Below are 1,153,433 nucleotides of genomic sequence, written 5' to 3'. Positions count from 1 at the left end.
ACAGCCTTGGTCTAACAGGGGAGACTTCCTTCAGGCTATGGAAAATGTGGGAGCTCCTTCAGAAGAGCCAGGAATCAATTATAAGCACCAGCACCGATGATAATGTCATACCCATCTGTGAACACTCAAAAGAATATTATATAGTATTCCAGTTGATAACATTCAATAAACTAAACCTTTTTAATGACAAGAGATTCTTCCAGTTAGATGAAGAAGTACCACACTGGAGTAAGTATGCTATGTAGTTTCTAACACTTATAGATGACAACAGCAGTAACTTTCATTAGGAACAGCAGCTCATAAGCCCATAGGATACAGAATCAAAAGCTAAATATTGAATATAATAATTGCTGCCAGTCCATAAACAACGTTATTGTTCAGATCCTTCTGCTGACTGGTATGGCTGCTTCATGATAAAAAATAAATTGTGAAATAATTCAGATAAGGTAAAGTTTTAAGGAAATTGTTTCATTCCTAACTTTATTTTGAAAGGAAAATCATTAGGAAGCAGTTGAGGATTGTTAAGCTAAGGATATTTCCCTGAGGAACTCTTGCGTTGATATTCAGGAAGTGCAACGTGAGGCTTCCAGCAACTCACATCTTCCTTTCTCTCTGTTGGCAGGTTCAATTGAGGCGTTGGATGATTTTTAAATGGGAGCAACATGCACAGTTACTGGGAATAGGCAAGAGATTGCCACTCAGTTAAACTGCTTCCAGAACCAGTCAGATATGATGGCTGAAATGCTTGCTCTATACTATAATAATTCTGTGATTCTATAATTTCCTCAAGCACTGACAACATTTCTTACTTAACCCCTTTGATCACAGTTTCACTAAACCACCTTGATATTACTTGATTAAATGTTCAGGACATCTGATTTAACATCTTAGTGGCCAACATCTGTCTCAGGCCTGTGGCAATACTCCAGATAAGCTGAACACAAGCTGGAAGAACAGAACCTCATTTTCTATTTGGGTACCCAGCAGCCTCCAAGACTCAATGTCGAGTTCAATAATCTTAGGGCCTGAGCACCTTCTCCCATGTCCTTAGCCCAACCCATACACTCCGGGCTACTTTCAGCAGAGCTAATGCATTCTCATCTCCTACAGTCCCCATCAGCAGCTCAACCTCCTCCATGGTTTACCATTATCCAGCCCTTTGTCTGCCTATCTTTCTCTCCCTTTGGTCTCCATCTCCACCTATCCCCTTACTCCTTTTTCCCCATTCCCTACCTTTGGCATATATACCACCTCTTTCTAACTACTATTAGTTCTGCAGAAAGGTCACTGTTTCTGAAATGCTAACTCAATTTTCTGCCCACAGATGCTGAGCTTCTCGAGTAATTTCTGATTTTGTTTTAATCTCACACCTGACCTGGCATTATGCTCTTGTTTGTGGAGCTGATCTATAGATAAAGACTAATCATTCATCAAATTTGACTTATTCCCTCTTTTGTAAATAGAGTATACCAAAGCACAATGTTACTAAGAGAAGAAAGTTAGTCAGTGGGGGAACATCAAAAGACCATAAGACATAAGAGTTAAAGTAGGACATTCAGCCCATTGAGCCTGCTCCACCATTCATTTAGATCATGGATGATCTGATAATTTAACATACCCTTACTGATTAAAATTCTAACTTAGCCTTTAATGTACTTAATGACCAAACCTCTACAACCCTCTGCAATAACAAATTCCACAGATTAACTAACATCTGAGAGAAGAGAATCTTCCCTCTCTCTGTCTTAAATATGCAACTCCTTAATTCTGAGACTCTACCCTTTGGTTCTAGACTCTCCCACAAGGGCAAATAACTTTTCTGCATCTAATCTGTCAAGTGTCATACTGACCTAGGAACTGGAAAATGCATGAAATGGTGTATCTTTTAAATATTTTTGTGAATTGTGGGCTTCGCTGTCTTGGCTAACATTTATTACCCATCCCTAATGTGTCTGTGACTGAGGTAGCTGCCACCCAAGGGGAGTCCCGAACATCCTCCTCTTCTCAACTCCACATTCAGCTAAGGACTGTTCATTTAACATACCCTTTGAGTGGTGGCCTTCAGCAGTTTCTGGAAGGGCCCCTGGTTTGGAAGCTGTATATTGGAGAAAATAAGTACTGTTTTCACGAACAATACTGTTGTCAATCACCAAATAATCCCACAATAGTGTCAGAACAGGAGTTATATTCCATTAAAACAGCATTCTGCCAATATTGGATATCTGAAATTGAAATAGTAAGTGCAAGAAATATTGAAAAGATCCAATGAGAGAAAATGTTTATTGCCAAAGACCAGGTCAATAATTAGGTACTGCATTTGGCTTCAACAGCAACTTCAGAACCAACAGCCTCTACTCATCAAATGCATGAGAACACCAACATCAACAAGTTTCTCTCCAAGGTCACACACCATTCTGGTTTGAAATGTCAGCACCATTCCTTCACTATCACTAGTTTAAAATCCTGGAACACTTTCTTGAACAGTCCTGTGCTGTACCTACAACAATGGACTGCAGAAATTCAGGAGGTCAGCTAACCATCCACTTCTCAAGGGCAATTAGGCCTAAAGCAGAAGTGTTGACCTTGCTAGTGAGACTCACACTCCCAAGATCCCAAGAATAAATAAATGAAAGCAAAAGTGCTCATGAATTTTATTCATTTTGAAAATTGGTTTGAATATTACAGCAATTTAATGGTTCTGGAACTGGACTCACATCATGGTAATTTTGAATTTGAACCTGTACATGAAAAGTTATGAAATGAATTCAATAAATCTATAGACTGACACAAGAAAATACAAACGTTTTAAAAATTGCTGTATTGTCTTAACAATTCAGTAGGCTTAATAATGCTCTCCAAGCTTCACTCATCCCTGTCTTCTTGACCTCCTGTAGTTCTCTTTGCTAGTTTTTGTTCTCTGATCCACTGACCCTTAATGAATCTCTTCCTCTGCTCCATCTTCATCAGTAAAGCCTTCTGCTGTCGATACCCTATGCTCAAACTCTCATCCTGACCCCCTCCCACAACTGTTCAACTCTTCATCAAAAGTTATTGACCAAGCTTTCATTCATCTATCCTAGCTCATATCCATTTCTGTTATCTGCACAGCTTTGAGTATTTTGCAATATGTATTAAGTTAAACAAACTGTGCTGTAGAAGTTTCACAGGTTTTCTCTAATTGCACACTGTAGTTCAGGTCTGGTGCAATGCCTGTAAACTAGGAAATATTTCTCCAGGTTCACAAAAAGCTGGCCTCCAAGTTCAACAGATAAAGCAGAGGTCAAATGGAAAGTTGACCTTTATTTCAAAGAGAATGAAGTATGAAAATAGTCTTGCTGAAACTACACAAAGCATTAGTCAGACCACCCCTGAGTAGTGTGAAGAGTTATGGTCCCCTGATAGGGAAAGGTATACTGACATTGTAGATAGTCAGAGAAGGTACACTAAGCTGATCAGGTGACAAAATAGCTCAGTGGTTAGCACTGCTGCCTCACAGCGCCAGGGACCTGGGTTTGATTCCAACCTCGGGCGACTGTCTGTATGGAGTGTGCACATTCTCCCTGTATCTGTGTGGGTTTCCTCCAGGTGCTCTGGTTTCCTCGCCAAATCCAAAGATGTGCAGGTTAGGTGAATTGGCCATGCTAAATTGTCCGTAGTGTTCAGGGATGTGTAGGTTAGGCGCATTAGACAGGGTACGTGTAGAGTAATAGGATATGGGTTTGGGTCTGGATGGGTTACTCTTCAGAGGGTCAGTGTGGACTTTTTGGGTTGAACGGCCTGTTTCCACACTGTAGGGATTCTATGATCTTGGCTTTGGAGGGACTGTCTTATGAAGAGATGCTGAGTAGATTGGGCCTGTACTCATTAGAATTTAGCAGAATAAGAGGTTACCTCATTCTAACATACAAGATTCTAAGGGGACTTGACAGAGTAGATGTGGAAAAGTTGGATCCCCCCCACTGTGGGAGAGTCTAGATCTAAAGGGTATAACGTCCGGGGGGTGGCTGTTTTAAGACAGAAATTAGGAGAATCTTTTCTCTCTCAAATGGCAATGAAGCTAGAGAATTCTTTATCACATAGGCTGAAGAAACTGGTTCCTTCAATAAGTTCAAGGCTGAAATCAAGCAATTTTCAATCAGCAAGAAATCAAGAGTGGAATAGATGAGTTGGACCGAAGGGTTTGTTTCAATGCTGTATGACTCTGTAGGTTATGGGGAGAGGGCAGGAAAGTGGAGTTGAGAATTATCTCATGATCTCATCAAATGCTGGTGCAGAGGTGAAGGGCTAAATGGTCTACTTCCTAGGTCTTATTTTCTGTCTATCTTTGCCATTGTTGGGGGATGATTGAGAGAAGTTGCAAATAAATTATTGGTGAACATGAATGCAATTTGTTGCTGTGCTGATGATACAGAATCATCTCATCAAGGTATTCTAGCTATCAGTATATTTTATCTTGTTGTAAAGTTGGTTTATTATAAATATCCACTAGTGCAGCACCACAGATGACATGATAACACTTATCATGCATTAAAATTGTGTCAGTAAACAGGATTATTTTTTCATTGAGAAGTTTTTTTATTGGCTTATCTTAATTTTCTTTTTTTTGGTTAATTACATTTTATGATATGCACTTGATTTAAATGCAAAAAGAATTTGCATGAATATTCAGCTCTGATGGATAATAATATTTTCAGTACAGTAAATAAAAGTATAAACCAGAGGGAAAAATATTCAAGTAAATTTAGATAACAAATTTGTGAGGTGAAGCCAGTTTTAGCATTAAAATTGATAAATTACTGTGATCAAGATGATGTTGAAGAACTGGATCAAGGCCTTTGATTGTCTTGGTGAATGATAGTCTGTGATGATATCCGTTAACCTTCAACAAACTTCAAATGTATTGAATGCCAATGAGAAATGGTTACTTAATTGGGATATTCACTGGTAGCAAACCTCTAACAGATTTTACTGAAATCCTGGAGATAGTATAAAATTTGCCAATAATGATACAATGTATTGCTATTCAAGAATACTGAAGGCAAAGCTTCTGACTGCTTTAATAGCTTGGGTAAACCTACAGGACAAACAATTCCGATACAAGCGTGTCTAGAGATTCCATGTCTGCCTCTCTTAATCATTTTCCTCTTGCGAATATGAATTGGAATAATGAGTCAATTAACTTGCTAAAATGGCAAAGATATGCAAAATAGCCTGCAAGTCAGGAGTTCCGATGTCTGGATTTTAACAAGTGCCCCATACTGTGCATGACTGATTATTTTTCAGTGCTGTAAACATGCCACATCATGTCCCTTTTTATCTCAGCGCAAAGCGAAAGGTTTAATTGCATAGGGCAATTTCATAATGAATTCCATGTAACGTACAAAGTCCTTAAAGATTATTTTCTGCAAGAGAGCTCCTACCCTTTGACTGTGCTTGACTTCCTTAGTAGACGAGTCTGTCTGTAGGTCAATAATCAAACCTTTTTGTAGTCGGATACAGATTAAATAAATTTTGGTTCCTAAAAACTCTGGGTTTTTTACATTTACAAAGAACCGGATGAAATTATCACTTAAGTATTAAGTGTACAGTTTGTTAACCTTGACAGAACAATTACACACAAAAATAATAAAAAGGACAAATCTGTATCGCTTTAATTTCTAAAGGCCTAACATTTAAACACATCCACATCTGGAACTGGAAATATTACAGTTAGGAATTTATAACCTTCCCATATCTTGAAAGGAGTGCTTTTATTAGAGCAAACCCAAGAAGATCTGATTCACCTCAAGAAGTGAATCCCATTCAGATACATACTTCCTCAAAAGCTATTTCTCCAAATAATGTATGAGAAGTAGTCTTTTATCCCAAGCATTGCATTTTGTTTTCACTTGGAGAGGCCAGGGCAGGAAAGTCCAGGCGGTGCTGCTAATAATCGAAGAACACTTCAAAGTTTTTAACTTTTTCCAGGGAAATAACACCAAGGTTAGTAAATTTCAAAGTGAGATTGGTAAGGTGCAGACACTTAATGGAAGGCAATGTTGTGAGTTCATTGGAAGGCCTATCATCACTTGACTTGTGCAGGTTCACCAATTATTTGAGTTATTTTCAGATCAATTCAAGAAATGGTAGCTCAGCAAATTAGCCCCTTATATGGTGTAAGGGATTGGATGCAAATAGAGAAAAAGGACTTGCATTTATTTTGCTCCCTTCATAATCTTGGCATGTCCAGTATACAAAATAGGCAATGTAGGAAATTAGGTTTGTCAATCATGGAAAATTAGGTGGGGCGAACTGCATATTTGCTTTGCATCATATGTGTCTTTATATGTTGCACCAAGCAATCCTTTATACATAGTTGGCCTAATTTGCCCCAGTGTCACTGCATCAATGAATAACATTGAGGGGGTCTTTCGTGGATATGTAAGTAAATACTAATCCTAACAGGTAAGGGAAGTTCTAAGTTTATTCTGGGCCAGTGGTGAGCGAATTGATCTTCGTTATGGGATTTCATAAACATCATACAACATCATTATGAGGCTCTGATGGCACAGTTGTAATGTCCCTATCTCTAGACCAGGAGGTCTGTGTTCAATTCCACCTGCCCTGCAAATGATTGGTTGATTAAAATTACTCTATCAAAATGAGTGCAGAGGCAAAATTAGGAAAGGTCTTTGTGCCAATCACTGTGCAATGGGCCCCAGCTGGAAAATGTACATATGTTTGGTGAGTACGGGATAGGTTCCGGTAAAACTCATAGGCATTAGATTGCTTGGCCTCACACATGAAAAATGATTATGTTGTCTGAAACAGCCTATATTGAAAGTATGCAGGTTTGCACAGACAGATGAAAAATAAAACAGCTCTGTGTTTCTTACAAAATGGTTTGGGAGACTGGGACATGAAATTTAATGGTGCAGGAAGTTGGTCTGCTCTTAAGCTTTATGATCTGACTTGTAGTGTGTGAAGGAGACCTTCATTCAGAGAACAAGGATTGCTTCCTTCTCAGAGAAATAAATGTTATAAATGCATGTTACATTTGCAAAACAATGACAAACACATTGGGATCTGACAAAGCAATATTCCTTGACCTCATTCATTCTAGCAGACAATAAGCCCAATGGTTTTAAGGCAGGTCTCCTGATCCCATAACTGAAGACGATTGTATCGTATTTTAAACATTTAAAAAAACAAACCTCTATATTGGAGCTTTTGATGGGTCATTTTATTGTTACTACTGCTGTAATTATTGGCAGCATGAGATGAATAGAAAAGTGATTGAAACACAAAGTGATTTCAAAGTTCAATCACTTCCAAAGTGATTGAAATCCTCCACTAGCCAGGATTTCCTGTGAGAATTCTGACATGACTCCAACCTAAGTATGGTGTTCACTACTTTTGTGCTAAGTAAAATCAGGAATAACTCAATTTTGATATTCAGCCCTGGTTATGTATCAGAGAAATGTCACAGTGTGGAAAGAGGACATTAGGCTCACCATATCTGTGCTGATCCTCTAAATGACTATGATGACTTAGACTTACCTTTTCCCCATAGCATATTTTTCCCAGTTAAATAATCATCATTTGCTCTTGAAAGCCCCGATTCAATCTGCCTCCACTACACATAATGCATTCCAAACCCTAATCATTTGCCTTGTAGAAAGCTTTTTCTCACCTCACATTTGCTTATTTTGCAAATTATGTATGCTCTCATTCTCAATCCTTTTATGAGAGGGGACAGGTTCTCCGTAACAATTCTGCCCAGCCCGCTCATTATAATTTCTATCAAATCTACTATTAGTCTTCTCCTTTCTCAGGAAAACCCAATTTCTCCCCCCAGTTTTGTAACTGAAGTGTCTCAGTCCCAGAACCATTCTCACAAACATCTTCTTTATTCTCTCTAAAGCTCTCCAAATATCTTTTCTGAAGTGTGGTGCCAAGAGCTGCACATGACGTTCTGCCTGATATCTAACTAATGTCATGAATAAAGCCTAGAATACTGTATGCTATATTAACTGCAGGATAGCTCCCTATCCTGCCACCTTTATGGACTTGAGCAAATATGCACTCAGATCTCTTTGCTGCTGTGTACCATTTAAGGTAGTACCCTTTATTTAATATTGTATCTTCACCTTCTCCTCTAAATTCACCTGCTACTTACCAATCCATGCCTCCAACTTATCAGGGTCCTTTTGTAGTTTAATACATACTTTACAATACTTCCAAGTTTTGTATCATTCGCAAATGGAATTTTTCCATGTTTTGAAAGATTACTTAACATACGCATAAGGAAAAGCAAGGACCCGGCAAATGAGTACTGGGGGCCTCCTTTACAAATGTTCCTGCAGCCTGAAAAGTAACCATTACTCTTTGTTTCCTATTTCTCAGCCAGTTTTGATTCCATGTTGCTACTGTTACTTTTATTCTATAACTTTTTTTCAAATCTGTTGCGTGGCTGTGCATCAAATGCCTTTTGGAAGTCCAAGTACACCACACCATCAACATTGCTCTCATCAGCCCTCACTGTTATCTCTTCAAACCAAATATTAATTGAACATGATTTTCCCTAAAGAAATTCATGCCGGTTCTTCCTAATTAACCCACATTTACCATGTTATTAATAATTCTATCGCAAATAACTGTTACAAGAAGTTTCTCCACTACTGAAGTTAAACTGACTGGGCTGTAATCACTGAGCTTACATTTACAATTTTGGTTGAGCTAGTGTGTAATGTTTGCATTTCTCCCGTCCTCTTGCACCATCCTTGTGGTTGGGGAAGCTAGTGCTTTTGTATTAGCCACTCTTACTTCCTCCAATATAGAGTCATAGAGATGTACAGCATGGAGACAAAATGTGTGCTGTTCACTCCTGGGATCTTATCAATTTGAAGTATTAACAGCTGTTACAATATGGCCGGCTTTAAATTCTGAATCCTTCCTGTGGCCGAATTTCCTCCATGGCCTGAGGAGTAGCCCTTTCCTTAAAAAAGGCATCTACGAAAAAATTCATCTCAATCTTCAGCCATACCTCTTACCTTCATTTGTAAATCTCCTTTTAGGCCCCAAATCAACCCACTCCTCTTCTTACCATCCCTTTTACAATTTATGTGCCTACTGAAGAGTCTGAGATTTCCCTTTATGTCAGCTATCAATCTTTTATCTTAATCGTTCTTTGCTACTCTTATTTACCCTTCCACCTCCCTTCGGAACCCTCTCAATACATTGTTTATGAATTTCCTTGATAATTTGTACCACTTTTGAGACATGAACAGAAGACACATAAACAGGAGTAGGCCATTTGGCCCCTCAAACCTTCTCCATCATTTAATAAGATCAGGGATTATCTGCCTTGGGTTCCAATTCCTCTTTCCTGCTGGTTCATCATAGCCCTCAATTCCTCGATATTTTAAAAAAATCAATATAACTCCTCTTTTAATACTTTCAGTGATCTAGCTTTCAAATTAGTGGGCGGCACAGTGGCACAGTGGTTAGCACTGCTGCCTCACAGTGCCTGAGACCCGGGTTCAATTCCCAACTCAGGCGACTGACTGTGTGGAGTTTGCACGTTCTCCCCGTGTCTGCATGGGTTTCCTCCAGGTGCTCCGGTTTCCTCCCACAGTCCAAAGATGTGCGGGTCAGGTGAATTGGGCGCTTCGGCGGGTCGGTGTGGACTTGTTGGACCGAAGGGCCTGTTTCCACACTGTAAGTAATCTAATCTAATCTAAACACTCCCTGTGGCCAGGAATTCCAGACATTCACCATCCTCTGAGAGAAGAAATTCATTCACATCTCACTTTTAATGAGCATTCACTTATCTGTAACTTTGTCCCCTACTTCAGGATTCCACCAGAAGTGGAAACATCTTCTCAGCATCTACTCTGTCAAGCCCTTTTTGAATCTCGTAAGTTTCAACCAGATTGCTCACATTCTTCCAGACTCAATGAATATCTTTAGCTGCTCTTGATGAGTTAACTGCATCATCCCAGGCATCAGACTAGTGAATCGCTTTTGAACTGCCTCCAATGCTAGTATATCCTTTATTAGACATAGGGACCACAATCATGCACTATATTCCAGGTCTACGCACCCTCTCATTTTTCCTACCACTATGCAGATCTTCGAAGCCCATGCATGGCAGCAGCTCCTAGAACCAGAACTCAATGAATCCACACACCAAATGACATGTGCAGCCAGATTTAAACTCATCAAGACCCCATACAATTGTGTTTTTACATTTCATTGCCTTATCAGTAAAGGCTAAAATCCCATTTACCTTGGTAGTAACTTGCTGGACCTGTTTACTACCTTTTTCAGTATCATGCATGGCAACACCCAGATGTACTGCACTTTTTAAGACTCTCTCCATTTAAATAATAGTCTGCCTTTTGATTCTTCCTATCAAAGTGCATGACTTCACATACTTCTACATTAAACTCCATCTGCCAAGATTTTTGCTCACTCAAACTAACTGTATCTCCTTGGAAATACCTTATATCCTCATCATAACATGCCTTCCCATCAATTTTCATATCAACAGGAAATTTGGATACTATAAATAATTGAGGTCCTGCCTGATCCTTGTGGCACTTTACCAATTTGTGTTTGATTGTTTTAAACTTCTGTTCAATATTGACCCTCCCCTCCCCTCACCACCACTGCTACTAATGAGCTTAAAGTCTTCTCTACTACCCTAGTTATATGATTCAGCAAAATACTGGTCCAGTATCATTCAAATTAAACCTGTGCGAAAATAACAGCTCCTTCTTTCCCCAGTATTGGTGCCAGTGTCCCATCAATTAAAACCCATTTCTCCCACATCAATCTTTAAGCAATGAAGTCCTACACTACACTTATTTACCCTACACTAAGTTGAACATAGAGATTATTATCTTTGTGCTTCTCCTGCTTCTTAATTTAGATCTCAACTGCTTGCAATTCCTTATTAGAACTTCTTTCCTAGTCTTACCTACATCATTGGTAAATGGGCCTTGACAATCAGGCAAGGTTCTCCTTCAAGGGAGAAGTGATCTCCTTAACCTTGATACCTTGAAGGCATACAACTTTAAGGGCTCTCTGTCTTTGCTGTAGGGAATAGTTTCTATTCCCCTAATTACACTATCCCTTATTTCTATACATTTATCTTTTCTCCCCTCTACTTGAATGGTTCTCTGAACTGTGGTCTGAGTCAGCTTGCTCATCCTCCCTGCAACATATGCTGTCATCCACACTGGGAGCAAGAAATGCTGATTGAAGAAGAACATTTGCTGGGGCACATGCAAAGCTAAATTCTGTATCCCTATACTTGTCTCACTCGTGGTGACACCCTCCTGCCCCTGACTATGGGCCAAATTTGCTGTAATTTATCTAAGAGATGTGACTGGCTCTTGAAGCACTGTGGTAAATAGACACTTCCTCTTGTGTCACAGTGTCCACAGCTCAGACTCCAGCTCACTAAATGTGAGCCAAAGTCCTCCGACACTTGCTGCAGATGTAGTCACCATGAATTGCACTGGCTTCCACCAACCCCCACATACTAGATCTGCAACACATCATATAACTAGACATCTCTGTTAAACGTCTACTAAACGGACTTGCTGCTTCTTTACATTGTTCCGTGAGTCTTTCTGCAACTCAAAATGGAGCAACAATATTGCTGTGACATCATAAAATGTTCTATTGCACAATCCACACAGCCAGGAATTATGATTTTCGCAAGAAATAAAAGTATATTTTTAACTAGTTGTACAACATGGGTTCTCTTTATTTTCGGAGAGGAAAACATTATGTGAAAATAAACATTAATACTTTTATTGCATGATAGTATGTAATGCAACCGTATTCTTAGTTATTTAATGATTCAAAAATTCAAGCAGATAAACTCTGCAGAAAATGCCATGTCATTTCTCTTCAGTGAGTCTGGAGCAAAAATAAATTATATGCTGATTTTAGTGTAAGTGCAATCCAGAAAATTTGAGGCTATTGATTAATTTGGGGTGATTTTCAATACTTGCAGAACGGTAAAGAGGGGGTTAGCAATTTTCTGAACTGCTTGATTTTCTTTTCCCCAAGAGGAACATTGAAATATGTGCAAGACAGGTGCCAACTCACTATATCCTATTTTACTTTACATGCATCATCAATCATCTATACAGCATGGATTATAACCATTGGTTGTGTTGACAATCACAATTATGAGGTATTAGTGCTGTTTACCTCCTCATTTTCCCTTCAAACATGTCAACGTTTACTTTAGTTTACAGGGTTGCTGGACTTTATTTGACCAGAACATGGTGTCAAGAGTCCACTCACAATCCTGGAGATGCGCCGCTCCTCAGTGCAGCTGGTAGTGTACTAGAGTGTAGAATATTGCTGTCCTTAGACCCTTCATTGTGACCGGAGATTGCAAATTACTCCAAGGCATTGAAAAGGAAGACACACACACTAATAGCAGCTTCTTTATAGACCACAACACAACATGTGGAGATAACATACAATGAAACTAACCTCTATACTTACGTACTAAAGCCCTTATTTAAAAATCAGAAACTAAAACAGAAATTGCTGGAAAAACTCAGCAGGCCTAGGCAGCATCTACCGAGAGGAAGTAGAGTTCTCTCCAGTCCGGTGACCCTTCTTCAGAACAGCTCTGTTTCCATCTGTTCTAATTTATCTCTCTGTCAAAGTGGTCTCTGAAGTCTAGGTTGGTGAGGGGAAAATCAATCAAGGTTTTCACCCCTAATTCCAATCTGACTGAAAATGTATGTTCATGAGTCTGAGTGTGGTCACTAACCTAATACAGAAGCTAATGCATTTGTGATGTCTAATGGGTGCCATAGGCTATTTACATATTTTTTTTTACAAATACATCATTTCTATTTCTAAATACAAATAGTGACCCTGATGAGTGATAAACACAAATAGTGACCCTGAATAGTGACTCTTCATTCCAGATGAAGAGCTTATGCCCGAAACGTTGAATTTCCTGTTCCTTGGATGCAGCCTGACCTGCTGCGCTTTAACCACCAACACATTTTCAGCAGTGACCCTGAAGAGCTAGAGAACAACTGATATTCTCAGGGTGAATGAGCACAATATAAAATTCCAAAGGGCAAACACGCAATTTCTTTCTGGAAGGATTCAGAAGTTTATGAACTGCGTTATGTAAAGACACCTTTTTACTTTTTATTCTGAACTATGCATTATACAAGAGTAACTATGCTTTGTTGTAGCAAATATTAAAACACACATAATCTTATGTATGCAGACTTCTTCAAATCTTTGCACTCATAATACCCTTTTCAGCGAGAGGATTGCACTGAAAGGCAGCTCTGTCTGATATATTTGTCAGAAAAGTGTATGTGTGACACAAGAGGAGATTTTTCAATGATCCACTTTCTTTTTGCTTCCTCAACTAATCTATTCAAGACTAGAAAATACAACAACCCATCATTTGGTCTCTGACATGCTAGAATGATATGGCAAATAGTGGCCTAGTTTTTAATTGAGTAACATCAGAAATGGTTACAGATTGTGTCTATTCTGTGCAAATTTGCTTTTTAAAAAATTAAAGACGATGACTATTTGTGAAATTATTCCCAAATGCCTTGCCAGTTAACAGTTCATAATTTCCATTTAACAGAAATAGCCTGATATGTTGGCTTCTATTAGTGTGAGCTCCTATCTGCTTACCAATGCATACAATTTGAAAAATGCCAAAGACAATCCAGTTTGAAAAAGCAGTCCATGACATTGCTGAAGAAGTGGTTGAATATTCAATCTTTTTATAACCATCACAGAAAATGCGCTAATAGCTTATTTCAATAGCCTTTGAACTTTTCAGAGCAAGAAGGGAAGAGTGAGTAGTACAATGATGTGCAAATGTCTGATTGCAGCTGATAGACACAAATTGCTTTATCTTTGCTGTGCCAGACTTCAAAAATAGAGAAGCAGTTCAGCACGTCTTTTTGGAAAGTCAATGGTTGGTTGATTGGTCAACATTCCAATATTCTAACACTTCTCTAAAATTGAAACTATTCATACTCAAATGGTTCTCAACTATTGCAAGGAAAATGAACTCCAACTGTTGGAATTATGAATAATATAGGTGTTTAATCTCTTGGGAAACACATTATGGAATCCATAGGGTTGCCAGTTACAGGCCTAATATGTATCTGAATAATTAATGTAACTTTAATTTTTTTCTTTTTCAAGTCTTGTATACCATGAATCCGTTTAATGTGAAATCCTGTCCCCCATGATCAAATACATTATAGTATCACTGGGATATTTTCTGTATCTTGCAATTGAAAGTAAATGCTATTCCTGATGCCATGTGTAAGACTGATGTTGTGGATTAGCCATTTGTTAAAAACATATCTGATTTACATTTCTCCTGGGTGACTACAATAAAAGTAAATACCAGGAGTTCTAAAATTGACTGCTGACTTGTTATCACCCAATTTGCACAATAATGCAAAGTCATGACCCACCCCTAAGAGTTCATTCTGTAGGTTAGACTTAGCTTTATTGATTGAAATAACTGCAATGAGGCCAGGATCCCATCACCTTTTATTTACTTGTGCACAGTACACAGCAGTGGCCAGCCAACTCGAAGTCAGTCGCCTGAACTGAGGAGATTCTAAATCCCCATATTATACTGGTCAGCCAGGGCTTCCTGACTGGTCCAGGTTACCCCCAATTGAGGACCTCGTAGTCAACAAGGTCCACATGGTTCCATTCACTACCCTGACATACATTTAATCAATCCTGGTCCCATTGCACCTCTCACATGTCTTCATACCCACTTAACAGGGACATATTGGCTTCAAGCAACAACAAAGACAGAAATTGCTGCAAAAACCCAGCAGGCCTAGTAGCATCAGTGGGCGGCACGGTGGCACAGTGGTTAGCACTGCTGCCTCACAGCGCCTGAGACCCGGGTTCAATTCCTGACTCAGGCGACTGACTGTGTGGAGTTTGCACATTCTCCCCGTGTCTGCGTGGGTTTCCTTCGGGTGCTCCGGTTTCCTCCCACAGCCCAATGATGTGCAGGTCAGGTGAATTGGCCATGCTAAATTGCCCATAGTGTTAGGTAAAGGGGTAAATGTAGGGGTATGGGTGGGTTGCGCTTCGGCGGGTCGGTGTGGACTTGTTGGGCCGAAGGGCCTGTTTCCACACTGTATGTAATCTAATCTGTGGAGAGAAAGGAGAGTTAAAGTTTCAGATCCAGCAGTGCTTCAAGTGACCTGCACCTGAAGAGACCAACAGCAAGGACAGAAGTCACATGAAACCAGCAGTCCAGCTGATATACTAGGTATACCCAGTATACTGGATACAACTGCATTTCTCCAAACATCCCTCTTTAAATAAGAAACAAAAAGTAGTTATGTGCACATTCATTTGTAGCTACAAATCACTCAAATTGCCTAATATGTATGGTTACTTTGAAAATTAACATTCATTAACTGTATTCACTTTAATCAGTTCCACAATTATCAGTGTCTCCACATGCATTGCATACATTGATGCTAAATTATGCAGGTTTCCTTTGGTATGGATACATGTTTTTGGTGGTTGTTTATCTGGCATCTGCTCATTTCTAGGATGATGTTCCTTCTCCAAGATGTGCTGTTCCATGACAATGAATTCATAATATATTCTGTGCAGGAAATGTGATCACATCTTCCTGATCAGCTACCTGCAATGAAGGATCAGCTTTATGAGTTGTATGTAGATGTCCACAGTTGCACTGATGTATCTGATGATTTATCTTCGCTACATGTGCTCGAGATGACAGCCACACAACAGAGGTCCATGTTGCCACAGAGGCAGATTTATGTTGAGAGCATTGAATCTTGCAATTCTGACTGCCTTAATAGTACCCAGATCTGGCAACATTTTGGTGGTTTTGTTAAGGCAAAGTTTGACTCTCTGTCATTTCACCTTGATTATGTCACTCATGCCTTTTGGCTTCAATAGTTTTTTTCACTATTGGGAAAGTAGTTTCTTTGGACTGAACTCCATTCCATACTTTCAGTTGGTGTAATTCTCTGCCTGAGGATTGCTTTGTACAAGTCTGTGCTGGAATTGTTCCATTTGGTCATGATTCTTTCCGTGGGTTTCACTGGTGCCTCAGCCTTTCTATTTAAATGGGAATAGTGTGGAGATGATACATGGTCTTAATTTTCCCAATCCTTTATGATGTAGCAGAATCCTTCACTCATGAATTAGGGACCCTTGTCTCTTCTTTACATTTCTGGTATTCTGTAGGCCTGACATTGTCACTCTACTGTCTCACTAACTACCAGTACTCAGAATAGTAGTTGACAGTGACAAAATCACCATTTTCTTTGAGAGTGAAGAAGTCTATGCAAAGTTTTATCCATGTTCTGTGTGAAATGTCATGGCCTTAACTGACTCTTTAGTTTGCTTAACTTGGTATTCATCACAAGCACTGAACTGGTCGATGTAGTCCTTTATCTTATTGCTCATGTTTGGCATGCTCTTTGCCTTCCAGAAATTAAGCTCAATTCATTGATGACTTGCATGGATGTGTTGTAACATCCCTTTCCTCATCTCCGTAGGCATTGGCTGATTACTTTAGGTGCCATCTTGGGCAATCACCAGGTGTCTGTATGCCCAATACTCTCTTATAACAACGAAGGAGTCTTTGCTGTTTTCAGGCCATCACTTCATCACTTCTTCCTGTAGCATTTGGTGAATGCATCGTTTGCTTGATTTGAGCACGATGATTCTCTTTCAGATTCAAAGCTTCTGCTTGGGAATGACTTCCAGAGGATTTTGAGCTGTTACCTCTCATTGAATCTGGAAGATTTCACAATCATTCTCAGCATCATTAACTTTCTTCATATGGAGTGCTGCTGTTCTTAGCATATCAACAATGCCCATCTGTTTGTCTTTCTTATACGTCATGTCCTGATGATATCTTCACAAATCAACCAACATTCTTTCCAATGTTTTGAAGTCAATAAAAATTATTTGAGGAAGATGCTTTGAAGTTTTTTTTGTCACTTTGTCTTTCACAAATAGACACTCACAAGCAAATACAACAACAAGCCTCTTTTTCCCATTCTGAGCATGTTCAGTTAGCATTAGTGTCTTGAATACAAACACAATGGTTGCTCCAGGACCTGTCCTCCAGGCATCATGCTGAAAGGTGACAGTTTCATATCCCTGGACTGGCATCATCACTTCTTTTTATTCTCACAAAACCTACATCTCATTCTATGTTCCAATACGACTTCACATCCTTTGCAGTGAGATTGCTTGAGTTTCACACTTTGATGGCAAATTAGGCAAGACGTTTGCTCATTAGCCCACAAACAAAAAAAAATGCATTATTTTCAAATCTGTTGGTCATTGCATCTCTGCTACAGCTTTCAACCTATCAGCATCTGGATTAAGTCCTTTTATCTTCAGCAACTTACCTATGTAGATGACACAGGCATCTACAATTGCATCTTTTTCTTATTCAGCTTTAGATTCATCTGGAAAAATTTCTCTGACAGTCGGCTGGATTCTGATCATGGTCTATGATTACCCCTTTTATTTTGCCTCCACATCCATAAACTTACAGATCACCAACAATAGCTTCCATTCAGGAAAGTCATTGACCATTGTACACTGTTTGCATTGACACTCTTCCAGAGCAGTGGAAATACCAATCATCATACATAGCCATGTATAATTCTCTAATGGTGTCCAGAAGGTGGTTAGAAAAACATTGCTTTCATCCAGTGTCACTTGCCAGTAACTATTTTCTTTAAATCTAGAATATAGAAAACATTTCTGTCTTGGCAAATTGTAGCAAAATTTCTTCAATGTTTCACATGGGGTAGAGATATCACATAAAAGCTTCATTGAGAACCTTTTGGATTCCATTATTAGATTAGATTTCCTACAGTGTGGAAACAGGCGCTTCAGCCCAATAAGCCCACACCAACCGCTCTAAAGATTAACCCACCCAGCCCCATTCCCCTACCCTGTACTGACACTATGGACAGTTTAGTATGGCAAATTCACCTGACTTGCACATCTTTGGATTGTGGGAGGAAACCGGACCACCCAGAGGTAACCCACACAGACATGGGGAAAATGTGCAAACTCTGCACAGATAGTCACCCAAGGTGGGAATTGAACCCAAGTCCCTGATGCTGTGAGGCAGCAGTGCTAACCACTGAGCCATCGTGCCACCCCAACTTTATCTCGTGACTTTATCTAAATCCCCTTGAAATCTATGTTTTTTTTCAGTAAAAGGTCCGTCAGTATAAGACTATCACAGTAAATAAGAGTGGAGTCATTTATAAGGGTCTGAATAATGTGAGCTATAGTGAGATGTATAACAGAATCAGACAAGAAGCCTGACTGAACATAGAGATCATCTCACTCCATCTTTTATGTTTTTCACAAGGAAAACTGTGAGAATCTCACCAGACACCAATGAGATGCCAATTGATGGGGATTAATGCTTGTTAAATTCTTTGTTAATGGTACAACTCACCTCAGTAATACTCAGATTGCTACCTTACCAAACTCACAAAGGAATTTAGACTTTGGGAAAATTCTCCAGGGAAACCAGGGTGTGTACTTGGAAGATTCAGCTTGTTGCTTGCTGTGAATAATCTGTTTATTGGAAACCAGACAATAACATCTCAGGGCATGCTGCATGGGCATCAGCCACTCAAAATCCACATTCATAGACTTGGCATTCAACATGTGCCAGTATCCAAGCATCATTGTATCTCTAATCTGTTTAGAGGACATTTCTATAATACAGTGCTACATCTTGGGTGGCATCAACAGCTATCATTGTATTGCTACAGCAGGGAGACTTTGGGCTCAAGGACATACCCCCAGCTCATGGACTGCATCAGGCTGCATCTCCCACTTGGTCACTTCCTGGCATGTCACTCATCAACTCTGAGCCTATTTGCATCACCATAGCATCCCTTCCTTGCCTGGCCTTTTGCACTTCTCCTCCTCAGCCGGAGATATCAGGCACAGGTTACTGCTGATCTGCCTCGCTGTGTGGACAAAATCAAAGCTAGGATGCTTGTCATGGTTGTCAGCAGGCCTCAGGCAGATCAAGAGGATAGCCTTTGCTGAGGAGTGACTGGCACAGTAAGTCAAGGGTAGCCCCCAGGTCCTGCTTGGGGCAGTCAGAGTCAGGATCCTCTGCTTGTAATAGTAAGGTGTTGAATGATGGGAAAACAACACCTGTCTTGATGCTTACTGTGGTTTTTTTGCCCTCCTGGACTAAAAGAGAGAGGCAGATATTGTGGAGGGTGAAAATGGGTGGCAAAGCTGCTATGTTTGGGGCAGGTGGGTGAGTAGGCAGCATAGAGGGCAGACAGGTTAGAGTCATCAGGCATGGGTTGGGTACAGTAAGTCAGGGAAAAACGTGCAGGAAATAGTAAGAATTGTAGAGCATGAGCCTTGATGGGAGATGGGTACAGTAGCAGAGATAGTGTGAATGTGAGGTATTGAAGACAAAATGGTGCCACTTACGCTGGTGGAGTGCTGAAGGAAATTCCAACATGGCTGGGCATTCCCCGAGACAACTGAGACTGCCTTAACCCAGCTGGCAAACTTAGACCACTCTGGTGTTGTGGCTTTCACTTCTGGTCCGTGTAGTGGAAGAATTCCTGCAAAAACACCACCTCATCAAGCAGGAATTCTGGGACACTTCCCATAAAGTTAGGCACTCATTTTCCCCAGTATGCCATGTCTGGAGCAAATGTCAGCAACTGCACAGGGCTGCTCCAGACTGACAGTGCTTGTTCAGTGCGCACCGGCCTTTAATGATGCACACGCACAAGGTGAAGGTTAAGTTATTCCGGGAAGGTGCATGGTAAGATGGAGTGAAAATTGGACATGAGAAACACCAGAGGATCAGGGAAGGTAGTTACTGAAATGAGTCTGATAAGACAGGGTGAAAAGACTCACCAGGTTTGTAGTGTAAAACTCTCCAAAATTCTGAAGCAAGTTGAACAAATGGTTGCAAGATTCAGCCCTAAAGACTTGTATTCATACTGATAACATATTCTAAAAGGTTTTTGTAATAGCTTAGTGCCAGTGGTTCCAGTAGCTGTGCATTTGTGCTGTATGTGGCACAGACTCATATGTAATATTACGTATTAGATGCATATTTTAGAGTGTGTAAACCTACTGAAGTATCCTCTTTCAGAGGTGACTATTACTTAGGGTTTGTAGGGACAGAAAGCTCCTAAGTGCAGATGACAAAGTTTGGTAAATGCTTTCTTTTTGTAGATAATAGCCTATATTATAGTGTTGCTCAGGCATCACTTTCTTTTTATCGTGATAGAATGAAGTCCTGAAATTTTCCAATCAGATCTATAGAACATGCAACTTTCAAAGCCTGATCATCTCAAGGAGTTACTGAGAAGGCCAAAATATAGTTGTATCGCTGGTGATGGTAAACTGGGTGACAAAGAGCCAAGGACATGGATGCACCCCACTTTTGGAGTCTCCGTCTTTTTCTACCATCTTAAAGCCTGCACTATTCTGAAGATATGACTGGAGCCTTGGAAGTACAGATGTCAAGTTAAATTCTGGCCTTTCTGGCACAAAGCCACCAGTTTTATGGCCCCTTTAAGTTTTAACTATTAATATTTAATACAAATTGTGTAAAGTATTTACCTTGGCTAATTTCAAGATTAACATGAATTAACCAAGTGCCTGACACACTGGCACCATTTGGTGTGTACGTTAATTATTCTGACAGAAGCTCTAACAGCAGCTTTCCAATGTATTTCAGAGATTTGCATGAGAAAGTGGTGGGGGGCGTGGGGGGGGGGGTAGGGGGAATATGTTATCAGCACTTTGCATAATGCTGTTTATACGCAGATACCACATGCAGGAGAAAACATTTTTTCAAACCCTGTTCTCTTTAACTAGAAGTACTTGATCTAAGCTTATGGGAGCATCAATGAGATTAAGGCTGTCCTTCAAGCGACAAACCTTTGTGCATTAATAGACCATTACTGCTTGCACAATGGCACTGGATCCACGGCAGCTGTTGAGTCAATGTTTCATGCTTTGAGACACATCTGCTCCAAATGAGTGTTAATATTGCAACTGCATACACTCAGGATTGGCTCTGTCAGATTTGCTGAGTGTCATTCCATTCCCAGTGACACCAGAATAGCAACTCACTTCACAGTGGCACACTCAGTCTTTCCTCCCACTACCTACCAGCCCCCATACACACAAATTTCCAGTTCCCCCTCACCCCACACTAAGTAGCAATTCTCAAGGAGAAAAAATGCATTTATTTCCTGCACCCTGTCCAGGAATGTCAGATAACAGTTTATTCATTCTTGGCCCGGGATGACTTTGAAGCATATCAACAGTGACAAAAGTATATTGAATAATTATCTTGAAATTAATACATTATACCAAACTTAAATAAATGTCATCTGATCAATATATCTTCAAATGAAAAGGAAAGAGATGTGAAGGGCATTGCTTCATTATTCATTAATTTTAGAGTAATGTAGGCAGATGAAATGGTTATTTCAGCCTGGTGCTATTACACTCACTAGTATTTTAAATAATGTCTAGTTTTTACAGTATATTCCTCCTCTCAAAAGGACAGACAATGGGTCGGTTGATTAATTCTATGAGCTGTCCACTAGAATTTGAGGAAATACTTTTGGCTGGTACAATTTTAAATAATTAGAATTGTACAGGTTCTGTGCATTTTACTCCTTCCTTGCTACTTGCATGACTATCCGATGGATTCTGTTTTCTTTGGTTTTGTACGTGATATGCTAATGAAAAGATTTCTTTTTAAATTCGTACATTGTTTGGTCTTATTTGTTGTTGCTTAAACATACATCCCTAGTTTATCAATGTTAGTGAAGATCCCCATCATTTGAATTTTATGGCATGAACTGTCTTCATATGTGATAATCAACTTAAGAAAGTTTTGGAAAATACAGTAGTTTAATTTTCTGGCTTTTCATGTACATATTTTTTTTTAGGGAATTGGGGAGCTTGGCTAGGTGAACAATCTGCATATTTGATAGACATGAATATCCTCTACCACAGCAAGCTAAATATTCCACAAATCAGTTAGAATGCCCCTCATCACTTGGTAAAGTATAATAGAGATATTGCTGCTTTAGAAATCATGTGCACTCAGATCCATGAATATTGGCACTCAACACATACTGGCCTCTCAGCACAGTTATGGCAAATCTCCACCCCACGAACAGTATGGTTCTGTGATTGTAATGCTGCAATTTGGAGTGCACCAGCACTCTCATCGCAATGCTGCTGCCAAGACACTTTGCATGCAGGGACGGATAGCCAGCTCATAAAGTGGCCTGGACAGTATCTCCGAGCAGTTCACTTGCTCTCCTGCTGCTCACTCACCTTGCACCTACTTGGTTACTTGCACCATCTCTATCTTGCCGTGCTTTGTCTTTTGGTGCAGACACAAAGCAAGCTGCTTGTGATGGCTGTCAGCATTCACCAGACACACACACACACACACACACACACACACCTTCAACCAAAAAAAGCTTTGCCTTGAAGTCAAAGAACAATAGTGTTCAGTCACGTCAAGGTCAACACCCTTCAGTCAAGGGATCTCGATATTATAAGTCAAGGGCAGCCTCTGATATCAATCCAGGAGCTGAGCTCAGTCAAGTGACTACTTGAGTCAGTCAGGGTCATAGGGTCTTGGCTCTACCTGCTGTTTTCTACCGAACGGGAGAAAGGGAGTGATTGTGTGGGATGAAAGTGAGTGACATAGCTGTTAGTACTGGTGCTGGTGGGGGAAGGTGGTGAGGATTCCATAATGAGTGAGTAGGCTTCACAGGAGACAAACAGGATTTATTTGTGTGGGGAGGTGGAATGGGTGAAAGAAATGCAATGATGAAAGTGGTAGAGCACGTGCCTTAGTGGCATGTAGGTGCAGTAGAAGAGATAGAGTGCAATGTAGCAGAGAGACAATGGTGGCATGTATCTGGCAGAGGGGAGAAAATCAATCATTTTCTCCTTGATCTGCTCACCGATTCCCACATTTGTAAATATATCCTCTCTTTTACCAACTTCTGTAGGTATGAGTCTCTGTCTAGCTGCAACTGCAACATTGTAGGTACAGAGCCCACCAATCCTTATCGTTACACAATGTTTCCTTGTCCAAGACTTGTAGCGAGCAGTTTCTACAGCAAGGGCAAGTAACAGGTAAACCAGATGTTATTACTACTTTGGCAACCGGGCTCCAGTCTTCCAGATAGATAATCATTGTTATTGCATGACAGGCATTCATGGGTTTCACTTGTTATCATGGTCGGGGTCCTTGGGACAAGGAGTTGATCCAAAGACAGGAGGCTAATGCTTAAGGCTCACAAGGAATGTAGCGCTCAGAGATGTGATTCAGCTTCAGTGTATAGGAGTCTGTGTAATGGTGTTGCCTTTTTAAGTGTCTCAAATTCCCTGAACTTGAAGCCATTGTCCCCTGCCGACTGCAGAATGAAGCATTTAACCTGCCTACTCCAGGGGAGTTCACAGCCATTATCATCCAGATTGTGCATTTCATTACAGAACTATGAAAGGCAACAGCAGCCATTCCTCAGACTGGTTGCACTGGCAGTACAGGATTGACTGCAATCCACTCCTGGACTGAAGGGGTACACATCGACTGACTTTAAATTCTCCAACTGTCCAAACAACCATACCTAGACTCCTGGACCAAATTTAGCATGCGTTCCCTTTACAACAAATTGGGAAAATAGATTGTTGGCAGAGGTAGAAAAAAACTGGAAATTCAATTCAGTGATTTTTGCATCCCAGTTCCAATGTTAAGAAGATCCTACTTTGGTTAACTAGGCCTTTGGTGTCTTTCTCCGGAAGTTTCTGCCTATTTGTAAAAGGTAAAGAGTGATGCATTCTGTGCTGAAAATGTGTTGCTGGTTAAAGCACAGCAGGTTAGGCAGCATTTTCTGGCGATGGAGGAGTCCAAGGACCTGCATGTCTTTGGTGGAGTGGGAGGGAGAGTTAAAGTGTTGAGCCACGGGGTGGTTGGGTTGGTTGGTCCGGGCATCCCAGAGGTGTTCCCTGAAGCGTTCTGCAAGTAGGCGGCCTGTCTCCCCAATATAGAGAAGGCCACATCGGGTGCAGCGGATGCAACAGATGATGTGTGTGGAGGTGCAGGTGAATTTGTGGCGGATATGGAAGGATCCCTTGGGGCCTTGGAGAGAAGTAAGGGAGGAGGTGTGGGCGCAAGTTTTGCATTTCCTGCGGTTGCAGGGGAAGGTGGCGGGAGTGGAGGTTGGGTTGGTGGAGGGTGTGGACCTGACGAGGGAGTCACGAAGGGAGTGGTCTTTGCGGAACGCTGATAGGGGAGGGGAGGGAAATATATCCCTGGTGGTGGGGTCCGTTTGGAGGTGGCGGAAATGACGGCGGATGATATGCTGTATACGGAAAGAATGATGCATTCACTTGGGAAATGTCTCTGAATTATTGGATCAGAAGTAACATTTCACAGCAACTGCAGCAGGAAATGTGTTTAAAATGTTTTCTTTTAACTGCCTGTCCTCTGTTTGGAAATAGAACAGGACCCCTTTCTGTCTCAATCTCTCTCTCTCAATTATGACTTTGTCTCTGTAACTTGTTTCCATTTCCTACACTCAGTTAGCTGATTAACAATCAGCTTCTTTTGTGAACAACTCCTCAACTCCTCTTTGTCTGGATGTTGTAGGAACCATAGTCATAAAATTAGAGTTCACAATAATATTAAATCCCTTGCTGTGAAGTTATGCAGCCATCCTGGTAAATTCCTGCTTTTAAAACAGTTCTTTCTCATCGCAGTGCACAGTTTTTAAAGGAGCAAGTACAAGGTTCTTACAGTTACAACAGAAAAGAAAGTAAAATCAATACCTGTCAAAACGATCTCTTTGTATCAAACTATTTGTCAAATGATACGAGACCTAATCCTACCAAAATTGAAAACGTACCTATACCAAAAGATACAAATGTGTTTTAGTTTGTTCAAGATTTTATTCACTATCAGAAAATTTTCTTTATCAAATGCAGATGTACCTACTAGTGGAGTAAGTCATCACCTTCTGTTGGGAAATAAGACAGGGCAAGTGAAAGAACTGTCAGTTGTGGAGTACTTTGGGACCAGTGATCATAATTCCATTTGTTTTAAAATAGTTATAGAAAAGGATAGGACTTGTATAAAAAGTTAAAGTTCCTAATTGAAGTAGGGCAAATATTGACAGGAACTTTCAAGAGCTGGTGGGAGTAGACTGTCTGCAGGCAAAAGGATGACTGGCAAATGGGAAATTTTCAAAAGAGAGATAACATGAGTTTATAAACATAATGTTCCCTTTACAGGAAAGGGTAAGGATGAAGAAGATTAGAGAAAAATGGATAAATGAAGATATGAGGCTCTGGTCAAGAACAAGAAAGAGTTATAGATTAGGTATAGACAATTGGGATCAAGTGAACCTCAGATTTAGATTTAGGTTTTATTATATAAGAGGTAAAGGGTCATCTTGAGAGGGAAATCAGGACAGCAAAAAGGGGGATATGAGATAACCTTTCCAAATAAATTTAAGGTTAATCCAAAGAAATTTTACAAGTGTATTAAGAACAAAAGAGCAACTAGTGAGAGAACAGGGCACTTTAAAAATCAACAAGAACATCTATGCACCACAGGAAATGGGAGAGATACTAAACAAATGTTTTTCAGCAGTTTTTATTGTGGGAAAAAAAAAGCAGGAGGCTAAGGAACTCAGGGAAATAAATATTGATGTCTTGAAAACAGTATTACAGAAGAGGAAGTGCTGGAGGTCTTAATAAACATAGAGGTGGATAAATCTCCAGGATCTGATTAAGTGTATCTCAGGATGTTGTTGGAAGTTAGAAAAGAAATTGCAGGGCTCTGAGCAGAGATATTTACATCAACTACAGCCATGGTGAGGTGCCGGACGTCTGGAGGGAGCTAATGTTGTGCCTTTATTTTGAAAAGACTGTAAGTAGAAGCCTGGAAACCATAGACCGGTGACCACCGACATCAGCGTTTGGTAAGTTGTTGGAGAGGATTCTGAGACATAGGATTTGCAAGCATTTGAAGAAGCAGTGACTGACTAAGAAAGTCAGCATGGCTTTATGCCTGGGAAATAGTGCCTCACAAACTTATTTCAGTTTTTGAGGACGTAACTAAAAATATTGATGAGAGCAGAACGGTTGTCTACATGGACTTTAGTAAAACCTTTGACAGGGTTCCATATGGTAGACTGATGAGTAAAGTTAGATCACATCGGATTCAGGGTGAGCTTGCCAATTAGATACAAAATTGTCTTGACAGTTAGAGATAGAGGATGGTGGTGGAGGGTTGCTTTTCAGAGAGGACGCCTATGACTTGCAGTATTTCACAGCGATCAGCATTGAGTCCTTTTTTTTGTCATTAAAAAAAAGTGATTTGGATAATAATTTGGGAGGCATGGTTAGTAAGTTTGCGGATGACTCCAAAATTGGTGACATAGTCGACAATGAACAAAGTTATCTTGATCATATGGGCCAATGTCTAAGATGTGGCAGATGGAGTTTAGTTTGGATTAATACAACATATTGCATTTTGATAAAATTTACAAGGGCAGCATTTATACAGTTAAAGGTAGGGTCCTGGGTTGTATTATAAGACAGAGACTGAGGGGTTTCAATACATAATTCTTTAAAAGTTGCATCATAGGTATACATGGTGGTTAGCATACTTGCCTTCATTGCTCAGTCCATTGAGTATAGGAGTTGGGACATAATTTTGAAGTTGTATAAGAGATTGGATGAGGCCACTTTTGGAGTACTGGATTCAATGGTGGTCGTCCTTCTACAAGAAGGATATTATTAAATCGGGGAGGGTTCAGAAAATATTTACCAGGATGTTGCCCAGAATGGAGGGTTTGAGTTATACAGGTAGGTTGGATACGCTGGGACATTTTTCACTGGAGTGCCGGAGGTTGAGGGGTGACCTTACTGAGGTTTATAAAATCTTGAGGGGCAAACATAAGATGAAGGTCCTTTCCCTAGTGTGGGTGAGTTCAAAACTAGGGGGTAAATTTTAAGGTTAAGAGAGCAGAAAGATTTAAAAGGGACCTGAGGGGCAACTTTTACACACAGACGTTGGTTCATGTGTAGAATGAACTGACAGACGAAGGTATAGTTATGATATTTAAAAGATATTTAGACAGGTACATGAATAGGAAAGATTTAAAGAGACATAGGCCAAATGCAGGCAAGTGGGACTAGTTTAGTTTGAGATACTTGGTCATCATGGTTAAGTTGGACTGAACGGTCTGTTTCTCTGCTGTATGACTCTATGACTTTGAGATTAATATATGATGAAAGTCTCTTCTCTTTGAGGCATTATATATGTAATAGGTAGATCAACAACACATCTTTTAACCTCTTGAAAAATATTTTATCATCCAGCAAGTGTATTCTTGATGTGACAATACCTCCAAGCTCACCACATTGGAAGTAAATGCACCTAGAAAAAACTCAGAGCATGTTTATTAAAGGATGATAATAATTTTGCATTTGATTCGATAGTCCTAACGAAAGCTTCAGTAAACTATTCCAACATAGAAAAGGAATTCTAGTTTTCAGAATTCAACGGCTCCTTATGCACTTTTTTGACATTTGTCATTCCAAACGTAAGTGATTAAGAATAAATTGCTGTAAACCATGCATGCCCACAATGTCAGCAGCTCTTTGTGAAGACCCAAGAGTATATGATGTACATCAAGTGCCCAAGTGACTATTTCTGATGATCTTCATCAACTTCCAAATCCTACTAAGAACAAGAAAGTGGGCATTTCTAGTAAGGCAAGACATTATTGCCCATCCCTAATTGCCCAGACCAGTTAAGGATGGCAGATTTCCTTCCCTAAAGGATATAAATAAACCAGATGCATTGTAATGCCAATCAACAGTGATTACATGGTTGCCATTAGTCCGGCTTTTAATTCCAGATTTTTATTGAATTCAGATTTTACATCTTGCCCACGGTGGGATTTGAATATTGTCCAGGATTGTATATCTTGTATATCCGCCCTTGTAAGTGGATATCGTTGAACCTGAGTTAGAAGATAGTCTCAACATCAATTTCTTCTATTTCAGTCACAGCCAAGCAGAACAGATTGAACAATGATGATCAGTTTCAATATTCTTTCTAGCCATTTAAAGATGAACGTTCTCCAGAATGTGATTTTCAAAGGTAAACAAGTGATAATTCAATAAGTTGTGCATCAAGACATGTTAGACCATGTACATGTAGGTCACATGGACACAGAAGTAAACAAGGATTTGGCATGTGAATCCACCTGTAAAACTAATAGACTAAAGACTTTGATCAATGATCAAGTTGTGTGAAAAATCAATTTTATAACCTGTGGGAACCTTTCACTTGACATGAGATTTCTTCTAAGCTGTAGTGCAAAATTATCACTGATATTTTCCATATTCATGTACATAATTACATCTTGGTGACTGATTATTTCATTAAGGTCCCTGTTATTTAATAAATCAAAGACACTGCTGATGCAGTAAGCATCGATGGGTAGCCCGCCATGTTCAGAATGTGCAATATTCCTCAACAAATTGTGTCCAATGTGCACTAATGCACCCTTGCAAGATGTGCAGGAAATGGGATGTCCAGCATCTTAATTCTTCTCCTCACTACCCTGAGTTTAATGGTCTTGCAGAGTGCACTGTTTGCACTGTAGAATCCATGATAGCTGTGTTAAATCTACATGCTACGCCTCACTGGCAGTTATCATGTTTGAAAAACTCGATTCACGCAGTTTCTTCCTTCCACACAACCTCTTATTCATGACATATTTTTAAAAACAAGGAAGAAAATGGAATAAGAAAATGATTGAATGGCATGCAAAGTATTAATCTAACTTGAACCAGGACCAATCATTGGATTTTGAGATTTTCATACAAACTCATTGGTTCATGAAAAGATATTATGTTTTGCGACACTGTAATGAGCAGTGGTCAAATCCTGCAAGGGAATAAGCAATATCTTCAAACTGCATGTAACCAACACATGATGACTCATATTAGAGATTATATATCCATTATTAGCCTGTACATGTTTACTGAAAAAGGGTGCCCATTCTTTAAAGGACAAAGGAGGATGCATTGCATTATTGCATAAATTCCAGACCAAGCATGTAGTGTATCTTTAAGACAATTACAACAAGTGATGTTCCAATGTAAAAGTCCTCATTTCACATCCACTTCTCTGTTGAAACCATCTGTGATGTCTTGGGCAGATCCACAGCACCAATCCTTTTTCTGGTAATGGTCTAAACTATTAATACTGTGTGTCGGGGTGGGGCGAGATGTCCGCACAAACCCTTTGTCAATGATTGGCTCAATCTTGCTGAACAGTAAATGGGCTTAATACAGGTTACTTAGGAGCAACTTACATTATGTCGAAGATACATGATTGACCCTTGTGAGATTATCATATTTAACATAAGATTAAGGACATAATATTAATGTGTCAACTCGATGCTTTCAGCACTAAGGATACCAAATTATAAGGGGTATAGATAGGAAGGAATATTTCCCCTCACTACAGGGGTCAATAACCAAGAGACGCAGTTTTAAGGTAAGGAACAGGAGGTTTAGAGCAGATTTGAGAAAATTGTGTTTTACCTAAAGGGCGGTGGATATCTCAATTTCACATCCTGAAAGAACGGTAGAGGTGGGAACCTTAAAGACAATGAAGAAGTATTTAGATGTACAATTAAAATGCCTTGGCATAAACAGCTACAGGAGAAAGTGAGGTCTGCAGATGCTGGAGATCAGAGCTGAAAATGTGTTGCTGGAAAAGCACAGCAGGTCAGGCAGCATGCAAGGAGCAGGAGATTCGACGTTTCGGGCATGAGCCCTTCTTCAGGAATCCTTCTTCATTCCTGAAGAAGGGCTTATGCCGAAACGTCGAATCTCCTGTTCCTTGGATGCTGCCTGACCTGCTGCGCTTTTCCAGCAACACATAAACAGCTACAGGCTAAGTGCTTGAATGAGACGAGAATTGATAGATACTTGATGGCAATGCAGACATAAAGGACTGAAAGGCCTTTTACTGGGCTGTAATAAACTCTATGACCCTGTGTGACTCTATGACCATAGCCAGTACGTACAGCACAACTGAATCAGTACAGTGTGTATTTGGTCATTCTGTTTGCCATCTGCAGTGTTACAGTCATGTAATGTAACCTTAACATCAGTAAATACAGAACCCAAACAGTGTCGAAGTCTGAGATCTATAAAAGTATAGATATTATTAATAGACTTCAAGATATCTTTCTGAATGAAGACTCAGACTTCATAGAATATGTTACATGGATTTACACATTGGGAACACTCAGACTATGTCATACTGACAGTGGTGCTTGACCCAAGAAACCACTTCTTTTATCAGACAGTTTATTATGCTTCAATGATTGTTCTTGGTATTAACTGCATGTAGTTAAAGTGTATTTAATCTTATGTTGAACGTGATAGTCTGACAACAGATGATCATGTATTTCAAATGTAATGTAACTAGCTACTAAGTAATAGTATATAGTTCTGGGTATGAACTTTAGGAAGCATGTGACTTCATAGAGACAGTCAAGGTCAGATTCTCTACAACAATCCCAAGTCTGTGAAATTTCAGCTCTGTGGATTTGTTGGAGAACCTGGTACCATTCTTCTTAGAGAAGAGAATCATAGGTCCCTACAGTGCAGAAAGAGGCCATCCAGCCTATCAACTCTGCAATGACCTTACAAAGAGTATTTCACCCAGATTCAACATTCCACCCTTCCCCCATAACCAACGTTTCCCCGGTTAACCCACCTAGCCTTCACATCCCGAGACACTATGGGCAATTTAGCATAGCCAATCCACATAACCTGAACATCATCAGACTGTAGGAGGAAACCAGACCTTCTGCCCATCAAGCAAATGAGCAAAGTGATATAGGAGCTTCAGGCCTCTGTGATACCAGATACTCTAATCCTCAACAACTGATGGATCCTATCAACAGCATCTCCCTTTGGCTGTCCACAAATGCAGGCCACTTACAAATTTAACCCGCCCATACTTAAAAAACACAGAACACAGTGTCCAACATTGGATGTGATTCTGTGATTAGCTATACTTACAGAACAATCCTGAGTATGCTATGAATTATAGTGACAAACAATTAAACAAAATCTTGGGAGGACAATTGCTTCCTGGTGCATTCCCCATGGTAATGCCCTGAGTTGACCTGCACCTTTTTTGAATTTAACCAATAGCTTGGGGGACAATGGCTCCCTTGTGCATTCTCCACTTGCCAACCTATCAACATACCATTTCTTATGCAGCATAAATCATGATTCAGTTTGAAACTAGGCACTCTTGCATTTGTCCTAAGTGCAAGACAAAAAGCTTTGATGGCAGGTCACTTTTTACAGCAATACCCAAGGTACACTTTCTTGAGAGCAATATTCACTGCAGGCTGTTCAATGTATGTGACTATATTGTTGAAAATCTGCTTAAGTCAAAATCTCACTGGCTATGAAAAGTTTGCTCAATTTCAAGAAATGTTGTTTTAAAACACGGAACCACATATGTTGCTGGTGGACTGGAGTGATATAAATGAGCAGACAGTACAAACCTTTTATGCTTTTTGTATCAGAAGCAGAAGGCTGGTTTCATTGGATGTTGTACTGTCCCACATCTGTTTTCCGACTTCACAAACCTTCCAGCAGCAGAGGTAACACCAGGAAATATACATTAGATTTGAATCGTGCATAGTGAGTGAAATAAAGTGAAGGAAATAAAGATGAGGTTAAGATTTTATAAAGAGTCCAAAAATATCTGACAATAATTCCAGAAGGATTGTGTCTGTATAATTGTAAAGCATGATATTCAGTCCCAGGTTAGTTATCAGAGTAATTATGATGTATTGCGCCATTAAAACTTACTCTGTGTGTACACCATCCCAAAATGTTTTCTGTTGTGCTCAGTATATGTAGCAACCTTGCATATTTCTATAATGCCAAATCTACCAGCAAGGTATTGCTCTTGCACGACATGTGTGATTGCAGGGTCACCAAGAGTAACCTTCAATTTCTGTGTTTAGTTTCACTGATGCAGATTTTGTATGTCTTTTTCTGATTTACTCCAAAGCCTTACCGAAGTCTAGGTCAAGTTTTGTGCCAGCACAAATTGTGGCAATGTTTTCCCAAGTGTTGTTTATGTTCTAAGTTCAATTTCAGTTGGATTGTCAGTTACCTTTTTAAATTATCAAGCTATTCCCCACCAATTTTTTGTAATGTTGACAAGAATGCTGAGCAGTACTGAGACCAATACTGGAAACTTGGCATGGAGCATGAAGATCACCTTGTTTAATGTTACCAGAGCATGGCCGGCTCATGGTTTCTTACAGCAAATGGATTAATTACAGGCTTCCACACTGCAGTTCGGAATAGGGATTACTATAGGCCAAAGGTTTAAAGGGAAAAAAGATTCATGTGATTCACCAAAGGAGAGTACTGAATGACTGTAGCTCAAATGTAAAAGTATAGAACTGAATGGATCTGATTTCAGAGATTGCAAGTATAAGCTATCATTTTAACCTGGCTTGGTCAGTAGGAAACAAATGTGAACAGATCAGCTCGTTTTTTTATTGCTCCTACAACTGAAAGGAAACAACAGTTAGACAACACCTGAACTGTGCAGCCAATCTGATTATGTCTGCTTCAATAAGGGCAAACTGACCAAGGATTGGAGTAGACAGACTTGAATTTTCTCATTGCCACGTATGTGCAGCAGGCATAATCCTTTCAGAAAACCTCTATCCCTGCCAATGCAGTTACTTGCAAATTTCTTGGGTAAGCTCTTCTGCAGGAGAGATCCTACCAGCACCTCAAAGAAGCCTTCAACCTCCGTCAGATCCAGACGCCAACATCAAACTGCACCCAGTCACCATCCTCCCTATCACTCTCCCACATCTCTCTTAATCATGGCTCTCTCTCTGCTCCCAGAAACTGGGGTCCCCTTTAAAGCTGCATTCTCTCAATATTACATATTTACTCCTTCTGTTTAGTGTAACATCTCATTTAATTGTGCAACAGGAGTAGCTCATTTTCTACCAGCATAAACAAAAGTTATATTCAGTGCCACATTCCCCAATCATGATTGCAGCATGTTCAAAAATAAGTATTTGTTCACGGAAAGAATGAAAACTAGCTTCCTAATGGAAGGTGTGCAGTCATCCTGACATTATGAGCAGCTGCCTAAAAGAGTTGACTGACACAGAGTAGATGTTCAGACTCCAACAGGGAGAGGCGGGGAGAGAGGAGGAGCGAGAGGTTTCAGGGGAACAAGCCAACATCTTCTTGGGAGAAGATAAGGCATTCCCTTCCATTAGCCCAAGGACAGAACAAAGACATCACTTCAAAACTACTGCCCCTGCTCCTCCACTCTCCAGGAGAAAGTGGGTACTGCAGATGCTGGAGATTAGAGTCAAGATTAGTGCAGTGCTGGAAAAGCACAGCCCGTCAGGCAGCATCCGAGGAGCAGGAAAATCAATGTTGTGGGCCAAAGCCCTTCATCAGCAATCCTGATGAGGGACTTTGGCCCAAAATGTCGATTTTCCAGCTCCTTGGATGCTGCCTGACCTGCTGTGCTTTTCCAGTACCACTCTAAACTCTGCTCTACGGGACAGTTTCAGGATCAGTGCAACATTCTCATCTCTCATAGCTGAGTACTTTCTTTGTTTAAGTAACTATCTTATTGTACCTAAACTGCTGCTTATGGAAAAACTCAATCGACTAGCAGAAAATTGCTCTAAGTTGTCAGCTGCCTATTTTAGGTAACTATAATCATGAACCTACCCAAGATCAACACATCTCCTGATTGGCTATCTTCTCTACAAATTACAATTCTGCGTCTCCCTATCAGTCTGGATTATCCCACTTGCCCAACTGCTGATCCTTCCTCCATGTGTGTTTTGCCATCCTGCCATCTGTCTGATTGTTCATACCCTTCCAAACCTGATGTTAATGTGATGCTACTGCTCAAACTGACAGGAGCTAAGCCATTTTCAGACTTATCCCACCCTCCCACCACTCCTGAAAAATTGGAACCAAGGTTTTAAGTCAACGATCATTCATCAGACTGCAAGCTTTTAGAAATGAACAACTTTTAAGGGAGGTCTTGTGGAACCATGGTGGTTTCTCTATCTTTGATCAGACACTCTAGTTTGAGGTCCCTGCTATGATGCGTTGGCTATTGGAGAGGTGTTTATAGGTGTTCAACAGGTTGCTCAACCTGCAAATCCCCTCCATCACTTTCCCAGCAATAGTCCAAAGGGGAAATGTATGTGCAGATACTTAGAGGTGAATTACTTTTAACTAAATATTTCAATGCTTTTAGTATAACAAAAACTATTGCCCAAGTAACTAAAGAAAAGATGCAGCAAATGAAGAGGCCATTCATTCCATCATGTTTATACTTGCTGAATAGACTTTAGAAATAGGTACATAACCAGCAGAAATGAGTTGAACTAACAGAAACAAATGCAGTGGGATAACATTCTCAGAAAACGATCACAATGGGGCTCTTTCTGTCCTGTACAGTTAAATATTTTTTCAATATTATGAATTGTGAAATATACAGCTAAGCAGTCTTACTGGACAGGATCAGATGTTACCTGGTTCTCTCTCATCCATTTACTTTTGATCTACTCAAACAGAGCAAAATGTCAGTGGTGTTGGATCTTAAAATATACAAGCTCATAAATGATTTAACATTAATGGTTTTGGAACTAATTCAATCTCCTCAGATTAAAAGCTGCTTTCTCAAAATAGAGCATTTTCTCTGCAAGTTCCATTTCTCTTCCATGTGAGCTAAATTGTCCAATTTTTGGTTGTGTTCTTGATGAGTGAGATTTACGGAGTTTGGTCCAGCACAGCCCATAATGACTTTTCTTTCACAATCTTCAGTCTCCTACATTTCATCTCATTAAGTACACAGCCAGCCACATTGGACCTAGCTAACACAATTGTGCAGCAGAAGAGATGGAAAAGTTTGCTACTGCTAGAACTTTATAGCATTCACACCAGTGACACTATAATTAAACACCAGCTTTGTACCACTTCAGACACTGGAAACCAGGAACAACAGTTCATGCTGTTTTCCTGAGCTATTGACCCAAAGGAAATGGTACAGAAAGGGAGGTTAGTCCTTCAGTTTTCCATCCACCTGATACAGGCTAATTCCTGCAGAAAGGGGGCCTAGAGTCAGCCAACCACAGATCAGCTCAATGTAAAATCACGGGTGAAACACAATGTATGGGAGTATGGGAGGAATGTCTGCTATGTTCTATCGGGATAAGTGCCATCTTCTCTGCTATCTCATGCTCACAAAGTCACTATTCACTCTAACTTTGCACTGCATACACCATTCTCACCAGGCCTCTTGAACTACGACTCTCACTGTTGCATATATCATGTCAACTAAATAGTTCTCATCCCCCAAAACTTCTAAGCTTTCTGGCCTTCAGTGCTTCTTATTCACTGGGGAAATCTCACTACCTTCCCTGCTCTTCAATCCACTGGAATAATACTCGTTATTATCCTTTCCCCTCCTGTTCTACATGAATCCATTCATAGAATGTAGCAGAATCTCCTGACTGACTGTAGTTCCCCTTTGATCCTATTTTAGGCAAACACTAATCTTGGCACATTGATACTGTGCTGGTCAGGAAAAACTGGCATCATGATGAGACCTTGTTGATTATCATAGTTGTCAGGTGCATATTCAGAGCGACTATATTTGGGCCAGTCCACTCACATGTGATAACCGAGATAATGTTTCACACAGTCTGCACGTGAAGGAATTTTCAGAGGGTGGTGTCTGACCCGTAGAAAGTGAGCTAAGTAATCCAAGCCAGGTGCCGATACAGATACCTGAATAATGTAATCTAGTTAGTTACATAAAGAGCAGAGATGTATCCAGTAATGTGGTAGAAGTGAAGCAAAATCAAAGCCAATAGCTTGTGTTGGGAAAGGATAGACTATACCTTAAATGACAAACAAACAAGATTTAGAATGCAAATAATGATAATTATCAGTCTTGCTGAGAATGTTAGATGGTAATATACTTCAATTTCCATTCTGAACATAGAAGGCTTGAGAGTTGTACAAAGCTCATTCATTCAATCTATACTGTTCACTTTACAGAAGTAGGCTGTGCCTAGCAGGTAGGGGCACCTCAGACCAGGGAGCATCACGTACTGAACATATCCCCCTTGATCACTTTCAGGAGGCTACAATGGAAATCAAGAACTGTGTGAGAGTTAATGGCCTAAATGAGAAACAAGCTGAGGAGGGATAAGTTCCACAATGTAATCAAACTTAACCAAGCTTTGCTATGGCTTCTTTTAAATTCATTCTTGGGCTGTGGACATCTCAGCCTAGGGCAGCATTTATTGCCAATTCCTAATTGCCCTTGAGAAAGTGGTGATGACTTATCTTCTTGGCTTGTTGCAGTCCATAAGAGATAGGTTTGCACCATAAGGGAGCTCCAGAATCTTGACCTAGGGACTATAAGGAACAGTGACGCAGTTTCCCACCAGGAGAGTGTGTGGATTGGAAAGGAACTCCAAAGTCACCGCTCTTGTCCTTCTAGGTGGTACAGGTTGTGGATCTGGAAGATGCTGCCTATGGATTGTTGTTGAGTTGCTACTGTGCATCATGTCCATGGCTACACTGCTGCCACGTTGATGGTGAATGAAGCTTTTCGTGAATGGGATGCCTGTTTTCAAACAGCCTGTCTTGTCCTAGAGGCTGTCAAGCTTCACGAGTTTTGTATGAGCTGCATCTATCCAGGCATGTGGAGTCTATTCCATTATATTGCTGACTTGGGTCATGTAAATGGTAGTGTAAAAAATGAGGTCTGCAAATGCTGGAGATCACAGCTGCAAATGTGTTGCTGGTCAAAGCACAGCAGGTCAGGCAGCATCCCAGGAATAGAGAATTCGACGTTTCGAGCATAAGCCCTTCATCAGGAATAAGATTCCTGATGAAGGGCTTATGCTCGAAACGTCGAATTCTCTATTCCTGGGATGCTGCCTGACCTGCTGTGCTTTGACCAGCAACACATTTGCATCATGTAAATGGTAGACAAACTTTGGGAAGGATATTTATAAGGCCGGTCTAGTTCAATTCATGGACAATAGTAACCACCAGGATATTAATAATTGGAAACTCAGTGATGATAATTTCATTGGATCTCATGGGCGATAGTAATTGCTCAGTACTTTTATGGTCCAAATGTTACTTGATGTTTTTCATCCGGACATAGACTCCTTTAGTATCTGAGAAGTTGGAGATGATCATAGAATCATAGAATCTGTACAGAGTGGAAACAGGCTATTTGCCCCAACTAACCCACACCGACCCTCCAAAGAGTAACCCAACCAGACCCATTCCCCTACCCTATTACTCTACATTTACCCCTGACTAATGCACCTAACCTACACATCCCTGAACACTATGGGCAATTTAGCATGGCCAATTCACCTAACCTGCACATCTTTGGATTCAGGGAGTAAACTGGAGCACCCGGAGGCAACTCACACAGGAACAGGGAGAATGCAAAAACTCCATGCAGTCTCCTGATGTTGGAATTGAACCCAGTTTCCTGGCACAGTGAGGCAGCAGTGCTAACTACTGAGCCACTGTGCTGCCTGATGTTGAACATTGTGCGAACATCAGTGAACACTTCCAATTTTAACCTTATGATAGAAGGAAGTTGAAGCAGTTGAAGAAGATTGAGTCCCAGACACCAAGGCACTCTTGTAGAGATATTCCAAGTCACAATGACTATTCCCAGGAACCGTTCAGTTTCCAGGTGAAAAAGGAACAGGGAGCAGATACCTAATGCCTTAGATGTTGACCCTATGACATTGCCCTAAGATTTCTAGAGTTTCCATTGGAGTTAAGCAAATGGACCACATATTGGAAGATTGTACACTCAATTACCTTTACTTGCATATATGACTCTAGTTTGAACCTGTTTCCATATTAGATGTGCTTCATACAAAATGCAATGATTGTACATACATACATGAATAATTATTTCTATTATCTGGCAGTCAAAACGTGAGGTTTTCAACAGTCAAAATGATTCAATGTGTTGTTGAATTAACTATGTTGAAGCATATTGACGGATAATCAAGGGGAGCAGGAGCAAAATGGTGATGTCACTTGGCTAGTAATCCAGACCCCAGGTTGATATCCGAGGGATATTGGTTTGATTCCTCCCATGATAGATGGCAAATTCAAGAAAAATCTGGAATTTAAAAACTGACCTAGTGGTGATGATACAACTGCTACTGAATATCTCAAAAAAAACACCTATTTGGTTCATTCCTGCCTTTTGAGCAATCAATTTCACCATCCTTACCTGATCTGGCCTGCATGTGCCATGAGAACCTCAGGAGAGTGGTTGACTCTGAACTATCTTCTGAAATAGCTTAGGAAATATTCAACTCAAGGTCAGTTAAGGATAGGCAATAAATGTTGACATTACCCATGATACTCACTTACCATGAGCAAAAAAAGAAATTCAGTTTGACAGCTTGAAGAAAATCAAGTGTTTAAATCTCTCGGTCACATCTGAAAAAGGTTCATTTCATGGCTTTAAAGTACACTTAGTGCTAATATGTGGAAAACATGGTAGCCATTTTTGAACACAACAGGATCTCCCAAAAGAATATTGTGATCTGCTGGTCTAATTTTGATTGTTGAGAGTTGAATGTTGGATGGCACAAACCTCTGCTCAACTGATAATAATGCAACTGGATTGATAGTGTGAACCATTCCCACTCACCCCTCAAAAACAAAAAATGGGGAACAGACTAGGAAGTTAACTCACACACATACACGCGCACGTATATACACACACACACACACACACACGATACCTGAGCTTAGATCATGACTGCTAGAACACAGCACTGTGCCTGAGGAATGCACACTCTCTGATGTAATGAAAAGGAGAGGGGGCAGAGGCCCCTCTCACCTGAAAACTTTGCCCCAAGATTTACTGTGTGTAACTGTGTCTACAATAGATGAAGCCAAGCCAGAAGAGAGGACATGATTCTGAACCTGACACCTTGATTTTACTGCATTAAAGCACTTTAGTATTGTCCTCTGGCCAGATTGTGGAACAATCCAACCATCAGAATCATTGTTTGAGCAGCCCAACTGATATTTTTTAGATTAGATCCCATACAGCATGGAAACAGGTCCTTCAACCCAACAAGTCCACACTGACCCTCCAAAGAGCTACTCACCCAGATCCATTCCTGTACATTTTGCCCTGACTAATGCACCTAACACTACAGGCAATTTAGCATGGCCAATTCACCTAACCCGCACATCTTTGGAGTGTGGGAGGACACCGGAGCACCCAGAGGAAACCCACGCAGACAGGTGGAGAATGTGCAAACCCCACACAGACAGTTGCCCGAGGTGGGAATTGAACCTGGGTCCTTGGCGCTGTGAGGCAGCAGTGCTAACCACTGAGCCACCGTGCCGCCCGGCCATTACATATCTCTGTAATGTTTCCACTTCTCAGAGGTACCCATGATATGCCTTGCAGAGCATGTGCTCTCATGTTGGCTTTAAAGTATATTTTTGGTGGGCTGTTCCAGACATTTTCTTGAGGGGGTATTTTTTGATATTCAGGGGCTCATTTACCATTCTCAGTGACTCATTTACTAAGTAACACAGTCATTTACATTTGGCAACTAGGACGGCAAATGCAATGATAGCATTCATAGTCATGACTAGAATACAAGGGCAGGGAAGTGCTGCTAAGGTTATACAAGGCTCTGCTCAGAGCACAGTTCAAATATTGTGAGCACTTTTGGGCCCTAGGAAAGGATGCGCTGGTCTTGGAGGGAGATCCAGAAGAGTTTTGCAAGAAAGATCCCGGAATGAAAAGTTGTCATATCAGGAGCGATTGAGGGCTCTGGGTCTGTTGTCACTGAGTTTAGGAGGATGAGGGGGATCTCATTTGAAACATACAGAATACTAGGAGGCCTGGATAGAGAGGATGTGGAGAAAATGTTTCCAACAGAAGGAGAGACCAGAACATAACAGTGGGGCCTCAGGGAACCTCAAGAGATTCCTCACGATGCAACTTTGATGTTATTATCTTCACAGGCACACAGTTCATCACTTGTGTTCCCGGTCGTGATGCCTTCATTTTATGCCAGTTCATTTACATTTGGCCAAGTGTATACAATCAGCTCCTTAGAGACCAGGAGGGTGCTGTCTGCAACTGTGGGGCAAAGCAGCTAAGCAGGGTTTATGCAAACACATAGATAGTGAGGCTCAGATATTGACAAAAGCACACATGGCTATGGTGAAGGAGAGATCAATGTGTTGTCCCAGATGAAGAGGAAGAGTGGCAGGGGTGAGGATTTAAAGTCACAAGGAGCATTTTCTGTGCATTTCTGTTTGCTGCGTGGGAGGCAGAGAGTGGGCAATAAACCAAACAGTGCCCAAAAATGGAGGACTCTCAAATAGACGCAAAAGACCAAGGAGGCAAAGGATGGTGCTGCTAACTTTACATTTACCAGCCTTTGTCTGATCAAAGGGATTCTTTTTTAAAATAAGCATGCTATCCGGACCTTATAGGCCACAGTAAATGGCACAGCTTGATAACTGAAGATTAGAGAGTGAAAGATGGTCTCACAGTCACCTCCAGGAGGTTATGCTAATGCCAGGTAATACAAGCCCTGTGCCACATGATTGGTGGAGACCACATACCTGAACTTCCAAAACACTTGCCTTGTCTCTCTTGCCTGGAGCACCTTCTCACACCCTCAGACTGGTATTCAGAGTCCCAAAGAATTGGCCACACTCAAAATGGTAACGGCTGGAATTGTGCTGTTCCAAGTTCTGTAAGAGAGTTGAGGTGCAACAACAGGTTTTCAACGCTACGTTCAGCTTGGTCAATCAAAACCAATAACTAACACAAAACATAAATCAGTCAACGTACTATAAAGTAATAAAGTTCTATAGCAAATGGCATGGCAACACATGCAGCAAATAGGGACTTGTGCTGTAAAAGGCAATGGAGTAATGATCAATGGTATAGTAGCAATAATGAACACAATTTGGGCTTTGATCTAAATGGCCATTTATGTAAACAGTTCTACCAGGATTGGAAGTTGAAAGCAAAAGGACCTGATTTCATGAATCTTAGATGGGGAGGGGCTACTCACGTGAACACCAATTAACAATTTGATCTCATTATTTGAAGAGGTATTACTTGATACCCTACATCTTAAAAACTTACATCTTTCACAATTTGTACAATGGTCCTGTGTCTCAAAGTTTTATGCTATGATGAGAATGAACCATTCCTGTTCCATTGTTCAGTCTGTAATTTACCATCTTACAGTTGCCTCTCAATTTCCTCTATTCAAGGTTGAAAAGTCAAGGCTTTTAAAATACAACATATGCAAAGACAAACATCATTACATGGGATTCAGGCAAGGAATAAGATTAAAGGCCACCTAATCGACATGCATGCATGTTCATTACTGAACTGCTTGAAATGATATAACTGATCCTGGAACACAGCATAAATATCAGACAAAATTCTATTTCTTTACAAAAAGACAACGTCATTGTGAAACAAATTCCTCAAATATATGTGAGTGTCACAACAATCAGGACTAAGTTCATCTCATATTTCACATATAAAGTCACTGAAACAAGATATAAAGTGCACCAGTCCTGAAACCCAGTTCTGTCGGAGAACTTTAAATTTAATTTGTGGTAAAATATCATTTGATAGACACTGTTTTTTAATTAATCTTCAAATTAATCAGATTGAAACTGTAATGTAACACATTTTTGTTCCTTTTTTTAATTTAAAAGATTTAATTACCTCCAGGCTTACATGAGCCAATACGTTTCTCTGGTTGTGGTCTCTCTAATGATGAGTGAAGATCAACTCTGCATGCAAGAATGAAGGAAGGAGATAATGAAGTGACTTCAGACTCTACCAGGTATAATAATTTAACCTGAGGATGCATGCCTTTGAACTATCACTAACGTTCCATTATATGATACAGGTCTGTGGAGAGAAGTGGAAGCATTTCTTGCTCAACATATTTCACTTTGGGGGTGCAGAGGGTGGGAGAGAGTGGTGGTGAAGGAAATCGGTGACTTAAATGCAATTTTTTCTACCTGCCATATTCTAAATGCAGTGATTATGGTTCTTATTTTCCATAAGTGGTAACAGACTTTGCAAAGGAGACTTTTTCTTCACGTGAATTTATAACTAAGGTATGGAATTGTCCCCAGAGTCCTAAATGGCCTTCAACAGACAAGTCCTAATGAAGTAGAGTTAAAATCTGTGATAAATTAATGAGAATGTTCCTTTTAGTGGCAATCATCCATTCACTTACTGTTATAGCACCTTTAATTATTGTTACTAATGATAGAGTTTTTGGGTCACTGCTTTCAGGAGGAAGCAGGAAACTTCTTTCTGCTGAAGAGGCACTGTGCAGACACTTCTACATACTGTAACTAGCAACTGATATTTATGCCTCCCCCACCAGTTTCCCTTTATTTTACCTTATTCATGCATCATATTTAACTACTTCATTCCTGAGATACAACGTTGGATAGTAACACTAGCAACATTGAGTTTTAAATGTTCACAGCATTAATTTCTAGCATGTGTTTATTTTTATTGATGTTTAATTCTCTGATTAATTTCTATTAAGATATGCAGTATTTAGTATCAAATTTTATAAAAGCACGCAGTCTACCAAGATACTTTGCAAAGGTGACCTGGCAATGTAAATCACATCCAAAAAAGCCAAAAGAAAACTAAAGATTGATGATCAATGCTTTAAAAGATTATTAATTTAGTCAGCCAAGCCCGATTGTTGAAAACTTAAGTACGCATAAAACCTAATTTTGGTAAGGTTTGAAATGAGTGTATCTATTTCCATAGTTCAAAGGGTTAGAGAGGGATGGGAAGAATGCTGTAACTGACTTTACAGCTAAAAGGTGACTGGTAAAAATAAAATAAAACTAGTTGTTTTTGCCTGTCACTTTACAAATTCATTTACTTGCTTAAGTATCCATATATATATATATATATATATATATATAAAATATATATATAAGTCTTTTTTTGCCAGTGCCAGTACAACAAAGAGTTGAACGTTTCTACTGAAATATTCTATGTTATATGTGTCTGGCATAACCGTAAAATACCATTGTAATCTCAATCCACTAACATTACTGCAATGTGACAGAATAAAAACCTACGATTTCAATCATTTAGAATGACCAGTTAGGCTGAAAAATATATTTTAGTCAAAACCAGCTCCAAAATTTGAAATTGACTCAGGCTGCTGTCACTTTTAAATGCAAAGTGTGACCTGCATTTGATTTGAGAATCAAGTGTTATACTAAGTATTGCATGTTTGGCTAAGGCCAGATTTTAAAAATACTTTTTCATGCATTCATAATACAAAATTGAATGTTGTAACATTAAAGAAATGGTACACTTTTGGGAATATTATCAAAACATTTGCAGCTGCTTAAGAGAATTTTTTGTTACGGAAACAATATACAAACAGATTAATAATGACAGAACCATGAATTACAATTTCCTGTTGGATTTTAAAGCTTACAGAAAAATAGAACATTACGCTAAGTGAAACCTCTTAATGCAGACATACACAAATATGTGACAGCAAATAATTTGGACTGTTCAACTTTAGTCAAAAATTGTGTGATGCATATAAAATTAGAATATTGGCACAAACAGAAAATATTTTTAACAATGCTATAAAACAATAGAAGACATTAGTAATAATTCTACCACACATTAACACAGTATGTAGAGTAGTCTTCTTGTCCTGGAAGATCAAAATCCAATATTCATCCACAGAAAGGCATCTTGCTCATGCTTATCTCTGCCTACCACTGCGAAATCTGCCTGGAGGGGGCACTGGTGAGTAACTGATTTGATAACTTCAATCAAATGCACCCTTTTCAATTAGCAGTGGGACTTCATACCTGGAGATTGAAAGAGGTAGATGGAGCAGACAGTTAATTATAGCTTTAGCTCCAAACTGCGAGTTAATGAATTTTAAAGTGAATCAATTAATAGCTAATTGGGTTACATGCATGGATCTTGAATCAGAATCTTAAAGGGAAGAAGCTTTATAAAAGATAGGGGCTGCTTCCTTTTAATGATTCATTTCATCTTTTTGATAAAAGAGTAAAAAACCTCACAGTATTGTTATTAAACAACTGCTGCAGCTTATAATATTTTAATTTTAAAGTCTATTACCAATTCATATTTGATCAATACTTTTATCTAATGAAGTTTTCAATTTAACTTATTCTGGAAAATGTTCTCCATTAAAACAACCATTTTAATTCATATGATGCTTCTTAGGTACATCACTAAAATAATTTTTGCAAACTTTTAACAAGGATGGAAAATTAATTACTTTACAGTCTTCACCAATTTATTAAAATATAACAGGATGGAATTTGTCTTGATGTAATTACGTTATAGCTATTTTACATTCAGCCTAAATTTCCTTTCAGACACCAGTGAGATATGTAAAAATATCTTTTATGTTGAGGGGCAACACAGCAAAACACTTGTATAAGAGATAGGGCATAGTCAGTGTGGAATGTGAATAAAAGTTGTTTTTGAGGATGTTACTAACAGAATCAATAAAAGGGAGTTGGTGGATGTAGTAAACTGAGATTTTCAGAAGGCATGTGATAATGTCCCTCACAGGAGATTGATCAGCAAAGTTGAAACATGTGAGGTAGGAGGTAGTGTATTTTTTTTGTATGGATTAAAGATTGACCAACAAGCAAAATAGCGAGATTCAGCATAAACAAGTGATTCTCATGTTGGCAGGCTGTGACTAGTGGGATACCACAAGGATCAGTTCCTGGGCCCCAATTGTTTTCAATAAATATCAATGATTTCGATGTGGGGACCAAATGTAATATTTCCAGGTTCAAGGATGGAACAAAGCTGTGTTGGAAGGTGTGTTGTGAGGACCATGTAAAGTGGCTCCAAAATGATTTGGTCAGATTTAGAGAGTGGGCATTAGCATGCCAGTTGGAATATAATATGGAAAGCTACAAGACTATCAGCTTTGGTAGGAAGAAGTGACGTGTAGAGCATTTCCTAAATGGAAAAAGATTATAAAGTGTAAATGTACAGATGGTACTTCATTGTCCTCCACAATAAGTCACTGGAGACTAAGATGAAGGTGCAACAAGAATTAGGAAGACTAACAGTACGTTAGACTTTATCGCAAGAGGATTTGAGTGCAATGGTAGCAAAGTCTTGATTCAGTCATACAGAAGCTTAGTTAGACCACATCTGGAGTACAGTGTGCAGTTTTGGTTGTCATTACAGTAGAAAGGATATTTTTGCCATTGAAGGACTGCAACAATAGTTCTCCAGACCTATGTCTCGAAAAAGAGATTGAGAAAGCTGGGCCAGTTTTCTCTGGAATAAGAATGAAAGGCAATCTCATTGAGACCTATGAAATATTTAAAGGGATATGTAGGATATAAATGATCTCCCCTGGCTGGAGAATCTAGAACTTGAGGGACACAACTTCAAAATAAGGAGGAAGCCTTTAACATCTTAACATCAAATGCAGTCCACGAAAGTAAAAGCTGAAATGACCAACTATATCATTGATGACCAAGCAATCAAGGGTACTTCCCAAAACAGTGATCATTGCAAGATCTGGACATCTCACCAAATTACTGAGATGTTATCAAGACTTACAAGATTAGATTAAGTAGCTGAATTTCATTTTGTAAAGGTGGGACATAAAGTTGGTACACCTTGCCATTAAGAGCATTCACCATGAAGGACTCCACCTGCTGAGTGTATACAATGTTGGCACTTGGCCTGTCAGCTAGACTGTTTTGGGTTTGCAAGCTGTACATAAAAATCAGTTGGCTTCGTGTAGTGTCTGCTTCATAGTTTACAATGTGTCTTACTGTTTTAAGTAAACTGAGCTATTCCATTAATCAAACTTTGATGAACAATTGACTATTAGACCATTATCATTAAAGTCATCAGGATGGTGGGTGGAGGTTCGAAAATAATGTGAATGTAATTCTTCTGTTTTAAACTTTATGTTTTGGACATTGGGCTGGGGATTATAAGGATTCCACAGATTTGTATGCAATGGAAGAAAATTCCCTCACTGATGAGCATTAAGCTTGTAACTATTACTAATTATAATTATAAGCTGGTGGCTACTGGCTGTAAGATCACTGGGACATTTAATCATCTCCAAACATATTTGTTCACTTGATACGCGACTGTGCACCTGGTACTGAGAAGAATTAATTATTTCTAATAAGCGAAAACTATGGGTGAGAAAAATATCCATCCAATTCTTGTAAGCAATATTTACATGAGTGCTTTAAATTGGGATTCATTTGAAATTGACTAGCGAATATTTTCAACAAGTATGTGGAGGAAACATTAATTTAAAAATTCTGCAATTGTTTTGCTGAAGCCTTAGGAATCATACAGTTTTATTTGTAAACAATATAACCGTGACTCAGTTTAAGCAACATAAGGTTATTATCTAACTTGCAAGTTACTGGAATAGTATGTGTCAATTTCAATTGCACAAAACATCTTCCTTTTTCATAATGAAGAAAATCAAAGAAATCATCTACATAACACTTTGTATGAATCTTCATTGGTAAGCTAAAGTATGATTCTCAGGTCCTGATTGTTTAGCTATTGACCAAAACTATCATGAAGATCCTTTGCTACTCCAGATGTCACAATTCACTTCAACAGTTCATAGGTCATCTGGTTGTGAAAATGTGCTCAGTTGTGAACTGATTTGTGGCAGGAATTAAGGATAAAGCAATTGTTCCTAAGCAGTGTTTATGCTGACAGTAATGTCCTTAAATATCAAGAGATAGTTCACTCCATCACAAATTTACCTGGCCACATTGTACCTGATGGGTATGGAGAACATATTGCCCTGACGTCTTTCATTCATTCAATCTACTTGTTATAAAGGCATTATACATTCAATTTAGCAGTTTTGAAGGGGTTCTTTGCCTTAAGCTTTTTATAGCAGTCTTTACAAGTACTGTAATATATAATGAAGACATGTTAATTATGAAATAAAATCAATAACAAGGCTGATTGTGCATGTGTGTGTATATAATATAATATATATATATATATACTGAATGAAGAGAGTATAAAATATTAAAATTAAAGATGCAAATACTGGGAATTTGAAGTGAAGTGAAATTACAAAATCATACACAGACATAATGATTTCTCAGCATTTATAAATAGTAAACAAAAATTAGTTAAAGCTTCCAGCTCTGACAAAAGAGTCTCAATTTTTACCAAGCTTTCACTTTGTAAGTATTGATAGATTCCAGGAGGGAAGGGTTGCACTCAATGGTTTGGTGACTATGGCAGAAGTAGTCATGATTTGGAGATGCTGGTGTTGGACTGGGGTGTACAAAGTTAAAAATCTCACAATACCAGGTTATAGTCCAACAGGTTTAATTGGAAGCACAAGCTTTCGGAGTGGTGCTCCTTCATCAGGTGGCAGAAGTAGATGTAGTCATAGAGCCCAGTCGCAGTTTTCAATGATGAGAAATCAAATCATATTTTCTGCTCAATACCAGGAGCATTGTAGTGTTTCAAGTGAACAAATATGCGATTGAATGTCAGAGTGATTCTCCAGCCAGTAGCCATTAGCCTATAATCATAATTAACAGCAGTGCTGAGGCTAACGCTCAACTAGTAAAAGAACTTGGACAATCTTCATATCCATGACCCCGACATCCAAAATACTGACATTTAATTGAAACCTGAGGACGTTATCTTATAGAAGTGGGAGCAACGTGGTTGCTAAAGAGAAGGCTGGTAAAATCGGCTGAACATGCAGAGAGGCCCATCTCAATGTCATAATCACCTTGCTTCATCTTTTACAAATGGTCTGGCATGATTCTTGCAGGGCAGCATCAAGATGATAACTGATGGTCATTACTGATTGTTAAACAACATGTTCATAGAGTTGTAGAGTCATAGAGATGTATAGCATGGAAACAGACCCCTCGGTCCAACCCATCCATGCCAGCCAGATATCCTAACCTCACCTAGTCCCATTTGCTAGCATTTGGTCCACATCCTTCCAAAGTCTTCCTATTCATATACCCATCCAGATGCCTTTTAAATGTTGTAATTGTACCAGCCTCCACCACTTCCTCTGCAGCTCATTCCAGACACACACCACCCTCTGTGTGAAAAAGTTGCCCCTTAGGCCTCTTTCAAATTTTTCCCCTCGCACCCTAAAACTATGTCCTCTAATTTTGGACTTCAAAAAAGAAATTAGAATTAATTATTTCTAATAAGTGAAAACTATTGGGGAGAAGACCTTGCTTACATATCCTATCCATTCCCCACATTATTTTAGAAACCTCTATAAGGTCATCCATTAGCCTGTGACACTCCAGGGAAAACAGCCCCAGGGTGGCACAGTGGCCCAGTGGTTAGCACTGCTGCCTCATAACATCAGGCAGGCTGTCTGTGTAGAGTTTGCACATTCTCTCCATGTCTGCGTGGGTTTCCTCCCACAGTCCAAAGACGTGCAGGTCAGGTGGATTGGCTGTGCTAAATTGCCCATAGTGTTAGGTGCATTAGTCAGAGTTATGGGTCTATGTCGGAGGGTTGGTGTGGACTTGTTGGGTGAAGGGCCTGTTTCCACACTGTAGGTAATCTAATCTATTCAGCCTCTCCCTGTAGCTCAAATCCTCCAACCCTGGCAACATCCTTGTAAATCTTTTCTGAACCCTTTCAAGTTTTACAACATCTTTCCAATAGGAAGGAGACCAGAATTGCACACAATATTCCACCAGTGGCCTAACTAAGGGGCAGTGGTTAGATTGTCTTGCCTTGGTCATTGCCTGGCACTTCTGTGTCATGAATTTACTTGCCAATTGTCAGGCCAAACCTAGATATTGTCCAGATCTTGTTGCATTTGAACATGGACTGTTATAGTATCTGAGGAGTTGCAAATAATGCTGAACATTATGCAATCATCAACAAGCATCCCCAATGACCTTATGGTTGAGGCAAGGTCATTGATGAAGCAGCTGAAGATGGTTGGGCCCTGAGGAACTCCTGCAGAGATGTTCTGAAGCTGAGATGACTGACCCTCCAACATCTTCCCATGTGCCAATTATGACTCTAAAGAGGCGTTTTCCCCTGATTCACATTGATTCTAGTTTAGTTCAGGCTCCCGGATGCCACACTTGATCGAGTTCAGTCTTAATATCAGGGTCTATCACTCTCACCTCATCTCTGAGGATTGGGGCAATACTATGGAGAAGCAGACCCTATGACACAATGCCCAATTTTATAGTTCAGCAGGAGGGATAGCTATCCAAATGATGAATATACAATTTTATCCACTGTGCACTTTCGACATTCTCTAATTTAATTAACAAGGGATTTAAATCTACACACACTACTGTTAATGAAGAACATACCAACCGATGCAAAGTTTGTGAATTCTGTTTAACTTTGCAGTTAGCAGTGCATTTCTCCATTACAATTTGCAAATTAAAAGTAATCAAGATTGCATAAAATTGCATTTTGATTGAATTAACAGCAAGAATAATATATTCTGTAGAAATAGTAATTTACTGGGTAAATAAAAATCTATTATTGTCAGTTAGGAATGAAGTGCAACGGAACAAAGAAGCTGCTCATTTTGGATTTGCAAAAGGTTACTATTTTTATGTTTGTTATGCTTTAATGTTACATTTTTATGTTTTAAATGAAAATATAACGCTGGTAACCGGGAGATGCTGGTCTTGGCGCCACTTCAAATTATGCTGAGAAAGGGTTTGGAATCAGAGCAGAAATTCTACAGACGGGAGGATAGGAGATTAAAGGTGGAGGTAGGTATGGGCATTCAAATTTCTAGCCTGCCCTTCATTTGTATGAGCATTGCTGCTCCAGTAAGCCTCTCACTACTATATACCGCTCCCTCCGTGACTACCTGGTCAGGTCCATGCCCCCCTACAACCCACCCTCCCATCCTGGCACCTTCCCCTGCCACCGCAGGAACTGTAAAACCTGTGCCCACACCTCCTCCCTCACCTCCATCCAAGGCCCTAAAGGAGCTTTCCACATCCATCAAAGTTTTACCTGCACATCCACCAATATCATTTATTGTATCCGTTGCTCCCGATGCGGTCTCCTCTACATTGGGGAGACTGGACGCCTCCTAGCAGAGTGCTTTAGGGAACATCTCCGGGACACCCGCACCAATCAACCACACCATCCCGTGGCCCAACATTTCAACTCCCCCTCCCACTCTGCCGAGGACATAGAGGTCCTGGGCCTCCTTCACCACCGCTCCCTCACCACCGGACGCCTGGAGGAAGAACGCCTCATCTTCCGCCTCGGAACACTTCAACCCCAGGGCATCAATGTGGACTTCAACAGTTTCCTCATTTCCCCTTCCCCCACCTCACCCTAGTTCCAAATTTCCAGCCCAGCGCTGTCCCCATGACTTGTCCTACCTGCCTATCTTCTTTTCCACCTATCCACTCCACCCTCCTCTCTGACCTATCACCTTCATCCCCTCCCTCAATCACCCATTGTACTCTGTGCTACTTTCTCCCCACCCCCACCCTCCTCTAGCTTATCTCTCCACGCTTCAGGTTCTCTGCCTTTATTCCTGATGAAGGGCTTTTGCCTGAAACGTCGATTTCTCTGCTCCTCGGATGCTGCCTGAACTGCTGTGCTCTTCCAGCACCACTGATCCAAACTCTCACTATTATATTCCAACTGGAGTAAACTTTTATAGTTAGGACCCAAATTATCTTATTCCTTGTCAACACCACCTCAGTTACAAAATATGGGCAGTACATGTTGGAAGCGGACAATTTTCAATGTTATTCGTGAGTTCTTCCCCACTCACACTTAAAATGCTACAAAGTTTCTAGGGCCTTTCACTGGTTGCATGCTGTTTTTTGTAGTTTACATTAGGCTAACATTCACATTCGGAAAGCGTGTCTGCTCTAGCAATGCATGTATGGGTAAACACAGCTCAACATTTCTTGAAAGCTGCCATATTGCTTTTATATCGTGTCAAATCTGTGTTAATTTTCAGTGGAAGGCTGCTGTGTACATTTTTTAAAAATTTATTCTTTGTAATCTCCAGGAGATCAATGAGGACACACAACCACATTCTAAAGTAACACACAATTATCCCCAATCTCCAAGACACAGCTGATGTCCTGGCATTGGGATGAACACTGCTTCTCCCGGCCTCAACGTGGACTCGAACGCCAAGCCTAGGCGTGGACTTGAACACACAGCCTCAGTGAGGATGTGAACTCCCAGTCTCAGTGTGGACTTGAACTCACTGCCCCAGTGTAGACTCGAACTCCCAGCCTCAGTGTGGACTCGAACGCTTGGCCTCAGCGTGGACTCGAACGCCCGGCCTCAGCGTGGACTTGAACTCCCAACCTCAGTGTGGACTCGAACGCCTGGCCTCAGCGTGGACTCGAACGCCCGGCCTCAGCATGGACCTGAACTCCCTGCCCAGTGTAGACTCGAACTCCCAGCCTCAGTGTGGACTTGAACTCCCAGCCTTGGCATGGATGCAAACTCCCGGCCTTGGCGTGGACTCAAATTCCCGGCCTCAGCATGGACTCAGAACTCCCGGTCTTGGCATGGACGCAAACTCCCAGCCTTGGCGTGGACTCAAACTCCAGGCCTCAGTGTGGACTTAAACACTTGGCCTCAGCATGGACTCAAACTCCTAGCCTCAGCGTGGAATTGAACTCCCGGCCTCAGCATGGACTTGAACTCCCGGCCTCGGCTTAGACTTGAACTCCCGGCCTCAGCGTAGACGTGAACTCATAGTCTTGGCATGGACTTAACTCCCAGCCTCAGTGCGGACTCGAACTCCAGCCTCAGCAGGGATTCCAACTGCTGGCCTCAAGATGAAGCCTGACACTCAATTCTGGTCTCCTTCCTATCGGAAAGGTGTTGTGAAACTTGAAAGGGTTCAGAAAAGATTTACAAGGATTGTTGCCAGGGTTGGAGGATTTGAGCTATAGGGAGAGGCTGAGCAGGTTAGGGCTGTTTTCCTTGGAGCGTCGGAAGCTGAGGGGTGACCTTATAGAGGTTTACAAGATTATGAGGGGCATGGATAGGGTAAATAGTCAAAGTCTTTTCCCTGGGGTCAAGGAGTCCAGAAGTGGAGGGCATAGGTTTAGGGTGAGAGGGGAAAGACATAAAAGAGACCTAAGGGGTAACGTTTTCACACAAAGGATGGTATGTGTATGGAATGAGCTGCCAGAGGAAGTGGTGAGGGCTGGTACAATTGCAACATTTATGAGGCATTTGGATGGGTATATGAATAGGAAGGGTTTGGAGGGATATGGGCCGGGTGCTGGCAGGTGAGAATAGATTGGGTTGGGATATTTGGTCGGCATGGACGGATTGGACCAAAGGGTCTGTTTCCATGCTGTACATCTCTATGACTCTATAACTGCTATTCTGAACCATTATTTCTTTAATTTTCTAATTTATTGCTGGACTTTTTATTTCTTTATTTTCTTAATTTTTTGCCTTAAGAATGTGTCCTTAAGATTCTGTACCTAGCTTCCTTGTGAAACCTTGTAAACTTTTCATTGCACTCACATGAGTACATGTGACAATAAACCTAATTCTAATTCTAATTCAAGTGCCAGCATGTGACATTGGGTGACTCAGTGAGTATCAAGGAAGCAGAGGTAAGTAATGATGGAAATCATGGCTGGGGAATGGTAGTTACGTAGGGGGCAATGAACTCCTTCCCATTACTGCACACTCCCTCAAAGCTGTGATGACATGCAGCCATATAGCAACCAGAAACGTACCACAAAGTGTAATAAAATGACCACACAAAACCAAAGTTCACTCTAAGATGCAGTGCAGCAACCATCGTGAATCGAATGCACTGTACAAGAAGTAAACTGTTCACAACAAAGAAAAATGAGAGTGAATAATGTAACTGCCTGTGTGAGTCAGCTGGAAAACCTTCAAATATGCCAAAGGCAGGTGGTGAGAGCAGGTAGTGGCCAATCAGAACCGAGTGGTATCCGCTGATAAACAGGTCAACGCCTCCCCATGTAAACTCTCACCATAGAATCTGTGACATGCATCCTCCTTAGCCTGAGAGGTTACCAAGAAGAGGAGGACGGGATTTGATTCATCAGTCCCACTGCTCTGGGGTTTCACAACCTGCCCATGACAGAGGTGCTGCTGGAGCCTTGCGCCTACAAGGCCTTCTTAATAAATAGCTGAAAATGTGTTGCTGGAAAAATGCAGCAGGTCAGGCAGCATCCAAGGAACACGAAATTCAACGTTTCGGGCATAAGCCCTCATTTCTCCTCCCCCCACCTTGTCTCAGTCGAATCAGCACCGCCCTCCTAACCTGCAATCTTCTTCCTGACCTCTCCGCCCCCACCCCACTCCGGCCTATCACCCTCACCTTGACCTCCTTCCACCTATCACATCTCCATCGCCCCTCCCCCAAGTCCCTCCTCCTTACCTTTTATCTTAGCCTGCTGGACACACTTTCCTCACTCCTGATGAAGGGCTTATGCCCAAAATGTCGAATTTCCTGTTGCTTGGATGCTGCCTGACCTGCTGCGCTTTTCCAGCAACACATTTTCAGCTCTGATACTCCAGCATCTGCAGAACTCACTTTCTCCTTGTTAATAAATACGCCTCCACATGACAAATACTGTTTAAAGGCTGTGCATCACCAGAGTCATGATTTGGAGATGCCAGTGTTGGACTGGAGTGTACAGAGTTAAAAATCACACACCAGGTTATAGTCCAACAGGTTTAATTGCAAGCACACTAGCTTTCAGAGCGATGCTCCTTCATCAGGTGGTAGTGCAACCAACAGGGTATCCTTTGTTGTTCAGCATTTCCCAGGAGCTGAAAAATTACACCATGTTCTTCGTGACCTGCAACGCATTATCAGTGAGGATGAGCACCTCACCAAGACCTTCCCCACACCTCCACTACTTGCCTTTAAACAACCGCCAAACCTCAAACAGATCGTTGATCGTAGCAAACTGCCTGGCTCTCAGGACAACTCCATACAACCCTGTCATGGTAGGCACTGCAAGACGTGTCAGATTGTGGACATAGATACCACTATTACGCGTGGGGACACCTCCCACCTTGTACATGGCAGGTACTCATGTGACTCAGCCAACGTTGTCTATCTTATACATTGCAGGCAATGATGCCCGGAGGCATGGTACATTGGGGAAACCGAGCAAAGGCTACGACAACAGATGAATGGGCACCGCACAACAATCAACAGACAGGAGGGTTCCCTCCCAGCTGAGGAACACTTCAGTAGTCCAGGATATTCAGCCTCGGACCTTCAGGTGACCATCCTCCAAGGTGGACTTCGGGACAGGCAGCAGAGAAAAGTGGCTGAGCAGAGACTGATAGCTGAGTTCGGTACCCATAGAGAGGGCCTCAACTGGGACTTTGGGTTCATGTCACATTACAGGTGACCACCATTGCATTGCACCACACACACACACACACACACACACACACACACACACACACACACACACACACACACACACACACACACACACACACACACACACGCCCCCTCACAGACTTAAGACACTCTGCACTCACTACACACACATACACTTTCTCACACTCACAACCCCCAACCCAGACAGACAAAGACCCACATGCACACATATATTTTGTGGGGTGAATTGTACTTTGCTCAAAAACTGCATGCATTCATGTAGAACTCGGAGCTCAAAAACTGCATGAATTTATGTAATACTTGATTATCCAATTTTTTAGATTAGAATCAGTCTAAACATCATAGCATACACACAGGGGGCCAATACCTTCAACATATTGTCTAGCTATACCATTGATAACAGCTAACCTGAGAATGCAACTTTTAAAAAAAAGTTTTGTGATTTACACATGAAAGAGGTGAAACTACCATTGTATTCTAACAGATGAAAGGCTTAACAATCAATTTTTCAATGTATAATTTCAGTTACATCACACTGTAAATTTTTGTTATAAATTCTGTGTTAAAATCGAGCCCTCCACTACCACCTGATGAAGGAGCGTTGCTCCGAAAGCTAGTGCGTTTCCAATTAAACCTGTTGGACTATAACCTGGTGTTGTGTGATTTTTAGCTCTATCACCAGAGTACCATTGTGATGTGTCAGAACCTCAGACAGAGTTAGCCCTGGATTCCTCCACACCTTTCAAAATGCTGTGTATACAGATTTTTCTGGTGCACCAAAAGCATTTTTTCTTCAAAGGCTGAAGTCTGCACCTCTCTCCTCTTCAGTGGAACTTGGAAGCAAACTGGCTTACCTATCAGCAATTTCCTCACCTGTCCTTCCCATCCTTACCTATTCCTGCTTACTTGGTGCTTGGTGAATCACCCAGTATAAACCTACTCACTAACTACCCAGTCATAGAGTCATAGAGGTGTACAGCATGGAAACAGACCCTTCAGTCCAACCCGTCCATGCCGACCAGATCTCCCAACCCACCTACCAGCACACAGCCATATCCTGCCAAACCCTTCCTATTCATATACCCATCCAAATGCCTCTTAAATGTTGCAATTGTACCAGCCTCCACCACTTCCTCTAGCAGCTCATTCCATACACGTACCACCCGCTTTGTGAAAAAGGTGCCCGTTAGGTCTCTTTTATATCTTTCCCCTCTCACCCTAAACCTATGCCCTCTAGATCTAGACTCCCTGACCCCAGGGAAAAGACTTTACCTATTTACCCTCTCCATGCCCCTCATAATTTTGGAAAACCTCTATAAGGTCACCCAACTAATTCTCATGCTCGCATTTCGAGAAAGAACAAGAGACATTGCGTCAAAGGGAGGATTGTAGCCTCTCTGCCACTGCAGTGCCTAAATCGTTCAAAGGACTAAGGAAAAGATCAGAACATTGATTAATACATTCTGAGAAATGTGGCCTATAGTAGATCAGTGGCAACATGGTATAATTGACAAATTCAGCAATTTCAGATTGTAACCTCTGCTGCCAGTTGTTTTTTTTTATTCCTTTGCTAATTTGTTTTCCCTTGTTTTTCTTTTATTTGTTTTCAGACAGCAACTATTCATCATGTCACTTACACATCCTCGAGACACAGCATTTCTTCTTGTCCTATTGACACTCTTTCTGGCCTTGCATTATCAACTCTTTTATCATTAATCTAATTTACTCTCTGCTCTATTGGATATCTTCCCTATCATTCTCACCTCCCGCTTCGCCACCTCCCCTGATTTTTAAAAACGTGTTCCATCTTTTTTGTTGACAGGCTTTTGACATGAGACGTTGACTCTGTTACTCAATCCAAAGATGTTACCTGACCAGATGAGTATATCCACTAATTTCTTTTATTGTGCATAGCCTGAAGCTTTTCAAGTGTGGAGAACGCTACAACCAAGTTATATCCTGTAGTTATCCAAATGAAGAGTGGGCTTGTGTGTGAGGATATGAGTGTGAGAGCTGTTTGGAATGAGAAAAGCTAAGCAAGATATCCAAACATTTATCTGCACTCTCTCTGATTCTTTTTTTTCTCTCTCTCTTTCTATCTGTGCCAAAGATCTGGTGCACCAGCGTCTACTGCGTTAGCATGAGATCTGCTGAACACTTTTGAACACATTTAGAACAACAGGATGATGTAATAAGTGTGTCCAAAAGTGGGCAGCATAGTAGGAGGTGTTCGGTGTCTGAATGAAAACAGAATGAAATACATTGAGAAGTGGAGGGCAAAAGCTGAAGTTGTTAGGTGTGGTGTCACAGCTGAGATGTGAAGATATGCTATACCTTGGTAGCTCTGCTGAGGTGATTAAATATCTCCCTGCACTGCCTCAATGTCCTTAGACCAATGGTGCCACTGTTGATCTGCTTAGTCACCTGTTCAATACTGCTGACTAATTTGCTGGATCACCAATTTCTTATTGGCAGAGGAGTAGGTGTGTTTCTTGTTGATTGTTCACACTGTGAGTACATTCACAGGCACCTCACTGAATCGGTCCAGGACAACATGCTTTGAAGCCATACTGACCTCATCTGAATTTCCATGTTCCTTCCTGGCGAGCTGCCTCCAACAAATGCAATTAGTGCTGGCCTCTTGCCTATTCAATTTAAATGAGACCTGGCCATGAAAATTGACTGGGCTCCTGGCCAGCTCTATTGGGCGGGGAGAACAGATGCCATGCCCATTGCCCATCCAATATATACCCAAATTACCCATTTTGGAGGTCTTTTTTAAAAATCATTACCACTACACTTTTGCTGGGAAGATATCTGTCTGTGTTCAGCAATGACCAAAGCTTGGCAGCTCCTTCATTCCTCACTAATATTTTCAATTTCATTCTGCAGCAGCTAAAAGGTTCATGTCATATATAAAACACAACTCGTTTGATATAATGTTTCTTAATGCTGGTAATGTTACACTTCACTCATGTTTAGTACAAGTATGCAGTTGTGACTATACAAGATGGCAGTTCTTTAATTTTTAGATTTGGAAGATTTGAAGGAGAAATTATGTCAAGTGCAAAATAGGTAGTACCAGATCTACCACCTATTATACTCAGCGGCTGCTACTTGATTTCATTGACTGTAATTAAACTGAATATCAGATGCTGTGCATAACATGCAGCCAATCTGATAATGTCTGTTTTGCGCCACAGCCTGAGACAAATTTCTCCCTTGTAAACCATCATAAGAAGTACATGTGCGCATGTCTGACTGCATCAATCTTTCTCATGACAACAATCATTCTTTCATACCAATGGAAAGGCCAATGATTCCAGCTAAACATTGAAAGGGGCTTACTTTCAACTTCAAAATTTCACTTGTTACTTTGTTTCAGCCAGTTCTCTCTACTCTCCAACTCTACCTAAAACACCAGCTGTGTCTTACCTCAATGAACACGGAACAGTAATAATGACAACTTATAGCTTGGCTAAGCTTCAGCACCACTACTGAAATGGAAAATGGGGTAGAATTCACTGAACTGCTCCTTGTTGTCTCTTGGGGATTAGAAGCTTCTGCTAGCTCTTGACACCAGAACAAAATCTTTTAAAACCTTAGTCTTAGGGCACTTTTGAGTGATGCATCCAAGCACTAGTGAATAAACGACAAATTATTTCAAAATAAATAGCCTTACAACTTCCTGATGCCAAAAATTACAGTATTTACTTTTATTTGCTTTCCAGAAAAATTGGGACAATTTGAAGGGTATCGTTTATTCCTGAATATCACAAGAACCTTGCTGTTTTTGTTGCAGCACATCTTAAACATGTATTTCCCCTACAGCTGTCATTTTTATACAATGAGCTGCATGTTACTTACTAGATGTAGGTGTTGGACAGAGAGCTGATAAAATTGAAATGTTCATGAATCTTAGAGTGAGCAAAATAGTTGAGTTTGAATGTGTGTGTGTGTGTGTGTGTGTTACATGTATAAAAACACACCAATTATTCTATAATAATAAATATATAACATTGAGAATGTGCATAATTCTAATTATTACAGGTAGAATTATTGGAAATTTCCTCTGCATATATGCTAAATGAAATATTGATTCTTCTTACTATTAATAATTCCAAAAACATCAAATGCAAATTAGTTAACTTTTTGCTTGGTTAAATGATTACAACATATGTAGTTAATGAGCAAATTAATGAGTGGTGAATAATTGTGAACCTAAAATTCTAAAATGGGATTTCAAATGTTGATTCTAAATAATACAAGACAGTTTAAATTTGCAGTCATTATTGACAAGCGTAAGTAATCATTGCATTTAATATGTGCTTTTGAAGTCTTAATGAATTCTTGTACCTTTCTTCCTTTTGGGTCATCCTGTCATTATCTGTGGAAAGATGATCAGGAAATTATGTAACATGGATACACAAGAATTAGATTGACACACACAAGGGATTCTCAGCAAGCAATTCTCTGTGTTATTTTCCTGCAGATACTCACCTTTCTTCAAAATATGATTTGAATATGAGAGGATGACTGAAGTTAATTCTAAAAGATAAATTTTATGAAGGTGATCAGGTGACACAAAGCCTTATTTCTGGTGAGTACAAAGTATGAAATCAAGCTATGTTTTGTAGCAGTCAATACTTATTAGTATTGAGTATTTAACTAAAATATTCAGAATAATTTTGAATTCCATGTTCCAGCTGAAACTCCACCCATTGACTATCTGAGCAGCACAGTGGCTCAGTGGTTAGCACTGCTGCCTCACAGCATCAGGGACCCGGGTTCGATTCTACCCTTGGGTAACTGTCTGTGTGGGGTTTGTGCATTCTCCTCATGCTTGTGTGAGGTTTCCGCTGATGCTGTGAGGTTTCCTCCCACAGTCCAAAGATGTGCAATTAGGCAGATTAGCCATGCTAAATTGCCCATAGTGTTCAGGGGTGTGCAGACTAGGTGGTTTAGCCATGAAATGCAAGGGGATGGGTCTGGATGGGATGCTGTTTGGTCTGGACCCATTGGGGCCAAATGGCCTGTTTCTACATTATCAGGATTCTATGATTCTAAATGTGGTTGTTGGAGAGACTGCAGCCAAGTTAGATGAAGTATGCTTCTGAAAGAAGAATTACTGGCCCTAAAAGTCTACAGACCGCTATCCTGGATGATTGTGACAGGGGTAATGTCAGTTGGCAACTTTTTAATGTAACTCACTCCACCAAAGAATTATATGCATAGAAGTTCCCGAACTTGTGTTCACATTGACTGACCTGACAAGAAGTGTGCAACAAGCAGGGAACATATTAACCTTTACTTCAAAACTCATACTAACAAACTCATTTTTGGTTATAGTTAGTTACAAATGACCCCAGTTTCTACAACCTGATCTTCAACATAAACCACCCCCCCCCCCCTCCACCTCCCCACCACCACCACCATAATTGAAAGTCTTCTGCATCTCTTCAAAGATCCTCACATCTTTCCTGAAGTGTGGGAACCAGAACTGGCTGTCATACTCTACTTGTGATTTAACCAGAGCTTTCTAAAGGCTCAATTGCAATGTTTTTGTGTTCCATGCTTGTATTTATGAAGCCCAATATCCTATATATGTTTTGCCAGCCACCCTCTCAAAATACCCTGCTGCCATTGAATATTTATACACATGAATCAACATGCATATACATATTCACTCTTTAGAACTATGCCATTAATATTTATATATATTGTCTTTATATTGCATCACCTCTGATTCTCATTGATTTTGTTTGCCAGGTTCTGTCTTGATGTTAACAGCAGGCACTCTCATAGAACATAGAACATAGAAAGATACAGCGCAGTACAGGCCCTTCGGCCCTCGATGTTGCGCCGACCGAATCCTACCTAACCTACACGAGCCCAATAACTTCCAAATGCCTATCCAATGCCCGCTTAAATGACCATAAAGAAGGAGAGTTCACCACTGCTACTGGCAGGGCATTCCATGAACTCACAACCCGCTGTGTAAAGAATCTACCCCTAACATCTGTCCTATACCTACCACCCCTTAATTTAAAGCTGTGTCCCCGAGTAACACCTGACTCCATTAGCGGCAAAAGGTTCTCAGTGTCGACCCTATCTAAACCCCTAATCATCTTATACACCTCTATCAAATCTCCCCTAAACCTTCTCTTCTCCAATGAGAACAGCCCCAAGTGCCTCAGCCTTTCCTCATAAGATTTTCCTACCATTCCAGGCAACATCCTGGTAAACCTCCTCTGCACTCGTTCCAATGCCTCCACATCCTTCCTATAGTATGGCGACCAAAACTGCACACAATACTCCAGATGAGGCCGCACCAGAGTCTTATACAGTTGCAACATGACCTCAGGACTCCGGAACTCAATTCCTCTACCAATAAAGCCCAGTACACCATATGCCTTCCTCACAGCACTATTTACCTGGGTGGCAACTTTCAGAGATCTGTGTACATGGACACCAAGATCCCTCTGCTCATCCACACTACCAAGTAGCCTACCATTAGCCCAGTAATCCATCTTCTTGTTACTCCTACCAAAGTGAATGACTTCACACTTAGCTACATTGAACTCCATTTGCCACATTTCTGCCCAGCTCTGCAACTTATCTATATCCCGCTGTAACCTACCACTTCCTTCCTCACTATCCACAACTCCACCGACTTTTGTGTCATCCGCAAACTTGCTTACCCAGCTTTCAAGCCCTTCCTCTAGATCATTTATAAAGATAACAAAAAGCAATGGTCCCAAAACAGATCCTTGTGGTACACCGCTAGTAACTGCACTCCAAGATGAACATAGTCCATCAACTACTACCCTCTGTCTCCTTCCAGCCAGCCAATTCCTAATCCAAACCTCTAATGTATCCTCAATGCCATACCTCCGTAGTTTTAGCATTAGCCTACCATGGGGAACCTTATCGAACGCCTTACTAAAATCCATATACACAACATCTACTGCTTTACCCTCGTCCACTTCCTTAGTCACCTTCTCAAAGAACTCAATAAGGTTTGTGAGGCATGACCTGCCCTTCACAAAACCATGCTGGCTATCCTTGATCATGTTATTCCTATCCAGATGTTCATAAATCTTATCCCTTACCATTCTCTCTAAGACTTTGCCCACCACTGAAGTCAGACTCACTGGCCTATAGTTACTAGGGCTATCCCTACTCCCTTTCTTGAACAAGGGGACCACATTCGCTATCCTCCAGTCCTCTGGTACTATTCCCGTTGACAATGACGACATAAAAATCCAGGCCAATGGCTCTGCTATCTCCTCCCTAGCTTCCCATAGGATCCTAGGGTAAATGCCATCAGGCCCAGGAGACTTATCTATTTTCATCCTCTCCAATATTCCCAGAACCTCTTCCCTGCATATTTCCAGGCCATCCATTCTAATCATTTGTGACTCCATATTCACATCAGCAACAGTGTCCTGTTCCTGAGTGAATACTGATGAAAAGTATTGATTTAGTGTCTCTCCAATCTCCTCCGCCTCCACACACAACTTCCCACTACTATCTCATCTCATCTCTGGAGTTCAGCTGTCTTGCCTATACTTGAATCAAGTTTGTGATTACATCAGGAGCTGAGTTGAACTGGCAGAATCCAAACTGAGCATCAGTTCTGCCGAACTCATGGGACATGGGCAGTCCACTTGATCTTTGGGAGCTCAAGGCTTGTGAAAGTACAGGGCCAAATACACATTGAGGTAGTGCCTTAGATGAGATCTGTGCTGCTTGTACTGAGGCATTTCTTTTGACAAAAGCAAAAAGGCATATTTAGAAACTGCCATTTTCTTGACTTAGAAGAGGCAAAAGATTCATAATAACTTGTGATTGTTCTCAAGGTCTATATAAGAGCCTTTAAACAAGATCAAAAGCAGTAATCTAAAAGGAAATGCTACAAAGGTGAAAAGAATAATCTCAGCGCTGCATTCACTCTGTTTTTGTGTTTGAAGTCTAAAAGGTTCTAGCTGAGTGAAGAGAAAGCAATCTTTATCTCGCTCTGTTCAAGAAATGGCCCACACACCGAGTGTGACAACTCTCCATTCTGCTCTTGAAATGGTGCCTTAGTTGCTCATTTTTAGCCAGTGAAACATCATTGCTCTGAGCAATTAATTTTCACTGATGGGTAAGCTTCGTGCATTCCATACTTGTTCTCATGAGAGGTTAGCGATGAAAAAAACAGACCGTTCCCATCAGGTTCAGTTTCTACCATCCTGATCATCACAGGGACTAATGCTAATACTGACTAGCTTCAGCAATCAATATCTATGAAGTAGTTGACAACAGATCCAGGAATGGTATGGAGAAAACTCCAGGGTTGAAGAGCTATGGAAACCATGGCCCGAGCTCAGAGTGACGGAGCCGAAAAGCCAGGGTCAGTCGTTCCTCAGGTATCCGTAGAATGTCCATCACATTTTAAGACAATCTGGCAACCAATTAGTTTCCACTGTGGCTCCTTTTAAAGGATGAGGGGCCTCCCCCAGAATCTGCCAGTCATTGGGTAGGTTAGCAATTATTCAATCTCAATGCAGTTACTGAGCACGGTAGCCACAGCTGAGGGAGAAAGCTCCATTTTGGAGGATCCTGTGCCTGTCAGAAGTTGTTTCCCATTTCCGTCTCTCACAGGTATTCTCCTCTCCTGTCTATCCTGGTTCACCAGGCAAAAGCGAGGACTGCAGATGCTAGAGATCAGAGTCTAGATTAGAGTGGTGCTGGAAAATCCTGCTCCTCGGATGCTGCCTGACCTGCCATGCTTTTCCAACACCACACTAATCTCGACTCTATCCTGGTTCACCATCCCGCTCAGCTGGGCCTGCCTCCCTTGTTCCTGCGAAACACCAAACTAAAATTCTTGAATATTGTTTTTAGTTTGTTTAGGAGGCCCTCTATAGTCACATGAGAGAATTTGATGTTAAACTGCCTCTTGAACCTCTGCAGTCCTTGGGATGTTGTGGCATCCACAGTATTATTTGGAAGGGAGTTCCAGCATTTTCAGCCAGCAACAGTGAAGGAATGCTGACATATTTCCAAGTCAGAGTTGTTGTGGTTTGGCGGGAAACTGTCAAGTGGTGGTGTTATCTTGTATCCACTACCTTTATCCTCCAAGGTGAGAGAGCCTACATGTTTGAAAGGCACTGACAAAGAAATCTTGATGCATTATTGTCGTGCATTGTGTAGATGGTACACGCTGCTGCCAATGTATGTCAATTGTGAAGAGCATAAATGTAGAATGTGGAGGGTGGGATATCAATCATATGGGCTGTGTTGTCCTGAACGGTGTCAAGCTTCTTCAGTGTAGTTGGAGCTGCACTCATCCAGGCAAGTGGTGAGTATTGCATCACATGCTGACTCCTCTTTATACATGGTGGATGGGCTTCAGGGAGACAGGAGGTAAGGTGCTTTCTGTGACGTTCATAACTTCTGACCTGCTCTTGCAGCCACACTATTTATATGGCTGGCCAGATCAGTTTTCATTAAAATGGTAACCTCCAGGATATTGATGTGGAGGATTCAACACCGTTGAATGTCAAGGAGATATGGTTTGATTCTCTCTTATCCAAAACTGCCATGGCCCAACGCTTAATTGGCAAGTAACATTCCCACCATACATCAGCTCAAGCCTGGATGCTGTCCAAGCCATGCTGTGTATGGGCACAAAAGGCTTCTTCATCCGAGGAGTTGTGATTGGTGTTGAACATTGTTCACTGGTCACCGCAGATCCCTTTTCCAAACTCATACTGATGGGAAGGTCACTGCTGAGACTGCTGAAGATATTTATGCTGAAGAGATATCCCCGAGGTATTCGTACAGTGATGTCCTGGAGCTGAGATGATTGACTTCCAACAATGATAACCAGATCCCTTTGTGCTAGAAATGAGTCCACCCAGCAGAGAGCTTTTCCTCTGATTCTAGCTGAATCTGTTTGGGCTCCTTGATGCCAATCCTTCTGTCTTGATGGTAAGCGCAGGCACTTTCATCTCGCCTCTGGAGTTCAGCTGTTTTGTCTGCATTTGGATCAAGCCTGTGATGACATCAGGAGCTGAGTTGAACTGCCAGAATCCAAACTGAGTGTCAGTGAGCAGGCTATTCATCTGCAGGTACTACTTGTCAGCACTGCCAATGACACTCTCCATCATGTCACTGATGATTAAGAAAAGACTGATTGATAACTGGCTGCGTTGGTTTTGTCCTACATGTTGTGCAGAGGATGTACCTGGACAATTTTCCAATTGTCAGATAGATGCCAGTGTTGTAGGTGTATTAGAACAGGAGTATGGCAAGTTCTGGAGCACATGTCTATTACTAGACTGTTGTCAGGGCCCATTGCCTTTGCAGTATCAAGTACCTTCCATCATTTCATACCATCACTGGAGTGAGCCAAATTAGTTGAACACTGACATGCGCTGTGCTTCCCTATTATCGAGAATGGGGACATTGAATTGTCCACCACCATTCACAACTGGATGTGGCAGGACTGAAGAGGCTCAGCAGAAATGCATCCCAATGAAGAAGAAATATTCTACAGGGAGGATAAGGTGAGGAGAAAGTGAGGACTGCAGATGCTGGAGATCAGAGCTGAAAATGTGTTGCTGGAAAAGCGCAGCAGGTCAGGCAGCATCCAAAGAGCAGGAGAATCGATGTTTTGGGCATAAGCCCTTTTTCAGGTTTCCTGAAGAAGGGCTCATGCCCGAAACGTCGATTCTCCTGCTCTTTGAATGCTGCCTGACCTGCTGCGCTTTTCCAGCAGGAGTATAAGGTGACCATGGCTGACAAGGGAAGTCAGAGACAACATAAAAGCAAAAGAAAATCCTTACAATTTGGTAATGATTAATGGGAAGCCAGATGATTTCGAAGATTTGGTAGGTAAGTTAGAGAAAGGAGAGCCAGTGGATGAGATCTCTTTAGACTTCCAGAATGTCTTTGACAAGATGTGCACAGGAGGCTGTGAAATAAGACAAGAACCCACAGTGTTAGGGGCAACTTACTGGCATGGACAGATGATTGGTTAACTGGCAGAAGGCAGAGAGTGGGGATAAAGGCATGTCCTTCAGGATTGCAGCCAATGACGAGTGGAGTTCATCAAGGTCAGTGTATAAACTGAAGTCTATCAAACTGAGGTCCTGAAATGAGGGCTGGGAGTGAGGAGCACCATGTGACAAGGAGTCAGCATCAGCAAAAGGAGCAAGCAAGTCTAGAACCCCATGGAAGGTGATCTGAGATAGAGCTAAATATATTATAGCTGATTAGAATTGGTTCTTGTTCTACTACTGAGAAAGGAGCTAGCTGTTTGGTGAGTCTCTAGTAAGAGGTCAAGGTCTTCTGTATTCTTAAATTTTTAACATCGGACAATTAGACATTGGAGCAAAAGTAAGTTATTCAGCTCATCTAGTCTGTTCCACCACTTAATGAAACCCATGGCAAGTCGATAATCCTCAACCTTCTTGTCTTTTTCCTATAAGCCTTGATTCCCTTACTGAGTAAAAGTTGGGTTGCCACAGCGTTGAATATATTTAATGACCCAACATTAATGACAGCCCTCTGTCATAAAGAATTCCACAGATTCACTATTCTCTGAGCGAAGAAATTTCTTCATGTCTCTGTCATAACTGGGTGATCCCTCATTCTGAGATTATGCTGTCTAATCCTAGACTCTCCCACAAGGGGAAACAACCTTTCCACATCAACCCTGTCAAAACAGCTAAGAAACCTTCAGATTTCAATAAGTTTGACTGTCATTCCTCTATATTCCAGTGAGTACAAGCATAACATACTGAACCTCTCCTCATAAGACTTTTTTTATATGTGTCCCCAATCTAGTGAACCTTCTCTGTACTGCCTTCTATGCTGATATATTTTGGATAAGGGGACAAAAACTGTTCACTGTATTCCAGCTGTGGTCTAACTCAGGCCTTGAATAGTTGTAGCAAGACATTCCTATTTCTTTACTCCATTTTCTCTGAAATAATGGCCAACGTTCCATTGGCTTCCCTATTACTCACTGAGCTTGGATCCTAGCTTTTTGTGATTAATGTGTAAGGATTCCCAAATCCCATTGTGCTGTAGCTTTCTGAAATTTTACTTCATTTAAGTAATATTCAGCTGCTCTATTCTTCCTGCCAAAATGCATAACCTCAAATTTTCCCACAACATCTGCCACATTTTAACTCATCAATAACCTGTCTAGGTCTCTCTGTCGACTCTGCACCATCCTAATCACTTTGTACATATTTTTGTGTTATTCACAAACTTGGCATAGTTATTCATTTCCCCATCAAAGTCATTAAGATATATTGTAAATAATTGCAATTCTCACACACATCTCTTTACCACAATGCTAGTTATCGGTTACCAAATTATCCCAACCCTGTCATCTATTATTTAGCCAATCCTCTATCATTGCTTGCTCCAAAACTCTGATGCCTTATTTTATCATGTTGTCTATCATGCAGAGCTTTAACAAATACTTTCTTATCATCCAAATATGTTGCAGTCCCTGCCTCCCCTTCATTTATCCTGTTTGCTTCCTCATCAATAAATTCTAGTAAATGTGTTAGGTATAATTTTCCCTCTCTGAAGTCACGTTGACACACTTGGTTATGTAACGCATTGCTAAATGTTCTGCTACTATGCCAAGAAGAAAAAGCTCCAACATAACATAGAAATTAATGTGAACTTAATTCAATGTAAAAAAGGCAACCTAAGTAAGTAAATAACACAATTAAATAATTAATAGCCTCTGAGAAAAGAAGTTCAACTGATGTATCAAGGCTGCAGTAGGTGGAGCTCCTAGATGCTGTTGTGATCCAGGGTGAACATGTCTGCAGTAAGTGTTTGATGTTCAGGCAGCTTTGTCTTGTTTTATGTGCTGCTTCAGGAAGGGAGAAAAGATACCTGAATTCTTTTTGCCAGAAGGCCCATTTGGAACATAGTCTTCTGATTTGGTCAGTGTTCTGGGAGCAGGGATTTGATGACAAATAAGGCACTTAAGAGAACACAGCTTCCTATTCTTTCATTCTTATCGATCATTTGCAAATCATATCTAATCATCCACCTGCTCCTGCACATGACCTTTCGTGTTCCATAAGAATCAATCTGTCCCTCCCTTTATTTCTCATCCATATCCTGTGTGACATCATCTAACAAGACAGGATTAGCTTGCACGTACATTCTGGCAACATCCATCTTCTCCTCACGACACCTCTCTCAACTCTTCCACTGTAGCTGAACGTTCAGAATGCTGATCGGACACCTCGTATAAATGAACAGAAATTTTAAATGGGAGAGAACAGAAGCCATTCTTAAGGTGCCACTCCAAACTCCTTTTCCTGACTATTGATTCCATCGCTCTCCCTGACAACAGTCTGAAATGAAGCAAGTCTATTCAAAAACTTGTTACAGCATTTGAACTTGAGATGAGGTTCTGATCTCATTTCTGCTAACCCAATAATCTCCTTTGTGGCTCAGTGCCTTTGTTTTACAGTGTTCCCTTGAAGGGTCAGGGATATTACATGAGGTTAATGTTGCTGTACAAATGCAAGATGTTGTTGGTGCCATTGATCAAACCTCAAACCAGATTGGTGGACCCTGGCAATCAAGCTCTTACAATATGCCAGCAGCATTGTTAGTGTGGGGCACTGCTGCCAGGTAGTCCCTCTATGGTTGTGCCTGCAAAGGAGGGACCCATCCCATAAACCCACTGGGAAGTGACAAAGGTGTATCAGGCAGTCTGCCCATACACAGGTCTCCCAAGTTCATTTGTGGTTCAGTTACCCTCCAGGCACCTGGTTGCAACCTTCCCCTCCCGTGGCAATATGAAACCCCGCTATAATAGATTCAGCTTTATAGGTAGTGTGCTGGGAACAACACAACATCTCAAAGAAAGACAGTAACACCAACTCAGAGATAAAAGAGAATTCTGATGTATAAATTGCCATGTCCAATCTCATGAAATCAAGGTTGGTGATCCTGTCTAGTGAGGAATAATGAGCATGAAAATCAAGCGCTGCATCAAAAGCAGCTACCTACCCCATGACTCCCAGATCTTATCTCACTGTAACTGCTGAAAGAAGTCTCCATCAAATGATCAAATACGTCTCATTTTTCATGAAGGTCATAACACAATGTGAATCTCAGCACAGCATAAGAACTGAACACAATATTGATGATAGTCGTTCTGAACTATTGACATAATTATTCATACCCAGGAGCAAAGCCCAGCTTCATGACTTGTCCCAGCAAGAAGCCCAACATTACTGAAGCATACCATTATTTAGAAATTTGTTCACTATCTTGGCATAAGATTGAAAAGACACACTAAGTGGATGCAGTGTAACAGGTCTGTGGGAAAGTCTGATGTTAATCCTCAGTTTTGGAGCTAACTGAAGAATACTATGATTTAGATAGACCTGTAGGAATTAAATTGGTGGATTAGGAAATGTTACTGACTGGAATAACTACTGTAGATAGGCAATGGCAAACATTCCAAGAGCAAATGGATGTAGTATAAAGATTGGTTATTTCTGAATGGTGTAAGAGTGCAAAGAGAACAGAGACCAAAGCATGGCTCACGGGGGAAGTTGAAGATGCAAATAACAAGCATACAAATCAGCAAGGAAAGTTATTGGACCTGAGGCCTGGGATCAATTTAGAAGTCAGCAAGGACAAGCATGGAATTAAGAAGGAAAAAATGGAGTATGAGATTAAGCTTGTGAGGAACATAAAAACTGACTGTAAAAGTTTCTTTAGGCATGTAAAGAGAAAAGGTTGGGTGAAAGTTATTGTCAGAATGCAGGAATTTCTAATGGGAATAAATAGCTAACAAAGAAAATTTGTATTTTGCTCCTGTCTTCACAAAGGACAGTATGAACAATGTGCCAGAAATGATGGGAAACACAGGGTTTAGAGAACAGGAGAAACTGAAGCAAATCTGTATTAGTGAAGAAATTGTGTTGGAGACACTGGGGGGGGATTCGAGACTGATAAATCCCCAGGGACTGATGATCTACATCCCAGAGTACTTAGTAAAGTGACCTGAGAAATAAAGGATGTACTGCCAGTCAACTTCCAAGATTCTTTACAGTCTGGACCAGTTTCTACAGATTGGAGTGAAGCTGATGTAACCCCACTATTTAAAAAAGAGAGGTGGAGAGAAAACAGGGAAGTATAGACCAGTAAGTCTGATGTCAGTAATGGGAATGATGCTGGATTCCATTATCAAGGATTTATAGCTGAGCATTTAGAAAACAATGGTCAAATCAGATACAGTCAACATTTACAAAAGGGGAATCAGTCTTAACAAATCTGTTGAGGAGTTATTTGAGGATATGACTAGTAGAATCAATCAGGAAAGCCAGTGGATGTGATTTATTTTGGGCTTTCAGAAGGGCTTCGACAAAGTGCCATATAAGAGATTAATGTACAAAATGAAAGTGTGTGGGATTGGGTATAGTCTGTGGAGGTGCATAGAAAATTAGTTAGCAGACATGAAACAAATGTAGGTCTTTTTCTGAATGGCAGACACTGACTAGTGAGGTATTGAAAACATATGTTAGTGACTTAGATGACAAACTAAATGTAATGTATCAAAATGTACAGATAACACAAAGCAGGGTGCAAGGGTAAGATGTGAGGAGGATGCAGAGATGTTGCAGTGTGGACAGAAAGTGTGAGTGGGCAAATGCATGACTGATCCAGAATAATGTGGATAAATGTGAGGTTATCCACTCTGGTAGCAAAAATAGGAAGGCATATTCTTATTTGAATGCCTGCAATTTGAGAGAGGGGAATGTTCAATGAAACCTGGGTGTCCTCATGCACCAATCATTGAAAGTAAGCTTGCAGGTGCAACAGGCAGTAAAGAAGACAATCTAGACGTTATTTAAAAATCACACAACACTAGGATATAGTCCAACAGGTTTAATTGGAAGCACACTAGCTTTCGGAGCGATGCTCCTTCATCAGGTGATAGTGTCCTGATGAAGGAGCGTCGCTCCGAAAGCTCGTGTGCTTCCAATCAAACCTGTTGGACTATAACCTGGTGTTGTGTGATTTTTAACTTTGTACACCCCAGTCCAACACCGGCATCTCCAAATCAATCTAAACGTTGGGCCTTTATAGTGCAATGATTCGAGTACAAGAACAAGGATGTCTTGCTGATTCTAAACAGGACATTGGTGAGGTCACACCCAGAATATGGTGTGCAGTGTTGGTCTCCTTATCTGAAGGATGTTTTTGCTACAGAGGGAATGCAGCAAAGGTTTATCAACCTAATTCCTGGGATGCCAGGATTGATGTACGAGGAGGGATTGAGTCCATTAAGATTGTATTCACTGCAGTTTGGAAAAATGAGGGAGGATCTCATAGAAACTCACAAAATTCTAACAGGACTAGACAGGTTAGAGACAAGGAAAAATGTTCTCGATGGTGGGGGATTCCAGAACCAGGGCTAATAGCTTCAGGATAAACTTTTAGGACATTATAGGACTGAGATGAGGAGAAATTTGTTCACCAAGAGAGTGGTGACCCTGTAGAATTCTCTGCCACAGAAAGTGTTGAAACCAAAACATTATGTTTTCAAGTAGGAAGTAGATAAAACTCTTGTGGCTAAAGGGAACAAGGAAAATGGAGAGAACGCATGCTTGGGGTATTGAGCAGGATCCTAATGAATGCAGGAATGGCCTCAAGGAGTAGAAGGGTCTCCCCCAGTCCTACTTTCTATGTAAAACACAAACCTATAAGTTTACCACTGTAGAAATGACTAACAGCAGTTTTCTCTAGAGTACACTGGTGGATACACAACAGATCATTTCAGGATAACTCAGGTGCTGAGTAAGAGAATGCAATGCTTCTCAAATGAATCAGGATAGGTACTGACAGAGAAAGTTCAGAGGGTGAAGTATGTACCACACAGGGAGGAGAAGACGACCATTTGCCATCCTCTTAGCTCATGATGTTGCGCTTCTCCCATTCTTCCCCCAGGCCAATAGAGACCCTGAGCTAGGGTTGGGCCATTGCAGTCTTTCTCCTGATGACTCCCGTAACATCACCAATAAGGTAAACATGAACTCCTGGGAGAACTTTTTAAAAAGTTGCTTAAGTCTTTCATAAAAAAGCTGAAAAGAAATCCCTAGATGTTTATCAAAAGCCAGACATAAAAATGAGCAGTAGGACAAGGTCAGTCAGCCCCTCAATAATACACCTTCCTTTGATAAGATGATGACTCATCTGATTGTGACCTCGATGTTATTTTCTTGCCCCCTTCTACAATTGTCAATGAATCTATCAAACCCAGCCTTCAACATATTCAGTTACTCTTCCTGCACTGCTGTCTCTGGAAGAAAATTTCACATATCAATGATTTTAAACAGGAGGCTCTGTATTTTTAAACTGTATCCTCAGATTCTCAGAAGGGGAACATCATCTCAGCATCCTCCCCATCAGATCCCTTCAGGATCTTAAATGTTTCAGTAAGATCATCTCTCTTCCTCTAAATAAAGGGCCAATCTATCCAACATTTTCTCATAAGATGACCCTTTCATCCCAGGGGTCATTCAAGTGAACCTTCGTCTTTAAACCCGGTCCATCCCCAAGAGCAAGTGACGTTGAAAGTTAAACAATGCTTCAAGTTGAGCTAGAAATCTTTATTGAAATCTTTGGTGATGACTTATTTGTTGCAAACTGCAAACTGAAATGCTCACCATCAGTTTGTGAGCATGCAGTGTCTTTCACATGCACAAGAAAGCAACTCAGCCATAAGCCAGAGCTTCACAATTCTCCAGGATGCTGTTCCTAAAGCAGAATATTTGCAATGTTTGGGCAATGGTGAGAAATGTGGGAGAATATAGCAAGGATGGAAAAGTTCTCATTCTGTACATCAGGGAAGAAAAACCTAATATTCACCTTCAGGTTTGAACAGGCAGATGAAATTCTCACTGGTAAGCAACAAGCACCTTATGTCGATTTATTTTCATCTCATTATAAGCTAATCCTGCCCAATTTCCATGCAGTTTGTGATTCTCTCATTCACTAGTGACACAAAGTCAGAAATCACAGTTTATAGTCCAACAGCTTTCGGAGCACTTGTTGACGCCATTAGTTGAAGTCACTCTGAAAGTTTATGATTTAAAATAAACCTGTCGGATTATAACCTGGTGTCATGTGACTTCTGACTTTATCCACCTCAGTCCAACACCGGCAATTCAGTCGTGACTACCGTCGACACTAGTGAGGAAACAGAGTGTGCCAATTCCCACCTTGAAAGTCAGCAGGGTTACCAGGTGAATGCAACCCAGCAGTTGCCTCTCCAGATCTCCATGTTCAGATCCGTTCAGCAACATACCCTTACGTGCTCTATGGGCAATGATTGTCTTCACTTTCCATTCATGGATGTCACCATGAACAAAATCCAGCCTCAACACATCATCGTGGCCTATCTGAATGAACTCACCATATATTTCAGTACTTCACAATTGCATTCTGGAGCTCACCAACATCGTACAATACAATGCCAGGTCATTGCACACACAAAGACTCATACCCATCTCATGCATCAGCACAGGATGCAGCTCAAGGCTCTGGGTTTGTTTTCATAGTGCTTCGTCATTTTGCACTCAATAAGTCACTTTAAGCATCTCGGCCTAGCTTTGCCTTTTTGCGCATTGCTACTTCATTCAGAACTTAAGGTCATGACATCTCTCGCTCACCTTGCTCTTAGCACAGATGGAAAACCAGACAGATTGTCATGATGTCAGCACTGAACACTCGAAGGCATTTACTGTGTGGCACCGTCCAATACCAGTGTCACAGCTACAGCATGCACCAGCAGTTTGTGTGACAAACACATTGTGTGTGCTTCAACCAAATGTGTCTGAAAGTCAAAGGGGCATAGTCCCTCATGGAGTGAAGGAGAACCAAGTTCAGTTGGGGTGGCCACCTATTAAGGGCATTGTCCAATCGCCATTAACTGTGTTTGCCATCTTTAATCGGGTGCTTGAGCTTTGGGAGAAGGGTAATCCGGATGAAGGGCGAATGCCCAAAACATCAATTCTCCTGCTGTGCTTTTCCAGAAGCACACTCTCGACTCTTGAGCAATTGGGATCATAGGATCCATACCTGTCCAGTCTGGGAATTAGATCCCAGTCAGTTCTGCAGATCTCAACCAGTCCATGGATTACAGCAGAGTGAGTAAGACAGCCATCAGTCAGGAGCTGGCCCATGCATTGTTTAGGCTGTGCACACGAGTCAGTTCAAAGTATGGGCCATGGACTGTCCTGGGTATTTGTGCAGTAAAGTGAAGATGGAATAATATGGAGCAGGGCGAAAATAGGTATTGCAGATGCTGGAGATTAGTCAAGATTAAAGTCAAACTTGATGAAGGGTTTTTGCCCAAAATGTTGATTTTCCTGCTCCTTGGATGCTGCCTGACCTGCTGTGCTTTTCCAGCGCCACTCTAGTATGGAGCAGTCCACGCTGTGTTGGGCAAAATTGGGAACTCACAATAGTGACTGGAAGCATTATGCTGAGATGCAGAGGGGATGATAATTGAGAAGGGGGCAACCCAATATAGAAGCATGGGAGAGAATAGAGCATGGAAGAGGCATGATCAACATTAACATCAACCCAGCTTCAATGGGGGATAGTGCATTGCTATGTTAGTATGCCTCAGCTGTATCCCTGGGATTACAGAGATATGCAGGTTAATACGAGAGTGAGTTGGGATATGGGGTAAGATCAAATGAGGATGACAGGAGGGGGGAAAGACAGAAAGGACCATGAAAGTTGCTTGGCCATAGGTCATCTGGAGCCTGCTTTTCCATTCAATCAAATCACTACTGATCGGATTTCTCCACACTCCTACTACATCCAATAACCTTCTGCCTGCCTTCTTAAGGAGCTATTCAATATCACTTCTTTTGAGGAACGGTATTCCAAAGTCTCATAAAAGCTTGAGAAATCATTTCTACTTATCTCAGTCTTAAATGGGAAATCTTTTGTTTAAACAGCAAACTTGTGTTTTAGATTCCCCACAAGAGGAAACATTCTATCCACATCCACCCTGTCCAGTCCCCACAGGATTTAATATGTTTCAAACATGACCCCTTACTCTTCCAAATGCCTACAGAGACAAGTCTAGGCTGTCTACGTTTTCCGAAGGCAACATGTCCATTCCAGGTATTAATTCAGTAAACCTTCACCAAACTGTTTTTAAATATTTTTTAACCTCCTTCCTTAAGTAAAGAAACTAATACTATACACAGTACTCTGGATATGGTCCCACCAGTATTTGTATAACTGATGCATAATCTTTTCGCTTTAGTATTCAATTCCCTTCACAATAAACTCGATCACAACAGCTTTCCTAATTGCATGTCACAACGAGTTGCTTACCTTTTGTAGTTCATGCACTCGTGCATCCAGATCGATCTGCAGTTGGAATCTCTCACCAGATCTTTTTTTACATTCATCCTACCAAAATTGCGAATTTCACATTTTTCCACATTATACCCCATTTGTCAAATCCATATGCACTCTCTTAGCGTATCTATATCCCTTGGTAGTTTCCTTATCTCCTCTTTACAACTTACTTGCCTACCTTTGTGTTTTCAGCATAGTTTCTGTTCCTTTATCTGAATACTTTCGATAAATTGCAAAAGTTGAGGCTCCTAAACTGATCCTGTGCTAAGCTAGTTGTTTCTTCTTGCCAAGCAGAAAATGACCTATTCATGGCTACTCGGTTTCCTGTTAGTTACCAATCTTCTATCCATGTCAATTTGTTAACCTTTTCACTGAGAGATTTTGTTCCTTTTTAACAATAACTTTGATTTCACACTTTATTAAATGTCATCTGGAAATCTAAGTACAGTACATGCACTAGCTCCCCTTTATCTACAGCATGTTAATTCCTTAAAATACTCAAATAATTTGGTTACCATACATCAAGAACATTTCTGAACTGACAGCCAGACTACTGTGACCACTAGGACTCATAACAGCACGCAAACCAACAGCCACTCTCAGACAACAACTCACCAGGACAAAGGACCCAATACCCAGCATGAGCAAAACCAACGTAGTGTACAAAATCCCATGCAAGGACTACACAAAACACTACATAGGACAAACAGGAAGACAGCTAATGATCCATATCCATGAACACCAACTAGCCACGAAACGACACGACCAGCTATCCTTAGTAGCCACACACGCAGATGACAAGCAACGTGAGTTCGACTGGAACAACACTACTATTATAGGACAAGCCAAACAGAGAACAGCCAGGGAATTCCTAGAGGCATGGCACTCATCCACAGATTCTATCAACAAACACATCAACCTGGACTCAACATACCGGCCACTGCAACGGACAGCTGGAACTGACAACCGGAAGCGGCAGAGACAAACCACTATAAATGCCAGAGGAAACATCACAGAAACGCTTCACAGGAGGCTCCCAAGCACTGAGGATGTCACCTAGACAGGGGACAAAATGTCTGCAACACAAATTCCCAGCTCGGCGAACAGAACCACAACAACGAGCACCCGAGCTACAAATCTTCTCACAAACTTTGAATTTGGTTAAATGCCATTTTATTTTCACAAAAACCTTGTTAACTCTATTGGATTACCCTCAACATTTTATAAATTCAGCAGGGGGACAACCATGTGATAAAAAAGATTTAGTGCACTTACAGATAATTGGTAAAGCTCAGCAATTCATCCAAACTTCATAGTATAAGCATTCCACAAACTGCAGTTAATGCATTCACTTCCATTTGATAACAGACCAAACAAAAACAAAATGATCAATTTGGCATCAGGTATTGGTAAACCTTTCATTGATACATCAGATGTACTGATTGTAATTGAGAATTTAATTAACTGTTTCTGCTCACATCAGTGTTAGCAGAAGAAATCAACGATCACATCTAGTCCTATACGGCCATTAATTCGTACTGCAGTATTTTAGAATGTAGTTATCTGAACATACCATTACCGTGTCCATATTTAGTTTAATTTTGAATATGGTGTTTCAGCTTTTATTGCAGAAATGAATGTCCTGTACGGAGACTAAGATTAATGTTTTTATGTGCCAGACACAGAGACCTGGTTAATGTACATTGTTCTAAGCCTCCTGTACCTTTTCCTCCTTTGTAATGGATGGACTATATCTTTCACCATTTAATTTAAAAACCTATGACATGTACTTTCCTTATACCGATGTATTGTTCCATATGTATTCTAAAGGCTTAAAAATGCAATTTCCTTTTAATCTCCCAAGTGGATTCCTTCTTCATTTTTAACAACAGAGGAATTATGTTTATGCTAATTTGGGGAACAGGAATTGCAAGTCAGTGTAGTACACGTGTTGGACATGTAACTAAATTAGTGCGTCTGATCTTATCTATATCATGCCTTCTACAGCAGTCTATACATTTTCGAATAGATGCTTCACTGCCGAAGGTCCAAACCACTTCTATTTAAACATTTAGTAGTTACATTTTTCTAAAAGAACTCTGTGTCTTCTAAGAATCAGAACTTTTTTTTTAGATGTTTCATGTTACCTTTGACTGCCTTATTAAAGTAGCTACGTGGTTGCTCTTGCCAATGGCCTTATTTAATTTAGACCTAAATTGAGAGCAAATATAACAGATGCCTCACCTTGCTGTCCCATTCAGTAAGGATCAAGGGACCAAAATCCCAGCAGCTCCAAGTTGTAGTTATAAGCAAACAGCTTGGGCCCATCAGCAAATTGTATTGGCATATGGTATAGGTTTATGATCAATCCTGCACGTGCTTCGCAATGGGAGTGATCATCCTTCAGAATGGGACAGCAAGGTGAGGCATCTGTTATATTTGCTCTCAATTTAGGTCTAAATTAAATAAGGCCATTGGCAAGAGCAACCACGTAGCTACTTTAATAAGGCAGTCAAAGGTAACATGAAACATCTAAAAAAAAGTGTAATTGTGTTAACTAGCTTTGTAACTGGCATTGAGCAGACTGTTAATTCAGTTCAGGTTTAAAAATCCAGCTTCAGCATTTGTTCCTGATGATATTGTACCAACTTTTAAAAATACATTTTGCATTAATGATTCACTTGCACCTCATTCATCATCGACTACTTCATAATTTCAGTTCATCGTTATAAAAATGGACAGTTTACAAAACCGGGACATACCGTCAGCGCTTCACTGGAGACTCTCACTGATAATGTTACCTAGTTATGGTGACGAAACATCTGAAAACAAACCTCCCAGCTCAGTCAGCTAACTTACATACTTATATTTAGATGTTATCTGAAAATTTGGATATGCTTAGATCTCATTTTACAGCTGGTGTGCATAAATACTGAAAGACCAGTGACTGACGTATAAACACGGCTAGGATATCACATATTTGCACAAGCTCACTGGTAATCAACTCCCACTCCACATACCATTGCATAGTAAGGTACTTTTGTTTCCCTTGTTGCAAGCAAAAACTATTGAGGTGAGACTGGTTGCTTTGAGCACAATGGGTAGTTAAGTCTAGGATTGTAGGGTACCAAACGGGTGCATGAAAATCATGGCAATAAATGATGGTGTGGCCAGCAATACCCTCATCCCTCGAGTGAATATAAAATAAGAGGAATGTTTGAACTTTTGACCTTAACTACTGTCACCATCTTGGAGTCTATTTGAAAAATCCTCACAAAATGGTCACTTTCTTTCCCATCAAAGAAATCAATGAGATCATATATTTATTTACATGTGAAACATGTTCATTAACAAAAAGAAGTCTCATGCAATTTTTTTTGGAGGCAATCTAATGAATATCTCAAAATGAGGTCCAGAACTTTCAATGTTTATTGCATTTTATGAAATCAGCATAAATCACCATGGTGGAGATAAGTTAATGTACTGGACCCAAAAACACTTTTCCTTTCCCATCACTACATATTAAATGTTTGAATACATACCCAGGTGAGAGCCAAATTAAGAAAGGGTCATTAAATGAGTTTGACTGATTATTGACGGGACAAGAAATCTAATTTTAGATTTGAGAGTCAAATGCCCATGGGATAAAAACGTTTGTGGAAAAATAACATGTTTCAAGGATTACCTACCTATATTAGTAATTTTCCAAAATAGTTGATACAGATTGATAATACTGGTTTTTAAACCAGGATTAAATTAAGGATTCTAATTCTGAATTTAACATGTTGTGTTTGTCATTATCAAATGGGCAGCATCAGTGACAGTTGTGGCAACAGAATAACAGGTATACAGAGGCGAGTGTTTGAAAACTCCACTGCCATAAGCTACACAGGTGCAAGAAAAGCTTGAAACATCAACCTTGCAGGATTAACTCATTTATAATGAGAGTTCCTATCAATTCATGGCTACTTGAAATTCTGCTTCATAAACATGCTGTAATTAGTTTTTTTCCAAAATTATGAGTCCAAACTTTTGTCATCCTGACTTTTCTTTCCCCTCAAGCTATAAAGAAAAAGTGTGCTAATGTATACCCTATGTTTCCTATTCTATTTGCAGCATTGAAGAAGTTCTTCCATAACTCATAGCTAAACCTGTGTGCTCAATCTTAGTATTTTATCTCAGGTTCGATTCCAAACGTGGGCGACTGTCTGTTTGGAGTTTGCACATTCTCCCCGTGTCTGCGTGGGTTTCCTCCGGGTGCTCCAGTTTCCACCCACAGTCTAAAGATGTGCAGGTCAGGTGAATTGGCCATGCTGAATTGTCCATAGCTGTTAGATGCATTAGTCAGAGGGAAAATTAGTCTGGGTGGGTTACTCTTCGGAGGGTCAGTGTGGGCTTGTTGAGCCGAAGTACCTGTTTCCACACTGTAGGGAATCTAACCTAATCTAATCATCTCAAAGGTAGTCTTAGAGAGGCAAAAATATAAGGAATTATTTTAGAAATTAAACTATGGCATATTAGTTATAATACTTTACAAAGATATGGAAGTTAGGGCAGAACTTTTCTTCAATAGCAGCCCCTTATTTTGTTGAGAGATATAGGATTAAAATCTGCAGCTGGAATCTAGAGTGGGAAGAATGCAAAAAGATGAAATGATTCTTGGTCCAGGTATGTCAAGAGCACAAGACCACATTTTTACTCAAGAACCAAGTCACTGTTCAGCTGTTCCTCCACGTCCAATTTTCCATTTACATTTCCAGTGTGTCCAATGACTATCAAATTAGAGATGGGAACACAGAAAAAAGTACAGGCAATTAAATCCCTTGGAAGACATTGCTGAGACAGCCACTATATCATGGCTTTATGTTTTCTTCCACAGTCATATTTCTTTAAAAAAATGCATCATTGCATCTTCCTGATTCAGGCAAAACAAAAGCAACACTCCCTTCACTCAGAAACACTACGACACTATTTTCTCTGGTAAAAGGACTTTTGCCAGACTTCTGCTGAAATAAAAATAAAATGAAAGATTTTTTTGAATTTATTCTTTTAAGTGCTTGAACTGTCACTTCCTGATAACCACATAAAAATGCAATCATCCTTCCAAATGAAAATGCATACATCAGTCAGGTTGCTGTGTAAATACTTACAGTATCCAAAGGGGTAAATTATGCATGTGTAATTTTGCAAGTAATCTCCACATAAAACGAGTCCAGTACAGTTATTTAAAAAAATACTAAATTTCACTCTCCATATATCTTGGTTAGCTATTTTTACCCCTCTTGGTTTGGCCAAGATTCCTGTAGGAACATTGGACCTTAGATCTGTTCTATTGGATCATTTTGTTAAACTATTTGAATAAATCTACAAATGCATTCTTGGTACTTAATGATAATGTTTTTAAGTTAACAGGGCAAATACTGAACACTTTACTCCGAGATGAATATTGATGTTTAGGTTTCAGAATTTCACATTCTAAGGAGTGAAGAATTCCTTTTGGTCAAAGACCCCCAACATGCACAAACGCAACCTCAACTGAACAACTTCTATGAAGGCAAGCGACAAAAAAAAGACAGACGTAGCTCGTGGCTCTATTACTATACGATTGATCTACCATGGCTTTTCCGCCGTGAGCTAAGTTGGATCAAAAAAAGGCTGGAGATATTGTCAGATTGGACAAATGCCCTGCTTGTGACAAGGCAGAATTGTTACATACTTAAAAGGTGCTGAGGAAAGAGAGTACTACTCTGCGTTAAGTTATGTCTACATACGTATTAGAAGAAATTTGCTTCTTTGGTTATCTACCTGGCTGCATTACGCACTGCACTCTAAATGTGAATTACCAATGAAGCTACTTCAGATTTTTAGTTTGTTTTAACAAATTGCGAGAAAGGTAATAAGATTAGACTGTATTGCAAACCTGTATTGGGTTTTTAAGTGCCTCTGCTACTTCAATACATTAAACAGAGTAGCAAAACTCATGACTTTGTAAATTATATAACTGGAATATCTAAGGGGATGCTGACAGCAAGAATTATATATTGTGTAGTGTAAGGGAGAAGACATTTATAATCACTTAAGATAAATTAAGTGGATAGTCAACGAATGATTAAAATATTTAGCACTATCAGGTCACCTTTAGTTTAAAAATTTATAAATGTAGTTTAGATATTTAGAAGCATAAAAACTTTTAGTTTTAAATCAGATGTTTTGAGGAGTGAAGAATAAAGACAATAGAGACCACTTAGTTGCTGGATTTATGTTCAGAGAGTCAACTGACTTCAAATAATATTTGTGGGGTGTTTGACTACAGATGAAGTAATTGTATGTTACCATGCAGATATACAAACACACATAAGCAGAAGTGATTTAAAACTACAATGATTCATATTTTTCTTCTTTTGTATTTACATTAGTGAATAAAGAAAAAATGTGGACTTTACTAATTCTATGACGATCCTAGGCAAAGAATTGCAGGTAATACAAGGAAAGAAGAAATTTTGTTCTCTATATCTTTGATCTGGACTAATTTGTTATTACCAATATCAGCTTAATTTTTTTTTTGCAAGAAGAAATGGGCTTTTAATATGTTCTGTAGCATATGAAGTGATGTCCTGGAGTGAATATTTACAACTGTAACAAGAAAATGTACCATAAAAATGTTAAAATTACAATTTAATGCAAGAATCATTGTTTTCTAAACAAAAATGTTTTTTTTAACTACAAGTACACAGATTACATAGATTTCTGTTGTTGCTATTTAAAAGAGCAAATACAAACTACTAAAATAAAGTGAGCATGATTTAAGTAGAATATTAAAAGTGTAATCAATGCAGAGAAATTATGTGACATAAACTTAGCATGTGGAAGCCAAGAAATTTATATCAATCACTCTGATCACTTGTTGATGAAGACTTTATCTCATATTTTCATGATTAGCACCTTCATTACAACAGGGCACAAACGAATCTGATCATCTTATGTCTGTTATTCCCAGACCAATAATTTCAAACTGATAAATAAAAGAAAAACATCATTTTGCTTTGTCGGGCTGTATTAGAAGTCTGAAGAATTTAGAGAGAAAAAATTATTAACACATTGTATCAAAATATTGACAAAATTATTTTCCTTGTTATTCCATTTAAGGATCAATTTTCTGTGTACTGGTACAGAGAGAGTAATCACACTGGGGGAGTTTCTGATATTGTAGAATAGATTTAGTCATGGATGACCAATAATGTTGCACAAAAATTACAATTCAATGTTGCATTTAGTGAAAACAAGACTGAAAAATGCCATTTTGATTTTTGCATCAGTTTCTCCTCATCTGTTTATTTAACGATTAAAACAAATGACCAGAACAGTGAGATTTTTAATGAAGCTGAGATCCACTGTTTTCAGCTATATTATTTGAAACTTTGTTTTAAAAGAGAAAGGAAGCTTATTAAATTCTTGGTTTGGGTTTTAATGTTATTGTTACCTAAAATAATTGAGTCATCTTCTTAAAAATAATGATCACAGAAATTTCTCACAAACCGATTGAAATGTTTTATTCAATTCAGTTTCCACTTAATAAACTAATTATTTAAGGGGATTTTAATTTTGTTGCAGAAAACTTTTGGACTGAAAACAAAATCCCTATTGCATTATTGCAATTCCCACACAAATCAGCTCTAAATTCAAGGTAATTTCTCTTGAAAGTTGACACTGTGTAGTATTAGTAATTGAAATGTTTATGAAACCCTTGTATGACAGTTAACAAAGGTGCTAATCAATTTAAAATGAAAATCTAATGAGTTTATAGAAGGGGATGAATTTCATTCAAATCATATTCATTTTAATTTTAACAATGCCAAATTTAAACCTTTAATGTACAGAAAGTAATTTATTTTCTCTGCTTGTACTTATAAATAAGGACAACAGTATTGGTTAAAATAAACTAATAGTTCTGTACTTTTATTTGCTTATTAAAAACACCACAATGCAAAGAATTATTTCTTTGTAATACTCCAGCAAGGTTCAGTGTATGCTCAGTAAAATAATTTGTATGTATTGATCATCACGTCGCAATGAATCTCTGTATCTCGCACTGTCACATAATCAGAATTCTAATTAAGGTCTTTGGAAATTTCTTCAGAAAGCTTATCAATTTAGATTAACTTTTCACGAAATCTCTTGAAGGCATCTGAGTGAAGCAAAACACACTTGGATTCAGACTGCCATCATAGTAGATGAACTATGCCCTTCATACTTATATGCTGCAAGCCTAAGTTTGTTTACTGAAGACATCTGAATGAATTGAAAAATAGCATTTTATACAAACCGACAGCATTCTATATTTGGCTTATGTGGTGCTTTCCTTCTACACTTTACTCTAAAAACCCAATTGGATGGAAGGTACAGTTTTTGCATGCATGCACCTGTAAAGTAAAATGAGCTATATAGATTGTGGATTGCAACAGAACTTTTGCTTGATATCGGTGTACAAAACATCCAAGTTATTTTAAACTTGCTATTGGAAGTGCTGGTTACATGTGCAGTACATAAACCAAATTAAATAACATTCTGCCCATGCTACAAAATTAAAGAGAAAAACTATGAGGAAACATTTAAAACACATCTTGCACGTTATAACGTTGGTTCAATTTCACAGACCTGTTTAATCTGATGCCAAGTGTCTGTAAATTTACTTTTTATCTGCAAATAAGTCACAACTAAAATATACATTCAATTTTATTGTCACACTGATTTATCTTGTTAACAAAGGAAAGTGGAATTAAGTATTCACCTTAACAAATAAAGACAAACAGAAATTCTTGCATAACTGAACTCTACATCAATTGCATGTGCTTTTTTTTTAAAAAATGTGAAAGTTAGGTAACTGTGCACTTTTTAAATTCATAGCAATATGACAGCATATAAAAGCTACTAAATTTGTGAATTTATTATCTCTGTATATTTTCAACTGCTTTTCTGCTTTAAATACTTTTGTGTGTTTGGGTTTTCAGTCACATGTGGCTTTTACAGTCATTCAGTCCAGTGAGGTTTCTATGGTTGCAAATTATCCTGCCTGATATATTAGAGAATTTTTTTTTCATTCACTATTGCTACTGTCTTATATTTTTCTAAAGAAAGAAATTATCAGCCAAGGTCTTTGGAGAGATGGTTAGCAGTGAATTAATCAGTGTGTCATTTTGTATAATAAATCCATTTTACTTTGTTTTAAGTGTCCTTAGGTACATTATGTGTTATTATTCCATATGTGGGTGTATGCACAAAGTCTTGAATAATATGTTAAACATGATTGAATGTGCATTATGCAGATCTGTTACAAAAGATTACGAGAATAAATATGGATAATCTGCATTGATTTTGCAAAAGTCCAAATTCTGTATTTGCACTATGCACTATGGTGATCTCCAGCAAGCACATAGGCTTTACTGGAGACTATAAATACTGGAGATAGTTTGTTTTAATTATTTTTAGAAGAAAATTAACATTTAAGTATGTTAAGAAAATTATCGGAACAAATTTCTTATGATAACACAAGTCTGTGCAACATTAAACTAGTCAAATTTGTTCAAAATTGGTGTAAATTCAAATGTGCACAAAGTTTTGGCTAGATGGAGACGGTTCTTAAGTAAAAGGGGGGACTTTGGAAAACGGGTAAATTCCTTAATTAAAAATATGTATACCAAACCCAATTCTACGGATTCTGAAAATCCCCAATTTTATTTCAATCCTCTGATAAAAATCAGACAGATTCAAAAATCCTTGCAAAATTTATTTTGTGACATATTGATAGGTAGTACTTACAATTTTGCCATGACCTGAAACAATAATGAGCAAAAGATTAAGCAAGTGGTTATACACAGAGCTTCTTTTGGCAACATCATAAATTTTGCATGTAAACCAAGGGAAACATCCATGTCCCATGTGATTTTGATGAACAGCTCAAAAGCATAATTAGACCAGGACTTTTCACTATCGCTCTTCCCATCTCGCGCACTTGCATGCCCACCAAATGTGAAATGTTCGCCTGTTCTCTCAAATGTGATGGTTGTTGAACTTATTTTTAGTGTCATTTGATAAGCTTCTGTGCTCGCAGAGAGACATCCCACTGACCCAGCCACTGGTCATTGTCTATACCAGTTCACATCAAAGCAGGCGCACTTTGTCAGGTTTCGACTCGAATATCCATTTTGCATTTCATGTACAGTATCGAAAGTGACTGCATCATTCGAGCTTTTTCTCAGCTGCTGCTTTCTTCTCCCCCACAGTGTTTCTGCTCATACTGACATCATTTGGGATTGTCGTCTTGACAAGACGGTTGGGGAAAAAAAAATGAAATATATTTTTTCCCAATATTTTGGAAAGAGGCTGCAGCAGGAAGATATACCTTCATTGTTCGGTTACAAACAAGGGTACCTCTTTATTTCCCTTTCGAACGAAACCAGTGCAAAGTATATTTTAAAAATTCAAGCAAAGCTTAAATAGTAATAGGTCATTCAATGTCAAAAAGCATAAAAAAGATGAGCAAAATCTTCACAGGCTGCTGCTTGCTGTTGCCTTTAATTATATTAATTAAACTTTGAAATTCTCATGCAAAGAGAGTTGCTGGCTTGTGACACTGTAAAGCCCTTGGAGATTTGAAGAATGGGGGGATAGCAGCCCGTACAGCCTTGGATTGTAAAAGGGATATTCTATTTTGTCTTATTTATTTGTTTTACAGAAATATGCAGATCAATGCAACTGCTTCAATAGGATGACAGGTTATGAGCGATTGAACACAGGATTACAGCAATGGCAAAGCACTGGCCACTATGCCTGGCCTCAAAGCACCAATGTCTCAATTTCTGCGGAAGATCTTTGGTTACAGGCAGTGCTGCTGTAAGATAACGCTCTATTAATTTCCTTTCCCAGCACATAATGAAAGAAAGGTGTCTTCAAAAACTAAAGGGCAAAATCTAGCTGATTCCCATACCTTGGGGCATCCTGCCTACATTTTGTCATGCGTGTGCACTTTTCAGTGGAAAATGACAAGATTTTCAGTCAGACGGCTCCCGTAAGGCATTGTAAAGTGGTGAAGTTGGAAAGATCTTGTAATGTGACATAGCTGAAAGGCAATGAACTTATGCACCGGGTAGGCCTGGTGGGATTGTCGCTCCGCCTGTGGGTATTAGGCTCCTTTCTGACAATACACTCTGTCTATAAAATGTGATGACCCAAAACAGCACATTACAGTCAGACTACATTCAGACTGGAAAAAAGTTCAAAGTGACTTCAAGTGCCAAGAATCAATGTATTTTTCTTTTAGGGGGTGATGAGTGTTAATGTTTACTTTTTGCCATTGCTGCATGCCATTACTCTGGGCTGAAGATCAGGAGAGAAGCAACACATCCGTCAAGAAATCGCCATAAAGTTCTTGGTGGGTTAAAGGGAAATCTGTATTGCTGTTGCTGCAGTTTTGTGATGAGTTAACAAAAAAGCATCACCAAGACGGTGTTTCGCCCATCTTTAGAGAAGATTACTGATGTCGGTTGGAAGTAGAGAATCCTTTATCTTTCTTCAGTAGGTAGTAAAGAAATAAAACAGCTCTGACTTCTTCAATTTTACTGTGTCTGGACTCGACTGAAGTTTATGCAGCGGCCCTGCAAATCAAAGGGAAAATAGCAAAACATTATATAAAGTAACAATGTTCTGTGAATATACAATTCAACTACCATTAGCATATAAGTGGGAAGATGAGAATTGTTAGCAGCATTTAAATACATTAACTACCCTATTTTTTTTCCTCACCTTTTTTTATTATGTAAACCTGCCATTGTAATAATTAAGCCACAGCAAGTAAAATCCTTAATAGTTTCACAATATGGACAGAAATCCCAGCAGCTAATATTATTTGCTTTTTGGGTTTGATTGAGTTTACTGGAGTAGAGTACTTCCACGGGTTAAACATAATTAGACGATCATGTCCTGCATTGTCCCTGTCACTTCTGCAGAAAGCTACAATTAACATTCCATCCATACCTCCATATAAACAATAAAAGTAAACACAAAATAGCATACAAGTGACAGTAACAGATAGTAGTGAAGGATCTTTTTTAAGACTGTGCAATGACGCACTGATCTTCCACCTCAGATGTCTAGCTTCAGATCCAGTTTGGACTAGACTGAAAGTCTCAAGATGTTGCAAAATCTATGGGCTCTGTCAACATCCCAGACTGAAGGTCAGAATATGCCACATCCCTAGCCAAGCTGTTCCAGTACTACTACAACACAGGCATCCGACAATGTGAGAAATGCCCAGGCATGTTCTTGACACAAAAAGAAGAAATCTTACCCAGCCAATTACCACCCTATCAGTCTAATATTGATAATCAAAGTGGTTGAAGGTATTATCAACAGTGCCAGCAAACAGTACTTACATTTGCTCAATGACACTTAGTTTAGTTCTGCCAGGGCTACTCAGCTCCTGACCTTATTACAGCCTTCATTCAAATATGGACAAAACACTGAATTGCAGAGGTGAGGGGACAGTGAATGCACTTGATATTGAGACCATGTTTGAACATATGTGGCATCAACTAACCCTCGTAAAACTGGAGTCAATGGGAATCAGGGAGACAATTCTCTGCTGTTCAATGAAATCATACCTGATACAAACACCGAAGAGATCCAAGTCCAAATGCAATAATATCTGGATGATATCAGGTTTGGGCTGACAAGTAGCAAGTAACATTCATGTACCAGGCAATGACTATATCGAATAATAGACAATTTAATTGTGATCCCTTGACATTCAATGGCATTACCATTACCGAATCCCTATCAACATCCTAGAGGTTACCATTGGCCAGAAACTGAATCATGGCTGCTAGAGCAGGTCAGAGTCTAGGAATCTTGCAACGAGTAATTCACTGCCTGACACCCCAAAGCCTGTCCACGAACTACTAAGTACACATCATGAGTGTGATGGAATACTCTGAAACTTGACGCCATCTGGGATGAAGCAGCTCACTGATTGGCACCATATCCTCAAACATCCAGACCCTCCACCACTGACACTCAGCAGCAGCAACAGCAACAGCAGTGTAGCATCTACACCATGCACTGCAAAAATTCATCAAAGCACCTTCCAAACCCTAGACCACGATCATCTTGGACGACAAGGGTAGCAGACATATGGGAACAAAATCACATGAAAGTTCCCCTCCAAGCCACTGACCTGGAAATCTATCTCTGCTCCTTCAGTGATGTGTATTGGCCAAATTTACAGCATCAGTTTAAAAGAACACCGGAAACAGCAACATGGAGAGGATGAAGGTACTATAATGAAGCAGAATTAGAAGCTTTTCTTCAATGTCTGAACAGTTCAAATTCAGCAATTGGAGCTTATCTAATCCATGACACAATGAACAGGAGAGTTTCCCAACTGATCCGAAACTAACTGCTCCCTAAATCTCTCCAACCAGAGGAGTGTGAGGAAGAAGGAGGATATCAAGGAGGTGTGATGATGTGACCCAGCTACTTGATCTGTAACACACTGTTCTGTTCTTCAGAAACTCTATCCTGAAGAAGAATCACTGGATCAGAGACATTAACTCTAATTTCTCTCCACAGATGGTGCAAGACCTGCTGAGATTTTCCAATAATTTCTGTGTTTGGACAGAATTGATGAGGAGGTACTCCTCCAATCACAGTGAGCTTAGCACCAGCAACACAGCACTGAAACAACCTATGATTGGAGAAGCCGTGAGCAATTAGGAAAGGAAACGGTGGCTATGGGAATCTTTAGCCAGGTGCCCATTAGCCGTGTTTTTTGCCAGGGGCTATGCCCTTTGTCTTTCTCAGAGGCCTTGCCCTATGTCTTTTGCAGAGGGCCTTGCACTTTGCCTTTTCTCAGGTACTGGGGACATGTCTTTTGCAGGAGACCAGAGCAGGGGGCCATCTAACATGAAGAAGAGGGAAGATAGGAGAAGGGAACTAAATAGGAGAGGGTTGAAGGAGAGGAAGACTTCAGGAGGTATTGGAGAGAAAGGGAGATGGCAACAGAAGAGTGGAAAAGGAAGTCTCATATAAGAAAGAACAGTTTTAAAGCTGTCAACAAATAAGTATGCAGCTAACTGGGAGGGAGAAAAACTTGAAATCACAGAGGTAATGAATTCCTTGCAAATGAATGTCGAATGCTTAGCTTACGGCTGCATAAATTCATAAGCTACTTAAATGGATAAACGCAGTGAACACTATTGTATTGGACTTTATATGTTAATTGTTCAGTTTAAATCTGATATTGAAATCTGAAATGTGATGAAAAGTGAAGCAACCATCTGGTTCAAATGTTCTGGTTGTGTGCATATGCAATATAAATTCATTAGTTATGACCTCACTAGTTTGAAGCTATGTCTGGGGTGATGGCTTTTTTTGTGCAGAAGTGTACCGTCAAATTTTTATAAGTAGTTTTTCTTAACTTCTGCCTGTTGTCTTATGCCAATTGAAATATTGTGATGGTTAAGAAATGAACGCTGGCTGTTTAAGTATTGTGGCTTTAAGTTTAATGGAGGGTTGAAAATTATTGATAATATTTATGAATTATTTAATTCTACTTGCTTACATGATTCAAATATTTCATGTGGTAACATTTCTCTCAATCTTATATTGTGCAGTTTTTATTTTGAGATGTGGAACCTAACTCAATGCCATCTGAAAATACAAATACACTACACCTACCTGTTCCATTTCCTCTAAATGCTATGTCCTCAAAGAATTCGTGAAATTTTGTCAAACATGATGTCCCTTCACAAAACCATATGAACTCTGCTTGTGCTAAGCCTTCTGTAAATGTCTTGTTTTTTTTTTCCTTTATAATGTCCTCTTGCCTTCATAGTAATATTTACACACTACTTTTGAACTTTTAAAAAAATCATTTGCCTTCTAGCCCTACCACCAGGGTCTTTGAGAATGAGGAGATAATGTCAGCATTTGTTGCTTTTGAGAAGGTAGTGCTGAGCTGCCTTCTTGAACTACTGTAGTTCTTCTGCTGCAGGTATTCCCACACACTGTCAGGAATAGGGTTCCAGGATTTTAGTCCAGTGACAGTGAGTAAGTGGTGATATAGTTCCAGTTCATGATGGTGTATTGCTGAGCAGAAAGCCTGCTTGTGGTGTTCCATCCATCTGTTGAATAATTCTTCTGCAGAGACGCAATTCTGCTTGTATTTGGTGAAACTTTTAAATTTAGCAGGGATTGCTCACCTGTTGTACACCTCTACTGATTTTCTTTTCCATCAAAGGGTTCAACATTTTAAATGCACCTTCTGGGATCTCTTTCCTCATCGGGTGTTTCCAATTCTGAGTCTTGATCCAATTGCTTTTCCTAATTATTATTAAAGTACTGCCCTACCAGTAAGAGAAATTCAACAGCCTTATGTGCTCTACTAATATCTAATTCAACATATCAGACATTGTAGATGTGCAAAATCAAAATCTACCAGCAATTATGGTAAAGACCATCAACATTATCTCCTCATTCTCAAAGACCCTGGCAGGAGGGCTAGAAGGCAAATGAGTTTTTAAAAAGTTCAAAACTAGTGCGTAAATATTACAACAAAGTTGTAGTAAGGTTAAAGGTAAAGGTCAAAATTCCACAGTCCCAGAGGAGATTAGAAAGAGATTAGTGGTGATGAGTTAAACCTGTATGTCACCATTTTTCAGGTGAGGGGAGAGGTTAAGAAGGCGGAGACCTTCATCGACATACTTAAACATCATGCAATATTTCAGCTGCAAACATAACAACTAAACAAAGTCACTAATGACATGGAGAAATATTAACGGGTCATAGAAGGAAACAGATTGGGACGTTGGACGTGGGAATGTCATGATTGGAAATATATAATTATTGCATGCTATAAAAGACAGAATGTCAAATTGGAAAGAATTTCCTGGCAAATCACTTTCCCAGAACCTTGCCACATATATCTTAAAAGGAAAAGTTGCCACATAATACAAGGATTATATGCGACTGGGAAATTAATAAATAATTGCAACTTTTACATGCGTTTGACAATGCAAAGAGTTCTCATGCAACGACACCATTATGTACACAAGTCAAAGGGAGAAAAGCAACTCACGTAGACACTACTTCAGATTCAGGGTGTAGATTAGTGTGGTTTGAGACAGAGATTTGGTAGCTTTGCTTTCAAACAAAGGTTGTTAGAGTATCATAATATACTCAGTGCTTATGCATGTCCTCAGTTATGATATTGTAAGATGGGGAATTCACAGTGCAAAGGAGTTTCACACTCTCATATACTGTAGCTGAGTGATGTTTATTCCGTATACAGAATTCTCTACAGATCATGTGGACACTAAGTGGTACCTGCACTAGACAGCAACTTAAGAGGGATCTGTTCCTAATGCTGTCATGCTGATTTTGGGGTCCGTGATACAGTCACATCCAACTTCAACTACGGATGTGATACTAAAATATTTATTTATGATAATTGATTGGTAAACTGATTTTGTTTAAAACACATTACAGGAACAATACATTTGGTTTTCTGATTGTCATGGAGAAAGCTAAGTGAACACTTATCATGCTCATAATCTGCAGCTCAGCCATTGGGAAGGCAGGGCAGGAAATTCAGAGAGGCTTGAAAGATCCTGTCCCTCTGAAAAACTCTGTAGAATGTTATAACACAGAGCTGCTATGGGCTGGAAACTGTTTGTGACACAAAGTTCAATGTTTCTCTGATGGTGCTTTTGAGATATTGCTAAAAGACATGACCAGAAGGAGAGAACTGTTGCTCCTCACAGATGGACATAGAGTGCTCTGCCAGACAGCACAACAGTGGGTAAAGGTAACACAGCACATGAATGCCAGGAGGCTTATATCACATCGCAGTGATGTTAAGAAGAAATTCAATGACTTGACCAGAGCTACTAAGTATGGCTTCCATTAAGGGCTTTAAAAGCAGTCAGATTCTGATCTAATGATCTACGTGAAAGAAAGTAGAAATTAATGACTGCCACAGAGTGAAGGGATCATAATAACGTCAAGACAACAGGCTCCAATTTCCATATAGTTGAACATCAGCTGCACATTCATGTAGAAGTCTATTCATTTCATGTATACTTCTGCATTTTGGGCTATGTGCATGTGAAATGGATAATCTGAGAAAGGCTGCCATCCCACAGCCTTATGTTCCTGTCTTCTTTATGTTCCTGTTTGGTCCTGAAACAAGAATAGGGTGACCATTTACACAGCTTGATGGATGGTCAGTGATTGCCAGCAGGAACCAATAAGAGGTCCAAAAGATCTTGGAAGACTTTCTGACATAACTGAAGGTTACAATCTATTTCTCAGGCTCCTAATGTCCTATGTATCCACCAGTAAATTAGTGGACACAAGTTGAAAAACTTTCTCCTTAAATCCTGAAGTGCCCTAACAAGAGATTCAGTTGATGCAAAAGAATCACTAAAGACCTTCTAAAGCAACTGGGACTGGACAATTAATACAGGCACGAATCATCCGTAAGCCAGAAATAATTATTTTAAAATTGACTTTGTTTCAAGTAGAGCAGGGATGAATTGTGAAAGCTCAAACCCGTGCACAGTTCTGCATGGATTACTCAAGAAAACAACCAATGCAACTACTTCAACTAAACAGCCAGTTACCAGAGACCTCGTGCATAATTGTAATTGGGGGATTTATGAAACAAAAGGAAAACCAACCAGAACAATGTCGATCCTGGGCCTCCTCAGCAGGTTTTGGAGAAGGTTAAATAGATTGTGGACAGGGCAGAACTTCAGGCCACCTACGTAGATTCCCTGATCACTTCAGAAATCCTGGAATTAGGCTTTTTGAAATGATGTGGTCAAGTCCCTCACTCCCCCACTAATCCATGCTATTTTTAGTGCAATTGGAGTTTAAAACAATTTCAAACAGATCACACTGTGATACAGCTACTTGTTTGAGAAAGACCACAGTAAAGTTTTGGAATTGTTAAATGAGAGATTAAAGCTTTCTGGCTATTTGTTGTTACTAGCACACTGGAAAATCAATCTGCTGGTCAAACATCAAGCAAACTTACATTCAACAGGCAGGATACAACTGAATAGCAAATTACGGGAGGGGTTACAACAATTCAGCAAGGCAGCTTACCAACATCATCTCAGGGATGGGGAACAAACAGTGGTCTTGCCAATGATGTGCACTTCCCATGAGAACTTAAAAAAACAAACTGACTTAGTTCTTCATTATACTGGTGACACATCTCAATCAGAGTCTCCATAATGTGCTTCAGGCTCTAATCTGCCATTGTACCAGGATCCTTCACTTTCTAACATTAAGGCCCACTCCTACATGTGACATTTCTGTGGTTCATAATCTCCTTTATAAATGTCATATTCATTTTGACATGTTTTGCTATGATTAGTAAAAGAAAGAAAATATAATCCCATGTTTAATTCCCAAGTCTAATTCTTGTCTTTGGTCACAATTATGGCCATATTCTTGGTCGCAAATCTACAGCATGAATTGTTTTGGTTGCTTCTCACAAATGCTTGCCTTTCTCATTTTAACAGCAGATCTGGAATTCAACATTCATGTACTCATGTACAACTGTGGGATAAACGCTGTTTTAATGATACTTAGCCGGTTCTCTTAGACAAATTTATTGCAGATTTTTGGGGCTGTAATTAATGAGGCAGATAACGGGAAATGAGTAGATGTAGTATACTTCAATTTCCAAAAGACATTTAGTAAAGAGCCACACAAGAGGTTGGGAGTAGACAAGGGCTCATGCAGAATTGATTAATGAGCAGGAAACAGACAGTAAGCATGAATATGGCATTTTCAAGTTGGTAGGTGGATCAGAGCTATTCACACTGTGACAGAATAATGCATCCAGATCTGTAAAGAATACAAACTTACATAGGAATGCAAGGTAGGAGGTTATAAAAGATGCTGAGAAGAGATGTAGAAAAGTTAGTGAGTGGGCAACAAGGTGACAGATGTTCTAAGATGTGCAGAAGTTTAAGGTTTTTCATTAGGAATAGAAAGCAAAATATTTTTAAAAGCGATAAAACTTATCAATGCATGCGTTGACTTGAGACTTGGGTGTACAAGGAACACAAAAACCTATGTGCAGGTGCAGCAAACATTGAAGAATATACATGATACATTGGTCTTTCAAAGGAATTGGAGTATAGGTAGACAGAAGTCTTCTGACAATTATACACAGCTTTGATGTGACCAATGTGAGTAATTTTGGCCCCAGGTTTAAGGGAGGTTGAAAGAAGACTGAACAATGTACAAGTGAAGGTTCACAGTACGGGTTCCTTGGAAAGAGGCAGAATTGTCCTTTGAAGAGGTGATCTCACCGAAATGTTGAAGATTATAAATAGGCTTGAGACACTGGATGCTGAGAGATTGTTTCCTCTGCTTGAGGAGTCTAGACTAAGGGGACACAATCTCAAGGTAAGGGGCTGATAATTTAGGTCTGAGATAAGGAAAAAATTCTTCACTCAAAGCATTGTGAATCTTTGGAATTCTCTACCCCATGAGTCCAATGGTTGTATCAGTGAACAAACTGAAGCTGGAGACAGAGTTCTTGGCCTCCCACGCAATCAAAATTATATAGGGAGTGGGTGGGAAAGTGAAGTATTATGATACTGAATAACAAAGCAGGCATGACTGGGCCTTATAGTCTACTTCTACATAAAACATAGAACAGTACATCACAGAATGGGTCCTTGCACCCACAATATTGTGCTGAACATGATGCCAAATTAAACCAATCCCTTCTGCCTGCCTTGGGTCCATACCCCTTCAATCTTGCATATTCATGTGCTTATCTAAAAGTTCCTGTCATATCTGCCTCTACCACCACCTCTGGCAGTGTGCTTCAGACTGTGTAAACAAAACCCTGCCCCTTACATCTCCTTTGAACTTGCCCCTTTCACTTTAAATGTGTGTCCCCCAGTATTAGACATTTCAACTCCGAGAAAAAGATTTTCACAGTCAACCCCATCTACGCATCTCATAATTCTATAGATTCCTATCAAGTCTCCCCTCAGCCCCTGCCGCTCCAGAGAAAACACCAGAGTTTTTTTAGCCTATATTTATAATTCATACTCTCTAACCCAGCAGCATACTGGTAAACCTCTTCTGCACCCTCTCCAAAGCCTCTACATCCTTCTTGTAATGTGGTGACCAGCAATGAACATAATACTCTAGGTGTGGCCTAACCAATACCTTATAAAGTTGCAACATTCTCCCATTCTTATTCTCCATGTCCTTATACGAAATGTAATTACAAAGCCATTCTACATATTATTTATCTTCTAGTTAATTGGTTTTATGTTGTAGCCGAGGGCATGATCATAAGGTAGTGGTCACATAGTATGTGTTAAGCATCAACTGCCAAGAAAATGTGGCAGAAGTGATTGCCTGATCAGTATGTTGCACACTGACATTACTGATACAAAGGTGTTCCATTTCCACACTGACATTATGATTCCACTATCATTCATGTAAAAATCAATGTACAGTATTCTTTTCATGAAGGGTGTATATTAGATTAGATTAAATTACTTACAGTGTGGAAACAGGCCCTTCGGCCCAACAAATGCACACCGACCCGCCGAAGCACAACCCACCCAACCCCCTACATTTGCCCCTTACCTAACACTATGGGCAATTTAGCATGGCCAATTCACCTGACCTGCACATCTTTTAATTGGACTGTGGGAGGAAACTGGAGCACCCAGAGGAAATCCACGCAGACACGGGGAGAACATGCAAACTCCACACAGTCAGTCGCCTGAGGCAGGAACTGAACCCGGGTCTCTGGTGCTGTGAGGCAGCAGTGCTAACCACTGTGCCACCGTGCCGTCCACCTAAAACGGAGCAAGTTATTCAACTGAGTTCTTTGAATTTAATATCTGAACAAATTACTTTAATTACGAAATGATCAAATCCACTTTTAGCAGTCATTTTATTTTTGTGAATTTTATGCAATGTGATGATTTCAAGTAAAATCAAGACAGGAAATTTAATCAGGGAAATATGGTAAACAATTTTTTAAAAAACGAACAAAGCCTTGTGTTGGGTGGGTGGCTGTGACAGAAGTTTGTCAGTGCAGCTGCACGGGAAGACAGGATGTGGCTTTTAATTGAATCGGCACTAGCCCTACCAGGGGAAGCTTATTAACCTTTTCTTCTCTGCTACTGGGATTCACAATAAACCTTCTTTAAAATTATTGGCACGATTCATCTCTGTATTCTAAAGGGTTCATTTTATAAGGACTCCTGTTATAATGCAGAACAAAATGCAAAATAATCAGCTTGGTAGCAATGTAAAAGTACCCCTTTATCTGACAGTAGAAAACTCAAAGATGATGGGTGTGGATGTTTCTCTTTTGATAGATTACTGCAATACTTTACTGCTCCTCCTTGATTTCATCAAAGTGAATGTATGTTGCTGCCATTCTAACAGCTCTGTGTGCAGGCCCTTGCTGTTTGAAACCTATTTTCAGAAAGCAACCAGTAGATTAGCCATGGCTATGTCACAGACAGTACAGCAGGCACAGATGGCACTAATGCATGGATGCAGTTGAGGCAGATTTTCAGCATAGGGCGTCTAGATCCAACATGTACCAGATGATTGCAGTAGACTCTCTCTTTTCAAGGATTACCAAGGTTATAAAAGTTACAAATCTCACATTTTGTCTAAGTTGGGGCAGGGGCTCAGGAGTGGTACAATATGTGAATTCATTGCTGAAATTTTTTTCAGCATAGAAAAGATGGCATTTAGTATTCAAATCAAGAACCATGTTCCAAGTTGTGACTGTTCGGGTGTGGAATCCAGATGTGACCTTATGCTGCAAGAATGCAGTTTCTTATAGGCAGTGCTCATTCTGAGTGGCTATGTATTGAAAGGATCTGATCACCAGTCTACATCATGAGCTTTAAAGCACTCAACTTACATTTTGTACCTTGCAAATAAGTTCCTTTTGCAATCATGTAAGGATTAACATTTTATCTTTGCAGTGTTATCCTCCATTTTCCTAAATTCTCCAGGAGTATTCCTCACAAGACTTGCTCTTTATTATCTGTGTGTGTGTATAGATTAAGAATGATCTGGGCCCATGAATACAACATTATTTATCTAAAGTTGCAGATGAAAATAAGAGGATGGGAGGAGTAAGTTGCAATAGGGCAGAGATAGAATAAATGAGTTACCAGGAGTTCAGTGTAGTTAAATAAGGTCATCTATTGACATGAGTATTGGAGCTATGGGAGAACAAAGAGATTTAAGGTTCCCTGCATGCCCAAATTATAAGAAATTAGTGCAGACCGACTAAAAATTATCAAACTACTGGTGAAATCAGGAAGGATCATTTCACACAAGAGATTGTGAAAAGCTGGAACTCGCTCGCCCAAAAAAGCTGTAAACACTGGGTCAATTAAAATTTTCAAGACAGCCTATCACCAGAGGGTTGTTAGGTAATAATATAAAGGGGGAAGGATGATCAACTGTTGGCAAATTAAGTTGAGACGCAGATCATCTATGATTAAATTGAATAACACTAAAAGTTCGAGAGACTGAACTCCGAATCACATGAGATCACGTGGAGAGCATTACATGGTTTATTAAATAATGACATGGAAAGAATATTTGCTGCGCTGTTGTCTTTAGTGAGTCACATGCTGATTGAAGATGTGCTAGCCTATCTTCCCACATTATCCATAAATTCCAGATTGCATTCTCGAGAACCACAGCCTGTGTTTACAAGGATCCCAGATCTGTTCAGAACATCATAAAATACGACCAAATATTCCTGGTATTTAGACATTCAAAATCAATTCAGGGTGACTTTAATTTTTTTTCAAAAAGATTGCTGATGGTATTTTTACAAATCTTTATCTGAGTCAAATTAATTGTGATATGAACAATAATTTTGTTTAGATTTTCCCTTATGACGGTATCACAGCATCCCTATAGTGTTAAAGCAGGCTATTTGGCCCATCAAGTGCACATCGACCCTCTGAAGAGTATCTCACCCAGGCCCATCCCCTTCCCTACCCCTGTAATCCTGTATTTCCCATGGCTAATTCACATCACCTACACATCCCTGAACGCAATGGGAAATTTAGTACACGTAATTTAATATGGCCTATCCACCTAACCTGCACATCTTTGGACTGTGAGGAAACAAGAGCACTTGAAGGAAACCAATGTAGACATGAGAAGAATGTGTAAACTCCACACAGACAGTTGTCTGAGGGTGGAATTGAACCCAGGTTCCTTGAGCGGTGAGGTGCTAACCACTGAGCCACTGTGCTGTATCTCCTCCAGATTTAATCAAAACTATACAATGCTCACATCAATTTAAAAAAGCATGGAATCATTTTGAAATTGTTTGGCAAAAATTTGATTTAAGAAAGATGTAAGTAAGATAAGCTCAATATTAACTGCAGGAGACCAGAAGATTTAATTCACTCAACGAACATGTGGAACTAACCAGACGGGTTAATAATGTCTCAAATTCTCAAATCACTTTTTGACTTAATTTTTAAAACAGTGATTTTGACAACTTCAAAGGGCTTTCATTGGGTAAAGAGGTTCATTTTCCTTAATCAGCTTAAACCACATTTCATTAAGTTTTCTATTGCCCTGAGACAACTTATAAATCCTTTTAACAACAACCAGACACTGTAAGGTTAACTTGCAAATCCTGAACTATCATTTTGGAATATGATCTACCAATACTGCAAGTTGGAAATCCTTTCAACAATAGCAAAAGATACATAAAACATGGTGGGAGTAAGCCATTTGGCCCATTGAACCTATTCCAACATTCCCCTGGATCTTGGCTGATACCCAATGCCATACTCTCATGTTCTTCCCCTATCCTTTGGCTGCTTTAGCTTCTAGAAAACTAATCCTTTCTTAATGATGTTTAGTGACTTGGCCTCCGCAGCCTTCTGTGGTACAGGACTTCATAGGTTCACCAGCCTAAGTGAAGAAATTTCTTCTCATCTCTGCCCAAAATGGCCAACCCATATAGAGTCACAGAAAAACAGCACAGACCCTGCTGAATGGGAAAGATACAAAAACCAGCAAAGGGCCACAAAGCTGCTTTATAAGAGCTATTAAAAGAGATTATGCTCGGAAACATGCTGCCAAAATCATTAAGAAGAAATGTTATAGTTACATAAAAGAAAAGAGGGTGTTCAGGAGTAATTTCCAGCTTCAACATCCATTGACTCTGGCTTCCAGTATCTGTAGTCCTCGCTGTATCCTGTTCAGCAGTAGTGTTGGACCACTACAGACTACTAAGTGAGGATATCCCCAATAAGTGGGGATATTGTCAATGACTGTGGGAAAATGGCAGGTATGTTGAATAATTGCTTTGCCTCAGTATTTATGGTAGAAAAGAAAGATAGCTTGCTGAATGTCCAGAGAAAATTAATAGTGGAATAGGGACAGAATAAATTTAACTTAAGTAAAATATTGGTAACAAGGAAATGAACAGAATTAAAGAAGGACAAATCCCAAGGACCTCTCAGTTTTTAAGTAGTAGGGAGAGCACATTATTGAAAGTTTACATTTAAAACGTAAGAGTTCCCTAGATACACGAGTTGTTTCTCTAGACTGGAAAATTCAGCATATCATTCTATTTTTTAAGGGGAGCAAAAGAAGAAATCAGGGAGTTTACAGCAGTTAGCCTAACATCTGCGGTGGAGAAATTGGGAAGTCTACAATCAAGAATGGAGTAACTGAACACCTTGAAAACTTTCAATTAATCAGTGACAGCCCACATAGATTCGGAACAGATGGGTTGTACTTCACAAACCTCATTGAATTAGTTCAAGAGGTGTTTAAAGTAGGGGAAAGGGCAATGTCTCTAGATGTTGTTTATCTGAATACCCAGAAGGTATTTGAAAAACCCCCACAGAATAGACTATTAACTAAGGCAGAAACACCTGGAACTGAGGGCAAAGTACTGGCTTTGGAGGTAGTATAATATAGAGTTACAAGAATGATATCTGGACTTCAGTGGTTAAAGTATAAGGAGCGATTACATAAATTAGGCCTGACTTCTATAGTATTTAGAAGGTTAAGGGGTGATCTGATTGAAAGACTTTAAAATATAAACAGAAGAAAGGTGAGATAAAGGTAAATGATTCCCACCGATACTAGAACTACAGCATGTTGGTCTGAGAAATAGAGCCACACCTCTCAGGAGAGATGTTTGCAAGGACTTCTATACACAAAGGGTGGTAGATGTTTGGAACTCTCTTCCACAGATGGTAGTTGATGCTGGATTAGTTTAATTTTAAATCAAAGATAATACATTTGCTTAACAAAAATGTACTTAAGAGAAACGGTCAAAGGCAGGTGCATGGAGTTAGGCCACAAATCAGCCATGATCTTATTGAATGGTGGAACAGAGTCAAAGGTCTGAATGACCGATTCCTTGTCCCTACGTTTCTAATTGCCTGGGAGTTGAGCACCCAGTTTCATGTTCGGATGCTTACTGTTTTACGTACTTTTTGAAAATTTATTTTTTAAAATAGTGGAGGATTTAAATAATAAAAAAATAACTTTTTATTAAAGTTATGTACCTTTCACTGCAGCCTATTGCTCCCCTGAAACTGGAAGGTTTCTCCTGGGCCTTACAGGGCCTACCCAATCAGGGTCCCTGTTCAATCTCCAAACTAATTAAGGGCCATCCTGGTCAAATTTCCAACCACTGCCTGCTGCCTCCTGATTGTCCAATCAGAGTGCTCGAAATGGTTCAGACTCTTGTTTTCAGTCTTTGTTCTTAACAATAACAAAGTCTCATATTTACATTGTAATTTTAATGTGCAAAAATACAACCAAGCATTTCAGAATGGTCAAGAGAATCTGCTAAAGTCTTAGTCAAAGAGGTGGAGAACAAGGAAGTTTTCAAGGGATATGGAGGTGAAGGAACATTGGAACTTTGAGCTTTGGAGCTGGATTTTCATTGAGTCAGATCTACATTGTTAAAATCATGACCACCAGTAAGATGAGACAAATTCAGAGTAATCTCGAGTCAGGGGAATTGAGAATTTTTCAGTTGAATTCTGGCCCGAAAGAATTTAGAGTGATTGGACAGAATTCAGTTACGTAGATATTTAAACAGAAGGGTAAGAGTTTTAAACTTGAGTTTTAGAAAAGTGTGAGTCAATGCAAGCCAGTGGAGATGGACTAATAAGCAGAACTTGATGCCGGGCAGTCTGTGAGGGTCAGAGCTTGAGCGAGCTGAAATTTGTTGAGAATGAAGCTAATTAGATTAGATAGATTCCCTAATCAAATGAGAATTAGATTAATTCAATCTGAAATTGCCAATGATGCTGTTTGAGTTGACAGAGATGCAGAGGCAGGTGTTTTCAAGGTGGAAGATGATCTTTGTGATAGAATTTGGAAGCTCAGCTGATAGTAAAGTTGCAAAATATTTGATCTAACCCAAGACAGCAGCCAACAAGAGGAATGGCTTATTTGGCAAGGACGGAGTAAACCATCATTCATTGTACAGTTAAACAAAATATGGAAATGCAGACACTCATCGCCATTTGTTTATTTTAGAAGGAACTTTACCTTAGGAAGTGGCTGATACTTCAGAAATGCAGTTGCTCCCTGAATTACCTTGAAAAGGCTGTCTTTTGAAATTCTGCCTTGCAATATCGCTTACATATTTGTTAGCATTGTCGAGGACAGGTTAGATCAATTGGAGAGATTACTAGCGATGGTTCAGAGTAACAGCAACAGTCTGGGTTTCATTTCCATTCCAGCGGAGGGAAACTGGATCTGCTTCCTCACCGTGTCTTTGACAGCGGAAGGTAATAATAAACCAACACTGAAGACAAACTGCCAAGGAAACAGCTCAGGATGCAGCATCAGGCGATAATGAGCCATGGATGTCAGTTCAGGAAGAGCATTCATGAATGAATGACTTTGTTGCTGTTTCTGTGTGAAATCCTTTTGTTTACTATTTTATATAAGTCATTAATATAAATGCATTTAAAACAAATAGCCTAACAGATGAAAAGGTTGCAAACTGATCAAGAACAATTATAGATATCACAAAGCATAATTTCAAATCTCGAGATGTGTACGTGTCCGAACAAGACTTAAAGGTATTTACCTCTTGCAGCCATTCATTTTCCTAAGAAAATCGGATTCACCTGAACTCTCACTAGAAGCTCACGAAGTGAAGGTCCTTTGGTATCTTGTTTTCAGAGTGAAAACTCTCTTGTAACAAATAGAAGGCACTTAAAACAATTAAAGCTAAACTCATTGCATTTTTAGTGATAACAAAGGGAAATAAATCATTACACAGCTAAATCTCTTATTTATGTGTTGCCATGTCTCAACATTGATGAATAATGTGGCACCATCTCACAGAGGTATCAGTTCGAGCCATGGATACCAGTGACGTTAAACACAGTGAAAAATGTATTCAATGTTTGATATATATCTGAAGTCTGTACCACTGCTGTTTCAGTTTGGAAGCTATCTATCAATTGCTTTCTACTGGGGATGCACCATATTATTGATAAAGAGATGTGGCAAGATCCCAACCAATGGATTCCAACTGGCAACAGCTCTGCTTAACAGAATCTATTATTTCTCTCTTTGCTCTATACATCAGAATAAAAGACATATTCAGTAATTTTAGTTATAACACCATTTTGACTTTTGGATGAATGCTCACAATGGTGAGGCACGTTAGTGGTATGGAATAAAATATTTCACATTTCCTTTTCTCCAATGGCAGAATCGTGCCATTTTTGGTAATGTATACTTCCTACTGAAAATATTCCTGAATCTTAATATAAAATATCCCTTCCATTTTTCACATATGCTGTACTGAATGAATCTAGGAATAGAGGACTTGAGTTATGAAAATCGACTGGAATTGCTGAGACATTTTTCACTGGAGCATCGGAGTTTGAGGAGATTTTATAAACATTATAGAGGTTTATAAAATCATGACAGACATAGATAAGGTGAATGACAAGGGCCTTTTCCTTAGGGTGGGGGAGTTCAAAACTAAGGGGCATATTTTTAAGGTGAGAGGAGCAAGATTTAAAAAAGACAAAAAGGGCAACTTTTCTTTTTTACACAGAGTGATTCATGTTTGGAATGAATTGCCAGAGAAATGGTAGCTGCAAGTACAGTTACAATGTTTAAAAGACAATTGGATAAAATGAATAATAAATGTTTGGAGGGATATGGGCCAAGCGCAGGCAGGTGAGAATGGTTTAGTTTGGGAACATTGCTGACATGGACTGGTTGTACTGAAGGATCTGTATCCGTGATCTATGACTCTATGACTGTTCTGTATTCAGTGACCATCATATTTCAGCATGATAGTACTTTTAAAAAAATCTTTCTATTCAGCCCTTTCGCATTCATCAGAGAAAGAGGTTTTTCAGTCAGAGTTCTGGACTGGCTTCTACCCAGATATGAGAGGAAAGGGTTATGGGGTAAAACTTGCTCACACAAGCAGGACATTATCAGAGCTATAGCAGATTTCATATTTGACCCTTTTTTCCCCTTAGATCCAAATATAGATTATTTGGAAAAGAATGTATTCATTTTATGCTGCAAAGTTCATGGATAGTGCATCAGTTAGTTCATTAGATCAATTATTTTCCATTTTGAGTTTCCCCGACTCCACTGTTTCACATTCTTATTAATCATTTGGCACATTGCTTCAGCTCACATCATCCTACTCAGTCAAAGGAGTGGTTTCTCCTGAGATCCTATGAATATAAGTCTAAAATTAGTCAGCCAGTGTGTTCTGTAGAACATTTTAATGATTCTAGTATTATATTCCCTTTCAATTCAACAGCACAATCAAGAAAGAATTCCATTACCACATGATGCCACAGACATCTTTTTATATTATTCTCCTTGGAAAAAGAAAATTCTTTTCAATGAAGCAATGTGGTATACATCCTAAAAATTTACATCCTTATCAATCAATGTGAGCGTATTTTAAAATTAGCACTCTCAAATACTTTAATTTATATCAAGTCCTTATTTGAAAGATAATCAGCCAATTTTTACATATGGGTGAAAACCAGTTCGAAACAATCAAAAGCTAGTGATAATCTGGCTAAGAGTGCAATTAACAAAGATCATCTATTTGGATAGTTATGTACAACTGCTTGTGCAGGTTTTAATGGATATTCCAAGTGAGAGGGTGTGAAATGGTGTGCAAGTGAAACTTAAAGGCACGTGGACAATTAAAGATACGCAGCAAATAGGGCCACAATAATAATTAAAATGCACTGGAAAGGTTCAAAAAGTATCTCAACACACAAGAAGCTTTTGAAGATGATGGAGTTTTTACAAATGTGGAAAGACAGACAATGAAGGCAATTATGGAGATGACAGCCCCTTCTACTCTACAGCAGCAGTGACATTTGCCATCAATGTCACATTGCTACTTTAAGGCAAAGAAAGACTGGGCAGATATACTCCCTGGTCTTACCCTGTTTGGATGTTCAGTCTGTTTCTGACTCTTACCAAGACCCAGAACCTTTGAAGATATTTCCCCATGGACATTCTCATGTTGGCATGACAATACTTACAGATGTAGCTGCTGTTAACTTGGCAAGCAAGACAATCAAGCTGGGGTGGGGATGAATCACACTGGTAAAAGCTTCCCTTATGCAGTAACATTGAAAGCAAGATATATTGAAACTGATATTTGTCCAAGGAAGTATTCTGAATGTGCTCTGCCAGGAATTAATCTGTCTTAATGATATTTGAGAAGATTTGTAGCTCAGGTCGATAATATAGATGAAAGTTAGTTCACAGAGCTGGAAGGTTTGTTTTCAGACGTTTCACCACCATAACATCATCAGTGAGGGAGTCTCCGGTGAAATGCTGGAGGTATGTCCTGCCTCTCTATTTATAGGTCTTGGTTTCTTAAGGTGGGTGGTGTCATTTCACACGTACAGAAAAATAAAGACACCACATTGACTGGGAAAACACCCATATCCTAGGACAGGCTAAACAAAAATATGCACAATAATTCCTAGAGGCTTGGCATTCTAACAGGAACTCTCATCAACTTAGATCCTATCTACCTTCCTTTGAAAGAAAAACCGGAAATGACAGCACCCACCTTAAGAAACCACGACCTATAAATAGAGAGGTAGGACACATCACCAGCACTTCACTGGAGATTCTCACTGATGATGTTACCTAGTCATGGTGACAAAGCATCTGAAAACAAACCTCCCAGCTCCATATTAATCTGTCTTATTTATCCTTTGTCAGTTATATGCTCCACTGTGTGGAAATGAGAGTAGGAAAAACACAGCAGGCCAGGCAGCATCTGAGGAGCAGGAAAATTGACTTTTCGGGCATAAGCCCTTCTTCAGGAATCAACATTCCTGAAGAAGGGCTTATGCCCGAAACGTCGATTCTCCTGCTCCTCGGATGCTGCCTGGCCTGTTGTGTTTTTCCAGCACCACATTTTTCAACTCTGGTACTCCAGGATCTGCAGTCCCCACTTTCTCCTGGAAATGAGAGTAGTATAATACAAGCAGCTGGTCAAAGAATATTTCTGGTGCATCCTGAACCATCTGGTATTCCACCAACAATGGCTATCTGCTTCTTCCAAAAGCTGAAATGGAAAATTCCTACCAGGGAATCCTTGGAAGAAAAGTGCATGTAGTGCAACTACTTTCAAGCCTTCTTATTAGCTTGTTGATAAATAGCCTGAAAAACCATCCATTCAATCTTCCTTGCATCCCTTTATGCCCATCACATTTTGTTTTGGGTGGGGGGGGGTGGGTCTGGTGGTGTACCATGATGATGGCTGAAAAATGAGGCAGGAGGCATTAATCATGACACATTAATGGCATTTGAACATTTTTATCCAGAGGCAGCTTGCTGAGGCCACTGGACAAGCACTGTGTATCTCCACTGCTTCCCCAACATCCCCCCCCCCCCCCCACCCCCCCACCCCACCCCACCTCAACATCTCTACACTTCAAATTAATGCACACAAGACCTAGCAGACAGGGACATCTATTTTGGTGCAGCAGCAGATCATAAAAGAAACAACGCTGTAAGATTAGGTTAAGTATAAAAATGTTGATATTTGAATCCTAATCCTAATTAGGTCAATAAACCGCCAAAATAATATCATTTGTTACTAGTTAGCTTAAAAATATGTTAACTATGCCAACATAACCAGAAATATTTCACATTTTCTGTATTTTGATGAGATTGGTCTGTAAATTGCAGTATTCTGGCATGTTTCACTATTTTAAGTGCTGGTCCATTTCTATAAACCACTACTTAAATAAAAATTACATATCTTAAAGCAAGCTTATTTATTTAAACATAAGCAATGTCAGAAAATGCATTCCTAACCCATGAGTTTTGTCCTCAATATGTAACAAAATCATGAAATACATCTTTATTTATAAGCCAAAGTCTAAACAAAATGCAATGCTCAAGACACAAAAGCCATTAACAGTGACAAGCAATTAGAGATGAAGGAGTTACAGAAAGACAGAGGGTTTATTTATTTTCTTTCATCAATTGATTATTCTGGCACTCAACCTATGTATCTCATGGAAAGATAAAATGTATTTGAAAATACATATTTCACACTAATACAATGAAATACATCTATGTAATTGTTCTTGGATATTTATGTGCTACATTATTGTTTTCACTACACTTCAAACTCTGAAAATGTTTGAGTTTGAGTGGAAAGAGCAATCATTTGGTCCACATATGAAAGGTGACAATTATACACATGCTTGCAATTATAACAGTCTTAGCACACGCTCTGAAGCAACTCTTGCAGCACGTGTTGAAGACCTGAATCTGTTGTGATAAAGATGGCACCTCTCGTTGTTATTTATGTGGAAATGGTATGACAACTTCAGGGAGTGCAGCAAATCCTCCATTAAGTGCTAGAGTTGCTAACTGATTTGTGCCACTCCATTGGTAGGTCTGGAAAAAATGATATTCCAGTCTGCCTCCCTTTGCATAGATATTGAATGCCAGGAAATTAACACAATGGAGTATCACATCCAAAATAAACTTGCCACATATTCTGGACAATTAACTCATAGCAAAAACAAAATACTTTTTAAGTGGTACAATTTTTTTCCAAAACAGCTTCAGGTAACTGAAAATTAACCAAGACTTAGTCCACCAGGTTTTAAATATCTTGCAGATATTTAAAGAAAGAAAGTCAAATTTGTAAAACGAACAATTCCTACTTTCACTTGGTCTTTTTTAAAATCATCTCTCAATTTTTCCTTCTCACTGTCTACTTTTTCCTTCTACACATAAACAGCATGGATTCAATACAAGGTTATTTTACCATTCCTCTCAGTCAAGCCTATGTTACATATTCTGATGTTGAAAGGATGGTGTAGCTATCAGCAATTCTGGTCACCCCTGCTACAGGAAAGGATACAAGAAGATTTATAAGGATGTTACCAAGACCCAAAGTGTTTGAGTTATAAGGAGAGGCTGGATAGGCTGGGACTTGCTTTTCCCTGAAACGTAGAAGGCCGAGGGATAGACCCTAGTATAGAGGTTTATAAAATGATGAGGGCCACAGGTGGGGTGAATAGCCAAGGTGTTTTCCCTAGGGTAGAAGAGTTGGAAGCTAGAGAGCATAGGTTGAAGATGAGAAAGGAAAGATTTGAAAGGGACTTGAGGAGCAACTTTCTCACACAGAGGGTGATATATATATGGAACAAGCTGCCAGAGGAAGTGGTGGAGGCAAGGACAATCACAAACATATGTGAACAGGTATGTGGATAGGAAAGGTTTTGAAGCATATGGGCAAATAGGACTGATTCAGTTTGGGAAACGTGGTTGGCATGAACGAGTTGGGCAGAAGGGTCTGTTTCCGTGCTGTTTGACTCCGTAACTCAAATCACAGAGTAGTAAATTAGACAGCCATTTGCAGTGACCGGACAGGTCTAATTTACTACTTAATAAGTGATTGGAGTCATAGAGTCAAACAGCACAGAAACAGTCCCTTCTGCCCTTCTGCAAAATCAGGATATTACTGTGAAAACTGAACTTCTCCTCCAGAAGCTGTGCAATATCAGCACTTAGTGAAGTTATTTGGCATAGAAACCCATGGAATACCACGACATTGCAGCACTTGCCTGATATATTCCTATTAAACTGATCCCTCATTATCAACATCGTAGGGGTTACCATTGACCAGAAACTCAACTTGACTCCCCACATAAACACAGTGGCTACAAGTACAGGTTAGAGGTTAAGAGTACTGCAGTGAGTACTCATCTCCTGAGACGCCAATACCTGTCCATCATCTACAGAGCACAAGTAGGAGTGCAATAGAATATCCCCGCTTGCCTGAATGAGTGCAGCTCCAACAACATTCAAAAACCATCCAGGACAAGGCTGCCTATTGCAGCTTCATTGGCACTACATACACCAATATCGACTCCCTCCACCACCAACCTTCAGTAGCAGCAGTGTGAACTATCCACAAAATCCACTGCAGAAGTTCACTAAAGATACTCAGACAAGACCTTCCAAACCCACAACAACCTTCATCTACAAGATCAAGTGAATCAAATGCATGGAAACATCACCTGCAAGTTCTTCACCATCCTGACTTGGATATATATTGCTGCTCCTTCACGAATGCAGCTCAAAATCCTGGAATCCCCTCCCTAAGAATTGTATGGTCTTAGAGCTTACTTACACAACATTGACTGCAGCGGTTCAAGATGGCAGCTCATCACCACCTTCTCAAGGGCAACTAGGGACGGGCAATAAATGCTGACCAGCCGGCGACGCTGATTTTTACCCTTAGAGAGGATCATAGAGAAAGAGGAAAGAAGCAGTGCCATACATTTAGACACATGGAAAGTCAAGCCTTCACACAGTGAAACAACAAAGAGTCAAAACCGGATATTCTGATTGAGGTTGTTAACCATTCCTGTCAAGACAGGAGAATAAAAATAATTTAAGTTATTGTTGTTTGCACATTCCAATATTGCTTTTTTTTAAAATGGAGGACTATGTCTTAATTACTGCCAACAACCCCTCTAGCATGGAAAAATGATTTTCTAAGAATGTAGGTTCTCATTCCTTCAGATGTTAGTTATCACTGGATGTTTTTAAAAAAGTAATTACATTTTATTAATACCATATTTATTTATCTCTCCTCACTTTGCTTTCTGCACCTGATTTGACAATAAGTTAATATTTCTGAATTATGCTTCCTGGTTCAGACTCTGGAGAATTCTTGGAGAGGCTGGTAATCCAATTGGTGAGGAAAATGTTTAAGTTGCTCATCTTATTCACACAGGTTCCAGATCTCCTGTAGAGGGCACTGCGCCAAGCAGATTGTTCAATCACTGTGGAGTTTAGTTCAAAATCCCATAGAATGTCTGTGGACGAGTGTAAATATAGTGAACGGCTAGCACTGCTCCTTCACTGCTAACAACAAACTCTGGGTTAGCCTGTGCTCACAACTTTTCTCACTGCAGTATCATCATTTCACGCTTTCAGCAATTTTGTGGGTCAAATGTTGTGACGTGAAAGGACAGGGGCACCTCTAATGAATGGCAGTCACTGTGAAAGCACACCCTGCCACACTAAAATCTGCTCTATCGTGCCATATTTTCCAAGCTGATCCGTGTACAAGTTAAAGGGCATCTTTCATTCAAACAGCAAAGTAATTAACATTTCCTTTTTGTTGTCAAATAATTTCAAAGCCAGTGTGAAGAAAATACTCCGGGGTTGGGGGAGGAAAGCAACTGATTTTTACCCTTAGACAAAATCATAGAGGAAGAGGAATGAAGCAGTCCCATACATTTTGACACTTGGAAAGTCAAACCTTCATACAGTGAAACAACAGACTCAAAATCGGATACCCTGATTGAGGTTGTCAACCATTCCTGTCAACAGGGCAGGAAATGTAATGGAAGGATACTCAGGATAAATTTAACTTCCCAACACATACACTGTAATCTGAATTTATAAGCTTGTCACATGACACACCAACCAGAGTGGAATTAGGCCACCTTATCGTGTAAAATAACATGCAAGCCACCAATTGACTGAAAAATCTCTCTGTAAAACTCCTCAAATACAGCTAAATCTGAGAGAAGATTAAAAGTGCTGTTTGTCAGAGGCAAAGTGGCATTGATACAGCAAGGGTGAAAAGTGGACAACGCTGAAGTGTCTGTTGACCATTCTTGAGCACATGGTTTGTAACAGTTCGACAAGCAGGGCTTCCTTCCAGCAGGGGAGAGAATAAAAATGGCTGCCTCAACGGATGTTAACAAAGCTTTGTTCCTGTGGTTCAAGGTAGCTTCAGAAGAGAATGTTCCCATCTCCAGTTCAATCCTACTGGGATAGTGAGTTACTGTGGAGAAGAAGCTAAACCACAAGGAGTTTGGGGATATTTGGTTGGAATGGACGGGTTTGATCAAAGGATCTGTTTCCGTGCTGTACATCTCTAGGACTCTATTGGGTGGCTAGACCAATCCAAGACAGGGTACCGTATGGGGCTTCTCCCAGACAGTAAACAACAAGGGTTCACTGGATACTTCATCAATGAAGGATAATTGGCTGCAAAATGATTTCACTCAAGTCCTGAATGAGTATGGGCCATGGAGCATTTTAAAATTATGGCTGAAACTGGACTGTTCTACTGTTTTATTTACCGATGTATCTTTAATGAATAAAGAAATAATGGTGGAAAGCGAAGCAAGGAGTGTGTCAATGTTATGGTCTGCGCCAACATGGACAGTACTGAAAAGGTACAGCTTCTGTGACAGAACAGCCCAAGAAGCCATGTTGCTTTGTGAATATGAAGGCACTCCACATGCTGTAGGAGGCTACCAAAACCATCTGCATGATGTCCAGCATTTTTGAGGTTGTAGCAGTAAAGTGGAAGAAATTGTCATTCTGGATGACTGCCCCACAGCCCATCTTCAAGGGTCAAGCTGACGTTCTTACACACTCCAACAATATCATGGCCAGGTTCCAACTCAGGGTTTGGAATTATTTTGAAACTAAAGCAGCTATGGCCAGCATTGGTGAGAAGCTGGAGCACAACCCAACTGTTCTATAGCTCACACTTACACTAAGGAGGCATGGAAAATGTTGGCAGAAGTAACAATGGCTAACTGCTTCTGACATATTGGGTTCCAAAGGCAGTGACCACTCGAGACACTGAGAAAGAGGAGGAGTAAAGTGTGGCCAATGAGCTTGATGATGAGGCTCTTTTCACCCACCAGACGGAGGTGTGCAGGAACACCCACAGAAATATGCATTATGCGGCTGCCTCAGCAATTGTACAGTGTGCAATTACTGATGTGATACATTCTTTAACTGAGGAACCCAAGGACACCAATGACCCTCAAATATCTGATGAATACGTAACCACTCACCTGCTTGTCTCCTAGCTGAAGCCAGTAAAACCCCAGAGGTATTTCCGGGGTTTCACTGCAGCATGAAAACATGGAAGAAATGCTTTGACATTTTTCAGAGCCAACTCCAACATTTTCTACGTCTTTTTCAGTCAGAGGTCAGGTCATTATAAAATGTGAATAAAGTGAAAAATAACCACTCTTTTACTTTTTGCAATGTATTTTTTTTGAAGGAGTGCATATTTGTTGACAATACCAGGTTACACAGGGACCTTTTTAAACAGGCTCCTTGCAATTCCACATATTCATAAAATAAATTTTAAATCATTACAGCATTGTCTATTTTGCTGATACTCAAAATGTAAAAGCAACACATCTTCTTATAAACAAATGGAAACAAATGACTGCAGGGCTCCTCTCTCCCTCTATCTAATTAGCATGGATGTAGGAAAGACTAAAGTCTGCACTTCCACACATTTAGCCTGACCTTTTGCTGTAACAATCACAGATATCTTGAGAAGAAAGTTCAAACAGAAATCCGTACTATTTTAAACTTCTGGTGGGAAGATTTGGCAGGAAATGGGCCGACAGATATTCAGGATCCAATTTTTACTTTTCATGTGTAAGTCTGACACTTGCTTCACATATTTCTGGACAAAATCCTTAAGCAGACCGTTTTTTCTACCCTCCACCCACCCCCAACCCCCGCCAACACACGTTGTGCTGCATCATCCTTGTCCCACCAACAACCTTAGTAATCCTCACTGGAATAAAGATCTCTGAAGAGCCATAAACAATAGGAATAAATTTATTACAAACGGTACATCTAACATTCCTTCCCTGTTCGTCACCACACTGAATGAGGAGAATTTCAACCCCTCAGCAGGGTAAATCTGAAAAGTACAAACATGTGACTGCACCTGATTCACCCAACCACAATGTACCAGTGTACGAACATGAATGGGCACTCCATCAGCAAAATTCTTGGATGTTCTGCCTGTCCTAGAGACTCCAACTACATTGAAACGAGTGAATTTATGTATTTTTCCATTTTGCAATCTTTCACAATTACGGATATCCCTCCGCTGGTCAAACATTCACTTTACGCCAATTCGCTTTTATGAAAGATCTACTTTTGTTCCTGTTTTCGCTAACCGAAAGAGGATTTTCACTTTTATGAGAAAGCATGTGCAGCGAGGGTGGCGCCACCAAGTGCCTTTCCTGGGCACTACATCCAGCATCTCAGCATCAAGTCGCCATTGTCTTGAACTGTGTCTATGAACATCATGCTTTATCTCGATTTATTTTCTGCATCCGTTAGCAAGATGTGTCCTAAATGATCAGAAAAGCCTAAGAGAACTCACAAGTCTTATGCTTAGATTCAAACTGGACGTAATTATGCATTTCGATTGTGGTCAACGAAATAAAGACATTGTGCACGCGTGGAACTTGCCTATTTCATACTATTTACATGCAGAGAGAAAGAATCTTGAAGGCTGCTGAGGTTATTATTGGCTTTGCTAGTAGCAAAGTGGTCTCCTTTCGTCAGCATCCAGTAATGGATAAAATGGAAAATCTATCGCTTGACTGGATTGATGGGCGAACAAAGAGTGGTTTTCTGTTAAGTTATCTTATACTTGAGGAGAAACCAGTCAGTCTTTTTTATAACCTGAACCAGAAAGCGCTGGACAATAGTGATGTAAGTGTAGCACAAGTGGAATTTGAAGGTAGTCATGGGTTTGATCAGTTTTTGAGGCGAGGGCAGCTTCCTAGGTTAAAGATTACTGGAGAGAATGCTTCGGCTGATACTGAAGCTGCCAAAAAGTTCCAAGAACTGAAGAAATTGTGCTACTCATCAACCTGGCATTGCCAAGTAAGGCAGTAACATTCTTACCACCGAATACAGCGTCGTTGCTGCAACAGTGTGACAAAGGCAGAGTAGCCACAATTAAAGCATACTATATGCAAAATGTGATGTGTTATTGTAAGTGCCATTGACAGACAGGGCAACTCCGAAGCATCTTTGAGAGAGATTCTTTGAGAGAATTGTACTGGAAACAGTACAATTTAGAATTGGCAATTGGCAAACTTGGAGATGCACTCGATAGACTAACAGTCTCAATGAGAAATAGCGTCTGGAGAAAACGGTGTCCCGAATCAGTGAACAATTTTAAAGGCTTTGAACCAACAATAAATATGACAATGGTGACTCTGGCTAAGGAGGCTGCGTTTGTGGAAGGTGACGAAGATGATGTTGAAGAGATATTGCCATCCCATGACCAAGAACCGACAGATGAAGAGCTGGTACAATTGTATGCGGAAACAAAACAAATCGAATACGATCACAATAGCAAACGGGTCCAAAAGTGAAGTCATTCGGGAACAGAATGTGAAGCACTCGCATGAGATTTTCGCTACGATTGACAGGGCTACAATGTTTGCAGAAAAGTCTGACTTTAATTTTGTAAGGGCACGTAGGCGCAGGGCAGGTTTTCAGGATGGTTCGAGTGCCTACAAAGAACGGTATGATACAAAAATGCGTGAAGCTCAGCTGTCAAGAATACTGTTGCATTTCAAGCCTTCCACATCAGCTACAGCAGACGATGAAACCCGACCTTCAACATTGAGGCAGGCAGAAATAGAAGAAAGTGTAGACGTTCCTGACCTGCCTGGCCTGATAGATTAAGGCAACGATGCGATGTTAATAATGACCCTCTTCCTCTCTCTCCTGCACCCAGTCTGCTGTACCTACAACCACCCCAACCCCTGACAGCCTTTACTATATGTTAGTGCTGGTTTGGGTTTTATATGTTATTTGATATGATTTGGTTGGTTTTGTTTTGAGTCTGGGAACACTCACAAATTTTCCCATGATAAATTAATGGCAATTGCTTCTTCGTTTTACACCATTTTGGCTTATGAAAAGCTTTCTTGGGAACGCTCTATTTTCAAATACTAGGGGACATGTATAAATGTGCTCACTCAAAGCTGCTTTTGTCTCCTTGAAACTATCTACAATATATCAATGTGGATTTGACACTGGCCTAAAAGCTTCAAGTTTCAAAAATATCAACAAGTACAAACTTGCAATTTTAATGGTAAAAAAATCAGTTTGCACATGGGATCATATACTAATGATCTTAAATGTATTTATTAATACTTCTACCACCACTTTAATACCTCATAAAAATGTAAAGCAGAATAAATGTGAAAACTGTACTTGAAAATGTATATTGGCTATTTTACCAATGCACCACCCCTCATTAAGTGAAGAGAAACATCAATGAGGCATAAAATGTGATTCAACTTCATTGATATGGCTACAGATTTAAAAAAAATAAACATTTTATCATGAAAACTAATGACATAAATGTTGAACGCAAATAACAATGGAAATTCAATTCCGAAAATCTGCAGCTGAGGTGAAAAGAAAGATGACATTAATTTTCTCTGGGTATACTGTCAGATGAAACAAGGGTCAAAGGAAAAAAAATTTAAGATGAAACTAGATTCAACTCCAATCTAAGGGCCTAGATAACAATGTCAGTCTCATTTCCTCTTGGAGATGAAGCTAATTAAGAGCTGCCAGTGGCAACACAGTAGCATAACTTTCAGAGTGTTACTGCAATGTGAAAATGTTAAAATTATCATATTATTTCAATGCATACATGGTAAATAAATGCATGTACAATATGACAACTAGTACCCCAATAATATAATACACACAGAGGTAATAACAAGTTCATTTCCTGGGAGAAGCCTAATAAAATACACACAAAATCATTTGGATATTCTACTATTCACCAGTGTGCACTCAGTTTAGATAATACATATGGGGATAAGTGTGCACGTGTTTGGGTGGGGGAGGGGGAAGGGGGGGCAGAGACTTTATAGAGTAATCACGCACATTCATTAAAAGGGAAACATCAGGCTATCTGCCAAAGAGCAGCTATCCAGTTGTGCAGCTGCCTTACAGCATACATTTTGTTTTGAAACAGTCGAGTTTTGTTGATAGGTCATTGGCAATGGAGCAAAACCCACTCTATTCAGCTCCAGAAGACAAAACCTATTCTGAATTCATGTTTGCAAGTGGATTTGTAGTTCACTTCCCTCTACAGTGTCATCTTTTCACTTCTCCTGATAGGAGACGGAAGTTCACCCTGGGCTGTCAAGCAGGGGTTCATTAAACACATTCTCTAAGGCTGATGGCTGGTGTCCAATAATTGGGATGCCCTCCTCATCATCAATGTCCTCATCATCATTACAAGACATCTTAAAACAAAGCACAGACTGCCATAGTGCAGCATATATTTCATGTTGCATTAACTTTTCCTTTACTGACTTCACTTTCAGAACATAATATTCGTCAACAGAATACTATATATATATATATATATATAAATGCAGCAATAAACTCAACACAGTTCGCAGGGTAAAACTTGAAATAAGATTAAAACCATGAATTTCACACTAAATTCATTCAGATTGAAGAAAAATAAAATTACTGTCTGTTAACAAGCAAACACTTATGTCTATACTTATCCAGATTAAAGGCTGAAACCAGAACAAGGCTCTGACTCTAAAACTATCCAGTGCAATAAACTATTCTGCAGTGGAGATTTCTGTCAAGCTAAAATATAATTAGGATTTTGTTTAAGAAAAGACATATCTGCTTGAGATTGGGGGAAAACAATTGCTCAGCTATGAATTCAACAACATAAATGAACACAAGGAAAGTAAGAAATGTTTCCCAATTTGGAAATAAACAACAATCATGTCATTTCTAAACACTAACGATTAAACAAAGTGGTGCAATATTCCTTGAAGAATCCGACAAATCTTTCCAATAACAGATGTAAAAAGTCATTTGCTTCAAATGTTCCAGAAGCAGTCAGAAGTCACTGTGGTAAACTGAGGACAGCATCAATTAGATGAATCTATAGTGTGAGGAGCTGTGAAAAAAAATCTCTGTAAATGGCATGAGTAGAACGTGCCATAGCAGAAGCAGAGATATGATCTCACTGAAGCTGCAACGACCCCAGCAACTTTTGTTATATTTTCATGCAATGACTCATTTGCACTGCTGACAATGATACAGTATAAATGTCAATGTTTCCTGCTTTTATTAGCTACATAAAAATAATTTACACAGTACAGTGTGTTAAAAATATAACCACTTTTACCCTCTTCCATTCACTTTAGTGTACAGATAGATGGAAATTGGTGGTCATCAGTTTTGGAGTGAAGAATAGTTGGCATACACTGAGCATGTCCCAGAAACTGAAGCTCAACGTTCATCCAAAATTGGGTGCCAGATGTCATTTTTATAATTGAAGAAATCTGCAAGCACTCAAATGGAATTATGGATAGAGGTTAAAGGACTCAATCACGGGAGGTTGTTTGTCATTTTTGCTCTGATTTCAGATACTGTTTGTTACTTTATAGACAATGTGCAGAATATTATGGGGGGGGGGAGGGGGAGCAATTTATGGGATGATTTGGCCTGATCCCCCACTGGCCAAAAGATTGGTGGTGCACCCACCTATAGTTGCTGATGGCTGTCCCTGTCAATGTAAGATTGGGAACAGCGGTAATTTGTTTGAGGTGGAATGTCTGCCCCCATCTCAATATGATGTCCCACCACTGAGAGCTGCCAGCCAATCAGATAGCCAGCAGCTCTTCAGTTCTAGCAACCCCCGCCCGGGAGCAGTGACCACTGTGGGGCTACAACCAGCCTGAGGAAGAGGTAGATCCAGGTTGTTGCTGCAGCCAGTCTCATACGGAAACAGAGAGAGCGTGAGAATGCAAGTGTGCGCCTCTCTCTCTCTGATAGGCCCAGGGGATCCATAAAGAAGGATCCCAGTGACACCACACGCTTCCCAACACCCGATTGGGGGTAAAGCTTCAGGTTTCTGACATGGCATGAGTCTCCCCCACTGCACGTCACATACCAGCAGGTATATCTTTAAGCTCTGAAGTCGCCATGAATGGTAGGCCACCCAAGGGCATCTCCATCACCTGTAAAATTTCAGTCATAATGGAGAGTATGTGCCAGAATGACCACACAGCGTGTATTACAACCCTTCCACCTTTAAATCCAGCAGGGGGATATCCAGTTGTGTTGAATATCTTCTGGTTTGCAGAGTTTCCTCTCAGGTTTCACACAAAGACTCGAAAGCAATGTTTCCAAAGCATTCCACCTCTGTAATTCTTCACGCAATTTTGTTATCCCAAGGTGTTAAGGTATGTGGAGAAAGTGAAGACTGCAGATCAGACTCGAGAGTATGGCACTGGAAAATCACACCAGGCCACGCAGCATCCGAAGAGCAGTAGAATCGACGTTTCAAGCATAAGTCCTTCATCAGGAATGACGGCTTAATTCGGATACTGCCTGGCCTGCTGTGCTTTTCCAACACCCCACACTCAACTGCTAAGGTATGTGGCAAAGTTGGATGCGTGGAGTTTGGTTACAGATTAGTCATGATCTCACTGAAGGGTGGGATAGGCTCAAAAGGCTAATTGGCCTTTTGTTGTTCCTACATTTGCTAGTTTACTTTAAGACCACAAACCTTTCTTTATAATCCAGGCAGGGAAATTGGTAAAGCAATTGAGTCCTATCAGGAAAGACCAGCATTGTATTCAAATTGTGTTCTTCAATAATCATGTCTAATTTACAAGGATGTTGCCAGGGTTGGAGGGTTTGATCTATAGGGAGAGGCTGAACAGGCTGGGGCTGTTTTCCCTGGAGCATTGGAGGCTGAGGGGTGACCTTATAGTGATTTATAAAATCATGAAGGGCCTAGATAGGGTTAATAGATAAGGTCTTTTTTCTGGAGTGTGGGAGTCCAGAACTGGTGGGCATAGGTTTAGGGTGAGAGGAGAAAGATTTAAAAGGGACCAAAGGGGCAACATTTTCATGCAGAGTGTGGTGTGTATATGGAAACGTGCTGTCAGAGGAAGTGGTGGAGGCTAGTACAATTACAACATTTAAAAGGCATCTGGATGGGTATATGAAAAGGAAGGGTTTAGAGGGATGTGGGCCAAGTGCTGGCAAATAGGACTAGATTAACTTAGGATAGCTGGTTGGCATGGTAGAATAGGACTGAAGGGTTTGTTTCTGTGCTGTGCATCTCTATGACTCTAATTAAGAGTTACAAGTTAAATTTTGATTTTCTTGTATTGCACAACATCAAAGTAAGCATTGGAGCAGCTACACAAAGTTTTGCACTGGCAGATTTAGGATTAGGAGGAAGAGAGTAGCATTTCTGTTCGGGGCAGATATAAATTGTATTTGAAGCGGAGTTTTGGAATCAGTAAATTAAAACTGTACTGAGAGCTTACAATATTATCTGAAGTTTGGAAGTTAATTCAATTTATATAGTTCTACTGTAAAATAACTTGGTAACTTAAAGATACAATCATTGTGATTGCTGGGTGACTTTACTACAGTAAAATACAAGTGTACGAAAATAAAACTCCATGTAAGAACATCATTACCATTCATTTTTTATATTAATTCCTTAATTTCAGAAAATGGCATCTGTATGCTTACAATTCCAAGAAAATGTCTCTTTTCCCTAATTTATCAGTGAAGTCTGTGTATACCAGTCATAAAAGCACTTTGTTTTTAACAGTTCTTTCTCATTTTGACATAATGAAACAATTTCAGATGGTTCATTCAACAATGATGAGATTCAGACACAGGTTGGCTGCGGTACAAGAAATGGGAACAAAGCAACTATCTGACCAAATGTTCCAATATTACATGTCTGCATTAGGGAACTGTCTTAGAATTAGTGAAATACCCAGCTTTTTTTGTTACAGTCTGGAAGCTTCATTCTGAATACCATCTCAATGCATTCTACGTTAGGTACTTGACAAAAACCCACCATGAAATTTGCAGAACTGCTTGTAAAATGGAAACTGTTGCTGACCCCTTTGTCAAATGATCTGTATCATTGATAAAAGATACATTTTGTATTGAGATTAACACGGATTTTAGATTTACAATCACCACATATCAGTCCTTCACGTTTGCACAGATTTCGCAGTGAGCAAAAATATTAAAAAGCTATAAATGCTCAAAATATAAATTGGCATAAAATAATGTTATACGTATAAATTTGGGGGAAAGTCAAAACAAGCCTACCTCATTGGAGTCCAAGGTATTGTGAATTTAGTCATTAGACAAGCTAATGTGTCACTGGTCAATCCTCAATTAATAATGACATAACAGAATTTCCAATTGCAAAGTTAAGGAGGAATGGAACCTTCTCTCAGTCTGCCACAGTTATTATTGACATACATATCTCATGATCTGAACATCATTAAAAGTCAATACATGAGCACTGAAGATTTAATTTATAACACTGCTGAGGTTGGAATTTTGGAAAATTCAAACTTGAACCATTTGTCGGTAATCACACAATATTTCAGTGGAGATGAGTGATCTGGCCGTTATCAGTGCTAATTACAGGCTGACACTTTGAGATGTATAGACTCTCAGCAGTCAATCTTTAAAGGAATCACAAAACACACAGGAAATAAAATTTACAGTTGAAATCCAATCAGATGGCTTCATTCTCAATCTTTCTAAATAATCCCTAATGTTTCCAGGATAAATGTCTGAGAAACAGTGAACTGACAAACTATTAAAAAAAACTTAGATATTTTAATCACCTCCTAACTCTTCACTTCAATTAAATGCAACTGATATTACTCATGAATATTATAATCATGTAAATGCACTATAAAAGCATCAGTAATATTTAATGGAGCATAATTATGACAAATTATCATACCTTGTAATGTGTGTTTCCCATGTGAAAATTAGCAGCATTGTTACGTTAGAGAGAAGGCCAATTGAAAGAAAACACTTTACATGCCATGCTAAGTGTTTTAGATGATGTGACAGAAATCATGAGATTGCAAAATTACATCTGCAAATTCATTTAAATTGGGTATATGGTTACTATTTCAATATAGTTTCTTTCATATTTGCACTAATGATATACCATATGCCTTTTTCTCAATGAATGTGTTAACACCTCTTGCATTTTATTTTGATAAATTTGCAATTATTTGCTCAAGGTACTCTGATCAAATTGTGCTACGTACTATGCGTAAGATGATAAGTGGTGATCAAATATTTTATAATATCAATAAGGTAGTAGATGATACGATGAGGTTTCAGTTGAAATTGACAATCTGATTTTCACAAATTCAGGAAACATTTGGAATGGTGCATGGGACCCAGTTCTGGGAGAGCAGCAACAATTCCAATAATTGTCGCCAGCATGGGATGATATCTGGGTTGAGAGTTGCAGCTTGTTTCCTAACCTCAGTTCCATGCAGGATGAAATATTTCTCAACCCTCCCTGCAATTGTTCTGGAGTTCAGCCAGCTTCTCAATGTCACATGGCTCATAGCGTCTCAGAGGTGCCATAAATGTCCAGGCGTCTGAACTCAGAATCCTTTTTAAAGGTATCTTTAAAAGTTCTTAGAGTTGCACCTTCCATTTCCACTGTGCTTCTTTCATTACCTCAGTGTGCCCTCTCCGTCAACTCTATCCTCCATGCCCACCTTACCTGGCTGTTGCAGGTTCCAGGGTTTAAATGTCTTAGTAGGGTCAGAGGTGGGGGTAAAAGAGGGGGAGGTGTGGCATTGCTTGTCAAGGATAGTATTACAGCGGTGGAAAGGACGATGGAGGAAGACTTGCCATCTGAGGTAGTTTGGGCTGAGGTTAGGAATAGGAAAGGTGAGGTCACCCTGTTAGGAGTTTTCTACTGGCCTCCTAATAGTCCGAGAGAAGTTGAGGAAAGTATTGCAAGGATGATTCAGGAGAAGAGTGAAAGTAGTAGGGTGGTTGTTATGGGGGACTTTAACTTCCCAGATATTGACTGGGAAAGCTATAGCTCGAGTTCGTTAGATGGGTCGGTGTTTGTCCAATGTGTGCAGGAGGGTTTCCTGACACAATATGTAGACAGGCCAACAAGAGGTGAGGCTATACTGGATTTGGTTCTAGGTAATGAACCAGGCCAGGTGTTAGACTTGGAGGTAGGTGAGCCCTTCGGGGACAGTGACCACAACTCGGTGACTTTTACTCTAATGATGGAGAGGGATAAGTGTGCACTGCAGGACAAGAGTTATAGCTGGGGGCAGGGAAATTATGATGCGGCGAGGCATGACTTAGGATGCGTGGATTGGAAAAATAGGCTTCAAGGGAAGGACACAAATGATATGTGGAGCTTGTTCAAGGAGCAGCTATTGGGTGTCCTTGATAAGTATGTACCAGTCAGGCAGGGAGTAAAGGGTCTTGTGAGGGAGCCGTGGTTTAATAAGGAATTGGAATCCCTTGTGAAAAGGAAGAGGGCGGCCTACGTAAAGATGAGGCGTGAAGGTTCAGTTGGGGCAATTGAGAGTTATAAGGTAGCCAGGAAGGATCTAAAGAGAGAGCTAAGAGCAGCGAGAAGGAGACATGAAAAGTCCTTAGTTGGTAGGATTAGGGAAAACCCAAAGGCTTTCTATAGGTATGTCAGGAATAAAAGGATGACTAGGGTAGGTATCGGTCCAGTCAAGGATAGCAGTGGGAAGTTGTGCGTGGAGGCGGAGGAGATTGGAGAGACACTAAATCAATACTTTTCGTCAGTACTCACTCAGGAACAGGACATTGTTGCTGATGTGAATATTGAGTCACAAGTGATTAGAATGGATGGCTTTGAGGTATGTAGGGAAGAGGTCTGGGAAATACTGGAAAGGGTGAAAATAGATAAGTCCCCTGGGCCTGATGGCATTTATCCTAGGATCCTCTGGGAAGCTAGGGAGGAGATAGCGGAGCCATTGGCCTTGATTTTTATGTCATCGTTGTCTACAGGAATAGTGCCAGAAGACTGGAGGATAGCGAATGTGGTCCCCTTGTTCAAGAAGGGGAGTAGGGATAGCCCTAGTAACTATAGGCCAGTGAGTCTCACTTCTGTTGTGGGCAAAGTCTTAAAAAGAATTGTAAGGGATAGGATTTATGAACATCTGGATAGGAATAATGTGATCAAGGATAGTCAGCATGGTTTTGTGAAGGGCAGGTCGTGCCTCACAAACCTTATTGAGTTCTTTGAGAAGGTGACCAAGGAAGTGGACGAGGGTAAAGCAGTAGATGTAGTTTATATGGATTTTAGCAAGGCGTTCGATAAGGTACCCCATGGTAGGCTGCTGCAAAGATTACGGAGGTATGGCATTGAGGGTGCATTAGAGGTTTGGATTAGGAATTGGCTGGCTGGAAGGAGACAGAGGGTAGTAGTTGATGGTATAGGTTCATCTTGGAGTGCAGTTACTAGCGGTATTCCACAAGGATCTGTTTTGGGACCATTGCTGTTTGTCATTTTTATAAATGACCTGGAGGAGGGGCTTGAAGGCTGGGTGAGCAAGTTTGCAGATGATACGAAAGTTGGTGGAGTTGTGGACAGCAAAGAAGGATGTGGCAGGTTACAGCTGGATATATATAAGTTGCAGAGCTGGGCAGAAAGGTGGCAAATAGAGTTCAATGTAGCTAAGTGTGAAGTCATTCACTTTGGTAAGAGTAACAAGAAGATGGATTACTGGGCTAATGGTAGGCTACTTGGTAGTGTGGATGAGCAGAGGGATCTTGGTGTCCATGTACACAGATCTCTGAAAGTTGCCACCCAGGTAAATAGTGCTGTGAAGTAGGCATATGGCGTACTGAGCTTTATTGGTAGAGGAATTGAGTTCCGGAGTCCTGAGGTCATATTGCAGTTGTATAAGACTCTGGTGCGGCCTCATCTGGAGTATTGTGTGCAGTTTTGGTCGCCATACTATAGGAAGGATGTGGAGGCATTGGAATGGGTGCAGAGGAAGTTTACCAGGATGTTGCCTGGTATGGTAGGAAGATCGTATGAGGAAAGGCTGAGGCACTTGGAGCTCATATAGGACAGATGTTAGGGGTAGATTCTTTACTCAGCGAGTTGAGAGATCATGGAATGCCCTGCCAGTAGCAGTGGTGGACTCTCCCTCTTTATGGTCATTTAAGCAGGCATTGGATAAGCATATGGAGGTTATTGGGCTAGTGTAGGTTAGGTAGGCTTCGGTCGGCGCAACATCGAGGGCCGAAGGGCCTGTACTGCACTGTATTTTTCTATGTTCCACGTTCTATGTTCTATAAATATGCAATATAGAATCAATTGTCTATATATTCAGTGGACAGAGACATTGGTTTTGTGCTAATGTAAATGGATTGGTTATCCATGGACTCCAGATAACATTCCAGGGGCATGGATTGAAATTGCACCACTACAGCTCATGAAATTTGAATCCAATTAATAAACATGGAATTGAAAGCCAGTCTCAGCAATAATAATTATGCAACTATTATCAACTGTTGTAAAAATTCAACTGATTCTCTAAAGTTCTTTAGTGACTTCAGATCCTCAGCAATGAGGTTAACTTCTAATTGCCCCCTGAAATGGTTGGCTTTGCCACTCAGTTCAGGGTCAATAAGGGATGGGCAACTAATCCTTGCCTTGCCAGTGACACCCCCATCGAATGAAAGAATGAAAAAAAAGGCATGTCCTGAAATGCACTTAAGAAAATACACATTGAAAAATCTGCCCTAAAATAACTGTGTCTCTTATGTCCCGGACAGTATCAATAAATGAAACTAACCTCACCTCACATTTCTTAACTTTATCCAAATAAACGTACAAACACGGAAACAAATAGGTAGATTAAAGAATAAAGAAACCTTCCTCAACCATGGATTCCTCATGACCATAGCTGCCAAGGCCCTCAGCCAGGTCTGACCCATCTCCCGCATTTTGGTCCTCACCCCCTCTCTTCCCACCCACAGCAATGATAGGGGCTCCCTTGTCTTCAGCTGCAAATGTGTTGCTGGTCAAAGCACAGCAGGTTAGGCAGCATCTCAGGAATAGAGAATTCGACGTTTCGAGCATAAGCCCTATTCCTGATGAAGGGCTTATGCTCGAAACGTCGAATTCTCTATTCCTGAGATGCTGCCTAACCTGCTGTGCTTTGACCAGCAACACATTTGCAGCTGTGATCTCCAGCATCTGCAGACCTCATTTTTTACCCGCTCCCTTGTCTTCACGCCATCCCCCCAGCACCCATACCCAGAGCATTATTAGCTGTCATTTCCACCACCTCCAGTGAGATGCCACCACCAGACACAAATTCCCTACCCGTATAAGACTTCTCCAAGGACCATTCCCTCTTGGACACCCTGATCCCTCCTCCTTCACTCCCAACATTCCCACAGCCGCACAGCACCTTCCCCTACGATTGCAGAAGGTGAAACACCGCCCATTTACTTCCTCCCTCCTCAGTATCCAAGGACCCAAACACACCTTCTAGGTGAAGTAACACTTTACCTGCACTTCACTCAATCTAGTCAACTGCATTTGCTGCTCACAATGTGATCTCCTCTGCATTGGGGAAATGAAGCGCAAAATGGGTGACCACTTTTAAGAATAGCTACGTACAATCTGCAAAAAAGACCCTGAGCTTTCAGGTGCTTGGCACTCTAACACACCGCCCTGTTCCCTGGCCAACATCTCTGTCTCAGGCTTGCTGCAGTGCTCCAGGAAAGCTTGGAGCGAGCTGGAAGAACAGCACCTCATTTTCTGCCTCGGGACACTGCAGTCTTCTGGACTAAATATCAAGTTCAACAGCTTTAGTGCTTGAGCAACTTTCCCCATGCTTTCCCTAACCCCACACACTAGGCCTTGCCATCATATGGGCTGCTACCACACACTGCCCATTGTCAGCTAGTCCTCATTAGCAGCCAGGCTGAACTTTAACCCCTCCTTTGTCTATCCAACTGTGTTTCTCTCTCTTTGGCTTATCATTAACTCTCCTTCCTTTTATCTTCTGTATAAAAAACTATCCTATTCCTAATTACTATCAGTTTTGAAGAAGGGTCACTGGACCTGAAATGTTAACTCTGATTTCTCTTCACTGATGCTGCCAGACCTACTGAGATTTTCCAACAATTTCTGTTTTTGTTTCAAATAAAGAGTAACCTATTGTATCTTCAAAGATGTCAATCAAATTAGACATCCAACTTCTGCCCATGAAAGCAGAATGTTGTTGAGCTAATTTAAGCTTAGCCAAACATTCATCATGACCGTTTGAACTATACAAACAGAAATGGTTGACCAAACAATCATTTTTCCACTTTTCCAAGTATATGTAGGTTCTTATTAGATTAGATTAGATTACTTACAGTGTGGAAACAGGCCCTTCAGCCCAACAAGTCCACACCGACCCGCCGAAGCGCAACCCACCCATACCCCTACATATACCCCTTACCTAACACTACGGGCAATTTAGCATGGCCAATTCACCTGACCCGCACATCTTTGGACTGTGGGAGGAAACCGGAGCACCCGGAGGAAACCCACGCAGACACGGGGAGAACGTGCAAACTCCACACAGTCAGTCGCCTGAGGTGGGAATTGAACCCAGGTCCCTGGCGCTGTGAGGCAGCAGTGCTAACCACTGTGCCACCGTGCCACCATGTAGTATTGTATTGTTCTGTAGTATTGTAACACATTACTCAACATGACTAACATACAAATTCCCTACTTCCTATTTTCAACTAAAACCATTCTTGCAAGGCTGTGGTTGCACTGAATTTGTATTTAAATACCTGCATTTGGCTCCATTAAGAACAGAACCAGAGGACTCAGAATGAGATTACAGTTGGCAACTGAGTATCTCAACATGGAACCTCAAGTTGCAGTTTGGGCATAGAGAGACCTACAAAGAGTTACGATGTGGTGTGCAAGTATTACATTCAAACAGTAGAGAAGGAGATAGCTATGTATGCATTTAAGGTTCCCCTTTTTAATGTTGTTTCACTTTAAGGTCATTATGTTGTTTGGGGCCAGAATATCATTGAGTGTTGCGAGTTAGGTTTTCACATTGTTTACTGAACTACCCCAGAGGGGGGAAAAAAATAAGAGAACAGGTAACACTTGCAAATGAATGTACTAGTCATGAATATTCTGGTACCTGACTTCTCTCTCTCTCTCTCTCTCTGACTTGAAGCCAGCCTTAAGTTTTCGACCTCTCACCAAGACCCAATGCTCCCAGAGACCTGTACCAGGGAGCTTCGGTACACCACGAACAAGATTGCCTGCTGAAGCTGCTGCCTTTGTCCCACCACAGACACTGCCTAGCAGCATCATCTGAGAGGGTGCCATCGCTCCTAACACCAGCCCAAACATAATACAGCTTCTCTTCCTGGCTGGCTGCAGGAACATGGCTCCACATTTTGCAAGGTACTGGCCGTGACCAAGCTCAGCAGACTCCTCTCCACTCTGAGGTGACAGCCAAAACTGCAAGGTGTTCACGGCACATCATGGCTCACAGCCACTGGAATGACACAGGTCAACCATCAATTGCCATTGGACTCTAATGGCTTGGTTTTCTGTACCTAGCATTGTCTAGATTCTCTCTCATCTGACCATCATTCTCTGCAACAGCTCTTCTATTTCAGAGTCTGTTGCATGAGCATTACATTGTCTCCCTGTTCTTGTCAAACTTCCACCTGTTTTCTAGTAAAGGGGTATTTTTACACCTTTATGCCATGATATGGCTGTTTCACCTAGCAATCAGTCTTTTCATTAAACCATGTACCATTCCTCCAGCACTTCCTCCAATTTCACCTTCAGAACACCCAAGCTGAAGATCAGTAAGTCCACAATACCTACAATGCAAATTAACATGGGCACTAGGTAATGGCTTACCATCCCAAATTGCTAACTTGATGGGAGAGAGGAAGTCAAAAATGTATTATAATGGATAAAATTTAAAATAAGAGATATTCCTCCACAGAAATGTTCATTTTGGCAATTAAAGACTAATGTTACCTCAAAATTCCAAAATGCTAAGCAAACTTTGTTTTGTACTGGACTAAACAATTTAGAATAGAGAACTATTATTTGCTTTTCAGAATATATCAGCAGAAATAGTCTCTGTTCTATTGCCTGCTGATGCAATTCATATCACATTGTTAGCTGCTGACATGAATTGGAACAAAGAAGGGAAAATTATTTACTTTTATACAAAAGCTTTTCAGTTATTTGCATCTTATATGTTGCTCCACCAATATTATGTATTATTACACCGTATTACAATTTAAAAATATAAAAAACCTGAGAAATCTGTAAACTACATCAGTTTCTGAATTGCAAAAAATTTACAACCTTCTTCAAAATTTGATTTTCAATCTACATGCTGTCAAAGTCATTAAACACAACTGTGTCAAGGTACCCAAAGACAACTTGTGCATCTGTATTAAGGCACTGAAAATGTAATTCACTTCCATCCAAACATTTAAGTAAGGGTAGCCACTTCATTTTTTTTGCTCTCCCTTTCTAAAACCATTATCTTCCATTAAGTAATTTTCCTTTCTCATACTGAGTATGATGTCACAGTCAGTAACCACAAGAGTGAAGATTTGTGTTCCGTTTGCCACAGCCAATAAATCTTTAGTGTCCTCACTGATTCAAATCACTCCATTTCATTTTAAGATGCAGTGTTCTCGATCTCCCTCTAACATCCCCTTTCTCTTTCCAAGGTCACTCTCTGCTGGTTTTTTATATATATATATATTCCCTAGAATTTCTTTAAATGGAATAATTAATATCAAATGCAGACATTTTATAACAGTAATTAGAGCTTGCAATAGAAAGCGCAGTGGCACTTTCTGAATGAACAGTTCAAATCACATAGGGGCACTTTCAACTTACTTAGAGGCTTGGTGCACAGACATGGTCAGAAAGTCACTGGCATTACACATATAAACCACGACGATTAATTTGACTCAATTTTAGCTGCAGAAAACCTAAGGTTACAACCAGTTTAGGCATAATCACAGTTGACCCACTTTAATTGCATATTTCTAAGGATGAGTGAACAGCCTCAAATTAGTGTCTCAATTAGATTTGATCCAAACTGAGCCAAACCTTGTCAAATATAAAACCAAATGAAAATTATTGCTTTTACATCAGACTAGCCCGAGTGTGTACTTAGGTCACTGGATGGAAAATGTAAAACTAATCTGAATCAACAAAATCTGAATCTGGCCGTTGCCACATTGGATTAGCTAAATTCAGGTCGGTTCTGATACAACATTAACTGCCTTATTTGTGTTATTTCCACCCATAATTGTTATACTAAAAATGCTGCTTGTTATTTGTGATATATGACAACAATAGGTTATAAAGAATTAACTCCTTCACATAAATAAAAATTGGTCTGTGATAGTCCATCATTGTTTCACACAATCGCTGACATTCAGGACAACTGCTTGAAAAAGCTTTGTTGCAGTCTTCTAAAGTACCAATTTGGCAATTCACAGATCACTAAAATGGCTTTGTAATTCAATAATGATATAAAACTGAAATGAATATTCAACAAGAACCTGACAAATTGCAAAATGTTGCACATCATAACAATCAGAATAATTCAATAAATATGTTTTCATATGTTTTATGAACATTATAAACTGAATTCTTATTCACAATATTTACCAAACACAGGTTATTATACAAAAATCCCCTTTCCTGAATTGTATTAATGCAGGTCTGAAGTATTGCTGTATTTTAATCCGAAAATATGTTTTGAGATAGGATAAGTGAGATGATCCATTTGTTATATTAGAGAAATTAAAAGAAAACTCATATTTTTATGGAAGTTGTTACACATTGATACTTAGATCCTTAACCAGAAGTTCTACTAATATACCACAACCTCTTGCCAACATTTTAATATTATGTACAGAATGGGTAATTTTCTGGCTTTGTGCTTCCTTGGCTCTCAGAATGCAGATCATAAATTCCATGTACACCACACGTGATTTCCGACCATTAATTTAAATGGCTGGAAAATTGTGCACAGCCTGTGCCCAAAAATATGATACATGCTCCCAGTGGGTGAGACGTCCTATTGGGAGCACAAAGCCGGAAAATTGACCGTATAGCTTCCGTGGTCCATGCATCATCCATCCTTAAAAGGGTGCACAGGTGTGTTGCTCCCAGGCCTGAGTTAAAGCCATACTTTAGCCAGCTTCTAGAATACAAGATAGGTGTATGATGAATTGGTTCTTTCAGTTGTGTTATTACACATGCAAATGACTTGATTTTCACTCAGCACTTACTGCAGATAGTACCACCAACATTTCAATATTCAGGTTAATTTAATTTTTTTTTAAATTACTGGGCAAAGAATGGGTGATAGCGAATCAGAAGCAATTAAATCGGGTGAGGTGTGAAATGAACTACTGCTAATTCAGTATTATCTATACTTTTTGCCTAGCAATAACGTTAAGATTAATCCTACAAAATCACAAGCAAGAAATTACCACTTTCTACCCTATCATGTTACATATTTAGATATCAATGCAATATCTATTATTTTTTGATAATATGGAGTTTATGTTAAATCACGTCCATGTTCCTCTCTGGACAAGAAACTCAGCTGGTCCCACTCCCCGATAGCCTTGCAAGTTCAGTCTCTCTCTCTCTCTCTCTCTCTGGTAATTATCCAAATCATTCGAATTGCTCAAATTTTATCAAGTTTTCATTTAATTTTAATGTGCAAAACACTTGTGATATAACTGATTGCAGTTCACAAATAATTCAAACCCATTTTTTTTCTGTCAATATCAATAAATAATCAATGGTACAGATTCCAAATGAGAAGTAATTCAAGGCGAGTAATTCTGTACTGGTGCAAAGTTGAAGAAGCCTGTCACTGACTCAGACTGGGAAAGTTCTGTTAAACAAAGGCTGACTAGGAGTCATTATTTTAATGAAATACATCCTAGACCAAACAAGGGCAGTAAGATTGAGGTGTCAATACTCATCATTAATGCTGATAAAAAGTGGTTTCAGCTCTGACAGCTATCTCACTCCCAGGTGGGGCAGCCTGAATCTGTCTTGAAGATACTAATGTGCAAGGGTTAAGTCACAGATTGTAGATGGAAAATACAATCTGCACCCTACTATGGTGTGGCATGATAAGAAAAAGGAAAAGGAACATTATATGAATTTTCTGTCACAAATTCTACATGCCAGCTATAGTTAGGTATTTCATTTATGGAATTATTTTTCTTGTGAACTGCTGTCAAAATGGCATGAAGTATTCATGCACAGCGTTTTCCAGATTTTGTTTTTGCAGAAGTGTGTGCAATGAACCTTTATTTACTAGCTTTTCAATCTTCCCAAAGCATCTTTAATTAGTTTAAAAAACTGCATAGTATTTTAATATATTAATTACTGTTAATATTTTACAGTTCAGTCAAGTGGCATATGCTGGAACCAATGCCATTTAATATTTTTATAAAGAAAAAATGGACTTGCATTTAAATAGAGTCTTTCAGCACCACAGGATATCCCAATACACTAAGCAAAAGTGTTTAACTACAACAGATAAAGTGTTTGCTCTGTTCCATTCAATTATAGTCTGTAATGTTTAAATTTTTAAAAATCAACAAATTGAAATCGGAGGCAAATTTCAGCTCCAGAAAACAAATTAATGTTGACTTATGGATACATTTATTTTTATTTATTATTGCTTATATCTCACGCATTTTTTTTGTTTTAAATATGCCAGATTTTCCAATCAATAGTGTTCATGAAAAAAGGGGGAATAATTACATTCATTTTTTAATGATGATACAAAACCTTTTTCATATTACATGACTGAATGATCAGACTGGAGAGCTCATTACCTGTAATTCTATTAATAAGGTCTTTAAATGGCACTTTTCTTGGCTCTACAGAACTTCTTTGAGTTGTCATTGGTTCACAATTAGCCATCCCCTGGCCCGACTGCCAAGTTTACCAGTGGGCCTTTTCAGCCTGCCATATGAAATTTACTTCTCTACCTGGTTGGACTGGTAGCAACAGCTCAATGTGATTATTTATCATACATACTCAAGTAATAGTCAAACTTTTTGACTACTTCTTAAGGTTAAATTTATGGGGTTGACTATTACATGGACACAACTTTTGAGTGGCTAAACGTTCTGCCCATCAAAATTCATACCATCATTAGCAGAAGCCCAAGTGATCTCTAAATGAACGAAGCAAAAAAACACTACAATGGATTATGGCAATTCTGAAAACCCGGAGCAAAGTACCACAGGTGGTGACAGGAAGCCCCAGAACAGAGGAGGATGACAGGCTGATTGGAAACCTGGATGGGAGCACAATGACACACTGACTCATAAATGTTGATCCGTTATCTGTGAAGAGCCAGGGTCGACTTTTACATGAGACATATGGAAAATTCCAGCTATTTTGGCCAAAAACAGGGTGTCGACTTTTACATGAGATCAACTATTACTCAAATATATATGGTAGGTGAGGTACATGGCCAACTTAGTGCACCCATCAGGCCTCAAACTTCAGACCCAAGGATCATTCCCAACACCAATTTAGCACTTGGAAACTGGTACTGAAAATCAATGGCAGTGACAGAACAATTGAGGAAATGCTAGACCCATCAGAGGTATGAAGTTAGCCCAAAAAATAACAACTTGCAAAAATAATCTTGGCATGAAGATGTCAAGTTACTAAAAGAAGTATGTTGCATCATACATTTTCCACTCGTACAGTTACTTTACCACCATGGAAAACCACCTCAATAAAATGTTCTGAACTGGTCATCAAAAAACAAAAATGTTGTTTAAATATTGAAGATTCTATCTTACAATATGTAGGAGACAACTTTTACAGTGAAATGTTGTCCTGCCTTATATACACACAAGCACGGTTTTCTCGAAATAATCTAATATTCAATTCACCATAATATAAATAATTATTGATTCAAATGAATGTTAAAGAATACCTAAGTATTTTAATTATTATATCTGTGACAATACTGTATGAATTGGATGAATAATCATACATTTCTCTGCAAACTGCTAATTGATGGTACATCTGATGACTTTCTGTCGATCTGCATTACATCATGGCATTCTTTACATTGGTAGCTTAATTCAGTGGACAATCATTGGCTGTGACAAAAATGCAGCAGGTTGCATTACAGCTAAATGTCCTTTTCACAATAAATTATTTTCACTGATAAAAACATGGTGAAGAAATCATGGAAAAACCAATGTTTCTCCATTCTGAACATTAATGTCACATCAGAACAGTATCTTTACCCACAGCAAACCAGCCAACACATGATTTTCACACTAAGTCATCAACAAATATTTTAAAAACTAAGCTTTAATCCGTTCCTTTAGAAATTCCTATTTGCATCAGAAGTGATAAAAATCATAACGGGTTGTACACGTTCCTCCAGCTATTTCAAAATGGGCTATAGCTATTTATTTTAAACTCACAAACACCTCTGACAAACACCTTCTTCACTACCTGCTGTACCTGCATGCTTACCTTCATTGACTGGTGTACAAGAACACCCAGATCTCTTTGTACTGCCCCTTTACCTAACTTGACTCCATTTAGGTAGGAATCTACCTTCCTGTTCTTGCCACCAAAGTGGATAACCATACGTTTATCCACATTAAACTGCATCTGCCATGCATCTGTCCACTCACCTAACCTGTCCAGGTCACCCTGTAATCTCCTAACATCCTCCTCACATTTCACCCTGCCACCCAACTTTGTATCATCAGCAAATTTGCTAATGTTACTATTAATACCATCTTCTATATCAGTAATATAGATTGTAAAACGCTGCGGTCCCAGCACTGATCCCTGCGGTACCCCACTGGTCACCGCCTGCCATTCCAAAAGGGAGCTGTTTATCACTACTCTTTGTTTCCTGTCAGCCAACCAATTTTCAATCCAAGTCAGTACTTTGCCCCCAGTACCATGCACCCTAATTTTGCTCACTAACCTCCTATGTGAGACTTTATCAAAGACTTTCTGAAAGTCCAGATACACTACATCTACTGGATCTCTCTTGTCCATCTTCAGAGTTACATCCTGAAAAAATTCCTGAAGATTAGTCAAGCATGATTTCCCCTTCATAAATCCATGCTGACTCTGACCTATCTTGTTACTACTATCCAGATGTGTTGTAATTTCATCCTTTATAATTGACTCCGGCATCTTTCCCACCACTGAGGTCAGACTAACTGGTCTATAATTTCCTGCTTTCTCTCTCACTCCTTTCTTAAAAAGTGGTCCAACTTTAGCCACCCTCCGATCTGCAGGAATTGATCCTGAATCTATCGAACTCAATTCTAAATAAATAATCACTAACGCATCCATGATTTCCCGAGCCACCTCCTTCAGTACCCTGGGATGTAGACCATCAGGCCCCGGGGACTTATCAGCCTTCAGACCTAACAGTCTCTCCAACACCAATTCCTGGCAAATATAAATTCCCTTAAGTGCAGGTCCTTCAGCTACTGTTACCTCAGGGAGATTGCTTGTGTCTTCCCCAGTGAACACAGATCTGAAGTACCAATTCAACTCTTCTGCCATTTCTTTGTTCCCCATAATATATTCCCCTGTTTCTGTCTTCAAGGGCCCAATTTTAGTGTTAACCATTTTTTTCCCTTTCACATACCTAAAAAAGCTTTTACTATCCTCCTTTATATTTTTGGCCAGTTTACCTTCGTACCTTCATGGGCGGCACGGTGGCACGGTGGTTAGCACTGCTGCCTCACAGCGCCAGAGACCCGGGTTCAATTCCCGCCTCAGGCGACTGACTGTGTGGAGTTTGCACGTTCTCCCCGTGTCTGCGTGGGTTTCCTCCGGGTGCTCCGGTTTCTTCCAAAGATGTGTGGGTCAGGTGAATTGGCCATGCTAAATTCTCCGTAGTGTTAGGTAGGGGGTAATATGTATGGGTATGGGTGGGTTGCGCTTCGGCGGGTCGGTGTGGACTTGTTGGCCCGAAGGGCCTGTTTCCACACTGTAAGTAATCTAATCTAATCTAAAAAAAACTCATTTTTTTTTCTCCGTGTATTTCCTTCTTAGTAATCCTCTGTTGTTCTTTAAAAGCTTCCCATTCCTCTGTTTTCCCAATCACTTTTGTTGTGTTATACTTTTTCTCTTTTAACTTTATATGTTTCTTAACTTCCCTCATCAGCCACGGCCACCCCTGCCTCCTCATAGGATTTTTCTTCCTTTTTAGAATGAACTGATCCTGCATCTTCTGCATTATACCCAGAGATATCTGCCATTGTTCCTCCCTGTCATCCCTGCTAAGGTATTGCACCATTGAACTTTGGCCAGCTCCTCCCTCATAGCTCCATAGTTCCCTTTATTGTCACTACCGATTGTACCCTCTCCCTCTCAAATTGCAGATTGAAGCTTATTATATTTGGTCACTACCTCCTAATGGCTCTTTCACTTTGAGGTCCCTGATCAATTCTGGTTTGTTGCACAATACCAGATCCAGAATTGCCTTCTCCCTGGTAGGCTCCAGCACCAGCTGTTCTAAGAATCCATCTCGGAGGCACTCCCCAAAGTCTCCTTCTTGAGGTCCAATACCATCCTGATTCTCCCAGTCTACTTGCTGTTGAAATCCCTCATAACAACTGTAGTAACATCTTTGCCACAGGCCACTTTCAGCTCCTGATTCAACTTACACCCTACATCCATACTACTGTTTGGGGGCCTGTAGATAACTCCCAAGAGGGTCTTTCTACCCGATAAGGCCAAATAGGATTCTCTTGCAGGCAATAAATGAACAGACTTACAATTTTTATATGTAATGCATGAGATGCATAAAAGTTATATTGTATGAGTTTTGTAAATGTTTTATGCAAATTTTATAACCTAACAGTAGACACGTTATTTGCAAGAGCCAATGTTATGGTTTGTTAATTTCAATATTCCATTATTTATATTTTGTGAATTACTGAGCATAAAGTGAAAGATCAAACCATGTTTTCAGTTTCACAAAAAAATAATTAATTGGATCAACCTTATGAACCTTTTCTGAACTGCCTCTAATGCCAGTATCTCTTTCTTTAGATAAGGGTAACAAAATTGTCTACTACGGTGTGGATGTGGTGCATTGCATAATTTTCGCAACACATCCCTACTTTTATACTCCATTTCCTTTTAACATCACATTTTCAAAGCTAAAAATTATAAGCTTCATCGGTTAAAACAAGAAGGAGAAATATGTGGTTCAGTATTTCAACACAAGATGAAACTTTGGGGCAAAAATGATGAAATACTCTGATGAGCACACATTTGCAATGCTGCATCCTAAAAAAAATACTATTTAATCTGTCTGGAACTGAAGAAATAAAACATTTTATTATATGCGACAATGCATGGAAGAAGGGGACTTAAGTACCAGCTTAGATCAACTTCCACTCAGTTTCCAAGCGACAGCCAATGAAGAGATTGTTACAATCATTTGGTGGTCAAGTGAAAGCATTGAAAAATCAAATGGAAGGATTATCACCAATTGTTAGAATGTAGGTTTCAACAGGAAGAAATGATTAGAAATTCAACTTGAAAGACACAGTATTAAACATTGCCAAAAAGAAGCAAGTAAACCCTCATTCAGAGATTGGGAGCCACAAAACTATATCGGTTCAATAACGTTTCATGCTAGCTTACAGCTACATCTTCCTTGTCCCAAGGTCAGTTTTAAGTCATTGCATACACTTCCACTTCATTTACAACAATAATTTGGTGCAGCAGAATTCTAATTTCCATAGTTTCTGTTGTTTCCGACTATAAATGCTGATCCTTCCTTCCACACATACAAACGAGAGGTAACCGTCGCTTTATATCAAATTGTTAATGTCTGCTTTTGGAGTTTTCCAGAAACACTATACAAACTTGGATTAGGCTTTCAAAAATTCTTGGGGTAGATATTCTTCAGCCAGCACTATAGAGGGAAACACATTTGCAGCTGTGATCTCCAGCATCTGCAGACCTCATTTTTTACTATAGAGGGAAACACTTCCTACACTGTGGCTGCAAGTTTCAACAACCCCTGAAAATAATGGGTACAAGGGATCTTCGTTCCCAATGCAGGTAGCAAAAATCAAAATGAGTGGACAATATGACAGCTGCTTGGTCGAGGTGAAAGATAGAGAGGTGGAAAGGTGGGATCTGCCAGGGGTGCCTTCTAGATAAACACTGAGAAAGTAATTAAACCAGGCAGCCATGCCATTCAATAGCAGTTGTCTGATTGAGGGGGAGGGAGCTGACTGCAGTAGCTCAAAAGGTGTAATGATCTCATGAGATTTCAGGATCAACAAATATATTTTCAAATACCATATCTCATCAAAAATCTTACTTCTGTCAATAATGTCACCTTTCACTCTTCTAAACTCCAACCTCTCCTTATAATCCAGTCTATCCATACCCAGGATCGAGCTCGTGAACTTTTTCTGAACTGCCTCTAATGCCAGTATCTCTTTCTTTAGATAAGGGTAACAAAATTGTCTACAATGGTGTGGGTGTGGTGCATTGCATAGTTTTCGCAACACATCCCTACTTTTATACTCCATTTCCTTTAATATAAAAGCCTACATTCAAATTCCCTTCTCTATTGTCCAGGAATGGAACCCTCAAATCCTTCAGTTCCATAGCTTTCTGTAGTCTCTCACTAGTTAAACAATATACAGCTTTCTGTTGTTTCTGCCAAAGTCAATTACCTCACATCATCCCATATTATATTTCATCTGTTAAGTTTTTGCCCACTTACTTAACACTGTATATATCTCTCTGAAAATTGTGGGTCATCTTCACACCCCGCCTTCCAACCTATTTTTATGCCATTTGCAAATTTGGCACTCTGCTCCTGAAAGAAATCAAACACCACTTCGGCCCTTTAACACTTTGGGGCTCAGGAACACTGCTTTTTCCATGCTTCTACCAGGTGGTTTTATGCACAGAGACACACAGGCATCTCTTACAGCTACACGGGTTGTTTTTGTGCACACTGAATACATGCTTCTTATGGCTCTCTGAACAATAAGAAATCAAGCTCTCACTTCACCAATTGAATAGAAGCTGCCAGGTAGGATAATCAAGGTGCTGCTGAGAATGCATCTGGGTGTTGGGCCAATGTTTCCAGCATTGAGATAAAAGGTCTGAGTATGGAGGAAATGGACGGAAGAGCAGGAGAGATTGTAAAACATTTCCAATGAGTGAGCAGGAAGTGTGGAGGGCAGGAATGGTTAGCAGGGAGAGGATGAGATAGGTAAAGCTGTTGAGTGGACATGATATGTAAAATATTGAGGGTTGTAGTCCATTCGCTTGGATGAGATATATATGCAGTGGCAGAGTTACTGTGAGCATTGGCAATGTTACAGTTAAGTATGAGAAAGGAGATAGCTTTACGGAGTTATAAGGTCATTGATCTTCTTCCTACAGTGCTAGGAGTCTTGCTTTAGTCAAGTCACAGCATTGATCTGGGTCGCTATTTTATCACCCCATTCACTATCACCTGAGGCAGGGAAAAGGATTTGCATTCTTCTAGGCCATGTGTTGACTGTTGAGGCTTGAACAGCGCAACATGAGGAGTACTGCAGAGTCTGAAGGGGTGTGCAGTTGACAGCAGAGGTGTGAAAGATAGTTCTGCAGTGGTAAGCCCCTCCCCAACTGCATGATTCCCCAAGGAAGGTGCACAAGTGCCCAGCTGCATAACTAAGGAATCGAAGAACAGAAGCAATGAGAACATACATTGTGATGCAAGGTGAATAAGGCACCATGAATCTCACTCAACAAAACGCTCATGGAAAATGGGAAAATTCCATCCAGATCCAGTCACTGGCTCCATACTGAATTGCTCACCATATAAATTTCACCAATAAGATTGCTTAATTGTAATAATTTCACACTGTCTGTTGTAACTAAACATCTCACAATGAGGGCTGTGAAATGGGTTATTATTCCTCAGCTTCATCACTGTTGCAACACAAGTTACTGAAAGTGATACCCACAACAACATGACAAGATCGCCATGGTATTCGGAAACGTGGTGCATGATGGGACCAACAATTTCACTGCTTCACACAGTGAGATTCAAACTTTCTAAAAGAAACAGAGCCAGAAAAGAATAGAATAGAATAGAAAAAGTCAAACTAGATCCAGAAAGCAAAACAGAGTGAAAATAGAAAACAGATACGGCGAGAAGGAGAGTGAATTAAGGTCAGAAAATGTTTCATGTTAAAATCCAAGAAAAAAACGTGGGAATTAATTTCACTTTTCTCTCACCGAATCACTAAGCTTGACTAGCTTATCTTGTGAAACAGTAACCCTGAATTTCTACAGTCAGTTTAAATTATACACTTGCCACAAACTCAGCATTTGTTCGTACTCTGTACGGCTGAGGACAAGTTATTGCTTTTCAGTTGGAAATGAGGGAGCAATGTAAGTTTTCCAACAAATTGTGGTGATTAGTAAATCACAGAATGATTCTTTCCCACCACAAATTGCTGTTTTTCTTAAAGAAAAACCTCTAAAGGCATGCACCATGGACCTACACCACAAATCCTTGACATAATAATAATGGTAAACAAAACTGCATGAGATTTCTTTCAGCCAGCACACATATTACTGCTCCTATGGATGATTCCCTGCACGATTATTTGGGTAAGAATGCTGATCAGTCATCCACCTGGAATTTTGTCTTTTTAAATTCTACTTGCAGCTGCTGCAATGTGCTGCTTACAATTATAGGCAGATGGTGTGCTCCATGTGTCAAAGACTTGGATTATCGTTTTGCACAAGCTAAAGGAAAGGGTGGTGGTGGCTTTTTTTGCCATTTGATTCAGTCACCGACCTGTAACAATATTTTCACTGTGTATCATAGCAGAGACGTGTACAAATGCCTGTTGCGTGTCTCCATGTTCAGGAAACCTAGGTATGTGTTTTTGATTATGTCATAATGGCAATTAATTTCAAACAAATAGTATTAATATTTGATATCCCTGTGTCATATCTCATGTGAATTCTTAAGCCGCAGTATGAAATTTGGTTGTCTTTGTCTAACACAGCTCCTGCTGTGGCAGTAAATCAGTGAAAACTGACTGGCTCCCCTCCCTGAGCTACTTGCATTCATTATATGCTGTTTGCATCATTCCAAAAGAAAACGTCAAATAACATCAATGACTTCATTCTTTAACATTTGTTTCCCAACTAGACAGTTCTGCAACCTTATAACATATTGCCTCAAACCCTGCACCTTAATTAAAGTACATTACACCATAGCTGCTTCAATAATGTTTTACATTGATTAATGGAGTGGACCTTGTTCTATGTAAGCACAGAATAAATAGAACAATTCACCATAAATTATAAGTAGTTGTAGTCTGTAATGTTTCACAGATTTTGTTGAAAAAACAAAGAAGTAGAGTCAATTAATCGAATATTAAATGGTAAACGTGTGTGTTGCAGGAAGGAAGGCAAAATAAAGTGAGAATAGAAAGGGGATTCAGAAAGCATGAAGTGATCTCACTGACGTCTTTCAGATTTTAGACAGGATCAATAGGTTCTCCTGCAAAGTGATCCTCGAGGACAAGAAATGCAGCAAAGGACAAATGTGTTGCTAAATGGCAACAATTTCAATGATGAATATAGGAAATCAGGGTAAGTTTGTTGTTTGGAAAAAAAAGCTTTAGAAAGTTGAGTAATTTTAAACATGGTAGAATATTCAATGTGAAGAAGAGGGTACACGCTTGCACCATTTTTTAAAAAAGTAATTAATTTCTTTTTAAAATTAATGCAACACATCAAGGAGAGAGATTGGTATTGATTGCATTCCCCACCCTCCAGTTCTTGTTAGCAGTCATAGATTTTCCACAATTCACACTGACCGTTAACACCAATTCCGTATCTGTATCATTCTTCTCCTGTCTTTAGCCCTGGGCATCTACACCATCTCCTTCCCCTTATGTCAACAGCATAAGAACCATCATTATCCAGCTCCCTAAAGTTCTGAAGAACAGTTACATTGAACTTTTTTTCTCTCTCCACAAAGGTTGCAAGATCTGCTTAGTTTCCCTGATACTTTTTGTTTTTAAGTTAAAAAGAGCGATTCACTTGGTTTTAAACCCCAAGAAAATTATAGTCATGTGCTTGTGCAGTTTTTTCTCAATTTCTGTTTTAATTCTGAACACTAAAGGGAATGCCTGAATTGGTATTCCTTCCACGAGGACATCAGTTCAGACTGATCTCCATATTGACAAATAATGGTGAGGTTAGCTGGAAAAAATTCGATCAATAAATAGACTGCAATAATTGACACTATGAGTCTGTAGATTGGTAATTTGTAGACATAGAATTAGAAGTTAGCCAGGCAATGACCATAACTAACAAAAGAGAATGAACATTCCCCCTCTGTCATTACCATTGCTGAATGCTGTGGAGAAGGTTGCTACAGTTGACCAGAGACCAAGGGGTTATGTATACACAAAGAGAGATTTAGCCATCAGTAAGTAACTGTAGAGTGGTGACCAATTTTTATTAACAAAGGCTCTCTGCCAATAATTGTGTGACTCATTCTTAGGCTTCTGATCAGCTCCTGTATGAATAGAAGCCTCTGGATTTCCAAAAAGGACAATTTTGTCTTACTCTTTGCATGGAAGTCTACCTAAAGCCTGAAGAAAGCCAGTTTATTTTCTTCACCAGTTGCTGTACAATCTAGCTTTTAGCCAATAGGTCAGAGACCTTGTAATTTGTGAACCAGTCACTTTGCCTCCTGCAAGGAAGTGGAAAACATCTGGAGAAGATGGAGACTGATGATCAGCAACTACAGACAAGCACAACAATCATCACTGTGGACATGAGCAAATAAATTGCCTTCCCAGTCTTTCTGGGACATAACACAATTTTTTTTAAGTCTGCATGTGCTTAAGAGTTTTATTAGGAAATAAAGTTTTAACTTCTAGAGTTATATATCAATGGTTTATATCTATTTACCTTCAGCTAAAATTTATTTCTCACAAAAAGTAGTTATTGTTAAGTCAGAAATGCCATCCATGCTTTCTTTCAAACTGAGACTAAAAGATAGATAAATTGGGGAATTTTGAACACCTATCAAATCTTCAACTTCTGCAATCACTCTGGGAGTAGTGGAACTTGATCCAGCACACTACTCCAGTGAGGTGTGAAAACTGTGGAGTAATCAATGATTAGTTTCAGGATTATGTTAATATCCTAACAATTATTATTTAAGCATGGTGTGTCTGTGTCTGTGTCTGTGTGTGCAGGACTTCATTAATTCCCACAAGTGGTGTGAGATGGAATTTAACCCTGTTTGATGTTCAATCCATAGCTGGGTAAAGTAGATGAGTATGTACAGCTAGATGATCTATACTGCATGTCCTTCACAGAAATAACATTCACTGCCATAATTTCAGCATCACTGGTGTTCACTAGCACAGTATGAAACAAGTGAATTAAAGTGCTGGTCACAGAGATACAGTAACCATTCAAGGCAAATTCTCATTCTCATAAATTCGCATTCAAGGGTCTCTTACTGTGATTTAATTAATAGAAAATTAAATTAGTTCTACTTTTCCTTATGTTAATGAAGCTTTAATTCACAAACCTAATGCAAGCATCAATAAAGCAAACACGTGAACTTGTTTTCAATTTGTTTTGGTTTGACTCATCTCAAACTATTATACTACGTGTCAGTTATTTACATCTACAAAGCTGAGTGAGAATGATCAATGTTATCAACTGAGTTCAGTGGGTAAAAATTTTCATTAGAAAACTTATTTAAGTCAGAGTGAGTGAAAATACTTATGGGTCTGATAACTAATGTCTATTAGAATTAATTTAGTCATTAAACCAAGTTTAACTCATACATTTAAACATCAGCTATACTCTTTATACAGCAAACTCTAAGTCTGTTTTCTTGTTTATTATTTGAAAATCATTTAAGTGCATAATTAATCAAAATCTTCATGCACAACATATGGTTATAAATATGGTGGGGGTAAAGTTAGCCATTTCAGCAGATCTTGTGGCACAGTGGTAGCACCCCTTTCTCTGGGCCAGAAACTCCAGGTTCAAGTCACACTTGATGGCCATGGAGAGAGTGTGCTATATCACCAAACAGGTTCAATATCAATCTGAAAATCCTTTCAACATGCCGATGACAACCAGTCAGAGCAGATGAGTTTCCCGTCAGCCAGCATCATGTAGTCTCTTAACATAAGTCACCCCACGTTAAAATACTCCCTATGCTAGTTCTTGCTATGAGCAAACATCATCCTCATTGTGAGGATCTATCCCAATCACAGACACACACAAACATTAGAGAGTCAGTGGTAGTGTAAAGCATGTGCAAATTGGCACTCCATGGTGCATCTGACCGATAATTGACTAGGCCACTCATTCCTTCTCATCTGTTCTGCACAAGTTCTGAAGATTAATGTCACTGCAACCTGTACTTTTGGCAGTCATGTGTACCTTAGGTTTTCTCCAGGACACATTTTAGTCATAAAGATGAACTAAAAATTGAAGTTACTCAATTTTCAGATAGGCTGAATTATGAAAAAAAACTGTCTCATAATTTTTCATATTGTCTAACCCAATCTAATTTCCCATCAGGAATATTTTGGAAGACATTTCTGGCAGATTTGACCAAGATCAGCTCTTCCTCTGTGACTTTTAAAGTTATTTAATGATAAGTATTTTTACAAAACATGTAATGTTGCTCACATCATAAATGGATAATATGAATTCATTGACATATAAGTTTAACAGGGAGTGACCAACCATAGCACACTATAATTTAGATTAATTCATATGGAACAAAAAAATGATCTGTATTTACATTGTGTATGATAATTAATTCACATTAACTTCGTCTGATACCAACCCGAACTGACAATGATGGTTGCCTAAGTACCTGAGCACAATTATTTATATCGTCAAAGTGCAGAAAGAATACTAATAAAAGAGTGGAGTATTATGGGATGTCATGAAAGTCTGAATGAAATAGCAGAAGTGTTGTTGTGTTTTCATCTTACAACTCACATCATTAAGATGAACATATATTGATGTGGAAGTGGCTAAAAATGTTCTCTTGTCATCTAGCCAGCACAGGTAGCATTGTTTATTTTTTCATGGCAGGTCAGCGTCATGAGTATGCCCAGCACTTTCCCGAATTGTCTTTACGAGGGTGGCTCATGGTCCACAAATATCTTGAGCCTTGTTCCAATTTGAGATGAAACACAGGAGGACAGGATACAAAGACTGCAAAATTACACTGTAGAATGGATGCATCAGTTTCCTCCCTCTGCCATTTTCCCCAGAGTGGAGAGAGTTGGGAAGCAGGCATTAACACCAATTCACTCCTAAGGTTCTAGATGATGATGATGATAATGATGATGATGATGGTGATGGTGATGATGATGACATCATATCATTTTTGGTGGGGAAATTGTGAGAGGAGCTCTGGATTGTGAAGGAAATTGATATGCATTTGTTGCCTATTAATCTAAGTAACAATGCCTAAATAGTTAAATTACATGCAATTTCTATCATGTAGTTTATTAAGACAAGAGCTTCTTCTTGTTAGGACTCACTAGTTATTGTTCCTTTATGACTGCGAACTATGTCGGCTCTTTAATCCTGTCCAGGAAACAGGATTGGTCACAGCATCGTTCTATCCATGAATACTATTTCTTATTATCTGCTTTGGCTCTTAAACCCTCAATTCCTGCTATTAAATAAGATCAGAGCTACAATTTCCAAATAAAGTACAATCAAATATGACTAAAAATCAAATCAATATGAATCATGGCTTGCTACAGATTTAATGAATGTTTCATATCTTGTTGCATTGTCCAAATTAATTAATTTTGCATCCCCTACATTTTAAATCTATTTTTGTTGTGTTTTATATAAACAAACATAATATTGGTGAGCAGCAATCTGAATCACTTTGGATTCCAAGATACTATTAGCTTTGTGATACTGAAATGTAAAGTATACATCACATATGGAATGAAAACTTAATGCAGGATGACACAGAATTAAACAACTCTGCTCCACATAGACAGCCTTGATAAAACTGAAACAAGCTTTAATTCAGTGTCATTCCCAATTAAATCTTGTTGTTTAAATGGGGTGATAGAGCAAGAACCAAAATTATGAATTTTCTGTCTTTACCAGACACATGCACCATCGATGTCAATGTGTGTTTGACCCATTTTTCTTTAAAATTAAAGTAAGAATTTCAAAATGTTTTGCAGCTTGATGTGTGACACAACAATGTGGTTGCCAATGTGCACACTACAATTGCATTTAGCAATTCCTCACAGAGGATTGAGGCATTATTTCGGAGCACAACAAATCCAGCAGTTGTATTGAAAAATCAATATTTCCCTCGTATTTTAATCATAGTAACTAACAACAACAGGCTTATTATTGTACTAAACACTTTCCAAAGCACTTATTGAAAGCAATTAATTGAAATATTACTGAACTATTAGGAATTGACAATTTACAATTTCATATTCAGTTACAAGTTAAAGATGAAATGTCATCGATGTTATTAATCAGCTGCTGCTAATGTGTAACACGTTCAATGATTTTATGGTTTTCGACCACTTGTTTAACAAATTGATAAATTATGTTATTGCTTTGTTAGAAACATAACTAGTGTCTAATGACAACAATAACCATATATACAGTCGCACAACGGCCTTTCTGTGGTTCCAGTAAGACTTAAACTGATTGTTTGTATGTTTTTATTCCCCCAAAACTTAACATATTGGGTGAAATTTAATGCCCACCACCCTCTGAACATTGGTTAGAAAATGGAGGGACATGGGGAAAATATCATTGGGCTAAAGTGAGAGAGGATGGAGCCCTTCTGTCTTCCAGCTTCAACTCAACAGCGGAGCAGGAATGAGAATGGGTGGTCTTCGCACCTGATGCGAATAAGGACTGTGAATGCCCACATTAGAGCTTCACGTTGTCTCACTCATATTCAACAAGTAACAGGTTAAGGAGTCTTCACACAGAGTTTGCTTTTCAGCCTTCCAGTGAGGTATACCGGTGGGTCTTTAGTGAGGCTTCTTTTTAAAGTTTACTCATGGAATGTGGTCAAGGCCAGCATCAATTGCCTGTTTCTAGCGGTGAAGTGGAAGTTCTCAGACAAACTGTGCCCAATCAAGGAACCAGATGTCAAGAAGGACAGTGATCGCTGAAGGCTACCCTCCTTCCTTTGTCTCAAATCCCTCTTTCGCATACCTCCTCTCAATGCCCCACCACAATCTCCATCCTACCCTCACTTACAGTCTTTTGTTGGCTCTGGATTTCTGGTGGGTGCATTACCAGCAGCAACCACTGCTTGTGATGGCGCTGATGGGAAATCTGACTGGCCGGAGCTCTCGTTGGGTGTAGAATTTCCACCCTCTCGGAATACTTAAGGGGCACTTACTACTTATGTCAGAGGGTCACATGGGAGCTCCTGCTAATTCTTTGGCTAGCAGGCAGAGCACATGTCACCAACATTCTATTCTACATTTTATGTTTTCTCTTCTTTTTCATTATAACAACAATCGAAGGACAGCATAACAATATAGCAATTTGTCAAGCTGGAATATCTAAACATGACATGGTGCCTTGAGAACAATTTGTTAAGAAAAAGAGACACCTATTCAATGAATGCTGCATGCCTTGCTGTAGGACTGTTGGATTTACAGTATGGAATCACCTTTTGCTTTTGATCACAAAATAGTTTCCCGTTTTGTTTGGCCTCTTGAGTCACAGACCAACTGTACCAAAGTGTAGGTGGAAAAGCTTCCGATTTATGGGGCTTTTTAACTCAACCCAATGATCGTAATTTCTCTGTGCTTAGTTGGCTTGCTTCTACATCACAACAAAGAGACAGTCAATTGATTAAAATGCTTTGGAACATCCTCAGACTTCCAAGGCATTATATAAGTGCATGTTCCCTCTCCACAGCATCATGCTGAGATATTGGGAACTGAGTGTTCCTTGTGGGGCAGGGTCCACGGTCACAAGTGCACAGTCGTACATTAATACTTCAATGTGTTCAAATAATTTCTATTCAACAGCCTCAGGGATTAAAAAAAAGTCACTTTTGTGAGGCCTGAATGGAGGCACGAAACTGCCCTGTGCCAGTGTTAATATGTTGGCCAACAGCCAATGCATTTTGTCTGCATCAGTAAAATTCAGCTAGATTAATAAAAACAAAACATTCAGAATTACAACATGCTCTGAATCTAAAGCAGTGTATTTAAACATTAAAATTTGTATTCCTGCTTAACATGAGCTTAATCTTTATTATGATGTCATCAGTCAAATGTCAAAACACATTTAAAGATTAAACTATTACAGCATCATTTGCTAAGTAACAAAATATGACCAATTAGATTAATATTTGCATTCCAATAGAGAATGACCTACCATGACATAAAATAATAAAAAGGAATTATTGAGTGAGAGTGCTTGTTTGCACAGCATTGAAGCATCATTAAAATGGCCTGGGATGAGCTTTTTATATTTTAGGTTCGTCATATTAACATTGGAAGAAAAATAAGCTCTTATTACTATGAACAGAGCTGGATCTAATGTGATAGTAGCAACATCTATATTATTTCCAAAGTATAAGACCAGAAGAGACAGGAGGAGGCCATGCGTCCCCTCATAACTACTCCACCATTCAATCAAATCATAGCTAATTTATCACTTCTCACAGTCACTTTTCTGCTCTTTCCCCATAACCCTTAATTCTTCTACTGATCAAGAATTGATCTATCTCAGTCTCACATACACACAGGGACTCTGCCCCCACAGCTCTCTGTGACAAGGACTTCTAAAGGCTCTCAAACATCTCCTCAGCTCAGTTTTAAACTGGCACCATTTAATTCTGAGACTTTAATTCTTGTTCTAGGCTCTCCCTTTAAGAGAAACATCCTTCTCACGCTTAACGTGCCAATCCCTGAAGAAATCCAATAAGTTCCAATGAGAGCACCTTTCATTCTTCTAAATTCTAGGGAGTAGAATCCCAACCTGTTTAACCTCTATTCATAAGACAATCCTTCCAAACTGGGGATCATTCTAGTGACCTTTCTCTGAACTGTCTCCAATGAAATGATATTTTTCCTTCAAGGGAACCAAACTATTCACAGGACTCCCAATGTGCTGTATCAGTATCCTGTTCAACTGCAGTAAGGTTTGCCTATACTTATATTCTAACCCATTCCAAGTAAGGGTCAATATTCCATTAAACTTTCTGATTACCTGCTGCACCTATACAGTAACTTTGTGTTTCCTGCACGAGTCCTCCCAAGTCCCTTTGTCAATAAAATAAAGTTCTCAAGCAAGCAGTTGTACTGAGTGACAGCCAAAGGAAACCTGTATTACAAAATTCCAACTGTTGCCATCATTGAAAGTTGGTTGAATTTGTAACAGAGTATAAAGGAGAATTTAACTGAGGACTTTAAATATGTCCAATTTGCTTTGAGCCGCCCAGTGTATCCACACGTTTACTTCAAATGATACATGCATTACTAAAGTACAACAAATTATTTCACTGGTCTCTGCAATAATGTATCATCCAAAAGAAGTTTTCAACATCTAGAAACTTAAAAGAGGCCTGTGAATAGAATGTTTATGCTTCCACTTTGTTCACAGAAATAGCTTCTCAGACACGCATTGGCCTTATGTTGCCATAAATGGGCAAGATTGTGGAGCAGATATTAAATGATAGCCGTTCACAAATGTTGTATCAGGCAAAGAGGCAGCTCCAAAGTCAAGTTGGTATTGGAAGGAAAACAAAGCACACCATGCCTAAAAAGAGAAGTAAAATCTGGTAGGAATGCTCCACCATTTTTGTGAATTCACTAAAAACAATTGGCATATTTTAATTGATTTTCTTTTGTCTGGACAGAACTGCTCAAGTTGGGCCTTCCTCAGTGCTAATTTGTTTCAGTTGTGGGAAATTACCTGGTGGGACCTAATGGAGTCACTCCAATGCAAGCAGCTGAGGCACAAAAACCAAAATTAAAAATGACTGTTGAACTCCAGGAAGGCTTCTGGCCTATGCCACCTCACACCATCAATGCTTCCCTCATTTGCATTGCAGTAAATCCAAGGTATTGCTTATAAACTGAGATGAGCAGTATGCCTCAGCAGGAAGTGCTATCAAGATAATTTAGCCAATTTGAGTGAGTGGGCAAATGCACAGCAGATGCAATGTAACATTGATAATTGTGAATCTGACCACTTCAATAGGAAATGTAGAATGATTATTTAAATGGTGACAGATTGGGGGAAAAGGCGCTCTTTTTACACAGGTCACTGAAAACCCAGTTGCAGGTTCAGCAAGCAGTTCGGAAGGCAAATGGTATGTTGGCCTTCATTACAAGAGGGTTTGAGTACGTGAGCAAGATATCTTATTGCAAACTGACAGGGTCTTTTGTGAGACCGCTTCTGAAGAACTGTATGCAGCTTTCATCTCTGTACTGAGGAAAGGAGATATTTGCCACAGAGGGAGTGCAGCAAAAGTTCACCAGAACTGGCTCCGGGGCCACATTCTCTCCAAGCTTTCCGGCTGCCTGTGCGTACAGTTGCTCCAATTTTCCATGCACAGTGATCAGAGTTGGCACATGACATTGACCTCCGGTTCTCGCAACAAATAAGAAAATTAAAGGGAATTCTGTTCATGGGATAGCAGGTTTGTGTTATGAGAGAGGTTGGATCATCTCGACCTATATTCACTGGACTTCAGAAAAATACAACGGGCTGTCATTGAAACCAATAAACTTCTGAAAGGGCTGGACAGACTGAATGCAACCAAGTGTACCCTTGATGGAATGATCCAGAACAAGGAGTCACAGGCACAAGATACAGGTAGGTCATTTTGAACTGAAATTAGGAGACATTTCTCCACTTTAAGGGTTGTGAAATGGTGGAGCTATCTAACTCTGAAGGTTGCATGGTGAATTGGGCTTGATTGGTCCTATGGACTATCCTTGCTCCTGTCTCGATGTTTCCAGGTTTCTGAAACTCACAATTCCATTTGCTTTTCCATTAAAATAAAAGGGAAACAAGCAGACTTCTAGCAACAAATAAACACATATTTGGAAATGCATGGACTGATTTTGGGCAGACAGCATGGCTTTGGGCGGGGGAGGTCTTGTCTCACATCTGATTGATTTCTTTGGAGGAAGTGACAAAGATGGCTGATGAGTGTAGGGCAGTGATGTTGTCCACGTAGACTTTAGCGAGGCTGGTCGGGCAATTAAATCACATGAGATCCATGGTTTCCGCAAGGATCAGTGCTGGGATTTCTGAAGTTTTTAATATATATATAAATTATTTAGATGCAAATGTAGGTGATCCGATTTGTAAGTTTGCAACTGACATGAAAATTGGTGTGTTGTGGATCACGAGAAACATTATCAAAGGATACAGCAAGATACAGAGCAATTGGAAAGTTGGGCTGAGAAATGGCAGATGGAGTTTAATCTAGCCAAACGTGAATAAGTTTAGAAGAGATGTGTGAGGCAAACCTTTTTTTATGCAGAGGGTGGTAGGTGCCTGTGAAAGGTATAAGCAGATATGACAGAAACATTGAAGAGGCATTTAGACAGCTACATGTACAGAATATGTACTATGTGCAGGCTGATCAGATTCATTTAGAATGGCATTGTGGTTGGCACAGACATGGTTAGCCGAATGGCCTGTTCCTGTGCTCTACTGTTCTATCTTCTATGTAACCAATACTCCTGGAGGGTGGATAGGTTATATAGAACTGTCAAGTTGTTAAGTTATTTAAACCATCAACTGTTTTAAAATGAAAAAAAGCTCGCTGTGTCCAATGAGCTAAAAAAATGAAACTTTGAAGTTTTTAAAAAATGATTAGTTCTTTCAAAATGTAAAAAGATGCTTTCAGTTTCAATTTATTTCAAAACATAACCCTAAATTCTACTTCTGCAGCATCACTGTTGGGCTGCTTTGTCCAATTACAGTTATTACAATGGGAGGGGTGGTTGGGGGAGGTGGGGGGGAGGTTTGGAGGAGGAATAATGGAGGTTCTAACTACACAGTTTGATTGACCCTTCCCCACCCCCCCCGCCCCACTGCCCCCTGTTCAAGTGGGTACAGAAAGTAAACAATTCCCAAATCTTAATACCTGACACCAGGACAAAAACACAAGCCAACTGTTTTTATAGCTATTGTTAGTTTTAGAAAGTTATAATACTGGTGGTTATTATGCTGTCTGTAAATATCGTGACAGTGAGCAGATATTCATTCCAAGTGCGATTTTTTACCTGAGAGGTGGGATTTCCTCAACTAATTTCCAAGCTTGATTCAGTTGTCTCAGTGTAATACATTTTTTTCAAACAAAACTATAACCATTGTATGGGAAAGTAAACATGACCAAGGCATAATTAAGCCTCTCCGCTAATTTAGTTTGTCATCTCTTCTGGTGACTAGTTTACTCCATTTGGCTTTTTCGTTTCAAAGGAAATGACAGAATTAATATGAATAACAGCATCCAATTAAATTCTAAACAAAATAGTCTGGTTAAAGCAGAATAGCGCTCATGTATGTTCAGGTTAATTTGCAGATGGCAGTATGTGGACACACAAATGTTCAGTTAACTGAAGACAAAATGATTGATTCTGATACATAATTCAGAAGCTAGCTATAATTGGTCAATAAAAAAGTGGTTAAATATCCTGACTCACAGTGCATAGGCTAACAATGTTCGAGAAAGATTAAACCACAAATTAAGAATAAAAAAGAAACATTTTTTTGAATTTATTTGACATTTCTGAAGTAATGTTTTTAACTTCAATCATTGTTTTAAGTAATACTTAAATAAATGGTTAAATCATCTACTGGATGAATGCACTTTATCTTTCAGTGACTAATGATTGCTTATAATACTTATAATTTATTTCACTGTAATGCTTACAGCTACACTGATATTTTCCTCATTATCAAAAATGTGCAGTTGCTTAAGTTTAATAGATCACCCCAAAATATGCTATATATTCATTCTGGTCATCTCTAGTATTGATACATAATTTATAGAAATAGTATGATGCAAAATGGTGACAAACATTGTCAAAGCCAACAAAGAGATAATGGCTAATGTACAAAGGGTTAATTTAAAATTATGATCATATTTATGCATCTCATTAACTACTGCCATAACATCAAAGAAAGGCTGCACCTTTTCCAATTTCTGCAACTGTTACATTTTATTAGAATTTCTGGATAATTTATGCATTATTTATCACATATTAAAGCATTTAATAGCCTGAGCTCAAAACATTTAATGCACAACCCTTAATAATGAAAAATAATGCAAGCAAATAGCAAAGATAAATGCACCATATTAAATGGGCATTCATGCAATGATATCATGAAAGATTTTTTTTCAGTTTGATAGGAATGTTTGTATATCAACCTCTACATATAGAGGTATACACACAAAAGTGGCTATTCCACATGTCAGGTGCAATATACATCCAGCTAAACCAGAGTATAAGAATAATAAGGTGAAGTTCTAGTTTACTTTTCATTTTAGAAAAACAAAAGTCTAATGCAATTAAAACAGCTTTTTTCCTTATACAAAAAACTTCTGAGGCCCACATGTGTAGAACAGTGATAGCAGCACCTTAATTAATAACATTGATGAAAACCTCTTGGCAATCAATTAACATCAGTGGCAAAAGTCAATCTCCCCACCCCCTATCCCGCCCTGTGACTGATAGGGTTCCTAAACTTAATCCTGTTATCTTTTGCCTTCTATGCCTGAAAAAGCCTGCAGATTAACGTGGCAGACATTATCAAATTTACAACCTGCCATTCAGACATCTGCCCTACTTTTACCAGGGAGTTAATGTAAAAGGAACTAATCTGTTTAAGAGCAATGGGGGCATTTCATAAATTTGAGTGCAAAGGACAGTTAAGGCTGTCATATCCCTTTCAGAGAGCACCAGCTGAATAAAAGTGTCAGGCTTCCACTCACCGCTCAGCCTGGCGCTTGTTATGAGTAGGCAGCCTTTCCATCTTCCAGGCTCCTGCTTTAATGAGACTGCAACACGAATAATGAAACAGTAGGGAGAACAGCATAATATAGGAAATTGTATAATCAGTCTTCCTTTAAAAGCTACATCTCGTGCGCACGCACAAAATATTTTTTGTGTTCAATTTGTCAAATTCAGGTCACTTTCATGGCTCTAAGATGAACACTAATGATCTGCATACTTGGCCCTGACTCAAACCCTGGACCAACAGGAATTATACACACAAACTAAATGCCTCAAAACAGAAAAATAAGTATGCTAGGAAGATACTACTGATGTTTAATCAAGGACATATAATTCTGTGTTGTGTTCATATCGTAAAATTGTGTAAAATATTATAAAATAGATTCTCCAAATTATTAACTAAATCTACTTGTTTTTCCTTTCTGTATTACATCCACCACTTTTGAGATTCCAACAATCTTTTAACTTGTAACCTAGGAAACTTATAGTGTTTTAGCAATAGTTAATTACTTTTTAACTACAAGCTTTCTGTTCATTGTAAATGCATAACATGATACTGAGAGATAGTGAGGACTGCAGATGCTGGAGAAGTCAGAGCTGATAAAGTGTGGCTCTCGAAAAAGCACAGTGGGTTAGGCAGCATCTGAGGAGCAAGAGAGTCGACATTTTGGGCTGATGAAGGGTGAAGCCCGCAACATCGACTCTCTTGCTTCTAGGATGCTGCCTGACCTGCTGTGCTTTTTCCAATGCCACACTTTATCGATGCTGGAATGATACTGTGTGAAACATTAGCAGCAAGGTACCACCAAGTCAGGCTACAACCTTGACCTTTATCCTTGGACAGTGTCTTGACTAATATGGGATGCTGTGTTCAGTGTTGTTTGCCTCACGTTCAGGCGAAAGAAATTTTGGAAGTGGTACACAGGAGAATAAAACAGATTAAATCCTAGCTGAATTTATATTAGCTATCAAGATAGGTACAAAGGAGGTGGACTCTACATTTAGAAACATGCAGACAGTTTGATTAGAGGGCAGTTTATAAGATGATTAAAAACAGAAGTTATGTTTTTGTAGATAGTTAGGATCAAGTTTTTAAGTATGTCTGGGATCCTGGTCAGAAGCAGAAAGTCTGGCAGGCAACCAACTGTTTTGAATTACAGGCCGAGTAAAGCCCAATCCAGCACCAACTGGAATTGTCAGTTGACAATGTGGATGATACCAGATCATATAAGGAGCAATCCACATAGCACTAAACCAAGTGAACCATAATGGCGGCTGGGTCACAACAATGGCTGCTGGTCAGTCCCCCCCAGAAGGGTTACCTCTTCAGGGTCTTGGTCAGGGCAACTATGACTTTTTAACACAGGGTGTTAAAAACCTAATTCCACATAGTCTCCATCCCCAGACTGACATCTCCCAGCTCAGTGGTGAGGCTGGCGATCGCAGAGTACTGGGGCCTCCTCCCAGCCCTCCAGCATCAGAGGGCTGTCTGCTGCCCCTGGTCAGCTAGTGAAACCCCTCTCAGGCTTTTAATTAAATGCACCTTTTGAAAATTCCCCGCAAGTGAGCTGTGTGGGGTCAGGAGCCTATGCCAGTCTCCAAAAACTGATTAAAAATCCAGATCACTTTCAAATAACTTAGGGTAGGGCCAGATCAACATTGAAGGGGGTTGGAACTCAGTTAGATGTTATGAAGTACTTCTTTTCCCAGCCAACAGAGGATCTCTAGAACAGATGGTCTACTCCTCATTTGGATGGATATTTACTGAATCCTTCCTGCTAGGATAAAGATTAATGAATATGAAAGACATTAATCAGAATCAGCATGATCTCCTGACTAGTCTTGCTTGACTAAGTGAGTTGGAAAAGAATATTCCAAATTGGGTTTCTCAAATTGGCTTCACTTTTTGTCGAGTTTGATGATTCTCCTGGAAGAATGAAAGTGCTTTGAGTAGGATGGAGATTGTAATGAGGAAAAGGTTGTGTGGAATGAGATAGATGGATAACAGGTTCTTCTCCTTTCCAACACTGTCCATATTTGATTGCTATGTTGTACAATACATGGTTTAAAAAAGTTTAGGCTTCCATAAAATGCAAATATGAAATATTATAGATATTCATTTAATTTCTGACAATGAACTCTATTCTGTGAGTTGTTGGAAGAAGTGGTAGAAGTAATTACAACATTTAAAAGACAGACAGATACATGTATAGGAAAGGTTTAGAGGGATATGGGGAAAGTGAGCACCGCAGATGCTGGAGATCGGAGTCGAGAGTGTGGTACTGGAAAAGCACAGCAGATCAGGCAGCATCTGAGGAGCAGGAGAATCGACATTTCGGGCAAAAATCCTTCATCAAGAAGGGCTTCAGCCTGTCCTGATGAAGGGCTTTTGCCCGAAACGTCGATTCTTCTGCTCCTCGGATGCTGCCTAATCTGCTGTGCTTTTCCAGCACCACATTCGCGACTTAGAGGGATATAGGTCAAACTCAGGAAAATGGGACTAGTTCAGTTTAGGATACCTGGTCAGCACAGATAAGTTGGACTGAAGGGCCTGTTTCCATGCTGCATGACTCTATGATTAGCTCATCTTGACTCATTTTACTACACATATATGGTCAATATGTAATACGTATAAACAAAGTTACCATGGCAAAATACATAGGAGTCACAATCAAGGTATCATTTATCGGTGAGGCAGGTTTTAAAGGCAAATTACATTTAGACTAGGAAAGTATAGAAATACTTTACTTGTCATTTCAAAGTCATTTACTTTGCATTTATTCATGTTCCTATTATTCTGAAATAAAGTTGCTGAATGGGAAAATAATCTGGAAATGAATTTTAACATAGATAAAGGCATGGAAGGCATGGCAGTTATATATAATTTAGAAAATAAGATTGGGGTTAAAGAATACCAGGGCTTGGAAATACACATATATAAAATCAATGCAGGTTGTTAAGGCTAGAAGGAAAACAAACCAAGCAAAGGGATTCATAATGAGAAAAGTAAATAAGTTATGCAAAGCTTTCATTAAACTTTAATGGCACATTTGCAGTACTGTTTACTGTTCTGGTAGTCATACTGCAAAAAGGAAATGGAGTACTCCAAAAGATGATAAAATGATTTACAAGAATCGTCCCAATCTGCAAAATTACAGGTTGAGATCTTTTCATAATTTTAAAGGTTCTAGTACAGTCGACAGAAACTTTTAAATTATTCCAAGAATGGGAGTTGCCTGAGCCCAGGTGCCCTTGAGAAGTTGGTAATGAACTGCCTTTATCAACTATTGCACTCTGTTTAATGTAGTACCAATAAGGAGGGAATTCCAGGATTTTGGTGCAGAGACATTGAAGGAACAATGATAAAGTTTCAAGTCAGGATGGTGAGTGGCTTAGATATAGTGGTTTTCCCTTGTATCTCCTATTCTTGTTCTTTGGTACAGTAGTGGCCATGTGTTTGGAAGATAGTGCTGTCTAAAGAGCTTGAATGAATTTCTACTGTATCTTGGGAGTTGTACACACCGCTGTTGCTGTGCATTGGTGTTAAAGGAAGTATGTCTGTAGATATGGTGTTAATCAAGTGCTTCTTTGTCCTGAATGGTGTCAAGCTTCTTGAGTTTTGTTGAAGCTATTCATTCAGGCAAGTGGGGAATATTCCATCGCAGCCCTGACTTGTGCTAAGCAGATGGTAGACAGGCTTGGAGAATCAGGAAGTGCATTACTCACTACAAGTTTCCTAGACTCTGATGTGCGCTTTTGCCACAATATTTCTATGGCTAGTCCAGTTCAGTTTCTGGTCAAATGGTAACCTCCAGAATACTTATAGTGGGGGTAGAGGAAATCAGTGTTCATAATGCCATTGAATATCAAGGGACGATAGTTAGATTCTCTCTAACTCGACACAGCAATTGCCTGACAGTTGTTTAATGAAAATGTTAGGTGCCAATTTTTACCCTAAGCCTGGACATTGTTCAAGTTTTGCTTCATTTGAACAAGGCCTGCCTCAGCATCTGACGAGTCATGGATCATTCTGAACAATACACGCTCAGCAGTGAACATTCCCACTTCTAACCTTATGATGGAGGGAAGGTCATTGATGAAGCAGCTGAAGCTGGTTAGGCCAAAGACACTCTCCTGAAGAGTTTTGAGAAGATTTGTAGCTCAGGTTGAGGTTTTGGGTGTAAGTTTGCTCGCTGAGCTGCGGGATTTATTTCCAGACGCTTTTGTTACCTTACTAGGTAACATCTTCAGTGGGCCTCAGGCGAAGCAATGTTTAAAAGTCCTGCTTTCTATTTATAGAAATAATAGATCATAATATAGATTATAAATAGCTGGAATTTTCTGCATTGCTTCGCCTGAGGCCCACTGAAGATGTGACCTAGTACGGTAACAAAACATCTGGAAATAAACCTTGCAGCTCAGCGAACAAACCTACATCCAAAACTCTCCTGAGGAACTGCAGCAGAGCTGAGATAACTGTGCAAGGTATGTTTCAATCAGCAGAGAGCTTTCTCCCCAATTCCTACTGAAATGGCTGCAAACTGGCATCTGAGATGATATGGGATACCCAGAGAGGAAGTGATGAAAGCAGCAAAACCAGGAATGATAAATATAAATAGACACATAGAAATTAAATAGGTGATTTTAAAAAAAACTTTTTTAACTAAAGAAAATGCGGAACCATCTATCATAGGATTGTTATAGGTAAATAGTATACATACATTTAAAGAGAAGCTAGAAATGCATATGAGGGAGTTGAGAATTAGAGGATTATGTTAATTCAGTTTGATGAGGAATGATAGAAGAAGTTCAAAGTAGGGTATAAACACTGGCATGGAGCAGTTGTGGTGAATGGCTTGTTTCTGCGCTGTTTACTGTGTGTTAATATATTGTAATTGCAGAGTCGGAGTTGAGAATCCAGAGTTGAGAAAGTACTGCACTGTCAAGTTGACATTTTTCAAATGAAAGTTTAAACCAAACCTCTGGTTACCCTCTCAAATGGATATAAACATCCCATACTAAAGAAGAGTAGGGAATCTCCCTGGTGTCTTGACCAATATTTAGTTACAAACAAAAATTACCAAAAACCATCTGGTCCCTTTCACATTGCAGTCTCTGAGAGTTTGCTGTGCACCAATTAATGGTCACATTCCCTGCACTGTAGAAGTGCCTATACATTAAACTACCCTCTTTGTCATGATCTCTTTGTCATGATCTTAAAAGTCACCTAATAAATATAAGTCCCTCTAATTTTTAAAAAATATTTTTAATAAAAAGGATGATGCAAACATGTCACGTTGCAATTATACTTGTATTCCAGTGGTAGAGGATAATGCGTTGTGGAAGAAGTTTGGAATAAGTGAATGCTAACCTAAGACTTTAAATGTGCATAAAACAGATATAAAAGCAGAGTTCACAGGTCATCTGACAGAGAATTGGAGTTTACAGTTTTGCAAGCATGCATCTTCATCTCTCACATACAGACCTGATGGCTATGATTATAACTTTCATTCATCCATAGAAATATTTTCATTGATGCTAGCCCATCACTTTCAGTTACAAAACTAATTGGCAGGTCACCAATGTCATATAACCTACATACATCTGGCCTGTATTAAATAAAGTTCAAGAAACAGCTTGTCGCTCCCTGTTTTCAATATAGTTTTTTTTTCCAAACACACAGCATTAAATGCTAATATTTTGGTCTCTTGCAATATCCAAAGATTTAAAAATGCCATGGTGGGGTAAAGATTATCAAAAAAATGTAATTCCTTTCAAATACAGTGCTAATCTATCAAAAAGGCAGGCTGCCCAATATCTGTGGGATTCAGTGTCACTGACTGCACCTACAACATCAAGACAGCAGGCTACTCCACCTGCTCCAGGGTTGGAGTTATTATGATCTTGAGCAAGAAATATAGAACTGAAGAAAATGAATTAACTTATACACTTATCCCTACCAGTGTCTCTGTCACATGGGGTACGCGGATGAAAGATTTTTTGGTCTGTGGTTTAAACTGAAGTCATTGACTTTGAACCTCCTTCCAAATCTTAGTAATGATCCAATTTATCCAGAGAATACCAATATATCTGCTGTTACTTAGGAGTTCTCTCTCAAATAAATAAAGATACCTAAAGCATCCATCAAAATAATTTGAAATAGACAACAACATTTAACCATGCCAAAAATGCTATACTATAAATCACTTACCAAGCTTGTATATTAAGTTACTAAGTAAGTCAAGTCACCATAACCCCAGAGGCTCATACAGCTGGTCTCTCTAACGATAGGGACAACTGGTGGTGAATGTAACCAGAAGATCACCAGAGTTCACAAGAGGTTCAGAAGGCAGGACCTTCATAGTGTCCTCAGCCAGTGTGGGGACTGAATTTTTGGCATCACTTTGCATTACAGACAATTAAGCTAACCGACTCCCTTTAATGTTCAGCACTTCAGGAAAAAAAGAACTACCTTTATATATATTTCTGTGAAAGGTATCACAAATTAATAGCAGTCTTTGGCTTCATAGGAGCATTCCCATTTCTGAGATGGATTTGACCTCCTAGAAAATACCAGCAAGTAGTGGCCAGAAATTAGGATCTGCCTGCTGAGTTAACATACAGCAAGTCCAGTGGATAGCCTTCCCCATTATCCTATGGATAGGGGAGCCCATAAAATTCACCCTGCTGGATGGTATAGTGAGGCATGGTCAGAAATAAACATTGCCTTGCGTCTTTGCTAATCATCCTTCCTCTAATATTCAGTTCCCTGCATGGAGAGCAGGCAGCTAGCGACTCGCAAGGGCTACCCGCCCCATTTAAAATGAGGTTTGCAAATCAGTGTACATACCACCCATCTGTTTTTGCAATCCTTTGCGAGGTGTACAAGGGGTTTTAAATGTTCAGGTCTAAAAGGGAGAAGTGATTGTCTCACATGCTCCATCTATTTGGTCCATGTGGTGAAAAGCCTAACAAACATTCATAAAAGAGCATGACGTTTTGTGGGACAGAAAATAAAAAGACAGAGTTTTATTTCCCTTCAAGACAGGAAGCTATCTGATTACTCTACTGAATTCTTCCCACTGCACCAACAAACTGACTAGCCCTTTCAATTCAGCTAAACCCCTCCCCACAACCCCCAATGTGATCACCGTACCACCCCTGTGATCTAAGTACCTATTCCACCTCAGGCACCCAACTGCCTACCCACCTTATCTATTCAGCCACTCACAAACTCACTCCCATTCATTAAAAACCATGAGATCTTTAAAAACTTACTTGAGTATGGCAGCTGCTGTTGCGAAAAGGGAGTCATTGTCTTTTTTTTCCCATCACCTCTCCTAATCTACTTCAGCTCTGCAGAGTGTGCTGCCCGCTTGTAGAGCATTCGGAATGCTGAAATGACAGCTCGAGATCTGCACTCAGCCAATGAGGCTGGACACAGATTGGGATCACTGCAGCAAATCAGAGTAAGCTAGGAAAAGGATTCGGTAGTTGGGTAGCGGGTTAAAGACACAGGCCAGCATGTGTCATCTGTCAGGCAGAACTTTGGGCAAATCCAACCTGGTAAGTATTAAAAATTAATCATGGAGTTGCTGTGACATTAGTCTAGAGACAACCGTTAGGTGGCTTAACCTGGACCACAGACAGTCATTTTGAAACTTCAAGACACTGAAGGACGCTCAAGCACACGTTGCTAGAGGATTCAGACAATTTTATGGGTCAGTTCCGTATTTGCATGTACCTCTTTACCCATTAGGTGCAAAATTGTACTTCATTAAAACTGTGTGTAGTCGACAGATCAAGGAAAAATTGAGAGCCAAAATGATGATGAATATTTGAAGCAATTGATATTTCTAAGTTTACAAAACCATTGAGTTCTGATTTGTTGCCTATATTTCTATTATTCATTGAGTGGCTTGACTGGTTCAATTTCTCTTTTTTATGTTTGATCTTCTTCCTTATTTGTGTTTTCCTAACTGCTCAAATTCATAGGCATATGATTTATAGTTCTAGAAATATAACACTTCCTAAAAATCAGATATAAATATATCAGAATTTTCAGTCAAAAACATGTGTCAATTACTTTAATTCAAATACTGAATAGGCAAACTCATTACTTAAACAATTTGACCATTCAGCTATGTTTATAAACATCCTTTTTAAAAACTTAATATAGAAGTATTTTGATTTTGAAGCACTGTTGATTTGATATAAATGCAAAACTATGAAACAATCAAATGCATGCCAGAATCCCGCTTCAGAATAACAGTTCCAGATTTAACACATGCAGAGCGACAATAGTACAAATCAGGTCCTACAGAAGTTAGATTCGTCAAAACTTTGATGTCTTATAATGAAGTGGATGTACACGACAGACAAAAACAAAGGAACTGGATCAAATCCAATCTCGACAGATGGCCTGTCGGTCCATCTGTAATAACAACTAAACGTTTTATATAAAATGAACTTAGTAGTGCAGCTTCAACAGCCACCAGAAAAAGTATCCTTAATATTGTTAATAATTAACCTCAACAAATTTCAGTTGAAGGGCCATATAGAAGATGAACGATATGCTTTCTGGTTTTAATCAATAAGAAATTTAATGTACAGTTCGTTCAAATGATAGAATTGAATACTTGGTATATTATTTGTGATACGCTTGCAACAAAAAAATCAAGTCCCCTTCACATTATCAACTGAAATGAATTCCATAGCTCAGCTTTGCAAAATTGTTTTTTTTTTAAATTGCACTGACTCCATTTCTGTCTGAGGCCAAGCACCTTTCGATTATATAGGCAAAAGTGAGGACTGCAGATGCTGGAAACTAGAGTTTTAACCTTGGAGAAGTTCTCCTCCTCTCTCCACAAGAATCTCAGTGAGTCTCTCTCTCACTGCAACCCTCAGGTACTCTTTGCTACCTTCCCCCACTCTCCTCTCTGACCTATCACCTCCATCCCCACCCCCATTCATCTATTGTACTTTTTGCTATCTTTTCCCCAGCCCCTCCCCCCATTTATCTCTCCACTCAGGAGGCTTCCTGCCTCTATTCCCGATGAAGGGCTTTTGCCCAAAACGTTGATTTTCGTGCTCCTCAGATGCTGCCTGACCTGCTGTGCTTTTTTCAGCTCCACTCTGATCTAAACCCCACCTTTCGATTATATGTCAACACTGTTCTCCCAGCTGCCTGTCATAATTGCAGCCTAAGATCCACTGCAAATGTGGAGAAATGCATCATTCACCAGCAATTCTGCAGATTTTAAACCAAAGTTACAGCAAACATTTGGGAGAACACTGATGGAAACTTAAAACTTTTATTGATCAAAGTCATCAATCAATATATCCCTAGCCAAAAGTGAAAATCTACTTAGTGGGTCAAGAATCCTTTACTTGTAATCTTTTCATGCTCAACATTGTAAAACTCAATCAATATTATACTGGAAAACTACAACAATTATATCATTAACATAGATTTTGTTCAGTAACTTTGAGTAGAGTAGCTCCTGGTCAAGATCAATAGCATGTGTAACAATGATTATATGAATGAAGAAGATGCTCTTCAGTGCCTTGCACACAATAGAGTGGAGCGTAACTATTAGTCAATATTCCAATAGATATAAGAATTTTGATGTTCAACTTATAAAAAGCCAATGAAATAGTCCATTTTGGCAGAAAGTAAGTAAAAGGAGCATATAGTCTGATTGGAGAGAGGTTGCAGAGCTCTGAGATGCAGAGAGTTCTGAATGACCTAGTGCAGAAGATTAAAATGCATGTACAGCAAGTAATCAGGAAAGCTAAAAGAATTCATGCTTTGTTGCAAAGGAAACTGAATGCCGTTATGCTTTACGGCATGGGCGGCACGATGGCACAGTGGTTAGCACTGTTGCCTCACAGCGCCAGAGACCCGGGTTCAATTCCTGCCTCAGGCGATTGACTGTGTGGAGTTTGCACGTTCTCCCTGTGTCTGCGTGGATTTCTCCGGGTGCTCCGGTTTCCTCCCACAATCCAAAGATGTGCGGGTCAGGTGAATTGGTCACGATAAATTGCCCGTAGTGTTAGGTAAGGGGTAAATGTAGGGGTATGGGTGGGTTGCGCTTCGGCGGGTCGGTGTGGACTTGTTGGGCCGAAGGGCCTGTTTCCAAACTGTAAGTAATCTAATCTAATCTTATGGCATTGTTGAGACTGCACCTAAAGTGATGTGTACAGTATTGGTCATTGTACATACAAAATAATATTAATGCACATGAAGCAGTTATAAAAAGCTAACACCTATACTGAGCAGACTGCCTTCTAAGGAAAGGCTTTACAGGTTTGTAAAGAGTCAGAAGTGACTTATTTGAAACACAGACGATCTTGAGGGGACCTAATCGAGTAAATACGGGAAGAACATTTCCTCTTGTGGTAGAATCTAGAAATGGTTTTAAATAAGGGGTCACCCAATGAAAACAGAGATGACAAAAACTTTCTATCCTCAGGGCATTGACTGTTTTTGGCATTCGTTTCCTCAAAAGACAGTGGATGCAGAATCTTTAAATATTTTTAAGACAGAGGTAGATAGATTCTGAATTACTAAGGGGATGGAAGATTATCAGGGAGACGCAGGAACGTAGGGTTTAGGTTAAAGTCAGATTAGTTTATTAAGTATTGGAGCAGGCTTGAATGGTTGAGTGGCCTACACTCATTACTTGTCTGAATGTTTGTAACACAGATAGGTTTCAGTGTTTATATTGGATTTGTATCTTTCTGGTTTCTAAAAGACTTAAAATTTTGTTCAGAATTTTGAAACACAATGATGTTTGAATCTTTATGAACAAGTTATAATTGTCTACTTCAAATGAATTGTTAATAGGGGGTCACAACACATACGGATGTTTAATAAAGATTGAGGAATATTCTCCTAGGTTTCAAGATGTTAATCACATTTATAATCAAATTCTACTGAACAGTCTAATAAATTAATACCTCTATAGTCCTTGGAAATGATTGTATTTTGGTCTTGATGCTTTCAAATTTATTTGTGTTTTGACTTGATTTCAAGCATCTGTTGAAGAAATTTCTCTAACCATTCTAACGTTCAGTTTATTTCAAATGTACAATGTGCAATTCTTCCAATTCCCTCAGGATGAAAACTTCTGAAAATACCAGATTCAATTCGTGATCTTTTTTAGGAACCATAAATATTCACACATAGAAAGTTTTATGCACAAGAACAAATAGTTTTACAATCAAGACCAACTTATAATAAACTTCATTTCGTACAGAATATTGTTCACCAATATAAATAGGGTTTTAATTATTCTTGTCCAGTAATATTGCCTTGAATGGGAAGAAATTTTGTGAATCTACCTAACAACTGCAGTGCAGATCAGGGAGGATCATTGCTAATTTTTAATATTTAAATTGACCAATAATGATTTAATCTGGAGAGTAGACTTGCTGACTGACATTACACTTAGACAATTAGTAAACATTAATTTGAGCTTCAATCCTGCATCAAAAGGCTAGTTCAAGTTCCCTTTGGGCAACTGCATTCCGTGCGTTGACATTAATAAAGAACAACCTCACTTAAGTTTTCAGATTGACTTTTAAACTTTTTTTTGACAAGTGTTAACAGACTCTCTGGGCTAGCTCTGCACAAAGCCTTTCCAAGCAGTCTGAAGGTGGGTCCTGGGAGGCCCTCAGTGCACACACAGTAAAGACAATGGGGATAGATAGGTAGCAAGAGAGGTCAATTAGCAGACTCTGGCCTTGCGAATCTCGCTGCAGTACCAGCATAACATCAATGACTTCACAAGAGCAGTCAAGGGCAGTGAATGCATTTGCAAATGACATTCCTCGCCCCCATATCATCAATCTACAAGAACATCTGCAGTCTGCCATGTGTAAGCCAGCAATCGGAAATAATGATGCCACATGCACTGAGGTCACTTTGAGTGGAAGCAAAAACACATGTAAGACAGACATGCAAGTAAGAGAATGCACAAGTGTGAATAGTTCAATTCACGATGTGTTACTGGAAGTGTTGTTATAGAGTCCTTCAGATTTTTGGCAGTAGCTTCATTTCAGGAGTTTGGCCAAGAGATGAATTGAAAGGAAATTGAGGAGCAATAATGATGTGAAGTAGCGATCACAGGGGGAATTCATTCCCAGATAGGCCACTCAGAACCCTGAGGATTTGGATGGTCCCTATGCACATATTATTTAGGAGCAGAAGGAAGTCACACAGTCATATAGCACAGAAACGAACCCTTCAGTCCAACCAGTCCATGCCAAAGAATAATCCCAATCTAAATGAATCCCACCTGCCTGCTTCTGGCCCATACCACTCCAAAGCTTTTCTGTTCATGTACTTATTGAAATGTATTATAAAAGTTGCAACTGATCACAATCCACCACTTCCTCAGGGAGTTCATCCCACACGGGAACCACCCTGTGTGTAAAAACAATGCCTCTCATGTCTTTTTTTAAAATCTCTCTCTCCTCATCTTAAAAGTGTGCCCCATAGTCTTGAAATCCCCCATTCTAGGGAAAGACAGCTATCATTAACCCTATTTACACCCCTCATGATTTTATAAACTTCTGTATGGTTACTTCTCAAATTCCTATGCTCCTGTGAAAAAGGTCCCAGCTTTTCCAGACTTCCATTATAACTGAAACCTTCCATTCCTGGCAACATCAGAATAAATCTCTTCTGAATTCGCTCCAGGGTCGACCAGAACTGGACACAGTATTCCTGAAGAGGCCTCACCAATGTCCTGTACAACCTCATTAGACCCTTCAAGCCTGTGCCTTTCAGTAAGATCATGGCTGAGCTGTTTATGTTGTGAATTCCACATTCCCATCTAGCCAAAACAACCTCTGATTACCCTGACTAACAAGAGTCTACCTACACCCAACTCAAAAATATTCATTGACCTGCTTCAATTGCATTCTGAGGCACAATCCAAAGTTGCATAACCCGCAGCGAGAGAAAAAAAATTAATCTCCTCATCTCTGTCTAGCACCTACGGTAACTTTGAAGGAAAGTGGAAGACTGCCCCTCCCTCTTTTGCATCTTCCTTTGGAGGTGCCAAGTGGTAAGGGCTGTGCTTTATTCAAAAGAAGGAGCCAGATATTGCAGCAGCCAACCCAAATTTGCAGGCCCACTTCTAATTTCCAGGGCCATCTGTTGGTCAGTTCCTGCCCCATTTTCTCAGGTGTTTTGTATCAGAATATCTTGCCTTTATTAATTTATTACTGTAATAAACTCTGAGCACAATTTGAGTGCATTTTGTTGTATCGGATGCCTGGTTAGAATACCCTCTTTCATTTTCAATCAAGTTTATTGCACACAATAAAACATTCGGCAAACTAGTCTCTGCAGCCAATTGGCCAGAACTACCCATGTTGAATCCAGGCCATCAGCAACACCCTTTATAATAAAGGGTTTTCTGCATGTGGCCGTTTCACATTTAGCCTGTACAGTGTTCTGCAAGATGGGCGTAGGGCTTCCCAGAACTTTTGCACAATATGTAACTAAATAGAATGCTCAAGCTATTCCATAACAGAGTTCTTCAGATTCCTTCTCCATTGCTTCACAGTTTTTTTTAACCTTTTCACTCTCAGCAAATTCCAGCCCTTTTTTGGCACATTTCTGGAAGCTGTTTCCATCAATCAGACAAAAGTAAGATACGACATTGATCTGCAGGTCATTAAGTACAGCACCATACACACTTCAACAGGAATCTTTGAACAAAGGTGAAAGATGCAACCTCTTCTTTGTTTATTTAGTCATTTACTTTTAAGCTAGATGTGTGTAGCATTGTTTTTACTGGGATGTGAGAGAGTAGGATCAGAGCCACAAGGTTCTGTCATTTTCAGGAGCTATGATCAGGGTGCAAGTGAAGGACAGAATCGGTTATCAATTTCTGGCAGGTTTGGCTGTAGCTATGAGAAACCCAATTAAAAGCTACTCTTATCAGACAAATGACAAGATTCCTCCCTTGAAAATTTTGCTTATATCACAAGAAAAAAGATTCTTGTACATTTTCTTCATTATTTTCTCGATATTGTATAATTATTCCTGAAATTGCACATTCAGCAAAATGACAACATAATTCCCTGCCATTGTAGAATAGCTGGTGGTGCGTGAAAGAACCTTTACGTAAATACTTTTAAATCAAAACATGAGAAATTGCAACAGTGATCATGTATCACTGTCCCAGAGGGGCAGTGGGAACTAGAAAATATAGTTCAGCAAACTGTTGTCAAAGTTTTTCCATAAAAAACGTGTGAAGCATGTTTAAGTCAGGGTAAGAATAGAAAATCAAAGCTTAAATAATAGCTGGAACAAAAGTGTAAACAAGACTTCATTTAAAACGGTATCTCCTGAAGTTGCTCCATTTTCTTTCTCAAAGAAAATGTGTAAAATATCATTTACAGACTATATTGCTCCTATAATCAGAAAACATTAGCTCAACAACAAAACAGAATCCTGCTGTGTACATCAACAAGACACAAGTCTTTAGAAGAATGCATGACTAAACAAAGACTATTTACTCAGGGACTACCTTAGCTACCTGCTCTCCCCAGCCGCTCCCCTTGAAACTTTGTGGCAGATGTTGCTGCGCTAAGTTAGCTCTGAAGTGGCCCGACTTCCCATAGCTCCCCTCACAACAGAGTCAAAATGTATTAGATCTCTTTATTTGTGCCTGGGGCCAGTTCAGGAGCACAGCTGTGTCCTACCCTGCTCTACCTTTGGTGTTTAAGCCCCTCAGGCAGCTTATGTGAGACCAAAACTGTTCTGCCACAGTCAACTGCATCTGCTGACACTCTAGCATCCTTGCTGCAGGCTGCTGAGTACCACTGCCTCCCGTCCTAACAGATGTCTGCAACAACCTGCGTACTTACACCTGTACTGGCACTTGTAACCTTACAGACCATTTGCTGAAAAATTCATGACTTGTTACCCTCTCCGAGGATTTACTTCTAGAATCAAAGCTTCTGCATTCACTCTGTGTGCGCCCAAAGTGGTTCCACCATGCATTAGTTGTTGGCATTGAAAAGCTTTTCTTGCTTTGATACATCATGCCTAAACTTCAATTACAACATCAAAGAGTGAATCCTATCGTGAATACTTCTTAAAATCAGAAACACTGGCCCTCTGAGTACGACAAGAGCATTTTTGAAACCAGCTGCTCCATGTGACAGGAGTCTTTTTTGCTTACGAGGATTCAGATCACAACTGAAACAAAACAGTTTTCCTAGTATTACTTATTCTCATATCTAAAGACACCAATCCCACATACAGATTTATGCAATATGCATTGATCCTCGGAAATAACAAACAAACACACTGTACCTTACAGCTCTTAAAATAAATATACTTGCTAGTCTGTTGAATCAAGCAATTAGAATTGTGAAAATTCTATTGGAACAACTAAACTCAATGATTAAATGATTCTCAAGAGATGTGCGTGCACTGGCTGCTGAGTTAAAAGGTCTTGTTGCCTTTCCATTTTGAAACAGAATCCAGTGTCACTTCGGAATAAGAGAAGTGCAGTGGCTATTATTCTTAGGTTGATCAGAAGGAAACTTTAAATACCAGTACTTTTCTCATGGCATAGCAACTTAGAACGTCATACCTGAACTATTTTGTTTTCAGATAAAGATGACCTTTTGATAATTTGTGATTATAATTTATTCCTCCAAAGTAGAAAGGACTCTCTTGCCCTTGACACCAACAATTTTCAAAAACTTCCTGATTCTACTAACATTGTGACATAAATGCACAAAAAAACTAAACATTATATTACTGTAGCCATTTGAGAAAATGTGGAGAAAATATCAATAAGACTCACGTCATTATCTTGTCTTGATAGAGCCTCTTAATTCTTTGCTAGCTCCTTAAAAGCCTCAGAACTGAAATGGTTAAAACTGGGAAATTTTAATAATATTTACTACCCAATCTCATAAATTACTGGGGGGATGAAAATATGCTAATAGGAGATCTTTTATTAAAAGGAATACTGGTCACGCAATAAAATATCCCTTCAGGTCCTATGTCACTATCATCTTTATTGCCCATTCTCCTATGTCATTTAGAATCAACAACAGCACTTGGAGAGATGCTTTACCTAACATGCACAAGGGGTAAAAAAGCAAGTGCAATTTCTTACATTCATTTTCAATAGGATCCTACGTTATCCAACCAATCAATAGCGAGCTTAACCTGTCCCCAATATGATATAAAAAGGTATGTTATAGTTCTTCAGGCTTACTAGTCAAAAGTGAAATTGCATTTTTCCATTAAATTCATGTTTGCCAGCACTCTTATGACACTTTGTTTTTACTTCCAACAGTGTTGTGGCATAAATGACTCCAACAGAAAACACTACAATCTGGCAAGCAGATTTTCCACAGACAATATGGAGCAATGTAAGGCACAACCCAATTATCATTTGAAAAAAAAGGGAGAAAATTTAATATAACTGGGCTGGTCATGTGCAAATACTAGCAGTCAATAAGTATTATTGCTATGAATGGGACCGATAGGAAGAGTTTATTTTGTAGTAACAGTAGTGAAGAATTATTCTTTAGATAGATATAACTGGATGATCCATGAAAATCATCAGGTTGATAAGTTATATTTTCATTTTTAAAATAATTTAAGAATATGATTAAACTTGAAAACATTAGGCTGGTTTTACTCACTCATGTCACCATGATACTAACAAAACTTGTATCACTAAACAGAAACAATGCCAAGCTTACTGCAGACCTTTTTAAATTTAGGCCAAATGCCAAAATTAAACGTCTCAGGAAATGACCCAATTCACGTAGCTCGAATGTTTAAGGCAGAAAGTCTCTGGCACAGTTAGTATTTAAGCTTTCCTACAGATAAAAACATAATTTTAAAAAAAATCACCCCATGTACTATTTTTAAAACAAAACAGAAAAGATTATTTTAAGTTAGGAAGATGCAATCTCTGAAGACATTTTTTTGTATTCAATATATGCTTCAGTCAATTTAATCTTTTACTTTAATACAATATGAGAAACTTAAAATAAATGAAGTGGTAGAGAAATATTTCTCCCTTCTGTGCTCTTGACAAGTCTTTCCCTAAAATTCAACAATGTCAGCCCCTTACTACTGATGTTTAAACAAGGAATAAACTTGTTTTATAAATTATCAGACCATCTGTGCTATATCCAGTACTGGAAATTCTTCCAATTAAAGACTAGGAAGACTGAAACTATTGCTTATAGTCCCCACTCCAACCTCACCTCTCTATCTGGAGATCAAACCAATCTTTTGCAACAAAAAACAGAAATCACTGAAGAAGCTCAAAAGATCTGGCAGCATCTGTGGCAAGAAAGCAGAGACCCTTTCTCAGAACAGAACTCGAAATGATAACTCTGCTTTCTCTCCACAGAGGCTGCCAGACCTACTGAGTTTCACCAGAGATTTTGGTTTTTGTTCCAGATTTCCAACACCTGTAGTTTGTTGTATTATTCCAGTCTGTCGCAACTTTGGTGTCACATTTTACAGTTTCACATTATTTTACAAGATGAGTTTCTGATTTTGTTTTCAGCCATTGTCAGGACTAGTTGCTTCTATTTACGTAACATCAACGAAGTTGACCCTGTGTCAGCTCATCTGTTACTGAGACCATCATTCGCGCTCCTGTTAGCTTGAGATTTAACTATTGCAATATAATGCTGGCTTGCCTAAGAACTCCATGCTTTATACACAGAGGTCATCCGAACGTCTGCTGCCTTCGTTTTAAGTTGCACCAAATGCTACACCTCCATCCCTCTACACTTCCATCCGCCATGACCAAGGCCTCCAAGCCCTCCGTTTTTTCCTCTCCAGACGTCCCCAACAGTACCCTTCCACCAACACTCTCATTCGTTTGGCCGAACTGGTCCTCACCCTTAACAATTTCTCCTACAAATCCTCCAACTTCCTCCAGACCAAAGGGGTAGCCATGGGCACACGTATGGGCCCCATACGTCTCTTTGTTGGCTATGTAGAACAATTGATCTTCCGTAATTACACCGGCACCACTCCCCACCTTTTCCTCCGCTACACTGACAACTGCATTGGCACCACCTCATGCTCCCGCGAGGAGGTTGAGCAATTCATCAACTTCACCAACACATTCCACCCTGACCTTAAATTTACCTGGACCATCTCTGACACCTCCCTCCCCTTCCTGGACCTCTCCATCTCCATTAATGACGACCGAATTGACACTGACATTTTTTACAAATCCACCGACTTCCACAGCTACCTGGATTACACCTCTTCCCACCCTACCTCTTGCAAAAATGCCATCCCGTATTCCCAATTCCACCATATCTGCTCCCAGGAGGACCAGTTCCACCACAGAACAAACCAGATGGCGTCCTTCTTTAGAGACCGCAATTTCCCTTCCCACGTGGTTAAAGATGCCCTCCAACACATCTCGTCCACATCCCGCACCTCCGCCCTCAGACCCCACCCCTCCAACCATAACAAGGACAGAACGCCCCTGGTGCTCACCTTCCACCCTAATGACCTTCGTATAAACCAAATCATCCGCCGACATTTCCGCCAAAAAGACCCCACCACCAGGGATATACTTCCCTCCCCACCCCTCTCCGCCTTCCGCAAAGACCGCTCCCTCCATGACTACCTGGTCAGGTCCATGCCCCCCCCACAACCCACCCTCCCATCCTGGCACCTTCCCCTGCCACCGCAGGAACTGTAAAACCTGTGCCCACACCTCCTCCTCCACCTCTATCCAAGGCCCTAAGGGAGCTTTCCACATCCATCAAAGTTTTACCTGCACATCCACTAATATCATTTATTTGTATCCATTGCTCCCAATGTGATCTCCTCTACATTGGGGAGAGTGGGCACCTCCTAGCAGAGCGCTTTAGGGAACACCTCTGGGACACCCACACCAATCAACCACACCGCCCTGTGGCCCAACATTTCAACTCCCCCTCCCACTCTGCCGAGGACACTGGGCCTCCTTCACTGCCACTCCCTCACCACCAGACGCCTGGAGGAAGAATGCCTCATCTTCCACCTCAGAACACTTCAACCCCAGGGCATCAATGTGGACTTCAACAGTTTCCTCATTTCCCCTTCCCCCACCTCTCCCTAGTTCCAAACTTCCAGCTCAGCACTGTCCTCATGACTTGTCCAGACTTGCCCTACCTTCCCAGCTCCTTTTCCAGCTATCCACTCCACTCTCTCCTCCCTGACCTATCACCTTCAGCCCCTCCCTCACTCACCTATTGTACTCTGTGCTACTTTCTCCCCACCCCCACCCTCCTCTAGCTTATCTCTCCACGCTTCAGGCTCTCTGCCTTTATTCCTGATGAAGGGCTTTTCCTGAAACGTCGATTTCGTTGCTCCTTGGATGCTGCCTGAACTGCTGTGCTCTTCCAGCACCACTAATCCAGAATCTGGCTTCCAGCATCTGCAGTCATTGTTTTTACCCAGTTCCTCTATCAACCCTGCGCTCTCCGACCCACAGTCAAACAATGCCATGATTTTAACATTGGTTTCAAAACCCTTCATTGCCTCATCCCACCCAATCTCTGTAATCTTCCAAAATATCTTCACCCTCCAATTTTGGCCTCATGGGTATTTGTGATTTGTTTTCCTGCACCAATGGCTGTGCCTTCAGTTGACAGTCCCTTCACTCTGGAATTCTCTCGTTACTCTGGATTAGTGGTGCTGGAAGAGCACAGCAGTTCAGGCAGCATCCAAGGAGCACCTATCCAACTCTCCAGATCACTTTCCCACTTGAAAGTGTTCCTTAAAACCGACTTCAAGTGTTTGGACATCTTGCCAGATTTGGCTTAGTGCCACAATGTTCTGTCCTAGAACGTTCCAGAGAAGTATCTAGGGATATTCTATTAGGTTAGATGCTATTTAAATGAGAGTTGCTGTAGTTTATGCTACAAAACTATCTCTAGAACTCGGAAGAAATTGGAGATGTTGAGGGAAAGAAATTGCCCAGCAGAATTTTCCATTTCCCAGTCAATTCCTTCGGAGCCTGTTCCAATGGGGATTCCACAAACCCCTGATATGTAACTTCCACCTATACCTGAATAACAACAATCAAACCATCAGAAAATCAGCACCAATGTTGATTTTCCTTTCAGCAAAAAGTTTAACATTATAAAAAACAATTCATTGACAGTGAGGGCTGTTCAGAAACTAGCTGACTCTGAAAAATTCAGTAAGATCAAGGTTGATCTGATTATTCCATATTCTCATTAGTTATGGACTAGACCAAACCCCCTAAAATATAGAAGATAGTGTAGACACTAAGGTTTCCTTATTTTAAAGGTAAGTGTAAGGTGCTGCGTACCAGATGCAATCTAATTGGTCAAATTACTCAACTTTAAACAGAACACACCTTAATTTTACATGACAGTTAAAATGCAGACAAAATAAAAAGAATTGGCTTAACAGTAACTCTATTGAAATGCTTAACAAAAGTGTACATATATTAACTACTACTAATTAACTGTTCCAATTTAGTAACATCCAATAAACACATCCTTGGCAAAGGCAAATTCAGTAAAACAGATTGCCTCACATGCAATTCTAGCAGCAGGAAGAGAACCCCAGCTTTTAGCTGTAACAGAGAGATGATTAAGACCTTCCACATCCAGCTTCAAGACCCCAGCAAATGCTGAAAGCTAAAACTAAAAACCCTAATTCTGTGAGACTTTGACGCCACCTGTTCAGCCTGCTTCTGTTATTCCATCTTTAAAAACAAAACTGCAAGGCCTCATAAGCTGTTTACTGCAAATTGTTCAATACCGGTGTCTCAACTTAGCTTCAATACATAAACAAGACAAAATATACTACTTAAAACGATAGTATTGTTACAGTCATCTAGCCCTGAAAATCTTTCAACTCCTTGCTTATTATGAATCTCACTACCTCTGCCTTAAATATTCAAAACTTTACTTACATTGAGGCAGCGTTCCAAAGATTCTCAATCTCTTGTGAACAGAATTCTCATTATCTAGTCATCTTCTCCATCCTTACCACAAATGCATGTCAAGACCCCTTGTATGCTTCAATTAAGTCATTTTTTATTCTTCTATACTCCATCAGTCTAGCCTGTTCAATCTTTCCTCATAAGCCAAACCTCCCAATCCAAGTATTAGTATACCAACCCTTCTGTGAAGTACCTCCATTGCATTTTAATCCTTCCTTAAATAAGGTTACGAATATTGTCCACATATTCCAAATATAGTCTTACCAGTGTCCCATATAAATTAACTATGACTCCACGCTTTTGGATTTAATTCCCCTCACAATAAATGATGACATTCTTTCAGCTTTCCTAAATATGCACTATAATACTTACAAACCTTTTTATGATTCAGGTCGGAGGATGCCCAGATCCATCTGCATCACAAAGCTCTGTAATCTCTCACCAGTTGGATAATATGCTTCATTTTTATTCTTGCAGGCAAAATGGCCAATTCCACACCCCACATTCTACTCCACTGCTAGATTTTTGCCCACCTATATAATTCAAAAACCTCCTCATATCCTCTTCAAAACCCATATTCTGATCTATCTCTGTACCATCAGCAAATCTAGCAACCACAGCTGTGTCCCTTCCTCAAATCATTACTATAAATTATAAACTGAGCCTTGTGCCACAACACTCATTACAACTCACCAACCCGAGAAAGACCCATGTACACCTACTTTCTGCTTCCTGTTGGTCAGCCAGTCTTTGATGCATGCCAATCTGCTAGCCTCAACAACATAACTTCTATTTTCCACAATAGACTTTCATGTGGTATCTTATCAAATGCTGTCTGGAAATCCAAGTAGATTGCATCCACATGACATATGCTACATCCTCAAAGGACTCCAATAGATTGGTCAAACATGTTTTTTTTCTCATTGTGCCTGATTACCTTAAATTTGTCTAAGTGCCCTATTATAACTTTTTTAATAAGAGATTCTGAAACGTTCCCTATGCCTGAGGATAAGCTAACTGGTCTGCAGTTTTCTAATTTATGTCTCCCTCTCTTTTTGGATAAGTGAATTTGCTGAATGTCCAACAGGATCTTCCTTGAATCAAAAGTGTTTTGGAAGTTAAAAAAGAAGCATCAACAATCTCACTAACCACTTCTTTTAAGACCGAATAATGAAGTTCACCAGGACCTGAGTATTTGTCAGCCTGCATCTCCAACAATTTACTCTCTACGACTTCTTTGGTGGTTGCAGTTTTCCTGATTTCCTCCCATCTTTCCATTTCTTGATTTATTACTGTTTCTAGAATGTTAATTGTATCCTTGACAATGAAAACTGATGCAAAATATCTGTTCAATTCTTCTGACAGTTGTTATTTTTCATTTTTAATTCTTTCACTTTCCATCAGACTAATGCTCACTTTGTTAACATTTTCCCGTAATTATTTATAGAAACTCTTACTTATCTGCTTTCATATTTCTGCCCAGCTTTCTCAATTAACTCTCATTTTTCCGTGCTTATAAATTTCCGGTCTTTCTTTGTTATCTGTTCTATTCTGTCCATGTTTCTGTCCTGTCACCCACCTTTGTACAGCTATAATTTTTTTTGTTTAACTTAATACTACCTTTAACAATTCTAGTTATCCAACTATACTGGGTCCACCCTTTAGAATGTTTCTTGCTCAATCTGTATATTTTGAAATAAACTATTGCATCTCTATTGACCTATATTTTATATTAAGTTGCCAATGAATTACATGGGTGACCAGTGTATCCCAAACTGCCCAATACTGTGTCGACAGAAGGTAGCTGAAATACGAGCAGGTGATAACCATGACAGTTTGCCTTGACATTAAACCCCATAAGATTCATCCTGACTTCCACACATTTTAATTGGAGCTCCATGAACTGCAATAGAATCAGTCCATCCTTCTAGAGAGCCCAGAATAGCTTGAAATGGCTTCTACTAACAGGATTTTCAGGAAAACATCTCCTCACAAGTTGTTCATTTGACTTGTTTATGTCTTCTATTCACGCAGTTTCAATTAAAACAAAGTTAAAAATCACACAACACCTCCTGTACCTCCAAATAAACCTGTTGGACTACAACCTGATCACAGAATCAGAGATGTACAGCACAGAAAAAAATCCATGCCCTTTAGTTCTGGACTCCGTGTGATTTTTAACTTTCTCCACCCCAGTCCAACACTGGCTCCTCCAAATCAATTAAAACATTTATATTTAACATGTGATTTCAAGCAACCTACTTACAAGCAAAGTGATTTGAATGAGCACAAGAAATCTAAAATGAATCACTGTTCTGCAGTTAATGTATAATTATAAGTATATTCTAAACATTTCTTATCTCCCACTTTTCCAACACATAACAGCAAAGATATTTCAAGGCAGCTGCAACACAATGGAGCAGTTAGGATCACCAAAATAGCAATAGGCCATTTAGATCCTTGAACCTGTTCCATTATTCAATGAGACTATGATCCATATTTTGTCTCTTTAATGTATAAAAACCAATCAATCTTAATTTTAACATTTGCAAAACGGCTCTCATATCAACTGCAGTTCCAAACTTCTATTATCCAGGTGAAAAAAATGTTCTTCTTTATTTCACTCCTGAGAGGTTTGACTCAAAGCTGTGGATAACTCCCCTGATCCTAAACTCATGGTCAGCCAGTAGTAGTTTCTCACAAACAACCCTATCAGTTCTCCATTACATGTCGAAACTTTCAATTCATCGTTTAAAGTTTTTGAATTCCAATTCATAATTTAAGTCTTAGAGCCCCAGTAATATTCTTGTGATCCACACTGCAATTCCTCGAAAGCTAGTGTTTGGTTTCTAAAGTAAAAACAGATATTGCTAGAGATACTCAGCCAGTCTGGCAGCATCTTTGGAGATAAAGCAGAATCACCATTTTGAGTTTAGTGACTCGTCGTCAGATGCAAAGGTTTGATGGTCAGGACTGTTTACACTACAGGTAAAAGTTGGCATTCCAACAGCCTTTTATTTTATGTACCTGTTAATGGCATATTAATGACATGTACCTGGAACCCCAAGTCTCTTTGAATCTTCACTGCTTCTCCCTTTGCATCATGTTCTTTCTGCTTTAGTGCAAATGGATGAAATCACAGTTGCCCACATATAAATCCCTTGGCCACGGTTCATTAACCACAGTCTTGCCCACTCACTGAAATAACATTTGCACAGTCTTTCTAAATGAAATTTATTCAGACATCAACCTCAGAAATGGTTTAAACAATACCTCATCACCAGACTGGGGTCGCATCAGGGATACTCGGTCATACTGTCTCCGCAACAGTGCCCACAGTGCATCAAGCCTGCCCTGCAATTTAAAAAGAAAAGCCACTTAAGAGAACACTGAAAAGTATATAAGGTTTAGATGATCTTTGCCGCTGAGAAACAGAAGTTAGGAGTTAACGATCCCCCAGCTAAGTTGTTGGGAAGGGAAGGTTATAGAGAAGCCCAGCTGCCCCACAATGATTTGATGTACAATTGGCCACGCACTGACCGAACGTGGCAATTCCAATATCCCCGCCCAGGAAAGCAAGTCCCTCTCCAACAGATGCCACCAAATCAGAACGCAGGTAGCTCTGTTACCCTTCCAGACAGTGGTGTGTGGCTTTGGATTGGGCTTGGAGTTGGAATAGGGATTGAGAAGCCAAGGGAAAGCAAGGAAACCCTGGAGGGTGAGCTCTACGAGAAGCCTTAAAGGGTCTGTAAAGGAGCAACTCCCTCAGCCTTTCCCACCCCTCACACCAGCTTGCAAACAAATCTGTCTGGAGAGGGTCACTCCGGCCGCCACATGCTGGGTGGATGAAGCCCTTGAGTTGGAGCTAATTATCCACTTAAGCAGCTAAATTGGCCCACTGGCAAGTTAGAATACCAATGCCATCCTTGCCACTGGGATAAATGTGGTAGGACGGCAGTTATCTGTGTCTGCTCCCACATCCACCCCAGCATTCAATCTCTCCAGCAGAGTGAGTAAAATCTAACTCTAAAACACCACAGGCTTCCAATTTGTTCTAATACTCCTCTTTGTCCTCCTGATGCAGGTCATGAATCGTATCAAGAAAACTGGTTCTCATTTTTTTTTGTCATTCTCACTCATTTTTTATGTCCTGTCTTTCTTTTCAAAAAGTCTTTCTCTGGGCAATATTAACGGTAAAGAAAATCATCAACATTTCTTAATACATAATCAAAATTGATGTCAATACACCTCTAGCACCATACTGTTAAATCTTTAAGTAGTTTCATATGCATCATGGCGGCCCTGCTGAAACACAATACTTTCTTATTGAACGGAATAAATCTCAGTAGGTGGTGATAAATTACCTTAATAGGATCATACCACTGTGGTCTAGGAGGGTGATTCGAAGCTGGAGGTTTAGGTGGCTTTGGAGCAAGAGGTTCCTCTTCCATTTCTGGAACTTTTACAACAGCATTTTTGGCCTTTTCTAGCCTTGCCCCTTCATCAGTGGATCCTTTATCTCCCCACCGGACCTTACAGAAAAAAAAACAATGTTGTTTGAGGAAAAGTACACTGATATATTAGTCATGATCTAATGACAGTTCCTGTTCAAAATGTTAATGCATTACATCCACAACCCACGGACTTAAAATAACTGGGAGAAAGTGAAGATTGTAAATGCTAGACACATTTATAGGAATGTATCTAACAGACTAGAAATACTAAGAAAGGAGAATATAACGAGATCTGTTGTTCAGAGAGTTCTATAGTCTGTCTCCATTACAATAATATGTTGCTTTTCCTTTCTTCTTCTTTTTTCAAGTTCACAATGTCTCACCTTGTATTCCGAGTGACAACATTTTATTCATCCACATGAACTATTTATATCCATTTATACATTCTTTATATCCTCTTAATACTTTAATTTTGACCTATCATCAGCAAATCTCCGCCTCCCATTTTATCTAAGTTATAAATGCAGACCATAAATAGTTCAGGTCGCAATACTGACCTCTGTGGCACTCTGATTTCCACCTGTCAATACAAGAGTGATCTGTTTATCCTGACTCTCCACTGCTTGTTAGATTGGATTAGATTACTTACAGTGTGGAAACAGGCCCAACAAGTCTACATCAACCCGCCGAAGCGCACCCACCCAGACCCATCCCCCTACACCTAACACTACAGGCAATTTAGCATAGCCAATTCACCTAACCTGCACATTTTTGGACTGTGGGAGGAAACCGGAGCACCCGGAGGAAACATGGGGAGAAGTGCAAACTCCACACAGTCAATCGCCTGAGGTGGGAATTGAACCCGGGTCTCTGGCACTGTGAGGCAGCAGTGCTAACCACTGTGCCACCGTGCCATCCAAATTCTCCATTCATGCTAATATGTTAACTACCAAGGCATGAGCTCACTCTTATTTTGTACAGTAACCTTTGATGTGGCTCCTTATCAAATGTCTTTCATAGATTTCTCTTTATCCAATTTGATTGTCACTTCCTCATAGAATTCTAATAAATGCGTCAAATGTGATTTTCCTTCCATGATCTGCTGGATTGTATTACAATTTTCTGAAAGTGCTGTTATTATCTCTTTCATAATGAATTCTAATTTTCCCAAATGACAAATGTTAGGCTACCTAACCTATACTTTTCTGCTTTCTGTCTACATATCTTGAAAGAAGGTGTCTCATTTTCAATTTTCCAATCCATTAGGGCCTTTCCAGAATCTAGGGAATTTTTGAACTTCACAACTGACACATCTACTATTTCTTTGGCCACTTATTTTAATATCTTAGGGTGCAGGCTATCAGGTCCAGGGCTTATTAGCCTTTAGTTCTCATACAATTTCCTGTACCTTACCCCTTGTGATTGTTTTCATTTCCTCTAACTTCATTTTTTATTGTGTTTTTCATTGTAAAGACAGGACTTTATCAACATGTAGTCCAATTCCTTGTTTTTAATTTTCAATTCCTCAGTCATATCCTTTAAAACACCCAATGCTCAATTTAGTTCCATTTTTTTGGAAAAATACTGTTGTATTTCACTACCGTAACTTGCATTATTTATTTCTAAGTAAGTTTCTCTAATACTGTAATTTCTCTATCATTACTTTTTGCCATTTTCCAAAACCTGTCCAACTTTCTGGTCAGCCAACTATCATCGCAGTACTGTTGGTTTGCTTTTTTGATTTGTTATGGTCTTTTATTTCCTTAGTTGGTTATGGATAGTGCAACCTTCTCATTGAGTCTTTCCATCTTAATGGAATATATCTTTACAGACAGGTATGAAATATTTCTTTAATTGCCTACCACTGATCATCTCCTGTCCCTTTTTAATCTACTTTCCCAAACATTTCAGACACTTTGGTTGTGAAGACGTTAATCTTGTAGCCACAATTCTCACCCTCAACTGAATGTCATGATCCCTATTACCGAGGTACTCCTTTATTATTCGATCATTAATTAACCTGTTTCATTGCATAATATCAAGTAAAGACACCAATTTCCTTGCTCCTATTCCTCTAGATCACAGAAAGGAAATTGTGACAAACTATGATGTCCAAATATTAGATTGGCCAAAATAATTAATGATGAGGTTTTTCTCTTTAAAATCTTAACCATGTCAATGATGGTTTAACTTGGTATCAAGACGAGTCATGACATCCTCAAAGATCTCAAGAGCTGGAAATTCCCAGAACTAGGGGCAAAAGCCTAAGGACACAGTAAGCCACTTAGCATCGAAATGAGAACCTGCTTCATCCAGAGAGTGGTAAAGCTGACAGATTTCTCTGCTACAGAAGCAGTTTAGACCAAAATATCAAATGTTTTCGCAAAGAGTCAGATATAGTTCTTACGGCTAGAAGAAGAAAATATTACATTGGATGATCAGCCATGATCAGAATGAATTATGAACAGGCTTGAAGGGCCTGCTCCTGCCCCTATTTTTCTGTGTTTCGATGTTTGACACCTGGTTATAAGAAAAATATTATATACAGAAATCGAAAAAAGATTTTTTTAAAAATCAAAATACAAGAGAATACATAAAAAAATTATCAAATTAACACCATTAGAGCCAAACCATGTTTATTATTAGAAGTTTTTGATGACAGTTTACAGCACATTTCATGACTATTTTATTGCTCCCTAAAAATTAAGCTGTTGATTTCCATCTCTAAATTTGCAACTTTCTTTCCCAAATGGTACTAAGTGCTAATTTAATTTACAGATTTAAATTGGAGCAAGATAAATTATAGTAAGCAAGCACATCAAGGGATATGGGCCCAAGGTATATGGAGTTAGGTCACAAATCAGCCATGACTTCGTAGAATGGTGGAACAGACTTAAGGGGCTGAATGGCCCACTTCTGTCCCTCTATTCCTTTAGGAACCACAGGACTAAACTCATGATTTTCCTTACAAGGATGCAAGATTTATCAGGATGAGAAAGTGAGATCTGCAGATGCTGGAGATCAGAGCTGAAAATGTGTTGCTGGAAAGGCGCAGCAGGTCAGGCAGCATCCAAGGAACAGGAGATTCGACGTTTCGGGCATAAGCCCTTCCTCATTATCATACAACATGTCACAGAGATTATTTAAGGATTTTCTTTAATCACCTTTACACACAAAGATGCTTTATACACCTCTGAAGTAGATGAGACTTGAACCCAGGCCAGACGACCGAGAGGTAGGGACGCTACCACTGCACCACCTCATATACTGTACCTATCTATGCTATTTTCTGAAAATGATTTTATAGGCCATATTAATTGAGGTTGTCCAATCATAATCGACCAATAATAGTCCCTTCACTTTTAAAGGGTTACTATAGGTATTATAATCGAGAACATCCTGTTAGACATTTTTGTTATTTTTAAAATATTTATAATTTCACAAATCCATCACTTGAAATCCCAAAAAAGGAACATGTATGTCTTATTCAGATGGAGTGGAATAGTATTAAGAACACATCTGTGAAAAGTGGAGCCCAAAAACTAACACTATAGACTTCAAGACAAATCCTACAAGTTCTTAAAAGGCACATCAACATATTTACAGGGGATACTCTAGCGTTTTGTTTAGTTCACATTTATTTACTATCCTCAACCATTTTGTTAAGCTGTAAAATATTGAGGTTTTGGGGATTTAAGATATTCTGAATGGTGGAAGTTTCAGTCTAATGTGTCTCCATATGCACCAAGGTCTTCACTAGGAATTTTGCCTCACTAATAGCAAGTTAAACATTCAGCTACATTCAGAGTTAAGTCTAATTTCTTCAACTCAATCAAACAGTAATGAGAAATTAATTTCATAATATACCTCCATTCTTTTGATGCCACCAACACCTCTACCGCCATAGTATGAAGCATCAACTGTCGGCCACTTCTTCTTTGGCACGGGGTCTGGGATAGGTTCCTGTATATTAAAAACATTCAGACAACAAAATGTTCTTAACTTGCAAAATAAGAGCGTACATGAATCTATGAACACGTGTTTTTGGCTTTACTAAACATCAACACAATTTTCTTTGTGATTGCATGAGAAGGTACAGCAAGATTAGGGAGATTTAAACAATCTTTAGATGAGCACATGGATGATTTTGGGATAGTGTAAGGGGGATGAGCTGAGAATAGTTCACCGGTCGGCACAACACCAAGGGCCAAAGGGCCTGTTCTGCACTGTATTGTTCTATGTTCTATGTGTGGAAGTGTAGGAATAATGGGAAGGAACAGTCCATGCGAATACTGATGGTGGAGGGGAGGGGAAAATGGATTTGATGGAGATACCCTGCTGGGAGCGGCAGAAATGATGGAAGATGACCCTCTGAATGAGGAGACTCTGAGTGGAAAGTGAGGATAAGGAGGATCCTTTTTTTTCCCGTTCTGGGAAGAAAGGCAAACATTCAGCACAAAACCACAGGAAATGGATCAGACCTGACTTAAAGTCTTGTCAACCAGAGTGGGGGAATCCTTGGCTGAAGAAAAAGGAAGACATGTCAGTGGCACTGTATTGGAAGGTGGCAACATCAGACCTGATACGATTGAAATGGAGCAAGAGGGAGAATGGAATAGAGTTCTTGCAAAAGAAAACAGGGTGTGAGGCGGTGTACATTATGTAACTGTAATATGCTAGATACTTTAATGAAACTGTAACTGAATTAGGGATCCGGGTTGAACAAAATGAGCATAAGCAGAATTACAACAATGAAAAATTCATGGAACTAAAGAGAGACAAATCCCTATAACAAAATGGTTTTAAAGGAATCAGGCAAGAACAGTGTAGATGCTCTAATTATAACTTCATTCTAAGCAGGAATGAGTAATTTAGATTAGAAAACTGAACAAGTAATTTCACAATTTAAGGCAAGTACCAGGAAAACAAGGACATTAATGTAATATCCACTGTGGAGAGGAAGAGAGAGAGAGAGAGTGAGAGAGATTTAGCACGAGAAAGAGAGATAGAGATAGAGAGAGAGAGAAAGAGAGAGAGAGAGAGAGAGAGGGAAAGAGTTGGGAGATACAGCTGGGTGTCTTCAGCATACATACGAAAATTAACGCCATATTTCTGGATGATGTTGCTGAGGGGCTGCCCGTAGATGTGAAATAGAAGGGAGTCAAGAATCGAACCTGTAGGGTCACCAGAGAGAACAGAACCAGATGGCAGTGGTCCCACCCAGTTGGATGGCAAGCACTGGACAAAGATGCTACATCACTGTGTCGAAAGGCTGCAGACTGATCCATATAGATGAAGAACAATAGGTTTATGTTGCTTTGTCACAGACATATAGTATGACATTTGTGACTTCAGCAAGAACAGTTTTGGTACTGAGGCAGGATCAGAAACCTGATTGCAAGGTGACAAACATATACTTAGAGGAAAGATGGGCATGGAGTTTGGGTGTGCCAACACTCTCAAGGTGTATTTTCCCGCTAAAAGGGAAGTTAGAGATTGGGCATTAGTTTCCAAGCACAGCGTGGCTAAGAGATGGCTTACTGGGGAGAGGGGGGAATGGCAGCACATTTACGGAAGAGATGGACATCATGCTCAATTTTATTGAATGACAGAAGGAAATCAAATGGCCCCTATGTTCTTGAGTTTTATCTTTATAATATTCCAACACATATCTGCTTTGGTCTTTGCACATATGAGGCTAACCAGTAAGAGTTATTAGAAGACTTTCAGATCATAAGACTGGAAACGAATGTTACTTCTTTGGTATTTGCATTATTCTTTATCAACACTTTCACCTATTGGGATCATTCACATACCTCCTTTGGAGGGGGTGGAGGAGGTGGAGGATCTTTTATGACCTGAAAGCAAATAAAAAACAAAAATTATTTGTGTATCAGCAATGACACAAATGAAGGATTCTACTTCTACTATTTGTTGCCAACTGCAGTGCCTTTTCCTTTTCATCTATGAGAGCCAACTGGTGTATATTTTCCTGTGACTATTAATTAATAAGACTATGTGCAAGTTAGTACCCGGTCACTCATGTCAAATCAAAGAAACCTATTAGCAGGTTGACTTCAATATATCTATTTATGTGAAAATTAATTGAACAAGTGTTACTACTTCAGAAGGACCCTGTTCACAAGAACTTCAGCTGTTCGTTTAGGAGCGTCAGATGGACTACAGATAACTCCTATGCAATAGTAATAATTTTTGAATATCTTTGACAGATATGGAATATATATGGAGAATCAGGACTTAGAGTACACACCAGCCACAAGGATTATTGTGTCCTCAATTTGCAGGCCTACAAACTTCAAACCTATCAACTTACATAATTCAGCTGAATAAGCTTTCCTGGAAATGTATAAAACTTGTAATGCTTATGAATAAACTTTTAAATGTTTTCTACTGTTCCCTTTTCTAAAATGTACCCTCTATGTTCACCACTATGCTTCATCTCCAATACTCGTCCCTTTGAGGAACAACTGTCACTCCCAGGTCCACGCTCATTGTTGATCCTCTGGGACTTTGACAACATTCACTTCCACTTTCACACTCACCTAGTTTGGAACTGCAGATACTCTCTTACTGAAAGCATTACACGTAGTCAATGCTTTCATTATGACTCTAATTGCAGTGCTACATCCCTGCCTGAACCATTTGGAGACCTTAGTATCACTGACCACTATCACCCACTAACGTCACCCGCCTCGGCTACCTTTGCTTGATTCCACTGTTACAGACGCAATCAAAGCCCAAGGATCTCCAGCAACCATTTCTTTTCAAATTAAATCTTAAAACGTTCTCTTCACAACTTCTCTTTGCTCTTGTCCCTCTTCTCATCTCCATTAATTTCCTCATATGAAACCAAAATCAGCGTCTTCAGCTCACACCACAAACTGAACAGAAAGCTAACAAAACCCTTAGTCCTGCAGGTTTCCATCAGGGGTTCCCAACCTCTTGTTCGTGATGGAGTTGCAACCTCAAAGTTTCGGAGAAGATTTGTAGCTCGGGCGCTCGTTGATGTGGTTCTGTTCGCTGAGTTGGGAATTTGTGTTGCAGACGTTTCGTCCCCCATCTAGGTGACATCCTCAGTGCTTGGGAGCCTCCTGTGAAGCGCTTCAGGCTGCACCAGGCAGCGAAGCTGAGGCCCAGGTCACCTCCTTCCCTAACCTTGCCCTGTTCACCCCCTCTGTCTGTCTTCTGGGCCTGGGCTAGTAGACCCGTCAGAACTCACCCCCCAACCCCCTAGCACTGCAGGCAACCTGCGCCATGACACCAACCATCCCAAAGTCCTCCACTTGCACTTCTGCAGCTTCCAGCCAGGTTCCATGAACTGGAACAACTCAGGTGAAGAAATGGACTTTACATAAAATAATGACATTTTAATGCAGTATTCAAAAACATATAATAAAACAGACAATGGTAGATAACATATAAAGTGGGAAAATGTGAAGTTATTGGTTTTAAAAAAGAATAATTGGGAAAACAGAACATATTTTCAACAGTTGAAATGATTAAATGTTGCTGTTGATGTGAATTTGTGTTTCTTTATTGAAGACACGCAAAATGTTATCACAGCGGTTACAGCAAGCAATTACGAAAGCAAATAATATATTAACTTTAATTGTCAGAGATGGGTTTACAAGAGTAAGGGATGTTGATGGTACACAGTTTTGGCGAGATCATATCTGGAGTATTAAAAATAGGAATAGTGTTAAGGTCAAGCATGCATTGTGATTTTATTAAATGGTGAAGTATGCTCAAGGGGTTTTATGGCGTACTTCTGCTCCAAATAACTATTTGTGAAATGTTTTTATTTAGAAAAAAATTTCTCCTTCATTCCCAAGTTGAACGTCTGAACCCATATCTTCTCTCTCACAAAGACAACCATGTCCTCTACACCATTGCTTCTTTTGGGACTATCTCTGGATGAAATCTTCAGCTGAGTCTTTGTCACTTTCAGGCTTGATTATTCCAGTATTGCAATAAGTAGGTTTCCGTTCTCCACAGCTCATCCAAAACTCTACTGTCTGTATCATGTCCCTTCCTTGAACTTCCGCGTTCCCATTCTGCTATCTTTCTTGACTTAAACTGGTTCACTCAACAAAGGGATTTAAAATCTTCCATCATTGTGTTTAAAGCCTCGCGTGGCCTGTTTTCTTTTTCTAATTCTCTTACCTCCTCCTGCTCTGAAAATCTCCACTGCAACATTCTTTACGTGTCTGAATCAACTTATCCAATTTTCTGATTTTGTGCTCTAAATTCTATACTTCTTCATGCTCTTCTCTTACTTTAAGAATAATCCTGAGGAAGCAATGCGTTTAACTCAAAATATTAACTTAGTTTCTCCACAAGGGCTGACAGGCGTGATGAGTATTTATATTTTATTTCTCTGTTATCATGCAGTACTGACTGGTGTAAATGATGGGATAAAGAAAACCGAAGTTGAATATCAGGCTGTGGTGACAGTGAAGGAAGCTCTGTTACTAAAAGTGTTTGAAGTTGGAAAGGAAGAAGTGTTGGGTAGACTGCTAGCACTCAAAGTTGAGAAGGCACTAGAACTGGACGATATGTATCCAAGGACAATGAAGGAAATAATGCAAATTTCAGCGCCATAATCTTTCAGTATTCCCTGAACTCAAGGGAGGTGCCAGAAGACTGGAGAATTACAAACATCAGTTTAACTTCAGGGGTCGAATGAATTAGTCAATGTGGCAGGACAGTAGAGAGAATTGTTAATATAACATGATGTTGTGGGTTTTACTAATAGGAAGAAGACAGGGTTATTCGGCGCCTCAAGCCTGTTCCACCATTCAGTGAGATTAGATTACTTACAGTGTGGAAACAGGCCCTTCGGCCCAACAAGTCCACACCGACCCGACGAAGCGCAACCCACCCATACCCTTACATTTACCCCTTACCTAACATTACGGGCAATTTAGCATGGCCAATTCACCTGACCTGCACATCTTTGGACTGTGGGAGGAAACCGGAGCACCCGGAGGAAACCCACGCAGACACGGGGAGAACGTGCAAACTCCACACAGTCGCCTGAGGTTGGGAATTGAACCCGGGTCTCAGGCGCTGTGAGGCAGCAGTGCTAACCACTGTGCCACCGTGCCACCCAAATGACTGATTTGCAGCCGAACTCCATTTACCTGCCTTTGACCCACAGCTCTCAATACTTTTTGCTTCACAAAAAAAAAGATTTATTTCAGACTTAAGATTAACAACCGGTCAAGTATCACTGTCATTTGTGAAGAGAATTCCAAACATTTAGCACCTTGCATGAGTAGAAATGCTTCCTAACATCTCTCCTGAACAGTCTAGCCCTAAATCCCAGACAATGCCATCCAATTCGAGAATCCCCAACCACTGGAAATAGTTTAGCTTTATCTACCCGGTCTTTTCTTGTTAATATCTTGAAGGCTTCAAATCAGATCACCCCTTCTAAATTCTAGAGAAAGCATAACCTCACAATGTAACTCCTGAAGTCCAGGTAACATTCTTATAAATTTACATTGTAATCCTTCCAAAACTAATATATTTTTCCGAAGGTGCAGTGCTCAGATCTATTCTCAGTACTCCAAGTTTTGCATAACGGCAGTATAACTTCTGCATCCTTACACTTCAGTCCTCTGGATATAAAGGCCAGCAGTCCATTATTTATTTATTATTATTTTCTATGCCTGTTTGTGTCATTTTAAAAATCTATGTATCTGAATAATAAAGGCAAAGAAGATATACTGTTCTATACAAGAGAGGAGGTAATGACCTCGTGGTATTATTACTGTACTGTTAATCCAGAGATCCAGGTAACGTTCTGGGGAACCATGTTTGAATCCTGTCACAGTAGATGGCTGATTTGAATTCAAATTTTTAAAATCTGGAATTAAGAGTCTAGTGATGACCATGAATCCATTGTCAACTGTCCAGAAAACCCCATTTGGTTCACGTATGTCCTTTAGGAAAGGAAACTGCTATACTTACCTGGTCCAGACTACATGGAATTCCAGATACACAGCAATGTGGCTGACACATAACAGGCCTCTGGATAATAAGTGTTGGGCAATAACTCATCCCGTGAACAAATTTAAAGAAAAGGAAAACAAACCAATACACGTGGGGTACGGAGTTCTGGGCACTGCCACATTGGGAAGATTAGAACACATGATCAGTTTTGAGGATAAGTTGCAGAGATTCCGATGTGGGATGTGAGTATCGCTGACTAGGCCAGTATTTATTGCCCATTCCTAATTGCCCAGAGAGGGATTTAAGAGTTAACCACATTGCTGTGTGTCTGGAGTCACGGTTAGGCCAGCCTGGGTAAGCACAGAGTTTCTTTTCCTAAAGGACATTCGGACTGTTATCCTCGCAGAGAAGAGGCGACCAGGAGATTTGTTAGAAGTTTTCAAAATCAAGACTGTTCTGAGCAGAATAGACAGAGAGAAATTGCTCCCACTCATAAAAGTTTTGAGAACAAGAGGGCACAAATTTCAAGTGACTTGCAAAAGTACTTAATGTGATCTAAAGGAAATCCTTTCCAGTTACAAGTGGTTTGGGTTGAAATGTACTGCTCGAATAGTGTGATGGAGGCAGATTCGGTTGAAAGGGCATTCGAGATTATTTGAATAGAAACAAGATGCAAGCTACAGGGAAAAGGCAGGAGAATGGCACTAAGTCATACTGCTTATTTGGACACTTTCTGTGATTCTGTGAATACCTCAGAAACCACTTTGCAGCAAGTTGTCTTTGGATCTACATGTTACATGCAATAGTGATCATAATCATCTTTCCTCTAAAGATGTGCTAAGTTTCACTCAACACGTTGTGTTTTGTGCTCTGACAGACAGGAAGCCCTGCTGTACAGAAGCTTTGATTAAAAAAATGAATTCATTGCAGTGAATTCACTTAAACAGAAAATAATTTTTTTAAAAATCTGCATAAAGCTTTTATTTTTCATTTCAATGCCCTTATGATAGGAGGTAAATCTTGCACAAGAAATAAATTTCTGGGCAAAATACAATCGCAGGGCTGAATCTTCCCTCCAGGGAAAGATTATTCCCACAGCCTGAACCCATCCCAAGGCATATCAGTCACTCTGGGATTTTCGTGAAGGCACATCCTTCATTGACATGGAGACAGGTTCCTTGTCCAATGAAGTGTGGCAGTCAGATTCTTAAAGGACAACCTATCAGAAGATTCACATCTGTTTACCTTCAATGGTTGAATGAATTAGTTAATGTGGCAAAACAGTAGAAAGTATTGTTAATAAAAATATAATCATGTGGGTTTTACTAATAGGAAGAAGAGTGGGCTATTCGACGCCTCAAGCCTGTTCCACCATTCAACGAGATCATGACTGATTTGCGGCCTAACTCCATTTATCTGCCTTTGGCCCACAGCTCTCAATACTTTTGCTTAACAAAAAAAAAGGATCTATTTCAGATTTAAGATTAACGGTCATACACATCTTTCATCTTGCTGTTTCTCACAGTATCTATGGATTGCAGCCTCTGTTTGCTCTATCTTTCATCCTTGTGGGAATTAACCTGGACTGCACCACAATCACCACATCTTAAAGGTACAGTCTTGCCTTTTAATCTTTCATTCAAATTTACCTTGATTGTTTCTCAGCCACCAAAATTGGCCCTCTTCAAATTAATTTTTTAACTCTTGACTGATCTTAGTCCATTTCCATGGCGATCTTAAATCTTACACCACGATGTTCACAAATACACCTTTAGATATTTTATCCACTTGAATGCTTTGACCCAAATACAGCAATACCACTTTCCTGATCAATCAATAAATGTGCTTGTCGACAAAATTCTCCTGAATGGATTTCGGAAAAATCTTCTTATTCTCTATCATTATTATTATCCCAGGCTATATTAGAACTACTGAACATGCCCATTATCACTTGTCTATAGTTTTTCCATCTCTTGCAGTTACTTTGCAAATTTGCTCTTCTTTGTTTAATCATCACTCCACCCCAAAGAAGTTATTAAGAACAACCATCATATTACGACATAGAGTAGGCCATTCATCACATTGTAGTGATCCTTTAAAAATGCTGTTGAATTACAAAGAATTGACAGGATTGCTGTTGGCGGTTCACCCTATTGAATTACGCATCCTCCTGCCGCTTCATTAACCCTTTCACCATATATTTCCCTTCCTTTCTTCCTCACATACTGATCTCTGAGCCCTATGAATGCATCGGTATTATTCAATGATATAATGATGCAATAAATCATCCCACTACACTGCTTTTTCTGCTCGCCCTTGTATTGCTTTCTCTCTTTTCCAAATGCCGATCCAACTCTCTTTTGGAAGTTACTGCTGAAACTGCTTCTTTCCCTCCTTCAGTACGGCGTTTTAAAGATTAAATGCCATGATTAAAATTCAACGGGCTCTGGCTGAGAATTTCTTTATGTTACACATTGGCAAACTGACTCAATTCTTTTACATCTGAATAACTATGAAGTTGTGCATCGCCATTCTTTTCTGGCATTTAAATTTCTAGGGCAGTTCCCAAGCTAACTTCTATCCATTATGGAGATTAAGCATAAAACAACAGAATCTGAAGGAAAGTAGAGGAAGGGAACTGCAGCGTATTAGATATTGAGTATTACATACTTGCAGAAGAATAACATTCTATCAACAATGAAGTAGAATTGCACGCAGTTCAGAATTGGTTTTGACTACAACTGGTACAATATGAAGCTAGCACAAGAGTTACACCATTTGTTTGGTTGAACTTTTTCAGCTTTGATTCATCTGTTTTGTTTTTATTCATTCACAGGATGAGGACACCACTGGCTCGGCCAGCATTCATTGCCTACCCTGATTACCCAGAGGGCAGTTAAGAGCCAACCACATTGCTGTGGGTCTGGAGTCATATGTAGGCCAGACCAGGGAAGAATGGCAGTTTCCTTCCCTAAAGGACATTAATGAACCAGATGCAGTTTTCCCATAATCAACAATGATCATCATTAGACTCTTCATACAGATTATTTAAAAGTATCATTATTATTTTATTATCTGCCATGGTGGAATTTCAACATGGGTCCCCAAAACATGACCCTGGGTCTCTGGATTAACTGTTCAGCAAAAACACCACTAGGCAATCACCTCCCTCTGTATGTATCATATGTAAAAATCTAGTGTAGATTGGATGCTCAATTCAATCCACTTCACACTTTTGAGTGCTCAGTGAAAGTCAAATGAGTTCTAAAATTTACACAACATCTCAAAGGGAATTTACTGATACTCACCACCATGCAACATAGAGGCCAGAACCACCACATCAATGCTAGTCCAATTAGCAGAAGAATGGTGAATATGGCAATGATTACAGCTGTCCCATCGGACTGAAAAGGAAGCAGAAGTTAGTAGGTTTCATTTTAATGCAATTTAAGTATCACATACATTGCAAATATGTTTGGTGCATTGGTCACTTTAAGTTGTTGCAGGGAAAAAGAAACAGAAGAACTTGACTGAAAAGAAAAGATTCCTAAAATGGTGCTACAGACTTAACATTTAGGAAAGCAAACTTGAGAAAAATGAAAAATGCAAAGAGTGAGGGAAGGACAAGGGGTCTTTTATAAAAATCACAATGGTTATGGTGAGTTTGCTTCAATTATTTTTTCCCCCAATGCTTCAGTGAAGCAGAACTTGCTGTCTGTCAGAGCACAAAATAGAACATGCTGAACAAAACTTCTCTCACCTTTGAAGGAAAGATGATTATAGTCGCTCCAACAATTAGCAGTGGGGTGCAGACAACTGTCTGTGAGAATGGTTTCTGAGACAGTCACAGAGTTATAGAGATGTTTATGGGGCAAAAGGAAGCCATTCGGTCCACCATATCTGCACAGTCTCTCTTTGTATTTTAATGTAGCGCCAATCTCCTGCCTTTCCCCGTAATTCTGATTAGTCTTTCTATCCAAAAAAAATCATCCAAAGCCACACTGAAGGCAGTGAATTCCAGACCCTAACTGCTTGCTGTGAGAGAAAACAAATTCTCACTTTGCAGTTACTTCTCTTGCACAACAGTTCAAAATCAAAGAGAATGGCTGGGAAAGAAAGACTTGCATTTAAATAACATCTAAGCCAATGAAGTGCTTCTGAAATGTAGTAATATTTTAAATCGAGGAAACGCAACTGCCTGAATGCAGAAATGTCTTCACAGTGTCCAAGTTAGCAAACAGAAAAACCCCAAAGAACTGCAGGGGTTGGAAATGAGAAGAAACAATGACAGAAATTGCTGGAAAAACTCAGTGGGTCTGGCAGCGTCAGTTCTGAAGAAGGGGCACTGGATCTGAAATGTTAACTCTGCTTTCTCTCCATGGATGCTGAAGACCTACCGTGTTTTTCCAACAACTTCTGTTTTTGTTTCTAAGTTAGCAGGCACCTGTAGCTAATGAGCCCCAAAAGCTGTGAAGTACACGCCAACCATGTTAGCTGTTCCTGGCACATGCAGCTTCATCCTTTACATTTGTCTGTCATGTCTTAAACCTTTACCCTTCAGTCTTGATAAAGAGTGCAAATGAACTGAGATGCTTTTCAATATAAGGAACTTCAGTCAAACCTTCAAGCAAATTACAATGTGTCTCTTGTCAATGGACAAGCTATTCTTTACATTTGCAAACTATTACAATGGATGCTCCTTTTTTAGTGAAAATTCTGACAGAAATTTGACTATAAATCAGGTAAAATTCAATGGAAATACCGTTACGTACTCTTTTGAAAGGAAAATACAGTCAATGTCCAGTACAGTGGTGAAGGGTGCATTGTGAATTTGGATACAAGGCAGAGGTCTCAAATTGTTGAAAAAAATGTGAATAAGAAGACATTTAATTGAAAGACATAACGTGTGCCATGATCATGAGATTAATGAGGTGTTATAAACCCATCTAGCCATTATCACCTCAACTCAGCAGTGTTCATGGTAATTATCACAAAATTAATGATAATTAGCCTTAGATGTTTGTACAAACACATCTGGAGAAGGAAAGTTGTTCTGCAGTATTGAAATGATGGGTAAGAGTGATTTGTTACAAGATTGATGTAAAGTTGGGATGAATACAAACAATGTGGCAATTGCAAGCCAAGATCTGACATGACTCTGGTGTATAAGACTCTAAGAATGACTCAAGGACAATGGCAAGCTGAGGTTGTTTACATGCATTCTCAGTGACACTGAAGAAATAGCTGGAAAGACAGTGGATGCGATCAGTGATCGCAAACTAGATTCAAACGGGGAGAAGTGGTTTGTAAGATAGCAGGCTGAAGGAACACCCATGACAGAACCTGTTGTGAGGAGATGGGAGAAAAATTCAATGGACTGAATGGACAGAGTTTCTGGCTAGTAATGGCTGGCCCAACAGATTCAAGAGATCCTACAATTCAAGATGACTGCAGAGATAACGTCTACAGATGAAGCTGCAGCTAATATCTATGCCCTAGCATGAAAGCTTGCTTGGAGGAAGTGAATAATATACCTGAGATAGAATTGTTTTATACAATTTGGCCTGATCCCACCCCTGGCAGCCAAGTCTTGAGGATTTAAGCAACACAGGTATCGAGTGATCCTCCTGTCAGCCTATAAGGCGGCAGTAAACCACAAGCTAATTCTGTTGGTGACTGAGAGGTCCAGGAAACCTGGACTTGATCTTGTGAGTAAGAACTCCCTACCAAAGACTGTAGAAGAGCAATAATAAGGCATGGACGATAAGGGTGATATTCAAGGGCTTGTTTTACCAAATGTTTTCTGGATCAGGAGGCATTGAGTTCAAAAAAGATGCAGGTGGAAAACTGTCCATCTAATCCCCCACCCCCACAACCAATCCTGAGATCCTGAGGACAAGTGGTGAAAACATAGAGGTCCAATCGGGCAAAGGAATACCACTCATAAAATCCAGCCTCTGGACCAAGGCATCATGAATTTCAAGGAGAATTTCAGAGCAGATAGCTTCTCCAGGAAAGTGCATCACCCCCCAAATTTACCACTTACAATCATTTGAACCTTTTTACATTGAAGGATAATATGCACCTTGTCAAAACAAGCTGAAGTCAAGAGCCAAACCCTTCTCAGCTCCAACCAAGGCCGGTGAGGAAGAGGATGATGAAGAATTTCTTGGCTTTGGTGAAGCAGAGGTGGAGGTCCCTTCAGGACCAGTTGGGTAAACAGCTCACACACCTGAATAGGTCATCAGTGTGGAATGAGATGGAAGTAACACTGCTCACAGATGAGGAACTCCCACATCAAGCACGGAGAATGAGAAGATGGGTCTGATCTAGAGCCCAAAGAGAACATGGGTACAGTGTTATGACTTTGTTTTCCGACTGCCTGGCCTAGTTGGCAGCCCAGGACACGACAAAACTCATTCAGATACTCAACCCAGGGAAATAATACAAGCTGACATCAAGAAGGAAAAAAAACACATGATCAGGTATAGAAGAAATTAACTTACATTTTAAATACGAATTGAAACTGGATTATAGTGTAATGTATTGTTCATTTTTAGATAATTTATTGGAAATACTGTATGAGTTTAACTATCATTTAAGTTATAGGTGTATTTTAGAGATAAATTATATTTAAAATATTGCAGTCAATTATTATTTTAAAACAAAACTCATGTTTTTTTTTACTAAAAACCAAAAAAACTGCAGATGCTGAAAATCAGAGATGAAAATAGAAATTGTTCATAAAGCTCAGCAGGTCTGGCAGCAGCTGTGGAGAGAAATCAGAGGTAACTTTTCAGGTCTGCGACCCTTCTGAGATGCTGGCAATTTCTATTTTTGTCTCTGATTTACAGCATCTGCAGTTCTTTCAATTAAACACCGATCTCAAAGTCTAATAGATTGCATTACACAACAGTGGATTTGTGGGCAGATGATCCCATACAAAAAAAATGAGAATTAGGAAACACGAGACAACATTTGGAATTACTGAAAAAGCTCAGCAGGTCTGGCAGCATCTCAGAAGGGTTTAGACCTGAAAAGTTACCTCTGATTTCTCTCCACAGATGCTGCCAGACCTGCTGAGCTTTTCCAGTAATTCCAAATGTTGTCTCGATTCTTACTTCTCATTTTTCTGAATGGGATCATCTGCCTATACATCAACTATTGTGTAGTGCAATCTATTAGATCCTGAGATCTGCATTATAACTGAATTAATTGTCCTACACGATCCATAACGGGAGGAGTGCCAAAGTTATATTTCGTGGGCTACGACTGACACACAAGACACCCTTATTCAGGCTGAATAGGCTGACTGTCCTTGTTCACTGGGGAAAAGAAAGAAATTGAGCAGGAAGCTGTATTTCCGACTCTGATTTTAATGCCCAATCCTTTAAAACGGGACGGATCTTAACAATCACGTAATGCCAACATTTGAATTTCATTAGGATTGAAGGCTTTTAAATTAGATGTGTGAATTGAACAATTGTCTCTCTTCTGTTGAGGACGATCAGTGGTGACTGGATTCCTGAGTTTCTGGTGAATTTGTTGTAATGCTATCTCAACAGACTGGGTGTTTTATGCTGACTCCAACCGACTCACCCAAGTAAAGGAAGTAAAGATATTATGATGTATTTGCTTGTACAGTGACTGCAGAAAATTACCTACAGAACTTCCTTAATGTGACAGCATTTCTTATTCATGAATGTTACTCATTTCAGGTCTTAAAACATTAGTCCCTGTTCTCTGTGTTCTGCAGCCACAACTGCTCACCACTATGACTTCAAACATAGTGATGTGCATTTCAAGAGTAATAGTGAATTTCATATACTGATGGCATCATTGGAAAAACCCACCTCATGACTCATAAGCAGCTGTGCTGTAAGATTATACTACTCAAAAATTGTAGAAAGCAAACCATGGTGGGAAGTATGGTAAGCACCCAGAAAAGATACAAGTAGATACATTAAGAAAGGTAGTCAGTTTAGAGATTCTCTTTAACAGCTCTGTTCAATTAAGGATGGAGGGCAGCTTTCAAATATGGGAGGTCCAATCAGTGGAGCCCATGCCTGGCCATGTTCAAAATGTGGGTGAGAGACCAGTAGAAGTATCAGGAGTAAACTGGAGCTACCTTTGATAGGAGGGGAGTGGCTGTCGTTGTATCAGGGACATCTGCAGTAGAAGCATCAGTCTCGACTAATGTTAAGCATGAGAATTGGGAATGACTGACAGGAAGTGATTAAAATCCTTAATTATGGTGCAACGTGAATTTCTTGCAGTAAGTTACCATGTTCCTCAAATGCTGTTGACCTGTGTAATGCACAAAAATATACCTCCCTCAATGAAAACGGTCTTTTATTAAGGCTTTGACTGCTTTTTGGAAGAGCATAGACCATTGTCATCCAAGTCAGCCTCCTACAAATCTGCCCAAAGCCCAGCCAAAATGCTGCCTCTAGATTTCCAGATACCCGACCTCCAAAATTGTTTCCACAAGACTGGGAAAATCTCATCCAATGTGTCCATGTTTAAGGACCAATCTTTTGCATATATCATCCTCTCAAAAGACATCTGCTAGCCAGGATATTTTCTTCTGAACTGAATCCCCTCTGGTCCTTCTTCTTCCAAATATCAAAGCTCAACCTAATAACCTCTTCAGCAATAAGCTTACCAGATAGCTTCACCACTCATTTAGGTTGTCACATGATTTCTCGGAAATGCTATTTTAACTCTCCTGCTAAATAGATGAGATTCTGATACTTCAAAACTCATCTGCCTGAACGTTAGAACTCAAGTTCCCAAATAATCAGGTATTCTAACATTTCATCATGCTGTGAGAATGTGAGGGTCACCACAAACTCGCATAACACTATATAATCCAGTGGCTCAGTCAGGGAACAGTGCTGATATGCAATTTTTTTAGGAGTTACAAAGTGGGAACCAACTGTTCTTGGATCAGAAAAGGAAAGATGCTATCAATTTACAGAACATCTAAATGTCTCCACGTCCTTGCCTTCATTGTTAAGATTACAGAACCCACAAACCTACTCAAGAGAAGAATAATGAACACACAATTAACTTGGAACAAAGAATCGATTGAGAGGGAAGCAACTTTTTTAGTCACATGGTATCCTTGTCCTTGAAATCACAATATGATATTACCAAAGAACAGTCCAAGGGCAAAATTACTGAATTAAGGAAGGGACTTCAAGAATGATTTTCTTATTTCTCAAACCGGGGAGGATAGTTTATAGCTTTCATAACCATATTTTCTTGTTAATATGCATGACGACCAGTGCAACAACAAATAGCAAGCTGTGGTGTGACACTGTAGAAGGATACCTTTTCTAATATTGCTGTTACAGATCCAAGCAAAATATGGTACCAAGTTATGCCAACCCAACAGTCTCATCATGAAGTGTCAGAAAGTGTGGCACTGGAAAAGCACAGCAGGTTGGGCAGCATCCGAGCAGCAGGCAGAATCGATGTTTTGGGTAGATGCTCTTCATCAGGAATGAGGAGGGGGAAGGTAGCTGAGAGATAAATAGGAGGGTGGGGGTAGGGCAGGGGGGAAAAGCAATTGGTGGATATAGGTGTGGGGGTAATTGTGATAGGTCAGTGGGAGGGAGGAGCGGATAGGTGGGAAGAAAGTTAGACAGATAGGACAGGTCAAGAGGACGGTGCGGAGTTGGAAGGTTGGATCTGGGATGAGGTAGAGGGCAGGGGAGATTTGGAAACTAATTAAGTCGATGTTGATCCTGTGCGGTTGAAGGGTCCCCATGGTGAAAGATGAGGCTTTCTTCCTCCAGGTGGCAGGTAGCTTTGATTTGGCAGTGGACCTGCATGTCGTTGGCAGCATGGCAGAGGGGAGTTGAAGTGGTTAGCCATGGGGCAGTGGGTTTGTTTGGTGTGTGTGTCCCAGAGATATTCCCTGAAACGCTCCATGAGTTGGCGTCCTGTCTCCCCGAAGTAGAGGAGACCACATTGAGAGCAACAGACACAGTAAATGAGGTAGGTGGACGTTCAGGAAAATCTCAGATGATGTGAAAAGATCCTTTGGGGCCTTGGACAGAGGTAAAGGGGAGGCATGGGCACAGGTTTTACATCTTTCGCGGTGGGAAGGGAAGGTGTTGGATGTGGAGGGTGGATTGGTGGGGGGGGCGGGAGTCATGGACAGAATGGTCTCTGCAGAATGCACATAGGGGTGGGGAGGGAAATCTATCTTTGATGGTGGGGTCTGACTGCAAGTGGTGGAAATGGCAGAGAATAATGCGCTGTATCCGGAGATTAGTGAGATGGAAGGTGAGGACCAGGGGGTTCTACTCTTGTTGTGGTTGGAGGGATGGAGTACGAGGGCAGAGGTGCAGGAAGTGGTGCATCATGAAGAACTGTTTGAGAGCATGTACAAGATCAATCAAACGTCATGACTATTAGCAAGTCTAAATAACATTCTCAACTTTGTGACATGAATCAGAATCAGGCAATCAAAATAGCCAAAGCCCAGTCACTTGCTGCAAATGGTGTCAGATATAAAGAAACAATAGCTGCAGCAGTAAGTATCTTTCATAACCTCAGGACCTCCCAGATCATTTCACTGAGTAATTAAATACTCTTAAAGTGTAATCACATTGACAACATAGAGAATATCTATGCAGGTACAACTATGTTTTATTTTTATCTATTTGAATATGTTTTGCTGAATGGGACTGATAACCAAGCACCACTGTATCAGGCACATATTATAAAATGTGTGAGACTCGCCCACCTATGCAAAAGGGATGTCTGTTTCCCTTTAAAATAACAAAGTCCAACAGTTTTGGAAAGTGTTAGTCAGCTTCAGAAGTGTCCCGCTTCTTTCTGGTTCTGCTGAAAAACATGACAACCAGAATAAAGCATCTGGATATGCTCCAGATAATAGTTTCTTGATCATCTCAGTGAATTCTTGTGGCTTTGATGAAGAAAATTGGAGAAAGTGCTAAGTTATGAAAAAGGGGGTTTAATATCATGCCCTACATAGTGCGTGGATTTGGCTGCTAAATACAGCTGTGCCCAATTGAGTTCAGAAAGTTTACAGTGTAAAATAAATAGGCGCTCAGATCATTGTGAATTTAATTACTTAGTGAAGGAACCACTCCCACTAAACAGGATTGTTACATAACTTTATGTACACTATAGGTTCAAAAACTGATTATAATGATTACATCCCACTTGTGCAAAATCTTCAGGACGTTTTTGAAACTAGACTTTAATCATGAAATAAAACAAATTTTTGGAGATTACAGATTAAAAACGAAAGATATGGCCACCACAAGGTCTAGCCTGTCTGAAAATGGACATATTCAGGAAGCATTTGTATTAAATACTGTTTTTAATTAACTAATTATTTTAAACAAAAATACAATATGAGGTAACAATTAATTTTCAATTCCTACTCAGGCTGCAAGTCAGAAAGTATGAAGAAATATTTGGGTTTTTCTCTTCAGTAATAGAGGCTTAATCATACTTACAAATATGATGGATTACAAAATGTTTGCCGTCCCCAGCTAACTCCACCTAAAGTTGTTCAATTTGCCAACAGGCTCAGTTTTCACACTGCAAAAGTTTACACTGCTGATCCAAGTGTAGAAGATGGTGCAACTTCAATGAACTACTGTTCCAAATGCACGATCAGCAGAAAAGGTGCTCATCAATGAAGTTCAAAAACATCTTTTTACAAAAAGATTCAGCAGTGTGGATTTTGCCACATTCCCGTGTTAGTTACAAGGGATTGTCAGTAACAGCAATATTATCAAACAGATTAATTAGCCAATAACAATGAGGAAATCCCATACACATCAAACCAGGTTAGAACAAGTACTGAATCTCCCTCGCAGAGTCATTCCTACTTGCTGTGATATGGCTTACAGCTATCTCTATGAACCTGCAAATCAAATTTGGTTCTCATTCTAAAGTATACTTTCTGAAGGAGGGAATCAAAAGTTGTAAGTGTTTCTCCTTCCTCTACAATTGTGTTCCCTCACTCAAGATTCCCCCACTGGTGGAAATGTGTCTCAACATCTACCCAGTGACTCCCCCTCAGAGGGTTGGGCAGCATCTGTAGAGAGAAATCAGAGTCACCCTTTCGGGTCCAGTGGCCCTTCCTCAGATGGCATTGGAGGCAATTCAAAAGCGATTCACTAGGTTGACTCATGGGATGAAGGGATTGCCTCATTAAGAACACAAAACAGGTTCAACCTTTATTTGTTAGAGATCTTATTACTGAAAAGGTTCTGAGAAAAGTCATTGAGTGGAGGGTCGGTGCACCTGACGGTCAGGGAGTGATGGAGTCAGTGCACTGGAGGGTCAAAGAGTGGGTGGCACGGTGGTTAGCACTGCTACCTCACAGCATCAGAGACCCAGGTTCAATTCCCGCCTCAGGCAATTGTCTGTGTGGAGTTTGCACATTCTCCCCATGTCTGTGTACCTGTGTACCTGGATTTTACCTGTGTAGGTTTCCTCCCACAGTCCGAAAATATGCAGGTTAGGTGAATTGGCCATGCTAAATTGCCCGTAGTGTTAGGTGAAGGGGTAAATGTAGGGGGGTGGGTTGCTCTTTGGAGGGTCGGTGTGGACTTGTTGGGCCGAACTAGCTTCAGTCCGAAATACCATCTGGACAATCCATCTCAGCCTCCTGCTCAGGTTCCCAGAAACATGAAAACTGGACTTCAGCCAATAATCCACATGATATCCAGAATCAGCTGATAGAATGAGAGGAAATGGGTTCCAATAACATTTTCGCTGTTCCACAAAATACTTGTGCTCAGAACTGGACAAGTTCCTAGCCAAACTGTGCCAGTACAACACAGACATGCAACTACTGATATGTTCTGTCCACACAAAGCAGAGAAAATCTAAATTGGATTACTTCCATCCCATCTGTTTAATTATCACTGACAGTACTGCCAAGCATCAAGTCAGCATTTGACTGAGTATGGCATCAATGAGCCGAGCAATATTGGAGTCAGTGAGAAGTGGGAGTGGTGAGTTGGGAAGAGGGGGAGAAAGAGAGATACTGTCCATGTATAGGTTGTAAATTTCCCTTTTTAAGCTACATAGTGTCTTCATTTTAAATCTAAGTCGATACAGTGGTTATTCTGATGTCAAGTTACAGATCTCTTGGTCAGATATTGTGTTCTCAGACAGCTTCTTTATTCATCGTCTTTATCATGTATGACAAAGTGAGAAAGCAATGGATTGGCAGGAAATGTGCACTACGTATGTTGGGGAGTAAAATCCAACTATTGTAAGGGTGGAAAATGTACAACAATGTATGTGATTTTAGAAGGTAGCCAATGCATTATTGTCACTTTAAGCATTTGTCATAGTTTTATTTTACCCTCAGATTTACATGAACAATGCTATGAAATATTATCAATGTTGAGCTGGATAAAAACTTTACATTATTCTGATCCACTAACCAATTCAAATTTAGCAGGGAAGAGAAGCCCATTTAATCTCAACATTGACGTGATTTAATTCAAAAGGCCAATGATAAAAGAGAGTTCAGGATTCTGATGGAAGATCATCGAACTGAAACATGATTGGTGATTTTAACCCTGTGTAAGTGAATTGGTTTTGATCTAATTAAAATGTTGTTCCCTTTTTCTCCCTTCACTGACTTATAAAGTCATACAGTACAGAACACACAAAGGGAAACAGCGAACATAATCCCAAACTAGTACCATCTGCCTGCTCCTAGCCCCATATTCCTCCAAAACTTTCCTATTCATGTATCTATCCAAATGTCTTGTAAACTTTGTAATTGTACCCACTTCCACCACCTTCTCAGGAAGTTCACGCCACATGCAAAATACCTGTGTAAAAAAAACTTGCCTTCTGTGTCTTCTTTTAAATCTCTGTCCTCGCATCTTAAAAAATGCCCCCTACTCTTGAAATTCCCCATCCTAGGGAAAAGCCAACTACCATTAGTTCCTATCTATACCCCTCATTATTTTATAAACTTCTATCTGGTCGCCTCTCAACCTTCTGTGCTCTAGTGAAAAACATCCCAGCCTATCCAGCCTTTCGTTACAACTCAAACCTTCCAAAACTGGAAACATTGTGGTAATCTCTTCTGAATTCTCTCCAGCTTGATAATATCCTTCCAATAACTGGGTAACCAGAACTGGACACACTATCCCAATATTCTGTACAACCTCAAAGGCCTGAGCAACGAAGGCAAGTGTGCCAAATGCCTTTTTTAACTATCCTGTCTATATGTGACGCAAACCTCGAAAAATTATGTATCTGAACCCCTTGGTCCATCTATCCTAGAACAATACCCAAGTCCTGAGCATTAATTGTGTAAGCCTTATCCTTGTTTGATGTACCAAAATGCAATATCTTGCATTTATCCAGATTGAACGCCATCTGCCATTTTTCAGACCATTGACCCATTTGATCAAGATCCTTTTGCAATCGAAGAAAACCTTCTACACAGTCGACTATGCCAACAATTTTGGTGTCGTCTACAAATGTATTATCCATGCCTTCTGTATTCATATCCAAATCATTTATATAAATGACAAAAAAAAGGGGACCCAGAATTGATCCCTGCGGAACACCACTGGTCACAGGCCTCTTAAAAGCAATCCTCCACTATTACTCTCTGTCTCCTGCCATTAAGCCAATTACGTATAATTGGCAAGCTCATCCAGAATCCCATGTGATCTAACTTTACTAATTAGTCTATCACGTGAAACATTGCTGAAGGCTTTACCAAAATCCAATAAACAGTATCTACTGCACTGCCATCATTAGCTTTTTTGGTAACCTCCTCAAAAAAACTCAAGTTTGTGAGACATGGTAATCCTCAGACAAAACCATGATGACTATCCCAAATCAATTTTTCCTTCTCTAAACATCCATAAATCCTAAATTTTATAACCATCTCCAACAATTTACCCAAACCGAAGTCAGACTCATCAGGTCTATGGTTGCCTGGTTTCTCCTTTCAACCTTTCTTAAGCAAAGGCACAACATTAGTCACCCTCCAGTCATCAGGCACCTCACCTGTAGTTATAGGTGATGCAAATATTTCTGCAAGGGGTCTTCCAATTTCTTCCCTTACTTCCCACAATGTTCTGGGGTACATTAGATCAGGTCCCGGAGATTTATCCACCTTTACATTCTTTATACCTCCTGAACTTCCTCTTCTCTAATGTGAACGGTTTTAAAAATATCAAAGTTCATTCCTCTGCATTCTCTAGACTTCATTTCTTTGTCCACAGTAAAAACAGACAGGAAATATTCATTTAGTATCTCTTCCAACTACTGGGGATCAACTCAAAGATGAACTCCTTGACCTGTAACAGACCTTAATCTCTCTCTAGTTAACGTATTTGCAGAATCTCTTTGGATTATTCAAAAATTATCGGCCAATGCTATCTCATATCTCCTCTTCGCCTTCCTGATTTCTTTCCTAAGAATGCCCCTACACTCTATATTGATTAGGAGATTCAACTGAACCAAATTGTGTATATCTAAAATAAGGCTCTCTTTTTTCACTCGACTTCTTGTGCATTTCCAACATTATCTTCTTCAACTTTCAACAGTATTTTGATTTTAAGTTAAGGTTCTGTTGAAGGCTTCATACATAACCAATGACTAGTCTGTCCTCTTTATATTAATAGATCTGTCACACACGTCCTACATCTTATCCATATTAAAACAAAAACTGATTTGAATCCAATTTGATTCAGTCTAAATTCTCATCAGCCAACTATTTTCAAACTGGTCAGTTATGCATTAGTTAAATAACAATCAGTAGCACCAAAATGACAGTTAAATGTGAAGGAGAAAATTATTGCAGATGCTGGAATCTGTACAGAAAATATAAAATCCTGGAAACCATAGTGGGTTAGGCAACAAGCAGGCAGGGAGAGCAAGCTAACATATGGAGTCTACATGACTCTTCACCAGAGCTCTGATGATTATCTGAAGCGCTCTAGATGCATGACAAATTTAACAATCTATCCTGTTCCATGAAGGTACTGAGTAAAATGTGGGTAAGATTGATTTCATTGTCTGGCTTTTATAAATTTAGTACACGTGCAATTCTATCCCTCAAAAAGTAAAAGATTATTATACAATGTCATACGTGTGTCACATCACTCGCATGCGTTAAGAGCTTACAAACCTATGATTAGCATTTTGTTAGGAGCTAAAATTGGTCCAAGTAATTTTTACATTTATTATTTATTATGCTAATACAACATCCGATTGTAATGTACATTTTAACAGATAAAGACAAGCAGCAAATAGTATTCATTTGAGAATTATACTGATGTTGAGCTGTATTGCCACATTGTGAAATTAAACAGCTAAGCTGTGATAATGTTTTGAATGTGAACTTTTGAAGTTGTCTTTTATTTCACGCATACAGTGTTGATTTCTGCTTGAATGGCCTGAATAAATAAATTTCTTTACTTACACAAGTTGTGGCAGTGATGGTGACTGAACTGGAGATGAATGACTGCCCACTATTCAAACTCACTGATACAGCCATTGATCTGCAAAAGAAAATTATGCACATAATCAAAAGAAATGAATTATTTCTAGTATTTTCATAATCTAGCAAGGTACATAACTAATATATCAGTTAGCAAGCTTTAGATATTACAAATATTGCTAAATAAATACATATTGTTCATTATTTCTGTATGTTTTCTGTCATAGAATATAATTATCATATAAAGATCTCATCCAAATAATGCATCATCCATATTCTCATATACCTGTTAGGACCATTTCACAGATGATACAGTAAACCTTGATGTATGGAGGATGCACCTTCAGAGGTTTGTCAGTTATTTAGATTTCATAATGGACTGTGATTTCTTTTTTGTTTTCCATTACGGATAAGTGATAATAGTATCATAGGTTCTATCCAGCACCATTAAGCACATAGTATTGCATTGACAAGGTAAAATACATTGAGCTAGAAGCCCATTGCAGGGATCACAATTTCCAACCTGCCCATTCGAACCGTAATGCAGGTAGTCTACAAATACATTTCAGTTCCTCAATGGTAACATTGAGGTGAACAGGGCCTATGCTACTGCCTGTCTGAATGCAGAGTACAGAGGTGAAGAGCAGACACTGAGGGAATGTGGTGCAGACTGACTTCTCTTCTTAAAGGCAGGCAGTCCAAAGGGAAGGGGCACTGAATTATAGAAGGCTGCTGACTGCTGCTGCTAATCTGGGCAAGAGAACTGGAGCCATCAGGGCTAAAAGGAGATCAGACTCAATCAAGTGAGATGGGTGGATGGAACTTGTATTCTTCTCACTTCTATTTTAAGAGGGAATGTGGACAGGTCACAAATCCCACTGCCAAAAACTAGGCTGACCAATCTCATAGAACGTAGAACGTTATAGCGCAGCATAGGCCCTTCCGTCCTCAATGTTGCGCCGACCTGTGGAACCAATCTGATCACTATCCGCAACTCCACCGACCTTAGTGTCATCCGCAAACTTACTAACCCATCCTTCTATGGCCTCATCTAGGTCATTTATAAAAATAACAAACAGCAGTGGCCCATCTCGGCATTCAAATTTCTTATTACATTGCCATTAAAAAGATTAATATTTTTTAAAGGAAACAACTAGGTTGACTTGACAATGTGTGGAGAAAGAAGATTAAGTTTTGGGCAGTTGGGGCCATTCAGCACGGATTTGTACAACTTAATTCAATTATTTAAAGATGCCACAGGCTGGATTTTTGCCAAGTTGGACCATCTTGGAACTGCTTTAAAAATCCAGTTCTGGGGTTCCCAACCCCTTGCCTGTTTCCAGTCATTCCTGCCAGGACAGGCTTATTGTGAAAGGAGTGAGCTTGCATGCAGCACACCTGGCCTTGCCAGCTTCATCCTGGTTGTGGGCAGTTCGATATCTCCTGACAATTTTATTGGAATTGGGCCTTTCTGCAATTACATGTGGTTCATGGCCTCTCAGGGAAGTTCTTACGTGGGTGAGAAACAGGCAGTGAGAAACCTCTTCAAAGAAAAAGCAGGTTATTAGATGGCAATATAATCAAGTGAAAGTGTTTTGACAACATCATGCCCTTTATACTCATGAATGCTAATAACTCAAACTCTCACCCCTACATAACATCCTCAGGACACCCCATGCTCCATCATATCTCATGTCTCAGCGTATTACGCCATTTGCTACATTTTTATTTTCAATGATCAGCGATTTGGAGATGAACACAAGATTATCAATGCTTGCAGATAACAATAAGAAAGTACACAAAGCCAATTTGAGAAAGAACCCAAAAGGCTGCAGCTGGTTAGAATAGAGGAGCCAGCGAGAATGCAGACCAAAAGCAAACAAAACATGTGAGTATTTGCAAAGGAAGAATAGAAAATTGTAGTGAGAACGGAGTGAGATTTGAAGGATAGCTCCAGTTACAGCGTTCAAAACTATTCCTTCATTCTTAAAATTCAAAACCAAATTCCTGTCACAGGCATGAGAAGGCTCGCTCTCTGAGCTGCTGTCCTGGCTTCTGAAAATGTGATGTGAGGTCAGAGTATACATTTACACACACATTATATGATCCTTACCAACACACACATTATATGATCCTGAACCCACTTAATTGGTGGAAGCTATTGAAGTGTCATGCCCAGCAATGTATCTATCACTTTATATTCATACCTATTTGCAAAGTAAGTTTTGCAGCTGAGAGAAAATTTCAATATCAGTGTTAAGATGCAACGTGATGGTGTTGCACTTTTAACATTAATACAAGAATTAAACAAGGGAAACGTATACCAGTAACAATATTTGATGTACAGCCTGCACCTAAAACTAGAAACATATTCCAGGCTTACAAGGGGTTGACAAGAGTAAAGAATGGAAAATTCCTCCGAGTTGTGCAGGAAAAGTGACCCTGCTTGAAAACACTTTGCAAAATGTAGGAGGGTCACTCCACAACTAGAGTTAATTGCTCTTCCTTCTTGTTCTTAAGCATTAAAATACCAAACAGTTACATCAATGGTAAGTGATTTGGAAATTACAGATCATTTGATTTTGTTGTGTAGTACGAGTAAGTTGAGGCATGCCATATGGGAGTGCCGTAGATGTAACATGCACAGGAGGTGGGGGAGCAAAAAAACTTTGAAACCAAGATTTCCAAAGCTTCCCGGTAATTTGTTTTTTGATGGGGCAATTTCTGCCCTCGATCAATTGTTATTATTAGTAAACTACTCCAAACTTTGCACCCATGAGACTACCACAACAGTAGAAAGCAAATCAAATGGACCCTGGCATGAATTCTGAGGGCAGGGATGCGCAGGGAGGTCCACACTGCTGGTACCCTTTCACCCTCATCCTTACCCAGAAAAACAACTTGGGGTTGGGAGGTGGTGGCCATAATAATCATGTGCACCTTGCAACCTTAAAAAGTCAAAAGGTCGGACCTTGCCTCATCCGTCAAATAGAGGAGAATTGGAAACAGTCAGATTGGTCAAAAGCTCGAGCAGTCAAAGCAGTGTCAGACCTGAGCACTGGCCACTGCTGGGACTGCAGGAGGCCCACGGAGATCAGAACCTTTAAGTGGGAAAACCTAGAGAGGGTAAGAGAATTCAATTCAAGGTCGGTTTTGGCGGTAGGGCATGCAGTGACAAACGGACGTTAAGACCTCTGGTTAGTGGAGGAAGGCAGGATATGTCAACTTAATGCTCACAGCCCTCCCTGAAGGAGGGACCAATCATTTCTCCTCCCCTCCTCTGAGTCCATCGGTTTAACACCATTCGCACGCACCTACCCATACAAACCAAATTACAGTATAAGGGCCAATTGGCCTGCTAAGCAAATTCAGTTGTTCATTTTGTTTTTTTTTAAATTGGGTGGATTTGTCCACTTATTTTACCCATTCCACTGAAGACATGCCCAGAAAGAATGATAAAATCCAACTTTTTTCTTGTCCAACAATTGCTATATATTTTATACTATATTAAGAATATATCAATACGTGATCAATTCGAAAATTTGTACTTTTTTGATTAATGAAAAACTGCTAATTCTAAAATGTGACCATGTTTCCATTTTAATTTGTAACACATGTATTCTGCACATGTAATCTCTCTCTACTTGAAATGGTGAGGTTATGAACTTATTCAGGACCCATTCAATTATGGGGAGTTATAATTGGATCTAATTTTTTTTTCCTGAACTTTAAGTTTATTTGAGTACATTTTCCAAAGGAAGACCATGAACTAATATTAAGTTAGTGTCAAGTGGTCTATAGTCAAGAAACTCACGGAGAGGAATAACAGGAGCATAACTTTGAGTTGAGGTTCAAACATATTGACACTGAAATACGGAAACAATCGTGCATTCTGTCTCTCAAATAAGAATTCGCTGAAAATGGAAAATCATTTTAAATTACAATTTCCTGTGTTTTCTGTTTGAAATAACAATATCTTAATCATTTAGACTACAATTAAAAAGATGAATTTAGTTCTGTACTATTTATTTATGTTGTCAAGTGAAACAATTCTCCAAGTCTTTATTGCAGATGTAAGCTCTATCAATTTTAACAATAAAATGTGTTATCTGTAGAAACTTGTTACATGAAAAGTCAATATTTTAATACAAGCATTTCCAACTAGTCTAGGTTAAGTAAATACATGGGACACTGTGGAATGGATCTGATAGGTGCTCTATCCATCGGCTGGAGAGAGCCAGTGAAAGTTTCATATTGATTCTCTTCAGGAAATCCCAATGATTTAAACTGCAATCCGTTTCCTTTTGTACTTCAGCACAAATGTCCCCACAGTTCCAAAGACCCAGCACTCGAATTGTATGCATTATGCAATGAAAATTACCTCACCTATCCTTCATCACCATCAGTGCAGAGTTGAACTGTCAATGGGGGATGGGGATTGAGTATGGACAAGGGGTTATATCACCAAGAAATAGTAGCATTTCAGAAATCTGTCAAGATCCTGCTCCCTTCAGTTTCTAAAACACTATGTTTGAAGGTACGCAGCAAGTCCCAGTGAAGACATCAAGAATATCATTTGATTACACAAAGAGGAAATTGGACCTGAAATTTAACCCAGTTTTCTAACTTCTATATCCAGCATATGGGTTTCTGCAGCTGTATGAAACTTGCTAGGGTCAACAAAGCAGGATTACTGCCAGCAGAACTGGTGGCCCTCTGAAATGGACAGACTGGAAAGCCCTTAAACATAAACTGTGCAGCTGCTTCTTATCTAGGTGAAAGGCGTTAGGTAATAAGGCTTGTTCTGACTGTGAGAGTTCTTTGCTTTACTGGGGATTTCCAGCATGAAATAAATAATCTTTGCTCCCTCAACTCTTTTCACATTGACTTCCACTTCCCTATAGCATGCAAACAACTTATGCATTGACTTCAGATGAGTAACATCTTGTCATTGAGGACTCTGGATCTGTACTTGATGGAGTTTAGAAGGATGAGGGAGGAACTCTTTGAAACTTGTAGAATACTAAGAGGTCTAGAAGGAGTTCCTCTACATGCCACACATTTCCAAACCAGAATAGTAGGCCCAAAATCCTTCCCGAACAGCACTATGGATTTATTCTCTACCCCCAATCACTGCAATGGTTCAAGAAGACAGTCTAACACCACCAGGTGCTTGCAGTGGTAGGAGGGACTAGGAGCTGAGGGCAGAGCCTCAAGGTGAAGGGACGATCATTATGAACAGACACGAAGAGGGATTTCGTCAACCAGATGGTGGTGAATCTGTGGAAGGCTGTGGAAGCCAGGTCATTGATGGTATTTAAGACAGAGACAGATAGGTTGCTGATTTGGTAAGAAGATCAAAGGTTATGGGAGAAAACAGGAGAAGGGCTCAAGTTTCCACAGCAGATTATTGCTAATATCTGGAACAGGACATCCTTTCCATTGAATTACTGGGCCACTGACCATTCATGCCATCATGGTCACTGTTGCCCCCAACTCATTCCAGGATTTCACAATCTCTCAGATCCAAGGGGATCTAAGGTGTATATCTCAGCAGATCAGTTTGCCACTGCAGCTGATTATATCCGTTTTGTTGTTGATGAGGTCAGTCAGAGCCACAAGCCTCTCAGGTTTGCTGTCATGCCTGGATTCTCACAGAAACAGGATATCTCAGACTGCACATACGCAGTAACCAAGGTAACTCCAGATCAAACAACAGGATTTGTCAGCTGGAATGGGATTCCATGGCAGCAGCATTCAGCTGTTGTGTGTCCCCTAGATGGTTATCTGTATGTCCATATCAATATCCTGGAAGGTGAATGATGGTTTCATTTTGAACCAGTAACATCCCTCACAGGATTTTGCAGCCTCAAGCAGAGCAAACACAGAACTAGTTGAAGACATAGCTGACCCTCTAAGCATATGACACCAGGTATTAGTGCTACCACTGACCACTATGAAAGGAGCTCGAGTCATTGGGTATAAAAGTCATAGGATGCCACTTTTTGAATTAAGCTTGGAGTAAGATGTGATTTATGTACTTGGATAGATCGGGCTTATGCATTAGCTAGGATCCAGAATGGCCGTACTCTCCTTGCTTTCTACAACACTGTGCTACAGAGAGGACTGAAGGAACGTGGCAATTGTTCTACAGGAAGATAAAAAGTGGAGGCACAGAAGATGAGAAAGACTCCTGAATGTGGCCAGGGTGCCAGCAGATGACCTGGCCAAAGAACACACAATGGACAACAGAGCTCAGAGAAATTGGGTATGAAGTCTTATACCACGACAATGCTGAACCTACTACCATTGCCAGGCCAAACCCAACATAAAGCCCTGTACCAGGCACAAATCTACACCCTAACCCAACTTCACTCATCTTCCACTTGGCTCATCTTCCACACTGGTCATACTATATATCATGTCCATTAAGCAAGTGGGAGACAACAATAGAGCTGACTGAATTGTAGTGGCTTCAAATTTGGAATAAAAATTCTTTCATGAAATGTGAGTGTCAGTGTCTTAGCCAGCATTGATTGGCCATCCCTTGAGAAGGTGGTGTTAGGCTATCTTCTTGAACCATTGCAGTGCTTGGGGGTAGAGAATAAATCCATAGTGCTGTTCAGAAGGGATTCTGGGCCTACCCCAAAGAGGACACAGCTATACACTATTTTGATTTGGAAATGTGCGGCATGCAGAGGAACCTACAGCTGCAAGTTGCAATGTTCCCATGTATGTGCTACCTTTGTCCCTCTGAGTGTTAGAGACCACAATGTGGAAGATGCTGGCAAGCAGCATTGGTGAGTTGCTGCAGTATTTTGTACACACTGCTGCCGCTGTGTACAACTGGCAGAGGGAGAGGATGCTTAACCTGGCTGCTGTGGTGCTGATTAAGCTGGCTGCTTTTCTCTGGATGGTGTCAAGCTTCTTTAACGTTGCTCAAGCTGCATTTTTCCAGGACAGTGGAAAACATTCCATCACACTCTTGAGTTGTGCCTTGTATATTCAGGTCAGGCTCTGGGGAGTCAGAAGCTGAGGTACTCGCCTCAGAATTCCCAGCCCCTGACCCACACTGTAGCCACAGTACTTATATGCCATATTTATATATGGTTCTGCTTCTGATCAATACTAGCACCAAGCTATTGGTATTGGGAGGTACAGCTAAGTTAACATCAAGGGAATTAGCTAGGTTCTCTAGATTCCTGAAGAAGGGCTTATGCCTGAAACGTCGATTCTCCTGCTCCTTGGATGCTGCTTGACCTGCTGCACTTTTCCAGCAACACATTTTTCAGCTCTGATCTCCAGCATCTGCAGTCCTCACTTTCTCCTAGTAGATTCTCTAGTAAGGCAATTACATTGTTATAAACATCCAAAGTGAATCCCCTTGTGTTTCTAAAGCGTTTCTTTTTCCATTACTCCAAATTATGCTACCCTTGATTCATTTTATTTCAAAAATATATTTTATTCATAAAAGTTTGTACATACATATACATAAAGATTTATAGATTTAAAGATATACATTGTCACAAATGTAGTTCAATTCTGCACACAGCCTTTACAAATGGAGAACAAACAAACAAACCCAAGGCATTTCTTAGGTGTACAAGACAATATTTGCATATCCAGGGGAGTCCAAAACCTGAACAGACCTCTAGTTAACTTCAGCAGAAGGATGTCAGACTGTGCTCTTTCTCCACTGTGCCTTGGCAGCAGCTGCCCCAAGATTTTGCACATCCCTCAGGACATAGTCCTGGACTTGGCCAGTCTGTAACACTGAGTCAAAATCATTGCCTTGTTCTGAAGACCAACAAGTTTCAGGCAGACTAATGAGCACCTTTCATCGAGTTGATGGTTCACCAGGTGCAGTCCATGTTTGTCTCGGTATGTGACCCAGGGAACAGGCCGTAGAGCTCAGAGTCCTGCATCACCAAACTGCATGAGACAACCTCGACAAAACCCATTGCATCTTTCTCCAGGCTTCCTTTGCAAAGGCACCTTCCAGAAGATGGGTGACAGTCTCTGTCACCCACAGCTGCTCTGAGGGCAGAATGTGGTGGTGCAGACTGGCTGGGTGAATATGAAGGATCTCAGAGGCTGTGCCCTTCTCACCACCAGCCAAGCAAAGTCTTAGCGCTTGGTGGAAAGTTCTGGATGAGGCATTTTGCCAAGTGACTTTTACAATCTGCTCAGGGAACAACATGACAGGATCCACTCTCCTTTCCCCACAGCATCTCAAGGACGCTACATGCTGATCATTTCCTGATGGACTTGTGATTAAAGGTATTTTTCTTTGCAAACGTTTCCCCAAAGGACAGGTGACAGGGAACAGTCCAACTGTTTGTAGTATTCAGCAGCAGCAAGGCCAGTCCCATCCTTCGCCATATCGGGGACAGGTAGAACTTCAGTAGGGAGTGACACTTGGTGTTTGTGTTTCTTGATTAGGGGCTTATGCCCAAAATGTTGATTCTCCTGCTCCTTGGATACTGCCTGACCAGCTGTGCTTTTCCAGCATCACACTCTTAACTCTGATCTCCAGCATCTGCTTTCTTCACTTTCTCTTCCTTGGCATTTGCGAACTAAGGGTCCATGTATACCTTGATGCAGCTGCACACGAAGATGACCGTCAGGATGATGGCAGCATTGGGTACGTTCTCTCCCACCCCATTAATAGAGTGTTGTACACGGTGTCCCTGTGGACACAGGCATTTTGGACTGCCAGATGAAGTGGAAGATAGTCTGGGTTGTTGCAAAAGCACAGGTTCAGGAAATGGGCCAGACCTGCGTCACATACAGCAACAGAGAGAGTGCCTCACACCTGATGACCAGGTTTTTACCTGCAATGCTCCCAAAAGCCCAGTTTCTGCTTCTCCTTGGCAACATGCTACTTCCAAGCTTTTGCGCCCCTCCTTGTGCCATCAGAGGAACGAGAGGCAGCGGAGAAGATAGAATGTCATGATTCGTGGAGAGTCAGGGTGTGGACGAGGATTCAGTAAGGTGGGAGTGAATGTCAGTATTGGCTGCTCTGATGTGAGGTGGAGCTAGAAATAGAGGAATGTGAAGAGCTGCAGGATGTGTCAGTGCTGTGTACCAGAATGGTGCGGAAGTCTGACTGGGGTTCAGCACCTGAACCCAATACCCACCTTTCCTACCATTGAGATCTTTGAACATCTTGTGACACTGAATTCCAAAGTGAGAGGGAGCCCATTTCTCCTGGATCAGACACCTCCACGTGTGCCTGTTTGGTCTGAACGGCTAGATTTTTGTCACAATCCATAGCAGGATCTCCAGGGAAAAGTCAGAAAATCAGAAAGTGATCTTGACACACTTTGAAAGCTTCAGGAAACAATCTTTAATGGAGCCATTCTGACCACTGCCAGGATTCCTTAAAATAGAAACCTTTCCACAGACAGATGCAAGTATATCATCACTCCCATACTCTGTAATAGATCAAGCAAACCAAAATAAAAGGATTCCAATACCACGGTTGAATTAAACAGCCACACAAAGCCAGCTCCAGTAACAATTAGGTACCTGAACCACAGCTATCCACACATCAACCATACTTCAGTGTGCAAATATGCACTCAAACGCTTTCATTAAATGCATCCAGTTTGATATCTCTCTCCTCACCTTCTAAAATCTCCTTTACATGTTTACTTTGTTATTTCATCATGCCTGCACTGGCTCTTTTACAGAGCTAGGCAGAAGTGGGTGCTGCAGATGCTGGAGATTATAGTCAAGATTAGAGTGGTGCTGGAATAGCACAGCAGGTCAGGCAGCATCCGAGGAGCAGGAAAATCGATGTTTCGGGGCAAAAGCCCTTCATCAGGAATGCCTGATCTACTTTTCCAGCACCACTCTAATCTTGACTTTTTTACAGAACTATCTAATTAGTGCCACTCTCCTACTCTTTTCCTGTCCTGCAAACCATGCAACTTTAAATATATATCCAGTTCCCCTTTGTAAGTTCCTATTGAATCTGGCTTAACTACCCATACAGGCATTGTGATTCAGATCACAGATTCTAATTGCATGAAAACAATTCTCATCTAAGACATTTTCCTGGTTCTTTTATCAATTATCTTATTTCAGCACATTTTAGTTAATGGCCCTCATGTCATTAGAAAAAATAGCCCTTATTATTCGAGCAAAACCCTTTATAAATTTTGAATGCCTTTACTAAATCTCCAATAACTTCCCTTTTGCAAGGGAAACAACTTGCTATTCTGATTTCTCTTTTGGTTCTGGGAAAATTTAAATTTTTGAATCCCTCAATACTCAAAAGGTTAAGACTTGTGTATGCAACATTGCAACGAAAACCAATTGCATGGTTTCTTCTTTAAGTAACTGAAGAGCATAAAGAGTGTCATACTGTAGAGTTAAATATTAAACAAGATGTATTTATTAATTCTGTCTTTAAAGTTCAAAGTCTCAAGAGCCAAAATACACAGAATGAAATCTGGGCGACATCAGTGAAAAGATTTTATGTTCCATTACGCTGTCAAAATGTCAAAGTTAATATCTAATACTTAAAACTGTACATCAATATTGGAAAGAGGGCTCATTTAAAAAACAATAAATACTATTTTGCATGGAAAATATAGTCTATCCTTTTTCCAATTTGGAATTAAACAGCAGTAAGAGTACACAAGGATAAGGCAGTTGGACAATAAATGGACATTTTCCAAAATATGACAATATTTATACAGGGGCAAAGATGTACTCTGCACAAAATGGAAAATTGCACAAAACTACTCTAAAATGAAAAAACCAAGAAACTAAAGTAGGTTTAAAGAGAAAAGGAAAATTTCTAATACATGCAGAAAACAGAGACCATTGTGACAAGTGTAAGAACAGAAAGAAGTAAAAGGTAGATAAGGCCAGAAATGCGATGGAAGAATGTGAATGGGTCTTAGTTGCAGATTGATAACACACTACCAATTTCCCCCAATACTAAACAGAAAAGCAATTTAGGAAATAAGCTAAGGCATTATGCAGCTTGTTGGCACTGAAAACAAGAGTAGGTTAAAAAAAAAGCCAAGCAACTACAACGTCTAGGTTTTGCCAAGACAAAGGTTACAATAGGGTCAATGTCAGCCATGTGTGATCTAGAATTTTAGTATTGTGACAATTGGATGTTTCAGGTAATCTATATGCCAATGCAATGAGAGAAGTAAGGGTAGAGCATTGTGAAGCACTAACAGTCATTTTCATGCAGTCAATAAAGCTCCAACAGACTATAAACAAAAAAAAAGTTCCTCCTGTACCTAATAATAAAGAGTTATTAGCCAGAATGCAAGGCCTGGATGACTAATGGAGTAAACAGTCAAAAGAAGAATGTGGATTGTGGGTGTAAAACTGGCCTAGTGAAAGGCTATAATCACAGCCCCAGAAGGGACCAATCTTGCTTGGCCAGCCTCATAGAATTTAACTTTTCAGGAGGTGACAGGACAGACTGATAAGAGTGTGGTATGAGGGTGGAGGACAGGTATGACAGCACAGCCAAATTTACAAAGGTTTTTGCTGAAGCACTGATCCTGTGAGCTTCAAGGACTGTTGAAAGATGCTTCATAGCTATAAATCAGTATCTATCTATGAGGTATGACTGTCACATTATGAGTGAGAGGATGAAATTGTAGGGTATGGTGTGAGGTGGTTGAGCTGTACATGCTTTCCCACCTCTAGCCCCTCAAACACCAGCACCTCCCACCCCCCAACCCCAGCCAATCCTGAGAATTTTGGTGTCTAAATCCAACTACAAAAACAGTGATTTGTCATAAGACTGAGGTTACAGTGTTTATAAAATAAACTGGAGAGAGAGAGAAAGGGGAGGCAGCTAGAATGATCAATGCTTAACATGGACAAGTCCAAGATAGAATATACATTAGAAGTAACACATGAATCACATGTTACTTTGGAAAAACAGAGCTAGCAAAGGTCAAGTTGAGTGACACCTATGATGCAACATGTACGAATAATGTGAAGTGGATGTGCTTAATTATACTGCCAGATCAGTTAAATTCAAATTATAGAGCCAAGTTAAAAGCTGCAGAATGCTTGGGCATTAAAAGCAAGGAAGAAACTGCAATTATGCAAGGGTCACTCAGGCTCTGTAGTAGTACAAAGGAGGAGAAGAATGACCTGTTTAATGCTAAGAATCAACAATGAGGAATGACAGGACAAACTATGCCTCTTTGGCCTAGAAGGCCAACTTAGAAACAACCTTCCAAAAGTACATTATTCCTATTAATGTCAAGTAAGACGGAAGCAAAAAATATTGAAAGGGAACATAGAAATATGAAGAAAAATTGGCTTTGGAATATGAAAAGAATGAACAAACATTACTTTTCTCAACCCAGTGATCCAATTTAATAGCTAAGGATGGGTGATGTTTTGTGTCATTATAGCATTGTTCTACCTGACTGCATGACAAAAGAGGATTTCAGTAATTTATGCAGTTGCTATGCATGCAAGTCATAATAATGTTAAATTACATTCAAGTTTCCTTATACTTTATTGCTGTTCACTCATTCACATCAACAATTTTCATAACTATAACTGAGTCGCTGTTAAAAGGAGTCAGTGAGCAATGTTGATTTTCGAATTAAGAATACAAGTAAAATCACAAGAAAACCGAATTTTTTTTTATAATTTTGTGTATCTTATATAGTTATAGGACTTTACATCAGAAGATGAAAACAAAACTGAAAGCTATTGGGCGTCAGACTAAATGGCAAATCTCTAGATGAGGTTCAGAATATTTTGAATACGTTCACCAGTTCCTTCAAGGGGATTGCAGCGAAAAGAAATAACTAACAGAACCTAGAGAACAAAATTTTGAGTTCAAGAACAGCTCAAAGCAAAAGAACTGCCAGGTTCAAACAAATAACTGTTGTCATGAGTTCTGGTCCATTGAGTGAAAAGTATTGCAATACTTGCATTTGTCATTTTGGTGAACTCATATGGTACAAGTTAACAGTTTCTCAGTTATGGCTATGAAAATTGTTGATGTGAACAAGTGAAGTGCAATAAAGTATAAGTGAACTTGAATGTAATTTGATGTTATTGTGTTTAACCACTGGATAAAGCGCAAACTGACAAATCTCCCAAAACACTGAGCAGCAGCACAGGCAATTGTCAGCAGTTTAGAAACAAACAATGCCCATTAGGATATTGAAATAAACACACTTTGGACTGAATCTCCTAATGTTTTGATGCCTGGTGTCCAACAGAAGTTGTTTGGAGCAAGTGTGAACTGAAGGTGCAAGATTCACGTCCTGATTCCATATTGAGATTTCTTGTTCGTACAGTATGTTTGGTAAGATGGAATGCTGAATATTCAGCGAGATGAGCTGTGCCTTTAATAAGGCTTTTGAGAAGCAATAATTTCCCTTTGTTGGTAACACCACCATGTGAGAAACTCCCCACGTGGTAGCCTGTGCAGGGAGGTGCTGACAGGTCAGAAAGCCTCCTCATGGGTCTGCTCCTGGACAGGGCCAAACCGGCCATGAACTAATCCAGACAGTGAGCCGTGGAGAGGGTCATGGTACCTGACTGTCTGCCCCTCTTTCACAGTTCTTTTTGTGCTTGGCTGTTCACGGAGATGGTGCATGCAGTGTTCACTGGCACAATAATGGAAGTTAGGGACTGCAGTCTCAAGTCTTAGCTGCATGTGAATTTAAAAGCTGGGGGTTAGAAACAGAAATGTGTGAACAAAGGTGGGATTTCGCATCTAAAAGGCCTTTTCAGCATTTCTTGTGGGCCTAGAGGAAGTATTCCCCCCACCTTTGACTCAAGTTAACCTGCTAGGAGAAAGTGAGGACTGCAGATGCTGGAGACCTGAGTTGAAAAGTGTGGTGCTGAAAAAGCGCAGCAGGCCAGGCAGCATCTGAGGAGCAGGAGAATCGATGTTTCAGGCATAAACCCTTCTTCAGGAATGAGGCTGGTGTGCCAAGCGGGCTGTGAAAAAAGATGGGGGGGGGGGAATATTGGGGGAGGGACGCTGGGAACATGATAGGTGGAAGGAGGTGAGGGTGAAGATGATAGGCCGGAGAGGAGGTGGGGGCGGAGGCGGAGCGGTTGGGAAGAAGATTGCAGGTCAAGAGGGCGGTGCTGAATCCGGGGGTTGGGACTGAGATAAGGTGGGGGAGGGGAAATGAGGAAGCTGGAGAAATCTACATTCATCCCATGTCGTTGGAGGGTTCCTAGGCGGAAAATTAGCGAGTCTGTTTCAGGACATGGCTGAAGAGCTTCAGGGCAGAGGAGATGACCTGGGGGGTGCAGTGAGAGAGGGACTCACTGAGATCCTCGTAGAGGGAGGTGGAGAGCTTCTTCAAGGTAGGCATCCTTGCAAGAGGATTCGCAGTAGGTAGTCTGTTTCAGGATGTGGCTGAAGAGCTTGACCTGGCAGAGGAGATGACCTGGGGGGTGCAGTGGATGGCTAGATCTGAGACAGAGGGCTAGTGGGAAAAAATAGTCCTGGAAAAGAAGTGAGATCAGGAAGCTGCAAGGTCAAGAGAAGTTGAAGTCACTTTTGATGCTTACTTACAAAGTGGGGAATATTATGAAAGCACATTCTTGGCAAGTGGGCCATGCTTCTCCTTAACTAATACGTAATTGGAAAATTTAAACCACAGGCTGATTTAGGATGAGTGGTGCAGTAAAAGCTACAAAACTTTTTTCAAATTGTGAATTAGGCAAAATTAAAAGATATGGGCAATCTGTCATAGCAACATAATGTTAATCTAGGTAACACAGGATGATAAAGATCTAGACACCCATGCAGAACGAATCTGATCACACATGTTAAAAGAGAAAAAAAGTAAACTGTTCCATAATCCCGTACACGTACAAAATAAAACCAAATATTATATATTTAAGAACATGTACTTTTAAAAGACTGTACTTTTTCCAAATCTATAAAATTAAAATTCAATATACCTTTGTTTTTATATAAATACAAGAGTGAAGCAAACTCTGAATGCCTAATGCTTTGTTTTTATACAAATTGTCATGTTCTGACATCATGTACAAGTAAGCAACATCACATTAACCCTACATCATCAATAACAATATACAGCTTTTGTAGACTGGCATGTTAGATACTGTAAATAAGCAGAAAAAACCCTTTGTAAACTAAACTGGCTTCTTTGAGATTTAACTAAAATATTTTAGCTAATGCATGACAATGATCCTTTGAAGTTAGTTGAGAAACAGATAAAAGGCTGTAATTTATAAACCGAGCTAAACAGGAAGTGGAAGTGAAAATGTTCCTCACTGCTGATAAGATCAAGAATGAAACATGTCTAAGTGCAATTTGTTCAACAAAAAAAAACAGACCAAAGCCTTGCTCTGCATCTCAAAACTTTGTTGGAGTTTATTCACTTATTTCACTAAGAAGTTTGCAGGGTTTTTTTTTTAAATCAAGGATAACTCTGAGAACAAAATGCTAATCTGAATGAACAGATTAAAAGTCATTAACATCTATGGTGAACATATCCAGTGGTTAAAGCACTGAGCATCTGGTGGGGTAAAAGCCTGGAGGGTGTGTTGGAGAAAGCCTTTAGCTACATTCCCTGAGGTCTGGGGATGCATTTGGGAAAGCCTAGAGCATCATTTGAAGAGGCCTGAAGTGGCTGTTTGGGGAAGTTACAAACATCTGTCAAATGAAATCTGGAGTTAGAAGCAAACAGTCATCAGAGAAAATTCTCTCAACAATTCTTACTCCAGGCACTACAGTTAAAAGTAGGAAAGCTGTCAATTTTATTATTTATCTTCATTTGTGTCTTGCAAGGATCTGAGGTTTTGGCCAGTATCATAAATCACAATATGATTTATCTCAAATTGGGCAAAATTGCACTTTGAGATGTTACGTATGAATGTACCAAAATGTTTTTGCCTACATATGACCAAGACGTTAACATGATTTACAAAAGGAAATGAAGTATAATTTTAACCTCAAACTATTTAATTGGATATCAGGATGTCAATAGTTTGCAGATTGGAAATACTCCTGGGATTTTAGGGCTTGAAGGACATATCTTCATGATATATTTCTAAGGATCGAATCTTCTTGAAGTCTGAATGATGTGAGCTACAGTAACATCTTACTCAGAATTAGAGAGAAGTCTAACGAGGCCAATCTCAACTTCAAGAGCATTTTGCTCCATCTCTTATGCTTTTCAGAAGTGCTGAGACAAGTTTTTCACTGCCCAATGGCGAGTTATCAATTGATGGTAATTTTAGCTTGTTAAACACCTTGTTAATACCATAATTTGCCTCCCCAATACTCAGCTTTCTATCTTACTCAAACTCACCAAACAATATTCCGTGGGTTGCAATGGTAACCATCAGCACAAAGCTGCAGCAGTGACACTGTGTGCTCAGGAATAACCCAGCTCAGGGACTGTCCTGGACTGCAACTCCAGGCTCTCTGCTCACAGTTACAGCTTACACCCTCTCTGAGGCTCACAGGATCACTTACAGCTTGCCTTGCCTTTCTGCACTTTGTCCCCTCAGCCTGAGATACCAAGCTCATATTCGTTCTGACTTGTCGGGCTATTTAGCACAAATACAAAAGGAAGGAAACTTGTTATGATTGTCTGCAGGCCTCAGTCAAGGAGAATAGCTTTCAGTTAGGGAGTCACAATGCAATACGTTACAGACAGCTTCCAATACCGGTTGAGGATCTTAAACACAGTAAGTCAGCTACTGAAGACAGTCAAAGTTATCTGTGAAAGAATATGAAAGCAGGAGGGACAGTGTTACTTTTGGTGCAGATGGGGTGGTGTCCCAATTGAATAATTATGTGGCCCAGAGCACATGCAGGGTTCCTGCTGTCAGGCATTGGCGTGGGTGACAGTGACTGAAAGAAGGTGTTGCAGGGATTCGTGAGAAGGGTACAGCATGAGCCTTGGAGGAAAGTTTGTACAGTAGTGAACCTAAGGTATCAGAGACAAAATGGTGGCCCTTGTGCTGGTAAAGTGAAGAAGGTCATTGACCTTTTCCTATGATGCTGTGCATTCCTTCAGATGACTGAGACTGCGTAGATTCTGGAGGCATCCTCACAACATGGTCTGCTGTCATGGCTTCCATTGTTGGTCCTTGGGGAAGAGGAAGTTGAAGTTCTACGCCACCCCATTCACCAGGAGCTCAATGTCTCTGCTTGCACAGCTCGGTGCCCATTTCCCCATGTCTGCTGTGCCCTTGGCAAAGCTCCGGAACCATACAGAGCAGCTGTGAACCGATGGCACTTGCCTGTCACAAGTGTTACATGTAAACAGATAAATTCCATGGCAGCAGTGGCTCAGCAATAGACAATCAAGAATCTCAAGCTAATATTCTTGGGGACACACAGATTTATACCCCACCACAGCAGGTAGTTGCATATGAATTCAATAAAACTCTGCCATGTGAAACTAGCCATCATGTGATCACATAGTGACTATTGATTATTGTAAACACACTTTTAGTTTATTAATTTCTTTTAGGGGAGAAATTAGATGCTGGCCCAGCCAGCCTTAGCCACGTCATATGAAACAATTTTGCAGTCTCTCAGTATGACGTGCGTTGCAGTTTTCAGTTTATCCAAGTCACTGAGCCACTTCAGGAATTCCATCATGAACTAATTCCTTTGTTCCTGATTGGACTTCATCAACTTTAAAAACCCACTTCAAATCCATTCATGTTTACTGTTTGGATTCTTGGTTCTGAAAGATGCATATATTTTCAGAGATTTCTTTGACTTTGTGTTGCAGCCTGGTAGTCAACTGCCCTTTAAATTTCAATGTGATCCCTCCTGGACTTTGGAAATGGAGTGATGATGACTGTCAAATTACTTAATTCAGTAACTGCTACTCATTGGAAAATATTGAGTTTGCTGCTCCCACATTGAGTTTCAAATCTGTAAGGTGTCCACCAACTTGGTGTTAGTGCACTTGCATTTGCTTTTAATTCCTGGATTTCCCCAGTAAGGTTTACATTTCTGTCTTCTGGTTCTTCCATTTCTTGAATGCAGCTTTCCTTCTGCTCACTGAATAATCCTTTCTAGAATGTTATCCTGATTCATAATGACCTGCCTAGCCACAGGAGGAGCTGCATGCAGTTCAAGTGGGACACACTTCACAGGGGGAGTATTGTAAAACAGAGAATACTCTTCCCTTATCCCTTCCATGGATTCTGTCTCAATGTGCATAGCATGAGAGATTGTGACCAATTCCACTTTGGCTCAAAGAATAGCCAAATCCTGCTCTTAAGTACAGTGTTTCTATGTTCCTACTGTATTAATATTTATTCAGGAGATGTAGGCATTGCTGACAAGACCAGCATTTATTGTCTGACCCCAGCTGACGTTGAGAATTTGGTGCTGACCTGTCGCAATCCATTTGCAGTAGGTTGACCCACAATGCTGTTAGAAAGGAAGTTCCAGGATTTTGACACAGTGAGTGGCAATTTATTTCCAAGATAGGATGGAAAGATGGGAACTTGCTTTTGGTGATGTTCCCATGTATCTGCTGTTCTTGTCCTTCGAGATGGTAATGGTCATGGGTTTGGGAGGTGCTGCCAAAGGGTGAATTTCTGCAGTGCATCTTGTAGATGGTACACACTGCTGCTAATAATTGTAGTTGTGCAGTACGTGGATGCTTGTAGATGTCAAACCAATAAAGCTGGTTGTTTTATTCTGGATGGTGTCTAGCTTCTCGAATGTTGATGGAGGTGCATCCATCCAGCCAAATGGGAAGTATTCCATCACATTCCTGACTTGTGCCTTGTAGATGGTGGACAGGGCTTTGGGGAGTCAGGTAGTGAGTTATTCACTGCAAGATTCCTAGGCTGTATTCCACATGTTCAATTGGTTACCGATGCAGTAAGATGGAATCCATTTCCATTTACTGTGAGAACATTTCATCCAGTACTGCTTTCCTCTTTTCTATAATTACCGGGTAATATTTTCTCAAGCTTTTCCGCAACTTGCTTTAAGTTGTATCCTTCAGGCCCTTGGCCACTGTTCCTAAATGCTGCTGGGTTCTGCACCACATTTTGTTGTCTCCTTGAGGATGTTTGGGATGCACTTTTCTACAATAGAATTGCGGTTCACATCTGATGACTGAGCTTGAGTTCTGAGCTGTCGCTCCTTCTTCTAATGTCTCTCTACCATCAGGTGATCCTGACATCATAATGGACATGTTTCTAAGTACATGTTCAATAGTTAACCATTTATTCTACTCTTTGCACCCCTTCTCAAAACACACCTCTTCACCCTCAATCTGGTGTGAATTGCAAGCTGTAGAGGTACTTTCCAATTCATTGTACTTCTGCTCAAAGATACCCAAAGTAGACAAGTAGGAGGCTGGAAGAACACAGCAAGCAAGGTAGCATCGCTAAGTGAAGAAGTCAACATTTTAGGTATAACCCAAAGTTACCAAGAATTGCCATCTGGTCAGCCAACACGTTCCCTGAGCTTTGCCTGCATTAATTTAGTGTAGTGAAAATCACATTAGTCAAACACAACCTGCCTTTTACAACTCTGAGCCAGCTCTCCTTAAATAACTCCAATTTCTCCAAGTGCCTGGTGACCACAGCCCTACCCCTCCTCCCTCCACCCAACCCCACACCCCCACCCTCCCCTACCCCTCCCTTGCCTACAATCCTCACCAGTTTTGTTAAAATGACTGATCAATAGTAGTAGTCACCCTGCGGCCTTTCTTGAATAAAACACTACCATATTCCTACACCCCCCCTTCAATCGCAGACCAGGCAACTTTTGCTTTCTTTCCCACCCGTCATCCATAATTTGGGTTCCCAGCCAACTATACCATCAACTTAACCATTCTAAATATAACCAGCCTTGCAGTATATTCTACCAATCACCTCTACCACTGCTATCTCATTGATAATTTGGTAGCACCCTCTTCCTTAGTAAGGATCACTCTGTCCTATTTGCAGCAGGACCAGGTGCGGAATACCCTTTGCAACCACCTGTGTACCTGGTAGAATTTAACTACACCACCCAGATGAATGGTCATTTTCACCTCAAAGGATTGGTAAAAGTACCACTCTACCTCTTATTACTAGCTTACTATTTACATGCTTACATCAAAGGGCGGCAGCAATTCAGCCTCATCACCAGTTAGGTATCACTAAGATCAACAAGGGATGGACAACAAATGCTGGCACAACCAGTGATGTCCACATCCTATGAACAAAAGGTTGGTAGATGTCTGGGTTCCCTTTTAATAGAAAGTGAGGACTGGAGATGCTGGAGATCAGAGCTTAAAAATGTGTTGCTGGAAAAGCGCAGCAGGTCAGGCAGCATCCAAGGAGTAAGAGAATCAACATTTTGGGCATAAGCCCTTCTTCAGGTTCCCTTTTACCCTAACCATGATTTTATTCTCATATTCCCTCTGCCAGTCTTACTCGCCTCTTCACAGCCCCTCTCAAAGATCAATTCAAAGAAACCACTTCATACCTCTCTCACATTCTGGGAGCTTGCCAGAATCAGTCACAAGGAATCCTTCAACAACTTTGCATACATCTCAAAGGCAGTTGGTTGGCTTAGTTAACTAGCTGGCTAGCATGTTGTTCAGAACATTGCCAACAGCGCAGGACCAGCTCTCGTTCTGACTGAAGATGATCATGGACCCACCCCCTCATTTCATAGCCGAGTGTGGAAAGTAATGGCAGACCATCATTAACCAAAACTGCTGAGATGAACAAGATTGCTGATCCTCACTTTGGTTAACCATCAAATGTAGAATAAATCCTGCTCATGCTGATACAAGACAAAGTAGTGAGCAACAATGAAACTGGAAGTAGGGTAGAATGATTCAATAATATTCCATCAAATGTTCAACTATGTTGAATTTTAGATGTATATGAATGGAGTACTTACTGGCCTGCTTCCTGTAGCACAGGCGCTGGACACAGCAGATAATTATCCGTTACCATGTTACTTGGTTTCTCAGCTGGAAAATGAATCATTGCATGAGTTCCTTATACCGAGCCGATTAATGAACAAATTTAATTCCAAAAGTATAAGCTAAGCATTTCTGGTACAAAGAAAATGTTAAACTTTGCAGCAAGAATAGCACATTTGTATGAAACCAATATAAGTATTCTACAAAACTAACTTCAAAATTCAAGTAGAACAAAATGGACTAAATTCGATCACTCAAAAGGTAGAGAAAGAAACTGCATATTCCATGGCTTCACTCAGTGAAAATAATTCTCAGAAATTGTCTCTGCATTTTCATAAACATGAGAATACTATGGGCTGGATTTAATGCAGCCTGTACAGTGGGATACATGGTGACTGGGAATACTTAAATGTAGTTTGGGGATCCATGTATTCTTCTGGCAGTGGTAACCTTCCCACAATGAAATGGAAAGACAAGAGGATGACGCAGGATTCTCAGCTTCTTAATGAGCCATTTGACATCCAGTTTGGCAATTCAGTGGTGGCCCACGCGTCTATCACAGACAGGCAGGGTCTCCTGTCAACAGACACCATGCCCCCAGTTGATGGTTCCAATATCATGCAAGGTGAGGTTACCTAAATCCAGTAAGTGACTTTCCATCACATTAGCCAACTGTAAAAATATACAAGCTATCAGTCTAGATTTTATTCTGGGATCGGCCTTGTCCAGCATTACTATCAGTTTGTCTATCCCATGCTGCTTCTACTATTTGGCACAGAAGTTCTCCTGTGTTGTAGCTTCACCAGGCTAACATTTTTAGCTATGCCTGGTGTTGCACTTGGCATGCACTACTGCACTCTTCATTGATCAGAGTTGTTCTACTGGCTTGATGCTAATGGTAGACTGGGGTACATTCCATGACGTTATGTTTCAGATTGATTTCAGGTTGAACACAATTCTCCTGCTGCTTATGGCTCATGGATGCCCAGTCTTCAGCTGCATCAAAATTTGTCCCTTTTAGCACAACATGGTGAAGGGTATCGTAAATGTAGATATGGGATTTTATATTCACAAAGACTATGCAGGGGTCACCTTAATTGACACTGAGGTGTACACCTGTGGCAGGTAGACTAATGATGTCAAAGGCAAGCCTGGTTTTCCCTCTTGTAGGTTCCCTCACCGGCTGCGGGCAGTTCAATCTGGCAGCAATGCCCTTCGGGGCTCAGCTAGCTCGGTTAATAGTGGTGCTATTCAACCAGTCTTGGTGATCGATGTTGAAGATTCCCAGCTGAAAGTACATTCTGGATCCCTGCATTCTTCAACACTTCTTCCAAGTTGTACTCAACATAAGACCATAAGACATCAGAGCAGAAATTAGGACATTTGGCCCATTGAGTCTGCTCTGCTATTCAATCATGGCTGATAGGTTTTCAACTAGGAGAAAGTGAGGACTGCAGATGCTGGAGATCAGAGCTGAAAAATGTGTTGCTGGAAAATTAAGGCTTATGCCCGAACCATCGATTCTCCTGCTCCTTGGATGCTGCCTGACCTGCTGCACTTTTCCAGCAACACATTTTCAGCTCTGATAGGCTTTCAATCCCATTTTCCCACTTTCTCCCTATAACCTTTGATCCCCATTGACAATCAAGAACGTATCCATCTCTTAGCGAGTTTTGAAAAGATTTGTAGCTCATGTTGCGGTTTTGGATGTAGGTTTGCTCGTTGAGCTGGAAGGTTTAATTCCCCTTTCGTCACCCTACTAGGTAACATCTTCAGTGGGCCTCAAGCAAACCACTGCTGAAAATTCCTGCTTTCTATTTATATGTTTGGGCTTCTTTGGGTTGGTGATGTCATTTCCTGTGGTGGTCACTTCCTGTTCCTTTTCTCAGGGGGGTGGGAGATGGGGTCTGAAAATGTTACCTAGTAGGGTGATGAAACAACTGAAATGAACCTTGCAGCTTATCCATCTCTACTTTAAATGTACTCGTTGATCTGGCTTCCACAGCCTTCTGTGGCAATGACTTCCATGGAACTGTAATGATTCGTCAATGAAGGTAGAGGTGGATATGGATGGGGTGTTAGATGTTAATCAGCAGGAGGTATGTTTGCCCTGATGCTGTAAGATTCCATGTGGAGCAGCCTTAGCAACTCCTTCTCAACTACATACAATTGAGTTGCCACCTCTGGTAGGTCTGACCTGTCAGGGGGACAGGACATACCCAACATGGACATGAAGGCATTAGGGACACAGTTATACTCATGGAATTATTCCTCACAATCAAAGTCATGCTGTGAGACAGTTTTGCCAAGTACATGGTTCTCTGAATTATCATAACCAGAGAAAACCTTGCAAGAATTTAACCAAACTGTCATCTGATCCAAAAGAATAAACTTGTATGTCCTTAAATTACAAACACTTCCTTGCTATAGCTTTCATGTCCATTATTGTGAATATTGAAAAATGAAATTAGTCTATAAAATTAAGTGATTATCAGTAACAATATTTTAAAATTAACACAGATGTGTAGACATACTTACTTATAATGGTTGAATCATTTATGTAGTATCTACATACAATCAGATCTGTGCCTCTTCCTGCTGTGAATCCATTTCCTCTTAGCACAACTTTAAATTCTTCTGTAAGTGCAGAAATACCAGATCATAGTGAGGTAAATTTCATTATACTGAACATGCGCAAGATAGTATCAATACCTTATTTAGCTCTGTGCAAGAAACACTGCAATTTAGTGAGCCAACAAATAGTGCAACTTGTCTAATTCCTGATTGTTGTCAACGGAGAATAAATGTTCTAATTAAGGTAGTGCTCAACTACCCCGTATCCTGATCCTGCTCGATACTCCTTAATCTCGAAAATAAAATCATTGCATTTCCTTCAGTTAAGGTCAAACCAGGGAGGAAGAAAAATCTTCTGAGAACTGATCTTTCATTTATAATGTATCAATCCAAAATTGTACATTTTCGAAGGACTGCTTTTTCACAAAATTGGTATTTACCCATTGCTTATTGTGCTTATGGTAATTTTAAATATTGTTTTTAATATTATTTGCGAAATTCTTTTTGTGCATTGGTAAATAGTTTGTACAATCTGAGTTTTACCATTCGAATGATTCACAGAGAATTGTATCGTATCAAGCTTAGTTTGTGCCCAAATAATACCCTGTCTTTTGGTCAGGAAGGACACAATATAAAGGCATAATTTCTGGTTCACAAACAGTTAGCTCTGATACTGTAAATCGATAAATTACTCAATTGGGTGATTTGATCATGAGGAAATCACAGAAAAGCAACAAAACAGAATAATAGAATGCCAGAATATTTCTCCAACATTTTCGGTTTTATTTCTAAACTGCTAGAACATAAAATACCAAACAATCAAACATACTTCAAAGTTCCATAAGACCTCCAATCGACTATCATTACAGAGGTGAATCGGACAGGTTTTGATCACAATCTCTATCTTACAGCTGGAAGGAGTCGGCTACATGTCACAAAAGGTACTTTTATCTTCAAGAAATCACAGACCAACCAGTCATTATATATTTCTCCCGATTATCAATGAAAATGAAAATTGGGAAAAATGTTTAACACAGTTGAGAGTGTATGCTGGAAAAGTACAATCTGTCAGGCAGTATCCCCAGCAGCAGAATCGGTGTTTCAGGCATAAGCCCTTCTTCAAGAAAGGCTTATGCCTGAGAAAAGGCTTATGCCTGCAACATCGCTTCTCCTGCTCCTCGGATGCTGCCTGACCTGCTATGCTTTTCCAGTGCCACTCTCTTAACTCTGACCCCGGCATCTGCAAAAATGTATAACAGACAGTTGGAATATTGACAGTTAGAAAAAATCAACCAATATCAAAATTATTTGTACCTTGTTTTAGCATTGAGCAAGAAGGGACTTACAGATGTTCAAAGGTCCCTAATCCTAAACAAATAGAACAGCGCACCACAAGAAAAGGCCTTTAAGCCACCATTTCTGTGCCAATCACGATGCCATTTCTGTGCCAATCCTATCTGTCTGTACATGATCTGTAACCTTCAATTCCCTGCCTGTTCATGTGTCTGTCTAAACGCCTCTTAAACTTCACTAATGTATGTGCTTCTATTACCTCCTCTGGCAATGAGTTCCAGGTGCCTCTCACCCCTTATGTAAAAAACATCCCTCTCACATCTCCTTTAAACTTTCCCTCCATCTCACCTTCAACCTATGCCTCCTTGTATTTGACATTTCCACTCTGAGAAAAATACTCCAACTATCCACACCTATCACAAAGTCACATATTGTACTTCTGTCAGGTCACCTCCAATGCTCCAGCTAAAACAGTCCTAGTTTGTCCAACCTTTCCTTATAACTAATACACAATTCTGGTAAATCTCTTTTGCACCCTCTCCAAAGTCTCCACATCCTTCCTACAGTGTGGCGATCAGAAATGAAAACAATAAATGCTTAACATTTTGGAAAGCCCATCACGAAAAATATATGAACAGCCCTGACTATTCCAATAACTTTTGAAAGCAATTTGAACCACAGCTATATTCGGCTACAGTCAGTCTGAAGGAAGGAATCAACTTGCTCTAAGAGTAAGTTAGATTATTAGCAATCTTACACTGTACAGCAAAGGCACTTGCATGCACATGGAGAAGATAGAGAGGCTTAAAATCAGTCATTGGCTAGAGACAAAATAACTGCAGATTCTGGAATCCCAGGTAGACCAGCAGGAGGCTGGAGAACGCAGCAAGCCAGGCAGCACCAGGAGGTGGAGTAGTCAACATTTTGGGTGCAACCCTTTGAAATCACTCATTTCTATTGATAAATTTTCAGTTTTTCCACATTGGAAGTTCAATTGAAAACTTTCTTCCCCCAACCCCATTATGAAAAACAAGTTTAATTTTCCTTGTCAGCCGAGCAATGCAATATTCTATTGCATCGTTATATAACCTTTTTGTCTACATTCAATTGCACACTATTCATTTTGCATTAACACCTGTACTTGGTGACAGAATAAGCTTGTTTTATTTATTACCCCATGCAAAGCTCAGAAATACAGCTGCAGGCTAGGTCTTGAAGGATTCCTTTTGTACTTGGACTCATTTTACCAGATAGAATTAGGATGAATCATGCTGCAGGATTCAGATTATTGTAATGTTAGCAGTAACCTGTAAGACATTTGCAGTGAAAACAACACTCTTATTGCATCAGCACTTAATTAAAGAACTGGCCCAAGGCATTCCACCTCTCTATGCAACAATCACTCTATTAGTTTTATCCATCTCATATCAACCCGATCCACACTTTTTCAAACCATTACTGTTTCCGAGTCCAACCCTCCCTAGACATCCAAAGTCCATTCCATACATTCCATATACTCAACCTCACCTACAAAACAAACAAAGATACTTCATATGTGTTGTAAAATAAAGTATGACTCCAAGCTACAACAGTAGATATTAGATCAGATGACCAAAAGCTAGTCAAAGAGGTAGCTTTTAAGAATGTCTTAAAGGAGTAAAATCAGGTAGAGAGGCAATAAGAGAGGGGTAGGGAAGGTATTCCATTACTTAAGACATTGACAAATAATGGTGCAGCCAATAAAGGAGAGTTATTCATATCAGGGATGCATGAAAGGCCAGAAATAAAAGGAGCAGAGATGTTTCAAAAGGTTGCTGAGTGACAGAAAAATACAGAGATAGAGAGGGACAAGACGACAAAAGAACTTGTAAACAAGGAGGGGAATTTTAAATTCACAACATTGTTCGAACTGGACTCAATGTCATTAAAGGGTATTTGGGATGTTTGGGATATGGGACTTTATCTGATGCATCAGAGTTTTGGATCACATCAAATTTACACAGGGTGGGATGTGGGACACCAGTCAGGAATTGGTATGGTGAAATCTAAAAGGTAACAATAGCATCAAGGAGGGTTTCAGCAGTTGGATCAGCCGGGGCAGTGGCAAAGTAAGATGGTGTTATGGAGGTGGAAATAAACAGCCTCAGTGTTGGTACAAATAGGAGCTCATCTCAGCATCAAATAAAACATGAAAGTTGCAAGCCCACAGGGCCAATGTCAGACTGCTATCAGAATGCAGGGTAAGGCTGTGATTTTTTAAAAATACTATCAACATGTACTGAGATACAGTGAAGTGTTGTTGTACATGCTCTACAGGAAGGTTGAACCATACAAAGTGCATCAGGATACCAAACCAGAGTGCAGAATACAATGTTACAGCCACAGAGATGACACAGAGAGAGAGATCAGAATTAACATTTGAAAGGTCCATTCAAAAGTCTAATAACAGCAGCGAAGAAGCCGTTCATGAATCTGTTCATACATGTATTCAAACCTTTATATCTTCTGCCTGATGGAACAGGGTTGGGGGGGGGGGTGCAGTTGCCAAATCATGATGTCATGCATGCAAATAGGATGCTTTCTATGGTGCATCAATAAAAATTGACTGGGTTTTGTGAACATGCTGAATTTCCTCACCCCCCTGAGGAAGTAGAGCTTTTGTTGCACTTTCTTGATCACCACACTGACGTGGGGCGGGACCAGAGCAGATTGTTGGTGATTGTCAATTCCAGGAAGTTGACACTCTCAACCATCTTCACCTCAACATCATTGATGCAGACAAGGATGTGTCCTCTACTCCATTTCCTGACATCAATAACCAGCTTCTTCATTCTGCTATGTTGATGGAGAGATTGTCGTCTTTACACCATGCTGCTAAGCACTCAACCTCTTTCCTGTATTCTATCTCGCTATTAGTTGAGATTCAACTCACTATGGTGGTGTCATCATCAAACTTATAAAGGGAGTTGGTGCAGAATTTGGCCATAAAGTCATGAGTATATAAAAAGACTATACTAAGGAACTGAATATGCAGCTTTGCAGTACATCAGTGTTGAGGATTTTGGTTCTTCCGAATCGCAGTCTATAGGGCAGGAAGTCAAGGATCCAGTTACAGGAAGGGGAGCCAAGACCTAGGTCTCAGAGTTTGGAGATGATTTTGTATGGAATTATGGTGTTAAAGGCGGAGCTATAGTCAATACGTAGGATGCTGACGTAGGTGTCCTTGTTATCTAGATGTTCCAGGGATGAGTACAGGACTAGGGAGGTAGAATTTGCTTTGGACCTGTTGCACAGGTAGGCGAATTGCAAAGGATCAAGGCCATTTGGTAGTTTGGAAGTGATGTGAGCCATTACTAAACTCTCGAAGCACTTCATAATTATTGAGGTCAGAGCCACTGGCAAGTAGTAATTGAGTCATACTGTATGATTTTTCTTTGGAATGGGACGATGGTGGTTTTATTGAAGCAGGTGGGGACTTCAGATTGTAGTAAGGAGAAGTTAAAGGTGTCAGCAAATTCACCCGACAGCTGGTCCACACAGGATCTAACTCAAGGCCAGAGATTCCAGCCAGGGCAATTGCTATCCATGGGTTCACTCTCAAGAAAGCCAACCTAACTGTACCTGCAGTGGTGACCATGGGTACAAGCACATCAGAAGCTGATGGGACAGGTGACATAATTTCACTGACTTTCTGTTCAAAGTGAGCGTAGAATGCGTTGAGCTCATCAGGTAGGAACATATTATTGCCCACAATTCTGTTCAACTTCACTCTGTAAGCCATCATATCATGTAAGCCTTGCCACAAGTGACAGGTGTCTGTGTGGTTAGTCTGGGCCTCAAACTTAGTTTGGCATTGCCTCTTGGCATCTCTGATAGTTTTGTAAAGGTTTTACCTGGATTTCTTGTATAGGTCAGGGTCACCTGGCATTAACATCTCTGACCTGGACTTCAGTAGAGATTTGGCATCATATTTTGGGGATTCAAAAACAATAGCTTCAGTATTACCAAAAATGTAATTCTGGATAATTTTTGATCATCATGAGAAAGTCAGATAAAGAGTCTGATAATTTAAGAGAGTTAAGAGATGTTCACATAAGGGCAAAACAATTTGGTTAGTTCACTAATAACACTGCGATGTAAGACATTTAATTTGACATAATTATTAATATCATTTATTTTCAAATTTGGATTTTATACAAGTGGCATGTGGGTTTTGGTCCGTGTGTATAAGATGGTTTAATGATTAACCTGTTAGTATTTCTGCAACTTTTTTTAACCAAAACAGTATGACAGAGAGACTTCCTGGAGTACTAACTGAAGTTTGTCAGTACTGGGTGAATTTGAGGAATTAGGATGCAAAATTTAAACATGGAGTTTCAGAAATAATATTCTGTGCATGTTGCCTGAACCATGTGACAAGTGACATAGTATCAAACAGATAAAAGAACGAAATGGACGTGTCAAAGATTGCCATGGGAAAAAGGGACTTTGAATCAAGGATATTGGTAGTTGTACTGGAAAACCAGGGAGCTAATCTGTAAGACTCAGCATCCCAGAACATCAAAGTCAAGATCAGAGTAGTGCTGGAAAAGCACAGCAGGTCAGGCAGCAACCAAGGAGCAGGAAAATTGACGTTTCGGGCAAAAGCCCTTCATCAGGAATGATATTGTTTGAACTATCTTTGAACAAAAATAAGTCAACTAAAGGGAGATTTCAAAATCTAAAGAGAGAAATTGAGACAACATAGCACTGTATTAAGTTAGTTAAAGATGAACAAAGTGGGACATGAAGGGACAGAGTTTAATGATAACTGCATCAGCAAATAAGATCCACACAGAGAATGATTTAAAATAAAACTTAAGAATCTTTATCTTAACGTTCATAACAAGATAGATTAAACAATTGCCACAAATACAGATAAATCAGTTCATGGAATTGCCATTACAGTGACACGATTACAAAGGAAACTAATGTTGGAAAATAGTTATTTTTAAAGTTCATTCACAAGAGGAGGATATCGCTAGGCAGTCCATCACCCTAATCACCAGTTTCCTTCCCTACAAGTCTTTTTCAACAATCCACAATGGACTCATGGTCTTCATTAGACTCTGAATTCAAATTCACCATCTGCAATAGCAGGGTTTGAACCTGGGTCTCTGGTTGACAGTAAAGCAACAATGTCACAAGGTTATTGCCTTCTCTTATTCCAGGATATTCAGTATTTTTAAGAGAGACAGGATTGAAATGGAGAAGTGGCCCTAATCATAGGTGATGACACAAGATCAGTAGTAAGAAAGGATCTTGTCAGAAAAGATTGGGAGGTGGAATCAGTATGAGTAGAGATTAAGAAAAATCAAAAATGCTTCTGGGTGATGTCTATAGGTCCTTTAAAAGTAGCTAAACTATTGAAAAGATCATGTAGTAAGAAATAAATAGAACTTGTAGCAAAGCAATGTTGCAAATTACCCTGGAAGGATAGGATAGCTCAGAAATTTGAGCAACAGATGAAGCGTGCTGTTCTATATTGCTACTATATAGTATAGGCTGAAAGCCTCAATGATTTACGGATGATATTGAACAGCATGACCCTTTGACCATTTGCAATAAGCACTGCACTTGACCATACTCAACCAGCCTATGTTTGCAAAACTCAGAACAAATTGTTTAATGCTTAATGTGTTCGAACAACTGGATAGCACTTGCCAATAATCCCAAGTGTGCCAACTAATTTAATATTATCAGTCAGCCTTGCAAACTAGGACACTTACATTACCACGTAAAGAACCATTGCAGGCCAAGCAACAAGCATAGACATTGCATCATTTTTGCATTAAACAAAAGCATGGGGAACAATTGTTCCATGGTACATTCTTAATGGCAACACCTCAATCAACCAGAATCAACTTATCAACCCATCAACATCTCCTTTCTTGTGCAGGGATATATAATCAGCACTGAGGCTTTAATGCTCATATAATAGGAACAAGATCAAAATGAGAAGATGAGTTTATAGAATCATAGAACATAACAGCGCAGTACAGGCTCTTCAGCCCTCGATATTGTGCAGACCTGTGGAATCAATCTGAAGCCCATCTAATGTCCACTGTTCCATTCTCAACCATATGTCTATCCAATGACCATTTAAATGCCCTTAAAAGCTGAAGAGTCTACTAATGTTCCATGCCCCTACTACTCTGTGAGTAAAGAAACTACCTTTGACATTTGTCCTTTATCCATCACCACTCAATTTAAAGCTATGTCCCCTCATGTTAGCCATCACCACCCAAGGGTAAAAAGTGAGGTCTGCAGATGCTCAAGATCACAGCTGAAAATGTGTTGCTGGTTAAAGCACAGCAGGCCAGGCAGCATCCAAGGAACAGGAAATTCGACGTTTCAGGCCAGGGCTCTGGCCCGAAACGTCGAATTTCCTGTTCCTTGGATGCTGCCTGGCCTGCTGTGCTTTAACCAGCAACACATTTTCAGCTATCACCACCCAAGGGAAAAGGGTCTCACTGTCCACCGCATCTAAAACTCTGATTATCGATATGTCTCAATTAAGTCACCTCCCAACTTTCTTCTCTCTAATGAAAACACCTCAAGTCCCTCAGCCTTTCCTCATAACAACTTCCCTCCATACCAGGCAACATCGTCTTCTGAACCCTTTCCAAAGCTTCCACATCCTTCCTATAATGTGGTGACCTGAACTGTACGCAATACTCAAAGAATGGCCACACCAGAGTTTTGTACAGCTGCAGCATGACCTCATGGATCTGAAACTCAATCTCTCTACCAGTAAAAGCTAACACACCTTTTGCCATCTTAACAACCCTATCAACCTGGGTGGCAACTTTGAGGAATCTATGTAGATAGACACAGAGATCTCTCTGCTCATCTACACTACCAAAAATCTTAGCATTAACCCAGTATTCTGCATTCCTGTTACTCCTTCGAAAGTGAATCCCCTCACAGTTTTCAGCATTAAACTCTATTTGCCACCTCTCAGCCCAGCTCTGCAGCTTATCCATGTCCTTCTTTAACCTATACTTCGTCACTATCCAGAACTCTACCAACCTTAGTGTCATCTGCAAATTTACTAACTCATCCTTTTAAGCCCTCATCCAGGTCCTTTATAGAAATGACAAACAGCAGTGGACCTAAAACAGATCCTTGCAGGACACCACTATTACCTGAACTCCAGGATGAACATTTCCCATCAACCATCACCCTCTGTCTTTCTTTCAGCTAGCCAATTTCTGATCCAAACTGCCAAATCACCTTCAATCCCATGCTTCCATATTTTGCGCAATAGCCTATCATGGGGAACCTTATTAAAACGCCCAACTGAAATCCATATACACCACATCAACTGCTTCACTCTCATCCACCTGTTTGGTCACCTTCTCAAAGAATTCAGTAAGGTTTGTGAGGCACAACCTACCCCTCACAAATCCTTCATGACAGCTTCCTAAAACAATCAATGATAAAACCAACAAGGGATAAAACAATTCCAGCACTGTTTTAATGAAGATGGGTTATTAAGTAAAGCCACAGTGGATGATCAAATGGACAAAAACAAAAATCATATGCAATCGAACCAAAGTGTGAGTGATATAGGACCCTCAGGATCTCAAGCTATCCAAGAGCTGAATTAGCCTTGAATCCAATAGCAGTAACTGTAGCAGGTAGGAGTTAATGCAGGAAATGAAACTCTCACCTGAGAACGAGTGTACTGATTATAACACATACTTTCTGAGTAATTGTGTCCTGGTTAATGATATAAGATCAGTGTTTTACTTTAAGATTGTCTGGACACTGTATAGTCATTTAAGAACTACAATAATCTGGTACCGTGAGCAGGGTGATCAAGCACCTTCAAACAGAGTTGAGGGGCTGAGATAAGGTTAATCTCCTCCTTTGCAACAGTGACTGACCAAGGAACCAGGAATTGGGAGTCCACAAAGCCTAAAGTATCTCAACAAGCAACACCAGGATGTGCAGGAAGGCATTGCAAGTAATGGAATCCTTGTGAGCTGATTGTTCAAAAGCGTTGATAGAAGCAGGGAGACAAAGGTTCCCTCCACATGAGAGATTCACGCAGGAGCTATACAATATCAGAGAAAGAAAACTTATGATACCAGGGAAAGACAGACAATTAGACAACCTCATGGATAAGTAGATCATTTTCTGTTTGAATAAAAGGGTAATTCCACAGCCAAAAGATATTAAACATTGCAGAGATGAGTAGAAGCAAGCTGCCTTATTGTGATAGCTGGTGCTCCTGGAGTGGAAGACATCGAATGGAAAACATTTGTACCTCTCACTCCCACTAAAAGTAAAGGATAAGTAATAAAGATTAAAATCCAAGACTGGAAGAAATTATTGAGAAGGCAAAAAGATGAGCAACTTGCCCTCATGTTTTATTGAAGTAATAATTCTCTGTTTGAATGAGAGTGTCTCAAATGTCTCCAGTCACTGAACTAAATATTAACCCGCTGTGGTCGGGTATTTGTATTTGCATTATAGGTGAGATTTTAAACAGTTTAAACTATAACTTGTTTTTCTTTACTCCTGGTGATCAAGATGCAAGGATATGTTTTGTGCTTTGAGCTTCAAACTTTTCGGAGCCCACATCTTAAGGATGATGCATGAAAATATAAAATCGTGAAGGTCACTGGAATGTGCGCGAAACTGGTTGGTATTAGTCAGCAAACCTTCAAAGAGGATCCAGCAGGCAGGACTAGGATAATTTACAGTCAAAATCCTGAAGCTAGGGCTGGCCTGGCACCTTCTGGTCAACTCAAAAGTTAGGCACTTAGCACAATTAAAAGGTGGAGCTACAATGTCACGTGATTAGGAAAAGTATGTAAACCTTCGTAAAACTATGTTAGGAGAGCATTCATTATTCCAGGTGAGTGTCTCCCAGTTAATTGTAATAAAGCTGCGTTTTACTTTAAAGCTATCCAGATTCCTCGTGGGCATTTTGGAACTGTGGAAAAAAAAAGTGACAAACTCCAGTCCAAACAAGATTCTCAAACTTAAATTCTGCAGTTATGAGGTGAAAACTGACAAAGGTTGATTGGATGAATAAGGAAACACAGCAGTAAATTACCAGCAAGAAACAAATCCAAAATGTGTTATCTGCTGCCCATCATTTTCAGAGGTTTCCAAAAAGGGTCAGAAGTTATCAGCAATTTCTTTTCTGTCAAAGACAGCCTACAACCAGTCTCTTTTTAAATATCCCCAAGTCACCGAAAAATATGTATTAAGGATTATATTATGATAATTCATCTAAGGCAGCTTTTTTTCTCTCAGCAACAATACTCCCAACATTCAATATTTGAATAATAAACCTTTCTAAAGACATGGACATGCAAACCATAAACCTACATTAAAATTAAGTTAATAGTTTCAAGACTGTTTGGAAGGGTGGGAGGGACAAAAGTGTCAGATTATAGAATCCTTACAGTGTAGAAGGAGACCATTAGGCCTATCAAGTCTATACCAACCCTCCAAAAAGCATCCCACCCAGAATCAGCCCCTTACCCTAGCCCTGTAACCCTACTTTTATCATGGCTAAACCACCTAAACTGCACACCTTTGGGATAGGGGAGGAAACAGGAGCATCCAGAGGAAACCCACACTAACATGGGGAGAATGTGCAAACTCCACACACACAGTGACCCGTGACTGGAATTGAACCTGGCCCCTGGTGCTGAGGCAGCAGTGCTAACCACCATGCCATTCCTTTCAGATCCTGACTGTCAAGACTACAAATTAGCTGATAACCCATTAAATAGGGTAGGTCACCTGGCTAAGTAACTTTGTCATCTGCCCACCGCCCTTGCCATCTACCTCCCGAGGCAGTGCACACAATTTCACCTAGCTGGCCTCTCCCTGGAACAACAATAATGTGGGGATGCCTCCTTAACAAAGATAAGGAAAGAACGTCATTGACCTATGCTCCCTTTTCCTTCATAAAGTCGTGGCTTAAATTCATCAAGTCCCACTATTTGACAGGAGACCCAAAACAGACATTAGCTACTTTAATTTATATTTGAGGTCTAAAGTCTGATTTAAGTGGCTATCAGCAATCCCTCAGCAGTGCCCTGTTCCAATACTGGCTTTTGGTGTTTTGTGGCTGTGGAACTTGAAAGTGGTCACCATTCAACCGCCCAGTCTAATCTACTCCAATGCATCACAAGCAGATTTACTTACGTCCAGCACATACAGAAGATGGTTCCACATGCAAAACCTCAGTACATGACTTCTTTAAAATCTAAAATTGAAATTTAAGAAAGAGTGAGTCAATACACATAAAATAAATCATTGAAGGTTAACATTACTGTCATTTATTTCAAGATACATGCATTTCATTGTTTAACCTTATTGTGGGATAATAATTTAAGAGCACGTATGCAGCAATGTCTTTTACTTTCACACTTTCCTTCTTTGAAATGAGCCTTAAAAGACATCTGACAATCAATTTAATTTCTCTTTACGGGCCTCAGTGGCAAACTTCTGTTGAAAATGCCTTAAGTTGTACGAATACATTAGAGATACTGTGAATTGCAAGTAATTATTGTTAAAAGAACCAAATTGTCAAGACAGATGGAAGGACAAAGACAGAAGATAAAGTACAACTGACTTCACAATGAAGCCTATACTGTTACAATTACACAGTAAATCATGTTCCATGCCTATGATAGTATTTATTGGGGTGAAGAGAATCTCACATGCCAGTCAGAGTCCATACCACCTCTGTTAAGGAAGACCTACAAGCCATAGGGAAATGCTCAGTCAGACAGTAAGAAATAACTTTGGCTTCTTGCCAGTGCTCCCCCTACTGCCCAGACCCGCATTCCAGACCAACAGTTAAATTGTACCCATCAGAGACTCACTGTTATATTTAGCTATACCCATAAAGATTATCAGACACTGAATTGACTGAGCTATTTTAGAAATAGGTTAACCATTTCACTTTTCACTGGCCCTCTGTGCCAAAATCTTCAAACTTCTCTCAAGTCTGACAAAATGGAATCTATGATCTTGTTGCATAAATTGGGAAGCAAGATGAAATTCAGTAATGACAAAAAGTATTCTTGTTCTATAATACTAAATGTTTACCTGTACAGTGATAATTTCTGAATCCCAAAGCAAAACCAACATTTAAATTTAAAGCACAGGAGCTTCTGGACTTATTCACTGCCAGAGTGGTGTAATCATTTTCAGTTTGAGGGCCTGACGAACCAATGATCAGCCTAGTCATGACTCTTTAACTCAATCATGGAATTAGCTAACTGTTTGGACATGACCAACCAATCAGGGAGACCATACCAAATGTCACATCCATTCTGGTGAAGGGAGGATTTCTAATCGAAGGAACTATACTGTGGGTTACCAAGGGCTGCCAGCTCATGAGTTCTTGAGGGCCACAGCAATTGTATGAATGAAGAGAAGACTGGACTCTAGGTCTCTCACTCTTACCTGGATATCCTGCTACAAGATTTAAGGGGCTACGGTGAGGTAACTATTCAGAAGGTGAGGAGTAGGATGGCAACTTTTCCAGGCAAGCAGGCATACATGGTACTGACGGAGAGTAGCAGCACTGGAATTCTGGTCCTTTCAAGCTGTGGATAATGCACCAAGGACGCAGGACCTCAGGGGCATGAGGAAGGTGAGTGCCATTATGCTTTCAGTTGTCACATGTCACTTTCTGTCTTCCCCCAACATCCTGTTGCACAGATCTCTCTGGGCCAACACATCTCACAGCTCCATGTACTTCTCTCCAGCTACATGACTCACTCATCCACGCAGGAAACATATCCATCAACACTCATCATGTAACCCATTTACAACCAGCCATTTTACACAAATGTTGTCATTTCATTCTCCTATTTACACAAATCACTGCAAATGGTCATAACTCTTGTCTCCCTTTGCAGGAGAAGCAAGAACATAACTTTGGGAAGAGGCAGTTGAGGGAGCCAGTCAAAAACTGGCAACTTTACGGCAAAGGACAATGTGTGTTCATCTGCTCCTCCAGGAAGGGGCTCAGTTGTAGACGTCAGCAATGAGCTGCCCTGTGAACCTGAACCTTCAGAGGCACTGTTCAGCACAAAAACATGCAGCACGTCCTCAACAGAGCTGGTCTTCGGGCTGTAAGGTCTGTCCTGGGGGCAGGACTGGGGGTCTTGTCACCTCTGCCAAGTCAGTGATAGGTTGGGAACAAGTTGTCAGGCTGCAGAATTCCAAAAATGAAAGTAAAAACAATTAAAACAAAATAAAACAGTCCTCCAGTAGCTTTATATTCCTCACTTGACAGATCAAAGAGCCCGCCCGCTCCAAATCTATGTTTCTATTTTCTAAGTTTTATCTTCAGCTGGACCCCACACAAACCCAGATGACTTAGGGATCTTGACTTAACAGTTTCAGGAGGTTTAAATCCACATAAGCCCACAATCTTGTTTTTTCCTTTTCCCATAAGAAAATCCCACAAAGCTTTTTAATTTAATCCTTCAGTGCACACACTGTTTTGGTAGCAGTTCATATCTCGCCACTTTAATTCACTTAAAACTTTCCCCTAAAGCTGGAAGCCCCTAATGGCGTCTGTGCTGACATGATTGGGCAGGGATCAGGGCAAATTCTTATTTGCTGAAGTTGCCTGCTTCCTGTCCCAGCTAGTACAGCAGTTGAAATCTCTGATAGACCAACAGAACACACTGAAGAAATTCAGCAGCACTGGAAACAGCTGTTGCAAGAAAAACAAAGTGAATATGACTCTCCTTTGACTCTGAAATCTCTGGTTGAAAACCTTTTACATTTCCCTGCAGGCTATATACATTTATGCAATGCATGTCTATTTAAAACCTCATTATTATTGCAAATCCGCTCCAGAATGCTGCTTGTAATAGGAAATCCTTCTCATTTCCTGCTTTCATCAGTCACACTTGCAGTCCACTAACCTCAGCAATTGCAAATAGCTGTTAACAGTGATCAAATGGATGGCACCATGGCTCAGTGTTTAGCACTGCTGCCCACTGCCAGGATCTGGGTTCAATTCCATCCTTGCGACTGTCTGTGTGGAGTTTCCATATTCTCCTCATGTCTGTATGGGTTTACTCCGGTTTCCTCCAGCAATCTGAAGATGTGCAGATGTTGATTGGTTATGCTAAATTGCCCATAGTGTCCAGGGATACACAGGCTAGGTGGAATTAGCCTTGGGAAATGCTGGATCATAGAGATAGGGTGGGGGGGTGGGTCTGGTTGGGATATTATTTGGAGGGTTGATATGGACTCAATCGGCTGAATGGCCTGCTTCCACGCTGTCGGGATTGTACGAAATGTTGGAATGCATTTACCAGCAGCATTAGCAACTCTTCCAACGGTGTCACCCTTGGAAGGTCTGCAATGTGTGTTCTTTTCAGTGGGTGAAGCATGATTTTCCACTCCGTGAGATGGCGAGAGTGATACTGAGGAATGCTGAGAACAAGGTGGTCACACATGACGATGAGAAGGAATTTCCTCTCTTGGAAGGTCGTGAATCTGTGGAATTCTTTCTCACAGCAGACGGTTAAGGCTGAAACATTAACTATGTTCGATACTGAAATAAACATTTTTAATCAGTAAGGGAATCGAGGATTGGAGGTGAGGAGGTAAATGCAGGAAATTGGAGTAGATCTTGATCAGATCCACCATGATCTCGTTGAGTGATGGTGCAGATTCACTGGGCTCCATGACTTGGGTGACAAGCCAATAATCAAACTCTTTCTTTCCTTTCATGGCAAGATCACTTTATCAACATAGAGTAGTGAGAAGCCTAGATGCATATATTTGCATCTCATTCATTACCTTGCTCACCAGAATTAACTTCCAGAAGCCAAAAAGACCACAAGATCTTCATATTACATAAACTAAGCGCACACCCTGGTGATGTTAGCCTCAGCCTCAGGCCTGGTGGGAACACAGCTTTCACTATCTTTATTGATATGTTTGCAATGTTCCTTCTGTTCAGGTTCAATGGAGCCACTGCAACAACAGTGGGCACCTCCCTAAATTATGATGGACTATTGCTCCATCCAACTGGGCAATGACAATGCACCAACATCAGCTTTACAGGTGGCACTTCAGCTCAGAAAGCAAGGCAAGCTGCTTACATCTAAAGGGAAGCATAAACAGAGAAGACAAGGCAGGAGCATATGGCTGCAAATGAGAAAGGTAGGACACATGCTGCTGTGCGGCACACTACATCAGAGGCAGTGCATGTGACAGCAGTTTTCATTGTAGATCACACTGCATGGGTTTAGAAAGCATAGCAATGTGTATAGGGGGGCATGGTTAGTGGGTTAAGGTTGGATTCCAGTCATTCCGAGGGCTTGTGAAAGGTAGTCTGAGGATTGGGCCATTTCTAGTCTGGAGGTGATGGCACAATCTGTCAGTCAGGCAGTTAGTGCAACACTGTATGTATCTGCATCTCTTTAGTCTGGGGAATGAGGCACAGTCAATCCAGCAGTCAAGCAAAATCAGTCAGAGTCATCACATAAATTCAGTCTGGAGGAACAGTGTTGGACCCTGGTCAGACAGGCTGTTCTATAAAGTTTCTCCAGGGGTCAGGTCACATTCGGTCAGGAATTGGGTCATCCATAATCCAGGATCAGATCATTGCGCTGTCAAGGCTGCATGCGGTTGAAGACTGGGGATCAATCATATTGTACTTGGTAGTTGACTGAATGATAGTCTTCATGAGGCAATCAAATATCATAGGCTGGGGTCTAATAGGAGAAGACTGAGGATTGGATGGTCTCAAATAGGGATCAAGTTAAATCATGGTTACATTGTCTTGGTATTAGTGGGGAGCAGGGCATCAGTAACTTGAAAGACCAGCGTTTTGGGTATAAAATGGTAACATTTACAGTCACTTAATTGATTCAACTGAAACAAGGGAGAGGGGCACATGGAGCTCTATACATGAGGGGACAAGAAGAATATAAGTTATTTCAAGAGGCACAGAAAGAGCCCGCAGGTCACTGCTGTGAACCCGTGGCTAAACTTCATTGTCAATTTCAAAAATCAGCTACACAAATAACCTTTGATATCAACAAAGCAGCATCCAAAGTGGGTGGGATCCTCAGTAACACGTGTTTTACAAGAGGGGTCAGCATTCAAGGCTGGAATGCGAGATCACCTAAAGGACTACTCCAGTAATCAGGAGAGTTTTTTTAGTTTGCAGGCAAATCTTTCATTTCCACACTGCTGCCTCCAAATTAAGCTGTGGAGTTTGCTTTGATCGGTAGTATAAAATTGATTAATAACAGCCTTATCTTGCAGTTTTCTGATCTGTCAACTTCTTGTGAAAACAATTCTTTGTTGAGCAGAGAATTACTTATTATCCTTTCAGTATTAATACTGGTCAAATGTAGGAGAATCAGTGCCACTAATTGTTTGGGGAGGGGGGTGAAAAAGGGTCTCTGTGATGTCCACGATATTAAACATACCTAAGGCGATATGCATTTCAATATCTGAGCCGCATTTAAAAAGATTGTCTTGAGTTGAGTGATGACACATTGTTATACACCTGCCTTCAATTCACAGTTTAACAGAATCACACAATTGCTAATTCCACCCAATTCTGATCTCACACTGAATGAGAGTACAGTGTGCCCTGACTGACATCTTGCAGTCTCTGACGTCAACAAGAGTCAATGGAGCAAGACACAATCACTAAATACCCCATTAGCCTAGGCACACAGTCTTAAACACTGCAAGCCATCATATTACATCTACCATACCCTTTCACACAACAGGACAGGATGACTGAGCTCATTTACTAGGGTTGAGGGGTTTTGCAGATGGCCTCTTTGCAAGTGTTTCATTTCAAATCCACATGAACACATTATTGTACTCTCTTATATGAGTTCAGGATTCTTGAAGTGCATGGGAAGGGCTCCTGTCAGGCATGAAGGTAATCCTGCAGCACTACGTGCTTCAAGCTCCTGTGAGGTTGGTGACAAGGAGCGTTCCTCCCAACAAATGCAGCAAGGCAGAATCCAATGGAGTGCACTCTGTGTGAACCTTGGCAAGGTATAACACTGCTGTCTGTAAGAACGTAACCTGAAGCTTGAGGAGGCTGTTAGGGATGAAGCATCCCTTTCTGAGGCTCTGCACTTTCACTCACTGTTTTCACAGTTCTGTAGCAAGTTCAGGGAGCACGGCAGAGATCAAGCCAATAATTCTTCGTGTGGTCCTAATACTGCAAAGGAGATGGTACAAAAGAGAGCAGAGACAACCCTATCTGCTACAACAATGTAAAAAGCTGTCACCAACTGGCACTCCGTTTCCAGACGGTAAGCCCATAGGGTGAGAACCGTCACACAGGAGGGGGAGAGCTCAGCATGGAATCGAGTGTTCAGGCTATCTGCAAATGAGTGAGAGAGAGCAGGGCATTTCCCCAGTCATCAAGTCATGCCTATGCCAACTGCTTCTGCCACAAGGACTGGATAGCATTCCCATTCCAGTAAACCTGAAAGTGAAAGTAATCCTTGAGTTTTTTGCCAGTGGATCATTTCGGGGAGTAGCTGGAGCTCTGGTACTTTACTGTCCTCAGCTTAAAAGCGCATCTTGGAAATCACTGGTGTTTGCCTCACAAAAGCCCACCAATTCATCTCGTTCTCTCTTGATGCAGGGCATCAGGAATATTAGGCTTTGCTCTGATAATTGGTTTCCCACTGGTTCAAGGTGCAAATTAATTGCACAGAGATAGCCAATGAGATCACTTTATAATGAACCTGATGTCTATGTCAATGGGAAAGAATTCTACTCCTTTAATGTCACAAAGACCACATAAAGCACGTTCATATACTGTAAGAGTCACAGGTCCTTGCAGTCCTCTGCCCATACAACAGTGGTTGTCTGGTGACAACGGGTGCCCTCACCACACTTGACCAATAACACCCGTAGGAAATTCTGAGACTTCCACCAGGAGTCACAACGCTGCCCATACTTCACTCAGAGGCATTATAGAACAGATCCTAGACCTCCTCAAGGTGACATTCCAATGCCTGAACCAGTCAGGAGGTACCTGGCAGTATATCCAAGGAAGTATGCCTGTGTCAGAGTGATGTGCTATGCCCTCCACCATCTCAGTCACCAAAGGGTGGTTTTTTTGGCTGAGGAAGAGATGCTGGTTTGAGAGAAACACTGAGTAGGAAGATGAAGGTGAGGATCCTGAGATGGGCCAGGAAGACAGTCAAAGAGAAGAGAAGGGCGATTGTTCCCCAAGCCCTAAAGTCCAGAGAAAACTTTGCAGCCACATACTTCCAGGATGGCTGCACTATTTGAGAAATTTTCGGTTCCTGGAATTATTTAATTTGCGTGGTGGGTTGTCAGCCCTCTGCTTGCTTTATTCCAAAGTCCCCAATGATTGACTTGTCTATCTATTTGATTTGCCAATGTAATAAAATGTGCTTTTTTTTCCCCCTTTCTTATGTCTTCCCCTCTATTAAAGCTAAAGAGAGTGAGCAAGCCTTGCCATGGTCCAATATTTAGCACTACACCAGCTATGATACAGTGATACACCGCCTCATGTTCCTGGCAGAGTCAAAATGGTTTTGTGAAAAAGAAATCATGTTTGACTGATCTATTGGAGTTCTTTGAAGAAGTAATCCGCAACACAGATAAAGTGGAAACAAGTTAATATATTGTTGCACCATTTCCAGAAGGTAGTTGACAATGTGACAAATCAAAGATTACAATGCAAAATTAGAGTTCAAGGTGTTGGCAGTAACATATTAGTATCAATAGAGAATTGGTTGGTTAATAGTAAACAGAGGTGGGTGTAAATAGGTCATTTTCTGATTAGCAGGATGTGACAAATGATGTGTCGCAGGGATCAGTATGTGGGTGTCAATAACTTATCATCTGGAACAATTACTTGTAAAGAGGAACTAAACGTATGGTTGTGAAATTTGCTTATGATGCAAAACTAGATAGGAAAGTATGTTGTGAAGGGGACTTAATCTATCTATATTGCTTTGCAGTTTCCTTAAGTGAGTGGACAAAATTTGGCAAATACAGTATGATGTGCAAAAATGGGAACTTTTTTTCTGCTAAAGGAGACGTGAAAAAAGTTACACTCTATTGAAATGGAGTGAGTTGAAGAGCTCTGAGGTATAGGGGGATTTGGATGTACTTGTACATGAATCACAAAAGTTAATCTGCAGGTAATGCAAAGTGATATGAAAGGGAACTGGAATGCTGTAATTGATTGCGAGAGGAATGAAACATAAAAGCAGGAATGTTTTGCTGCATTTGTATAAAGCATTGGTGAGGCAACATCTTTAGTTGTGTGTGCAGTTTTGGTCACTTTATTTCAGACATGATGTTAATATTGTTATGGCTCTGTTCACCAAGCTGGAAATTTGTGTTGCAGATGTTTCATCCCCTGTCTAGGTGACATCCTCAGTGCTTGGGGGCCTCCTGTGATGTACTTCCGTGATCTTTCCTCAGGCATTTGTAGTGGTTTGAATCTGCCGCTTCTGGTTGTCAGTTCCAGCTGTCCGTTGCTTCCAGTTGTAGCTCAAACCACTACAAATGCCGGAGGAAAGATCACAGAAGCGCTTCACAGGAGGCTCCCAAGGACTGAGGATGTCACATAGACAGGGGACGAAACGTCGGCAACACAAATTCTCAGCTCGGCGAACAGAACCACAACAACGAGCACCCGAGCTACAAATCTTCTCACAAACTATGATGTTAATATGTTAGAAGTGGTTCAGAGAGGGCTCACTCAACTGATATCTGGCATTGGGAAGATTATCTAATGAGGAAAGGTTTGACATGATGCACCTGTATCCATTGAAGTTTTGAAGAATGAGATGTGATCTTATTGAAACGTACAATACCTTGAAATGACCTCTCTCTGAAAATGTTTTCACTTCTTTTCAGGAGAGGGTAGTGGAATATCCTGAGTATAAAATGACAACAGGGGTTTGTATCCACTGTTTCGGAGATATGGGATTTAATTTTCAGTTTTCCCAACTCTTCGGACAATTTCAGGAGTGAAATTCTGAATCATTGCCTTGCTGTTTGTCATTAACTTCTTCAACTTTAAAAACTTAATTTAAAATTTATACGTGGCCCTCCACTTCATAACAAGCATTCTTGGTTCGGAGTGATGTTTGTGACTGTCTTTATGTTTCAATCTTGCAATCGGCTGCCCTTTAAACATCCATTTGATCCCTCCTGCCTCATGGATTTGAACCAATGGTAACCACAGGGTTGTTTGATTCAATTATTCCTCTCATTGGAAAGAATTGTGTTTCCTGTTCCTGTGTGGATATTAAAATTATTAGTGCCAATTGATCCCTATGTTAACACTCCAGAAGCTGTTTCCTTCCTTGATTTTGCCAAGAAAGTGACTTGTCTACTTTCTTGTTTCTCTTTCAAGGGTTTCCCCCTCTGTTTGCGGTTTAAAAACACATGGAAATGATGCACCATTTTTAAATGACAGTCTGCAGTTCAGACAGAACACTTTGCCCCAGTGTACTTTCTGCCTGCTGCAAGCTGGATGCTGTAAAATGGGCATTCAGTACACTGTCTTCAACTTCCCTGGTTTCTGTCTGAATGCACTTTTGGTTTTGCACCCCAAACAAAAAAAAGCTTCAAATATTGTTCCCCATGGGATTTTTCTGTCTCAAAACTCAATACTGTGTTCTTATCTCACCCTATGTGGCCAGCTGTACAGCCTTAATCCTCATTATGTCTGCCTTCGACTGTAGTGAGTCCAAAAGGGGTTCTTCCAAAACACCCAAACTACTATTCCGTGCAAGATAAAACTGTTCTTTTAACATTCTGTAATCACAATTGTCTGCCAATTGGTAAAGGTCATTTAATAGCCAAGTCTATGCTTTATGCCACACATGTTTCCTTTGATTAAATTTTGCTTGTTGAATTGTAATGTTGCATTCAGCACGAAAATATGAGTCAGTAGTTCTGGTTCCATTCTTGTAAGAGGCAGTGTGTTCATTCACCCCTTGCCTTGCCAGCACATCATCCACAATACGACCAGCTGTGTCTAGTACTTGGCCTGCTCTTTGTTCGGCATTCATGACCAAACCGGAAACATTTCTCCAACAAGAAAAGTGATATTTGCCATTTTTCTGCTGCATGGATTTGGAAGTGGCAAACTGGGAATGCATTGCAAGCCCTGATTGGAGACTTTGTTCCCATGCTGTGTTTTTGTTAGTTGCTTTGTTTGTCAAAGGTTTCTGTCTGCTCTCTCTGATCACGAGAGTTGTCCTCATTGGTTTCACCCACTGCTCGGACTTGCTGCTGGGTGTAGCTTCAGGATCTTTCCCGCTGTTCAGAATTCTCCTGGATCCCTTCAGCATTGCCACCATGTGTTATCATCACGTGGTGTCTTACAGGATTTGAGCAAAGTACTTCTCCATGATAGACAAGGTTTTTAGACCCTTGGAGCTGAAAATGTGTTGCTGGAAAAGCGCAGCAGGTCAGGCAGCATCCAAGGAACAGGAAATTCGATGTTTCGGGCATAAGCCCTTCATCAGGAATGAGGAGAGTGTGCCAGGCAGGCTAAGATAAAAGGTAGGGAGGAGGGACTTGGGGGAGGGGTGATGGAGATGTGATAGGTGGAAGGAGGTCAAGGTGAGGGTTGTAGGCCAGAGTGGGGTAGGGGTGGAGAGGTCAGGAAGAAGATTGCAGGTTAGGAGGGCGGTGCTGAGTTTGAGGGATTCAACTGAGACAGGGTGGGGGGAGGGGAAATGAGGAAACTGGAGAAATCTGAGTTGAACTCAGATTTCTCCAGTTTCCTCTTTTACATCCCCCACCCCCCACCACCACCACCTTGTCTCAGTTGAATCCCTCGAACTCAGCACCGCCCTCCTAACCTGCAATCTTCTTCCTGACCTCTCCGCCCCCACCCCACTCCGGCCTATCACCCTCACCTTGACCTCCTTCCACCTACCACATCTCCATCGCCCCTCCCCCAAGTCCCTCCTCCCTACCTTTTATCTTAGCCTGCTGGACACACTTTCCTCATTCCAAATGAAGGGCTTATGCCCGAAACGTCGATTTTCCTGCTCCTTGGATGCTGCCTGACCAGCTGTGCTTTTCCAGCACCACTCTAATCTAGACTCTGATTTCCAGCATCTGCAGTCCTCACTTTTGCCTTTAGACCCTTGCAGCCTTCTAGCTTCTTCTCTACACTACCCTCATGAATTTTAGATACAATACCCAGGCACGGAATCTTTCAGCCAATGGAAATTGCACAAGGAGAAATCATGGCAAAGTTGGCTCATCACAGGCAGAGGACAATGTTAGCGGGTGTTTTCCAGTTACTAAATAGAAATTCTAATCTGAGTCATACCACTCAGCTGTGGAGCACTGTTACCAAGATTCACCTCTTGCTCTGTAGACTTGATGGCAAAATCTAGACTGACAAATCAATGCAGTACTAAAGCTGCACTGTTGGAAGTGCCACCTTTTGGATTACATACTGACTAGAGGCCACAGCCTATCAGAGAGCTGAGGCATTCTCCTCAGGGCCCTGGCCAGTATTTATCCTTCACTCGCCTGAACTAAACCGATTATCTGATGATGTATCTCATTCCTGTTTGAGAAAGTTTATTGTGTGCAAATCGTCTGTCACATTTCCTGTATTTCAACATTGACTGTACTTAAATTATTTTATGAAAAGTTAACTGCTCTGTGAAGTCCTGTAGTCGTAAAAGACTTGATGGAATTGCAAGTCTGCATTTTTGCAAACGCAATTGAGGGTTGACAATTCTGTAAAACAGAGATAGAAAAGCAGTGGAAATCAACCTCGAGTGCACCCAAGCAACGGCTAGAGGTATACAGAAAATCTCTAGAAGTAATCAACACAAATAACATTTCGTGTTGTTGCTCTCACCCTTGTGTTGTAGGCTGAGCATTCTGAGACTTTTCATCTCCAAAATGTATCACCCATTTTAACAAACTTACTAGTGATACAACTCATCTGCAACAACTACTTTAATTTGCATACAGACTATTTTGCAAACCAGCCCTTTCCAATCCATTACTTTCACACAAGGGATTGTTCTATAGCACACACCTACTTATACTATATAAACTCTCTCTTGGAATTTATTAACCAGGCTGCTGGAGTTTATATAATGAAAATTTCCACTGTTAGATTTCAGACACCAATGAAATATCTGAGACATAAAGCTGTCAGTTTGACCAAATGCAGTGCTGATCAAGATAATATACTTGTTTTAGAATAACACAATGCATTTTTTAACTCTGCTAGAGCAGCTTAGACCATCAAACCTATAGTGCATTATATTAAGCCATCTGACAAATTTTGTGATGCTTCACAAGCTTTATGTTGATCGAATTCCTTTAAATACAAATTCATTGCCTCATTTTACCAGGACGTTACTTTAATCAAAAGTAACTACATTTTAATTCATCTCACTCTCAGCAAAGAAATTGCACATCTCAAAATAGACATGACCAGAGAGCTAACCAGGCTGGCACGGCTTAAAAAAAACCCACAAAATAAATCCATACAAACTCCAGATTTATTTTAGTGAAAATCAACTGCCAAATACATTACATATTTATAGAAACAAGTCTCCAAAATGAGAAGCACTTTAGTTGGCTTCGGCACATTGTTCCACTGTTGAGGTGAAACCTCAAGTCAGATTAGTTTATTAAACTGAGTTAAAAGGCTCCAAATGCTCTAAATATTCAGCAGACTAAGGAGACAGGATCAGAGTTAACAGCAGAATTTTCCCAGATAAGTGGAGCCAGGTATCGGTGTGTGCAGACTGGTAAAAATCCCCGAACATGTCAGGTGTGGATCAGAACTTCATCCCTTTTTCAAGAATCCCCAGAGCAGGTTCCAGTTCCAGTTCTCGTTTCAGTTTCAGGGTCAATGTCAGCTGGATGCTCAGACTTTGAAGTGGCACATAGTTGAAGTAGGCATTTGCAAACTCCAGCTACTTAGTTTGCAATCATTTCATCATCCGTTTGTAATACAGTTGCAGTAAACATGAATAAAGTTCAAATTCTAGTGAAAGGCAATCTGCATCATGCCATTGATCCTTACAAATTGAAAATCGCCATTTCAATGATATTGAGATTAGTTGCAATGATTTAAATAGAAGTCATTGCTAACAAAAGATAATCCAATATTGATGCAATTTTCAAGGATGCTATTAGGAACCAGAGACCATTGCTGCATCATCGGTATTATAAGTGGCATCGTCACTGGTATAAAGTTATCAAGTTAACGATGGTGTGTCTTGAATTCAATGAAAAGTTGAATGATTACTCCGAGTCTGACTCTGGATAGCTCAGATATTAGTATTTTTTTGACACTGACTCCATTTCCTGAGGATAAGCAAGATGCAGTTCAGTGCAGGCCCTGAGGAATACAGGATTGGTAGACCATCCTCTCCCAGAGGTGACATCTGTTCTGAGCTTCTATGTTACTGATTCCCTCCAGGGAGTGGCAGGTGCCCTTTTTGGGAATCTCTCTGTTGTGCACCAACACATGCATCAGGACAGTGATGATGCCATTTGAGTAAGATTCAACTCCACATGAGGAGCTCAATGCTGAAGGCTGGGCAATAGGATTCAGGAAAGTAGCTGGCTTGCTGTAAGTACAGGGTGCCATCAACTGCTCACACATAGCCCTCAGAGGGCCATAGTACAACACTGCAGTGCTCATCAATAAGAAAGGCTTCCATTCCATTAGTGTTCAGGTGATCTGTGCATCCCACCCCATGACCACTTCCTGGAGGTGTGTACCCCCTACCCTGGCAGTTGCCATGACCCCTACATCCTGGTTCAATCTCATGTACTTGGTGTGTTTGAGGGTACAGATGCCTCATGAGGCTTGTTCTGGGGATCAGGAATACCACTGTGTCACACCGATGTGTGACTGATGTGGGAGGTCGATACGATTCTGCCCATACTGTAACCACCAGGGCCATGGGAGTACAGCAATGGTAGGGCCGGTGAAGATGTGGTTCTGTTGCTATGAGCCGTCAGATACAGAACCCTCCAAAATAATCCAGACGGGGTGTGCTTTCCTGGTGACTGTGCGCTACACAATTTGAGTAGGGAGCAAGATGACACCAAACAACAAAAGCAGGTGGCCTCTCAGAAGGAGACAAGGATATTGTTCATGACAGAACTCTGCTCTATTGAGCACTACAAGCCAATCAGGACCAGCTTCTTACCCAGTCCCAGTTAATGGGAGCTGGGTGCAGCAGACCATCATGGACTGTTAAATAGTTGTTGTTCATAATACCATATATGGTTTGCAATGTGGGGGTAAATGGTAGCCTTTGCTGACTTGGTTGCATTCACTTTTGCAGTCTGTACATAAAAGCCCATGTTTCGGATTGTCTGATTGTTTGTATTTCTCCAACTAGAAAATGACAAGCTACGGATATCTAGTCAGCACTGGAGACAGAGCAGCCTTGATGTGGAGACAATGTTTAGATAAGATGTAGCTAAGGTGAGAAACTGTGTGTTGTGTGGACATTAAGCTGTGTCAAAGAATGAGAGAATGGAATTGTATGTATGTACTAAGGTGTTGTCAGCCATGAGCTATATGCCATGGGCACAATGGCTTGTAGCTGCTGGGTCATGATGTTGCCAAAAAGGATCAACTTCAGATTACCAGTGTTTACCTGGATGCACAGCAGCCTTCCAAAATTGGCACAGCCACAAGGGTTTCTGGTTTTCTGGGAGATATTCTAAGTGGTAAGTAGTTCTGGCAACAGCACGTGGTAAGATGAGGATGTAATCAGACATGATGGATGCCACGGGGTGGAGTAAGACATTTCAAAGATGAGTTGGTAAGAAGTGGCAGACATAAAGTTCCTCTTTCAAAATGAGAAAAAATTCTGAACTTGGCTGGAGAGCATGGACTGACTTGTGGGAGCCTGGAGCCCTCCGTGGGTAAGCAATGCAGTGAGCTTCATTACGCTGCACTGCTCTCTCATTGCCAACCACACTCTCACATTCTTAACCTGCACAAGGTCATGCCCTTCTGACGTAACTCTCTTCCCTTATTCAGACTCCAGCAGCAACTAGTTAAGCTCCACACCAAAGAGCCCAGCCCTAGAGACCCTAGGTCTTACCTTCACCTCTAACAGCCATGGTATTGGCCGTTACAGATTTTGTCCAAATGCACAGACACAGGAACAGAAGGAAGGCACGTCAGGGGAGGTCAGTCAACTGGGTAAAAGAATGGAAGAGTCCATCACCATTATCAGCACCACACTGGTGAGTAACACTTCTGTCAAATTCCATGGCTACTACCTGGAGACCCAGGTCCAATACATTTAGTATCTGCCAGTTTCTTGCACTCGATGACTCATGCCATCGGGGCTCAGCAAAAATGGCAAGACAAGAGGAGATTCATGTCCCTATGTTGGGTGTTCCTTCCTCTCAGGGGAAGAGGCACTCACAGGGAACAAGAGCCATTCAGAAAGTGGATCCCTAGAAACTTCTTCTCGGGATACTGCAGGAGTTTTTTGGCCCTCCACCTCCCTCCTCCCTATGCTGCCTAAGAAGGTCAAGCTGAGGTCGATGAGCCTGCATCTGACCAGGACACCCAGCAGGTCCAGGGTCCCAAGGCCCAAATGGCCTTAGGAGCAAATAGTCAGGGTTTTAATCAGTCCTACAAGACTAAGAATCAACTCAAAACATCAATTCCAACGATAACATCCAGTGCAACAACTCCAATATTCAACTACCTTCTCTTCACAAACAATTCAGAGACAGGTCACTTTTTAAATATATTTTGTTTTTTTGCACTCAGCTCATCATTCATTCTCTATGCATGTGCATTGCATTACCATTTCTTTGCACATCTAATAATGTACAAACTCTCCCTTTGTTAATGCAGGAAAGCTGGATAAAATGCTCCTTTTAAAATGTAAACTCATTTGTAACAAACCGCAGAGAATGCTGGAGAAACTCAGTCTGGCAGCATCTGTGAAGAGAGAGGCAGAGTTAATGTTTCAAGTCTGATATGACTTCTCTTCAGACTCAAAGTGCTAACACTTTGTCTCTACAGATTTTGCCAGACCTGCCATGCTCTGTCAGCATTCCAACATCTGCAGTCTTTTGTCTTGACTCGTAAATACATTTGTGCCTTGGAGAGAGGTATCCATAAGTGAAGGGATCCTTTTTAAAACTAACCTTGTTGTGGCCAACTGAGGGTGAATGACCAAGGGAAAGCCAATTCACTCTCTCCCACCTGGGAGCTTAAACATTTGAGGTAATCCACCCAGGCTCTCGCCCAGGGACTGGTCACAATGGGAGAAGTTTGCAAATGCCAGCTCAGGGAGGTGAAGGGTGGAGAAGGACAGTGTTGATGGAGCTTTCAGGGATGTTTTGATGAAGACAGTTTTGGACGAAGGCCTGGAGGAGAAAACAGCAAGCTGCTGCTGCCAGGTAACTGCTTGCACTTGCACATCAGGAGTTGGTGCCTCCAGTTTCTTGGAAAAGGAGAGACAATTTGGAAATATCATATAGATGAAGTGAGTTGAGATGGCAAAGAAATGCATATGCATATGCATGAAAAGAAGATAATTGGCACTTAACATTGAGATTCTGAAGTGACGGTTTAAACTTTTGAGGCTTGAAGTGTGAGATGCAGGAAGAGCACAGCCGGTCAGCCAGCATCTGAATTCCTGAAGAGCTTATGCTCGAAGCGTCAACTCTCCTGTTCCTCTCCTATGCATTTCCAGCACCACATTCTTGACTGTGATCTCCAGCATCTGCAGTCCTCACTTTCTCCCATTTTGAGGCTTGCAAACTGTCATGACCTCTGTATGACAGTGAGAGTAGGAGTACAGTGGTTATCACTCTGTCAGAATTCCATAGCAGCCTTTGCTTGTCACCCTAAACCCTCAGCCTGTGATCCCCGCCCCCTTCAAACTTGGCATCACAACGTTAGAGATGCCCTGCCTTATGGAAAAATTTGGGAAGTATTTTTCAGGACATGATTCCGACTTCTTCACTTCTGACTACATTTTCCCAGCTGACTCAGCACTCTCCCTATCACGTAAGTGAAAGGAAATTTCTACACCAATTATTTTAGTAAGACAGAACTATCCAAATCATCAGTGAGTTTTCAGGTTTCTATCAGAAAGAAGCAGGTCATTCAGAGAGAAATGCATTTAATAATAGCAGTGCAAATGAGCAGTTTCCAAGATAGTCAGTTACAGAAGAGGTTCTCAGTAACTTAGGTCAGTAACTGACAAGATGCAGAATCAGTGTACTATGGACAAAAAGGAATACATGTTAAGAAGTAAGTGGACTGTGTTAGCTTAAAGATCTCAGGAAGAAGCATTAACTAAAGAAATAGCATCAAGTGAATGCCATAAGGGAACCATTAAGAAACCAACTGCTGAAGTCACTAAACAAGGAACTTTACAATGGAAACACAAATGTTTTGAGTAACTTCAAACTTTTTTTTTTGAGGGTAAAAGGGTCAAACCTTTATGTCTTATATTTGTAGTCAGTCTGTTTCAATTAGTTCTTACATAGTAATTTAATTTGTTTTTTTTCCCCTTGTTTCCACAATAAACTTTTACGTTCTTGTGTTGAAAATACATCGATAGTGTCGTATGAATATGTTCAGTGACCTCCATGATAAACAAATTTCAAAAATAAAATGATGGTCTATCAAGCCAGGTTTCACTCTGCAATCTAACTTCTTGAGAATTGCCATCAGGAATCACATTTTTTAAACAATATTTATTACACCATTTTGGTGAGTAACACCAACTCTCCGAAGAACACCCACCCAAAGTACCCCCCGTAACCCTGCATCTTCCAAGACCAATCCACCTAACCTGCACATTTTTGGACTGCAGGAGGAAATTGGAGCACCTGGAGGAAACCCACACAGAGACAGAGAATGTGCAAACTCCACAGACAGTGATCTGTGCAAGAATCAAACCCAGATCCTTGGCGCTGTGAGGCAGCAGTGCTAACCACTGAGCCACTCTGCAACGGAATCCTACAAAAATGGGAGTATAACCAAAGCGTGAGACAACGTGTTACAAACTCTACACAATACAGGATTAATACTGAATGAAAAGTATACATTTTTGAAGTAAATGATAACATTCTTATGGTATGATGTCAAAGTAGTAGCCATTACAGTCAACCCACAGAAGGTGAAGGTCATAAAACAATTCCATCACACAGGAACATCACTGAGCTACAGCATTTCATGGGACTAGTCAACCAAGTGTGCAATCTATTTTAGAAGAATGAACCTTTCAGGCAACTTCTAACGTAAGATCAGATTGGTCCTAAACTGAACGTCACCAATAATCCTTTGAAACAGTAAAGCATTGTTATTATCCTCACAGTTTTGAGTACATTATGATCAGAAACTACCAACCACTGTAGCAGCTGATATACATCATCAACAAGACTGAAGCAGTCTTATTTCAATATTAAAGAGATGGAAAAACAAGGCCAGGTCACAATGCACAAAGATTCCTAACAGAAACTAAAAAACTATACAGTTTTATTCAAAAACAAGTATTTATAGCTATTTGGGTACACAAACAATTTTCTATCTATGTTTTAGGATCAGAGCACAAAATTGGAATTAATTCCTAAGCTACTAATAATCTTGCTAAATACAAAATAAATCATGAAAATGCTATCTTGGATGCAAAGTTTTAGATTTAGGCTAATATAATGTGATGCCACTGCTGAGAATATACAGGGGGAGTTTCAGTAGTTGCTGCTGCACTGTTGAGAATAGCTACTAATTATCCAGAGCAGGAAGATAAGAACTTCATCAAAGGAATAGAGGTTGTTAGAATTCTAACCATGAAACACTGCCTTACACAACTAAGAAAACAAGAATCAAAATTCACTTGGAAAGATTCAAACTTTCCACTTCAGGGAATAAGGAAGGAAGATGATCAAGGTCAGAGGTTAACTAAATCTAGAAGATGCAGATTCTCAAGAACCTCAAATTTGATTCGACAAATTAGTAAAATCACAGCAGAGGTTATTGGTGTTAAAGGCAGAGAGCTCAGAAGGATATGTATAAAGATACAAATGCAGATATGTAAATATGGAGGCAAAGACCGGGGTAGATGTAGAGTACAGGGTTGACTGTTGAGCATATATGCAAGGTAGTCACATCAATCAAGAAATAAAAGTGTGGAATATAAAAGTAGAAGGTTTTGCTAAAATTGTACAAGGCACTAGTCAGACTACAGCTTGAATATTGAGAACAGTTCTGGGCCCTTTTATATACACTGACATTGGATGCAGTTCAAAGAAGGCTCACTAGGCTGATTTAATATTAAAAAGATTGTCTAATGAAGAGAGACTGAATATGTTGGGTTTGCACACACTGGAGTTTAGAGAATAAGAGATGACTTTATGAAACATACAAGATTCTTAGGGGACTTGACAGAGTAGATATGGAAAGGTTGTTTCCCACTGCGAGAGAGTCGAGGACCAGGGAATCATCTCAGAATAATCTCAGAATAAGGGGTGTACATTTAAAATGGAGATTAGTAAACATTTCTTCTCTCAGAGGCTTGTGAACCTGTGGGTCCCTTTACTGTGAAGTGCTATTGAGAGTCGTTAAGTTTTTTCAAACCTGAGATTGATACTCAAAGATTAAAGGGAAAATGCAAGAAAGTTGAGTTGAGGATTATTAGATCAGCAATAATGTCATTGAATGACGGAGCACACTCAGTGGGCCCACTACTGCTCAACATGTTTTGATTGTATGTTGTGATTGCCTGAGAAGCAACAGCAACTCAGACATCCTGTTTAGTGAGAAAGTCTACAATTAACAGAATGTAAATTAAGATTTACTTTAAAAAGTCCATAGAGTTTGGCCAGACTTCCTTTATAAAGAGGTAACATTTTCTAAGACAACACAAACCAACAGAAGCATCAGCGTGGAAAGTGAGTTTAAATGTTCAAGCAGACATTGTATTGTTTATTATTTGTTTTCTGCCCACTTATTCCACAGATACCACCTAATGCCACTTACTGTTCTGACACGCACAACAAGGTGATGAATGTTTCTGCTATTGAAATTCTATTTCTTTTCCACCTAGTGCTAAACCAAAACGCTTGCACTAGAGATTATACAAATCTTACTTCTGCTTTTACAATTCCTTGTTCATTTTATATAAAGTATGTATAGCCTGGACATGTGCAGTCACTATATACTTAAACCCTAATCATAAAAATGGCCTGTTCTGATCTAGAAAGACAAAATACTGCAGATACTGGAAATTCGAAACAAACAGAGAATGCTGGAGAAACTTAGCAGATCTGTAAGCATTTGTGGAGACAGACAGTGTTAATGTTTCAAGTCCAGTATGACTCTTACAGTCAGTTCTGAAGAAGTCATATGGGACTCAAAATGTTAATTTTGTTTAACCCTCCACAGACTTGCTAAATTTCTCCAACATTCTCGATGCTTTGTTCTGATCCATAAGTGACCTGTTCCTGGAAAACATCAAACCGACAGAAAACGCAAAACTCCATTAAAATCTAAGGTAGAATACAAACTTTCAAGCTGGTAAAAGCTCTTCCACATGAAACAGTTCAAATCATATTATCAAAGATTAAAGAAAGACCATGATCAAACAATATAGCATTAATAGTAAACACATTAACTTCCTCTTAGTATCAAAAATCAAGCTCAATTTGATCTATTGATAACCACTGTAAGAGCTGTAAAAGACTTTACAAGTTAAGACAAGTGTTTAATGCATTTATATCCTCATCAATATTTTAATGTAGATACTAATATATTTAAGTGAAACAGATTAACATCTGTATTACACAATATTATACAGACATTTTAAGCATTCATCTGCCAAAATCAAACTAATCTCCAGTTGTTGGAATAACACACAGAAAAGGGACATCATAAATCTACATACACTTCACTGGTGAATCACCAGCAACACAATCAGAGTTTTTCCCACAATGACTAATTACAAGAATACAGTTCAATTTTCTTCCCCAGACAGCTGTTAAATGTGGCCCTAGATGAGAAATGTTGTTTTGTGGCACCCCATGCACAACTATGTCATCCTCAACCACAGCAATACTTGGTTTCTATATTTTATCGTGACAAATAAATTTGGCTCAAGGCATTCATTTCCTCTTTCATTAACAGTCCATCTTTCCGGCCTTTAAGTCAGATTGCCAAGCCAGTGTAAAATTTATGGTAAGGTATAAGTAATTGTGTTTCACGGACCTACGTCCAGATAAAACAGCACAGAAGCTTGCCAAGCAAGGTCTGGATTTTGACCCTAGCCAGCAAGAAAAACCAAGCAGGTTAGTTGCCTATGCAAAACTCCTTCTTGCCTGCCATTTTTCAGTCCAAACCCCACAGTTAAGTTTATGCAGACTGGGATTCCATTAAGTCAATGGGATCTTGATTGCATTTTGGCTGTTGGTTGAGTGGGGAAGCCACTGTAGCTTTGTCACTAGCCTGAAGTGGGTTCGTAACTGGTGAGAAAGACAAAAAGAGAAGCCAGAAGGAGGAAAGTGCCCCATTAAGAAAATCATCGCCATAGAACCAGCACCCCACATCCCCCAAGCAGCTCAACCTCTGACCTCTTTTCTTCCGAAATAAGGCTGAATTAAAGTGGCCTCATTATTTTTGGAAGGCATTAACTATCATCCTAATTGACAAATAACTACACTGAAATAATATATTTGTAGTCTTAAAATGTCAAATTTTGACTTTTATAAAAGAATAATAGCTTAGACCATAGGCATGAAAACAGGAAAACTAACTTCAAGATAGAAGGTACTGCCATACAATGAGTCATGACCTGGAGAGTTCTGCGAAACTTCAGATCTATAGCGAAAGCAGCCATAAATTGTGTGCAGATGATGGAAGAAAGTTAAAAGAATTCTCAGCCTTGATGTTATAAATTTTTAAATGTTCTTTTGGCAACTAAGTTGATTCAGCAATGTGTTTTTATGCTTTTAATTCAAACATTAAAACTTTAATGATCTACGAATGCATTCAGGGAAACTTCTACTGTTATGAAAGTCTTTTGACATCTTTAAAAAAAATGAGACCTTCATTTCCAATGGAATTCAATGTACCTTCATTTGTCCTAATTTCTAGGTAAAATTCTGACACTGAAGTTCAGAATTATGAGAAAAATATCATCTCCCTTAATAGGCTTCAGTTAATGTAATCAAGAAAGTGTCTGAGAAGATGACATTGTAAACTTTTTACTGTACTTATGTTTTTCTATACTCTAGTACATGTGACAATAAAATCTAATTCTAATGGGTTGATTCTGCGTTCACGCAAGACATTTTCTCCATTAAATTTTCAAAACATGTCACTGACAGCATCACAAGGACATAAATATACACAAAATCCAGTTGTAATGTACTGCAAAGTTTATTAAATATTTGTATCTTTAATGGATTCCAGTGGGACGCAATGCACAAAGTGTTAATCTCATAACAACAGCAAAGCATTTCATGCATTTGCTAACTATGGTCATGTTTTATGCTGGAGCCAAATATAATCCAGCTCTCAACAAGTTCCTTCTCCAGTGCACATGTTATCTGAAACTGTACCACCCGCTTCAACAAAGGCAGATCAACTAATTCACTCCCTTATTGCAAGCATGGTGTCACAGCAACTCGCAAGGGTTGCCTAGATGGAGGACGGAGTCAGAGATACCACTGCAGTAGACAGATTATGGAGTATTGGTGATGGTGACACTGGTATCATATTCAGTTGGGTCTGTGCCTTTTTCCTCTTCCTCAAACAAGCTGGTAATGTGTAAAGCTGCTAGTCATAGAATCACAGAATCCCTACAGTGTGAAAACAAGCCATTCAGCCCATCGAGTCCACACTGACCCCCTAAGAGATTCCAACCCAGACCCAACATCCCCCAACCCTATCCCTGTAACCCTGCATTTACCATGGCTATCCACCTAGCCTGCAAATCACAGGGCAGTTTGGCATGGCCATTCCACCTAATCTCCACATCTTAGCGAGAAAACTTGAGCACCCAGAGGAAACCCATGCAAACACAGTGAGAATGTGCAAATTCCACATTCAGTCACCCGATCCTGGAATCAAACCTGAGTCCATGCCACTGTGAGGCAGTAATGCAAACCGCTGAGCCACCCAGTTAGCTGCTTCCACTAATCTGTTCGAAACTTTGCTGATTCTTGCTCCTTTGCCATTCTCCAAAGCCCATCTGAAGATCTGGATTCCGCGAAGCATGGCAGAGATTCACTCCCAAACCCAAGCACAAACATGGACAGGCCAGTGGGGAAACAGAGTCTGACACAGTGAATCAGAGAACATGAGTGAGGAACAGCAGCGATAAATAGACAGACAAGCAGAGAACAAATTTAACATTCTGTTCGACTGAAGAGGGTCAGGGTTACTAACATTTGAAGCCCTGCCAGGAAACAAAAACTGTTCTCCATACTTAAATTGTCCTCACACTCGAAACTGTCTGAGGTTTTGTGAAGCTGCCTGATGGCACTTGACCATTCTGTGCTGTGTAATTCTATGACTCTATGATGTCTGAGCATTGATTGAACAGCAGAATGGTGTGCTTGATGCTGCCCCTTGTGCAGTGGTTCTCAATGAGGGTTTCTGTTGGTCTACCATTGCTTACCAAGCTGTATCAGTAGCATGGGTAGGCGACATAGACATCAGCAACCTAACATTACGATCACTATACAGTATTAATAATTAAGATGAGAATGTAATTGCTAACAGTACCATTTCAACAGGTTTCTTTGATAAAAACATTTTCAACCACTGCCACAATAGTCTCACGGCTATAGTTTTAACTCAATTTAGAAAACAAATGTGGGTTCTTTACAAAATCTCAGAAGCTATGTATAAAGGGAATAAACCTCATTGCTAAGAAGCAAGCCTCTGAATCATTCAACTCAATCAAACAGCAGGGGAAAGGAAGCTCGCCCAGTATATCGGCAGCATTATAACTGACAGGAGAGTAGACAGAGATCTGCACAATGTGGTTGTGGTAATTACAGTGTGAATATTAAGGGAGTGAGACACGACTGCTTTTGAAGGTTGCTGACTCATGGAGCAGTGTTTCCAATAGCTACATGAGATGTCAATGACAATGTTGTGCCTGGAAGTCTATCCTTATTTGTTCCCAGTATCTTGACAATGTTGGCATGAAGCCCAGAAATGGATTGATGGACATTCTCCTTGAACTGTTGCAATACTTGCAGTAATAGATATGTGATGAAGTGACCTGCAGAACGCTGGACCAACTGGCAAAAAGAAACGGCTGTATATGTCTTTTATCTGTGCAAACGGAGTTGGATATTGTAAAATAATCCAGCGACAGGAAGACTACTGGGGAAGTAAACATGTAAGGATAGCAGTACATTAAAAATAGAAAAAAAACTTTTCCAATAATCAGTCAGGACTACCTTTTATCATGGAATCGTATGGCATAAATTGAGGCCATTCAGTCCACTGAAGCTACAGCATCTTTTTTTCAAAGAGTAATCCATCAGATCCTTGCTTCTGCTCTTTCCCCAATGTCCCTGCACCATTTTCTCCTACAAGTATTGATCTATTCACCTTTGAAGGTGGATAGTGAATCTGTATCCACCACCGAGTCAGCCAATGTATTCCTAACTACCTGTTACGGAGTGGGTATTTTACAGTCAGATTGCCACAACTCCCAAACTAATAGTCAGGCGTAGCCAATCAGAAACCCAGCTGCCCCACAAAGACATTCCATGGTGGGTAGCTGTGATTGATTGGATAGGAATTTCAACCTTCACAGATGGGAGGGCCTGACCTAGACAGCTGTTAGTCAATATAATTTCTCAGCAGTTCTATAGTTCCTTCAGAATACAGTGGAGAATACTGTTGGCACTATCACCAGTGCACAAAGACGACAAGTTGTCTCCCAGACTTGAGTACAGGGAGTTTGGCTAAGCCTGGCTAGGAGACCCCATTGAGCTGAAAGGCAGTTGGGGTCAGTTTAGAGAGACCCAGAGAGAGGAGGAGGAGGGGACAGTAGAGTGGAGTTGGGGAGAGTGAAGGTACGAATTTGGTGAGGGTTACTCTGATGGACATTGGGGACTCATGCCCACTACCTCAGCATCTCCTGCAGGTGGACCTACCTCCCACACAGCAGCAGCTCACACAATGGAAGTTTCCAGGTAGCTTGCCTTCAGCCCACCTTCTCTAAACAGATCATTACAGTGGGGTGGCAGAGGGGAATGAGGTCTTTAAGCAGCTACTCATTGTCAACAGGGTTAATGCCTGGATGGCTGCCTGATACTTTACCTTCCTGTAAAGTGGAGGACAGGTTTGGAGGTGAAAGGTTAGCCATCCACTTTATTTTACAAGCTCCACGACACCAATACATCAATGGGTAGTGCCAAGAATTTACCTTCTAAAAAGCTTTTTTTCTCATGTCTTTTGTCAATCCCCATAAATCTGCACTATCTGGTTATTGGCTCTTCATTGAATGAAAACATTTTTTTGCAACTTATCTAATCCTCCATGACTTTCAGAACTTTACCAAATCTCTTCTTAATCTTCTCTGCTTTTCATTCTTCTGACCTTTTCTGTGGTTGGGAGAGGGAATAGTGGAATCTTCCAGTCCCTCAGCATCACACCTGGAGCAAAGGAGGACTTGATAACTGTGGTCAGCACTTCTGCAGTTTCGATAACCAAGAATGAATACCCTCCAGAGAATGGAATAGATACTACCAAATCCAAACTTTACAAAGGAAGATGGACATACTCTCCATGGAAAGGAAAACACAGGCAGATCGTTGTGGTATCAGTTTCTTCCAATTCATTTGGCCATACAGTAATGCTTGGAAAATGCTGAAAGCTGAGTGCCTAATTCTGAAATGAATTAATACCACTGAGGGTTCCTGCGGCAAGAGTAACCTCTGGGAATTAACATCTAATCCCAACACTTGGAGTGAATGATAGAAATTTGGCTGATAAGGTTAGAAGGGCGGAGTTGTGCTTTAAATTCTTTTCAAGATTTCCAGCCAGGGGTTGGTATGTCTGCAATGTCAGTCACTTGGGAAAGCCTATAGCTGAAGAACACAACATAGCAGCAGATAGATCGAGTACCAAGAGGGTCGGTGGGGGATGGAGATCATAGGGTAGAGCATGGATAGAGATGCGATATGATGGTCACAAGGGGGTCAACCATGATTAGTGGGGAGCTTTATTGCAAGTTATGGAAATCCAAAAAGCATGGGGTCAAACAGCATACTGACCAAGCAACAATGAAGAAACAGAAATATATCTGCATTAAGTAGGCATAAGAAATTCAGTCTTTAGAAAGATCACTAACAAAAATATTGCTGCAATAAAATGGAGAAGTAGTAGTATGGTTGGTGGTGAGAAGGCTGGCTTCCAGGGTGGCTAGTTTGGTTGACAGTCACATTTCCTTCCTCTTTCTCGCTCACAACAGTGCTGAAAGGGTAATCTTTTAGTTTCTTTCACCGGTCAGGTTTCTTAACCTGAGGAAAACCTCAATAAATATTTCAAAGTTTAACGTTCCATCTTGCCCAAAGCTGCCCGTTTGCAAGATTAAAATTACCTCCTTATATTTAATCTGTATCCTACCCTGCTAATAATGAACCAATATGGTCAGGTAATCTCATTCATGTTGGAAAAATCTGCACATAAGTTGCTTTTGTTCCCAGGGTACATCCATTCTGCTCCTGTTTACAGCATTTCACACTGGATGCCAAAAGAGGATGATAATAACTACTTTGCATGATTCCAAATTTGTTTTCTGTCAAAGTTATATGCATTTAAATTAAACTGGATTTTTTTAACCAGCACACAATCAGCATGTTTTGTGGTTTGTGGTCTTGCTCTGTTGAACTTTTCTCTGTATTTGTGCATTTTATCTGTTTGTGGTGGACTACTCTGGGTGTCTCTCATTTTGTTGTTTTCAATACTTGTCCCTTTGTGACTACCCGTGGTTCTTTCTGGTGGCCAGACTTAACGATTTCTTCTCTTACCCTATTTTCTATCACTGGGACTGTTACCACATGTTTGTCTGCCTGCCCTGATTTAGTCAATGATTTTCTTTTCGTGGCACGCCCAACAGGCAACAGAGAATCGGAAGGTATATTTGAGTGTGCAGCAGAAGTTCCAGATGTAATGCAGCATCATCATTAATAAAGCAACACAGTGTGTGAAATAGCTGGGATAAGTTGAGTGATATGCATAATGTCGGTCCAAATGACCAAAAATAGCAAATGAGTAGAGTTCGCTGGCACATTCCAACCCCCCACCTCACCCCAGTGGCAACGAATTGCAGCCACCTCCAGCAGCATTAATCCCAACTCAAAAAACAACAAGTCACTACCTCAATGAGAATAAGTAAAGCCCAATCATACCACTATACATCCTTGTTGAGGAAGAATTGAAAGTCCAACCCTCTGCTCATCACAAGACAGATTGTGGGCAAAAGGTTCTATCTTCTTGCATTCTCCCCTTTCCTCCCATTCATCACTGCTCCTTGTTCCATCCACATTAATCACACTCCCCCGACTCCTCACACTCCCCCTGACTCCTTCATCTAATTCAGCAATGAACTCATTGAATTATGAAGTAGACTTGATGAGCTGAATGGCCTACTTCTACTTTTGTATCTTATGATCTTAATTTGAGCATTCTCCTGCCACCAAATCCTACTTCAAATGAATATTACACGTGATCTTAACTAGGTGCCTGCAATGTCAACAGTGTATGAACTGATTAAGTCGGACTGATAACTATGAAAAGTTGATGTTATCTGTAAGCATGCAAACATTGGATATATGGTTCACTGCATCCCAAAAATAAAGACTTAACAGTTTCAGAGGATTTAAAAATTTTCTTCACAAGAAAATCTGTGCCCATATCATTTCAACTGCAAACACAAAGAGGTGAATTTTATGGCCACAAAATAGGCACACTACCCGTGACCCGTGTAAAGTGCAGCTAGACGATATCAGGTCTCCAGCCCAATGTCATCACGCTAATTTCTGATATTGCACAAACTGAAAAATGGCAGGCAGGCCGTCAATTTCCATAACTGTAAAACAAGTAACTCTGAATGTCTCAAGCATTAGGACTAAAATGTTGGGAAGTCTTTCATGCCGGCTGTAATGAGGCAAAACAACGGTGACAGATAAGGCCTGACACTAGGATTGTACTTTGAATGTTCCTGCAGATTTTAGTGTACAAAGTGGTGGTGGCTGTACAATCTCAAGTAACATTCTTTTTGTACGTTTCCTGTCTTCAAAATAGTTAGAAGGTGCGAGCAGAGGGACGTTACACTTGTAGCCATGACCCCTCCTCCTTCCCCCCGCCATATGACATCATCAGTTGAACTGTTGATTCTCAGAATTCTCACATCAAGGTTTTACTTACAACCACCATCTCACCTCTCTGCCCATAATGTGAATGAGGTTGCAGCAAAATATTCAGAACATTATTTACTATGCTAGCTCAGGTCCACAACATCTTTTTATGATGTGGCATTTAAAAAGAAAACAGGCCTCAGAAACTGGTCCCGACCCTAACTACAAGCTTTGAAGGGGGAGTAAGGAAAGGATTTCTGAAGTACCATACCTACGCAGCTATCATTGAGTGGCTTCCTGCATAGCACAAATAGGTTGCAACTTGCTTTAGTCAGCAGGTATAGAAGACAGAGTCAGCCAACAACACACACCCAGCTGCTCTCCAGCACGTTGTCAAGCAACATAAAATTCACCCCAAATTTCTTCTATTGCACTCAGCTGATGTCAAACCAAAAAAAAGAGCCAATGCTATTATCTCAAGCTTGTAAAACCAAATCCTAATCCACACATGTTTTGTGATGAACTATTTTCCACTGCCATTAAAAGTTAAAAGTTGACCCTTCATACATCTTGTCTTTCCTCTTCCTCAGACTGGAAACAAGGTCAAAGCAGAAGGAAGACGCCTGTTTGGATCCTATATTTTCTCACGGCAGTAATACCATAGAACTTTCAGCTTGAGAGGCCTTTTGTTTCAAATCCATCTGTCAGTTGAGACCATTAACTTAACATCCTATCTGGCCTGTCAGGAAGCTGTAAAATTCTCTGTGGCACAACTTCCAAAAAAGAGAGGAGAAACTCCCCACAGTACCCTGGCCAATATTTATCCCTCAAACAGACATCACTAACAGAAATGACCAAGCCACTTTCGCATTGTATTTTGCCAGCACTTCTTGTTTCTCTATTTGCTGCTACTTTTCTGTCAATTCAATGTCCCCAATTCAAAACATTCATTGTTCTATTTCAAGCACAGCTTTCACACCACTGCTGAGGTTAGTTCTCCATAAAGCTTCTTCAATTAACGATGTAACGACTTCATCTTCAATTCTATCTCATTTGTCGGCTTCAATCCAAACATAGCAAAGGCCCTTGTTCACCAACACTGAACTTAAAGCGCTATTAGTCATTGTTCTAAAATCTATACTTATTTATTAATCTTTTGGTAGTTATATTTATGTATTGACAGGACCTTCAAGATGGCATTTTTCCCACAATAACAATGATATTGAGACTTCTGTACAGAGTCATGAACAAAACAACATGTAACACACCGCATTTCAAATGTGCTTTCACCCTTACAATCAAGATACAGAAACGAAATTATTATTAAAGTCAGTGCACTAACAATAAAAAAAAATACTTACCAAATCAATTATTCCTCTCAAAGCATGAAATCCTCCATTAACAGGGAAAACGTGATTTGGTGAATCTGCAACTTTTTCCAGCTTTAAAAAACAAACATATTTAATTTTAAAAAGTGGTCAAGAACACTTCTAAATGTAATAATTGCCTTTGCCCTTTTAATATTATAAGATCATTCGTCTATCTACTGCTGAAAGAAAATTCAAAGTAGTATAGAGTTTAAATCCCTCAATTGCCTGTCAAGATTTGTAAAAGCCAATCCAGTTCATTAGTATCCTTTAGGGAAGAAAAATCTGCCATCCTTACCTGGTTTGGCCTACACGTGACTGCAGAAACACAACAATGTAGTTGACTTTGAACTGCCCTTGGGGCAATTAGGAATGGGCAATAAATGCTGATCCAATCAACAATGCCCTTTCTTTATTCAGTCTTGGGATAAGGGCATCACAAGCTAGGCCAGCATTTATTGTCCATCCCCAATTAGGAGTCAACCACATTGTTGTTGGTCTGAAGTCACATGTAGGCCAGATCACATAAGGGCAATGGTTCCCTTCCATAAAGGAGATCAGTAAATCAGATGGGCTTTTCCCCCCACTGATCAACAAGTTTCATTATCATCATTAGTCCATTAATTCCAGATTTGATTCATTGAATTCAAATGGCACCATCTGCCATGACGGGATTTGATTTCAGGTCCCCAGAAAGTTGCCTGAGTCTCTGGATTCAAAGGCTAGTTATAATACCATTAGACTATTGCCTCTTTCTGAATCCCCCACATCCCATGAATATTTTTTTTAAAAATGCATATAATATCAAGCATGTCCATGAGGTGAAGAAAACACAGCCTCCCCAAATAAATATCTCAGTTCCACACCTTGATTATGTTACACAATATTTGAAATTAAAGTTGAACAATTCTCATGATATGCAATTTATTATAGATGTCCAAAGCACAATATTCAGAGAAAGACTGGTATTTTGTTCGGAGGCTGAGACAACAAATTTAAGTTTGTTATTATGTAAATGTCAGGCAAGGCTTTTAATGGTTGTGAAAATCAAGTGAGATACTGATAAGCAATATACAGAATTGCACTTCTACTTTTCAAGTTGTTAAAATAATCACAACATATTCCTCAAGCAATGTATTCTCTAAACACTACGGTGAACCTTTCCTGAAATGAAAATGGAATCCAAATCCAAGTCGCAGTGATGAAGACCTGCATTGCAAATCATTGTTAGTTGAAAAATAGACTACGCTTCATGATTTTCAAAAACACACTTAATTTGACTTTGATTCTAAACACTGTTCCTTTATGTGTCAAACAACGACCATAGTAGGTCAATTACTAGGAACTATGCACAGCTCAGCTTAATGTGCTGACTGGTTGATCCCTGATTCCGTCAGCAATTCCTGGATTGGAAGCAAACTTCATCTTACAGATGCCTAATGCATCTCGCCAGCTATTTCCTCTTGACTTCAATTGGTCTTCATTACACTGCTGCGGCTTGAGTCTCAATATTATCTTTTCAGGCTATTTTCCTCCTGCTCCACTCTTCAGCATCTCCTTTCCACTGATATTTTCTGTCATGTTTAGGTAACTAAGCTTCCTTCTGTAGTATTCTGTCTCATGCACCATTTTTCCTTCACTGTGGACCTGGGTCACTGCTATCGAATGTCTCAGAGCAGAGCCCAGATTGTCTAATCCTCAACTCTCTGCAACTTGAAATGTTCTTCCAGACTCAATTCCTCTAACTTCGTCAAATCAATTCCTGCAATTTAATCACACTAGCAGATTTATAACCTCTATTCCTCCACTTTTGTTCTTTCCCAAATGTTTTACACTCTCAAAAAAAGCTCCAGATGATTCATGATCTCCTATCTGATGATGCTATCAATAGCAATGTGCTTGTTCACTTGCACATAACACCATCCTCTCTACCGGTACCTACCTTTCTGGTCATGCTATGCACCGCTTTTGCACTTTACTTACCATACCCATAATGCAATCTCCCTTAGCAAAGCATAGTTTGGGCTCTCATCTTACTCTAACTCCACAATCTCTTCCATCAAACTCACTCTTTTTCATCCTAACCACCTCATACAGATCCAGACTGCTAAAGCTGAAAGTTCCAACTCATAGAACTGAAAGAGATCATTCAACCCATTGTCCCTCTCTGAAATAGGAGCTCCACAGCAACATTCTGCTTCCATCTGCATCTCCTTTAAACTCATACTTTACCATTATCCCAGATTTAATGCTTTTTTTCTCAATATTTTGTCATTCTTTTTTGACTTTGCACCATGAATATTGATTGTTAGTAAGTTCAGTTGATATTTCCAACTCTCTCCTAAGCCTACGCACCTCACTGGCAATATTCATTTTTTCTCAATCTTAACCCATTTCCACTCATACATTTTCTTCACTTTATTGTATCATCACTCTGAGAAGTCAACTGCTCTCTTTTCCTGATCTATATGATCCTGCTGTCCTTAGTGTCCAGAGACTTTAATTAGTTTATGACAATAATTATGTTAACCAACTGTTAACCAGCCTGATTGGACATGTAAAGGTATATTTCAAGGGCTTTAATTCAGACCGCCTGGCCAAGAGGTAAGGACCCTACAATACAGCTACCTACCTTTTAGCTTCCAATTAAATGCTGATAACACTCACCTCTAGCTCTTCGTTACCTCCTTTATGTCCTCAAATACAAGTTTACTTTCAGACGGCAAATGCCTTCTGGAAATCTAAGCGCAGTACATCCATGCATTCCATTTTAAAGACAATGCATTTTAATTCCTCAAAAAACTTGAATGAATGGTGTAACATGATTTTCTTTTCACAAAGCCTCTTTACAATGACCTTGAACTTATCCAAGTACACTTCCATAATTTCTTCTATAATTACTTTAATATTTTCCCTATGCCAAATGTTAAGCTAACTGGCTTTTGTTTCCTGTTTTCTGGCTACCTTCTTTCTGAACAAAGGAGTTATCTTTGCTACCTTCCAATCCAGTAGGACCTGCCCAAAATCAAGGGAGTTCTGGAAAATTAAATCCAACACATGGACTACCCCACTAACCACTTCTTTCAAACCTTAGAATGAAGTCAATTACATTTTGTGTACTTGTCAGCACACAGATCCAACAGTTTTCTCAGTTCCACTTCACTGGTGCTTGTGAATTTCCTGAGATCCCCCCTCCCTTCCATTTCCTGATTAATAGCTGCTCCTGGGATGTTACTCGTCTCCTCCATATTGAAGGCAGATGCAAAATAGCTGCTCAGTTCAATTGCCATCTCTTTATTTCCATTCTTAATTCTCCAATTTTCCACACTTACATTTTATAAGACCAACACTTACTTTGTTAATTCTTTTCATTTTAAAATATTTATATAAACTCTAACTATCTGCTTTTATTTCCGGGCAATTGTTCCCTACTTATTAATTTGTGGTCATTCTTTACTTTTTTTTAAATATTCTGTTTAATCTTCTAACCTGTCACTGCCCTTTGCACAATTATATTTTTAGTTCAATACCTATTCAATACCAATATTACTAATGAACCATAGTTGGTGGGTCTATCCCTTGGAATTTTCCTTCCCCACTGAAATACGTTTTTTCCTGTGTATTCTGAAATTTCCCTTTAAATGTCTGCCACTGTAAGTCTGTTGACCTAATATTTAACCTTATTAACTAGCTCCGTTTTCATAGTTACCTTTATACAAATTTCTAAAAATTTCTTCCATATCTCCTCCTCTCTCAAAATGAAAGTAAAATTGAATCGTATTATACCAACTGCTGTCTAGGGGCACCTTTACGATAGGATCATGAATTAATCCTCATTGCACAATACCCAGGTCAGGTACAGCCTGCTCTCTGGTCAGCTCTAAAATGTGCTGTTCTCAGAAACAATCCCGAACACATTTTATGAACTCCTCATCCAGTCTACATTTGATTTCCAGTCTGTATGGAGACTAAATTCTCCCATTATATCATCTTGCATTTCTGACTTGCTATCATTATTTCTTCCTTTATTTTCCTTCTATGTGGTTACTGTTTGGAGGCCTGTAATTACTCCCCATAAGTGATGTGTTACTTTTAACATTTCTCATCTCTACCCAAATCATTGTACAGCTTGGTTTCCTAAACTTAGGTCATCTCTCTCTCTCTACTATGCTAAAGCCATCACTAACTAATAGATCCACACCTCAACATTTCCATGACTTCCCATTCTTCCTGAATATCCTGTACCTTTCAAGAAGTAGGTCCCAACCCAAGTCATCCATGCTCTAGCCATGTCACTATAATAGCCATCTGATCATACCAAAGGACATGATAATTAATTAGTAGCACGGAAGACCTCAATTACAGGAGGATATAGATGGATTGATCGGATGGGCAGATTATTGGACGTTGGAATTTAAAACAAAAATCAAAATTGCTGGAAAAGCTCAGGAGGTTTGGCAGCATCTGTGGAGAGAAATCAGAGTTAATGTTTCAGGATGAGTGACCCTCCCTCAGAACTCAGATGAAATTTAACCCTGAAAAGTATGAGGTGATGCACTTTGGAAGAAATAATGAGACAAGGGAGTACTCAATGAATGGCAGGACACTAGGAAGCATGGAGGTACAGAGGGACCTTGGGATGCTTGTCCACAGATCCCTGAAGGTAGTTAATAAGAAAGCACGAGACACTTGTCTTTATCAGTCATGGCTTGGATTATAAGAGCAGGATGGACAAGAAGTGTCAATTTATGAACAAGGCGAGACTATAAACAGTGCATTGAGTAAGCTAGGAGAGAGATATAATAAAAGGATGCTGAAGGACAGGATAGAGTGGACAGCGAAACTTAAAATTCTTTTATAAAAATGCACAGAATGTCAAGAACAAATTAAATAAACGGCAGGCACAGATTTCGACTAAAAGCAATGATATAGTAGCCATTACGGAGTCATGGCTGCAGGATCGTCACTGGGAACTAAACATACCAAGGTATAAGGTTTACGGGATGGATAGAAAATACAGCAGAAGCGATGGAGTAGCATTATTGATTAGAAATAAAATCACTTCTATGGCAAGAGAGAATAAGGGCAAGGCACATAATGGGGACCTTATGGGTGGAACCGAGAAAGCGTAAAGGAACTAAAACCACAATGGGTAGCATTTACAGACCACTTGGTAGCAGCTCATAAGTACTAGATGGTCTAAATGCTGAAATTAAGATTTATACTCTCTATCTCTTCCTGTCACAGACTGATTATTATTTTCTATATTAATCCCATACGGGTACCTTTCTCTTTTGGCCATGCCAAAATTGATTTCTTGTCCCTATGATTTTGTTTAAAATTCTCTCGATTTGCCCAGTTAGTTATGCAGCTGGCAGGAAAACCAGTGCCAGAAAAACTAGGTGAGTATTATCCCATCAGTACAAAATCCAATTGCACCCAGGATTGGTGCCAATGTCCCATGAGCTCATTCCTCCCACATCAATCTTTGATCCACACACCATCTCTCAAATCTGATTTGTCTATGCTGATTTCCATGTGGCTCAGGCAAAAATGCAAAGTTGAGGTTCTGCTTCTTAATTCCTCATACTGACTATGCAGAACCTCCTTCTTTGCAATGCTTGTCTCATTGGGTTCCTAACTGAACCACAACCACTGGATCCTCCCTCTTCCACTGCAAGTTCCTATCCAGCACTGAGCAGATGTCCCAAACCCTGGCAATTAGCCAGGTAACACAGCTTCTGGACTCATACTCTTTGCTGGAGAGAACAGTATCGAACTTCCTGATTATAATCTCCACCACCATTACTCCATCCCTTTCTTCAATCTGCAACTTGAGTGGCTTTCTGTACCATGGTGTTATGATCAATTAATTCATCCACCCTGCAGCCTTTCCCCTGATCCTGACAAGTTAAATGAACCTCAAATGTGTTTGACAATTGCAAGACTAAGGTTCCTGCGTTCCTGCCCTCCTGACCTGCCTCACTTGCAGGCCCATTCTCCTGTTCCTGACCACTCACTGAATCAGAGTGAAAAATGTTCTTTCTCAGTCTGAATCAATCTGGAACATAGGCATAACCTTATTCATGAGCACACTTTAAAACGCCACACCTGGAATATCACTAAGATTGCTTACTGTCATCTCTACAAAGTTGATCCCTTCACTTTGGACTTGAATGTACTACTGACTTTTGAACTCCTATTCCTTTTTATCCATAAATTTCAAATCATCCAAATGATTTATCCAGTCTTTTATTTCACACAAAGGCAAACACTCTGACCTCAATGACATTTCATCACCTCATATTATTATGATTATAATTCTTTCCCTGTTGACAAATCCAATCATACTATTTCAAGTGCTTTCTGAGTTTAGTTTTTGTGATGAATACACCCAAAGAAAAATCCAAATACTTCCCCTGTGGTTTGCCAAAGAACATTGACTGCAGCTTTAAATAACTTTAAAATATACATCTGAACTTGTTTCCCTTTTAGTTTTGGTAATTCTTCTAAAAGAAACCGAGATTGCCAGGTGCAAAATCCACAATCATGTGTCTTCCTAATGCAGAACTTACAGCCTTCAACGTGGCAACCATCACTTAAGCAGCCAGCATAATAGTCACCTTTTATTTCAATGTAAGCAAGAGGCCAAGTTTTACCACATTTCAATTTACACTTGGTAAATGGAATCTATTCAAGAAGAATTCAATTAATAATCTAATGATTAAACTTATAATTATTGGAATATAGAACATTCCCACTAAGAAACTGTACAATAATGTTCTCTTGAAGAGAGTAAGATACTGTGAGAAATGCATCTCATGAAAAACTTCAGACTCATTTCTCATATAAAATAGGCATGGATCCAGACCATTTAATTCCCTTGATAGAAGTCAAATGCCAGCATAATTTACCAGCTAATTCTAACTTTGCCACCTGGCAAACTCTTCTATCATTTTCTGAATTAGACTTATACTTTAGCTGACTATTTGGAAGCATCTGGAAGCTAAATTTAGGACTGAACAAATTCTTCAGTTTGTATTATGTCCTTACTTTGACCAAGGTGTTCCATACATCATCCAATGTCATTGGCTTCCAAAGCACATTTTCTGTTTCCAAAAAATTCAGCTGTGCAACTTCATAATATCATTTGTTAAAGGCATCTGTATTATAAAATTTGTTAATTTCTCTATGAATTTTCATCAGTGTGAGAGTAAGCTGCTTCAGTCTTCAAAATTAAATTATGTTTTACGCCTTCTCATAGACTCCTTTGATCAAATCTTTTAAGGCCAAAAAGTGTGCAATGCAGCAACATGTAAAATTGCCCTTTCAAATCTGAGAAATAAGAAAGGGATGATCACCTTATTGGGATTTATTGTAGATCCTCTAATAGTCAGAGGGAAATTGAGAAACAAACTTGTAAGGAGATCTCAGCTATCTGTAGGGGATTTTAACTTTCCAAATATAGACTGGGACTGCCATAGTGTTTAGGGTTTAGATGGAGAGGAATTTGTTAAGTGTGTACAAGACAATTTTCTGATTCAGTATGTGGTTGTACCCACTAAAGAAGGTGCAAAACTTGACCTACTCTTACGAAATAAGGCAGGGAAGGTGAGTGAGGTGTCAGTGGGGGAGCACTTTGGAGCCAGCGACCATAATTCTATTGGATTTAAAATAGTGATGGAAAAGGATAGACTAGATCTAAAAGTTGGAAGTTCTAAACTGGAGAAAGAAAATTTTGATGGTATTAGGCAAGAACTTTCAAAAGCTGATTGGAGGCAGATGTTTGCAGGTAAAGGGACGGATGGAAAATGGGAAGCCTTCAGAAATGAGATAACAAGAATCCAGGGAAAGCATATTCCTGTCAGAGTGAAAGGAAAGGCTGGTAGGTATAGGGAATGCTGGATGACTAAAGAAATTGAGGGTTTGGTTGAGAAAAAGAAGGACACGTATGTCTGTTATAGACAGGGATAGATCAAGTGAATCCTTAGAAGAATATAAAGGAAGTAGGAGTATACTTAAGAGGGAAATAAGGAGGGCAAAAAAGGGACATGAGATAGCTTTGGCAAATAGAATTAAGGAGAATCCAAAGGGTTTTTACAAATACATTAAGGACAAAAGGGTAACTAGGGACAGAATAGAGCCCCTCAAAGATCAATAAGGCAACCTTTGTGTGGAGCCGCAGAAAATGGGGGAGAAAATGGAAAATGTGGGCGGCACGGTGGCACAGTGGTTAGCACTGCTGCCTCACAGCGCCTGAAGACCCAGGTTCAATTCCCGACTCAGGCGACTAACTGTGTGGAGTTTGCACGTTCTCCCCGTGTCTGCGTGGGTTTCCTCCGGGTGCTCCGGTTTCCTCCCACAGTCCAAAGATGTGCGGGTCAGGTGAATTGGCCATGCTAAATTGCCCGTAGTGTTAGGTAAGGGGTAATGTAGGGGTATGGGTGGGTTTCGCTTCGGCGGGTCGGTGTGGACTTGTTGGGCCGAAGGGCCTGTTTCCACACTGTAAGTCTAATCTAATCTAATCTAATACTAAACGAGTATTTGCATTAGTATTTAAAGTGGAAAAGGATATGAAAGATACACAATGTAGGGAAATAGATGGTTACACCTTGCAAAATGTCCAGATTACAGAGGAGGAATTGCTGGATGTCTTGAAATGGTTAAAGGTGGATAAATCCATAGGAGCTGATCAGGTATACCCTAGAACTCTGTGGGAAGCTAGAGAAGTGATTACTGGGCCCCTTGCTGAGATAATTGTATCATCGATAGTTACAGGTGAGGCGCCGGAAGACCGGTGCCACTGTTTAAGTAGGGTGGAAAGGATAAGCCAGGGAACTATAGACCGGTGAGCCTGACCTTGATGGTGGGCAAGTTGTAGGAGGGAATCCTGAGGGACAGGATGTACATGTGTTTGGAAAGGCAAGGACTGATTAAGGATAGTCAAAATGGTTTTGTGCGTGGGAAATCATGTCTCACAAATTTGATTGAGTTTTTTGAGGAAGTAACAAAAAGGATTGATGAGGGCAGAGCGTTAGATATGATCTATATGAACTTCAGGAAGCGTTTGACAAGTTTCCCAATGGGAGACAGATTAGCAAGGTTAGATCTCACGGAATAAAGGGAGAACTAGCCATTTGCATACAGAACTGGCTCAAAGGTAGGAGACAGAGGGTGGTGGTGGAGGGTTGTTTTTCAGACTGGAGGCCTGTGACCAGTGGAGTGCCACAAGGATCGGTGCTGGGTCCTCTACTTTTTGTCATTTACATAAATGATTTGGATATGAACATAAGAGGTAAAGTTAGTAAGTTTGCAGATGACACCAAAATTGGAGGTGTAGTGGACAGCGAAGAGGGATACCTCAGATTACAACAGGATCTGGACCAGATGGGCCAATGGGTTGAGAAGTGGCTGATGGAGTTTAACTCAGATAAATGTGAGGGACTGCATTTTGGGAAAGCAAATCTTAGCAGGACTTATATACTTAATGGTAAGGTCCTAGGGAGTGTTGCTGAATAAAGAGACTTTGGAGTGCAGGTTCATAGCTCCTTGAAAGTGGAGTCGCAAGTAGATTGGATAGTGAAGGCGGCATTTCGTATGCTTTCTTTTATTGGTCAGAGTACTGAGTACAGGAATTGGGAGGTCATGTTGCAGCTGTAAAGAACATTGGTTAGGCCATTGTTGGAATATTGCATGCAATTCTGGTCTCCTTCCTATCGGAAAGATGTTGCAAAACTTGAAAGGGTTCAGAAAAGATTTACAAGGATGTTGCCAGGGTTGGAGGATTTGAGCTATAGGGAGAGGTGGGAGAGGTTGAACAGGATGGGCCTTTTTCCCTGGAGCATCAGAGGCTGAGGGGTGACCTTATAGAGGTCTACAAAATTATGAGGGGCATGGATAGGGTAAATAGACAAAGTCTTTTCCCTGGGGTGGGGGAGTCCAGAACTAGAGGGCATAGGTTTAGGGTGAGAAGGGAAAGATATAAAAAAAGAGACCTAAGGGGCAACTTTTTCACACAGAGGGTGGTACGTGTATGGAATGAGCTGTCAGAGGATGTGGTGGAGGCTGGTACAATTGCAACATTGAAAAGGCATTTGGATGGGTATATGAATAGGAAGGGTTTGGAGGGATATGGGTCGGGTGCTGGCAGGTGGGATTGATTGGGTTGGGATATTTGGTCGGCATGGACGGGTTGGAGCGAAGGGTCTGTTTCCATGCTGTACATCTCTATGACTCTATCTCACAAGGGACATAACCTGATAACTCGTGACTGACAGGTTATGAGTGAGTTATATCTAGCACTGCAATCAAGAGATAAAGATGTCATGTGGCTCCTTATTATGTATTCAATTTCTACCAAATTCTTCTTCTCCATGTAGCATCCTCAACTATTTAAGGGTTGCCAAACCATGGAGTAGTCTGTGATTTGCTGCTACTGGACAAGGCAAGGAGTTAGGTTCCAAGTCCATTTTCGATATAATAAGGATTAAACTCCATGCTACTGGTGTTTTTCTGAACCACAAACCAGCTATACAGCTCACTGAGCTAAATGACACCTCTTACGTAGCACTAGGTATTGAAAATTCATGCAATTAGATATATAAAAAAAAATTTACCCACATATTAATAATTTGTTTCAGTTAATTCACAGTGTAAACTGTTTCATTCCATAGCCAACATGGATTTGTCATTTAAATATCAACACCATGCAATATAAAATAGAGGGTGATATTTTCCAGTCCTTCTTGTGGACTGAGTGGTATGAAAAGAAAGGTGAGAAAATGCAATAAGAATTTTAATAAGGCAGGATTTCAATATTGAGAATAATTTTCTCCATTTTCTCCTCAGGGCATACTTGCTCATTTCAGAATCGCACCATCAAGCAGAAACTAACCTATTTCCATGCCTTATAGCCCCAACTCACCTTATTTCTACGGTAGTTACAAAACTCCTCTCCTTCACAAAGAAACTCGATGGTGCAAATTCCTGACATGTAAATTAGAGCGGGTAGCTGATGACTGAATTTCACTGAATGCCATCATCCAATTGCTCCTTCAAAACAACATGGCTGAGTGCTCCATGGCCATCAACCTCCTAGATCCTTCATTCATCTAAGTCAGCATCGGCAAACCACCATTCTCACCACATCATCCTGCTTACTCTCAGAAAAAGTCAGACACCACTTTAGTCCTTCAGAACTTTACTTTGGAGCTCAGGAACATTTATGAATTGTATACATCTGTCAGATCACTTTGCATGCAGGAGCACACATACATTTTACTCTCCTATAACAGGATGATTTTTGCTGGGATGGACATATGCAACTAATGGCTCTTTGCATGTTTTCTTACTGCACAATCACTCACTTGGAGGTTGTCAGCCTCTGTCTAATTTATATTGCTTTCCTAGCAGACACTCACTGACTTCAGCACTGAGTTATGAGCTGCTAATCCCTGAATGGCTCACATTGTTTTCTTAAAGCACAGAGCCATTAGTGCTCCATTACAGACTGCCAGCCTCAGACAGAGGGGCAGGCATCTTGTGAGAGTGAGGAGCATTCGAATCAGTCAGATAGGGGTGGACACTGTGCTACAATATCAGGCTTGCAGCAAGTCCCATTATCTATATCGAAGTTACACAGCAATTCTACTGTAAGTGCTTCCAACAAATGGCTATATGTGAAAGTCAAAAGTGTAGCAGTCCTTAGTGGGATGAAGCAGGACTACAGTCAGGAAGTAGGTACTGCCACAGGCATTCAGGATACTTGGCCTAGTTCAGTCGCAGGATTGGGCCATAGTTAGTTCTATGAATCAAGTGCAAAACTCAGGGGATTAATAGTAGGTCAGTCGAGTTGTTATGGAGATACTAATCTTGAGAGTGAGCCATGGGCAACTATAGCTGTCCTGCCAAGTCAGTCCAGGTGGTGGTTAGTCATGGAACTCTAATCAATAATAGTCAAGGGGCTTATCAGGCAGCAATCCACACAGTACAGGGAAAACATGTATCTCAAGTCTGGAGATGGCATTGAGTGTTTTGGATTCTGACAGGATGATGATCCTGATAAAGGGAAATTATACAGTAGGCTGGGACCTTATATTAAATAGGAAGGGGCTGGGAGGTCCAGATGAGAGGATTCAAACAGATCACAGTAGCAATGGCTTAATGTGAAGGAACTGTAGCACTAAAAGGTCATGGGAATTTTCAGAGCTCTCTGGGGAGAAGTGGGCACATTACAATTTATGTAAAGGGGCTTAATGGTAACATAGATACTAAAAGGTCATGGGGTCACAAAGACGGCAAAGAAATGGGAATATGAAGGATGTGGGACATTTGTCCATCACAGACAAACACTTGTAAGCCACTGATACTGAAACCAAGCCGAGACATTTCCATGTTGGATCTGAACTTAACTTCACAAAAATGACACAAAATGGTTACCACCATAGCCAAAATGGATGCTGTAAGTTACCTTTTTTCCCTTTGGAAACAGTGTAAAATCTTTGGAATTAGAGAGATCTTTATAGAAGCAGTTGCAGTAATCATGCCTCAATTAATTCAACAATGCTGGTCTTCTGGCTTCAATCTGCACTTCAATGGGTAGGTCATCCTTTGTCAAGAATGCAATGGAACATTCTGGCCTCAAACAATCACAAACAAGTATATACTGTGTGCACTAATTGCTTTCTTGTCATGACAACTTAGAACTGTAGTGAGAATAAGCAGAATCTGAATTCCAACTTCACATCCCATTCCATAGCAATCATTGGAAGCAATGCTTGGCAGATGTTAGAATTGTACACTGAACCTATCTGTTTGCCAGGACATGGTCTGGAATCCAGGAGGATGCCATCTCTTCGGAAGGATGGGAAAATCATTATCATGACAGTTTACTGGCAGAACTCTATTCCAAATTTATTGTAAAAACTTTGGCTAGTTATGCAATGCACATTTGGATAAATCTAAGTTCTTAGAAATCCTTGTGATGGCATGACAATGGCAGGGAATTCTCCATGGAATTCTTTATGACACGCTGTGTGAGGACATAACATGAGGCTGGCATCATCGTTATGGATGTGAGGGGCTCAGAAGTTCCTTCAATAAAACTTTTATAATCTTTCTGATATTTCCCACGAATACCTGTTCACAGATCTCACATACAGAATTCCAAGAGCAGTTTCAAGGTGGAACCGTAAGGACAATATAAAAGGAGACATAGATGGAGACAGCAATTGGTACTTTGAAGGCAAGTCCTGCAGGAACAGCAACCTCCAATTGCTGCTTTGAACTTTATTTAATTGTTTAACGTTCTATTTGTAATATGATAGGCAGCTGCTGCTTCGTACAAAAGAGCCGTGCCCCATGTTACTTGTACATTTTATGTTGCTGAATAAATGTTATATTATCCATATGATTGTACATTTGATATCTTCAGATGATCCCACTTACAAATATTTACATACATGTCCTAACAATTGAGGGAAAGAGCAACTGTCAATGAAAGTGTACTAACATTGTACAGTGCTAAGTTTAGTTTGCAATTGAGGCACTCATTAGGATATTGTATCTGACATTATGTTGTCAAATCCATCACTATTCAGGAATCTCGTTTTGACCCATCAGGTGGTAACCCTTCAATGTTTCAGAGTGTGCACAGACTGCCAGGTTGTGCGGAAATGCTCGATTGTCCTTTCGGCCTGTGTACACAGCCTGCAAGAGCAGTGTTGTGTGCAGCTTTGTTTTGCACTTGATCAAGAGTGGACCTGTGAGCTGCCCATTATATATCTTCTAACCTTGAATGGCAGAGCGTTCCCTTGAAAGGCTCATGCATAAAATGCATCTTTCTCTGCACAGAGGTGTGGAATCATCACTAATTCTGTACTCTCACTCCAAAGGATGCACACAAGCCAGGTCCCTACTCAAAGCCTCAACACGGTTTACAGCTTCAGTGTTGTCCACATTAAAGTGTAAAGCCTTGGCTGCAGTCCTCAACATTAAGGTTCAAGAATCCATGATGTCGAATGCTACCTGCTGTCTCGGAGCCAGTTACTTGAGTGAGACCAGCAATGCTAGACCACTGCAACTTTTCTCAACCTTAGGATATTGCACGTGGTTGCGACTTAACCAAGTCCAACAGTGTCAATTATATGACAGCAGATATTTCAACAATGCAAATTAAGACATAATTGTAATAGTGAAAGATTATCTGCAATGATATATTACCATGTCACCTTTGTGCCCTCATTAAGTTTCGCTCTTCCTGTTCCTCCCACGAGATGTAAGTGCAGCCCCAACTTCCCCAGCTGGTATGAGGCAGGCTGCTCTATCAGAATTCCAGAGAACTGCACAATCAGATGCTACTGTTCCTTTCTGATCAGGAGCAGATGGCTTATCAAGAACACCTCCATGTTCTCTTCCAAGTCCTCCACAATCTTGATCTGGATCTTTATTGATATTCCTTCATTGATAATTGGTCAAAACTCTGGACTACATCTTTCCTTAAACCAATGCTTTCACTACACCAGTTCGCAAGACATTTCATCACCAGATTCTGATGATCTGGGGATTAATAATAAATAATTGCTTTACCTGCAATGTCCTGATTTAAATCTGATTCCTGAAGTAAAAATACTCATCTGTGACACCTCCCTGCCCTTCCTGGAGCTCTCCATCTCCATCTTCACTAATCGACTGAGCACCAACATCCACTTCAAACCCACCAATTCCCACAGCTACCTCAACTACACCTCCTCTCACCTCCCACCCCTCCGGAAAAAGTGCTGTCGCATACTCCCAATTCCTCTGACGCTGCCGCATCTGCTTCCAGGATGAGGGATACCACTCTGGCACATCCCAGATGTCCTCCTTCTTCAAACACTGTAGTTTCCCCTCTCCCACGATTAACAACACCTTCAATTGCATCGCCTCCATTTTACACACCTCTGCCCTCAATACCTCTCCCCCCCACCCCAAACCACAATAAGGATAGAGTCCCCCTGATTCTCACATATCATCCCACCAATCTGAATCCAATGTATCATCCTCCACTATTTCACCACTTGCAGTCAGACCCATACCCCTCTCTGCTTTCCATATGGACCAATTTCATCCGCAATGCCAACATCAGCTCCACAATCCCTTCCAAACCTTCCTCAACATCTGGCACCTTTCACTGCAACCACAGAAAGTACAACACTTGTTCCTGTACTTCCCCTCTCACCTCCATCCAAGGCCTGAAAAATCATTACAAATCTGACAAAGATTCTACCTGCACTTCTTCTAAACTGGTCTATTGTATCCGTTGCTCCCAATGCAGTTACCTCTGCATTAGAGGGACAAAGCACAGACTCGGGGACTGGTTTGCGGAGGGTCTGTGCTCGATATGTTCCAGTTAACCCCACCTTCCAGTTGACAGCCATTTCAACTTCGCTGGTGACATGAACATCCTGGGCCTCCTCCACTGCTAAATTAAGGCCACACAGGAGGAACATCATCTCATATTTCAACCTGGAAACTTAAAGCCCAATGGCCCAAGCATAGAGTTCACCAGCTTCAAAATCTCCCCACCTATTACCGCCCGCCTCCAACCTCATACCGTGTCCGGCCTTCCCTTTTCACCCAGCCTCCTTAACCTAACCTGCCCATCTTCCTTCTCCATCTATCCACTCCACTCTTCCCACTGATCAATCACAATAACCCCTACCTGCATTCAACTAAGCTATCCCACCTACCATTCCTCCAGCTCCATTCCCTCCCTCTATTTTTTATTTCTCAGCTTCCTTCCCCCTCCCCAGTCCTGATTAAAGGTCCTGCCCAAAATGTCGACTCTCCTGCTCCTCCGATACTGCCTGACCTGCTGTACATTACCAGCTCCACATTTTATCCTCTAGGTCATACTGTACGCTGGCTCAAGGTGGCAAAACGGGAGATATACGATTTCTGTCAAGTCGAGGAGATCATGCATGGAGTCTCACATGGAGCACTTAATTGCATTGTTTGTGTGAATGAACTGACTTTGTCTTCTGGGCCAACTTGCCCAACTTTTGCTCCTTCTTGCCACCTCCCTCCACACACCAAGGGAAGAAATAATCACACTCAGAGATGCCTGATTCTCACGTGTACTGATACTGAATGAATGTTAGGCTTCCTGCAACACAATGGTAAGTGAATTAAACCACTCTGATGAAGTGTCTGGGCCCAGCCTCCTGATAAAGTGTATTGAATCATTCACTAGATACACCTGATAGTCAATCAATGGAATTATGTTTTAGAGACCTACCTGTGTTTCTTTAAAGTCTTTCACACCAACACAATAAATAATTGCCCCTAGTTTTCTTGCATCATCAGCCTATAAAGAAATTCAATATAGATTAGCTTCAATCAAAGAAAAAACACGCAGTTCATTCAATAGTAATTTTGAAATGTGGTGCTTACCTCATTAATTGTGTAGGGCAACACATTCTCTATTAATTCACCATCGGTCAGAACAATAATTGCACTTGCAGTCTTAATCCCTTTCTGTTGCTTTATTTGTTTCGAAGCCTGATAAATGGAAATTTTATACATTGATTAGGCTCAATACTTTAAAAAAACCTGCTAGATACTTATTACTTATGGATGGACAAATTTTCCCAAGGAATTTAAAAATTGAACATATTGTTTTGGAAGATGAAAGAGAAAATTTCTATTTTATCAAACTTTATTTTCTCTACCTCTTCTTTCTGAAATCTTGGTATATTATAAACAATTCCTGATAAAACAAGTACCGAGTGCTTCACTTGCATTGTTCTACCGACACCACATTGAAATCAGCCGTTGGAGAGCATCAAGCTCAATTCATCTTCCAGTGTTTATTACATTTGAAAGTAGTCAGCCTCTGTGCTGCACCTCTTCAAAATGTCACAATGTCAGTGGAAAAACAAAACATGAACTCACTTTCTACAAATGCATGGCACGCTGCAAATTTGATCACACGCAATAGAGCAAGGAACTGTATTTATATTCATGCAAAGTGATATTTCCCAGGTTCACTACTTTAAGAAAGAAACAATGCACAATATTTCAAGTGCCATCAACCAAGTAAAATAGAACAAAGAAAAGTTATAGCCCAGGAACAGGCCCTTCGGCCCTCCAAGCCTGAGCCAGAAACACGAGCACAGACTGCTTGGTTGCGGTATGATGCCATGGGCCTTTCGATTGGGAGGCGAATGTGATATCCACTACACCAGGAGAACTCAGCATGGATACTGACACTATACAGGGTCAGTGCTATCCCACATCACAGAATGGTTTGGAGGAAATGCTTATGTTTTATTGCATTCAACTTCAACACAGCTCACCCCTGCCAAACTTTGCCTTAATAACCAGTCAGCACAAGTGGCATAGGTAGGATACAAAACCACACCACCTTAGAGGCTGGAAGTTAACTTCGGGCCTTAGACAGTGCGGCCACACTACCAAACAACTTAAGATAGCTTAAATACATGTTAATTATGTATGCATAACTTAAAACATATAATTTACAGGCCTCATCTTTCAGCCCTGTCAATTCTCCTCCACCTTCTCCATGGTCAAATTTTCTCTTCACCCCCTATTCTTCTGGGATTTGGATCCAGTTCCATAAATAGCTATTCCTCATGAGCAAATCTCAGTTGCAGACATCACCAAGCCATGCAGACCATGGGAGAACCACAACCAGACAAGACCCTGTCCTTATCCATTACAAGACTCTGTCCTTATCCTTTAGAAATACACATTCATTTCCAGCAAAGTATCAGAAAAAAGGGCTACTGGAGAGTGAAGAAAGCCCAAGTTATCTAAGCTTTATCTTCCAACTGGCAGTTGCTGTGAATGTTTGGTACCAAACGTTGCCATAAATACAATAAAGTAGCACTGACATTTGAAAATAGTAAGAAAGAATAAAGGAAATCTATCAAAATATTGGTTGACAATTTATCTGCTATGTTTGTGATTTTGTGGTATGCATTATTTGTTATTCCTGTCGGGGTTGTAGACATTGCTGATTGGGCCAGCATTGACTGACCCATCCCCAGTTACCCTTCAGAAGGTGGTGGTGAGCTGGCACCTTGAATCCCTGCAGTCCATTTCATGTAGATCCAGAATGCCATTAGGAAGGGAGAGACAGGATTTTGACCCAATGACAGCAAAAGAACAGTAGCTTATTCCCAAATCAGGATGGTGAGTCGTTTAGAGGGGAACTGTACTGTATAACAACAAAAATAAATGATTTAGGGTCAGAGTATGAGAAGTAAAGGTGCAGTAGAAGACTTCAGATCTTGTGTCACACAGCGTACTGTGGGTGGGAAGTGTCAGATGTTCCTGGTAGTCTGGATGACCACAGTTTGGCCACCTTGAGTGCTGGGTTTCACAGCCTGAGTGCCAGCTGTAGGCACATCAGTACATTCACAAATCTCAGAGTAATGTGAAAATGTGTAGTTAGATGTGGTCACTATGTAGCTTAAGAGGGATGAGGCTCTGCAGGAAGAGTTCAGGGAGCGAGGTAAAGGACTAAAAAGCAGACCTCAAAAGGTTGTGATCCTGCCTCACAGTACTAGAGGTCTGGGTTCAATTCCTCCCTCAGACGTACTGTCTTGTGGAGTTTACGCATTCTCTCTGTATGCCCCGGTTTCCTGCCAATGTCCAAAGAAGTGCAGGTTAAGCGGATTGGCCAGGCTAAATTGCTCATACAATCCAGGGATGTGTGACTAGATGGGAAATGCAGGGTTACAGCGATAGGATAAAGGGGTAAGTCTCAGCAGGATGCTCATTGAAGAGTCAGTGTCAACTTGATGGATTGAAAGGCCTGCTTCCGCACGGCAGGGATTCTATAATCGGTCAGTTACCCTTGTACTTCCATGTGGTAGACATCATAGATTTGGAAAGTGCTGCTGAAGAAGCCTTAGTGAGTTAATTGCATAGATAGTACATATTATTTTCACAGCATGCCAATGGTGAAGACATTGAATAATTAAAATTATACACGCACTGCTGATCATAGAAATGACTTTCTCCTGAATGATGTTGAACTTCTTGAGTGTTGTTGGGACCACAATCATCCAGGCAAGTAGAGGGTATTCCATCAGTATCCTGAATTCTGGATCATGGGCAGAATTTGGGGAGTCAGAAGCTAGTTGCTTGAGATAGAGTTCCCACTTTAGACTTTCTCCTGTGGCTACAGTATTCAAATAGCTTGTTAGTTTAAGTCTCGGGTCAATGGTACGCCACAGATATCGATGATGGTGTTTCCAGTAAGGGTAATATCATTGAATGTCAAGGTGACGTGGTTAAGTTCTTTCCTGTTGGAGATGCTCATTGCCTGGTAATTCTGTATCATAAATGTCAAGCCTGAATATTGCCCAGGACTTGCCGAATATGAGCATGGACTGCATCAGTTGCTGAGGAGTTGCAAATGGCAAACATTCCCTCTTCTGACCATATGATGGAGGGGAGATCATTCATGAGCAGCTGATGAATTGGACCACCATCAGGAATTCTTGCCATTGCCCCCTGAGATAAAATTAATGGCCAACAATCACAACTACGCCTTCTTCCTTTCTGCTCAGTATGACCTCAACCAATGGACAGTTTTTCCCACTGACTTTGGTTTTGCTAGGGTCTCTTAATGCAATACTCTATCAAAAGCTAGCTTGATATCAAGGACAGTCGCTCTTGCCTCCTCTCTTGATTCTGCTAAGTGCTGCAAAATGCAACGAACTAACTATGAAAAACTGATCAAGTTAAAGAGGTTGGGTTAACTGGTAATGATATTATCTTTACATAAACACCATTCTAATAGAGTTTGAGTTATTAGGGGAGTCTGAATAGGCTGGGACTTGTTTTACTGGAGCATAGAAGTTTGAGGGTTGACTTTATAGAGGTTTATAAAATCATGAGGGATATAGATAAGATGAATAGCAAAGTGTTTGTTCATAGTGTAGGCAAGTTGAAAACCAGAGAGTGCAATTTTAAGGTGAAAGGAGAAAGATTTAAATGGGACCTGAGAAGCAACTTTTTCACACACAGGCTGGTTCATACGTTGAATGAACAGCAAGAGGAAGAGGTGGATGCAGGTACAGTTGTAACATTGAAAAGACATTTGGATAGGTACATGAATAGGAAAGGTTTAGAAAGATATGGGCCAAGGACAGGCAAGAGGGACTAGTTTAGTTTAAGAACCTTGGTCAGCATGGATGAGTTGAATCAAAGATTCTTTTTCCAAGCTATGTGACTCTATAATGATATTTTATTCCTCATGTCTTAGCTTAGAGGTAGAAAAACTGACTGAGTGGATGTGAGCGCAAGATCTCAGCTAATTTCTTGTGCAGCACTAAGGCTCTGCTGCACTGTCAGAGGTGACACCATTTAGATAAGATATTAAAACCAAACGCTATCTATCCTCCCAGATGCTGTAAAAGATCCCATGGCATTACATTCTGGAGTCCTGGCTGATAATAATCCAACAACCAACATGATTCACAACTGATTATCACATTGAAGGTTATGGCATCTTGTCGTGTACAAATGAACCACCACATTTGCAACATAAGGACAATTTCAAAAGCATTTCATTGACTGCAAAGCACTTTGGAGCACATTATATAGCATCAAGTTATTTACTTTCTCATATAAAAAGATTTAATCCATCAACCTTACACTTCCCAGCAGCACAGATTGGATAATTCACGAATGCTATGACTTTAGCACAATTTCAAACTCTGGGATAAAATTTAGACCACGTCAAGTCTTGCCAATCTAGTGATAGGAGGCTTCCTAGTTAATAGAGAACCAACTTGCTGGGATATCACAAGTAAATAGGTGACACTTGTCACTTCCTGCATAATTTCTCAGGGCCACGCTTTGATCAATCACGGACAACCTGTCTGGTATAAAATTTAGACAAAGCTTGGATGTTAACTTTCAGTCATCATTTCATGGTGCACTCTCCATGCTACCTATTAACCAGCACTTGCCAAACAACCAGCAATCTCCTATCATACATTGTTTTCCCTTCAACTTGGCATTCTTACAAATTATCCTGATTAGTACAAAGCTTCCTGACAACAGGCTTTGACCAAGTGCAACTTCTTTAAGCAATACCAAAGTTCGAAATGACTGAGATCCCATTTGATTTGTTTTGAATAGAATATTTAGTGCACATTACATTTCAAGAAGAAATAGGTTTTCACAACTCCAAATACTACCAAATAAAGAAAAAAAAAACAAAAGCTTACCTCTTGTATACCCAGATGCATATAAGTATCACCTGCTGGAATTACATTTTTGAGGGCAAGAAGACCAGCATTGATTTGATTCCTATAACAATAAAGGATAAACATTCCAAGTGTCAATGCTTGGCTATCAGAAACAATTTACTTCGGTTACAGGAAAAATAATTAACATAGTCTCAGCTGAGTAATTAAAAATATTTAAACAAAATCACAGGACTTCTAGAAATGAGAATCACTGGAGAAGTTAGATTTACATCATGTTGAAACGGGTTGGGTGAAAGAGTTCCTTTTGGAGTCAGCTGCACAGCCTATTTAAAACTAGGTTATTTTCACTATGTCAAGAAGTTCCTACTGCCTTTGTTAACTCACATTGCAAAATTATCCATCATCCAATGCGAACAAGTAAATAATTTACAATTTCACTCTGAAACTGCACAAATGTCAGCTGTGGGAAATTCATAATAACGTCAGGCAATACTGAGGCCGGGATAAAGATACATTGTTAAAGAGTAGGGAAATCCTTGAAGTATGTCTAAAATTCTTGTGTATAACCTGGGATGTCCTGATGTTGAGCCTGAGCACATTTCACTTCTTAGCAATGGCATCCTTTTCATTAACAAAGTACCAAACAAACATTTAATCCTGGCTCCAAACTCTAAACATTTTAAAGTTGTGAAACGGAATACACTAAACCACCACACTGATCTTGCAACCCTTGAATATCTTATGCCCATTCCTGAAATAGAATAGAAAATTAATCCTATACTTCACATTTTTGTGCGATTTCCCCATGCACTAGTGTATGATCTTTTTTGTGTAACGACACGCATATACTAGTGCCTTGCAAGATATAAAAGTAAATACTAATTTAGTTAATTGTTCTGCTCTGCCAATTTCTGTAGCTGATTAATTAAAGTACATTGAGTGAATTATATTGCTGCCACCACAAAATGCTGTTGTCAAGCAGTACATCACCAACCAAGATGAATCACTGCACAATGTTTTCGTTTATTCATATAAAAATTATGTAATCAGACAAGCACATACTTTATTATGTTTTGTTTTCATTAGTGTTCAAATAGACTGATATAGCCCAAATAAATTGGGGTAAAGTAATTTGTGATGTTTAGTAACCAAATCTGTTCACTGTGCCTTTTGGTATACCTTTGAGATTTAAGATACAAGAATAATCTAGTACTAGATTCAGAATAACTGAACTCCAAATCACATGTAACATAGAATCATAGACTCATATAAACATAGAAACAGACCCTTTGGTCCAATCAGTCCATGCTGAACATAATCACAAACTAAACTAATCCCACCTGCCTGCTGCTAGTCCATGTCCCTCCAAACCCCTTCCTATTCATGTACTTAGCCAAATGTCTTTTAAAAATTGTAATTGTGGGGGATCCAAGATGGCAGTGTCCTGATAGGATCGCGTTTGCTGGGCTCCGCACTGCAACACCGACCCGACAGTAAAGTGTTTGGGATGGGTCCTGGCCCCGTGAGCAAAAACACACTAAAGGAGCTAGAACCCTGAAAAAATCTACTCCCTTTGTCCTTGCAGCTGGAGAATGCCGAAGAAAGGAGGAAGGTCACTGGGACCAGGGTCATGACCCAGCCCTCTGAAGCAGCAGGCTTGCTGACTCACCAGACCCTGGTTGAGGAACTGACCAAATCTCAAGGTCCTGGGGAGGCAGATCCAGGAGAAAAACCAAGGAGAAGCTGGTTCCTGTATCTGCTATGCTGCAAACCCTGGGGAAAAGGACAGATGAGCGCGGGCTGCAGGTGTAGAAGCAGAGACTGACTCCTCTAAGAGCCAGAATGAAGCCCTGGAAACACAGGTCCGTGGTCTGTTGGATCTACTAGACGATCTTGAAAATAGGGCAGAAGAAAGAACCTGTGTTTTGTTGGCATACTGGAGGGGACAGAAGGTGAGCGGTTGGTGGAATTCTTCAAAAAGTGGTTCCCGGAGTTCCTTGGTTTGGGGGTTGAGAAGGGAAGGATAACAATTGAAAGAGCCCACTGGATCACAGCACAAAAGCCCTGTCCGAGTGAAGTTCCATTATAATAAAGACAAGCAGAGGGTCATGGAAGCCTCTAGAGCCCAGGGGAGGGATTCGATGGCGTTGTTATGTGGAGGCTCCAGGGTCTTTTTATTTAAAAGACTTCTTGGCAGCAGTGGTCCAGAGAGGAAGTCCTACGATGGCATCAAGTGAAGATTGAGAAAGCTTGGGATCCTGTAATCTTTTAGACATCCAGCAGTGCTTTGGATCAATCATAATGGATTCATACATTTGTTCAACTCGCCAGAGAAAACAAAGAACTTTGCGGACACATTGACTTTAAGTAGAACAGCCGAATAGGTATAGAGGACAGAGCTGTTCAGATTTGCTCTTCTTTTAAACGTACTTGATGGTAATAAGTTTTCTGGTAATAAGTTTCGTGAAATGGAGTCTTTAATCTCTAAGTTATGTTAAGGTATGGGTAACATATTTACTTTTAGTTTACTTGTTGAGAGTACTAACCTTACTTTTGGATTATAAAATCAATTTTGCGAAGCCAGAGGCCGAGCCCATGGGTGGTTTTCCGAGACTGTCTGATCCTGAGGGCGGATCTCGGTTCCCTTTTAGATGGTCGCAGGAGGGCTTTCTCTACTTCGGTACATTTATTTCTCCTTTTTTTTCAGCTATTTAAAACCAATTTTGCCCATTATTCAACAGAATCAAACAGGACCTTCATAGATGGAAGGCGCTGCCAATCTCTTGGTTAGGGCGGATAGCCCTCATTAAAATGAACATTCTGCCTTGCCTGTTGTATCCTATGTGAATGCTTCCTCTGCTTTTTACTCAGCAAATATTTAGAAGACCGAGTGGCTGGTTTAGCTCTTTTATCTGGTATCACAAGCTGCCTCTAACTAAACTGACTAAATTGCAGTTCCCTTACAGACTGGGAGGACTGGGCCTCCCAGGTATCAAAAAACTATCAATCAGTTAAGTTCATTGATTTCTTACATGAATGATTGGGCCAAGGGGGACCCTCACTCACTTTGGTTGGATATCGAAGCATCTCAGGCAAGATGCCCCCTTATTAGCCTGCTGATCTTAGACAACAAGAGAACAGTTAAGGAATACTGCTATAGCCCAACAGTCATCAATACTGTCAAGGCGTGGACAGCAATTCATCAGGGTGAGGGCAATATTGCCAAAACATCATTTTTGACACGCATACTTGGTATGCCAGGCTTTCAGCCGGGGATGATGGACTCTGGGATTAAACAATGTGCAGCTCAGGTTTGAAGGGGACATATTGATGTCCTTTGACCAGTTGGGTCAGAAATATGAATTGCTTAGTAGGGATCTCTTTCAGTTCTTTCAAATTAGAAACCTCATACAAAAAGAGAGCACACTTCTAACTGCTCCTATTGATCCAACATGGAGAAGAGGGTGTTGAGTGCTGAGGATACATTATCTGTTAGCAACGCTCATTATCTATTGGGAGAAGGTCCCTCGGACAAGACCAAATGGCTCTGTAAGGTATGAGATACTGAGATCGCTTCTGAAATATGGGAAGGTATCTGGGAAAATGCAAGAAGGATCTCGATTTGCAACAGGACCCACGCCTTGCAATTGAAGCTTCTCTACAGGGTCCACCTGGCCCCAGACCACCTCACTAAAATTAAGGTGGAAACACCTCCAATGTGTCCTAAAGGTAAAATGTGCATGGGCATGGTTAATCATCTTCTTTGGTCCTGCCACAAACTGCAGGCATATTGGAGAGCTGTAGTAGGTGAAATAGAGAAGGCCTTGGGCAGAGGTGGAGATGGACCCGGTATCTCTTCTTCGTGGCTTTGTTAATGCACTTTTATTAGATGCACACACAAAAAAGCTTTTCAGTATCCTCACTTTTTGTGCCAGAAAGAACATTCTATTAGGGTGGGTGTCAGAAAATTCTCCAGGGCTGGCATAAGCTAGTCATGGAGCACATCCCCTTGGACTCTCTTATGAATATGGTGCACCATAAAACTGAAAATTTCTATAAGATGTGGCAGCCCTTTCTGAACTACCTTTTTGGGTACAGATTTGTCCACCAGACTAATAAGAGCATTTATATAGCCTTGGCAATTCTATGTAATGAGCCTGGTATCGAGAGGAGAGGAACTACAAACATATGAATACATATAAACGTATGCACTCAATGATAGAGGGCTATTGCTTTGTTTTGCTGAGCTGTGTTATGGTTATTATCATTATTATTATTGCTAAGACTTTCTTCTTTAGCTTAGTTATTAGTTGATATTTATTGATGTAATTAGCAAGTTTGTTTTAATATTAGTTTGAATTGTTTGGTTTTGTATTTGTTGTAATATTCAAAAGGAAAAAACATCCTTTTATTTTAAATAAAAGTATATTTTTTTAAAAAGTTGTAATTGCACCCACATCCATCACTTCCTCAGAAGTTCATTCCACACAGGAACCACCTTTTGTGTAAAAATGTGCCCCTTATATCATTTTTAAATTGCACTTCTTTCACCTTAAAAATGTGTCCCCTCGTCTTAAAATCCCCCAACCCAGGGAAAACACAAACACCGTTAACCCTATCTGTATCATTCATGATTTCATAAATTTCTATCAGATCACCTATCAACCTTCTATGCTCCAGTGAAAAAAGTCTCAGCCTATTCAGCCTTTCTTTATAACTCAAATCTTCTATACTTCTTTAAAGTTCAAAACAATCTCCCAATTATAATTCAGCAATGCTAAACTACTCCTTACCAATGAATATAGTATCATCATGCAACTCATATTTGAGGTTGGTAAGTTATGTGGAGGTAAAAACGAGGACTGCAGATGCTGGAAACCAGAGTCTGGATCAGAGTGGTGCTGGAAAAGCACAGCAAGTCAGGCAGCATCCGAGGAGCAGGAAAATCGACGTTTCAGGCAAAAGCTCTTCATCAGGAATAGAGGCAGGGAGCCTGCAGGGTGAAGAGATAAATGAGAGGGGGATGGTGGTGGGGAGAAAGTATCATAGAGTACAATAGGGAATGGGGGTGGGGATGGAGGTGATAGGTCAGAGAGGAGTGTGGAGTGGATAGGTGGAAAGGAAGATAGGCAGTAGGACAAGTTGTGGGGACGGTGCTGAGCTGGAAGGTTGGAACTGGGGTAAGGTGGGGAGGGGGGAAATGAGGAAACTGGTGAAGTCCTCATTGATGCCCTGGAGTTGAAGTGTTCCGAGGCAGTGGAGAAGGCCCAGGACCTGTGTGTCTTCAGCAGAGTGGGAGGGGGAAGTTGAAATGTTGGGCCACAGGGCGGTGTGGTTGATTGGTGCGGATGTCCCGGCAATGTTCCCTAAAGCGCTCTGCTAGGAAGCATCCAGTCTCCCCAATGTACAGGAGGCCGCATCAGGAGCAACGGATACAATAAATGATATTGGTGGATGTGCAGGTAAAACTTTCATGGATGTGGAAGGCTCCTTTAGGGCCTTGGATGGAGGTGAGGGAGGAGGTGTGGGCGCAGGTTTTGCAATTCCTGTGGTGGCAGGGGAAGATGCCAGGACGGGAGGATGTGTTGTTGGGGGACGTGGACCTAACCAGGTGGTCATGGAGGTTACGGGGAGGCAATGGCCTACTGGTGTTATCAACAGACCTGTTAATCCAGAAACCTAGATAATAATCTGTGGTCCTCTCTTCAATCCCACCATGGCAGATGGTGGAATTTGCATTCAGTAATTTCTGGAATTAAGAATCTAATGATGACCATGAATCCACTGTTGATTGGTGGAAAAACCCATCTAGTTCACTAATGTCCTTTAGGAAAGGAAACTGTCATCCTTATCCAGTCTGGTCTATAAGTGACCCCAAACCCACAGCAAATTTGGTTGACTCTTAACTGCCCTCTGGGAATTTAGGGACTGGCAATAAATGCTAGCTGAGCCAGTGATGCCCACATCCTGTGAATGAATTAAAAAATAAATTTAACACTGAGCAATTAGTGACATAACAATGTTTGACATCCAGACCCTGCTACAAAACTCCCAGCAAGTAAACCTACAAAAATATCCAGTATTATTTTCAAGACTACAAATTTGTGTTTCATGGTTCCCACAGTCTCTTCTATTGGGTACAGCAACTTGCCTAATACTATTAACGGTGCCAAGTGAATATCCACCAATTAACTTATGGGTCAAAAATTAACACAATTTCTGGCACTGGCCAGTGTCTAAATGTTCAGGACATCCAACTACAGACTCCCACAGCACTCAAATGTCCTGTTTTTCTCAAGAAATTTGTGAATAGCTAATACAAGTCATTCATCCTTGGCAAATAATTTCCAACAGCGCAGCTGGGAGAAATCATTCTCCAAAAGATCCTTCCCACCCAGAAGGAACTGAACACCATAATAGATAAACTATAGAGTCATATAGTACGGAAACAGGCCCTTCGGTCCAACCAGTCCATGCCTCGTCCCAAACCGTCCAGCATAATCCCAAAATAAACTGGTCCCAACTGCCTGCACCAATATCCCTCCAAACATTTTTTTAGATTAGATTACTTACAGTGTGGAAACAGGCCCTTCGGCCCAACAAGTCCACACCGACTCGCCGAAGCGCAACCCACCCATACCCCTACATTTACCCCTTACCTAACACTACGGGCAAATTTAGCATGGCCAATTCACCTGACCCACACATCTTTGGACTGTGGGAGGAAACCGGAGCACCCAGAGGAAACCCACGCAGACACGGGGAGAACATGCAAACTCCACACAGTCAGTCGCCTGAGTCAGGAATTGAACCTGGGTCTCAGGCGCTGTGAGGCAGCAGTGCTAACCACTGTGCCACCGTGCCGCCCACGGTGTAAGTACATTTCTTATTCATGTACTTATCAGAATGTCTTTTAAAAGTTGTAATTGTACCTACATCCACTACTTCCCCACAAAAGTTCTTTACACATGCAAACCACACTCTAAAAAAAATTGTCCCTTATGTCTTTTTTAAAATCTTTCTCCTCTCACCTTAAAAATATGCCCCCTAGTCTTGAAATTCCACATCCTAGGGAATTGACAACTAACCTTAACTCTATCTATGCCTCTCATTATTTTAAACTTCTATCAGCTCACCTCTCAACCTCTTACACTCCTGTGAAAAATGTCCCAGCCTATCCAGCCTTTCTTTATAACTCAAGCCTTCCATATCTGGCAATATCCTGATAGATCTTTTCTGAGCCCTATCCAGCTTGATAATATCCTTCTATAACGGGGCGAGCAGAACTGGACACAATATTCCAGAAGGGGCCTCATAAATATCCTGTACAACTGTGACATGCCTTCCCAACTCCAATGCTCAAAGGACTGAGCAATAAAGGCAAGCATGCCAAATGCCTTTTTGACCAGCCTGTCTACATTATAAAGAATTATAAACCTGCACCCCTAGTTCCCTCTGTTCTGCAACATTACCCACAGGCCCTAACATTAATTAGATAAGCCATATCCTTGATTGTTGTAGCAAAATGCAATTCCTCACATTTATCCAGATTAAACTTCATCTGCCATTTTTCAGCCCATTGATCAAGATCCCTTTATAATCAGAGAAAACCTTCTTCACTGTCCACTATTCTGGGATGGTCACAAACTTACTAACCATGCCTTCTAAATTCTCATCCAGTTTCTACCAGTCGTGCTGCAGGATTTTATAGTGAGGGGTATCTTTAATGTTCAACATTTAATCTCTGGAGAGGTGAACTTATTGAAATGAAATGTTTCTGAAGGGATTTGACAGGCTAGTCACTGAGAGGCAGGCGAACATAGAACATGAAGGCACAGTCTCTGTGATAAAGGGCCAATCCTCTAGATCTGAAAGGAAAAGAAATTCAGGGGGTTGTAAAACTTTGGAATTCTCTAACTGAAGAGATTGTGAAAGCTCCATTGTTGAATATATTTAAGGCCGATTTTGGGTCACTCGAAGAACTAAGGGATATAGAAGGTAGGCAGGAAAGTGGAGTTGATGCTCAAGAAGAAGCATGATCAGAATGAATGATGCAACAATAGGCATGCAGTCTCCTCCTGCTCCTACTCGTGGTAATCAATAACTACCCATGGAAGGCAATTCCTTAGCAGTCAAATCGGTGCTCACTCATAATATTCAATTCCCAGTCATTTTAGGGATATACCCCTATTCACATCTAGTCTTCGGTTACTGCTGAAAAGAATCAATGCCATGTTGTCTGATCTTCATTCAGGGGTTACCAAGACAATTCTATTAGTTCATTTCCACGCATACAGCAAAAAAAAAATGCTTTGATTTGCACCCTTTTGTTTGAAGAACTTTCGTCCATTCCAAGGATTTTTCACATAAGGATTTCAGCAGAATGCATTTTATTTATTCAATTTTACAGTTGAAAAGTATAAATGACATAACATAAATCTGATAAATTGACCAATAATTTATATTTCTAAAATTAATAGCTTCAAAGCTAAGTCAGTTTTCTCCATTATCCCTCAGGCCATCTCAAATGCAAAGCTTCTCAAACACAATGGAGTCATGTTTTTAAACTATATTGTCAAACTGAGCATTGGTAGTGCTGAACAAGCCATCTCAATTAGTATAAAACTCTCTTAAATCAAATGCAGCATGGTTACTTGTAGGATAAAGCTCGTTATATTGTGCCAAGTAATGTTTCAATCCAAAGCATGGAAAACCTGCCCTTCCTTTTCCCACGCCAGCATTCCTGTGGCCATTTGCTGACGCTGTGAACTTAATGCCAGCTATTACTGAAGTGGAGACCATTTACTTTTTTCTTCCTATGGACTTGTGTCCACTTGAAACTTAATTTGGAACAGTTGCTTAATATACTCTACAATTAATATCCTTTACAGTTAGGGAAGCATTTACAAACAGCTCACTTCAACTTTTCAATTACAAACAAACTCATTAAAATTTTCAACATTCCTTGGAGCCACAGATGACCAGTTTCATAATGATGCTTAAATAAGCTGCTTAAATCAGCTCCTTTAATAAACACTGACTCTTGAAAGCATCAGAGAAACACCTTTCAAAGAAATAAGAGGGAATAATTGTAACCTCCCCAATTGCTTGGATACTGGCAGATAAGTTTTGCAGCCTGCCTAATTTTACACTCCATGTAAGCAAGGAGAGTGACTTGTGTGCCAGTCAGTCCCACCAGCTTTCTTCCAATGAGAAATTACCCCAAACAATATACAGATTAATCGAAAACTAACACAGGAGAGCTTCAAGAAATGTAATGTGCTGGTTTGATATCAGGTAAACCGTTGTGTGCAAAGGAGAAGGAACAATAAACAAATAGGAGAAAATCAAGAAAAACATTAAGAAGTGGAATTTAGTGTCCTGTTTTTGCCAAAGTTTCATGTATTCTGTTGTTTACAAGTGAATTCAGTCTGTGTACCTCATTCCACATATGCACTTAAAACCAGCTGCAACAGCTGACTGCAAACGATATCTTTGAAAAGAATTGTGTACAGAACTTGGTTATCTTGACTAATGGACTCCTCCTTCGATACTGAACTCACTTGAAGTCTTACTTGGCAGATTCAAATCATACAGATTATTGAATGAGTTGCATAATAAAAGAAATCTGTAATGAACTTCTGAATCAGAGAATTTCGTAACACACAATGAGATCCTAAGCCCGCAGCACAGAGAAGATAACCTTAACAATGACAGACTTTAAATTTAACCTTGATGGTCTTAAACAGAGCAGCCACTATTATACTCAATGCAAGCGATACGCTGATCATGCATCGACATTATGTGATCATTTCTGTATCTATAACTAAAACTATTCATTTCTATTAAATCTCCAAAGATGGTACTAATTGTGTTACATATAAAATAACTTCAATTAAATGTACTGATGTGTCTATACCTGGCAAATACGAGTTAAATTACGCTTTACAGCTGCTCATGATCTCACTCGATGAATTTGCGGTATGATTTAAACTTGTGTATGTTGAATGCTGTAAGAGCAAGTTAGTTTGGGAATTACATATGAAACCCTAAACAGTAAATTCAATCCAGTTTTCAGCTGTGCATTGTCAAAACTGAGGTACCATTGGGAAAGAAGAGTATTCTGGCACGCTAACAAATACAAGTCATAGTGGAATTTCCAATACAATACTTTGTATACATCATGTAGGATTCAAGTATCAGAGCAATGCTACGCATTCCCATTGCAGGAAGGATATTAGAACGATTAGAAAGAGCTTGATGAAAAACTGACGAGAATAAAAATACTAGAAATGACAGACTATATTATGAAAGGAGGCTCAACAAATTGGGGACTTATTCTGACAGATACTTTTAAAATAGTGGAATGTTCAGATTCAGTAAATAGTAAATCATTGTTGTGCCTGCCCCCACCCCCGCGCCCCACAACTCCATTCAAACACACACACTCACAGACTCAGACACATAAGCTTGGGGTTCTTCATCAGATGGTTGTTAAGACAGAGGTTAATATAATTTACTTATATCATAATAAATATTGCTAACAGTTATTTTATTAAATAGTGGAATTCCTAGAATAAGGACGGAGAGCAGATGAAGAGCAATTGGTTTCAGATGCAAAATGGGAATCATGCCTAAAACATGATGGTCACTAGGGCCTGAAATATGCCAACTCCTTGCCCCACCCCAATCCCACATCCATAATTGAATAAGGGTGTAGGTTTGCTCACTGAGCTGTAGGTTTGATATCCAGACGTTTCATTACCTGGCTAGGTAACATCATCAGTGGCGACCTCCAAGTGAGGCGAAGCTGTTGTCTCCTGCTTTCTATTTATATCTTTCTCCTGGACGGGGTTCCTGGGGTTTGTGGTGGTGACAAGGGGAATGAGACTCTCTAATTATCTTGATGCCAAAAACTTACTAAACATTTGGTAAATTAACTGTGTTATTTTCTTGGCCAATCGAGTTTAAGCCAGATTAATCAAACTGAATCTGTTCCAACATTGCACAATCTCAAATGGTACTCCTATTGGGATGTATTAAAAATAAACTGTCTTAACAAAAAGAACACAACTGCTTTGAGTTAAATCTGGATGTTAAATTAATCATTTATTAGCATCAAGTGTTCATACATTATAAACAGTATTCACAAATTTTTGATTTCCTCAATTTTTTTCTCAACTTAAGTAAGTTGTAGACTCTATCAAGCTGTAAGATTTTGTTTTAACTTTATAGCTGGAATCTAGTGCCTCAATCTGAATTGGTACAATATGAGTTGAGAAACTTAACGTATTATTTTTCGAGTGACACTTTGATGTGATACCTCAATGTAGGCTCCAAATCAGACTAAAACCTAATAAAGGATTTCAATACTTCATTTTTTGTTCAAGTTCTGCCGATGTGAGGTTTGTTTCCTTACATTTTATTTAACTTCTAAGTTTCTTAAGAAACCTTTAAAGAAACTAATTTTCCATTCCAAGCAGTTATAAGCTTCATAGGACCATTTTGCTCATGATACTCAAATGCACACACACATAATAATCATATTTTATATGCTGTGTCATGTAGCATTTCGTTTCAAACAACATTAAATGGCACAAAGGGCTACACTGAACTATAATATTTTATCTCTCTTAGCTGCAATGTCACAGACTTTCATATCTGTTAATGATTAGGAGATGCCGGTGTTGGACTGGGGTGTACAAAGTTAAAAATCACACAACACCAGATTATAGTCCAACAGGTTTAATTGGAAGCACACTAGCTTTCGGAGCGACGCTCCTTCATTGGGACACAATCATCTGATGAAGGAGCGTCGCTCCGAAAGCTAGTGTGATTCCAATTAAACCTGTTGGACTATAACCTGGTGTTGTGTGATTTTTAACATAGAACATAGAACATAGAAAAATACAGCGCAGTACAGGCCCTTCGGCCCTCGATGTTGCGCCGACCAAAGCCTACCTAACCTACACTAGCCCAATAACCTCCATATGCTTATCCAATGCCCGCTTAAATGACCATAAAGAGGGAGAGTCCACCACTGCTACTGGCAGGGCATTCCATGAACTCACAGCCCGCTGAGTAAAGAATCTACCCCTAACATCTGTCCTATACCTACCACCCCTTAATTTAAAGCTGTGTCCCCTAGTAACAGCTGACTCCATACGCGGAAAAAGGTTCTCACTGTCAACCCTATCTAAACCCCTAATCATCTTGTACACCTCTATCAAATCTCCCCTAAACCTTCTTTTCTCCAATGAGAACAGCCCCAAGTGCCTCAGCCTTTCCTCATACGATCTTCCTACCATGCCAGGCAACATCCTGGTAAACCTCCTCTGCACTCGTTCCAATGCCTCCACATCCTTCCTATAGTATGGCGACCAAAACTGCACACAATACTCCAGATGAGGCCACACCAGAGTCTTATACAACTGCAACATGACCTCAGGACTCCGGAACTCAATTCCTCTACCAATAAAGCCCAGTACACCATATGCCTTCCTCACAGCACTATTTACCTGGGTGGCAACTTTCAGAGATCTGTGTACATGGACACCAAGATCCCTCTGCTCATCCACACTACTAAGTAGCCTATCATTAGCCCAGTAATCCATCTTCTTGTTACTCCTACCAAAGTGAATGACTTCACACTTAGCTACATTGAACTCCATTTGCCACCTTTCTGCCCAGCTCTGCAACTTATCTATATCCCGCTGTAACCTGCCAAATCCTTCTTCGCTGTCCACAACTCCACCGACTTTCGTGTCATCTGCAAACTTGCTCACCCAGCTTTCCAGCCCTTCCTCTAGGTCATTTATAAAAATGACAAACAGCAATGGTCCCAAAACAGATCCTTGTGGAACACCGCTAGTAACTGCACTCCAAGATGAACCTATACCATCAACTACTACCCTCTGTCTCCTTCCAGCCAGCCAATTCCTAATCCAAACCTCTAATGCACCCTCAATGCCATACCTCCGTAGTTTTTGCATTAGCCTACCACGGGGTACCTTATCGAACGCCTTGCTAAAATCCATATACACCACATCTACTGCTTTACCCTCGTCCACTTCCTTAGTCACCTTCTCAAAGAACTCAATAAGGTTTGTGAGGCACGACCTGCCCTTCACAAAACCATGCTGACTATCCTTGATCACAGTATTCCTATCCAGATGTTCATAAATCCTATCCCTTACAATTCTCTCTAAGACTTTGCCCACAACAGAAGTGAGACTCACTGGCCTATAGTTACTAGGACTATCCCTACTCCCCTTCTTGAGCAAGGGGACCACATTCGCTATCCTCCAGTCTTCTGGCACTATTCCTGTGGACAATGATGACATAAAAATCAAGGCCAATGGCTCCGCTATCTCCTCCCTAGTTTCCCAGAGGATCCTAGGATAAATGCCATCAGGCCCAGGGGACTTATCTATTTTCATCCTTTCCAGTATTCCCAGATGGGCGGCACGGTGGCACAGTGGTTAGCACTGCTGCCTCACAGCGCCTGAGACCCGGGTTCAATTCCCGCCTCAGGCAACTGACTGTGTGGAGTTTGCACGTTCTCCCCGTGTCTGCGTGGGTTTCCTCCGGGTGCTCCGGTTTCCTCCCACAGTCCAAAAGATGTGCGGGTCAGGTGAATTGGCTATGCTAAATTGCCCGTAGTGTTAGGTAAGGGGTAAATGTAGGGTTATGGGTGGGTTTCGCTTCGGCGGGTCGGTGTGGACTTGTTGGGCCGAAGGGCCTGTTTCCCCACTGTAGGTCTAATCTAATCTAATCTAACCTCTTCCCTACATACCTCAAGGCCATCCATTCTAATCACTTGTGACTCAATATTCACATCAGCAACAGTGTCCTGTTCCTGAGTGAATACTGACAAAAAGTATCGATTTAGTGTCTCTCCAATCTCCTCCGCCTCCACGCACAACTTCCCACTACTATCCTTGACTGGACCGATACCTACCCTAGTCATCCTTTTATTCCTGACATACCTATAGAAAGCCTTTGGGTTTTCCCTAATCCTACCACTTAAGGACTTTTCATGTCCCCTTCTTGCTGCTTTTAGCTCTCTCTTTAGATCCTTCCTGGCTACCTTATAACTCTCAATCGCCCCAATTGAACCTTCACGCCTCATCTTTACATAGGCCGCCCTCTTCCCTTTCACAAGGGATTCCATTTCCTTATTAAACCACGGCTCCCTCACAAGACCCTTTACTCCCTGCCTGACTGGTACATACTTATCAAGGACACCCAATAGCTGCTCCTTGAACAATCTCCACATATCATTTGTGTTCTTCCCTTGAAGCCTATTTTTCCAATCCACGCATCCTAAGTCATGCCTCACCGCATCATAATTTCCCTGCCCCCAGCTATAACTCTTGCCCTGTAGTGTATACTTATTCCTCTCCATCACTAGAGTAAAAGTCACCGAGTTGTGGTCACTGTCCCCGAAGTGCTCACCTACCTCCAAGTCTAACACCTGGCCTGGTTCATTACCTAGAACCAAATCCAGTATAGCCTCACCTCTTGTTGGCCTGTCTACATATTGTGTCAGGAAACCCTCCTGCACACATTGGACAAACACCGACCCATCTAACGAACTCGAGCTATAGCTTTCCCAGTCAATATCTGGGAAGTTAAAGTCCCCCATAACAACCACCCTGCTACTTTCACTCTTCTCCTGAATCATCCTCGCAATACTTTCCTCTACTTCTCTCGGACTATTAGGAGGCCGGTAGAAAACACCTAACAGGGTGACCTCACCTTTCCTATTTCTAACCTCAGCCCAAACTACCTCAGATGGCAAGTCTTCCTCCATCGTCCTTTCCACCGCTGTAATACTATCCTTGACAAGCAATGCCACACCTCCCCCTCTTTTACCCCCACCTCTGACCCTACTAAAACATTTAAAACCTGGAACCTGCAACAGCCATTCCTGTCCCTGTTCTACCCATGTCTCTGTAACGGCCACAACATCGAAGTCCCAGGTACAAACCCACGCTGCAAGTTCACCTACCTTATTTCTTATACTTCTGGCATTGAAATGTACACACTTCAAGCCACCTTCCTGTTTACAGGCACCCTCCTTCGAAATCGATGCCATGTTCCTAACCTCCCTACACTCAAGGTCCTGTACCCTAAAGCTACAGTCCAGGTTCCCATGCCCCTGCATTTATACCTTTTAATGTTCTGGTTAGAGGTAATAAAGGAGCATATATTTTGATCCAAATTCCCTCCTGGTTCAAAATTACAATAAAACAGTGCTGTAGAGACTGCAAAGATAGATGAGGGTGAGACAATGAACAAGACCTGAACTCAAGGAGGAGAGCTTTCTGAGTTTCCTGGGGAACCAAGATGGAATGACTAATGGACTGGGTGAATTTTGTCTGTAATCCATTTTGTGCTGTACAACAAAAGCAACCTATAAACACTGTAATATTCAGGGAGCTGGCAATTCCAATGAGGTTGCTGCATCTGATTGTTCCAAAACATTAATTACATTAAATATGGTCTAGAAACAAGGGTAAGATTTGTTCAAAGAATTTAAGTACGTCTCTCCAAACATTTCAAGGGATACTGAGCAGTCAACTTTAAGCAACTTGATACAGCAATCAGAGGAAGGGCTGTTACCTCAAGGTTGTTAATACATCAGATGCTTATGAGCAGGGAGCAGTCACAATTGGAAGTCAACAATGGGAACTTATGCAATCATTGAGTCAGCCCATAAGGTTTTTGAGGGAGTTTGGAGCTAGGTCTTCAGAAATGAAGAACTGAAGTCCCTTATAAGGTTTTAGTGAGAGTTGACTCAGCGTCATAGTTAATGCTAAGAAATCCGGGGATGTGTCTTGATCACATTTACGACTAAATGTGCTTTGCAGGACTCATTGCAGTTTGTTCAAAATCATTCACTCAATCTTATGACTTTATTCCCTTGGTAAGTACCTTAGGAATTTTTTAAAGAAATTCCTCGTCCCGAGCCAGGTCACAACATAAATGTGGCATTTTGCTCTGGGATCACAGCATAATGTGGGCTTTCATTTTAATTCATTCACAATTCCTGGGTGTCACTGGTTTGGCCAGCATTTACTGCCCATCTCGAATTGCCCCTGAGGAAGTGGCAGTGAGTCGCCATCTTGAGTCCCTGCAGTCCGTGAGGTGTAAGAACATCTGTAGAAGGATTAGGGATGGAGTTCTATGAGTTTGAACTTGGGACAATTAGGGAATAATGGTAAAGCTCTCATTCAGAAAGATGTGTGCTTGCCTGAGAAAATTCCTGCCATTCAAAAAGCTTTGGAGGTCTTTCCAGTGGCAGGAAAATTGGAAGGGGCATAGTCATGGGCTGTCTTAGTATCTGAGGACTCAGCCGCAAATTGTACTGAAAAACATGTAATCATTTGCAAAATGTCTATCCCAAAACTTATAGTGGAGGAAAGACCCCTGATGAGCACTTGCAAATAGTTGGGCCTAGGATATTTCCCTAAGGAACTCCTGGAGTGATGATCTGTGACTGAGATGATTGATCTCTAACAATTAAAACCATGTTTTGTTGGGCTAGGTAGAAATGAGAGATTTCCCCTTGATTCCCACTGACTCCAGGTTGTCTTGGGCTCTTTGATGCCTTATTCAGCCAAATGCTTCCTTGAGGTGAAGGGCAGTCTCTCTCACTTTCCCATTTGAATTCAACTGTTTTGTCCATGGTTACACCGAGGTTGTACTCGGGTCAGGAGCCCAATGGCCTTTACAGGACCCAAAATGATCACCTTTGAACAGATTATTTTTGAGTAAGTGTCACTTAATATCATTTGCAACACCTCCTAATACATTTCAGATGGAAGCCCTTGTAATGTATTCATGGGATTTTCTGTCACGCAGTGTCACTAATATCTAGAGTTTGCTGAGAAATCCGTAGCAACTGTCTGACTGCATTTGCTATTTCATATGCATTATAGGGTCCTATCTGTTCCTCTACTAACATCAAACTAATTCTAATTAAATGTCAGAATATACGTCAAATAATACATATTGTATTGCAGTTCAAACTTTCTACAGGAAGGTTTATTTATGCCTGTTCAAGACTATGAAATCTTGTGGCTTTAGTTGCCTAGTAAGCATCCAGAAACTCACACTTAGTCAACTCTAGTCACTTGTTTAAAAAAATGCAATAATGTTTTTTCCAATTCTAACTCCCTCTGTGACAACTGGCTGATGCTTTGAAAACTCAGCTCCCCATTAATTCCAGGCTGAACTTCTGATGCCATAGCATATAAGGATACAGGCCAAATAGTGGAAAATGGGATTAGGATAAGTGAATGTTTGATGGCCAGTACAGACACAATGGGTCAAAGGGTCTCTTTCTGTGCACTCTCTCCATGGCAAGGGAACAGAGGGTTTTTGCAGGATTTCTAAGATAACTACTTCAGTTTTTACAATGTTGAATTGGACTAATCATAATAATAAAAGACTGATTATTGGCCAAGCAAGCAAACAATACAAAGGCAGAACTGGTAAAGAAGCAGAGCTGAGTATGGTCATGTAAAAAAAAACATAATTCATGAAATTTATGTAACCCAACTTACTTAAGGATTTCATTGGAGGCAAAAGAAAGATGATTCCTGGTAAGGAAGAATTGTCTTATGAGCAATGGATGGACAAGTTGTGACTGTATTCATTGAAATTTAGAAGAATGTGTCGCGATCTCATTGAAACATATAGGATTCTTAAGGGGCTTGACAGGATAAATGTGGAGGTTGTTTCCCCTCTTGGGAGAATCTAAGGCCAGAGGGCGCAGCCTCAGATTAAAGAGGTGCAATTTAAAACTGACCTGAGGAGAGAGATGAGGAGTGACACAGTCATGGGGGCAGAGTCCGTGGGTCCGTGGGTATAGATAAATGCCCAGTAGGGGAATGAAGGAACATGGGGAAAATGCAAGAAAGATGAATGAGAGAAATGTCAAATTGGCAATTATCCTATTGAATGGCATAGCAGGCTCAAGGGGCTGAATGGTCTCCCCTTAATCGGACTTCTTATGGTCCTATGGTCGTAGCCCATGCTAGGATTCAGTAATGCTGTTCCCATTTTACAGGCACAAAACAGACACTCAAATGCATTCAAATATACAGGAGTCGGTCCTTATTCTGAGCTGCAAGGGCATCATCCATTGTACAGACAAAGGCACAAACAGCTGTTCACCCTTTAACAGAACAAAAAATAGGGATCTAATATATGTTTGATGCCTCCTTTATCGAAGTGTTTTGTCCTGAACACCAGCTATTAGGCAACTTTTATAATGCAGTAGGACAGATGTGTGCAAAGGTGTGGAATTTGGAGCCGTGTGGGCATGGATTTGGGAAGCAGCAACATGTTCAGGAAGAAAAGGAGGTCAGAGGAGGGCTGTAGATTGAGGATCAATCCTGGACAGTTAGATCATATCACATGTTGCTGGAACTCCCTGCCTAACAGCACTGTGGGTGTTTCCCTTACACCCCAGGGACCAACAGTTCCAGGCTTACCAGAATGAGAAAAGGGGCCTGCTGACAGCAGCATTACTCCAATGTTTTCTGTTAGAGCAAACCAAACAAAATAATGTGCACAAACCTGTCACCAGTTAGTTGCATCTTCACATCAGCACGGGATGAAAACACAATGAAAGACAATCTCATTTGGGGGCTAGAAGATTTAAAAAAAACACACCAGATTAAAACGTCTTCTCCCATTCCCAGCAATGCAACAGAAGTTAGTCTTCCCCAATGTTACCTCCTATCCTCCAAATTGTACACTTAGATAATGAAAAGTTTGCCCAGTTAGCATTACCCCTTACTTCCCCCATGCGGTGAAACAAAAACAAGTCAAAGCAAAACTTTCCTCGCAAACTCCTCACCAACAAAGTTGCCGAGGCTTGTTTGTGGAATTAGATTACCTGACAAAACGCTTGACCAGAGCTTCCACAAAGCCATAGATTTCGCCCCAGTTGTTCGCCACACTCCCGGATCTGGAAAACAATTGTGTTCAGTTACAAAACCAAAGTTCACGAAACGAGCTGTGTCCCGCTCTCACCCGACAGCCCTCACCTTGTCCTGTTCAATGACCAGAAAACCGTTATCAATGAAAGTTTATTTAAAGGCACAGTGAACATTCTGCAGTCACATATCAGCCTCACTTATTACATCTCCATCAATTTTCACAATCCATGAAGTTGCTTTGACTGGCAAATAAAGATTTGAAACAAAAGTCAAGGAAACTGATTCTCACCTGTCCAGCACAAGATAAAGATCAAACGCTCCGTGACATGATTTCTCGTCACTCTGAACAGCTACCGGGCCGTTTAAGATCAGAAACACTGATACAAAGAGCTTGAGCCCGGGCCAAAGGCTGTTAGAAACAACAAGAGCTGGCCACAGCCTCATTATGGTCTAATTAAATAAGTTGCACAGTCCCAGAGTACAGATCCGACAACGAGGAGAAAAAAAATCTTCAAACGTTAAAAGAGTCACCATAAAAACCACCAGGTTACATCAGACAGCCACTAACAAACAAGGCGAGTTGTGTAAAAGTGCATGTTCGAGCAGTACATCAGGTCGCTCGGTCGCTGCTGTAAACTCGCTCGCTCAGTTCAAGCGTTCACTTCCCAAAGGAAAACAAGCGTTTCGGCTGGGCCGGAATTACACAAACATCAGCTATCCACCAGCTCTGGGTTTGTACAGAACATCACGCACCGGATCAAACGGAACTTTGCAGTAACTTCATGCTGCCTGGGAAGGGGTGGGAAAGAACTGCGCTGGGTGTGTCTGTAAGGCTCGTCAGTGAGACAGTGAAAGCAGTGAGCAGCAAGAAGGATCTTGCTGTAGAATGACAGATGGACTGCGATTTGGAAACAGTGGCAATGATATCACTTCCTGTGTTCGGAGCAATATTAACATTGATATTAATCATCACAAATCCTGTGTAAAAGTTCTGCCCCGTTAACATGGTCAGGAAGTTATGGTAAAATCAGTCTTAGAAGATCAGAAAGATTGAATTTCCGTCTTAAGATGCATAAAACTGTCTTATCATCATACTTTTTCACTAAGAACAGATTCTTTCTTTACTAAAACTTGCATTGACTGGTCACACTGACCGCACAGTTTCAGGTTATAAAATTAGAGAAAAAAAACTAAGTGTAAGATCACAGCCAGCACAGCTGCAGTGTGCCTGCTTTACATGCATTGAAGACTTTTGAGCGTGAACGCTGTTAAAGGAACAAGGGAAACCCCAGGAGCTAATTTGTGCATTTTCCGCTCCCAAAAACTGATAAGGATCCTTTATTTTGCAATAAATGTTACGCAGTGACACCACCCTTATTGTGCTTCTGTAGGGTCTTGTACACCCAGCCGACAGCAGTGACTCAGGTTTTGATGTCTGATCTGAAAGGTCCAAAACTCCCTCAGTCCTTAACCACAATATCAGCATGCATATTCCCGGTACACAAGTTTTTGAAGTGGGACTTGAATCCATAACATATGATGCAAGGGTAAAAGTTTCATAACTGACAGCTGACGTCCATTACGATGATACATAATAACATGATGGGAGGGAAGTGAGCACTGAATAAACTTGGTGTAAAATTTACAATCCATATACTTGTCTACAAACGACAAATTGAACTTCTGGTAATGAGAACTGGAGGATGCAGGAGATCCGAATCAAAAAGTGTGACGCTGGAAGAGGCATCTTTTCAATCCAGTCACTGGACTCTCATCCTTAAATCTGTTTTCTGTCCACAGATGCTGCCAGACCTGCTGAGTTTTCCCAGAAATTTCTGTTTTGTGTTTTAATTTTCAGTTTCTTCCCCTGCCACTGTTAGCGTGCAAAAAAATGTAATGAAACATACTCATCAGTCAGTACAAGGAGAAGGAAAACAGATTGTTTTGGAAACATCAGGCACATCTGTTGTAATCTTCAAAGACTCTGCCTAATCCTCTGAGTAGTTTGACCACTTTTATTTCAGATTTTTAACAGCAGTTTTGATCCAATGCAAAGTGCTATTTGTTTTAGTTTACTGGCTTAAATGTATCTGGAGAAGTAATAAATATGACCAGCATTAAACTGCAGATACAAAGCTTGTCAAAGGGAGCTCTTAAAGTAAGAATAATAAATAGACGTGCAAACCAACCTTGCATTAATAGTGTGGAGGAGGAGTCCTTCAAATGTAGTTTTCTAGATGAGTATGTGAAGAAACCAATGATGAAATATGTCATTTTGAGTTAGATATTGTGTAACAGGAAAGGATTAAAGAACAATCTTGTATTAAGGGACATAGAGGTGTATAGCACAGAAACAGACCCTTCTGTCCAGCCTGTCCATGCCAACCTGATATCCTAAATTAATCTAGTCCCATTTTCCAGCAATTGGTTCATATCCCTCTAAACCCTCCCAGTTCAAATACCCATCCAGCTGTTTTTTAAAATGTTTTAATTGTACTAGTCTCCACCACTTCGTCTGGCAGCTCATTCCTTACATGCACCAGCCTCTGCATGAAAACATTGCTCCTCAGATCCCTTTCATACCTTTTCCCTTTCACCCTAGCCTTCTGTCCTCTAGTTTTGGACTCCTGTCCCAAAGTTGGTGTCATCTGCAAACTGACTAACCATACCTCCTATATTCACATCCAAATCATTGACATCAATGACAAAAAGCTATTGAGCCATCACCAATCCTCTGTGGCACACCACAGGTCACAGGCCTCCAGTCTGAAAAACCATCCTCCACCACCACCTTCTCTCTCCTATCTTTGAATCAATTTTGTATTCAAATAGCTAGCTGTCTGTGTATTCCATGTGGAGAATGTGAGGACTGCAGATGCTGGAGATCAGAGTCAAAAGGTGTGCTGCTGGAAAAGCACATCAGGTCAGGCAGCATTCGAGGAGCAGGAGATTCGATATCTTGGGTATAAGTCCTTCGTCAGGAATGTGGTCTGTCATCTGGATAATATCAGTATAGCCTATCAAGAGACAAATATATGATCATAAACCTTCCAATGATATGCAAATAAGAAGAGATTAGTGAAACTAAACATCCACACTGTTGTGGTTCTGTTCGCCGAGCTGGGAATTTGTGTTGCAGACATTTCGTCCCCTGTCTAGGTGACATCCTCAGTGCTTAGGAGCTTCCTGTGAAGCGCTTCTGTGATCTTTCCTCCTGCATTTGTAGTGGTTTGAATTCCGGTTGTCAGTTCCAGCTGTCCATTGCCGTGGTCGGTATATTGGGTCCAGGTCGATGTGCTTATTCATTGAATCTGTGAATGAGTGCCGTGCCTCTAGGAATTCCCTGGCTGTTCTCTGTTTGGCTTGTCCTATGATAGCAGTGTTGTCCCAGTCGAATTAATGTTGCTTGTCATCTGCATGTATGGCTACTAAGGATAGTTGGTCGTGTCGTTTCGTGGCTAGTTGGTGTTCATGGATGCCCCCTCTCCCTTTCGATCATAGGTGATATATTTCTCAATTCCATTTTCCTGCTTTCTCCCCAAACCTCTTGATCTCCTCACCAATCAAGAACCCAACTATCTCAGTCTTAAACAAACCCAATGACTTGGGCTCTATAGCCTTCTGTGGCAATGAGAGCCACAGATTCACCACTGTGACTGAATAAATTCTCCTCATCTCAGTTCTAAAAGGTCATCCCTTCACTCTGAGGTTCTTCCCTTGGGTTCTAGTCTGTCCGAATGGTGGAAACATCTTCTCCACATTCACTCTATCTAGACCTCTCAGTAAGCAAACGTACATCCAGAAGTCTCTCAGTATTCAATGAGAACCTCCCCCACCACCCTCCCGCCCCCCCCCCCCCCCCCCCCCCACACCCCACCACCACTCTTTTAAACTCCAAAGAGTACAGGCCCAGTGTCCTCAACCACTCCTGATATAACAAGCCCTTCATCTCTGGGATAATTGGTGTGAATCTCCTCTGGACCACCTCCAAGCCTAATACATCCTTTCATAGATACAGGGCCAAAAGCTGCTCACAATATGCCAAATGTGGTCTGAGCAAAGCCTTGTACAGCCTCAGCAGTACATTCCTTCTCTTGTATTCTAGCTGTCTTGAAATGCATGCTGACATTGCATTTGCCTTCATAATTGTTAACTGAACCTGCATGGTAACCTTTAAAGAATCCTGAATTAGGATTCTCCTACCTCAACCTTATATCAGTCTTCCTCTTTGCACTATACTTGAATTTCATTGCTATCTGGCCCTTACTATCACTGACAATCACTTTGAACATTTTTCCATTTCTGAGTTTGGATCATTAGGTAGATGTCATAGATCACTGTAACTGCTTTCAGTTCAGACGCTTGTTGCTGCATCTGGTTCCATCAGTCTGGCCAATGTTGTTTTCCACCATATAACAATGTAAGGTTTACACCCTTTTGGGTGAACAATAATGGAATTCTTGAACATAACTCTCCCAGTGAAAACATCTTACTTGGTCTTCATAGACCCCAGTTCCATGTGAGTAATGTCGCTTAAACGTAGTCCCCATTTGCACATACTCATTAATTTTACACATCTATAAACATCAGTCTCAAAAGAACAGCTGCAAGGTGAGTCAGTCCATTTACAACAAATGCAATTGGATACCTCAAATATCTCAAAGCAATGAACAAGTTAGAACAAATCTAAATACAATTCTGGATGAAGAAAAATGCAAAGTTAAACAGGACCTTAGTGATGAGAGACTCCATAGTTAAGGAGATAAACAAAAAATTCTGAGACTGCAAATGGGAATCCAGAATGGTGTGTTGCTTCCTGGATGCCAGGGTCCAGGATGTCTCTAAGCAGCTGCAGAATGTTCTCAAGGGGGAGGGGGAGCCAGCAGAAGTCATTGTGCACATTGGCACAAATGTCATAGGTAGAAATAGGAATGAGGTCCTGCAGAGTGATTATAGAGAGCTAACAGGAAAGTTAAAACCAGAACGCTATAGGCACGTACTAGTGAGGGTGAGAACAGGAGGATATAGCAGATGAATGTGTGGCTAAAGAGTTGGTCTAGGAGGCAGGATTCAGATTTCTAGATCATTGGGATCTTTTCTTGGATAGAGGTGACCTGTTCAAGAGGGACAGGTTACATTTGAACTTGAATGGGACCAATAGCTTGGGCAGCCAGGTTTGCTAGCGCTACAATGGAGGGTTTAAACTAGATTGTCAGGAAAGAGGGATCCTCAACAGCAGGGAGGCAAGTGCGAGGCTGGAAGGAGATACAGTCATCAGAAATAGTAAAGTGGAGAGACCAGTCAGGCTGGAGCATGACAGGGAACAAGGAATGTCGGTTGGATTTAGTTGTAACAATTTCAATGCAAGGGAGCTGATAGGTAAGGCCAATGAACTCAGGGCGTGGATAGGTACGTGGGGCTGGGATATTATAGCCATTACAGGAACATGGCTAAGGGAGAGACAGGACTGGCAGCTTAATGTACCATGGTACAGGTGGGACAGAGATGGTGGAAAGAAAGGAGGGAGTGTTGCATTTTTGATTAAGCGAGTAAAACAGCAGTTGTCAGAGATGAAATAACTGAAGAATCATCCTGTAAGGTTTCGTGGATGGAGCTAAGAAATAAGAAGGGAATGGTGAGGTTATTGGGGTTGTACCATAGGCCCCCAAATAATCAACAGGAGTTAGAGGATCAACTATCAGGATGACAGAGGACACTTGCAGGAGCAATAAGGTTGTCATAGTAGGGCATTTTAATTTTCCTAACACAGACTGGAACTACCATAACATTAAGGGCTAAGATGGGTTGGAATTTATTAAGTGCATTCAGGAAAGTTTCCTCAAACAGTATATACAGGGTCCTACATGGGAAGGGGCAAAACTCAACTTTTGGGAAATAGGGCAGGACAGGGAAGGAGGTGACAGTTGGGGAGCATTTTGGGATCAGTGACCATAGTTCTATTAATTTTAAATTAGTTATGGAGAGGGACAAAACTGGTCCACAGGTTCAAGATCTAATCTGGGGCAAGGCGAATTTTGATGGAATTAGACAGGGACTTTCAGATGTGATTGAAGTAGTTCGATTGCAGGCAAAGGGACCTCTCGCAAGTGGGAGGCCTTTAAAAGTGAGATAGCTAGAGCTCAAGGTCTATATGTTCCTGTGAGGGTGAAAGGCAACGTTGACAAGAATAGGGAACCCTGGTTGACAAGAGATATTGAGGCTTTGACCAAAAAAAGGAGATATGGCTCAGGTACAGGCAGCTGGGATCAAGGGAATCGCTGGAGCTATATAGAAGATACATGAGTTTACTGAAGAAAGAAATCACGAGGGTGAAAATGGGGCACGAGATAGTCTTGGCTATTAGGGTGAATCCAAAGAGGTTCTTTAAATATATTAAAAAAGAAAGAAAAACTAGAGAGATAATAGGATCCCTCAAGAATCAATGTGCACATATGTGTGTAGAACCACAGGAGATGGTGAGGTCCTCAATGAATATTTCTCATCTGTGTTTATGTGGAGAAAAACATGCAGACTTGAGAACTTTGGGAAGTCAATGGGAACTTGGGGAGAGTCCATATCACAGTAGAGGAGATGTTGGATGCATTAGAATATATGAAGGTGGAAAATTCCCTGGTCCTGACCAGATATATCCAAGAACACTGCAAGAGGCTAGAGAAGAAATTGCGAGGGCCATGGCTGATATTTTTGTGTCATCATTAGCCACGGGTGAGGTCCAGGAAGAGTGGAGGGTAGCGAATGTTGTGCCATTATTCAAGAAAGGCTGCCAAGAAAATAGGATCTCTCAACCATCTGTGGTAGGCAAATTACTTGAGGAGATTCTGAGACATAAGATATATATGCATTTAGAAAAACAGGGTTAGATTAGGAATAGTCAGCATGGCTTTGTGTGTGGGAGATCATGCCTCACAAATTTGTTAGAGTTCTTTGATGAAATGACCAGGAAAGTTGATGAGGACAGAGCAGCAGTCATAGTCTACATAGATTTCAGTAAGACCTTTGATAAGGTTCCACATGGTAGGCTGCTCTGACAGGTTAGATTGCATGGAATCCAGGGGGAACTGGTAAATTGGATATACAGTTGGCTTGATGGTAGGAAGAAGAGGCTAACAATGGAAGAATTCTTGTTAGATTGGATGCATGTGACTAGTGGAGTGCCTCAGGAGTCAATGCTGGACCAATTGTCATTTGTTATCTATATCAATGATTTGGATGAGAATGTACAAGATATGATTAGTAAGTTTGCAGATAACACTTAGATAGGAGGTATCATGGACAGTGACGAAGGTCATCAGCAATTGCAGCAGGACCTTGATCATCTGGGAAAATGGGCTGAGAAATGGCAAATGGAGTTTATTATAGATAAGTGTGAGGTCTTGTATTTTGGAAAGTCAAATCAAGGTAGGAGTTTCATGGTGAATAGTAGAGCTTTAGGAGTGTAGAGGAACAGAGAGACCTTGGATCTCAGGTTTATGGTTCTCTAAAAATGGAGTCACAGGTAGACAGGACAGTGAAGAAGGCTTTTGGTACATTGGTCTTCATCAGTCAGGTTATTGAGTATAGAAGTTGGGAAGTTATGCTGCAGTTATACGGGATGTTGGTGAGGCTACACTTGGAGTATTGTGTTCCGTTTTTGGTCACCTTGCTATAGGAAGGATGTAATTGAACTGAAAAGAGTGCAGAAGAAATTTACAAGAACGATCTGAGTTATAGGGAGAGGTTGAACAAGCTCGAACCTTTTTCTTTTGAACATAAGAGACTGCGAGGAGAATCTTATAGAAGTATAAAAGATCATGACAGGCATGGAGAAGATGAATGCACTCAGTCTTTTTCCTAGGGTTGGGAAATTAAGACTAGAGGGCATCAGTTTAAGGCTAGAGAGGAAAGAATAAAAAGGAACCTAAGGGGCAACTTTATTACACAGAGGGTGGTACGCATGTGGAATGAGCTGCCAGCAGAAATGATTGAGGCGGATACATTAACATCATTTAAAAGGCATCTGGACAAACACATGGATAGGAAAGGTTTAGAAGGATATGGGCTAATTGCTGGGAAATGGGGTTAGCATGATGGACATTTTGGTTTGTATGGACCAATTTCATCCAAAAGGCCTGTCTCCGTGTGTAGGACTCTATGACTCTATAAAGCTGACATCACATTCATGGTTAGAAAATTAAAAATTACACAATGCAAGGTTATAGTCCAACAGGTTTATTTAGAAGCACTAGCTTTCGGAGTGCTGCTCCTTCATCAAGGGCTTGTGGAGTATAAGATCATAGGACACAGAATTTATAGCAAAAGTTTACAGTGTGATGTAACTGAAATTATATATTGAGAAAGACTTGGATTGTTTGTTAGTCTCTCATCTTTTAGAATGGGAATGTTGGTTTCAGTTCTTTCATATCTAAATTTCAGAACTTTCTTAAAGTTACGTTCTCAAGTGAACTTTAACAATAGGTGCCATGTTGGCCCAGAGAATGCATTGAAGGTGTGAGGTGCCCTGTGTGTGGCTGTCTGTGCCTCAATGTTCAGACTGATTCTAATTTAAAAAAGGGATTTACAGTATCTCACATGGATTCATGCAGTTTTTGAGCAAAATAAAATGTAATTCTGCAAGTACAAAGTCACCCCACAAATGTATATGTGTGTGCATGTGGGTGTGTGTGTGCAGTGTGTGTGTGTGGGGGGGGTGGTACGAGTGTTTGTGAGAGAGTGTGTGTATGTGTATGCGTGTGATGTGAGTGTAAATGGTGTAACTTTGAGAAAGTTCTGGAATTTGCATATAAAAGAACTGAAACCAACATGCCCATTCTAAAAGATGAGAGACTTAACAAACTGTCCAGGTCTTTTTCAATATATAATTTTAGCTGTATCACACTGTAAACTTTTGCTATAAATTCTGTGCCCTTCGGTCTCATACTCCACAACCACCTGAAGAAGGAGCGGCGCTCCGAAAGCTAGTGCTTCAAAATAAACCTGTTGGACTATAAAGTGGTGTGTGTGATTTTTAACTCTGTACACTCCAATCCAACACCGGCCCCTCCAAATCTTGGTTAGAAAAGTATTTTCCAAATATTACACAGCCTCATTTGACATAGGGAAGATGCATTTCCAATAGAAAGGTATGAAACTGGACAAATTGATCAGTTTTAGCTCACATTCCTGATGAAGAGCGTTTGCTCAAAACATCGACTCTCCTGCTCCTCGGATGCTGCCTGATGGCTGTGCTTTTCCAGCACCACACTTTTCAACTCTGATCTCCAGCATCTACAATCTTCACTTTCTCCCAATTTTAGCTCTTGCCTTTTCTCCTGTTACATTAATGTTAACTCAAAAGTTAAGCATTAACCAAATAGTGAGACCTAATTTGTAAACAAACCCTCTGCTGAATGAAACATTTTAGCTAAAACATTTATACAACCATTGTGTCAAAATCTGGACTTTAGCCAGTAACTGAGCAAGAAAGAAACAGAGTCAAGGTCATAATTAACCTAACTGAATGTTGCCTTTTTTCTAAAAGGTTGATCACAAGAGAAGCAAGGACTAGTCCAGCAATAGATGAAATATAAAAGTAAACCATGGGTATAAGCAAGAACTCAATTAGAACTAGACTATAGTGACAGCATTGGGCTGAAGTTAACAAAAAGAGCCCAATTAAATGCTATAAGAATTAATAGTTTAAAAATAATTGAAATGGATAAAACTCACGTTTGTTGCAAAAAGACTAGAATTGGAGCAAGGGAATTCCAGAGATAAACAAAAGGAGTCCAGTTCTATTTAACTTTATAAAAACAATAACATATTTATAAATAATCTCCAATATCGTAAAAATCACGTTATTTTGCAAGTGAATTTTAAAATCAGAATGAGAAAGCCAGCAACCTATAAAAGCAAATAGCCAAAACCTTGGATAAGAAATGGGTTTTAAGGAATGCCTTGAAGAAAGAAAGAGTTTTTTGTTGGTGAGGGGTGTGAAAATTCCAGAACTTTTGGCTTCAGGTAAGTGGGATTTAATGCAAGTATATGCATTGTCAGCAGAGTTTTAGGTGTCCTCAAGTTCATGGTGCGCAGTATGTATGAGTCCAGCCAGTGATCTGTTAGAATTAACAAGTCTTGAGAGAACAACGTTCTGAATGAGGTTTTCATTAGCAGATTGGCTGAGGTAAAGGTAGCATCAGGCAATGTTACAGTGTTAGAAATAGGCAGTGATGGTACATAAACATGCCTGGAAGCTAACCTTGGGTTACAAATGACACAGAAGTTATGAACTATTTGCCTCAACCCAAAGACATCCACAATTTATATATTGGGAATTTTAATTGCTGTTACTGCTCACCCGAATAAATGGAGAAGAGGATAAAGTTCTATTCCTCTTCCTCTTTAAACCCTAAGATTTAGCCCTGGGTACGAGCAGTCGGATGTGGTCAGCAAAGCTAACATGGCACGTATGAGTGACCACAACAGAGGTGTGATAAACTCAATGCGAGAGTTGACACTATAGCTGACCATGCATGAAATGAAGCAATTGAAAGAGGAGGATCATCTGATTTCTGTGATAGGTTACACTGAATATATTGTGCTAATGGGGAAATAATTTGTTGAAGGATGTCGTAGAATTTACCGAACATTTTCATGGTAATCCCCTACCTGAAAGGCAAGATAAGGTTGGTCTCTATTTTGGGAGAAGTGCTTTGAGTTACGTGATCTAAAAGGCTAAAAACATTTGGGGATCAGTAGGGAGGTAGTAGAAAGTAAGGACTGCAGATGCTGGAGATCAGAGTTGAAGAGTGTGGTGCTGGAAAAGCACAGCCGGTTGGGCAGCATCCGAGGAGCAGGAGAATCACCATTTCAGGCATCAGCCTTTCATTGGGAATGAGGCTTGTGGGCCAAGGGCACTGTGAGACAAATGGGATGGGGGGAAGGTAGCTGGGAATGCGATAGGTAGATGAAGGTGAGGGTGAAAATGGTAGGTCAGAGAGGAGGGTGGAGCAGATAGGTGGGAAGGAAGATGGACAAGTCGGACCATTCAAGAGGGCAATGCTGAGTTGGAAGGTTGGGACTGGGATAAGGTGAGGGGAGGGGAAATGAGAAAACTGGTGAAATCCACATTGATCCCACGTTACTGGAGGGTCCGAAGATGGAGAATGAGTGTTTTCCTCCAGGCATCAGGTGGTTAGAGTTTGGTGGTGGAGGAAGCCCAGGACTTGTATGTTATCTACTGTATCCCTTGTACCCAATGTAGTCTCCTCTACATTGTGGAGACAGGACGCCAATTTGTAAATCACTTCATAGACCATCTCTGGGACACCCACACTGACCAAACCCACCACCCTGTGGCCAAACACTTTAACTCCCCCTCCCACTCCACCAAGGACATGCATGTCCTGAGCCTCCTCCATCGCCAAACACTAACCACCTGCATCTGGAAGAAGAATATCTCATCTTCTACCTTGAGACCCTCCAACCACATGGGATCAATGTGGATTTCACCAGTTTTTTCATTTCCACCACCCCCACCTTTATCCCAGTCCCAACTTTCCAATTTGGCATTGCCCTCTTGAACGGTCCTACCTCTCCATCTTCCTTCTCACCTATATGCTCCACCCTCCTCTCCGGCCTATCACTTTCACCCTCACCTTCATCTACCCATCATATTCCCAGTTACCTTCCCCCCATCCTCACCCCCCCCTCCCATTTATCTCTCAGCCCCCTTGACCCACAAGTGTCATTCCTGATGAAGAGCTTATGCCTGAAACATCGAGTCTCCTGCTCCACGGATGCTGCCTAACCGGCTGTGCTTTTCCAGCATCACACTCTTTGCCGGGAAGCAGTAGTCAGTGGACAAGTGTCTCAAGATATCAGAAAATGGCTTTTAACTCAAACTGGTATCTACTATACAATTTATCTGTTCCCCTTCTGATCAAGGCTATGATTTCACACTCTATTTAACAACTCCACTTAAAACTGGGAACCAGTAATACATTCAAACACTCCAAACCAAAAAGGTTTCATCCATAACCAAAACATTTGTTAGTTATAGCTACAGGAAAGATCAAACCTGTTGAAACTAGGGTTCAAATACCTGAGGCCAAGGATGCCAGAGGGATAAGAATGATAGCCCATCAAAGAACAATTATTCTGAATGCTCTCCACAAATTTTATTCGCCTTCAATGGTCTACACAGTATCAGAATCAATGTTAGCCATTTATTTGAAGCCAATCCCAGTCATTAGAATAACACCTTAAAAACTGATGGATGAGAAATACAAATAGAATGAAAAATAAACCAAGATGTCTGTTGCAACAATACCACAGTATAATACAAATTTAGAATAATTCCATTACACACAAGAGTGTCTGGCTAAATCCAGATAATGCTACCCTGGTGGAGAATGCCGTTTGATGAGGTTTATGTGTGAAAGTGGTCTTAATAACAGAGCAGGTAGATTCTATAACCAGCTTATGTTGCTGTTGTATGGATAATCCTGTTCACTGTGTTGTAAGACTGCTGTTCATGATGAATATGGCCTTCTTTGGAGCCATAGAGTCATATGATGTACAGCACGGAAACTGATCCTTTGGTCCAACTCGTCCATGCTGACCAGATATCCTCAACTAAGCTAGTTCCATTTGCCAGCATTTGACCCATATCCCTCTAAACTCTTCCTCTTCATATACCCACCCAGATGACTTTGAAATGTCATAGAGGAGCCGGTATTGGACTGGGGTGGACAAAGTTAAAAATCACAAAACACAGGTTTTGCACAATAGGTTTATTTGGAAGCACTAGCTTTCAGAGTGCTGCTCCTTCATCAGGTGGTTGCAAAATAGGAGCATATGACACAGAATTTCGAGCAAAAGATTACAGTGTCACGCATGTAAAATATTTCCTTCACAAACTTGGATTGTTGGTAAGGCTTTCATCTTTTAGAATGAGTTACAGGTTTTGGTTCATATTAACTATCCCTTCATCTAAAGGAAGAAAGCCAATTAAGTGTGTAACTTTCTTTCTGATCATATAATGTACAATTATTGTTACACAAGATCGTACATTTCCAGATATAATAATTGTTTAGCTGAAACTCCTCAGAAAATATTTCCTTACCAGAGGGAATGAGATGTGTTGACTGAGATTTTAATATGGAAGATTAGACGAGACAATGAAATTTTAAGTAAAGTCATAAACTTAACATTATTTTAAAAAGCATGCAATTTTGGCAGTTATGCAAAGAGTATAAATTGCAAAACTAATTAATATCCTGAAAAGAAGAGGTAACTAATTTTTATTTCCACAAGAGAGTCAACAATGTAACCTTATGAATATAAGACTTTAATGGAAAGCAAGGATACCATCAAACATCAAACTATATACAGTTGTAACTAATACTATTGATTATTCCTATAGCGAGTATCCGAATTTCGGATTTACAAATACAACCTCAAGGTCCCAATGCTTGGGTAAACTATGTTATCCGAACATTCAATTTTCCAAACAAAAGACTCCACGCCCGTGTCATTCGGATAATCGAGATTGCCCTGTAATGACCTGGAACCCTGAGAATGGGACCCAGTAGGCTTCAGAACGAATGTGAAGTGATGGCAACTGGTGTTAATAACTCTCCATAAGATATAGGAGCGGAAGTAAGCCATTCAGCCTACTGAGTCTCCTCCACTATTCAGTGAGATCACAGTTGATCTGATAATCCTCAATTCCACTTTCTTAATCTTTCCACACAACCCTCAATTCCCTTACTGCTTAAAACTCTGTCTATCTCAGACCTGAATATACGTAATGACCCGACCTCTACAGCCCTCTTCGATAAAGAATTCCACAAATTCCGAACCTTCTGAGAGAATAAGTTCCTCTTAACCTCTGTCTAAAATGTGTGATTCCCTTATTCTGAGATTATGTCCCTGGTCTTCGATTCTCCCGAGAGGGGAAGCAACCTTTCCACATCTACCCTGTCAAACTCCTTAGAAACTTGTATGCCTCAATAAGATCACCTCTCATTATTCTAAATCCAATGAGTACAGACCCAATCTACTCACCCTTTCCTCATAAGAGAGTTCCTCCATGTCGGCTATCAATCTAGTAAACTTTCTTTGGTCTGCCTCCACTGCCAATGTATCGTTTATTAGATAAGGGCTCAAAGCTGTTCAAGGTGTTCTGACTGTGGTATTACTGGTATCTTGCACAGTTTTAGCAAAACTTCCCTAGTTTTATATTCCATTCTATTTGAAATAAAGGCCAACATTCCCTATTACCTGCTGAATTTGGATGCAAACTTTTTTATTGTGATTTATGGACAAGGGCTCCCAAATCCCTATGTGCTGTAGTTTTCTTCAATCTTACTCCATTTAAATGATATCCAACTCCTCTATTCTTCCTCCAAAAATGCATAATCTCACATTTCCCAACATCATATTTCATCTGCCAAGTTTTTTTGCCAATGCGCTTAACCTGCCCATTTGCCTCTTATGTGTTATCCTCACCACTTCCCTTCCCATCCGTTTGTGTCTCTTCCACAAGCTTGGCGATAGTACATTCACTTTCTTCATCAATGTCATTAATATATATTATAAATAATTGTGGTTCTAGCCAAGGGATGCTGGTCTTTTTGTTGATATCCAATGAGTGGTAGCTTGTTCCAGGAAAAGTGTACAGAAAAATGGGGTGACAATTGGACATGAGGGACACGATAGAGGTGGAATAATTCCTCAGTCAGTTTGGTAAGTTAGAGTGAGAAATCTTGCTGATCTTCACAGTGAGAAACCCTCTAAAACATTTGTTGCAACTCTCACAGATCCAAAAGAATGCAAGATTTACTCAACCATCTCACATTCACTCTCATACTTAGAAAAAATAGATGCAGACGAAGATAATAATGGAGGAGAAAGTGAGGACTGCAGATGCTGGAGACCAGAGTCAAAGAGTGTGGTGCTGGAAAAGCACAGCCAGTCAGGCAACATCCGAGGAGCAGGAGAATCGACATTTTGGGCATAAGCCCTCATTCCTGATAAATGGCTGAACCCGAAACGTCAATTCTCCTGCTCCTCAGATGCTGCCTAATTGAAGTCACTTTTGTTATAGGCTTGTGGTTTCTTTGATTAAAGAGATGCTTTAAAGATGAAGTGGAGGTCTGGTAAATTGAAGATTCTCAATAACCTATATGATGCCTTCTAGTCAAATTTCTAAGGGATCAATTTTCATAGTAACCTGAAGTTAGAACAATTTCTGATAAATCCTTCTCTCTATTAGAATTACCCATTCTCAAGGCCATTGCAGGAAAATTATAGCTGATTGATGACTAGTTGTTCTTAGAGAGAGTGCTTAAATCGTGGAAACTAAAAATGCAAGTTTAAAATATTTTATTTTGAGTTGACAAAGTCTATCCTATTGTAAAGTTTTATTAATATGGTAATTAAAGAATGCAGAGGATCTAAATACATTTTTAAAAGGATGATATCTATTTAAGTAAATTAATTAAATGACTATTAATTAAAATACATTAAGGACAGCAGGATTGCTGATGTTTTGTGACTCAGAATGTGGGACCTTTTGAATGCCAGTGTAATCCAGGACAAACACATCTGCAGCAGATGTCTGCACCTTGTGGAGCTTCATCCCTGAGTCATTGAGTTGGAAGTTAAGTCACAATCACTGTGATACATCAGGGAGTGTGAAAATGACTTGTACGCTTAGTTGCAGGAGGCATGCACATTATTAGCTTGGGGTTTTCATAGTTGACCAGTGGTCGGGGAATAGAGAGTGTGACAGCAAGTGCGGTAGTTAAGGGGAATCAGAAACCATAACCATACACAATGCCTTATAACTTTGAGGCTCTTTCAACGTACTGAGTAGGGCTTGCAGGGTGAATGAGCTAACTGACCAAAGCACCATGTTGTGGGAAGCTGAGGGAATAAGTAGAAGCATAATTGTATAACATTGTCAAGGGGATAGATGCACTTCTTTGTAGCTGAAAGTAACAGACCAAATAGCTGTTGCCTGCCCAGTTCTGAAAATCTGCTCTCGGCTGTTTAGTAACTTGTAGTTGAGGGGGAGGATGCAGATGTTGTGGTCCACAGAGGTATCATTGACATAGATAGAACCAGGAAAGAGGGTATGCTGAGGGAATATGAGTAGCTTGGGGTTAAATTTGGGCGGCACAGTTACTCAGTGGTTAGCACTGCTGCCTCACAGCAATAGGGTCCCAGGTTTGATTCCAGCCTCAGGCGGCTGTCCGTGTGGAATTTGCACATTGTCCCCTTGTCTGCATCGGTTTCCTTCGGGTACTCCGGTTTCCTCCCACAATCCAAAGATGTACAGGTCAGGTAAATTGGCCATGCTAAATTGCCCATTGTGTTAGGTGCATTAGTCAGAGGGAAATGGGTCTGGGTGGGTTACTCTTTGGAGGATCGGTGTGGACTGGTTGGGTTGAAGGGCCTGTTTCCACACTGTAGGGAATCTAGTCTAATCTAAAATTAGAAAGTACGGCCTCAAAGGTAATAATCTCTGGATTGTAAGCTAAGAAATAAGGTAAATATGATTTAGAGACAAGAATCTCTAAATCTGTATGGGCTTAAAGATTGGTTGGAAGAAATGGGTTTCAGTTCATAGGCACTGGCACCACAACTAAGGAAAGTAAACAGCTGTACCGTTGAGATAGCCTTCACCTGAACCATGGTGGGACCAATGTTGTGGGTTCTGGTGTATTGTATATCTCGTAGGTTAGAGAGGTCATTAAACTAAATAAGAGGGAAAAGGAGTCAAACAAGGGAGATAGGAAATGTACAGAGTAAAAAGGAGTAGGGTAGAGCAGCAATCTGTGTATTGATTACCAATATATAATGGGGAGGGGAAGAACATGCCAACATAACTGTAAACCAGCAAATAAGACCAGAGATTGTACATAATTCTTTTAGAAAAAAACAAACTTTAAAGCATTGTGTTTGAATGTATGCAAAAAGAAATGAATTGTTCGCACAGAAAGAGACATGATCTATCGAGCATTGCAGAAACAATAACAAAGGGTAATCAAACACAGCAACATAGAAAACATCTGCAGGAAAAAGCCATTCAGTCCTTCAAGCCTGCACCACTGTTCAATATGATCATGGCTGATCATGCAGCTTCAGTCTGCTACTTCTCCTTTCTTTCCACACCCCTTGATCCCTTATCCACAAGGGTCCCACCGCGTTCCCTCTTGAATGTATCTAATGAACTGGCCCCGACAGCTTTCTGTGGCAGACAACACCACAGGTTCACAACTGACTGGGTGAAGAAATTCTTCCTCAGCTCAGTCCTGAATAGCTTACCCGTATTCTTAGACTGTGATACCTAGTTCAGGATGTCCTCAACATCCAGAACATTCTTCTCACATCTGGCCTAGCGAGCCCCATCAGGATATTATATGTTTCTATAGGAATCCTCCCTCATTCATCTAAATTCCAGTGAGTACAGCATAGTCGATCCAGTCCTTCTTCATATGTCAGTCCTGCCATTCCAAGAATGCAGGAACCTGAATGCAAAAGATTATTCGACAATCAGAATGACATGAAACTATGAGAAAGTGGAGGCGTAACTCCGGTAATTAATTAATTACTGAGCAATCGCCTGAAATTGAAAAAATAAAGATGTAAAAACATTTTGGTAAAAGATATGAAATGGTAACACTAAGAGATAACTTATAGAAATAATTGATTGACCCCCTAATAGCGGTTACACCATGGAACAGAGCAAATATGAAGAAATAAATTGAGCAATGTTACAAACATGCCACGATAATCATGGATTGATTTTAATCTACATGCAGATTCAGAGAATAGATTAGCAAAGGGACCCTGAAAAATCAATTGATGGAGTGTATTTTCATGACAATTTTTCAATGCAGTATATTCTGGAGCCAAAGAAGAAGCAGGCTATCCCAGACTGGGTTACATGCAAATAAGAACTAAAAGAAAGAGTGCAGAAAAACGGCAGTGGATCTGATAGCATCTTAGAGAGAAAACACAATAAAGATTTTGAGTCCAGCAACCTCTCTGCAGATGCTGCCAGACATGTTTTGTTTGTCCCGCACACTCTACTTTTATTTCAGGTTTCCAGCATCCGCAATTCGTTGTGTTTATTTTAATGCACAAGGAGACAAGATTAATCAATAAACTCATGGTAAAAATGCCTTTAAGTGACAGTGATCATAACCTGATAGAATGTCATGTTCAGTTTGAAAGAGATGCGTACATTCATGACAAATGTTTTGAAATTGTGCAGAGGAAATGAATGAAGTTAAAGGCTAATAAATCACTAGGGCCTGATAATCTCGGTCCCAGAGTACGAAAGGAAGATGTCCTGAAAATATTGGATGCATTGGTGATCATCTTCGAAAATTCTATAGATTCTTGAGCAGTTCATACAGATCGGAACGTGACAAATGTAACTCCTCTGTTTAAAAAGGAAGGGACAGACAAACACAGAATTACAGATCAGTTGGCCTAACATCGATAGTAGAGAAAATGCTGGCTTCTATTACAATGGACATGTTAAAAGAACATTTGGAAAGCATTACCAGCATTGGCCAAAGGCAGCATGGGTTTCTGAAAGGCAAATCATTTTTAACAAATCTACTGGAGTTTTTTGAGTAACTGATAGAATAGATCAGGAGAACTAAATGATGCGGTGCATTTGGATTTTCAAAAGATGTTGTTAATTTTTTTCAGGAGAGGCTAGTAAGCAAAGGGAAAGCATATGGGACAGGGATGTGTCGGCTAGGTGGATTAACCATGGGAAATGCAGAGGTAAGGGAGGGATAGTCTTCGGAGGGTCGATGTGGACTCGATGGGTCAAATAGCCTGCTTCCACATTGTAGGGATTCCATGATTTGGAACTGCAGCAAAGCTGATGTTCTTGAATTGAAATAGATTATTTCTTCTGTATATCTGCAAAAGTTAGTGGTAGATTAAAGGATTGGACAACCTTTAAAAACCAAAGAAGAATGACTAAAATATAATAACGAGGAGAAAATAAAATATGAGGAAAAATAAACTAGTTCTATAAAACAGATGAATTTTCTAGTCGTGTTTACTAGTATTTGAAAAGGCAAAGAGTAATTAATGCTAGCATTGATTCTCTGGAGGGAGACTGGGGAATTAATAAGGAAAAACAAAAAAATGGCAGAGGGATTCTGTGGCTGCCTTCATAGTAATATACCTTATAAAATCCTAAAAATAATTGAAAATCATAAGTTAAAAAGAGGGATGAACTTAAAGAAATTATCTTCACAAGGGTAAAGGTGCTAGGAAACCTATTGGGGCAAAAGGCTAACAATGCTACATGACTGCCTGGCCTGCATCCTCAGGTCTTTAAATGGCCATGATACAGAAAATATATTCATTAGCACAATCTTCCAAAATTCCTTATGTTGTGGAAGGTCCAAGATATTAAAAGATAGCAAAGGTAACATCATTGCTCTAGAATGGAGGGAGGTCAAAAATGTAAGCCAGTTGGCCTAACTTCTACCAGGAAGAAAGTATTAGAATCTATAATTGAGGAGTTTACTGCCAGATATTTAGAAAATCATGATTTGATCAAGCAAGGCCAACATGGCTGTGTGTTAGGGAATCATGAAGTTGAATTTCCAAAGCTTGTCTGGGTAATGTACTGTACAAGGTAAGATCACATGGTGCAGGGGGTAAGATGTTAGCACAGGTTAAGGATTGGCTAGCTAACAGGAAGCAGATAGAAGAGTTACATAAGTATGTTTTGGGATGCCAAGGGGTCACTATTGAATTGCCACAGGGATAACTGGTAGGTCTTGACCTATTTACCGCCTATATCAATCAATTAGATGAGGGCACTGAATGCATGTTAGATAAATATGCAGATGACTCAAAGATTGTATGGAAAGTATGTTGTCAAGATGAGGTACAGAGTTGCTGAACAGTTCTAGACACTTTAAGCAGGTCATTTATTGCAGAAGGATTGGAATATAAAAATAGAGAAGTTTTACTGTAGCTGCAAAGGGCATTGGTGAGACCACAATTGCAGTGAAATGTCCCAACTTAGTGTACAGTTTTGGACCCCTCATTTGAAAAGGATATAATTGATTTTGAAGCAGTCCAGAGAAGGTTAATTTGACTCATTGTTTGGATAAAGGCATTATCTTATGAAAAAAGATGGAGCAGGTTGAGTCTATATCTTTTAGCATTTAAAAGAAATCATATTAACACTGCAAGGTTGACGTCAATGTTGGAACTAGACTGGGACATCTTGACATGGGTCACAGCCAGAATGCTGTCAAGTTGCAGAGCATTTGTTTTCATTCAGTGCCTTTATCCATCTCTAGATATCATGTGGGTGAACTGAATTGGTTGAAGACTGGAATCTGTGATGCTTGAATTCTTCAGAAGAGGTTCAGATGCACCATCTACTTGGCACTGTTGGCTGATGTTGTGGTTCTGTTCGCCGAGCTGGAAGTTTTTGCTGCAAACGTTTCGTTCCCTGGCTAGGGAACATCATCAGTGCTATTGGAGCCTTATCGAGCTACAAATCTTCAACCAGACTTTAAACTGTTGGCTGAAATTGGATGCAAATGCAACAGCATTCGCCTTTGCACTAACGTGCTGGGCTCCCCCGTTGTTGACGATGCGAGTATTTGTAGACCCTCCTCCTACTGTTCATTTTTTAATTGTATGGCAGAACTGCAGAGCTTAGATCTGTTGGCTATGGGAATGCTAAGCTCTATTTATTGTCTGCTGCTTCTGCTGTTTGACTTGGCAGCTTCAGAAGGTTGACACTGCATTTTTAGATATGCATAGAGCTACTGCTGGAATGCCTTTCTGCACTCTTCAGTGAACCATTATTGATTTCCTGGTTGAATGGCGAAAGTAGGATGGGATATGCAGTTCCATGAAGCTAGATCTGCTCAAAGTCTATTCGATTTTTCATGGTGATAGTGCCACAAAGCTTTATGGAGAGCATATGTAACGTGGAGATGAGGCTGAATGACTCTGTGATGGTCAATCCTACCAATACTGTCATGTACAGAGGCATCCGCAACAGGCAGGTTGGTGAGAATAAGGTCAAGTATGTTTCTCGCTGTTGTTGGATACATCACCACTTATTGAAAACCTTTGAGCTTTAAGCTTCAGTCAGCTTACACAGTAAGCCTTTCAACAGAGCCTTTCAACAGAGTACATTCAACACACTTGTCACACTCATTGTTTTCTCATAGAAGTGCACTGATTCAAGAGCTGAGGGAGGAGTGTGTTAGTTGGTAATCTGCAGGAACTGTATTTTCCCATGTTTGACCTGTTGCCATGAGACTTCACTGGGGCCAAAAGCAAAGTTAAGGACTCCTAGGACAATTCCCTGCTGACAGTATACCATTGTGCTGTCACCTCTGCTGATATGTCGTATCGAGAGATGGTGATGTTGGTAACTGGGATAAGGTATGATCCCACGAGTAGAGCTAGTCTAGCCCCTCATCATCAGACCAGTGACATTACCACCATATCACTGTCTCCCACTGCACGGCAACATTGTGAAACAAAATTTGTCCAATCTTACTTTCAGCCCATTTAAATACAACACACAAGCAAATGAATAAAATGCATGTAAAATTGAGGTAACAAAGCTTCAAGAGGGAGGTTGTTCGGTATTGAGAGCAAGATTTATTACATGGGACACATTTTCAAACTCTGACCCTGATGAATCAAATGGCCCTAATTGGCCAGCAGGTGGAAGCTTACTGCTGACCTCTACTGGTTAACTGCAAGGTTACAGCTGGTTCAACCCCAGCATTGCGCTACATCAGCTCAATTTAGAGGTCACTCTTCAAATGCCTTCCATTGCATGGTGTCACACTTTAAAACAAACTGAAAACATACATTTTCTTAAAAGGACTGTTAAGTGAAATTTGAATGTGCAGGAGAATCTCTGCTGAATGTGGAAGAATCCTTTGGGGCCTCGGATGGAGGTGAGGGAGAAGGTGTGGGTGCAGGTTTTACATCTCTTGCAATATGAAAGGAAGGTGCTGGGAGTGGAGGGTGGGTTGGTGGGGGCTGCGTGGACCTAATGAGGGGGAATTACAGAGGGAATAGTCTCTGCAGAATGCCGATAAGGGTGGAGAGGGATAAATATTTCTGATGGTGGGGTCTGACTGTTAGTAGTGGAAATGGTGGAGGATAATGGGCTATACCTGGAGATTACTGGAGTGGAAGGTGAGGACCAAGGGTGTTCTAGTTGTGGTTAGGTGGGTGGGGTTCAAGTGTCTTCGAAACTGCAGTCCTTAAAATAGGAGGCACCTGGGATGTTCTGGAGTAGAACTGTTCCTTTGTTGTGGTTCTGCTCGCCGAGCTGGAAGTTTTTGCTGCAAACGTTTTGTTCCCTGGCTAGGGAACATCATCAGTGCTGTTGGAGCCTCGTGTGAAGTGCTGCTTTGATGTTTCTTCCGGTATTTATATTGGTTTGTTCTTGCCGCTTCCGGGTGTCAGTTTCAGCTGTAGTGATTTGTATGTGGGGTCCAGGTCGATGTGTCTGTTGATGGTCCATCAACAGACACATTGACCTGGACACCATATACAAACCACTACAGCTGAAACTGACACCCGGAAACGGCAAGAACATCCATCAACAGACACATTGACCTGGACACCATATACAAACCACTACAGCTGAAACTGACACTCGGAAACGGCAAGAACATCCATCAACAGACACATTGACCTGGACACCATATACAAACCACTACAGCTGAAACTGACACCCGGAAACGGCAAGAACATCCATCAACAGACACATTGACCTGGACACCATATACAAACCACTACAGCTGAAACTGACACCCGGAAACGGCAAGAACATCCATCAACAGACACATCGACCTGGACCCCACATACAAATCACTACAGCTGAAACTGACACCCGGAAGCGGCAAGAACAAACCAATATAAATACCGGAAGAAACATCAAAGCAGCGCTTCACAGGAGGCTCCAACAGCACTGATGATGTTCCCTAGCCAGGGAACAAAACGTTTGCAGCAAAAACTTCCAGCTCGGCGAGCAGAACCACAACAACGGATACCCGAGCTACAAATCTTCAATCAGATTTTAAAAGAACTGTTCCTCCTGGGAGCAGGTATGGCGGAGGGAGAGGAATTGGGAGTAAGTTCATGAATATCTTCAACCTGGACCTCAAGTTCACCAGGACCATTTCAGACACCACCCTCCCCTTCCTGGAGACCTCTCCAATGACTGACTCAACACAGACATCCACTTCAAACCTATCAAATCCCACAGCTACTTGTACTATACTTCCTCCCACACCCTTCCTGTAACAACGCTATCTCGTATTCCCAATTCCTCCACGTCCTGTAACTGATCCCAGAAGCAGCAATTGCAGTCCAGGACATCCCAGATGGCCTCCTCTTTCATGGACCGCAATTTCCCCTCCCATGTGATCAACAATGCCCTCCAGTGCATCTCCTCCACTTTCTGCACCTCTGCCCTTGAACCCCACCCCTCCAACCACAACAAGGATAGATCCCCACCCGGTCCTCACCTTCCACCCCACTAATCTCCAGATACAGCGCATTATTCTCCACCATTTCCACCACCTACAGTCAGACCCCACCACCAGACGTACATTTCCCTCCCACCCTTATCAGCATTCGGCAGAGACATTCCCTCCACAACACCCTCATTAGGTTCATGCCCCCCCATAATCCACTCTCCACTCCTGCCACCTTCCCTAGCCACCACAAGAGATGTAAAACCCACACCTTCCCCGTCATCTCCATCCAAGACCCCAAAGGATCTTTCCACATTCAATAGAGATTTTCTTGCACAGGCAAACACCTTATCAACTGTGTCCATGATATGTCCACTGAGGCACATCTGCCAACTACTGAAGCACAACTACAAAAAATCTCTCCCGTCTAATGCATCTTGTACTTAGACTGGGAGATTGGATGCATAGCTGCTTTTTGAGGTCAATTTTATATCTAGTCCCCTCCTTACTAAATGGACGATATCATCCATCCTGGATTCCCCCTCTTATACTAACCAGCATCTACCTCTCTTACTATTGTATCCTCTCTCACAGACATGAGAAAGTGCTACTAGAATGAACATCACCTAATCCAACTACTCAAAACATATTACAAAGTAAACAAACATTGTTAAATTCTAAGTGCATGATGTTACTAGTCACATCAGTTAAATAAGAAATCTTTGGAAAGATATCTGGAAACATCCTTAAACTTTTATTTGTTTTGACCCAAAATAGGCAGTTACTAAAATCCCACAGCAACTTTCCATGGTTCTTCCCAATCATATTAGTATAACCCATGCCATTCCGATGTGCTAATCACTTCTAAGCTCAGACAGGATTGAGAGATCAGCTTCTAATTAGGTGCTGGCCCAAAATCACTTTCCTTCTAACTCAAAAAATGAAATCCCTTATAAGAGTAAACTCAGTGTATTTAAAATTACGTTAGGCTGTAATTAACTTCAGATGTGTAATTTTCAGCACATATTGATTTTTACCAAAGGTTGACAAATGACATAATGTTTGAGTTGAGTAAGATATCTTATAGGTATTTCTTACTTGTTTTAAGTGATAGCAGTTATTCTATCATTGCTAATATGTTTTGCCCACAAACTATTTGGTGTCATATATGCGCAATAGCATGAGTACATTTTATGATTAAGCCATAATATCTACAATCCAGTACTTTCCTAACTCATTCAAAATGTGGAATGTTTTTCTGTACCATGATCTCATACAACTAAACAAAGCTGTTAATTTATCTTTGAGCAAAGCCACAGATTTAATCAAGCATGGGGTTTGGCTGTCTCATACAGGTTCTCTCAGTTAGCCCAAAATATTGAATTTGTCAGCTTCAGCATTTTATTTAAAACTGTTTCCTCAAGTTGGAAACACAAGTTGATAAGGATCCATAAATATTGGGCTGATCTTTCCCAGTCCCGGTATGACATGGACTTACTGTATACACTCAAGTAATAGTTGATCTCGTGTAAAAGTTGACCCCCTATTTTTTTGCCAAATAACCTAGAATTTTCCATAAGTCTTGTGTAAAAGTCAACCCTAGTTCTTCACAGATAACAGATCAACATTTATGAGTCAGTGTGCCAGCCGTCACGTCCCACTCCAACTTTCCAGTTTGCTGGTTGTTCCACTCTGCTCCTGGTCTTCCAGTTCGTTGGCTGTTGAGTTCCGCTCCAGGGTTTCAGAATTACCATAATTCTTATTACTCTTTATCATTTAGAGATCAATTGGGCTTCTGCTAATGATATGGTGTGGATTTTATGGACATGAATTTCAGCCCCTCAAAAGTAGAAACCATGTCAACCCCATAAATTTAACCTTAAAAAGCAGTCAAAGAAATTTGACTATTACTTGAGTGTATACAGTATATGAGTCAATTGGGAAAGTATGGTGAGACCAGAAAAATTAGATGTCTAATTTCAAAGAATAAGAAGTCCAATTTTTTGCAGCTAAAATTTTAATGGTGAGAGAAGAATCTCACTAGTGAGAGATGGCATGCCTACTCATATGTATTTACATCTCATTTATCACTTTATTTATATTAAATTATCTAGATTCCCAATCAGGTGGAAAGAAAGGAGATGGTGATGATTCTCAACATGAAAGTCAGAGCAGGTAGCAGGGAGCACCAACGCATTGCTTAGTCCACTGGGCCTTCACCTTGGCCAGCTGTCCTTAGTATCCGAGGGCATGGTCCATGAGTAGCAATTGCCTGCATCCTTCCTACACATCGGTTGGCATCAGGCCCGTGCCATTATCATCATTGCTCATCTTCAACCCATTTATAATAAAATCATCCATTTAGGGTGCCCTTTGGAGTGCACCAATACCTTAATTATAATTGCTGTTGCCAAGATACTTTGTACATAGGAATAGGCAAGCACCTCATGGATTGGAGCAGCATGCATCTCAGTTTGTTCTCTTTGCGCTCACTTGCTTCTCGTCAACTTGGAAACTCACAGCATCTCTGCATTGCCTTTTTATACTTTGCTGCCTAACCCAGAAATTACAAGCTCAGAGCATTTCTACCTTGTCTTCATTCTTGTGCAGAAATTAAGATGGACATACCGTCATGGTTATCTGCAGTAATTAGTCAAGGGCATGGATATGTCGCTGTACGGTACTGTGATGCATCAATTTTTTGCCAAGTAACACACCATGTTCCAGTCACTTACCCAGCAATCTACTGTGTATGCTTCAACCAAATGACCATGTCTCAAAGTATGACCATAAATCCATAAGAAACAGAAACACCAGTAGGCCATTTGGAACATTGAACCTATTCCACCATTCCATGCAATTATGGCTGATCCAACATTCATTACATCTATTTTCCTGCCCTTTCCATGTAACCCTGGGTTCCCCTACTGATCAGGAATTTACCTACCTTAGCTTTACATATGCACAAGGACTCTGTCCCCATGTCTCTCTATGGCAAGGAGTTCCAAAGACTCATAACTCTGTGAGAGAAGGAATTCCTCCACACCTCTTATATTGGGACCCTTTTGTGACATCCTCTGATCCTAGACTCCCCCAAGAGAGGAAATATCCTTTCAGCATTTACCCTGTCAAGCCCCTTAAGGAATCTGAATGTTTCTATGAGATCACCTCTCTTTCTTCTAAGCTCCAATAAATAATGGCCTTTGTTCATGAGACAATCCCTCCATACCAGGGGTCATCCTTGTGAACATTCTCTGAACTGCCTCAAATGAAATAATATCTTGCCTTCAATAAGGCAACAAAAACGTTTCACAACAGTTCAGATGTGGTCACACCAGCACCTTGCACAGCCGCAGTAAGACTACCTTACACTTATTCTCCAACCCTCTTGAAATAAGGGCCAACATTTCAGCCTTCCTGATTACCTGTTGCACCCCTGTGATAGCTTTCTGTGCTTTGTGCACAAGTATACCCACGTGCTTTGTGTTGCAGCATTCTGCAACCTTTCTCTATTTAAATAATACCCTTTTCTTTTGTTCTCCTTACCAAAATGAACAACTTTACATGTTTCCACATTACACTCCATTTGTTAAGTTTTTGCCACTTACTTATTGATATCGCTCTATAAACTGTTTGTTTCCACAACACCCACCCCCCCACCCCTCACTCCCTCACAACCTGCTATTCCATCTACTTTTGCGTCATCTGCAAATTTGCCTGCAGCACATTCGCTTCCTTCTTCTAAGACATTTATATATATATATAAATATATATATATATATATATAAAATATAAACCATAATAGTCCTGTGGAACCCCACTGGTCATGGTTGCCAATCTAACAAAGAACCTATTATCCCCACTCGCTATTTCCTGCCCATGACTTAATTCTCTATCTATGCTGATACATTACCTCCAGCACCATGTGCTTTTATATTATGACTTAGTCTTTTGTGAGGTTCCTTGTCAAATACCATCTGGAAGACCAAATACGACACATTTACTGGTTCCCCTCTATCTAATCTAGTTGAGACTTCCTCAAAAACCTAATAAATTAGTCAAACATGATTTCTCTTTCATGATTTTGTTTGATTAGATTATGATTTTCCAAATGTTCTGCTGTTACCTCCTTAGTAATTGATTCCAGTCTTTTTCCAACAATAGGTGTTAGGCTAATAGACCTATAAGTATTCATTTTTATTCCATCCCACCATTTTTGAATAGGGGTGTCACATTGGGAGTTTTCCAGTCATCTGATTCTTCTCCAGACTTCAATGATTTTTGGAAATTACACCAATGCATCCACTATGGTGTCTCAGTGGTTACCGCTACTGTCTCATTGCGCCAGGGACCCAGGTATGATTCCACCCTTAGGCGACTGTCTATGTGGAGTTTGTTCATTCCCCCTATGTATGTGTGGGTTTCCTCCGGGTGTTCTGGTTCTCTTCCACAGTCCAAAGATATGCAGGTTATGTGGATTGGCCGTGCTAAATTGCCATATTCCGGGGATTTATAGGCTAGCTGGGTTAGCTATGAGAAATGCAGGGTTACAGAAATGGGGTGATTTTGGATGGGATGCTCTTTGAAGGGATTGCTGCACAACCCAATGGGCTGAATGGCCTGCTTCCACACTGTAGGGACTCTATGATCTCTGTAGGTACTTCTCTTGGGTTGCAAATCATCAGAACCAGGGATTTATTTAAGTTTAGACTCGTTAGTTTGTCTAATACTATTTCTTCAGTGATGGTCATAGAATCATAGGATCCCTACAGTGTGGAATCAGGCCCTTTGGCCCAACAAATCCACACCAACCCTCCGATGAGTAACCTACCCAGATCCATTCCCTTACCCTATTATTCTACATTGACACCAGACTAATGCACCTAACCTACACATGCCTGAACACTATGAGCAATTTAGCATGGCCAAGTCACCAAACCTCCACATTTTTGGATTGTGGGAAAAAAGCCAGAGCACTCACATAGTCGCAGGGAGAATGTGCAAACTCCACACAGTCACCTAAGGCTGGAATTGAACCCAGGTCCCTGGTGCTGTGAGATAACAGTGATAACTACTGTGCCACCATGCAACACCAAATGGTAATGGTACTTAATTTTCCCCCATATTCTTTATGGTCAAGTATCTTCACCATTAAGACTGATGCAAAATTTAAATCCTCTACCATTTTCCTGTTCGCTAGACATGTCTCCTCAGCTCATTTTCTAAGGGACCTATATTCACTTTGACTTTTCTCTTCCTTTACATATATTTAAAGAAGCTCTTATTGTCAACTTCTATATTCCTCACTAGTTTGCCCTCGTGGGTTATTTTCTCTGAATTTATTGTCTTTTTAATCATCCTTTGCTGGTTTCTGAATTTATACCAATTTTTGGGGCTATCAGTGACTGTGGTTTCTTTTTATAACTTTTCTTTGAACTAAATACTTTCCTTAACATATTTGGTTTGTCATGGTTAGCATCTTTCTCTCTTACTGGATGTAGTTTTGCTGAGAGTCATGAATCAATTCCTTAAATATCTTCCACTGCTTCCTTACCACTTTTCTTGCTAATTTATTTACCCAGTTCACTTTAGCTAACTCTATCCTCATTTCATATTAATTCACTTTATTTAAGTTAAATACAATTATTTCAACCCATGTTTCTCAATGTTGATCTGAATATTAAATTCTATCATGTTATGGTCTCTACTTCCTAGGGGATCTTTTACTCTAAGGTCATTTATTAAGCCTGTCTCATTATCCATTACCAGATTCATGATAGCCAACTCCCTGGTTATCTCCATGCTCTAGGAGATTATCACTAATGCACTCTATGAATTTGTTATTGTAGATGCCCATTTCAGGTTGATTAACCAAATCAACATGAAGATTAAAGTCACCTCTAATGTTTGCTCTGTTGTTTTTACATGTTCCAATTATTTGTTGATTTATTGCCTTTCCCACAATGTGGCTACTGTTTGTTGATCTGTACACGACTCCTACAAATGTCGTCTTTCCATTGCTTTTTTTAAACCTCAGCCCAAATGGATTTACATCATCTGAGAAGCGATCATCTCTCAAAACTTTTCCATTTCTTGTTAACAGTGCTATGACACCATTATGTTTCCGTCTCTTCTGTCTCTCCAAAATGTCAAATATCCTTGAATGTTAAGTTCCTAGTTTTGATCTCTTGTAACCATGTTTCTGTAATGGCTATGTGATCATTTTCATTCACCTCAATTTGCACGGTCAGTTCATCCAATGTATTCTGAACTTTTTGAGAATTAAGGTACAAAGCCTTTAAGGTTGCTCTATTATAGAATTTTCCAACATGTTTATAGTTCTTTGGTGCAATATGAATTCACTCATTCTGTCCCTTCCTTTTTACTTCTAAGGCAAGTAGAAGTAATTCTCAGGAAATGTCTAAGGGAAGTAGCCTTTAGTCAAGTCAAGTCAAAGGAAACTATCTTCAGTCAGGAGTACCAGAATAGTCAATCAAAGGCATCATCCAACATCAGGCCAGGGCTTGAAAACAGTCAGTCATACTTTTGATGAAGTTCTGTAGCTCTATAGTTTGAGAAGTAGCCCATGGTCAGTCTTGCAGGTCCAGTGCAACTATTGCAGGGATTTGTGGTAAGAGAGTCAGGGGCTCAGGGGGTAAAATGTGGAGATGAGCAGTTAAATAGAAAAAGTTGAATATGAACATGGGGATGATCATAGCTGATGGGATTGATAGGAAGTATAATACAGAAAAGAGCATGATGATATGGGAGTTGTCTTGACTGAGAGGCTGAGCCTGTACCTCACTCTGTGAAGTGTTCCACCCAAATTGCAAATATTCAAATTGGAACATAGCTGACACTCCATCCAGATTGGGCAGAGGAGCTGATTCATTTTTTTTTCTCTGTGGGAGTTTAATGTGATGTTTAATAGTATTAAGCAGACACTCAGAGTACAGATTAATGATGTGTTTCATCATATAGTTCTGTAAATGGACCTCATGCATTGACATATTTGGCGACTAAAGATCCTGGCCACAAGCAAACATGACCACATCATTCAAACATATAAATCCATCCTCCTAAGGGCTGTGACTGTCATGTGAGATTGCAAAGTCGCCATTACCTTCCAAGATTCTATAGCCTGCATAAGGTGAAGGAGCTGCTCAGTTGACACCTTGGCATATAAATATCCACACCATTACCCTATATGCAATGCTGCCTGTCTTGGGTACTTTGGGGTTATAGTGTGGGTGTTGGCGAGGGGTGGGGTGGGGGTGGTAGTAGGAGATTCACATTACTTCTACCACATTCACAATCTCCGACTGTATATGTACCAAAACGTTTGAGCAGTTTACATCTGAACCAGGTCCACAATATGCAAGGTCCATGTAAGGGTATTGCATTGCTCTTCATATCAGTGGCCTCCAGGATCCAGTATTTGGAGGATACTATTCAAATAGTATTTGTGTATGCTGTGGCTGCCGAATGATGACCTTATTGAGGTGATGCTTTGTTTCTGATATTGCACATATAGGAACCATCCCCAGTGGATCCAGGCACAGAAGGTGTGGTCATCTTTGTGGCCGCTGTATGTGAATGGCTGAAAGAAGAAGGCCAGCACTAGCATCAACCTCCAGTAGATATCAAACAACCTCCTAATGCAGAGTTTCCAGCCAATAGTGCCTGTTAGCCCGTCTGAGGTTGCACAGTGGCTTATCTTCTATCTCATCTCTGCATCAGGTTACCAAGAGAGTCCTGTCTGGAGGTTTATTCCAGAACATTGCAGGCACAAGACATTACTCAATCCTTGGATTCTCTGTTCAAGCCAACTGGAGGATGCAGCGAGGTCACAAAAGCTGGGGAGAGTTCATGAGAAGTGCAATACTGTGCTGAGTGAGGACATGAAGATGTTCCTCAGAAGGAAGGTGACCATTAGTATCCTACAGCAGCATTGGCCAAAACCACATCGACATGTCAACCTTATTCAATGGAGCGCGGTTGTGTAAAATCATCTTTCACTGATTGTAAAGGTTTTGATGCTGCAGAGGACATATGCTCTGCGCAATCACAACTGTAAGTACATCTGATCTGTAAATGTTTTTTGTGATTTTAATAATAGTTAAGATTACAAACTGTTGAAAGCCTACTACAACAACTGACACAAGTACATTTAATTATAATAACGTTGCTTGCTCATTTAGGTACTGTGGCAAAGGTGGCTGTCATTCAGTCAGTGTTGAAACATCATGGGACTGTAAGGATGGTTAACTTCTGTAATTTAATTCTTGTAGTTGCAGCTCAAATGGCATTTGCTCGCACCATTATTGGTGAAAAATGAACATATATTTACAAATGTGGCAGTGTATTTACAAATGTGGCAGTGTATTTGCAAAGAAGAGACATCCAGAATGCTTTTTGGTTCCTTTTCCTTCCATTATAGTTGGGTGCAGTCCCAACAGCCATTGCTGAAGTGGAGGGGCATGCCTTGTATTGGACCCTGTTGGGTTTGGAGTTTTCGTTGCCAACTTCAGGAATATTTGTGGCTATAGGGCCCAATATATCTTTCCTAAGGTTGGTGCCTAGATCTGCCGACTTGTACTCTGAGTCTGACCAAGACTTTGTATAACTGCAACATCATGTCTGTTTTCTCGCACTCTAAATGTCATAAATAGCTTTTGAAAATAGTCAAGAAAGCTCATGGAATACTGATGTTTATATCTAGAGTATTTGCACCTGGTGGCACAGTGGTTAGCACTGCTCCCTCACAGCGCCTGTAGACCTGGGTTCAATTCCCGACTCAGGCGACTGACTGTGTGGAGTTTGCACGTTCTCCCTGTGTCTGCGTGGGTTTCCCCCGGGTGCTCCGGTTTCCTCCCACAGTCCAAAGATGTGCGGGTCAGGTGAATTGGCCAAGCTAAATTGCCCGTAGTGTTAGGTAAGGGGTAAATGTAGGGGTATGGATGGGTTGCGCTTCGGCGGGTCGGTGTGGACTTGTTGGGCCGAAGGGCCTGTTTCCACACTGTAAGTCTAATCTAAAAAAAAACTCCAAATACTCTTGCAATATCCACCTGAATATCCATTTAGAAAATATCCTAGATAACTTCACATTGAACTCCATCTGCCACAGGTTTGCCCATGCATTTAGTCTATCAATATCACTTTGTAATTTTAAGCTAGCATCTACACTGTCTATGATGCTGCTTAACTTTGAGCCATCAACAAATTTGGGTTTATGACTCTCTATGCCATTATCCTAGTCATTAATAAATAAGGTCAATAATTGAGGCTCTAACACAGATTCATTGTGTGACACCACTGGCCATGCCCTACCATTTTGAGTCCCTACACATTATTCCTGTTTTCTGTCATCCACCACTCAACCAATATCTCAACCATGTCTGCAATTTGCTCTCAGTTCCATGGGGTTCAACGTTAATTAATATGTTCCTATGTGGAACTTTATCAATGCCTTCTGAAGGTCCAAAAAGACAATATCCATAGAGATTCCCCTGTCTACTATTTTGGTCATCTCTTCAAAAAATCCAATGTGAATTGTCAGGCATGACCTTCCTGTAATGAATCCATGCTGGTTTTCCCTAATCAACTGAAAATGTTCAAGGTGGTCAGTAATCCCATCCTTGATTAAAGACTCCAACAATTTCTCCACCACAGATGTTGGGCTAAATGTTCTGTGATTCCCTGCTTTTCATCTTTCACTCTTCTTAAAAAGCAGAGTGAAATGTGCTTTTTTCACATTCCCAACTCGTGAATGTGTCCTGATCAACCCAAGACACATGGAATTGGATTCACTATTAGCGATCAACTCATCAACTGACTCTGGGAGCTCCCTGTTAGCAACAACGATCACCTCATGGCTCTCTGTCTGCAACTTGCCAAGTACCATCAGGCAATGGTCATGACTGCCTATGCTCCAGCTCTTGATGCTACAGATAACTCTAAAGAAGGTTTCTACTCCACCCCAGACATCATATTCACCACATTCCAAAGGAAGACAAAATTATCCACCTTGAAGACTTCAAAGTCAGGGTTGGAAAGAAATCCCAACTTTGGAAAGGAACCATCGATTTGGAACGATTTGGGAATCCAAATACCAAATACCAATTCTCCTTCTCCCCAAATGTGTGGAACACTAGCTGATCATTGCCAACACAGTCTACCCCTAAAGACACAAGTTCAAGCCTTCTTGGGGGCATCCACAATCAAATGACTGGCACTGGATCGATAATCGGCAATGGCCAGTGAGGAGATGACTGCTGGACAGATCACCAGCTCATCTTCTCCTCAATGTTCATCAAATGTAACTATGAGCAGCTGAAGATGAAGTAACAGTTCAGAGAAAAGCTCAATGTTGAGTGGCTTCAAGCAGACTAGCAAACATCGAACAATGTCTTCACCAAAATCTCCATAAAGAGTTCATTTTAATGGAGGAGAGGAAATTTGGAAAGAGCTGAAGATAGCCATCATCTCATGCTCTGAAGGAACTATTCGCTACAAGGCCAGGAAAGACCAAGACTAGTTCAATGAGAATGACCACATGATCCAATACCTTATCAACAAGAAGAGGAAAGCTCTCTGCACCTGACAAAACAACATCCCCAGTGAGGTAAAGGGGAGAACTTATCAACCAGCAAAGGTGGAATTACAAAGAACAACTGGGGAAATCAAGAACGAATAGTGGACTGAGAAAACTCAGGAACTATAACTCCTTGTCAGCAAGTGTGACACCCAGGGTTTCCTCAGTGCCAGAAAGACAATGCATAGACCAAACATCTTTGGCCTCAATCTGGTACTGAATAAGAATGGCTTCCATTTGAGAGACAGAGAAGAATCAGCTTCTGATGGAGAGAACACTTCAAAGAACTCCTAAACCCCTGCACTATAATCTTTGATGAGGTCATTTGAGAAAATGTCCCCAGCTCTCCATCAAAGATGATCCAACCTAGTGTGGCAGAGGTTGAGGCCTCCATTAGACACATGAAGAATAGTAAAGCTGCAGGAATTTCCTACTTGGAGGATCAGTGTTTATTCATCATCTCCATCAACTGCTCATGAAAATCTGGGACAAAGAAGAAATTCCTGCTGATCTCAGGATGCTGCCATTACAGCTATCTTCAAAAAAGGAGAAAACATGGACTGCAGGAACTACTGAGGAGTCTTCCTATTCTCCATCAGTGGGAAGATCATCACCCAAATCCTCACTACACATCTTCCTGCAGTCTCTAAGCAAATCATTTACGAAAGCCAGTGTGACTTTGGGCCAAACTACGGGACTATTGACATGATTTTCACTGCTCTTTAACTCCAAGAGTAACGCCAGGAACAACACCAACTATTCCACATGGCCATCATTGACCTGACCAAGGTTTTTGATTTGGTCGATCAGGGTGTGCTCTGGAAGACCCTATCAAAGATGAGCTGTCCCGTGAAATTCATTAACATTCTCCATCTTCTCCATAACAAACTGCCAGCAACAGTCCTCACTGATGATGTTATGTCAAAATCTTTTGAGGTCAAGACAGTGATCAAATAGGAAAGTGTCATCAGACAACATTCCATCCTCAACCAGTTGAAATGCAAAAAGAAAACAACAACTGGCCTTACTTGCAGAACTTCAGTATGGTGACCATGTCTCAGAAGAGAATCTTCAAGTGTAATTTAATACCTTTGCAGAAGCAATCCGAAGAATTGATCTAAGCCTCAACTACAACCTCAAGAAGACTCAAATTCTTTACCTATCTATCTCGGGTCAAGCTCCAGTCCATTTCTCCATTAAGATCAATGAAGAAATCATCCCAGATGTGGAACATTTCCCTTACCTGGGAAGCTACCTCTCATCTAAAGCTGACACCAACATGGAGATTCAACATCGGATCCAATCTGCGAGTGCTGTCTTCAGACAAGTGTCTTTGATGACCATGTTATCCATGTTGATACCATGATCTCGTGTATAAAGAAGTCATCCTTCTGAATTTTCCATATGACTCTAAAACTTGGACTACATATAGACATCACCTCAAGGTCTTTGAGATGTACCATCAATGTTGTTTGAGGTGGATTCCCCAAATCAGCTGGAAAGACAGGCATTCTAACATCAGTGTCCTTGAAGCACCAACATCGAGGCCATTATCAAAGGAAAAGCTCTGCTGGGCTGGTCATGTGCTTAGGATACCTGAGTTGTGACTACCAAAGCAAATCGCCTTCACCCAGGCAGGCATGCAAACAAGAGGAGGACAAAGGAAGCATTCCGAAGACTCCACGAAGGCTTCACTCAAGATGTGCTACTCAGATGTCAATGCAAGAGAGACTTTTGCTCAGTAGAAACCTATTTGCAGGAAACTCCTGTATGACGGGACACAATTCTTTGAGGACACACAGTGGCAAGAGGAAGCACAGAAAAGGCTAATGACCAACTCCACCTCCCAAAAACGCTTGCCAAACGTGTGGTCAGAAATATGGTTGTAGGATCAGGTTCATCAACATTGTAAGGACCCAGAAAGCCCATGACCAGTGACACAGAATTTTCTAGGTGGATAATCATGCTCATTTGTGACTGACTGCTAATGATGATGATGTAATTATCAAATTTCTTCCTATTGATTTTGATGTCTCTGGAAATTTTTCTTTTGTAATCCCTTTTCGTAGCTCTTATTAGTTGCTTTATGACCTTTTGCTTGCCCTTTTATCTTTCAAATTCAGCAGCATTGGTGCTGTCTTCCTGCATTTTTATAAGCTATTTCTTTTAGCTTTGGGCAGTGTGGTGGCTCAGTGGTTAGCATTGCTGCGTCACAGCAGCAGGGGCCTAGGTTCGATTCCAGCCTTGGGCGCCTGTCTGTGTGGAGTTTGTACATTCTCCCCATGTCTGCATGGGTTTCCTTCAGGTGCTCCAGTTTCCTCCCACAGCCACAAAGATGTGCAGGTCAGGTGAATTGGCCATGCTAAACTACCCATAGAGTTAGGTACGTTAGTCAGAGGGAAATAGGTGGGTTACTCTTCGGAGGGTAGGTGTGAACTGGTTGGGCCGAAGGGCCTGTTTCCAACTGTAGGGAATCTAATTTCTGCTGTCCTATATCTCTTTAGTCATCCATGACTTGATTTTTCTGTGAAGTGGTCTTTTCTCTCTCAGGGATATAAACTCATTTTGTGTGTTGTGTTTAACGTTTTTTGAGATATCCTCCACTGTTCTTCAGGTTTGAAGGCAGTTATAACTATCACAGGTTTGGGTATTTCAGGCAGGGTGGAGATGGAGATGCCTGGCATCTTTAGGGTGTTCTCAGGTGAGACTTCCGTATGTCTGTACATGTCCTGTATGTGTTGTTCTTCTGGTTGTGTGCCTCCTGCCACCATTGCGTCTCCTTGTGAGAAAGGGCACCTGGAACGAGCTCCAGGTACCTTGTCCCTCTGTCTCCTTGCTATAGGTTCTGGGGAGCATTTAGGTTCAGGCGCTAGATTAGTTTGGATATGAGTTGAGTCAGGTAAGGGGTGGGCATGTCAGGTTCTCCAGTAGTGCTGAACACCAAGCTGTTTAAGATTTCCTTCTCTGAAGGACCTTAGTAAACCAGATGGAGTTTTCTGACAATTAATGGTTTTATGGTCATCAGAAGATTCATAATATCAGACAGTTTTTCATTGAATTAAAGCTCCACCATCTGATTTGAACTCGGGTCCCCAGAGCACTGCCAGAGTCTGGGTAAAATAGTCCAGCAATAATACCATTAGGTCATCACTTCCTCACATTCCTGTGCCATCACTATTTTAGGTTCCCTTTGAGAAAAATTTGAGAGATATATCACCAATCATTGTTTGGTGGGATAGAACTTCAGTATTACTGGAAGAAAGAGACATGAAGTTCAAGCTTATTGCCTTGCACTCATCAGCACCAACTCACAAGAATAACAAATTTTGAAAGCAGCAACAATTTATACAGCAAGAGAAAAGGTGTTTTATAGTTTGGCAAGTGAACTCAGATTTAATGTGGCATTGCTAGAATGAATGTACCAGGGAACTGTTGGCTCCAAAGCTTTTGTTTCAATGAAAAAAGGCTCAAGCTTGTATTTTCCATTTGGAAAGGATAGGGTCCTGCATATGAATGTATCTGTCACCAGGCATTAACATGATGATTAAAAATTATTAATTTGAATACCTTCAAACTGGACTAAGGGCTTAAGCATCCTGGTGTTCAACACCATTGGAAGGTAATGACAATAGTATGTACCACCCAAAAGATGCACTACAGCAACTCACCAAAGCTCCCTCAACAGTATCTTCAAAACTCACAATGTCTAAACACCTATAGCAAGACAATAAGGTAATAAGGTCACAGGAATAAGTAACACAGCCCCACCATGTCTTCTGAGCATTCAATATCATGCTTGCTGATCTTCGGTTTCAACGCCACTTCTCTGCTCAATTCCCTTTATCCCTTGATTTCCTGAAAGACTTTGATCATAATTTTAAAAATCACACTTCACCAGGTTACAGTCCAACAGGTTTATTTGGAAGCACTAGCTTTCAGAGAGCTGCTCCTTCAACAGACAACCAGCTGATGAAGGAGAAGCGCTCCAAAAGCTAGTTCTTCCAAATAAACCTATTGGATTATAACCTGGTGTTGTGGGAGTTTTTGCACACTCCAGCCCAACAGTGGCACCTCCAAATCATTGATCATAATAAGTCTTTCTAATTGCATGGTTAAGATTTTTATAATAACAGATTTGAGCATTTTCTAATGACTGATAGCTGGCTAACTGCTCTACAGATTCCTATTTCATCTTTCCTTCATTTCTTGATTTGCGGTGTTTTATTTGCTAATTCCCAATCACCTGTAATCATCCTAGAATGTGGGGAATTTTGGGAAATCATAACTAGCATAGCCACCACCTCTGCAGCTATAGCTTTTTGAATTCCAGAATATAGGCTAGCAGACCCTTTCAGCAGATATAAAATATTTGTTCAATGTCTTTACCATTTCCTCAAACTGCACCCTTATTTCTCCAGTCTTTGGCTCTATATTTCTGGCTAATTTATTCTGATATTCAAACTTTATCCCTTTATTATCAACACTTTACTGGCACTTTTCTGGTTTCCAAACCAGTTCCAATTTGCCAGCTTACAATTGTCGTTACAACAACGTATGTCTATTCTTCTATTAGAAATTCTTCCTTCATATCCTCAGTAAGGCACAGATGGATGAGTCCTGCTGATACTTTTGTGTTTACGTGGAATATATTTTTGTTGAATATGACCTTTTCAAACCTAATACAGAATTCAACAATGTTATGATCATTATTTCCTAACAGCTCTTTTCATTTCACAAGTGCTTGGAAGCATACCACTTTGTACTTTTCCACCCAAAACATACATTATCAAGATGTGGAATTGCATTGCTCTTCCTTTTCTGCTCCTGGTAAAAATGCTGAAATACTCTCCCTAACAACACCATAGGTGCCTATACAGCACAAATACTACAGTGGTTCAAAAGGCAGGTCACCACCACTTATTCAAAGATAATTAAATTTGAGATGCACAATAAATGCTGACCTTACTAGCAATAACCAACATTGAGTCATAGTCAGAGAGATGTCCAGCATGGAAACAAATCCTTCAGTCCAACTCAACCATGCCGACCATTTATCCCAATCTAATCTGTCCTATTTGCCAGCACTTGGCCCATATCCCTCTAAACCCTTTCTATTCAAATACACATCCAGATGCCTTTTAAATGTTGCAATTGTAACAGTCTCCACAACTTCCTCTGGCAGCTCATTCCATATACACACCACCATCTGTGTGAAAAAAATGCCCTTAGGTCCCTTTTATATCTTTCCCCTCTCACCCTAAACCTATGCCCTCTAGTTCTGGACTCCCCCACCCCAGAGAAAAGACCTTACCTATTTATCCTATCCGTGCCCCTTATGATTTTATAAATCTCTATGAGGTCACCCCTCAGCCTCTGGCAATCCAGGAAAAGTAACCCTAGCCTATTCAGCCTTTCCCTATAGCTCAAATCCTCCAATCCTGGCAACATCCTTGTAAATCTTTTCTGAACACATTCAAGTTTCACAACATCCATTCGATAGCAAGGAGACCTAATATTCCACGTAATATTCCAAATGTGGCCTAACCAATGTCCTGTGTAGTCGCAACATGATCTCCCAACTCCTGTAATTCTGCTCTAACCAATAACGAAAAGCATATCAAATGCCTTCTTCACTATCCTATCTACCCGCGACTCTACTTTCAAGGAACTGTGAATCTGCATTCCAAAGTCTCTTTGTTCAACAACACTCCCCAAGACCTTACCATTAAGTGGATAAGTTCTGCTCTGATTTGCTTTTCCAAAATGCAGCACCTCACATTTATCTAAATTAATCTCCATCTGCCACTCCTCAGCCTATTGGTCCATCTGATTAAGATCCCATTGTAATCCGAGGTAACTTCTTCGCTGTCCACTATACCTCCAATTTTGATGTCATCTGCAAAGTTACTAACCATAGGAAGCTATGTTCACATCCAAAACATTTATATAAATCAATCCTTGTGGCACACCACTGGTCATAGGCCTCCACTCTGAAAAGAAACCCTCCACTAGAACTCTCTGTCTTCTACCTTCAGCCAGTTCTGCATCCAAAAGGCTAATTCTCCGTGTATTCCATGTGATCTAAACTTGCTAACCAGACTCTCATGAGGAACCTTGTCGAAAGCCTTGCTGATGTCCATATAGATTATGTTTACCACTCTGCCTTCATCAATCCTCTTTGTTACTTCTTCAAAAAACTCAGTCAAGTTTGTAAGACATGATTTTTCCATGCACAAAGCCATGCTGACAATCCCTAATCAGTCCTCATCTTTCCAAATACGTGTAAATCCTGTCCCTCAGGATTCCCTCCAACAGCTTGCCCACCACCAATGTCAGGCTCGCTGGTCAATATTCCCTGGCTTTTCCTTACCATCTTTCTTAAATAGTGGCACCACATTAGAAAACCTCCAATCTTCCGTCATCTCACCTGTGACTATCAATGATACAAATATCTCAGTAAGAGGCCCAGCAATCATTTCCCTCGCTTCCTACAGAGTTCTAGGGTACACTTGATCAGGTACTGGGGATTTATCCACTTTTATGTGTTTCAAGACATCCATCCTCCTCGCTTGTAATAAGGACATTTTTCAAGATGTCACCATCTATTTCCCTACATTCTATATCTCATGAATAAAAAGCTAATATATACAGCACTGTACCTTCAGTGGTTATGAAACAAGTCATTTCAGTGATTCAGTGCATTCTTAGAAACACATGGTATATATTAAACAAAAGTTTGCCAGTCTAGGCCTCTTCACTTTTGGAATAATGAAGGAAGAAGGATGGTGTGATGGAAGTATCTGTAATTGGAAAGGTTTTTGATGGTGTAGCTATAGAGGAAAGGTTTCTGCTTGTACAGAATACCCCAACTAGAGGTCATGAATATAACATTGTCACCAAATTATCCAATAAGAGATTTAAGCAAATTTACACAAAGACTGGAGTGAATGTGAAAATGCTAGCACAGAGAATATCAAAATCAATAGCATAGACATATAGGGGAAAGTAGAGAAGCATTTGGTTTAGAATAGAATATGGGATGATAATGTATGGTGTAATTGAGGAAACATGGAAGAAGTGTTGAATAGAGCACTGGTTAGCACTGCTGCCTCTCATAGCCAGGGACCCAGGTTTGATTCCACCCTTGGGTGACTGTCTGTGTGGAGTTTGTACATTTTCCCTGTGTCAGCATGGTTTTTCTGCTGGATGCTCTGGTTTCCTCCCTCAGTCCAAAGCTGTGCAAGTTAGGTGTATTGGCCATGCTAAATTATCCATAGTGTTCAGCGATTGTGTAGGGAGGGTGCGTTAGCCATAGGAAATGCTGGGTCTGGGAATGGGTCTGGGTGGGATGCTATTCAGAGGGTCAGTGGGACGAATGGCCTTTTTCCACACTGTATGGATTCTATTTTTTAAAAACTATGCACATGGGATGGTTGGAACAAAAAGCCCATTTCTGTGCAATCTATCCTAAATAATTGAAGATAATCATGTTTGTGCATTTGGTTATTTTGCCGTCCATTTTTGCTCCTGGCTACCAATAAACTGAAATGAATTTTCACCTTTTCTAAGATTCAAAAGAAATTGCTTCTCTTTTCTGTCACTTTAAAACAGTTGCACTCCAAAACTTAAAGGAACAAGGGCAATTAAATGTACATACCACTTCTGCTTTTAATGTGGTCTCTGTACTTATCCAAGTTTTAATCTGGAGCTGCAAATATGTATAGAAATAACCTGATCCTATAACTTTAAACATCAGGTACATGGAACAATTTTGATGAAATTTGCATCAGTTCTTAATATTAGGATTGGATTTTCTCAATAACATTAGTTCATGAGAGCTAAATATATTTACAATTGTTTGTCTGAAGTTCATATCAAAGTTCTTCAAAAATATTTCCTTTTGCCAAAGAATAAACATTAATTTCCCAACAGCATAGAAAGCACATTACCATTGTCACTATTGGCTCGTTGTTTTTTATTTAATGCCTTAAGTTACATAAAATTGATAAAAATTAAATCATTTTATTTAACACAGTAGCTTGATGTTATCACACACACACACACACACACACACACACACACACACACACACACACACACACACACACACACACACACAGATATCTGTTGGCTTTAACTTTCTGAAATCATTGTTACAAAGCAGAATTAATAGTTCGAAGGTTATGAAGAATGATACAGGACTTGAAACATTAACTCTGCTGTCTCTCCGCAGATGCTGCCAGACCTGCTGAGATTTTCCACAAATTTCTGATTTTGATTCCGATCTTCAACATCCCGAATTCTTTGTTTTATTATTATAAAGGCAATGTTTGCATCTAAATGTGATCAGTCCACTGACTGCTCCATTAGGATCAATGACTGGCCTGCTGCCATTTACAATGGAGCGAACTGTTATGACCAACGTGTTTCAGGTGAAAATCCCTTTTTGTGTTAATTGTGTCCCTTTCACATATAGAAGACTTAAGTTTATTTTAGTTCCTAACTAACTGAAATCTACATCATGCTGTTTTTGACCTCTTTCACTGAAATTAACAATCCCAAATGAGATATGTTTAAGTTATTTCTTGGGCCCTGGAAAAGTTCCTCTAAGACCTTTACTCCTGTTCCCTCTCTCAGGATTTACCTTGCTGTCAGTTGACAGAATCCTGGGTGGCCTCGTATAAGTCTGATGATTTGCCTGAATGCCATCCACAGCTCACACGTTCAATTCAAACAAAGCTGAGACTTCAAAATGGTTCCCACCTCTTTGTCCCTACATTGACTGCCAATACGTTTCACTGATTAATGCCTCAAATATTCCAATCCACCCCAATGGCTTTACACAACCCAAAACATCTCTGGCACTTTATACCAGACTCTCATGTGATCTAGGCTCTGTTCTGTATTGTAGGTATTGTTACCTAGAAGTGTTATAATAGCTACAATTTTCATGCTGCAACTTCAAACTCGCACAGAGAATGTGAGGGGAATAAATATGCTTTTCCTTTGACATTTGAAAAAAAAATTCCCCTTTTTCATTTCAGGAATGATTTTGATCAAGTTTGAACTGATACACCAGTAACACAACACTTTATGACAAACTTGTGCTTTCTTTTTTATTTTACTTTCTCCAATACTAAGCAGTAAGCAGAACAGCTAGTGAACAATAACAGGAGGAAAGTGGTATTTTGGTGAAAACTGCTAAAGTAAGATGGTACTATGAAGAATTAACCGAAATTGAGTCATTATATGATCAAGATCTATGTGAAAATGTTTCTACAAACTGAAGACATCTAATACAGAACTAAAAAGAGTTAAGTACTTGAAGCAACCAAACAAAGACTGTTTTCAGATCAGTTAAAAGGATAATGTATAAGAGGATTATGGACAATTGTGTAAGTAAATGGGAAAATATGTGGCTAGTTGGGAGTTGTCAAAAACTATATTGGGCCAGTCAGAATAGTGTTACAACCAGGTAAAGAGGGGTGCATCAGCTTCATTCTTTTTAATCCCCTCTACCACTAGCTTGGTTGGCTACAACAAAGATTTGCAAATCGTTTTAGCAGGAAACTATATCACTGTTCAATTGAAACAGAGCTTGTTAAAATCAAAAAGCCAATAACAACATATGGTTGAGAGAAAGGAGAAATTTTATTACTCACTAACCCCCTAAAAATATCCTACACAATCAAACATACAGGTATAAAGTTTAAAAAGGGAGAATGTCTAGTAGAAAAAAAGGAAAACTGAGAATAAGCAGCTTACTAAAAGTCCTTAAGATCTTTGAAATGTTCGGTTCTAACCTGATGTGATGATTATTTACTTGATGATTTGCGTCCTCAGCAGTGGTAAAACTTAAAAATATTCTTAAGTTCTGGGAAAATAAACATTATTCCAAGTTGCTTATTACCAAGCACAGCTTTTCAAGAAAATGAAAGTAAAATGAACAGTGGTAAAGTCTTCATTTCTACTATTATGAATCTATTTTCTTCTCTCTCTCTCTCTCTGCCTAAAAGTCATTGACTGAAAAGCGATTAGTTTAATCCTGTGTATGGTTGCACTTCTTATTTTAAAAAGCTGGATAGTCTGCAGGTGACTTTCATTGGTGAAACCACCAGAGAAATATGATTCAAACAAGAATTGTTAGTCATTTTGATAATATTTTAGCTTCGGTTTCAGACTAGGTCTTGTTTATTGATGATTTCCTGAGCTTGACTCTACCAAGTCAGGCAATCATTGTAACATTAAATCTGTGTTTTTCCTTGATTAAAATACTTTTATTTCATGAAGGGTTGTACATATTAAAGTCAGACAGACGATGGAAGTCAAAAATTGACAGTCCATTTTTTAATTGATATCATAACAATAGTCAAGGGCAGGTTATGAAAATGATCCACAACTTAAAATTTAATAATGATGTTAATAATAATATTTGTCATTTTACTATAATTTTTAATTGCTAGTAACACAGTACAATATAAACATAATTTTTGAGACAATATTCAGAAATTGACCTTTTTTTGGCTTAGACATGAAGCCTCTCTACATTTCTGGTGTGGGTAGTAATATATTGAACTGGATTGAAAATGAGCTGAGAGGGGGTCAGCAGGACATAGTCAGAGATAGTTCAATAGTGTTTCAAAGGGATAGGAGTTAGGACCATTGATTGATGCTTTCTGTTTATGATCAAGATGTAAATGTTGAATAAGAACCTGAATATTTGCAGTTGATGCTAAGATTAGAGTAATACTCAATAGCTTCATGTAGATCTTGATTTATTAGGGGTACCAGGCCTATGAGAGGCAAATTATGTTTAACACAAAGTGCAATGTAATGCATATGGGTAGGGAGAATACTTAACATACTTATATTCTTCAGGGGAAAGCTTAAAAGAAAATGGTGAAAGAAAGAGATCTGAGCATTCTCATGCATGGATCCTTAATGGTCATGACAAATTCTGCGAAGTGATAACTAGAGCAATTATGGTATTGGTGCTATGGATAATTAACTATAAGGAATAGCAGACTGTTTTTCCTTGGACAAAACCTTCATCAGGCCTCACGTGAAATACTTGATAAGATCTTAGCTCACTCAAAATCCATTTGCTTCAACAGAATTAAGATCGAGGCCATTACATCCATTTGGTTTCTTCACACAGAGAGTAAAGCTTTGGAAAGAGTGCAGAGGAAGGCCAGTAAACTATTTCATCGATACTGGAAAGTTAGTAAAAAAAAAATCTGCTGAACATAGTTTGCAGAATTGACAACAGCTTTGGAAAGGAACCAGTTATCATTTTAGGTCAGTAACCTTTCATCAAAACTGCACTAGTCTAATTCATCTTTGCTTACCAAGGCGAGCTAAAAGCCTGAGACTCCATAAGTTAAGGTTAGAGAATCACAGACTTAGAGAGTGACACAATCAGTATTTATTATTCATTCATGGGATATGGACAATGCTGGCTTGACCAACATTTTTTGCCCATCCTTTGTTGTCCTTGAGAATATGAATATAAGATGATGAAGGGATTAAATTCTATTTGAGTTGACAGTTTGCTTTAATAATATGGGTTAGGGAGGACCAGTGCTCACAAATGTAATTTGTATAAAACCAAATCTAGGTGGTTCTTTTCCTGGAAAGCAATGGGCCTTTGGAATAGATTCCCAGCTCAGGTGATGAGTACTGATTTGTTGAATATTTTCAAATGGCGGTTCAGTCAGCGGGATGGCTGGTTTGCAATGAAGAGTGACAGCAACAGTGTGAATTCAATTCCCACTCATGCTGAGGTTACCATGAAAGGCTCTGCCTCTCACTCACTGCTCTCGCCTAAAGACTGTGGCCCATAGGATAAACATTGGTCTCAAGGTTTCAGAAAATGAAACCCTTCCACTTTACTCCATTTCCTCAGACATACATTCATCTGCTCTATCTCCCTATTCACATACTGTGTGACAAGCTGAGATTACTACCTTTAAATCCGGTCTGTTAATCTCCTTTTCAGCTCCCTATTGCTCGCCTGAAGGAACTCATTCCTCCTTCTACCTATAATTTTGACACCTATATGAATCAAAGCTACTGACACTTTGTCAATCCAAACTAGAGCTCTCCGTAGACATTCAGTCACAAGCGTGACCCTGGTACCATTCAGGAATCAAATCTATAGCTCCAAAAATACCCGTTTGTGCTTCTAAGTACAAAGTTCCCTTCCCAGTTTCATGTCAAATCTTTCTTTTCTCCATCTTTACAGCTGAAATACTCCAAGTGCCAAGGACTTGGTTCTGGACACACACCCCAGAAGAACTATTCACCTGTTAGTCAGCATTCCCCTGTTTACTTTTCAGGTACAAAATAAACATTTTTAGAAATGTGCCCTTGACATACGTTTAAGGTAGGGTTGCCCAGTCTACCACCTATGGGGCACGTGTAGCCCATCATAGCATTGTGTATGGCCAAACATCTGCTTTACTGGTAGACAGGTTGGTAATTAATAATTATTTAACTTTACCCAAAATGATCACAGATCATGAAAAAATATGATATAAAGTGAAAGTTTATTGTTTCTATTTTTAAAAATTCTATTTATGTTTTATTTGAAGCCAGAGTTTCAAATACGGGTATTATAGAAGTGGAAGATTTTAAAAGGAGCTGCTCTTCCTATCAGAGCTCCTTTCACTCCTATGTCTGCAGCTGCAAACTTACTGGTGAGGTTATCTACAGGAAATTTAAAAGGGAGCCACTCTGAGATTGAAGGAGCAGACAGCAGCCCAAGACCTGCACTGTGGCAGTGTGTCTGGTGACCAAGAGTGGGAATAGACTGTTTTCAGGGTGATTCAAGCTTGGGCAGAAGGGGAAGGAGCTGACAGTGGAGGTGAAGGAAGAAACACCGAGGTTCGGTAAGTGGAGGCGAACTGTGACAATGAAGGGAGGCCGCTAATCAATTTTCCTGTCATTTTATATTTTTTTTAAAAGAAATTGGCTTTTACCATGTCTCATTCAAGAATCTCATGGGAAATTAAAATCTTGGCCACTTTCATTTCAACATAATTTTGCTTTGCTGATGTGGAAATAGTGCTGGTGGAAATGTTTGGAGGACAAGGCTCCAGTGATTATTTTCTTGCAGCTAAAATAGCAGAGTAAGACAGAGTAAGTGGGGTATGGAGAGAGGAAGAATGGTATAGAGAGGAGGAAGAGATGAGAAAAGAGAAAAAAATGTGAGATGGAAAGGGTACGAGGAGAGGAGAAAAGGGAAAGGGGGAAAGCAGGCTTTGAGGGGAGGAAACCCAGGCCAAATACTCACTTCTGTTCTCCACTTTCATTTGAGTTCTGTCAGGGACAGCTCAGTGTGTGTCCCATCAGAGGTAACCCGAGGGTGGTGTTAGTTAATCCGCACTCAGCCCAGTCACCACTTAGTTCCCTGGAGACCAAGAGTTGGGCTGATTATTTTTCTTCTCTGGCTCAGTCTCTTCACCCAAAGGCAAAACATTGCTTTATTGTTAGGTTTTGCTGCACTTTTAAATTATCATTTCTATTAATTACTTATTGAAATTGTTAACTTTTTGCTTTTGAAGTTTTTTTTATGATGGTCATATTTCTTGGTAGGACAGTCTTGGTAGGACATGCATTCTATGATACTGAGGTGCCCTGACTCTTCTCTTCTATTAAACTATCAACTTAAGAGAAATAAGGTAAAATTTAAACAAATTCTCACAGCTACTCACCAATCAGCTACAGGTAGTATCACATTGAAAGCAATGATGTACAATTAGATTAGATTAGATTACTTACAGTGTGGAAACAGGCCCTTCGGCCCAACAAGTCCACACCGACCCGCCGAAGCGCAACCCACCCATACCCCTACATTTATCCCTTACCTAACACTATGGGCAATTTAGCATGGCCAATTCACCTGACCCGCACATCTTTGGACTGTGGGAGGAAACTGGAGCACCCGGAAGAAACCCACGCAAATGTTGCAATAATTATTGTTAGGGCGGGAGACTTAGATTTGTTTGAAACAAGTAAAGGATGACCAACAAAAATAAAGTGGGAGAAACTGGAGAATGAAAAAAGCAAAGGAATATAAAATGGAAAAGTGTCATGAGTCGAGTCTTGGTTCATTAAAGTGTGAGACTGAGGAATTGATAATGTGAGCAAAGAATTGTGTGACATGTTGCAGCTGTCTTCATTGTGAAAACACAAAAACACCCCAAGAATAAAAGAAAATCAAGGGACAAGGGGGAAGAGAGGAACTACGAACAGTCACAATGATTAGAAAAACATACCATGAAAACTAATGCAATAAAAAGCTGACAACATCCCTGACATGATGGCCTGCAAACTAGGTTAGCGATAGTAGATGCCTAGTTTTAAGTCAAACTCAAATCTTTGTTTGTTTTCTTCATATGCTACCATGCAGAACTGAACTGTTTTAGTGATTTTGTATATTTTTTAATGAATAAATTATATTTTTGAAATTAAAGAAAGATTCATAATTTTAAGTCTATCAGGAAGTGGTCAACATGTAGAGACTTCTAGACACTGTGGGGAAAAAAAGAGGGTGAATCTTGTCAGGTTGTTTGCAATCAGACTGTCAAAGTCATTTGGCAGAATGCATTATAACAGGAACTTTCCAATAAGCACCAACACATTGATTGACTGGTAGTGAGAAAGACATTATCTGTGAGATCCTTCTGTATGCCCAGTATCTGTGCACTATTGCACAATGCCTTCAAAGCAGCTGCAAGGGGGTAGATACTGTCACACATCTCCTTCTGGAATGTGCCTTTGCAAAGGATGTCTGGAGAAAGATGCTGTGGCTTTTGTCAAGATTCATCCCAAGCAGCTCTGTGACACAGGACTCTTGTATTCTATGGTCTATTTCCAGGGATGCACACCGAGCCAAACACTGACTGTGTCTGGAGGACCATCAACTCAGTCAAAAATGCTCTTTGATCTGCCTGAAACTTGTTGGTCTTCCAGAGCTAGGAGTTGACCTTGAACGAGTGTTGCAGACTGGCAGTTTCCAAGGTCCAGAATGATGTGCTGAGGGACTCACTAAAGCTTGGGACAGTTGCCTCCAAGGTGCAATGGGAAAGACCACTGTCTAAAGTCTTTCTACTGAAGTTAAATGGGGACCCGTTCAGTTCTAAGGTCCGCACCCCCTTCATCACCCCCACCCCACTTCAAATATATGTAAATATAGTTTTGTACAAGTGAGGAACGCTTGTGATTTGTTTGTTGGATATACTCAAACTTCAATGTTTATTTGTTTCTTCGTAGGCCACTGTACGGAACCAAATTGCTTCAGAGACTAAGTATGCATATAAAGATAATTTTTATGAATTAAGTACATTTTAAAATTAAAAAATGCATAGTTTTAACCTTCCAAAATTGCTAGGTCCTGAAAGAGCCATGGAAAGCTGCAACATCACTGAAGAAAGGATATTGACAGAAAACCAAAAAAAATGCATTTTCTGGATTAGTGGTGCTGGAAGAGCACAGCAGTTCAGGCAGCATCCCAGGAGCAGTAAAATCGATGTTTCAGGCAAAAGCCCTTCATTAGGAATAAAGGCAGAGAGTCTGAAGTGTGGAGAGATAAGCTAGAGGAGGGTGGGGTGGGGAGAAAGTAGCATAGAGTACAATAAGTGAGTGGGGGAGGGGATGAAGGTGATAGGTCAGAGGGAGAGGGATAGGTAGAAAAGAAGATAGGCAGGTAGGACAAGTCATGGGGACAGTGCTGAGCCGGAAGTTTGGAACTAGGGTGAGGTGGGGGAAGGGGACATGAGGAAACTGTTGAAGTCCACATTGATGCCCTGGGGTTGAAGTGTTCCGAGCCGGACGATGAGGCGTTCTTCCTCCAGGCATCTGGTGGTGAGGGAGCGGCGGTGAAGGAGGCCCAGGACCTCCATGTCCTCGGCAGAGTGCAAGGGGGAGTTGAAATGTTGGGCCACAGGGTGGTGTGGTTGATTGGTGCGGGTGTCAAGATGTTCCCTAAAGCCCTCTGTTAGGAGACATCCAGTCTGGCTAATGTAGAGGAGACTGCATTGGGAGCAATGGATACAATAAATGATATTAGTGGATGTACAGGTAAAACTTTGATAGATGTGGAACGCTCCTTTAGGGCCTTGGATAGGAGGTGAGGGAGGAGCTATGGGCACAGGTTTTACGGTTCCTGTGGTGGCAGGGGAAAGTGCCAGGATGGGAGGATGGGTTGTAGGGGGGCGTGGACCTGACCAGGTAGTCACGGAGGGAACGGTCTTTGCAGAAGGCAGAAAGGGGTGGGGAGGGAAATATATCCCTGGTGATGGGGTCTTTTTGGAGTGGCGGAAATGTTGGCAGATGATTTGGTTTATGCGAAGGTTTGGGGTGGAAGGTGAGCACCAGAGGCGTTCTGTCCTTGTTACGGTTGGAGGGGTGGGGTCTGAAGGCGGAGGTGGACGAGATGTGTTGGATGGCATCTTTAACCACGGGGGAAGGGAAATTATGGTCTCTAAAGAAGGAGGCCATCTGGTGTGTTCTGTGGTGGAACTGGTCCTCCTGGGAGCAGATACAGTGGAGGCGGAGGAATTGGGAATACGGGATGGCATTTTTGCAAGAGGTAGGGTGGGCAGAGGTGTAATCCAGGTAGCTGTGGGAGTCGGTGGGTTTGTAAAAAATGTCAGTGTCAAGTCGGTTGTCATTAATGGAGATGGAGAGGTCCAGGAAGGGGAGGGAGGTGTCAGAGATGGTCCAGGTAAATTTAAGGACAGGGTGGAATGTGTTGGTGAAGTTGATGAATTGCTCAACCTCTTCGCGGGAGCACGAGGTGGCACCAATGCAGTCATCAATGTAGCGGAGGAAGAGGTGGGGAGTGGTGCCGGTGTAATTACAGAAGATCAACTGTTTTACATAGCCAACAAAGAGACAGGCATAGCTGGGACCAAGGCTGGAGGAAATAGGAGGATTTAAAGGAGTAATTGTTAAGGGTGAGGACCAGTTTGGCCAAATGAATGAGAGTGTCGGTGGAAGGGTACTGTTGGGGACATCGGGAGAGGAAAAAACGGAGGGCTTGGAAACCCTGGTCATGGTGGATGGAGGTGTAGAGGGATTGGATATCCTTGGTGATGATGAGGCATTGGGGGCCAGGGAAACGGAAGTCTTGGAGGAGGTTGAGGGTGTGGGTGGTGTCTCGAACATATGTGGGGAGTTCCTGGACTAGGGGGGCTAGGACAATGTCGAGGCAGGTAGAGATGAGTTCAGTGGGGCAGGAGCAGGCTGAGACAATGGGTCAGCCAGGGTGGTCAGGCTTGTGGATCTTGGGAAGGGGGTAGAGCTGGGCAGTGCGGGGTTCCCGGACTATGAGGTTGGAAGCTATGGGTGGGAGAACTCCTGAGGTGATGAGGTTCTGTATGGTCTGGGAGATGATGGTTTGGTGATGGGGGGTGTGGGGGTGGGGTCATGGTCGAGTGGGCGGTAGGAAGAGGTGTCCTCGAATTGGCGTTTGGCTTCAGTGGTGTAGAGGTCCGTGTGCCAGACCACCACTGCACCCCCTTTTATCTGCTGGCTTGATGGTGAGGTCGGGATTGGAGCAGAGGGATTGGAGGGCTGCACGTTGTGAGGGTGAGAGGTTGGAGTGGGGGAGGGGTGTAGACAGGTTGAGGCAGTTAATGTCCCGGCGGCAGTTGGAAATGAAGAGGTCGAGGGCAGGTGATAGGTCAGCGCGGGGTGTCCAGGTGGATGCAGTGTGTTGGAGGTGGGCAAAGGGGGCCTTGGGATGTGGACAGGAATCCTGATTGTGAAAGTAAGCTCGGAGGCGGAGGCGGTGGAAGAACTGTTTGACGTCACGGCATGTATTAAATTCATTGATGCGTGGGCGGAGGGGGATGAAGGTGAGTCCTTTGCTGAAGATTATCGTTCGTCCTCAGTGAGGGGGAGGTCTGGAGGGATGGTAAAAATTCGGCAGGGCTGAGAGCTGGGATCTGGTGCGGGTGTGGAGTTGGGAGTGGGGGCGGAGCCAGTAACTGGAGTGGGTGTGATAGTGGGGGGAATGGGGGTGGAGTCATGAGCAGGGGTGGTGTTCCCCTCAGGGTACTGGGGCCAGGAATGGTGACAGTGGGATCTGTGGAAGGCGTGTCAGCAGAATGCAGGTGAGTGGCGCTGGTGGGGGCGGAAGTGATGGCAAACATGGCAGTAGGAGTGGTGGAAGTCACTGAGCTTGTGACATCAGCGATGATGTGAGGGGCTGAAGTGATGTCACTTGCGATGCATGAGGAATTGTGAGGGGCAGAAGTGATTGTGGAAGTGGCCATGATGGGGGCGGACGTGACATCATCAATCAGCGTGGGGGTGGCAGCTACACCAGCTGCATGGCTAATGGCATCCAAGCAGTTCCTGAGGCAGGGGGAATCTTCTGGAATGTTTGAGGAGCGCTGGTTATGGAGGTGGGTAGATAAAAGTTTGTTGTACTTACAGTTTTTGATGTTTGAGATGGAATTGAAATACTGTTTGTAGAGAGTATGAATTCTCCTGAGGAGGTAGGACAGAGTGGGTCCTTTGCAATTCTGAAAGAGCGTGGCCCTCAGCTGAGGTAGGGCTGACTGTAGAGAGGTTAGGTGCCGGCGCATTGCTGCGAGGGTGGAGTGGAGGATCTTGAAGGAGAACTGTTGCTGGTGTTTTTGAATCTGTAGTCTGTACTGTTTGTCCTGTTCGGGTACGAACTCTGCTGGTTTAAAGGTGGTCCAGAGTCTGTGTGGGATGAGTTGGTTACGGAGGCAGGCACTGAGGAAGCAAATGTGGCTGTGGTAGCGAGGTTTGTTTCACGACATGGCTAAAGTGTTTCAGGGCAGAGGAAATGACCTGGGAGTTGCAGTGGGAGAGGGACTCCCTGAGATTCTTGTAGAGAGAGGAGGAAAACTTCTTCAAGGCATGCATCCTTGCAAGAGGATTTGCAGTAGGGTTAAAATCAACTCGGTAAAAACAATGACTACAGATGCTGGAAACCAGATTCTGGATTAGTGTGCTGGAAGAGCACAGCAGTTCAGGCAGCATCTGAGGACCAGTAAAATTGACGTTTTGGGCAAAAGCCCTTCATCAGGAATAAAGACAGAGAGTCTGAAGCACGGAGAGATAAGCTAGAGGAGGGTGGGGGTGGGGAGAAAGTAGCATAGAGTACAATAGGTGAGTGGGGGAGGGGATGAAGGTGATAGGTCAGGGAGGAGGGTGGAGTGGATAGGTGAAAAAGAAGATAGGCAGATAGGACAAGTCATGGGGACAGTGCTGAGCTGGAAGTTTGGAACTAGGGTGAGGTGGGGGAAGGGGAAATGAGGGCGCCTGGAGGAAGAATGCCTCATCTTCTGCCTTGGAACACTTCAACCCCAGGGCATCAATGTGGACTTCAACAGTTTCCTCATTTCCCCTTCCCCCACCTCACCCTAGTTCCAAACTTCCAGCTCAGCACTGTCCCCATGACTTGTCCTACCTGCCTATCTTCTTTTCACCTATCCACTCCACCCTCTCCCCCCGACCTATCACCTTCATCCCCTCCCCCACTCACCTATTGTACTCTATGCTTCTTTCTCCCCACCCCCACCCTCCTCTAGCTTATCCCTCCACACTTCAGGCTCTCTGCCTGTATTCCTGATGAAGGGTTAGTTTAACATTTGTCATTGGGCAAAGGCTAGAATCCATTATTAAGGAGTAAGTGACAAGACATTTAGAACATATCAATAGATAGCATTGTGAAGTTTGACAATTTTATTACAATCTTTAGAGAATGTGTTAAACAGCTTAGATAAAGAGGAGCCAATAGATGTAACGTATTTGGATTTCTGAAAGGCATTTGATTAGATGCAAATTGTAGGTTATGATATATAATAAGATGTCATGGTGTTTGGGGTTATATATATTAGCATGCTAGACAATTAACTAATTTATAGTCAGGATAAATGGGTAATATTTAACTTGCCTTACTACTTGTGAACTGTGACAGGTCTTAGTGTTGGAGTCTTGCCTATGTTTGACTTGAATGAAGAGATTGGGTATATTGTAGCCAAAATTGTTGTTAATACAATGATTGCAAAGCAAAATAAAAGAAACTTGATTTTTGTAGCACATGTAATGCAGATACAAAATGTCTGCAAAAGAATATAGATATGTTAAGTGGGTGGCCAACACTCTAGTATAATGGGGTATAACGAGAGAAAATGTGAGGTTTCCATTTTGGCGAGAACATTAGAAAAATGAGATGTTATTTACATGGAAAGGGCCAGCAATGTACTGCAGTTCAAAGTGACCTTCTATCAAGTCAGTAAACACCGTAAAGTTATCTAGCCAGGCAACCTACCGCTTATTTATCTAAATGGCATGACTTCCTGTAAAATGCTTTTTGAACTCACTCTGCAAAATAACTTTCTGAATTAAAACAAAGCAAATCTTTTCAAAACTGAAAACGGAAATACATTTTTCTGGAGTTTCTGTCCACGCCCCCCCCCCCCCCCCACCACCACCACCACCTTACTCAACCTTAATTACAATTGATCGGAATGGTGAACATATTATTAGTTGACCTTTTTCCCCGTTTCCAAATGAAGAAAAGGGTCCTTTTATTTTCAAACTGCCCAAAGGTAATAAAATTGAATGGCCCTTCCTACACATCGTTTCTTTCGTATTAAAATGAAGCCTTACGTGGAAATGTGCGAATTATGAAGAATTTTCTTTAAATACGCTTCTATTATCTTATTGATCTCCAACATCTTAACGCATTTCCCAAAGGTAATCCACGTTCATTGAAATGTTCTGTGTGTTTAACTCCCATCTAGGAAGAAAACATTGGTAGCTCTCCAGCGTGCAGACTTACCACAATTGCCGCGGCGCCAGCTAATCTGAAAGATGGTGCATATGGCATTAAAAAAAGACCCATATGCCAGCCAGGATATTTGCTGGTTGCGTTCTTTGTGTTTTCTTTTTGCATTTTGCAGCAAATAACAAATCTGTCTTTCCTTCGCACATCTGAAAGGAAAATAATTTCATCACACCATTCCCTGCGTGTCTACATGATAATGTACAGTGGCCTACTGATGCAATCTATTGCAGTAGAATAATGGAACAGTAGAATCCCTAGTTAGCTGATGGCAAGTCACTGTAGACAGGTCTCCTAGCGCGGTAAAGAATATTGTAAGAGGGATACTTGCAAATTGTAATTGTTTTTCATTTTTATACCTGTCCCATTGAGTTAGACATAGTTACATTCACATTGGGTTGGGCGGGGGTTACTAATGATCTGGGGTTTGTGGCAAATCCTTGGGGTTTTTTTGCCGCAATTGCATCCTCCACTTACCAATCGAACCAGAAATCTAATAAGTGGTGACTTAAAATATAGACCGCACATGTAAATTGAGTAGGTGTCATTAACTTGTAACTAAAGCTTTGCTGACTGTACCACTGGTACAGAAACGGAGCTCCAACATATTGATGTTCTTCACTTATTCTTTCAACTCTTCTGCCCTCCACTGGAATTTCAACAAAACAATTTCCAATAAGGAATTCCGCACTACCAAGACTTTTTTGATGTTCTCAAATGCAATGTACGTTTTTCTGAATATTGACACAATTAAGTTCTCCACTAATGTTTACTGCTTGGAATGTTATAAAAACATAGTTTAGTGATTCGTTGTGAATACGTCAAATCTTTGAATCTGGGGTAGACAATTTATTCCAAATTCAGCGCATTTTGAATAATTTTTAACTTGTTTGCTTCCATTGTGAAGTACGGTTTGAGTTCTGAGTTCCAAGTATCAACAGATGCAGATCTTCAATATGTGACCAGCAAAGTAGATCAATTTAATGTACAATCGTGTCTTTATGACTGTGTGATTTTGCAACTAGGCTATTTATTGTTACCTCCCCGCGGGGAGAAAGCGAGAGCAGCAACATCACTGTCTTCCCTATTATAGAGAAAAGAAAAAAGAAAATGCTAATTGCATGTTTGACTCTGTGTGGTCGATAACCCAAGGAGATGTCAAGATCTCAGCGCCATTGGGAATGACATTGGCTGGCTCAATGTCTAGCTGGTGGACCATGATAACTTGCCTTTATGGGTTAACGTTTTCAGTTCCTCCCCTAAATACCTACACGTTGAACCTTTGCTGCAGTCTCCAATTCATCGAACCGAAATGAGCTAAACTAGAGTTTGGAAACTAATCTTCCCGCCCACGCGCGTGCATCAGCCGCGCGAGTTCCCTCAATCGAGGTAACTTTGCATTTGCTATTTTTAGTTCCTGGTGAGTATTGAACTTCCAATTGCACTCGTCCAGGTATTGTCTTCAGCTAAAGGGTTGGCATGCTGGATACCTTTATTACTTTCATACTCTAAGGAACCGAACAACTGATTTATCATTGCAGCACAAACGATCTCGCGTCATTTGGCTGTTTATGGTTAGTGGGTAAGTCGAGTTCTACATATCCACCATAGATTTGTATTAAACAGTCATGTTTATGTTAAATTGACATTAAGATACATAAGAAGTAATTGAAAGCACAAAAACTTAGAACAGATAAATGCAAACTTCTGACAAGTAAACAGGTTACTACTACTTCCGAGTTTGTTTTTATGTAAACTTAGCAATAGCATGCTGCTATATACAAACTTTGTTTTTACTGGTTTTGATCTAATACAAGCAATATTACTGGTGTTTTTGTTTATAATAATTGGCAACGTTACATTTCAACTGTCCTTCTGGTGCACAGTATTTGTTGCTTGGTGGTTAGCAGTTTCTAGAGTTAAAGAAAGTGCGTGCAATATGGAATATTCATTGGAAGTTATCTTTGTTGGCGAGTACGATATGCTTTATTTACCAGGTGTTTACTATGGGATCCTGTCGTGATATAAGTACGCGTTTTTGAAGTCTTTTGCCACTCTGATTACTTTTGCAACACTGGATTTAAACGATTTCCAAAGAATGCTATGGTAACACATTTAGTTATAGCACTAAGTCGAAAGTCGTAATATCACACAAACTCCAAACAGTTTTAAAAGAAAATAACTTCTGCATCTATACATGTAGCACATTTCTGCTTATTAGAGTTATTAAGAGACAGTTTTTTTGTTTCTGATTAAAGATCATGCGGGGTACAAACTGTGAAGAAAATAGTTTTGTTTTGCTTTATTGAGCGGAGTACGTGTAATTTGAATTCTAACAGTCACATTATTCAGCAGATTGGTTGCCTCGAAACGACTGATACAAGCAGACGCGGTTAATTACATCGCAACTGGAGAGAGGACAAAAGCCTCAACTGAGCACTTCAGAAAGAACAGCCTCCACACTTCTTGCAAACTACTGTGGTGGCTTGGAAATATTGAACACTTGATCAAATATATATAAAAAAGGTAAGTTGGGTTATTTTCAGGTTTTTTAAAATTTTATTCCACGCTTTATATAAACTAACATTTTAATTGTTGCTCCTTCACGTAAAAACATATTAATGCAATGACTTATGCAAGTGAGCCGTCAAAAGTGATTTCTGACTTGGCAACATAGCATCGTCCAGTTGTATTGATGGTAGACATACTGTGATCTACAACAAGAAAGTAAAAGTCCAGAAGAATTCATCAATTAGCCAGTTTTAAAGAATATTGGAAAGAAAATGTAAGATGGACTGTCTGAAATATATTTAACATTTAATGAATAGACAGTGCATTATACTGTACGTCAGTATGAGCATATCAGGATGAGCACTAAAATGCCGGGACATAGGAAGCTGTGGACGAAGTACAGGTAAATGAGATGAGTGTAGTTGTTTTTTTTTGTTGTTGGTCGGCGTAGGCATGGCGGGTCGAAGTATCTGTTTCTACGCTGTGTGAAGAAAGAAAGATCACAAACTTATGCTCAAAAAGACCATAATTGTTCGGCTTGGTGTAGAATTCGCCGAGCCATATACCCATTCATGGTTAATGGAGACGATTAAGATTGGTGCTCAAATTGTATGTTACTTAGATCAGAAATCTGAGAGAAGTTTGCAGTCTATAATTAGAACCTGGAACATTATGGCACAACATATACGCAACGCGATACTTTGTTTCCAAAACTGAAACCCCCAGACTCCTTTTGTCCACGAACCTGTGAAGTACGGTGCAACCCTAATGGCCAGGTAAAAGTGAACTGAACAGCAGTAAAAGGAAAACAGCAGTGAATTTGTACATATTTAGCGATATCATATTATCTGCTGCTCATTCCTTTCTCGTGTGAAAGAAGGTAATGAGCCCGTTATGGAAGACGCGGAAAGTTCAGTTGTTGGTACTTATTAAAAGCAACCATTTGGACGAGACCGTAGGCATCTTTGTCACATGCACACACACATTTGGACAATTAAATAAGCTGGATAGACCTCTTTTCAATGTCAAAATAAGCATCGCAATGCACAGCTATTCGCTTTATTCGCTTTTCATTTGCATTGTAGAATTTTCTACATAATTAACTTTCATAATCGAAACGCCTATATATCACATATCATACAAGTGTGTTCTTACCGCGTCTAAATCAGAAAGGAGTGGAACACAGCTGTAATACTGCCAATGAATGACTTTCATTTTTGACTGTTGCATCCATTGCATTTTTTTTATTTTAAGGGTAAGAGTAACTCCATTATTTTGCGAAATGAGTAGCTATGATCAGTGTTCAAGAAAATATACTGACATCGCTACTGCTCTGCGGGATATTCTTCCCACTGCCGAAAACATGGCATTTTTGTTTCACTTATGAAAGCACTTACATGCTGTTAAAAACAGCGGATGAAATAAAATTATTTGACTGTTAGTCAACTATTACGGCTACTACTATTGACAAAAACGATCGTCCGGTATTTTATGATGAGCAATTAGATAACACTTGACAATACTAATTACCTATTAAATTTCTCCACCCACCATTCAATAGTATTCCTCTCTCATTAGGCACATTTCTATGAGATGACAGTAATTTCTTTAAAATAAGAACTCTAAATTATAAAGCATTGAATTAATTCATCACCGCCAAGAAAAGTACATCTGATCTGAAGGAGTGCAATATGAAGTATGCCACTTTACCTATAGAACTATGTGCTTGGTTCATACATGCAGGGATTGCTAGTGTGGAATACTGTAATTGATCCGATTAACAGAGCGCCATTCTGGTCGGTATTAATAATGGAGATTAAGCATCGGTTAGAGTTGCGTATTGCACAGTAAAGCCCACGGAGATGATGCAGAATTTAGAAGAATTAAAGTACCGAATTTTCTTTCGAGTTGTTTATACAGAGATGAGTAAACACAATCAGCGTAGAGTTTGGCGTGTCTTTGAAGATACTGCTCTCAATATGTGCGCTGTTTTGTCCACACGAAATTCTAGAATAAATTTATTGCCAGATTAAATGCATTTTTTTTTGTTAAAAACGTAGCCTTAAGTTATGTACACAACTTACTGTGAAAATCCTAAAACAATCGCACTTCATTTTTCTATGACGGAAGCCACTGTGTGAAGGGAAAAGTTTTGTGCAATCAATCTTAGCCCGTTTTACTGTGAGCTGCGCTGGAGCCCTCACAGCAGCTTGAACTGACACACTGCAGCTACGGTCGCAAGATCACCGCGGTGGTAAGATGCACAGGAACAAAACACGCCACCAGTTGGGTACCTGCCGTGGAGTATTCCTCCCGAGTTGAATAAATCAATTTACCAATGTTGCCATTATATTACTTGTTAATTTATTATATGTTCCTTAGCATTAGGATTACTGGTCAAAACATCCAAGTCAGACTCTAACTTTTATCCACATTCTATAAAACCTTCATTTTCATTTTGATAGCGCGTCCCCAGTTGTTTTTTTTTAACCAAATCTCATGACCACCGATCGAACCTAGTAAAATTCCTGACTTCTCTCACAATTTGCTCTGATAACTAATTACGTGTTGGCAGTGCAGGACTTCATGTGGAGGGCGTGGGTCGCCGCGACGATAACGCTAAATCTCAATAAATAGGCAGGTACCATTCAAAACAGTTTTCAGCTGTTGCATTTAATCAACCCATCTCGTCAAAGTGATGGGCCAGCATTTAGAGTATGTATACATGAAAAAAATATATTTAAAGTTTGTTTTATACGAGTCGGCCTTGCTTACGATAACGCTCATGGTCCATACAGTTGAAATTCTTTAAACGGGGACTACGCTAGGTACTGGTTTGCAGCCAGCTTCGGTCCTGTCAACCTGTTTAGTGCACGGTTGTGACTCTGCACTAGCAGCCATCCTTCGTCACACACGTTGCTATTATAGTGGAGGCAGATGGCTACTGATTGGGCGAGCTTTGCGGTTTTAATACTGAATACTTTATGGAAAAGGGTTTCAGCATGCATCGTTGGTCAGAGGCACAATCTGGGTTGGGGAGGAGGGAGGAAGAGTGGAGAGGGAGATTTATGATAATAGTCTTTGAAACGTTTTGTTTGTTTTCTCCCAGCGATATTGCAAAAGAAGAAAAAAAAAGCATCCGCCTTTTCTATATTATTGTCTATTTTATGTTGTTTTTATTTCTCTCCAATTATTTAATCGAAAGGCTCTAAGGTTTTTGTGTTTATACTTGAGTGTTGCAATTCGAAACTGATCAAAGTAACCATGCTTGTCAAAGCGGCTATCGGCTGTTTACTTTTGCTAATTTTAAGTTTTTATAGCAAAACATACTCTTTGATCATAGCAAAATGAATACCAGAGATAGACATGAATTGCAAACAGCCTGCCGCTGCTGCTAGTATGTGTGCCTATGCGTTTTTCATTGGGCACTGCAGGGTGAGTTTATTTATTGCTTCTGCAACCCATAATCATAAGCACAATAAATTAAAATCAATATTTTCATATTTTTATCCCTACGTGATGTCGATGGTTTGGCATACAAGCCCCTATTAGTTACAGTTTGATGCCCCACTTGAAGCCGCATATTATTCATTATGCTCTAATTCAGCGTAGAGTTTTGGTAATTCTGAAAATACAGCAGCGACAAAATAATACTTTGAGTGACAGCTTCCAGATTTCACACTTGATTCAGAAAATGCATCATTGAAGAGATAATGTAGCCACTGAATTGTTTATATAGCAACATCCCAAGCGTAATACTGCTGGTGTTCATTATAGTGAACTCATGTAGTTCGTGATATACAATAAACTACTATAGTGAATAGTGTATAAACCACACAGGCTTGCGGAAAATGTGTGTTGTTTTCTGAGTGGAAATCTACATGAAGATGTAAAAGATAGTATAATTACAGTTGTTCTGATTAAATATTCATGAAAGGAGTGTGAATATGTGTGTAGATATGTAGTAATGAGGAATGTTCAGATGTGTTCACTGGTATTATGCATGTGTAGATGCATATACAGGTATTTATATACCTCCATATGTGCATGAATTTTTTTATTGATGCTACACGTGGGGACGTCTGCGCATTCAGTTGAGGCATTCAAGAAGGTATTGAATAACTACTTGAATAGAAATAATGTGCAGGGACATGGAGAAACGTAGGAAATTGGTACCAGCTAATGATGCACGTTTGAATGTACAATGGGCCGAATGGAGGACTGCGCTGTGTATCTGCATATACCTAATATGTACAAAGCGTTCCATCATTCTATAGGGTGGCGTACGTTCAAATTTTTATTTCATATGTTTAAACTGCTGACATCCAGGTTATTGAGTAATCGGAATAGAGTTAGATAGTAAAATCTGAGTTCCATTTTTTTTGGCCAGAAAGTAGGTCGTTGGTGCGTAGCCTGCCAGTGTTTGGTCCCGAGTCAGATTTATTAGCAGTTGCTGTTACCGGGTATTTGCAATTGCCTTCCATTCTCAGCGAAGGCTAAATTCACCTCAGCCAGACCGGGAAGCGAACTCGTGGAGAACCACACGCGAGCCATCTCACCAATAAGAGAATCAGCCTCCCAACATTCAAATTAGATGGAAGAATTTAAAGCTCAATGGTTCTCTCGGTACTTCCAATAATGCAAGCCCTGTTAGCATCTGATGCAGTAATGACTTTTTAACTTCTGTTATGGAGCCTCTGATCATCTTGAGCTGCTAAGATAAAAGTTATTCGCGATATTTGCAACCTTAGCCCACGGACCGGTGTGAAATATTCAGTAGAAGTCGATAATCAAGAAAGGCGACAACTCTGCCAAAATCACCAATCCCGAATCTCTTTCTGCCTATTGGCATTGGCGCTTTTACAATACGTGTAATTACAGATTACGTCCGACTGATAGAAAATTAATTTTATTAATTACCATATTATTCTGCAGTTAATTATAAGATCTGGCAGCCATTAGAAATGGCAGAAACAGTGCATTGGGAACTGCGTTTTCTAAAATCTTACGATATCAGTTTCGTTTATTTACTGTATGGATCTCCATTATTCTAATGACGTTTTTAAAAACAAGTAATTTATGGAGAACCCATTAATGCAAGTTACTTTATCATTCGGGGAGGGCTAGCATTGTATATTTGGGCAGCACAGTGGCCCATTGGGTAGTACTGCTGCCTCATTGCGCCAGGGTTCGGTTGTGTGGAGTTTCTACATCCTCCCCGTGTCTGCGTGGGGTTCCTCCGGGTGCTCCGGTTTCCCCCCACGGTCCAAAGATGTGCAAGTTAATTGAATTGGTCATGCTAAATTGCCCGTAGTGTGTAGGTTAGATGCATTAGTCAGGGTAAAAATGTACAACAATAGGGTAAAGGAATGGGTCTGGGTGGGTTACTCTTTGGAGGGTGGGTGTGGACTTGTTGGGCCGAAGGGCCTGCAGGGATACACTTGAGTTGCACATGTATCACTCATATTTTCCAAAGAGGTTCTGATTCCAACCGGAAGGAAATTCACTTCGCTGTTTCGCACATGAAAAAGTTAGGCAGTACCTAGTAAATCCCGAGCTCTTTATTTCCTACAACACAAGGAAAGTTTTGCAGCAACGGTCAGGATCAGTCATCCCGAGTCACTTTTGGAGTAAATGTTTCAGACAAAACAAAAACAATTGTGCCCAATGAGAGTTGATGGTCCATTAATGTTATCTGCATCTGTGTTAAATAAGAAGTGGTAGCACCCCTCCTCCCCCTCCCCCCCCAACCAACCTCCGCCCCAAAACTGTGTGTGTGTGTGTGTGTGTGTATGGCTGTTGTCGCCTCTCTTTTGGATGATACATATTTTATGCCCTCAAATGGTCAAATTATGCTCATTATTGGTGTAATAATGGGTGCGGTAGGGTGGTGGGGGTGGAGTGATGGCCAAGACCTCCCGCTCTTTACTCAGCTTCCTCTCAGCTCCTGGACCCAGGGAAGGGGGGGGGGGGTGGACAGGGGGTGGATTAGGCAGAAGCATCCTCCTGCAGCCCATCACCTCCCGCCCATCCCGCGCGCTACCCCAGTTTGTGCGCCGGCAGTGACGGGGCGAGCACCCAATCGGACCCGGAGCCTGCACCGCGAGCGAGCTTCCGCCTTGTGTGTGTGTGTGTGTGTGCGCGCGTGTGCGTGTAGATGCGCGCGTGCGCGGACGCGCGGCAGGTGCGGAGGGGCACGAGCCGCCACCAAGAAGCCGAGCGGGTCCCCGCTGGCCAATGGGGAGCAGCAGGAGCGGGTGGTTGGCTCGTGGGGGGAGGAGGGGGGGGGGGGCGCTGGAGTGTCACGCGCCATTGGACAGATGATCTCCACCAAAGTGTCTGCCACTTACGCTCGGGCCCATATGTAACTCTGCACGGCTCCCTCTCTCTCTCTCTCTGTTTGCAGCCGAACCGCAACGTCCCTGTCACTTTCACCGACGATGCCACAGCACTGACAGCACAGAGAGAGCGAGACGGCGCTGCATCTTCCAGCTGCTGCTCCTGCCTCCTCCTGTACACATCCCTTCCCAAATAAAGAGCACAGAAAGAGATCTTTTAAACAAAACACGTCGTTCTTGTTTTCTGTCTCTCTCTCTGGTGAGTCTCTACTTTTTATTTGTGTGGTGTTGTTGTTGCTGCTGTTCTTCGCCCTAAACGCTGATTTGCTCTGCTGAGGACTGAAAGCAATGCATATTCATTAAGGCGTTTATATTTATTTATTTTCGGGACCCCCGCCCCTCAAGCGACGCGCAACCTCATTCACAATAAAACATTGGTGAAATGAGTTTGCATTTTTATTCTCTCGCAAACAAAGGTATATGGGGAGGCCGAGAGCAACACGGAGGAGAGTTTTTTCTTTCAGCAGGTAAGGAATATACTGTACAGTATCACTTTCTGAGTAGTATCGCGGCAGGTTTTGGTAAGAAGGTTCGATGCGGCGCTCAAACGTTGTTCGCGGACTCTTCAAGTTCAGCAAAAGACCATTTGTCCTTTTGGCTCGGTTCATATCGTGTTCATGATTTCAGTGTACATGTAGAGTGAAAGGCTGCACTGGGTGAATGCTAATTGATTAGAATCGATGGTTACTCATTCACCAGCAATATTTTGGAAGTAAAAAGGACCTTATTTATATTTGAGGCTTATAAGTGGACTGTCTTTGTCTTCAACTTTAAAAAAAACATTCAGATGTAGACGCATAAACTGCTGATTAGTCGGACTACGGCCAAAGCATATGTTACATGTTCACCGTCGACATTTTGCCTATTTTTAATTTTTTTTTAAACCCCCAGATTGAGGGCTATGTCTAAATGGTCAAAGTAGAATCTTGGATTGACGAGGACATTATACAATGCCATCGAATTCTACTTGATCCAATGGCCGAGGTTTCGGGCTTTGACAGAAGCCCTGACTCCGGAATGAGTCCGGCAATTGGTGCTGAGCTCATTCAAACCTTGTGGTGAACAGCAGCGATGCAAAATTCCCTCTGTTTCCCACCCCGTCCAATTCAGATTTCACAAGCCACATTTGACCGAATCTCTCCCTGTGTAGAACAAGGTAACTGGGATTCATTCTCATCATAAATAACCGTGTCGAGGTAAAATAATTAACTCTGCTTGCTGCTTTTAATTAAAGTCTCAGAGGGAAAGGGTTGTATTATGGTAATGAGATGCGCGGACGAAGAAGACATACGTTCTTTCTTGTAGAAAAGATCTAAACGTTATCCGACATCAAATCACTGAAAATGACAGGACCCTCTCAGTCCATTTCACTTGCACCTCCAAACATGGGAGTCGTGTCATTTGGTGCTTGTTGAGAAATGGTTTCCTCTGCGTTCAACCAAAATAATAGCTCGCACTGGGAAACAAGGCAGGTCCTGCTGCCACTTTGGCAATGTTGTGTTAATCATTTATCGAAACGCAACCAGTTATTACAAAATCTGCGCGAACAGTAGTGAACGTAGGTGACAGAAACAAACAAGTCTTACTGGGCTCTCAATTTTCGCAGTTAAACTTTAGATTTGAGAAAAGGGCTGCGTGTCGTTCACTCTCCCGACGATGCTGAGCAGACACATCTCCGCTTGTACTGATTTCATGAGACCCAGGTTTGATCCAGGAGTCTCGCAATTAAGATCTGAATTTATAATTAGACCGGCCGTTATTGTCGATGTCTTGTCTTCAGGCTGAAGCGTTTTGACTCTTTTCGTGTCTTTCAGCACTGAGGTGACCTTTTTATATCCTTTCCTCCCAGAACAAGCCTTGATGATGGAAGATCCAAGTGCTCACAAGGGCTTTTGGGAGAGTGATGCCAGCAGAGCTGTCCAGCAATGTCTGACCAACATTTTCACCAGCGTGTATACAACCTGTGACATTCCAGAAAATGCCATCTTCGGACCGTGCGTGCTCAGCCACACATCCCTCTACGACAGCATCGCTTTCATTGCTCTGAAATCAGCCGACAAAAGAACCGTGCCCTATATTTTTCGGGTAGGCTCAGTTTCAATTCTCTCTTTTCCTCCGTCTTTTGGACAATATTCGATTTCCTCTTTTACAAATATCGCTACTTTTTTTCTCGGCTACTGACCTCGCGTTGCATTTTCTCTCCTTTTTTTTCATCTAAGCTTTTCTTTTCCCCTCTTTGGTTTACTTCCTTTCCATCACGTTCCCTTTCCCCTAGTTCTCTGGCATCTAGCTGAGTCCTTCCTTTACTCTCTCCCACGAGCATAGAAACGGCGCTAAAACACACACTTAGCCAAATCCGGGCAGCAGTAGGTCATGGCTAGTGCGGTAGTGCCTGTCAACAGAAAGAGGAAATTACACTGAAGGCCTGCCTGTTATTTTGGGCACTGAACTTTCCGTCCTGTGATCGATTGATTGAGAGTTATAAATCCCTGGGATATGTCAATCTAGCTGATAGAAGGTTTCCTTCACCTTGTGCTCTCCACCCCCACAACATTTTGAATAATGTTTTCCCGGAGATATTTACCGTACAAAATCACTTCGTAGTTTAACGACATATGTAAGAAATACAAAAGAGTAAGCACGGTGTACTCGTAAAGTTTATGGATCTTGAAATCTGACCGCGATTTATTGCGGAATGCTTACAAGTACTGGCTCAAACGTTCAGGAGAGGCAGTATCAAGTAAATCATCACCTCATTTACTTTCATGATATTCAGCAATAGCGCACATTATCCTGCTAAACAGGACGACAGACCTTGAGGTTCCTTATTGTTAAATGATTCTGCATAATGCCTGGGAATCTGCAGTGAGACCCCAAGTTAATTTATGTGATGCGAGAGGCCGTCTGCAGCGAGAGACAGCACACATCGGATCATTGGTAATTGGCCTATATCCATCATGCATGTGGCTCATAGTCTGCGTTTGCACTTCACTGTAGGTGGATACTTCAGCAGCGAACAGCTCCTCCGAAGGCTTAATGTGGCTCAGGCTGGTCCAGTCGGCCAGGGAGAAAGAAGAACAAAATCTGGAGGCGTATGTGAAAAACGGCCAGTTGTTTTATCGATCTCTGAGGCGGATTGACAAAGATGAAGAATTACTTGTGTGGTATGGGAAAGAACTGTTGGAGCTGCTGCTTCTCAGCAACGTCCGGGCGCAGGCCAAAATAAACGGTGAGCTGCGATTTATAATGTCTCAGAATGCAGCTGAAATGTACCCTTCTCCTTCCAATGGTATTCTCGCATTGAGGTAGACAACACAACCTAACCATATCAGCGAGATAATTGCACTACCCTGTAGTCAGTTTGTACTTTTGAGTTAATTATGTACAGATTATGTAGTATTGTACAGATTTATCACAAGATTACTTATGCAATAAATAGTTGGATAAATACATTAGTTTCAATTGTTTAAATTAATGAAACAATTTAGTCAAAGGGGCGGTGTGATGATGGATAGATAGATGGATGGATAGATGGATGGAAAGATGAATGGATAGTTGGATGGAAAGATGGATGGAAAGATAGATGGAAAGATAGATGGATAGATAGATGGATAGATGGATAGATAGATAGATAGACAGATAGATAGATAGATAGATAGATAAGGTGTGTAGATGTGTTGGAGCTGTCGACAGGTTAAAATACGGACAGTTAGACGGGAGAATTTCATGTGGTTAAATATATAGACAAGCATAACAGAGAATAAAGAGTTACTAAAAGAGAATCAAAGTGGCAGGAAAGCAAAATGTTGAGGGCGCTGCAAATCTGCGTTAAAGCAGCAAATGCTGCCAAAGCCCAGCTGGTCTGGCAGCATCTGTGGAGAGGGAAAGGTCAGGTGACCTTTCGCCGGGAATAAAATCATCCGGTTGGTACCAGTGAATTATTGAAGAAGAAAGAAAAGGTCAATGCAATTATTATAATGACCATGAATTATTTATCCCGTAAATGAAATATTTTCAACATTTAATACGTGTGCCTTTAACCTTATGATTTATAGCCGGCTGTTAAATTATTGAACGCTGGAAGACAGTTGACTTGCAGGAGTGTGCAATCTCATTTTAATGTACTTGATTTTCCGCAGGATCCGCGCCATATACATGCCTGGACTGCAGCCAGCGATTTCAGTGTGAATACCCCTTCCTAGCACATTTGCGATTCCGCTGTCAGAAAAGGCTGGGTTGCATTGCCACGGACGAGAACATCAAGAACAGCGGAGACCGGGAGCACCAAACTGTTGTCGGCTCCAGCGTGAAGTTCAGCCGGTCCGAGCGACTGTCTGCCTTTGCCAATGTCGAAAATACCAAAACCATCACAGATTTTCACAATCTCGCCAGAGATATGGAAAATCCAAGAGAGAATGCGAGGAACCGTCGAGAAACGGAAAGCATAAATGAAAATAAGAGAAAGTACGACGAGGCGGAAGAAAAGGGCGACAATATACTGCACGCTGCAAAACTATCCGAGAGAACACTGACTATCCCAAGAGAAAATCTTCTCTGTCCTTCCCAGCAGCTCAGAGGAGGCTACTTCAACCTGAGGGAAAATGGGAGGTTATTGGGACCATCCAGCCCGGACGCTGCAGACACCAAGCGAAGCGCCTTCCTTGAGGTGAAACGAACTTCCCTGAACCTTAAACAGATCCCGAAAGATAGTGTCACCGACATAGACGGTAAGAGTGGTGCAGCGCCCATCAGCAGCTCTCCCGAGAAGCCGCTGGACGCCAAGTCTGTCCTGACTGAAACACAAGTCCCTTCCTGCCTGGACAACATTGCCATGGGCAGTGCGTTTCGCAGCGTCTCCCAGCTGTGTGGCGGCGAGGAGAGGAAGAGTGCATTCTCGCAGCCAGCCAGGTCCTTTACCCAGCTCTCTCCACTCTTGGTGTCCCAGAAGGTGATTCCTGGCTTGGAATGTCACCCTGCCGTCGGTGACTCTGCGAGGCTTTATCCGGCCAATGCTTTACCGGCAAAGCTCCAGAGCGCGGAGGTGAACGGCAATTGTACCATGCAAGGGGGCCTAGCCAAACAAAGCCCTTTCGTCTATGCCACCGCCTTCTGGCCGAAGGCGTCAGGGCCCATTCAGCTGCAAGTCCCATCCGCTCTCACCCTCCTTCCTCCTTCATTCACATCCTTTTGTTTACCCGCGCAGAACTGGTGTGCCAAATGCAACGCTTCTTTTAGAATGACATCCGATTTAGTGTACCACATGAGATCGCACCACAAAAAGGAGTACGCCATGGAGCCGCTGGTGAAAAGGCGAAGGGAGGAAAAGCTTAAATGTCCGATTTGCAATGAATCCTTTAGGGAACGTCACCACCTCTCCCGGCACATGACCTCTCATAACTGAACTGCAAGTGTATGGCAGCTTATCATGTCAACTCGAGGCAACTCGAGAACAAACGAAGGGAAGAGGAGATTGTGATGCACACATTATCACTTTACATTGAACATTTTGTACTTCCCACAAAACAAAATATACAAAATGCATTTTGTCATAACTTTATTTCCATTTAAATACGTTTCGCGCTTATGAAAGTTTGGCAGAGCAATATATGATATTATCATATTTAAGGACAGAATTTTATTTTGGATATAAGAAAAGTGAGAGAATGGATTTCAGTTTATTGACCTCATTGATACATTCCAATGACATTAAGATAATGAAGGCTGTACAAGCGGGAACTGCCAGGGCGGAAGACTGGAAAAGTGCATGTCAGAATGGTAGATACCAACACCAAATACAGGCGGGAAAGTACCGAATCTACATTTTTTCTTTTGTAAATATTTTCGTTTTAAAGATCAAATGTACTATTTTGTGCCAGTGATAAGAAGTCTCAACAGTTATGTGTTTCTCACTCTTGGCGAAATTTACGAATCTTGATAGTTTATCTGGTCATTTTGGCTGGCTTCAACAATAAATAGCTTTATTTTTACTTGATCAAATGTATCCGTGTATGTAATTATTTAAATTAGTCGCTAAATCATTTTTACTGAAGAAATCGCCATAATTTTCTGAAAATGAATAAAAAAGCAATGGGTTCGCTGAGTGGCTCTTGCAGAAAGTTGGCACAGGTAAGACTGGGCCTCCCCTGGTGTGACCATTTCAGGATGCCATGATTCCAACTATCTCGTACAGTTTCTGCTTGTGGGATCACTAAGATTTGAAAATTCAAGTCGCGCTGTGCCACTGTCCAGTGTAGACTCTTGAAATACATTAGCTTCACCTTGGGAATTAGAATAAGGTCCCATGTGGTAAGTACTGTCTGCAGGACAGCAACTAAATATTGTTTCAAATTGAGCGTTCAAACAACTTCACAGCTGGAAGATGAACAGTTGTTTAAAAATCCCCTTCTCTTAATCGAGCTCGTTTTAGGTATAACCAAAGATTAACATTCAGTGATAAATATTAGAGGTCGCGAATAAACTGGCCCTTAGCAATGTTCAGCGAAACCCAGAACAAGGAGTTGAGAGCTCCCCTCTCAGCTCTCTATAGTTACTTAAGTAAGCTTCCATTTACCGAGATTAATGTGAAACAGTGACGACACAAAAAGGGTGAAGTGAAGCCGAACTCTGTCTACCCAGGGTTGACTGAAAGTATATTATCATCTCAATACAACCAAAAGTGATAAAACAACGAACTCGCGGAAAATGGGAGGACTGTCCAGTAGATGCCCATGATGTGTGTCAGCATTTGCCACAATATAGGAGTAAAATGATATCAAAGCCACTAACCATACCGTGGCGCACTGACAGTGTATGGAAGGTCATCTAAAGTAATGGCCTTAGTTAGTTCTGGAGGCAAACCTGTAGTCCACCCAGCAATGCTAAACCGAACCGCAGCATCCTAATGTTCCTAGTTAGCTGGTTTGTTCACTTTTCATTTCTATAATTGGAAATCTATGTTAATCAATTCATTTCCAGTTTATTTTTGTTGTCAATTATCTCAGTTGCTTGAATTTCTAGTTAACATTTCAGCAATGGTCGCTTAATGGGAGGCTTGAAATTATGCACCAATTGTGAATTTAATCTCTAAATGCTTGGCAAACTGAAATTATATTTCTAGAAAATGCTACAAATACACAAGACTGTATGTCTGCAAAGAGAAAACAAGAAAGTTAGGTTAGTACTGGATTTGTTCAGAATGGGAGGATCAACAGTGAAAAGCAGGTTGTTGTCAATGGTATATTTGCAGATCACAACTCCATGTTCATGGAGGTAATATATGCAGAAAGAAGCGCGGGTTTGACAGACCGCCTGGGGGACTCCGGGAATGTTAGGCGGTCGTCGAAGGGTGTTTTTTTTCAGGGAGTATTTATGCTTGGCATTAGAACAAACACCAAACTGTTCTAGGCTAAAACTGGAATATAAATCAAGGCCATGGCCCACGATAATTCCGAAAAGAAGCAGAATGAGAGATCCATCCCCACGTTGTTTCCGTTCACATAATCCAGGTGGCAGGCTAACTTCAGCTCGGGAGCTCAAGCAGCGTTTGCATTAGAAAACTTGATGGCCGTGCCACACCCGTGATGTGAATGCCCCATTTACTGGCTGCTAAATTCATTCGTTTTTGTTTGAGATAATGGGAGGTGGCATATCTGGACCCATCGCCTGGACCAACCATGTTCTCCTTCCCTCACTGCCTTTATATGGCCTTTCAGAGTGCACTTGGATGTTAGCGCTATGTCAGGATGGAGCGAACATTTCAAAATGTTTAAGGCCTTCCTGCTTGTTCGTCCCGATTCTGGAAAGTCCCCTTTTCACAGCAGGTCACAGCATTGGAAGAGTTGTAGCTGCAGCGCTAATACAGAAACGCCATTTGTCTTCCAGAGAACGTCTGCAGGTGACATTTTAAATTGTTATGCACATTTGGTTCCCATTTCATAAGACGTGTCAATTGTTTTGGCGCAGATTTCAAGTTTCAAATTGTATATGTATTCTCTACTCATGTCAAATTAGTCACAAACATGCTGGGACTCATGTTTATCGAAGTTTATAGAAGCCATCTAATCTCCTTCGCCTTTGTTTTTTCTTAATGTAATCATTTACAACACACACCCAGCCAAGCCTGAACACAAGGATGCCATGCTGATGTTCAAAACGCTGCACACCACTCTATACTTCATAAACATCAAACCATTCACATATTGTATCTCATCAATCCTCCCTGGCTCTTCAATGTGCACGATCTCTTACGTCTGCATACAAATATATTTGAATTCGGTTTGAGGACTTTACTATGTGAAGCGAAGCCGCAAGTTGTTTCTACTGAAAACGGCATGAGCAGGTATTAATGTCACAATAATATCAGGAACTGGAGATCTGAAACAAGCATAACCAGAAATTGCTGGAGAAACTCAGCAGATCCGGCAGCATCTCCGGAGAGAGAAACAGGGTTAATGCTTCGAGTCCTGCGAATGTCACAAACTGGAATGAAATTGGGGATAGAGGTGAGATGCAGGGCACCTTCATACTGTAAAGTTCGTTTCTCTTCACAAGTGTTCGTTAGTTACTGATATTACACTGGAGTGGAAAGTGGAAGGTCCAGATCTGATATAGAGTGAGAGTGACACTCCTGTAAGGATTAGGTGTGAGAGCTGAGCTCTCATCCTGCAGCTTGACATTGTAAATGTGATTAGACTAATACAAAACCACATTTGGCTTCATTTAAATTATTGGCATCAGAAACTTAGCCTTCGTAACTCTAATATTTGTACATTCGAACGTCAGGACCGGTCTGCGCAAAATTCTCTCTTAAATAGAGCAGTTCTTACTCCAGTCAAACAACTAACGCGGGCGATATATTGCCATCCAGGAACCTAAAGCGGAGGTTCAAAGGCATTTACAGATTCTGAATAATATATAATGTGTATCATCATTTGAGTAATTAAATCACAAATAATTTATGGCACTCTAGTGAAAATTAAAACCTTATTACACATAAAGACATCCGATACCCAGTGTACATTTTACCGAACATAATTTATGAGGTGTCTTTTCGTAAGGGGGTGGGGGCGGGGGTTGGCAGCGAGATTTTAGAACTGAAATAAAGTGCCTCATGAAACCGCCGAACCAATCATTATAGTATGGTTGCTAAAACATCAGAATAGTTACAAGTCCAGAGGCCGAGTTCAGTTGGCCCCATGCAGCTTCGCTTCGAGTTTGGGTCCAATCCCATTCAGCTCTCTCAGAGTGCTCCCTTCCCAACACCACCACTTCTGGGTTCACTGGTTCCACTCTCAGCACCTTGGCTTTCGCGATGTATTTTACTATTTCCAGTAGTCCTGCAAATTGGGAGTTGAGCTGTTATTATAATTTTTTTTTAAAAAAGAAAGCACTTTCAGGGATTCTACTGAAAAGTGTATGGAATTAAAGTGCGGTTTCTGAGGAAAAATTAAAGCGATTTAGTCACATTTTTAAAAAAAATCCGAAAAGATTTGCGCACCTGTGGTGTAAGACTTACCCGTGGCTGAAACAGGATTCTTTAATTCTGTGATTGAAACATCCCAACCCACTGCTTGTGGCGACATTAGAAAGTTATGACTGAGCGTCAGTTGTCATTTTTTGTGGTCATTGCAAATCGCGCTTATGATGAAGGTATTTACTTTTAATCTGTATTAATTACCTCAGAGTCCAGTCTGCTTTCTCTACATTTCCGAAAATAATTCTCTACATTTCCGCAAGCCCAAGAGAATATTAAATAAGGACTGTGAATCCATAATGGGAGCCCATCGTTTCCTAATGCTCCCTCAAGGGCTTTTGTGGCGCAGAGGTGTGTCAAAACAATGCTGCACAAGATGATAAAAAAAATTTACCTCAGTGCATTATGAGCATGGTACTTCTGCTAAACTTTACTCGATGAACTCTATCCACTAGTTTCAAGTCCGTGAATTAAATAGATCCATGTGCTAGCTCCTGGTGAACATCGTTTATAAAGACCTGAAGTGATAATGAAGTCAGTTTGTTCATCCAGGATGGCCCTAATACTGAACCGTAGTGTTAATGGGGAAACTAAACGGTGCTGCCCGAGGACAAGGCCAGGCATCTCAAAGCTGAACTCACTCCCACACTCACAACTCCTAATGCACACAGATATCTAATCACAGAAGAAAATAAACCTTCACAATATCCAAAACAAGGGACAAGATGATTGAACCTGGCACATGACACTTTTAAAAAAACAATCCAGCAGGACCATTCCCCCTCCCGCCAGAGGGAACGGAGCGCAACCCGGGGTTCGCGCATAAAGTGAAACATTAATCAGGGAGTGGGCACAGGAGGAGAGGGAGTTAATCGCCAGGCCACAACTGTATTCCACATTATAAATCTGCCCGTCACCCCGGAATGCTCCGAACGACCAGGTCAGGCCACGCAAGGGAACCTTGGCAGAAAGGGGCTGTCGGTAGCTGCCGATCGCAGGTAATACTTGTTTAATAGATTACATGTGTATAACTTCAGTTACCAGGCAGTGCGGAAGTGCCCATTTTTTATCTTGACTTACCGTCCTTCAGTTTCTCTTTCTCTTTGCATCACCCAGCAGCTTCATTCCCAGTTTGGACCTTCTCAACACAGATATTTCCCCTATTCAAGTACATGTCAGGGTTACCTCGCCGACTGAGAAATAACCTGAGTAACCAACTTCCCAATTCTAGTGTAGACTACAGTTTGCTGCCAAGATACCTGTGCGGTCTTATGTAAACATAAATTATCTTGTCTACAACTGAATGAAAGAATTCATTCACAGAAATCATAATTAGAACTCTACTGACAGACTAGACTTGTTGTGGAGACCTTTTGATATAAAAAGGAGGAATTGTCTTAACAAATAAAAATATACAATTAATAACATTGCCACTTTGTGAAGCGGTTTTATTAAACCGTGTGCGTCACATGTTGCCAATATAACATGTTGCTTGATTCGGTGAGGAATTAAACACATGTCGCTGCTTAAATGAAAACTAAGTGCAACGTGGTGAACACTGAAGGGAAAGTCGAGGGCCACATCATGTGAATGACGAGTCGTCACAACTGCGACCGATTCAAAATTTTCTGAAAGATGGACATGGGGATCTCTCGGAAGAATGCAGGTTGGTATCCTTGGTAGCATTTCACACCACTAATGGACGTTCTCAGGCGAAGTAGTCCATCCCATTCAGCACCTTAAATTTCCAACCCCACTCTACGCACCCAGCAGTCTGTACCATGTACAGGATACAATGTAACAACTCACCAAAGGTCTCCTTCAACAATTCAAGGGCAGCAGATACTACTCCAACCCACCCAGCATCCTGCCTTTGAAACCGTATCTCTGTTCCTCCACAGGAGTAAAATCCCGGATCGACCTCCTTCCACCATGAGATGCAGCGGTTCAAGGTTCAACACGTCCTTCTCAAAGGTAGTCAGCGATGGGGAATGAATACCGGTCTCACCTGTGACGCTTACACCCCAGGAACAATCACACAAACATGTGTTTTACAAATATTCCCGTCAGGAAATCTACTTCAAATACTGAAGACACACATGTTTTCCAAATGTAATGAAGCTGACGAATACAACTTTCTAATTCAGAATTTCACAGGTTTCAAAGACGAATCTTGAAGTCTCCCCGACTGTTTACTGGTAAACAGAAATATTAATAATAAAACTCTAACATTTTAAATATGCCAGCATAATGAAACATCAACAATCGTGGTGTACAGCTAACCGCCATTGCAGAAGTTGTCATTTCTCAACCATTCCCTTCTATGGCCAGATGTCTAGGCCTGGTTAATATATCCTGAAGTTTGTGCACAGTTTTATTATTACAAGTTTCAGGATGAGAGTAGGTAGTGGATTATTCCGTATTATGGCCATGTGACCATCAATTCCAAAAATAACCAGCAGGGGAAGTTATTTTCGAGGCGGGGTTTGGACCTGTGAGATTTGGAGGTGGTCAATGTAATTTTTGCAGTTATGTGGTCCCTTTGGCCCAGCTTGGATTGATGACTATGTAACGTTACCTCTAAGCAGATCGCAGTACCTGTTCGCTTTATTCTAATGCATTTCTACATTCTTCCAACTTCCCCTTTTCCTAATTTACTTGCCGGTCACTTTCGCAATCGGACAATGCACGTGTAAAGATGCAAACATTATATTAACGCACCAAAATAATAAGGAATTTTCGAATTAAGTTATGTAACATTCGTTTTCTTTCATGCAACACTACATTTCCAGTGGTGGCTTTGTACTTAATCAAAACACGACAAAGGCATTATTCAAAACTTATTCTGGTGCAAACTAAACGTTCCGCAAAGTAATTCCGTTTTATAGGCACAGAACATCTATCTCAGATCAGCTAGAAGTGCTACAGATCAAAAATAGCCAAACAGCGATCCCATGCGGACAAAAGCGTGTAGCTCACCTCCAAGTCTTGTTATCTTTCTGAGAAGCGCAGTGTCATCACACCCCCAGTCTTAGTTCTAATACGCAGTTTCACGATTACAATTATTTTCAATTCAGCGAAATTATTTTCAGCAATAGCCTGAAATAGCTGCAAAAGACGTTACTGACATTCAAGGACAAAAAATATTCGTTCAGACAAATAGCAGACAGAACACAGCGGTGGGACAATAAATGCGGGTGTGTGAAGGTATTCTCCAAGAGATAAGTTGGTTGCAGCTTTTTGCAGGGGAAAAGGCTTCAGGGGGACGTTTATTTATTTAAGGGCAGCACAGTTTCAGATTATATGGCAAAGAAATGAAAGGGCGATAGATTTAGGAAGGAGACTCGGCCATACTTCAGACCTGGAGAAGGCTGTAGTGGTAAGAGCAGAAAAGGCATGAAGGCGTTTTCAACAAAGGACAAGAATCGTGAATTCTAATGCAAGGTCTGGAACTGAAACGGTAACTCGGTATCTCTCTGTACAGATGCTGTATGGCTTTGAGTACTTCCAGTACTTTGTTTTTATTTCATATTTTGCATCCCGAATGTTTTGTTTTTTGTGTTACAATATTCAAATCATTGTCAAAATTATCTGAAATATGTACTCTGTAGTCAATCAAACTCTACATACTTTAATTCTAGTTTTACACCGAAAGAACCGAAAATTGGCCCAAGCAGAAGGTATACCTCACAAAAACAAATACATTTTGTCAACTTTAGAAACTTGTTTCACACCAGGGATATGTAAAAGGATGTCACGAGGACAGATGTAAGTCACACAATAATGGAAATGAAGGATTTTATTTTTAAATATAGAGAAATGTATTTTGATCAGTCTGTTGGAAAAATTTACAAGCTGATGCTGAATCAATTGGCCTTGACCTGCTTGATGTCCTTGCTATTCCAGTTAATTGAGCACAAAATCATATCCCAATATGATATGAAAGGAGTGTTTCACAGTCAGAGAACAATGAGGCAGGTATGGCCTCATCTTTCCTTTTGGGTTAGCATAAGAGAGCTCCATGCCTGTATTTCAAAGATGTGCACAAGTTACTTTTAGTGTTCTGACCAAGAAAGGAGATCATCTGGTTATTATCCACCCTTGTTTGTGGGGACTTGCTTTGTGCAATTTGCCTGCTGACTGCACCGAGTAGTACATTATTGACTGTAACATGCGTTGGGCAGTCATGAAGCTGGGCGGGAGTGGGAAAGTGATGGTGTCTCCACTCTACAGTCTCCTCGTGCCCCGTTATATAGATCGCCTCTTGCCATCTCCAAGCCAACCTCTGAGGCAGACATTAAATGCCATCCATTGTTTCATAGAATCTTACAAAAGAGGAGGTAAGGCCATTGGATCTGGGGTAGTGTTGTGAGGATGTTCCATGATTTTCACTATTTTAGCATACATATCCCTAAATGGTCTGCCATTGTATAGTGTGGCCTGTTCTCTGAAAAATAATATTTAATTGATGGAAGACTTTGAAAAGTAATCAGTGACCAGGAGAAAGAGACACCTATAGTACTTTTATTGGATTCAGTTATTTGCTTAATGAACCTGAAATACCCATTTTGCTTCCTAATTTCTAACAGATTTTGAAGAAGTATCTCTGTATTTTAGTTAGAAGTTGTTGGGCGGTGCATTCTCAACAGCTTATGCTAATAATTTCCAATGTTTGCTGTCACTTCCCAAAATAAGTAATTTTCCTAAGAAGTACATCTGGAATCTTGTGATTCAGAACACCAGAGGAACTGACTTGTACTTTATGTTTGAATAATTGGATTGTACTCAATGATAGAGTTTTGACATCAAATCCAATTTGATTTCTATCTTGCATGATGCATGTTCCAAGTCCTTTTGGAGATGAAGTGACCCTGAAGACCATCTCTTTTCTTTGATCCTCATATCGTAGAACACATCTCTTTATGTAGGTACAGAGGAGGCAGGTTGGATTGGGGCATTCATGAGCATATTGTATGTTTATTTGGATTTTTAAAAAGCGTAGGTATGTGGAAAGAGCAAGCGAATGGCTCTGGATATAGAGTTGGTGCAGGTATGAAGGGCTGAATGATCTCCTTCACTGCTATAACACTCTAATGCTGTGATTATGAAAATGCATAGTTAAGTAACTCAAACATGGACTAATGGTCCTCCAGCCACACAAATGGAATATCCTTTCACAGAGTGATTCTGCTCTATTAGGGCCCTTAAAGATCAATGTGGCTGTCTACATGTGGAACCACATGAGATGGGTGAGATATGAAACAAGTATTTTGCATTAAGTATTTACTGTGGAGAAGGACATGGAAGATAGGGATCTTGGGGAAATAAATAGTGTTGTCTTGAAAAGTGTCCAAATTACAGAAGAGAAGATGCTGGAGGTCTTAAAATGTATTGTTCTAAAGTCGAAAGTGTGTACTGTACCTTAAAGAGAAAGAGAAAATGCTATTCCGAACTGAGAGATTACAAACACTATGTATATGATTAGATGGCAGTCCCGGAGTATACAGGAAAATTGAAAATATGTTACATTTGGCTGAAAAATGGATGCCTGAGTTTCGGTTGCTGTTTTGACAACAATTTGAATTTAACCTATCAGTTTAAATTATGCCCCAGGATACTAAACCCAATTGAGGTTGAATTTATTGTTTTGCTAACATTGAACCAATGAGATGATCCAACGTTGGTGGTGTAAGAGTGCGGACATGTTGAAAATTGGTCAGAGAGCAACTACCATAGAGCCAGAGAGCTAACTACCATCTATCAAACATAACTTTTCACATAAAGCATACTCACAGTAAAAAGAAAGAAGACAACCCAAGGAGATCAACAACCAGAAGAGTGAAGACACAGAAGAAGACAGACTGTGTTGTTTTGAAATTAAGTTGATGTAATTTTAATAACTGTCTTATTGGAACAGCATATTTTATAGAGATGAAGGTAGATAGTAAGCAGTTAAGAGAAAAGGAGCTTAGATTTGTGAATAGTTTTTGTTTAATAAACACTTTTAGAGTTAGAAAATAAATTTATGTCATTTTCTTTAAATACAGGGGAACCTCGATTATCCGAACGCGATGAGCAGGCACTATTTCATCGGATAATCGATTATTCAGTTAATCAATTAAATGCCTTTCCTCTGGGGCTTGGAGTTTTAAAAGTGCTCCCTGGTCAGGAGACTGCAGAAGCACACAGTGCGTGAGGCCCCACCCCTGACACCATCTGACACCACCCCTCTGCCCCCAACCCCGTGCAAAATCTCCCCCTGTCCCCAACACCACTCCCCTGCCTCCAACCCCACTCCCCTGCCCCCAACCCCATGCAATACCTCCCCTCACACCCAACCCCATGCAACACCTCCCCCAACCCCGTGCAACACCGCCTCCCCCCCCCCCAACCCCGTGCAACACCTCTCCCCCCACCCCGAACCCTGTCCAAAACTGCCCCCTCTCCGGGACAGCTGGACCGTACACCAACAAGACTGCTGCTGTAGCCTATGTAGGGTAAGTCTCCAAATAGCACACACACAGACAGCCACATACACACAGCCACAGCCACACACACAACGTTTTGCTGCAACTATTTGACATGTTCCACATTTGCCCTGTACAGGTGATTGTTGGAGAGATTACCTGAGGAGGAGAGGTTAGGGTACACCCCTCTGCAGAACTCTAGGGAAAGTGTGGGTAGAGAGAGAGCGCGGGCAGTCAGTCATTTGGAGATGGTGCCTGTTTAATCACTGTAAACAAAAGATGTGATCTCTGTTAGAAACACGTCTTTGATGTAATGTTTCCATCAGAACCTCGAGATCTCCTTCGGATAAACCGATTTTTGGATAATTAGTATTCGGATAATCGAGGTTCCCCTGTCGTGGAATTTGGGAGTTCTCTGTCACTCATATTTTAACAGATTACAAGGCAGGGAGAGCTTTTCTGGGTGTTTGGTTTATTTAACAGAGGGGTTCACCTCTGTGTAGTAACAATATAAATGAAAATAAAATTGCCAGGACCTGATTAGGTGTTTCCCAGAACTTTGGGGAAAGCTAGGGAAGAGATTGCTGGGCCCCTTGCTGAGATATTTGTGTCATCAACAGCACAAGTGAGGTGCCAGAAGTGTGCAGGATGGCTAACATGATGTCATTGTTTAAGAAAGGCTGTAAGGAAAAGCCAGGGATCTATAGACAGGTGAGCCTTACGCCAGTAATGGGTAAGTTGTTGGAGGGGATTATGAGTGGCAGGATCTACAAGTATTTAGAAAGTCAAGGACTGATTAGGGATAATCATCATGGCTTTATGCATGGGAAATCACGTCTCACTCACTTGATCGAGTTTTTTTGTGAGGTAACAAAGAGGATGGATGAAGGCAGAGCAGTAGATGTCATTTACATGGACTTCAGCGGGGCATTTGACAATGTTCCACATGGTAGATTGGTTAGCAAAGTTAGACCACATGGGACCCAGGGAAGGTTGGCCAAACGGATACAAAATTGGCTTGAAGGTAGGAGACAGAAGATTGTGATGGAGAGTTGTTTTTCAGACTGGAGACCTGTGACTAGCAGTGTGCTACAAGGATTCAGAGTGGGTCCACTGTATTTTTGTCATTTGTATAAATGATTTGAAATGTGAATATAAGAGATATAATTAGTAAGTTTGTAGATGACACCAAAATAGGTGGTAAAGTGAATGGTGAAAAAGATTAACTCAGAGTACAACAGGATCTTGGTCAGATAGACCAATAGGCCGAGGAGTGGTAGATGGAGTTTAATTTAAATAAATGTGAGGTGTTTCATTTTGGTAAGCCAAATCAGGGCAGGACTGATATAGTTAAAGGTAGGGCCCTGGGGAGTGTTGCTGAGCAAAGAGACCAAGTGGTGCAGTTTCATTGTTCCTTGAAAGTCATGCTTGCCTTCATTGGTCAAAACATTGAGTATAGGAGTTATTTTGCAGCTGTGCAGGATATTAATGAGGCCACTTTTAGAACATTCCATATAATTCTGGTTTCTCTCTGGGTGTCATTGTTAAACTTGAGAGTGTGCAAAAAAAATAGTTCACAAGGATGTTGTCAGGATTGGAGGGTTTGAAGTATGGGAGAGGATGAATAGATTGGGTTTTTTTCCTCAGAGTGTTGGAAGCATGACCTTATAGAGTTTATCGGATCATGAGGGGGACAATAAGGTGAATAGCCAAGATCTTTTTGCTGGGAAGCGGGAGTCCAAAACTAGAGGGCATAAGGTTTAAAGTGAGAGGGGAAGAATTTTAAAAAGGAGCTAAGGGGTACCTTTTTTACGCAGAGGATGGTGCATGTATGGAATGAGCTGCAAAAGGAAGTGTTGGAGGCTGATATAATTACAATGTTTAAAAGGCATCTGCTTTGGTATATAAATAGAATGGATTTTGAAGAATATGGGTCAAATGCTGGCAAATGGGACTAGATCAGATTGGGATGTCTGGACAGTGTGGACGAGTTGGACGGAAGGGTTTATTATGGTGCTGTATGACTCTATAACTATAAATCTAGGTGTATATGTATGATGCTAAGAAGTTGAAGAATTTGAGATATCATTGCAAGTCCTCTCTATGCTGAAGAGTAGGCACTATTATACATTTTCAGATTTACCTTGTTCAGGACAGATTGTCGAAATAAACAGAAAAAAAATTAATCAGAGCTACATTCACCTGACATTTCTTGCTACAGAAGAGGAGTCCTTCATGACAATCTTTGGAGGTAACAATTAAAATGCTCTAATTGGAGCTGATGGCTCACATACAACAGCTAGAGGTAATTAATCCATTTATCAGTAGGTGCCAAGACAAATGCAAGGACATCATCTTATAATCTTCTATTTCTTTCCCCTTCATATTTACGTCTACCTTCTCTATGATACTATCAACTTTCAACCCTCTGTTGCGGCAAGTCCTAAGTTCTCGCCACTCTTCAGGGAAGGTAATTTCTTCTGAACATATATAGAATACGTATCAGTGAGCATGGGAATAGGCCCTTCAGCCCACAATGTCTGTGCTGACCATGATGCCATTCTAAACTATCCCATCTGCCTGCAATATCCCTCCAAATTCTATATTGAATTTCTTCATGGCTGTTTTATGCTGATTGTCTGGGCTTCCCAATAACTAATAAGGGCCTGCAATCTTACCATCCACTTCTCATTACAGTTTTCACCATTGAAACTACATCTGCAGACTTGGTTTCAGGCATATCCCTGACCATGTGAAACCCAGTCCCTTCAACACAACAAGTCAATGGATTGAAGAATTCTAAGCAAAACTCAGGCAGACTGAATTTCCATAATGTCCTATTCTGATTAGAGAGACTGTAAAATTTAAGGTTGTAATTTAAACACCAATCCCAATATTTATTTAGTGTTTATTTAAGACTCTACCTCCTATTTCCTAGTTGGATTGTCTGGTGTTTTAATCATGAAATTTTAGCTATAAAATAATATTCATCAAAGCAAGGCTGCAGCATTTTGGGTGTTCCTCAGTTTTTGTTTCTCATTTCAGACACTTGGTCTCTGGTCTCTCCCAACACTTCTGTGGTCTTCTGCTTCCAACTGGCCTGCAAGCTTTGCAAACTTCAGTTTGAAACTTGGTGTGCATTCCTTGGTTACTGAAAGCTGCTGCTTGTGTACCTTGATCTGATAATCCTCAACTCCTGCCTTTTTCCCTGAAACTCTTAATTTCCTGGTTAGAAATCTATCTATCTCAGCCTCGAATAAATTCAATGATTCAACATTGACAGCCCTGTGCTTTAATGTAAAGATTTTCAGTTTCATTACCCTCAGGGAAGAAATTCCTTCTCACCTGTTTTAAATGTGCAAACCCTTGATCTGAGAACATACCCTCTGCTCCTACACTTGCGCAAAAGGAGAAACAACCTTTCCACATCTAACCTGTCAAGTGCCCTAAAAATCTTGCATGTTTCAATAGGATTGCCTGTCTTTCTTCTAAACTCCAATGGCTACAGGACCAACACACTCAACTTCTCCTCCTGAGATAGTCCTTCCATATTCAGGATCATCCTATTGAATCTTCTTCAGCCTCTGCCACCAATGCTCCAGTATCTTGCCCTTAATAAGAGAACCAAAACTGTTCACAGGTGCCACATGACTGGAGCTTTGTATTGTTTAAGTAAAATCTCCCTATTTTTCTACTCCACTCGCTTTGAAATTAGGGCTAACATTTTATTTGCCTTTCCTATTAATTCCTGAACTTTGATGCTTGCATTTTGTCTTTTATAGATGAGGACTTAGGCAATGATCATTTCTAACTGGTTCACAAACTGCATATCAATTTGCGATTGGTCCTTGAAGTATTGTCATTGAATGATGTGGCTTCCTCTGATTAATCCTCTAATTTATACCTTAAATACCAATTTTTCAGGACCATTCTTCTGATTACAATTAATCTGTTGCTATATGATTCTCTGCTATGGTAAAAGATATTTTATAATAGCTTCCTCGTCCCTTTGTTTAGGCTATATGCTGTTATGTCCTTATGATTGAAAGCTTGATCTCATCGTCTGAATTGTGCTTAACTGGTGCAAGTTCCTGATAACACCCATCAATGACTAGTTTTTAGAGATCATTTGTTAGGTGATGGTTGTCCCCTCAGTCTTGGGTGCTTGGAACAAGTTCCTTTCCTTTTAAAAGAAGGACATAATGAAAAAGTTGGTTGTAACTTTAAATGAATGTAAAACTAATACAGAGAGTCACAAATTACCACAACAAATAAATGACCAAGTATGAGCACTTTAGAAAATTTACATCTAGTCTGTATAAAGTACAAATGCTTCACAATCCATCTGTAAGAGGTCTAGCAATGAGATACTGTTATACTTACAGTCACTAAATAGTTTTTAATGACAAAGCTCTAAAGGATAATACAATGACAAACATAAATACAAAGAAGTGCCGTTAGCTAAAAGCAATTACTTCTCTTCTGAAACACAATGACATAAAAAGAAGGCTGGAGAGGATGCAGAAAAAGTTCTACAAAGGTACTGGAGGGTTTAAGTCATGAGGAGAGGCTAGGTAGGCTGGGGCCTTTTTCATTGTAATGTAGGTTAAGGGGTGACATTAATGCTTATAAAATTATGAGAGGCATAGATGAGTAGCAAAGGTCTTTTCCCTAGGGTAGGGATTTCAAAGCTAGAGGCATAATTTTAAGGTGAGAGGAGAATGATTTAAAATGACTTGAAGGGCAACTTATTCCACACAGAGGGTGGTTCATATCTGAAATGAACTGCAAGAGGAAGTGGTAGATGCAGCTACAGTTACAACATTTAAAAGATATTTGGACCAAATGCAAGAAAACAGGGTGAGTTCAATTTGGGAAATATAGTCAGCATGGTCGAGTTGGACAGAGAGGTTTGATTCTGTGCTGTATGACTCTATTATTCGTATTTCGGAAACTGAACTGCCTGACAGGTAATAGAGCTAGTTGTAGCTTTAACAATGAATGAAGCCTTCAATTAAAGCTTTTCTTAAAAGGAAAAAAAAGTCACAATACTAAAAGACTGCAAACAGAAGTCTGAAAATATAAAGTCATTGTAACTGGAAAACACTTCCTAGCATAGTGCTGATATGGTAACATACCAGGACTGATTTGGTAACGCCAGAACTTAGCTGACAAGCAAGGTGACTAGCAAATACAGTGGTCTGTACCTATGGCAAAGCTGTCCTACATTTCAAGAGTTTTGCAACAAAATTGTTATTAGAGAACATTGGACTCACCAATTCAGGAAATCTAGTTCTGGAAATGCAACCAAAGATTACAATGAAATAAGACCACACGACAATAATGTGTAGTATAATAAAAAAGGGTGCATAAGAGACCTACATCAACACAAGCACATACTCAAGGTTAGCAGCAAGACCATGCAGGATGAATATTTACAGTGAAGAAATCTTCAACCAGAAACCAAACAGAAATTATGAATGCGACATGATATATGGATGAAGTCAAAGAACTAGATGTTTTTGCTACAATTAGCATCGTATGACTAGTGAAAAGTGACAAATGCACACTCACAGTCAAAGTTGATAAAGGGACAAGTCCAAACATTTAGCCAGTCAGAATCCTGAAGGATAGGTAACTAGGTCACTTAAAATCAATGTTAAAACCAATGACAGCAAATTTAGCTGCATAATTAGTCACCTGTTCCTTGCATTAGTATATTGAAAGTGAAATGCAGCTACACTAAGTCAGCATGAAAACCAAAATGATTCAAACTGGTGGACAGGAGGGAACCAGAATTTGCAAAGTTACTGCAATGTATGGGACCAATGTTGTGACCAGTTATCAGTGTTAGTAGACAAGGCCAAAAATAATCAGAATGTGCCAGCCTGACTTACAACAGAAATACTGTGACTCAGCAGAGACTTCAGAGATGATGCTGTACTGCAGGTCTGAGATCTCACCCCATTGATTGACCTTTCTAGGAAATGAATATAGGAGAAGCTTAAGAGTGAACTGGATGACATAGAATATACAGCATTATATGAAATAACTCCACAGAGGTCAGTATCCCATCACCAAGTCACCCTTTATTGGAAAATCCTTGACACTAATCCAGAGTGTCAGGATGTCTGACATTCCTGTTCTTATGTGTCAGCCAAGGATCCCTGATTGGGGCCGTTAATCTGGGCCAGTCCAGCAACTCATATTTTACGAGGTCCACCTGGCTGGCTTTGCGACAACCATTACATTATTCATTATGTGCAGCTCATGCAGCTATATAGCCCAATGCAGATATGCTTGGACCCAAGCAATAGACCTTTTAGGCATCTGACCTTGCTCCACCATTCAATATGATCATGGCTGATCCTATAACTTTATGACAATTTCCCGCTTTCTCCCCTTGTCCCTTGTTACTTGTCTTTTACAAACATTCTGGCCTTATAGCACATTTGTAACCTCTCTACTCCAATTCGATGATTCAGCAATGTAGCTGCATTTTAGAAATCTCTCTTCCCTTATCTTTTGTTTGTAGTCCAGGTTTTGCACACTCACCCCATAGTGTTAAATTTCTGCTTCACATGAATTTTGTCGTGTGCAGGAAATGCATCAAACATGTCTCAATAGCCATGCAGCTTTTCTGGCCAATTCAACATAAGCTACACTGTGGGATGCTCAACTTACTTGTGGCTCATATTCACCACTGATCTGACTATCCCACAACATACGATCCTGGATGTTCTGTAAAGGACTATGCATTCTAGGATTTCAAATATTACCTGTTGTCTTTAAACTCACAATGCTATGTACTATACTTGGATTTTCACAAGGCATTTGACAAGATACCATATAAAAGGTCATTGCACAAAGCAGAATGTACATGGTATAGAGAGAACATTTGGCATAGTTAGAAGATTAGCTGACTGGCAGAAAATAGTACACTTAAATGTATAATTTTTCTAATTGGCAGGATCTAATAAGCAGGGTCCCACAGCAGCCTGTGCCAGGTCCTGAATTTCTTATAATTTATATCATTTTTATCATGGTTACTAAATTTGCAGATGATACAAAGATGGGTAGAAAAGTATAATGGGGAGAAGACTAAAGGAGGTTTCAGATCAATATCAAAAAGATGAGTGAATTGGCAAAATTATGACAGAATATAATGTATGAACATGTGAAATTGTTCATTACAGTGGGAACAATAAAAAAAAGTAGAGTACTACTGAAATGGAGAATGACTGAAAATTTCCAAGGTGCAGCGGGATCTAGGTGTTCTGGTGCATGAGTCACAAAAGGTTAGTATGCAAGTACAGCAAGTATCTCAGAAACTCAAGGGAATTTTACTTTTTTATTGCAAAGTAATCAAATATAAACAAAAGGATATTATATTTCATATATACAGGGCATTGTGGTGGGACCACATCTTGTGTGTAGCTTTGGCCTCCTTATGTAAAGGAGGATGTAAATGTGATGGTTGCAATTCAGATTGGGTTTACTAGATTGACACCTGGAAATAGCAAGTTGTTCTTATGAGGAAAACCTAGATATACTGAACTGTTGTTCAGTGCATTTTAAGACTGAGGGTGAGTTCATTGAAATATATAAGATCCCAAATGGTCTGGACAAGGTGACCATGGATATGGTGTTTCCTATTGTAAGTCAATTCAGCACTAGGGCATTGTTTTGAAGTTAAGAGTCACCCTTTTAGGACAGAGGTGATGATAATATGTTTCTCTCAGAAGACTGCAAGTCATTTCTTTATTCTTTTACAGGACTTGGCATCACCGGCTATGCCAATATTTATTGCCCATCTTTAATTATTCACAGGGCAGTGAAGAAGAAAAAAAATTAAGGAACAATCACATTGCTGTGGGTCTGAAGTCACGCATTGGCCAGATAAGGTAGGGATTGCAGATTTCCTTCTCTTTAGAACATCAATGAACCAAATTTTTTTTACAACATTGACAATGTTGACATGGTTGAAATTAGATTAACTTTTTCTAAAACTCTAGGTTTTCATTAAATTCATCTGTCACCATCTGTTGTGGTGGGGTTCAAATCCAGGTCTCAGAACATTAATCTGGGGTTATGGACTACCAGTCAATCTATATCATCCTGCTACCACTGCCCCTTTTGACTTAGAGAATCTCTGCCTCAGAATATGGTGGAGGTGAGGTCATTTAATATTTTAAAGGCAGAGAATAATAGATGTTTCTTAAGCAAGATAATCAGAAATATATGGGAATGTGGAATTCAAAACACAAATAGATTAGTCATCTGGCTTAATGAGTTGAATTGTTTGTATGTTTGTATGCTGAAAATGTGTTGCTGGAAAAGCGCAGCAGGTCAGGCAGCATCCAAGGAACAGGAGATTCGATGATTCGGGCATAAGCCCTTCCTCAGGAATGCTCATAACACCCTGCTGCATCTCTGGTTCTTTCATGAAAATGCACGAATCTCACACCCAGGATGGGTAAACTAAGTAAATTTAATTTATTTGAAGACTCCAATATGTACATATTATAGGATGGTTCAAAAAGGAAGCAGCAACCATTGCTCACAGCAACAGCCACAACTCCTATAATGCTAACTGGTTGCTGGTCACATTGTGATTTACAACTTATTGTTCAATTATTTACATATTTTCTTGACATGATTTTGCAAAGCCATTATAGAGATGTGACTGCAAAATCATCAAGATTGGGAATTGAATATTTGATGGTTTTCACCTTTGAGAAGGGTTAGAAGAGTGGAAAGTTTATAAATCTCCCAACCGTAGCCACAGTATAGGAGGGACTGCATATCGAGTGTATAAAAAAGAACTGCAATTATATTATCATGACTTTTCTAATTTTTGCATTTAATTTGACTAATCAAATTGGCAAAGTTCACTGAATTTCATATGCAGTTTGTGAATGAGATATGTGCCTCAGAAACTAGCAGCTTAAATGTAAAACAACGAGAATAAGAAATGTATGAAAATATATGGAGATGGGCTGAACAAAAAGGTTAAAAGATGGTAAAGAAGCAGTTCAAGGTGTGATTTCACAGCTCTCAACAAATGTATATACCACTAAGAAAGGAAGCCTCTACAGGAAGAATGCAACACCTCTGGTTAAGTAAGGAAGTGAGGGGGTGGTTAGAAGTTTAGGATTAAGAGGGAGAACAAGCAAATTGGAATTAAGGCCACAATCAGATCAACCATGTTCTTATAGATTAATGGAGCAGGTTCTAAGGGCTAAATGGCCTATCTATACTCCTATTTCACATATTTTTATGTTTTCATCTTTACTTCTGGAACTAAAACAAAATGCTGGGGATGTTGGGAATCTGAAATAAAAGTAAAAATGCTGGAACTCAAGAGGTTTTGCTGCAGCTGTGAAGAGGGAAACAAAGTTATCATTTCAGTTCTGTGGCAAAGCTGAGGAAAGCCAGATGTTTTGTAGTTTCTGAGCAAGTGAAATGTGATAGGTTTGGATGAACAAGGGAAAATCCCATGCTAGAGGACACTGATGACTATTTTGCTGGCATTTCCTGGTCCCACCCAGAAAATGGAAAATTTATTTAACTTTGTTTTCAATTTCTACCATTTCCTCCCTTCACATGTTCTACCAGTGACTCCTCTATACTTTCAGTTATCTGCTTCCATTCCTGTCAGAAACTATCATTCAATGTTTGATTCCCAAAGCTATATTGATTAGATTGAGTTACACCCATTTCCTGCAAGGACTCTATACTAGTTCCATAATTTCTCCGTCTCGGTTTCATCAATTTAGAAAATAAAACTTCTTGTGGTAATAGTTGATTCTCTTCATTCTGGTATTACTGTAACATATTGCTGTGTTAATCTTCAAATCCTTTGTATCTTTTGTTTCTTATTCCCTTTGAAGAAGACTTTTGTTTATTGTCCTGTGCCATTTTTATAAATCTTCCAGTTCATTTGGTCTGTGCTGTTATTTTTATACTATTCCATGACTTTCCCTTTAGTTTTCACTTATTTCTTAATCTTTTATTAATTATGGCAGTTTTACCTGGCAATTAGAGCTGTGCCCCTAAAGAGTTTAACATACTAATGTTTTAAATAGTAATTTAAAATAATTATTAAATACTTCCCACTGTTAATCTGTACCCAGTGACATTTGTGACAAATCTTCTGCCTTCTGTTTCTGTCTCATTCCACTAAAGTTACTTTACCAGATTGTCAATAATTAATAGCTGTGTTAATTTTATTCTTTTCAAACCCAAGATTTAATTTGATTATAGTATGATTGCTATTAGATAAATGTTGCCTTGCAGTTAGATCATTAACAATTCTGGTTCACCACTCATTACTAAAGCTTTCATGGCCTGAAATCCTGTTGGTTAAAGAACCTATTGCTTAAGAAACAATATTAAATACACTGAGGAAATTCAGTAATAATCTGAGGAAAGCAAAAAGAGAACAACATGGATACAGCTACATTGTTCCTGTACTTATGTTCTTCACTCTGACATGACCATACCAAAGGTCACACTAAAGGAAAACAGATTGCAAATATTAAAAGAGGCAAAAACCAAATCAGAAATTGGGCGATTGTTTTAATTGGTACATTCTGTATTCAATAGTCAAAATGTCTGGTGCTGGAAAAACACAGCCGATCAGGCAGCATCCGAGGAGCAGGAGAGTCGACGTTTTGAGCGTAAGCTCTTCATTGGGAATGTCCCGCTCCTTGGATGCTGCCTGACCGGTTCTGCTTTTCTAGCACCGCACTCCAGCTCTAATCTCCAGTATCTGCAATTCTCACTTTCTCCATCTGTATTTAATAGTCCAAGTGATTTTCTTTTCATTATAGCTTGTTTTACTTGCTGAGTAACAATGTGTTGCTTTAAAACCTGTATTGTGTTAGGTTGTTGAGCATTTTGCCATTTGCTACTACTTATATGTCTCAATTTACCTTAATAGTTATTTCCCTTTTATAACTTCCGTTGCCACCCATTTTAAAATTGGTCAGTAAAATATAAATAGTTACAAACAACAATCCCTAGGTCAAGGCAAAGTTGGCTCAGAGATTTCATTTAGAGCTGAGACAATTCAATAACATGACTCAGGTTAATAAGAGATAGCACACAATAGAAATAAATAGGAAAAGTCTTTCGACTCAAATTAGGCCATTCTTCCAGAGTTTCTTAAACATTTGCAGAACATCATTTAACTATTTCCTGAATCTAAAGTTTTACTTCCATTATCCTATCCACAACAACATTTCCAGCCTTAGAACATACAACATAGAATAGGCCCTTCAGCCCACCATTTCTGTGCCAACCGTGATGCCATTCTAAACTAATCCCATCTGTTTTCAAATGATCAATATCCCTTTATTCTCCACTTGTTTATGTCTGTCTAAGTGCCTCTTAAATGTTGCTATTCTACCTGCTTTTATCACCTTCCTGGCTACGCGTTGCAGTCACCTCCCACCCTCTGTGTGAAAATATTTCCTTGCACATCTCCTTTAAACTTTGTTCCTCCCACCTTAAAGCTAGTTCCCCGGCTTTTGACATTTCTACCAGCAAAAAGGACTCTAACTGTGCATCTTGTTCATGCCTCTTATAATTTTGAATACTTCTATCAAGCCTTTGATGCTTTAGTGAAAACAATCCAGTTTGTTTAAACTCACCTTGTAGTTAATATAGTCCAATCTAGGCAAAATCCTTGTTAACTTATTTTGCATCCACTCCAAAGTCTTCACATCCTTCCTGTAGGGTGACAACCAGATCTGCACTGAATAATCCAAATGTGTCCTAACTAAATGCCCCGACCGATGAAGGCAAACATGCCTTATTTAATACCTTATCCACTTGTGTTGACACTTCAGAGAGCTATGTTCTCACACTCCAAGATCTCTCTGCACATCAATGCACCTAGGGCCCTTCCATTTACTATGTATTTTTCTCTTGCATTTAACCTTTCAAAAAGTGATGGCTGACCTGTGTGAGATCTCTTACTCATGCATCTACAAATGCATCAGAAGAGTGACTGATGCTATCTGTGTAAGGTTGCAGTGGAGTATTTTATTTCCTCATATTGAGGTCAGTGCTTCATCCCAGGCAGTGTGATTTGGAAATATAGTTGTGTTCCCCCAAGTGGAAGATATCTTCAATTATGCACATGTCGCATTGAGAGGGCCATATTACAACATTGTGGGATTCATCAACATTCTGAGTAATCTCCAAGTCATCTGTGATCACTGTTAACACTTCGTGGAGGTGTGTGCCAGCAACCTTGGCATCTACCGTGACTCCTAATCCCGGAGCATGCATATGTACCTGCTGTGTTTGAGAGTACAGGTGTCTTACAAGGTGGTTACTGAGGGAAATTATTGTGACCATTGAGGAATAAAGAGTACAAGACCAGTCTTCTAATTAGGCAGTGTCCTCCTCTTATTCAACAGTGCTCCCTCAAACTCAGCCTCATCCTCAATGAACTCAGCAGCGCCCTCCTTCTAACTTAGAAAAGTTGCTATCGCTTTCAGAGTCCTGAGCTCCTAAGGGTGAAACTGCCAACAGTAACCATCACACTCCAGTACAATTCCTGTGAAAACTGTATCTTGCTGACATGCCAGGAAACCACCTGGAAAACAACAATGGCAGTCCTGTAGGAGTGTGGCTTATTTAAAGGAGGTTTCCAGGATGGCACTGCTTATCCACGCTTGACCAAGTGCTCTGTATTTAAACACAGTGTGAAGCCTGTGGAAAACCCAACCCTTTACTATCACCATTGCTTATCAGCAAAATGAACCACTCAGACCAAAGAAAGCCACTGAGTCTCCTCAGACAGTATCATCCTAACCCATCACCAACACCATTTAGAAGGAATAGTCTATGACCCTAAAGCATAATTTGAGAATAAAAGGCCATATTTAAGGTGGAGATGATGAGGAATTTCTTCTCTCAGAGGATAGTGAATATGTGGAAACCCTGTGTAGTCAATTATATTCAAGGCTGAGCTAGACAAGTTTTACTATCTACAAAGTGAGGAATTCAAGGATTATAAGAAAAAAGCAGGATAGTAGAGTTGAGGATTACCAGATCAGTCATGATCTCAATAAATGGCAGAGTAGCCCTATGGTTCAGTGGTCAGCACTGCTGCCTCATGGCGCCAGGGACCCAGGTCTGATGCCAGCCTCGAATTGACTGTCTGTGTGGAGTTTGCACATTCTCTGTGTGTCTGAGTGGGTTTCCTCCAGGTACTCCGGTTTCCTCCCACAGTCCAAAGATGTGCAGATTAGGTAAATTGGCCATACTAAATTGCCCACAGTTTTCAGGGATGTGTAGGTTAGGTGCATTATTCAGGCATAAATATAGGATAATGGATCTGGGTGGGTTACTCTTCGGAGGGTATGGTGGACTTGTTGGGCCGAAGGGCCTGTTTCCACACTGTAGGGATTCTATGATTCAATGGGCAGAATGACCTACTTTTGCTTGTACATCTTGTAGTTTCATGATTTTATTGAGTTTGCTAGCCTTACTTATGTTTTTGTGCTGTGTTTTGGGCACAGCAATCATGTGACATATGATAGTGAAAATTGATTGCTTGGTCATCAATGCTGTCATAAATACAGAAGCATCCGTTCATGTCATGACCTGCTAAATGTTCAAGAAATTTCAGCAATTGTCCATTCTCAACAAACCAGGCATTAGTTAAAATATTTTCTAGATTTGTGAATTGCCAGTTTAATTTAAAGACATTGGAGTGAATACTGTATCCTATATTCTAACTTTAGAATGTAATACACATATTAATTTCTGTAAAGCAAGAGACCGGAACGTGACTGCAGTCAGTGAAGTGATTCCTATATGTTGGAGAGAGATTTTAAAGAGGAGTCTTAGTCGAATGTTCAACTGCAAAAATCAATCTTTATTTGGAGCTGAAAGAGGTCACTGGAGACAGACAGGAGTTACCTGTAACTGTGGTAAACAGTTAGTATCAGTCAATGTTTACTGTCTCAACAAACCACAATGTTAAAGTTTTGGGATCTTCTCAAGATGTATGAACCACCTTGAAGGACGTGGATTGAGGTTTGAATTGATTTTTCAGATTTCCTACTGCTGAACATCCACTTGGTTTTACTGACATCTACCATAGATTCCCACTCACACAGATAGTAATGTCTACTTCAATGAAAGTAATTATCCAAAATCCTAGCCGGATTTTTGCTTTATGTGGAGTCTATCCAATAGTGAGAAATGGCAATGAACTCTGGTTCAACAGCAATGTGTTCAGTAAATTTGCCAACTATCTGAGTTTCATTCATTGAAACTACACACCCCCTTGGCCAAGAGCTCCTGGAGAGATTTGTGCAGACGTGATACAAAAGTGATATGGCATGGCTGAGAGGAAGTCAGGAAGTAAGTGTTATGTTGCTTTCTTCATAATTACCTCAACTGCTGGAAAACCTCCAGCCACACTCATTTTTGCACAGTTATCTTCTTAGAATTCATAGAATGTATCCAATGCAGTTTTTTTTAGGATGGAACAACTGAATCAGAGCAGGTTAGATTAGATCTGGTAATGTGTAATCAGACTAATTAATTAATTGCCTCATACCAAACAAATAATCTCCAAGCAAGAGTATTTATAACATTACAGGATTTCATATTCGGCTTAAGATTAAGAAACATGGTTCTAATACTAGTGTTTTGAACTTAAATAAAGGTAAGAGTATAAAGGCATGAATGTGAAAACAGAGCTGACTAAAGTGGACAGGGTTCATGATGTTGGAGGAGATTACATTATTGCAGATAAAGGATTCACTAACAACCAGGTAAGGAAATTGGGCCCAAATAATTTACAACTTACGTTAATAACCTGAATTCAAGGACACGTTAAATTGTAGGTAAATTTTCTGAATGTACAGTTTGTAAGGTAAGTGATGGTGGAATGAGAAGAGTCTGCAAAAGGGTATATGATGTTATGTGAGTGGGCAAAACCTGGCAGATGGAACAGAATGAGGGAAGTTATGAAGATATCCATTTCACCAGGAAATAAAAACAGGAAAATATTTCTTCTTATCAGGAGAGAGGCTGCAGCATGCAACAATACAGGGGGATCTGGTTACCCTCACACATGAACCATAAACACATAACATGCTGTACAGCAAGTAAATAGGAAGACAAAGTAATTAGAGTGTTGGCTTTATCACAAGGGAATAGAGTACAAGAGTAGGGAAGTCTCACTGCAACTTTACAGCTTGTTGTGTGCCTAGAGTAGTAAGTTCGGTATTAGTCACCTTACTTAAGGAGGGATATACTTGCATCATAATGATTCAAATAAGGTGCACTGTGCTCATTCCTGTGATGAAGGAGCTGTCTTATCCAGAAAAGTTGTACAGTTTGGACTTATACTCTTTGGAATTTAGAAGAATGAAACAAAGAAGATTCAGAGGTGACTTGACTGGGTAGATGTTGAGAGGATGTTTCCCCTCATGGGAGAACCTAGAACTGGGGGCAGTTTAAAAATAAAAGATTTCTACCATGACTGTCAGTATCTTGCAGATTTAATGCTGACCCTCTAGCATTCTAATTTACCCTCCAGTGTAGACACTGCCCTGCTGTCACTGCCACCATTTCCTTACCTGCTCTGGTGAATTCTGTAAATTACCATGGAACATGCCACCTAACTGTCTCCACTGAAGTCCTCCTGAATATACTGAGACATTCCCATGTGAAAATGCGAGGTGACTTCTGTTGTACATCCAATGACGTTGATGCAGACAAGATTTCAGTGGCAAAACATGGAATTAAAATAATACTGAGGCATTCGTGTTGATATTGAAAATTCTCATGTTCCCCAGCATTCATGTTTTCTGCCTGCTATCTATGAGCTCCATTGAAATTCTGTCTCCAGAATCATGAGGGCTCTATCATGCGTTTCCAGAAAAACAGTGAAAGCAAAATCCATTTAAGCTGATAAAAATAGAATTGGATAAATATTTGATGAAAAAACTGAAATGCTATGAGGGAAAAGGGAAGAAGTATTACATAGGCTGAAGCCATTGTTAGGTGAAATGGCCATGCCTAAATTGCCCAGTGTTCAGGGATGTGTAGGTTAGGTGCATTAGTCAGGGGTAAATGTAGAGTAATAGGGTAGGGGAATGGGTCTGGGTGAGTTATTCTTCAGAGGGTCGGTGTGGACTTTTTGGGTCAAATGGCCTGTTTCTACACTGTCAGGATTCTCTGAATTTCTATGAACTACAGATTCCTAGAAGGAGCAAAACTTCAAAAGGGATCAGATAACCATGGTTAACAAAAGCAAGTTAAGGATTGCATAAGACCAAAAGAAAAGATTTATAAAGTGACCAGCGGTAATTATTCATCTGAGGATTAGGATGTTTATAGGAAACAGGAAATGAGGAATTAAGAACTTGATAGGGAAACTACATACACAATCTAGCACAAACTTAAAAATGGACTGTAAAAGCCTCCAGTTACCTAAAACAAATTGGCTAAGATGAATGTAGATCCATTAAAAACAAATTCAGGAGAATACATAAAAGGGGATACAAAGTGGCAGAGAGCTAAATTTTTGTTTTGTATCTGTTTTCAGAGGAAAATGCAAGAAATCTCCCAGAATTGGAGATATAAGTGACTTGGGAGAATGAATAGTTGAAGAAAATTAATAAGAAGGTTGTACTACAGAAATTAATACATCTGAAATTTTTAAAGGCTATAGCTTAAAGGTTTGAAGAAAGTGGCCCTAGAGCTAGTCAAAGCATTCATAATTGCCATTCAAAATTGCATTGCTTATAGAAATGATTTCCTGTAGATTGGTAGTTTGCAAATGTCACCCCACTGTTTAAGAAAGGAGCTAGGGATATAACCAGGGAACTAATGACCTCAGGAAGCAGTGCACCTTTCATCAGTAGAAGAGAAAATACTAAAATCTATTATAAAGGAAATAATAAAGACACTTCGATAAAAATGTTCTGATTGGGCATAGTCAATATGGATTTGAGAGTGGAAAATCTTATTTGACAAACTGATTGGAGATTTCTGAGGATATTATTAACAAAATTGATAAAAGGGGAGTCAATGGATAAAAGATAATTGGATACTCAGTAGGTTTTTAAAAAGGTCCCCCCACAAGAAGCAAAAGCATATCACAAAGGAGGCAATATCCTGGTATAGATTAATGATTGCCCATCAGAAATCACAGAGTAGGAATAAATGGAGCTTTTTCATGTTAGCAAGCTGTGACATGAGAGGTTCTGAATTTGTTAATAAAGATTTAACCTATTTTTCTAATCTCCCTATTCAGAGAGGTTATTATAAATCTCTGGAGCAACTGAGGCTTGAAGCTGAGCCTCCCAGTCCAGGGGGTAGGAATATTACCATTCTACTGTGAGAGGGCCCCCACTACTGGGGTTCGACTGGTTTTGGTATATGGGCCCCAATTGTTCACAATCTATATCAACGACTTGAATGTGGGACCAAATATTCTACATTTGCAGAATTCGCAGTTAAGCAGGAGTGTCTGGTGTGGGGAAGATGTAAACATTTTCAGAAGAATTTGGACAGCCTCAGTGATTGAGTAAGAATATGCAATGGAATATAATGGGAAAAAATTGGTCAGAGTATTTCTTAAATGGCGACAGGTTGCAGACTGCAGGTGTAAAAGGCTTTTAGGTATCCTTGTTAATAAATCACTGAAGACTTACATGCAGGTGCAGGTTATTAGGAGCGTGAATGGTTATTGGAAGGTTAGCCCTTATTACATGAGGCTTTCAGGAGTAGTGAAATCTTGCTTCAGTTGTACTGAAGCTTGGTTAAACCACCTGTGGAGTACTGTGTACAGTTTTTGCCTCTTTTCTGAAAAGACTATTGCCATGGTGAGAATGCAACAAAGGTTCACCTGTCCTTGGGGGGTCAGGACTGTCCTCCAAAGAGAAATTGGGCAAACTGGGCCTGTATTCTCTCGCATTTTGAAGAATGAAAACTGAACTCAAAAATCAAATAATGAGATGATCTCAAAAAATGTTTGAAAGGATAGACACAGATAGGATATTTCCCTTAGTTTGGGAATCTAGAACCAGGGATACAACTTCAAAATAAAGGTGGATGCCATTAAAGACCAAGATGAAGAGAAACTGTCTTAGGAACATAGAACATCACAGCGTAGTACAGCCCCTTACGCTCTTGATGTTGCATCGACATGTGGAATCAATCTGAAGCCAATCTAACCTACACTATTCCATTCTTGTCCATATGCCTACCTAATGACCATTTAAATGCCCTTAAAATTGGTGAGTATACTACTGTTGCAGGCAGTGATTCCATGCCCCTACTACTCTGAGTAAAGAAACAACCTCTGACATGTGTCCTGTATTTATTACCCTTCAATTTAAAGCTATGTCCCCTCATGCTGGCCATCACCATCAGAGGAAAAAGGCTTTTACTGTCCAACCTATTTAACCCTCTGATTATCTTATATGTCTCAATTAAGTCGTCTCTTAACCTTCTTCTCTTGAACGAGAACAGCCTCAAGTCCTTCAGTCTTTCTTCATAGCACCTTCCGTCCATAACCAGGCAACATCCTAGTAAATATTCTCTGAACCCTTTCCAAAGCTTCTACATCCTTCCTATAATGCTGTATCCAGAACTGTGTGCACTACTCCAAATGTGGCCACATCAGAGTTTTGTACAGCTGCAGCATGATCTTATGGTTCGGAAACTCAATCCCTCTACCAATAAAAGCTATCACAATGTGTGCCTGCTTAACAACCCTGTCAACCTGGGTGGCAACATTCAAGGATCTAAATACCTGGACACCAAGGTCTCTCTGCTCATCTACACTACCAAGACTCTTACCATTAGCCCAGTACTCTGCATTCCTGTTACTACATCACCTCACACTTTTCCACATTAATCTCCTTTTGCCACCTCTCAGCCCAGCTCTGCAGCTTATCTTTGTCTCTCTGTAACCTGCAACATCCTTCATCACTATTCACAACTCTACTGACCTTAGTGTCATCCACAAATTTACTTACCCATCCTTCTATGCCCTCACCCAGGTCATTCATATAAACTACCAACAACAGTGGACCCTAAACAGATCCTTGCGGTACCCCACTAGTAACTGAACTCCAGGATGAATATTTCCCATCAATCAACACTCTCTGTCTTCTTTCAGCTCGTCAATTTTGGACCCAAACTGCTAAATCACCCTCAATCCTGTGCCTCTGTGTTTTGTGCAATATCCTATCATGGGGAATCTTATCAAGCACCTTACTGAAATCCATATACACCACATAAACTGCTTTACCCTCATCAACCTGTTTGGTCACCTTCTCAAAGAACCCAATAAACGTTTGTGAGGCACAAGCTACCCTTCACAAAACAGTGTTGACTATCCCTAATCAACATTAATCTCTAATTGGTTATAAATCCTCTTTCTTATAACCCTTTCCAACATATCACCCACAACTGAAGGAAGGCTCACAGGTTTATAATTTCCAGGGTTGCCTCTACTCCCCTTCTTGAACAAGGGAACAACATTTGCTATCCTCCAGTCTTCTGGAACCATTCCTGTAGATATGACCACATGAAGATCAAAGCCAAAGCCTCAGTAATCTCCTCCCTGGCCTTCCAGAGAATCCTAGGATAAATCCCATCCAGCCCATGGGAATTGGCTATTTTTACACGTTCCAGAATTGCTAACATCTCCTCCTTATGCACCTCAATCCCATCTAGTCTAGTAGTCTGTACCTCAGTATTCTCCTCAACAACATTGTCTTTTTCTAGTGTGAATACTGATGAAAAGCATTTATTTAGCGCTTCTATTTCCTCTGACTCCACGTACAATGTCCCACCATAATGCTTGATTGGCCCTAATCTTATTCTAGTAGTTGTCAGGATGGCCGAGTGTTCTGAGGCACCAGACTCAAGGATGCAGCCCTACCCATTGCGCGGTGGATGTTCTAGTCTCTGACTGGAGGCATGGGTTCAAATCCCACTTCTGACATTGATTTAAACTGCATTTATTTCAATGCAAGGGGCCTACCAGGGAAGGCAGATAAACTCTAATTCTTTTATTCCTGATATAGCTAGAAAGCCTTAGGGTTTTCCTTGATCCTAACCACCAATGACTTCTCATGACCCCTCCTGGCTCTTCTTAGCTCTTTCTTTAGGTCTTTCCTGGCTAACTTGTAACTCTCAAGCGTCCTAACTGAGCCTTCACATCTCATCCTATCATAAGCCTTCTTCTTCCCCTTGACAAGAGACTCAACTTCTTTAATAAACCATGGCTTCCACACATGACAACTTCTCCCCTGCCTGACCAGTACATTCTTAAAGGACCTGCTTGAGCGGTTCCTTGAATAATTTCCACATTTAAATTGTGCCCATCCCCTGCAGTTTCCTTCCCCATCCTATGCATCCTAAATCTTGCCTAATTGCATCGTAATTACCTTACCCCCAGCTTTAACTGTTGCACTGCATTATATACCCATCCCTTTCCATCACTAAAGTAAACATAACCAAAGTGCTAACATCAAAGTGCTCACCTACCTCCAAATTTAACACTTGGCCAGATTCATTACCAAATCTAATGTGGCCTCGCCTCTTGTTGGCCATAGTATTATGTAAATACTATGTCAGGAACCCTACTGTACACATTGGACAAAAACTGACCCATCTAAAGTACTTGAACTATAGCATTCCCAGTCAATATTTGAAAGTTAAAGTCCCCCATAACAACTACCCTGTCACTCTCACTCCTATCGAGGATCAACTTTGCTATCCTATCCTCTATATCTCTGGAACTATTTGGAGGCCTATAGAAAACTCCCAACAGGGTAACCTCTCCTTTCCAGTTTCTAATCTCAGCTCATACTACCTCAGTAGATGAGTCCTCAAACATCCTTTCTGCAACAGTAATACTGTCCTTGACTAACAGTGCCACACCACCCCCTCTTTTACCATTTTCTCTGTTCTTACTGAAACATCTAAATCCCGGAACCTGCAATAACCATTCTTGTCCCTGTTCTACCCATGTCTCTGAAATGACCACAACCTCGAAATCCCAGGTACTGACCCATACTGCATGTTCACCCACCTTATTGCAGATGCTCCTGGCATTGAAGTAGATGCACAGTTCAAACCAAGTTTTTGCCTGCCAATACCTTCTTGTGATCTTGAAATTTTAGTTCTGACTTCATTACTCTCATCCTCCCATATACTTGAACTACAATTTCGGTTCCCATCCCCCTCCTGCATTAGTTTAAACCCATCGAAGAGCATTAGTAAATTTCGCACCACCACCACCCCCCCCCCCCCCCCCCCCCCCCCCCCCCCACACCCACACACACACACACCAGGATATTGGTACACCTCTGGTTCAAGTGATGACCATCCTGTTTGTAGAGGTCCCGCCTACCCCAGAAAGAGCCCCAATTATCCATGAATTCAAAACCCTTCCTCCTGCCCCATTCCTGTAGCCACATGTTCAACTCCTCTCTCTCTCCCTATTCCTCGCTTCGCTAGCATGTGGCACGGGCAATAAACCATCGATAACAACTCTGTTTGTTTTAGCTCTAAGCTTCCACCCTAGCTCCCGAAATTTCTGCTTTAAATCCACATTTCTCTTCCTACCTATGTTGTTGGAGCCTATTTGGACCACGACTTGGGCAGCTCCCTCTCCCCTGCAAGGATCCCGAAAACACGATCAGAGACATCACGAACCCTGGCACCTGGGAAGCAACACACCAATTGTGAAGCTCTCTCGTTCGCATGGAACCTCCTATCGGACCCCTAACTATGGGGTCCCCAATGACTAATGCTCTGCTCCTCTTCCCCCTTCCCTTCGGAGCAACAGGAACAGACTCTGTTGTATACATCTTGTTGAGGGGGATGGCCACGGGGGATTCCTGCACTGCCTGCCGGTTCCCTTTCCATTCCCTCATGGTAACCTACCTACCTTCTTCTTGTACCTGAAGTGTGACTACCTCCCTGTAACTCCTCTCAATAATCCCCTCCCCCTCCCGAATGATCTGAAGTTCATCCAGCTCCAGTTCCCAAACGTGACTTTTGAGGATCTGGAATTTGGTGCATTTCCCACAGATGCAGTCAGCAGGGACACTAGTGGTGAACCTTACCTCCCACATTTGCAGGAGGAACATTCAACTGCCTTAACCTCCATTCCCACTATTCCGAATTCCTAAAAAAACCCACTGAAAAACAAAAAAAATACAGAAACCAGTCACCTTACCAACTGGCGCACAGAACCTTTTTTAATGTTCGAGGAGGAGGACAGATGGGAGACACTACCAGAGTAGTCTTTGGGGTAAAGCAACCACCCACATATTAAGGCTCACTTACCCAGCAGTCCCGTGTCTGCTCCTGCTCAGTGTGTGCTCCGCCTATACACAAGGTAAACCTTTATATCTTTTAAAATTTATCTTCCCGTCAGTCTTCGGGCCCTTGCTGTCGCTCCTCCTGCTCCAACAGCTGCTGAAAAAAAGTGATGAACGTTTTGTCAGAAGCTGGTTAATCTTTGGAATTCTTTACAACAGAGGGCTGTGTCAGCCTTTAAGTATATTTAAAATAGTGTCAATAAATACTTGATTATCAATGATATAAACAATTATGGAGGAAAAAGCATTGAAGTTTTTGGTCAGCTATGATCGTATAAATGGCAGATCAGTCTCAACACGCTGAATGGCTCAAACCTCTTCCTAGGAGGATAGAGAAAATTTGAATTCAATGAATAACTTTTACAGAGACTCAGCAAAAGTACAATAGTAAAATAGCCTCTTTCTGTGCTACAAAATTCTATGATTCTATCTTTTTTATTTTAAAGCTGTAAGAATTGCTTTCAATTATACCTTCTGACTACACATTAATCAATATATAAGTACAGTTTAAATTTAAACTACTTAAGTACTCTCTGATCCTACAGAAACTTTCTGACTAATGAACTATCCACACATTTTCACTATTACTTCTGGTTCGATGTTCTCTACACACATTGTTCCATATGTTTAGATTAGAGTGGTGCCTGAAAAGCACAGCAGGTCAGGCTGCAGTGGAGTCGAAAAATCGACGTTGCGGGCAATAGCCTTTCATCAGGACATTGTTCCAAATGCCTACATCAGCTTAATTTATTTATCTCAATTTATTTATTTCCATCCTGATAATTATTTAGCTCCTTTGTGAGGGAATTAATTGATTTAGTCTTAACTGCTCTATTAATTGGTGATAGGGAGAGGGACATGAAAGAAAACTGAGATAAGACTTATTTCAATTTGCCAGGAAAGATTACTTTAACTTTAGAGCCACATTGTGAGATTTCAGACAATGTCACATTGGGGTAACCTTGGATTTATACATGTTAAAAATATGACTATTCAGCTAGTTAGATCTCAAGTTCCTCTACAGTAGTAAGACAGCAAGGTTGGCACATATATTTAGATTTGAAAGAGGCCTGATCATAACCCATTCAAAGCTAAAAATCACACAACCTCAGGTTAAAGACCAACAGGTTTATTTGGAAGCGGGTAGTGAAGGAGCAGTGCTCCGAAATCTAATGCTTCCAAATAAACCTGTTGGACTATAAACTGGTGTTGTGTGATTTTCAATTTGGTACACCTCAGTCCAACACTGGCATCTCAAAACCATTCATCAGCAGCCACCTACACAATTAAAATCAGGCTCATGCGTGCTGAAACAGTTTGCTAAAGGCAGTGAAAATTAGCATGTCAATTCAATAATCAATCTCACATGCTGTTGTGGTATCAATTTCATTCATTTGAATTCAGTAAAGGTTGTTGTAGCCTTCGGCTGGTCAGTATAGTTTTTTTTTGCACGAATAATGTGCTGTTGTAACTAATGACCCCTTCCCAAAGCAAAACACTCCCAACTTCACAATGGTTATAAGAAGTTAGTAAATGTAAGGGTTTATTTCAGATTGCATTTAGAATGGTTTCCAGTACTAAAACAAAGTAGAGATATTGCTTTGCTTTCCTCTAAAAAGTTCAGGAAGTCAATGTTTCTCCATTTGTACTTTAGTATTTTCTTTAGTTCTGATCTTGAATTAATTTACATTGATGACAAGTTTGAAATTAAGACTCATCTATAGATGTTTGACTTTGTGCACTTAAATTCTGAAGTACGCGATAAGCCTTTGGAGCAGTTTCATAAGTTAGTGGACAAGGAAAGGTCATCAGACCCGAAATGTTAATTTTGATTTCTCTTCACAGATGCTGCTGAGCTTTTCCAGCAACTTTGTTTTTATTCATAACAGTTGGGTTTGATTTTGCACAGTGAAATACAACTTTAGCCTATTAAAATACTAGTCTGTAACCTGCCCTTTCCTCCTTATTATCTAAATAATACCACTCAGATCCAGGCAAATTGCAAATGAACAGTTTGCCATATCTACTCTTTGCTTCTCAGTACTGAGAACATCATATGCAATGTAAAACTGGAATTATTTTGTGAAGTAATTTCTTGTCCACAGTTCATGATTATTTACATAATCAATATTTATACATCAAAAATAATTCAAGAATTAGGAACTAGTACTCTAGGTCAACACTTTCTGATATGCCAGGAGAACAAGATTAGATGAAACACATTTAGGAAACATTTCTTTATGCAGAGGTTGTCAGCTCCTGGAACTATTTGAAGAAGAGGAGCTGGATTGATTATGAAATAGTCACTTTTTTAGAAAAATCAAACTTTGCCTTAGCTATAACATATTGGATGTGCCTATAATGTAGAAATAGGAAAATCAGTATGTCATTTAAAAATTAGTTTCACATTATGTTTTATAATAAACAAATACCTACCACTGATTTAAAAGCTGTAACTGAATGGGGGAAAGGCGTACTTGCTGGCATTTATAATACCATTCAATTTACATACTTGAATAACTAAAGCAAAACTCAAGTCTGTCAACAAAATATATACATACACTTACACACATATATATTCTTACTTTGGTTCTGAAGGTGAGATGTTATTCTGGCAAATATGTACTTACTACCAGTACTTAAACATCATGAATTATAGACAAAATGTCTGCTTTGTTGTTCAAGTACATGTCAGACTTGACAGCATCTGATAGAATTCTAACAGCTGCACTGCCTATTCGATTAAACAGTCTGGGCTGGGTGGTATTCAGAGTCACTAATTTGGATTAAAATAAGTATTGCTGAAGTAAAAAAATTCAGGCTCTTGTTGAATTAACATAAAGTGTGATAATTTATATTACTTTAAGCTCTGCTGCATTCTGTTTAATTTCCATCCATATCACACAACTGCATCCAGACATATTTCTCATCCAGCTTCATTAAAATAGCACAGTGAAAAGAAAATAACTTTTGTTATTCACGTGATAAGAAATCTGGTTGGTTTCAGAAAACTCATGCATCTGCTTTATTAAACTTTTGAGCAGAGGCCAGCACTCAAAATTAAGCATTTGTTACCTGACACAGATTGACTCCAGAGTGACAAAACATGGCACACTCTATGGCTTCGAAGTGCTTACATGTATCTCCTCTTTGTAGATGCTTGATGACACCACCTGGTCTCTCTAAGAGAAAGAGCAACTGGATAGAAGTCAAGTTCCCTCACACTCTCAAGCCTTGTCATTCATATTTAGCTGAATGAATCCACAGCTACAACATTGATGTGCAGGACTTTAAACGTGCCAAGTATGCTGCAATTGGCTGTTCAAGGTGATTGCCAACATGTCCACAGAAGTATTCTTAGACTACACCATTTTCAATCTTATTTCGTGTGTTCCTCTGACAAATCTGCATGATGGTTTGCTGCCTCTCTCTGCAGTTTGACAAAGAAATTAATGACTGAGAACAAAGGAATTTCTTTCCCTGGGACTTTCCCAGTCTCCAGCAGTCCACTCTCTATCTGACACCAGGGGTGTATTTACCTTGACCAACTGCAGACGTGTGCCTGTGATGTACTCACCAGATTGTGCAAATAATGTCTAATCTGGGAAACTGAGGTGAAAGGCTCTCTGATGATGAAGGGTGCAAGCAAACATCTTGGGAGTACATACTCGGAGGCTTCTCTGGCCTCTGTTTCAGAGATGGAGGTTCTTCAGTGTTGGCTTTTGGCAGAACTTTGCTGGATGCTTCTTGTACCTGCAAAGGAGAGGAGAGGGAATTAGTTATAGTTGATAAATAAATGTTTGTGGAAATTTAGAATGCATTATCACTGGCTGTAATGGGAGCCCAACTCAGAATAAGGAAACCTACTGGGCTGGTTGCCTTTTGGAATCTCCCCATAACCACAAGAATGATTGTGCTCTTCTTCAGCCAAATCAGGATTTTTTTCCTTGTAACTTTGTTTGTAACCCTGCTCATCTTAGACTTTGCAGCTGCAATGTCTGTGACCAAGATTCATCATTACCTTTATAGCTATTGTCCAGTCAATACATTCAGAGCTGTTAGTACACATCTCTGAGCAGGCGGTACTTGCACCCAGGCCACCTAGCTCACAGGTAGGGATGTAGACTGCACCCCTTGTAAAATCTATTATATCATGACAATAATAATTATTATTTGCAAACTTGGTTTCTTAAGTAGTCAGAACCATATAAAAATTTGTATTTCTGTCCTGCGAAGGTTAAGAAGGGAAGGATATAATTTTAATACAATTTTTGAATTCTGAGTGAAGCAGAGCCTTGTGGAAATTTGTTTACATGCTCTTAAAATAAGGTTGAAGAAATGTTTTTGAGGTGAATATTTTTTTCAATTTTTTTTCGAAAACATGAGTAAAAAAGAGTGAACAAATTTCAACTGTTGCCTCGCACTAAGGTATCTTATAATACAGGAAGGTAGGCACAGAAACAAATTTCTTTTAAATAAATTTAACCAATCATCCAAATGGTAAATGAGTGTTCAGGTTGTAGTCAGAGAGCACAGTCCTCTGGCAGCAAATCGTTATTGCTAATATCTGTAATAAGACAATTTCAAATATTTATTAGATAGTGTAAAATTGTTTTGTTTTTCTCTATTGTGTGTCATAAACTCTGATGTTATTTTGGTAAAAGTACATTGGCAGTCTTGTGAAAATGTTCAGTGACTGACCACCATGATAAGCAATTTACAAAACCAAACGTTATTGTCTGTAACTAGGGTTACACTCTGGAATTTGAATTGTCCTGTTTTCTTCAGCTATGATCATAACATGACAAAAAGGGAGGGGTTGAGCATCAGGGAAGTGCATGCACGATCAGTTAGTGGTCTTAAATTAACAGGACAGGTGTTAGGGTGCCACAGTGAATGGGTAGGAAGTTCAGAGGGCTATAATGGTTAGTAACTTGGGACGATGATGTAGTGAGAACCTTTGATGGGAATGATACATAGGACATAAAGGCTGTAGTACATAAATCTTGGGAGGTGGGTATGGAGTAGTAGAGTGAGTATTGGCAGTATCAGTGTGAAGTATGTACCATTGTGGAGCATGGGAGATCACTGACCTTCTTTCTACACGTTGCACATCCGGGGTATGGTGATGTGGCATTTTTGATGGTCAACACATCAAAGTATTGATTTCTTTCCACCAACACAACACCTCTATATCTCTACCCTGAAATGAGGAGCAAGCTTTGCTACTTTTTGGAACATCGCCTGATTGATTAAATTCAAAACTACAATATGAGAGGTAGTTCTTGATTTGCTGGATGAGTGATGTACAGTGGGCTTTAAATGTCGTGCCAAAGGTTTGTAAACTGAGAAATGTGCTCAACAGCTCATTAGCATAAATAATTTGGTGAGATGCAGAAAATTGCAGAGCCACTCACATGTCTAACTTCAAATTATACCATTTAGCTCAATCCCATTGACCTGTTCTTTTAATCTCAAAATCCTGTATCTTAATTGTTTTAAGTTCATGGTAAGCCAGCATTTAATGCCCATCCCTAACTGCCCAAAGGGCAGTTCTGGGTCACATTATTGTGGATCTGAAGTCACATCTAGGCTAGACCGGGTAAGGATGGCGGATTTCCTTCCCTAAATGACATTAGTGAACCAGATGTTTTTGCCTTAACTATCAGCAATGGCTTCATGATCATCGGATTTTCAATTGCAGATTTTTATTGAAGCCAAGTTCCACCATCTGCCATACCAGGATTTGAACTTGAATTCCCAGATTATTACCTGGATCTCTGGATTAATAAACTAGCAATCGACTCATGAGGCCATCACCTCTCCTCATTAACCAATATTTATGTATTTTGTTTGAGATTTAAAGGAAGCAATGGTTTATGTTTCAACCACTTTACATAGTAACTTCTTCTAAAATCACTCCATGCTGTCAGTAATAATTTTAAATGAATGCTCCTCATCAGTGACTCTCAAGCGGACAAGATGGATCAAAGCAAACAACCCCTTCAAACTGTTTATACCTGCCAGAGCTGAAATCTGATATCTCAGTAAAACTAATAGGAGATTGGTGGGTATTCCTTCCCTGTCCTTTTTAATTGGCTAAGTGCCTTAAATGAGGAGGTGTTATTACAGATGAAGAGGGTAGTTAGAAAATTCACAGTCCAAGCACATTATTTAAACTGTATCAATATTGCTGTGCAGGTAATGCATTGCAGCTATAGTGTGTTATAGATTCTAGACACTGGTGCAATTCATGGTGACCACATCTGCAGCATATGTTGGCTGCTTAGGGCACAGGGTTGATGAGCTGGAGCCGGAGCTGCAGACATTGTGACACATCAGGGAGGGAGAAAGGTACCTGGACATTGTGTTTCAAGAGACAGTCATATCCCATAGATTAAATACACCAAATATGGCCTGAGGTCAGGGACAGGAGGATGTGGTAAGCATTAGAATCCAGGCGTTAGTTTTTGAGGAGCCATAGCCAATGTCCTCTTTCAATAGAGATGATGTTTTTATTCCCAGTATGGAGGAGTTGAGCTTGCAGGGAGGATGAGTGGGCTGACCACAGCACTGCAGGACAGAGTGCCATTCAAGTTGGGACAGAAAAGAGAAATGTTGTACTAATAGGGGTTTGTTAGGGGATTGGTTACTGTTCATGGCAGCAAAGCAGAGGAAACAAATAGATTTTGCTGTGGGATTACAACAGCTCAAAGCTGAATTGTAAAGCAGAACAACGAAGGTAATAATCTTTGGATTACTGCCTGAGCCACATGCACATTGATGCAGGGTAAATAACATTTCTGAGGTGAATACATGGCTTAAAGATTGGTGTAAGAGAAATAAGTTCCAATTCATGGGGAAAAAGGCACCAGTACTGGGGAATGAGGGAACTGTTCTGTTGGGATACGCTTCAGTTGAATGATGTGGAGTCTGTGTCCTGCTGAATCATAAAACTATGTTTGTAGATGGGACTTTAGAGTCGTAGAGTCCCAAAGCATGGAGACAGGCCCTTTGGCCCAAATTGGTGCAAATCGACCAAAATGTCCATTTATGCTAACCCCACTTCCCTGCACTTGGTCCATATCCTTCTAAACCTTTCCTATCCATGTATTTGTCCAAATGCCTTTTAAATGTTGTTAATGTACCCTCCTCAACCACTTCTGCTAGCAGCTTATTCCATATGCATACCACTCTCTGTGTAAAAAAAGTTACCCCTCAGGTTTCTTTTTTAGATTAGATTACTTAGTGTGGTAAGTGCAACCCACCTATACCCCTACGTTTGCCCCTTACCTAACACTACAGGCAATTTAGCATGGCCAATTCACCTGACCCGCACATCTTTGGACTGTGGGAGGAAACCAGAGCACGCGGTGGAAACCCACACAGATACGGGGAGAATGTGCAAACGCCACACAGTCAGTCGCCTGAGGCAGGAATTGAACCCGGGTCTCTGGCGCTGTGAGGCAGCAGTGCTAACCACTGTGCCACCATGCCGCCCACTTATCCATTTATTCTTTCCCCCTTACCTTAAATTGATACCCTCCAGTCCTCAATTCCCCAACCCTTGGACAAAGACTGAGTGCATTCACCTTATCCATGCCTCTCATGATCTTATACATTTCTATAAATCCCCCCCTCAGTCTTATGGGATTTAACCTAATTGGTGGGGAGGGAAGGTTCAATTAAAGGGAAAATTAAAAAAGTCAAAACTGACAGAGCAGAGATGCAGGGATGTGAAGGTGTGTATGGTAATCAAAGTGTGACAGAAAGGGGCAGAACGTACAAGCAGCAGAGTATGGCAGAAATCAGAACTAGAAAAAGTAATAGCAGTAAAAAGTCAAAGCTTGAGGCTCTCTATTTGAATGCAGACAGCATCTGTAACAAGTTATATGAGTTAATGGCACATATGGAAATAAATTAACATGTCTTGATAGTTATTACTGAGATGAGGTTGCAAGGTGACCAGGGCTGGGAACTCAATATTCAGAGGTATTTGACATTCTGGAAAGAATAAGCAGAGAGGAAAAGGAGGAAAGGGAGAATCGTTAATAAAGAAGGTATCAGTGTGGTCTCATCCTAGTGCGTTTAACGATATGGATCTGAATTTACCTTGAGGTTTTGGCCCCCAGTATGAGGACAAATGCTTACCAGTAGTGTAGCACTGGGCTGTAGAGAATGACTTCTCTGCCTGTGGCCCCTTCTGTGGACTGTGGAGCCACAAGTTCCAATGACTTCTTTCACTATTTGAGTGCCTCATGAAAGCTGCTTTCATGGAGCTGATGGTTTCTTCCTATGAGCTGGGGCTGTCCCACTATGACTGAAATAAGTTCTTTAATTACATATATCGACTGCCACAGTAAATAGTTGGTCCACTTGTCAGCCTGCCACTGCGACAATTCTCTGGTGGCAATGTTGCTTTGGGGAGCCATGTCACTGCAGCTCCTTGCTGTTCTATTAAAGACCCTTCACTATCCCCAGCCCCTCAACACACCAGGGGAGGTAACATTCTGTCATAGACTCTATGGCTTTAAAGAGCTTCTTATCATACAGAACCTAAAACTACATAATGTTGTCCAATGTATTTTTATGCAAATGTAATATTGCATTATTACATATGTTTTGTGTACCTTTTTATAAATCAAGATTCTTTGGCCTTTGGTTCACACTTCATCTTCGTTCAGTCATACTTAAAGTAAATATGTATTTGCAAGTAAGTGTGCATTTCAGTCACTATGTCAATCATATCATTTATTGTCTTCCCATTGCGTGTATACTCCCATTCTTGCCTTTCCACTTACTAAAAGAGAGTTAGGGTTAGGATGGGTTTGGAAATGATTCGAGTACAAAGGCAGAGAAATGATTGAAATCAAATAACCCAAACTGAAAGCAAATCAAAAAAAGTAAAATGTTTCAATTGCATGTGTTGCCTTACAACTAAAGACCTTGAGTATATTTGTGAAGGTTTTCTCATGTTTACTTGAAAACATTGTGAAAAATCTGAAACTTCTGGACAAAAACCAAGGTAGATTTGGCAGGAAATGATTGACTTTGGCATGACATTGTCACAGACTTGCAGAACCGCCAAGTGTGAAGCCTAGAAAGTTGAAAATATAATTACCAATTGGATGCCCAATTGTTTGAATTTAGGAAGACAGAGCATGCATGAACCGAAAATGCTTCAATACTTCAAACTCCAGCATAGCGCCCAATGTTTCAAATCTACATTTCATACAGCCAGTGACAAATAAAATATCGATGCATAACTTATTTGAAAACTATAGAGAGAACGATAAGTGTGGAGAAGAGAAGTTGTGTGGCAAGAAAAAGACACAAGTGAACAGCGAGAGAAAGGCTGAGAAAAAAATTGAACATAAAAAGAAAGACAAGTACAAGAACAACTTCCAGAGTTTTTCAGAATGTTGAAGATGAGCAAAAAGACAGAAGCCCTGAAACATTTGAGTTCATATTCACTTGGTATGGGTCTAGCAGACTGGAATGCTCATCTGCACAAAGACATTGACCATTCTCAAATTGCAACAAGGAGGCAGGCCATTTACAGGCGAGGTGCACTCTGCCTGCAAACACTTCAGCGTCACTCACCCGGTGTTGTCAACTGGACTGCTGGTACAGCAATATCATTCATTAACAGGAAGAAACCGCAGAAGGACCTGATGAAATGCTTTGTTTTGAAATAGTCTACTCCTAATGGAGCAATCTGACTTCTCACAAAAAGAAGGCTTTCCCCCTCCGGTATCAATTACAAAACAAGAGAAAGAGCATCAGTGAGTTGAAATCACACCGTGCAGTGTGAGCAAAGAATGTATTCGTGTATTGAATGAGACCTCACTATCTCTTTAAAGAGAGTAATCAAAGAAATGTGACACTGATATGCAAAGTGCATTTATGACCAGCACCTTGCAATAATTTCAAATGATGTACCTACAAATCGCTGTCATGCCAAATGATTGTATGCTACTCAAGTTTATGTTTGGAATATTAACCCACAATTGAACGTCAATAAAGATTAACAACACATTGCCTTAAAATAGTTATGACAAGTGCATGCAAGCTGGTTGTAAAGTATTACATATTGAATGTAGTGAGTAACAGAACAAAGCTCATCCACCTGCAATGTCAGACACTCCAGTTATTTCCTCCCTGATGAAACACTAATCACTTCCACCTGCTGCTGTTGTCCTGGCAACTGCTGGGCAGCTCCTGAAGTATCAAAGGCAGCAACTTGCAAAGCAACACAACTAAAACACTAAAACGCAACTCTTGATTGTATTTCTAAAAGTTTACTTTACATTGCAAACTGCATGTAATAGATTTGCTTCTACTGGTGGAGAGAAACAAGGGAAAACTCACAGTTATAGGCAAAGCAATATACTATATTGGTTTCAGCAGTAACCTTCCATTAAGAAACCTAGTCACCTTAGCACATCTAAATCACCGAGGTGTTAATTGTGCACCTTATGCTGCTAGACCTGAATTACTCCAACTTTGTGAATGAACTTACTCATATTTCTAATAATGATGAGAAGCAAAAGCTGTCAGGAAATATCAAATCAGAAGTAGATTTTGCAGAAAGTGAAGTTGAAATGGTGGTGAGCAAAGTACGAAAGTGTTGCTATTTTGGGTCTCAAAATGAAAACGGCTTCAAACACGCCTGTACATTTTGTACCCAAGGCTAAAATACACAATGCCTTTAGTACAGTGTCCAGAAATAAAAGATTGAAATGACTGCAGGATGTTAAAATGTTTGTCAATGACAAAATTGGCATCAATAGTCAATCCAGAAGATAAATATGAAAGTTGATCACAGCCTTAAAACTTTGACCTCTGTAGAGGAGAAGGATGCATCTTGTTTTCAATGGGAGCCACTGAAAGGGTAAATGGGTGCTATATTAGTATACAAAGCTGTGTGGATTATTCAGATTGTTGTAAATCCTTACGGTAATATCAGTTATACAATGTAACCTCAAATGGTCAAGTATATTTTGAGAAACATGTGGATTTTATCATCGCTGAAATAAACGGACACATTGAATTTGGAAATATCCAGTGCTATAAACTGTTGATATTAGCAGTAATTTTTATACTCCATGTAACATCAATAGAACAGCAAAAACAGCAAAGGGTGGGATTTGGGCCTCATTGGCAGAATTCCTTTGCTGCAGCATGTTCAGTGCAGCTATGGGCACACTGGCTTCAAGAGCCAAGCAGACTAGTGAACTCACAGAAATGTCTTCACCAAATCTCCAAAGTGTTAATTTTAATGGAGCGGAGGAAATTTGGAAAGAGCTGAAGGTAACCATCATCTCAGGTTGTGAAGAATCCATTGGCTGCAAGGCCAGGAAATGACCACATCATCCAAGAACTCCTCAACAAGAAGAGGAAAGCTCTCCGTGCCTGGCAAAACAACATCCCCGGTGAGTCAAAGAGGAGAACTCATTAACCAGCAAAGTCAGAGTTACAAAGAAAAACTAGGTAAATCAAGAACTAATGGTGGACTGAGAAAGCTAAGGAACTACAATTCCTTGCTGGCAAACGTGACCCCCAGGGTTTCCTCAGTGTCACCAAGGCAATGCACAGACCCAACAGCTTTGGCCTCAAACTGATCCAGAGGAAGGATGGCACCCTTTTGAGAGACAGAGCAAACTCAGCCTCTGATGGAGAGAACATTCTTCGATACAGTCTTCAATGAGGTCGTGTTTGAGTAAACCCCACCAAGTCCCTATAAAGATGATCTTAGACTCTCACCCAATGAGGCAGAAGTTGAATTGATCATTAGACACCAGGAAGAATAGAAAAGCTGCAGGAATAAACAGGGACTTTTTCACTGGAGCATAGAAGGTTTTGGGTGATCTTATAGAATCTTATAAAATCATGAGAAGTATAGATAAGGTGAATGGCAGGTGTCTTTTCCTGAGAGAAAGAGATTTCAAGACTAAGGGCATATTTTTAAGGTGAGAGGAGAAAGAATTAAAAAAAAGACATGGGGACATCTTTTTGACACAAAGAGTGATTCGTATGTGGATTGAACATCCAGAGGAAGTGGTGAATTTGGGTACAGTTACATTGTTTAAAAGATGGTTGGCTAAATACATGAATAAGAAATATTTAGAAGGATATGCGCCAAGCGTAGGCAGGTAGGGGTATTCCAGTTAGGATTATGGGCTGCATGGATGGGTTGGACTCTATGATTCTAAACAAGATTCCACCAGAGATTTCCAAGCTTGAGGAGTATTAATCACTTGTCATCTCAATAATTTTTCCTGAAAATCTGGGACTAAAAAGAAATACTTCCCAATCTCAGCAGGCTGCCATCATCACCAGTTTCAAGAAAGGAGGCAAGGTGGATTGTGGGAACTATCAATGAATTTCACTACTCTCCATCACTGGGAAGGTCAATGCCAGAATCCTCGCGAGGCGCCTTCCCACAACCTTTGAATAAATCCTTCACGAAAGCCACTGTAGCTTCTAACCAAACCATGGCACTTAGGGACATGATTTTTACTGCTTGATAACTCCAGAAACAATACAAAATCAGAGCACCAGAGTCCAGGTTCAACCTTCAGGCAGCTGTCTGTGGGGAGTTTGCACATTCTCCCAGTGTCTGAATGGGTTTTCACCAGGTGCTCCAGTTTCCTTTCATCGTCCAAAAATGTGCAGTTTCGGTGAATTGGCCTTGCTAAATTGCCCATAGTGTCCATGGGTGTGCAAGTTAGGTGGAAAATGCAGGAGGAATGTTCTTCAGAGAGTTGGTGAGGACTTGATGAGCCAAAAAGCCTGCTTCCACACTGTATAGAGAATTCTATGATTCTGTGATTGCTGACAATGATACTGGGAGGATTGGAGAGGCAGGGGCAGCAACGAATGTATAGATAAGGCAATGTGGAAAATTGCACTAACAGAGGAAAAACATTTTTCTAATCTTCCAGGTGCCAATATACACCCTTCAAAAATAATTCATTCTTCTCATTTTTGGATCAGCTGCCTGTACTCTGTATAGGAATCACTGGTTAGTCTGCTGACCACCAGGTCCAAGTGTGCAGCGTGCACTTTGCAATTGATCTCTGGTAACTGGTATTTAGGACCGTGATTTGTATATGTGAAAACCTTTCTGCCTGTTTTGGAGGTGTGAATTGTGTACCTATAGACAGGACCAGATGAAAATTACAGTATGTGATTCTTGGTTGCCCAAGAAAGTGAGAAGTTCTTCGCCTGATTTTCCATCGCTACCTTTCTGATTTAAGGGCAAGACATAGGCTGGTGGCAGTTGGATCTTGTTACTAATTATAAAGATTACAATAAATAAATGCAGCAAGGTGCCAACAATTTATCAGCCTTCACTGTTTAATCAATATGAGCAATTTATCATCAGAAAATTTGCAGTGTCAATGAATTCTACCATTCTATAAGAAATTGCTGGAGAAACTCAGCAGGCCTGGCAGCATGTGTGGAGAGAAGGCAGTCAACATTTTGAAGAAGGGTCATTTACCTTAATAAGTCTAGCAATACTTTTAATCATCTTATACTCTATACTCAAGTGAGTACATGAAACCTGTGTTGCCAGTTCTCATAATTTAACCCTTTGATGGCTTAAAATGGTTGAATTAAATGTGCCACTTTAATTATGCCCCACCCTCTAATACCACCTCATCGAAAAACTACACTTGGTCTCAGGCTCCACATGCAACACTAGGGGAAATATCACATGGTATATGCTTTCATTGGGCTTCTATTGTTGTGTTGTGGAAATGAAAGTATGTTTACATTATGTTGAAAGTATGTCCTTCCTCTGACAAACTGATCTGTTGCTCTCTAATGACGGGATGTTGTAATTTCATGTATTAACAAGCAATTTTCAAAATGTGATGCTATTCGTAAAAACATAAAAGAAATAAAGCAGAAAACAAACCAAAAAAAAATCCTAAGGTCTCCAATCTGAGAATGCATATTGGATTCTTGACTTTGGGATGCTGTTCATTAATAATTGGAAAATCATGGGTTATTCACCTGATTTTTAAATGCAAGGTCATGACAGGCAGAATTGAAAATAATCCTCTGATACAGTTACTCCACTCCTATGGCTTTAATTAGTTGGACAGCACATTTCCCTGAGTGAAAATAGGTGAAGAAGTCAATTCCATTCAACATTTTGCATTGTTATTTGTCTCTTCTCAAGGCAATAGTATCAATGTTATCATAAGACTCAGTTCCTTTGATCTACAGATAACAAAATTCCTCAAATGTTGTGCCCTTGATTTGTATCAAGTAATTCCTGCTAGATTTCTGTGTTATGTGTGTGTGTGTATGTGTTGGCTAAGTATAGGATCAGCATGAGTTAGGTAACACTCCACTCCCACACCAACTCCCCCCAACACCACCCTCCCCCCCACCCCCAAAAGTATAATAGCCAGCCCACATTTATTAGTTAGGCCTTCAGATGAAGAAGGCTGAATGTTATAGCATGTGTCAGACCACACTTGTAACAGAGCACTTTCTATTCAAAAGGGACAAAAAGACAAGAATGCAAGAATAAATATGCTGTTGTCTACACAGCAAAAATATTTATCTAATCTAGCTGGAAAAAGAAACCAAACCACCCGCTAAATGTGATCAGCTAAATATACACCTGGGTTCCTGGAATGGAGGATTTTCAAATAATTAAATTAAATTCTGTAATATGGTATCAGGTCATCTGCTGTTCTCTTGCTAAGCTATGATATGTATGTTTAGAGGAGAGAAGGGAGAAGTACTTTAAAGAGTGTAATTTTAAATCTTCTGGAGAAATCTATTATTTATTGGAGAAATAGTTAAATGTGAATTCAGTGAGAATTGTAAAGCTCTTATGAAGATTTCCTTCTAAGGCAAAACAGAGGTCATACACTAGAGGTCACTCTTGCTGCTTAAAACAAATTTTCAAGAGCTGGAAATGCAGCAATTATTGTAATCAGTTAATCAATAAATTAATTAAGGTCAACAAAATCAGCTCACCCGAGGTTGTCACATAAGCATCCTGCTTTCAGATCTTGGTAAATTTGATTGCCTAAATATCAAATAGTTACTATCCCTAACAGTTTAAGGATCATAGTGGGGATAGGGGGTGAGGGGTAGCAAGGAAAAGGTTGGCCAACCAGCTGTTCTTAAAGAGTATTGCTTACCCCTAAAAGGGATCCAGAGAAAGGTACAATAAAAGCAAAATACTGCGGATGTTGGAAATCTGAAACAAACAAGGAGAATTCTGGAGAAACTGAGCAGTTCTGTAGAGAGAGAAACAGTGTGAATGTTTCAAATCCAGTACGATTCTCCTTCAGAACTGTGTTCTGGAAATAGGACTGAAGTTTGTATTGAATGATGTACAGCAGATGAACAAGTATGGAAAACAGACTGACTCCTGTTTCAATAAATAGACAACAATGTATACTGTTTAATTTTCTTCTCATAGCTGTCAAGTTTTCCTCTCAAAAATTGATGTTGATCAATATTTTTTCTGTCTTATATCATTAGTAGGAACTGGAAGAAATGTGGTAGTTGTGTTTTTTAATGAATGATGAATTAAGACTTTGGATAAGATTGTGCAGATTATACATTAATTCTGATATGTTTGGGCTTTAATCCATGAGAAACTAAAGTTGGGTTTTACATGCAATATATGAAAATGTACAACTTTCTAAGCCAAAAACCATGGGTTGACTTTTAGATGGGATTGACTTTTACATGGGTATATCATGTATCAGTCCCCAAACAACACTAAGTCTTTCTACTTTTTATCCAAATTCTTACCTACGTATACCTTTTGATACAATGCCCTCATCTTTCAGTTTTAGTGACATTTCGAGTGGACCTTACTCAAATACCTTTTGGTAAACTAAATCTATCACATTGCACGCTTGCCACATTCTCTAAGAAATCAAACAATGTCTTTTCCTTTTAACGGTATATATAATTTTATATGTATGGTACCATTTACTTGATTGTCTTTTGGGTAGTTAACTAGATTAATCTCAATAATCAATTCAATAATTTGATGAAGAACTGAATAAAACTCACAGGTTTGTTGTTGCCTGTTCTGTTCTGTCAATCTTTCTGAACAAAAACAGCAGATTAGCATCTTGCAATCTACTTATCCCTTTTAATGATCATTGCTACAAAAATCTGTTTCCTAGTTTCTCTCAGCACAAGGATAAATACCATTGTACCCTGGAGACTTAGTTAGTACTATCCACGTTAACTTGTCTCAGATGTCCGGCTCATGTAGATCAATGTGCAGAACATTGTCCTGAAAACGTTTCTTCAAAAAGGAATATGTGTTACCATAGAACTAATGTTTTGTTGTTGATACTTGGTACAGTGATCATTCAAAATAGTTTTACTCTTCAGTTGTAAGCTAATTTTCATCTTTTTAATATTCTCACCTTTTGTCTAACAGTCCTAATACTATCTAGTCCTAGTGTAGTGAAATAACTTTTTACTACTGTGTTTGTCCTAGCTTAGTTTTATGTCTTGTTTGATGGCTTATTTTGTCCATCTCATCTCCTTTAATATATTTCTGTGTGATCTCATAAGCTTCCCAAAAATACCAATGTTTCTCTTTTCCTCTGTCTTTTTCCTCTCCATTTCCTTGTTTATTTTCTTAACCAGTTGAAATGACATTTGTTCAGTCTGAGCTTTTGGATCTGTAGTTGTACACTTGTCCTACATGATCAACCTTATTGATTTAAAGATGATCAATATATCTTAATTCCTATTTACAAATCTGGGCTGAATTTTCCCTCTAGGGGCATGAAGCAAAAGTGGGGAATATGTTTCTAAGTACTGGATCTGTTGGGCAGGACAATGGGGAATGGTGTCAGCAAGATATTCACTCATTGTGATTTTCACAGGACCAAACTTCAACTGGCATGGGTGGGGGAGGGAGGTGGGGGGATTCTCTGTCTAATTAGCATGGTGGGCTTGTGAGGCTGGAATAGCAATTACAGTGCTTCCAACTTGACTGACTGCAATAGAACGGAAATAACAGAGGATGCTTCACAATGAAGGTGCCTTCTCATTACTTTATAAAATCTTAGATTTTAAAATAACAGCTTTTGTAACTTTGCCACCTTTAAATAAGATTGTGGTGGTGATAGGGGAAGAGGATGGTTTGTCCCTCTACAAAGTAGCCTGGGATTGTTTCAGAACTCAAGTAAGCAATACCTCTCAGTTTGCTCGGAGCACTGGTTTGTCACTGGTGTTTGTCTCCAGACATCTAAACTAGTACCATCGACCACAGGACAGGACCATTCCTGTCATCTTTCTGTATTTGGTTGCAAAAATGATCCAGAGGTGGAATGGAGCCAAGAAAACAGCTTGTAGAGATATTTTTAGCACCTGCTTGCCTCTCTGCTACCAGCCTTTTTGATCATTCTGACAGTTTTTATCCTTTGCTGAGCTCTTTGAATTTTGTGTTTTAAAGTTATAAATCATCTTTTTGTGAACTATGGTTGAATTGGATTGCAGAATTGTTTATTCTGTGGCCAATATCCTGAGAGATCATAGAATCCTTACAGTCATGAAAGCAGGCCGTTCCGCCCATCAAGTCCACATCAACCCTCCGAAGAGAATACTACCCTATGCCTGTAATCCTGCATTTTGTACAATCAGTACACCTAACTCTCACATCTTCGGACTATGGGAGGAAACTGGAGCAACCAGCGGAAATGTGTGCAAACACCAGGAGAATGTGCAAACTCCACATAGACAGCACAACTTCAATTCCCACTACATTGTCTAAGTCATCTATAAGTATCAGGTCATGGTAAACGCTGACCTTCTGGCTTGCTTTAAGGGCTAACCAATTAGACATTACATCTGGCTCCAGACCATTTGTATAACTCTAATTTAGGATATTTATATGCAACAGTGCATAATTTCTGCAAGCCCCCTCTGTATCCAGTAATCTGCTTCTTGTGCTCTCTACCCAAAGATGTGTCATTGGTGATCATTTGCCAAACCATAGCAAAGTTTCATGATCTTCTCCATTATGGACAGAACGAAAAGAAAGGCCACGAGTCTGCAGGAATGGGGATCAAATCCATGTTGACATTAATCTGCTCCACTTGCTAGCTGTCTAACCAACTGAGCTAGCCAAGTAAACACATATTAAAGTACTGAAGCATCTTCTTATTACAATTGTCACAAGTTGCATGCTGAAATGACTAAATTTTTATTCTTTTAAATAACTTATCCATCTTTAGGTCAACAAAAATTACAACTAATTGATTGCACTTTAATTTTTTTGTTTTATTTCACCCAAGATTAACAACTCTTGTCAGAATCCTTAAAGATCTAATCATACTTTTGGAACATTGTGTACAATTCTGGTCTCCCTCCTATTGGAAGGATGTTGTGAAACTTGAAAGGGTTCAGAAAAGATTTACAAGGATGTTGCCAGAATTGGACGATTTGAGCTATAGGGAAAAGTTGAATAGTGTGGGGCTATTTTCCCTGGAGCATTGGAGGCTGAGGGGTGACCTTTTAGAGGTTTATAAAATCATGACAGGCATGGATAGTGTAAATAGAAAAGGTCTTTTCACTGGGTTGGGTGAGTCCAGAACTAGAGTGCATAGGTTTAGGGTAGATGAGAAAGCTCTAAAAGGGACCTAAGGGGCAACTTTTTCACACAGACGGTAGTGCATGTACGGAATGAGCTGCCAGAGGAAGTGGAGGAGGCTGGTACAATTACAGCATTTAAGAGGCATCTAGATTGGTATATGAATAGGAAGGATTTAGAGGGATATGGGCCAAATGCTGGCAAATGGGACTAGATTAGGTTAGGATATCTGGTCAGCATAGACGAGTTAGACCGAAGGGTCTGTTTCTGTGTTGTACATCTCTATGACTCTTTGATTATGACCTGAATCTTCTATCAATCATTAAAAGGCAAACCTATTAGAATGAATCATTCTCAGTCCCTTAATTTTCAACATACCATTGGGATAATTACAAAGAAACACACAGATATTTATGTCTGAATCAAAAATCCACATGCTGTCATCTGCATAGTGCTGCCACAACACTCAACCATTTTATTTTAGATTGCTTAATTGGTAGTGCTGTCGTTTTGCTTAATATGTATCATCAGGTGGAATGAAGCTACAAAAGGTGCACACTAAAGTATCAAGCTTTATTCAACTAGCTTTCTTTTCTCTGCCTCCTTGACCAATACTCCTCAGCCAATTTGTGCCTCATCGCTTCATAATTTCCCTTATTCATATTAAATAAGGTATTTAAAACACAAGATTTATTAATTACCTCCTTTTCATTACATAATACCAGATCTGAATCAGCATGTTCTCTAGTTGGCTACCTAACATACTGCTCTGGAAAACTGTCCTAATAACTCCAGAGACTTGGTCTCCACAGTTTTAGTGCTTATTTGGTTTACACAGTCTATAAACAGATTGAAATCATTGTGTGTGATTACTGTGTTGCCCATGTTGCATGCTTCTCAGATCTCCTGATTAATGCCATACCCCAGACTTCCGCTCCTATTTGGTGGCTTATAAATAATTCCAATCAATATCTGCTGCCCTTTGCTATTTCTCATCCCTACTCAAACATATTCCACAAATTGTTCTTCTGATCTGAGATCTTTCCTTGCTAATATATTGACCTCATATCATCTTATCAGTGCAACTCCATTCCTTTTCCTTTTGTCTGTCTTTCCTAAACATCCTTGGATATTCAGTAAAAGAAAAACAAAGTACTGCTGATGCTGGGAATCTTAAACACAAACAGAATGTTCTGGAGAACTCATCAGGCCTGGCAGCATCTGTAGAGAGAAAGGCAGAGTTAACATTTCTAGTCCAGTGACCCAGTGAGAATGGATATAAAGCTATGCATTTCTGATGAAGCATCTTCCATACACATGACCACGTACTTCTCGTAGGACAAGGGCAGCACAGGAACATCACCACCTGCAAGTTCCTTTCCAAGTCACCCACCACCACGACTTGAAAACATATCACCATTCCTTCACTTGTTGCTGGGTCAAAATCCTGGAATTCCCTCCCTAATGGCATTGTTCCTCAACCCAGAGCTCATGGACTGCAACAGTTTAAAAAGGGAGCTCACTACCACCACCTTCTCAAGGGCAACTAGGAATGGGCAATAAATGCTGGCCAACCAGCAGCACCCACATCCCACGAATGTAATAAAAAATAATCCCAGAGCGTTAAAGGAAGTGGCTACAGAGATATTCAATGCATTGGTGATTATCATCCCAAATTCTATAGATTCTGTAATGACTCCTGCAGACTGTAAGCTAGCAAAGACCACCTCATGAAATAAGAAGGAAGTGAAAGAGTAAACAGGGAACTATGGACTTGTTATAAGCAGTAATGAAAATGCTAGAATCTATTATGAAGGATGTGATACAACAACATTTGGATAATAATGATCTGATTGAGCATAGTCACTGGCGGTTTGTGAATGGAAACTCATATTTGATAAACTTGCTGGATTCTTTGAAGAATTTATGAACACAATTGATAAAGAGGAATTAACAGATGTAGTAAACTTGGATTTTCAGAAGGCATGCAGAGTATGTTGATTAGCAAAATTAAAGCACATGGGATTGGAAATGATTAACTAGCATTGATGTGGGGATCAAATATAATTGATCAGATTTTTCGACCAACTTCAATCTCATGCAGATTCCCATTCTGTCCCATTTTTACAAAAGAAGGGAACTCCCCATTCCTGAGAGATTTCCTCAGAAAAAACAGAACCGGAATTTGATTCTGTTGGAATCAAATTAGCCTTTAATGACTCATTGCTAAGCATGCGTCTACACAACGGTTAGCATTACTCCTTCACAGGGACCCGAGGTTGATTCCAGTATTGGGTGACTGTCATTCTCCCCATGTCTACATGGGTTTCCTCTGGGTGTTCTGGTTTCCTACCACAGTCTAAAGATGTGCAGGTTAGGTGGACGAGCCATCGTAAAAAACCCATGTATGATTATGGGGAGGAGAGTGCTTGGTCTGAGTTAGATGCTCTTCGGAGGGTCGGAGGGGATTCAATGGGCTGAATGGCCTCTTTCTGAGTCTATGATTCTATGATCTACACTTTCCAAACTCCTACCATTTAAGAAATAGTTTGCATATCTGTTTCTCCTAACAAACTGGATAACATTATATTCATTATTGACAATTCACTCAGCACATCCAAATCCACCTGCAGTTGCTTTATAGATTCCTGACAAAGCACATGCCTACATGGCTTTGTATCATCTACAAATTTGGAAATGTAGATCCAGATTTTCCACTGGCCAGATAGTTGTTATGCCAGCAAACATGGGGGGGGTTGCTAATGGAGACCCTGCAGAATCCCCATCATAGCATACAGGAATGAATTGTCAAGGAAACCATATTGCATCAACATCAACGTCATTAGTTTCTAAATCTCCCCTCCCCTCCCCCCACCCATCCCCCCACCATCCCAGATCCAACTCTATACTGGGCACCGCCCTCTTGACCTGCCCTACCTGTCCATCTTCCTTCCCACCTATCCACTTCACCCTCCCCACCAACCTACTGCAATTACTGCCACCTATACCCACCTATCGCTTTCCCAAATACCTTGCCCCCTGCCCAACCCCCACCCCCACATTTATCGTCAGCACCCTGCCTCCTGCTCCACATTCCTGATGAAGGGCTTATGCCCGAAATGTTGACTCTCCTGCTCCCTGGATGCTGCATGACCTGCTGTGCTTTTCCAGCACCACGCTTTTCAAACATTGGAAAACTTTGATACTCATGGGGAAATTTGGTACGGAACTGTCCAGGTCAGTTGTGACTTAATGTGTATCATTCTCCTCTGCAAGGCAGAAGTTTGAGGATTCAAGTTCCACCTCACAGCATCGACGCTAAAAATCTAGATTACTATTTCTTTGCAGCACTGAGTGAGGACTGCACTGGTGGTGAATGCTGTCCTTTGGATGAGATATTCAACTTCCCTCTTAGATGGATGTGAAAGGTCTTCTCTCACAACTTTGAAGAGAAGTTATCCCTGGTAAATGTTACTCAATTAGAATCACTCATAAAAGATTATCATATGGCTGTTTCTGGGAGTTTATTATGTACAAACTGGCTGGCACATTTCTTGCATTGCAATAGTGACTGTACATCACTTGTTGTAAATGCTGAGCTTTTGAAAGATCCAATCTAATGCCAGACCCATTTTTATTTTTGATTACCTGAAAATGATTATAACTATGAATACTCAAATGCCGGTATGGCATTCCTCTGTTCATATTACGATGGAACCATTATCCTGTTCTTTTCACTTCTTGAAGGCTTCACTAAAATAGTAGAGGAAGTGAAGTTGTATGAAAAATTGATTATCAATGACAGCCATTTTAAGATTGCAAGCTTTAATATCAGTGCAGTTAATGACATTATCAGTTAGTCATGTACATGATAGGCTATCCAAATGCATTTGATACTATTCCATTCAATGTAGGATTTCTTTTCTAAGAATTCATTTCCATTTAAAACTGAAACTGTGCTTCTGCTAGCTACAGAGGCATTTACAGCCACTGAAATAATCTATAGAGAATTTGGACAGCCGTTGTGACGACATCTTTCTCTATTCATCTAGAAGGGTAAAACCTTACTGCCAGTCTGTTTTGGAGAACTGTCAATACAATTACTTGCACAGCAGTCTCTGTAAGTCTATATTCCTTTGCAAATCATAACAATAGCAGTGTCAGATGATTGATTAATGCATCAGCAATGCCTGCTACTTCATTAATTTTTATTGTCCCGCCTCATCTCCTCTATTAACTCAATCCACAATTATCACTGGGCAGCCCATAACCTTATGCAAAGATAAAAGATGAACCATTTTCTTCAAAAAAAGCTTTTTTTTTCTGAAGGGAGAATAAAAGCAAAACAAGTGAAAACTGAATCCAGGTTATTCATTTGGTGTGCTTCTATTGTAGTAAATGCAGTGAGGCTATCACTGATCACCACTATTGAGCAGTAAATCAAACAGCAACTCAGTGCATGTACATGCGTGTGATTAGTAAGTTACCTCCCAAGAATTCCTGCTCCCTCAGCAGCTGCCCAATGTCATTGATCTTACCTAGGAACCCAGAATTGAAACACAGTGATTGGTGTGAAGCTGTGTTACTTGAGTAATGTACACCTTTTAAACTCATGAGAAAATTCCGGGATTTGTCCATTCCAGTATAAGTGCACTTTGAATGCTATAGCACCATCAAAACAATCTGAAAAAGCACGAGAAATGTCAGATGGAGTCTTGATCTGAATCTTCACTGCATTTTATTTTATAAATTAGAATGAGTATAATACATTACCTTTTTGTCTTTTATTTCCCTTATCACTTTGTTTTGTGTCTGTTTTAAAGTTGAATTCAATATTCTAGCTGGTGCTTCATGCTTCGAATGTTCCTGTCATTAATGATTCTTGAAATTGGTTTGGGTTAGGGTATTTGGTTGACCTGTTCACACATGTCTGAGTAACATTACGGAGGGCACTGTATCAATTTGGTTTTCTAATTTTCACTAAGTTCTGGTGGAAACACCCACAGAGTCTCTGTGGACAAGGGGAAGTGTAATGGATGGCTAGTGCTATTCATTCAACATTGATATCAAAAACAGACACACTGGAATTAGAAACAATAACAGAAGTAGCCCTCTTGTATTCACCACCAATCCCCCTGGCCTGGCCTGGCATACTTATCATTACTCATTAGGTTGGATTTTGCAAGGCTTGAGAATAGACAGTAATTTGTCAATCTTAACCTTTAATATCACACTGAAACTATTGTCACATATAGACAATGGACAGTAGACAATAGGTGCAGGAGTAGGCCATTCAGCCCTTCGAGCCTGCACCGCCATTCAATATGATCATGGCTGATCATTCCTAATCAGTATATGCTTCCTGCCTTATCTCCATAATCCTTGATTCCACTATCTTTGAGAGCTCTATCCAACTCTTTCTTAAATGAATCCAGAGACTGGGCCTCCACTGCCCTCTGGGACAGAGCATTCCACACAGCCACCACTCTCTGGGTGAAGAAGTTTCTCCTCATCTCTGTCCTAAATGGTCTACCATTTTTAAGCTGTGTCCTCTGGTTCGGCACTCACCCATCAGCGGAAACATATTTCCTGCTGCCAGAGTATCCAATCTTTTCATAATCTTATATGTCTCAATCAGATCCCTTCTCAGTCTTCTAAGCTCAAGGGTATACAAGCCCAGTCACTTCAGTCTTTCAGTGTAAGGTAATCCCTCCATTCCAGGAATTGACCTCGTGACCTATGCTGCACTCCCTCAATAGCCAGAATGTCTTTCCTCAAATTTGGAGACCAGAACTGCACACAGTACTCCAGGTGTGGTTTCACCAGGGCCCTGTACAGCTGCAGAAGCACCTCTTTGCTTCTATACTCAATTCCTCTTGTTATGAAGGCCAGCATGCTATTAGCCTTCTTCACTACCTGCTGTACCTGCATGATTGCCTTCATTGACTTGTGTACAAGAACACCCAGATCTCTCTGTACTGCCCCTTTACCTAAATTAATTCCATTGAGGTAGTAATCTGCCTTCCTGTTCTTGCCACCAAAGTGGATAACCATATATTTATCCACATTAAACTGCATCTGCCATGCATCTGCCCACTCACCTTACTTGTCCAGGTCACCCTGTAATCTCCTAACATCCTATCACATTTCACCCTGCCACCCAGCTTTGTATCATCAGCAAATTTGCTAATGTTATTGCTGATACCATCTTCTGTATTATTAACATATATTGTAAAAAGCTGCGGTCCCAGCACGGATCCCTGCGGTACCCCACTGGCCACTGCCTGCCATTCCGAAATGGAGCCGTTTATCACTACCCTTTGTTTCCTATCAGCCAACCAATTTTAAATCCAATCTAGTACTTTGCCCCCAATACCATGCGCCCTAAGTTTACTCACTAACCTCCTGTGTGGAACTTTATCAAAAGCTTTCTGAAAGTCCAGGTACACTACGTCTACTGGATCTCCCTCATCCATCTTCAGAGTTACATCCTCAAAAAATTCCAGAAGATTAGTTAAGCATGATTTCCCCTTCATAAATCCATGCTGACTCTGTCCTATCCTGTTACTACTATCCAGATGTGCCATAATGTCATCCTTTATAATAGACTCCAGCATCTTTCCCACCACTGAGGTCAGACTAACTGATCTATAATTTCCTGCTTTCTCTCTCCCACCTTTCTTAAAAAGTGGTATAACATTAGCCACCTTCCAATCCTCAGGAACTGACCCCAAATCTATCAAACTCTGGAAAATAATCACCAACGCATCCACGATTTCCCGAGCCACCTCCTTCAGTACCCTGGGATGTAGACCATCAAGCCCCAGAGACTTATCAACCTTCAGACCTAACAGTCTCTCCAACACCAAATCCTGGCAAATATAGATTCCCTTAAGTTCCGGTCCTTCAGCCACTGTTACCTCAGGGAGATTGCTTGTGTCTTCCCCAGTGAACATAGATCTGAAGTTACAATTCAATTCTTCTGTCATTTCTTTGTTCCTTGTAAAATATTCCCCTGTTTCTGTCTTCAAGGGCCCAATTTTACTCCTAACCATTTTTTTGCCTTGCACATACTTAAAATAGCTTTTACTATCCTCCTTTATATTATTGGCCAGTTTACCTTCATACCTCATTCTTCCTCTATGTATTTCCTTCTTAGTAATCTTCTGTTGTTCTTTAAAAGCTTCCCAGTTCCCACTTATCTTTGCTATGTTATACTTTTTCTCTTTTAACTTTATATGTTTCTTAACTTCCCTCATCAGCCACGGCTGCCCATGCCTCCTCCTGGGAACTTTCTTCCTTTTAGGAATGAATTGATCCTGCAACTTCTGCATTATACACAGAAATATCCGCCATTGTTCCTCCACAGTCATCCCTGCTAAGGTATTGCACCATTGAACTTTGGCCAGTTTCTCCCTCATAGCTCCATAGTTCCCTTTATTCAACAGAAGTACTGTCACTTCCGACTGTAACCTCTCCCTCTCAAGTTGCAGCTTGAAGCTTGATGTATTATGGTCACTACTTCCCAATGGCTCCTTCACTTCGAGGTCTCTGACCAATTCTTGTTCATTACACAATACCAGATCCAGAATTGCCTTCTCCCTGATCGGCTCCAGCACCAGCTGCTCTAAGAATCCATCTCTGAGGCACTCCACAAAGTCCCTTTCTTGAGGTCCAATACCATCCTGATACTCCCAGTCTACCTGCATGTTAAAATCCCCCATAACAACTGTAGTAACATCTTTACCACAGGCCAATTTCAGCTCCTGATTCAACTTACATCTGACATCCAGACTACTGTTTGGGGGCCTGTAGATGGCTCCCAAGAGGGTCTTTTTACCCTTTGTATTTCGCAGCTCTATCCACACTGACTCTACATCCCCTGACTCTAGGTCCCCCCGCGCAAGGGACTGAATATCCTCTCTTACCAACAAGGCCACCCCACCCCCTCTGCCCATCAGTCTGTCCTTACGATAGCACGTGTACCCTTGAATATTCATTTCCCAGGCTCTGTCCACTTGAAACCACATCTCAGTTATCCCCACAATATCATATCTGCCAATTTCCAATTTAGCCTCAAGCTCATCCATCTTATGTCTAATGCTTCGTGCATTCATATACAGTATTTTTAATTTGTTACTGCTCTCACCCTTCCCATCAACCCCTATTTCACTCAACCTTACAGCATGATCCCATTCCGAGTTTTCTGCCTCATTGATACAGTTGTCTTTCTTGACTTCTCTTGTTCTAACTTTCCCTTCAATTTCCATTTTAAACATCCAGTTTGTCCCCTCCCCCCCCCCCCGCTACTTATTTTAAATGTAGCTGTGTTGCAGTAGAAAACCTGCCTGCCAGAATGCTGGTCCCTAACCTATTAAGGTGCAAACCGTCTCTCTTGTAGAATTTATGCTTACCACAAAATATACCCCAGTGATTTAAGAACTTAAATCCTTGCTTCCTGCACCAGTTCCCCAACCACACATTCAAGTCCATTATCTCCCTGTTTCTGGCCTCACCAGCCCGAGGAACTGGAAGCAAACCGGAGATAACCACCTTGGACGTCCTGCTTTTCAGCCTTCTTCCTAGTTCTCCAAAGTCCCGCTTTAGTATGTTCCTCCTCTTCTTCCCGACATCATTTGTGCCGACATATACCACCATCTCTGGCTCTTCACCCTCGTCCTTGAAGATTTCCTGCACTCTGTCCACGATATCTTTCACCCTGGCACCAGGAAGGCAACACACCATCCTAATATGTAGATTACAGCAGAAATCTTAAAGTTACAAGCTGTCATTTAAAGGTTGTGTCACAGGTTGTGCATTAGTCTTCACAGTCTGCCAAAACCTGTAACTACTGAAATCAGTGAGAACTTCAAAGTCTCTGCTCCATAAAACATTTGAGAGCACTTAAAATTGTACCTTGTTCAATGAGCGAGTGTTTAACTTACTATCTGATGAACAAGATTTAAAGAAGTGAATTTGCCCTGAAAAATATTTTAATGGCAAATAATTCAATAATTCAATGTTAAACCATTAATTAATAAATTATTTTAAATTAAATATTTTTAATGCTTAGAAATTTTGTTTCAGAATTTTGGTTTCTGTCTGCATCCTACATGTAAGTCCCAATCTGGAATATGCTCTACACAAAATGTTTGTTTATAAGTGATTTTAATTTTTTTTTTGTCCCTGATTATGTATGTGAGAAAGTCCTTTAATTTGATTGCCTGTGTGGACACCTTGAACCATTCCAGATCCACCTTAAAAATAGTCAGTACTACAACCAATTACAATGCTCTGCATTGCTGTGTGGTGATGCACAGAAATTCTTACTACAGAGATTGTTTGATCTCCAGTCAAGATTTGCTTTTCATCAGTAATACGCAGCCTTGCTTCACTGCTGACTGCAAAATCTAGCCTTTTGTTTTCCTGCTCTTTAACCAGAGTCTTAACCAAACATTGATGGCACTTTCCACAGCCTTTTCATTTGTCATTTCCTCAAATAATTTGCGCAGGTTAGTTATGCAGCTGTTAACTGAGTTATTATTCTGCAGATAATCTTCACTTTTGTTTTTAAAATATCAATTCTACTTTATTAAGATGAAACTAATTGGTCAACAGTTGTGTACATCTGTTTTGCCACCTTTTGTAATAGTCATAGAGGTATAGAGTAGCACAGCACGGAAACAGACCCTGCCGTCCAATGTCGAGCAGGTATCCTAAATTAATTTAGTCCCATTTGCCAGCACTTGGCCCATATCCCTTGAAACCCTTCCTATTCATATACCCATCCAGATGCCTTTTAAATGTTGTAATTATACCACATGCAGTTCATTCCATACATGCACCAGTCTCTGCATGTTACCCCTTAGGTCTCTTGTAAATCTTTCCCCACTCACCTTAAACCTATGCCCTCTAGGCTTGAACTCCCTCACTCAGGGGCAAAGGCCTTGGCAATTCACTCTATCCATGCCCCTCACAATTTTATAAACCTCAGCCTCCAATGATGCAGGGAAAATAGCCCCACACTTTTCAGCTTCACCCTATAGCTCAAACCTCTTCTCTGGCAACATCCTTGTAAATGTTTTCTGAATGCTTTCAAGTTTCACAACATCCTTCCTATAGCAGGGACACCAGAGTTGCATGGAGTTTTCCAATAGTGGCCTAAACAATGTCCTGTACAGCTGCAACATAACCGCCAAACTCCGATACTCAATGCACTGACCAGTAAAGACAATCATACCAAATGGCTTCTTCGCTATCCTATCTACCTAAGACTTCACTTGCAAGGGACTATAAACTTGCACTCCAAGGTCTCTTTCTTTAGCAGCACCCCCCAGAACCTTACGTGTATAAGTTCTGCCCTGATTTGCCTTTCCAAAATGCAGCACCTCACATTTATCTAAATTAAACTTCATCTGCTACTCCGTCGGCTTATTCACCCATCTGATCAAAATCCTGTTGTGCTCTCAGCTAACCTTCTTCACTGTCCATTACACCTCCAATATTGGTGTCATCTGCAAACTTATTCACCATACCTCCTATGATCACACTGAAGTCATTCATATAATGACGAAAAATAGTGAATCCAGCACTGATCCTTGTGGCACGCCACTGGTCACAGTCTGAAAAGCAACCCTCCATCACCACCCCCTGTCTTCTACCTCGAGCCATTTCTGTATCCAAGTATCTAGTTCTCCCTCTATTCCATGTGATTTAACCTTGCTAACCAGTCTTGCTGACCAGTCTTATTGAAGTTCATGTAGATCATGTCCATTGCTCTGCCCTCATCAATCCTCTTAAAACTCAATCAAGTTATTGAGACATGATTTCCGATGCACAAAGCCTATCTCTAATCAGTCCTTGCCTGTTCAAATACATACAAATTCTGTCTGTTGAGGTTCCTTCCAATAACTTGCCCATTGATATCAGGCTCACCGGTCTATAGTTCTCTGGCTTCTCCTTACCACTTTTCTTAAATAGTAGCACCATTTTAACCAACCTCCAGTCTTCTGGCACCTCATCTGTGGCTATTGATGGTACAAATATCTCAGCAAGGGGCCCAGCAATCTCTTCCCAAGCTTCCCACAGCATTTGACGGTACACCTGATTAGGTCCTGGGAATTTATCTGCCTTTATGCATTTAAAGATGTCCAGCACCTCCCCTTCTGGAGTAGAGACATTTTTCAAGATGTCACTATTTAATTCCCCAAGTTCTCTATCTTTCATATCTTTCTCCACAGTAAATATTAGCGCAAAATACTTGTTTAGTATCTCCCTTATCTCCTGCAGTTCCACACATAAGTGGCATTGCTGATCATTAGGGAATCATTATGGGCGGCACGGTGGTTAGCACTGCTGCCTCACAGCACCAGAGACCTGAGTTCAGTTCCCACCTCAGACGACTCTCTGTGTGGAGTTTGCACATTCTCCCCGTATCTGCGTGGGTTTCCTCCGGAGCACCGGGTGCTCCAGTTTCCTCCCACAATCCAAAAATGTGCAGGTTAGCTAAATTGCCTGTAGTGTTAGGTGAAGGGGTAAATGTAGGGGAGTGGGTCTGGGTGGGTTGCGGGTTGGTGTGGACTTGTTGGGCCGAAGGGCCTGTTTCCACACTGTAAGTAATCTAATCTATACTCTTCCTAGTTACACTTTTTTCTTTAATGTACTTGTAAAATCCCTTTGGATTCTCTTAACCCTATTGGCCAAAGTTATCTTATGCCCCGTTTTTGCCTTCCTGAGTTACCTCTTAAGCATAATCCTACTGCCTCTTTACTCTTCTAGGGATTCACTTGATCCCTGCTGTCTATACCTGGCATATGTTTCCTCCTAATACTTGACCAAAACCTCAATTTCTATTGTGCCCTTCAACCTAACAGGAACATACTGTCTCTGTACTCTTGTTATCTTATTTTTGAAAGCTTCCCATTTTCCAGTTGCCCTTTTACCTGCGAACATTTGCCCCCAATCAACTTTTGAAAGTTCTTGCCTAATACCGTCAAAGTTGGCCTTCCTCCAATTAAGAACTTTAATTTCAGATCCAGTCTATCCTTCTCCATCACTATTTTAAAACTAATATAGTTATGGTCTCTGGCCCCAAAGTGCTCCAACCAACACCTCAGTCACCTGTCCAACCTTATTTCCCAAGGGTAGGTCAAGTTTTGCACCTTCTCTAGTAGGTACATCCACATACGGACTCAGAAAAGTTTCTGGTACACACTTAAGAAATTCCTTTCCATCCAAGCCCTTAACACTATGGCAGTACCAGTCTAAGGTTGGAAAGTTAAAATCTCCTGCCATAACCACCTTATTAGTCTTACTGATCATTGAGAGCTCCTCACAAATTTGTTTCTCAATTTCCACTGACTGTTTGGAAGTCTATAGTACAACCCAGTAAGATGATCATCTCTTTATTATTGCTCTGTTCCAGCCAAGTAACTTCCCTAGATATATTACCAGGAATTTGTATCCACCCTAAGTACAGCCGTAATGTTATCCCTAATAAAAATATCACTCCCCATCCTTTCTTACCCCCCTTCCTATCCTGAACATTAAGCTGCCAGTCCTGTCCATTCCTAAACCATGTCTCTGTAATTGTTATGATATCGCAGTCCCATGTTCCCAACCTGAGTTCACCTGCCTTACCTGTTAGCTCTCTTGCATTGAAATAAATGCAGTTTAATTTGTCAGTCCTACCTCATTCTCTGCTTTGTTCCTGTCTGCCCTGACTGTTTGACTCACTTCCTTTTCCCAGTGCTCCAGTCTCAGAGTGATCTCTTTTCTCACTGTCTCCCTGGGTCTTTCTCACTGTTCCTGGGTCCCACCCACCCCCAACCCCTTACTAGTTTAAATCCTCCTGACCAGCCTAAGCAAATCTCTCCGCCAGTATATTAATCCTCTTCTAATTCAGATGCAATCAGTCCTTCTTATAGAGGTCAGTTCTATCCCAGAAAAGATTCCAATGATCCAAAAGTGTGAATCTTTCTCCCCTGTGCCTTTGCCACACATTCATCTGCTCTATCCTCCTAGTTGTACCCTTAGTAGTTCGTGGCATCAGGAGCATTTCAGATACTACTACCCTCAGATACTACTTTTTAAATTCATGCCTAGCTTTCTATATTCTCTCCTCAGAATCTCATCCTTTTCTCTTCCTATGTCATTAGTTCCAATGTGTATAACAACCCCCCACTCCTGCTGGTCCCTCTCCCCTTTGAGAACATTCTTCACTCTCTCTGTGATATCCTTGATCCTGGCACCAAAAATACACTCGATCTGATGCCTATACTTGTTTGAGCTGGGAATAGCCACAGGAGACTCCTGCCTACCCCTCCTATGTTTCCTGGAGGTAACCCATCTACCCGACTGTATCTGCAGTTTTTAATCCCTTCCTGCAACTGCCATCCATCACCCTCCCCAGTTCCTGTAAATTCCTCATTGCCTCTAACTGCTGCTCCAACCAATCCATTCAATCCAATAGGACTCACAATCAAACACACTTACTGCAGGCATAATCATCAATAACATGGATCTCCCACATCTGACAGGAAGAGCACATCACTGTTCTCAAGGCTATCATTGCACTTTCACAATCTACAGACCCAGAAAATAGCCCAGTCTTACTGCTCTAAAAAACACTGCTCCTGGCTAAGTTAGTACCTATGGTTCATATTTTTAGAATTTAATCAAGAGGCAGATCTCAATAAAAACATATAATTGATAAAGAATCCACTCCACTCACTATTGTAGATTTACAAATAAAAAGTAAGGTTATACTTTGAAAACTAGCCACATAGCTGCTCCCCAACTGTGAGCTCCCTCACACAGTTTTTCCAAGGTCACCTATGAATTTCACTGTGAGTTTATTTTTCTTAGATGAACTCCAATGTTCAGAGACACTTGAAACCAAACAGGAGAGGCAGTCAGCTGTGTAGGTCACTGCTGGGTCAGACAGCTGTGCGGGTTTATTTCTCCCTTTGATTCATTTCCCACATGGTCACAACCTTTGTCGCTTGTCCTCCTTTTTAAAGTGCCGTTGTTTTAATCTCTTTTTTTTCCCCAAAGTTGCAAAACAACGCAGCAGATTGTAAAACAGTAATTACTGCTCCTAGTATTCGAGGAAATCAGCTCCAATACTGAAAATACCTTTAAAAAAAAGTTTGTGTTTCTAATCTATTGATATTTCCTCATGATAGTTGTCAGTAGCGTACAAATTTTCCTAAAATCTCTCTTCAGGACTTTGGGATAGGTACCATCCATCTTTGTGGATTCATTTTTGAATCCATTTAGATTGCTTGGTACATGCATATTGTTGATAAGAGTACTTGAAGGAAGCGCTGATTTAGAATATTTAGTATCTTGTGCATATTGTCAGTTTAATGCTAATTGGCATTTTTAAGGTTTTCCTTTTTTGACTGCTTCTTTACTATGCTGATGATGAAAAGATTGTTTTCACTGTTACACTTAGCAGCAGTTGTTGTGCTTTTTTATCAGGTCTCCCTTTTGCCTCGCTGACACCCTTTTTAATATACCTTTGAATGTTCTTTCATTCACTCCAAAGTAAAATTTTTCTTATAGGGTTTGTTTAAAAAAGTATTCCTCTTTATTTTGTGTTTAATTTTCCTGCTAACTCATTTAAAGTCATAATTGCTTAAAGTAATTTTGTTGTTTTGAGAAATATATTTATATCATACATTCAACATTAGAGCTTTGAAGATATTACACTTATTTTCAATTTAATTATAACCTTTTACAATTTATCTCTGTAAATTGTTCCTTACTTCCACCAAACTGAACCATTCAAATGGTCCTAGATATTTCTGACTGCAAGAACATATTATACTTGATAATTCTTGGTTGCAATCCTTAAGATGTTTTGATGATTTCTACCTCTGACAGAATTGCATTCAATCATTTATATTTGCCATAATGTTAGCATCAATTTCTACTGGTGTTGAGTTACTTAACCAGTCATCCTTGGAGACTGATGGAGAACACTCTCAAAATGGTCACAGATATGTGTAACTTGTGCATTGGTGAGATCAACCCTCAAAGGAGTTCCAGGCTTACTCGTACACCATGCCAGATTTACCTATGTACCTCCTGTTTTTCTCTAGCTATTGGCTAGCTCCTCAAAGGAACCAACAAAACTCTTGCTTTCCTCTCCCTGAAAGCTGACTCAAAGCACTAGTTTGACACCTACTGTTGGTGGGCTGCAAATGAGACCCCATCCTCAAACTGGTCCAGGTCTCCTGCTGATAAGAAACAAAAACAGATATTACTGGAAAAACTCAGCAGGACTGGCAGCATTGGTGGAAAGAAATCAGAGGTAACGTTTTGGGTCCAGTGATCTTTCTTCAGAACTTTTTCATTCAGAAGACTGTGAATCTTTGGAATTGTCTACTCAAGTGTGTTCTGAAAGCTCCATTGCTGAATGGATTTAAGGCTGAGATAGGCAGAATAATCTCTCAGGGAATTAAGGGATATGGAGAGCAGCAGAAAAAAATGGAGCTGAATTAGAAGATCAGCCATGATTGTATCAAATGGCAGAACAGACTGAAGGGACCAAATACCCAATCCTGCCCCTTATTTGTTTGCTTGCATATTTTCATGTACAAGTTATCTACAATCTATCAAATATAAGGGTCCCAAAGCATTCTTCTTGGTGAAAGAGGAAGATTATGAGTGTGGCACACTATAAGAAGATTGAATGATGCATGTTAGATAAATTCCCCAAGTGAAAACTGGACAAAATACAATAGGTTGGTTGCTGAAATGAATAGAAAAATAATATTGACAAGCGACAATATGAGAATAGAATTGCCAGTAACATAAAAGAGAATATAGAAAGAATGAGTAAGCAGCTGGAGTAAGTTGTATCAGTGAGGCTTAGGAGAAAGATTGAATTCTTACTGTATCTATTTTTGCAAAGGAAGAGGAATCTCACAAAACAACAGAGCCGCAAATAAAGCAGAAGTAATGGATTGTATAAAAACTGAGAGTGAGAAGGTTCTTGAAAGGCTGGCTGGATAGATAAGTCACCTGAGCTGGGGACAGCTTGCATCCCATTCCTTAGTCAAAGAAATAGCCTTGAGGTAGTGGAAATATTTGCCACAATATTTCAATTTTTCTCTTGTTATGACAGAGACACTAAAAACTCTTAAAATGTTAAAAAAAAACCCTAATTCATGAAATCATGTAAGAAAATTATCATAAGTACAGGATGTTAGTTTAACACCACTGCTGGGTGAAGTTTTAGTCAGCATAATCAACTAGTACTTGAAGATGTTTTGGTTAATTAAGGACAGCCCAACATGAAGTTGTAAAGGCACGCTGTGTATTACAAATCTAAATGAGTTCTTGCTGAAGAAACAGAGAAGGTTGATGAAAGAAATGTGGTGACTGTTGTCTGTCTGATTTTTTATTTTATAAGCATAGTATTCCTAAAAGTCTGATTAATAAAAATAAGCTTCATGGAATTGTAGCGTCAGTGTCCAATTGGGCAAGCAATTGTCTTAATAACAGAAAATAGCAAGTTTTGGGACTTTACTATTTTTCAGACTGGAGGATTGCAAATAGTCCTGTTTCGGAAGGGTCATGTACATATATAAATGACTTGGATCTTGTAATACAACAGACAATTTCAAAACATGTTGATGATACCAAACCTCTTTCATAATCAAGTATCTTTTGCCAAGTAATTCTAGAATTGTAAATCATGTTACAAACTGTCCAATGCATTAATTTCCCTTGTGAATCATTTCCATACCTGCATTAGCTTGAGGTAGGAGCCAGAGAATTAAATTTATCCCTCTTTATGATAAGATTGTTGGTGTCAAAATGTTGAAGAGAAGAAATAAATACTCGAACAGCCAGCTACATTTGCGTATGTTTATGATCATCAGGTACAAATGAATCCAGATACCAAGGAACTGCATTAAAATAAAAGCAAAGTACTACTGCAAAAAGTACAGGAAACAGAAAGTGCTGGAGAAACTCAGCAGCTCTGACAACATCTATGTAGAGAGAAAAGAGTTAACATTTCAAATCTGGCTTGGAATTCCAAGATTCATTCAGATTTCTTTCCTATCATTAAAAAAAAGTAACAGAGTGGCACTCTGACTGTAATTGCCTCACTTGGAAAATCCAGCCAAATGATGTTTTTCTCTCCACAGATGCTGCTGGACCTGCTGAATTTCCTTAACACTTAGTTGCAGATATGGAGTTTCTTAAAGAGATCATGGATCGTTCTGGGTACACTGAGCTTTGCACATTGATATGCATGGCAATTATTCACCCCTAATAAAAGCCAAGTACTCTGGATGCTGAAAATCTGAAGGAAACACAGGGGATGTTGGAGAAAGTTAACAGGCCTGGCAGCATTTGTAAATGGAGAGACAGAGTTAACATTTTAAGTCCGGTGTGAATTTTCATCAGAATCTTTTTAATGGAAGTACAGGTAAAAGGCCAGAGGAAGGAGTCCAAGTTGAGGAAGAGTATTGGAAAGCAGCGAAAATGTCTGTGTAATTGGAAGAGGACTCTTTGTCCAAAGAAATGGGCACAGAGAAAAAAACAATAGAAGAAGAGTTCAACATTATGCCTTAAATTCATTGAAGTGAGTGTGTGACAGGAAAAGGCTAGGTACTTTGCTAAGCACAGATCATGCAGCATCAGAGAGAGTCAGGTCAGACAGTATAGTGAATATACAACTTGAAGTGGGATAAGATGAAGGGATGGAGTCAGAGGGAATGGGAAAAGAAGAAGAATCCAGAGGGATGTCAGCACCCTTTTTGGAGCTTGTGGTTTTTTAATGAATACCTGATAGGAAGAGAAACTTCTCTTATTAAAGAGTCAAATGAGACATAAAATGAAATTGAACAGGGGACTGTGACAGCTTCAAGGTAGCATGAAGCAGTGTTAATGGGGAAAGAGGTATAGAATGTGCATGGCACTGAGCATGGATCTCAGGATGTGGTGGGAACAGTTGTCTGAGACAACTGAATCCTGGGTGGGTTCGAAACAAGAAGGATGGAACCTAGCAAGAATCCATGCAGTCACTGAGATGTGGCTGTGAAAGCAACATTATTGTCAAATACTCAATCAAACACCAAATTGGGAGATATAAAGCAATGAAGGAGAACAAGCTGAAAGATTAAAATGGAAATCATACCAGAGAGAAGAGTAGAACTTCTCTAAGGAGGGCACACCTAGAAGAGAAATGGCAAAGAATTAAATACTCAAATAAAAGCAAAATATTGTGGATGCTTGGAGATCTGAAGCAATCATAGAGAATGCTGGAGAAACTCAGCAGCTCTGGCAGAGAGAAACAGAGTTAAGGTTTATAGTTGAGTTTGTTGCACACTCCTGACCTAGTCTTCACTGTGTAGACTAAAAAAACCACAATGCTGTTAGGTAGAGAGTTCCAGGATATTGGGGTCAAGAGAGTGGTGCTGGAAAAGCACAGCAGGTCAGGCAGCATCCGAGGAGCAGGAAAATCGACATTTTGGGCATAAGCCCTTCATCAGGAATCAGGATATTAATTCAGTGACATTGAAGGAACAGCAATATATTCCAAGTCAGAATGGTTAAGTGGCTTTGAGGGGAACATCCAAGTGGATATGTTGTCCTGTATCTGTTACCTTTGTCCTTGTCAGGACAGAGGCCACAGATTTGATCGGCGCTATCAAGGGAGCCTTTGTGATTTTGTGCAGTGCATCTTATAGGTGGTAACATTGATGCCATTTTTTTCATTGGCTTTGGAGATGGTGAATGTTGATGGTGGTGGATACCAATAAAGGGGGCCAATTTATCTTTGATGATGGCAAGCTTCTGAAGAGTGTTGGATCCGCATTCATCCAGGCAAGTGGGGAGTATTCCTTCACTTTTGAATTGTGACTTGTAGATGGTGAACAAGCTTCTGGGAGTCAGGAGGTGAGTTACCTGCTGCATAATTCATTGCATCTGACTTGATCTTATAGTACACTACTTACATGTCTATCGCATTTCAGGTTCTCATCAACTCTAACCTGAAAGGATGTTGACAGTGGGAATTCAATGATGATAATGCCATTGAATGACAAGGGGGAATGTTTAGATCCACTCATGTTGGACATGGTCATTGCCTGACATTTGTTTGGCATGAGTTGTACTTGTCACTTGCCAGCCCAAAACCTGGATTCTGTCCAGGTCTTGCTACAGTTCAACATAGAATACTTCAGCAGCTGTTTCAATAAGTTTGCCTTGCGTTCTTCTAAATTCCGATGAGTACCAGCCTAACCTACTGAACTACTCCTCACATGACAGTTCTTCCATACCTGGAAACAACCTCGTGAACCTTCTCCAGATTGTCTCCAATGCATATATATCTCTTCTTTGATAAGGGAATCAAAACTGTTCACAATATTCCAACAGCTCTCATCTGACTAATACCTTGTACAGTTGGACAAAGCCTCCCTAGTTTTATACTCCTTTCCCTTTACAATAGATGTCAACTTTTGATTTGCTTTCCCTATTATCTGCTGAACTTGGATGCTTTTTTTCCCTGATTTATGCAGAAGGATTCCCAAATCTTTCTTTGCTGTAGCTTTCTGCAGTCTTTCTCCATTTAAGTAATATCTGGCTTCTTCACTCTTCCTTCTAAAGTGCATTACCTCTCATGTTCTCACATTATATTCCATACCTTATGTGTGTGTGTGGGGTGGAGGGGGAGACAGTGGTAAAGTCACTGGATCTCAGCACCAGGGTTTGAAACCTGGCATGGCATATGGTGGAATTTGGATTCAATTAAAAATCTGGAATTTAAGAGTCTAATCCTGACCACGAAACCATTGTTGATGGTTGTGGGGAAAAAACTCCATCTGGTGCGCTAATGTTCTTGAGGGAAGGAAACTGTCATCCTTACTTGGTCTGGCTTACATATGATTCTGGACCCATAGCAATGTGGTTGACTCTTAACCACTTCCTGGGGAATCCTGGCCTAGCCAGAAACGCCCACATCCGTAAATGAATTTTAAAAAATAGACATGTTCTTGTAACCACACGTTTTACTTTCTTGTGGATCCATTTCTTCATCATAGAAGTAAGACCCTAGTTTTGCCAGATCTCACGCCCGGTCTTTCCTTGCTTAACGGGTAACTTTTTGCATAACTCCAGCTGCCTCATCCCTGGAGTGTAGAGAACACAGAATATTAACCTGTCCTCTCCATTTGCAGCCATCAGATGTGAATATATATGTGTGTGTGTGTGTTGTGATGGGCTGTGCACCTGCTCTGCGCCCTCTCCCTGACTGCCTGGATATCCCCATAGCTGTCTGTTCGTGTGGGGCTGGCTGTGTGTGTGTGTTATTCGCCTTCAGGATGATTCCGGGGGGATTTTACAGCTTTTAACATCTGAACAGATCTTGTGATAATATACGAGGCCGATGAAATTCTAGTCTACAAAGGGTAATCCGAATCTGAGGCATGCCCGATTTATCCTCAAAACTCGACAAGTTAATTCTCACAGATTTATACCTCCTCAAACCGCTGGCACCTGTCGCCTGCCTTTTAAGAAGTGAAGCTGACATGGTCTCGTCTTGAGCCATTGCCTGAAAATATCCGCATATCTCGGCGCGCTTCCATCCGTGCAGGAATGTGGAAGTGTTTATTCAGCTTACCGTGGTCTACATTTTCAAACAAGGAAAATACATTTATCTGCGGGCTCGGGGGTCAGGCGATGCACGGGATAATCAAAAAAGACCAGGTTCTGCCTTGTTAAAGAGGGCCAGGGAAGAATGGACCAGGTACACATTGGGTGCCAGTCTGTGTGGGGAGGCTCCAGTTCTGCTTCAGTTGGGAGGTAGACAGGACTATTTTAGCAGACCGCAGCGATGTTCCTTCGAACCAGAACATAAACAAGTCCTAATTCCCACTCTTTTACATTTGTTGGTTTAAATGCAACTCCGCATCGGTTTAAGGTGTATTTGTGTAGCATTGCCAGTTTGCAACAAACACAGCACGAGTTATACAGGGCAGATCTTCATATTGAAAGGGTCGAAATCGAACGGGCTCTGACTCCCTGACCTTCCCAACCCTCCCGTCCGACTCATCTCTCGGTGTTGAGTCCAAGGGACTCTTTATATCCAAGCGCAAGTCAAAAAGAAAGTGCCTGTTATCACTGAAGATGATTTCAGGCTGGAGCTCTTTTCAAACATGTTGCAAGGTATCCTCTGCTTTCGAACCCCCTTGTAACCAGTCCAGTGTATTGGAAAGCTACACTCTCAACCCCACCCGGCTTGGTGGTAACATTGAAAAGCTGAACATTGGTATAATCTGCCCAGCACAGAGAGACCGTTTTAAATGTAGGTACTACATTGGATTTAAGTTCTACTGTAGAGTCTGATGATCTTGAAGATACGGCCTTTTCGCTTGAATGTGCTCTGATACTAAGTTGGGGTGCTGCCGCCTGTATTACACAGTTCGACATGGTATGGTATAATTCCAGTTCAAGAATTTAACAAGAATAGTTCATTTATTTAACAAACAGACAGAGCTTTGTTGCTCAGAACTTTCCAGCGGTTCAATCTTACCACAGGGGAACATGATTAAATCAGTTATGTAACATCACACCAGACTCCAGGAGGTTTCTGGATTCTGGTGTCATAGAATTCTACACTAGAAAACCAAGGCTAGACAATCCGAACACTTACATCATAACACCTATAACAATCATTATCTATATAGATCCAATCAGAAAACCTTGCCCTCCATAGTTCATAAAGTATTGATATCAGAGTTTGAAATAAATGAGTTGCAACTCAATATTCAGATCAGAGCTGAACAGTGGCATTTTTTTTCATGAAAGCTTGTGCTACGTTTTGACAAAAACCTGATAGCAAGTCATGTCACTATTCATACACTAATTGGTAGTGGGTGTTGGAAATGGATAGATACCCCATGAACTGTCACAAATTACAGCTTGATTTACACCATACACCATTAGCTTAAGAAAATGACATTTTATACTTCGTCATCTTCAACTTCAATGGAGTTGTTATGCTTGCAAATTAATTTCCCATTAAACGCATCTCCAGAAAGTTAAATTCAGGAGTTAATAGCATAAGTATCCCTTTAAGAACATTAATGATAACCAATCAGCCTCTCTTAATCAGAAAGTGTGCAAATGTAAGTATGGAGTCTCGTTTCTTCAAGCTGTGAATTGTTTTTGGAGATTTTAAAAATGTTTACTTTTAAAATTTAAATTTCTCCCCTTTTTGCTCTCTCTTTCTATTTCTTTTTTTTGCAGGTAGTAATTTCTCCATTAGGCTCGTATAATCTCTGTCAACTGGCAGACTGCATTTCCAAACTAATGGATTTACCCCTTACAGATTATCTCTCCAATAAATCTACTATGATCTCTCACTGATGGTTCAAAATTATGTGCTATCATTGCTGGTGTAGTCCTCCCGAGAGCCATTTTTTTCCCAACGAGCAATCTAGTCACTCAGTGATCATGACAATACTAATTAAAATAAGTGTGAAGTGAATACGTGGAGTTTGATTTTGGCCAAGAATTTTGTGCTTGGTTCATGCTAACATTTCCTACATTAAGTAACTAGACACAAAAGAAAGGCATTTGCGGGAAAACCATCATGAGTGAACATTATGGACCCTCAAAGTATCCAGGGACAAGATATTTGCAATAACTGATCAGGGTTGAGTGAGACCTGGAAAAGAGGATGTCTGTGCTTGCAGTTGATGACATTCTCTGAGGGAATTCTTCCTCATATTATCCAGATTGTGCTGCTCATAGCAAAGTAAGAGAATTCTCAAGATATGAAGATTGCAAAAGAGAAAAGTGGATAACAATTGATAGGACAAATGCAGTGATTTGTGGTTCAAAGGTGCAGGAAACCTGAGTTACCGCAGAAATAGATTTATAATTATGGGCAATTCTGAGATGGACAGTGACTTAACACTGACCCCAATAATAATGTGAAAGTATGGAGGGAGAGAGCAGAGAAGAGTGTTTACAGGATGTAACCCCATGGATCGCAGAAATACAAACACTCAGCCAAATATAGCAGCAATTATAGCACAATGTTTTTCTCCATTTGCCACCCAATTGCTGGCCAGACCAATGACCTGACTGGCAGGTGGGAGGGAAAGCCAATGCCAGAATGGTGCAAATGGGGACTATTGAGGAGAACTAGTTCTAAGGCAGAGTACATTGGACCCAACAGTAGCTCTGTTTCCACAAGTACTGCCAATCAGCTGAGATTCTCTAGCACTTTCTGAAAGAGATGAACTTTTTGGTGGGAAATCAATGAGTGATTAAAAGGAAGGAGGGATCAAGAGATATCATTGGATTTGATAGGGATATGGAAGGGAGAATAAGCTGATCATAGCCATTGGTTTGCATGAGGGGCTGGAGGTGACACTCCTGCTCTACCATACAGCAAGTATTACTATAAAAGACTTCAGCTATTTCTGTTTTGTGACTCAACTTTCTCAGTCCAGGGAAACCTGCTCAATGCAAGAGACTAATTTAAATACTGTAATGAAATTTCCAGTGCTAGGCACAGACGCATTAATGCAATCAGAAAATGTACAAAAGGCACATAAAATTACAGTTAAGCTGTATTAAGCCCATATTCTGGATAAAGTTCCCCAATTTGTTCCAGTTCCAGATGGAATACCCTAAGTTGTTAAGCCCCCAGGAGAGGAGGAATAATTTGGCGCCCCTTCTTTATTCACCTGTCCCTTGGTTAATTACAACAAGATTAATTTAAAAAATGGATCCCTTTCTTTTACCAGATCCAAATGAGCTTATGTTTTAAAAGGAGCCAGTTTAATCAGGCTTTCCTGGATTAACAATGAATGCATTTATTAGTTGTTAAAAAGATTTAGTAATATAGCACACATATACACAGTTAGGAATAAGATACAGGTCTAAAAAGGTAAAAGTTAAAACAAAAGTTATACACATCATTGAAGTGAAGTTTTTGAAGAGTGGACAGTTGAATGTTTTGACAATGAAGGTAATAAGTAGTTTTGAAGTTAGTAACTGAACAGTCAATTTCAAGATTTTTAGTTTTTGAAGGCTTGCTGAAATTCTGTTGCTCTGATTTCTTTGAACAGTTATGAAATTCCAGTGTTTGGGAAAAAAGTGAATCCTTTTGTTGTCCTTTTTCCTTTTGTCTGGCTTGCTTACCCACTGGCTATTAGCATTCAGAGTGAGGGAATCCTTTCACCAACAATACAGGGCGACTATGGCCTATCCCTTTGACTGTCACCTGCACAGTTTGCTAAATCCCGAACCTAAATGGGAATGAATGGATACCTTAACCCACTTAGTTCCACAAGCACATTCCAGTAGAATTGTAAATAAACTCTATCCTTGATTTTCTTTAAAAGGGAAAAAATATTTCTGCCATTTGAAACATAATTCATAGGGTGTGCCTTTCTATTGAGCATAGGGTCATCAGCACTTTGTGATCTTTGTATTCGCAAGAGATCCCAACTCAAACGGTTTTGACTTGGCCATTTAATATCCTAAAGAGGTTGTTTAAGAATAGAGCATAAAGTTAAACTAAAACAAAATAAACCTTTAGTAACCTTCATATACTATATAAAGAAAATGATTAGAGCTGCACAAAGGGAATGAAAGTAAAATTATACAAGAGTCATCAAGGTCAACATCAAAGGGTTTTTTCAAAAAAATTAAGAGTAAGAGAATTGTTCTGTGTAATATGTGCCTCTTAATGACAAGGCAATGACCTTGGGATTGAAATTTAGGAAATGGCAAAATCAATTAATATTTACCTTGAATCAGTCTTTACAGTAAAGTCTAGTAATAAAGGAGGAATTGAGGGTAATTAAAAAATAAATCAATGGAGGAACAAGATACAATATAAGAAGGGAAAAATCTAATGGGAAAACAATTAAATTAAATATACAATAATCTCCAGGGGCTCTTAGGTTCTTTGCCATGATATTAAAAGAAACTGGTGAAGATGTCGTTCATTTGCTAGTTAAGATCTTTCAAAATCTATCCATTACTTAAGATGATTGGTAAAACTAAACTGAGAATTGATAAACCTATTACTTAACCATCAGTGATGGCGAAGTGATTGGAATTGTAGCATGGACAGTAAATTATAAACTTGAAAGCTGAGTTCTTTTATACACAAGGGTCATGATTTGTGACCAGCCCATGCAGGTTTAAAGCAAGGTGGACAGCACATGAAATTATACAGGTGTATATAGAGTGGTCCTGAGTAATATCCAAGCTGAGTTGATCTCTCTGGCACTGTCGGTAGCCTTTGATAACTGCAAGAGACTAAATACCATTCAGCACTAACCTCACAGTCTGAGGAGCCTTCCTTTTTTTTAAAGGCACTAGTTCCTACAAATGGGAAGTTTCAAAAGGGTGCTGCTGGATAATCAGTTTGAGTATAAAGGAACAATGAGGATGTTGGAGCGGCTTCCTGTTTCAGTGATGCTAAGTCTGGAGATACTAGACAGGCAGTTGAAAACCTGTAACAAGAATGAATTTCTATTATGCAGTGGTTGGGGTGCTGGGGAGACAGGAAGTCCATGCAAAAGTGTCGGAAGGGAATGAAAATGGCCAGGGTAGTCAATGTCCAGTGGTTGTACCCTGAACATAGTAGCAATACTGAAAGAAGTTTAATAATCTCACTAAGGTGTAAAAGGTGGGTGAATGCAACTGGATATCACAATTCTAAACAACTAGTGAATAGCTTGGAACTGGGGACAAGTCACAAACAGAGAGAGGGAACTAAATGTGCTGATCTTCTCCCAACTCAGAAGCTTCTGTTCTCTGCAGCAAAAAACTCACTTTAAAACCTGAAAAAAAAATTACTTCTTTATGCACCAGTTGCTGTAAACTTTGATTATTGAATTGATAAAACAGAAATATTTTACAAGTGAATCATCAATGGTTTATGACTTTGCCTGTAGTTATAGCCTAATAATTTTAATAATTCATCATTGCTGGTTAGCACAGAAACCTAGACTATGCTTTCTATGAATCTTGGTCTGGAAGTCAGGTATTGACTTCCTACCTGAAAGGTAGTGACTTCCTACCCAAGTGATGCCTCACTATAACATCCTTTTATTGTTCAATTGCACATGATGAATACTATCCCATCATACCCTTCTCCTCTTCTTTCCCCTCCACTTCCCTCCCCTTCCCAAAGTGGTCTCTGAATTGCAGCAGATGAAGCTAGACACTCAGGATTATGAGATTATGAAGAATGTAACAAACCACTGCAGACATGAACACTTTCTCCAGCGTTTATTTCGGAGGACCCTATGAGCAAACTGAGCAGTGAAATCATTGCAGGATGTTGATGGCTTGCTCCATAGTAGTACAGGTGATAGAATAGCTTTCATTGAATGTCTCTAACGTCTTGTGGTGTAATAGCTGAAAAAAAAGCAAAGACAAATACGGGTCCCTCCAGGCATAGACAGGAGAGATTATAACAGAAAGTAGGGAAATAACAGAGAAGTGAAACAAGTTGTTTGTGTCTGTCTTTGAAGAGGATGGTACAAAAAACTCCTGAAATAATTCAAATCCAACAGTCTAGTCACAGTGTGGAACTAAAATAAGGAAAATTCAGAGCATTTTAGAAGCGCAATCATTAAGTAAATTCAAAACAGAGATCGTAGATTTCTATTTACTAAAGACTTCAAAGGATAATACATGTCTACAGAGTCAACTTGAATCATCAAGCATGATCTAGAATAACAGAGCAAGCTTGAGGTTGAATGGTCTACACCAGCTCCTATGTTTCTAAGAAAGTGACAAAATGAGATGGTGAATCAATTGGTTTTGGCCAAATTCTGAAAGCTCATCATTCAAGATAAAAATTTGTAAACATTGAGATGTTCTTGGGCGTAGGGAAAAATGTATTGACGTCAAGTTTTGTTCAACAAACAAAACAGTAATTTGAAGAAGTGGCCAATTGGATAAATGAAAGGAATACAGAATATGAAGAGATGCCTGAACAAACTGGCAATTGCTAACTTCCTTTTCTAGACCCCCAATGTTTGTGATAATAGATCCCTTTTCTCAGATACTGGCATCTTTTTCTTTAATTTGTCATCAATAATACTAGCCTCTAAAAAAAATCAATCCTTGACTTATCTGTCTATCCAATTTACTGTCCCACTACCATCCTCACTTTTTTCTCCAATGTCACTGAGTGTGTGGTCTCATTTCAAATTTGAGCCCATTGTTCGCTCAACTCCCTACTTGAGCACCTTTAGTCTGACTCTACACTGGAAATAAAAGGTCCCTATCAAAGTCATAAACAACATCAAACATAACATAGAGAGTTTAATGATTAACTTATAGATATTTCTATAGCTATGATAATTTATTTTTTTAAAGTACTAGAAAGAAACCTCCTGGAAAATAATGGGGAAATAAAATCTGAGAATTTATGACCAAATGTAATACATTTGTACTAGGCATCCAGTTAGATGATTTTGGGATTGTTTTTAGGGCTTAGTGGAAACACCCAAAGCTTGTACAGTAACTACTTTAATTTCAGTTTGGGACAGGTTGCACAATCTTTGACTGAAGTGAGATGTGTAGCACAATTACTTCTAAAGAAAGAAGGTAGTTTAGGGCTATTAAGAAAGGTTTTGATGAGTCTAGTTTGAATGTTTCAGGCCAGAAATCTTTGGTTAAAACCCAGAAGAGGCTACATAAAGCTGAGAAAATCTAAGTTCCATTTAAGACAAAGAAGAAGGTAATAGATTCTCAAATTGAGGAACTTCAGCCACAGTTAAAATAAGCATCTCAAAGGACAGGGAGAAGTAGCTGAGGGCATTGTGAGCAACCCAGGACTGTAAGACAGAGGAGGAGAATTAGGCCATTCAGCCTATCAAGTCAGTTCTGCCACTTAATGAGATCATAGCTGATACATTCGTCTTCAACTCCATTTTCCTGCCTTTTCTCATTACCTCTATTCCTGATTAAAAGCCTGTCTATCTCAGCCATAATATACTTAACAACTCATTGTTAAGCACAGTCCTCTATGGTAAATAATTCCACCGATTTACTACTACCTGAGAGAATAAATTCCTCCCCATCTCTGTTGTAAATATATAGCCCCTATTGTGCACTTTGGGCCTAGACTCTCCCACAAGGAGAAACAATCATTTGTACCATATCATATCTCCTAACAATCTTTCATGTTTCAGTATGATCACCTGTCACCAAGGCAAACTTGGAATCCAGAAGAAAACAGAACTAGAGAAATCCAGGTTATGCAGCTGGAGAAGAAAGAGTCCAGGCCATTGAGGGGCTTGTGAATGAGGAGAAGAATTTTACAATCATGGCATTGTCATTAACGAGCCACTGAGTCTGGGCTTACAAGATAATGGATAAAGGGAGCTTGATGTGAGTTAGGAACAACAGAGGTTTGAATGGACTCAAATTTATGGATGCTGTAAATTGACAAGGCAGTTCAGATATCATTGAATTAGTCAAGTCTAGAACTGAGCAAGTATAATGAGGGGTCCAGCAACCAATAAGCTGATACAAGGATGTAAAAGGGGCATTGTTAGAGGGGTATACATAGACAGCCTTGGTAATGGAATGTTTAAAGATATAAAGGCTCAGCTCAGGTTAAAGTAGCACATCAAGATTGCCTGGTTCCGCCTCAGACAGGAGATGGAGATAGACTAAATGAATAGGAACAGAGTTAATGGTGAGGATCGAAGACAATTGATTGTTCTCCCTAATACTTAATTGAAGGAAATGACTACTTATACTTTACGTTGGAAAGGCTGTGTAACAAATCAGAAACAAGTAGAGGGACCAAGACATAAAGGTCGATCAAGAGGATGGTGAGGTAGAGCCTGATCTTCTCAGTGTAAACATTCACATTCACTGTCACTGAGAGGTAGCATATATCTCAGAAGTAGTAATGGAAAAAGGTTGGATTTTGGCACTCCAGAAATAATAGTGCAGGAGTCTAATTCCCTGAGTCTTCATTATCTTAAGAAAAGCTTCAGTAAAACCATTAAACTTAGTACAATCTTGCATTGTGTAAAGAATGTAAACTGAAGTGTTTTTATACAATGTTCAACAAAGTTTCCAATAAAGTCTGATCTTAAGATGCATAACATTAACTAAACTCAACTGTTCATTGACATGTTTTTTAATGTGAAGGTAGTTTTAACTATTTTTTGAGAATGTTAGTGCTTTGCATTTAAAGAAGTCAAAGATTTTCATAGACTATTTCTACATTTTAGAAAAAGGCTGTTTATTGTTAAGAGGACAACATCTCACTACTTTGCATATTATATTCTATCTTATCATAAGATTATTTTAAAAGGTGGGTTGAGTGTAATCAATGAGACTTGATTAACTGTTGTAATTTTTTTTACATTTAAGTGACAGTTTTTAAGCTTAATACAAACATATTTCAATATGTAAGGACTATAATCATATTCAATAATATTTATCTATGGAAGAAGACATATGGAGCAAAAATCAACTTGTTGAAAGTCTTGTACCAGCTGTTGAAGCATCTGGATAAAGGCAAAGCCTGTTTAGATTTAGATTTCTGTGAAATTTTAGATACAGTATTGCAAATTTTATTTGCCCATGTAGGAAACCATGGATTAGGTAACAAAGGAAACAGGGTTTGGGTTGTATGGCATCTTTTGACAATTTTTCCAAAATGTGTTATGTTTTAGTGGTTTGTTTTGTATTAAAGTTGGATGAGACAGGCTCAAAATTTCCTTTCATCCTTATGTTGCAGCCGTTATGAAAAAATATTCATGTTAATGAGCCAAGAATTAAAGATACATTCCATAAAAATAGAGGGCAGATGGTTTTTGATTATCTAATTTCATACTTCATCCAAATATCTCCATCTCCCATTCTCAAGACAATGCTAACCATATTAAGTAAAGTATGGTTGAAGGATTCATGTGAAGGGAGATCTTCAAAGTTCAAGTGAAAAGATGAGTAAATCACGCAATGTGCAAAACAGATAATTATAATTAAAGTGATAGTTTAGAATCTTCCTCAACCTTAATTGTCATGAGCGTGGTGAGAACATTGGGAAAACAGAGTGCGAGCGACAGTAATGAGATTCTTAACAATGGAAGCAAAAGATTTAATTCTCCAATCAAGTATTGAATGGTGAGATAGAATCTCGCAAGTGAGTGGCAGGAAAACTATTCACATCCATTTGCATCCATTAGCATTTCATTAATATGTAAACTTGTCTTCTACACACGCAGTCTGCCAATGGCAGACACAAAACTGTCTGTGAACCATGTGCATTGACCTACCTGTGAAATGCAAATGCTGCCCTCAACCAGACTTGACCACCTTATGCAGCATCAGGAATAAATCCAACAAATGACTGTGCTGCAATGTATTGCAGCCTGGAACAATTGAAACTAAGTGCCAAATAAGCACTCAACTTCCAAGTTCCCACAGTCTGCTCACTTCACACCAGTGATGATAAAATCTCATGTAACACCAAGGATGGCAAGGCTTTGTGCCATAATTCTTGCAGCTGCAGCTAAATGAAAATACACCATCATATCTGGTCACCTATATACCCTCAGAATGCCGTCTTCTTCTTCCATTCTCTCCAAATACATCTCTAGTAAAGCTGTTGGCTTTGGACCTTTGAACAGACAAATGCAGGAGCGTTTGTGTTTCATGAACCCAGATATTTTTGCCCAGATATTGTACACCCTCCTTGGCTTAAACTACCACATGCCTTAGGGTGGAAATAGAAGGCCCGGCCACCTCTCAGGTGTCCTAAGAGAAGACCTCTCGGACCCGCAATGTGGTAGCTCCTCCAGCAGGTTGCCAAGTGACATCATCCTGTTTCCTTGAGAGGAGAGGGCTCCTGCAGTGAGGTCAGTATTCCTCATTCTTCTGATACTTCTTTTGATGCTAAGCCACTTGAAAGGCTCTGGCCCGGAAACGTCGATTTTCTTGCTCCTTGGATACTGCCTGACCTGCTGTGCTTTTCCAGCAACACACTTCAGCATCTGCACACCTCATTGTATCCATGGAGGCAGCCTTACACCCACTTGCCAGAGGCAACATGGAGCAAACAGCATTAATGGAACACCAATCTTTGAGTCAATTTACTCAGTGTTGCTGACAAAGCTGCATGTTGTTTCTGTGTCTGCTTGTACATCTCAATGAAGCGGTTAATTGTCAATGCCATCTGGCCATTTTCTGGATGGGGATGGGCTCTGAGAGTCATCTGAATGCAGTGACCTGGGATGTTTCTTGCTGAAGAAGCTGCAAAGACAACTACTCCTGACTAATCCAGCAAAAATACTCACCAAGTTTTCAGTATCTGAACTGTTGTGGGGTGCAGGAGGCAGACTTGCAGAAATACCCTCCAAGGAATTCGTAGCATGCCAACTCATCCCTACTCATAGCACCTTGTGCCACATCATGCCTCAATGACTCTTCAGCTGGTCTCCACTATGAGAATACATCCAGAGATGTGGAGAGATGAAAAAAATTCTAACAATCTAAAAGATTGGTGACGGGATACTGGCCTTTGTGCAGCTGTTTCAATGTCAGTCATACGGGTCAGAAGCCCAAACTAAGCAGGGCCAATCGAATTTAGTGCTGAGTTGAAACAGACCCCATTTTTGCTGTTTCAAGGGCCTTAACTCACAGTGTGAGAGTTCATGAATTTATTTGAAGGAGTCGAATATTACAAGCAGACACAAAAACAACACGCAGCTTTGTCAGCAGCACTGAGTAAATATATATTTATTCTTTTTTCTCTTTCTTCTTATCTATTTATTTCCTACACGAACCGCTGCCTGGACCTGCCTGGACCTGCGTTGTACATCCGATATTGAAAACCAAAATTCCATTACTGATGGCCATTCAAACGTTTAAAATCCCTTCAAAAGTTAAATATGATATAAAAACAATAACAATACATATTCCTTTAAGAGCATCTTTAAACTATCAATCGAGTGTGACCGTACTGTCCAGCTGTCCATCATTGAGATACATGCTTTGAAACCTTTGAAACTCAACCAAGCATTCATTATGGCCTTAGCTCTTGGGAGATGTCATTAAGATCTCTTGAAACTGCAGAAACAGTTGGCCTTTTTTTCCTAATCTTCAGCAGAGAGTTTGTCAACCGAAGCATTTCAGCAGAGGGTGTTTCTTTTAAAATTCAAACTTAACAGCTTCAGTCTTTTTCTTAGCTTTTATTGGCAAAGGATTTAGAAAGATATCAAATCATGATAATTAAAGAGACTTTACCCACCCGTCGCAGGTATTAACTTCGACTCCTTCAAATAAATTCATGAACTCCCACACTGTGAGTTAAGGCCCTTGGAACAGCAAAAATGGGGTCTGTTTCAACTCAGCACTAAATTCGATTGGCCCTGCTTAGTTTGGGCTTCTGACCCGTATGATTGACATTGAAACAGCTGCACAAAGGCCAGTATCCCGTCACCACTACACCCTTTATTTACTTGTGCACGGTACACTGGCTGTAGCCAGTCAGCTTGAATTCAGTCCCCTGAACTGAGGAGATTCTAAATCACCTGGTTATATATATTTATTCTTTTTCTCTTTTCTCTTATCTATTTATTTCCTACACGAACTGCTGCATGGACCTGTTTCTGGCCAGTTTGGCCTGGCCCAGGAGCACACCCACGAAGGGATCCTCTGACCTGACCTACCCTTCCACACCAGATGCCCAAAGATCAGGAGCGTAGGACTGAAATGTAACCAAAAACATAAAAGATCTTTAAGAAAAGCAAAAAGGGAGTGTAGATGCCCACACCCCATATATACATGGTTCACGGACTCCACAGCACCACAGGACAAGCAGTTGGGCTGGAAGTCTGTGAAACACCACAATCCGCTGCATGCACCCTCCACCCCAGATCCCCAAGCGTAAGGGGGAGGACTCCCACGTAGAGAGCCCTCCACTGGGGATTCCCACCGCCCGATGGTAAGTGGGCACGGCATGGCATGTCCGGGCGGTGGATAAAGGAGAAGAGGTGTCTCCTGGTTATATTGGTCAGCCAGAGCTTTCCTGATTGGCCCACATTAATGACCCCAATCAAGGATCTCATAGTCAACAAGATCCAGGGAGTTCCAATCACTGCACATCGTTTCCACTTCTCCCACTGACAAAAATGCAAGCTGCCAGAAATGGGGGCAGAATCTCCACAACAGGGTTTCACTCACCATTGTTAAAGAGCTCTGGAATCAGTCCAAAGGAGATGCTATGGGATATCAATAGGTTTTAGTGAATGAGAAACACGTTAGCTGATAACCTGCGAAAATGTGAGGGCAGGAGGAAGTGAGGACTGCAGATGCTGGAGATTAGAGTCGAAAAGTGTGATGCTGGAATAGCACAGCAGGTCAGGCAGCATCCGAGGGGTAGGAGAGTCGATGTTTTAAGCATGAGCTTGATGAAGAGTTTCCTGATGAAGAGCTCATGCTCAAAATGTTGACTCTCCTGCTCCTTGGATGCTGCCTGACCGGCTGTGCTTTTCCAGCCATCACATGTGCTGGAAAATATGAAGTTGTGAACTTAGGCAGGAAGAATAGTAAAGCAAAATATTATTTAAACTAGAAGAAATTACAGAATGGTGCAGTACAAATAGATCTGAATGTCACTGTGCATGGATCACAAAACGTTAACACACAAGCACAGCAAGTAATTACAAGGGCATGTGGAATGTTGATCTTTATTGCAAGGTCAATGGAGCTTAAAAAAAATAGTGCAGGGCTTTCGCAAACCTGTACCAAGATTGCTGGGAACAGTTTGGTCTCCACACTTAAGGAAGGATTTACTTGTATTGGAAGCAATTCAAAAAAAGTTTCACGAGGCTCATCACTGTGATTAATGATGTGGAGGTGCCAGTGCCGGACTGGGGTGGACAAAGATAAAAATCACATGCCACCAGGTTATCGTCCAACAAGTTTAGTTGGAAGCATTAGCTTCCAGAGCGCTGCTCCTTCATCATGTAGAGATGAAGGCATTGCCCTTTGAGGAAGGTTGAGCAGGTTGAAAAATGCTTGGAACTATAAACTATTACCCTACAGGATACTGAGCAGAAAAAAAACATTTTAGTTTTCTGGTGGACAGGTTACTGCCAGTTTACCTGCCTGTATGTCATTACATTGTGGTAAATGCACCAAAATGAACCTTGAATTGGAGAGCTCTGGAAAGAAAAGCAAAATATATAAAGCACATTTGGGACAGTAAGGTGGCTCAGTGGTTGCGCTGCTGCCTCACGTTGCCAGGAACCCAGGTTTGATTCCAGGCTGTCTGTGTGGAGTTTGCATGTCTTCCCCCTGTCCATGTGGGTTTCCTCTGAGTGCTCTGGTTTCCTCCCACAATCCAAAGAGGTGCAGGCTAGGTGAATTGGCCATGCTAAATTGCCCACTGTTTTCAAGGATGTGTAGGTTAGGGGTAAATGTTGAGGAATGGGTTTGGGTGAGATACTTCTCACAGGGTCAGTGTGGTCTTGTAGGGCTGAAGGGCCTGTTTCCACACTGCAGGGATTCTGTGACTAAGATGGAGAAACATGGACCCCAAGCAGGACATTCACTTATTTTCACCAAGAAAGGAGATTTTAGTTTCAAGAAGGATATTGTGGTACTGAAAATGCCTGAAGCCTAGGGGCTAAATTTTACTCTCCTTGGTTTTAACTGGTCAGAAGGTAGTTCAAAATATAGACAGTAAATTATATGCTGTGATCCTGCTGTTTTCATGTTGAATTTGAATTTTAACCATTGTTTTTCAACAGGCTACTGGCCATCTGCCTGAAGCCTTTGGAGTTATGCTTTAACTTTACACATTGTGTCACCATCATGCCATCAGGGCTCAACTTCAATTTTAGCCTGAGGCCGAAGTGAGGGAGCAGTCATATAATTTCTACCAAACCAAACCTGCTCGGGCTTCAAGCAGGGGCAGTAAATTGTTTTCAAGTTTAAGTTTCTTTCTGGGCCAGGATGGAGAGGACTGTTTTCCTGAAACTGTGCAGTAAACCTTGGGTCTCCTATGCGCCAGTCCTCCCCCTTCTTCATATCCTAAATTCTGATAGAATCATAGAGTACAGAGGATGTCCTTTAGCCCATTGAGTCTGCACTGACAGAAACCTATTCTAAATCTGCCAACTTTCCAGCACTTAGCTCATAGCCATTCATTTTAAAGGCTGTGAGATTTTCTGCCTCACCTACCCTCCGAGGCGGTGCATTGAAAATTCTTAGCTCCCTGTAAACCTTCCATCTTTCACATGAAAATTAAATTCCCCGTGTTATTGACCCTTCAACTAAGGGGAAAAGCTGCTTTCATTCATGGTCTCCATTCCCTAATAACCTAATACCTCAAGTCCTACCTCAACCTTCCATGACTGAAAGAAAACAACCTGAGCTTATCCATCCTCTCTTTTTATCTAAAATGCTTTATCCCAGGCAATGTCCTGGTGAATTTCCTCTGCACAAACAGTGCAATCAAATCCTTCTGATAGTGCAGTGACCATAAATGCACACAGTACTCCAGCTATGTCCTAACCAAAGTCCTGTATAGCTCTAACAAAGCCTTCCGACCTATAATCTATTCCACAACTAATAAGGACAGTAACTACCCTTATTTATGTTGCCATCTTCAGTGATCTGTGGACAAGCACTTCATGATCTCTCTGTTCCTGTGAGTTTCTTAGTGACCTGCCATTCATTGAGTATCCCCTTATTTTGTTGCTTCTTCCAAAGTCCATCACCTCACACTTGTCAGGGTTAAACTCCATTTGCTGCTGATCTGCCTATCTGACCAATCTGTCTACATTCTCCTGTAACCTAAGAATTGTCTTCCTCACTGCCACCACCCAGACAAACTTTGTGCCAAAGACATATCCTTAGTGATAGACAACCATTCACACAGAGATCAGCTAGTCCGTATCAGAGAATTGAACCCTGATCTCCCACATGGCAGGTGGGATACTAACCACAATACTAAGGTGGAGCTTCTCAGCTTATCAATTACCTATCATATCAATCACCTATTTCTCCACTTCCAACACACACTATGGCCAACACACCTCTAACCTTGATCAAATTGAATGGAGTCTCAGCTGATAATAGCTTGAGTTTAAGACTAGTTTGAAGATGACCAGTTTCAGCAATTAAAAGTAAAATGATGAGATCCACATTAGGGAATGTTCGATTGCATAGCCATACATTAGCATATAGATGAATCTCCTTAGGTTGTTTCAACTTTGATATTGTAACAACAGAGGATGGGGTGTGAAGAGCCCAGCCTCAGCATAAAATCTAGCCCCACGTGTTCAGTTTCACAAGCCTGGATGCTCTGGGGAATCTAATAACCAGCAGACTAGGACATTTTTTACTCGAAGATTTTAACCTACTGCGAATCCTCTTACAAGGATGCCTTCCTTGAAGAAGCTCTCTTCCTCCCTCTACAAGGATTTCAGTGAGTCTCTCTCTCACTGCACCCCCCAGGTCATCTGATTATTGATTAGATTAGACTTACAGTGTGGAAACAGGCCCTTCGGCCCAACAAGTCCACACCGACCCGCCGAAGCGCAACCCACCCATACCCCTACATTTACCCCTTACCTAACACTACGGGCAATTTAGCTTGGCCAATTCACCTAACCTGCACATCTTTGTGACTGTGGGAGGAAACCGGAGCACCCGGAGGAAACCCACGCAGACACGGGGAGAACGTGCAAACTCCACACAGTCAGTCGCCTGAGTCGGGAATTGAACCCAGGTCTACAGGCGCTGTGAGGCAGCAGTGCTAACCACTGTGCCACCGTGCCGCCGTGCCACCGTGCCACCGTGCTCCTCTGCACAGAAACTCTTCAGCCACGTTCTCAAACAGACTACCTCTCCGCCCCCACCCCACTCCGGCCTATCACCCTCACCTTGACCTCCTTCCACCTATCCCACCTCCATCGCCCCTCCCCCTAGTCCCTCCTCCCTACCTTTTATCTTAGCCTGCTTGGCTCTCTCTTTTATTCCTGATGAAGGGCTTATGCTCGAAACGTCGAATTCTCTATTCCTGAGATGCTGCCTGGCCTGCTGTGCTTTGACCAGCAACACATTTGCAGCTGTGATCTCCAGCATCTGCAGACCTCATTTTTTACTCACATCTACTCCCTGTCATGTTAACCAGCTAATGGAATACCATTGGCAGGAAATGTCCAGCTTTTGGGTTGTCCTCCTACTCGCCATGTGAATCAGAAGGATGCGACTATGTTTATGGATGGCAGATGTTCCACTCAAAGAATTCTTGACACTTGCATTGAAGGTGGGGTCTCTGCTACACTCCTGCTGAAATTACAATGAGAGGGCTGCAGCTCTCAGGAACTCATATCCATTGTACCTTGTCTGATTTCCCTCTCGTTTATGTCAGATCAACAGTTAAATGAGAAATTTTGTAACTTCTGTGTGAGAGCACTTTATACCAGCCAGATGGGGTGGATGGAAATTGATGCACATTGTAAATCGATTAGGCACACAATGAAATTTCCCCACCCTGACTCATCCATCACACAAATCAATGATGTAGTTCCAAGACTATTATGGCCTGGTGGGATCATTCAAATGTTGTTTAGGTTGTGTGTCTCTCTCTACAGATGCACTATATTCATGTAATTTTATGTTCTCAACTAGAAGATTTGAAATCTGACCTCAGTAATAATAAATGTAAAGTGGTGTGATTAATTTTACTTTCATGTGACTTCCCTGTTCAAAAATCCCAGTTGTGTACTAACAATTTGTAAATATAGTTGCTAATGGAAAAAAAAACTCCTTACAATTATGTTTTGTTTCCATTTGATCAAGGAGTTGAATTCATTCAGTAGAGGTCTACTTCCTGATTCTTCCTAACAGACACAAGACACCAGATCAAACATTTAGCGTCTCATTAGCACATCAAGTGGAAGCTAATTTTAGAATTTCTAAGTACCTGGTTATTAGTGCTCCTCCATTGCATTTCACATGTAAATTAATGTATCGTTTTTATATACCTTCAGATCTACCTAAGTGTGTGCTTTCTTGTATCATAAACTAAAGAGTACAAATAAACAGTTAAACAAAATTCTATACAAATCATAAAATGAAGACAAACGTACTCTGTACTTTGTTGCTAATCCAGTGAAATAGAACATGAAAAGATCTTCAGACTACACTTTCCCAAAAGAGAAACTCCAGCTGTTACGACACTTTATCCGATATCACTGCATGAAGCAAGAATAATCTCACAATAGAGCTTTGAGTTGACATGTCTTCTGTTTATGTGAATTCCTGAGAAGAGGGGAGATAATCCTGGAGAATGTTAAAAATGGAGGAAATGAACTGTTAATAGAAAAAGGAAACAACAGTCCTGTCGAGGATAAACTGACTTTTCCTGCAGTAATTTGAGGCAAATTTAGTCTTTAGTCCTACTTTAGGTATCCACAGGTAGATGGAAATAAGATGACCGAAGTGTTACAGAGTCCTATTCAGCTAAAAAGCTATTACAGATGGTCTTACTAAAGACTTAAAGGAATAGAGCAATTAAATTGTCAAAATGTTGTCCTCTACACAGTGACAAACACAGACAAAAATGCATTGGAAAGCCTCAACCTCAACATTAAGCCAAAAAACGAGGAAGAGAATTAAATGCAAATGTCAAATTCACAGGAACTGCCTCAACTCATTATGTATTTTATGATTAATGTTACAGTGACAAATATCATGACATTTGAGTATCCAACTCTAGAGAAGCAAGGCTAATAGCTACATATTTAAATTAGACGATTGTAATGAAATTGGGGGCCCAAGTTAAAATTATCTGGTGTTGTACAGATTTCCCAGGTATTAGGTAGGAGTGCAGCAACAACATTTCTTTGGTTTCATGATATGATTAAAGCCAGATTTTAACTAAGGTGTAGTATGCACTGAAGTGGGTTTTGCTTCCAGCAAGTTTTGCTTCCAGCAATGTATTCTACTTGATGCAACAACACTTACGTTATCCCTCATAACATCCAAAAGTAGATGTGGAAAATATGATATTGAAGAATCTAACAGACATTTATTACAGCTAACAATTATATATAAACATTAAATTGTTCAGGCACAGATATCTGAGTTGACAATTTGTTGTAAGTCATACAGAGCTGCATATTTCTTGTGGCATGTCATGCTTCAGGTGATGAGGCCACATGCCATGATACAGTAATGACATCATGAGCATATATCTTAAAGATCTACTGACATTCTGGCAATCACATAGAACACAACATGCACAAGCCCTTTCTCAGCCTATTCTGGGATACAGTTCAGTGAAAATATTTCAGTGTAAGAGAATCACAAGAATATTTGGAAGCATTTGCATCGAAGTATGATAGATGGTGCCTTGTTGTTCTCAATGTCACTGAAGACATGCAGAAAAATGAGGATCATCAGCAGAAAAGGCCTGTTGTGGGGGAGCTGGTGATCAGCAGGGAAGACAGCAACTGAGGGGATAAGCTTACTAAACTAATCACACAGCAGACAATGGGTTTCATTGACCTGTCGGAGGAGCAGTGCTTCTGAAACTTCAGGTTGTTACATTAGGTGAACAAAGACAACTATAGTCTGTGACAGGGAGACCTGCTACTTAATAAGGTAAAAGCAATGACTGCAGATGATGGAAACCAGATTCTGGATTAGTGGTGTTGGAAGAGCACAGCAGTTCAGGCAGCATCCAAAGTACAGTGAAATCGACGTTTCAGGCAAAAGCCCTTCATCAGGAATAAAGGCAGTGAGCCTGAAACGTGGAGAGATAAGTTGGAGGAGGGTGGGGGTGGGGAGAAAGTAGCATTGAGTACAATGGGTGAGTGGGGGAGGGGATGAAGGTGATAAGTCAGGGAGGAGAGGGTGGAGTGGATAGGTGGAAAAGGAGATAGGCAGGTAGGACAAGTCCAGACAAGTCATGGGGACAGTGCTGAGCTGGAAGTTTGGAACTGGGGTGAGGTAGGGGAAGGGGAAATGAGGAAACTGTTGAAGTCCACATTGATGCCCTGGGATTGAAGTGTTCCGAGGCGGAAGATGAGGTGTTCTTCCTCCAGGTGTCTGGTGGTGAGGGAGCGGCGGTGAAGGAGGCCTAGGACCTCCATGTCCTCGGTAAAGTGGGAGGGGGAGTTGAAATGTTGGGCCACGGGGCGGTGTGGTTGATTGGTGCGGGTGTCCCGGAGATGTTTCCTAAAGCGTTTTGCTAGAGGCGCCCAGTCTCCCCAATGTAGAGGAGACCGCATCGGGAGCAACTGATACAATAAATGATATTAGTGCATGTGCAGGTAAAACTTTGATGGATGTGGAAGGCTCCTTTAGGGCCTTGGATAGAGGTGAGCGAGTAGGTATGGGCGCAGGTTTTACAGTTCCTGCGGTGGCAGGGGAAAGTGCCAGGATGGGAGGGTGGGTTGTGGGGGGGGCGTGGGCCTGACCAGGTAGTCATGGAGGGAACGGTCTTTGCAGAAGGCGGAAAGGGGTGGGGAGGGAAGTATATCCCTGGTGATGGGGTCTTTTTGGAGGTGGTGGAAATGTTGGCGGATGATTTGGTTTATGCGAAGGTTTGTAGGGTAGAAGGTGAGCACTAGGGGCTTGGAGGGGTGGGGTCTGAGGGTGGAGGTGTGGGATGTGGACGAGATGCGTTGGAGGGCATCTTTAACCACGAGGGAATCTGTATGTTAATGATGGCTTTGAAAGTAACTACTGCCCTCTGGCATCTTCTAGGCCACCATCGGGTTCATCACAAACATTCGAGTCAGCTCATGGTAAGTGATGGACAGATTATATGCCCAGATCTATGAGGTATATAAATGTCAGAACCAGAAAGCGAAGGCATTGAAATTTACAACACTGCCACCCTCCACCTCAGTACAGGAGCCACCAATTGCACACATTTAGTAATCCAAGAATCCGTTGACCAGTCAGGGGTACTCTTCAAATGCAAGGGATTTAATTCCATTAATAAGCAGTTAGTCAGCAACAACAGGAAAGGGCTCATGCAACCTTATGGCCGAGATCCTGGAAACTACCTTTATGCCTCCATTCGGTAGTACTGCGAATGCACTGCTTTCTGTACAATTTTGCTAAGTTTTCCTGACCTGATAGTGCTATTAAAATCTGATTCCAGGTTGTCGTGCTAATGTCACCTTCAACTTCTTTGTGGAGGTAACAGGTTTCTTTATCCCAGGAACTTTCTCGAGGTTTCACTGAATCCTGCAGAACAGGTCATGACAATTTGCTGACATAATGATTTGGAAGTACTCAAGGATGCCCTCACAAGAACGGGTACGATGCTCAACTCATCAACCGCCAGTTCCGACGTGCCACAGCAAGGAACCGTAATGACTTCCTCAGGAAACAGACACGTGCTGCAACTGACAGGGTACCCTTCGTTGTTCAGTACTTCCCAGGGGCTGAAAAATTACGCCATGTTCTTCATGACCTGCAACACATTATCAATGAGGATGAGCACCTCACCAAGACCTTCCCCACACCTCCACTACTTGCCTTTAAACAACCGCCGAACCTCAAACAGATCGTTGTTCATAGCAAGCTGCCCGGCTCTCAGGACAACTCCATACAATCCTGTCACGGTGGACACTGCAAGACGTGTCAGAGTGTGGACATAGGTACCACCATTATGCGTGGGAACACCTCCCAACTTGTACATGGCAGGTACTCATATGACTCAGCCAACGTTGTCTATCTTATACGTTGCAGGCAAGGATACCGAGAGGCATGGTACATTGGGGAAACTGAGCAAAGGCTATGACAACAGATGAATGGGCACCGCACAACAAATCAACAGACAGGAGGGTTCCCTCCCAGTTGGGGAACACTTCAGTGGTCCAGGACATTCAGCCTCAGACCTTCGGGTGACCATCCTCCAAGGTGGACTTCAGGACAGGCAGCAGAGAAAAGTGGCCGAGCAGAGGCTGATAGCTAAGTTTGGTACCCATAGGGAGGGCCTCAACTGGGACTTTGGGTTCATGTCACATTACAGGTGATCACCATTGCACTACACACACACACACAGATATTCCTACACACACACACACTCACACACACACACACACACACACACACACACACAAAGACCCACATGCACACATATCTTTTGTGTGGTGAATTTGTACATCCAGAGAGTTACATTGCATTTTGCTCAAAAACTGCATGAATTTATGTAAAACTCTGTTATCTCACTTTTTAGATTAGAATCAATCTAAACATCAGGTCATAGACAGAGAACACGGGGGCTAACACCTTCAACATATTGTCTAGCTATCACCATTGTTAACAGCTAACCCGAGAATGTAACTTTTAAAAAAGGTTTTGTGATTTACACATGAAAGAAGTGAAACTATCACTGTATTCTAACAGATGAAAGGCTTAACAGACAATCAATTTTTCGATGTATAATTTCAGTTACATCACACTGCAAATTTTTGCTATAAATTCTATATTACGATCGAGCCCTCCACTATCACCTGATGAAGGAGCATCGCTCCGAAAGATAGTGTGCTTCCAATTAAACCTGTTGGACTATAACCTGATGTTGTGTGATTTTTAACTGCTGACATAATGACAGACTGTAATTTTTCAGACCTGTCACTCACTGTTATGCTTCAAACCCACAATTACAATCTCCAAAACTGCTCATCCATTGTACTTCTGAGCTATGTTTTTAAATAGTTGAAGTGAATTTGCAGCAAGCAGCTGGGCATTTCATCTGTTTGGGCACAGAATGATAATGAGACCTCCATGTTAGAATCAGCCATTCTTACCTTCCTTGCAATCTTACATGTTTATCATTGTAACCAGCCCCCAGCCTGCACCAACCCTAATCTTCACACTATTATCCCAAGTTTCAACTATTCATATCAATCTCATTTAAGGTTGTTGAATATAAATTACTTTAAATTTTTACAGAAATGCTATATTAAAGGCTTGTTGATGTGTTCACTTTCATTCTGCTCTAATGCTGACTGAGCTTAGATTTATGCATTATTTTCATGGAGCAATTCCAACCAGTTTGTTTATTCACTTAATAGGTATGTTCTGCTTCATACTCCAGCAACTTTACAGATATTTCTAATTCAGCCGTTCCAATCCAGGCACCAAAGCAAGTATTTTTAACAGTCAAAATAGGCAGGAACCCTAAAATAAAATCAGAAACTGCTGAAAATATATGGAGGAGCAGCCTCCATCTGATAAATGGGCTTACATTTTGGATGACCCATTTATCTTTGAACACCAATGACGACATCATTTGAATGTCACTTTCTCCTCCAAACAGTAATGTTAATTTTAAAATTCTGCTTCATGAGTTGCATGACTTCCTGAGTAGAAATGGCTTCTAAATGCAATATTGTGGAAATATGACTCCATTAAAAATGCTAAATTATATTCAGCAAAAACCTCTTGGGATCAGGAAATTAGCACATTATTATCAAATCAATGGTTACGTTGTCACTGCTATTAGCTTGGGACAAGGGTTGCCATGAATATTACAATGCTGACTTGAAAAGGAATTGATTGGACAAATGTTTTAATGGTTACAGTCAGAAATAAATGATTTAGTTAAAAATTGATACAGCCACAATTGCTTCACTTACCTGGTTTGTTAATGAAAAAGTCATCCTCACCCAATGTGAAGTTATCTCTCTCATTGCAGCTTGTTAATAAAGCTAGTAACTTTGCGAGAGCCCTCTCTTTGACTGCCTTTTCAACAGGAACATTTATCTACTTAACCTCTGAGACTTGAACCTAGGACCCATGAGTGATTTTAGTGTTTGTGCTGTGTGGTATGTTAAGGGAATGGAATGAAGATTTATCTGCTTGCCATTTGTAAGAATACAGCTTGAATTTTTCATTATGTGCTGATGTGTCAAAAGAATGCTAATGCTTCCAATGATAATGTATATAAATAGGATGCCTGTTTAAAGAGGAACATGCTTTACCAAGTCTGCAACTAAAGAACAGACAAAACAAGATCAGGGACATAGATTGGAAAAGATGACTTTGTGGCAATTGTCTTTTATTTGATCACTTAAAAAATGTAAATATCTTTAATATCAGTGCTTGAATATTGTAAAAAAAATTAACTAAAAGCTTCTGCTTTCAAACCAAATTTTTGATCTTCAACAAATGATTTTCTTTGCACTGGATTTTGAGACATCTGATGTTCCTGTCTCAAATAGGTAGTTCTATTCCTACCATTTTAAATTAGCCTCAAATGGAATGCTCAGGAGCCTAATTTAAAAATAATTCATACATCACTGATTTAAGAAGCTCCCCTGGTAAAACAGAGGTAATTACTGTTGCTTCCTTTGTTAAAGGCCTTTTCAGTGCTCCTTGCAAGGCAGATGAATAGGAATGCTTTCCTAGTCCCTCAAGGAAATGTACAACATTCTCCAGAGTCCAGTCAACAATTTCCCAACCCAATCCTTCAAGATTCTCCCTCCTCACAATTGCAAGATGAAGCTTTCTCTCTTCACCTCAAGTGCTGGGGTCTGTTTCCATGTGTCCCTGGCTGTGGTCTCCCAGCACTACTATTCCCTCACATCCTCTGGGAAGGCTGTATAGGAGGTTGAGTATATAATATGCAGCTCTTTAGATCAGCAGGGGCTTTCCAGCCCTGGAGATGTCCTGTCCTATGGTCATTTTTGGCTAAATGCTACCAGCCTCCCTTCAAATATCCAGACATCAGACATAAATTAGACACTGTTGTTATCTAGTCTCTAGTTTAAATGTTTTTGATCTGACTGTTCTAAAAATAGCCAACTAGATGCAATTATGCAGCAGCAGTACTTTAGAATACATTACATGATTGTGAATGTTTGCAAGTTAGTTACATGCATAACTTTATTTTGTATGGAAGCTCGAGGTAGAAATTTCAGAATTAGTGTATTAAGTAAGGCTACAAGATGGAAAAAGTAGGGAGACTAGAAACATAATTGAAATAACATCTAAAAAGAAAGTAAGCACATGTGAGCTTGTTTTATGCACTGAGTGTTTCCTCAGCACCATACTAGTGAGGCATTGTTACAGAACTCCTGTCTATTGATATTACATATGTTAGTATGGTTTGTACACCATGTGACATTATAATCATTATTGAAATTATTAACCTCTGCTGACTGAAATTCAACAATGAAGATGCTTAGTCCTCCTACCAAAATTGTAAGATGTTCTGTTGTAATAGTTATTCTATAAAGATTTATACTGTCAGAAAGGTTCCTCTACCTTACTGGAAATTAATTAGATGACAACGTAAGAGATTGTTAATGTCAGGACAATGGCTTGGATAATGCAATATAATAACTGAAAAACTGTCAGCGTTATTACTCCTCTAAAGTTGACGGCCACTCTGGAGTCTGCACATATGCAGCTAAGCATGTAAATTCAGAAGCTGCTATCAATAATTCTATGTTTATCCAAATCTTGTTCTGTTGAGGGCCCCCACAATGTGTCAATTGGAAACCACTGAAGTTAGGATGTTAGTTTCTACTCTCTGTCTCAATTCCTTAAAAGTTACACTCTGTTGAATGAAGGGTTTTTAATGGCATACTAAATTCACGATTAGTTAAACATGCTTAGTGGCCCTAAAACAGTAATTTTATGTTTGTCAAATGTTTCCATTATATAAGAAATTCCAAAGAGTTTTATAATTTATTTTTAAAGATTGTTTGTGATATTTCATATTTTACCTTTAGCCTATCTGTATGCCCCAATCACTTATTTTGCTATCTATTAAATATTAAAATTAATAGTGAGGGGATTCACTTCATGGTTGGTGTCTGTGAGAGAACTTCAATGTGAGTGACTGCTTCCCTTGCCTGATGACTTCCCTGTTCTAAACCTCCAAACGTCATCTTGCCTTAATACAAAACAAACTGATGTTGGGAAAGGAGGAGATGATGCTGTTTCGTTCTTTCAATCTTTTGCCACAGTTTTTGTAAGAAGGTTAGTGGTGAACTCTGGTGCCTTGGCTTTCTCACAAAACCCAGTCTGATGTCATTCTTCCGAGCAGGCTATTTGCATTCAGGAGACAAACCAATACAATGAACAGTGACAAAAGTGCAGAACAGACAGACAATTATCCCAATACTTGCAGAGGAAGGAGAAAAGGGCAGAGTAAGTGATCGCAACATTGGGTAAACACAACACAGATGAGACTAAACAACACGAAACTGTAAGTAATAGTTGCCTGAAACTGATATACAAAATTTATTGCCGAGTAGTTGTTAGACAATACTTACAACATTCCAGGCAGAATTTAATAAAGATGGTGATGGGGACCTGATGTTGGCCACCAAAACTGTTTGTACTCTTGCTAACCTGATTTTGTAAGACATGAGGAAATAAAATCTTCTAAAGTGGGTTTCACCACTTGGATGGCTGACAAGCAGAAGGTCCCAGCTGTCAATCTTTCTGTTGGTGGGAAGCTTCAGCTTAATTAAGACCTGGGTCCTCATTTCTGTGCAACGGGTGAGCTATATGCCCTTAATGGTTCTTTCATCAACTTTGGACTCGTGCAACCTGGGCACTGTACTAGCAAGCAGAAAAGTTCCAGGGAAGGGAGATTGCAAAACAGAGGAGGGTGGATGGGGGAAATGAAAAGGAAATAATGGACTAGCGAATGCATTCCTCCTAGTTCTACAAAACTATAATTTTCAAGGACGCCATTTTTGAAAGGGCTAACAATGTTCCATTTAAGAATATTGAGGATACTCAATCCCAGAAGATGTAGCTAGTCTGTACCCATGTACAAAGTACCTTTAGCAACCTAGAAGCTGCAGGGACTTTTGATACCTATGGGAAGATTGCTTTACAAATGGCAGCAACTGTTACATTGGAATTAACAGGTCAGTAAATATTCTGATTCCATTTGAAATCCATTACTGTTCCATGAACACCAATTGCCATTAGTTAGACTTGACTCCAATATTTCAGTAGAAAACAGTGAATAATTTATCAATTCAAGTGTGCTTTACACAGTGAAATAACCACAGCAACAGGAAGGTCCCTCATATACAAATATTGACTATTGCCATACAATGCAAGAGTAAGGGTGTTAAGATATTATAAATTACTTCACAATACACCAGCTAGAATTTTGTGTCCAATTATAGGTGTCACATTTCAGATAGGAAGTTAAAGCCTTTGAGAGAATTCAAAAATAATTTATATAGAGAAACATCACCAATACCTGATGGGAAATAATTGATGGACTATGGAGAAATAGTAAGAGAATTATTAATTTGATAGTTATTTCAAAGATCTGACAAAGGTATAATTGCTGAACGGTCTGTTCATAAAATCCAATTAGGTTTCTTGATCCATGATCAGTGCTGGCAACTTGTTCCACATAATTAGTTATCCTTTCAATAAATAAATTATTCCTGTACTTCTTGTTTTCTTTAATTTGTAAATATGATCCTTGTGTTTAAATTGTCACACAGTAGAAATAAAAATGAGGGAAACTGTAATCCCCCAAAAATAATGGATTTGTGTCAGATAGGATGTAAATTCAAACTGGAGCCCAATCATTCTTAAAACAGCTCACTGCTAGTTTTAACAGAGTCAGGATGGGCGTGGGGAATTCAATTTGTCCCTGGAAGCAGATTGATCATTAAACACTTTAATGAGGATGAGTAACTCAGGTTTCATTTCCATCCTGTGCAATAGGTTTCCAGGGCATCAGGAAACATAACCAAATAGAGACTTCAACATCATCAACATCCACTGTAACTAAAATTCCATCCTGGAATTACTGACCCCTCCATACACCATTTCAACCCTACATCCTCCCATCTCACACATGCACTCAAGACTTATGACCATTTCAAACAAATGACCACTTTCAATTCTTACTGCACTCTAAATAAGGATTTCATCTGCAATTCTATAGTTGTTCATCTGTAGTTCCTAAAATGGTATCTAGTAGCACCTTGCAAGTAGGCAGAGCAGAATTCCTGATGACAGTGATGCATGAGCTCCAAGTACAACAGATAAGAAGATCTTTGTTTAGGAGACTATAGATGTTTGTGATCACCTTGCCTGACATCTTCAGCCTAAAAAAGTCCTTCTGTGCTGTGAAGGAAACTGAGCTTACATCTGCAACAACTGTAACATTGGTAATGCCTCCTGTGACCTCCATCCCTTTCCTCTGCAGCTTTCTCTTGTTCAACTGTTTCTATACACCGCCTTCCTGTGTGTGTGCCAGTCTCATCACATTATATCATTATGGCAAGGACATTGATGGCCCTCCAATTTTGTAGTGTTATCTAACATCTCCCAACTTGAACTAGATAGGTAACTAATCTTTACCTAAGCCTTTTTGCTGCTCTTGGCATGCTCTCCCAACCTCCTTACAGTCATAGAGTCATAGAGATGTACAGCATGGAAACAGATCCTTCAGTCCAACCCGTCCATGCCAACCTGATATCCCAACCCAATATAGTCCCATCTGCCAGCACCTGACCCATATCCCATGTGCATGGGAAATCATGTCTCACAAACTTGATTGAGTTTTTTTGAAGAAGTAACAAAGAAGATTAATGAGGGCAGAGCGGCAGATGTGATCTATATGGACTTCAGTAAGGCATTCAACAAGATTCCCTGTGGGAGATGATTAGCAAGGTTAGACCTCATGGAATAAAGGGAAAACTAGCCATTTGGATACAGAACTGGCTCAAAGGTAGAAGACAGATGTTGGTGGTGGAGGGTGGTTTTTCAGACTGGAGGCCTGTGACCAGTGGAGTGCCACAAGGATCGGTGCTGGGTCCTCTACTTTGTGTCATTTACATAAATGATTTGGATGCGAGCATAAGAGGTACAGTTGGTAAGTTTGCAGATGACGCCAAAATTTGAGGTGTAGTAGACAGTGAAGAGGGTTACCTCAGATTACAACAGGATCTGGACCAAATGGGCCAATGGGCTGAGAAGTGGCAGATGGAGTTTAATTCAGATAAATGCAAGGTGCTGCATTTTGGGAAAGTAAATCTTAGCAGGACTTATACACTTAATGGTAAGGTCCTAGGGAGTGTTGCTGAACAAAGAGACCTTGGAGTGCAGGTTCATAGCTCCTTGAAAGTGGAGTCGCAGGTAGATAGGATAGTGAAGAAGGCATTTGGTATGCTTTCTTTATTGATCAGAGTTTGGGTACAGGAGTTGGAAGGTCATGTTGCGACTGTACAGGACACCGGTTAGGCCACTGTTGGAATATTGCATGCAATTCTGGTCTCCTTCCTATCGGAAAGATGTGAAAATTGAAATGGTTCAGAAAAGATGTACAAGGATGTTTCCAGAGTTGGAGGATTTGAGCTACAGGGAGAGGCTGAACAGACTGGGGCTGTTTTCCCTGGAGTGTCGGAGGCTGAGGGATGAGGTTTACAAAATTATGAGGGGCATGGATAGGATAAATAGACAAAGTCTTTTCCCTGGGGTCGGGGAGTCCAGAATTAGAGGGCATAGGTTTAGAGTGAGAGGGGAAAGATATAAAAGAGACCTAAGGGGCAACTTTTTCACGCAGAGGGTGGTACGTGTATGGAATGAGTTGCCAGAGGATGTGGTGGAGGCTGGTACAATTGCAACATTTCAGAGGCATTTGGATATGTATATGAATAGGAAGGGTTTGGAGGGATATGGTCCGGCTGCTAGCAGGTGGGACTAGATTGGGTTGGGATATTTGGTCGGCGTGGACAGGTTGGACCAAAGGATCTGTTTCCATGCTGTACATCTCTATGACTTTATGTTAACTCTGTCTCTCTGAAGATGTTGCCCCAGCCTGTTTGTGTATACAGCATTTCCTGTTTATTCCATACATGACTTTGTAAGGTGCTGCCAATATCACACATTGATTAAAACATTCCAAACAACACATTGAATGAACCTTATGATAGCCGGAGTAAACTAATTGCAATATGCATCGCCAGTAACTCACTTGCCAAAAGGTTATCTTAATACTCTTACATTTCTTAGAATAAGACGCAGGTTTTCAATCCTTTCCTGATGCCCCATCAAAAACCATACGGTCACTTCTATTTCCTTTCTAATGTTAAAAAAGCTTATTCGATATAAGTGTTTTCATTTATTTGATGACACCGAGAAATATATTTTTGGGATTGAGATACTTGAACAACAGAGTCATTATGCAAATTAAAATGGAAAAGTGCTGAATGGGGTGGATTCATATGTAATTGCGTGTGTGAAGCCATTACACAATTGACAAATTATCACAACAAATCAAAAGTAGAGGGAAAAAATAATTTTCCACTTAGATATTTATATGAAAATTATGACTTTCTCAATTTTACAGTATATACAGGAGAGAAAAGAAAAATGTAAAAAAAAAATTAGGAAGAGCAGAAAAACAGAAACACAAATTTTAAAATATCCTCCAAAGGACAGACAACATCTCTGGAAAGAGAAAATTGCTACCTTTTTAGCTCTTTTATCCTTCACCAGAACTGCGAGATATTAAAGCTAAAAGCGAGAGCGAAGAATGCCTTATATATAAGGAGAGGAAAATATGAAATGTGTCAAAACCAATTTTTCTGTACTTTAGATTGTGGATTGAAATGGGAGAAGGACTGGTTCAAGAGGCAGAGTAGCTGATTGATCTGTGTAATGGTGACTACTTATCAATGAAAAATGCTCCTATGTAATTGACTCCAGGAGACTGAACATCTTGAGACGTTGTAATGGACTAGACCAAACCCCCCTCAAACAAGGAGTTAGCCTCGACCCTAATTTTGATGTTATTTAAAGGCAAGTATTCCAGGTGGAAGCTTCAAAACCCCAAAAGTTACTGAAAACTAAAATAAAACTCTGATTCTGTAGGAGGCTGACTCCACCCATTTATGCTTCTTCTACTGTTCCAACTTTGAAAAAAAATTGCAAGGCCTCACAAACTGTTTATGTTAATTGCTTGGAAGAGACAGCTGTCACCTCTGTCTCAACTTCTCTTTATAAAAAAAGGATAAAATATATCTCTTAAAGCCATACTATCATCACAATGTGCATGTTTGGATCAGAAGCCTTCAGACCTTTGAGAATATCCTTCCCACGCTTATCCTGTCTACTCTCGTTAGAATTTTACAGGTTTCTATGAGGTACCTCCCTCGTTCTTCTAAACTCCAGCAAATGTAGTCCTAACTGATTCAGTCTGCCTTCATAATTCTGTAACATTCATGATTTGATGTGACAGGAATGAAGAATTTTGATCTGATTGGCTAATTTTGCCTCTAGCACTCTGTATCTACTGTTTGCAAGTATTTGAGATATATAATTTCACTAGATGGGTAACTAATCTTTACTTAAGCCTGTTTGCTGCTTTGGCATGCTCTCACAGCCTCCTTAGAGTCATAGAGTCATAGAGATGTACAGCACGGAAACAGACCCTTTGGTCCAACCCGTCCATGCCGACCAGATATCCCAACCCAATCTAGTCCGACCTGCCAGCACCCGGCCCATATCCCTCCAAACCCGTCCTATTTATATACCCATCCAAATGCCTCTTAAATGCTGCAATTGTACCAGCCTCCACCACATCCTCTGGCAGCTCATTCCATACACGTACCACCCTCTGCGTGAAAAAATTGTCCCTTGGGTCTTTTTTATATCTTTCCCCTCTCACCCTAAACCTATGCCCTCTAATTCTGGACGCCCCAACCCCAGGGAAAAGACTTTGTCTATTTATCCTATCCATGCCCCTCATAATTTTGTAAACCTCTATAAAGTCATCCCTCAGCCTCCGACGCTCCAGGGAAAACAGCCCCAGTCTGTTCAGCCTCTCCCTGTAGCTCAAATCCTCCAACTCTGGAAACATCCTTGTAAATCTTTTCTGAACCCTTTTAATTTTCACAACATCTTTCCAATAGGAAGGAGACCAGAATTGCATGTAATATTCGAACAGTGGCCTAACCAATGTCCTGTACAGTCGCAACATGACCTCCCAACTCAATACTCTGACCAATAAAGGAAAGCATACCAAATGCCTTCGTCACTATCCTATCTACCTGTGACTCCACTTTCATGGAGCTATGAACCTGCACTCCAAGGTCTGTTTGTTCAGCAACACTCCCTAGGACCTTACCATTAAGTGTATAAGTCCTGCTAAGATTTGCTTTCCCAAAATGCAGCAACTTGCATTTATCTGAATTAAACTCCATCTGCCACTTCTCAGCCCATTGGCCCATCTGGTCCAGATCCTGTTGTAATCTGAAGTAACCCTCTTCGCTGTCCACTACACCTCAAATTTTGGCGTCATCTGCAAACTGTGTCTCTTATGCTTGCATCCAAATCATTTATGTAAATGACAAAAAGTAGAGGTCCCGACCCCATTCCTGTGGCACTCCACTAGTCACAGGCCTCCAGTCTGAAAAGCAACCCTCCACCACCACCCTTTGTCTTCTACCTATGAGCCAGTTCTGTATCCAAATGGCTAGTTCTCCCTGTATTCCATGAGATCTAACCTTGTTAATCAGTCTCCCATGTTGAATGCCTTACTGAAGTCAATATAGATCACATCTACTGCTCTGCTTTCATCAATCTTCTTTGTAACTTCTTCAAAAAACTCAATCAAGTTTGTGAGACATGATTTCCCACGCACAAATCCATATTGACTATCCCGAATCAGTCCTTGCCTTTCTAAATACATGTACATCCTGTCCCTCAGGATTCCCTCCAAAAACTTTCCCACCACTGAGGTCATGCTCACCGGTCTATAGTTCCCTGGCTTGTCTTTACTGCCCTTCTTTAACAGTGGCACCCCCTTAGCTAACCTCCACTCCTCCAGTACCTCACCTGTGACTATCGATGATACAAATATCTCAGCAAGAGGCCCAGCAATCACTTTTCTAGCTTCCCACAGAGTCCTCAGGTACACCTGATCAGGTCCTGGGGATTTATCCACCTTTAACTGTTTCAAGACATCCAGCACTTCTTCCTCTGTAATCTGGACATTTTGCAAGATGTCACCATCTATTTCCCACCAGTCTATATCTTCTATATCCTTTTCCACAGTAAATACTGATGCAAAATATTCATTTAGTATCTCCCCCATTTTCTGTGGCTCCACACAAAGGGTGCCTTGCTGATCTTTGAGGGGCCCTATTCTCTCCCTAGTTACCCTTTTGTCCTTAATATATTCGTAAAACCCTTTGGATTCTTGTTAATTCTATTTGCTAAAGCTATCTCATGTCCCTGTTTTGCCCTCCTGATTTTCCTCTTAAGTATATTCCTACTTCCTTTATACTCTTCTAAGGATTCACTCGATCTGTCCTGTTTATACCTGACAGATGCTTCCTTCTTTTTCTGAACCAAACCCTCAATTTCTTTTAGGAGAAAGTGAGGACTGCAGATGCTGGAGATCAGAGCTGAAAATGTGTTGCTGGAAAAGCGCAGCAGGTCAGGCAGCATCCAAGGAGCAGGAGAATCGACGTTTCGGGCATAAGCCCTTCTTCAGGAGCCCATTCCTGAAGAAGGGCTCATGCCTGAAACGTCGATTCTCCTGCTCCTTGGATGCTGCCTGACCTGCTGCGCTTTTCCAGCAACACATTTTCACCTCAATTTCTTTAGTCATCCAGCATTCCCTATACCTACCAGCCTTCCCTTTCACCCTGATAGGAATATACTTTCTCTGGATTCTTGTTTTCTCATTTCTGAAGGCTTCCCATTTTCCAGTCATCCCTTTACCTGCAAACATCTGCCTCCAATCAGCTTTCGAACGTTCTTGCCTAATACCGTCAAAATTGGCCTTTCTCCAATTTAGAACTTCAACATTTAGATCTGGTCTACCCTTTTCCATCATGATTTTAAAATGAATAGAATTATGGTCGCTGGCCCCAAAGTGCCCCCCCATTGACACCTCAGTCACCTGCCCTGCCTTATTTCCTAAGAGTAGGGCAAGTTTTGCACCTTCTCTAGTAGGTACATCCACATACTGAATCAGAAAATTGTCTTGTACGCACTTAAGAAATTCCTCTCCATCTAAACCTTTAACGCTATGGCAGTCCCAGTCAATGTTTGGAAAGTTAAAAATCCCCTACCATCCCCTATCCTATTATTCTTACAGATTGTTGAAATCTCCTTCCAAGTTTGTTTCTCAATTTCCTTCTGACTATTAGGGGGTCTATCATACAATCACAATCAGGTGATCATCCCTTTCTTATTTCTCAGTTCCACCCAAATAACTTCCCTGGATGTATTTCTGAGAATATCCTCCCTCTTAATTGTGCATCCCTGAGCCACCTTCTTTGTTGGGTCTGCTATGTTGGTAGGAGAGGATATTCCCACTGAAGATGATGGGGAATTTGCAAAATTGACTATAAAGCAAATTCTAGGAGCATGAAAATGTCAGGCTGTTTCTTGACCAATTTTGGAAGAGTTGTCCCAATTTTAGCACAGGTCCCTTATCAAAAATGCCACTCCCCTCTCCTCTCTTGCCTCCCTTTCTATCTTTCCCGTAGCATTTGTATCCTGGAACATTAAGCTGCCAGTCCGGCCCATTCCTGAGCCATGTTTCTGTAATTGCTATGATATCCCAGTCCCATATTCCTAACCATGCCCTGAGTTAATCTGCCTTCCCTGTTAGGCCCCTTGCATTGAAATAAATGCAGTTTACTTTATTAGTCCTACCTTGTCCCTGCTTGCCCTGACTGTTTGACTCACTTCTGTTCTCAGCTGTACCCGTCTCAGATCGATCTCTTTCTTCACTGTCTCCCTGGGTTCCACTCCCCCATCTTACTCATTTAAATCCTCTCAAGCAGTTCTAGCAAATTTCCCTGCCGTGTATTATTGAACCAAGGCTGCTTCCTTAGCTGCAAGATAAAATCAAAGAATTATTATGGTGGAATAAAATTATGGAAAATAATTTTATTGCTGCTCGTGGTGCAGACACCTTATGGTTTCCTGCCCTTAAGATTCGACAGCTATTTTGAATCTATTCCATTTAGCATGGAGGTAGTGCTAAATAATATAATGGAGAATGTCCTCAGTGTGAAGACAAAACTTTGTCCCTACAATGTTTGTGTGGAGGTCTCTTTGACTAATGCTGTCACAGACGGATGCAGCTATAACAGCTAGATTTGTAAGGATAAGGTCAACGTAGTCCCTTATGTTGACTCTCTCACTTCCACCTCCCATGCCAGTCCTGTAAATACTTCTTTTAGAATTGGTCAGTCACGGTGCTACTGAATTATTCTTTGTAACATAGATTGGAGATCCTTAGCCAAACTAAATTCTATATTCTCAGAGCATCTTCAAAGTTGTATTCAATATAGTGAAATACTTATTCAATATTTGAGGAAGGGTGATGGGTGATAACCAATGGGAGGTTTCCTTGTCAATATTTGATATGCTGCCATGGAACTTAACAGGGACAGAAGTTGTTGTTGTAGACACTGAGCGGCTCTCCCTCTTAATTGTGCATCCCTGAGTCACCACCTTTGTTGGGTCTGCTATGTTGGTAGGAGAGGATATTCCCACTGAAGATGATGGGGAATTTGCAAAATTGAATATAAAGCAAATTCTAGGAGCATGAAAATGTCAGGCTGTTTCTTGACCAACCTTTGGAAGAGTTCTCCCAATTTTAGCACAGGTCTTGAGATGATATAGAATAGAATCATTTGGCCCAAAAAGTCCACACTGACCCTCCAAAGAGTATCCCATCCAGACCCATTCCCTTACCCTATTACTGAACACTTCCCCTGACTTGTGCACCTAGCCTATGTTAGTGAGGAGAAGTTTGCAGAATTTTATGGGGTAGATGTTAAGTTAGAATTTGACTGACAAACATCAAGACTTCTTATGAAATTCATGTTGATGTCAAGAATAAAGTTCATAACTAGTACAAGGGAAGTTGGTTGTTATTGCTCAAAACCATCACCTTGACTCCAGGATATCATTGCAGGACTTCCAAGCATCTTCAGCTCATTAAACATGAGGTCAAAAGTGTGTTATGTGCTGATAACTACACAATGTGTTGTTGCATTCATAACTTCTCATATAATTACCAGTCAACGTTCAGATGCAGCAGGGCCAGGGCACATTCAGGATGGGTTGATTCGTGGCAAGTCACAATTGTGCCATATGATTGCCAAGCAATCACCATCTCCAGCAAGATAAAATTTAACTATCTCACCTTGACTTTCAAATGTGTTACTATTGCTGAATTCACCCACCATCAACATCTGGCAGTAACTATTCACTAGACCCTTAATTGGATCAGCTGTATAAATACTGCAGCTACAACAGCAGGTCAGAGGCTGGGATTCTGCAGGAAATAACATACCTAATGACTCTCCAGAGCTCATGCATCAATAACAAGACACAAGTCAGTTAAGTATGTTCAGGACTGAGATAGACAGATGCGTAATCAGCAAGGAAATCAAGGATTTTGGGGATAAGGCAGGAAGATAGAGTTGAGGATTATCAAATTAGCCATGATCTATTTGAATATCTGAGGAAATTCGATGGACCGAATTGCCGATTTCTGCTCCCATGTCCTATGATGTAAGTCAAGAGGGCAAAGGAATTCTCTCCACTTGCCTAAATGAGTGCAATTCCATCAACACTTAAGACACTCGACACCATCTAAATAATATTAGTCTATTTAATTGATAATCCACTTTCCACCTTAAACATTCACTCAATCCACCACTATGCACAGTAGCAGAATGCATGCCATCAACATGATGCAGTGTAGTAACTTGTCAAGTCTCCCTATAGCACCTTCCAAACTTGAGACCTCTGCTACTAAGAAGGAAAAGGGCAGCAGATGCAGGGGAACAACACCACCTGCAATGTTGTTACCCCAGTCACACAACATCCTGAATTGAAAATTTATCACCCTTTCCTTAATCACTGGATCCAGATCATGAAACACCATAACAGCATGATATGTACATCTCTACTACAAGGACTGCAATGGTTCAAGAATGTGGCTAATCATCAATCTCTTAAGAACACTTAGAGATAGTCGTATATCCTGATCATAGATACATGCATTCTTTGAACTAATATAATGTGCTTGTGCTGGAATACTGCCTACCCAAAATTCCTAATAATAAAGTTTCCTCTAACACCCTGCATAATCCATTCAGGAAATAGCATGACTAATGATAATGCTCAGATAACTTGTGACCTTGCCATATGTTAATGACGTTTGTCTCACATCATTGTTCACTAACTTGGCCTTCAAGCAATATAATCAAACTTCCACAAAAAATGTGATATGCAATTGGTGAGAATAATATGATGTAATTACACTTCTACATTTAAAAAAAAATGTGGTATGTAATTTATGAGAATAACAAAATTGAAATTCACAGGCTTTTATTAATTAAAGTAAATGGTTTATGGTTTCTAGCGTATAGGATAGGAACATACCAAAAAGAGAATGAAAGGTCGCTATCTGATAATAAGTTCAGAAAATAAACACAGAATATTCAGGTTTCACCCTAAAGATTTATTCTGATTTCAACTCTTTCATTGGATTGTTGTTAAATTATACCACATAAAACATTATTTTTCCCACATTATTAACTCAATATGATGCAGAAATAGCATCAAACTGAAATATGATTTACTCCACTTAATGTTATCTAAGTCAATTCATATCATTTTTATTTTCATGACTAATATCAGTACTGGACAGTGTGACAAAATCATTATTATTTTTCACATAAATCAGTCTTCCATTTTTCAATGTAAAACATTTTACATAAAACAATGTAGCCTTGGAATAAGTTAAGGCAATGATAGAGAAATGTCATTTAGCAAGTCTGACTCATATGATTTTTATAAATATGGACAGTCAGTCATCTATTAACAGATGTTCTTTTAGCATCTGTCAATGCAAAGACCCTTGGGTTTGCCTGTGGACATTTTGTTTCAAAAGTCAATACTATGCCATCCATATGTCATTATCGCCAAGCAGGTGTCTGATCATTCAAATTACCGATAAGGAATCCTTTGAGATTTGTGTATTGACAGCTTTTTGTGGCCAGTCAATATTTCGATTGACAGGTGCATGTCAATAATCGAGCAACAGGTGCAGTTTATTTAGACTGTCAATAGCTTTAGGCAACCGACTGTAAAGTATTTGAAAATGTGAAATGTTTTGAAAACACAAATAGGGAATCGGATTTTGAGTTATAAACAGAGAAATGTGCACAAACAATTGGAAAAATGTTTGAAGAATAGAAAAGCAAACAGATATATTTGACAGAAAAATAAATATGTATAAATCATCATGCAAAATTAGAATTTTTCTGGATATGCTTGAGGTTTATAAGAGTATAAATCATATTTTCCAAAAATGAAATACTATTTGGAGAGTCTTCATTTTGAACAAAGATAAATGTTTACAGCATTTGCAGGCAGTAATTCACTGTGCAATGGGGCATTATAGGATATAGGATTGCCTAGATTTGAAACAACCACTGATTTCTGCAGTTTTGTTATCATCTTCTGCTTAATCTGAATAGCCACTGTTCGCTGATATGACTGTTACATATTGAGTGTGGATAACTTCACCATCCAGTTTCACGGAGCTGAAAATAAATACTGGCCTGGTTTAAGGTGGAGATGTGGAGTTCAATTATTTTGCCACTTTTACAAAGTATTTGGCTGAAAAGCAATGCAAACGTCTCAGAGTAAATTGGAAATGTAGCTCAATCTGATTGTACAATGCAATTAAACAAGTGGATGAGATCCTTATGGATTTTGTTTCATTTTATCTCAATTTGACACATATGGTGTGAATGTCCAGTGCAGTATGAAGCTGGATTTCAAAAGTACTTTACTGTAAACATGTACACACAAATGTTTCTCCTAGTGCGTAGAATGTAATTCACTGTCTACAATATAGCACTGGCTTTGCTACCTGCAATTTTTACTCCACGACTATAACTTCTACATTAAACCATTAACTTCATGTTATTAGTACTTAATTAGTGGTAAGGTGCCTTTGTAGGCCTGTGGTTATAAAAGTAGCTATATAAATGCCAGTTCTTTCATCTAATAATTCAAAAACTCAAGAATCCTGAAAATAAGAAGCACTAATGATTGTGCTTAAATATTGCAATGTATTGAGTATCTGACAATTCTCCACAGGAAATCCTCTTCCACTTCTTATTATGGAAACGTTAGAACATTAAATGAAAGACAATGATAACCATTCTTTCATATGTCTTTCCATTTTATTACATGTTAGAAGTGAAATCTAAGCCATTGGAGGATTATAGAGCGTTTTCTTCAGAAAGTCCATCCTTATTTTCAAATAATTGTCACCAATGTCAGAGTTCAAACGTGATGAAGTAGGAGATAAGAAAGCTGGCAAAATAACAAGGGAACGTGGAGAGGCGTTCACTGCCTTCCTATCACTGCTCCATTTTGCCAGGATATATAACAGATGAGCCACTGACTTGGAGTTCAGCTTAGCCACTTTAAATGGCTGACAAAATGGCTATTTTTGCCTCTGTTGAAATTTTGGCTGTACATGGATGAACTCACAGACAGACTTCTAGTTAAAGATAGGTGGACTCTGACTGAGACAGCCCTCATTTTTGGGCTCTCCACAATCCACAGCATGGCCCTTTCCTGGCAGCAATGACAGTGACCCTTGCAGAAATGGCACCAACTGTCTTTGGTGACCAGTCACCCCTTCTCAGGGCTCACCTACCAATGCCTAGAATAAGATTTTGGGATACATTGGTCATTAATTTGTTTCCGTTTTCTATGTTGTGCTTCAGCAATGGCCATCAGTTGTGGAGGTACACTGGAGACTGTTGAACTGCTGGTCCTCTGATTGCACTAGGAGTTCTTAGGGACAGGCAGCCGTCACTAACTGGATAACCTTCCAGCTACATCCATTTAACTACCTGCCATCAATAAAATACTTTTCAGGGTCTCATCCAAAATCAAAGCAAAGTTATATTCTGTTGTCATCCTCAGGAGATATCACCATCATTAAATTCTGTGCAATTAAGTATTTTCAAGATCTGTCATGCCGCTAGACCACACCGTTTTCTCTGTGCTGCAAGATTTCTGATTTTGTGTCCAACTTAATGTGTCCTGCTTCTGATTATATGATTTTTCCTAACAAATTTTCTACTTTAATGAAAGCAACTTACAGTCATTTTCTCCAACAGTAATTGGCTCATTTGTGTTCAGGCCATGTCATCGCCATTCAAATGGTATGGCATTTGCAGGTCAAATTTTAGAGAAATCAATACGTACTAACTCTCGAAATACATGTAACTTCCAATGGTCACTTCCTGAACGTGAACTTATGAACCGGTCATCGGTGTTGCTAACTTACATTACTCCCCAATCAGATACATTTTGTAATGCATGTGCTTTTTTAGATTTCCCATCCCCATTCCCGATAGCGTAACATTGTCAGTCTAAACCTAACTGCGCCCTTCCTTGTGTATTTGCTTGTCATGTTATTATCAGATTGAAATGACTTCAATTGATTTTGACGGAAAACAACGGACTTTGAGCAATCAGTTCAGCTTGCATTGGGCACTCGGGTCCTAAATGTGTTAAATGTGTAAGAACACTAATGCCACTCGTTGGATCAAGCTGTTCCACTCCAGAACATTAAAATACACAGCGCCCAATATAAAGAAATGACAGATTACACCATAATTGCAAACTATATAAAATGGTTTGTCAAACAAAATCCTTTAATGGAAAAGTTGCATTTGGCTGATCCAAATGTATTTCATTCAATAAAACATTTCCCAACGTTGCCTTAAATTTCCTTTCGCTAACTTTGCTCCGACGTTTAAGTGTTTCGCATAACTTGCAGAGAAATAGGAACATTTACTTCATAAGAGACCTTGTATAACTCCCTAAATCATTTTCTCGAATCCGTCATGCGTGTGAATTTTCAAAATGCTACGGGAACCCATGTCAATATGTTTCAAAGCAGTTTTGTCAATACAGCTTTATTGTAGCCTTAAATGGCATATTCAGCGTTTCTTTTAACTGAAAACGCGTACGTATCAGATTCAACTCCACAATCAGTGGACCGTGACATTAGTACATTTACTTTTTCCAAGTCGTTTCATTATGGTTTCTCATGAAATATTAATTAGGACCGACTTTTAACTGAGAGTTTTTAAAACATAATCAGGCGGACAGCGTACAAGGTGACGCTGAAAGAACACGAACCGCCAGCTGCAAATCTTGCTTTCTCGGGTGCCTTGACGGTGAATGCAACATTTCATGTCATTAATCTTTTTTTTTAGTTCAAATGTTAAACCGCGACCGATGTAAGCAAAATCCTCAAGTTACAGTTCTGAAGGGCGGTCATTTTTATTAAAATTGATGGGTCCAAACATTTACGATCAGGTCAAAACCATTCAATAAAACAGAACTCTAGGCAGAGGGAAACTTATTTGGTGCCTTTGCGAAGTATTTTTTCCTTTCCGTGTATATGGGAAGATTCCTGCAGCAGATTCGATGGGCATCGTGTTGTTCCCAAAGGACAGTAAGTTACTGAACTTCGGCAAATGTGGTTCGAAAGTATTTTAAAAATTAGTTTTTTTTAAAAAAATGATAACTTGGATATGTAACCTACCTTCCTTATACTCACAATGTTATACGCACACATACTGTATCTGACTTGCCTTCCGGCACGAGAATTCGTACACCCTAACACACCGATTTGTTTTCTCTTGTCGTACAACTGCAGGTATTCCACTTTTTTTGTGCAAATGTCCTCACCCCCCCCCCCCCCACACACACACACCTACAGGACAAATTTCTGGACCTACAATTCAATGCGATACAATGCCGAGTCCCAGACTCGATTTTAGTTTTCTGCCTACGTTTAAAATGTTATTTTCAAAACCTACTTTAATAGTTGCGCACTGAAGGCTGTGGATGTTTCATGTTGACTGATTTGAATGAATCTCGTCCATTGGTCGTCAGTACATATGAAACGCTTTTGAGTTTTTTTCTCGGTCCCAAGCCTTGGTGGCCGGTGAAGAAGGCTTGCACTGTCACCCTGTAGCGCACTATGCTGGTGTTGTTAGCCGCTGTGTTAATATTCCAAATGTTATTGATGTTTCCCCACCACACTCAAACCTGGCTGAAACCTCACGTCCGTCCAGATCTGTTATAGTAAACTTCCGACCGAATGCAAGCATGCTACTTTACATCGTCATGAATAGACAATAAATGAGCCCCAGATCATTGAAGCTGACAGTTCACTTGTCTCCTAAGCGCTAAAGGTCGAATTTGAATTTATGTGCATCTTCTTGACGAGTTTTGCTACATTTAGACTATTTGCCGCTGCTCATAATTCCCGTCTTAGTTGCCTGTCGTGTGGATAACTTGGCGGCATTGATCTGTCGAGTAAAGTTGCCTTTTTATTTTCATACGGCTCTCTGTGACCGTTTATGTGTTTATTTCAAATCTCCAGAGAGGCGCAAGGTCATGAGAGATCATTTTGGTTCTTGGTTAAGAACCATTAGTTTACGGCAGCCTCGAGTTTCGACATGAAATGACTCATTCGTTGTCCCAGTGGGATCCATTTCTATTTGTTATGAATTATTTGTTCACTTCCCCCACTATTAAAATTAGCTTTGTCGTGCGTGAAGTCTGCGCAGATGGCGTCGTAAGCATTTTGTGCGTGTGTGTGTGTGTGTGTTTGGTTAACAGCACCTCTTTCCTCACCAATTCTCTTTCCTTTTCATATATTGGAATCAACCATGCCCATTCTTCTGGCGACTGCAGGATGAGACCTTGCCGTTCAAATCACAGGCATGCATCTCGCAATGAGATCATTTGTGTTATAAATATCACCGTGCCAGCAGTAGCCTTTGCATGGATATGCCTGGCGGAGACACCACACGCCGTGGTTGGTGCAAGGAGCAAAGGATCAGCAAAATGCGGGCATTGTCCTAGCAGGGAGCACCCCGGAGAGACCCGCTGGAAGAATGCGCTTCCACTACCTCGTCCTCCTCTTTCTGAATCACACTGTCCGCTTCTCTCCAGGCTACAGTGAGCAGGTACCGTCCGCAGAACTACTTCGAGGTACAACAAATGAGAACTCCACTCTGTTGCAGAACCGTAAATCGCTGAGGAACATGTACCAATGGAATAGACCTGGGCCCCGCACTGGGAGACTTTATTGCAGAGTTGGAATTGGTTTTCATTTGCAGATCCAGCCTGATGGCAAAGTCAGTGGCTCGCATGAAGCCAACCTATTCAGTGAGTATTTATTCGAAATAGGTTCAAATGACAGTGATAGTCTCAACAGCAAAAACATAAATTACACGAAATTGCCTCTGACAGTATTTTTATGAAGGTATTGTTCCTGTACTTGTCTGCAGCGTATCCAAAGATAACTTTGAGCTGCCATTCCAGCCAACCTTTACATTTACCTGACTGCTTTGATTACGAGCGTCTTGGTTTGACGAGCAAAAAACCGAGCTGTTTAAGTTGTTACAATAGGAGACCATCTATGTCAAGAAATACAGTCTATTCTAACAAAAGTAATGGCGAGTTGGATCATGTGCGTCTGCGCATAGGGATTTTCCAGATATTGGCTTTGCGGTCGAGGTCCGAGATATTGACATTGGTCGAATGTTTTATTTTAGATATTTGAAAGACAATTAAAACACAAAACAGTTATTGACCGAATCTATAACGTTCTGCAGTGCGATGTCAGTATATCATCCCCGTGGACCTAATTTCACATAACTGGAAACGGTGTTTGTTTGCAAAGTTTTTTTTTGCGGCAAAGATCGATTTTGCGATGAGTCTTTCCGGGGTCAGGTTGTCTGGCGTGTGTATTGTGCGGTCATGTTAAACTATGAAGCATGTCGCTAACAGGTGCAGGCTGGAGGGAACTGAGTGCTTGACAGTTATTGGGTTAGTGAATGGGGTGGTTATTACCTCCTAACATGTCACAGCAATACATGGATTGACAGTTATATTCATTAGCGGGAATAAATAAAATGTTTTCTTAAGTTTGGAAGCGGCCACGAATCAGAAATCTTAGACTACCTTTACTGATATGGAAGTTACCTATGGACGATGCCAGTAGTTTTATTTTATATGTATAGCATATACAAATAATCTTCGGTTGAAGACAATATGTGTCAGATTCTCCAATCTGTAATTCTCGTCCGTCACTAACATGGGGACATGCTCTGTAACAAAACAATCAGAACAAATGCCCAAGGCATTTCATACTTAGCAAATTAATAGCATATTTTACAACTTCAAATATTTACAGGCCGACTAACTTGATGGGGCCTCCCATTATTAAAGGGAATTGTTTTATAAAGAGCTCTCTGAAGCTAGTAATCGCAGCGTGTGCGAGCATAATTTTAAAATCTGACAGCAAGAATCTTATTGTGAAATCTCACTTGCAGGTATTTTGGAAATATTCGCCGTGTCTCAGGGGATAGTGGGAATTCGAGGAATTTTTAGCAACCGATTTCTAGCAATGAATAAAAAGGGGAAACTTCACGCAACTGTGAGTATTATCTGAGGTCAGTGGTACTATTCAGAAATAACAATGTACTGCGCAGAAGAAAACAAAGTTAATGTGAATGCAAAGTCATATCAAAGTCTATTGCCCAATGAATGGGTCAGAATGAGTTTCACCTTTTCGAAGATGGGTTTGACTCACTAGGCGTGGTCAACGCGGCCTCTATCTGGAGGCATTGTTCATAAAGTTCAACGCGCCGTCATAAATCAAGCAAGAAGCATCCAGATGTAAGACTTACATTCGGTACTTTTTTTTTCCCTGAAGCGGAATATCAAATCACTTGCTATCATGATCTTTCTCTGCAATAAGTAAACATTTGTTAAATACCGTAACGGAGATTTGTCCGAATACTCCTTGACCTTACAGTACACTCAAAGCCTCCAAAGCATGTATTTTTACAGATGTCTTGTCTGCAAGGGAAAACAAGCCTTTTTAATTTGGTACTAACAAGTAAAATGTACAGCAATTGTGAAATAAACTCACCATCCCACTGTCTTTCAAAATGTGTCGTGAAGATTGTTCAAACCCTGTTCCTTCTGCAAAGCTATATAAAAAAATCACTAAAAATAAAACATATATACGTATATTTATAAAGAAAACATCGAATGCCCGGATTCAGTGGTTGCTCTAACGTTGATGATATATTAATATTGTATTAATAATTTGTAATATTAGTTTCAGATATTTTACCAGCTATTAAATGCCGTGTTCAGTGTGGAAACTAGCGGATGTCCCAGGCCGACTAGGCTTTTCACTTAAATAATAGCCGAACATCGCCATGGATCTCCTCGGAGAAATATCAACTAAATAATAATCCAATGTGCTTAAAATTGGTGGTGCTGGTGGGGTGCGTGGTGCTTGGATAAGACTAACACAACCAACAAAATGGAATGATTGAATATTATGCAGAATTCTAAATATACAAATTGACATTTGGCATAACCTCTGCTTCTACTAAAATTAATGCAGTTGATTCAAAATGGCATGTGAGTGCGTGCTCGTCACGGCCGGGTGAATTTCTGTGATTGCTTAATAAGTTTAAAAAGTGCCGAGAGAATCCTGTCGCCTGTCAGTAAATGTGGCGCGTTGATAGAATTCAATCTGTCCCTACTTGTTTCTGAGATGAGATGAAAAGTCAATTGTATGAATAATTCTGCAATCCTGCCAAATCAATTCGTATATGAGTTTGTAACACTGCTCCAGTCTTTTTCTCTTATCTTGACTAGTCGTCTGACATCAGTCTCTTTTTTCTCCCCAAAATACAGATGGCAACATAATTAAATCAGGGACTGAGTTTGAAGAATATTGTATTCCAGCATTTTATACGGACTAGCAATTATCAACCGCTGCCCAGAGGAGATTGTTCTTTAATTCCTCAGGAGGATTTGGCATATTTTGAAATATTGCATTTTTAAAGTTCAGGTTAATCACTAATTTGAGTGCACTGAGTGTGGAAATCAGACATGCCACACACCAATGATTTCGTACAGAGTTTAAGGGAATAGCTCTCTCATTTTGACCCACAATGGTGAAAACACATTATTGCCGAATTTAATCTAAATTCCAAAACCATAATTGGCATATTTCTAAAGGCAATGCCATAAGTAGGAAATAACAGAATACAGTTTTCACTAATTTGTCTGTCTTGCTGTGTTTTTATGAACAAGAAAGCTTAGAAAGACGCCTGAGACAGGTGCATGGGGAGGTTATATAGATACAATTTCTGAAAGTTGTCAAAATGTTCTAAGATGACAGAAGAGACCACTTCGCTGCTACAGAGAAGGTCTTCTATGGTCATTTTCAGATTAACACTGAAAGGTCCAGTTTTACAGCATCTAATCAAACTCACTCCATTCCAAAAATGATTTTTAAAGAATTACCTCAGCTGAAAACGCCTAAGTGAACTTGTCCCAGCTGTTTCACTGTTGGTTTATGAAGAGCTGTAGGCGCGATTTAGCTACCACATGTCAAGTTATTTTTCTCCCATGGTTTCCTGTTTCAACTTTCTATAACTCAACAATCTACCTTGAACTCAAAGCAACCGAGTGTCCTCGAGTAAAAACTGTCACATTTATGACATTTATCTGGAATTGAGGCTTTTGCACAACAGGACACAAAGCTGTGCTTTCCATACAAGATAACCATTGCAAAACACTGGATGTACAGTGAACGAGAATGTGCAATCATATCAAATGGATTTCAAAGCGTGCCTTTAAATAAAAACATTTGGATAGCTTAAGATAGCCGTCAACACATGGAAAATAGAGTCATACAGCATGGAAACAGACACTTTGGTTCAACATATCCATTCGACCAAACATCCCCAATTGAACCTCATTCCACTTGCAGCATTTAGCCCATATCTTGCTAAATCCTTTCTGTTAATATACCCATCTAGATGCCTTCTAAATGCTGTAATTATACCTGCCTCCACCACTTCCTCTGGCAGCTTGTTCTGTACACACACTACCTGCAACAAGAAAAAGTTACCCCTCAGGTCCTTTTTAAAACCTTCCCCTCTTGGATTAAACCAACGTCCTCTAGTTCTGGACTCCCCTACTGTAGGAAAAAGACATTGACTATTCACCTATTTATGCTCCTCCTGATTTTATAAGCCTCGAAAAAGTCACCCCCTCAGTTTCTGATGCTCCTGGGGAAAATAGCCCCAGCCTATTCAGCCTCTCCGTATAGCTCAAACCCTCCAGTCTCAACAACATGCTTGTCAATCTCTTTTTGCACTCTCAAGTTTAACATCCTTTCTATAGAAGGGCAACCAGAATGTACACAGTATTCCAAAAGTGGCCTCACAAATCTCTTGTTTGGCACAACATGGTATCCTAATCTTATACTCAATATTATGACCAATGAAGGCAAGCATAGCAAAACCTTCTTCCCCAGCCTTTCTACTTGTGATCCAATTTTCAAGGGACTATGCACCTACACCACTAGGTCTCTTTGTTCAGCAACATTTCCCTGGTTTCTACCATAACTGTATAAGTTCTGCCCTGGTTTGCCTTACCAAAATGCAGTACCTTACATTTATGTAAATTAAACTCCATCTGCTACTCCTCAGCCCAACTGATCAAGTTCCTGTTATAGTCCAAGATAATCTTCTTCATTGTCCACTACCCCACCTATTTTGGTGTCATCTACAAGCTTACAAACCATACCAAACCAAACCAAACCAAATGACAGAAAGCAGTGGACTCAGCACTGACCCTTGAGGCACACTATTGGTAAAAAATGAGGTCTGCAGATGCTGGAGATCACAGCTGAAAATGTGTTGCTGGTTAAAGCACAGCAGGTTAGGCAGCATCTCAGGAATAGGGAATTCGACGTTTCGAGCATAAGCCCTTCATCAGGAATGAGAGAGAGTAGCCAAGCAGGCTAAGATAAAAGGTAGGGAGGAGGGACTTGGGGGAGGGGCGATGGAGGTGGGATAGGTGGAAGGAGGTCAAGGTGAGGGTGATAGGCCGGAGTGGGGTGGGGGCGGAGAGGTCAGTAAGGAGATTGCAGGTTAGGAGGGCGGTGCTGAGTTGAGGGAACCGACTGAGACAAGGTGGGGGGAGGGGAAATGAGGAAACTGGAGAAATCTGAATTCATACCTTGTGGTTGGAGGGTTCCCAGGCGGAAGATGAGGCGCTCCTCCTCCAGCCGTCGTGTTGTTATGTTCTGCCGGTGGAGGAGTCCAAGGACCTGCATGTCCTCAGTGGAGTGGGAGGGAGAGTTAAAGTGTTGAGCCACGGGGTGGTTGGGTTGGTTGGTCCGGGCGGCCCAGAGGTGTTCTCTGAAGCGTTCCGCAAGTAAGCGGCCTGTCTCCCCAATATAGAGGAGGCCACATCGGGTGCAGCGGATGCAATAGATGATGTGTGTGGAGGTACAGGTGAACTTGTGGCGGATATGGAAGGATCCCTTGGGGCCTTGGAGGGAAGTGAGTGTGGAGGTGTGGGCGCAAGTTTTACATTTCCTGCGGTTGCAGGGGAAGGTGCCGGGGGTGGAGGTTGGGTTGGTGGGGGGTGTGGATCTGACGAGGGAGTCACGAAGGGAGTGGTCCTTGCGGAACGCTGATAGGGGAGGGGAGGGAAATATATCCTTGGTGGTGGGGTCCGTTTGGAGGTGGCGGAAATGACGGCGGATGATACGTTGTATGCGGAGGTTGGTGGGGTGGTAGGTGAGAACCAGTGGGGTTCTGTCTTGGTGGCGGTTGGAGGAGCGGGGCTCAAGGGCGGAGGAGCGGGAAGTGGAGGAGATGCGGTGGAGGGCATCGTCGATCACGTCTGGGGGGAATCTGCGGTCCTTGAAGAAGGAAACACTATTGGTCACAGCCTCCAGTCCGAAAACAATCCTCCAGTACCACCCTATATCTCCCATCTTCAAGTAAATTTTGAATCCAATTGGCTAGGTCCCCTGGACCTCATGTCACTTAACCTTAATGATCAGTCTACCGTGCAGAACCTTGTCAAACTCTTTGCTGAAATTCATATAGACAATGCTTTGCCTTCATCAATCATCTTTGTCACCTCTTCAAAAAGCATGATTTCCCAAGTACAAAGCCATTTTGACTATCTCTACTGAGTACTTGCCCTTCTAAATACATGTAAATTCTGTCCCTCAGAATCCCTTCCAGCAACTTACTCAGCGCTGATGTAAGGCTCACCAGTCTACAGTTCCCTGGCTTTTCCTTACAGCCTTTCTTAAATAATGGCACCACATTAACCAGCTTCCAGTCTTCTGCCATCTCATCTCTGGCTATTAATGATACAAACAGCAGGGGGCCTAGTACTCTCTTCCCTAGCTTCCCACAATATTCTGGGAAACATTTGATCAGGTCACAGGAATTTATCTACTTGTATGTGTCTTAAGTCCTCTAGCACCTCCTCATCTGTAATATGAACTTGAAGTATTCATTATTGGTGTCAGTCTATAACCACCAGGGATCTCCTGTTGCATAGTGACAGGGTAAAAAATGAGGTCTGCAGATGCTGGAGATCACAGCTGCAAATGTGTTGCTGGTCAAAGCACAGCAGGTTAGGCAGCATCTAGATGCTGCCTAACCTGCTGTGCTTTGACCAGCAACACATTTGCAGCATAGTGACAGGGTCCCTTTCTCTGAGACAAAATGCTTGGATTCAAGTCCCATCTGCTGCAGAAGTGTGTAAATTCATCTTTGAATAAGTTAATTAAAAATATCTAACATCATTCAGCAGTTTTCCATAAGATTTTCTTTGTCGCCACTTTTCATCAACCTCTTCTGAAATGGAGTGTGTTATTGTGCTACTATGGTCATGTTTCTACCTCTGGACAAGAAGGCACATGTTCTATCTGCTCCAGAGTTGTGTCACAACATGCCTGAATAGGTTAATTAAACATACGTGTATTGTGCATATATAGATATATTGAGTGGATTTGATGGTCATGGCATCTCCTGTAAGCATGCTCATATTTTTCCGGTAGTTTTCTACCAAGAAATGGTTTCTACTGAAACAAGTCTTTCCAAAATAATAGACTAATGGATTGCCAAATTATAAATCTAACATTCTACGCTAGAATCCACTCTTGAATTCATACATTCAGTTTGTTACATTTTCTTTCAGAGATTAACTCTCCAAAATGTTCTGCTAAGGGACTTTTAAATATAGAAACATAGAGTCATAGGATTTTATAGAATGAAAATAGGTCATTTGGCACATCAGGTCAATACTAGTCATCAAGCACCTATCTACTCCCCTTTTTCCAGCATTTAGCTCACAACTTTGTAGGCCATTGCACTTCAAGTTATAATTTAAAAATTCTTCAGTGTTGTGATGGTTCCCATCTTGAAAAATTTTCAGGCAGTGAATTCCAAATACCCACCACCCTTTGGGCTGAACAGGAATTAATAGTCTATTGATGACCATAAAACCATTGCTGATTGTTGGACAAAACCCATCTGGGTCACTAATGTCCCATAAGGAAGGAAACTGCCATCATCACCTGGTCTGGCCTACACATGACTCCAGAGCCACAGCAATGTGGTTGACTCTTAATTGCCCCTGGGCAATTATAGGTGGGCAATAAATGCTCGCTTAGCTAGAGATGCACATGTTCCATGAGTGAATAAAAAAGGAATTTAATCCTGTAAAGTTTGAGGTGATGTATTTTGCAGAGACTAACATGCATGTACATATTGATTAGGAGGACACTAGGAAATACAGAATTTCAGAGGAACCTTGGTGTAGTTGTCATTAGTTCCTTGATGGCAACAAGGCATCTAGTTAAGGTGGTTAAGAAGACATATGGGATACCTGTTTTTATTAGTCCAAACATTGTATACAAGAGCATGGTGGTTATGGTGAGACGGTATAAAATGTTAGTTAAGCCACAGCTGGAGCACTATGTGCAGTTGCAGTTGCCACACTATTAGGAGAATGTGATTGCATTAGAGGATGCAGATGAGATTCTTGAAGATATACCCTCCGCTGCAGCATTTCAGCTATAAAGAGAATTGACTAGTTGGGGTTGTTTTCCTTACAGCTGAAAAATCTGTTGAGGGACCTGATTGAGATGAGCAAAGTAATGAGGAGAGTAGACAGGGACAAAATATTTCCCTTAGTAGAGGGGTTGTTAACCAAGGGGCAGTTTCCAAATAAATATCATTAGAATGGATTTGAGGATTTTTTTTCACTCAGGGACACTGGATATCTGGAACTCTCTGCCAAAAAGGATGGTAGAACCAAGAACCCTGAAGGCATGTAACAAGTATTTTGAGGAGCACTTGAAAAGCCATAACAATTGCTGGAAAATGCTTGATAACTTGTGTGGGCACAATGCGCAAAACGGCCTGATGCTGTGCTAGTAAGACTTTATGACTCTGAAATGTTCTTCCTTAAATCTCCTCAAAGCCTCCTGCGCTTTACCATATATCTCAGCCCCTGCATTACTAGAGCCTCCATTAAGGGGAAAAGTTTTTTTCAATCGATATATATGCCTTATAATCTTGTACACCTCAATCAGGTCTCCCCTCAACGTTCTTCACTCTAAAAAAAAGAAGCCTAACTAATCCCTCTTCATAGCTGAAATGGTCCAGGCCAGGCAGCATCCTGATGAATCTCTTCTGCACCCCCTCGACTGCTAGCACATCCTTCCCATAGTGTGGTGATCAGAAATGCACGCAGTACTCCAGCTATTGCTTAACTAATGTCTTATGCAGCTCCGTCATAATCTCTTTGCTCTTCTATTCAATGTCTCAACAAATACAGAGACGTATATCTTTTAACCACCTTGTCCACCTCTCCTGCTGTCTTTAAGGATCTACTGACACTCCCACCAAGGTCCCACTGAGCCGCTAGGGTCCTACCATTCACCATGGGCTCCCTTACCTTGTTTGTCTTCCCAACGTGCATCATTTTAAGATTTTCAGATTAAATTTCATTTGCCGTTGTTCTGCCCATCCGATCAGCCTGTACTCGAAAGCTGGAGTCTAAATGCGTGTTAAAGTCAATGTGCAGTGAAGTCAATGTGCACTTGTTTCATTTTGTTGAGCGAGTGCTTGTGTTCCTATTGTAGCATCGCTATATGCTCACATAGTCTGGTATATCCATATATGGATGTGGCCAGCACGGTGGCTGCGTCCCTACCTTTGGGCCAGGAGACTTGTGTTCAGGTTCCTCCTGCGCCGGCGATGGGTAAAAGTATCCAGAACAGGTTTATTCGAAAAATATAAAGCACAGTCCAGCCTTACGTCTTATAAGTCACTACATCATAGGCCATGCGTAAAATCCATGGAACATTTATTGAATTCTGAGAACATGAAACAAACTAATGTCCATAAGAAAACCCAAGCACTGCAGCTGCTGGAAATCTGAATTAAAACACAGGAAATGCCGTTGGAAAACTCCAGTACCCTCATCACCTGGTGCGCGTAAAAACTCCATTTATGACAAACGCACGAAAGAGAAAGGAATAAAATGAGATGCTGGTAGGATTGGAGGGAGACTTCGATGAAGCCTAAACAGTGATAGGGAGGATTCGGGCCAATGGCTTGTTTCTGTCTTTGCTCAGTGATTCTATGTAAACCGTACCACTATATTCTAAACGTCTGAGTAAAAGGAAATATATTTTATTTGTTTTCTGATTTTGCTTTCTCTTATAGACCAAGTTTACAAATGAATGCATTTTCAAGGAGAGATATCAAGAAAACAGTTACAACACTTACGCCTCGGCCACTTACAAAAGCGAAAACAATAGCCGAGAGTGGTACGTGGCTTTAAATAAACGCGGGAAAGTGAAAATGGGGAACAGCCCTCGAGTGAAACCTCAACACATTTCGACACATTTCCTTCCACGGTTCAAACAGTCTGAGAAAGAAAAAACGTTCAAAATTACTCGGAAAGTCCCAGATAAAAAAACGCCACCCAAATCTCCAAAACCACCTCCTGCAACAATTATCCGCAGGAAGAGTACAAGTGTTATCAGATATAGGCCCAAATTTCGTTTTGGATAGCAAATTGATTGAATTCGTCTTATTTGGTTCGGGGGACAGTGACTTTGTTGGAAAACAACTCTGGTGTACCGGGGATGCACAGGGAGGCAAGAGTGACTCCTTCCGCCAAAGGGAGACACCAGCCATCGCCCTCCCCCTGACCCCTGCGCGCCGTACCGGCAGTGTGGACCAGGAGAGGTATGACAGTATTGTCAGGATGCTATATCAGCATTAGGAATGAGAAACTACGGGTATAACACAAAAAACCAGACTGTTTGTGAGCAGAACATAAAAATCGTTCATTTTCATTGGAAAATTTATGTTGGGCTCTGAGGGAAAGATGCGATTATTGAACATAAAATCACGTTTGGTAAAGGAAGCAAATAACATTTTGCCCCAGTAGAAATGTTGAAAATGGTTTCAAAAACGTTGAATCCTTCTTTATTTTCATAGCCCTTTTCCAGAGATTAAAAAGAAAACTTTTTTTCTAAGCACAAACAGGAAAATATGTTCATTTGTTTTCTCTCGGTAACATAGGGAGACCTCACCACTACGCGATAATGTCGGTTCATTTCTGCTTGGAAAGCGCATGCAACAATATATTTTTTGGAGTGGTCATACTTTGGTGGTGCACGACCTTTGAACCCACCTTTCTTTGACGGAACAGCTGGAAGGATGGATTACAGGCCGTCGATCAAACTATCACGTCGGAGTTCAGATGTTTAAAATATCCCTGCCATCATCCTAGCATTCCACTTCTTAACGACCCGCAGGGAAGGGACTGCATTGCGGGGAAGAAAACACACACACATACTTGTGGGAGCCAACTTCTGTCTATAGGTGTATCAAGTGGCAGATAGCAGCGTCATGGGCCATTATCGCACACTGTCATCAGAAACGCTCTATTAGCAAAACCCTCTCCTGGGACTCAAGTCGGGAAGGTAACGATTCCAGTGATGGCCACTGCGTTAAAACAAACAAACGGATTGTGTACAAGGACAAGTTGGTTTGAGAGTTTACACGCTTGAGTTGCGCCAGGGTATCTGCATTTGCAGATAACAAGCACTGAGATAACGTTTATCAATTATGCATACATTCTTAATTAAAAACAAACTTTTGAAGCAATATTCTGCAATATATTATTCATATTCTACACACGTATTCCTATCGTTTGTTTATATTCACGACATTCGATTGTCGGTGTGACCGTCTATTTACAAAGGTTGTCTCGTTTCCCATTAGTATGTCAACGTACCTTGTGTATTTTTTCATAGCTTTTTTGGTCTTCTGCGCTTCGCAATACAAAGCATGAGTAACAACGCCGCGAAAAATGTTTAATTAAGGTTATTTTTTAAAACACAAATCTTTCAGTCATGTTTTATTTTCATTAAATGAAATCAATCTTATGGAGTATCTTTTTCTGATTTGTGTGCAGTGTACATTGGATTCTCGATGGTTCAGTAATAGGTTGCACACCTCTCACAATGCCTGAAAACAAACATAAGTTAAAAATCCCACAACACCAGGTTATAGTCCAACAGGTTTAATTGGAAGCACACCAGCTTTCGGAGCGCTGCTCCTTCATCAGGTGATTGTCAGGCAGCAAAGTGCACAGTAGCATTCCAAGTTGCACTGAATGGGAGCACTATCCATGCGAGCGGTTACACTGCCAGACTTGCATGTTTCACAATCGCGGCTTCACTTGATTTCAAAACATTTATTGATTGCTAAGAAAAAAACACTTTGGTAGTCTGGCTGATCCGCTGTTCAAGTGCAAGTTATGTGAGTGACTGGTTAGTGAGTTTATACATCGTGATGAGCGATACAATTAATGATATTTAAGAAAACCTTCTACACAAGGATGGTTACTGACCAGTAAACTTGTATGGAACAATCATTACGTGCTATTAATTTTCAATAAAAAAAATTAACCAGTCTAATGGGAAATAAAGCTTGCCCAGCGATATGACATGAAATAGATATTCCTAATCAACTTCTTCAGAGACCACCTCTGAAGCAGGTTGGACTTGAACCCAGCCCTCCTGGCTGAAAGGTGGGGGAGCTACACCGTACTACAAGAGATCCTGAATGTGACCTGCTCTATACAGATTCTGGAAATGTGATTCGATTAATTGGTACTAATTTAGGAGTTAGATTATACTGCTGAGGACTTAATGACAGTAAGATAAATCTTGTTTTAACATCTTGTAGAATATTAAATATAGTTAGGTGTCAAGTTATTTATTTCAACTTAGTTTTAATTCAGTCAAGAGCCAATTAATCTGACTTTAAAAGCTTGACACATGAAATGAATTTATGCAAAACAGTTCTACATTGTAGGGAGGTCATCCTGAGAGGGAGTGTTAGGAGAGAATGGAAATGGTTAGATAATGATTCCCATCAATCAGGACTAAAACCTGTCCTGTTATTTAGGGATCACCATTGCCTTTAAGCTCACAAGTTATAGGTAATTTATTGTTCTCTGATTACATTTTGTCAGAAAAATTAGCTATTTGTGACCTGGAACTAGCTTCTATATGCTGGAGAAATTATCCTGCCTTTCCGAAGAGATGTTGCTGTATGTCATGGGTTCTGTCTGCTGCAGTTCATAGGGACTCATAAAATAAAAGCTGTTTGTTGAATAAAGACTGTTACGGATCCTGACATATGTTGTTGATATGCAAATCATAAACACTCCAATCGCAGATAGGGCTGCAATCCCCATCACCCAATCCACACGCCATCGGAGCATGGGATTGATTATATGTTCTGATGCTTTTTTCAATCACATTCAAAAGAAGTTTCAGAAATAAAAGCAATTTCAGTTCAATTACCATAAAACTCTAAAATCTGCAGGTATAAAATAAATTTTCAAAAAGATTTGACAGCCTCATTATAGATTATAAAAGATAGGAATATATGCAAATTCCTGTCACTGCAGTTTTTAAAAGTTTATCTCTGTGCAGTTCTGTATAAAACAGGTTAATAGAGATGTACGAATGCAATTTTAAGACGTTCACTTGGTAATGCTAAATTGCCATATAATTGTACATTACACTTTGACTTTTTAAATTTATTGTTTTGAACTTTGGACAGAGGATCTACTTTTTCAGTGACTTGCCCACCTTGAACAGCAAGATGTTTGATGTGAGCACATTACACTGTCGCTGCAAGCATGGTTTCGAGAGGAAACCTGATGTAGGGCTTTTGCCCGAAACGTCGATTCTCCTGATCCTCAGATGCTGCCTGACCCGCTGCGCTTTTCCAGTACCACACTCTTGACTCTAATCTCCAGCATCTGCAGTCATCACTTTCGCCTAGCTATTACGGGTACTGGAGCTTGATTTATAGTTGACATTGGGAAGAGACGGCTGCAGTTAATTGCACTCAAACGTTTTGCAAACATTACATCTCAACCTATTACAGAGTTTAATATATCTGTCGTCTGTATCAAATAGCTTAATGCATTTTTATTTTATAGGAGTCACTGAGCCAATATGGCACAGAAGGAGGGCATTCACCCCGTCCAGCTATATTGTTTTTCTGTATGTTTTTGATCAATTGCCCATTAAATTTTCCTTTGAAACCATCATCTCTACATCCATTGCTGTCATCGATGTTGAGCTCCAAGCTACTACCACTTGTAGAATAAAATTCTGCCTCATATCCTTACTGCACATCTGGCCCAAAATTATATTTGTGTGCCTTAATTGGCAGAGGAACAAAAAGCAGAACCAGAGGGGCTTCCTGCCATTGTTTTAATTCGGCTGGAAACATGAAGATAACAGATTTCCCACTGGCAATTCCTGCTCCCAATTGAATGTCTTACTCCACAAAACCTGCATCAAAGGCAGATTATTTCATCCTAATGCAGGTTTAGAATGATTTTGTGCCATTGTATCAAGGCCTACCTACTTTTATACTCCATCTCCTTTGTTAACTCCATTTGCCTTCCTAATTACTGGCTGTATCTACTTACTAACTCTTTGTGATTCATGTATGAGAGCACTAAGATCCCATTACACCTCAACATTGTGCAGTCTCTCTCCACTTATTCTTCTTGTCAGTTTGCACAACTACACATCTTCCCCCATTATACTCCAACTGTCAAACGTTTACCCACTCAGTAAACATACCTACATCTCTGCAGAATCCTCAGATGCTGCCTGACTGGCTGTGCTTTTCCAGCACCACACTCTTTGACTGTGATCTCCAGCATCTGCAGTCCTCACTTTCTCCCTACAATGTAACTGGTGCCATCATCCATATAATTAATTAAGATTTTAAATCATCAAATTGTTAGTGACTCCTGTTGCACAGCATTAGTTACAGCCTACCAATCTGAAAATGTCCAACCCAGACCAACACCAGCACCTCAATATCAAATCTGAAAATAATCTATTTGTCCTGGCTTTCTATTTCCTGTTAGTGAGCCACTCTCTACTCATTATGAGATTTCATGTCCAAGACCATGAGCTTTAATCTTCTATTGTCATCTTTCATGTCAGAACATATCCAATGGATTCTGGAAACCTAAATACAATTCATCTACTGATTCCCCCCTTATCCACTCTATTTGTAAAATCCTCCAGGAACTCAAATAAAGTTGTTCAACATGATTTCTCATTCACAAAAGCATACTGACACTGCTTGATACTATTATGATTTTCTAAACATCCCGTTACTACCTTCTTCATAATGCATTCTACCATTTTCTAAATTACAGATGCTTGGCTAACTGACCTTTAATTTCTTGCTTTCAGCATCTCTCCTTTCTTGGATAGAAGTGTTACATTTACAGTTTTTAAATCCTCGAGGGTGTTTTCAAAAACAGGGAAGCTGTTCACTCTTCACTATCTCTGCAAGAACTTCCTTTAAGACCTTAGCATGCAGACCATCAGGTCCACAGTACATGTCAGTCTTTAGTCTCCGGAATATAATATCAAAAAATGTAGAGCAATTGCCAGAAAGAAAAGAGGAGCTTAATATGATTTGAACAGAGAAAGACTGCACAAAGCAACAGAAACAGAGGAATATGGGAGTCTTGATGCACACAGCACAAAAAGTTAGCATAGAAGTTCAGTAGTTAATAGGGCAGGCAAGTAGAATGATGGCCTTTATTTGAACAGGAATTGACAATAAAAGTATGCAGGTTTTGCGACAACTATGCAAGGCACTATCAGAAGATTGTTGGAATACTGTGAACAGTTTTGGGCCTGTTATCTAAATAAATATACATTGTGATTGATGCAGTCCAGACAAGGTTCACTAGCTTGATTTTAGACATGGTGGGGTTGTATTATGAAGAAAAAGTAGATTGAGCTTGTATTCATTGGAATTTAGCAGAATGAGAGAAAATCATATTGAATGATATAAAAATCTTACAGGACTTGACAGGGTAGATGCAGATAGGTTGTTTCCCCTTGAGAGTCTAGAACCAGAAGGTATAATCTCAGAATAACTGGTTTGATTTATTTATTTATTGTCACATGTATCAAAGTACAATGAAAAGCTTTGCTTATGGGCAGTTCTGGCAGGTCATTGTAAGTAAGGATGTACAGATCAAAAAGACATAGAGGCAGACAGGTTACATCACACAGTGTGTGTGCTAGGTGAGATCAATGTTAGCAAGATCAGCAATATTTGAAGCTCGTGAGTCCGTTCATCAGTCTAATAATGGCAGGGAAGAAGCTGTTCCTGAACCTGCTGGTGCTTCTGTTCAGGCTTCTGCATCTTCTGCTTTACAGAAGAGGTTGTAGGAGATCATTACCGGGGGTGGGATGGGTCTTTGTTGATGTTGGCAGACTTTCTACGGCAACAAGCTGTGCAAATGCAGTCCATGAATGGAAGGGATGGCTTTCGTGATGGTCTGGGCTGTGCACACCACCTTCTGTAGTTTTTTACAGTCCTGGGCAGAGAAGTTGCCATACCAAGCTGTTATGCACCTGGACAGTATGCTTTCAATGGTGCATCCATCAAAGTTGGTGAGAGCCCTTATAGACATGCCAAATTTCCTGAGCTGCCTGAGGAGAAGAGGCATTGTTGTGCCTTCTTGACCATCGCATCTACGTTGGAAGTCCAGGACAGGTTGTTGATTACTGTCACTCTGAGGAACTTGACAGTCTCCACCCTCTCAACCTCAGTACCATTGGTGGTACAATGGGATACGCCCCATTGTAGTTTGGGGCGTATCCTCCTTTCTTCTGAAGTCAGTTCTTTCATTTTGCTGACATTGAGAGAGAGGGTATTCTTATTGCACCACGTCACCAAGCCCTCTATCTTTCTTCTGTATATTGACTTGTAGTGATGTTGTCAGCAAACTTGGAGATGACATTCATTTGGAATTTGGCAATACAGTCATTGGTATACAGGGAATACAGTTGGGGGCTGAGGATGCATCCTTGGGGAGCTCCAGTGTTAAGGTGTTATTGTGTAGAAGGTGAGGTTTCCTACCAACACTGATTGTGACCTGTGGGTCAGAAAGCTGAGAATGCAGGTGTAGAGGGTGGAGCTGAGACCAAGTCCGCAGAATTTTGAGATCAGTCTGGAGAAGATAATGGTGTTATAGGCAGAGCTATAGTCAATCAGCAGGAGTCTGCTATAGGTGTCCTTGTTATCCAGATGTTCCAGGGCTGAGTGCAGGACTAGGGACATGGCATCCACTGTGGACCTATTATGTTGGTAGGCAAACTGCAAGGGATCGGGAAAGGCTGGGAGACTAGGGTTGATGTAGATCATAACCAGCCTCTTGAAGCACTTCATGATTTTTGAGGTCAGAGCCACTGGGCAGTAGTCATTAAGGCACATTGCTTGTGCTTCCGTAGGTATGGGGATGATGGTGGTCTTCTTGAAGCAGGTGAGGGTTTCAGCTTGTAGGAGGGAGACATTGAAGATGTTGGTGAATACCTCTGTCAGTTGGTCCACACAGTCAACTTTCCTTGGGTTGACTCCTAGGTCTGATATCTGCAGTGGTGATGAGGGAATAGGTGTGACTGAGGTTGTGGGGGCAGGCTTCACCGCACTGTTGGCATTCTGCTCAAACTGAGCACTGCAAGCATTCAGCACATCAGGGAGGGATATGTCTTTGTCTACTATCTTGATCTGCTTCATTTTGTATCCCTTAATGTTGTTTAGGTCTTGTCATAAGTAACAGGAGTCTGTTTGGTCCGGTACTGCCTCTTGGCATCCCTGATGGCTTTGCGGAGGTCATATCTGGACTTATTGTATTGTCTTGGTCATCTGTCTTGAATGTTTCCCATTTGGTTTTCAGTAAAGAGTGGATTTTCTGGTTCATCCAAGGTTTACGGTTGGGGGACATTCAGATTGACTTCTTTGGTACACAGGTCTCCATGCATTTGCTAATGAAGTCCATGACAGTGGTGGATGGCGTACTCGTCTTGGTTTTCTGCTGAGTACTTGAACATGGTCCAGTCCACCAATTCCAAGCAGTCCCAGAGAAGGTCTTCCAGAGTCTCGGAACAGCATTGTATTTGCTTTTGTGAAGAGTCCTTCTATTTCAGCTTCTGCTTGTAAGCTGGGAGGAGGAACACATCACTGTGATCTGATGTTCTGAAGTGTCAGTGGGAGATGGAGCAGTATACATCTTTGATTGTTTTTTGGCAGTGGTCCAGAATGTTTGGTCCTTTGGTGGGGCAGGATATGTGTTGGTGGTACATTGGCAGCACTCTCTTGAAGTTGTCTTGGTTGAAGTCGCGGACTACAATGAATAGGTTGTTGGGGAATTTCATCTCTCAAATGTGAGTGGCAGTGTCAATAACGTCTAGGGCATTCTTCACATCTGCATGTGTTGGTACATAGACTGTTGTCACGATGGCAGAGGTGAACTCCCGCAATAGGTCATGGGATGACTTTTACTGTAAGGTATTCTGGGACCAGAGAGCAATGGCTTGCCAGGGTCACTATGTCCAAGCAACAGCAAATGTTGATCAGGAAGCATACCCTACTGCCATTCACCTTACCTGAGGATGCCGTGCGATGTTGCAACATTTAAGATAGAAATGAAGAGGAATTTCTTCTCTCAGATGGTTGTGAATCTGCGGAATGTTTTACCATAGAGAGTGTTGAGGTTGGGTCATTAAGTACATTCAAGGCAAAGATTGACACATTTTTAATTATTAAGGGAATCAAGGGTTTTGAGGAACAGACAGCAAAAGTCGATTTGCGGATTATTGGTTCAGCAATGATCTCATTGAATGGCAGACAGATTTGATAGGCTGATGGTCTACTTCTGCTTCTATGTCTTATGGTCTTGTTAGTCTCCATAATTTTTCTACAGTGGTCATGCTTCTTTTAAGTTTCTCGTTTCCTTTTGCCTTTCGATTTATTACAATTCTTATGGTGCAAAAAGAAATACAAAATACTTGTCTAGTGTACATGTCATTTTCTTGCGTTCATTGGTAATTTTCCAGTCACACCCTCTGAAGGACTAAGACTAACTTTAACTCATCTGTTTTATATACATTTAGAGGCTTTATTTCAGTGTTTGTATTTTACTTGTCTTGCCAGTTTATTCTCATATTCCAATTTCTTACTGTTTATTTTTTATTTTAGTCATCATTCACTGGTTTCTAAAAATCTTTCCAATCTTCTAGGATACTATTAATATTTGCAACATTGTTCATTTTCATTTTAAATTTATATCACTGTGATAACAGATGTTGCATACTTTTTATAATGTTCTTCTTTCTTAGTGATTTTCTCCTTAGTACAAACTTATTTTCCCATCCCATTTTAGCCAACTCTGTCTTCATACTCTTGTAATCACCTGAATTTAATTTTAAGACATTAGTTTTACAATCATATTTCTCAGCTGAAATCTGAATGTGAAATTCTGAATGTGATGACAACCTACAGAATCATTTATCATGAGTTCATTACTTAATCCGGCCTGACAACACATTATTATCTCTAGAAGAATATGGTTGGTTGAAGAACATAAAGTTCTAAGAAACACTTGAATACACTTTATAAAATCATCCTTTGGGGTACCTTCACCAATTTAGCTAGTCTGAACTATGTGAAGATTAAATCTCCCATGATTGTTACAACGCTTCCTTATATGTCTACTTTTGATCTCTTAGATGTTGTTAGAGCGACCAACTGGTCCGTGGTCTTCTTTTCCTTCTGAGTTTCCTTTTCGGATTCAGTCTTACGAGCTCCAAAATGTCTTATGTCTTCCCTGTCAACATTCAGCATTCTGAAAAATGTGCCCAGTCTTATTACAATGGACACCAACTGGCTCTGTTTTCACCTCCATCCTCAGTCCTACCATTTTGATCGGAGGAGGAGACCTAGGAGCAGTAATCCATTCCTTACTTCCTTACATGCCTTCCTTTCAGAGTAACATAAAAAATAGGAGCACGAATATTCCATTCAGCTTTTTCAGCTTGTTCCACCATTACATATGGCTAATCATCCAACTCAGTCGCCTACTCCTGCTTTCTCCCCTTACCATTTAATATTTTAGGTCACACAGGACTCAGGCTGAGCTTTTCAATTGGGTACATAATTGGCTGAACAGCAGGAGACTGAGAGTGATGGTGGAGGGCTGCTTTTCCGATAGGAGACCTGTGACCAATAGTGTTCCACAGGGTCTGGAACCTCTTTTGTTTGTCATTTATATGAATGATTTGAATGAGAATATAGAAGACATGGTTAGGAAGTTTGTGGATGACATCAAAATTGGTGGCATAGCAGACAATGAAGAAAGTGTGTTTTCATAGAATACCTACAGTGTGGAAACAGGCCCTTCAGCTCGACAAGTCTATACTGATCTGCCGACGAGTAACTCACCCAGACCCGTTCCTCTATGTTTACTCCTGAGTAATGCACCTAACCTAGACATCCCTGAATATTATGGGCAATTTAGCATGGTCAATTCACCTAACCTGCCCATATTTGGATTGTGGGAGGAAAACAGAGCACCAAGAGGAAACCCATGCAGACATGGCGAGAATGTGCAAACTCCACACAGACAGTTACCTGAGGGTGGAATTGAATCCAGGTCCCTGGCGCTGTGAGGCAGCAGTGCCAAACACTGAGCCACCGTGCTGCCCTGATAAATCCTTTTCTAGGATTACAAAAGGATCTTGATCAAATGGATCAATGGGCTGAAAAATGACAGATGGAGTTCAGTCTGGATAAATGCGAGGTATTGCATTTTGGTACAACAAATATACAACAAATACAATTAATGATAAGGCCTTGGATAGTATTGTGGGACAAAGGGATCTAGGGGTTTAAGTATATAATTCTTTGAAGTTTGCATCACACAGAGTGGTTAAAAAGGCTTTTGGCATGATTGTTTTCATTGCTCAGTCTGTTGAGTATTGGAGTTGTTAACTCATGTTGAGTTGTACAGGACATTGGTGAGGCCTCTTCTGGAATACTGTGTCCGATTCTGGTCATCCGGTTACAGGAAGGATATTATTAAACTGGAGAGGATTCAGAAGAGAGTTACCAGGATGTTGTCAGGAATGGAAGGTTTGAATACTAAAGAGAGGCTGGATAGGCTGGGACTTTTTTTTAACTCGAGTGTAGGAGGTTGAAGGGTGACCTTGTAGACGTTTATAAAATTATGAGGGATATAGAAAAGGCAAATAGCAGATGTATTTTCCCTGGGGTTGGGGATTTGAAGACTATGGGACTTATTTCAAGGTGAGAGGAGAGAGTTTTAAAAAAGTCATGAGGGTGTAAAATTTATAAACAGAAGGTGGTTAGCCTGTGGAAAGAACTTCCTGAGGAAGTGGTGGATTTGAATACTAGTATAACGTTAAAAAGATATTCAGATAAGTACATGATTAGGAAAGACCTGGGCAGATACGGATCAGGAACAGGCAGGTGAGACTAGTTCACTTGGGATTACGTTCAGCATGGACTGGTTGGCCTATTTCCGTGCTGTGTGTGACTCTATTACTCTAAACACCCACTTTGCAACATTTCTCTTTAATATCAATAACATCATATTGTTTATATCTATTTGAGCTCTCAATTCATCTAGCTTTGTACAAGTGCTCAAAGTATTCAATGAAAGAGTCTTTAATTTTGTCTTTTTATCAATTTTCCCTACACCAACCTCATTTACTGGTGCAGTTACACGTTTGTATGCCTGTCCTGTCCTGTCACATTCTAGTTACCATTACCTCTATTGTTACCTTACACTGTGCCTTATCAATCCTCTTCAACATTCGTGGGCGGCACAGTGGTTAGCACAGCTGCCAGAGACCCGGATTCAATTCCTGCCTCAGGCGACTCACTGTGTGGAGTTTGCACATTCTCCCCATGTCTACATGGGTTTCCTCCGGGTGCTCCGGTTTCCTCCCACAGTCACAAAGATGTGCAGGTCAGGTGAATTGGCTATGACAAATTGCCCGTAGTGTTAGGTGAAGGGGTAGGTGTATGGGTGGGTTGCGCTTTGGCGGGTCAGTGTGGACTTGTTGGGCCGAAGGGCCTGTTTCCACACAGTAAGTAATCTGTAATCTAACATTCCAAGTCCCCCTTCATGTGAGTCCTCCCTCATACACCATTTTTTACATTATAATAATCATCTCTAAAGTCTAGTTAGGCAACTCACTAATACACTGGTTTCTACGTTGATCAAGTGAAGACCATTCCTTGGGTAAAGCTCGCTCCTTTTCCAGTTCAGCCTCACCTGATGAATGTAATGACACTTTACCCAAGAGCAAATAACATACACTTTCAATCAACTGATTCATCCTCTCTGTGAACATGGGGGCAGATTCCCTGCTTATCATGAACTTTAATGTTTAGAACATTATCACTTGAAACAGCATCCCTTGTCTGGACACTGCAATGGTCTTGATTTTCAATTTTCAGCATTCAGGTTTCATGTTCCCCTGCTTGTGACAAGAATAAGTATGTCAGTTGCTTTGAACTAAACTTGTCCTCTGAATTTTCACTTTTATTAACCCAACAAGAGCCGTCTCTGATGAAGACTCATCTAGACATGGATGTGCCCCCCCCATCGTGATTTCTAGCATTTTTTGTTTTCAGTCAAGAGCTTGTGCCTTTATGTCTTCCCTCTTTTTCACCAAGGCCTCACTTCTTATAACTGACATTCCATTCATTACAGTTTTGAGAGTGTGGTGCTGGAAAAGCACAGCAGGACAGGCAGCATTGAAAAAATTCAGAACTAAAAAAATTGACTTACATGGAGAGAAATTAGTAACTGAGGAAAAAGTTAAGGAAAGACATGTGAAAAGAGAAGAAAAATGCAGCATTTAATTAAGCTGTTATTTGAAAGGGAAGGGAACCATTTTTTGTAACCTGGAACATTCTACAAAGATCTGGCCCATTCACTTCCTCAAATTTCTAGGAACTTGGCATTTATTCATTAAAGTTGAGTACAGTAATCTTTAATTCCTCATATCATATGAATACTCTGCTGAAAATGATGAATCCAGTTTCAAAGTGTTCCCTAACAAAGCAACTATGTGAACATAGCCCACATTCCTTTGGCCAATTCAAATTTGTGCCAGTCTTCTTGAGGAAACGATGAATTCTCCATCCCTCTTCATAAATGTGGGTGCTCAGCAAAAATTGTTCATAAAACATAATTACCTGTTTTCTCTGAGCCAACCTCATTTCTCATTGACTCAAGCAATCAAAATTGAAAATCCATACAGTTGCAGAGTTCTTACAGCGTACAAGATTATTTGGCCCATCTTGTCAGTACCAACTGCCAGTGGCACAGTGGTTAGCACTGCTGCCTCACAGCGCCTGAGACCCGGGTTCAATTCCCGACTCAGGCGGCTGACTGTGTGGAGTTTGCACGTTCTCCCCGTGTCTGCGTGGGTTTCCTCCGGGTGCTCCGGTTTCCTCCCACAGTCACAAAGATGTGCGGGTCAGGTGAATTGGCCATGCTAAATTGCCCGTAGTGTTAGGTAAGGGGTAAATGTAGGGGTATGGGTGGGTTGCGCTTCGGCGGGTTGGTGTGGACTTGTTGGACCGAAGGGCCTGTTTCCACACTGTAAGTAATCTAATCTAAGCTCTCCAACTTCATTTAGTGCCATTCTCTTATCTTTTCCCTGAAATCCCACACACACTTCCCTTTCAAATAACAGTTTAATTAAATGGTGCATTTTGACATGTGTCATTTCTTGCAATCTTTTTCTTCTCTTTTCACATCTTTCCTAACTTTTTCCTCAGTTACTAATTTTGCTCCATGTAAGTCATTTTTTCAATTCTGGTCAGTTGTACTCATTCACTTCCTCAAGCCCTAGTTATAGAGTCATACAGGACAAAACATATCCTTTGGTCTAACTGGTCCATGCCAATGAGGTTACCCAAACAAAACCAGTCCCATTTGCCTGACTTTTGCCCATGTCCCTCTAAACATTTCCTATTCATTCCACTTATGAACCACTGTGTGTGTGAAAAGGTTGCCCCTCAGGTCCCTTTTAAATCTTTCCCGTCTCCCCTTAAAATTATTCTCTCTAGTTTTGAATTTCCCTACCCTAGGAAAAAAACCTTTGTTATTCATCTTATCTATACCCTTCAGGACTTAAAAAATCTCTGTAAGGTCACCCTCCAACCTCCTACACTCCAGGGAAAAAATGTCCCTGTCTCTCTTTCAATGCTCCCATCCCCCTTAATTCCTGATCTTACATTATTCCCTATATGTTATAATACAGCCGGTAAATAATTTTTGCTCAACTGTTTCAATTCTTTGAAAGTTAGATCCTTGCCTTAAATAAAACTTGAGCCTTAGAGATACTCATATTGATCTTCTCATAAAATCCAATAAAAGAAAACATGGAATTTTCTTAATGGTGGAATGTACCAGTGAACATTTTCAATCTCTGCGTTCATTGAGTCTCCAGTGGTGTTATACTCCCCTTGGGGCAACTTTAAACCAAAATGCACTGACATCCAAATGCAAAAAATTGCCAGCCACATTTCACTTCTACTTAAAGACAAATTAAAACCAACACAAAGTTAAACAAGAATTAACAGTCAAATTGTACTTCAAATAAAGGCTAATAGCATTCTAGCTGTAATTATGTCTTACACAACCACAAGATAAGGCTGAAACATTTGCAGAAACCTTCAGCTAGAAGTGCCATGTGGATGATCCATCATGGCCTCGTCTAGTGGTCTCCAGCATCAGAGATACCAGCCTTCAGTAAATTTGACTTACTCCATGTGATATCAAGAAACTACTGGGGGCAATGGCTTTGGGCCCTGACAACATTCTGGCAATAGAATTGAAGACCAGTGCTTCAGAACTTGCCACTCCCACAGATAAGCTCTTACAGTTCAGTTACAACACTGGCACCTCCCCCCACCTCCCCCTGCCTAGGTATGTCCTGCACATTAAAAAGTAGGACAAATCCAACCCAGACAATTAGAGCTCCTATCAGTCAACTCTCAATCATTAGTGAAGTGATGGAAGGCATCATCAATAGTGCTATCAAAAGTAATAACCTGCTGAAAGGCATCAATTTAGGTTCTGTTCAGCTCTTGACCTCATTACAGACTTGTCTCAAGTGTGGGCAATATAGCTGAATTCTAGAGGCGAGATGAGAGTGACAGCCCTTGAAATCAAGACCACATTTGACTGAGTGGGGCATCAAAGAGCCCTAGCAAAACTGGAATCAATGGATATCAGGGTATAAAGTTTCTCTTGGTTGGATTTGTACCTGGCACGTAGAGAGACAGTTGTTGTTGTTGGAGGTCAGTTCAGCTCAGCTCCAGGCAAGCTCTGCAGGAGTTGGTCAGGGTAGAGTCCTAGGCCCTACCATCTTCAGCTGCTTCATCAATGACCTTCCCTCTTTCATAATATCAGAAGTGAGGATATTCACTGATGATTGCACAATGTTCAGCACCATTCGAAGCTCATCAGATACTGAAGCAGTCCATGTTCGAATGCAACAAGATCTGAAAATAGCCAAGCTTGTTCTGACAAGTGGCAAGTAACATTCATGCCACACAAATGCCAGGCAATGACCATCACCAATAATAGACAATCTAACCACTACCCCTTGAGATTCAATGGAGTTACCATCACTGAATCCCCAACTATCAACATCCTTGAGTTTATCGTTGACCTGAAACTCATCTGGACTCACCACATAAATACACTGGCTTCAAGAACAGGGCAGATGCTAGGAATATTATGCTGAGGCATATTACTAGGAACAATTACTAGGAATAACTAATCACTGGAGTCTTCAAAGCCTCTCCATCATCTACAAGACACAAGCCAGGAATGTGATGAAATACTTGGCACATGTCTGAATGGTTGATACTCTAACAACACTCAAGAAGCTTGACACCATCAAGGACAAAGCAGCCTGCTTGACTGGCACCACATTGGCTCCCCCTACCATCGACACTCCGTAGCATCAGTGTGCACCATCTACAGGAAGCACTGGAGAAATTCACCAAAGATTGTGAGACAGAACCTTTCAAATACACGACTACTTCCAATTGGAAGGAAGGTCAACAGAGATATGGAACACCATCATCTTCAAGTTCCCCTCCAAACCACTCATTATCTTGACCTGGAAATATATTGTTGTTCCTTCAGGCTGGGACAAAATCCTGGAATTTCCAAAGGGCCTTGTGGGTCAATTGACAGCATGTAGATTGCAACAGCTTAAGATGGCAGCCCATCAGACCTCCTCAAAGGCAACTTGGACAGGCAATAAACGCTGGCCAGCCGGCAATGCCCTCATCCCACAAATGAAAAAGAAAACCTATGCACTACCCACAAATATGTTGAACAATGGCAAATTCATAGACTTGTTGGCTCATTTTATAGTAGGGCACATCTCTAACATTATTTCCAAGCTATTTAGCTGCTCCATGCTGGCAGGAGTTCATTCGATGGTTGGATAGGGTAACATTAAAAGGCATAAGTTTATAAACTTGGGTCAGGTTAGTCCTGATGTTGTGCGTTTTCAGTGTTCCTTTATCAGTCAACCAACCAGCAATAAATAATTCACAATCTGGACCTCTGATACATACGCTCAGTTATTTTACATGTCAAAATCATTCACACCACTTATTTTTATTCATTCAAAGGTGTAGACATCACTGCCTAGGTCAGCATTTATTGCCCATTCCTAACTGCCCTAGATAAAGGTAGTGGTGGTGAACCTGCTTCTTAAACTACTGCAGTCCTTACTGCCTAATGCTGCTAGGAATAGAGTTCCAGCATCTTGATTCATTGACAGCAAAATATCAAAGATATTGTTCCATGTTCGGATGACGAGAGACTTGGAGGGAAACTTACAGGTGGATGGTGTTCTCTTGCACCTCTTAGATGGTAAAGTTTATAGGTTTGGAAGGTGATGTCAAAGAAATCTTGCTGAGTTGCTGCTGTGTATGTTCTATTTGGTACACATTATTGCTGAGGCTGTGCACTGGTGGTGAACGGTGTTTATTTTGAAGGTGGCAAATTGTCAGCTTATGAAGTAGGTTGTTTTGATGTGCATGGTATTAAAACTATTCAATATTGTTGAAAGAGCAACCGTTCAGGAAAATGGAAAATATTCCATCACCTTTCTAACATTTGCCTTGTGAATAGTTAGTGGAGAGTCAGTAGGTGAGTTACTTGCTGCAGGATTCCTTAATTTGGAATTGCTGTTGTTGCCACAGGATTTATATAATCAGACCAGGTCAGATTTCTGGTTAACAATAACCTTCAAGTTGTTAATAATGGGACATTCAGTGATGATAAGGCTACTGAATGTCAAGGGCAATGGTTAGATTGTGTTTGAGATAGTCATTGTCTAGTACTTAGAAGGTATTAATATTACAATCCACTTATCAACTTAATCCTAGATGTTGTTCAGGTCTTGCTGTGTATAGATATGGATTGCTTCAGTATATGAAGATTGTCAATTGTATTTAATGCTGTACAATCATGAGTGACAATCCAACTTTGATCTTATGATGAGGGAAGGCAAATTATGAAACAACTATAGATGGTTTCACCTAGAACACTCTTCTGAAAAAACCCTGCAATGCTATCCTGTGGCTGAGATAGTTGATTTCTGACAACCACAACCATCTTCTGTGCCAGGTATGACTCCAACCAATGGAGAGTTTTCACTTGATTCACATTAACTGCAGTTTTGCTGAGGCACTTTGATGCTACAGTTGGAAAGAGTGGTGATGGAAAAGCACAGCAGGTCAGGCAGCATCCGAGAAGCAGGAGAGTTGAGACTTTGGGCATAAGCCCTTCATCAGGAATGGGGCGGAGTAGGGAGTCTAGAGTTGGTAAGTCAGATAAGGGGGAACCAAATACAATGGTAGGGACCTCTCCTGGCATATAAGGAAACCAAGAAAGAATATAAGATATGAATGTTCTTTAACCTAATTTTGTCCAACTTCTGTTTGCCTCCGAGATTCACTGTGTGACTGATACAAACAAGTTTGTGTTGGAGTCCAGAATGTGCAGCATCCGAGAAGCAGGAGAGTTGACAATTTGGGCATAAGCCCTTCATCAGGAATGTCTTTCCTGATGAAGGGCTTATGCCCAAAACGTTGACTCTCCTGCTCTTAGGATGTTGTCTGACCTGCTGTGCTTTTCCAGTGTCACCTTTGTCAACTCTTTCTCCTTAATGCTACACTTGCTCATATATTGCCTTAATTACCCACTATTGAACAATTGATCAAGTCCTTCCCCAGCTGCCTCTAGCAAGTATTTTTACACTATTAAAAACCTAGCTGTGAATTGCAGTAAGCAGGAATAGTAAGGGAAACATAAGTTTGGCTTCTTGAACAATTAGTTAGGTTAAAGTCGGCTCTTTCATTTTTAATATACACATTAAATCAGGCAGAAAGAGACAATGTTTAAACTATGGTAACACAACATTTATTTTTACTCTTGGATTTTAATTTGGATAATTTTATTCTTGCTTGTTTACCCTTACATATAAATTATGTAATAGATTTATTAACATAATTCAATAAAGAGCAAATGCTGTTGAACTGTAAATAACAAATTAGAGTCAAATGTTCATCTCTTTGTGCTAATCCTGCATTCTAAAGATAAGAGAAGCTGCAAACCTGGAGATAAATCAACACTCACAAATTATATTAAAGGCATTTTGCTTTATAGTTCTGTTTGGGATAGATTATTTTCTTTTCCAACAAACACACTTTTATTGACCAATTGAAAGGAGGAAGAGGTGTCATAATAATGAAATAGGGATGTCAAATGTCTGGATCCATTTGCTTAAAGTTCAATCACAGCTGTAAGTAATAGATGTGACACAAGGCAAATGCTGTCTTGTATCTTTTTTCAGAAGAAAATCTGAGTGCTGCAGATCATTGGCAACAACTAAATCAGAATGAACTCTGCAAAAAAATCTATTTCCATTTACAGAACTAATTGTTTACGTTTGTAAATGCAAACTGAAAGTCCCATTCCTTTTGGAACTAATCAATATGTTTTCTATTCGTTGTCACAAGATAACATTCATTTTTGAATTTCCATTTGTAGATTCTGGTCCCTGACTTGCTGCAACTTTAAAGTACATTCTTTAAAACTGATGAAGAAATGGTCTTATTTGTGTGTAACTGCCCAAGCACAACATTCATTTTGAATTCAAATTGATACTTAGACATAATTTTGCAGCATCTAACTAGATGATTTCAGGTTGTTTGCATGATTATTGACATATGATTGTGTCAATTGCCATGGCTTTCTATGCAGGGTATAACTCTTTAAATTTGCCACCTTTCTGTTTTCCCAAAATTAATTGATGGAAGCCAGTGAGAATCACAACGTGCTCCCAGATCTCTATTAACATTAATTAGTAGGCAGCGCATACTTAAAAGAATTGATAAGATTAAGAAGAATGCAATGGAATGATAACCAGGGTGCAATAGCAACAGATGAAGTATACAAACATAATAGTGCACTAGCATAGTCGCAGTAAGCAGAAATGGTAAAATGCCAGATTTGTATGCCATTCATAACTAGATCTTCGAACTAATCGTGAAAATTGAAATAATGAGTATGAGATAATAGCCATTATAGAGACATGGTTACAAGGTAACCAAGGCTGGGATTTGAATGTTGAAAGGCACTTTATATTTTGGAAGCGAAGGGAAGGAAAGAATTGTGGGGTAGTTTTGTTACTGAAGGATGAGATCAGTATAAAATTGAAAAAAAAAGATTTTGATTCAAAAAATCAAAGTAACAAATAAAAGCCAAAAGAACTGTGGATGCTGTAAATCAGAAACAAAAACAGAAGTTGGTGGAAAAGCTCAGTAGGTTTGGCAGCATGTGTGAAGACATATCAAAGTTAATATTTTGGGTCCAGTCACCTTTCCTCAGAACTGATGGTAGCTAGGAAAATATTGGTTTATGTCACAGAGTCAGAGAGATGTACAGCACGGAAACAGATCTTTCAGTCCAACTCGTCCATGCCAAACAGATATTCCAATCCAATCTAGTCCCACTTGCCAGCCCTAGGCCCATAACCCTCCCTAACCTTCCTATTCATAGACCCATTCAGATGCCTTTTAAATGTTGCAATCATACTAGCACCCACACTTCCTCTGGCAGGTCATTCCATACACATACTACTCTCTGCGTGAAAAAGTTGCCCCTTAGGTCTCCTTTAGATCTTTCCCCTCTCACCCTAAACCTATGCCCTCTAGTTCTGGACTCCTCCAACCCAGGGAAAAGACTTTGTCTACTTACCCTATCCATGTGCCTCATGATTTTAAGTTCGCCCATCAGCCTCCGATGCTCCAGGGAAAACAGCTCTAGCCTACTCAACCTCTCTCTATAGCACAAATCTTCCAACCCCAGCAACATCCTTGTAAATCTTTTCTGAACCCTTTCTTGTTTCGCAACAACCTTCCGATAGGAAGGAGTCCAGAATTGCACGCAATATTTCAAAAGTGGTCTAACCAATGTCCTGTACAGCTGCAACAGGACAACTCCTATACTCAAAACTCTGACCAACAACAGAAAGCATACCAAACACCTTCTTCACTATTCTATCTACCTGCAACTCCACTTTCAAGAAGCTCTGAACCTGCACTCCAAGGTCTCTTTGTTCAGCAGTACTCCATAGGACCTTACCATTAAGTGTATAAGTTCTGCTAAGGTTTGCTTTCCCAAAATGCAGCACCTTGCATTTATCTAAACTCCAACTGCCACATCTCAACCCATTGGCCCATCTGATCAAGATTCTGAGGTAACCTTCTTCGCTGTTCCACTACACCTCCAATTTTGGTGTCATTTGCAAACTTACTAACTGTACCTCTTATGCTCACATCCAAATCATTTATATGAATGACGAAAAGTAGTGGACCCAGCACTGATCCTTGTGACACTCCACTGGTCACAGGCCTTCAGTCTGAAAAACAACCCTCCTCCACCACCCTCCGTCTTCTACCTTTGAGCCAGTTCTATATCCAAATGGCTAGTTCTCCCTGTATTGAATGAAATCTAACCTTGCTAACTAGTCTCCCATGGGGAACCTTGTCGAACACCTTGCTGAAGTCCATATACATCATGTCCACCGCTCTGCCCTCAATTCTCTTTGTTACTTCTTCAAAAAAATCAATCAAATTTGTGAGACATGATTTCTCATGCACAAAGCCATGTTGACTATCTGTAATCTGTCCTTGCCTTTCCAAATACATGTACATCCTGTCCCCCAGGATTCCCTCCAAATACTTGCCCACCACCGAGGTCAGGCTCACTGGTCTACAGTTCCCTGGTTTGTCTTTACCACCCTTCTTAAACAGTGGCACCATGTTAACCAATCTCCAGTCTTCCGGCATCTCACTTGTGACCATTGCTGATACAAATATCTCTGCAAGGTGCCCATCAATCATTTCCCTAGCTTCCCACAGAGTTCTTGGGTACACCTAATCAGGTCATGGAGATTTATCCACGTTTACACATTTCAAGACTTCCAGCACTTCCTCCTCTGTAATATGGACACTGTTCATGATGTCCCCATCTATTTCCCTACATTCTATACCTTCCGTGTCATTTTCCACAGTGAACACAGATGCAAAATATCATTTAGTATCTCTCCCATCTCCTGCAGTTCCACACAAAGGCCACCTTGCTGATCTTTGAGGGGCCCTATTCTCTCCCTAGTTACCTTTTGTCCTTAACGTATTATAAAAACCCTTTGGATTCTCCTTAACTCTATTTGCCCCAAAGCTATCACATGTCCCCTTTTTGCCCTCCTGATTTCCCTCTTAAGTATACCCCTACTGCCTTTATATTCTTCTCAGGATTCATTCCACCTGTCTTGCCTAAACCTGACATATGTTTCCTTATTTTTGTTAACCAAACCCTCAATTTCTTTAATCATCCAGCATTCCCTATACCTACCAGCCTTTCCTTTCACCCTAACTTTCTCTGGATTCTTGTTATCTCATTTCTGAAGGCTTCCCGTTTTCCAGTCATCCCTTTACCTGCAAACATCTGCCCCCAATCAACTTTCGAAACTTCTTGCCTAATACCGTCAAAATCGGTCTTTCTCCAATTTAGAACTTCAACTTTTAGATCTGGACTATCCTTCTCCATCACTATTTTAAAACTAATAGAATTATGGTCACTGGCCCCAAAGCGCTCTCCCACTGACACGTCAGTCACCTGCCCTGCCTTATTTCCAAGAGTAAGTCAAGTTTTGCATCCACATATTGAGTCAGAAAATTTTCTTGTACACACTTAACAAATTCCTCTCCATCTAAACCCTTAACACTATGGCAGTCAGTCTATGTTTGGAAAGTTAAAATCCCCTACCATACCCACCCATTTATTCTTTCAGATAACTGAGATCTCTTTATAGATCTCATTCTCAATTTCTCTCTGACTATTGGGAGGGGGGGGGGGGGTCTATAATACAATCCCAATAAGGTGATCATCCCTTTAGCTGTACTGCTATCCTTTATCAAAAACACCACACCCCCTCTTCTCTTTAGATTACTAGATTAGATTAAATACAGTTGTTTCTGCTTTGTTCCTGCCTGTCCTGACTGTTTGACTCGCTTCTTTTCTCAACTGTACCAGTCTCAGATTGATCTCTTTCCTCACTATCTCCTTGGGTCCCACCACCCCACCTTAAGAGTTTAAATCCTCCTGAACAGCTCCAGCAAATCTTTCTACCAGTATATTAGTCCCCTTCCAATACAGGTGCAATCCGTCCTTCTTGTACAGGTCACTTCTACCGCAAAACAGCTTCTAATGATCCAAATATGTGAATGCTTCTCCCATACCCCTGCTCCTCAGCCATGCATTCATCTGCTCCATCGTCCTATTCCTACCCTCACTAGCTCACAGCATCGGGAATAATCCAGATATTACTACTCTTGAGGATCTTCTTTTTAAATTCCTGCCTAACTCTCAATATTCTCCTTTCAGAATCTCATCTTTTTCCCTTCCTATGTCATTGGTTCCAATGTGTACAATGATCTCATGCTGGTCTCTTTCCCCCTTGAGAACATTCTGCACTCTCTCTGAGACATCCTTGATTCTGGCACCAGGGAGACAATACACCATTCTGACTTTTCACTGCTAGCCACAGAAACATCTATCTGTGCCTCAGCCTAGAGAGTCCCCCAACATAATTGATCCCTTGGAACCCGATGTACCCCTCATTGCATTAGAGCCAGTCTCGAAACCAAAAACTTGGCTGTTCTTGCTCCATTCCCATGAGAATCCATCAGTCTGTACATTTTCCAACACAGCATACTTGTTTGAAATGGGGGATGGGGCAAGAGTTAAGGAGTAAATAATAGGTGTGGATAGAGCCTAAAGAAAGAGAAGAACAGTTGGACAGATAAAGGAGTGGATAACGATCTGGCTTCGAGGGTGAATAGCTGTTGATGGAGACTGTTAGTGGCTAAAAATATATATTCTGTCATGGCAGACAAGGTGATAACAAGGTTTGTTGTGTGGGGTAGTGGGTTAGGACATGGGGGAGTTCAGGCCCTAAACTTATTGAACTCAATATTGAGTCCGGAGGAAGCAGGGTCCCCAAGTGGAAAATTTCATGTTGTTCTTCCAGCTTGTGTTAAGCTTCGCTGGAACACTATAGCAAGACTGAGATGGAAATGTTGGCCAGGGAAAAGTGTGGTGTGTTAAAGTCACAGGAAACTGAAAGCTCAGGGGTTTTCTGTGGGCAGAACATAGATATTCTGCGAAGCGGTCACATGTTTGATTTCCCCAATGTAGAGGAGACCACATTGTGAGCAGCAAATGCAGTAGACTAGATTGTGAGAGGTGTAGATAAAGTGCTGATTCACCTTGAAAATATGTTTAGGCCCTTGGATATAGATATAAAATAAGTTTCATTGGTGGTAAAAAATAGTAAAGGGAAGAAATCACTGATGGAGGAGATCGTAGTTACACAGTATAACAGAGCTTATTTCAAGAAATGACTGCACTGCAAGAAAGGTACTGCAATTATTTGAGTGCTTTCAATCTGCATACCAGTTAGACAAATCAAGTTGCCAAACATAGCCTTGAGAAAGTATGATGTAGCATATTTGAAATCGTTTCTTTGAAGAGTCCATTCTGGAATCTAGCAGGGAACAGGCTCTTTTGAATCTGGTAATGTGTAATGAGATAGAATTTATGAAAAATCTCATAGTAAAGCATCACCTGGCAAAAGTAATCATACAACGATAGATTTTTACGTTTAGTTTGAGAAATATGTATCCATAACTAATGCTTTGAGGTTAGATCAAGCAATTACTAGAGTATGAAGACAGGGTTGACCAGCTGGACTGGGTTGACAGGTTAAAAGGGAAATGATAGACAAGCAGTTACAGACATTTAAGGAGACATAATTCTCAACAATGACATATTTCATTGAATAACAAAGACTTTACAAGAAGGATGAATGATAGATGGCTAACTAACAAAGTTAATAATAATACTACTTTCAGTGACTGGTGTGCAAGGATGCCCAGGTTTTGTTGCATCCTCTCCCTTTCCGAATTTATCGCTGTTCAAACAATAACCTGTTTTCGTGTCATGATTTGGAGATGCCGGTGTTGGACTGGGGTGTATAAAGTTAAAAATCACACAACACCAGGTTATAGTCCAAAAGGGTCACTCCTTCATCAGGTGATAGTGCACCTGATGAAGGAGAGATGCTCCGAAAGCTAGTGTGCTTCCAATTAAATCTGTTGGACTATAACCTGGTGTTGTGTGATTTTTAACTCTATCTTTCTGTGTTTGCTACTAAAGTGGGTAACCTCACATTTATTGATATGATACTTTACCTGCCATGCCTTTGCTCATTAACATATATTACCCAAATCACATTGAAATATCTCCACATCCTCCTCACAGTTCACCCAGCTTTGTGTCGTTTGCAAATCTGGAGAGATTACATTTAGTTCCTTTCTCTAAATCATTAATGTATTGTGAATAGCTGGAGTCCAAACACTGATTCCTGTGGTACCCCATCATTCAATGCCTGTCACTCAGAAAAAGACCTGTTTATTGCAACTCTTTGTTTCCTGTTTGCCAACCAGCTATCTATCCATGTCGGCACATTTCTCCAATTCCACGCATTTTAATTTTAAATGCTAATTTTTGTGACCTTACCAAAATGCAGTGTGAAAAAGAAAACTTGCAGTGAGTTTCCAGTTAAAGTCTGGAATGTAGTGGAGGCAAGTTCAATTGAAGCATTCAAGAGGTTATTGATATTTTCCAATCAACCTGTTCAGAGATGTTATTACAAACTTCTGGAACAGGGGGGACTTTAACCCTTGCTTCCTGGTTCCACTGTGCCACAAAAGCTCTCTTCTTTTTAGAAGTGGCAGGTGAAAAAAGTGGTTACCAAGAAAATGCAGTGGCATGGATGATGATTGTTGATATTTTCAATCAACTTTTTCAGGGATGTTTTACACACTTCTGCAACAGGTAGATAGTTTCTATATTAACCTGTTCAGAGATATTATGCACTTCTGGAGAGGGTGGGACCTTTACACAGGCCTTCTGGCTCGGAGGTCAGGACATTACCACTGTACCACAAGAACCCTTGGCAGCAGGTGATTCTTGAACCCAGGCCTCCTGTCCAGAGATAGGGTCACTACTACTACTACTATGCCACAAGAGCCTTCAAGAGGTTGTCAGACAATTATTTTAAAAGAAATCATGTGCAGGGGCTATGGGAAAAGGCAGGAGATTGACACTAAATCGAAGTATTTAGGGAGCTGGTGCAGACATAATGAGGTTGTTGATAATTGGGAGATGATGGCTCCCAGATGACTGTCCCTCTAATACGACCCCATCTCTGATCACCAAACCATAATCTCCAAGACTATCAACAACCTCATCACTTCAGGAGATCTCTCGAATACAGCCTCCAACCTGATAGAAACTGGTTGTGCGGGGTTCAGGAACTATCTCCTACCATAAATCTGAGCCTTGGTCAACCCATTACCTCTCCCTGCTCCTGCCCCACTGAGATAATCTCTTCCTACCTCAACTCCATTCTTTCCCGTTTGGTCCAGGAACTCACTACCAACATTTGAGACAAAACCCATGCCCTCCACCTCTTCCAAAACTATCAATTCCCTGGCCCCCAACACTCATCCTTACTTTCATCATACAGGCCCTTTACATCTGTCTTCCTCACACTATTAGGTTCTTTTCCCCAGGTTTCACACGAGATGTAATTCACGCACACCAACTTTTGCAAACAGTTAAAGTTTATTAAAGCCTGTGCAAGCTAGGTGACCCCCTTTGACCCTTCTCTCAGGCGTGTGAAGTCGAGTCAAAAGAGGGCCCAATAACAGAAACACATCCCCTTTATGCAGGTCAGTTGGTAATGCTCATAGGTATTCCAGCCACTCCCTCCCCACCCCACCCCACCCCACCCCCATAACCACATATTACCCAGGTACAATGGTAGGATGAGGTCATCCTCTGAGATAATGTAAATGTAAATGTCCTAATCCTGGGGAATAGTTATGCTAACGACTTCCTGACTCTGATTTCCCAATACAATGCAGATGTGATATGCTTCAGTATTGGAGGATGATTATACAAACGAATGTGATTGGCTGGGGATGGCTATGAAAGCATTTCTGAATGGAAAGGACTGAATAAGAGTTTAATTTGATAATAGCATTAGAATAGTAGTAAATGGCTGCTCAAATAAAGTGTGAATTACAATGGATAGTCATCTGCATTCCTGCATGCTATCTGTGAGACAGAATGTTGCCCACACCCAATTCCACTTCCAGAATGTTCAGCTTTTTGGAGGAAGACAGTACAATTTAACCCCTTAACATTAATGTAATGTCCAGAGAGACAGTACAAATTAATCTTTTAACATTACAACATTCCTGTAGGCCCAACCAGTCCCCTTCACTGATAACCTCATTCATCTGGCAGGACTAGTCCTCACCCTCAACAATTTTTCATTTGATTCATCTCACTTCCTACAAACCAAAAGGGTAGCCATGGGCACCCTTGTGGGCCCAAGATATGCCTCCCTCTTTGTAGGATTTGTAGAGCAGTCCCTCTTCCACAACTACACCAGCACCATCCCTCAGCTGTTCCTTGACTGTATTGATGACTGCATTGGTGCTGCCTTGTGCTCCCACGAGGAGCTCAAGTAGTTCATCAACTTCACTAAAACCTTCACCCCATCCTCAAATTCACCTGAACCATTTTTGACACTTCCCTCCCCTTCCTGGACCTTTCTGTCTCCTTCTCCAGAAACTGGCTCACCAATGATATTCATTTCAAACCCAATGATTCCCACAACTACCTCAACTACACTTCCTCTCATCTATCCGCCTGCAAAAATGCTATCCCACACTCCCAAATCCTCCACCGCATCTGCTCCCAGGATGCGGTGTTCCACTCCAGGACGTCCCAGATATCCTCCTTCTTTAGATACCAGAGTTTCCCCTTCCTCAATAATTACAGATGCTGTCAACTGTATCTCCTCCATCTCTCACACTTTTGCCCTCAAAACCCCTCTCCCCCCCCAAAACAATAAGAGTCCCCTTAGTGCTCACAAACTATCCCACCAACCTCTGAATTCAATGCATCATCCTTCGACACTTCTGTCATCTACAATCAGACCCCACCAAAAAGATATTTCCTTTTCCACCTCTGTCTGCTTTCCACAGGGACTGTTCATTCTGCAACTCCCTCAACTCTACGTCCATCACCAACACACCCAGTAACCTTTCCTGCAACCATAAGAGGTGAAACACCTGACCCCACACATTCCCTCTCACCTCTGTCCATAGACCTAAACAATCTTTCCAGATCCTACAGAGATTCACCTGGACCTCACGCTCACGATGTGGTATCCTCAACAGAGAAGATACCAAATGCAGACTCTGGGACTGGTTCACAGAGAATCTGCACTCTGCATGCATCAACCAAACTGAACTTCCAGTTGCAATCCTTTTTAATTCCCACTCCCACTCTACAACAACCTGTCCATTCTTAGCCTCCTTCACTATCAGTGAGGCCAAACTGAAACTGGAGGAACAATATCTTATATTTCACCTGGGAAACTTACAGCCCAATTGCCTCAACATTGATTTCACCTGCTTCAAAATCCCTCCTCCCCCACCCTTATCCCATGTCTAGCCCCACTAGGTTTTGACTTGAAACGTTGACTTTTCTGCTCCTTGGATGCTGCCCAATCTGCTTTTATAACTTTGCGTCTATTGACTCTGGCTTCTAGCATCTGCAGTTCTTACTGTCTCCATGTGATAACAAAACCTGGTATGTGGGAATGTGGTAGGAGCATGGGAGAAGATGCCTCAACCCCTAAAATTGTTGAAGTTGATATTGTGTCCAAAAGGAAACAACTTTTTCCTGGCTACCAATTTTGAGGAAGGGTCACCGAACCTGAAAATGTTAATCGATTTCTCTCTGCAAATGCTGCCAGACTTATTGAACATTTTCAGCAATTTCTGTCATTGTTTCTGATTTCCAGCATCTACAGTTCTTTTGGCTTTACAGGAGAAAACCTGTTGGGTTAAGAGCCACGGCTACAATGTGCATAAATGATAAATCCTTCACCAATGGACTTTATGGAATGTAATAACAACTTTTGTGGTGAGATATTAATAGTGGCTCAGTGGTTAGCACTGCTGCCTCATAATGCCAGGCGCCTGGGTTTGATTCCAGCCTTGGGTAATCGTGTGCGGAGTTTACACATTTCCCTGTGTCAGTGTGGTGCATCTCTGGGTGCACAAGTTCCCCTCCCCATCCGAAGACGTGCAGGTTTGATGGATTGGCCGTGCAAAATTGTCCATAGTGTCAAGGGATGTACAGGCTAAGTGCATGAGCCATGGGAAATACAAGTTTATAGGGATTAGGTGTGGGGGTGGTGGGTGGAAGTATTGTCTGGATGGGCTGCTCTTAGGGTCAGTGTGGACTCGATGGGCCGAATGGCCTGTTCCACGCTGTAGGGATTCTACAAAGTAATCGTGTAGAAGCAGAAAGCTTTGAACCTCAAGAGACCATTCCGTCCATCGGATGTATGCTCATTTTTGCGCAAATAACTCAATATTAATCCGCCAGCTGCTACCTTCTTCCCCCTGTTTACTTCTACCTGCCTTTATTTTGAAAGTATCTCCAATTCCCAGAAAAAGGGAAACTTCACTCCCACAGCTGGGCCAAAGAGGAAACGCCACCTGGGACACGTGACCCTGCGCCGGAAACGCTGGTTGCTGCGGAGACGGCGATAACAACATGGAGGATGAGCATGGAGGCGCGTCGGTCGACAACATCGTCAACGAGTTCGAGACGTACGAGAGTTTCTTGGACTCGCAAGTCACCTCCCTCGACCTGTACTACCTGGAGGTAAGAGCCCTGCTCGCCAGCGACCCTGTTGCCCATTTCCTGGAGGTGGGGGGACGGTGCGGCCATAAGGGCATCTCTGCTCCCGCCACTGCTCGTGAGCTAGCTCGAGCCCCAAGCTCGCTGCCCACTGCCGGACTTTCACAGGCTCGTGCTCTTTCACAGCAACGTTTCCTCCATAAAAATAGCCTATCTACTTATTTAAACCGTTGCGACAGTTGAGATATCAACGGTAACTTAATCTACAGTCGTTGTAATGAACAAACTATAATCCATGAGTTATAGTTACGGTGGGTGATTCAGAGGCTGTTATTATTGGTCTTTAAATCCCAATTCCAGCCATTGATCTCATCACTTTAATGCTAACCTGAAGCGCAAATCAGAATCTTAATCCTGAATCCTACAATTGAAAATACCAACTCATTGGTACTCGCCATAAAATTAGTGACTGCTTGTGATTTAAAAAAAGTTGTAATTATGTGACTGTCAAAGGAATTAATTTACTGCAACACAATGTTTTGAAATCTGCTGAAGCAGATTGCACATTATCTTTTGATTATTTATTATTTATAAGAAAAGAATTTGAACATTTTTTCTTCTTTAGGGTGTTGACCAAGCTGTCATCTTGAATTTATGCAGTCTGAGATGCAGGTGTACCCACAGTGCTGCCAGGAAAAGAATTACGTGATTTTTGGTTCTTTCACAGAATCAAATATGTTTCCAAGTCAAGATGTTGTGTGGCTTGGAGGGGCATTTTCAAATGGTGCTCCCTTGCAACGGCTGCTTATCTTCAAGGTAGCCATGATGTGGAGGTTGGTGTTGGATTGGGGTTGACAATGTTTGAAAAATCACACAACACCAAGTTGTAGTCCAGTAGGTTGATTTGAAAGTACAAGCTAGCTACCTGATGAGGGAGCAGTGCTCCAAAAGCTTGTACTTTCAAATAAACCTGTTAGACTATCACCTGGTGTTTAATTTTTAATTATCTTCAAGGTGATAGAGGTTACAGAATTTCGACTGTGCTAGCAAAGAATTGCAGGCAAACCATTTAAAGTGCATCTTAGATATTAAAAGCTACTGCCATGATGTGCTAGTGTGAACATTTAAATTGGTTGAAATGCTGGCTATGATGCTGGTAAAGCACAGCCTGTCAGGTAGCATCCAAGGAGCAGGAGAGTTGACATTTCACACATAAGCCCTTCATCAGGAATGAGCCATATTCCTGATGAAGAGTTTTTACTCAAACTGTCGACTCTCCTGCACCTTGGATGCTGCCTGACTGGCTGGCTGTGCTTTTCCAGCACCACACTCTTCAACTCTGATTTACAGCATCAGCAGTCCTCACTTTCTCCTGGGATGCTGGTTGTAGTTGGTTCCAAATGGTGTCAAGCTGTTAGCATTACAACTCCTCAGATAAGTATTCTGTTACACTCTCTTGATCTGTGCCTTTGTAGATGGTAGGTAGGATTTGGAAGATCAGGAAATGAATTACCAGAATTCCTAGTTTCTGACCTTCTCTTGTGAACATTATTTATATAGCTGGTTCAATTTCTGGCCAAAGGTAACTGCCATGCTGTTGACATTTGGAGATTCAACTATGATAAAATCCTTTAGAGGAAATTGATGAATTCTATTCAGGAGATGGTCATTACATGGTGTATATGTAGCGTGCATGCTACTTGTGTTGTGGAGAAAATATAGAGAATCACCAGGAGACACAGAGAATTCCTCAAGAAGTAGGTCTTTTATTTGCGAACAAAAAACCGTGACACCGAGAAAGCAGATTCTCGAATGCCCACGAACCTCAGGATCTGTGGATTTTTATATCTTGTTTCTGTTAGCTTATCAGTATGTCCAACTATATTAATCAAAGTACCTCAATCTAGCAACACAATAGGCAGCATGGTGGTTCAATGTTCTCCCACTGTCTGCGTGGGGGGGGGGGGGGGGGGGGGTGCGGGGTGCGCATGTGGGTTACTCTTCGGAGGGTCGGTGTGGACTTGTTGGGCCAAAGGGCCTGCTTCCACACTGTAGGGAATCTAATCTAAACCAATAAGCTAGTGATGTTAGTTCCCATTGACTCTTTAGTTGTACATTCTGCTTATGTTATTCTAATGTCATGGTTAGAAATTTACTGCTAACTCTGCTACAGTGATCTTCCATCCCAGACTAATCTGTCATGATAGATATTTAGCTATTCCATTACTACAATAGTCTCCTGTCTCAAGCAGACTCTACTAACTATTAATTAGATATTTTAATGTCATGTCCCAAATATTTATGGTCCCAATCCTGTCATAATAACACTTAACAAAGAAACTCGCTTTATTACTTGTGTTTTCTCATCTCGCCATAGTGACCTTTCAGCCTTAACCATACTCTGCTAATTGGTGTAAGAGCATTCCACTATTCTTATCTCATCCTGCCTTCCACAGACAACAGATTGCCAATGGTCTTCTTGCTTTAACCCTTCCCATGCTTTCATGTTCTTTATTTTCCATACTTGCCACTTAACAATCAAGCCTGAATATTGTCTACATATTGCTTCACATGGACACACTGCTTCAATCTCCACTGTAAATGCTACTGAACTCTGTGCATTCATCAGGGAATGCCCCTACTTGATTTCTAAGCAGAAGTAATTGATGAAAGAGCTGAAAATCTCTTGGTCCAGGATATTATCTGCAGTGATGTCCTGGCAATGAGCTGATTGACCTTGCAAAAATCATAACCATCTTCTTTTTTGCGAGGTAGGATTCTGACCAGCAGAGTGGTTTCTCTTTGATTCTCATCATCTACAGTTTTATGGAGTTTCTTAATGATGATACGTTGCCTTACAGTCAAGAACAACTTCTCTCTTCATCTCATGAGCTGTTTTGTTCATTCTAAGGATGAACATTACCTATCTGGATATTGTACAGGTTTTACTTTCTTTGACCATGTAATGCTAAGAATGAGTTGCCAATGGTGTTAAATTGTGCAATATTCAGCAAATGTCTCCACTTCTGATACTAAGATGTGGAGAAGATCTTTGAAGTAGCTGCAGCTGGTTGGGTTGAGGAAGTCCTGAAGAATTTTCCTAGAACTGAAGTGACTAATCTCCAACAATTGCAACCATATTCCATGTGCCACGTATGATACCAGTCAGTAGAAAGTTTTCCATTAATTTCCATTGACTCCAATTTTGCTAGGGCTCCTTGATGCTACACTCAGTCAAATGAGCATCTGGATGTATATATGAATAGGAAGGGTTTGGAGGGATATGGGTGGGGTGCTGGCAAGTGGGATGAGATTAGATTGGGATATGTGGTTGGCATGGACGAGTTGGACTGAAGGGTCTGTTTCCGTGCTGTACATCTCTCTGACTCTGAGGCTGTGATGTCAAATGCAGGGGACTTTCTTATAAACTCCAACTGTTGAGTTGATTACCTCGCTCGTGCCTTGTCAAATCTGCCTGATAACATTGCCCATAATACCTTCCATTACTTTGATTCTATCCCAGTAATGAAGAAGATCAGCTTTATCCTTTTTTTGTGTGTGGTGTTGGGGAGAATCTACTATCGGGGTACCTACATTGGGGCTAGGGAGGGGAGCACCATTATTAAAGCAGACACTGTCAGATACCAGCTAAAACACAGCCATGTAAAGTAAACCCAGCCACTGCAGGACTGTCTGCCTGGGGCCACATTCCTGGGGGATTAGAACATGTCCGTCAGTTCCAGATCATCCTGTTACACTCTCATTGTTAATAAAGGAAACCGGTAACTATCGGATAGTGTAAATCGCACCGATACTACACTTGATTGATAAAGTACTTGCTAATGCCTCCGCTGATGTCAAACTCATTCGGGTCCTATGTTAAATGATAATATCTGTATATTCAACTATGGAGAACTATTGTGAACGCCCAGACAGCCAGACGCATGACAATGAGGAAACCCTTCCAAACAATAAACTTTTAATTTACAAGATCGGAAACTGCCGAACCCAGGATGTCTACCCATTGTTCGGCACAGCAGGAGTTGGACAGGTATCTCGGGGCAGCCAATAGAGACACTAATCCATTCACAGACAGGTGAACCGACCAATGAAAAAGCCGAACAAGGGGAACCTGACCAGGAACTCGAGGAAGCGCGAAGTATAACTGCACCAGATCCGAAGGGAAAGACAGAACGCCTTCTCCAACGAATTTGCATGCTTTTGAATTCGTTGTATAGTTTGCCAGTTTTGATTCTGTAATAAACGGTGTTTTTGCTCCAAACTCTAGCCGGTTTGATCTCTCCTTCCAACGAACACGTTGAGACGAGACCATTCGGTTTCCGTCTCAACAGATGGTGAGCCTGACTGTGGGAAGGGAAAGAGACGACCGCAAGTTGGCCACGTTGGCGGACCGGAGGGCAGACAAACTTTCGGCCGAACTTTTAAAAGGTGAGGAAGCGCCTGTTAAAGCAAAGACTTCCAGTAGGTAAAATTTTTTTTAGTTAGTCAGTCTTTGTCTGCTCCCTGATCCTCACCAACACAAACAGTACTTTTAAATCAGTTTGGCAGCAACGTTGCAGAGTCCATACTGGTAAGCTATTTTCTCACTTCTTCACTAATACCTGCCTGTTTTCGCGGTACTGAAGTGACTAATTGATCCATGGCTAGCCTTACGTTAATGCGCAGTTTTTTGAGTTGAGTTTTACGCGTGGATTTTGGATCCTGGACGCAGCTTTTTGAGTTAAGGTAAAAGCGTGGCTTACGGAGCCTGGACGCTTTCTGAAATTAATTAATACAGCGCTGACCGCACTTGACTGATTGGATCCTTTCTTTTTTAATAAGCACTTTAGCTCTGACAACTATCGATAGACACACTCGCTGCTAGCATCCTAAGGGGACAGAGGGCGGATCTCATCTCCTGGATAGGGTTTACCTGCACAGGCGTTTGCCTTAGACCGGTTGTTAAGAGCAGAAATCTGCCACGCGAAGGTCAGGCTTTTGAAAAACGCACTGGGTTTAAAGCGGTACCCACCAGGTGAGATCCGTCATGGGGGACTTGAACTTTGGACCACCAAAAATGACCCAATATCGACCATTACGCCCCGGAGTGCCCTGGTGGCACCTCACGGTTGGCACAGACGTAACTTGGCATGCCCAATTATTACTGGACAGTGTAGCAGTGCACAAGACAGCACTGGATCAAGTGTTTAACCAAGCGCCCGCCCAAAAAGACCTGATATTGACGAGACTACAAGAGACCTTCACAGATACGGCGCTAATGACCAAAATTTTAAACGGTCTCCTACTCTCGCCGCAGTATTCAGCGCGGCAAACAATAGCCCTAGGGAAACCCCCTACTGATTGGGCACCACCGACCGCCGAAAAATCCCCGGGGTGGAAAATGAAACTGTTAGTCACATTCATCCCGCAGTGGCAAAGGGGCCACTGTACCTCCACCACAGCCCCAGTCATTTCGGACGCCCCTGCCCGAGATTTGCACCACCTCACTGCTGCTGTTTCCATTCCACCTGATGCGCACACCACCGAACACACCCCACTCCCGAACACCCCGGCACCTCAACCCCTTATGGGAAAAGTGCTGGAAGGGATTCGTGCACAGCTCAGAGAAAACAACACCACCAAAGAGGCTCAGTGGACACTCCGCTACATCGACAACAACCTCAATTTGTGGTGGCGCAAGGGCTGCTTCCCTGCTGCTGACCAGCCCTTTTTCACACCAGTACATTCTGAAAACTTCCACACCAGTCTCCACACCTACTTAGATGGGAAAAGAGATGGGAGGAAGAAAGTTCTTTTCAATCTGTCAGAGCCTTCTGCTAAGGCAGCTGACGAATCTGTCTCCCTACGGGAGCTCTTAGTAAAGTCTCTGACCCATTTGCCAGCCCCGCCCGCAGAGCCGCCGAGTCAGAGCGACCACGACCCCCTCCCGGAGTATGAACCCGAGTGGGTTCCCAACCAGCCCCCACTTTACCCCCTTCCCCCTACCCTTCACACGCCCACTATCCTACACCCTGCACCAGCTGAACTGCTCAAGCCCAGTCCGCCGCCCCCTTCTCTGGATGCGCTGGGCACCCTCAGGCTAAAGGTCGGGGACGGTGTACATGAATATCTGGTGAGGGCCACGGACCTCTGGGAGACTGGCACAAGGGAAAGGCCCAATGGCTCCCCCTTGCCAATACCACGTTTTCAACAGGGGGTAATGGAAGAACTTCCCGCCCCAGTACAGAGCGAATTGAATGACCTTGTGGGGGTACACTCAGTGCCGGAGGACCAGTGCAAAAAACAGATACACCACTATCTATCCAGGTACCGAGCATCAGAAAAGGCGGAAGCTGAGAGACAGGCTTCCAAACTGCCTATGCAACTTATAGAGCGACTCGAAAAGGTACTTTTACTGTTGGAAACGACGGGCGCAGCGCAGGGGCTTATGCCTTCGGCTCCACAGCCGTGCAGTTCCCCTTCGCCCTACGCCCAGGGACTATTCCCTCGCCCTCCCTTAGTAGGGCAGGCAGTGCTCAGTACCACATGCCTGCCTGCAGTAGACCGACCCGACCGCCCGCTGGGAAACGGAAGGGGGGAAGGAGAGCTCCATTACCCGGGTGTTGTTGGAAGTGTCGCGAAATTGGACATAATTCTTATAGATGCGATATGGAGACAGATGACTCATGCTGGATTTGTAAAGGGACAGGACATAAAGCCCGCCACTGCGGCAGGGAAAGGGTGCAACAAGCGGGGTCCACACTCCCAGCTGGCTCACCCTCTTATAGACACCCTGAGTATAGACGTGGCAAACCCCGACAACGGGGGGAAACAACCAAGGGATTATGGAAAAGGGCCCCAGGACGCGGGATAGACAGGAATGGGTGGATGGGTCTTGCCTAAGAATGGAGAACCACAAGGATTACTTGATGGGCCCATGACAAATGGGGATAGCATGGTGAGCTGCGCAACTACTAAGAGCAGTTTTACTGGGGATCGACTGTGTAAGTTTTCCTCCTTGCACCTCACGGTCCGTGCCTCGTTCAATTGGGACTTCCCTACAATCTCACATTGATTTGTTTTAGGATTGGTAACTTCTGTCCACCCACAACTACAAAACTGCTTCACTATCAGCCTTTTAATCAATCTTTTGTCCTTTCACAACAACAACACACAGGAGATTATACATCATGCTTCCAATTACATCCCTCCCAACAGGTTGTAATCTTTACTTTTTACTGAACACCAAGCAGCGGCATGTTTTTGTAAGGCCGACTTTATTCGGGATTATAGAAACCGGTATTAGACTACGGTTTCACACAGATTGTCAGTTTCTGCGAGCATGTAATGCCTCGAAACATGTCACTAAAACTGGGGACAAGGGACTGCGACAGGCTGAGACGAGAGTACGGACACACCGACAGTATGCGTGGCTTGGCATGTATGTGGATGAAAACCAATGTGGGGCCGGCCCAGTGAGAGAGGGAGTGAGTGAGTGAGTGCAGTGATTTTTAACAGACGTGGCAAACGGAGGTGTCGCAGCAAATGTTTCATCCCAGGTCTCGGTGTACAGTGAGCCGGCGCCGACAGCCTGACTGACGGAGACGGCCCGTGGGAAGCTGCCCGGCAGCCGAAAACAGTTTTACAGGTGTCGGAGTGCGTGAGTGTTGTTCTCTACACTTAGCGGTTTGGGATTGATCACTTAACGGTCTGGGATTTTTCTCCATAGTCTCGTCTTGATTTTTAGGATTAAATACCGCTTGTCCTCCACTATCACTTTTAATTACTCTTATACTTGGAAAGGAATACCTGGATGTAGGGAGGGGGCGCAGGAAGGGATGGTGGAGCCTTTTTATTTTAATAACACTACGGTTGTGGAATCCTAAGACGGTAAATCCCGGGGTGTCCCGTGCTCACCCTAGTTTTGGCGGGTCACCCTTCTCTGGGCGGGTCACCTTAGTTCTTGGCGGGCTTTCTTGTTTTTGGCACGAAGGCTCAGGTTGGGTGGGGCCAGCTGACTTTTGGTGCGAACGCTCAGTTGGGGCGGTGCCCGTTCGCTTTTGGCGTGAATGCTCACTCTTGGCAGGATTGCACAGTCTAGAAGGGGCTGCTCGCCTGCGGATGTTCCGCCACCCTATTAGCTCAACTACCGCGCCACCACTACCGCGATGGGTCTCTCAAGCATCATTGCCCTACTCCAGGGGATTACTCGATGAACAGGTCCTCTTCAGTTACTGGGATGTCGATATGAATCACGCCCCTAACCACATTTTGTTTGACAGGTTGTACCTTTTACTATTAACTATAACGTCCCGACCAACAACATGCGCATTGCCGTATCGCCATACTGTGCGTTTTCATTTACAATGTTTTGTAGGTCCAGTGTTTGGCCGTCCCACTGCCCAAATATCCCCCAACCCACTTATTTTTGTCTCTCTCTCTTTTTCCCCCGCTGGTCACAGGCCTCAGGCCTCCAACTAGGACGTGCTACTCAGTACACAGCAGGGTGCTTGGCCCATCTCTCTCTTCCTCGCGGCCGCTCACTCATCTTTTTGTCCGCTGACATGGGTGTTTAGGCCATCCCTTTTCCCCTCGTGTTCACAAAGTGCCAAGAACAAGGGGGGGCCCACCTACTCCTTCTTCCGTCTATGCCCTCCAAATTTTTCTGCCCCCTCTCACGGACCCATTTTTATCTCTTCTCCCGAGTCCACAGATTTTTCTTTCGCTAAAGCATTATGGACGCTCATTTAAGGCAATTTCCTCCTGCTACTTGTCCCCCCCTCCTCAACTTTGCGGCTAGGGAGGGTTGAGCAACTGCTGCCACAGACACTGCCATTTCCAGTCCCTTAAGCGGGTATTGGCAACCATGCGGGGTGAAGATGCCAGCCAGTCTACCTGTCTGAGGCTACACTCTCCAATGCCTTGAACATGCAACCCGTAACTGCCAGTCAGTACCAAACCTTCCCATTGAAATCTTGTACAGACTCCTCTTGTCGATTGTACTGCCCTATCCTACAACCCCGCTCCCCATTCCCCACGCCATAGTCACGCCCCTTCATCGTTTTCTCCCAAACCCACACACTTTAGGTTCACCGCCGGATCTGAGGTCGTCTTAGTTCTGTCTTTCATTCTGCTTGCATGAATTCAACTGGGTCTTGCTGAATAGAAGATCCGCGGATCCTTACGCTCCATCTCTTTTAAGGTTTTCAGCTCCCTGAGGTTTTCTGCCAGGACACAGTAACTCATCTTCTGGCCTCATCTCTCCATTAGGGCATTTCACTCACTATGCTTCCACTGCCGTGCTCTGCGCCCCATCTTCTTTCCAAAGTCTTATGCTCCCTGAGGTTTCCTACCAGGGTTCGTCACGTCGTCTCCAAAACCTAAATGGCTTCTTTCCCCAATCTCACGCTCCCTGAAGTTTTGCTACCAGGATTCATCACGTCATCTCCAAATAATAAATGGTGCCACCGCCACTGCAAACTTAAAGGTTCCCGACCCCTCTGTTGCACTGTGGGCGCTCACGCCTGCCTTTCATTTTTCTCTGTTACACTCCTGGCCAACGCTCTCTTTTGTCCTCCACCGCACCTACAGTATCGGCAGCACTTTGCCGTCGCCTTTTGCTTGAAGGCATTATACATACAATCGCCTCCCACAGGGATCAATACTCAGCTCCTGCCCAAATCCTTCAGTCTCTTCAACTGCGAGTAGTCCTCTCCAACTCATCTGTTTGTATCTTTTGCAAGGCGCTGGTTCGCGCTGAGAATAGCAGGGTCACCAGGTTCCTTTATGATTCTTTTCCCGGGGTATCTTTTAAACGCTGTTACTTCCCTCAAACTGATCAAATCCTCAAGTGTCAAACGGAGGAAAGTGCTACACAGACAATTTCTGTCCAGACCCGTCTGACCATCCTTTTATGATTCTCTCTCTCTCCCTCTCCTTTTACACAGGGATGAAGTCCGATATGCCCGCAGCACCTGCGCATTCTCTTTTGTCTGTGCCACACGGCCCATCACACACACAGATTCTTGCATACACAAGGATTATACTTGCACCTCTCGTTCTGCGCCTCATTCAGGGCAACAAGCCCCCTCAGGGAATTGGTCCAACTTCGTACCACCGCAAATCTCCCAATTGCCCAGAGTTTTGCTTTGCTCATGAGGCTCCCAGTGAGAACGGCCCCGCCCCATAATCATCATCATCATACCTTGTACTGAGCTGGCTGGGAACACATACACCACTACACGCACCACTTCTCTCATTGCTCCAGGTCAGCAGAACCTAATATATCTTTACAATCACTCGATGAGACACGGCCTGATGGGGAGGTGCAGTCTGAGCTACGGCCCGACATGGGTCCATTTCACTAATATCCTTACTCTTCGTGTACTTTATTCCGCTCTCTAAACTCTTCATTCAGCCTTATCTTAAGAGATCCACCTTGTTTATCATGGACTCCGCTTCGCGCGGGCAAATAGCCGCCAGGATAAGCTTGTGCCCTTAGCAGGTGGCTCAACCCCTTTTTGTCTACATCGGTCTTTCTCCATGGTATAGGCGCCTTTCCTGATGTTACCAATACTTTCTGCCTCACAGTCGCGGATCGCTCCAATATCCTACCCAAGTGTCTAGGGGCGACAATCCTGCCCTGCCTGCTAAAGGGGGTTCCTGGCTACCCTGCCGCTTATTCTGCGCGCCCTGTGAGGCTAGCGGCATCTCCTTCTCTTCCCTAACCACACACTGGAATTTCACCTGCTCTATTGTCCTATTACCACAGAGCTGATGGGGATCCTCATCATTTCCACATTAATGACCCTTATCCTAAACGGTCTCCATGGGTGGCTCATCAAACGATTATCCTACGACAGCCCCACTGGTTGTGCACCCCGAGCACGGGTAGTTCCCCGGGGTACAAATCGATACTACTTGTGCCCCTTGCCGTTCATTATCAAAGCGTACCGTTTGCCTTCCCCTATGCAGTCTATTGTAGTTCCCTTCTCACTATTACCAATCCCACTTCCCTCTCGAGGGACTTACTCTATTTTTTCGACACAACTCCTGGACGAATGTTTTTACACTTCAAACATTGCGTTTTAAAACATACAGGCGCCTGCGCTCCTGCAGCTGCTAACACACATTCCCATCGAGTCATAACTGCCACTCGTACTATCTTGCATTTGTATCAGTGTCCCGACTTTCATCTACCCCGTGTAGTGCTGCTGCTCAAATGGACACGGATTATCCTATTAATTGTCTTCCACAGTCTGCGCACACTTAATTTTAACTTTGTCAGAATATTGCGACTTGACACAGTTTGCGTGACTGCTCCCCGCAATTACCTCACCGACACTGGACCAGTGTCATGATTACGTTTTTACATTTTTCTTCTGCCTCTTCGTAATTCGACGAACATTAAAACACCTATAGGATAATCTGGCTACCCCTGCCTCGACTGCCTTTTGTAGCAGCCCGTGCTGGGGAGCCTTTTTCTCTGATTTGAGATCACGAATCCCTCCGACTTCCTTTGTATAGAGTTGTACCCTTTCCCTTACATGAAACCACTCCTTCTACCTCACACAGAGTTCTCTCTATTTTGATGTGACTCCTTTTTGTGGATATTTTTCATTGAAATACTGCCACGTACAGGTCCGCAACTCATAAGAATGGTTAAGGGTTTCACACTACCTTCATTATTTTCACCATTGTCTTTTTATATCTGCCCCCCCATTCCTCTTACACAAATGGTTGAGTACACTCTTCCTGGTTGCATTTGACAGTACACATGAGCACAGACCTTATGTTCAGGAGTACTGACTGGAGACTTTGGGGACTGCCTCCCGTCCATTCCGGTCTCCCAGACATGCCACCCCAAAGACCCCATACAACACAACACTTTATTTCCCATAGTAGTCACATAGTTCCTGACTGACCCCGCCATATATCACCCTGGTGATGCAGGGACTCCTTTTTACTGCATTCCCACAGTCCCATCTCACTGATTTAAAGGTGATAAGGTATCATTACTTTTCAACCGGACCCCCATACGTTGAGCTCCACCAGGAGACGCCGCTGCCACCAACTCCAACAACACGACAGCCTGTGTGTGACCTCCTACAAACGGACAGGGACATATCCAATACATGCTGTAATGCGACGTCCGCTCGTGAGCCATGTTACCGGGTTTCTTGCTTACGGCTGGTTGCGATAAGGGCTGGCGAGTGGGGACCTCCCAATTCTTTTCCCCACTGGTATATTACCGCCGTTCCATGAGCTCGCGGGTTGGGCGTAGTAAATTCTATCTCACCGGTGCGTGTCAGCTCGCTCAATGACATTCTTTCGAATTCGTCTGATCCTGTTGTACTCATGACTAACTTTTCATCTGCATGTACGCTAAATGAAGCCTGGTTGTCCAAAGAGCCCCTACTCATTTATTTTGCCCGTCTAAATTGGGGATATGTGAATTGATCCTTCCATAACAGCGGGTGGGGGAGATGTACTGCGCGCCCTGGCAATCGAGACACTGCTGTTCTCGCAAGCAGCCTTTGCGGACTGTCCAGTATTCCTGACTGGCCTCAGCCACCCTCGGAGGCCACTGACCATGCTACTGAGCTGCCCACGCCTGTCCTCGGGGTGGTGAAACGGATGTCAGCATCGATTACTCAATGCAGCACGACTGGTTAGCCAATGACGGGTAAGATCCCTCGGGCGAGGGACAACCTAAGACAGGCACGGTCGCACATTGACATCGGAACGGGTGGCCTCCGTTCGTCTCCATTTGATGAGATTTCTGCCTGCTTGCATCCGTGTCGGACGGTTGCACAGCACTGCTGCTCTCTGGAGCATACTGATCTACGGGACCACCGGTGCACAGTACAGTTTCACACTGGGTTTCACATCTCTAGCGGGTACCTAGCTGCTGGTACCAGGCTTGACTCCCTTTCCAAACTTACAACACCTACTTACATTTGCCGGCTCTGTGGACTACAGACTTGCGTTTACTAAACGACTTACTCATTCTAATGCACTCGCGTACATTTCGCCAGCTCTGAATGACTTATTGCAATGCTTGTCTAATCCTGTGCTTTTCGTTATTTCTGCAGACACTGCCTCAATTACTTCAACTATTAGTTTAGCTTAGCATGCAGCTGTGACCATCTATTGCTTAATTGTGTAGTGGTGCGTTTTTCAGGGCACCCTTCATCCCCATATGACTGTCTCCTTAGAACCAGTGAGGCTGGTCGATACAACACTGGACACCGGTCACCTCGGGGGGTTGCGTTCCTTACGGGATAAGGGGGTGTGGCCTCTTTCGAGGCCAAGGGAGGGAATGTTGGGGAGAATCTACTATCGGGGTACCTACATTGGGGCTAGGGAGGGGAGCACCATTATTAAAGCAGACACTGTCAGATACCAGCTAAAACACAGCCATGTAAAGTAATCCCAGCCACTGCAGGACTGTCTGCCTGGGGCCACATTCCTGGGGGATTAGAACATGTCCGTCAGTTTCAGATCATCCTGTTACACTCTCATTGTTAATAAAGGAAACCGGTAACTATCGGATAGTGTAAATCGCACCGATGCTACACTTGATTGATAAAGTACTTGCTAATGCCTCCGCTGACGTCAAACTCATTCGGGTCCTATGTTAAATGATAATATCTGTATATTCAACTATGGAGAACTATTGTGAATGCCCAGACAGCCAGATGCATGGCAATGAGGAAACCCTTCCAAACAATAAACTTTTAATTTACAAGATCGGCAACTGCCGAACCCAGGATGTCTACCCATTGTTCGGCACAGCAGGAGTTGGACAGGTATCTCGGGGCAGCCAATAGAGACACTAATCCATTCACAGACAGGTGAACCGACCAATGAAAAAGCCGAACAAGGGGAACCTGACCGGGAACTCGAGGAAGCGCGAAGTATAACTGCACCAGATCCGAAGGGAAAGACAGAACGCCTTCTCCAACGAATTTGCATGCTTTTGAATTCGTATAGTTTGCCAGTCTTGATTCTGTAATAAACGGTGTTTTTGCTCCAAACTCTAGCCGGTTTGATCTCTCCTTCCAACGAACACGTGGAGACGAGACCATTCGGTTTCCGTCTCAACAGTGGGCAGGACCTATGTAGTAGTGGCCAACTGTTCTGAGGTTGAAATTATACACAAGGAATAAGTGCAAATGTTTTGATGTAACAAAATACAAATTGTGTTTGAATAAATCCCTCCAGAAGCCCTACTTCTCCCTACCTTTGTTAAGTTCAACAACTTCACAACTGTCCATTACCAGTATCTATTTAATTATGCCTCTGTGCAATTGCAACCATATTCCATGTGCCACCTATGATACCAGTCAGCAGAAAGTTTTCCACTAATTCCCATTGACTCCAATTTTGCTAGGGCTACTTGATGCTACACTCAGTCAAATGAGCATCTGGATGTATATATGAAAAGGAAGGGTTTGGAGGGATGTGGGCTGGGTGCTAGCAAGTGGGACAAGGTTTGTATTTTCAATTACAAAGATCCTAAGCTCCAGAATTCCAACCCAAAATCTCTCTGCCTCATCATCTTGCTCTCCTCCTTTATAACATTGTTTTATAAACTTTTTTTGACAAACCCCATAGTCATCTAACTTAATGTCTGTGTCATACTTTGTTATAATCTGCAGCTGTGAAGTGCCTAAGGATGTTTCATCACTTAAACGACATGTATTTATGCTTACCTTTTATTACTCATGAGATTGAGGGTCATTGTAAAAAAACAAATTTGATGCTTAAGATAAACAAGGAGCAGGGAACAGTGAGCCCACCATATTCACTGTAGTGTAGTTTTAAGTATACATAAAAGAATTTAAAACAGTTTGTGTTCGGCTTTATAATATAACAAATAATTCAGTTAAGCCTTCAAAGCATTTCAAAGGCAGGTAAATCTGTAGTATCTTGAACTGGTTGGCAATATATCTTTAAGTTGGTATATTTTAGTCACACAACAAATGTATTGAATTCTACTCAATGGATTAAGTACTGGTTTTTAATGTTGCTTTAGATGCAAGTGGGCTATATTAGTTTGCTGCCAACATATTGTACTAAAGATGGACCTTTGTTGAAATGCCCATATGGTTCTTGCATTTATGTATTTGAATGAGTGGCTACATATATTGAGTTTCAAAGAAGTAATCTGGTTTCTTGTCAAAATGTACTGAATTGAATGTTGTTCACTGTCTGTGGTTTTAATACTATGGCTATAATTCTTATCTGATTCAGTTTTAGCAAAAGCTAAATTATTCCAAGGATTTGTCCATTCTCCAGTATTTTGCACTGCTTTGAACCAACTATGGTTCCCAGGGCTTTTCCTGAGCTGCAATTGCTGTGAACAGCTCCCAGGGAATTTCAGAGCCATAGCTGCTGTAGTTTGCACAGTATCTCATCAATGTGGAACCTGTTTCCCTGTTGTAGAAGACACAATCACATGAGCTTACATTTTGCTTGCTATGTGAGTCCTGTGATCAGGTTTTCAGTTGACCAGCACCATACAGGCATTCTAGATGGTCGTGTTCCGACCAGTCACTGCAGTTGCTGAGAAGAATCAGTGCTGGACTTTGCACATAAATGTGTCCTGTTTTGTGAATGTGCTGGAACATCTAAGATTGGTAGGAATTGTAGTCCTTTACTTTGACCTGTATGAAAGATCACTAGTAACTGTTAGCTGACTAGCTGTTAAATATGTCCAAATTTCTTTTCAGTTTTTAGTACGTGATTTAAATGTAATTTATATTGTAGTATGGTTCCAAGTAAGGATAGTATGTGACTTGGAGGGAAACTTGCAGTTGCTAAGTTGCTGTGCATCTACTGCCCATTAATTTTCATGGATTTATGATCACAAACATGTAGCATATTGATGTTTCATAGCAATTTTCTCATAAGCTGAGAAATAACAGATTACATGTGGAGCAAAAGGTAATTTGATTAAGAAAGTGTACAGTTGTGACAGTCGGGGATGGGGGTCACTAATACCAGAGAACAAACAGGCTGTTGGCAGGGAATGTTTCGTCGGGGCAGAATCCTGCTTTCTCGCTGAGGTGTTAGGGAACTTTCCCCTGGGGTAACTGCTGTTCCATCTTCCATTTACCTGATGAGGGCTGGTCAATGAAATTTGCTTGGGGACCAACCAATGAAAACTACTGCCCATAATATCTGCTCAATGAGAATTGCCAATAAAGAAAACATGTCTGCCTTTGATCATATGATATACCAATCACGAAAGTCAGGTTGATTTTCCTAAGTGAGCTGTCTGAACATAAGGCATTATGAAAGGTAGAAACAGTCTAAAAAGGATTAGTGCTTTAAGTGCTATATGAGGACATTTTAAATACATTAATTTTTTTCCATGGCATCAAGAATGTTTGTGATCAGAATAAAAATACTGCTTTACTCAGCTTCTGTGATTAGCAGTACAGAACAATGAAAGGAATACTAAAGTTAATGGCATTAGTGGAAGAAATAGGACTCTGGCTGCCTTGTCACTACTGCTAATCAACAGAGGGTGGCAGTGGTGTGCAAGGAAATGCCAATAACAGATGGTGCTGGTTCACGAGATAAGAAAAAAATTGTACCTTATACTTCTATTAGAGTCATAGAGATACATATACCCATCTGGAGCATTTGTGAACTGCTGTTACTATTGACAATGAAATAAGCATTCTTATTATAAATGGAATTGTTAAAATAGATTTGACTTGCCTTTCACAAAGCAGTGTTACATCTGGGTTCATGTGAGTGGCTGTGCTGTGTTTTTGATCATTGACATCAGCTTACTGCAAATCTGATTATTCAGGGTCCACACCTTTTTATATGTATTAACTTAAAATCAGTCCAGAGAAGACAAGCTCCACAAAAAAGGCACAACTGAAATCCCAGGCTGCTTTGATAGGGTTTAATCTGGAACTATTGATTTGTTAACAGCAGATGCATAACTTCATGGTTAATTTACCCCCCTACTCCGTATAAAATTTCAGATTGGGCACAGGCAGATAAAGTGTACCTGCTGGATTTTATGAGCAACCAGCTTCACCTTGCATCACCCCCTCCACAAAACCATGGAAGACCAGGTCTGAACCTATGATTTGATTTCTTTTGTGTGCAATGATTATCAATAATGAGACATAGAATCATAGGCCCAACAAGTCCACACTGACCCTCCGAAGAGTTACCCACCCAGACGCACTCCCCTCCGCTATTGTCCGATATTTACCCCTGCCTAATGCACCTAACCTATGCATCCCTGAACAGTATGGGCAATTTAGCACGTCCAGTTCACTTAACCTGCACATCTTTGGATTGTGGGAGGAAACTGGAGCACCCAGAGGAAACCCATGCAATCCAGGCGGAAAATGTGCAAATTCCACACAGACAGCTGGAATTGAACCCTGGTGCTGAAGCAGCAGTGCTAACCACTGAGCCACTAGATGTGATCTAAACTGGTCCCAGACGAGTAAACTCTTTTCCTTGTGTAGTCCACCAGGTAATAAATTCCAAATTTCCTTTATCCATTTTCGGCATCCATATGGATGACAATTTCTTTTGGCAAACATGTTATAGGAAACTAAGTGATCCCATACATAACGGTTAAGCTAAATCACTGTAGTACCCCTGCTACACCTGATCATGGAGGATGGTGAATTATTAACCAGCTAATGGGAAGAGGAGAAGCTCCATTGAATGCCCCTAATTTTGGATGATGATAGATCCTTTCAGTGCGAACAACAAGGCTGGATCTTCAGCAGGAAATGGCAGGTGGAAATCCATCTTGACCTCTTGAAGCTAAGATGTTCATATAATATCAAGAAATGCTCATTTTGCTGAGCAAAACTATACAGCTCAATTATGTTCTGACTGTAGCACTGGAGATTTGTGCCATGGCTAGCCATACCTCGAGCTGAATTGTTCCATTCGAGCTACAACACTGTCATAAACTGACCATTTGGAAAATTACCCAGGCAGAACTAATCCACAGAAAGTACAGTGATGGAAGGTGTTGTCAACAGTACTTTCAAGCAGAACTTACTCAGCTGGGTTTGCATTCTGCCAGAGTTATTTGACTCCAAATCACATTTTAAAGCTTTGTTCCAAACAAACATAGATTAAAAAAAGTTGTGCGGGTAGTGCTGGAAAAGCACATCAGACCAGGCAGCATCTGAGGAGCAATAGAATCGACATTTCGGGCATAAGCTCTTCCTGATGAAGGGCTTATGCCTGAAATGTTGATTCTCTTGCTCCTCAGATACTGCCTGACCTACTATTCTTTTCCAGCACCACACGCTTGACTCTGAACTCCAGCATCTGCAGTCCTCACTTTCTCCTAATAGATTAAAAAAAGAGTTGAATTCCAGTGGTGTGGGGCATCTTCCTGACATCAAGTAAACGTTTGACCGACTGTGGCTTCATCTACTTTGCACGTCTGGTTGAAGATTGTTGTAAATGCTTCTACCTTATGTTTTGCATTGATATGCTGGATTCCCCCATTATTGAGGATGAGGATGTTTGTGATACCATCTTCAGTGAGTTGCTGAATTGTGCACAACCACTCACAACTAGATTTAGCAGGACTGCCAGACATAGATCTGAGCTATTAGTAGGAGAATCATTTACCTTTGTCTATCACTTGCTGCTTAAGATGTCTGGAATACAAGTCGTCCTGTTTTATAACTTCACCAGATTGATACTTCGGTTTTATGCTTGCCTAATCTGAGTCTAGCATGCCCCCGGCACTCTTGCTTGAACTGAAATCTATCGGTTCAATTCTGAATGACTAAGCTTTAAGCAAGGCTTTACTGGGAAATAATTGACATTACATAATTCAGCAATGTGGTTGAAACTAGTATTTTTTTTGTACCTGGGGCCAGTGAAGTTTTTTTGTTTTGGAATATTTTAAAACTAGGCTTCTCAGTATAATTTGGTTTTGCAAAAAGTCGTGGAAGTTTGCGGATTTACATGAGGGAAGGAGGTGCATATTAACTTCTGCTTTTTCTAACTTTTCCACCCTCATTGATTTCCTCAACTGCAGGGGAAGAAGCTATTTTTAGATACAAATCTGGTGAATTATCCGTCTCTAGTCAATTCATACCATCTAAAATAGTATGGGAACTGGTGGTAACATTTAACATATATAAAAAGTACAATCGAGTAGTTAATTAAAACACAATGAAGGATAGCAAGGCAGAGAATGTGTCACCGCTGCCATGTGAGGAGTCCTGAATGGTCAGTTTTCTTTCTGTTTGTCCTTTACAAGTGCATGAACATTAACTTGCCACTGCCAGACACAACCAGTACAATTTCATTTTCAACCATGCAAACAACAAAGGGCACAAATTCAACTGGGACAATGCAACCATCATAGCAAAACAGAAATGCAAGAGAATTCCTTGAAGCCTGGCACTCCAACCAGAACTCAATCAATAAATACATTGACTGACTGGATCCCATTCACAAACCACTCAGCTACAGAACTGGAAGTACCAAAACAACAGGCACATAAATACCAGGCAGGACAGACCATCAACACTTTAGCAAAGATGCACTGACTATGCCACCTAACGAGGCGCTGAAATGTCTGTAGAAAATATATGTCAGCTTGGCGAATTAATCTCCAACCTTAGCCAATGCCCTTTTATCAAATTTAAAGCAAAACCAGGTAGCATTGCAGACAGGTAAACAAATAATGAAGGAGATAAATTAACTGGTGGGAGAGCAGCAGGGCAAACATAACTGGAGCTGCCTCGACGGGAGTGTTCCAAAGCAAATGGAGCAGATAGGAGATCAACCCCTCCCCAGAGTACAAAACAAATTCGTACCTCCAGTTCCACTGCAGTTGTGACTGCCATTAGAAAATCTCATGTGTAGATAAAATAATAGGCAATGCAGAGCCCACTGAACTGGTAAGTGCATGCCAGAGGATAGATGTATCTGACTTAGTGTTGATTTGAGAGGCCAAATGGCTTCTTTTCTGCACTGTAGGGTTTATATTATTCTAGAGGTTAAACCCTTATTGTACATGTAGACTGTCAGCTTCTGGATTTTAGGGGGTTCAATGCCAAATTTGATGACTAATTTGTCAGATATACCATAAACTTTGTTGAAGTGTTGAGATACTTTTATTCTCTTCATAGAATAATTTTGATTTGGGTTTTAATTCTTTTAAAAATGCCCTAGTTACTAAAATTGTAATATGCATACTAATGGTTTCTCTACTTTGTTGATTATTTAAATATAATTTGTTCATAGTGAACATAAATGTAAGTGTAATATTAGTCAGGGTTGAGAGCAAGGTATATTGCAAAGAATTAAGTACTTTGTATGTTGAACATGGCACAAGGTGGCAGTGCTTGTTCAAAACATCATTCTAAATTTATCAACAACTTGCATTTATGGCAATTGAAAGCCACCAGCCAGTAATCTTTAGTTATGATAAATATATTCATTATCCATATTTTGTGGAATAATATTTATTTCTTGCATGTAACTTTTTAAACAATTGTTTAAGTCAATGAAACTTAACATGATGTTGAATATCTTTTGCATACCCTCTCCTATTAGAAAACCTAAAGTTTTGAAGTATATACTGTGAATAACCTGGACTCCTGGTAATAAATCTGCTCCAATTTCTGTCAATTTAATCAAACCTTTAAGTTCCACAAGATCTAAAAAATGCATAATTCGAGAAAATGATAAGACAAATAGTGTTTACATAAATGGCTTTAGTTTAATCTCTCTTCGCCACCCACCATTTTCTTTAATACGCTTTTTCATTTTTTAAACAACTGTGATTGAAAACTTGAAAGGAAATTAAGTATATAAATAATCAGTAGATGAATAATTACTGCAGTCAAATCTATACTAATCTGGGAGCTTTGATGCATAGTCACGGTGATTCATGCAGAATGATGGTTAAATATAAGATATCTTATGACAGAATCACATGCAATATTCTTCTTTACAGTTGATTTGTAGTCAAGAATAATATGCATATGCTTGTTTTTAACTATATATCCTTCCATTCAATCATGGAAGTCCAAGTAGTTTTCTGAATTATGAAAGTCCTGCTTTTTTGATTGTAAAAATTATGGATACTACATAAGTTTGGAATTTTGCTCAAGACTTGGAGCAAGGTTCTAACTCATTCAAAACTGATTCATTAACGGAGTTAAAATCTGGCACTTTGTTTCACAATTCATATTTTATAAATTAATTTGTTATGAATTATTTCCAATATTTTCTTTCTTATTATGTAATAGCAATTCACCTAAGCTGTTAGGATAAAAGTTGCATCTTCTAGTTTACTGTGATTATTTCAGTTGGTGTTCATACATAACACTCTGGTCATTTTGTACTGTTAAGATTTTTATATCTTCATGAAGTTACATTTTTACAACATACCATATGCTTTAGTAATATCTCAGTTATCTCATTTTTAGTGAACAATGTTAACACTATCATAGACTAAAAAGATTTTATACAAAACTGCTCCCATTTTTATTATTAACAATAAAGTACAGTTCACTTTATGCAGAAGTAATACACATTATTTTCTTTTCGCACTTGTTTTCCAACTGGCCTAAAAGCTTCACCATTGCTATAATATTATCAAAGAGCATAACTTTCACTTCTGCCTTGGTTAATCATTAGGATGAGGAGCTGGCTCGACAATTGGTGGAACTGGGATACAGGGGAAGTGGAGAGGTGCTGAAAAGAGAAGAGTTTGAAATGAGGAAAGCAGCTGCTGAGGCTGCGAGGATTGCTAAGAAAAGCCAGAAAAAGTGAGTACGTCCTAATTCTTTGATATGTTGTAGGAGAAAGTGAGGACTGCAGATGCAGGAGATCAGAGCTGAAAATGTGTTGCTCTAAAAGCACAGCAGGTCAGGCAGCATCCAAGGAGCAGGAGAAGAAGGGCTCATGCCCGAAACGTCGACTCTCCTGCTCCTTGGATGCTGCCTGACCTGCTGCACTTTTCCCGCAACACATTTTCAGCTCAGTAAATATGTTGCTTTTGATAAAGTATTCCCATCATCAGGGTGATGGAATTGGAGGAGTAGTTATTTTGAAAATGTGGTTCGAGCTTGTTTCACTTAGGAAATGCAATTCACTGGATCTTGAAATCATAATGAGTGCTGTGTGTTCTTCCTGTTCTTCTTCTTCCAACAGTAAAAAAACAAAGAATTACAATAAGGAAGTATTTGTACTTCATACATTTGGAGCAAAACCCAAGCTTATTTTAATGGTAGTGTTAAGACAATAATAGTAATAAATAAAGTCAGAGTCATAGTGATGGACAGCACAGAAACAGACCCTTCAGTCCAAGTCGTCCATGCCTACCAGATGTTGTAAACTAATCTAGTCCTACTTGGTCCAAATCCCTCTAAACCTTTCCTATTCATATACCCACCCAGATGCCTTTTTAAATGTTGCAATTGTACCAGCCTCCTCCACTTCCTCTGGCAGCTCATTCCATACATGCACCGCCTTCTGTGTGGAAAAAGTTGCCTCTTCGGTCCCTTTTAAATCTTTCCCTTCTCACCTGAAACCTATGCCCTATGGTTCTGGTGTCCCCCACACCCAGAGAAAGATCTCATCAATTTATCCTGTCCATGCCCCTCAAGAAGATACAAGCCCCTGTAAGGTCACCCCTCAGCCTCCGACACCCCAAGGAAAACAGTCCCAGCCTCTCCCTGTGGTTCAAACCCTCCAACCCAAGCAACGTCTTGTAAATCTTTTCTGAAACCTTTCAAGTTTGACAACATCCTTCTGATAAGGGGCGACCAGAATTGCGTGCAATATTCCAAATGTAGTCTAACCAATGTCCTGCACAGCTGCAATATGACCTATGAACTTCTATACTCGGTGCTTTGACCAATAAAGGAAAGCATACTAAATGCTTCCTTCACTATCCCATTTGCTTGGGCCTTTACTTTCAAGAAACTATGAACCTGCATTCCAAGGTCTTTGTCCAGCAACACTCCCTAGGACCTTACCATTAACTGTATAAGTCCTGCCCTGATTAGCCTGAATTTTGTTACCATTTTTAATAAATAAGATCCAAAAAAAAGTTACGTTTTTACTTCATTTTCCACATTTGATAATTTCAGAATGTTTTATGTAATACTTGGAATTAATTACTTCAAAAAAGCCTTGTTAAACGTACATGGTGTACAACTTTAAACCAAAAATACAAGAATGAACAACTGCCACCACTAACCAGAAATAGTGAATGAAGGAAGGTCAGATTTAGAAAAGCCACTTAGGTGCATTGATGTACTGCTCTCTAGTACACTCATTCCTCCACTCTTTCAAAAAATTTCATCTTAATGAAGATACAAACTTCCAGTATATATGTTGAGATGGAAGCCTTGAAAATTCATGGCCTGACAACCTAGGATAATACTGATTTGTATCCACTTCTGATCCTTACTGCTGATCTTGCTACAGTTCACAGGTTAAGTTTAGTTTAAAGAGAAAGGTATGTACCTTTTAAAAGAATAATTTTTAAGTGGTCTGGGTTGGACCAATTTCATTGTTCAGTAAGTGCATAATCTGTCCCAGTAGTTTATTCATTTGCTGACAAATTCTGGCTACTTCATGTTGATTTTGTGCTGCACAAATTTCCTCTCTAATATCTTTCGTGCCCCTGAATGTAGTCCCTACAATTTATATTGCTTGTGGGCAACTCACTATGACTGACAACTAATGTGAGCCATCTTTATAGGTGCCAATGACAAAGCATTGTCTATACATTTAGTGCTTATAGGAGTCTGAGCATTGTAGGCTATGGTGAGAGTTATGACTGAATTAGAAGAGAGAACTGGCGAGGCCGATCTCATTGTCGGGCTTTTCTAAATCTGACTTTCCTTCATTTCACTCCAACATTACAGAGCAGGTACCTTGTGAATTCAGCTTGCTGCTTGATCCAAATGATCTATATTGGATACTAGACGCTAACAACTCAGTACATGCTCCATGGGCACCAGCCCCATGCATCCTACATGCATGGATATTGCATCTGATATGCTGCGGTGGGTGACAGATGTTACAGGCATTATTGAGGGTTGGGGTAGATATTTGGAGACAAGATGGTGGTACTTAGGCTGGCAGTTTGGAGACTTTACAGGAGCATCCATTCTTTCAGACAGCTGAGACTGTGTACTGACTCCAGTGGCAACCTTCGCCCAAGCTACCATGATCAGGGAATGAGGAATTCATTGCTGGTCTTGTGGGGCATGGGGGAGGGGGTGGGTATGGAATTGTCAACCATATCTGGCCAGATATCAGGAGTTGTCCAGCGCAGTACCTGATGACTGTGCAACCAAGCAAGCACTATGAATTTTTTATGATAGGATGCCAGTAAATTATCAGGTATCTGCTGAGTAGTAAATTGTTCGGGGAATGACAATGTAAGATGGGCCCAGAATCAGATGTGAGGGTTGGAATAAGTAGTTAATGAGGTAAGTGACAGTAAGAAATCCCAATCAGATTTGTGGCAGAAATCCTTTCAAAAAACTTGATGCAGTTTTGACTAAGTCAAAAGAACTTCCGATTCAGCTCACGCTTTGTCTCAAAACTTTTACTGACTTGCATAGACTGATGTCTTTCAATTCACACTAAATTCCAACCTGTACAAAGGAAAAAATGACTGCAAGGTTGGAAAGTTGAGAAATGACCCCAAAACAGTTCCAAAGTGCATGTGGGAGATATCCGTGATCATTGGTCTCCTTTTGGTCAGAAAAGCAAAAAATTGGTCAAAACACTTGAAAAACCGGTGTCTTCTGACCTAATTCTTAGTATGACATGACATTAATGAATTGAATTTTATTGATGAGTATCTTAGTGAGGAAAAACTGTAAAAGACAGTGAAAAGATATTTCACAGTCGCCACAATCTGGCACCATTTTGAATACTTCTCTTAAAGAAAAAATAGAAAGATATAGCTTTAGAGTTCATCAGTACTGAATCAGTTCATCAATGATGCCTATGCTGCCATTACCCCAGCAAATGGAGAAACATTTAACTGAAGTGCCATGGGACTGAACATTGTGCAGCAGTGCATTTTCTCAATGATTATGAAATCTGAAAGATAATTAAATTTGATGGGAATGATGGTTTTAAACTTGTTGGACATGACCTATCAATTTGAGCCACAGAAGTTCTACAGTTGGAAGCAGGTCATTTGGAGTCCACACCAACCCTCCGAAGAGCAGCTCACCCCTACCCCCCACCTCAGTCCCTGTAACACTGCCATTTCCCATGGCTAGCCCACCTAGCCTGCACACCCCTGCACATTACGGGGCATTGTCAATTTACCTAACCTGTACATCTTTGGAATGTGGGAGGAAACCAGAGCACCAGGAGGAAACCCACAGATACAAGAAGAATGTGCAAGCTCTGCACAGACAAGCTCCTGAGGGTGGAATCAAATCTGGGACCTTGGCGTTGTGAGGCAGCAGTGCTAACTACTGAGCCACTGAGCTTTTGCTCTACTTATAAATACAAGGAACGTAAAAAAAAAGTAGAAGACATACTTAATATGGTCAGCAAACTGTGAACCCTTTGTTTCATCACGTAATTGTGTTTTATCATTCCAGTGAATCTACTTGGATAATGCCAGATGTTGAGTGAAGTTTTTTGGATTTGTGGTTTCAGGGCTTTGGGGTCAATTCCCAGTCTTGAATCCTATGATCCTGGCTCTATCTGCTGGTGTGATCTTACCGCAGGTGGCCAAATTATTCACGACCCATTAGGGCTGCATTGGTAGGAAGGCCAATTGCAGTGCACAAGCCAATGGATGGTCACCAGCTGTGCTTGGTAATGTGGACAAGGGAGGTGAGTGGTGGGAAACCATGGGATGTCCTGTATGAGGGTGTTTAAAGAAGACACAATGGTTTGTCAGTCTGCTTCCAAGAGACAGGCTATAGAAAGGTTTCTTGATCCAGTCTTGCCTCTGGTAAAATCAATTGGAGACTGAAATGCACTGAGGAGATGCTGTTATGCAGAAGTTTTGAGTTTTTCTCTTGGTACCTCTCCAAGACCTGTATTTGAGAGAATGGGAGGAACACCTCTATTTCTGAAAGGTAAACTTATGGTACAAAGGCGTCACAAATTTGTTCAGATTGTACACAATATTTTTGAGCTTCTTTATGTCCTGGGGATTAGGATCATTCTTCCTGGAGCAACACTGAAATAATCTAACTTTTGAATTGGATTGAGATTAGAATAAGAATTTTAAAAAAAATTAATCTTTTTTTCTGATCAATGTTTTCAGCGATGTTGTTATCCAACTCTGATGCAGGTGGGACTAGAACCTGGGCCAGTGATAGGGACACTACTATGCACCACGAGGGCCTTTGAATGAGAGTAATTGAACTCAGTGTAAAACTAGCTACATCCGTGTGTGATAAAAAACAACTTTGTTAATGTAGTTTGCCTGTTGAATATTTGTCAGTTAATTCAGGTATTTATTCAAAGTCTTATCTGTTAGTAAGGAAAAGGTTGTGCCAGAAATTTATGCTTTTTGCACAAAATAGGGTGTGTCATATCAAGTGACCACTCTGTTTGACACGAGTTCAGTTTTTTAATGCAGTGTAGCTTGCATCATAGAATAATGACAATTGGGAGACCAGGTTCTACATCGAGTCATCATGGTATTGTTAGCTGACATTTACTCTGGTTTCATAAATGTGGCTTGCTGGGAAACTGGATCCCAGTATATGGTTAAATTATAAATCTAAGAAAGATGGACAAAGTTTCTTGTCCAATTTTCCAGGAAGAATTGTATAAATCTGAATTATGGACCATTGTGTTGTGATTTTAGATATTCTGCAAAAAGTGATTCAAATCTGGCAACTTTTGTTCCAGTTTTTCTCTTGTCTGCTCCTTGCCCCATTGGCACAACTGAAATGAGTTTTTGGTGAAGGAATCCAACTTTACCTGCAGGAACAGCATGTTCACTGTCACATCAGTGAATTGTTTAATGCTCAGGCAGAAAAAGGATTATCAGAGCATTCAGGCTGTCAGATTGTGGACACCTGTGTGCCCAGTCACTTGTTTGCTGAGCTTATTGAGTTAAGAATTGATTATAGGTTTTGATAGCATAAAAATGGTATTTTTCAAGTAGACAAAGCACTTGTGGACTTCTGGTTGAACAAGTTCACTTGAAGTGAATAAACAGATACATTTCAAATTAAAAGACCAATCTATTTATGATAGCTCTGAAAATTTTAGTGGCTTAAATTTTATAGTATTACCTACACCTGGTTAGGTCTATACCCACAAATAACATCTTGTGGTTAGAGGTTGTTTTGTAAATGGAAGAGATTGAAAATGTGAAATCACTTTCCTTTTTCTGTAATAAAGTAATCGTTTGTGAAATAAGTAGAAAATATTCTAGCTGGATTTAAAGTATTGAAATTTTTGTTCCTATACTTGTCCATTCCTATGTTTACAGCAGGGAATTTGTGTGTGGCAAGATAGACTGAGAAGACAAATGGAACTAATATACAATGAAATATTTTTGTTATCTCTGATCACAGTGATTTGTAATGTAAATATGCCTTTCTAATAATAATCCAATAACTCATGTGGAAGCTGGTTCCTGACCTGACTCAATGTTATCAAGACTGTTCACACTACAGTGAAGAGCCCACTTAGCACTGGAACTCAGTACCTCTAAAACTCAACAGCAGCTTCTGAGTAAAGGGCACTATAAACCCACTTATTTTTCCATAAACAATGAATGCATAGTTTATGTAAGAAGTGAGAGAATCAAAACCATGTCTTTTCAGCTGATTTTCAATGCCTGATTTGACAAGGTTAAACATGTATTGCACTTAAATCTAACTCAGAGTTGGAAACAGAAAGATCAGCATACCCTTTAGGCTTGGAATGAGGCAGAAGTGACTGAGGATGATTAGGAAACAAAACATATTGGTACAAAAACAGAAATACCTGGCAAAACGCAGCAGATCTGTCAGCATCTATGGAGAAAAATCAGTTAATGTTTTGAGTCCAGTGACCCATCTTCAGAACTCATATCATAGTCAGCAGGTAGGGGTTAATGGGTTGAATGACCTGCAGACAGTCTGTCTATCCAATATTAAAAAAAATTTAGTTAAAGTAACAAAACTGATTTGATGAAAAAGTAGTTATGATGATGCACTGCTAATACAGGGAAAAAGTTAAGACACTAGTGAGATTGGAGGAAAGGAACAGCAAAAAAGAAGTACAAAATTCTGATTGCATGTTGTAGTTCCAAAATAAAATCGTCTTCATGTGTACCTGAAGCATTTATTGACTTGCCCTCCACACTTTTCTATCTCTTCTCCTATATGCTGATAGACCCATTTCAAAATCCTTAATATTGCTTAATTGGGGGAAACAAAATGCAGGATCTTGCTGAATTTTGAGATTGTCAAAATTTATACCAGTGAAATGCAGCGTTCATAGAAACAAATGAGATACTGTTCGTGGAGTTTGCATTTGACCTGGATGGAACAGAGTGGGAATGGAAGAAGGAATTAAATTGTAACATTTCATTATTCTTGGTGACACTTCTTAAAACCAAGATTAAAAGTTGAATGCAATGACATCCTCATTCTGTCCCAAACAGCATTTCTTCTGATGTCCAGTTTTGAAAAAAAAGTACACTTTAGTGTACCAATGGACAGTTCTTTGAACTGATGAACTTGTTCTTGAAATTTAATTTAGAATATGGTTTCTGTAGTCCATAGTCATTTCCTTTTGATCTGCTCAAGATGATCATGTACATGTAATTGAAATAAAAACAAAGTCCTGGAAATCTGAAACTAAAATTGAGTGCTGGAGAAACTCAGTAAATCTGGCAGCAGTTTTGGAGAAATGAGTGGAGCTAATGTTTTGGATCCAATATGATTGTGTTTTGAAGAAAAGTTTTATAGGACTCAATGTTAACACTTTTTCTGAATTCAAAGGTGTCAGCCCTGGTGAATTGGCCCAGCATTTCTGATTTTTGTTCCAACCTAAAGGTCTGCATTTTAGTTAAACCATGTTTTTTCACTAACCCCATAATTTTCCTTTCAATGGGAATAGATTGTTTCCTTATTCTCTGCATCACTCTGTGATCACACATCTAAGCCTTTTTTCAATCTGAACTAAGTTTAATATGTTATCACAATAGTAATAAAATACAAAACTGCACATGTTTAAATTAGCATTGTTTAAAATTCTTGTATTGTTTGGATACTCCCCCTTCGTATCAGGTTTCATAACCATTGCCATGTATTGAAGTTATTTCACATGTTTGCTTAAGTGGCAACTTACAATTGTAATTGTTTAGTTTCAATATTCCCATGAAAAATCATTTTTTGTAAATTAGGAAGCAAAACCAATTGTGAGGATAACAATTTTACAAAGCCTGGAAAAGGTCTGTCGTTATGATTACTGATACTTTAATCTTCCTATCTACCCTATTAATTATCTATTTACTCCTATCTATCCTGGCTGTTAGCTAAAATCCTCTTGTAGAGGACCTAGTGAAATACTTCTTAAAATCTAGATATATAATACCGACCGTACCTGTTGCATTCTATAAGAATTTTGCTAAGTTTGTTAGGTATGACCTGCCCTTCATAAACTCATGTCAGCTTTGAACTATTGCCTTTATGCTTATTAGGTATGCGTGAATTGCTTCATTCTTTAATACATGCTAATATGTTCCCATTATGGATATTAAACTTGCTTCTGAATTGATGTAAAGGCAATAATCTGTTGTTCAAATTACAATATTATTTTCATTGAAGGGTTTGATTATGGACAAATTCATAATGGTTCCTTGGTTACATTTTCATTCCCAATGAGAAACACATTTGTCAAATAAGTTAACTAGATATTTAATTTTATGTAAAATGTTTAAAATGCTGATAACTATTTGTGTACTTACATTTGCAAATGTAACTGAACAATTAATAAGTTTCCAAATTCTTGTGTATTGTTCAGTATCTGCATGACAATATGCTTAAATCTGTTTTGAACTGTACAGCTTAGCGGATTCAGATGACATTAAAGCTATATTTGCTGTGATATCATTTTATTTTGGAGTTCAATCAAAACTTGACAGATAATTGAAGTTTTGCAGTATTTACTCTCCATCTTTGGTCTAAACATGATAATGTTACAATGATAAGTAGGCAGTCTAACTCCAGAGCCTGCTCCATCCATCAGTAGGATAATGGATAATAGGTTGTGGCATCAATTCTTAGTTTCCTGCACATTCTCTCTCAAATTCCCTTGTAGATCAAAAATGTGTTAAATTCAACATTGAATATATCCAATGACCCAGTTTCTTCTGTCTGGAATTAAAGTTTCAAAAGTTAACAACTATCTGAGAAAGAAATTTCCTAGTCATTATTGTCTGAAATAATTTCATTTTGAAGTGACGCTTTCAAATTTAGTTTCTTGCCACCGTACCCATGTGGAAAACCTATCTTTCAGTATCTACCCTGTTGAATTCCCTCAATCTTGTATTTTTTGACAAGATCACCTCATATTAAAACTCAATTGAATCTATGCTCAATCTTTCATTTCAATACAGTATCTTCACCTAAGGATTCAGCCTGGTGTATCTTCTCTGAACTATCTTCAAGAACATCCATGCTTTAGTAAGGAGACCAAAATTGCATGCAGTGTTTTGCCACTACTGCTTTGTGCACTTATAACAATACTACACTTTATTTCAAGAGGGTTGGAGTTTAAAAGTAAACAAATGTTCCAAGTGCCTAATTAGTTAGTCTGTTTGCTTGGTAACATTTTGTAATTCAGGCACAAGAACACTCAGGTCATTCTGCAATGTTCTTCTGTTTGCCATAGATTGCAGCATATAAGTTGAGCTTATTTTTACAGCCCTCTGTTTTTGAATGCAATTGGTGAAAGGTTGACTCCTCATTTTGGCTATGACATACTACACTTGCATTAGAAATGGATGTTTTATTCATTTCATAAGTAAGTGATGCAGACTGTGTTTCAAGAATGCAAAACAGTTGAAGATGCATCAGCACAGAACAAATCCCACATTGCATAGGCTGTCACAATCTCTGTCATTTACAAAGTGGATGAATAGCATTGACGATTTAAACCTGCATGATTATGGTCCAGACTCTCTGGTATCTATGTAGGTAGAGATTGGACATACCCTGTATGATGTGTATTGGGACCTCTGGGGTAATTGTAAGAAGCTTGTAAGGCCTATGGCGTATTAGCGTTCATTAGCAGAGGGATTGAATTCAAGAGTCGTGAGGTGATGTTGCAGCTATATAAGACCTTGGTAAGGCCACATTTGGAGTACTGTGTGCAGCTCTGGTTGCCTCATTTTAGAAAAGATGTGGAAGCTCTGGAGAGGCTGCAGAGGAGATTTACCAGGATGTTGCCTAGAATGGAGAATAGGTCATACGAGGATAGGTTGAGAGTGCTAGGCCTTTTTCACATTGGAACGGCGAAGGATGAGGGGTGTCTTGATAAAGGTTTATAAGATGATCAGGGGAATAGATAGAGTAGACAGAGACTTTTTCCCCAGGTACAATAGAGTGTTACAAGGGGACATAAATTTAAGGTGAAGGGTGGGAGGTGTAGGAGAGATGTCAGGGGTAGGTTCTTTACCCAGAGAGTGGTGGGGGCATGAAAAGCGCTGCCTGTGGGAGTGGCAGAGTCAGAATCATTGGTGACCTTTAAGCGGCAATTGGATAGGTATGTGGATAGGTGCTTATGCTAGGACAAACATTCGGCACAACATCGTGGGCTAAAGGGCCTGTTCTGTGCTGTATTGTTCTATGTTCTATAATTGTCTGGGAAGTTTTAAACCTCAAATGTCAGTTTTGTTTTAAGCTTCAAAGGTTGAGTTGTATGCCAACATCAATTTAATAATCGTCTGCTTTTCTATGCTTAAAGTGGCCAATGTCACATTTTCCCACAAAATACTCTATCTACCAAACCTTTGTTTACTCTTTTAACCAACTATTACCCCTTTGTCAACCCTTGGGGTGTGGACATCATTGCTGACTACACCAGCATTTATTGCCTGTCCCGAACTGCCCTGGAGAAGGTGGTGTTATGCTTCCTTAGCTCAATGGCATAGATTTAGAAGGCAGTAAATTCAAAGTGAAGGGTGTAATTGGATGTAGGGTGTGTTTTGGGTGCATTGTGATGAGGGTGGTAAGTTGCAAGCACAGAGGACAGAAGTAGATTTGAAGATTACATTGCACAATTGGTTTAGCCATTCGTTCAGAGATTGTTAGGCTGTTGTCAAGTGCTCAACTTTGCCAAAACTACTTCCTGCTGCATGATAGTCTTGAAGAATAAATTAGTGCCCAGATTCTTTTTTTGTACTACGAACTATCATCTTACTTTAAACAAATATGGAGCTAAAAATTTCGTCATTGAGATTGACTGTCTAAACAGCTTCCTTTGGTATTCTGTCCCTTCCCTTCCACTGAGCCATTTATTCTACAAGGTAACCCTCCACCTTAGTCTGCAAATAACATCATTCATGAGCTTTGTTCTTATAATTTCTCCAAGTTCTTACTGTCCATGAGACCCATGCCCTCTCTGACAACTTTAGTTCTACTAAGCAAGCTGACTACCCAGTTTTGTTTCTTGAGCCCCAAGGTAACTAGTATTTAAATGATTCTCTCTTATCAAGTACTGTCACTTTCCTTTTCTGTGTCCACTATCACATGATCCCTCTGTCCTCCAGAAACTAACCCTGTCGGCACAAACTTTTCTTTACTCTCGGGTCATGACCATGTTGCTCACCTTTCCCCTAATCCACATTTGAAATACTCCAATCAGGATTCTACTGCAGCTTTGAAATGGTGGGATATTTATGCTCTTAGTTGAGCTATGTAAATGTAGTGCATTCTGTTTTGATTCTTCTCAGCCTGTTTGCTATCATTGATCTCATTGTCAATAATATTCTGCTCCAAAGCTGTTCTTTCAGTAGCCTTGCTAATTGGAAATACTTAACCAATTCCCCATTTAGCTATCTAGTTGTAGGTAGGGACTTTTTCATGCAGTGACTTCTCTTCCTACTCTTGCGCCATAATCTCTCAAGTACCCCAAAGTTAAGTCTTTGACTCTCCTATGTTTCTGATCTACATGCTGCCCGTTAGTGATAAATTCAATAAACATTTTAAGATTACATAGCTACATTGATGGCATCCAACTCTAATTTGCTATTGCTTCTTTTGAACCTTATATAGTTCTCTTCAGTTACTTGCCCTTGCCCAATATCCAGTCTTTGGTCAGTTCAAATTTTTTTCATGAAACCATTGCCTTTGATCCTAAAGGTAAACTCTGCCTTAGCCACTGATTGCATCCTTCTCCCTGGCCATTATCTCAGACTAAGCCAGATCTTTGAAAAATTTGGAATTATATTTGTCTGAGACTATTGTTTTTTTAAAAAAAAACTATATCTGCATCCAGCATATACCCCTACCTCAGTCAATTGCTGCTTGAACCTCCTTCAAGCTTGATTATTCTAGAAGTCTCCTGGCCAGTGTCCAGTTTCTGCCTTCATAAACCTGAGAACTCAAAACACTATTCCCCAATTACCATTGATTCACACACCAGACAGGATTACAGTCTGGCTTACAGTCCTCAAATGCTTTGATTTTAAAATTCTCATCATGTCAAATTCCTCAGTGGTCTGTGGATTATTTATCTGTGTATTCTATAATGGCAAGAACTCTGCTTCCCAAACTTTATCCTTATGCACATTTCCTTTTGCCCTACAATTGATATCCATCCTTTCAGCTGTTTAGGCGAATTTTCTAGAATTGTCTGCACAATCTCCATTTATCCATAATAAAACCAAAACTGCTGATGAAACCCAGCAGGTCTGGCAGCAACAGTATGAAGAAAGAGTTAATATTTCACTTATCCATCCCTGTTTAAAGCACTCCTTGGAACCTGTGTATTTAGCTATACGCCTTAATGACTTCTCATTTGAGTCATTGTTAAGGTTGGACTTTTTAAAAAAAAATACATCTTTTATGCTCCTGTGAAGTTACTCATGGTATTGTATGGTGTTTAGTACATAATATAAATTGTTGTTAGAATACATATAGCTCAATTTATTCTGGATTTTGTGGATTTACTTTTAAGTAATTTTGTAAAAATATATTTTATAGTTTGAAAATCCCATGAAATAAAATTATATACCTAGGCTGATAACTCTATTGTGATACATTCTCCTCAGAAGTTGTGGTGGTAACTATACTTTTGACCAATTGGTAGCTAAGCTACACTATGGAAAATTACTGCAAAGAAGAATTTTTTTCCCCCTTCTTCCTCCTACATTTTAACAACCTATTTGGAAAAAGGGAGAAGCCATCAGTGTTTCTATCTAACTTCGATGGAGGTCCAGATTTAAATATTATTGGATAGCTTGTAAACATCTGTAGTTGAAGAAGCAACTCTGGGAAGGGGGTGGGGAGGAGTACAGGGTGCCTTTACAGTTTTTTTTAAGAACTTGTCCTTCTTGCCTGAGGTCATATACTTATTATGGGGCTGTCCTTGATCAGTATATTGCTGTTTTGTGTCCTCCACTTGCTTTTAACATACCACTTGAATTCAATGTCTTTAGTATGTGCAGGTGTATAAATAAAGCTGTTTTCAATTAGCACTGACCTCGGCCATTACATGCATCTGATCATTTTGTGCTGTGCACCTGTGGTAATAAAACACCAGTGTGCAGTGATAGTTTGCTCAATCTTAATCAGACGTTGCATTGTTACATTATTGCAGTGGTTAAGCTGGCTATTATTGATAACAGTCTTTCCCAAGTAACTTATCAATTGAATCCAAGTAGAGAAAGAACTGATTGTATCCTCTCACGCAAATTGGTTTAATTACTTGTTCATTGAAATACTGCCTGTGTTTTGTCAGATGGTTTTGAGGTGAATTGTGTGAAAGTCTTGAGGAAAAATGCAAAAATTAGTGATGATTTGTTCATGGCTATCCTACCAATTTTTTTCTGACTTCTGTCAGCAAGAGAAAAAAAATTGATTTTTAAAACTCCCATATGCTAGTTAGGAGAAAATTATTGTAAGCTTTTAATAGTTATCTACTCAAATATTAATCCTGGCAGGTATTTTAAATGTAAAGTATTGGTGGATTTTATAGCTGACATTTTGTTTTAATTTCTAATCTATAATTAATGTAAAATGCATTTGAAACAAACAAATAAGATTTACATGTAAACTAATTAAATGCTTGGATTTATTCAGCTAAATATCACAGAGTAAATTTTGGTATACTTATGCATGAGATTATTGGTGCCCCCAATTATTAAGGAATAAATCAGATAGCAATTTGTATGGCCAAACACAGCGGAATGTGGAAATTACTATACGTGTTGTTCTGCTCGCCTTAAGTTTTGCAGAAAAAAGATTCAGCATTCACATATATGCTGAATAGGCAAGGCACTGACCTAATGGTATTATTGCTAGATTATTAATCTATAAACTCACCTAATATTCTGGAGACCCAGGTTTAAATCCTGCCATGGCAGTGGAATTTGAATTCAATTAAAAAAAATGGAGTTAAGAATCTACTGATGACAATGAAATCATTGCCGATTGTCAGAAAAACCTATCTGGTTCTCTAATATTCTTCAGGGGAAGAAATCTGCCATCCTCACCTGGGTTGGCCTACATGTGAATCCAGATCCTCAGCATTGTGGTTGACTCTCAATTGATGTCTGAAATGGCCTAGCTAGTCGTTCAGTTATACTAATCGCTACACAGTCTCAAAGAAATGAAATTGGACAGATCACCTGGCATCAACCTAGGCAGTGGAGAAGACAATGACAGAAACAGTCTTGTCAACTCTGCAAAGCCCTTCTTACTACCATCTGAGGGCTAGTGCCAAAATTGGGAGAGCTATCTCGCAGATTAGTCAAGCAACAACCTGACGTAGTCATAGTCACAGAATCATGCCTGACAGGCAATGTTCCAGGTGCCACCATCACCATCCCTGAATATGTCTTGTCCTACGGGCTGGATAGACCTGGCAGAGGTGCGGCACAATGATATACAGCCACTGGAGTGGGGTGAGAAGGAAAGTTGCCCTGTGAGTGCTCAACATTGACTCTGAATCCCATGAAGTCTCATGGTTTCAGGTTAAACATGAGCAAGGAAACCACCTCCTGATTGCCATCTCCCATATTCCCTTAGCTGATAATTCATACTCTTCCATGTTGAAAAAAACTTGGAGGAAGCAGTGAGGATGGCAAGAGCATAGTGTATTCTGGGTGGGAAATTTCAATGTCCACCACCACAAGTGGCTTGGCAGCTGTATTACTCGTCCAGCTGGTCGGGTCCTAAAGGACATAGCTGCTAGACTGTATCTGCAGCAGATGGTGAGGGAACCAACAAGAAGGAAAAACATACTTGGCCTCATCCTTACCGATCTGCCAGCTGCAGCTGGCAGATATCTGTGACAAGATCTGTAAGAGGGACCATAGTCCTTATCAAGTTGAAGACTCACCTTCACATTTGAGAATAGCCTCAATCATTTTATGTAGCACTATCACTATGCTAAATGGGACAGACTTTGAACAGATCTAGCAACTCAAGACTGGGTAACCATGCGGCTCTTTGGGCCATCAACAGTGGCAGCATTGTACTCCAGCACAACCTATCACCTCATGTCCTGGCATGTGCCCCTCTCAGCCATCACCATCAAGCCATGGGATCAGTCCTGGTTCAATAGAGAGTGCAGGAGAGCATGCCAGGAGCAGCACCAGGCATGCCTGAAGATGAGATGTCAACCTGGTAAAGCCACTAAAGTGGACAACTTGCATGCCAAACACCATAAGCAGCAAATGATAAAGCTGAACCATCCCATAACCAACGTATCAGATCTAAGCTTTGCATTCCTGCAGCATCCATTCATGAATGGTATGGACGATTAAACAACTCACTAGAGGAAGAGGCTCTGCAAATATCCCCAACCTCAGTGCAAAAGATAAGGCTGAAGGCTTTTGCAACAATCTTCAGCCACAGGTGCTGAGTGGCTGATCCATTTTGCCCTTCTCCAGTGGTGCCCCTTCAGCCATTTGGCTCACTCGTTGTGATATTAAGAAGTGGAGATACTGGATATTGCAAAGGCTACGAATCCTGACAACATTCTGGCAATAGCATTGAAGACTTGTGCTCCAGAGCATGTAGCTCCCCTGGCTAAGCTGTTCGAGTACAATTACAACACTGGCATCGACCCAACAATGTGAAAAATTGCCCAGGTATATCTTGTACATAAAACGCAAACAAATCCAATCTGGCAAATTACCACCCCATCAATCTACTCTCCGTCAGTAAAGTGATGGAAGGTGTCATCAACAGTGCTATCAAGCAGCACCTGCACAACAGTAACCTGCTCTGTGAGGCCCAAATTGTGTTCATCCAGGGCCATGCAATTCCTGACCAGGCTCGGGGGTACATTTTTAAGTTGAGAAGAGAGAGAAAAGACCATAAGATGCAAAGTTTTTACAGAGGGTGGTTGTTGTGTGGAATGAACTTCCTGAGAGAGTGTTGAATGTGGGTACAATTACAATGTTTGAAAGACATTTGGATAGATACACAAATCGGAAAGGTTTGGAGGGAAATGGGTCAGGAGCAAGTAGTTGAGACTAGTTTAGTTTGGGTTTATGTTTGGCATGGACTTGAAGGGTCTGTTTCTGTGCTGTCTGACACTGACACCTCTGCAGGAGTTTCGCACAGTAGTGCCCTAGATCAAACCATCTTCAGTAGCTTAATCAATAACCTATCTTTTGTCATAAGGTCAGAGGTGGGGATATTTGTGCAATCAGCAATGTTCAGCACCATTCGTGTCTCAGATACTGAAGCAGTCCATGTTCAAATGCAAAAAGATCTGGATGATATTCAGGCTTGGGCTGACTAGTGACAAGTAACATATGTGCCACACAAATGCCAGCCTATGACCACCACTAATAAGAGACAATCTAACCGCCACCCCTTGACATTCAATTATGTTGTTGTGGTTCTGTTCGCCGAGTTGGGAGTTTTTGTTGCAAACATTTCGTCCCCTTTCTAGGTGACATCTTCGGTGCTTGGGAGCCTCCTATGAAGCGCTTCTGTGCTGCTTCCTCCGGCATTTATACTGGTTTGAATCTGCCGCTTCCGGTTGTCAGTTGCTGTCCGCTGCAGTGGCCGGTATATAGGGTCTAGGTCGATGTGTCTGTTGATAGAATTTGTGGATGACACTCATCCACAAATTCTATCAACAGACACATCGACCTAGACCCTATATACCGGTCACTGCAGCGGACAGCAACTGACAACCGGAAGCGGCAGATGCAAACCAGTATAAATGCCGGAGGAAGCAGCACAGAAGCGCTTCACAGGAGGCTCCTAAGCACCGAAGATCTCACCTAGAAAGGGGACGAAACGTTTGCAACAAAATCTCCCACCTCGGCGAACAGGACCACCACAACGAGCACCTGAGCTACAAATCTTCTCACAAACTTGGAATTCAATTATGTTGCTATCACGGAATCCTCCACTACTAACACCCTGGGGGTTATATATGACCAAAAACTCAACTGGAGTTACCACATAAACACAGTGGCTACAAGAGCAGGCCAGAGGCTAGGAATACTGCAGTGGGTAACTCATCTCCTGACTCCCCAAAGCCTATTCACCATCTACAAGGCATAAGTCAGGAGTGTGATGGAATACTCTCCACTTGCCTGGATGAGTGCAGCTCAAACAGCACTCAAGAAGCTTGACACCATCCAGGACAAAACAGCCCACTTGATTGGCACCACTCCCTCCACCACCAACACTCAGTAGCAGCAACAAGATACACTGCAGAAATTCACCATAGATCCTCAGACAGCACCTTTCAAACCCATGAACAGTTCTATCGAGAAAGACAAGGGCAATAGATATATGGGAGCACCACCACCTTCAAATTCCTCTCCAAGTAACTCATCATCTGACTTGGAAATATATTGCAGTTCCTTCACTATCATTAGGTCAAAATCCTGGAATTCGCTCCCTCATGGCATTGTGGGTCAACCTACAGGTGGATCTCAGTTTAACAAGGCAGCTCAGCACCGTCATTGAGGATGGAAATATTAATGAAGCCTCCAATGAGTTGTTTGTTTGTCCACCTTCATGCCATGATGTGGCATGACTGCAGAGGTTAGACCTGATCTGCTGATTGTGGAATCATACAACCCTATTGGCATAGAGGTAATCCTGTGTTGTTGTTTCCTGTGTTTTATGCCTGGTGCTGCTTCTGGCATGTGCCCTTCTGCACTCATTGACCAGGATTATTCCTCCTTCAATGTAATAGAAGGGATTATGCTGGACCAGGAGGTTGTGGATTGTGTTTGAGTGTGTTTCTGTCATTGCTGAAAGCCCACAGACACTTACGGATGCCCAATATTAGGTTACGAGGTCTGTTTGAAGTCTGTCCTAATTAGCACGGTGATAGTGACACACACCACCTTGGAGGGTATCCTGCATTTGAAGACAGAACTTTGTTTTCATAAGGTCAGTACAGTGGTCCCTTTTATCGATTTACCGTGATGACCAAATGCATCATTTGCAGTCGTTGATGAAGATGAATTCAAATCCGATTTTCCCTCTTGATGGTTCTTTCATCATCTGGCACAGACCAGGCACGGTCCAACAGTAGTATTGTTTAGGACTCTCCGGCAGTGATGGTGCTGAGCCACTCTTGGTGGTGGATATTGAAGTTCCCCATCCAGAGTACGTTTTGTGCCTTTTGCCACCCTCCATGCTTCCTCCAAGTAGTGTTCAACATGGAGGAGTACTGCATTGACCAGGGTTGGGATCAGTACATGGTAACCAGCAGGGGATTTTCTTGCCCATGTTGACTTGATACTATGATAAGTGCCTGAGCATATAAAGATATTCTGCTCATAGCAGCATTAGGCTATTCATAAAACTAGGCTTTCATCCCTGCACTAGGGCAGAACATTGCAGCACATGTAAGCATGTGGTTAGCTAGCCCTGTTTGAGTTGAGAGGAGGATGGAGAAAACATGTTCTGAATCATTTTTTGGCGGTGAAAGGTAATTTCTGTCATCAAGCCTACACCCTACTCATACTTTTCCTTTGAACTTTTCCCTTGCCAAATGAATGTGTAATGCTTTTCTTTCCATGATCCAAGCTTGACAAGCCTGATCTTTTTTGGATAGCCAGGCCAGTGTTCAGTCTTATTAAATTTCATGTCAGTTATAGCTATCTTGTGTAGATTATCTACCAGCTGCAAATTGCCTGTCAATTGCTTGTACGTGGTCCTGACATTCCAGTTTGCCAGTTGGGTATCTTTTTTTCTTATTTGTTTGCTTACCTGATGTGATGGATTCAGATCAGTTGTTGAGCAGAGATTCTAAGCTTCAAGCTTCTGTTAACATAGGTGGACTGTAGTGCCTTTTACTAGCCGGGGTGCATGACTTGAGGTGTCAGTATTAGAGTGGTGCTGGAAAATTGCAGCAGGTCAGGCAGCATCCGAGGAGCAGGAAAATCAACAGTTTGGGCAGGAGCCCTTCATCAGGAATGAGGCTGGAAACCTCGGGTGGAGAGATAAATTGGAGGGGGTGGAGCTAGGGAGAAGAAGTTGAGAGTGCAATAGGTGGATGCAGGAAGGGGCAAAGGTGATAGGTTGGAGAGAAAGGTGGAACAGATAAGTGGGAAGGAAGATTGACAGGTGGGACAGGTCATGAGGATGGTGCTGAGCTGGAAGTTTGGAACTGGGGTAAGGTGGAGAGGGGGGAAATGCGGAAATTGGTAAAGTCCACATTGATGCCCTGGGGTTGAAGGGTTCCGAGGTGGAAGATGAGACGTTCTTCCGCCAGACATCAAGTGGTGAGGGAGTGGTGGTGGAGGAGGCCCAGCGCTTGCATGTCCTCGGCAGAGTGGGATTGAATTGTGCGGCCACGGGACGGTGGAGTTGATTGGTGCGGGTATCCTGGAGATGTTCTCTGAAGCACTCTGTGAAAAGGCTCCCAGTCTCCCCAATGTAAAGGAGACTGCATTGGGAGCAATGGATGCAATAAATGACATTTGTGGAAGTGCAGGTGAAACTTTGGATGTGGAAGGCTCCTTTGGCACCTTGGAGGTGAGGGGGAGAGGTGTGGGCGCTGGTTTTGCAATTCCTGAGGTGGCAGGGGAAGGTGCCAGGAGGGGAGGGTGGGTTGTTGGGGGTCGTGGACCTGACCAGGTAGTCATGGAGGGAACAGTCTTTGTGGAAAGTGGATAGGGGTGGAGAGGGAAATATATCCCTGCTAGGGGTCCATTGGTAGGTGGCGGAAATGTCGGTGGATGATGTGGTTTATGCAAGGGTTAGTGGGGTAGAAGGTGAGGACCAGGGGCAATCTGTCCTTGTTACGTTTGGAGGGGTGGGGTTTGAGGCCAGAGGTGTGGGACGTGGTTGAAATGCGTTGGAGGGCACCTTCAACCACGTGGGAGGGAAAATTACAATTTTTAAAGAAGGAGGCCATCTGGTGTGTTCCGTGGTGGAACTGGTCCTCCTGGGAGCAGATACGGTGGAGGTGGTGGAATTGGGAATATGGGATAGCATTTTTGCAGGGGGTTAGGTTGCTGGAGTTGTAATCCAGGTAGCTGTGGGAGTTGGTGGGTTTGTAAAAAAAAAAGTCAGTGTTGAGTCGGTCGTCATTGGTAGAGATGGAGAGGTCCAGGAATGGGAGGGAGGTGTCAGAGATGGTCCATGTGAATTTAAGATCGGGGTGGGATGTGTTGTGAAATTTGATGAACTGCTCATCCTCCTCGTGGGAGCATGAGATGGAGCTGATACAGTCATCAATGTAGCAGAGGAAAAGGTAGGGAGTGGTGCCAGTGCAACTACAGAAGATGGACTGTTCTATGTAGTTGACAAAGAGACAGGCATAGCTGGGGCCCATACGGGTGCCCATGGCTACCCCTTTCGTCTGGAGGAAATGGGAGGATTCGAAAGAGAAATTGTTGAGAGTGAGGACCAGTTCAGCCAAACGAATGAGAGTGTCAGTGGAAGGGTACTGGTGGGGATGTCAGGAGAGGAAGAAACAAAGGTGTCAGACCAGTGGAATACTTAAGATTGTGTCTGTTAGAATGCACTGCCTCTCTATGTTGTTCCTGTCAAAAATGCATTGTTTCACATATATCCAAATTAAAGTAAACTTACTATGTGTCTGTTCATTTTAACTTTCTGTCTGTGCCTCACTGAAGTCTGCTATTGTCCCAGTCTCTCTTTTCTATATTACCAAGTTTGTATTGTACACAAACTTAGAAATTTATATGATCAATACCCAGGTCTTGATCATATATAAAGAAAACAAGTAAAACAATGGCTCTAATTCTGATCCCTGGAAAGCCCTACTATATGATACTCGCTACTCCAGAAATTTTCAATCCCCATCTACTCTCTGTCCCTATCCCTCAGTCTATTATATATCAAAGTCACCACCACCTCTGAAAAGTATGGGCTTCTGTTATCAGAGTTAAGTCTGTTGCTAAATACCTCTTAAAAATCCATAAATGCTCCAAATACGGCACTGCATTCATCAACCCTCTCTGCTATTTCATTAAAAACTTAACTAAGTCGTTTAGATGTTTATCAAATCAATATTAGCTGCCTGTTGTTTACCAGTACTTCTTAGAGTGATATTTGATTTTGTTCCTAAAGATCCGCTTTGGTAATTCTCTCACTGCTGACATTAGGCTTGTTGTTACCAGGTTTACCTTTCTCCCTGTCTCCCATTTTGAATAAAATTGTAATATTTATAATCTTCTCCTCCTTTGGCACTGTTCCCACATCCAGAAAGGATTAGAGGTTTGTGGTTAATGCCCTGCTACCTTGACCTTTGATCCCCTCAACAACCAAGTACATACCCAGTCTGAACTGGGCGATTTACCCTTCATGTAAATCTATTTCACCTCTTTTATTTCTAATATTATCCTATCCATGTCACTACCTCCTCCTCATTGATTGCAACCCTAACTTCACTATTTTCTTCTTTGAACCAACCTTCTACATTGATTGCTACTCAATGGTTTTCGACATTATACTTTCTACTATTGAGGTTCATAAAATAATAGTCAGCCACTTTTAGGACACTGATTTTCTGGACTCACTGCAAGTTTGGTTTGCTTTGGTTTGAATGGAAATATTTCCAAATCTTTAAATGGATGTAATACAACATTCTTATCTGGTGGAGTCTTTCATGCAACCTTTTCACAGGGTGGGGAATCCAACACACCATAAAATTGAACTCTCACCATTTGCAGGGTAAAGAAGTTTCTCTGAATTCATTATTTGAGATTTTGGTCTTATCTTCCATTGATGACCATTAGTTTTGAACTAGTAGCAAGTGACGGCACTTCTGTGTCTGCCCGATTAAAATTTTTCATAGTCCTCTATTAAGCTATCCCTTACTTTTTTTTGTTTTCAAGAGAAAAGATACAGACTATTCTACTCTTTCCCTGAAAAGTGCAACCTCACACTTGTGGTATCATTGTTATAAATCTATTGTCCAACTTCTCCTGTGTCCCAATAACTGTTTATATATTCTGAACAACCAGAACTGTCCATGGTACTCAGCATGTGATTTAACTAATGTTTGGTACAATTTAGCAGAAGCTATCTATTTCCTAGTTCTTCCCCATTTAAAAATGTCTCTTAACCTGTGATTCTGTGTTTAGTGATTTGTGCATTGGAGCCACCAGACCTGCTCTTTTACATTCGCAATTTAAACATTCTAAATTTTGAGCGGCATTGGCTCAGCCTTGCCACACTTAATATATTCTCTTTCTGTCCCTTAGCTAGCTAGTTATCAGTTCAGCTAATTAGAACATTGAACAGTACAGCACTGTCCAAGCCCTTCAACCCTCAATGTTGTGCCGACTTTCTATCCAACTCTAAGATCAAGCTAACCTATATCCCCTACATTTTACGGTCATCCATGTGCCTACCCAAGAGTCGCTTAAATGTCCCTAATCTATCTAACTCTATTACCGCTGATGGCAGTGGACTCCACACACCCACTGCTCTCTATGTAAAGAACCCATCTCTGACATCTCCCCTAAACCTTCATCCAGTCACCTTAAAATTATGGCCCCTCGTGATAGTCTTTTCCACCCTGGGGAAAAAAGTCTCTGGCTGTTCACTCTATCTATGCCTGCCATCACTTTGTACACATCTATCAAGTCACCTCTCATTCTTCTGTGCTCCAATGAGAAAAGCCCTAGCTCCTTCAACTTTTCTTCATAAGATGTGCTCCAACCTAGGCAGTATCCTGGCAAATTCTCTTCTGCACCCTCTTTAAAGCTTCCACATGCTTCCTATAATGAGGCTCCGAGGACTAAACACAATATTCTAAGTGTACTCTAATCAGGGCTAACCTCGTGGCTCTAACTCCATCTCCCTGCTAATGAAAGTCAACATACCATATGCCTTTTTAACAACCTGATGAACTTGGCTGGTAACTTTCAGGGATCTATGGATGTGGACCCCGAGTTCCTTCTGTTTCTCCATACTGCCAAGAATCCTGACTTTAACACTGAAATCTGCATTCAAATTCAACCTTCCAAAATGAATCACTTCACACTTTTCCAGGTTGAACTCCATCTGCCACTTCTCAGCTCAGCTCAGCTCTGCATCCTGTCAATATCCTGTTGCAACCTATAATAGCCAATCACACTATCTGCAACTCCATCAATGTCCATGTCATCAGCAAACTTACTATCCTATCCTTCCACTTCATCCAAGTCATTTTTAAAAATCACAAAGAGCAGAGGTCCTAGAACAGATCACTGTGGAACACCACTGGTCACCGAGCTTCAGGCTGAATACTTTCCATCTACTACCGCCCTCTGTCTTCTATGGGCCAGCCAATTCTGTATCCAGATAGCCGAATTTCCCTGTATCCCATGCCTCCTTACTTTCTTAATGAGCCTACCATGGGGAGCCTTATCAAATACCTTGCTAAATGCATATACAGAACAACCTTGCTTATCTGACCGATTCAAGCAGGGAGTATTTTGTTTGGATATCTGTTCGGATAACTGATCTGATGGCTGTGGGGAGCGGTGTGAGACCAGGTTTCAGTTTCCCTGGTGAGAGCCGTTCCAGCTTCTCCAGTATAGAATTATAGAATAGTAGAATTCACCTGAGTCCCACTGTCTCAATCTGTCCATATACCTCTGCAATTGTTTCTCCTTATAACTGGAACCCATCACCCCCGCGCCCCCACACCACCCTGGTACAGTTGTTTGAGCCTGTGTTCACAGCTTGGTGTGAGGCTGAGTGGTTCAGCTGTCAGGAGAGCAGGATAAAAAAATTGCTGGACTGACATTTTATTCACCCTGTGGCCGGTGGTGTCGCGTGTTCCCCTTGCTACAAGCATGCTGCCATCTTGTGATCGTGTTCTGCCATGGCTCTGGTTTGGGCTTCTCGCTCTCTCTCGGTAAGTTCTGACGCTGCCACCAGGAGCCTTGCTTCTCTGCAGTTCCATTCGTTCTGTACATTGGTGGTCCCCTTGTGCCCGGAACTGGTTCATTCGTCTCAGGACTTCCTTAGAAGTGAAAAATGAAGATCAAAAAACAATGCTAGCATTTATATAGCCCCTTTAATGTAGTAAAATGATGCAAGTTGCTACACAAGGGAAGTTTGACACTGAGTCACTTGAGGAACTATTTGGTCAGAAAATAAAGCATGATCAAGATGGTTGGTTTTAAAGAATCTTTTAAAGAAGGAGGGAGAAGTGTAGGGGTGGAATGGTTTAACGTTTTTAACCATTGAGATCTTGTTGGATAATCTGAAATTTGGATAATTAATGTTTGGATAACCGAGGTTATTCTGTAAACCACATCCACTGCTCTACCTTCATGAATGTATTTTGTCACATTCTCAAATAATTCGTGAAGGCTTGTGAGGCAAGACCTGCCCCTCACAAAGTCGTGCTGACTATCTCTAATCAAGCTATGCTTTTCCAAGTAATCATAAATCCCGTCTCTCCGAATCTTCTCCAATAATTTGCCCACCACTGACATGCGACTGATTGACTGGTCAGTAATTCCCAGGATTATTCCTATTCCCTTTCTTAAACAAAGGAATAACATTTGCCACCCTCCAATCATCTGGTACTACAGTGGACAGTGAGGATGCAAAGGCCATCACCAAAGGCGCAGCAATCTCTTCCCTCACTTCCTGAAGTAGCCTTGGGTATATTCTGTCTGGCTCAGGAGACTTATCTATTCTCGTGTTTTAGAAAATTTCCAACATATCGTCCTCCTTAACATCAACCTGTTCGAGCATATCAGCCTGTTTCATGCTGTCCTCACAAACGAAACAGTCCCTCTCACTAGTGAATACTGAAGCAAAGTATTCATTAAGTACATTCCCTACCTCCTCCGGCTTCAGCACAAGCTCCCTCCATTATCCCTGATTGGCCCTACCCTCACTCTGGCTATCCTCTTCTTCCTCACATAAGTGTAGAATGCCTTGGGGTTTTCCTTTTCATGCCCCCTTCTAGCTCTCCTAAGTCCATTCTTCAGCTCCTTCTTGGCTACCTTGTACCCCTTTAGAGCCCTGTCTAAGCCTTGCTTCCTCAATCTTAGGTAAGCTTCCTCCTTCCACTTGATTAGGTGTTCCATTATCTGTTGTAATCCAAGGTCTTTTCACCCTACCATCCCTTCCTTGTGCGAGGTGTAGTATTATAGGCTTGCTTTCTTATCTCACTCACCAGCTCGCTGTATTCATTAACACCAGGTTCCCATTCATTCATTCATTCATTCATAACCCTTTACTAACTCGTTATTTACTATAACAAGGTTTCATACATTCATTCATTCATAAAACCACAGTTCTGTAGTATCCAAATTTAAACCATTACTACATTCAGCATACAGAACAATACCATCCCCATCAAGTCTCCACAAAACATTATAATATTAATCAGAATTGCCTGTTAAATACCTTTTAAATGGGTCATTATCGCTTTAAGAAACTAACTGACGAAACAGCACTGGCACGAAATTGCATAAATGATTGAAACTCATAATGCCAAATAGTAAATAAATCTCACTGCAGTAATCAGTTTAATATCCTTTATTCTTTTATTATGATTTCTAACTTATTTAGAGAAAAAGCCCTAGTATTTTTACTAACATTTACTAATTTAAAAGACAAAAGAACTAACACCTCTGATGCAAGCAGATCGGACAGACATCCCATCAGAAGCAGCAGTAAGCAGCCAGCAGTTAGCACATTTTTAACCCATCTCCTGTTCTCCTGGACAGAAGCCCTTCAAACCTTTCATGTACTATCGATGAAAAATGTAACACCATAGTGTGTATATAAGGGGGCTCTTGTAAGAACTGTATTTCGGGATTCTGTTGCCGCCTTGGACAGGTGCTGTGAATACAGAATACAGAGGCTGTTTTCACCATTCACCAAGTAATGATTTTGGTCATTACTTGAACACAATCCCACACTTGCTTCAGCGGGACAAACCTATCCAGCACTCACAGCAATTACACCCTAAACAACCTCCGCGTTTCTGTCGAGCATTTCCCTGAGAATATCTGCTCTCAATTTAAGCTCCACAGTTCCTGCATTGTAATACCCCCCAGCCTCATTAAAAACTTTCCCATACAGTCTGCTCCTATCCCTCTCCATGACTACAGTAAAGGTCAGGGAGTTGTGATACTATCACCAAAATAGTCTCCCACCAATATGGCCTCTGCTGAAGTCTGCCTATCTACATATAGAATCAGGAATCCTTCCTGAACACTCCATCCAAACTATTTGCACTAAGGAGGTTCCAATCAACACTAGAGAAGTTGCAGTCACCCAGGACATCAACCGTATTACTTCTGCACCTTCCTAAAATCTACCTTCCAATCTGCTTCTCTGTGTCTCTTGCTCTTGGTGGGGTCTATAGAAAACACCCAATAAAGTGAGTACACCTTTCCTGTTTCTGACTTCCACCCATAATGACTGAGTAGACAAACTCTTCCCAATGTAAGGTGGCATGGTGGCTCAGTGGTTAGCACTGCTGCCTCTCAGTGCCAGGGTCCCAAGTTCGATTCCAGCCTCGGATGACTGTCTGTGTGGAGTTTGCACATTTTCCCCATGTCTGCGTGGGTTTCCTCTGGGTGCTCTGGTTTCCTCCCACATTCCAAAGATGTGCAGGTCAGGCGAATTGACCATGCTAAATTGTCCATAGTTGTTAGGAGCATTAGACATTAGACAGAGGGGGGTGGTTTACTCTTTGGAGGATTGGTGTGGATTTGTTCGGCCAAAGGGCCTGTTTCCATGCTGTAAGGAATCTAATTTAAAAACCTCCCTTTCTGCAGCTGTGATACTATCCCTGATTAGTAATGCCACTCTCCACCTCTTCTACCTCCCTCCCTATTCCTTTTGAAACCCTAGGAACATCCCTGCCCTTTTGATATCCAGGTCTCTGAAATGTCAACAACATTGTAACTCTAAGTACTGATCTATGCACTAAGTTGATCACCCTTATTCCTGACACATCTTGCAATAAATTAGACACACTTCAACCCATCACACTGTCCGCAACTTTGTCCTATCAACCATTTATCCTTCCTCACAGACTCTGCATGCTGTATCTGCCTGTTCACTAGCTACCCCATCCTCTGATCCATAACTCTGGTTCACGCCCCCTGCCAAACTAGTTTAAACCCTCCCGAAGAGCTCAAGCAAACTTCCCTTCCAGGATATTGGTACCCCTCCAGTTCAGGTGCAACCCGTCCTCATTGTACAGGCCCCACCTTCCCCAGAAGATATCCCAATGATCTACATATCTGAAGACCTCGTTCCTGCACCAGATCTGCAGCCATGTGTTCAGCTGCAGTCGCTTTCTGTTCCTCGCCTCACTAGGCCAGTCCTAGTAGCAATCCTGATGTTACTACTTTGTGCATCCTGCCTTTTAGCTTCCAATCTAACTCCCTAATTGTTCCATAACTCCATGCAATTTTATTTTATTTACTAGTTTTCTATCTGATATTTTAATCTCTTGAAATCTATTAATAGCATACCTACTACATGGTTTTTTCTGTTATCTCTGCAAAAAAAGTTTGTTCAAGCAAAACTGAATGTTTTGAAAGCTTAGTTGACCATTCATGATCATAGTTTCATTTTTATTTGCTTTCCTAATTTCTTAGTATTGTATAAATTTTATTATTACTAATGTTAAAACTATTATTAGTTTTTAAGAAATTCCCTGGAAATGTTTTATTTCTCTTCCCTGAGTATTTGTTAGCTATCTGCCCGTCATCTTCCGCTCTTTTTTCCAATGAATTGTTGGGTCTGTATAACAATACTTCTCGTATCACTTTCATGGATTCTTTTAAATGCATGAATGTAATTCATCCAGATTGAAGCTTACTCTCTTTTGTGTTTGATTGCATTATTTAATATATCTCTTTATAGTTATAAATGTCGCTACATAATTTCTATCATCTTCTGATATTTTATCCACCTGAGCTATGTCTTTAGTAAATACTGAAATAAAATAATTATTTAATGTTACTGCTATTTTGCCCTTTATTGTGATTTTATCCTGATTGTCTCTCATTGTCCCCATTTCCATTCTAACTCTTTGCATTTTATATCTGTAGAATATTTTATGTTTTACTCTCCTTGATAACTTAATACCATAATTCCTGTTCATCTTTCTAATTGTTTTGTCTTCTCTACAAACCACTTCTCCCTTGTTCATTCTCTTCTCTACTGCCCCATTTATTTTGTGCATGTCTGTTCATTCACCTTCAAATTTTTACTTTTTGTTAAATTCACCTGTCGAGTTTCATTAATATTTAGTTGGTTTCGTTTTTAGTAGACTGTATATTTTCATGGACACTACTGTTTTAGATGATTTCATTGCTGCTACATCATTATGAGGAGGAGATAGTGGTGTAGTGATAAAGTCACTGGATGACTAATCCTAAATCTGAGGCTAACATTCTAGCAACATGGATTTGAATCCTACTGTCGCAGATAGTAGTAACATTTCAATTCAATAGAAATCTGGAGTAATAAGTTAGCCTAATTGCAGCCATGTAAACAGTGTTGATTGAAGTAAAAATCTTTCCTGTTTACTGATGTTGTTTTGGGTAGAATATTTGCCATCCTGGTCTGTCTACAGGTGACTCTAAGGACAAAAATGTGGTTGACTTTTAACTGTCCTGTGGGCAATTAGGATTGGGGAATAATGGTGGACTAACCAGAGGTGGCCATAATCCATGAATGAATAAAAAAAATTACCTGGTAATACTTTGCTTTCACAGATTCTGTTCTTATTTGATATTGCAGTCTGTTTAAAAACTCAATTGGAAGATTAAATGTTATCAAGATAAATTTGGAGGTGGGGCATCTAATTAGGCAGATCATTGTGACGTAGGGACCTCATTGCCTTTCCACCCTATATCAGATTTAAGTTCAGAGTTTGAAGTCTTGTGGATGATCTTCCACCTAATGTTGCTAGTGGACTCCCCTTAAGTGAACAATTGATGCTAACTTTTATAAGTTCTTTTCTGACTGTCTCAGTTGTTCAATCACTGGTGGTCAGTGGAGTTATCATGCATGGAGCCCATAAAGACAAATCCTTTTGAATCTGCTTGCAGGATTCCAGGCTAAATGGTAGTCAACCCTTGTTCAGACGCATACAGTGCCTGATTGGAGCAACCAACTTTGGGAAGGGACAATTCCCTGCCTTCCCTTCCAAGAGACTACACCTGGCTGGTAGCCCTGCTCATACTGATGACTATTCCGCCCTTGCTCATTTCTGTCCTTTGGCAATTCTAGGCCTCCAGTTGGATTCATAAGTATCAACAGTATGTATTTCTGGTAGTAATGATGGACAATTAAGCCTCTAATTGGCAGAGGCAAGGTGAGGATGGAGGTGTTGGAATTTCCCTCTTATTTTAAATCTTGGGGAGAGCGCACACTAGTTAATTCAATGAGTGCTTAATTCCAAAAGACAATGGAGGCAATACAGGATTATATCTAGTTTACCAGCAGTAGGTCAGGTCTTGTTGCCAAAGCTAAATTCTGTCCAATATTACTGGAAATTAATTTTACTTTCCTGATTTGGACAGTATTTTAGAGAACTGAGAAATCTTAATTACTTGGAGATTTGCATGATTGTTATACTTGGAATCAACAAATTTGTAAAGGAAAGTTAAAATTAATTATCATTTAGTCATAATTGCCATGAACAACGGTATGGAGAATGACTTTATATTGTAGTTTGGTAAAAGTTTAAAATGAATAATCAAGAACAAAATCCTAAATAACAATGGTTGTTTTGTCCTCACTTCAGAAATAGGGATTTTTAATCGGTTGTCATTTTTTTTCTAATTATATATGACTGCACTGATCTTAATTGAATCCTATTAGATTCCTAGCGCCTTATATCATATTTGTGATGGATGTTCTTAATTTTGTAGCCTTTCAGATGACTGTTAAACTACTGTCAAAGAGCTAGTCAAAAATGCTTGGCAGTTCTTTGATGATGATCAAAAGGGCATGTATATAATGTTTAAATTCTCATTCAGTTTTTAAAGGTGTATTTCATTAATTGCATTTCAATGTATCACTTTCTAACTCAGAATTTGAAACACAGTAGTTCTGTTTGAGATGACATACCAGTAAGTTTCAGGTTAATGACTTGACCCTCCTCAGCGTGGACTGATCAAATTGTTGGCATTTCACATTTCAGCAAAAAAGCCTTTCAATTAGCACAGATATTGTTTTTTTTTAATATTTAATTGAACAGCACCTGCTCTTAACAGGAAGAATAAAGGATAAGTTAAATTCCATTGCATTTGGAATTAAAGATAACTAATAGCATGTTAAACTTGAAATCATTGTAAACTTTGAAAAATGTTAGTTCAAGCAGTTTATCACTATTTAAATTTCAAGAGCCTATTATAGCGTTGGAATGCACTTTCATTCATTGTCTTTAATTTTTATTTGACATACAGAGAGTTTCGTAATTTTCCTTGTATGGGAAGAGTCCTATTCAAATTTAGTTAATACAGGGCGACCCCCGGATTCATGGAAACATTTTCTGTGGCTTGAACATATTATAGGGAACATTCTGGGACCAGGAGGCTGCCACGAAGGTAAGTTTCCCAGTAAAATGAATGGGTTCATTCCTTTCTACGGTTTTGAGTTTCCGTGGTAGGTCATGGAACGTATCCCTGTGAGTGCAGGGGGACTATTGTACAGTTCCCATTTCCAATACACCACTAAGCATTTTTATTGGAACCTAGCAGCAGAAATAGCCATTTAGTCCCTCAAACGTATTCCACTATTCAGTGAAATCACAGGAAATCTGTAATTCAACACCTTCATCTGAAATTCTTTACAATCTTTGTTCAACAGAAAACTATTTTTTGCCACCATTTTGTTTCTAGACATCTTTCCTAACTTCACTCATCAAAATCCTGACTCTCAATTTTAGGCTGTGATACTCATCATAATCTTTGCAACTAGAGAAATTGCTTTCCCTCTATTGACTTATCTGTTCTCTTTAATAACTTGCAAACCTTGAATAAATCACAACTTCCAAGAAAGACAGTCTATTGACTTCTTGTGTTCATCTATGGAATGTGAACACCACTGGCAAGACCATTGTTTGTCTATTCTTAATTAAAATAACTTTTTTTCTCAGTAATTCCTAATTGTGCCTGAGAAGATGGTGAACCTCTTGAACCTCTGCAGTACATGTGGTGCAGGTGCACCCATAGAACTGTTAGGCAGGAAGGTCCAAGAATTTTTTCCCAAACAATAATATATTTTCAAACCATAGCATGGACCGCACATGTGATGGTGTTACTATGTGTTTTCCTCAAAGCGATGGGTGTTAGTGGTTTGGAATGTGCTATTGAAGGAACTTTGGAAAGTTGCTGCAATGCATCTTGTAGATAGTGTACACTGTATGATGGTTCTGGGAGTGAATATTTAATATGGTATCTAGGTCGCTAATTAAGAAGGCTGTTTTTATCTGGATGGTGTCAAGTTGCTTGAAGATTATTGTAGCTGCACTTATCCAGTCAAGTGGAGTGCATTCTATCACAGTCATGACTTATGTTTTGTAGATGGTGAACTGGTTTGGGGGACTCCTGAGTTTCGACTCATGTGGGCCACCTAACCTTTGATCTACGTCTATCACAACAATATTTTAGTTAGTGAGTTTTGAGAAGATTTATATCTCAGGTTGAGATTCTGAAAGTAGGTTTGCTTGCTGAGCTGGAAGATTCATTTTCAGACGTTGCCATATTAGGTAACATCTTCAGTGGGCCTCCGAATGAAGCACTCAACAACAAAATCTACAGACAAACCAATGGAACACCCATGGGATCTCCAATATCCAGGTTCTTAGCAGAGGCAGTAATGCAGAGACTCGAACAAACAGCTCTGCCAACCTATATAGTATATTCAAAAAGAACGGGTACCCAATGAACACAGTCCGCCGACTTCTGAGCAACAAACCCAAACAAGCAGACAAAACACACCCTAGCCACTTTCCCCTACATCAAAGACATCTTGGAAATGAATGCCAGACTACTCACTCCTTGGCATCATGGTAGCCCACAAACCCACCAACACACTAAAACAGCAGCTAATGAATTTGAAAGACTCTATACAGACAACAAGCAAAACCAATGTTATTTACAAAATACCTTGTAAGAACTGTAACAAACACTACATTGGACAAACAGGCAGAAAACTAGCCACCAAGATACATGAACATCAACTAGCCACAAAAAGACATGACCCACTCTCACTAGTATCCTTACATAGGGTGAGGAAGGACACCACTTTGACTGGGACAACACATCCATCCTAGGACAAGCCAAATAAAGACATGCATGAGAATTCCTAGAAGCATGGCATTCCAACCAGAACTCTATCAACAACACATTGACTTGAATCCCATTTACGACCACCTGAGAAAAAGAACAGGAAATGAAATCGCCATAGGAAATAATGTCACCACAGGAAATGACATCACAAACCCAGGGAAACTCAAACACATAAACAAAAAAACGGGCTACACCACCAGTGCTTCATTCGGAGCCTCACTGAAGATGTTACCTAGTATGGTGATGAAATGTTTGAAAACGAACCTTCCAGCTCAGCGAGCAAACCTACATCCAGAATATTTTAGTGGCTGATCCATTTAAGTTTCTAGTTGATGTTGGCTACTAAATGGTGGCACTGCGGCCTCACAGCACCAGGCTCCCAGGTTCGACTCCACCCTTGGGCGACTGTATGTGTGGAGTTTGCACATTCTGCCCGTTTCTGTATGGGTTTCCTCTGGGTACTCCGGTTTCCTCCCACAGTCCAAAAGACGTGCGGGTCAGGTGAATTGGCCATGCTAAATTGCCCATAATGTTAGGTGCATTAGTCAGAGTGAAGTGGGTGGATTACTTTTAGGAGGGTCGGTGTGGATTGGTTGGGCCGAAGGGCCTGTTCCACACTGTAGGGAATTTAAATGTTCTTGATTGGTGAATTTAGTCAGTTAAATTCCACTGAATGTCAATGGGATGTTGATTGATTCTCTTTTTGGCACTGTTGATCACCTGGCACTGGTGTAGCATAAACAACACATCCAACAGCCAACATGTAAGTGTTGTGCAGGCTTTGTTACTTAAGGTCATGAACTGTGTCTTTGGAGATTTGCATATGGAACTGAACATTGTGCAGCAGTCACTCTACACTGAACCTCTGAGCTTTATAATGAAAGAATTTCATTGATGATGCAGCTGAAGCTGATTGTGGCTCTGGATGCTTACATGAAGTACACCTGCAGAGAGATCTTGGGGTTGAGATAATAGGCCTCCAACAACCACAAGCATCTTTCTTTGTGCTAAGCATTATTCCAACTGATCAAGAGTTTTCTATCTGTAGTTCTTTGATTCTTTTGTTCCTTTTTCTCTGTTACTATAGCCACTCAGTTTCATGCTGTTGAGGTAATTTTCTAATGAAGTAAATAATTTAACTTGTGCTTCAGCTAATGGTCTCTTATGGGAGAATTAATCAAATATTTTCTGTAAATCCATAGAAACAACATGCATAGACATTTCCATGTCATCTTTTCAAAATGTTCAAACAAATGTATTAGATATACATGCCTGAAAATGTTCAAATTGTTTTGTCATTGTAGCCTTAATCTAGATGATAATTTGTCAGCAATAGATACTTTGGCCAATTGATTTGTACATCTTTTATTTCACTGTCTCAGCTTCCTCAAACAGTGGTCTGGCACATTTAAATTTACAGTCTTTAGGAACAGCTCCCCGGTTAGCAGAACATTAAACATTATAGTCAGAGTCTCTGAAATGTCCCTACCAAATTCCATCAAGACTCTTGGATGGAAACCGTCTGTTGTTGAGGATTTATCACTTGTTGGAACTAGCATTTTCTTTATCAGTATTATTTTGTTCACGTAGATTTTAGTGAGTCTCTATTCCTGATTTAAAATTAATTTTCATAGGATATTCAACATGGTGTTCTCTTTTTCTATTCTGATTATTGGTACAAAGTTAATGTTTGACATTTCATTTTTCATTTTCAAAGATGCTGCTTTTAACTTTTAAATAGCTTACATTATTTCTGACTACCTTTTCTGATAACATAATTGTAAAAATGTTTTGGGTTGATTTTTTTCAACTCTTGTAAGACATTTTTCATGTTGTTTGGAGCTTTTATTTCTTGCAGTGCATTACATCTAAATCAATTTTTGAATACTTGTAAAAATCCTTCCTTCCAAAAGCAGGGATGATACCCTGTACAAAATGTGAAAATTGGTGTGAGTGATCACCATTTTGAAATGTGAAAAGAAACAAAAATTGGTCGGTCATATTAAATTAAAGTTGCACGTTTATTGTATGATTTAATTGTACAAAAATATCTTTAGACACAATCAAAGCATTTTAAAGTCAAGTTCATGGTCTTCCACGTTGGATTGAAAGAGTGCAACATGTTCATTCTGAGTTATTTTGACTGTAGCATTGTCAAAAAGACCCTATTCTAAGTTGGATTTAATATTCTTGCTTTAAACATTATCTCTCCAGAACAAATTTATCCTCCTCTCAGTCCATTGAATTGGATATTCTGCATTTTTAAACAATCCTACAACAATGAGTGCATTATTAGCATTTCTAGATTGATAATGAGCCACAGAAACCTCAAATATTTCCACACTTTTTGAAGATTTTGTCTTCATCTACACTTGCCTATTCCATTCAGTGTGAACATGATCCCTGATGGCTTATTGCCACACGCACATCCAAAGGTTGAACAATGAACATTATACCTCTTGGTGTAACCACATTGAGTTAATTACATCTTTAAGAGGGAGGCAGCGTAGTGGTAAGTTGAGTGGACTAGCAATCCAGAGACCCAGGCTAATGTTGTCAGAACCTGAATTCAAGCTTCACCTGACAAATAGGAAAGTTTGAATTCACTAAAATCTCCAAATTAAATCTAGTGTAATGGTGACCATTCAACCATTAGTAATTATCTCAAAAGAGAATCTGGTTCAAACACCAAAGAAAACAACCGGTCCTTTGGCCCAAATAGGCAGTGCCGACACATGATGCCTTTCTAAACTAAATACCTTTTGCCTCTGTGCGTTCCATATCCCTCTATTCCCTGCCTATTCATGCATCTGTTGAAAATGTGTTGCTGGTTAAAGCACAGCATGCATCTGTCAAGATGTTTCTGAAATGATACTGTTGTATCCAACTCCCCCACCACTTCTGGCAATGTATTCCAGACACTTGTCATTTGTGTAAAAGAAAAAACTTGCCTCACATATCTCATTTAAACTTGCTCCTTTTACCTTAAACCCATGTCCCAGAGTAATTGACATTTCTACCCTAGGAGAAAAAGCTCTGACCATCCTCGCCTTTCATAATTTTGTAACCTTCTATCAGGTCACCTCTCAGCTTTTGATGTTCAAGTGAAAGCAAATCAAGTTTGTCCTTATAGGTACTATCCTTCAAACCAAGCAGTATCCTGGTGAGTTGTTTCTGTATTCTCTCCAAAACATCCATATCCTTCTGGCAGTGCAGTGACCAGGACTGTACACTATTTCAAATTTTGCCTAACTAAAGTTCTATATAGCTGTGTCATGACTTGCCAATTTTTAATCAAGTATGTCATACACTTTCTTGACCACCTTTTATCTAATTGTACATCCACTTTCAGGAAACTGTGGATTTGTATGCCTAGATACCTCTGTATATTGATAACGCTAAGAGTTCTGTTCTTCACTGTATTCTTCCCTTCTGCATTAAATTTTCCAAAATACAAGACTGGATTAAATGCTACCTACCATTTCTCCACCCATGTCTTCAGCCTATTTATATCCTGCTGTAACCCTCTGGCAATGCTCTGCTCCACTCACAGCTTCCCCAATCTTTGTGTTATCTGAAACTTACTAATCAGGCCACTACATTCTCCTCCAAATCATTTATATATACTACAAACAACAGGGGTCCAGCACTGATCTGGGTGGAACGCCACTGGTCACAGATCTCCAGCCAGACAAATACCCTTCTACCACTGCTGCTTTATGACTAAGCTGGTTCTGCATCTATTTTACCAGCTCACCACGGATCCCATGTAACTTCACTTTTTGTATTAGCCTGCCATATGGGACCTTGCCTTGCAAAAGTTCATACCATCCTTCTGAATCATCTTTGTCACTTCCTCAGAAAACTCAATAAAGTTTGTGCAACATGTCCTTCCTGCACAAAGCCATGCTGCCTTTCAATAATAAGTCCATATGTTTTCAAATATGAGTAAATGCTATCCCTAGAATCTTCTCCAATAATTTCCCCACCAATGATGTAAGACTCATTGACCTGTAATTTTTCAGATTATCCCTGTTGCCCTACTTAAAGAAAGAATAAACATTGGCTATTCTTGAGTCCTCTAGGATCTCTCCTGTGACTGAAGAAGACACAAAGATATTAAACAGCAATTTCTTAACCTGCCTCCTTCAACATTCTGGGATAGATCTCACCAGGTCCTGGGGACTTGTCTACCTTAGTGCTTTTAAAATACCTAACACCTTTTTTATATTAATATGGCTCGGAACACCAACATACCTCTCCTAAGACTCGCCATCCTCCATACCCTTCTCATTTGTGAGAATGGATTCAAAGGATTCATTAAGGACCTCACATACCTCCTCTGGCTCCATACAAAAATTCCATCCATTGTCCTGAAGTGAATCTACCTTTTCCCTAGCTACCCTCCAGCTCCTTATTTATGTATAAAACATCTTGGGATTTACTTAATCCTGTTTGCTAAACACATTTCATGGACCCTTTTAACCCTCCTAATTCTTTGTTAGAGTTCTTTCCTGCTATCTTTGTATGCTTTAAGGGCTATCTTTGTTTCCTTAATTATGTCTCTTGGGAAAGATAATCTATTGTTCTTACCTGGTCTGGCCTCCGTGTGACTCCAGACCTACAACTGTATTGTTGACTTTTAATTGCCCTCTGAAATAGAATCTAGACCCTTGAAAGCCATTTAGTTCAAGGATAAACAGAGGTGGGCAACAATTACCAACATCCCATACAGAGAAAAACAAAACTTTCTTGAACTGAAATAAAAGCAAAATATTGTCGATGTTGGAAATCTGAAATAAAAACAGGCTGGAGAATCACGGATGATTCTGAGTTTCTCCAGCACACTATTTCTTCTCCATGATCTCTTTGGTTATACAGGAACATATCCCTTATAATACAAGCCATTCTTTTTACAGGTTGCTTGGACTTCTATTCTACCTATTATTGATCCATAAATTTATCCCATCCTTATTCATCTGATATCTTGAACATGCATAAGAGCTGTTACACGGATCTTGATGTTCTTGCATATTTGAAAATTACCATTGGTTTAATTGCATTCCATTGACTATATAGGCTGGTATCAGTAAGGAGGTGGTAACTAAAGCCTGTAAGGAATTAGATAATGATGTCAGCATCAGGGCAAGAGTAGGCAGGGAGCAGATGATGAACGCATAGGGACAGGTTGTCTGAGGTGCATTTGTTTTAATGTGAGAAGTGTAGCAAGTTAGGAAGATGAACTTAGTACTTGGATTAGTATCTGGGAGTATGATGTTATTGCTATTACTGAGACTTGCCCTAGGGAAAGGCAAGAATGGTAATTAAATATCCCAGGATATAGATGCTTCAAGTGGGATAGAGAGGGATGTGAAAGGGGTGGAGGAGTTGCATTACTAGTTAGAGAGGATATCACAGCTGTTCTGAAGGAGGGCACTATGGAGAACCTGAGCAGTGAGGCAATATGGGCAGAGCTCAGAAATAGGAAGCAAGTGGTAACAATGTTGGGGCTGTACTACAGCCCTCCCAACAGTGAACGTGAGATGGGGGTACAAATATATAGACAGATTATGGAAAGATGTAGGAGTGACAGGATGGTGGTGATGGGAGATTTTTTGACTGGGATTCACTTAGGGTTAGAGGTTTTGATGGAGCAGAATTTGTAAAGACTATCCAGGAGAGTTTTATAGAGCAGTATGTAAGTAGTCCAACTCAGGAAGGGGCCATACTGGATCTGGTGTTGGGGAATGAGCCTGGCCAGGTGTTTGAAGTTTCAATATGGAATCATTTTGGGAATAGTGATCACAATTCTATAAGTTTTAGAATACTCATGGACAAAGATGAGAGTGATCCTAAAGGAAGAGTGCTGGGGGAAGGCCAACTATAACAAAATTCGGCCGGAGCTAGGGAATGTGGATTGGAAGCAGCTGTTGAAGGGGAAATCCACATTTGATATAATAGAGGTTGATTTGAGTGCAGGACAAACACATCCCTATGGAAATGAGGGATAGAAATGGCAAGATTAGGGAACCATGGATGACAGGTGAAATTGTGAGATTAGCTAAGAGGAAAAAGTAAGCATACGTAAGGTCTAAGCAACTGAAAATGGATGAAGCTTTGGAAGAATATTGAGAAATTAGGACCAGTCTGAAACGAGGAATTATGAGGGCTAAAAGAGGTCATGAAATATGTTGAGCAAACAGGGTTAGGAAAAAAATCCCAAAGCCTTTATTCGTATATAAGGAGCAAGAGGCTAACTATGGAAAGGGTTGTTCCATTCATAGACAAAGGAGAAAAGTTGTACATGGAGTCAGAGCAAATGAGTGAGATTCATAATGAGTAGTTTGCATCGGTATTCAACGAGGAAAGAGACATGATGGACGTTGAGGTTAGGGATAGATGTTTGATTACTTTAAATCATAAGGAAGAAGGAAGTGTTGGGTATTTTAAAAGCTATTAAGGTGGACAAGTCCCCAGGTCCAGATGGGATCTATCCCAGGTTACTGAGGGAAGCGAGAGAGGGGCCTTAACAGATATCTTTGCAGATCCTTGAACACAGGTGAGGTCCCGGAGGACTGGAGAATTGCTAATTTTTTCCCCCTGTTTAAGAAGGGTAGCAAGAATAATCCAGGTAATTATAGACCAGTGAGCCTGATGTCAGTGATAGGGAAGCTGCTGGAGAAGATAGAGGGATATGATCTATTTACATTTGGAAGAAAATGGCTTATCAGTGATAGGTAGCATGGTTTTATGAGGGAAGATCATGTCTTACCAACTAAATAGAATCTTTGAGGAATTGACAAAGTTAATTGATGAGGGAAGGACTGTAGATGCCATACACATGGATTTCAATAAGGTGTTTGATATAGTTCCCCGTGGTAGGCTGATGGAGAAAGTGAAGTTGCATGGGGTCCAGAGTGTACTAGTTAATTGCTAAGAGAACTGGCTGGGCAACAGGACACGGAGTAGTAGTGAAAGAGGGTTTCTCAAAATGGAGAACTGTGACTAGTGTGTTCCACAGGGATCCGTGCTGTGATCACTGTTGTCTGTGATTTATATAAATGATCTAGAGGAAGATATAGGTGGTCTGATTAGCAAGTTTGCAGATGACACTAAGACTGGTGGAGTAGCAGATAGTGAAGGGCACTGTCAGATAATGCAGCAGAATATAGATAGATAGATTGGAGGGATGGGTTGAGAAAGAGCAGATGGAGTTCAATCAGGGTGAATATGAGGTGATGTATTTTGGAAGATCCAATCCAAGTGTGAACTATACGGTGAATGGAAAAGCTTTGGGGAAAATTGATGTGCAGAAAGATCTGGGTGTTCAGGTTCATTATACCCTGAAGGTGGAAATGCATGGTCGATAAGAGTGGTCAAGAAAGCATAGGTCATGCTTTCCTTCATCGGAGGGAATATTGAGTACAAGAGTTGGCAGGTCATGTTACTGTTGCATAGGGCTTTTGGCTATATTTGGAATACTGCGTACAGTTCTGGTCGCCACACTACCAGAAGGATGTGGAGGGCGCAAGCTATGAAGAGAGGTTGAGTAGTTCAGGATTACTTTCATTAGAAAGGTTGAGGGGGGACCTGACTGATGTCTACAAAACATGAGAAGTACAGACAGGGTGGACAGCAAGAAGCTTTTACCCAGGGTGGGGCACTCAATTACAGGGGACACAAGTTCAAAGGTGAAAGTGGAAAATTTTGGGGAGATATGCATGGAAAGGTCTTTACGCAGGGAGTGGTGGGTGCCTGGAATGTGTTGCCAGCGGAGGTGATAGAGGCGGGCACAATAGCATAATTTAAGATGTATCTAAACAAATACATGAATGGGCAGGGAGCAGAGGGATACAGATCCTTGGAATATAAACAACCGGTTTAGATAGACGATATGGATTGGCGTAGGCTTGGAGGGCCAAAGGGCTTGTTCCTGTGCTGTGATTTTCTTTGTTTTTTGATGCTTGATAGTCTGTGAATGATCTTAATCTTAGAGTCATTCAGCACAGAAACACATCCTTCGTCCAACCAACCCATGCCGAACATAATCCCAAATTATACTTACACTACCTGTCTGCTCCTAGCCCATATCCCTCCAAAACTTTCTACTCATGTACATATCAAAATGTCTTTCAAACGTAGTTGTCCCTGCATCTACCACTTCTTCAGAAAGTTCATTCCACATGCAAACTACCCTCTGTGTAAAAAGGTTGCCCCTCATGTTGTTTTTTAGATTTTTTAACATTACAACAAATACAAAACAAGAAAATTTAACACAATAGAAAGAAAATACACCAAAAAAAATTAATAACCCAAACTGCCCTCATGTACAAATGTTTAAATATAGATAAAAATATATTAAAAACCCCCAACTAGCTACTTAACTCAATAAGTAATAATTAACAACAAACTAACAAATAATAATAATAATATAGCTCAGCAAAACAAAACACTAACTCTTGGATATTAAGAACATTAGTTTCACGTATTCATATGTTTGCAGCTCTCCCCTTTAGATATTGGACTTGTAAAACACAATTGTTATGGCTATATAAAAGCCCTTATTAGTGTGGCAGACAAATCTGTGTCCAGGTAGTCCAAAAAGGGCCGCCATGTTTTATAGAAATTCTCAATTTTGTGGTGTACCATATTTTAAGAAAGTCCAAGGGGATATGCTCCATAATAATCTAACATCAACCTGACAAGCCCAGGGGATTTTCAGACCCTCAACCTAACAAGATATTCTTTCTTGTGCAGAAAATGAGGATGTTGAAAAGTTTTTTCTTATGCACATCAACAGAGGATACATTTGCCAGGCCAAGAAGAAGAGAAATTGGGTCCTTCACCCTTACACCCAAAATCCCCTCCATTTCACCTGCCGCGGCGCTCCAGTATGTTTGAAATCTACCACAGGACCAGAGACAATGGGTAAGAGTGCCTGTACTAACTTTACATTTGGGGCATGTTGAAGATACCCTGGTTTAAATTTTGATAAATGATCCAGAGCCAAGTGGACCCTGTAGAGAATCTTCAACTGTAAAGCATGAGTCCTATTGCAAATTGATATCTTGCTAGTGTTTTCCCAAATATCTTCCCAGGTCTCTGAGGAGACCTCCACGCTTAGCCCTCTTTCCCACCAAACTCATCCGAGGGGCTCCTCCACAGCTGATAATATAAAGTGCTGACAGAAAGTTTACTCTTAGCACTGGGCATCCTCCTTTCTGTTAGATTTGTCCAAATCAGTTAAAAGTATAGTCTTTGTTTGAATAAAATCCCTAACTTGAAAAAAAAACGAAAGGTCCCTGCTGGATAGCTCGTATTTGTCGCTAACTGATCAAAAGACATTATTGTGTCTTCCTCAAATAAATCACCCAAGCGAGACACACCCCAAGATGCCCAACATCTAAATCCTGAATCCATCATCCCTGGTTGAAAACCCAGCATAGGTGTAAGGAAAGATGTTTTGCCAATATTGCCTTCCCTCTGCCGAATTTCCCTCCATGTTTTAATAATATTGATAACTATTGGGTTATGGCAATATTCCTGAACTGTGTCCACATTTTGTCCAAAAACAGCAAACTAGTAAGGGGGCACTTTGCCAGAGAGGTTTTGATATCTAACTATATTGAAAGAGGGTCCCCACAAGCCCAATCACTCAATAAGATAAAAGCGAGCTTAGTTGATAGTTTTTAATGTACAGGAGATCCACTCTCCTCCCAATCTGTGACGCAATTGCAGTTTAGCTGATTTAGTAAGGGGCTGCTTATGATGCCAAATAAAAGAGCTAATCCAGCCGTTCAGTGTCTTGAACGTTTGTTTATTGAAAATCAAGGGGAGCATCTGTTTAAAGTAGAACAAACGAGGGAGAATATTCATCTTAAGAGCTATTCGACCTAACCATGAGACCAGAAGTGCCTCCCATCTTTGAAGGTCTTGTTTGATTTTGTCGAATAATTGAACAAAATTAGCTTTAAACAACTGTTCAAGAACTGGAGTGATGAATATGCGCAAGTACATAAAATTCTCTTGTGACCGCTTAAATGAGAATCGAGATTCGCCCTGAAGACCTAGCACCTTTGTAAGACCACCCATAGGCATAGCCTCCGATTTTGCAAAATTAATCTTTTACCCCAAAAAGGTGCCAAACGAGTTGATGCATTGTGTCAGTTGAGGCACCAAAACTGCTGGATTTGACAAAAAAATGAGGATAAGATTATGTTGTACATGGACATTATGTAATTTTGACCTCACTTCTGGAGTCAATATATTGGGATCCCTATGAATGGCTTTCACCGACGGTTCAATTACCACTGTGAAAGGGAACAGCTCTGTTGTCTGCTCCTAAAAATGCTAAAATTGCTTGATCATACCCCATTGGTGATGACCGCAGCAAGAGTTCACTGTAGAGAACCTTTACCCATCTTTGAATGGAAAGGTATGGCCACATTACTCATTCAAATGCCTTTTCTGCATCTAGAGAAATCGCCAATCCCTGTATTGACTGTTGACTCGCTTGAAATACATTAAGTAGCCTTCTAACATTATTGGAGTAGGCACCTTTGTGATGCCCATCTGGTCCTCTTTAACAATAGAAGGTAACGCAGTTTCCAGCCTTAGTGCAAGAGTCTTAGAGAGGTTTTTAAAGTCAACTTTTAAGAGTGAAATGGACCTGTAAGAAGCACGGTCCTCCAGGACCTTCTCCTTTTTTAAGAATAAGTGAAATATTGGCCTCTCTTTGAGATGGCGGGAGACAATCATGACTGAACGAGTCATTGAACTTGTTCAGCATCGAGTCTGACAATATGTATACAAATTCCTAATAGAATTCGCTGGGAGGTCCATCAGGACTAGGTGTCTTTCCACTGTGAATGTGCTTCACAGCCGCCTGCACCTCTTGGTCTGATAAGGGGGCGTTGAGAAAAGACGTTTGTTCGGGGGTCACACCTGGGAGCTCCAGATTCTTGAAAAAGGACTCCATCTTGGCCCGCCCCTCTTCACAACTCTCAGAATAATTCAGAGTAAAATATCTGGAATGCCATGTTAATCTTTTCGGAATCACGTGTTCCCAGACCCTTCCCTAATCGACGTGATGGCTTGAGGGGCACACTTTTTTTTTCCCCTGGTGAGATACGTTAGATACTTGCCTGGTTTGTCACTATGCTCAGATAACCATTGTTTTGCGAAAGTAAGCTCCTTTTTTGCTGTCTGTGTGAGGATGGAATTCAATGAAGACCACAGCGCCATACTCCTCTGTAGCTTGGCCGACCGAATGCCTGTCAAAGTAAACCTTGGAAGACAGCATAAAATCCCTGCCTGTAGGGACGCTTCCAGACATCCACCAACCCTAACACCACACCAAGATTGACTAAATGTTCAGATCGTACAGAGGGTATTGGGATGCTTTTGGGTAACCTGCCTACCATGGGATCCATAAGACAATTAAAATTTCCCCTATAATAACATGTTGGGACTTGAGACTGATCAACTTAGAGAGAGCATTTACCAGAAATTTGAGGGGATGGGCTGGAGGGCAGTAAACATTTAAAACACCATATTCTTCCATTTATCAGGGCTTTGAGGATTACAAAACTCCTGTGTGTATCCTTAACACACTCTAGTAACTTAAATGGAAGATTCCTCCAAACCAATATGACCATTCCCCCTACTTCTGGTATTAAAAGATGAAAAATAAACCTGATCAAAGCCATTCTGCTGTCGTTTCAAATGCTCCCTATCATCCAAGTGTGTCTCCTGCAATAGAGCAATATCCATCTTTTCCTTTCTAAGACACGAGAGTACTCTTTTCCTTTTAATTGGTGAATGACTCCCCTTGATGTTCCAGGTACACCATTTAATCAAGTCATTAGCCATAACCTTCTCAGTAACATTTTAGAGTCCAGAGAGGAAGAACTCGAATTACAAATCACCAAGCCTTAGTGTTGCAAGATCCATCGAACATAAAAACTACATAAACTAAAACCACTACAGTTAAGAAACTTATGAAGCTATCAAAGACTGTATATAACAAAAGCCAAAAAAAAACAACATATAAAGCATCAATGGCATTGAATAGGGGAACTCACCCCCTGTCCAAAGGGGGCATCTATACCTCCCAAAACCCAACTTCCCATCCTGCTGCCATTATGCCCGGTTCAGGCATTTAAATACCTGAACCAGGCATAATCTGCCCATAAGAAGACATCTAGCTATCCCAACCATTTTCTCTCCTCCTAGCTAGAGCCGCACGACAAACACAAGCAGCAAAGAAAGAAAATACACTATGGAATAACAATGTGAACAAAGAAATTTTGCCAAAAATGGTAAGTACTCCATCGTCCTTTGGTATGACTTAGCTTAGAAGTTGAAAGTACACATTCCAACCGCCCCCAAGCATTTTTTAAGACCAGATTATTACCAATTTAAAAAAAAGGAAAACAAAGCCCTTGACCGGATTTCCTCTTTTCTTTGAAAAGTAAAGTCGAGACATACCCAAACAACACTACTATTTATACATACTAAATTGTTCAGATTAAGTTAATTTGTCCACAATGTCTCTTGCCTTCTCTGACGTGTCAAAGAGATGTACAGATCCATCTAAGGTGAACCGTAGCTGGATACCTGAAAGAGTACTGGATCCTGAGCTCCCTCAGTCTTTTTTTGATGCCATCATAGGATTTTCTTTTCTGGATCACCACCGCTGAAAAGTCCTGGAAGAACATGATCTTAGAGCCCTCGTAAACTAGGCCCATCAGATCCATTCTCTGGATTCTGGAAGCTTCCACGATTCTTTCCTCATCTCAATAAGTGATGAAACTTTACCAAGACAGGATGAGGACGTTGGTCCAGACCTGACCTCTGCACAGTGACCCAGTGATTCCCCCCTCAATCTTCAAGCTTCTCGTTCCACCCTTCAAGTTAAGGAATTTTGGCAACCAGTCCTCAATAGATTCCACTAGTTGCTCATCTTCCTTACCCTCCGGAAGACCAATATCTGAATATTTTTTCTCCTGCCCTGTTCTCGAGGTCATCAACTTGATCAAGCAAATTATGCACCCATGTCTCCAGGGCCTGGAACCTATCATAGACTTCTAGAGATGTACAGCACGGAAACAGATCCTTTGGTCCAACTTGTCCAGGCTGACCAGATATCCGAACCTAATCTACTCCCACTTGCCAGCATCTGGCCCATATACCTCCAAATCCTTCCTATTCATATATCCATCCAGATGCCTTTAAATGTTGCAATTGTACTAGCCTCCACCATTTCCGCTGGCAGCTCATACCATACACGTACCACCCTCTGCATGAAAAAGTTGCCTCTTAAGTCTCTTTTATATCTTTCCCCTCTCACCCTAAGCCTATGCCTTCTAGTTCTGGACTCCCACACCTCAGGGAAAAGACTTTGTTTGTTTATTCTATTCTTGCCCCTCATGATTTTGTAAACCTCTACAAGGTCATCCCTCAGCCTCTGACGCTCCAGGGAAAACAGCCCCAGTCTATTCAAGCTCTCCCTTTAGCTCAAATCCTCCAACTCTGGCAACATCCTTGTAAATCTTTTCTGAACCTTTTCAAGTTTCACAACATCTTTCCGATAGGAAGGAGACCAGAATTGCACGCAATATTCCAACTGTGGCCTAACCAATGTGTTGTATAGCAGCAACATGACCTCTCAACTCCTGTACTCAATACTCTGACCAATAAAGGAAAGCATATCAAACACCTTCTTCACTATCCTATCCACTTGTGATTCCACTTTCAAGGACCTATGAATCTGCACTTCAAAGTCTCTTCATTCAGCAGCACTCCCTAGGACTTTATCATTAAGTGTATAAGTCCTGCTAAGATTTGCTTTCTCAAAATGCAGCACTCACATTTATCTAAATGAAGCTCCATCTGCCATTCCTCGGCCCATTGGCACATCTGGTCAAGATCCTGTTGTAACCTCCTTGGAGGAATTGGTATCAGCTTTCACCACTGTGACTCTGCGTTCTACCTCGTCCATCCTTTTCTCAAGGTGTCCGAGCTGCTGTTCATGCTTCTGCAGCATGATAGAGATCAGGGCCAGCTTCTCCTCTATCTGTGTCCCCAACATCTTGTGAGATTTCGTGAGCTCCTTTACCGGGACCTGGTAGGAAATCCAGTCCGAGGATCCTGCAGGATAGGCCACGGGTCCGGCCTCGGACGTACCTCCTCCCTTCTTTGGCATCTCGGACAGCGAAAACCAAGGTAAGTTACTCTCTAACAGTTTCCTGGGACTCCACATCCTTTCCAGAGTCTCAGGATATTATGATGGTCCGGGTAGGGCGGGTTAGGACTTGGTCACGCTTGCGGTGCAGTGTGGAGCTCTGCAATGCAATCTTTTAAAATCACCACCATCTTGGAACCCCACTCATGTCTTTTTTAAATCTTTTTTAAGTCTTGAAATCCCCCATCTTGGGGAAAAGGCGCACACCATTACCCCTATTTATGCCCCTCATGATTTTATAAATATCTATAAGTTCACCTCTCAACCACTTAAGCTCCAGTGAAAAAAGTCCCAGCCAATCCAGCCTTTCTTTATAACTCAACCTTCCATACCTGGCAACATCCTGGTAAATCTCTTCTGAACCCTCTCTAACATTAGATCATTTTGTTCCGTAAAGCAGTTACACCAATGAGCAGTAGGCCTGAAATCTCTGCTGGTCTGAGAGTCTGATTTGGCCCACTTGTGTGTATTTATGCATTCAGTTTCTGGGTGGTGATGATTTCATTCTGGTGATTTTCAAGGACTCATCCCAATACATGCTTCCCAAGGTAATGCCAGTTGTTGAGTCTTAACATCTTCTCTAGAGTGAATTCCTCCCTTTTCCTTTCACATGTCAGCTTTTCAGTAACACCAAAATTTATCATTGCGGTTCAGCTATTTGATGAATGAACAAAGTTTTAGTTTGAAAGGAACTTTGTGCTGCATTTGCTCGAGAAACTAAATCTCTGTCCTATTCAACTTGCCATATACAGTTAGCTGCGCCGACACTGTTCTTGAACATATACTTACCTTCTTCGCACATTGCTTGATGACATACGTTAACCTACAATAAAAGTAATACGTACATTTCTGAGGTGAAAATGGAGGTTGATAACTAATATGAGAGTTCATTTATATGCTGCGTATATGCATAAGCATGAGTTTCTGCATGAAATTTGGGCTGTCTTCAAACTATAAGTCATGATCTATCGTAACTTTTGATATTCTTGGCATCTGTGTCAATTTCTGGGTCTGTGCTAGTTTTTGCATTTTTGTATTGTTTTATGTTGTCTTGTACCTGTTTCGTGGTCTTTTATATTGGAAAAGTGAATTTTTTGCCACTGAATGAAACTAAATGGCTGTATTCCATATTAAATTGTTTTTCCACTGTCTTCTGCTTTTTAACGTGGCAACAAAGTTGTCAAGTTTACTGTTGACTGACTTGAACATGCTGAGACAGACAGTCTTTGTTAAACCAAGAATCTTAATAACTTTTTAATTTTTCTTCCAACATTAACCTCAATCATATTGATATTGCTATTAAATGTTCATAAGCTAATAAACCTCTTACTGAATTTAGCTTAATATTGATTCTAATATGACCCACCCCTTTTGCATTCTAGGGCACAATGTTGCAGAAATCTATACTGAACGTATTCAAACACATTATTATCTAATGTAAACTAGCCTTACCTTAATCTATATTAAAGTTAAAAACAGTGTGCCTTTGCTGTATTAATTCATTCCACCACTTTAAGTATTTCGAGAGGCCATATACAAATCGTACTGCTATAATGCGTATTTCGACAATGTGAATTCTCTGTAACACGATTGATGAATTGGGTACGGTGTTTCTAAAACACAAATTTTTAAAAAAAGTGTGTGGCTGTAATGCAATTGCATCACCAATACTTAAGCGCTGTTTCTAAAGCACAATTTTTCAATAACGTTGGGTTTTACAAGAAGGCAATTATCACATAATAGAGGAACTGACTGCAGTCTTTCATCTTTTATTTTTTAACTATACCCATAAATGTCACCGTCACCTTATCCCTCATTATATCATCTGTTACAGAAGTAATTAATTATAAATTTAATCATACTCCTGATGTTTGCAATACTATCTATCTTGTTTTTCTGTATCATATTACTCAGTTAAAATGATATAATCTGAAAGGATGGGAAGGGTTGGGGTTAGAATAATTTTCTTCGAGATGTTTAGTATACTGGTGTATGTGTGTACATCAAATTTCATGCTTCCCATTAGTTGAATGCAATTCAGTTTAGCATTAACATTAATCTCTGGTGTTGAAGCCCTCTTTACTTAGATCTACATTTATGTATTCTAACTTCTTCCTGTCTGGCCTCCTGTCTTCTACCTCATAGATTTGAGCTCATGCTAAATTGCTGTGTGGATGCTAACTAGCACGAAATTATATTCAACTATCACTGTTCTGCTTCTCGATCTATTCTGGCATTCAGTCTGATTTTAATATTATTTTCCATATTTCTGAATCCTTTTATAGTCTTGGCCCTCCTATTTCTGTAATTTCCTCTAGTCCCACAACCCCTGAGACTTCTGCACAGTGTGACGTGCATAGTTGTGATTTTAATCACTGCACCAAAGGCAACCATACCTTCAATTATTTGAGCCCTAAGATATATAATTCACTCCCAATCTTCTCCACCTCTTCCGTTTCCTTTTACACCCCCCCCTCAAATCTACTTATTTTGACTAGTATTTAATTACTTATCCTTACTTATCTTGATGAGAAATGGTAATGAATTTTGTTTAACAATACTCCAGTGCCTATGCATTTATATAAAACATTTAATATAATAAAATAACCAATGTGTTAATATTGTTATTAGATGTGTCTAATTACTTATTGTTAACTGGATCTTGTGGCATAGCAGACCAGGATTATTATTTTGCTTTCAAGTTTGTATTGGATTAGCTGGTTTTAACTAGGTTTTGATGATAGTGTTGGCTAATGGGTGACAAAGTTGGTTCGTGCAATTTACAATAATGCTTCTTAAATAGGGACAACAAAAAGAACTTCAACATTTATGATTGATATTGAATAATATATGCTAGAAAATGTACTAATATGATTTGCCATTAAGGACTCTGGGCAAGGTTGGGAGTGGGGCAAGCTGTAAAGATGATTGAATAGTCTGCCAATACTTAGAGACCAATTATCATCATCGAGGCAGATAGGTATGAGTTGGGAAATTTCCTTTCTTGATGTACATGCCTCAGAAATAGCTGCTGCTGCAGATGGCATGATTTCTATTGCAGGCTGGGGAGGTAAGGTATGATGTAGTTGTGGGTATTGCAAGAGCTGCTAAGTGGAGAGGCAGGCTGTTAAAGAAGCCCAATTCAGTTCTCTGGAACTTTGACCCTCTCTCTCAATGTCAGCAAAAATAAAGAACTGGTAAATGACTTCACAAAGAAAAGAGGAGAACACCCCCCCATCTACATCAACTGGGCAAAGGTTGAGAGGATTGAGAGAATCAAGTTCCTCAGAGTGATGATACACAGCAACCTGTCCTGGACTTCCCATATAAATGCGATGGTTAAGAAGGCACAGCAATGCCTCTTCTTCCTCAGACGGTTTTGGAAACTTGGCATGTCCATAAGGACCCTCACCAACTTTTACAGATGCACCATAGAAAGCATACTTTTTGGGTTCGTAACTGCCTGGTTGGCAACTGTTCTGCCCAGGACCGTAAGAAACTACGTAAGGTCGTGTGCACAACCCAGAGCATTATGGAAGCCAAACTTCCTTCCATGGACTCCATTTACACTCGTTGCCGCAGAAAGGCTGCCAACATAATTTAAGACCCATTTCACCCTGATAATGCAGTTCTCCAACTTCTTCCATTAGGCAGAAGATACAGAAGCTTGAACACAAACACCAGCAAGTTCAATAATAGCTTCTTTCCTGCTGTTATTAGACTGATGAACGGACTCTCTAATTTCAAATAATGCTGGTCGTGTTAATGTTGATCTTGCCTCACATTTGTCCTGAGCGGTGTAACCTATATGCCTTATGCTGTCCAAGTTAATTGCACCCTATGTCCTTGTATCCTATGATCTGACTGTACTGTTCGTAAACAAAGCTTTTCCTTTTACTGAGGTACACATGACAATAAATCAAATATTGGAAACTTTACACTGTGAAGATAGGCTATTTGGCCTAACAAGTCCACACTGACTTTCTGAAGAGCATCCTACCCAGACTCATCCCACTACCCTATCCCTGTAACTCTAAATTTCCCATGGCTAATCCACCCAACCTACACATCCCTGGCCACTATGGGCAACTTAGCGTGGCCAATGCACCTAACCGGCACATTTTTGCACTGTGGGAGGAAACCAGAATGTCTGAAGAAAACCGAAGCAGACACTGAGAGAATGTGCAAACTCCACACAGACAGTTGCTCGAGGCTGGAATTCAATTTGGGTCCCTAGTGCTGTGGGGCAGCAGTACTAACCACTGAGCCACCTTGCCACCCTTTTATGCTCATTCCTCATACCATTTGCACATATCCCGTCCATGCTAACTCATATCTATTCATACCACAAAACCAAACTGACAGTTCTTTATACTGTTCATGCCAATTCATAATGTTTGCCAAGCCATTTCTGCAAATGCACCCTGATGAGTCCTCCAGTGACAATTATTTGTGTGAAAATTATTTTTCAATCAGCCATTCATAACTTTTTCAAAAAAAGACTGGTGCAACAATCATACAAAAGTGGCATTGAACCATAATGTTAACAGCAACTCTAAGCCATTGACACCATTTTCATCATGTGTAAATAAGTATTGAGTCAGTGATAAAATAGATCACGGAATAAATTGCCTGTATAACAATTAATCAAACAATGATTTCCCCTTTTTTTCAATCAAGTTAAATCCTTATGGTAGTCTGTTTTATTTTGGCATAACACATAGAGAATGGCAAAAGAATGCGTGGTAACTTTTCTGTTGCCAAGTGCCACCTGAATAGAAGTTGATGCAAGCATGTTCCCTCTTGAAAGGCATTTGATGGTCTGAACAGACCTGATATCTACATGGTTTCTAAGTGCAATCCTGAACACATGAGGAATCTCCACCACTTAATGAAAGAAATGTATCCTGTTCAGCTAATGTTTACGTCACACAAGTAAAATTATGGAACTGTTAACTGTTATAAACAGTTGTCATTTCCTTGATACATTTGCACTGCAGTTTAAATGATCCGGCTGATGTGCCTGGGGTCACTTACAAGGATGTGGTTGCATAAAAGCTTCATGCTGTAATAACCTTTGTTTGGGAAGGACCATCCTGGATCCAGATGTTGGGTAAATATAATTTTGTAGGAGACAGCACAGCTCTTGACTGTCTCTGCTTTGCAAGAAAGGCTATGAAGACAGAATTACTTACTCAGATGCTGATATTAGGCTAGTAATATTTGTAGCTCAGGGTCATTTCAGTTGTCTATCTTGATTCTTCTTGAGTGCATTCTTTTTTCAATTATGATGGCATTTGAAATTTGAAAGTCGAGCTAATAGTTGAAAAATGGCTAACTGCTGAGGCACCTCATTAATGGACTTTATTGTTAAGAGTTTTTCAGTATGTTCAAAGCAGATTTGTCTTGCTTAAAAGCAGGAGTCACATCAAAGTCTGCCATTTAGAAATATAATTAAAACAAAAACGCAAAAGTAGACAATCTTGGCAAAAATAACTAATCAATACACAAAATGCAGTAAAGTTATGATAAAATCCATTTAGAGTTTTCAAAAAAAGCTTTCGATAGATAGTCTCAAGTCTCCCTAAAGCCTGCTTTAGTTTGCTCTTCTTTTGTAATCAATGTTGTGGATAAATCTCACTGTTACTTGTATCAGCATTTCTGAACTCAAAACAGTGACAGACTGGCCACTGCTTGAATCATCTTAATGTTTAAAAATTCATAAATGATTCATATTTGTTAAGTGTCCTGGATTCCAGGAGGAATAGATTTTAATCACAAAAAAAACTTAGCATGCTTGCTCTAAAGAGCTGCATCCATCATTAGGTATTCACAGTAAGTAGTGCTGCTACCAGCAAACACTGTTGAGAAAATCATGTGAGTTTATGTTACTGATTTAATGGATAGAAAATAATAACCTGAAATTTGCAGGAGGTGGTGGCTTTGCTGTAAAATTAGTGAACTATTGTCCAGAATCTTGCACTAATGTTCTGGAGACATTGTCTTGAATGCTACCATGGCAGAGGTAAAATTTGAAATCAATTTTAGAAAAACTGGGAATGAAAAGCTGGCCTAATACTGACCATGTAACCATGTTGATTGTTGTAAAAACTCATCTGGTTCAGTAATTTCTTTTAGGAAAGGAAATCTACCATCCTTACCTGGTTGAGCCGATATCTGGCTCCAAACCCACAGCCACGTAGTTGAATCTTAACTGCCATTGCCTAGCCATGAATGAATAAACCAAACTTGTGATTTCCTGAGTTGGGTTCCCTGCTTTGTAAAGATATAGCCTCTCTTTCTTTTTTCAGCATCCAAATGGAGCTGGTAACAGTGCTGCAAAAGCCATGTTGTCCCTAATTTCGTAAAGTGAATTTACTCTCTATTGAAAGCAGAAGACCCTAAGTTCTAATTAGACATCTTCACAAATCACAGATATGTATAAAATTCAGGGTGTATGGTCTGAGGCAAAAAGTATAAATAGCAGACAAAATGTGATTCTCCAATCTGGTCTCCTCAGCAGGGATCAATACTCAAGGGGTATCCCTTCCTGAAATTGTTGCCATCTACAGGAGTGCCCTACTCTGAGTGATTTCTAGTTGAATTGAATAGAGGAAAGACACAGCCAAACAGTTTGTGGAGCAAAAATGAGATGGAAAAGCGAAAAGTAAGTGTGAAGTACATAAATACCAGTTTTAAGTTAGTCCATAGAATAAATTATTGGCTTAGTGTCACAGTGATCCAGCTAGGGAACTACTGAATCCTAAGAAAAAAATCCATGGTCTCAGCTATTTATACATAGAAATACATTCAACTTACAACATGGAAAAAGGCATTCAACCTAACCAGCCTAAATCAAAACGTTCCTTCCACGTGAACACACATTTCTAATCACAATTACCTAGCCTGCTCCTAAATTTTCTGATCACCTTTCCTTCATCCTGCTATTCAGTCTAATCTCGAATATTGATATAATTTCCTCCTTGAACATTAACTCCAAAATTCCAATGAAGAAGTTTCATAAACTTCTTTGCAGAACAAGTGAAATGTATTTACGAGTCTCTTGCATTTAGTATGCTATCTATAATCCTCATTGTAATCCTCATCCTCCTTCAACTACTCAAAACAATCTTTTCCATGAATCGGATGGGTTTTTCCTCAATGATCGAGTGTGGTTTCATGGCCACTGTTAAATGATTAAGTCCAGATTTTTGTTTTATTGAATTCAAATTCCACTGTCTGCTGTGGTGAAAAATTGAACCCAGGTTCCCAGAACATTTCCTGGATCTCTGGATTGACAGTCCAGTGATAAATTCCCTCCCCGAGCAACGTGTATTTGAAAGAAAGTTCACTTTCTCTACAGGTTGCTTTAGTATTTTATGAAGTATTTTCAGTTGACAATATACCACATGTAGCATCAAAGCCAAATGTTCAATTTGGTACAATGCCAATGAGGGCAACAACAAACATTGCAATGCAAACAAATTAGATTAATCGTTTAATACAATTAACAAACTTGAAAGAAAGGCAAACAAACCTGTTTAATTGCTATTTTGTGCAGTAGTAGTAATTGTCAACAATTTCCAACCAACTGTAAGAAATGTATTTGAGTGCATGAGAACATAGTCAGTTAATATTCTTCCAATGTCTGCATGATAATAATGGCCACTTTATAAGTAGCTAATAGTATCAGTCGTATTGGTCTCAAAATGAAGTCCGCATGAATGAATATTGTTAAAATTCACAATACCAGGTTATAGTCCAACAGGTTTATTTGGAAGTGCAAGCTTTTGGAACGCTGCTCCTTCAGGTGGTTGTGGAGGATAAGATCGTAAGACACAGAATTTATAGCAAAAGTTTACAATCCATTTTTTAGAAATAGAATCAGTCTGAACAGACAGCCTCAGACCGTTCACCTCACACCTTCAACGCATTACCTGAGCTGACATGGCACCTATTGTTAAAGTTTACTTGAGAATGTAATTTTAAAAAAGGTTCTGGGATTTACATATGAAAGAACTGAAACCAACATGCCCATTCTAAAAGACGAGAGATGTAACAAACAATCCAAATCTTTTCAATATTTAACTTTAGCTGCGTCACACTGTAAACTTTTGCTATAAATTCTATGTCTTATGATCGTATACTCCACAACCACCTGATGAAGGAACAGCGCTCTGAAAGCTAGTGCTTCCAAATAAACCTGTTGGACTATAACCTGGTGTTGTGTGATTTTTAACTTTTGTATACCCCAGTCCACAATTGGTACCTCCAAATTAATGAATATTGATATCATTGATTAGAAACATAACCATAGGTATAATCCATGAAGGGCAACCACTGCATGAGTTTTAGAAATTGACAACAAGACCATGGGAAATTGATTAGCTTACTTTGTCTATTACCAATGAGATGCAAAGTCCAATAGTGGCCCCGGAGGCATTTCACTGGTTCTAAATGATGATGGACAAGAATGACCAAAATTGTACCTGAACCCATGGTTATGAGGGCAGTGTGAGGTTTGTAATTAGGATAACATGGATTGATTTTAATGGGTACTCCTGCTCCTGATTGGCCTACATTTATGTAGGTATAACACTTTGTACTTAAAAGGACTGAGGTCTGCTTACTGTTGGAGAAGGTGGCCTGCAGCCTGTCTGGTGAATACTGCAGTCCGTTCTGTTCAAATTAAAAGAAAGGGGACCTAAAAAAAAAGTTGGGCTTTGGATTTGTAAAAGTAATAGATCTATCAAACTCAGATAGGTTTCCTGAATAATAGCAGGATGCCCTAGCAAATATGGAATGAAGTACACCACTAAAGCAAATTAAACCCAGTATTAGATCCTTTAATTACTCAAATAACTCGACTACGCAAAATTTGGCACAATTAATTCAGTTTGCTGTGAACTAACTTTACTCTAAAGAGGCCAGCAATTTCTGGATCAGCATTTAGAATTTACCCAGAGCCAATGCAGGAAGACTGAGTGTATAATTTCCTGGATTGTAGTTTCCACCTGATTGAATAAGAGGGTGAAGTATTTTTCATGATCCAAACCTATGATACAAGTTCAATTTCTACAGAATTTGTAACCTGATGGTTTGAGGTTTCACTTACCCTTACAATATTCAGTGCTTGGTGACCTCCAATTCCTCTTGGTCCACACAGTGAGTTCTATGTGATGTCTTTTTTGAATACTTGTTTTCAGAGTTTGATGCTCAGCTATGGAGCTGCAACTTCTTGCTGATAAGTGTGACACCTGGGACTGCTTCAATGTCACCAAGGCGATATATAGACACAACGCCCTTGGTCTCAAACTGGTTCAAAGTAAGAACAGAAGCTCTTTGGAAGACGGAGAAAATACGAACCTTCACGAGAGACAACACTTTAAAGAACCCCATAACTGTGATACAATCATAGTCATAGAGATGTACTGCATGGAAACAGACCCTTCAGTCCAACCCGTACAGGCCGACCGGATATCCCAATTCAATCTAGTCCCACCTGCCAGCACCCAGCCCATATCCCTCCAAATCCTTCTGATTCATATACCCATCTAAATGCCTCTTAAATGTTGCAATTATACCAGCCTCCACCATTTCCTCTGGCAGCTCATTCCATATATGTACCACCCTCTGCGTGAAAAAGTTGTCCCTTAGGTTTCTTTTATATCTTTCCACTCTCACCATAAACCTATGTCCTCTGGTTCTGAACTCCCCAACCCCAGGGAAAAGACTTTGTCTATTTACCTTATCCATGCCCCTCATAATTTTGTAAACCTCTATAAGGTCACCCCTCAGCCTCCAACACTCCAGATAAAACAGCCCGAGCCTGTTTAGCCTCTCCCTATAAGCTCAAATCCTCCAACCCTGGCAACATCCTTGTAAATCTTTTCTGAACCATTTCAAGTTTCACAACATCTTTCCAATAGGAAGGAGACCAAAATTGCACACAATATTCCAACAGTGGCCTAACCAATGTCGTGTACAGCCGCAAGATGACCTCCCAACTCCTGTACTCAATACTCTGACCAGTAAATGAAAGCATACCAAAGCTTTTTTCACTATCCTATCTACCTGTAACCCCATTTTCAAGGAACTATGAACCTGCACTCCAAGGTCTCTTTGTTCAGCAACCCTTCCTAGGAACTTACCATTAAGTTTGTACATCCTGCTAAGATTTGCTTTCCCAAAATGCAGCACCTCGCATTTATCTGAATTAAACTCCATCTGCCGCTTCTCTGCCCATTGGCCATCTGGTCCAGATCCTGTTGTAATCTGAGGTAACCCTCTTCACTGTCCACTACACCTCCAATTTTGGTATCATCTGCAAACTTACTAACTGTACCTCTTATGCTCGCATCCAAATCATTTATGTAAATGACAAAAAGTAGAGGACCCAGCACCGATTCCTGTGGCACTCCACTGGTCACAGGCCTCCAGTCTGAAAAACAACCCTCCACCACCACCCTCTGTCTGCTGCCTTTGAGCCAGTTCTGTATCCAAATGGTTAGTTCTCCCTGTATTCCATGAGATCTAACCTTGCTAATCAATCTCCCATGGGGAGCCTTCTTGAACGCCTTACTGAAATCTATATAGATCATATCTACTGCTCTGCCCTCATCAATTCTCTTTGTTACTTCAAAAAACTCAATCAAGTTTGCGAGACATGATTTCCCATGCACAGAGCCATGTTGACTATCCCTAATCACTCCTTGCCTTTCCAAATACATGTACATCCTGTCCCTCAGAATTCCCTCCAACAACTTGCCTACCACCGACGCCAGACTCACTAGTCTATAGTTCCCTGGCTTGTCCTTACCACCCTTCTTAAACAGTGGCACCACATTAGCCATCCTCCAGTGTTCCAGCACCTCACCTATGACTATCGATGATGCAAATATCTCAGTAAGAGGCCCAGCAATCACTTCTCTACCTTCCCACAGAGAGTGCACCTGATCAGGTCCTGGGGATTTATCCACCTTTATGCATTTCAAGACATCGAGCACTTCCTCCTCTGCACTTTGGACATTTTGCAAGCTGTCACCATTTATTTCCCTACAGTCTATATCTTCCATATCCTTTTCCACATTACATACTGATGCAAAGTACTCATTTAGTATTTCCCCTATTTTCTGTGGCTCCACACAAAGGCCACCTTGCTGATCTTTGAGGGGCCCTATTTTCTCCCTAATTACCCTTTTGTCTTTAATGTATTTATAAAAACCCTTTGGATTCTCCTTAATTCTATTTGCCAAAGCTATCTCCTGTCCCCTTTTTGCCTTCCTGATTTCCCTCTTAAGTATACTCCTACTGCCTTTATACTCTTCTAAGAATTCACTCAATCCATCCTGTCTATACTTTACATATGCTTCCTTCTTTTTCTTAACCAAACCCTCAATTTCTTTAGTCATCCAGCGTTCCCTATACCAAACAGCCGTTCCTTTTACCCTGACAGGAATATACTTTCTCTGGATTCTCGTTATCTCATTCCTGAAGGCATCCCATTTTCCAGCCATCCCTTTACCTGTGAACATCTGCCACCAATCAGCTTTCAAAAGTTTTTTTTAAGCTTAGGTTCCCTATAATGTGGAAACAGGTCCTTTGGCCCAACAAGTCCGCACCGACCCTCCGAAGGGTAACCCACCCAGACCCATCTCCCTCTGACTAATGAACCTAACACTGTGGGCAGTTTAGCATTGTCAATTCACCTGACCTACACTTCTTTGTGATTGTGGGAGGAAACCAGAGGATTCGGAGGAAACACACACAGACACGGAGAATGTGCAAACTCCACACAGACGATTACCCGAGGCTGGGATCGAACCTGGGACCGTGGTGCTGTGAGGCAGCAGTGCTAACCACTGAGCCACCATCCGCCCACCTAAAACCGTCAAAATTGGACTTTCTCCAATTTAGAATTTCAACTTTTTGATCTCGTCTATCCTTTTCCATCAGTCACCTCCCCTGCCTTATTTCCCAAGAATGGGTCAAGTTTTGCACCTTCTCTAGTAGGTACATCCATATACTGAATCAGAAAATTTTCTTGTGCACACTGCTCCATCTAAACCCTTAACACTATGGAAGTCCCAGTCTATGTTTGGAAAGTTAAAATCACCTACCATAACTACCCTACTATTCTTACAGATAGTTGAGATCTCCTTACAAATTTGTTTCTCAATTTCTTTCTGATTATTAGGAGGTCTATAATACAATCCCAATAACGTAATCATCCCTTTCCTGGTCTCTGTTCCACCCAGGTAACTTCCCTGGATGCATTTCCAGGAAAATCCTCCCTCAGCACGGCTGTAATGCTGTCCCTTAATAAAAATGCCGCTCCCCCTCCTCTTTCGCTGCCCTTTCTATCCTTCCTGTAGCATTTGTGTCATGGAACATTAAGCTGTCAGTCCTGTCCATCCCTGAGCCATGTTTCTGTAATTGCTATGATTTCCCAGTCCCATGTTCCTAACCATGCCCTGAGTTCATCTGCCTTCCCTGTTAGGCCCCTTGCATTGAAATAAATGCAGTTTAATTTATTAGTCCTACCTTGTTCCTGCCTGCCCTGACTGTTTGACTCACTTCTGTTCTCAACAGTATCAGTGTCAGTTTGACTTCTTTCCTCACTATCTCCCTGGGTCCCATCCCCCCACCTTACTAGTTTAAATCCTCCTGAGCAGCTCCAGCAAATATCCCTGCCCGTATATTAGTTCTCTTCCAATTTCCTTCGTCCATGCACCAGCTCTTCAGTCATGCGTTCATCTGCTCTATCCTCCTATTCCTGCCCTCACTAGCTCATAGCACATGGAGTAATCCAGATATTGCTATTCTTGAGAACCTCCTTTTTAAATTCCTGCCTAACTCTCTGTAACCTCCCCTCAGACTCTCAACCTTTTCCCTTCCTATGTCATTGGTTCCAATGTGGACAATGACCTTTTGCTGGCCCCTCTCCCCCGTGAGAACATTCTGCACCCTCTCTGAGACATCCTTGATCCTCATACCAGGGAAGCAACACACCATTCTGATTTTTCGCTGCTGGCCACAGAAATGTCTGCCTATACCTCGAACTAAAGAATCCCCTAATACAATTGATCTCTTGGAACCTGATGTACCCCTCGTTGCATTGGAGCCAGTCTCAATACCAGAAACTTGGCTGTTTGTTCTACTTTCCCCTGAGAATCCATCCCCCATTACATTTTCCAAAACAGCCTACTTGTTTGAAATGGGTGTAGCCACCAAAGACTCCTGCACTAGGTGCCTACCTCTCTTACCTTTCTTGGAGATAACCCATCTATGTGACTGTATCTGTGACTTTTCCCCATTCTTCTAACTGCCATCCTTCACATTCTGTTGTTGCAAATTCCTCATCGCTCCTCACTGTCTCTCCAACTGATCCATTCGATCTGATAAGATTTGCAACCAACAGTATTTATGGCAGGTATAATCCGCTGTAATCCTTAAACTCTCTTTAATCTCCCACATCTGACAAAAAGCACATATCAGTCTACGGAAGGCCATTTTCATAATCTACAGCCCCAGAAAATAACACCGTCTTATTCCTCTACAAACACTGCCCCAGGTTAAATTAATAGTTATGGTTTATATTGTAAGTTTAAGATGATGATGTGTTTGAGGAAATCCCCATCAAAGATGAGTTTGGATTATCATCTGGTACAGCAGAAGTTGAAGACACCATTAACCACATGAAGAATGAAAAAGCTGCTGGAGTGGATGGGATTCCAACCAAGGTTTTCAAACTTGGAGGAGTATAGCTTACAGGTCATCTCCAACAACTGCTACTAAAAATCTGGAGCAAAGAAGAAATGCTTGCTGATCTCTGAGATGATTCTGAGATCTTCCCAATTGTCGGAGCCAAAGCCTTGGGCAGATTGACAAATGCCATGCAGAATGGTTAATGATGTGCCTGGTGAGCGGTGAAATTAATGTTCATAGTTTCACAGTTTGTTCTGAAACTGGCTTTTCAGAAGGATTTCTTTAGAAATTGGGAGAAGGAACCTCACAAAGATTTGGACAATGATCTTCCTGGTGATGGGGAGTAGGGAGATCCCTTTCTGGTTTCCACAGTCCACTTGATCCCCTTTCTTGAAGATGGTGATGATGGTAACTCACCTCATTTTTAAAAATTATTAACTATATAATTCCCTTTAGTATTTTCAAGTAAAATAAGGCTGCTTCAACTTTAAGTGGTTCTTTTACTTCTTTGAGTGTACTTCTTGTGTTGAAGAATGCCTTTGTTAATTTTTTTTAGATTACTTACAGTGTGGAAACAGGCCGTTCGGCCCAACAAATCCACACCGACCCGCAACCCACCCAGATCCACTCCCCCACATTTACCCCGGCCCCTAACACTACGGGCAATTTAGCATGGCCAACTCATCTAACCTGCACATTTTTTTGGACTGTGAGAGGAAACCGGAGCACCCGGAGGAAACCCACGCAGACACAGGGAGAATGTGCAAACTCCGCACCGTCAGTTACCTGAGGCGGGAATTGAATCAGAGTCTCTGGCGCTATAAGGCAGCAGTGCTAACCACTGTGCCACCATGCCGCCCACTTGTAGGCATTGGGTGCACCATTCCTGAAAACACTGCAATACCAGGCTGATACATGGAGAGGACAGATCAAGCCTTTAAGCCATCTCCCTGCTCCAAAGATCCATTTAATACAAACACTCCCACTTTCGGGAAATATCAGCGATTAAACTGATAAGAACAGAAACTACACATATTCCGAGCCAAAAGGCCGAGAAGCGAATTGGCAAGTCTTGTTAGACTTCCTAACTTTTTACTTCTTTTTTACTCTCTTTACGATTCTCAGTGCTCTTATTCGTAGAATTATCTACCCATTTTATGTTATACCTTATAAAAATGTACTATTTTGTTCAGTTCATCCATGAAACACCTGAACTGGAAGGTTCCCTACAGTTCTCTTCACAATGCACTCAATCTATACCGTAGCAAGTTCTTTTCTAAGTACATTTCACTTCTTGGTAATTGATATGTCAAAGGTGATTTTGCACAATTAAACTAACTAAGAAGAAATAAGGTAAAAACTATATCATATTAATTATGTTTTTGATTATTCAATAATGCACAAAATTTTTGAGAGAAACTTAATCATCTTTGTAATCTTGATATAACATTAAAACACAAGGAGTGAAGTCTAGTTGTAGGGTTAAGGGTATAATCAAACTTTTCATTAAGAATTTGTCATGATTCCTTGCTTAACATTTTCCATATGTTAACATCTTCCATATGTTGATAGTTTTCATTTAACTAATATCCTCAGTCAGTTGTTGCTTATAATTGTCTTCTGCTGCACAATGTTACACGTGGTGAAAATTTTCCATGCTCTGAAGCGGAGTGGGAGTATTTTGTGGTGTGTGTCAATGGTTTGGGAAATAATTTCCTTTCCAGAAGAAAGGAAGCATGATTACGCATACTTTATGTGCAAGAGTTGCAGAGGGACCAAAGGTCTTTGATGGTAAAATCGAGTCTTTGAAGATAAGGATCTTTCTGCCATTTTGTGGTTGTAAAACTCAGTATGTACTTCTCATCTTGGCATTGAGACCATTAGTATGGTTGGAAAACCCAAAGAATCAACCACATTATTGAAATGCAAACAACTATATCAAATTATATGATGCAGTGCCACAGCTTATATTGGTGTAGGTTCATGTTGTGTGTCTGTACTATCTACAGATACAAAGCATTGAATTATTGAGTGACAAATATATCTATGAAGTAAGCAAATCTATAAATCCTGATTGCCACAGGCATGACTGAGTGATGTAATTCTGCTTGGGAGTGGAATAATAATTCGATCATTATGTATTTTGAATGTGCCAGAAGCAAAATATATGTCTGAATTTTGTTCAGCTAAATCAGAGTTGTTGAGATTTTGGAGTTTTTTGCTGCAAGGCCTAACAAGGTTTCTCGCCCTACCTCAACAAATTTGCCTCTATCATGTTTAATTTCTGCTTCATCCTATCACATACTGTACCTGGAACAATTCACTACAGCCTCTTTCCCACAGCTTGAGTGACATATCCCAGCCACTCTGCTCACAGTTATTTTCTTTCCCATTGCGCACTTTTGATTTTCAGCACAATGGAAGAGGACAATGAGTGCTCCCGTTCTGCAGCTCCAAGCCTTATCGTGGCCTTGCTGGTGAGCCTGAAGATGTCTGCATTTCTCCCAGTAGCCCATGCTGTTAATTCCACAGGTTTCACACTTAGCTATTGTCTCTATCCATCCATTTCTATTCAGAATCCCCTGCCTGCCCTTTCTAGATCCTAGCATATGAGATGACTATGCCTGGTGTAATCATATATTGCCCCTCTTCCTTGTGGGTGTGCCTGACTTAGATAACCCCCTCCCATTCTGCATTATACCCTTCCCAGCAATATTTCTCATATATCTCCTTGCAACTCCTTCTACCTCCTTCATTATTGTCCAGCGTCCTTGACCAAAGCCTGCAGCCTGACTGGTCCCAACTGCCAAAGCTTATTGCTACAGGTACGACCACACTTGCCCCTTACTTTCTGCAGACTAATCTGATGGATTGATCGTTGCCCAACACCTTGAATGGCATGACTGGACAGTGCCATGCAACACATGTCCAGATCCTGACTAATGCCAAATAAACTCACCAACTACATTAGCCCTACTGCCTGGTACTATGGAGCCAATGGACAGTGGTCACAGGCCTTCTGACTGAGAACCCCAACCACCCCTGATAGATGCCTGACCGTGGCTAATTCCCTGGACTTGTATGGAAGATTGCCACTCACTGCTGGGACCCCTTGAATGATTGTTGCCTCCATGGATTTGAGTGTATACTTAAAAAAAAGACTCATTCACTGGAGTGTGCGAGTCACTGGCCAAGCCAGTATTTTACTATCCATCCTGAATTGTTAAGTGTCAACCGCATTGCTGCAGTCCTGGAGGCCAGATCAGGTAACCGCAGCAGTTTCTTCTTTCTCTGCAGGACATTTGGAGTCGTAGAGTCATGGAGATGCACAGCCTGGAAACAAACCCTTCGGTCTAACTCGTCTAGATATCTAGATGAATCTAGTCTCATTTGCCAGCATTTGGCCCATATGCAGATGTCTTTCCTCTGGCAGTTCATTTCAAAAGTGCATCACCCTCTGCATGAAAAGGTTGTCCCTCAGGTTCCTTTTAAATCTTTCCCCTCTCACCTTAAACACATCCCCTTTGGCTTTGGACTTGTCCACCCTGGGGAAAGTTTATTTATCCTATCCATGCCCTTTCTGAATTCGTACACCTCTATAAGGTCACTCCTCAGCCTCCACTACTGCAGGAAAAATTGCCCCAACCTATTCATCCTCTTCCCAGACCTCAAACCCTCAGACCGTGGCAGCATCCTTGTAAATCTTTCCTGAACCCTTTCAAGTTTCCCAACATCCTTCCGATAGCAGGAAGACTAGAATTGCACATGATACTCCAAATGTGGCCAAACTAATGTCCTGTACAGCTACAGCATGACCTCCCAACTCCTGTACTTAATGCTCTGACCAACAAAGTAAACCAGGTGAGCTTTTCCTGATAATTGATAATGGTTTCATGGTCATCATTAGACTCTTAATTCTTGATAATTGTTCAATTCAAATTCCACTATTAGCTGTGGCAGGATTTGAACCCAGCTCCCCAGAATATTTACCAGGGTCTCTTGATTAACAGTCAATCGTGAGGTGCTGGAAAAACACACCTGGTCAGGCAGCATCCGAGGAGCAGGATTCCTGATGAAGGGCTTATGCCCAGAATGTCAATTCTCCTGCTCCTCGGATGCTGCCTGATCTGCTGTGCTTTTCCAGCACCCCACTCTCGACTCTAATCTCCAGCATCTGCAGTCCTCACTTTCTTGTTTCATGATTAATAGTCTAGTGATAATACCATTAGGCCATTACCCTCCTTCTACTATTCCCTGAAAGTTGGATATATGGCTGCCTCCTTGCTGCAAATGCAGCGTGTTTTCTGTGTAAGCTCCTGGCAGGTGAGAGATTGACATAGTACACTGCTGTACAGCGAGACATGCATTTACTGGACTGAGAACTGCTTAGCAGTGAAAGAAACTGCCTGGCTGGTTGTTTGACTGCAACAATTGACACAGCATGGCAAGACAAAGGATGCTGGGAGCATGCAGATACATACTTAGGGAACAAGCGCTAAGAGAGCAAGTGAACAGCCTCAAGATGTAGCTTGATCCAATCTGTGAACTGAATAACTGAACCTGTGCAGAAAATACCCCTGTTGCAGCCTGTCAATTTAGTGATACACTCTGCAATGCAAGTCTGTGTTTCAAGGGCACGGTGCCAGTGCATAATATAAGTGCCAGGACAGCCGTGATGGTTGGTTAGTTCTGGTGTCATGGAGGAGGATTTAGTTGTTGGTGGCCATTGATCATGTCCTGAAATGTTGGTACCCAGTATTTGCCTTGGAGTTTGGAGCAAGCGGTGAGCTCACTGTGCCAAATGTTCTTTCTGGTTTCCTTCCTAGGTTTAGCTGACGTTTGGCTCCTTTGGTGAGTTCAGTGATTTTGGTAAAGTCTGACTATTAATGAGGTGAGTTGTGGCATTTAACATGCAATAATGACCATCAGTTGGAATCTTGTCACTGCCTAATGAGTATCTTAAACATGGCTATGAAAAGCATAAAAGATGGAGCAAAATTACCTTTGCATAGTGGTAAGTCTCGTTCTGCCACACAACTCGCCATAGCCCAAGTCTGCATACAAGATGGCGGTGGTTTGTTTTCAGTGTTTTTCACTTACCTTTTGGAGACAGTGGCAGTGACGGATCATGGCAGTGGCTGGGGTCCAGTGTGAGTCTCGGTGGCAACAATGGTGATTTGGGTCCAAACTTTCTGACTAGCAGCGAAGCCTGGTGTGCCCAGGGTAGTCTTAGTCCAGCATGGTGAAAACATACCCAATATGAGGGAGAGTGAACCCTCTTGGGAAGTCCAGCTTCGAGCATCTGTTGGTTCATGGCTCAAGAAAGGGCTGTTTGACTTTTTAACATCTTTAATTTTCTACTTGTATGCTAAGAAGACTAGTGCTGAACTTTTTAACGTATTTCTTTATTTTTCTATTTCGGTAACCTAGGTTTTGTATCTAGGTACTTTGGCACACATGCGCCATTTAGGTACAACATTGTACACTTTTCACCGTACTCTTGTACCATGTACTTGAGTAGGAGTGACAACAAAACCTAAATCTGAAAAATAATCTGTCAGTCAGATCGCTTTAAGATTCCACTCAATGTAATGTGTTTTTCATGGGATGCAGCTTTTAAAATCACTTTCTTGAAGGCTTTTTCAAATTGAAAACTGTTTAACAACTCTTTATACTGGAAAATTATCAAAAATACAGTCACAGTTTGTTCTGCATCACAAATGAACACTAAGACAGTGGAATAAATAGTGCCACTTTTCCTGGCTCACGTACACCTGGCAATGGAGAGCAGTAGTGCATTCATTCATCTGTTTTGGGCATTGTGGGCAAAATCATTATTGCATGCTGGTTAGTCTAGTTTTGGATAAGATTACTGAGTCATTGGTATGTTTCAAGGACAGCCAGTTTATTATTTATTATAGAACTAAGAGCTGGCTCCAACTGTGCCCTATGCTGGTGAGGCCATGAACATTCTCCCTCAAGTCATTTACTCTCTTCCACTGTTGGAGCTGCTAATTATACATTGCCAGGTCTGAACTCTTTCCACGCCTAATAGTATACCCAGAATATGTTGCTAATCCTTAATTAAACCTTTAATTTCTTTATTTCACCAAAAAACGTTGGTGGTGAGCTGCCATCTTAAATAGTTAGTCCGTCTGGTATAAATGCATCCGCAGTGCTGTTAGGAAGGCAGTTCCTGAACTTTGATCCTGTGATAAAATGAAGGAATGGTAATAAATTTCTAAGTTAGTATACCGGGTGATTGCCAATTTTAATCTCCCCTCCCAATATTCACATGCTGCTCTTGTTCTTCTGGATTCCCTTCCCATGTGGTTAAAGATGCCCTCCAACTCATCTCGTCCACATCTCGCACCTCCGCCCTCAGACCACACCCCTCCAACCGTAACAAGGACAGAACGCCCTTGGTGCTCACCTTCCACACTACCAACCTTCACATAAACCAAATCACCCGCCGACATTTCCGCCACCTCCAAACAGACCCCACCACCAGGGATATATTTCCCTCCCTACCCCTTTCCGCCTTCTGCAAAGATTGTTCCCTCCGTGACTACCTGGTCAGGTCCACACCCCCCTACAACCTACCGTCCCATCCTGGCACCTTCCCCTGCCACTGCGGGAATTGCAAAATCTGCGCCAACACCTCCTCCCTCATCTCCATCCAAGGCCCTAAAGGAGCCTTCCACATCCATCAAAGTTTTACCTGCACATCCACCAATATCATTTATTGTATCCGTTGCTCCCGATGCGGTCTCCTGTACACTGGGGAGACTGGACGCCTCCTAGCAGAGCGCTTTAGGGAACATCTCCGGGACACCCGCACCTATCAACCACACCACCCTGTGGCCCAATATTTCAACTCCCCCTCCCACTCTGCCGAGGACATGGAGGTCCTCGGCCTCTTTCACCGCCGCTCCCTCACCACCAGACGCCTGGAAGAAGAACGCCTTATCTTCGGCCTTGGAACACTTCAACCCCAGGGCATCAATGTGGACTTCAACAGTTTCCTCATTTTTCCTTCTCCCATCTCACCCCAGTTCCAAACTTCCAGCTCAGCGCTGTCCCCATGACTTGTCCTACCTGCCTATCTTCTTTTCCACCTATCCACTCCACCCCCCCCGACCTATCACCTTCATCCCCTCCCCCACTCACCTATTATACTCGATGCTACTTTCTCCCCCCCCACCTCACCTATCTCTCCACCCTTCAGGCTCTCTGCCTGTATTTCTGATGAAGGGCTTTTGCCCGAAACTTTGGTTAGACCGCACCTGGAATACTGTGTCCAGTTCTGGTCGCCCTACTATAGGAAAGATGTGAATGCTTTGGCGAGAGTTCAGAGGAGATTTACCAGGATGCTGCCTGGAATGGAGGGCTTATCTTACGAAGGGAAGTTGACTGAGCTAGAACATTTTTCATTGGAAAAAAGAAGGAAGAGAGGGGACCTAATTGAGGTGTACAAGATAATGAGAGGCATGGATAGAGTTGATAGCCAGAGACCTTTTTCCCAGGGCAGAAGTTGTTAACACAAGGGGTCATAGTTTTAAGCTGTTTGGTGGAAAGTATAGAGGGGATGTCAGAAGTGGGTTCTTTACGCAGAGAGTTGTGAGACCATGGAATGTGTTGCCAGCAGCAGTTGTGGAAGCGAGGTCATTGGGGATATTTAAGAAACTGCTAGACATGCATATGGTCACAGAAATTTGGGGGTTCGTACATTAGGTTTACCTTACATGAGGATCAATGGTCTGCACAACATCGTGGGCTGAATGGCCTGTTCTGTGCTGTGCTGTTCTATGTTCTAGTAAAGCAGACTTGAGTCACCGCAGAATTGAAAAGCTTTAGGATAAGAACAATAAACAATTTCATTAAGAAGAAACAGCAATTGAAGTAATATTGTCATGAAGGTTTAATTTCATTGAGCCAAATAGAATATAAATTGGACACCGTGGAAAAAACAGTGCTTAAGATATCAAACTGCTTCCAAGCTTAAAGCTGAGCAAGCAAGCACACTTTTGTATTCCAGTAGGACATTGTCATAGATTGCCAAGCCATAAAAGAAGACAAAGATAATTTTGATGGAGTTCCATAATTTTGGGCAATTATTTTCATCTAAGAACAAATGGAATTCTTGAAAGAGCAGCATTTAATAAAAGAATTAGGCTTCCAGGTGAATCCATAGATAATGTAATTAATGATCTTTACAGATTAGTGGAAAAATGTCATACTGGACATTTGAAATCAGAATTCTTAAGAGACAGAATTGTTTGATGATGTGTCTTTATCAGATCCATTGGAGAAAACCATTCAGATGATGAATGGAATCTGGAAGCACCACACATCAATCCTGATAGGAGAAAATCAATCTATTGCAGAAGAGCAACAGAATTCATTCGACTTACAAAGTATAAAAACCATACAGACACATTGAACATGTCACCAAAAGATAACATATACTAAGAGTCTGTTCCAAAGCTATGGAGTAAGGATGTCTTACAGGCATAAGCAGTGCCCAGCTTTTAGAAAGGAATGACATGTCTATAAACAATAGATCACTTCCAGAAGGTGTGAAGAAGCAAAACATAGTTGCAAAGTGGTAGGATATCAAGTAACTCCTCAGACAAACTGTTGATGAGGTACAGCAACCAGAAAAATGGAGAAATCCTATGTAATCCTAGGAGATATTGATGATCCAACTTTTTTTTTTACAAGAAGCAATTTATGTTAATGGACTTTTCATTAACTAACTTTAATACTGAGGTGGTTGTTGCTATGTTATCAGATCATTTACAAGATTAAAGAGACAGAGATTACAGACTACAACAGTGAATCAACATGATCCAGCAGGTACAGATTTCAAAATTAAAGGTATGTGCCAAACAATTCAACGATATAAGGTGTGATTAGAGGGTACTGATGCATTTGTTCTCCAAAGTCAAAACTTCTTACTCTTAAGCATGAATGAATGTCTTGACAATAACTTCGTAGAGGTTGTGGGAGGAGTACAACATGTTACAATTGAGTCTAAGCAGACTGATATTCAGCCAGTTGTACCAAGACTGTTCAAAGAGATATCAATGAAGCAACAAGTGGTCGAGGTGTAGCCAGGTGTGGAAGCACTGGTCAAGGAAATGTTAGTTATTGAGCAAACACTTCTTGAATAACCATTCAAGAGAGACAATCTGTAGAGGACTTGTAAAGGAACGTCGCTGGACCTGAAATGTTAACTTTGATTTCTCTCCACAGGTGTTGCCAGAACTGCTGAGATTTTCCAGCCATTCCTGTTTTTGTTTCAGATTTCCAGCATCCATAGCTTTTTTGTATAAGACTTCAATTGGGCTTCCTTGACTCATTGTGGAACCCTACATTAACATTTAGATTACCCATATTAATGTAGCAGAATTATTTCACATGGTCAACAGGAAAACTGGAACAATACATGATTGATGGAAATTGTTCTATTCATATCTTTGCTGAAGAACGTTTTGATGACAAAACCAACGATTGCAAAAAAGTGCAAATGATGAAAAAGATATTGGTCAGTATGGTAAAAAGGTGAAAACTGTTTCCAGCATCTGCATTCATTGTTTTTACCTAGTTGATTTTAACCCTACTGCGAATCCTCTTGCAAGGATGCCTGCCTTGAAGAAGTTTTCCTCCTCTCCCTACAAGAAGCTGTATTCCTGATGAAGGGCTTTTGCCCGAAATGTCGATTTTACTGCTCCTTGGATGCTGCCTGAACTGCTGTGCTCTTCCAGCACCACTAATCCAGATAATGGTCAGTATGACCCATTTGAGCTTACTGATGCATATTTAACTGAAGTTCCTTAGATACCAACACAACCTGATGATGAAATCATTATGACAGATTCTTATTTAATGTCAGATGATAAGATGACACATGTCCAAGAAAAACATTTCAATTCTTATTTTTCCAGGGAACAATCATTATTATAAGTGACAAAGATCATGCTAGTGAAGAAGCAATCCTGAAATAACATAACCGAGAGAATAGGCATGTTCCATTCACTCGTAAAGCAACCAAAGAGGGTCAATCCAAGCAGCCAATCTAATCAACAAGTTGGAGTACAAAGTCTGCATATTTTATCATAGATTGGCAGGCAAACAAAGATTTGCTTGCACAGCTTGAAGAAAGGGTGTATAACTCTCCACAGAAGTTACTACTGAGCTCGGACTACCAACATCCACCTATTCAGAACAAGAAAGCAACCAACTACTTGAGAAATCCAGTCATCTTCCATGTAGACAATTAACTTGATTAAAGGCCCCCAAATTGTGTTATGATGAAATTACTTACATCAGCAACAAAGCCTTCCTCTGCAAACAAATTAAGGAGATTAAGGGTTCTCCAGGTGCTTGATTCACAAGAAAGAAGATGCAAGAAATAAGTCGTCCAATGAAAAGACAATATATTTACCAATATATGTTAATAATTTATATGAGGGAACTATATGTAATACCTCAAAACTTGCAGATAACACAAAGCGGGGTGGAAGGGCTAGCTGTGAAGAGGATGCAGATTGTTACAGTGTTTGAACAGGCTGAACGAGTGGACAATTGCATGGCGCATGCAGTATAATATGGATAACTGAGAGGTTAAATGTGTATTATAGATAAATGTGTAGCAAAAATTGGAAGTCCGATTATTATTTGAATGATTGTAAGTTGAGACAGGGGAATGTTCAATGAAACCTGGATTTATGCCTTCATGCATTAGTCACTAAAAGTGAGAGTGCAAGTGCAGCAGGCAGCAAAGAAGGAAAACTGTATGTTGGTCTTCATTGTAAGAGGATTCAGGTATAGGAACATCAATATCTTGCAGCATATATACACAGCATTGATGAGGTCATATCTGGAATATTGTGTACAGTTTTGGGTCTCCTTGTCTGAAGAAGGATGTTCTTGCTGGAGTGGGCATGCAGCAAAGGTTTTTCAAATTAATTCTGTGCATGGCAGGACAGATATGAGAGGAGAAATTGAGTCACGTAGAAGAATGGAAGAATATGGGGGTCTATCTAAAATCAATAAAATTGTAAAAGGACTAGACATGTTAGATGCAGAAAGGATGTTCTTGATTGTGGGAGAGTCCAGGTCTGGGGTTATATTATCCGGATAAGGGGTAAACATTTTAGAACTCAGAAGTGGAGAATTTTTTTCACTCGAGAGTAGTGAACCTATGGAATTCATTACCACAGAAAGTGGTTGAAGTCGAAACAGAATGTGTTTTCAAGAAGGCGAGAAACATCAGGCATATGAGGGAAGGTGAGATTAGGGTATTGAGCTTAATGCGTAGCTATGACCATATTGATTGTTGGAGAAAGCTCAAGGGTTTGAATGGCCTACTCTTGCTTCTGCCCCTATCTTCTGTGTTTTTATGTTTCATGTTTCCCTACCTTGTTCTTTTTTGTAATGTGGAGATGCCAGTGTTGGACTGGGTGGACAAAGTTAAAAATCACGCAACTCCAGATTCTAGTCTGACAGGTTTATTTGTAAGTATTAGATTTCAGAGTGCTACTACTCCTTTATCAGGTAGCTGTGGAGCAGGATCACAACAAAATAAAATGAATCTACAATTACATTTCTGTAAATGCAAATTCACCCCATAGACTTATATGTGTGTGTGCGTGCATGTGAAGGAGACAGAATGAGTGTGTCTGTGTGTATAGGAGCGAGTGAGTGTGTGTGTTTGCATTTGTGCAAGCTTGTTAGAGTGTGTGCATGAGTGTGACAGAGTATAAGCCTGTGAGAGGATGTGTGCGTGGGGGGTGTATGTGTGTGTGTCTGAGAGGGGGTCTGTGTGAGTGTGTATATTGTGTAATGGGGTCACCTGGAGTGTGACATGAGCCCAAGGTCCTGGTTGAGGTCATTGTCATGGGTAGTGAACTTGGCTATCAGCTTCTGTTCAGCCACTCTGTGTGACTGAGCAGAGGCTGATAGCCAACTTCAGTATCCATGAGAATGGCCTCAACTGAGACCTTGGGTTCATGTCACACTACAGGTGACCCTATGACACTGACACACACACACACACACACACACACCCCTCTCATACTTAGACCCATGCATGCATTCTCTCAGAGGCTTATATTCCGTCATACTCATGCGCACACTCTAATAAGTATGCACATGTGCACTCACACTCACACACACTCTCTATCCCAGCATGTGTGCTGTTACTCTTGCACGCGCTCTCTCTCTCTCTCTTACCCTCATCTTCCTCTCTCTCTCTCCGTGTCTCCACTGTCTGGTCTCCAATCTCTGCAAATTTGTGATAGGGCAAAAAAAAATTAAAATGTCCCAGCCTATCACTGTGAAGGTTTGGGCCAGAGTTCAGACTAAGACATTTGACATTAGGAAGATCCTAAATGCTCTTGTACTTTCTGCAGTTGTTTTGTGGTCCAATACCCGTTATTTCTCCTCCATGTGATGGGGAATATATTTACAACTGTGTGAGACTAATAGGCATATAAATTATAAAAGGCTAGTAATTTCTGTGCAGATGGGGTTCATCAACCTTGGTTAGCATCTCCCCAGAAGAAGAATCATTTTGATCAGCTGAATAGTGAACTCTTCTTGAATGCGAATTCAAAAGAACAAAACCAGTTTTGCTGAGTAGAGCACTTTAATGTTTCCTGAGCTGTGACTCCACTGTGCCAGTGGATTGGATGCTGAGATAAGAGAGTTTCCTACCTGTTTAACAATCATGTAGAAGAAAGATAACTCTAAAGTTAAAATCTGTGTCCTTTTAGCTGCTGTCATTGTGGCACATGTTGCACTGGTATAGCATTAGCTTCTTCAGACAAGAGTGAGAGTGGCTTCACCCACTTTGAATACATAAATTGCCAGATTGTTCAGCAAATCAAAATTGATAAACATACCAGATATTATCAAGTCCTTTGGTCAGTGAGGATGTTTTTGGTCAAATAAGAAACTTTGGGATGATGGTGAGTCTCTACAGACTGGGGACAATGTGGAGTTCATGTACTTCTAAGGCAACAGAGTAGGCCTTTTTAGATTTCTCCCCAGGTCAGGGAAGGGGAAGAGACAGAGCCTGCTTTCCATGCACACGCCAGGTTATTGCTCCTGGTTGTCCACCAAACACTGCAATCAAAATATAAAAAGAAATTAAACTTAAAGAGTAGCTAACTATGGGATAATATGCTGTTCATGGCATGACAGAAAGTTTCTACACAATGGTGGGAGTATGGCTCTACAGAGATTAAGGAAACTGTTCATAAGGATGACCTGAAGTCTTTCTATGAAAATTTCCAACCTGTTTTTGGCTTCAAATTAACTCATGATTTCCAATTGGCAGCTGGCATGCAGCCCTTTATGAACAGTATGAGATTCCATCTTGTTGAGTAAAGCAATCTAAAGTATATTGAACGGTATGCTGGCTCAGTGGATGGCTGCTATCTCACAATACAAGGGATCCAGGTTTGATTCCAGCCTTGGGTGTAGAGTTTGCATGTTTGCCCCATTTCAGCGAGGATTTATGCTGGTGCTCCAGTTTCCTCCCACAGTCCAAAGACATGTATGTTGGGTAGATTGGCCATGCCAAATTGCCCCCGTACTTTGCAGGGATGTGCAAACTCATGGTAAATGCAGGATTATGGGGATAGAGTAGAGGGCTGGGATACTGTTTGGAGGGTTGTGTGAAGATCTGATGAGCTGAATGGCCTCTTTCCACACTGTACGTGATTCTAACCAAGAATCTACATTTTATGACAGTGGCAATTCATCTTTTCTATAGTATTATCTTCTGGATTGTTGTTATTTTACTTCTGTCCACAGCAGAAAGCCTCTGGTTAGGGTTATTCTGAACAGAATTGTCTAGTGTCCTTCAGACACCATGTAGGGTATCCTGAAGAAGAGCTTATGCCCGAAACGTCGAATCTCCTATTCCTTGGATGCTGCCTGACCTGCTGCGCTTTTCCAGCAACACATTTTCAGCACTGATCTCCAGCATCTGCAGACCTCAATTTCTCCTCTTCAGATACCATGTACCCAAAATCACAGTGTGGCTGTCAACACAGAACTGTCAATATGGTCTTTGGAGCACATCATAAGTCCCATACACATAACTATGGCCTCCATTTCATATTCTTTGAATAATTCTACTTCATGTTCTGAATAGGGTCTATCATACAGTAAATTATGATGGACTGTGGAAAGTGCTATGCAAATATGCTTGTCCTGAAAAATTGATTGCCTGTTGGCTAATCTGACACAAGATTGTGCCTCAACAGTATCTTGCCTGTTATTTATGACAACAATCAGGTCTGCATAATCAATGCAGTTTTATTTCCCATGTAATTTCTGGTTATGTTTTTTGTGTGCACTCCAAGGTATTAAAAAGCTTGCCTCTCCATAAAATTGAAAAAACTCCAGGAGGGGGTGGGATGCATCTGTGGATACTGCAAAGTGTAATGGCAAAATTGCCAGAGACACTGGCCATAATCTTGCAATCCTTTCAGATACAGTGGTGATACAAGAATTCAGAGAATTGCACATTTTATGAAGGCAAGCTAGTATGAATGCTGTAAATTTGAGTTAAAGGTAGAAAATGTTGGATATTCTCTGTAAGTCAGGCAAGTTTCACATCAATGACCATAATTTGGACTCCAGTGATCATCATCTTCCTCCATTATGTTGTATGGCACTTCCATTAAGATAAATGAGGAAGATTTTGAACAGATCTAGCAATTCAGAATTGTGCATTCATGAGTTGCTGTAGACCACCAGCAGCAGGAGAATTGTATTCAACCCATTCTGTAATCCCAATCCCAGAATATCCCCCACTCTGTCATTACTAATAATCCAGAGATTAACCCTGATTCTATGAAGCGTGCATCAGACACACCTAAATCAAAGCATTGTAAATCAAAGGCAGCCTCTGATTTTAGTCCAGGGTCTTTGGTAAGGTCAGGCTGGTCATAGCCAGTCATACTTCTTAATTCCAGGGAATGGGTCACAGTTAGTCCTATTGAACCAATGCAACAAGTCAAGGGAACTGCAGTCAGGGGTCTGATTTGGGGCTATCTAGCTAATTCACTCCCAGCTTGGGCCATGGTAGATCTGGGGTTCTGGCAATCAAAAATCAAGAGGGTTTATTGGGGAGGGGGGGAGGCGGGTGGTCACAGCTGAAGGAGGTAAGCCGGAGAACTTAATCATGGGGTTTGCAAGCAGGTTGCTGGAATGCACAGTGGATGGCAATATTGAAGGAAGGCAACTCTATAGATAAAGGTGTGGTGAGTTGATAAAGTGTGAAAGTGAAAGGGGTTATGTGGGTGGTGGTAAGGATCTATGACTGACTGTAAACAGTATAGAAAGAGATTGCAGAAAATGGTTTTGAATTAGGGAAGGCAGATTTTATTAAAATAAGGCAGAATTAGGCTGGGAGAAAGTGAGGACTGCAGTTGCTGGAGGTCAGTCAAAGAGTGTAGAGTTGGAAAAGCACAGCCAGTCAAGCAGCATCTGAGGAGCAGGAGAATTGATGTTTCAGGAATAAGTTCTTCATCAGGAATGTTGGAAATGAAGAGATCAAGGGCGGGTAACAGACCAGCACGGGGTGTCCAGGTGGATGCGGTGTGTTGGAGGTGGGAAATGGGGTCCTCGGAGGGTGGACAGGAGTCCTGATTGAAAAAGTGAGCCCGGAGGCGGTGGAAAAAATGTTCGATGTTGCAATGTGTGTTAAATTCATTGATCCAGGAGCATAGGGGAGGCCTTTGCTGAGGGCTGATTGTTTATCCTCAGGGGGAGGTTGAAAGGATGGTGAAAACATGGAAGGGATGGGAGTTAGAACCTGGTGTTGGGCTGGAACTGGGAGTGGGAGTGGAAACTGTCACTGGAGTGGGCATGGTTGTGTGATTAAGGGTGACATCGCCAAAGAAGTGATGCTCACCCTGGGTGTCAGGTGGATGGAAGTGGTGGGATCTGCGGGCCTGATGAAGAGCTTATGCCTGAAACATCAATTCTCCTGCTCCTCAGATGCTGCCTGGCCAAAATTAGACAGGAAACAGCTACTTTGGGTAAATCTTCAGCAGAGAAGTACAAGCTGAGGATCTAAAGGTGGATAAATCAACCAGACAACGTGGACTACACCCTAGGGTTCTGAAGGAGATAGTTGAGGAGATTGTTGAGGCATTAGTGGCATCTTACAGGCATCACTGGAGTCAGGGATGATCTTGGAGGACTGGAAAATACTAATGTAACACCCTGTTTAAGAAGGCAGGGAGGCAAAAGAAACTATAGGCCTGTTAGCCTGAGGTTTGGTAAGATTTTAGAGTCTATTGTTGAGGATTAGTTTGCAGAATACTTGGAAATGGATGGTAAAATAAGGCTGAGTTAATACATCTTCATCAAGGGGAAAATCTGTTAGAATTCTTTGAGGATGTAACAAGCAAGTTGGACAAAGGAGAGGCAGTGGACATGATCTAATGTGTATTTCCAAAAGACCTTTGGCAAGGTTCCACACAGGGAAATAAAATGAGCCCTTGGTGTTAAGGGCAAGGTACTTGCATGGGTAGAGGATTTGTCCATTTCAGAAGGCAAAGGGTCGGACTAAAGAGGTCTTTTGCAGATTGTAGCAGGTGACCAGAGGAATTCCGCAGGGGACAGTGTTGGGGCCACAATAATTCACGTTATAGGTTAAGAATCTGAACAAAGTAACAGAGGACATTATTGCTTAGTTTGGGAATGATACAAAGCTTGGTGGAGAGTCAGGAAATGTAGGGGAATTGGGGAGACTGCAGAAGGATTTGGTGATGATAGGAGAGTAGGCAAAGAAATAGCAGATGGAATACAATGTGAAAAATTCTGAGTCACTTAGGAAGAATAGAGGCATAGACTATTTTCTAAATAGGGAAATACTTAGGAAATCTGAAACACAAAGGGACTTGGTAGTCCTAGCTCAGAACTCTGTAAGGTTAACATGCAAGTTCTATTGGTGGTTGGGAAGTAAAGTATCATGTTAGCATGCATTTCAAGAGTACTAAAATATAAGAACAGAAATGTACTCCTGAGATTGTATAAGGCTCTGGTCAGGCTGCATTTGAAATATTATGAGCAGTTTTGGGTCTTGTATTTAAGGAAGGATATGCTGTCATTGGAGGGGGTCCAGAGGCGGTTTACAAGAATGATCCTAGAGATGAAGGGATTGTCATATGACAAGTATTTGAGGACTTCGCGTCTGTACTCAATGGAGTTTAGAAGGATGAGGTGGGATTTGAATGAAACTTGTAGAATATTGAGAGACCTGGATCAAATGGAGATGAGGTAGATGTTTCCACTAGGAGGAGAGACTAGCACCTGAATGCACAGCCTCAGAATGAAGGGACCACCCTTTAGAATTGAGATGAGGATGAATTTCTTCAGCCAGAGGTTACTTAATCTGTGGAACTCATGACCTTTGAAGCCCTCTGCAGCAAAGTCATTAATGTATTTAAGACAGCGATAGATAGGCTCTTGATTGATAAGGAGTTCAAGAGTTACAGGAAGAAGACAGGAAAATTGGGTTGTGAACCATATCAGCCATGATTGAATGGCAGAGCAGGCTCGATTGGTCATTTGGCCTAATTATGCTCTTGTATCTGATGGTCTTGTGGGTGATCAAAGTTGAATTGGTGAGAGTACAGACCTAACACGTTCATTTTCAGGTGAAATGTAGGAGGTACAAGCTCAGATACACTTGATGTCTAGAAATATTCAAAACTGGTTAAGAAGGAAAAGGAAGCTTTTTAATATTATGAAGGGAGGAAATGGACAGAGGCCCTTGGAGAATATTGAAAGTGCAGGGGAATCTTAGGAAAGCAAAGAGGGGAATGAGAAAACATTGTTGTGAGAGATTAGGGAGAATCCCATGATATTCTATAATATGTTAAGTGGATAACCCAGGAAAGAGTTGGGCCCATTAGGAGCCAAGGGGGCAATCTGTGCATGGAGCCGGAGGACATTGGTAGCAGGTTAAATAAGTTTTCGCATCTATTGTCATTTGGAAGAAGAGGATGCAGCTTCAGAATTCAGGAATAAGGGCTGTGAGGATGTTGAGCAGTTTGACCTCAGGAACGAAGTTTTGTAGTCTTCTAAATGGACAAATCTCATGTCTGGATGAGTTGTATCTTAGACTGTTGTGGGAGATGAAGGAGGAAATTACAGGAGTCCTGACTCAAATTTTTAATTCTCCTCTGATCACAGGGGACTTTCCAGGGGACTAGAGGACCAGTGAGTCTTTTGTCACATTAGGTAAATCGCTGGAGAAAATTTTAAAGGAGAGAATTAATTTCCACTTGGAGAGGCAAGTTTTGATCAGGATAGTCAACATGGCTTTGTCAGAGGGAGGTCAGCCCTAACAAATTTGATAGAATTTTCAAGGAGGTGATCAGGTTTGTACATGAGGGGAGTCCCAGCTGATAACCGTTTATGTGGATTTTCAGTAAAACCTTTGACAAGATACCACTTGGAAGGTTGATGAATAAGGTAAAAGCACATGGGAATTCAGGGTAACTGAATTCCAAATTTGGCATAATGGTAGGAGACAGATATTCTTTTTGTGTGATAAGAGGCTAGTGTGTACTACAGGGATCAATGTCAGGTCCTTAAATTGTTCATGATATAAGTGACATAGAAGAAAAATGTGAAGAATGATGAGTAAGTGTGTGGATGACATGAACATTGGCTTGGTGATTGACATTGAGGAAGAAGGTGTTAAGTTACTGGATGGTGTAGATAAGTTGGTTAGATGGACAGCTGTGATGGAATTTAACCCTCATAAGTTTGAGGTGATGCGTTTTGGAAGAGGAACAAGTCAAGGGGATCGCAAGATAAAAAGAAACTGAGAGGAACAGATGGATCTTTGATTGCTAGTCCACAGATCTCTGTGAGTGTTAGGGCAGTGTATTTAATAGTGTATTTAAGAAGGCAAATGGGACACTTGCATTTGGCATAGATTAAGAGAAGCAAGAAGGTTGTAACAGATCTGTGCAGGACTTTGGTTAGGCCACAGATGTGTGCAGAAGTACTGTGTGCAGTTCCAGCGGAAGGATGTGATTACTGTGGAAAGGGTACAGAAGAGATTCCCCAGATTGTTGACTGGGATGGAGTAGTTTAACCATGAAAAGAGGTTGGATAAACTCAGGCTATTTTTTGTGAGCAAAGAAGATTGAGAGGGGTCTTGATTGATGTGTATATGATTATGAGGGCAATTGGTAGGTTAGTTAGAAAGCTGCTGTTCTCTTCTGTTGAAGGAACAAAAGCAAGGAGGAATAATTTTAGGGTGAAAAGCAGGAGGTTTTCATCACTGAATTCCTGTCAACATCCTGGGCATCACTATTGCCCAGAAACTGCTCTGGCCTAGTCATATAAGTATTACGACTGTAAGAGTAGTTCAGAGGCTTCGAGTGTTTCAGCAAGTAAACTCACCTTTTGACTTCTAAATGTCTTTCCATCATGTACAAGGCACAAGTTGGGAGTATGATGCAATACTCCTCACTTGCCTTGGATGAGTGCAATTCCAACAACATTCAAGGAGATTGAAATGATTTAGGATAAAGCAGCCTGCTTAATTAGCACCACATCCACAAAAGTTCCGTCTATCCACCAGAGATGCTTTGTAGCAGCAGTATGTATCATCTACAAGGACCTTGCATGAAGTCTGCTTAGACAACACCTTCCATGACCGCTTTCAACGAGAAGGACATTGGCAGCAGATACACGAATAACACGACCTGAAATTCCCCTCCAAGCCACTCACCATCCTTACTTGAAATATATCACTGTTCCTTCAGTGTCATTAAGTCAAAATCCTGGAACTCCCTAATGGTATTTTGGTGTACCTACAGCAAATGGACTGCAGTGCTTAATTCTTTAAGCAGCTCACCACTATCTTCTCAAAGGTAATTAGGGATGGGAAATGAATACTGGCTCAGCTAGTGATGCCTACATTCCAAGAGTGAATTAAAAAAGATGTCAGTATCTGAGCGAGTAGGGGATGGAGGAAGCAGCTTTACCAATGCTTCCTCCTCAGAAGCAAATTCACAATTTATATGTCTTACTATCTAATTTTGTGAATGGACTTAAATTCATCCTAATAGTATCACAAACCTTAAAGAAAACTCAGCTATCATAATTACCTTGTATGCAGTTAATAAACACATGAACCAATGTCTAGGCGTGCACTTTCAGAAGGAACAGATTTATATTGCTCTTGCAGACACTGTCTGACCCTATGTATTTGAATGTACATCAGCAAAAAGTTTCTATTGTTTATGGCTCATTATGTGGTAGCTCAATTCTTAAACACGTCATACATAACAGCCAACAAAATCTTCTGTTCTGCTGAGTAACAAATGGCTTGCTCTAAATGTAACCAATATGATAATTTTTCATTAGTACTGATAGATTGGCTTCCTTCTTTCTTACTCTTAGGAAATCTGTTTCCGTTAAAGCAGTGAAACAATCTTGATAAGTATATTTTCTGTATAGGAACAAAAATGGACCTAGGTTGCTGAAATGAATCAAAGAAGTAGTTTGATGTGTGAGTATATGTTAAATGTGAAGTTAGTGTTGCTCTGTTGAGAAGAATCCCTGATATTCATCTATGTAGCTATTAGTTTCTTATTCTGATGAATTTGAAAGAAGTTAGCTTGACCAACAATTGTATTTGAGATCCCTCAAATGCCTGGCAACTTGATAAAGTTGAGAGAGAGAGAGAGACAGAGAGAAAGGTGATCTTTTGATTTTATGTGGCCTGAGTAGCCTCTCAAAAGAATTGCACAGTGAGTTGTTAAAATTTTGTTGGATACAAAAGAAGTGGAAACTTTGGTCAGAATGCTTGTTCTAGAAAAGGTCTGCTGAGATCTGCTCCTGTTATTCTACATGGTACATATAAGGCACAAGACGTTCAAAAATGTTAGTCTCATAAATGATTCAAGAAAGGTTCAGGATAATAGGAATATATCTCCTTGCTTTGGCTTTTCTAATGGTTTAGACTTAAGAGGAAGGCATCGTGAGGCTGCATCTTTAAATTGTGGCATTGAGAAATGAACAGAAATTTCAAAGGGAATAGAAAGAAGTGGTCCGTAAGATATTGAATTATGTGCAATTATTATATTGCATTTTTAATTTTATTGTTTTTTTCACATTTACCTAAGTGCTTCATCCTTTTATGTTGTGACTATTTTTCTCATAATATTCAATTCATTGTGGTATGCAACAATCCACTGGTAGCATGAAGTCTGCTCAAGGATAATGAAGATTTCTAGAAGATTCTTTAGAGAGGTTCTGACTGTACTACAACTGAGTGGCGTAGTCCCATACCCAAATAACTGTGCTCATGACTGTCTCAGCACTACTTGGACATGTTAACAGTGATGTGTCTTTGATTCATCTGTTTGACCTGACATACTTTTCTCCAGGTAAGAAATGTACTGCCAAGGCTCCAATTGGTTCAGTAGGTCGGGAGTAATCTTAAGATTGTTAAGTTGAAGGAATACTTGCACAGTGAGACATGAATGTATAATTTACAGTCTAACCTGCTGTCACTAAACCTTTTCCAAAAGCTATAGCAGGGAGCAGTGGCCTAGAATGATTTATAGAACTACATTAATCCACCCTTTTCCCTTGGAACACCAATTCGGAAAAAACGCACACATGCTGGCCTAGATTTTATACTTCCATGGAATTGGGGCATATTGCCAGCATGGAAAAAGGTCCCCCACCCAGCATTGCTATTCTTTGCCACAAATCACGAGAAATGTGTTGGAAAATAAATGTCAGTCATCTGCTTACAATACCCTGGGCAAAATGTTGGTAGGCATTCTTTATGCCCTGCCTGCTGTCATGGAAGAATTGGTAGCATGCACTCTTCCGTTCTCCATAACTTTCAGTGTTCATGGTTGCTCTGGAAATGTTTGTTATCCTTGATCCTACTCATCTGCTAATATTTTGATAACAATTTATTTCAATGATTTTGGTTGAAAGATAAATTTTGACCAGGACTTTGGGAAAATGTTTCTGCTGTTCTTCAAATGTTACATTGGATTCTTCTGCAATGTAGCAATGTTTTAGTTTACTAGATGATTTAAAAGATAACATTTTCCAAGCAGAAGAAAACCACCTATACAGCGTATTTAAAAAGAATGAGTACCCAATGAACACAATCCGCCGATTTCTCAGCAACAAACCCAAACAACCAGTCAAAACACGCCCAGAAACCCTAGCCCCTCTCCCCTACATCAAAGTCATCTCCGAAATGACTGCCAGATTACTCAGAACTCTTGGCATCATGGTAGCCCACCAACACACTAAAACAGGAGCTAATTAACTTAAAAGACCATATACAGACAACAAGCAAAGCAAACATCATCTACAAAATACCTTGCAAAAACTGTGACAAACACTACATTGGACAAATAGGCAAGAAAGGTAGCCACCAGGATACATGAACATCAACTAGCCACAAAAAGACATGATCCACTGTCACTAGTATCCTTACATACAGATGAGGAAGGACACCACTTTGATTGGGACAACACATGTATCCTAGAACAAGCCAAACAGAGACATGCACGAGAATTCCTAGAAGCATGGCACTCCAACCGGAACTCTATCAACAAACACATTTATGTGGACCCCATCTACCACCTCCTGAGAGAAAGAACCAGAAATGACATCACCAATCCAAGGAAACCGAAACACACAAATAGTAAGTGGGACATAACCACTTCACCAGAGGCTCACTGACGATGTTACCTAGTATTGTGATGAAACACCTGAAAATGAATGTTCCAGTTCAGCGAACAAACTTACATCCAGGTAACACCTAAGATATTTTCTCAGATGACCATTCCTGGCATTGTAGCATTTGCCATCTTAAGCTGTATGTGATTCTGGAGAAGAATTTTCTGAGGTCATTTGCTGCTATCAATTTTCCTTTGTCTTTGTTTTTGTTTCGTGTGGACCTATACAATGCTGTAGGATACACCAGCATGGACTTTATACAGAAAAGGTACAGTTCTGACATCACAGGAAGGCTTATTGCATGACAGTGTCCGACCAGGTGTAATTGCTTGGATCTTAGGGAGCTTTGTAGATACAACTACTTCTTCCATTCTCAGATTGTATGACATTGATGGAATATGTGGAGCCACTGTAGCATGAACATTAACCCCTTCAGAACTATTATCTTAAAACAATCTACAGAAATGTAGCATTCACTCAGTACTCTATGTAATCTGGTGTGATGTATGTTTTGGGTTTGGTTCTTGCCTTTAATAATGCATGCCAAAATATGGAAGAAAACCAGCTTTCTTTTTAGGAAGAGCAGGAAGCAATAAACATTATTGCGGAGGAGAAAAATAAGTGCAAATAGGAATTCAAGCAAGAAACCCTTTTTTTGGTGACCACTTGTGATACTTCGTCTTTTCATTGGAAACATCTGTGCTCTGGCTTTGGGAAATAATTTATGAAAGAGGCTGCCAATGAGTGACTTTCATTTGAAGGAAAAGTTTAAATTATATTGGTTGAGAAACTGTCATATATTAACTTGGTTTCCTTGTAAAGCAATTTCTAACAGCACAGACAAATGTGGACTTTAATACTACCTAAAGAGGTAAACCTAAAAAAGTAATTTCAAGTCATAGTAACTTTGATTGAAGTTCACAGGTCAGATTGTTGAATAGAAAATACATCTTGTGTCTCAATAGAATCAAATTTACAAGTTTACAGTGCTTAAAAAGAATTAGGTCATAGGTTTAAATGTTTTGTTCCTTTTAAAGGCAAATGATCCACTTCTTGATGGAAACCTCTGCTTAGCAGAATGCATTCTGTCCCCAGTGGAACATCAACATTTTGTCAGGGTTCTGCAAAGGGTCTAGTACACAAATTTAATGTCTTTTGTTAGCATTTATTACATATTTCTCGCTTTTCTTGGAATGGTGATACTGACCTTCTTAAACCTGGACAATCAACGTGGTGAAGGCAATGTTTAGTAACAGTAAGGAGTTAGAGAATTCAGGATTTTAGTCTAATGAAGGAACAAGAGGGAACTGTTAGTTGATGATGCAATATAAGTCGCAAGGGACCTTGGAGGTGATGGTGTTCCATTGTGTTGCTACCCGTAAACTTCCAGCTGGCGGACACTCCAGAACTGTTGCTGGAGAAATCTTGGTATGTATCTGCAGATTTTCCAGTCATCATAAGCAGCTGTTGGAAGAATGGATTTTCAAGGTGAGTTTTGGGCAGTCGGCTCACTGGTGAGTCCCTCTCTGCATGCCTAACCTTGGTTACATGTTGTTACTTGTTAGCTTCTCTCTGCTTAAATCTTTCCTCTAAAGTTTAGGTTCTGCTGACTCTGACACTGGGTGCGTCTTAGCCCAAATTTAAACTTGACTGTTAGCTTAAATGGCTCCACTCTAGGAGTAGAAGTATAAACTTTGTCACAGTTCTGGCCTTGTAACTTGCTTAAATTTATAAATATGAAATCCTGATTTGGATTTGTTTTCTCCTGAGCTGACAAAAGCACTTACATATTTAATTATTTTAACATCATTTAAGGAAAAAATACATTATTTCCTTGAAATCTATCTATTATGATTTTACCATCCATCATCAAAGAAAAGAACTGCCTAGCTACTAATCTTGTTCCATCACAAAGTCCTTGTTTGGGATTCAGGTTTCATAGCAGCATTATAATAGCTTTGTCCTTGAGTCTAAATTTGTGTAATGGCACACCCAGAAATTCAGAATGGTATAATCTATGGCCATCATTTTCATGTATAGAATCAAAGCTAATGATTCTTTAAATTCGTCTGACAGTATTTCGAAAGTCATTTAATTCAAATCTATTGAACCTTTAATTTTAACTTTGAAGAGTAGCTTTGAAATATTATGACATGTCAATTATTTGCCTCTGCCATTTTGCATGATTAAATAATGCTATCATGTCATCCATGCCACACATGCTATTGCTGTCTTCCTTTGTCATCCTTTTCTTGACATCCTGATTTCATTCCTTTAATTCTACCGATTTCCCACTTTTGCCAGCCGTTAAAGATCTGTAACTTGGGATGTCGTTGAAAGTTTTGGTTGGTTCACTGAGGTGGCTGATTTTTCTGCAAACGTTTCGTCTCCCAACTGGATGATATTTTCAGTACTATGTAGACTCTGGATGAAGCACTGTTATTGTGACGTGCCCAGAAGTTATACAGTTTTGTCTGTCATGGCGGGTGGTTGGATTTCTATTTTTGTGCTGTAGTGGTCTGTAGATGGGGTCTATTTCAACATATTTATTTACGGAACCAGTGGATGAATGCCAGGCTCCAGGAATTCCCGAACTTGTCTTTGTTTTGCGTCTCCCAATATTGAAAAATGTGGTACTGGACAAACACAACAGGCCAGGCAGCATCCGAGAGGCAGGAGAATCGACGTTTTGGGCATAAGCCCTTCTTCAGGAATGAGGCTGGTGTGCCAAGTGGGTTGAGATAAAAGGTTTGGGGGAGGGGGGGGATATTGGGGGAGGGACACTGGGAATACGATAGGTGGAAGGAGGTGAGGGTGAGGGTGATAGGCCGGAGATGGGGTGGGGGCGGAGAGATCAGGAAGAAGATTTCAGGTCAAGAGGGCGGTGCTGATTTCGAGGGTTGGGACTGATATAGGGTCGGGGGAGGGGAAATGAGGAAGCTGGAGAAATCTACATTCATCCTGTGTGATTGGAGGGTTCCTAGGCAGAAAATGAGGCGCTCTACCTCCAGGCGTCATGTGGTCAGGGTCTGGCGATGGAGGAGGTGGCACAGTGGTTAGCACTGCTGCCTCACAGGGCCAGAGACCCGGGTTCAATTCCCGCCTCAGGTGACTGACTGTGTACGTTCTCCCCGTGTCCGCGTGGGTTTCCTCTGGGTGCTCCGGTTTCCTCCCACAGTCCAAAGATGTGTGGGTCAGGTGAATTGGCCATGCTAAATTGCCCATAGTGTTAGGTAAGGGGTAAATGTAGGGGTATGGGTGGGTTGTGCTTCGGTGGGTCGGTGTGGACTTGTTGGGCCGAAGGGCCTGTTTCCACACTAAGTAATCTAACTTGAATGTCCTTGGCAGAGTGGGAGGGGGAGTTAAAGTGTTCAGCCATGGGGCGGTTGGGTTGGTTGGTACAGGTATCCCAGAGGTGTTCCCTGAAATGTTCCGTAAGTAGGTGGCCTGTCTCCCCAGTGTAGAGGTGACCACATCGGGTGCAGCGGATGCAGTAAATGATGTGTGTGGAGGTGCAGGTGAATTTGCAACAGATATAGAAGGATCCATTGGGGCCTTGGAAGGAGGTAAGGGGGGAGGTGTGGGTGCAAGTTTTGCACTACTTGCGGTTGCAGGGGAAGGTGCCAGGAGTAGCCTGCTGTGTTTTTCCAGCACCACATTTTTCAACTCTGGTCTCCAGGATCAGCAGTCCTCACTTTCTCCTAGTGTCCCAGTATTATAATGTTGTCCCAGTTGAATTGGTGTCCTTCATTGACTGTGTGTATTGATATGATGGAGAACTGGTTGTGTTGTTTCATTGCAAGTTGATGTTCATGTACTCTGGTAGCGAACCTCCTGCTTGTTTGTCCTATGTAATATCCCTCATAGTTGCTGCATGCTATTTTGTATATCACATTCATTCTACAATTGTGGGTATGGGGTCTTTTGTCTTGAATAGTAGCTGGCGAAGTGTGATTGTTGGATTGTGTGCTGTCATTATTCCCGGAAGGTGCGGAGTCAAGTTGTCAGTTCTGAGATATTTCTAATATAGGGTAATGAGGTCAGAGTGTTGGGGCGCAACACACTTGGCATTGGCGGTTGAAGCTGTTAGGGTACCCATTATTAACAAAGTTAACATTATTAAGTGTTCATCTTAATTTTTGCGGAGATCTGGTGTGTTGCAGTGTGTTGTAGCTCATTTAAATAGAGTCTTGACACAGCTCTGTAGGTGTTGGGGTGGTTACTAATGTAATTGTGATCTGGTCTGTACGTGTAGCCTTTCTGTACACTTGGGTAAGGAATTCACCGTTGTTCATTCATTCCACCAGTAGGTCTATGAACAGAAGTTGGTTGTCTTTCTCTTCTTCTCTGAACTTGGTTTCAGTGAATATACTGTTAATAAGGTTGTATATGCTTTCTAACATGACCCGTTTAATGATAACAAAGGCATGATCCATGTATCTGATCCATAGTTTGGGCTGGATCTGCGGGAGGACTGTGCTTTCTAGTCTTTGTGTTACTGTTTTGGCAATGTGCCCTGAGATGGATAAGCCAATGGGTGTCTCATTAATTTGTTTGTACACTTGGTATGAAGACAAAGTGTATGTGACTACTAGATTCCTACTACCTGTGGAATAATGACAGCACACAAACCTACAGCCACACTTTGCCAGCTACTGTCTAAGACAAAAGACTCCATACCCACAACGTGCAGGACACGCATGATATACAAAACAAGCAGGAATTTTTCCACCAGAATACATGAGCATCAGATTGCAGCAAACTGGCAAAACCAGTTCTCCATCATGTCAATACACACTGACAATGAAGGACACCAATTCAGCTGGGCCAACATTACGATACTGGGACACATTAAACAAAGACAAGCTTGGAAATTCCTTGAGATTTGGTATTCATCCCGTGGTTCCATAAACAAACATGTTGAAATAGACTCCATCTCCAGACCTGTGGGCGGCACGGTGGCACAGTGGTTAGCACTGCTGCCTCACAGCGCCTGAGACCCAGGTTCAGTTCCCGACTCAGGCGACTGACTGTGTGGAGTTTGCACGTTCTCCCTGTGTCTGCGTGGGTTTCCTCCGGGTGCTCCGGTTTCCTCCCACAGTCCAAAGATGTGCGGGTCAGGTGAATTGGCCATGCTAAATTGCCCATAGTGTTAGGTAAGGGGTAATGTAGGGGTATGGGTGGGTTTCGCTTCGGCGGGTCGGTGTGGACTTGTTGGGCCGAAGGGCCTGTTTCCACACTGTAAGTCTAATCTAATCTAATCAAAAAAATCTAATCAAACCAGAAATAGTCACTCGCCTTGACAGACAGAACCGTACAAATTCTGGCCAGATCACAACAGCATTTCACCCAGAGGTGACACAGCACTGAAGATGTTACCCAATTTGGTGACAGAACGTTTGCAGAAAAACTAACTGCTTGGTGAACCGACCAACAACTTTGCCATTCTTATCCCTTCCGTCGATCCCAACCCATCCCTCTTGGAAAGAATGGCCGAAAACTTCTGTTTAAAATTACTGTGCTGTGATTTTCTAACCTTTGTCTTACCTTTAAGATTGTTCCTGAAAAAATTGAGAAGCAGATGCATTGAAACAAAGTAAAAAACAAAGTTGTGGAAAATAACTGAACCATAGTTTGTAAGATCAATGATCACAAAGAAATGTAACGAGTTATTTATTTAAAAGTTAAAGTAGTAAGGAAGAGGGTCAGAAAAATGTAAGAGTTCAACAGCAGATAAAATCTGTAATGACTATTCATATTTAACAGAATTATAGAAATAGTTTAATTTTTAGTGTTAGATGTTTCCAAACTACAAAGCAAAATAATTTGGAATTTGAAGTGGTTTTTACTTCCTGTTTGCAATAATTCAATCTTCATTCAATCAGTGCGCTTTTATCATAATCGGACATTTCCTTTATACCACACATTTCTTCCTCATGCATTTTGGGCTGGTTTTCCTGTAAATTTTCATTGCATATTCATAGATCTGAATGATTTCAGTTGATTAGAATACTGTAGTTTCCTGAAAACTTTTCTTTTTGTCCACTCTTTTGGTAACATCTTTATCATTCAACAGTTTGCTTTGGTTCTGTTTGCACCTTTGCCTTTACTCTATTTTCTTTACTTAATTCTTTCTTTTGTCATTTTTAAAGATGTTTTGATCTCTTGTGCCCTTCATCATACTCTGTTGGTTTGGCTTCATTTGTATTTTGCAAAATACTATTACTATCTTTTAATTCATTTCATTGCTATCAGCTGGCCTGCAGTCATTTGGAAGCAGTTGACCTGGCATATTGTTTTCCTTTAGATTGTAGTCCTATAAAATTCACATCAGTTTGCACAGACTGTACACTTCTTCAGAAGCTGTTTACCTTTTTTTAAATAGCATATTGGCTGTGAACATTGTTATAAATGAATATTTGTGTGAGAATCAAGTTAAATATGAGAATCCCCTTACTGACACTTTATTGTAAGTGACTGAACCTTACAGTTTACAAATGTAATGAAACCATATTAAGCATTGATTTTCCAGTGAAAGTAGCTTTCCATTTTTTATTTGCAAAGAAAGAAGATTGAACACCTGCAGAATTACATATTTTCCATGATCTTTAGTGACTGCGATTCATTAAAGTAATGAGGAAATTCAGAAGGGTTAGTTGTATTTACATTCTCATTGTCATACAATCTGATTTTCGAGAATGCTTTTTGGTATTAAACTTTCAAATTTGTTCAAACTTTTTTTCCAATTCTTTGCGCATGCTCACAATCATGATGGACGTTGTTGAGGATTTCCTCTCCATCATAGGTTACTCATGAAATTTCCATAGACGCTGTTCAACTTGCTGAGTACTTCCAGCACTCGTATCGTTTCATCCATTTATTGGTTAAAAAAAATCTGAAATCTCGGAGGCATTTGTAATATTTGTGCAATCAAAACATTGCAAAATATTTGACAGGAAAGTAAATTTCTATGTGAGAAATCTGTCCAACGTTTTTCATGATAGAATCTCTAAATTTTGACAGTGTAATTATGGTGTAGTTTATACAAGTGCAGTGTACCATGTAAGTTATTTAATATAAAAGCTACTAGGAGTGTTTGGAAAATTATTTACTTGATAAAACTTACAAATGTTGATAGTAATTGAAACATAGTATTACAACTCCATTAGAAACTTTGTTTTGTATGTCTTCTGTTTTTAGTACCTCAAATAAAGATTAATGTTTAAAGCTGGGTGGGCTGTTAGTCAGAGAAAAATATAAACCACAGAAAGGTAGAGAGAGCTAGAAAACTCACTTCAAAGGGTTTAGCTAAGAAGGTTATATGATAAATTCCTAAACAAATGTGTCCAGACAAACTTCTGAATGGTCTGAAGAAGGGAACTATGCCAATTGTTATGAATCATTTCATACTGAAGTCCTGAAAGTTTAGGATATAAACATTTGTTTATTTAGTTAAAAGCAATATGTACTATTTTGAATGAGAAATAGTATCCAAGTGCCGACTTGCCCTCATCCAAATATCAGAGTCACATTCACATTGTTCATGATGATAACTGGTACTGGTGCTGAAATTTTAGATCAGTACCTTGCTTTTTCTTGTAAGTGAACAAGAACGGACATTGCCCACGTGATCACTACTGTTGTTTACTACTTTACTGTTAGAGAAGTATCAGATCATTAATCAGTTTTTGAAGTTTCTACTGTGAGTGGATGCCATTGTGAGACTTAAATGTAACTATTATAAAACATGTACATTTGTTCATGTTGGTACACTTAAGTTTTGATTTTAGCTTTTCGAAATGTGTGGATAGGGCACTTGAGTATCAAATCGTCTTGACCTTGATAGCATGATTTCGATGGCATTTTAATTCCAAGAACACGTATGGTTGGAATAACAGCTGTTCCTCTGGTAGAAGTATAATACTGCAGGACACACGGTTGTGCTGGGCTCCAAACTAATTGTCCCCAGCACTCCACAATTGATAGCTGATGGAAATATCTTGAGCAGGCAGGATTCTACCCTAAATTACTATCTTTCTCCCTGAATGGTTTCTTGGTGACTCAAATAACATTGATTTCATAGTCAGTGTGACCTATGCTGTTATGTTCGAATGATTATCCTATTTTCAAACAACAATCAGCAAATACTTTTAATCTTGTTGCTTTTGACTCAGCAGTGGAAATTTTAAAAAGTTGGACTTTCTGTTTATTTATGTGCCATCTCCACTGGTTGATTTCTTTTTTTTTTGCACAGGGAAAGATAGTGATAATAGATGAATGAGAAATTGGTCCAATTTGTGCCTTTTTTGTGGCTGAGTGTCCTCATAATTCAAATTGTCACCCAAGGTGTCAGAACCTGTAGGGTGTTTCTCACCAAGTATCATATGGCCTTTCAGTGCCTTTGCCTAAGACTGTCATTTGGTAGGGATGAAAGCTAATGCTTTTTGTTAAATTTGCACAGTTAAAGGTGAACTTAGAAGCTGACGTGAAACAGCTCTGCACTTGGAAGATCTTACTGAGGATTACACTTTAATTGCATGGATGGCAGCAGATTGTCCTCACTGGCTGATTCGGCAACAGTAGGTGTCAGGTATTGGTGAACGAATATATCTTCATGAGGGACGATGACTTGTTTGTACTCCATGGCAGCTAAGTAATCCGAGGCTGCTAGATAGCTGTGATATCCTGGAAGCCGATTTTGATATTGTGATTGAAGCCATGATAACAACAGACTGAGCCTGCGTGACAGCACACTAACTTTGTGTGACAGCTGACTATGCGTGTACTGCATGACATAGACATGGGGTGGGTTTTAGTTGTGGTGTATTGGAAGTTGTGGCATTGGCTATCAGTTATAACATCATGGTTGGAGTCACAAATATACAGAGTTGGTCCCCGTTTCTATCCTGGGAAGTATGGATTTCAAACTTGGCACTATTCTGTGTGTCATGTTGATGTTAGACTCTTCCGTGCTCCTTCTGATTAATGCATCAGATATGTTGTGATACTGACAAAAGGGGGTAATGCAAAAAGAGAAGCATGAGTGTGAGTTTTCTTTTATGTCAGACCTGCAGGATTGAGGATGACTTGATTCCACTCCAAAGAGATGGGTGAGTTCAACAATGGCTGAATAGTCCAATCCCAAAGTTGCAGACTCTGCCACAGGAAGGCTGAGTGGTATTTGAAGCAATTAGGTGGGACGCTGTGGATTCTGTACATTTTTCTGTTCTTGATCTGCATGTGCTTCACTTGGTGACAGTCAAAACAGTTGGTGCTTTTGCATTTACCTCTTCTCTGGTTTGTCCATTATAGGGCGAGTGATTGCCATGTGTTAGTGGGGATGTTGTATGTGTTCAGGGAAGTTTTTAGGATGTTGTTGCAGCATTTCCTTCGCCCTTCCAGTCATCATTTGCCAATGAGCTTGGCTTTTGATATTTGGGAGGCAGTATTGCATCGCAGGAATGGGCTGGTAAATCACTTATCTTTTCCAGATGTTTAGTCTGAGGTCTGTTCTCTCAAATGCTTCGATGAATGTATCGACAATAGTTTGGAGCTTTGCTGTTGAGTGTGAAAGGACATCATCATTGGTTTCAGGCCTGTCACTGATCATGTCTTCAACATTGCAATCCTAATGGTAGCTAGTATTGTCTTTTCCATATGATTGGGAATTGAGGGCATGCCTTAGGACCATCCATTCACTATTGTCAAAATAGTGATAAAGTATGGACTATTGATTTTCAAATTCTATAATTTGATTTTAATATCTGGGACATACAAGAACTGAAATGGTTTAAAAAAAACACTGACTTAAAATGGCCACGACAATCAGATGATTGTATAGATTAGCCAAGCTTTGTGAAACCAAATAGTCTGAACTGAAATTAACATTTTAATCAAATATCTTTGAAACTAGTCAGTCCAGTCAGGCATGAAGAAACCCTCATCTCCCATTTTGCTTAACATTTGTTTGATAATTTACATCTATTGACAATAAAAGACATCACCTGCAACTATTAAGCTTGAAAACAAAGAATTCAGATTCTGAAATATTGTATATACACCAGCTGTTGTTAAAGATGAAGGGGTGGATTTCAGACTGAAACTAGCTGGAAAAAATGATTTGTTGGCCTTTCAAAATGAAAGTTAAAAATCACACAACACCAGGTTATAGTTTAACAGGTTTATTTGGAAGCACTAGCTTTCGGAGCGTGTAATTGTGGAGAAGTGTCAATTGACTTATATTGTTAAGGGTTTAGATGGAGAGGAATTTGTTAAGTGTGTACAAGAAAATTTTCTGATTCAGTATGTGGATGTAGCTGCTAGAGAAGGTGCAAAACTTGACCTACGTTTTGGAAATAAGGCAGGGCAGGTGATTGAGGTGTCAGTGAAGGAGCACTTTGGGGCCAGTGACCATAATTCCATTAGATTTAAAATAGTGATGGAAAAGCATAGACCAGATCTAAAAGTTGAACTTCTAAATTGGAGAAAGGATAATTTTGACGGTATTAGGCAAGAACTTTCAAAAGCTGATTGGGTGCAGATGTTCGCAGGTAAAGGGACGGCTGGAAAATGGGAAGCTTTCAGGAATGAGATAATGAGAATCCAGAGAAAGTATATTCCTGTTAGGGTGAAATGAAAGGCTGGTGGGTATAGGGAATGCTGGATGACAAAAGAAATTGAGGGTTTGGTTAAGAAGAAGAAGGAACCATATATCAGGTCTAGACAGGTTGGATCGAGTGAGTCCTTAGAAGAGTATAAAGGCAATAGGAGTATACTTAAGAGGGAAATCAGGAGGGCAAAAAGAGGACATGAGATAGCTTTGGCAAATAGAATTAAGGAGAATTAAGGGCAAAAGGGTAACTAGGGAGAGAATAAGGCTCCTCAAAGATGAGCATGGCGGCCTTTGTTTGGAACCACAGAAAATGGAGGAGATAATAAACGGGTATTTCACATCAATATTTTAGATTAGATTCCCTAGTGTGGAAACAGGCCCTTCAGCCCAAGCAGTCCACACTGACCCTCCGAAGAGTTACCCACCCAGACCCATTTCCCTCTGACTAATGCACCTAACACTATGGGCAATTTAGCATGGCCAATTCACCTGACCTGCACATCTTTGGACTGTGGGAGGAAACCGGAGCACCTGGAGGAAACCCACACAGACACAGGAAGAATGTGCAAACTCTACACAGACAGTCGCCCGAGGCTGGAATCGAACCTGGGACCCTGGTATTGTGAGGCAGCAGTGCTAACCACTGAGCCACTGTGCCACGTTTCCATTTATTGTGAAAAAGGATATGGAAGATATAGAATGTAGGGAAATAAATGGTGACACCTTGTAAAATGTCCATATTACAGAGGAGGAAGTGCTGGACATCTTGAAATGTATAAAGGTGGATAAAACCCCAGGACCTGATCAGGTGTGCCCTAGAACTCTGTGGGAAGATAGAGAAGTGATTACTGGGCTTCTTGCTGAGATATTTGTATCATCGATGGTCATAAGTGAGGTGCCGGAAGACTGGAGGTTGGCTAACGTGCCACTGTTTCAGAAGGGTGGTAAGGACAAGCCAGGGAACTATAGACCAGTGAGCCTGACGTCGATGGTGGGCAAGTTGTTGGAGGGAATCCTGAGGGACAGCATGTACATGTATTTGGAAAGGTAAGGAGTGATTAGGGATAGTCAACATGGCTTTGTGCATGGGAAATCATGTCTCACAAACTTGATTGAGTGTTTTTGAAGAAGTAACAAAGAGGATTGATGAGGATGGTAGATGTTATCTGTCTGGACTTCAGTAAGGCATTTGACAAGGTTCTCCATGGGAGACTGATTAGCAAGGTTAGATCTGATGGAATACAAGGAAAACCAGCCATTTGGATACAGAACTGGCTCAAAGGTCGAAAACAGGGTGGTGGTGGAGGGTTGCTTTTTCAGACTGGAGGCCTGTGACCAGTGGAGTGCCACCAGGATCGGTGCTGAGTCCTCTACGTTTTCTCAGTTATGTAAATGATTTTGATGTGAGCGTAAGAGGTACAGTCAGTAAGTTTGCAGATGACACCAAAATTGGACATATACGCTTAATGGTACGGTCCTAGGGAGTGTTGCTGAACAAAGAGACTTTGAAGTGCAGGTTCATAGCTCCTTGAAAGTGGAGTCGCAGGTAGGTAGATAGTGAAGAAGGCGTTTGGTATGCTTTCTTTTATTGGTCAGAGTATTGAGTACAGGAGTTGGGAGATCATGTTGCGGCTGCACAGGACATTAGTTAGGCCACTGTAGGAATATTGCGTGCAATTCTGGTCTCCTTCCTATCTGAAGTATGTTGTGAAACTTGAAAGGGTTCAGAAAAGATTTGCAAGGATGTTGCCAGGGTGGGAGGATTTGAGCTATAGTGAGAGGCTGAACAGCCTGGGGCTGTTTTCCCTGGAGTGTCGGAGGTTGAGAGGTGACCTTATAGAGGTTTACAAAATCATGAGGAGCATGGATAGGATAAATGGACAAAGACTTTTCCCTGGGGTTGGGGAGTCCAGAACTAGAGGACATAGGTTTATAGAGGGGAAGGATATAAAAGAGACTTAGGGGGCAACGTTTTCACACACAGGGTGGTACGTGTATGGAATGAACTGCCAGAGGAAGTGTTGGAGGCTGGTACAATTGCAACATTTAAAAGGCATCTGGATATATATGAATAGGAAAGGTTTGGAGGGATATGGGCCAGGTGCTGGCAGGTGGGACTAGATTGGGTTGGGATATCTGGTCGGCATGGACGGCTTGGACCGAAGGGTCTGTTTCCATGTTGTACATCTCTATGACTCCACGACACTCTGACTGAAAAATTAAGGACGACGATCAGAATATAGGAACTAAAAAGATACTGTAAGAATTGTCTCTGTTGAGGACCCATGACATCAATTAAATAACTAGTTACTCAGGGACATTCATTGTCCCTTCAATTTCCTTTTGTACTGCACACTATCACATAGTAACTTTGTGTATGTATCTCTATATGCTTGACAGGGTTGGAAAATAATAAAATTGCTCTTTCTTTCACTGAAGAAGGGTTACACTGAAACGTTGACTTCTCCATCTTCTGATACTGCCAAGCTTTGTGTTCTTCCAGGCTACTGCATGTCTGCCTTTCTTTCACTTAAGCAAAACTTATATTTAGCTCTTATCGATACTATAGACACTTTATGAGGCCCTCAATAAGGTGTAAGCTTATCACACATCTTCAGCATTTCATTCAATTCCTTCTAATTTAAATCCTGACATTGGCCTTCATAGGAGGGAGGCTGCATTACATATCCACCACAAATTCACCTGCACCTCCACACACATCATCTATTGCATCCGCTGCACCCGATGTGGCCTTCTCTATATTGGGGAGACAGGCCGCCTACTTGCGGAACGTTTCAGAGAACACCTCTGGGACACCCAGACCAACCAACCCAACCACCCCGTGGCTCAACACTTCAACTCCCCCTCCCACTCCACCAAGGACATGCAGGTCCTTGGACTCCTCCATCGCCAGATCATAACAACACGATGGTTGGAGGAAGAGCGCCTCATCTTCCACCTAGGAACCCTCCAACCACAAGGGATGAACTCAGATTTCTCCAGTTTCCTCATTTGCCCTCCCTCCACCTTGTCTCAGTCAAATCCCTCGAACTCAGCACTGCCTTCCTAACCTGCAGTCTTTTTCCTGACCTCTCCGCCCCCACCCCACTCCGGCCTATCACCCTCACCTTGACCTCCTTCCACCTATCGCATCTCCAACGCCCCTCCCCCAAGTCCCTCCTCCCTACCTTTTATCTTAGCCTGCTGGACACACTTTCCTCATTCCTGAAGAAGGGCTTATGCCCGAAACGTCGAATCTCCTGTTCCTTGGATGCTGCCTGACCTGCTGCGCTTTTCCAGCATTGGCCTTCATAGCCGACTTCTTCCGTTGCTGTCTATACTAGAGTTATAGAGTCCTACAGCACAGAAACTGGACCTTTGGCCCAAATTGGTCCACGCCGACCAAAATGTCTGTCCACGCTAACCCCATTTCCCTGCATCTGGCCCATATCCTTCCAATCCTTTCCTATCCATGTATTTGTCCAAATGCCTTTTAAATGTTGTTAATATACCCCCCTCAACCACTTCCACTGGCAGCTCGTTCCATATGCATACCCCTGTCTGTGTAAAAAATATTGACCCTCAGGTTTCCTTTTATTCATTCCCCTCTATCCTTAAACTGATGCCCTCTAGTCCTTGATTCCCCAACCCTGGGATTAAGACTGAATGTACACCCCCTATCCACGTCTCTCATAAGCTTATACACCTCTATAAGGTCCCCCTTCAGTCTCCTATGTTCTAAAGAAAAAGATTTTAGCTTGCCCAACCTCTCCCTATAACTCAAACCATTGAGTCCAGGCAACATCCTTGTAAATTTCTTCTGCACACTTTCCGGTTTAATAACATCCTACCTATAATAAGGTGTCCAAAACTGAACACACTACTCCAAGTGCAGCCTTACCAATGTCCTGTTATAACTGCAACATAATTTCCCAACCTCTACACTCAGTGCCCTGACTGATGAAGGCCATTGTGCCAAAAGCCACCTTCACTGCCCTGTCTACCTGTGACTCCACTTTCAGAGAACTGTAAACCTGAACTCTAAGACGCCTCTGTTTGACTACACCCCTACCATTCACCATGAAACTCTGACCTTGATTTGGCTTTCCAAAATGCAAGACCTCACATTTATCTATCTTAAACTCATTTGCCATTTCTTGGCCCACTTCCCGAGCTGATCAAGGTCCTGCTGCAATTTCTGATAACCTTCCTCACTGTCCACGATGCCGCCTATTGTCACATTAGTATCATCAGCAAACATACTAATCATGCCTTGTACATTCTCATCCTATCATTGATATAGATAATCAACAGTAATGGGCCCAGCACCGATCCCTGAGGCACTCTGCTAGTCACAGGCTTCCAATCTGACCACCACACTTCCACTTTTATCCTATGCTTTCTACTATCAAGCCAATGTTGTAACAATTTGCCAGCTCGCCTTGAATTCCATGCGATCTAACCTTCCAGAGCAGCCTACCATGTGAAACCTTAACAAAAGCCTTACTGAAATTTGTATAGACTACATCTACCACCCTACCCTTGTCAATCTTTCTGATCACTTCATCAAAGAGCTTTAACAAATTTGTGAGGCATGATTCTCCTACTCACAAGCCATCCTGACCACTCCGAGTCAAACCCTGTCTTATCCCTCAGAATATTCTCAAGTAACTTACCCACCACAGCTGTTAAGCTTACTTGGTCCATAATTCCTAAGCTGTTTGCAGCTCTTCTTGAACAATGGCACAACATTCACTCCCTCCAGTCTTCCAGGACCTTACACATGGCTAACGATGCAGGGAAATGTGGAGATTCTGGACTGGAGGTCAACGAGAGACTTCTGTCCTTTTTTTTAACCTGCTTCATCAAGGCTTCCAATTCAATGTTAAAAATAGTAATATGCAAGATTTGTGAAGGTTTCTAGCTCAGGTTGAGTATTAGTGTGTAAGTTTGCTCGCTAAGCTGTAGGTTTGATATCCAGATGTTTCATTACCTGGCTAGGTAACATCATCCAAGTGAAGCGAAGCTGTTGTCTTCTGCTTTTTATTTATATGTTTGTCCTGGATGGGGTTCCTGGGGTTTGTGGTGATGTCATTTCCTGTTCATTTTCTGAGGGGTTGATAGATGGTATCTAGATCTATGTGGAGAATGTGAGGACTGCAGATGCTGGAGATCAGAGCTGAAAAATGTGTTGCTGGAAAAGCGCAGCAGGTCAGGCAACATCCAAGGAGCATTCCTGTAGAAGGGCTTATGCCCGAAACGTCGATTCTCCTGCTCCTTGGATGCTGCCTGACCTGCTGCGCATTTTCAGCAACACATTTTTCAGATCTAGATCCGTGTGTTTGTTTATGGCGTTGTGGTTGAAGTGCCAGGCCTCTAGGAATTCTCTGGCATGTCTTTGCTTAGCCTGTCCCAGGATAGATGTGTTGTCCCAGTCGAAATGGTGGTTTTTTTTCCCTCCGTGTGTAGGGCTACGAGGGAGAAAGGGTCGTGTCTTTTTATGGCTAGTTGGAGTTCGTGTATCCTGGTGGCTAACTTTCTTCCTGTTTGTCCTACGTAGTGTTTCTGGCAGTCCTTGCATGGAATTTTGTAGACGACGTTGGTTTTGTCCATGGATGTACTGGGTCTTTTCAGTTTGTTAGTTTTTGTTTGAGAGTGTTGGTGGGTCTGTGTGCTACTAGGATTCCGAGGAGTCTTAGTCTGGCTGTCTTTTCTGAAACTTCTTTGATGTATGGTAAGGCGGGTTAGGGTTTCTCGCTGTGTTTTATCTGCTTGCCTTGGTTTGTTCTTGAGCAATCTGTGAACAGTGTTTTTTGAGTATCCGTTCTTCTTGAATACATTGTATAGATGGTTCTCCTCTGTTTTCTGAAGTTCGTCTGTGCTGCAGGGTGATGTGACTCATTGGAATAGTGTTCTGATACAGCTTCGTTTGTGTGTGTTGGGCTGGTTGCTGGTGTAGTTAAGTATTTGGTCAGTGTTTGTCGGTTTTCTGTATACACAGGTTTGTAGTTCTCCGTTGTCCGTTCTTTCGACTGTGACGTCCAGGAATGTGAGTTTGTTGTCGGTTTCTTCCTCCTTGGTGAACTTTATGCCTGTGAGGGTGTTGTTGATGATGTTAAATGTCTCTTCTATCTTGTTTCGTTTTGTGATGACAAAAGTGTATCTATGTATCGGACCCAGATTTTTGGTTTGATGGTTGGTAGGACTATTTGTTCTAGTCTTTGCATTACCGCTTTGCATTATCTCGCAAACAAAAACTAACAAACTTAAAAGACCCAGTACATCCCATGGACAAAACCAAAGTCGTGTACAAAATTCCATGTAAGGACTGCCAGAAATACTATGTAGGACAAACGGAAGAAAGTTAGCCACCAGGATACACTAACACCAGCTAGCCACAAAAAGACACGACCCTCTCTCCCTCATAGCCCTACACACGGAGGAAAAAACCACCATTTCGACTGGGACAACACATCTATGTCGAATCAAGGTTTATGGAGAAAAGGCAGGAACAGGATGCTGATTGAGGATGATCAGCCATGATCATAATGAATGGTGGTGCTGGCTCGAAGGGCAAAATGGCGTACTCCTGCACCTATTGTCTATTGTCTAATGAAGTAGAATTTTGAGTTTTGGCTGCTTTCAGGACAAATAACTTCAGTGTTGAAGAACTGAATCAATTCCTGCTGTTTAATAAAAAAAAAGGATATATTTTGCTCTTAATTTGCAGTGAAAGTATTGTTCACTTGTGATAAAGATATCATGGAATAATAATATTTTTGCATGAAAAAGAAGATTTGTTATACAGAAACAGCTTTTTATTTTATAGCTCTATCCTGAAGAAAGGTCAAATAGGTAGCATTCTGAAAGGATGAGCAATATTTTTCAAGAATTTACATTTAAAACAATGCTGTGAATTCAATTCAATTTGGCAGTTAACCACTTATTTTGTTAGGACTTGTCATCTAATAATGTGTATAATGAAGCCAGCACGATCACATTGTGATATCATGTGAGTTTTAAATATTATTTACAACCTTTGGACATTGGAGTGTAAGAATGACATCACCCATATGGAGCATAAAATATCTTTAAACCAGAGTAAATTCAAGAGTTACTTGATTCTATTTATGACTCCTTAATATATTTAAATCTGTTATGCAGGTTAATTTAATTTCAATGACAATTTTCCCTATACCAATTACTTGAGAGATATCTACATAGTGCTTATAGTATAACAGGTTCAAAATGTGATGCTACAAGCTTCCACAATCTGCCTATCCTAAAGACTTCATTGTTTAAAAAAAATTGACTAATTTTATAAGCTCCTTAGGGACTGACTGGGAGGCAGAAAAACAATGAGTGTTTGGTGCCTGATATCATTGTCTGATGTTATTTGGCACTGGAAGGAAATTTGAATCATTTAATTGTGGCAAATTGAGTCACTTAAGTGGACAATTAAAAGGCCACTTCCTACCTTTGTGGGCATTTTCAGGTACCAGTAACTTCATGAGGAAATTGCTGGGTGAAGCGTGGCAGACACCTTGTATACTACAGGGTTTCTTTTTGTACACTGATAATTTTGTACACCAATTATCAGTCACATTTGATATCCTTCCCAGATTTCTGAGCCTACCTATCTGTCCTATCCTGCCTTTCCTAACATCCTAACATCCTCCACAACCAGTGCTGTAACATCGCCATGTGCGAATTCAGCTCACTTTATGTCAGTGATAAAGTTCTGTAATGATAGCCTTTTTCGCACAATGTGGTCATATCAGTAGAATCAGAAATAGCATCTTTATGTCCTGCATCATAATATAATTGACTCTCCACATGCATCTATGGGGTGAATGAATATTTCTCCCATGCAAGTTCCTCAACAAAAGATATCTGCCTGGAAATTTATGTCTTGATCTTTATTGTCTTGATAACTTTTGATAACATTTTCATGTTTGACTGCTTTCCATTAACATCATTCAAGTTTATGTAAAATTGAAGAGACATTTTCTTTTTAACATAGACTTTGTTTGCCAGTTTGTTTCATTTTAAATCATCTCCTATTAATTATTCTGGTTACTGACTAAAGTGAGTTATAGTAATCTCTGACGTATAGAAGAGACTATAGCATAGAATGCATAATGCCTTCACATATCAGTATGCTGCAGAGACTCATTTTATTTGATAAATTCCTTCAGCTATTATAAGAAAACTTGTTTGACTTTTTATAGTCTACAGTATGATTTACTTACTGTGATAGTGTGCTGTGAAACCATTTAGAATATCTAATTTAACCTGAGGTAATTGAATCTCTCTTTCCCATTCCCCTTCCACTATGTTACACTGTCACAATAATTGATTCCATTGATATTTTCAACCTTTGATAGAAATTATCAATGTTGAAGCTACATCAGAATTTGAAAACACATAGAACGTGCATTCTGTATTATACATCACCTGAGCCTAATTGCCGAGTATCAAGGACATGACGATATTAATATGCATTACATGTTCAAGCCACGGCTGCTAAAATGAGAATCTCAACATCAATTTTAGTCACTAAATTTTGTAGCTTCCGAAGACTGTAAATAAATTGAAACTCTGTCTGTGTTAAATATAATTCTTCGCTGAACGGTTTCTGTACACATTTTCATGAATAATTTCTGAAGAAAAGCTTTAGGATCTGCAGACTTGTGAAATTTTTCATGAGCCAAAACTCTTCAAATTTTCTAAACAGTTATCTGATGCTGTGAAAATGTATCCATTTGAAAACATCCAAAACCTCAATCTGAGCTACACAACTTCTCAAAACTTGCTAAGTATATATTTGATTTTAGGTTATAATTCCTTATACTGATTATTAACTGCCTGCTGCCTTGCAATGAAAATTGGGAAAGGGAGCTAAAATAGCAAGATCTAGGATTAACTCTAACGCCCAAGTAATAAAATTTGTGACAGCAAGACACCTCAGCTTATATTGGAAGGATGCCATGACATTTTCCTTAGGACATTGTTTTTGTTTCTTTCCCAGAACTGGGTAAGATTAAAATACTTTTTAACAATTCCAGATTTCAATATGATGTATGAAAAGTTGTTTATGCCTTTTTAAACAAATGCATGAAACATATGTAAAAAGATATCCGTTAAAAAGTAAGTATTTGATCTTTAAATTTCATCTACACAGCTTAGAAATAGATAAGTTGCCAAGAACAGGGTGATTTGCACCTCAGGATATTAAACGCAATAGGTGAGAAACTTTTAAAATTAATTTGTCATGATTTTCCAAAGCTGTCTAATTAGTTTTCAGATTTTTAAAACCGCGTTTTTCATACTGTTGAGAAAATTCGAAGTATATACCTAATCTGCTTTACATGAGTTGTGAGAATGTTCATCAGCATGAATGGTAACTGAGCTATGGAACATTATTAGATGATCAAAGAAAATTAGCATGAATTTGTGAAGGATCCGACCAATTTAGCTACATCCGTTGAGATGGAAGGAGGAAGTTACAAGGAGACATAGATGGAACAAGTTGTCAAAACATCGACTGGCTAAATGAGCAGATGAAAAAAAGAAACTGAAAGACAAATGAGAACATTTTCATTGTGCGAAAGAAACTGGAGGAGCAGAGAGATTTATGTGCACCACGTTATTGCATTGCTAAAAGCTCATGCCGTGTACAAAAAAAATCACAGAATATTAGAATCTTGGATTTTATCTCAAGTAAGTGAAAAAGTTATGCTTCTCTACAAAGATGTTGTCAGCCCCCATCAAGAATGCTATGATCAGTTTTGAACAGTACTCCTCAGGGAGAATATATTGGTTTGAGGGTGCAGTACAGATTACACCATGATCTGAAGGGACTGAGTCATTAGAACAAGTTGTGCAAATGGGTTTTGTGAAACCCTGCTTGTATTCTCTTGGCTTGGAAAGATTTAGAGATGATCCAATTAAGGTAATGAAAATGATAGAGGAATTTGTTAGTGTAGATACTGTGAAATAATTTTCTCTAGTGGGAGACTGTTTAGATTAGAGCTTGGCCATTTAAAAATTAAATCAGGAAACACATTTGAATATGAAGCCTGTTGGATATCTACGACTCTGAGCCCCATTATTTGGTGTACTGCAGCAATTTACCAAGGCTCTGTCAACAGGATCTTGCAAACTGGCTTAGAAGGACAAGGACAACAGGTGCATGGGGGCTATTACTCCCTACAGATTCCCCAAGAAACCATTCATCATCCTGACTTAGAATTATATGAAAATTCCTTCACAGTTGCTCAGTTAAATTCCTGGAACGCCCTCCCTAACAGTATAATGAATCCACCACATGGGTTGCAATGGTTCAAGAAGGCAATTCACCACCACCAACGTGGGCAAGTAGGGATGAGCAATAAGTTCTGCCCTAGCCAGTAACACCCAAGTACTGTGGACAATGTAAAAAATACATAGCTGCTGTGTTTTTCAAGATGGAAGTCAACAGATTTTCACCAGGTAATTACAAAAAAGAAATGGACCAAAGCTAAGTAAAATGGAGTTGAATTGAAGCTAAGCCATAATCTCATTGAAGAATGGAACAGCCCTAATGGATTGAATGTATCACTCTTTTTTCCATGTAATTGAATTTGATTCCTTTCCTACAAGTAATAAATATAAATATATCAGCAATTAGGCCTCTGGCTAGCTTCATCACCTGTGGTTTAGTTGGTAGCAATCTTGTCACTGAAGCACTAGATTCAACTCCCACATGTAGTCTTGAAGATAATAATCAAGGCTGACATCTAGTTGCTATATCTCAAAGTTGCACTGCCTGAAATATTGGTTGAAAATAACTTTAAACACTTAAATGTGGGTACAAGGTTTTCTCCATTCAAGTTTTAATTCAAGCCCACTATACCCCCAGCACCATGGACGCACTCTTTACATCTCAGCTATCACGGTTCTGCTCCTCTATCATCTACCCTAGCCTCCTGCAACCCTAGCTCAGCTTATTTCCCTTCCTCGTCACCATCAGTGCTCACCCTCTCAATTTTAGGTGCACTTGGCTCTGCTTACCCCTCCACTTCTGAACTCTCGCTTTTCTTATTCCAGCACAGTGACACAGTGGTTAGCAGTGCTGCCTCCCAATGCCCAGGGTGATTTCAGACTTAGGTGAATGGCAGGTTTGCATATTCTCCCAGTGTCTGCCTGGGTTTTCTCCGAGTGCTCTGGTTTCCTTCCAGAGTCCAAAAATGTGCAGGATTTTTGGATTGGCCATGCTAAATTGCTCCATAGTATACAGGTTAGGTGGATTATCCATGGTAGATGTGTAGTTATGGCGATAAGGTGGTGGGAGGTGGGTGGGAGAATACTGGTGTGCCTGGGTGGGATGCACTTTGGAGTGTCAGTGCATACTCACTGGGCCAAATCGCTTCTTTCTGCACTACAGGGATTCTATGTATTGAAATTTGAAAACTATTGCTTTTCTGAATGCATCATTCAATCAAAGAATACAGGTGCTACACCACACAGCAATGTTTGTTAAAAAGTTGACATTTAGTGTGAGGTTCACGAGGTATATAACAAAATGCATTTTGTCACTCCAATATTATGATGCTGTGCTTCTAGTGAGAACTGTACTGCTGGGATTGTACATTGGGAATTTAAATGGACTGTTGTGATTTTCTATTCATTTAATGTTAATTATATCCAAATTCCCAATATGTGTTTTTGGCAACTGAGATTGCCAGGAACACAATTTTGTGTAGTTTCCTGTTGAAAATCAGCGCATGTTCTCTAGCCAAAGTTTTGCAGTATTTGAGTCTTGCACATTTATTATCGTGTATCTACCTACAAAGTGTGAGTTAATTGAACTTAAACAGTCCTAGTTTCCTGACATAGAAGCTCTTAAAGTTTTTTTCTTTCCAACTGTCCCAGTTATTTGTTAATTAAATGGAAGAGTTCTAAACTTTTCATTGAACCCTCCTTTCAGAATTAACTATTGTTCTTCCATCTTATTTCGATTGGCCAAATTTTTGTATTAACTAGGCTGTATTCCTGATAAAGGGCTTTTGCCGGAAACGTCGATTTTCCTGGTCCTCGGATGCTGTCTGAACTGCTGTGCTTTACCAGCACCACTCTAATCTAAAATCTTTGCATCTGTTGAACTGACATATTTGTGGCCTACTTAATCTTATCGGCCATTATGCTAAAAGGAATTTCGTTTTAGTTTTGTTTTCCAGGTACTGGTACACAATCCTTTTATCTGAAGTTCCAAAATCCGAAGTTTCATTTGTGAAGTTTTTTTCTGTATAACAAGGTTGTTTGGTATGCAAACAGGTGACCCAACTCCACACCCACCCGACTCTCATCATTCAGATGTGATGCGGCAGCATGGCCCAGCACTGGCAGGCATCAGTTGTGTCTCAGCGCTCGTCCTAGTCACATGTGGGTCTACTGTTTGGTAAGATTTTTTTAATCTCACTGTGGAAATGTCATTTATTTTGAAATCTGAAAAATTCCGAAATCCAAAAAACAACTGGACCCAAGGACTTCAGATAAAGGATTGTGTACCTGTAATTAAAAGTTAATCAACAAAAAATGAACCATCAACCATTTTCACTTAACCAGATATCAACAAACTTCTTTTGAAAGAGTTAATGCAGCAATAGCAGTTTTTATTGAAAGCCTATTTCACATAACCTCCACTCTGCAAGAGGGAAACAAAACCTTCTCTTAATCTCTGTTTCACTTGAGGCTTATTAATTTTGCACCTGTCACCTGTATTTCTACAGTCATAGTCTAAACTAAATAGTAAATTGTGTTCAGTTCCTAAAAATGATGGGAGTTAGTTTCTGCCCCCTGGTGCTTAATGCTATGATGTCATCATCCAGGTTCCAGTATATCAGCAGGAACTAAAAAAAAACATTGTCAACAGCAAGTTTCATTCTGTAAAAGCAAAACACTGTTGTTGGTAGATATCTGAAATAAGAACAAAAGGAAACTGGAAAACTGGTCAGATAGGATTGATGCAGTAAAAGTTTTGGTTAGATGATCTTACATCAGAATTGAAAACAGATTGTAATGCGAGAGTTTTTAAACCAAAGTAGAGTGTTGACAGGGAGTGATGCGGGGCAATATGGATGGTGTGTGTATGTGTAGGGTTGGTTCAGTAGTGAGGGACCGGCAAAACTGGCTATAATTGGGTGCAGACTGAGGGAGATTAAGTAACAAAAGTCTTCACAATGCAATTCATGAAGAGTGGTGAAGAATCAAAGAGTGTGTCGAAATGAATTTTGAATTGCATTAAAATTATTGGAATGGAGCAATTGGTATGTCTCAATGGGGTCGCGCACTGGAAATGAAGCCATAGTATTCCTAAAGTTGTCACAAAATTTACATGTTTTATGAAGGTATGCAAAATTCCTCCAATTTGCTTGTCTTTTAGACCCAGATTGCAAAAACAAACTATTTATTACAAATAAGTGAATTTCAAAATGCAGCACATCACGTTTACCTAAATTAAACTTCATCTGCCACTCCTTGGCCCATTGGCCCATCTGATCAAGATCCCGTTGTAATCTGAGGCAACCTTCTTTGCTGTCCACTACACCTCCAATTTTGGTGTCATCTGCAAACTTACTAATTATACCTGCTATATTCACATCCAAATTATTTATAAAAATGATGAGAAGTAGTGGAGCCAGCACGGATCCTTGTGACACACCACTGATCACAGGTGTGAAAGGCCTTCAGTCTGAAAGGCAACCCTCCACTACCACCTCCTGTCTTCAACCTTTGAGCCAGTTCTGTATCAAAATGGCTGGTTCTCCCTGTGTTCCATACGATCTGACCTTGCTAACCAGTCTACCATGAGGTACTTCTTTGAACGACTTACTGAGTCCATATTGATCATGTCCACTGTTCTGCCCTCATGAATCCTTTCCGTTACGACTTCAGAAAACTCAATGAAGTTAGTGAGACATGATTTTTCACACACACAGCCATGTTGACCATCCTTAATCAGTCCTTGCCTTTCCAAATACATGTATATCCTATCCCTCAAGATTCCATCCAACAATTTGCCCACCATTGATGTCAGGATCACTGGTCTATAGTGTCCTGGCCATTCCTTACCATCTTTCTTAACTTGTGGCACCAAGTTAGCCAACTTCATCTGTGACTATCGATGATGCAAGTATCTCAACCCAGGATCCAGCAATCACTTCCCTAGCTTCCTAGAGAGTTCTAGGGTACATCTATTCAGGTGCTGAGGATGTATCCACCTTTGTGTTTTAAGACATCCAGCACCACCACCTGTGTAATATTGACATTTTTCAAGATGTCACCATCAATTTTCCTACATTCTATGTCATCCATGTCCTTCTCCACAGTAAACACTGAAGCAAAGTACTTGTTTAGTAGCCTCCCATCTCCTGCGCTTCCACACATAGGCTGTCTTGCTGACCTTGAGGGACCCTATCCTCTCCCTAGTTACCCTTTTGTCCTGATTGTATTTGTAAAATCCATTTGGATTCTCCGTAACCCTACTCCGTAACCGCAGTACGGTGGCAAAGGGCAGTACGGTGGCACAGTGGTTAGCACTGCTGCCTCACAGCGCCAGGGACCTGGGTTCAATTCCCGCCTCAGGCGACTGACTGTGTGGAGTTTGCACGTTCTCCCCGTGTCTGCGTGGGTTTCCTCCGGGTGCTCCGGTTTCCTCCCACAGTCTCAAGATGTGCGGGTCAGGTGAATTGGCCATGCTAAATTGCCCATAGTGTTAGGTTAGGGGTATGGGTGGGTTGCGCTTCGGTGGGTTGGTGTGGACTTGTTGGGCCGAAGGGCCTGTTTCCACACTGTAAGTAATCTAATTATCTCATGTCCTCTTTTCGCCCTCCTGATTTTCTTCTTAAGTATACCTCTGCTGCCTTTACACTCTTCTAAAGATTCACTTGATCGCTGCTGTCTATACCTAACATGTGCTTCCTTCTGTTTCTTGACCAAAACCTCAATTTCTCTAGTCATCCAGCATTCCCTACACCTACCAGCCTTGCCTTTCGCCCTAACAAGCTCATACTGTCTCTGGACTCTCGTTCTCTCATTTTTGAAGATTTCACATTTTTCAGTCGTCCCATACCTGCAAACATCCACCCCCAATCAACTTTTGAATGTTCTTGCCTAATACCGTCCAATTTGGCCTTCCTTCAATTTAGAACTTTAACTTTTAGATCTGGTCCATCCTTTTCCATCACTATTTTAAAACTAATAGAATTATGGTTGCTGGCCCAAAAGTTCTCTCCCACTGCTAACTCAGTACTTGCCCTGCCTTAATTCCCAAGAGTGGGTCAAGCTTTGCACCTTCTCAGCAGGTACATCTACATACTGAATAGAAAATTTTCTTGTCCATACCTAACAAATTCCTCTCCATCTGAACCTTTAAAACTATGGTAGTCCCAGTCTCTGTTTGGAAAGTTAAAATCCCCTACCATAACCTCTATTATTCTTACAGATAACTGAAATCTCCTTACAAATTTGTTATTCAGTTTCCCACTGACTATTGGGGCGGGTCGATAGTACATTTGTAACAAGGTGAGTAATCCAGATGTTACTACCGTCAAGGACCTCCTTTTTAAAGCCCTGCCAAACTTTCTATTTTCTCCTTTCAGCATCTCATCTTTTTCCCTTCTTATGTTGTAAGTTCCAATGCTCACAATGTCCCCCTGCTGGTCCCACTCCCATTTTGCATTCTTGCTGTCTTCATTTGGCTAGACAGTGGTAGATTAGATTAGATTACTTAGTGTGGAAACAGGCCCTTCGGCCCAACAAGTCCACACCGAACCTCTGAAGAGCAACCCACCCAGACCCATTCTCCTACATTTACCCCTTCACCTAACACTATGGGCAATTTAGCATGGCCAATTCACTTACCTGCACATTTTTGGAATGTGGGAGGAAACCAGAGCACCCAGAGGAAACTCACGCAGACATGGGGAGAATGTGCAAACTCCACACAGTAGTGGATGGAAAGTATTCCACCTGGTGGTCGGTGACCACAGGGATCTGTTCTTGGGCCTCTGCTCTTTGTAGTTTTTATAAGTGACTTGAATGAAGAAGGGGAAAGGTGGGTTAGTAAGCTTGCTGATGACGCAAAGGTTGGTGGTGTTGTAGGCTACAACAAGACATTGACCGGATGCAGAGCTGGGCTGAGAAGTGGCAGATGGAGTTCAATCTGGATAAATGTTGTAATTGTACCAAAGCCAGTAGCTGTGTAGATTCTTTCTTTCTTTCTCTGTAGGTTTCTTTCTCTGACCATTTGGTCCCTGCCTTTGTTTCTCTTCCTCTTTTTAAAAGTGCCATTGTTTTGACCTTTCTCCCCCCAAAGTTCCAAAACAATGGAGCAGCTTATAAAACAGTAACTACTACTCCTGGAATTCGAGGAAATCTTCTCCAACACCTAAAATACTTCAAAAAAGGAGCAACTCTTACAGCCACAATTTTTCGCCCTCCTCCATCTTGGATTACTCAGAATCTTCCTTGGTCTAAGAATTACACATGCACTCTTTCTGTGTATAGGGTCAATCAAACATTATGGCAAAAGTGAGGACTGCAGATGCTGGAGATCAGAGTCAAAATTATAGTGGTGCTGGAAAAGCACAGCAGGTCAGGAAAATCAATGTTTTGGGCAAAAAGCCCTTCATCAGGAATGATGAAGGGCTTTTGCCTGAAACGTCAATTTTCCTGCTTTTTGTATGCTGCCTGACCCGCTGTGCTTTTCCAGCATCACTCTAATCTTGACTCAATCAAACATTGTCCTCCAAGGTCCATGACTGGGGTTAGTTAATCAGTAATGAGAAGGAATATTACTGTGGTCTGTTGATCCAGTGTAACCCATCAGGCAGACAGAGGCAATGACAAGTGATGTCATTTTTACTCAGCTGGAGTTAGGGAAATCCAGGATTCAGCTCTTGTTGAACTGCCCAAATATGACATGTATGGTCTATAACTACAGCTTCTGGTGTCGGGGCATGTTTATTGTCAGAATCTACATTTTTAAATTCAGATTCTTCAAGTAGGTTAAAATGTAAAAAGTGATGAGGAACGTTTCTGTCTTTCTATGTGCATTTTTTTCCATTTCCAGTTTTCAGAATGCATTGATTTGCAATGGCAGTGGAGGGTGTGTAGCTGATTTAATTAGTAAATGGAAAACAGACTTGCCTAGTTGGATGGAAATATCAGAAATTTTGATGTTTCGTTTGCAATGAAACTGATCAGATGGACTGCACTAGCTGTCTGGATTCCTAGTTTCCTAATAACTGAGGAATCAATCCATTACATCTTCCATTGTCTGTTCATTTCAGTTAGAATAGTTTGCAATGCACCTCACGGAATTCAGTCACCCGTATGTGACATTTAAAGGCTTGTAACATAATCTCAGCCAGGAATCTGAGTTTATAAACAGCCTGCATCAACAACACACAATTGAAAGAATGCAGGACTATAGTTGAACCAAAATGAAATGAGACCATGCACACTTTCCTCTCACTTGATCTGGTGGCTTAGATGCAATAATAGGAATTTTATAGTTTGTTTAATTTTTTGCAAAATTTATGTCCTACACGTCACTCCCCTACTCGCTTCACATTGGTATGATTCTGTCAGGTAGTGGAAGCATTCAGAGGAGTTAGATTGATGATCTCAATTCTGAATTTGAATAATGAGAAACCAGGCTGAAGGAGTTGTCTCATATTGTTTGGAATTTAGGAGGTACAGTACAACTACCACCTTATGCAAAGTAGATGTATGAAATGTCTTGGACAACCTTGAGGAAAGTTTAATAAAAAGGGCTCCTCCCAGCAGAGAGTTGAGCTTGCCTTTAGTCTGACCTGTGCTAGTTTTAAGAGCACCTTCCCTGGTGGGATGCATAATTGCAAAATTAACCAAAAAAGTTTTTGTTATCGACAGAGGATTGGCATTTACTCTACATTGCTGTTCTCATAACATAAAAAAAAGCTAACAGACTTGTAGCAAGATTTTTAACTTTTCTTAGCTCGATTTGACATAAAGTTCATGTTTTCCCAGTACATCTTGCATTATGAGTACCTTCTTGAGACTGGTACCTGCACTGAAATAATAATTACAATTACTATATCAGTCATTCAGCCATTCCAAATTAAACATATGGCTTTATGAAAAACAAATGAGACAAAATTCTTTTGGAAAATCCACGCAATTTGCTACAGGAAACAGGTGGTGTTGATGTAAAATATTGAAATTTCATCTCTGCCAACTCCTCCTGGGGATTAATAGAATATTAATAAACTTTAACAATCTAGATGAAAATGCATTTGTAGGTTAGATGATTAGCTATAAGCCTATATCCCTTGTCACAGTATCACGAACAATCATCAATGATGTTCAAAGCCCTTTGAAGAGATGGCATTTTCAACATTTTCTTAGTATTTGTGTGGTCCATGTGACTTTTCTGCTGTAAGTCAGTTCAAGAATCTAAAGAGGTAATTTTAACCCAACCCTCCTGGCAGATTCAAAAATTTCTAATTCCTGCTCCTCAAACTATTTGCATGGTTTTTTTAGTTGGCTAGTACTTATTCCAGAGATTGGTAGTGAACTGTACATACAAATCAGAGCTCAGTTGCTATTTTAACTGAGAATCAAATATCGCATGCAGCTCCTGATGCACCTTGTGGGATTGATTATTCCATAGCAGTGGAATTGGTATATTAAAGAACAACTCAACTGCATGCCTTTTTTGCCAGGCTAACTAGTATTTCACTATGATATTGAAATCTGCGTTTATGGGAAAGACTTCAAGAGGTTGCAAAAATGATTACTTTTTCTCCTCCATGGGGTAACATTATTCATACGTTAAATTGTTGACATTAAACAACAGCCAGCAGCATATACAATTAGAAAGAGTTACTGGTCAATTGATGTGTAATCCATGTCTGACCAGATTAACAGAGCAATGAAAGTTTACACAAGATATTCAACTCAGTCGATTCAGTTATAATCAAAGCGATAGAAATAAGAGGGGAATCATAATTGGGTACTCTACAAGAATACTCAAAGAGAAGGTCAAGGTTCCTGACGGTTGTATTGTGCCCCATAAAGAAACTTTTCATTATATTGGTGACCTGTTTTCTACAAATACTTTGTCATATGGAGAGGTGCAGCCACATTATTCATGGGCAAAGGAAATCCAGTGTGAAGACAAAGAAATACAGAAAAGGAAGGTCATCTTAGAACAAGTGATGCGCAGGGTTGAACGGTTTCAACATGACTCCACTGACTTATTCATTCCCCAATCTGAAAACTCCCACAAATACCCTCTGTATTTGAGCACTTATTACTCCCTTAATCCTGCATTCCAAAAAAAAAGAAATTGGAACTGTTCAAGCAACTTCTATGGCCTTGATTTTGTCTATAGACAGATTTGATGCAAAGCCCTAGAAAGAAGAAAACATGAGGTACAAGCTTTTTGAACTTTACTGTTGTAACCAACAGAAGTGATGCACCACGGCCTTCTAAGTAGAGCAGGAATTCCATGGGAGATGGATACTGCGGTGGATAAAAAGGCACAAACTATGTGTTTAATTGTAGGTTGGACAATAGGTTTGAAATGAATTGTTTTTAGAGATTGGGAGAGGTGCAGTCAGGACAGGGAAGGCATGATTTTCTTTTAATGATACTCAACGGCAAATTTCCTTTCAATCTATACGTAATCCTCACAAGACCTATATTTTATAAAACACATATGAAGGCCTATTCTGATCACTCTGACTTGTACCAGTTTTTGCTCTCCGGTTTAAACTGTGACATGCAATTGCTGTAGGGGGATGGTGGATTAGTCATAATACTACTGGACTGATAGGCTAGGCACTCATTGAAGACAGAGGTGGAAAGGGCCATCAACAGTGGTAGTAAGCAGCACTTGCTCGGCAATAACTTGCTCACTGACACTTTTATTTAGATTCTGCCAGGCCTCTCAGCTCCTGAACTCGTCACAGCCTTGGGTTAATGTGGACAAAAGAGACAAATTCCAGAGGTGAGGTGAGAATGATGGCCCAAGATGTCAAGGCAGTATTTGTGGCATCAAGGAGCTCCAGCAAAATTTGAGTCGGAGGGAATCAGGAAGAATGTATAATGGAACTTTATACTGATACAATCGTATCTGGTACAAAGAGAAATGACTGCTGTCGTTGGAGGTCAGTCACCCTGGCTGTGGGACATCTCTGCAGGGGTTCCACAAGCTAATGTCTGAGGCCCAACCATATTCAGTTGCTTCATCAGAGATCTTCCCTGTGAGGATATTCACTGATGATTGTACAACATTCATCACAATTCATGACTCCTAGGTACTAAAGCAGTCCAAATCAAATGCAGCAAGACCTGCATAATAACCAGGTTTGAGCTAACAAGCAGCAAGTAACATTCATCCATACAAGTATCAGGCAATGACTATCTCCAACAAGAGAATTTAACCACCTCCTCTTGACTTTCAATGACATTAACATCATTGAATTTCTACTACCAATATCCTAGGTTTACCATTGACCAGGAGCAGAATTGGACTCACAGTATAAATATTGTGGTAACAAGAGTAGGCTAGAAGCTAGGAATCCAACAGAAAATAACTCACCGTCTGACTCCCTAAAAAATTGCCCATAGTTGAAGGCACAAGTCAGGACTGTAATGGAATACTGTCTGTTTGCCTAAATGAGTGCAGTTCCAATAATGGTAAATGAAACTTGACATTATTCAGAACTTAGCAGCCTGTTTGGCATGAAATTCACCAATGGTCACTCCCTGCACCATCAGCATTGAATAGCAGCAATATACTGTATATTGCTGCAGCAATTCGCCAAGGCTCCTTAGACAGAACCTTGTATGCCCATGACCACTTCCATGGAGGGCAGGGGTAGCAGATACTTGAGAACGCCACTATCTGCCAGTTCTCCTCCAAGCCACTCAGTATTATGACTTGGAAATATGTTACCATTCCTTCAGAGTTGCTGGGACAAAGTCGTACAACTGTATCCCAAACAGCGTTGTGGGTGTTCCTGCACTAAATGGACTGTAGCAGTTCAAGAAAGCAGCTCACCTGCCCCACCTCATGGGCAAATAGAGGTGAGCAATAAATATTGCTTGTTGCTTGTTGTGCAACTGGCTGTTCCCAATTTCTAGAAAGGACAGGTTGATTGGAAAAAAGATCACTTATAGAAAGTACAAACCCTTGTGGCACAGTGTAAGTTTACCTACCCCTGGGCCAGGGAGTCTAGATTTAACTCCCACATACTCCAGGATGTGTATAATATCTCTGAACAGGTCTATTAGAAAATATTCATGGACAAAATGTGGGATTCTTGTGGTGCAGTGGTTGTGTCCCTACCTCTAAGCTCAGAGGGCCTAGGTTCAAGTCCCACCTACTCCTGAGCTGTGTTGTAACATCTCTGAACAGGTTCATTTAAAAATACCTCCCATTTCAAGTAAGAACACAATTATAATCAAACTTAAGAGTAATTTTGTAAATTAACATTGCCAGTCTGGAGCCTCATCCCAAAATTCACTGTGTACTGTCATAATATTTATGACCATTAAAGTGAATGATGACCTCTGCGTATCCAGATCATTAATTGGTAATCTGTTGAATCTGCTTTCCTACTGGCAGTGGGTATTTTTAAAATTACTTTTTTAATCTTTTTAAATTGCATACATTCCTGCTATCTTCTCCCATACCATTTCTTACATAACTGGGAGGAAGTTTTCACTTTCCTCCACCAGCCCTGCAGAGTGGCTAGCGGTCAGGGAATTAGGTGAGTGTAAAATTGGACACCACAATGACAATGTATGTGTCACTAACCTGTCTTTTCTTGTCTTTTGCCAACAGTAGGGTTGGTGTTGGGCAACCAATCCTCTGTTCAGCCAGTTGAGACCCAGAATTCACCAGTTAATAGCCACTAGGGGCTTCTTCCTACAGCTGCTGATATTATACCAGAAGAGGGAGGCATCCATGCCGTTTCATAACTTGGTGCCATTTCTGCAGGCTGAGAGGACCAGGGCTTCCCTACTATTTTATGGACTTTCTTGCACAGTTGTTCACCCACCGCCCAGGGTTTCAACTTCATTGCCCTACCAAATCCATCTCCATTGGTCTTGCTGAGGCATGCCAGCTTGTCTCTGGTGAAATTTTGAATGTACCTGCATATCTGGCAACATGGTCTGTCTTTTGGTGAGGGCCGCACCTGCTCCTAGTGAAGCAGCTGAGTCTAAAGAGCTGCTGGCCATTTGACTTACAACTAACAAGAAAGAAAATTTTGAATGGGCAGCACCTTTAGCATGAAAAAAAATCCAAGTTGAAGTGCTCCCTAGAGGAGAAACGAAGTAACTTTGTTGGAGAAGTGATTAAAAAGAATAGCCCAAGAGATAGAGTTTGAGAGAGTTTCATAAAGGTCAGGAAGTTAGAGAAGAATAATTTTGTGGTGGCAACTGAATTACTTGTTCACAAAATGCTGACATTTTAAATTGATATTCTAGTTTACACCTAATATCTTACAGAATGTGGAAGTAATCTTTTTCTAATATTTTGAGGACACATTTCAACTATGTTTTTCATTCCATATCTGATCTATGACAAAGTTGTATAATTTATAAATATAAAACTAAGAAGTCTTTTTTAGTGCTGCTCATTGTTTTATAAGGGAGGGAGCATTTCCAATGCCTTTGTTCAGACTGCTGTAGGCTAGAAATTGCACGCAAACACCTTTTATAGTCCTTGACATTAGTGCCTTGGTAGTGAGTGCTTGAGGATGCCGGGAGTCTTATTGATTTCACTACTTTCAAGATAAAGCTTCATTTTAATGACTCCTTGGTAAAAGATAGTGGTAGTATTGTGTAAAAGTATTTACCACCGGACTAGTAGAGCAGAACCGAGGTTAATGTTTTGGGGACATGGATTTGAATCATTCCATGGCAGATGGTAGAATTGAGTACAAATCCAAAGTTAAAAAATAAAGACTAGGCTAATGTCAATGTTCCCTTTAAGGTGGAATGCAGCCATTCCAATGTTCTGCACTTGGTATTTGGCACAGGAGTGTCGATCATAGCATTGACTGCCAAGGACTTACAGCTGTGCATGAGCCTTGGAGGCATGCATTGTCGGTAAAATAATTAAATGCAATGTTGCTAATGATGGCCCTGCAGCCACTTTCAATTGTCATAAAAACCTATCTGGTTCACTAATTTCCTTTAGAGCAGGAAGTTTGCCTTCTTGCCCAGGTTTTCCTACATGTGATTCCAGACCAACAGCAATGTAGTTGACTTTTGACTGCCCTCTGGACAATTAATGCTAGTCTAGCAAGCAACATCCATACCCCACCAACAAATTAAAAAAAATCTTTATTATCTTTCTGACTGGCCTAATGTGGTATTGATGTTCAGTTCCATTGCAGTTGGGCACTGTAAATAATTGCTGGATGATTTGATAATATCTTTTTTGTACCTCAGCCAAAAACAGCTTCTGATTACACTTATTTGTGTTTTAGTTATTAGAAAATGTAATGTTCAAATTAGTGATAGCTATGTGATCAAAAGATACAAATGGAGAAAGATTAAGGAAATAAAAATAAACAGATGTGAGACAAGTGTGTAAACATAAATCAGTAAAATAAATCAATAAATAAAGGAGAGAGAAAAAAAATGGAACTACAGATCTGTAAGCCTGACATCAGTAATCAGGAAAATGCTGAAATCTGTTATAAGATGATATCTTAACTGGACATTCCTGATGAAGGGCTTATGCCCGAAACATCGAATTTCCTGTTCCTTGGATGCTGCCTGACGTGTTGCTGGTTAAAGCGCAGCAGATTTTCAGTCTTAACTGGACACACAAACATGATAGTAGGAATAAGCATGGATTTATGAAAATCGTGTGATAAACCTTCGGAGATTTTTGAGATTTTCACGAGCATGATAGATGAGGGGATGCAGTGAATATTGATAAAGTAAGGCTTGGAAGGTTAGTCAGCAAAATTAGGGCCAAGGGATCGATTGGGAATTACTTAACAGTGAAAACAGAGTTGTAAGAAGTGAATCATTCTCAAATTGGTGAGCTGTGACTAGTTGGATACCAAAGGGTTCAGTGCTTGCACCACAACTGTTCAAAATTTACATCAATGATTTGAATGGGGGACCAAATGTAATATTTTCAAGTTTTTGGATGACACACAACTAGATTGGAAAGTGAGTTGTAAGAAGGATATAAAGACACTTGAAGGGCACCAGACAGGCAAAGTGAGTGGTCAAGAAATTGGCAGATACATAAGAACATAAAACACAGAAATTTAGAAAGCTAGCAGGTAATAAGGAAGGCTAATGGAATGTTGACACTTATTTTAAGGGGCTTGGATTATTAGAGTAGAGACGTCTAACTGCAACTGTGCAAAGTGCGGGTGGAACACTTTGCCACAGAGAACTGTGGGGACAGAGTCCTTGTATATATTCATGACTGAGCTGGATAGCTTCTTGATCAGTAGGGGAATCAAGGGTTATTGAGAAAGGGCAGGAAAGCAGACGTGGAGAATCCAATCAGCCATGATCCTATTGAATGGCGGAGCAGACTTGAGGGGCCTATTCCTGTTCCTTACGGTCTTATAAAATCTTGGAACAGGAGTAGGCAATTCAGCCCCTTAAGCCACTCAACATTCAATACAATGTGGCTGATCTCATCACAGCCTCAACTCCATTTTCCTGACTGGTCTCCATAATTGGTCTACTCATAACCAATGAAAAATGTTTGTCCACTTCTTAAATCTACTCAGTGTCCAGGTATCCGCCTCAGTCTGGGGTACTGAATTTCAGATTCATGACCCTTTGAGAGAAGCAATTCCTCGTCACCCCTATTTAAACTTGCTACCCCTTAACCTAAAACTAGAACCTCTTATTCCCACAAGGAAAATGTGCACTGTAAATCTACTTTGTCAATCCCCTTTAATATCTTGTATATATCAATTTGATTTCTCATTCTTCTAAACTCTCAGGATTATACATCTAAATTATTCAATCTTTCTTCATGAGACAAATACCTCATCTCTGGAATAAATCTATTCAACCTCCTCTAATTTACTTCCAATGCAACTACATTCTTTCTCAAGTAAGGGGACCAATACTATATGTAGTACTCCAGGTGCTGTCTCATTAATGACTTGCACAATTGCAGTGACACTTTCTTACTTTTATACTCTATTTCTTTTGCAATAAAAACCAAATTTCCATTTTCCTTCCTTATTACCCACTGTACCTGCATACTTGTTTTCTGTAATTCATGCATGAGCACACCCAAATCCCTCTGCATAGAAACATTGTGAAATATCTCTCAATTTTGATAATAAGTTGTCTTTCTATTCTTGTAATCAAAATCAACAACTTCACGTTTTTCCACATTACACTCCATTTGCCCACTTTTGGCCCTTTCATCTGATCATTCCATATTATAGAATCCCTACAGTGCAGGAAGAGGCAATTTAACCCATCGAGTCTGCATCGATCCTCTGAAGAGCATCCTACCCAAATCCAACTCCTCACCCTAGCCTGTAACCCCACATTTAAGGACTGATCCACCTAAATTGAACATCTCACCATGACTAATCCACCGAACCTGCACATCTTTGAAAAGTAGGAGGAAACTGGAGCAGCTGGCATTAACTTAACGCAGGCATGCAGAGATTGTGCAAACTCCGCGGTCACCCAAGGCTGAATTTAACCAAGTTTCCTAGTGCTGTATGGCAGCAGTGCTAACCACTGAGCCGCTGTGCTGCCATTTGTAACTATTTATTTGTAACTTTTTAATCTTTTCATTACAACCTATTTTTCCATCCATATTAGCGTAATCTATAAGCTTGGCGATAGCACCTTCTGTCCCTGCATCCAAGCCAATGATGTAGATTCTAAATAGCTGGACCCTGAACACCAAACTCTGTGGCATGTCACTAGTTAATGTTGGTTAACCAATTGTCTATCCAAATTAATATATTATCCCAAATCCTATGTGATCTTACATTGTGTATTAATGTTTTGTGGAGCACCTTGTCAAATCCCTTATCTTCAAAGATGGAGTTATTGTGGAAATATGTGAAGTTATCCACTTTGTTAGGAAAAGCAGAAATGCAGCATATTTGTTAAATGGTGAGAGAATGGTAAACGTTGATGTTCAAAGATTTCTTTGTAACTTTTTGCATAAGTCACTGACAGCTAAGTTTCAAATGCAGCAAGCAATGAAGAAAATAAATGTTAGAGACAAATAAAAACTGCAGATACTGGAATCCAAGGTAGACATGCAGCACCTGGAGGTAGAGAAGTCAGTGTTTTGGGTGTAACCTCCTTCAGGTTACACCTGAAACATTGACTTTTCCACTAAGAAAATAAATGGGCTGTCAACCTTTAATACAGAGGTTTTGAGTATAGTAGTAAATATGTCCTGCTCCAATTGTATAGTGATTTGGTTAAACTGCACCTGAAGTATTGTGTACAGCTGAGGTCTTCTTATCTAAGAAACTATACCTGTCATTGGGTGAGTGCAACAAAGGTTCATTTGACTGACACCTGGAATGGTAAGATTTTCCTGTGAAGAAAGATTTATGAGGCTGAGCTTGTATTCTCTAGAGGTAATAAGAATAAGAGGTGATCTCATTGAAGCATGTGTGATTCTTACAGACCTCATCAAGGTAGTCACAGAAAAGATATTTTCCTTGGCTGGGCGGTCTAGAACTGAGGTTATAGCCTCAAAATTAGGTATGCTATTTTGTATTGAGATGAAGAGGACTTTTGTCCCTCAGAGCTTTGGTACTTTCTGCCTCTGGGGTTTTCGAGACATGATGATTGAGTTTGACACAGAATTTGACAGATTTCTGGATGTGAAATATATCAAGGGATATTGGGAAAGTAGCTTTGAGGTAGAAGATCACCTCTGATCTAATTGAATGGCAGAGTAAATTCAAGAGTCTAAATTACGCTCCTGTTCCTATTTTCTATAACACTAACCTTGAATATTTACAATGATCTCTGAAGTTTACTACCCACTTTTGTTCAACTTAGGACACTTCCTTTCCCTTTGTAATGCCTATTTCTTGTTGCCTACATCAGTGCTAATGCAGATAGGAAAGTCTTGCAAAATAGCCATGGTTTCAATTCTGCCAATCCAAAGTTTCATCATCTTCAGTGTGCAAACCTACCCATAACCCCCATCTATAAATTCTCAGGCCTGTGGCAGGAGAGGCTGTCTTCACTGCTATCATATTTCAAAAATCATCAAAACTACCTCTGTGAAACCCCAGTACAATCTCCTGAGTAAACATTGACTGCCTCCTATTCTATGAAAGACCAGACATCATAGTGCTGTGCTTTATCTCTTACTTTATACTGTGAAATACCAAGAAAACAAAATTGGATAAGGCTTGAAAATGGGCACAGGGATTGTGATGTGTGATTAATCCAGACCCCTTTGTTTTATTGCAGGCAAAATACAAATTTTATGTTACTCACTAACTTAAACAATATTTGCTTACAATCTGATGTGAAGTATGCCACTAAGTGGCTGTTCTGGAGTGTTGATTAGCTCAGTTAGCTGGATGGTTCATTTGCAATGCAGAGTGATGCCAATAGCTTGGGTTCAATTCATGCACCAGCTGAAGTCACAATGGAGAACTCTCCTTCTCAACTTCTCCCTTTGCCTGAGGCATGGTGACCCTCAGGTTAAACCGCCACCAGTCAGCTCTCTCCCTCTGTTATGAGACTGCAGCTCTCTGGTCCAGTAGGACTATGCCAATTTTATTTTTTACTTTGAATTTGGGTAGCCCACACTATATTCAAAGTTGGCATCATTTAAAACTAGGCCTCCCTACTTAAAACCAACCTGCATCTCTTAAAAGGCAGATATATTCTGACTGCAGCAAAAGCTGGGAAAAAGCTGACCTGAATATGGCAAAGGAGAGTAGCACACAGACTTACCACTAGAGGTTTTGATACAGGAGGTAAATGGGAGGAGAAAGGTCCTTTTTCCACAGGAGGCTATGAGGCTGTACAAGACAAACACTGAGAAAGCAGTGGGAACCAGAAGATGCTATATTGCAAGAAGTTCAGTGACCTCACAGAAATGGTCAAGGTTAGCGAATACGTCGTTAAGTGCTATAATCATTGCAGGTCAGTCAATAGCTTCATACCACACTCCATTTACTATTCACACGCTTTTCAGCATTCTCTGTCACCATGATTCGTATTTCACATTTATAGATTCACCTTGTCCTCACACATATACTATTGCCTCATGTTCACTTTTCAGATCTGACACAAATTGCTAGATATTCAATTCTGACAGGCACATCATCCAAACAATAATAAAATGCTCACTGACATACTTCTCACTATTTTGCAAGACAAAATGGTGCAAAATCAAAGACGACAGCCTCCAAATATAGGAGATGGCCTGAACCCACCCTGGTGGAGAAGATGGTGTTGCTGGTGCATCATTAAACTGTATAAGATGACAGTATCTGTCTGCCTAATTCCCAGTCCATTTCATTGCAATGTCTCTTCTGATTTATAATCTGCAGATAATATTCGTATGTGCTTTTTGCTTTTGGCTCTTCACTCACTGCAACTTACCTTCTTCTTTAAGATGTCTCTGTAGAGCTGGGAACCATCCTTTCCATCATGCAAATGGTAGTCATCACTATAAGAACACTTGCAAACCAAACCATGACACAGGATCTGATGGTCACTATTTCAGTTCCATGGAAGTGTAAGGTGAAGCTATCTAGCATCTTAATTGTTGCAGTAGAAGCACAATCTGAGCCATTAACTCTGAGCTGGTTGCCATGTATACACAGCTTGATGCTGTCTGGGTTTGGACAACTACGCCACAGCTGCAGATACTAGAGTTTACAGTGGTGTGCAAGGTTTTCAGCAGTCTAGCAATTTGTCCTTGTAATTGCTAGAATTGTTGAGGTGTAAGTCTGCCGTCCTATCTCAATGTGCTTTGGAATGGTCATGTTGCAGTTAAATTTTATTTCAGCCATATAGCCAAGAGAGAAGATCAAGCTTTTTTTGGGTTGTGTTAAATTGGGAGAGTTGGATGAGATGACCACAGACATTCCAGCTGGAAAATTGAATTTTTCAGCTTCATCCCTTCATTCTCTTCTTCCTGCTGTTTCTCCTGCTTCTCAGTTCACCATACACCTCAGATATGTCTTCTGTTTGTATTTTGAAATAGTATTTGAATAATAACTTTAGACTCACAAAGCTTCAAGCTCTTAGTTTAATTTAAATGCCAATGTTGTGTTGCACAATAAACTTACTCTGCAGAGTGTAGAATTACTTCCTGGCTATTTGCTGCCTTGCTCTTTACAAACAATATGTAATAACTGGTGATAGGAGTTGTTGTCATGATGGCAAGCTTGTAAAGCATGTAGTAACTAAGATAAATTGTGGTACTTTGGCAAGTACTCCAGATGGGTTGATGAAGCAGAAACTTTGTTTGACCACCTCAATTGCTTGTTGATAATATTTTATGTGGCTCTCTTTCTATGCATTCTACCCATGTGTGGCGGAGTCAGATGGTCAGTAGATGACTTTTTTTTTCTCAGTAGTTACCCTTTGGTCAATACAGTGCCGAAAAATACGGGTGGAACTCTGGCACAGGATAAAGACGATATGTCTGTTGCCTGGATACTGACCTGCGTTATAATTTTTGTTGAATCTATTTTTCTAATCAACCTGTTCAGAGATGTTATTTTATGCCTCTGGAGCAGATGTAACTTGAAACTGTGCCTCCCAGTCCAGGGGTAGGTATACTACATCTATACTAATATATTGAGCATCATTGCACACAACTGCACATGCAGGGACTGAAATCCTTTCCACTTGTGGAACATATTTAGATTTAGGTATGGCACTGGCAAATTCATGTATGAGTAGTCAATGACATATTACATAAAGAAGAAGTCCATTATCCTGGGGTAGCCACATGAATACTAATACACTTGTTTCTCTGGTCAGGAGAACCACATTGTATTTCCTTCTTCTGTCATTAAGCGTGCTAGTCAGTGTTTAACAGCGCTGATGGGTTTTTTTTACTCTACTGCAGTTGAAAATTACTCCACTTTGTTTACTGTAAATTATGGAACTTCATGTTAGACCTATAGTTGGTTAATATTTAGGATCCTTGGATTCATTGTAAGTATGTAACAGTATTCTGTCAAGTAAGCCCTCAATTCTATTTTCAATCATCTATCACAAACATCCTAGTATTTTTCCAACTTCATCAACTCATGCCTACCACAAAGTATAGCCACCGTCAAGCAGTGCAAACACTTTTAACAATACAGTGGATGAAATCCTTGTGATCCCACCAAGGTGGCTTTGACAATAAATGAAAATTATCCCCCACCTTCCTTGTTTATCAGTCCAGCTGTGCAGCCTGGTAGTAAAATGTAGTCCATTTGTATATGTAAATACCCATGTATAGGCAGTGTGAGGACATTGCTGGTATCTTCCTGCTGGTGGACAACCCTTCCTCACCCCATTGATACAAAGGTCTGGTTGACTGTGGCTCTTGAAGTCCTCATATCTCTACTGGATCCATAGTAAATAGTGATCACTGCTGTGGCCACACACCTTTTCTCTACATCAATGGCCTGACACTGGTCGAGAATTTCCAAGGCCAGATATTTGCTTCTGAAGCATAGATAGGAATTGCGCTTGGAGATTCTTCAAAATCCCCATCGTAGCAGACTCCAAAAGATATGCTGGGAAATTGAAGACTTTTCTGGGTAATTTCCTATGCCTGGAACCTACAAAATTTCCATTGAAGTGGAATAATTCTACTGCAGTTAAGTAAATAGTTACTCTGGGAATGTTACATGACCAAGTCTAACCTCTGAGTAAGTATTCAGTTGACCTGTAAATGTCCCTCATAAGCCCCAATCACTACCTTCCAAGTCCACAAATACTCAAGATTCTACCTTGACAAAGTCTCATTCTTGGGATCTTACCACCCACCCGGCAGATAGCTGCCCACCCAGCCAAACAATAGCCTTCCCTTCTGGATATGACCATGTGTTGCATCCTCCCATCCCCACCTTGCCTTGTACTTGAGATGTAACCAAGTAATCCCCACCTTCCCCCAGCCCCCTCACAACCTGGCACACCCCACCCTCCACAGTACCTGACATCTCCCATCAAACATCAACCACACTACCTGCTGGCACCCTACCTATTTCTGCCATTCACCTTGCTCTGCACATACATTGCACCCAACTGACTTCCTTGATACCATACCCAAATACACCCTACTTACTTTGCCACCTATGTCTTACCCACCTGGTGCATTGTTCTCCCAGTACCATCACCTCCTGTGCTTACTCATTCACTGCCACTATCAACGGAGCTGCTTGTGTGCTTGAAATTACATAATTTGGCACCTGACTCCTGCAAAAGGGGGGCTCAGTTTGCCTTCTCTCAGCTGTTCTATGCTGTGAGGTACTTTTCAGAATTGGGGTATGGCTTCACATTTTGAAGTAGCCCTGAAAGGAATTTCCTGTTTGAAATGCAGAGCTCTTTCATTTCGTGAAAAAATAGTGGAGTGAGGAGCTAGTTGTGATTTCCACTCCTTCGAAATTTGACCAGTTTTTAAAAAAACAAAGCTTTCAGTAGGTGCATCAGGCAGTCTCATTTCTACAGTGCCAGCTTTCCCCTCTCCCAGTGCGATTCTCATCCTTCCCAGCATCTATCCATTTGTCTTCAATAGATGGTGAACATAAAGGCAGTGATTACAAGGCCATCTCAAGTTAAATCCCAACAGCATTTATGCTGCCTCTTAAGTATTGGGTTTGGACCTGAAAGTGATCCAAAAGTGCAATTATGTTTAAAGTAGGTAAGACTACCCAAAGTACCATTTTGTGAATACCAGATCCTTTGCAGTGTATTTAAGGCAATTGAAGGGTTTTGTGGATGTTCATAAATGCAGGCCAATGAGTCACCAGTGTTGCTTGAGTACCAAGCATCTATCATCCTATCCGCACAGGCTTTGTGACCGCAATATGAGTGTTTGGATTATTTTATCAATCAAATGTCATTCCATGGCTACTGAATAACTTCCATGAAATAATATCTTGACCAGGAATAATTTCAATTCTTAAAGTACACCATTAAAGCTATTGACATGAAATCTGAGTTGCAAAATTGTAATTCTGTTATAGTTTAAAGACAAAGCTAACAAAATACTACCAATTTTGGTGTCATCTGAAAACTTACTAACTATACTTCCTATATTCGCATCCAATTCATTTATATAAATGACAAAAAGCACGTATCTTGATGATGTGGTGTGTCTGATGTCAACGTTCGTGGACCAGGCAGTTGCTGTACGTAGAGTGTATCCTGAGATATTGGAGACTTCCATTTAAAAAATGGAGGCGTGTGCAAGCACGCAGCAAGCCTGAACTTCTCTGACTTTAATGTCAAGAATTGTTGTTGCCTAGTTTCTATTCAGCTTGTTGGAGAATAGGAATTTCATGCAAATAAGCCTGTTGCTGTTCACTAGTAAGATTCTCAACTCACAGTTAAAAATCTGGTTGCAGAATTAAACTTTGTTTCTTCAGTTGTTCAAAATCTGATTTCTTTTGATCTCAGTATATAGTCCCAACTGTCTCGCCACTGACCATGTCATGTTTGGTCTGGATTTTGTTTTACCAGTGTTTTATGGTTACATCATATGTTTAGTTATGTATAATGTATCTGGGTTTGTGCTCCATTTTAGCCTCATTTGAGGGTTTGTGCAATTGGTTCAACAAATGCATGAAATTAAATCAGGTGCAGAATCTATGTAAGAAGAAAAATAATGATTAAGTTGTTCAAAGTAAAAATAGGAAGTGCTGGAAATACTCCTAATGACAATAAGAAATCAGAATAGGAGAAACCATTTGGCCCCTTGAGCCTGCTCTACCATTCAATAGGATCACGACTGATCTGACATTCCTCATGTACCACTTTCCTGCCTTTTCCCCATAACCACAAATACCCCTACAGTTCAAGAATTGACCTAACTCAGCCATAAGTGTACACACGCCCTCACAGTTCTCAGTGGCAAACCGTTCCTAAGATTCTCAACATGCTGAGACAAGAAATTCCTCCTCATCTCGGTCTTAAATTAGCCCCCCTTTATTCTGAGACTACTATCTATTGTCCTCAACTCTCCCGTGAGAATTTTCTCTGTTATGCCCCTTAAGAATCCTGTATATTTTAATGAGATTGCCACTCATTCTTCTGAACTTCAGTAAGTAGAGTTCTAATCTGTTTAGGCTTTGCTCATAAGCAAAGCTTTCCCTACCGGGGATCATCCTACTGCAATTTCCCTGAACTGTCCCCAGTGACACAGTATCTTTCCTTAAATCAGGGGGCAAAAACTGCTCACAGTACTCCAGATGTGGTCTCTTGTACAGGTGTAATAAGACTTCTCAACTTTTATACTCTAACTAGCTACTCTGTATATCTGGTATTACAGATGCTGCTGGTTATGCTGAATATTTCCAACATTTGCTTTAAGTTCTCAGGCAGTATTTTGCTTCTAGACATATTGTTCAGATGTCTTGTTAAGTTGAGCAATATTTAAAATTACAGCAACTTAAAAACTAACTTGTAACTTAAAAAGCCATGTTAATAGGTTTTTCACAGAACAAATGAACAAGAGTTGCAAAAAACATGCATGAATAAAGTATATTCAATTTCGCATTTAATTGCAATATCAGCTAGTTTTCATAGCAAATACAAAAATGTGTCAGCATCCAGAAAACCTATACGCAAACATTTTCAGCAAACCTCTTTATATACATCTTTATATAGCTTTGATTTGATGTCAATTGTAATTTTTGAATGTTGGGGAGCAGGGAGAAGGAAATAAAATGGTAAATTGTAGCGGTTATAAAGTAATATTGGATTGTGCTTTATCTTCCAGATTCACAGAAGATTTATTTTTAGATTTTATAAGATTCATAGTTGAAAGTTTTTTTTCCGATCTAAATTTTTGTTTTGTGTAAGATGCCTTTCCTTTAATTTTAGCTGACTTTTTGTCATCTGATTAAAATATAAATTGTATTCTAAATTAGATGTGTATTTAATGCATAAATTAGGATGAGTTATTTTTTCTAATAATCACAGTGACAGTTTATATGCTTATGGAATTTTATTGCAGTATTAATACAGTTATACTACTATTTATAATTTATCTTACTTTAAAAGTTTTTTAAAAAGTAAGCAAAAACAATATATGAAACTAATTTGTGAGAGAGTTTCAAGTTAGGATGGTGCCTGGCTGGCAGGGGAACTAGAAGATGGTGATGCATCCGTGTACATTTTAGCATGTAAAATTAATGCAAGATCTGTTGAAAATTTGACCATCAGAGGCTTAGTTTCAATATCCAAACTCTTATTGAGACACGCAACGTAAGAACCAAGTCAAGTAAGTTATAATAGTTAACTTAATGTCAAATCAAGAACAGAAAAAGAAATAAAAAGACAAAGAAATATAAGATTAAAAGAATGAGAGACACAAAAAAGATAGAAAGAAAATGTTGAAAGAAATAAAAATAAATTAAAAATATTAATTTTGAAAACCATTTTGGAGGTAGTTAAGATAAATCTCTCAATAAATATTTGTATGGATAAATCCTACATTTTTCTGGTATGTTTTGTGGGAAATTATAATATAAGTGCCACAGCTTCAGTTTGTTCCATGGGATCAAGTTTTGAATCTCTGTGACATATAATTTTAATGTAACTTCTGGAGGTGCAGGATAATTCAGGCAGTAATTTCTTAATTTCCACAATTATGTATGTATGAATAGTCACTCAAAGTAGTTCTCCAATTTATGCTTTAATAATGGTGAACAGTGTTTGCCTCACAGTTATTTTTACAACCAAATATAGTCTATTGTCTGGCAACTAAAGATTTCTGAAAGATTGCAAAGGGTTAAAGTGGTTTATTTCAGCAGTCACTTTGATTTCATGGAAATGTGCAAATGGTTTTTCTCTAATCCTCAGATCCTAGTTTAATTAAGCTAATTTATGAAGCACATGTACCCGAATATTACATTTTGACATATGAGCAAATGTAAAATTATAGACAGACTGAACTCTGATTTTGTTAAAAATATGGTTGCATTTATGTGTTCTTAGCATAAAATTTGTGGGAAACACACTTGGTGTGGAGGTCATTGGCAAAGGTACAATGCAGTTACACCCTGTAACCAGCCCATTCTACAAACAGATATTATTGCATACCACTTTTTCTCTTGAGAGCATTTTGTGTTTAAGTTTTAAATTTCAAAACTATCTCAGTTTTGAATCTTAGAAAAGAGCCATTGCTCTATGACCACAGTATGATGTTCCACTGAATTTAAGAATGAATAATGTAACATAGCAACATGATTTATAAATGATTTCATTTCTATGATATTAATTAATTCAAGCTTGCTTTGGACTTACGTGTTTAGGTGTACAATGTTCATTTTATTCATCATTGTTTTAATAGTTTTGCATATACCAAAAAGATTCACAAGTATAACAAGCACTATTTGATTTAATGTTCCACAATATGATTAACAAATGTGTTAGCAAAATTTTTATTGTTTTGGTGAGAATAATCTTTAAAATTTTATTTAAATCTCCATCCATTTTAGGTAGACACTTCACATAACATGCTCAGTCATATATACTGAACACGTGCATGTTCCTAAAAATATTGAAGTAAGCTGTTATGGCCACAAAATTGACTCCAAAGCACTGATGGAATAAGTACTTAAGGAGTCGAGCTCCAAATAGCAAGTGCAGTGATTCTGACCTCTTGTGGTATGGACCAAATGCTGCCCTATTTGGAGAGGTGCTAGTAAATGTAACATATAGGCGTGCCATATATGCCCTAAACAATTCACAGCATGGTGTCAAACTGCCTCACGGGCTGATTTGGCGCATGTTCTGCAAACTTGGACTGCACAGGCTGAGTTAACGCCCTCTCCTAATCACTTGCAGCTGTAAATGCATTCAGCTGCATGAGCAAGCTTTACCTCCCTATCCCGAATAACAGTATTTAAAGGGCTAGCAATCCAAGATCCATGCTGAGGTACTTATGGTTTTAATTTGGCTTCTGCAAAGTTTCTGTAAGATTGTAGTATGCTGCTGGAGAAGTTTTGGTGATTTGCTGATTTTGGAAGTATTCTGGACCAGAGGGCCAGTGACTTGTTCACAGAAGAGCTAGTGGGTATGGATTGAAATTCTATGGTGACTTGACGGCAAGGTATTAGAGCTGGGAGGAGCCATAAGATTGGATGTGTTGACAATAGAATTGTACCTTCTATATACCCACACCTCAACACCAACTCCCCCCCCACGACTTTAACTGTATTGTGGAGAGATTTTGGATACCTTCTCAGCGATGGGCTATTGAGGTCCTTAAATGGTCAATTAATGGCTAGCCCTTTGCTGGGACCTGCCAACTGGCCGTAGTGAGACCAGGACGTAGTTTTGACTAAGCCCTGGCTTCTTTTTCTTCAGGGACTGCATTCTGTCCTATCAGTGGTCGTTGCTTCTGGTGGTACTGTTGGGATAGCAGCTTCCAGCCATTTGAGCTCTGCAGCCCTCTGAGGTAGGACCTCCTCCATGTTGGATAACCTGATAGCAACTGTTATATGTCTGCAGAGCAAACCAGCCAAGCTGATGCAGACTTGTCCCTGATTTCTACACTGGAGGATGGAGACCCGGCCCCTCAATGTAAGATTCAGCTCATGATCTCTCTTGATTTGAAAAAGTCATAATAGTTTTGTTACAGAAAATTCTGCTTCATAAAATTCAGATTTTTGTTTGAAGATCTAGCTATTGGATTGAAAAAGGAGCGCCAGCTACTATAATATCTTTGAATCTTCAAACAAAAGGTTTATATATAAGGTAAGGAGTCTTGGAGTTGGTTATTGTGTATGAGCATGGACAAGGATTGTTAAACAGATTGAAGCAGAAAGTGGGTAATTTTAATATTGATTTATTGCAATTAGTGAAACATACTTGGTCTTTATTTATTTACTATGTATGTTAATGATTTAGATGAAAAAGTTTACATAGTGCCTTGAGATTTTGTGACAATGCACAACTAATTGGGAATATCAGCTGAGGGCAGGAAACAAAATAGCAGCAAAGTAATATAGACAGGTTTACAGATTGGACAACAGGATGGCATTAGAGTACAGCACTGAATTTTCACTCAGCTGCAGAGGTGGGACACACAGGTAGACAAGTCAGAGCTTACTATCACTTGCCAACATGGCAGTTTGTCAGAATGTTCCAGCCTCTAGGTTATTTTAGAAGGCTGGGGTACAGCAGAGTAACAGCTGTCTGTTTGAAAGTGACATTTAATCATTTAAGCCAACTGAAAAGTCAAGAAAGCAGTACTCTTCTACAAAGACTGGAATTTTCCAGTTGGCACTTCTGTGGACATTAGCCAGCCTGTGAATGACGTTGGCCTCCCAGTGGTAGATCAGAGATCACTGCTGTCTCAGTAAAGTTAAACCCCTCATCCTGCTGTCCTCATCATCATTGTGCCACACACAGGCTGTAAATTTTGAAATTTTCTTCTGCACAAAGATGTTCTAGCAGCTGCAGCTAATTTTTAGCATAATATTTTGAAGTTTCTTCAGAGGTCCTCTTCATCTTGGAACATCATATCTTTTCCCTACCTCCATCAGTAACTCCCACCTCTAAATGAGACTGGGATCACTGAGTGCTAGATATCTTCCTCTTGGTCTTCCAACTTCAAAGCCTTGCATTCCTACCTCAGTTGAATGTGACCCCCAAGTGTGGCAATTGAATTCTACTTAAAAGTCCCCCTCTTGATCCCAGAGTCAGGACATGTGGATTCTGAAGCTACATTTCCTCCAAATAGTAGGGTTGGAATATGGGGTCTTTTCTCACCTTTTGTAAGCAGGGCATATCTGGGAAATTTTCTTCATTGCCAGGTAGATGCAGTGTGTGTAGATATACTAGGACAAATTGGCTCAGGGTGCAGCTTGTTCTCGAACCCAAGTCTTCAGTGCAATTGCTAAAATGTTGTCAGGGCCTATTGCTTTTACAGTATCTACTGCTTTGAGCCATTGATATTGTTATCACTTCAGCTGGACAAGTTAAACTGCAGACTTAAATTTGGCTTGATAGATTTTTTATTTGTTTTTAACCTCTGAAACACAAACATGTAATGCTGCAGACGAAATGCGGATACAATATAATAACCAAAACTATTTATATATAGGACATGTTTAAAGATTTGTCACAAACCTGGTCCCTTTTTTCTAAAAGCTATTCCTTTTCTCAAGGATTCTGTGTCTTTGGTTTTATTTCAGAGGAATCATAAGCCAGTTCCCGGTTCTGATTGCTATAGAGATTAAAGAGTATTGAGAGGCCTTTTTGTTCATATGTAAACAGATGAGACTTCAGGCCAAAGCGGGCATGTTTTAGAAGTGACCTGTATAATGAAAGGTCAGTTCTCTAGCTGAGCAGTTCAGTCCAGAACTAGTTTGGAGTTCAGCCCTGTTGAAACAGGCTCTCTGACTCTTTCAGTCCTTCTAACTTCAACCTGTAAGCATCTATTCATTTTTGTTAAACTTTTTTTAAGGGGGGTTGCTTATTTGGGCTGTTGTGTATACTCACAACAGCACAATTAAGTTTAGTTTGGATAGACTGAATTCTGTAGGGGCTCTTTATTCTGTTCTTTATGTTTCATTGTGTAATTTTGTGAATAAATTTCTGTCTGTTTCAAAACCTAGTAGTCAACCTAGCTAAGTTATTCCGGGTAATTTTCACTGTACACTTACCAAAACAAATTGCAAAGTTATGGTCTGGGTCACATGCTCAAGAATGTTTTGAGTGGTCCGGCCTAGTCCATGTTAGATTTGAAATCAATGGTAAAATATAATTCAATCAATCTCAATCACACAGACCACAGAGAATTCCCTTCACCATCACCTCTACAGGCCTTAATTTAACTGTGGCCTCATTTGCCTATCTTGAGAATTTGATAGCCTCTTCTTTGAATCTTCATACAACTGAATTTAAACTTTCTCAGCTTCAAATAACCTTTAGGGATTTTAACCAAACGCTTCTGAACTGGAGCTTTCAAACTAAACTCCTTACTCTGCAGTAATCTATTTCTAAACAGTTCCAAAATGCCTCTCTTTTGTGGAGCAACTGTCTTGTATATCAAGCTTCACCCAAGATCTTCATAAAACTGAAACCAAAAGGGCTCTCATCAAGATATAGGTATTTTCCCAAAGCCAAAAGAAAACTGGAACCTTCCAATTGAAGCCTAATACGTTAGAGGGAAAGTGATAAAACAGTGGCGTTGCAGGAACAGGACCTTCAGCCCACCATGTTTATGGCAATCACAATGCTATTCTAAACAATTCCATCTGCCCTCACATAATCTGCATCCCTTCATTCCATGTCTGTTCATGGTTCTGTCTTAATGCCTCTTGAACATTGTTATCGTATCTGCTCCTATCACCTCCCTGACAGTGTGTACCAGGCACCTATCAATCTGTGCAAAAAAATTCTATGTGAAAAAAAGAAAATGACTTGCACATCTTCTTTACATTTAGAGTTATAAGGAGAGGCTGAATAGGCTGGACTTTGTTTCACTGGAGTATAGGAGTTTGAAAGGTGACCTTATAGAGGTTTATGAAATCATGAGAGGTATGGATAAGGTAAATGGCAGGTGTTTTTTTTCCCTAGGATGGGGAATTCAGGATCGGGGCATATTTTTAAGGTGAGAGGAGAATGATTTAAAAAAGACATGAGAAGCATTGTTTTTATACAGAGAATGGTTCTTGTATGGAATGAACTTCCAGAGGAAATGGTGGATGTGGGTATAGTTACAAGGTTTAAAAGATATTTGGATAAATATGAGTATGAAACATTTGGAGGGTTATGGGCCAAGTGCAGGCAGAGATTAGTATTATGCTCGGCATGGACTGTTTGAATCGAAGGGTCTGTTTCTGTGCTGTATGACTCTAATGACTCTATCACTAGACTACTAGATGGTAGGAATTATGCTTCGGCTACTTAAAACCCAGTTTAGATTACACCCGGAATAATTTGAGTGACTGTTATCCATAGGATATTTTGACTCTGAAAGAAGTGTTTTGTCACAACGATACCTGGACTTCAAGTATTACCATTATGAGGAAAACTGGTACAAACTGGAATTTAGAAGGTTAAATTTTAATTTAATCTAAGTTTACAAGATATTAGATGAGACAGGTCGGGTAAATATAGAGAAATTATTTATCCTGAATGGGGAATCTAGTACTCCAGGGAAAAATCTAAAAATTAAAGTTGGACCATCACAAGTTAAATTAGAAACATTTCAATATACAAGGGGTGAGAAATCTTTGGATGTCTCTTTAGCAATTAATGGCTGTGCTATTGTAAATCTTATTTCTGAGATTGATAGATTTTGACTATCAAAGGCATTAACAGTGTCAATATAGAGCAGGTCAACCAATGTTTTATTGAATCATGGAACAGACTTGAAGTGGCTTTATAGCCTTAACCTATTCCATATTCCTTTAAGCTGTCTGAATGTGCAGCCAGGCGGTTTGAAATGTAAAAGTACTGCGCGTGGAAAACTGGCTGTTCAAGAGTAATGTCCTTTTAAGTTATGTCTTACAGACTTACAAGGAAGCATTGCATTAACTATTCACTGCAATAAACAGATTATGCATTGCACAGTGAAATTAAAGGTAACGTTGCTCTTGTTTCCACGTAAAATGGCAAATTCCCAAATATCCTTCGACATTTGCTTATTTATTTCCCTTTGTTTTTCAGCTCTTGTCACTCAAGTGTGGTAAATCAGAACTTACATGTGAACCTGGTGTAAATGATATCCTGCTTTCCTGACCAAAAATCATGTCTTTCCGTATACTCAGCATATAAATCAAACTTCCTATATTTTTTAGGAGTTGGTGGCCAATTAGGGTGTTCACAACATAACCAGGCAGGTTTATTATTAACCTCCACCTTTATAACTGGTCACAACTGGTCAAGCTAATGTTAAGAGCTGTGTTGCAAAGATGCAAGTGAGTTTAAGATGCCCTAGCTTTGTGTCAGGTAGTGATGAATATATCCAGATTCCTATTCCTTTCTTGAGCCATAGTCATAGAGATGTACAGCATGGACACAGACCCTTCAGTCCAACCCGTCCAGGCTCACCAGATATCCCAACCCAATCTAGTACCACCTGCCAGCACCTGGCCATATCCCGCCAAACCCTTCCTATTCATATACCCATCCAAATGCCTTTTAAATGTTGCTATTGTACCAGCCTGCACTACTTCCTCTGGCAGCTCATTCCATACACGTACCACCCTCTTTGTGAAAAGGTTGCCCCTTAGGTCTCTTTTATATCTTTCCCCTCTCATCCTAAACCTATGCCCTCTAGTTCTGAACTCCCCAACCCCAGGCAAAAGACTTTATCTACTTATTCTATCCACGTCCCTCATAATTTTGTAAACCTCTATAAGGTAACCCTCCGACGGTCCAGGAAAAAAAGCCCCAGCCTGTTCAGCCTCTCCCTATATATCTCAAATTCTCCAACCCTGGCAACATCCTTGTAAATCTTGAATGGCATAATAATTTATTCTACAAGACAGGAATCTGTTCCAAAAATAGCACTACTTAGTATGATTACAGATAATTTACCTGGTGACTACTTCAGATGTTATTGATGTTCCTTGGATTTCAGTTTTTTTTACATGACAGTTATTATATCTACCTTACCTGTTTCTCTCATTATTTTAACAACCTAGGTCATATTTCCCCCTTTTTTTTCTCTCCCAATCACTGTTTATTTGCTACTAAAGAAATTAAACTTAGCTTCAGCAGCTGTGACATGAGTAGTTTGTCTGTGAACTGGAAGTTCTGGTTTAGAGTCTCCCTACCAAACTTGATAGCTATGGAGTATGTATTCATAATATAGCCAAATAGGTTAAATATCAACCTGCAATCTTTCTGATACACTTAGGAAGATGGGAACAGTAAGAGAGCCATTTGATCAGCCATCCTTAATGTGGAGTGGAGTCTGTTGGCGACAATCTAGTGACCTTTTCCAGGAAGAAAAAACATCTTGCCATGAAAGCACACATAAACATGTGCAGTACTAAAGTTGAGGATAGTTCATGTGTAAATAAAGAGAGGCTAGGTGACAGGATACTGGCCTCTGTGAAGTTATTTCAGTCAGTAGCCATTCTTAAATGATCCAAACTCTGGAATATTTTTGGTGGGTTCATTTTCTTACATTTTCAGAATCTATTCTCTGTTACCTTGTGTATCAGCTGGGTGCTAGTACGTCACATGCTTTCACAAATGGTTTTTAAACTTTATTATCTTGAAGTAGTTTCTATGAAATCTGTTTCTATACTGCAATGTTTTATTTGTCTTTCAACTTGTTATTTCACACTGTGATGACCCTTACTATATCTTTGAGGATTAAAAAAAATCACCCAGAGGAGTTACTTCAGTCTGCAGTTGGGCAGTTGGGAAGTTGGGAATGTGTGCAGCAGCACATGGCAATCGTCACTAAATGCAGCTGTTCAGTTGTTTCATTATTAATTCTGGTTTGTATTGGAAGTAATTATTATAATTTTTCCTTCTGGGAAAACTTAAAATTATTGTTTGTGTAGTGTACAAAATTGTATTAAGTCCAGGAGATTAATAACATTTGTATTGAGGATATTTTTAGCATTAGATTGCTGAGGTCTTGCATCTTGTTATAGCTCTTAAGTGCAAACAAGAATGCTGTGCAGGGAGTAAAATGGGATATTTATCCTGTCTTTTCCCATCTGGATATGGGGGTCCAAAGCTGGTCAGTTTCTCTCTGAATATTGAAACTGGGCTTCAATGATGTAATTTGGAGCCTGATCTTTTATTTTAACTGAAGGCCTGAACTGAAGAGCACTAAGAGTTTTCCTGACAAATAAAATGAGGACCAAGAAGGTAAGCTTTTGTATATATGTTAAAGATTCCTTTGGGGAAGGAGTTTTTTAAAAGAAATCCTTCAGAAGGATGGAGGCATCAGTGGTTAGACCAGCATTTATTGACAGTCCCTAATTACCCTGGAGACGGTGCTGGTCTTGAACTGCTGCAATTCACTGTTATACCCACAGTGCTGTTAGGATGATGTTCCGGATTTGACTCAGTGATAATGAAGGAATCTTAACATAGTTCCAAGTTAGGTGTAGCTGAGAGGAGAATGTCCAAGTGGTGATCTGACCTTGCATCTATGGCCCTTGTCCTTGTAGGGTGATGGAAATAGTAGGTTGAAAACTACTTTCAAATTAACATTGATGACTCCTTTAACCCAGCTTAAACTCGGGGTTCTGTTATTCTTCACCCTCTTGTGGCCTGTTGTCTCTTGATGTTTTGCCACTGGTCAGGCAGTGTATTTCTGGTGAGGGGAAATCAATGCCAGGAGTGGAAATAAAGTCTGGGAGTTAACTTCAGCTTGGACCTCAACTTATCGAGTTCTTGTTTACCCAGGATCCTCCCATAAAACAATCCCATCCAGCAACAAAAATCAGAGTCAATATTTACATGTATGTACATTCTAGCTTCTGGACTGTGAGCTGATTTAGAGAGGGTTGAGCTGTAAAATTAATGTGATTGTTTAGTAAGGAGAAAGTGAGGACTGCAGTTGCTGGGGATCACAGTCGAAGATGCTGCATCGAGGATGTGGCCTGACCAGCTGTGGTTGTTTGATAAGCCTATTTCCAGTCTGTCCTTATAACAGTCAGGCTTTTGATCCTCAAATTGAAATGCAATTTGAATTCAATATAGTTCACTCTGAACCTTCCATTTAAATCTGAAAAATGAACATTCTGAAGGTGTGAGGGGCAAATTGGCTGTGATGGATTGGGAAGATAGTAAAATATTTGATGATGGAGAGGAAATGGCTAATGTTTAATGAAATACTACATGGTACATATCAGATATACATTCCTCGAGGCCACAAACACTCAAAGGGAAAGATAAGCCAGTATGGTTAACAAAGTAATTATAAAATAAATTAAATTAAAGAAAATGATTTATAAAGATGACAGTAAAAAGTTGTAATCCTGAGGATTTGGACCCATTAAAGGCAAGAACATAAGAATGGTCTTTGTGTAGAGCCGCAGGAGATGGGGGAGATCTGTAATATAGAGGAGGAAGTACTGCATGACTTGAAACACACAAAAGTGGATAAATCCCCAGCATCTGAACAGATGTACCCCAGAATTCTGTGGGAAGCGAGGGAAGTGATTGCTGGGCCTCTTGCTGAGATATTTGTATCATTGATGGTCACAGATGAGGTACTGGAAGACTGGAGGTTGGTCAATGTGGTGTTACTATTTAAGAAGGGTGGTAACGACGAGCCCGAGGGAACTATAGACGTGTGAGCCCGATGTCGTTGGTGGGCAAATTGTTGGAGGGAATCCTGAGGGACAGCATATACATGTATTTGGAAAGGCAAGAACTGATTAGGGATAGTCAACATGGCTTTGTATGTGGGAAATCATTTCTCACAAACTTGATTGAGTGTTTTGAAGACGTAGCAAAGTGGATTGATGATGGCAGAGCAGTGGACGTGATCTATATGGACTCCAGTAAGGCATTCAACAAGGTTCCCCATGGGAGACTGGTTAGCAAAGTTAGATCTCATGGAATACAAGGAGAACTAGCCATTTGGATACAGAACTGGCTGGAAGGTAGAAGACAGAGGGTCGTGGTGGAGGATTGTTTTTCAGACTGGTGGCCTGTGACCATTGGAATGCCACAAGGATCGGTGCTGGGTCCACTAATTTTCATCATTTATATAAATGATTTGGATGTGAGCATAAGAGGTATAGTTAGTAAGTATGCAGATGACACCAGAATTGGAGGTATATTGGACAGATTACCTCAGATTACAACGGGATCTTGATCAGTATTGTCAATGGGCTGAGGAGTGGCAGATGATAAATGTGAGGTGCTACATTTTGGGAAAGCAATCTTAGCAGAACTTATACGCTTAATGGTAAGGTTCTGGGGAGTGTTGCTGAACAAAGAGACCTTGGAGTGCAGGTTCATAGCTCCTTGAAAGTGGAATCGCAGGTAGATAGGATAGTGAAGAAGGCGTTTGGTATGCTTTCCTTTATTGCTTAGAGTATTGAGTACAGGAGTTGGGAGGTCCTATTGCAGCTGTACAGGACATTGGTTAGGCCACTGTTGGAATATTGCGTGCATTTCTGGCCTCCTTCCTATCAGAAAGATGATGTGAAACTTGAAAGGGTTCAGGAAAGATTTACAAGAATGTTGCCAGGGTTGGAGGATTTGAGCTATAGGGAGATACTGAACAGGCTGGGGCTGTTTTCCCTGGCATGTCGGAGGCTGAGGGGTGACCTTATAGAGGTTTACAAAATTATGAGGGGCATGGGGAGGGTAAAGTGGCAAAGTCTTTTCCCTGGGGTCAGGGAGTCCAGAACTAGAGGGCATAGGTTTCGGGTAAGAGGGTGGTACGTGTATGAAATGAGCTGACAGAGGAAGTGGTGGAGGATGATACAATTGCAACATTTAAAAGGCATTTGAATGGGTATATGAATAGGAAGGGTTTGGAGGATTATGGGCCAAGTGCTAGATTGGGTTGGGATATCTGGTCACCATGGACGGGTTGGACCAAAGGGTCTGTTTTCATGCTGTGCATCTCCATGACTCCATGACTCTAATGGTAAGATCCTGGGGTGTGCTGCTGAACAGAGGGACCTTGGGGTGCAGGTTCATAGCTCCTTGAAAGTAAAGTCACAGATAGTTATGATAGCAAAGAAGGCGTTTGGTATGCTTTCATTTATTGGTCAGAGTATTGAGTACAGGAGTTGGGAGATCATTGCTGTGGTTGTACAGGACATTGGTTGGGCCACTGTTGGAATATTGCATGCAGTTCTGATTTCCTTCCTATCGGAAGGATGTTGTAAAACTTGAAAGGGTTCAGAAAAGATTTACAAGGATATTGCTAAAGTTGGAGGATTTGAGCTATAGGTAGAGGTTGAATAGGCTAGGGCTGTTTTCCCTGGAGTGTTCGAGGCTGAGAAGTGATCTTATAGAGGTTTATAAAATCATGAGGGGCATGGATAGGGTAGATATACAAAATCATTTCCCTGGGGTCGGGGGATCCAGAACTAGAGGGCATAGGTTTAGGGTGAGAGCGGCAAGATATAAAAGGGACCTAAGAGGCAACGTTTTTATGCAGAGGGTGTTGCCTGTGTGGAATGGGCTGCCAGAGGAAATGATGGAGGCTAGTACGATTGCAATATTTAAAAAGCATCTGAATTGGTCTTTGAATAGGAAGGTTTTGGAGAGATATGGGCTAGGTGCTGGCAGGTCAGACTAGTTTGGGATATCTGGTTGGCATGGACAAGTTAGACTGAAGGGTCTGTTTCTGTGCTGTACATCTCTCTGACTCTGTGACTCTAAAGAGGGATCGGAGTGGCTAATTTAGCTCATCTACCTCACCATTAAACAACATCATGGCTGATATGTTCCAGGCCTCAACTCTTTTGTGCTAGCTCTGCACAGCTGTCAAAACCCTGATATTTTGAAAGTCTATCTACCTCTTCTGTTTGATTGTATTAAGCTTTTCTAAATGTCAAGCTAGTTCTTCCTATATGTACAATTTGATTTGATTTATTATTGTCATATGTACCCAAGTACAGTAAAAAGTTCTGCAAATTAAAAATTGCAACATGAATAATATAATTAAGGTATTAAAACTCATTCAGGATGGAAGACAGGTGATATATGCAGATTGCAACATTCAGGAATTCCTGGATACCATTGTGATCTTGGCAGAGACATCTGTAGTAAGTGTTTGAAGTATGAACAGGAGAAAGTCATATCACGTAGAATAAAGTCTTCAAATTTGCTTTGTTGTCAGAGTGACTCCGAGTAAGGCTGATAAGAAGACTCAGAGGACAGGAGTGCAGAAGTGTCAACTTATGCCATCACTCAATATGTGTGACATTGTCTCAGTTTGTTTTGAGGAGAGTTCTCTGTGCAAAGTGGATATGCAAACTGACCATAGCATCATGAAACAGGAAGCCAATCCATTTGGTTGAATAACAAGGAATATAATAGTAGTGATACAGGATAGTATAGTATGGGAGATTGACACAGTTCTCTGCAGAAAAGAGCAAACATTCAGATGGCTGTGTTATTTTTCCAGTGCCAGGGTTCAACACATCAACTCTGGGCTAGAAGGGAATAGCTATAGGAGAGGGAAGAATAAGTGGTTGTGGTCTGTGTAAGTGCCAATGATATAGAACTGGTCAAGGAGTTCTACATAAAGAATATGATGAGTTAAGCAAAAAATTGAAAAACAATCTCAAAGGTTACAATCTCAGTATAATTAACTGATTCTTGTACAATTGAAGTAAGGAATGTGAGAGTGGAGAATATGTGGTTCACTAAAGACTGGTGTGGAAAAGTGGATTCCAGTCCTTGAACCTCTGGTACCGGTGTTGCGGACAGTAAAAGTACTTGAGTGTGCTGGGGCTTGAAAAACACATAACTAAGGAAGGTGAGAGATGTAAACCTAATTAGTGGGAGCAAGGGCACAAATATGGAAAGATGAAGCACATCAAAGAGTAAAATAGCCATAGTCCTCCTAGATCGTGAGGCTGCTCTCTCTATATAGAGATAGAGAGTGAGAGAGAGAGAGTGCCAAATGATAGCGGGTTAATCTGAGGGTCACCATTATTAGGGTGAGGGGAGAGGTAGAAAAGGAGAGTCCTTCAGCTGTTATGGGAATTGAACCACAGTGTAGCATCGCTCTGCATTGCAAAGCAGCTATCTAGAAAACTGTGCTAACCAGAGTATGCTTACAGGTGCCAAAGAATGGGTCCTGAATACTGAAGGATACATGGCATTCAAAAAGAAGAAGAAGAACAAGAAGCTAACTAAAGATGGAAGGATAGCACTATTAATCAATGATGGCATTGGTTTAGAGATGATTTTGATTCAGGAGATCAGAATTTAGAATCAGTTTGGGTGGAGATGAAAAATTTTGGGGGAAAGAAATCTTTAGTCGGCGTGGTCTGCTGGCATCGAAGAGTAATCACAATCAAACAACGTTCTAGTCTGAGATCTGACATGCCCAGTAATAGTATTAAGTGGAATCATAACATCATAACAGGTGTGATAACTGGGCATGTAGAAAAGGATTAGACAGAGTCAACTTGGATTTATGAAAGAGAAGTCACTTTTGACAAATGTTTTGGAGTTTTTTGAAGATGTTATCTGCAGCTTTGAGAAAAGAGTGGTGGATTTTCAAAAGACTTTGGCTAAGATGCTACACAGGAGATTGATAAACAAAATTGAAGCACATGAGTTTGTGGAACTTATGTTAATATCGATTGAGCATTGATTAATTGACAGGTAACGGAGAATAGGAATAAACAAATCCTTTGCAGGAATGCAAGCTATTACAAGTGAGATACTACAAGCATCAGTGCTAGGGCCAGAGCTGTTTATCTAGACTTGCTGATGACATCAAACTGGATGGGAATATGATGTGTGAGGAGTGTGCAAAGAGGCCTTGTGACTTAGTCACTTTGTTGGAAAGAAAAGAAGATTTCTTTAATGGTGTGAGATTAGGAAGTATGTATTTCCAAAGGACTCGTGCACGAGTCATGAATACTTAGCATGTAGTTGCAACTAGCAATTAGGAAGGCAAATGCTATGTTGGCCTTCATAGCAAGGGGATTTGAAAACAGGAACAAAAATGTTCTTGCAGTTGTATTCAATTTAGGTGAGACTTCACCTGAAGTATTGTGCATAATCCTATATCTAAGGAGGCATAGTTATTTTAATCAACTTTTTTAGATATGTTCTGACACACCGCTGGAGCAGGTGGCACATGAATACAGGCCTTCTGGCCCATAGGCCCCTAAGAAAGAATATACTTGCAATGGAGGGAGCCAATGTAAATTCACCAGATTAATCCCTGATGTAGACGTATTGTTTTATGGGGAGAGATTGCACAGACTGTTTTTATTCCCTATAGTTTTGAAGAATAAGTGTGACCTCATTGAAATTTTAATGATTATTACATAGCCTAACAGTAAATACAGATAAGATGTTTCTCCTGATTGGTGAGTCTAAAACCAGGAAATACAACCTTGGGTTAAAGGGGTAAGCCAGTTAAGTTTGTTAAGGAGTTCATTCATTCTGAGTTTGGTGAATCTTTGAAATTCTGTATTCAGAGGGTTGTAGAAGTTCAATCACTGAGTATTTTGATGACGGAAATCCTTAGACTTTTGGAGATTATTGACAGTAACAGGTACTTAGATATTGCAGAAAAATGGTATTGACTTAGATGTTCAGGGATGATCTATTTGAATGGTGGAGCTGGTTCAATGGGCTGAATGGCCTTCTCCTATTCCTCTTGATCCTATTGTATTTCCAGGTATTAATCTCCGCCTGAAATAAGAGGCTGCTTGTCTGCTTTCTGTTAATATCTCTCTCGATAAGATGCTACTAAAACTGGCTTAGAAAGATTTGAGATTTGCACTTGGTGTATCTCCTACAGTCTAGCTCAAATTGGAGTTTTCTTACACAGATTTGTATGCATGACTTGTACCATATCATTCATGTTATCCACCAAACACAACTTCCTTAATTGTATTAGAAGCAAAGCAGTTTGATTGAAAACTAATCTGGAAAATAGTACCAGACCCAATAACATTAAATTGTACATTAAATTACCCAAGAGGGAATACATTTGGTAAAACTGAACTAGAGTATATAAACCATTAAACTGAAATTTTTTGACATGTTTTCACATCAACTACTAGACTGACTGCTCTAAGGTATATCAATTGCATTCATTAAAAGTGTTTATCAATGATTAACATACAGGCCATCATCTGAATTTTTTCCAGAAAGATAATAGTTATACATAAATGAGTTTATGTTAATTTCTCTCTAGTGCTCATTTTTGTCACTCGTGGCTTAAGTCTATATTTAGAGTGCATCATGTTGCATTGAAGTGCATTGACAATGTTGAGTCATCGTTAAAACCCCTCCCTGTCTGTCTGTAACCTGAATTGAGTAATTTTATTTGATGCAAATTGGGGCTTTGGAACTCTGAGTATTCCGAAAGCAAGCACAAGTGCATGACAATAGGCAATAGAAAATGGACAATAGGTGCAGGACTAGGCCATTCTGCCCCTCGAGCCTGCACCACCATTCAATATGATCTTGGCTGATCATCCTTAATCAGTATCCTGTTCCAGCCTTATCTCCATAAACCTTGATTCCACAATCCTTGAGAGCTCTATCCAACTCTTTCTTAAATTAATCCAGAGACTGGACCTCCACTGCCCTCTGGGGCCGAGCATTTCACACAGCCACCACTCTCTGGGTGAAGAAGTTTCTCCTCATCTCTGTCCTAAATGGTCTACTCCGTATTTTTAAGCTGTGTCCTCTGGTTCGGCACTCGCCCATCAGCGGAAACATGTTTCCTGCCTCCAGAGTGTCCAATCCTTTAATAATCTTATATGTCTCAATCAGGTCCCCTCTCAGTCTTCTAAATTCAAGGGTATACAAGCCCAGTCGCTCCAGTCTTTCAGCGTAAGGTAATCCCGCCATTCTAGGAATTGACTTCGTGAACCTACGCTGCACTCCCTCAATAACCAGAATGTCTTTCCTCAAATTTGACCAGAACTGCACACAGTACTCCAGGTGTGGTCTCACCAGAGTCTTGTACAACTGCAGAAGAACCTCTTTGCTTCTATACTCAATCCCTCTTGTTATGAAGGCCAGCATGCTATTAGCCTTCTTCACTACCTGCTGTACCTGCATGCTTACCTTCATTGACTGGTGTACAAGAACACCCAGATCTCTCTGTACTGCCCCTTTACCTAAATTGATTCCATTTAGGTAGTAATCTGCCTTCCTGTTCTTGCCACCAAAATGGATAACCATACATTTATCCACATTAAACTGCATCTGCTATCCATCTGACCACTCACCTAACTTGTCCAGGTCACCCTGTAATTTCCTAACATCCTCATCATATTTCACCCTGCCACCCAGCTTAGTATCATCAGCAAATTTGTTAATGTTATTGCTAATACCATCTTCTATATCATTAACATATATTGTAAAAAGCTGCGGTCCCAGTACTGATCCCTGCGGTACCCCACTGGTCACTGCCTGCCATTCCGAAATGGAGCCGTTTAGCGCTACTCTTTGTTTCCTACCAGCCAACCGACTTTCAATCCAAGTTAGTACTTTGCCCCCAATACCATGTGCCCTAATTTTGCTCACTAACCTCCTATGTGGGACTTTATCAAAAAGTTTCTGAAAGTCCAGGTACACTACGTCTACTGGATCTCCCTCATCCATCTTCAGAGTTACATCCTCAAAAAATTCAAGAAGATTAGTCAAACATGATTTTCCCTTCATAAATCCATGCTGACTCTGACCTATCCTGTTACTACTATCCAGATGTGTTGTAATTTCATCCTTTATAATAGACTCCAGCATCTTTCCCATCACGGAGGTCAGACTAACTGGTCTATAATTTCCTGTTTTCTCTCTCCCACCTTTCTTAAAAAGTGGTACAACATTAGCCACCCTCCAATCCACAGGAACTGATTCCGAATCTATCGAACTCTGGAAAATAATCATCAACGCATCCACGATTTCTTGAGCCACCTCCTTCAGTACCCTGTGATGTAGACCATCAGGCCCCGGGGACTTATCAACCTTCAGACCTAACAGTCTCTCCAACACCAATTCCTGGCAAATATAAATTCCCTTAAGTGCAGGTCCTTCAGCTACTGTTACCTCAGGGAGATTGCTTGTGTCTTCCCCAGTGAACACAGATCTGAAGTACCAATTCAATTCTTCTGCCATTTCTTTGTTGCCCGTAATATATTCCCCGGTTTCTGTCTTCAAGGGCCCAATTTTAGTCTTAACCATTTTTTTGCCTTTCACTATCTAAAATAACTTTTACTATCCTCCTTTATATTATTGGCCAGTTTACCTTCGTACCTCCTTTTTCCTCTGCATATTTTCTTCTTAGTAATCCTCTGTTGTTCTTTAAAAGCTTCCCAGTCCTCCGTTTTTCCACTTATCTTTGCTATGTTATACTTTTTCTCTTTTAACTTTATATGTTTCTTAACTTCCCTCCTCAGCCACGGCCACCCATGCCTCCTCCTGGGATCTTTCTTCCTTTTTGGAATGAACTGATCCTGCAACTTCTGCATTATACACAGAAATATCCGCCATTGTTCCTCCACTGTCATCCCTGCTAAGGTATTGTATCATTGAACTTTGGCCAGCTCCTCCCTCATAACTCCATAGTTCCCTTTATTCAACAGAAATATTGTCATTTCCGATTGTACCCTCTCTCTCTTAAATTGCAGATTGAAGCTTATTGTATTGTGGTCACTACTTCCCAATGGCTTCTTCACTTCGAGGTCCCTGACCAATTCTGGTTCATTGCACAATACCAGATCCAGAATTGCCTTCTCCCTGGTCGGCTCCAGCACCAGCTGTTCTAAGAATCCATCTCTGAAGCACTCCACAAAGTCTCTTTCTTGAAGTCCAATACCATCCTGATTCTCCTAGTCTACCTGCATGTTGAAATCCCCCATAACAACTGTAGTAACATCTTTGCGACAGGCCAATTTCAGCTCCTGATTTAACTTACATCTGACATCCAGACTACTGTTTGGGGGCCAGTAGATAACTCCCAAGAGGATCTTTTTACCCTTAATATTTCTCAGCTCTATCCACACTGACTCTACATCCCCTGATTCTAGGTCCCCTTGCGCAAGGGACTGAATATCATCCCTTACCAACATGGCCACCCCACCCCCTCTGCCTGTCAGTCTGTCCTTACAATAGCATGTGTAGCCTTGAATATTCATTTCCCAGGCCCTGTCCACTTGAAACCATGTCTCAGTTATCCCCCAATATCGTATCTGCCAATTTCCAAAAGAGCCTCAAGCCCATCCATCTTATTTCTAATGCTTCGTGCATTCATGTATAGTATTTTTAATTTGTTACTGCCCTCACCCTTCCCATCAACTCCTTTTTCACTCAAACTTGCAGCATGATCCCTTTGAGTTTTCTGCCTCATTGATCCAGTTGTCTTTCTTGACTTCCCTTGTTCCAACTTTCCCTCCAATTTCCTTCTTAAACATCCCGTTTGTCTCTCCTCCCCCCCCCCCCCCCCCCACAACTTAGCTTAAACGTAGCTGTGTTGCAGTAGCAAACCTGCCTGCCAGAATGCTGGTCCCTTACCTATTAAGGTGCAGACCGTCTCTCTTGTAGAATTTATGCTTACCACAAAACATACCCCAGTGATCCAAGAATTTAAATCCTTGACATGACCTCAACCTTCAAACCTGTTTGCATAATTGAATCATTCAATGGTGATCGACAAATGTGCATGATCAGAAAATTGTATTTATGTCTTGATGTCAGCAGCTTTATCTCTACAAATTTCAGAATAAATTTTCTTAGCAAGGCTAATAAATACAGTTCTGAAGATCACTGGACCTGAAACATTAAATTTTTCTTACAAATCCATAACTCAGTTGAGTTGTAAATCAAACCGACTTCCATAATTTAATAATAATTTATTGTATGACATAAAATGTTAAGAACCCTTTCACTCAATGCAAATATAAAAATGCCTTTGTAATACGTGTTTAGAGAAACAACCTCATCAGAAATCATTTTGCTTCTATTCTACAATACCTCCCATGCAATTTGCTTTGAAATGCAGAGGATCATAAGGATTTCACCTTCAGCAGAGGGAAATAGAAATTGGTTCTAGTTCTGAACTCACCCATGAGGGGAAACAGTCATCAATCTCAAGATTCAGAGTTTAATTGGCGTGGAAATGAATTTGGCTGCCAATTGCCAGTTGTGGGAATGGAAACAAGGGTGAGTTCAAGTCGGAGCCTGATTTAAAGAGATCACACCATCCTTTATGTGGTTGCTGTTTGAGTTCTCTTCAACTTGAAAAAAAATGTATAGTGAAAACAAAAACAGAAATTTCTTGAGAAACGTAGCAGGTTACGCAGCATCTATGGAGAGAAAGCAGAGTTAATGTTTTGGATCCACCAAAGTTGTGTGCTGCTGAATAAAAGCAGCATGAATGCTCAAAGGTCCTGGCTGTGGTGAGCACTGCCACCTCTCTGCCTGGGTGACTTCCTGAAAAAGGGCCCAGACCTTGATTACATAATGAATGAGGTGAGGCACAGAAGGTTGAGAGAAAAATGTTGCTTTGTGACATGGTGGATTGGGCGATCTGCATCTCACGCGACAAAACACTCACTGAAAGTGAAACTCCTTCTATGGATTCAAAAATCATTGGCAAAAATCTAGCGAAGATGAGAAGAATGTTAGAGTGAAGGTTGAGCATTGAAAGGATTTGGATCCTCTGTGTGAAATGCTGCTGAAAATTTTCAGAAGTAATATGAATAGTACTTGAAGATGATGATCTTAGAATCAAAATCAGGGATGTGGGATCAGACATGACTGTTCTTTGAAAGAGCCAGCACATTGAGCTAAATGGCCTCCTTCTCTATCTAAAAGTTTATATTTCCATAATGTATCTGATCCTTGAAAGAGCATCCTTTTTGATTTAAAAAGGTGCCATTTCAGCAGTATTTACTTATTGACCAAGGAGTTGAGAACATAGCTGTTGACTGGAATGTTAGAAACTCTTGTATCTGAGAGAAATGTGGATATTGTTTGAGAAGGGATGTGAGGACGTTAACAGATCAATGGAAGAAAAATAGCCTGAATTCAACCTCATCCCAAGTTGCCCTGGATGTTGTATCTCTCAAGTAGTATGCACTATCGCTTTAAGAGATATGCTCATGAAGCCATCACTGTTTCACAGCATGTGATAAGAATTTTTTAAATCTTAGACTTCATCTTAACTGGAGCCTCGTGAATCATGACATGGTCATGAAAATATGCTATTCTTTGCAACCAAATGTTAACCCAGACAGTAATGTGTTATCAGCTGTATATTTTGGTTACATGTGGAGCTTTAACAAACATCTGTTGAATCTTTAAATATCATACGTCCCCCATCTAGTTCTTAGAACATGTGAGCTCACATAACCCATTGCTACATTAGATACAAGTACTCTGGTAAATTGAACAGCCAAAAGGCGAATTTACATTCTTTCTGCTTAAAATCTATGTTCTATCAAGTTAGGAGAACAATCTCTCCAAAATAAAATAAATAGAAAGACTGCTTTCTGATTTAAAAAAAACAAAGGACAGTCAAAGACTACACACAATGTAGATACAAAGCTCTCCTGAATGTAAATGCAGCTTTAGAATCACACCTTTCATGTATCACTTAAAAATGCTATCAATTCATAACTTTTTAACTCTTTAATAGGTAAAAATTCCATTCCTTGTTTCAAATACATGCCATAGATATCCAGAAATAGACCCCCTTTGGAATGTTATTGTAGAAAGATTTATAACTTTACTGTACCCATAATAAGGCCTTTTGTTTATGGGAAGTTTAAACCTGTTACTTCATATTTGAAGGAATGTGTTCTGTGTGAACCAGAAATAGTGAATAAATGTTAATACTGATTGAGGCAGTCATAAAGTGTGGGAACCCATTGATGTTTCCTTTCTGGAAGGGCGTTTCAGATAATCGTAAGATAATGAGAACTAACTTGCCTCAGAACCACTTATTATACATATCACAAGATACTTAAATATTAATTAATGTTTGGGAAATCCGATCTTGATATGTACAGTGTTACTAATACAGTTGTAAAGGCTCCTAGTCCGTCAGAAGATTCCACTCTTTCCCAATTTAGCTCATGGATTTTAAAGTGTTTTGTTTTGAAGTTAGGATCATATAGTTGTTGTTTCAATGAGCCATAGTGTGAAGTTCTCTTTTAATCTTGCATGACATTATCCATTTTCAAAGTTAAAAATTTGGATAGATGAAAAATAAAAAAGATTTCATTAATAACCTGATGTTATTAACTTGATGTTATTACAAAAAAACTAATTGCTGCTTCTTTTTGCATGGTAAATATTGCCCTTTATTCCATACACTGTGTTATCATTCACATTGGAATAGAAACAAACTACTTACCTTTTGTCTCAAGGACATCAAAATCACAGTTATCCCTGGAACTTGATCTCATCTCTGACTGATTATGAGACTTACAACCTGTTGTTCCTACTCTGTTGACTGAGCAATGATTATCAGCCAGGACTCCAAGAGAATTCCGTGCTACACTCAGATGAGCAAGCAAATCTTTATGTTTAACAAGTTTAAAATCAAATACTAGAAGATTTTGCTCTGCCGGAATACAGTTACTATGATAAATAATATAATAGGATTTCTACAAAAGGGTGGCATACTTAGAACACAGTGTAATATTTTCCTCTTCCATGTAATGATATATTTTTTTATGTAGTACCTTTCATACTGCAGCTTCAAGGTGGTAAGTGGAATGTAGTCACAAGGTATGTACAGTATTGGATATCCTACTATTTTTGGGCAGATTATTGAATTGGATCATTATTATTTTATTGACATTCCTTTGGACTTTCAGTTATAGACTGGTATGAGACCCAAGGATCCTTTCCCTTTAAAGTTAGTAGAGTGTTACTTTTCTTCAAACCTTTATCAACACATACGCAGCTTATGATAAACTTCTTCAGGAATTGCTGTCTCATACAGATTTATGTGCTTTTCTTGCTATGCTAGTGACATACACATTTTTATTTTCAATGTTTCTCAGTAGTTCTTATTTATTACTGTGACTAATGAAAATTTTAAAAAATGTAAGGTAAAGACTTATTCTCTGAAACTTTGAAGGAGTGGTAGAGCTGTGTACCTTGTACATCTGGTAGTTATTGGAACATTTGTGCCAATGTTTTGTCAGGTGCGAGTGCCTCGTTGTAGGGTCAACTCTGTGTAACCACACTGTTCAAGTGCCAGGTCAATGATGTGTGCTGCTACGTTCGTGATATTTTGCTTCTATTATTCATGGAAATTTATAAAGTTTCTATTACATGAAGGATTTTACTTTCCTCATCGTTATACCTTTTTTGTTTTGAAGATCAAATTAATCTTTTGTCAGTTTCTGCAAACTAATGGTAGTTAAACTTCAGTCGATGAGTCTTCAAAGCAAATCACTTTATTTTGATCAGTTAGATACAAAGCAGTACAATTCTTGCTGTTATGAAAAGGTTGCCCATTAGTCCCTTTTAAATCTTTGTCCTCTCACCCTAAACCTGTTCACTCTAGTTCTGGACTCTTCCACTCCAGGGAAAAGACCTTATCTATTTACCCTATCCATGCCCCTCATGATTTTGTAAACCTCTATAAAGTCATGCCTTAGCCTCTGATGCTTCAAGGAAAACAGTCCCAGTCTATTCAGCCTGTTCCTGTAGCTCAAATCCTCCGATCCTGGCAACATCCTTGTAAATCTTTTCTGAACCCTTTCAAGTTTCATGGCATCCTTCCTATAGGAGGAAAACCAGAAGTGCGGGCAGTATTCCAACAGTGGCCTAGCCAACGTCCTGTACAGCCGCAACAATGAACTCCCAACTTCTATACTCAATGCTCGACCAATAATGGAAAGCATACCAATGCCTAATTCACTATCTTATCTACCTGTGACTCCACCTTCAGTGAACCATGAACCTGCACTCCAAGGTCTCTTTACTCAGCAACACTCCCCGGGACCTTACCGTTAAGTATTTAAGTCCTACCCTGATTTACCTTTCCAAAATGCAGCACCTCATATTTATCTAATTAAACTCCATCTGCCACTCATTAGTCCATCAGATCAAGATCACGTTGTATTCTGAGGTGACCTTCTTCGCTGTCCACTACACCACCAACTTTTATGTCATCTGCAAAATTACTAACTATGTTCACATCCAAATAATTTCTTTTGGAATATTGTGTGCAGTTCTGGTCTCCCTCCTATCGGAAGGATGTTGTTCAGAAAAGATTTACAAGAATATTGCCAGATTTGGAGGATTTAAACTATGGGGAGGGGCTGAATAGGCTGGGGTTGTTTTCCCTGAAGTGTCAAAGGCTGAGGGGTTACCTTCGAGGTTTATAAAATCGTGAGTGGCATGGATAGGGTAAATAGACGTTCATCTCCCCGGGAATGTGGAGTCCACAACTAGAGAGCATAAGTTGAGAGTGAGAGGGGAAAGATTTAAAAGGGACCCAAGGAGCAACTTTTGCACACAGAGGGTGGTGCATGTATGGAATGAGCTGCCAGAGGAAGTGGTGGAGACTGGTACAATTAGAACCTTGAAAAGACATATGGATGGGTATATGAATAGAAAGGGTTTAGAGGGATATGGGCCAAGTGCTGGCAAGTAGGACTAGATGAGGATAAGATACCTGATCGGCATGGACGAGTTGGACTGAAGGGTCTGTTTCTGTGCTGGACATCTCTATGGCTCTGTATAAATGAGGAAAAGAAGTGGATCCAGCACTGATCCTTGTGGCACAACACTAGTCACAGGCCTCCAGTCTGAAAAGCAGCCCTCCACTACCACACACTCTCTCTTTTACCTTCAAGCCAGTTCTGTATCCAAATGGCAGTTCTCCCTGTATTTCATGTGATCTAACCTTGCTAACCAGTCTACCATGAAGAACTTTGTTGAATGCCTTACTGAAGACCATATAGATCGTGTCCACCACTCTGTACTCATCGATCCTCTTGGTTACTTCTTCAAAAAACTCGACCAAGTTAGTGAGACATGATTTTCCATACATAAAGCCTTGTTGATTATCCCTAATCAGTCCTTGCCTTTTCAAATGCATATAAATCCTGTCCCTCAGGATTCCCTCCAATTTGCCCACCATTCTTGTCAGGCTCTCTGGTCTATAGTTCCCTGGCTTTTCCTTAGCACCTTTCTTAAATAGTCAGATAAGCCAACCTGTAGTCTTCTGTGGCATCAGATAAGCCAACCTCCAACCTCACCTGTGACTATCAAGGGTAAACATTTCTCAGCAAGAAGCCCAACAATCACTTCCCTAACCCCACAGAATTCCTGGGTACACCTGATCAGGTTCTGGGGATTTATCCACCTTTGTGTTTTAACACATCCAGCACCACCTCCTCTGTAATATGAACATTTTTCAAGACTTCATCTATTTCCCCACATTCTATTTCATCCATGTCCTTCTCCACTGTAAGCACTGATGCAAAGTACTCATTTAGTATCTCCATCTCCTGCAGTTCCACATATAGGCTGCCCTGCTGACCTTTTGAGGGGCCCTATTCTCTCCCTAGTTACCCTTTTGTCCTTAATATATCTATAAAATCCCTTTGGGTTCTCCTTAACCATATTTGCCAAAGCTGTTTCATGTCCCTGCTTTGCCTTCCTGATTTCCTTCTTACATATACTTTAGATGCTTCTAAGGATTCACTCAATCTCAGGTGCCTGTACCTGACATATGCTTTCTTCTTTTTCTTGACTAAAACTTCAATTTCTCTGGTCATCAAGTGTTCTCTACACCTATCAGCCTTGCCTTTCACCCTAACAGAAACATATTGTCTCTGGACTCTTGTATCATTTTTGAAGGCTTCCCATTTTCCAGCCATCCCTTTTACCTGCAAGCATCTGCCCCCAGTCAACTTTTAATAGTTCTTGTCTAATACTGTCCAAATTGGCCTTCCTCCAATTTTGAACTTTAACTTTTAGATCTGGTCTATCTTTTTCTATCACTATTTTAAAACAAAGAAATGAGCTGCCAGGGGAAGTGGTGGAGGCTGGTACAATTATAATATTTAAAAGGCATTTACGTGGGTATATGAATAGAAAGGGTTTAAAAGGGTATGGGCCAAATGCTGGCAAATGGGACTAGATTAATTTAGGATACCTGGTCAGCATAGACGAGTTGGATCAGAGGGTGTGTTTCCATGCTGTACATCTCTTTGATTCTGTCAGTAAGAAGATTTATTCTCCTCTAAGGGGAAGGTGTCATTTATCAATATAACAAACGTTTAAGTACTGTAAAGTGTTCAGAAAATGTGTGGTCCTGGTAGGAGCTTAAGACTTGGCGAAGAACTAAGTCTATCAAGTTACAATTATTTTTAAATAACCAGCAAAGTGTGCTCGGAGGGGGGAAATTGCTGCCTATTCGAATTATCATTTCACTACTTTGGAAATTTGTCTTGAGAATATGTTGGGAATTTCCGCTGATAAACCTTGGTAGCTTGGCTTTATCAGAGCAATTATAGATTTCACTTTGGATCTCGCTCGTGAAGTTTGGAAAAGAAGCAGTTCATTGTAAACTCACATGCATTGCATTATTTGTATATTTATGGTTGTAGTGTCAAGTATCTCAATTATGAAGATCTAGGGAGAGGTTATCTCACACAACATATAACACAAACAGATGGTGGAGATTTGCAACAAAGACAGTGCTGGAGAAACTCAGCAAGTCAGACTTGATCTGTGGGAAGAAAACCAAATTAATATTTCAAGTATTCATCAGAACTGAAGTTTCTTTTAATTCAGCTGGTTTTTTTGGAACCTAATTCAAATTTTTGATTTAAAAATTATCACTTGGATAGAAATGGATATTTGGATTGTTTCTGGATCCAATCCTGATCCTTTGGACAAGGAGTTGCAGCACCCAACTTTCTTGGAGACTGTTAACGTTTTGCATGGCAGATTATGTGGTCAATTAGGAGCAATAGAGGCACAAACCGATACAAGAGATAAATTGAGTGAGCCTGATTTAAATTCAACTCTGCAGCCATGACTGTGGCTTCTTGAACATCAACCTTGCTTCGAGCATTGACAGCCAAAATCAGTGTTTGATGTGAAGAGGGAACAGTTACCATTCCATCCATGTGGGCACTAGATTGGTCAATACCACTCAATAGGTGTACAGGGCTATCGGCCACCTGAATTGATGTGGGCAGTTTTTTGGTGCCATGCTATGGGAGACTTAAAAAAAAACAAATTTCTTTATTCTTTTTGCTGCATGCAGATCTGAGAAGGAATCAAACTGGCAATTAATGTCTCTAGCATTAAAGAAATTGACAGTGGAGTTGCTCCTAGAGGTGATATTTAAGGTCCTGTGGCTGGCCCATTCTGTTTTGTTGCCAGTGTGACTTCCTGAAACTAGAGTTAGACATACTCCTTCTGTACCAGTACTTATGGATCTCATTAGATTTCATCTGCATGTACATTGCTGTTGTCTCCAAGTTAGACATGGCTACTGCTGGTGGAGATGCATTCTGTTCAAGGGGTGGGGTTTGGAGTCCAATCCATGAACTTTGAACCACAGGGATGTCCTGAAAAGACCCTGTCCATCAGGTTCTGCAGACTTAAATATCTTTTCCATGTGTTGTCTGTGCACCCATCAACAAAGACGAACTGTTGATTATTCTGTGTTCTGTGAGCATACACCGCAGTAGATTGGAGTGAGGTGAGCACATACCCTGTTTGCACTGCTGACCTCCAATGCCCTCTTGACCTGGGTAGTTCTGCTCTGCATGCCATGGGTGTCATTGTACCCAAACTCAACAGTGCTGTCTCAGACAGGTCACTTTGTTAGACTGTATTTTGCCCTTTAAATCCTAATTTTCCATGGGAGTAGGGTGGGATGGTGTGGTGTCTCTCTGGAGAAAGGAAATACACAATTACATATATGATAGCAACAGCACACCAAAAAAGAATACACTTTGCATAGGTTTTCCTTGATCCCCATGAGCACTGGTTTCATCTCCTGCCAATCATGTTCCAACCAGCCTTGGTAGCAGGGCATTTCATTCATGTCTCCCTCCTCTTTCCCCCTCAATTAAAAACAGATGAGTGTTCTGTTGTATGTTTCAGTGCCTAGAACATAGCTGGGCATCTCTGTCATGAAGTTGTTCATGACGGTTTTGCAACAATGAATTAGACCGCAAAATTGGAGAAACAATACCTCATCTTCCACCTGGGCAGCCTACAGCCCAGAGGACTTAACATTGGGTTCTTCGAATTTCAAATAACCTTTCCACCCATTCCCTGCCTCCCTTAACGGCACTCCTCCTCCCTTCCATTCCACCTACTGACCCAGTACATCCCTCCCATTGACCAATCAGGTTGTACCCACTATCTGTGTTCACTTATCACTACCTCACCATTCTGCTCCTCTCCCCAACCCCCCCAAATTTATCTGAAGCTCCTCCTACCCCCACACCTAGTCCTGAAGAAGGGTTATACCCAAAATGTCCACTTCTCCACCACCTGATGCTGCCTGGTATATTGTGTTCTTCCAGTCTTTGGTTTATCTACTTTGGAGACAATAAAACTGCAGATGCTAGAATCCAATGTGTTCATCATCTGCAGGATTCTGTTCAAGAATGGGTAGTATCAATTCCCTTTGACACCACACAGCTAGCCCAAATGGTACGCTTCAGTAGTTCTTTCTGACTTTAATCACTAACAGGAACTTAATTTGAAGATGGTATGCACAAGATGTTTAAGCAATATTCTTCAGAAGACACGCCACAACATTGAATGCAGGTTTACCTGCAAGCAATATGATCCTTGGAGAACATCAGGGTTTTCAACTGACCAGTTCCAATTAAAAAGGTTTAAATCCAAGCTTTTTAATGTCCCCCTCCCCCTGTATTTCACCAGATTGTGGCGTTCAGTGCAGCGAGAGACAAAGGAAAAATGGCCTCAAGTTTTTGCAGCCAGACTTTTTAAAATCTCTGTAATGAGAGATTTATACACTCACATGCCCCCAAAAAATTTGGCCACTGGTCATTACACACATTAAAAAGAATTAAAGGGAAAAACAAAAATCTACTTAGTGTCTGAAGATAGATACCATGTAGATTGTAGAGAAAATCCTTTCTTTCTCTGTGTGTCTCTTTCCATGCTTTCCCATCAACCTTCTCTGTAAACATGCCAGTGTTGGTCTGGGGTGGACAAAGTTAAAAATTACACAACACCAGGTTATAGTCCAACAGGTTTATTTGGAAGCACAAGCTTTCGGAGCACTGCTCCTTCGTCAGGTAGCTGATGAAGAAGCTACTCGATGAAGGAGCAGTGCTCCAAAAGCTAGTGCTTCCAAAAAACCTATTGGACTACAACCTAGTGTTGTGTGATTTTTAATCTTCTCTGTAAAGTGAGAGTCCATTTGTTTACTGCAGCTGCCCTCCCCCTTTCCCTGACCATTGCCTCCCTGCTGTGGAGATCCTGTGACGTGCACAAGGGTATGCGAGCCATTGAACAGTATTTGGTATTGACTAAGCCACGTGAAGACTGTGTGGAATCACACATTTGACCTTCCTGAAGAAGACAGCAGAAGGTGAGTGTCTTCATTTGTGGCACCTTCTTGGAATCCTAGTTAGGATTAGGTAAATAAATCCTCTTTGTAGAATTCTAGCCTTATATATTGTGCCTTGAAGAAAAACAAAGTGCTGGAGAAATTCAACATGTCTGGCAACACCTGTGGAAGGAAAAATAGAGTGAACCTATCAAGTCCAGTATGACTCATTCACAACCCAATTCTTTGTCCTATCGACTTGAAGTGTTAACTCTATTTCTCAGCACAGATACTGCCAAACCTGTTGAGTTTCTTCAATATCCACAGTGTTTTGCTTTTACTTTATTGTACTGATGTAAATGTGGGGAAACGTTTCAATTTTGTGTTTCTATTCACAACATTTTAGACTGGAAGCACTATTTCAGCGCCTCCTGCTGCTTTGTTCTCTTTGATTTCAAAGCCCTGCATTCAGAACCATTCAGGAATTTCATTCAATCTTATTGTGTATTTAGTTTTTCTGTCTTTAATTTCTGTGTATACCCCTCTGTCCCTGGAGGGTCTATTCTGCTTGGGGTTTGTGTCTAGCACAGCATAATTCCTATAAGGGTGTAGGAGTTGGAGATCCTGTTTCACCCCTTGTAGTCTCTCCACTGGACCCCTGCTGAGCACTGATACAAAACCTTTCTCCATATTTGCTCCTGTCCACCAAGGCATAATAAAAGATAACATTTTTTCCCCTACCTGGGACTCTAAAACAGATGGCTTTGGCTGCAAATAAAGTAGTCACATTTTGGCATCTTCCCCTTCATGCATGGAAACATGCTTTGCCGCTTGTGATTCCCCAACTCTTCATTCTGTAATAATATGAAAAATAATGAACATGATGTGTTTCCATTTAGCGTGATTGCTACAATCAAAGGAGGAAAGAATGGAGGTTGCTGTGAAGCAGGAGTAGTCTTAAAAAAAAGAAATGATAAACAATGCTCAGATGAATGATACAGAGAGGCAGTAAGGAACTTAGTGTGGAGTAATCAAAGTCTGTTTTGAAAACTCATGGAAACTACAGGTACCAGAATTTAGAGCAACAGAATGACTAGTCTTCTGGTTGTGTCCAGAACATAAGAACTAGAAGCAGGAGAAGGCCACCTGGCTCTTTGAGTCTGCTCTACCATTCATGGCTGATCTTTTTGTGGCCTCAGCTTCACTTACCCAGCCTCTCACTAAAATCCTTATTTCCTTTATTGTTCAAAGAATGATCTATCTTAACTTTGAAAACATTTACTGAGGAAGCCTCAATGACTTCACTGGGCTGGGAATTCCATAGATTCGCAATCTTCTGGGTGAAAAAATTTCTGCTCAATTCAGTCCTAAGTCTATCCCCTCTAATTTTGTGGCTTTGTTCTCTTGTCGTGGTTTCAACCGCCAGTGAAAACATCCTCTCTACTTCTATCTTATCTATTCCCTTCATAATTTAAATGTTTTTATAAGATTCCCCCCTCATTCCTATAAATTCCAGTGATTATAATCTCAGTCTACTCAGTGTCTCCTCTTAAGTTGGTTGGTTGTGCTGAAAATAACCTATATCATGACAGGATTATGGGGCTAAGTAATCGATATGAAAAGAAGTGTTCATGCTCCGACATTGTTAAGCTTTATGTTGATTGCAATAGGCTGAGGGTATCCAAGATAGTACTCCTCCTTCAATTCTAGCCCCTTAAGCAAGATTATTTTATACAGTATCAGATGAGCGGGAATTGAATCGGTTGGGCTGTACTATTTCCAGTTACACAACAAATATCAGAGCACATCTCTAATATGAGAGGGGGTACTCATAATGCAGGGAAAACTTTTCTAAAAGAACATTAGAACAACTTTTGTGTGAAAGGAATAGTAATTCAGTGCACTAAAACATAATTAATTCTGTGTAACCTCCTTCAGCTTTCATCTTGAATTGCAAACATAATTTTATCAGGATTGAAATACATTTTGTTTGAGAAGTCACAATTTTTCCAGGGGCTTTTTTATTCTGATTTTCAAGGGTTTCTTTTTCCATTCTCACCAAATCATTTATTAAGAAACCTAATCCATAGTAACAATACTTTAAATACTATTTGTGTTGAAGAATGGGGCACTGAGACTTGCACAGCACAGTGAGATTAAACAATTTCTTCAATAATCAATTCTCCATTAAACGTAAGGCCACAATGCACACAAAAAGTGTAATATCCTCTATAGTTTCAAAGTTGGCACAAGGCAAAAATGATTCAACAAGAACAGATTTTTTTTCCCAAAGTAATCAACACTCTTCTAAATCAAAATGTACATCAACTGAAACATCTTTCAAATCAAATCTACTTTCATCACATATATTCATAATATTGCTCATTTCCCCCTTGTCATCAACTCTCCCTCACTTCCAGTGAGAGAAAATTATGTTCTATGCATTAATTATTAAATTTAAATCTGAGATTGAGGTATGAGATCTGTAGAATGGATAGTAAATGCTTGATTAAAATGTTTCAGCTTTAAGTATAACCGGGCATTTACTATCTATTCTACCAATCTCATACCTCAATCTCAGATTTAATTTTAACAAGTAATGCATAGAACATTTTATTCTCTCCCTGGAGGAGAAGAGAGAATTGACGACAAGGGGAAAATAAGTAATACTATCGTCAGATTTTCTCATCAGCAGGAAGAAGTCAGTTGAAAAATAAACTGAATAGGAGTGGAATGTCCATTTTTCCAAACTTTGATGGAAAGCCTGTAGAATTAGTGGAAGCAGTTTCACACATGGTTTTTCTTCTCTTGAATTCTGAGATGTATATATTGCTGGGTATGCCAACATTTTTCCTTCCCCCTAATTACCCTTAAGATGGTGTGTTAGTTTTTCTGCAGTAAGGTGCCACTTCAGAGAATAGTTAAGTGTCAACCTACTTGCTGTGACACTGGAGTTATGTACAAGCCTAGAGCTTGTAAAGCTGGCACAGTTCCTTTGTGAATCAGATGAACTTTCATGACAATTCAGTAACTTCATAGCCACCAATATTGACATTTATTGTTCATTCTAGAATTAATAAAGTAACCAAATTCAAACTACTTTCTGAAAGTTGGCTTGGTTTGTTTTAAAAGCAAATTACTGCGGATGCTGGAATCTGAAACAAAAAGAGAAAATGCTGGAAAATCTCAGCAGGTCTGGCAACATCTGTAAGGAGAGAAAAGAGCTGACGTTTCGAGTCTAACTGACCCTTTGTCAAAGCTTAAAAAAATGGAGAAATAGGGAGGTATTTATACCAAGCTTTGACAAAGGGTCAGTTAGACTCGAAACGTCAGCTCTTTTATCTCCTTACAGATGCTGCCAGACTTGCTGAGATTTTTCAGCATTTTCTCTCTTGGTTTGTTTTATTTTCTTCCATTCTTTCATGTAAAACAAAACCAAATCTGCAGCAAGGTATGCTCATGCTTTAGCAACAGACCACTATCTTAAATAAAGCAAACAAAATATGATCAATCAAGCCATTCTTCATTCTGAGATCTGGCGTGTCCATCAGCAGAGATCAGAACAAAGGTATCCCCAGCGTATCTCTAAACTTGCACCTATCCTCTAAGATCCCACACTTGTAATTCTGTTCTGTGTCCCCCTAACTTTTGGTGATTTACCATTGCCAATTATATATTCACCTCAATAGGCTGTTTTCCCTCGTTAAGATCTCTTCATCTGCCTGTTTAATACTTCCTTTAATCCCACCTCCTTATCAATATTGGACACCATCATATTATGTATTTAGTATCAATTTTGTTTAATAACAATTCTGCGAACTGCCTTGGTTGCTTTACTGTGTTAAAGGCACTATATAAAGCCAAGTTATTGCTTTTTATTGTCCAAATGTTACAAAAAAGTGTTATCAACAGTGAATCTTGCCCTTTTCAAAGAGCTAGCACAATTATGATGGGCTGAATGGTCAATTTCTGAGACGTATGATTCTGTAATTAAATTTACTCTTAACTTTTGTAAGAACTGGTTAGCAGTAGGTAGGTTTCACACAAGTTTGAATCATTGATAAATTGTTAACTAGTTGTACCATACAGCTGTGTCTAAGTACAGAACTAACTTTGCACCCACAATGATGGACCGTCTTTTATAAACAATTTCCTCATTCTTAACTGTCTATACTACTGTGGTAAATTGTTTATGGATTCATGAAGAAACAATTCTTATTTTCCAATGTGTGAATAGTGAAAGAAAAGAAATTAGATTTCTTTGGGAGCAGGAAAGTTGAAGACTTGAGTCACTTTAATTGGAAGTTTGGATAGCTTATATCATTCATTTTCTGTTTTACTTGACTACATGGCATACGAGTGTGGCACTGGAAAAGCACAGCAGATCAGGCAGCATTCGGGGATCAGGAGAGCTGATGTTGCCAGCGTAGACCCTTCCTGATGATGAACTTATGCTCAAACTGTTGACTCTCCTGCTTCTTGGATGCTGCCTGACCTGTTGTGCTTTTCCAGCGCTACACTTTTTGACTGATCTCCAGCATCTGCAGTCCTCACTTTCTCCTGCATGACACACGAGTTTGCACTGTCTCTCATTAAACCATGTGAGTAATTTTAATGTAAAATATGAGAAGCTGACAGCAAACTGGTTGCTCATTTTACATTTCAACCGGTTTGAATTTTTGCTGACTTCAGTAGAAAGTAAAATCGGATGAGGTATAAAATGAGGGCGATTCAGATTAAACTAGATTTTCTAGTTTTAAACTAGGATATCTAAACTATGTGCTAGAATGTGCGTTTCAGCTAACTATGTGGAATGAAACATATACTTTCTTGTTACTATTCATGCCCCACCTCCAGTCCCAGTCAAACATCATGCCTTTACAAGGTTTTTAGAAGCAACCAACATTTTGGATTGAGAGCAAAGGACCAGAGTTTTAAAAATTGGCTTTGCCACTCTGTCCCCCACCCCACCTATTTATTTTACAAAAGGAGGGAGCTCCACGTTCCTAAGAGGGACTCCTTTAGAAATGCAAGTTGATATTCTGTTCTGACACTGCTTTTGTACATCATTCCCCTTTTTACAGCTGTCAGTCACCATAGTCTGAAAATTAAAAAGGTCCAGCAGCTGTCAAAGAGTGGGTACATAAGAGAAGTATGATGTTAGAGTGTTAGGAAAGTAGATTGTCATTTGGGTAGGGTGTCAAGTAGGTAGAATGCCAGCCCTCAGGGCAAGGTTACAAATAAGTAGGCTGTCAGGATGCCAACTAGATTTTCAGGTGGGTATGGAGCCAGTGTATCAGGGTTTGAGGATGCAAGGGAGCAGTATGTCAGATGGGTAGGGAGTAGGCTGCTGTGTAATTAGGGTGCCAGTTGTGTACAAGTATTGGATGTCAAGTGTAAGGAATGTCAAGGTGCAAAATTGCAATGGGGCTAGGTAAGCGACTAAGTTTAGGCTAGGTCTGAGTTAGTGGAAGAAATCAGGCCCAGCAGAGCGCACAGGGTGGTAGGTATCATATCCAGGTTGGAAGTGCAGGTCTGATGACAGGAAAAGGGGCTTGGATGCAAAGCAAGGAAAGTAAAGAATGTGTCCGGCAGAGGAGGAAAAGGATCAGGTGCAGAGTGGGGGCCTGGGGTGAGCTAACTAGCACTGGGGAAGGAGGTTCAAGTATGGAACTGAGGGTGGTGGATCGATATCTGCCGGATATAGTTGTGGGTGTGTGAGGTCAGCTGGGATCAGTTGAATTATTACTTAGAAATTAAAAAGTTTTGTTAAGAGGTGTCATGACACATCTCTGGAACAGGTTGGCCTTGAATCTGGGGCCTACTGACACACAGGTAAGGACATTTTTCTAATGTATCACATGACTCCCCTCAAACCCAGAAGTTTAACCATATATTCAATAGTTTAATTTTTCCTGAGTAACTATTTACTTGGTTTCATCAGAAACCCCCGATTCAATTGTGGATTTTGGAGTGTTTCAGGCCTGGAGGCATTTTCCAGCAATTTGTCAGTGTCTACTACAATAGACATTCCACAGGGGCACCATGCATGATTCCTATCTATGCCGAAGTTGCAACTGTTAGGTTATTGGAAAGTCAGAGTTCTTACTTTTTATAGCTCTGACATCCCCTGTCTGTGCACATCTTATTGTAAAAAGTGGATGTTTGAGGAAACGTTTCTGAATTTTCTCTTTACTACTAACAGCAAAGCTGCAGCCATATGTACATGGAGAAAGTGAGGACTGTAGATGCTGGAGATCAGAGTCGAGAGTCTGGTGCTGGAAAAGCACAGCAGATCAGGCAGCATCCGAGGAACAGGACAATCGATGTTTCTGGTATTCCTAATGAAAGGCTTATGCGCGAAGCATCGATTCTCCTGCTTCTCTGGTGCTGCCTGACCTGCTGTGCTTTTCTACCATATGTACGTTACAAGTGATAAACATAATTGATCAAAAGGCCACTCTGTATAAAGTTGGTCCAAACAAAAGCTGTCAGTGTTACAGTATTGGTATAAACTACCATTATGTGTTTTAGTGCAAACGCTCGCTAGCATGAAACGAAAATTGATATCCTTCCAGCCTTTTCAGTCTACCACTGCCATAACTACAGACAGCTCATTGACGTTTGTGTACATTTGTGAATATTTACATTTTTCTGTCAACAATGTACGCATCATAAATTTTAAGATTTGCAAGTGGTGTGAATATGCATTTAGTTTTTACCCATTGCACTGTAAATGGAAAAAGTTGCGATCTTATTTAAGTTGGTTCTGGAGTTAACAAAATATGGTGATGTACAATAAATTAGTTTTAGTAATCAAATTAAAACTGAGTTATTTTGATAACAGGCTATCCACAGAAATTATTATTCGGAATGTGAATTCAATGTGTGGCTGAAAGCTTAAGTGTCAAACTTGCACGACCTTGCTGGAGTGAAACCTGTACTGATACCTCTACTGTTTTAATTTGCCTCATCTGTATCTTGCTAGATATTCTGCCACCTGCTTTCCTCCAAGATCAGACCTAGCCAGATAGCAAGATATGGGACAGTGGGGTTACAGAGAGAAGGATGTGGGGAAGCAGAAGGTTAACAGTTGGGATGGGCCCACCAACTCAGTCAAGTGTGGTGGGATGAAGAGAGTGCGGGAAGTGGGTGACCAGTATTTACTTATGGAAGAATAGTCCAATTTGTCCCAGCCATTAGTAAACAAAAATACTGGTACAGTCTCAAACCAACTCCAGATAAGCACCTGCTGATATCATGTTTCCCTGGCACAGCTAAACACCTGGCTGAATACTAGAACTACTTTAGAGTCCTATTTATTTCACAGGTCTTTGGCCTGGATTTTTCTCCCACTGTATCAGAGTTAAAAATTTTGGAAAGATGCAAGGAAACCCATAATTTATGATCTCTGACTCTACAGCATACCCATAATGTCACTGAACTTCCTCCTGCTGGAAACCATCCTGATTGACTAGTTTAGATTCCAATCGGACAAGAAAGAAACTAGAATAGGTTGGGCTCATACTTTTGTATTGGGGGCACGGTGGTGCAGGGGGTGCTAATCAGGCACATAATAACCATCTAGTGGGGTGGGGGAAGTATGGGTGGGTGGGCAAGGATACCTATGACTATTATATGATGGGGGCATGTAATGTCAAATCTTGAAGATAATGGTCAATAAGAGACTTCATGTTTTACTGAGGCTGTGGATAAGGCGAGCTTGGAGGCATTATAAAAAGGCTGAGAGAAGATAGGAAGGATGGTTCGTGAACCAGTGGAAGGATGTGAGCAGTGATGGCAGGATTATTCATGCAAACCTGTACACTTCAGCCGGTAATTGAAGAGGCGCTCATTTCCTTGATTCAAATCCTTACTTCGGTTTAGACATTTGGATTTCTGAGGCTCGGGAATTTCAAATTAGAAAGAACAACAAAGTTTACAATGGATTAACCCTATAAATTCCTGCTTTATTGCTACATTCTAAATCTTTCTTACTTCCAAATGTTTCTTCAATATAATCACTCACTCTAATAGCCTTACTGTTAACTCTGTTTCAAAATTCTGCTGCTCCATGATCATCCCTGCTCCATTAAAGCTGGAGGTGAAGGGTCTTGGTGGGAGGTTGAGATTTCTTTTTGGCATTAGTGCAGTTACCTCCCAACTAACCCAAATCCACAAATTTTTGAGATTAAAATTAAACGCCTTTGATTTTTGCAGATTTGTGAAGCCCTTATAAGCTTTATGATTTCTATTGTACTGTACACTTGATTGCACAGTTTGAAATAGTCATTTGTAAATAGTGTGATCCCTCAAGTCAACTTCCTCAAATCAACTTTTCTGCTTTATCCCCCGTGGCTTTGATATCTTTGTTGATTAAAACATCTGTCTGTCTATCTCAGACTTAAATATACTCATAAAACCATAAGATGCAAGAGCAGAAGTAGACCATTTGGTCCAAAAATTAAACTGATAAATATGTTCTGCCAAAATCTAGGACTAAACTAGGGACATTTGAATCTTCAAACAGTTGAGTTATTTTGTTTAACAATCATTATCTTACAAAAATCTAAGGTTATTGGGAGAAGATGAGTTTAAAACACAAACAAATTTAGCCATTATTTTATTCAATGGCAAAGCAGGCTTGAGGGGCTGAATGGCCCACTTCTGTTCCTAAATCATATGTTCCGATATTTGTATCATATGTCCTGGTCTTAAGTTGTATATTTGGAATTTGTATGGAAAAAAAATCCACGAAGGTAAGCTGTAGCAAACAAATATCTACAGTGTGAGGATTATGTTTCTCTTGCTCTGTTGAACTCGTGTATGCAAGCCTAGCCTATGCAACCTTTCCTCAAAACTACCCGCCCATTCCGGAATTTAATCTAATAAATCATTTCTGAATTGTTTCCAATGCATTTATATTATTTCATAAGTATGGAGACCAATACTGTACAGACTACACTGGATGTGGTCTGACCAATGCCCTACATCATTGAAGCATAACCTCTTTACATTTATATTCAATTTCCTTTTGCAAAAGAGGATGACAGTCCATTAGTTTCCCTAATTTCTTGCTATACCTGCCTACCAACCTTTTGTAATAGATTAAACAGCATATCCAAATCTCTCTGGACCTCAGAGCTCTACATTTACTCACCATTTAGATAATTTTGGTCTGCTCTATTCTTCTTGCCAAAATGAGCAGTTTCACATTGTTCTATGTTTTATTTCATTTGCCAGATCCTTGACCATTCACTTAACATCGACTTGAAAACTGACACATTTTATCAATGCGTTTTTACCTTTTACTCATCAAAACATTTCACAGGAGCACCAATTCAAGGGGAAAACCGACATTTAAACCTCACAAGTGGAGAATGTTCATTGGTTGTCAAGTGACAGATAGAGGTGTCACTTCATCCCTTAAAGTTTATTTACATTTAACTGTCAGACTTTGTTATAAATAAATAAGACCTGATGACTCTGATTTTGTCAGGGATTTGCCCTGAGAAAGACAGCAGCAAATGACTTTCATCAAATTTGTTCTTGTCATGTTGTATAAATGTTGATTTTTATTTTTCTTGCATTGGTAATCTTCCAGTTGTCCTGATGAATGCAAAACAAAAATGTGTTTTTTAGCAATACTTGAGTTAGGGTACAATCAAATGGCTATTTCTGTTCATGATACTTTGTATTCTACTTATGTCCATTTCTCAACCTATCTTCATGCCATCAGCAAATTGTGGAACCATAAACCCTTGTCCCTTCATTTAAGTCATATATGTATATGTGTATATATATATATATATATATATGTGTGTGTGTATGTATGTGTGTGTGTGTGTGTGTGTGTGTGTGTGTGTGTGTGTGTGTGTGTGTGTGTAAATAGTAAGATGAGTAAATCAACCAGTTCCCCTTTGTGCACAGTGTACTTCTTGAAACCACTCAAATAGATTGGTTAAGTACGATTTCCCCTTTACAAAATCTTTAATCCTACCTGATAATTCTGAGGTGGTACAGTGGTTAGCACTGCTGCCTCACAGCGCCAGAGACCCGGGTTCAATTCCTGCCTCAGGCAACCGTGTGGAGTTTGCACATTCTCCCTGTGTCTGCGTGGGTTTCCTCTGGGTGCTCCGGTTTCCTTCCACAATCCACAAATGTGCAGGTTAGGTGAATTGGCCATGCTAAATTGCCCGTATTGTTAGGTGAAGGGGTAACTGTAGGGGAATGGGCCTGGGTGGGTTGCTCTTCGGAGAGTCGGTATGGGCTTGTTGGACTGAAGGGCCTGTTTCCACACTAATCTAATCCAAAAAAAACCCTGCTATAACCTCATTGATAACAATTTCTAACTATTTTCCTATTGCAGATGTTAAGCTAACTGGGCTGTAGTTTCCTGGTTTCTGACTCCCTTTTTAAATGAGCTATACTTACTGTTTGCTAGTCCAATGATAGGTTCCAGGAATCTAGAGAATTGAGGATAATTGAAACCAACATATCAATGAACTCATTTGCTATTTCTTTTAAGACCGTGCGATGAAGTCCATCAGGACCTGAGGACTTATCAGCCTACTGCTTCAGTGATGTGCTCATTGATACTTCCCCGGTGATTGCAAATTTCCTAAGTTACTTGTTGCCTTTCATTTTCTGATTTTATAGCTATTTTTGTGATGTTACTTATAACCTCTATGGTGAGAACTGATGCAAAATACCTGTTCAATTCATCTGTCACCAGCTTATTTTCCAGTGTTAAATCCCCAGATTCACCCTCTGTCAGATCAATAGTTCCTTTGTTAACTGCTGTCTTTAAATATTCCCAAAGACTTTTTTCCATCTGTTTTTATTTTTGTAGCTAGCTTTATTAATCTTCTGGTACATTTTAAATATTCTGTCCTGTCTTTTGACCTACCACCCATATTTGCATACTTGCATTATTTTTCTTTAATTTTCATACTACATTTAACTTATTTTAGCTAAGTATGAGTGGTAGGTCCTATGATTCAAATTTTTCTTTCTCACAAGAATGCATCCATTCTGTGTATTCTGAAATATCCCCTTAAATGTCTGCTATTGCATCTCTTTTGACCTTACCCTGTACCTAACTTGCCAGTTTGCTTCAGCTAGCCCTGCTTTCATGCCCTAATAATTAGGGCATGACAGCTACCGATAGCTGTCTTTACAATGATGTTATTAATTAATCCGCTCTTATTACATAACACCAGGACTAGAATAGCTTACTCTTTGGTTCGCTACTGAATACGCTGTTCTAAGAAATTGTCCCAAAACCATTTTATAACTGCTTATCCAGGCTACCTTTGTCCATCTGATTTTTCAATGAATATGTAGACTAAAATTCTCTATGATTATTGCCATACCTATCTGACAAGCTCCCATTATCTTTTCTGCATTTGTATTGTTTTCTACACAAATTTTATGCTTTTATATTCCACATGTTCCCAAATGTGTCCATTGTTGACAAACATATAATTTTACAATGACATCAAAAGAAAATTTAACAAAATGCTTTGAAGCAAGCCTTTTTTAAAAAAAAATCGTTATTTTCTCTTTTGTAGGATACTGGCAAGTGCAGGAAAAGACCTGAAAGATAATTTCCTGATTGCATTGGCAGAGCGTGAAGAAAGCAATCGCAGTGGGAGAATGGCTGTGAGTGCATAATTCAGTGTTTAAGTTGCATATAAATTATTTTTATATTGGAGGAAACTGCACAAGAATTGAGCTTAACGTGGTTTATAAACATTATAAACAGTGAAATTAGTCATCAGCAGTGCTGCAAAACAGGCAATTACATACCACTGAAAAGAAGATTAGCCAGGGTGTTAACGATGACATGTTTCTCATCCATGTTGCAGCATCACTGATGGCCATTTTCACCCCAGGGTCTTGTCAGAAGGCGAGACCTTCAAGTCTGCTTTAGCTGAAATGTACACTTACACCATTGACTCTATTTAAGAAATATATCAGCATTTTACATCACTTTACAAGCTGTTTTGCCTGGAGCTTTCAGGTGTGACCAATGAATATTCTCACAGAGGAATGAATTTCCTTGGGACTTCTCCTGCTCTGCTCGAATAACGTCAGCAGATATTTACTGGGACCCCGATATATCATGCCAAAATGGGGAAAGCATCAAGAAAATTCATCCATAATATTTTTAAGTATGCAGTGTTATATTGTTATGATATTAAAGAAAGGATTTAATACAAATTATTTCAATATTCCTTTAAATTATGATTAAAATTATTTTTTTTTTCTACATGCACTTAACTCTGACCAAAGGAATGTACAAAAATGTAATGTATAATATGTTTCAATTTAGGAATTCCATAGGAAATTTACTGCTACAAAAGTAAATTAAGGCACAGTTTATTATTACGTATTTTGTTTAATTTTGTTTTTATGATATTCACTGCTACAGTTGCACAAATCACCACACAACTAGAGAATATTATATATTTGGCCATTCTTCTCTACTTGATACAATAGCTACACTTCTGCTCTTCCCATGACAACTAATTTCAAAAATATATTGATCCACATGATTGTGTCAGAATATATGCATGTATATGACTGGACTGCGTAGTTTGTGGAGTCTATGGCATATTGGAATATTAGCACTGGAAAGATTTAAATTATGGGTTGACTAACAAAAATTCTGATTGGAAAAATAAGCGGCAAAAAATGTGATGGACATCTTATATCTGGAACTATGGGATTTGCAATTACCAGATCAAACAGCCTGACGAAGCGATACTGGAACCTGTGGACACATATTTTCCCACTGAATATTGACTGTGTAAACAGTTTCATGCATAAGCCATTCTAGCTTTTAAACTTATGTTATTGAAGTTGGTATGAAAGAGCTGGTTACAACTTGTTCCTTTTCAAGACTATTCAAAGAAACCACTGTAGTTGACTTAGAAAACAGTGAATTAAGCAGCTTCTAATGTACCTCTTCCTGTGTTTAAAACCTGAGGAAGAAAATATTGTACAGTATATGACTAACAATATTGTGCTGACACACTTCTTTTTTTTTCCATTTACTATTTTCCAAGTCCTGTGAAGTGTTTCCTTTGATGAAAAAAGGTCTGATTGTAAGAATGTTTATTTCGTTTTCAATTAACCTAAATTTGCCCCCATTTAATAAACCCACTACTGGAAAGGTATGAGTCATGCAGGTAATTTCGACTCCAGGTTTGACAATTCTCATTTTGTGCAAGCTCTACAAAGTTTATCAGGCTATATTTACATGGGCAAAGAGTGCACTTTGTGCTTAACTGTTCACTGTCAGATCCTTACAAAATTGGGTGCCTAATGCACATAGAATGAACCCTGTCAGAATATATAATTTTGTGGCACATTGAGGTTAAATTTCGCCTCACCGGACCCAGAATTTTCTGATTTGTACTATTTAAATGCTGGCTTCTGTCTTCTTATAGTAAGTTAAAATGCCTGTTAAAATAATAAAATAATCTCTCTTCCATTATTGAAGAAACATAGAACATCTGATATTTTTTCACATTACCCGGAAGTTGAACGTCATTTTGTTCTATGATAGTAAGGATTAATTAAGGAATATTCTGTTCAATGTGCTTTGTTGATTTTCTTAATTTCTATTGGATAGTTCAGCCAAAGTGCCTGGTATCTGATTTTAAGGTTAAACTAAATAGAGTAGAATTATCCTGTGCAATTTATGTAACTTCCCTGAAAGTTATAGGAGATTATTGGGACAGTCTCCACAGTAATCACTCTGGTGCATGCTGTTATCCATGCATCTAACTCTCTGTTGTACTAGTTATTCCTTCAGATAGTGAGAAATGGGTTTAACACAACAGTGTTTAAGATAAGTTTGCTGACTTATTTTAACAGAGGTGTTGAACATAGAGGACAACATTTGTTGCAGGCAAGAGAATTAAAAATTAAAAAATAAGAATAAAATAGGTAAGATATTCAGGGCATCACATTATGCATATCACAAAAATAGCAAATGAGGGAAAGGAGGATAGAATTGTCAAAGAGATTCCCTACTCTTCTGTTATAACTTTGTCTAAACCTTGAAGAGAAAACAAAAATGAAAGCTTGGAGAGAAAATAAAAATGGTCATTCTCTTCCAGAGTTTCCCTGATTTTCTAGTAAAGCTACTGCAGGCAATGTAGAAAACCATCTCTGATATTTCTAGTGTAAATATCGAAATTAAAAGCTGAGCCTGTGAGGTGAAAGAAAAAGTTTATCTTAGACTCTTTTTACAGATTTTCTGCTGATCATGCAAAAAAACATTATGGCAGTAGTTCAGGAAAAATTAATGGCAACTGTTATTAACTTCTTACTAAATTTGAATAAGCATAAGACACGAATTAGCTAAAACTTGTGTTATTTTACATACGAGAAGTGTTTGTTGAAGAACATACCATAAAATCTTCCAGGGGAATTCTCCAATTTCCCACTGAAAGCTTCATGGAAGATTGATGAATATTCAAGAGACACATAAACAGCTACTTATGTTGTTTCACTGGAATTTCTGCTGAGCATCCAAAGAAATGACGGTGGAAGATCAGGGGAATCCCCATTGAGCCCTTCTCTAACCAACATTATTGATTTCATTCAGCAAGAAAATTAAATATTTTTGTCAATTAATGTGAAATTTCATTAGTTATTTTTTATGTAATAATCCGTTGTTTTAGATTTTGGCTCTTTTATTGTTTACATATAATTTTATTTTATGTGATAACTCTCCTTAAAAAATCAGGTTGTGAATTTGCACCAATGTTTTGAATTATAAGAAAAGACTCATTCCAAATGTGTAAACTCAAATATATTATGATATCCTTCAGGCATTTTGGTTAGCTTCTTGGAGGTCTCTGCCTATGCCAATTATCTGGATATTTCAGTTTATTGGATCTGTTGTATGTAATATTGCACTTCTTGTGTAATAATTTATATTTCCCTATGCGAATATAGCTTAAATCCTTGCCAATAATAAAAACAGAAGTGCTGGAGAAACTCAGTAGGCTTAGCAACATCTGAAGAAAGAGAAACAGATCTAATGTTTCAAGTTTGATATGACCTTCCTGTGGACCTTCTTTGGTTCTGAAGTAGAGTCATAGAGCTGTACAGCATGGAAGCAGACCCTTCAAACCAATTCATCCATGTCAACCAGTTATCCTAAATTAATCCAGTACCATTTAACCACTTGGCCCAAATGCCTCTAAATATTTTCTATTCATGTACCTTGTAGTTGTGCCAGCCTCCACCATTTCCGCTGACAGCTCATTCCATACACGCACCACTCCCTGCATGAAAACGTTGCCCCTTGGGTCACTTTTAAATCTTTTCCCCCCTCTCACACTGGACTCAACATTAACTCTTTCTTTCTCAATGGATGTTGCCAGACCTGCTGAGTTTCTCCAGCACTTTTTTTTAATTTCAGAGCTCCAGTATCCAAACTACTTTGCTTTTATTTAAATCCTTTCCCATATTCTACTTCCTGCAAAGAAAATGATTAGGATTACCAAGATAACGAGCATATGTATGATGAATTGGCCTTGCTAAATTGCCCATAGTGTTCGACATGTTAATCAGAGAGAAATGGATCTGGGGTGGGTTACTCTTTGTAGGGTCGATGTGGACTTGTTGGGTTAAATGGTCTGTTTTCACACTGTAACGAATCTAATAAGTCTAATATTGTGTGATGTGGTTAACCTGTATATTGAAAATACTTATCAAGTTGTGGAGACTTGTCTTCAATTGGAAAAGGTAATTTTGTCAAATCTGGAGACGGTCTGTTTTCCGTCACATAGCTTTAACTCAGTTTCATATATGTCAATTGGTCAGTAATAGTTTTGCAGTGCTTCAGGCCACAGTATTGCACTGTGTTTCTATTAAAGCTTGTGACTTTGTAATAAAGATGTGACATAGGATACTTTGATCTCAACAATTGCAAAGAAATCCTGATATTTGTAGTTTATTTACTTGACAGATATTTTAGCTGTACAAGCCTTCAATCTTTTGCCAAAATTATGGTAAGTCACTTAAGTGAAATGGGTAGGCACGTGGCCAGGATCATCCAGAGTGGAGGGTTTGAAGTGTGATACTTTAAAAGCCATGCTGTACTGAAGCAGATGGACGCGGCTTAAAATTAGAGTTATAGAGATGTACGGCATGGAAACAGATCCTTCGGTCCAACTCTTCCATGCTGACTAGATATTTGCACCTAATCTAGTCCCATTTGCCAGCACTTGGCCCATATCCCTCTAAATCTTTCTTATTCATATACCCATCCAGATGCCTTTTAAATGTTGTAATTGAATCAGTCTCCACCACTTCCTCTGGCAGCTCGTTCCATACACGCCCAGACTCTGTGTGAAAAGGCCCCTTGAGTCCCTTTTGAATTTTTCCTCTCTCACTCTATGCCCTCTAGTTCTTGACTACCCATCCCAGGGAAAATACTTTGTCCATTTATCCTAATCATGCCCTTTATGTTTTTATAAACATCTGCAAAGTCACCCCTCAACTTCTGACAGTCCAGGGAAAAAAACCAAAATATTCCAAAAGTGGCCTAACTAATGTCCTGTACAGACACAACATGACCCCACAACTGCTATACTCAATGCTCTGACCAATAAAGGAAAGCATACCAAGCGCCGCCTTCACTATTATATTTCCCTGTGACTCCACTTCCAAGGAACTATGAACCTGCACTCCAAGGTCTGTCTGTTCAGCAGCACTCTCCAGGACCTTCCCATCAAGTATATTGGTCCTGCTCTGATTTACTTCTCCAAAATGTAGCAGTTAACATTCAGCTAAATTAAATTCCATCTGCCAATCCTCAGCCCTCTGACCCACCTGCTCAAGATCATATTGTACTCTGAGGTAACCTTCTTTGCTGTCCACTACACTTCCAATTTTGGTGTCATCTCCAAACTTACTAACTATATTTGATGTTCATATACAAATAGTAAATATTAATGACGAAAAGCAGTGGACCCAGCACTGATCCTTGTGGCACACCACTGGTCACAGGTTTCCAGTCTGAAAAGCAATCCTCCACCACCACCCTCTGTCTTCTACCTTTGAGCCAGTTCTGTACCCAAATGGCTAGTTCTCCCTGTATTTCATGTGATCTAACCTTGCTAACCAGTCTACCATGAGGAATCTTAGCGAACGCCTTACTGAAGTCCATATAGATCATGTCCACTACTCTGACCTCATGAATTCTCTTTGTTAATTCTTCAAAAAACTCAATCAAGTTCATGAGACATGATTTCCCCACACACAAAGCCATGCTGACTATCCTTAATCGGTCCTTGCCATTCCAAATGCATGTAAATACTGTCCCTCAGGATACCCTCCAACAACTTGCCCACCACTAATGTCGGTCTCACTGGTCTATAGTTCCCTGGCTTTTCCTTACCACCTTTCTTAAATAGTGGCACTATCTTAGCCATCCTCCAGTCTTTCGGTGCTTCACCTGTGACGATCAGTGATACAAATATCTCAGCAACGGGTCCAGTAATCACTTCCCTTGTGTCCCACAGAATTCTAGGATACATCTGATCAGGTTCTGGGAACTTATCCACTTTTATGCATTTCAAAACATCCAGCATCACCTGTTCTGCCATATGGATATTGTTCAAGATGTAACCATCTATTTCTCTACATTCCTTATCTTCCATGTTCTTCTCCACAGTAAACACTGATGCAAAATACTCGTTTAGTATCTTCCCCATCTTCTGTGGCTCCTTGCATAGACTGCCTTGCTGATCTTTGAGGGGCCCTAGTCCTTAGTTACCCTTTTGTCCTTAATGTATTTATAAAATCCTTTTGGATTCTCCTTAACCCTATCTCATATCCCCCTTTTGGCCTCCTGATTTCTCTCTTAAGTAAACTCCTACTGCCTTTATATTATTCGAAGGATTCACTCGATCTCTGCTGTCTATACCGGACATATGCTTCCTTCTTTTTCTTAACCAAAACGTCAGTTTCTCTATTCATTTGTCATTCTATACACTTAACAGCCTTTCATTTTTCCCTAACAGGAGTATACTGCTCTGGACTCTCATTACCTCATTTTTGAAAGCTTTCCAGCTGTCCTTTACCTGCAAAAATCTATCCCCAATCAGCTTTTGAAAGTTCTTGCCTAATACTGTCAAAATTGGCCTTTCTCCAATTTAGAAATTCAACTTTTAGATCTAGTCTATGCTTTTCGATCACTATTTTGAAACTAATAGCATTATGGTCGCTGGCCCCAAAGTGCTCCCCCACTGATAAGTCTTATTTCCCAAGAGTAGGTCAAGTTTTGCACTTTCTTCAGTAGGTACATCTACATACTGAATCAGAAAATTTTCTTGGACACACTTAAATAAATTCTTCTCCATCTAAACCCTTAACACTATGGCAGTCCCAGTCTATGTTTGGAAAGTTAAAATCCCCTACCCTATAATTCTTACATATAACTGAAATCCCCTTACAAATCTGATTCTCAATTTCCCTCTGACTATTAAGGGGTCTATAATACAATCCCAATAAGGTGATCATCCCTTTCTTATTTCTCAGTTCTACCCAAACAACTTCCCTGGATGTATTCTCAGGAATATTCTCCCTAAGTACAGCTGTAATGCTATCACTTATCAAAAAATACCGTTCCCCCTCCTCTCTTGCCCCCCCTTTTGACCCTTCCTGTAGCATTTGTATCCTAGAACATTAAGCTGCCAGTACAGTCCATCCCTGAGCCATGTCACTGCAGTTGCTTTGATATCCCAGCCCCATGTTCCTAACCGTGCCCTGAGTTCATCTGCCTTCCATGTTTAGGTCTCTTGAATTGAAATAAATGCAGTTTAATTTATCAGTCCTACCTTGTCCTCTGCTTTGTTCCTGCCTGCCCTGACTGTTTGACTCGCTCCTTTTCCCAACTCTACCAGTCTCAGATTGATCTCTTTCCTCACTCTCTCCCTGCATCGCACCTCTCCACCTTACTAGTTTAAATCCTCCCAGGCAGTTCGAGCAAATCTCCCTGCCATTATGTTAGACCCCTTCCAATTCAGGTGCAATCCGTCTTTCTTGTACAGGTCACTTCCACCTCAGAAGAGATTCCAATGATCCAAAAATGTGAACTTTTCTCCCTGCACCAGCTCCTCAGCCACACATCCATCTGATCAATCCTCTTATTTCTACCCTCACTAGCTCATAGCACTGGGAGTAATCTGGATATTACTACCCTTGAGAACCTCCTTTTAAAATTCTTGCCTAACTTTCTGTATTCTCCCTTCAGAATCTCATCCATTACCCTTCCTGTGTTGTTAGTTCTGTGTCCAGTGATCTCCTGCTGGTCCCTCTCCCTTTTGAGAAAATTCTGCACCCTCTGAGATATCCTTGATCCCGGCATCAGGGAGAAAACATACTATTCTGATTTTTCGCTGCTTGCCGCAGAAATGTCTGTCTATGTCTCTGACTAGAGACTCTCCTATCACAATCGATCATTTGGAACCCAACGTACCCTTCATTACTTTAGAGCCAATCTTGGCTGTTCATGCTACATTTTCTGGAGTGTCCATCTCCCCCTACATTTTCCAAAACAGCACACTTGTATGGGGATAGCCACAGGAGATTCCTACACTACCTACCCACCCCTCCTACCTTTCCTGGAGTTAACCCATCTACCTGACTGTATCTGCAGCTTTTCTCCCTTCCTACAACTGCCATCCATTATATCCCCTAGTTCTTGTAAATTCCTCATTGTCTCTAACTGCCGCTCCAACTGATCCATGCCACCTGATAGATTTCACAACCACAGACATTTCCTGCAGACATAACCATCAGTAACATGGAAACTCTCCATAAACTCCCAAATCTGACAGAAGGGCACATCACTCTGCTAAAGGCCAACCTTGCTCCTTAACAATGTACAGACTCAGAAAATAGCACCGTCTTATTGCTCTAAAAAAGCAGTGCCAAGAATGTGGTGCTGGCAAGCACAGCAGGTCAGGCAGCATTTGAGGAGCAGGAAAATCGACTTTTCGAACATAAGCCGTTCAGCAAAAGCTGCCTGACCCGCTGTGTTTTTGAGGCACCATGCTCTCGACTGATTTCCAGCATCTGCTATCCTCAGTTTCTCCTAAAAAAAAACAGTGCTGCAGACTAACTTAGTACTTATGGCTTATATTTTAAAAAATTAATCAAGAGACAGGTCTCAGTAAAACATATAATCAAGAAAGAACTCACTCTACTCACTACTGTAGACTTACAGCGAGGTTACACGTAAAAACTATGCACTTAGCTGTTCCTGTGTTGTGAGCTCTCCCACACAGGTTCCTTTAAGGTCAACCATAAATTTCACTGTTTGTAAATTTTTCCTAGACCCACTGTGATAGCCAGAGATATATGAACTCAAACAGCAAAGGCAGTAACTGTGCAGATTCACTGCTGTGTCAGTTAGCAGTGCAAGTGTCTTTCTCTATCTTCCTCACTGATCATGTGATTGCTGTCTTTTGTCCATCTTCCTCCTTTTAAAAATGCTGTTGTTTTGATCTTTTTTCCCTAAAGTTCCAACAGTGTATAAAAATGTAATTTCTGCTCCTGGAATTTGAGGAAATCACCTCCAACACTTAAAATACCTCAAAAAAGGAGCAGCTCTCACAGCCACAATGTTTTCCCGTCCTCAATAGAAAATGAAAATAAACCCACATTATAAGAAGCAATCTAATCTTCCAAACTGATTTCAGGCCATGCTCATTCACAGTAATACCCATATGAGGCTCATGTTTTCTGCACCTTTGGCTTGGGTTCCATAAATTAATAATGTTTAATAAGCTTATGATAAAGGAATAAGATATTCTGGCAGGTTGTCCTATCCCAATGGCTGCACTTTTTGCTTGATATCATATTGTAAAGGGAAGAACCTTAGACTTATTCCTGCACCTAGCAGGAATTCCATGCTTAGTTTTGCAGGAGGGAGAACCAATACCTGACCCAATTTCCTACCTGTACCTGTCATCTATTAATTGCTTGATGTTGGTATTTCATCCTAGGCAAATCTAGGGCTTGACCATTGCCTTATGTGATAGTTTGTCTATTCCATTTATGTTCTAGCTGTGTGTTTTTATTAGTCCCATTGATTCTTGTCTACTTCAATAATTATCACCAGTAACCTATTCAATAATATTTTTGCCATTAATTATCTTTCATCGGTCTGTTTCATTTAATTTTACACTAGTTTTAACACTGAGAAAGCATTATTGTTTGAAGATTCAATCGAAATAGTTGCATGTCAGATATCTGACATTCCAAAATAGTGTAGTATTATTCAAATTATGTTTGAATGAGGTACTCAGATGCACTCTTTTTAAAGAGCATGTTGTTCTCTCAATATCCAGTTTAACTTTATTCCCTGAACAATATCAGCCAAACAAAACCCAAAAAAATTGATCATTTACGTCTGTGCTTTGTTGTGACAACATTTGATGTGCTTTTCTACATAAGAGCAGTCACTCAAACTGGATTTTTCAGTGAAATTCTGAACCCTGCTGTCAGGCCTAACTGTAGCCAGAATCTAGTATGATGTGAGGAAGTCACTCACTGCGATTTACTTTAGTGAATTAATGACCAGGAATTAAGGCTCACCTGTGGGCTCCTAAAGCTAGGTAATCGATGTGTCTTCCTTATGTAAGTTATAGGGACCTCGCTTCAAAATAGAGATGCCCTTTTTCAACTCTTCAGACTTTGAGTTTAAACGGTCCTTGTAGCTGGGACACCAGTCTGTAGCTGGGACACCAGATGGTGGCATGAAATCCTCTCTGCTCAGCCTCAGCCTGCTTGGAGTACTGTCCACCCAGAGTCATTCAGGCAGCTCAGCATCCCCTGTCAGCTTCAGCAATCTAGAGGCCAACTGGAAAATTCCATTTAGCCACTGTTAATAGGCTGCTAACTAGATCAATTAGATATCTGATGCATGAAAGTGGTCTTGCTGCCCCTCCTTTTTTGTCTTCAGTTACAGAGCCCAGGGACAGAATGGAACTAAGGAACCAGGATGCAGGCCTGCTGCACACATGTATATCCATCTCCATCTCCAATGCTGGTTGGGGCTGGATTGAAAGCCCCAGGTTTCAAAGAGGAATGTTTGAAGGTGTAGTGAATTGCAGATGTGAAACTGTTTCTGATTTATTTTTCTGTAAGTTCCCATTAATTATCAGAATCAGAATCCGAATCCCTACAGTGTGGAAACTGGCCCTTCAGCCCAATAAGTCCACACCGACCCTCCAAAGAGTAACCTACCCAGACCCATTCCCCTACCCTATATTTACCCCTGACTAACGCACGTAATCTACATATCCCTGAACACTATGGGCAATTTAGCATGGCCAATTCATCTAACCTGCACATCTTTGGACTGTGGGAGGAAACTGGAGCACCCGGAGGAAACCCACGCAGACAGTCACCCGAGGCTGGAATCTGGCGCTGTGAGGCAGCAGTGCTAACCACTCAGCCACTGTGCTGCTCGTATTCTATGACTTCCCAGACCATGCATCAATTGCTGCAGGATGTTTTTCTAGTGTTCACAAAGTCATTACCTATCCACTGCTAACGCACCCCAAATCTTTGCTGGGAAGTCCTTGGTTTCTACAGAGCACATTCCCACAATCATTTTGATAATTGTTGATTATTCATGTTGTTTGAATAAAATGGTCCTCATTTGGAATGAATATTTTGAGGAGAGGTGGGGAAATAAATACCAGGTGACACAGATTCTATTCTACTGTTCATTATTAATTATTTGTTTCATTTGAATTCTAAATTAAGAGAAATCACTGGAAAGGTTTTTATTGCAGTAGTAGTGACTTCTGTTAAGTCAAAGGTTTCCTAAGTATTATGTTCCTTATTAAGTGAACCTTCAGAGTGAAGGTGCCAAATAAACTTTATGATTGTGGGACAATATGCCTTTGCATTTAAGACTGCCAGAAGGAATACTGCTTGAGCCCCATGCAAATTATCTGAGGAGAAGACAGTTCAGACGAATTGACATGTGACTAAAGGTTGCTGTGGGGAAAGCGGAGTTTCATTTCATGGGACATTGGGACTGGTTCTTGACAGAAAGGAGCAGTTCTGATGGTGTGGCCTTCAGCTGAATCAATATGGGGCCCAAAATAATAAGGTAAATAGGAAGATAAAAAAGGCTTGAAGGCTTGAAGAGTTGTAGTAGGAATCTACAAGAAATTTAAGTTTAAGCAGCCTAAGTGTAAACAAAACAGAGGAACATAGGACAGAATGGAAAAACATTTGATGGCAAGAGAATACATGAAATTATGGAATGAGATTTTAAAAATATGATTAAACACAAATAAAGAGAAAATAAATTGTGTTTTAGTCTCTGTGCATGCAAGGCAAATAGTTTCTGTAATGAAATAGGGAATCTGGATGTATGAGAGCAATCACACATATTAGGGCATATTGAGGACTGGGAATTAAACATTAATACACTCGGAGAATACAGAAAGCATGGAGTGGCAAGTTTGAGCAGCTGTACTTATTAATGGATATTAATTACTTATTAGTGGCATGAGAAAAATGGGGTCCAACTATGAGCAAGGTAAAAATAGAACCTTTATAGATGGACATAAAAAGTAAGAGAAATGCATGGTCGTATGAGTATCTTCAGCAAAGGCTGATCTTCGTCAAAAGAGACAGCAAAGTCTGCACAAAAGTTGTTGATCTCTGTGCTGTGCTGAAATAGCATGCCTAGACCTAGGATGACCTTCTCCACCCATTCTTGAGCAATGCTGGCATCTTCCTTCTCACCCTTTCTGTCCTCAAAAAGCAAGTGGGGGTCGCTTTTGTGCCCATCTTCCGCTTTATGTAACCTGTCCTGAAATAGGAATGGGAGACCAGGATCTTCATGTATGTTTGTAGAGATGGTTAGATATCAGAACGGGTAGATTGTAGTTATCTGCTGCTATTGAATAAAGATGATTCATGATAAGACCAGCTTCTCCATTCAATAATAACACTCTTGATTAGAAATTACATTAGAACGTCCAAAACTTATGTCTACTACAAAGAAATTTTGTCCGCAGCTATCCTTTGACTTTCATTAAAATACCTTATGCACCTCAGTTCAATGATGGAAGATTTAAAAAGAAATGAAGCTTGAGTCACAGCATAATATTGGAAAGGATGGACATTGTAGCTCCAGCAACTAATTTAAATATTTTGTTTGGTCTTTTGTGAGTATGGCTGGCTGGCCAGCATTTATTATCTGTCCCTAGTTGCCTTTGAGAAGACGGTGGTGGGCTGCATTCTTGAACTGCTGCACTCCATGTGCTGTAGAAGACCCACAATGCCCTTAGGGAGGGAACTCCACGTGTTTGACCCAGTGACATTGAAGAAATGATGATATTTCAAAGCTAATTTGGAGGCGAATTTGCAGGTGGTGGTGTTCCTCTCTATCTGTTGCCCTTGTCCTTCTAGATGGCAGTGGTTAAGGGTTGGCAAACTGCTGTCTAAGGATCTTTGGCAAATTTTTGCAATGTGTCTCATAATACACATTGCTGCTACTGAGCGACGGTGTTGAGAGTGGATGCTTATGGATGTGGTACCAGTCAAGGGGACTGCTTTGTCCTGGATAGTGTCAAACTTCTTGAGTTGTTGGAGCTGCATCTGTCCGGGTAAGTGGGGAATATTCCATACACATTCCTGATTTATGCCTTGTAGATGGTGGACAGGCTTTGGGAATTCAGGAGTTGAATTAGTCGCTGCAGTATTCCTAGTCTCTGTGCTGTTCTTGTAGCAACTGTGTTTTTATGGGGCATCCAATTGCGTTTCTGGTCAATGGTAACTCTAAGAATATTGATAATGGGAGATTCAGTGATGGTATTATCATTGTAAATCAAGCAGTGGTAGTTAGATTGTCTCCTATAGGAGATGGTCAATTGCCTGTTAATATAAACACTTGAACTACCTAAAGTTATCCTCAGTTTCTATAATTGCCTACAGGAAACAAAATCTTGTGGTCTTCATCAGCATCTAGTTCTTAGTCAGGAATATGGTGTTATTTATTTTGTTGTTTTGACCTGTTGTAAGGACTGTTCTGCTGTTCCTGAAGACAGTTTTGAAATGACCTCTTTTGTTATGTAGCGTGTTAATTGGTGGGCAATTTTCCTACCAACTTGAGATGTGAACAATGAACTGTGTTGCCTCCTTCCCCACAAAGATTTTGGTATCTACATGGCCCAGCTGACTTGTGGTTAACATATGACAGGTTCAGCTGTGGGATCCCAGGGAAAATCTCTATTTTGCTGGAGAAGGGACTTGTTACATGTCCAGATTTCAGCCTCCTGATCTGTTTGAATAGCCTTGGACAATCTGAGGATTTGCCTCTGGACTGCAAGATCAAGCAGCCTCATTCAGGACACCAACTACAATGTACTTTCAGATAAGTTCACTTTGTTATGTCCAAAGTCATAATGATCTACCAAATAACAGAGATCATTTACGAAAGAATCCACACTCTATCCTGGTTCCTGGCTGCATCAATTAAACCTAACGCTATTAATAACTGCGTTATGTCTTGGTCTGAAAGACGTGTTGAGTTTTTCAATTGAACCATTGCATTTTGCCATTTTTTCCTCTATCGCAAGTTTGGCAAGAATTGTGCTGGCAGTGTGACAAATGGCATATAAAGCACACTGTCCTAGTCTTTATTGGTTTGGAAATATTGAGTGGTACGGTACTCGTTAAATCATCAGTGCCAGCTTAACCACTGAGAGCCTGGTTTTGCCAGCCTCATGGTCCAAATGATGGGGTTGAGCTAGGGACTTATTTATTGCCAAAGATGTATCTATGTTCTGCAGTTGATGAAACATGTAAGTTAATTTGTCTGCATTTGTTTATCATATTGTATTTTTTCAACTAAGATTTTGTTTTCTGCCTTTTGTGGACTGTGGGTCTTGATGTTCTCCCCCTTGAACCATCATTTGCTGAGGGTCTCGCTGCTTTTGTTTCGGGTCTTTCCTGAGAATTTGCCTTGTGTTGCTGGATGCTTTAAATGTTCCTGTTCTTAACCAAGATGACTGGGAAGTCTACTGAGCAAGATCCGCTATCACTGCCACTGTGCAGTGCAATCACACTGAAGATGTTGGGAGAATTGAGTCTTTTCTCAGTATGGTGAGAAACCTTTATTATTAAATATTTACCTTATGTACATAAGTAGGGATGAGAGAGCTTTTGTTTTAACTTTGATCGCGTCAGGTGTGTCCCACATGGCGGTCAATGTCACTGATGATATGTAGCATTTATTAGCTTGCTGTTGTCGTGATTCCAAATCTGTTGTGGACAATTCAATATTGTGGATTTAAATCTGGATCCCCATACTTGCCTCACTTGCAGTCATACCCTGCTGTTATCTGTTAATTCCCATATGTTTCCACCCTTCGCCATGTTTTGCTTACCTAACATCAGCCATCTGTTGGCTGTACAATCCAAAGATGGAGGCTCCTAATTTTGTTGTGGCATGCAAATGAGATCTGAGAGTTAAATTTCCCAGAGCTCACACTTGAGATGCTGGATGCTTAACCAAAATCCAGGACCCCAAGATCCAGTACAAATTAAAATCATAGCATAGCATTATTGACACGATCCTTGATGATTTAGTGGTAGTTCTTGAACCGATTGTCTGGAATTCCTAACAAAGGACCTGGTATTCTTAGCAATTCTGCAGCAATGGATGTCTTTTGATCATTTTTATCAGAAACAATGAACGAAGGATTGACTATTTTTTCCAACTTTAGGTTTGAGAAATAACAAGTTTAGGACCCTGAGTTTTTGTAACTGTTCATCAATTGTTTCACATAATACCAAGTGGCTTTAATAAGTTGTATGCATGGACCAGCTTATAAATATGATCTTGCAACATACAGAAAGAAAGGCTTGCACTTACATTCTTCCTTTTATTACCTCAAGGTGACCCAAACCCCTTTACAAACTACTTTGCGCATAACATGTAATGTAAACATCTGTCTACCTTACTGTCATCTTATTGTTCCTTGATGTTCTTTCTGAATACAGTACTTAATGGTCTGAGAACCACTTTTGTACATGATGTCTGCAAGTCCCTCACTAATCAGGCCATTTGTTAATTTTTGCAAATGTGATTCTCTGATGACAGAGATGGTGCCATCAAAAGCCTTCATTCCTGAAATGCTTTCTGCTTTCTTCTCAACTAATAATTCACATTTTAAAATCATAGCCCTTGTGTTTCTTAATATGTGAAAGATATATGGATGTTATATTTTATGTTCTTCATGTATAACCTTGCAGAAAGAAATGTTACCAGTATATAGAACATGGGACAATTACCAAATATGTGCACTGATTTGAGATAAAGCAAAACCCAGCTATGACTTTTTTTTTGCAGTACGTTAGTATGAATTATATGAAATAAATGATACTAGGTGTTTCAGCTTTTCAAAGCAGTCCCAAATGGCGCGTTTCCACCGATTCTTCCATACCATCACAATTCTTTCTTGTGTGCAGGTAGAACTATACTTAAGGTCTTTGTTGGTGTGATTTATAATCTTATACATCAGATAACAAGGGTGATGGAAGCCTGGATATTCTTCCTCTCTCTGTAAAATAAATATTACAGCTATTGCGTGCTTTGTATGGTTGTCCCTATCTGCAATGGAAACTTGGCCAGTGCCTACTGAGGTTGGGATTTAGATATGTGACTTTTTTCATTTTATTATGTTTGTAGAGCCAACAAACTTTAAAAGGTAAGAAGTCCAATTCAAGTTAAATCTACATTTAAAGTTCTAATCAAGTGTTATTTTAAGTTAAGATTTATGACATGCTGTCTATGTCTTCACCTTCAAGCACATGGCAATTTGAATTATTACTTTCAATTAAATTGTTTCTCTCATTTGCAATATTTTGTTACAGGTATAGGCATAATGCGGAATATAGGCATAAAATGCAGAAATATGCCTTTCTGAAATCCCTATGAGCAGCGTTTAGTTTGAATTTATTAATTGAGTTTTGCAAGCTCTTCAGAAATGGGGGCGTGCTATATAAAATTTGGAGGGAGATGACAACATAATAGTATTCTTGCAGGGCTAAGAATCAGAGACTTCGTCTCAAACGATAGGAACAGAGGTTCAAGTCCCACAATGGCAGATGGTGAAACTGAAGTTTAATTATTGAAAATCCAGAACTGAAAACTAATCTAACAGAGACCAGAAAATATATATGAGTCTAAAAACATTTTTAAAATAAGCCTACCAATTATAGATATGTCACTTTAACATCAGTGGTGGAATAATGTCTAAAAATAATTATTCAGGATAAAGGTAATAATCAAATGGAAAAGTCTGAGTTGATTTGGAAAAGTCAGCCTGTCTAACTAACGTGCTAGAGCTTTTTGAAGAGATAGCAGAGAGGGTTGACGAAGGCAAGAGTGTTGGGATGGTGAACATCAACTTCAAATGACATTTGAAACAATGCCACACAACAGACATATAAGGAAAATTATAGATTATAAAAGGGATGGTAGGAATGTGGTGGCAAAAATTGGCTGAGTGTTAGGGAACAAAGTGTAATGGTCACTTTTCAGTTAGGGAAAATGTTTCAGTGGAGTTTCCGAGGAGTCAGTATTAGGACTTTTGCCCAAAGATGTATAAATAATCAAGTTCTTGATCTGCAGGGAGTAATTTCAAAGTCTGTAGACAACTCAAAACTTAGGAGAATTGTAAACGGTAAGAAAGACCACATAGATATAATGTAAGGTTAACTGCAGTCTTCCACACTGCAAGTCAGCAGCCTTTTATTAGCCATGCTGCTGCCATTCAGTACAATGCTTTATAGGAGCAGTAAGATAGGAAAAGGCACCCAGAGGATGGGCAATAAGAGAACTCACAAGTGATTTATGAAATTTTACGTAAATTGTTAGATATATTGTTGTATGAAGTTGTTTTGAAGTTTTTTTTATTGCAGCATTGTATTCCTAGAAAAATAATTATTGCTTTCACCATCCAGATAACTCAGCCCTTGGTTGCCCTATCTTCCACCCTTATGTGAATGTACTCAGACTGTGCCCTTTTCAGTATATATTAAAAAAAAGTCGATTGCTCTATCACAGTTTTGTATGCCAATCTTTAATCCTAATTTACCCAAGTCAGGTGTATTCTCAATCCATAAAAATAGCTCTGTAATCCTGTAATCGAGTGTTTTGATTCTATATTGTTCCTTGTCCTTTACTGCAGCCAATTTAAACCATAGTATACTGTGATCATAGTCCCTAAATGTTCCCCTAGAACATGGAGCATGGAACATAGAACATTACTGTGCAGGACAAGTCCTTCGGCTCTCGATGTTGCATCAACCTGTGAAACTAATCTGAACCCATCTAACACATGCTATTCCATTCTTGTCCATATGCCTATCCAATGACCATTTAAATGCCCTTAAAGTTGGCAAGTTTGCCAACTGTTGCAGGCAGTGTGTTCCATGCCCTTACTACTCTCAGAGTAAAGAAACTACCTCTGACATCTGTCCTATATCTATTACCCCTAATTTAAAGCTATGTCCCCTCATGCTAGCCATCACCATTCGAGGAAAAAGGCCCTTACTGTCCAATCTAGCTAACCCTCTGATTATCTTATATGTCTCAATAAAGTCACCTCTTTTTCTCTGTAACAAGAACAACCTCAAGTCCCTCAGCCTTTCCTCGTAAGACCTTCCGTCTATACTAGGCAACATCCTAGTAAATCTCCTCTGATCCCTTTCCAAAGCTTGCACATCCTTCCAGAACTGTACGCAATACTCAAACTGTGGCAGTACTAGAGTTTTGTACAGATGCAGCATGACCTCATGGTTCCAAAACTGAATCCCGCTACCAGTAAAAGCTAACACACTGTATGCCTTCTTAACAACCCTATCAACCTGTTGAAAGCTGAATCATTTGACTCATCTTCTTTCCCAGAATAAGATCCTACAATGTCTCTTTTCTCATTAAGTCAAAGCATGTTGAATTAAGTTGCCTTGAGCACAGTTCAGAAATGCTTCCCTCTGTCTTTTGTACTATTACTATCCCAGTCCATACTAGAATAATTGAGGTTTCCCATTAAAGTTTTATTATGTTTGCATTTCTCTGTTATTCCTTGCAAATTTGCTTCCTTGTATCTTTTCCACCATATGGCTTATAGAATACAACATAAGAATGACACCTTTATTGTTTGCTAACTCTAAACAAGGAGATCCTGTCCTTAAACCTTGCAGGACATTCTTTCTCACCAACATTGTTGATGACAGAAAAGCCTCCTTACAAAATAGTACAGAGGCTTACAAAAGTTTTTTTTCCCATATTTTTTAAAATTAAAGTTTGAATTGTGTGGAGGAGTTCATATTTCATAGCAGAAAAACTAGTCCCTATTAGGCACTTTCTCTCTAACATCAACATGAGAGAGTTTGCTTCATTTTTCATGATACACTGCCACCTCTCTAATGCTTCCTTGGGTCAATAGCAAGGAGGGAAGTTGAACAGAACGATGATTCCAGCCTCCCTGCTATCAAATATATTGATGCGACATTCTGGGTTCAGGAACTTACTCACCCGACCAGTGCTGTGGGAAGGAAAGGAAATCCTGGATCAAGGTTGCCAGTGGCAATGGTGGGAATTCAGAGCCATGCCTCCTTATTTTACCATAGGAAATGAAAGTCATATACTGTGTTAGTTATGTTCTCATTTTGTTATGTGATCTTGCGCATTGTGGTCATATAAATTATTATTTGTAAGGCTGAAGTAACTGATGGAAAACATCTGTCTTACACAAATGGTGTCCTCAAAGGACTAAGCAAAGTAAATAGCAGAAACACACCAAAGTCAGGCTGAATCTTTTTTTTAATCAATGATGTGTGGTTATATTTAATGGCACAGACAAATTTGCATAACCCTTCTTTTACAATGTATTTTTTTCTCTCTTATTGCCCTTTCTCACTCCTCCAGGCACTGTCCATATATGTGCTGTTGAGGGTGGGCAGATGATCTGCTCCCATGCTGCTATTTTGCCATGTCTTTCTAATCATCTGCTAGAATATTTTTGATGATTCATCCACTGATATTCTTTCTCTCACTTTCTGTAGGGAAGTGCATGGCTTTTACTTACTGCCTCCTCCAGATGGCAGGGTGCAGATTAAATCAATTATGAGTACTATCAGGTTCAGACCTGTGCACTACTGTTCTGTGCCTTGCAGTTGGCCAAATTTCCTGATGACGAAAAGATCGGTAGAAAAGTGAAGAGGTCATTAAGAGGTTACAAAAAGATATGGATAGGTACAGGGAGTTGGAAAAGATCTGGAAAATGGAGTATCATGTGACAAAGCTGAAAATGTGTTGCTGGAAAAGCACAGCAGGTCAGGCAGCATCCAAGGAGCAGGAGAATCAACGTTTCGGGCATGAGCCCTTCTTCAGGAATGAGGAAAGTGTGCCAAGCAGGCTAAGATAAAGGTAGAGAGGAGGGACTTGGGGGAGAGGTGTTGGAAATACAATAGGTGGAAGGAGGTTAATGTCAGGGTGATAGGCCAGAGTGGGAGTGGGGGCGGAGAGGTCAGGAAGAAGATTGCAGGTTAGGAAGGTGGTGCTGGGTTCGAGGGTTGAGACTGAGACAAGGTGGATGGAGCGGAAATGAGGAAACTGGAGAAATCTGAGTTCATCCCTTGTGGTTGGAGGGTTCCCAGGTGGAAGATGAGGCGCTCTTCCTCTAGCTGTTGTGTAGCTATGGTCTGGCGATGGAGGAGTCCAAGGACCTGCAAGTCCTTGGTGGAGTGGGAGGGGGAGTTGAAGTGTTGAGCCACGGGGTGGTTGGGTTGGTTGGTCCGGGTGTCCCAGAGGTGTTCTCTGAAACATTCCGCAAGTAGGCGGCCTGTCTCCCCAATATAGAGGAGGCCACATCGGGTGCAGCGGATGCAGTAAATGATGTGTGTGGAGGTGCAGGTGAATTTGTGGCAGATATAGAAGGATTCCTTGGGTCCTTGGAGGGAAGTAAGGGGGGAGGTGTGGGTGCAAGTTTTGCATTTTTTGCGGTTGCAGGGGAAGGTGCCGGGAGTGGAAGTTGGGTTGGTGGGGGGTGTGGACCTGACAAGGGAGTCACGGAGGGAGTGGTCTTTTCGGAATGCTGATAGGGGAGGGAAGGGAAATATATCCCTGGTGGTGGGGTTCATTTGGAGGTGGTGGAAATGACGACGGATGATATGATGTATATGGAGGTTGGTGGGGTGGTAGGTGAGGACCAGTGTGGTTCTGTCCTGGTGGTGATTGTAGGGGTGGTGCTCAAGGGCGGAGGAGCGGGAAGTGGAGGAGATGCAGTGGAGAGCATCGTCGATCACGTCTGGGGGGAAATTGCAGTCTTTGAAGAAGGAGGCCATCTGGGTTGTTCGGTATTGGAATGAGGCAGCGCCAATACAGTCATCGATGTAACAGAGGAAAAGATGGGGGGTGGTGCCAGTGTAGCTGCGGAAGATGGACTGTTCCACACATCCTATGAAGAGGCAGGCATAGTGGAGGCCCATGCGGGTGCCCATGGCTACTCCTTTGGTTCTCCAGTTTCCTCATTTCCCCTCCCCCCACCTTGTCTCAGTCCCAACCCTCGAACTCAGCACCACCTTCCTAACCTGCAATCTTCTTCCTGATCTCTCCGCCCCCACCCCTACTCTGGCCTATCACCCTCATCTTAACCTCCTTCCACCTATCGCATTTCCAACGCCCCTCCCCCAAGTCCCTCCTCCCTACCTTTTATCTTAGCCTGCTTGGCACACTTTCCTCACTCCTGAAGAAGAGCTCATGCCCGAAACGACGATTCTCCTGCTCCTTGGATTCTGCCTGACCTGCTGCGCTTTTCCAGCAACACATTTTCAGCTCTGATCTCCAGCATCTGCAGTCCTCACTTTCTCCTATCATGTGACAAAATGTGTTAAGAAAAATAGAAAGGAAGTATATGATCGAAATGGTGAGAGATTGCAGAACTCAGAAATACAGAGAGATCAGAGTATCCTTTTGCATGAATTGCAAAAGTCTAGTATGAATTGGATTGAATTTATTACACGTGTGCCGAGGCACAGTGAAAAGCTTTGTCTTGCGAGCAATGCGGGTAGATCACATCATTAAATAGCATAGATAAGTAAACAATAGGTAAACAGTGGCAAAAACAAAAACACAGGTACAGACGAATGCTAAGAGTTTGTGAGTCCGTTCAGTATTCGAACAACGTTGGGGTAGAAACTGTTTTGAAACCGGCTGATGCGTGTGTTCAGGCTTCTATACCTTCTCCCCGATGGTCGAGGTTGTAGGAAGGCATTGCCAGGGTGGGACGGATCTTTGAGAATGCTGACGGCCTTTCCTTGATAGCGGACTTGGTAGATGGATTCTGTAGGTGGGAGGTTGACCTTTGTGATTGTCTGGGCCAAGTTCACTGCTCTCTGTAACTGTCGCCGATCTTAATGGTACAGTTGCCATACCTGGTATTGATACATCCAGACAGAATGCTCTCGATGTCACACCTATGAAAGTTTAAAAATGTGTTGCTGGAAAAGCGCAGCAGGTCAGGCAGCATGAAAGGAATAGGAGAATCGACGGTTCGGGCATAACCCCTTCTTCAGGCATACAGAGATTCTCCTGTTCCTTTCATGCTACCTGACCTGCTTCGCTTTTCTAGCAACACGCTTTTAAGCTCTGATCTCCAGCATCTGCAGTCCTCACTTTCACCTATGAAAGTTGGCAAGAGTATTTGCTGTCATGCCAAATTTTCTTAGCTGCCTGAGGAAGAAGAGACGTTGTTAGGCCTTTGTAACCAGTATGTCCACATGAAGAGTCCAAGAAAGCTTGTTGTGGATGACCGCTCCAAGGAGTTAGACACTGCCCACTCATTCCACCTCTGTGTTGTTACATGTGAAGGGCATGTGTAACATCCCAATGAAAGGCAGGGAATGTTAAGCTCCTAATAACCAAAAACGCTGCAGGTACACAAGTTGTCAGGAGAATTACTTGGTGCTTTTCCTCCAACCCAATGTCATTTGCCCAGAAAAAAATAACTCATTCTTTCCACATACTGGGCCCAGTCTTCCAAAACAGGATAAACGAGTCAAGATTCCCAAATAACTGTATGATGCCAGAAATGCTTACTGCAACTCAAAGACGACTGTTGCAAATTTCTTCAGGAGCATGCTTTTCTCTCATCACCACTGCAATAACTCCACAGAGGCTCGTATCCCGTCATCAAGTCAGCCTTTATTTACATGGGAGTGTCTATGATACTGAACTAGCTTCTTCAGAGCCAGCTCTCAGAGAACAGGATTTTTTTAAAACCCCCACACTACCGCCAACTGCAGTAGTGCTTATTTTTTCCCCAGCACCCATGATGTATGTGTGCAGGTGTGAGACACAGTCAAAGACACAAGGTGCACGAATCTTTATTCAAATTTCCACCACCAGGAAGAAAGGAAACACCCAAGTGGCCAGTGACAAGCAGTGCCCTTCACATCAAAGGGCAATGTTGTGTGATCAAAAGGTATTGATGCAATCTATATTCAAATGCATTAAAACATGGACAACATGCAGGCTTGGTCTCACAGATGACAAGTAATATTACCACCACAAGAGTGTCACTGATGAACTGTGGCAGGAATGTGCACCATTTGCAAAGTCCACTCCAAAAAACTCCTTTGGCAGCACCTTCCAAAACTGCAACCTCTTTTACCTAGAAGGTCAAGTGCAGCAGATATATGGAACAGCACCATCTGCATGTTCCCAATCAAGCCACACAACATTCAACCTTGGAATTATTTTACAGATTCGTCACTGTAGCAAGACAAAATCCTGGAACTCTATCTCTAAATGCACTATGGGTATTACAAACAGTCAAGGACTGTAGAGGTTGACTAATACCTTCTCCATGCCAATTAGAGATGCCAATAAATACTAACTTAGCTAGAGATGCCCACATCCAGAAATATTTATTCCAATTCTCCCAACTTCCATATGATAAGCAAGATTTTCTTTTGAAGGTGTTTGCAGCTCTACTTTGGATATTTACAATGATTGTCTTCTTTTTATTCCTCTGCCTATACCTCAAATCAATCTGAGATCAGGGGAATGAAATTATGAGTACTATTAATGAATAACATCTTTTGCTCTTTTGTTAAGTCCCTGTTTTACATAGATAGGGTTAGCATTTTCATTTTTGTTGAAAGCTATTCAGAGTTTGATGCAGAAATTTGATAGGCATAAGGTTCTGTACTTGAACATAAACCAGGAAAACTAATCAGATTATATCTTTGAAAACTGTAACTTTACTTGAATTTTCAGTCCTGAAGAGGAGTCATATTCGACTTGAAGCCTCAATACAGATTCTTGCTCCATGGATGCTGCCCATCTTGTTGAGTATTTCCAACACTTTCTGTTTTTGTTTTAGATCTCCATTATCCACAGTATTTTACTTTTACTATAATTGCATTTTGCCTTGTGAACTACCCATGTTAACAATTTGATGGGAGCTTCTGTTCTGGCAGGGTCTCAATTTCTTCATCGTTTACCTTTCTTTAGACTGAAAATTATATGGGAAATACATATACAGATTACTGAGAAAATAGGTCTGTCAATGATTTCACACCTCCTGAAAGATACAGTAGAAGAGAAGTGCCCTTCTTCCACATCCAAACGTTTCTCTGCACATCAGATTGCCACTGAAGTAGAACCTACAAAGTCAATTTTACCTGGCTATCCACAGATAAGTGAGCCTGTATTTCTGCATGTGATTTTGTGAGTGGAAAAATTAAATTTAGAATAAAAGGTGTGGGACAATCCATTTATGATACTACTAGACTAACAATCCAGGTGTGATGAGTTGAATTCTCACCATGGGATACTGAGGAAATACTTAAAACCAAAATTACTCACTACTGCCCTTCAGGAAAACTCCTACAATATCAATGTAAATGTATAATTATTTTTACAAGAAATTTTCCAAGTATGAATAATAAGAAGATGAATGTTTCCTGTACACAGCTGCAGATTAATTTCCAATGCACCAGTTTTATCATCAGAACAGTTAAACCTTTAGTGAGACATTGGTTTGCATGTGGAACATATAGCATACTGATGATTACTGGATGGAAAACTGCTGCAAGCTCAACAGATAAACAAAATGCAAATTAAGCTCCAATTTAAAAATTAGTCACAGAACACAGAAACAAGGACATGATTTGAAGGCAGTAATCATTTTCCGCATTCAGATGACAACTAGAAACCAGTTTAATATTTTATCTGAACCAAATAGTCAAATGCCCTTAGTTAACTCTTAGGAATCTATTCTCATAATAAATCAGGTAATACAGATGTATATTTTAAAACATGTAATGGTCATATGAAGGTTCTGCTTAAAAAAATATTTATATAAAAATGAAAATAGCTACAATGTTATTTCATAATATTTACATTCTTTACCTCAAGAACCACCAAACATTGCTTGAAATTCCTGCTTCTGTCACTGAGAGTGAGAAAAGAAGTTCAGAAAGTGGAAAACTATTCAAAAACAGCATTGTTAAACATTACATGAAAGTATTTCCACTGCTGTTAACAACAGAGGATTTCAATAGACCAGCACATTATTTTAGTGGGTGGTCTTAGGTATCTTTATTGAAAAATGTTAACTTCTATTATGTGAACTTAAATACACAGTGTGAATGAAAATGTATCAGGGGATTACAACACAGATGCACTGTCTGAGTTCAATGCAATACTGAAACATCTGTACAGCTTACATTCCATTCGTCTTCCTCCCCTTCTACCTGATCCAAAGCAATAGGATAGCTCTTCTTAAATGAGGTTATCTGCATTTGCTCTGCAAACAGTGTCTTAGACTTATCTAAATCTATAAAATGCAATCATTATTAAACAATCAACCAAGTCACTCTTGCTTACTGATAATAAAACTAATGTTCATCATTACAAGAATTGTCACATACATAGAAAATACGTGCAAGAATAGGCCATTCGGTTCTTTGAGCCTGCGCAGCCATTCAATATGATCATGGCTGATCATGTAATTTCAGCATATCATGTCCGCTTTCTCTCCATATCCCCAGATCCCTTTAGCCACTAGGGCCATGTCCAGCTACCTCATAAATAAATCTAACGAACTGTCTCCAACAGCTTTCTGTGGTAGAGAATTCCACAGGTTCACAACTCTGAGCAAAGAAATTCTTCCTCATCTCAGTCCTGAATGGCTTACTGCTAATTCTTTAACCATGACCTCTATTCCAGACTTCCCCCAATATTGGGAACATTCTTCCCGCATCCAACCTGTTCAGTCCCATTAGTATATGATAGGTTTCTGTGAGATCCCCCCTCATTCTTCTAAATTACCAGTGAGTACAAGCCCATTTAATGCCATCATTCTTCATATGTCAGTGCTGTCATTGTGGGAATCAGTCTGGTGAATCTTTGCTACATTTTCTCAATAGCAAGAATGTCCTTCCTAAGACAAGATGACCAAAACTGCACACAATACTCAAGGTGTGACTTCAGACTCATGCATAACTCTTCAAGGAAGAAAGAGGATAGTGTAAATTAAAATGGAAGTTTTGCACATAGAGTCCTTCCTGCAATATATTCTATTTGCCACCATGGCAGAATTAATATAACTTTCACTACCATCTACTTCAATCATAATCATTGCAAACCTTTTTCGAACCAATACAATGAAGGTAGTTTTCAATTTCACTGCCTGGGCATTAACCAAGAGGAGTAAATTTTCAATGTGCTGAAGAACACTACCAACCAACCAACACCAACCCCAATTTAATCTATTAAAATCAATGTGAAGGAATAGGCTCTATAAATTCTATACATTTCATAGAGTACTATAAAGTGCAGGTGAGCAGCCTGTTTGATCAGATTACTAGATAGGGAGAAGTAAGGGTGAAAACGATTCTCAACACTTTTACACATGAGCAGGATTTTTTTGTAGAAGATCATTTTTTTAAATGTCACTCATCTGAGACTTCCACTAATTTTCTACTGTAGATATACTGGACCAATTGTGAAAGCCTACAGAAATTCAATTCTTCTATCTTTAATAACTCCTATTTATCTTTGTATTTATGTGTGTGCATATTTGTTTGCAATATTCATATTTCTGTTAGACTTTTGTAAAGCTTCTTTCCAGGTCCTCACAACAATTAGCAACACGCCTGTTCTAGAATTTTTGAAAACACGTGATGCCCGTTTTTTATTGCTGAAATTTCATAAGCATTTTCTAATCACAGATCTGTTTACCATTTGAATGAGTACTTTTAGCAGAAGAGTATCGTTGCTAAAATTTGATTTTTTTGTTTGTTATTGATTAGTTATTCACAAAAATTGCCACTACAAAGCTGGATGAAGTAACCTTTTCAAATGTACATCAGTCATTTCCATGATGGATCTCCTGAATCGTTTCATGTAACTTTTGGAAAAAGTTGATAGAAACCTAAAGAAACAATTGAAAAGGCTGTTTTTTGCTGTTTTAAGGATATGCAAACATTTTCTGTTTAATTAAGGCAGGTGATTGGATAACTGTTGTGAACATTCTACTCCTTAAATAGCTTAGTGAAGTATTAACTGCCTGAGAAAAGTACTGTATTTTAAGCTTTTTATTATTTTTTTTGTGTACAGTAAGAATGTGATCCAATCATTCAGCGATTGTAGATGGACTGTTTGATTGTAAGAATATTAACAAACAAGTTTTGAATTGTCCAAAAATGTCTATGCTGACTTTAAGAGTAAAAAAAATTATATAATGCACTTCAGTGTTACATTATTATTATCAGATATATCTATGTATGTGTATAGAAATGTATATAAAATCAAGAAGCGGAAGTTGGGTATTCGGCTCCTTAAGTATACTCCACCAGTTACTAAGATCATGACTCAATCTGATTCTAACCACAAATTCACATTCTTGCCTACTGCTAATGACCTTTCACCCCCTTGCTAGCTAAGAATGCATCCACCTTTGCTTCTATCACTTTTTCAGGAAGAAAGTTCTAAAGACTTGCAACCTTTCGAGAGAAATTGAGAATTATTTCAACCCTTTAAGATAAGAATTTTTCTTGTAAGTGTGACTCCTACTTTTGATTTTCCCATAACAGGATCATCTCCATATCTATATTCTCAAGACTCCTTTGAATTGTATATGCTTCAATCAAGTTGGCTTATATATGTCTAACCTCCAGCATGAGAGCCTAATCTGTCTAATTTTTCATCATAAAACAACTCACCTATTCCAGATAGCCATCTGGTAAACCTTTTCTGAAAAGCCTTTACATCCTTTCTTAAGTTGAGCAATAGTATGCACAGTACTCACAATTTCATCAGTGACCTGTATAACTGAAGCATTACTTCCCTATTTCTGGACAGGTAGCCCCCGAAAATGGCGTAAAGCGAAGGTATATGATTTATAAGGGGAAAAAGGTATTGCTGTTTTTCGTAAAACAGGCACTAATGTAGATCTTTCATAAGAGTGATTTTGCGTAAAACAAAGGTTTGGAAATTGAGGGATACCTGTATTCGATTCACCTTGCAATAAATAGCAATATTCATAATTTTATTCATTTTGTGATGTAACTGCATACCAAGGAAGTCAATCCGGGTGTTCCCCAACAGGAAACCCTGAATGAACCAGGACATACAGAACCTGCTAAAAACCAGACATGAGGCCTTCACATCAGGAGACCCATTCAAATATAAGGAATCCAAATATGACCTTTGCAGAGCCATTAAGGCAGCCAAGGACCAATACCAATCCAAACTAGAGACCCAGACAGACATCCGGCAATTATGGCAAGGACTGATTGACATCACAGGTTCTAAAAAGAGACAGTGCAAGATAGCAGATGATGACACATCCCTTCCAGATCATCTCAACACCTACTATGCTCGCTTTGAGCAGAATTTTGGCGGAGAGGTAACACCTATTCCAACAAGTCCTGACGAACTTATCCCAACAGTCACTGCATCAGAGCATCAGAGGTCAGATCAGTTTTCCTTCATGCGAATCCAAGTAAATTGATGGGAGCAGACAGAGTACCAGGCCTTGCACTCAGAGTATGCGCAAATAATTGGCAGAGGTCTTCTTGGACATCTTCAACCTCTCCCTGCAACAGGTCACTGTCCCTGCCTGTTTCAAGAGGGTTAACATCATCTCTGTGCCTAAGAAGGCTCGTGCAGCATGCCTCAATGACTACTGCCCAGTGGCCCAAACCTTTGTGGTCACGAAGTGCTTTGAAAGGCTAGTCATGGCATTAATCAACTTCAGCCTCCCCACCACTCTTGACCCACTTGAATCTGTCTATCGGACTAACAGATCCACGTCAGATGCCATTATACTTGCCCTTCACTTCTCCCTAGAACATCCTGACACCAAGAACAGCTACATAAGAATCCTACTCATTGACTACAGTTCAGCCTTCAACACTATTATCCCTGTGAGACTGATTACTAAACTGAAGTGATCCCACTCTCTGCAACTGGATCCTCAGTTTCCTGGCCCACAGGCCACAATCAGTGAAGCTTGAGGACAATATTTCTCTTCACTAACATTCAACACTGGAGTGCATACTCAGCCCCCTACTGTACTCACTGCAAACCCATGACTGCGTCGTCAAATACCAGACTTAATACCATTTACAAGTTTGCTGAGGACACCACCATAGTCAGTCGAATCTCAGATGGCGACGAAACATACTACAGGAAGGAGGTGGAAGACCCGGAAAAATGTTGCACTGAGAACAACCTAGTTCTCAAAGCTGATAAAACCAAGGAACTTTTCAAGAGTTGATGGATTTAATTAGGAATATTATGAGCCTAAGCCACCTTTAATTCTGAGACATTATTAGTTTTACTGAACAATTCGAGAACAAGAGAATCCATATCGGGATTTTTAACCAGGTTAACTCAACTGGCAGAGGCATGTGACTTTAGTTTAACCCTAAATGAGATCCTGAGAGACCAATTGGTATGTGAAATTAATGATGTGACTATGCAACAGTGTCTTCTATCTGAACCCCAACTGGACTTCAAACAGACAATACAACTGGCTTTATCATTGGAATATGAGTTTCAGGGTATTCTGATGGAAGTAGACACCCAAGCCAATCCAACTTATCTTGGGGACCATCACTTCATTGAAGGCAATTGCATAGTTTCACTCAGGACTTATCCTGAATAGAGGGTCTTTAGGTCAGCCCACAGCAAAACTAAAAACAAAGCAAAGCCTCAGCCAAATAGTTAAAACTTTATTCAGGATCCAGCTGGCAAGCTGTTGTAGTTGCTGCCAGAATGTGGACTTGAGTCAGCAAAAGAGTCCCACTAGACCTAAATTGATTAAGAGAACTAATAAGCTGGTATCTAGAAGAGTGTTCATCTTGGAAAGTTCACCTACGTCTGGTTTGGAAGAGTTAAATTGCTTAGCAACATCCAACTCAGACATCTGGTTTGATGGTCACCTAGTTCAAATGGAGGTCAATACTGGTGAGGCAGCTCTGTGATCACAGAACCAGGTTTGAACAAAATTTATTCTGGACTCTAACCCTTAAGTTTGTGCAAGACCTTGGCTAGACTGGGAACCTATATTGGGGAACTTTTACAGGTTAAGGGTACAACTTTGATTCCAGTCTCCTATGAGAAACAGGTGGTTCAGATTGTAGTAAAAGGCTCAGGACCAAGCTTGATGGGGTGAAAATTGGTTGAGAAAGATTCACCTCAATTGGCTCAACATTTTTTGATTAGAAAATGGCTGCCTGAGTGAAATCCTAATTGAATACCCAGATGTTTTTCAGGAAGGTCGAGGGGCTATCAAACGAGTCAAAGCCATCTTGCATGTTAACCAGAAAGCAATTCCACGGTTCTGCAAGGCCCACCCAATGCCTTACCAGCAAAAATAAAGGCAAAAATCAGAAGGTTTTAAAGCAAAGAAATTGTCGAATCTGTCCAGTTTGCGAAATGGGCAGCATCGGTTGTACAAATATATGGAGCTCGACAGGTCAGTTTGCCTTTTTGCAAATTTTAAACAAATGGAAAACTGCTTTTTGCAGCTGGATAAATACCTAATCCCTCGTATCAAGGCGTTACACTCAAAGCTAGCAGGGGAGTTGTCCTTCAGAAAGCTGGACATGAGCCATGCCGACTTGCAATTGCAGTTAGATGAAGATTTCCAGATGTGTACTGCAATTAGTACCCATAAAGGTTTGTACTAATATGAGACTGCCATTTGGGAGATTGTGAGCCTGTGCAATTTTTCAGCGGACAATGGAGAACTTTTTAAAAGGTTTACCCCAGGTTGCCATTTATCCAGATGACATGCTAATATCAGGGAAGACCAATAAGAAGCACTCACAAAGCCTGGACAAAGTCCTTAGACTATTTTTCCCAGGTGGGTGTACACCTTAGAAGGGAAAAATGTGTGTTCCAAGCACAACAAGTGACCTTCCAGGCTACAGTCAACAAGACCAGGTTACACCCATTGGTAGATGAAGTGAGCACGATCAAGATGCCTGGGCCTCCACGTCTGCAGCAAAGCTTAGGTCTTTCTTTGGATTATTGAATTATTAAGGAAAGTTCATACATAACCTGACCTCCATCCTGGCACATTTGCCTTAACTCTGAAATAATACTCAGCCTTGGAGGTGTTCTTAGAGCCCAGACATAGCTTTCAGGAAAGTCAAGAAACAGCTATCTTCCTCTAACTTATTGAAACACGACGATCTCAAGTGAGATGTCTCCCCACACATCACTTGAGGTATTATTAGCTCATAGGTGGTTCAATGAAGAGGAATGTCCAGTAGCTTATGTATCCTGGGCTTCGGCTAATACAGAGCATAAATATGCCCAGATAGAGTAGGAAGGTTTGATGGTCATGCTTGGAGTCTGGCAACTCCACTAATACTTCACAGACGTAAATTTGTAATAACAATGGACCACAAACTCCTGCTAGGTCTACTTAAAGAAGACGAGGCAATGCCGTCCATAGTTTCAGGCTGAATTCAGCATTCAGCTGTAATACTAAGTGGGTATAATTACAAGTTGGAACACCACCCAGAAGGTGAAATGACATTTGGAATGCCAATGCCAGACACTGTACTCCGTGCGAGAGACCATTTATTTCAGGGAACGATGTTTTGTGTATGAACCTTGGAAATGGTCCTGCATGGGTAAGAAGCATGATTGGTGTGAGGTCATGCCTAGTGATATATAAAGTTCATATAGGTGTGACAGTCCTGTCAGTATGAAAGCTGCAAATTCTCAAACAGTGTGGGAACAAAATGTGCTTGGGCCCTCACCAGCCTTTGCAATGGTTCCACAGCCTGTGGGTTCTCCCTCTCTGTCAAGCATTGAAGAGACAAATGAATCTGAGGTGGAAACTGCAGATGAAAGAAGAGAATTAATTTCTTCTGAGATGCTTTGGGCTCAAAAGGCAAGCTATTGTGCATTACACACTGCCTGTGTCAAAGGCAGAATTGGAGGAACCTGACCTGGTGCTACAACATCCCAGGAAGAGCTAGAAAACAAAGTAACCAACTTTGTCCAACTTGGAGGAAGGCGTGATGTAATGATTGTAAAGAGGTCAGCATTGTGGACCTCAGAGAATGAGTTCCCTGATTGGGAATGTTAATCTGGTTTAATCACGGACTTGGCTGACTGATAGGAACAAGAGTATTTGACCATGCTGTTCACATTGAGAGCTAACTCTGAGGGAACTGGATCAGTGTCAAGGACTCTTCTTGTGTAAATAAAGGGTGACTTGGTGACCTCTGGCATTATTTCAATCCCATGTGTAATCTTATAAAGGGAAGATCATTGATGAAGCAGCTGAAGATGGTTAGGCATAAAATATTACCCTGAAAAGTTCTGTGGATGAGATGATTCACCTTTGACAAACACAGCCATCTTCTCTTGTGCAATGCATGACTCCAACCAATGGAGAAACTTTCTCCTGATTCCCATCGAATCCAGTTTCAGTCATACTCCTTGTAGCCATGGTCAGTCAAATGTTGCCTTGATGTCAATGGCAGTCACCTCATCCCTTCTTGAGTTCAAGGTTTGGACTAAGGCTGTATTGAATTCAGGACTGAATGCACTTGGTGGAAACTAATCTGAGCATCAGTGAACAGGTTGTTGTTGAATGGGTCCACAAGGACTATGCAATGGTCACTGCAGCTGATACTTTGGGTAGACTGGTGAGATTGAGGTAAAATATGATTTTCCACCTCATTGGTTCCTTCACCACCTACCACAGGTTCAGTCTAGCAATAATGTCCTTTAGGACTTTGCTAGCTCAAGGAGTAATGATGCTGCTAACTGAAGCAGATCTGACTGCATTTGTAAATAGAAAATTAGAGTTAATGTTTTGAGTCCAATGACCTGTCATCACAACCTAAAATAAGCTGAGAAAGGGTGATATTTATGCTGATGGTTGGTTGGGGAACGGATGATGTTAGTGATCGTGAATAGAGATTTTGTTTCAGATTTCCAAAATCTTTTCTGCTTTGTTTTCTACCTAGTGATGCTGCCAAACCCCTCTTGGTAATGGATGTTGAAGTCCCTGACCCAGAGAACATTTGGCGTACTTGCCGCCCTCAATGCATCCTCCATGTAATGTTCAATGTGGAAGCGTATTGATTCAGTGTTGCAATAGTTTCCTGAGGATCAGCGTAAATCACTCTCTTATCATCTTTTGGCTTGGTGGAACAGTAAATACTGTAATTCCCCCTCCCTAACCTCCCAGGGCATGTGTAACGTCCTGCAGTCCTAACATGCAGCATTCCCTTCCAAATCACTCCCAGTCCTCTGATCACAGATCCCTCTTCTCTGATTGCTAATCGAAACTTCCACTATCCTTCCAATTAATGACCAGTCCTTTTTTCAAGACATAGCTAAAGTGATGTTTAGTTTTATAATAACACTTTCTAGTATGAAGAGGCGGGCTTTTGTGGTCTTTCTTTAATCTAAAAAGCCACAGATAAAATAGAAGAGACAAATGAACATAGAATATTTTCCTCAAAAGCTTCTTTGGTGACTTTGGCTTCAAAAGTGCCATTTAACCTCTCAAAGTATCATTTTGACGTCACTGGAAACATTTAGTAATTTGGTCCTGGTTCAAGATCAACTAGGGAGCTTGTTCTGTCGATACATAGATTTAAACTTGGGGTTTTGGTCATTTATTTTTTCAGTAAGAAAGTGCACATATAAAGAAAAACTGAGAATAAGCAAACTACATGGTTTTGAAGATTCTGCTGGAGTAGCTTCGAGGTTGGAAACAGCTTGTGCCCTAGCCATTAAAGCGTAATTGTGGTTTGTTAAAGCTTGGCATACCAATATTATGGAACAAGTTATTAAATTTGGCAGTAGATCAGAGTTGCAAAGAAGCATAACATTCAACATTTTCAGGAAAGTACTATTTAATTAGTAAGACTGCCAGGTTATGATATTTATCATTCCCTGCATCACACTATCATATATGAAGATCTGTGAATTTCCTTTAACTAAATATTCCTTATTGATATTGATTATGGCGATTTGCTCACAATTAATAGAATAACTCTTTGCAGTAATAATGAGGCATATGTAAACAATTTAGTGAATACTAGACACTGTGTAAAATCACGTGCTTTTACATCTTGTGACACTTGGCCAGGCACAGTGCTATTTACACTGCTTTCATTAGTGACAAAACAAATGAATAAGCAATAACTTTGAGTTTACGTAAGGAATGGAGATAGCTGAGAAGGTGATTTATATCTCAATCAACATTACAAAAACAGATTATCTGAACGTTACTGTGTTGCTAATTTTGGGAAGTTTGCTGTTGCACATTGGCTGCAACGTTTCCTATATTATAACAATGACTGCAATGTAGTATTATTTGAAATGCAATAATTTCAAGATTCAAGGTGGTAGTGAAAAGTGTAATATAAATGCAAGCCATTATTTTTCTTTCAATAGACCATGTGATCTTTATCAATTGAAATTAATGGCAGAAAATTAAGATCTCTGATTTGTTTTGACCTATGTTAGCCTTTTATACATTCACCACTGTGGAAGTCAGGCATTTCTCTTTTTTTTTCATCTGATTCCAGATGCAGCAATTTTATACATTCATAATGTTTTCTGCTAATGGAATCATATTTTACATTAAATAAACCACTTGCATCTATAATCTCTGTACCTTTCAACACTTTAAACAGCTGGATCATGTACTTGCAGTTGTGAGGAGAATGTTGCCTGACTTTTAAAACCACAACCCACAGTAGCTAATTCACAATCTCTACCAAATGCTTCAAGTACAACCTTGCTGTGGAAATTGAGCCTAGTATTGCACCTGCTCTGTTACTTGAATGTTAATTGTATTGACCTGTGGGTATTGACAAATCATTTAAAAGTACCCATCTTAAAAGTAAGAGAGGTACTGTAGTTTTTTTAGTGAGGATGTGCCTATTTGTAATATGTGCGTCTATACATTAATGCTTATAAAATTATTTAAATATTGGTTCTATATTGGTTTTATCATTACCCACTGGCATCCTGAGATGCATTCATTGAATATACTCAATTTTGAGTTAGATAGATTCAATCTAATAGGGTGTGGAGAGGATAGACAAATGTTAGAGCCATGACTTTATTGAATTGTAGACCACCCTACAATTCCATCTAATTCTTGTCTTCCTCAACTAGAAAATGACAGTGGGACATGGTTGCCTAAAAGTTGAAGGTGAAAACAAAGGTGAAAAGCTTTTCATCTTGCTCTCATCAGAACAAATGCAAGGATCCAAAATTTCAAATATTGAGTGATTTATACAATAGGAGAAAAGGGTTGGCAAGTCAATTCTGGTTAACTGAGGCATTGCGGTGGAGAAAGCAAAGGATGAATGTAGGGCTGCCTAAGTTCCTGGTAATTCAAAGAAGGCACAAGGCATCAACATGTTCCATTCATTTGCAGAGAATATATCGCTGTATATAAATGTAATTTGCTTCCAGTAAAACACTGATTACTTCCAATTATTAGTACCGGGGAAAAAAGTCACTCAGGATTTCAGACCAAGAGCTGCCAACTCAAAGCAACACATCTAACTCTAAATATTTTGTTTTGTGCTTTTCAAGAGCAGGCTGTTTGGGCATGGTTTATACTATGTGTATTACGAACAACTGAAGAAACAAGCTGTTTAGTTTGACCAGGCCATTGCTATGACACACAGCCTTTAAACTTGGCATCACAGCTGTACTGAAATTCATATGTGACTGAAATAGCTGCACAAAGGCTGGTGCCCATCACCTATTATTTACTAGTGCACAGTAAACTGAGGAGATTCTTTTATACATTTTTTGGTTATATATTTTTTAAAATATTTTTCATTTTTCTTAGAAACACCCACACTTCTGCCTAACAGCGGTAGTGCCCACTTATTCCCCAGTAGTCATGTCGTGTATCTGCAGGTTTGGGACACAGTGAAGAGTAACAAGTGCAGAAATCTTTATTTATGTTCCATCACCAGGAAGAAAGGAAACACCAGAGTTGCCAGTGACAAAACAGTGTCCTTCTCAACAAAGGCAACGCTAAGTGATCAAAAAAGTGAAAATTAGGGCAAGGATTAAATCAAAATAGAGTCAGAGGGGGAAATAAAGCACTCCACACCCCACGGTGTCCACCTTTCCCTGAAAATCTTGAGGGTGTTGGTGAACACCATGCACCTCCTTCTCCAGGGACACCCAGGCACGCTTGTAACTGCAGAAGAGGCGCAGGCAATCGGCCATAATGACCCCTTACACGGCCCACTGCTTGGACCTGTTTATGGTCAACTTGGCCAGGCCCAGGAGCAGACCAATGAGGAAATCCTCTGACTGAACCTCCCCACTCCGCACCAGATGCCCAAAGATCATGAGCATGGGGCTGAAGTACAACCGAAAACATAAAAGAAGGTCTTTAAGGAAATCAAAAAGGGAGCGCAAATGCTCACACCCTATGTATGCATGTTCTACAGATTCCACAGCGCCACAGAATAAGCAGTTGAGTTGGGAGTCCGTGAACCACCTCAGATCCCTGAGAGAAAGGGGGAGGACTCCCGTGTTAAGAGCCCTTCACTGGGGATCCCCACTGCTCAGTGGTAAATGGGCATGCCAAGGCGTGTTTGGGTGCTGGGTAAGGGAGAAGAGGTGGATGGTGTGCAGCAGCAGTTGATACAGGGCCCACCGTGTCACGTCCATGAGAGGGACAAAACTAAAACTCCAGAGGCAGCTCAGGTTGTGGGGCACAGGCTCCTGCAGGAGGTATGGGACCTTGGGTCCAATGTGAAATTCCATCTGGGCAGCGGTATGCACAGACGGGATTCCACCACACACCTGATCATCCTCTAGCTGGCACACAATGTTGGGTCTGAGCCCCACCATTTTAAAGCGTCTAATGTTTGGTGACCGGGAGCAGGATATCTACCGCCGCCCTGCTTACTAAATCCTACGGCAGCATCCAGGCTAGGCCACCGCCACCCAACATGTTCCTGAACCTGGTCACCCTCACCACCACAGCCCTTGAGTTGATCATGTTCCAGACAATAATCAGGTCCTGGTAAAAGTCGGCAGCATCTTGAGGGTGACCTCCTAACCATCACGGTCGAAAACAGGAGCTGCCTGTCACATTTGAGGTTGCGCAGCTGGCGGAAAAAAATACAATGCCAAGGTGCACCACCTAGGAGGAGGTTCAACATAAAGGTATCGCTTCAAGGTCTGAAGGCGGAAAGTCACCACCTGGCTTCTAGGAATAAATATAGCATAAACTAAACATAACAGTCACAAAGAGTTTCAGCTGTATGATGAATTTAACATCACAAAACAGTGGTCCTGTGATCTCATTTAACTGCAATGCTGGATAGTGCTTACAGTTAAACAGAACAGATTAGTTGAAATACAAACAGGAATAGCTTGAAAAAATTGGCAGGTCTGGCAGAAACTGTGGAGAGAAAGCAGAGTTAACATTTTGGGTCCAGTGACCCTACTTCAGAACTGATTGTGGAGATGTTGATTTGTATGCTGAAGGTGAGGTGGGAGAAGCAATCAGTAGGTAGAGATGGAGCCCCGAGAGAGAGAACCACAGATGGGTAGAGAAAGGAATGGGTAAAGGTCAGCCTGAGCAAATCAGTGCTGCTAATGGGGGCTATTCATAGCTGACAATGTATTAACTGTGCATGAGGACATTGGAGAAAGTGCTCAGGCCTTAAATTATTGAACTCAATATTGTGTCCAAAAGGCTGCAAGGTCCCCAAGCGGAAAATGATATGCTTTCTTCTAGCTTTCACAGAGTTTGCTGAAACATTGCAGCCAATCTAAAAGAGAGGAGTTGGTCAGGAATATTGTGGCGTGTTGAAGTGGCAAGCAACAGGAGCTAAAGGATCATTTTTGCGGACAAAATGTAAACGTCCTGCAAAGCGGTCGCCCACTCTGCATTTTGTCCCTTTAGTCTGCTCTACTCAGGAGAGCTGAAATGCAGATTCAGAAGTTCTACCCTCTTCAAGTCTTGTGATAGCAACACATCGAGGTCACTAAAATATCTGAAGTAAACAGTTTTCTTGGTATTTTCATAATCGCACGAGAAAGATTTATTTTGTTGAGTAAACCTTTTCTGAAAAAGCATAAAAGAAATTTGGAAAGGAGTTTGCTATGACTATTACTTTTGGAAAGTCAATTAATATCAGCAATTTTTGAGAATTAATCTGTAGTTTACCTACATGGAAAATTACAATATCCCATTAAGAGAACTTGATGTTTCTCATCAGAGTTTTAAGAAACGTTTTAAACATGTCATGTACGAAGAATCAGTGAGGAAAAGAAAATTAACAAAAGACAATTTTTTTCTATTCTTAAAGTTAGAGAAAATTTGCTCCCTACTTGCTAAAAATAAAACATTCTGCTGTAAGTTGCATGTGTCTGGTTCATAGGAGTTTGCAAGGTTCTTACAGCCAGGTAGCTGGAATGGCTACCTTCTCTTCCAACTTTGGGTTGATCACGCATTTTGTTCTTTAAAAGGATACTCATTTAGTGAGTATGTAACTCCACAGGTCCTATAACAGTAACCAGTATTAGATTTATTGTTTAAATACGAGGTCAAAATAATAAAAATGTTCCAACTCTTCCAAACATTAAAGGTTTCACGCGTGCATACACAAATAAAATTACAAAGTGAGGCTAATAGACGAAGTAATTTAAAAGACCAAAACATGTCTTCTATAAAAGATCAATTAGATTAATGCCTTGGATATTTTTAGACTGAGCTCAAGCATCTTCTGAATTCTGTGATGGGATGATTTAAAGATGTGACTGGAAAATATCTAATTGGGTATCCTGGAGTCAGCAGCTGCTGAATTGGTTTTTAGATGTTTTTAGATGGCATACAGCTGGTTGAACAATGTAAACGCTCAAGTTACCAGGATAGATGGAGAGAGAGTGTTCACTGAGGGTTTTTCTTCTATCTCTTCTCCTGATCTCTGATGTAAGAAAAACAGTTTCTGAAACACAAAGGTAGTTAGTTGATTCATCATATTCTTTTCACAAAATCATAAAATCTCCCCTCACCAATGGGTCAGTCATTCAAATCTGGTTATAGCAAGAAGATTACAAACCCATGGCTTAGACATGGATCCGTTCTTGCTCAAGGAGTCTCATTCACAACCAGGTTCCATTGTCCAAAGGTTCATTTGTTCCACCCCCAGTTGATTATATACGCATTGTCTGGGTGTTTTGTGAGTATATCAGGATTTAGTGTTTTTCACACTCGTCATAGGTGATTATCTTCAATTGTGCCTCTACACATCCTGACTCATTACTGGCATTGGAATTTATTTTAAAAATGCAGATTTTCTGCAATCTTAGATGCTACTTTGTCAAGCCACTGAAATATAGCTTTATAGATTTTTCACACTCAATCAGTAGTTTCAGCTCAATAAATAATTTTCTCTACAGGGCATGGCTACATAATAGAAACTAATAGACAAAAAATTGAGAATTATGGAAATTGTAAAAAGAAATTGGATGAGATTACCATTCCTTTTGTTAGTCTTCTAATAATATGATTTTAACAAGGTTGTTGCCAATAGATCAAATGTTATGAAACAAAGATAAATATTTTCTTTCTACATTTTATAGACCTACTAACCAAACTCAGTTTTTCTGTTGTAGTCTGTTGTCAGGGCAAAGGGGTTATGATTGCCAAAATCAAAGCAAAGATGCGAGGAACTGCACTTAGGGACGTGAGTAAATTTTCAAATGTATTAGAGGAGAATTTTTAATGACCAGTTCAGAGACATGTAAAATAATGAACATCACTGTCATGAAGTTCTTTCAGTGTTAGACTTTATGAAAGGAATCATGCAATGATCGATAAAATGCAATTCTAGTCGATCCACCAGCCTGCTGTATGGGCATGGGCAGTTCATGCAAACAATTATCTTCAGATGGATGGAGGATATATAGCCCTCATTAGTTTCTAGATGAAATCGCAATTATCATCTCTTGTGTATGATAGTCCTCATGCACTCAAAGAAACTCAAACCGCTTCTATTTTATTCTGCACAATTGAGGGAGACATGCTTTCATAAAGCCTGACCTTATGAGAAAATTTTAGAGAGCAGTAAGGCACCGTGTGAGACCATTTGAGACAGACTTCAAATGAGGATGTTTAGTATCTTCTAAAGAGAGGGTGATAGGAAATGTAAAGACCCTGATAACTTACAATGTCATAGTGGTGAAGCAGAATTTAACAAACTAGAGCAACAGAATGTGGTAGATCAAAGATCAATAGCAGTAATATGAGTGATCATGGGACACAGAAAAGTACTATTGCATGCATAGGTCAGTTACCCAGAGTGGGAACTCAGGTGATATATATCCCAGAGGAGTCTAATAAATGGAGATATGTGGCAATCAGTGCAAGAGGGAGATACAATTACTTTTAGAGGCTGCAGCTTGGAACAATAGAGTGCGAATCAAAGACACAGAACAATCAGAATTAGAAGCAGAAATATTCATGATCATGGAAATGGCTGCCACCATGACTTAATGGCTGACTTGAAGATAAATGATTGGGAAAAGCAGAACATGGGGAATTAGATAATTGGAAAGCATTTGGAGGTTTTTTTGTGGAACTAGATAAGAGGCAACTATTTTGTCACATAAGTCACAAAGAATGCTTGCAGATGAGATTTATCATGAGACTTAAGCTTTTCAAAAATGAGCAGATGTTACAGATGGATATAGATTTGCTCGCTGAGCTGGAAGATTCGTTTTCAGAAGTTTCATCACCATACTAGGTAACATCATCAGTGAGTCTCTGGATAAAACACTGGTGGCATGGCCTGCTTTCTATTGATGTATTTAGGTTTCAATGTCATTTCATGTGGTGACGCATTTCCTGTGGTGATGCCATTTCCTGTTCTTTTTCTCAGGGGGTGGTAAATGGGATTCAGGTCAGTGTGTGTGTTGAAAGAGTTCTGGTTGGAATGCCATGCGTCTAGGCGTTCTCGTCCATGTCTCTGTTTGGCTCATCCTCGGATGCATGTGTTGTCCCAGTCAAAGTGGTGTCCTTCCTCATTTGTATGTAAGGATACTAGTGATAGTGGGTCATGGCTAGTTGATGTTCATGTAACCTGGTGGCTAGTTTTCTGCCTGTTTGTCCAATGTAGTATTTGTTACAATTCTTTCAAGGTATTTTGTAAATGACATTAGTCATTAGACATCAAAAAGGATAATTACCCAAAGCATCCAGTCCGCCGACTTTTCAACAACAAACCCCAACAAGCAGACAATTCATGTCCAGAAACCCTAGCCACTATCCCATACGTTAAAGACATCTCGGAAATGACTGCCAGATATTCAGACCTCTTGGCATCATGGTAGTCCACCAACACACTAAAATAGCAGCTAATGAATTTAGACCCTATACAGATAACACGCAAAACTAATGTAATTTTCAAAATACCTTGCAAGAACTGTAACAAACACTACATTGAACAAACGAGCAGAAAACTAGCCACCAAGATACATGAACATCAAATAGTCACAAAAAGACATGACCCACTGTCACTGGTATCCTTATATACAGATGAGGAAGGACACCACTTTGACTGGGACAACACATCCATCCTAGGACAAGCCAAACAGAGACACACACAAGAATTTCTAGAAGCATGGCATTCCAACCAGAACTCTATCAAAAAACGCATTGACCTGAATCCCATTTGCCAGCACCCCCCCCCCAACAAAAAGAACACGAGCATGATGTCACAACATGAAATGACATCACCACCCCAAGGAAACCTAAACATATAAATAGAAAGTGGGCCATGCCACTGTGCTTCATCCAGAGGCTCACTGATGACGTTACCGAGTATGGTGACGAAACATCTGAAAACGAACCTTCCAGCTCATCGAGCAAGCCCACATCCAGAACCTCGACCTGAACTACAAATCTTAAAACTCGCTAAGGTATTACAGATTTTAGAGACCATTCTCCCTAAACTGTAAATATAATCTTGAAATTCCTTTTAGTTCTTTTGGTGACATGTCCTTGTAAGGGTAAGCTAATCACTATAAAACCTGCACTTCTGCAGGGCAATATTTTCTAACATGTTATTTCTGAAACTACCCCAGTGACCCACTAAATAAAAACTATAGTAACTAAATAAGTGCATATATGGCCTGAACAATGCCTCCATGGATTGTTTTCAATAGATATGTGTTGCTGAAAATGAAGGTTTCCAACTCAAAGCAGATCCACAAGGTTTCATTGATATCATAAAAGACAATTTTCAGGCATCTTCTTTACAATGTTTTGATGAAATTGGTTTTATTATACTATAGGATTTCATAAATTAGCTATATTAATGAGATCAGATTAAATTTAAAATTGGAAGCCAGGCTTGTAAAATGTTCTGGTTTAAATATTACACAAAATAGTTCTGGAAAAGTTGGAAATAATTAATTTTATTTCGAGTGTTACTTCCTATCTGCCAACTTTGGCTAGATCATCACTAGAAATAGGTTGTTCTATCAGAAGAAGAGGTATAGCAATAACAAAGATTCTTTGCACTCAAGCTAAACCAGATCCTAGATATGATATGCAGTGTTATGATGAAACACACTGAGGCAGCTAAAGGAAAAGAAAGCATAAAGCAACTTAAATTGTGATACATGATAGTTCAATGTTCATTAAATGAATATGAATTGATCATGTTTTTAAAACTACACTTTTTATGCTAATCTATTTGGTGCGTAGTCTAGTAAAGCTTGTTTTGGAATAAATTTTGTAGGTGAGAATGGGAAATGTTGCTGTTTAGCTTGGGAAGCTAAGACAAAATGGTACTTTACCAAAGTTCTTACTCTTATGGTGGCAGTCCATTTCACCAGTTTGAGGTTACCATGAAGAACTCTCCTTCTCAACCTCTTCCCTCACCGGAGTTCTGGTGGCCCTCAGGTTAAATTGCCACCAGTCACTCCTCTCTAATAGGTGAGCAGCCCCTATGGTCTGGTAAGACTATGACGACACGACCAATATATTAAGTGAGATTCTGAACAATGGAAACACAGACGATAATAATACCCATAGAGTGTTGTGTAACACCCATAGAGTGTTGTGTAATTTGCCTGCAGTTGTTCAGGGGAAAGCTTGTCTCTTTCAATATGTTTGCTTATGGAAAAGTTCCAGATAAGACAAAGTAAATGGAGCTATGAGATGTGAAATTCCATTGCTTTCTTTTAGGACAGAGCTTTCAATCAACACATTTGGCTATTGGTGATATGTGAATTCTTTATCTGTAGAATACTGAGTTAAAGTTCCTTTTTAGGTTTGTGAATGTAATTTTTTTTGTGAGGACTGAAAGTAACTGTTTTAAAATATAAGCAATTGGGTAATATCATTAAAAATCTGTGACATCTATTGCTTGCTGTAGATATTGCATTTCACAATACTCGAGATAAAGGTTGACGTTAGTAAAGCCAATTGACACTTCAATTGAACAACAGTCCAATTTATGTTCAGAGAAGTAAAAATCTTAATTTTCACGACAAGAATTCTACTGCAGAGGAGGATAAGGTGCACACAGCTCACAGATGTTGTTTTGTATTCTGTTTGTTTTTTGTGTGTAATAGTTAACATTTCCCATATTAATGCAGGGAAAAGAGCAGGAATCTAGTGCATTTTGGCTGAGAGTTATATCTGTACAAAGGAGCAGAAGATGTGCAGATCAAATAAGGCAATGGGATGAGTTCATCTCCTGTGCAAAATCTTCTCCAAGGCATACAGCATACTCATTTTAGACTTAGGTGAGCTTAAGACTAAGCTATGTGCATGGCCAAGAGATGAAGTTGTACTAAAACAAGAAAAGAAATAAGGGTACTAAATCTGATGTTAAATGTTTAAGTAAATGTTTCAGAATAAAATTAATGACTTTGGAAGACATTTCTTTATCTGTTGGTGAACGTTGTTATCTAGTCCTCAACTTGCAATTACAACAGGCAGTTTATATGGGTAATGATAATTCACACAATCATAGTGCATAATTTATATGCACAGCCAGAATTAGTATTTAATTAATGTATATACATGATTTTCTTTGCTGACATAGTCTGCAGATAAATTAATAGACACAGAAGGAAGATGAGGAAGCAAAGAATTGATCAGGTCCTGCCAAAGACAATGTGAAATTTGTTTATTTTACTTATCTAACATAAAAGATGTAACACAGGTAGACAAACAGAAGGCTGGAAGAACATGGCAAGACAGGCAGCATCAGGAGGTGGAGAAGTTGATGTTTTGGGTCGAGACTCTTCATCAGGTTGGGGGAGGGAGAAGGGAGCTCAGAAATAAATGGAGGGAGGTGGGGCTTGGGGAATGGTAGGTGGGATAGTGATAGTTGGATGCAGGTCGGGAGTTATTGTGATAGGTCAGTGGGAAGGATGGATCAGATAGGTGGGAAGGAAGATGGACAGAGGAGATTTAGGTCAAGGAGGTGGGGAGGAGAGTAAGGGCTGGACATGGGATGAGATCAGGGGTGGAGAGATAGAGAAGCTAGTGAGGCGGGAGGTGGAATGGAAGGGAGAGGGCAGGGCTGGAAAGGGAACCAGGGAATGTTAAGTTCTCAGGGCTGTGGACAGTCAGGCATAAGATGAGGTGTTGTTCCTCCGATTTGCGATCTGATTCACAGGGGTAATGGAGGAAGTCGAGGATAGACATGTTGGAGGGGGAGTGGGAGGAGGAATTAAAATGGACAGTGACTGGGAGGTCAGGCTGGCTGTTTAGGGCCTTGTGCCGATGCTCAGTGAAACAGTCACCTCGTCTACATTTGGTCTCACTGGTGAAGAGAAGACCTCATCAGTAGACTAGGTTCGAGGAGATGCAGGTGAACCTCTGTCTCACTGGGAATGACTGTTTGGGCCCTGGATGGAGTGATGTAAGTGCAGCTACTGCATCTTTTCCACGTAAAGTGGAAGATGCCAGAGGGGTTGGAGGGATTGGTGGGGGGTGTGGCACAAACCAAAGAGTTGCGAAGGGAACAGTCCTTGTGGAAGGCACAGATCATTGGGGAGGAGATGATGTTCTGGATAGTAGAGAGTTGATGGAAATGTTTGAAGATGATACATTGGATGCATAGGTTGGTGGGGTAGAAATCAGGACAAGGAGACCTTGTTTTTATTATGTTTGGGTGGAGGGCGTTTTAGAGCAGTGGAGTGGGGAATGGTGTGGTGGAGGGCTATCTGGATGATTGGGGTGGGGGGGGGAAAGAAATTTTGGAAATGGGAGGACATTTGGGATGCTCGGGAGTGGAACATATCATCAGAGCAGATACAATGGAAATGGAGGAATTAGGAAAATGGGATGGAGTTTCTTTTGAGGGTAGAGGGTGGGAGGAGGTGTGGTCCAGTTAGCATGGGAGTCTGTGAGTTTATAGTAAAGTCAGTCCGTAAACTGTCACTGGAGATGGAAACAAAAAGGTCACGAAAAGGGAGGGAGGTGTCTGAGATGGGCGGGATGGAAGTTGTTAGCAAAGTTGATGAACAGTTCCAGTTCAGCCTGGCTGCAGGATGCAGCACTGATGTAGTCATCGATGTAATGGCAAAAATCAGTACTAGTAGTGTAGTACTGAAGAGGGACTGTTTGACATAATCGACAAAGAGGCAGGCATAGCTCGGGCCCATGCTATGCAACATCCAGGCTACCCCTGGATTTGGAGAAAATGGGAAGGATTGAGGGAAAAGTTATTGAAGGGGATGACTAATTTGGTGAGGTGGAGGAGTGTATTGGTGGGAGGTGACTGGATGGGTCTTTTGGAGAGGAAAAAGCTGAAGGCCTGCAGGCTGTCATTGTGGGGTATGGATGTGTATAAGGGCTGCACGTACATGGTGAAGATAAAGTGCTGGGGGTCAGGGAACTGGAAGTTTCCGAGGAGGTGGAGGGCGTGGTTTGTGTCCTGGATATAGGTGGGAAGTGCCTGGACCAATAGGAAGAGAATGAAGTCAAGGTAGGAGGAAATGTGTTTGGTGGGGCAGAAGCATGCGGAGACTATGAGTCAGCCAGGGTAGATGGGCTTGTGGATCTTGCGGAGCAGGTAGAACTGGGCAGTGCGGGGATGGGGGACTATGAGTTTAGAGGTGCTTGCGGGGAGATCACCTAAGGTGATAAGGTCATGGACAGTGTGGGAGATGGTGGATTAATGGGCAGGGGCAGGTAGGTCATGGTGGCCGAGAGCTGGCATTCGGCCTCTGTGATCCTACGCCAAGGTGATGATGGGTCTTGACCCGAAACATTGACTTCTCCACCTCCTGATGCTACCTGGCTTGCTGTGTTCTTCCAGCCTCCTGTCCATCTACTTTGGATTCCAGCATCTGCAGTTTTTTTGTCATGTAATATAAGTCATTTAATTTCTGATGTCCAAAAAGAGAGAATAAATGAGACAACTTGTACTTGAAATTTTTATGATGTGGACGAGCCAGTATTGGACTGAGGTTGATAAAGTTAAAAATCACACAACATGGCGTTATAGTCCAACAGGTTTATTTGGAAGCAGTAGCTTTCTGGATGAAGGAGCAGCACTCCGAAAGTTAATGTTTCCAAATAAATCTGTTGGACTATAACCTAGTGTTGTATGATTTTTAACTTTGGAAGTTTTATAACACTGTGTTTTTACTGTCGAACAGTTCAATTGGGAAAGCAGTAACTGTTAGATTAGGGTAGCCCTGAAACTTCAAATAACTCATCTTGTTGTTGGACTGAATATAACTGCCTCTCAGTATATTTTCTATTGATAATATTAACGAAGGAATTAACTTAATTGGTTGACAATGATATTGGTTATGAAGAATGTTATTAAACTTCAGACAGGCATTGTTGGCTTATGTTTTACAGTTATCATGCAGTATATTTTTAACGGACATGCTCATGGTATCATCTCCTCATCATAACATATGAACTGATGGTATAAAGCTCTTGGACTCCATCTTAATCTAGGCTACTTAAAGGATGACACATAAATGGAAGCATGCTACTGTTATTGGCAGAAAATACTGTCAGGACTCCCTGGTGTGTTGTAAGCCTGTATGGTCACTGAGTAATCATATAAGCGAAAATTTGTTGAAATTAAATTGCCCAATTCTACCTAACAGTCTAATTCCGGTTAAAAGAATATGAACATTGGTATTTTTTCCATTAACAAGACAACTGTTTATTCAAATCAAACTCTTTAATTAATGGCAAAAAGCAGACAAATTGCATTGCTAATCTAAAACTGTATAACTTAAATTTTGCCTTTTTTAATTGAAAAATAGTTTTTATTGTTTACAAAATTATAAAAGTGCAAAAGATAATATAGCAACCTTATGGTACAGCAACAATAACAATAAACTACCTACTACTCTACAGAACAAACCAAAGCTGTTGCAAAAACACAGAACAATATTCCCACATTACAATTCAATTAATAATTAAACATAAATTAAATTAACTTAAATTTAACTAAGTTAACTTAATTTAAATTAAATTACATTATACCACTTGATGCTCCCTCACTGAAGCTCCCATCAGTGGGGCATCAGTTAATATACCCGTATTTATTCAGGCTTCCTCCCCTCAGGGTCCCCGAACCACCAAATCTGGTCTTCGTGGCTATACAAAGTCCCTAATCAATATGGCTAACAAGTCTGTATCTATGTGATTCAAAAAAGGCCATCACGTCTTATAAAACAGCTCCATTTTCTGGTGCGCCACGTTCATAAGAAAGTCTTGGGGAACATGCTCCATCACTAACCTACACCATCCCATAAGACCCGAGGGGGAGTTTCCGAGATCCAGCTCATTAGAATGTTCTTCCCTGCACAATACATGAGAATGTTGAATAATCTCTTCCTGTGTTCATCTGTTGAAGGCAGATTCGGCAGAAAGCAGGAGAAGGGATACTGGATCCGCCTTAACTTCAGTTCCCAAGACCACCTCCAATACATTCGCTAATGCACCCCAGTACCTACAGATCTTGTGGCACAACCACAAGCAGTGTGTGAGAGTACCGGTATCTGTTTTGCATTTATGGCACCTTGGAGATCCTCCTCTCTGAAGTTTTGCAAGCCACTCTGGGGCCAAATGGACCCTGTGGAGAATTTTTAGTTGCATGGCCTGCACTTTATTGCAAATCAAAATCTTTTTCACATTCTCCCATGCTTTCAACGAGACTTCTGTCCCAATTCCTGATTCCAGACTTTGTAAAGCTTTTCCATATGTTCCAAGGCAGCCCATCTCTGAGGATAATTTTGGGTGCTGACCGAAGGAGTGCCTGCACACCGAAGCACTCTTCTGTCTGTATCGGACTTTTAGGGCTGAACCAAGAACACGCTCCTTTTCTGTATATCATCCCTGATCTGAAATTAACGGAAGGGATCCTACTGGATAATTCATATTTATGACTCAACTGGTCAAAAGACATCAAGTCCTCTCCCTCAAATAGATCTCCCAAACAGGAGATTCCCCTGGTCTGCCATACCTTAAAGCCGGAATTCATTGATCCCGTTGGTATTCCTATTGAGGGGGTGAACAGGGAGGTCTTATGTAGATTACCCTCACTCTGCTGTATCCTTCTCTATGCTTTCACCTGATCCATAACTAACAAATTAAGGAGAGAAGTTTTGCCTGGGAGGCAAAATCCACCCCTCCCATTTCCCGTGGAAGTCGCAGCTTAGCAAATTTAATAAGAGGACGCTGGCAGTGCCAAATAAAAGACCCAAGCCAGCCATTCAGCCTCTGTGTGGTTTCCACTTTGGTGGCAAGAACAGGAAGGCAGATTACTACCTAAATGGAGTCAAGTTAGGTAAAGGGGAAGCACAACGAGATCTAGGTGTTCTTGTACATCAGTCAATGAAAGCAAGCATGCAGATGCAGCAGGCAGTGAAGAAAGTTAATGGCATGCTGGCCTTCATGACAAGAGGAATTGAGTATAGGAGCAAAAAGGTCCTTCTGCAGCTGTACAGGGCCCTGGTGAGACCGCACTGCAATTTTGGTCTCCAAATTTGAGATGGGACATTCTGGCTATTGAGGGAGTGCAACATAGATTCACGAGGTCAATTCTCGGAATGGCAGGACTATCATATGTTGAAAGATTGGAATGACTGGGCTTGTATAGACTTGAGTTTAGAAGGATGAAAGGGGATTTGATTGAAACATGTAAGATTATTAAAGGATTGGACACTCAGGAAGCAGCAAGCATGTTTTGGCTGATGGGTGAGTCCAGAACCAGTGGACACAGTTTAAAAATAAGGAGTAGGCCATTTAGAATAGAGTTGAGGAGAAACTTCTTCACCAAGAGAGTGGTGGATATATGGAATGCTCTGCCCCAGAAGGCAGTGGAGGCCAAGTCTCTGGATACTTTCAAGAAAGAGATGGATAGAGCTCTTAAAGATAGTGGAATCAAGGGTTATGGGGATAAGGCAGGAACAGGAGACTGATTGTGGATGACCAGCCATGATCATAATGAATGGTGGTGCTGGCTTGAAGAGCTGAATGGTCTACTCCTGCACCTCTTGTCTGTTGTCTCTGCAGCGCTTGTCTAGATAACAACAATGGGAGCATACTCATGGGGTATAGTAGGCGAGGAAGAACTTTCATTTTCATCAGAGCTATTCGACCTAACCATGATATTGGTAACCCCTCCCAAAGCTGAAGGTCTTGTTTTATCTTCTCAAACAATTGTACAAAATTAGCTCCGTACCTTTGGTGAAAAGCAGTTGTAATGAAAATACCCAAATACAGGAAACCTTTTAGTGACTACCTAAAAGGAAATTGTGTTCCATCTTCCAGGTCAGGTACTCCCACAAGCCCCCCGCCATGGGCATGGCTTCCGATTTCATAAAATTAATTTTATACCCTGAAAAAGTACCAAATAAATTAATCCTTGATTAAGAGAAAACGAGAAGAACATCAATAGCATCTGCTCTTCTGTTCCCACTCCTGGGGCAGCTATTTTAGAGACCATCTGACTAGCTTCTGCCAGCGGTTCAATGACTAAAGTGAATAGCAGCGGCGAAAGAGGGCACCCTTCTCCCAATGCTAAAGTTATTTGATTTTATGCCATTTGTAAGGACCGCTGCCATGGGATCGCTGAAAAAACACTATCACCCACCCGGCAAAGACCCCCTGCCTCCCCCCCACTCCCCCCGACCAAAGACCAAATTGTTCCAAGACACTAAAGAGATAGGGCCACTCCACCCAGTCAAGTGCCTTTTCTCCGTCTAAGGAGACCATCAAGCCTGGGATTGACCTCTGCTGGCAGACCTGCACCAGATTCAACACTCACCTGATTTAGTTAGAAGAACTGCAGCCCTTAATTAAACCTGTCCGGCCCTCCTTTACGATAAAGGGCAGTCCTTCTCCAATCTCGATGCTAACATTTTAGACAAGATTTTAAAGTCTACATTCAGCAGCAAATTAGGTCTGTTTGAGGCTCAGCCCTCAGGATCTTTCCCTGTCTTAAGAATAGGAGAGATATTAGCTTCCCTGAGAGGGGGCAGAAGGCAGTCCTGTCTATACAAATGGCTATACATTAACAACATTGACTCAGCCAACATGTCTGTAAACTCCTTATAGAACTCGCTCGGGAATCTGTCCAGGCCAGGTGCTTTTTCACTTTGGAGCTGCCTTTCCGCCTCTCTTACCTCTGATATTGTTAGAGAGGCATTCAGAAGAGAGTCCTGCTCTGCAGTTATACCTGAGAGATTTAGGTTCTCAAAAAAGAATTCCATCCTTGCCAACCCATCCTTACAACCCTCTGCCCGATATAACTCTGAATAGAATTTGCTAAATATTGCATTGATTTTTTCAGACTCACGAGTGAGAATACCATTACCCTCCCTAATGGACATAATGGATTGTGGGGCGCTCCACTTCATGGCCAGACATACCAAGTTTTTACCTGGATTAGCACTGCACTCTTATAGTCTTTGCTTTGCAAAGGAGATTTCTTTGTTTACTGCTTGGGTGAGTATGGAGTTCAGAGAAGCCTGGAGAACTGTAGTCCACTGTAACTTCGTCACAGACGGTTTATCATAGTATGCTGACTTGGTTGCCTTCAGCCGGTCTCGAGTATACATTGCTGCTCTCCCCTCTGTCTCTTCCTAGTCGCTGACTATCAAATAATTAAACCCCTTAAATAAGCCTTGATAGTCTTCCAGAGCACCAATGGATTACTGATCATACCCGAGTTAATGTCCCAAAAAGTCTTGAATTCCCTTGTAAAGGACTCAGTAAACTTGCTGTCTTTCAAAAGACACCGATCCATGCGCCAGTGCCGCATTTCTGTTCTATTACCCCTGATCTTGACTTCCAAGTATACTACCGCGTGGTCCGAAATGATTATATTCCCAATCCTTCAGGATAGTACCAAATCCAGGCAGATCGATGGGACAAAGAACATATTGATCCTTTTGTGGCACTTGTGCAGGTTGGAGTAAAAAGTAAAATCCCTACCCTTAGAGTGGAGACATCTCCACACATCCACCAACCCCAACTCCCCACACAAATCCACCAACTGTTTGAATTGTGGGGAGATACCCAAGAGACCCCTTGGTATCCTAACTACCTCAGGATCCATGAGAAGATGAAAGTCTTCTCCTATAACTGTGCAGCACACCCCAAGAGCCATCAATCTGGAAAGTGCATCAATTAAATATTTAAGAAGGTGTGCTGGGGAGCAATTGACATTCAAGATGCCATACTCCTCCCCATGTATTAAGACTATGAGGATAACAAACTGCCCATGTTCATCCTTAATTTGGTGTATTACTTGGAATGAAGGTTTCTTCTGCATTAATATAGCCACTCCTCTACTTTTAGAAATAGAAGACAAAAAGAACACCCTGCCAAACCCCCCTCATAATTTTAAATGCTCCTCATCATTCAAGTATGTTTCTTGTAGCAAAGCAATGTCAGCCCTCTCATTTCTGAAATTCGAGAGCAGTTTCTTTCTTTGGACCAGTGAGTGACTCCTCTTTATGTTCCAAGTGCATTATCTAAATGAGCAACTAGCCATAATCGCCTAAGGTGGCCTGTGCTCCCCCCTCCCCCCCCCCCGGCCCCCAACAAGGAAGAAGCTTACTCGTAGTGCATAGTGGAGACAAAACATGATTTGTAAAATCTAGAAATTACCACTACAGACACGACTAAAACAAAAAATCTAATCACTACTCTTAAACTAAGCAACAGACAAATGGCTGGACACTACCCCCCCCCCCCCCCCCCCCCTTTGCTCATGGAGGGGGCACTCACCCTACTCACTAATACCACCATGACTCCTTCCAGCTAGAGCTGTGCCCCAAACCCAAGCAATACAGAAACAAAGAAAACATATATCTTATACACATGGAAGTTAAAAGTGTGCATCGAACCCATTCCTCCCATATGCTAACCCGCTTGTTATTAATAAAATAAATAATCACCCCAAGCCAAGAAAGAACAAAGGGAATAACAGGAATCACAAGAAAGGGAAAGAAAGAATCAGAGCTGAAAATGTGTTGCTGGAAAAGCACAGCAGGTCAGGCAGCATCCAAGGAGCAGGAGAATTGATGTTTCAGATATGAGCCCTCCTTCAGGCTCATCCCTGAATCACCCCATCCCCGACCCCACACATTAGCAGAACAAGGCCAGATATATAAAATAAACAGCCAAGTCAGCAAAGGACACACTATTGTCCATAATATGTGACCCAGCCAATTTATTTTAAAGTATCTAGGAAATCCTTTGCCTACTCTGCTGAGTCAAAGTTATAAATGGACCCTCCATGGCTGAAGCACAAGACTGCCGGATACCTCACAAATATTTAATGTTCAAGTCTTTCAGCCTCTTCCTTACTTCATCATAGGATTTCCTCTTTCTGATCATAGCCCCAGAATGGTATTGAAAAAACATGATTTTAAATCCCTTATACTTGGGCCTGTGAGTTCTGGAGGCTTCCATAATCATTTGTTTCTCTTTATTACATTGGAGTTGCTCTAGGACTGGACTGGACCGGATCGGGGCGCAGATCCAACCTGGGCCTGTGCATCGCAATTGGGTGGGCCCGCTTCTTGTACCCGGCTTGACGCGACTCCCAGTCCCAGGATCTACAGGAGCCATTGCTCCAGGAAGCTGACCAGTTGCTCACCTTCTCATTCTGGCATTCCGACTATATGTATGTTCTTCCTTCAATATTGATTCTCAAGGTCATCGACCTGATTAAGTAAGGCCTGCACCTGACTTTCCAACGCTGGATCTGCCCTGCCGAGGTCTCCGCCATGATCTCCGTGCCACAGCTTTGTGTTAATCCTCCTCCATGCGTTGATCTAGACATTGGATCTCCTGCTTGTGCTTTTGTAGTGTGGCAGAGATCGGTTCTAGTCTAGTACGGGACTTGTCCAGCACCAACTCAATCTTCTCTCGGAGTTTAACGAACTCAGAGACTAAGTTCTGTTGCTCCAGCAAGTTCAAAGGTACTGCCGTGGGAGTTGGCGCTGCGGGCGCATCTGTTGCTGTAGGGGAGTGCCCTGCATGTTGCCATCCTCCCTATCCCTTTCCTTTTGTCATCTTTGGGCGGCACGGTGGCACAGTGGTTAGCACTGCTGCCTCACAGCGCAAGAGACCCGGGTTCAATTCCCGCCTCAGGCGACTGACAGTGTGGAGTTTGCACATTCTCCCCGTTTCTGCGTGGGTTTCCTCTGAGTGCTCCGGTTTTCTCCCCAGTCCAAAAATGTGCAGGTTAGGTGAATTGCCAAGCTAAATTGCCCGTAGTGTTAGGTGAAGGGGTAAATGTAGGGGAATGGGTCTGGGTGGGTTGCGCTTTGGCGGGTCGGTGTGAACTTGTTGGGCCGAAGGGCCTTTTTCCACACTGTAAGTAATCTAATCTTTTTCTTCCCTAAACATTAAAATCAGTATTTAAAGGTTCTGGGGGCTTTATTCTACTGATTTTTAATTTTTTTTATATAAATGGCGAGTGAGGGGAGAATGAAAGCACCACTTTGCTTGGATTACAATGCAGAGCACAGCCAGGCAGACCTATCAGATTGTCACTATCTTGAATCCCCCAAATTTTGCCTCTTTTAAAAATTCCCATTCACACATGCATCGACATATAAAGACAGACAACCCATGAACATAGTGTTGTAGAAAAATAAAAATCAGGGAAACACAGTTTGATAACACCAGTTTGGACATAGACCCCACGATTTGTTTTCTGTTGATTCCTTCCAACTCTTTTCTGATGATTCAAGGTTGTAGTACACCAACTCTCAGTTCATTCATCAGATGAGAATTTGCCCTTCAGTGTTTCCCAAGGTAGTTTTCCCTTTTCCCTTTGAAAAAGCATTTTGCAGAGAAAGCAGCTGAAAAGTGAAGGAGAGTAACTCACTGTTAGCGATTTTCTTTTGCTTCTGAACAGAAGAGAAAAAGACATGGATGTTTTCTCTTTGTAGGCTAGACATTACTGCTGTGTTGTGTACACACAAAGCTGTAGCCACCTGCCTCGAAACCAGTCAAATTATTATTATTATCCTGAGCTCTCCTGATCCCACAATAACCAGTGCCAATTGAAAAGTGAGTCAAGAGATTGTCTCCAGACAGAACTGCTCTGAACACCTACAGACAGTGCTGATCTGTTTGGAATTCTTCCTTACTGTTTGAATAGGGCAATGTTGTTTATAAAGTACTCTCAATGTGTTCCAGCAAATTTGTTTTTAAAACTTTAACCATCATCTTACACAGTTTAAAGAAGTATCTTTTCCATTTTTGGTTCATAGTCTAAAAATGTTGTCTCTTAACAACTATTAGCCCAGCCCAGCAACTGAATTGTCTATATATATATATATATATATGTGTCAGGAACTGAACTAAGATCTACTGAATTGTTCAGTACTGCATTACTTGCATATAGCTGTTATGCTGTGGAGGCGATCATATATATTGACCTGCCTGGCTCAAAAATTGTTGGAATCAAAATCCCACAACATGGTGGCAGATGAGATGCAGGATACAAATATGTAAAGTCCCGTTGATTTGTTAATGAACACTTGAGGGTATCATACTCGGATCTTGTTTTCTGAAGCCAGGACGCTAAGTTTTCATTTTCGAGTCAGGACGATTTCTGCATTTGTATCCATTCCACAGTGGCAACTGATGGCTATGATTGCCAAATGTGATTAAATATATTGCTGGAGGTTTTGTAGCGCTTGGTTTCAAGTTCCAATGATTAATTGGCAAACACATTCTTCCTTGTGATGCAGTTCCTTTCTGCACCAATTAGAAAGCAAAATAACCTCTTAACGAATTGGATATTGCCTGACTATCAGCCAAAGAGCCAATATTGGTTTGGATGGAAATGCACATATTTCCACTCCTATGTCTTATGGTCTTATGGACACTGAAAAGGATTAGACGAATTTTACTGATCACTCCTCCACTGCATTCTTTGGTTTCATTAGAAAGAATGTTGAGTAAATGCTAGTCCTTTTTGAATCCAGCTTCAACAAACATTATGGAGAACTTTTGTGAAATCATATTCGATGAATTTGACACTATATTCAGATAGCAGAAAAGATCTTTCCATCTAGGACCTATTTTCACAACTCTCAAAGGACCAGTGTTCCAGGGGAGGAAATACAACAGCATTGTAATTAATGACTAGGAGGAGTTTGCTCCCAATAATTTAAAATGACAACAACTTGCCCTTCAAGCTGGAGATGCTTTAAATCCAAACACCTTAATCATGAGGTAGAGCATTGAAAAAGAAACAAATGCTGAAGATGGGATCCTAAATCTTTCTGGGACTTTCTGCTCCCAAAGATCTGCCGATTGCGAATCACATATCAATCAAACGAAGGCCCATGGGAGGAATTGAGTAGATGTCATCTTAAATTTGGGGGCAGCCAGTATATATTTACTAAGACTCCTATGTATACTTTTGGGCAAGAAATTCAGGGGAATATGATGAAAAACTATTTTTTTGCAGTGTGTCATAATTACCTTACGAGGGTGGTGAAGTGAAGTGAAGATAATCAATTATTTCAACAGGAAATTGGATGGGCTTTGGAAGGAAATGAAGTGCTATGGTGATAACGTAAGGGATTTGAGCTTTCAAAGTTGTTATACAAACAGTTGGCATTGATTCAACAGGTCAAATAGCTTTCTTTGTCCTATAATTACTCTATTATTCCAAATCCACAGAAAGCTAGTTGGCGTGTTTGTACACTAAATTGATAGTGTGCATTTTCAGGCAGGTTGCTGTTGTACAGTGTCTGATGTGTCTATAAAATTGCAACAATTAGACCCTTATCAAGGAGCTGGCACACCACTCGGGTATATAAAATTGCTGGCACACCTTCCTCTGGTCTCTCCTTCTCAGCTCAATGAAACTTCAGCCCAGAGTATGCTAACAAACTAAATGAGTTTTGAACAAGTTGGGACATGCTGAGATTACTTTATCAACACCCTCTTGTTATGCCTCCCAGGGGATAGCATGGTGGAAATCACCCCCCATTATTCCTGGAGTTGCCACAAAAGATAAAGATTTTGTAAGAATACATAAAGCTCACCAATCATCTGTCTTTTAGTCCCAGTTTGATAGAAAACATTGACCAGATGTTTGTGCTTCACAAGAAAGGTTCTATTTATTCGTAATAAATAGTCAATCTGCAGGTAATAAATTATGGACCATGAACATTTAACTCTACAAGTTAAATCTTAAATCCTCTTATAAAACTACAAACATCTGCATCCTCCATGAGGGGGCGAGCCCGACATATCAATACAAAAAATAAAGCTGAAGCTTGGGTGGCATGATGGCTCAGTGGTCAGCACTGCTAATTCACAGTGCCAGGAACCTGGGTTCGATTCCCGTATCAGGTGACTGTCTTTGCACGTTCTCCACATCTGCTTGGGTTTTCTCCTGGTGCTCCAGTTTCCTGGTGCTCCACAATCCAAAGATGTGCAGGTCAGGTGAATTGGCCATGCTAAATTGCCCATAGTGTTAGGTGCGTTAGTCAGGGGTAATATAGGATAGGGGATGGGTTTCTCTTCAGAGGGTCGGTTTGGACTTGTTGGACTGAAGGGTCAGTTTCCATACTGTAGGGAATCTAATCATTCATAGCAATCTTCAGCCAGAAGTACCGAATGGAAGATCTGACTCACTCTCCTCTAGTGGTCCCCAGCATTACAGATACGGTCTTCAGCCATTCAGATTCACTCCACATGTTATCAAACAATAGTTGGAGGCACTGGATACTGCAAAGACTATAGGCCTTGACAACATCCTAGTAATAGTACTGATGAATTGTGCTCCAAAACTTGCCATTCCACAAGGCAAGCTCTTCCAGTACATTTAGAGCACTAGTATCTACCAGAAACTGTGGAAGATTGCTAGCTATGTGCTGGACACAAAAGTAGGACAAATAAAATCCAGATGATTACTGCCCCATCAGTCTACTCTCAGTATTGATAAAGCGATGAAAGGTGTCATCAACAGTATTATAATGCAGCACCTGATGAGTGATAACCTGCTCACTGGTGCCCAGGCGTCTGCCAGGGCCACTCAGCTCCTCACCTCTTTACAGCCTTGATTTAAACAAAAGACTGAATTTCAGAGGTGAGGTGAGAATGGCAGCCCTTGACATCAAGGCTGCATTTGACCAAGTTGGCATTAAGGAGTTGCCAAAACTGGAATCTAATGGAATCAGGAAATAACTCCCCACTGGTTGAAGTTACATCTTCTACACCTTCAGGAACACCTGCAGGAGTTCCTCAGCATAGTATCCTAGGCTCGGCCATCTTCTGCTACTTCCATCTATGTTTGTCTCTCTATCATAAAGTTAGGATCTTTGCTGATGATTGCACAATGTTCATCATTATTCATGACTTCTCGGGTATTGAAGCAATCCATGTTCAAATGTAACAAGTTCTGGACTATATCCCCACATGAGCTGACAAGTAGCAAGTAACATTCACATCACAAAAATGCCAGGCAATGACTATCTCTACCAAGAGCAATCTAATCATCTCCCATTGACATTCAGTGGTGTTGCCATCATTAAATTCTCCCCTATCAACAGCCTGGTGGTTACCATTGACAAGAAGCTAAACTGGACTCGTCATATAAACACAATGGCTACAAGAGCAGATCTAGGAATACTGCGACAAGTAACTCATCTCCTGACTCCCCAAAGTTTGTCCATCATCTACAAAGCACAAAGCAGGAGTGTGATGGAATGCTCCACATTTGCCTGGATGGATGAAGCTCTAACAGTACTCAAAAAGGTTGAAACTATCCAGGACAAATCAGCCCACTTGATTGCCATCACATCACATTCATTTTAGGTAACAATGTTATGTAGGTCGTACCTAATTTCAATATGTTTAACAGTTGTGCAGTGAACATCAAGACACAATTGGACCTCAGCTGGAGTATTATATACAGTTCTGGGTATCATATTGTTTGTTTTTTTTTATTGTTCCTTCCTGGGACATTGACATTGCTGCCTTGCTAGCAATTATTGCCCATCCTTAGTTGCTGTTGAGAAACTGGTGGTAAGCTATCATCTTGAACCATTACAGTCTACTTACTGTAGGTTGACCCAATTAAAGGAGTTCTGAAGATGAATCATGTCAGACTTGAAACTTTACCTGTTTCTTTCTTCACAGATCTGCCAGACCTGCTGGGTTTCTCCAGCATTCTCTGCCTTTGTTTCAGATTTACAGTATCAACAGTATTTTGCTTTTATTGCTTGAAATATGAAGTACTCGTATTGGCCTTGGAGTCATCAGAATGAAATCTCTATGCTCTTCCTTAAAGAATATCATATCCAACTGCAAGCTCTTAAATTAGTCGCAGAGAGTGTTTGGGAATTGACAATCATAAGTAGTCCACAGTCCTTAGTGCTGGAAGGTTTTCTCCTTATTACATGTATCAATGGATTCTAGCACCTTGCTTGAAATCTCTATTTTTCATCTTAAAAGCAGTCTCGAATAGACTGTGGCCATGAAATTTGGGTTAAGCCTTTGTATTAAGATGTAATATGTTATGCAGAAAATGTTTTCTTCCTTGCAGCAAATCATTGTGTTGTCCACTCCTATTGATTGTGGATATGCTGGCACCAGACTTGCATTACTCGGCTGCCTGATTTTGCAGATGAGCTGACTTTGGACATTGTGACCAGATCACCATAAAAGCCATTCAATTCTTCAGTGGTATGATAAGTTAACCTTGCTCAGAAGGTTATTCTATTTTACTTTTCATTTTTATAAGTGGGATAGGAGAAGATCTCAATAGTGGGTTTCACAGGTTGTGGGTAAGATCCTGAATCCATTGTGAAGGATGAGATTTCTGAATACTTGGAAATATATGATAAAATAGGGCGAAGTCAGCATGGTTTCGTTAAGAGGAGGTCATGCCTGACAAATCTGCTCGAATTCTTTGAGGAAGTAATGGCAGGTCAGATCAAGAAGAACCTATTGATGTTGTCTTCCTGGACTTCAAGAAGGCCTTTGACAAGGTGTCACGCAGGAGGTTACTTAGTAAGACAAGGGCCCATAGTGTCAGAGGCAAAGTACTAGCAGAGATAGAAGTTTGGCTGTCTGGCAGCAAGCAGAGAATGGGGATAAAAGGGTCCTTCTTAGGATGGCAGCCGAGTGCAAGACTCAATGTTGGGACCACAGCTTTTCACTGAACTGAGGGCATTCTGGCTAAGTTTGCGGATGATACAAAGATAGGTGGAGCGACAGATAGCATTGAGGAAACAGGGAGGCTGCAGAAGGATTTGGACAGGGGTTAGAAGAGAGGGCAACAAGTGGCAGATGGAGTACAATGTGGGGAAGTGTACGTGAGGTCGTGCACTTTGGTAGGAAGAGCAGAGGCATGGACTATTTTCGAAATAGGGAGAAAATTCAGAAGTCTGAAGTGCAAAGCGATTTGGAAGTGCTAGTCCAGGATTCTCTCAAGGTAAACTTGCAGATTGAGACACTAGTTAGGAAGGCAAATGCAATGTTGGCATTTATTTTTGAGAGGACTTGAATATAAAAGCAGGGATGTATTTCTGAGGCTCTATAAGATTCCGGTTAGACCACATTTAGAGTAATGTGTGTAGTTTTGGCCCCCATATCTCAGGAGGACATACTGGTTCTCAGACATGTTAAGAGGAGGTTCACGAGAATGGTCTCAGAACAGCTTAACATGCTTAACATATGAGGAACATTTGAGGACTCTGGATTTATATCCGATGGAGTTTAGGAGGATGAGAGGGGATCCAATTGAAACATCCAGAATATTGAACGGTCCTGGATAGAATAGATGTTGGGAGAACATTTCCATTGTTAGGAGCGACTAGAACCTGAAGGCATAGTCTTAGAGTAAGGGGAAGACCTTTTAGAAAGGAGATAAAGAAAAACTTCTTCAGCCAGAGAGTGGTGAATCTATGGAATTCATTTCCACAGACAGCTGTTGAGGCCACGTCATTGAATATCAAGGGGATCAAGGGTTACGGCGAGAAAGCAGGAGAATTCTCCTGCTCCTTGGATGCTGCCTGACCTGCTGCCCTTTTCCAGCAACACATTTTCAGCTCTGATCTCCAGCATCTGCAGTCCTCACTTTCTCCTGAGAAACTTAGTAGCCATGATTGAATGATGGAGCAGGTTCAGTGGGCTGAATGGCCTAATATCTTATGGTCTTGATATTTAGAAAGGAGGTGTAAAGGCAGATTTGAAATAACTTTTTTTTAATGACAAAAGATAGGCACAAATGCTAATAAGTACTTGTGTTTCCATTTTGAAGCTTATTTTCTTTGCTGTTGTGGATTTAATTCCAAGCAATAGATTCCTTTCTAGTGTGGTACTTGATTCCATGGTTTTATAATATCAGCAAGAACTGAATTTGCTGGGAGCACATCTTGATGTGCATGCCCATAGTTTCTCAGAATGTGCTTTTTGTAAATGCTATTTTTGTAATTAAAAGCAAAATTTTGCACATGCTATAAATCTGAAAAAACAAAGAATCCAAGAGAAGGGTCACATTGGACTCTAATTGCTACTCTGTTTCTCTTTCCACAGATGCTATTAGCCCTCCAAAATTCTCTGTTTGTTGTCATGCTGCTCACTAGTTTTTTTCAGACCCCATCCTCTTTAAGTCAGTGTAGATGCTGCTATGGATTTCCATCATTCTTGCAATCATCTCATTCAGTAACAAGCCGGCTCCACACCAGTACCCATCGATACAGTGTTGAGAATTCATTGATTCCATCATTTGTTTGCAGGATCATAGTCTTCCTCTCCCTTCATTTTGTGTTTTTTGTTTAGTTAATTATGGCTACTGGAATACCTCTATGATTCTCCAAAATTATTTTAAATTGTTGGTCTACTGTTGCACTCCCCTTTAGCTTTGAAACAGTTTGTATATGACTTGTATACATTGTATCTTTTCCAATGACTTCTGTGCTCCTGATGCATATCAAAAAAAAATTAAAACTGAGATGCGAATCTGTCCTGGAAAAGTGCATTCAAATAACATACTTATATTTTATTAAAGTCAAAATTCAATAAATAATAATAGCAGTCAACAATTTAGAACTATTTTGGAGAAATCTTATAAGTTATTTCCATTCACGATAAATAACTAAAAAATGACTCAAAGATTATGGGAAAGGTAATCAATGATGGGGGTATGATGCTGAAATCCTGAAGTAAGATTAATATTGAAACCTACCTCTTGCAGGTTAGACCTAGCATTAAATAAAAGCCTGACCAATTAAGAATAACCACCTTGCTATCTGTGCTGAAGAAAGAGTGCTTCAAATTATATTTCACTCTAAACTTCTCTGAGTAATGGAGAAGCTAGTGAGGAGAGATTTTAAAGGCTTTGAAAACAACCACCTGATGAAGAAGCAGCGCTCCCAATGCTAGTGCTTCCATTTAAATCTGTTGGACTGTAACCTGGTGTTGTGTGACTTTTAGTTTTGAAAACACGCCTTGAAACTTATATTGCATCAGCATGGTATATGTTCAGTGTCAGAGTTCAAGAGAGGAAGGAAGTTATTGATCAGTATGTGACTGTGCTAATACATCTAGCTGAATCCTGAGTTCAGACAACTGAAAGTTGCACTCGTTAATGCTGTTACCACTTGAGCAAACACAATACTGCCAAGATAGCACTTATACTGATGCAGCAGAAACCTACTGTCAAGATTATGTGGAAAACCTGATGTTAGAAGGTATCAATGGTAGATCATATCAGGTTTTGCATTCTGCTAATCTTTGAAAAAAAATGAAGGAATACTTTTAGAAGAGCCAGCGGAAAGCTCAAGGCCAGAGTATAGGAAGTAAATATTGAAGAGGTCACCACAGAGAGGAAAAGGAACCATGTCTAATGTGGGGAAATCAATGCACTAATACAAGAAATTGAATCACTTTGTATACAAGTGTTTAGCTAGAAACAAACAAAACTAGCCTTTAAAGATGGCAATTCAAGAGATGTCCAATGGTGATCTGACAAACCACTCCTCATCATATGACACGTTGGCATTGTCAGATCTAAAAGTGATAGATAGTTTGTGACTACTAGAATGGTGTCTCCAAGATAAAAGCATCAAGGACTTGCGAGTCTAACAAGGAGACCCATGGAACGCCTCGACTTGGACCTTTGGCACAATCCATGTTGTGCAGTACAGTAAGTGCTGTACAATTACTGATAAGTTGACTCAACATCCCCACACCAACATCACTGAAGAAAGGTAATATGGCATAAAAGAGTACATTAGCAAAAACGTAACAGTCAAGACGTGAGAAAATCTGTTCTGTGCTCTTCTGTGGCCTATGATACCTGGATTGTCTTTGTGAATTGTGGCCCTTTAAAGGTTGCATGTGATTACTTCTGCTTCAGTCAGCATGGTGGGTTGAACGAAAGGGTCTCTTTCCATGCTGTACATCTCTATGACCTAAATTTGTAGCATAGTGGACAGTGAAGAGGGATATTAAGGTTTACAAAGGGATCTTGATCAATTAGGCCAATAGGCCGAGGCGTGGCAGATGGAGTTTAATTTTGATAAATGTGAGCTGTTGCATTTTAGTAACACGAGCAAGGGCAGGATTTAAGCCATTAATGGTAGGGCCCTGGGGTGTGTTGTCGAACAGAAAGACCTAATGGTTCAGGTGCATAGTTCTTTGAAAGTTGTGTCACAGTAGAATGGTGAAGAAGGCATTTGGCATGCTTGTCTTCATTCAGATCATTGAGTATAGGAGTTGGGTCTTATAGGAGTTGGGTCATTATATTATGGTTGAGCAGAATGTTGGTGAGGCCGATTTTGGAGTACTGTGTACAGTTCTGATTGCCCTGCTATAGGAAGGAGAGGGTGCAGAAAAGATTAACAAGAATGTTACCAAGACTGGAGGGCTTTCAGTTATAAGAAGAGACTGGATAGACTGGGACATTTTTCACTAGAGTGCAGAAGGTTAAGGGTGGCCTTAAAGATGTTTATAAAGTCATGAGGGGCAATGATAATGTGAACAGCAAAAATCTTTTCTCTAGTGTAAAGGAGTTCAAAATTAGAGGGCACAATTTTAAGGCGAGAAGAGAAAGAGATTTAAAAGGCAGCTGAGGGGCAACTTTTTCACACAGAGGGTGGTTTGTACTGCCAGTGGAAATGATAGATGCAGGTACAGTTACAATGTTTAAAGGACATTTGGACAGGTACTTGAATAGGAAAGGTTTAGAGGGACATGGGCCAAATACATGCAAATGGAATTATTTTAGTTTGGGAAACATGGTTGATTTAAACTGAAGGATCTATGACTCATCTGTTGCTAAAGAGAGTAAGATCGCCCAAGTAGTATATTGTACAAAGGAAATAAAATTATCGTAAAGAGACAAGAGAAGAGATGCAAACTGTCAAGGAATTGAGTCTAGTCTGAGAAGGACAAGAGAAGTGCTTCATTAGCCAAGTATGAACATTGATATTAAGGGTGACACTATCCAGTGCAGTGTTCGTATCAAATCAAAGAACTATATGAGGCAGCAAAGGGCATTGGCTGAATCTTGAAATGTAAGTCTTCACTTGTATGAACCTATCATCTTCTCACCATAAACTATCATTATGAATTGTAGGAGTTAGACAATGATACTGGAGAGACTGTAGAATGCCTGAAAGAACACTTTAGTTATCATGACATAACAGATATGGCGACAGTGGCCTTCAATTCATGGGGAAAGAATTCAGGTACTACATAACCATTTTTAAAAATTCATTCATGAAACGTGGGCATCACTGGCTGGCCAGCATTTATTACCTGTCCCTAGTTGCTCTTGAGAAGGTGGTAGTGAGCTGTCTTGTTGACCTGTTGCAGACCAATTGCTGTAGGTTGATCCACAATTCCATTAGGAAGAGAATTCCAGGATTCTAACCCAGTGACAGTGAAAGAATGGTGATACATTTCCAAGTCAGGGTAGTGAATGGCTTGGAGGGGAGCTTGCAGGTAATGGTGTGCTCATGTATTTGCTGCTCTTGTCCTTCTGGATGAAAGTAGTCATGAGTTTGGAAAGTGCTGTCTAAGGAACTTGAGTGATTTCTTTGCAGTGCATCTTGAAGATAATACACATTTCTGCTACTGAGTATTAATAGTGGAGGGAGTGGAAGTGGTGCCAATTAAGTGGGTTGCTTTGTCTGGAAAGTTTCAAGCTCTGAGTGTAATTGGAGCTGCACCTTTCTAGGCAAGTGGGGAGTATTCCATCACACTTCTGACTTGTGCCTTGTAGATGATGAAGAATCTTTGGGAAATCAGGAAGTGACTTAACTCGCCACAGTATTCCTAGCCATTATGTTTATGTGGCCAGTCCGTAGAACTTGGAACAGTACAATGCAGAACAAGCCCTTTGGCCCTCAGTGTTGTGCCGACCTGTGAACTATTCTCAGCTCGTCCACCTATACTATCCCATCATCATTCGTGTGCTTATCCCAGGATTGTTTAAATATCCCTAATGTGGCTGAGTTGACTGCATTAGCAGGTAGGGCATTCCATGCCCATACCACTTTCTGCATAAAGAACCTGACTCTGACATCTGTCTTAAATCTATCACTCCTCAATTTGTAGTTATGCCCTCTTGTACAAGCTGACGTCATCATCCTAGGAAAAAGACTTTCACTGCCTACCCTATCTAATCCTTTGATAATCTTGTATGTCGCTATCAAATGCCTTCTTAGCCTTCTTCTTTCCAATGAGAACAGACCCAGGTCTCAGCCTTTCCTCATAAGACCTTCCCTCCAGACCAGGCAATATCCTGGTAAATCTCATCTGCACCTTTTTCAATGTCTCCACATCCTTTCCGAAATATGGCGACCAGAACTGTACACAATATTCCAAGTGTGGTCGCACCAGCGTTTTGTACAGTTGCAGCATGATATTGCAGTTCCGGAACTCAATCCCTCTACCAATGAAACTTAACACACCGTATGCCTTCTTAACAGCACTCATCACCTGCGTGGCAATTTTCAGGGTTCTATGCACATGGACTCCAAGATCCCTCTGCACATCCATACTACCAAAAACCTTTCCATTGACCAAGTACTCTGCCACCCTGTTATTCCCAAAATGCATTACCTCACATTTAGCTGAATTGAACTCTATTTGCCACCTTTCAGCCCAATTCTGCATTTTATCCAACTCCCCCTGCAACATTCTTCCACACTGTCCACTACACCACCGACTTTAGTGTCGTCTGCAAATTTACTAATCCATCCATCTATGCCTGCGTCTAAGTCATTTATAAAAATGACAAACAACAGTGGTCCCAAAACAGATCCTTGTGGCACACCACTAGTAACTGGACTCCAGGCTGAATATTTTCCATCAACCACCACTCACTACCTCCTTTCAGAAGGCCAATTTCTAATCCAAACTGCAAATTCACCCTCAATTCCATGCCTCTGCAATTTCTCCATCAGTCTATCATGTGGAACTTGTCACAAGCTTTACTGAAGTCGAAGTATACCATGTCACCTGCCCTACCCTCATCTACATGCTTGGTCACCTTCTCAAAAAATTCAATGAGGTTTGTGAGACACGACCTGCCCTTGTCAAAACTATATTGACTATCTGAAATCAAATTGTTGCTTGCTAGATGATTATAAATCTTATCTCTTATAATCCTTTCCAAAACTTTTCCTGCAACAGAAGTAAGGCTCACTGGTCTACAATTACCTGGGTCATCTCTACTGCCCTTCTTGAACAAGGGCACAACATTTGCGATTCTCCAGTCCTCTGGTACTAAACCTGTAGACAATGACGAGTCAAATATCAAAGCCAAAGGCTCTGCTATCTCCTCTCTAGCTTCCCAGAGAATCCTCTGACAAATCCCATTTGGCCCAGGGGACTTGTCTACTTTCACTCCTTCTAGAATTGATAACACCTGTTCGTAACTAACTTCAATCCTTTCTAGTCTAATATCTCGTACCTCGTTCAGCTCCTCTACAATATTCTCCTTTTCCTGAGTGAAAACCGATGAGACATATTAATTTAGCACCTCTCCGATCTCCACAGGGTCCACACTCAACTTCCCACTTCTGTCTTTGGCCCTATTCTTACCCTAGTCATCCTTTTATTCCTCACATACCTATAGAAAGCTTTAGGGTTCTCCTTTATTCTATTTGCTAAAGATCGCTTATGTCCTCTCTTCGCTCTTCTTAACTTTCTCTTTAAATCCTTCCTCTCTGATCTGTAACTCTCCATCACCTCATCCGAACCAACTTGCCTCATCAACACAAAAGGGGTTTAGATTAGAGTGGTGCTGGAAAAGCACAGCAGGTCAGGCAGCATCCGAGGAGCATGAAAATCGACGTTTCGGGCAAAAAGCCCTTCATCAGGAATAGAGGCAGAGAGCCTCCAGGGTGAAGAGATAAATGTAAGGTGATGCACTCTGGTTTCCAGCATCTGCATTCCTCACTTTTGCCTCATCAACACATAAGCCTCCTTCCTCTGCTTAACAAGAGATGCAATTTCTGTATTAAACCACGGTTCCCTTACCTTATCACTTCCTCCCTGCCTGACAGGGACATACCTATCAAGGACACACAATATCTGTTCCTTAAACAAGCTCCACATTTCCATTGTCTGCATCCCCTGCAATTTGCTACCCCATTCTATGAATCCTAATTCTTGCGTAATCACATTATAATTGCTCTTGACCTGTGGCACGAACCTACCCCTTTCCATCGTTTAACTAAACGTAACTGAATTATGGTCACTCTTTCCAAAGTGCACACCCACAACTAAATCAAACTCCTGGCCTGGTTCATTACCATGCACCAGATCCAGTGTGGCCTCCCCTCTTGTCGGTCCTTCAACACACTGTGTCAGGAAATCCTCCTGTACACATTGGACAAGAAGTGATCCATCTGATGTTTGAGAATTATAGCATTTCCAGTCAATGTTGGGGATGTTAAAGTCCCCGAAAATGACCACCCTGTTCCTTTCAGTCCTGTCCAGAATAATTTTGATAATCCTCTATTCCACCTCCCTGGAACTCTGCATAGGGCTATTAAAATAACCCCAAGCAGTGTGACCTCTCCTCTCCTGTTTCTAACCTCAGCCCACACTACCTCAGTAGACGAGTCCTCGTCAAAAGTTCTCTTAGCCACCGTTCTACTATCCTTGACTAACAAGTCCACACCTCCCCCTCTTTTACAGCCTTGCCTGTTTTTAATGAAAGATCTCAACCCTGGAACCTGCAACATCCATACCTCACCCTGCTCTATCCATGTCTCCAAAATGGCCACAACATCGAAGTCCCAGGTACCTATCCATGCTACAAACTCACCTACCTTATTTCGGATACTTCTGGCATTGAGGTAGACAATGGTAACCCTCAGGATGTAGATAGTGGGGGATTCAGTGATGTTAGCACCATGAACGTCATGGGACAGTGTTTAAATTGTCTCTTATTAGATATGATCATTGTGATGTTATGTGCCTTTAAGAGAGATTTGTCTGTCCTGTTTCTCTTGAAGAGGAGTGTTGTAAACCTGGTGTTGGGCTGTCAGCTCCATGGAAACAGTGTAAGTAGCTTTTCTTTAAAGTAAGTTAGCTGCAAATGTGTTGCTGGTCAAAGCACAGCAGGTTAGGCAGCATCTCAGGAATAGAGAATTCGACGTTTCGAGCATAAGCCCTTCATCAGGAATAAGAGAGAGAGAGCCAAGCAGGCTGAGATAAAAGGTAGGGAGGAGGGACTAGGGGGAGGGGCGATGGAGGTGGGATAGGTGGAAGGAGGTCAAGGTGAGGGTGATAGGCCGGAGTGGGGTGGGGGCGGAGAGGTCAGGAAGAGGATTGCAGGTTAGGAGGGCGGTGCTGAGTTGAGGGAACCGACTGAGACAAGGTGGGGGGAGGGGAAATGAGGAAGCTGGAGAAATCTGAATTCATACCTTGTGGTTGGAGGGTTCCCAGGCGGAAGATGAGGCGCTCCTCCTCCAGCCGTCGTGTAGTTGTGTTCCGCCGGTGGAGGAGTCCAAGGACTTGCATGTCCTCGGTGGAGTGGGAGGGGGAGTTAAAGTGTTGAGCCACGGGGTGATTGGGTTGGTTGGTTCGGGCGGCCCAGAGGTGTTCTCTGAAGCGTTCCGCAAGTAAGCGGCCTGTCTCACCAATATAGAGGAGGCCACATCGGGTGCAGCGGATGCAATAGATGATGTGTGTGGAGGTACAGGTGAACTTGTGGCGGATATGGAAGGATCCCTTGGGGCCTTGGAGGGAAGTGAGTGTGGAGGTGTGGGTGCAAGTTTTACATTTCCTGCGGTTGCAGGGGAAGGTGCCGGGGGTGGAGGTTGGGTTGGTGGGGGGGTGTGGATCTGACAAGGGAGTCACGAAGGGAGTGGTCCTTGCGGAACGCTGATAGGGGAGGGGAGGGAAATATATCCTTGGTGGTGGGGTCCGTTTGGAGGTGGCGGAAATGGCGGCGGATGATACGTTGTATGTGCAGGTTGGTGGGGTGGTAGGTGAGAACCAGTGGGGTTCTGTCTTGGTGGCGGTTGGAGGAGCGGGGCTCAAGGGCAGAGGAGCGGGAAGTGGAGGAGATGCGGTGGAGGGCATCGTCGATCACATCTGGGGGGAATCTGCGGTCCTTGAAGAAGGAGGCCATCTGGGCTGTGCGGTATTGGAATTGGTCCTCCTGGGAGCAGATGCGGCGGAGACGAAGGAATTGGGAATATGGGATGGCGTTTTTACAGGGGGCAGGGTGGGAGGAGGTGTGGATGAAAGATCAGTCCTCAGCAGGGGCCTCACCTTCATTCCCCTACGCCCTCGGATTAATGAGTTCAACACGCGGCGAGATATTGAACAATTCTTCCGCCGCCTTCGCCTCCGTGCCTACTTTCACAACCAAGACTCCCGTCCACCCTCTGACGACCCCTTCTCCCGCCTCCAACACACCCCATCCACCTGGACACCCCGTGCTGGCCTCCTACCCGCCCTCGACCTCTTTATAGCCAACTGCCGCCGTGACATCAACCGACTCAACCTGTCCACCCCTCTCACCCACTCCAACCTCTCACCCTCAGAACGTGCAGCCCTCCACTCCCTCCGCTCCAATCCCAACCTCACCATCAAACCCGCAGACAAGGGAGGCGCGGTGGTAGTTTGGCGCACTGACCTGTACACCGCTGAAGCCAAACGCCAGCTCGCGGACGCCTCCTCTTATTGCCCCCTTGACCACGACCCCACCTCCCACCACCAAACCATCATCTCCCAGACCATCCAGGACCTCATCACCTCAGGGGATCTCCCATCCACGGCCTCCAACCTCATAGTCCCACAACCCCGCACCGCCCGTTTCTACCTCCTGCCCAAAATCCACAAACCTGCCTGCCCCGGCCGACCCATTGTCTCAGCCTGCTCCTGCCCCACCGAACTCATCTCCCAATACCTCGACACGGTCCTGTCCCCTTTAGTCCAAGAACTCCCCACCTACGTTCGGGACACCACCCACGCCCTCCACCTCCTCCAGGATTTTCGCTTCCCCGGTCCCCAATGCCTTATTTTCACTATGGACATCCAGTCCCTGTACACCTCCATCCCCCATCACGAAGGACTCAAAGCCCTCCGCTTCTTCCTTTCCCGCCGCACCAACCAGTACCCTTCCACTGACACCCTCCTTCGACTGACTGAACTGGTCCTCACCCTGAATAACTTCTCTTTTCAATCCTCCCACTTCCTCCAAACTAAAGGAGTTGCCATGGGCACCCGCATGGGCCCCAGCTATGCCTGCCTCTTCGTAGGATATGTGGAACAGTCCATCTTCCGCAACTACACTGGCACCCCCCCCCACCTTTTCCTCCACTACATCGATGACTGTATCGGCGCTGCCTCGTGCTCCCACGAGGAGGTTGAACAGTTCATCAACTTTACTAACACCTTCCATCCCGACCTGAAATTCACCTGGACTGTCTCAGACTCCTCCCTCCCCTTCCTAGACCTTTCCATTTCTATCTCGGGCGACCGACTCAACACAGACATCTATTATAAACCGACTGACTCCCACAGCTACCTGGACTACACCTCCTCCCACCCTGCCCCCTGTAAAAACGCCATCCCATATTCCCAATTCCTTCGTCTCCGCCGCATCTGCTCCCAGGAGGACCAATTCCAACACCGCACAGCCCAGATGGCCTCCTTCTTCAAGGACCGCAGATTCCCCCCAGACGTGATCGACGATGCCCTCCACCGCATCTCCTCCACTTCCCGCTCCTCTGCCCTTGAGCCCCGCTCCTCCAACCGCCACCAAGATAGAACCCCACTGGTTCTCACCTACCACCCCACCAACCTGCACATACAACGTATCATCCGCCGCCATTTCCGCCACCTCCAAACGGACCCCACCACCAAGGATATATTTCCCTCCCCTCCCCTATCAGCGTTCCGCAAGGACCACTCCCTTCGTGACTCCCTTGTCAGATCCACACCCCCCACCAACCCAACCTCCACCCCCGGCACCTTCCCCTGCAACCGCAGGAAATGTAAAACTTGCACCCACACCTCCACACTCACTTCCCTCCAAGGCCCCAAGGGATCCTTCCATATCCGCCACAAGTTCACCTGTACCTCCACACACATCATCTATTGCATCCGCTGCACCCGATGTGGCCTCCTCTATATTGGTGAGACAGGCCGCTTACTTGCGGAACGCTTCAGAGAACACCTCTGGGCCGCCCGAACCAACCAACCCAATCACCCCGTGGCTCAACACTTTAACTCCCCCTCCCACTCCACCGAGGACATGCAAGTCCTTGGACTCCTCCACCGGCGGAACACAACTACACGACGGCTGGAGGAGGAGCGCCTCATCTTCCGCCTGGGAACCCTCCAACCACAAGGTATGAATTCAGATTTCTCCAGCTTCCTCATTTCCCCTCCCCCCACCTTGTCTCAGTCGGTTCCCTCAACTCAGCACCGCCCTCCTAACCTGCAATCCTCTTCCTGACCTCTCCGCCCCCACCCCACTCCGGCCTATCACCCTCACCTTGACCTCCTTCCACCTATCCCACCTCCATCGCCCCTCCCCCTAGTCCCTCCTCCCTACCTTTTATCTCAGCCTGCTTGGCTCTCTCTCTCTTATTCCTGATGAAGGGCTTATGCTCGAAACGTCGAATTCTCTATTCCTGAGATGCTGCCTAACCTGCTGTGCTTTGACCAGCAACACATTTGCAGCTGTGATCTCCAGCATCTGCAGACCTCATTTTTTATTTAAAGTAAGTTAGACAAAAGCACGAGTGGGTGGAGTCAGGCACACACAGACCCAATTTTTATAGTTTTGCTTGCAGCTGAAGAAGTTGGAGCTTTTGGCATTGAAGCTGCTGGAATCAGCTGTCAAAAGTTTGAATTCTGTCTGCTGCCAGATTAATTCCATCAGTGTAACTTCTCCTGGCCTGGAAATAGCAAATGATGAAAATCCGCTTTGCTGAATTTGCCTTTGCCAAGGATGTGTTTATGGGGTGCTACTATATTGGAACAGTTGTTGAGCAGTAGTTAAATAATGTATTATTTTATTAAGTATTTTGGTAGAGTTAAAGTTATGCTTTGTTTGTGTTTTAACTGTGGTGAAAGAATAAAGTGTTATTTGCATAAAGCCTAGTAGTCTAACCAATTGACTCACATCTGGAACCCAATGCTTTTCACTTGCCTTTAAATGAGACAAAATTATGGTCTAGACTATCTCCTTGATGTGTTTTGACAGGGTTTGGTCTGGACCATAATAGGTGCGTATTATTTGTCATTTGTCAGTCGATTCCTGGAAATTGTCCAGACTATTTTGCATTTGAACATAGGCTGCCGTAGTATTTGAGGAGTCATCAATAGTAATAAACATTGTGCAATCATCAATGAACATCCCCACTTCTGACCTCATGATGGGGGGGGGTCATTGATGAAGCAGCTGAAGATGTTGGGCCGAGGACACCAGCCTGAGGAATTCTGCTGTACTGGAGCTGGATGACTGACCTCCAACAAACACCATCATCTTCCGATGTGTAGGGTAAGATTCTAACCAGCAGAGAGTTTGTCCTTGAGACACCCATTGAATCTCATTTTGCTGCTGAATACCGAACTTGGTCAAATGTAACCTTGAAATCAAGGGGTATCATCTTACCTCCCCTCTGAAATTCAGCTCTTCTGTCCATGTTTGAACCAAGGCTGTAATGAGGTCAGGAGCCAATTGACTGTGTTAGAACCCAAATTGGGCATCAGTGAGCAGATTATTTCTGAGCAGGTGCTGTTTGATAGCACTGTTGATGATTCCTTCCATCACCTTACTAATGATTGAAACAAAGACTATTGAGACAGTAAATCCAACACTGGCTTGGATTTGTCCTGTTTTTGCATACAGGACGTACCTGTACAACTTTTCCCATTGTCAGGTGGATGCCAGTGTTGGAACTGTACTGGAAGACCTTGGTAGTAACTGGCAAATTCATGAACACAGGACAGCTATTGCTGGAATGTTGTCAGTACCCTTTCCTTTACAATATCCATTGCTTCCAACCGTTTATTGATAGCACGTGACATGAATTGAATTGGTTGAAGACTAATATCTATGATGCTGGAGACCACTGGAAACCTTATCTTTTCCACTGATATATTAGGCTATCATTGACAACTGAGACATATGTGGACCCTCCTCCTCCATGAGTTGTTTAAATGTCCACTGCCATTCATGACTTGATCTGTCAGGTTTGCAGGTCTTAGATCTGACCGTTTGGATGTGGAAATGGATGGTTCAATGCCATGCATCATCTCCATGCCATCCTAGTGAACCGAAGATTGAGGCAATGTTGAAAATCACCAAAGCAGTCATAAAGAAATAGAGCAATTTAACACAGACTTGTAGAAGAGAATCCTAAATTGGCACCTAGTCTAGTCCAAAGTCTAATGTTATGTAACAACCAAACAACTCTTCCATAAGCAGAAAAACTGCTGAAGAAGAAGTTAGCAGCTATTGAGTGACAAAGTCACACACAAGTGAGAGAAAGCCAAATTTCACTGAAAAAACTGCCAAATCATTCGCTCACAAATGCTCAGCTCTGGCAATCAGAATGCAAATTTTCAATAGCAGTTGTCCACATGACAACGTGGGATATTTGTAGAACGGTTGACATCTTGCTCATATATGGTGAACATGAATGACCAGCTATCCTATTGCAACTGCAGGCATATCCTTCACTGCAGGCAGCTAATCATGAAGATGTGATCTCACCATTTGCATGGAGTATAGATTGCCTACAATCAGAATGAATCCGCAATAACAGTTACCATCACAACAGCAGTTGGTTTGAGAATTAACATCATTCCAGGAATGAACAGATGCCTGATTTACAGCCAATGACAATGTACATATGGACCATTAGAAAACTTACATGATTTAAAAGTTGTGTTTACATTGCATGTACAGAGACTGACAAAAGTAGGACTGACTAGAGTTAACAGTTTTGTTCAAGAAAGATCATTTTCTTTGTTGACCCTGATATTGTATAATATCTTATGTGAGTTGAAAATGTGTTGCTGGTTAAAGCACAGCAGGTTAGGCAGCATCCAAGGAATAGGAAATTCGACGTTTCGGGCATAAGCCCTTCATCAGGAATCAAACAACATAATATCTTATGTAACTTGTAACTGAACATGTTAAGGCAAGCATATTTTTGTTTTCTTTTATGTAAAGGATTTGGTTTTGCGATATACAATTGTATATAATATACTAGATGGATTATCTTTACCTTTGCTGTAAATGCTTTCATTTTAATTTGTGGCATCCATCAAATACAGTACATGAAACAGTATGCTTCAACTCCACAGGATTTTCTTCTTTACAATGGAACATGAGTGAGTGATACTAGATGATAGGTATCCTCTAGAAGTGATTACTATTTCTTTTAAGTTCTCATGTCTTGCTTAAACTTGATTATGAAACTCTTGCTTGCTCTTAGCCGGCAATGGTTTTGAGTTCCACTGGGCCTATCAGGATGTAATGGGATGTGGAACAGCCCTGGCATCTGTATGGAACTTGGAACAGAAAAGTAAAAAGGAAGAAATCTGATTAACCCCAAACCTTTTTCCCCTACTGCCAAAAAGATATCTTTTCCCACCCAGAAGAAAAGAGAAAAATAAAAGAATTGGTGTAGGCCAGAGGAAATATTGTAATTAATTTAATTCTGTTAAGAGGTTATGTTGTTTATTGTCACTACACTTTTGTATTCTCAGCACAGAACCTAAGTTCAAACTTGAAATTTGGATCCTTGCTCTTCACCCTTTCTCCAATTGTTTAAAATAATGATTCAGAAGATTGTGCACAGTGTAGATCTAGGTTTCTAACATAGGCTGCCTGCCCAGAATATAAAGGTAGAAAATTGTGCGTTTTGCATTTGAGCCAATTTTGTTAGTATAATGACTAGGTAATTTATTGAATCTGAATTAATTTCTCAAGTTTTTTTATTTCTCTGGGGAAACAGAAGCCAATGAACTGTGCAGCTGTGTCGAAATGGATGTTTCATGAGCTAATGCACTGAGAAGTATATTCAGCATTAAGCAGCAGATTCAGCAACTTTGACAGATTAAGGAAAATAGGGCCAACGTCATATACAGCACCTAAGTGATTCATAAATGCAACATTCCTTCAGATGGTATGTAGAATGCAGATGGGACCAAGTACACGAAAATTACATTTGGCAAAGACAAAAGAATGAACAATATTTGTGATAGGAATAATTCCATAACATTTTTCTAAAATTTTGCATGACATACAGTTTCTGTTTCATCCTGACGGGTGTGTACGATTTAATATAGATATTATGAAATGAGATTAATTTGCATCACAGCAAAAATACTACTTACCAACATTGCATTTTCAAATAAATATTATGACAATAACTAATAACGACTTGTTGCCTTCAACTGTTTTAATGCTGCACTGCCATTGTAGGTTGATCATTATTCTGCTCATGTGAATTAACACGGTATCTGTTGCACTTAGTGAATTTATGGCAGGAAACTGTAGAAAACCTAGGAAAATGAGAGTTGATGTGTTTTGTATTGTCCAAGAAAGGTAAATCAAGGTTCAAATGCGATACTTCGTAGCATCTTTAGTTCAGAATACTTGGAACGAATTCATTTCTAGTTATCAGAACATTATGGATTGTAAAATGTCTAACCACAAATGTATGAACCAGAAGTAGTTTGGCGCACTGACCTCTACACCACTGAAGCCTGACGCCAACTCAAAGACACCTTCTACCGCCTCCTTGACCATGACCCCACCCCCCCATCACCAAACCATTATCTCCCAGCCCATACACAACTTGATCACCTCAGGAGATCTCCCACCCACAGCTTCCAACCTCGTAGTCCAGGAACCCTGCACCACCTGATTCTACCTCCTTCCTAACATCCACAAGCCTGACCTATTGTCTCAGCATCCTGCTGCCCCACCGAACTCATCTCCACCTACCTCGATACTGTCCTATCCCCCCATTCCAGGAACTCCACACATACGTTCGAGACACCACCCATGCCCTCCACCTCCTCCAAGACTTCTGTTTCCCCGGCACCCAACACCTCATCTTCACCAGGGACGTCCAATCCCTCTACACCTCCATCTGCCATGACCAGGGCCTCCAAGCCCTCCATTTCTTCCTCTCCTGAAGTCCCCAACAGTACCCTTCCACTGACACTCTCGTTTGTTTGGTTGAACTGGTCTTCACCCTTAACAATTTCTCTTTCGAGTCCTCCCATTTCCTCCAGACCAAAGGGATAGCCATAGGCACCCATATGGGCCCCAGCTATGACTATTTCTTTGTCGGCTATGTAGAACAGTCCATCTTCCATAGTTACACTGGCACCAGTCCCCACCTCTTCCTCCGCCACATTGATGACTGCATCTTAAACTCCCCGAGAAGGTTGAGCAGTTCATCAACTTCACCAACACATTCCACCCCGATCTTAAATTCACCTGGACCATCTCTGACCCCTCCCTCCCCTTCCTGGACTCCTCCATCTCCATTAATAACGACTGACTTGACACTGACATTTTTTACAAATCCACCAGCTCCCACAGCTACCTGGATTACACCTCTTCCCACCCTACCTCCTGCAAAAATGCCATCCTGTACTCCCAATTCCTCCGTCTCCGCCGTAACTGGCCCAGGAGGACCAGTTCCACCATAGAACACACCAGACAGCCACCTCCTTTAGAAACCGCAATTTCCCTTCCCACGTGTTGAAGGTGCCTTCCATCTCATCCACATCCTGCATCTCCGCTCTCAAACCCCACCCCTCCAACTGTAACAAGGACAGACCCCCCCCCCCCCGGTTCTCACTTTCCACCCTACCAACCTTCGCATAAACTGCATCATCCGCCGACATTTCTGCCACCTCCAAACGGACCCCACCACCAGAGATATATTTCCCTCCTCACCCCTTTCCACTTTCTGCAAAGACTGTTCCCTCCGTGACTACCTGGTCAGATCCACGCCCCCCCCCCCCCCCAACCCACCCTCCCGTCATGGCACCTTTCCCTGCCACAGCAGGAATTGCAAAACCTACGTCCACACCTCCTCCTTCACCCCCAAGCAAGGCCCTAAAGGAGCCTTCCATATCCATCAAAGTTTCACCCGCGCATCCACCAATGTCATTTATTGTATCTGTTACTCCTGATGCAATCTCCTCTACATTGGAGAGCCTGGACACCTCTTTGCAGAGCACTTTAGGGAACATGTCCAGGCCACCCGCACCAATTATATTCACTAATACTTTTTCTGCTAAAACATAGGTCATCTTTTGACTTGCTGACATGTTCATGGGAATCCACATTCCCAACACAGGCCAATCTCTATCCAGTCTTTTTCTTTGTTCATGTTTGATTACATTCTCTAAATGTGACAGCATTGTTATTAAGTTCTGTTGAAAGTTACTATGAAATTTTAACCTTCTGTTATCATAGAATCATAGAATCCCTACAGGTGAAAGCAGGCCATTCAGCCCACCAAGTCAACACCGACCCTCCAAAACGCATCTTACCCACACCTACACACCTACCTATCCCCGTATTTCCCATAGCTCATCCACTAGCCTACACTTCCCTCGATACTATGGGCAATGTAGCATGGCCAGTCCACTTTACCTGCACATCTTTGGACTGTGGGAGGAAACTGGAGCAAACACACAGAATGTGCAAACTTCATGCAATCACCTGAGGGTGAAATCGTCCCCAGATCCCTGGCACTGTGAGGCAGCAGTGCTAAGCACTGAGCCACCATGCCCCCTAATAACGCCAAATCACAAATTTGTTACTGATGATAAATCTGGTCCATCCAGGGCAGGCTTTGAATTTTGCAATGTTTAATTTTGTTGTTGTTTCCGTGCAAAGATACAAATATATCATCAAGTAACTGAGTTCCTTGACATACTTTTGCCACTTTGTCTTCCAACTGCAACCACATGCACATCTCTCCTCTATTGGCATATTTATTCTTTGATATCTGCCTAAGCAGTATAGGTAGCTTTCTTCAGTCTATGACATTCTTTTCCAATGTCTTGAACTTTCTTGATGCTGTACGATTATCTACTTTGCAATACTGATGTCTTTGGCTTTGATCTTGGCTGTGAATCTATCTGCCATTTCTTCTTGATATCATGTTGCCAAATTAGAAAGCAGTACTGGTGAGAATGCAGCACAGACTAGAAGGATGATAAACTTTCCAACCGTGTTGACACGTGTTGATTTGAGGTACTGATCAGCTGTTAGTCTATCATTCTGTCAAGCAGGTTTGCACTTGACAAGTTTGACTCCAGTGCCAAGCAAGTGGCAAGTACGAAATGTTTAATGTTTTTGCCAAAAATTGGAGATTGACCTTTTCAAGAGGTATGCGCAAAATGAAGTACATCTTGGTCAAATGTTAGGCATCAACTTTACATGAGATCAATCATTGCTTAAAAGTGTAGAATGCCATTTATCACAACTATCATTGCAACCTGAAAGATTTTTGGCAAGATTGCAAACATGTTGAAGTAGCACATATGCGTGCGTTCTGACATGTCACTAGGCATTCTGAACAATAAAGCGTATACAAGGAGAAAACAGTTCTTTTTACATTTGAGTTTGCCTGTATCAACAGTTTGAATCAATGGCCTCTGTGACATGTCTGGACATGCTCTGGCATTCACTTTGTCCTCATTTTCACTTAATATTTTTCACTTGTGTTGTACACTTCAACAGGTATTCCATTTGGATCATTTCTGTTTAATCCCTCCAAGGTGAGTACTCTGAGCGGGCTGTTTACATACTTGAGGTTATTTGATGGATTTTGGTGAAATTGCATAGTCTCCTTCTCAGGTCTGTTGGGCAGATGATCATCTTAATAATCAACTGCACCAAAACAAATAATGGAAGAGCTATCTTCTTCTTCGAACTGAGAATGTGGAATTTTGCAGAGCTGCTATGAGTCCTGTATATTCCTTTGCAGCACTTTTGTTTTAAAAAGACATGAGATATACTCTGTATTTAGGAGAATATAGGTTGGCCAGTAAATGATCTTTCTCACCTTTGCCAAATGCATTTGTAATGTTTGGGGCCAGGTTGACCTTGTTAACTACAAGATTCATTAGAATCTCCTCCATTGAGGACTAGCTCTGAGCTGGCTGGCCACAGTCAGTGTACTGTGCACTGGTAAATAGAGAGTGCCTTGGTGGCAGGACTCTGATCTCTGTGCAGTTATTTCAGTGGTGACAAGAGCGGGATTCAAATATTTCCTAAGTCCAATGGCATTCAGCACATAAGGACAGCTTCATACCATCCATCATCCAATGGTTTAGCAGAAAGAGTAGTCCAGATCTTGAAGGCAGGCTTAAAGAAGCAGCCTACAGCGTCGGTTGAGACCGAGCTGTCCTGGTTCCTGTTCGATTACAGGACCACACCCCACATAACAGTAAGGATAGCTCCAGCAGAGTTGCTGATGGGGAGAAGACTGCACCAGGTTAAACCTGATATTTCCAGACCTGGGGCAGTTGGTAGCGGACATAGATTGAAACGGCAGTAGGATCACCTCAGTAGAAGATTAATTCTGAACTGACTGGCCACAGCCAGCATACTGTGCAGTAATAAATAAAAGGTGACATGGTGACGGGACCCGGCGTCTGTGCAGTTATTTCAGCATGACAGTCTTGACCCTAAGGTCCTTGGGTTGCAATCCAGATCAAGAAATGCAGGAAATAATGGTATTGTTAGTGCTAAGCAGACTGAGACTCTGGGATTAACAGAAATGTATCTAATTTGCACAGATCAATGATGGCGATGGTCGGTATTGTGCTGTGTTCTTCCTTCACTTCAATTAAGTCCAACATGAATGGACCTGTGGATGTCCTTCTCACATTCCTGCCCAGCTGAGGCCTTCATGTAGCTGATCAGTGCCACTTAATGGTTTCTTTCCATCATCACGATATTAACTCAGCAGCAAGCAGGAGATTTCCCATGTGGAAGCATGACCACCAAACTTACAAGCTTGCCTGCAGATTTCCAAAAATACTATCTCATTTAAAGGCACAGTGCCCAATCGAGAAACCCATTATTTGCATGCTACGTCCTGTTGTGCCCATAGGACATAGAATCAGATATTAGGCCATCAACCCATTGAGCCTGCTCCGCAATTTAATCATGGCTGATCAGTTTCTCAATGCCATTCTCCCTGTAACCCTTAATCTCCTGATACTCAAGAACCTATCTGCCTCAGTCTTAAATACACTCAATGCCTGGCCTCCACAGCCTTCTGTGCCAATGAATTCCAAACATTCACTGCTCTCTGGCTGAAGAAGTTTCTCCTTATCTCAATTCTCAAAGGTCTTTCCCTTACTCTAAGTCTTAGTCTCCCCTACCAAAGGAAGCATCTTCCCAACATCCACTCTGTCCAGGCCATTCAGTATTCTGTATGTTTCAATTAGATCTACCCTCCTCCTCCTAAACTCCATCGAGTATAAACCCACTGTCCTCAAATGTTCCTCGTATGTTTTCATTCCTGAGACCATTTTCGTGAACCTTCTTTGAACACGCTTCAGGGCCAGTACACCCTTCCTGAGATATGGGTACCAAAATTGTGCACAACACTCCAAATGTGCCCCACTTGTATTCTCCCAGTTGCTGCAAATGGAACTAATGGTAATGGCTGGGATCTCCTGGAATTCCTGGTATTGGCACCATCAGATTCATTATGCATTGAAAATTACATTTTTATCAACTGCAATGCTGCAGGACTGATATTGTTCTAATTTTTTCCATGCCATGGACAGCATTGTTCTTATTTTTGTTTTATATTTCCATTTAGTCTGGATATTTTATTTTTTAATGATCAGTACCCCTTTCAAATAAGATGAAACTGTACCTTTCTGTGATGGAATGTTTACTCCACTCCAATTATCTGTCATCCTATGAAAATGAATTACATAAGTTAATATCACCCAATGATTGTATGGAACACTCACTTTACTATCTGTGTTTACCTCAATTGTCTTCCTGTTTGCCAACACCAGAGCTAGAATGTGCATTATTCCTGCCTCCCTGGAAATTCTTAGAAGTACGTAAGGCATATGTTTGAATAATTAGGTGTAAAATGATAGAAGGGCAACTTCATCTCCATTTCTATACCCCAGCCTACACAGCTAATTACAGCTGGTCTCAGTCACTTTATCTTTATTCATTGTTTTTTTATGATTCAACACCTTTCAAAAATTCTTGTTCAGGATACACCTCTTTTCATGGCCCAATTCTGCTTCTTGTTGCCAAGTATTCCACACAACAACAGGTGCAGTTGGGCAGTTTCCACTTTATTTACTCTGGGAAAAGTTAATGTTTTATTGAATCCAGGTCACACCTGTGAAAGGAAAGAATGTTCATAAGATCTTTTAATACGATTGTGGCTTTGCTACCACAAGTGCCTCTGTGTAAGGAATCAATGAGAGACGAAGAATTGGTTTGAGTTTCTCATTTATTTTAACATACTGTATTATGCGATATAAGTGGTATATAGTATCTGCCAATTAACAAAGTGTTTTTATGTGTTTTGTTCCAAAGCTCTGCTTTGAAAACTGAGCATCCGCTCTGTAATAAGTGCCCAACTAATGCCTCACTAGAACAATGGGTGATGTCAGCAAACCACGAACACACTATTCAAAACACTTAAAATGTGGTTTCTGCAAAGGTCAGCAGTCCAGAACTCTATCTAGAAATCCTTTTTAGTTAAGTTAAAACACTATTAAAGGAATGTAAAAAAGTAAATGAAGAGCATGCATCTGGCCACAGATACAGATTGACCGGGTTAGACTTTTCAGCATTTTATGTTTGTGTTTAGAACATTTATCATATTAATTCTCCAGATATTAGTCAGGATTTTCTAGTAAAACCGTAGAATTTTACAAATCTGCAGATGCAGTTCATGTGTTTTTATGTTCTTATATTCAGTTCTAGCTGATCAGTTGAAATATTTTGTTTCCAACGTAAAGCTAACTTTACAAGTTATCTCTATCTCCACATTTCCGTGCATCAAGCTAAACTCTAGTTTCTATAATCATTACAAAATAATTTTGGGTGAATGTAACCAGATATCAGCTAAGCGTCAATTTTGGAGATTTTTGTGCAAGGTTTCTCTCCCTGAGCCTAGTGGTTTTTTTCTCTTGATATTTTTCAAAATGTTGCCTCATTGAATATGCACCACATCTGTATGGCACTTTGCTTGACTAGCTTCCCTCTGACCGGAGCTTGAAATATTTGCCACTGCTGGGAACTCGAGGGATTCCATTTGCCTGCGCCGTGTTCGAAATACACCAGGTCAACTACTGTTGGTCTGAAGCTGTCCTGCATGCAGCATTGAATTTCTACGCTACCAGATTATTCTCTATCAGAACATGTATGATATCTCACAGTTATTCACTGACCAATACTTCAGGAGAGTCATCACACCCTGTTCTGAGCAACCAATGATTTTGAGAGATTCTGCACAGATTCTGGTAAGAGCCAGGCAATCAGACCTATGGATTTAACTCCACAACTGGATTTCCATGGATATGGGGACACATAACTGCACATATATGATATTGGGAGTACCCTGGGATCATCCAGTGGCCTTCATAAACTGAAAGGACTTTCACTGTCTTAATGCAATCACTGCAAATTAATCCTTCAGTTCTGGAAGTGTGTTCACTTTCCAGGACTCTCATTAATCTTACTGCTCCCTCAATCACACAGTATCAAAACTGCAGGGGTAGCTCCTGGATATTCAACCAGTTCATGACATCAATGTGGAATCCATAGAGTCCACCAATAGAGAGGTACAATACCACCCATGCCTCAAATAGGGCAACAATACAACAGGCCATCGAGCCATTGAGGATGAGATTCCACTACTGGGCCATTCAGATGAACCAGTCAAGGAGATACCACACTGAATCGTTCTGGCCTGTTATGCCCTACACAACATCAAGTAGGAAAGGGTGAGGAGTTGTCAATAGGGAAATGGAGAAGCCTGATATCTCCTCAACCAAGAACATTATGCTTTAGTGTTACCTTGACATCTACAGCGGAGGTGGCGACACGTTACTGAGTCTTATGACATCACCATTGGAGCTATGCACTGGTGATCTATTACTTAGAGGCCTTTGCCTGGTGAAGGTGTTTCAACATGGGTGGAGTAGCTGAGGTGGGCAGTGCAGAGTCATTCTGGAGGCATACGTGGATGCAAAACCTCAAGAGGATGAATGACGTGCTGCAATCTACTGGAATAAGTGTCTCTGTCTACTAAATGTTTCATGCTCCAATGACTGTACCATAGTGACTCAACACCATACAGGACTGTAATAAACACCCTTGGATAATGACAACGCTATCACATGCCCAATGTCCAGTCACTGTCTTGTCAATTCTTGCACTGACCCAGGTTAGGTGCAGAGCAACACAGTGATACTGCATCTCACACATCTGCCACAATTCACACTTCAAACAGAAAGAAAGCTGCAGCACTCACGCACCACAGCTCATTTATGTTTCATCACAATTAGGAGAATCTAGCAACCGCAGAAAGCCACTGAAGTATCAACCCGTCCAATAAATGCCATGTGTACATGTCATATGAAACTTTATTGAAATCCATCAAATCCAGCTGTTTTACCACCTGACATTTCCAATGCTGTCAATTATAGCCATTTATACATTTAGGAAGACCAATTTCACCTTCAATTTCTTGTTAAACACATATTTAGAATGATAATAAGATTAGAAAAAACATTTTCACACTTGTCATCCAATTTTGCAGCAGTTTCCAGCTTAGTCTCTGCTACTATGTTTCAATCTACTCAGCAGACACTTACCTTTTTACTCAACTGTTCAGCTTGTTTCCCCTTCTTTCTAAAGTTTTAATTGATTGTCGTCATTACACTAGCTGACGTTTTGAGGTGCACCATTCACAATTTTAGGAAAGATCAAGCTCATTAGAATCAGAAATTGGACAGGGTCTGTATTGTATGCAACCAACATATACTATAATAGAGAGACCTGAGAATACCCTAAATTTGTCTTTGGCCCTCATTATCACGATTGCCATATGTTGCAGATTGCTACCTTAAAACAGCTTACCAGTCTGAAGACGAGTAATTTCAGCTAGCTCGCCAAGGTACACAGGTAAGTTAAAGGGAAGGACTGGCTGCAGTACTAGTGTAAAGGAGGATTATCCCTGCTCTTCCTAATTACTTTATGGTAACCCAAGTTTTAGTTCATGTGCACTAAAAACAAGTTCTGAAAATGGGCTTAGGAGTGTAATTTCAATGTTGTAGTAACATCTATGTTTGTTTAAGGTGGCAACTTTTGTTTCTGGAAGTCATTATCTGCATTCACGAAGGGAATAAAGATTGATATGTTGATAATGTAAGTTAGTATGTTTTTGTTTGATAAAAAGCCATATGGCATACAGGTACAATACAAATGAATATCTAACATCAGCCGGAGTGAAATGGTCTACAATTTTGACATGAATTTGCGTGAATTGTAAGAATGATATCCTCGGGGTTTACACAATAGTACTGACTTTACCATTGTGGAGAAATATTTACCACACACAAGAGTAGTTCAAGAATATGGTGTCATCATGGTTTTCCGAAGGATAGCTAAGGATGAATAATAAACGTTGGTTTTGACAGTATCCCAGGATTTTTTTTTAAAATGCATTGATTTTTAAGTTTAATCTGCTACAGTAAATCATTGTTTAACTGTTCAATTTCAGAATAATTGAGTTCTTGGGATAAGCAAGCTGCATTTCATTTCTTGATTTCTTTCATCTGTGCTCAAGCCCACAATAACTGACTGTCACAAGACATGAGTTGTCAGTTCTTGACAAAGAGATAAAACGATACAGAGATAAACATGAGCAATAAGGCTGAGTGGCACAGAGTATGACAAAATTCCCCATTTGTGAATTACCTGTCAGAGAAGTACAACTCACTGCTATAACATCAGTGGAAATCCCAAAGAAACAGAAACAGAATTACTGGTGACAACGAATACTTATTATCTATGGAATGCCTTTTCAAGTTTCATGCTACAACATAGCACAGTCAGGAGATTTTGTACAATGAAATAACTTTCTATTTCATTGACACAGAAAATATTCTTTTTAAGAATGTAATAGTAAACGTGAAGGAAGGTACAAATACTCTTCAAATATAGGTGTGCGACTCATAAATCGTATGTTATGGTAATTTCACAGGGAATGATAAATGATCATGACCACAACATTCATCTGATCTGGGTTGTTCTGTAAAACAAGGAAATCATTGTTCTATCCTTTATACTACATTCTCTCCTTGCACTCACCTTTAATACATTGAACCTTGACCATGAACTAAGCTGTTACATTCAGTCTATGTTGATGGCTAACTAGATTCTGTAATCAACAAACTCAGGTGAGGGTGAAGCAACCATGACTAACAAGGGAAGTTAGGGTCAGCATATAAACAAAAGAAAAATGTGGTGGGGACTAGTGAGAAACCAGAGCATTGCTAAGCCTTTTAAAATCCAGCAGATTACAATTACAAAAGCAATAAGGGGTAGAAGTTGAAATGTGAGGATAAGCTAACTAGTATTATTAAAGAAGATTGCAAGATATATAAAAGATATGAGAGGAAAGAGTTGACATTGGACCACTGGAAAATAAGACTGGAGAAATAGTAATGGCAGAGGGACTGAAAAGGTATTTTGCAACAATATTCATGATAGAAGACATCAGTGGCAGACCAGAACATCAAGAGATTTGGGGGAAAAGTGCTCACCCCATCACTAAAGACAAGGTACTATGGAAGGTGCGAGGTCAGAAAGTGATAAACCACATGGACCTGATGGAGTACATCCCAGCATTTTGAAGGACCTAGCTGAGGAGACTGTAGAGAAATTGGTGATGATCTTTCAAGATTCACTGGAGTCAAGGATGGTTTCAGAAGACTGGAAAATGGCTAATGTAACACCCCTGCTTGTAAGGGAGGTAGGCAGAAGACAGGAAATTGTAGGCCAGTTAGCCTGATCCTGGTCTTTGGTAAGATTTTAGAGTCCCTTATTAAGATGAGATTGTGGAGTATTTGGAAAGCAACATGACTTCATCAAGGGGAGGTCATACTTGACAAATCTATTAGAATTCTTTGAGGAGGTAGTGATTAAGTTGGACAAAAAGAGCCAGTTGACGTGATCTATTTGGATTTCCAGAGGTCCTTTGACAATGAGCTGCACAGTAGACTGCTAAATAAGGTAAGAACCCATGGTGTTAGGGGCAAGGTACAGGCTTGGATAGAGGATTGACTGACTGCTAGAAGAAGGCTTGATGTGGATAAAGGGATCTTTTTCAGGCTTGTACCCAGTGACTAGTGGAGTTGTATAGGGGTCGGTTTTGGGACCACAACTATTCAGATTAATATTAATGATCTGGACAGAGGAACTGCTTTATTGCTGGGTTTGCAGATGACGAAAAGATGGATGGAAGGACAGGTAGTGTTGAGGAAGCTGAAGAGAGTGGACAGAGAAGTGGCAGATAGTTTACAATAAGGGAAAGTGTGAGGTTATGCACTTTGGTAGAAAGAATAGAGACATAGTCTGTTTTCTAAAAGGGGAAAGGCTTTGGAAATCTAAAGCACAGAAGGACTTGGGAGTCATAGAGTCATAGAGATATACAGCATGGAAACAGACCCTTCGGTCCAACTTGTCCATGTCGACCAGATATCCCAACCCAACCTAGTCCCAGCTGCTAGTACCCGGCCCATATCCCTCCAAATCCTTCCTATTCATATACCCATCCAAATGCCTTTTAAATGTTGCAATTGTACCAGCCTCCACCACTTCCTCTGGCAGCTCATTCCATACACGTACCACCCTCTGTGTGAAAAATTTGCCCCTTAGGTTTCTTTTATATCTTTCCCTTCTCACCCTAAACCTATGCCCTCTAATTCTGGACTCCCGCATCCCAGGGAGAGACTTTATCTATTTATCCTATCCATGCCCCTCATAATTTTGTAAACCTCTATAAGGTCACCATTCAATCTTCGACGCTCCAGGGAAAACAGTCCCAGCCTGTTCAGCCTCTCGCTATAGCTCAATTCCTCCAATCTTGGCAACGTCCTTGTTAATCTTTTCTGAACCCTTTCAAGTTTCACAACATCTTTCTGATAGGAAGGAGACCAGAATTGCACACAATATTCTGACAGTGGCCTAACCAATGTCCTGTACAGCCGCAACCTGACGTCCCAACCCCTGTACTCAATACTCTGACCAGTAAAATAAAGCATACCAAATACTTTCTTCACTATCCTAACTACTTTTGACTCCACTCTCAAGGAGCTATGAACCTGCACTCCAAGGTCTTTTTGTTCAGCAATACTCCCTAGGACCTTGCCATTAAGTGTATAAGTCCTGCTAAGATTTGCTTTCCCAAAATGCAGGACCTCTCATTTATCTGAATTAAACTTCATCTGCCACTTCTCAGCCCAATGGCCCATCTGGTCAAGATCTTGTTGTAATCTGAGGTAACCTTCTTCGCTGTCCACTACACCTCTAAATTTGGTGTCATCTGCAAACTTACTAACAGTACCTCTTATGCTCGCATCCAAATCATTTATGTAAATGACAAAAAATAGAGGGCCCCCCCACTGATCCTTGTGGCACACCACTGATCAAAGGCCTCCAGTCTGAAAAATAACCCTTCACCACCACCCTCTGGTCTTCTACCTTTCAGCTAGTACTGTATCCAAATAACTAGTTCTCCCTTTATTCCATAAGATCTAACCTTGCTAATCAGTCTCCCACGGGGAGCCTTGTCGAACGCCTTACTGAAGTCCACATAGATCACATCTACCGCTCTGCCCTCATCAATCCTCTTTGTTACTTCAAAAAACTCACTCAGGTTTGTGAGACATGATCTCCCACGCACAAAGCCATGTTAACTATCCTTAATCAGTCCTTGCCTTTCCAAATACATGTACATCCTGTCCCACAGGATTCCCTCCAACAACTTGGCCCCCCACCGACGTCAGGCTCACTGGTCTTCAAAAAGCTCAATCAAGTTTGTGAGACATGATTTCCCATGCACAAAGCCATGTTGACTATCTTTAATCAGTCCTTGCCTTTCCAAATACACGTACATCCTGTCCCTCTGGATTCCCACCAACAACTTGCCCACCAACTATGTCCCCTCGTTCAGGATTCTCTTAATATTAAAATACAGGTTCATTGCCAGCTAGTAATACAAATGTAATGTCACATTCATTGCAAGTGAGATAAAATAAAGAGAACGGTTGTGCTGCTGAGGCAGCCCAAAACTGTTCATATGTCAAAGGAAGGATGTATTGGCATTGGAGGCAGTCCAGAGGAGGTTCACAAGAATGATCCTGAGAATGAAGGGCTTGCTTTTTGAGGGGCATTTCAGGACTCTTGGCCTGTGTTGTATGAAGTGGGGATATCATTAACACTTCAGAAATCTGACAGGTCTGGAAAGAGTTGGCATGAGAAGATGATTCCACGAGTGACAGAGTAAGATGCAAGAACACAACCTCAGTGAAGAGATCACCCTTTAGAACAGAGATGAGGCATTTCTTCTGCCAAGAGGTGGTGAATGTGTGGAATTCGTTATAGGCTGTGGAGGCCAAATCATTGAGAATCTTTAAGACAGAATTAGTTTAGTTCTTGATTAGTAAGGGGATTAAGGGGAGAAGGCTGGACATTGATTTGAGAAACATCTCGGCATGATCAGTCAGAGCATTGAGTATGGAAATTGGGAGGTCATGTAGGGGCTGAACACAACATTGGTTAAGCCATTTTTGGAACATTGTGTGTAATTCTGGTGTCCCTCCTATAGGAAAGATGTTGTGAAACTTGAGAGGTTTCAGAAAAGATTTACAAGGATGCTAGAGCTGCAGGGTTTGAGCTGTAGGGAGAGGCTGAATAGGCTGGGACTGTTTTCTCTGGAACGTTGGAGGCTGAGGGATAACCTTATAGACGTTTATAAAATCATGAGGGGCATGGATAGGGTAAAAAGACAAGATCTTTTCCCTGGCGTGAGGAAGTCCAGAACTAAAGGGCATAGGTTTAGGGTAAGAGGGAAAAGATTTAAAAGGGACCCAAGGGACAACTTTTTCATGCAGAGTGTAGAGCTGAATGGAATGAGCTGCCAGAGGAAGTGGTGGAGATCGGTACAATTCCAACATTTAAAAGGTATCTGGATGGGTATGTGAATATGAAGGGTTTAGAGGGATATGGTAAATGGGACTAGGTCAATTTAGGATATCAGGTCGGCATGGATGAGTTGGACTGAAGGGTCCGTTTCTGTGCTGTACATCTCCATGACTCTATCAATGAATGGCGTAATGTGATTCTTATGGTCTTATTGTCAAATGTAATTCTCTGATTTAACGTGGCTTCTTCTCAGCTACAAATAACTTGAAATGTCTACTTGCTAACTTTGTCAGGATGTCTGACAGTGCTGACATGTTACCTCTGTGTAAGTGGATCTGAAAGCCTCCCACTAGCTAAGGCTTGCAAAACAACTTGTTTTTTTTTTGTTGCTCTACTGCCCATGACAAGAACACAGGGCTAAGGAGTATATCAACCTTTAGAAAAACTGAAATGCTATAGTTCTGGGAATGTTGCTTTAATTTTGACTTTAAACTTGATCTTTTTGTTGCATCATTGACCACCTTATTACCTATACAGCCTTAGTCTCTCCTCAGAGAATATTCTGGGTCCACAGACCAAAAACAAACACAACTATTGTGTGCTGTAGTAATTCCTGATCAGAATAATACTCATACATCTGACAGCCATAACCATAAGTTTTATGAAAAGGAGTACTTGTCAATCAAATCTTTTTGTTTGCTCACAAGTTTGTACACAGCTAAGTGAACCAATGATGAGACAAAAGTAAAATTACTGTATGCTTATGAGAGGCTCCTTGTTATGCACTGCATGTCATAAAACATATTGTACTTTATCACAACTTCTGACTTCTTTCCTTGCTCAGTTTTATTGCATTCTCTCTTTTGACTGAATGACTTCTGCAACTGCTCATTGTTTAAATAATAGTGAAAGTGTTCAATTTTATTCTGCAAAGACCTGCAAGAATTCACTTTATTATATTGTCATGTGGATTTTACATCAACATTCCTAGCATTCTTATGCTACCAATTTATTTTTTGTTTAATATAGTTCAGTGGAAAATCAGATGATTTTTTTCCCTCACAGCAGCCATGATAAGACACAATGAAAAGTGATCATGGCAGCGGCAAGAGCATGACAACAGCCACACCTGTGAATAACAATATTCACCCAACAGGAATTTATTCCACCAATGGGAATTTACATAGTGGCTCTGGGAAACAAAATGGATTCCTTCACCTTCAAATTGTTGTGGAAACTTTGAACTCATAACATTTGTGGAAATCAGCTAGAATAATCAATTGACCATTTCGTGAAATAATCTTACTCTTCTTTTTGTGGAATCAGGCTCTAACCAATATGTGGAGTTAATAAACTGCACTAGTGTTGACCCTCTTTTGCTAGTTTTGGCTCCATGATTGAACTGAACTGCTACTGCAGGAGTTCTGTTTATGCAGTTTTTAAATCATTGCACATATGTCAAATCTCAAGCACATAGAGAAACAAAAATAATTCAGAAATGGATCATATTACAAATTCATCTTTCAGTAAGACAGGTGCTTAACTGAGTTAGCTGATATATGGAGCTTTCCAGGCTTAAAACTGCTGTTAGCTTTTCTTAACATGATAAAAGCACACATAATCTGCTTTAATCAGATTTAACTATGGAAAGGCCATAGTTCCATAGAAACTGTTAATTAGCAAGAAGACTGAAGTTGTTTGTTAATAGGAATAGGAGATTAAAGTTGCAAAGAGATTTGGTGGAATCTTCTCACTCACTGAAAGACAAGCCAGGAAAATGAGGTGAAATCAGCAGGAATTATATTTTTGATGTTGAGACGAAAAGTCCAATACTACAGTTATCTTTTGAACAGCGAAATGAGAATCTTAACAGTGAGCAGGGAGAGGCCATTTTGCATCTATCCATATGCATTAACATGGCATTGTTACATGCTTTTTATGTACTCGAGTGGCTGGCTGGGCTAACATGTATTTCCTGTCCCTAGCTGTTGTTGAGAAGGGCTAATGAGCTACTTTTTTGAACCGCTGCTGCCTATGTGTGTAAGTACATCCCCAAAGCCATTGGAGATGGAATTCCAGGATTTTGAGCCAAGAGCAGTAAAGGGACAGTGATTTATTTCCATGTTCCTACATAAGGACTCTTGGTAAATTTCTGCAATACATTTTGTAAATGGTACATACTGCTGCATTAATGGTGGAGGGAATAAATATTTTTGGATGTGGTGCCAACAGGAGGGCTGCTTTGTTCCTGACTGGTGCCAAGATTCTTGAGTATTGTTGAAGTTCTACTCATTCAGCCAAGTGAGTAACATTCCATCACTCTCTTGATGTGTCTTGTAGATACTGAACAGACCTTGGGCAGTTTAGAGCTGAGCTATTCATGGCAAGATTCCTACCTCTGACTTGCACTTGCAGCCATTGTGTTTTGGACTGGTCTAGTTCAGTTTCAGGTCAATGGTAATCACTAGGATGTTGACTGATGACTGGGGATTCAGCAATGGTAATGCCATAGAGTCATGCAGTATGGAAACAGACTTGAATCTCAATAGATGATGGTTAAATTCTTACTTGTTGGAAATGTCATTGCCTAGCTGGGCGGCACGATGGCTCAATGGTTAGCACTGCTGCCTCACAGTGCCAGAGACCTAGGTTCAATTCCCACCTCAGGCAACTGTCTGTGTGGAGTTTGCACATTCTCCCCGTGTCTGCGTGGGTTTCCTCTGGGTGCTCCAGTTTCCTCCCACAGTCCAAAAATGTGCACGTCAGGTGAATTGGCAATGCTAAATTGCCCATAGTGTTAGGTGAAGGGTAAATGTAGAGGAATGGGTCTGGGTGGGTTGCTCTTCGGAGGGTCGGTGTGGACTTGTTGGGCCAAAGGGCCTATTTCCACACTGTAAGTAATCTAATCTAAATTTTAAAAATTGCATGTTGAGAATTTCATTTGCCACTTTTCTGCCCAAGCCTGGATATCATCCAGGTCTTTTGCTTTAGAACATGGATTGTTTCAGTGTCTGAGAGATTGTGAGTGGTGCTGGACATTGTGCAATTATTTTCTCAGCTTATGATGGTGGAGGCGAAGGTCAGGCAGCCGAGGATGCTGTCCTCAGTAGCTCAAGGAACTCCTGCAGAGACATTCTTCAGCTGAGATGACAGCGGTCCAACAACCATATCCATCCTTTTTTTCTGCAGAGTTGTATCTAGCAATCATTACCTTCAACCCTGATTTACTAGGGCTCCTTGACGCCACATTTATTTAAATTTGGCTGTGATGTCAAGGATAATCACACTCACCTCACCTCCAGGATTCAGCTCTTTTTTCCATTTTGACATCCAAAAATATCCAAAACTATTTATACCCTCCACCACTGATGTAGCAGTGTGTACCATTTATAGAATACATTGCAGAAATTAGTCAAGAGTCATTATCTAGGAACTTGGAAATAGATCATTGTTTCTTCACTGTTGTTGGCTGAAAATGCTGGAATTCCTTCTCCAATGGCTTTGCAGCGATTCAAGAAAGTAGCTCAAGGGTTTTTACAAATACAATTAAGAACAAAAGGTAACTCGGGAGAGAATAGGGATCGTCACAGAGCAGCAAGGCAGCCTTTGTGTGGAGTCACAAGAGATGGGAGAGATACTAAACGAGTATTTTGCATCAGTGTTTATGCGGAAAAGTACATGGAAGATATAGAAAGTAGGGAAATAGATGGTGACATCTTGAAAAAATGTCCATATTACAGAAGGAAGTGCTGGATGTCTTGAAACGTAAAAGTGAATCAATCCCTAGGATCTGGTCAGGTGTACCCTAGAACTCTGTGGGAAGCTAGGGAAGTGATTGCTGGGCCCCTTTCTGAGATATTTGTGTCATCGATAGTCACAGGGGAGGTGCTGGAAGATTGAAGATTGGCTAATGTGGTGCCACTCTTTAAGAAGGGTGTTATGGACAAGCCAGGAACTATAGACCAGTCAGCCCAACGTCGGTGGTGGGCAAGTTGTTAGAGGAAATGCTGAGAGACAGTATGAACATGTATTTGGAAAGACAAGGACTGATTAGGGATAGACAACATGGCCTTATGCATGGGAGTTCCTGCCTCAAACTTGATTGAGTTTTTTGAAGTAGTAACAAAGAGGATTGTTGAGGGCAGAATGGTGGACACGATGATATGGACTTCAGTAAGGCATTCAACAAGATTTCCCATGGGAGACTGGTTAGCAAGGTTATTTCTCATGGAATACAGGGAGAACTAGCCATATGGATACAGAACTAGCTCAAAGGTAGTAGACAGAGGGTGATAGTGGCTGGTTTTTCAGACTGGAGGCCTGTGACCAGTGGAGTGCCACAAGGATTGGTGCTGTGTCCCCTACTGTTCCTCATTTATATATATGATTTGGATGTGAGCATAATAGGTATAGTTAGTAAGTTTGCAAGTGACACCAAAATTGGAGGTGTAGTGGACAGCGAAGAAGGTTACCTCAGAATACGATGGGATTTTGATCCGATGGGCCAATGGGCTGAGGAGTGGCAGATGGAATTCAAATTAGATCAATGTGAGGTGCTGCATTTTTGGAAAGCAAATCTTAGCAGGACTAAGGTCCTGGTAAGGTCCTAGGGAGTGTTGCTGAACAAAGAGACCTTGGAGTGCAAGTTCATAGCTCTTTGAAAGTGGAGTTACAGGTAGATAGGATAGTGAGTAAAAAGTGAGGTCTGCAGATGCTGGAGATCAGAGCTGAAAATGTGTTGCTGGTTAAAGCGCAGCAGGTCAGGCAGCATCCAAGGAACAGGAGAATCGACGTTTCGGGCAAAAGCCCATCATCAGGATTCCTGATGAAGGGCTTTTGCCCGAAACGTCGAATTTCCTGTTCCTTGGATGCTGCCTGACCTGCTGCGCTTTAACCAGCAACACATTTTCAGATAGGATAGTGAAGAAGGCATTTGGTATGCTTTCCTTTATTGGTCAGGAGTTGGGAGGTCATGTTGCGGCTGTACAGGACATTGGTTAGGCCACTGTTGGAATATTGTGTGCAATTCTGGTCTCCTTTCTACCAGAAGGATGTTGTGAAACTTCAAAGGGTTCAGAAAAGATTTACAAGGATGTTGCCAGGGGTTGGAGGAATTGAGCTGTAGGGAGAGGCTAAGCAGGCTGGGTCTGTTTTCCCTGGAGCATCGGAGGCTGAGGGTTGACCTTATAGAGGTATATAAAATCATGAGTGGCATGGATAAGATAAATAGACAAAGTCTCTTCCTGGAGTAGATGTGTCAAGGACTAGAGGGCAAAGGGTTCGGGTGAGATGGGAAAGATATAAAAGACACCTAAGGGGCAACGTTTTCATGCAGACTGTGTTGCGTGCATGGAATGTACTGTCAGAGGAAGTGGTGGAGGCTGGTACAATTGCAACCTTTTAAAAGGCATCTGGATGGGCATATGAACAGGAAGGGTTTGGAGGGATATGGGCCGGGTGCTGGCAGGTGGCACTACCGAAGGGTCTGTTTCTGTACTATACATCTCTCTGACTCTGTGATGCAAGACTTTAATAATGTTAACAGCTGAGTTGCCCTCGCAGAACTGACCACCAGTAACCAGGGTATTGCGAAGGATGTGCAGCTTGATGTCTCTGTAGATGACCCTTTCCATCACTTTATTGATGATTGGAATTCGACTGATGGAGTGATAATTAGCTGGTTTGAATTTATCCTACTCTTTATGGATAGAACATACCTGGACAATTATCCACATTGTTGTGCAAATGCCATTGTTGTTGCTTGACTAACATTTCCTGGTTAGAGGAGTGGCAGGTTCTGGAGCTTGAGTTGTTGTGCAGCAGTGTTGTTGGAATGTTGTCAGAAAATGTAGGCTTTTCAGTGTCCAGTGCCTCCAGTCATTCATGACATCACATGGAGAGAATTGAATTAAATTGAAAGACTGGCATCTGTAATGGTGGATACAGAGGAGGCCTGAAAAGGATCATCCACTTGACACATCTGCCAGTAGATGGTTACAAATGCTTTACAGAGATGCCTTTAATCAATCATGAATCTGAAAACACATAGTTCTTATTTCCTGCAGAGTTAATCCCAAAAGTGTGCTTTACTTTGATGAGTTTCTTTTTAGGAGATGTTTTAGGTTAATTAGCATGCATAACATGAATTTAGCAAGAGCCAAAACATTAACTTCCTGACATCAGGATGAATGTTGGGTATTAAGTTGGCAATGAGCCAAGGGTGTATCTAGCATCCTGATGGCAAATGGTTGGGAACGACTTTTCAATCCATTAGCATCCTTGGCTTGCTGCCAATCTAATACCCAACTTTCATTCTGATGTCAGGAAGCTAATGTTTTGGCTTTTGCTAAATTCATTTTCCCCACCCATCTTATTTCCTGCTCCTAGGAGCTTCACAAGATTAACCCCTGGATTTTTAAAGTATGTACTTTGTTTATAATTACTGTTGATGACACTCTTTGGTCCTGGAAAACAATCTTATATTTGCAGAATGTCAAATTTCTCTTCAGCTATAATAATAAAAAAAATTTGATATTTCAGGTTCTACCTTAATTCCAAATGTATTTTCCAATCATTTATTTTATTTTATAAAGTTTACAAAGTGGAGGATAGTCGGTGCATATAACATGCAAAATACTTCAGTGCGATTGCTGATTACTCCATTTGATGATCTCATTGTTGGTGGAGGTGGGAGGTCCAATTGACTTGGAACCAGATTTAAACTGGCATCTGGAAAGGTGAGATCCCTGCCATAGGGATCACTTGATTTTTGCAGGCAATATTCTTTGAGGTCAATGAGAGCACTATTTTAGGCCACTGACCATGACATCCGAACCCTACATCTGTGATTTTGTAGTTCAAATAGTCAAATTCAAAAAGGCACATAGCAACTAGCTTTTTATGATGTATGTAACAGTATGTGACATCTATATTGGATTGAAAACATGTCCCATGCATCCACTTTCCCTGAAGGAGTAACAGGAAATCAGCTGCACATTTTAATAGGTATAGTTTGGACAGTGAAGATAAGGTCAATTTGTCCTGGCTGCTTGAAATTTCCAAGTCGATTGCAAAATGCTTTTACTAGGTATTTTAAAAGACAGAATCTTGCTTAATATTTGAGGAAGATATTTGTCTAGATGTGCAATTTAAGTTTTGGCAATTTTAGAGACTGCTTAGAGATTACCATAGTTATTTTTTATATTCTCCTTCAATGATTTGTTCTTGTATTAAATGTTGACAGGTAATATATTGCAGTAGAATTTCTGAGGTGCTCACTGTGGTAGTTTGTACTTGATGATTTCCACGGATGTAGTTTGTCTTTGTATGCCAAAGTAACAAACCATAAGTCCAGACATTCATGAATATTGAGAGCAGCAACTGGTAAATACGAATCTGTGCTTTTCTTTTGTTTTACCTGAAATATATCATGAGATAAATGCAAGGGTTTTTTTTAAATTAAAGTATCAGCCATGATTTTCTGAGTGCAGGAAAATTAAAGTTGCTGGGTTTATTGCCATTGCATATCCAGGGCAGCTGATGGTTTGGCAACAGGGGATGTAGTTGGTCTAACTTATCCTAATACTGTTGCAAATTTTGAGTCTGTTCGGTTGTTTGAATTGACATTCTCCAAGTGAAAAGCTTGCACATAAAGTGAGCTCTGCAAGCTGTTGGCTGTCAGTAGAATAACTGAACTCAGTATCTCTTGAATTGGAGTTTATGGCACAGTGGAGATTCTAATTAATTAGTAGAATAAAGTACAGCTTGTCTGTGGGGTTCTACACAGAGTGGTGTGACAAAGCATGGTGATTTCTCGTGGTGAAGACAGCCACCTACCTACTGAAAACATGGCTTAATTGCTATGTAACTGCTGCGATATCATGTGTGCATGCATTTATTCCCCATAGGACACAATGCAGACATTTCCTTCCTATGACATGCCTTAAATCACTTCAAGAAATCAACTGCAATGCTACTATACTGAATTCATTCTTTATATTTCTTACTTTCAATTACGTTATTTTATCAGTGGATTTAATAGTTCAGGAAACTGCAGAGAGATTTCACATGATGAAACATCATACATAGAAATCTGGGTGAGGGAATAACGTGCATTGGGCACTAATTATATTTAATTTGGCATTCATTATTAATATATTTTGCCTTTACACTAAATCTGCCCACAACTACCAACTAGGTAAGGAAGCAGCTGTTATATCTCAGTATTTAAAGCCTTTACTTTTTTTTATATGTAACCTACATTTCAACTCAATCTGTTCAGAGATGTTATTAAAAACCTCTGGAGCAAATGGGACTTGAACTCGGGCCTGAATAAAAACAGAAGAACTGTGGATGCTGGATATCAAAAACAAAAGTAGAAATTGCTGGAAAGACTCAGGTTTGGCAGCATCTGTATGGAGAAAATAGAGTTAATGTTTGGGTTCACTGACCCTTAGAACTCGGGCCTTCCAGATCCGGGGAATGGGGTGCCAACAGTGCGCCACCAGATGGCCCATGTTTCACATGAGCAGTGACTTTTTCTTAAAATCAATCTATTTTTCTAATCACTCTGTTCAGTCATGTTATTGTACACCTCTGGAGAAGGTGGAACTTTAACCTGGGTCTCCATGTCCATGGGTAAGGACACTGCCACTGTGTCACAAGTGTGCATCAAGCTCCTCGTGACCATGGACTTTGTTGCCCGTTTCATTCAAAACAGCCCCAGCCTATTCAGCCTCCTCCTATAGTTCAAATCCTCCAACCTTGGCAACATTCCTGTAAATCTTTTCTGAACCCTTTCAAGTTTCACAACATCCTTCTGATGGGAAGGAGACCAGAATTGCCCGCAATATTCCAAAAGTGGCCTAACCAATGTCCTGTACAGCTGCAACATGACCTCCCAACTCCTATGCTCAATGCTGTGACCAATAAAGGAAAGCATACCAAATGTCGTCTTCACTATCCTATCTACCTACGACTCTACTTTAAAGGAGCTATGAACCTGCACTGCAAGGTCTCTTTGTTCAGCAACACTCCCTAGGACTTTACCATTCAGTCCTGCAAAGATGTGCTTTCCCAAAATGCAGCACCTTGCTTTTGTCTAAATTAAACTCCATCTGCCACTTCTCAGCCCATTGACCCACCTGATCAATATCCCATTGTAATCTGAGGTAATCTTTGCTGCCCACTACACCTCCAATGTTAGTGTCATCTGCAAAATTACTAACTATACCTCCTATGTTCATATCCAAATCATTTATATAAATGGTGAAAATTAGTGACCCAGCACCGATCCTTGTGGCACTCCACTGGTTACATGCCTGCAATCTGAAAAACAACCCTCCGCCATCACCCTCTGTCTTCTACTTTGAGTCAATTCTGTATCCAAATGGCTAGTCTAGTTCTTCCTGTATTCTATGAGTTCTCACCTTGCTAACCAGTCTCCCATGGGTTACCTTGTCAAACGCCTTAATTGAAGTCCATATAGATCATGTCCACTGCCCTGCCCTCATTAATCCTCTTTGTTACTTGTTCAAAAAATCATAGGGCGACACAGTGGCTCAGTGGTTAGCACTACTGCCTCACAGCATCACGGTCTCAGGTTCGATTCCAACCTTGGGCAACTGTCTGTGTGAATGTTAGCACATTCTCCCCATGTCTGTGTGGGTTTCCTCCAGGTGCTCCAATTTCCTCCCAGAGTCTGAAGATGTGCACGTCAGGTGAATTGACCATGCTAAATTGCCTGTAGTGTTAGATGCATTAGTCAGAGGGAATTGGGACTGGGTAGGTTACTCTTCGGAGTGTTGGTGTGGACTTGTGGGCTGAAGGGCCTTTTTCCACACTGTAGGGAATCTACTCTAATCTAAGCAGTCAAGTTTGTGGTATCTTTTACGTTTCAAGTGCATAACTCTTCAAAATGTTAGTCCTGATATTCCAACATGTTGCGCCAAACAGGACATCGGTTAGGCCATTGTTGGAATATTGCGTGCAATTCTGGTCTCCTTCCTATTGGAAAGATGTTGTGAAAGATGTATAATGTCCTCCTTAAATGTCTTTATCTCATTTTCAAGCAAGACACTACTTCTAAACTTTGATCAAAGATGTAGGTTTTGTCAGCTAACCTAATGCACTGAGGTTTTGAAGCAGATAGTGGGAATCGGGAGAATTCTCAATTCCATGTGCTCACCTCAAGATAATTTGGCTTTGAAAGCACGATTTTTAATTCCATGAATGGTAGGTGCTGACTGCAGTCAGACTTTCTAACCATAGAAACCACAAACAATGGCAGTTGAGAGATCCTTTGTTTACCTTGGTGCTTTGGGACCCTGTCCCATTAATGATAAACACAGGAAACTCCCCCTCGTCCTCGTCTCTCAAACTCCAAGCCCCTGCACACTTCCAGTGCCCTATCCATGCCTTCTGATGCCCTTCTACATATTTATCTTTCTGTTATCATTATTCATACCTAGGATGTGGGTATCACTGGCTGGACCAGCATTTAGTAACCATCTCTAATCACCCTGGAAAAGGTAGTGGTGAGCTGCTTTCTTGAAACAATGCAGTTCTTCAGATGTAGCGACACTCAGTGTTGTTCAGAAGAGACCCAGTAACACTGACGGACGGTTTCCAAGGGAGGATGCTGTGTGGCTTGGAGGAGACGTTACAGGTGGTGGTGTTCCCATGTATGAACTGCTCTTATGTTTGTAGATGGTACATGTTGCGAGTTTAAAAGGTGCTCTTGAAGGAGTGTATAGGAGAGTTAGCGCAGTGTATTTTGGAGGATGTACATACTGCTGACTCCATGCTTCAGTAATGAAGGAAATGAAGTTTGGAGGTAGTAGACAGGGTGCCGATTAAGCCGGATGCTTTGGTGTAATTGATGTCAAGCTTTTTGGATGCTGGACTCTTCCATGCAAATGAAGAGTATTAATTCAGACTCCTATCTTGTGCCTTGTAGTTGGTGGACAGACATTGAGGAGAAAAGATTTAGGTTACCCATAGCAGGATCACTTGCCTCTGAAGTTACCTTGTGGCCACATTATTCGTAGGGCACGTTGGATTCAATTTTTGGTCAATGGTAGCCCTATGGATGTTGATAGTGGAGGATTTAGGAATGGTAATGTTATTGAACACAAAAGTGTGTTCATTAGATTCTGTTTTGTTGAAGATGATCATTTCCTGGTACTCGTATAGCATTAATGTTACTTACCAATTATCCACCCAAGCACGGAAGTTGTGCAGTTCTTACTTTACTTTGACATAGACAGCTTCACTATCTGAGGATTTATGAAGTGCTGAAAATTTTGAGCATTTCCACTCATGGAAGGAGGGTCTTTGATAGTGTAACTGAAAATGATTGGGTCTCTCGGAGCCCCAGCAGGGTTGCCTTTGGATGGAGGCGATTGACCTCCAATGACCACGTCACCCTCCTTTGCGCTAGGTGTTTTTTCCTGTCCAGGAGCAGCTGAAGACAGAGTGGAGCTGACATGGAGACCAGGAGGATGCCAGGAAGGTAAGGAAACTGTTTAAATTCTTACCATTGAAGCCTGCTGCCTTTTTCCTGTCTGGGAGCAGCAGAAGAACAAGTGGAGGTGACATGGAAACTGGGAAGATAAGTACTTTGTATATATTTGGGCAGCGACTACACGTGTAGTATCTCCCTCCTGCACCCCCCTAACCAGAAGAAAAAGACTCTGTAAGGTAAGGTTTTTTTTTCTTATTTTTCTCTTTCTTTTCTTTCATATCTTTAGGTACATTGTTTGGTTTTAGTTAGTTGATATAAAGTTAAGGCTTACAATGGCAAGGGATTTCAGACCCGTGGCATGTGCCTCTTGCTTGATGTTGGAGCTCAGGAATGTGGCTGACATTCCTGACTCTTACACTTGCAAAAAGTCTGTCCAGCTGCAGCTCTTGTTTGATTGCATGATGGATCTGGAGTTGCGGATGGACTCACTGTGGAGCATCCGCGATGCTGAGGAGGTCGTGGGTAGCATGTTTAGTGAATTGGTCTCACTGCAAGTTAGAATTGCTGCGGGAGACAATGAATGGGTGACCAAAAGGCAGAAAAAGAATAGGAAGGCAGTGCAGGTGTCCCCTGTGGTCATCTCCCTCCAAAACAGGTGTACAGGCTCACCAGGGGAGGGCAGCAGTTGTGGGCACTGCTGTTCAGAAGGCCCATAGTCATAGGAGATTCTATTGTAAGGGGAATAGATAGGCAGTTCTGTGACCAAAAATGGGACTCCCGGATGATATGTTGCCTCCCAGGTGCTCGGGTCAGGGATGTCACCGATGGGCAGCAGAGCATTCTAAAAGGGGAGGGTGAACAGCCCGTTGTCTTGGTGCATATAGGCACCAACGATCTAAGTAAAAAAACATGAGGTTCTGAAAGCAGAATTCAGGGAACTAGGAGAGAAGTTAAAGAGGAGGGCTTCAAAGATAATGATCTTGGGATTACCAGTGCTACTTGGTATCCAGTGTAGAAATGATAAAATAGGCAGGATGAACATGTGGCTTGAGGGATGGTGTAGGAGGGAGGGGTTCATATTTGTTGGACATTGGGGCCGTTTCTGGGGAAGGTGGGATTATTACAAATTAGACGGTCTACACCTGAACCAGACTGGAACTAATGTCCTTGGGAGAGATTTTGCTACTGCTGTTGGGGAGGTTTTAAACTAATGTGGCAGGGGGCTGGGAATCAGAAGAGGAGACGAGTAGATAGTGAGGTGGAAATTGGATACTATAAGAATCATGAAGTGGGCAGCACGGTGGCACAGTGGTTAGCACTGCTGCCTCACAGCGCCAGGGACCTGGGTTCAATTCCCGCCTCAGGCGACTGACTGTGTGGAGTTTGCACGTTCTCCCCGCATCTGCGTGGGTTTCCTCCGAGTGCTCCGGTTTCCTCCCACAGTCCAAAGATGTGCGGGTCAGGTGAATTGGCCATGCTAAATTGTCCGTAGTTTTAGGTAAGGGGTATATGTAGGGGTATGGGTGGGTTGCGCTTCGGCGGGTCGGTGTGGACTTGTTGGGCCGAAGGGCCTGTTTCCACACTGTAAGTAATCTAATCTAATAGCATTAGTAAGGGTAAGAGTGGCAGAGAGCAGATGAACACATAAGAACTGGTGGCCTGAAGTGCATATACTTTAATGCAAGGAGTATAGTGTGTAAGGCAGATGAACTTAGGGCTTGGATTGGTGCCTTTGAGTATGATGTTATTGTAATCACAGAGACTTGATTGAAGGAAGGGCATGGTGATTGGCAACTAAATGTTCCAGGATATAGACGCTTCAGGCAGGACAGGGAGGGAAGTAAAAGGGGGGCAGGAGTTGCATTGCTGGTCAGGGATGATATCATGGCTGTGCTAAAGAAAGACATTGTGGAGGGCTTGTGTAGTCAGGTATTATGGGTGGAGCTGAGAAATAAGAAGGGTGCAGTTACATTGTTGGGGCTGTATTACAGGCCTCCCAACAGTGAATGTGAGATAGAAGAACAAATAGGTAAACAGATTATGCAAAGGTTTCGAGGCAACAGGGTAGCGGTGATGGGAGATTTTAATTTTCCCAACATTGACTGGGATACACACAGTGTCAGAGATCTGGATGGGGCAGAATTTATAAGAAGCATCCAGGAGAGTTTTCTAGAGCAGTATGACAATCGTCCGATGAGAGAAGGGGCCATAGTGGACCTGGTGTTGGGGAAAAAGTCAGGCCAAGTGATAGAAGTTGCTGTGGAGGATTTCTTTGGGAGCAGTGACCACAATTCTGTAAGCTTTAGAATACTCATAGACAAAGATGAGAGTGGTCCTGCAGGGAGAGTACTAAACTGGGCCAAGGCCAATTATATCAAAATTAGGCAGGAGCTGGGCAATGTGGATTGGACACAGCTATTTGAAGGGAAGTCCACATTTGATATGTGGGAGGCTTTCAAAGATAGTGCAGTATAGGCATGTCCTGTTGAAAGCAAAGGATAGGAAAGGCAAGATTCATGAACTGTGGATGACAGGAGAAATTATACGACTAGCCAAGAGGAAAAGGGAAGCGTACATAATGTCCAGGAAGCTAAGGATAGAACGGGCCTGGAGGAATATCGGAAGAGTAGGACCAGTCTTAAATGAGGAATCGAGTGGGCTAAAACAGGTCATGAAATAGCTTTAGTGAGCAGAATTAAGGAGAATCCCATAGCCTTTTATTCTTATATAAGAAGCAAGCAGGTAACTAGAGAAAGGATTGGTCCACTAAAGGATAAGGAAGGAAGGTTGTGTGTCGCACCTGAGAAAATGGGTGAGATTCTGAATGATTGCTTTGCATCTGTGTTCACTGAGAAGAAGGACATGATGAGTGTTGAGATTAGAGATAGAAGTTTGATAACTCTGGATCACATTGACATAAGTAGGGAAGATGTACTGGGTAGACTAGAGGTTATTAAGATGGACAAATCCCCAGGACTGGATGGGATCTATCCCAGGTTGCTGAGGAAGGCGAGAGAGGAAATAGCTGGGGCCCTGACAGATATCTTTGTAGCATCCTTAAACACTGGTGAGGTGCTGGAGGACTGGAGGGTTGCTCATATTGTCCCCCGTACAAGAAGGGTAGTAGGGATATTCCGAATATCTACAGACCAGTGAGTCTAATGTCAATGGTGGGAAAGTTGCTGGAGAAAGTACTGAAGGATAAAATCTATTTATATTTGGAAAAGAATGGGCTTATCAGTGATGGACAACATGGTTTTGTGCAGGGGACATTGTGCCTTACCAACTTAATAGACTTCTTTGAGGAAGTGACCAGGTTGATAGATGAAGGAAGGGTTGTAGATACCATAAGGCATTTGATAAAGTTAACCATGGTAAATTAACAGATAAAGTGAAGTCACATGGTGTGCAGGGTGTTCTAGCGAGGTGTATAAAGAATTGGTTGAGCAACAGGAGATAGAGAGTAGTAGTTGAAGGGAGTTTCTCGAAATGGAGAAAGGTGGCCAGTGGTGTTCCACAGGGATCAGTACTGGGGCCATTGTTGTTTGTGATATACATAAATGATCTGGAAGAGGGCACTATTGATATGATCAGCAAGTTTGCACATGAAATGAAGATTGGTCGAATAGCAGAAAGCATAGGGGACCGTCAAAGAATACAGGAGAATATAGATAGACTGGAGAGTTGGGCAGAGAAGTGGCAGATGGAGTTCAATCCAGGCAAATGTGAGGTGATGCATTTTGGGAAGTCTAATTCCAGAACGAATTATACAGTAAACAGAAGAGCCTTGGGAAAAGTTGATGAGCAGAGGGATCTGGAAGTTCAGGTCCATTGTACCCTGAAGGTTGCTGCACAGGTGGATAGTGTGGTCAAGAAAGCATATGGTATGCTTGCCTTTATCGGACGGGGTATTGGGTTTTGGAGCTGCATGTCATGTTAAAATTGTACAGGATATTGGTTCAGCCGCATTTAGAATAGTGTATACAGTTCTGGTTGCCACATTACCAAAAAGATGTGGACGCTTTGGAGAGGGTGCAGAGAAGATTTACGAGGCTATTGCCTGGTATGGAAGGTGCTAGCTATGAAGAGAGGTTGAGTAGGTTAGGTTTGTTTTCATTAGAAAAAAGGAGATTGAGGGGGGACCTGATTGAGGTCTACAAAATCAGAAAGGGTATACACAGGGTAGATAGAGAAAAGCCTTTTCCCAGGGTGAAGGATTCGATAAGGAGAGATCACGCTTTCAATGTGAGAGGTGATACACATGGCAAGTACTTTACATAAAGGGCGGTAAGTGCCTGGAACACGTTGCAAGTAGAGGCAGGCATGGTAGATTCATTTAAGATGTGTCTGGACAGATGCATGAGTAGGTGGGGAGCAGAGGGATACAGATGCTTAGGATTGAGCGATAGATTTAGACAGTGGGTTTGGATCAGCTCAGGCTTGGAGGGCTAAAGGGCCTGTTCCTGGGCTGTAAATTTTCTTTGTTCTTTGTCCTTTGTAGTCTTGTCCACTCAGAAGTTAAAATTGTGCAAGGATTCCTTAAAAAGGAAATTTGGAAACCAAGAGCTTGCATGAGAAAGCATTGACAAGTAGAATAAAAGAAAACCTAATGTTTTCTATAAAACATTTGAAAGGTAAGAAAATAACTAGGGAAAGAATAAGGCCCACTAGGGATTCAGAGGTAGTCTGTGTGTGGACTTGGAAGAAATGGGCAGTTCTCAGTGAATACTTTGCATTGTTTTTCACAATGGGAAGGAATGACACAGGTATAGGAGCGCTGTGAAATATTAGAAGAAATTATCTTACAGAGAATGGAGGTGCCAATGGGTGTAACAGCATTCGAACATAGAACATTGCAGCGCAGTACAGACCCTTCAGCCCTCGATGTTGCATTGATCTTTGAAATTAATCTGAAGCCCATCTAACCTACACTGTTTCATTATTATCTATGTGTATGTCCAATGCCTATTTAAATGCCCTTAATGTCAGCGAGTCTACTACTGTTGCAGGCAGGTCATTCCATGCCCTTACAACTCTGAGTAAAGAAAAGTGATTAACTCTGCAGGTTCAGGTGAGGTCTATCCCAGATGTTTGAGGAGACAAAGGAGGAGTTATTAGGGACTCAAGCAGTGATTTCCAACTCCTTTTTGGCTACGGATGATATATTAGAGGACTGGAGGATTGCTAATGTCGTCCCATTATTAAAAAAGGGAAGAAGGGATAGACCAGGAAATTACAGGCCAGGCAGTTTAACCTCGATGTTGAGGAAATTATCAAAAAGAATTCTGAGGGAAAAAGTAACATTGCCATGAGAAACCATCATTTCCAAGTCATAAACTGTGATGATGTGGCCAAGTGTCTTTAATGCTTCAGTGATATTTTGTTAAAACCTGAAATTCACCATTTTGCCCAATTTGGACCAAATGCTCACAGAAATGGAAGAGTTGTCCACTTCAGCCAAAATACCATTGGAGCTTCAAATCTGAAGTCCCACTCCCATATCTAGCATCCACCATTTTTGTTGATGTATGCCAAAAACAAAAGTCAGCTTCATGGGAAAGAAAACACTAAAATTTCTCATAAGAGGGGAGGCCATATTGGATTTGGTGCTTGGCAACAAACCATGCCAGGTGTCAGATCTCTCGCTGGGAGAGCATTTTGATGATAGCGATCACAACTCCCCGACCTTTACTTAACTCATGGAGAGAGATAGGAGCAGATGGTATGGGAAAGTACTTAATTGGGGATGGGGGAATTACAATGCTATTAGGCAGGAAATGGGGCCCCTACATTGGGAACAGATGTTCTCAGGGAAATGCACGACAGAAATGTGGACATTGTTTAGGAAGCACTTGCTGAAAGTGCTGGAAAGGTTTGTCCCATTGAGACAAGGAAGAGATGGTAGGTTGAAAGAATCTTGGGTGACAAGGGATGTGGAACATCTAGTGAATGGGAAGAAGGAAGCTTACTTAAGGTTGAGGAGGCAAGGATCAGACAGGGCTTTAGAGGGTTACAAGGTAGCCAGGAAGGAAATGTAGAATGAACTTAGGAGCGCTAGATGGGGCTTGAAAAAGCTTTCGCGGGTAATATTAAGGAAATCCTCAAGACATTCTACATTTATGTGAGGAACAAAGGATGGCCAGAGTGAGGAGAGGACTGATCACGGATAGTGGAGTCAACTTGCTGCCGGAATCGGAGAAGATTGGGAAGGCCCTTAATGAATACTTTGCTTCAGTACTTACTACTAAGAGGTACCTTGATGTTTTCGAGGACAGCATGAAACAGACTGATATGCTCCAACAGGTTGATGTTAAGAAGGAGGATGTACTGAAAGTTTTGCACAACATAAGGATAGATACATCTCCTTGGTCAGGTGGGATATATACCCTCGGTTACTACAGGAAGTGAGATTAAGAGTTGCTGCACCTTTGGCGATGATCTTTGCATCCTCACTGTTCACTGGAGTAATGCCAGATGATTGGAGGGTGGCAAATGTTATTTCCTTGTTCAGGAAAGGGAATAGGGATAATCCTGGGAATTACAGACCAGTCAGTCTTACATCTGTGGTGGACAAAGTGTTGGAGAGGATTCTGAGAGACAGGATTTATGATTACTTGGAAAACCATAGTTTTATTACAGATTGTCAGCATGGCTTTGTGAGGGGCAGGTCATGCCTCACAAACCATATTGAATATTGATAATGTGACAAAACACACTGATGAAGGTAGAGCAGTGGATGTGGTGTACATGGATTTTAGTAAGGTGTTTGATAAGATTCGCCATGTTAGGCTCATTCAGAAAGTAAGGAGGCATGGCATACAGGGAAATCTGGCTGTCTGGATACAGAATTGGCTGACCCACAGAAGACAGAAGGTGGTGATGGATGGAAAGTGTTCAGCCTGGAGCTTGGTGACCAGTGGTGTTCCATAGTGACCTGTTCTGGGACCTCTGCTCTTTGTGATTTTTATAAAAGACTTGGATGAGGAAGTGGAAGGGTGGGTTAGCAAGTTTGCCAATGACATGAAGGTTGTTGGACTTATGGATAGTGTGGAGAGCTGTTGTAAATTGCAATGGGACATTGACAGGATGCAGAATTGGACTGATAAGTGGCAGATGGAATTCAACCTGGAAAAGTGTGAAGCAATTCACTTTGGAAGATTGAATTTGAATGCAGAATACAGGGTTACAGGTAGGATTCTTGACAGTGTGGAAGAACGGAGGGATCTTGGGATCCACTTCCATAGATCCCTCAAAATTGCCACCCAAGTTGATAGGGTTGTTAAAAAGGCAAACTGTGTATTGGCTTTCATTAGCAGGGGAATTGAGTTTAAGCGCCGTGAGGTTATGCTGCAGCTCAGTAGAGCCCCGGTTAGATCGTACTTGTAATATTGTGTTCAGTTCTGGTTGCCTCACTATAGGAAGAATGTGGAAGCTTTACAGAGGTTGCAGAGGAGATTTATCAGGATTCTGGCTAGATTGGAGGGCATGTCTTATGAAGAAAAGTTGAGGGAGCTAGGACTTTTCTCATTGGAGTGAAGAAGGATGAGAAGTGACTTGATAGAAGTGTACAAGATGATGGATAGAGTGGATAATCACTGACTTTTTCCTAGGGTGGAAATGTCTATCATGAGGGGGCATAATTTTAAGGTGATTGGAAGAAGATTGAGGGGAGATGTCATAGGTAGGTTCTCTGCACTGAGAGTGTACGTGCGTGGAATGCACTGCTAGCAGCGGTAGTAGTCAGATACATTAGGGACATTTAAGCGACTGTTGGATAGACTCATGGAAGATAGTACAATGAAGGGTATGTAGGTTAGTCTGATCTTAGAGTAGGATAAAGGATTGACACAACATCGAGGGGCGAAGGGCCTGTGCTATGCTATACTGTCCTATCTTCTATTTCACTAAGAGTACATGTTAGTAATTGTAAATTGGGCATGTTCCATTTCAATGCTGTGCTTTTTCAGCACCACTCTGATCTAAACTCCAAATATACAGAACCTGTAATATGCATTGACTGCAGAGATGTTGTCCACTTTGCACTTGATTTACCAGCCTCTCTTGATCTCTTCAATTTTGAATACAAGAGATTAAACCTGTCCCTGAATGCTACCAAAACAGAAAGTCAATCAATTATTCTACCTCCCACATATGTTGATGGAGAGACTTGCATATCTTCCATACCGATACTTCTCATACCTCAGTAGCCAATGCTCTCAAAAAGCCTTCATTGATGAGGACACCCAAAACTGGGCCAAAACTAGACCAACTACAACACATTTGCCTTATACAAATTGATAGCAAATGTTTGATTACAATGGTATCTGCAAGTCAACAAACATTCTAATGGACAGAACAATTGTTGTCACCACAAACCTGCACTGCCATGAGACCTGGTGGGCCTGTGGAATTCATTGCCGCAGAGTGCAGTGGAGGCCGGAACGCTATTAATAGATTCTTGATGTCTCGAGGAATTAAGGGCTACGGGGAGAATGCGGGTAAGTGGAGTTGAAATGCCCATCAGCCATGATTGAATGGCGGAGTGGACTCGATGGGCCGAATGGCCTTATTTCCACTCCTATGTCTTATGGTTTTATAGTTCATTCTAACCAAGTGTATGAACAGTGCAATTCTATTCTGTCCCAAGATAACTTCCAAAGCTTCTAAAGGTTTAAAGAAAGAAAATCAAAGACCCTGAAATATTGTTTTACATCTCTTCCGGAACCATGTGAAATTCCACAAAATGGTAGGATTAAATTTGGTTTGCATTTTTTCTTTGTAAATGTTTGGAATAATTATCACTGCCTTCATCTGGGATAACAGCTGCTAGACACATCAGCCAGGGAAGTCATCTAAAATTATTCTTGATGTGAAATTATAATTATGTAAATTCTAGCTACTGGAATTGTAAACAGTGGGACTCAAGGGAACAGGCTAGAAAGTTGTCATCTCACTTTATGTACAGGCACTCATTTAGATTTAAAAATCCTGGCAAGTTCATACTGGCGTGCAAATGGTCTGAGATCCACACCACTTGTTTAATCTATTTCAGCATTTGAAGTCAAGTGGCTGGAAGTGCTTTTTATAATGATTTCCTCTATTTTACCTCCTCCTCACCTCCCCCCACCAACATGAACAGCTGCGAGAATTTATGCAGCAACATTTACAGTATGTACTGGCTGACATTCAGTAGAGATGAAAAAGGATATACTTAATCTAATCTCTTTTACTGTTTTACTTTAGCATTTCAGACATTCTTTAAATAAATGCAGAACAAACTGTTTCAGATTGACACTTTATACACATAGCTCATTAGGATGTTCTTGTCTGACTGTGTTAGCATTTGGTAGCAAAAGCGTGACAGTAGACACCAGACTGCATGTAATTAAACTCCAGCAGTGTTAAGTTGAATAACATTGTTTAGTTTTGAAATAGTTGAAATATGAATAATAATTCCAGTGACTACCTGTGGGTACTTGGAGAGACATCATTGCATTGATGCATTTATAACAGTCTTTACTACAATTTTGCAATGTGGGAAATTTATTAATTATGTTGCAAAATATGGTGACAAAGGTCAGAAATCCAAGGTATTGTGGATATTTTTAACTTTTAATACCAAAATATGTTTTTTTTTTCTTTTTAAAAAATATTCATACAAGCAGAAATGGCTGCAGATGTAAAGTAAGTGACTGTTTGCAGAGAGAGAGAGACCCATGCGTGAAGGAAACCTCAAACAAAGGCTCTTCAAGGGGAGATGAGGCAAGTTAAATCTTACTGGATTGTGATTTCTTTCTTTCTATGACAATAATAACGGGCTAATGACGTCCTGCTCACTAGCAAGCTACCCCTTCAGTTTTTGTCCTAAACTGTAGATGCATTGTGTGTTTCTTTTTGAAGAATATACAAGGACTGGAGTTGAAAAGTCAGTTTCATCTTGATACGGACCAGACCAAACTTCCGCAAAATTTTTAAGAAGGTAGCCTAGATGCTTTTTCTTATTTTAAAGGCAGATGTGAAGTGGATATTCAAGGAGTGAGGCTGCTGGTTAAACCACTGAGCTTTAAACAAAATAGAATTTATTTAAATGCTGTAGTTGAAATATGAACAAAGAAAGCAAGTTTTAGAATAACTTTGTTATTGGAAAACTGAACACACTCAATACAGCAACTTAACTAAACAGCTGTTCCAATTCCTGTAACATTCCATAACCACATCCCTTGGCAAAAGGTAAATTCAAACACAGGTTCTTACAGGCACGAGAGATTTCAGAGAGAAATGTCAGCCAGGGATTATCTGCTGAAGTATGGAACCTTTTTGCACTGCAGCAGCTTCTGTGACTGCCATACCAGCAGCTTCTCAGCTGTTACAATAAACCAAACTAGAAAAAGCCTGAACTTGGAGAATTGGCCATTCCCCTGCCATTGATAAAATAGACATTTTGTCACCTTTGGCTTTATGACCTCTCTTAAAAAAAACTAAGGACAACATAACCTCCTTAAAGTGACAGCATTGTCACACTCCCCCAACCCCGACCCCCCATCCCTGCTTAAAATTAAGTACCATCAGTATACAAAAATGGCTTCATTTTAAACTCCTTAGTCTTGCTCAGTTAGTACACTACAATACATATACATTACATTGACTACAACCATGCAAACATGCACTACTACATTCTATTTCAGTCTCTTTATTCCTGCCATCGAGAACCTTTGTTTTTCATCTGAGTCTCCATAATGTGTTGGCAATTACGTTTTCTTGTCCTGCCACATGTATAATTTTCAAATTGAATGGCTGACATAATAAGCTCCACCTAAACAGTCTGGAATTTTTGTGCTTAACTTTCTCTACAAATTTCAGTGGGTTATGATTCGTATATCTGATTGTCTCAGACACGTTACTGGCAACATAAATGTTGAAATGTTGTAATGCCAATACCAAGCTCAAAATCTCCTTCTCAATTGTCAAATATTTCTGTTGATAAATCTTCAATTTTTTGGAGAAATATCTGATAGGGCTTCCTATTGTCTCATTGTCGTCTTGTAAAATTTCAGCACTGACACCCACATCACTTGCCTCAATACCCACCTTGAATGGCTTTGCCTAATTAGGTGTAGCCAATGTTAAAGCAGTGGTTAACACTACTTTCAGGCTATCAAAAGCCTTTTGACAGTCAGCCATCTACTGAAACATTTTGCATTTCTTTAGTAATTGAGTGAGTACAGCAGCCACACTGCTAAAATTCGGTACAAGTTTCCAATAAAACCCATTCAATCCCTGGAATCATAGTACTGCTGTCTTCAACAATGGTATAGGAAACTCCCCAATAACCTTTGTTTTCACATTGCATGGCACCATCTGTCCATGTTCGATAACATGACCCAGGAAAGTGACTTTGGCTTTGGGTAATTCACTCTTAGCTAGGTTTATCACCAAGCCTGCCTCCCAAAGTTGATTGAATAATTCTCATAAATGCTACAAATGTTCCTTCTATGTGTGACTAAAAATTACCAGGTCATCAATGTATACAACACAATTGGGTAATCCAGAAATGACTTTATTGGTTAGTATTTGAAATGTGCATTTTTCATACCAAATGGCATGATTTTAAATTGATACAGTTCATTTGGTATTATGAAAGCTGAAATTCTCTTTGCTCCTTTTGATAAAGGTCCCTACCAGTATCCTCTGAGTAAATCCAACTTAGAAATATAAGTTGCTTGTCCCATCTTCTTAATACAGTCTTCCAAACGTGGAATCTGATATGAATCAGACTTGGTAACTGCATTGACTTTGTGATAGTCTGCACATAACCTTTGGGTGCCAGCTGGTTTTGGCACCATTACTTTGTCTGAGCTCCAGTCACTGCAACTCACTTTGATTATATCATCTTGGAGCATGCATTCAATCTCTTTTTGAATCTATGCAACGTAAGAGGATTCAGTGTATAAAGATGTTGCTTAATTGGAACAGCATTTCCTATATCTACATCATGCATAATTAGATTAGTACTTCCCAGCTTATTTCCTCCTATCTCCTCATGCGATCATAATAACCCTTTCAGGTCATTTTGATTTTCCTCTGGAAGGTAACTCAAACATTTTTCCCATTTTTGACAGCTTTGAATGTCTAATTCAGAATCCTCTGAACTTGGTTCTTTACGCTATGTTGTAACCAGTAACACATATTCCTTTTGCTTTCCTTCCATATCAAAGTACCTTTTGAGCATATTCACATGACATACTCAAAGGTTTCTTTCTGCCTGGAGTCCTTATCAAACAGTTCACCTCACTTAATCTCCTTTTGATTTGATAAAGTCCACTAAACCTTGCTTTTAAATATAGAACATAGAACATAGAACAATACAGCACAGAACAGGCCCTTCGGCCCACGATGTTGTGCCAAACATCTATCCTAGATTAAGCACCCATCCATGTACCTATCCAATTGCCGCTTAAAGGTCGCCAATGATTCTGACTCTACCACTCCCACGGGCAGCGCATTCCATGCCCCCACCACTCTCTGGGTAAAGAACCCACCCCTGACATCTCCCCTATACCTTCCACCCTTCACCTTAAATTTATGTCCCCTTGTAACACGCTGTTGTACCCGGGGAAAAAGTTTCTGACTGTCTACTCTATCTATTCCTCTGATCATCTTATAAACCTCTATCAAGTCACCCCTCATCCTTCGCCGTTGCAACGAGAAAAGGCCGAGAACTCTCAACCTATCCTCGTACGACCTATTCTCTATTCCAGGCAACATCCTGGTAAATCTTCTCTGCACCCTCTCCAAAGCTTCCACATCTTTCCTAAAGTGAGGCGACCAGAACTGCACACAGTACTCCAAATGTGGCCTGACCAAAGTCCTGTACAGCTGCAACATCACTTCACGACTCTTGAATTCAATCCCTCTGCTAATGAACACTAATACACCATAGGCCTTCTTACAAGCTCTAACCACCTGAGTGGCAACTTTCAAAGATCTATGTACATAGACCCCAAGATCCCTCTGTTCCTCCACCTGACTAAGAACCCTACCGTCTGCAACCACTCTCTGACTTCGACCGGTTAGCCAGTTTTCTATCCAATTGGCCAAATTCCCCTCTATCCCATGCCTCCTGACTTTCCGCATAAGCCTACCATGGGGAACCTTATCAAATACCTTACTAAAATCCATGTACACTACATCCACTGCTCTACCCTCATCCACATGCTTGGTCACCTCCTCAAAGAATTCAATAAACGGTCGCCTATCACTGACAGTACCATTAACACATTATCTCCATTAGCAAAATTGAGTGTTTTTGATTTCTTGTCTGCTCCCTGTTTCATCATATGCTCTGATATTTTTAAATGCTGTCTAGCCAACACCCCCACTCTATTTAACCATTTCCTAAAATTTGACACATAGTCCAAATATGTGGTCTCTGAATTCTGACTCACGAACTTCTTAATCAATTTCAATGGTCTCTCACCTCATGTCCAAAAACTATTCAGATGGACTGAATTTGGTTGATTCATTTGGTGCATCTCTAATGGCAAAAAGTACAAATGGAATTCTTGGATAGTCCTTTGACTATAAACCCTTAACATGTTTTTTTTTACATCTGATGCCACCTTCCTAGCACTCCCTGCAATCTGGATGGTATGCAATAGATTTAAATTGTTTTATTCCTAAGCTGTCCATAACTTCCTTGAATAATTTTGATGCAAAACTTGACCCTTGATCTGATTGTATCTAGTGAAAACTTTGAGTAACTCTTCTATTATCCTTTTAACTGTGATATTGCATAATGGAACAGCCTCTGGAAATCTACTGGACACATCCATTATTGTTAACAAACATTGTTAACATATGGTTCCTATGCAGTCAATTAAGACTCTTGTAAAAAGTCCCTCAATGCAGGAATGGGTAGTGAACGTGCAGGTTTTATTACGACCTATGATTTTCCAATTACCTGACAAGTGTACATGTCTGGCAAAATTCAACATATCCTTATGCATTCCAGGCCTGTCAAAATGTTTTTGTATCTTAGCTTGAGACTTTCCTACCCCTAAATGACCTCCTACTGGGAAGTCATGTGCCAGCCGCAACACCACCTTTCAACAATCCACTGAAAATATGACCTAATGAACTTCTGTCCATTTCTCATCTGCCTGACTGTGATGGTCTCCATTTCCTCATTAAGATATCATTTTTAAGATAGTAGCACTCAGGGATACTTTCAGACTCTACCTCCATGTATGTCTTTTCATACAATTTCTTCAGTTTTTCATCTTTTTGTTCTAACTCAGTTAATTTCTCTGAACTAAAAATATCTGCTTGTTCCTCCACCTGTTCCAGTTTTATCTCAACCATTTGATCAAACATGGTCTCTGATAGTTCTACTTCAACTTCCTTATCTGTATTCTGTGATTTCTCCTCCTGTTTCAACTGGTGACTTTGTGACTTTGTTACCACAGTCAGGAAAAATCCCAGGATATACTTCCTTTAATACCTCAGTTGCCTGATTTTCCAATGGATTTTCAACCACAGTAGGCAGCACTCCTACATGTCACCTAGCTATATCATTAACAAGGAGTTATTGTATTCTTGGAGCCAAGGATTCTTCCAGTACTCCAAAGACAACTTCTCTGCTTTTCACTGGACATTCTAACCTCACTCTACATAATTGAGCACTTCTTGTCTCACCATGAATTCCACATACTAGAACTTTTTCTGGTAACAGTCCTTCTGAGTTATGTATTTCCTCATCTCTCAACATCAAAGATTGACATGATTCTGTATATTTTAATACTGTAACTTGTTTACCTGCTGCTCCTAGCTATGCGAGTAACCTTACCTACACAAGTAAATAGTTGAAGAAGCTCTGGTGTTTCCTCCTCGACTAACCTCCAACCAGGTTGTACGTTCTGGTTTTTTAGCTTCCACTGTGCTTTCCCTTACCACTTTAACAGTATTCACTGGCTTACCCTGTTTTCCTACATTTGTCTTCCCAATGCTTTTTCCAACCCACCAACACTATGATTTCATATGGCCCACTTTATTAACAGTAGAAACACTGGATCTCTTTAACTTCTCTTTCCCCTTCCTGGATTTCCTTTTTAGTCCAGGTTAAGTTATCTTTGTGATCTTCACTGAGATCTCAATTTCCCTTACCATGTGTGGATTTCTCTTTCTCCCAATTTCTATCCTTCATGGATTGAAATTGATGTTGGAAGCCAGACTTTGATGAATATGAGTTGATTCATAAATCAATCATTTCAGCTGCTAATCTTGCCGTTTTAACTCTCTGCTCTTCCATGTAAGTTTTCACTACTTCAGGAAGTGAATTTTTGAAATCCTTCAAAATAATCATCTAAGAGTGTTGTACGTTTGCTCTATTCTTAATGCCTTAACCACATATCAAACTTACTTTGATCCTTTCAAGTTCAATATATGTTTCATCAGGGTACCTCGTTAGATTCCTGAAGCTTTGGCACAAGATCAAATGCACTTAAGACGGCTTTCTTCACCGTCTCATACTCCCCAGATACCTCCTCACTATTGTCTCCCCCACAAATACCTCACTAGTTGGACCTGCCAGCTTTGTTTGGATCAACAAAACTCACATGGTTACTTAGAGCCAATTTACATGTAACATTGACAATCATTGATATACAAAGTTTCTACGTAGCTGAAGAAGGGTCACTGGACTGAAAATGTTTCTCTGCTCTGATGCTGCCAGACCTGCTATATTTCCCCAACCATTTTTATTTGAGTTTGATATTTGGGCTTCTGTTTCACTAACTGCACTCAGTTGCAATTGACTTAGCCTCTGACACTAAATTAATGTATGAAGTACAATTTTGGCATGAGGCAATTCAAACACTATGTACTAATTTGCAACACTACAGTGAATATGGTGGCACAATTGTGAAGTGTCCTCTAGAGTCCTCTAGCTCTGTTAAAATGGATGTTGATGCTAGGTTTATACTGAGAATGAGCTTCAGTGGATTGGGCTCAGTCTGACCAACTGACTGTCTTGAGGCATTACAAATTATAGTAATAGCTATTCACGTCACATGAATATACAAGAATATCACATGACATAATGTCACACTGATGTCACCTAAAGGTACATGCTTGCCCAGATACATGTAATATCACAATTTGCCTGACAAAAAAATCTACATTATTTAGCAGCTGGGCAAATTTTATTTATCTTTCTTTATTGATGTGATATGTTTCTTTCACCAATAGTAAACCTGTTTAGCTTTACTGCAAACCTTTGTCTATTATTGCAGTTACATTTATATGAGTGAGTGTCATTTTTCTTTTCATTTTAACAAATGTTATATAATAAATAGCTAGCTATGGTTCTAACTGAACAACAACATTGTGATGCCATTAACATAGTGTTTAAAGCATTTTGCCTGTCTCCTTGAACTCTCAAACATATCCTATTTTAATATAAATATGTTAAGTACTACAAATACTGAATATCTGAAAGGTCAGAGGCCTGACATGTTAACTCTGTACAGTATTTAATCAAAGTGTTTGAGGACTTGGGAAAGGCCCCTAAATTAAGTGTCACTCAGGCCCTAAAGGAACTACAACAGGCCTTGCTTGGCATCAAGAACCCCAGGAATGGAAATCCAGTCACCGAGAAATTTTAGTCGGAAGCTACAACTCCTTAATGCTCAGCAGTGCAACTGGGGAATTGGTAGCTATTCCTTGAACTGCCTAAGGCCTGGAATTGCCAATGAATGCAGGCTCAGGTGAGTGATTGTATAAGGGGTTTGCAGACAAGAAGAGTCAGCAACAGGATAGAGGAGTCAGTCCCTTTAGTCACTGCCCTTGAAAGAAAACCCCTGCCCCCAAACTCCTCAAACAACCCTGACCGAGCGCTGCTTCTTTGGCTCCTTGCATAGGGAGTTGTATTGTCCACCAATAGGTAAATAATAATGACAGAGGGATGATGTTTTTAAGCAAAATTATTTACCCACTCTCACTCTTAAAGTGGGCCAAACAAGAACAGCACCATAAGCTTCTTACCATATACTTAGGGCAAGCATGATCCAAATACCGTCATCCTGCCAATCAGGTGTTCTCCACTATCAAACTTGCCACAGAAGAGAGTATTAAATTCTGAGATTTTAGAGAAGATTTGTAGCTCAGTTTATGGATCAGGTTGTCGGTTTGCTCACTGAGCTGGTGGATTTGTTTTCCGACGTTTCATCACCATGCTAGGTAACATCGTCAGTGAGCCTCCGGTGAAGTGTTGCTGTTCTGTCCTTCTTACTATTTCTGCGTATTGGTCTGTTGCGGTGTGTGATATCATTTCCAGTTCTGTTTCTGAGAGATTGGTAAATGGAGTCCAAATATATATTTTTGGTAATGACGTTCCAGTTTGAATGCCAGACATCTTGGAATTTCTGTGCATCTTTGTTTTGCCTGTCAAAGGAGAGAATTCAGAAAATTGATTAAATTTTAACAGAAATTTCTTGGCTAAAGTGTCAGTTGATCTTAACTGTCCTTTGGGCAATTAGGGATGGGCAATAGCTACATTCCATGAATGTACTAATAATGAACACAGAAACTAAGAGTAGAAGTTGACCATTTAACCCTTTTGAGTCTGCTTTGCCATTAATATTATCATAGTCATGTTTTGCATTTCAATATAACAAACAAGGGTAGGGCTTATACAATTAATGGTAGGGCCTTGGGTAGTGTTGTCGAAAAGAGAACCGAGGGATTCAGGTACATCATTCTTTGAAGTCTGCATCATATAATAGGGCAGTTAAAAAGACATTTGGCATGCTTACCTTCATTGCTCAGTCCTTTGAGTAAAAGAGATTGACTGAATAAGTATCATCAGAACATCAAATTATCACAAAGTAAACCAGTTCAGTAATTCATGTTAAGTATCTTGTCACGTAACGCATTTTTAAAAATCTGAAAAGGCATTTGAAGGCATTTGGAAAAGAGACAAATATTCTATGATGAAAAACCTTGCCCATGTTTCCAGGTTATGATATTATGCATACATATTGATATGTGTCTGTCAACACTGTAAAATACTTAGAATTCTGTTAGAATTCTAAAACCTGAGAAGAAATCTATCCAAATTTTGAACAACTTGATGTGAATTATTTGACAAATTAGGTGTCCTTTTCACAAATGGGACAAATCGTTGAAAAACAATAGTAGTTGCAGTATGAAATCTCTGGAATACTTCTGCTGATTACTCTCAATTTTCAATTGAATCAAGTTCCGCTGCAGTGTAGTCATTGCCAAAACTCGTTGTAGGATGCAAAGTATGCTTCTGCATACAATTACAAGTTAATCAAACTCATGTGCTAATTGTGGAAAATGAAATGTTCTTCATTTAATACATTCCATATTCCCATGGTTAAGGCAGGCAAATTTATAAGGTAAGTCACCAGAATTTTTTTTCACAATACCACATTGCTTCACTTATGTTTTATGTTGGATGCTATGATGTGGTCATCCCATCATCAGTATCCTGCTTCAGTTAAATGTTTCCTATGAATTAACACCACATCTGCTGTTCACTAGAATTATATCACTGATTTTTTATTTCACCCTCTTTATTTTAAGTACCTGATATACATAGTCTTTATTCAAGTTTACTCTCTGTAACCTGTCATTAGTAGTGCTTTCTGGGCTACACTTACAGTATCAAGATTGCCGACAGAATTCTCAAGGTAAAAGAAGATAAGGTTCCAAAATCTTTCGAATTGACCGAGTCTGTGGTGGCTGAAGCCATTACATCAATCATTCTCAATCTTCAGAAGCCCAGAAAAATGACTGAAACATCTTATTGGTGCCACACCAACTGTCATGCAAGAAGATCTCCCCTGGAGGCCCGGTTGTATTACTGGCATCAGTGTTTGCTTCATGGTCATAAAAAGCATATGGTATCCACATGTATAAGTCAAAACACTAAGAAGAAATAATTTGTTTAAAATCTACACTGAAAACCTCTCTATCCTCCAATTGCAATCCAAGAGGATCTTCATCAGTAAAGAACCAATACAAGACTGACAATAATCTTAGCTTTGGAGCATCAATATAAATTATTTCTGTATTTCCACCAGTCTCAATATGTTACAACCACAATTTTCTAGTTTCTGCAAGCAATCCAGAGCCTTATGAGTACAATTCTGCATCAAACCTGATCATGGTAACTACATTCATCTCTCCAAAGATACTACATGACTTATTAGTTGTAGTGTTTTCTATTTCTTCTCCAGTTTTGAGTGCATAGTTCAGTTTTCACATTTTCTGAAATGCAATTTTGACCCAATTTAAAACACAAATAACCTGACATCTTAATGTTCAACCTCACGAGCAACTGACTCATAAAATTGATGCTGATGTGATAACCAAGTCTGGATTCTTAAAATAAGTTGTAACTTATAATAAGTAGTGACGAAAGAGTGTTTTATTTTGCGTTGAATAACCTTTTGGTCTTACTTTCATCTGTATTTGTGTCTTTTCAATTATGCCAATTTGTCAAGGCATTTTTTTTCCTGGAGTATTGGAAATAATTGTTGTCAAGGTGTGAATAAAGGGGAATTAGTGGACATACTGCAGTTAGATTTCTCGAAGGTATTTCGTAAAGAGCCACATTAACTTTTATCACACAAAATAACAGCTGATAATGAATTAGTTAAGATTAGATTCTCTACAGTGTGGAAACGGGCTTTTAGGCCCAACAAATCCACACCTACCCTCGAAGTGTAACCCACCCTGACCCATTCCTTTACATTCACCCCTGACAAATGCACCTAACACTATGGGCAATTTAGCATAGCCAATTCACCTGACCTGCACATCTTTGAATTGTGGGAGGAAACCGGAGCACCCGGAGGAAACCCACACACACGGGGAGAATGTGCAAACTCCACACAGACATTCGCCCAAGGCTGGAATTGAACCCGGGTCCCTGACGCTATGAGGTATCAGTGCTAACATAAATTAGTCATTTCTGATTGGCAAGATGTAAAGAGTAGTCTACTACAGGGATCAGTCAGTCTCAATGTTTTCTTAATTTATATTGAATAAAGGAACTAAAGATATGGCTACCCAATTTACTGATGTCACAAAGATATATTAGAAAGTACGCTGCAAAGAAGATGTAAGAAAGATACGGAAGGATGATAGAGTAGGTTGTCAAATGCAGTTTAATTTGGGAAAACATGAAATTCTCAATTTTGGCAAGAAGAATAAAATGAAGCTTTTTATTGAAGTAGAGATTACAGAGTTCTGACATGCTGAGGAATCTAGGCAGCTTCGTGTACAAATCACATGATTAGAATGCAGGCATAGCAAATGATTAAGAAATCTGATGGAATGTTATTGTTTATTATGAGAGGGATTGAAATCAAAGGTTTGCCACAGTCATACAGTGTGTTGATGAGACCAGGTCTGTGCCTTAACCAGCGGTTGTCTCCATATTTAAGGAAGGATGTGAATGCAACAGAAGCAGTTCTAGGAAGGTTAGCTGGATTTATACCTGGAACAGTGAGTGGCTTTTGAGGAATGATTGGGAGGGTAAGGTTTGTATTTGCTGGTGTTATAGAAGCCTAAGAGGTGACTTAATTCAAATAATCTTGACAGGGTGAATATGAGACAATCTCGAACTGAAGATCACAGTTTAAATTTGAGGTTATCAATTTAAGGTATAGATAAGGAGAAGTGTTTAGTCACAGTGAGTTGACAGTTTTTGGAACATTCTTTCTCAAAAGGACATAGAAGTAGGTTCTTTGATTATTTTTAAGATAGTGGTAGTTAGATTTTTGGTAAGCCAGGAGGTGAATTGTTGTAAGGGCTCGGCAAGAATGCAGAACAATCAGATCAGCCATGATCGTATTACATGGCGGATCTGGTTTAAATGACAAAATCACAAATATAATAATAAAGAAGGAAGCCATTTGGCCCATTGTGACTGCACTGCTGTATTATCCAGTGCCAAACTCTTGCCTTTTCCTTATTTTCAGGCTGGATTTTTAGGATAGTTTGGAACAAAGTTTATTAATAGATTGTACATAATGATCCTTCCTATGAAAGGCTTTTGCCCGAAATGTCAATTCTGCTGCTTCTCAGATACTGCCTGACCTGCTGTGCCTCTCCAGCACCGCACTCTCGACTGTACATAATGATCAGGCTTAAATACAGCATGCTTTGTGCAGTACAGGTTCCAATCTCCCAGCAAAGTGGTTAATATGCGAACTAAAACCATAGTCACATTACAGCTTACCTCAGAAGCTCATTTATGTATTCATAAATTCCTCCTCCAAACCTTCCTGTCATTTGCTCTTTTCACTCCACTCTATTCTGCACATATATCCACCTTCCTCCCATTTACCACTTTTGCTCCACTTCAAAACCTTACAGTACAATTTAATTTAACCTTGATTTAAAATTGTATTATGATGAGGATAAAGCAGCAAGTATTTACTCGAAGGTCCTGGAAAACTTGCTAGGTGCACACCTCTTATGTGCAGTCCAGTACCTGAGGGCAAATATTTCTCATTCGATACAACCTAATTGGGAGCAAGTGCTTAATTACAGCTAGTTTGCTTTTAAAGAGATGCAAGTACTTGCGGATTATCTTCTTGATTCTTGCCTTTTAAGGTGGGAGAGCTTCTTTGCTAAATTTTTTGGACTGTCGCCAATTCTCCTAGCCTCTTTTCCTCTCACTTATGCCAGGACTGGAAGATTCCATGCTATATTTCAAAAGTATTTCATTAACTTCAAAATACTTATATGCCTTTTAGTTGATAGATGTTTTGAAAGTGCAATTTCTTCCTTGCGGTTTGATTTCTTTCAGTATTTTTGATGATGTCAAATAATGATGCAACTTCAGAAAACATACTGATTGTTCCATGGACTTCTGTCAGGATTTTTTTATTTTGTATATCCTTCATCATTACATCTGAATTGTGAATGTTTGCTAATTATTAGACAGTATTCAGTAACATTTATGTCTCCTCAGTTACTGAAGTCCACATTTAAGGATTAAATAGATAAGTGAGAAGTCACATTTGTGCTGCACAAGTACTAGATAACGAACATATTCAACAGAAGATAATCTAACCAATACCCCTTGACATTCAACAGCATTACTATTGTTGCACCTCAACCATCAATAGCCAGGAGATTGCTAATGTTCAGAAATGTAACTGGAATGATTCATGCTGTAGAGGGTTCAAGAACAGCTCAGGGGCTGGGAAAGCAATGATGGGTAACTCATCTCACTTCTCAAATCCTGCCCACCAACTGCAAGGCACAGTCAGAAATGTGATGGAATACTCCCCAGTCACCTGGATGAGTGCAATTCCAATAACATTGCCCATATACTTGCCCTTTTTTAAGTTTAAATGGCAAGTTTTTGACCTGTTTTTCTTCCTTTCCAAGTATCTATTTCATGTTTCAAGACATTATAATTAAGCAGCGTGGGTTTCCTCCGGGTGGCGTGGGTTTCCTCCGGGTGCTCCGGTTTCCTCCCACTGTCCAAAGATGTGCGGGTCAGGTGAATTGGCCATGCTAAATTGCCCGTAGTGTTAAGTAAAGGGATAAATGTAGGGGTATGGGTGGGTTGCGCTTCGGCGGGTCGGTGTGGACTTTTTGGCCCGAGGGGCTTGTTTCCACACTGTAAGTAATCTAATCTAATCATATGATGACTGCACCACAAGTTATATCAAATTCTGTTATGCCTGTTTATGCACTATAGGGGTACCTCGATTATCCAAACATGATGGGCGGCTCTATTTCGTTCAGATAATCGATTATTCGGTTGATCAATTAAGTGCCTTTCCTCTGGGACTTGGAGTTTTTAAAGTCTGCTCCCCTTCAGGAGACTGCAGCAGCACACAGCGCGCGAGGCCCTGCCCCCCGCTCCCTAACCCTGTGAACATCGCCCTCTGCCCCCTAACCCCATGCAACATCGACCCCCGCCCCCAACCCCATGCAACATCGCCCCACATCCCCCACCCCCTAACCCCGTGCAACACTGCCCTCCACTCCAACCCCGTGCAACACCACCCTCCCCATCCCCAACACTGTGTAACACCACCCCCTGCTCCCGTGCAACACCACCCCCAACCCCAATACCAGCCCCCCCTCCCCCTGGCCTCCAACACCCCTGCCAACCCCCAACCCTGTCCAACACTGCCCCTGCCCGCCCCCAACACCGCTCTCCTGCCCTCAACCTGGTACACACCCGCCCCCTCTCTGGGGCAGCCAGCTGGACACCAATAACAAGACTGCTGCCTTTGTGGGGTAAAACTCCAAATAGCGCGCGTGCGCGCACGCACACACACACAAAACTTTTTACTGCAACTTTTTGACAGGTTCCACCTTTGTCCTGTACAAGACAACGTTGGAGAGATTATCTGGGGAACAGGTTGGTGTGTAGGGTACACCCCTGTGTAGAACTCCAGGGAAGGTGTGGGAAGAGAGAGGGTGGGCAGTCAGTCATTTGGAGACGGTGCCTATTTAATCACTATAAACAAAAGATGCAATCACTGCTGGAAACACGTCTTTGATGTAATGTTTCCATCAAGATCTCCTTCGGATAATTGGTATTCGGATAATTGAGGTTCCTCTGTATTTTTTTTTCCGGTGTTTCAGAAGTTATCTAGCTTGGTTGATTTTCATGTCTCCACTGGTAACATTCTCTTTCTGTTTCAAGCTGTCTCCTTGAAAGAAGAATTTTCCACCCATTTTAGGCAAAAGTCTCATCCTGAGTTAATTCTTGTTTTTAATCTGATCGCTTGACTTTTTTACAGTGATGTTTATAAGATCAATATCTTGATAATACATTATTGATAGTATCCAATTCTCTGGGGAAATATTTTGAAGCTTAGACCTTGAATAATCCAGCAAAAATCATTGGTACCCTGGTAGCTAACCTAGTAGAACTCAATAATTTTGTCCATCATGTCTTCTACTGCTGTTTGATACTTAAATTTCCTTAAGGCACAAAATTATTTTATGCTTTGGTTGGAGAAGACAGCCCAATAAAAACTTTAATGGCATCCTCATTCACTAAACTGGCTCTTAACACAAATACATTTGAAAAAAGCTAAAAGGGCAACAATGTCATGAACTGTTTGCCAGTAGGCAAAGCATACGACTTCAAAGCAAAAAATTAAACTCCTTTGAGTATTCTCACTTAGCAAATATATCCTCCAGCAATTTTTCTCTAGAACCAAATCTATAAAACAAAGTTCATCGTCTGATTTGTATTTTCTGTGTCTGATTTGCTGAAAACTCCACCTCAGTGTTTAAATGAGCGGTGATTTCTTGGGGGTCAAGCAATATATTTTCTGCTCGTGAAATGAATTTATATTGTCTCCTTAAAATAAACCATGGGCTTTGCTTCTGAATATCCTTGAACTGCATTTTTATTAAAACGGGAATAGCTATGATAAAAACATTACAATTGATGTTATATGTTGTATATGTGACAGATAAAAATATATATTAGATGAGTAGGTACAGAGATTTATTTGTATTAAAGTGTAAAATCCACATTCAAATCCAATACTGCATGATAGCACAGTTTGGTGAAGAATCTTGATTTATTACTTGGTACATATCTCATTATTTTCATCCATAATAATATAGCATCTTTGAGTTTATAAGTTGTTCCTCCATCTCTCAATACTGAAGTCTTTGGCTGTTTTGTTGTCTGATTATGCTCCTGTAATGTGATTTGAGACAGATAGGGTTACTTTCAGATTATCATATGTTTAAACTTTCTACAGGACACTTAGTATTTCAGACACCTTTAGTCTCTTTTAAAATCCTCAGCATTTAAGTGGAATGTTATGATAATACAATATACTTTGCGAGGCTGCTTTTTGTACTCGTGAAGTCCTATGACTTTCTTTTATCATGGATTTTTTTTTAGGCTATCCTAGCTTATCTGCTTGCTTGATTGAATGCAGCTCCAATAAGACAGATTAAGGAATAAGCAGTTAAGAAATAAGCAATAAGTATGATTATCACCACCAAGGATGAAGCAGCCCACTTGATTGGGATGCTGAGTAAAAACCAGCAAATGATCATTAGATTAGTTTTTGGTATCTTGTAACATTAACTATGGTGAAAGATTACAAAAATTGGATCAATATTCTCTGGTGTTTAGAAGAATAAAACACTGAAGATCATGAATGGTCTTGACAGTGTAGACACTGCTTTGCCTGCTTTTGGGATCTAAACCAAAAGGAGCACAGTTTTAAAATAAGGAGCTAATAATTTAGAAGTGAAATGCTGAGGAAATATTTCACTCAAAGAGTTGTGAATCTTCAAATTGGTTACTCCAATGGCCTGTGAATGCATCATTTCTGAATGTATTTAAGGTTGAGATAGATTCGTAGTCATATTGCAATTGTATTGTTGTGAATATCCTCTTGTCAGTGTCAAGCAAGCTTTCACAAAGAATCAAGGGATTTAAGGTATGGGTGGAAAATTAGATTAGATAATTAGACCCAAGATCAGCAATGATCGGATTGAATGGCGGAGTAGGTTCGATGGATGATAGTCTCCTTTTCCTATTTCCTATGGTCAGAATTTTGTGGTCTCTCAACAACAATTTTCTGGCTGGGGGCTCATGAATTTCCCCAAGTGACTGCCCCAACCAAATTATCAGCAAATTTACCTGATGTGGAAGAGGCAACCTGCCTTCCATTGCTCCATTTGAGACCTTCAAGAAATCGATTATTGATAACTAAAGAGCTCTCTCCTGCTTGGTCTCAAGATTTAGGCTGGCAATCAGAGTTCAGGGACAGGAGGAAGTTGGCAATGCATCCAGCTCAATCATTAAGCTGTAAATGGGGAGGACATCCCTGTCCCCTTGGGCACCTGCCCTTCAAGACCTGCCATCTGTGGTTTTTTTTGTTCACTCCATATCCAGCCTCTGCATCATGATTCCTTACACCTCAGTAGGAGTTTCAGCTCCCTTCCCCTTTACTTACTCCAGGACTTAGGATCTGGAAACTGCCTGTAGTCTCATTCTTGGTCACTGTTGCTATTGCTACAGAAATGCCATCAAAATAGAATGGCCAGCAATTCTCTGAGGCAGGATCACTGCCTGAGTGAGGAGACCATCTCCAGAAAATAATCTGCCCTCAGAACAGGAAAGGCTTGTGGGGTGTTTGTGATTGGCATTGGTACAGGTGGTAGGATAGGAATTGCCACCATATGAAATGTTCTGCCCCATATGTTAAACCCAATATTCAAAGCAGTATTTTTTAAACCAGATTCTTTCAGTGGAAAATGGTCAATAAATTCCAAACCATGACATAAACTACAATCCTGACATATCCAGAGTTTTTCTTCCCCACAAAACCACAAAAAAATTCCCATCAGGGTGATAAAAATACTTGTTGCAGCTTCTGCTTCACAAACCAAGCTATCTGAGAGGTTACAAAAATAGAATACTTAATTCAAATACATAGGCAGTAAATTTATAGGAATTGCCTCTGATCAATATTCTTAACAAAATTATAAGTGTATTTTGAAAAACAAATTGATACGTTTGATGGTGACTAGAGGGAATCCACAACATTATATTTGCAGTGTGATTGTAATTGATAGAATTTTTCTTCTTTGTGCAGAGCCAAATTGTGAACACAGAAAAGTGAAAACACAAATTGAATGTAAGCAGTATTTATAATTATAACTCTTTACAACTGATTGATGAGTCCTGGACAGGATATTAAGGCTTAATTTTAATCCAATCTGCCTGACAAGAATGGGGTTGTTGCATGGTTAAATTGTGTCTGTGTATTAAAGTTCTGGCCTGCCATGATTTTTCCTATTAAATTTTAGGATTCAGGACAGATGGTCAACATGTTGTGAATATATTAAAATCAAAATACTCTAAAACAGCTAGAATCCCAATGTCTTTTGAACTTAAAATCAGGATTGGTGTATCAGAACCAGTAAAAGAGAATGATAAATGGATAAATGGATCACAGGTTCGTTTTTAACTATCTGTGTTTTTTAAGGACAGTTTCCAGTTTCCACATTGCCTAATTCAAACCTTAATTGCCTTTTATCTTCTTCAAGCTTTCTGTGGCTATCATGGATGCCATTAATGCAGTTTTCATTTGGATTAAGGAACATTTGAGGCAGAGTCAAAAAAGCAGCAGCAAAAGCCTAGACAAACAGCACCATCAGGACATATCATAAGACAGCAGACAAGGTGTTTACTTGAAGAGGCCAAACTGAGCACAAAGGTTGTACAGTTCCACAATAGCTTCCTTGGATATATCTGAAAAACATGCTAGTGGTAGCTGCATGTCTCCAGGAAGGCTGTCTCAGGTCTCTACAACATGAGAATATTTGGGGATTAGCAGAAGTGGTTGACTTCTCTTTCAACTGAACATGAACAGAAGGTTAATGCTCAATCAATATGCTACTCATCACCAATCAAGTTTCTGCAAATGTGCCCAGGCAGTTATTGTGATGTTTTTATCCTGCAATACTCAATCAGTCTTGCAGTATTGAGCTCTTCAAGAATTATGGATGTTCCAGGATGAGATATCTGTAATGCATGACTCATGACATCCCAGTGTAACCCTGCCATGTCTGAGCAACACAGGAATAGTCAATGTTATAGCAATACAATAAACTAGTATGCAATCATAGAACAGAATCCCTACAGTGCAGAAGCAGGCCATTCGTCCCACTGATCTACACTGATCCTCTGAAGAACATCCCACTGAGACTCACTGTCCTGCACTAGCCCTGCTCTTCCCATGGCCAACCCACCTAGCTTGCATATCCCTGGACACTATGGGCAATTTAGTGTGGCCAGTCCACCTAACCTGCACATCTTTGGACTGTGGTAGGAAACCAGACACTGGGAGAATGTGCAAACTCCAAACAGACAGTACCAGGGACCAGAATCGGGGACTGTGAGGCAGCAGTGCTAACCACTGAGTCACCATGCTGCCCATTGTATTCTATAGGGATAGTAAAGCAGAGATTCAGATGCCTAACCAGGTACATAAACCCACTCCAACATGCACTATTGTGCTACTTTACAGTGGTGTGCTGCATCAGTGCATATTTACCTTCGACATAGTTGTTTGGAACAGGTACAATGGTAGTGGCAGTCTTGGTGAGGCGGAAGCAGAGCAGAAAAGTGAGAAAGCAGTAGAAGGCCACCTCAATATCTTGAAGAAATATGTGATATCATCACTAACCAATGCCTGACTATCTTATTTAACTGCACTGATAGCACAGAGTCACGATACTTAAAACTCCTTGCTCTCTACTTCCCTCGTATCCTGTATTAAACAATCAAATAATTTACTGTCTATATCACGGAATCATAAAAACTTTACAATAGAGGAGAAAGCCTTTTTGGCCCTTTCGACCTGTGCTAAATATTTGAAAGGAGCAGCTTTGCTTAATCTCAAAAATCTACTTTTTATGTCTCATTCAGTTTCATCATTCTCAAGTACCTGTCTAACTCATTCTTAAAATGATTTATGGAAGCAATTACTACCATCACTACATAAAGAATTTTCTGGATCCTATCAATTCTGAATGGCATAACCTCAGCTTCCCTCCTAATCTTTTTGTCAATAATTTTAATGTAATGATCTCTGATCATGGAATTCTCATCAGAGGGCATCATTTTCCGATCAAAAATTTATTTATTCTTTAAAACCTCTTATGTCACCTTTTTTGTTTTTCTTTTTTAAGGAGAGTAGTCCTAACTCTTTCAACCTTTTGGTTCAACTTAAATCCTTTTTCCTTTTTTTAATATTGCGGTAAACCTCTTCTGAAATCTTTCAAGACCTTAACATATTTCCTAAATTGTGGGATGCAGAATTTGCTGAGGGATTTACAAAATTCTATCATAAGTTTCTTGCTTTATGTTCTATTTCTCTCACCATAAACCAAAATAACCTAGTATTTTTAACCACCTTATCAAAATGGCCTGCCACCTTTAAGGATCTGTAAACATGTACCTCCATCTATCTCTGTTTTAGATAGTCTGCTGAATTTCCATATCAGTCCTTCAAAAGCACATTACTTTGCACTGCTCCATGCTGAGCACTATATGCTGTGCTTGCTTCTATTTCACCATTCTGTCTGTGCTGTACTGAATTCTGCAATTATCCACATCAGGAGAAAGTGACACTGCAGATGCTGGAGCTCAGAGTCGAGAGTGTAGTGTTGGAGAAGCACAGCAGGTCAGGTAGCATCCGAGGAACAGGAGAATCCATGTTTTGGGCATAAGCCCTTCATCAAGAATGAGACTTGTGAGTTGGGGCTGAGAGATAAATGGGAGGAGAGTCTGGTGGGAGGGAAGTGATATGGATGAAGGTGAGGGAGAGGTGATAGGTCAGGGACGAGTGATGGATACGTCTTGAGGACGATGCCGAGTTGGAGGTGTGGGACTGGGACAAAGTGGGAGGAGGGGAAATAAGAAAGCTGTTGAAATCCATATTTATCCTGTGTGGTTGCAGGGTCCCAAGGCGGAATATGAGGTGTTCATCCTCCAGGTGTCAATGGTAATGGTTTGGCGGTGGAGGAAGCCCAGGACCTGCATGTCCTTGACGGAGTGGGAGGGGAAGTTGAAGTGTTCAGCCACAGGGAGGTGTGGTTGATGGGTGCAGGTATCCCAGAGATGTTCTCTGAAACAATCCGCAAGAAGGCATCCTGTCTCCCCGATATAGAGAAGACCACACCGGGTGCAACGGATGCAGTAGATGACATTTGTAGAGGTACAGGTAAATTTCTAATGGGTGTGGAAGGATCCCTTGGGACCTTGGTCAGAGATGAGGAGAGTGGTGTGGGCGCAGGTTTTGCTCTTCCTGCAGTGGCAGGGAAAGGTGCCAGGAATAGGGTGTGGGTTGGTGGGAGGTGTGTACCTGATGCGGGAATCGCGGAGGAAATGGTCTTTTAAGAATGCTGATGGGGTGAGGAGGGAAATATATCTCTAGTAGTGGGGTCCTTTTGGAGGTGACGGAAGTGGCGGAGGATGATGTGTTGTATGCGGTGGTTGGTGGGGTGGAAGGTGAAAATCGGAGGAGGGGGCATTCTGTCCTTGTTGTGTTGGGAGGGGTGGGATTCAAGGGCAGTGGTGTGTGAAGTGAGGAGATGTGGTGGAGGGCATCGTCAATCATGTGGGAAGGGAAGTTGCGATCATGGAAGAAGGAGGCCAGCTGGGACTTTCTGAGGTGGAATTGGTCATCCTGGGAACAGATGTGGCAGAGGAATTGGGAATAAGAGATGGCGTTTTTACAAGAGGTAGGATGGGAGGAGGTGTAGTCTAGGTAGCGGTGGGAGTCAGTGGGCTTGTAGTATATGTGGTTAGTCGATCACCAGAGACGGTGGTGGAGAGGTCCAGGAAAGGGACGGAGGTTTCTGAGATAGTGCAGATGAATTTGAGGTTGGGATGGAAGGTGTTGATAAAGTTGATGAACTGTTCAACCTCCTCGTGGGAGCATGAGGCGGCGCCGACACAGTCATTGATGTCGTGGAGGAACAGGTGGGGGGGGGGTTTGCCGGCGTAACTGCAGAAGCTGGACTATTCCAATTCCTGACGAAGGGCTTATGCCCGAAATGTCGAATTTCCTGTTCCTTGGATGCTGCCTGACCTGCTGCGCTTTAACCACCAACACATTTTCAGCTATTCCACATATCTGACAAATAGGCAGGCATAGCTGGGTCCCATGCGGGTGCCAATGGCTACCCCTTTGGTTTGGAGGAGGTGGGAGAATTGGAAGGAGAAGTTGTTGAGGGTGAGGTCCAGTTCAGCCAGGCAGATGAGGGTGTTGGTGGAATGGTACTGACTGGGAAGACGTGAGAGGAAACAGAGGGCTTGGAGACCTTTGTTGTGGCGGATTGATGTGTAAGGGACTGGATGTCCATGGCGAAGATGAGGCGTTGGGGGCCGGAGAAATGAAAATCTTGGAAGAAGTGAAGGGTATGGATGGTGTCATGAATGTAGGGTGGGGAGTTCCTGGACTAAGGGGGACAGGACAGTGTCAAGGTAGGAAGAGATGAATTCGGTGGGACAGGCGCAGGCTGAGACATTGGGTCAATGGGGCAGTCACGTTTGTGAATCTTAGAAAGGAGGTAGAATCGGGCAGTGCAGGGTTCATGGGGAATGAGATTGGAGGCTGTGGGTGGGAGATCCCCGGAGGTTGTGGATGGTCTGGGAGATGATGGTTTGGTGATGGGAAGTGAGGTCGTGATCATGGGGGAAGTAGGAGGGCGGGTGGGCTGGCATCTTGGTTGAAAAAGTGGGCGCAGAGGCAGCAGAAGAAACGTTCAAGTTCGCAGCTTTTGTCAAGCTCATTAATCTAGGACCATAGAGGGGTAAATGTGAGGCCTTTACTGAGGACTAAACATTTATCCTCGCTGAGGGGGAGGTCTGGAGGAATGGTGAAGACATGGCAGGGATGGGAGCTAGGACCTGGAGTGGGGCTGGAGCTCGAGGTGGGGGCAGAGACTGTTGCTTGTGTGGGCGTGGTTATAGGGTTCTAACTATCCATATCACCATATATTAAATTGCAAAGTTCTGTATCCTCTGAAAGCATTTAATATTGATGTCTTCATCTGCATGTTGGTCATTTATTAAAATTGCAGAGAGTAATGGACCAAAAACTGATCCCCAGGGGACACCACTGCAAACCACATCCCAGTCTGCAAAACATCCATCCCTTCGCTTCATGTCACTGAACTAATTCCTTATTCAAACTGCTATTTCACCCTTAATTCCATGGTTCTTAATAAAAATCCTGTGTGGCTATTTGTGAAAATCCTTTTCAAAACCCATACATATGTCCTTTGCAATACTTCACTCATTCTTCTTGGATACCTCATGAATTAAAATTAGTGGAATGTTTTCCTTTAACAAATTTATGCTCTTTGATTAACCCTTGTTTCTTCAAATGAAAAGTTATCTTGCTCATGATAATGGTTTGCAATAACTTCCCCATTGCCAATATTAGATTGACTGGTCTGTAGTTTCTTGGTTTATCTTCCTTTCTTTCATGAATATAGCATTAGTCATCTGCCACTACTCCTGTACTTAATAATGTTTAAAAGATTGTAACCAATGCCTCTGCTGATTCTTCTTTACTTTTTTCAGGAGCTCATAATACTTTCCAGCTGGACCAGATGACTTTCAGTAGTGCTTTTTTAAATACATTTTCTTTATCTAATGTAATTCTGTCACAATTTTCCCATCATCATTCTGTGTAACTTTCATATCATCTGCAGTATTTAAAAGTTTCTATTAAAAACGCCACTGCATATAGCAGTAGTATAGGAAATAAAGAAGGTTAATTTAATACCAAAGAAAATTGCCATCCATTCATTTCTTGTTCGAGTGATTTTTAAAAATGGGTATGTGGGTAGCATTGGCTGGGCTAGCATTTCTTCCTTCTTCCTAGTTGCCCTTGAGAGGAGGTTGTGGTGAGCTGCCTTCTTGAATCGCTGTGGTCCATATGGTGTTTGTACACTAACAGTGCTGTTATAAAGGGAGTTAAAAGGTTTTGATCCAGCAGCAGTAATGCAGTTTCTAATGTGGTTTGGAAGGAGGTGGGGTGATGCCATCACAGGTGGCTATATTCCTATTCATCTACAGTCCTTGTAATTACAAGTGATAGTGCTTGTGGTTTTAGAAAGTGCTATCAAAATAAGCTTTGGTCAGTTTTCACAGTGCATCTTGTATATGGTTCATCCTGCTTCCAATGTGCTTTGAGACCACGTGTTTATATTAGTGGGGTAAGCGGGATGGTTTGTCGTGAACTGTGTCAAACATTTTGAATGATTTGGAGGTACAAGTGGAAAGTTTCCATCACACAACTTACTTGTGCCTTGTAGATGGTAGGCCATCCTTGGAGAGACAGGAGGTGAGTTACTCAACAGAGAATTCCAAATCCAATTTTGTAGCCACAATGTTTATTTGGCTGATCTATTTCAGTGTCTGGCTAATGATAGTTCCAAAGAATTGAGAATGGAAGATTCAGTAATGATGATGCTATTGAATGTCAAGGAAAGATGGTTAGATAGTCTGTTATTGAAGTGATCACAACATTTAAAATATGCAAAATTCTCCAGTTTATCTGATCGTCAGACCCAGATTAATAGAAAGCTCGGATCAGGTTTCAGCACAGAACAAGAATCACTATTTATTAAAAGTAATTGGATTTTAGCTCCAAGTAAACTGTTCTAAACTGACAGCATGTAACACTAGTAGTTAAAACACGACTCCTTTTACAAAATCCCCTTTACATACAGATAGGCAGGCAGCATAACTTAGATTATGGACAGATGGGAAAAACTAGAAAAACATTTCAATAATCGTTGTTCACTGTACTGTTGTTGAGATGATCTTTATGTCTTCTGTTCCTTAGCACTTTACTTCAGTTGTCTTCAAATTTTTCTACTAATTGCTAAGAGATACAAAGTAACTGTTTCCCTTCTAAACATTTTTGACTTTTCAGTTAAATGCCATAGATTACAACAGTTGCAGAAACTTCCTTTCTTTATGGTTACAGTGAGCAAGGAAACTGCTCTGGAACTGAGAAGAATTAAATATTTCTCTCCCTTGACCCCAGCACCAAGCTCTTTGGTTATCTGAGAACCAATCATACAGTGTTGGCAGGAAAAAAACGTTTCAGTCATTGATAACTGGTCTCTAGTCCATAGACCAATTAACTTCTTGTTTCTAGCAAAAGCGGCATTGATTACACCACCTTACTCCAAATCATCTGCAATTCAAACTTCAACTTTAGTTTGTTCAAATAGTTGTTCAAATGTGTCAGGTTACTTGCTCTTTAAAGCCGAGTAAGTGAGGCTTTATATTTGGATGGTTGCTTTATCCGAAACACTACTTGTGTAGTGTCTCCCACCCATCCTCCTCCTCTAACCAAAAAAACATTTTATGTGCTGGATTGATAGTGTGAGTTTTTTTTTCCCTCTCTTTTAGTTTTCAATAGGCTCGTGGGAATTGGGAATAGTGAGAATAGCAGTTAGGGCAGTTGAATATTTCTCCTGCAGAATGTGGGAAGTAAGGGTCTTCCCACTTCAGCTCCTTGAAAACCATATTAGAGAACTGGAGCTGGATGAACTTTGGATCATTCAGAAGGCAGAGAGGGTTATTGAGAGAAGTTACAGGGAAGTAGTCACACCTCAGGTATAAGAAGGTAGGTGGGTTACCATGAGGGGATGGAAAGGGAACTGGCAGGCAGTACAGGGATCCCTGTGGCCGTTCCTCTCAACATCAAGTATACCGTTTTGGATACTGCTGGGGGGGGATGACTTACCAGGGATAAGCAATGGGGCACAGGTCTCTGGTACAGAGTCTGTTCCTGTTGCTCAGATGGGAAGGTGGAAGAGGAGCAGAGCATTTGTCATTAGGGACTCCATAGTTAGAGGGACAAATATGAGCTTCTGTGAGAATGAGAGAGACTCATAATTGGTGTGTTGCCTCCAGGTGCCAGGGTTTATGATGTCTCTGATCGTGTTTTCGGGATCCTTGAAGGGGAGGAGAAGCAGACCCAAATCATCCAAATAAGCACCAACAACATAGATAGGAAGAGAGGTGGGGATTCAAGGCAGAAATTCAGGGAGCTAGTGTGGAAGCTTAGAGCTAAGACAAACAGAGTTGTTATCTCTAGTTTGTTAGTTGTGCCAAGTGATAGCGAGGTGAGGAATAGGGAGAGAGAGGCTTTGAACATGTGGCTACATGTATGGTGTAGAGGGAGGGTTTTGGATTCTTGGACAATTGGGGTAGGTAGGTGGGACCTACCTCTTTCTGGGGTAGGTAGGTAGAACCTCTACAAACAGGTTGGTCTTCACTTGCACCAGAGGGGTACCCATATCCTAGGGGGAGTTTTGCTAATGCTCTTCAGTGGGTTTAAACTAATTCAGCAGGGGGAACCTAAATTGTAGTTCGAGTATAGAGGAGGTTGAGAGTAGGGAGGTCCAAAATAAGGTTTCAGGTTTGCAAGAGGGTACCAACAAGCAAGAAGTTGGTTTGAAGTGTGGCTATTTCAATGCCAGAAGCATCCGGAATAAAGTGGGTGAACTTGCAGCATGGCCGGTACCTGGGATTTCGATGTTGTGGCCATTTCAGAGACATGAGTAGAGCAGAAACAGGAATGGTTTTTGCAGGATCCAGGATTTAGATATTTCAGTAAGAACAGAGAAGATGGTAAAAGAGGGGGTGGTGTGGCATTGTTCGTCATAGAGATGTATAGCACGGAAACAGACCCTTCGGTCCAACTTTTCCACACCAACCAGATATCCCAACCCAATCTAGTCCCACCTGCCAGCACCTGGCCCATATCCCTCCAAACCCTTCCTATTCATACATCCATCCAGATGCATTTTAAATGTTGCAATCATATTAGCCTCCATCACTTCCTCTGGCAGCTCATTCCATACATGTACCACCCTCTGCGTGAAAAGGCTGCCCCTTAGGTCTCTTTTATATCTTTCCCCTCTCACCCTAAACGTCTGCCCTCTAGTTCTGGACTCCACCACCCCAGGGAAAAGACTTTGTCTATCAATCCGATCCTATACATGCCCCTCATGATTTTATAAACCTCTATAAGGTCACTCCTCAACGTCCGACACCTATTCAACCTCTCCCGATCTCAAATCCTCCAACCCTGGCAACATCCTTATAAATCTTTTATGAACGCTTTCACGTTTCACAACAATAAGAAGGAGACCAGAATTGCACGGAATATTCCAACAGTGGTCTAACCAATGTCCTGTGCAGCCGCAACATGACCTCCCAACTCATGTAGTTGAAAAATGTGGTGCTGGAAAAACACAGCAGGCCAGGCAGCATCCGAGGAGCAGGAGAATCGACATTTCGGGCATAAGCCAATTCTCTGCCCAATAAAGGAAAGCATACCAAACGCCACCTTCACTATCCTATCTACCTGCGACTCACTTTCAAGGAGCTATGAACCTGCACTCCAAGGTCTCTTTGTTAAGCAACACTCCCAAGGATCTTATCATTAAGTGTATAAGTCCTGCTAAGATTTGCCTTTCCCAAAATGCAGCATGTCACATTTATCTAATTTAAATTCCATCTGCCACTTCTCAGCCCATTGGCCCATCTGATCAAGACCCCGTTATAATCTGAGGTAACCTTCTTCGCTGTCCACTACACCTCCAATTTTAGTTTCATCTGCAAACTTACTAACTATACCTCATGCTCCCTTCCAAATCATGTACAAATTTTGACGGTATTAGGCAAGAATTTTCGAAAGCTGATTGGGGGCAGATGTTTGCAGGTAAAGGGACAGCTGGAAAATGAGAAGCCTTCAGAAATGAGATAACAAGAATCCAGAGAAAGTATATTCCTGTTATGGTGAAAGGAAAGGCTGGTAGGTATAGGAAATGTTGGATGACTAAAGAAATCGAGGGTTTGGTTAAGAAAAAGAAGGAAGCATATGTAAGGTATAGACAGGATAGTTCGAGTGAATCCTTAGAAGAGTATAAAGGAAGTAGGAGTATACTTATGAGGGAAATCAGGAGGGCAAAAAGGGGACATGAGATAGCTTTGGCAAATAAAATTAAGGAGAATCCAAAGGGTTTTTACAAATATATTAAGGACAAAAGGGTAATTAGGGAGAGAATAGGGCCCCTCAAAGATCAGCAAGGCGGCCTTTGTGTGGAGCCACAAAAAGTGGGGGCGATACTAAATGAATAATTTGCATCAGTATTTACTGTGGAAAAGGATATGGAAGATATAGACTGTAGGGAAATAGATGGTGACATCTTGCAAAATGTCCAGATTACAGAGGAGGAAGTGCTGGATGTCTTGAAACAGGTAAAGGTGGATAAATCCCCGATCAGGTGTACCCGAGAACTCTGTGGGTAGTTAGGGAAATTATTGCTGGGCCTCTTGCTGGGTTCAGAAAAGATTTACAAGGATGTTGCCAGGGTTGGAGGATTTGAGCTATAGGGAGAGGCTGTTTTCCCTGGAGCGTCGGAGGCTGAGGGGTGCCCTTATAGAGGTTTACAAAATTATGAGGGGCATGGATAGGGTAAACAAGCAAAGTCTTTTCTCTAGGGTGGGAGAGTTCAGAACTAGAGGGCATAGGTTTAGGGTGAGAGGTGAAAGATATAAAAGAGACCCCGGGGCAACTGTTTTCACACAGAGGGTGGTATGGGTATGGAATGAGCTGCCAGAGGAAGTGATGGAGGCTGGTACAATTGCAACATTTAAGAGGCATTTGGATGGGTATATGAATAGTAAGGGTTTGGAGGAATATGGGCCGGGTGCTGGCAGGTGGGACTAGATTGGGTTGGGATACCTGGTCGCCATGGACGGGTTGGACCAAAGGATTTCCATGTTGTACATCTCTATGACTGTATGACTTTAAATGATGAAAAACAATGGACCCAGCACCGATCCTTGTGGCACTCCAGTCTGAAAAACAACCCTCCACCACCACCCTCTGTCTTCTACCTAGTCAAGGACAGTATTACGGCTGCAGAACTCATCAACCAAGCTAGTATGCGCTGAGATTGGAGACAGGAAAGGCAAGGTCACCCTTTTTGGGAGTTTTCTGTAGGTGTCTGAATAGTTCCGGAGATTTAGAGGAAAGGATAGCAAAGATGATTCTTGATAGGAGCGAGAGTGACATGTTATGGTGGAACTTGAACATTCCAAATTTTGACTGACAAATACGATATACTTAGATGGGGCAGATTTTGTCCATTGTGTGCAGGAGGGTTTTCTGACTCAGTTTGTAGGTAAGCCATCAATGGGCGACGCCACTTGAGATTTAGTACTTGGTAATGAACACGGCCAGGTTTTAGGTTTGGAGGTAGATGAGCACTTTGGTGATAGTGACCACAATTCAGTTATGTTTACTTTAGCGATGGAAAGGGATAGGTATAGGGCAAGAGCTACAGTTAGAAAGGCAGTTACAATGTGATTAGGCAAGATTTACGATTCATAGGATGGGAAAGGAAACTGCAGGGGATGGGCACAATAGAAATGCGGAGCTTATTCAAGAAATAGCTACTGTGTGTTCTTGATAAGTATGTTCCTGTCAGGCAGGGAGGAACTTGTCGAGCACAAGAGCTATTGTTTACGAAGTAAGTTGAATCTCTTGTCAAGAGGAAGAAGAAGGCTTATTTTAGGATGAGATTGAACAATCAGTTAGGGTGATTGAGATACAGGGTAGCCAGGAAAGACCTAAAGAGAGAGCTAAGAAGAGTCAGGAGGGGACATGAGACGCTGTTGGCAGATAGGATCAGTGAAAACATTAAAGCTTCCTACAGGTATATAAGTGATGAAAGAATGACAAGAGTAAGATTAGGGCCAATCAAGGACTAGTAGGAAGTTTTGTGTGGAGACAGAGGAGATAGAGGAAGTGCTAAATGAATATTTTTCCTCAGTATTCACATTGGAAAAAGACAATGTTGTCGAGGAGAATACTGAGAAACAGGTTCCTGGACTAGATGGGATTGAGGTTCACAAGGAAGTGGTATTAGAAATTCTGGGAAATGTGAAAACAGAAAAAAATCTCCTGAGCTGGATGGGATTTATCCCAGGATTCTCTGGGAAGCCAGGGAGGAGATTGCCAAGCCTTTGGCTTTGATCTTTATGTCGTCATTTTCTCAGAATACTACCAGAAGACAGGAGGATAGAAAATGTTGTTCCCTTGCTCAAGAAGGAGAGTAGAGACAATCCTGGTAATTATAGACCAGTGAGCCTTACTTCGGTTGTGGGTAAAGTGTTGGAAAAGGTTAAAAGAGATAGGATTTATAATCATCTCAATAGCAATGAAGTAGGTTTGTTTGAAGGGATGAGAGAAAGTACTCCTGCTCCTCTTCTATTTAAGCTAGCTCAGCAGGGGGATGGGAACCTGAGGTGTAGTTGCAATGCACAGGAGGATGAGAGTACGGAGGACAGGGACAGGATTTCACAGTCACAGCCATGTGCTGGCAGACAGCAAGCTGGTTGGAAGTGTCTGAAAGAAGTATCCGAAATAAGGTAGGTGAGCTTGCAGCATGGATAGGTACCTGGGACTTCGATGTTTTGGCCATTTTGGAGACATGGATAGAGCAGGGTGAGGAATGGATGTTGCAGATTCCAGGGTTTAGACCTTTCTTTAAGAATAGGCAAGGCAGTAAAAGAGGGGGAGGTGTGGCCTTGTTAGTCAAGGATAGTATAACAGTGGCTGAAAGAACTTTTGACAAGGACTCATCTACTGAGGTCGTGTGGGCTGAGATTAGAAACAGGAGAGGAGAGGTCACAATGCTTGGAGTTTTTAATAGGCCTCCGCAGAGTTCCATGGAGGTTGAAGAGAGGATTGGCAAAATTATTCTGGGTAGGAGTGAAAGGTACAGGGTGGTCATTATGGGGGCCTTTAATTTCCCCAAACATTGACTGGAAGTTCTATAACTCTAGTACATCGAATGGATCAGTTTTTGTCCAATGTGTACAGGAGGGTTTTCTGACACAGTATGTTGAACGACCGACAAGATGGGAGGCCACACTGGTTCTGGTGCTTGATGATGAACTTATATGTTGATGAGGCAAGATAGTTCAGATGAGGCGATGGAGAGTTACAGATCAGAGAGGAAGGATTTGAAGAGAGAGTTAAGAAGAGCAAAGAGAGGACACAAGCTGTCTTTAGCAAATGGAATAAAGGCAACCCTAAAGCTTTCTATAGGTATGTGAGGAATAAAAGGATGACAAGGGTAGGAATAGGGCCAGTCAAAGACAGAAGTAGGAAGTTGAGTGTGGACCTGTGGTGATCGGAGAGGTGCTAAATGAACATTTCTCATCGGTTTCACTCAGGAAAAGGAGAATATTGTAGAGGAGAAGAATGAGGTACGGGATATTACACTAGAAAGGATTGAGGTTAGTTACGAACAGGTGTTATCAATTCTAGAAGGAGTGAAAGTAGACAAGTCCGTGGCCGGATGGGATTTATCAGAGAATTCTCTGGGAAACTAGGGAGGAGATAGAGAGCCTTTGGCTTTGAAATTTGAGTCGTCATTGTCTACAGGTTTAGTACCAGAGGACTGGAGGATTGCAATTGTTGTTCCCTTGTTCAAGAAGGGCAGTAGAAATGATCCATTGAGTTTTTTGAGAAGGTGACCAAGCATGTAGATGAGGGTAGGGCAGTTGACATGGTATACATGGACTTCAGTAAAGCCTTTGATATGGTTCCACATGGTAGGCTGTTGGAGAAAATGCAGTGACATGGGATTGAGGATGAGTTAGCAGTTTGGATTAGAAACTGGCTTTCTGAATGAAGGCAACGAGTCGTGGTTGATGGAAAATATACAGCCTGGAGTCCGGTTACTAGTGGTGTGCCACAAGGACCTGTTTTAGGACCACTACTGTTTGTCATTTTTATAAATGACTTAGACGCAGGCATAGGTGGATGGATTAGTAAATTTGCAGACGACACTAAAGTCGGTGGAGTAGTGGACGGTGTGGAAGAATGTTACAGGTTGCAGGGGGAGTTGGATAAACTGCAGAATTGGGCTGAGAGGTGGCAAATGGAGTTCAATGCAGCTAAATGTGAGGTAATATACTTTGGGAAGAATAGCAGGAAGGCAGAGTACTTGGTCAATAGAAAGATTTTTGGTAGTGTGGATGTATAGAGGGATCTTGGAGTCCATGTACGTAGATCCCTGAAAGTTGCTACCCAGGTTGGTAGTGCTGTTAAGAAGGCATACGGTGTGTTAAGTTTCATTGGCAGAGGGATTGAGTTCCGGAGCCGCAATATTATGCTTAAACTATACAAAATGCTAGTGCGGCCACACTTGGAATATTGTGTACAGTTCTGGTCACCATATTTCGGGAAGGATATGGAAGCATTGGAATAGATGCAGACGAGATTTACCAGGATGTTGCCTGGTCTGGAGGGAAGGTCTTATGAGGAAAGGCTGAGAGACTTGGGTCTGTTCTCATTGGAAAGAAGAAGGCTAAGAGGAGCTTGATACAGACATACAAGAAAATCAGAGAATTAGATAGGCTAGACAATGTAAGTCTTTTTTATTGGATGATGACATCAGTTTGTACGAGGGGGAATACCTACAAATTGAGGGGTGATAGATTCAAGACAGATGTCAGAGGAGGTTCTTTACTCAGAGAGTGGGTAAGGGCGCGGAATACCCTTCCTGCCAATGTAGTTAACTCAGCCACATTAGGGAGATTTAAACAATCCTGGGATAAGCACATGGATGATGATGGGATAGTGTACGGGGACAAGTTGAGAATAGTTCACAGGTCGACACAACATCGAGGACTAAAGGGCCTGTTCTGTGCTGTATTGTTCTATGTTCTATATGTCCTCATCCTAAATACAATAATTATACTTCAGAAGATTTCGATAGCTGTAAAGAGTTTTGGAAAGTATTTTAGGTGTGGAAGATGGTACATGAATACAAGATTTTTTTTCTTTATTGCTGAATTTCCTTAAGCTGGGAAACTCGGTTGGCCAGGGTTAAAGCTGGAACTGAGTTAATGGCTGAGGCACTTAGCCACTTGAAAATCTTTAAACGACCCACCCATCTCCTTGAAGGGGGTTGATTACCTGTACTCTCATCCAGCCTCCATACACACTGGAAGTGAAAAGTTCACTTTGGTTTTAAGTTTGGTATTTTAATTCCGTTTAACATGTCATCCTGCTCAAGTTAACAAATATTAGAGGGTTAGAATCTCACTACTGGCTAAATGTCTATTAAACATTTTGCATTCCATTGCATAGCCCTTTTCAAGATTAATTCATTTAAAGGTGGATGGCAGGAGTGTGACTATTATAAGCCTATAGTTAACCTTCTTTGCAATATTACAGTTCTAAGTTATGTTCATACACCATCTTTCATATGTAAAAAAAAAATCCAAAACCCTTTACAGCTATTGAAATCTTTTGAAATATAATGATTGTTATATTGTGGGTGAGGATATAGAAGAGGTAAGTGCTTTTCCAACACTGCCTATGGGATGGAGACGCTGGAGAACTCCTTTTTTTGTCAACTTTATTTGCAATTTTTCTGTTGTTTTCTTTTGCATGAAGAAGTTATTTTAAGAAAAGCAGTTTCAAAACTGGCAAGATGTTTTCTTAAAACTTGATGCTTAGTCATGGTTGCAGGTAAACAGTGTTAATCTTACTTCTTCCTTATCTTCTTGATTACCTGTGAGCTTTGTGCTTATGCTATGATACTGAAAATGCTCCAGCTGTCACATTTAAATAAAATATTTTACCTGAAGATTGAAGGCATTGTGTATCAGATTCTTAAGGAGTTATTGGACTGTTACATTGTAGTTCATTTTGTAAGGATGAGTTGGTGACAGTTAACCCTGGACACAGGATCCAGAAATTAGAGCCACACAGGTGTTCTGTGAATAATAAATAGACTATCCAGTCTTTGTACTGTTCACAAGCTTTGGTTAGACAAAAGATCATTTCTTTTTAAATGAAAGCTCTTACAAGATTGTTTCTTATCACTGCAAATTGATACCAAGCATCCCCTTAAGTCAACTTTTATTTGAGATCTACATTATCTAAATTGTGGCACTCCATAAAACCACTTTTGGCTATTTTCCAATTAGTATTTATTTCAAACCTATTTTTTCTTATTGAGAAAAGAAACACAGTTGTCCACATGCTCTCTCAAACATGCAAATCTTTATTATGTGAAACTTCAGAAGATTTAACCAATATTATCTGTGGGATCATTACATCAGGAATAACTTTATAGTTGTGCAACTACTATAACTCTTCAGTAACAATATCAAATGTTCCAGACATCGATGCAAAGAGCAGATATAAGTGGATACTTTATTTAGCAAAATTACTCTTCTCCAACTGCTTATATTTATATATAAAATTCAGTAATGGTCACTGCCAATGTCAACCAAATAGGATGCCAGGAATAAAATGTGAAAGTGAGGACTGCAGATGCTCGAGATTACAGTCGAGAGTGTGGTGCTAGAAAAGCACAGCAAGTCAGGCAGCATCCAAGGAGCAGGAGAATCAATGTTTCTGGCAAAAGCCTATCAGGAATGAGGCTGTTAGCCGAGGGGGTGGTGAGATAAATGGGAAGGGGTGAGGCTGGGAGGAAGGTAGTTAGCGTGCGATAGGTAGATGAAGGTGTGGTGATGGAGGAGGTGCAGGACCTACATGTCATTGGTGGAGTGGGACAGGGAGTTGAAGTTTTTGGCCACGAAGAAGTGGGATTGGTCGGTGTGGGTATCCTAGAGATGTTCTCTGAAGCACTCTGCGAGTAGGCGGTCTGCCTCCCCAAACTAGAGGAGACTGCATTGGGAGCAACAGATACAATGAGTGACATGTGTGGAAGTGCAGGTAAAGCTCTGATGGTTGTGGAAGGCTATTTTGGGGTCTTGGACGGAGGTGGGGGGAATGGGTGTGAGTGCAGGAGAAGGTACCGGGAGGGAAGGGTGGGGTGGTGGGGGGTGGACTTGACTTGACAAGGGAGTCACAGAGGGAACGGCCTTTACGGAAAGTGGATAGAGGTGGGGAAGGAAATATATCTCTGGTGGTGGTTTCTGTTTATATGTGGCAGAAATGGTGGAGGATGATGTGATGTATGTAGAGATTGGTGGGGTGGAAGGTGAGGACCTGGAGGGGTTCTGTTCTTGTTGCGATTGGAGGGGTGGGGTTCAAAAGTGGAGGTGCGTGAAATGGATGAGATATGTTGGAGGGCATCATCAACCACATGGGAGGGAAATTGTGGTCTTTAAAGGAGGAGGCCATCTGGTCTGTTGTGTGGTGTAACTTGTCCTCCTGGGTGCAGATGTGGTGGAGGCAGAGGAATTTGGAATAAGGGATAACGTTTTTACAGGAGACAGTAGGTGGAAGTGTAGTCCAGGAGCTGTGGAAGTCAGTGGGTTTGTAGAAGATATCAGTGTTGAGTCAGTCATCATTGATGAAGATAGAGAGGTCCAGGAATGGGAGGGAGGTGTCTGAGAGGTTTAGATGAACTTCAGGTCGGGGTGCAATGTGTCGGTGAAGTTAATGAAGTTCAGGTAAAAAAGATAGTTTCCATAAACATATTCAAGATCCAATGAACCAAAACCTGCATCCAAAATGCATCAGATGATCTTTCATAGAGTTTAGAAATACCCCTCACTCTGCAGAGTGCCCATAAATTATGTAGGACTCCCAAAACATTTTCCTGTCAGAGAAAAGATGCCATGTCATCGGGCAAAATTTTCAAGCAAAATTAACAGCTTTTTGCAGGTTGAAAAACATACATAAGTAGAATGATACAAATTATATAAAATTACTTTTAACATAAAAGTACTTTTATCATAGTCCATATGATACAGCAAACTTTCACAGATACATTTTTATACAACTTGGTAATCATTGGGAAATTGTGAATGGGACAATCTTTTGTCGACTATCACAATGTGATAAAGACACGTATTTTCAATATGAAGAGAAAAGGTCTTGAATCAGGATTAAAGCTGAATAGCTTTAATTCCTATTTCTGCCAGACAGTGAGTTAAAGTCAACCCTGATAATCATCCTTGGGGTTTTTGGGTTTATAAAGATCAGTAATAGATTGCTCTTCCAACCAAAGGATTAAGGAAAGAAAGTATGATCGTGACAATAATTAAAGTTAGCTGCTTCTCTGTCATCATTGCTTGAACATAAGAGATATTTACCTAAAGCTATTTCTGACCTTTTACATTGAGCAACTATGTTGCACTCCTGCTTGCCAGAAAGAGGGAGAACTAAGTACATTATTTTTGTCACTTCTTATAAAACCAGACTGAATCTTAATGCATGGTTGTCAAGGGAAGAATCGTCTTCTAATTGCCTGGATATGAAGATGTTCTGCTATAAAGTTACAAATAAATATTTTTTAGCTCAACCAAAAAATAAATATTTTCTGAAGTTAAGATTATTTGAAACTTCTACAGAAAAAGATAAATAGCGAAGGATTTATAGTTCCACCTTCTGCAGTTAGAAGACCAGAGAGTTCTGCATATTTCTGTAGTATTGAGCAGCTGTTCTTTACTACATACAAAAAATAGTGGAAGAATAAGGAAGGAAATACATGTTCTGAACAATATGAATCTCAGAAACTAACTCCAGAAGAAAGCAGGATGTGCGTGATTGACTACTTCATTCAATAAACAATGCATAAAAGGTACATGCATGACTAATACATGTAGCTCATTGATTCTTCTCATCTTCTTTATAGCTGTGGGAGAATTCAGAACATAGTGGCATAATGTTACAAAGAACAATGCCGTTCGGGAGTGAAATCAGATATCATTTTTTACCTATTCATTTAGTGAAAATCTGGACTACCTTTCAAACGGTAGTGAATTCTGGATTCATAATTTTTTTTTCAGACTGATCACTAGATTTTTGTTTTAGGTTTTTGTGTACATGTGAAAAATTATGAAACAAAGACAATTAAATGGATTTTAAGTACAGATCCAACATTTAATCAAATAATAAATTATGCTTGAGGGATGAATAACACCTATTTCCTGTTCCAGCAAGTGTTTCCCTGGTATTGCACTTCAGTCCCCTTCACGCATTTCCCTGCTGCATGCTTGAGGGACGAATAACACCTACTTCCTGTTCCAGCAGGTGTTTCTCTGGTATTGCACTTCAGTCCCCTTCACGCATTTCCCTGCTGCCAACAATCACCATGGCCTGCTTTTGCAGCTCCTCTTTGGACCTCTGATGAAAATCAAATAGAGCACCAACACCAACACTAACAGTAGCAACAGCAACAGAAGGAACATCAGCTTCAGCATAAGTTGACTTTTACTCAGCCATAGGCCAATTAATAATCAGAAAAGATGAATGTAAAGTTTGTACTCAAAGGAGAGACTGCCTCCCCACCCCCACCAATAAATAGTCTCCAGGCAGAGGGCCAACCTTTTCAATATGTGAGTATTAGTACTTCAGGAGGCTCAGGTTTTTATAGCAGGTTTTTACTGATATCTGGAGCCTCCTGTTACAGAGCTCCTGCAAAGAATGGGAATGAATAGAACCACAAGTTATAGAACATAGAGCATTCCAGTGCAGTACAGGCCCTTCAGCCCTCGATAGTGTGCCAACCTGTGGAACCAAACTGATGCCTATCTATCCTACACTACACCATTTTCATCCATATGTTTATCCAATTAACATTGGAGAGGCGAATCCTGGACCAGAGGCCAACACCAAGCGGTGAGTCCTGGACCGGAGGCCTTCAAGGGGAGGCAAGTCTCAGACTGGAGGCTGGTGCAGGGAGGCAAGTCTCTGACTGGAGGCCTGCGCAGGGAGGCAAGTTCCAGACCAGAGGCTGCTTAAAGTTGGTGAGTCCAGTACTGTTGCAGGCAGTGCTTTCTATGCCGCTATTACTCTCTGAGTAAAGAAATTACCTCTGACATCTGTTCTATATCTATCACCCCTCAATTTAAAGCCATGTCCCCTCATGTTAGCCATCACCATCCAAGGAAAAAGGCTGTCACTGCCAATCAATCTAACCCTCTGATTATCTTATGTCTCAATTAAGTCACCTCTCAAACTTCTTCTCTCTAATGAAAACACCTTCAAGTCCCTCAGCCTTTCCTCATAAGACCTTCCCTTCACAACAGGCAACATCTAGTAAATTTTCTCTGCATCCTTTCCAAAGCTTCCCTGTCCTTCCTATAATGCAGTGATCAGAACTGTATGCAATACTCTCAAGTGTGGCCACACCAGAATTTTGTACAATTGCAGCATGACCTTGTGGTTCCAGAACTCAATCCCTTTGCCAATAAAAGCTAACACACCATATGCCTTCTGAACAACTCTATCAACCTGGGTGGAAACTTTCAGGAATCTGTGTACATGGATATCGAGACCTCTGCTGATCTACACTACCAAGAATCTTCCCATTAGCCTAGTACTTCTTATGCTTGTTGCTCCTTCCAAAGTGAATTACCTCTCACTTTTCTGCACTAAATTCCATTTGCCACCTCTCAGCCCAGCTCTGCAGTTTATCTATGTCCTCTGTAACTTGCAACATCCTTCAGCACTATCCACAACTCCATGACCCTTAGTGTTTTCTGTAAAGTTACTAACCCGTCCTTCTGCACTCTCATCCAGGTCATCTATGAAAATGACATTCAGCAGTGGCCCCAAACAGATCCTTGCGATACACCACTAGTAACTGAACTCCAGGATGAATATTTTCCATCACCGCCACCCTCTGTATTCTTTCAACTAGCCAATTTCTAACATAAACCACTAAATCACCCTCAATCCCATGCCTCTCTATTTTGGGCAATAGCCTACCATGGGAAACATTATCTAACGTCTCACTGAAAGCCATATATACCACATCAACTACTTTACCCTCATCCACCTGTTTGTTCACCATCCGATCTAACCTTCACAAAACCATATGGACTATGCCTAATCAGCTTATTCTGGGGAGGCGAGGACCAGACAGGAGGCTGGTGCAGAGAGGCAAGTCTCGGACTGGATGCCAGCGGAAGGAGGCGAGTCCTAGACCAGAGGCCGGCGCAGAGAGGCAAATCCTGGATAAGAGGCCGGCGAAGAGAGGCAAATCCTGGACCGGGTACCAATACCAGGAGACGATTCCCAGACCAGAGGCTGGCATGGAGAGGCGAATCCTGGACCAGAGGCCAACACCAAGAGATGAGTCCTGGACCGGAGGCCTTCAAGGGGAGGCAAGTCTCAGACCGGAGGCTGGTGCAAGGAGGCAAGTCTCTGACTGGAGGCCTGCGCAGGGAGGCAAGTTCCAGATCAGAGGCCGGTGCAGGGAGGCAAGTCCCAGTCCGCAGGCCGACACAGGGAGGCAAGTCTTAGACAGGAGGCCTGAGTGGGGAGGCAAATCCCAGACCAGGGACCATGACCAGGAGGCAGATTTTGAACCGGAGGTGAGCATAGGAAGATGAGTCCCAGACCAGAGGCCGGAACAGGGAGGCAAGTTCCAGACATGAGGCCGGCGTGGGGAAGTGAATCCCGGACCGGTGGTCCTGAACCGGAGGTCGGCATGGGGAGGCGAGTCCCGGGTCGGAGGCCGGCGAAGGGAGATGAGTCCCATACCAGAGGCTGGCGCGGGGAGGCGAATCCTGGACCAGGTGCCAACACCAGGAGGCAAGTCCCGAACCGGAGGCCAGTGTGGGGAGGGGAGTCCCAGACCGGAGACCAGTATAGGGAGGCGAGTCCCGGACTGGAGACCGGTGTAGGGAGGCAAGTCCTGAACCGGAGGCCAGTGTGGTGAGGCTGGCACGGGGAGGCGTGTCCCATACTGGCGGTCATCACCACAAGATGAGTCACGAACCGGAGGCTGATGCAGGGAAGCGAGTCACAACCTAGAGGCTGGCGAGGGGAGATGAGTCCCAGACTGGAGAATGGTGCAGAGAGGCACCTCCCAGACTGGAGGCCATAGTGGAGAGGCAAAAGAGGCATTGTAGGCGAGGCCTCAAATTTGAAATCCGGTTTGGTCTGGAGACTTGGACTGGTGCGGTATGGAGGGTAGGTCCTGGCACAGGCCGTTCTTTTTATTCTTATGCTGGACTTTTATTTAATATTTTTCCAAATATTATGTACCAAATACTTAAGTACGTGTATCTAAGTATCTTGTACCTAAGATGGCGCCATAAGCGAAGTCATAGCAAACTTTTCATTATACTTTTTCGAGTGCATATGACAATAAAGCTGATTTAATAAAGTTTTAAAATTTTAATTTTCAGTAATATCATTTAAATATAAAACAAAGAACTGTGGACGCTGAAGGTCTGAAACAAAAACAAAACTGCTTTTGAAACTCGGAGGTCTGGCAGAAACTGTGGGGTGAAAGTGACACCATTTTAATAGCTACTTTCGCATCACTGTTGCGATTGCTATTCAAGTAGTAAGGTGCTGAAGAAATCATTTTCTTAATTCTCATGTAATAATTTCAAAATTAAATATTTACAGTGTTGAACATGCATTATTTCAACTCCATTTCCATTTATGATTAGCTGTTTATTAAAAACAAGAGCAAAATGATTGTTCAGTATATTCCCAATTAATCAATTTTGACAACAGCAGAATGGGATTATAAAATCTTAAATGATGCATACTTCTGTTGCACAAATATTCTAAGTAGTAACGTCATGAGTCAGTAGCTATCAAAATTCTGATAGACTGCATAAGGACTTCCTTTATCTCTGGCTGCCACCTGATATTGGAAATTCACTTGCAACAGAGTACTCAAAGTAACACATGGAATGCATTCTTTGAAATCTTTTGCTTTATCACTTGAAACCAGACATCGGCAAATTTATATTATTTCACCTGAAAAAACACTGAGCCACATTTCACCCATCTCAGCCAGTACATATGTTTTGCAAAGCATCCTTCCGTACTTTCCCCTGACAAAATAACAATGTCTAGGCGCTCATGCCATCTGACCAGATATCAAGCAATGCATTTATTCCAACCTTATGAGCCCAGCTGCTGACCACCAGTAGGTCTGTGTACAGCAATCAGTAGGAGGGATGGGGTAGCCAGTACCCATACTCCTACTCACACTTGCAACGTCCAGCATAGTTTCAAGTCTGGAACTTGCCAAATTCTCCAAATATTTTAATCGCATTGTAATGCATAATAGCAGGTGTACAGTTTAGTTGCCAGCCTTTGGGGTCTGGAATCAGGGAAAGAAACTGTTTGCCAAAAGAGAAATGTATGTTATTGATACTTAAGGAGAAAAACTGATCATAGCATTCTTCTCAAAACATAATCAGTTTTAAAAGGAGAGGTTTGATTTTTATATATTATTTTCTTGTTGGACTTCCTTTTTAAGAAGGAAGTGCCTTTCTTTTTTTAGTGTTACTTGAGTAAGTCACTTGGACAGATTCTAATTTATTTCCCATAATTGCAAACTTTTTTCTTCTTCCTATTTTCTTTCCACCAACCTTTATGAATTGCATTAGCTACACAATTCTTTTCCACTGTCAGCAGAAGCAGTGCTTAGTGGTATTATTGCGAGAATGTTAATGCGGAAATCCAGGTAAGGACCTGAGTTCGAATCCTGCTATGGCAGATGGCAGAGCTTGCATTCAATAAAATATCTGGAATTAAGAGTCTGATAATGATCACAAAACTGTTGTTGATTGTTGGAAACCCCATCTGGTTCACTGATGTTCTAGAGGGAAGGAAATTGGTCTGGCCTACATGTGACACCAGAACCACAGCAATGTAGTTGACTCTGAACTCCCCTCTGGGCAATAAATGCTGGCTTAGTCAGTGATGCCCACATACTATGAATGAATGTATCTGACTATACACATTGTTAACACACCTCAATGGTAGATTAATCACTTTGTAAATCTGTAACTATTTCAGTTTTTAGATTTTTCAAACAAATGTGCTATGTAAAATTACAGTGTACCTATCCATGGAATCCCTACAGTGTGGAAACAGGCCATTTAGTCAACAGATCCACACCCACCCTGAAGAGCATCCCACCCTCACCTATCCCGTACATTTCCCATGGCTAACCCCCTAACCTGCAAACAATGGACAATTTAGCATGGCAAATCCATCTAACTTGCACATCTTTGGACTGTGGGAGCGAACCAGAGCACCCTGAGGAATCCCACACAGACACGGGGAGAACGTGTAAATTTCACACAGACAGTTGCCTGAGGGTGGAATTGAATGTGGCTCCCTGGTGCTTTGAGATGGCAGTGCTAACCATTGAGCCACCATTCAATCCTTAGTTTCTAGATATCTTGTAAAAATGTGTATTGTCTGGAAACATTTTGTAATAATTAATCAGTTGGATTGGCTACTTAAAGAATGCTGGATTAGAAAGAATCTATGATACTGGATTTTTCATGATGTTAATAGAACACTATTTTCCAACTGGCATTTAGTCTAAAGAGGTGAAGATTGGTCAGCCTGGAATCCACCCATCCATGCACAGGTACATTTCAGAAAATGAATTTTAACAGGGTTTATGAATAAGAAAGGCAATAAAGTATTGTTTGGAATGTGTCATGTTGTGGAGGTGAGGAAAGGACTTATGAGGAGTTCCTTAATCTGAAGTCCTGAGTTTCCATATGGGTAGTGGAACAATACTCCTGCTCTTCCCACTATTACTTCCCCAGGTAAACGCACATTTAAACTGATCTTTATAGACTTCACTTCTTCCTGCTAGATTTTATAGATTGGGACTTGCTTATCAGGCACCTAGCTCAGTCACTGCTTAAAATGTCTTTAGGGTCTTAAATACACTAGGATACGTTGTTACTGGACAATTTAATGAGACAGCTAGATTATTCAGAGAACATGAGTTCAGTTTTCACCATTTCAATTTCACAGTTTGAATTCTGTTTATGAAATCTGGATATGAAAGTACTGGAATCTATAAAAGTGTCTCTGCACCTATTAGATTTCCATAAAACTCCAGTTGGTTCATTAATATCTATTAAGGGAGGAAACCTGCATCCGTTATTTGACGTGACCTGTATATGCCTCCAGTCTCAAACAATCTTCATTGACTCTTAACTGAACTCTGAAATGACTTAACGCAATCTTTTCGGGGCAAATGTGATAAGCAACAAAGGAACATGAATGAACCTTAAGCATACCCCACCTTTTAGTGAAATTATGTTCATCTGTGACCCAACCCTGTTTGGAATCTTTCTCTATATTCCTCAATATCTTTTGTTCACAGAAATCTATGGATCTCAGATTTAAGATCAAGTAATGAACCAACTACCATTTGTGGAAAAGTTTCAATCTTCTACCTCACTTTGCATTGTCTGGACAAGTGGGGTGGGTGGGGGGTGGGGAAGGGATCTAGTGTCACAACTTTTCTTGAATAAAAGAAACATTTCGAAACCTACCACTGTGAAACAAAAGATACTAAATCACTCACACATACAAATATAGGTAATGGAGCTTACTGTGATGAATATGCATAGTATATTGTTTGAGAACTTGCATTAAAAAGTGAAAGAACAAATTGTGGCTTCAAGTTTGATGTGCATTTCTGTATTTTGATTTTGAACCTGTGTGTTAAAACAGAGGAAGACATAGTTTTAGTTTCATTTTTGAGTTCTGTGCATTGTTATAGGGTATCTGAGTGTCTTAAAAGAAATCATAAAAGCAGGAAGCTATGGAAGAAATACATTTAAAGAAATCGAGGTTAAATAATTAGCAGTGTTAGCAGTTTGTTTTAGGGTCTCAGAAAGCGACATTAAATAAAGCAGTTAACATTGGGTAAATGTAGAATTTTGTTGTAAAGAAGTTCAATTCAGCTGTGAGTAACTGAACAAGGAGCTTTAAAGTGAAGATTGGGTGATCCTTCAATGACATTTCAGTGTCTGTAAGGTTGTTGGGATAATAGGTTTTAATATTTATTTATGGCATTTAAGATAATTTTAGTAGTTCTTGTATAGTGTACCATAGTTCATTTAATTTTTCTTTTGTAATAAACTTGTATGCTTTTTTTATTAAAGCTAGTGGCAGCCTCATGTGAATATGTTCAATGACTGAATATCACAATAAACAAATAACAAAAATAAACCTTTCTGGTCTAGCAAATCAAGTCTCACTCTGACTTTCCATGATTACCATCAGCTGGGATCGGGGTGGAATTATGCAGATTTCAGTTATAGATTTTAAGGGTCCATTAGGTTGTCTGAATACCTGAATCAAACAGTTCAGTTGTTATTTTGTATTCTCTGTAATAGCAAATCTGCAAGTGCCTCGAATCTTGGTTGGTTGTTTTGCTTTTCTATGTTGCTTTCCAAAAGCTAGTTTCCAAGCTTGAGTGGAATAGTGTTTCTGTGCATGTAAACGACAGAGAGAGAATTTCCTGTAGCTGTGCTATTTTCAGTCTGTGTTGCTTTTCCCCTCTTCTTTATTGCTCAAAGCAAGCTCCTGAAATACGGTTTATTTATATTCTCTGTCTAACTTGTTATCTTTTCTAACTGAAGGCACGCAACAACCTTTCATCTCCAAAATGTGAAATTATCATATAAGTGTGAGTAAAACGAGATGTAAATTGCTTGATATTCATTGATTTTCAGTAATCCTTGATTAAAAATGGTAATCCTGAGACCATCAGTTTCATTGGTGTTATGTGAATTGTCGAGTGATCACAGTAGCCATTTTAGGTCAGCAATGCCCTCTTAAAGTCCATGAAAGTCCCAGGTATTGAAATAAATAATACATTTGCTATTGTAATGTAATGAGTTAAGTTTTTAAAGTACACACCCATTTCTCTCTCTCTCTCTTCCCTACCAAACCGAAAAGGGGCCTTCTGTGATTTTTTTTCCCCATATGTTTCATGTTTATCTTTCCTGGTTTATTTTCTTTGCATATTTTGGTATCCTTTTTACCTGTAAGACCTACTGCACAATATCTGACTGTTATTCTACTCTCTACCTGTTCATTTTCTTCACAATTAATAATTATTAGCTTTTCCCACTTCAGTCCTCCTTTCATTGTTTCCCACCATTCCATTGTGTGCTTAACCTCCTTGCTGATGTTCTGTATGCCCTGTTCGCTAGGGTATGGATTCACTAGGATGCAAGTTCACAATCCAGTTCAAGTGGAAAAGGCCCCAATGGAACAGTTCCTCCCTGCAGAATGTCATGGAATGAAACCGTGGTTGACCATTCCAATTGTTTAGTAACATGGTCTCCTGGGCAATCTGTCAACTCGTGTCCCAGTTTGCATAAAAGACAGGTAATAATTCAAAAATTATAACACAAGCCTTTTTTCCTAATTTAGCACTTAACTCATAGTATTCCCTGAATAGGATAATTTGCGTCTCCTTCCCACTTTGATGATTCACATATAGTTCACATAGACTGAATCCACCCAGTCCCTCCTTGAATGTCAGATGGACAATAAATGCGAGTCTTTAACAGCAGTGTATATCACCAGAATCTTTTTAAAAAGTATTTTCAATTGTTTATTTTAATGAGGCTTACTTTTCTGTCAGAAGGGTGCCCCAGCAGGCTTAAGTAAAAGGGCACCATTGAAATACTGGTTGGCAATGATAGAGCTGCAGATAGAACAAGGCACTGCATTTTCAAAGTGCATTTCTCACATTTTTTGTTCGGGGTGTGCTGGCCAGGTGGTTTAGCCATGGGAAACTAAGGGTTACAGGGATAGCGTAGGGGTTGAGTTTAGGTGCAATGAACTTTGGAGGGTCAGTGTTGACTCGATGTGCTGAATGGCCTGCTTCCACAGTGTAGGAATTCTATGATTTCCACATGGCTGGCTCCGTTCAAACTGTCATCCCAGATTTGTTGATGGAAGGGAAGAATTAGTCTTTCTTCTTAGTAGAACTTGGTAAAATTCTTTAACTGAAAGATTTTAACAGGGAATAGATTACTATGAAATGTTTTTAGGTATGAGTCAGCCTCTATTTATTAAAAGTATTGTAGACAAACAGGAGGCAGGATGAACACAGCAACCCAGGCAGTATCAGGAGGTGGCGAGGTCAACACTTACGATATAATCCTTCTTCAGGACTCTGAATGTTGGGTCCTGAAGAAGGGGTACACCCGAAATGTTGACTTCTCCGTCCCCTGATGCTGCCTGGCTTGCTATGTTCTTTCAGCCTCCTGCTTGTCTACCTTGGATTCCAGTATCTGCAATTCTTTTGTCTCTATTGAAAATATTGGGCAATCAATTATGACCTTTATCTAGAAACTGAGCAACTTACCCTATATTCGCTCCTTCTGCGTAATTTCTTTACTTTTCTTATTCTTTAGTGTGATGTTGGAATTGCAGCCAAGGTCAGTTTTCTTCAGATAATCATTCCCTAATTGCCCTTGAAAAGATGGTGTTGAGGCAGCACCTGGAACAGTCGAAATGCAGAGTTAACATTAAGTCCAATGATTCTTCTTTGAAACTGTTCCATAGAAGAGTTATTGGACTCACAATATTAACTCTGTTTCTGTCTCCACGGATACTACCAGACCTGCTGAATTTCTGCAACACTTTTTAAAATTTTATTTCTCCAGGTTCTGCAGTATTTTGACTTTATTAGCTAAAATTCATCTGGTGTAGGTACACTGCTGTTAGGAAGTTCTAGGGTTATTTCTCTGTCTTGATGGCAATGGTATAGTGAGGAATATGTTGGGGCTAAGGAGACAGAGTTACAAATTATAGAGTCATAGAGTTGTACAGCTCGAACACCGAGCCTTCAGTCCAACTCATCCATACTGACCAGCTATCCCAAAATTAATCTAGTCCCATTTACCAGGATTTCGCCCAAATCCCTTTGTATTCATGTATCCTTTTAAATGTTGTAATTGTATCTGCCCCCAGCACCTCCTCTGGTAGCTTATTCCATGCATGCACCACCCTCTGCATGAAAAAGTTGCTCCTTAGATCTGTTTTATGTCTAACCCCTCTCATCTTAAACCTATGCCATCTTTATTTTGGCTCCTCTACCTTGGCAAAAGTACCTTGGCTAGTCACTCGATTATCGATCCCTCTCATGATTTTATAAACCTCTATAACTTCACCCATCAGCCTCCAACACTCCAGGAAAAAAAGGCCCCAGCCTATTCAGCCTCTCTATATAGCCCAATCCCTCTAACTGCTGCAACGGTTCTTGTAAACCTTTCTTCACCCTTTCAACAACCACCTGTGGCAGGGAGACCAGACTTGAATGCAGTATTCAAAATTAACGTCACCAATGCCCTGTTAAGCAGCAACATGACATCACAACTCCTATACTCAACGCACTCATTAATAAAGTTAGGCATATCAAACACCTTTTTCACTGCCCTGTTATCCTGCAACTCCACCTTCAAGGAACTATGAACCTGCACCCCAAGATCTCTTTGTCTGGCAACACTCCCCAGGATCCTACCATTAAGTTTATAAGCCCTGCCCTGGTAGAATTATGTTTGAATCTAATTTTGTGAGCACATCAGACAATTATATACTGAGAAAAATGTTGTGAAATGTGTTTTAATATGAAGGGACAATCCAAACACCAATTAAAATCCCATTTTATTTGGCCAATTTTCACTTGAAGTGCAAGTATGAAAAAAAAGCTGTTCTGAATTCAGTTTGGAATGTCGACATATAGTTGTATATTTTTGGCTTAAATTATCTTCTGCCTCCTTTTGTAAACTAAGTATGTGCAAGTGCATAAATGAATGAACATTAATTAATCTAGTCTTCCTAATTCCTTAAGTCTGTACTTGGATCCATACTGTCTTATTTTTTAGCTGTGGTTTGCAGCTTTTGTATGTTATTGTTTAATTTTTGCAAATTGCTTTACTCCATAACCCTTACTTGCTGTGCACACTGCATGGAGCAAAGATTTTTAAAAGGCTTTAAACAGCTGGAGATCCCTCCCCCTATGTTTTTCCTTTTGGTTGTGAATAGTTTTTGAAATATAGAGGATAAATCTACATTGAAAAACTGTAGCAGACCATGTTTCAGATTATCCCAATTATTCAGTCATTTGATGGCAGAATGATTTTAACTATACCAAGATTGCTAACAAAAAATGATTTCATTTCAACTAAAAACTGATCCACCTTGCTTGTGCCAACACTACAAATCTGGAACAAAAAGAACTGCACTCTTATCACTGACATTACTGAACTTTACTGTACAGAGGAAGGCCATTCAGCCCATCATAGCTGTGTTAACTCTGGAAACATAATTTTTTGTACTTTTTAAAACTATAGGCTGAAATGAGAAAGAATGTTTGTTTTAAAAGCAGGGATTTACAAAAATGGCAACAATGTTCTGAAAGCAAGGAATTTGATGCCTACGTGAACCTTGTTTGTGTAGCTGTGGGTTCCAGCAATTTGCAGTTGAACCAGAACAGAGTGATTGTTTACAAATGTATTGATAATTGGTCCCTAGTCCTCAAACCAATGACATATACTCTGCCTGCCAACAACTATATGATTGATTGTCTGGAAGCAGAACAGCTTGGACTGTGAATAATACAGAGAAGCCAGGCCAGACAAGATGAGAAACTGGCAAGTCTGCAGATGCCAAAAACTCACATTGTCTCTCTTTCTTAGTTCTGTACAGTTAGCCACTTTAAACCTGAAATGCTTTCTATCAACCTGCATCTGAAAATCAGGCCATTTCGGAATTTCTCTTACAACCTTTAATTTTTGTGATGCTTTTGGGAACAACTTACTTCCCTAGTCAGTTATGACAGTGCTTGGAAAGAACTGTTCAATTAATTACATCCCCAAGGTCTTTCCAAATAAGCTTTTTTCCCCTTTAACTGTATATCCATATATACCCCTCAATATGGAATAATGACAACCATAGCTAATTTATTTTGATATTTATCATTTCAGCTGATCCTAAAGGAGGCAGAAATGATTGGATATATGTGCTATATCAATTGTTTTAAGTAAAGTTATTTGTAAACTAAATAAATTTAAATGTAATACTACTTTAATTTGTACGCAATCATCAGAATTTGCTTTTAATATGCATTAAATACTTTAATTATTTTCAGTGCAAGTTTCCATACTTTATATCAAAATTCTGCTGACTATCCAAGAAGTGAGACATTGAATAGTTATCTCTAATGGGAAATTAATAAAGTAACTGCTAATCTTTTCCTCTGTTGTTTTATTCACATATATTGAGATCTTTCAAGATCTCTTAACTTCACTAAATTCGTGCAATTTGCAAACATTGATGTATGCTCCATCTCACCTTCCTCCTGCTGACCATTACAGATGCTAATCTTTGGATAATTTAACTCACTCCACGTGATCAAGAAATAGTTAACACTGATGCAACATTCAGAGTTGTGAACATACGTGGGAAGTAATTTCAATACCACATAAATACCAGGCAAGAGACCATGTCCAACAGGAGAACAACTAAGCACCCATCCTCAAATTCAGTTGTATCACCAAATCCCCAACCTCAAGTCAAAGGATCCATCATTGACCAGTAATTTAGCTGGACCAACTGTTTCAATACAATGGTTGGAAGAGTACATCAGGGCTGGGCATTCTGTAGCAGGTGACTAACTTAAATTCCAAAAGCTTTTGTATTGTCCACAAGTCAGGATGTGATGGAATACTCTGTTCACCTGTAGGTCCAACAATGCACAAAATGCTCAATACTATTCATGTTAAAGCAGTCAGTTTGATTTTCACCTCATCCATCGACTTCAGCATTGCACCACTTACAGAGGGAATCAATACGTGTCATCAACAATTCTCTATGGCTTTTTCAACAGCAGTTTCCAGGACCCTTCAACATTTACAGAAATCAGAGTGGAAGCATCCTTTATTTAAAGGGTCATCCTCAGATCACAGAGACCAATCCAGACATGAAAATATAATCACAACTTCTTCATTGCCATGAATCAAAATCCTGCCTTTCCTTCTTGATAGGATAATTAATATACTTACATCACACAGACTGCAGCTGTACAAGGAGGTGGTTCACTATGTTTCTCAAGGGGAGTTAGGATAGGTTATAAATGGTGGTAGCGATGGCAACATCTTGTGAATGAATTTTAAAAAATACAATTTCTGTAATTAAAACACATTCTCTATCCTTAGTTGATTCATAAAAGAATGCAACAACTATTGATTTATTGGCGTGTCACTTGTATTCTGGAAATGGAAATGTTTAATACACTGAGTAACAGCAGAATAGTACTCAGCAAGCTTTGAGGTTTGTTTAGCCTTCTCTATCTTGTTTCTCTATCAGTAGGCTTTATAAACTCTGCAGTTTGGTGCTAAACATTTCTACAGTTAACAGTCATGTTTGTTTTGTATCTTGTTTACTTCTCTGATAGTTACTTATAGCTTCCAGATAGTACTGACACTGGAAATAATTGCATCAGTAACAAATGCCTTTAGTTTTTGGTTGCTAATATTAAAATCTAGAATGTGAAGAAGTTCAAGAAGGATTGAAAATGAGCTAAGGAGAGAAACTCATTTGGATAGAAATTTGGTTGAAGGCCACATTCTTTGCACCATCCGCCTCTGTATTTTTTATTCATTTTATTCATAGCTGTGGGCATTGCTGGCTGGTCAGCATTTATTGTCCATTCCTAGTTGCCCTGAGAAGGTGGTGGTGAGATGCCACAGCCCACCTGCTATAGTTTGACCCAGAATGCCATTAGTTGGAAATGTCCAGGATTTTGACCCAGCTACAGTGAAGGCACAGGAATGTATTTCCAAGTCAGGATGATGAGTAACTTGAAGGGGAACTTGAAGGTGGTGGTGTTCCCGTTTATCTCCCTTTGTCTTTCTAGCTGGAAGTGGTCCTGGGTTTGGATTGTGCTTTCTGAGGTGAATTTGGTGAATTTTTGCAGTGCATCTTGTAGATCATACACACTGCTACAACTGAGCATCAGTGGTGCAGTGAGTGGATGCTTGTGGATATAGTGCCAATCAAACGGGTTGCTTTGGCCTGAATGTTGCCAAGTTTCTTGAGTGTTGTTGGAACTGTACCATCCAGGCAAGTGGAGAGTATTTCATCACACTCCTGACTTGTGCCTTGTAGATGATGGACAGGCTTTGGAGATTTAAGAGGTAAGTTACTCATCGCAGTATTCTTAGCCTGTGACCTACACTTGTAACCACTATGTTTATATGGTGAGTCCAGTTGAGTTTCTAGTCAAGGGTAACGGCCAGGATGTTGAGAGATTCAATGATTATAACACCTTTGAATGTCAAAGGGTGATGGTCAGTCTCTTACTGTGATTATCATACTTAGGCATTTGTGTGGCATGAATGCTATTTGCTACTTGTCGGCCCAAGATTGGACATTCTCCAGATTTTGTTGCATTTGAACATGTGACTTGTCAGATACTTAAGGAGTGAGAGTGGTGCTGAACATTGTGCAATCATTAGCAAACATCCTCACTTCTTACCTTATGATGGAAGGAAGGTCATTGATGAAACAGCTGAAGATAGTTGGGCCTAGGATATTACCCTTTGGAATTCCTGCAGAGATGTCCTGGAGCTGAGATGACCGACTATGTGCCAACTATGACTCCAACCTGTAAGCCAGAATAAAAATGTATCCATTTGTCCTCATTTAGTTGATGTTCAGTTCTATTTTCAACTCATCAGATTTTGTGGGTGTCTCACTAGGACCTAAGGAAAGCACAAAAACACTTTTATAAGATAGTTCAAGCATGAAAGTTAAAATTTCAACTCCTTCAACCATCTTTCATGCATGGTAGACATTATGGGAATGAAATTGGCACGAGCACTATAGAAGCTCCAAGGCACAAATATGTCATTGGTAAATGCATTTTGCCTTGCTCACTGTCCATGCTGTGAAGTGCTGTCCTGTAATGTGAAAATTTTGCACTTGAAATGAGGAAAAAAATGGGTGACCAATGTATGTGGACTGTTGTTGCAAAATAGCCATTAAATAGAGCAGACACTGCAGAGTGAGAAAACTGCACAAAGTGAGGGAGGAAAAGAAGGCCTTCTGCATCGAGCACTTGAAGTTGTCATACCTCCACCTCACCCAAGAGTAATGCCCAAGGTTGCCTGACCAAATGCATATTTCTGGCATTTTTGTTTTTAGTTTAGATTTTAAGCATTTGCTTAATAATGTTTTTGTTCAAGTGCCTTAGGTGGCTCGGGTTTAACAAGGGTAAGTGATATCAAGCTGTGCCACCTCTTAAACTTCTATGGAGCCTCACAGCTGGTCAAAAATGGCACTATTGGTGACCGTCAAGTCACAGTGATATTGGCCTTTGCGCTTTTCTCAGGCCTTTTTGGTGCAAGAGGTCGCAACATCTCAGATGTATTCCACTATACCTTCTATCAGTACATGCAGGATACCAGAGGATATCCAGTCCAGATTATGACCATACATTAGTTTCTTAATCAGATGGACATGATGTACTTCGGAACATGTGGCTTCACCAAGATAGTACACTTTTCAATGGATGGAGAATATTTGATTGTATGCACATAGTTTCACTGACTCCACATGACAAGGAAAGATGAGAGAAAGTGCATGGCTCATCATTCTGTAACATGAAATTGCTCTACACCATGCCAACAGCTCAATGGCAAATTCCAGAGTGAATTTTGAAGCTCATGTTGATCTCCTGCATTCTTCACCATCTTCAACATGCGCATGAAAACTTTATACCCAAGAATCCAGAGACCAGCATGGAAAGAGAAGGATACTCTTATTCCAAATGAGTTGTCAGAGAGCATTTTCATTATTTTCTTTAAACATCATGGTTCTTCCATTTATCCTCTCTAACATCTACTTGAATGCTTTAATGTCTTCTTGGCAATCATCCATATTTCAATAAAAAGCTGAACTATTCATCCTTGTGCATTCCCTTATGAATTTCCGTTCCACAGAATAGCACCTCTGCAATCCTGTTAGTCATTTGGAGGAAAATATTAGGCTGTCGTAAGAGTCTGCAAGTCCCTTTGTGCACTAAGATCTGCAGATATCATGGCAGGAATCAACAAACATGGATCTTATGACCTGCATCTGAGGTTCTACTGCAATGCTGTGATATTGGCAGTGTCTACTTGTAAACAAAGCTGAGATAATCATGACTCCCTCCTCACAGTTGGATCCACTAGTGGTCATTGATCACTTCTAAGGTGAGCAAATGGACTCCAAGCATATTGATCCCCGGAACAAATTCATAAATGATTTTTTAGATTAGATTCCCTACAGTATGGGTATAGGCCCTTCTGGCCAACACTGACCCTCCGAAGAGTAACCCACCCAGACCCATTCCCCTACCCTATATTTACCCCTGACTAATGCACCTAACGCTATTGGCAATTTAGATTAGATTAAATTAGATTACTTACAGTGTGGAAACAGGCCCTTCGGCCCAACCAGTCCACACCGACACCCCAAAGAGCGACCCACCCAGACCCATTTCCCTACATTTACTCCTTCACCTAACACTACGGGCAGTTTAGCATACCCAATTCACCTAACCTGCACTTTTTTGGACTGTGGGAGGAAACTGGAGCACCCAGAGGAAACCCACGCAGACACTGGGAGAATGTGCAAACTCCACACAGACATTCGCCTGAGGAGGGAATCGAACCTGGGTCCCTGGTGCTGTGAGGCTGCAGTGCTAACTACTGAGGTTCCTTTATGTTCCCTGACAGTGACAACAGGCTGTGTGGCAGCCAGCCAGTGCACTATGCATTTCAGTGTGGGTAACTTACAATGTTGTCTAGTTTGCTGTTTTATCACCATTCTCTTGGGTGTACACAGCATCCCCAAAAACTATGATTTCTGTTACAGCTCACCTCAAGCTATGAAGCACCCTCTCCTTAGAAATCCAAGATGGTGCAGGTGTGCCTACACCTTTTTACTTCTGCTTTAGTCTGTTATTACATGCTATTTGCAAGGAAAGACATTGGTGAGTTTATTGTAATATACTTGGGCGATTCACTTGCCAGATCTAAATAACTGAAGGAATGTTGAAGCAATTAGACAAAATGTGCAAAGGGTATTTAGAATGTCTAAATGTTAAGCTAGAGTCTTGTCCGCTAGAGATTGTTAATGAGTGATTGATGAAGTAGTTGAGAGAGGTAATGCGTAGAGTAGCATGAGAAATTCGTGAAATATTAAGAATGAAATGTTATAAAAAGATGCATTCACTGACCTCAATTCACTGAAGTAATTGAATGTTCTGCAGCACTCCTACCAGATCCTCAGGGATTGATCTCTATGGCTTCCTGGTCCTTTACTTGGTTATCTGCTCTAACTCCCTTCCCAGGATCTACCTTGGGGACCTCCTGTTTTCTCTGGAATAATATCTCTTGCTTATCTTCCTCCCATATTAATAGAATCAGCAGCACATTACAAAACTTTGGGAGACCCTGGTAATCTCTTGCTGTGCTCTTTTTTAACTTCACTCTACACCTTCCACAGTCTACAGTAACTTCTGTCCACCAGGTCGACTTTAAATGGGCAGGCTGTCTTTGAAAAGTATGAGCTAACTGAAATACTTAGCCTCAGCATTGTTTGGCTGTCCTTTCATTATGCAGTTATTTAGCAATGGACTGCTCACTGAATTATCTAGAAGAAGCAGCAGCATGCTGTTTGCAATGTGGCCTGCTTCAGTGGAACCAGGCATTATGTGATTGCACATTGGAACCTCAATGTCTGTAAAAAATGCCTTTATGGATTTTCCCAAAAATGTATCTTTTCACGATTTCATTGTTACTTGTGGGACATTTCAAATAGACTGCGTGATTCTTACCATTCCAGTTCCAGTGTAATAAGTGAATAGATTAGTTGCTGGCCTTCTACCACAAGGACTTGGGGCTCAAACTTATTCCAGATTTGTGGGATAATTCTTTTCCTACTCCTTGCTAATGAGGAAAAAGGTTTGTGATGAGGATGACTTGAGAAAAACAGATAAAAATGTTCTGAAGTTGAGCTGTTGTGTGAAACTACTCCACTTTACCTCAAGGAAAGGTATGTTTACTTTAGATTTTTGTTATCAATCTACAATTGAAATCTGTATGATTTGGATACTTTCTCCTTTGTAATGCTTCTTGTTCCATTTTAAGAAATTTGATTTACATTCAGTTGAGGTTTTGGCTCTATTTTTGAGCAATTGTCCAATTATTTCTAAATCATTTTCAGATTTAAAATTGAGGATTGACCAATACAAAGCTATGTAACAGGAAAGGCTGATATGAAGTTCACTGCATAAAAGTTTAAAAATAAGAGACCAACTAACTGATATACCATACAATCACTTCTTCAAAAAAACACAGTTATAACTATTTTTAGCATTGCATATGAATGGGATGAACATATTGGAAATTATAAGATATTTTCCAACAAGATTTTATATTCTTTTACAATTATTTTACACTGTTACATTGTTAGCAAAGTAAAAATGCAAACCCAGATTTATTTGGGTTGTCAACACTACTTTACCTCCTTCGAAGTTCACCTATAAATTAGAAGTAAGCCTGCTTTTACTTTGACCTTGTTGTTGTTAACATTAACAGATGTGGTAATAGTCGAAAGTTTAACCTACGGCTTATGGAAGCTCAAAGAAGTGACATTTATTTCATAATGTGTTTTTATATTTAAAACTGCCTTTTTTTTAGTGTCCCTGCCAGTCATTTATGGTTCTCGGCTTACCCCACCATCATTTTAACTTAACGGTCGTGTCATATTACTCGAAAGGAATTTAGAAATGCTGTGGCAACGCTAAGTACATCCATCAGTTTTTATCAGTCACCTGCATGTGGCTAACTGAGAGGGTCCTTGAACCACAACCTGTTGGACAGTATATTGCCATTAGACAGGCACTCAGTGAACATATTTGATCAAATCAGATTATTGTTTGGTTAGTGTTTGCTTTTCAAAGCTTTCCTTACCTTTGCTTTCATCACAAATTTGATTGAACTGAAATGCAGAGATCTGTGTGGCATGCTTTTAATGAAAATCTTACAACTAATAAATTAGGTGATGTATGTTTTAAGCTTTAGCTCCCAGCATGTAATTGAGAAATGTTTCAATCCCAGTAGGAAGGGAATTTGTCGTTAGAGAGGGGAATATTTCTCAGCACTAACAACAAAGTAAGCACTGGAGATTACAGGGCAGTTAGTTCATGATACTGATGCCTCTTCATATTAATCAGCTCTTTTCAAATGGTCTTGTGCTCCTGTGAGCTCAACCCCTGATTTTCTTTTGTTTTGTATGTCCAAGGCACTATCTAAAATGTGAGTTGTTGTATGTGTATTATTAAGAAATGTTCCAATTTTATAAATTCTGCCAATGTTAGAGTGAAATTTCTCTTATCAAGAATCTGTAGGTTGGCAAGATAAGGAAAAGGAACTATACACAAAAAACACCTTTCATAATCTCAGGACATTTTTCTTGATTACAAGCAAAGCAATATTTCTTGAATTATTATTGTGAGGAATTGTGATGCCAACAGTGACATGGGATTTTCTTTATGTCCATTTGAGAGAACAGAAGGAGCTTTGATCACTTCTCATCCAAAATATGGACAATACAAGTTATGTTGCAGCAATTCGATTATTTGGAAAATTTTGAACAGAGCCAGATTCTCTCACACAATTAGAACATAAGAACAAGGAGCAGGAGTAGGCCATCTGGCTCGTCGAGCCTGCTCCGCTGTTCAATAAGATCATGGCTAACCTTTTTTATGGCCACTGCTCCACTTACCCACTCATCTCACCATAACCCTTACTTCCTTTACTATTCAAATAATTATCTATCTTAAGCTTTAAAAGCATACAATAAAGATGCCTCAGCTACTTCACTAGGCAGGGAATTCCACAGATTCATAATCCTTTGGGTGAACATGTTTCTTCTCAATTCAGTCCTAAGTCTGATCCCTCTAATTTTGAGGCTTTGTTCTGGTTTCATCCTCCCTGCTTCTATCTTATCTATTCTCTTCATTATTTTATATGTTTCTATAAGATTCCCCCCTCTCATTCTTCTAAATTCCAATGAATGTAATCCCAGGCTACTCAGTCTCTCCTCATAAGCTAACCCCCTTAACTTCCGAATTGACCTAGTGAATCTTCTCTGCACTCCCCTCCAGTAAGGAGACCAAAACTGCATGCAATACACCCTGTACAGCTGCAACATAACATCCCTGCTTTTAAACTTGATCCCTCTAACAATGAAGGACAAAATTCCATTTGCCTTCTTAATTATCAGTTGTACCTATAGACCAACCTTCTGCAATTCATGCATAAGGATACCCAGGTCCGTCTGCACAGCAGCATGCTACAATATTTAATGTTCAAATGATAGTCCTTTTTATTGTTATCCCTACCAAGATAGATGACTTCACATTTATCAACATTGTACTCCATCTGCCAGACCTTTGCTCATTCACTTTGCCCATTCTATATCCCTCTGCAAACTTTCTGAGTCCTCTGTACACTTTGCTCAACCACACATCTTCGTATCATCCGCAAACTTTGACACACTACATGGTCCCCAGCTCCAAATCATCTGTGTAAATTGTAAACAATTGCGGTCCCAACACTATTTCCTGAGACACCCCACTAGTCGTTGATCGCCAACCAGAAAAACACTAATTTATCCCCACTCTTTGTTTTCTGTTAGTTAACCAATGATCCTTTCTAGGTCCTCACCTACCTTAGTCTCCTTGTCAATTACTGGCATGTTATTTGTGTCCTTCACTGTGAAGACCAACACAAAATACCTGTTCAATGCCTTGGCTATTTCATTTCCCATTATTAAATCCCCCTTCTCATCCTCTAAAGGATCAAAGTTTTCCTTAGTCACTTGTTTCCCTTTTATTTTTTGTAGAAACTTTTGCTATCTGTTTTTATATTCTGAAATGGTTTACTCTCATCATCTATTTTATTTTTCTTTATAGCATTTTTGTGCATTTCTGTTGACCATTAAAGTTTTCCCAATCTTCTAGTTTCCCACTGATCTTTCCGACTTTGCCTTATCTTTCAATTTGATAGCCTCCCCTAGTTCCTTAGAAATCATGGCGGTTTAATCTTTTTCTGACAGTCCTTACTTTTCATTTGTATATACTTTTGCTGAGCACTTTGAAAAATTGCTTTGAAAGTCCTCCACTATCCCACCATAAAGTCTTTGCCTTGCATAGGAATTTACAGCACAGAAATGTACATTCCTCCCAAAGTTGTCTGTACTCCTTGCAAGTTTCCACCATCTTACTTTATTTCATCCTATCAACATATAATTGCAATAATTCCCTCTGCTGCTATATTTTCACTTAAATGAATTTACGTAAAATGACACAAGCCTACGTCATGTGCAACTGAGCTCCATATTCTAAACATGGAGTAAAGCAATCTTCAGCTACTTGTGCTGAGTAGATGATCTATCTTAGTTTGGACTTGAGATCTGCAATATCACAGATGTCAGTCTCCAACTGGCATGGTATCAAGGAAATGCTGAGCTCATTGGGCACAACAAAGGCTAGGAGCCTTAATAATATTCAGACAGTGGTGCTAAAGACTAGAGCTTCAAACTATTTGCAACCCTAAGCAAAATGTTATATTACAGCTACTGTCAGTACTGGCATCTCCCTGAAATTACCCAGGTGTAATTTGTCCACAAAATATAGGACAAATGCAATTCAATAAACCAGTAACCCATTAGTATACACCCAATAATCGGCAAAGTAACCAAAATTGCTTAAATCGATGCTATGAGCTCTTGCTCAACAATAATCAGCTCTTTAGTAGTCAATTTGGATTCCAGTAAGACTTTCCAGTTCTAGACCTCATTACAGCCATAGTCAAAATTTGGACCAAAGAGCTTAATTCTTGAGTTAAGATGAGGGCGCCTTCCCTTGACATCAGGGGAACACTGACCAATTGTGCCAGCAAGAGCCTTGCTAAATCAATTACTCGGAACATGGTAAGGAGAAATGGGTAATGTTCTACTGGAAGGAGTTATACCTTCTTACATAAAAATAAAGATAGTTGTAGTTGGTGCCGCCCAACTGGAGTAAAAAATGAGGTCTGCAGATGCTGGAGATCACAGCTGCAAATGTGTTGCTGGTCAAAGCACAGCAGGTTAGGCAGCATCTCAGGAATAGAGAATTCGACGTTTCGAGCATAAGCCCTTCATCAGGAATAAGAGAGAGAGAGCCAAGCCGGCTAAGATAAAAGGTAGGGAGGAGGGACTAGGGGGAGGGGCGATGGAGGTGGGATAGGTGGAAGGAGGTCAAGGTGAGGGTGATAGGCCGCCCAACTGGAGTCAATCCAAGGACATCACTACAAGTTTTCCTCAGGATAATACTCCAGGCACAAATATCTTCTGCTTCCTCATTGACATTCTTTCACCATAATTTTGGATGTGAGCTCCATTGAAGATTGCAGTGTTCAGTCTCATTCATAGCTCCTCACATCTGTGTCACAAATGTTGATTGCTATTTATCATCCAAAGTCTGAATTTTGTCCAGGTCTTGTGGTGTTTGGCTATTAAGTTCCTCTCAGAGTTCACAGATGAGTTTAATGGCCAAATGCCGCACAACCTGGACAAAATTCAGGCTTCGGATGATAAATAGCAATTAACATTTGTGGCACAGAAGTCTGAGTCAATTTGACCAATTCAAACGAGAGAATCTAATCATTATTTCTTGACACTCAATAACATTACTAATGCTAAATCCCGCCACCATCTTACAAAATATCATTGACCAGAAATTAAGCTAAACCAACCATATAAATACAACTGTTAAAAGAATATGAAGGAGGTTAGGAATTCCTAATCATGTACAAACCTTCTGTTTCTCCAAAACCTATCCACCATCTATAAGGCAGAAGCTAGGAATGTAGTCAAATACTCAGTAAAGACATATTTATGTGGCTACTTTAATATAAAGAAATGTACGAGCATTATAAAACAAAGTATGTTATCAAGTCACAAAATGAGATAATCTTCGTAGTTGTCTGGAAGATTCCAGCTCCTTCTTCATGAGTGACCATGATGTCAGAACTTAACACTATTTCAGGCAAAACATCCCAATTTTATTAGGACTCCATCCAGCACCTTAAATATTCACTCGCTTCAACAGAGTGGCTGTATTGTATGCCCTCTACCTTGTACAATGTGACAGTTCACCCAGGGGGCTTCTTTAAAAGCACATTTCAAACCCATGATCTTGTCCACCTAGATTTCCTACCAAATCACATCTTTATGACTCAGAAATATATTGCTAATCTTTAACTGCCACTGGATTAAAGTCCTTGAACTCCCACCCTAACTACATTGGATGCACTTATACCACATGCACAAAAGCATTCCAAGAAGACTGCTCACCACAGCTTCTCCAGAGCAATTAGTGGTGGACAGTAAATGCTGGCCTATTCAGCCATGCCATATTCCATGAACCAACATCAGGATTCTCCAATGTAGTTTATCATAGGAAGCACGGACATAAATTTGTACTTGCTTGCTCTTCTTCAAAGTAGTGCCTTTGGAAAGTTTAACATAGAAAATTGGGCCTTAGTTTCCCATCTCATTTGAAAGAGAGCATCTATGAAGTCAGAGTTAAAAATCACACAACACCAGGAGGTTATAGTCCAATGGGTTTATTTGGAAGCACTAGCTTTTTGAGTGCAGCTCCTTCATTAGGACAACCACCTGATGAAGGAGCAGTGCTCCAAAAGCTAGTGCTTCCAAATAAACCTATTGGATTATAACCTGGTGTTGTCATTTTTAACTTTGTACTCCCCAGTCCAACACCGGCATCTCCAAATTATAAAATCATAGAATGAGTACACCAGAGAATAAGGCCATTTAGTATTTCATGTACATGCTGCCTCACTGGAAGTGCAAGCCACCTAGTTTTACACCAAGGTTACTTATACCCTTTCCTTTTCTCATCAGATGACCATCCAATTCACTTTTGAAAACAATGATTAAATCAGGCTTCACTACCTTCTCTGATCCTTCAAGATAATATTGTGATGAAAGTACGTATAACTTTTTTTGTGTGCTTGGTTTCCAACTAGTGGCATATGGTGTTGGTCTTTTTTTTTGTGAAGGGTTTAAAAATTAACTGGGTCAATGTTTCTGGAACCATAATTTTTAACCAACATATGCTTCTTTGTGTGTTAATGGAATTTTGTTCATGCAGATGATATTTCAGCAATTTCTATTTGTATTTCTGATTTCCATCATCTGCAGTTCTTTGGCTTTTTATTCACTTGGCCAATGTCTCACTCAAGCAAAGGCTCCATACTGACTATGCTTTTCCTTACCCAATTCTGGAATAATGAAAGAGAAGCAAGCAGTTGTGTCTGATAACCCTCACTACAGTCTGGTGCCCATGCTGTCTCCCTACTCTTTTATAAAATGATTAAATCAAGTTAATTCAATTAATTCCTTAGTTTAAGATATAGCCCTGAAAAGGATACTGTAATAAGGAAAACTTACAAAATTAAAGCAAGTTTGGGGCAATAGTACACTCAGCATTTTGTGGTGTCCCCTAAACATGGAAGGTCATAAGTGAATATCTCATGTTCCTTCTCCAGGGTCACCAAGGCTCTTTTGAAAAACAAATTTAAATTAACCAAAATTAAATGAAGTTAATAAGGTAAAACATCCCAAATGGATACTGAAATAAAATTCACATGTTCAAATCAGAATTTAGTGTTCAGTGAAATTTTAAGGCAAGTATTGCATCCCAGCCTTCATGTTGCCAACTGTTTGCAGAAGGGTTCAAGTGCACCACCAGTCACATGCTCCTTCCCCAAGGATACTCAAGAGCAGGTGTAACCCTGGAACAGAGGAGGGCAGTTCTGCTTATCAACCCCCTCCATTGTCTGTTTACCAGACTTGCCTTATGTTTTTTCAACTAACCAATTAAGCCAAATTAAACTAATTAAAAATATGACGTCTGCTGAAAGGATCCTAAGGTTCAAATCTCAAAAGGAGGCATAGAAATTTAAATTACTTACTGTTTTAGAGTTTACTGATACTCATAGCCTCCGTGGGGCCTAAAGGTTGAGAAAGGCCTGAAAACTGAATATTGCATACTTCCTCTCCAGGGCCAGCATATAGCCAGGAGAAATGGGTCAACAGTTGAGCTGAATGACTCCTTCCAAAAGCTGCTTTCCTGGCTCTCTTTAAATGTGTTCCAAGTCCTTAATTAACTAATGTCTTTCACATCTGTATCTAGAATAACATAGGTAACCCAATATTATTACATCACACATTTGCACAAATATATTTGTAATCAATGGTACCATTTGAACTCAGTATGAGAGACATGAGGATCACTGGTCGACAGGATCATTTAAAGCTGGTATGTAAGTCTGGGGGAAGCTAAGCCACTTGGAATGCCATTCATTGTCTCTATAAATTTCTTCCAAGAGGTTGAATGTCAAAGTTAAAAGTTACTATAGAAATTTTAAAGGTCATTATGGGTTGGGGATGATTAAGAGGCACTGTAGGAGATTGAGGGAAACCCAAGATAGCGGCAGAGTAGGATGCTTCAGCCAGAGCTCATCCACACTGTCTGTTACATTTCTTTTTTTCTCTTTCTTTGTTCCTCTTTTTCTTTTCTTTCCGTTTTGTCTTTTCATCCTCCTCTTGGCCTCTGATCTCCCAGCCTTGGAACTCGTTGCCTCAGCACAGACCTGGTGTGGCAGCCTCCAGGCTCAGCATGATGATCTCTTGGCCCAGCATGGTAGTCTGCAGACCCATTGTGGAATCCTTATGGTTTGGCATGGTGCCCTCTCGATCCAGCATGGTGATCTCCCAGCAACCCAGTTTGGTGGTCTTTGGACAGTACATGGTAGTTTGTCAGCCTGGCATGGCCTCAGTGTGGATTTCCAGTCTCGAGGTGATTCCAGAGTGATCTCCTGGCCTCGTGAACCCTGAGGTGAAGCCCGGCACTGTCCGGAATCAAGGCCCCGTGCGGACTGGAGGCTAGGTGCCAACATGGACTGGGTTGTTGTGAATTTTTATTTCTCCATTTTATAATTTATTTCTAAATCTGCAATGCTGGATTTTTTAATTCTCTATTTTTCCCAAGAACTGTAACTGAAAAAGCTGTACCTAGGGACTTTTGTGCCTAAAATGGTACCTTAAGCGGCCATTTGAATACTTTTTACTGAACTCATTTGAGCATGTGACAACAAAGCTAATTCTAATTATGATTCTGAAGGGAGATTGAGAGGAACTGTCGGAAGACTGATGTGGCAGAGTTTGGAGTTTAAAGTTGCTGTAGAGCAGAGCAAGTTCTGTTGCTTCAGGATCTTGGCAAGACTAGAAGAAGCTCCTTGCAGGTGTCTGGTGCAAAGCAAAAGCCTGAGTTCCAGTACTGTGCACCTCTGCCAAGGTATTGTCCATTGAAAGACTACCAGAATTACCATAAATCGTGGCCATCCAGTTTTCTTGGATTCCTGAGTAAGGAGGAGTGGCACAGAGGGATAGTGAAACTTTTGCTGGAGGCACCATTACCAGAGGTAGAAGTTATTCATCAGAAAGAAGTTTCCAGCAGTTCAAAACCATAAGGAGGGCAAGAAAGAGAGAACCAGGAATGAGTCAGACATGATCCATGCTACATGTGTTAGAAACAGGAAAGGAGAGGTCACCCTGTTGGGAATTTTCTATAGGCCCCCAAATAGTTCCAGAGATGTAGAGGAAAGGATAGCAAAGACGATTCTCGATAGGAGTGAGAGAGACAGGGTACTTGTCATGGGGGACTTCAACTTTCCAAATATTGACTGGGAACACTATAGTACGTGTACTATAGATGGGTCAGTTTTTGTCCAGTGTGTGCAGGAGGGCTTCCTGACATAGTATGTAGGCAGGCCAACAAGGGGTGAAGCCATATTAGATTTGGTACTGGGTAATGAGCCCGACCAAGTGTTAGACTTGGAAGTAGGTGAGCACTTTGGTGATAGCGATCACAATTCTGTTATGTTGTCTTTAGTGATAGAAAGGGATAGGTGTGTACCACTGGGCAAGAGTTACAGCTGGGGGAAAGGTAATTACGATGCGATTAGGCAAGATTTAGGAAGCATAGGATGGGGAAGGAAACTGCAGGGGATGGGCACATTAGAAATATGGAGCTTATTCAAGGAAAAGCTCCTGTATGTCCTAGATACGTATGTACCTGTCAGGCAGGGAGGAAGCTGTAGAGCGCGGGAGCCATGGTTTACGAAGGAAGTGGAATCTCTGGTCAAGAGGAAGAAGAAGACTTATGTTAAGATGAGATGTGAAGGCTCAGTTAGGGTGCTTGAGAGTTACAAGGAAGCCAGGAAAGACCTAAAGAGAGAGAGCTCAGAAAAGCCAGGAGGAGACTTGAGAAGTTGTTGGCAGATAGGATCAGGGTAAACCCGAAGGCTTTCTATAGGTATTTAAGGAATAAAAGAATGACGAGAGTAAGATTAGGGCCAATCAAGGATAGTAGTGGGAAATTGTGTGTGGAGTCAGAGGAGATAGGGGAAGCACTAAATGAATATTTTTAACAGTATTCACTCTAGAAAATGACAATGTTGTCGAGGAGAATACTGAAATACAGGCGACTAGACTAGACTAGGTGGGATTGAGGTTCACAAGGAAGAGGTATTAGAAATCCTGCAGAGTGTGAAAATAGATAAGTCCCTGGGCCGGATGGGATTTATCCTAGAATCCTCTGGGAAGCCAGGGAGGAGATTGCCGAGTCTTTGGCATTGATCTTTAAATCGTCGTTGTCTGCAGGAATAGTGCCAGAAGACTGGAGGATAGCAAATGTGGTCCCCCGGTTCAAGAAGGGGAGTAGAGACAACCCTGGTAATTATAGACCAGTGAGCCTTACTTCAGTTGTTGGTAAAGTGTTGGAAGTGGATATAAGAGATAGGATTTATAATCATCTAGAAAAGAATAATTTGATTTGGGATAGTCAGCACGGTTTTGTGAAGGGTAGGTCGTGCCTCACAAATCTTATTAAGTTCTTTGAGAAGGTGACCAAACAGGTAGATGAGAGTAAACTGGTTGATGTGGTGTTTATGGATTTCAGCATGGCGTTCAATAAGATTCCCCACAGTAAGCTATTGTACAAAATGCAGAGGAATGGGATTGTGGGAGATATAGCAATTTGGATCAGTAATTGGCTTGCTGAAAGAAGACAGAGGGTGTAGTTGATGCGAAATGTTCATCCTGGAGTCTAGTTACCAGTAGTGTACCGCAAGGGTCGGTGTTGGGTCCACTGCTGTTCTTCATTTTTATAAACAACCTGGATGAGGGCGTAGAAGGTTGGGTTGGTAAATTTGCAGATGACACTAAGGTCAGTGGAGTTGTGGATAGTGAAGAAGGATGTTGTAGGTTACAGAGAGACATAGATAAGCTGCAGAGCTGGGATGAGAGGTGGCAAATGGAGTTTAATGCGGACAAGTGTGAGGTGATTCACTTTGGTCAGAGTAACTGGAATGCAAAGTACTGGGCTAATGGTAAGATTCTTGGTAGTGTAGATGAGCAGAGAGATCTCGGTGTCCAGGTGCACGGATCCTTGAAAGTTGCCACCCAGAGTTACAGGGTTGTTAAGAAGGCATACAATGTTTTAGCTTTTATTAATAGAGGGATTGAGTTCTGGAACCATGAGGTTATGCTACAGCTGTACAAAACTCTGGTGTGGCTGCATTTGGGAGTATTGTGTACAGTTCTGGTCACCGCATTTTAAGAAGGATGTGGAAACTTTGGAAAGGGTGTAGAGGAGATTTACTAGGATGTTGCCTGGTATGGAGGGAAGGTCTTACAAGGAAAGGCTGAGGGAGTTTTGTTAGAGAAGAAAACGTTTGAGAGGTGAATTAATAGAGACATATAAGATAATCAGAGGGTTAGATAGGGTGGACAGGGAGAGCCTTTTTCCAAGTATGGTGACGGCGAGCACGAGGGGGCATAGTTTTAAATTGAGGGGTGATAAATATAGGACAGATGTCAGAGGTTATTTCTTTACTCAGAGAGTAGTAAGGGTATGGAATGCTTTGCCTGCAACAGTAGTAGATTCACCAACTTTATGTACATTTAAGTCGTCATTGGACAAGCATTTGGATGTACTCGGAATAGTGTAGGTTAGATGGGCTTCAGATTGGTATGGCAGGTCGGTGCAACATCAAGGGCCGAAGGGCCTGTACTGCGCTGTAATGTTTTATGTTCTATATACATCCCATAGTTTGTTTACTTCAAATATCCAAAAGCGAAAAACCAACTGCGATTGCAGCTATCATAGACTATGTGATATAGGACAAGCATTAATCAGATGTAACCCAATTGCTATGGCTCTGAAGGTCACTGCAGCCTTAACCTTCTACACAACCAGTTTGAACCTGGAATTCCACAGGGACATGTGTGGAATCTTCCAGTAGCTGATTATCACTGATCAGGGAAGTAACTTTGTTCAAGAGGGCCTGAGAGTTTGCACATTACAGGACCAAACCTAAAATTCGGGGAAAGATATCTGTGTACTTAGAATACACTGCAGATTTTCTACAAGTGCACCACACTATAATTTTTACAAACAAGAAGGATTCTACTTGATCAATGGAAAGTGGTATGCAACCACTGAAAATACACCCTTCAGTACTCAGTTCTCAGTCTTACGCCGCTTGCTGGTGCTATCATTGTTTGAAGACCCCATACTCCCCTAGAGATGGAAGGGATCCATTTGAAATTAGCTGATGATGATGGTGAGAAGCCTGGGAAAAGCATCTGAGAAGGTTTATAATAAATGCTGAAAATTAATATGCATTACAGTTGAAGAGATGATCAGCATATTGAAGCTGAGGTTCCACTGCCTGGACTAGTTTTGACAGTATATTGCAATACAATCTGGCATTAATTTCCCAAATAGTCACCATCTGATTTGTGCTCCTCAACCATGAATAGCAGATGAAGTAGACCTCACACACAGATGATTTGGATGAGCTAAATTCATCATCTAATGAGAAGGATTGGGAGAAGGGGGCAGAGAAAGCAAGTCAACAGTTTGAAGGTTCAGCAACTGGAATGGATAGATGTGCAAGATGTGCCTTGATTCCCCCATTTGCAACTGATGTCAGAATTTTTGATGCCCTTGATGAAGCTCACACATCAAACACATCGTAACTCTGCATTTCTTCAAAATCACTGCTCAGTTTCCATCACCAAGTCACTCAATGCTTGCTACTTCAACTGTAGAAAGGACAAGACACTATGTTTCCCCTTATAGACTCGCAGATGATTACACAGCTAGAAAGAAGAAAACTAATATATTAATCAAATATATACTTGTGAAAAAAGCAGAGTCACAGCATCATACAACACAGAAACAGCTCCTTTGGTCTAACTCACCTGCTTCGACCAGACATCCCAATCTGACCCTAGTCCCATTTGCCAGTATTTGGCCCATATCCCTCTAAACTCTTCGTATTCATGTATCCATCCAGATGCCTTTTAAATGTTGTAATTGTACTAGCCTTCATCACTTCCTTGGCAACTCATTCCATACACACACCACCTTCTGTGAAAAAGTTACCCCTCATGCCCTCTAGTTGTGGATTCCACTCACCATAGGAAAAAGACCTTAGCTATTCACCTTATCCGTGCCTCTCATGATTTTATGCACCTCTAACCAAATGCTTCAGGGTAAAGAACCCCAGCCTATTCAGTGTCTCCCTATAATTCAAACCTTCTGTACGTGACAACATCCATATCTTTAGTACTAAACACATAAAGGTTGATCATCACTCTTGAGCATCTACAAGATCTTTCTAATGTGTTTCCAAACACTGTTCAATGATAGAGCCCTAATATCTGTAGCTGAGGTGGAGGCAGGCAGCTGAGTTTAATGCACTGTCACCTACGTTGCCATTTGCTGATGTCCTCTACTTATTCAAGACTTGGAGGGTCCAGGTGTGCTGACAGGCTCCTGCCCACTCTCTGAGGCTACAGTTACTGGGAACATTTGAGCTGAGGAGTAGCTGCTCACCCTTGGACACAGTGAGACTATTGCCCAGGTGCAGCCAGCTGGTGTTTCTTCTCACTCTCAGAGCACAATGGCATTTTCCTGTCTACCAGTGGATGAAGGACACCGTACTTTTTTACTACCACCGAGTGTTTATGGTCATAGCAGTCATGTGCAGGTTTGAGCACATATCTGGCAGCCACTGAGTGGTCAACTGAACCTGGCTCCTCACTATCAAAAATCTCTCCATGGATGAAGTCATGTCCTTAAACACCTGAGACAGGATAGAACTCTTGGCCTGGATGTTATCCTTCATTATCTTTGTGTGGTTATGTAAAGTCACGGGCAGATCCACCAGATTTTGTTATGTCTATCTCCTTTATCACAAAGTTTTGAAATTGTATAAAGGCTTGATAAATTTCAATCAGCGGTATTTTATGCAATATATATTGCAATAGAGTGCAGCAATATCACTGCCTGATCACTGGGATGGTGGCATTCCTGTGGAAAGAGATCAACACTGGGCCTGTGTATGCAGTTTGAAAACTAAGAAGTGATTGCATTGAAGATGCAAGACTTAAAAGGGTAGATGCAGAAAGAATATTTTCCTTGGATGGGCTTCCAAAACCAGGAGATATTGTATCAGAATGAAAGATTGACCATTTTGTACTGAACTATGAGTGTGATCCAACATTCACAGATAACATAGCAATTCAGTTAAAATCCAGTAGAATCTCTGTAGCACCAATCTGGAAATAGAACAAAGGGGAGCAGGAAATTTCCACAAAAGGGATGGCGAACACTGACAGTTCTTCCTGGGCCCACATATATTTCAAATAAAGAAACTTTTCCCAAGCAGTGGTTAAAGAACCGCATTGGATTTTACGGAAATGCCACAATAAAAGCTATTTCATAACCAGATATAGTGAAACAATATTCACTCAGATTACGATGGCAGCAGATATTCTTCCATCCCTAAATAAGAACATTTCTCTCCTTTTCAATGCATCATCCAAGGTGTTTGACTTGAAGCACCGCTTGTAAACACCTCTGAATTGAGTAATTACAATCCCATGACCAAACAAAGTAGCAATGAGTACATTTTCACTCATTTATGCAACGAGGTAACAAAACATATGTTTCACAATATAACAGCTACTGGTAATAATCCAGAGTGTGCACTTCAGACAAACTGCAACACTATTATCACTTCAGTCAATTAATTCATATTGTTATGATTCACTGGGGTAATGGGCTGAAAACTGAGCTCCACTATTCCTGGAGTCATTACAAAAGTCAATGATTTTATAAAGTATGCAAAGGTCCTCAATTTACCTGACTTTCAGACCTAGATTAATAGAAAGCACAGACCACTTTCTGTACTCAACAAAAATCACTATTTATTACAAGTAAATAGACTCTGACTAAGTAAGTTCACAGTTATAAACATGGATATATATATATATATATATATATATATTATTAAATAAAACTTGATTCCCCTTATAAACTCTCCTGCATACACAGACAGGTAAATAGGGGGGAAAAAAAAGGTTATTGGCAGAGAGGAGAATCTAGAAAGGCAGTCCAGTAGTCTTTGTCCCCAAATTCTGTTGTTGAGATGATCCTTATGACTCTTCTGCTGGCCAATACTTTACTTCAATTGTCTTTCTCCTGATGCTTCCACTGCTTGTTAAGAGACACAAGGTGCTTGGTTCCCTTATTAGAAGTCTCAGATCTGTTAGTTAAAATCACTGATTACAACAACCGCTGCAAAACAGATAAACTGGTTTCCTTAAGCTTTTCAGTGAGATTTGACTGTTGAGAACAGAGACCAGACCTTAACATCCACCCCTACCTCTGTGAGTAGTTCCCAGCTCCAAGTTGTCATTGAAAACTGGTCACGTTTCATTGACCAATTGACTTATTGTTACCAGCAAAAGCTGTATTGGTAGCACCCCCTTTGCTTCAAATTGTCTGCAACACAACTTCAATTATTGTTTATTCCAATATTGTTTACATGATACCTGGCATGAATGTCAGGTTACTTGCCTTCAGGGTTTCAGTCGCTCTTTCAAGCACTGATTTTTTTAAAACAGCTCTTCTTCATTTCAATCTACAGCTTATAAAAGCACAAAAAAGTCTTTACAATATATTCACTTTACCACAGATACTCTGCACTTGGATCAGTGATAAATCTGCACTAAAAATTGTCACATCTCCAACTACCAAGAGAACACTATATTTCTTTGATACTTACTTGATTATTAAGACAATATACATGAAAAGATTATAAATCATTTTATTATTGCCACATATCCATACTGATACTGACACAAAATTAACTGCATAACATTTCTACATTTTTAGAAATTGTTAGTTTTGCTTCATCAATTAGTGAGGTCAACAGGGCATTTTGTTGAGTGCACAAATACTGTGTTCTATTTTACATAGTTATGTCAGTATGCATAATCCTGAAGGGTGATTTTATCATACAGTCATAGTCATAGAGATGCACAGCATGGAAACATTTTCACTCTCTATAGAATTGCTTGTAAGTTATATTACTAAAACAAATCATGCGCCAAAAGAATCTATATCAGCATTCAGAACATAGACTTCTAGTATTATATATCCATCCTATTCACATAGCCCTTTAATCTGCTCAATTAATGTACTTGGGAGAATGGAATAGAAAGATGTGACGCTAGGGTAGGTTGAAAATGGTAGGGGAGGTGACCTGTATGGTGCAAGGCCATCTTTTGTGATAATTTCTATTTATATCCATTTCCTTCATCCACCTATCCATTTTGATCTTTATAAGCTTAATTTTCTCAGAATGTCTCAAGTGTTTTGCTGTAACCTCACCCACTGTATGGAGCAAACCTAATCACTCAAATCAATGCTTTCTATGCCCAGTTCATGCTGACCAACTAAATTCTAAACCATGATTCCTACAGAATTGTCTGGACTTAGTTTGGCTGAGACATTGCTGGTTCCATGATCAATTGTAACCACTAATAAGGCTAATTATATGTTAGAGTTCATGTTGGCTTAACATCAGACGTTCCTGAAACTGTACCAGCTACTCTTCTTTTCTGTAGTCTTTAATTTCACAGTACAGTTATCTTCCAGTTTAAAACATTATTAGGTTCCAAGCTTTTTATTTTGAAAGGTCATGAATTCTTTTACATGATTTCCCGCTTCTTTCTGTTGACTGTGTGAACTCTGATTTATTACTGCAATTAGTTTGCTGGCTTAAAAAAATGATACAAACCCATTGTATATACTTTCAATAAATGAGACACCATTTAATTATTCTTGTCAGATCATAATTCTTTTGTTTAGGTAGATCCATAGAAGGGTGTAATTACTATTTATTACTAAGATTAATGAACAATGGCATTGGTCTGACACACAGAACTAAAATGGTTTGATGCACACCTTGTGTTTTATCATTCCTGCCATATCTGTAACTTAAAGAACAAAACTAGATGGATGCATTGCTTTGATTAAACTGAGATTCGAAGACCAAAGTTGTGTCAGGGAAAAATTATTTATAGTCTCCTGTTGTAACTTCAGCAGGAGCATCGCAGACCCCCTGAGGAATTTGAGTCCCATGATACTTATGCTAAAGGATGCCTTGTGAGAGTTGTTATGGTGGTTATTAGAAGATTGTGAAAGTTCCAGAAATTCAAAATTTAACTTCAACTGTTAATGAAATGTACTTCAATTATTAACTTCTGAGATTTGAAATATTTTTGAGATGTACAAAGATTCTTATTTTCAAATCTCTTTATTATGGATAAATTTAAGACATTGAAATGAAGTATCGATGAATATCAGGTGCATGATGTTTAATGATGGAGATAATATATTAAAAAATGCTCACTATGGTGAAACACAATGGAAATAATTTTGTATAAGTTCTCCACTTCAATTGTTTCTTCTTTGACAGAAAAAAAACATGCAAAAAATGACATAAAACTCTTATTACAGCAGTTTTTTTTTCCAGCTTCCATGGTTCTTCTGTTCAATTTGTGATGAGAAAATAGTACAATCTTTTGGAGATTCGCTTTCAAAAATATTTCCTTTGGCCCCAACAAACAAGCCCCATTCTGATAGATTACAGTGTTGGACACACACCTTCTCACACCTTCTCTTAATCCTTGCTCCTCAAAACCACATAGGACAGAAAAAATCTGATTTGATACAATACCTTTAATTTTATATTTTTAACAATGTCTGGTATTTGAACCTTTTGATGCAGTGAACAAATTGCCTGGGCCAACTTTATCAATCCTGTATAATCTTGAAAATATACATTAGCTTTCCTTGAAGTCTCTTTATTGAAGAAAACAAGGCTGAATTGGTTCACCTTTTCTTATAACTTAAACTCCTGACTTGGAACTTACATTTGTTGCTTATGTTTGTCGTCTTTCAAAGAAATAATATCCTTACAGTAATATCTTTGTGACCAGAAATCCACACCACTCTCTGGAAAGGTTATGGTCAGTGCCTTATGCAGCAGCAATATGATATGACATATTTCAATGACTCTATGACTATTAGCCACACCATTACACCACATGTGGGTAGCATGAAAACTTTGTGCTAGCCATGTATTTACATGATAATCATGCTCCAAATTGCATGTCTTTATTTTTGTTAACTTATGGGATGTGGATATTATTGATTGGGCCAGCATTTATTACTCATCCCTAGTTTCCCTTGAGAATGTGTTGAAAAGCTGACTTCCTAAATTGCTGCATTTCATGTGCAACCCATAATACAGTTAGAGAGGAAATTCCAGAATTTTGACCCAGTGATTCTGAAGAATGACAATATATTTCTGAATCAGGATGGTGAGTGGCCTGAGGGAACTTGGAGGTGGTGGTGTTCTACAGTGCATCTTCTAGATGGTGCATACTGTTTTTACTGAGGATTGTTAGTGAAGGGAGTGGATGTTTATGGAGTGCTGCTTTGTTGTGGATGGTGTCAAACATCTTGAGTGTTGTTGGAGTTGCAGTCATCCAAGTAAGTGAGGTTGTAACTTTCAGCTGCTCTGGGTAGTCAGGATGCACATTACAGCCCCTAGGATTCCTAGGTTATGATCTTCTCTTGTTTGTTGAGTCCAATTACATTTCTTGTCAATGGTAACCTTCAATAAGTTGATAATGGGAGATTTGCTGATAGTATCACCACTGAATTTCAAAAGGTGGTGTTAGATTGTCTCCTTTTGGAGATGGTCATAGTGTGGCATCAATGTTATTTGCCATTTGTCATCCCAAGCATGAATATTGTCCAGGCCTTGCTGCGTTTGGACATGGACAACTTCAGTATCTGAGGAGGTATGAATAGTGCTGAACATTGGGCACTCATATCCCCACATCTGACTTTTTGATGGAGGGAAGGTTCATTAATGAAGCAGCTAAAGTTAGTTGGGTTTAACACACTCCCCTGAGGAACTCCTGCAGAGATGTCTTGATGCTGAGGTGACTGACTACCAATTAGACAACCATCTTCCTTGTGCTCTGTTTGAGTCCAATCAGTGGAGAGTTTTACCCTTGATTCCCATTGACTGCAATTTTGCTGGAGCTCCTTGATGCCACACTTGATCAAATGCGATCTTGATCTCAAGGGCAATCACTCTCACCTCACCTCTGAATTCAGCTTTGTTAGCTGTGTTTGAATGACACCTTTAATGAAATCAGAAGTTGAATGGTCATGGGAGAGCCCACACTGGGTGACAGTGAGCAGGTTATTGCGAAGCAGGCACTGCTTGATAGCACTGCCAATGACACACAATATTTTACTGATGACTGAGAGTAAACTGATAGGGCAGTAATTGGTTGGGTTGCATTTGTCCTGCTTTTGTGTACAAGACATACCTGGGCAGTTTTCCATTTTATTCGGTGGATGCCAATGTTATAGTTGTTCTGGAACAACTTGACTATAGGTGCAGCCATTTCTGGAGCAGTCTTCCATACAATTACTGGAATGTTATCAAGGCCCATAGCATTTGCAGTATTCAGTGTCTCCAACTATATCTTGATTTCTTGTGGAATGAATCAAATTGGCTGAAGACTGGTTTTTGTGATTTTGGGGACCACTGAAGGATCACCTACTTGCCACTTTGGCCAAGGATTATTGTGAATGCTTCAGCCTTGCAATGATGTTCTGGGCTCTTCCATCATTGAAGATGGGGATTGTTGAACCTCCTCCTTCGGTGAGTTGTTTAATTGTCTACCACTGTTCATAACAGGATGTGGCAGGCAGATCTTAGATCTGCTTCATTGGCTGTGGGATCACTTAGCTCTGTCTATTACTTACTGCTTGGGAGAGATTTAAAAGGGACTGAAGGAGCAATTTTTTTTCAAGCAGAGGGTGGTGTGCGTATGGAATGAATCGCCACAGGAAGTGGTGGAGGCTGGTACAATTACAATATTTATGAGTTACCTGGATGGGTTTATGAATAGGAAGGGTTTAGAACAATATGGCCAAACGCTGCCAAATGGGACTAGATTAACTTAGGATATTTGGTCAGCATGGACAAGTTGGACCGAAGGGTGTGTTTCAGTGCTGTACATCTCTATGACTGTATGGTATGCAAATCGTCCTTAGTAACTTCACCAGTTGACACCTCATTTTTAGGTGTGCCCGGTGCTGCTGCGAGCAGTCCTTCACGCACTGTTAGCAGCTACAACACTGCCATCAACCTCACTGTGTGTATAATTGCCCAGGTACGTTCAAATCCATTTCTTTTTATTGAAATTAGCAAATCATATGTGAGTGTCATTGGTGAGACAAGTGCTTTTACCCCATCCCTAATGACTCTTGAGAACACGGAAATGATCCACTTTCTTGAACTATTTCAGTTCAACTAGTGCAGATTCACCTTCAATGCTGTGAGGAAGGAAATGCCAGTTTTTGACCCAGTGACAGTGAAGGAATGGCAATGTAGTTTCAAATCAAAGTGGCACACAACTTGGAAGGAAATTGCAGTTGTGGTGTTCCTTTACATTTGCTGCCCATACTTTTCCAGGTGATAGAGTTCAGAAGCTTGGAAGATGTTGCTGAAGCAATTTCCTGCTGTGTATTTAATAGGTGGCACAGACTGCTGCCATTGTACATTAATGGCAGAGGGAGTGAATGCTTAAGTGATGATGGATGGATGTCCATCAAGTGGACTGCTTTACCTTGGATGGTGTTGAACTTATTGAATATTGTTGAAACTGCATTCATCCAGGAAAGTGCAGAGTATCACCCTGTTTATAGGACTGTCAAAGGTGCATTCCATCTCTTTGCTGCTGACTGAGAGTCTATTAATACTGTGGTAATTACCTGGATTGGTCAAAAAAACATAAAACTGGACTGACCGTCCAGCATCAACTTTAGTACTAGGAATGTCAATGGCACACCCTGCCTTGTTAATTCTACGAGATTCTTCTTTTAGCATCTGGGACTAGTGCCAAAATAGTCCCACAAACTAGCCAAGCAACCACCTAACATAGTCACACTCACCAAATTGTCCATTATTGTCCATATCTCAGACTCCTTCATTACCAGCCATTGGCAGTGAATCCATGAAGTACAACCTCTAGATGATAGCAGAAATCCTATGATTGTTGCCAAACTATCAGCAACTTTGCTGTCACCTGTCAAGCAACTAACACAGACTTGCTTTCACTCATGCTGTAGTGTTGAAATCCAAATGCAAGTCAGCTAGGGCTACAAGCATGTGAGGTCATCCCATAAGGCCATCTGCAGTCTCTCCCACCAAAAGTAAACAACCTTCCACCACCAGCCATCCTGCAGCAACAGATGTAACACTGTCTAGATGCAGTGAGATAAGCAAAGGCCCATTGAAGACAAGCAGCAAGAAAACTGACATGGATGTTCAGTTGACTTCTGTATTGAATTTGGTTTATTAATTTGATTAAATTGTTTTGGAATGTTTGTTCTGTAGTTGCCATGAGACTGCTGTGATTGTCACCAAAATAGAGATTGTAAAGTGGGAGATTATAGTTATATTGGGACTTGCAGTCTTATTCACAAGTACAACAGTCAGATGATTTGATGATGGGCAGTCTGGCAAGAATGGAGTTGGCTTGGTTGCCAGTTCTCTTCTATCACTTCCTCCTAACATTCCTCTTCATATTTCTCAGCTGCTCACTATAAGCTTGGTAGGAAAATATGATAGTGAGGTTGTGCTGGGTACACAGCAATGAATGATAAATCTTGACATGCACTCTGGAGAGATCTGCAAGTCTCTCAAATTGTAGATCCCCTCAGGAAGGATGTATTGGCCGTGGAGCTGGTCAAGAGGAGGTTCATGAGAATGATCCCAGGAATGAAAGGCTTAACATATGAGGAACATTTAAGGACTCTGGGACTATACTTGATGGAGTTTAGAAGGATGAGGGAGAATCTGACTGAAGCTGACAAAATACTGAATGGTCTGGACAGAGTGGACATTGGGAAGATGTTTCCATTGACAGGGGAGATGAGGAACCAAAGGCACAGCCTAAGAGGAAAGGGAAGACCCTTTAGAATGGAGTTAAGGAGAAAATTCTTTAGCCAGAGAGTGGTGAATCTGTGGAATCCAGTGTCACAAAAGGCTGTGGCAGCCACGTCATTGAGTATATTTAAGACAGAGATAGATAAGTTCTGATGGCCAAGGGGGTCAAAGGTTATGGGGAGAAAGCGGAAAAATGGGGTTTAAAAAACCTATCAGCCATGATTGAATGGCGGAGCATACTCGATGGGCCAAATGCCCTAAATTCTGCTCCTTTGTCTTATGGTCATAGTTTGTTAAGCACCACGATAACCTGCTTATTGAAAATCTATGCAACTGCACGGCACTCAGTACATGCATGCTGCTCATGTTACACTTGCATGTATTGTACACTACAAATAGAAAGCTAGCAGATGGTCCTTGTCACTTAATCTTTGGTCTGTCATGGTGGCTCACATTCTGACAGTACAACAGATTGGTTCACCATTATGATTGTTGCTAGGCTACGGTGCAATGTCAAGCAAGACATACTATGTCTGGTTGCACATCTGCTTCACGTTGAGATAGTTGAACTCCTTTTACAATCCACTGAATTTAGGTGTGACACTTGTAAAGCAACACGTGTGCAGGCAATTGCACCCTGCACCATAAAACTTACTATTCCTGGCAAAACTATGTACTTGTTTAGTTTGCTTCTCTAGAAGAGTGAAACCAATGTATTCTTATCTCTTTATATACAGAATGTCAGACTTTTTTAGCACTGGGCAGTAAACTACAAGTTCTTTAATGTCTCCTGCTGCAACCTGAAAAAGTTCATAATCGTGGGTATTGTTACTGTTGTTGCTGTACTCAACCTCCTTTGTGGTAGCTGAGAGAAGTTGGTAAACCTTGCCTCTGCAGATGGCAAAAGATTATTGGCATCGTTTTATCATTATTGGGTGTCCCTTTTGACATTAAACACCTCCAATTTTCATCCAGGCATGTCCTCCTTTGGTTGTCAGCAGACAAAAAGACGATATGTTTTCTCCATCACCCTGTCTTCTAAAACCTTCAGATTGCTGTCCTCTGAGACACTTTCAGGGTTGAACACAACAGCTTAAGATGTAGGAGAAAGTGAGGGCAGCATATGCTGGAGATCAGAGTCGGAGTGTGTTGCTGGAAAAGCACAGCGGTCAGGCAGCAACCGAGAGCAGGAGAGACGACGTTTCGAGCATTACCTCGACATCAGGAATGAGGGGGTGGCCAAAGGGGGCTGAGAGATAAGTGGAATAGGGTGGGGCTAGGGGAAAGGTAACTGGGAATGCATCAGGTAGATGAAGGTGGGTGTGAAGATGACAGGTCAGAGAGAAGGGTGGAACAGATGGATGGGAAAGAAGATAGACAGTTCAAGAGGGTGGTGCTGTGTTGCAAGGTTGGATCTGGGATAAGGTGGGGGAGGGGAAATGGGGAAACTGGCGAAATCCACATTGATTCCATGCTGTTAGAGAGTCCCATAGTGAAGATAAGGCGTTCTTCCTCCACTTGTTGCGTGGCTCGAGTTTGACAATGGAGGGGGCCCAGAACTTGCATGTCATTGGCAGAGGCGGGGATGGGTGGAGTTAAAGTGTTCATCCACGGGATAGTGGGGTTGTTTGGTGTGTGTGTACAAGAGATGTTCTCTGACATGTTCTGCATGTTGGCGTCCTGTCTCTGCAATGTAGAGGAGACCACATCGAAAGCAATGGACACAGTAGATGATGCATGTGGAAGCACAGGTAAATCTCTGTCGGATGTGGAAGGATCCTTTGGATCCTTGGTCAGAGGCGAGGGGGGACGTGTGGGCGCAGGTTTTGCACTTCTTGTGGTGGCAGGGGAATATGCTTGGAGTGGAGGGTGGGTGTGTGTGTGTGGGGTCGGTGGGGGGGGGGGGGGGGGTGTCGTGCATCTAACAAGGGAGTTGCCAAAGGAATGGCAGATAGGGCTGGGGAGGGAAATATATCCTTGGTGGTGGAGTCTGTTTGTAGGTGGCAGAAATAGCGGAGGATGATGCGACGTATCCGTAGGTTGGTGGGATGGAAGGTGAGGACTGGGGGGGGGGGGGGGGGGGGGGCGTCGGTCCTTGTTGCGATTGGAAGGGTGGGGTTCAAGGGTGGAGGAGCGGGAAATGAAGGAGATGCTTTCAGCAACTAAAGTGGTGAGCAGCTGGTCTGTGAATAAAGCTGGTGCCAGAGACAGGTAAACTGAAATGTAGCTCTGAGTGGTGAGCACTATGGCTCTCCAGCCATGCAAATTCCCTGAGAAAAGTGCCCAACAGTTTTGCAGCATAATTAATGAGTTGAAACGTGGAAAAGGTTGTAAGAAAATTCAACCTAGGCTAGTGGGCTGAACACCATGAAGCTCACTCACTACCACACATAAACTGCAAATGGAAAAATACAGTCCAATGTTCCACTTATAATATTGTAAAGTCTTTTCACATCATTACCTTCCTGTATTCCTAAATTACTTATCGGAATAACATACATTGGAAGTACTGGGATTTTTAAGATGGGAGTTTTGAAAATACTTTAAATGGAATGTTGGAACACACTCAGCAATTTTAGTATCAAATATGTGGTTTTGCTGAGATAACAAAAGTCAGAAATGAGTGAAGATATTGTGCTTTGTAGTAAAATGTGAAATGCAGAATAATGAGTTATGTTACATCCTATGAATGGACTTAGATTAGATTCCCTACAGTGTGGAAACAGACCCTTCGGCCCAACCAGTCTACATCGACCCTCTGAAGAGTAACCCGCCCAGACCAATTCCCCTCTGACTAATGCACCTAACACTATGGACAATTTAGCATGGCCAATTCACCTAACCTGTACATCTTTGGACTGTGGGAGGAAACCGAATGTACAAACTCCACACAGACAGTTGCCCGAGGCTGGAATCGAACCTGGGACTCTGGTGCTATGAGGCAGGAGTGCTAACCACTGAGCCACCGTGCCGCCCCAAAGGGGCACTTAGTTAAAATTTCTTGAAGAAAGTTCCTTCATGATTACTTTTCTCTTTCAAAAATGTACCTTTAAAACTTAATATTAAAGGCAAGTACAAAAAGCGAATAAATCTTTTGATTCCAGGAACAGCATCTCCCAAACCAAGATAAACAAAATTGGGTCTCCTTATTGAGCCTTGAAATTGATTTGTTTGCATCTTATAGTAGTGACGATATATGTATTTACTTTAACTCTGTCATTATCTATTTTATAGAGTGCTATATCCCTTTATTTTAAATGGACCAGTGCTTCTATTAAAAATAATGAACAATGAAATTTTATGCAAACTCATAATGCATTTATAAATTGAGAGTCAGGATTTTAAAAAATGTAACCTGAATGAAGTGCATATCAGATTCCCAGCCAGCAATGGTCTGTTCAAGTGATACATGTGCTGTGTTCGCTTCTGATTGGTTGCTGTTGAGTGGATGGGATTGCCATCATTTTTGGTCCTGGGTCTCATCACAGTGCTTAAACACAAGTCAAAAGTCAACCGCAGCTGGAAAAAGCTTTTAACAGAACACCAGGGAGGAACATGGAAATCTAAAGCCTAAAGATATCATCAAGGTTCTTTGCAGTTGTGTATTTTTATAACTTTTAAAACTTTGTTTTCTCATATTCCTTGTATAGTTTTAATGTCTTCCCTCCAGGTAATATTCTGAGGCAGGATTAATACTATGGAAGGCCCACTAGGTCCAATAAGCTCACTTATATTCCACTGATATTTGATCTGCGAACGGAAAGTAGTAACCAGTTTTCAAACACTGGTGGATTATCATGAGAACTTCCAGGTTACATTATTATTGACTAAGAATGGTCTACCAAGGATGACAAATTGATCTAGTTAAATTACTATTTTCAGTCATTTCAAATCATGGTTCTGAAAATCAAAAGTCCATATGTTGCAAATTGTACATTGAGATTTTTAATTTGTTATTGCTGGTTTTGCCACAATTTATTCTGAATAACTGAGCTTTAACGATTGATAGTGTCATGATTAACCTAATTTACTTTATTTAGTCAAATTATTTAGTGCACTTTAATTACATTCTGTGATTGAAACAAATATTTTAAAGATCTTGGTCACATTTCCTGATATATACTGATATTGCTAGGATATTAAGTTTGTTCATTTGAACTATGAATTACGGAGAAACCACACATCTATAGTTGTCTCAACCAGTCAGTTACTCCAGTTATGAAGAACTATTGATCTGCGTTCCCCAACTTTGTTGGAGCATTCTGGCTCCATGGTAAGGTGATTGTCATTATAGTTCATTTGAGAGTTTAGATGTAGTAAAAATATGACTGTGAGATGGATACTTTGAGAAGAGAAATTACATTTTATTTCACCCATGTGCAGACTGTTAGTCACCTGTTCCGATACTCCTTATCTGGATCAGCATGACATTTTGTTTGATTAATGAAGCCTCATGTGATGTTTTACTGTGCTATATAAATGACAGCTAAAATTATAATAACAAGACAGTTATAGCAGCTATTTTCAGTATAGTGACATTTACAAGTTTTTTAAGAATAACTTACAGTAAGAATAGTGATATTATGTGGTGACTATATAAACATGACATCTAATTTTCAACAACATAGTATTCAAGTACCACTACAATGAATTGCTCGTGAAATTGACATGTTTATAAAACCAAAGGTTTCTCTTCTCCACTTTGTCATGAAGTTGTATCTTGAAGCAACTCAGAATGATGTATTTTGATTTTTTTTCAAGACTAAAACCTGATAACGAATTTTAAAGCTTAGCAACAGTCACTTTGATCTTACTTTTCATAGAGGATATGACCTGTCTGATTAGTAATCACAGACAATAAAGTTATCAAAGTTTAAGCAAAAGCTGTGGCTGGATAAACCATCCAGCATGTTGATTCTGGATGACATGTCTACTTTTTTTGTTGTTAATGCTGAAATATTGGAGCTTCACAATTTCCTAGATATTTTAATTAACATCCAGCAGCATATGAGAGTGTGACCTTGCAGTTAAGTAGATCGCTACAGCAATTGTCTTGTTATGTGTGTAAATAGAACAGAGAAAAGTACAGCACCAGAACAGGCCCTTCAGCCCACCATATTTGTACTGACCATAATGCCATTCTAAGTAATCTTATCTACCTGCACATGATCCACATCACTTTATTCCCATTTAAATGCCACTAAAATGTTGCTTTCATATCTGCTTCTAGCACCTCCCCTGCTAGCATGCTCTCGGCACCTGCCACCCTCTACATAAAAAAGTGCCTCACACATCTCTTTTAAATTGTTCTCCTTTCACCTTAAGCCCATGCCCCCTAGTATTTGACTTTACCACTCAGGAAAAGAAGACTAGGACTACCGACCCTACCCATGCCTCTCATAATTTTATATACTTCTAACAGGTCACCCCTCAGATTCTGGTGCTGTATTGAAAACAATCCAAGTTTGTCCAAGCTCTCCCTTTAGCTAATACACTCCAATCCAGGCTGCATCCTGGTAAACCTCTTTTGTACCCTTTCCAAAGGCACCACATCTTCCTAGAGTGTGGCGACCAGTCCCTCATGGTAGGTTGGTCCAGACGATTAAATCACATGAGATCCATGCTGAGTTGTTAGTTTGAATACAAAATTGGCTTGATCATAGAAGACAGAGAGTATGGAGAGGTGTTCTGACTGGAGTTCTGTGACCAGTGGTGATTAAACTGTAGGTGGCCTGATTGATAGGTTTACAGAAGACATGAAAATTGGTGGAGTTTTGAATAGTGAGAAAGATTGTCAAAGAATACAGCAGGTATTGATCAGTTGGAAAGTTGGATGGAGAAATAGTAGATGGTGTTTAATCTGAACAAGTGTGAGGTGATGCATTTTGGGATGCAAGTAAATCAGGGAAAAATATACAGTAAATGGCAGAAGTAAAACAACATCCTCCCTAACCCCTACACATGTAACAAGACAATTGCTGTAGCAATCTACCCAGCTACAAGGTCACACTGTCATATTGCTGCTGAGTGTTTATTAAAATATTTAGGAAATTTTGAAGGTGCAACATTTCAACATTAACAGAAGAAAAATAAATGTTACCCAGGATCAACATGCCTGATAGATGGTTTATCCAGCCACAGCTTTTGTTTAAACTTTGATAATTTTATGATTATCTGTGATTATTAATCAGGCAGGTGATAGCTCCTATGAAAAGTAAGATTATAGTGACTGATGCTGGGTTTTAAAATCCATCAGCTTTTCAGCTACAACAATCAAATACATTATTCTGGATTGCTTCAAAGTACATAATCTTTATAATATTTGGCCTCATTAATATGCAACTTCCCACCTGCCAGATGTAAATTAGATGCTGAAAATTATCAACTTTTAAGTCAGTGGGTACCTAATACTTCAGTTCTGTGAAGTGCTTTCGTGTTCCTGACTACTCAGTATGTCAGGAAATGATCCATGCGCACCAGTCAAATACACCTCTCATTCACAGATATTAGCATTCAATATTTGTCCACCCCTCAGAAACCTCATGGAACCCCTCTCATCCACCTAAAGGACACTTAGGAACCACAGACCTGCACTGCATGGTGTGCTGGAAATTGGCTTTGAAAAGCTACTGAAAGGACACTTTGTATACAGGCACAGGCACCCAGCTCATGGATTGAACCAGGCCATGTCAATCCCACTCAACTAAAGGCAAGGTATTATGGATGCTGGAAGTCTGAAACAAGCACAGAGGATGCTGAAGAAACTGAACAGCTCTTCTTCAGACTGCAAGATATTGGAAGTGTTTTTATACTTTTGAAAGAGGCAGAGGAAAAGCAAGAGGGAAGATAGTTTAGAGGCTGGTGTAGAAGTTGAAGGATGGAGAAAGAAAGAGGTGTTAAAAGAGTGTAAATTAAAGTGTGAAATGAAGAGAAATGGTCCTAATAATCATGAAATCCCTCCAGTACAGATAGAGGCTATTTAACCCATCGAAACTGCACCGACCCTCCAAAGAAAATCCCACCCAAACCCAGCCTGCCATCCTATCCCTGTAACTCTGCATGGCTAATCCAAGTAGCCTGCATATTCCTGAATGCTATAAAGCAATCTAACATGACCAATCCATTTAACCAGCACATCTTTGGACTTTGGGAGGAAACAGGAGCACCCCGAGGAAGTCTACACAGACACTGTGAGAATGTGCAAACTTCACACAGGCAGTGGCCCAAGGCTGGAATTGAACCTGGGTTCCTTGTGATATGAGGCAGCAGTGCTAACGACCGTGCCACCCTAAGTGCAAAGTGAAAAAGACACAAACACCACACAGTTGTGGGGGAAGAATAGGAGAAAGAATGTAAGAACAATAAATATCACAGTTAGTTACTGAAGTTTTTGACTTAATTATTGAGATCCTAAGGCTGTAAAGTGCCTTAGTGGAAAATGAAATGTTGTTCCTCAAGCTTGCATTATGCTTCATTGGAATGTTGCAGCTTGTCATTTCAACCACGGCACAACATTGATGTTATTTCTATCTCGGGCCTGCTGTAATGTTCCAGGTGCTCACCAGCTTGGCCTCCTAACCCAGAAAGCCCAAAGTTCCCATCAGGCTCTCTGAACCCTCAGAAGTTGAAGAGATGGCTTCAGGTGAAGCAGGCTATTTCTCTGCTAACGATGTGAACATCCTCTGCTATTTGCGAACACGAGAGGACAAAACAGCAAGTGATTAGGAGTGGTGTACAATAATTGACATGGACAGCAGAGTTAATGTGAGAGTTGCAATGGAATAAAGAATGGTGCTTACTTGGTTTTTGTGCCATGGCTGTCTCCGCATTTCCACAGAAACCATTTTGATCTCCTTCTGTGAGAGACAGGATTCTATTCTCATGGTGGATGAAGAGTCTGATGTAAGACACCCTCTACTCATCTGGAGCCTCTTTGCTATATTGTGGGCTACCTTCTGGCATGAAAGAAAAGGAGGGATTGAGTGAGATGAAAGTGGGTGGCACAGCTTTTAGAAACAAAATCAGAAATTGCTTGAAAAACTCAGCAGGTCTGACAGAACCTTTGGCGAGAAAGCAGAGTTAACATTTCAGATCCAGTGACCCTTCTTCAGAACTATTCTGTAATATGGATGGTATGGATAGTCAATGAATCATGTTTGGTAAGTTGCAGTGAGCGATCTCGCTGGGCCTCCAAGAAACTCTCAAAACTGATACTTAGCCAAAAATTGTAAAATTCAGCTTCTGGTTACTGTCAAGGCACTATAGTGACTGGGCATTTTTTGGATGCTGCTCTAATATTGTCTCAGTGATGTTGTTGCACGAATTTGATTGGAAGTGCCTGTAAGCTAGCAGAGAATTTACTGCCTTTTTCCAGTTTGTTTTGACACACATCTGAGGCAGATGTGATTGACTGCAGAACTTTTGGCTTTGAGTTAAAGATACTACGGCTGAACCACAAGAACCCTTTTCCTATACATTTAACTGTCAAAATCCACCTTATCGGTAAGAATGATTTCATATTGTATCAAAAGAAAGATTATTGCTTCATAAGCATTTATTTTAGAATATATTTTACATACACTGCAAAAAAAATCTATTTCAGATTGTTTATTGAATATCAGTAAGCTCAGCTCAAAATCCGAACCCTCACCTCTACAATTTCTATTTATATGAACAGCAGTTAAATAATTTGCAATAGGACTGACTGAAGCAAGCAAAAGTTTATATTGTGGTACTCTGTGCTGTTTGATGTGGGAACAATTTTCCCATCATTTGAAGATTTGAGAGCAGTTTAAATAAATAATAGTTTTTAAAAAGTCAGCTAAAAATTATTTTGTGCTCAGGCAGAGGTTTCAGAGGTGTATTTGAAATAGGCGGAGGTGGCATGTTGCATTGTTTTTCATCGTTAGTTCCTGTGAAGCAATGTTGCTGTATTGATTGTAATATGTTGCAATTGATGAAAAGCCCAATTGATTCAAGTATGAATTGATTTAGATCATATTTGGATCAGAGACATGAGATACTATATACTCTTATCCAATTGTACATCAAGAAAACCAATGGGCAATAGGTTTTCAGCATGAACCTGATGGAAAACCGAAGCTTATTTCTGCTATTGTTTACTAAAGTTTGAGTTGAATCAAAGTAAATTTGAATGTAAAGCAATAGTTTCCATGAATGTTTAGCTGAAGCTTTTTGTACGAATAACTGAATTATGTCTTCCTATGGTATCTCCAGAAGCTAATGAGACTTGCAGGAAATGAAAGTGGGAAAGAATTAAAACAAATCCAAGTCAATATTAATTTGTGCTTAGGATTTTGCTTTCTATAGTTGAAACAGTTAGAAACTCATTATGGCCTCAACATAACAGGTCTTGCATTCCTTGTTGTTCTTGATTGTGGAACACTTATTCAGTTAAGCAAGTAGTTTCAATTATTTAAATTTATTGACATTAATGTAAGATAGTTCTTTTGAGAGGACAATGCATTGGAGATAGAAGTTATGTCTATTCCAAGGTGAAACTGGAGAACAATGGCAGTGTGCTGTAAGGGTGAACATGCAAGAAGTTAACAATATAGTTCTTCAGGGGAAACTGTTTAATTGATCACTTATTGATTGACATCTCACTGATGAATGCATAAAGAATAACTAATTCTACAAGTTCTACAAGGCTACACTGTTGCATGATCTCTTCCTGGGAAACATACCGAAACTTTATGAAGCAGCAAATAGAAAACAAACCTTCAAAGTAAAATGTAATAAACAAAAATAAAATAACAAAACTGATAGATCACATCAAATAGGACAGCAGGATTTTTTTTAAAAAACGTATAAATGGCTGGGTAATGTATCTTTAAGGATTAATAGGAAATAAGTTGTGTATCTTTTCAAGTTGGGTATAGACTGTCCCCGATTTATGAATGTCCAACTTACCAACACTCATAATTAATATAATTCCATACAGGGTTCTATTAATATTAATTTCAAAACTCTGACATATGAGCATTTCCTCGTACATACGAATGGCTTTTTCATGCTGTCCTGAATTGTGTTTGACTTGTGTATAAATTGACTTGCAAACAGACTCAAGATCAGAACTATGTGCAACCTTGGGACTGCCTGTACATTGATTAGTACATAAAAATAAGAAATACCAACAGAGGCCCATGTAAACTACTAGTTACCTGGATGCAGAGGCTATTCACAACATCTTAACATTCAATTTATCATTCTGGATGGAAGCTTGCATGAGCCTGAATGATGTGAACTATGGTGAGAAATCTGAGAGAATCATGTGAGAAGTCCAACAAGACCTTTCTTGACTTCAGAAGCAACTAATTCCATGTTTCAACAGTTGTCGATACTTGGTGTGAGATTTTGCTAAGAAATCGAGGTGAGATTCTCACTAAGTGGTGGTAAGATATTTATTATGGGCAACAATTGTTTATTGTCAGTCTAACTTAATTGCACATCTCACCTCATTAATATGCAGCCTATTGCTCTATCACCCGCTGTGAGAAAACTAAACAGCAATAATTCTTGACATGGAAACCTGTGACTATAACTTGCTGCTTGCTTCTCTGGATAGGTTCCCAATTCGCAGGTTCAATGAACGATGGTGCTTGCCTTCTTCACTTCGTGTCTACCTGATTGTTCATTGTTCATTGTATCCCTGCCTTACTTTGTCATTTTTGCCTCCTCAGCCAGAGCTTAAAGCTCAGAGTGATGCTGTAATATCTTGCAGTTTAGCACAGACATGGAGCCAGGCAGCTTGTCATGGTTATTAGCAGCCAACAGTTTAGAGATGGGCATGTTGCTGTATGGCATTGTGCTAAGTCAGTCTCATATGTACACCATGTGGCAAACACACTCCATGTGCTTCAAATGTAATGCTCTCCTGTAATCTCTTACGTCAGATAGGAGATACAGAAGCTTGAACACATGTACCAGCAGGTTCATGAACAGCATCTTCCCAGCCGTTAGTAGACTGATGAATGGACTCTCTAACCTCAAATAATGTTGATCTGCTAATGTTAATCCGAAACATAGATTTTCCTGCTCCTCAGATGCTGCCTGAACTGCTGTACTTTTCCAGCACCACTCTAATCCAGAATCTGGTTTTCAGTTTCTGCAGTCATTGTTTTTACCTAATGTTGATCTTGCCTAGCGCAAGCCTGTGCAACGTAATCTTTTTGCCTATCTAAGTCTTTTTATAACCTTTGATCTGTACTTCCCTGCTTACTGTGATATGCCTATTCTGCTTGTAAGCAAAGCTTTTCACTGTACCTCAGTACACATGATAATAAATCAAAAGGCCATTGCTAAAATGTCTGAGGGGCAGAGTCTTCACTGATTTCCAAGGAGACACTGGTCAATGAGGGAGTCCCAGAAGAATAATCAAGGGCAGCTTTTGATATCAATTCAGAGACTTGGGCACAGTCAGGTTACCGATAAGGATGCTCACTGTCACGGGATCTAGACCTGTTCAGTGTGGGGAGTTGGTCATAGTCAGCTCTGTGGGTCCAGTGCAGCCAGTCTGGGGAGTCGCAGACAGGGAAGTACAAAGGCATTGGTCAGGAGTCTGTCCATTTATTCTTTATGCCTGTCCAGTTACGCTGCTCAAGAGAGTGGGTCATGATCAGTCCAAAAATTCCAACCACTGAATGTCAAGGAGTGAGAGGTTATCAGGGACAGGGTGCTGCAGGAGCAAGGTTTGTGAAAATTAATAGCAGAAAATAGAGGCTGGAATGCTGGAATACAGTGTGGATAACAACAATGAAATGCAATAATTCATTATACAACAGAGCATGAGCGTTCTAAGGGGTCCTGTGGGAGCAGGGGCTGTCAATGGTGAGTAGAACCATAGCTTCAAGTGAGTGGTAATGAGTTACAAGGCCTCTCATGTTCACTGTGTGACAAGACGGAGTCCGAAACACACGGTCTAAGAAGTGGCTTCTTGTGATTTTAATCATCCTGTAAATCACAAATGCACAACAAAAATGAAATTATCTGTAACTACACTCAGAGTAAGTGGATTAGTGCTGCCATCTGTGAATGAGCGGCTTGCAACTTCTAGCTTTGTGATGCCCCTTAAAGAACAACACCAATAGAGAGACACCCATGCACTGAAGGTGAAACACACTGAAGAGCTTAGCATTCCTTTTGACTCTGATTCTTGAGGGAAACAGATTTGCTGTTTGGGTTCAAAGACGGTTTGGGGTCTAAAGAAGAGCATTTGGACTCAACAAAATATTAATTCTATTTCTTTCTCCACAGATGCTGTCAGACTTGTTGAGTTTCTCTAGCATTTTCTCCTTTTATTTTAGATTTCCACTATTTGCAATATTTTGCTTTTACTCCAAACTGAATGCAATTTATTTAATACATATATACAATAGACTGTAATTATGGTCCTTTATCCTTAATGTTACATGATATTCAAGCTTCCATATAACATATACTTTTCTTGTTTTTCATTTATTTTCAATAAGGACAAAGGTTTCCTCTTCCTAAGGGCTTACTTCCGATTTTAACTCAAACTTTCAGAACTTGGGGAAGGACCTTGACTTGTCCTGGCCTGAGACAGAGAAATTTTCTCCAACAAGGACTGATTTCTCCTCGACCCTCCACTGAATTTTCCTCTTCAAAAAACCTGTCTTTCCAATTCTGACTGTGATCTGAACTGGTTTCAGGCAAAACTTGTGCTGGAGTATTCCACTTGTATGAAAATGTGTTGCTGGTTAAAGCACAGCAGATCACGCAGCATCCAAGGAACAGGAAATTCGACATTTCGGGCCAGAGCCCTTCAAGGGCTCTGGCCCGAAACGTCGAATTTCCTGTTCCTTGGATGCTGCCTGACCTGCTGTGCTTTAACCAGCAACACATTTTCAGCTCTGATCTCCAGCATCTGCAGACCTCACTTTTTATTCCACTTGTATCCCAATTACCCAATGAATCAGACTCATTTGTTTCTTCTCAACTTCTTTCTTCTTCATGAAACTCTTAAGGTAAGAAATGATCCACATATACAAGCCTAACCTTACCACTACCAAACGTCTTGATTAAATATATGTGAGGACCATATATTTTTAAGATTCTCACTGGAAGGCAAGTCAACCACTTATGATAATGTTCTTGCACCTTAAACTTCTGATTCAACCTTAGACTTCTTTCTCTCACTCTACCTCTTTTATATGTCTAGGTGAATTTTCTTCTACTGACTATGCCTTCAGCAATGAAAGTCAATTTTAGGCTGTCTTCTAAGAAACAATTTAGCTGACATTCCATCAGTACTAATATAAGGTGTGTCATGATAAATAAGCGAAAAAGATTCACCAGTTTGTGTTTCGATACCATTCAATATTTTTTCCAATTTGAATCTAGCATTTGGTTAAGAAGAGCAAATGCAATAATTTGTACTATTTGCTCTGCTCCTTCATTCGAAACACAGTGATAGAGTACCCCATTCATTCTCAAGAAATTTGAAAAGTCTTCTGAGGAAAAATTGAGGTCTGTCATCAGAAGCAATTTCCTTTCGGAACCCATAAGCAACAATTGAGCTATACAAAACATCTAAAGTTTTGTCAGTTGTTTTCAATTCATTGGAGGTGGCTTAACCAACTTTGAATGAATATCTATCATAATGAATACCTGTTGCATTTCAAATTCTTTAAAATCGATGTGCACCTCTGCTATACTTTAGCTGACTATTTCCATAGTTAGGAGAAAGTGAGAACTGCAGATGCTGGAGACTAGAGTTAAAAAGTGTGGTGCTGGAAAAACACAGCAGGCCAGGCAGCATCCGAGGGGCAGGAGAATCGACGTTTCGGGCATAAGTCCTTCTTCAGGAATGAGGCTGGTGTGCTAAGCGGGCTGCGATAAAAGATAGGGGGGAGGGAATTTGGGGGAGGGGCACAGGGAATACGATAGATGGAAGGAGGTGAGGGTGAGGGTGATAGGCCGGAGAGGGGGTGGGGGCGGAGAGGTCAGGAAGAAGATTGTAGGTCAAGACGGTGGTGTTGAATCTAGGGGTTGGGACTGAGATAAGGTGGGGGGAGGGGAAATGAGGAAGCTGGAGAAATCAGATCATGCGAGTGAAAATTGATCATCTATATTTTAATACAGTCATGACATTATAAGTTGCACAGACGAGGGCCATTTCTGTATTTGACATGCAGCTAAATTGAGTACTGGTGCTTTTGGATTCAACATAGCTGTCGGTGGCTTGTGGTTAATTTTGAAACTATGACCATGCTAATATTTCTGAAGTCTTCTTACTTCAAAAATCAACAATGCTTCATACTCTATCTGAGCATAATTTCACTCACTGGAATTGAAGATACATGTGGCAAAAAAATTCAATCTCTCCTCATCATTATACAATGCATAAGAGATTATAGCAGCAACTTAATTTGGAAAACCAGCAAACGCTGGCTTAATCTTTTCAGACAAATCTTCCAATTTCCTTTCACACAATTTGACTGATCAGTAACATTCCTTTGACAATAACTTCACATACTTTTCCACATGAGTTTGTTCAATGGATGCAAAGGGTTGCTGAATTTGAATCAATTTGTAGCAATAGTTTACAAGACCAAATAAAGTAATTGAGTTTATAGATTAACTGAAGATGTGACACATTTTTATCGCTTGAACTGTAAACCGTGTATGATGCAATCCAGCATTGACTATGCTGTGAACAAATCGTCAAAGTATTTTGAAACATTTCACATTCGATAGCCTTTGCTCAATTTACTTGTTAGAATCATAGAATCCCTACTGTGTGGAAGCAGGCTATTCAGCCCATTGAGTCCACACTGACATTCTGAAGAGTATCCCACCCAAACCACCATTATCCTATCCCTATAATCATGCAATCCCCATTGCTAATCCACCTAACCTACACATTCTTCCCCCCCACCCACCCCCGAGAAATTTTAACATGGCACAAATCACCTAACCTGCACATATTTGGACTGTGGGAGGAAGCTGGAGCACCCAAAAGGAAATCAGAGTACCCAAAGGAAACCACCAGAAACAGAGAGAATGTGCAGACTCCACACAGACAATCGTCTGGGTTCTGTGCGCTATGAGGCAGCAGTGCTCATCACTGAACCCCGGTCTGTGTTTTCCAAATGTTGGAGCATGTTCTTCACCCTTTCATGATAGGTTTGCCTGTTTGGAGCTGAAGTAAGTATTTAATCCAAATAAAACACTACTCTGTGAATTCCTTGCAAATTGTCGTTCAGTTGGTCCATTAAACCTTGAATAATTCCAAAGGCTGAAGAAAAACTAAAGGGTAGTCTATGAAAATGTATATGGATCTTAAATATTAAATGTTATTTTGATTTGACATCTAATTCAACTTATGAATAAACATTTGTCAGATTGAATTTTGAAAACAAAATTGACACTCTGACCAAATTGAACAGATCCTCATGTTTGGCACATTGGTGAATTATGTTCTAGTAACTGATTTAGTTAATTTGTAAACCTCCACAATCAGTTGACTTTAGTGCTACCATTATGAAATAGCCCAGTTTCTCTTTTCAACTTTTGAGTATGTTTTGGTCATGCAGGATCAATGCTGAAAAAAGACATGTCAGTAAAGCTTTTCTTCTTGCACTCATCAGGACAATGCTCAAGAATATTAATTCTTAGGGAAAAGCAACATGAGGATATTTTCAACCTACCTGTTCAGTAATGTCATGATTTACATCTGGAGCAGGTGGGGTTTGAACCCAGGCCTTCTGACTCAGAAGGAGGAACACTACCACCATGTCGCAAAAACCCTCAAAAAATGCAAACATGTATACTCTATGAGAGGAAAATGCTGTTTCATTGGCAAGTGAATGCTAATTCAAAGCCAAAGCCATGGAGGATGTACCCTTTTATGTTGTTTGCATTTCATGGCCAGGCTTTGTCTAAAATTTAAACAAGGCAGGTTGATTTTGATAGGACAATGTCTTGACCAGAGAAATTAAACAGTGAATAGCTGTCACCTGAACTCAACTCAGCAAATAGGTACCAGCAACATACTATAAATGACCCCACCTTTTCACTGGACACAGATCTCTTCCAAAATGCTGTCTCCTGATTTTTTTTTACAATACATACAGCTTTTCAACGCTACAATAATTGCTCCAATATCCTCACTGGATAATCAATCCTGTGTTTCAAACCATTGCTTTCAGTGATCTCCATTGTTTGAGATGATAATTCTGCGCAAACATACGCAAAATGTCTGAAAGTGGAATGTCTTTCCATTTAGCAGAGGCCAGAAGAGTGTTCCAGTTTGCTTCAGTCTGACCTATCACCTTTTTTCCCCCCATTACCTGATTAACAACCAGATGATCAGGATTATCTGAGATATTGTTCTACTATTTACATCTTTACCTCTGCTTTTTATATCCTCCTTACCACTCATGATCACACCTAGTTTTGTGTCATTATCCAACTTGGAAATGTTACTTTTAATTAATTTATCCGTATCATTGGTATAGAGTGCAATAAGCTGAAGGCAAAGCATTGAAATCTGTGGTACCCACTTGTCAATGCCTTACATACAAAAAAAGACTAATTTATATCTACTCTGTTCCCTGTTTGCTAACCAATTGATCTGCAGTTTTCATTGAGTAATTCTACAATATGTTATAAGTCCTTTTGGGAAGTTTATTTTACATGAAAATGTAGATTGGAGATTTTGCACTCAAACAAAAGGAGTACTGCAATTTCATACAGAATGGCCAGTCAATAGCTGTTGTTTCTTTTTTGACAATTCATTGGTTCAGGTTGTGTGATTAAAGATAAGCCATACTGTGGTACAAACAAGGCATCTGTAATTCAACAGGAAGCTCTTGTAGTTGTATACATATTCTGTCTGCATCAGTCAAGCAAATAACATTGGGGAAAACATTCAAGACCTAGAATAAAGTTCAGAAAAATCTGCAACTGAGCCTATTCTTTTTCTCAGCTGCTCAGCTGGATATTAGTTTTTGTGCAACAATTTCTGACATTGAAGGAAGCTCTGAAAAACTGCCACTAAAGCTTTTATATGTTGTATTGCACCACCTTGATTCACCTCAAAAGGACACTGGAGGTTTGAGGCATGAAGTTAGAATTTTGTAATAGTTTTACTTTTTCCTGATTTACAGTATTAGCATAAAAGAAGTTAAAATATAGTAAATTCTTATCAGAGTTTGTGAATGATGGGAATTGTTTTATTAAGCTTTACCCAGGTTTCAGTTTAAGAAAGACCAAAATTTCCATCTCTAAGTTGGAAGCAAGACTATGTTCTGGCCACACTATTAATTGTCACACACATGTCAATCACAGTCCTTCTCCCCCTAATAGATAGTCAAAGTGACATTTCGATCTTCAAACTGAAATGAATGGTGTTCCCAAAGCACTCTAATGGTGTCAAACACAACATTTCAAACTGAATAGAGTGTATATTTAGGTCTGATCGCTTTCACATTTGGCAGCAGCAGCTTCATTTAGTTTTCATGTATCTAATACTCTTGGTGAAGAAAAATATCCATTGTGTGTCTCTCAAACAAATAAAGAGAACAGAGATGGACACTGACCCAAATAAAATCATATCAGGGCAGATAATCCAGAACATGATTGAAGAGATGGATTTTCAAAATTAAAGGTTTAACAGAATGAGTGAAATAGCAAAGGCATGTCAAAGGAGAATTACAAAATATGTTGTAAACATTAGCAGTAGGATATAATGAGAAAAAGATGAATGCATACGAAGCCTGAGTCAGAAGAACAGTATGTTCAGGGTGGGAGGCTATCTCAGTGGAGTTAACAACAATAGTGAGAATTTAAATGTTGAGCTATTTGAGGTTTTGAAGCCAAAGTAAGGTGAGAAGGACATAGTGAGAGGCAGGTGAGAGGCTGTGAACAGATCAGTTGGTTAGCAGACAGTAAACAGAGTAGATATAAATTAATTTTTTTTGGTATGTAAGGCATCGGCAAGTGGGTACCACAGATATCAGTGCTTTGCCTCCAGCTTACTGCAGCAAGGTTTTGACATTTATGGACAGTGGATAATGGGATGCTGGCCAGGAAGATATTAGCAATGTAATGTTTGGAGGTTTCTTTTAAAAATGGAATGAGAGTACCGCAACAAGCTGTAATAGAATGGGAAGAGTGACAAAATGGAAGTGGTAGACATAGACTATCTCTGACAGAATGGATATAGAGTTATAAACTGAACTCAGAGTCAAGTCGGATGTAAGGCTTGTGAAAAGTCAACCTCAGCCAAAGAGAGTGGCCAGAGAAGGGGAATGGGGCCAATAGCCAGGATAGTGAGTTTATGATAAGGCTGATCCCATTAATAACGTAAGAAAATAGAGAATGAACAAGCTATTCGTACACACCCTGTACTTTACATCTTTTCACAGACAAGCTACACCAGCTTGCACTGTACCATTTCAATTTAATCAATAGGCAAATACATAAACTTCAAATGTATTTATTTGTTCCATTTTTTTTAATCCAGCTTAGATCTATGGCTCTGCCCAAATCTAATAAAAGAAGGAAATATTAGAGTGTAGTGATTATAAGTAGACAAATTAATATAGATATGCACTTGGATGAAAAAAAAATTGCTTATCTTTGACATTTGTATAAATCTGCTTCCTACGAGAGTTTCTCACTGGAGTAAATTAAGAGAATGATGATGCTGAGAAATGAATAACGTCTATTTGATTTTTGCCTCAGTTAAAATGATAGAAGTTGTGTAATTTGTTCATGCAAGAATTACGTGGATTTTTTTTAATTGGTAGAAATTATTATAATTTAGAAAATCAAGAGGAACAGGTACCACAAATTCAATATGCACTGAAGTATGGTAAGCAAAACAGTCTATTATATTAAAGTTTAATTAAACATTTTTGAATGTGGCAAAACCTTTGCCAGGTTTGATTTTATGTTTTGTTATCCACTAACATTAGACCAGGATAACGAGAATTCTTGATTATGTGTATGGAAGTGTACAAAAATACACTTTAGAAAGAACATATCTCTGAAAATCTCTAATATGGAAAGAAAACTAAATGTTTGAAAGGCATATACATTCTATTTGTGTGTTGATGGATATTTTAAATTCATAGGGGAGAAAACATTTTTTAGCATTGGCATAATTTGTAAAATTACATTGTAGTCTGAAACCTATTATTACAAGGGTTGGGCATAAAACCTTTCATGTCTTTGATTGTATCCAGTGGGGAGTTTTTCACTGTAATCTAAATTAATACCTTCGGTTAAAATTTAAAGGAACAGTGCTGCTATTGTACATCTACATAAACTGTCTTTAACTCATCTCCAAACATCAATGCTACATGTCTGACTTTATTAGAAAATGCGTAATAAATGGAGTAAATTAAGAGAATGATGATGCTGAGAAATGAATAACATCTATTTGATTTTTGCCTCAGTTAAAATGATAGAAGTTGTGTAATTTGTTCATGCAAGAATTACGTGGATTTTTTTTAATTGGTAGAAATTATTATAATTTAGAAAATCAAGAGGAACAGGTACCACAAATTCAATGGCATATTTTAAAGACTGAAATCTTGTTCAGTGACTTATATATTGTTGGGAAATAGTTTGATGATGCATCAATGTAAGCAGTGTAACTGTACAACTTGGTGTTAAATTCTCTGTTGATATTGCAGGATAGTTAAGACTCTAGATTTTCTGGTCACCAATTTAAAATAATGCCAGTCAGAAAATCTAGCTGAAAAAGTTTGAAATCCCCTGCCTTAACTGCCAAGCTGTGTAGCTCTTGTGACAAGTGTTTAAATATAAAAATTAGCTGCTGAAAATATGCACTCACTTTGGAGAACTTCTGCCTCAAAGAGTAGCCAGCTATTCTCAATGGCTGCAGCAATACTACGGAAATGGTGGTCACTTTGAACATCAAGACTTGCTTCATTTTCAGTCCTGGGACAAAATTTGCAGTTTATGGGTAGGTACACCTGTAAAAGTCTTTCCTGTCACCCTTCTGCCCAACCTGACTTGTCCATTAATGTCCACTAATGTGAGAGAGAGGGGCCGCAGCACATCTAGCTGATCACATCTGGTTGAAGCTTTAAAGTTTATTATTGGCCACTTAAGGGATACTTCTCACTAGTTAAGACTGGCAAGTGGAGTTAAGGGGCAGGGAGAAATGCTGGCAGGTTATCCGATTTGGAGTCTGAGTAGGAAGGTTGTGGGCAGAGAGTGGCTGGCAGTGTGGTGGAGCAAGTGGAAAGATATTGGATGCAATGATGAGAATAGGAAGTTCATGCAGGAGCAGAGGTATGCTGCGTGTAACATAGCAGAGAGAAGAGTTAGCGATTTTTGAGGAGATGTGTAGCTCAGATTGATGATAAGTACGTAAGTTAGCACGCTGAGCTGGAAGATATTTTTTCAGAGGTTTCATTACCATACTAGGTAACATCATCAAAGAGAGTCTCCAGTGAAGTGCTGGTGGTATTTATATTTATAAGTCTTGGTTTCTTAAGGTGGGCGATGTAATTTCTGGTTCTTTTTTTCAAGGGAAGGTAGACAGGATCTAAGTTAATGTGTTTATTGATAGAGTTCTGGTTAGACTGCCATGCCTCTAAGAATTCTCGTGTGTATCTTTGTTTCGCCTGTCCGAGGATGTCTGTGTTGTCCCAGTCAAATTGGTATCCTTCTTTGTATGTGTAGAAATTAATGATAGTGGCTTGTTGGTGCTCATATATCCTGGTGGCAAGTTTCCTGCTGTTTGTCCGATGTAGTGTTTTTTTTATACAGTTCTTGCATGGTATCTTGTAAATGACATTCGATTTGCTAGTGGTATCTAATGAATCCTTTAGTTTCATTAGTCGCTGTTTAAGTGTGTTGGTAGGTTTGTGGGCTACCATGATGCTAAGGGGTCTGAGTAGTCTAGAAGTCATTTCTGATATATCTTTGATGTAAGGTAATGTGGCTATAGTTTTTGGTTCCGCTGTGTCTGCTTGTTTGAATTTATTTCTGAGGAATCAGTGGATTGAATTTATTGGATATCTGTTTTTCTTGAAAACTTTGGGTAGATTATTTAGAAGAGTATGACACTTACCCTGGTACAGCAGAGAAGTTGATTGACCTTTCTACGGCACAGCTGGCTGTACATCCTCACTGTCAGATGCTGCTGACCTGGGTGGCGACTTCAGGGTAGGGTTCCAGTGGTGCAGTCTTGTGAATGTAGGTTTGCTTGTTGAGCTGCAAGGTTCATTTTCAGACGCTTCATTACCATACTAGGTAACACCTTCAGTGAGCCTCTGGACAAAGCACTGCTGATGATTCCTGCCTTCTATATATATGTTTGGGTTTCTTTGGATTGGTGATATCATTTGGTGTGGTGATGTAATTTCCTGTTCTTTTTCTCAAAGGGTAGTAAATGGGGCCCAAGTCAATATGTTTTTTGATAGAGTTCCGGTTGGAATGCCATGCTTCTAGGAATTCTCATGTATGTCTCTGTTTGGCTTGTCCAAGGATGGGTGTGTTGTCCCAATCAAAGAGGTGTCCTTCCTTATCTGTATGTCAGGATACTAGTGAGAGAGGGTCATGTCGTTTTGTGACTAGTTGATGTTCATGTATCCTGGTGGCTAGTTTTCTACCTGTTTGTCCAATGTAGTGTTTGTTACAGTTTTTGCATTGTATTTTGTAAATGGCATTAGTTTTGCTTGTTGTCTGTCTTTCAAGTTCATTAGCTGCTGTTTTAGTGTGTTGGTGGGATTTTGGGCTACCATGATGCCAAAAACCCTACAGAACTAGCACTGACCTAAAGATTTAGCTCAGCTACTTAATTCACCCCTCCTAACTGACCTTTAAGAAAAACCCTGCTTTAAGACTCATTTCAATTCTGAAAACCCGCACTGCCACAAACTAAACAGCTTTTCCACTGATATCAAACTGTTCTCAAATGAATCATGATTATGGGCCCTGGTTTGTCTTTATATGTTATAAATATCCAACTTGGTAAGCATTGAATCAGTTAACTCCCTAGGGAGTTTACATAGTCATTTAGTTTAGTTTATTTTTTGTTAATTTAATGTAACAGACTTTCAATGAAACCTAAGCACATAATGTTACGGATTTGGTTTTAACAATAAAGCAGAAGTTCATTACACAAAAGGAATAAATACAAAATAAATCAAGCTATCTAAATATAACATACTTTGAAATATTTAAAAACACAGACAAAAGAAATTCAGTCTTCTTCCAGTACCTTCATTTTATAATTATTCAAAATCCAAAGAAACCTTCCTGCACAATCAAAATTATGGGTTTCACTTAACTGCTTGTGCTTAGTTATGGTCCCGTAAACTGTGAGATCTTTTCCCTTGACCACCCACACAACTGAGAGCTTATAAATTCTCAACTTACTAATAATGTGCAGAATTCTAACCAAATGCTTCTGGTCTGGAAGTTTCAGAAACTACTCTTTTCCACTGGGGTAATCTATTACATTACAATTGCTGTGAACAATCTTCTTTTCTAACAGTGATCAGCCTTGCATTTGATTCTCGCCAGGTTTCCTTCAAACTAACCCAAAAGCTATCTAACTAAATTTTTAAAAGTAATTGCTCATCTTAGTTTGTGCTCAGATAATGGTTTATGTTTTCTCTTTTATTGTCAACTTCACATCATAAAAAAACTGCCATTAATTCTCCAAGAGACTTGCATATCTACACTTTGACACACAGTGGTTTAAAATCAGGTTTCCAGAAAGACTATTTAATTTTTAAACCCCTTCATAAAAGTAAACCAGCACCCATATGCCCTGAGTTTAAAGTCTAGACTCAAAAGGATGTTATTCTCACGCCACAATACTACAAAGCTACATCATGCTATCGTTTTTTATAATATTAATTAGCTTCTTCTCATATTCTAATTTCTTCCTTTTGTTTAATATTTTAGAAATCTTTATGTTCTGACCAGTTATTTCACCTGTTACTATCTTTACACAATTATATGCTTTTTCCTTAAGTTTGTGTTTTTTTTCCTTCAGTTAACCAAGGATGATGGGATCTCCCTTTAGAATTTTCCTTTATACTCGCAACATACTGATTTTGGGTTATCTGAAATATCACCCTTCATACTTTGCCACTGTATTTCTATTGGTTTATCATCTACCCTAATTTCTCAGTTCACTTCAGCTCGCTCAGTTTCCATGCCCACAATGCTGGAATTATTTAAATTTAAAATACTAGTTTTAAACCTTACTCCCTTGCAAATGTATGTAAAGTTCAATCATATTGTGTTCTGTGCTAAATAGGGATATTTTTAATTTAAGGTCTTTAATTCATCATGTCACATGATACAGTTCCCTCCATCATAAGGTCGAAGTGGAGATGTTTGCTGAGAGTGTACAATGTGCAGCACAAGTTGTGATTCCTCCGATACTGAAGCAGTCCATATTCAAATACAACAAGATCTGGCCAATATGTAGGCTTGGGCTGAGAAGTGTTAAGTAAGCTTCGAGCAGTACAAATGCCAGACAAAGACCATCTCCAAAAAGAGACAATCTAACTACCATTCCTTAACATTCATTGGTGTTGCCATCAATGAATCGCACAATATACTAGGGTTTACCATTGAACAGAAACTCAACTGGACTCACTATATAAATACAAACCTACAATAGCAGGTTAAAGGCTAGGAATAGTGTGGTGAGTAACTCATCATCTAACTCCCCAAAGTTTGTCCACATGCACAGGTCAAGGTGTGAAAGGATACTCCTCACATGACTGGATGAGTGCAGCTCCAACAACACTCAAGAAGATTGACACCATCCATGATAAAGCAGCCCACTTAAATTGTCCCACATCCACTCCCACCACCACCGATGCTCAGTAGTAGCAATGTCTACTATTTACAAGATGCATTACAGAAATTTGTCAAAGAACCTTAGAGAGCACTTTCCAAACCCATTCCCATCTAAAAGTACAGAAGATACATGGGAACACCAATATTCGCAAGTCCCCTTCCAAGCCATTCACAATCCTGACTTGGAAATATATTGCTGTTCCTTCGCTGTCCTCCCTAATCCCCTCCCTTTTGGCATTACCTGAATGTGGAGTGCAGGGTTCAAGAAGCCAGCGCATCGCCATCTTCTCAAGGGCAACGAGGAATGGGAAATAAATGTTTGCCAACTAGTGATGCCCATATCCCATGAATGAATATAAGAGAAAGACAATTATAAGCCACTCTCTGGTTCCAGATTGTGCAGCTCTAAGAAATGCAATAGCATTCTAAGAATTTCTCATCAAGGCTACTATTGCCATTGCGACTTTTCCAATTTAAAATTATCCGATTATTGCTATCCCTTTGTCATAAGCATACAATAGTTCTTGTTATATGCTTTGCCTGTATTGTGGTTTACATTAGGAGGCCTGTAGACCATATCACTAGTGACTTCTTTTCCCCTCCTGTGCCTCATCTGCATGCACCATGATTCTACATTCCGATCTCAGAGCTTTCTAGGTGCCACACTTGGTACTTTAACCTGTCTCATATCAGCATTTTGATGCAGATCAGGAGCTGCAGAATTGTATTCAACAATTGTCTGGAGACTCATGGACCAGCATATCCCCATTCACTCATTACCAAGCTAAGGGATCAAACCTAGTTGAGTGAAGAGTACTGCAGGACATGTTTGGACCAGCACTAGATACAGGAGAAAATGAGGTATCAATCTGGTAAAACTACAACACAGGATGACTTGCATACCATGTAGCATAAGTGCCATCTGATAGACAAAACTAAGTCATCCCAGAACCAAAGATGAAATTTAAGCTCTGCAGCCTGCCAGATCAATCGTGAATGGTTGTGGACAATTAGCAGCTCACTGTAGGGAGAAGTTTCAATAATGTTCTCATCCTCAATGATGGGGAATCCCAACATCGCAGATTCACTCCACATCATGTGAAGAACTGTTTGAATGCACTGGAGACTACAAAAGCTGCAGGCTCTGACAACATTCTAGAAATAGTACTGAAGATTTGTACTCTTAACTTGATGAGGGGAGGAGGGTGGTTTTGAGGTAGCTGAATTATTAAGACAGGGGATGAGGGTCATTATCATCATTATCACCTTCAGGTGCAGTTATGGTTGCAGGATTAAGGTGAAAAATAATTAATCCAGAAGCGGATGACTGTGGTTCATTGTTTTCTGTCTGTTTCTTGGGTTGGCATAAAAAAGACATCTGGTTTTTGCTCCTTTGTCATTTTTCTTCTTTCATGAAGAAGTTGTTCATTGGTTGTCAAATAAGACTTTATTCCACGATCTGTTATCCTGCTGCATTCTGCCTTGTAATCATTGTCTTCTAAACCTGCAACTGCTTCTCAATTTCCCTCTGGATGAAAGACAAAAGAAAAGTCGAAAGCCCTTGTGGTGCTGCATCTTGGACTTCATCTTCTTCATCTCCAGCTACCATTTCCCCTTCAGTAAGAAGTTGTTGTGGATCAGCTGTAGGGAGGTCTTCACAACAGGACTCAAGCAGCTCTTCAACATCCTCACTCTCTCCACTTCTTCAAATCCAACTTGCTTTGCAAACAATGTTCTTTGATTCTTGAGAGCTCTTCTGATAGTTCAAAGCCTTTAAAATCATGAATGTATACTGAGGGAAGCTTCGCCAAACTGCATGCAAGCAGCCCTTACTGACATCACTTTAGGCTTCCATAATAATGTCAATAGCATTCTTGATATTAAACTCTTCCAAAATTGAAGAACACTGCTGTCTTTATCCCCCTCTGTAACTGCAATCAGCTTATTATATGTGCTCCTTAAATAATAAGCTTTAAAAGCTGCTATTTCACCCTGGTCCAAGGGTTGAAGGAGAGAGTTTGTGTTTGGAAAAAAAAATTTTGATGTTTTCAGTAAGCTCAGCAATTTTATCACCAGAACGCTTCTTGTAAAGACTCTTGTTACTTTGTCCTCCTATATTTATGGGTCAAATTTGCAAAAGAATAGACAAAAATTAAAGGGTATCTCTCTCAAAGCACTTCACAACAAAGCATACAAGCCAACTGAACACGTGATGTCAACACAGAGACTCTGTGGCATAACACGGCCTTTCTTTGTACATCACAACACTTAAAGTGTTGGGAATGGAATCACATAATAACCAACATGCATATGCAAAAGTTCATGTTTTATAAACAATGTTCATGTATTCATCAATTGCATGACAACCAATTCACATTGACTAAACGTGTAATAGCAGAAAGTACTGTAGATAGCCGAAATGGAAATGGAGGCTGCGTCAGAGGCTACAGTTAGAAGAATGCAGAGAACTTGGATACTTTTAGAGCAAGATTTATTCCTTAACTCAGAACACCTTCGCAATGAGAAACATTTACTTAATACAAACATCTCCTAATGTCAGATGATGGATGTTGTTTCACTGGGAGCAGTGAGAAAACCCACAACTACCACTTAGAGTCAGAGAGTCACAGAGATGTACAGCATGGAAACAGACCCTTTGGTCCAACTCGTCCATGCCGACCAGATATCCCAACCTAATCTAGTCCCATTTGCCAACACTTGGCCCATATCCCTCAAAACCCTTTCTATTCATATACCCATCTAGATGCCTTTTAAATGTTGCAATTGTACCCGCCTCCACCACTTCCTCTGGCAGCTCATTCCATACATGCATCACCCTCTGTGTGAAAAAGTTGCCCCTTAGGTCCCTTTTATATCTTTTCCCCCTCACTCTAAACCTATGCCCTCTAGTTCTGGACTCCCCCACTCTAGGGAAAAGACTTTGTCTATTTATCCTATCCATGCCCCTCATGATTTTATAAACATCTATGAGGTCACCCTTCAGCTTTCGACACTCCAGGGAAAACAGCCACAACCTATTTAGCTTCTCCCTATAACTCAAATCCTCCAACGCTGGCAACATCCTTATAATTTTTTTCTGAACCCTTTCAAGTTTCACAACATCTTTCCAATAGGGGAAGGAGACCACAATTGCATGCACTATTCCAAAAGTGGCCTAACAATGTTCTGTACATCTGCAACATGACCTCCCAACTCCTGTACTCAGTGCTCTGACCAATAAAGGACAGCATACCAAACACCTTCTTCACTATCTTATGTACCTACAATTCCACTTTCAAGGAGCTATGAACCTGCATTCCAAGGAGCTATGAACCTGCATTCCAAGGTCTCTTTGTTCAGCAACACTCCCTAGGATCTTACTGTTAAGTGTCTAAGTCCTGCTAAGATTTGCTTTCCCAAAATGCAGCACCTCGCATTTAGCTAAATTAAACTCCACCTGCAACTCCCTAGCCCATTGGCCCATCTGATCAAAATTCTGTTATAACCCGAGGTAACCTCCTTCGCTGTCCACTACACCTCCAATTTTGATATCATCTGCAAACTTACTAAGTGTACATCCTATGTTCATTTCCAAATCACTTATATAAATGACAAAAAGTAGTGGACCTAGCACCGATCCTTGTGGCACTCCACTGGTCACAGGCCTCCAGTCTGAAAATCAACCCTCCGCTACCACCCTGTCTTCTACCTTTGAGCCAGTTCTATATCCAAATGCCTAGTTCTCCCTGAATTCCATGTGATCTAACCTTGCAAACCAGTCTCCCATGGGGAACCTTGTCGAAAGCCTTATTGAATTCCATATAGAGCACATCAACCACTCTGTCCTCATCAATCCTTTTTGTTACTTTTCAAAAAAATCAAATTCATGATATGATTTCCCATGCGCAAAGCCATGTTGGCTATCCCTAATCAGTTCTTTCCTTTCCAAATACGTGTAAATCCTGTCCCTCAGGATTCCCTCCAACAACTTGCCCACCACCGACATCGGGCTCACTGGTCTATAGTTCCCTGGCTTGTCCTTGCCACCTTTCTTAAATAGTGGCACCACGTTAGCCAACCTCACATCACCTGTGACTATTGATGATACAAATACCTCAGCAAGAGGCCCAGCAATCACTTTCCTAGTTTCCCACAGTGATCAGGTGCTAGGGATTTATCCACTTTTATGCATTTCAAGACATCCAGCGCTTCCTCCTCTGTAACATGGACATTTTTCAAGATGTCACCATCTAGTTCCCACATTCTATCTCTTCCGTGTCCTTTTCCACAGTAAATACTGATGCAAAATACTTGTTTAGTATCTCCCCCATCTCCTGCAACTCCACACAAAGGCTGCCTTGCTACTCTTTGAGGGGCTCTATTCATTCCCTTTTGTCGTTAATGTATTCCCTTTGGATTCTACTTAACCCTATTTGCCAAAGCTATCTCCTGTCCCCTTTTTGCCCTCCTGATTTTGCTCTTAAGTATACTCCTACTGCCTTTATCCTCCTCTAAGGATTCACTTGAATCTCCTGTCTATACCTGACATATATGCTTCCTTCTTTTTGTCAAGCAAACCCTCAGTTTCTTTAGTTATCCAGCATTCCCTATACTTAACAGCCTTTCCTTTCACCCTGACAGTAATATACCGTCTCTGGACTCAAGTTATCTCATTTCTGAAGGCTTTCCATTTTCCAGCTATCCCTTTACCTGTGAATATCTTCTCCCAATCAGCTTTTGAAAGTTCTTGTCTATTAGCGTCAAAATTAGCCTTCCTCCAATTTAGAACTTCAACTGTTATATCTGGTCTATCCTTTTCCATCACTATTTTGAAACTAATAGAATTATGGTCGCTGGCCCCAAAGTGCTCCCCTACTGACACCTCAGTCACCTGCCCTGCCTTATTTCCCAAGAGTAGGTCAAGTTTTGCACTCTCTCTAGTTGGTACGTCCACATACTGACTCAGAAAATCTTCTTGTACAGTCTTAACAAATTCCTCTCCATCTAAACTCTTAACGCTACGGTGGTCCCAGTGTATGTTTGGAAAGTTAAAATCCCCTACCATAACCACCCTATTATTTTTACAGATAACTGAGATCTCCTTACAAATTTGTTTCTCAATTTCCTGTTGGCCATTGGGGGTCTATAATAAAATCACAACAAGGTGATCATCCCTTTCTTATTTCTCAGTTCCACCCAAATAACTTTCCTGGATATATTTCCAGGAATATCCTTCCTAAGTACAGCTGTAATGCTATCGCTTATCAAAAACACCATTCCCCCTCCTCTCTTGCGCCCCACTTTCTATCCTTCCTGTAGCACTTGTATCCTGGAACATTAAGCTGCCAGTCCTGTCCATCTCTGAGCCATGTTTCTGCAATTGCTATGATATCGCAGTCCCATGTTCCTAACCATGTCCTGAGTTCATCTGCCTTCCCTGTTCGGCCTCTTGCATTGAAATAAGTACAGTTTAATTTATCAGTCCTATCTCATTCACTGTTTTGTCCCTGCCTGCCTTGTCTGTTTGAATCACTTCTTTTCTCAACTGTACCAGTCTCAGATTGATCTCTTTCCTCAGTATCTCCCTTGGTTGCACCACCAACTACCCCTCACTAGTTTAAATCCTCGTGAGCACCTCTAGCAAATCTCCCTGCCAGTATATTAATCCCCTTCCAATTCAGGTACCATCCATCTTTCTTGTACAGGTCACTTCTACCCCAGAAGAGATTCCAACGATCCAAAAATGTGAATCCTTCTCCGAAACACCAACTCTTCAGCCATGCATTCATCTGCTCTATCCTCCTATTCCTACCCTCACTAGCTTGTAGCACTGGGAGTAATCTGGGTATTACTACCCTCGAGGACCTCATTTTTAAATTCCTGCCTAACTTTCTGAATTCTCCCTTCAGAATCTTATCCTTTTCCCTTCGTATGTCATTGGTACCAATGTGTACAGTGACCTCCTGCTGGTCCCTCTCCCCTTTGAGAACATTCTGCACTGTCTCTAAGACATTCTTGATCCTGGCACCAGGGAGACAACACACTATTCTGATGTTTTTGCTGCTAGTCTCAGAAATGTCTGTCTGTGCCCCTGACTAGAGAGTCCCCTCACACAATTGATCGCTTGGAACCCGGTATATCCCTCGTTATTTTAGAACCAGTCTTGATACCAGAAACTTGTCTGTTTGTTCTACATTCCCCTGAAAGTCCATCACCCCCTACATTTTCCAAAATAGCATACTTGCTTCAAATGGGGATAGCCACAGAAGACTCCTTACGACCAACCTACCTCTCCTACCTTTCTTGGAGTTAACCCATCTGCCTGACTGTATCTGCGGCTTTTCTCTCTTCCTATAGCTGCCATTCATCATGCCCCTTAGCTCTTGTAAATTCCTCATTGCCTCTAACTGTCACTAGAACCAATCCATTCGATCTGATAGGATTCACAACCAACAACAATTATTTCAGATATAATCCCCACTAACCCTTAAACTCTCCTGAAATTCCACATCCGACAAGAAGAGCATATCACTCTACTAAAGGCCATTTTGCTCCTTCTAATCTACAGACCCAGAAAATAGCACCGTTTCATTGTTTTACAAAACACTGCTCCAGGCTAACTAAATCCTTATGGCTTATATTTTTAAACTTTAATTAAAAGACAGATCCCAATAAAAGCATATAATCAAGAAAGAACCCAATCTTCTCACTAATGTAGATTTACAGCCAGGATATACCTAAAACTATTTATTTACCAGTTTCTGTGCTGTGACCTCTCCTAAACAGGTTCCTCCCAAGATCAGTTGTGAATTGGCTATTTGTTAAGTTTTCCTAGATGCACTCCGTTGTCCAGCGATACATGAATTCAAATAGCAAAGGCAGTAATTGCGCAGATTCACTGCTGTGTCAATTAGCAGTGTGGGTTTCTTTCTCTCTCTCCCTTACAAGATCATGTCCTTGCTGCCTTTGTCTGTCTGTTACCCTTTTAAAAGTGCTGTGTTTTGATTTTTTTTAGTTCCAAAACAATTGCAACAGCATATAAAACTGTATGCTGCTCCCGGAATCTGAGGAAGTCACCTCCAACACTAAAACACTTCTGTATAGAAAAATATGATATTGAGTATATGTATATGAGAGAGAAAATTATTTCAAATTAACATAAATAAACTGGTTCTATAAAGTGAACAGATGAAAATAAAATAGGTTGAATTATTTACATGAAGCAATAGGGATAAACTACAGGAAAATCTCCGAAACGATTTATTTCATTTTTCCAGAATTTCTAGTATATGGTCATCAAAGTCACAGTAGAGAGGGATCCCTAATGTTTTTATATGCATTTTTAATCTAGTGAAGCATTCCAAGATGCTTGAATGAAACATTTGAACCAAAATTTGTTACCAAACAACAAAGAGTTATTAGAATAGGAGACCAAAATCCAATATTGTAAAATAATATGCAGTCTGTAAGGAAAATAGACATTTATTCTAGTCAATCCTTGAAAGTTTTGAATTACATTAAATTGAATGGGGGGAGGAGGGTAAAAGAAGATGTGACATAAACGTTTAATTCCTGTGTCAATGGTCGGCAGTTTTCATATTTTACATGATTATTGGATCCAGTATAGTGGTGAACAAAGGAACCCCTCAGACATTTTGAATACTTTGTCTAAATTACATCAACAACTACTTCTAGATTTTATCTTTAATAAATATTGACAGATTGCATCAAAATCTGCATTTGCCTTCAGGAAAAAATAGATAATGAAATTGCATTCTGAATATGGAAAACATATTAGCCAGTTGAATTCCTGAAAATGTCACCACTCCTTTAAATTTGATTGTTCTGACCCACCTTTTTATTTTTAGCAAGCAGGAAAGCCAATTTTCAATGTTTACTTGCACATGGCTCTTGCGGAAATCAAAAGTTTATATACTGATTTTCCAGTCTGCTTGTAGGCACGATTACCCTGGTCTGCAATCCATATGTAAGAGGAAAGGCAAGAGAGTTGGTGTAATTTCAGGAACACAGGGCATTCTGAGAACAGACAAAAAAACTGTTTCATTGATTGATTTCTCATTGGTTTGGCCTGACCTTTTTAATCACCTCTTTTACTGAAACAGCATTTTCTATCACTTGTACTAATTTCTGTTGTTTCTTCCATGGCTTGTTTTGCTACTTTACGTACATTTATCTGTATTTCTGGATAGGAAGAATTTCAATCACTGAATTTGGAATTAATTCGAACCATAATGGAAACAAATTTAAACGCTGATGTTATGATTTAGCATTTCTCTTTAATCTACAAAAATCTCCAGTACAGACTGGAGAACTGCACAAATTTCTACTAGTGTTGTTTTATGAACAGTTGCAAGGAAGCTATGAGGGGAGCTAACTCTCTGTTTTCTTTTCTCTCACACACTTTATAGAAAAATGGCCCATCACCACTCAGTGCCACATAACAGCAGCACAACTGACATCACAGAATACCTTAAAGATGTCAATGACATAAGTCCACTTATCACCAATTCTTAAGATAGACTTTGGAGTTCAAATATTGGCATCATTGTCCCTGCTTTACTGAAAATAGTTAGAATACGTGAAACCTATGAGCTATTGATGTGACACAATTGCTAACATGTCCCTGACATGATGTTGCAAATCCTATGGGTACAGACTAAATGAGATTCTGAGGAAATCTAACAACATTTCTTTCAGCAGCACATGTGATGTCTAATATCCGAGTGACATGCCTTTTGAGCTGCAGTTTACTGGCCTTCCTGAAGGCTTCAGTTTACTTTTACATTACTTTCACGTCAGCAACAGAGTCACCAGGCACCTTCATCTTGATATTCGATGACTTTATCATTGACAAAATCCTGCACCAACAATAGCCAAGGTGTTATAGATACTAAATCAATCACAAATGCAGTGTATATGAGAGCTGGTTGTAAGTTTGTTTTATTTGTCCATGGAATGTAGGCATATTGGCTGGGCCAAAATTATTGTGTAGCCATTGCTGCCCTTGTGATGGTGATTGAACCTCTGCAGTCCATTTAGTGTAGGTATTAATACAGTGCTATTAGGGAGGGAGCTTCAGGATTTTAAAATGTATTTTGCAGTGAATGTCTCATTTCTTGAATTCACCACCTACAAATCTAAGGCAAGAGTGCAAGGGAATGCAATTCATTTGCCTGGATGCAGATCAAATTGGGGTGAAGGAGAAGTAGTATGTTCTGTCTTTCAACTGAAGGTATGTTCAGCTCAGAGGTTTTAAGAGAAAGTCTAAAATGACAGATCAAGCACCAAATCACCATTATAGAGTCATAAAGTCATAGAGATGTACAGCATGGAAACAGACTCTTTGGTCCAACCCGTCCATGCTGACCACATATCCCAACCCAATCTAGTCCCATCTTCCAGCACCCGGCCCATATTTCTCCAAACCCTTCCTATTCATGTACCCATCCAAATGCCTCTTAAATGTTACAATTGTACCAGCCTCTACCATTTCATCTGGCAGCTCATTCCATACCCATACCACCCTCTGTGTGAAAACGTTGCACCTTAGGTCTCTTTTATATCTTTCCCCCCGCATCCTAAACCTATGCCCTCTAGTTCTGGACTCTCCAACCCTAGGGAAAAGACTTTGCTTATTTACCCTATCCATGCACCTCATAATTTTGTAAACCTCTATACGGTCACCCCTCAGCCTCCGATGCTCCAGGGAAAACAGCCCCAACCTGTTCAGCCTCTCCCTATAGCTCAAATCCTCCAACCTTCGCAATATCCTTGTAAATCTTTTCTGAACCCTTTCAAGTTTCACAACATCTTTCCAATATGAAGGAGACTGGAATTGCATGCAATATTCGAACAGTGGCCTAATCAATGTCCTGTGCACCCGCAACATGACCTCCCAACTCCTGTACTCAATACTCTGACCAATAAAGGAAAGCATACCAAATGCTTTCTTTACTATCATATCTACCTGCGACTCCCCTTTCAAGGAGCTATGAACCTGCACTCCAAGGCCACTTTGTTCAGCTACACTCCCTCGGACCTTACCATTAAGTGTATAAGTCCTGCTAAGATTTGCTTTCCCAAAATGCTGCACCTCACATTTATCTGAATTAAACTCCATCTGCCACTTCTCAGCCCATTGGCCCATCTGGTCAAGATCCTGTTGTAATCTGAGGTAACCTTCTTCACTGTTCACTGCACTTCCAATTTTGGTGTCCTCTACAAACTTACTAACTGTACCTCTTATGCTCATATCCAAATCATTTATGTAAATGATAAAATGTAGAGGACCCAGTACCGATCCTTGTGGCACTCCACTGGTCACAGGCCTCCAGTCTGAAAAACAACCCTCCAACACCACCCTCTGTCTTCTTCCTTTGAGCCAATTCTGTATCCAAATGGCTAGTTCTCCCTGTATTCCATGAAATCTAATCTTGCTAATCAGTCTCCCATGGGGAACCTTGTTGAACTCTTACTGAAGTCCATATAGATCACATCTACTGCTCTACCCTCATCAGTCCTCTTTGTTACTTCAAAAAACTCAATCAAGTTTGTGAGACATGATTTCCCATGGACAAAGCCATGTTGACTATCCCTAATCAGTCCTTGCCTTTCCAAATACATGTACATCCTGTCCCTGAGGATTCCCTCCAATAACTTGCCCACCACCGAGGTAATTGAATTCTCTTTCAATATTGTGATCTACCCATTCTGTATACTTTTGATGCATAAATGACACACTTAGCTCGCGCAGTGTTTTTTTAGTCCATTCATGGAATTTGGGTGGCATTTGTTACTTGTCCCTTGATGCTTTTGAGAATGTGTTGGTGAGGTGCCTTCTTGAACCATTGTAGTTCATTTTTTTTTAGATTACTTACAGTGTGGAAACAGGCCCTTCGGCCCAACAAGTCCACACCGACCCGCCGAAGCGCAACCCACCGATACCCCTAACCTAACACTACGGGCAATTTAGCATGGCCAATTCACCTGACCCGCACATCTTTGGACTGTGGGAGGAAACCGGAGCACCTGGAGGAAACCCACGCAGACACGGGGAGAATGTGCAAACTCCACACAGTCAGTCGCCTGAGGCGGGAATTGAACCCAGGTCCCTGGCGCTGTGAGGCAGCAGTGCTAACCACTGTGCCACCGTGCCACCCATTTTGTAGAAGTAGACCAATATTCCATTGGGAAGGAGTCCCAAGATTTTATCCAATAGCACTGAAAGACTGGTGATATATTTCCAAGGCAGGATGCTGAGTAGCTTGGAGGGGACTTGCAGGATGTGTGTTCCCATGTATCTGCTGCCCTTGTCCTTCTCGGGAACAGTGGTTATGCGTTTGAAAGTTTTTCTCTAAGGAGCCTTCGTGTGTTTTTCTAATGCAGATTGTGGATAACATACACTGCTGTTAGTGCCAATCAAGGATTTCAGTGAGTCCCTCTCTCACTGAACTTCCTTCCACCTATCGCATTTCCAACGCCCCTCCCCCAAGTCTCTCCTCCCTATTTTTTATCTTAGCCTGCTTGGCACACTTTCCTCATTCCTGAAGAAGGGCTCATGCCCGAAACGTCGATTCTCTTGCTCCTTGGATGCTGCCTGACCTGCTGTGCTTTTCCAGCAACACATTTTCAACTCTGATCTCCAGCATCTGCAGTCCTCACTTTCTCCTAGAAGATTTTAACCTACTGCGAATCCTGTTGCAAGGATGCCTTCCTTGAAGAAGCTCTCTTCCTCCCTCTACAAGGATTTCAGTGAGTCCCTCTCTCACTGAACCTTCTTCCATCTATCGCATTTATAACGCCCCTCCCCCAAGTCCCTCCTCCCTACCTTTTATCTTAGTCTGTTAGGCACATTTTCCTCATTCCTGAAGAAGGGCTCATGCCTGAAACGTCGATTCTCCTGCTCCTTGGATGCTGCCTGACCTGCTGTGCTTTTCCAGCAACACATTTTCAGCTCTGATCTCCAGCATCTGCAGTCCTCACTTTCTCCACTCAGTCATGGTGTCAAGCTTCTTGCATATTGTTGAAATTGCCCTCGCCCAGAAGAGTGCCACGTAGTCGTCACCTGGCTCGGATTTCATTCCAACATCAGTGCCTTATTTATGTTCATTATGTGAAAAGGACTCTCTGTTGGCTACATGGCTGTTGATAGTATGTGCAACCGACCCTTTGAGTTATACATAGAGTCACTGCAGCATAGAATGATGCAGTATGGCTCAGTATCCTACTGGCTCTGTATGAACAATCCTCATTCCCCTCCAGGTTCATTTCCCTCAAAGAACTAGCATATCACAATGTATTATCATACTCTGCATTAAAATATTTTTCATCTTGCATCACTAAACCTTAAATCTGTATTCAATAACCATCAATGGAAATTTATTTAAATCTGTCAACGCACAAACCTTTATCAAACCAAATCTTCATGTGCAGCTTTTTCAAAAAGCACTATCCTTTGTCATTTTTTGAGGGATATCCAATTGAAACTTGCAAAATCTAAACCATTTGAGTGTAAGTTATTATACTTAATTCAGTGTAAGCTTATGCTCAGAAAGCCAAATGCAGAAATGGAAATAAAGGTGAGGTTAAGATGGAGAGAAAAAACACAAAGATATTACATTTTTTAATAACATTTTTAATGATTAAAACATTAAGGAATGAGACTCCACAGTTTTAAAAGTTAATTTTTCACAATCAGTTAAAACTCACTTGAAATTGAATATGTGCAGATTAGCCTTTTTCTGGCATGTGTGGAGTGAATTTAGAATAAAAGCTGACTCTTCAGAAGAGTCATACTGGATATGCAACATTAACTCTGTTTCTTGCTCCATAACTGCTGCTGGATCTTTTGAGTTTCTCCATCAATGTCTTGCATTTAGAATTAGCACTCCAACAGAATCTTCAGTGAGATACTTACTGTTGGACAAAGCAACAGGAGGAGTCATGAAAACCTTGCAACTTACCCATTTCTCCATTTATTTGTTCATGCTTGGTTGTGAAATATGTCCAATTCATTCCTCAATGATGATGAACACTGATTATTATTCTGATGATAAATTCTGTCTGAATTTTGATGATTCTCGGGGTAATTTTAACTTACTTCTCTGGGCAATGAGATGGATTGCCAGTTGGTCACCCATCCCAATGTTACATTCTGTTTACGTCAATGGAGAGTAAACTCAACTGGATGCACAACCAGTCTTCCACCCAATCTGGTGGGTTTACTAGACAATGGCTTAGACTGAAGTTTCTCACATAATTTCTTATTTTTAAGCTAATAATGTGAATAACTTGAGGTCATGTGATATTATTTGTCTTCCACAGTACATTTTTCTGTACTTTGGTCATTTTCATTCCTTAAATATTTTCCTCTACTTTAGTGAAACCATACTTGTGTAAAATTTGACAAGCACCTTTGAGTTATAAGGAGAGGTTGAATAGGCTAGGACCTTGCGCCCTAAACCTTGGGAGACTGAAGGGTGACCTTATAGAGGTCTACAAAATCATTACAGGAACAGATAAAATATTTAGCCAACACCTTTTCCCCATGGTAGGGGAGTCTAAAACTAAAGGATATTAGTTCAAGGTGAGAGGGGAGAGATACAAAAGGGGTAGCTTTTTCACACAGAGAATGGTGAGTGTCTGGAACAGGCTGGTAAAAGTGAGTATAATTTTATCATTAAAACATTTAAACAGGTACATGATTGGTATAGTATGGAGGAATGTGGATCAAATGCAGGCAGATGAGACTAGTTTAATTGTGAAAGCTGAGCGACATGGGCAACTTGGGTCAAAGGGTCTGTTTCCATGCTGTAGACCTCTATAGTCTATGACACTTCTTGCTATCTGAGACTTGATTCAAATGTCCATAATTGACATGTTGACTTAAACAGTGGATAGGAACTGATGGAATACACAGCATAGAAACATCACAGAAAAGCTCATTTTCTCATCATCTCATGGTCCACATCATATTTTCATTAAGCACTGGATAAATGGATTGGCAGTAGAGTAGTCACAATAGAGTAGTAGTAGAATGTCATGTTTAGACCAGTAATCTAGAATGGTGCGCTATTTTTTAAATGGATTTGGGGTCAAATTCTATAATGGCAGATGGTGTAATTTAAATTCAGTTAAAAAAAAGTCTGGAATGTAAACTTCGCCTAACGATGACCATGTAACCAGTGTTGACTATTGTAAAAATCGATTAGGTTCATTAATACCCTTCAGATTAGGAAGTCAGCCAACCTTAACTGATCTCACCTACATCAAACTCTTGAAATATGGTTGATTCTTACTTATGCTCTGTGCAGTTTGCAATAGCCAATATTTGTTGGCCTAGCCAGAGATGGCCACATCCCGGGAACAAGGCTTTAACAAATTAAGCAGATAACTGGGTATCCTGGAGTATTTTTCTTTTGTCTCAAGGGAGTGCTGGTTATACCCCTGCTCACTGAGGTCAACAATCAGCACAGAATGAGTTTCAGAATCACAAACATCCTTGTCTCCTTAACTCAGTCATATGGTATTTTTTCATGTTGAATCCACTGATCCAAGCACTTTACTAGCCTTCTGTTGGAGGTGATACTCAATTTATAATAAATGATTAAGTTCATGTTTAAGTTTGGTGCATTTCCTAAGAAGTACTAACAGTTGAGCTTCAATGATGGTGTTCTTTGTTGCAGGGTGTGCACAAATTATTTGAACTTTTCTAGGATCCTCAAAGATAAAAAAATGAATGAAAAACTGCAGAACGGAGGATAAGGAATTATATATTAGCCTTCAAAAATGAATAAGATAATAATAGACTGGTTGCTGTAATGTTGAAGAAAATATTTGACAAATTGTTTATTAAATGCTGTCAATATTCTTCCAAACTGTTTTGTGGCTTTAGGAGTACACAGCATAGCTTTGAAAGCAACATTATGCCTTCATACTTACTAAATTTCTTTAAGGACGTAATAAGTAACATTAGTGGATGAGTGCCACCAAACATAATTTGTCTGGAATTTCAGATGCATGTTTGACAAAGTTTCAACATGTTAACTTATGAAGTCACAGAAAAGATAATAGGTTTAATAGTGACCTAAGATATCTATACAACATATTCATAACGTGAAGAAGGAACAAATAGAACAGCTCACATGGCACTTTTATAGATTATCCAGTTTACACTGTTCTGAAATTCTATGAATTTTTTTGCACTTGTAAAATTGAATGAGAACACCAGGTCAGGAAACTGACTATTGAAACGAACTGGATAAGTTGCATATACTGTATTTAACCATAGTTTTATGTGATTAAGAGGACAATGATTCTACTGAGGATAATCCAAGGTAGTGCCTGGTAGTAGAGGAAAGATGAAACATGCACCAAAAATGAATAAATGTCCATCAGTAAAATTAGAAAAGGATTTAGATTTAATAATGAAACTTACTGTAAGTGGCCAATCAGTGTAAAATATCCATTAGTTGGACTAATCAACTGGAGCTCCAAAGGATTTGTTCGAAAATTAAATAAAATTATGTTGATTTTTGTATGCCTCACTGGCAATGTAACATTTAAAATATTGCTGCAATTTGACACACTCTACATCAAAAGAACTTAAATGTACTTGAGGGAGATTAAAAGAGACCAATAAAGATAATTCTGCACCTTCAAATTTTGAATTAGGAAAAGGACACAGGGAACTGAATTATGGAGAGAAATTGAGAGGTGACATAACCCACCATTTCAAAATGTCAACATTATTAATCAGGAGCTATTTAAATTTAACTGATAGCAGAAGTACAGGGCATGATTACAAAATAAAACTTGAAAGTTCAGATCTTAAACATTGCAAAAACAGAGGGCACATGATGGAGTTTTTCATCTTGCACTCATCAAAGACTGACACACAAGAAACTAAACTTTGAAAGGGAACATTAACTTATACAGCATGAGAAAAAGGGTGCCAATTGGTTGGATGACATTTGACAAAGAGATTCAGCAAGAACTGGCTACTGTCAGTGTTAGCTGATTAGACCTAGACCAGACAGGTTGACTCTAATTGTGAATATTGTAGATCAGAGCAAGGCTTTCTGCTCCTAAACCCTTCTCTCCCCACAAGGCGGCAATCTTCGCTGTACTTGGTACAGGCAAGACGTATTAAACAGTATGTTCATGGAACTTCCAGTGAAGTTAGAATTCTCCCAGTAAGAAGACAAAATTCAGCTTTGTATATCGATTTCAGGCCCTAGAAGAATTGCTGTTGTCCTGTGGAATAATAAATAATTGAATAGGTATGTGACCGACAGCAAGGATGTTTGAGCTATGTTAACATGGGATATAGATATATTTTAAGTGCAATACTGTTTAAAAATGAAATAGATCTTGAACTGTTTATTATAAATATGTAACTCATTCCTGGAGACCTGGTTTAAACACCAGGGTTGGAGAAATATTCCATCTTTTTCTTGAGGGGTTTTACTTGGTTGGTGAAACTATTAACAGTTGAGAATATGATGAGAAAAAGTACATGTAATAGCCACAACTGAGCCAGTGCCTCTTTCTTGCTCCATATTTTCTTTTATTAAATGAAAGGTGCAGACCAAAATGATAGCAAGTAGAATAGTCTGAGAAGGAGACTCAACATTTAGTGGAACAAATCAGGAAAAAGGCAATATGATAAACATACTGGAGGAGGGTATTGGCAAAAAGAGTTATTATAGTGAACAAAATAGGTAAAGAAGGAAGGAAATGATGGGTCAAACAGAGTAAGATTGCTTAGGTAATTGTTAAATCTGGCAATGACATATTCAAATTTAATAGCAACAGAAACCAATTGCCTGATTTCTAATTCACATTCGTATTATATAAGGAAATATTTTCAATTCAATAGTTATAAAATTATATTATTAATGTTTAGTTTTGGTGATTGTGTTTTTTAAAAAATTAATTCATGGGATGTGGGCATTACTGGCTAAATCAGCATTTGTTGCCCAGAGGGCAGTTTAAGAGTCAACCACATTTCTGTTGGTATGGAGTCACATGTAGGCCAGACCAAGTAAGGATGGCAGATTTCCTTCCCAAAATGACATTATTGAACCAGATTTGTTTTTCCCAACAACTGGTAATGATTTCATGGTCATCATTAAATTCTTATTTCCAGATTATTATTGAATTCAAACTCCACTATCTACCATGGTGGGATTTGAACCCAGGTCCCCAGAACATTTCCTGGATCTCTGGCTTAATAGTCCAGCGATAATACAACTAGGCTATGGCATACCCACAAATCTAGTTATTATTGAATTATTAAAAGATATATAAATGCAGTCAACATAGTGTAAAATTAGGAGTTAAGTATATTAACAAATCTGCATTCATTAAGAAACCCTTTGTAAACTTACATGAACTTTGGTAGACACTTGCAATTTGCTTTGGGAATGTACTCTCAGTCACACAGACACCTGTTTCTTACGCAATGTTAAATCAACTTGTTTTCAATTATCATTGTCTCACTATTCATGTGGATTTGGAATGGTCATTTAAACTCAGAGAGCTAAATGTAGTTACAGCATGTCTGCTCACGTCAACAGTAAAGTTCCAGTCTATGAATGACACTGACAAAAGTGTGTGGTTTGTGACTCCTGTAGTTGGCAATAAAGCTTTGCATAACATTTGAGCCTCTAAAGTAGCTTAATGGTAGGTCCAAGATCTCATCTACTTAAATTGTTACAGGGAAAATAATTTAATGAACATTATTGGTTTTAAACTCTCACCCTGAAGGGTGATATGTGTATAACAAACAATCTGAGTGGGAAGTGGAAAGCCGACATAATCCAATTAATCAGAGCCTAGTGGATGCCTCTTACTCTCCACTGAAGAAAGGAGCTAAAGACTTAAAATATTCAGCTGTTGCTTCTCAACAATAACTTGACCATTTGCCATTGGGAACTTGTTGCCAGCAAAAACATCCGCTGTTTTAGTTTCATTGCCAGTATTTTTGGCCCTGTCTGAAATCTCTTCTTCCCTTAAAAAAGAGTTGCAGAGGGCATTTTGTTATCCCAACTTCATACTGGAATATATTAGACTATGGCTATTCTGTTTCATTATGCCAGTCTGTACTGCAAATTTGATTTGGCACAATCAGTAACTGTAGTCTTTTTTGCTGTTTTCAATCAATATCTCATCTCAGAAAGAAGTTGTGACTTTTATTAACTAAGTTTTCAAATTGCACTGCAATTTTCTTATTGAATTAACATTTTTCTGGTCTTCTTGTAATCAGTGAAAAATACAATATGATTTGAGAATTTTGAGTTCAGTTACGTAGATCAATCTGAGAATAATCAGATGCAGTTTTAAAATAACAGCCTTAATTATATGATTAAGAAAGGAATCAATTAAATTGAAACACAACTCCAGATGAAAACACACTGCTTTCGTATTGAAGAAGCTGAGTTCACAATTCCACACATTCTCGGCTTAGTTTAGTTGAGTTTGGTTTGGCTTGCATTTGACTGATTTGGTATGGGTTCAGCTTCTGTATATAATTAACATTTGCAGGATAGTTCAAATTTCTAGATACTATTCAATCTGTTTTTTTTTCACTTTTAATCCTATTTATGTTGTGATGCCACTGAGTTGTTAATCTAATTAACCTGATAGATTTCGGGCGGCACGGTGGCACAGTGGTTAGCACTGCTGCCTCACAGCGCCTGAGACCTGGGTTCAATTCCCGACTCAGGCGACTGACTGTGTGGAGTTTGCACGTTCTCCCCATGTCTGCGTGGGTTTCCTCCGGGTGCTCCGGTTTCCTCCCACAGTCACAAAGATGTGCGGGTCAGGTGAATTGGCCATGCTAAATTGCCCGTAGTGTTAGGTAAGGGGTAAATGTAGGGGTATGGGTGGGTTGCGCTTCGGCGGGTCGGTGTGGACTTGTTGGGCCGAAGGGCCTGTTTCCACACTGTAAGTCTAGTCTAGTCTAGTCTAGTCTAGTAAGTCTAGTCTAGTCTAGTCTAATTTCAGCCCCCTCACATGCATCTCACACAGCAATTCATCATGACAACAATTGAGGATTTCCTCTGAGCTGCTCCCATTTCATTTGTGAAATTTCACTATAGGTGCAGCAAAAACTGCATCCACTAATGTAAGTAGGGCTTCTGATGTACACACAGTAAGTTTAGTGACAAAGCAGGAGCAGCTCTGGGGAAATTTCTGAACCAGAGTTTTCCCACATTATGAAGAAAATTGTTCAATAGTAAGATCATAAAATTATTCATGTCCCTCCTGCTACAGTTGCATTCAGCTCTATAAAGGCAAACAAATGGAATCCCAATTTTTTTAAAGAAACTGAAACATTTGACCTGGAGAAATTAATAGCCACCATTTAAAATATACTAAACTATTTTTTGAAGTTAAATACTACAGAACAGAAAATGTGTTGAAGTCAGAAAAGATGATTGTCATCCGATAATAAATCAATCCAAGTTTTCACTCCATTTTTCCCTTATTATGTAGGTCCCAGGTAATGATGCACGTGAGGAGAAATGATTGCATCTGATTTAAAATTAAGTATGAAACTTGAGAAATTACATTCACCCCATCAAGCCTATTCTTTCCACCGGTCAAATCCAACAGATTAGATCAAATCTGTTCAATTTTTTAAGGAGATTAACTGACAAGAAGAAAAAGCTCAATGGAATTTATTACCAACCCAAAATTCATAAGATTAACCTTGTAACTAACACTATTCAATTCTAGATGACACACTACAGATGATTTTTCCATTGTCCAAGAGCACAATATGTTGTCTTCGCATTGAATTTGATCATCTGTTTCTATCCTTAAAATTCACAATCACATCTTGAAACCACATTTAACTTGCTGAGTTTATAGACATATTATTAATTGTTTTAACCAGGAATATTTTCTATTGCTGATTGAGTGTCTGTTGTTGCTCAGTGGTAACCCACATCAGAGTCAGAAAGTAATAGGCTCAAGTTCCATTGTAGAAATTATGATTTAGTTGAACTTTTCTTCTTGGTATTAATCTGAAAGCCAGTTACTTATGATTTTTTTCTTATTATATACTGATCCACTTTGAGTGCATTAATTTGATTAATTGATAAACTTTGCCTATTCTTAGCCTAACGCAATTTACCAAGATTTTCTACAGCAAAAATTGTGAAACTCTGCCAAAGTTCGCACAATTACAACAAATTAACATAGACAGTAATCTACAAAACCAAATTGACCTAAAATATAACATAGCAGTAAGTAGCAACAGGAAACAAGTGTAACTGCAATATAAACATATAGCATGAATTGAAAGGGCACCAACTACAGCATTGGGCAGAATTTTATTTTTCAGCTCAGGAACTCTGTGCTCAGTGTGGAAGGAATCTGGGTCTTAAACATGCTGTGAAGATGGTGGAACTTAAACAACAATTTTAATGGTGGTAGCTACTGAATAAACAGCTGCTGGCTTTTGCCATCTTGTGCAGGAGTACCATCCATCCCCAGGGTTGGCAGAACCACTAGAGGCATTAGCCACTGCTGAAGAAAGCTGAAGGCTACATGAGGTAGGCTGAAGAAACTTCTTAAAACCTTGAAAAAGAGATCAGTGGAAGGGACACACCTCTGACCTAATTCCTAGATTTTGGGGACTATCTTCCCCGTCCACATCACCCTTTTTCTGAATGAGGATCACCTGTATTCAATTAATCATCTTTCCATTGGCAGGGGATTAATATTCCATTAGAAATATGATGCTGCCCTGGTAAAGTTGACATCAGTGAGTCATTGAAATTTTCAATTAACCTCCTTTTAGTAGGAAACTTGTTAAAAGCCAATCATTGCAAAAGTAAAATATCCTGATGAAAACTGATCCAGTCCTGCTCCTCCTAATTTTACAGAGCCACTTCCACCATGATCCTGTTTCTCAGGTGAATAGCAAGAAGTCTTCATTAACTTTGTACCTTCTTTGATCCTTCTTAATCTGACGAATATTTAAAATATATTCTATTTTTATTTCAGATTTCTAACGCCCTTAGTATTTTGCTTTTGTAGCGCCTAACTATATTGTGGATGGGAGTATGCTTTGACTTTGTGCTAATACTGTAGTGTCAGAGGCACTATGTTATGGATTCACTGTCATCTAATCACACCATTGGAATTGACAGTTCAGTACAGTATTGAGGGAATGTTCTATTGTAGACATGGAATGAGATTTTATTGTTTGAATGAGACATTAAACTAGTACCCTGTTGCCCCTTGTAAATGCTCTTGTGGCATATTTTTGAAGAAGAGCATGTCCTAGTGCCTTGGTCAGCAATGTTGTTTATCTTGAGCTTCTGCGGAAAGGTCACTGGACCCAAAGTATTAACTCTGATTTCTGTTCACAAATGCTGCCAGTCCTGCTGAGCTTTACCAGCAATTTCTGTTTTTGTTTCTGATTTATACAGCATCTGCATATCTTTCAGTTTTCATTTATCTTATTTTATTGACAATTATTGATTATCAAGGTGGAATAATTCCTGATCTCTGCATATTACATAATATATACAGCATAGAAATAGATCATTTGGCCCAAACATGTATGCTCCATGTAATCTATCACCGATCCTTCCTCATCCAATTCAGCATAATTATTTATTCTGCCTTCTTCATCTCACATCTCCTTAAATGCAATGGTAACTATTCTTCTCAAGTATTCCCGCTTTTAATAAGTTCCACATGTTTCTAACACTCAGAATTCTATTACACCTCATTAGAGTAGCACACTGGAAATCAAGCCCCATTATTCCTGGATTCATCACAAAAGTTTATGATTTTGTAAAAATATGCCAAATTCTCCAGTTTTTAAATCCAGGTTGCCAGAAGATATGGACTAGGTTTCTATAGTTAACAATAATTATTATTTATTATAAACAAAAAGATTCTAGCTACAGGCAAACAATTATGAACCTTTAACATATAAATCTCTAACCCTCTTACAAAACTTTCCCTATACATTCAGACAACATACTTGTAAAAACATGGTGGATGGAAAAACTGGCAAGATAGTTCAATGGTCCCTTTCAAAAGATTCACATGGATGATCATTTTTGCTGTCAGGACTTACTGATCTTTGACCTTCCTTCTTGAGGTACTTTCATTTGCTCATAGGAGGCACAGAGTGATTGTTTCTTTCTATTTATATACCCATCCATATGCCTCTTGAGTGTTGCAATTGCACCAGCCTCCACCACCTCCTCTGGCAGCTCATTCCATACACGTACCACCCTCTGTGTGAAAAAGTTGCCCTGTAGGTCTCTTTTATATCTTTCCCTTCTCACCCTAAACCTATGCCCTCTAGTTCTGGACTCCCCACCCCAGGGAAATGACTTTACCTATTTATCCTATCCATGCCCCTCATAATTTTGTAAACCTCTATAAGGTCATCCCTCAGCATCCGACGCTCCAGGGAAAACAGCCCCAGCCTATTCAGCCTCTCCCTATAGCTCAAATCCTCCGACCCTGGCAATATCCTTGTAAATCTTTTCTGAACCCTTTCAAGTTTCACAACATCTTTCCGATAGGAGGGAGACTGGAATTGCATGCAATATTCCAACAGTGGCCTAACCAATGTCCTGTGCAGAAGCAATATGATCTCCCAACTTCTGTACTCAATACTCTGTCTTCTTTACTATCCTATCTACCTGCGACTCCACTTTCAAATAGCTATGAACCTGCACTCCTAAGTCTCTTTGTTCAGCAACACTCCCTCAGACCTTACCATTAAGTATCTAAGTCCTGCTACTAAGATTTGCTTTCCCAAAATGCTGCACCTCACATTTATCTGAATTAAACACCATCTGCCACTTCTCAGTCAATTGGCCCATCTGGTCACGATCCTGTTGTAATCTGAGATAACCTTCTTCGCTGTCCATTACACCTCCAATTTGGTGTCATCTGCAAACTTACTAATTGTATCTCTTATGCTCGCATACAAATCATTTATGTAAATGACAAAAAGTAGAGGACCTAGAACCAATTCTTGTGGCACTCCATTGGTCACAGGCCTCCAGTCTGAAAAACAACCCTCCAACACCACCTTCTGTCTTCTACCTTTGAGCCAGTTCTGTATCCAAATGGCTAGTTCTCCCTGTATTCCGTGAGATCTAACCCTGCTAATCAATGTCCCTTGAGGAACCTTGTCGAACGCCTTACTGAAGTCCATATAGATCACATCTACTGTTCTGCCCTCATCAATCCTCTGTTACTTCCTCAAAAAACTCAATCAAGTTTGTGAGACATGATTTCCCATGTTGACTATCCCTAATCAGTCCTTGCCTTTCCAAATGCATGTACATTCTGTCCCTCAGGATTCCCTCCAACAACTTGCCCACCACCGACATCAGGCTCACTGGCCTATAGTTCCCTGGCTTGTCCTTATCATCCTTCTTAAACAGTGGCACCACTTTAACCAACATCCAGTCTTCCGACACCTCACCTGTTACTATCCATGATACAAATATCTCAGCAAGAGGCCCAGTAATCACTTCTCTAGCTTCCCACAGAGTTCTAGGGTACACCTGATCAGGTCCTGGGGATTTATCCACCTCTACCTGTTTCAAGACATCCAGCACTTCCTCCAATGTAATATGGACATTTTGCAAGTATTTTTATTATTGCTAGATTTTTTTCCATATTTTGTATAGTTAACTATTTTAAATGTTATAGCTGCCATAGTAGGATTTAAATGTATCTTTTCCAATCAATAGTCTAGACCTATTGATAAAACTGCCAGGCTTCCATGCCAAAACATAGCTGAGTTGCAAGATGAAAACCAATGATTACCAGAATCAGTGAGATGTTCCCAAATTAACATCAGCATCACATCTGCTGATGTTCTGTGGTTTCTGACTCTCAAACTGGTTTCTGGCTACCCTTGTTGCTACTCCCAATGTTACAGGCCTATGATAGATGAACATTAGACACCAGAAGAAAGCTAAAAGAGTGACATGGCAAGAAGGGCTATAACCTGAAGGCAAGTAATGAAAAGAGCCACAAAAGCCAGGGCAGAAACAAGAAGTTTCACATATAGTTATAAGCCACAGCAAGTGCTAAAAATGACAGTGGAAGCAAATGACAATAGCATGAACTAGAAGCAACAACAGGTGTTAAAAACCACAGCATGTGACATATTTGGGAAATAGGAGAACATTCAATTGGGCATCTGTGAGCAGGTTATTGCTAAACAAGCACGGCATGATTGCACTGTTCATAAGATCTTGCATCACTTTACTAATGATTGAGAGTAGGCTGATGGGGTGGTAATTGATTGCATTGAATTTGTTTTGCTTGAGAACTGGACATACCTGTGCAATTTTACACATTGTCTTGTAGATACCTATATTGTCATTATACTGGAACAGCTTGGCTAGAGGTGTTGCAAGTACTGGAGCACAAATCTTAGCTACTATTGCCAGAATGTTGTCAGGGCCCATAGCCCTTGCAGTATCTAGTGCCTCTAACTGTTTCTTGATATCAAATGGAGTGAATCAATTTGGCTGCAGATTATTATTTGTGCTAGGACGATTGGAGAAGGTTGAGACGAATCATCCACTTGGCACTTTTGACTGAAGATTGTTGTGAAGCACTATAGTCCATTTAGTCTAAGGAGACACAGAATGCTATTAATGTGGAACTTTCAGGATTTTGACCCAGTTACCCTGATGGAATGGCAATATATTTCCAAGTCAGAATGGTGAGTGACTTGGATGGGTACTTACCTGTGGTGGTTGTCCCATATATCTGCTCTCCTTTTCCTTTTAGTTGGTAGTGGTTGTGGTTATAGAAAGTGTTGTCTCAGAAGCCATGGCAAATTTCTGTACTGCATCTTGTAGATGGTGCACACTGCGGCTACTAAGCATTGGTAGTCAAGGAAATGAATGTGATGCCATCAAACGGGATGTTTTGTCCAGGATGGTGTCAAGCTTCTTGAGTATTGTTGGAGTTGTACACATCTGGGAAAATGGGGAGTATTTCATTACACACCTGATTTGTGCCATGCGGATAGTGACAAGTTTTGGTGAGTCAGGGGTCATACAGCACGGAAACAGGCCCTTTGGTCCAACTTGCCCACAACAACCAGGTTTCCCAAACTAAACTTCTCCTATTTGCCTGTGTTTGGCCCATATCCCTCTAAACCTTTCCTATCCTTGTACCTATTCAAAGTCTTTTAAATGTTGTAACTGTGCCACTTCCTCTGGCAGTTCATTACATATATGCACCACCTAACTTGAATTATTGCTCGCGAGGTTCTTTTACTTACATCTGTTTCTAGGTTTGAGGGTACTGTGAATGATCAAGCTATTATTTCTTGTCAGACTTGGGTTACTCCAATCTTGTGGAGAGGGTGCAATCTTGAGGATCCAAAGCCCAATTCACAGTATCAGTCCCCTGTAGGTCAGTCCCAGCAGTGTACCTTTTTTGTTGTTGCTTTACTTCGGATTTGCATTCCATTACTTTATGTCCGCCATATATGTTTCACATTCAATCTTTTGAAAGACTGTCAAATATTATAAAGCTATTTTTATTCTTTTGAAAGACTGGAAGAATTGCTCTCCACATCCTTGAGCATGGACGTACATGTTAATTTACTATTAAATGACAAAATTCCTTCTAAATATTCCGAGTGACCTTAAAATCAATGCTCAAGGTATACATTCTAATGATATAAATGATCTGACCTTGAGACAATGTTAAATTACTATCTCCAGGCACATTGTGTATAAAAAGTAAAGTTATGCCATAGTTAACAACATATATTTACACATTTTTAATGCCAGGGTTGTAGGTGAAAACAAAACCATTGAAAAAGCAAATATGATTCTGGATTTTACACTAGAGATTTTCAAATCATAGTTATTAAATTTTCCACAGCAACTACTCTTTAAAGGAAGATCTAAATCTTACTTTCTTTTAGCTCAATCCATCAAGTTTTTTTGGAAGGTTTCTTGCCATGAGGCCTGGCAGGTTCTCTTACCGTATCTTTAATATACTTGCCTCATTAATTACCAGTCAGATTAGATTACTTACAGTGTGGAAACAGGCCCTTCAGCCCAACAAGTCCACACCGACCCGCCGAAGCACAACCCACCCATTCCCCTACATTTACCCCTTTACCTAACACTACAGGCAATTTAGCATGGCCAATTCACCTGACATGCACATCTTTGGACTGTGGGAGGAAACCGGAGCACCCGGAGGAAACCCATGCAGACACGGGGAGAATGTGAAAACTCCACACTGTCAGTCGCCTGAGTCGGGAAATGAACCCGGGTCTCTGGCGCTGCGAGGCAGCAGTGCTAACCGCTGTGCCACCGTGCCGCCCACTAGTCCTCCCTCTGTAGCATCTCTGACATCTAATTTACACTTCATTTACCATGTGCTATTCCTGGAGCAACTGAACATCATGGATAGCCCAGAATTCACCATCATCCTTTGCACCTACTCCATACAAGCACTGATAATCTGGAGCTGTCCTGCATGTTTGCTGATATTTTCCACAGATATGGCAGTCAGGGGAAACTCAGTGTCCACTTTGTGGACAGGTACACAGAGATGCAATGTCGTCCAGTCCGTGAGCTGAATGTATGTCTGGTAGTGTATAATGTCCTTTCTGCAATATTACGGTGATAATTATTGGTGCAGCGTTGAACTCTTTTGGGCAAGTGCATGTGGCTGCTGGTCATCGAGCATGGCCTGTGATGCAAGTGCCCTGGTTCCAACATGGAGGTTGCTCAAGCAAGTGGTGAACTGAATTTGCCCAGTGCTAACTCTGGTTTCCTTGTCAAGTTATCCCAACATCTAGGTTGTTGACAAGTTTGATAAGGTAGGAGACTGAATGTTAATGAGCCAAGTTGGCCAGTTATCAAGGCATTTAACAAGCTATAATGACTATCAATTGGTATCTCACACTGCCACACCACTCATGAAAAGCATAAAAGATGGAACAAAGAGATCTTATCGTTGAGATGTGTCTTACCACATTTCTTGTCCAATTCTCCCACAATCCCACTATAGCTCATATCACTCAGACCACCATAAGATTCCACCTAAATGGACTGAAAGTCACTCGGAGTGTTTGTTGTGAGATTGATTTTATTGAATATAAAAACACGGAACAAATAACAAATCTATTTCTGGCATTATTTAAGTCAAACACAGGATACATTTAAACTGGCTAAGTTGTTTGTTTTTATCCTGAGGATTGAGTTGGTAAGCTATAAAAAGCCTGACTATGTACTGAGATTGGCTGTTTGTATCTTTGGCAACTAGCCCGTTATTAAAACTGAAAGTATAAGATAGGTTTCTCAGTGGAAGTGGTGCAGGTGGGATTCCTTTTTTGTTCTTGTCTTGTTCCTATTCCTCTCCCACCCACAATTATGCAACATGGGAAGGACTGAGGTTGGGCTAAATACCGAAGCTTTGTTTTGATAGCACATCTGAACATACATGTCACTTTACCTCCAGGCTAACTAAGGGCTACAGAGACTCAGATGTACCATCAAAATTTGTGTCAAGCACTATTGTAGCCCTGAGAGATGCTTCCTTGTAAGCTAGGATTCAGTAATAGACAAGCAATTGAGACCTGAGAGTTAAAACCTCCTTGACCCTATACTGTAGTGAACTAAATGGATGAATGCTCCAGCCCACACACCTTAATTCCTCTCAACTGCCCACCTTCACCCGCATATGTTTTGGTTGATCCTTAAATTTGAGTTTATTAACAAGAGAGACATCTTGAGAGACTAATGGAATATGTAAAACCATTAGAATGCAGTTTCAGACAAAGTTCAGTCCTGAGGTGCACTGGCCTAAAATTATTGCAGTTGTATTTGAGTTTGTTAATGTTTTAAGAAAAAAAAATGACAATAGAGCAGGTGGTAAGTAACAAAGAGATTTTCTCAATAAATAAATTTAAAAATCTAGGAGTGCAAATTGATACATCTATTTTAAAAATGGAATCAAAAGATTCTAGTTAAGGATATAGAATATGAACATATGTAAAGGTAACATTCTGCCTTTTTAGATATTTAGCCAGGCTGCGAGTGGATATTTTTGGAAAGGCATAAATGCCATGGGTGGAATTTTATGTTCCATAGCTAAGATGGCAGGTAGATGGGCTGCACAATTTATTGCCATTCCTGTATCACCATCCCTGCTGCCCACCCATCTGGACTACAGCAGGAGGAGGAATCAAACTATCCACTTATCCTAAAGCCAATAAATCGCCAATACTTGTCCATTTGAGTGTCCTCCGATCACTGCCAGATATTTAATCATGATATTGGAAACTAGCACATGTGATTTTTGTGATTATTAGTTCTCCGCCCCACATATTATAAAATGAAAGCAAATAGGATCATTGAGTTGCTATTGAATAGGATCATGGCTGATCTGACATTCCTCACTTCCGTTTTCCTGCCCTTCCCTGAAACTCTTGATTCCTCAACTGATCAAGAGTCTATCTCAGCCTCACATATACACAGGGACTCTGCCCTCACAGCTCTTTGTTGGAATGAGTACCAAAGGCTCACATCCTTCAAAAAAAAATTCCTCCTCATCTTAGTTTTAAATTGCCAACCTTTTATTCTGACACTGTGTCTTCTGGTCCTAGACTCTCCCATGAGAGGAAACTTCATCTCAGCATTTACCCTGTCAAACCCCCTTAAGAATCTTATATGTTTCAATGAGATCAGGCCTCATTCCTTTAAATTCTAGTGACTACAGTCCCAACCTGCTTAACCTTTGTTTGATAAGACGTTTCCTCCAAAGCTAAATTATTTTGGTGAACCTTCTCTGAACTGTCTCCGATGAAATAATACCTTAAATAAGGGACCAAAACTGCTCTCAGTTTTTCAGATGTGGTCTCACCAGTACCTTGTACAATTGCATTAAGACTTCCTTACTATTATAATCCAATCTCTTTGAAATAAGGGTCAACATTCCACTTGCCTTCTTGATTACATGCTGCACCTTTGTGCTAACTTTCTGTATTTCATGCATAAATGACCTCAATTGCCTTTATATTGCAGCTTTCTACATTTTTTTCTCCATTTAAGTCATATTGTTAGAGAGTTGTTGAGCCATACAGCATAGAAACAGGCCCTTCAACCCACTGTGTCTCTGTTGATCAATAAACACCAAATTACACTGATCCTATTTGTGTGCACTCCGTGCATAGCTTCCTGTGCCCTGGCATTTTAAGTCCTCATTCAGATGGTTCTTAATTGTTGCAAGAATATCTGCTTCCACCACCCTCTCAGGCAGCATTTTCCATATTTTCACCGCCCACTAAATGAAAAAAAATGTCTTTCTCATATCTTGTCTAATTCACTTGCTCCTCATCTGTGGTCAGCAAAGTATTAAATATCTCTATCAGGGCCCCAGCAATCTCCACCCTTGCCTCCCAAAGCAGCCTGGGATACATCTAATCAGGTCCTGGGGATTAATGTACCTGTATTTCCATTAAAATGCCTAATACCTCCTGCTTATTACTTTTAACATGTACGAGGACCTTACCATCCCAACTGAAATCCCCAGCTGTAACGTCTTTCTCCTCTGTGAATACAGATGAGAAGTATTCATTTAAGACTTTGTTTAAGTTTCTTTCTCTTCCAAAGTGTACAACTTTACATTTTCTCATATGATATTTCTTTTGCCAACTTTTTGCCTACTTATTTAACCTACTAATATCTCTCTGTAATTTGTTTGTATCCTTCCTACAACTTGCCTTATTTTTGGATTTGGTTACGGTACATTCGCTTCCTTCCACCAAGTCATTAATGTATATTGTAAACAATTGTGGACCCAGCACTTATTCCTGTGGAGCCCCACTGGTTACAGGTTGAAAAACAATCCCTTATCTCCTCCTTGCTGTTTCCTATCTTTTCGCCAGTTCACTATCTATGCTATTACACTACCTGTAATACCATAATTTATCCTGTTGGGGATACCTAGTCGAATAGCTTCCCTCCATTTGATTCCCTCCATTTTTGAATAGTTTCTTACTCCCCCATTTCACCTTACACTCTTATCCTGAACAGTGACAAATGAGATGATTCTAAATTCGTCTTTTTGTAAATTTGGTCATGGATAATAGTCATCACTGAGTAGGCCAGTCATCATGGATTATTACGTATCCATGATTGAGTTGGAAAAGGTTGTGACACAGTTAGAGCGCTGTGTGAAGTTTTGGACAACCCTTTAGAAATGTATATAACAGGCATGGGAATTGCAGTGACATTTCACAGATAATAAGATGCTCAAAAGGAAATATTCGTGAAAAACGTTTTTAAAAAAATTCTTGCTAAAAATAAAATTAGTGAAGATTCAAAACAACTTTTCAATGTTTGAATAGATTTGAGAGGATGAGTATTGCAAACAAAAAGGAAGTTACAATTTCTAAAATTGTGACCTGTTAAAAAATACAGAATGTAATACTGGTGTCAACTGTTAAAGTTGAACAAATCACAATATTTAAAAATGAATTAATTATGAACATTTTAACAAGAAACTACTCAAATCATTAAGGAGCAAGGAATGAGCTTAAACTATGCAAATCCTTTGGTTGGGTAGACATCTGTTTGTAAGGTAGGAATTTAATTTAATTTCATATGGTTGAGGTTTTTGCTTTTTTTAAACTTACACATGTTTTCAGAATTGTACTGTAGCATGGAATAAATAAATGGTTAAAGTTGCTCATTTTCAGAATGCTGGAGAATTTATTGTGTCAGTTTACAATTTAGCTGACTGTGCTGTTTAACTTCAATTGAAACTGTGGAATGTGTGATTCCTGCCTATTGACTTCTGTTTGTTATTTCATTTTTACACCAGACAGCCAAGCCAGTCCTGTAATAACAAGTAAGACAATTAGACAGGATAGTGAGCAAGTCGGTATCTGTTGTTTTGTAAGAATTACCTGATTCAGTGAGTCTTCTTCACATAAAACTTGTCAAATCATCAGAAATCAACAAGTGAGTAGTGATCTATAAAGATTTTGAGATGAATTAATAATTTATACACTCAGATTGAAGAAGGTTACCTATCTACAAAGAGATTAATGAGGTAATTGTGTTTGTTTCTCTGTATGCGTACTGCTTAAAGGTATTGTGTTCGTTTAAAGTTGGTTCATAACAGAAACTTGTTGTAATCGTATTTGGTGTCTGAGTTGTGCTGATATACAAGTAGATGGACGTAAAATTCAACTTTGATTCTCGTTTACATAGGTAGATTTTTGATTGCAGAGAGTTAAAGACTGTCTGGAGTAGGCAGGACAGTGAAGTTGAAGCTGCAGTCAGTTAAATCATGATCTTATCAATGTTGGAGCATGAGAGTGGCCAACTGGCCTATTCCTGTTTATAATTTGCATATGCATATGCTGTGACGGGTGATTGCAGATTAATTGCTTATTATGCAACTATCAATGCCAAGTGGGCAGTTTGAACAACAGGTGACTGATTTAGAGTCATAGAGATGTGAAGCACGAAAACAAACCCTTCGGTCTAACCTGTCCATGCCAACCAGATATCCCAACCCAATCTAGTCCCATCAGTCAGCTCCTGGCCCATATCCCTCCAAACCCTTTCTATTTAGAAACCCATCCAAATGCCTTTTAAACATTGCAACTGTACTAGCCTCCACCACTTCCTCTGGCAGCACATTCCATACATGTACCACCCTCTGTGTGAAAATGTTGCCCTGTAGTTCTCTTTTATATCTTTCCCCTCTCATCCTAAACCTATGCCCTCTAGGTCAGGACTCCCCCACCCCAGGGAAAAGACTTTGTCTATTTTAAAGTTTGGGAGAAGATTTATAGCTCGGGCGCTCGTTGTTGTGGTTCTGTTCGCCGAGCTGGGGATTTGTGTTGCAAACGTTTCATCCCCTGTCTAGGTGACATCCGCAGTGCTTGGGAGCCTCCTGTGAAGCGCTTCTGTGATGTTTCACACCCTCTTGAACTCTCTCTTCAAAGTTCTTTTCAACTTTCCCTTACGGTACTTGTTGACTATTGGTCTCATGCCAGTATTTAGCCTTTAGATGGAGTTTACCACCCGCTTTGGGCTGCATTCACAAGCAACCCGATTCCAAGAAGGCACAATCTCGACGAGACGTGCACCGCCACTGGCCTCACACCGTCCTCTGGCTCTCTGACCGTCGCGGCGTTGGCCACCCCGGCGGTGAGACATTGCCGGCCCACTAAGAGGTGGGGGCATGCATGCTGGTGGTGCGGCCTGGCCATCCTCTGACTCTGGGTACGACCTCGGATCAGACGCGACAACCTGCTGAATTTAAGCATATCACTAGGCGGTGGAAAAGAAACTAACCAGGATTCCCTTAGTAACTGCGAGTGAACAGGGAAGAGCCCAGCGCTGAATCCCCGCTCGCCTGACGGGCGAGGGAAACGTGGCGTATAGAAGCTTTTTCTCCGACAGTGCCCAGACGCCTAAGTCCTCTTATCGAGGCCTAGCCTAAGGACGGTGTGAGGCCAGTGGCGGTGCATGGCTCGTCGAGATTGTGTCTTCTTGGAGTTGGGTTGCTTGTGAATGCAGCCCAAAGCGGGTGGTAAACTCCACCTAAGGCTAAATACTGACACAAGACCGATAGTCAACAAGTACCGTAAGGGAAAGTTGAAAAGAACTTTGAAGAGAGAGTTCAAGAGGGCGTGAAACCGTTAAGAGGTAAACGGGTGTGGTCCGCGCAGTCTGCCCGGAGGATTCAACTCGGCGGCTCCGGTCGGTCGCGTTGGGGTCTGGCGAATCTCCTCTGCTGGGACCACTCCCCGCGCGGGCACGGCTGTTGCCGGGCGCATTTCCTCCGCTGGTGGTGTGCCGCGACCGGCTTCGGGTCGGCTGGGAAGGCCGGTGGCTTTGGAAGGTAGCTCGCCGCTCCATGCATTTATGCCGGAGGAAACATCACAGAAGCGCTTCACAGGAGGCTCCCAAGCACTGAGGATGTCACCAAGACAGGGGACGAAACGTTTGCAACACAAATTCTCAGCTCGGCAAACAGAACCACAACATCTTTGTCTATTTATCCTATCCATGCCCCTCATGATTTTGTAAACCTCTATAAAGTCACCCCTCAGCCTTCGACACTCCAGGGAAAACAGCCCCAGCCTGTTTAGCCTCTCCCTGTAGCTCAGATCCTCCAACCCTGGCAACATGCTTGTAAATCTTTTCTGAACCCTTTCAAATTTCACAACATCTTTCTGATAGGAAGGAGACCAGAATTGCATGCAATATTCCAACAGTGGCCTAACCAATGTCCTGTAACATGACTTCCCAATTCCTGTACTCAATACTCTGACCAATAAAGGAAAGCATACCAAATGCCTTCTTCACTATCCTATCTACCTGCAACTTCACTTTCAAGTAGCTATGAACCTGCACTCCAGGGTCTCTTTGTTCAGCAACACTCCCTAGGACCTTACCATTATGTGTCTAAGTCCTGCTAAGATTTGCTTTATCAAAATGCAGCACCTTGTATTTAGCTGAATTCAATTCCATCTGCCACTTCTCAGCCCATTGGCCCATCTAATCAAGATCCCATTGTAACCTGAGGTAACCTTCTTCGCTATCCACTACAACTCCAAATTTAGTGTCATCTGCAAACTTACTAACTATACCTCTTATGCTCACATCCAAATCATTTATATAAATGACGAAAAGTAGTGGACCCAGCACTGACCCTTGTGGCACTCCATTGGTCACAGGCCTCCAGTCTAAAAAACAACCCTCCACCACCACCCTCTGTCTTCTACCTTTGAGCCAGTTCTGTATCCAAATGGCTAGTTCTTCTTGTATTCCGTGAGATCTAACCTTGCTAACCAGTGTCCCTTGAGGAACCTTGTCAAACGCTTTACTGCAGTCCATATAGATCACATCTACCACTCTGCTGTCATCAATCCTCTTTGTTACTTCTTCAAAAAACTCAAGCAAGTTTGTGAGACATGATTATAGATGGTGACATCTTGAAAAATGTCCATATTTCAGAGTAGGAAGTGCTGAACGTCTTGAAATGCATAAAAGTAGATAAATCCCCAGGACCTGATCAGGTGTACCTTAGAACTCTGTGGGACGCTAGGGAAGTCATTGCTAGGCATTTTACTGAAATACTTGTATCATGATAGTCACTGGTGAGGTGCCCGAAGACTGGAGGTTGGCTAACGTGGTGCCACTATTTAAGAAAGGTAGTAAGGACAAGCTAGGGAACTATAGACCAGTGAGCCTGACAGTGGTGGTGGGCAAGTTGTTGGAGGGAATCCTGAGGAATAGGATGATTATGTATTTGGAAAGGTAAGGACTGATTAGGGATAGTTAACATGGTGTTGTGCGTGGGAAATCATGTCTCACAAACCTGATTGAGTTTTTTGATTTGTTGCCTCTTGTTTTATATCTCTACCTCACGATAACTCTGATATGGACCTCATATCTACATAAGCTTGATGGATTAACTGAAGTTTCTGCCATTTCATAACATCATTTATGCTCCTTACTAATTTAAAATCCAGATGATTTCTTCATTTAATCTCTTTTATCTGATGAAAACAAGTTCAATGTCATAAATCCTGTATTCAGAATAAAACTTATTAAGTTTTAGAATTTGAGATGCAAAGAGGTCATTTTCTGACTTTGCCCCTTCTTTGAGGATCCTGTCACAATGGAAGTGACAGTGGAAATTCAAACATCTGCTTCCAGCCATTTAAATTAATGGTCAGAAAATCATACTTCTCAGGTAACCACTACTCCAAATTGCACGACTTGGGTGCCAGAAGTTCAGACTTGGTAAATTAACTCTTAAGTAAGGGTTCATAATTATGGTTTACAAATTTCAGCTAACCTATTTTAAACTATAATTGTGAATTTTTTGGGCAAGACAAATAACTTCTGAAATGTATCCACATACTAGTCACATACTTGTAAGACCAGATATTCATTAGAATGTTTAAAAATGTTTCATAATTATTTTAGTTTGATTTGAATTTTTGCTTTCATCAAGTCAAAGATGTGAATGGAGTGGAACAAAGCCCTTTTCAACTTGTGGCACCAGTGTAAAATTTTACAAAATTATATTTTGTTCAAAAGGACCATTAACAAATTTAGCCCTTAAGAGAATTAGCATGTTCTTCAGAGTTAGGCAGACCACAGGCAAGTAGAACGCAAAGCTCCAAGGTAGAGATTTGCTTTAACTGTTGGCACTAAACAGATGGTATCAAATATCCAGACTGTTACACTCAGTATCTACTATTCAATTCCTTTATAGTAAATTGAATTAAATATCAAACCCTGCAATAACTGGCAGTTAATCTGACACTACCTGTATTGTACCACTACTTAAGGTAAATTTTCACTCCTTTCTTTGTCTCAGTGACATGTCAAACCCAACTTCAAGACAGGTTCTTTGCCAATTGAGAGGTTTTCTACTCCTTGTAGCAATCACCTTTGGATTTTTTTGTATTTTGCCAAGTGGATTATGAATGGTGGAGCTTAAAGATTTCGTTAAAGGCCATATATCTGACACAGAGATTTTTTTACTCCTGTTATCTGAGTTGTATCAATTATTTTTTGTGACTCAATTCCCAGATGTAATTTGTGTTTGTTAACTATCATTAAAAATGTAAAAGTAATCTTGAGTTAACCCTTTAAAAATGGAAAACAAACCTGTTAGTGATTTTAGAAAAAAATTGAGTTCAGTTAAGAAGCCACCAAAATATCTTAAACCACAGATAAATCACTGAAGCCAATATGAAGATGCATTACTTTATCATTTCTTCCTTTCTTAGTGCAGCTTGGAAGAACTCCCCGCTTCAGTGTGTGCCTATTAATATGTTTCCATTCATAGAGTCGTAACAGCCGTACTATTGCGCTTACATTAATTATATTTGGCAAAGTGTTAATTCATCAGCAAACCAAACACTGTAAATCCGAGAAACTAAAAACATTTTTTTTCAATTCAATTTTTCTCCTTTCTATGTGAAAAAGAACCCTCAGAACATAGACTGTACGTGTGGAGTGTAACCAAGCAGTCCGTATGGTTCAACAAATATGCCAGAGAATATTTCAGGGTTATACAAGCCTCAGTATAGTCTGGCACTAATTCAGTAAGCTTTATGGAAACTGAATTTGAAGGATATTATTCATATATATGTTGTGTACACATATTAAAAGTAATATATTTAACTCAATTTTGGTCTTGCTTTGTTCCCCATTTACTTTTGTTCTGTTTTTGTTAATGACATTTTTGGTACTAAACTTTAAAATTTAGTTCATATTTGTCTAGCTATTTAAACTAGTCTTGTCTTCTTTTCGTCTCAGAAATGAAAAACTAACAACTAGCAAGCAGACAGAACTGGTGATCTGAGGACTATTGCACTTTATACCCAAAAGATAGGGCTGAATCTTATGTTTTTGTTTGCCTAAATCCAAAACACATTGAGTTTTTTGGAGCATTTGTCACCAGGAGGCCAAATGGGTCAAAACAGAACAGTACAGTACAGTACAGGCCCTTCAGCCCACAATATTATGCTGAGCATTTATCTTAATCTAAGATCAATCTAACCTACACACTCCTCAATTTACTACCATCTTTCAGGTGCTTGTCCAGCAGTCGCTTAAATGTCCCTGATGTATCTGACTCTACTACCACTGCTGGCAGTGCATTCCACACACCCACCACTCTCTGCATAAAGAACTTACCTCTGACATCTCCCCTGTATCTTCCTCCAATCACCTTTAAATTATGCCACCTCGTGACAGCCATTTCTGCCCTGAGGAAAAGTCTCTGGCTATCTACTCTATCTATGCCTCTCATTATCTTGTACACCTCTATCAAGTCACCTCTCTTCTTTCTCCTCTCTAGTGTGAAAACCCTAGCTCACTCAACCTCTCTTCATTAGACATGCCCTCCAATCCAGGTAGCACCCTGGTAAATCTCCTCTACACTATCTCGAAAGCATCTACATGCTTCCTATAATGAGGCGACCAGAACGGGACACAGTATTCTAAGTGTGGTCTAACCAAGGTTTTATAGAGCTGCAGCTAAACCTTGCAGTTCTCAAATGTAATCCCCCTGTTAATGAAAGACAAAACACAATATGCCTTCTTAACAACCCTATCACCTTGGGTGGCAACTTTGAAGGATCTATGTACGTGGATCCCAAGATCCCACTGTTCCTCCACACTGCCAAGAATCCTGTCTTTAACCCTGTATTCAAATTTGACCTTCCAAAATGAGTCACTTCACATTTATACAGGTTGAACTCCATCTGCCACTTATCAGCCCAGCTCTGCATCCTGTCAATGTCTTATAGCTGCAACAGCTCTCTACACTATCTACAACACCACCAACCTTTTGTGTCATTGGCAAACTTACTAACTCACTTTTCCCCTCTTCATCCAACTAATTTATAACTACAAAGACCAGAGGCCCAAGAACAGATCCTTGCAGGATACCACTGGTCACCGACCTCTAGGTGGAATACTTTCCATCCACTACCACTCGTCTTCTTTCAGCCAGCCAATTCTGTATCCAGAATTGTTCCCTCACTATATCTTACCAAACATGCCTAATGATTATTTTACATTTTAAATTTTCTAAATTACCTACTCTACACCTATGGTGTCTCTCATGCCCAATTTCTGCCCCACCTTACTGTGTGCTCATTCTGGATAAACCTGCCACTTAGCAGATGTCCACTGCAAGACTGGCACCCCTGATGCTTACACAATCTTTGAAAGCTCATGTTCATCCAGCGTTGCCCTTCATGGTTTCTGACATTTGCCCCAGACATGGAAGTATTGGCACCTTACGTTTGGAGGTCCTGCTGGAGGATGGTGCTGAAGCAGGATTTCCTTCTACAAAGAATTAGCAGTATAGGTTACAACACTAGATTGAGCTTGCCAGCCTGGTTCAGTGTTGCCATCCTAGTTAAAGCAGGCTTGACCATCTGGAGGAATGCCCAATACTGTCAGAAGGAGGGATTCCTTCTCCACTTTGCCGTTATAAGTGTCACCATCTTCTCTCTGACACCTCACCTCACCGACCATATCTACCTTGTCCCAAGGCTCATGCTCAACCATTCTCACTGTTGCCCAACCCATTACATTCCTAATCCTGCTTGCCCTCCATACTGCCTACTCACTTGCTCAGGACATCTGCCTAGTGGCACCAACAGTAATAGCTGTGTAACCCACTTTCCTCTTCTATAATAGCTCTTTCTCTCTCTCTCTCATATTCTAGGAGGCAAACAGCCCTCAATAGGACAGAAAGAGTCAAGATGTGCTGCCATCATTTGGCTCCACACCACGTTAACTTGAGAATTTTGACTCTGACAGCCCTGAGCAGGGCCTGGTACCTAAGGTTGCTCATGACATATTGTGCCAAGACCCCCTTAGCAAAGTCTGTACTCCTTGTCAAACCTGTTGACAATAATGACAAAATTCCAGTCTTTGTGGATGCACTAAATGGTACAGCAAGACAACAGTAATTTGAACTGGTATCTCTGGCTGAGGGGGCAAAGCAGAAAAAGACAAGGCAAGGTAATACAAAGCTGTTAGTATCCAGATAGACTCAGAATGAAGAGCCCAAAGAAAGAATCTGGTCCAATCCATGAACAAGATCCGTATCTTTAGTCAAGTTGACTTTGCTGCAGAATTAAATTGATAGTTGCCAGTGCATCCGGACCAGCAGCATTGAAGTACTAATGTGGCCTGTAAGTGGATCGGAGATGGATCTTGTGACTGGCACATGTCAAATGCCAACATCTAGGGAGATGGGTTATGGGAGGCCAATGCCCATGATGTTGCAAGTGAAGTTGCAATATTCCAGACCATCCACACCATGATTCATTTGATACAGCCTCCTGAAGCTCATTATTTTCATCATCAGTGGTAGATGTGAATAACTGTTGCTGTTTATAAAGGTGGCATAGTATTATTATGTGCCATCAACTGTTGACATCCTTTGGGACACTATTAGTATTGACAATTGCCATGTCTATAAAAACAGTGAAGACACATATGTACCATCATACTGCTGCAAAGAAGCAGCTTCCAGCAGTCAGTCTATTGCAATGTAATATGATTGAAGTTAGTCGGGTGCCTGTGTCAAAGTAACTGAGAAAAGAAGTAGGTGTACAAGACCAGGGTGTTTCTAATCCTGAGCCAGTGGGAGGGAGGCCTCTGGCTTTATTCTTGTCCACTGTCTTAATAATGATACAGCCAAACAAGTTCCGATGACATCCCCAATTAACAATAATGTTTTGTGGTATTAAATTCTGCAAAAAGATAAACAATATTGAGATGTTGCTGGTTAAAGTAGTATGTGCAGCTGTCCATGCTGTCTGCTGCTAAATAAATGTGTTATACAGCTAGGTTGGCTTGCAAAGCTTTCCTCTGCTGTGAATTTAAGGTTTCTGGATAGCATTTTCTAATTTAAAATAGTTGTGTGTAGTTTTCCATATTATGGATAAATTTTCTAGCAGCTAGATACAGAAAATAATTGTCAGTGAAAAGTAAGCATAATGAAGATTTTGCCTCATGACAGGATGATACAAGATAAGCTGTTTTTTTTTAAAGATTGCTCAAACAAAATGTAGAGATGCAAATAATCTGCATAATTACTGCATAATCAGTCTGACCTTAAACAGCTTGTTTGAGGTGGTCTCTTTTGTCCTTACCTTTGTACGTTGAGCTATTTCATGCATATCTTCAGTTCCAAGTTAAAAGAAAAACTTTATTTTCCCAAATGTAATGAATTAGCCAGTGACATGCCTTCTTCAGGATCAAGGGGCTGGGCAGAATCTCACCTGATGTCAGCCAGCCAGAAGCTTGAAGCTCTTCAGCAGTCAGCTGTGCCACTAGTGCAGTTGTGGCTTCTGCCAGTACACACCAAGCTGAGGCCTCGGATCAAGACAGGACCTAGTGTTAACAGAAAGAGAATCTTGGGCTGAGGGTCAGAAGGTAGAAAGAGAAAGGAGGGGATCAGCAGCAAGGCCAGGTGATTAGTTTTCCAAAACCTTCCACTTTCACATATTCCCAGTGTCAGGTCCCTCAATCCCTTGATTAGTACCTTTGAGTGAGGCACTTCCCTGGCAACTTGCAAACAAACACAACAGGGTTTGCTTGCCATTCTGTCCACATGGTGAGTTCCCTGCCTACCACTGATTTGTGCTAGTACTTGTCGGCCAAGATGCTTAAGTGGACATTAATTGGCCAGTTAAGGTCCCCAATCAGCAGTAGATGACAAGGTCTGTGCACACCATTCTCCCATCTAATTAAGTGACCTTCCTGCCATAAAATCCTCCACAGAGCAGGGCACAATATTACACCCACTAATGTGTTGATATCACTCTTATGATGATAATTCTCTTCAGATGTATTTTGGAATAGAAAAAAGGAGACCAAGTGCCAATTAAATTTTTTAAAAGTGTTACTGTGAGTGTAATTAGAATAATTCTTTTCATCTGCTTCCTGTCTTTTAAGGTGTTAATTGAGTATTCTAGCCTTGGATCTTTGCTTATGCTGTTTTGAGGAACAAGGGAATCCTTTGACTTAAAAGCCTAAACATCTGCAGACGCTGGAAACCTGAGATGAAAACAGAAATACGCCATTTGACACCTTAAAATGGCGGTGCTCGGACCTGACACAGTGCACCAGTTGCAGGATGCTCAGGTGTGCGGTGGAATCCCCTCTACGTGTACTCCTGTTCAAACGGAATTTCACATTGGCCCCAAGGTCCCATACTTCCCGGGGGAGCCTGTGCCCTACAATCTGAACCGCCTCTGGAATTTTAGTTTTGTCCTCTTTAGGAACGTAAAACATAATGCCCTGTATCAACTACTGCACACTGTACACCTCTTATTCCTTATCTGCCACCCGGACATGCCTTGGCATGTTCATTTAGCACTGGGCGGTGGGGATCCCCAACGGAGGGCTCCATACATGGGAGTTGTCCCCCTTTCTGTCGGGAATCTAGGGTGGATGGTGTTGCACACAGCAACTTCCTGCAATTTCAGATTGCAGTGACGGACCCTCAGCTCAACTGCTTGTTCTGTGGAGTCCATGGACCATGTATATATTGGGTGTGGGCATTTGCATTTCCTTTTTAGTTTTCTTAAAAACCTTCTTTTATGTTTATAGTTGCACTTCAGCCCCACACTCTTGATGTTTGGGCACCCAGTGCGGAAGGGGGAGGTTAGGTCAGAGGATCTCCTGTGGGTCTGCTACTGGGCCTGGCCAGGCTGGCCATAAACAGGTCCAGACAGTGGTGTGTGGAGGGAATCATTATGGCCAATTGCCTGACCCTCTTCCATAGTTATGCCCAGCCCAGGTGTCCCTGGAGAAGGAGCATGCGGTGTCTACCAGCACCCTTGAGATATTCAGGGAGAGGTGGGCACCTGGGTGTGTAGAGTGCTTTACTTCCCCCTCCAACTCTATTTTGATTTAATCCCTGTCCTCCCTTTTACTTTATTGATCACTCAGCATTACCTTTTGTTGAGAAAGGCACTGCTTGTCACTGGCCACTCGGATGTTTCCTTTCTTCCTGGTGGTTGAATATAAATAAAGATTTCTGCACTCATCATTCTTCACTATGACCTACACCTGCGCGCACACACAACATGGGTGCTGGGGAAAAATGAGCACTACTGCTGTAAGGCAGATGTGTGGGGGGTAAAAGAAAAAAAGAAATAAAAACAGAAATTGCTGGAAAATCTCAGCAGGTCTGGCAGCATCTGTGGAGAGAAATCAGAATTAATGTCATAGTTCCAGTTGACACTTCTTCAGAATTCTTGTGTTGCAACATAGTTGCTGCCAAAGTTGTTGAGATTTTCCAGTGATTTCTATGTTATTCTTCTTTGACTTCTTTTCTGTTGGGAAATTGCTCCTTCAGTTTGTACCCTAACAATATGTGGTGCAGTTTATAATAGGGCCAGAATTTATTATCAAAAATAATCATGATGCTAAAATAGTACAGCAACTTCAGACAAAAGGCTGGTGCAAGGTTAACTGTGAATATCCAAGAATTGCTGTTCTGGTAATAATGTTTTCTACTTTACCACTAACATGCATTGAATGTCATAGAATTGTTGTATTTGTGCGATAGATATAAATTAATTTGCTGTAGGTCATTAGGACTAATTATTAGGAACATGTGTATACTTTTATCAAATTCATGGGACTGACAGGAAACCTCTCCAGGGCAATGTTTATTGGCCTTTACCTGTCTGCTGTCCCTTCTTTGGCCCATGAGGCCTTGCCTCACCATCAGACTGCAACAAAAAGGCTGCCTCCATTCAGCTGTTAGCCTTCCCACACCACATAAAATGTCAGCAAGATGCTAAAGGCATTGTAAATTATGTGAAATAGCTGCTAACTTATATTGGGCAAGCACCTCTCCAAATTCTGTCTTGGCATTGGTAGCATGTCCTGATAGCCTGACCATGGTGTGAATTTACTGTATCGCCCTCCACATTTCCCAATATACCTTCTTTGAAGTCCCCAGACTGCTGATATAATCCTTTCCTTTATTTCTCTTGCTGTTCCTGCATTGATATTGATTTCATCCCCTTTAATTCAGCATTTTTCTCAATTTTCCTACTGTTATTTCTTACCCCTCAAATAAGATTGGTTAAGATTTTATGCTATTGTTTACCTTGTTCTCACAGGTCTGAGATATCCTGTTTCTTTTGATGCATTATCGTTAGCTCTGTAAACTATCCCTTATCCAGGGTCCATTACTTAACCCTTGTGGTTCTAGGGTATAATCTGGATATCAGCAACTCATTGTACATTTACTTATATTGCAACGAACACTTTTATTAACCTAATTCCCTTGGTACATAAATCAATATCAATGTAAAAATTCTGAAACAAATGAGGATGGCACGGTGGCTCAGTGGTTAGCACTGCTGCCTCACAGCACCAGGGCCTCAGGTTTGATTTCAGCCTTGGGCGACTGTCTGTGTGGAGTCTGCACATTCTCCCCATGTCTGCACGAGTTTCCTCTGGGTACTCCGGTTTCCTCCCACAGTCCAAAGATGTGCAGGTCAGATGAATTGGCCATGCTAATTTGCCCATAGTGTTAGGTACATCGGTCAGAAGGAAATAGGTCAGTGTGGACTGATTGGGCCGAAGGACCTGTTTCCGTACTGTATGGAATCTAATCTAATCTGATAATGTATACTGTCAGTCCAGTTGCTTGGTTTTTTTAGAGAATGACAAGGTTGGATATTCGAACCACCCTGTCTATAGCACCTGTTATAGAGTCTTAGAGATATACAGCATGGAAACAGACCCTTCAGTGCAACTCGTCCATGCTGACCAGATATCCTAAATAAATCTGGTCCCATTTGCCAGCACTTGGCCCATATTCCTCTCAACTCTTCCTATTCATATACTCATCCAGATGCCTTTTAAATGTTGTAATTGTATCCGTCATCACTACTTCCACTTGCAGCTCATTCCATATACACATCACCTTCTGCGTGAAAAGGTTGCCTCTTGGATCCCTTTAAAATCTTGCCCCTTTAACCTTAGACCTATGCCCTCTAGTTTTTGACTCCGCCACCCTGGGGAAAAGACCTTGTCTATTTACTCTATCTATGCCCCTCATGATTTTATAAACCTGTATAAGGTCACCCCTCAGCCTTCGAGGGAAAATGGCCATGAAAAGTTGGAGGCTGAGGGCTGCCCTTATATAGGTTGCCATCCAAGCTATTCACCCTTCCAACTATAGCCACAAATCTCCATATCCAATTCTTATACCTTTCTACCTGACCTGTATTTGCAATCATGTCACCGTCCCATTGGCACAGTGCTTTCATCTTCATGTTACCCTCGCAATGGGATGATGGGTCCATGAGTCATCAGAACTACTCATATCCTGATTACTGCATCCTAATTAAACTGGTCTGTGCCTTTATTCCAAGGTTCAGTGCGTGTTGATGCAGTTTAACTCACCAGTGCTTATGTTTCTGGGCATTATCTTTCTCTTGTGATCGTTGTCTGTCCACAACCCAACATGTGAGTCAGATCTCAGTCTATCAAAAAGACTTTTTGGGTTGTACTAAAAGAATCGCTAACATTATGTTTGGTATAAATTAAACAAAGAAACCGGTACTTAAATCATTTCAGAAATATAGATTGCATGCAAAATATCAATATCTAAGTCCGAACAGTTATAGTAACAACTGCTGGGCAAGTTCCATTCTAACAATTTCATCATAAAATGGTTCTCCATCATGAAAAAGAAATCAATGCCTAAGTTACAGATGTTGTTATTTCTATTTACTAACAATTAAATGACACTGTTGTTTAACAACAAAATAAAGGCTGCTGTTGTCAGGCTTATTGACAACTTCAGCAACTTTGTGGGAAAAACATTTTTCAGCAAAGGGTGCATGACAAGCCTAATTAATAGCACATGGCATGAGATTCCCCCACTGTAGGAAAATCTAGCCCATTAAGGCACGAACCTGCAGTTTGAGAACACGAGACCTATTTAAATGAATAAGGTGAACATTTTCAGAGAAAGCTAAATGCATAATAAAAATTGATCCAACATATAGCCAGTGTGTTCCTCCTAAATGTGGTGTTGGAGAGGGGCAGTTTCCATAATAATAATACATATTGTACTTTTAAAATTGTGTTCAAGAAATTTCTATAATTGTTTCTGGAAGCCCAAAAAGCAGAATGACCCAATCAGATGTGTATTCAATGATGATACTTCACTGTTAAAGACCACCATATCAAGGTTAAGTTTACAAACATAAGTTGTACTTCTGTAAAGTTAGCTTAATGTTACTATATAAATGAAAAGATTTGCATTGATATAGTACTTTTTGCGACCAATTGACATCTCAAAGCACTTTAAAGTCATTTAGGAACTTTTGAAACATTTGCATTGTTGTGATATAAAAGGTATGGCAACTGATTAGCACTCTTCAATCTCAAATAATAACATGGAAACGACCAAGTTATATGTTGTTTTGTGATGTTAGTTAAGGGATAAAGGGCATCAAGAATAGTTTCCTTGTTCTTCTTTGGAGTAGAGCCATGACCTTTTACATCCATCTGAGAGTGGATTCAGAGCACCAGATTATGATCTCATCTAAAAGATAGCACGTCTAACTCCCTCAGTGCTTCAATGGATAGTCAGTTTTGATTTTTCTGCTCCAGTCTTAGAGACACTTAAAAGTGAAAATACCACCAACTGAACCAAGACTGACACAATGTAATTGCTTAGTTATGATTTGAATGCCATTCCAGAATAATTTAAAATTGAGGAACTGCCATTTACAACATCTCTCCAATAACTCTATTTTCTCATTGTCAATTTCTTTATTACGTGTTATACTTTGAATTTTTAGTGAGAAATAAATCTATTTCATGGACAATAAGGTTGTATGTCTTGAAATGACTGAGATCTTATTGTCAACTTACAAAAAAAATCCCAACTTGAGGTAGATGTTGTAACATTGCAAGAATCAATATAAATGGAGATTTTCCCAACTGTCCAAAATGCACTGATGCACTACAATATTGCAATACTGGTTGAGTTTGAATGCATACTGGTAAAGGAATTTGTCTGGTTTACCCCAATGAGAAATTTGTATGGTTTACTTTCGATAATTTTTCAATATTTGACAAGAAATGTCAGGTTTAATTTTTTATATACACCTGCATAATACAAATGCACAAACCTGATTGAAAGTTATGCTGACAATAGGTACAAAAATTGTTCTACATGTGCATAATGTCAGAGGCTTGGAATGAAACATACTTCTCTAATCTGCTCAGGCTTTCTGCAGTTACATGTTTTTGGTTGTTTTCTTTACAAAGGTAACTTACTAACTTACCAACTTTGCTCTGCTGATGGGTGTCTCACCCACTAAAAGCACATGTTGGAAATTTTAGCACACTGTAAATTGTAATGATCAGAAATTCAAGTTGAGCACTTCAGAATTTCAAGTATATTCAGTCAACAGTAATACTCAGCACACGCTCAGACCCATAGTCTCCCTACCTGCTACACCAACATAAAGACGAGTCAAAGAACTCCACCAAAATCTAAAACACCTAATTGAAGATTCACGCCACTCCATTCACTCTACCCAAGAATTCCTGAACACAATCAAAGACACCAAGATAAAAAAGGATGAAATAATGGTCTCCTTTGATGTTATAGCCCTTTTCACATCAATTATAATCGACCTGGCCAAAGAAACTCTGGCATCACTACTAGGAAAACCACAACCACAAACACCAACTTCATCAGCAAAGATAACATCCTCAAGCTAGTGGACCTGTGCCTCACCACTCATTTCACATTCAATAGCAAAACCTATAAACAAGTCAATGGAGCATCTATGGAATCACCAATATCAGGGCTCATAGTGGAAGCAATAATGCAGAGACTTGAACAAACTGCCCTCCCATCTATCCAACCCAAACTTTGGGTCCGCTACATAGATGACAGCTTTGTCATCACAAAATGGAACAAATTACAGGAAACATACACCATCAACAATACCCTGACAGGCATAAAATTCACAAAAGAGGAGGAGAACAACAATAGACTCTCATTCCTAGACGTGACAGTTGAACGTACAGTTTACGGAGAGCTTCAAACCAGCATGTACAGAAAGACAACACACATGGACCAAATACTTAATTTCAGAAGCAATCATCCCAATATCCACTAACAGAGCTGCATCAAAACATTATTTCAATGAGTTACATTATATGACAGCATCCAAGAACTACAAAAAGCAGAAGAAAAATATCTATACAATGTCTTCAAGAAAAACGGGTAACCAATAAACACAATCCGCTGATTCCTCAGGAACAAACCCAAACAAGCAGACACAGCAGAACCAAAAACTACAGCTACATTACCTTACATCAACTACATATGAGAAATGGCTTCCAGACTACTCACATCCTTTGGCATCATGGTAGCCCACAAACCTACTAACACACTTCAACAGTGACTAATGAACCTAAAGGATCCAATAGATACCACCAGCAAAACTAACATCATTTACCATGCAAGAACTGTAAAAAAAAAACACTACATCAGACAAACAACAGGAAACTTGCCAGCAGGCTAAATGAACACCAACTGACCACAAAAATACACAACCCACTATCACTGGTTTCTATACATACAGACAAAGAAGGATAGCACTTTGACTGGGACTACACACACATATCCTAGGACAGGCGAAACAAAGATACACACAAGAATTCTTAGAGGCATGGCATTCTAACCAGAACTCTATCAATAAACACATCAATTTAGACCCTATCTCCCTTCCCTTGAAAAAAGGAACTGGAAATGACACCACCCACCTTAAGAAACCAAGACCAATAAATAGAGAGGCGGGATATACCAACAGCAATTCACCAGAGACTCTCACTGATAATGTTACTTTGTAAGGTGACAAAACATCTGAAAACAAACCTTCAAGCTCAGCGAGCTAACTTACATACTTATCATCAACCTGAACTACAAATCTTCTCAAAAATGGCTAACACACCAGAATATCAAATATGCAACTACAGCAGGTAAGGCTATTCACTGATCGTGCAAAGTCAGAAAATCTCTTTTGTTTATATTTTTTTCATCGAAAGATAACATAAACCAATCAAAAGGTACAACTACAATGATCCTCCTTCCATCTTTGTAATCTCTTGACCCTCAAGAGATCATGTTCTCCCCGGGTGCTCCGGTTTCCTCCCACAGTCCAAAGATGTGCGGGTCAGGTGAATTGGCCATGCTAAATTGCCATAGTGTTAGGTAAGGGGTAAATGTAGGGGTATGGGTGGGTTGCGTTTCGGTGGGTCGGTGTGGATTTGTTGGGCCAAAGAGCCTGTTTTCACACTGTAAGTAATCTAATCTAATCTAATCTAATCTCATCTGACAGTACAGCAAATACCTCACTAGGTCTGCCTACCAGTTTAATCCAAACAAGCATTACCCATAAATCCTCGGACCACTCCATCTGCCTAGCCAGTTTTTCAAATGAAATAAAGAAGGCTTCAACATCTCTCTCATTAAATGTGGCAGAGCTTTGACATATTTATATATATTACCACGTTCTCTTTTAATCCCAATCCTGTTAACTTGACTTTTCTGACTAAGTCACAACTTCTCAAGTTCAAATTCTCTCTCTCTCTCTATCCCTCTACCCCTTTCCTTGCTCTCTATTTGCTCAGCAGAGAATCTTTTCTCTCTCTTTCTCCTCTCTCTCTCTCTTCTCTCGCTTTCTCTCTCCCTTTCCTTTCCTCTCTCTCTCTCTTTCTTAAACTTCTAATTCATTTTCCTCAATTGTAATTTAAGTTTTTTACCTTCTACTGCACTTGTCTGTTTCTCTGAGTGTTTGAGTAACTCCCTTACAATTCAGTTTTACTTTTGTTCTTGGTTAAACCCAAATCCAACTTTTTTGCTAATTCTAAAAGTGTGGCTTATTACTTTCCTTCTAAACTTTCTTAGCAAATTTGAGAATCATCTTCAAATCTCTGAAACTCTTTAGCAATTTTAAGAGCCATTTCTTTCACTTATACTTTAATCAACCACAAATCACTGAAATTAAACAATTTGCCTCACCTACATTTTATTTAAATATCCAGGACACTAACCTGCAAGTGTTTACTTCTACTGGGCTTTTTTGTATCCCAAATCTATTCAAATCTGCCTAAACCTGTTCAAATCTCAGACAAAAGCCCCCAAACTGTTACGACACAAGATTCCCCCCTCCCCAACTAAATTAAACAGCAACACAGAAGATTTTGTGCTGTAATCTGTGAAAATTCAAGAGGCAAAGAACTATTCCAAAAGGCACTACTTAATGTAAAAATTAACAACGTTTTAAAAGTCTAACAGAGAATATTAGTTGACAATTACTTACAATTCATTTATCTAAACCTATCTTTTACCTTCCCCTCTATAATTCTGGTCCCACAAAAGCTCCGATTATAATTTACAGCAAAATTCAAATTTCAAAACCAGCCAACTATTGAATCTTCTCTTTGTATCTTTCTCTGTAGATTTGCTCTCAAGGTTGATGTTGATTATTTTTTCTGTGCAAATTCCTCCTCCAGACAGGTACATCGCAAAAAGCTCTTACTAGCAGCATACATATTTTGGTCTTTTGGCAGTTCTGTTTGTGGCTCTGACTAACTGTTCAAACTGCATGATACTTATACATGGCTTAGAAAGGGTGGACGCTGGGAATTTGTTTCCATCAGGCGGGTGTATACTAGAACCCGGGGCACAGCCTTAGAATTAGGGTCAATTTAAAACGGAAAATGAGGAGACATTTCTTCAGTCAGAGAGTAGTGGACCTGTGGAATTCATTGCCACGGAGCGCCAAGGAGGCCAGGGCATTAAATGTCTTCAAGGCAAAGATTGACAAATTCTTAATCTTGCAAAGCATTAAGGGATACGGAGAGAGTGCGGGTAAGTGCCATTGAAATGCCCATCAGCCATGATTGAATGGTGGAGTGGACTCAATGGGCCATGGCCTTACTTCCACTTCTATGTCTTATAGTCTTATATTTATTTTCACAAATCTACTCAAGAATTCTGATTTTAACTCCTATGGATTTAGGTTGATAGATGTCAAGGTGGATTAACAATCTAATGTTACTCTCCTCTATGATCCTACTCATTGTGGCAGCTTTTACAGTCTGAGACTCAATGAGGTGTTTTTTTATTAGAATAGTTGAAGACTGGGAAGGGACTAAGTCATTGATAGATGTGTCTCTGACTGATTTAAGCTGCTTGATGGAAGTATAAAGTTACATAGGAACAAAGATGAAATGAACAGACAAAATGGTGGAAAATGAAATTCAATGTAGAGAAGTGTTGGTTTTGCATGTGAGAAAATCAGATAGGAATACTTTTTCTTTGGTAAGGAACTAAATTACGGAGTTAACATTGGCAGAATTAGAACATCAAGTTTGTATACAGTCTAGCCAGTATTACCTTCTAATGGTCCATCTGTAGATATCTTAAATCAACTTTTGATTAGATTCCCTACAGTGTGGAAACAGGACCTTCGGTTCACACTGACCCTCTGAAGAGTAACCGACCCAGACCCTAACACTATGGACAGTTTAGCATGGCCAATTCACCTGACCTGCACATCTTTGGACTGTGGGAGGAAACCCATGCAGACACAGGGAGAATGTGCAAACTCCACACAGACAGTCACCCAATGCTGGAATCGAACCTGGGATCCTGGTGCTGTGAGGTAGCAGTGCTAACCACTGAGCCACTGCATCGCCCTTGTTCAGAGATGTTATGGAATACCTCTGGAGCAAACGGGACTTAAAGCCAAGCCTTTTTTTCTAGAGCCCCCAGTGACCCAGCTGCATAGTGGAACAGTGCAAACTAACAAATTTAGAGAACTAGCAGAAGAGTAGGAGTCAATCCAAGCAATTATGAACTTAAGAACAGCAATGATCATGGAGAATAAGTATCAAGTAAATCAAAGAGACCAGTACTGAATATACAGGCAACATATGAAGTATACAATAATATAAAACAAAGAATTGCAAAAGTTGAAAACCTAAAATAAAAATTGAAAGTGCTGGAGAAGTACAACAGGTCTGGCAGCATCTGTGGAGAGATAAACAGAATTAACATTTCAAGTCCGATGACCCTTCATCAGAACAAAGCTGGAAGAGCAACAAGTGGTCAAACCTAGTCTAACGGAAATTAATAAAACAGAACAGAGCAGAGAAAAACACCATGGGAATTGAACAGTTATAAAGAAAGAAAGGACAGGAAAATCGTGTTTCCTCAAGTTGTTCTCAGTATATAAGTTATGGAAAGCACACATAAGTGGCAATTCTCACCATTACATTCTGGGGACATTGTGAAAGATTTGGCATTTGTGAACTCATGAAACTGGGAGCTGCCTTACTCAGAACGCACGGCATTACAATGATACATGGTGAATTTTACATCTGCAAGCAGGACAGTAAAAGAAATATAGGCAAAAGTGAATACTGCAGATGCTGGAGATTAGAGTCGCGAGTGTGGTGCTGGAAAATCACAGCAGATTAGGCAGCATCCGAGGAGAAGGAGAATTGACGTTTGGGGCAAAAGACCTTCATGAGGAATGTATGCCCATATTTCCTGGATGCTGTGATACCTGTGGGTCGAAGCAATTTGCCACCACCATTCTTCTACTTGTCTATGTCTAAACATCGAATTAGTTTACAGTGGTGGAGGATGAATCACTATAGAGTCTCAATAAGAACAGGCTATAATTTTAACAAAATGTCTGTCTAAATATAAGCTAAATTTCCTTAAATCAAAGGCCCTCTACCAGCCTCATCCCACTATGTCACTGTCTCCTGCAATTATTAAAAGTCATGGTGAAGCACTGGACAATGTGGCTCAGTTCTCATATCTTGAGAGCTTCTTTAATCAAGCACAAAGATCAATGATGAAATTCAATATTGCCTTCAGTATGTCAGTGCAACTTTTAGCTGCTTGAGGAAGAGAGTGTTTGATAACAAGGACCTCAAACTTGACAGCATCCTCGTGGTTTACAGTGCACTAGTGCAGCGTTGCCTTATGTATACGTTGGAGAGATGGCTGATGTGCAGCAGATATCTTAAACCTCTAAGCAAAATGTCAACAGCACGAGATCCCCCACATCCATTATCAATATCCTCTCTCAATCTTACATCCGAGCATCAAGGCATTGGTTACTGAGCTGGGTGGGCCAATTCATGTGCATGTTTGGCACAAACCTTCCAAATCAACTCTGTACTTTGAGCTTTGTCATGAGAAGAGGTTTTCAGGATGGTAATGGAATTATCTCCATTGGAACAGAAATATCTTGTCCTTAAAGTGGAGAAGAATAATCTGTGAAAGTGCTAATCATCTCGAGCATCTTTTATAGGCATAGGTGCAGGCCAAGTGTGGTGGAATAAAAAATGTGAAAACCCACCGACTAAACCAAGACTGCCTTACCTGTGATAGGGTGTGTGGATCCAACATTGAACTGCTTAGTCACCTGAGGCACCTTACATTCAACTACCACAATTATTTATCTCTAATGAGAAATCACCTCTACGATCTGGTAGGACTATGGTGTCTTTATATTTACCTTTACCAAATGAAGCTGTCAAGGTGCAGCATATAGATGAGAAACTGTGGGGTCCAAGGAAGACCTTTGGAGGACAGCTGGGAAACATTGTGGAAGCTTGAAGAGACATGCTCAGACATGATTCTCTGACAATCATTAGAATCATAGAATCCCTACAGTACATTTAGAGGCCATTCAGCCCATTGAGTCTGCACTGACCTTCTGAAGAGCATCCCAGCCAAACCCATCCCTTTGCCCTATCCTTGTCACACCTCATTTACAATGGCGAAACCACCTAGCCCGCACATCCCTGGACACTACGGTGCAATTTAACATTGTTGGACTGTGGGAGGAAACCAGTACACCTGGTTTCTGCACAGACAAGGAAAACATGCAAACTTTACACAGTCACCCAAGCCTATAGTCAAACCTGGGTCCCCGACATTGTAAGGCAGCAGTGTTGACCAGATAGGTGAGAACAGAAACTGGAAACAATAGTAATTCCAACTGAACTGGACAATGGTGGAGAGCAAACAAAAACAGAAATTGATGGTGAAACTCAGTCTGATGACTCAAACCATTAACTCTGCTTTCTCCCCAAAAATACTGCTAGTTTCATCGGCTATTTCTGTTTTTGTTTCAGATTTGCAGCATTCACAGTTCTTTGTTTCATTGGAATGATGGAAAGCAGTTGGTGGAGGGTTATGTGGTCAGCAAATTGAAAGCAGTGGAGAGGTCGTAAGGGGCACAGTTCCTTATTATGACGTCACGTTATCACTAAGTGAGGCTTGATATCAGGGATTAAACTGCTTTGTTTCACAGCAAGATGAACGGCAGGACCCCAGTGATGATCGATTTAGTTCAGTTAGCAAAACATAACTTTGTGATTTAAACCTAATGAATACTCCTCAGTGGGCTACCTTACCTAAAACAAATAACTGGTCTACATCATGTCCTACAGCATAGGGCAGGATGTGTCTCCCTGAAACCTCATCTCTTCAAATCTCTTGCAACATTTTGCTGCCTCTTTCTTTCATAGTACTCTTTTTCTTCAAAAAGACTGACTCCAGTGTCAGCTTTGAAAAGGTTGAATCCACCAGCCCAAATTGGCAATGGCTTCTAGTGAGCTGAAATGAATAGAGAGTTTGCAGGTGCAATGAATGTGTGCAACCACTGGAATGTCAAAATGTCTTTCATTATCTGAAGGACATTTGTCCAGATGCACTATTTAAAACCTGGGAGCTATTTTTAATATAGCTTACTAACAGAAAACTTAACACAATTGATTCTTTGTTTATTTGCATTGATTTGTTAAACTGGGCAGCATGTTAAATAGAAGTTTGACTACAACGTCTTTTGTTTTCTGCAGGGCTAGCTAATTTAAAATTACCCCTCACAAAAGTACACCAGCCATCTCTCGTCTGTCTTGAGAACTTATTCTTTGACATTTTCCAGTTAGTTGTTTGGCCATTTCTGGCAGAAAACAGGGAAGAGAAAACATAGATTGGGCCATCATTGAACTACCTTGTGGCATCAGAAGTCTGCTGTAGATAAGTGCGTCTTTTTGGGCCTTATTCTAATGTTCTTGTCACTGGGAGGGAACTAGGTAGAATGGAAGTAGAGGAAGAACAAAGACCTGACGTTGCTTTTATAATGTAGGAAAAAATAAGTTTCTTTTAGTTTCCTTTCACCGGCTTCCTGATGCTTAGGAGTATCCTGTTCCATGCATTGTGTAAAATGGTTACTGTCCATAACTTTTTTGTACATTTAATGACATTAAATTCACATGAGAATGATAAACCACAGTGTAAATAGGTATTTATCCTCACACACCCTTAACAATAGGAGAAAAAAAGCATACCCTATCGTTTGCACTATATATGTTGCGCTATATAGTTCATAAAGACATTTATCGCACTTTATCAAAAAGAAACTTTGTTCTTGTTATTTTGTTCCAATGTTGAGCCACATGACTTAATCACTAGATTGGATTACTTTCTATGCCTTCATGAAGTGTGTTTCTCCACTCTCTGGTTGACATTGTACACATTTGATCTCTTCAATAACCCCTTTGGCAATTTTCACTACTGCTGCAGCTTTTTCATTTGTCTGATGTCAGATGTGTGGTTCCGTATTTCCCAATCATTCCTGAAATGGCTGAATTCTTCACTTATGAATTGAAGGCCATTGTTAGTTATGACAACATTGGGAATATCATGACAACTAAAGTGTGTTTTGAGGCATTGTTCAATCCCACTTGTATTTGTTAGTATCAGTTCGTCTAACCCCATGCATATGATGACCAGGGAGTCCGGATCCAAGGGTCACAGGCTAAGGATATGAGGAAAATATTTAGGACTGAGGGGAGATTCTTTCACCCAAAGAGTGGTAAACCTTTAGAATTCCTTGCCACAGTTGAGCCAAAATTTTCGAGTTTTCAAGAGGAAGTTAGATGCAACTCTTAGGGCTAAAGGGATCAAAAGGTATGGGGGAAAAGTAGGAATGCAGTCCTGAGTCAGATGATCAGCCATAATCATATTGTGGAGCTGCCAGTGTTGGACTGGGATGAAAGAATACTGTGGGGTCAGAAGTCAGAAGTCACACAACACCAGGTTATAATCCAACAAGTTTATTTGAAATCACATGTTTTCGGATTGCTGTTTCTTCATCATCACCTGATGAAGGAGCAGCACTCCAAAAGCTTGTGATTTCAAATAAACCCGTTGGATTATAACTTGGTGTCAAGTGACTTCTCACTATGATCATACTGAATGGCAGGGCATACTCAAAGGGTCAGATGATTTGCTCCTGCTATTCTCTGTATTCATGTGTTTCTAAGAGTATTCAACTGAGACATTATAATCAGGTCAAGTGAGAGTAAAGTGGTCTATGCCAAGATTCGCTATGCTTTGGCCAGAATGTCATAAGTCATGAATGGCTGTTCAACTTGTTGAGCTTCCTGTTCATTATAAACATCCCACTGGCTGACATGGTGCTTAATCTCCACAATTTATACTGCAGGAGAAAAAAGTGCAAATTGGTTGCCAAAAGAACTCTGGTCAAGGTTTTACCATGAAACTAGCAATACTAAATGTTGCATCAACAACCAATTTCATATAATCAGTAGAGCTTGTAATTTGGCTCATTGACACTTGCTCATATGTCTTTATGCATAAACCTATAATTGCAAAGAATATATTCAAGCCCTGCATCTTTCATGAATTACTTAGAAGCTTTGGGAGTTCCTCATTTCTTTCATCAAAGCATTGTCTCTGCCAACCAAACTCACCATTTTCTCCTGTCAAATAAATTATTGTGAATATTTGAAATTTGTTATTCATTCATTTTCCTGATGAGTGAAAGAGGTAAAGGTTCCATATAAAATCCCTCTTTTGCCAGTATTAAAGGTATTTATTCAAACATCGCCTTCTCAGATGTTTGTTGAAATTCAATTATATACCATGCATCTTAGTTTATACCTATTATTCTCATGGAATCTGGCAGGAGTCTCATCTATAATGAAAACAGCAATATTAAAATCTAAAATGATAGGCGTAGGTTTCATCTTACCTGTTTCACAGCATCATTTCCACTGATTAAGAAGGATAAAATTTCTCCTTTAGCATCCCATAGCGTATAATTCAGTAAACAATGTTGTGGGCTTTGGGATGGGCGGGCATGGAATCCATGATGAAATGACTGTATGGGATCTTTGACAGTCAGAACTTAGTGCTTATAGTTCCTTGAACAAAGTTAAGTGCTTCTGACTAGATCATCGTTTCTCAGATAGCTGTAGTTTGTATGATTTCCTACTCACTCCACTCTCAGGACTGTACCCAGTAGTGCTCAAAATTATGCAACGTAACTGGGAACTCACAAATGCAGCATTTTTACGGATACCTCCTATTAAAAAGACAAGAACGATAAAGTTTGGTTTATCAGTTGCTCCATCTTAGAAGCATAGTGATACAGGAATGATCAAATCCAACAAGCTGCAAAAACTAACCACACCCCCTTCATCAAAATAGCAAAAGCCCTGTTATTGAGAATGCATAACACTAATGCCTGATAGGTAACGTGAGATTCACTACAATATCAGTTACACAATTATTTTGTTTCAGGTTGGATACTTGAGCATTTTAGGGTGAACCACGTGAAGGGTAGTTATAAACTGAACACGAAAGATTTCAGCACTTGAAAGGGTTAAGAATTCTTATGTCATGGACAGATCAACAGTCACCAGCATTTCCATAAACCGAGCGAAAACTCTGTTACACTTTTAACACCTTAATACTTTGATGCAATCAGCACCTGTACATTTAAACTGACACATACCATCATTCCTGATAACTTTGTGTTTGGATCAAAGAAGACAAGAATTCATATAATACAGTGTATTAGATTGAAAACAAAGATAAGCTCTATAGTCTGTACTTCGTGCTTGACAGGACAATGGCTGGCTTCTTTCAGTTGCTTCACACATCACAGTTGGAACTTAATCCCATAAACACTCAAAATCGGATCCCTATCAATACATCCCTGTTTTGCTTCCCTGGTGTTGGACCACCTGGCAAAGTTGGCAGCAATATGAATGAGGCTAATTGAGGGAGTTTAAGAAAACATGTTAAGACTCAGTCTAGTTCAGTAAAAGGATTGTTAATTATAGTTAGAGTCTTGGAGCAGTTTTGCTAATGCCACCAGAGTACTAACCCATGCATATTTAGCATTAATGTGCTGATATCATAACTTTCATTAATTGAATTAGATCTTTAAAACCTATGCTATAATGCACACTACATATCAATTTGTCATGAGATTTCTACTTCATTCCATAGTCCGCCTACTTGGGTACAGTTATACTTTTCAGTATGTAGTTGTTCAAAATGTGTAGAATTAAAGGCAACATATGGGGCATATTTTCTCCTCATCTACAATATCAAACTCTTTCATTATCTTAAAAGCCTCTATCAGGTCATCCCCCGTTTCTCAGAAGGAGCCCCAGCCTGTTCAATATTTTCTGACACATATGATCTCTTATTCTGATATCACCTTTGTGAATCTCTTTTTCACCATCACCAATGCCTTCAATTCCTTTACATAAAATGAAGAGATAAATTGTGCAAGTAAACATGGTGTAGTCAAAAATCTGCACAATTTTAATGTGATCTCCCTACTTTTCAGCAACATTCCTGTAATAATTAATCACAGTACACAGTTTGATTATTTTACTGGCTTTATTAAGCTATGTTAATTCAAAACAAAAACATTGTGGATGCTGAAAATCTGAAAGAAAAGCAGCAAATGCTCAAAAATCTCAGCAGTTCAGGCAGTATGAGGAGGCCAACAAAGTGAACTGCCTCAAGTTTTGGTCCCAGTTTTGGGTGCACAGAGGCAATAGAAAGCCCAGTTCATTTTACACAGTTATCTGAACTTCCCATTTTCAACCTGAGATGTGAGTTAGATTCATAAACAAGAAGCTCACAATTATCCAGGACCAAGCAACCCAATTTCTCAACTCTTTCTCCACCAAATTCAAAATTAATTCCTCTCACCATTGTAGTAGCAGGCTACAAAATACACGACCATAACAGACTAAGGATCCTATGATTGCACCTCCCAAATTTGCAATACTTACCAGCTAGAAAGAACACGGCAGAAGATGCTTGGGAACACCATCACCTGCAAGTATTCCTCTAAGTCACACCAGCTTGGACGGAGTATATTACCTTTCCTTTAGCGTTGCTCAGTCAAAATCCTGGAACTTTCTTCCTAACAGCCCTGTGGATGTTCTTACACCCTAAGGACTACAGTGGTTCCAGGAAATGGCTCACTATGAATGAGGACAATTAGGAATGTGCAATAACCCACATCCAATGAGCAAATGTTTAAAAATATCTTTATACAATTTATATACACAAGCATGTTTATTTTTCATAATCCTGAAAAGTACTTAATCTCTTATTAAAGGGTGCCTTACCTTATTTAAAGGGTGCTTTACATCTCCTTAAGGGTGCTTACCTCTACTAAAAAGCACCTTACCTCCCTTTATTCCAAAGAGTGATCTTACCCATTCAAAATTATGTGCCTCACTCTTACTGGTCTGATCTCCGAACTTCAGCTTCCAGACACCATGGATTCCTAAATCCAAATTCATCAGAGGCATCTGATCACTCAATTAATTTGGGAGCCACACATATGTGAACTATGGACAACCACTAGTTCTGCCACTGTAAGATGGAAAATGCCAGGTTCAAGGTTGGACTTGGGATTCATGACTTCTGACATTTTCACCACTGCCATTCTACTTGCTACTTTTATTGGTGGAATTTGCATACAACAAGGAGTAGTTGAGGTGAATTGCAAGGATCAATTTATGGACAGCTAGATAAGCATGAGAGAGAAAGAAACAGACAACAGTATTAATAACAATAAAAAGGGATTAGCAAAAGTGTCATATAGAGTACAAATGCTGACATAGTCCAAGAGAACCAACTGAACTATTTTTGTGCTTGCACTCAAAATCAGATTTGCCTCATAATAATCAGATCTATGATCTAGATCCTCTGTCCTAAATCACAATGCATTTCTTCAACTCCCAACACCCCCAGGTGCTGCTAAACGCTTATGCTTGACACCATCTCACCCTGGTTCAAATACTCCACCACCCACAACCCCACCTCACCCTACCTACTCTGCCATGTCTCTGGTTCAGTCCTCCATTGGTAACGTGGCTTACTGCTTAACCACATCCCCTATCCTGCGTTCTCCTCACCATTTGTCTGGTCACTGAATGGCCTTCATCACTCCCTTCTTCCCCAATCTAGACTCTCCTGGTTCAACTTCCCATTTCCCTACCATCTTTCCTGCAGGGTGCAAAGAGAAGGGTTTGGCAGGAATGAGGCGTGTGGCATGAAGGTGGAGGTATATGGAGTTAATGTGTAACAGCATGGAGGGAGTGTAGGGTGGAGCCTCGATAAATGGTCCTGACGGGATTGAATTGTGGAGTTTTAGGATGACGAAAGTAGTCTGAGCAGCACCAAAGATGGTGGATGACAGGAGGAGGTTGAAAGAGGACGAGATAGAATTACATGAAAACACTTGTAATTGATGAACTGAGAGCAGAACCTTCAATTCATGATGACAAAGTGGACATGTCTTTGTTTAAACTATACTTCACTTCCAAGTCACTTTGCTGATTGATTCCTACTGCAGCCAAGACAGGAGGCTGCAGCTTCTCTGCTGATAATATGATCCAGCTCAACTAATTGTTCAAATCAAGGTTCAATGAAATTCCAAATAATTTCCAATTATTGGGTCTCAAAAAGCCACTCACAAAGCCTGATATCTCATTTTTTATATGAAGTCTGCAAGCCTGTGTTTCTCTCCATGCTTTTCTTCTAAAGTTCTAATTCAATTCCAGCTTAGCCATCATCTTTAAGGTGGTAAAGTGATCCATGGCATTTCACAGGGCCATAAATACTTGTTATTATGTTGAACTGGATAGTGACTCATATGAGTATTTGTGTGTAAAAATAGTAAGCAAATAGTGAACATTCTTCTTCATGCTAGTAATTAGTTCAACTCTGTTTTCTTCTGCCAAAATTCTTGCAGCTGAAAGCCTTGTTATGCTGGCTGCTTTACCTTTTTCATCCTTGCTTGATAAAAGTTAAGTGCGGGTCCTTCATCTATCATAAAAACATTTTTTCATACTAAGCTTGCTACTGTAACACAGGCCATGCCAGGTTTATGGTAGGAAAAGTAGTGATCTAAGGCATCGACTCCCTAAATGTGTTGATCTTTTGTTTCCTAAAGCTTTCCTCCGCCAAAGGAACCATTTTCTTCTGATCTCATTATTTCAAAATTCCAAAATTAGGATTAAACTAAAGTAAATAATTTCTTCAGGAAAGACCTTTAATATTGCTTTACATTCACTAATCCATATATCAGATTGAGGTAAAAAAGCCAAATGATATAACGTTAATATTACTGGCAGGCAGTTTAAGTGTCAGACTAATTGAGCTATTAATCTATAAAGAAGAGAAATTATCATGAGCTGACTTCAAAGGAAACTGGACAGTCGGGACTTAAAAACAGTGGATATTAATTTACCATTTCACCTTGGTTAACATACTGCTGATATCAGTTTTGTGGAGTTGTTAAATCAGGTAATTTGGGTGGCTACCTTAAACATTGAAGTAAGGCAGTAATATTTAAATCAGTGTCTTATGAAATGATTAGGAAGGTGAAGCATTTTTTGGACACCAAAATAGAACCAGGGCCAAGAGATGGGACTGATCATCAGTTCTTAGCAGGAAATATCAGAATGTGAATTGGGAGCTGCATTTGCAACACAAGCGATGATTACAACCCTGAGATTCAGTGGTGAATATTGGTGTAACTAATTTTTTTGCCTTAGGGAGAGTGACGAAGCAGAGGAGGAATGGGAAAGATTGTGGCTGCCCAAGTCTGGGAGTAGAGCAGGAAGCTGGAAGAACACAGCAAGACTGGCAGCATCATGATGTGGGGAAGTCAACATTTGGGTATAACCTTTCTCTTAGGGATGGAGGTGGGGTTAGAGGAAAATGCAGATAAAGGGGGGTGGGGGGGGAGTTTGGGTGGGGAGAGAGCAGAATGTTAAGGTAGTGATCCCAACTCCCCTCTTCACCCCCCCCCACCCCACCCCCAAACACACACACGCACGCATACACCCATTACCTTCCCCAGCAACCGTCAAAGATGCAAAACCTGTCAGCATACCAGCTTCCTCACCCCCATCCATGGCCCTAAACAGTCCTTCCAGGTAAAACAGAGATTTCATCTCCTCCAACCTAGTCAACTGCATCGGGTGCTCCCGATGGAGTCTTCTCTGCATCGGTGAGACCCAACACAAAGTGAGGGAATGTTTCACTGAGCATCTCAACCAGGCCCATAACAGCCAGCCTGACCTCTCATCCAACATCCATTTCAATTCTCCTTCCCCCTCCCTCTCCAACATGCCCATCCTCGGCCTCCTCCATTGCCACAGTGACTCAGACTGCAAATTAGATAAATGTTATCTTGTGCCTGAGCAGCCTTCAGCCCAGAGCACTCAACATTGAGTTTTCCAATTTCAAATAACCTTGCCACCCAAGCCCCCAATCCCTTTCTGGGTCTGCCTCCTCCATTCCTTTGCACCTACTTCCTTCCAGATATCAAACGGATTCATTCCTCTCATTGACCAACCAGGTCGTACTCATCACCTGTGTTTACTTATCACTACCTAACCATTCTGCCCCTTACCTCACCCAAACTCCTCCCCCTCTTTGCCTGCAGCTCCCCCTAACCCCACCTCCACTCCTAATGAAGGGCTTATGCCTGAAACGTCAATTCTCCTGCTCCTCAGATGCTGACCTGCTGTCCTTTTCCAGCACCTTACTCTCAATCTGATCTCCAGCATCTGCAGTCCTCACTTTCTCTTCGGAGAAACACAGGGGCAAGAGAACAAGGGGACAATACTGGAACTGAACCAGGTGATATCAGAATATCACACTGGAGGAGGATTGTATGCAGACAAGCCTTTTCTCCACATGGTGTCTATATATGCAGAATCAATTAACATGAGTTCACCAACAAATAATATGAGAGTTTAGGTTCACTTGGCAGACAATTGCAGGTCTGTTCAGTCAGTGGCAGTCAAAGTACAAACACAGAAATGCTCTGTTCCATGTTGTCAACTCTGTAAGCTCATCTGCTTCTGACACTTCCATTCATGCCATTGTTACTTCTAGACTTGACTATTCTCAATGCATTTCTTGCATTCCCCTGATGTCCCCTGTAAACTTGAGGGGATCTAATACTCTGTTGCCCATTTCAAATTCACACCAAGTTTCATATATTCATCACCTTTGTGCTTGTTTGCCTGAATTGGCTCCCCATTGAGCAATGCCTCAATCTTTAATCATTAGATGTTGGGTGGGTGGAGGCAGAGAAGTCGGGAGAGATGGAACATTTGTAAAATCCAGGGCATGGCCTTCCTGTTGCCAACCCTGGACCTGTATGAAATCCTATGGAGATGCGGAGGACATATCAACCAGATTTCCTGCCTTTGGGCTAATGAGACTCTTAAGTATCTAATTAATTGTCCCAGCTATTTTATCTTTGGCCAGAGAATTCCCAGGACACATGGGAGGCACAGAAACTTTATCTGCTTGGGCTTGTGTCAGGTAAGGTGGGGTGTGTCCTCCCCATTTGCTGGTTTCCAGTGCCCAGGAGACGAAACTCAACCTTTAGACAAATATCACATTTTCCCCTTTACCTTACTCCACATGTCCCCAGCCTGTCAGTCCTGCCCTCATTCTTCCTCTTCGACATTTACCTTGACATCTAGCTCATCTCCATTGGGTCTGCCTGTAGGATCAGTAATGGCTCCATGCTCACATCTAATACAGCTATCTAATTGGCCAACACCTCTCTGCGGTGAGCAACTCCACTTCCAGCTCTTTATCAGCCAGTGCACTGTTAAATGACAGTGGGCTGGTTTTTCTTTTCCTGGATCAATTCTCTCTACCAAAGTTTGAGATGGAGAACAGGAATTACAACTGCTATGTAAATATTATATGCATGTCTTCTATCTCTCTCCCTCAATCCAATTGGATTGCTTATCTCAGAACTGATGCTTGATGAAGATAGAGCAGTGTACTCAATTGTATTCTGCAGTTCAACAAAGTTGATGTTTTGGAGGCTGATGTGATTCTTCAGCGATTCATGTTGGCATCAAAACATTAAGTCTCTTTCTCTCCTCACAGACGCTGCCAGACCTACTGAATTTCCCCAGCAGTTTATTTTTATTTCGGATTTCCAGATTCACAATACTTTTGACTTTTCCTACGGATCATGCTTGTTGTTCTATCCAAATGCAATATCAGTGTCGCTTTTGATGAGGGCAGAGCAGTAGATGTGATCTATATGGACTTCAGTAAGGCGTTCAACAAGGTTCCCCATGGGAGACTAATTAGCAAGGTTAGATCTCATGGAATACAGGGAGAACTAGCCATTTAGCTACAGAACTAGCTCAAAGGTAGGAGACAAAGGGTGGTGGTGGAGGGTTGTTTTTCAGACTGGAGGCCTGTGACCAGTGGAGTGCCACAGGGATCGGTGCTGGGTCCTCTACTTTTTGTCATTTACATAAATGATTTGGATACAAGCAGAAGAGGTACAGTTAGTAAGTTTACAGATGACACCAAAATTGGAGGTGTAGTGGACAGCGAAGAGGATTACCTCAGATTACAACAGGATCTGGACCGTATGGGCCAATGGGCTGAGAAGTGGCAGATGGAGTTTAATTCAGATAAATGTGAGGTGCAGCATTTTGGGAAAGCAAATCTTAGTAGGACTTATACATTTGATGATAAAGTCCTAGGGAGTGTTGCTGAACAAAGTGAACTTGGAGTGCAGGTTCATAGCTCCTTGAAAGTGGAGTCGCAGGTAGATAAGATAGTGAAGAAGGCATTTGGTATGCTTTCCTTTATTGGTTAGAGTATTGAGTACAGGAGTTGGGAGGTCATGTCGTGGTTGCACAGGACATTGGTTAGGCCACTGTTAGAATATTGCGTGTAATTCTGGTCTCCTTCCTATTGAAAAGATGTTGTGAAACTTGAAAGGGTTCAGAAAAGATTTACAAGGATGTTGCCAGGGTTGGAGGATTTGAGCTATAGGGAGAGGCTGAACAGGCTGGGGCTGTTTTCCCTGGAGCGTCGGAGGCTGAGGGGTGACCTTATAGAGGTTTACAAAATTATGAGGGGCGTGGATTGGATAAATAGACAAAGTCTTTTCCCTGGGGTTGGGTAGTCCAGAACTAGAGGGCATAGGTTTAGGGTGAGAGGGGAAAGATATAAAAGACACCTAAAGGGCAACCTTTTCACGCAGAGGGTGGTACAGGTATGGAATGAACTGCCAGAGGATGTGGTGGAGGCTGGTCCAATTGCAGCATTTAAGAGGCATTTGGATGGGTATATGAATAGGAAGGGTTTGGAGGGATATGGGCCGGGTGCTGGCAGCTGGGACTAGATTGGGTTGGGATATCTGGTCGCCATGGACGGGTTGGACCGAAGGGTCTGTTTCCATGCTGTACATCTCTATGACTCTAAGATGGATAAACAGAGGCAACCCCAAATATTTTTCCCACCAACCACTACTGATATGGATCCATTTACTTTTGCTGTGAGCGAGCTTTTCCTGCAGTATGTTGATACTTAGTTGTACTCTCTGCACCAAAGAAGAAACAGCTAATGCTGAGAAAAATACACTTAAAAGGCAGATTGTACTCATACGAACCTCAGTAAAAATTCCTGCCAAGTTGCTTCCAATCAGAAAGAAAAGTTTACTGAGGGCACTTGACATCTACCTTTAAGGGGCTCAATCAACCCTTTGAATAAGAGAGCTTCCAGGCAGCAAAACCATCTTGGAATTGACGTATCAGTGATTATGACATGTGAGTAGACACCAGTTTTATGAAGATAAGGCCCAGCCATTAAAGCCAGCTAAACTTTCTGACCACATGAACGGGTTGTTGAGAACTACCAAATCACCCAGAGGCCACTTTAGTACTGTTCTGGCGAAAAAATCCATTCCACAATGTGCTAACAGTAAGTTAAATATTTACTCTTTTCAGAGCAGCATGTTCAAAACAAAACTGCAGATTGAATCCAAATTTAACATACAATTTTATAAAATGTAATCACCTTGGAGTACAGATGTTCATCAGATAAATATAGCTTGCCTTTATTCCTAAAATACTATTTTAGAGATAAAAGACTGTCTTTGTTGAAGGTTTGTAAACAATTTATTTTTCCCTTTTTATATTCTTTAAAGATGTTACTAATATGGAGTTACATTTTTTCCAAGCTGGCATTACCTGAAATGTATTTTTCCAGTAAACTAAAATTTCAACAAAATGCAGAGGCAGTCACTGTTTCTTGCAATATTAACTTACAGTTTTATATTTTCATATTTTGTCACACATCCAGAAATTGGAGCTGACCGTGCCTTAAGTTTTCAAAAACAAGCTCTCTCTCGCCCTATCAAATAAACATACTTCATCAAATGAAACTAGTTTGCAATGTACATATGATAGGCTATTGCTTTCTGCACAGACGTTTACATGTTCAAATCCATTGGAAAGTTTCTGATGCTCTCTTATATGTTGATGATAGATGTGGAGAGAAAATTTTTTAAAAATATTTCACCTGCTAACAGTAGAAATATTTGATTTTTTGTATGTTCTCTGACAGCAACACTGCAAACTCGCACACTATCTTTGTGAACCGTCATCTTAATTTTGCTACTGTTTTCCCTTCCTTCAAAAAATAACTTTAGCATCCACTTTTTCATCTTGCTGTTGGTCACCTCATGATCTTCCTTCCATTTCTAATTTCCTGTTATTTCCACCTCTGTGAAATGTTTGCATGGCTTTTTGCATTTTACTCATTTTAGAATAATTAAATATTTTCAAATATCTCACTCTGTAAAATGACAAACTTTTGTACAATTCAATAAATTTCTGATGTTTCACTCCTTTCTCTCAAATATCTGTTATTGATAAGTTTTTGTTCCATTGCTGCACTACCATACAGTGGTTAAAATTAGCTTATGTCGTATACAATTGACAAGATTTTCATTCAACCAAATCCAAATTTTGTTTTCCTGAAGCAAATGTAGGTAAATCCTTGTGCTAATCAGCTTTGCAAATTTTCAGTTTCAAATGCATTATGCTGCTTAGAAAAATACCAACACTACAGTAATAAAATTATGTAAATAAGCAGCCAGAAAACAATCTAATGAAACCTGCAAACTTACACTCTTCCTCTTTAATTATGGTAGAAAACCTAAGGATTTGTGAGCAGAGCAAGAGCATTAGAAAATTTCCTGTTACTTTGTACTCAGGTACAGTTTCACTTAAAGTTGCTGGAAGTGACAGCTGTTACCAAGAGCAAAAGACGACCTGGGACCTTAATAAATGACAGTACCAACAATACAGTTCGTTGTGCAATAGACTTTAAGGATTGGGAAAGGATAAGGAAAATTAGAATGAATCAAATCACATCAGGCAGAAAATAAAGAGAGGGAAAAATAGAGGAGAGAGGTGGAAAGAAAAATTAAGAGAATTTATTATTTTAAAACTATATGTTTGAAAAATATTTAGCCATTTACTACATACAGGAATGTGACTCAATCATATCACTTGTACCATTTTTGATCTGGAGAGATAGATTTACATTATAGTAACAACCATGACATTGTTAAAAGGTGTTAAAACTTACTTTATTAATTATATTCCCTAATTTTCATGGCAAATATCCAGCAAGCCCTTAAAATACTATGTCGTGTCTACAAAAAGAAAGATGAGTCAAAACTGCCCAAGTACTGCTATGTCAATCTACTTTTAATCATTACCGAAGTGTTGGAAGTTGGCATCAATAGAGCAAACAAGTGACCCTTAATAAAAAAACATGCTCACTGATGTCCAGTTTGGATTCCACCAGTCCCACTCAGCTCCTGGCCACCTTACAGCCTCAGAGCAAAAAAAGAGCAAGACCTGTTGTCCAAACTTGAAGGGAAAGTGAATTCCCTTGACATGAAGACAGAATTTGACTGAGTATGCCATTAATGATATTGAGCAAAATTCAAGTCGACTCGAATTCAGGAAAGGATTCCACTGGCTGCAATCATGCTTAGCATATAGGAAGATGGGTGTGGTTTCTGAGGATCAACCATCTCACTTTCAAGTCACCACTACAAGAGCTCGTCAGGATTCTGTCGTCAAGGCAGTATTTCAGTGTGTGTGGCATCAAGGATCCCTGGCTAAACTGGAATCAATTTAGATTGGAGGGAAAATACTGCGCTGGTTGGAATCATACCATGCTTAAAAGAGATGGCTGTGATTGTTAGAGAGAAAGCATTTTGGCTGCAGGTCATCAGTGCGGAAATTCCACAGGGTAGTGTCCTCAGCCCATCCTCCTTCAACTGCCTTATCAGACACCTTCCCTCTATCATCAGGTCAGAGTGGTGAATACATACTGATGATTACACAATGTTCAGCACCATCTGCAACTCCTCAAATAACGAAGCAGTCCCAGTAATGCATGAATGCATCAAAAACCAGTAATTATTCAGTCTTGGAACAATAAGTAGCAGTTAACAGTTTCAGCATACTAGTGACGGGCAATAACCATCTCCAGCAAGGGAGAATCCAGATATCTCCCCTTGACAACCAATGACAATGCTGTCATTAGGATTGCCTACTATTAACTTCCTGGAAGCTACCATTGATCAGAAACTAAACTGAGAATGCTGTGACTCCAAAAACAGCTGAAAAACTGGGAATTCCATAGTGTGTAACATACTCTGTTCCTCCTCAAAGCCTGGACACATTGACAAGACTCAAGTCAGGAGTATAATGAAATAATCTCTGCTTGCCAAGATAAGAGCAACTTACTTGATTGGCAGATCGTCTCTCAACTTCAGCATGGATATATAGTGACACTGCAACAATTCACCAGGCTCTTCGGTCAACATCTTCTAAACCTGCAACCTCCATCATTTAGGTGGACAAAGGCAGCAGATAAGTGGGAACATCAACACCGCAAGTTTCCTTCCAAGCCACACAACATCCTGATTTGGAACTATATTGTACTTCCATCATTGTTGCTATGTCAAAACCTTGGTACACCTCCCTAACAGCACTGTGGGTGTACATAGCCTACTTGGATTTCAGTGACTCTAGAAACCATCTTACTATCACATTTTCAAAGGCATTCAAGGAAGGGCAGTAAATGTTGGCATAGCAGAAACATCCCATGAATGGATTTTTAAAAAATTGCTGTTTTGATGTCTGGTGCAATGAAAATAAGAATTTTTTTTTGAGTGTATAATCTACTAAATGCCTAATAATCTGCAAAGGAAATACAGGACAGAATTTAATACTCATGGCCATGGGCCATGTACCAGTTTCAAGGGAAGATGGGGGTTACTACAAGAATGGGAGTTGCTGCATCTCCTTTGATCACATGTCCTTGCCTGCCACTGGTGGAACAGAATGGTTTTCCAATACCTCTTCTGCTTTAGACATAATTAGCGGGAGTCAGCAAAGTGTCAGACTGTCCACCACATACCATCCCACCCCATTATGTGGATGTCCCTGTCTCCTAGCCCAACTCGAGAAAGCATTAGATTCCGTCTATAGCTAGTATTATAGAGATAATGCATTTACTAGTAAGATGCTATAAGGATAGGCATGATTTTAAGCAACAAGTGGTTCACCAGATCTTTAATGTTTGGGTGGATTCTTAAGGAATCTGTGCAATATGTATCCAAGTTCTTTTACATTGTGTACATCTCGTCAAAGAGGATATGCACTGGACTCACAATAACAGATGTAATTTTGTTCAGATGGAACTTTCATGTGTTCTGGGATGAAACATGACATCTTTTCTACTGTGTGCTATCAAGAGATTTGAGGACAAAAATAACAACTTTTCATAGCTAAACCTGAATGTACCCAATGTTGATTTGCACTGCCAAGACATGTTCTCATATGATATTAAGAACCTCACTAATTCCAATCATTACATCCAATGTTCAGACCAGTCCGTAACATCTGCTGAAGAATACCAGGCTTGAATCCAAAATAAAAATAATTTGAAGAACTATCCACCTGGTGTTAAATCTATTGGCTCAGTGTCACATACCTCATAAATAGCAATGACGGATGCTGGATGAGCTCATTTCACTGTCTCGCTATGGATACCAGAGAAATATGACAGATTTTTATCTTTGAAACATTCTTAATGTTATTATTCCACTGAACATGAGTTTATAGCACAGAGTCTTTGTTATTCAGCAGTAAAGCTCTGGCATTGACTAAGCTGTTTTTGTAAGTAAGTTTGAATTCTTCCATATCGATTTGCAAAAGGTTGGTATTGATTCATTCCTGTCCTTCTTAAGAAATATCAGGATATTAGTAAGTTTAACTAAAAATTGCAAATGAGGCCTACCACTCAGATGACAGAAGTTCTTCTCTGCTATGCATAGACTGTGATTTTGAGAAGAATTGGCTCAAGATGCCAAATTTTTATTAATCAACAGCAGATCACAGTTCTTGTCTTAACTGCTAAAATTAATGGATTGGCCTTGGGATTCAGTTGCAGCCAAATTTTGATGTGATCTATGCATAGTGGCCACTGTGCAATTTATTTATTCCTAGCTTGCTGCAGGTACCAGTTGCTGCCTCAAAGCCCTCTTTGGTCACGGGGAAGAATAGGCAAAAAGGAAAAGTGTGATCGTAAGAAGTGATAGAGCAATAGATTGTGAATCAGATTGGATGGAAATTAGAAGGAGCAAGGGAAAGCTAGTGGGGTTCGACTATAGACACCTGTAATGCTGCAGTGTAGTACTAAGTATAAATCAGGTAATAATGGGACTGGAAGAAGTGCACCACAGTTGTCATAGGTGTTTTTAATCTGCATATTGACTGGATAAATCAGATGGACAAGGGAAAGCTGGAAAACAAATTTGTAAAATTCATCAGTGATTGGTTGCTTGTACTCCAAGAAACAAGGAATGGGCCTTTGTATCTCTAGTAATGTGTAATGACGTAGGATTAACAAGAGATTACATTGTTAAGGATCCTCTATGGGATAGCAATTACGACATGGAAGAATTTGAAATTCAGTTTGAGGAAGAGAAACACAGGTCCCACTCCAGTGTCCTCAGCTTAAATAAGAATAATTACAGAGTTCAAATTTTGCTAAAACCAGGACCAAATGAAATCTTTGCATTGGATAACTTGATGTTGAACTAACAACACATCACAAATCCAATGGCCGTCTAAATTATGTCAAGGTAAACTCAAATTGTTAGGGAACTTTATCACCCAATTATTGCCCTTTTACTGGCGCTAATTCCCACTGATTTGATTTATTGTCACATTTACCTAAGTACAGTAAAAAGCTTTGTTTGTGAGCAAATCATAGGGTGAAAAAAACTTGACCAGGGTGAAGCCTACAGGTTGAACTGCATAGGTCATTCAAGAAGCAAGATCAAAATTATTTGAAGTTAGAGCGTCGTCTCATGAGTGTAATAACAGCAGGGAAGATGCTGTTCTTTAACCTGCTGATATGTGTTCAAGCTTCTGTATCTTCTACCTGACAGAAGAGGTTGTAGAGATGGATCTTGGATGATGTTGGCAGCCTTTCTGTGGCAAAGAGAGGTGTAAGTGGAGTCTAATGATAGAAGGTTGGCTGAGCAGTGCTCACAACCTTCTTTAGTTTCTTAGTGTCTGTTTAGTCTAAATCAGTGCATTTAAATTAACTTCAGCCTTCTAAGCACATTTTTATGCAAATGTTTCTGACACAGGGAGTACAATAATTTTGCAAGCTAAAAATCATCTACAGGTTTACTTGTTGTATAACAGGCCTACAATCTCAGCCTACACAGCACATATCACTATAGTACACTGTTAAATGGCATAACAATATGATAGGCTTGACTTGAACTATTGTGAGACAAAAGTCCTGGCAAATCAAATAACTAGGGTTGTAGTGAAGACTTTAAATCGATTAGGGGGATGCAGTGTTCAGGACAGTATGGTAAGGTCCTAGGGAGTGTTGCTGAACAAAGAGACCTTGAAGTGCAGGTTCATAGCTCCTTGACAGTAGAGTCACAAATAAATAGGATAGTGAAGAGGGTGTTTTTTATGCTTTCTTTTATTGGTCAGAGTATTGAGTACAGGAGTTGGGACATCATGTTGCAGCTGTACAGGACAGTGGTTAGGCCACTGTTGGACTATTGCGTGCAATCCTAGTCTCCTTCCTATGGGAAAGATGCTGTGAAACTTGAAAGGGTTCAGAAAAGATTTACAAGGATGTTGCCAGGGTTGGAGGATTTGAGCTATAAGGAGAGGCTGAACAGGCGAGGGCTGTTTTCCCTGGAGCGCCAGAGGCTGAGGGGTGACCTTATAGAAGTTTACATCATTATGAGGGGCATGGATAGGGTAAATAGGCAAAGTCTTTTCCCTGGGGTCAGGGAGACCAGAACTAGAGGGCATAGGTTTAAGCTGAGGGGGAAAAGATATAAAAGAGACCTACGGGACAACGTTTTCACACAGAGGCTGGTACATGTATGGAATGAGCTGCCAGAGGAAATGGGGGAGGCTGCTCCGGGCGCTGGCAGGTGGGACTAGGTTGGGTTGGGATATCTGGTCGGCATGGACGGGTTGGACCGAAGGGTCTGATTCCATGGTGTACATCTCTATGACTCTATGACTCTATATGCTCACAAAGCAAAGGGGTATAGCAGCATGGCAAGGTCGTTATTTAGATAATGATACTCAGAGTGTTAATGTTTTGCCTAATGTTCTGTTGGAAATAAGGAAACAATGAAAACATGTAAAAGAAAGGTATTACATTAATCATTGGTGAGTTAGTGGACTGGAAAAATCAAATTGGCAAAGTAACAATGGTGAAGAATTCATAGAATACGTTTTTGGGACAGTTTCCTAGAATAATATGGTGTGGACCGAACCAGGGATCAGGCGTTTTGGAACTGCTAACATATATATAATGAGATAGATTTTGTAAATGATCTCAGGAGCAATAACTATAAGATAATAGAATTTGATATTCAGTTTGAGAGGGAGAAACGAATCAGAAATAAGACCTTAAGACAGAGGAGTGGAAGTAAGGCCATTCGGCCCATCGAGTCCACTCCGCCATTCAATCATGGCTGATAGGCATTTCAACTCCACTTACCCGCATTCTCCCCGTAGCCCTTAATTCCTCGTGACATCAAGAATCTATCAATCTCTGCCTTGAAGACATTTAGCGTCCCGGCCTCCACTGCACTCTGCGGCAATGAATTCCACAGGCACACCACTCTCTGGCTGAAGAAATGTCTCCGCATTTCTGTTCTGAATTGACCCCCTCTAATTTTAAGGCTGTGTCCGCGGGTCCTAGTCTCCTCGCCTAACGGAAAAAATTTCCTAGCGTCCACCCTTTCCAAGCCATGTATTGTCTTGTAAGTTTCTATTAAGTCTCCCCTTAATCTTCTAAACTCCAATGAATACAATCCCAGGATCCTCAGCTGTTCCTCATATGTTAGACCAACCATTCCAGGGATCATCCATGTGAATCTCTGCTGGACACGTTCCAGTGCCAGTATGTCCTTCCTGAGGTGTGGGGACCAAAACTGGACACAGTACTCCAAATAGGGCCTAACCAGAGCCTTATAAAGTCTCAGTAGCACAACGGTGCTTTTATATTCCAACCCTCTTGAGATAAGTGACAACATTGCATTCGCTTTCTTAATCACGGACTCAACCTGCATGTTTACCTTTAGAGAATCCTCGACTAGCACTCCCAGATCCCTTTGTACTTTGGCTTTACGAATTTTCTCACCGTTTAGAAATGACTATGCTCAACTTAAATAAGGATAATTACATAGAGATGGTGGCAGAATTGGCTCAAATGGAGTAGGAAAGGAGGTTAGCAGAAAAGATGGTTGAGGAAGAATGGTAACTGTTTAAGATAATAATTTATGATTCTGAGCAAAAGGTATATCACAGCAAGGAAAAAGGATTTGAGGATAAACCAACATGGTTAACCAAGGAAGTTAAGGATAGTATCAAATTGAAATAAAAACCATACAATGTGGCAATGATTAGTGGTAAACCCAGAATTCTAGGAAAGTTTAAAAAGCCAACAAAATATTGCCATTAACATAATAAAGAGAGAATGAATAATCTATGAGAGTAAACCTAGCAAGTAATATAAAATGGACAGTAAGAGCTTCTTTAAATATAGAAAAAAGGAAGGGAGAGGCTAAATTAAACAAGGCCCTTTAACAAATGAAGCTGGGAAATAATAATTGGGGTCCAGGAAATAGCAGAGAAGTTGAATAAATATTTTGCAGTCAAAGGAACTAATAACATTTCAAAAGTGTTAAATAATCAAATGTCTGAAGGTGAGAGGAGGAAATTAACACAACAATTGCAACTTAGTAGAAACATTACCAGGGAAACTCATGGGGCTGAAATATGTTCCCTGGGCCCAATAGGTTGCATTCTAGAATTTTAAAAGAAATAGATACATTGATGGTGATCTTCCAAGGCTACTCAAGGAGAAAAATTAGTAATGCAACACACATACAAAAACCCTTTAGAAATAGAATGTGAGTCCAAAAAGACAGAAGTTAAACACACAGATATTTGATCAGTTTGAGTTATTTGCAATAGCAGATAGTTGAATATTATGGCTATTGAGGTTAGCGGTAGGGTTGATACTGGTTGCTGAACAGTCATCTACACAATCCTTAATTCTGCAGATTGGTTTAGATTCTGTAATTGTGATGCCTTTCCACCCTGATTGACTTTCAGCATTCAGGGTAAACGTGAACTGAATCTTTCTTGCCTTGTTTTCTTTTTAAATGGTTTGCAACATTCAAACTCAGAAGGTCCTTCTCTGCAGTGGAGGGATAACTAGGGGATCGTTCTTTAACTGTGGTCTTTACAGCAGGTAAATGGTCAAATAAAGGTTGGCACAGACAATGGCCTTCAGTTCCACTAGCCCACTTTGGTACAATTGAAACTAGCTTTTAAACCTTTGTTCTTGCATATTAGGACCATATCCACAAGCATCTACTCCCTCCACGACCGAGGCTCAGTAGCAGCAGCATGTACTATCTACAAGATGCACAGCAGAAATTCACCAAATTTGCATATTGTTCAATAGAAAAACACAGCATGTGTTAGACATACCGTGCAGGTGGTGGTTTTTAGGTGAGCAGGGGGTTGCAGCCCTTCATAACTTTTGTGGTCACAAGAGATCACAGTCCAGTCTGTTTAAAAATTCATGGACATCTTTTAGGTATTACACCCAATCATTTCCTCACAGATTTGTTTTACACTTGCAATTAATCATGTTGCTGTGACAATCTTGCTTTAAAAACATATTGTGAAATTATGTGCTAAAAATACATTTAGTATTTTGGTATTCTGACCTATCATCATAACCCAGGGGATAGGCCTATCCTATAACCAAAATTCTGCCCAATGGTCAAAGAATTTTCAGACCATTAGACTGTGACATGTGGGAGCAGAAGTGGGCCATTTGGACTATCAGGTCTTCTCCACCGTTCAGTGATATCATTGTTGATCTGATTATCCTCAACTTCACTTTCCTGCCTTATTCTCATAACCTTTTATTCTCTTGCTGAAAAATGCCGATCTCAGCCTTGAAGTTACATAATGACCCAATCTTAACAGCCCTTTGCAGTAAAGAATTCCACAAATTCACTACCTTCTAACAGGAGAAATTGTTTCTCATCTTTGTCTTAAATGGGTAGCCACTTGCTCTGAGACTATGTCTTCTGGTCCTAGACTCTGCCACAAGGGCAACAACATCTCTATAACTACTCTGACTTTTTAAAAATTCATTTGTAGGATGTGATTGTCACCAGCATTTATTGCCCTTTTCTAGTTGTTCTTGAGAAAGTGGTGGTGAGCTGCCTTCTTGAACCGCTGGAGTCCACCTGCTGTGGGTTGACCCACAATGCCATTACAGAGGCAATTCCAGGACTTTGACCCAGCCACATTGAAGGAATGGCAATATATTTCCAAGTCAGGTGAGTGGCTTGGAGGGAAATTTGAAGGTAATGGTATTCCCATATATCTGCTGCCTTTGTTTATCTAGATGGAAGTGCCCGTGGGTTTGGAAGGTGCTGTCTGAGGATCTTTGGTGAATTTCTGCTGTGCATCTTGTGGATAGTACACACTACTGCTATTGAGCCTCGGTCGTGGAGGGAGTAGATGCTTGTAGATATGGTCCCAATCAAGTGGCTGCTTTCACTTGGATTGTGTCAAGCTTCTTTAGTGTTGTCGGGACTTCACTCATCCAGGCAAGTGGGGAGTATTCCATCACACTCCTGACTTGTGCCTAGATACTACAATATATAATAATGATTTGGCACTGGGGACCAAATGTAATATTTCCAAATTTGTAGATGACATAAAACTAAGCAGGAATGTGTGTTGTGAGAAAGATGTCAAACATTTTGAGGAGGATTTGGACAGGCTTAGTGATTTGGCAAGAACATGGCAGATGAAATATAATTTGGAAAAATATGAGGTCATCCCCTTTGGTAGGAAGAACAGATAAGCATTTTATTTCTTAAATAGTAAAAGGTTGGATAGTGTGAATGTGCAAAGGGGCCTGAGTGTTTTCGTCACTGATGCTAAAATGCAGTTACATCAAGTTATTAGTTAGCCTAGTGGAGTGTTAGCCTTTTTTGCAAGAGGATTAGAGCACAGGAGTAGTGAAATCTTACTTCAATTGTATAGGAGATTGTTTAGACCATATCTGGAATTTTGTCTGCAGTTCCAGTCTCCTTATCTCAGGAAAGTTAAAAATCACAACACCAGGTTATAGTCCAACAGGTTTAATTGGAAGCACACTCGCTTTCGGAACGACGCTCCTTCATCAAGTGATAGTGGAGGGCTCGATCGTAACACAGAATTTATAGCAAAAATTTGTAGTGTGATGTAACTGAAATTATACGTTGAAAAATTGATTGTCTGTTAAGCCTTTCATCTGTTAGAATACAGTGATAGTTTCACTTCTTTCATGTGTAAATCACAAAACCTTTTTTTTAAAAGTTACATTCTCGGGTTAGCTGTTAACAATGGTGATAGCTAGACAATATGTTGAAGGTGGACACCTGGGAGTACTCAAGGATGCCCTCACAAGAACGGGTACGATGCTCAACTCATTGACTGCCAGTTCCGACGTGCCACAGCAAGGAACCGTAATGACTTCCTCAGGAAACAGACACGCACTGCAACTGACAGGGTACCCTTCATTGTTCAGTACTTCCCAGGAGCTGAAAAATTACGCTATGTTCTTCGTGACCTGCAACACATTATCAATGAGGATAAGCACCTCACCAAGACCTTCCCCACACCTCCACTACTTGCCTTTAAACAACCGCCAACCTCAAACAGATCATTGTTTGTAGTAAACTGCCTGGCTCTCAGGACAACTCCATACAACCCTGTCACGGTGGACGCTGCAAGACGTGTCAGATTGTGGACATAGATACCACTATTATGCGTGGGAACACCTCTCACCTTGTACATGGCAGGTACTCATGTGACTCAGCCAACATTGTCTATCGTATATGTTGCAGGCAAGGATGCCCGGAGGCATGGTACATTGGGGAAACCGAGCAAAGGCTACGACAACGGATGAATGGGCACCGCACAACAATCAACAGACAGGAGGGTTCCCTCCCAGTTGGGGAACACTTCAGTGTGCTTCCAATTAAACCTGTTTGTGATTTTTAACTTTGTACACCCCAGTCCAACATCGGCATCTCCAAATCAAGAAAGTGAGTGGCTGAAGTAGAGGAGCCAGTTCATGCCTTCTCTTGGAGCTTAACAGTTTGGGATATCCCATCTGGAGCCATAATGAATTGAGGAACATCACCATCTCAGCAAGTCCTGTTCCATTTTACCCATCTGGAAAGATATACAGGCCTTTGAGGAAGTGCAGCTAAGAGTTGTTAAAATTATACTGGACTCCAAGAGTTAACTTACAAGAAGAGTTAACACAAATTCAGATTCACTGCCATTTAGAAGATCAAGAGTAGAACTGATCAACGATTTCAAAATATTAAGGAGAACTCATTGGTAGATATGTATAACCATATATTTCTTCTGTTTGGAAAGTCTAGGACTAAGGGTGACATAACTTAAAAGTTAGAATCAGGACTTTCAGGAGTAAACTCTTCTGTGTGTTCAGTGTTGTATAAATTCTCTTCTACACATACAGTTGATGCTAGATCAGTTGTTAATTTTAAACTGAGATCAATTAATTATTTTTAGCTGAATGAATATTGGACATGAGGCAAAGGCTGGTATAAAGAGTTAGGTCGCATGTTAGCCTTAATCTTGTTGAATTCTGAAAAAACACTGCAGAGAATAAATGGTCTGATCCTATTACTGTGTTCAGCAATTTACCAAGCTATCGTGACTTGTTATATAGTTTTATAAAATGAACATAACTTAAAACAATTTCATTTAAAAAATCTGGTAAATCTGAAGGCATTTGAAAAAATTCCAATCCAGTCAGAAACTGGGTGTGTTATGAATTCCTGAATTGACACCTAAAACAGGTTTTGACTTCATAAATATGCAAATTAAGGTTTTTTTCTAAGGCTCTTTTAGGAAATTAATACCCAAGGAGCTTCACATGGAGTAGATGTGATTTATGAACACACCGCAACCAAAAAAGTGAATTTGAGGTACTTTAAGTTAATATCATTAGCAGGAGCAGCCTGCGCCCCATGGTCCATGCTCTGGCCTTGCTCCTTTTGAAACCGCTGACTTTGTATGTGGCAATCAAAGGCTAACAGCCCTGAAAGGTATGAAAGAACTCTAGTGATGAGACCTAGGCTCTCTTGGCCCTGGCATAATTCCCACCCCTTCCATTGCATTCCTGCTAGAGTTATGGTGAGAGTGCTTGGGATGGGTGGAGAATTCATTATTTTAAAAATTCCTGATTTATGATGCCCAAAACTGAACAAACAACTCCAGATGTGATATAACTTGATCTTTGTTCACGTGTAGCCCAACTTCTAAATGCTTGTAGCCTGTTAGTTATCCCTACTCACTGTCTTCTGTCAGCAAGTCAATTTTCTAACCAATAATTTGCCTTCAGTTCCCAGTTTTATGTTTCTAATCATAATGTACCATGAAATAGAAACAGAAAATGCTGGAAATATTTGTCAAGTGCTTCTCAAACTATTTCTCACTGTGACCCCAATTCAAGACTGGTAAATTGTTGCATCAGCAAGAACTGATACCCCAAAATTTCAGCTTCTGACTCCTCCCCACCTGAGATCCCAACTGCCATTTTGGAAAACACTGATCTGGCATGGCAGGCAGAGCATCTTTTATTTGATGTGGAATAAATATGAATTTAAAATATCAAGATGCTAACTTTTGCTGGGCATCTTGTGTTTTAAAACTTACTGGTACTGTATACAGTATTCTTCAATTTAATTACAATTTGGAATGTCCTTCTGTTTTCCATATTACTTATCCTCCTTTCAACTCCCACGCTATATCTAATATTTCTGAAGTAAACTTAGAATTTTACAGAATAAAGTGATCATTTTTATTCAATAACTAAAAACATAAAGGAAGCTTTACATAGTGTGATTGAAAAATAGATAATATATTTGAAATATAAATTCACCGTTTCATTACATTACAGCTAGCCATGAGGACTAAACTGCTCAACTTCACTCTTCATCTCAACAGTATGAGCCAACTGAATAAATTTGTTATTTTCCACTTTTCCTTTTGGCCAAATCTTCACTCTTCCCTTTCCAAAGATTTACTTATTTTTATACTACAATAATTATTATTTATTAAGTAAATGTGGTGGTCTGGAATAAGTAGCTTTTTATGAAAGATGTCTAGGAAGGTTTTCTATTTGATGGCAAAGTGAATGCACACCTGTGTACATGTCTGGTTTCTCTATTGCATACTTTCACACAGGGCCTGCTGTGTGGAAACCTATTCCTCTGAAACAAGTAGCAGTTTTCAAGTAGTGGAATCAGGTCACAAACACCAAAAGCACCGTACTCAAATGTTCCTGGAAGAGCAATATTTCCATTTCCCTACCACATTTACACAAAGCTGTCAGTAGCAACCTCATCTGCCTCCTCACACACAGTGCACCTTAATAAATAACAGCCAGCTGAGACCCCAAGACACCTGCAGAATCATTCACAGTACATGATTGTTTGCCTTAAAGGAAGCTAGTTAGCTATCGTCCTGGAACATTTCCACTGTCTTGGAAGACTAATGCTGTCTGACAGGGTACTACCGAAACACATTATACAGTTCTGAATGTCTGCCAGGCCATGTGATGGTGCAGAGCAAGTGAGAGGAAAAAAGTATGTGAAAGATCCTTTTATATACCTACTCAGTTTTTGCAGAGTCACTCACAAAACTGCTATGGTAGATCACAAATTAATGCTGTGACCACCCAGTGGCTATTGCTTAGAAACCTGACTCGTTGATATTGAAGGCCATCACATTTGTGGTCCATGAGAAAAAGAAATTGTGTTGATGCCATTCTGCAAGATTATCATGTCATTGAAAGAACAAAATAGATGATAAGCAATATGTAGTTGTGCAATTTATACTTTAACTTGACAGTAAGCTGCAGCAAGACTAATCCAACATAAACCTGTGACTAAGATAACCAAACATGTTTAATGCAGTATTGGGGAAAATTAAACTAACTAAAACATTATGCAAGAATCAAGCACTGAAATAGTGCAAATCTGCCTACACAGGGCATTCTAGAATAAGGTGATGGTTGTGTCATTCTGCAATCCCGCGCGATAGAAAATCCCACTGTGGAAGATCCTGCTGTAGAAGATCGCTATAGAAAATCACTACACCCATTCAGTGGAAAGATCGCACTATCCAAACAGTGTCCACAACTCATCAATTGCATTATAGCCAATTCAAGTTGAAGAAATGTATGTTATATCAGAATGACCTGGAATGAGATCCAGTGAAAAAGAAGCAGTCTTCAGGTGTGTTAGCACTATGTTGATTGCTGTCTGACAGCTGAACCTGACAATATGTCCCAGAATCCAGTGTGAGTTAAGTTATCTTATATTTGAGCCCAGGCTTGACCTTTCAAACTAGTGAATTGTGTTGTAAGTAGATTGTGCTGGTGTCTCACCATCTAACACTTGTAATTAAGGTAGAGCATAGCCAGAATCTTAGTGCACCATTAAAATGCTCTTTGGCAATCAGTTCTTGTATCACAGACTTCCAACATGTAGAGGCCATGTTAACCTGCCAATTTGTTTTTATAGACCAGCAGTAAGGAAGACATTATTTCTCTGGGTTTTGTTTACTCTGGTGGCTATATTGTGACATTATACCAAGATATCATTGCACATCTTACCTTTGCAGTGATGTTACAATGTCATTTCCAGAGACTTGACTCAATTTCTTTTATTGACATCAATGAACAGTAAGATCATGAAAGATGTAAAATGAACTGTTAAATTGAAATCAGAATTTTATCAATTAATTGATAAAAATTAATTTATTTCTTTTGTGTCAAAGCATTTACCAATATCAGTCTTGAGTTAACCTTTTACTTCTTTGAACCTATAGTGTTCTAGTACTTCTCCACAGTTGAAATTAGATTAACTGGTCTTTCTCCAGATGCCTAACAATCCACCTTTTTAAGATGATAAACCAAGTTATTCAAATATTTTGTCATACAGCTGGCCTCTGACACAGAATCATTTTTGCACTATTTTCAGTGTATGAACATTTGTTATATTTTGTTTTATATCATGTGGAATAAATATGGTTTTATATTTGTATCCAGAGACCAGAACTGGACACAGTCCTCAAGCATTATAGAGTTTATCACTAATTACTTAAGACCATAAAGTGTAGGAGCAAAAGTTGTCCATTCATCCCATTGAACTATTATGCCATTCAATGATAACCCTCAACTCTACATTCCCACCTATTCCGCTAACCCTTGAATAAAAGTGTATCTCAGCCATGAATATACTTAACAAATCAGCCTCTGCAGCCCTCTGTGGTAAATAATTCCACAAATTCACTACCCTCTGAAAGAAGAAATTGCTCCTCTTCCCTGTCTGAAAAGGGTGATCCCCTCTTATTCTGAGTTATGCCCACTGGTCACAGAATCTCTTGCAAGAAAAAGAACCTTTCTGTATCTACCCTATCAAGTCCCATATGAAACTTGTATATTTCAACAAAATAGCCCCTCATTCCTCTAAACTCCAAAGAGTACAGACCCAACTTACTCAACTTTTCCTCAAAAAACAATCCCTCCATAATGGCGAACAACCTAATGTTCTCTGGACTGCCTCCAATACCAATATAACTTTGATAAAGGGCCCAAACGTATTCACAGTATTGCAGATGTAACTAGTGTCTTGTATAATTTTAGCATGACTTCCCTATTTGTATGTTTGATGGCCTTTGAAATAAAGACCAACATTCTATTTGCCTTTTCTGTCTAATATTCTGTTTTGACTATATAGTTCAACATCCCATTGACTTTGTTGATCACTGTTCTGAACACATTTAGTGTTAAGATCTCAACTTTAGCTATTATGACTCAGTTTACAAAGTATGCATGAAGTCGACTTTCCTTGTGTAGCATTTTAGTTATCCACATTAACTATCATTATTTTCACCTACCTAGTTCATTCAGTCATTGTGTCATTTCTGAACTGCTTCCATGTTGCCTCCTAATTTGGTACTTTGAAAAAATTTGACCTAATTTGCATTGAGTCTCTGAATTCAGGTTAGTTATGTAATTAGAAGTTTGTAAAATAAAAATGGTGGTGTGTAAGAAGATTAGGTGACTTTGGCAAGAAAGTGTGCTGTTTCTGTGGTGTACTGTTTCATGTTTTTGAGTTGGCAATTCTGGGAAAGTTTACATTTGAAACATGATGCGTATTATTATTGTAGTTTAAATACGCTCTCAGATATTTTATCTTGTGCAACAACAAAATAAGTGTTCTGTTCAACTAAAAACATTAAAAAAAGCAGCAGGAGCAGGCCTTGTAGCCCCTTGAGACTACTTCTACATCATAGCTGATAATCTACACTAAAGCCCTGTCCCCACACTATCTCCATATTGATTGATGCCATTAGCACCTAGAAACTATGCAATTTCTGTCCTGAACTTAATAAATTACTGAGTTTCCAGACTCTTTTGATGTAGAGATTTTTAAAACTTAGCCACCCTCTGAGTGAAGAGGTTCTTCCTCATTCCAGTACTAAATGCCTTCCCTGCTGAGACTGTGTCCCCTTGTTCTGATTCCTACAGCCATCAATTCTGCAGCTACTCCATCTATTCCATTAAGAAATTTGATAGTTTCTCTTAGATCACCTCTTATTCTTCAACTTCAGAGAATACTGATCGAGTTTCCTCAGTTTCTCTTCTTGTACAGTGTCACTGTCTCAGGAATCAGACTGGTGAATGTCTGCTATTTTCCCTTTATTGAACAGAAACTCAGACTGTGCAGCAGGTAGCATGCCACCAGGGTTCTATAAAATTGAAGCAAGACTTCTTTGCACCCATATCCAAATCCTATTAAGATGAAAATTATTTCACTAGTACAGCTCCTTGCTGTTTGTTAGATTCTCCCAAACAGATTCAACATCCTAGTCTTCTGATTAGAGATCCTCTCTCACTAGTATACTAATCCAACTAATTCTTTATTAACAGTGTTATCTAACCTCCTTTTTGCCTGTCACCCCAAATGTTGAATATCCTTTAGTAATAAGTTGCCAGTTTTGGTCACCCTGCGGTCATATTTCCATGATGGCAATATAATCACATCATTTTACTTCTATGCGTGCTGTCATTCATTTGCTATTGTTATATTGTAAGTCTTATTAGAAATGATTTATGCATTCAGAGAAGAATGCTTTTAATTCTGCCTTTTTAGCAATATTCCATAATTTGACACTGGTTGATTCTGGCATTTATTTCTACTGCTGTCTAGTTTCATTTACAGCTTTTCTACTACCCATAAATGGGCTTATTTACCCCATTGAATTCACTCTTAGATTCCCATCCCTCTCTGACAAGCTAGTCTAAACCTTTTCCAATAGAACTAGCAAATCTCTAGTCCTCATCCTACTCAGGTTTAACCAATCCTCCTTGCAGAAGTCCCACCTGCCCTAGAACATGTCCCAATATTTCAGAAATCTAAAGCCTTTCCTCCTGCAACATAGTCATAACCATGTATTCAGTCAGTACAGGTTTATTTTTCTAAATCCATTAGCACCTAGTACTAGAACCAATCCTTAGATTGTAAAACTAGCTTAGAGAGCCAGGTTTTTAGTCTCTTACCTAGCTAAGTTCTACTTTAGCGATCACATCCCTCTTGCCATGTACGACATTGGTGCCAATGTTGACCATAATCTCTCACACTTCAACCTCCCCCCAAAACTATATCCTGCATCCATTCCATGACATCCTTGACCCATCTACAGTCACAGCCACCAAAATGTCTGTCTGATCCCCTAAAAATCAAGTTGTTATCATTATTGCCTTGCCACTCTTCTCCCCGCCCCCAGACCAATGTAGCTAAGCCACTGCACTAATCTGTTTCTCTCTCTCCACAGATACTGCTAATTATGTTGAATTTCTCCAACAATTTTCTTTTTTTCAGATTTCTAGCATTTGGAATAATTACTTTTATCCTTACGTTTGTAGTCAGTTATTCTTGTAATATAAGATAGCACCTCTTTCTTGATTACATGCTGTAACTGTACACTTTCTTTTTGGGATGCATGTACTAGAATCCCTTGGCTCCCATAATTGCTCTTCATTTAAGTAATGCTCTGCTTTTCTATTCTTACGAGAGTGAACAATTTTATACTTCCCAAATTGTACACCAGCCATTAGATTTTTGCCCACTGGCTGACCAGTTTATGTATGTCTGTCAACTCCTTTTGTTTTCTTCACAAAATATTTTCCTATTAAGTTTGTTTTGGCTGTAATTTAGTGAGCGTGTCTTCGCTGCCCTCAAGTCAATGATATAAATTATAAAATTTGAGGCCCTATGGGATTCTACTTGTCATATTTTGCCAATCAAAGACCCATTTATGCTTAATTATATTTTAACCACCCAACCAATCATCTATCTATCCATACCAATATGTCAACCCATACATTGAGGTTTTATTTTCTGAAATAATCATTGATATGACGCCTTATTAAATGCCTTCTGGAAAACCAAATGTTGGAGTGTCTGTACAGGTACCACTTTATCCACAGTACATGTTATTTTTTCAAAGAACTCTAATAAATCTATTAAATATGATTTCCCATTCACAAAGCCAGTTAATAGTGATTCTCCTCAATGAATCCCAACTTTTCTAAGTGCCCAGCAATAATTTCTATCATCATCAATATTAACAGGTTCCCCATAAAAGATATCAAACATTTTGACCTATTGCTCCCTGTTTTCAGCTTACCTCCCTTCTTAAATAGGGGGATGATATTTGCTACGTTCCTGTCAGTTGGAACCTTTCCAGAATCTAGGTAATTTTGGAAAGTTAACATCTAAGTATTTACCATGTCATTAGTTATCTCTTTTAGACTGTACAATGGAATCCATCTGGACCTGAAGACTTGTCTGCCCACAGCTCGATTAGTTTGCTCAGTACTGTTTCTTTTGTGATTATAATTTCACTAAGTTCCTTTCTCTCTTCTGCCTCCTGATTTACTAATATTATTAGAATTTATTTTGTATCCTATACAGTGGAGACAGAAGCAAAATATTTGTACATTTGACCTATCATTTCCTTATCAACTACTAACTCCCCTTTCTTAATTTGTAGATGACCAACTCACTTTACTTATTTTTTTCCTTCTAACATACCAGTTGAAACTCTTGCTATGCATTTTTTTATATTTCTAGGCAGCTTCCTCCAATTCTTCCTTCAGATCAGCCTTTCAGTTATTCTCTGCTGTTCTTTATATTCTGTCAAATCATTTGTCCTTTTGGTCATCTTTAACAATTATAGGTTTTCTTCCCTTAAGTTTGAGGTTTCCCAACTTCTTTAGTTAGCCAAGGAAGGTGAGTCCTCCCTTTAATATAGTAGATATATACATATTCTGAGTTCTGTGAAATATCCCTTTAAATGGCTGCCACAACATTTCTCTTGATCTCTCTTTCACTGGTATGCCAGTTCACTTCAACTAGCTCAGCTTTCATGTTTAGTAAATTGCCCTTATTTAATTTTAAAGTACTAGTATTAGACCCAATCTTGTACCGTTCAACTTGGATGGAAATTCAGGTACTACAAGTTGCTACTACTAAGAAGTGTCTTTACTCTCAGGTCATAGTTAATCTTGTCACATTACATAAGAAAATATCTAGCATAACTTGCTATCTGGGAAGTCCTAGAATGTGTTGCTCCAAGAAATTACCTATAAAGCACTTTAAGAACACTTCATTCATACAACTATGGCCAAACTAAATTTTGTATGTAGGTTCAAAATATGCATTATATGCAGATTAGAATCCCCTATGTCTATTGCTGTCCCTTTATCAGAACGACCCTGTTATGTAAGAGCTTCAGATCCCTGGAGCAAACTCGATGTCATGGAACTGCACATCACTAAGTTTAAATAGCACAGTATAGATGGAGTTAAACAACTCAATACCAGACTAGACTGCAAGATGGATCTCAACATATGAACAAGATAGATTGGGCCTTGGATAATGGAGCTGTAAGTCAAAGCTGGTATATATATATAATTAACATGTAGAGCAGTATCTACTATTATTGTAAAATCATCATCATAGAATCCCTACAGTGTATAAGCAAGTCATTCAGCACATCAAGTCCACACCAACCCTCCAAAGAGCATTAAACCCAACCCCATAAACCTGTATTTCCAATGGCTAATTCAAACCTGCACATCCCTAGACACTGTGGGCAATTTAGCATGGCCAATCCACCTAACCTGCACATCTTTGGACTGTGAGACAAAGCCAGAGCACCCAGAGGAAACTCACACAAAGTTGAGAGTGTAGTGCTGGAAAAACACGCAGGTCAGCCAGCATCTAAGGAGCAGGAGAATCAATGTTTCAAGCATCAGCCCTTCATCAGAAGGAATCGACATTTCAGGCATAAGCCTTTCATCGTGAACTAACGCAGACACAGGGAGAACATGCAAACTCTACACAGGCAGTCACCCAAAACTGGAATCAAACTGGGATCCTGGTGCTGAGGCAGCAGTGCTAGCCACTGAGCTACCATACCAATCTAATAAGTGTAACTTTTACTTTAATCTCAAACCAAAAGACAGTTCTTGACTTTGCCTTCTCCTTAAACAGTCTGTGTTGAACAGAAATCTCATAATTGACATCCAATCACATGATAAAAAAGCACTCGATATTTCTTTTTGTAAACTTTATTCTATATTATAGTTACTGCTAGGGAGCCATTCTGTTGGGAGCACAGCAACTAATTACTTCTTTCCCTTCCTATTCTTCTTCTCCATCCTTGTTCCTTTCCAAATCTCACTCCTATTTCCTATCTCCTGAACCAACATCATATCTAACTATTGCACGAATGACATCCATGATTAACATGTCACCCATCCAAATTTACATAGTTTCTTGTTCTTCTTGAATGCCATATATCCTCAATATTTAAGACCCAATCCTTGTCATTTAACAGTCATGACTCTGAATTGTCTATCAGATCTTATCAATTTACTTCAATGTGTGCTATCAATACAGTTACTTTGTAATGAATGCTCATTCGTGTCCAGAGTCTTTGATTTGGTCTTTTTGAAGTCTTGTCTTTTAATCTTTATTGTTGGTGCACATTCATTTTTTCCTTAGTTCCTTCCTGTCATTCTCCGACACTCATTTTCCATGTTGCTATTTGGTATCAACTCTTTAATACACCATATCTTTCTGAATTTGATCCCTTGCCCCATTATTTAGTTTGAACCCCTCTATACGATGTCTATACGATGCACAATAACACAGGTTCAGCTGTAGACTGTCCCGACTATATAGCCTCCAGTACTGTTTCCAATATACACAAAGTAGAGCTCATATTTCTCACATTAGCCATTGAGTCACATTTTCATCTCAAATATTTGGTACCCAATGCGAATTTGCCTGCAGTTTCAGTAATGATCCAGAGATTATAGCCTTTTAGATTCTGTGTTGTATTTTAATGCCTAGCTCCTCATGCTCTCTATGCAGAATCTTGTTTCTAGTACCTATGTGTTAGTATCTGCATGGGTTAAAACTACTGGACCCTTTTCACTACAAAGTCCTCTCCAGCCCTAAACAGATGTCCCAAGTCCTGACACCGAGCAGGCAAAACAACCACCTGGACTCTCACTCTTTGTTGCACAGAACGATATCAATCCCCTTCACCATTTTATCAAATACTTCTACAATTATTTTCCTTATTGCTGCCCCCTCAACCAATTGAATCACTTCCTGTTCCAAGGTGACATGGTCAATTTGCTCAAGCATCCTTTAAATTGGCTAAGAGAGCCATGAGGTTTTGTTATAGTTCTTTGCTCAGTGTAGCCTCTGCTCATTTCTATTCTTTGAAAATTTGATCTGATTTAGATGGAAGGTTTTCAGCAATTATAGTGCTGCTTATTCAGTCACAATCATGTTTTAATGTCTTTCATAAAATGAAAATTTGTTAAATCTGAGTTTGGTTGTCAGGCTCAAGAAAGGTCACAGAAAAGCAGGTCTGTTGGGCTAAAAAAATTAAATGTTAACATAGCCAAAACCAACACTACTAAACAAATTACAACCATTTTTTTCATACACCTGCTGCCACAGAGCAACATGATATTGAATTTGGCTTGTCAATCTAAGTTGTTCTTATTGGGGTTTCTCTTAGCATAATTATCAACATAATCTGATGCTACTGAAAATTAATTATATTTTCCAAGTGATGATCTAAATTTGCATTGGGAAAGGACTCAGTAAGATGTATTTAAATTGGCTAATTAATTTCCCTATTTCAGAGTTAGATTATTTCCAGAGTTCTGTAAAGGACACCTTGTTTTATGAAGTCAATGAACTGATATTGAGCAACACAATCTTTAAAGAAGTCCTTTTGTGGAAACAAATCAAGCTAAAATAGTCCAATCAGTTTTCTAGTTTTAAATATATTTGTCAAGTAAGACCCTGTTTCATACAGCTCTCATTAAATCAATTTCATCATGAGGTATTTTTTTCTCCAAATAATTTATACTGAAGAATCTGTACCTATGCACTTTGTACCTAAGATGGCAAAGTACGTGGCGACTTGTAAACTTTTTACTGTACTCACTTGAGTAACATGTGACAATAAAGCTAATTCAGTTGAATTATGTGAAGAATATTATCAATTAGCGAGTTCTGAAAGATTTGTAGCTCAGATTGAGGTTCTGGATGTAGGTTTGCTTACTGAACTGGAAGGTTCATTGCCAGACATTTTGTCACCCTACTAGGTAACATCTTCAGTGGGCCTCAGGAAAAGCACTGCTGATAATTCCTGCTTTCTATTTATATGTTTGGGTTGGTGATGTCATTTCCTGTGGTGATGTCATTTCCTGTAGTGAAGTCCCTTCCTGTTCTTTTACTCCGGGGGTGGTAGATGGGGCCTAACTTGATGTGTTTGTTGATAGCGTTACGGTTGGAATGCCATGCTTCTAGGAATTCTCGTGCATGTCGTTTTTTGACTTGTCCTAGGATGGATGTGTTGTCCCAGTCAAAATGGTGTCCTTGCTCATCCATATGTAAGGATACTAGTGAGAGAGGGTCATGTCTTTTTGTGACTAGTTGGTGTTCATGTATCCTGGTGGCTAGTTTTCTGCCTGTTTGTCCAATGTAGTGTTTGGAGTCCAATTGTAGTCCACCAGAATTCAAGACACTTTCGCCAATAAGGTATTTATAAAAGTTTTACAGTATTCTGTTTGAGATTATCATAAGATTTTATCCTTTCAGGTTTCTACAGTCATTATAAACATATTACTTCAATGTACTTCTGTTTGCAATAGTAAGTGTTATTTAAAGAGTTAATAGTTACAAGGAAAGAATTAAAGCTTCAGCGAACGATATAAAAAGGGACGTTGGTAAATATTTCACAATTTTGTTATGCTTTCCCTCTATCCTAATCAGTTTACATGGGCAGGTCAGTTCTAACCACTTCCACCACAGTCCCCAGTCAAACCTTTTAATTAGCTCCACAGTTGCTGTTGATGTTCCATTTGTTATGAGTGGAATAGATATCTCAGTAAGGTGAATGGTGAAAGATCACAAAATGTATTACACTGATTATGAATCATACTCTAGTTTCAGATGTTTGACATGGACCCTGTCTGTGTTCGGTTATATAATAGAGGTACTCCTCCCATCTGTATCTCCTCTGTCTGTCAGCAGCCTCTTTGGAACAATATTAATAGCAACTGTAAGTGTAGTAGATAAACCAAAATCACTATTGATGTGGCAAGTTGACCCAAGGGATTCAATCATGAAAACTTTATACACTTCCATGAGAATTGTGTCACTACTGTGCAAATCTTTGTAATTGAGAATGAGAGATGCATACTGAAATAGTTTATTTTAGGGAATTTGGTATCACAGTTCCTTAATATAGGTAGTTGATCATTTGTAACAATGTTCTCATAGTTTATTGAGAACCATCAATTTAGTTAATTAGGCAAAGAAAGGAAATGTATTATCCTTTGACAGAGAAGAATGCTTTACTAATCCTGGAGCAGTTCTGGAGAAAGGAGGTGTACAGACAGTCCTGTTGTGTCGGCTGGTGACAAAATTAATCAATTCAGTTATCTCCAAGAGAAAGCTGTTAATTATTTAAGTTCATCTATCTCTCCTTTTATTTGGTATATTCCATTTAATTTTATCTAAGATGAGTTACTTCCATTTCCAATTGACGTTGTGTCACTTTTTATGTTTACTATTCTTTTATTCTCTGTGGACCATCCTATTAATTTCCATTGTATTTGATACAGGATCTCCAGAAAAACCTTAATGTCTGACCTCATAAAGTGCTTTCATAATATCGTCAAAACAGATCAAATGTTACTGTGTTGTTGCAAGCATTATCAAATTCTGCTTTGCTTGAACTTCCTCACAAAAAAATACATAGTTTTCTCAGAGGGTGCTAGATTAAACTCAATTTTCATTTTTTAAAAAATTAACCTGTATTCAAATATGACAACAATAGACTTAAGTGTTTCTTTTGTGTACAGTCTTAGTAATGTTAATGGGTTGATAGGTTTTATTAGTGGTAATTTAATTTCTTCCTAAACAGTCCTTTCCTTTTTTTTATATACCAATTAAAACCACCCATGCTGTTTCTGTTGGCTCTTGTTTTAAATTTTTAAAATTTAGTTTTGTTTTGCCTTTTAAACTTCGATTGAATTTCCTGGTGTGTACTTGAACAGCAACTTGTGTCAAGTAATTTTATCGATCCCAAGTTCAGAAAACATTACGTCTATGCTTGGTGGTTTTAGATACCAAGTTTATATTGAAGACATAAGTGATCTCAATCAGTTCGACATTCTCCTGTTCTTAAAAGCTTTGTCTCAGCAAGACTTCCAAAGTTCTTGAAATTTGTATAACAACAGGGAACAAAATCTACTGAGGTTCTGAAAGATACCCAGTAGATTAATAATGTACAAGTATCTGTAAAATTAGAAACTCAGAATTTAGTCCTGTCTAAAATTATGTATCTCATCGAACAGAAGCTATGTGAAATGACTTAAAACTGTCAGCAGAAGAGTTAACTCTGCTGTTTGGAGAGTCGGGGCCCAAGCCACTCAGTGATGTCATGTAATTTCATGTACTCTATTTAAAAAGCTGCCAACATTTTCTGATTATTTCAAACTGGCTTTTAAAATGCTTATTTCATTAAAACAAACTCTTGAAAAAGGCTAAAACGCTTTCTTTAAGATTACCTTAAAAAAAGTAGTACTGAACAAAATATTTCTCATTTCAAATTCTGAGTTTAAATTGGATGTCTTCCAAGAAAGTTTATCTATGTTTTGAAAAGAAGCCAAACTATTTTTCACAACATATCCTGTCTGCAGCACTTTAAAGAAAAGCCATAATTTGAACTTTTTAAATGAAGTAAGATTCAAAAGGCTTGAATTGTTCACACTTTCTGACTTTTCCCTGTCTTAGCACTCACCTCAGTCGAATGTAGGGGGTGCTTTTATTGTAACTGCCATGGGAATGGTCTGTGAATGCAATCCAATTTTCATAGGGGTTTCTTTAACCTCATCAGTGAACATTGACTCATGCAAAATTGTGATTTCTTCTCTAACTGTGTCAGAGTGTCTATTGCTCACCTTTTCTGTCTCTGCCCGAGCTTTGCCCTAGTAGCATTGTATTCCAGTTTCACCTCATTGCATTGGAATGGTGGAGAGCGCGGGGTAAATATTTTCAACATTTCTCCTATACCAGCTGGAATCGCCCACTCTCTGCCAGGAATGTTCAAGGCCACAAGGCCTCTACAATTGCCTGCAGTTTGCAGATTGCTGCTTGACACTGTTTTTATTCTTGGCAATGCTATCTATATTCAACTCCAGGGCAAGTAACTCTGTATTGAACCTTGTCAACCTTGTGGTCAGCCTTTTGTGGAATCTGGGTGGAGTCTTGTGGAAAATGATTGTAGGGGAGTCAGCTAGTATGGATTGCTGAAGGCCTCCAATATCATCAGTATGAATTCCTAGTCTCCTGCAGCTATTGTATAGTGACATCTCTCCCTGGGACTCCAGTGGGATCATAAAAGGTTCTGATTTTTTGGCATAAGACTTTGGATTGTCACTGCAGTGACATGTCAGGTTTCCCACCCCAGTTTCAAGGCCTCCACTGCTACCTCTATTCTCTTTAAATGCTGTTTATTTGGGTCAGAGCCTACATGTACAGTAGGTGGAGGAGGTGGGATGCAGAACTTGTTCACTTAAGTCACACCCGATCACATTTTCCTTGGCATTCAAGGGCATAGTGACTCGGCCTATTGCAGTGGAAACAGTGAATTTGGATAATGGCAGGGCAAGTGGTATCTCAGCAGCTGCTATGTTAACATTTCCTAAACTCATGCGAAGGTTATTACAGCCTGTCCTCCAGCTGTGTTAGCATAATGAATCAACTCATCCCACATCACTGTTTTATTGTTGTACACATCCAATATGCTATGCTGAAGTTCCTTTCAGAAAGAGGCCCTTAAAACTTGGGGAGCCATAGTGTTCACCACTGTCTGAGTCCTCTCCCTCTTCTGACCATATCTTTCTGTAGCAACTAAGAAACATCTCTGCAAATCTACAAGGACTTCCAGTGGTTGACTGTCTGATTCAAACTAATACCGAATGGAAATCATTGTCTACTTCCCCTAGTGCCTTATGTTCTCCTCTAATTCTCCAAGCTGGAATATTCCAGCTGAGTTCTCTTTTTAAACCTAGAGGGCAGGCAGCTGGGAGAATCTGTTTAAAATCATTACCCTCTAATTCCAGGCAGGAGCTTCTAAACACTTCCCATTTTGGCATAGGAAGGATATCAGATGTCATTGTTATGCCCAATTCTTCCCTTAAGGTCCTTACCTCAGCTGGTGACAAGGGTCAAGGTGTGTTGTGAACTGTCCTTTGACTACAGTAAGGGATCCCTTCTTATCTAGGCAAAAGTAAGGACTGCAGATGCTGGAGATTAGAATCTAAAGTGTGGTGCTGGAAAAGCCCAGCAGATCAGGCAGCATCCGAGGAGCAGGAGAATTGCCATTTCAGGCAAAAGTCCTTAATCAGGAAGAGCTTCCTGAAGCCCTTCCTGATGAAGGGCTTTTGCTGAAATGTCAATTCTCCTGCTGCTCAGATGCTGCCTGACCTGCTGTGCTTTTCTAGCACCACACTCTCAATCGTTCCTCATCTACCTCTTGCCCAGATTTCACCTTGACCCTTGTGACTATACTCAGTCACTCACTCACTCTTGCTGTACAAGAGAGGCAGAGCAGAAGAGTGCTGGTTGTCCAAGCTTCTTTCAAGATCATTCATCTTTTTAGCAGAGAAAACAGCTATTTGTGCTGTCTTTTGGCAAAGTGCTGTCTGGAGTTTTTAATTTTGTCAATACAAGAGAAGTGATCTGCTTCAGGGACGAATATATTTTTTGTCAAATTAATAATCTCAAGGCACTCCTTACATCCTGCATTTCGCCTTTCAATCTCTAATTCTCTGCTGGTGACTCAGCATCTTGCTTTTATATTTTCTCTGTCTGTTTATTTTTGTAGCGTGCCTCATTACACGCTTCTACCTCCCTTTTTAATTCTACACACAAACTGTCACTTTCCTTTTGTAAGTTTGTAACTTGTTCTCAAGATTTCTTATTTATTCAGTTGCAAAGCACACACGGGCCCTGTAGGCCAATTTATTCTGAACTTCTTTTATATTAATCTTACTTTCTAGCAAGATTCAGAAAGGTATCAAGAATAGAATCATCATTTTCTTGTGTCATTCTCTGGCTGCCCCAGTTTTCACAGTTAAAACTTTCTTGCACCTGCTATTTAGCATACATGAAAGCCATTGGTTTATTTAAAAGTTACTGAACACACATTTAACTACAAATTAACTTTCAAGCTTATCAAAATTAAAGCCAACTAACCCATGATTTATGACAGTGACACCAATTGTTGATTTAAGGCAGTCAACGATTTATAGCAATTTTCTGAGAGTTTATTGAGGAACACCAGTTTAAATGTGATAAATTAATTATTTACGCAAAGAAAGGAAATATACAGGTGAGAATGCTTTACCAATTCTGGAGACATCGGTGGAATGAAGAAATAGAGGCAGGGCATTCTCACATCCTATTGGTCTTACATCCTTTTGTGGTAGTTTCTGGTAGACCTTGGTGGTCTTGGTACTAATAGTTTTTGTTCTTCCGTTGGGAGAAATTGTGGTCTGCCACCAGGCGATGGTGTGGCTCATCTTCCTGGAACTTCCTACTTGTTCCTCCCCACATGTCTCGGTTAACATAACTTATTCTGGGGACTGGCCATCAACTGCTCTTGGCCAGTGGCCATGGGATAGCTACTAATGAATCAGATAGCTACTGTCCATTCCCCACCCCCATTTGAAGGTTAGTTTAGCATTCTTTATAAGAACGAATGTTTCTTATTTTTGATACAATGCATTGACTATAGTGAAAGGTGGTTTGTGATTCAAGATTTCGATGACTCCTATGATTTCTCCTCTGCTGTCATGTAAAGATTTATTTACACTTGCAGTAGGCTTGTTGCCAATGCGACAGTTAGATAAGGTCTTGTGCTGTACAGAAAATATCAAATATGGAATGAAAAGTTAACAGGTTTAAGGGGACGCCAATTTTCAACAAAGATGCTTATTAAGTTGGCACAGTGATCAACTTGAAGGCAAATAAGTATTTTATTTATAATATCTCCATAATGTCCACACATTGAGTTAGTGTTAACTTGGGTGAGAAAGAAAACATCCATCCTTACAAACAACAACTCAGTACTTAACTGAGGAAATGTGTGTAATTTTAAATTGTTGCTTTTAGGAAGCAATTGATGTCATCATTTCTAATTTGGATAATATCTGTTGTCTGTTTCACAAATGATTAAATAGGCATAAACAAACCAAGGGCACTGATTAAATAGCATCTTGATGTTCCTACAACCTTTTCTGAATAACATATATTTAACAGCTTATTAAGACTGCCTAGTTTAATTCAACATTTTAGGCTCTAAAACATTCTTTTTTTCAAATTTCAGTCTATAATTTTCATCCGAGACTACAATTCTCATGGACAAGAGATTTCTGGGTATATTGATTACTCTCATAGGCTGAAGATAGAACAGTTTGAAGGGTATTTCAGTGGAAAGAAGAAACTATTACCACGGTCAACAGATCTAAGGTACGCTTACAGATTATCATCCTGATTTAATGACACTGTTGGTGGCATTTTTAGTTTAATTTTCTGCTTATGGTCATTTATAAATTATAACATTTCTGCATGAAATAATAAAGTCCGATATCATTCCTCATCTGTAGTTTCATACAACGATTGTTTAGATCAGTAATGCAATGGATTTCCTGAAAGTAACTTAATGATAGTAATTCAAAACCAGCCACCAGGGAACTCCCACAAAACTGATAACATACCATGAAAAATGAAGTCTACACTGACCAACATATCACAGACTCCTGCTTAATTAATGTACCTTGCAGCAACAAATATTTCTATCACTTGAACTTTACACTATTTTCATAAAGTAATTAATGCAGTAATCACAAAACATTTGTTGGAATGGTACCTAAATGCTGCAAATGTGCCGTGATACACCTTGAAGGAAAAACAAGATATATATACGCAAACATCTGGACCTTTTATCAAGAACTATAGCAGTAACCTGCATTAAAGAAACACCTTTAATGTAGTAAAAAGGACTCCACAGCAATGTTATTAAACAAACGTTTAACAGCAAACCACATAAGAAGATATTAAGACATGACAAAAAGGTAGGTCTTAAGGAGGAGAAAGCGCGCGATAAAGAGGCAGAGAGGCTTATGGGGAAATTCCAGAGCTATGAGCCTTGGCAACTGAATGTACAGCATGTCCCTGGTTGAGTGATTAAAATTGAGAATGATCAAGAAGCCAAAGTTTAGAGCAGTGCTGAGATCTTGTAGCATTGTAGGACTAGAGTATTGTGTATAGTTTTGGTCACCCTGTTATAGGAAAAACATAGTACTACTGGAAAAAATTCAAAGAGGATTTACGAGGATGTTGGCAGGACTAGTAGGCCTGAGTTATAGGGAGAGGTTGGCCAGTCTAGGACTTTATTCCTTGGAACGTAAGAGAATGAGGTTGACCTTTTTGAGGTGTATAAAATCATGAGGGGCATAGTTAGGATAAATGTATATAGTCTTTTTCCCAGGGATGGGGATTTGAAAACCAAAGGGCATAGATTCAAGATGAGAGGGGAAAGATTTAAGATGGACTGAGTGACAACTTTTTCTTGCAGAGAATGGTGCGTTTATAGAATGGGCTGCCAGGGAAGGTGGTTGAGGCAGGTACAATAACAACATTTAAAAAACATTTGGCTAGGTACATTGATGGGGAAGGCTTAGAGGGATATGGACCAAATGCAGGAAATTGGAACTAGTTGAGTGGGCACCATGACCAGCATGGGCAAGTTTGGGGCGAAGGGCCTGTTTCCATACTGTATTATTCTATGACTCTATGACTGGCGCAGGCTAAAAAGATAGAAAGGAATTAAAACATGGTCAGGTTGAAAACTAGGATGATGAGAATTTTAAAGTTATTGGGGGTAGGCTGAGAGTTAATGTAGGTCAGGGAACACAGGGATGATGGTGAAAAGAGCTATGACAGTTAGGATGTGGGCAGCAGAGTTTTGAATAAGCTCAAATTTGCAGAGAATGCAGCCAAAAATCATAGAATCCCTCCAGTGTAGTAACAGGCCATTTGGCCCAACAGGTCCACACCCACCCTCCAAAGAGTATCCCACCCATACTCTATTACTGTACATTTCCCCTGACTAATGCCCTAACCTACACATTCCTGAACACTATGGGAAACCTATGTAGACATAGATAGAATGTGCAAACTCCACACAGACAGTTTCCTGAGGTTAGAATCGAACCCGGGTCCCTGGCACTGTGAGGCAGCAGTGCTAACCAGTGAACCACTGTGCTAGCCTAAGAATGTCATGTATAGTTGGAATATTCTAAACTAAAGGTGACATAAAAATGGAAGACTTTCTTCAGGAAATTAGCTGAGAGAAGGGTGGAGATTGGAAATGTTAGAAAGGTGGTAGTAAGTGTCCATGGTGATAAAGACCATTTGGGTTGGAAAATTCAGCTCAGTGTCAAATGGATCTCAAGGTTAAGAATGGTCTAGTTCATCCTCAGACAGTAGACAGGAAGAGGATTGGAATGAGTGAGTAGGGAACAGGGCATGTATGAGGCATTGAAGACAATGGGGTAAAACAAGGACTGCAGATGCTGGAAACCAGATTCTGGATTAATGGTGCTGGAAGAACACAGCAGTTCAGGCAGCATCCAAAGTGCAGTGAATTCGACGTTGATGAAGGGCTTTTGCCCGAAACGTCAATTTCGCTGCACTTTGGATGCTGCCTGAACTGCTGTGTTCTTCTAGCACCACTAATCCAGAATTGAAGACAATGGCTTTCATTGTCTGAATATTTAATTGGTGAAAGTTTCAGAGTATCAGACAAACAGCATGACAACTCAGAGATAGTGGAATGCTCAATAAAGTGGTTTGGGAGGTAGAGGGGTGTTGTCAGCATGCATGTTGTCAGCCGGAAAACTGGCTGACAACAAATGATATCATGAATACTTATTGATAAAGTCACCTTAGTAACTTCAAAGACTTGTGAATATTTACATGTGTAATACATTGCTTGAAATATTTTTAATTACCCTGTTTATCTTATTTTTTGATGAGTAATGCTTTTATGTTTATTAAAAGCGTGAGCGCTTAGTTCATAATCATTTCACAAGTTGTGACTGAGCAGCCAGTATAATGTGCATTATATGGCAGTCAAGCTTGTCCATACCATGAATGGATTAATGCAAGAATTGCTCACCAACTAGTTCCCCATCCAGCCACAGCCTTTAATCAAAACTATAACGTCAAGATTTACAAGGATGTTGCCCAGGGTTGGAGGATTTGAACAACAGGGAGAGACTGAATAGACAAGGGCTGTTTTCCCTGGAGGATTGGAGGCTGAGGGGGTGGCCTCTTTGAGGTTTATAAAATCGTGATAAGTTAAATAGACGAAGTCTTTTCCCTGGGCTGGGGGAGTCCAGAACTAGAGGACATACAATTAGGGTGAGAGGGGGAAGATATAAAAGGGACCTAAAGGGCAACTTCTTCATGCAAAGGGTGGTGTGTGTATGGAATAAGCTGTCAGTGGAAGTGGTGGAGGCTGGTACAATTGCAGCACTTAGAAGGCACCTGGATGGGTATATGAATAGGAAGGGTTTGGAGCAGACCTGGGCATTTTATGGTCCACGGGCCATATCTGGCCCTTTGGTCATTCCTGTCCGGCCCGCATGAGGTCAATCTTAAATTAGAACATAAATGAAAAAGTATTTATGCCATGCACACAATACAACAGTGTTGCTTTTGTTTTGAAAAGGATGCTTTTTTAAAATTTACATATGGACACACATGTGCGTTTGTGCGTGCGTCACAGTTAAAAATGATGTTTGCTGGCTAGCCCTCAAAATGGCAGCTCACACCAAGACAAGTTATGTCATATCCCACAAAATCACCAGAAACAGTAAACTGTTTTCTGATGGAGAGTTTATTAAGGAGTGCTTGTTGGACTCTGCAGAACTAATATGTCTGGAGAAAAAAAGAGGCATTTGAGGATGTGCCCCTCTCCCGACACACTGTAACGAGAAGGACTGGGGACATCGCAAGAAGTCTGGAGCTTCAGCTGCAGTACAGAGCGGTCAACTTTGACTTTTTTTCCTTGGATGAGAGCTGTGACGTACGTGGGATAACTACGGACTTTAAAATCACGGAGGAGCTGGCAGCCATGCAGTCAATGAAAGGAACAACACCTGGTAATGAATTGTTCACGGAGGTAAATGCATGTTTAGACACGTTAGGACTAAAATGGGACAAGCTGATGGGTGTGACAGTGGATGGTTGTCCAAATCTAACAGAAAAAAATGTTGGACTCTTAAAGACAATGCAGGATAAAGTGACAGAAATTGACCCTGATCAGAAATTGGTATTTTTGCATTGTATTATACATCAGGAAATGTTGTGTAAGTCAGTGTTAAAAATTAACCATGTGGTTGATGTTGTAACTAAAATAGTTAACTTCATCAGGGCAAAAGCTTTGAATCACAGGCAGTTTGTTGCACTTTTGGAGGAAAATGAGACTGAACATCGTGACATAGGCTACCACACAGCTGTCAGGTGGCTCAGCCTGGGCAAAATGCTGAAAAGTGTATGGGACCTGAGAGAAGAGATTCAAGATTTTTGTGTGAAGAAAGGGAACGGCATTCCACAGCTTTCAGATGCAGATTGGATTGCAGACCTTGGTTTTGCTGTTGATGTGACTGCGCTTATGAATGAACTAAATGTGAAACTGCAGTGCAAGGACTTTTTTGTATATGAAATGTACAATTTGGTGAAGGCTTTTATGAAAAAGTTGCAGCTTCTCTCAAGCCAAATGGAGGACAACATTCTCACCCACTTGCCAACACTGAAGGAAGCCACACCTTCAGCTGATCAATTTCACAGGTACTCATCTATGTTAGAAGCACTGCATAGTGAATTTTCAAGGTGATTTCAAGACTTTAAAACAGTTGAGAATGAAATGCACATGATTTTTTTCCCCATTTACATGCAATGTGGAGAGTGCTCCTAGTAATATTCAGCTTGAACTCATTGACCTGCAGTCTGACACACTTCTGGCAGAGTACTTTAGGTCAGTCTCACTGCTTGATTTTTACTCTTCCCTCAAAGAGAACTTTCCACACATGAGGAGGCATGCTCAGAAGATTCTAGTCCTCTTTAGATCTGCCTTTATATACGAACAGACATTCTCAATGATGAAATTCAACAAATCTAAATACAGATCCTCTATCACTGATGATCACCTCTCAGCTGTCCTTCACATATCCACCTCAGACATTCAACCAGATTTCAGTGTGCTTGTTCAAGCCCAAAACAGACTGGATTTTTCTCACTAAACAAGTAAAATGAACTGAAAAACATCAAAAGCACTTATTGCTTTTTGTATAGAGTTGTTTGTAATACTAAACAATAATGAAACAACTTTTCATTATTGGTTTGTGAGATTAACATGTTAAAAATAAAATGAAATACTGAAATTATTGTTTTTACTGTTTATTTCTTCTATATTTGACCTACTCCACAATTTCATATCTTTATTGTAACAGAATATCTTTATTCTTTTGATTATAAGTTTCAGTGCAAAACTATATAATTTAGTACTTTTTACAATGGGAGAAAATTAATACTGCACAGAATTATGTTCAATTTATTGGTGGTTCGGCCCTCCAACACAACTCAGGTTTCTCATGTGGCCCCTTGGAAGAATTAATTGCCCACCCCTGGTTTAGAGGATTATGGGCCAAGTGCTGGCAAATGGGACTAGATTAGGTTAGGATATCTGGTTGGCATGGATGAGTTGGACCAAAGGGTCTGACTCCGTGCAGGACATCTCTATGACTCTATGATTCTAAAGAAATAAGCATATTCTATGAACAGTCTTTTCCAATTTGTTCAGTATTCATGGCATTAGTTAAAATTATTACGATCAGCAACCTTTCTTGTAATGGTGCTCTTTAACAAATGAAAAGTAACCTTTCATTATGGTTTCACTATAGCTTGTTGATGGTAGAGTTAAAAAAAACTTTCAAGAACATGTCTACGTTTCAGCAACATGTTTGTCATTTTCTTGAGACACATTTCAAAAAGGCAGCAACCTTACTTCATTTTATATTGTATGCTACATTGTAAATTTGGGTCCCTACTCATGGAGGCAGCACGGTAGCTCAGTAGTTAACACTGTTGCCTCACAATGGCAGGGACCCAGGTTCGATTCCAGCCTTGGGCGACTGTCTGTGTGGAGTTTGCAAATTCTCCCTGTGTCTGCTTGGGTTTCTTCCGGGTGCTCCGGTTTCCTCCCACAATCTGAAGATGTGCGGATTAGGTGAATTGGCCATGCTAAATTGCCCATAGTATTCCGGGGTGTGTAGGGTAGGTGCATTATCGGAATAGTGGGGTGGGGGAGCGGGTCTAGGTGGGTCATTGTACGGAGGTTCAATGTGGACTTGTTCGGCTGAAGGGCCTGTTTCCACAGTGTAGGGATTCTAATCTGAATTTTCTTTTCACCTTGCAATCTGGAATTATTAAATGGCAGCAGCAGGCTTGCACTTGAGACAGATGCATACTTAGATATTATGACATAAGTACAGAACATTTAATCCAGTCAGTCCACATTGTTTATATGAAGGATAAATATCAATGTTCTTAATCCCATGAACCCACTCCTGTTCTCATATGCCTTTATGCAGTTTTTGTTTATTGTGATAATTTTCTTACCTCCCATCCTGAAATAATTGGGTCTCTGAAATATTCTGAGGTTGCACTGCCATTGTGTTTTTGGGGTGAATGTCACTATCTTAACTGAACAAACACCCATGACTGAAGAAACAAAGATTACAGCTTGCAGAGTTGATACTATATGGTCCAAGTGACATACCTGTTAAGATTATTGATGAGGATTATCAACACTACAAGTCACACTTCAACAAAACGAGTGTGCGAGTTGAGAATATACATACGTCATAGAGTCATCGAGGTCGACAGCATGGAAAGAGGCCCTATTCATATCGCCCAGTTTTGACAATTAAACTAGTCACATTTGCCTGCATTTGGTCCATATCCCTCCATACCTATCCCATCCATGTATCTATCTAAATATTTCTTAAATGATGAAATTGTACCTGATTTCACCACTACTTCTGGCAGCTCATTCCAGATGCTCACCATCTTCTATGTGAAGAAATTTCTCCTCTGGAACCTTTTGTATCTCTCCCCTCTCACCTTGAACCTATGCCCTCTAGTTTTAGACTCCCCTATCATGGGTAAAGGCTGTTGGCTATCTACCTTACCATGTTTTTATTGAGCTATGTAAGGTCACCCCTCAGTTTCCTAGGCTCCAGGGAAAATAGTCCCAGTCTATCCAACTTCTCCTTATAACTCAAACCTTCTAGTCCAAATAGCATCCTAGTAAATTTTTTCTGCACTCATATACAATTAACTGTTCTCACTTTTGTGCATGCAAGCAAGTCTTGACTTCAACATCCATAGAGCAAATGAAGGTCTTCAACTAATTTCAAGAAAGTAAACTTATCAAGAGAAAACACATTATGCCATGTCCATTCAAAGAGAAGCCAGTCAGAAATCAACTGGTCTATTAAAAAATGGCTGTCATCCAATTGGTCAAGGGGAAACTGGTAGAAGATTTCATTTGGCTTCCTGGACTTACTGTAGAATTCAAAATCTCAACGTCGACATAAGAAAATTGCTTTATCCAGTCAACAAGAAAAGGAAATCTGCGACTATACAGAAATGCTGAAAATATTTTCCATCAACACCAAAGAACTTTTAAATGGCAGAAATGAGTGTGACAAAGGGATGCACCAGTAATCAAGCTTGACTTCTACATGAGTCAGACCATTAATATAAATGTTTGATTGAATCATCAAAATGGCAATTTGTTTCCTTTTTGGGTACTGATATCAGAACAAAAGAGACTTTGACCAAGTTCTATTCATTAACACAAACATAAATAAAACTCATTTCCGGAACCGATTGGCAAAACCGGTTAACATGTATGCTGTGATCCAGAATTAGAAGTATATCCACTTTTCATCCCAATGCAAAAATATTTAGACAGCTTAAAAGGCAACAGAAATTGCTGCAATGATGATACATTAAAAAGGGCAAAAGCAAAACGCCCTTATTGACCAATTGTCTGAAAAACAAAAGGTAGAGTTTGATAAATTCTCCTAATCCACCGGGTTCTTTTTTTTATTATTATTCATTCATGGATTTGGGCTTCCCTGGACAGGCAACATTTATTATCCATCTCTAATTGTCAGTTGGACAGCTAAGAGTCAATTACGTTGCTGTGGGTTTGGAATCACACGTAGGTGAGACCAGGTAAGAATGGCATTCCCCTTCCTTAAAGGACATTAATGAACCAGATAGGGTTTTCTGTCAATCAGCAACATTTTCATGGTCATAATGATGAAACTGAGTTATTGAAAGCCACAGACTGATGAAAGGCCTTTCAAGCAACATCCCAGGTTCGATTCCAGCCTCGGCCGACTGTGTGGAGTTTGCGCATTCTCCCAGTGTCTGCATGGGTTTCCTCCAGGTGCTCTGGTTTCCTCCCACAATCCAAAGATGTACAGGTCAGGTGAATTGGCCATGCTAAATTGCCCACAGGTTAGGTGCATTAGACAGAGAGAAATGAGCCTGGGTGGGTTACTCTTCGGAGGACTTGTTGGGCTGAAGGGTCTGTTTCCATACTGTATGGAATCTAATCTAAACTTTGGTTTCTGATTGAAATCGAGCCAATTCAAAGTCTTTTGAAAGCAGTCTTAGTTTGACTTATCAGGGTTTACAAGGTAGTCAAAATGAGATATCTTAACTTTGTCAGTTTCTCAATTACTGAAAACAAGAGAGGGAGCAAGGGGCTGAGAGAGTTTTGTAGCTTTTGTGCAAGATTTAGATGTTTTCTTCCTTCTGGCTCCCTAGATTTTTAAAACAGAAATGAAGACCAGAAAGGGCTGATAGACAATTGTCAGCACTGTGGCCCCATAGTATCATGCAAAGCTGAGTTTTACAGCAATTAAGGGCAATAAACCCAGTCTCTTATCTCCTGAAAAGCTTTGTTTGGTGGCTTTTCCAAAGTCACTTGATTTTCTGCAATCAGTGGGTAAATTGCAGTCAACATTAAACTGTTGACCTCATTTCTTAAAAGAAAATGGTTCTCTTCTTCCTTGTTTAAGAACTCTGTTTAATCTGGAAAGTGTCCAAACAGTTCAGTAGACTGAATTTTATGCTGATTATGGATAAGTCTAAGTTGCGCAAGTTTTTTGGAGAGCTATTCACCATGAGATCTCGAGTATTTTCTTGCCACATTTGACCAAACTCAGCACCTTATCTACCCTGCCCCTATGAGATTCTTTGTGTCCAATTTCAATTCCATTTACCACATTCCCACAGCATCATACTATTCAGCAGATATACACCCAAAGATCAGCACCTCTTGCATCCACATTAACTTTAAAAAACTGTTATATGCACACTTGCGTACTCTGAAAAGTCATTTTGAAACTGTCCTTCCTAATCAATAATAGAGTCAGTACTTGGTGGAGAAAGAGAGTTGATACCTTGATTCTCTGACAAGGGTCCTGATGGACAGGGTGGTGTAAAGGAGAAGAGTCCTCTTCCTAGAAGACTAGCAAAAGAGGCTGTGCCACCAGACCCTGCCAGCATGATCTGACGTCGCCATCCAGATCAGTATCATCTCCAGGGTGTGGAGGGGCAGCTAGCAGTCCCCAATGACCTTCTCTGATCTGCCACAATAAATGCCACACTCTGTTCTCTGCTACCTCGCACTCACTCTAACTCTGCCAATGTCCTCACATAGGCTCATGCTCCACCATCTCACTGTTGCCTTCAATAACTTTTCTCACTCACTGTTGTTCCTCTCAACCTTCGTGGCAGCTGCCATGGAGACACATGTCCAACATTCATAGTTGTTTTCCCTCAAGACACTGCAGATGTGTCCTTGACGTCCACTCCTGTCCTCCTCCAACATTTGGAAGTTCTAGCCAAGGAGGACCAACTTGTCTCTGGGAAGAACACCCTTGGCATGTCTTACCTGCCCGGACACAAGTGTCCATGTCGTCACCTTACCAAACGTCTAAGGCCAATGTGCTTCCCTGTTGAGCAGGCTCCCTCCATCCCAGATATGGAACAAAAGACTACATTAAGACACAGTGAGAGAGGAAGAAGAATACCTTTTGAGTGCACTTTAGTGACACAGGTGCCAATGGTTTGTACAAGATTCTCAGCTTATGTATAAATTTTATGCTTCAATCGTACATGTACCTATTAGTCCCATGATGTAAGCACAAAACGCATTATTACACCATCCAGCACCATTTCATGGCACAGATGAGGCTACATGTTTGGAGATCTGAGGTTGAGAGCCTACTACATCATCTAGCAGCAGGGGAACAATGTGTATACATGGCATTGAGTCATACAAACATTTTTGCCCCCCTTCATCCAACACCCCTACTGTTCAACTAAAGGTCGAGCAGTGACTATGCCAGCTAGAAGCAACACACAAAGGGTCAGAGCTTTAGGATGGCCAGGGATTAGGCAGCCTATATCTTGAAAGGGTTAATAAGGAAAGATAGAAACTCGGAACAGGAGTAGGACAGGAGAAAGTGAGGACTGCAGATGCTGGAGACCAGAGTTGAAAAATGTGGTGTTTGAGGAGCAGGAGAATCGACGTTTCAGGCATAAGCCCTTTTTCCAGCACCACAGGAGTAGGACATCCAGCCCTTGCACCTGCTCCACCATTCAGTATGCTTATGGATGATCCATTCTCAACACTCACTGTATCTCTTGTTGCCATTATAATTTTTAAATGTTATTAATCTTTTTCTCGAATATATATTGGTTAATATTAGTGGCTGTATTAAGCCACACCCAAACTGATGATTTTGCACAGGCTTAGGGGGAGTTAAGGTAGAATAATGTAATACCCTGTGGAGTGAAGACCAATATTCACAATTAAAGCAATTGTCCCTAATTGCTTTAATGGAATAAACTATATTTTGTTTAAGACTAGAGTTCCTTCTCACTAATGGTTGGTCTTCTACCACAGTAAGCCATAAGACTCAGTTGAGGAAAGAAGATGGTAGCAGCATACTACAGTATTTTCCTTCAAATCCATTGAAACAGTTTAACTGCAATACATTGTCAATTCTGAAACATTACAACAACGTTGTAGAAGAATAATAATGAATGAATAATTGAAAATAAATCAGTTTCCAGTCAACAGGAAATGGGATCAAAATCATGTATCCAGAAGCTAGAAGAGATAAACACTTTGGTATGTAAACAAACAGTAAGTAGTTCTGGAATTTGAGATGTTGCAATACATGGCAGAAGCGAAATTTTGTCCTACTTTTTAAAATGTAAATGTTGACACATTAGCAGTTTTTATTAAGTAGGGCTTGTGCCTGCACATATGGAAACAGGCTCATATTTTAATTTACATTGTGCATGTTTTGTTTTCAAGATAATATTAATGCCAATGTGAACTTAAAGAAAACGCCATGGTAGCTCAATGGTTAGCACTGCTGCCTCACAGCGCCAATGACCCAGGTTTGATTCCAACCTCGGCAACTGTCAGTGTGGAGTTTACACATTCTCCCTGTGTCTGTGTGGGTTTCCTCCCACAATCCAAAGATGTGCAGTATAGGTGAGTTGTCCATGCTAAATTGCCCATAGTATTCAGGGACACATTAGTTAGGTGTAAATATAAGATAATAGGGTACGCAACTGGGTCTAGGTGGATTACTCTTCAGAGTGTTGGTGGGACCTGTAGGGCCTGTTCCAACAGTGTAGGGATTCTATGGTCTAAAATATTGGGAGATTGTCAGTAGCTTCTGCATTCTAATATTAAAACCACTCATCAGACTGATATTTTGTGAGTAGATAGATCATAGCAAAGATTGAGCCACACAAGTTTTCTTTTAATTAGTGTTAAAGATTTGATTTCAAATGTCATGAAATTCATGAAGGAAGTGATTTTATTCTATAAATGCTACCAGCAGACTCCCTTGACAGTCAAGTAATTAAAATGTACTCTCTTTCTTTTGTGGCAATATATAAAGGTAAAGAACATTTTATATTTGATGTCAGTTACAGACCCCTTCTCTCAAAGCTGCCTGAGTTGCCAACATTATCAAAAGAGACACTTACTTCATATATTACTAAAATTACTATATATCAGATTGAAAGTAGTTCTTTTCCCTCTCCTCCCTCCCTCAACTTATCTGCAAGGAGAACTTGATGCATGATTGGCTTGATCAGTTGATGTACATTTTCACAAGGGAAAAGGTAGGAAAGTTAACTCCAGAGCTCTGTGCAAGTCAAATTTAGGTAGTTGAAACAGGAAAAGGTTGCATATGGCAGATATCACATTAATAAGAACAGATACAAAAATTGATGAAGAAACTCAGCAGGTCTGGCAGCAACAGTAGAGAGAAAGTAGAGTTAACATTTTGGGTCCAAATGACCCTACTTCAGAACCATGGGTAAACTCTGTTTTCTCTCCATTGATGCTGCCAGACTTGCAGAGTTTCTTTGACAATTGCTGTTTTTATTTCAGATCTCCAGCTTACACGTTTTTTTGTTTTACATCAGCTTAATAATACAAGTGAGGGTAGGTGGATTAACCATGCTAAATTGTCCTGTTCGGGGATATGTAGGCAAGGTGGATTAGCCAAGATAAATGTGGGGCTATTGGGATAGGGTAGGGAGCTGTGTCTGAATGAGATACTCTTTGAAGGGTCGGTGCAGATGTAATGGGCCGATTGACCTCTTTCCACACTGTAGAGAATTCTGTGATTCTAACAAGGCTGAATATAGAATATCTATGGGAAAGGTGAATAGGATAATAAGAGGCACAGAGAGAGTCTGAAAAGAGATTGACATCAACACAAAATTGCATCCAAAAGCCTTCTCAAGATATAGAAATATCAGAAATGTCTGAGGAGGGAGAAAGCCGATTAGGAACTAAAAAGACAGGCCTCAGAAAGTGGAGGCTGAGGACGTGGCTGAGTTACTGAGTTTGGACTTTGCATACCAAAGAAGAAGATGCTGCATGCTGAAGTTATAATGAAAGATGAAGTTTTGGGTGGCGCTAGAAGGACTGAAAATTGATCAAGGAAGCTGCTATAAAAGCTAACGATACATAAAGATGGATAAGACACTGGGAGTGAATTGGATGCATCTGTCACTCTGAAGGAAATATGGTGAAAATTACAAAGGAACTTGCCATAGTCTTCCATTCCTCCACAGATACAGGAGCGATTTGCTAGAGTACTGAAGATTTGAATTGCTACACCTTCTTTGAAAACGTATGTAGGTAAATCAGTAACTACACACCAATCACTTTCAGCTTAGTGATGGGAAAGCTTTTAAAAATGTTACCCAGGACTAATTAAGGAATTAAACCAGCATATATTTGTTAAAGATGATCATATTTAAGTAAATTGATTGTATTTTGATATAATAGGGAGGGTGGCTATGCTGAATATGGAATTCCAAAAGATATTTGACAAAGTGCCACATAACAGGCTTGCTGGCAAATTTGAAATCTGTAAAATAAAATTGAGAGTGCCAGCATAGATACAAATTTGGCAGGAAATAGAATAGTGGTGAAAAGTTGTTCTTTTGGACTGGAGGAGGGTTGCAGTATTAATCCCTGGAGTTTGGTACCAGTAACATTGCTTTCTTTGATGTATATTGAGTGTGTGCTCAAAACACAATTTCAAAATTTTTACATAACACAAAATTTAGAAATATTGTCAACTGGGAGGTTGATAGTGATGGACTTCAGGAGGTCATAGGCTGTTGAAATTCACACACATTTCACAGAGTTGTACTTTAAATAAATGAATATGCATTCTGTTCTGATGAAAAGGGAGGCATAACACAAAATGAAGTATACAATTCTACAGAGGCAGAGGAACAAAAGATTCTAGGGTATGTGTACACAAACCATTGACAATGGCTGGGTAGGTTGAAAAAGTGAGCAAAAAGGAAACAGAATCGTTGGTTTTATAAATTGAGACATTGTATGCAAAAGCCAAGAAGTTATGATGAACATTGAGAAAATACCCAATGTCCCAACTGGAGCATTGTGTCCAGTTCCCAGCTGGTAATGTTCATTCAACAGCCACTCTGGGAAGCAGTCTGGGAAGTGAAATCCATGTCTCCTCCCACCCTTTCTTCTGCATATTAATCAACATTTTCTTAGTTACCTTCAGTTCTGAGGAAGGGTCCCTCGACTGAAATGTTAATTCTGATTTCAAACCTGCTGAGCTTTTCCAGCAATTTCTGTTTTTGTTTCAAACCTTCTACAGCCTTTCTTCATAGCTGAAATGCTCCATCTCCGGCAACATCCTATGAATCTCCCCTTGCCCTTCCAGAATAATCATAGCCTTCCTATAATGTGGTAAGCAGAACTGCACACAGCACTCCAACTGTGGCTTGGATAAAGCTCTGTAGAGCTCCAATATAATCTCCCTGCTCTTATAATCTATGCCTAACTCGATAAAGGCAAACATTGCATTTGCCTTTTTAAATACTCTATAAACTTGTCTAGCCATCTTCAGGGATCTGTGGATAAGCACTCCATCCCAGTGTCCTAGCTTCCTAGTGTCCTGCTGTGCATTGAGTACTCCTTTTTCTTGTTACTTCTTCCAAAGTGCATGACCTCTCATTTAACAGGGTTAAATTCCATCTGTCAATGATCAGTTCATCTGACAACTCGTTTATATTCAAAGTTTGTGCGAAGATTTGTAGCTCGGGTGCTTGTTGTAGTGGTTCTGTTCGCCGAGCTGGAAGTTTTTATTGCAAACGTTTCGTCCCCTGGCTAGGAGACATCATCAGTGCTGTGGAGCCTCCTGCGAAGCGCTTCTTTGATGTTTCTTCCGGTATTTATAGTGGTCTGTCCTTGCCGCTTCCGGGTGTCAGTTTCAGCTGTCCGCTGTAGTGGTTGGTATATTGGGTCCAGGTCGATGTGTTTGTTGATGGAGTTTGTGGATGAATGCCATGCCTCTAGGAATTCCCTGGCTGTTCTCTGTCTGGCTTGCCCTATGATGGTAGTGTTTTCCCAGTCGAATTCATGTTGCTTGTTGTCTGAGTGTGTGGATACTAGGGATAGCTGGTCGTGTCGTTTCATGGCTAGTTGGTGTTCATGTATGCGGATTGTTAGCTGTCTTCCTGTTTGTCCTATATAGTGTTTTGTGCAGTCCTTGCATGGTATTTTATAAACTACATTAGTTTTGCTCATCTGTGTGGAGTTTACACGTTCTCCCCGTGTCTGCGTGGGTTTCCTCTGGGTGCTCCGGTTTCCTCCCACATTCCAAAGATGTGTGGGTCAGGTGAATTGGCCATGCTAAATTGCCCGTAGTGTTAGGTAAGGGGTAAATGTAGGGGTATGGGTTGCGCTTCGGCGGGTCGGTGTGGACTTGTTGGGCCGAAGGGCCTGTTTCCACACTGTAAGTAATCTAATCTAATCTAATGGGTATTGGCTCCTTTGTTCTAGTAAGTTGTTGTCTGAGCGTGGCTGTTGGTTTGTGTGCCGTTATGAGTCCTAAGGGTCACAGTAGTCTGGCTGTCAGTTCTGAAACGCTCCTGATGTATGGTAGTGTGGCTAGTCCTTTTGGTTGTGGCATGTCCTCGTTCCGGGGTCTATCTCTTAGGCATCTGTTGATAAAGTTGCGCGGGTATCCGTTTTTGGCGAATACCTTGTATAGGTGTTCCTCTTCCTCTTTTCGCAGTTCTGGTGTACTGCAGTGTGTTGTAGCTCTTTTGAATAGTGTCCTGATGCAGCTTCGTTTGTGTGTGTTGGGGTGGTTACTTTCATAGTTTCGGACTTGGTCTGTGTGTGTTGTTTTCCTGTGTACCCTTGTGGTGAATTCTCCGTTCGGTGTTCTCTGTACTATCACGTCTAGGAATGGGAGTTGGCTATCCTTTTCTACTTCTCTCGTGAATCGGATTCCTGTGAGTGTGGCGTTGATGATCCGGTGTGTTTTTGATGATTACGAACGTGTCATCGACATATCTGACCCAGAGTTTGGGTCAGATATGCACAAAACACTATATAGGACAAACAGGAAGACAGCTAACAATCCGCATACATGAACACCAACTAGCCACGAAACGACACGACCAGCTATCCCTAGTATTGACACACTCAGACAACAAGCAACATGAATTCGACTGGGAAAACACTACCATCATAGGGCAAGCCAGACAGAGAACAGCCAGGGAATTCCTAGAGGCATGGCATTCATCCACAAACTCCATCAACAAACACATCGACCTGGACCCAATATACCAACCACTACAATGGACAGCTGAAACTGACACCCGGAAGCGGCAAGGACAGACCACTATAAATACCGGAAGAAACATCAAAGAAGCACTTCGCAGGAGGCTCCACAGCACTGATGATGTCTCCTAGCCAGGGGACGAAACGTTTGCAACAAAAACTTCCAGCTCGGCGAACAGAACCACTACAACTCGTTTATATCTTCCCATAACCTAATACCTTCATCCACACTCTCAACTATCCAGCCAAACATTGTGTGACACCTGCAAGCTTACTTGTCATGTCCCACCCCCCACTTTTCTCATTTATATCATTCATGAATATCATAAACTCTAAGGGACCCAGCATTGATCCCTGTGGAATGCCACTGGACACCAATCATAACAACAACCTTGTCCACTACCATCTGTCTTCTGCCACCAAGCTAATTTTGGATCCAACTTTCTAAGGTATCCAGGATCCCAAGAGCTCTGCAATTCCTTTGTCAGTTTTCCACATGGGACTTTGTCAAGGGTCTTGCTGAAATAATGCTAATGTGTGAACATTTACGTTTAAAACACTCAAGAAGTTTGACACCATCCAGGATATAGCAGCCAACTTGTTTGGCAACACATCCACAAACATCCACTTCCTCCATCACTGATGCTCAGTAACAGCAGTACGTACTATCTAAAATATGCACTGTAGAAATTCACTAAGACTTTTTAGACAGCACCTTCCTAACTTACAACATGTTCTAACCAGAAAGTCAAGTGGAGCAGACACGTGGGAACATTGCCACCTGCAAGTTTCTCTCCAAGCCACTCAGCTTTATTACTTCGAAAAATGTCACTGTTCCTTCAGAGTCACTGGGTCAAATCCTGGAACTCCCTCCCGAACAACATTGTGACACTATTTGCGGTTCAAGAGTGCAGCATACTACCACTTCCTCAAGGCAAATAGAGACAGGCAATACATGTTGGCCCAGCCAGCAATTCTCAAGTCTTATGAAGGAATTTTAAAAAGTTTTTATTAAATAGTTCAGCAATTTATATGGAATGCACAAATACCTGCATGAATGATATCTTAAATGCTACCACTAGTCAAGTTATTGGAAGTAAAAAACATAATTTTGTAATAAAAAGAAAAACATCTTCAAATATTGAAAATTTGTTTTTAAAAAAAAGTGGATGATACCTTGAGAGGCTAAGAAGTGTTGGAAGAAATTAAATCTGTTTAAATATTGTAAATCCCTGGGCAATCTTCCTTTACACAATTAATTGCTATTAAAATTATTTTCACTGAAAAATAAGTGTTAACCTCAAGTTAATTTTAACTGTAACATTTAATTATATCCTATAAATTTCAGATTCAATTTAATTCTAATTTCTAATTCAGTGCACCATAAATATTGTCTTAGCCTTGCTTTTACTCAGAACTGAAGATGAATCCTTTACCAAATATTGTATTGCATAAATTGAAAAGATATTCTACTGAATCCAATCATGCAGTATTTACAGTTTTTTCGAAACAAGACACTTAGAGTTAACATCATACGGCACATACTTGTGATTAAGATGCATGTGATACATAGCTTGATGGGTTTTTCTCTTGTTATAGTTATATTGCCAATATTCTTTCCACACATTAACATTTTGAGATGAAAGCAGTTTACCAAGTCCTTAAGGGTCATCTTCTGAAATGACATGCTCAGCCTTCCAAAAATAACTCCCATCAACTTCAGTGGAAATAGGCAAGACTGAGGCTAACTATTTTTCACATTGATTTTTGTGTTCATGTTATTAAAACTTATTGTCTATTTAGGTTAGAATTCCTTCCAATAACACAAGAAAATTAACACTTATTTCTCTTTCTTGTTTTCTTTTTAACTCAATTTGGTCTCAGTGAAGGCTTTTGACATTATTTTGAATCTTAGAGCTGGAGAAATATAGTTTATCTTTTTAATAAGAGAGGCTATTTATAAAAAAAATTATATTTACTCATAAACCCTAAACTTTGCAGTCTGAAAAATACTTAGCTGACACTTAAATATTGCATGGCATTTGAGGAAGTATCAGGAGTGTACATTGCAATGGCAGCAAACTGCTTCAACAAGCAAAATACAATGTAGGATTGGCAGCTCAACTAATTCAATGTCAAGAGTTTATGTTTTAGTATAAGTTAAAGTTCAATCGTGAAAGATAGGCATAGCTGTAAAAATAGCATGTGTTTTATTTTATGCAAATATTGACATGGTAACATAGAATCCCTACAGTGTAGAAGCAGGCTATTCAGCCTATCCAGTCTACACCTACCCTCCGAAGAGCATCCCACCCAGACCCCTACCCTATCCCTGTAACCTTCAGTTTCCCATGGCTAATCCACCTAGACTACACATACCTGGCCCCTATGGGCAATTTAGCATGATCAATCCACCTAACCTGCACATCTTTGGACTGTGGGAGGAAACTGGAGCACCCAACAGAAACCCACACAAACAAGGGAAAACATTCAAACTCCACAATGAGAGTCACCCAAGGCTGGAGGTAGTTTCAAGGGATAGAACTGGAGATTGTTTCTAAAATGGAATTGCTTTTCTCACTTAGTCAAATATTTTTTGTTTTGATTACAGTTAATTTCAGCTCATACAAATCTGTACTTAACTTATAATTTTATTATTGTGAGGTTTTCTTTCATATCTCTTACATAGTATCTGTTTCCTTATGGCACAAAAGCATTTTAGATCAATAGCTCCGATATGAGATTGAGCACATGGTCAAATGTCATGAACATCAATGCCAAGAATTAAGCCTGAGAACCTGAATGCAGTGCCACAAAATGTTTGATGATCCCAGAAGAGTGGTCAAGATCAGTGAATACATCTTCAAATGTATCCAAAATCAACACTACAAGCCTCCGCTACTGCAACATTCCATCAGTAACCTACAAACGATCTTTACCATTCAGGACTCATACTTAATATATATTTCATGTTATCTGACATGTGTATCACTGTTTTAAGTGTCGCATCCATATCTCACAGCGTGAATATGGCTGTTGAACCACAACAGCCACATCACCAAAATATACTTTACCTCGCATTCTCTGATATACATCCTTTTCCCTTCCAGAAGAAAGTTGTAGACAACTGACAGTCAGCAGGAACTACCCAGAGAGTGAAAGGCAAGCTTGCATTAATGATGCAGTGCTGACCATTATCATTAGGGTCTTTCTGAGGCTGCGGCCAGCAGCAGGGCTGAATTTGTTGAAGATGAACAGATATGCTGTTCCTTTTTACATCTCACTCACCCTTCATCCCACTCTCTTTTCTGATTTACAACTATACATGATATAACTCTGGACTTCCTTTTTTCCTGTCACTCCTTACTGCAACTGTACCTTTGTCCTTTTTCCATTTCAGATGCCCAAGAACGAATCGCCTTGCCAGGCAGTCAAGGAGCAATGAAGATAGTGAAAACATAGGAACATCACTAGATTTCACACCCACAAACACCATCTCAAATACTGGATGTACTTTAGAGGACTAAATATGATTGAGATGTGCACGTGGTGAGGAATAGGGCACAAGTGAGCTGCAACTGTGCAGGGGACAAGGATAGCATTAATTTCCACTCACCAGAGGTTGAAATTGCACAGGGGGACTGCTGTAGAACTTTAAGACGAGGATTTTGATAAACTAAAATACAGCAGAAGGCTGATGGTTATATACAGTAAAATAGTTGGTACATTGGTAGCCGGTGATTGATATCAAGACAGGAAGGGAAGGAATCCAGCACCAACATAGGACAAAGTTATGGGGAGAGTTTGAAGTCCATAGTTTCTAGAATAGAGGTGGAGGCCAATTCGTTCATGCATCTTTGGACCCAAATCTAATGTGGCAACAAATGTCCAATGCCACAGCTTCCATTGCAACAGAAGCACTGGTTACCTACCTTTTCTATTCTGTAATGGGAGTTCAGCTACATCCTACACAAGCTCAGCTTGCTATCATACAATCTCAGACTAATGCAATCGTATTTTGGATTGATAGGTCAATCTGTTTAAATGTTTGCAGTTGATCAACGTCCTTGTTAATCACTTATTCACATGAGGCTATAGATTTTCTTCAACAACAGGACATGATTTTGTTATGCAAAAGAAGAAAAGAACAAAAAGGAATTGCTGCAGTAACTCTTCAGATCTGGCAGCATCTGTGGAGAGAAAGCAGGGTTAGCATTTTAAGTCCAGTGACCCTTCAGAAAACAAGAGAAAAACAAAGTTTTAGGAATATTACAACAAAAATATCAAAAATATGTTTTAATCTGTTTCCCAACATGATGTATTACAGAAATTTAATCACAGAGAACTCCTCTGTCAGCTTTTTCTATATTTAATTAACTGATGTTTTCAAGATTCTTTCCCTTGTGCTGCTGAGATTACTTTCTTTACGATGTGTTTCTGAGTCTGATGGTAGGAAACTTTCACAATTCTGATGGCCTAATCTTTCTCAATTCTAAACTTGATGACTACTATACACATTCTCCCAGCTTGGAAACCCCACAGACTAGAAACTACTTCTGCTGAAGTGATTAGCTCCCTAATCTTAACTGAAAATCATGGTTCTTCTCTGAACTGAACTCCCAGATTTTTTCCTGATCTGAGATCTAGAATCTTCTGTTCTGAAGTCAAAAATAAACTAGGTTTGCATTAATGCCTTACTTGTTCACTATATCAGTCATAAACTCTGCAGTTTACCCAAGAACACTACAGGCATCTGCTAGGCAGTTAACTGAAGTCATATGCCTTCTTTGAAATGATGTAATTAGGCCACTGTCCAAATGACTTCCTGACCATTTAAAAAGAAACCTTCACAGGACTAGGCCTATCCACCTATTATTTATTTCTAAATTCCAAAAATGATAATATCAGAGACCATTTTTATCAAAACTAGAATGCTAAGGCATTGATCTGAAGAGTATAAATGGCACCATGGAGCATGAAGATATGTTATCCACTCTCAGGAAGACAACATTTGTCGTCTTACCTCTGCCATCTCCACATCCTTGCAGTTGGTTACCTTACAGGCAGCTCAGACTTCTATCACCCTCTTTTACTAAAATAGTACACTCTAAAGCAAATATTCTAGACCTGGAAGTTGTACTTCCAGGACATCTATAATGTCATCTAATGAAATTCTGCATCATTCCATTTGCCATGCTGTTTTCACAAGAATAGTATTGCATAGAGGCACTCGGGCAGGTAAAGGTACACAGAAGACATGCACTAAGTTAATACACAAGGCTTATGCATTTAGTGGGTGAAAGTGAGCACTGCAGATGCTGAAGATCAGAGTCGAGAGAGTGTGGTGCTGGAAAAGCACAGCAGGTCAGGCAGCATCTGAGGAGCAGGGAAATCAATGTTTTGGGCAAAAGTCCTTCATCAGGAATGAGGCTGGGAGCCTTTGGGATGGAGAGATAAATGGAAGGGGGTTGAGGCTGGGACTGGGGAGAAGGTAGCTGAGAGTGCAATAGGTGGATGGAGATGGGGATGAAGGTGAAGGTGATAGGTTGGAGAGGAGGGTGGAGCGGATATGTGGAAAGGAAGATTAGCAGGTAGGACAGGTCATGAGGAGGGAAGTATATCTCTGGTGGTGAGGTCTGTTTATAGGGAAATGGCAGAGGTTGATGGGGTGTGAGGCTGGCAGGTTGGAACTGGTGTAATGTGGGATCTGCATGTCCTCGGCAGAGTGGGAGGGGGAGTTGAAATGTTCAGCCACGGGGCAGTGGGTTTGATTGGTGCGGATGTCCCAGAGATGTTCTCTGAAGCGCTGGTGTGTTCTGGCTCTTTCTTTAAAGACCACAGTTTCCCTTTCCACATGGTTGATGATGCCCTCCAACACATTGCCCCCACCCCTCCAACTGCAACAAGCACAGAACTCCCCGGTCCTCACCTTACACCCCACCAACCTCCGCATACAACTCATCATCCTCCACCATTTCCGCCACCTGCAAACAAACCCCACCACCAGAGATATATTTCCCTCCCCATCCTTATCTGCTTCCATAAAGATTGTTCCCTCTGTGAGTTACCTGGTCAGGTCCACACTCCCTAACAACCATGGTCCCCACCTGGTATCTTCCCCTGCCACCACAGGAATTGCAAAACCTGCACTCACACCTCCCCTTTCACTTCCGTCCAAGGACCCAAAAGAACCTTCCATATTCATCAAACTTTCACATGTCAGTCTCCTCTACATTGGGGAAACTGGATGCCTTCTCACAGAGCGCTTCAAAGAACATCTCCAGAACACCTGCACCAATCAACCCCACTGCCCCGTGGCTGAACATTTCAACTCCCCCTCCCACTCTGTCGAAGACATGTAGGTTCTAGGCCTTCTCCATCGCCACTCCCCTTACCACCCAATGCCTGGAGGAAGAATGCATCATCTTCCGCCTCGGGACCGTTCATCCTCATGGCATCAATGTGGGACTTCATTAGTTTCCTTATTCCCCCATTCCCTCCCATCTTACCCCAGTTCCAACCTTCCAGCTCAGCACCATCCTCAAGACCAGTCCCATCTGTCCATCTTCCTTCCCACCTATCCACTTCACCCTCCTCTCTGATCTATTACCTTCATCCCCATCTCCATCCACCTATTGCACTCTCAGCTACCTTCCCCCAGCCCCACCCCCTCCCATTTATCTCTCCACAGCCGAGTCTTCCAGCCGCATTCCTGGTGAAGGGCTTTTGCCCGACCCATCGATTTTTCTGCTCCTTGGATGCTGCCTAACCTGCTGTGCTTTTCCAGCACCATACTCTCAGGTCATGAATTTGGTGGACAATATGGCATTATTTAATCATTAAATTGATTTGCAATTTGTATTATGTGTGGGCAATGTGATGACTAGTTACAGAGAAAAGTTAATAAGTGTTGGAGCAATGATCAATGAGGAAATGAGATTGAGGTGAATATTCACCGACAGGTCAAGTATAAAGTGCTGTGTAGGTTATGGCTTTCTCTTTCAGTTTCTCCTCCTCCTTGTTTTCATCTTCTTCTTCGTTTTCTTCTTACTTTCTTCTAGACATTCTTCCAACAACTGATCCTTCCTTCCAGGGTTTCTTCATTCTCCAAATCATTCCCTGAACTTAATTCCAAAAATCAAATGGTTAAGGTATCTGGGAGGAACTGAATTGTGCAGAGGCCTTTTTTGCATTAGAAAGTACTTCAATATTTGTCACACTACTCATTATAGATTTTAAATCTTGGAATAAATATGGAAAGCATGTAGCCAGAAGTAGTTAACTAGGAACTAGCCTACAAGCATTTGACAATCTGTACACAAAGCAACAGTTCTATTTCTGTTACTGCATGTTCACTGGTGCAAAATGAAGACAACATATCAGCTGAATAATGGAATTTAATGATGGTAGCTCTGACTTCAAATCAGCATGACATCAAGAGTTGCTATCTCTGCATAATTTTGTGGGTGACATTAACCATTTTCCAAAATAATGTTTGTCACTTTTCATGTCAGAAGTGTATAAACACAATGCTTAGAACTCAATCGGCACTTACAGCATAAAGTAATGAGTTTTTTTTCAGGTTGGCGGCCTGTGACCAGTGGAGTTCGGCTCAGTGCTGGGCAGCAAGATATATTTATGACTTGGAAGAAAGTAGTTCTGCTGTAGCCACATTTGCCGTTGACACATGTGACAATGCTGTCACTTTACGAATGTAATTTTGTCTAGTCTTTTTGAAGAGGTGGTAAAGACAGAGGTGAAGAACTGCCTGCTGAAAATGGCTTAATTAAACAACTTAGGAGGCCTTTAGGTTTTTTTTTGAAGGTTGGAACAGTGGCAGCAGCTTGAATGACAGTGGCCAGCTCTCACAGACGAAGCCTTCTAGTTTTTTTTAGCTGTAGGAGTCAGAAGTTGTTTGGGGCTCAGAAGATTAGAAGCTTCAATGAATGATTCCTGGCTGCTACTCTTCCTCTGAAATGTCTCTTGATGCTTTTTTTTAACTCCTAGAGTGGAGAACTGCGTAGAAGAATCTGTATCTGAATTTGCTTTTTTGCTAAGGGGTGTGTTTATGGGATGTTACTATATTGGAACGGTTAATTAGTAATGGGTACAATATCTATTATTTGGTTAAGTTTTGCTCTTTCTCTTATTTATATTTTAACCATAGTGTTTAAATAAATTGTGTTTTGCTTAATGTCGAGTAGTTTGACCTGTTGCATCTCATCTGGACCATGTACTTCACATCTACCTTTAAAATAAGAAAAAGTTAGGCTCTGGGCCACCTTCTTAAAATATCTTGAGGGGGTTTTGTCTGGTCCATAACACACAAAAATAGATGGAAAGGCTAGTTGTGAGAAGAATACAAACATTGGTCAGAATATTGAGTATGGGAGTTGGGAGGTCATGTTGCGGCTGTACAGGACATTGTTTAGGCCACTGTTGGAATATTGCATGTAATTCTGGTCTCCTTTCTATCGGGAAGATTTTGTGAAACTCGAAAGGGTTCAGAAAAAATTTACAAGGATGTTGCTAGTGTTGGAGGATTTGAGCTATGTGGACAGGCTGAACAGGCTGGGACTGTTTTCCCTGGAGCATCGGGGGCTGAGGGGTGACCTTACAGAGGTTTACCAAATTATGGGGCGCATGGATAGGACAAATAGACAAAATCTTTTCCCTGGAGTCGAGGAATCCAGAACTAGAGTGCATAGGTTTAGAGTGAGAGGGGAAAGATATAAAAGAGACTTAAGGGGCAACTTTTGCACACAGAGTGTGGTACTTGTATGAAATGAGCTGCTAGAGGAAGTGGTGGAGGCTGGTACAATTGCAACATTTAAGAGGCATTTAGGTGGGTGTATGAATAGAAAGGGTTTGGAGGGATATGGGCCGGGTCCTGGCAGGTAAGACTAGATTGGGTTGAGATATCTGGTCGGCATGGACAGGTTGGGCAGAAGGGTCTGTTTCCATGCTGTACATCTCTATGACTCTATGACTATCTTACTGAGAGTTATTAATATATTAAGTGTATGAGTAAGAAGTTGGGAAATAGCATCTAATGTGGGAAAATGTGAAGTCATTGTGAACAAAAGAACACTATCATTTAAGTAGAGAGAAACTGCAAAAAGCTGCAACACAAAGGGATTTGGGAGTACTGTGATGAAACACAGAAAGCTAGCATGTAGGTGCAGCAGGTAATCAGGAAGGCTAATGGAATATTGGTCCTAATTTCAGGGGGTGGGTAGGAGGGTGTTGTGGGGAGGGGAGAGAGGTTGAAGTTGAGAAGTCTTACCACAACTGTACAAGGCGCTGCTAAGACCACATCTGGAGTATTGAGAGCAATTTTGGTCCCCTTATTTACAACTAGATCTTTGCCTACTTATTTAATCTGTCTATATTCTTTTGAAGCCTCTTTCCAACTCTTCACAAATTGCTTGCTTACCTTTATTTATTTCATAAGCATATTTAGCAACAATACTATTAAGTACATCATCCTGAACATTTATATAAATCATAAAATTTTGAAGGTCCATCAAAGATCCCTGTGGCACACCACTTATTACATCTTACCAATCAGAAAAACGCATTTATCCCTATGCTACTTCCGTTAGCTGGCCAAAGTACTATTCAATATGTTACCCCTGAAAATGAGCTTTTACTTTATGCAATAATGTTTGATATGGCATCTTACTAAATGCCTTCTGGAAATTACTATAGCCCTTTCTACCGATGGAGAAAATATTTGCTCCATAAAAGCCAGTGTTTCACAGTGCAGACAACCTAACGAGAGTGCAAACCTTTACAATGACCAAGAGATGAGACTGAATTGTTAGATTTCTTAAAGGCAATACCGGACTAGGAGCATAAGTGATGCTGCAAGACTACATCACATTCCACATCAATCCTCCCTTCACAAACCTTCGTATTTTTGAATTTTCTACTGACAGTGAAATCACCTGAACTCCAACCCTAATTCACCAGAGTTGAAGAACAGAATTAAAAATTGCTTAGTCAACAAGAATTGCTGAAGCATGATTTAGCTTATGGAAAATATGTGACACGTCTGTTGGGATCCCAATACAAATCCTTTCAAATTCTTCTGTGCTCCCTCTAATATTAGAGTGAAATTACATTCAATTATTAACTCTATCTGTGCCATATTTTTTAACACAAAAAGCCATATTTTTCTCTGAGATTAATGTGAATTTCTGAAGGATAGATTTACTATTTTGGCTGGTCAAAGTATTCTGTTTTGGTATTTGACAACTGATTAGAGTCATAGAGATGTACACACAGAAACAGATCCTTGGATCCAACTCGTCCATGCTGACCAGATATCCTAACCTAATCTAGTCCCATTTGCCAGCACTTGGCCCATATCCCCCTAAACCCTTACTATTCATCTACCCATCCAGATGCCTTTTAAATGTTACAGTTGTACCAATCTCCACCACTTGCTCTGGCACCTCATACCATTCAAGCACCACCCTCTGCGTGTCCTAAACCTATGCCTCTAGTTCTGGACTCCCCCACCCCAGGGAAAAGATTTTGTCTATTTATTCTATCTGTGCCCCTCATGATTTTATAAATTTCTATAAGGTCACCCCTCAGCCTCTGCCTCTCCAGGGAAAACAGCCCCAGCCTATTCAGCCTCTCCCTATAGCTCAAATCCTCCAATCCTGGCAACATCCTTGTAAATATTTTCTGATTAAAGGAATGATTTTCCTCGATTTGGCTTAGTAATTGAGATTCTATTTTTGGGCTGATAGGCATTATGACAGTTTATTTAACTGTCTTCCCTGTTGTTATTAGACTCTCTAATTTCAAATAATGTTGATCTTGCTTTGTGCAGTCCTGTGCCGCTGTAACTTTGTATGTCTCCTTCTGTCTAAGGACCTTATGATCTGTATGTTCTTGTTTGCCATGATCTGCCTGTACTGCTCACAAAACAAAACTTTTCACTGTACTTAGTTACATGTGACAACAATAAATCAAATGAAAACAAAAACTTTGAATTGGTGTTTACACACATTTATTTCTGATTTTGCACCATTTTCTGTAATACTGGTCTCTTAATTTTTCATCAGTGATAAAGTAATCACTTATGAGCAAAGGTCAATTATAATCACAGTAAACATTTCATCAAGTTGGATATTAGGTGCTTAACACTTGAAAGTGGCTATATTATAATACTGCTGGCACGATGATACACTTTTACTTGCTCAAACAGTTTAAGGCCAGCTTACTAAGTGGGAAATGGACCTGATGGTACAGGAGGCCAGGATGTACAGGGTGATTCCATTGGCCCGATCCACCAAGAAGGGAGCCTGGAAGGAAACCAACAGCAGCTGAACAGTTACATGGCAAATATAAGAACCAGACATGATCTGTGTAAATAGTCAAGTAATGTTAAAGGAAACCACTGAAAAGAAGATATTCTGTAACTAAACCCAAACAGGAACTAATCGGGAAAAGTTACTAATAAAGGAGCTAACAACAGCAAAATGAAATCTAAGTGTTGCTGCAGAAACCAGAGGTTTTTATTTAAAAGAATGCTTATCCGCATAAAAGAGACATAAAAGATTAATTTAAATATTAATCTTGTTTAAATATGTATGCTATTCACTGTGTTTAATAGTAGCTTCTGAAAAGACATATTACTATTGTTATGCAAGAGATTTATTCTAGACTTAAGTGCATGCTTCTAATTATAAATGGATGTAGAATTTATAAATTCTATTTCAAAACATTTAGAATGTGATAAAACACAACATACCATATTCAGAATAGCATATGTATTCATGCATTACTGCATGGAACACAACTACTGAAAGTATGATGTTTGCGCAATATGCTGCATCATTTAAAACCATGTCATTGCCATATGAGCACCAGTCTTACACATAAGGGACAATCTTTTGGGCCTGCCCAGAGCAGAGAATAAGACAGGAGGGGTAGAATTAATTGCATGGAAGGCCAAAATCCAGGCTCCCAAGAGCCAGTTAAAGTTTTAGTATTAATTTAGAAGAGTTTCAGACTGGTCGACCTTCCTGTTTGTGATGGTCAGGAAACTCTTTTGCATTCGTCAGCATTAAAACCCCAGCCACTGTTATTCTGTTCGCAGTCACAATCTTGTTAATAACGAGCAAAAAAAAATCTTCTGAAATCTGGCTGCACATATGAGGCATGCACGTAGTGAGGTCTGCTTCTTCCTGGATACCCCAGTATGTACACACTTCTTCATGCTTATTACCGAGACTTCTTCATTGATAGGACATGATTCACAGAGTGGTTATTGCCAGGGTGTTGTTGCCTGCTGTAGATTTACCATCTGAGGGAGACAGGAAGCTGGCTTCTTGGCAGGACATTGCCCAATCAAGAGGACTGCAATATAAACTTCAACTGTACCACTCAATATGGAAAGGTTAGTGGTTTTGCGTATGGAATGGAACTAAAGAGTATGGTCCTTTGGATAAACAGAGATTCACTAGGACTAGATTTCGGCAAATTGGAAGCTGAAGGGATAATCACAGTTATGGGGTATAGGAGGACAGCAAGGAGTGGGAATTGCATGTTAATGTAATGGAAATGAAAGTTCTCATACAGTGGACTTTTATGGGAAGGGGAGGATAAGTGACACTGAGGGAGGAGGAATTGGTGATGCTGTGGAAGAAACCAGGGCAGTAGTGAGATGCAGCAGTCAGGTCGATGAAAACTTCATACCTCCTCAGTTGCAGTGATGTCACAGAAGAGCAGGGATGTACAACAGCCAGGAATGACAGAGTTTTGGGTAACAGGGTGGTGGTAATGGAGGGGAAACAGAGCTAGGGGTACCAGGAGAGATGGAGAAATAAGGTTTACGAAAATAGGCTGAATGGTCTCTGAGGTGCTGAAGGTCTGAGAAAAAAATGATGAATAGATCCAATCATGACTTCACAAGGACTGTCACAAGGCCTGCCTACCCACCTCACTAATGAATCCATGCTGCCGCCTATGAGAAAAGGTAAGAATGTGTATTAAAATCCAGTCAGCAGCATACTGATCACAAAATCTAGTCCAGAATAAGCACACCCATGTGAGCATCCCCTTTCTAAATGGTTACACCAGACCAGCTGCAATGGATCGGCTACATTGTTCACATGGCCAATACAAGACTGTCTAAACAAGTGGTCTCCTCTGAGCTCAGCATTGGTAAGTGATCACCAGGTAGGCACATGGCATACTACAAGGCAACACTGAAAACGTCCTTAAAAAAAGAACGTTCCCACTGACATGGGAATTATTGACTCTTAAATGCATAAATTGGAAAAGAAGCGTCCATGAAGGCACTAACCACTTTGAGTATTAGAGAGAGGGATTTGGAAGTCAAGAGCAAGCAACAGAAAGGATGTGTGGAATCTAGACATACCCACTTCCTCAAACATCACCCACCTGTCTTGTGGCAGAGTCTGCAGCTCCAGGATTGGAATATTCAGCCACCGTTGAACTCAACCCCTGGAGTGTAAGCAAGTCATTCTCAAACCTGAGGGACTGCTAAAGAAGTAGTAGAAGCACCAGGACCCCCTGACTGAGGGGATTCTCCTCTGATTTGATTGAAACGACTCACCTTAGACTTTGACACATGGCTATTTGCTTGAAGCACATGCAGTGTGTTTGTTGCTTGCACTGTTTCATGGTGCAGGTGTGAAATTGGTATATCAATTTTGTTTTGATAAGTTTGTTTGATAAGGTACTAAGTTTGTTTTGGCTGAGGGGACAAAGTGCTAAAACGATTGGCAAGGCAGGGTTGCAGAGCATCCAGCTGAGCACCTTGTGAGCGAACACAAAGAAAGCACAAAGAAAGCAAGGGAGCAATCCTGAGAATCAACAAGCTGAAAAGTGTGAGCTGGGTGCCTGTCCCTGCATGCAAAGTATTCTGGCAGGAGCATTTAAATTAAAAGATGTCAAAGTACATCATTGCAGTGCAGACCTATACTGCAAGTGGATCAGAGATATGGCATGATGTTGTGGAGATGCTTTGTGGGGTATTTGTAGCCATTGCCCTTGGGCATACCCTGAGATATTGGTGTCTGGTGTCGAGAATAGAAGTCCGAAGTAGGAAGCAATGAGCTAAGATCACTAAGTAACCACTCTGACTTTTGTGTCAGGAATTCTCAGTATTTAATTTCTCTCCAGTAGTAGTAAAATGGGAACCTGCATATTAATGAGTCTTGATTAAGTAGAAATTAAGGTGCCCTTGGGGTCTTAGTCTCCTACTGATGGAAACATCTTCTCAGGCCATTCAGTATTCTGTAACTTTCAGTTAGATCACCCCTTACCCTTCTAAACTCCATCAAGTATAATCCCAGAATCCTCAAACACTCCTCACATGTTAAGCCTCTCATTCCTAGGATCATTCTCGTGAACCTCCCCTTGACCCGCTCCAGGCCCAATATGTCCTTCATGAGGTATGGGGCCCAAATTTGCTCACAGTGCTCAAAATGTGGTCTGATCAGAGCTTTATAAAGCATCAGAAGTACATCTCTGCTTTTATTTTCAAGTCATCTCAAAATAAATGCTAATATTGTATTTGCTTTCCTAACTACTGACTCAACCTGCAAGTTTACCTTCAGAGAAACTTGGACTAGAACTCCCACGTCCCTTTGCACTTCAGATTTCTGAATTTTCTCTCCATTTAGAAAACAGTGCATGCCTCTAACCTTCCTATCAAAAAGCATGACCTCAAACTTTCCCACATTCTAATCAATCTGCCACTTTTTTTGCCTTCTCTTCTAACCTGTTAACATCTTTCTGCAGCTTCCTCACCTTTTCAATACTATCTGTCCCTCTGCAAACTTAACTTGAATGCTATTGGTTCCTTCATCCAGATCATTAATACATAAAGTGAAAAGTTGTGGTCTCAACACTGAGCCTTGTGGAACACCACTAGTCACTGGCTTCCATCCTGAGAAGGACTCTTTTTATCTGTACTCTATGTCTTCTGCCAGACAGTCAATCTTCTATCCATGTTAATACCTTGCCTCTAACAGCATGGACCCCTATCTTACTCAGCAGCCTTCAAGACGACCAGTTAGATAACATCCAATGGTTCTGTTTGGTCTAACCTGCTCATTACCTCCAAAAAGAATTCTAACAGATTTGTCAGACTTGATCTCCCCTTGATGAAACCATTTTCCCCAATTTTACCATGTAGAAATCTCATCGTTCACAATGGCCTCCAAAATCCTTCCAACGACAGAGGACAGCCTAATCTGCCTATAATTTCTCATCTTTTGTTTTACTCCCTTCCAGTTCTGTGGGAGCCTCCCTGACTCCAGTGATTCCTGAAAGATCACCACTAAAGCCTCCACTATCTCTTCAGCTATCTCCTTCAGAACTGTGGGGTGTAGTCTATCTGACCCTGGTAATTTATCCACTTTCATACCTTTCAGATTTTCCAGCACCTTTTCATTGGTGATGGCCACCATAGACAAATCTGAACTAACCCAACCTCTCCCTCCCTCATCCTGACTCTGTTGAATTTTTGGGATATTACTCATGTCTTCCACTGTGAAGACTGACTGACACAAAGTGCTCTTCTGTTTCTCAGCCATTTCTTTGTTGCCCATTACTACTTCTCCAGCTTCATTTTCCAGCAGCTCAATGTCCACTTTTGTCTCTCTTTTTCCCTTTATATATCTCAAGAAACTCTTGCATTTTTTAAATATTACTGGCTGGCTTACCCTCATATTTAATCTTTTCCCTCTTTATTTCTTTTCTCGTTGTCCTCTGTTAGTCTTAGTTGGCTTCCAATTCTGTTGGAAAATATGACATGCTGCTCCTGATGTTGAGAAAGACTGTTTAGTAAAGTTAGATCATATGGGATTCGGGGGAGCTTGTCAACTGGATACAAACTTGGATTGACTTTACATAAAACATAGAACATTACAGCATAGTACAGGCCCTTCAGCCCTTGATGTTGCACCCACCTATGAAAGTACTCTGGTGCCCATCTAACCTACACCGTTCCATTATTATCCATTTGTGTGTCCAATGTCCATTTAAATGTCCTTAACGTTGGCAAGTCTACTACTGTTGCAGGCAGGCCACAACATGCCCATATTACTCTCTGAGTAAAGGAACTACCCCTGATATCTGTCCTAAATTTGTCTCCCATCAATTTAAAGCAATGGCGCCTTCTATTAACCTTCACCATTCGAGGAAAAAAGCACTCACTGTCTATCTTATACGTCTTGAATAAATCCCTTTCAACCTTCTTCTCTCCATTAAAACAGCCTTTAGGAGACCAAGGGTGGTGGTGGACGGTTGTTTTTCTGACTGGAGGCCAGTGACCAGTGATATTACACAGGATCATTGCTGGGTCCCTTATTGTTTGTCATAAATGACTTCAATGAACATTTAGGAGGAATGGTTAAAAAGTTTGCAGATGGCACCAAAATTGGTGGTGCAGTCGACAGTCAAGAAGGTTATCTAAGATTACAAACGGAATTTAGTCAATTGGACCAATGGGCTGAGGAGTGGCAGATAGAATTTAATTTGGATAAATGCAAGGAATTACATTTTGGTAAAGTGAAGAAGGCAAGTCACAAAGTTAATGGTAGGGCCCTAGATAGTGTTGTAGAACTGAGAATTGAATTGAATTGAGTTAGCTCTGTTGTAAAATGTGCTCAAATAATAAGAGTGAAAAGTTTACAAGTCACCATTTAGAGCGCCATCTTAGGTGCAGAGTACCTAGGTACAATCCTTAGTTATGGAATAAAGAAATGAAGAAAAAATGTTACATTACAACTATACACAGTATAAACATAGGGGAGAAAAACAAGAAGCAAATTTTAAAAAAAATTCACTGCCTCTCCGAGGGCTCTCTGCAGTACATCAGTGTGGGGGCTTCCATGTGGTCTGACCATTGCCTGCGGCCATGCTCTGAACTGGGCCACTGCCCAGAGACCTAGCGGTTCAGGTTCATAGTTCTTTGAAAGTATCACAGGCAGATAGGGTGATTAAGAAGGCATTTAGCATGCTTGCCTTTGTTGCTCAGACTTCATGTCGAGGGTGTATAGGACGTTGGTGAGACCACTTTTGGCATACAGTGTACAGTTCTGGTCACCATGCTATAGGAACAGTATTATTAAATTGGAGAAGGTTCAGAAGAGATTTACCAAGATGTTGCCTGGTCTAAAGGATTTGAATTATGAGGAGATTTTTTTTTATGCTGGTACTTTCTTCACTGGAGCGTGAGAGGTTAAGGGGTGACCTTATAGAGGTTTATAAAGTCATAAGGGCATAGATAAGATGAACAGAAAGGGTCTTTTCCCTCAGCTGAATGAATTCAAAACTAAGGAGTATATTTTTAAGATGAGATGAGAAAGATTTAAAAGGAACCTGAGGAGCAAAGTTTTTAGAGTCATTGCATCATAGAGATGTACAGCATGGAAACAGACCCTTCAGTCTAACCCATCCATGCCGACCAGGTATCCCAACCCAATCTAGTCCCACCTGCCAGCACTCGTCCCATATCCCTCCAAACCCTTCCTATTCATATACCCATCCAAATGCCTTTTAAATGTTGCAATGTACCAGCCTCCACCACTTCCTCTGGTAGCTCATTCCATGCACGTACCACCCTCTATGTGAAAAAGTTGCCCCTTAGGTCTCTTTTATATCTTTCCCCTCTCACACTAAACCTATGGCCTCTAGTTCTGGACTCCCCCACCCCAGGGAAAAGACCTTGTCTATTTATCCTATCCATGCCCCTCATGATTTTGTAAACCTCTATAAGGTCACCCCCCCAACCTCCGACGCTCCAGGGAAAACAGCCCCAGACTGTTCAGCCTCTCCTTATAACTCAAATCCTCCAACCCTGACAACATCCTTGTAAATTTTTTCTGAACACTTCCAAGTTTCACAACATCTTTCCAATAAGAAGGAGACCAGAATTGCACGCAATATTCCAACAGTGGCCTAACCAATGTCCTGTACAGCCGCAACATGACTTCCCAATTCCTGTACTCAATACTCTTAACAATAAAAGAAAGCAGACCAAATGCCTTCTTCACTATCCTATCCTATCTATCTGCGACTCCACTTCAAGGAGCTATGAATCTGCATTCCAAGGTCTCTTTATTCAGCATCACTTCCTAGCACCTTACCATTAAGTGTATAAGTCATGCTAAGATTTCCTTTTCCAAAATGCAGCACCTTACATTATCTGAATTAAACTCCATCTGCCACTTCTCAGCCTGTTGGCTCATCTGGTCAAGATCCTCTTGTAATCTGAGGTAAGCTTCTTTACTGTCCACTTGTATGTGGTCCTCTCCTATTTTTTGTTTTCACACAGCATGGTTCATATGTGCTTGAGGAAGTTGTAGATCCAGGTACAGTTAGAACATTCAAAAGACATTTGGACAATAGGAAAGGTTTAGATGGATATAGGCCAAACACAGGAAGGTGGGACTAGTTTAGTTTGGGAAACGTGGTCAGCATGGACTAATTCACCCAAAGGGTATGTTTCCGTGCTGTGTGACTCGATGCCTTTATGAAGGCCTCACTTGAATTCTCACACGGTTCTCCCACATTTCTTGGCCACTTCATTCAGGTCCTGTAAAGATTCTACCCACTGATTCTATTCAATCACCACCGAAGTGTCCAAGTGTTGATGTTTTGAACAATTAACACATTTTTAGTTTTAAAGTATTACAGTTTAAAAAATAGTTTTATAACAATGATCGTAGCATAAGATGGTTAGCATTGCAGAGGTTTGGTTCCTTTTCAGTGACTTTAGCAAAAGAGATTTTAGTTAGGTCACATGTAGCTCATTTAGTTGCTTTGGGGCGTTACATTTTCATTGTATCTGTTTTCACTGAACAATACTGTTTTAATTTGAATTCTAATAAATCATTCTGTCGCTAAGGGAGATTTTATTCTGGCAAGATTTTATCTATGAAGCCAGCTCGTACAACTTTTGCTTTGGGTCTTGGGAAGTAGAAATGTTGATGGTTACTTTTGACAAGCCTTAAAATAAATGGATATTATGGTAACAAAATACCAGTAATTATATTGTGCCATATTGGATTGCAGAAGTAAAACAAATAAGTTTATTGCTTTTCTTTGATGGTAATCTTTAGAAGGTGATTTATGATTAATTAAAGGAAATAACTCCCTTTAAAGCCAAAGATCAGATCAGACAGCCCAGGTTTGAATAAGAGGAAACAGCAATGACGTACTTGATGGCTTTATACTTAATCATAATTATTGGTACCAAACGTTCTTTTACTTAAAAAGACATTTTTTGAAAAAGCAGGAAAATGGATATAGATAATAAAAGTAGGCCTTGTAATCTTATATGGGAAGTCTTGGGACCCAATTGGAAGCATCCCTGCCTCTGAGACAGCTGTTCTGTGTTCAACTTCCAATCTAGGACTAGATGGCTGAGGAAGGTATTTCCTAATGTGGTCAAACAGATTGAATATCAACTTGTAAATCCTTCCAATACACCAATGACCGTCAGAATTCTTGTGATGGTGTATGTTTGCAAACAATATTTTACAAGTGATACATTTACATGCAAACAATTATTAGTCATAGAGTCATAGTCATATGATAGGATCATACAACCTGGGTGAGTATGATATCCCAACCTTTTTAAGCTGTGTTTTAGGATTGTTATGTAGGCTTGTATTGTTAATATAATATTGTACAATACAGTGAGGGTGTGGCATAGAAACAGGCCATTCATCCCAACTTCTCTAGTGATGAAAAGTTCTTCATACTTCATAACTTACTGTTATACAAGACACAATATATATTTTTACATAGCTACTCTAGTCACATGTCCAATGAAACCCTAAGCAAAAGCTTCTATGAGCCACATAATTGTACCTTAAAATCTACGATATTCATGGTTGAAGGTCGTTTTTAACGATAGGATATGTTACACATATTTTTCTCACCAATTCTGAAGAATTCAGTTATTTCAGACATCATGCCTGACCTAGGACTTTCAAATAGCAGCCATTGCAAAGATTTTAGTAAATAAATTAATGGTGAATTTATTGTCCTGATAAGTATGCTTTTATTTTGTCTGTGCCAAGGCAATGAACAGTAAATTTGCAATTTTCTGTTACCCATAGTCAGTCAAATAAGATTAATGGTTTATAAATCCATTACAACCATTGCAAATTGGATTAAAGTGTTGTTTTGTTTCTTTTTTTTTGTAATTGTACAATCCTATTAAATAAGATAGGTGAACAATTGAATTTAATTGTAGCAGAGACAAGAGCAGAATAATGAAATTGAACTCCCCGCATGTTCTCAGGTCAATTAGAGATTATTACTTAACAATCGAAGGTAGCAGTTGTGGAAGAGAAAATTGTTCATAGTTAAAGATAACTTGCATTTAATTGTACCTTTTATGACCTCAGGTCTTACTGAAATGCTTCACAGCCAATAAATTATTGTTGAATTTTAATCTTCTACCACTAGTATCAACTACCTCATCTACAAACTTAGTCACCTCATCACAAAGTTCAATCAGATTTGTTTGGCATGATCTACCTCTGACAAATCTATGCTGACTATCCCTGATCAAATCTGAACCACCTTGAGGAACTCCTGCAGAGATGTTCTGGCATTGAGATGCCTGACAGCTAATAATCACATATATTCCTGGGTCCATATTCTCTGGTATTAATATGAATAAGAAGTGATCTCAACGAAAAATGTAAGACAATGCAACTGATTTATAGGGTACATACTAAGATCCGATCCCCCTCACGAGAGTCTAGAACGGGCTCTTCCAGCCTCCCACAGCAACTGGAATAGAACTCTTGTTTTGGCAGATTTAAAAGTGAACAAACCTCAGATCTGACTGAGTTCTATTTCAGCTGCTGTGGGAGATGAGGGAGGACATCAAGGGGACCTTGACTCAAATTTTTCATTTCTCTCTTGCCACAGAGAAAGGTGCTAGAGAATTGGAAGGTGGTGAAACTAAACCAAGGAATTATAGGCCAGTGAGTCTCACATCAATGGGAGGGAAACTATTGGAGAAATTCTGAATGAGAGAATTAGTCCCCATTTAGAGAAGCAAGATTTGATCAGGGACAGTCAGCATGACTTTGTCAGAGGTAGATCATGCCAAACAAATCTGATTGAACTTTGTGATGAGGTGACTAAGTTTGTAGATGAGGTAGTTGATGTAGTTTATATGGATTTCAGCAAGGTATTTGACAAGGTCTCACATAGGAGATGATAACCAAGTTAAAAAAACACATGAGATCCAGGGTAACTTCACAAAAGGATCAAAAATTGGCATAGTGGTAGAAGACAGACACTGGTCGTAGAAGACTGTTTGTGTGACTGGAGTGTGGCGTCCAGTAGCATACCACAGGGATCAGTGCTGTGTCCTTCCTTGTTCATGATACATATAAATGATACAGATGAGAATGTGGTGGGGGTTGAAAAGTAAGCTTGTGGATGACACAACAATTGTTCAGCAATTTGACAGCGAGGAAGGTGGTCTTAGGTTACAGATCAAAGACTAGGGATACTACAGCAAATAACTCACCTCCTGGCACTACAAGCCTATCCACCATCTATAAGGCACAAGTCAGGAGTGTCTTGGACTACTCTCCACTTGCCTGGATGGGTGCAGCTCCAACAACACTCAAGAAGCTTGACACCATCCAGAATAAAGCAACGTGCTTGATTGGCACCGTATCTACAAACAATCAATCCCTCCACCACTGGCACTCAGTAACAGCAGTGTACACTATCTACAAGATGCACTGCAAAAATTCACCAAAGATCCTTAGACAGCACCTTCCAAACCCTTGACCACTTCCACGTAGAAGGACAAAGGCAGCAGGTACTTGGGAACACCACCACCTGTTAGTTCCCCTTCAAACCCCTCACTACCCTGACTTGGAAATATACCACCATTCCTTCACACTCATTGGGTCAAAATCCTGGAATTCCCTCCTTACCAGCATTGTGGGTCAACCTACAGCAAGTGGACTGTAGTAGAGGGTTGATTTTCAGACTGGAGGCCTGTGGCCAGAGGTGTTCCACAGGATGGTATGGGGTCCAATTTTATTTGTCATTTATATAAATAATTTGAATGAGAATACCGGAGATACGGTTAGTAAGTTTGCAGATGACACTAAAATTAGTAGTATAGTGGACAGTGAAGAAGATTGTCTAAGATTACAAAGGGATCTTGATCAATTGGGTCAATGGGCTAAGGAGTGACTGAAGGAGTTTGATTTGGATAAATACAAGGTTTAGCATTTTGGTAAAAGAAACAAAGGCAGAACTTATACAATTAATGGTAGGGCCCTGGGTATGTTGTAGAATAGAGATACCTAGGGGTTCAAGTTCATAATTCTTTGAAATTTGCATCATCGGTTGACAAGGTGGTCAAGAAGGCATTTGGCACACTTGCCTTCACTGCTTAGATCTTTGAGTATAGGTGTTGGGACATCATATTGAGATTTACAGGATGTTGGTGAGGCCTCTTCTGGAGTACTGTGTGCAGTTCTGATTGCCCTGCTATAGGAAGCATACTATTAAATCAGAGAGGCTTCAGAAAAGATTTACCAGAATGTTGCTGGGAATGGAGGGTTTGAGTTATAAAAGTAGGCTGGATAGGCTGAGACTTATTTCATTGGAGGGTAGGAGGTTGAGGGGTGACCTTAAAGAGGTTTATAAAATCATAAGGGGCATGGATAAGGTGAATTGTAAAGGTCTTTTGTCTGGTGTGGGGCAGTTCAAATCTAGAGGGCATTTTTTAAGGTAAATAGGAGAAAGGAAATAAGGAGTGACTTTTTCACACAGCAGGTGGTTTGTATGTGGAATAAACTGCTCGAGGCCATGGTAGGTACAGGTACAGTTACAACATTTAGAAAATATTTTGATAAGTACATGAAAAGGAAAAATTTGGAGGGATTTGGGCCAAATGCAAGCAAGTGAGACTAGTTTAGTCTGGGAACATGGTCGGTGTGGACTAATTGGACCGAATGGTCTGTTTCCATGCTGTATGACTCCAATACTCTATGACTGTACTTGATTGATGCTACATCCACAAATATTCATTCCCTCCACTAGTGACACTCAATAGGAACAATGTGTACCATCCAAACAATACACAGCAGAAATTAAGGCTCCTTGGCTAGATCCTTCCAAACCCAAAACCATTACCATCTGGAAGGATAAGGGCAGCTAATACAAGGAAACACCATTGCCTCAAGTTCACTTCCAAGCCCATCACCAGTCTGATTTGGGAAAACACCACAGTCAAGCAACTCAGCCATTGTTCCATCTTGTGCTATGGTTTTACATTTTGATCTAACAGGCTCTCAAATTTTGGCAAACACTTTCCTCAAGGCCACGTGATTTACTGTGTCAAAACATTCATTAGGTCATCAAAGGCACAGTAAAGTCTCTTCAGCTATTCACAGCCATCTTCTTGTATTTGCTGAAGCAGTTATGTTGCAGATCTCTCTGCCATTAATAAACCCACATTGATTTTATGGTAGGACATGTTCTATTATGTGACTTACTAGTCTGTTAAATAGAACCTTTGCCCAAATCTTACAAGCTACCAGAAGCAGTACGAATTTTCTGTTATTATCACGCACAGATTTTTGTCCTTTTCCTTTTTAAAAGTGAACAATCATGCATATTTTGAGGAATGCGATATGATGGCTTTGTCAGCTTCCACAGTAAGGATTTGCTGTCGAGATTTTCAGATTTGGGCCAGTCTGGAAGCTCGTCTGCAACCCTGCTGCACTTTTCTGCTCTTGTAATTTTTTACATTTTCACCAAACCAGTATTAATGATTTCTTTGCTGTGTATGGTGGTCATCATTGGCAGCTTCCCAATCACCACCTACCTGCATCCACCTATCACCATCCCACCTACCTTGCCCCCAGCCCCCCCCCCCCCCACTTATTTCTCAGCCCCTTTCCACTCCCCAGTTCTGATGAAGGGTCCTGCCTTGACTGTCCTGTTCCTCTGATGTTGCTTGACCGGCTATGCTTTTTCCAGCCCCACATTTTATCGACTATTGATTTCAGGATTGACCATCTCACTCCAACATGATCATTTGAATTTTTCTTGGAGAGCAGCTATTCTTCAACTCTGTTCACAGCACTCTGCAGATGCCAACTTCTGCATACTGTGCTTTCTTCGGGAACCAGTGTATGTAGATTTTCTTTTCTATGAGGTAATAAATTTCACCTTGATTCTCTGCAGAGTACTCAGATGCTCTCAAATCCCTGGTCATCTTCTAAATATGGACATCAGAACTGTGCACAGTATTCCAGGTGTGGACTTACAAATGCCCAATATAACGGTATACTCTAATGTACTCCAATCTTCATGCAATAAAGGCCAAGGTACCATTTGCTTAATTCTGGAGTGGAGGGTGTTTGGGGGCATAATTCTGTCGGAGAAGTGCATCGGTTTTGGAAGTATCAGGTTGACAGAAGTGGAAGGATCATCAAGGTGTGTCAGGCAGCATTGGGTTATGGGAGTGTGGTGAGATTGGAGTGAAAATGGACTTGTTTGGGTAAATTTTTGCCAGATATCCAAGGATATGCAAGGGGTGAGGAGAAGGGCAGTTTGTGGGAAGAAGGTGGAAGGAGGCCATTGATGAGCCAGGAGGTCCATTTGGTAGCTTTTCAGTCCTCTAACTTTTCCTGCATAATTATTAAGCTTAAGTGATTTGGCCCTCTGAATTCTTCAACTTCAATGGACTCTTTTGGAGGGTTTCTGTGACAGGGAATTGCTTTTCAGAACATTTAATTTCCCAGGCAATTCCCATTGAGTCAGCTGTGTCTGAGACTCCACATGTTCCCATGTGCAAATCAAGCCAACGCTACTCCAATGACCTTTGGGCCAGCGGAATATGTTTTGGGTGTATAATAGTAAAAAATCCCACATAGTTACTGATGTTGGTCAATCTGTTTTGCAGGAGAAAGTGAGGTCTGCAGATGCTGGAGATCAGAGCTGAAAGTGTGTTACTGGAAAAGCGCAGCAGGTCAGGCAGCATCCAAGGAGCAGGAGAATCCAAGCAGCAGGAGCAGGAGAAAAGAAGGGCTTATGCCCGAAACGTCGATTCTCCTGCTCCTTGGATGCTGCCTGACCTGCAATATGTTTTGCAACCTTTCATAATAAATAATTCTTTCCTCTGTCTGATTATCACAAAAGTCACTGATTATTTAATAATAACTATAATATAATTAGATAGTAATTAACTTGTCAGAATGTGGACCATAATTACATGTATAGTAGGCACCAACCATTAAATTTGTTTACTTTAAATTATGGGATCACAAGAGATTTCACTGATGTAAAAGGCAAATAAGTAATAACAAAATGTTATTAAAGCTTGGCAGATCAATATACTTATTTGGCATAATAAGTGAAAATTTATTTCACTGTCATCACCAAGTGTACAATATTCATGAATCAGGAAGAGTTACACTACAAGCGTGATTAAAATACATCTGCTTCACCAACATATTGGGTGGAATCTTCGACTCTCTTGAGTGGGGATGGGGATGGGGAATGTAGAAGGTGATAGATTGAATGCTATTAGATTGTTCACCTCTTATACACTAGGCCCACAAAGGAAAGTAAAAAGGTCTTACAGAGAGCTTCTGTAACTTGCCAATTTTCTTCACACTGGCTTTCAGCTGGTGGGAAAGTTGCAGGCCAAAGTCAAGGCCAAAGTCAAGGCCCAATGACAGACATGGAGTCAGATTGGCACATGTTAATTATGACTCCACTAGCTTTACCAGCTAACCAAAACACCCCTGCCTATCAGAAACAGTGGAATCCACAGAGTCTTCTGGCAGCAAACCTAAGGCAATTCCTGAGAGGAGGAAACAATAAAGTCCCTTCCTAAATTGTGGCAATGTGGGAAGTTGCCTTGCCTCTGAGGCAGGGACAAAGAGTCAATACAAATTATATGGAACATTCCACTTTGCTAGCAAAGTTGAAATGTTAGTGTCATACAAATTCTGCCAAGGAAAAGGAAAATTGGATGAAGTGTAATATTGAATTGAAGTTAAAACGACTCAACATTTTAAAAATATTATTCACACCACAGTAATTCCAAATAAATTTTGAAATCACCCATTTTAGTAACTGAATTTAGTAAACAGAAACGACTGCAAATGTTAATACATATGAACTTTTAAATTATAATCTTAGCAAAAAGCTTACATTTTATTCATTAAATGTAGTTGTGAAGAATCCTCAGACAAAGCAACAATGAGTTTTAAATTGTGATAACTGGCTGAATTCCCTTTCATTTTTGCCTCATTACAAAGTTAACAGAATAAATTTTGTGGGGTAGATTAGATGTGTTCAATTTATTTCAAAGTAATCTCAAAGTGATTGAATTGATTGAAAAATAGCTATAAATTGAGTTAGAAAAAAGTAACGCTCAAGAAAATTTTACTTTAGCCATTACTTTCAACTGATTTTCAAGAAACGGTTTCTGTCATTAGTCACTGTTAATGGTCAGATGTTTATGCAACAAGCAGCCACAGGAGATCAGGAATCTTAATTTCACTTTTAGATTTGCCTTTGGCTATGCCTGTATTGACAACAGATAGTTTTGATCTTAGTTAGTAGCCTTCTTTAGTTTTGTGCTGCCTTTCAGTCCACTGGCACACGAGGCAGTGAATGCAACCCTTTAAGAAGATGATCATTGGAGGTCAGCACTCTTGAATGTCACACTCTCAGCAGAAGACACAGCTGTCAAAATCCCAACATTTTTAAAGTCCTTGTGGGATGACTGGTTCTGTTCAGTAATGACAGTTGCTTTGATTGTTACAGGCATCGGCTGCTCATTGCGAAATCCATTAACTATAAAATTGACTGAGTCAGATTGTGATAATACATGCTGCTTCATGCAAACCCCATCATTTACTGGGTGTCAAAATCAGTAACAAATAGCAGTGAGATTATTCAGAAGATCTGTGCATAGTTAGATCAGTCAGTAAAAACAAAGAACAGCTGTTAAACAGTCAAAACACCTCCTGACGGAAGACAGGGCAGCAGCTAAACAATATTTCATGTTAAAGTTTGCTAGCAGGAACAGACAAAAGCTTAGATTTTGCGATAGTAATGATGGCTAATCTGACAGTTTTTGATGGTATTACTTCTCTGAATATGGCAGCAACTTCTGGTGTGTGTAAATATGAAACTAATTGCAATAATCAAAAGGTTGTTGTCACTACATTCTATGTTTCTGACATTCTCAGAGTAAACCCAATTGGAAATCACTAAACTGATGAGAACTTTCACTATTTACTGTTAACTTGACCATACAAAAGCCTTTCAAAATTTACACCTTGTTGAATGAGGTACCAAGTTCATAATTATTGTTAAAAAGCCTCAACAGTCTTAAAAGAGTAATTCAAAATACTTAAATTTCTCCATTATATTGAGAAATTCCACATATATTAAAATTTTATTTTTATGCTTACATGCCAACCATTTCATTCTCTGAGTAGTTTGAACATCATGATTTGTGGTCAATGAATACTTTGATGTGATTGGCTACATACTCTGATCACATCACTGTTGCTGGAAGCCCGAAGATCTACTTGACTTGGCATCAGATTCACATTATGATTCTAGCTGATTTTGTTACTGGACAAATTAGATCCCAGACTGATAACCGCCTTGATAGGTTTTTATTTCAGTTTAAACAATATGATCTTTCACTGAAACACAAATACACAATCTGGCAGATTCATATTTAACTAAAAACAGAAGTTTATTGCACACAAAAAAAAATGATATAGAATAAACCGGACTATTTGTATAGAACACACATTTAAAGATTTTGAAACATAGTTTGCCTTAGCTATGGTTTCAATTCCCTGCTATAAAAATCTGGTAGCCCCTTGGTGATTTGTCAGATAATTTAGTCTAGACGTTTTCAGTTTCACATATCCTTCCTAGGTTTTAACCAAATACTTCTGGTCTGGAAATTTAAACTAAACTCTTAATATTAAGATTTTTAAAAGTTCTACACTATCTCCTCCCTTTCTTAAGAGCAACTGCTTTAAACCAAGCCCACAATATCAAACACAATTTTTATGGGCAATTTTCTTTGTAGTCCGTGAACAGCAGAAATGGCTTGTACTGACTACAAAGTCCAGATTTATATTTTTTAGAATTATTTTCTAATATGGGTGTGTATGTGTGTGTGTGGATATAGTACACATGGCAGTGTCATAGGTGAAGTGTTTTGAATGTAACCAATTCTGAAATTCAATAAACATAAAAAGTAATTGGTTTAAGAATACTGGACATGGTCTCTGTCATGTAAAGTGACTACAATTTACTATGTATTAAACTGCATGCCAAATAGCATGGGGACTGTTGAGAATATGATATATAGATGATCTAAAATATTGTAGCCCTCTTCAAGGTTCAAAATAAAGCTCTCCTGTGTGCAATTCCTTCCTCATAGATAAACACCCATCAAGCACATCTCCGACTAGATTTGAATGTCAAACTGCAACATCAGCAAGGTTGACTGGGTTATCATAAAAAAAAATTTAAAAAGTAACTGCTAGAATTCTGAAATAAAATAATAAAATACTGAAATACAGCAGGTCAATCAAAGTTAATGGAGAGAACATCTAGCTTTGAGCAAAACATTTCTGAGAACCAAAACAATACATTACAAAGGGGGTGCAAAAAAAAAGTGTAAGAGAGGCCATATAATGACTGTAATCTGTCATCTATTTACAAGAAAAATAACAGACACATATGTAGCCAAAAGTATTTGTATATCTGATGATGGAAAGAAGCATTCAAGACTTTGTTTTTATTTCTGAAATAGGTTACAGTTTCTTCCAAGGATACATCCTTTGGTGTTTTTATGCATTTTGGTTTGTATTTTTCCTTCCTCTATTTGAATGCATGTTTATTTTTACTTTCCTTTATTCTGGATGAAAGTTTACACCCCAATGTTAGTTTGTTTGTTCATATCACAGTGTATTTCCATCATTTTTGGCTTTTCACTATTTATATTGTATTAGACTTTACTGTTTATCCTACAGATAATAAAAGTATATCAAATCTAATTTTGAGAAGTTGGAAAAAAATTATATCGAATATTAACCTGCATATTTCTGTCAGTGACATAATTGTAAAAAGCCTGGAGGGACTTCTGGAATGAACTCCTCTCTCGACTATTTCTATTAAAATCCTAAACTATTTAAAGCTAAGAGAATAAGGCTTCTAATACGTCATTTTGTGGCACAGTACTAACTTCCCTACTGAGGAGCCAGAAGCTACAGGTTCAAGTCCTGATCCAAGTCTTGATGGCCAAGGAACGTGATGGAAAGAAATTGGAGCCTCCATCATGGTTATCCATAGCTCCAAGACTACAACATGCATATAGAATTGTCTGTTGTCACAGTAATTCAGACTCCTTGGGAGGCCATTTGGTTCACTACAGCAGATGGCTGGTTTGGATCAGATTGGTGCCAATAGCAAAATATTCAATTCCCATTCTGGTTGGGTTGGATTCATGGCATGCGTCCTTGCCTACCAGTTGTCAGACTTGCCTTTGGCCAGAAAACTCAAGAAGAAGGCAGCTTCAACTAAAATAGCAGATAGAGGAATTTCATCTAACTTTTGTTATGTCAGATGTATTCTACTATTGGAGCGTGTAGGATTTAATCTAAAGCAGGGTGACATTGGTACTTGAGTTTAACCAATTGAAACACAAAATATGACAGATGTTGAAAAGGTAAGCTAAAAATAGAAAGTGCCAGAGATGCTCAGCAAGGCACCACCTGTGATGAGAGAAACAGTGCTGGTCAATGACTTTCACCAGAAATGGAAAAGGTCCAAATATAACAGCCCTCAACTGTGTCCATCAATTCCTTAATTTGTGCATTCAACCTTACCATTCCATATCAGGTACATAGAAGGATTCCCCTTGTCCTGATCTCCAGTACAGGTCATCTTCCCCAATTTCTGCACCCTTTAGCATAATGTTAATATGAAGAGCATCCTTCCCTCTTTGCATCATTCTGAATTCTGATGGGACTATTACATCAATGATATCCCACTTTACTACTCAATCACACCCAACACCCTATCCTGTTTCCTCAGCATCTTCGCATGCAAACACAGTGGATGTAAAATCTCCAAAATCATCTTCATGGTAAAACAGCAATTAGAGACTTGGAGGTCTACAGAAAACAACTATTCAGCCCATCAAGTCTGCACCTGTTAAGAATAAGCATATAACTACTCTAATCCCATTTTCCAGCATTGGCCCATAGTCTTGTATGCCTTGGCATCACATATGCAAATCCAAATACTTATTCAATGTGGAGAAAGTGAGGATTGCAGTTGCTGGAGATCAAAGTCAGGAGTATGGTGCTGGAAAAGCACACCAGATCAGGCAGCATCCGAAGAGCAGGAAAATCGACGTTTTGGGCATAAACCCTTTGCTCCTGATGAACGGCTTATGCCCAAAATGTCGATTTTCCTTCTCTTTGGATATGCCTGACCTGCTGTGCTTTTCCAGCACCACACTGTCAACAACTTCTTCAATGTACCAAGCATACAGGCAGCAAGTTCCAGATTCCCTTTAAGCATCCTCTGTAAACCTCCTCCTGCCCCTTTCCTTAAAATTTATGCACTCTTGGTCACCAATCCCTCCACCAATGGGAAAAGTCTCTTCCTGTCTATCCTTTATATACCCATCATAATTTTATATATCTCAATCATATGCCCCCTCAATTTCATCTGCCCCAAAGAAGACAATCCTAATCTATCCAATTTCTTTTCATTACTAAAACTCCTCAGCCCAAACAATATTCTGGTGAATCTTCTCTGCACGCACTTCAGTGTTATCATAAATTTTTATAATGTGTGTTCTAGAAGTACACACAATGACCTAGTTATGGCCTAACAAATGTTTTATTCTGTTCCAATATAACATCCCTGTTCTTACAGACTACGCCTTGGCTACTAAAAGTAAGTATCCCATACACTTTCTTAACCACATTATCTAACTGTCCTATCTTAAGGACTGGGTGGACGTGCACAAGGTCCCTCTGATCCACTGTCTACTCTTCATCATACATTCTCTTGCCTTGTTTGTCCTGCCCAAATGCATCATCTCACACTTATACAGATTGAATTCTATTTGCTATTGATCAGCCTGTCTATATCCTCCTGTAATCTTACAATATCCTTGTTACTCGTTACCACCTTATCAATATCATCCACAATCTCCTCCAAATGTTATATTGTCCACACAGTTGTACTTCTTTCGAATTGACATAATTTATTTGCTATTCACTGCTTCCAATGTAGCCTCTTGTACATTGGGGAAAACAAATGTACATTGAGTTACTACTTTGTGGCACACCTCCACTCAGCCCATAGACCTGAACCTGAGCTTCTGCTTTCCTGTCTTTTTAATTCTCCACCTCACTGCCATTCTGACCCCTCTATCCTCAGTCTCATAATGAAGCTTAATGAAAACTCAACTAACAGTATTTTATCTTACATTGAGGTAGTTCATGGTCTTCCAGACTCAACCTTGCATTCAATATTTTCAGCTGAATATAATTTTCCAGTTTTCTTTGAACAGCAGCTATTGGTTACAAAGTGTGGAAAATTACCTTGATTTTTATACAAGGTTATGATAGCTTTAGATAAAGTAGGTAAGGGACAAGTGTTCCTATTTGCTGAAGGTACAAGGATTAGGGGTCACAGACTTAAGACTGTGAGAGGATGTAAGGAAGTATATGTAATAACCTGGAACTTGTTGACCACAAAGGTGTTGGAAGCAATAATGATCAATTATTTAAAAAGTTAAATAGGAACTCCTATGAAAGGCTGCAGAGAAAGATTGATTGGATTTTCAAGAGAGTCAGCAGAGATACAATGAGTCAAATGGCCTCCTTCTGTACGATAAATGATTTGATGATACTATGGGTTATATTTCAATTGTTGCCAAAGTCTTTAATGGTTGCAAGCATAATTCAGAAATTTGCATTCTCAGAACAGAGTACTGGATCTTGCCGCCAGCAAAATTCAATGCAACTTTTAATCATAGAGAATGGGGGCTACAGTCAATCCTGCAATGATTCTGGGGAGCATCAGTCAGTCAGTTGGGGATCTACGAGAGATTATTCAGGAATCTGATCGCTCATCAGTTGGGGCTGTCATTCCAAGTTGGTCAGGACAGTGGACTATAGCCACTCGTGCGTGTTAACTCACTGAAAGACAAGGGGGATGATGTAAAGTAGCAATATATTTACAAATGTAATCTTCTATTTATAATGTAGTGTTGCCTATGCCACCAATGTGCCCTTAGAAACCTTTCTTATTCATTGTCCTCCACTATGTCTACTTTGGCACTGGTGGTAGGAATCCCAAAGGTAATGGCAGCAGTGAGTACCTCTGATACTGGTGAATGCAGGATAGCACAATCACGGCATTGTAAAAGTGTGGTACATACACAATGAGAACCTCTATGGAACTCCCTGAAATTGACATTTAATGATGTCTCAGACCCTTCAGGATGCACTTGGCATGAACACAGTGGGGAGACATCAGATTCATTGAGGCACTGGGAGATAGATCAGCAAAAATACTCATCTTCCCCACCTGGCATAGAGTTGTTATTATTGGTGTTGAGACATATGTTCTGCTTACTAGTGAGAGGTTGGAGTCTTGGGTGTGGTGGCAGGTTACTTGTTCCTTTGGGGCATCAGAGGATGGCAGAGATTGGCCTCCTGAACAAATCAGAGCCAGCTCTGGATTGGAGATACCACTCAGACTAGGCACAGCAATGAAGAGGAGCCTCAGCAGAGGTGTTTTTTAGTCAGAATATGGCTCAAGTTACACACTGAGGGTCGCAATAAAAAGGTATTAACTTTGACATCTGGGGTACCACCGCCAATCAGCTATATCTAAAAGCCAGAATGTCAGAGCCAAAGGAAGTTCAGGCTAGTGTTATGGAAGTGTAAGGGGTACTGTACCTTTAAGAGAGTTGAAGGACTTAGCAAGCACACAGAGTGCTGGAGAATTTACAACGTAACACTTGGTCTAGCAGCTAGCACTACCTGGGTTACGATAAGACAAAAACAAATTCAAATTTGGCCAATCAGTTTAAATTATGCCCTAAGATACTAAACTCCAATCAAGTTTGAATTTAGTATTTTGGCAATATAAAAACTAATGAAATGATCCAATGCTTTGGGTGTATAATACCAGGGAAATTGAACAATTGGGGAGAACTGCGAAGCCACTAAAATATGCAGACTGCCCGCTGAATAGCTCTCTTAAAGGTACCTTTATCTATCAATTACCTGTAAAACAGAAACCCTAAGAAGACAAAAATAAGACAGAGGAAGGTACAAAGAGAAGATTCAACAGCTGGCTGGTTTTGAAATTTAATTTTTTGGTAAATCTTAATCGGGTGGTTTTATCGGACCAGTGTTATAGACAGGAACGTAAAAGATAGGCTAGAGAAAGGAGTTGTAAATAGTTGTAAGTTAATTATTCTGTTAGATTTTTTTAAAAGTTGTTAGTTTTTACTTTAAATAGTGACCTTTGAAATAATTCTTGGCCTGTCAAATTTTCACAGATTACCACGCAGGTTAAATCTTGTCTGTGTTGCAGATTTGAATTAACAGGGGGAGTTTAGCCTGTGTTGTAACACTAGCAAAGCAGATGATGATGAATGATCAGTCTGTGCTAAACACTGATTTAATGCCTAATGGTGCACCAGGCAGTCCTTGTGACTATCAAGTTTACCGTCGCCCTGAACTTCTATATATTAGGTTCGTTTCCTAAAATATCATGTCATCAAGCAGATAATGGAGACAGTGGGAAATTCATTCATTTTCACATATACAGGACACTGTTGTCACAGAGAGCATTGGCCTTGACCACCATGGATTTCCCTGTCCAGAAGGCCGTTGATGGTACTCATATAGACATCAGTGCACTGATAGAGCAGCAAGTCGAGAGGGTGTTGCTGGAAAAACATTGTGGGTCAGGCAGCATCTGAGGAGCGAAGAATCAACATATTGGGCATAAGCCCTTCATCAGGAATGATGAAGTGCTTATTGCCTGAAAGGTTGATTCTTCTGCTCCTCGATGCTGCCTAATCTGCTGTGCATTTCCAGCAACATACTCTCGACTCTGATCTCCAGCATCTGCAGTCCTCACTTTCTCCTCCTGAGAGAGCAGCAAGCCAGATTTCTCAACAGTAAAATGCTTCATTAGATGTTATAATTTCTTTATCTTGTGAAAGTCTCAGGTACTGCACCTCTACAGGTCAGTTTCCAAATTCCATAGGTGGTTATTGGAGAACAAGGGTTATTACCCAAGGAGCTGGCTCCTGAATCCATTCAGGACCTAGACACAGAGAAGAGCTAAAAGAGTCAGCTGCTTACACAAATCTGCTTTGAGCAGTGTTTTGGCTTGCTGATATGCTTTTGATGTATAAACCTGTAAAGTGGTCTCTTGCAGAATGGGCCAGCCAGAGTTCATGGTATAGTCAACTATTGTGCACTTCACATTATGACAAATCAAACAAGACTGATGTCTCCAGTTTCAAAGAGTCATCTTTGGACTCAAAATGTTTACTCTGTTTCTCACTCCGTAGATACTGCCAGACCTGCTGAATTTCTTTTGCACTTTCTATTTTTATGTCAAGGAGTACAGGAGCTGGATGATGATGAGAAAATGACACTCCACTTTTTGTTGGAGAATAAAGAGAAAAAAGAAAAGGAAGATGATAGGGTGATCCAATACAGCCTGGTAACCATCCTTTGGAAAGAGACTGCCCACAGTGTTGCATACCTTATGGCAGGATGGCATGGCCATTCACTTGAATGACAGCAAGTCTATGACTCACTCTGAATGTGAACCATTAAGAGAGGTTCTCAATGCCAGCAAATGTATCTGGATAAGCCACACAAAGATGTGGAGCATGGGCTGTCTGCTGCCATCATCACCCCAGCTCATAAAACTGATTACCTAACGAGTCCCCTACCACAATTCATGAGAACAGACAGAATTCTGATTGAAATCAGGAAGCAATGTTTTTATAAATTCATACAACTTATGAAGCACATCTCAATGTGCAGCTAAAGGCACGGTGTCTCATGTTTATGCCCCATTCCTGCAATGGAACCTGCCTCCCTGACTCACTCAACGTTAAGGATGAGATGAAGGCCACCTGCTTTATTTTCCCTGTTTACATTCTTTATTCAAACCAATTACATCTCTAAATGTGTCTAGTTCTGATGAAAGCTGAAAATGTGTTGCTGGAAAAGCGCAGCAGGTCAGGCAGCAAGCAAAGAACAGGAAATTCGACGTTTCAGGCATAAGCCCTTCATCAGGAATCCTGATGAAGGGCTTATGCCCGAAACACCGAATTTCCTGTTCCTTGGATGCTGCCTGACCTGCTGCGCTTTTCCAGCAACACATTTTCAGCTCTGATATTCCAGCATCTGCAGTCCTCAGTTTCTCCTCGTTCTGATGAAAGGTAACTTGAAAGATTGGCTAATTTTCTCATGAGTATCAGGAACCCATTGTTAGGACCAGAAGCAGATCCAAAATCCAAGCTTGTCTTCAAGACGCCTACAGTTTTACGTGGAACAGACTCCTAATTGACTGTCTCTATTTACCATCAAACAAGGATGATGAGTGGGCTCCTGAGGTGGGAGTTCCAAACAGTTGGCCCATACCATGAACCAGAAGACATTGGCACTACTGAGGCAGAAGATGAGTGTAAGGGCAACTCATAATGGAAGTCCATTTAGGAACATGCTTAAAATTTAATATTAAAAATGCTTAAGGTTGTTAGGTACATCAACATTGAGGAGAAACCCCTCCATAGGAATGGTTTTGGACACAGCTGCAGTATTTTCATGTTTACAGGTTTTTGTTTGTTAGGCCAATAAGAGAAGATAACAGATGGTTGTTCAGCTAACTTCTGGGAGGCCACCTCCATGCTGTGGCTTGCCTCCGGACTCAATAGTGGACAGACAAATGCTAGGAAAATGCTGGTGGATCCCGAAAATGCACTAAGTGGGAGTTTAATTATCCAAAAAGCTCTTGGCTTCTTTGGATTGAGTTTCTAATTCCAAGCAGGCTGGCACTTGGAAATGCATCTGAAGGCAGGACAGCTATCTGACTTTTCTCGGTGTTTGATTTAGCTCAGTTGGTTCGATGGCTGGTTTGTGATGCAATGTGAGGCCAACAGTGTGGGTTGAATTCTCGGCATGGTGACCTGCAAGTTTAACAACCACCAGTCATCTCTCTCAAATGAGACAGAAGCTCTATGGTCTGGTACAACTATGGTGATTTTATCTGAATTTTTGCATCCTCCCCACCTCCAGCAAAACTGCCAACACTGTGGCCTAATTCAATCTATTAACTGTTTCTTGCTCCAGAACATTACCTGTATTTACTTGGTCCTTCTTATACATTAAGTGTAGTGGCAGAAATCAAGTTAAACACTTTGTATTGTTCTTCGGGTGTGACACTATGTCAAAATGCCACTACTGGCACAACTGAGTTTTATGCCTTCACAAGCAAACAATTGATTTTTCATGAGCAGTATGCCCTTTTCTTTATCAATACACTTGTCTTTTATCTGTGTTGTTGTAATAGAGTGCTGTCTTTCGTTTCTGTGGGTTTGGGTTGGTTTAAAGAAATATTCGAAGTGAGCTGATATGGAGAGGAAGTGAATCATCCCCATCTGGCAAGCAGGTAGCAAACTAATTCCCATGAGACTCATGCATAAGTTAGAACTGTGAGAGCAGTTGTCAACATTGTGTAACAAAACATTTTAAAAAATATAGTCTTAAAATTTACACTAAAAAGTCTATAACCATATAGGGTTTAATTCTGTTTGCTTACAATGATACTAACATCTATACCCTGCCGAAAGAGTAAGGACCACATTCTGCCTCCATCACAACTTTACAAGTATGGCTGGGAAATCAGAGACAAGGTGAGCAGTGCAGCAACTTTCATTGTGCGACCTATTGTAGGCCAATGCGAATACCTCCTTTGGGAGTGTCCCCAGTGCCCTTTGAGGGGAAACTCTCAAGATCATTCACCCTCTTTTGCTACCCTGTCCTCTGGATAATACCTTATCCACCACTCCTCTTTTCCTTTTGTCACTAGCTTCTGCTAGGCAGGTCCATCCAAACTCCTTGACTGATCTGAAGTCCAGATTCAAATACTTCTTCAGTTTTATGGACTGTCCGTGATCTCACCAGTGGACAATACTCAATTCTGCTGCTGCTGACACAACAGAGCTGACTGTTTGACAACTCTCTAGGGATGGAACTTCCTGATGGGGGACAGAAGTCCCATTTTAATGCCATTCAGGTTCCCCTCACTGAGCATATAATCTGGGGGGAGTGGGGGGGGGGGGGGGGGAACAGTGGAGATTCTGGTTAGCGTGGTGTCAATGAGTTTTCAGTTGGTTAGGGGACAAGTAATCTGTCACTATGTAAATAGTTTTAGTAGTTCAGAAACATAAGTTTCATAATTACGGACTGTCCTTTTTTCAATAAATATTGGCCCTGACTGCCTGGGGCATTTTGGTTTTGCAGGATAATGCATCAATTTCTTGACACTCAGTGGAAAGCTAACAATAACCTCCAGTTTTGTTTAAGTTAACTGTGCAGTGGTGCTAGTCATGATTTCCAATTCACACAGATCTCAACAAATTGCTGGAATTTTTATGCATTGATAATGGCATGTTGACCTGACATTATTTTCTCAGCAAATTCTAATATTTCCCTGAGAAGTTACAGTCTGCATTTTATCAGTTAAAATGCAAGTTCATGGAGTTTGGCACAAAAGAACTGCTCAGATAACAAATCTGGGTGGATCTGTCTCAGTTAAACTGAGCTGGGTTTAACATCTCAATGTTTGATGCCAGCCCTGGAAAAAATTTACAAATCAAAAATTCAGTTTTGGCTGAGACCCAGTTGGCACTGAACAGTTAAATTGTGTCCAAGTCCAGGTGCCACAGATTAGTAAACAGGACAAGAAGAATGTTGATTTTCTCATTTCATTAAAAAGAAGAACTTTGTACATTTCTGCAATTTAAATATCAAAATTGTAGTAGAACTGTACTGTCTGAAATGATAGCTGAAAATGTGTTGCTGGAAAAGCGCAGCAGGTCAGGCAGCATCCAAAGAGCAGGAGAATCGACGTTTTGGGCATGAGCCCTTCTTTTCTCCTGCTCCTGCTGCTTGGATTCTCCTGCTCCTTGGATGCTGCCTGACCTGCTGCGCTTTTCCAGCAACACATTTTCAGCTCTGATCTCAACATCTGCAGTCCTCACTTTCTCCTGTCTGAAATGATATACAATTATGGTTACATATTTCAATTCACGCTGTAAGGGAAGCAATATTTGTTATTTTTACAACTAATTTTCATGTTTTTTGGTCCATAATGACAATTAATATTGATGGAATTTTTGTCATATTAATTAAAGTCACTGTTTTTAATTGGGTTTGGAATGATGCTGTGATCAGATATCTGTATTTCTCTCCAGAGAACATTTCGTCATCCGTCGGATTGTGATTATATTCATCTTTGCTCCTTTTAGTGAGTTAAAGTTCTCTATTACTGTTCACAGTTCTCCAATCTGTTAAATGTATTAAATATTAGTGGGATTGATTTGCAATTTACCACTCATTACAAAATTAAATTTCAATAAAAATGAAAATCAGGAACCTTCGGTAACAGGCAATTTGCAATTCCAGACTTATGCCCAGGCGGGGTGTTAAAAATCTATCCTAATCAATATTATAGATGTCAGCTCGCTACAGTTTTTAGTTTGTGAGAATTCCATTCAGTTTGTTTAACTTATAGTTTTATCATCATTCCTGGAAATTGTACAATTTGACTGTTTCCTTACTTATTTGTCTTTATTCATGTATACCCAATGGCTCTTTCACTAGTCAAATTAACTAAATTTGCTTGGATTACAATTTAACCAAATACTTATTAATGACATATAACTGCAGTTCTGATGTTTCTCCTCACTATATTACCAATAATGGATAGCTGTGGTCCATGTTTATGGCCCTCAGTAGTCAGTCCAATCATGTCAGATTTACTTTCCTCCTTTATTTGATCATCTGATGATTACTAAGGGCGGCACAGTGGCTCAATGGTTAGCACTGTTGCCTCACAGCAGTAGGGTCCCAGGTCCAATTCCTGCCTCGGGTAACTATGTGGAGTTTGCACATTCTCCCCATGTCTGCATGGGTTTCCTCTGGGTGCTCCCGTTTCCTCCCACAGTTACAAAGATGTGCAGGTTAGGTGAATTGGCCATGCTAAATTGCCCATAGTGTTCGGTGCATATTAGTCAGAGGGAAATGGGTCTGGGTGGGTTACTCTTCGGAGGGTCGGTGTGGACTAGTTGGGCCGAAGGGCCTGTTTCCCCACTAATCTAATCTAATTATTGAATTCTCTGAGGACATACAGAAAGAGGGGAGAGAGGATGGAATCGAAAGGGCTGAATGGAGGAATAGGGATTTAGAATCAGAAAATAATGGTAAAAGGGGAGGGTACTTCTACACAGAGAAACTCCAAGCATGATAAAACTTTAACATGAATAGCAAATGCATTCCAATTGAAAATCTGCTTGACACCTAGCGGATCATTTGCCTGTCTCTATCAATTTTCAGGCAAACTTTGAAAAAGATGGGCAGTCCTTCTACTCAAAACAGATGGCTGACTGTTTAGTTATGCAATTCAGGCCATTATGTCTGCTAAACACCTGTTGCAACTTTAACAATAAATACCTGAAGGTTATTTCCATGTGCTTTTAGAGGGATTGTTGGAAGCCTCTCCCAAAATCCATGCAATGAAAATCAATCTGGATCCACTTCACCAGATTACTGTCCACAGGGAGAGGCTGGAAATTTAGCTCAAAGAATGCATTCATCAAAGATTCATAGAAGTGAAACAAGGGATAAGAAGTGCAATTATAAAGATAAGATGCTTCGACCCTTTTCATTGACTAAGAGTAGATTTAATAGAAGTTTTTTAAATTATTGAAATTGATAGGATAAATAGGGATATGTTTTCAACAATAAGGCTGCATTAATTTAGAACTGATGAGAGTTAGAACTTCTTAAGCACAGAGCTGAACTCTTGAAAAAGAAATAGTTGAGGCAAAAATCCTTTTACTCTTTAAGCAAAAACCTAATTATTGCTTGAGCAGAGGAAGGTGCAGACTGTGTTGAAAGAATGAGAAAGTGGGATAAGTTTAGCAAAAATCTGGCATTAGCACAAAGCAATAAATCGTCTCCTTCAATGCTGTAACATCTTATGTGGAACAGAAGATAGACTGTGATATTCATCCAGAAAGTCCTGACCTCTAATTACATTTATTGCTAAAACCAGCATTTCAATTGATAACAGCTTTAATATAGTTTGATTATGGACTACAAAGGGTTAATCGGACATTAATTTGGGTTTTTGAGTATTACACAAAAAAACTAAACATCTGATTTGACTGTTTTCACTAGGCCTGCTGCAATCTACATTTAACGTTTGTAAAAAGCAGTTTCCAATGTGGAGGCATGTTAGTTAACACAAAGGAACACTAGATAAAGGCAATGATGTGACATTAGAGTCCTAACAGAATTCAGGCCAGCTGTTACCACAGTAATTTTTCTGAAGAATGTAACTTTCAGCACAGAGATGTTCCAAATTCACAGATGCAGCTATGCTGGCCTTGTTTAGAGAAGTGAAGGAGAGAAAGACATGTGTGGTTCAAATGGACATTCAGCACCTGCAAAAGGGCCTTAATGCAGCAAGTCTGAGAAGAAATTTCAGAAAAGGCCAGTTTATTTTCAGCTTCACAAATAGAGGGAAACATGTAAGAAAGATGTCTGATTTGCTAAGATAAGCCAACAATATTGTTATGCATGACAAGCACCTGCCACAAGTACTTAAGCAAGAATTTTCTGTTTGCTGTTTCTTTCATCCTTTTCTCCTGTAACATGCTGAACTGTATCAGAAGCTTAACCAGATTCAGTCTTGCCTCAAAAGAGACACTTCATGGAATGCTTGCATGATTGAGGACACTTAATTTTAAGTACAGCATACAGCTCAATGTTTAAGGCAGTCTGTGCGCACAACAACATTTTTAAGGGTCTTCACACAAGGTATGACCATTTCAATTTCTAGCAAGCAATGCATCCTTGAATTTATGCAGTTCTGTAATATTGGGCTGAATTTTCCTATTTTCTGGCAAAGTATTTTTTGAGTGAGAATCAAAGCAACTGGTCCACCATGGCTGTGTCAACTTTTCTCAAACATTCTACCATTCTTCATCTCATTAATTATGCAACTGGCCGTTTGGTACCCACCTCATTGAACCATATGGTTGGTGCAGCCAAAGTGCTTGTTGTTACAAGGACTTTGTGATGCTCACACCACAGGTGCCTCATTGAAACCCCAGCCCCACAGCACATCAGATGCTGCAAACCAGGAACTTGTCTTAACATTGTGGTGTCCTAATGTGGTGTTCTCAAGAAATGGCCTAGAAAGACAAGTCAGTTCACCACCAGGAATCTAGAGAAACTAGTGAAAGGGTGGTAAAAATGAAGGCAGTGCTTATTCCTGCTGACCAGAAACTGAGGCCCTGGCACCAGATTTAAAAATCATGCAACACCAGGTTATAGTCCATCAGGTTTAATTGGAAGCATTAGCTTTCGGAGCGCTGCTCCTTCATCAGGCAGTTGGACTGTAACCTGGTATTGTGTGTTTTTTAACTTTGTACACCCTAGTCCAACACCGGCATCTCCAAATTATGAGCACCAGATTTAGTCAGCCTGAACCAAGACAGTGGCTAGGTCATTGCGCTTGCCAAGCAAGGCAATGCAAGGGAAGGTTAATGATCTTCTCCAGGCTACCCAATACTCACACGGCCACCACTCACTGTAATTCTGCTACTACACATAACTTGCACCAAGGCATATGGACTACGATTCTTACTATCACATGCGTCATGTCAAATCAATGACCTTCATCATCATCGAATTCCTACAGTATGGAAACAGACCATGTGGCCTGACAAGTCCACACCAACCCTCCGAAGAGTATCCTACCCAGACCCATTCCCCTACTCCATTACTCTACATTTGCCCTGAATAATGCACCTAGCCTACGTATCCCTGAACAGCATGGGCAACTTAGCATGGCCAATTCACCTAACCTGCACATCTTTGAACTGTGGGAGGAAACTCATGTAGATCTGGGGAGAATGTGCAAACCCCACACAGACAGTCGCCTGAGGCTGGAATCAAACCCGGGTGCCTGGCACTGTGAAGCAACAGTGCTAACCACACTGTAAGCTCCCACATCTCACTCCCCATCCTTTGTGCTTCCTATTCACTCAGTACCTCCTCTCCATGACCACTAACTTCTCTTCCATCCACTGTTACCATACAGAGTACCTCCCTTTGTCTCAATGCAGGAAAATTTGGCCCACCCTTTCGACTGATGTCTGTATAGCACTCTCACTGGTGTACTGGCCGGGTTGGTTGCATCTGATCTGGAGGACAGACTGTGACCAACCCCCACATGGGAAGAACCCCTTGACTGACTGTGGCTGTAACCCCAGACTTATAGACCCCTTGACTTCACCAAGGGCTACTTCTCTTGGCTTTCACTCATGGAGATTTTGTTGAAGACATAATGTGTGTTTGCTATGTAAGCTGCTGGCACATGCTGTCACTGTGATACTGATTATGGTACTAATACCATACAAAACCATGTCCTTGATGGTTCAATGGTTTGAAGTGCAAACAGGTGCCATCTCGTCCTGTGTGCTAAAAAGCAATGCAAGCTACAGAGAATGTCAGCCTCCAAGTCAATGCTAAGTGAGTAAATAGTCAAAAATATGTAGATGCAAAAGATATATGGTGTGTGTGTTTGTGTGTATTCCTAATGCAGAGTGACCTAGCAGAAGCATGCAAGTAATAATTGACCCTAAGTTGGTGCTTCATAATTGCCAAGTTGTTTGAACAAAATACAAGAGCATTGTAGTGAAGACAGAATTAGATGAAAGCATGGGGGAGCAGAGTTAATTTGCAAACTATATAGAAATGTGTGAGATTTAGCTGATAATAGCATACAAATGCATAGAAATAGAGTAGTTGCAACTCATTAACAAAATCTTGCCATGTAAACTCTAAGCAGAAACTCAGAAATGTTTTCTCAACATTGAACATGATTTTTCCATTTCCTTCTTTTCCTCCAACTTTCTAGCCATTGCCCACACTATGCAAAAGAGCAGTAAATTCTGTTTCTACTTATTCATTTTTAATATCTCTCTGCAATTCTTCCACTCCCAAAATTAGATAATCTAGTGTACAATGAATCTTTGCTCATAGAGCACCACAAGGATTTGAAGAAGTAAGAATGGCATCAAGGACCCCTAACAAAACTGAAGTCAATATGAATTAAGGGAACTAGTCTTCTCTAGTTGGAATAATCCCTGGTACTTGAGAACATGGTTATGGTTTTTGAAGGTCAGTCATCTCAGCTCTAGGACATCTCTGCAGGAGTTCTTCAGCAAAGTATCCTAGGCCCAACCATCATCAATGACCTTCCCTGCATCATGACAATCTCACTGATGACTGCACAATGTTCAGCACCATTTGTAACCCCTCAGAAACTGAAAACATTTATGTCCAAATGCAGAAAGACGTTGACAGTATCCAGTCTTGGGTTGAAAAGTGGCCAGTAATATTTGTGCTACATAAATGGCAGGCAATAACCACCTCCGGTAAGAGACAATATAACCATCGCCTCTGGACATTCAATTGCATTACCATCACTTATCCCACTCCTAATATCAACATGCTAGTTTCATTGACTAGAAACTAGATTAGCCATATATACAGAAGGTTAGAGGCTATGAATACAGCAGTGAATAACTCACCTCTTGACTACCTGAAGTCTGTCCACCATCTAAAAGGTACAGACCAAGGGTATGGTTGAATACACCCATTTGTCTGGATAAATGCAACTCCAACAACACTCAGCAGGCTTGACATCATTAAGGACTAAGCATCTCACTTGATTGGCACCACATCCACTTCCTCCATCAGCAACACTCAGCAGCATTCTGTACCATATCCAAGATGCAGAACTTTACCAAAGATCCTTAGACAGCACCTTGCAAACCTACAGCCGCCACCACCAAGAAAGACAAAGGCAGCAGATATGTGAGAACACCACCACCTGCAAGTTTTTGTTCAAGTCACTCACCACTCACACTCAGAAATAAATTGCCATTCCTTCCTTGCTAGGTCAAAAATCCGGAATTCCCTCCCTACCGATAGTATGGCACCAACTACAGCTCCTGGACTGAAGCGGTTCAAGAAGGCTGCTCACCATCACTATTCTCAAGGGCAACTAAAGGTGTACAATAAATGCTGTGCCAGCCAAAGACATCTGTGTCCCACAAGAACATATTTTATCAATTATTTTGGAAACAACATCTCTAGGACAGCAACAATGTGGAAGTGGTGGAGCTGTGAGGCCAAAAGCCAATAAAACATTCATGTCATGAATTATATGCCTAATTAGAGACTAAGGCACACTTGGACTAGGGTCTACCTTTCATCAGTTGTATTACTTTCACCATTGAGTCAGAAGGCGTTCTGTTTACACAATGTTGAGGACTTGAGCACACAATCAAAGGTGATCCTTCAGTATTCAAATTTTCAATTTAATGTTAATCTCACTGTTTGCACACGTCTGCAACAATAACATTGTATTTCTTGCTCTGTTTTATTACCCTTATGCACTTTGTATGGTATGATCTGCCTATACTGCATACAAACACACCTTTTCACTGTACATAGGTGCATGTGACAATAATAAATCAAAACCAAAAATCAGTACAGTGGCGTTGCCTTCCTTTAGACAAAATATCAGAGCTCACTACTATATCTGAAATATAAGATTCTTCTTTGTGTCTTGGTCAATACTTATCCCTCACTGAACAGAGAATTTGTTTCCTGTTAGATATTGCTGTATATTTCTTTACTCCCACATTTCTTTACACTACAATAGTGACTGCAGTTTATAAGTACTTTAGGACATTCTTTTTTCTTCAGTAACAGAAAAACAATATTCACATAAGAAATATTTGTAATACCAACTTGAGGCAGCAGGATAACAGTCTGTTTTCTTAAATCTTGAAGAATTGATTGTTACGAAAACCAGTTTTCTTAGGCAAACTTCTGTCTCACTTCAGCTTGCAACTGAAGGGTGTGGCACCACAACGGATGAATTGGAGTTGGATAATTTTCACAATGGCATTAGATACATCCCAAATTGAGCAGGACATGACTGTCCCACAGTCATACTCCACATCTATTACTCGTCTTCTTTTCCACAAGGGGATTAATGAGTATGAATAGTAGATTTAAGTTTCACATAGCAAAAACAAACTACAGCACATGAAACAGCATCATGCCGAAATAGGTTGATAAAATTTACAGATCATATAATTTAAAGGCCTGCACTGAATCTGATTTCAACACTGTGTTGAGCATTTCTATTTAGCAATTTTCAACAAGCAATAGTGAAAATGTTTACCAAGTAGGAGGCATGGGAGTTAGCTGAAGAATCAGCAATAGAGTGTTTATGAACACTTTATTTTGTAGATGTGCGCCAGGTATTGCACACAATGGTATGCTCAGATGCATATTGGAATGTATCATGAATTGGTGAATGAGCCTGTCAGTCTGCATTCATGTTTTTTTTTCTGTTCCTTTTCTAATCTACTGTTGCTTCATGAATCTGTTCCTCTTGATCCACACTAATGCGATTTTAGAATAATTTATGATAAAAGAGCAAAACTATGAGATATGGACAAGACTGTCATGATTCCTGATACCAAAGATTGAGGAGGACATGAACACACATGAATTGGAAGCAGGAGTAGACCATTTGGCCACTTTAGCCTACTCTGCATTTGATATAGAGTCATAGAGATATACAGCACGGAAACAGATCCTTCGGTCGAATTCGTCCATGCCGACCAGACATCCTAAATTAATGTAGTTCCATTTACCGTCACTTGTCCCATATCCCTCTAAACCCTTCCTAGTCATATACCCATCCAGATGCCTTTTAAATTTTCCAATTGTACCAAACCGTCTGGAAGCTCATTTCATACACGCACCACCCTCTGTGTGAAAAAGTTGTTCCTTAGGTCCCTTTTAAATCTTTCCCCTCTCATCCTAAACCTACACCCTCTAGTTTTGGACTCCCCCACCCCAGGAAAAAAGACCTTGTCTATTTACCCTATCCGTGCCCCTCATGATTTTATAATTCTCTATAAGGTCATCCTTCAGCATGTGACCCTCCAGGGAAAATAGCCTCAGCCTATTCAATCTCTCCCTAGAGCTTAAACCCTCCAACCCTGGCAACATCCTTGTAAATCTTTCCTGAAGCCTTTCAAATTTTACAACATTCTTCCTATATGAAGGAGACCAAAACTGCACACAATATTCTAGTACAGCCACAATGTGACCTCCCAACTTCTATAATCAATGCTCTGACCAAGAAAGGAAAGCACACTAAATGTCTTCTTCACTATCCTATCTACCTGTGACTCCACTTCCAAGGAACTATGAACCTGCACTCCAAGTCTCTTTGTTCAGCAACACTCCCCAGGATCTTACTATTAAGTGTATAAATCCCGCCCTAATTTGCCTTTCCAAAGTCCAGCACCTCACATTTATCTAAATTAAAGTCTACCTGCCACTTTTCAGCCCAATGGCCCCTCTGATCAAGATCCTGCTGTACTCTGAGGTAACCTTCTTCGCTTAAAAATGAAGGGCTTATGCCCGAAACGTCGAATTTCCTATTCCTTGGATGCTGCCTAACCTGCTGTGCTTTAACCAGCAACACATTTTCAGCTGTGATCTCCAGCATCTGCAGACCTCATTTTTTAAACCTTGTTCGCTGTCCACTATACCTCCTCTTTGGTGTTATCTGCAAACTTACTAACTATACCTCCTGTGTTCACATCAAAATAATTTATATAAATGATGAAAAGCAGTGGACTCAGCACTGATCTTTGTGGCACATCGCTAGTCACAGGCTTCCAGTCTGAGAGGCAACCATCTACCACCACCCTCTGTCTCCTACCATCGAGCCAGTTCTATAACCAAATGGTTAGTTCTCCCCGTATTCCATGTGATCTAACTTTGCTAACCAGTCTACCATGAGGCACCTCATCAAATGCCTTACTGAAGTCCATATAAATCATGCCCACCACTCTGCCCTCATCAGTCCTCTGCATTACTTCTTCAAAAAATTAAATCAAGTTAGTGGGACATGATTTTCCACACACAATGTCATGTTGACTCTCCCTAATCAGTTCTTGCCTTTCCAAATAATGTAAATCCTGCCCCCTCAGTATTCCCTCCATGATCATGTGAATCTGTTTAGTGGCCTGAACTCAATTTTGCTGACTAGCTTCTATATCTTTTGATTTCCTTGTCAATTATGAATCTACTAAAGTCCATCTTAAAATCTATTCAATGGCCCTGCCTCTGCTGTTCTCAGTCGAAGAGAATTTCATGGACAAATGACCCTTTGAGAGAGAAAACTTCTCCCCGTCTCCATCTTAAATGGGAGACCCCTTACTTTCAAACTGTGCCCACTCATTCTAATCTCTCACAAGAGGAAAAATCCACTTAGCATCCATCCTGTCAATTCTCCTCAGAACCTTATATGTTTTAATGAGTTCACCTCTTATTCTTCTGAACTTCAATCCCCAATATGTCCAACCTTTCATCATGAGATAACCCTTTAATCCCAGGAATCCATCAACTAAACTTTCTCCTAACTGCTTATTATGTTATTATGCTCTTTCTCAAGATAATGAAAACTGTACACCACATCCAAGATATCATACTAACACCACATAAAACTGCAAAACTTCACTATCATTATATTCCATTCCCCTTGTACTGAGCAACAATATTCCATTTGCTTTCCTAAATATATTGCAGAGAGGAATTGCTGTTGCAATACATTCTTTGTGCTGTTAATACTTAGAAAGGCTGCTTCCAAACCCCAACAGATTGCTAAGCGTAGCTTCCTAATGCTCTGTCCTTCCGCCAATGCTTGATATCTGTAATATTAAACTAATGGGTGCCATAGCCATGGTGCTAGATTGTTTACCTGATAGCTCTGGCAGCTCATGTTGACCATGGTCAGCTGATTATAGTACAACCAAAGTATATAAGCTAGCAATAAGCATTTTCAAAATTTTCAGTATGCTCAAGTATTTCTAAACAGAACCTTTGAATATACTTCATTTTCTACATGGTGACATCATCCTGACATCGACATGTTCATCTCCAGTACAATGGCACAGAGAAGCCTCTTAACCTCTACAGCAATCAGATACAGTGCAATGAACAGGTCTATCATTTCTCTGATTACCTTAAAAATGACACATGCATTAAAATTACTGCCTGCAAAAGTTTCCAACATTTGTGTCTGGAAAAGTGTTTTGATCTACACAGGAGGAAAGCTTGAAATTTTGCTGCTTGTTGTTGACAATATAGAATGGTACAACATTGCAAATTTAACTAAAACAGTATTTATTTTCAAATAAGAATTACTACCTACCAGAATACGTATTCTGTATTGTAAACATTCATTGTTTAAATACATAACAAAACTTGCATGAAAATGAAAATTGTTTTCAGTGAATAAGTTAATAGAAGTTATGGAATACACGATAAAATATGCTGTTTACTCTTTGTAAAGTCAAGTCTTGGATGCTGATCCATTCTTCAAGTATGACTGAGAACTTCCATAAACATTAAGTAGAAATATAAACATTATTTTGAATTTTTCAGAGTCTGAAAAAAAACATTGTAAATCATGCTTTGTGAACTGCCATCATTTAACATTAGAAGCCAGCTGCTGCATCATTCCTTTCTATTTACTGGGAGGAAAAACCTTGTTTTATATTATCATAAAAAGAACATTTTAATTTTATAAAAAATATTCAAAAATTAAACTGGATAATTATGCCATTTGGCAAATTTTGAAATCAACACTGGATAATGATTCTAGTCCTTTCATTTGTAAGCCAAAAATATTCCAATTTCCTTTTCTTTCAATGCCTACCAGTTTATCTGTGTATTTTGTCTACATCTTAAGCAGTGAATGATTAATATTGTCTATTCTTCATGCAAGGCAAGGTAGTTCTTTCATAATTTGAAACTTGTCTTCTGTGTAAGGACAGAATGAGGTAAAAGAATAGGTTATCTATCAGGGGTTTGCACAGTGCAGTAATCAGTCAAAGTTGAGTAGTATTTAATTACCATATTTGAAATTATACAATGAATACTGCTACCAGTTCCTTACATCATAGTGCAGTTTTGTAAAGTCTCTAAAACTATTAGCTATCATATGTAGGTTAGGAAGAATTATTAATGAACACTCCAAGTGACATGGTGAAAATAACAGGCATGCAGAAAGACTGTATTTTTTTTAATAAGAAAAGCTGTTTCAACACATGAAATGCTTCAGTTAAGGATGAATGAAAAAGAATTGAGTATATGTATCCTTGTCAAATAATTTGCAATTTCTTTCTGCTAAATTTTGTTAAATTATCTTTGACACTTTTCTATATCTCTGCATTCAATTTTACTTTTATTTTTAACCCTACTTACAGTGACCTTATGCTAAACCAACACTGGCTATATTTTCAGTGAGTGTTTAATTCATTCCTGGAATGTGAGGATCCCTGACAAAGCCACCATTTATCACGCATCCCCAATTGCCCTTGAAAATGTGTTAGTGAGCCACATTCTTAAATTGCGGTAATCCTTGTGGTGGAAGTATATCTCATTATGCTGTTTGTGAGGATTTTCCAGGATTTTGATCTAGTGACAGCAAAGGGATACTGGTATATTTCCAAGTCAGGATGTTGTGTAATTTGGTGAGAAGTTTCAGATGGTGTTGTTCTTTTGGGTCTGTTATTTACATTCTATATGGTAGAGTTTATGGTTTCAAGTGGTGACCGAGGGCCAGGCCAGCATGTATTGGATGATGTCAAGATTCGTGAGTGTTTTGGATCTGCAGACAAACATAAACCATTATATCATACTCCTGGCTCTTGCCTTGTAGGTTGGCAAACATTGGGGAGTTAGATAATCTAATACTCACTGGACAGTTCCTAGGGTCAATATTTATATCCAGTTTTTTTTTACTTCATTCATGGGATGTGAACTTTGCTGATGGGGCTAGCACTTATTACTCATCTTGAACCACTTCAGTCCATTTGCTTTAGGTATGCTCACAATTTTGTTCAAGACAGCATTCCATACTTTTCACCAAGCAATTGTGAAGGAACAGTATTATATTTCTAAGTCAGGATGGTGAATAGCTCGGACCAGAATTTCAAAGTGGTGGTTTTGACATCTATTTATGCCCTCATCCCTCTAGGTGGTGATGCTCATTGGTTTGGAAGGTGCATTCTAAGCAACCTTGGTAAGTTTCTGGAGCACAATCAAGTAGGTTTCTTTGTCCTGGACAGTGTAATGCTTCTTGAGAATTGTTGGAGCTGCACTCATCCAGTTCAGTGGAGAATATTCCATCACATTCCTGCGTGAGCCTAGTAGATGGAAGAGAAGCTCTGAGGATTCATGAGAAGAGCTACTCTCTGCAGGATTCCGAGTCACTCCATTGCTCTTCCAGCTAGAGTATTCGCTGGTCTAGTTCTGTTTCTGGTTAGTGATGCAGGATTGTCATGCACGAACATCAGACTCCAATGCCAGTTATCAGCACAAGAGTGAATGATGTCTAATTCTTGTTGCATAAGGACACTAGTTTCTTCACTGAGCAGATATGAATGCGATCAACTATCATTCCATTTGGGACCTTAGGTTAAATGAAATATGATTGAAGAAGCTGAAGGGTTTGGGTGCTTTGACATTGCCCTGAAGAACTGCTGCTATGATGGGCAAAGATGATTAGTGCTAGCAACCACAATCATTTCCTTTTTACTACATATGCCCCCTGCCAGTGGCGAGATTACCTGCTGCTTCTCTTTGACTTCAATGTTGCTGGATTTCCTTCTGGCACATTTGGTCAAATACAGCCTGGATGTCAAGAATAATCACCCTGACCTCAGCTCTGAAGTTTAGCTCTTTTGACCATGTGTGCCAGAATGAAATATGGAGCCATGTTGTCCTGGCAGAAGCCAAACCAAACATTGATGAGCAGGTAGGTCATTGCTGAACAAGTTCTACTAAATAGCACTGTTGATGGCACCTTCTATCATTTTCCTGATTATTGTGAGCAGGCCGTATATGTCAGGGGATAAAAGGGAGGTGACATTAATTGGCTGGAGCTTTCCTGTTATAGATTGTGGAGAGGACGAAGCTGGGCATTTTCCACCTTGGCAAGCAAATTCCAGGGTTTAATAATACTGAACAGTGCAGCTGTTGATTTTGTTAGACATTTTTAATCCAATTGTGTTCAGATATCCAGTTTTTTGATGAGACCACAGACTGACCACTCACAGCAGACAAGTTACCTCATTATAGGCGAGAATTCAGAAAATATATCCTTCTGCCTTGCCTCAGTTTTCCTTTCCTCTTCCTTCTATTGGGTTTTGTGTTTTGTCATTGGTTAGTTACCCTTTATTCTGTATATCTTCTCTGCTTTTGATTTTCTGTCAGTGGAAGAATGAGAGAAAGGTGAGCTGTATTTTCAGTGAACGTGCTGTTTTAAATATTATTTTATTTTCAAGTAGCAATATTTAGTCACAAGATTTTGTAACCCTCAACATTGTGATCCTTTAAATAATCAGCTATTCTATGAGCTCATCCAGAAATTCTCAGAAAATGTGCCGAACCTTTCTGTTTACACTGCATGAAGAGAAATTCAGAAATATGTTAGGAAGCTTTTCTTCAAAGTATTTTAGAAGCAACTAAACATACAGTTGGAGGCCAAAGACTCTTTTTTTCCATAGTAAATGTTCCTGATAACTCCTGGAGATCCATGCACATTGTGCTTTTTCCTAAAATTTGAACATGTATAAAGTGCTGGTGAAATACAGTGGGTCTAGCAGCATCTATGAAGAGAGAAACAGAGTGAATGCTTCGATTCCCACAACTCTTCTTCGGAACCCAAATTGTATGATCTATTTACATCTTACAGAGTAATTGATCTAACCAAAAATATCAAGTTCAGGCTAACGTTCCTGTTAAAGATTTCATCAGTGAAGAATTGCCAAAGACATCAGAGATATTTCTATGCTTAAGCAATTATATCATTGTGAACTATGCATTTTTAATTTTAGAAGAATATAGACATGTAGACATTTTTCCAAAAACATTGAGTAAGATGCATGATTTGCTATCTCCTTTTAATTGGTTCGTTTTATTATTTTTCAGTAGCAATTTTCTTGCCACTTTTATCACTTTTGGTGTTCACATTCCCTACCTTTTCTATTCGAATTCACGTACGATGTAATCAACAAAGTTTGACAGAAAAAGTGTTTGCATAAGTCTAACTAAATAAGAACTGCAGAAATAACCGCAGACATTTTTTTTTAGTTTATAACTAATTGACATTATAGTATTACACATAAGATAAAGAAGTTGACAATTAAATGCAAAACTATCACCACTATTCCTTTGTCTGTGTGAAAGGCTTTTGTTTACTAGACTTGTTCTCAGGGTGTGCTTTCCCTATGTTTGGGGTGATTTCCAACATTAAAGAAGACATTTAGGCTACCTTTTTGACTTCAATTGGCACTCCTCAGCTGAAAATCACCACAGCAACATTGCAGCAACTTGTGCAGTTCTACCCAATGCCTCTGATGAAGGAGAACAGCACCAACAGCACGAATGTCAGTCACCTTTTCCTGAGCCACTGTTGTTCCACTTCACAGAGAGGATAACATAAATTAAGAAATGAATTAAAATAAGATGAACTGAACAATTTAAATAAAACAAATTTAAATATTTCTAAATATATGGGAAAATACAATCCCATCGATCCCAACAACATTCCTTTACTCACACCAGACAGAATTCCCTTTTTTGTCACAGATATAGGGCTTAATTTAACATTGTCTTCAGCTCCCTGACTTGAGAATTTGATAGGCTCTTCCTAGAACCTTCATACAACTTAAGTTAGACTCTCCCAGATTCAAAATACTCCTCCATGGTTGTAACTTCAGCTCTGGAAATTTTAAACTAAATTCCTTACATCAAAGAAACCTATTCTTAACAATCCGAAACTTGGCAGAGCTCCCCTTTGGTGAGGATGAGTTATTTGTGGAGACTTCTCCTTCTATCAATTGTTCAAATATCCACCACCACTCCCAGCTGAATATGGGAAAGTTGCACAGTTTTGATTTGATCTGTTGGTTGTGGAATATATACCTCTATTGGATGCTGCTTCCACTGTTAAACATGTAAGTATTCTTACTGTGCTCTCATTAGATTGACATCTCTGTTTTAGGTTTGTCTTGTGGTTCTCTCTTGACATCCCCTACCTGAGAAAAGATGGGAAATATGCTGGATTGTGAGGTGCAAGATTGTGGTAAAATATAAATTTTGCTGCTGCTGATGGTCCATAATGCCTCTTGGATGCCTATTTTTGAATTGCTACATCTCTTTTAAATTTATTCCATTTAGTTTGACAGTACAACACAATGTGATTGAGGGTATCCTCAGTGTGATGAAGGCTTTAGTCTTCACAAACAGTATGGTAGTCACTTCTACCATTACTGTTACATACAGATCCATCTGTGGTCGGTAGGTTGGTGAGGAAGTGGTCAAGTACATTTTTGCCTCTTGTTATTTCCCTCACCACTCGCTGCAGTCCTAGTTAGAAGTTGTGTCCTTTAGGACTTGATCTGTGTTGATGCTACCCTCATCCACCTCCTTAGTCACCTTCTCAAAGAATTCAATAAGGTTTGTGAGGCACGACCTGCCCTTCACAAAACCATGCTGACTATCCTTGATCACATTATTCCTATCCAGATGTTCATAAATCCTATCCCTTACAATTCTTTCTAAGACTTTGCCCACAACAAAAGTGAGACTCACCAGCCTATAGTTACTAGGGTTATCCCTACTTCCCTTCTTGAACAAGGGAACAACATTTGCTATCCTCCAGTTTTCTGGCACTATTCCTGTAGACAACGAGGACATAAAAATCAAGGCCAATGGCTCTGCAATCTCCTCCCTTGCTTCCCAGAGAATCCTAGGATAAATGCCATCAGGCCCAGGGGACTTATCTATTTTCACCCTTGCAGAATTTCCAACACCTCTTCCCTACATACCTCAAAGCCATCCATTCTAATTAATTGTGACTCAATATTCACATCGTCAACAATGTCCTGTTCCTGAGTGAATACTGATGAAAAGTATTCATTCAGTGTCTCCCCAATCTCTTCAGCCTCCACATGCAACTTCCCACTACCATCCTTGACTGGACCTATTCCTACCCTAGTCATTCTTTTATTCCTGACATACCTATAGAAAGCCTTTGGGTTTTCCCTAATCCTACCAACCAAGGACTTTACATGTCCCCTCCTTGCTGCTCTTAGCTCTCTCTTTAGATCCTTCCTGGCTACCTTATAACTCTCAATCGCCCCAATTGAACCTTCACGCCTCATCTTTACATAGGCCGCCCTCTTCCCTTTAACAAGGGATTCCAATTCCTTATTAAACCACGGCTCCCTCACACGACCTTTTCCTCCCTGCCTGACAGGTACATACTTATCAAGGACACTCAATAGTTGCTCCTTGAACAAGCTCCACATATCGATTGCACCCTTCCCTTGAAGCTTACTTTTCCAAGCCACGCATCCTAAGTCATGCCTCACCGCATCTTAATTTCCCTGCCCCCAGTTATAACTCTTGCCCTGCAGTGCACACTTATCTCTCTCCATCACTAGAGTAAAAGTCACCGAATTGTGGTCACTGACTCCAAAGTGCTCACCTACCTCCAATTCTAACACCTGGCCTGGTTCGTTACCCAGAACCAAATCCAGTATGGCCTCACCTCTTGGGAAACCCTCCTGCACACATTGGACAAACACTGACCCATCTAACGAACTCGAGCTATAGCTTTCCCAGTCAATATCTGGAAAGTTAAAGTCCCCCATAACAACCACCCTATTACTTTCACTCTTCTCCTGAATCATCCTTGCAATCCTTTCTTCTACATCTCTAGGACTACTAGGAGGCCTGTAAAAAACTCCTAACAGGGTGACCTCACCTTTCCTATTTCTAAGCTCAGACCAAACTACCTCAGATGGCGAGTCTTAATCCATTGTCCTTTCCACCGCTGTAATACTATCTTTGACAAGCAATGCCACACCTCCCCCTCTTTTACCCCCACCTCTGACCCTACTAAAACATTTAGCCCTGGAACCTGCAACAGCCAATCCTGTCACTGTTCTACCTATGTCTCCGTAATAGCCACAACATCGAAATCCCAAGTACCAATCCACGCTGCAAGTTCACCTACCTTATTTCGTATACTTCTCGCACTGAAGTATACACACATCAAGCCACCTTCCTGTTTACAGGCACCCTCCTTCGAGATTGATGCCATGTTCCTAACCTCCCTACACTCCAGGTCCTGCACCCTAAAGCTACAGTCTAGGTTCCCATGCCCCTACAGAGTTAGTTTAAACCACCCCAAAGAGCTCCTTCCCCAGAAAGAACCCCAGATATCCAGAAACCGGAATCCCTCCCTCCTGCACCATCCCTGTAGCCACGGATTTAACTGCCCTCTCTCCCTACTCCTCGACTCTCTATCACGTGGCACGGGAAATAAACCAGGGACAACAACTCTGTTTGTTCTAACTCTGAGCTTCCAACCTAGCTCCCTGAAAGCCTGCCTAACATCCTCATCACTCTTCCTACCTATGTCATTGGTGCCAATGTGGACCACGACTTCGGGCTGCTCCCCCTGCCCCTTAAGGACCCGGAAAACACGATCAGAGACATCATGTACCCTTGCACCTAGGAGGCAACATACCAAACATGAGTCTCTCTCGCCCCCACAAAACCGCCTATCTGTGCCCCGAACTATCAAGTCTCCAATAATTATTGCTCTGCTCTTCTCCACCCTTCCCTTCTGAGCAACGGGGATAGGCTCTGTGCCAGAGGCCTGAACCCCATTGCTTACCCCTGGTAAGTCGCCCCCCCCCCACAAGTATCCAAAACGGTATACTTGTTCTTGAGGGGAACGGCCGCAGGGGGTCCCTGCACTGGCTGCTTCCTCCCAGTCCCCCTCACTGTCACACATCTGTCTGCAATCTTTGGAGTTATTACTTCCCTACAGCTCCGATCCATGACCCCCTCTGCCTCCCGAATGATCCTAAGTTCATCCAACTCCAGCTCCAGTTCCCTAACACGGTCTTGGAGGAGCTGGAGATGGGTGCACTTCCTGCAAGTGTAATCTGCAGGGATAACCATGGCATCCCTCACCTCAAACATGTTGCAAGAGGAACATTGCACTGCCTTCACTGCCATCCCTCTAAAAGTAACCTTTAAAAAAAACTAGGTCTAAACAATAGAACAAGCAAAATGCAGCACTTACCTACTTACCACAACAGGTCTTATTATTAGGTTAGAAGAGGAGGGCGGGTGGGAGGCACTACCTCTGTAGTGCTTCGGGTTCCTCTCCTGCGTGCCTTTATAGGAAAAAACAACTTACCCAGGTAAGCTTGTGCTACACCAGCTTCTGGATCTGCTCCGCGCTTTTTAAGAAAAAACTTTCAAATTTAAACCGTTAAACAAACGTCACCGAGCCTTCAAGCAGCCACTGCCAAACAGCCCTTACCTGCTTCTTCCACTTGGTGCTCAACATGGAGGATACTGGTTCATTTTCTGAAGGAATGGGTGTTGTAGTAATTGGTAATTAGTAGGAGGTTTCTCTGCTCATGTTTGACCTGATGCCATGCTATTTCAGCCCTCCCTTCTCACTGGAAACTGAGCAGTTACAGATGCTAGGTCAACTACATGCCCGTGAGCCACTGAGAAACTAGCTGTTCAGATTTTCACAAGCTCTCCTAAGCAGGTTGCAAGACCATTGGCCCAAAAGCCAGTCACATCCAGATGATATAATTGAGATCCAATTTTTACTTGTTGACCTGGTCAGAAATTGATGTTCTGCTAGGCTAACCTATTGAGGAAGGGACTGGGCCAGAAGAGGTAGAATTTTTAATAATTTTGCATTTGGTGCACTACGCACACTATGCAGGAAGCTCATACTTTCCTGATACAATTTACTGCCACCAATCACAAGGAGCACTGCTGCTTTTCCACTGAACTGTAACAGTCCTTTTTTACTGATACAATTCAAAACGTGTGCTGCCCAGAATAGAACTACTACTCCATTTGAGGTTTTAACAGTGGTTCATAAAATTTTGAAATAACATTCTTGCTTTTTACTGTGTCTCAGTATTAGCACTCACCTCTGAGTCAGAAGGCTACAGGTTCAAGTTGCAATCTAGAGCCTTGAACATTGAAATCTAGGCTGACACGTAAGAACAATACAAAGGGAGTGTTGTGTTATTGTACGAGACATGAAATTCAAGCTCTGTATTCTCTCTCAGGTGGATATAGAGATCACATAGCACTATTTTTAAGAATAGTAAGGAAATTATTTCCAATGCCATGACCAATTTTTGTCTCTCAATTAGCATCAGTAAAAACAAATTATCTGATCATTATCACGTTGCTGATTGTAGAAGCTTACTGTGCCTTGAGAAATTCTTAAGTCACAAAAAATGTTACATATGTGTCAACCTTATAATCTATTCAACTATAAATGAAGCCAAACATCCCACACCTTTTTTGAAAAAGAATCTCAAACAAAATGTGGGGGCCACCCTTTGTTGTATAAAGTAATGGTTACAACAAAACAAAGACAAAAGGAAGATTGGTGGCAACAAGCTACTTCTAACAACCCTTACTAAACATCACATATTGTATATGTAACAAATATCACTATGTACTATCAGTGGTCATCTGGAAAAACACAATAACCTCTTTTAGTTTAAAAAGGCAGAAAAGTCTAAAGAAAGAAAACTTTTTAAACTATGCTGTGAGTTGATAGTTTAATACTTCAGATGGGGCCCTACATTTACAATGCATTCGTTTTATTTCATATGTGAATCTTTTTTGCCAATTCACGTCCGAAGCGAATTGACTCAATGATATGTTTCAATATGAGTTCCACAATACTGTTAAAGCCTGTACAGTATTTCAGATTGATTTGATTTATTATTGTCATACGTATCAAGTGAAAAGTATTATTTTGTGTACTATCCAGGCAAATAATACCTTATATAAGTACATCAAGGTAGTAGAACAGAATGCAGAATATATCATTACAGCTACAGACAAGATAAACTTTAATATATGAGAGGCCCATTCATAAGTCTGATAACAACAGGGAAGAAGCTGTTCTTCATTGTGTTGGTACATATTTTTTAACTTTTGTATCTTCTGCCCAACGGAAGAGGATGGAAGACAGTATAACAGGGATGGGAGGAATCTTTGATTATGCTTTCCTGAGGCAGCGGGAAGTATAGACTAAGTCAATGGAAGGAAGGCTGGTTTGTGTGATGGACTGGGCTGTGTTCACAATGCTCTATAATTTCTTGTGGTCTTGGGCAGAGCACTTGCCATACCAACCTGGGATGCATCCAGATGGGATACTTTCTATAGTGCATCTATATAAATTGGTCAGAGTCATGGTGAACATGCTGAATTTCCTTAGCTTTATGAGGAAGTAGAGGCATTGGTGTACTTTCTTGTGTAGTGTCAACATGAATCAATCAGGGCAGATTGTTCGTGATATTTACACCTAGGAACTAGAAGCACTGGACCATCTCCATCTTAGCACCATTGATACAGACAGCGGCATGTCCTCCACTCCACTTGCTGAAGTTGATGATCAGTTCCTTTGTTTTGTTGACAATAAGGGAGAGATTGGTGTCTTTACACCATGCCACTAAGTTTTCTAACTTCTTCCTCTACTCTGACTTGTTTGAGGTCCAATCCACCATAGTCGTGTCATCAGTAAATTTGTAAATGGATTTAGAACTGTTCTGAGTGTATAATGAGAATAGTAAGGGGCTGAGTATGCAGCCTTGTGGGCTACTGGTTTTGAGCATTATCATGGAAGAGGTGTTGTCACCTATTCTTACTGATTGATTGCAGTCTGTGGGTCAGGAAATCAAGGATCCAGATGCAGAGTTGGGTGCAGAGTCTTAGGTTTTGGAGTTTGGAAACATGTTTAGTTGGAATTATGGTGTTGAAGGTGGAGCTAAAGTCAATAAACAGGAGTCTGACACAGGTGTCCTTGTTATACAGATACTCCAGAGCTAGGTAAAAGGGCGGGAGATGGCGTCTGCAGTAGACCTATTATGACAGTAGGTAAATTGTAGTGGACCAAGGCAGTCTGGGAGGCTGGAACGGATGTGCGCTGTTACTAACCTCTCAAAGTATTTCATAATGAAGGATGTTAGTCCTGCCCAGTTGTAGACATTAAGGCACATGACCTGATTTTTCTTTGGCACCAGGATGACAGTGGTCTTCTTGAAGCAGGTGAGAACTTCACATCGGAGTAAGGAGGAGTTAAATATGTCTGCAACTACTCCCATCAGCTGGTCAGCACAGGAGCTGAGTGCATGTCTGGGGACTCTGTCTGGGCCAGTCGCATTCCATAGGTTCACTCAAAAAGGCTGATCTAACATCTGCAGTGGTAACTGTGGGTACATGCACCTGAGGCTGTCAAGGCAGGTGGCATCATTTCCCTGACCTTCTGTTCAAAGTGAGCACAGAATGCAAGAAGCTCATCAGGGAGGGATATATTGTTGCCAGAGATTCTACTCGACTTTGTAGTTTGTTATATCATGTATGCCTTGCCATGGTCAGCATGTGTGTTCATGTGGTTAGTCGGGGATTCTAGTTTAGTCTGGTATTGTCTCTTGACGTCCGTGATAGCTTTGTGAAGATGGTACCTAGATTTCTCATATATTTGCATGCACTGATCTTAGTTTTAAAAGATAAAGCGAAAATATTTTTTAAAATTAATATATAAAATCAGAATTCAACAACAGATAATATGCAGTGTGCTGAGCCTGAATACGCATGAATAACCAAAGCAAATGTTGTTTTTAAATCAGGAAATTTCAAGAATGAGAAAGAATAGGGAGTGATTTGGTACACTTGAAATTTCTACACTTGGATGGGAATCATACTTGGATTATGTTCAGCCATTTTTTAAAATGTCTTATGTGGGTGTCTAAACTATTTCTTGATACAACAGTTATATGTATCAATTCCCATCCAACATACCAGGCCAGAAGTGGCTGGCCAATTCCCATTGAAAAAACAGAAATTCCTCAAATTCATCAGAGTGAAATGGTTAACCTTTTAAGGTCAGTTTTAACCATAATTATACATGTATTATAAATATTTTCCATGTTGCAGGATACATGGCAAAAAAAATTGTTGCATCTTAAAAAAAGGTTTAAATGACAAACAACCCCAAAATATCTTTTAGTTAACAAATGTAATTCACAATGTACATTGTAATTGACAGAAAGCAGGAAATTTTCATATTTGTTATGTTGACTGATCTAAACTGTGCCACAGTAATTAAAATCATAGAAACATACAGCATGGGAACAGATCCTTCGGTCCAACTCATCCATGCCGACCAGATATCCTAAATTAATCTGATCCCATTTGCCAGCATTTGGCCCATATCCGTCTAGACCCTTGCTATTTATTTACCCATCCAAATGCCTTTTAAATGTTGAAATTGTACCAGTCTCCACCACTTCCTCTGGCAGCTCATTCCTTACATGCAACATCCTGTGTGTGAAAAAGTTGCTCTTAGGTCCCTTTTAAATCTTTCCTCTCTCACCTTAAACCTATGCCCTCTAGTTTTGGACTTCACTACCCTGGGGAAAAGATCTTAGCTGTTCGCCCTATCCATGCCTCTCATAATTTTATAAACCTCTATAAGGTCATTTCTCAGGTTCCAAAGCTCCAGGGAAAATTGCCCCAGCCGATTCAGCCTCTCCCTCTAGCTCAAACTCTCCAACCCTGCAACATCTTTGTAATTTTTTCTGAACTCTTAGGTTTTGCAATATTCTTCCTACAGCAGGGAGACCAGAATTGAATGCAGTATTCCAAATGTGGCCTAACTAATGTCCTGTATAGCCACAAGATGACACCTTCTAACGTCTGTACTCAGTGTACTGATTAATAAATCAGAGCACATGCCTGCTTCACTATCCTGTCTACCTGCAACTTTACTATGACCCTGCATTCTAAGGCCTCTTTGTTCAGCAATACCCCCTGGTACCTTACCATTATGTGTATACATCCAGCTCTGATTTGCCTTTCCAAAAATGCAGCACTTCACATTTATCTAAATTAAATTCCATCTGCCACTTCTCTGCCCGTTGGGCCATCTGATCAAGATTCTGTTGTACTCGGAGGTAGCCTTCTTCGCTGCCAACTACACCTCCAATTTTGATGTTATCTGCAAACTTATAAACCATACCTCCTCAGTTCACATTCAAATCATTTAGATAAATGATGAAAAGCAGTGGACCCAACAGCAAATCTTGTGACACACCAATGGTTACAGGTCTCCAGTCTGAAAAGCAGCCCTCCACCACCACCCTCTCTCCATCTCCCCTATCTTCAAGCCAGTTCTTAATCCAGATATCTAGTTCTCCTTGTATTCCATGTGATCTAACCTTGCTAACCAGTCTACTGTGCGGAAGCTTGTAGGGTGCCTTACTGAAGTCCATATAGATTGCGTCCACAGCTCTGCCTTTGTCAATCCTCTTCATTATTTCTTCAAAAAAAAAACTCAATTCAGTTAGTGAGACATAATTTCCCACGCACGAAGCCATAATAATAATTGACTGAAAACAAAATCACTGGCCCCAGGAAAGGAAGTGAAAAATACAGTCAGGGATCACTGTTCTTCATTTTTGTGCACAACTTCTTTGGGAAGGTGTGTGCATGTTAATATTGGTGAAGACTGAATGGGATTCTGTTGTCTTTCAACACTGTATACATAGAACATAAAAAAATACAGTACAGTACAAGCCCTTTAGCCCACAATGTTGAGTCAAGGATTAATCCTAATGTTCAATAAAATAACCTAACCTACGCTCCCCTCAATTCATTATTGTCCATGTGCATGTCCAGCAGTCTCTAAAATGCCCCTAATGACTTTGCTTCCACTAGTACCACTGGCAACGCATTCCATGTGCTCACAACTGTCTGTTTAAAGAACCTACCTCTGACGTCTCCTCTATATCTTCCTCCTAACACCTCCCCTCATGGCAGTCAATCCTTCCTTGGGGAAAATTCTCTGGCTATTGACTCTATCCATGCCTCTCATTACCTTGTACACCTTGATCAGGTCACCTCTCTTCCTCCTTCTCTCCAGAGAGAAAAGTGCAAGCTCAGACAATCTCTCTCGTAAGACAAGTCCTCCAGTCCAGGCAGCATCCTGGTAAACCTCCATTGCACCCTCTCCAAAGCCTCCACATTCTTCCTATAATAGGGCAATCAGAACTGGACACAATATTCCAAGTGTGGTCTCCCAGAGTTTTGTAGAGCTGCAGCAATACCTCATGGCTCTTAAACCTGATCCCCCTGTTAATGAAAGCCAAAACACCATATGCTTTCTTAACAACCCTATCCACTTGGGTGGCAACTTTGAGGGACCTATGCACTTGAACACCAAGATCCTGCAGTTTCTCCACACTGGCAAGAATCCTGTCCTTAATCCTATATTCAGCATTCAAGTTTGATCTACCAAAATGCATCTCTTCGCATTTATCCAGATTGAACTCCATCTGCCATTTCTCAGCCCAGCTCTACATATTGTCAATGTCATGCTGCAGCCTGCAATAGCCCTCGATACTACCAATGGCACCTCCAACATCTGTGTCATCGGCAAACTTACTAACCCACCCCATAACTTCCTCAACTAAGTCATTTATAAAAGCTGCAAAGAGCTGAGGCCCAAGAACAGAGCCCTGTGGGACACCACTCACCACTGACCTCCAGGCAGAATACTTTCCATCTACAACCACTCTCCACCTTCTGTCAGCCAATTCTGAACCCAGAGAGCCAAATCTCCCTGTATCCCATGCCTCCTGACTTTATGAATGAGCCTACCGTGGGGAATCTCATCAAATGCCTTGTGAAGCCCACATGCACCACATTCACTGTTCGACCTTCATCACCTCCTCAAAAACTCAATAAGATTTGTAAGGCATGACTTGTCCCTCACAAAGCTATGTTGACTGCTTTTAATCACATTATACTTTTCCAAATAGTCATAAATCCTATCTCTCAGAATTCTTTCCAAAACCTTGCTGACCACAGATGTAAGACTGACTGGTCTGTAATTGCCAGGGATTTCCCAATTCCCCTCTTTGAAAAGAGGGACATTCACCTCCCTCCAATCCTCCAATACAATCCCCTTGGAGAGTGGGGAAGCAAAGATCTTCGCCAGCAACTTAGCAACTTCCTTTCCCGTTTCCCAGACCAACCGAGGAAATACATGGCACAATAACTGTTAGGTTGCAATGAGGAATAGATGCTTGCACAAGAATAAACAAGGAGAACATGAAGACTGCAGATGCTGGAGATCAGTCAAAAAGTATGGTGCTGGAAAAATGCAGCCAGTCAGGCAGCATCCAAGAAGCAGGAGTGTCGACGTTTCAAGCATAAGCCCTTCATCAGGGACGTTCATTCCTGATGAGAGCTTATGCTCGAAATGTCGACTGTCCTAGTCCTCTGATGCTGCCTGACTGGCTGGGCTTTTCCAGCCCCATACTTTTTGACCAAGAGTAAACAACTCAGGGAAATGTGAAAAGAGTAAGTACAAAATAATTACAGCAAAGTAACTTGCCAAGTGCAAAGGAACTGATGAAACAGTTTTAATCTTTCCCCAATATTTTAGCAGGCAGTGAAATTGAGAGGGGACAAAACAACGAGCATTGTTCTGCTTTCATCAGTACCCCAAAGGTGTTAGGTTAAACTGCCCCAAAATCAACTTTTATGATGACAGTTCTCACTTTCAGAAATATTCATTATATTGCAAACAATATTCACATTGTAGCTGAAATCTTCAGATTACTCAGGAAGGAGGAAAGATAAAACAAACCAGAGACTGGTATCGGAATTAGAACTCACAACTATTCAAAAACAGTATAAAACCTGGAGACAACATGTGCAGTAGGATTTCAAGAGCTTAAAATTTTAAACCCTAAACCTTCTTAAACCACATTACAATATTGCCAAAGTGTGGTGTTAATCATTCCAAAATTTGTCCACACTGAACCTTTGATGCAAACGGCTGCCAGTGGCAAACACATGTTGTTGCATTTTAGTGACCCAATATGTCTTGCTATGTTCTGCACATGTGAAACACCAAAGCCACGGACTGTTTGCAACAGAACATTCTGATCTACCTCAGTTACTGAAGGGAATTCATGCTCACAACTGTACAAATTATTTGTTCTTGTTTTCAGTAATAATTTGATCCCCAGGTATTTTTATTTATGAACCAAAGCCTGTGTGTCATTTCACTGCACCCAGGAGTTTACAAACCAAAACACAAAATGCTTTTGCATACCTTTGACCTAAATCATCCTTTTTTTATAGAAGCTAATTCTCCAATTGAGACTGGCATATAGCCATCTGCAAATATCAACTAGATGATTGAACTGGATTTAAAGCACAAAAATCCATGTTAAAAGTATTTTATATTATATAATATACAGTGTATAGTAAGTCATGTTATGATCATACAATATTGTGGATTTTAACACTGCTTCCCCAATAAAAACCAAGCGTCAGGTGGTTCTATCATCTGCAGCAGTCATTCAGTAATGCAAAGCATCAATTGTATGGTTACAATTTTGGCCTTTTTCTATGAGCAAGTTAGGAAAATTCTGAAGAGTCACTGCACTCGAAATGTTGATTCTGCCATCTTCACACTGATGCTATCACACCTTTTGAGTTTCATCAACAATTTCTATTTTTGTTTCAGATCTTAGATTTTGTTTCAGTCTATCACTAATGTCATCATCATGGCCTGGTGGCTATAATAATGAGGTCCACACAGAAAAGCCATTATGGATTTCCAATGCATCAGCCAGTTCACATCAGAACTTTGGCATTATATTTTGTTGCTTTTCCTTGAGAAGGCTGGAGAAGCTGCAATTTTCCATGGGAGGCCCTCTGTCACCATTACCCTCTCCCTCACCTCCAAATCACAAGTCCCACTTGTATTAGACCCATGTTGATCTACATTATTTTTCTTTTAATCTTTTATCAATTTTGGTTTGGAGCTGTGAACTGGGAACTGTGAGGCAAAGGTGACTTTTGGATTGTGGGTCACAGCTTGTGTTAAAAGGAAAACACAGCAAACAAGCTTTTGTTGATTTGGGAGGACAGGCCTGGAAGTTAATTCCAGATTGGTTTCTGATAAAAAGGTTCTGCAGATACTTTGTCACTGGGAAGTACATGATGTTTAAATAGATGTCAAAAGTTGGCTATTAATGAGGTCAATACCTGGAAATTTTCTGCTAGTCTGGAATGACCTTAAGCTCAAGCAGATGGCAACTGGAAGCTTATAGAGGAGACCGTTATTCTATCAGAGAGTGGTCAGAGTTTAAATTGGATTTAGGACTGTGTTTTCAAAAAAAGGCCATTGATGCTACATCATGAAGATTTGAAAAGCTCCCTGCCCACCCAACCATTAGCTGCTCTTGGAATCTCAGAGAACAAAAACCTAAGTTGTAAGTAATTCTGCCTTTATTTAAGTGAACTGTAAATTTGACCAAGATCGACAGCTTCAGAAAATCAACCAACAAACCATCATCTATGCCTGTGAAACATATCGTGAAAATCACTTAAATCATCTGGCCAGTTGTGTTACTTTCTTTCATATATCCCTTAACTATGTTTGTTTGTCTGTCTTATATGTGAAATGGGCTGAAAACAAAGCTTTTTGGGATTATGGCATAGTTTTCTTTGTTATTTAATTTTCTTATCATAAAATTATTGTATTGTCAATACATCGTTTAAATCTTTTATTGAGACAATACATCTGTGTTGAGAATTGATTACTGACAAAGTCTTGTATTGGTTGTCCAAAAAAGCTTGGTTAGGAACCATTTGGGTCAATTTTGAGGATCTTTGAAGATTTTGCTTTTACGGTGTTGTGATTTCAGAAGTAGAAAGGCTGATTTAGTTTGGCTGTCTATCTCTGCATGATATTATAAACTGGTGTTCTACCTACTTACCATGAAACATTCCTGCAGAAGGAGCTTCTCCCCTTCTGCTTGCTGGTACATTACTATTTCTTGACAGTATAAGGCAGGAAGCTCACTAGCAGTGTGCAAAGGAAGTCAAGACATTAAAAGATTTCACTGTACCAAGTCAGATAATGAGGAATTATTGGCCTCCTCAGTCTCTATCTACTCAACTCCCATTTTGAGACAAAGTCTGTGATGGTATAATTGTATTGAGCTTGAATTTCTGGTTTAATTTATTCAAATTGTGTACTCTCTGTGGAAATTGTTGAATCAATAAATCCAAGTAGGACTTATCTAGGATACTATAACATTGAGGAGACTTTCCCAATCCTAAACTGAGTTAGCTATACTGTGTCAGTTAAATGCTAGCATTGAAGTTATAGTCAGACTAAGTATAACTGGACTAGGCATTGAAAAGCACGCACGTGCATGTCAGGAAAATGAACACTCAACTGTGATCTTACCTATTTTTAGACAACCTGTTAACAAATAATAATTAGGATCATGAAGAATAAAAGTTTAGCAGGTTAGAAAACTACATTCAGCATTTCTAAATCCTAGTATAAAACACTGCTATGGGGAAATTGTGAACCAAAAATAATTTACCAAATGAAGAAACTACCAACAAAAATTTCATGTCTCATAACTCTAGTTTAATACATGTCGGAATCAATGTAAACTGAACATGAATTGACAAGTAAATTAGATTTAAAATGGAAGTATAAATTTCTTTTAAATAGTCAAAACAACAAAGACAAGTTTTACACAACCACAGGTACTTGCATCACTCCACACACAAATGTGTCACCACAGGAGGTTCTGAGGTTAAGTTGCCTAAGCTCTGATACATAGGATCTCTCAGTTTCCCAATCAGTCGCTATAGTCCTCAGGTCATGTTTACCAGCAATTATATTCCATCTGAAGTCCCAGAATAAGATTAACATCAACAAGGCACACATCTATGAGTCCACCCTCATTTAAATCATACCAGTCTGATGGTATCATAGTACTCAGATACATTACTACTCTAAGAACTACTGGAATTCTATATTTTATCTTTCTGCCCAATGGAAAATTAACCTTTGCATTGAAAACCTTTTTTTTCCTCACACAAATACTGTGTTCCCCTTTCTGTCTCTGCCTGCGTTCTCTCTTGGTCTGCATCTGTGCTTCTGCATTCAGCTCAGTCTTCACCTTTAGAAGTTTCTTCATCTGTCTTCTTTATGTCTCTTCTGCTGGAGAACTTATTTGTGCATTTACAACAAAAGTTTCTTTATCTGTTTCCTCTTTATCTTTGGTGCAGAACATCTTTGTGTCCAATCTCATGGCTTGCAAATCTTAACTTCTGTCCCTGTTGATATTCCAGGTCAAGGGTTATTTGGTCATATGAACCAATATTTCTCCTACAATAAAATTACTCTTAACAGTTATTTACAAAGGATCAATCTAACTGCAAAGGAATACTTTAAAAAAATGACAGATCTTTCTCAACATTTTTAAAATGTTGCAGCTTTTCCTTACCACACCACTCCCAGATCACTGAACACTTTTGCTTTTAAACACTTAGTTACCCAGTCACAGCACACAGAGAAATCTCAGACTGGGAATATTGAATGCCTGTCATGGAGGATTTAAGTGAATAAATGGAAAATTAAATAAACTGCACTATCTGCTAAGAGAGTCGTAAACATTATGTTGGAAAACCTGCTAGAGAGAAACCTGGACAGAGATGATTCATTGTTCAGTTAGACATAAAAATATTCTACAGCCATTGAAAGGTAAGAGTATCAGCACTTCCATTTCTGTTTTCAGTATTAGAATGAAAGAAACATTGTCTAGATAAAGTCATACCTAAATCAAGATCAGACTTCGTGATCCAAGCCACATTCTGTTCAGTCCCATTGTGCAGGATTCTTGATCCAAGCATAACACTTTGATGCAAAATTCTGATCCAAACATAAAGTTATTTGCTTGTAATACAGAACATACTTTAAATTGTCAGCCTGTTGCCACGTTTGAGCAAGATTCCCCAGCATCTTCTACATTTTTGTTCCTGTGTCCAAAATTATGTTTTCCTTCTGCACTTGTTATCATTCTTAAGATAAAGAACAAAGCTGGAAGTTTAAAACAAAAGTAAAAATAGTGACTATGCACAGCAGTTCATTTGGTATCTTAAAGGAAACATGGCAAGTGCAATCATTAGCTAGAGTTCTGGTGGTGAAAGGTCTTGCTCAAAATGTTAAATTATCTTTCAGTTTAGGATGCTGATCACTTTATTTCACATTACCAATATTTCTATGTTTATTTCTATAAAAGCCAAATACATTGACATAGATTGTGCTTATAGTGATTGCAATGAGGTCAGCCAGGTGGACATCATAGGATATCAGTTTTCTGACTGGAGCTGTTAATCACGGACAATCAGAGAGCCTTGGCTGACAGATGACAAGAGGAATGTCAAACCAATCTGTTCATTCTCAGAACTGGCTCTGAGGGAGCTGGATCAGTATCAATGATTCTCCACATGTAAATAAAGGGTGACTTGGTGACAGATACAGTCCTCTGTGAAGTTATTTCAGTGCTCTCAATAGCATTGGCCATTCATCTCTCTGACAATTGGCCATAGATTTCTTATGCACTCCACAGCAGAAATTCCCTCCAAGCTAGCATCTTTTCCAGCACAATGCCCTCCACAGGAGATATACAATATGTCTATGCAGGAAAAGCAAAATGATGCTATTCAACCAATTAACAAATACTTACCTTTGATTATACTTATACTGCTTTAAAACATTCACTGTGCTTCAGATTGAAGAATCTTCACACACTGACTCAAATCTAAAAAGTATCAAAGCGTGAAGTTTAATGATGTGACAGAATGTAAAGAAAAGATTGGGAACACATAGAATTAAAGACAAGAGATGAAAGACAGGCAGAAACAGTAAAATGTAGATTTTATTTAAAAAATTGACACTGATTTCCTTGAAAGAATGAAATTTTCAATTTATTAAATATTTTTTGGGCACAGAGAGGCTATTCAGAAGTAACTGTCACATATTAAGCTATTGAGAACTAATTTTCACTTGAATTCATCCTAACATTTTCAACTGTTTTTAAAATAGAACTTATTGGAAAAGGTACAGAAAAATTATGCCATAATAGTCATGTCAATGCCAAATCTGTCAGCAAAGACTACAACAGTGCTTATTGTGGACAGCCAAGTTGCCTTTGACAGTAATTTCTTTCAAATTTCCCCACTTTAACTAACGATGTGTGGGCTCCACATACTGTCTAGTAAAAGAAGGTTGGTGAGTGGGTCCACTGTTTCATATTAGTAACCATTGTGCCAGATTGGAACCATGATCCCAATGGCAAGTCACTTTTGAGCAGGCAGGTAGAAGTTAGAATGACTACCTGAACAATATGTGGCAGGTGACTATCAGCAGGAAATTAGGCCCATATTAGGCCCCATTCCTATTTGTATTTCCATTCAGCAATGCAGATAGGAGGCATAAGCTTTGACAGTAACCAGAAAACCCTGGTGGGCTCTTGTTTTCAAAGGTTGAAATTGATGCTTCTTTACTGAAGAATCCCACCCACCAAAATTGGTCATAGCCACTAGACCACAGTTGCTGACCATGAGTGTCGTTGCCTCTCCATGGTCATTACCTGGATGGGTGGAAAGTGTATAAAATGAGCTGCCAGAAGTGGTGATAGATACAATTACAAAATTTTAAAAGTATCTGAATAGGAAAGGTTTAGAGGGATATGGACCAACTGCTGGCAAGTGGAACTAGATTAATGTAGAATATCTGGTTGACATGGACAAGTTGGACCCAAGGGTCTGTTTCCATGCTGTACATCTCTATGTCTCTATAACTGTGCTATTTCTAAATAAGCAAAATGTTGCCATATGCTTCCAAAGGAACCTCCTCGTTGAGGCATCATTTCTTTCTGCAGCAGGTGGGTCTGTTACTATGGTTGTGCTTGGGGGCCGTTGGGAGCCCCTCCAGAACATTTAGCCCATCTTAACTGAACCAGGTATTGTTTGGGGTTGTAGGGTGGTGGTGGTGGGTAACAAGGGGGCTTAATGACTCTCTCCAGACTATAAAAAGGAAAGAGTATGTCATACCTGTCCGGATTGGGGATGTAGAGATTGCAGTATACACCATGGTAAGAAAGGGGAATGCTGTCCAAACCAGAGCTGCTGACCATGGAATAAACTTCATGTATAGTTGTTTGCCGTGCATGGAGTAAAACTCAAGAATCTTTAGAAAAAGTGTTTCAATCACAGAAGATAGAAATCAGATCAGTCACCCAGGCTCAGTCTGCTCTTTGTTATTAACTGGCTTTGCTCTTTAGAATTCTAACTGGATACATCTGGAACTTGCTGGTCAAGGTAAAGAACTGATCCCAATTTTAGCTTTCAAAATAGAAACTCAAATGATGCTGTCAAATTTCTTCCATTACACCAGTGTTGGACTAACAATTATTATAATCCTGAGCTATTGAGATAAACAAATAGGTCCATTATATAGCACCAAGCTCACAATTATTTTAAATCTGACCTCTGGTAATCAATTTTACTTCTAATATAAATAGTTTCTCCTATCTGTTCTTCATACTCTTCACTTCTGAGCTTGCTACTTTTATTATTGTTCATAAAATTCAAGATTTAACAAGTTCACACAAAGTCTATATGGTCTGTGATGATTGAGATCTTTTCATTTTTCAGTTTACAATAATGGGTCAGAATAGCTAAAGGACTATGAATATTTTTAGCTCTTAATTTCAAATTTGTCTTTAAAAAGAGGACTGCTAGAGATAATGTAACTGCAGGTGTAAAGAACACTGTGAGACCAGTGGAATGTAACACCTAAAGGCATTAAAGGAATTTCATATAGATTATATTATGACTCCAAAGAGAACAATGGGCTGACAACCTCCTTCTCAACAGCAAATCACCCTCTGCGGATTACATCCCAAACTACAGATACATTTTGTATTTTTCTCATTAAAGGATACACAAGGATAAGTGTTTAAAAAAAATTCTACTCAACTGGATTGGACCAGTGAGATTGAACACTCTTATGCACATCAGTATCAGTTCAAGTATTATTTGCTGTGTAGGACACAGTTGAATAATTATGTCCTAGTTACCTTATTTAAGAGTTAGCCACCTTAGTGTAGGGGGATAAGGATGGCAGATTTCCTTCCTTAAAGTACAGTAATGATCCAACTGGTTACAATAACAAATCTGCAGTAGCATGGTTACTTTTACAGCATCATCTTTAATTCATATTGCAATAGACAGACAATTCTGTACCAAGACTTGTAACAATTCAATTTTAAGAAGGATACTTTTCCCAGCTCATTTATCCTGCTAAGAACCAGCAGTCTTCTTTGAAAGAACAGTGGTGTCATGTCATACCAGCATCTGGCATCACCGGATGTGGTCATGAACTCAGTTGTACTTTGAGCATAATAAAGCAAAAGGTTCCAGAAACTTTTTAATTGATCCAACATTTCTTTTAGGCAATAAAAACTAAATCTTTATTTAACTGCTGGGGCGCGTTACTCAACTGGCACAAAACATTTGTTCTGGCCAAAGCCCAAGCCATAAACATTCAGCAAAATAAGCACTGAGTTGAAGTTCTTGGTAAAGTACCGAATAGGAATGACGTCCTTCATGTTATTTTAAGGTTTGATTTAATAAGATGCAGACACCTCTAATTAGTTCCAGTGCAGTATTAATTTCTCTTTAGTTTTGGTCCCTCAAAATTTTATTCAGCAAACGTTTTTCAAAAGTATTTATTCCCACAATTCAGAGTTGTCAACGTTGCACAAAGCTAGGTGTGAAATGTTTAGTCACATACCTGAGGCATTGTCTCACACCAAAACACAAATATGTTAAAACTATCAAGTGTCATGTAAAGAAACAGCAGTGATCTTGGATGAAAGAATCTGTTCAATCCAAATTTGCTGCCCCATTACTGCTGTTGCAGCTGTTCAGTCACATAGGAGGTCAGGCCCTTATTAAACCATGGCACTTGGCATTTTATTAGAAGATTGACGTTAATATCATAAAATAAAAATAGAAAGAGCTGGACAAACTCAGAAGATTTGACAGCGTCTGTGGAGAGAGAAGCAGATTAACATTAACTCTGTTTCTCTCTCCCTACTGATACTGACAGGTCTAACAGCTTGTCCAAAACCTTTCCGATCTCAACCATTTGCTGTAATTTGCTTTTATGTTAATAACATGCATATTAGGAAAGCCATGCCTCCATAATAATCCCTTGCTTTCTCTCTCTTGTGTACACTTACTGTGCAGCAAAACAGTATAAAGTAATACAAAGTCAAGATTTAAACACAATCGACACTGATGCTAAAGTTTTGAGAAGGAACATGTGCACTGTCCAATTTTTATTTTTTGTTATTCACTTGTGGGATGTGGACGTCACTGGCTGGCCATCATTTATTGCCTGGCCCTAGCTGCACTTGAACTGAGTGGCTTGCCATGCCATTTAGAGTCAACCACATTGCTTTGGCCTTGCAATCACGTGCAGACCAGACCAGGTCTGAGGATGGCAAATTTCCTTCCCTGAAGGACATTAGTGAGCCAGATGGGTTTTTCCAACAATTGGCAATGGTTTCTTGATGATCAGGATGTTCTTATTTCCAGACTTTTTCTTTCATGGAGTAAGAAATACTTGAATGATTAATTATATCTCAACATACTTATTTCTGCTAATTTTCTGGTAGCTTCTACAATTGGGACACACAGAGCTGCACGTGCAATTCCAGTCCATTTTACCAGGTAGCCACAGATAATGCCTCGGGACTCCTTTTCAAAAACAAAAGAGATCGAAAAACAGTACACGTAGATCCAAAGGTAAAAGTTTGTTTATTTCTTGTTCCTTTACAATCTGTCACAGATCTTGTATATTATTTTTTGAAGTATAAATAATATTTTGATAACCCAAAAAGAATAGAAGTTAAACATGGAAGAGACAAAACCATATATGTTAAAAGCACCCAGCTCAACCATTAGCATCTATGAAAGGAATTGAAGAATTAATGGGTAAAATTATCCCATGCAGGTTTGGTTAGCTCAGTTGGCTGGACAGCTGGTTTGCAGTGTAGAGTGATGCCAGTAGTGCAGGTTCAATTCCTGTGTTGGCTGAGATCAACATAAAGGTCAGGCCTTGTCAGGCAAGATAATCATCAGGTTAAACTCAGCACCAGATGCTGGTTCTAATGAGAGCAGCCCTATGGAGCTTTGGCAACTTTACTTACTTATGGAAGCTAATTAGGAATAGACTGTTAAGTGGCAAGGCTGAACATATGGTGGGGAGGGAACATGTTCGGAAGAGGCCCAATGGTGTCTCTTTGGTATGACATACTGTCAGCATCAGAAAAGTCAGTAGGACAACCATCCTTCTGAGGCACATAATGGCAAATGCCCTCCTGCCAGAATGATTAACTTCTCTATTTTAAGGCACTGTTTTTTATTTTGGCTGCTACAAGAAGCCCACACCCCAAGGACCTCACCACCAAGTCTCCACCCCCCCACCCCCAACCCCAAACTCTTCACCTCAGATTGAAGTGCTTTTATTTTATGTGAATTGCTTATTCTGGCCCCTAGAGATACTCCCAGCATCAGGAAGAATTACTGCAGAGGACAAAGAATGCCAGTTGGCTCTGACAGACTCCACAGTCAAGTTTTAGGACATTTTCTTCCTTGATTGTCACCCACGGCAACAATAACTACCCCCTTTCATGCCTAATTCACCACTAGTGCATCATAATTACCATCCACCTAACCCCAATTGCTAGTGCGCGATTGCCAGGAGCTGGTTGTTCAAAGTTCATCTGAAGACCCACTGTTCATGAGGGTACAATCGCAGAGAATGCAAACAACCAACAAGGCATTCTGGACAGAACAAAACATATCGTACATAGTTTTATTCCAGGAAATTAGATTTTTCTTTTTTATTTTAATATCGTAGATAAGTGAGGTAATTATTGTGTGGATAAATGAATGAACAAAGAGTAGAGATGCAAGCAGGCGATTTTATTGTATCTGGACTTCAAAGCACTCAAAATGATGATGCCTGAGGTTACTGAGCTATAGGCTGCTCTGGAAACTGGCCAGCCATTGCCCAGAGGTTGGCACTTAATTGGCACCACTAACAACATCTCAGTCTCTCTGCTACCCTGGATAAAAGCAACTCTCACTACTGGGCCTGGTGACAGGACTTGATTCACAATAGAAAAATTCAACCCAACTTTTCAGAATTCTAGTATCTGCAGCTTATTTTTGCTCTTTAATTAAATATAAATGTTCTGTTATGATCGGGTATTTAGTTTCATTAAACATTAGCTCCACAAATTATTGGAAAAATAAAGGGATATAAATGCCATAATCACATCACTGTGTCCTCAGAGTGGCTGGTAACTTGGAATTTGTATAATATATTTAATCCTTATTTACTTTTAATGTGTTTCAATGTGAAAATTAACCAGCAGCATCATTTTATTTTTATGTCGTGGAATATTCCATTTTACAGATGTTAAGGTTTACTGCAAACTGAAATGTGCACCTCCAGAATTATTTTCCTCTGTACTCATGCTCAACAATCATATATGCACACTGAGTAAAACAGATTTCCAATTAACTAACAAAGTGCTGGTTAGATGTAAAACACAAACAAGATTCAGATTCAACCCCTCCAATTAATTCCAATGTTTGACACAGAGGGAATCCAACAAAATTTGTCACTTAAATTATAGACTATTATCACCTACTTTAGCATCTCATGAAATACAGCTGTATATGGCAAAGTTGAGATAAATTCATTATAAATGGAGTGGTAAATTTATACTACTCAGTTGGCTGAGATTTATCACTATCTGAAGTCCTTCAAATTAAGAACATACAGTTTACAGTTTATTATCTAGCAATGTCAAGTAGGTTCATAATTATTTGCAAAAGTGTTGATAAATTGGGCTGAGCTTTTGTCAGTCACCAAATGAGGTTCAGCTTAAGTTGATTCTATACATTTTAATTAGTATAGTTATTGTGAGGGTTTGAATCCAAACTTCTGTCAGCCTTTCTGTCATATAGATGACAAGATTTATTTTCCTAGCTTCCTCAACACTTCCTGTAGTATCTGTTGTCATGAAGTAAACATCTATTCATAACAAAACTATTGATGCATCTCATCATGCAGGGGTGGAGACAACAAATGTTAGGGAAGGAGCTAATTACCCTTGTAACTAGGTCCAAAATAAAATTGCACAAATTGGAATGAATGTAGACTACATGGATTTTAAATGCTAGTTGCTGAAAGGATAAGATAAGAACTCCATTCCTAACAGCATTATGTGTGTGTCTAATTCTGCCTACACTGCACCTCCCATCCCCCATCAAGGAATTCAGTGTTTCAGGGGTAATTAGTAATTGGCAATAAATGCTGACATAGCCAGCAATGCCCACATCTATGAGTAAATAGAGAAAATGTTCAATGTTCAATCACGTTAGATTCCAAATATACTTGGTAAATATTTCTAGAAGTTTGCTGTTCTGCCAGGTTGGAGACACTGTGATATCTTTGAGAGAGTACAATTTCTTCAAAGAGGTAGCACAATTCTCCCCGTGTCTGCGTGGGTTTTCTCCAGGTGCTCCGGTTTCCTCCCACAGTCCAAAGATGTGCAGGTCAAGTGAATTGGCCATGCTAAATTACCCATAGTGTTAGATGCATTAGTCAGAGGGAAATGGGTCTGGGCGGTTACTCTTCAGAGGTTCGATGTGGACTGGTTGGGCTGAAAGGCCTGTTTCCACACTGTAGGGAATCTAATCTAAACAATGGGTGGTTCAGCACAATTTTAAATCCCTTCCTGTAACTGTAAAGAGTGAAGAATGAGTAGTTTAAAATGGTGCTTTAAGTCAAAGCAAAGAAATTTCAAAATAACATCCTCACTCGTATAATTATTTGAACAAGGTCTTTCTCCTCCCACAGGTCTCTCCCGGGGATAATACCACACGAAACATAATTGAAACAGATCTTTATGTCCAAGTGGTCATTTATGATCACACCACAAGAAGAAAGTCATGAGCATCTTGGATCAATCACAGCTTGATATCACATTACTTGTTCTTGTTACCATTCAGAATAATGGCTAAATAGTTGTAACAACTACAGTGAACAAATAATTAAACTTACATAAATTTCATAAACATTCATCCTCTTTTGTTTACATTAAATAAGTATTTTACTTGCTGCCGTTGAAAGCTCTTCTTACTTAAGAGCATTAAACCTGTTTTGCATTTAAAATTATTACATTAAATACATGAAAAATCAACTAAAGACAACTAGATTTACACCTTTGGTTGTTATTACATAATAGCCAATTTTGTTTCCTCTCTTAGGTCTTGTACACCACCGCTGGCCAAAAATGCACAGTCATTTGGTCATACAGATGGAAACAAACCCTTCAGTGCAATCAGTCCATGCTGAATATAATCTCAAACTAAACTAATCCTACCCGCCTGCTCCTGGTCCATATCCCTCCAAACCCTTCCTATTCATGTATCCACCCAAATGCTTTTTAAATGCTGTAATTGTACCCACATCCACCACCTCTCAGGAAGTTCATTCCACAGGCGAACCACATTCTGTAAAAGATTTACCTCATGTCTTTTTAAAATCTCTACTCCCATCTTAAAAATGTACCCCCTAGTCTTCAACTACCCCATCTTGGGAAAAAGTAGTAAAAAGTGAGGTATGCAGATGCTGGAGATCAGAGCTGAAAATATGTTGCTGGTTAAAGCGCAGCAGGCCAGGCAGCATCCAAGGAACAGGAAATTCGACGTTTCGGGCATAAGCCCTTCATCAGGAATGACAGTTGATTCCTGATGAAGGGCTTATGCCCGAAACGCTGAATTTCCTGTTCCTTGGATGCTGCCTGACCTGCTGCGCTTTAACCAGCAACACATTTTCAGCATCTTGGGAAAAAGACAACTACTAAGAACTCTATCCTCTCATTATTTTATAAACTTCTAACAGGTCACCTCTCAACCTCCTATGCTCCAGTGAAAAAAGTCCCAGCCTATTCAACTTTTCTTGATAACTCAAATCTTCCATACCTAGCAATAACCCAGTAAATCTCTTCTGAGCCCTCTCCAGCTTGATATTATCCTTCCTTTAATTGGGCAATCAGAACTGGACACAGTATTCCAGAAGAGGCCTCACCAATATAACCTGATCATAATGTCCCAACTCCTGTACTCAAAGGATTGAACAATGAAGGTAAGTGTGCCAAACACCTTTTTAACCATCCTGTCTATATTTGATGTTAACTTTAAAGAATTAACTGCCGGCATCCATAGGTCCCTCTGTTCTCCAGCAATAACGAAGGCTCTATCATTAATTGTATGGAGCAGGCTTCACCCAGGAGTTGCCTCACAATACAAAACAAAACAAAACAAAACAGGTGAAGGCTTGTCTTCAATTTTCCAAACATTCACTTCCACCCTTGCTTCCACAAAGTAGTATCTAACCCCTATCTTAGCCCTGCACAGCATGACTGAGATTATAGAGTCAGCCGAGTGAAGAATCCATCCTTCTACTTCATGCTACTATACCAGGAATGTTGAACATAGTTAAAAATAACACTCACAGAGTGGGGTCAGCATTGTTTTAGCCTACACAAATGATTTCAGCCATGCTAATGAACCATGCATTAAATTCATGTTGCATTTGTTTAAATCTTAGTTTTATTGCAATGCTGATGTAACTATGACACAAACTTTGTGATACCTTGAAAAGCAATTTAGTGGTTTCCAGATACTTCAAAAGGTTGATACAGAACCCAAAAAATTTAATTAACCCCTATGAATTTATTTGCATTCTGCATCAAACATACATACTGCACTGCAGTCTTCAATGGTAATCATTATGACACTAATTTCCTATGATAAATGGAAAATTTCAAATCAAAATGAAAAACTTTTTGAACAACAGCTTTACTACATTTATGAGGCTGAAAACCTATCACACACACTGCAGAGACAGGGCAAGTTTTCAAAAGGAAATGTTCAAAATATATATTCAATAAAGATAAAATCTAACCATTCTTAACACCATAATTTGAAAAAGATTTGCTGGAATTCTTTTGGCCTGTACGGTATTCCCTTAATAGCTAATAGAACATAGTAAATCTTGTTCATTTATAGCATAAGTTGGCTACTCTTGTAATGCATTAAGTTGTAAAGTTCCAGTAATTTTGAGGATTAAAGGATGCTATATTAATACATTTTACCTTAATCAGAATTGTTAGTTTTCAAAAAACTGCTGTGCTTCATTTACAATGACAAGCAGCAATTAGAGCAAACCTCACTTCTATCAAAATCAAGCTTTTGTTTGTGAATATAAACCTTGGTGAATGACTTGCTCTGAATAGCTACTATACAAGTTCACCCAAGAAGTACATTTCAGATTTGTGCCAATTCACAGATTATATCATATTATATAAACATTCACTAGACTAACTAGAGTGTCTTCATTGCTCAACTGCTAATCTAATGATTAAATATAAAATAATGGCTATGTAGATAAATACTACATATTTAATAAGGACAAATAAATAATTGGGAACAAATCCAGACACAGATTCCATACGGAATATTCATTATGTGCTATATTTGCTTATAATCAATTGTTAATTATCATTTCGTTCAGTTGAACATGATTATAACAGCTATTAATCTTTCAATAAAACTGTAAAGCATATACTGGCAATGAAATATATACAGCTACCAACGCCCATTAGCCCCTCCCAAATAACATGCTACAAATTTCCCACTCTGGTTCTAATCAACTGATGCCTCCAAAAAAAATGGATTCAAATTGCCTGCAAGAATAGCTCTGCAGTGTATATTAAGGTAACAAATACATTTCACAACAGCACAGGATTTTTTTTTGTAGTTTGCACTGCAGCAGGTAACTTCACCTTCAACCTGTATAGACATTGGCAGTGAACAAGGTCCCATAATACCAAAGCATTTAGTCCGTAATCTAATTTTCATAAGTATTTTTTCGAGAAGATTTATAGCTCAGGTTGAGGTTCAGGTTGTGAGTTTGCTCACTGAGCTGGCAGGTTTGTTCTCACATGTTTCGTCACCATGTTAGTAGCATCATCAGTGAGTCTCCAGTGAAGCGCTGGTGTTCTGTCCCACTTTGTATTTATGTATCTTGGTCTGTTAAGGTGGGTGGTATTGTTCCCGGTTCTTCTTCTAAGAGGTTGATAAATAGGGTCCAAATCGATGGAGTTCCGGTTTGAATGCCGGGCCTCTAGGAATTCCCGTGCATGGTTCTGTTTAGCCTGTCCTAAGATGGATGTGTTGTCCCAGTCAAAGTCATGTCCTTTACAACTCCATGTAAGGATACCAGTGATAGTGGCTCATGTCTTTTGGCAGCTAGTTGGTGTTTGTGTATCTTGATGTCTAATTTTCTGTCTGTCCAATGTAGTGTTTGTTAGAGTCCTTGCATGGTGGTTTGTAAATGACATTCGTTTTGCTGGTTGTTGGTCTTTTAAGTTCATCAGTAACTGTTTCAGTGTTTTGGTAGGTTTGTGGGCTACCATGATGCAAAGCGGTCAGAATAATCTGGTAGTCATCTCTGAGATAGCTTTGATGTATGGTAGGGTAGTTAGAGTTTCTGGGCACATTGTATCCACTTGTTTGAATTCATTGTTTAAGAATCAGCAGACTGTGTTTATCGGGTATCTGTTCTTCTTGAATATGCCGTATCGGTATTTTTCTTCTGCTACTTGTAGTTTCTGGGTGCTGCAGTGTGTTGTAGCCCATTTAAGTAATATCCTGATGCAGCTCCATTTGTGAGGATTGGGATGATTGCATTTGTAATTAAGTATCTGGTCTGTGTGTGTTGCTTTCCTACAGATGCTGGTTTGCCATTCTCCATTAACTGTTTATTCCACTGTAACATCTAGGAAGGGGAATCTGTCGTTGTTGTCCTCCTCTTTTGTGAAATTTATGCCAGTAAGGATATTGTTGATGATGTTGTCGGTTTCCTCTAATTTGTTCTGTTTTGTGATGACATAGCGGACCCAAAGTTTGGGTTGGATCTTGGGGAGGGCTGTTCATTCAGGTCTCTGCATTACTGCTTCTGTTAAAGAAGCCTGATATTGGTGATCCCATGAGTGTTCCATTGCTTTGTTTGTAGGTCTTGTCATTGAAGTGAAGTAGGTAGTGAGGCACAGGTCTACCAGCTTGAGGATGTTGTCCTTATTGATGGAGTTGGTGCTGTTTGTGTCCTTGGTTCATCTGGAAGTAAGGTCAGTGTTTCTTTGGCCAGGCTGATGTTATGTCAAAGGAGACAATTATTTTGTCCTCTTCTACCTTGGTGTCTTTGATAATGTTCAGGAATTCTTGGGTGGAGTGGATAGAGTGGCACGAGTCTTCTACTAGGTATTTCAGTTTTGCTAGTCTGTATGTCAGTGTGCCAGGGAGTGAGACTATGGGTCTGAGGGGGGACCCTTATTTGTTTATTAAGGTAATCCATAAAATCTTTATTTAATAGATTTGAACAAAATAATTTAGAATGGTGCTCTTGGCTGCACTGAGGGATATGTTGATCAGGCTGGATATCTTTACCTGCCCATTGTATTTGTTTGACAGGTGAAGTAAACTTACTCAAACTCTTAGTTCTGTTACTGAAAGGTTACTCCTCACTCAGCACTATGATTGACATTGACTGTCCTGTTTTACAAGTCACAGGACTGAACATTTCAAATCAGTCCTGTGAAGGCTGTCACTTCTTCTGTGTTGACAAAGTTTGACATCACACAACAATAGGTTATAGTCCAACAGCTTTATTTGGAAGCACTAGTTTTTGGAACGCTGCTCTTCATCTAGTTACCTGATGAAGATGCAGCGCTCTGAAAGTTAGTGCTTCTAAATAAACCTGTTGGACTATAACTTGGTGTTGTGTGATTTTTAACTTTGTCCACCTCAGTCCAACACTGGCACCTCCAAATCTTGACAAAGTTAAACAGCTCTTCTACACCAACCGAAGATATCTTACTTGATTTATTGTTCTGTCTGGATTCCACCAGGAGTCCTGGAAGCCCAATGAAGTCTTCAATGCACTGCCTCTTGACTAGTTCGCCAATAACAGTTTGTGCCTGGACCAGTGTTTGGAATATTGTTCACTTCTGGCCCAGATATTCTCTAGGATATTACTGATCTCCTCCAACTTGAGAAGTCAAGGCAAGTATACAGAGTCAAAGGTGAAGTTAGTTGATTGCAAACAATAGACATGTTTTCAACATGAGTTGCATTGTAGTCTAATCTGTAAAATTCTTATGCATCTGACAATTATTTCACATGTGAGATTTGGTTAGCTCAGCTGCTTGGACAGCTGAATTGTGATGCAGAGTTATGCCAAAGGCATAGATTCAATTCATACATTCGCTGAGGTTATCATGAAAGACTCTCCTCAACCTTTCCTCTTGCATGAGGTGCGATGACCTTCAAGTTGCACCAACACCAGTCATCTCTCTTTAATGAAAGAGCACCCCTAAAGCCTTTAGCAACTTTACCCTTACCTTTATTTCTCCTGTATCATGCAGTGTTATCCCTATAGGCCAAAACAGCTGCTTTTTCTGATAGGACAGTAACACTTGCAACTTTATCTAGCAAGTGTCAATACAATGCCCACTGAAAATATATGTTCTGTCTATTCTGGCTTGTCTTGCTTTGCTAGTTCTTCTACAAACACCTCAGATATTTTTTATTTATGTATCCAACCAAATGCAGTTTTCTTTTCTAAATGCTGTAGGTGTTCTATTATGTATGGCTACCAATACTTCTGCTGTTCTGAAACTGTGTGTCTTAGATCTGCATATCTTCCAGAAATGACTTAAATATTTGCAAATCTAGTATTCCTTATTGATGGCTTGACATTTTCTGTGTCTGGGAGAGAGTGATGTCTGCAGATGCTGGAGATCAGAGTTGAGAGTGTGTTGCTGGAAAAGCACAGCAGGTCAGGCAGCATCTGAGGAGCAGGAAAATCTACATTCGTGATGAAGGGCTCCAGCCTGAAACATCCATTTTCCCACATTTTCTATGTCTGTAAGATCTTATTGTTCCACAGTGCTGACACTGATCATCTGGTGTTCGACATGTCATGTGCCTCTTTAGAGTGCCATTACCTTGTAAAGTTAATAGACTGTTGCTGTCTTCAAGTAGTGTTGGCCTTTTTGATAAGACAACCCAGGGCAGGACTCACAGTTAATGGTAGGGCCCTGGGAAGTGTTGTTGAACAGAAAGACCTAGGGGTGCAGGTATATTGTTCCTTGAAAGTAGTGTCACAGGTAGACAGGGTGGTGAAGAACCTTTGACACACTTGCTTTCATTAGTCAGAGAACTGAGTACAGGAGTAGGGACATCACATTACAGCTGAACGAGACATTGGTAAGACCACATTTCGAGTACAGCATACAATTCTGGTCGCTCTTTTACAGGAAGAATGTTTTTCAACTTAAGATGGTACAGAAAAGATTTACAAAGATGTTACTTAGACTGGAAGATTTGTGTTATAAGGAGAGGCCAGTTAGGCTGGGAGGTTTTTCTTTGGAGCATAGGAGGCTGGGTCATGACCTTACAGGGAATTATAAAATCATTAGGGGTACAGATAAGGTGACTAGCCAAGGTCTTTTTCCCAGGGTAGGGGAGCCCAAAAATACAGGGTATAGATTTAAGCTGAGCGGGAAAAGTGTTAAAGGAATCTGAGAGGCAACGTTTTCACAGAGAGGATGGTGTGTATATGGAATAAGCTACCAAAAGAAGTGATAGACACAGATCCAATTACAACGTTTAAAAGACATTTGGAAAGGCACATGGATGGTAAAAGTTTAAAGGATATAGGTCAAAATTAGATAAGTAGGACTATATTATTTTAGGAAATCTGGTCAGCATGGGCGAGTTGGATAAAAGACCTGTTTCTGTGCAATATGACTCTAAAACTCTCTGCCCCTCTTCGGATCTGTCTACGGGCCTTTTTGGTTTCTGCTTCTGAGCATGATTTGAAAAGCTTTCTTTCAAGTTAAACTTCTTTGAAACTAAAAAATCTGACCAGGTTTCATCAAATTTCCAACAGCAATTCCACGTCTTAGGAATGCTGATTTCAATACTCCATATTTATAGTTTTCCACTAATCTGTAGAGTCATTAATGAAATTGTCTACGTGTTCTCCTAGAAGTTGTAATGTTTTGCTCAATCTTGCTGATTCAAGAATTTTATTTGATCTTAAATTGATTTAATTATCAACAGCTTTTCGGTTATTTTCAAGTGTCTGTGCTGTTTTTGATGCTTTGTCTGTTAATAACATATACAATCAGACCCACTGTATGTAATAGTGTATTAACATACTCAGCTTCAGTCTTAGTATTTAACTTCAGACCATGCTGTATTTTAAGAATTATCACCTGTATTAAATTCAGTGTTGTGCTCTATATAGTCCTTCCCTAACAAGCATTACATATATTTCCATCTCTACTCAATAGCTTATATTTTAATATTCACCAATGCTATTTTAAATTGAATGACTCTAGAGCTTTCTAGACTCTGCACAATAGTTTTGTCAGCCTTTAAGTTTATATTCCTTCAAAACTGTTCCAAATTCTTCAAAAAACTTCAAATTATATTCCCTATTATTTTATAATAACTACTGCTTTCAAGATTTTTACTCCTGTTTCTTTCTAATGCTATACTTCTGCACTGCTTACTTGGTTTTCCTGCCTTCTTAACCATCAAATTTGGTGACTGCATACTTCTATAATTTTCTCACCTTCTGCAGCCAAGATGAAGCATTCCCATTTCTTCATGGGGGAAATGGTCATTTTTTCACAAAAACAGCAAACCACCCACTTTTCTTGACTACTCTTTTTCCTCGAACATTTCCATTAAATTTATTTAAATTCGCTTATTGCCAGTTTAAATAAATTCTGAGACCTTCCCAGTTCTGTAGCCCCAAAATTTCTTTTCTGGCACTTTCACTGTTCCTTGTAACTACATCTCATGGATCGTAATGTCAGTGGCAGTAATGCTTGTTATGAGAGGCAAGAATATTTCATTACAATCGTTTGCTTTTCCTTTCTGGTCTTCAGACAATTTTTAGAAAATTATTCCATTTTTGTTTAGGGACCTTGAACATTATCTCTTGGAGCCTTCCGGTTTGCATTTCATAGCCTATCTCATAAAGACCTACTGAATTCTTCAGATTTAGTCAGCTTTTCTCTCTACTCCTAACCTGTACTCTTAGTTCAATACTTCATACCATCTTCTGAATGAAATTTTTGTCTTTGACATGCTGAGCGGACTATTTTGATGCTTCCGTAACTCCTTCCATCTCTTTTTGCTCATAAATTGCATTTTAAATGTTCACTACTTCGTAAAGCGGTAGTGCTCGCCAATTGGTAAGCACACTTGCTGGAATTGTTTTCTTCTGAATATCTCCACCTTGCAGAGGGGGTCAGATCCACTCCAATACAAACATGTATTTCCCAGATTAGCAGAGTTGGCATCTTGTGATATTTGGTAACAGTTGTTTTTGATGGTTCACTTCGACCATTCCTCCTTTGTCTTTTCTTAATATTGGGCTTATCTAGTGAGTGCTGGTGGAGGATACCCCAGAGAGTATTTATAGAAGAGGCATGATTTCATATGTGATAGCAATAATTACAACTTTAGTACTAGTCTGACATAATAATAGGATCTTAAAGAGCTATTATAAATGCAACTGCTTTCTCCTAAAGCTAATTTAGAACTGTCTCCACCACAGACATCAGTAGGATAGGTGGAGCCTATGTACTGTGAACTCTAAGCTCTTTAGAACTATTACCTTATACAATGTAAACCTGTCATTTCTTTTCAAAAAAACTTATCCACACACTAAACCCCTCATGTTTTTTTTAAATCCTTCTCTCACCTTAAAAATATGCCATCTAATCTTGAAATACCCAACTCTCGTGAAAAAACACCTGCCATTCACCCCTCATGATTTTATAAATCTCTAGAAGGCCACCTCTCAACTGTTACTCTCCAGTGAAAAATGCCCCAGCCTATCCAGCCTCTCCTTATAACTCAAACCCTCCATTCCAGGCAACATCCTGGTAAATCTCTTCTAGACCCTGTCCAGCTTAATAATATCCTACCTATCAAAGGAGACCAGAACTGGACACAGTACTCCAGAACAGGCCTCACCAATGGCCCATACAACTGCAACATAATGTCCCAATTTCTGTACTCAAAAGGTCTGAGCAATGAAGGCAAGCATGTTAAATGTCTTCTTAACCACTCTATGTGATTCACAGAATTATGTACCTGAACTCTGAGGTCTCTCTGTTCTATAACACTGCCAAAGCCTTACTTTTAATTGTATAAGTCGTATCTTTGTTTGTTTTACTAAAATGCAATACGTTGCATTTATCCAAATTTAACTCTACTTGCTACACTTCAGTCCATTGACCCAATTGATCAAGATCTCTTTGTAATCTTCAAAATCCTCATTCACTGTCCACTATACCACCAATCTTGGTGTCATCCGCAAACTTACAAACCATGCCTTCTATGTTCTCATCTAAATCAATTATATAAGTGACAAACAAAAGTGGATCCTGGTGGTCACACTGAAAAACAACGCTTCATTATCATTCTCTCTCTTCTGCCTTCAAGCCAATGTTGTAACCAATTGGCAAGCTCACCCTGAATCCCAGCGATCTAACTTTATTAATTAGTGGAACCTTGTCAAATGCTTTATTAAGTCCAAGTAAACAATATCTACTGCTCTGCTCTCATCAATTTCCTTGGTTACTTCCTCAAAAAAAATTTAATCAAGTTTCTGAGACATGCCTTCCTTTGCACAAAACCTTGCTGACCATCCCTAATTATTCCTTGCCTCTCCAAAGACATATAAATCCGATCATTCAGAATCATTTTCAATAAATTTACCCATCACCAAAGTCAGACCCACAAACCTATATTTCCCAGCCTTTTCCTTACATCCTTCTCAAACAAAGGGACAACATTAGCCAGTCTCTAGTAATTTGGCACCTCACCTGTTTGTATAGATGATACAAATATTTCTCCAAGGGAGCTCACAATTTCTTCCATGGCTTTCCACAAAGTCCTAGGATACCATAGGTCAAGTCCTGGAGATTTATCAACCTTTATATTTTCTAAGACATTTAGCACTTCATTTCCTGCAATGTGAACTGTTTTCAAAGTATCAATGTTTATTTTCCAGAGTTCTCTAGCCTCCATTTTTTTTTCTCCACAGTAAAAAAACTGATGCAAAATATTAATTTAATATCTTTCCCATCTCCTGAGGTTCAACATGAAGACAAAAGGGACCTTCTTCTCTCTCCCTCTCATTTCTCTCTTGCTCGTAATGTACTTGAGAACCTCTTTGGATGATCCTTAACCTTATTTGCCAAGGCTATCTCATATACTCTCTTTGCCTTCCTGATATCCCTCTTGAAGAATATCCCTAGACTCTGTTTACTGTTAAAGAGATTCATTTGAATCAGTTATTTATATCTAAACATGATTTTTTTTATTCTTGACAAGAACCTCAGTATCTTTATTCATCCATTGTTCTCTAATCCAAACAGCCTTACCTTTCACTCTAACAACAACATAATGACTCTGAACTCTCATTATCACACTTTTGAAAACTTCCCACTTATCAGACTTGCCTTTATGTATGAACAGTCTACTCCAACCAATTTTTTAAAGGTACCATTAAAATTTCCCTTACTCCCTTAAAAACTTTAATTTTTATGGAAGGCTTATCTTTTTCCATAACTATTTTAATACAAATGGATTTATGATCACCAGACTCAAAATGTTCCCCAACCTTGCCCCATATCTCCTATATTCACATCCAAATCATTTACGTAAATGACAAAAAGTAGTGGACACAGCACTATCCTTGTGGCACACCACTGGCCACAAGCCTCCAGTCTGAAAAGCAACCCTCCACCACAACCCTTTGTCTCCTCCCTTCAAGCCAGTTCTGTATCCAAATAGCTAGTTCCCCCTGTAATCCATGTGATCTGACCTTGCCAACCAGTTTACCATAAGGAACTTTGTCGAACGCCTTACCGAAGTCCATAAAGATCACGTCCACCGCTCCGCTTCTTCAAAAACCTCAATCAAGTTTGAGAGACATGATTGTTGACTATCACTAATCAGTGCTGAAAATGTGTTGCTGGTTAAAGCACAGCAGGTCAGGCAGCATCCAAGGAACAGGAAATTCGACGTTTCGGGCCAGAGCCCTTCATCAGGAATGGGGAGAGTGTGCCAGGCAGGCTAAGATAAAAGGTAGGGAGGAGGGACTTGGGGGAGGGGCGATGGAGATGTGATAGGTGGAAGGAGGTCAAGGTGAGGGTGATAGGCTGGAGTGGGGTGGGGGCGGAGAGGTCAGGAAGAAGATTGCAGGTTAGGAAGGCGGTGCTGAGTTTGAGGGAATCGACTGAGACAAGGTGGGGGGAGGGGAAATGAGGAAACTGGAGAAATCTGAGTTCATCCCTTGTGGTTGGAGGGTTCCCAGGCGGAAGATGAGGCGCACTTCCTCCAACCATCGTGTTGTTATGTTCTGGTGATGGAGGAGTCCAAGGACCTGCATGTGCTCGGTGGAGTGGGAGGGAGAGTTAAAGTGTTGAGCCACGGGGTGATTGGGTTGGTTGGTCCGGGCGTCCCAGAGGTGTTCCCTGAAGCGTTCCGCAAGTAGGCGGCCCATCTCCTCAATATAGAGGAGGCCACATCGGGTGCAGCGGATGCAATAGATGATGTGTGTGGAGGTGCAGGTGAAATTGTGGCGGATGTGGAAGGATCCCTTGGGGCCTTGGAGAGAAGTAAAGGAGGAGGTGTGGGCATAAGTTTTGCATTTCCTGCAGTTGCAGGGGAAGGTGCCGGGGGTGGAGGTTGGGTTGGTGGGGAGTGTGGACCTGACGAGGGAGTCACGAAGGGAGTGGTCTTTGCGGAACGCTGATAGGGGAGGGGAGGGAAATATATCCCTGGTGGTGGGGTCCGTTTGGAGGTGGCGGAAATGACGGCGGATGATACGTTGTATATGGAGGTTGGTGGGTTGGTAGGTGAGAACCAGTGGGGTTGTGTCTTGGTGGAGGTTGGAGGGGCGGGGCTCAAGGGCGGAGGAGCGGGAAGTGGAGGAGATGCGGTGGAGGGCATCGTCGATCACGTCTGGGGGGAATCTGCGGTCCTTGAAGAAGGAGTCCATCTGGGCTGGGTATTGGAACTGGTCCTCCTGGGAGCAAATGTGGCGGAGACAAAGGAATTGGGAATATGGGATGGCGTTTTTACAGGGGGCAGGGTGGGAGGTGTAGTCCAGGTAGCTGTGGGAGTCAGTTGGTTTATAGTAGATGTCTGTGTTGAGTCAGTCGCCCAAGATAGAAATGGAAAGGTCTAGGAAGGGGAGGGAGGAGTCTGAGACAGTCCAGGTGAATTTGAGGTCGGGATGGAAGGTGTTGGTAAAGTTGATGAACTGTTCAACCTCCTCGTGGGAGCACGAGGCAGCGCCGATACAGTCATCGATGTAGCGGAAGAAAAGGTGGGGGGTGGTGCCAGTGTAGTTGCAGAAGATGGACTGTTCCACATATCCTACGAAGAGACAGGCATAGCTGGGGCCCATGCGGGTGCCCATGGCAACTCCTTTAGTTTGGAGGAAGTGGGAGGATTGGAAAGAGAAGTTATTCAGGGTGAGGACCAGTTCAGTCAGTCGAAGGAGGGTGTCAGTGGAAGGATACTGGTTGGTGCGGCGGGAAAGGAAGAAGCGGAGGGCTTTGAGTCCTTCGTGATGGGGGATGGAGGTGTACAGGGACTGGATGTCCATCGTGAAGATAAGGCGTTGGGGACCGGGGAAGCGAAAATCATGGAGGAGGTGGAGGGCGTGGGTGGTGTCCCGAACGTAGGTGGTTAGTTCTTGGACTAAAGGGGACAGAACCGTGTCGAGGTACGCGGAGATGAGTTTGGTGGGGCAGGAGCAGGCTGAGACAATGGGTCGGCCGGGGCAGTCAGGTTTGTGGATTTTGGGCAGGAGGTAGAAATGGGCGGTGCGGGGTTGTGGGATTATGAGGTTGGAGGCGGTGGATGGGAGATCCCCTGAGGTGATGATCATTAATCAGTCCTTTCCTTTCCAAATATATGTAAATCCTGTCCCTCAGGATTCCCTCCAACAACTTGCCCATCACTGATGTCAGGCTCACTGGTCCATAGTTCCCTGGCATTTCATTTCCACCTTTCTTAAATAGTGGTATCATGTTAGCCAATCTCCAATCTTCCGGCACCTCACCTGTGACTATCGATGATCCAAATGACTCAGCAAGGGGCCCAGCAATCACATCTGCTGTTTAGGGTACACCTGATCAGGTTCTGGGAATTTATCTGCCTTTTTGTGGTTTAAGACCTCCTCCTCTGTAATATGGACATTTTCAAGATGTCACCATCTATTTCCTCACATTCTCCACCTTCCATGTCCTTCTCCACAGTAAACACCGATGCAAAAATCTTGTTTAGTATCTCCTCCACCTCCTGCGGTTCCACACAGAGGATGCCTTTTCCTTCTTTGAGGTGTCCTATTTCTCTCCCCAGTTATCTTTTGATGTCAATGTATTTATAAAATTTCTTTGGATTCTCCTTAACCCTGTTTGCTAAAGCTACCTCATGTCGCCTTTTTGCCCTCCTGATTTCCCTCTTAAGCATACTCCTACTGCCTTTATAGTTTTCTAAGGATTCATTCGATCTCTGCTGCCTATACCTGACATATGTTTCCTTCTTTTTCTTGACCAAAACCTCAAGTTCTCTGGTCTTCCTGCATTCCATACACCCACCTGCCTTGCCTTTCACCCTAACAAAACATACTGTCTCTGATCTCTTGTTTACCTCATTTTTGAATGCTTCCCATTTCCAGCCATCCCTTTACCTGTGAACATCCGCACCTAATCAAGTTTTGAACGTTCTTACCTAATACCGTCAGAATTGTCCTTCCTCTAATTTAGAACTTTAACTCTTAGATCCTGTTTATCCTTTTCCATAGAGTTATGGTCACTGGCCCCAAAGTGCTCCCGATTGACACCTCAGTCATTTGCCCTGCGTTATTTCCAAACATTACGTCAGGTTTTACACCTTCCCTAGTAGGTATATCCACATACTGAATCAGAAAATTTTCTTGTACACACTTAACAAATTCCTCTCCATCTAAACCCTTCACACAATGGCAGTCCCAGTCTATGTTTGGAAAGTTAAAATCCCCTACCATACACACCTTATTATTCTTACAGATAACTGAGTTCTCGTTACAAATTTGTTTCTCAATTTCCCGTTGACTACTGGGGGGTCGATAGTACAATCCCAATAAGGTGATCATTTTCTTAATTCTCAGTTCCACTCAACTAACTTACCTGGACATATTCCCATGAATATCCTCCTTAAGTACAGCTGTAATGTTATCCCTTATCAAAAACATCGCCACCATCTCCCCCCACCACCATTCCCTCTTGCCCCCCTTTTACCCTTCCTATAGTATTTGCATCCTGGAACATTAAGCTGCCAGTCCTGTCCATCCCTGAGCCATGTCTCTGCAGTTGCTATTATATCCCTGTCCCATGTTGCTAACCATGTCTTGAGTTCTTCTGTCTTCCCTGTTAAGCCTCTTGCATTGACATAAATGCAGTTTAATTTATCTTGTTCTCTTCTTTGTTCCTGCCTGCCCTGACTTGCTCCTTTTCCCAAATGTATGAGTCTCCGACTAATCGCTTTCCTCACTATCGCCCTGAGTCCCACCTCCCCCTACCTTACTAGTTTAAATCTTTCCAAGCAGCTTTCGCAAATCTTCCTGCCAGTGTATTAGTCCCTTCCAATTCAAGTGCAATTCATTCTTTCTATACAGGTCACTTCAGAAGAGATTCCAATGATCCAAAATTGTGAACCCTTCTCCCCTGCACCAGCTCCTCAGCTATGCATTCAGCTGCTCTTTCCTCCTTTTCCTCCCCTCACTAGCTGTAGCACTGGGAGGAATCCAGATCATACTACCCTCAAGGACCTACTTTTTAAATTCCTGCTTAACTTCTCTTGTTCTCCCTTCAGATTCTTATCCTTTTCCCTTCCCATGTCGTTAGTTCCAATGTGTACAACAGCTGCTTGCTGGTCCCATTCCCTTTTGAGAAGATCCTGCACCCTCTCAGAAATATCTTTGATTCTGGCACCAGGCAGGCAACATACCATTCTGATGCCTTGCTGTCGGCCACAGAAACAGTTGTCTGTGCCTCTGACTAGATAGTCCCCTATCACAATCAATAGCCCAGTCTTACTGCTGCAAAAATCACTGCTCCAGGCTAACTTGGTACCTATGTTTTATATTTTTAAGTTTTAATCAAGAGACAGATCCTAATAAAATATATAACTTGCTGCCCCAGAAGAGATCCCAATGATTCAAGAACCTGAATCTCTGAACCATCTCTTCAGCGACTGATTGATCTCCTTTACCTTTTTATTCTTTCCCTCATTTGAGCTTGGCACGGGGAGTCAACCAGAGATTATTACTTTTGTGGTTCTGTTCTTTAATCTTCTACCTAACTTCTTTTATTCAATCTTTTCCCTAACTATGCCATTCCAATCAACATCTATAATAAAAGCAAATTACTGCGGATGCTGGAATCTGAAACCAAAAGAGAAAGTGCTGGAAAATCTCAGCAGGTCTGGCAGCATCTGTAAGGAGAGAAAAGAGCTCACATTTCGAGTCTAACTGACCCTTTGTCAAAGCAACGTCTAAAATAAGTTCCGGTTTCTCACTCTCCCCTTTAATAATATGTTTACAAACATTTTGAGGCGCCCTTAATCCTGGCACCAAGAAAGCAACATAGATTCATGCTCATTGCCACAGAATCTTCTGCCTGTACCGTTGACAGGAGAGTCCCCATAACAATTATTCTTTAAAATTTTGTCAAACCCTGCCTAACATAAGATTCATTCTTAGTGCCTAAGATCTGACTGCTTCTTCTGTTTTCCTCTGAGAGACTACCGTACCAACAATTTCCAAAACTGAATATCTGTTTGAAACAGGAAGAGCCACAGGAGACTTTTGAACTACTTTCTTACCTTTTCTAAGTGATCCAACTATCTGTCTGATCTCGTTGTGTAATCACTTCTCTAAATCTACTAGCCATCTAACTATGTGTCTCTTGTATACTCTCAATGTCATTTACCCTAAAAAGAAATTTCTTATAATAGCACCTTATATATAAAATAAAATACCTTTCTTTGCACAAAGATTTAATATTAAGCATGTACAAAATAAGAAATAAAATAAATCAAACATATATATGTTAAATAAAATCAACCACTTAGCCATACAATCAAATTTTTAAAAAACTCCTGCTCAAGTGGTCCAGCAGACAGCTTTCAATCTTTTGATCTCACTCCAGAGCCGTCCATGTGTAGGTATCTCCAAAGGTTCCGTAAATACAACTAAATTTTTTAAAAAATTCTCCTTTGCTTCTTAAACAAACTTTTATTAACTGGCCATTTTAAAATTTCACATTTACGAAAATCAAATGTCAACAACTATCATAGCAAGATTCAACCTATGTCCCAGAGCATTAGTTGACGTCACACAAGTCCAGTGAGATTATGACAACACAGTCACCTCCTATCTGTTCTGTTGCTTAGCACTTATAAAAATGGTCATTTTTAAGTGATTAAAGATTAATTTAAATGATCAATTTAATACTTTGGAATTAAGTTTGTTCCCGAATTTCATGTTTACATTGTGATAAATGTTATTTCTGTGAAATTTGCTCACACCAGCCCCTCTACCCCAGTTTAAAATGTTGGACAACCCTATTAAAAGTATCAAGCATTGTTCAGTGGGTAATTCTGGTTGTGAGCCAGAGTATTTGACAAGTTTCAAACATGACCCCAGATGTAAACGTCATAAATTAAAATTAATATCCCAGCTTAAGTACACTATTGGAAACGTTAAAATTAGACCCGCCCTGTACTCTCAAGTAGATATGAAAGATTTGGCACAATAGCAAAAAAGAGCCAGAAATCTAGCTCCAGTGCCTAAGCCAACATTTATTCCTCAATCAACACCATAAAAAACAGACTACCTGGGAATAATTATACAACTCTTTTGTGAGAACTTGCTGAGGACAAATTGGCTGCTATATTTTCTACGTTACAATAATGACTCCACTTAAGAAAGTACTTGATTGACTGGCACTTAGAAATGACCATTGACCAAGAAAAGTGATACATCAATGCAAATCTTCTTTCCCTTAATTTATGGGCTGAATTTTTGTCTTTAGTTTGGGAAGAGCAAATCAGACCCTTCCCTGCCATCACATTCTCAAGCTAGGAGTGTCAGTGTCTTCATCTAAAACTTTTGGGGTCTGAGAATCAGTTACAAGTTAGAACCAACACCGCTACTTTCCGAGGGAAGGCCACAGTGTTAGCAAAGTGCCATGGCCAACACAGTTCTGCTTTCATTTACCATGACATGAGTTCAGTTCTATTCATGGCTGTTCAGCCTTCTGGCACTTGCGGCTCACCCCTAACCACCCATGCCCTCCCCTTAGCCTGATGCCTTATTCTCCTTGGGAAACTCATGCTTTCTCACATCTCTTAAACTTCCTCCATACCCTCATGCATCCATCATGTTGATTCATCTGGTAACAGCTAGGTGCAGAACTCATAACAACATGGGCAAGTCTTTGAAATGCTGTGAAATAAAGGTACAGCCAATTTAATCCTTTTGAAAAGACTGCCTCATCTACTGGTTGATGAAAACTGTGAATAAGCACAGGCATTCCTACTCCCATGAAATAAAATCTTTAATCTATTTATCTCCTAAACTTGACCAAGTAAACAATCATTGAAAAACCACTTCAAAGAAAGTTAAAAATCACACAACACCAGGTTATAGCCCAACAGGTTTATTTGGAGGCATGAGCTTTTGGAGCACTGCTCCATCAGGTGGTTGTGGAGTCGGTCCATAAGACACAGAATTTATAGCAAAAGATTACAGTGTCATGCAAGTCAAATGATATATTTTAACAAATCTCAGCTGTTGTTAAGTCTTTCATCTTTTAGAATGGTTTACATTTTGCTCAAAAAATACACAACTGGTAGGCAGTCAATACAGACAGTCAATCCATATAATATTTTGTAAATTCCACTTTGGAAATAGAACCAGTCTGAATGAAGATTGGGATACAGACAGACTCTGAACTCACATCTTTAAGGCATTGTCTGAGCTGAGATGTCACCTTTTATTAATAAAACCTTAACTTATCTTGAGAATGTGACTTAAAAGAAGTTCTGGGATTTACATATTAATGAACCAAAACCTGTAAGCCATTCTAAAAGATTCAACAACAATCAAGGTTTGTTCAATATATCATTTTACTTGCACAACACTGTAATCTTTTGCTATAAATTCTGTGTCTTATGATCCTGCTTCACAACTACCTGGAGAAGAAGCAGTGCTCTGAAAGCTAGTGCCTCCAATTAAACATGTTGGACTATAACCTGGTGTTGCGTAATTTTTAACTTTGTCCACCCCGGTCCAAAACTGGCTCCTCCATATCATGACTTCAAAGAAAGATAAACTTCTAAGACAATCAAACTCAATCAAACAAAGATAGCAGTCCTGCTCTGCTGTGTAACAAAAATCCAGAGTTGAATCCATTTCTGAGTCTTTGAGCTCAGCCACACATTTACAATAAACTACCTTGCAACTGTTTAAAAAAAAATCAGGATGAGTACATGATCAGTCATCTGACAGATCTGTTCAGGAGTGAGAGAAAAGTCCAGTTCTATATGTGTGAATCATGTAAACAGTCAGCTGGCTGATTACAGATTACTTTTGTGGGAGGTGTAAGATTTGACTGTTGAGACACTGATGAACATTGAACTCAAGGTCACTTGTTTCTCCATTGTAGAAATCTGGTTTGGTCTTCCCATTTCATGTAATGCTCTGCCCTGCCCAAACTATATCAAAATTGTTTCATCAGGGCTCAGGAGACTTTTTGTTGTCGGAAGGAACCACCCAAAGGAGAAAGAGTATTCAACTGTGCAAATCATGTCCTCTACTGAAAGTCAGGTACACTATGAAGACTCACTTGGTTAAGCCATCTAAGGACCATTGAAGGAATGCAGCTGCATGGTGGGTCAGTGGTTAGCACTGCTGCCGCACAGCGCCAGGTAGCCGGGTTCGATTCCCGTCTTGGGTGACTGCGTGGAGTTTGCACATTCTCCCCTTGCCTGCATGGGTTTCTGCAGGTGCTCTGGTTTCCTCCCACAATCCAAAGATGTGCAGGTCAGGTGAATTGGCCATTGGTGAAATGCTAAATTGCCCATAGTGTCAGGTGCATTAGTCAGAGGGAAATGGGTCAGGGTGGATTACTCTTCGGAGGGTTCATGTGGACTTGTTGGGTCAAATGGCCTGTTTCTACACTGTAGGGAATCTAATCTAACAAGGTCCAGGATTTTCAGTTTTTACTTTTAGAAGCCTAAGAAAAGGAGCAATGTTTCATACTGAGCCAGTACAGATTCTGGCTCTTTGCCAACCTCTTTGGGAATTGCACGTTCAGGACTGCAGACATTTCACCAACATACCTGCAAAGGCTGGACCTGGCTCTATATAGCAGTTGATCAACTTCTTGCCAACATCTGTGTGTTTCTGTTTGTCAGTTGCAGCTCAGCAACAGATTTTAATATGTTTCATGCAAATTTGTCAGACTTCAGACCAAATATGGCAGGCAAGTAAGAGAACATCTTGGAAAACTCTCCCACCTTCCCCACTAGTTTAAAAATTATTGCTCCAATCACCTTATCTTTCAAACAAAACAAATAATTGGGTCCAAACTTTTCAAGGTTTCACATCTATTTTAGAGTGCTGCCACAGTAGGGGACAACAAGAATCATGAGAAAGAGAACCATTCCTCTCACTTCCAAGCCATTTTCACCAGACTTGTGATTTTGTCTCAGTAATGGTAGTGGATGATGAATAAGCCTGTTGATATTTCTATTGGCATTTTCAAATTAAGTGTTAACAACAGGGAAATGCCATCACTGCAGCTTAGCAAATGTGTTTCTATCATCAGGAGGCTGAACAAGAATTTAAACATTACCTTCTTGCCAAGTACAATTGATGACAGAGCAAGTCATTGCACTTGTGAATAGTATAAAAGAACATTTGAAAACTGTTAATTTTAGACCACAACTACAATTATGTCAAATGTGGCAGTGATTTCCTTCCCCATTCTCGCCCCAAATCTTTTACTCAAAAGTAACCTACCCTAGAATTCATCATATAATTAATTTAATTCACTGTGGTTACAGCAGAAAGAGTGCAAAAGCTGCAATGACACCACATAACGCAGGCTACATGATTCCACTACAATTCAAAACAATTTCTGTCCATCCTTATCTGTACCTTCTCCCCTTTGATTACTTCTATTTCAACTCTCCGAGATTTGTCCAAATCTCTGCTCTTCTGATTTCCTCTGATTTACGCTGCTCTCCAATTTGTATCATCTTAACTTAAAGATCAAACAGCAAAAATATCTTGTAGTCTCACTCCCACCCAGGTTACAGCCCACAAAATGTCCAGTACTATTGCATGGCCCATATCTCCTTCATTGCATGGATTAAGAAATGGCACGGAATACTGAAAACACTGCATGCCTCTCCCAGTGTAGACCTGGCTTTAAAATCAATCAGGACAGCTACTGGCATTAGCAAACCAGGGTGAGTGGGCTACTGGTCTAAGATAGTTTATGTTTTCAGGAGCAAGAAGGGGCCCAGGCCTTGTGGTCACAGTCTAACACTATGTGATTAAACAGTCTTCTCCCTCGTAGTCGCAACTAACCCCACCCATACGACATTAATAAAATCCAAAATAGGGTGATCAAACATAGAAATGTAAATTTATTTTTCAACTTACTCAAATACGCATTATTCCTTCATTCTGAACTGGACAATAACATTACACATGTGCACCTTCATGTATTTAATATGATAAGAATAATAACAACAACTTACATAATTCTTCTGTCAAATAATCAAGTCAATAAGCTCTGCAAACAGATATAAACAACTAGATACCCTGAGATGGTGTTTGAATCAAGTAAGATTCTTACTAGGCCCCATCTCAAAGGTATGGAACAAAAATCACGTATATACCTGACCATCAAATGATTTGTAAACCAGCAACAAATAAAAATTTTGTTTCTATGACAGCCTAATTGCTTCAGGGTCATTTATTTTAAATCTGATTCCCAACTTTTATTTTCAGATTTCATAAACTATATTCATATTCCTATGATGTCATGATTTCAAATTCTCTGGTTCATTTTGCCAATCCTCTGGATTATGAGGTAAGTACCTTAACCATTACATCACAGATTCTTGTACAAAATTCATTATCCTTATGCTTAATTGAAAATTGTCTTCAAACATTTCATTTTGTTCTTTGCTCAAGGTTAATTATAAAAGACAGTTTCCAATTATACCACATGACCAGTGAAATTACTGTGAAACGTACAGTTACAGAAACTATGGATTGGAAAACAGTAGCAGGCCTTCAAAGAGGAGATACTGTGGGTACAGCCTGGACTAATCACTACAGCTAGAGTTCCATGGATAACAACACAAAGATTACAATCATACACTAACAAAAAATAAATGTCAGGATCCTAAGTTAGTTAAGAATTAAGCAGAATGCAACAAGTGCAAGAGAACATTACAAAATACCTTTGCTAAAAAAAACTATCATTTTCCAAAGTAAAATTAACAATTTTTTAGCATTGATTTCCATCCATGGAAAATCATTCCAAAATTCGACCACCCTTGTGCTGCACTTCTGTCCTGAAAGTTCTGGCTTGATTTTTTGAGACTGTTCCCTTATCTTGCCTCCACAAACAATGAAAATAGTTTCTCTCTACCTACCTGATCTATTCCTCTAGCTCTCTTGAAAACTTTGATCAAATTACTTTTTAACCTCTTAAATTCTAACAAACACATCCCTAGTTGGTGTATTCTCTCCTCGTAATTTAACTCTTGGAATATTGGTCGGATGTGGTAAATCCATGCTGCATTCACGTATAGGTCAACATTTAAAACATACCAACACAGATAAATATACAAAATAGTAGGAGTGGCTGTTGAGCCTGTTCCAATATTTAATAAGATAATTTCTGATCTGATTGTGGCCTCAACTCCACATTATGACCCACCCTAAATAACCTTTAAGCCCCTGGTTAGGAAGCAAGCCATCTTCGCTTGGCTTGAACAATGTTCAATGATTCTGTCTTTACTGCTTTTTGGAATAAAAAGTCCCACAGAGAAAACTTTTCTCTTCATTTCCATCGTAAATTGGTTATCTCTTACTTTTAGATGTTCCCTAATTGCAGTCCCTTCCACAGGAGAGGTCATCTCTTCAGTGTTTACCATGTCAAATCCTCTCATGGCTTTACTTCAATAAAATCATCTCTCATTCCAAATGCCTTCCTAATCACTTGCTGCACCCACTTGCCAATCTTCTGTGGATCAAATACTAGGACACCAGGAATCCCTCTGTTTTGCAATTCCTCTCTATGTAAATAACAGACAAGTTCATATTTTTCTATTATAATCCCTCTGCCATATTTTTGTTTGCCATTAACCTATCTATATCAATTTGCAGATACTTACTTCCGCTTCATATCACTGCATCATCAGCAAATTTAGAAAACATATTCTCTTCATCCAAGTCATTAAAACAAATTGCAAAATAATTCAGGCCCCAACACTGATCCTGCACTGTGGCACTGCACACATCCAAAAGTGGCCCATTTATGCCTACTCTTCGGTTCCTTGGAGCTAACCAATTCTCTCTCCATCCAAATATATTACTCCCTACACAATGAGGTCTTATTTTGAAATGTGGCACATTGTCAAATGCTATCTCGAAATCAAAGCACAGCACATCCACAGGTTCACCTTCTTCTAAATTGCTTGTTGCTTCCTCAAAGAGCTCCAGTAAAAATCAGTAAAACATGATTTCCCTTTCACAAATTCATGTTGACTCTGCCTCCTTGCATTGAGATTTTCATAGCACCCAACTATAACCTTCATAATAGTAGATTTCAGCAGTTCCTTATGTCAGTCGTTAAGCTAACTGATCTATAGTTTCCTGCTTTCTGTCTCCTTCGTTCTCAAGGTGTGGTGCCCAGAAATGCTCACCATACAATAAATGTGGTCTACTCAGGGCTGTGTATAGCTGAAACATAACTTCACCCCCTTGTATTCTGTTCTGTTAGATACTAAGACCAGGATTTCACTTCCCAGTTTGATTATTTCCTGTCTGTGAATGTTTTATTTTACTGATCTGGGATTAGCAATCCCCAAGACTCTGAATTTCCACTGTTTCAAGCTTTTCACCTTTTTGACTGTAATCCATTCTATCCCATTGGGTCAAACTGGATGACCTACATATGCCTACATTAAAATTTATTTCGCACATTGTTATCTTCTAACTACGTCTCTTCATAATGTTACACTTCTATCAATCCTACTTACAATCCTGTCCATCTGTGTGTCACTGGCAAATTGGATATGTGCCAGTTATCTCATAATCTATTGGCCTTTTTTGTATTTTTATCTGTACCTGTTCATACCATTTTAATGACAGGCTTGCCTAAGCCTCCAAGCCTCTGCACCTCCACAGTTTCTAGGTTATCACCATTTAAAAAGTAACCAGGACAAGTAAATTAACTGATATCAAGCGCCTTTTCCTTAATTTTACTAACATAATTAAATAGAAATACCAGATATTGTAATAAAATGGAAAAAAAAACATTGTGACATGCCAACTGTAATGAATTTTCTTCACAGCAGCATTCAAAACTGTTGAGCTAAGTCCTATCAGCTAGAATTAAGCTGTCCAATATGTCTTTCAAAAACTCACCATGCACAATTCTTTCATGAAGTAAAGAATGAGATCACACACACACAATGTCTGTGGTAGTTCCACTGAGTTTCACATTCTAATGTTACCTACAAAAAACCCAGTAAAATGTTGACAAACAGTGCAATTTCACATGAGCACTTTGCTCTGTTTTTCCCTTTTGGGAAATGAGGGAGAATACCGAAGAGGACCCTCATCATAATTTCCAGGAGACGTGCGTGACTGTACTACTCTGTTTGTTGTTTTTGATGCTTGGTTTAGCTTTTAAAAACTTTGATATGGCTGTCTAAGAATCTGGTCTCTTAGGTTAAAACAGACTGGTAAAATATTCCCCTGCACTCTGTTTTGCATAGACTGAGAATTGTTTATATTCCCAATGGATGACAGACAGCATTTACTTTTATTCCCAGTGGAAGTATTTAGGAAGCAGTAACCTGCTTAGAGATCTGAGTTGGGCAGTACTTTAAAATGTTTGTTCTGCTTATATAAACAAATTAAGGGCGTACAAGCTTTTAGTAATATTCATTACTGGAACAGTTCCCCGTTTCCCCCTGCCTAACTCTGTAGTTCTTTTTAGCTTATGATAATTTTTACTTGAAGCAATTAAAAAAAACCTGGTTAGTGTGACTGCCTCTACTGTTGTGAAAATTAACTTGGCCCACATTAGTTACATGGGGAAGATGTTAGTTTTTATTTCACTAGTTAACTTTTGTGATCTGTGTTGTTTTGATTTGTTCAGGGATTTTCTGCAAAAAATAATTTATGCAAAAACAGCGTAATAAAATGTCCCTTGGCACTTGACAGGAGCATATTTTTAAAAAAGATGATGACTCGAGATTTAACCTTCTTGCTGTCATGATGATGAGTTCTTGAAAAGCTGAATGAAAAAATAATAGAACACAAACAAGTCAAATTGATCAAAATAGCATAAAAGATTGGCAAATGCCAAGGTGGCTATGATTATAGTATGTTTGATGGCCTCCAATTATAGATTTCTAAGTAAAATCATTAGCTCAGTCTCCAGCTCAATAACTGAGCCAAAGTTCCTGCAGCCACAAGAACTACAGTGAGTCACACCAGGTTCAAAAACTTCCAGATTCTGCAACCAGAGCATATCATTTACCCTGCTATATCTAATATGTACTTATTAATTAATGATTGTTAATTATCTAAGCTATAATTAAGACATCTTACACCTTTCAAAAGGTTTCAGCTTTTTCACTTAATTGCACTGACCCAATTTGAACTCAGCAACACAATGATATATATTTGCTATGGTTTATCCTTCAAAGATTAAGGAACCTATAGCATTCAGCAGCTCACACACCACCTTTGATCACAACTGAGAGAACTTATCCTTCACATACTTGCTCATCAAAGGCCTGACTGAAAGAAGGACACCACCACAAAAAGTCACTTGAGTATCAAACCTCAAGACAAACATCATGCATACACATGATCTTTCATCATTATTAGGAGAACCAATTTCAGGAGCGTCATTCTTTGAAATAGTCCAACAGGTTTGAGGTATTCTCAGCTTTGGATGTCAGTGAGGACTTCAAGGTGGTTAGGCCAGCTGGCTATGGTACAAGGAGTCATTCAAAAGGTGAGAAGTAAGAAGTAATATAATGGGAGTAGACAAAGATCTAATGAGGAAAATTGATACTGTTTGCTACAGCAAAGTGCGAGTCCAAACAGCTGTGTTCTCTGCCTGGTGCCAGGCTTCAGGGCTTTTGCACTGGGCTGGAGAAGAACATGGAGTGGGAAGGGGAGAATCCAATAGCCCTGGTCTGTGTCAGTACTGACATCATAGGCAGAACTAGGAAAAAGGTTTAGGTGAGGTAGTATGAGAAATTGGTTGCTAATTTGGAAAGCAGAAACTCAAAGGTAATAAACTCTGAATTACTGCCTTAGCCATTAATAAATTGACATTGGATGAATAAGATTAAAGAAGTGATTATGCAGCTCAAATGAGTGGGTTCTGTTTCATGGAGCACTGGTATCAATACTGTGTAAAGTGGGATTTGTACTGTGAGGAATTCTAAACCTGAACTGTATTAGGGAGTAATTCTGGAACTGATTTGTGTTGGGGCAAATATTCAAAGAACCTGGAAGTTGTGCAGAATTTAACTATTAGGGTAGATTCCTGGATGTTCTAAAACCACAGGAACCATTACCTGTGATCACAAACGAGCTGGGCATTAAAAGAGTAAAATCTCATCCTGTTAAAAATTTACACTAAATGCAGTTATCATCAATGGCTCTTCTCCCAAAGTACTGGAATGAAATTGTGGTAATGACTTGCTTAGGTCTGCTCAAAATATTTCCAGACAACTGGTGTTGCAAAGCAGAAGATTTCTAGTTTGGACAGGTTGCAGTGTATCCATTTTCTGCCCTCTGAGGTTCACAGGTCATTTCAAACATTAAATTGCTTACTACGAATGGAGTGTCTGCTACTTTCCTTCTCTTCTTTTTATGTTTAATTGGATTTAAGGTATTTCCTTTCAATTTTCTTTTCCTAAGGAAAATGTTTTGAATCCAAACCCAAAACATTTTCACTTTCCAGCTGAGTTAACAACATCTCCAGTGTTCTGTGCCATTGTTTCAGATTTCCAGATTTTACAGTTTGGTATTTTAATTTATGAAGAAGTGCTGACCTAACTGAAATAACAGTAGCATGGTGAAAGTTCATTTTAGATATATGTTTTGAGTTGGTACTATTTGATGGGTCCCATTAATCCATTTAGTGCTCTGTTTGCTGCTACTGTAACTGTTCATTAAATAATTGCTTATTAGATTGAGATCTCAAAGTTATTTCCACTACGGCACTGCGAAACTGAAGGCAACTGTGATAATCAATGATCATGGTAAATTGGAACACAACTGAAAATGTATTGCTGGAAAAGCGCAAGTAGGTCAGGCAGCATCCAAGGAACAGGAAATTCAACGTTTCGGGCATAAGCCCTTCATCAGGAAGGGTTTATGCCCGAAACGTCGAATTTCCTGTTCCTTGGATGCTGCCTGACCTGCTGCACTTTTCCAGCAACACATTTTCACCTCTGATCTTCAGCATCTGCAAACCTCACTTTCTCCTCGAAAATTGGAACACAATCCTGAATGTGCTAAGAATTACACTAACCATCAATTTAAGGTTATCAGACAGGCTCACAATGTAGGCACTTAAACTTGTTGGAAGCTACATATATTCATACACAGAGTTCTGACCTCCACAGGCAAAAAGGAACATGTCCAGATACTAGGCTTTTACTGAATTTCACAACCTAATCAAATGTTCAACATCACTCCTATTTGATCATAAGAGTTGAAGATCTGGGTCAAATTACTAATCTTACTTAATGGCCTGTGTATGGTTCTCTATTTTATGGTATACAGTGTTTTGTAATTGCTTTGACACATCAACTGATGTTGTACTGATATAAATGAACTTTATTTTGCAACAGTTTCCATTATATAAAATGTGATAATGCTTACGTGTAATTCCTACTTACGTATAGTCGAAGGTGCAAAGTATACAGGGTTTACTATTTTATGCCACTTAACATATAAATAGGGGTATTTGAAATTTACAAATATTCTTGCTGGGTAAGAGTGGCACTTCCAGATTTTAACCGTTTTGTTTCCTGCCTGCTGTGATACCTATCATTATCAAGTGTAATTTAGAAAATGAAATTAAGACAGTTTTATTATATAAATGTAATGGTGTTGAATCAACATAAATCAATCCAACAAGCAAAGTTACAAATTTAACAAACTGATGTAACAAATAAGCTGAATTAACTTTTTAGCATAATAGACAGACATTTGTCATTACTTATGGACAAAATCATTTAATCAACTCCAGTTCAACAAATACTATAGTAAAGTGAATAAATGAACAGCTATAATAAAGGCAACTTTTTTTTTTAACTGTAATGTGGTTATGCTACATGTTTAGCTTTATTCAGTTTGGAAGATCAAATACTTATTTTCCTTTTCTCTCAAGTAGGTAGGACCTTACTCCAAAAATGCCAGATTCATTCTGCTCTTGATATTTTGCATCAAAATTAATGTTACATCACCTAATGATATGAAACAACCAAACCAACTCCATAAAAATCCAGACTTTTTACATGAAAACATACCACTACCATTGATTCAATCAATCAATCTGTACACTTAATCTCCCATGTTTTTCCTAATATCTTTGTAACATTATTACTCATTCATCATTTTAGATAGCAAGTTTCTTTATTTCCCCTTTTGAAATGACTTGAATTACATTCAATTGGAAATTCACTTCAGCACTCCATTTATATAGTCAACTAGAAGTGAAATTTCAATCTTGCACCCATAGGCCTCCACATTTCTGGATGCAAAATCCTCTATTTGAGTTTTTCTGTGTTTATATTTGTTTGGTTTGCCTTCCTGAACTTGACACGTGGTGGGCTCAGAAAGGCTGGTAGCTGATTGACAGAATGAGATTTGCAAGCATAAAAAAAACAGGATATTCCAATCTAGATATCAGATAAACAATTAGCAGCAGGACACAATGAGAAGCACTGGAAAGATGACCAGTGTAAAATCTTCAATGAGTAAAATCAATGGAGACAAAGAGCCCTGTTTTCCCACTAGAGAACTGCCATGTTGAATCATCACGAATTCAAGGTTGTGAGACAAAATCCACAATTTTGACACTCTAACCTTGTTTAGATTTGACAAGCAAACTGAAGGGGCTAAATAAATGTCTGGTTTACAGTTCATTGATTAATACTTCAAGATCTGCAAGTGGAAGAAGGTCAGTTAATTATAGGAAAAAAGGAGTTCAGAAGATTAGGTGGAGGATTAAACCAACTTGGTGGGAAGAGACAACATAAATGATTTGGAAGGACAGCTGTTGAGAAGAGGTATTAAAAAGTAGTAAAGTGTTGCAATCTACAGAACAACTCACTGTCAAAGTACTTGCTACCACAATAAGTTTGTGGGTGATAAGAATCTTTTGCACAAACAAATAAATGTTCTGGAGGGAAATACAGAGATGGTAGTGACTGCTTGTCTACTGACAGAGGTTCAGTGGCAGTGATGGGTGGAGTGAAAGTAACAAGTGGGAAAAGGCACAAAAAAACTGTGAATAGTCTCCAGCAAATGAGAGAAATAACAAGGGGTCAAGGGAGGAGATTGGACTAGACAAAATTGCTGTCTGTAAGGAGGCAAAGTCAACCAGGACTAGAAACCGTGGATTTGTTCTTTCAGTCATTTAGGCCTACAGTCTGATAACATGGTTTCCTTTTCTGAATGGTATTATAATCAATAAGGATCAGTACAACATTTAATATTTGCTATCTTTCATCAATACCAAGCAAAGCAAAAAAACAGTGCACGCTCTGAGATTTCATACACACACCTTCTTGTGCCAGGTGGCTGGTGACGTCAGAGCAACTGATGTCATGAGGCTTCTCTGGAGCGTGATTGGTGGGTCTTATGTCCTGTTACCTGTGAGGCTTGAGTTGGTGACAGGGAGCGTGCGGCACTGCCTGCAGCCACGAGAGGGCAGTATCATGGCTGCACAACTCGTTTTAATGAAAAAGAAACTAACATCATGCGACTTTATTTTTTGTGTCTTATTTAAAATGTGTGCACAGTATTTGTTGTGTGCCCATTGTGTTGCCTGGATTCTCACTCGCTTTTTTTCCAATTTCTGTGTTCACTCGATGTTGCCGCCTTCTCTGCGAGCGCAAGTGCAGAGTTTGCAAACGACTCTTTCCAGTTTGGTTAGCATCAGCTGTAACAGGGATAGAAACAGAAGCCCCTCACAAAAGATATTTCGTAACAGATTTTCTACAGTTTAACTCTGCAATGTAACTTCTTCACTATTATTTCCCGCTGTGTTCGAAAAATACAGCTAGTTACCCAAACATAATATACATCGTTAAAAATCACACAACACCAGGTTATAGTCCAACAGGTTTAATTGGAAGCACTAGCTTTCGGAGCGACGCTCCTTCATCAGGTGACTACCACCTGATGTTTCCAAATAAACCTGTTGGACTATAACCTGGTGTTGTATGATTTTTAACTTTGTATACCCCAGTCCAACACCGGCATCTCCCCAAATCGTAATATACATCATACGTCACACCTTGTGTATGAAAGTAAGAATATGTGAGATGGAACAATGCTTAATTATGAAAGTGTTTAGTTGTGTTTAGTAACAATTAGTTGTTGAATTGGATTGTATCAGTTTATTCATTTCATTCAACAGCAGGCGTTGCATTCAAACGTAAATCAAAGAAACCCCATTTGATAGATTTGGTACAAAATTGGCAGAATCTTAAAATCTAAAATAAAAATATGAAATGCTGAAAATAGCAGGTGTGCCAGCATCCATGAAAATTAAAAGAGAGTTAACGTTTTCAGGTTTGTCTTCCGTCTCTCTGAATGATGTCTACCGTGCTGGGCTCTGCTTGCATTTCCTCAGAGTTTTGCCATCCCCACTCCCCGCCCTCAACTCACTGAGCTTACTTCCCAACAAATCCTGGCTTGGTGAAAGAGATGCCTCAGCTATTTCATGACAAACTGTAGTAACATCACGTAAACGACGGACATGTTGCTCATTCACCTCAAACTATAATGAACAATAATTCCAAAAGCTCAACAATTTCCCCCAATGCCAAGCGGGAAATACAAACCCAGCAACTTCTGCTCAAAGGATATGGTTGCTGAATGTATTCTGGCTCTGTTCATCTCCAGGAGAATCTAGGCGCGTCATTGGCCATCGGAAATATGCCTGAATCGCTCTTAAATGGCCGGATCCATTACCATCAACATTCCCACCCCCGAATGTGGACACCAATATGCAGACACTACAAATAAGCATACGCACAACTTATTGCAATCTGAAAGAGTGAATAGAAAATGCTAGAAATGTGGCAAACCAAACAACATCTGAATGACGAATACAAACTAGTGTTTGGGTTGTGACTGTTCATAAGATCAGTTCTGATGTAAAGGTCCCACCCAAGTCTTTAACCTTTCTCAAATGCTGATCTACCTGTCGTGTATGTCCCTCGAATTCTGTTTTGGTTGCAACCTGACGATATATCCTGGGCACTCGTCCAACTTCAAGAAGTGTGCCCTGCCCTATTAATCATTTCATACCTAAGAAGACTTTTGGAAACATTGATGTGGTTACTCATTAACCCTCTCTCCACTGACTGCGCAGATAAAGTAAACAATGTCATGCTGCTATTTTAACAGTTGTGCCATCCGCCAGGATTGACTTTTCGGGTTAGGAGAGGAACACGCCAACTTATAGGAGTAAGTTCAGTAATGGTCAGAGATGGGGTTTTAGCAATTCTGACCCCTGATTGTTGGAGACTAGGAACATATACCCTGCACGTACACGCTGTAAAAATATTCCCGTCCCATTTCCAAGATTTGGAGTATCTTGTAACTATTTCACTTATTGAATTTTAGACCCTCTTCTCGTGTCTTCTGAAGACCAGATAAGCAATTAATGCCAAGAGTAGGACCTTCCTGTCCAATGATGGGCTACAGTTTTATTCACAGCTTCGGACAATGAACCTGGGTAGAAGGTTCATGAGAAATTGGGAAGAGGGCTAAATGGGACAGGTCCCGCAACCGCCGTCCACCTGAGAGTGCAGAGTTGACCAATGAGGAAAATAGCCATTTACCCAGAAATCAGTTGAATGATCTATTAGGTGGATCAAGTGCAAATATATTGGATCAATCAAAGACCAGGAATGTAAAGCTGATTGTGACTGAAGTCAGATGCGGATAAAGGTGAGTCTGTCAGTTCTTGGCAAGGCTTCTCCTTTTGGGGATTTCCGAAATGCGTGGTGGGAAGTTGGTGTAACTTAAATCTGATGGCAGATCAGTTAAACTGGTCAGCTCAGGAGCACTCACAATGCGGTATTGTGCTTGCGCCTTGGATTTAGAATAATGTGAGAAGATTAGCACGGCGGCCCACCGACCTCCACGATGTGAGCTGAATTCAGCAATACATTCGCCTTTCATTTGGACACAGTTCGCTGGTGACTGGCGGCCATTGGCAAGAGCCCATCTCTTCTATTCGTGAACACCTTGGAATATTTGCATTATTGTATTCAATATGCACCTGGGTACCCCACGCGATTTGTGACTTTTAAAATTTCAAATATATATATGTGTAATTAATTAAAAAAGTTGTTAACATAGTCACTAACCCAGTTCGGTTCTGTACGGTAGCATATCAAGGAACAAACATTGGAGTTTCACTGTATCCAACAGCACGCCTAAGACTATATTTACATGTATTTGACGTATATAAAAGTTTGATAGCTGAATGGACCTCCATTTAACTTCAGCAGAAGGACCTTAGACTGTGCCTTGGCGGCAGGTGCCCTCAGCAATTAATCCTGGGTCTTGGAATGGACCCGTCTGCAACACCAGGTCAAGATCAACTCCTTGCTCTGGAAGACCAACAAGTTTTGAGCAGACCAAAGAGCATCTTTCACCCAGTTGACGGTCCTCCAGGTACAATCACTGTCTGGGTGTGAGTGCAGGGAAACAGACCTAGAGTGCAGAGTCCTGCCTGACAGGGAGTTGCTCCGAATGAACCTCAACACAACACACCATCTTTCCCCAGGCTTCCTTTGCAAAGGCACATTCCAGAAGGAGATGGGTGATAGTCTTTACCTCCCTGTAGCTGCTTAGAGGGCAACATGCCATGGTGCAGAGTCAGGGCATACATGAAGGATCTCAGAGACGTGCCCTTCTCCCTACCAACAATCTTGGAGCTTGTTGGAAAGTTCTGCATGAGGCATTCTGCCAAGTGACTTTGACAATCTGCTCAGGGAACAACCTGACAGGTCCCGTCTCCTTTCCCCACAGTGTCTCAATGGGGCTACGTGCTGACCACTTTCTGATGGACTTGTCAGTTATTTTCCTTTGCAAATGTCTCCCTGGAGCACAGATAACATGGAACAGTCCAACTGTTTGGAGCATTCCGCAGCAGGGAGGCCAGCCCCATGCTTCACCACACCAGGGGCAGGGGAGAACCTCAATAGGGAGTGACACTTGCAAAGTGAGGGAGGAAGGCTCTTTCCACAAACCACAGCAGCCAGGAACATCGCTCAAACAGTTCAAACTTTTCATTGTGTTTTGTCATATTATTCACTTTAAAATGGGATTGACAAATCATAAATCAACCCTGGTTACTCTTTAGTATGCGTTGTAAATAGATCTAAAATGCGAACTGTTTCACATATTAAAGCAAAAAAAGCTGACATCTTAGTCATTTAAAATTATTCAGGTAGAAACCTAAACATATCTGAATCAACCAATAGACATCAAGGCAATAGAGGATTTACGGGAAATCATTAGTTACTCATGGATGCCCGTGAAAGAGTATTTAAAGCCTTCTTCCTATCTTTATTTGGCGTGTGAGAGACACTCAGCGACTGTGTCCGGGCCAGGAGCTCGACAGGACGTGTCCGCTTAACGCTATTCATTTCTGAACAGAGAGTAGATCCCACTTAAAACCTTGGAATAAACTGCATTATCCTCAATCCATCCCAACTTTGCTGAAATACTTTCAACTTGATCTGCGCTACTATTGTTTACCGGATGAGTCCCAGAGAATTTCGGATGTACTAATTGTCGATAATCTCGATGGGGTTGGACACCAGCTGAAAGAGCATGCCAGCTCACCCAGCGGGGAGTTTGTAGGCGATGTAGTTACACAGTTCACATCGGCGCTGAGAACGTGCGGGTAAGTGACAACATGTGGGGAGCGATCTGCCAAAATCTGACAGGTTCATAACAGCCTCAACTGGAAGTAATGACCATGAAGGTGGGCTGTTGTTTATAAAGGTTTGTACTGCCCCAGCCCCCGCCAAAAAAAAGGTTGGCACGGATCAAAGTGACTGTCCAACTAATCTGTATCCTATCAGGATAGTGCTGCTGTACTGAAATAACACTTCAAGAAGCTGACTGAACAGGAGAGTTAAACACGAAATGCTTTCTCGCAGTCCAGCAACAGAATAACTATCTCCTGCCCCTCAAGTTAACGCCTGCTATTAAACTCCAAACTCTCGGTTAAAGTGCTGTGTGGAAGAGCTGTACCTCGTGGCCATCGATTGGGACCACGTTAACAATTTATAAAGCCACAATGTGAGATGTAGCTGGCTTTTTGAAGTCTGATTTGATTTTGAGGCAGGGAAGCAGTTTGATTGGTCAGACCGAAGCTCTGCCCTGAGCTAGGACACATCACACCGTGCGTCTGCAGTCAGAGAGGAACAGAACAGGCGAGTCCGAAACCGACAGACGGCACTAGCAACAGCCAGCGACCAGAAACATCCCAGTGAGCCGAGCTCCGTGCACACACACACACACACACATCCCAGGGGCTGAGAGGACTACCCTCAATATCTTCCAGCAGCCGCTCAGAAAAACGCCAACCTCAAAAACAAAGTCTAGGACGTTTTCCAACAGCATTATTTTATTTTCCCTTTTCTGAGGACAATCAATTCCTACTTTTACTGCGTGTCTCGAGTACTTCCCTTCTGAAAAAGAGGATGGGCAAATTTCACACGCTGGTGTTTGTGTGTGTCGGATGGAGCTGTTTAACCGCGGGCTTTTCGGATCTGCTGAAGGATCATTTCCGCGGACTTAGGAGAATTCCTGTCTTGGGAGAGAATTCAGGAGACTCCC

At 40.4% G+C, this 1,153,433-nt stretch overlaps 5 protein-coding genes, 1 long non-coding RNA gene and 1 other non-coding gene across 7 annotated transcripts in view; 4 read left to right on the top strand and 3 right to left on the bottom strand.

Annotated features, from left to right (window-relative positions):
• Window positions 1-84,945: 84,945 nt before the first annotated feature.
• On the bottom strand, window positions 84,946-310,143 carry antxr2a (ANTXR cell adhesion molecule 2a). Its single transcript, XM_060826184.1, has 17 exons — window positions 309,569-310,143; window positions 309,237-309,308; window positions 308,915-308,986; window positions 290,342-290,423; window positions 285,525-285,632; window positions 285,370-285,438; window positions 269,088-269,168; window positions 239,533-239,593; window positions 227,989-228,087; window positions 225,426-225,498; window positions 204,518-204,596; window positions 191,361-191,456; window positions 183,891-183,932; window positions 181,942-182,037; window positions 177,985-178,152; window positions 176,894-176,974; window positions 84,946-86,827 (listed from the first exon to the last, which is right to left on the bottom strand). Exons 1-17 carry the CDS (start codon window positions 309,721-309,723, stop codon window positions 86,789-86,791), a joined length of 1,473 nt encoding a protein of 490 aa, XP_060682167.1. The 5' UTR covers window positions 309,724-310,143; the 3' UTR covers window positions 84,946-86,788.
• A 64,854-nt stretch (window positions 310,144-374,997) lies between these two features.
• prdm8b (PR domain containing 8b) lies at window positions 374,998-378,616 on the top strand. Its single transcript, XM_060832210.1, has 3 exons — window positions 374,998-375,222; window positions 376,135-376,366; window positions 377,277-378,616. Exons 1-3 carry the CDS (start codon window positions 374,998-375,000, stop codon window positions 378,536-378,538), a joined length of 1,719 nt encoding a protein of 572 aa, XP_060688193.1. The 3' UTR covers window positions 378,539-378,616.
• Window positions 378,617-493,067: 114,451 nt separating this feature from the next.
• fgf5 (fibroblast growth factor 5) lies at window positions 493,068-503,111 on the top strand. Its single transcript, XM_060827884.1, has 3 exons — window positions 493,068-493,341; window positions 494,511-494,614; window positions 502,761-503,111. The coding sequence occupies exons 1-3, from the start codon at window positions 493,068-493,070 to the stop codon at window positions 503,109-503,111; spliced, it is 729 nt and encodes a 242-aa protein (XP_060683867.1).
• A 28,699-nt stretch (window positions 503,112-531,810) lies between these two features.
• cfap299 (cilia and flagella associated protein 299) lies at window positions 531,811-1,118,834 on the top strand. Its single transcript, XM_060832189.1, has 6 exons — window positions 531,811-531,921; window positions 553,573-553,703; window positions 722,161-722,251; window positions 1,026,219-1,026,361; window positions 1,115,431-1,115,560; window positions 1,118,691-1,118,834. The coding sequence occupies exons 1-6, from the start codon at window positions 531,811-531,813 to the stop codon at window positions 1,118,784-1,118,786; spliced, it is 702 nt and encodes a 233-aa protein (XP_060688172.1). The 3' UTR covers window positions 1,118,787-1,118,834.
• On the bottom strand, window positions 614,670-614,861 carry LOC132821001 (U2 spliceosomal RNA). The gene has a single exon (XR_009645273.1). It is a non-coding gene; the product is annotated as a U2 spliceosomal RNA (small nuclear RNA).
• Window positions 1,053,368-1,095,128, bottom strand: LOC132820211 (uncharacterized). Its single transcript, XR_009645182.1, has 3 exons — window positions 1,095,054-1,095,128; window positions 1,093,849-1,093,986; window positions 1,053,368-1,053,523 (listed from the first exon to the last, which is right to left on the bottom strand). It is a non-coding gene; the product is annotated as an uncharacterized LOC132820211 (long non-coding RNA).
• Window positions 1,118,835-1,152,146: 33,312 nt separating the features above from the next.
• bmp3 (bone morphogenetic protein 3) overlaps window positions 1,152,147-1,153,433 on the top strand; it is a 24,921-nt gene continuing 23,634 nt past the window's right edge. The window contains exon 1 of the mRNA XM_060826160.1: window positions 1,152,147-1,153,433. This exon is cut by the window's right edge and continues 144 nt beyond it. Within this exon, the coding sequence (XP_060682143.1) occupies window positions 1,153,298-1,153,433 (136 nt within the window). The 5' untranslated portion in view covers window positions 1,152,147-1,153,297.

The sequence above is a fragment of the Hemiscyllium ocellatum genome, chromosome 1 (assembly GCF_020745735.1).
Source record: "Hemiscyllium ocellatum isolate sHemOce1 chromosome 1, sHemOce1.pat.X.cur, whole genome shotgun sequence".
Taxonomy (NCBI): Eukaryota; Metazoa; Chordata; class Chondrichthyes; order Orectolobiformes; family Hemiscylliidae; genus Hemiscyllium; species Hemiscyllium ocellatum.
The sequence above is the reverse complement of the archived record's forward strand: the minus strand, read 5'-3'. Positions and strand labels throughout refer to the sequence as shown.

Bases quoted from the DNA above. Each gene is read 5' to 3' on its own strand.
- cfap299 (XM_060832189.1), top strand. From the start codon at position 531,811: ATGGAGGATGAGCATGGAGGCGCGTCGGTCGACAACATCGTCAACGAG. The intron at 1,026,362-1,115,430 runs GTACGCTTACAG...ATTTTCTGGTAG, and splicing joins CCACGGTCAACAGATCTAAG to CTTCTACAATTGGGACACAC. The intron at 1,115,561-1,118,690 runs GTAAAAGTTTGT...CTCCTCCCACAG, and splicing joins CAGTACACGTAGATCCAAAG to GTCTCTCCCGGGGATAATAC.
- antxr2a (XM_060826184.1), bottom strand. From the start codon at position 309,723: ATGAGGCTGTGGCCAGCTCTTGTTGTTTCTAACAGCCTTTGGCCCGGG. The intron at 228,088-239,532 runs GTAAGTAAATCT...CTGCACTTACAG, and splicing joins ATCTTCTGTATGTGCTGGAC to AAGAATTTAAAGTTGTGCTA. The intron at 182,038-183,890 runs GTATGTGAATGA...TTTAATATACAG, and splicing joins CTCCACCCCCTCCAAAGGAG to GAACCTATCCCAGACCCCGT.
- prdm8b (XM_060832210.1), top strand. From the start codon at position 374,998: ATGATGGAAGATCCAAGTGCTCACAAGGGCTTTTGGGAGAGTGATGCC. The intron at 375,223-376,134 runs GTAGGCTCAGTT...ACTTCACTGTAG, and splicing joins CCGTGCCCTATATTTTTCGG to GTGGATACTTCAGCAGCGAA. The intron at 376,367-377,276 runs GTGAGCTGCGAT...GATTTTCCGCAG, and splicing joins GGCGCAGGCCAAAATAAACG to GATCCGCGCCATATACATGC.
- fgf5 (XM_060827884.1), top strand. From the start codon at position 493,068: ATGCGCTTCCACTACCTCGTCCTCCTCTTTCTGAATCACACTGTCCGC. The intron at 493,342-494,510 runs GTGAGTATTTAT...TCTCACTTGCAG, and splicing joins GCATGAAGCCAACCTATTCA to GTATTTTGGAAATATTCGCC. The intron at 494,615-502,760 runs GTGAGTATTATC...TTTCTCTTATAG, and splicing joins AGGGGAAACTTCACGCAACT to ACCAAGTTTACAAATGAATG.